This window comes from Homo sapiens, chromosome 21 (assembly GCF_000001405.40).
Source record: "Homo sapiens chromosome 21, GRCh38.p14 Primary Assembly".
NCBI classification, from domain to species: Eukaryota; Metazoa; Chordata; class Mammalia; order Primates; family Hominidae; genus Homo; species Homo sapiens.
This window is the reverse complement of record NC_000021.9, coordinates 45,617,540-46,699,983: the sequence shown is the minus strand read 5'-3', so window position 1 is coordinate 46,699,983 and position 1,082,444 is coordinate 45,617,540. Positions and strand designations below refer to the sequence as shown.

The window sequence follows — 1,082,444 nt, the reverse complement described above, 5'->3', positions numbered from 1 at the left end:
CCCTAACCCTAACCCTAACCCTAACCCAACCCTAACCCTAACCCTAACCCTAACCCTAACCCTAACCCTAACCCTAACCCTAACCCTAACCCTAACCCTAACCCTAACCCCTAACCCTCACCCTCACCCTCACCCTCACCCTCCATGAGTAATATGTCTGTTATATTTTGGGTGTCATGTGTGCATTAGGAATGCTGCATTTGAGTTGCGACGCTGCAGTTGAACCGTGCAATACAGCCCCTCGCCTTGCCTTGGGAGAATCTCGGTGCGCAGGATTCAGAGAGGCTTTTCGTTTCCCGCTTTCCACACTAAACCATTCTAACTGGTCTGTGACCTTGATTATTCAGGGCAGCAACCGGGAAAGATTTTATTCACCGTCGATGCAGCCCCGAGTTGTCCCAAAGCCATGCAGTACCCCCAACGTCTGTGCTGAGAAGAATGCTGCTCCGCCTTTACGGTACCCCCCAGGTCTGTGCTGAACAGAACACAGCTCCGCCCTCGCAGTGCCCTCAGCCCGCCCGCCCAGGTCTGACCTGAGAAGAACTCTGCTCCGCCTTCGCAATACCCCCGAAGTCTGTGCAGAGAAGAACGCAGCTCCGCCCTGGCGATGCTCTCCGGGTGTGTGCTAAAGAGAACGCAACTCCGCCCTCGCAAAGGCGGCGCGCCGGCGGAGGCGCAGAGAGGCGCGGCGCGCCGGCGGAGGCGCAGAGAGGCGCGGCGCGCCGGCGCAGGCGCAGAGAGGCGCGGCGCGCCGGCGCAGGCGCAGAGAGGCGCGGCGCGCCGGCGCAGGCGCAGAGAGGCGCGGCGCGCCGGCGCAGGCGCAGAGAGGCGCGGCGCGCCGGCGCAGGCGCAGAGAGGCGCGGCGCGCCGGCGCAGGCGCAGAGAGGCGCGGCGCGCCGGCGCAGGCGCAGAGAGGCGCGGCGCGCCGGCGCAGGCGCAGAGAGGCGCGGCGCGCCGGCGCAGGCGCAGAGAGGCGCGGCGCGCCGGCGCAGGCGCAGAGAGGCGCGGCGCGCCGCCGCAGGCGCAGAGAGGCGCGGCGCGCCGGCGCAGGCGCAGAGAGGCGCGGCGCGCCGGCGCAGGCGCAGAGAGGCGCGGCGCGCCGGCGCAGGCGCAGAGAGGCGCGGCGCGCCGGCGCAGGCGCAGAGAGGCGCGGCGCTGTTGGGGAGACGCGGCACAGGGCATAGACGCACGCCGGCGCCTCCCCGGAGGGGAGGGGTCGCTGGGCGGGCGGGAGTGAGGCGCGGCGCAGGCGCAGAGACGCACGTCGCTCGGCTGAGGGTGGCGGGGAGTGTTGCAGTCGCACAGTCGCGCGCCGCCGGGCGGGGAGCGCGGGGGTGGCGCGGTGCACGCGCAGAGACACACGTCCCCGGCGGCGCAGAGACGAGTGGAACCTGAGTAATCTGAAAAGCCCGTTTTGGGCGCCCCCTGCTTGCAGCCGGGCACTACAGGACCAGCTTGCCCACGGTGCTCTGCCATTGCGCCCCCTACTGGCGACTAGGACAACTGCAGGGCCCTCTTGTTTACAGTGGTGTCCACCGCCCCCTGCTAGCGCCGGGGCACGGCAGGGCTCTCTTGCTCGCAGTATAGTGGTGGCACGCCGCCTGCTGGCAGCTAGGGACATTGCAGAGCCCTCTTCCTCACATTGTAGTGGCAGCACACCCGCCTGCTGGCAGCTGGGCACAGTGCCGGGCCCTCTTGCTGGCATTGTCGTGGCTGCACGCCACATGCAGGCACATGGGGACTACGCAGGGCCCTCTTGCTCCCGGTGTGACGGCTGCCGTCCCCTACTGGCCACCTCCTGCACCACTTAAAGTCAGAGCGCCAGTTATTAATCCCCATCAGTTCTGTAAATTAAAACTGAAAAGGAGCTATTACTGCGGAGAGCTGATGTCCCAGTTATTAACTTGGAAGACAGCTTTTCACCAAGAGGCAGTACAAAGATGGAAGATAACTTCATTGAAAAGAAATACAGAGTAAAGAGCTTATAGTACAAAAATAGGGAGGAGTAGGCTGATAGTGCATGAAAACAGCCTAAGAGTCCTGTGCAGGGATTTTTATTTTGGACTTCTTCACATTCCTGCCTCTGTCTCAAGTCTCCGCCTGTTTTCTTTCGTTTTCCTGCTACTGCCATAGGTCCCCGACTTGCCCCACTTAGCCTTGTGGGACCTCCTCACTGTTGATTGAGGTACATGTGTGGTGATCAATCCGAATCCACTCTGGCACCAGCCTCCTTCCCGCCATACCAGGCAGGCTGACAGCAGTCACGTTTGTATCTACTGCAGCTGCCTCTTTTGAATGTCTTTCTCTGCCCTAATCTGTACTTATGGTGCCAGGTTTCTCTTAAAAATGTCCCCTTTGTCCTTCTTATCAGCATGTAGCTAGCAATATTCTGACATTTTTATTGCAGAGTGAATGATGATTGGGGCATCTTTTTTTTTTTTTTTTTTTTGAGACGGAGTCTCGCTCTGTCGCCCAGGCCGGACTGCGGACTGCAGTGGCGCAATCTCGGCTCAATGCAAGCTCCACTTCCCGGGTTCACGCCATTCTCCTGCCTCAGCCTCCCGAAGAGCTGGGACTACAGGCGCCCGCCACCGCGCCCGGCTAATTTTTTGTATTTTTAGTAGAGACGGGGTTTCACCTTGTTAGCCAGGATGGTCTCGATCTCCTGACCTCATGATCCACCCGCCTCGGCCTCCCAAAGTGCTGGGATTACAGGCGTGAGCCACCGCGCCCATCCGATTGGGGCACCTTAAGAGAAGTTCTAGGGTGTTTCTGCGTAGGTACCTCTTCTCCCTCCTAACCACAATTGACAAGTGCCCATCCACTCCAGCACTAGAGATGCTACTAATATGTGCATTTTTGGTGGTCCCTCCAGGTGAGCCTTCACAGACTTTCCCTTTTCCAGGAGCTCCCCCTCCTGTTCATGTCTAGCTAGCTATCTACTCTAACAGAGCCCACTATCCTGTGTCTTTCCCAAAAATAGTGAGGGAATGATTAATTGGAAACCATAAGAAATGATATGCATGTAGATGAAAACTTTACAACTTACACAAATAATCACTCAAAATCATCCTTACACTAAAAATGCAAAACTATACAATTTCTAGAAGAAACTATAGAGGAAAAGCTGTGTGCCTTTGCGTTTGGTAATGAATTTTAACAAATGACACAGAAGGTTGATATACACAGAAGAAATGACAATGTGGATTTCTTAATATTTACAGTTTATACTCTGGAAGAGACCTTGTCAAGAGAACAAAAAGACAAGCCACATATTGAAGAAAATATTTGCAAAATACAGATCTGAGAATTTGTATTCAAAATATATAAAAAATTGTTAAAACTAAACAATAAGTTAAACAACCCAATTAAAAATGCACACAGATCTGAACAGACACTTCACCAAAGAAGATCTACAGATGGCAAGTACACTTACAAAAAGATGCTCAACATACTAGAGAACTGAAAACCACAAAAAGATAGCACAGCTGGTCTATATCTCTTAGAACTGCTAAGCTCTTTAACAAATGACAAATTGCTGGAGGAAAAACAAGAACTCTTTTCATTGCCAGTGGAACACAGTGTATAAGACCAAACTATGCCACCCCAAAATATAATGGTAGGAAACCAGAATATGCAACCCCAAAATATGTCCCTTTGGCTTAAGAATTATTCCAAGCTAATTATTTTGAAAAAAAAAAATGCTAACAAAGGAAGTTGTGAAAATAGAGTAGAAGTTACTTGTGTAAGGAAAATTTACATCTATAAAGGAAATCACCATTTAAAAGCTACCTCTCTCGACACCAAGAAGAGAAGGATAACTAAATCACTGAAGAGTCTTATCAATGGAGAATGCATGGACTTAAGTCTGTATAACGTACCTTACTCTTGTCTAATGTGCTTTTGCTGGTTAACTCCCCACTACTGCACCTCAAATCTTCTTTCTTTAAGTTGAAGATAGTATTTATGCTTGAATTGAAAGCCACCTGTTGGAGATTTACTCATTTTTCCCTGAGTATCTCCCATGTAACCATAAGATATACATGTTTTTAAACTTTTCTCTTTTTCTCATTTTAATCTGTCAGTTTTTACAGAGCGTTCCATCTAAGAATTCCAAAAACAGAAAATTATTTTTCCTCCCCTATTACAAGTTGGGCATTTTTTTCCAAAGCTAAACAAGTCTCACCTTACAATCCAAAAATAACATTCCTAGGTATTTTGACAACTACTTTGATGTTATTTCCCATCAAAAGCTACCATGCAGTTATTTACAGAAGCCCTATTCATAATGACCAAAGGAAAAAAAAGGAATCAGAAAGTCTTACAATAGATGACTGTGTGGGAATCCACTCAGACATCAAAAGTTGTTATAAAGATTATTTAAATGAAAACATTTGAGATACTGAAGATGAAGAAATCTTACCAGAACTTACTTTATCCAATTAAAGCACAGCTCCCAGAAAAATACAGCTGCCATTAACCCCATCCAAGGAGTTTCTTGCAAATTCAGCTGCCATGAAGACAGCGTACTCTTTCCCATTAGCATTGATAAATGAAAATTAAATTCTAAGCTCCCAACTGACTGAACAGACCCACTCTTGGCTGAGGGGACCCCAGAGTAACTTTCAAAACTGAGTTCTCAGCTTTGCTAGGATGGGATGATGGGGTTAAGATACACATCGTTATACCCCCTCCTTTGCTAACCATGATGAGGCTTTCTTCCCTAAGGATTTAACAGAAACCAGCCCTTTCAAAGCCTCCACCACTGATATCAACCTCTCCTTTCTTGCCTGATAAGAGACCACCCACGATGGAGAGGTTCTGGCCAGTGTACAGAGGATGCACAGAGCAAGTTTTCATGTCCTCTGCTTCACCTTTTAATGTCAGAGGGCTGAAAACTCCACCCTGGGATCATGCTAACACTGCCATTTTTTGTACATGGGACCCATGAAGAAGCAAGAAACTCAATTGTGCGTGCATGCATTTCTCCTTCCATAAATATTCATGACTCCTCCTAGAGCTTATTAAATAAATCTAATTGGCCATTCCACTCAGCATAAGTTGCTATTTCCTTTACCTCCTCCTTGAAGCATCTGTTTCTGGCTTCTGGCTGGAGGCTATGCTTCCCAGCCTGTCAGAAGGACAACCCTGCAGGCTACAACCCTTTATAGAAAATAAATCTCTCACTGGGTGGGTGGCTCATGCCTGTAATCCCAGCACTTTGGGAGGCCGAGGTGGGTGGATCACCTGAGGTCAGGAGTTTCAGACCAGCCTGGCCAACATGATGAAACCCTGTCTCTACCAAAACTGCAAAAAATTAGCCAGGTGTGGTGGTGGGCATCTGTAATCCCAGCTAATCAGGAGGCTGAGGCAGGAGAATCGCTTGAACCCAGGAGGCGGAGGTTGCAGTGAACCAAGATCATGCCATTGCACTGCAGCCTGGGCAACAAGAGTGAAACTCTGTCTCAAAAAAAAATAAAAATAAGCATAAAAGTGAAGAAATGTCTCCTTTCCAAATTTATGAACCTCATCATTCTTCCGTTCACAGCATTAAAAGGTTCAAAAAGACCTTTCCATACTCTCCCACAGAAGCCCTAGAAATTGTCATTTTGTTAATCATTCTGGATGCCTGAGAACTTGTAATCCAATGAGTAGAAAGTTTGGTACCCCATTTATGGCTGTCAACCTGCCAGTTCTCAGGAGTTTGTATAAAAGCCTAAATCCGAAAGGATCTCATCCCATTAGGACCCTTGTCTCCTTTTCTGTTGCCTTTGCCCACTGGCTCTGGCAACAGGGGTCTTTCTTTCTCCTTGGCTATCTTTGGATATGGGGGCTCCGTCTTCTGTGCCACCTTAGGGAATGCCTTTTGCAGGCATGGCTAAGTCATTAAAAAGCCTACAGTTTCAGTAACATTTTGAGTGAGCACTCTCTGAAGCTGCGTTGGAATCTCAGGCTTCTTTGTCTGGAAGATAACTCTTGGGCTACAAGTTTCTTATCCTACCTTTGGTTTTGAGGCCTCTCTGTTCTCCTCTTGGGTTGGAAGTTATTCCTGGCTTTTTGTTTCAAGGTGTCTGTGATCTTGATCTTGCTGCTTTCATGGGAACTTCTCACTTCACTAAATTCTCCCTTCTCAAACCTCTGCTGACTATGTGTTCCACCAATATGGAACTAATTCTACTTCTTTTCCTGTTTGCATGACTTTACTAAGAATTATTTACAACTTTAATGGCTCCTTTGAGAAAATTTTTATCTTCCAAATTGCCTCCTTTTAGACCTTTCCTTTCCCAGTTGAGTCTCTCAACTCCCTATAATCACTGAAACTTCAGGCACCCCACTCCATGCCTTGGAGGCTCTCAGTGTGCTCAAGAATCTGCAAAAGCAAACACCTGGGGCTGAAGAATAAAATAGAAAAAAAATTATTTCTCAGCCTCCATAAGATTCTATGTCAAAAAAAAAGAAAATCTTTAAAATCTCCAAAAATATTGGTGAGAAAAAAGCCTTAGCCCTCATATGAAGAAGAAAAAACTTGTTCCATTTTCCAGATACATAGTTATAATACAAATATAAAATGGGGCAAAGACAAAAACCAAGTCTTCTATATAAACTAGTGAATTGTGTAGTTATTGTAATCACATTAGTCAGGGGTCTCCAGAAAGGCAGAATCAATAGGATATATGTAGACAGATGAGAGAAGATTCATTAGGGGAACTGGTTCACATAATTATGGAGGCTGAGAAGTTCCACAATAGCCTGTCTCCAAGTTGGAGAACCAGGAAAGCTGGTAGCATGGCTCACTCCAGATACAAAGGACTCAGAATCGGGGAAGCCAATGGTGTAACTCTGATTGTGAGGCCAAAGGTCTGAGACCCTGAAGTTCTGATGTCAAGGGCAGGAGAAGAAGGATGTTTCCATTTCAGAAGGAGATAATTCACCTTTCCTCTTCCTTGTTATTCTATCTGGGCTCTCAACCAATTGGATGCTGCCTGTATTCATCCATTTTTATACAGCTATGAAGAAATACCTGAGTCTGAGCAATTTATAAAGAACAAAGGGGTTTAATGGGCTGACAGTTCCACATGGCTGCAGGGGCCTCACAATCATGGCAGAAGGGGAAGCAAAGCTATCCCTCTTCACATGGCAGCAACAAGAAGTGCTGAGCCAAAGGGGAAAAGCCCCTTATAAAACCATCAGATCATGAGAACTCACTCACTGTCATGAGAACAGCATGGCAGTAACCACCACCATGATTCAGTCACCTCCCATTGGGTCCCTCCCACGACATGTAGGTATTACAGGAACTACAATTCAAGATGAGATCTGGGTGGGGACACAGCCAAACCATATCAGTGCCCATCCACATTGGGTCATGGTTATCTCAGTGTCTTCCAGAAACACCCTCATAGATATGCCCAGAAATCGTGTTTGACCAGCTGTGTGTGTCTCTCAATCCAGTCAAGTAGACGTCTACGATTAACCATCAGAATATTTATGCCTGATTCATGGCTGAAATCGTGTTTGACCAGCTATGTGTGTCTCTCAATCCAGTCAAGTAGATGTCTACAATTAACCATCAGAATATTTATGCCTGATTCATGGCTGAAATCGTGTTTGACCAGCTATGTGTGTCCCTTAATCCAGTCAAGTTGATGTCTAAAATTAACCGTCAGAATATTTATGCCTGATTCATGGCTGAAATTGTTTGACCAGCTATGTGTGTCTCTCAATCCACTCAAGTAGATGTCTAAAATTAACCATCAGAATATTTATGCCTGATTCATGGCTGAAATTGTGTTTGACCAGCTATGTGTGTCTCTCAATCCACTCAAGTAGATGTCTAAAATTAACCATCAGAATATTTATGCCTGATTCATGGCTGAAATCGTGTTTGACCAGCTATGTGTGTCTCTCAATCCGATCAAGTAGATGTCTAAAATTAACCGTCAGAATATTTATGCCTGATTCATGGCTGAAATTGTGTTTGACCAGCTATGTGTGTCTCTTAATCCACTCAAGTAGATATCTAAAATTAACCATCAGAATATTTATGCCTGATTCATGGCTGAAATCATGTTTGACCAGCTATGTGTGTCTCTTAATCCAGTCAAGTAGATGTCTAAAATTAACCATCAGAATATTTATGCCTGATTCATGGCTGAAATCGTGTTTGACCAGCTATGTGTGTCTCTCAATCCGATCAAGTAGATGTCTGAAATTAACCATCAGAATATTTATGCCTGATTCATGGCTGAAATTTCAGGATGAAAGCTATGAAATCTCTATTTGTGTTTGTGTATCTATTAATGTATGTTATGTATATGTGATATTTTCTTAACTCCAGAGAGCATTGCAAAATTCATTTATGAAATCCTCTAAAAGTGCTCTATTCTAACTTGGCTTGGAAAAAAATAAGCATTTATAAATAAATATTCACCAAACTCCTAGAAATATAGGAACTGATCAAATGTTTCTTAAGTTAACATGATTTGGATAAAACTTAGTTAAATAAGATTAATATAGGATTTTTGGTGTAATAAAACAACTATATCTTCAAAATTATCATTATTGAATATAAAACAAGCATAAATTCCTATTCTGCTTGAGTTCTAGTCAAATAAGCTAATATTATACTTACTAGAAACGTAAAATCTTAAAGCTTATAGATTTGATTCTAATTAAGTTGTCATTCTTATGAAAAACATTATTTTTTTTATGCTGAAAAGATACACATATATTTAGAGTTAGCCAGCTGGACTCAGTTTAGGTGATCCCAATTTTGTTACAACATCGAAAGCATCATAATCAGGAGCAAGTCGAACATATGCCTTCTCTTTATCAGGACAAATCAGGGTGGTGACCTTGGCCACATCACTGTCATAGAGCTTCTTCACAGCCTGTCTGATCTGGTGCTTGTTGGCTTTAACATCCACAGTGAACACAAGCGTGTTGTTTTCTTCTATCTTCTTCACGGCCGACTCAGTGGTCAGCGGAAACTTGATGATAGCATAGTGGCCAAGCTTGTTTCTCCTGGGGGTGCTCTTCCGAGGATATCTGGGCTGCCTCCGGAGTCGCAGTGTCTTGGGCCGCCTGAAGGTGAGTGACATGCGGATCTTCTTTTTTGCGTGTGGCTGCGGACACCTTTCAACACTGCCTTCTTGGCCTTTAAGGCCTTCGCTTTGGCTTCGGCTTTAGGAGGAGCAGGAGCTTCCTTCGCTTTCGGTGCCGTCTTGTGAAAAGCGAAAAACATTATTTCAAAAATAATTTGTTTACAGTAAATCTGCCTAAGAATAGTTTCCAAAGTACTTTTGGTAATTTTTAACCTTAAAGTTAAGCTAAGTAAAAGATTTGCATTAAATATCTAGACCATTTATAAATAAGATACAATACTAAAACATTAATTACTGAACATAAATAATTCAAGTTTATATACTTTTGGCTTCCTGTTTTTACAGAGAGACTAAAGATATTTTGGCCCGTTAATAAACATGTTTTTTTCTGCCACACTGAGGAATTGTATTATGAGAAAACACATCCCTCTAGATGTTGGGAGATGGTATATTCATACATTTTCTAACCTACTATAGAATGCTAATATATGACAGTTTATAACTGTCTACTTCCTAGTTTTCTCTGGAAAATAAAAGATTACTAAGTATTAAAATTATAATCAATATATGTAAATAAAACTACTAGAAATAATAGAATAACTAGAAACAACTCTATGCAAAGCATGCAAGAAAAGTAGGGCATGTTTCGCAAGTAAAGTAGGTTGCATTTTTTATAAGGAAAACCATACAGAAGATACAAATAAAAAGAGATACCTAACCTTCCCTGTGTTATATTTGTATGGGTAAAATGTTATGTTTTCAGAAATTATATAAAATTCCTGGAAGTTTGTCAATGTCCTCCTTATCCATGCTATGTGCCACTATAGAGTAATGAGTCATAATTCCAATTATTACTTTAAATGTTGTGCCAGGCACAGTGGCTCATGCCTATAATCCCAGCACTTTAGGAGGCTGAGGCGGGTGGATCACAAGGTCAGGAGATCCAGACCATCCTGGCTAACCCGGTGAATCTCCATCTCTATTAAAAATATAAAAAATTAGCCGGGCGTGATGGCAGGCACCTGTAGTCCCAGCTACTCGGGAGGCTGAGGCAGGAGAATGGCGTGAACCCAGGAGACAGAGCTTGCAGTGAGCCGAGATCGCACCGCTGCACTCCAGCCTGGGCGACAGAGCAAGACTCTGTCTCTAAATAAAGAAATAAATAAATGTTGTCTGCCACAGAAAAAATCGAATATCCTTGTCAGTTGTGGTATAATGAACTCTCATCAGATCTTTCATCACAGCCATTTCATACTTTTCGTCATTTAGATATTATTTCCCCCTGATGCTTTCCTGAAAGCTCCTGCAATCAACTACAGGTCAGAATGTTCGTCTCCAAGACAGGACTCCCTCTGAGACTCACAGAAAAGACTATGACAGGTACTCTGGTTATAGGCTTCTGATGATATTGCTTAAATAACTTTAAGACCATACACTTGACTCAGTTAAGGTCTCCAGAAGTCCAGTTGGGAAACTGATGGGTTCATGACACTGCTAACTCAAGATCCACAAGACTGGAATTGATTACATGGCACTGAATGAACTGATGAAAATTGATTATAATTGTATAGCTTTTTGGAGCATTGCTGGTTAATATTATAGTTTCTGGATTTAAGAAATCTCTTTCTCTTACTCTAACTGTAACTTACAACAATTTAGTAGATTATACTTTTGTAAACAGAAATGAAGCGTTTATCTTTTTTTCTTGCCTGATTTTTCCAGAATTTTGAAATCCTTACTGAATACTCTTATTTCCACGATGATATTGTTGTTAGCAAAAGTCCAATAAGAATCTATTCACCTTATAACAGGACATAATTGGAAATTTTGGTTATATTATCAAGGTTTTTACTGGAATATCATATTTAGGAAGTGTACCTAAGATCAGTTATGACCAGCAATTTTAAGGAAGTAAGGTTGACTTTTATGGAGACAATGCTTACAAAGCACTGTGGAAAACTTTGAGGAAAGTTCTTCCTCAAAGATTATAAAGTCACAACTACCCACTATTTTTATGTGTGTGTGTGTGTGTGTGTGTGTGTGTGTGTTCCAAATCACTTGTCCTAGCTTGCTCCAGCATGCCTGGACAGAACTAGACAAGCCCCAGCCCATAGTGCATGCCATTCCTTATTTGGAGATGCTTCCTTAACTACCCCTGGGCAACTTCCTTTTCTTTCTTTCTTCTATTCCCCTTACCTAATTAAGAAAGTTTTAAACTAACAGCCAATCGGGTAAAGTGTAAAATGGGAGGTCCTATTCCAGCCAATGGAAACTGGACACAGCAGTAGGGTAGACACGTCAGGTTATAAGTAACTCTGTCTCCTTTGTTTGGTGTGCTCTTGTAGCTGGACAGCTATTGAGTAGCACCCTTTGTGCAGAAAAATAAAGCTCGCCTTGCTAAGAGATCATTTGTTCCCATGTTAGTTCTTTTTTTTTGGGGGGGGAACATAAAAAACTTCATTCCCAACAGCACTCTGAGAAAACCCAGCCTGATACCTAGATTACAGGGTTCACAGCCTTATAGGTTAGTAAGGAAGGTCATTTCCTGGTAGGCCCAGGAATTTAGGGATATTTTGGGGCCTCAAGAAGAGAGGAATTCACAAAAAGCTATAAGGACTGCAGCTGAAATTTGATAGTATGTTCTTGGCTTGGCTTTTAGCCTGAATAAGGCCTTTAAAAGTCAAATCTGAGATTCTGTATGAAAACTTCCAGCAAAGAAACCTGAAAGCACCTACGTGGTCATCTCCTGTTCTTGCTGCACTTACGTAAATAATCAAGCAAAATCTAACAAAACTAGACTTATTTTTAAAACAAGAATAGTCTTACTTTGATTATGATCAAAAATGATGGTTACTACAGAGAGAAATTTTATCTTTCAAAGGAAAAGTATAACACAGCCGGGCATGGTGGCATATGCCTATAATTACAGCCCTTTGGAAGGCCAGGAGTTCAACATCAGCCTGGGCAACATGGTGAAACCCCGTCTCTACCAAAAATACAAAAATTAGATGGGCATGACGGCATGTGCCTGTAGTCCCAGGTAATCAGGAGGCTGAGGAGGGAGGATCGTTTGCACCCAGGAGGTAGAGGTTGCAGTGAGCTGAGATTGCACCTTTGCACTCCAGCCTGGGCGGCAGAGCCAGACCCTGTCTCAAAAAAAATTTTTTTAAAGGAAAACTATAGCCATTGTGAGTTATCAGATTCTAGTCTTGTTTCTTGTTTCTGGGCTATTTTTACCTCTTTGTAAACTGGATCCTGCCATCTGATGAATTTTGTCCCACAATGATACTTGGGGAACAAGAAGCCAAGTATTGTCTCTCCTACTAATGTATCTATTGTCAGTTAACTTGAAGGTCTCCAACCCTGGAACAAAGTTAGAAGAGGAAGGTTCTGCTCCCCAAAATGCATAACCAAATTCTGCTACATTCATGTAATGGAATACTATTTAGCCATAGAAAGGAACAAGATATCAACACACACAAAGACATGAGTGAATCTTGCATGCACATTGCTAAGTGGAAGAAGACAGTCTGAGGAGGATACACACAGTGTGACCTCATTTAATGAGACACTGGAGAAGGCAAACTACACAGATGGGAAGCCATTGGCTCCATGGGGTGGGGGTTTGAGGCATTCCATATGATACTTTAATAGCGGGATATCTGCCACAATGCATTTGTCGAAATATGCAGAATTTTACAGCCAAATGGTTAAAGCAAACTCTATTCAAATTAAATCAAATTACTCAGGATGTGGAGTATCCCATGACAGAATACATCATGTGAAAAAGAATTTATGCTACAAATTACTATGGTTTGGATGTGGTTTGTCCCCACAAAAACTCATGTTGAAATTTGACTCCCACTGTGTCAGTGTGGGGCGGTGGGGCCTAGTGGACGGTGTTTGGGTCGTGGGGACGGATCCCTCATGAATAGATTAATGTCCTCCATGGGGGTGAGTGAGTTCTGTTCTCACAGGAATAGATAATTCCTGCAGGAGCAGGTAATTAAAAAGAGCCTGGCTTCCTTGGCTTCCCTCTTGCTTTCACTTCTGCTGTGTGATCGCTGGTGCACCCCTTGCTCCCCTTCCACTTTCCACCATGAGGTGAAAAAGACTGAGGCCCCGCCAGATGCAACCGCCCAATCTGAGACATTCCAGCCACCAGTATTGTGAACCAAATGAAACTTTTTTACTTATAAATTACGCAGCCTCAGGTATTCTGTTACAGAAGCACAAAATGGACTAAGACACAAATCTAGGTAAAAACTTTGAAAATGAATAGAATCTGTAGGCTGAAGGCACATGAACTATACTTCATTATTGGATTCCATTTTATAAAGTTCTTTCCAACAGAAGCAATTGTGAACAATTGTAAAACCACAGTGTCTGTATCTGGAATAAAACAATGACTTACATAAGTCACAGATGGTGGGAACCAGGTTTCTTACTGTTGAAGTGGGAGGTTACAAATTAGCAAGGCGAGAAGGCTAGAATGATTCATGTGATAGTAGATCAGAGGTGGAGACATCAACGTAAACTTATGTTTAGTTTAATATAGACACACACAGTTCTACATAGAAAACTTTATAATTAGGTGTGTATAGGTAGGTTAGACACACACATATACTTCCTAGCATTGCCAATGAGGGAGAAGATACAATGTGCTCATTCAGCAGCCAGATGTAAGTTTTCCTACCATTCTGAAAGTAATCAGGCTCTTTGAAGAAATGTCTGATACTAGAACTGGGACAGTAAATATAGGAGCCAGGATAATCTGGAAGTATCAGAAAGTAAGTACTAAAAAAATTAAAACATATCAAAGAAAAATAAGAGCCAATAAAAACAGCTACTGATGGCCAACACAGGAATGAATTGTGCAACATAATACTGTAGTGTTGAATAATAACTAAAGCTTAAAGTAATTATCTAGGTGTCTGTATTTGTATACCTAGGTGAATAAGCAAATGGAGTTGCATAGAAATCTCCTTTGCAAAAGAATTCCAAATAATTGATGTAGACACTCAGCCGTCAAGAAGGTGGAGCCAACTCCTGACGGAGTAAGGCTCTGCATAGTGACTTGCTCCAAAAGAACACATGCAGTACGGACAAGGAGGAGAAATAACCTCACAGTGGAGAAACCTGACAAACATTAGCTCTGCCAAATGATCCAAGTGAACATCAAAGGTGACAGTTCACCTTGAGAACATGAAGTGACAATGGGGGACATTCTACAACATTCCTGACCAATCCTCCTCAGTGCTATGAAGGTCATCATGAGATGGAAAGCCTGACACACTGTCACAGCCAGGAAGAGCCCACGTGATGTCTACATGTCATGCGGGATCCTGGATGGGATCCTGGGTCAGAGTAAGATAGAACTAAGGGAATCCAAATGAAATATGAACTTCAATTAATAATAGTCTATCAGTATTGGTTCATTAACTGTGACAAATTATGTAAGATATTAATAAGCCATGTGAGACACACTGATAGAAGATGTTAATAAGAGAGGAAACTAGGTTGCGGCTACATGGGAAATCTCTGCTTTTTTTTGACAATTTCTGTGTAAGTAAAAAAGATGATGTAAAATAAAACTTTATTTAAAACACTGTTTTTTTTGAACACTTCCTTGTTTAATTATTTATACCATGAATTACTAGTAATTGACACTGTTAACTAGTCCTGTTTTTTTAAATAAGAGTATTTATGACACAAAAAATTAAACAGTGCAGACTGATACATAAATCAAATGTTCTTTACATGTTTTCTGTTGCGGTAGTAACACATATGTGTAAACTTAATTATCACGTTTTTCTTGTGCTGTGGTTGTGTCCTGAGTTCATTCTCTAAAATGCTGTTCACCTTAGACCAGGAAAAATATTAACTATACAGACTCTGTTTCAATTCATAGCTAAATATTTTCGAAAGAGTGACTTTGTAAAAATATGTTCCAATGGCAAATTGATTCATTGTGATGGGATCACTTATTCCAAAGACTTCCTGTCTTTATTTTGTTGCCATGCCTACCTTTTAGCCATGATACAACAGAATCAAATATTGGCCACTGGGAAAAAATATTCAAAGCAAGAAAGAATGTGAACAGAACTTATGACCATGATGATTCAATGTTTTACCACAATGCTTTCTAAAACAGAAGAGTGTAAAAGGATATTCAAAGTCAATTTCCTCAGCGAGGCTTTGCAGAAAATGAGGAAACTACAGAAACAAAAATGGCAGGACATTCTACGGGTGATTTTAAATGTTGCTATGTTTTATGGGAAAAAAATACTTTACCTTTTAAAGAATCACAAAGAATTATTGGAAACCCAAACTCTGGAATGTTTGCAAATTTAGTTGAGCTTCTATGTAATTATGTCTATATAGGTAGCCAGGAAGTTGATGATTTTTTAAAAATCTGTGCCTTATTTGTGTGATAAAATACACAATGAATAATTAATGCTCATAGGAAAATCTTATGAAGGGAAAATAAATCTTGGGAATCAAAATCACTAAGCTAAAGGGAAAAGTCAAGCTGGGAACTGCTTAGGGCAAACCCGCCTCCCATTGTATCCAAAGTCACCCATCTGCTCACCGAGATAAATGCATACCTGATTGCCTCATTTGGAGAGGGTAATCAGCAATGCAAAAGAATGAAACCATTTGTCTCTTACCTACCTATGACCTGGAAGCCCCCTGTCTGGCCTTCTCACCTTTCTGGACTGAACCAATGTACATCTTACACGTATTGATTGATGTCTCATGTCTCCCTAAAGTGTATAAAACCAAGTTGTGCCCCGATCACCTTGGGCCCATGTTGTCACGACCTCCTGGGGAGGCATCACGGGTGCACATCCTCAAGATTGGCAAAATAAACTTTCTTAAAAATCTGAGAGCTGTCTCAGATTTTCAGGGTTCACACATGTAATGTAGGATGTCAACATTTATAAAACAGACATTATTCTATCTACTATTAGAAATATGCTGCCAATTAACCTTACACTTTCTCAACAAAATAAAAAATGTTGATGAGGTACAAATAATATATCTAAGCTTAAATAGTGTTACAAGTTTTAATATGCCTACTTTTCAATTTTTCAATACTATTTTTACTAATTTAACACTTTAAGTGAATAACTAAAACATGAATAAGTGTTTACAAGGGGTGCACATGTTTCCTCCAGCCTCTGCCTATCCCCAGCTTTCATCCCAACTGTCTTGATGGTGGCTCTAAGCATTTCTCCTTTCTCTATGCCAAGATCTCTCCCAGAAACAAACCCAAATCTTACTATATGTTATGGCACGCTATGATGATGAGCAGCGATGAGCAGCCGAAGCCTCAAGGAAGGGATGCTTTTGTAAAACAAGACTTGTAGAATATAACGTGTGAAAGTAAAGCCCATGGCAGAGCTCCCTCCTCAGCACACGGGGAGCAGACAGGAAGCTTTTGCCTCACCTTCCTCAATGGCCTGCAGCCACGTCTCCCAGGTCAGTCTTAAGGACAATGAAACTCTGGTCTTCACTGTGGACACGCCACACTACCAGGTGCTCCAAAGCCATGGTGACCCACCCTCGGGTGGGTCCTGAGAACAAAGCTCTGGTTCTAATCCTAACCCTAACCCTGTCCCAAGACTTTGAGCCTGAACCTAAATCCTGATCCCTACCCTGGTCCTTAATTCTGACCCTTACTTTAACCCTGACTTTGATCTTGACCCTGACCATGACCCCACCTCTAACCATACTTCCGGCCCTGACTCTGACCCAGATCCTAATCCTATGCCTAACCCTATTATTATCTTTACAATCTATCTCTACTCTTACCCTCTAGTGCTAAATAGCTGTACCCAAAAGCACTTTTAAATTATTTCTTTTCTTGAATTCTCTATGGACATCCTAAAGGAGATGTCAATATGTATTGCATTCCCTCTGAGTGGTATGGCTTCAGATATGAAGTTCTAATACTTTGCAAGACATAAAAAGTTTGGAGGGTAACAGCACTGGGTTGTTAGGGATGTATGTTGGCATTCATGATAGTCATTGGTGCTGTTCTCCAAATATTTTCAGTTCATTTTTTATGAATGCATTCTGACTGTTCCATCCCACCTACTTAAATTTTCCCATGGCCACATGACTTTTTTTTTTTTTTTTTTTTTTTTTTTTTTTTTTTTTTTTTTTTTTGCCAATGGAGGTGAGAAGAAATAACGTGACTTTTTCAGGAGAAATCTCCAAGAAACAGCGTTCTATTCCGCATGCTTTTTTCTCTTTTCTATAGCAATGGGGATCTTATTGACGGTCCCTCCTTCCTTCTGGATTCCTGTGTTAGGATGACACAGCACAGAGCTACCTCTCACCTGACCAGTCATGAGATGTAAATAAATGAGGAAGAAGATTTTTGAGCCACTGAAATTTGGAGGTTGTTTGTCACCACAGTTTAAGCTAGCCCCCACTGACTGATGCACGGCTGAAGAATGAGTCCGAACTGGCTCTGGACAAGACATGTGAAGAGCGCTCCAGGCTGAGTAAAATTCAAGGGTTGCCTCAAAGATAACAATGAGCACGATATGTTATTGGGGTGGGTGTGGGATAAATAAGGTGTATCAGGTGAGAATAAGAAGAAACTCAACTTTAAAAGACGGCGCTGATTTGCACTGTGGAGAGATTCAAATGCCCTGCTTAGCATTTGAGATTGTGATGGATGAACAAACTAATTAAGAGCCCAAAATGGAAGCTTAGGATAAATATCTGAGGGTGTCTAATATCCCAATTTTTCATCCTAGAATGGGCAGAGTCCTTGACCCCATTCTAGGGAGACTTCCAAAAGAAAAAAGACCTGCATTTCTTCAACAACCCACACTGAGAGACTTTCCTGCACTTTTGACCTGTGGCTAACACTCCTCACCTTTCATTCTGTCATCAGTGTTTTGGGGAAGCACCTTCATCTCTCTGATTTAGAGGTTATTAAGTGGCCCTTACAATTCCCTCCAGAGATGGAAAGGACATGATGATGGTGTCTGAGCTCACAGCAGCAAGCAGGCGTGTGTGCTCAGCAGCCACGTGGCTCATCTGCTAGGAGCTTGCTAAACACAATGTTCTACAACATTGCCTAACACAAGGGGAGACGCTCCTGACTCAGAGGGTTTAATTGCTCACCTACTTCTTTTTCTGCCTTCTTGGGCTTCTAAAATGAAAAGAACCCTGGGGTGATAAAGTGAGTCAAAGCGGTGCCAGCCGCATCACAGCAAAATAGATTCCTAAAAAATCCCTGGCCTAAGATGACAGCCTTGGCTGGATCAGTTTGAATGTGCTGATAGCGGACGTGGTAGAATGAAGGTGGCTGAAATGTTCATATTAAAGAACTTCCACCCAGATTGCAAGAAAAGAGATAGGAATGGAGATGGCAGCACGAGTCCCTACAATAAAAGCAGATGTTTTGAGATCAGTTATATTTGTTCTGACAAAAATTAAAGACAGAAACCAAAGTTTAGCCTGAGGCTACAATTAATTGGGCAATAAGCCAGAGGCACATATGGCATAGACAGATTTAAACATTTCTCCCTGATATTAATACAAACACTAAAATTACAAATACATGGATTCCAAATAAAACAAATATTTTAAAAATTTAATGAATAAACACTGGGGTCTACAGTAGTATTTGAAGGAGATCTCACAAACAGGTTTGGTTTTTGAAGGTTAGAATTGATGGTCTAGATAATGCATTTCATTCCAGAGATAGAAAGAGAGGAATTTCTTGGGTTCCTTCAGGAATGCATCTAGTTTTGCCTCATCTTTGTTTGAACTATGGATACGGCAGAAGAAAACATGAGGATTTCACAGATTTAAGGTGTGAAAACTCACTGGGTTCTCTAAGAAGTCTGTGATTCTTCTGCTGGAAAAATAAGTTTGTTGAGAAAAAATGAGTTGGAGGAGGCTGTTACTAAGTGAAGCAGAATTGTTTTTACTAATCTGCTTATTAATCACTCTGTAGTGTGGAAACAAATTATTCATGCACAAGGTCCTCTTACTGTTCCTGGAATGCAGTGGAAAGAGAACAGATTAGTTTTTCTCCCTCAGAACACAACCCCTAGAAACATCCTACCTCAGATGAGATATTGCCTAATTATTTTCAAAAGACAGTGAAAAATGATGGATGTAAATGTTTGCTACAAAATAAATACATGCTAGAAACAGAAGCATCTGGGTCACAGCTATATTAGAGCTACCTGTGTTCCCCTGTCACTGAGATTAAAACAAAAATGTCCAATACAATCATTCACAGCATGGGAGAGGGGAAGTTGAAGGATGGAAAGGCCAGGCATAAAAAGATTTCAGAATTTCAGTCCATAAGGCACCGGCCCTGGGGTGATTAGGGAAGAGCGGTATTGTCTCCTACAGTATCAGAGCCAGATAAAGTAGGTGGTTAGGAGTATTGGTTCTGGACTGGTAGTTTAATTGGCTGGCCCTGGGAAAGGCAATCTTTTCCCAGTAAACCCCAGATGCTAGAACATCAAGAAAACAGAAAATAAGAAAATATAATTAATGCATTCCGTATGCACAGATGGAGTCTTCCTTTGCTTCCACAGAGGAAGAATCCACAGGAGCGTGGCACTCCTGGACCTGAGGAAACCCTGAAAATGTTGGTATCTGCAGATCCTCTCCAAAAAGAGGTCGCCAATCTCCTAAGACTGCAAGCCTGACCCTAGCATTCTGGGAGCCAAGAGGGAGAAAGAGTCTGAGGATCTCCCTGCTCAGTAAATTGGCTTTCACTAAATACTCTCTTTACATAAGCTGCATTATCTAGTGTCCTGGAGCTTACAAAAGTTCTGTTTCAAAGTCTGAAGAAAATAAATTGTTTCTTTTTCCGACGTCAGGGAGGAGTATTTGACTGCCAGTGTGGACTGAGGGGTCTTGGGATCACACTCTTCCCAATCAGCTTTGAACCGACCTTTCTGTGTCTGCCTCACCATCTCCTCTGCTTATCTAGACACGTGGTAACCCTAACCCAAGCCCTTGTAGGAGTCTGTGGTGTGGCTCAGCTGCCTCTGTAGGCATCTCTTGGGGTTAAACATTTTCTACTCTGCTAAGGCAGTGCCATCTCTTCTGCTTCATCTGCAGGAGACACTGAGTCCTTCCCCACCCTCCACACCAAGTCCGTAGCACCCTTGAGGCCACAGGGTTGTTGCCATAGTATTTTTGTACTGAGTGCTCTCTTTCCAAACAACTGTGAGAGATTTCTATGGAGAAGGCCTCTGGGTTCCTGTCAAATCAAATTGTAGTTGAGTGTTGGGTGCTATTCAAGAAGCATCCACCTTTCTTCTTCCTAACAGAGCCCTGAATTATTTAGTCACATGGTTTGAAACATGGGGTGGGTGCTGGTTGACTTAACCTAACCACCACTGTCTCACCCTATGTCACAGTTACTGGTTCCAAGGTGGGTGCATAACTGAGGCTCATGCCAGGTGCCACACAGCACTCCCTTGGTCCCCCTAATGGACTTGGGGATGGGCAAGGGCCTGAGTTGTTCCAATTAGAGTCAAATACAAGTTGTGCTAGGTTGTTAGGAACAAGAATGTGCTTGTTCATCTTCCCTCTTTGATGAAGAATGCAGCCTCATAAATTATTCCTAGAGATTTTGCCACACTCAGAATGATTCTGACTTCACTGAAGGCAGAGCAGAAAATTGGGAAGAGACTGAGTCCTGGGTAGCATACCTGAGCTTCTTTTTGCTCAAATTCACCCTGAAGCCTGGCCTTCTTCTGAACTACCCACCTGAGTCAATAAAGTGCCTTCTTATTAAAGTCAAATTGAGCTGGATTTTTAGTTAGTTGCATCTGCAGGTGTTCTGTGAAGCTGATCCTATTAGTTTGTATCTGAGAATATTTAGAGTGTTTCTCTCATGGTTGAGTCAATCATTTCAAGGATGCTTTGAGGGTAAAAAGAATGATCAATTGTGCTGCCAGGCACAATTCATTGGGCAATAGAAAGCTTTATTTACTGGGCAGTAGAAACTTTCATTGTACATTAATTACATATCTTGTTTCTGTCTCAACCTCCTGTTTTTTTATATGCAAAGAAGGTAAGGAAGTCTACATAAGTCCAGCAGCTAATATGCCTCTCAGGTGTGATCCAAAAAAGAATTGAATTATGCAAGCCTTGTTAAAATTCATCATCATCATTCATATTTCTGAATATTTAAATTAGAAATTCTGAAAAAGTCATTTGTTTCAGAGGTAGTTTGTATGTATGTAGGTATTTTTTCAGGATCAAAAGTTTATTTTTATAGTCTGATTGAGTTTAATTTACATATAATAAATTTACCAATTTTAAGTGTACAAATGAATGCATTTGGACAAATATATATAGTCATATACACAACACTACCATTAAAATACATTTCATTACCCCCAAAACTCCCTCGTATGCTGCTGTATTCAGTGCCCTCCCCACACCACAGCTCCTGGCAGTTGCTTTTTTTTCACTCTAGTTTTGTCTTTCTTAGAATTTGTTACAGGCCACAAGCAGCGACTCATGTCTGTAAATCCTAGCATTAGACTGAGAAGGGAGGATCACTTAAGCCCAGGAGTTTGAGACCAGCCTGGGCAACACACATATGGCAAAACCCCATCTCAAAAAACATACACACACTCACACACAAAATTAGCCAGGTGTGATGGCACACCTGTGGTCCCAGCTACTCAGGATGAAGAACCACCTGAGCCTGGGAGGTCAAGGCTGCAGTGATCTGTGATCACATCACTGCACTCCAGCCTTGGTTATAGAGTGAGATGCTGTCTCAAAAAAAAAAAAAGAATTTAATATAAATGGAATCATATAGTAAATTATCTTATACCTGGTTTCTTTCATATATTTTAATGCCTTTGAGATATGTCCATGTTGTTTCCAGTATATATGTCATTCTTCTTATGTTGGGTAGTAACCATTGTGGGAATATATTACAGCTTGTTTAACTATTCTTCAGTGATAAACTATTTTTAAAATATTTGGCTATTAAGAAGAAAGTTGTTATGAATACTTATATTCAGGCCTTTGTGTAAACAGATTTTCACTTCTCTTGGTTGAAAACATAGGAGGAATTATTATTTTTTGAGTTATGGATTTTTAAATGACTATCAGTTTCTTTAAAAAATGTAAATTCTTAAATTTAAAAGTTTAGGATGTCTGACAACCCTGACGAAAACAAGCAATGGGGGAAAGGATTCCCTATTTAATAAATGGTGTTGGGAAAACTGGCTAGCCATACACAGAAAATTGAAACTGGACCCCTTCCTTACACCTTATACAAAAATTAACTCAAGATGGATTAAAGACTTAAACGTAAGACCTAAAACCATAAAAACCCTAGAAGAAAACCTAGGCAATACCATTCAGGACATAGGCATGTGAAAAGCCTTCATGACTAAAACACCAAAAACAATGGCAACAAAAGCCAGAATTGACAAATGGAATCTAATTAAAGAGCTTCTGCATAGCAAAAGAAACTCTCATCAGAGTGAACAGGCAACCTACAGAATGGGAGAAAATTTTTGCAATCTATCCATCTGACAAAGGGCTAATATCCAGAATCTACAAGGAACTTAAACAAATTTAGAAGGAAAAACCAAACAACCTCATCAAAAAGTGGGTGAAGGATATGAACAGACACTTCTCAAAAGAAGACATTTATGCAGCCAACGAACATATGAAAAAAAGCTCTCATCATCACTGGTCATTAGAGAAATGCAAATCAAAACCACAATGACATACCACCTCACGCCAGTTAGAATGGCGATCATTAAAAAGTCAAGAAAAAACAGATGCTGGAGAGGATGTGGAGAAGCAAGAACGCTTTTACACTGTTGGTGGGAGTGTAAATTAGTTCAACCGTTGTGGAAGACAGTGTGGCGATTCCTCTAGGATCTAGAACCAGAAATACCATTTGACGCAGCAATCCCATTACTGGGTATATACCCAAAGGATTATAAATCATTCTACTACAAAGACACATGCACACGTATGTTTATTGCAGTACTGTTCACAATAGCAAAGACTTGGAACCAACACAAATGCCCATCAGTGATATACTGGATAAAGAAAATGTGGTGTATATACACAATGGAATACTATGCAGCCATAAAAAGGATGAGTTCATGTCCTTTGCAGGGACATAGGTGAAGCTGGAAACCATATTCTCAGCAACCTAACACAAGAACAGAAAACCAAACACCGCATGTTCTCTCTCATAAGTGGGAGTTGAACAGTGAGAACACATGGACACAGGGAGGGGAACATCACACACCAGGGCCTGTTGGGGGATTGGGGGCTAGGGGAGGGATAGCATTAGGAGAAATACTTAATGTAGATGATGGGTTGATGGGTGCAGCAAACCACGATGGCACATGTATACCTATGTAACAAACCTGCACGTTCTGCACATGTATCCCAGAACTTAAAGTATGATTTAAAAAAAAAAAAGAAAAAAAAAAAAACAGAAGCAGAACAGAACATTTTTTACAAATAAAAATTATGGTAAAAAAACAAAAAACCAAAAAAAAACAAAAGTTTAGGATGTCAACTAATTCTTAACAACTTTCAATTAGAAATCTAGTGCAAAAGAATACTGCTTAAAAGTAGAGTGAAATGTTAACTACATTGGAAATAAAAATAGTTACAAATTTTAGAATTTTTAACACAATTGAGAATTTTCAGCTTACAATTAGGTGGATTTAGAAATATCAGAACACATCTGCTAAGAGGATGATGTGGCATCTGTGGAAGTCTGCTTGCACACAGCTGGAAGCCTTCAGGGGTAAAAACAAACTACTTCTCTTGCTGGAATTCACACATGTCCAAATATGTCTGGGGAATAGATAGAACTTTATTGTCAAATGTATTTAAAGGGCTAGACAATGGGGTAGGGAGGAGACTCAGAAGCCCCTAGGAAGGAATCATTCTGAGTGAAAAACACAAACAAAAAAGCAAACACACATGTTAGTCCAGTAATTTCTATAGTTATTCATGTAATGCTTGATGTGCTTCCTTTCTGTATTACCAACTGCTACAGGCACAGGGACACCATGCTGAACAAATCAAGATAAAGCCCCTACAAGCACGAGGCTCACTTCCATGGAGGGAAGAAAGAAAATATACAACACTGACAGCGTAGAGTACAATGGGCAGGAATCAAGTAGAGTAAGGGACAGATAATGATGGCCTAAGCTGCTGTTTTAGGTAGAGTAGTTAGAAAAGGCCACTGAGATGAGACTCCATTTGAACAGAGACCTGCAGAAAGAGACAAGGCTGAAGCGGGCAGATCACTTGAGGTCAAGAGTTCGAGACCAGCCTGGCCAATATAGTGACACCCTGTCTCTACTTAAAAAAAAAAAAAAAACTAGCCAGGCATGGTGGTTGGGTGCCTGTAGTCCCAGCTACTCAGGAGACTGAGGCAGGAGGATCTCTTGAACCCAGGGGGTGGAGGCTGCAGTGAGCTGAGATCACACCACTGCACTACAGCCTGGCAGCCTGGGTGACAGAGCAAGACTCTGTCTCAAAAAAAAAAAAAAAAAAAAAAGAGACAAGACAAAGTTGTATGTGGTGATTTCTGGCAGAGGGAACAGAAGGTTGGAGGCTCTGAGGCAGGAGGGATGGGCAGGTCTGAAGAGTAGATGGCAGTGCTGTGAGAGGGCCATTAGCAAGGGCCTGGGTGGGAGAAGAGCCATCGGTGAGGTGGGCTGTGAGGCAGATCCCCAAGGGGCTTCTGGGTCAGGCAAGGGTTCTGGGTTTATTCTGAGTGGGAGCAGAAGGTTCTGGAAGCTTTTGAGCAATAGCAACCCCAACTCCATCCTGGTCAGAACGGAGGGTTATTGTGACGATGGCCTTCTCTTTTCTCAAGGCACAGACATGAGCCTTCAGGGACACATTTCTAATGAAAAAACTGAAACGAACGCTACACCTAGGACATTGGGGGCCACGCAATTTTCCTGTGAGATTCCATTAGGACTCTGCAACCCAGGGGAACTCTCTCCAAGAATCTCCTCACACCTTGCGCACAGGGAGGGCAGCCCAGCAGGTGGAGGCCCTGGCAGGCCCAGGGGTGCGGACACTTGGGGAGTCCCTGCGGTGTCCTCTGCATTGCTGGCTGGGGATGGAGAAGGCCAAGCCGGTCGTGCTGCTCCAGGCTCTACGGCAGCAGAGACTTTTCTCACCTTTGCTTTTCTCAGGCCCTCCCTTTCCTCCTCCTCCCTCTCACTTACCTTCTCCCTCTCACTTACCTTCTCCTCCTTTTCTTTACTTGTTCTCCACCAACCTGATTTTTCTTTTGTGCTTGGCTTGTGGAGGATTATTTCTGCATGGCATAGGAAGGAGATTGTGAAAGCCCACTGTTATAAGAAGGATTCCTGAAACTAAAGTATCCATAAGTGTCAATTTTACACAGCTAAATGAATCCAGTAAATGGAATGACAAATTGCCAAATCATGTCTTACGGCCAGCTGACAAGAAATCCCTGGAGCATATATAAACCAAGGAACAGGTGCAACTCCAAAAAAGCATTCAAGATGAGTTACAAAGATTATGACAAGATAAGATGGAGCCAGAACCACTGGTTCAAGATTAGATTAAAAAGAATTACATTGTAGGTAGATATTTATTTGTTTAAATATACCACTTTATAATACTGTTTATTTGCAGAAATAATTTTTTTAAAATTTAGTCAAATTATTTTAAGGAAGAGTACAGATTTTTTCTATTTTAATCTGGGTTCTGTAGTTTAGACTATCAGTTTCTCCCCTAAGATTCTATTTCTAACTAGTAACAGTGTTTTCTACCGTTATGCCACTTGAGTGGGAGGACATTGTTGGTCCAATACTAATTCTGCAAACTGCAACTTACAAGATTTTACAACATGGTCTTAATTCTTTCCCTAAAAAGCCACTCATGGCATGGGGTTTGGGGTTAGAATATTTCGGATGGACAGAAAGAATTAAAGGTACTCACAAACACAAAATTTACTTCTCCTTGGTCCATATACAGACGTGGAGATACAGATTAAATTGCTACTTCTTGAGTCAGGTACATTAGGCCTAAGTCCCAATTCTGCCATTTGGCATTACATTGGTCAGGCTACTACTACTTTTACATATTTAAAATATAGGGATAATAATAATACCGACCTTATAGGGTCATTGGTAGGATGAGGTGAGATTTTGCCTGACCGACCCTTAGCCAGGTTTCTGTATCATAGTAGGTGTGCTATAACTAGCTATATTAGGATTGTTCCTACTGGTCTTTTACCTAGATGATTGCTTCTAAATTAAATAAAAATAGATAACTGAACATTATTTATACAATTTTTTGCTGTTTTTTATTTCTATAAACTTATGGGGTACATAAGAAATTTTGGTACATGTATATAACGCATAGCGGTCAAGTCAACGTATTGAGGACAGCCATCACCCAAGTAAAATCGATTTTTGTTAAGTACAGTCCCCCTACTCCACCATCAAATATGGAATTAATTCCTTCTGTCTTACCATATGTTTGTACCCTTTAACCCAGTCCTCCTCTTCCTCTCTTTTCTCCCACACTCACCCTTCCCAGTCTCTGTTATTTATTTTTCCCCTCTTGACCTCCATGTGATCAAATATTTTAGTTCCCACATACAAGTGAGAACACGCAATATTTATTTCTTTGTGTTTGGATTATTTCACTTAAGATAATTCTCTCCAATTCCATCCATGTTGCCACAAATGACATGTTTTCTTTCTTTTTATGACTGAATAGAATTCCATTACATATATATATGACATTTTCTTTATTCATTCATTTGTTGATGAAAACGGGTTGATTCTATATATTTGCTATTGTGAATAGTGCTGCAATAAACATTCCAAGTTTACATATATCTTTTATATTTTGATTTCTGTTCCTTTGGATAGATAGGATGTGTACATGAAAAATCCAAAGAAATTTATAATTAACAAGCAAAGTAATTAGATACAAGATAGTATACACGAATCAGATGTATTTTGAAACAATAGCAACAATTAGAAAATTATTTTTTCAGACAGGATCTTACTCTGTCACCCAGGCTGGAGTACAGTGGCACAAACTCACCGCAGCCTTGAACTCTTGGGCTCAAGCAGAGCCCTCCCACCTCAGCCTCCTCCCACCTCAGCCTCCTCCCATCTCTGCCTCCCCAGTAATTAGGATTACAGTCAGGTACTACCACGCTTGGCTAAATTTTTTTTTTTTGAGATGGGGTCTCCCTGTGTTGCCCAGGCTGGTCTTGAACTCCTGGCCTCAAGTGATCCTCCTGCCTCAACCTCCCATAGTGCTGGGATTACAGGAGTGAGCCACTGTACCTTGCCTGAAAATTAATTTTTAAATGACATCATTTACAATTGCATTAAAAATATCAAACAGTTAGGAACTAGTGAAATGTGTGAAAGAAAACTATAAAACATTGACATAAATTAAAGAAGAGTATCTTCAAATAAATAAAGAGATATTCCATGTTCATGGGCTGAAAATCTTTATATTGTAAAATATAAATTATTCCTCCACATAATCTATAGAATCTAAGCAATCCCATTCAACATCCCAGCAGTTATTTTTATGGAAATTAGCCAGTTGATTCTAAAGTTTATATGGAAATGCAAAAGGCTAAAATAGCAAACACAATTTCAAAGAATAACGAAGTAAGAATATTTAGAATACTAGATATCAAGACAGTAATTCAAACAGTATGATATGGACATGAGAATAAATAAACAGACCAATGAAAGAGAATAGTGTTTAGTGGGCATGCCTCTTTGGAAAACCACTTAGCAGAATCAGTTAACACTGAACATGTACACACCCTGCAGCCCCACAAATCCCCTCTCTTCTAGGTACAGAATAATGCCCCCCCTCCGACACAAATATCTAGCTACAGTGTAATTAGTATGTCTCCATACTAATCCCCAGAATCTATGCATACGTTACCGTACATGGCAAAAAATAATTAAGGTTATAGGTAGAATTCAGTTGACCTGATCAGCTGACCTTAAAATAGAGAAATGATCTGGGATTATTCAAGTGGCTGCAAACCTAATGAGATGAGTCCATAAAAAGGAAGGAAGAAGAGCCTGTGAGAAGGGTCTGACCTACCCTTGCTGGTTTTGAAGATAGTCGAAGGGTCCTCAAACCAAGGCATGCAGATGGCTTCTAGAAGCTGGGAATGGCCCTCATCCAGCAGGAAAATGGCAACCTCCGTCCTACAACCACAAGGAATTGAATTCTGCCCACAGCCCAAATGTGCGGGAAGTGATTCTCCCCTAGAACCTCCAGGAACAAACACAGCACTGCTGGCACCTTGATTTTAGACCCTGCTGGACCTCTGGTCTGCAGAATTGTAAAAATATAAATTTGTGTTCTTTTAAGGCACAAAGTGTGTAGTAATTTGTTATAACAGCAATTGAAAATGAATACAGCAGCAGAATAAACAAAAATCATGACATATGTCACTGTAGGCCACCCCCTTGGTTCCTGAGCAAGTATGCATGTGTGCACATACACAAGCACATGCCTCTCCCCATACCGAGAATTCCAAAATGACTGCACCTATTATAATGCAATGGTCCTTCTTTCAACCATAAAAGCCTTCCTCCTCTTCCAATGGGAGATGGCCTAGAGTCAGATCCACACAGGTCATTCCACAAGTCGAGGATCTGAGGATGCCATCAACCCCTCTGGGAAGGTATAACTGCAGTTTCATGATCTTGCAACCTCTAGGTTCCAGACAAACGTAACTATTACCAAGGTACCTAATCTAATCAAGGAGAGAAAACAATTTGAGCCAAAAAATTAAAGAGAGTCAGGTATAGTAACCGTGGTCCAAACAACATGTTGTAGCCCCCTGGGCAGTGCGGAAGGGAGACCCTTGGTCAGATGGACACTTTGGCTGATGCAGGTTCTATCTGTGTGCAGGATGTGGTTTCTGCTCCCTTTTATTCTCTGTGGCCCTGCCAGAGAGGAGCCTGGTGAAGGGCTGTGGCCCAGGATGGAGCAGCCATGAAAGCCCACATTCTGAGGGTGGGGGTGAGGAGCCTGAGCTGGCTCAGGGGACGGAACGGTCATAGGCTCCTGCGTGCCAGGCCAGGGCACTGTGCTGCATCATTCTCCCCAACGCTGTGTGGATGCCTATCAATTGATTCTGGCTGTAAACAAACATTTTCCTCTGAATCTTGCCGTTCTTCCTGCCCTGTCTCCAGACCTTTAATCCATGACTTCTATCCCTGCCTCCTCTCCGGCTCCAAGCAGTGGGAACAGAGAGCTGAGGTAGCACAAACACCCCCAGGAACTCTGCTCAGCCCCCAAGCCATGAAGAAGTGAGAACTTGCACCAGGAGCAAACACAGCAAAAGGGGTTTGTGAGGGTGCAGGATTCTCTGCTCCCCCATCCTGATTTCCAGAATCCCAGTTTGATGGTTCCCTGCCCAACTTTGTCATGGGGAAAGGAATTCAGATTTACAGTTCAAAAAGATGATTGTGGGACTGTAAGTGGCCCTGGTCCCTGGCCTCGGGAAGGAGCACATCTTTACAATCTCAATACACCTTTCCAGCTGGTGGCTGTCTGCTGTCATATTAGTAGTACTGAAGCCACATTTGTCTGTCTTGCATTGCCTCACCGATGGCCTCAATAAACAGCCAACACTCCCTAACACAGCGATGGCTTTCTACCAAGAATGCTAGACACCAAGCCATGATACCTTTGCTAAGTAATGAACACTGCATAATTTTAGATTAATTAAAGTTTTAGATAAGTCCAAGGCTCATGGATATACCCTAATCCAATCATAAAATAAAGCTCACATCCAGATTCATTTAGTTACTTCATCATTACTAGGAATTTTCCTTGTTACAAAATCCGAAGAAAGGGGCTCAGTTTGATATTCATATTATCTTAGTTATCTATTTTCAAGATATAAGAAGAAAAACGACTCTGGATGACACAACAGAGAGGGACAACATTATGAAATGTCATTTGAAGTCAGCAGCTCTAATAATGAAGACATCACTGGAGGAAATATTGTAAAGGAGGCAGAGATCCCCGCAGAGCACTCCTCAGTTTAGAGAGACGGAAACTGAGGCCTGATCACAGTCCTCTTGCAAGGCTGTAGCAAAACGGGACCTAGAAGCAAAGTTTTCCATCCCTGGACCCAGTTACTGTCCTTGGTCAAAGCTCAGACTGTGAAATCCTTGCCTAGATTCGATTCTGAAGAAAGGGAAGAAGGAGGAGGAGCTTAAAGAGAGGAAAGCCTGGGAAGGGCCGATGGGGCCTCCTGGGATCGCTGAGGCTTGCTTGCCTCCTTTGGGAGTCTCCAGCTGTGGCGGCAGAGGGTCTGCACCCGGGGACGCTGGAGAGCGGCAGCAGGGAGCTGAGGAGAAGTCCATCCCCAAACTCCACCCACTGCAGTTAAGAGTGTAGCGACTTGGTCTTAGAAAACCTGGGTCCTCTCACTGTTGGTGGGACTGTAAACTAGTTCAACCATTGTGGAAGTCAGTGTGGCGATTCCTCAGGGATCTAGAACTAGAAATACCATTTGACCCAGCCATCCCATTACTGGGTATATACACAAAGGACTGTAAATCATGCTGCTATAAAGACACATGCACACGTATGTTTATTGCGGCACTATTCACAATAGCAAAGACTTGGAACCAACCCAAATGTCCAATAATGATAGACTGGATTAAGAAAATGTGGCACATATACACCATGGAATACTATGCAGCCATAAAAAAGGATGAGTTCATGTCCTTTGTAGGGACATGGATGAAATTGGAAATCATCATTCTCAGTAAACTATCGCAAGAACAAAAAACCAAACACCGCATATTCTCACTCATAGGTGGGAATTGAACGATGAGAACACATGGGCACAGGAAGGGGAACATCACACTCTGGGGACTGTTGTGGGGTGGGGGGAGGGGGGAGGGATAGCACTGGGAGATATACCTAATGCTAGATGACGAGTTAGTGGGTGCAGCACACCAGCATGGCACATGTATACATATGAAACTAACCTGCACATCATGCACATGTACCCTAAAACTTAAAGTATAACAATAATAAATTTAAAAAAAAAAAAAAGAAGGCAAAATCAGAAAACCTGGGTCCTCTCTATTTTGAGGTCTGCAACAGCTGGAACAGTCTGGCTGCAAGACACATGCAGGACGCAGATCTGCCCCACATCCACTTTTGTTCTCCACTACTCCAATTAACTTCATAAAACTTAAAGTAGGAATGTGTTGCTGACATGGCAATACTTGGATTTTGTGTTTGTTGTGCTTTCTGAAAAATCTAGTTCCATTAATTTATTTTATTAATGTTTTTGTATGTCCTTATTTGTTTTCCATTTTATGAACACTAGGATGAATGAAAACAAAAGCATTTCTTGCTCCACATCCCGATGCCAAGGTGAGCAGTTTCCAGTGCAAGTCAGGGGCCCTGGGAAGACTTCAACAAGCAGCTCTGGAAAACGAGGAGGCTCCACCCTGGAGAAGCCGCATCTCAGCTGTCACCCTGGGTGTGGTGAGACCAGGAGGCATTTCCATGATTTATGTAACACCTCGCTCCCAAAAGCATCTGAAGCATTTCACACACGTACAAGCATCGGGCAGAATTAAGAGTAAATAAAGGCTCCTGGACGCATGCGTTCCCATCAGGGAGGCCTTCGTTTCCGGGGTCGACGCGTGGGCGCTTCCTCCGTCCAAGCGCAGCGGGTATTTGCAAAAGAACCGCAATAAGCTCCCCCAGGCAGGGTCCTCAGAAGGGCGCAGACCTCCGGCTGGAGGCGGTCCTGAGTGTTAGGGCTGGGCCGACTCGAGGGCGGGTCCTCTCCGCCCTGCCCCCGCGGTCCCCTGTCGGCCCAGCGTCCCCGCCGCGCGCTCGGAGGAGCTCTTTGCTCACGGAGGACGTGCCTCTCCCGACGCCTCGCGGGCTTCCCCTCCCAGGAACGGCGGAGTTCTGCATGGACGCGGCGGGAGAAAGGAGCGGGTTAGGGTCTGGGCTTTTTGTGGCTCGAAGGACACACGGAGGGAAGCGTCCGCGCGTGGGAACAAGGACTTCTCCCAACTCCTTCCAAGTGGGTCGTCCACGGACGCACGGGCTTTCCGAATTCGCCCGGCGTTATGCTGACCACTTGCGAGCGCCGCGCACACCTGCGGATAAGGAAACCAGTATCTGTCTGAACACAGTCCTCCAGGAGAAAACCGTCCGGTTTGGAGCCTCCGCCCACCCCCAGAGGAAAACCTACAGATTTGTGCCACGGTTCCTAATACCTAAGTGAGAGGCAGACACCCGGCAACCCCGGCAAAGGCGCGTCTTAGGCTCACCGGACGCTCCCTGAACCCGTCCCTCTGGCTGCCGAGCCCCCAGCGCCTTCCCGTTTCGGAAAGAAGCGGGCGCAGACCCCTCGGGGTGCCCCGGGGGACGGCAGGTCCCGCTGGTTGCTATAGGAAGAGGCGGGGCGCTGGAACCCCAGCGCTGGGAGCTGCGCGCACCGGGATCCGCTGGCCGCCTTCCGCGTGAGGGTGGCCGCACCTTCCCGGGCGCACAGAGCCCAGCAGGCGCACAGAGCCCAGCAGGCAAACAGAGCCCGCCAGGCGCACAGAGCCCTCTGCATCATTGCTCACCTGCATCACGGCTTTTAGGCCCAGATGCCAACAAAGTTAGAATCCAAGTGAGCATCTGGGCCCCCAGTGATTACAAAGCTGAGCAGTTAAGTACAAAGTCATGCCTGTCTTTTGTGCTCTGTCACCCAGGCTGGAGTGCAGTGACGTGATCTCGGCTCATGGCAACCTCCGCCTCCCGGGTTCAAGTGATTCTCCTGCCTCAGCCTCCTGAGTAGCTGGGATTACAGGCATGCACCACCACACTCGGCTAATTTTTGTATTTTTAGTAGAGACGGGGTTTCATCATGTTGGCCAGGCTGGTCTCGAACTCCTGACCTCAGGCGATCTGCCCGCCTCCGCCTCCCAAGTAGCTGGGACTACAGGTGTGCACCATCATACCCAGCTAGTTTTTAAGTTTTTTGTAGAGGCAAGGTCTTGTTGTGTTGCCCAGGCTGGTCTCAAACTCTTAGGCTCAAGTAATCCTCCTCCCTTGGCCTCCTGAAGCACTGGGATTACAAGCACGAGCCACCACATTTGGATGAGATGCCTTTTCTAATAACCATGTATGAAACTGCACCCAGACCACCAGCCTCCATGTCCATGACAGAAAATCCTGACACAGGCTGGGCACTGTGGCTCACGCCTGTAATCCCAGTACTTTGGGAGGCCAAGGTGGGCAGATCACCTGAGGTCAGGAGTTTGAGACCAGCCTGGCCAACATGGTGAAACCCCGTCTCTACAAAAATACAAAAATTAGCCAGGTGTGGTGGTGCATGCCTGTAATCCCAGCTACTTGGAAGGCTGAGGTAGGAGAATCGCTTGAACCCGGGAGGCAGAGGTTGCAATGAGCTGAGATCACGCCACTGCAGTCCAGCCTGGGCAACAGAGTAAGACGCCGTCTCGAAGAAAAAAAAAAAAAAGAAAATACTGACACAGCTTCTTCACAGCTTGATGCTTGATTAAAAAAAAAAAAAAAAAAAAAAAAAAAAAAAAGCCACAGAAAGGGAAAAGATTTATTCACAAAAATATATGTGTTACAGGACTCAGCCAAATTATATCAGGAACACCTGGAATCTCAATTAGAAATAGAAAAAAAAAAACCCTAATAGTAAAATGGGCCAAAGACTTAAACAAGCACCTCAAAAACAGGATATCCAAAATGAGCGGCAAATCTACAAAACTGGATTAGTCATCAATGAAATGTATACCAAATCCACACGCCCACCAGAGCAGGTAAAATGCAAAACACAATACTGGGTGTTGACGAGGATGCCAACTCTCATGCACAGCTGGCAGGGATATTAGATTCCTTGACTTGAAAACCTGGTATACAGTGTACACCCAACAGAAATGTGTACATACATGCACCAAAACACATACACAGAAATGTCCACAGTCTCAGTAATCATCATAGCTAAACCATGGCAACAACCCAAAAGGACACCATGTGAAACAAGATCATAAACTGTGGTCTATTCATGCAGTTGAATACTATGCCACAATGAAAAAGTCAACCACAACCACACTGTCTAAAATTCATAGATGAGTCTCACAAACAATGTTTAATTAAAGAAGGCAGACACAAAAGAACACGTGTACAACTCCATTCAGGCAAGAGTAATCGACAGTTACAAGTCAGGACATCACCCTTGAGAGGGTGGGCACTGAGTGGAAGGGGAATCGGGGAATCTGTAGTGTGTCCTGGCCTGGATGCTGGTTACATGTGCGTCCACTTTATAAAATGCCATCATCTATGTACCCATGACTAGCACTGTTTTCAATATATATTTGATATTTCAGTTTTGTTTTTTGGGGTTTTTGAGACAGGGTCTTGCTCTGTCACCCACGCTGGAGTGCAGCAGTGCAATCCTAGATCACTGCAGCCTCAACCTCCTGGGCTCAAGTGATCCCCCCGCCTCAGCCTCCCGAGTAGCTGGGACTACAGGCACACGCCACCATGCCCAGCTAATTTTTCTATTTTTTTTGTAGAGATAGTATCTCGCTGTGTTGCCCAGGGTGGTCTTGAACTCCTGAGCTCAAGGAATCATCCCACCTCAGCCTCTCAAAGTGTTGGGATTACAGAGGTAAGCCACTGCACCCAGCCTATATTTCAATAAAATTTAATAAAAATCAAAACAATACAAAAAAAAATTATGGACATGTATCTACTGATGTGGAAGTTTTTTCACAATATTGAGAAAAACTTATAAAGCAATGCATATAGTATGATCCTGTAATTACAAAAAATAACATATATGCATAAAACAGGATACACAATGACATTCACTCATTTAAAAATATTTATTGAGCATGTGCGATGGACCAACACATAATTTATTTGGAAGACGTCTACACAACTGTACTATCCCATGCAGAGTCCCATCGCATACATCACCACCTTAGCTCGCACGCTGAGCCAGGGCAGTGTTCCCTACACGCCACTGGCACAGCCCTGTGCAATCCTACGTCCCACACGAGTGGATGAGCGACGGCAGTAAGGGCACCACTAACATAGGAGGTGGGGACAGTCACTGTCACAGGGTACACGGGCTGATATGCGTGCGTCCTAGGAGTGTAGACCTAGACCTAGCTTAGGAACATGGAGCTCCGACCCAGCCACGGGTCGGCACTGTGGGCACCACGGGTGAACACCTGGAAACACAGCCTACTTCTAGAGGGCAGACACTGGGCAGCGGGGGTGGCCACGGCAGCTCCTGCCGAGCCCAAGCGTGTTTGTCTGTGAAGGACCCTGACGTCACCTGCCAGGCTAGGGAGGGGTCAATGTGGAGTGAATGTTCACCGACTTTCGCAGGAGTGTGCAGAAGCCAGGTGCAACTTGGTTTGCTTGTGTTCATCACCCCTCAAGATATGCACACTGCTTTCCAAATAAAGCATCAACTGTCATCTCCAGATGGGGAAGACTTTTTCTCCAACCTGAAAAAGATAAATGACAACAGGTCAATCAGATGATAAATCATTTGATTAACATACTACATTTCCTAATGGTTTAATATTGGACAAGAGAACAGTATTCAGGTGCAGAATTTTTTTAAATGACAAACTTTTAACAAAAACTTATCACAAAGCAAAGCACAAAACAAATATAAAAAATGAAGGAAAACCATTTATTTTTATTTTCTTTGCCACATTAATCCTGAGCCCAAAGAAGAACATTCCATTTTCAGCAGCCTCTGAGACAGGAAGCCCAAGTGAGCTGGGCGAGCTACACATGAATTCACACACGGATCCGAAGGCTGCCAGTCAGAACACGCATCACAGACGACACGCCTAGACTAACTGCTGCCTGGGAAGCCACAGAGGCCTGTGTAAAGGGAGCGCCAAGGCACAGCTCAGGCTTCTGTCCATCTGGGGGACCCTCTGGACATGGCACAAGGGGCCTCAGGCTGATGTGGGTCTCTGCTCTCCCTCACTTACCGTGTCACCTGAGGGAATGACTTCCCTGACTTCCCTTCCAGAGCCCTCCACTTCCCGTGCTGTCAGATGGGAAATGAAGCCAATGACAACAGGCGCTTTCTGTGTAAGGATTAAATCACTCCTGCACAAAAGGCGTGGACCCCAGTGTGGGCCAGCATCTGCCATCACTACCACCACCCAGGCCTGTCTCCCTGAGGACCGGCACCCACAGGACAGAATCTTACAACTACGTATCTTACTTTTTGAGATGTGGGGTCTTGTCTGGAAGTGACAGCCCAGCTCAGAGCCACAGACATGTGCCTTCTCCACACTGGGTTTCTCTGCAACACAACTGAACCCGTGACCACGTCTCCTGTATGGACAGGGACTGGGTCGTCCATCATGAACAGCGTCTGCTTCCAGTGTGTGGTGCTGCAAGACAGGGGTGCGTGTGACCTGGAGGCTGAGCTAGGGCAGTCTCCACATGGCCCTCGGGGCGCTGACTCAGGCTCGCACTGGCTCTCGCCCCCAACAGCACCCACACAGCCGGCAGTCCACCCTGAGGGCCTGGGGACACAAAGCTTGGCTTTTCAGGCTAACTCAGGGAACATATACACCCCCAGCCCTGTGATCTAAAGGGACTCTATGGGATACACTGGGATCAAAGTTACGCTAGTGAGACAGATCCTGCCAATGCCAAACACAAGCTTGCTCCTGAGACCACTCAGATTCCAGGAGGTGTGGACGGCTCACCCTGGGTGGCCCAGAGGATGCGGGAGCTCAGGGGACACACAGCTGCACTAAAGGTCCCGTGTGGTGTCGACTCCCCGGCCCGCCAGGAGGACGGCTGTGCAACCCCTTCCTGCACCCTTGCCTAAGCTGCAGAGGCTGGTGATCTAGCTCCTGCTGTTAAACTGTGGTGTACACAGACAGAATCAGGTCCAAGGAGTCGCTTCTGTGAAGGTTACAAGGTGAGGACAACTGTCACATTTGGGGGGAAATAGTAAAACGCTATGATTCTGCACTGGGTTGCGTTGGAAACATCTCTAAGTTCCTCAGGCTCTGTCTTCCCTCAAACTCCCACTGTCCACGGTGGGGCCAGCAGTGAAGTGGGGGGCTCCTCAGGTCTCCAGTTTTTCCCTGACTCTGGTCACACCCCTCACCCCAGCCTGTGCCCCAGGTCACTGCCCCCTCCACGCCCCCAGACTCGGGGATGGGTATAACTGGCCTCCAAGCTGCCCACCTCCACCCGGTGATGGCACTGGAGGGGCCACCACAGGACTCTTGTGATGGGGACCACATGCCAGGCCAGGCCATCAACCCCGCACCTCTGCGACCTCCCTGGAGCCGGGGTCCCCTCGCGGGGCCACCACGCTGGGAAGTCAGCGGGGCAGGTGCCAGAGCGGGGTAGCCAACCCCACCCAAAGGGAAGGCCTGCAGGGCCCTGAAGGCAGCTCCACTGCCACACATGCCCAGGGTGCTGGCGGGGAAATGTGTCCCAAAAAACAGGCACCTCCAAAAACGTCAGGTGAACCCCGACGCCCCGTGGAGGCGCTTTGGGTCAGACCATGAAGAGCTGTGGTGCTCCTCGCGGGGTGGAAGACAGGGAGCTCCTCCCGTTGGGGCTGTTGTCGGAGGGACGCCCAGGCTGGGCCCAGAGTGGTGGCGAGACCCGGAAGGGGGCACACAGGCTGCGGTGTCTACACCACCCGTGCCCCCATGCGCGCCGCCCCCACCCCACTGCCCGCGCCCCCACGTGCCCCACCCCCCCACGACCGCCACGCCGCGTCCCACCCCCTCCTGCGCGCCCCATCCCCGCACCCCGCCTACTCCCCTGCCCCCCACCCCGCACCCCGTGCCCGCGCCCCGCACACTCACGGGTGGAAGGGCCCGGTGCTGAGCACCTGCGGCGGCTGCCCCTCCTGCAGGCTCTGGAAGTGGACGCTAAACCAGGCCGTGAAGCCGTGCAGGGTCCCCGCCTTCCTGATGTCGAAGCGCAGCTCGCCCCTCAGGGTCTGGGTCAAGCAGATGACAAGGCACGCGTGGGCACCGCGTGGCACCGCAGGGCCCGGGTTGGGGCGGCCCCCTCCACGCGCCCCGCGCAGACGCTGAATGCGTCAGGAACCGTAGAAAAGCCCCCCAGCCTGGGGAAACCACCCCCAAAACCCGCATCGTGAGTTCAGAGGCTTCAGTCAGAAACGTTTCAAGCATCTGAGCTTCTTGCGCCCAATTTTCTACCCCAGATTCTGCGGAATCTTTTCGGCGCTCAGCTCTTCCAGTTAAGGAGTTGGAGAGCTCCAGGCTGGGCCTTTCCACAGCAGAACGAACTAAAAACCAAAGCGCGCCGGCGCCACCGCGCCCGCCCCATCTCCAGACGCGGCGCCAGCTGGGGCGCCAGGCAGGGCGGGGGCGCGGGGAAACCGCCCAGAGCCCACGAGCGCCACCGCGCGGCCACAGACAGGGATTCACGGAGGGAATTCTAACGATTCTGTCATGAAGAGTGGCTTAAAATACTTGAAAAAAACTGTAATGCAAATACCATAATGAAACGAAATATAATTTATTTGATTTTGAAGATGCTGAGAATATTAAACATAAATCTAAAATGAAGACGCTGGAGACATAAAATGGTGTACAATATGAAAGAATCAAAATAGAACGTAAAAAAGAAAAAAGACTGGAAAAAATCAGTAGCAAACGTTTTATAAATTCACTTATTTGCATAATAAAATAATTAGTTATTCACTCACACCCCCAGCACTCACTGAAGGTTTTTGATAAGCCAGGCTCTGGTCTGAGTGTTTCGTGGTCACTGATTATCGAATGTAAGGAGCAATTCATCTTTTTCTCACCTCTAGATCAGAAATTTGCACGGTTCTCATGTCCAACTGCAATATAGTGCACGGTTCAGAGAGACAGTCTTCTGGTTTCAAAATGTGGTTATACTTGGGCTTTGAAAAAAACTCCTTAACTGCTAAAGATCTAGGGGAAAAGGTCAAAGCGACTGTTGAGAGTCATTGCAAACATCTTAGGCTTCAAAACACACACGTGGGACCGCGGTGAGTGCTCTCCCTTCTGTGTCACCAGGATGCTAAGCCACTATCTGGGGCCCTGGAACCCCAGAGCAGCCCTCAGGCCTCCACAGGCCCTGGGTGCCTCCCGCTCTGAGAAGACCCAGACTCTACCCAGGCATCCAGAGACTTCCTGAGCCTGACCTGGAGGCATTAAGGAGCCTGCCAGTCACTGGGCGCTTCCCTGTGAGGTCTCATTCATGGGATCTGAGCACACGGAAACCAACGCTCACCCCTCATAACCCAGAGGACAAGGGGAGTTGCAGCGTGTCTTGCCTAGTTTTAGAATGTATTTGATTTCAAAATCTTTTGTGGATCTTCTATTAACAGTAAATGAACGCGGTATTCCTGCTGTAGGTTACTCTATAATAAACGAAAGGAACTAGAAGGGCTGAGGTGGCCTGAGTGAGTCTGAGTTTCAGGAGAAATACTTGCTCTGTTGCTACACAAATTCAACACAGAAACAGACACTAGACGCCGCATGGCCCCTGCATGTCACCGTTTGCCAACCCCCATCACTGGCTGCACTAGGCTTGTAAGTCACCGATTATTTACCACAGAAATGTTGTAAAAAATAAGCAAAGCAGTAACTTCTGAAATAGCAAATAAAAGTGAATGTTTTAATAAAGATTCCACTATATTTACACATTTATTTTTCTGATAAAAAATTACAAATTTAAAAATTGGAAACTATGGACAAGTATAAAGAAAAGCTTAAATTCCCCATATGCCTGTCTTAGCATTGTGATATACTTATTTTTATCCCCCAGACATATTTATATAAATTTATTTATGCAAGCAAACATCCATTCTGTATACACGGTTTATTCTGCCAAGCTTTACTGTCTCTTAAACCCTTTCTAAATATCATTACATATCCCTAAAAACCTATGGTTTCTTTTTTAACAGACACACAGCAGTGCTCCACCAGATGGATATACAGCAATTCAATCACGTTCCTCTGGACGGCCACTGGCTTCCAGTGCCGGGAGGAACACTCAGGTGGGAGGCTCTGGCAGTGACTGGGGTGGGCAGCCTGATGCCAACCTCTAAGGCCCTGGCAGCCACACCTCCCTGCCACTGCCAGGCAAGCCTGGGCTACTATTTTAATTTACTCTTTGCTTGTCTGGTAGGGAAAACAGCATGTATTTTAATTCGCATTTTAACTACTAACAACATTATAATTTTTCATATATTTATTGGTAATTTTATTTATTTTTTGCGGTTTGCCTGTTCACATGATTGGGCTGCAATTCCATCTGGCTAGTCATCTCTTTCTAATTGATTCCAAGACCTGACAGCACGTGATTTCTCTAATTACTTGTTTGCTTTTACAATCGTGTTTTTGCTGATTTCTGCCACATAGACTGCCAGATTCTATCTAGCCCAGGGTCCATTCCATCCATTGTTGCTGCTCATTTCTCCACCTAAGATGGTGCACACAGGCCCCCATGGATGTCTGTCGCTGACGCTGATTCCATGCAGAATTAAGTTTTCACGTATGGCGTGAGAGAACAAGGGCTAATCAACTGCTCCAGAATAATTTGCTGACTTGGCCCTCACTCCCTCCTAATCGTAATGCCACCTTTTTCACATACGAAAATTTTTGTTCCTTGCATTCTACCCTGCTCTGCCCATCTGTCTTGTTATAGCACCATACTGCTTTAATTACTCCAATGCTACAACAGATTGTCCTATCTGGGTGCACAGGTACCCTCATTTATCCAACCGTCGTATGGGATCTCCCAGGGCCTTGGCCCACCTGCAGACTGTGGACCAGGAGGCCCCACAAGACGGTGCCAGTCCCAGCTGTGGACACTTACTTCAGAGCGCTGAGGTTGAACTCGTACGCGTTGTCCCAGAAGAGCACCTTGCTACGATAATCCTTATCAGCACTGCAGGGCACAAGGTGCAACGCAGCCATGGTGGGCCAAATGACCCCGTCCTCCTTCAGCCAGGCATCCCGGGCATACAGGATGGACTCGATCATGAACTCAAACTGCATAGGAGTGAAAGACACACAGGAGACACATCACAGGCCCCGCGGCTGCACAGGCCTCTCACCACCACATTCGTAACACTAGTCTGACAGTTCTACAGTTTTAGCCTCAAGAATATTCCTGCCTAGGCCAGTGTACCATGCAAGAGAACATCTCGAGGGTTTATTTTATGCCCACACGTCACTGATGCATCTCACAGCCTGGGTTTAAGTCACATAATTTCCCATTAGAACTATGAACTGGAGCAGAGCTAAAAGCAAGGACAAATCTTCACTCTTGTCCCATCTCAGTCACGGAAGAGCTCGTAGCTACCAGATTTTGAAAGAGCCCTGAAGTGTTGCCGGGTCCCAACTGTTACATAAAATATATTTGGTCCGTAGCATTCTCAGAATTTTCACACCCTTTAAGTGGACTGAAATCACTGCTTAAGAAACCGAAAGCCACGCAGGCATGCCCTGGCCATTCACGGGTCCTTTGGTCCACCTTGCATCCCTCAGAAGGTCCCAAGTCAAGGGAAGCACATCACATCTATGACTGAGGAAGTGGGGACCCAACGCCCTCAAAGGCCAGGCTTTCTGTCTGAACCAGAACTTGCTTCAAACACAGAAAGGAGTAGAGGGAGCACCAGCGAGGTGGGGCCAAGGCCTGTGGCCCCTGCAAACCACCCAGGGAGCCTGCACTTCATCCTGTAGTTGATGAGAAACAACAGAAGTGTTTTGCTTCCTTAAATAATCTCAAGCTGCTTTTATTACAGAAGTAATACATGTTTTGTACGGAAAATGTAGAAAACTTAGAAAAGCTCAAACAAACATAAAAATCACATATTAACCCAGTACCTAGAAGGAACCACTGTTATCACTCTGCAGTTTACCTTCAAGTATTTTTCTACACACGCACACAAAAAATATATACATCTTATTTTTCAATCTTATTTTTTCAGTTATGTAGTGAAACAGCTTTTCTGGCGTACAGCCTACGAACTTGAGCGCTTGTGTGGATTTTGTCCTCACAACCACAGCCAGCATACACACAGCTCTGCCACCCAAAACACTCTTCACCCTTTTCTCTGGTGGTCATGCCCTCCCCGACCCCAGCCTCTCCAGCCACCGATCTGGTCTCCATCCCCATGGTCTTGTGTCTTTTTGAGAATATCATACAAATGGAACCAAACAGTACATAACCTTTCAAGACAAGTTTCTTTCACTCACTGTACCGTTTCTGGGGTTCCTCCAAATTACCTGTTTCAATAACTGGCTCCTCTTCACTGCTCAGTGGTATTCCACTGTGTGGACGCACCAGTTTATCCTTAAGGATTATCCAGATGAAGGACACTTGGGTTGTTTCCAGGTTTTGTTTTTTTTTTTTTTGCAATTATAAAGAGAGCTAGTATAATCATTCACATACAGGTTTTTGTGTGAACACAGCTTGCATATCTCTGGGTTGAACACACAGGAGAGGGACTCCTGGGCATAAGGTGAGTGCACATACAAGTCTATAAGAAAGCACCCACCTGTTTCCACAGTGGCATGTTCCCTCCAGCAATGCATGACTTTCAGCTGTTCCTCATCCTCGATGACAGTTGGTATTACTATCAGATTTTTTTTTTATTGTAGTCATTTTTCAATGGGTGTAAGTGATATCTCACTGTGGCTTTAATGTGCATTTCCCTGATGGCTATGCTGAACATCTTTTCATGTGTGTATTTGATATCTGTATATCCACTTTGGTAAAGTGTCTGTTCAAGTATTTTGCCCATTTTCAATTGGCTTGTTTTCTTCCTGTTGAGTTTTGAGATTTCTCTGTATATTCAGAACACACACTGGATATGTTCTTTGCAATATTTTCTCCTAATCTTAGCTTGTCTTTTTTATTCTCTTAGCATCATCCTTTTGCAGAGCAGTCATTTTTAGTTTTGATGAAATTCAATTTATCAACATTTTCTGCTATGGATCACGCTTTTAGAGTAAAAAGTCTTTGCCCAAGTCCAGGTGATGAAGATTTTCTATGATTTTTTCAAGGAGGTTTATAGTTTTACATTTCACACACTTAGATCTATGATCAATTTTAAGTTCAGCTGTGTATGAGATGTGAGGTTGAGGTGTTGTTTTTTAGATATGGATGACAACTATTCCAGTAACATTTGCTGAAAAGACTGTCTTTTCTCCATTAAATTGATTTTTGTACCTTTGTTAAAAAAAACCCATTGACCATATTTGTAGAAATCTCTCGTCTCCATTCCATTGACTTACGTGTCTGTCCCTTCACCACATTGTCCTGATTACTGTAGCTTCAAAATCAAGTAGTATAGTTCCTCCAACTTTACCCTTCTTTTAAAAAATTCTATCAGCTACTCTAGTTCTCTTAGTCCATTTTTGTGTTGCCAAAAAGGAATATCTGAGGCTGGGTAATTTATAAAGAAATGAGGTTTATTTGGCTCATGGTTCTGCTGGTTGGGAAAGTTCAGGATTGGGCATCCAGTGAGGGCTTCAGGCTATTTCCCCTCACGGTGGAAAGCAAAGGGGAGCTGGCACGTGCAGAGACCACAGGGTGGGAGCAGAGGCAAGTGGGCGTGCCAGGCTCTTTTTCACAACCAGCTCTTGTTGGGACCTGAAAGAGCTAGAACTCACTTATCTACCCACGAGGAAGGGCATTCATCTATTCATGAGGGATCCACACCCATGACCCAAACACCTCCCACTAGGCCCCACCTCCCAACACCACCACACTGAGGATCAAATTTCAACATGAGATTTGGTGGGGACAAACCATAGCACTAGTTCCTTTACATTCCATATACATTTCATAATGAGCTTATCTATAAGAACAAATCCTGCTTGGATTCTAATTGGAATTTTATTAAGTCTACAGATCAATTTAAAAAGAACATACGTCTTTACTAGGTTGAGCCTTCTTATCTCTCCATTTATTTAGGTTTTCTGGGGTTTCTTTCATTATCATCTCATCATTTTCAGCATCCAGATCACATTTTGTTAGATTTCTAAGCCTTTCATATTTTTGAAGCTACTGTGATATTCTTTAATTTCTAATTGTACATTGCTAAGATATAAAAATGACTTCTGTATGATGACCTTGCACTCTGTGATCTTGTTAAACTCACTTACTAGTTTTAGGAAATTTTCTCATAGACTCCTTAGGATTTTCTGTAGGTTTTTTTGTAGATGTCCTATGTCATGTTAAATTTCCTTCCCTTTCTAGTTTGCTGAGAATTTTATCATGAACTGATGTTGAATTTTGTCAATTTTTTTCTGTATTGATATAATCATGATTTTTCTTCTTCAGACTGTTAATATGGTAGATTACACTGATTGATTTTCAAATATTGAACCAGCCTTGCATTCCAAGGATAGTTTCTTTTTTTGTTATGGTGTATTATTATTCCTTTTATATCCTGCTGGTTTAAATTTGCTAATGTTTTCTTGAGGATTTTTACATTTATGTTCATGAGGGTTATTGGTCTGTAGGTTTCATATTTTGTGTTAACATTGGTTTTGGTATTAGGGCAATGCTTACCTCATATAATGAGTGAGGAAGTGTTCCCTCTTCTTTTCTGAAAGTTGTTTAGAACTGGAGTTTTTTCTTCATTAAATGTGTTGATAGAATTCACCAGTGAAATCATTTAGGGTAGAGATTTACCTTTCAGAAGGTTTTTAAACTATTAATTCAATATCTTTACTAGTTATTGGACCATTCAGGTTATCTATTTCATGTTAGATGAACTGTGGTAATTTGCAGTTTTCAAAAGAATTGGTCCATTTCATGGACCTTCTTTGCTTCTCACTCTATGTATGTACACTCTATGTACATACATAGAGGGAGAAGAAAGAAAATGATAACTCAAGACTGTTTCAGGAATACAGTTGTTTCTTGGTGTCTATGGGGAACTTGTTCCAGGACCCCCGTGGATATTCAAATCCTTGGATGCTAAAGTCCCCCATATAAAATAACGTGGTTTTTACATACAGGCTACACACATCCTCCGACAGACTTTAAATCATCTCTAGATTACTTCTACCTAATACAATGTCAGTGTTATGTAAGTAGCTGCTATACTGTATTGGTGTGTTATTTGTATTGATGTTTATTGTTGTATTGTTATTTTTATTTTCTGATATTTTCAATACATGTAGGTTGTATCTACAGATGTGGAGCCCACAGATACTTGACCGTACTTCAAATTCTTGTCTTCTTCACCAGTCGATTGCTACTATGTCTTTGTTCCAGAGTCCTCAAATAGTTTCTCCCTGTCTACTCTCCAGGATTTATAGCTGCATTCAGTGGGAGACATGAAAGGAGTATGCCTTCTCCATCTTATCTGGAACTGAAGCTAGGTTACCACTATGTCTAATTTTTAAACACAAAATTGGAATCATACTGTACATACTCTGTACTTTTTTTAAAAACTAGCAACATGTCACCAACTTTTTCCAAAGACTGTTAAAAATCTTTCTAAAACATAATTTTTAATGATCATATGTATTGCTACAATTCTGTTGTTTCCAATTTTCTCCCCATTTTAAACGGTGCTGCCATGAACATTTTTTAACATAAATTTCTGTACAAATTTGATTATTTCCTTAGGATAATTTCATCAAAAAAATTTGGTGCCTGGTCTCTGGGTCCAGCTGCTGGGAAGGAGGACACTGCAGTCTCAGCACCCACCAGCTCCTCCTCCTTCCTCCTCCCCCGAGGTGAATGTGCCCTCAGAAGTGCAAGCTGCTGATTAACTATGCTGCATTTTTTATGACGTGAAAGTTCGGAAATGCTCCACGCCAAAAAAAAAAAAAAACAAGAAAAGAAAAAAGGCTGTCATTTTTTGTCCCAGTGCAGACAAAGTGCATTGTTGTAGAAGGAGGTGAAGAGACCTTGGTTGGAGATGTCTAAGTGTAGCCATAAGCGGTCCTTCAAGCATGTGGTGGCAATGTTTCCTGAAAAAGATGTCTCTGTACTTTGTATGAGGCAAGCTTTAAAACCAAGGAATCCAGAAGAGTTGATGGTTTTGTGTGTGTGCGTGTGGGCACCAGAACTAGCACCTCTGAAAAGTAAAATGATCTACATGAGCTCCAGGGAATGCAACCAAAAAGAAATATCAAGGCATAAAACATGAACATCAAGCAAAGGGGCCAGAAGTCCTCCCTTAGGCCTGTCCCACTGGGAAGCCAGGCGGCCTTGGTTGTGGCCTCTGCAGGGTGCCCTGTGTAGATCGTCCTTCAGTGCCACAAACTGAAAGTGCCCGTGTTTACGCTTATCCTCTTGTTGTGTAAATAAAGCAAATACATTTAGGCCAGAGTCTTGCTGAGGGGGAGCTGTCCCATCATCTACACCACACATTCTATAAATATGTGCAAACAGCCTTAAATACATCCGAAGTCTGAAGTGTTATTGGTATGAAATTAAATTCTTACTGGCCACGTGCCTGTTTTCATGAGCTGACTTATAAAGACTTTCGTTAAGCTCAGGATTTGTGATAATACAGTCAATAAAACAGTACAAGGCTGTGTGAAGAGAATTATTACATCTTTGTTAACCTCAGCAGTTACTTTGTTTCTTTTGCTTAGAAAATTCGTCATAATGTGGTTGTAATTTTGGTCCAAATTCTTTATTCTTCCTTGAGCTAAAGAGAATAACGGAATATAATATGTCCTCATCACATATTGACAGCACGAATACACTAACAACAGTAAGACTGAGTCTGGCAGTCTTTTAATTCTACCAAATGTGCAATGGAGATCCTCAGTGACCTTGCAAAGCGTCCTGAAAGGTCCAGGAGGCAGCCCCTGCACCTGCAGTGCCACTGGCTAGTGGGAGACTGCTGAGTGTGCAACCTGCTTCTCGGAAATCGTGGCGTGGCCTCAGGAGAACAAGCAAGATCCTGTAACAACTAATGATAACGCAAATTAGGGCTCAATTGTCACCTGCTTTGTTAACAAAAATGATTAAATGGTCTGTTGACAATCTAGGACACCTGTGGTATCTTTACTTGCGTCTCCTTCAGAACTTTGCTGCTTCTGGAAAAACAAAAAAATTTTAATGCTCTTTGACTTATTCTGCCCTATTTTCCTTCAAAAGGCTTTACCAATTTACACTGCCAAAAAAAGGGCATGGCGGTGCACACTTCCCCACAACCTCAGCATCGGGAGCATCAGATATTAGAGGATTGCTCAGCCAACTTCCCAGGTCAAAACTATTACAGTTACTTTCAAATTGTTGGTGGCATTGAACAACGTTCAAGCTCCTGGCCTCTGGCATTTCTCTGCCTTTCTAGTCCCTGCTCACCTTCCATGAGGTTACCTTTATCTTATGCTTTTCTTATTGCAACTCTTTACGTCACACAATTCTTTAGCTGCAATTCTTTAGTTGCATTTACCATTTAATAGTTTTTAGCTGTGCTAATGTATGAAGGGGAATTTTTTGTCAAGTATTTTATTTGACAGCTTCATTATGAACTTGGTTCTTAGAAAAACCTTTCCCATCCTAACAACAAATAAACTTGTAGCAATTTTTTTGTTTCCTCCTTTTCTTAAATATTTAACTCTTGAGCCCATCTGAGGTTTATTTTAGCAGATGGTGTGAAGAAGGGCCTCTTTTCTCCAAATCAGTCGTTCCAGCACCATCTCTGAACAACTACATGCCCTTGCTGCACTGACTGAAAGCTGCCCCTCCTATGCTAAACGCACATGCACTCTTCTCTGTCTTCAGACTTTTACTACATGTCAGCGTCAGAGTAGGAAGATGGGCCAGGAGAGATGAAGGCCTGAGGGCTGAGGGGCTCTGAGAACAGGCAGACAGCAGGCAAGGAGGACATGAAGAGGGACAGACGCACAGGTGCAGGGGAGAGGCAGACAGCAGGCCAGGAGGACGTGAAGAGGGCCAGACGCACAGGTGCAGGGGAGAATGCGGCAGCTCAGGAGAGGCGCAGCCTGGGGACGGAAAGTGAAGGTGGGTACAACCGCACCAACGACTCCCAGATTCATACCCTCCCTCCCTCAAATCCGACCAACCCTGTGCCCCAACAACTATCGCCATAGGAACTCTTGCAGCCCCGTCTGCCCTGTTCTGGGCCTCCTTGGCCTGAGTAATGATGGTGGTGGTCCCTCAGTCTCCCTGGGGGGGAGTCTGAAGTCGGAACTGCCTCAAGCCCTCACCTGCAAAGCTCCGCCTTCCCCCTCCACTGCCTGCACTGGAGAAAACCACCACATGGTCCTGTCTGACTCACCCCAGCACTCCTCCAAATGTCCTGCTCAGGGTGGCCCCTCCAGGCCATCGCCCACCGAGACCCCAGGCCATGTCCCCACTGCCCAACCAATAGCTGGCCCTGCACATCGGATGGGCATCCTATGTTCAAGACCCACACAGATGTCCACCCTCCCCAGGGCCCTCCCTACCCCGGCCCCCAGCCAGTCCTGGTGGCCCACTCCCTGCGGCTCAGGGCTGGGAGGCACCGTCCTGCTCACGCCAGGCCCCCATCAGCACATCCTGCCTGCTGGCCCTGCTCTGCATCCCCCACACCTGCCCCATGCCAAGCCCTGGCTCCTGCATCCTGACAATAAAGCCATGGTCAGTCCTGGAAGTCTGTGCACCTCCCACACAGAGGGGCCTCCCCTCACACAGAATGTCCCAGGCCTCTCTGCATGCTGGGGCTGGACCACAGCCAGTCCCTGGCCTCCAGTCCCGGCCACACATACCCAGGGGCCTCCAAAACACAGCCCACCTCTTACTCCATCACTCACACACCAGTGGCACTCCCTTCGGTGTCCAGGACGTGGCACAAAGTCCTCAGACACACAGTTCCCTACATCTGGCCTCTGCCTCCCTGATGCAACACAGTCTGGCCAATCCGGCCACTGGGCAGCCCTGGAACACGGCAACACGGTGAACACAGTGGCTACTCCTCTCCCCTCCCTCTGCCCCACGTCCCTCCTGTGTCCCTCTCACCCAATCCAGGGCACAGCCGGACACTCCAGCAGCCAGGCTTCCCCGTATCACCGCCCACACAACCTTGGCCTCACCACAGCCTCACTCCTGCTCTGTCCTCTTTTTGTCCCCGTGGCCGGGGCACCAGCTGTCAACAGATACTTATTGAATGGGCGCTGCTGTTCAGGGCAAAGGCAAATGCCCCTTCAGGGGGTAGGAGTGGAGCCCGTTTCTCCTGTGTGTCATCTTATGGCTCCACAGATGTTATTAATAAGCCAAGTCACAGCATGGACATTGAGTCTATTTACATTTATCTTCTGACAACAAAATTTCAACAGGACTAAAAGCCCAATGCCATCTGTTACCAGGGGAAACCGTTTCCTGGAAAGCAGCAGCCATACTCCACACTCCTTCACCCAGACCCCATCTTTCTGGGTCTCTACACTGAGACAAAGTTTCAGGTTGGGATGCTCCACTACAATGTCCTGTGTCCCAGGATGCTGAGCCCAGGAAGACAGCGCGGGCAGACAGCATCCAGCCACACTCCCGTCAACTTCCCTCCAAGCAGACAGCGTTTGTGCAGGGCATATTCACAGGCAACCAGAAAACAGTCCACTTCCACCCACATGTGAAACTCAGGGTGAGCAACCCTGACAGGACAGGCATATGCTGGCCCTACAGATGCCCAAGTGGCTTCACAGCATCACTGGGGCCAGTCTAAGGCGAGGAGACCCTGGCCAGGGACGAAGGCCCTACTGGCATTAAAGAAACAGCCTTACCTGTTAGGCACAGGATTTTTACAGATCCCCGAGGAGAACACAGTTCATGTAAATCACTCATGAAAATGTTACATGAACTTTGACTTAAATTTCTCATAAAGGCATTTTTTAAATCAGGTGAAAATTCAAGACACTGAGCCAATGTCCACACAAGAAATTAATTAGACCTCACATTAGGGAAAACATCAAAATGAATCACGCACGACCCTTGAGATCCTGAGGTTGGCCCAGCCGAGCCCGTGCTCAGAAGCCCCCCAGCTCCGGCCCCCAGCTGCCCGCACGCCCGCCCTCACCAGCAGGCAGGTCCCCATCCACTCAGACACCAGCACGTCCACCTTCTCGGGCAGCACCACATCCTCCACCTTCTGCTGGTACACGGTGATGATGTCAGCAAAGCCGTTCTGCAGGACCAGCTGCCCCGTGTGCTGTGCCATCTCACTGGCCTCCACCGCGTACACCTGCAGCAGCAGAGGCACCGTCAGCGTACATCCGGCCGGCACACGGCCCGTCATCTACTCTCCTGAGTCACAACCAGCATCACGAGAAATGGTCAATGACACAAGAGGGAAGCAGCATTCCAGACAGCAGAGGCAGCGAGGACTGGCCACACCTGCCCCTCCAGGGGCACCCAGAAAGGAGCCGCCTCTAACCCTCCCAACTGCCCCCACCTCCCGGACAAGACACAGACGCAGGGCTGCAAGTGGATGGAAGACTCGCATGCCCGAGCCGGCTGCCACACGCACAGCAATCTTAATCCATGACCAGCACAGCAACTTCTTAGCACCCAAGTGACAATGCTGGTCTGTGCCACATCTGAGGCCTGTCAGACAATTTCAAACCCAGGTTCTCAGGGAAGGGTCTGGTGGGAAGCACCCAAGCGCTGGGTCCTGGGTCCTGCAGAGCCTGGACTTGGGTGGACACTGTGCTGCGACCCCACCCACTGTGTAAGGAGTCTCCAAGGCTGCAGCTCGGCTCAGCTCAGCACAGTATAGACGGCCTAAGAGGGGTGGGGAGGGGGCCCAGCGTGTGCATCCCTCCCAACCCCATGAGACCAACCACACCCAAGGCCCAGCACAGACATGTGGGTGCACGTGTTTCTCTACTCAACTGAAATAAACGTCTCACAGAACATACCCCGCCCCACGCAATTCACGGGATATTGTCTATTCTGCCCTACTCCCGTCTGTGCTGTCTGCGACTCATTGTACGCGGGCGCCACGGCCTCTAGCACGCGGTCTCCACGCACTGCTATTTTACCGACCCTGAGCCCCACGTGCAGGGTGCTCAACAAGACCATGGAGTCACCGGTGAGCCCCCAACAGCTCAGGGTCACAAGTCAGCACACTCAGAGGCCACCTCGGACGTCACCAGCCTCGGCACAAACACCCGGGATGCGCTCGAGACCCCACTCACCGCTCTAGGCCGCGCATAGTGTGCACAGAAGAGACTGATGATCCCAGTCCCACAGCCCACGTCCAGGATGACTTTATCCGTCAGGGATTCTTTATTCTGCAGGATGACACTGTGGTATTTAGTTGTTCGTGGCTGGTCTGCCAACATCTCCAAGTGGAGTTTCTGGAAGAAATGCACATTCAGAATCACTGCCTGTGACCTAGAGCCATGCTGAGGTCTGGACTGAGATGGAGGGTCAGAGCCACAGCTGATGACCCCTGACCCCAACACCCCTATGGAAGACTATGGAAGGCCTGGACATCACTGTCAACCAAGTTAATCTCATTGGTATTTAGAGAACACTTCACCCACCCCCTTATAACAGTAATAATACACAAAAAATACCTAGGAACAAATTTAACAAGAAAGGTGCACAACCATGTATGACAAAGAGATATTGTCCTTATCTTAAAATACTAAGAGATATTAAACAAAGCTTAAGTAATCAGAGACTGAGAGTCAATGTTATAAAGATGTCAGCTCTCCCAAAATTAACATAAACATTCCATGCAGTACCTACTAAAGGAGAAAGCACAACAAAATGATAATAAAATTAGTTTCAAAACAGTAAGTGCCCAAGGCTAATGAGGAAAATGCTTTAAAAAAAAAAGAACTGCTGGAGACCTAGCTCTTGCAGATCCTACAAAGGTGCAGTGATGGAAATGACGAAGCACTGGGAACTGCAGTAAACAGACCAGTGAAACAACAGGAATTCTACAGCAGACCCCTGAAATCCAGAGCAGGACAAACGCACCGTTTCACATCAACGCGAAGGGAACTGTCCAGTAACTGAGGCTGGGGTCGCTGGAGATTTGTGGGCATACATTAGGGCGGAATTTTACATTATATTTTTTACAACAAATAATTTCTAGATTTTTTATTATTTAAAATCTCATTGTTTAAAATAGAATCAGAAGGCCAGGCAGGGTGCCTCACCCCTGTAATCCCAGTACTTTGGGAAGCTAAGGTGAAGGTCCCTTAAACCCAGGAGTTTGAGGATACAGTGCACTATGACTGCACCACCGCACTCCAGCCACTCATACGACAGAGTGTGACACCATCTCTAAAAAACATAAAAAACAAAAATAAAATAACACAGAATCATAACAGTTCTGAAAACAAAAGTGTGGGTATTTATAATCTTATAGTGAGGAAGGTTTTTCACAAAGAAAAGAAAAAGAAGTCACAAAGAAAAGAAAACCATATTAGGCTATACAAAGAAAAAAGTTGTACGTGGGAAAAAATTTCACAAAGTCACAAAACTTCACAAATTCAGGCTAAATTACTTAACACACGAATCAACAAAAATCAAAAGGGGCAAATAATATGAAAGTTTACAAAAAAAGAAAAAATACAAAAGGCCCATAAACACATAAAAGATAATCAATCTTACTTAAAAAATGGAAATCAAAACTAAAAGATGCCATATTTAACTTTTAAGATCAAAGTCCTTTTTCACTTTGATTTGTGGTAGGGAAATGAGCTTTCACACACCATCATGCCACGGTCTGAAATGTCTCCAAAAATCCATGTACTGAAACTTAATCGTCAGTGTGATGGCATTAAGAGGCCACCTTTGGAGGTTACTATGAAAGGGTTTGTGGTGAAAGAGGTGCTCCCAGCCCTCCCGCCTTCACCACGTGAGGACAGCCATGAGGCGCCATCTTGGACACCAATGCCAATGCCTTCCCAGCCTCCAGAACTGCGAGAAACAAAGCTTTGTTCTTCATAATTCACTCAGTCTAAGGTATTTTGTTACAGCAGCACAAACAGACCAAGTGTATAATTAGCAAATCTTTCTGGAGGGCGAACTGGCAAGATCCACTTAAGGAAACCACATGTACACACTACACACACACACCCCGTAGGAATTTACCCTATAGAAATTCTAAACAGCATTTAACAGGATTATACAGGACTCCATTACAGCATTATTTATCATGATAAAAAGCTATTAAATAACCACTGTCCAAATATCAACAGGACCCTTTTAAAGTAACACAACGCTCTGCAGCTGTTATAAAGAGTGACAGGTGCCAATATGAGAGATCTTCAAAATACTACAGCTACGTGAAAAGAGCAAGGTGAAGACCTGAGTGGTGGAACAATGCCTTTTCTATACATTAAAAACGTAAAATACATTAGGTGTCACTTGGACTTCATAAGCACAGAGGAATCTGGTGGGCAGTGGTTCTTTGAGCTGAGAGGCGGCAGAGGTGGGAGGCTGGAATTGGCTTTTCATTATGTATCTTTCCTTAACGGATAGAAATCACTAACCATGTACAGACATGAATAGTTTTTAACACTTTTAATTGTGAAATATGGCATACCTGCGAAAAAGTGCAATAAAAAGTATCTGCAGAGTTAGTCAAGTATTGTTATATAGCAAACACCTCTATACCTATATCCAACCCCAGAACACTGCCAGCATGTCAGAACTCCTGACTCAGCCACGCTGGTCCCAGAGCCTCCCCTACCAGCAGGTAACCTCCATTCAACCAACAGGGGAGCCACTCCTGCCCTCAGTCAGTCTCAGCACCCATGCACACTCACAAACAGTACCTTCCGGCCGGGCGCAATGGTTCATGCCTGTAATCCCAGCCCTTTGGGAGGCTGAGACAGGAGGATCACTTGAGGCCAGGAGTTCAAGACCAGTCTGGCCAACATGGCAAAACCCCCTCATTAAAAATACAAAAATTAGCCAGGCATGGTGGCACGCACCTGTAGTCCCAGGTACACAGGAGGCTGTGGCAGGAGAATTGCTTGAACCCGGGAGGCAGAGGCTGCAGTGAACTAGGATCCTGCCACCACACTCCAGTCTGGGTGACAGAGCAAGACTACGTCTCAAAAAAAAAAAAACAAAAACAAACAAAAAACCTTCTAATATGGCCTCTTAACTTTATATAATTGAGTCAAACGTTATAGATTCTTTGCCCTATTCCTTCTTTCAACTAACATCATTTTTATAACATTCATCCTGCAAGTAACTGTTTTCATCTAGTTTTAAAATGTAACCAGAGATTGTTGCCTGGACCATCGGGTTATAGGCATTTCTCCATGGTGGGGAAAAAATTTCGGTAAGCTATTTAGAAGCTGGGCTTTTATTATTTTTTTAGGGACAGAGTCTGGTTCAATCACCCAGGCTGGAGTGCAGTAGCGCAATCATAGCTCACCACAGACTTGAACTCCTGGCTTCAAGTGATGCTCTGACCTCAGCTTCCCAAAGTCCTGTGATTACAGGCATGAGCCACCACACCTGACCTAAGTAGTATTATTCATAGATTTATAGAATTTTTTCTATTTTTTTTTTTTTTGAGACAGGCTCTCGCTCTGTAGCCCAGGCTGAAGTGCAACAGCGCCATCATGGCTCACTGCAGCCTTGGCCTCCAAGGCTTGAGCAATCCTCCCACTTCAGCCTCTCGAGTAGCTGGGACTACAGGCGTGCACCACCATGCCCAGCTAATTATATTTTTTTTTAATTTTTTTTTTGTAGAGACGAATTATATTTTTTATTTTTTCTCACTATGTTGTCAGGCTGGTCTTGAACACTTGGTCTCAAGCCAAGTGTCCTCTTGCCTTGGCCTCCCAAAGTGTAGGGATTACAGGTGTCAGCCACCACACTCAGCCTAATTTCATTTTTAAAGTAAAATTTACTGCTTTTTTTTTAAATACTGAGGGAGCACGCACATAATCTCATTGCTCAAATCATATCTCTAAGCCAGGGGTCGGCAAACTAAGCCATGGGCCAAATCTAGCCCACCACCTGTTTTTGGATGGCCTCCAAACTAACAGTGGGTTTTACATTTTTAAATGATTTTTTTAAATCAAAAGAAAATACTTTGTGACACATGAAAACTGTACAGTATAAATTCAAATTTCAAGATCCATAAATAAAGTTTTATTGGAACACAACAGTGCACACTTTGTGTGTCATCCACAGTGGCTTCCACACAACCATGTCAGAGCTGAGTGGCTACAACAGAGGAGCTCTGGCCTGTAAGACTATGGGCCTGCTCTGAACGTTGCAGTAGAACTAAAGCTAGAGAGAACCCACCGCCTGGCCAGCTGAACAGGGAATTTAGAAAGCAATACCAGAGTTCCATAGCTGCCGAAGTACTCTTCATCCTGCCACGTGTCCTCGGGGTCGTACTCATCCACGTGCTTCCCCACATGGTTTGCCGGAATGTACCCACAGCAGCCCGCACGCTCACCCCACCACCAATCTGCAGTGGTTTGTCTCAGGATAAGAATTTTTTCTCCTCTCAAAAAACTGAGCTGGAAAAAAAAAAGTTAAAATTCAATAAGAAAACCAGTCATTGGTATTTCAAATGTGGCTCAGTGATAAATCCCATCAATGGTGACAAAATCACAGAGATTTCAAACAGGAGTCAGTGGGTAATGACAGCAACTGAGAATGTTTGCAAGTGACACCATGACTTAGCGATGCCTCTGGAACATCTACCTGAAAGGAGGGCACAGCTTAACAGATATTTTTTAAAAGAAGGAGTAAACATTTTCAAATGGCTTAGGAGAGAATTTCTCAACAGCCTCTTCATTGTAACTCAACTATGCCAACTGAGTTACTGGAGGCTGACTCTAAGAAATTCCTGTCACAAAGTAAACAAAGCTATGTCCAAGCAGATATAGCTTGATATATTTGGTAGCCTTACTTTTCATTAACTGGGTGGGTTCTACATTCCAAGTAGAAACCAGAACAGGTGCTTCTGCCCCTGGCTGAGGGTCCCCACTCCATGCCTCGTATCTTTACATCATGCTTGAGGCAGAACTGGCTGGGCTGTGAGCTTCACACACAGGTCTTGTGTGGCCCTACGCATCTGAATACCTCTTCATTTAACTTTGGTGTGACGTCTGCAAAATTTATCTCCTTTTGACACTGAACATGCTGAAAGCCATAAAGCATTAACCACCACGTGTGGCTACCTGGGTCTCATCGGTGGCAGCGTAGTCCGCGATGGCCACAAACTCCTCTGGCTGTACTCCCTCCTGCAGGAGACCGGCCTCACTGCACTCAGCAGGCTCTTCTCCCTGCTCAAAGCCAAGGAAAGCGTGAGGAGAGGACGCTGGAGCTTTTTTTTTTTTTTTTTGGCTATATTATTAGGATGGTTTCAAATTTCAAATACAGATTCATGTGTCCAAGTATTTATTATACAAACTATTTGGATCATCTTTACTACTATAATCAAAGGCTGTCACCTTCACTCTACATTTCTTTTCTAAAAAAAAAAATTATCTGGACCCTAAAAGAGAACATCAAAGCAAGAAGTCAGAAACAGGCACCACTAGTGTCTATTTGGTGAGGAGCCCTTGTCCTTCATCAGCTTTGCTTCCTGAAGGTGATCATCAACCCCATGAAGAGAAACCAGTGTGAGGACAGAGCCAGGGGCCCAGCGCCCCAGGCAGGCACAGCCAGGGGCCTGTGGAAAGAGCTGATGGCATGGCACAAACCTCCACGAGGCAGCAGAGCCCAGCTTGGACCCACACAGGTCCTTGGAGCCTCCCCCAACCCCTCCATTTTTTTTTTTTTTTTTTTTTTGAGACAGAGTCTTGCTCTGTTGCCCAGGCTGGAGGGCAATGGCATGATCTCGGCTCAGGGCAACCTCTGCCGCCTCCCAGGTTCAAGTGATTCTGATGCCTCAGCCTCCCAAGTAGCTGGGACAACAGGTGTGCACCACTACACCCAGCTAATTTTTTGTATTTTTAGTAGAGATGGGGTTTCACCATGTTGCCCAGGTTGGCCTCGAAATCCTCAGCTCAGGCAATCCACCTGCCTCATCCTCCCAAAGTGCTAGGACTACAGGCATGAGCCACCATGCCTGGCCGTTCACTTTATATAAGAATAAGCTTGCCTGGAAGACATCACTGCAGGGGGCAGAACCTCAGATCACACACTCCAGTTCAATGAATCAACCTTGTCTCAATACATACATTTTAAACACATTTTCCTAAACATAAAAGTAATTCGTGTTTACTTTAGAAAATGTGTGAAAACACCAAGTACACAGAAGAAAATTAAAACCTCCTGTAATTTTGCTCACTGATCACAGATAATAACAGACAGCACATTGGTGTTTATACTTTCAGACTTTTAAAAAAGTGGACACGTAACATAAGTACAAAGCATTCACTGGGTTCACACAATAAGCCTGTGGCCTATGGTTTTCACTTTATAAACTCTGAACATTTTTCTTATTAAATATACTTCTAACACTATTTAATATCCAGTCTATGAATTATCAGGACTTACCTATCCAGTTTCCTAGTCTTGTACATTTAGACTTTTCAGTTTTTACTATTCTAAATCATGTTAAGATGAACTTCTTTCAACATAAATCATTCTGTATGTACCTTAATCTTCTTAGGGTAAGTCTCTGAATGTGAACCTGATGGACTGAGACTATGTGGCTTTTGGTTTTACCACCCAGTGCTCTCCAGAAAGGTGTTCCCTGGACCGCTTGCTGAGAGGGAACCACCAATCTTCCCACACTCTCACTCAATAGATACCAATCACTTTAGTCTCTGTCAATTTCATGGGTAAAAATCACTGTTGTTACTTCCATTTCCCTCTCTTTGTGTGGTTAGGCGTTTTTAAAATACTTGCTGGCATCTTTTTTTACCTTACTGTCTATTTGTACCCTTCGTGCTTTTCCCTATGCCAGGAGCATGACTCACTCTAAGGCAGCACTGCCCTCTGCTTGCTCTCCACCCCATCCCCGATCCACCCAGCCCAGGCAACCCTTACTAACCCCCCGGTGTGCGGCCTTCCACACCTCCACCATGCCCATGTCACACACAAAGCCCTGTGTACACGTATACACACACACACACACACACACACACACAGGCTGTTTCTTTGTTTGGCTTTTTTTTTAGGATGGAGTCTCGCTCTGTCGCCTAGGCTGGAGTGCAGTGGCACAATCTCGGCTCACTGCAACCTCCACCTCCCCAGTTCAAGCAATTCGCATGCCTCAGCCTCCCGAGAGGCTGGGACTACAGGCGTGTGTCACTACGCCCGGCTAATTTTTGCATTTTTGGTAGAAATGGATGGGGTTTCATCATGTTGGCCAGGCTGGTCTCGAACTCCCCACTTCAAGTGATCTGCCCACCTGAGCTTCCCAAAGTGCTGGCATCACAGGCGTGGGCCACCACGCCTGACCTGCACTTTGCTTTTCTTACACAATACCTTCTGGAAAAACTCTCCAACTGTTAGAACCCTGATTTACTACCTTCAATGGCTATACGATATTCCATAGCAGGAATTCCGCTTGATTCTTCAGCCATCCCCCTTTGATAGACTTTGTCTTGGTATCCAGTTTTCTACCACCATAACCGATGCTGCAATAAAAGAAGTCTGTGCACAGACAAGCTTATGTGATGACATTTTATTTCTGCAGGATAGAATGCCAGGGTTGAAGAATACGCTTTTTTTTTTTTTTTTTGAGATGAGGTCACCCTCTGTCACCCAGGCTAGAGTGCAGTGGCATGATCCTGGCTCATGGCAACCTCCACCTCCCAAGCTAAAGCAATCCTCCTACCTCAGCCTCTCAAGTAGCTGGGACTACTCTTGGTACAATATAGATACTATTTCACATCTCAAGAAATTGTTTTACAAACATATTGTTTTCCCAGTTATCTTGTTTATGATCAGCGCCTCAAGAGTCAGGTCAACAGAAATTTTCCAAACTGAAGCACAAAATGAAAAAAAAAATAAGAATAGAGCATGAGACATGTCAAACAGCAGCAAAAATTCTAACTTATGTTTACATGGAGACCCCAAAAAAGAAGACAGAAGATGAGGCAGAAAAAAATAAATGAAGAGATAATGGTGGAGATTTTTCCAAAATTAAAAAAAAAAAACCATCAAGGCCAAGGTGGGCAGATCACCTGAGATCAGAAGTTTGAGACCAGCCTGGCCAAGATGGTGAAACCCCGTCTCTACTAAAAATACAAAAAATTAGCCGGGCGTGGTGGTGGTCACCTGTAGTCCCAGCTACTCGGGAGGCTGAGGCAGGAGAATGGTGTGAACCCAGGAGGCGGAGCTTGCAGTGAGCCGAGATCGCATCACTGCACTCCAGCCTGGGCGACAGAGCGAGACTCCGTCTCAAAAAAAAAAAAAAAAAAAAATGTAGGCAAAACACATTTCATAGTTTGACACAGCAGACTCACACTAGTAAATATAAACATAAAGTTGTCAGGTTGAAGGGAAATGATCCTACATGAAAACACAGAATGCAAGAAAAAGGGAAAGACCTCAAAAAAGGCAAATAATATGTGGGGAAACATAAAAAAGACTATTTATTTTACTTCATAAAAAAAGACTCGATAGCGTAAAGCAATAATGATAATTTATTGTGGCGTTTACAACATATGTAAAATTAAAATGTTACATCAACAGTACAAAAATATGGACGCTGGTAAATGAAACTAACTTCTAAGATCTTTACCTTATGAAGTAGTTAAAAAAAAGACTGAAATTGAATTAGGATGCATACTGCAATTTCTTGGGAAAACACTAAAACAATATAAAAAGATACAGCTAACAAGCTATTAAAGGAGGTAATATGGAATTATAGAAAATCCTTTATTTATCCACAAGAGGGCAGGAATGGAGACATGCAGGAAAAAGAAATGTGACAAACATAAAACAAACAGCAAAATGTTACACTTCATCACATTCGTCATAACATGAAGTGTTAATAGACTAAATACTCCAATTAAGAGGCAGAAATTGTGTTTAACAGAGAAACAAAAAAACAGACCTAAGAGCTAGACCCAACTAGCTCTTTACGAGAAAAACGCTTTAAATATAAGGACTTAAGTTGAGGGAAAAAAAATACACACACACACACACACAAACACACACACACACACACTTTATGTAAGCACTAATGATAAAAAAAAAAAGCTGGTACAGCTATATTAGCATTAAAAAAAAGGTACACGCAAGAAAAGAAGTATTTATTAACAGGTAAAAAGACAGATGTTTTATAAAAAATAAGGTCAATTAATCTAGAAAACAAAACCTATACTAAATATATACACCCAATAACAGGGACTCAAAATATACAAAGCAAAAAGTGATAGAACCAAAAGGAAAAATAGATATATCTACAATCATAGTGGAGAATTTTTAGTAACTGATAGAAGATGGCAAAAAAAATCAGAAAAGATATAGAGATTTCAACAATACTAATAACACATTTGATCTTCATGACATTTATAGAATGCTACACTCAACAACTGCAGAATACATAGTCTTTGCAAGTACTCATGGAACACTCACCAACATATTCCATATGATTAGAACATAAAGCAAGCCTGAATAAATTTCAAAAGACTGAAATTATAGAGGATGTTATGTTCTCTAACCAATGTAATCAAAGCAAAATTAAATAAGAAAAAGTAAAATTTCCAATATGTTTAGAAATTGGTCAACATACTTTCAAATAGCCCAGAAAACTTCTAATTTCCATTGAATATATTAGAAAATATTTTGAAGAATGAAAATGCATTTAAATATGTGAGGTACAGCTACAGCAGTGATTAGAGGAAAGTCATAGCTTTAAAGACTATTAAAGAAAGGTTTAAAATCAATTATCTAAGCTTCCCTCTCAGATGTTATAAAAATTAACCCAAATACAACAGAATGAAATAAAGACAAAAGCAGAAATCAATGAAATAGAAAAACAGAGAAATCAACACAGATAAAATTGGTTCTTTATAAAAATAAAATTGATAAAACCCTAAGAAAAGATTGATCAAGTGTGAAAAAAAGAGATAAAACACAAATTACCATTATAAGACATCTCTTCTATAATGGAGGGTGGTATTAACAGGATGAACACAAGTATTACTGAAATACTACCATGACCAGTCAGCAAAATTGAAATAACAAAATACCATTTCTAACCCATGAGACTGACCAAAACTTAAAAGTCTGATACTGTCAAGTGTTAGTAAGCACTATTGTGGGCTACTGACAGACCTGTGAACTCGTAAAGTCATTGTGGGGAACAACTGATCATTATCCAGTAAAACTGAAACTTGCAATCCCTTGCACCCTGCAATGCCATTACTGGAGCACAGAGGCATGGAGACGGATGGTCACTACAGCATTGTTTGAAATAGAAAAAACTAGAAACAATTTAAGTGTCCAACAAAAAGGGAATAAGTAAAATGGGGTATATGCCTACTGTGTAGCAGTGAGACTGCAACAGGCCCATACACATATCTACAAATAGGATACTTTACACTTTCAGAGAAGGAACACACTACAGGAGTACCCTACAGTGGCAGGATTGAACCAGCATTACACACATAACAAGGACAACTTCCCCAAAGGTAAAGTTATATGAAGAGGCAAGCTACAGGTGACACTGACAGTATGACACCACTATGGAAACTCTAAAAAGCCCACACAAACAATATCATATGTCATTCAAGTATATCTATATAAGCCATAGAGGTATAAAAATGGTGCAGTGGCACAAAACAGACTCATGATTCACAGTAGTGTTTGCCTCTAGAGAGAGAAGAGGAGGAATAGGACTGAGACTGGGGAACAAACTTTATCTAGAGTGTCGCTTTTTCTTTTTTAAGAGATGAAGTCTCAGTTTATTGGCCGTGCTGGAATGCAGTGGCTATTCACAGGCACAATCATAATACACCACATCCTCAAACTCCCGGCCCCAAGTGATTCTCCTGCTTCAGCCTCCTGAGTAGCTGAACTACAGACACACCCGACAGTATTTTTTACATATACATATATATATACACACACACACACACATATATGTATATACACACACATATATATAGCTTAATGTACACTGTTTAATGTACTTGATGTTTACAATATCATTCTGGAAATGTCCTAATATTTGTTAAATTTCTCAAAAGAAAAATAAGATGTCCACGGAATTAAAACATTTTATGAATAATTAAAGAAATTAACGAAAGATTCTGACTATAAATAAAATTCCTATATATAAAAAGCCAAATGAAAGCTCATTGGAATGAAAGAGAAAAAAAGAAAACATTAAAATTGACATAACAGATACGGAAATGCTTGATTTTTAAAAACAGTATCTATTATTCAGTTGGTGACTTTTACATAATCAACAGTCTTTACAATTTGAGGGGTATTTTTTACTGCTAACTTGAACGAAACTACATGAGTACCCCAGGCAGAAACAGTATGAATACATAAATCTTTTCTAATGTGTCCAACTTGCCTTCAATATATTGCTGGTATTATGCCTGAAATTTTATTGAACAGCTCAGAAAATATGCTTGCTTTGCCAGTTCACGTACCAAAAATGGAACCCTAAATGATGCTGATGTTTTGGGGCTAAGTATTTCCTTAGAATTGTTATGGTGCCCAATGCAGGATGTCACCTTACAGGCACTGCGTTTCCTCTGCCTCACAATCTTCACATTTAAGCATTCTACTGCCGGTGGCCACCTTCCAAGGCACAAGCCAAGCTCCATCACATCTGTGAGCTGACGCTTAGCTCTCTGTAATGCTCACATTCATTAAACACAGATTTTTAGGAAGTGGAACGGAAATTACCTGCGATTCACTTCTGGGACAGTCACCTGATGTTGCCATAGTTCTCTTAGGCTCTGCCTCATAACTGCTGATTTATTTCATTTTCTTTTCCATTTCTACTTTTAAAAAGAGAAGGAGACACAAAGTACTTGTTACATTGCTTAATAATTGAGTTCACTTAACTTCTAATGTGCATGATGTCCTCTACCAAATAGAAGTAAAATGTGTATGTGTGAAGATTAGTGTAGAAATGAAAATTTACAATACTTTACAGAGACAAAAGCATTTAAAAATCATAAACTTCAAATAGTGTGTTTTCTTCACTAGTCTGCAAGGTGTTAATCTTGTTCATTTGCTGAAGCCTGTTAGTTTCTGTTAGATCAGGTGTCGACTTAAGGCAATAAATCAGTATTCATTAATTTCTTAGAAGTGTGATAGCTTTAATTCCAATTAAAAGTCCCTACCTGGGACCTTACAGTGTTTCCACTAACAGGAACCAAGGTCTGCATCTTCCAGTCTTTTCCTTCTTCTCAATTCGTATTTTTCCAGTGATAGTGTAATCCACACACTGCTCTGGGATCAATGTGTTTTTAAAATTGCATAGCAATTCTTTGTTTAAAATGCATGCTTCACTTCTAAATCCAGACTTGAAGCTTATTTTTGTGATATTCGTAGTTACAAATGCTTACTGATTTGCATAATTATATTTTCATTGGAAGACCTGGGTCCAAACTGGGACGGGGTCGGAGTGGAGGCCGCAGTGCGCGCAGGACCCTGCCCTCCTAAGATGCCCTCGGGAGGAACAGGATCATGGAGGGTTGGAACAGGTGGCCAGTGAAGGGGGGTGAGAAGGGGGCAGGAAGCGAGAGGGCCACGCGTGGACGCAGGGGCACGAGAGGGTCAGGCTGGGACAGCGCCGCGAGCTTCGGGGCAGGGGCCGCCAGGCAGGTGGGCGTGGCCGCGAAGGGCGTGACAGAGATGGTGGTGGGGTGGGCGTGGCCGTAGAAGGCGCTGGACGGCGGGAGTGGCCGGGAAGGGGTGCGGCACGCAGGGAAGGGTGTGACGGGGACCGAGCTCCCGTTTGGACGCCAGGGAAAGTGGCTGAGATCGCGAAGGCGCTCGGAGGTCCCAAAAGGGGGCGGAGGCCTCTGTCCGCCAGCGACGCACACGCAGTGCGAGGACGCCTCACCTGGCCTGTCCTTCCTTACGTGCAGTCCAGCCATCTGAGCTGCCCATCAGGACACCTACCTCAATCGCGTTTCTCCGCTGAGTTCCGCGTCCACACCGCCAGCGCGGAGGGGTGGACGGTCCTTTCCAGGAGCCTGAGCCACCGCCCTCAACCCGCGCAAGCGCAGTGCACGCAGGCCGTCAGCCGGGAAGGCCCCGCCCAGGGCCCGGCGCCCCGCGCAGGCGCAGTCCTAAGACGTCCCCCATTCCAGGGAAGCCAAGCCACCGCCCTCGACTTGCGCCGGCGCGTCGCTCACAGATCGTCTGCAGCTGGGGCTGCGCCCCGCGCAGGCGCACTTCACATCTGCGCGTCCCGCGGTCTTGCGAGGCGAGGCCAGGTTCTCCATGTGTGGAGCTCGTCCCCAATCGCCCAGCCCAGCCGCGGGGTTGGGGGGCTCGGCTTGGGGTCCGACCCAGAGGGGCGCGGGGCAGGAGTCCGACCTGGGGCGGGGGGCGGGTTTGGGCCATTCACGGCTTGGGAAGCGACAACCCCTACGAGCCACAAAATGGCTGGGGCTTGGGGGACCCCCCACCTCCTCTGTCTTCCCGCAAATAATTCAGTTAACTTTCCCATCCGCGCTGCGCAGTGTGCGCCCTCTGCCTTTCTTCTGGATAAGTGGAAGCAGAATGATGACGTTTCTGTTGTGGGGAGAGGAAGTTTGGGGTTAAGGAGAAATGGGTGGCGCTAATGCCTGTAAAACATAAAATTCGAAGCCCCCCCTCCCCCGCAGCCGTCTGACTGGACTCCCTCCTTTACCAGGGGACCCTGAAGTTCAACCTGAGAGACTATTCTGGCCTCGAAGGGAAGTAAGAGTTGGACATGCCTTTTTACACTCCTCCAGCATTAACATCAAGGCAGACCTTAAGTCTGATTTAAAAAAAAAAATGTGGAAGGAAAATAAATTTGGGGGCCGCAAAATCATTAAGCTTAAAAGGAAAAGTCAAGTTGGGAACTGCTTAGGGCAAACCTGCCTCCCATTCTGTTCAAAGTCATCTCTCAGCTCACTGAGATAAATGCGTATCTGATTGCCACCTCTGGAGAGGCTAACCAGAAACTCAAGGGAATGCAATGATTTGTCTCATATTTACCTATGACCTGGAAGCTCCCTCCTGCCTTTGCTTTGAGTTGTCCCGCCCTTCCGGACCAAACCAATGTTCATCTTACATATATTGATTGATGTCTCATGTCTCCCTAAAACGTATAAAACCAAACTGTGCTCTGACCACCTTGGGCACATGTCATCAGGGCCTCCGACGGCCGTGTCATGGGCGTGCATCCTTAAATTCAGCAAAATAAACTTCCTAAGTTGACTGAGATCTGACTCAGATATTCAAGGTTCACATTTTGGTAACCACAAAGGGATTCTGAGTAGAGGTGCCACTGACCTTTGACAAATCTGTCAGTCCTTAGTACCAGCTTGAGCTATCTTTATGGCTCAAACCAATAGGACAATTTGCTGAGGCCTGGAAGCACCCCCTCCAGAGAATCCCTGATCTACCCAGATTTAGTCAAGATCTAGTTTATTTTGCTGTACAACTCCTTTTGTGTGTTGGGCGGGGGTTGGGGGGCGGGGTGTGCTTTACTCTCTTCCAACATAAGGAAGTAGTAGTTTTTTCCTGCTTCCATGACAATGGAAGGCAGGTAACTCGTTTATGGAGTTTGAGCTCGCTTCCCACAGGAAAGATGAGGGGTTTTCTTCCTCTGCTTCTAGGGTGGTAGAGAGCAATCTTCAGCCTCAGACCCATCCCTAGGAAGTAACTGAATTGGGGTTTGTCTTGGCTATTAAGATTAACAACCAGCTGGTCTTAATTTCTCCTTACCATTAGTGTGCTCAGTAACCTTATAAATTGCCCAATCCTTCGTTTCGCTTAACTGGTTTTTTTGTTGTTGTTTCTGTTTTTTGTTCTTTTGTCTTTTTCGCATTGAGTTTGACGAACTCTATCTGACTTGATCGAAACCAAAGGAAAGTTCCAAATTATGAGAAGTGAGGCCTCTGAAGTGGCTAAGTTTCAACCCCTCCCCACCACACACACACACACAAAAGGTGATGTGGTGGGGGGAGAAAAACAGCTAGCAAAAGGAAAAAGAAAAAAAAAATTTATTTTGACTACTTAAAGGGCTTTTCTTACATAACAAGGCCACATTTTTGCTAGCCAGACCAACCAAAAAGAGTAATGTCTGTCACCCCACACTGCAGTTCCATACCTAAGGGTTCTGCCTTCTTTTTTTCCACCACCACAGCCTGGGTTTAGTTCCTAAATTAAGCCCTTTCTGGTTTGATACTTGGTACTTCTGAAATAGCAGCAATTAGTCCTAGCTGAAATATGATAATGAGATTTATTTATTTATTTAGACAGAGTCTGGCTCTGTGTTCCAGGCTGGGGTGCAGTGGCACAATCTCAGCTCACTGCAACCTCCACCTCCCAGGTTCAAGTGATTCCCATGCCTTAGCCTCCTGAGTAGCTGGCATTATAGGCCTGCACCACCACACCCAGCTCATTTTTGTATTTTTTTGGTAGAGATGGGGTTTCACCATGTTGGCCAGGCTGGTCTCAAACTGGCCTCAAGTGATCCGCCTACCTCGGCCTCCCAAAGTGTTGGGATTACAGGCATGAGCCACCATGCCCAGCCAGTAATGAGATTGAAAAAGTTTATTTTTAAGGAGCTCAATGGTTAAAAGCTTAATTAAAAGCTAACATCCAACATATGTGTGTTGTGTGCCTGTGTGTGTGTGTTTGTATTTAAAAGGCTTCCAGTTTTGTTTTTTTTGTTTTTTTCTCTCCTAGGACCTTGTCTTTTTGAGCAAAAGTTTTTTTCTTCTTAGTTGACTGGCTTCTGTTTTCTTCATTTACTTTTGTCGTGTCTTCTTTCTCTTGCACCCTCTGCTTCATGGGAAACCTAATATAGTTTGTAATACCCAGGGTTCCTTACAGAAAACGGAGAAGGTGCCAGATTCCCCTTGGAGGAGAAACCTCTGTTTCCTTATGGAACCCCAAATGTGTAAACAGACAAGTTCATCTCAGCTTTTTTTTTTTTTCATCTCAGCTCTTAAACTGCTTGCTTTTGTATTGTGTTACCTAATTTTTTTACTAAAATAGTTACTGCAACAGAGGCTACTCTGGAGTTCTTAAGGAATAGTATAGTTTAGACATGTAGAAATGTCTTTGTTGAAAAAAGTTTTTTAAGTGCACTGTAAAAGCATGATGTAGTCTAACCTCATAATAATTTTCGCTTTTTGGAGACCCAGGATTCAGTGTAGGGTCTGCCCAGAGCTCAGAGATCCAGTTAAAATATAGGGAGTCTCTGTCTAAATAAAACTGGTCTCCTTATACAATCCTATGATAGATTTTCATAATTTTATGTTTGATTTCACATCCATTTTTAATCTCTCTTTAGCACCACCAGACTTTTTCCTCTCTGTACCTTAAAATGTAAATTTTGCTATCTAATTTTTCATCTAATAGTTTCCTTTAATATGCAGATTTAGGGCTATTTAGCCGGCAACTGCCAGGGCAATGACACAGATGATCAAGAGTTTGCAAGTCTAAGATAGAAAAAAAAAAAGAGGTCTTAGGAATCTATAAGATGTACTTCTATCGGTATACCTAATACATCTATGTATTTATGTGTTGCGTACACAATGTTTCTCTATTAAAAAATATAGAAGAGCTATAATTAATTGGCTTAAAGAAAAATAAAAGTGCTCAAATAAATTATTTATTTATTAATTAAAGAAAAATAAAAGTGCTCAAATAAAATACTTTATTAGAAAAAGGGAAAGACTAGTCAAATGTTAAGTTTACTTAAAATCTTTAATAAATAAGTTAGCTTTAAAAATAGTGGCAAAGTAATTTAGAAATGTCTTAAGAATTGCCAGCATACATTTTTGTTTGCATTTATTTATCAAGCAATTTCCTACTTATCCCTGCCAATTACTATAAGGTGTCAACATTTGGCATAGGGGTTACAAAACTATAAACCCAGCCCCAAATGGAAGAACATAAATGGCCTGATGGAGCTGAAAAACACAGCACGAGAACTTCATGAAGCATACACAAATATCAATAGCCAAATCAATCAGGTAAAAGAAAGGATATCAGAGACTGAAGATCAACTTAATGAAATAAAGTGTGAAGATAAGATTAGAGAAAAAATAATGAAGAGAAATGAACCCTTCTCAAAAGAAGACATTAATGCGGCCAATAAACGTGAAAAAAAACTCTTCATCACTGGTCATTACAGAAATGCAAATCAAAACCACAATGAGATATCATCTCACACCAGTTAGAAAGGTGATCATTAGAAAGTCAGGAAACAACAGATGCTGGAGAGGATGTGGAGAAATAGGAACGCTTTTACGCTGTTAGTGGGAGTGTAAATTAGTTCAACCATTGTGGAAGACAGTGTGGCGATTCCTCAATGATCTAGAACCAGAAATACCATTTGACCCAGCAATCCCATCACTGGGTATATGCCCAAAGGAATATAAATCATTCTACTATGAAGACACATGCACACACGTATGTTTATTGCAGCACTGTTCACAATAGCAAAGACTTGGAACCAACACAAATGCCCATCAGTGATGGACTGGATAAAGAAAATGTGGCACATATACACCATGGAATACTATGCAGCCATAAAAAGGATGAGTTCATGTCCTTTGCAGGGACATGGATGAAACTGGAAACCATCATTCTCAGCAACTAACACAAGAACAGAAAACCAAACACCACATGTTCTCACTCATAAGTGGGAGCTGAACAATTAGAACATGTGGACACAGGGAGGGGAACATCTCACACCAGGACCTGTCAGCGGGTGGGGGGCTAGGGGAGGGATAGTACTAGGAGAAATACCTAATGTAGATGATGGGTTGATGGGTGCAGCAAACCACCATGGCACGTGTATATGTAACAAACCTGCACATTCTGCACATGTATCCCAGAACTTACAGTATAATGATAAAAAAAAAAGAGAAAAATCTGCTGATGTATAATTCTAAGCCTAAGAAGAATAGCCATTACAAAGGAAGTCAAAATAAATTCATTTTCAGATAAACAGAATCTGACTGAAGCAAACATGCACTAAAATGCTAAAAGAAGAACTTCAGGCTAAAATAAGATAATCTCATAACTGCAGGAAGGACAGAAGAGTACTAGAAAGTGTAAATAAATGGATAAATGTATTTTTAACATTTGTCCTTAAATCAACAATAATTGTGACTTGTGAGGTTTATAATGTGTAGAGGTGGAATATATGCCAACAGCCGCACACAGAGCAAGGGGGATAAATAAACAATTGTAACGTGCTGGATCTTTGTTAGGACAAAGCAAAAGTATCCTAATAACTTCAGGCAGGTCAAGAGTGCATAATGAGATCTCAAAAAATACAATGATGTATGACAACAAGCAAAATAGAAGATAAAAGAAAAATAATAAATTTTAAAAATGGAAAAGAAAACAGTAAGAGAGTACTACAGAAATAAAAAACAGACAAGACAAATGAAAAATAAACAGCAGTGCAGCAAACCACCATGGCACGTGTGTACCTATGTAACAAACCTTCACGTTCTAGGCATGTATCCCAGAACTTAAAGTATAATAAAAAATAAAATAAAAATAAACAGCAAGGTGGCAGAATTAAACCCAACTATATTTGTAACAACATTAAATGTAAAGATAGAAAACATGCCTTTTTTTTTTTTTTTTGAGACAGAGTCTAGCCCTGTCACCCAGGCTAAAGTACAGTAGCACAATCTCAGATCACTGCAACCTCTGCTTCCTGGGTTTAAACGATTCTCATGCCTCAGCCTCCCGAGTAGCTGGAATTAAAGCCGTGTGCCACCCTTCCCAGCTAATTTTTTTTTCTGTATATTTAGTAGAGATGAGGTTTCACCATGTTGGTCTGCCTGATCTCGAACTCCTGACCTCAAGTGATCCACCCACCTCAGCCTCCCAAAGTGCTGGGATTACAGGTGTGAGCCACCGTGCCCGGCCAATGCCAATATTTTTAAGTATCTCTTTTAGAGATTTGACTAAATGGTAGTTATAAGAAACATACTTTACTATAAAGAAACATTTAGTTGAAAGTAAAAGAGTGAAACAATACCACACCAACACAAACCATACTGATAGTGTAAAACACAAATCATACTGATATTGTAAAAAGCAGACTTTAATGCAAATGGTATTACCAGAAATAAGAGAATTATTTCATAATGATAAAATGTCAATTCAGTAGAAAGAAATAGCAGCCCCAGATTTGTGTGTCTATAACATACCTTCAAAATATAAAATCCAGAAATTCAAAAATTAATATAACTCAAAGGAGAAACGGAACCATCCATAATTGTAGTTGGGGAATTTAACACACCTGTCACGTAACTCAGAACAAAAAGGCGGAGGACAGAGATTCAAACAGCTCATTTAACCAACATGACACACGTCATGTCGGCATATATCATGAGACTTACATATATACACAAATATATAAAATCAGTATATCCACTTCACCAACCGCTAGCAGAGTGTCTGTTATTTTCAGGTACACGTGGAACATTTACCAAGAAAGCAAAGTAGACTACGGTTTGTCATAAAGCAAAGTTTGGCCAGCTCTGAAGTGGCCCCACTTTCCCTGCCTCCTGGTATCTGTGCCTGCTGCATTGAATCTGCTGATTCAGGATTGCCCCTCCCAATCGATAGGTCGAATGTTGAGATGGATGATGTGACACACCCTAAGAGGGCATGAAAACACCTGTTAGCCATCATGAGTGCTTCTGGGTGCAGCAGCCCAGCACGCAAGCTGGTCTAGAACTGGCTTGAGTGGCTTGGGAAAGGATGGAGGTGGGTAGCCTGGGTTTTCTTGGGGTTAGGGCATAGGGAAAGAGAAGAGCTCATGTGTGCAGGTGGGACTTGCGTGGTTTGAGCTTCCCACTGGCCCCACGGGAAGCCATGTGCACACTTCCTCATCAGACCACCAAGATATGCGGTGGAAGGGCGGCAGGGCTTCAGAGCTGTCAGCAGTCAGCCCCTTATTGACGCCTGCAGTGTCCCCCTACCTTTAGCGGGCGGGACCTTTGATTTGCTTTGAACCATAGAATACCACAAGTGTAATGGGATGTAATGGGATGTCACTTCTGTGATATAAGATTTTGACCTCCATTTTGCAAGGAGACTCTCTTACTAGCTTTGATAAAACAAGTGGCTATTTTGGGGACATTCCCCATGACAAGGACTGAGGGCTGCCTCTAGGAACTCACTGAGGCTGACAGCCAACAGCCAGCAAGAACTAAGGACCTCAGTCCCACAACCTCAAAAAACAATTCTTCCAGTAACCAGGTATAGCTGCTGGTTTTCTAGCTGATGATAGCTGGTTTTCATACAATAGTCTGCTCAGGCGGCCTTAACAAAATACCACAGACTAGGAGGCTTAAACAACAGAAATTTATTTTCTCACAGTTCTGGAGGCTGGAAGTGCATGATCAAGGTGCCAGCAAATTAGATTTCTGGTGAGGGCTCTCTTTCCGGCTCGTAGACAGCCACCTTCTTGCTGTGTCCTCAAACGGCCTTTCCACTGTGTGCATGCAATGAGAGCACTCCAGTATGTGTTCCTCTTCTTATAAGGGCACCAGATTAGGTGCTATCAGATTGGCGACCCACCCTTATGATCTTGTTGAACCTTAATGACCTCCTGTGGAGCCTAAAGCAGCTCCATCTTGGATGCTGATCCTCCGTGTTGGCTTCTGATTGACCCCGGTTCCTGAAATGCCTCTAAGATTTGTATTTTAACTACTGGTCCTTGTGTAAGAGCATGCACTTACCATAAATCCTGCCCTTAGGGCAAAACAATCTTGACATTATCTTACTTACCATGCGGTTATCCTACACATCACCTCTGAAGCATGCATACTCTTCCCCTATGGTCTATAAGCCCTGGGTCTGGGAGGGTAACAATGAGGAGATCCACCCACTTCCCTCGATGCTGCCCAAGACACAGACATAGCTTCTGTTCACAAGTCACTGTTAAATGTTTCTCAGAAACTGATTTGTCAGCCTCTTTCTGAGCCTCCTTGACTTTGGGGGCAGGTTTGCATAGACCTGCTCACCTTGGAATACCTTGCTAAGGGCTCTATCTTCAAATACAGTCACATTGGGGATTGGGTTCAATATATGAATTTGGAGGTAGGGGGCACAATTCAGTCCCTGATATGGTTTGGCTGTGTCCCCACCCAAATCTCATCTTGAATTGTAGTTCCCATAATCCACATGTGTGGTGGGAGGGACCCTGTGGGAGGTCACTGAATCATGGGGGCAGCTACCCCCACACTGTTCTCATGATAGTGAGTGAGTTCTCATGAGATCTGATGGTTTTTAGAAGGGGCTTTTCCTCCTTTGCTCAGCACTTCTCCTTCCTGCCACCCTGTAAAGAAGTTGCCTTTCTTCCCCTTCATCTTTCGCCATGATTGTAAATTTCCTGAGGTCTCCCCAGCCATGAGGAACTGCGAGTCAATTAAACCTCTTTTCTTTATAAACTACCCAGCCTCAGGTGTTTCTTCATAGCAGCATGAGAATGGACTAATATGTAAATAATGTGTGACTAGAGAGTAAGCTGTGGTGTTTTTTTTTCCAATGGCTGTAAATTCTTTGACATCTTCCCATTGAGAAACAGGGTCCGTGTTTGTTCCCCTTGGTCTTGGACTTGTAATGTCTGATGTAACCCCTAGGTCGCGAGGCCTGCAGTGGCTCCCGAGGCAGCTCAGGAAAGGCCATGCAGCTCTCTCAGTCCTCTAGGAATGCAGGCTCTTGGGACACTCCTCAGAACCCAGCCTCTCAGAGACACCATGAACAGTGCTGCAAATGTCAGCTCCAGGTGAGCCCAGCCTTCATGTTCTCTCCTACCTGGTGCTACGTGACCTCGGGATGGTTCTACCGCAGCCGCAGAGCCACAGCTGTTCTGTCTCCCCAGCTGAGGTCCTAGACACTGAGCCACACCAGCACCCTGTGCCAACCGATCATGCCCTGGGAGAAAAATAAAACAGCTGATGCTTTTACGCTATTAGATGGTGGTTTCTTATGCAGCAATAGTAACCAGAACAGAATCAGGTACTTTGAAGTGGGATGCTACCATGACAAAAGCCAAAAAACATTGCGGGTTGGCTGTGGGACTCAGCCCCAGAGAGGAGGCTGGCAGGCATGAGAAGGCAGCTGGCAAGGGACTGAGGAAAAGCAAGGAAATGTTCTGGAAGTGAAGGAAAGAAGGCTCTTGTCATTGAATGACTGGCTTCTTTCACCTGCACATCATGAGAAATGATTAGGGAGAGAGGCACTGGAGAAGGAATGATGGGGTTTTCAAACAGAACTTATAAAGACATGAAGGAGCCAGGATTTGCTGGGCTCAAAAATGAAACTAATTTTCATCCCCAGTTTCTCCCAGCAGAAGATTCTCAAAGAATGAGAGGGCTCAGGGCAAAGTTGGGACCCACAGCCCTGTAGGGAATATGTGGGTTCAGAGCAGACATGAAGCCAAGAGTGGGATTATAAAACCCTCCATTAAGATGCAGAAAGAGTTCAACTGGTGTCTCACCAGCCTTTTCAGAGGCAAAGGGCCTCCCAGGGATGGTACACATGTGCCTCCCAGGCCCCTATTAAGGAGACCTTCTGGGAATCTTAACAGCATTGTTCCACAACAGCCTCACAGGGAGCCCTGAATAGAAAATGGTCTATTTAAAAGAGATCTGCGGTGCAGGTTTTGTCTAATGGAGTGAACATCAATAAAATTTATAGAAAACCCACAAAGTTATTAAAGGAATTGTACTAGAAAAATAAAAGCAGCCTGTGTTTGTGGTTAAGCAGTCTTCTTAGCCTGTAGAAATTCAGGGGCCCACTGGCCTCCTTTCATTTTGTACTATCTGGTTCTTTTAATCCAAGCTGGCTTTTATTTTCTTCTCAGGTGCCTAGAGAATCAGTCCCTGTAGCAACACTGCACCCTAATCACAGACCTGTTGACCTGGGTCAGGTTGGATTTCAGAATCTCTGCAGACTGCCTGCTTTTTGCCTCAGTTTCCCCCTTCTGAGTGGCAGGGGCCAAGGTGTCTGTCCTATCCCCATCCCCATTAGACATAGGGTGAAGAGGTTGGGCCAGGTGCTTGGCTCTTGAGGTCACAAGTCTGTGGATTGAAAAGGAAACACATCGAAGAGGCTGTGCCTGAGGAGCCGTGCCCATGGAGCCTCACCCCGCATGGAGATGGTTAAGTGGTGAGACCTGGAGCTCTGGCTGCCATAATGGCACGAGACCATGGGTGTCTGGGTGAGTCTATTTTGCATGTGTAGGGGGTGCAGCCAGAGGGCAGAATGTGTTTTCCAAAGTTGGTCATAGCAAGGTCTGCAATCCTCCCCACATGCTCTTCTCTTGCCATTTCATCAGGAAGTGGAGTCTGGCTGGGCATGGTGGCTCATGCCTGTAATCCCAACATTTTGGAAGGCTAAGGCAAGTGGATCGCTTGAGGCCAGGAGTTCGAGCAGCCTGGCCAACATGGTGAAACCCCATCTCTACTAAAATTACAAAAATTAGCCAGGCGTGGCGGTGCATGTCTGTAATCCCAGCTACTCAGGAGATGAGTTACAAGAATCACTTGAACCCTAGAGAAGGAGGCTGCAGTGAGCTGAGATTGCACCACTGCACTCCAGTCTGGACAATAGAGCAAGACTCTGTTTCAAAAACAAAAACAAGCAGAGTCCAAGCACCTCCTTGAGTCAGAGCAGGGCATTTCCTCCTGCTCCGATCCACGACAGCAGCATTTCATGTGGTTGGGACTTGGACTCTGGAGGCAGGCCCAGGTTCAAATCCTGGCTTTGACACTGAGTGATACAACCTGAGCCTCAGTTTCCCCCATCATGATGGAGAAACATGCGTTTCCTATGCAGGCTGAGGCTCCGAAGGCTGCTAAGCTCCTTTCCCTGCTAAGGGGAGGTCCTCATTTATGCCATTGCCCAGGTTTCCTTTGCATGTGACTTATCACACGGTGCTCTGGAGCCCTGTCCTTGGAGACTCACACCCCTGTGACCAGGATGGGGTCAGGGCTGTGCTTAATCAGGTGACTGTCCAAGGAGCCCCCTTCCACCTCCAGAGTTCAGAACTCAGTGTCTTACCTTCCTCCCAGGAACCAGAGCACACTGAACACGCAGGGCCTGGCAGGGCACCTGACGGCCAACATGTTGGGGGGCATTGGAGCACACAAATCAACACTCCAGGGGCAGGAGTGGTTGTCACTTGAGTTGCAAAATCTAGGGACCCTAAAAGAGTCCCTGTGAGGCCTGGCTCCTTGGTGTGCTGAGCAACTGACCCATCCCCCACACTCTCCTACCCAAAGAGGCCTCTGGAGCCTTCCTACGGCCAAGGGACCTGGCCAGCCGCACAGGCTGAGGACAGAGCGAGCTCGGCCAGGGCTCCGTGAACAGCTGTCCTTCTGTGGCCATCATCACAGCAGCAGCAAGTTCAGGGTGGGGCATCAGCACGGGGTGTGCGCTCTCTCATCCTGGGCATCTGAGTTTTTCGTTTTAAAAGTTGTGATCACCAAGACGCTGTCCTTGTCTGCCTCTGCATCTCATGGTCCCCGCTGTGGGGAGGCGCGCAGCCAAGTGGGCCTCGCCTGGGGAAGGGAGGTGCATGCATGCGACTCAGGCAAACACGGCCCCTGGGCCTCGTTCCAGGGAGCCCCAAAGGCAGAGTTCAGAAGATTGCAATTAATTTTCTAAATTAATACACAATAACAGATAATTAATTTTAAATGTTGAACTTAATGTTAGTACATATGTTACAGGAATTACATCAAATTATTTGATTTTATTATGGAGTCTGTCTTAAGTTTTAATTCCAAAAATAGTTTATTCCTCCTATGATTTAAATTTTATTTACATTAGCACTCAATAGAACTACTAGATGCTAAATATACCTGTGGATGTATTCCAGTTACACTAAAAATTGAAATATAGTGCCAGGTTATTCACAGTGTTTTTAACTTGAAGTTTGTTTTTCAAAAGCAAAAGAGGTTATTGTTCTGCAGTAGCAAAACTGCTAGGGATTGAGCTTCCAGATTTTTTAAAATTATATTTATATATTTAGACGGAGTTTCATTCTTGTTGCCCAGGCTGGAGTGCAATGGTGCAGTCTCAGCTCACTGCAACCTCTGCCTCCTGGGTTCAAGCAATTCTCCTGCCTTAGCCTCTCCAGCAGCTGGGATTACAGGCACCTGGCTAATTTTTTTTGTATTTTTAGTAGAGATGGGGTTTTACCGTGTTGGCCAGGCTGGTCTTGAACTCCTAACCTCAGGTGATCTGCCCACCTCGGCCTCCCAAAGTGCTAGGATTACAGGCGTGAGCCACTGTGCCCAACCGAGCGTCCAGATTTTAGGTTCTCAGCTTTCCTCTTCTCTCATACGTTTGGTATGTTCTTTATTTAAATCTCTAAAATAAAACAACTCATTTCCACCTCCTGGGTCGTTGCTGTCGAGGTGGTTCAATTCCACGCAGGCATTTTTACAGTCAAGGCGTGAGCATCCTCACTTGTTAAGTAGAGTTTGTTTGTTTGTTTTTCTTTGTTTTTTTGAGACAGAATCTCTGTGACCCAGGCTGGAGTGCAGTAGCAGGATCTCTGCTCACTGCAACCTCCATATCCCGAGTTCAAGGGATCCTCCTGCCTCAGCCTCCCAAGTAGCTGGGACTACAAGCATGCGCCACCACACCTGGCTAATTTTTGTATTTTTAGTAGAGACAGGGTTTCACAATGTTGCCCAGGCTGGTCTCAAACTCCTGACCTCAAGTGATCCGCCCGCCTCAGCCTTCCAAAGTGCTGGGATTACAGATGTGAGTTAAGCAGTTTGAACAATCGATTGATTAGACTTTTGTGGCTGCTCATTTGGGCATGTGGCCGAGTACTGTGCTGTCCTGGCCCACAGCGTCCTACAGGAAGGGACGGGCTGTAAGACGTGGGATCTTCTGAAGTCGTCAAATGAAAAACACTCCTGTTGAGTGAAAAAACAAATAGGCTAATCCTATGATTTTTTAAACATTTAAACCTGACATGATTTTATTGCAAATTTCCAAGAATCCTTAAAAGTTATAAAAAGCATAATCAAAATAAATATCTGTGACAGAGTTCTACAAAAGGGAAAACTCAGTTTTCCTTTTGAGATCTTGCCCCAGCATCAGTTCAAACACTTCCTCTTATATTTCACCAAGACTCAGTTCCTGAGCAAGAAACCACAGGCACAGCAAGTGCCATGAAAAGCGGCTTTGTGTGGGGTGGGCTCTTCACACTCCAATCTCCACTTCCTTCTCAAGGCCTCAAAAAAAGTTGAAAAATGAAAACAAAAGCCCTGCTGTGTTGAGCTGGGCTCTGGCGTTGCCATGGACCCAGGGCAAACAGCGGTGCTCCTGCTCTGCCCCCGGCTCAGCTCATGCTGGGCCTGCACTTCTGGAAGGGAGCATGGACTTTGGAATGACTGGTTAGAACCCAAATGAATTAATGGAATTTGACATAGTTCAAAAATAATAAAATGTGATACCCATGAAATGCTGATATTCTGCCTTAATTTGCCAGATTGGGGGCCTCCTGGATTTAGAGTATTCTAAAGTAGCCAGTAGGTTCACTCTGCCCTTTTAGACCTAATATATCTGGCTCAGAAAGAAGTCTCTGTCCCTCTGCTATTTGCTGTTCTTTGCTTTGCCCAGTCTGACTCCTGCCAGCTCCAGGTTCTGCAGACAAGAACAGTAACTTTTATAATAATAATAATGACTCCCAAGTGAGTGCATTGGGCCCTTCACGTGTGTCTGTATGTGTGCACATGTATGTGCGTGTCAATTTCCTTTACTCCTCCTACAGCCCTCTCAGGGGTGCAGCTTTTTTTCTGTCTTTTACTCAGCCTGAGAAAGGTTGTCGTTTGACAAGGTTTGTTCAGAGGTCGGATCTGAATCCAGCTCCAAGGCCCCAGCACCCAAGCCCTGACCCCATGGCTGCCTGCTGGCTGGGAGTGGCATTCTTTAGAACAGGAAAGGCAGTGAGTTCTCATTGCATCAATACTTGCATTTGCTACAACAGAAGCTTTTTGTCTCTTCCTCACATTCCTTTAGAACACAAGCCTCCTTTTCTGCCTGTGGCCATCGGTCACTGGAGTCAGCCTCGTGAGTGGCTTGGTGGCGGATGGCACCGTCCTTTGTGGGAGAAAACAATGTTGCTGCCCAGGCCTTTCTGGAATGACCCCTTCCCACCCCCTGACCAGCCCCAGCAAGGCCCGGGGCTGGCTGCCTAGTTGATTGGAGCCAAGAGTTTGCTGAATGGATGAAGGGAGAAGGGACATCCAAGTGACTGAAGAAGATCTTAACAGAAGATTGATATATTCAAATAGAGGCCCCTGTTGACCCACAAGCTCCTTCGTGCTCTGGCCTGGGCAGGCAGCACTGTTGCTTGGGAAGGAGAGCCCCTTCCTGTCATGGCAGGTTGTCGTCTGGGAACCTGGAGCTACATCATCTCATTTCCCTCCATCTGCAGAGTAGACAGAGGGTGAACCACATGGGTGCCTTTGGCATTCAAGGTGCGGTAGACTAGACACCATGGGCCTTGAGCCTCCATCACCCCCTCCCAATTACCTCCACAGTTTCACAGGCTGCAATGCCAGGCAGCTCTCCACAACGCCATGACCACGAGTCAAGTGATAGCTCTTGGCTAGTACAGTAATGTCCTGGGCATTCGCAGAGTCATGGCAGCGTTGCTCACAATGGCACCCTTCTTCCCAAGCCAAAGAGTGCATGGTCTCACTCTCCTGGGAAACACCGTGGTGATCGCCCTCCAGCAACCAGCTGCCTGTTGGCACCCTTGTTGTCTCCTCAAGCTTTTTTATTATTGGGAGGAAGAAGTAGTACACATTATTTTACAGGTGGACTAGTGACATTTGTGATGTCTTATTATATTACTCTGGGGATTTTATATCTTCAGAAAGTAACTACTCATTTTTGGTTTCCAGTTCAACATGTAAGGAGCTAAGAAATCTTTGCTCCATCCTAACAGCAAGTAAAAAGCTGAACAAACTGAAAAATTAACAGCCCCTCTTAGATCCAGTAGAGAAGTGAGGTCACAAGACAAACTATTGTTCCCAACATTGGAGAGACAGACAGGTGGGGAGAGAGAATCACAACTTATCTCCAGCAGAAACCTCCAGTGCCAGGGTAGGAAAACCCGAAAAATTGCTGGAGGCTCAGTGTGGCAAGTCTGAGGGACAAAAACCTCCAGGGGGACCCCCGTCCTGAGGGCCCCTACACTTTTGTGAATTTTACCTCCAGGAGCTCGACCAGGTCCTCACAGTGGATATTGGAGAAAGATCCCCTTGTGCTTCAGCAGGGGGAAGAAAAAAGAAAACATCTTGAGATAGGGCATTCTGTTCTTAACAATGCCTGTCCTCAGGAGCCAAACTGGCTGGGTTACATCAGAGCCTGACCTACCTACTCCAGGTGGCTCTGGACTTTCATGCAGGTGAAGGGAAATACACAATTTCAGCCCCCTACAGCCATCCTGTTCCACTCACAGGATGGGGGAGCACTTGTGAAGGTCACAATTCAAGGGGGCAGAGTCACCACAGACCTAGACCTACTCATAGGACTGTAGAATGCTTTCCCTCCCCCGCACCTACCACCGCATCACTAAAGGTCTTTTTACAGCAGTTCCTTCTAGCCAGATTTCATTTCCAGCCTTCAAAAAACATGACAAGGCACACTAAAAGACAAAAACTAGTTTGAAGAGCCTAAAAAAGCATCACAAGCAGAGTCAGATATGGCAGGAATGCTGAAATTATCAAACCAGGAATTTTGAAAAGCTATGAGTAATATGTTAAGGGATTTAACAGAAAAAGCAGATGGCATGCAAGAGTGGATGGGCAACAAAAGCAGAAAGATGGAAATTCTAAGAAATAATCAAAAATAAATGCTAGAGTTTTAAAACCATTGTAACAGAAAGGAAGAATCCCTTTGATGGAGTCATCGGTAGACTCATGGCCGAGGAAAAAATCTCTGAGAGCTGGAGAACATGACAATAAAAACTTCCAAAACTAAAAAACAAAGAGAATAAAAGCTGAGCGGGAAAAGCAGAACATAATATCCTAGAACTATGGGATAGCTGCGAAAGGTGTAACATACACATAATGAGAATAAAAGAAGAAAGAGAGAAAGGAACAGAAGCAATATGTGAAGCAATAATGACTGAGAATTTCCCCAAGATTAATGTGAGACACCAAATCACAGCTCCAGGAAGCTCAGAGAACACAAATAGGATAAATGCCCTTCCCCCAAAACTAGGCATATCACATTCAAGCTTCACAAAATCATAGTTAAAGGAAAAATCTCAAAAGAAACCAGAGAAAATAAACACGTTACCATAGAGAAGCAAGATAAAAATTACATCTAACTTCTCCTGAAAAACTATGCAAGCGAGAAGAAGATGGAATGAAATAGAGTCATATATCACTTAATGATGGGGATACATACTGAGAAATGTTTCATTAGGCAATTTTGTCCTTACGCAAACATCATACAGTGCAGTTACACAAACCTAGCTGGTACAGCCTGCTATATACCTAGGCTGTATGATACAGCCTGTTGCTTCTAGGTTACAAACTTGTCCAATATGTTACTACTGGATACCGTAGGCAATGAAACACAATAGTAAGTATTTTTATGTCTAAACATAGAAACAGTACAGTAAAAATATGATATAAAAGATTTTTAATGATATACCCATATAAGGCATTTACGATGAACAGAGTTTGCAGAACTGGAAGTTGTTCTGGGTGAGTTAGTGCTTGAGTGGTGAGTGAGTGTGAATGCCCAGGACATTACTGTACTCTACTGCAGACTTATAAGCATTTCTGTACTCTACTGTAGGCTTGCAAGCATTACTGTACTCTACTGCAGACTTATAAGCACCACTGTACTCTACTGTAGGCTTATAAGCACTGTACACTTAAGCTGTGCTAAATTTATTTATTTATTTATTTTAGAGACAAGGTCTCGCTGCATTGCCCAGGCTGTTCTTGAACTCCAGGCTGTTCTGAACTCAAGCAATCTTCCTGCCTCGGCCTCCCAAGGTGCTAGGATTAGAAGCTTAAGCCTCTGCAGCCAGTCATACATTAAATTTATTTTAAAATATTTAAAATATCCTTGCCGGGCATGGTGGTTTAAGTCTGTAATCTCAGCACTTTGGGAGGCCGAGGTGGGTGGATCACTTGAGGTCAGGAGTTCGAGACCAGACTGGCCAACATGGTCAAACCCCGTCTCTACTAAAAATACAAAAATTAGCCAGGTTTGGTTGCGCATGCTTGTAATCCCAGCTGCTTGGGAGGCTGAGGCAGGAGAATCGCTTGAATTTGGGAGGTGGAGGTTGTAGTGAGCCAAGATTGCACCACTGCACTCCAGCCTGGGCAACTGAGCAAGACTCTGTCACAAAAACAAAAACAAAACAAAATTATTCTTTCTTCAATAATAAATTAAACTTAGCTTACCATAACTTATTTACTTTATAAACTTTTTTTCTCATTGACTCATTTGTAATAACACTTAGCTTAAAATACAAACACATCGTATAGCTATACAAAAATATTTTCTTTCTTTATATCTTTAATCTATAAGCTTGTTTCCATTTTTAACAATTTTTAAATTTTTTACTTTTTAAACTCTTTTTTTAACTGAAACACAAACACATTAGCCTAAGCCTACACAGGTCAGAACCATCAATATCACTGTCTTCCACCTCTACATCACATCTTTTCCCCCTGGAAGGTCTTCAAGGACAATGAGACATATGGAGCTGTCATTCTCTATGATAACGGCACCTTGTTCTAGAATATGTCCCAAAGGACCTGCTCGAGGCTATTTTACTGGTAACTAACTGTTAACTAACTTTACATAGATAGATAGATAGATGATAGATAGATAGATAGATAGATAGATAGATAGATAGATAGATAGAAAGAGTACCATCTAAAATAATAAAATGTATTGTATAGTAAATACATAAACCAGTAAGATGGTCATTTATGATCATTGTCAAGTATTACGTATCGTACATAATTTGATGTACTATACTTTTATGTGACTGGTAGCACAGTAGGTTTGTTTATACCACTATAACCACAGACACATGAGTAATGCATTGCACTACAATGTTTTGATGGCTACAACATCACTAGGCAATAGAAATTTTTCAGTTCCATTATAATCTATGAGGCTACCATCGCATATGCAATCTGCCATTGACCAAAATGTTGTTACATGACACATGGTTATATTTAAAGTGTTGTAAAAATAAACCCTCTGATATGGTTTGGCTGTGTTCCCACCCATATCTCATCTTGTATTGTAATCCCCATGTGTCATGGGAAGGACCTGGTGGGAAGTAATTAAATCATAGGGGGCAGTTACCTCCACGCTGCTGTTCTCAAGATAGTGAGTGAGTTCTCATGAGATCTGAAGGTTTTATAAGGGGCTTTTTCCTCTTTTGTTCGGCACTTCTCCTTGCTGCCTCCATGTGAAGAAGGATGTGTTTGCTTCCCCTTCTGCCATGGTTGTAAGTTTCCTGAGGCCTCCCCAGCCATGCTAAACTGTGAGTCAATTAAACCTCTTTCCTTTATAAATTACCCAGTCTCAGGTATGTCTTTATTAGCAGTGTAAGAACAGACTAATACACCCACCAACCTAGAATTCTGCGGTCTGCAAAACTGTCCTTCAAAAGTAAAGGAGAAATAGACTTTCTAAGACAAACAAACATTGTTGCTAATAAATCTGAAGAAATGTTAAAAGAAGTTCTCCAGAGAAAGGAAAAATGATATTTTAGAAACTCAGGTCTAAGCTAACATCATGATGACAGGATCAAATCCACACATATTAATACTAACCTTGAATGTAAATGGGCTAAATCCCCACTTAAAGGACTCAGAGTGGCAAGCTCAATAAAGAACCAAGACCCAATAGTATGCTGTCATCAAGAAACCCATCTCACATGCAGTGACACCCACTGGCTCAAAATAAAGGGATGGGTAAAAATCTACCAAGCAAATGGAAAACTGAAAAAAGTAGGAGTTGCAATCCTAATTTCAGGCAAAAAAGATTTTAAACCAACAAAACTCAAAAAAGACAAAGAAGGGCATACAAAATGCTAAAGGGTTCAGTTCAACAGGAAGACCTAACTATCCTAAATATATATATATATATATATATATACACACACACACACACACATATCTATACCAAGCACAGGAGCACCCAGATTCATAAAGCAAGTTCTTAGAGCACTTCAAAGAGACTTAACACTCCCACACAATAATAGTGGGAGACTTCAACACCCTGCTGACAGTACTAGACAGATCATTGAGGCAGAAAATTACCAAAGATATTCAGGACCTAAACTCAGCACTGGAGTAAATGGACCTGATAGACATCTACAGAACTCTCCACCCTAAAGCAACAGAATAGACATTCTTGTCATCACCACATGCACATACTCTAAAATCAACCACATAATAAGACATAAAACACTCCTCAGCAAGTGCAAAAGAACTAAAATCATAACAACCACTCTCTTGGACCACAGCACAAGAAAATTGCTCAAGGCCAGGTGGGGTGGCTTACGCCTATAATCTCAACACTTTGGGAAGCTGAGGCGGATGGATCACTTTAGGTCAAAAGTTTAAGACCAGCCTGTCCAACATGGTGAAACCCTGTCTCTACTAAAAATACAAAAATGAGCCAGGTATGGTGGCACATGCCTGTAATCCCAGCTACTCAGGAGGCTGAGGTGGGAAGATTGCTTGAACCCAGGAGGTGGAGGTTGCAGTGAGCCGAGATTGCCTCTCTGCACTCCAGCCTGGGTGATGGACTAAAACTCCATCTCAAAAAAAGAAAAAGAAAGAAAGAAAATTGCTCAAAACCATGCAATTATATGAAAATTGAATAACCTGCTCCTGAATGACCTTTGGGTAAATAAAGAAATTAAGGCAGAAATCAAGAAGTTCTTTGAAACTAATAAAAACAAAGGTACAACATACTAGACTCTCTTGGACACAGCTAAGGCAGTGTTAAGAGGGAAATTTTTAGCAATAAATGTCCACATCAAAAAGTTAGAATGCTTGCAATCAAACAACCTAACACCGCAACTAAAAGAACTAGAGAACCAAGAGCAAATCAACCCCAAAACTAGCAGAAGACAAGATATAACCAAAATCAGAGCTGAACTGAAGGAGACTGAGACACAAAAAACCATCCAAAAGATCAACAAATCCAGGGGTTGGTTTTTTAAAAAAATTAATAAAATAGACCACTAGCTAGACTAATAAAGAAGAAGAGAGAGAAGATCCAAATAAACACAATCAGAAATGACAAAGGGGATATTACCACTAACCCTACAGAAGTACAAATAACCATCAGAGAATATTATGAACACCTCTATGCAAACTAGAAAATACGGAAGAAATGGATACATTCCTGGATATATACACCCTCCCAAGACTGAACCAGAAATAAATTGATTCCCTGAACAGATCAATAACAAGCTCTGAAATTGAATCAGGAATAAATAGGCTACCAACCAAAAAAAGTCCAGGACCAGATGGATTCACAGCTGTATTCTACCAGAAGTATAAAGAAGAGCTAGTACCATTCCTGCTGAACCTATTCCAAAAAATTGAGAAGGGGGGACTCCTCCCTAACTCATTCTATGAGGCCAGTATCATCATAATACCAAAATCTGGCAGAGACACAACAAGAAAAAAAAAACTTTAGGCCAAAATCCTTGATGAACATTGATGCAAAAATCCTCAACAAAATACTAGCAAACTGAATCCAGCAGCACATCAAAAAGCTTATCCACCATGATCAAGGAGGCTTTATCCCTGGGATGCAAGGTTAGATCAACACAGGCAAATCAATAAATGTGATTTATCAAACAAACAGAACTAAAGACAAAAACCACATGATCATCTCAATAGATGCTGAAATGCCTTTTGATAAAATTCAACACCATTTCATGTTAAAAACTCTCAATAAACTAGATATTGAAGGAACATACCTCAAAATAATACAAGCCATCTATGACAAACCCACAGCCAACATCATACTAAATGGGCAAAAGCTGGAAGCACTCCCCTCGAAAACTGGCACAAGACAAGGATGCCCTTTCTCACCACTCCTATTCAAAATAGTATTGGAAGTCCTGGCCACAGCAATCAGGCAAAAGAAAGAAATAAAGGGCATCTAAATAGAAAGAGAGGAAGTCAGACTAACCCTGTTTGTGAACGACAATCAACATACAGAAATATTTACATGTAAAATCCAAAACTATAAAAACCCTGGAAGACAACCTAGGTAATACCATTAAGGACATAGGAATGGGCAAATATTTCGTGATAAAGACACCAAAAGCAATTGCAACAAAAGCAAAAACTGACAAATGTGATCTATTTAATTAAACGAAAGAGCTTCTACACAGCACACACACACACACACAAAAACTATCAACAAAGTAAACAGAATGGGAGAAAATTTTCGCAAACCACGCCTCTGACAAAGATTTGATATCCAGCATCTATAAGGAACTTAAACAAATCTACACACACACACAAACCCAATCCCATTAAAAAGTGGGTAAAGGACATGAACAGACCCTTTTCAAAAGAAGACATACATGTGGCCAAAAAGCATGTGAAAAACAACTCAACATCACTGATGACTGTCAGAGAAATGCAAATCAAAACCACAGTGAGATACCACCTCCCAGCAGTCAGAATGGCTACTATTAAAAGGTCAAAAAATAGCCAGGCACGGTGGCTCACACCTGTAATCCCAGCACTTTGGGAGGCCGAGGTGGGCGGATCACCTGAGTTAGGAGATCAAGACCAGCCTGGTCAACATGGTGAAACCCCATCTCTATTAAACAAATACAAAAATTAGCCGGGCGTGGTGGCATGTGCCTGTAATCCCAGCTACTCAGGAGGCTGAGGCAGGAGAATTGCTTGAACCCAAGAGGTGGAGGTTGCAGTGAGCAAAAATTGAGTCACTGCACTCCAGCCTGGGCTGCACCAAAATTGAGTCACTGCACTCCAGCCAGAACGAGACTCCGTCTCAAAAAACAAAACAAAACAAAAGTAAAAAAATAACAGGTGCTGCCAAGGTTACGGAGAAAAAGGAATGCTTGTACACCGTTGGCGGGAATGTAAATTAGTTCAACCATTGTGGAAAACAGTGTGGTGATTCCTTAAAGACATAAAAACAGAATTACCACTCAACCCAGCAATCCTGTTACTGGGTCTATACCCAAACGAATATAAATCATTCTATCATAATGACACATGCATGTGGATGTTCATTACAGCACTATTCACGGTAGCAAAGGCATGGAGTCAACCTAAATGCCCGTCAGTGGTAGACTCGGTAAAGAAAATGTGGTACATATACACCACGAAATATTATGCAAGCATAAAAAAGAACAAGAACATGTCCTTTGCAGGAATATAGGCAAAAACTATCGTAAGCAAACTAATGCAGGAACAGAAAACCAAATACCACATATTCTCACTTATAAGTGGGAGCTAAATGATGAGAACACATGGACACATAGAGGGGAAAAACAGACACTGGGGCTTACTGGAGGGTGGAAGGTGAGAGGAGGGAGAGAATCAGGAAAATAATGAATGGGTACTAGGCTTAATACCTGGATGACAAAATAATCTGTACAACAAACCTCCATGACACAAGTTTACTTATATAATAAACCCACACATATACCCCTGAACTTAAACATTTTTAAAAAAGAAACTCAGGTCTATATGAAGAAAGGAAGAGCACCAGAGAATGAATAGTGATGGTAAATCTCATTTTTGTTATTATAAGGTTCTTGCACTATCCAAGAAGTGATAATAGTGTAATTTGAAAGTGTACTTGGATTAGCTGTAAACATACATTAAAAACTCTAAGGCAACGCTTAAAAATATTTTTTAAGAAGTATTAATTGATATGCTAAGAAAGAAGAAAAACTGAATCATATAAAATGCTCACTTAAAACCACAAAAGGCAGAAAAAGTGTGGAAGACAAAAACAAGACCAAGGGCATCAAATAGAAAACAGTGAAAAATATGGTAGATATTAATTCAACTATATCAATAATTACTTTGAACAGCAATTATCTAAATATGCCAATTAAAACATAGGGATTATCACAGTGGATCAAAAATAAGGCCAAACTATATATTGTCTACAAAAAAAACTAATTTAAATATAAAGAAACATATAATTTAATAGTAAATGGATGGAGAAAGATACACCATGCTAACATGAATCCAAAAAAGTGGCAGTTGCTATATTAACGTCAGACAAAGCAGATTTCAGAGCAAAGAAAATTATAATGGATTAAGAGGAGCATTACATAATGACAAAGGGGTCAATACTACCAGAGGACATAACAATTTTTAACTTGTATGCATTAATAAGACAGAGCTAAGATATACAAGGTAAAACTGATAGAACTGCAAGAAAAAATAGATGAATTCATTATTATAGTTAAAAATTTCAGCAACCTTCTATCAGAAATGAACAGATCCAGCAGATGTGAAATCAATAAGAATACAATTGAACTCAACAGCATCATCAATCAACTGAATATGATGGACAGCTACAGGCTACATCATCCAAGAACAGTAGAAAATACATTCTTTTCAAGCTCACATGGAACACTCACCAAGATACACATTCTGGGCCATAAAACACACCCTAACAGATTTAAAAGAATAAAAATTATAAAACATATGCTCTGAGACCACAATGGAATTAAACTAGAAATCAATAACAGAAAGATAACTGAAAATCCCAAAATCTTTGGAGATTAAGCAACACACTTCTAAATAATACATGGGTCAAAGAAGAAATCTGAAGATAAATTTTAAAATATTTTGAACTAAGTAAAAAGGAAAATACAACTTAACAAAATTTGAAGGATGCAGCAAAAGCCATGCTCAAAATGGAACTGACAGCATTGAATGCATGGGTTAGAAAATAAGAAAAATATAAAGTCAGTAATGTAAGCTTGTACTGTAGGAAACTAGAAAACAAGCAAATTAAATCCAAAATAAGCAGAAGAAACAAATAAGTATTGATTACACATCAGTGTTATTGTTTTATTTTGTCCCTTCTACCTTTACTCTTTCCAAGTATTATGGGTTTTTAAATTTTTTTTTTTTTTTTTTTTTTTTTTTGAGATGGAGTCTTGCTCTGTCGCCCAGGCTGGAGTGCAGTGGCGCGATCTCGGCTCACTGCAAGCTCTGCCTTCCTGGTTCACGCCATTCTCCTGCCTCAGCCTCCCGAGTAGCTGGGACTACGGGCGCCCACCACCACACCCGGCTAATTTTTTGTATTTTTTAGTAGAGACGGGGTTTCACCGTGTTAGCCGAGATGGTCTCAATCTCCTGACCTTGTGATCTGCCTGCCTCGGCCTCCCAAAGTGCTGGGATTACAGGCGTGAGCCACCGCGCCCGGCCAGGTTTTTTAATTTTTAAAGAATAATTTTAGACTGACAAAAGATTTCAAAATTTTACCAAACTTTTCATTTTTCTTGTTAGTTGATATATCAGTCTGGGTGCACTCAAGAGACAGAAACCACACAGTAATTTAAACAGGAAAGTTCAACATAAACAATGATAAAACTATGATAGGACAATAACTACAAAGAGAAATCTAAAGGGTACCTTGGGCTTGAGGGAGAACAACCAAGGAAGGCACACTCAGAAGAGGGACCCCCCTCCCCAAGGCCAGGGTTCATACTTTGTGTGAAAAGTTTGCTGGTTGCCCAGGCCAGGGCTGGTCCACAATTGTGAGGCAGCAGGAAAACACTGGTTGGGATAGGCAACTACCATGGCACTGAGTATCCCTGCAGGCTGTTGCTATGTAAGCCAGGAATGCAAGGCCCTGACAGCGATTTACCCAGGTCACTTCTCAGAGTTGTTTTTGCAGTGAGAAATATCCAGAAATAAGGACAAAGAGAAGTCTCATCACCACTCTCTATGAAATCCACAAGTCCCTAAGCTCAGTGTTGCCAACTGTAGCACAGTGTTGCTGACTGTAGCCGACTGTAGCACAACTCGTGGCATGTGCAGGCCTTCATCTAGGCTCATCTGCATCATAGTGGAGGGACAAAGGGACAAAATGGGGGCAACAGGAAACCAACATGAACATGAAACGCTGGCTACTAATTTTGCCATGAGTAATCTCTGACCCACAAACCTCATGTCTTCTGCCAGCATCTATAATGTTCTACATTGTTGGCTTGTGAGCAGAACAAAATCTCAAAGCATTTACAGTTCTTCAAACAATCCTGTAGAGCACAGGTGAGCCAAGGCTGGGGGTTAGGTGCACTAAAGGTGTCAGGGTCCAGTTGTGGACGTGAGCCTGGACAGTGCAGCAGGAAACAACACCCCAGGGCACAGGAAAGCTGAGGCCAGTGGGTGGACATGCAGAAGGAGCTGGGTAGCTGAAGTTCTGGAGTGTGCAGTGGTCGGCCACTGGCCCAGGCCAGGCTGCAAGGTCACCCAGGGCTGCCCTCTCTGTACATGTGGCTGGAACAGAGCACCACCAGATATACACACGCACAAGCACCACAGATGGGCTGTGAAGCAGGAGCAAGACAAAGCACACATGTCCCACTAGAAGCAGGAATATAAGCCCCTTCAGGGAGGTCCATCACATGCCTCTTTCAGAGCCTTCCTCGTCACCAATTTTCCAATCCTATTCCTTTGAAGTTGCCAACCAACCAAACCTTTAGCAACTGCTGATGAATTAATACTGATCCATACTTTCAGCCACTTCTCACTCCAAACATAGTAAGCAACTAAGTGTACTGCTCAAAGTTCTGCCCTCTGAGAAGATTTCCCTTCACCACTGTCCTTCAAGATAATCCTTGACTGTGGTTGCAGTGCCGCGACTGTCCAATCCAGGGAAGTACCAACATATCAAGCCCATCTGTAAACCAGTGGTGAACTTTTTTCTTCCATGGTCAACTAGCTATAAGGTACATCCCAGGAGCCCATAGACATGGATTGAGAGAGGGGAGGCAATGTAACAGGAGTTGGTGTCAAAGGAATCTGAGTCACTCATGCACTTTTTGCACCTTCACATTTGCCTAAGATCAGCTTCATACATCATTTCCATGTGACGGTACCCTGCTGTTACATGCACACCCAACTTTATGGCCAGGTAGACCAGATAGCACTTAGGCTGCATGGTCTCCTGATGTCCCATGGTTATGGCCCAAAAGCAAGCCAGATGCTGATTCTCAAAATGAGATCAGTTAGCTGCAGAAGAGAACGTAGACTTACTCCAAAATCCCAGAGCTCTGTGCTGTAATTCTCCTATGGGTGCTTGTCAGAGGGTCCACACTGCATTTCAATGTGCCACAGACACTTCAAATATCACTGGATCTACCGAATCCTATGAGCAAAGTGGTAAAGCAGCTTACATTACAGCCTAAACTTTCTCTGACCCCCATTTGAAACTTCCAGCCTCATAGGCTGAAAGTAGCACATGCAAATATAATAAACGTTGTATCTAAAATCCTCAAAGCCCAACTGAATATTGTGTTTCTTTTTCACAGGAGGTGGCGCAAAATACATCAACTTGTTTTTCACTTGGAGGGGATATTTCAACGTATTCCACACCTCTGAACCTGCTAGAAACTTCACTGAGGTGGAGGGCCCCTAAGTTTTGTGGAGATCATCTCCCACCTTTGCTACTTCCTCTTTTTCAGATTCAATAAGCATAATATTGTCAATATTAGTGGACCAGTGTAATGTTGCGTGAACTGACAAGATGACTAGATCTCTGCAGACAATATCATTGCTTAGAGCAGAAGAACTGGCATGTCCTTCAGGCAACACTGTGAGTGTATACTGTTCACCCTGTCAGGTAAAAGTAAACTGCTTCTGGTGGTCCTTGCAAACTGGTTTGAGAAAAAAGCATGAGTAAGATCAGTACCTGCATGCAAAGTGCCAGAGAATATGTTGATTTTCTCCAGCAGAGATTTCTCATCTGGTACAGCAGCTGTAATTGAAGTCACCAGCTGATTACATTTGCAATAGTCCACATTCTTCATAATCCATATCGTTAGGGAAGCAGGCGCCTAGGAGAGTCAGAGTAATGCCACTTTAAGTTCAGCTGCATTTTGAGATTAACAAGGCACATTTCTTGCAGTCAAAACCTATAGACCTAAGATGTTTATAGCTGAGGAAACAGCTGAACGATACTTGCAAGGACACACTGCTACAACAACAGAGAGTGCAGACATCCCAATACCCAAACACTATACGCTTTCAAGATAACAAGAGCTATGCTTTAACGTACGCACACACTAAAATCTTAAGGATAGTTTTCTTTGAATCAATAGAATAATAAATTTTGCCACGCTGTCTGCTCGCCTGCATATAGTCACAGCTTAGTTTAATCTTTACATAGACAAAACAGCTATATATGCACTTAAAGACAGTGCATTCCTCTACTTGCTTTCTGAGGATGCCCTACTCTGTAATGGAATGTAAGAGCTTTCAATAAACTATCTCTTCTCACTTCACTCTGCAACTCACCTTGAATTCCTTCCTGCGTGAGATCCAAGAATCCCCTCTTTACATCTGGATCGAGACCCCTTTTTCTGGTAACAATATGAGTTCTGCACAGGCCAAAGTGGCCAGTTAAATGGGTTTGTAAGAAGTGTCACAGTGCCTGCTTATTTCAACCCTTTAATGGTGGCATTAATCTCCAAAGCTCTTTCAGAGATTCAGTATTTCTGGATAAGAAGGGGAAGTTCTGGGACTTTCACTAAACTTCTCCTACCATCATGGTCCTCATCTCATACGTAAGAGAGCCAGTGAGGGGATTTAGCTAGTGTATGTTTGTTTCAATTATACAACCAGGAACTGAAAAACTAACTATAGGGAGAATAGTGTACCAACTGGGCCCCCTGTGAGTCGGTCTCATGTTAGAACCTCTATCAAGTGAAGAACTGACCATCACAAGTTTCTGCTTTGACTGGTGAGCCACAGTGCCATTTTTGGTTCCCAGGAATTTATGTCAATTGAGGCAATCCCTGAGACATCTAGGTTACTTCCTTTTCATTAGTTGATGGCTGCAGGACACTTCAGAAAAGGTGTGGAAGAGGGTTTATGGTATTCTTTCTCACTAGCACAGATTCTTTCTCAAGGGGCCTTGGCTTCTCCCTTCAATCAAGATGCTCTAGGTCTGACCCAACTTAGGTCTGGAAACTCGGAGAGAGCCCATGATCTCCACTGTGGTGATTCAAGTTAGGTACTTCGGTGACCAGACCTAGAGGTTTTCCTGTTGTGTGGATTAAAGACTACTCTAGCGACTGTCCATCTCTTCATTCTAAGGAACACTGTGAGCAATTCACCACTGCCAAAAATCTCTGTGGACCAAGGCATTCTGATTATCGGTGTGTTCCTTCTGCTGTTTATGGCTGACATGCCCACCTTGTCTTAGCCTGCTACTCTGAAATATTATCGTCCCGCTGAAATCAGAGGTCTAGTCTAGCAATCCACATGGTCATATGTAGGCTACAGACCATGGAACTTTTCAGGTGTTCCACTCACTCAATAATGCATTTCTCATTACTTAGCGAAGGGTCTTCCTGTGGAATGTAGCTGCAGGGGGTGGGTGAATGTGGGAGTCACACATGATTGGATCTGGTGGCTGTCCAGTCTAATGGGATAAGATTAAAACTGAGGGGTCAGGACAGGTAAGCCAGGGTGATCAGGAAGTGTGAAGGTCAGGGAAAAACACCCAGAACAACCCTGCAAAGTAGGGACTACGGTCACCCCTTTCACAGAAAGGCTTAGGAATTTATCCAAAGTCAAACCACTGTTAAATGGTGGAGCCAAGATTCAGACCCAGCAATTGTAGGAATCTGTGGGAAGCTGGTGAGGTTGTATCCACGAGCTCCTGGGGAGCCTGGGCAAAGAATACCATCCTGGGGCCCCAGAGCGCTTGAAAGCCCTTTTCCTCCCTGTGGCAGATCCTCTCTCTCAGCCTGCTTCCAAGACCTGGGAACAGGGTGGACCCACGGCCCCACACTTGCCATCCCAGGAAGCTGCAGTGTGCAGAGGGCAGGCCCGGCTGGGCCCTCCTGCTGAACGCAGTGCCCTAAGCACAGGTGTACGGTCATTGCATGAGTGGATTTCAAACTATTTTTAACCCCTGCAGGAGCAGGCTAGAGCGTTTTCTATGGACACTGAAGGGTTAATCCAGAGCTCAGGCTGCCACTCTGGGGAAGTGGTCAGCACTTACAGGAATGGTCCCTCCAACATCTGAGCGAGGAAGGGGCACAGAGCACAGTTGTGCCTTCCTTGGGCCTGGGCAAGCTCTGTGCTTCACAGAGCAAGCCTGTGTCAGATCCTTCAGCAGAGACCACAGCCAGGGGTGGTGAAGCCGATGAGGAAGTGAGGGCCAACCACACTGCTCAGGCTGTTCCTCACAGGAGGCTGGGGCAGGCTGAGCCACGCAAGACCACAGCTCTCAGCCCTGTGCTATTTCCAGGGCACACTTACAGATCCTGAATGGTAGAGAACGTCCTGGATAAAACAATGACAGCAAGACAGCCATGTACACAGATATCTTGTGGGAAACCCTTTCACGGCCACTTTGAAACTGGGTTGGGAGAAGGACGTGATGCTGGGTCAGGCATCCATTGGGGACCATGGACATTTTTGGAGAGTTTGGGCCAATGTTCTTGTGTAATTTGTCAGAAGGAACACCTACTTCTTCATTCTTGTGAAGAAGAACCCATAAACTGGCCCCCGTGTTCAGAGGCTCCAGTCGAGCGAGTTGAGGGGACAGCTGGACTTCTCCTTCCTCAGGCTGGCTGGAGGCTTCAGCAAGGGGGCACACCGTCCACACGCCTCTGTAAAACAGCGTTCGAACGGGACATCTCTAAGGCATCGTCCAACTCTGAGAGTCTGTGACCTTCCACCCTGGGGTGGAGGGAAAGGCCTTGGGATACAGTCCACACATCACGTTTTCCCCTAAAAGTACCACCCGTTTTAGTCCCTGCAGACACTGGCCTCAGCAGCTTCTCTGAGGCAGCCCCGTTGAGCCCAGGGCTGACCACAGACAAGCACTACTGTCCACAGAACTTCACGCCCAGTGGGGCCAGACTTGGAGGATGGCAGAGGAGAGAAGCTCCAGGGGCCTCTCCATTAGAAACCAACTTGCAGGCCACTTAATCTCCTATGCTCAGCCTGTACTTGGAAGCTGCTTGTTCTTGGCTGCACATTTGCTTTGTTTGAATCAATTAATCCAAGTCTCTCTCCTCTCCCCACCCCCAACCTTGCCTTTAGGGTGACATCAATATTCATGTAATAAAGAAATCGCACAAAAAGCTGACTCCCCACTTCCTGCCCTACAGGCCCTTTTTTCTTCCTCAGCCCATGTGCAATCCTGGCTCCCAGCAAGTCCCCGGGGCTGCTTGGTCAATGCAGCCCTGTGTGCAGGCCTGGCAGCCCTGCCACCCCCGCCTTCGGCTCCCATTGGCTGCCACGGCCTGCAGTGGGCTGCACCAGGGTTCATCCATCCTCCCTGGGCAGAGGGAATAAGAGGCTGCCTCTGCCCACCAGTCCTGCCGCCCAGGACCCGCAGCAGAGACGACGCCTGCAGCAAGGAGACCAGGAAGGGGTGAGACAAGGAAGAGGTGAGAAAGAGCCAGGCCAAGAGGACGCTCAGGAAGAAATGGTTCTTTTCTTTTGGGTGGAACGGAATGGAGGGGTAGAAACTAAGTGGTAGCTTAAAAAGCCCCTTTAGGACAATTGGCAGCATTTCAGAAGTGTCAATAGGATGATGTGTTTTAATCTCCACATTACTGCTGCTTTGTGGACACCTGACTGCATCAGCCCTAGACAGCTAGAGGTGTGTTTTGCCATAAATCAGAGAAACGTCAGGTTTCATGGCCCAGAAGTGATTGTTGACATTTTCCCAGCGGTACTACAAATACTGCCTCTTCTGTAACTATTTGAAGAGTAAAGATTTTGCTTCCCACTGGGGCTAAAAATGATGGAGAACCTAATGCTAGTTTAGTCCTATATCATAAATAAATGCTTCCCTTTTCTCCTTATATTTCTTCCACCGCCCTGGGTAAGTAACTCTTCAGTTTTCCAGTTTCCCTCAGTTTGAAGTGCCAGGGTCCCCACAGCCCCAGGACGCCACTCAGAAATTACGTAACAATTACAAATAAATTGGGTCAAAGAAATCGGGGTTTTGGTGGGTTTTAACTTTCCTCAGTCTCACAGTTTCTCAGGGAGGTCGAACCCCTTCTTTAGAGGGATCCTCACACGCTAGGTAACTTGTCTTTCTAAGGAGTTAAAGTTCAAAAGTTCTCTTGTTCTCAATATTAAAAGATTAATGTAGGACATTCAAAGAATGTGAGAAAGAAACGGACATTTATTTCCATTTCTCTTAAAAGATAAACTATAAACCATCAACTATTTCTTAGGTCAAAGGGAAAAATTTAACAAGAATTTAATTGATTTGTAGTGTGGTTATGAAGAAAACCATATTTTCTAGTGGTTTCTATTAGTGTTCTAATATATGGGATACATGTTTTATGCCTTTCCTTTGTAATAATCCCATTAGTCACAATTCATAGAAAAACAATTTAACCTCCTTTTCCCCAAATCATCATGGACTTTGAGGAGCATCAGAATGATGTAAAAGTGTCTTGTTTTGTTTAAAAAAATACACACACATACAAACATGCATATATCAATAATTGAAAACTTGAGTGCAAAGAATAAGAAAGCATGAAATGTTAAAGATTTTAATCCATCTTAATTGTTCTATTTGTGAATTATCAAATTTTTAGGGACTCAAGAGCAAAATAAAGTACACTGATTATTAATAGAATGACTTTAGCAAAGATCTGGCCAGTATAAAAAAATCTTCAATCCTGTTTCCTTCGGAGGATCAGAAATAAATAAAATAATTCCAAATTATTTTTAAGATGTAAGTTATATATTCAACATGGGAATGATTTTTCAACACTATTTGATTTATTAATTTGTTTTTAATTATGACAGCGCAAACGTTCTTATTTAATGATTAGAACTCAAGGCCAAAAGCTGGTAAATTTCTCTGACTGCGCATCTGTTTTGTGAAACAACTGACAAGGCAACCTTTGTAAAATGCGCCTCATTCCCAGACTGACCAGATATTTCCTTGGTTCGTAGGCTGTGGCGTAAGGTACTTGCTGTGAGGGAGGTAGGGGGGCTCTTACTTTGACAGCTGCAGAGAAACACCTATTCCTGCCCCCACCCCCTCCCGCCGTCCCAGTCACTGCAGTGAATGAGCCACCCTTTCGGTACACTGGAGGTGGAATGCAGGCTCAGCAGCTCAGCTTTCTGCTGGATTCTGTCCCTCCCTGCGACAGAACCACACCCATTTGATCAGTTAAACTTAGGATACATTTTTTTTTCCTGGTAGATCAAATAACTTTCACTGTTATTCTTCAAAAAGATTGCGGCAATTCTACCATATTTATTTTTCCTGATGAATTTTACAGCTGTTTTTGTCATGTCACCCATCCAAAAAAATTCCATTGTTTTTATTAAAAATGATTTAAATTTACATATGAATTTAAAGGAAAAACTTCCTACATTTTATGTTCCTCAGAATCTCTTGGAAGGACCTACGTTTTTCTTCCTAAACTTAGTCTTAGATCACATGTTATTGCTATATGCATAGGATATTTTGCACTGTATTTTCTACTTCTTTACTGATAGAATATAGGAATGCTATTGATTTTTTGTCTTCTTATTTTGCTCCTAGTCACTGTCTCACTTTCAGATTGATTTTAACAGCTTGCAGTTGATGGTTTGCTCACCTGCACTCTACCACCTCATCTTGGAGCCTTGCAGGAACAGAGAGGGACCCTGTGGGGATTAATTCAGGGGAAATTAATCCCTGAATTCCCTTGCTGCTCTGCCTCTGTATTTTTGCCAGTTTCCCTGTTGGCCCAACCCAGCCAGAATTCAGAGGGCATGGGAATATATCCCCGTGGCCCACACGGACAGAGAAGGCAGGCCCACAGCTGTCTAAGAGGCCGGTGGAAGGATTATGATAAAAGTGCAAATTCCCAGAATGCCCCTCCAGGCCATGCCTGCTGCTCTGAGCTTGAAAAGAGTGCCAAGGCCATTCCATCCCCCTTGTCTGGGTTGAGGTCTGTATTGATAACATATGAAATGTTTTAGGATGAGGTATAGATGAGAAGGCAACTTTCCTTTGCGAGCCCCTAGGATGTCTGAGCTGGAGAAGGCCATGGTGGCCCTCATCGACGTTTTCCACCAATATTCTGGAAGGGAGGGAGACAAGCACAAGCTGAAGAAATCCGAACTGAAGGAGCTCATCAACAATGAGCTTTCCCATTTCTTAGAGGTGAGTCTTGCTTTTTAAACTTGACACTTTCTCCATCTCCTCTTAAAATCCATCTGTACACTGGCTTTATCTTCTCAGCTGCCCTGAAGGTGATTTCATTTCCCTTCCAAGACTCCTGGGCTGCTTCTGCAAACTTGTTTGAGTAACGGAACCCTCAGTGTGGGGCTGGCTCAAATGAGCCCCTTGTTTTCATTTCCTTATCAACCATCTTGTGTACAGTAGGTGCATCAAGGTCCCAAAGGCCAAAGCGTCCCAAATAATGCTAGACTCATTACTTACCATGGACCAAAGGGAACATAAAAGGAAACTGTTAAAAATAAGCTTTGGGAATGTTTTTAGGAAAAGGATATATTTTGGCTTTAGCTAGAAGTTTAGTATTTGCTATGGAGATAAGATATGCCAGACTTTCACTCAGTAAACACTGACTGAGCACTAATTAAGAACTGTGAGATATGCAGGCACGACAGACATGGCTTCTGCTCTGGGGCACCCAGCCTGGCACATGGATGAATGACCATGACTGGCTTAACTGAGGACGTGACAGGGGTCTGTACACATCCTTTGGAAGCCCTGGGGCTTTGCAGGAGGCTCTGTGGAGTAACGGATATTGGTGAGGAACTGTCTTTAGTTGGGGCCCCTACTTTAGGAAGCTGTGTGGGGGCTCCTGGCAAGCCCTGTTCTTCAGGCAGTTCCCGCTGTGGCTTGTGGTGGAAGTATGTCCAGACCCTTGCATTAGGGCTCATTTTCCTACCCACCGTCTCCACTGTCCTTGGATCAGACCCACCTGTCTTTACTGCCCACCTCATGCCCTCATGGAAGTGAACTGTGATCCCCCTGGTACCTGATGCTCTCTTAGAACCAAGGCTGGCTTGAGGCACGCCTTGAGCCAGAGTGAAGCACCAGTGGTGTGCACATATGAAACGTAGTGAAGGGCTTCCTGGGTCACTGATATGAGCAATCACAAACGGGATAAATGACCAGACAATGAGCCAGCGCACTAGTGTCTCACCAAGCCCTATTCCAGGATAAATACCAGGGCAGGGCTCTGCTGCATGGGGACGGGGAGCTGCCCTCCTGAGCTGGCCAAGCCTCTCAGTGCAAGACGGCAAGCCCTGGCTCCAGCAGCACGGCAGTCCGTGTTTTCAGGGCAGGGGGAGGGGGCGCTGGCTGGTTCTCCTGTCCCCACTCCCACCAAACACTGCCCCACCGTGAATGGTTCAGAGTGGAGCAGACAGGCCTGAAACTTTGCAGAGGGTGTCCCCACATCTGATTCCAGGACTGGTTTTCTCAGGCATTCAAGCCGACAGAGTGACAGCAGTCCCACTCACACATGCAGTTTTCTAGTTCCACCAATCTTGCCTTCTGACTTGATCTGAGAGTCCCAGGTTCTTCTTCTGAACAAGGGCTGTTGTGAGGGTGAAGCGGGACAGTGCTTAAGTGCTTAACATATAGTGAAAGCTCAACTAATAGTAGCTACTATTATTATTTTTATACATAGAAAAAGCTTTGCACTTGGGAATTTCAATTTGTAAATGATAAATAATTCATGGTAAGCATTTCAAGGCATCACAAACATTTGCTGCCCTGTTTTATCAAGGTAATTTCAGTTCGGAAGCAGATGTATAATATAATTGAAGTTAGTGCCCTGCTCCTGCCCATCCACAGGTGCCTCCCCACCTCTACCCCCGTGGAGTTACAATCTTCTGTATGTTTTGTTTACTTTTTTAGTTTTTGAGATAAGGTCTTGCTCAGTCACCCAGGTTGGAGTGCAGTGGTGCAATCTTGGCTCATTGCAGCCTCAACCTCCCAGGCTCAAGCGATCCTCCGCCTCAGCCTCCTGAGTAGCTGGGAATACGGGCACATGGACCATGCCCAGCTAATTGTTTTATTTTTTCTTTGTAGAGATGGAGTCTCCCTATGTTGCCCAGGCTGGTCTCAAACTTCCTGTGCTCAAGTTATCCTCCTGCCTTAGCTTCCCAAAGTGCTGGGATTACAGGTGTGAGCCACCGTGCCTGACCCCTGTGTGTCTTATAGCCAAGGCAGCTGTTGTACATTACACTTGACTTCTTCAGGCCAAGCCTTCCTATCCCGGAGAATTGTTACTCTGCATTTATGCTCTTCATCAGTGTTCAATACCCAAATTTTTCCCACCACGTTTGTAGCCCTGCACTGTGGTTGTTCCTCTGAGGCTGTGCACATCACTTAACAGCCACACCATTCATTTGGCTTCAATGTCAGGCAGAACTGTCAGGAAAAAGTTTCATGACACCTAGAAAGCAATTCAAGTGGGAAAAAGAATACAGGGTTAACAAATGTAGGCCACGTTCCCAAGAGTTACTTCAGCAACAAAGAAGACTTTCAAAACATTAAATTCCACTGGAAGCCTTTGAGACAGGGACTTCCACACACAGAACACACGAAAAGTTTAGGAGGGCCAAAAGTTTATTTTTATTTCAAGACATTTGCTCAGGCTGATCTAGATGGTATTTTTTTTTTTCAGGTATTTTAAGTATGATAACAACCTTCAGTTTTTCACCTCTTGGCTGTTCCATTCAGCCTTTTCCAGTAGCTCAGGGCCAGACACTGACCCCCAGAGATTTCTGCTTGGACAACAGCCCCCTGGTCACATGAGACATCTTTTCTGATATTTTGCATTTGATGTTCTTAGGTTATTTCGGACACAAATTATCAGAGTCACTCAACTTTTAATCATGTTTTGATGGTCCAAAATTCCATTTAAAAACAAGGTCGGCAACTCCTTTTATCTCTCTTAGGAAATCAAAGAGCAGGAGGTTGTGGACAAAGTCATGGAAACACTGGACAATGATGGAGACGGCGAATGTGACTTCCAGGAATTCATGGCCTTTGTTGCCATGGTTACTACTGCCTGCCACGAGTTCTTTGAACATGAGTGAGATTAGAAAGCAGCCAAACCTTTCCTGTAACAGAGACGGTCATGCAAGAAAGCAGACAGCAAGGGCTTGCAGCCTAGTAGGAGCTGAGCTTTCCAGCCGTGTTGTAGCTAATTAGGAAGCTTGATTTGCTTTGTGATTGAAAAATTGAAAACCTCTTTCCAAAGGCTGTTTTAACGGCCTGCATCATTCTTTCTGCTATATTAGGCCTGTGTGTAAGCTGACTGGCCCCAGGGACTCTTGTTAACAGTAACTTAGGAGTCAGGTCTCAGTGATAAAGCGTGCACCGTGCAGCCCGCCATGGCCGTGTAGACCCTAACCCGGAGGGAACCCTGACTACAGAAATTACCCCGGGGCACCCTTAAAACTTCCACTACCTTTAAAAAACAAAGCCTTATCCAGCATTATTTGAAAACACTGCTGTTCTTTAAATGCGTTCCTCATCCATGCAGATAACAGCTGGTTGGCCGGTGTGGCCCTGCAAGGGCGTGGTGGCTTCGGCCTGCTTCCCGGGATGCGCCTGATCACCAGGTGAACGCTCAGCGCTGGCAGCGCTCCTGGAAAAAGCAACTCCATCAGAACTCGCAATCCGAGCCAGCTCTGGGGGCTCCAGCGTGGCCTCCGTGACCCATGCGATTCAAGTCGCGGCTGCAGGATCCTTGCCTCCAACGTGCCTCCAGCACATGCGGCTTCCGAGGGCACTACCGGGGGCTCTGAGCCACCGCGAGGGCCTGCGTTCAATAAAAAGAGCGCAGCTTGGGAGGCCGAGGCAGGTGGATCACAAGGTCAGGAGTTGGAGACCAGCCTGACCAACATGGTGAAACCCCGTCTCTACCAAAAATACAAAAAGTAGCCTGGCGTGGTGGCGCGTGCCTATATTCCCAGCTACTTGGGAGGCTGAGGCAGGAGAATCGCTTGAACCCGGGAGGTGGAGGTTGCAGTGAGCCGAAATCGCGCCACTGCACTCCAGCCTGGGCGACAGAGCAAGACTCCTTCTCAAAAAAAAAAAAAGCGCAGCAACAGCGATCCAGCGCCATCAAAAGGCAACGCAAGCAAAAAACGCGGCTTCCCTTCTGCCCCCGCTAGGGGGAGGCTTCCCCGGGGGCGTCCAGCCACTCCACAGGGGACTTCCGGCCTGTTGGGTCACATGTTCTTCCCTAAGCCAATCACCAGGAAGGGGAGCTGCCAATGGTCCCGGGCAGTCACGTGCCTTTCCACAATGCATGCTGGGCCACCAGCCCCATTCCCGGTGTTCACTGCGCTCCCCGTGGTCCTTGGCCTCCATCTCAGAAAGCTCACGTTCCTCAGGGTCCCTCTGTGCCTTCTGAACAGTAGCGGGTAAAACAGGAAGTCCTGCCTGTCCCAGGCAGTGTGGGAGGCCCGGAGGCTCGCAGGGCCCGAGGCTGGGTGGGGCAGAGGTAGGAACCACAGCTGTGATGGCCGAGAGATGGGTTGGTGAGAGGGGCCTGGGAGAGGCCGGAGGGGACCCAGCGAGGCCACTTCACATCTAGCCACCTGGGGAGTCCCCAGGGCCCTGTGCTCACTTCTCGCTCAGCTCTCGCCTTCTGGAAATTCGTGGTTACTTTTGGCCAAAGGGCGATGTTTTCATTTCGCACCGGGCCCTGCAAAGCTGGTCCTGGTGCATGCTCTGGGCTGGCGGGCAGGAGACCAAGCTTGGGAGGCCCAGGGTGCGACCTTAAGTTGGGGGGCGGGAGGGGCGCTGCTGCCGGGGGGCAGCTCTGGGCTGCCCTTGGCTCGGGTGCCCGCCTCCCACCTGCATTCCTCCCCAGAGGATGCTCTGCCGCCTCGGCCGGAAGTTGAATCGGCCCTTCCAGAGCCTCTTTTGCCCACACTGATCCAAGAATCCTAAAGTGACTAAGTCCCCAGAAGCCTACTCTGCTTCCAAACCAGATAGGGAGAACATTGGTCCTCCAAGGAGCTTGGCTCCAGCACCATCCCTCAGGGATTCCCAGGGCAGCTTCTGAGCACACGGGGGCTCCTCCACCATCCAAAGGGGGTCTGGGGGGACTTATCCAATCAACTGCCGTTAGTTCCAGGCTGTAAATGCCAACCGTCCTCTCCTGGCAATCCCTAGCTGAGTGTGGCCCGCCCTCACCCAGAGGCACCTTCCAGTTCCATGAGTGGGTGGTGGTAGTCGCCACAGCTTGGTGGCCAGCACAGGCCTGGCCTACCCCAAAGGCTGCCTCCAGCATCCCCAGGTGGACAGGGGATGGGCCCGGGCAAGGGGGTGGGGGAAACCCGCCCCCAGCTTTGACCAGGAACACATGGAGTTCGCTCAGGCCTGGAGAGCAGGACCAGGTGTGAAAAGTCTGTTTTCATGAACCTGTTGCCCAGGCTGCCATTTCCATGGCCAGTTCAGCCACAGAAATTTTCTGTGCTCCATCAATTTCTCCGTTTGATCCACAAGATTCTGGGCCACAGCCACTTCGCAAATCTGGCCCTGCCAGCAGTGTTGGTCTCTCAGGGTGGAGACCCTGGGGCCAAGCTGAGGACCCCATTTGTTGACTTGCAGTGAGAAGGTGCTGTTGAGAAGTTGGGCTGCAGGAACCCACCATCTCTGGACGCTGCGGACCATCCTCTACAGGGGCTGCTGTCCCTGCCAGAAGTACAAGCAACACAATTGCCAGACTTTCCTGCCACCAAAAGGAGGAATCATCATCTAATAATTGGATTGCGGGGGGTAAGGCCTTGGGCCCCCAGGCAGTATCTGGACATACCCCACCTGTACCCACCAGCAGGGACAGAGACAGCAGGAAGGCTATTGGGCTCTCAAGCCCTGGACTATGTGCCCTCCTGACCCCATGCCCCTGCCTGGGGAAAGGGAGCAGTGAGGACGGAAGTGGAGAGTTGGTGATCCTGGGCTCCCCTGGCCCTCTGTCAAGCTCTGGCTCTCTCTTGTCTACTGTTCCAGATCCCCACCTCTGCAGGGCCCCAGGCCTGTTCAGCCAGACCCTGCTCCTCTTGCAACCAACAAGGGAATCAAATTTCCCCCAGGCTGGCTGGGGCCCTACTTGGGTATCTCCACTATGGGCAGTTTGTCTCCACAGCATGACACCCTGTGAGCCCATGGGCCCATTACTGTTCCCTGCAGCTCTGCCCTGTGAGGCCCCATCCTGGTCTCCAAGGCAAAATGGGGGCCCTTGAACCCACATGCCCCCAGCCAAGACCCTGGAGAGAGTTTGGAAACTTCGTAGGAAGTTGTGGGAGACACCTTGGTTTGTTTGCTTTTGTTTTGGGGTTCTTAAATTTAGGGATTCCACCCTTATCTTGTGCAGACACAAATCAGATTTTTGTAATTGCAGATAGATGGAAGTGTTTGGGCATCAGAGGAAGGTTCCACTGGCCCTTCATCCAGTGGGACCTTCTACACACAGCTATTACGTTCTGCTCGCAATGGAGACACCCAAGTAGGTTCCACTAGCCCTGTCCCACAAGAGCCCAGCTATTGCCTGGCAGTATTTCTTTACCAAGAACTGGGCTGCCTTGGGGACCAGGTGGGTGAGCACAAGGGATGCCTGGCCTCTCTGTCCTGAGACCCCCCTTAATTATGACCCTTACAGCCATGTCCACCAGCAACCTGGCAGGCAAGACAATGGCACAACCTCCTTTCACTGCATTTAGGGAGAAAAGGGCTGGCCTCTCTCTGAAGGAGTGCAGAAAATACACATTATTCAAGCAAGTTAGCATGAGGCAAGCCTAGAGCTTTTACACAGGGCTGGATGTTGAGCAGAGAGCTGAGGATGAGGTTGGCATTCTTCTCAGGAAAATAGCCCAAAGCCCCCAGGATCTAAACCTTGCAGGAAGGAGGCCAGACTTGGCTGGGCTAGAAGGAGCTTTTCTTATGTCTTCTTACCCCAGCACCCCTAATTTAAAATACAGATCCCTGAGGTGCGTCTCAGGTGTTCAGGAGGCCACTCCTGAACTTTTCCTCTTCTGTGAGGGGGTGGGGGACACTGCAGAGGGCATATTGGGTCCCATGGCCCCCTACAGCTCACTGCACAAAACTCTGCTGGGATCTTGCTACATATCCCAAGTACCAGGCCCCCCAGGTCTGAAGTGGGACCATGACTCCCTGGGGTTTTTAGCTGTGAGACTGATCAAACAAGAATTCAGGTGATTTTTTTCCTCAGGGAAGTTAATAACACCAGATCAGCAAGACAGCACTGTCTGCCTAGATTATACCTCTAGAGGAATTGTGACCATCCTCTGGGTGTACCAGCCCCCTCACTCAAGAGTTGACTGTGCAAGGCAGAGAGTGGAAAAGGCCTCAGCTTCTCTAATACCCAAGGATTCCTGAGCAGGGACATCACTGCCTTTGCCCAGGCTTACAGTAGCCAGGCCCCTCTGGACTGCAGTCTCCTCATTCAAGAAAGTAGGAGTGTTGGGTGGTGTGCAGATAGTGCACTAAAGTGCACCCCACCCTTTCCTACTGGTCTTCACATCTTGTGAAATCCCCAGCCCCTGGGTGTTCCTGATCTCAGTTGTGAGGAAGGATCCATTAAGTATCCATTGAGTATGTTAACTGTGGGTTTTTGTAGTTGCCCTTTATCAGGTAAATTTCCCTTATATTCTTAGGGTTTTGGATTTTTTTCAAAAGCTTTTTCTGTGTTTACCGAGGTTGATGCAGGATTTTTGTTGTTGTTGCTGCTTTGCCAGCTGGAAGCTTCTTTAGCCAGCAGGACCTCTGTTCAGTTATTCCCATCACCCCACTCTGGCCCATGGCTCCCAGGCTGGCCTGGCCCCACCAACACTCCCATTGCATGGGCCAGCTGGCATCAGGGGAGTAAAGGAGGGCTACAGTGTTACAGCTCCTTTTTGCACCTGCTGTTCAGCGGGTCCCAGGTTCTTGTCCCGCGTCCAAGAAGAATGAGGTTATGCAGACAACCAAAGAGTGAGCAGGGCGGAGAATTTTATCGAGTGACAAAACAGCTCTCAGCAGAGAGGGGGACACGAGTTGGGTGCACTACCCTTACCCAAAATCAGGTAGTCCTCCCTGTGCCTGAAGGTGGGCAGTCCCTGCAAGTGTGGCTGAGTCCGGGGCCTTTTTTTTTTTTTGGATGGAGTCTCGCTCTGTCGCCCAGGCTGGAGTGCAGTGGTGCGATCTCAGCTCACTGCAAGCTCCGCCTCGCGGGTTCATGTTATTCTCCTGCCTCAGCCTCCCCAGCAGCTGGGACTACAGGCGCATGCTGCCACGCCTGGCTAATTTTTGTATTTTTAGTAGAGACGGGGTTTCACCGTGTTAGCCAGGATGGTCTCAATCTCCTGACCTTGTGATCTGCCCACCTCGGCCTCCCAAAGTGCTGGGATTACAGGCATGAGCCACCGCACCTGGCCAAGTCTGGGGCTTTTATGGGCTCAGAATGGGGGAGTGTGTGGTGATTGGTTTGTGAGTATGCAAAAAAGGCTAAAACAAAGGCACCACTCAAAGATGGAAACAACAATGTAAAAATGTAAAAAAAAACAATTAGGGAAGGGTAGGTATATGTAAAATAGGTGAAGGGTGGGGGTCAATCAGAGGAAAGCACATCAAATGGGAAGAGAGGTTCTCAATCCGGTCCATGGATTTATCTGAGATTTGGAGCTTGGCATTCAGGTTTTTTTTTCCTTTTCTGTAGCAATTTTTAAATTTTATTTTATTTGCATAGGTTATTGGGAAACAGGTGGTGTTTGGTTACACTAATAAGTTCTTTGGTGGTGATTTGCGAGATTTTGGTGTACCCATCACCCGAGCAATATACACTGCACCCTATTTATAGTATTTTATCCCTCACTCCCTTCCCACCCTTTCCCCAAGTCCTTGTATTAGTCCATTTTCACACTTCTGATAAAGACATACCTGAGACTGGGCAACATACAAAGGAAAGAGGTTTAATGGAGAATTCACAGTTCCACGTGGCTGGGGAAGCCTCACAATCATGGCAGAAGGCAAGAAGGAGCAAGTCACATCTTATGTGGATGGCAGCAGGCAACGACAGAGTGAGAGCTTGTGCAGGAAAACTCTCCCTTATACTAACCATCAGATTTTGTGAGACTTACTATTATGAGAACAACACAGGAAAGACCTGCCCCCATGATGCAGTTACTGCCCACCAAGTCCCTCCCACAACACATGGGAATACAAGATGAGATTTGGGTGGGGACACAGGCAGACCATATCATTCCACCCCTGGCCCCTCCCAAATCTCATGTCCTCACATTTCAAAACCAATCATGCCTTCCCAACAGTCCCCCAAAGTCTTACTTCAGCATTAACTCAAAAGCCCACAGTCCAAAGTCTCATCTGAGACAAGGCAAGTCCCTTCTGCCTATAAGCCTGCAAAATCAAAAGCAAGTTAGTTACTTCGTAGATAGAGTAGGGCTACAGGCATTGGATAAATACAGCCATTCTAAATAGGAGACATTGGCCAAAATGCTGGGGCTACAGACCCCATGCAAATCTGAAATCCAGTGGGGCAGTCAAATCTTAAAGCTCCAAAATGATCTCCTTTGACTCCATGTCTCACATCCAGATCACACTGAGGCAAGAGGTGGATTCCCATGGTCTTGGGCAGCTCAGCCCCTGTGGCTTTGCAGGGTACAGCCTCCCTCCTGGCTGCTTTCATGGGATGGCATTGAGTGTCGGCAGCTTTTCCAGGCCCACAGTGCAAGCTGTCTGTGGATCTACCATTCTGGAGTCTGGAGGATTGTGACCCTCTTCTCACTGCTCCACTAGGCAGTGCCCCAGGAGGAACTCTGTGTGGGGGCTCCAACCCCACATTTCCCTTCTGCACTGCCCCAGCAGAGATTCTCCGTGAGGGCCCCACCCCTGCAGCAGACTTTTGCTTGGGCATCCAGGCATTTCCATACATCTTCTGGAATCTAGGTGGAGGTTTCCAAACTTTAATTCTTGACTTCTGTGCACCTACAGGCTCAACACCACGTGGAAGCTGCCAAGGCTTGGGGCCGCCACCCTTGGGTAACAGCCCAAGCTGCACCTTGGCTCCTTCCAGTCACAGCTGGAGTGGCTGGGATGCAGAGAACCAAGCCCCTAGACTGCACACAACACAGGGACCCTGGGCCTGGCCCATGAAACTGTTTTCTCCCAGGCTTCCAGGACTGTGATAGGAGGGGCTGCTGTGAAGACCTCTAACATGCCCTGGAGACATTTTCCCCACTGTCTAGAGGATTAATATTCAGCTCCTTGTTATTTATGCAAATTTATGCAGCCGGCTTCAATTTCTCCTCAGAAAGTGGGTTTTTCTTTTCTACCACATTGTCAGGCTGCAAATTTTTTGAACTTTTATGCTCTGTTTCCCTTATCAAACTGAGTGCCGTTAACAGCACCCAAGTCACATCTTGAATGCTTTGCTGCTTAGAAATTTCTTCTGCAAGATACCCTGAATCATCTCTCTCAAGCTCCAAGTTCCAGATATCTCTACAACAGGGGAAAAATGCCACCAGTCTCTTTGCTAAAACGTAAGAGTCACCTTTGTTCCAGTTCCCAACAAGTTCCTCATCTCCATCTGAGACCACCTCAGCCTGGACCTTATTGTTCATATCGCTATCAGGCTTTTGGTCAAAGCCATTCAACAAATCTCCAGGAAGTTCCAAACTTTCCCACAATTTTCTGTCTCTTCTGAGCCCTCCAAACTGTTCCAACCTCAGCCTGTTACTCAGTTCCAAAGTTGCTTCCACATTTTTGGGTATCTTTTAAGTTGCACCCCACTCTACTGAATACCAATCTACTGTATTAGTCAATTTTTACATTGCTGATAAAGACATACCCAAGACTGGGCAAAGGAAAGACTGGGCAAAGGAAAGGCTTTACAAAGGGAAGAGGTTTAATGGAGAACTCAGTTTTACATGGCTGGGGAAGCTTCACAATCATGGTGGAAGGCAAGGAAGAGCAAGTCACATCTTATGTGGATGGCAGCAGGCAAACAGAGAATGAAAGCTTGTGCAGGAAAACTTCCCCCATATAATAACCATCAAATCTCATGAGATATACTATCATGAGAACAGTACAGGAAAGACCTGCCCCGTGATTCAGTTACCTCCTGCTGGGTCCTTCCCACAACATATGGGAATTCAAGATGAGATTTGGGTGGGGACACAGCCAAATTCTATCAGTCTCCAAAGTCCATTATATTATTCTTATGCCTTTGCGTCCTCATAGCTTAGCTCCCAATTATGAGTGAGAACATGCAATGTTTGGCTTTCCATACCTGGGTTACTTCACTTAGAATAATAGTCTACAATCTCATCCAGGTTGCTGCGAATGCCATTAATTCACTCCTTTTTTGTGGCTATACAGTATTCATATATATATACATCACGATTTCTTTATCCACTCGTTGTTTGATGGGCATTTGGGTTGCTTCAACATTTTTTTCAGTTGCGAATTGTGCTGCTATAAACATGCATGTGCAAGTATCTTTTTCATAAAATCACTTCTTTTCCTCTGGGTAGATATCCAGTAGTGGGATTGCTGGATCAATTGCTGGTAGTTCTACTTTTAGTTCTTTAAGGAATCTCCACATTGTTTTCCATAGTGATTGTACTAGTTGACATTCCCACCAGCAGTGTAGAAGTATTCCCTGATCACCACATCCATGTCAACATCTACTATTTTTTGATTATGGCCATTCTTGCAGGAGTAAGGTGGTATCACATTGTGGTTTTGATTTGCATTTCCCTGATCATTAGTGATGTTGAGCATTTTTTCATATATTTGTTGGCCATTTGTATGTCTTCTTTTGAGAATTGTCCTTAGTCCACTTTTTGATGGGATTTTTTTTTCTTGTTGATTTGTTTGAGTTCATTGTAGATTCTGGATATTAGTCCTTTGTCAGATGTATAGGTTGTGGAGATTTTTTTCCCACTCTGTGGGCTGTTTACGCTGCTATTCTTTTGCCATGCAAAAGCTCTTCAGTTTAATGAAGTCCCAGCAATTTATATTTGTTTTTAGTGCATTTGCTCTTGGTCATGAAGTCCTTGCCTAAGCCAGTGTCTAGAAGGGTTTTTCTAATGTTATCTTCTAGAATTTTTATAGTTTCAGGTCTTAGATTTAAGTCCTTAATCAATCTTGGGTTGATTTTTGTATAAAGTGAAAGATGAGGATCCAGTTTCATTCTCCTACATGTGGCTAGCCAATTACCCCACACCATTTGTTGAAAAGGGTGTCCTTTCTCCACTTTATGTTTTTGTTTGCTTTGTTGAAGATCAGTTGGCTGTAAGCATTTGGGTTATTTCTGGGTTCTCTGTTCTGTTCCATTGGTCTGTGTGCTTATTTTTATGCCAGTGCCATTCTGTTTTGGTGACTATGGCCTTATAGTATAGTTTGAAATCAGGTAATGTGATGCTTCCAGATTTGTTCTTTTTGCTTACTCTGGCTTTGGCTATGCGGGCTTTTTTTTTTTTTTGTTCCATGTGAATTTTAGAATTGTTTTTTCTAATTCTGTTAAGAATGATGGTGATATTTTGATGGGAATTGTGTTGAATTTGTAGATTGCTTTTAGCAGTATTGTCATTTTCACAATATGTATTCGACCCATCCATGAGCATGGGATGTGTTTCCATTTGTTTGTGTCATCTATTATTTCTTTCAGCAGTGTTTTATAGTTTTCCTTGTAGACGTCTTTCACCTCATTTAGGTATATTCCTAAATTTTTTTTTCAGCTATTGTAAAGGGGGTTGAGTTCTTGATGTGATTCTCAGCTTGGTTGCTGTTGGTGTATAGAAGAGCTGCTGATTTGTGTACATACATTTTGTATCTGGAAATATTGCCGAATTCTTTTATCAGTTCTAGGAGCCTTCTGGAGGAGTCTTTAGAGTTTTCTGGGTAAACGATCCTATCATCAACAAAAAGCAACAGTTTGACTTCCTCTTTATCGATTTGGATGACCTTTCTTTCTTTCTGTTGGCTGATTGCTCTGGCTAGGACTTCCAGTACTACGTTGAAGAGGAGTGGTGAGAGTGGGCATCCTTGTCTTGTTCCAGTTCTCAGAGGGGATGCTTTCAACTTTTCCCCATTCAGTATTATGTTGGCTGTGGGTTTTTCATAGATGTCCCTTGTATGCCAATTTTCCTGAGAGTTTTAATCATAAAGCGATGCTGGATTTTGTTGAATGCTTTTTCTGCATCTTTTGAGATGATCATGTGATTTTTGTTTTTAATTGTTTATGTGGTGTATCACATTTACTGACTTGTGTATGTTAAACTGTCTCTGCATCCCTGGCATGAAACCCATTTGATCATGGTGGATTATCTTTTTGATATGTTGTTGGATTCAGTTAGTGAGTATTTTGTTAAGGATTTTAACATCTGTGTTCATCAGGGATATTGGTCTGTAGTTTTCTTTTTTGGTTATGTCCTTTCCTGGTTTTGGTATGAGGGTGATACTGGCTTCATTGAATGATTTAGGGAGGGTTATCTCTTTATCTTGTGGAATAGTTTCAATAGGCTTGATACCAATTCTTCTTTGAATATCTGGTAGAATTCTGCTGTGAATCCATTTGGTCCTGGACTTTTTTTCTTGGTAACTTTTAAATTACCATTTCAATCTCACTGCTTGTTATTGGTCTATTCAGGATATCTAATTCTTCCTGATTAAAGCTAGGAGGGTTATATCTTTCCAGGAATTTATCCATCTCTTCTACGTTTTCTAGTTTATGCGTGTAAAGGTGTTCATAGTAGCCTTGAGTAATCTTTTGTATTCCTGTGGTGTCAGTTGTAATATCTCCCATTTTGTTTCTTATTGAGCTTATTTGGATTTTCTCTCTTCTTCTCTTGGTTAATCTTGCTAATGGTCTATCAATTTTATTTACCTTTTCAAAGAACCAGCTTTTTGTTTCATTTATCTTTTGTATTGTTTTTGTTTGTTTGTTTCAATTTCATTTAGTTCTGCTCTGATCTTAGTTATTTCCTTTCTTCTGCTGGGTTTGGGTTTGGTTTGTTCTTGTTTCTCTAGTTCCTTGAGGTGAGACCTCAGATTGTCTGTTTGTGCTCTTTCAGACTTTTTGATGTAGGTGTTCAGGGCTATGAACTTTCCTCTTAGCACCATCTTTGCTGTGTCCCAGTGGTTTTGATAGGTTGTGTCACTATCGTCGTTCAGTTGAAGAATTTTTTAAATTTCCATCTTGATTTCATTTTTGACCCAATGATCATTCAGGAGCAAATTATTTAATTCCATGTATTTGCATGGTTTTGAAGGTTCCTTTTGGAATTGATTTCCATTTTTATTCCACTGTGGTCTGAGAGAGTGCTTGATATAATTTCAATTTTCTTAAATTTATTGAGGCTCATTTTGCGACCTGTCATATGGTCTATCTTGGAGAAAGTTCCACGTGCTGAATAGAATGTATATTTTTTGGTTGCTGGATGAAATGTTCTGTATATATCTGTTAAGTCCATTTGTTCCAGGGTATAGTTTAAATCCACTGTTTCTTTGTAGACTTTCTGTCTTGATGACCTGTTCAGTGCTGTCAGTGGGGTATTAAAGTCCCCCACTATTATTATATTATTTTTTTGAGACGGAGTCTCACTCTGTCACCCAGGCTGGAGTGCAGTGGTGCAATCTTGGCTCACTGCAAGCTCTGCTTCCCGGGTTCACACCATTCTCCTGCCTCAGCCTCCCGAGTAGCTGGGACTACAGGCGCCCGCAACTGCACCTGGTTAATTTTTTTGTATTTTTAGTAGAGATGGGGTTTCACCATGGTCTCGATCTCCTGACCTCATGATCTGCCTTCCCCGGCCTCCCAAAGTGCTGGGATTACAGGCGTGAGCCACCATGCCCAGCCTGTCCCCCACTATTATTGTGTTGCTGTCTATCTCATTTCTTAGGTCTATTAGTAATTGCTTTATAAATTTGGGAGCTCCAGTGTTAGGTGCATATATGTTTAGGATTGTGATATTTTCCTGTTGGGCAAGGCCTTTTATCATTATATAATGTCCCTCTTTGTCTTTTTAAACTGCTGTTGCTTTAAAGTTTGTTTTGTCTGTTATATGAATAGCTACTCCTGCTAACTTTTGGTGTCCATTTGCATGAAATGTCTTTTCCACCTGTGTACCTTAAGTTTCTGCAAGTTCTTTTAAGTGGAGCATTTAGGCCATTTATATTCAATGTTAGTATTGAGATGTGAGGCACCATTCCATTCATTATGCTATATGTTGCTGTATACCTTGGCTTATTGTTTTTGTTTTTGTTTTTTAAATTATATTTTTGTTTTATAGGTCTTGTGAGATTTATGCTTTAAAGACGTTCCGTTTTGATGTTTTTCCAGGATTTGGTTCAAGATTTAGAGTTCCTTTTAGCAGTTCTTGTAGTGGTGGCTTGGTACAGGCAAATACTCTCAGCATTTGTCTGAAAAAGACTGTGTCTTTCCTTCATATATGAAGTTTACTTTTGCTGAATACAAAATTCTTGGCTGATAATTGTTTTGTTTGAGGAGACTGAAGATAGTGCCCCAATCCCTTCTAGCTTGTAGGGTTTCTGCTGAGAAATCTGCTATTAATATAATAGGTTTTCCTTTATAGGTTACCTGGTGCTTTTGTCTCACAGCTCTTAAGATTCTTTCCTTCGCCTTAACTTTAGATAACCTGATTACATTGTGCTTAGGCAATGATATTTTTGTGATTCATTTCCCAGGTGTTCTTTGTGCTTCTTGTATTTGGATGTCTAGGTCTTTAGCAAGGCTGGAGACATTTCCTTGATTATTCCCCCAAATATGTTTTCCAAACTTTTAGATTTCTCTTCTTCTTCGGGAACACTGATTATTCTTAGGTTTGGTCTTTTAACATAATCCCAGACTTCTTGGAGGTTTTGTTCATATTTTCTTATTCTTTTTTCTTTGTCTCTGTTGGATTGGGTTAATTCAAAGATCTTGTCTTTGAGCTCTGAATTTCTTTCTTCTACTTGTTTAATTCTACTGCTGAGACTTTCCAGAGCATTTTGCATTTCTATAAATGTGTCCATTGTTTCCTGTAGCTTTGATTGTTTTTTATTTATGCTATCTATTTCCTTGAATATTTCTCCCTTCACTTCTTATATCAGTTTTTGGATTTCCTTAGATTGGGCTTTGCCTTTCTCTGGTACCTCACTGATTAGCTTTATAACAAACCTCCTGAATTCTTTTTTGGGTAAATCAGGGATTTCTTCTTCGTTTGGGCCCATTGCTGGTGAGCTAGTGTGATTCTGGGGGGTGTTAAAGAACCTTGTTTTGTCATATTACCGGAGTTGGTTTTCTGGTTCCTTCTCACTTGGGTAGCCTCTCTCAGAGGGAAGGTCTAGAGCTGAAGGCTGTTGTTCAGATTCTTTTGTCCCATGGGATATTCCCTTGATGTAGTACTCTCCCCCTTTTCCTAATGATGTGGTTTCCTGAGAACCAAGCTATAGTGATTGTTATCTGTTTTCTGGATCTAGCCACCCAGCAAGTCAACCAGGCTCCAGGCTGATACTGGGGGTTGTCTGCACAGAGTCCTGTGATGTTAACTGTCTGTGGGTCTCTCAGCCATGTATATCAGAATCTGTTCCAGTGGAGGTGGCAGGGGGGTGAAATGGACTCTGTGAGGGCTCTTAGCTTTGGCGGTTTAATGCACTATTTTGTGCTGGTTGGCCTCCTGCCAAGAGGTGGCACTTTCCAGACAGCATCAGCTGTGGTAGTATGGGGAGGAACAGGCAGTGGGTGGGGCCCTAGAACTCCCAAGAGTATATGCCCTTTGTCTTCAGTTACCAGGGTGGGTAGGGAAGGACTATTGGGTGGGGGCAGGGCTAGGCATATCTGAGCTCAAGCTCTCCTCGGGCGGGTCTTGCTGTGGCTGAGTATTTAGGTTCTCTCCTGGGTCCTGCAGGAGCAATCGCTTCCTTCAAGGGGTCTGTGGGTCCTCTCAGGTTTCTTGATTTGTTCTTGCAGTTGTTCTGGAGGAAAAATTCATGATGCAAGTCTCCACATGCTGCTCTGAGTCAGAGCTGCAATCTAGTCCTACCTCCCATCCGCCATGATCCCTCTCAATCCAACATTCAGGCTTTAACCTGTCTTTGATTTGAAGGTCGCGTTACACCAGGGACCTGCCTCTACCTGCCTCCTGCTGCTATAAAGATAATCATGTGGGCTTTTTTATTCTATTGATATGGCATATATTAATTTTCAAATATTAAACCAATCTTGGATTCCTGGAATAAATTCCACTTGGTCTTAGTGTCCAATTCTTTTTATATGTTGCTGGATTTCATTTTAGTATTTTGTTGGATTTGTCTGTTCATATTCATAAGAGATACTGGTCTGTAGTTTTCTTGTGATGTTTGGTTTTGGTATCAGATAATACTGGCTTCATAAACTGAGTGTTCCCTCTTCAATTTTTAAGAATATTTTGTGAGGCTGGGCGCAGTGGCTCATGCCTGTAATCCCAGCACTTTGGGAGGCCGAGGCGGGTGGATCATGAGGTCAGGAGATCGAGACCATCCTGGCTAACACAGTGAAACCCCATCTCTACTAAAAATACAAAAAATTAGCTGGGCGTGGTGGTGCATGCCTGTAGTCCCTGTTAGGAGGCTGAGGCAGGAGAATGGTGTGAACCCGGGAGGTGGAGCTTGCAGTGAGCCAAGATTGTGCCACTGCACTCCATCCTGGGTGACAGAGCGAGACTCCATCTCAAGAAAAGAAAAGAAAAAAAAAAAAAAATATATATATATATATATATATATATATATATATATATATAGTGAAGATTTGATATTAATTTTTCTTCAAATATTTTTCAAATATTTAGTAAAATTTAGTGGTGAAGCCGTCTGGGTGGGTATGGTGTTTTACTGCTTATTCAGTATTTTTGCTTGTTATAAGTCTGTTCAGATTGCCTGATCTTAAGTGGGGTTTGGTAGTTTGTGTCTTTCTAGGAATGTATCCATTTCATCTAAGTTACCTAATGTATTGGCATGCGATTGTTCATACTACTTCTTTATCATCCTTTGTTATTTCTGTAAGATCTGTAGTAATGCCCTTTTTTATTTCTGATTCTAGTAATTTGAGTCTTCTCTTTTTTCTTAGCCTAGCTACAGTTTTGTTAATTTTTAAAAATCTTTTCAGTTTTTGGTTTTATTGTTTTTCTCTTGTGCTTTTCAATATCTGTTTCATTAATTTCCATTCTAATATTTATCTTTTCTTTCTTCTGCTTTCTTTAGGTTTAGTTTACTCTTCTTTTTCCAGGATAAAACTAGGTTAATGATTTGAAATTTTTCTTCTTTCTTATTATACGCATGTGCAGCTAGACATTTAACACTGCTTCAGCTTCATTCCATAAATTTTGATATGTTGTGTCTTCATTTTCATTTATGTCAGGGTATTTTTTTATTTCCCTTTTGTTTTCCTCTGATCCATTGGTTATTTAGTAGAGTGCTGCTCAATTTCCATATGCTTGGGAGTTTTCCAAATTTTTTCCTGTTGATTTCTGTCTTATTCCAATTTGTCCTGCTATAACAAAATACTTAAGACTGGGTATTTAATAATGAACAGAAATTTATTTAGCACAGCTCTGGAGGCTGGGAAATCGAAGAATGAGGGGGCAGCATCTGGCAGGACCCTTGTGCTGCATCATCCCATGGTGGGAGGTGGAAAGGCAAGAGAGAGCAAGGGGAGGCCAGACCTGCCCTTTTATAACAGTACTCCTCCTGTGATAATGAACACATTTCTGTGATAATGGCATTAACCCATTAATGAGCACATAACCCTCATGACCCAAACACCTCTTAAAGTTCCCACCTCCCGACACCTTCAAAATGGGAATTAACTTTTAGTATGAGTTTTGGAGTGAACAAAAATTCAAACTATATCAATTCCTAATTTCATTCTATTGTGTAGGAGAACATAATTTATGTATTATATCCTTTTAAATTTAGAGAGGTTTGCTTTATAGCCTAGCATATGGTGGTGTGTTCTAGAGAATGTTCTATGTGCAGTTGAGAAGAATGTATACTTTCTTGTTGTGTGGAGTGTTTTATAGATGTTTGTTAGGTCTAGTTGTTTATAATGTTATATCTTTTATTTCCTAGTTGATTTTCTGCTTGGTTATTCATTATAGAAAGTGAGACATTGAAGTCTCCAACTCTTATTTCTGTCAGTTGTGTGCTTTGTGTATTGTAGTGTTTTGTTGTTGGGTGCATACATATTTGTAATTGTTAGCTTTTCCTGATAGATTGACCCTTCTATAGTTATAAAATGTCTCTAGGAATTTTTTGTTATGTCTATTTTGTATGAGATTAGTATAGCCACTCCAGCTTTCTTGTGGCTGCTGTTTGAATGATGTACCTTTTCTCATCCTTTTACTGTCAGTCTATTTGTATCTTTGAATAAAAGGTGTATCTCCTGTGGACAGCATATAGTTGGGTCTTATTTTTTGTTTTTGTTTGTTTGCTTGTTTTTACACAGGTTTTCTGACAATCTCTGCCTTTTTAATAAACTGTTTAATTCATTCATGTTAAGGAAAAATGCATTTATAGTCTTACCATTATATAATTATCTTTACCTTTACTGGTTCTCTTTGCTTTTTCTGTGGATCCAAGTTACCATTTGGCATATTCACTTGGTTGTTAAAAAAATTACCAGCAAAGTGGAAAGATGGCCTACTAGAAGCAGCTGCCATTGGTGGCTCCCACTGAGAAGAATGAAAATGGTGAGTGAATCCTGCACCTTCAGCTGAGGTACCCAGGTTCTCTCATTGAGACTGACTAGGTGGTTGGCACAACCCATGGAGAGTCGGGAAAAGCAGGGTGGAGCGATGGACCACTCAGGAGCACCATGGGGCAAGAGGAGCTCCCATCCCCAGCCAAGGGAGGCAGTGACTGATTGTGCTACCTGCCTGGAAAACCATGTTTTTTCCACAGATCTGTGCAACTCACAGATCAGGAAATCCCCTCATGAGCCCAAACCACCAGAGCCTTGGGTCCCAAGTACAGAGCTGTCCAGATGCTCAGGTTGCAGCTAGTGGCAGCTGGCTAGAGACTGCCTAAGACAACTGAGTACCTAGGGGGAGGGGCGGCCACCATCACTGCAGCTCCAGTCTGCCGTTTTCCTCTGCTGGTGCGGGGAAGACTGGGTAGTTTGAACCAGGAGGAATTTCCCACAGCACAGCACAGTGGCTGTGGCAGATCATGGCTAGACTGCTGCTTTAGGTGGGACCCAGATCCATTCCCCGTCAATGGGCAGGGCCTCCCTGTGGGAATTTCAGCAACTCCAGCCAGAGGTTTACAAACAGAACTCTGATCTCCCTGGAATGGAGTCCTTAGGGGGATGGGCAGCTGTGATCTCCACAACTCAGTAGACATAATCTTTCCTGCCTGCTGGTTCTGAAGAGGCTGGGCAGTTTGGACAAAGAGGAGTCCCTCCAGTGCAGTGCACCCACTCCACCAAGGGGCAGCCAGACTGCTTCTTTAAGCAGGCCTCGGATCCCAAGCCTCCTGACTGGGTGAGATCCCCCAACATGGGTTGTCAGGAATCTTATACGGGAGCGTTCCCACCAGCATCAGGTTGGTGTCCCTCTGAGATTGAGCTCCCAGAGGAAGGATCAGGCAGCCATCTTTGGTGTTCTACAGCCTCCACTGGTGACACTTCCAGGTGCAGGAGGGATCCAGGTGAATAGGGTCTGGAGTAGACCCCCAGCAAACTGCAGCAACCCTACAGAAGAGGGGCCTAGCTGTTAAAAGAAAGAAAGCAACAACAACATCAACAAAAAAAGACCCCACAAAACCCCATCCAAAGGTCAGCAGCCTCAAAGATCAAAGGTAGACAAGCTCACAAAGATGAGAAAAAAATCAATGCAAAAACGCTGAAAACTCAAAAAGCCAGAGTGCCTCTTCTCCTTCGAATGACTGAAACACCTCTCCAGCAAGGGCACAGAACTGGACAGAGGCTGAGATGGATGAACTGACAGAAGTAGGCTTCAGAATGTGGGTAATAACGAACTCCATTGAGCTAAAGGAGTTATGTTCTAACCCAGTGCAAAGGAGCTAAGAACCATGATAAAACATTACAAGAGCTGTTAACCAGAATAACCAGTTTACAGAGGAACATAAATGATCTGATGGAGCTGAAAAACACAACTTGAGAACTTCACAATGCAACCACAAATATCAATAGCCAAATAGACCAAGTGGAACAAAGAATCTCAGAGCTTGAAGACTATCTTGCTTAAATAAGACAGGCAGACAAGATTAAAGAAAAAAGAATGAAAAGGAATGAACAAAACTTCTGAGATCTATGAGATTATGTAAAAAGACTGAACCTACAACTGATTGGGGTACCTGGAAGAGATGGGGAGAATGGCACCAAGTTGGAAAGCATACTTCAGGATATCATCCAGGAGAACTTACCCAAACCAGCAAGACAGGCCAACATTCAAATTCAGGAAATCCAGAGAACCCCAGTAAAATACTCCATGAGAAGATCAGCCCCAAGACACATAATCATCAGATTCCTCAAGGTCAAAATGAAGGAAAAAATGTTAAGGGCAGCCAGAGAGAAAGGCCAGGACACCTACAAAGGGAAGTCCATCAGACTAACAACAGAATTCTCAGTGGAAACCCTACAAACCAGAAGAGATTGGAGGCCATATTCAACATTCTTAAAGAAAAGAATTTCCAACCCAGAATTTTATATATGGTCAAATTAAGATTCATAAATGAAGGAGAAATAAAATCCTTTTCAGACAAGCAAATGCTGAGGAATTCATCACTACCAGGCCTGCCTTGCAGGAGCTCCTGAAGATAGCATGAAATATGGAAAGGAAAAACTATTACCAGCCTGTACAAAAAGACACTGAAGTACACAGACCAGTGACACTGTGAAGCAACTACATTAATAAGTCTGCAAAATAACCAGCTAGCATTATGATGACAGGATCAAATTCACACATAACCATACTAACTTTAAATGTAAATGAACTAAATGTCCCAATTAAAAGACACAGAATGGCAAGCTGGATAAACAGTTAAGACCCATCAGTGTGCTGTATTCAAGAAACCCCTCTCACATGCAAAGACACATGAGGCTCAAAATAAAGAAGTGGAGGAAAATTTACCAAGCAAATGGAAAACAGAAAAAAACAAGGGTTGCAATACTAGTTTCTGACAAAACAAATCTTCAACCAACAAAGATTAAAAAAAAGAAGGGCATTACACAATGGTAAAAGGTTCAATTCAACAAGAAGAGCTAACTGTCCTAAATATATACGCAGCCAATACAGGAGCACCCAGATTTATAAAACAAGTTTTTAGAGACCTACAAAGAGACTTAGACTCTCACACAATAATAGCGGGAGACTTTAACACCCCACTGTCAATATTAGTTAGATCATCAAGAGAGAAAATTAACAAAGATATTCAGAACTTGAACTCAGCTCTGGATTAAGTAGACCTGATAGATATCTACAGAACTTTCCACTCAAAAGCAACAGAATATACATTCTTCTTGGCACCACATGGCACTTACTCTAAAACTGATCACATAATTGGAAGTAAAACCCTCCTCAGCAAATTCAAAAGAACTGAAATTATAACAGTCTTTCAGACCACAGCAGAATCAAAATGGAACTCAAGATTAAGAAGCTCACTCAAAACCACACAACTACATGGAAACTGAACAACCTCCTCCTGAATGACTCCTGGGTAAACAATAAAATTAAGGCACAAATCAAGAACTTATTTGAAACTAATGAGAACAAAGAGACAATATACCAGAATCTCTGGGATGCAGCTAAAGCAGCATTAAGAGGAAAATTTATAGCACTAAATGCCCACTTCAAAAAGCTAGGAGGATCTCCAATTGACATCCTAACATCACAACTAAAAGAACTAGAGAACCAAGAGCAAACAAACCCCAAAGCTAGCAGAAGACAAGAAATAACCAAGATCAGAGCAGAACTGAAGGAAACAGAGACGTGAAAAACCCTTCAAAAAAAATCAACGAATCCAGGAGCTGGCTTTTTGAAAAAAATTAATAAAATAGATAGACTGCTAGCTAGACAAAGAAAAGTGAAAAGAATCAAATGGACACAATGAAAATGATAAAGAGAATATCACCACTGACCCTACGGAAATACAAACAACCATCAGAGAATACTATAAACATCTCTATGCACATGAACTAGAAAATGTAGAAGAAACTGATAAATTCCTGAATACAAAGACCCTCCTAAGACTGAACCACAAAGAAGTTGAATCTCTGAATAAACCAATAATAAGTCCTGAAATTGAGGCAGTAAGAAATAGCCTACCAACCAAAAAAAACCCAGGACCAGAAGGATTTACAGCTGAATTCTACCAGAGGTACAAAGAGGAGCTGGTTCCATTTCTTCTGAAACTATTCCAAACAATAGAAAAGGAGGGAATCCTCCCTAACTCATTTTATGAGACGAGCATCATCCCGATACCAAAACCTGGCAGAGATAAAACAAAAAAACAAAACTTCAGACCAATATGACTGATGAACATTCATGCAAAAATTCTCAATAAAATACTGGCAAACCAAATCCAGCAGCACATCAAAAAGCTTATCCTACCATGATCAAGGTGGCCTCATCCCTGGGATGCAAGGCTGGTTCAACATATGCAAATCAATAAACATAATTCATCACATAAATGGAACAAAAGATGAAAACCACATGATTATATCAATAGACACAGAAAAGGCCTTCAATAAAATTCAACATCCCTTCACATTAATACTTTCAATAAACTGGATATTGAAGGAATATGCCTCAAAATAATAACAGCCACTTATGACAGATCCACAGCCAATTTCATACCGAATGAGCAAAAGCTGGAAGCATTCCCCTTGAAAACTGGCACAAGACAAGGATGCCCCCTCTCACCACTCCTATTCAACATAACATTGGAAGTTCTAGCAAGGGAATCAGGCAAGAGAAAGAAATAATGGATATTCAAATAGGAAGAGAGGAAGTCAAACTGCCTCTGTTCACAGATGACATGATCCTATATCCAGAAAACCCCATTGTCTCAGCCCAAAAGGTTTTTTTTGTTGTCGTTGTTTTTGTTTGTTTGTTTTTTGAGACGGAGTCTTGCTCTGTTGCCAGGCTGGAGTGCAGTGGCACAATCTTGGCTCACTGCAACCACCGCCTCCCAGGTTCAAGCAATTCTCCTGCCTCAGCCTCCTGAGTAGCTGGGACTACAGGCACACACCACCACGCCTGGCTAATTTTTGTATTTTTACTAGAGACAGGATTTCACCATGTTGGCCAGGATGGTCTTGATCTCTTGACCTCGTGATCCACCCACCTCGGCCTCCTAAAGTGCTGGGATTACAGGTGTGAGCCACCACGCCCAGCCTCCAAAAGCTTCTTAAACTGATAAGCAACTTCAGCAAAGTCTCAGGATACAAAATCAATGTGCAAAAGTGACAAGCATTTCTATACACCAACAGACAAGGCAGAGTGCCAAATCTTAAGTGAACTTCCATTTACAATTGCTACAAAGAGAATAAAATACCTAGGAATACAGTTAACAAGGGAAGTGAAGGACCTCTTCGAGGAGAACTACAAACCACTGCTCAAGGAAATCAGAGAAGACACAAACAAATGGAAAAACATTCCATGCTCATGGATAGGAAGAATCAATATCGTGAAAATGGCCATACTCCCCAAAGTAATGTATAGATTCAATGCTATTACCATTAGACTACCATTGACATTCTTCACATAATTAGAAAAAAAGCTATTTTAAAATTGATATGATACCAAAAAAAAGCCCATATAGCCAAGACAATCCTAAGCAAAAAGAACGAAGTTGGAGGCATCATGCTATTGGACTTCAAGCTATACAGCAAGGCTACAGTAACTAAAACAGCATGGTACTGGTACAAAAACAGACACATAGACCGGTGGAACAGGATAGGGAACCCAGAAGTAAGACTGCCCATCTACAACCATCTGATCTTTGACAAACATGACAAAAACAAGCAATGGGGAAAGGATTCCCTATTTAATAAATGGTGCTGGGAGAACTGGCTATCCATATGCAGAAAATTAAAACTGGACCCCTTCCTTACACCTTATACAAAAATTAACTCAAGATGGATTAAAGACTTAAATGTAGAACCCCAAACTATAAAAACCCTAGAAGAAAATCTAGGCAATACCATTCAGGACATAGGCACGGACAGAGATTTCATGATGAAAACATCAAAAGCAATTGCAACAAAAGCAAAAGGAAATTGACAAATAGGATCTAATTAAACTGAAGAGCCTCTGCACAGCAAAAGAAACTATCATCAGAGCAAACAGACCACCTACAGAATGGGAGAAAATTTTTGCAATCTATTCATCTGACAAAGGCCCAATATCTAGAATCTACAAGGAACTTAAAACAAATATACAAGAAAAAACCAACCTCATTAAAAAGTGGGCAAAGGACATGAACAGACACCTGTCAAAAGAAGACATTCATGCGGCCAACAAATATATGAAAAAAAGCTCAATATCGCTGATCATTAGAGAAATGCAAGTCAAAACCACAAATGAGATACTACTGTCTCACACCAGTCAGAATGGCAACTATTAAAACGTCAAAAAACAACAGATGCTGGTGAGGCTGCAAAGAAATAGGAATGCATTTACAGTGTTGATGGGAATGCAAATTAGTCCAATCATTGTGGAAGACAGTGTGGCAATTTCTCAAAGACCTAGACCCAGAAATACCATTTGACCCAGCAATCCCGTTACTGGGTATATACCCAGCGGAATATAAATTATTCTATTACAAAAATATATGCACATGTATGTTCATTGCAGCACTATTCACAATAGCAAAGGCATGGAATCAACCCAAATGGCTGTCAATGGTAGGCTAGATAAAGAAAATGTGGTACATTTACACCATGGAATACTATTCAATCATAAAAAGGAATTAGATTGTGTTCTCTGCAGGGAGATGGATGGAGCTGGAAGCCATTATCCCCAGCAAACTAACGCAGGAACAGAAAACCAAACACCACATGTTCTCACTTATAAGTGGGAGCTGAACATTATGAACACATAGACACACAGAGGGGAACAACACACACTGGGGCCTGTTGGGGGGACACTGGGGGAGGGAGAGCATCAGGAAAAATAGCTAATGCATGCTGGACTTAGGTGATTGGTTGATAGGTGCAGCAAATCACCATGGCACATGTTTGCCTATGAAACAAATCTGCACATCCTGCACATGTACCCTAGAACTTAAAAATTTTTAAAAATTGCCATCGGGGGTCACTTGCTTTCAGTCTGATGGACTTTCTTTAGTATTTATGGTGATGTCAGCCAACAACAAAATTTGCTTATCTAAGAATGTCCTTATTTTGCTTTCATTTTTCAAAGGTGTATACCTTTTGTATATCTTATTTGGAGAACTGTCTTACAGCTTTTTCTTTTTCAAAATTGCTTTGTTTATTCAGAGTGTCTTTAGATTCTATATCAATTTTAGAATGAGTTAGTCTTTCTGCAAAAACCATAATTAGAATTTGGATAGGGACTGCCTTGAATCTGTAGATGGCTTTGAGTAGTACTGACATCTTAACAATATTAAGACTTCCAATCCATGAACATAAGATGTCTTTCCACTTATTTCTTTGTATTGTTCGATGTTTTCCATTCAATGTTTTGTACTTTTCATTTTATAAGTCTTTCATCTCCTTGGTTAATTCCTAAATATTTTTTGATGCTATTGTCAATGGAATTGTTTTCCTGATTTCCTTTTCGAATTGTTCATTGTGAGTGTATGAAAATGCAACTATTTTTGTGTGTTGACCTTGTATCCTGCTATGTTGCTAAATTTATTAGTGCTACTTTTTTTTGTGGAATCTTTAGGCCTTTCTACATATGAGATTATATCATTGGCAGAGATAATTTGAATTGTTTCTTTCCAATTTAGAATCCTTTTTTTCTTGCCTAATTGCTCTAAGAGCTTCCAGTTCTGTGTTGAGTGGAAGTGACAAACGCAGTCATCCTTGCTGTGTTTCTGATCTTATCAGAAAAAGCTTCTGCAGATTTTCACTACTGAGTATGATGTTTGTTGTGGATTTTCATATATGGACTTCATTATGTTGAAGTAGTTTCCTTTTATTCCTAGTTGTTTTTTTCTTTAATCATTATAGGGTACTGAATTTTGCCAAATGCCTTTGCTGCATCAATCGAGACGATCACATGTGGTTTTTCCCCTTCATTCCATTAATATGGTTTATTACATTGATTGTTTTATATATTGAATCATCCTTACATTCCAGGAGTAAACCCCACTTTGTAATGCTATATAGTGTTTTTAATATGCTGCTGAAGTCAGTTTGCTAGTATTTTATTGAGGATTTTTACATCAATGTTCAGAAGGAATCATGGTCTGTAGTTTTCTGTTTTTGTAGTGTCTGACTGGTTCCAGTATCAGGATAATGCTTGCCTCATAGAGTAAGTTTGAAAGTTTTCCCTCAACTTTCTGAAAAAGTTTAAAAAGGATTAGTGTTAGTTATTTAAATGTTTGGTAGAATTCACCAATGAAGCCATCAGGTTTTTGTCAATAGATCTTTTATTACTTAAATCAATCTCCTTACTAGTTATAAGTCTACTCAGATTTTCTATTTCTTCATGATTAGTCTTGATATGTTTTGTGTTTTTAGGAACTTGTCTATTCTAGGTTTTTCCATTTGTTGGCATACAATTGTGCATAGTATTTTTTAATGCTTTTTATTACTGTAGAATTGGTAACGTTTCCAATTTTATTTCTGATTTTAGTAATCTGTCTTCTTTTTTTCTTGGTCCATCTAGCTAAAATGTCAATTTTGTTGATCTTTTCAAAGAAACCATTTTTGGCTTTCTTGATTTTCTCTGTTTTTCTATTGTCTCTCATCTATTTCTGCACTAATCCTTACTTCTGCTAACTTTGGGTTTAGTTTGTTCTTCTTTTTTAGTTTCTTAAGTTGTAATGTTAGTTTGTTAATTTGAGGTCCTTCTTGGTTTTTAATGTAAGCATTTATAGCTATAAATTGCTTCTTTAGCACTGCTTTTGCTGGGTCCCATAAGTTTTGGTACATTGTTTTTATTTCCAAGTATTTTCTAATTTTTCTTGTTATTTCTTCTTTGATCCATTGGTTGTTTGAAAGTGTGTTAATTTTCACTAATTTCTGTATTTTCTCAGTTTTCCTTCTGCTATAGATTTTTAACTTTATCCCAGTTTGGTTTAAGGAGAGACTTTGTATATTTTTAAATCTATTGAGACTTAATTTGTGGCCTAACATGTTGTCTATCCTGGAAAATGTTCCATGTGAACTTGAGAAGAATGTGTATTCTATTTTTATTGTTGGGTAGAATGTTCTGCATATGTCTGTTAGATCTAGTTAGTTTGTTGTGCTGTTTAAAGCCTCCATTTCCTTACTTATGTCTTATTGTTCCATCCATTATTCAAAGCAGGGCACTGACATTTCCAACTATTATTATAGAACTGTCTATTTCTCCTTTCTCCCTTCTATTGTCAGTTTTCATTTCATATATTTTGATGATCTGTCATTGTATGTGTAAATGTTTACAATTGTTACATCTTGCTGAATTGAATCTTTTATTAATGTCCATCATTTCTTGTAATCATTTTTTATTTAAACTATATTATTATAGCTACCTCTGCTCCCTGTTGATTACTATTTGCATGGAATATCTTTTTTTTTTTTTTTTTTTTTTTTTTTTTTTTTTTTTTGTGAGAGAGGGTCTTACTCTGTCTCCCAGGCTGGAGTACAGTGTTGTGATCTTGGTGCACTGCAATCTCCACCCATCAGGCTCAAGGAATATTCCCACCTCAGCCTCCTGAGAAAGCCACAATGCCCAGCTAATTTTTGTATTTTTTTGGTAGAGATGTGGTCTCTTCATGTTGCCTAGGCTGGTCTCAAATTCCTGGGCTCAAGAAAACCACCTGCCTCAGCCTCCCAAAGCGCTGGGATTACAGACATGAGCCACTGTGCCCAGTGAATATATTTTTCCATCCTGTCACTCTCAATATATTAATACTGTGTCTTTGGATGTGAGTCTCTTGTAGACAGCATACAGTTAGATCCTGTTTTTTCCCCATTCTGCCAATCTCTGTCCATTTAATCTATTTACAGATAAAGTAATTATCAATAAGGAGAGACTTACTTCTGTCACTTCATATTCTATATGCCTTATATCTCTTTCATTTCTTGTATTGCGCCCTTCTGTGTTTTTTTTTAATGAAACATTTAAATCCCTTTCTCACTTCCTTTTGTGCATACAGCCATGCATTACTTAACAACAGAAATATGTTCTGAGAAATGTGTTTTTAGGTGATTTCATCATTGGGGGAACAACATACAGTGTATATGTATCTACACAAACCTAGCCTACAACACACCTAGGCTATATGATATAGCCTATTGCTCCTGGGTTACAAACCTGTCCACCATGTAACTGTACAAAATACTGTAGGCAATTGTAATGCACTGGTATTTGTATATCTAAACACATGTCCAAATTTAGAAAAGGTAGTAAAAATACAGTATAAAGGATTAAAATCAGTACACTTGTACAGGGCACTCAGTCCATTGTATGTTGCTTATAACAGAACACCTGAAATTGGCTACATTATAAGAAAAACATGAATTTATTTCTTAGAATTATAGCAGCTGAGAAGTCCAAGGTTGAGGGCCACATCAGGTCAGGGTCTTCTTGCTGGTAGGGACTCTCTGCAGACTCCCAAGGTAGTGCAGGGCATCATATGGTGGGGGCGCTGAGCATGCTAGCTCAGGTCTTCATCTTCTTACAAAGCCATCAGCCCCATTCCCATGATAATCCATTAATCTATCAATCCTTGAATAGATTAATCCAATCACCTCTTAAGGGCCCCACCTCTTAATACTGCCACATTGGGGGTCACTCAAATCATAGTAAGTACTTACCATTAATGGAGCTGGTAGAACTCAAAGTTATTTTGGGTGTAAGTGGTGAATGAATGTGAAGGCCTAGGACATTACTGTACACTACTATAGACTTTATAAACATTGTACACTTAGACTACACTAAACATAATTTTTCTTCAATAATAAATTAACCTTAGCTTACTGTAACTTTATAAACTTTCAAATGTTTTTAAGTTTTTGGCTATTTTGTAAAAACATTTAGCTTAAAACACATTGTACAACTGTGCAAAACATTTTTAGACATCTTTATAAACTTTTTTCTCTAAAAATTTTTTATTTTTTACATTATAAACTTTATTATTAAAAGCTAAAACCTGTCAATAAACTAGGTATTGGTGGACCATATCTCAAAATAATAAGAGCTATTTATGACAAACCCACAGCCAGTATCATACTGAATGGGCAAAAACTAGGAAGGATTCCCTTTGAAAACCGGCACAAGACAAGGATGCTCTTTCTCACCACTCCTACTCAACATAGTATTGGAAGTTCTGGTCAGGGCAAACAGGCAAGAGAAAGAAAGAAAGCATATTCAAATAGGAAAAGAGGAAGTCAAATTGTCTCTGTTTGCAGATGACATGATTGTATATTTAGAAAACCCCATCATCTCAGCCCAAAATCTCCTTACTCTGATAAGCAACTTCGGCAAAGTTTCAGGATACAAAATCAATGTGCAAAAATCACAAGCATTCTTATACACCAATAACAGACAAACAGAGAGCCAAATGATGAGTGAACTCCCATTCACAATTGCTACTAAGATAATGAAATACCTAGGAATACAACTTACAAGGGATGTGAAGGACCTCTTCAAGGAGAACTACAAACCACTGCACAAGGGAATAGGAGAGGATGCAAACAAATGGAAAAACATCCCATGTTCATGGATAGGAAGAACCAATATCGTGAAAATGGCCATACTGCCCAAAATAATTTATAAATTCAATGCTATCCCCATCAAGCTACCATTGACTTTCTTCACAGAATTAGAAAAAACTACTTTAAATTTCAATATATTGGCCCACTACCTTCTGGCCTCTAGTTTCTGATGAGCAATCTGCTGATAATCTTATTGAGCAGCAGTCCCCAACCTTTTTGGCACCAGCGACTGGTTTTGTGGAAGACAATTATTCCACAGACCAGGGGGCACAGGACGATGGTTTTGGAATGGAACTGTCCCACCTCAGATCATCAGGCATTAGATTCTTATAAGGAGTGTGCAACCTCGATCCCTGGCACGTGCAGTTAGTTCATAAGAAGGCTTGCATGCCTATGAAAATCTAATGTCACCACTGATCTGACAGGAGGCAGAGCTCAGGTGGTAATGCTCACTCACCCACCACTCACCTCTTGCTGTGTGGTCTGGTACCTAACAGACTGTTAACAGTCTGTGGCCCAGGGCTTGGGGACCTGTTACTGAGGATCCTTTGTATGTAGCAAGTTGCTTCTCCCTTGTTGCTTTCAAAATTCTCTGGCTTTGGCTTCTGAAATGTTGGTATCTGTGTGGTCTCTTTGAGTTCATCTTACTTGGAATTTGTTGAGCTACTTGGATGCTTATATTCAGGTCTTTCATCAAATTTAGGAAGTCTTCAGCCATTATTTCTTCAAGTATTCTCTCTCTCCCTCAACCCCACTTCTGGAACTGCCAACATGAAGGCCAGCACTGTGGCAGGAACCAGGCAAATACTGGAGGTTAGTTATTTCTCTGCCATGTACTCCCCATTGGTTTATGCTGATCATTCCAGTAGAACCACTTTGAAATAAATCAGCTATATTCATAATCTGAAATCAAACACAATAACCAGTTTGCATAAATATAACATCTAAAAAACCATCTGCACCAAAACAGATAGAACCAAAATACAAATAACCCACAAGAAAAAGTAAGAAGTATATGGAGGTTATAATTCTTAATAGAAAGAGACTCCTACATGTCAGTAAGAAAAAACTTGACCATAAGGACTGCCAAATCTGAACAAAATACATCAGATAAGAACTAAAAATGGCCATGAACACGAGGACATATTCAACATGACCAGACACAACACTTATTTGCCTATCAAATTGTTAAAGAGTTATTTTAATCTTGAGCACATGTCCATTGCCAACATTACTTGGCATCTGCAAAGAGGCCTTTTCCATGCTGTCATCCTGCCCTTCTGGAGGGCAGCAGGTACCCAAAGCTTCACACCTGGCATGAACTCTGACCCACTCACTCTACCTATAAGAACTGAGCCCAAGGCAGTAATTGTAATCATGGCAGTGTAAACGTGCATCTGGGCTCACTGCAGTCCTGTTGAAACAACGCTGATGTACGGCAATACAGCAAATACTACATTTACTCATGGCACACTTGTAAAATACAGCCACTGAAACATGTAGAAGAATATATGTAATAGATTTTAAAGTCTATAATTTATTAAGTACAAAAGCAAATTATTTAAAAAAGCACTTGATCCTAATTTTGTAAAAAATTTTTAAAAAGAAAAAATAAATCCCTGAGAGGGTTTATGTTACATACGAATGCTGCTGTTTACTCAGAGGTAGAATTATAAGAAATTTTAATTTTCTTTATACTTTAATGTGCTTTCTAGATTTTATGCTATAAGCATAACTGCTTTTATAGTCAGAAAAAAAGCAAAATAAGATACAACCTATTCGGGGTAATTTAAAGACCCTTTTCACACATTTCAAAATGCAGAATTACAAAGTCAATAACTTTTATTAACATAATGATATAAAAATTTTAGTGTGATATACAGAATTCCCAGAGTAATTCTAAAACATTTTAATGCACTTCTTAAAATCTTAATTTACAAGACACCTTGTCTTACCACCACTGACCTTTCAATACAAAAAGCTGACAATTTTTGTTTGCTATAAAACTACAACATTAAGATTGGAGTTAGGTAGTTTTTTTTTTTTTTTCTTTCCCTTCCCAGCCATTCTATTGTAAGGAATGTCCATTAGACTACTTCCCAAACCTCTGTATGTCAACAATAAGTTACATAGATTCTGTACATACTTACAACAGGATTATTAGAATTCCAGTATGTCACAACATACTTTACCACAGTCCAACACCATGGGGAAACAGGGCTACTATGCACAGTGCTATTTGTAGCCAGACAGGAGTAAAACATGAGAGCTGGCCCAGTTAGCCAGACTCATGTGTGGAGAATTAATAACAGCTTTGTTAGGCACTGATCCAGACTAATTCTGGAAAAACCTGGTTGTTTCTGTGAAGCATGCATGATTCACAAAATTTGCCACCCTCAATACCCCAAAAACCCAACAATTTCGTAACATACTCTTCATTAGCTATATAAAAATAATCTATGTCTTAGATTCGTGCTTGACTTCAAATTCTTAGAAGTAACTAAAGGACTTTACATTCTCTTCTTTGATTTAGGTTCTGTATAATTTTAGATCACTCAGCTTAGTCAAGTTTGAACAAAATAATAAAATGGTTTGGCCAAATTTTATAGGCACACAACTCAAAATGCAAAAAGCAGTGAAGAATGTAACCATCTCCACCTTCAATACGGGGCAATGCTGTTCCCTGCTCCCCTCAACTGTACTGCCGGTACTCACCAAACAGCACTATGGATATGAAAACCTTAGACTTTACCACAATGCTTCCAAATCTGCTGACTTGGAATAAAAATAATAAATCAGTACACTTCCACGAGAAGAATTAATATTGTAGTGTTAGGAAAACTAGCAATTTAACTAAACAGCATCAAGTTACAAACCAGGAAAGTGATTTAAAACTAAATGCTGGCTTATCTTTCTGAAACAAAGCATCTAAATTTGACAGTCCAAAATGGCACTTATTGAGTGTCCGTGACAATACATGCTGACAAGCAGCACACCTCTTTTTTGTTTTTTTAAGACGGCATCTCGTGCTGTCACCCAGGCTGGAGTGCAGTAGCGTGATCTCGGCTCACTGCAAGCTCCGCCTCCCTGGTTCATACCATTCTCCTGCCTCAGCCTCCCAAGTAGCTGGGACTACAGGCGCCCACCACCACACCCGGCTAATTTTTTGTATTTTTAGTAGAGACAGGGTTTCACCATGTTAGCCAGGATGGTCTCGGTCTCCTGACCTCGTGATCTGCTCGCCTCGGCCTCCCAAAGTGCTGGGATTACAGGTGTAAGCCACCGTGGCCAGCCAGCACACCTCTTTCAATAAAGGAACTGGCAGAGGAGGCACTGTGTGTGACCACAGTGCCCTCTGTGAGCAGGGAGGATGGGTCCAGCTTGCTTCCTTTTTCCATCAGCCTCCCTGTGAAACAGAAGTGAGGCAGCTGGTTTGTACTCTGCTATCTTCCCAGAATCAAGTTTCTCCCCGTAAATGGTCTCAAGTTTCTCCCGTAAATTCTATATATGAACTTGTCATTTGAAGTGGGAATAAATAACTGAATTTTAAAAATCAGGAACTATATTTTTAGCCTAAAGAAAGTGCAAACTTGCAGTACAGCAGAGAACAACCTCGGTGCCTGTGATTCCTCACAATGCCCATGCCAGGCCTTTCCTTTCCTTTCCTTGTCTCTCCATCTGTTAAAATACCAGCATCCGTGTTTTTGTAAATGTACTTGGCAGATTCAAAATATTTCTTTAAATAATTCAGGAAGTGCTTTCTAAAAGGAGATGCGGGGATTGTTGAGAGGGATCTGTAAGAGCACAGGAAGGGCGAGTCCCGGTGAGTGAGCTCTGCGGTGTCTTCCCACATCACACCTTGGACTGCTGGGGCTCATTCATCTCCGGCACCTGGGCCGGTGTGCTGCGCTCACATGTTGTAGGCGACATAGATGGGGTCCAGCTGGTCAGCCAGGAAGCCGTCCCGCAGGTGCATGCGCTGCTTCTCACCCCGAGAGTTGATAGGGATCACCCCTGGGTCCACGATGACCACCACTCCCACGACCAGGTAGTGCTCCTCCAGCACCACGTTGGTCACCAGGGCCACCAGGTCCAGGGCATCCTGCTCTAGCCCATCCAGCTCCACCACCACCACCAGCAGGTTGGTCCAGGTGAATACGGCACTGCAGAGAGAAGACAGACTGGGTCACATGGATACAGGCACAGGTCACAGGGGCCAATGAATGCTTGGGAAAGGGTGGCACAAAGAAGAGTGAAGCCCACCAATGTCACACAGCTATTTAAGGCCATTTACAATCTAAAGATCAGGCCAGATCCATTTTACAGGATGTCTATTCCAACTAAAGCTTTTACTGAGAATCAGAGCATTATCTGATGCTGAAAGCTGTACCTGTCCCAACACAAGTTCCCTACAGGTGAAGGAATCAGGAGTCACAACCATGTGAGAAACTCATATTAAAAGTAGAAACACTTCAGGATGAGACCTGTGGAAATCTACATTTTGCCTGTGCATTTGGGGACAATCTCTTAGCTTACCACTGATAAGGAAACAGATAAAAAAACAAGCCAAACCCAAACACAGGCAGTGAGGTGTGCTCTGGCACCATGTTTTGCAGAGTACATCCAGAGGGAGAACCCACAAGAAGTCCTCAGCCCTCTCTGGCAATGCCCAAGGTAGATAGGGCTCATCTACATGGCACCCAGCTCCACTGCAGACCAGGGTGACAATGCAGGAGGCCTGTGCCCAGGGCCCAGCAGTCCTTGCTCTGCTCCAACCGATGCACAGCACTCATGCCCAGAGGAAGGGCTGGAGGGACCACGTGAAGCCGCCCTCCACCTGGGCTCTTACCACTCAGCGATGCTCCTGTGTGCTCGGATGACAGAGGTCTCAATGTCGATGGGGTGGTACCGCATGCCTCTGAGCTCCAGAGTTTCATCCAGAGACCCAACCACATACAGTGCATCGTGCCGCCCTGTGAACAGTGTGTGTTTACACGTGCCCAGAAAGCCAAGGCATGCAGAGTCTGGACATTCGTATCCTCTGAGCCCAACCAGGGGCTCTCAGGCACAGGGAGGTCTCAACTGAAACATCATGAGGTCGCACACCACGTGCAGAAAGGGTGATGGAGGTCCTGGCAGAGCAGGCTGTTATCTCTGCAGCACGGAACCACCTCAGGAAAGTTACAGCAAGTGTGAGCGTATTATTAAAAATAACTTATCTCTGTGAACGGGACACCATCTATAGGAGCTACCAAAAGTTCTGCCTTATCTGGCCAGCTTGTGGTGGCTGCACAGAGTCCTCTGGACATTGACCACAACCTTAAATGGGTTGTGCATGGGGAAGCCACTGGTAAAGACACAGCGGCAGAGAGACCGGTCTGGCCTCGGGGAGAAGCCTGGTAGCCTTATCACCAACACCGTCCCCCACGCCCTCAGCAGAGGCCAAGGGCCCAAGGACAGTGAGGGGCAGTCATGGAGGGAAAACAGTATTTTCAGAGAAAACTGCTGTCAGAACATCTTCCCCCCACAAGGAGCAATACCAGACCACAGCAAGGAGTGAGGTGTGCTAGCAGGTGACTAAGCTCTTGGGGAGCCCAGGTCCTCCCCGCACAGCACTCACGCAGGGCTTCACCACAACCCCTCACCTCCACTGGCATCAGTGAGCTCTGTTCGCCGAAGGAAGCCAAGGTAGCCGGTCCTTGCCCAGATGGTCTGTGTGTCTCCAAAACTCAGCCGGGCACTGAAGTGGTCGGCATGAAGCGCCTCCTCCCCGTAAACGGTGTAGTACCCGGTGGCATTGTGGGGGCTGCTTACCCAGATCTGGTGGGCCCAGAGGACAAGAATGTGATGTGTTACCAACCACCGAGTTCAGATTCTGTCACGAGACATCCACTGGCCAAGAATAATGCTCCAGAAAACACTGAACGAAGTCGGGGCGGATAATATTCATTGTCTCTTATTTTATGAACTAAGTTAAATTACAGGCACAGAAAGCAAACAGAACTTTTCTCTCCTTAAATACTGTGTTTCTTCCTTTGACCCAAGAATGTCATCTGTAGGACTCTATCCTACGTGGGTAAGTCGAGAGGGGCAATTCCACCTTCCTCACATCCAACTATTGTTGGTAATAAGAGAGGGCCGGGAGCAACCCACATTCCACAACAGGGACAGGCTGAAGGAATGAGGGTTCTTACAGAGTGGAGAGCGTGCAGCTGCTCAGACTCACAGTAAGACAGAGGCCCTGAAAACAGACGGCACATCCCAGGGTTAACGTCAGCCCCACGCGCGTGTGTGTGCGTCCGCTATCCGTGTTCACGTGTGTGTATCCACCTGTCCACGTGTTTGTGTGCACCCTCATATCTACACACGTAAGCATTTTGTGCATCCATGCAGAGACCAAGGGACCAGAGGCCTGTGCCTGCAGGACCAAGTGTCATGGGGCCCTTCTAGAGAGAGTCCGTCCAGAACCCACGGTCAGTTCGACTGGCTCTAAGACGCCCCTGCATGGCAGCGTCTGAAAGAGGAGAACGGGGTGGCCAATAGGGGCGTTTCCCTTGAGCATCTGCCACAAGGGTGGGTCACCATGCCTGGCTCAGACTCTCCATTTCTTGGGGGTACACCCTTGACTTACAGACCTGGGTTTGGCTGTGCAGGAAGTGGGACGGTTGAGGGGAGGGTCCCTCACACCAGCCACACTCAGGGTTGGGACCCAGGACACCTTCCCATCAGGACACGGTAAGACCACCTGAGGGCCCGCACGCTCACACCCTTGTCCCAGTCAGGAGAAGCCAGCTGAGGCTGAGTGATTTCCCTCTGGGCACGGCTTGCTGGAAGCCCCCAGTCTGGCTTCACAGCAGAGCTCACAAATGATGCCTGTGCCCGCCTGGTTTGAAGACATCAATTTGACAGCACATTCCCCAAGAGGATAGGACTAGGAACGTGAGTCCTTATGCTCCCATGACAACAGATCAATCTGCACATTCGGGACTGCACGTCAAGCTGCCACCACTGCCTGTAAATAATGAGTCATGCCTGTCCCAAATTACAGCAAGATGTACGTGCAATACATGTAGACATTTCAACCCAACGGATTCCTGTATAGCCTCTGTGTTCTCAGGGAGACCCGCACCCTCCACTGTGTCCTCAGGACAAGGGCTCTGAGCTCCCCAAACCTCCCAGCTGCAGGTGGAGGCCCTGAACTCTTCTGGTGCAGAGTTCCCTATTGCCAGTTCCCCGTGTCTGTGCTCCTGCCTGGGTGCCAGGGACCACGTTTACGTAGCAGCTGCTGGGTCCTGCACAAGGTAGCTGTTTTCCACACTGCCACTGGTTCCTGTGCAGCTCCTCTCACCTGTCAGTGCCCTCAAACCTAGGGGTTCCCCTCTCTTGGTTAGGTCAACCTAGGGATGAGGCAGTTTGTCCCACAGTACCCCAAAATCCTACATAGGAACTGGGTCTGGGAGGTACACGGGGCAAGGGCCAAATGGTTTCTGGTAGATTCCCAAAGGCAAGTTTAGAATTCCAAAATCTGAAGCAAAAAGGGAAGGAAGGTGAAGCTGGTGAGGCTGGAGAGCTCAAGCCCCTCCCATGGGCCCCTGCTCACCTCTCCCAGGTGTGAGTCTCCCAAGGGTCCTTTGGTCTCGGTGTGTGCGATGATGACCTTCACGCCGGGGAGGATCTGGAAGGAGGAGAGCTATGTCCCTTGTTAAAGAAAACATGACACGAGACTCTCTTGATTCAGTGACATTAAAATAACGTCCCTCAGAAGCTGGCCTGCAGGACTGATGTGCTCATGTCAGGTCAGGAAGTTTAGAGGCCGCTCCAAATTTGACTTTGAATTTTGAAAGAAATAAGAGATGTTAATAGAAATAAGCAAAATGACTCCAGTTCCTGAGAAGGGATCCCGTCTCTGGGTGTCAGGAGGGGCAGAGGGTCACTAAGCCTACAAAGACAATCAGCCAGGTGATGCCAGCGCACCTGATGGGCATCCATCCAGGGGTGCAGTGACCCTGCTGTGCCCAGCCCTGCAGGAGGCACATGTCTGTCCTAGTTCTTGGCCAGGAACCTGACCATGAGGAAGTTCTTCCTGCCCGTGACTCCGAGTCAGTCCAACCACTGAGCACTGGCTCTGTGCCAATTCAGGACGGCAAGAGGCCACCATCTCTTACCTGGCCTCCCAGGCCCGGTCCCAGTGTTCCCTCACTGGGCTCAGGTCAGACCACCTGACTGCACAAGGCCTGGATGCTTGTTCTGTGTCCTCAGTTTCCTCACGTATGAAATGGGGGCAATGACACTGCAGGCTCAGGGCAGGCAAGAGGAGGGGACGACGGGCCACAGGGAGGTGTGAGCTACGGTTACCGCCAGACCCTCCCCGGCGGAGTGGGACTGTTCTGTTTCCCCAGATGCTGTTGGAGCCTCCATCTTCTCCCTGCATGTCCCAGCTGAGCCCCAAAACCAGAGCTCTTTCCAGGACACAAACCTATCAGGCCCAAGTGATTGTAACAGCAAAATAGGAAAGAACGTCCAATAAAAGGGGGTGAGCTAAACAATTACAGTGCGGCTGTACATGGCAGGGCAGGGAAAAGAGCGACGTGGAGGCCCCATGACCCAGGGAAACCCGCTGAGTTTACACCAAGGATGATGCAGAGCTGTGTGCGATGGCGGCTCACATGTCCCTGTGCTCAGAGAAGGGAGGACGTGCAGCAGCCCACGGCTCCCACAGATGTGCTGTCCACTAAGCTCACCCGACTCCACTCTCGGCTGGTCTACCGCCTGAAGTGACTGTAACAGGGGACACGGGAAGGGAGCTTTTCAAGCCCCTGCACCTGCATGTGAGTTCACTCACTCACGCACTCCTTCTGCTCCCCACACTCAGCCCAGTCCCACTGGCCTCCCTGTAGCTCCCACCTCGAGACCCTCACAGCAGCTGTGCCTTCTGTCCGCAGTCTCACCCCTGCTGCCCTGCAGGAGTCTGTATCCTGGACATCACATGGCTTGGCTGGGTCCCTCTCTGGACCCCTCTCTGACTCCCCACAGGTGGCTGTGGCCATGGCAGTGAACGGAGTCAGGGTGGCCAAGCTCCTTCCCTTGCCTCTGCGGTTGTGAAGGCACCAGGGTCCCCGACTCATATCAAGCCTGGCTTACTCTTCATGCTGCCTTCCTGGGCTGTGTGGCTTTTCCTCCTTCCTTTGAACCCTTCCTGGTTCAGAGGATGCTGTTCTGTGCCTATGTCTGCTGACCTCTTGCAGCATCTCAGTTTTTTCCTGGGAGTCCTCGGGCCATCTCAGGATCCCCCAGATCCCCGACAGGGTCTGGGGGCCTCTTCCCTGCTGACACCCTAAACTAGGGCATGAGATTTTGCCATCTCCAACTTAGGGCCAGGGCCACTCCATTTAACTCTAAATGTGTGGGTGGGCCGGAACCCCCCTCCATGGCCCTGGCCCCAGAGGCCTGAGGCCTGCCACCCACCCAGCGGGAGTTCTTTATTCCTGCACCTGAACTTCTCCCTTTCTTGGCTTTGAGCTCAGATGTGTGTTTAAAAACATAACTAAGTAATTCTATATACCAGCCACAAAGGAGGGAAGGAGACTTCTGCAGCAGCCGAGCCCACCCCAACCAGAAGTCGACCTGTGTTCATCAGAGCCGCAGCCCCCAGCACCCTCCACGGGGTGATGCTTCAGACAAAGGTCTCAGACGCGACTCAGAATGCACGCGTCTTGGTTTCCACTACCTTTCCAGACTCCATCAATGGCAGGCTGTGCGGAGAACCCCGTTCTACCAAACGAACCCTAAAAATTAAGGGAACAATTTCAGTACAAAATTTACTACACAGGTAGTAATGTCTGAAAGGGCAGATCATGACGTTGGAAATGATCACTCTGAGGGTCTGTTGACAACAGTCAGGATGTCAACCTTTCCACAGCACACCTGCCATGAATGGCAGGGACACCCCAACCACGCTGCGGTCCCAAGTGCCGCCACCCGCATGCACTCGCCACCCACCCCATGTGCTCACAGCAGCTCACTCTACATTTCGTTTAGGTCCTCCCTGAACCCAGCAAGCCCCTGGCACCCAGTAAGCTAAACCTAGTGTTTACATCAAGCTACAGTGTGGCCATACTTGAGAATCCAGGACTGGGATCTGAGCTTCAAAGCTGGGAGGGGCCCTGATACACATCTGACCACAGACCAGCAAGCACACACTGTATGCACCACCATCGTTCATCAAGATGAAACTAAGTCAGATCCTATGACAGCATCAGGTAAGAAACGTTCTTGCCAGTAGATGGATAACTTGTCTTCTATCTGTCCCTATCCCTCTAAAAACCAAATGTCACATGGGTCATCGGGTAAGAAACGTTCTTGCCAGTAGATGGGTTACTTGTCTTCTCTCTGTCCCTGTCCCTCTAAAGAACCAAATGTCACAGGGGCCACTCTTATTCTTCCTGGTTGTGTGACAGATAAAGGGATGTTAACTGCAGCCCTGGGGACACGGGCGCACAGAGATAGACACTGAGCTCCCCTGGGAGGCACGCCCGGAGTGGGGCACACAGCTCTCCTCTTCCTCTTGGTGCAGATGGCCCAATGTAGCCAGCTGTCCTCTCATGTGCCCATCCAGGTGTCCCGGTAGGCCTGACTTGGCCCCGCCGTCCTCTAATGCCTGGGTCCCGGGGGTGCATAGTCAGTGCAGACCTGGTTTGCATCACTTTGCCACTGGGTATCCATGGGGCCCAGGCAGGCTGGGAGCATTACCTGTCATGGCGCAGTGCCCGCATGTCCACGTAGACGGTTGTGGGGTCCGGGCCAGCTGTGCCCTGGAAGGAGAGCAGCAGAGGAACTTCTGTTCAGGGGCCTCACTTAACATCTTGTTTCTACAGGTACAGCTGCATGGCAGCTCCTCCCTGGCCCCCGGGGACACCCAAGAAGGTAGCAGCTCTGCTCCCTGCAGTGAGTCCGCCTAGGGGTTCAAGGTCCCCCAGGCAGTCTGATGCTTTCCATCCAAACATCCACAGAGCTTGATAATATTGAGCGAAACACTCAATGACTCTGAAAACACCAAATCATGCCACTTTACATTTCAGTTCTAACAACTTTCTATTCCCACTGGTCTCTTGCTGTGATGAAAACACCATTAGGATTTGAGGGGCATTTCCACCATGCTGTCAGGCAGGGCCTTGCCTCTCACCAACCAGCCTAATTCTACCGGGGACTGCTCGCAGCCGAGACTCACTCAGGTGAGATGGATGGCAGCCTTCACCTTTCTACTCTCTTCCTTTCTGAATCTTACAGTTAACATTAATCCCGACTAAAGGACATTATGTGTCATTTTATTCAATAAGGAACATCAATTAAATGAGTACTCTGATCAACATCACCCTTAAAGATCCCAGACAACATAACCTGTGTCTGCACTGGAATTAAACACCTCTGCACTGGAACTAAACACAGCCCTTCCTCCCAAGGCAATGCTATGAGCATTAACATTTTTTGAAAATAGTTTTACTTTTAAATTTGGTTACAAGGGAGCTTTTGTAATATGTCAAGTAATATCCACTGTGAACAAAGTAAGACAGCAAAAGAAACATGTTTGTCTAGAATTCACGAGAAAGTCACATGAACTCATGGGAGGGGGAAGCACAGAGGCACCAACAAGGTCAAGGTCAAGGTCATACCTGCTCAGCCAGCTTTCCCAGCCTGTTGGGCTGACAGAGGCCAAGGAGGCAGCAGAGTGAGACAGGGAGGAGACAGCCACAGGAAACACACACAGAAGCAGCAGCCACATGAGAAACACAGGGAAAGAGAGAGCAAAACCCACCTCTGTATCTTAAAGAGCAAACGTGAACATCCCATTAACATCATTTCTGCAATCATGTGTGGCATCCATACCCTTCCGACGTCTAGCAAGGAGGCCCCAGGCTTGCAGACGCAGAGCCGCTAACACAAAGGCCGGCACCCACGCTCAGCCACAGCCTACACAGGAAGCGAGCTCACAAAAGGCTCCCGCCCGATCTCCTCTGCTGCGTGACAAGGGTCTGAGGCTTGAGTGGTCAGGGGTCTTTTTGTGGTGAAGAGGGTGTGAGCAGAGCCCCCGCCCTGCCCTGCGTGCACTGCCACTGTGATGGGGAGGCACAAGGCCAAGCAAACACTTTGGAAACAGAGACAGACCTGCACTCAGCCCTGCTCTGGCACGGACAGGTGCCATTTCCTTCCAGCTATTCTTGTACTATGTGGGTGAATAAGGCGTTCAATATGTAGGGTTATCTAAAAAGCCATTTGGTTTTAAGATGTTTTTAGAAAGAAATGAAATTGAGATACTAGTACAAAATCTGGGCAACAGCTGTAGCTATCTGAGGAAGCAATAAACAGAACTGCCGTGAGCTCTTCAATCTCTGAAACTTGGTGCTACCTATGTTTTTTTTTTTTTTTTTTTTTTTTTTTTGAGACAGGGTCTCGCTCTGTCACCCAGGCTGGAGTGCAGTGGTGAGATCTTGGCTCGCTGCAACCTCCTCTTGCCAGGTTCAAGCGATTCTTGTGCCTCAACCTCCCAAGTAGCCGGGACAACAGGCGCGCACCACCAGCCAGCTAATTTTTGTATTTTTAGTAGAGACGGGGTCTCATCATATTGTCCAGGCTGGTCTCGAATTCCTGACCTCAGGTAATCCGCCTGCCTCAGCCTCCCAAAGTGCTGGGATTATAGGCATGAGCCACCACTCCTGGCCTGAAACTTGGTGCTTCCTTTTAATAAGACATTTCATGGTTTCAGAAATGAATTTGAGTCAACACAAATTACCACATTTATTAATGTTTCAATTTAATATTGCTAGATATCTTAAAACAGTAAGTTCAATCTTGCTTTAAGAACTTAGCTGTGTTTTATATCTAACTTAGAGAGTCTTACAGTTATTAGTCACTGTTCAAAAACAATGTGTTTTTTTTCCAAATAAGCCTTTCTCCAACTAGAATAGAACATCTTTAAAAATAAAACCCTTGAAGCTAAAATGTTACATGGAAATGAGATATCAAAGGCCCAGAGAAGGAGAAATAGATCAGGCGGCTACAAAACGGCACATTAACAACTGGGAAACTGGGTCTCCATGCTGCCAACAGCCAGCTTTCGAGAACCGCAGCCCCAGGCACCTCACCTGGAGGCAGATGGCCACGTTGACCCTGCACCCGAACGTGGTGCTTACGGCGCGGGCCGGCAGGCCCAGGTCCTTGAAGAGCTTGGAGAAGGACTGGGTCAGCGCAATCCTGGGCCGCTCCTCGGCGACCACCATGCACGTGCGCACACATGACAGGTTCACCCCCTTCATCTGCGGGAGGGGTGAGCGGTCAGGCCACGGCCACAGCTCAGTGAGTTGCCAGGGCCCTGGGCACTGTTTTGGGAAATCTCCGGGTGGGCACACAGAGGTGGAGCTGGACACCAACCTCCTCTCCGCAGGCTGTGTCTGTTCCACAGAATCCTACGTGTGGATGCGCTAAACGATTCCCATCTGACCTGCATCCCACACCTGCCCTCCCACGCGGCCAGACTTCCACCCCGCTATCTCGCAGGGACCCTGCCCTACCCCCCACCCTCCTCTCCTGCGGGGTGTGGAGCTGCAGAGACAGGTGGGCCGTGGGAGGACAGATGTGTACATAGGGCCCCTAGTGGGAAAGGGTTTTCTCTACTTCCTCCAACTGCAGGGAGGGGCCTTGGGAGTCTTGTTTTGTTTTGTTGTTTTTAAACTTCCCAGGGCTGTGGTCTGCAGCACACTCAGAAGCCCGGGTCTGGGCACTCACCCTGAGGACACCCGTCTGTGCGCCTAGGCCCTTGGTGCACATCTCCATCACAGAGTAGGAGCAGAAGGTGACGCGGGCCTTGTACTGGCTGACGGCCGACAGCCACAGGGACACGTTGCTCTCCAGCTCCAGCGGGGGCACCAGCACTGATTGGTGTCCCGAGTAGACACTGCGAGAGGGAAGGCTCGTGAGGCTCCGCCCGCCCACCCAGCACCCTGGGCACTCCACTCTTCCCTTCCTCAAGAACACTTCTTTTCCAGCCACAACAGGGGCATGATTTCTGTTCTGACGCCAAGTGGGGGGGTTTGGTGGAAAACATGCCACAGGGTGAAGGTTGGGGGATGGCAGGCACGGGGTTCTGAGCTCTGCTCCGAACACTTGGAGAGGATCCGGGGACACCACTCCAGAGGCATTCACTTCTAGAGACGGATCGCCACTTTCTAGTGTTTGAAGGAATCAAGCAGATTCTTCCCAAGTACTGATAACGGACAGTGTATTTAATGAAAAATGTATTTTCACTCAATTTCAGACTCAGACTCCAACCCACTTCATCCCCAAACAAACCCACTCACACACATCTCATCGGCTTCCTGAGCACCCAGAAAAGGTGCCTTAGAAGGCCAAGGTTCCTAAGAGCCACACGAGCTGCTCCCACCTGGCAGGCAGCAGGGGCCCTGCACTCACCTGCACAGACACCACAGGGCAAAACCAAGGCCACAGTAGGGGTCGAGGCAGATGGCGATCTGCCGCGAGGGGTACAGCTCACACTGCAGCTTTATGGAGCGGCATAAGGCGCTTGTGGCCGCGTGCGACATCTTAAGAGTAAAATAAAGTTCAAAAAAAAAAAGTGAAATGAAATTCAGGAGGGGAGAGGGTGGATGGCAGTGTCCGCTGTTCACATGGCTAGACCATAGCTCCGAACTACCAAACATCATATTTATTTCCTTAAAAGACGGTTGGCTCAAATCCCCATATAACCTAAATAATACCCAAGAAATGGTACACTAAAAATCTTTGAAACAAAATTTCAGGGTAATGAATTTTTAAAATTTTTTTCTTTTTTTTTTTTTTGAGGCAGAGTCTTGCTCTGTCGCCCAGGCTGGAGTGCAATGGCACAATCTCGGCTCACTGCAACCTCTGCCTCCCGGGTTCAAGCAATTCTCCTGCCTCAGCCTCCTGAGTATCTGGGATTAGAGGCACCTGCCACCATGCCCAGCTAATTTTTTGTATTTTTAGTAGAGACGGGGTTTCACCACGTTGGCCAGGATGGTCTCCATCTCTTGATCTTGTGATCCACCCGCCTCGGCCTCCCGAAGTGCTGGGATTACAGGCGTGAGCCACCACGCCCCGCCTGAAAAATTTTAATTGAGCTATTGACTCCCAGCAAGGTAAGAGATTCTTCAAAGCCACCAGTTCCTGTAAGCTAGACAGTCATAAATCAGAAAGTTTAGACATAACCATAATGCATCAGAAAACGCATTACTCTCAGGCTAATCACATCTTAGCATTTATTGGTATTTAACACAAATCTTAAGAAGCAAAATTGTTGCTTTGTGCTTTGCATAAGAAGGACCTGTCAGTTTAAATCTGCATCTGACATCCTTTCTGTCCACTCCTCCTGATTTCTAGGGGCTGAAGCAAACAAGATTTCAGAGGACCTACCTTCACTCCCGCTAATATCCCAGTGGTTGACACGCTGAAGTCCAAGTATGCGAGGACATCGGGGGAGGGGGGCCTGAAAACGCTTGCTATCTTCTTTTTTGGGATGTCATCTGTTAAACAGGAGACACCAGCAACATTAGTGTTCCCACATGTATTCTGAACGCTCTGGGCTTTCACAGGCAAGAGGCGACACATGATTTGTCCTTGGGAGTCCTGCAGAGAGTGAGCTCAGACGGGAGTGGGGCCGTGACGATGCAGGCTGTGCGTGCTCAGGAAAGCGTATTTCATTCTTCATGGAAACGCTACCCGGTCCCACCAAGACCACACTGAGCCTGTGGGGATGGGGGACGAGGCAGGGCGAAGAGGGGAGGCATCACGTCACTGACCAGTAGGAAAGATTAGAGGACTAGGGATTTGCCAAAAGTCACAGAGCCTATGGCAAAGCCCAGATGAGCCGAGTCCCGACCACAGCAAGAATAGCTGTGGACGGGCTCTGGGTTCTGCGTGCTTCATCAAGTTCTCGTGGCCCCATGAGCCAGACACCACTGCCTCCCTGGGTGCAACTGGACACAGGCTCAGCAGGGCAGGCACCGCTCCCCTTGAGGCAAGCCCGTGAGGCTTTGGGGCCCTGGCCAGCTGTTTGGCTCTGAGCCTGCCCTCCCCTACACCAGCTGCCCTGGCCCAGCCCCATCCAGCCCAGGCTGAGACAGGTCCACGGCAGAGGGGAGCCAGGGGGGTTTCTGACCCTCACCCTGTTGGCCCTCAGCATTTCATGGGGCATGACAGCATTCACCAATGATGGGGACAGGGATGCTGGAGTGGCGGCATGCGGTGGGAGCTGTGTCCTCAAAGCGTTTGCAGAAAGCCTCAGAGAGCTGCCAGCCCCCATGCCAGTAGGAGGCGGGTGAGAGGGGCAAGGCTGTGCTCCACACCACTTGGGACTGGGTGCGGCTGCTGTGGGCTGAGTGGAGCGTGGGTTTACACATGGGACAGGGACCCCTACTCCCCACCAGGGCCCGGGGCACCCCCTGCTGTCAGCCAGGCTCCTGCCAGGACTGCTCTTGCCTCACGTGTGTTTTTGGACGGCAGCCAGGCCACACCACACCTACAACAAAGAAAGGAAAAGGGACTGGTCCTGGGCAGTGCGAGGACACGCACCTGTGTCTAGGATGGTGGGCCAGGTCCTGATGTCCACGGCAGCAGCAGCCTCCTTGGACCTGAGCAGCCGTGTGACAGCCTGCGTGGTGAGGACGCATGCAGACTTGCTGACCTGCATGGCGAGGGGCCAAGGGTGGGTGGGCGGGGCCTCTCAAGCTGCCCAGAAAAGGGGGCAGCGGAGGGCAGCCTTGCAGCCTCCCACTCACAGACTCTGACCCGCGGGCCAGGTAGGCGCACCTCCACGATCATCTTGACGGTGGGCAGTGTGGTGCCGAGGTTCTGAGGGTGCGGGGGCCGCACGGTGACAGGCACGCAGCCACAGTACAAGCAGCCATAGAACGCGGCAATGAGGTCCACCCCTGTGGAGACAAGGACTGGCTGTGAGGAGGCCGGCCGCAAGAGGCTCCCACCAGCCTCTGTTCACTGTTCCTGCGAGAGAGGAGGGGAGGTGGTGCTGGGGGGGCATGGGTGACTCCTGGGTTTCCACAGGGGTAGCTGAGCTGAGGAGGCAGACACATGCAGAGAGGAGGGGCTGAGCTTAGTTTTGGAAGATGCTTCGGGGAGGGAGTGTCTAGGGGGCTGCTTAGGATAGGAGGCTGCTTACAAAGAGCTGCAGGTGGACAGCCCCACAGTGAGCCCACCTGGTGGGTAGACCAGAGCCACATGGTCCCCAACACTCAGTCTTCCCTTCTCCATCAGAGCCGCGGCCACTCTCTCAGCCCTTTTGTGCAGCTGGACACAGGTTGCAGTGCTTGTGACGGTGCCCTAGGAAAGCGATCTTTGAGCTCATCTGTATGCTGGTGCGTGCAGGTGGGCTGTTCGCAGATCTGCGTGCACACCACCTGCACGCCACTGCACACGACACCTTGTGATTAGCGTCCATGATAATGACAATGTGTCAGTCCTAGACGTACGGCTGGTGTCTTTTTTTTGGTAGAGATGGGGTTTCACCATGTTGGCCAGGCTGGTCTCGAACTCCTGACCTCAAGTGATCTGCCCGCCTCAGCCTCTCAAAGTGCTGGGATTACAGGCATAAGCCACCGCACATGGTCCACGACTGGTGTCTTTTCTCACCATCTGTACTCTCTCACTAGCAGTGAAGGGACAGGCATGCAAGTATCTCCTGTGTGGTCCCAGCTAAGAGGGAGAGATGCGGGCACTCCATTCACCCAGGGCAGAGCCAGAAACACGTGGGTAAAGAAGACCTTTCTGGCCTTTTCAATAAAATATTCCATACGACACCATTATAAATACATAATAAGCGATAAGCAAACATCCCTGAATTGTACTACTTTCCATGCCCACAGGTCACCTGCACTGAGCCTGGGCGTGTGTCATCTGCAACCGGCTTTCTCAGAGGCATCTGTGTGTCTCCTCTAGGACTGACTACACCAGCTCCTTCATTCACCCTGTCTCTCTGCTGAGGGGCACTGGGGCTATGTGACCAGTTCAAGGCAAACAGAAATACCTGGTAACCCTACCTCTCTGCTCAGGACACTCATCCTCCCTGATCCCCTGCCAGGCCTCGCAGCTTTTTTAGTCCTTCTTAAGAAGATAAAAAGTGCAATTCAGTCTAATAAATATAAAACTCCAGAGCAGACCAGTGTAACATCAAAACTCCCTGTTTCTCGATTGGTGGCTTCTACTGACAGAAGGCAGTGGAAGAGAGAGACCAGTGGACGCACTTATGTGCTGTGTCCAGGCACAAGGGCTGGGCAGATCCTGAGATTCCAAATCCCGGAAGCTTTGCCAGTCCATATGAGTCAGGGCCCCATCAGGACAGAACCTGAGATCTGGACTGGGACTCAAAGCCCGCAAGGTCTGGGATCCCACTGCATCCTTAGGGAAAACCCAGCGACCCCCAGCCTTATCTGCATCCCCTACCTGGGACCACCTGGCCCCCACCACACTGGCCTCCTTTCCTGCCTTGAGCCACTGGGCATCATTCTTCATAGCCCCTGCTACCCAGTTCCATTCAAAGCCCCCTCCCCAGCACTCCAGGTTACATCACTCCACTGTATTGATACTGAGGTTCACACCATAAGCTGATTTTACCTTGGTCAATGATAAATCACTGGCTGGTTTGTAGGCTTTAGAACTCAATCAATCATAAAATAAATGTTTACTGGGCATGGTTCTAGATGCTTCCAATACACCAGAAAAACAAAGTCTCTCTCCTACGGAACTTGTTTTCTAGCAGGAAAGACTGATTTTAAGCCTCCTGAGAGTAGGGGTCCTTTTAATCTTATTACTGTGCACTGTGCACATTGTAGGCATCATTAAGTATTTTTTTAATTCGAATGAGCAGCACCAAGAGCTAGAAGAGCATATTCTAAGCCACAGTGACCTACTCTTTACGACACCAAAGCTTAAGAGTTCTTACAGCTTGTATGGTGCGTGGGACAGGAAGCCTTGCAGGGTTTTAAGTTATTTAACTTTCTGTGTTTCCGCATTTCGCATTCCTGCCCACAACCTGAATATGAAGATTACAGCTTCTCCTTCTTGACATCCTGAATGTTCCTAGCACAGTGGAATGCACACAACAGGAACTTGAAACACATGAGAATTTCCAAATCAGCAGCAGGAGCAGGGCAGGAAGCAACATTTGTCATTTAAAAGCTGTAACCAAATGTAGAAATTCTAAATGGCTAATTTTTTACAAAATAAACATTTCCTTTTAGCTCACAAACTTAGGAATATTTACATGTATACTGTTTTTAATTTTAAAAACTTGAGCTGATAAAAATTTTCCTGCTAAACACAAAATCAATAGAAATACTATTGTGTGAAATGTGTGGAAAACAAGAAAGGAAAGGGCAGGCAGCGAGAACCGCACCAGACAAGGGGGCTGAGTCCACAGGCACCCTGCTCTCTACGCATGAGAACAACCAGGACGGGGGCTGAGTCCACAGGCACCCTGTTCTCTAAACATGAGAACAACCAGGACACTGGCACCATGAACTAGACAAGCAAAGGGCTCCACCGGCCCACAGGTGTTTCCAAGCCCCGTGGGCGTGACACTGCCTCACCTTGGCGTTCAGCAGCAAGAACAGCGGGTGGTCAGGAGTGGTGTGGGCACGCCACTGCAGCACGTCAGCCAGGAACAGGAACTGCACGAGAGGGCGACTTGCTCACTGGCGCCTCCGGGGCACAGACACCCGTCCACCCGTCCCCGGAACTGGCCTGTCACCTTCCGTGCCTGGTCGCTGTCCTCCAGGTGGGCGAGCTCTCTCCCGGAAGCCTGAGCGATTCTCTTCCCAGCAACCAGGTTCCCCACGATCATTGAGGCTGGTCCAACCTCTAGAAACGGGGGAACTCTGAATGAAAAGCTGGTGACTTCTCATATATAAACATCACGTGATTTTATTTACAATTTTTATTTTGAAAACATACTTGAATGAGGCATTTAACTCTTCTACTGAGATACAAATATTCAGAAAGCTAGCTACAAGGTTTATGCTAAGTGACAAAGAGAATTTCTCTCTTGAACATAAACTACGCCTTATTGAGAAGTTTACTACACGACGCATCTCAGAGGATACGATTTGGCCTCAGTCACAGCAAAATTCTTAACATATTTTGTTTTACTGTACTTTATGTATAAATCAGGAAATTAAATCTTCCTGATGAAATGTATTTAGTGATATGTGTTCAATAATTAATAAAAAAAAACTTTGGCATGTACTAAAAATCAACAGGACCAAAGAAATGAAAAATTGCATTAAAGTTAAACCAGTCTCTAAAATTAGCTTTTAAATGTATAAAATGAGGGAAGGCAAGTTGGCCGTTTGCTGAGAGATTTCCGAGGCCACACAGACACTGGGTGATGTGATGTGTCCAGCTCGTCCAGCTCCAGGATGATCCTGGGCAGCATTTCTAGCCCTAGGGAGCCATCTCCTAGCCATGCAAAGCTAAGATGCCATCCTTGAGTTTATCATTAAAATTGGTTCCTAACAGGCAGGTGGAAACCACCATGCAGGTGATGTGGTTAAGTTCCCCCATGCGTGGCTGGTTCCAGGAAGGCGGGAGGTGGCACCATTCTGGGGTGCACACTCGCTCTGGCTCTTGACCCCAGCCCCAAAGACGTGGGCAGTTGGCACTGGAGGTCTAGCAGGGCCGCACCCTAACCACAAGCACCGCTGTTACCACTGTTAGACTAGAGAGCATCCTGTTGTTAGGTTCAACTAACCTGGTTGTTTCTGACGAGGTTTGGGGAGGTTGGTAACACAGGTGTGAGGGCACATCAGCACATTACACGGGTGCAGCGTCCCTTCCAGAAAGCGCTGTTTGGTTTCAGAAATGTGAATCCCTCCGAGAGGAGCCTTGGGCAAGGTGTTGGCAGGAACCAGGGCCAGACAGTACACGCCCACCTGGTGGATGCTATCAATGGCCTGAAAGGGAAGGACCCTGTTTGGCACAGGCCCCCAACTTGAGGCTGGGGAGATGCTGGGTGGGGGACAGGAACATCCCCTCTGTGGACCTGTTCCCCAGGCCAGGAAATGGAATGCCCTCTGGACACTTTGTTAAATGAGGAAACAAGATGAAGAGAAGTGTGTGCAGTTTTCTACCATTTAACTCAGAAAGGGGAAACACACACACTGTATTTGTGTACACATGTCCACAAATCTGTGATCAGAGGCTGAGGGATGGGGCAATGAGGAGATGATGGTGAAAGGGCACAAAGCCTCAATTAGACAGGAGGAGGAAAGTTTTTTCTTTGAGATATATTGCACAGACTGGTGAATATAATAATGTACATTTCAAAATCACTGTGAGAGTGCATTTCAAATGTTCTCATCAGAAAAAAATAAATATTGAGGTGATGGATATATTAATTATTCTATATTGTATTCATAAATTATAACATCACTTTGTATCCCGTAAATACATACAGCTGTAATTTGTCAATTTGCAATGAAAAATACAGATAAACAAAGCTGGAGCCAGGGAGGACCGGGCGGGACAAGCCAACCACTTGGCACTTGGAGTGGAGTGGGGGTGCCAGCTTGGGAGATTCACCGAACCATAGGCCGTGCCGGGGCGCCCACCTGCAGCACACGGCTCATCCACTGGAAGCTGTCCTCCTCCGAGGCATCCGGCCGCTGCTCAGCCACCAGGACAATCCGGTCGTCGTGCAGCACGGTCACAGAGAACACAGCGATCCTGCGGGATGAGACATGGAAATGGCCACACGGCAAGAGGCCAAACAAGACACAGATGCATTCTCACCCTCACGATGGAAGAGGCAGACTGTCCTAGTATTTAAAATGCAGTCTATCAAATGGGGCTACCTGCTGCACATTCAAAAAGTAACTCATCATTCTAATCTCCTCGAGGATGGTTGAAATGTGTCTCAAGTCACAAAAAACAGAGGACTTCAGGACAAAGCAAAACAGCTCCAAAGACACACATTTTTACAAGAAAAAATTCCTTAATCTGATGTAAATTTCCTTCTGCACAAATCTTTGTCTAAAAGTTCTATTTATTATATTTTTTTAATCCAACAGATCGCATCTCTATTTTACTAGAGTTAGTCTATTGACATTTATAGTGATTAGTATATTTAGACGTGTTTTTACTATCTTAAAAATTTCAACATGTCCTCCTTTTTTCTGTGTTGCCTTTTCCTTCTTTTAGACTTTGAGTTGATATCTTTGTCTTTTCTTTCATAAAGTAAGAAGATGGTCTCCCCACCAAACCCATCATGTTAGGATGTCTACCATTCTGACTCTGGGACATTATGGATATACCGTCTCTTGTCCTTTCCTTTGACTTGACTGGTGTGTGTGTACACACACACACACACAATTTACACAACAGACCTCACCTAGTACTGAGTTCTCCTTACTCTCATACATCTTATAGCACATCTTGAATTTATTTCTCTTAGTATCTTGACCAAAACTGTTTTCAGTACGGACCTCTGTGTGTTAAAACTTCTGAAACTTACATGCTTAAAAATATTTTTTATTACAACTGCACAATAAAGTGACAATTTGGATAAATTGGGTGCACTGTTATCTTGTGCCAGTTCCACTGTGGGGAAGTCTGATGTGTTTTGCTTGGCTTTTGTGTGGTCCATGGTGAGAATACAGATAAGCTCAACATGCCATGGGGCCCTCTGTGGACCACTTCCCAGTCCAGAGAACCCCAACCACCTGCTTCCTCAGACAATCCCTAACCACCACTAAACATATCCCTTCTCCTTGAGTCTGCTATCTGGACACCAGCCCTTATTCTCTCCCATCTCTCTTAATAGTTCCTTTAAAGTTCCTATTTTACTTCCAGAGTAGTTCCCTAATCTGACTTTCCACCTTCTCTACTTGTTCTCTAGCTGTATCCATTTTATGTATTCCATCTACTGTGTTCTTTGAACAATTACTTTGTTAGCATTTCTTGATCTTAGTTCATGTTGCAAATCTTCTATTGCTCTTCTTCCAATGGCACATATACTCTCAATTGGTTGTGGTTCCACTTCCAAGCTCCTGTATTCCTCAGCTCTTCCCTAGTGGGGACAGGGAGGCTATCCTGCCTGCAGACGCAGTCACCATCAGGTACAGGTGGCCCTGCGAGGGGGTGGTCTCCCTGCTCCACCTCAAAGCAGGGTTTGGGCTACCTTGATGTTATCCCTAAGGACACCTGCCCAATGTGTCCCCCATTTCTGCTGTGAGGGGGGTCATGACCCTGGCTGTGCCACCCTCCCCCTGCACGCAGGCGCACACAAACACACACACACACACACACACACACACGCACACATGCATGAGCACAGCCTGCCCTTCCCAGCCCCCTGAGCAATCTCCCACCTTCTCTGTTGTCCATCCTCTGGGCTTTTTCCTCAAGACTAACCATGATGACACACCACTTTGCAGAATCCCCTCACGATTGCTTTAAGGGCTACTCAAAGGCAGGGTCTGACCTGGCTCCCAAGTACCTTAGTTTGAGTAACAAAAGGCACATCCTTGGCCAGGCACATTGGCTGACACCTGTAATCCCAGCAGTTTGGGAGGCCAAGGAGGGAGGATTGCTTGAGCCCAGGAGTTCGAGAGCAGCTTGAGCAACATAGTGAGACCCTATCTCTACAAAAAAATTAAAAAATTAGCCAGGCGTGGGGTGCATGTCTGTGGTCCCAGCTGCTCAGGAGGTGCGGTAAGAGGACTGCTTGAAGCCCAGGAGGTAGAGGCTCCAGTGAGTTATGGTCACACTACTGCACTCCAGCCTGGATGGGCAACAGAGTGAGACCCTATCTTTAAAAAAAAAAAAAAAAAAAAAAAAAAGGCACCCCCTTGAGAAAAATAAAATTTAAAAAGGCAGCTGGTTGAGTGGACCAGTTAGGGGAAGAGCTTCCTCCCAGACAAGGAGCTTGGGAGTAGAAGAAGCAAAATTCTCTTCCTGGCCCCTGTGCCCAGGGGCATAGGCCCAGAGGTCTATTATTTGCTCAAGAGAATCTCTAAGGTCCTTGCTTTACACATGTAGAAAAGTTGAGTTGATTTTTATTCCAGAGGCAATGGAGGGTGTCATGTGTCTCGCAGAGAAAATGGCACTTTTCTGTTTTAATTCACATTCCAAGGTTATTAGGAACTTAGACCCATTTCTCCTTTGCTTTACTCAATTCTTCCCTCCCTGATTTGTCCCCTTGAGCCTTTGCCCCAAATTTTACATCAAAACCTTATTTTCTTAAGGAATCCAAGGAACTCTTTGGACAGTAAGGATATTAACTCTGGTATCATTGCTGCAAATATTTTCCTTTTACTTTAGGAGTTTTCTGATGTACAACAATTTTTAGGCTTTGTGAATTCAAGTTTGCTGGGCTTTCCATCTACTGCACAAAGACTTCCCGAGCTGCAAATGAAGGAATCTACTCCCGGCGTGGGGGTCCGCAGCGCATCACCTGCCTCTGTAGACAAACTTCATGGGCTCCACGGCCAGTGCGGTGGCCACAACGTCATCTGCATTGTGTCTGCGAACTCCAGTGACCATCAGCCCGTCCAGTTTGCCCACGATGAAGACCAGGTTGTCCTGAGGGAAAGGGTGTGCGTCAAGACTCCACCCACACGGGCAGAAGCTGGATGCGCCAGGACCATGGTCAGGCCCCCCAAGAAGGGGCCAACAGCACAGGAGCCTCTAGCGCCTTGCAAACGGGTCAATGCCCCACAGACCCAATCTGCAACGCAGGCCCTGTGACAAGCTAGGCCTGGAACAGGGGCAGGCTGTGTGGAAGGAATGGGGGCTGGTGGGGCAGCATCAGGAAGGGAGGCAACATGGGAAAGGGGCAGGCTATGTGAAAGAAAGTGGGGCTGCTGGGGCAGCGTCAGCATGGGAAAGGCTCACAAGTGGGAAACGAGTTGTGGGTGGAGTTTGTGAAGGACTGAAAACTGCTGAGCTAAGGGCAGGGGTCCCAAACCCGGCACCAGGGACCTTCTGGGCTGACAATACCATCGCAGGTGCTGTCCTGTGCTTAGGTTGGACACTGAGCAGCATCTCTGGCCTCTAGGTACTCACTAGATGCCAGGAGCACTCCCCTCCCTTGAGTTGTGACAAGCAAAAATGTCTTCAAAAGTTGCCAGAAGTCCCCTGGGAGGGAAGGGGCAAAATTGCCCAGTTGAGAGAAACACTGGGCCAAGATGTTACAAATAGAAGCATTTATTTTTGAATAGTTTAGACATCCAAAATGGTAAAGAATGATATAATGAATACTCACAAACCTGCCACTCCATATAAAAAGCAAAACATCCTCATCCACCCCGGGGACCCCCGACTCAGGCCTGTGTGCAGGACTGTGCACCAGTCTCGGAGGTGTGGATGGCCCTGCACACAGGTAGGGTGATGGGCAGGGAGGTCAGCGCCACCGACCAAGGCCACATGGGAGGTCAGGAACGGCCAGGACAAGGGTGGGGCTGCAACGAGGTGTCCCTTAGCCACACCCCCTACCTTCTCTGACTGCCAGTGCTGGTACAGGAGGACATACTCACAGGCCCGATGAAGCCCAGCAGGCCTGTCCTGGTGAATGGCCTGTCAAAGATGGGTGCTCCTCCTGTGGTGACCGGAACTGCCTGCACAAAGTGGAGAGGGGCACGATCAGGCTGTGGACAACCAACCAACTGGCCAAAAAGACCCAGCAGGCGGCAGGAGGCTCAGCACCACGTGTGCGCCTGCTGGCCAGGGGGAAAAAGGAGGCTGGCCCTGCATAGGCCCAGTTTCTGTGGCCTGGCTGCTCAATCTCCTGGGCAGGCCTCCTGAGGCAGGAAACAAGCATCCCTTTTACCTCTGCTCTGGGTGCCTGGCCTCCCTAGACTTGTCCTGAACAACTCACATCACAACAATGCAAATATAGCAGAGGGCTGGTTTCCCTGGGGCCACGGTGAGTGCCTTCCTATTGGCCACCAGGCCGCACCCACACACCCTCCTCCCATGCAGGACTGTGGGAAGCACGCTGACTCCCAGCCCTCCACAGCATGCCTGGTCCTGGTACTGGCCTTGCCCTCACTCTGGGAGGACACACAGGGGTGTGCAGGCCATGTGCCAACAGCCCCAGCAGCGCCTGTGTGGAAGGAGACCATCCCCGCAGCCTCTGCAATCCCCCAGCACCCAGCACACCTGGGACCCCATGAGTGCTCATGCAACTTAACTTCAACATGAAAGTCAGGAAAAGGGACAAACCTCAAACACATTCTTCGTGATTCCAAGCAATCCATAGTACGCTGTGCCAGTTGCACTGGAACTGACGCATATTTCTCCCACTTCATCAGTTTTACAAAGATAAGGGGTACCTTCTAACTTCACAACACATACATTAGCTAAAATGAGAAAAAAAACTCAAAATTATCAAGAACGTGTTTAAATGGATCACTCACAAAGATCTCCTTGCTGCTGTATGTGCGGTTATGGAAACAGGATGTTATATACACAGCACCTTCTTATAAGGAGTTTTATGACACAGATGATACACATGCTACCTAGCTGTAAGTCTTTATATTTTATATGTAATATTTTTTATAATCAATGTAAGGTGACCAGAAAGTACAACACATCCTTCATGTAATAAGCCCCGGCTGACAAAATATTTCCTGTACTACGATAAATAAACCCTGTGCCTCCTCTTGTCATACTGCCCTCTCGGGTCCACATGGGGTGCTGCTGGCCCTGGCTCCTGACCATCACCACCACACACGAGCCCGGGACACCATCTCCTGCTCCAGAGCCTGACAGAACTCTGCCCATGCCTGCCCCCTTTCTAGTAACCTTATTTTAAATGCAAATCTGCCATGTGACTCCAGACTAATCTTAAGTCAAGGAGTGCCTCTAGGATATCTTCATGGAGAAATACCTGTTCATTTTAAGTTCTGCCTAACTTCCAAAACAACCTTGATGCTGCTGCACACACTACAGGCTATGAGGCCCAGGGCACTCCCTCAGCCATGTGCACATTCTTTCCAGAGCGCAGATGTTTTTCCCCAAGACAAAGGCCCTGGGTCTGGAGGGTTGCGGTGCAGAGATCTACCTGTCTTGCAGCCACTCAAGACCAGGATTCTATCTGTAAGTTCCCCAATGAACCACCCTCTACTGACAAACGACCTGTCTGCCTCGTTCTTCAATTTCTCGGCCTTTCCGCATTTGGGGGCCAATTTGTACATGTGCGCCTTTTCATGGAGCACGATGTCTCAGGCCTCAGTGTGACTCCTCCCACAGCCCCATCACCCAGTTCTGTTTTTACTTAAGTGCACCCTACCCAACTCTCGGTGACCTGCTGCCTTCGCCTCCCACAAGGGATCTCATCTGCCTAGTCCTCAGCTCTGCCACAGAAAGGCCTCCAGAAACAGCCTCACACAAAAGCATGAGATGCACAAATGAATGGGCTGTGGTCCATTAAATGAAACTTGGTTACTTAGCAATCAATTAACCCATTGGGTCAGCTAGGAACTGTCCTTCTGTGCCTCTTCTTGAGTTTTTTTCTAATATATTCTCATCTCCAAAGACAGTAAAAAGAAAGAGAGAGACAACCAGATATTTGCTTCCTTTTGCCACAAATCAGATAAAAGACTTTGCAGAGAGAATGCAGCCATGCTTGGCTGATGTGGAAGGTGGTGCTTGGCTGATGTGGAAGGTGGTGCTTGTCTGTGCTTCCAGGTGGCCATCCAGGCAGCCATCAGTGCCACACAACACTTACAAGCACATGCAGAGATGGGGCAAGGTCACGAAAAGCCACAAAGCACCACATACACACTTGATACAGTAGTGAACACAGGCCTACACAGGGCAGACTGAAAAACTGCTGCAAACAAATCACCCGTAGGATTCACCATGGGGCTCAGTCCCACAACAAGGGGTACAGCCCGGGGGCTGTGGAGGGTCATGGGAAACAGGGGTCCACCTGGGGGAGTGCCTGGGGGAGCGCTTTGCACGCGCGCCTGGCAGAGGGGGAGCGCTGCATGCACACACCTGGGGGAGGGGGGTGCGCTGCATGCACGTCTGGTGGAGCGCTGTGTGCACGCCCGGGGGAGGAGGTGTGCTGCGTGCACGCCTACGGGAGCGCTGTGCACGCATGTCCTGTCCTAATCCACATTTTACAAATAAAACGCGCACAACTACAGATGTTCCTAAGATTCATTCAGAATCATGACCTCATCATGATTTTCCAGGGAAGTTTAAACACTTACCTGTATTTTCCCCATGAGTAAATAAGTGACACCCCAATGATTGCTGTCTGTGAAAATGTTTTACGACAGGTTCAAGCACCGTGCAAGACTGACTGTTCTATTTCTCAGGAGAATTATTTTACGACAGGTTCAAGCACCGTGCAAGACTGACTGTTCTATTTCTCAGTAGAATTACAGGAAAAAAATGATGCCATTTGTATGAGTAACAAGTAGAGCTAGAAACACAGGCTGAAATACTTCAGTCTTATTCAATGAGGACCCAGCATCTGTGCACACACAGGGATCAGGCACCAGCTGGCCCCAGGCTCCAGGTTAGAGATGGCTGGGCTGCCAGCACCACCCACAGACAGGGTCTGCACCTGAGCAGCCACAGCCGGTTAGCACAGCCGCCTGCAAGAGGCAGAGTTGCAGGCACAAGGGCCAGGACGCTGAGCCTCTCGCAGTGCCTGCAACCCCTAACACAGTCAGGGCCGCATTGGAAGGGGGGAGACTGCACTGACAGATGGGGTCCTGCCTCTAGAAGTCACCAAAAGGGGCCCTGACAGCTGCCCGTGAACCCCAGAAGGGCCATCACAGGGAGGCAGGAAAGCTGAAGTAGCTGTGGGGTGGCTACAAGGAGGGCAGCCTCAGACCACGTGGCAGTGTCCCCACTCGAATGTCACCAGGGCCTCCCAGGCCAGATTCTGCCTCAGGCCAGCAAGGAAAACCTCCAACATCTAACATGACGGTCAGGCCTACAGAGCCAACTTCTGCAGAAGAGTTCACATAGGCCTTTCTGACATCGAGGAATTTCTGGGAAGCTTCCATGAGGCTTCTATCTAACACATGCTTGCTAGAACTTACTTAGATAACCTAATTATCAAGTTATTCACAAACATTACCATTTTCCTCAGAGCTGCCCACTTCACATGGTTGCCATGGGGTTAAATGCTTCAACACATATGAAGTATGAAGCCTGTGCCTGGAACACAGTGAGCTATTATCACCGTCTTCCCAAATATCAAAGAACTGTAAGTGAGTTGCATAGGCCATATACACATCTTTATATTTTAGCTCATCTTTAAACTTAGCACAAAGGGAGGGAAAAAACTGAGCAAATATTTTACAAAGTAAAATTCCAATTTACACTGAAAAACATTCTTGAGAAATCTTTTACTTGTATGCTTGCTTCTAGAGCACTACTATGAAGCCTGGAGTATTTATAAGAGGCTGAGGCAGGAGAATCGCTTGAACCTGGGAGGCGGAGGATGCAGTGAGCCAAGATCACACCACTGCACTCCAGCCTGGTGACAAAGCAAGACTCCGTCTCAAAACAAAACAAAACCCTTTTCGTTACCTCAATCAGTCATGGACAAAGACCCACTCTGGTTATGTCTCTTACCTCCAGGCATCACCTGACCAACGTCCTGAACAGTAAGGACTGACAACTTTTCTTCAGTATCCACTCTGATAACACCATAACTTAGACCGTTCATCGACAGGACTGCTTTTCTTGGAGGTGGTCCTCCCAGATCAGGTGGCCTAGAAAATAAAACCACCATGGGTTTAACTGACGAGGGGGATGAAATTCCAGGGAGGTGGGCCCACCTTGCCTGCAGCATGATTCTGCACCAAAGCCACTGCTCCATGTTACAGACTTGTGAGAAACGCATGTTCTAAAGATGCTGCAATGTCTCCAAACTACATGCCCCTCTGCAATGTGACGTCGACACTCCACTCAGTGGGAAAAGGGCCTGTGACTACAGTGGTTGTGATGCTGTGTGACTTCCAATGCAGGCCAGTAACGTCAATTCAGCTTCTACCCGATTGTCTTGGGACACTCGCCTGGAGCCCTGTGAAGCCCGGCAAACAGAAGGACGGTGTTGAGGCCACTGCACTGCAAGGAAGCCCAGAGCAGCTCACTCTGAGAGACCAGGTGGGGGCCTGAGATGTACACACACAAAGCTGTCTCAGCCCCTCACCGCTCCCTCCAAACACCATCTCCTGCAAGCCAGAACCACCTGGCAGAGGCCTTCCTAAGCTCCTGGCCCACAGAAAGCATGAGAGACAATAAAATGACTGTTGTTGTTTGTGATACAACAATAGTAACTGGAATACTGAGCAACAGGCGTTTCCTCCAATATGAAAAAAATTACACAGTTGTGCAAAACAAATCACCATAGAACAAAAGAATGAAGAATAATTTATAGTTTGTAGACGACAATAGCGTTTTTTTAATGTTAAGTGATTAAATAGGGTAACTTTTTTTTTTTTTTTTTTTTGACACAGAGTTTCACTCTTGTTGCCCAGGCTGGAGTGCAATGGCATGATCTTGGCTCATTGCAACCTCCACCTCCTGGGTTCAAGCGATTCGCCTGCCTCAGCCTCCCGAGTAGCTGGGACTATAGGCACCTGCCACCACGCCTGGCTAATTTTTTGTATTTTCAGTAGAGATGGGGTTTCACTATGTTGGCCAGGCCGGTCTCGAACTCCTAACCTAAGGTGATCCACCTGCCTCGGCCTCCCAAAGTGCTGGGATTACAGGCATGAGCCACCGTGCCCAGCCAAGTTAGGGTTACTTTTAAAAACTTAGGGTTAGTTCCATATATGGAAACACATACCATTTATGAATATATGACTATAATACAAGATTACAATTGAGGCTAAGACACCTCAGCTGTGAGCACACTGAGTTCTACCCACAGGATGGAGCTGGGAGTGGGGCAGGTGAGAAGAGGGGAAAGGAAACCTCAGGAGGGGAGTGAGGAGCACAGGAAGGACCAGCAGCCCCGCACCCACACACAAGGACACTCAGGGCAGTCTGCAGGCTCAACATGCCCTCTAGGCTGAGAAACATGACATGAGGGAAACCGCCACAGGAGCAGCACAGGCCTCCCGGGAGGTGGGTGGCCGGGCACTAAGCACCAGGCCGGGTGCTTCTCCAGGCAGGTCAGTGGTTCCCACAGACTCCACGGCTGACCGACACCTGCCTCAGAGTAAGAAAGAGTTCCTAGGTTGTAATGTTTACCACAGCTACAGACGAGATGACAAGGCCTTTCTAATTTGGGAAGCACTCAGGAAAATCGCAAGCCGGCATTCTGCAAGAATCCAGAGTATGGCCCAGGAAGTTCCTACCCAATTCTCCACACAAACCCAAGCCGGCAAAATGTGGGGGGCCAGGCACCAAGGTACTACTGCACAAATGGGCCTGGATCCTAACAGGCACAGGCACAGCTCCAGGATAACTCAGCTGTATGCAGAAGATTCAACTAAGTGCTCATGAGACATAGCAAGGAATAAGGTTACCTGCGGATGGCGACAGTCAGCGCCTCAGGAGAACTTGCACAAGGACAGATGACCTCTGGCCTCAGACCTCTGGACTGGAAGACGTTGAGGAAGGCGTCACAGGAGGAGATCGACCCTGCACAGAGCAACAAGAGTGGAACGCCAGCACTAACTGGGGGGCCAGCAGGGAAGGGGTGGCTGGACATGCTCAAGTTAGCGCAGCCTGCGGCCATCGGAACCACAGGGCTGCATCAGCAGAAGGAAGGGGCCCCTTCACAGGTACCCTCAGACTTCATGTTCTTCAAGGAAGATGGTATCTTTAAAGGAAATCAGACAGCCATGGATGGTCTGGTGCTCCAAAGGGCAGAAGGGGCATCACTAGGGACAGGAAGGTGCTGCATGTGGTGGGAGACAAGCTGCACGGCACTGCAAGGATCAGGTGCAGCAACAGGGGAGTGCCATGGGAAGAGGCACTGGAGAGGAGGTGCACACTCTGACTCCACCATGGGGACCACGGAGTGGCGGTGCGCCTGGGGTGGAGACGCAGAGACCTGAGCAGTGCTGCAGAACCCAGAAGCAGGCCCTGCCTGGCTCAGGTGTGGACCAAGAGAATGAGAGGCTCTGGGGGTGCTCAAAGGTGGGGTGACCTCCCAAGAGATGGGGTGTCGGCCACACTGGAGAGGGGATAAGATGAAACATCAGCTTCTGATGCAGGGTAGTCTCCAGTGCATAGACAATGATGCAGGTTAACAAACAAGAAAACCCCTAATACCTGGTCAACAGGTGTGTGCTGCAACAGGAGCCCCTGTGTGACCAGCATCACCTGAGGCTTCCCCAGAGGAGGTACTGAGTCAGACCCTGGACAGTCCTGGGCCCCAGAGCTCACGTGTGCAGCCTTGACAAAGCAGTTCCCATTCAGACCACCGTACGCAGGAGGCCCTACGTGGTCAGGCAGCAGCCATAGGGAGCTCCTCCTGGGAGGATGTGGGGGACACCCAGGCAAACCAGGAGGGAGAATGGTTGGGTCCTGGTGGGAGAAGTGAAGCCAGAAGCCAGAGACGTGGGGGCACCAGGACAAAGGGCAGGAGGGTGGGGATGAGGCCTAAAGAGAAACAGGAACCCCAGGCCACAGCACAATCTGGTAATTTCTTAAGAAAGATGACTCTCATTAAGGCATGTACCTTTCATCAAGCATATTAAAATTGCTTTTAAATTTAGTGGCCTAATAAACATGCATGGGATAAACCAGTGAATCACCAAGATGTTCCGTGTCATAGAAACGATGGGACATGTGTATCTATATGACAATGGCAGTGAAAATGCCTCCATTTTGCTTCTCAGTGTATTCTACTTTGGTTTGCAGGAGGGGACACTGTGTGGGGTATGCGCCGGGCACACAGGCTCACTCACACGGGTTGGCACCATCGGCCACAATCAGCATGCGCAGTGAGCTGAGGCTGACGTCCCTCTGGCCCCGCTGAGCTAGGAGAGACCAGTGCATGTCTCGCGACTTCACCAGCGCGGCCCGAGCTGCAGAGAGAGGATGGCACAGACATCCCTGCGTCACAAGGACTGGCACCCTCACACGCCTACAGACACGTGTACCTCATCCCACAGAGAGGTGTACATGCACAGACAGACACAACACTTAGCTCCCAGGTCACAAGCTCTCTGCAGCCGTCTCTCACATGCAGTCTAACAAACCCTCAAAGCTTTTTCCACAAAAATCAACTCTGAGGTACAATTTAGACATCAAAACCTCAGATCCATTTCCAACATTAATTTTTTCTTAGAAGCTCCATATTGCTCTTTTCCTATCTGCCCGCTTCATCTCATGTTGTCCTTCCCCAAACCCCTGGTGCTGGCTGAGAAGTGTGAGGACCCCAGAAGCTAAACAGATGGTCTCAGGCCTCAGTCTGGCCCCTGCACTGGCTAGCATGTGGAATCCAGCAATCCCCCCACCCCTACCCAAGCTTCAGTTTCCCTCCATAAAGTAGGACAGACAGAGAGAGCTGCCCCTCCACACTGCTCTGAGACATGTCTAGAGGGGCACAGCCCAGTAGGTAGAACAAGGCAACATGGGTGACCCAGGTGATCCAGTGCCTCAGTGGCTGGTAGAAGTGCCACTGAGCTCCACAGGGCAGAGACACAGACTGCCAACTGTGCAGGTGTGGCCATGCTGGGGCCTCCTGCTTGGTCCCAGGAGGCACCTCAACCGTTGAGAGAAGTAAGGCCCAGACCCCACCAAGTGGCCCTACTTACCACATCACCCACGAAACCCTGAGGGCCATGCCAGAGGCAGAGAAAGCCCCCATATTCCTGGGCAGGGGTGTGACCAAGAAAGACGTCCCACAGCTCTTCAGCCTACATCTGCAGTTCCACATGTCAGCTTTATTTTTTCTTAAGCACCAAAGGTCAGTTCAAAGAGATTTCCCTAAAGAAGGGTGAAGGCCCTGACCATGGTATCCGTTACCTTTATAGAAGCACACTTTCTGGATCCAGGAGAGTGGGTTCGCCTTCATCAGCGCGTAGGGGACGCTGACCACGTGCATCCTGTTCATGACGCTCTGTGGGGGAGCACACATGCTTAGGGCGAGTGGGCCCGAGCCACACCAGAAAAAGCAAAACAAAACCGATGTACTCTCCCAACAACATTTCAGGCAGAGGCTTGGGTTCATCTCAATCCCTTGTTCCAACAGTTAGTCATCAGCAAACAACACTCACTGTTAACACGCCATGCCACAGACCAGCATCCCTTTTGAAATCCAGCACGTTTGTTAATGTTTCAGCTGCAAGTGGACAAAGAAGGTGACACCACTGAGCAACCCTCTCAATAAGCCCTATGCATTTTCTAGAGAAATTCTGAGGTGAGTACGTCATCAACATGTAAGTTTCAGGAACAGATACAGCATTTCCAAATACCACATACCAATTAATAATAATCCTGGTTATCTATTCAAATTACTGGAAACACATAAAAGTAGAAGGTCATGGAACTAACACAGAGAACCACGCTGAGCACTAATCAGAAGGCACAGGAACATCACATACTGAAGAAGCTATACAAGGTGTCACCACAGCTTGTCTTTTCTTCTTTTTTTTTTTTTTTGAGACAGAGTCTTGCTCTGTTGCCCAGGCTAGAGTGCAATGGAGCAATCTCAGCTCACTGCAACCTCCGCCTCCCAGGTTCAAGCAATTCTCCTGTCTGAGCCTCCCGAGTAGCTGGGACTACAGGCATGCGCTGCCATGCCTGGCTAATTTTTGTATTTTTAGTAGAGAAGGGATTTCACCACGTTGGCCAGGCTGGTCTCAAACTCCTGACCTCAAGTGATCTGCCCGTCTCAGCCTCCCAAAGTGCTGGGATTACAGGTGTAAGTCACCGCACTCGGCCTCTCCACATCTTCTCATCAGATATTTTTGAGTGGGTATTCTTCTCAGAATCAAGAGGTGGGGATGAAAAACTGTCAGGGATATTCTTACTTCTCAACTCTACACCACATCTCCTCAATTCTCACACCCAGAGGCCGTGATCCGGCATCTCCCCTCTGTAAGAGCTGGTGGTTTGCATCACCCTTCGGAAAGTCACTCTTCCTCTGCCCGTTTTCTCACCCAGAGGTATGCAGCTAACACATCTTAGGAAGCTGGAGTGGATAGGGGTCCTGAGGGTTCCCAGCACAGCTCTCTGCTCAGAGCCCCTGGCCAAGTCTTCTCTAATATCCGGCTCCCACCTTGCACAGGCAGAAAGGACAGAGCCTGGGGCTGTGGGCAGACCTGGCTTCTCGCCAAAGGCCACAGCACTCCAAAGGCAAACAGGAGAGGTTTGATTTGTGTGCCAGGAAATGCTGTTGCACCATGAATAACAGTACTATAAACACCCTTTCTCTGTTGGTTAAGAACACAAATTATTATCATTATTATTTAGAGACGAGGTCTTATTACGTTGCCAGGCTGCAGTGCAGTGAATATTCATAGGCACAATCCCATTACTCATTGGCATGGGAGTTTTGACCTGCTCCCTTTCCTACTTGGGTCGGTTCACCCCTCCTTAGCAAGCTGGTGGTTCCCCACTCCTAGAAGGTCACCATGTTGCTGCCAAACTTCGTGCAGATACCTGGTTAGCACAGCCCACTACAGCCCAAAACTCCTGGGCTCAGGCGGTCCTCTTACCTCAGCTTCCCGAGTAGCTGGGACTATAGGCACACATCATCACGCCTGGCTAAAGAACCCAAATTGTAGGTGACATATGTAAGATCAGCTCTGAGCTGAAGACAAAGAAAGTCACGGGGCTTGATCTGAAAGATCTAACTTTTTTAATAAAGCCCTTAAAAAATACCTAAAATCACTTTCCAAATCTCAAGTAAAAGCTTTAGCTGTGCCCTCAACTTATACCCTTGCTTTTAAACACCTATATTTTTTTCTTTTTTAAAAATTCTATTTAAAATTTCTCCCTTTTTTTGTAGAGACAGGGTCTCACTATGTTGTCCAGGCTGCTCTCAAACTCTTGACCTCAAGTGTTCCTCCTGCTTTAGCCTACCAAAGTGGTGGGATTACTGGTATGAACCACTGCACCTGGCCTGAACACCTATATTTTAGATATTTAGACATACCATTCAATTTCACTCAGTAGTTTTGTTCAATTCTAGTATTACAATGTAAGAAAACTACTGAGTCCATTTTTACAGTTTTTAAAATTGTCACAGTGTACCCCATAAATATATACAATTAGTACTTATCAATTAAATAATATTAATTTAAAGATATCTCAAGTTAAGTATCTGACATTTGAAGTAAATCAGGTGCTGACTATACTTTATCAACAGATCATCTATAACCATAAAGATTCTACTTATATATTTATATCCATGACAGCTGAGGTCAAAACTACAGTCATAGATAAAGTAATAGAAAACTAAAAGTGTTTTCCTCTTTTTGAATGAAAAATGCCCTGACCCTCAGTATGTCACAGAGTAAGCCAGCCCCCCAGGGCAGGCCTGTGAACCCAGCACTGTGTATAAATCAATCAGTGGGATATAGGTTCCATGTTCCATAAAATCAACATCCATGTGCATTTACTGAAAACAACCCTGATGGGGTTGTCTGGACTCTGCTAAGAGACACCGTGTGCCCTCTTGGCCAGCACAACCACAGAGACCCTGTAAGCATGCTAAAGACAGTGCATCTCCCTACCTGGCATGACCCGGATTAATGGGCAAAGGCACTACCCAGGGGTGGTTTTGACAGGTGCAGTGACAGTCACATGATTAGGTACGTCAGGTATCTGTGTGAGGCTGGAGGGGCCACCGCCCCACCCCCGAGAGCCCTTACCTTCTGAGTACCCGCACGCCTGGGTCAGAGCCCGGCACTGTGCCAGCAGGGATGCGTGGGACACTGTGACCCCCACCGTACTGCCTTCTTTGCTGGTTTTATACTGAAAGATTTCAAGGAAAAAAACATGATGTGGTATTTCTAGAGGTGACAACAGACAGAATGGAAACTGGTAGAATCTTCAAAAGAAGAAGTGGTCAGTGTCTCTCCTCTAACCATCGGCCTCTAACCAGCAGCCCAGGTACATGGCAAAACCCTGGCCGCTGAGGGGATGCTTCAGTGGAAGTTGTGGCTCCTCTTGGGCAGGTGCCCGAGGGTAATGGTGCGCCATGGGCTCCCTCATAACTGTCTGCATCCCCAGGGAGCCAGTTAGGAGAGAATTAGATGAGAGAGAAACCTGGAAGGATCTGAGCAAGGATTTATATGACACTCTGTATTTCCAGGGCAGAGATAAAACAAGAACTCTTAGGCCGAAACTTAACAAAAAAGAATAGCAACTTACATTCTTATGAAAAGCAAGACTTAAGCCTGTGGGACATGTTTTTACATTCTCTAAGTTAGGAACAGTCATTACCTCAATGTAGGCAGTCCCAGTCCCTGTGTCCTGGGCCAGAGGGTGCCAGTCCTTTGGGGGCTTGGCTAGATGCTTCCCATCAATCACTAGCCAGGAGAGCGGGGGCCAACCTGTGACACACAGACAGGACACAGAACAGCAAGCAGTCAGAGGCATCTGCTCCCCACACTCGAAGCCTGCGCCTCCAACATGCAGCACTAGCTACTGAGCGAATAAGGAGTGCAAGTTTTAGTCTCATTTCATTTTATATAATTTAAAAAGGTACATCCGGCCAGTGGCTACCACATTAGACAGTACAGGTCGAGACATGAAGCCAGATGAAAACCGAGATTCACCAAGGACTCGAACAAGGGATCACTTTTGCTGAAGACCCAGACACCTCTGTCATGTTTAATTTCTGGAACACCATGCATTTAACACAGACCACAGTCAGAACACTGACTCCCCTTCCCTTGGGAGGCCTCACCTTTGAAAGCTGCCACCTCTCCTGTCTGTGCCTTGGGGAGGCCTTTCTGACAAGCGTCTGTGGTCAGGGCCAAGAAGACTCCACAGCTGCCCAGCAGAAACCCAACCTGCTGGCTGCCTGCATCCTGCAGAAAGCAGAGTGACCGTGTGGGGTGGGGTGCTCACAGCAGCCACAGCCCCAGACCCTTGGTGCTCCAGGCCATGCACAGAGAACAGATCTTTTTTTCATCCCTCATAAAACTTCCAGAATAATTCAGTCCCATTATTGATATATATGATCTTTTCACGGAAATAGTTCATGAAAATGTGACAACTATGTTTAAATTTAAAAGATAATTTTGGTTTGTATTTGTGTTGAAATATAAAGTTTAATGGGCTAATTTCTCAAAGTTTATTCTTACAAATGACATTTAGAAGCATTTTTAATAAACTCCAAAGTTAATGGCATTGAAATTTCTATTGAATCATGTTTGAAATTTACAAATTAATCTAGAGAGGCCTGGTCACCAACGATATTAAATTATTTCCACACAGAAACACATTTCCTTGTAGCCAAGTCTTCTGTGTCCCTCAGCAGTATTCTGTCATTTTCTTCATATAAATTTGACAAATCTCTAGTTTTACTCCTAAGAACCACTGCATTCAAATACCTGCCCATCACATATTATGCTTTGAGATACACTAGTTTGATTTGCAAATTTTACTTTTGGGATTCTTGAATATTTCTGGATAATGCTCCTGTTAACAACTGCCTGAATTCTGGGACAGGATGACAGAAAACTGATTTTCTCAAATTCATGCCTTGTCTATTTTTTTTCAGTAATCATATTATTGATAGTTATATCAAAAATGTTACAGATACCTAGATCAGCAAGACCCCACATTAATAATTTATCAGCAACAGAAACTGCCTACGGTCATATAAGTGAACAGAAATGCAAGATAATTTCCATCTCGTTTATTCAAAACTGCCACTGAGAAGTGAGCTATATCACTGTAATGATATATTTATCCCTAAGAAATAATAATTATTTTCTATAAACATATGGTTTTGAGGAAAAGTTGAACAAAATCTTATTGAATCATAATTCTATTCATTAGAGGAAAAAATGGCTATCATTTCTGTTGGGAAATTCATGTAGATGATAGAACAGCTCCACCTAATAAGAGTGTGGTGTGGGAGCATCACCAGCAAAACGGTTCTCAGTGCCCCTCTCATTAACAAGAAGAGAGGCAGGCAAAACGGCATCTGATTTCTCTTGAGTCCTGGCCAGCCTGTTGACTACTAGCTTTCTCTCCTCTGTCAAAACAGCTGCTTGCTGCCTGCCCACATGAGTGAAAAGGAAGTAAGATACTGCTGGTATCAAGTTCAGAAGCGAACCACACGGGACCTGAGCCATGGGTTTGCTACCTTTCTTGTTAATGGCACTTCTATGGGGACAGGAACCAGCTCTGCCAGGAGACACCCATAAAATGCAACCATGAACATCACAGGGTCACTATTCGGAAACACGAGCGCCACCTACAACAGGACAAAGAAATGAATATTCCAAATTTCCAATTTTTACAATATCTAGTTAAATTAAAAGCTAGTTATAAATAAAATTTTTGTAAGCCCCAAATATTGTAATAATTGTGCTTGAAACCATAAGGGACAAGTCCAAATAGTATTTAACTGAGTAGAGACAGTTGACTCAGGGCCTTTGAGAACACGCAACAATGAATAACCAATAAGTGCTGACTTTGTAAGACAAAATTTAAGCTGTATCTATATTCTGTACTTGAGGTCTGGAAATTTAGTTTCTAACAAGTTTGTTTGTTGAAAAGGGCAAGGTTCTCCTTCAAAATTTGGTTTTAACAGTGGTTGCCCAGAATGTAACCTATAACCTTCAGACTAGATGTTTGGTATGGAAAGTATATTTTTACAGAATTTGTTAGGAAGAGCTGTGCTCACTTTTATAAAGTGTAATATTATAGGAGGCAGAATTTGCCACCAATTTCTTCAACTCAATCACTGTGACCTTGTCCATTTTATTATGATTCACCTAACCAAAGAGATTCTCTTGCAAGTCAAGAATCTGAAAGTCTTTATCCTTGTAAGAATGTTTTTCAAGAAAATTAGTGATTCTTGAATTCATTCTAAAGCGTTGCATAAAATCTCATCTATGAGCACAACATATCATAAAGTATTATTCTTAAACTGTTTACATTTTTATAGCCAAGTACACATTTCCTTTCTTTTCTGATAACAGCTACCTCCATTTCTACTTGCGTTGCTTTCTGTGTATTCTCTAGCTAATTTGTTTTAAAATACTCCCTCAGCTGGGTCAAATACCCACCTACTGGTGGGTCATTTTCCAAATAACCACCCACTCAGGAGAGCCGTGAGTGTCCCCTGCTGCTGAGGACTCCACTGCTGAGGGTCTCGGTTCTCCTGATGGTGGGTGCTGAGGATTCCACCCCACCCTGGAGTCTTGGTTCTCCTGATGGTGGCTCTGCTGCCCCCCCTGGACTGCTGCCAGTGATCGTCCTGGGGCCTCCACTGTGGTCCTCCTGCTTGCACCCTACTCACTCACTCACTCATGTGGCTGAGGGACATCTTCTAAGAACTTGACAAGAAAGTGCTTGCGAGCCAAACGTTTCTGAGTCCTGCATGTCTGAAAATGGCTATACTATTCTCAAATCTGTTGAATCTCTGGGAACAGAATTTTAAGTTAAAATTATATTCCCTCTGAATGTCTGAAGCATCATTCCACTCTCTTTCAGTTTTACCAATGAGAAATCCCAAAAGCCACTGTCATTGCCAATCCTTTGTGTACATCCTACTTTTCCCCTGAAAGCTCTGGGATTCTTTTCTGTACCCCTCGTATTATGCAATATTATGGGCATGCGTTTTGGTGTGCATCCTTGAATGTTTACACTCTCCAGGTCCGGGATATTGTCCTGAATTACTATTTTCATTTAAAATGTTCTACTTTCTGTTCTCCTTTCTCTTTCTCGACTCCAGTTATCAGTCAGGTGTTGTGTCTTCTTGATCGAGTCTTTTTGTCCTATTTTACTCCGCTCTCCATCTCTTAGTCTTTCCTACCGGCATCCTTTTCTTGACTTATGAAACATCTTCATCTCTGATTTCCAAGAATATTAATACTCACTTTTTAGAAACATTGTTTTCTGTATCTAGCTTTCCTTGTTGTTTCCTCTTTCCTCCCTTCCTTACTTTTCTTGTCTCTTTCTCACTCCCTCTCTTCCCTTCCCTTTTCTTTGTCTTTTGGTATTTTCTCTCATATTGACATTTCCTTCTTAAAAGTCCTTGGCTAATAGTTCATATTAAAGACTTAGGCACTGAAAGAGCTACTTGGAACTGTCTGCCAGCTTGTTAACCTGCAGTTTCCTTGTTGGGTGATCTGACACAGGTGACCTTCTCACTAGGGGATTTCACTGGTATGTTGATTTTCACCATGTTCTCCTATTTTCCACCCTGGACTTTCTAGTATACCAGGGTCCTCCGGTCTGGTCCAGCTTGCCTACAGTAGTACTGTCCAACAGAAGTTTCTATGATGACAGAAATGTTCTACCTCTGATCTATAAATACAGTAGCTACTAGCCACACTCCTACTGAGCCCTTGAAATGTGGCTTGTGCAACCAAGAAACTAAATTTTTTATTTTATTTAATTTTGGTTAATTTAAATAGCCCCAAATGGCTACTGCCAACCATATAGGGCAGTGTAGCACAAGAGAATAAGTCTCCAGCATCCTATTTTGGCAGATAGGTACAAGGAGGTTACCTGGACACATAGAATAGGGAAGGAGATAAAAATACAGAATTTCACAGCAGGGTTTCAGACCTTCAGATTTTAATTCATAAAATCTAAGCTCTGGAATCTAACATTTTTAATATCAACATATATGAAGTCAAACAGAAAAGAAGATGAAGAAACAGTGGACAAACAATGAAACAACGAGTGCAGAAAAAGAATGCTGCTTTACTCTACATCACAAACTTTGCCATATTTAATATTTTTCACTGCTTTTTTTTTTTTTTCTCTTTGAGACGGAGTCTCACTCTGTCGCCAGGCTGGAGTGCAGTGGCGAGATCTTGGCTCACTACAACCTCCACCTCCTGGGTTCAAGAGATTCTCATGCCTCAGCCTCCCGGGTAGCTGGCATTACAGGCACGCACCACCACGCCCAGCTAATTTTTTGTATTTTTAGTAGAGACAGGGTTTTGCCATGTTGCCCAGGCTGGTCTCAAACTCCTGAGCTCAGGCAATCCGCTCACCACAGCCTCCCAAAGTGCTAGGATTACAGGCATGAGCCACCGCACCCAGTCCTCACTGCTGATTTTAAATCCCTTGTATTAATGCTGTAATTCTAACTAAATGATAGAACACTAATTTCAATGAAACAGATTATTTAAGTCCCTGCTTTTGCTCCTTCCAACAAAGTGACATTCTAGTTACTTACTCTGTCTCCAGGTTTAAGTAGAGGTTCATTCTTACTTGTCAGTTTATTAAGTAGAGTATAAGCTAGTTTTAAACTCCGACTCCAAAGTTTACCTAAAACAAAATAAAAATACTAAGCAATGTAAAATTTAAGAAACAAGTAATTAACATTTTAATGTAGAAACCAAAATACCCCGAAATATACCATTACCCCATTAGTGGAAATTTAGGTAGTTTCCAACTAATAACTATTCTGCACAATGTTGTAATGAACATCATTGTTTTCTCTTAAAAATAGCTTACAGATTTATTTTTCTTAATACAAAAATAAAATAGGATTTTATTACAGAAAATCTGGACTACAGAAGAGCCAGCAGAGGCAGGTTGCAGTGACTCACACCTGTAATCCCTGTACTTTGGAAGGACGAGGCAGGCAGATCACTTGAGGCCAGGAGTTTGAGACCAGCCTGGCCAACATGGCAAAACCCCATCTCTGCTAAAAATACAAAAAATTAGCTCAGTGTGGTGGTGTGTGCCTGTAATCCCAGCTGCTCGGGAGGCTGAAGCATGAGAATTGCTTGAACCTGGAAGGTGGAGGTTGCAGTGAGAGCCAGCCTGGGCAATAAAGACATTATCTAAAAAAAAAAAAAAAAAAAAAAAAAAAAAAAAAAAAAAAAAGCAAGCAGAAAAAGTCAGTATTTGGTATACATATGTATATGTACATATGTGTGCATATATATACAGCTATACACATATAAACACGTATACATGCCTGTAAAATTTTCAAGAAATGAGATACTTCACCCTACTTTTTAAATTAATATTGCATTGTAAATGGATTTTCATTACGTTAAATATCCCTCAATTACATCATTTGTAAGAGTAGCACATAATTTCTTTAATCTTTACAACAATTCATGAAATGGGTCATATCTTTGTTTTAACATGTTAAATTCCTAATTTAATATGTTAAATTTAAGATGTTAAAATACCAGCCATCCCCAAAGAGAAGTTCCCCTGACCAAAAATCAAGAGACAATATAAACCAAAGCAACAGATCCAAAGGTGATCCGGGTATCAATGCCATCCATTCTTTACTTGGAAAGCCATCAGGACCTCACGCCAGGCACAGGGCCCAGGAACCAGCTCTTATCCCCTGAGGTCCTTCCCACCACACACCCCTCCTGGCGCAGCTGCTATGCTCATAAGCACTCAATAGGGGAGAGCTTCACTGAGGAAGACAGGACAATAGAGAAAGGAAAAGCCTAGAGGACTGGGGGTGTCTAGAGAGGACGACAGAGGCAGGGGTGACCATGGGACAGGAAGACTGAGAAATCTGAGTCTAACCCCCCACACTTGAAGGAGCCTTAACACCCCCTCACCAAGCAGCCTATCAAAGAAGCAACACAAAGTCATCACTGAGCCCTTTAAGTCCCTGTGGCACAACGCAAGCAGGTTGAGTAGCCATGCCCTGCAAATGAGCGCTCAATTTCCCGTGTAATAATATGAAGCTCAGGTGCAACACTATGAAATAAGTGAACTGTGGGACCTGAGAAATGAATGAGAAAAAAAAAATACTAGACTGGGCACGGTGACTCATGCCTGTAATTCCAGCACTTTGGGAGGCCAAGATGGGTGGATCATCTGAGGTCAGGAGTTCGAGACCAGACTGGTCAACACGGTGAAACCCTGTCTCTACTAAAAATACAAAAAATTATCTGGGAGTGGTGGCACACACTGTAATCCCAACTACTCAGGAGGCCGAGGCAGGAGAACTGCTTGAACCCAGGAGGCAGAGGTTGCAGTGAGACGAGACTGTGCCACTGTCCTCTAGCCTGGGCGAGAGTGAGACTCCCTCTCAAAAAAAAAAAAAAAAAAAACCTCAACTCAAACCACTGTTTTAGCCTATTTTAAAAGGTCAGTTTAAGGTGTTAATAATTGTAATGCATAAAGAATTTCAAACTGAATCCAGCTACATAAAAAGAATAATGCATCATGACCAAGTCAGTTTTATCTCAGGAATGCAAAGAGGTTCAACAGAAAACCCACATAATTTGCCACATTAACAAAATAAAGGTGAAAAATAAAACAATCATATCAATAGATGGAAGAAAAGAAAAACAGTTTAAATCATTCATGATTTTAAAATGATTTTAAATGATTTTTGAAATTCTTCTTAAACTCAGAATAAAAGGAAACATACTTCCTTAATGTGATAAGGGGCATCTTTAGAAACCCAACAGGAAATATCATAATTAATGGTTGGATATTGAAAGCTTCCCCTCTGAGAGAAGTAAGTAAAGGATGTCTGTTTTCAGCATTTTACTGAAAGGCTTAGCCAGTGCAAAAAGGGAGAAAAAGCTGAACAACTGGAAATATAACTACCATTATTTGCAGATGACACGATGGTGTAGCTTATGAATCTTTTGTAACTGAATTTAGCAAGGCTGCTAAATATATCAACATACAAACACCATTTGATTTCTACATACTAGCAATACAGAGTAAACAGGCCTGGCGCAGTGGCTCACACCTGTAATCCTGGCACTTTGGGAGGCTGAGACGGGCAGATTGCCTGAGCTGAGGCGTTCAAGACCAGCCTGGGTGAGATGGTAAAACCCTGTCTCTACTAAAATACAAAAAATCAGGCGGACATGGAGGCAGGCACTTGTAATCCCAGCTACTCAGGAGGCTGAGGCATGAGAATTGCTTGAATCCAGGAGGCGGAGGTTGCAGTGAGCCAAGATCGTGCCACTGCACTCCAGCCTGGACAACAAAGCGAAACTCTGTCTCAAAAAAAAAAAAAAAGGAATGAACGTTTTTGATGAAAGTATCCACCACAAGCTTAAAACACACACACACTAAGTACTTGAGACTGTCACAAGAAATATGCAAAATCTCCCCACAGAAAACCATACATTACTGAGATAAAGTAAAAAATATTTGAATGGAGGGACAGATGTCCAAGGGCTGGAAGACTCAATAATGCAAAGGTGGCCAGGTGCGGGTGGCTCACGCTTGTAATCCTAGCACTTTGGGAGGCCAAGGCAGGTGGATCACCTGAGGTCTGGAGTTCGAGACCAGCCTGGCCAACATGGTGAAACCCCATCTCTACTAAAAATAAAAAAAATTAGCCGGGTGTGGTGGCAGGCGCCTGTAATCCCAGCTACTCAGGAGACTGAGGCAGAAGAATCACTTGAACCCGGGAGGCAGAGGTTGCAGTGAGCTGAGATTGTGCCATTGCACTCCAGCCCGGGCAACAAGAGCGAAACTCCATCTCAAAATAATAATAATAATAATAATAATAATAATAATAATAATAATAATAATAATAATAATAATGCAAAGGTGTTAATTCTCTTAAGACTCAAAGTAATGCTAATAATCTCAGTAGGTATACTGTGACACCTGATAAGCTCATTCTAAAGTGGATCCAGAAATGCACAGGGTAAGAATTGCTAAGACACTCTTTTTTTCAGTTTTTTAAATATGGAACATTTCACAAAAGTGTGTCATCCTTGCACAGGTACCATGCTCATCTTCTCTACATCATTCCAGTTTTAGTGTATGTGCTGCCAAAGTGAGCATGTAAGATACTTTTGAAGAAGAAAACAAGATGGCAGGCTTTCTCTACAGATGTCAAGACTTATTATAAAACTATGGCAATTAAGACAGTGTGGTATAGGCACAAAGATAGAAAATAAATCAGTGAAATAAAACAGAGAACAGCAAAACAGATCCACCCATGTGTGGACAACTCAACTGATGACCCACGTGCCACCACAGAAGAGTGGGGCAAGGGCTGTCTCCTCCTTAGACAAGAACGGGACAGTAGGTTATCTTTCTTTAGAAACGAACCCGGGAACCCAGTCCCACACCATTCACAAAAACACATTCCAGGTGAATGGCAGACCTAAATGTGAACAGTAAAACAACAGCATTTTCCCAAATTAATGGAATAATGTTTTGATCTCAGCCAAGGGAAACAGTACTTAAAGAGAACATAAAAGCAAAAATCGGGCCAGGCATGGTGGCTCACAACTGTAATCCCAGCACTCTGGGAGGCCAAGGCAGGTGGATCACCTGAGGTCAGGAGTTCGAGACCAGCCTGGTCAACACAGTGAAACCCTGACTCTACTAAAAATACAAAAAATTAGCCAGGCCTGGTGGTGCACACCTGTACTCCCAGCTACTTGGGAGGCTGATGCGTAATAATTGTTTGATCCGGAAGGCAGAGGCTGCAGTGAGCCAAGATCACGCCACAGCACTCCAGCCTGTGCAAAAGAGTAAGACTCTGTCTCAAAAAAAAAAAAAAAAAAAAAAAAAAAAAAAAGCAAAAAGCAAAAATCATAAAAGAAAAGAAGGTGATTGATAGAACTTCTGTTCACTAAGCTACCATTAGTGGAAAGCCAGCCACAAAGAGGGAGAGAACTCTCGCAAGGTATTACTGACACAGGGCTGGGATCCAGAATATAATATAAAAAATTCCTATAAATGATCCTGTATTAGAAAAGGTGCAGCTGCTCTGCCTAGGGAGTAGCCATTCTTTTACTCCTTTGCTTTCTTAATAAACTTGCTTTCACTTTACTACACTGACTTGCCCTGAATTCTTTCTTGCACAAGGTCCAAGGAGCCTCTCTTGGGGTCTGGAATAGGATCCCTTTCTGGGAACATCTTCCCGGTGAATTCCAAAGGGACAATACTGAGGAGACCCCCGACCCAAAGGAGATAAGACCACAGCACCAATTGGCCGACTTTGGGTAAGTGGGGTGCATTTACCAGGGTAAAGGATGGAACTGGGTTAGAGTCCCAACTTAGGGGAGTCAGAGTTTCTCCTAAGACAGAGTGGGTTAAAGGCCCCTCTTAATAAAAGGCAAGGGCACTTGAACAAACCTGGGTTCGAGGCCCAACTTGGGAAGGTTAGAGACCTTCCTAAGATATAAGGGGTTAGAGGGTCCCCCTTCAGTAAAGTCCCTCGTGGCCAAGAATGGATCTGGCACTACAGAATGTTAACCACTATTCTCTCTGGATTCATCTGCCTTGCACTCTTTGCTGACGGCTTTGGGTGACAAGGTTAGGCATGTACAGGATCATGGAACATGGGAGCATTTTTTCTCCCCAAAAGGGGAAACTCCAGAGCTGACGGGACAGCTGGAAAAGATCCCTTCATTACTGACAAGCGGCTGCCTGAACTTTTGATTCAGCGTCGCCGCAATGGCTGGGTCTTTCTCCGGCCTCCCTGAGCTCCTCACCTTCCCCATACTGCCATAGGCAATGCTTTTCTCCCTTTCTCTTTTCCATCTTTTCTGTTACTCAGGGCAACTGCTCCTTCATCTTGCCCAGAGACCACATGTTGAAAAATGTCCTTGGGAGTTGACTTGTAACCACGCGGAGGTACTTTCTCTTGGTTTCCACCGAGTGAACAGGAATTTGAGGGTTCATATCATAGTTAGCTCTAAAGGTTATCTCGAGCAGTTAAAAGCCTTTGCAAGCTCAGAATTGGATGCTCTAGACTTCTTCTGGGAATAGTCCAAGTGCCCAATACTGTAGCTTATTGGCTAAAGTTTATTGTTTTCACCTGGGAGGTTACCTTTGGCCGTAAGGCCTGGCTGAAGTTGGGTAATAAGAGATTTAAAAGGAATTTTAAAAAAAAGCACTATGGGCCAGGTGCAGTGGCTCATACCTGTAATCCCAGCACTTTGGGTGGCTGAGGCGGGTGGATCACAAGATCAGGGGTTCAAGACCAGCCTGGCCAACATGGTGAAACCCCGTCTCTACTAAAAATACAAAAAAAAAAAAAAAAAAAAAAAAATTAGCCAGGCGCACGCCTGTAATCCTAGCTACTCAGGAGGTTGAGGCAGGAGAACTGCTTGAACCTGGGAGGCGGAGGTTGCAGTGAGCCAAGATCACGCCACTGCACTCCAGCCTGGGCGACAGAGCCAGACTCCATCTCAAAAAATAAATAAATAAATAAATAAGAAGCTAGGCATTGGTGGCTCACATCTATAATCCCAGCACTTTGGAAGGCCAAGGCGGGTGGATCACCTGAGGTCAGGAGTTTGAGACCAGCCTGATCAACATGGAGAAACCCCATCTCTACTAAAAATACAAAATTAGCTGGGCATGGTGGCACATGCCTGTAATCCCAGCTACTCGGGAGGCTGAGGCAGGAGAATCGCTTGAACCTGGGAGACAGAGGTTGCGGTGACCTGAGATCGCGCCATTACACTCCAGCCTGGGCAACAAGAGCAAGACTCCATCTCAAAAAAAAAATTTTTTTAAATTAATTAAAAAAATAAAAGAGCACTATGGTTAAAAGTCACCTTAAAAGCAGATATTCAAGGTCTAACAGCCTGGGACTCTTTGGGGGAAACAGAGGAGGAGCCACAGACCCCATTTTGGGAAGAACCTCTGTTTTCCTCATGAAACCCCAGGAATTTAAAATTTAAAATCTCAAAATCTAAGGCTCTGCTCTGTTTTGCAGCACTGTGTTATCTGACGGTTTTGATTTCACATGACGAGAGAGCTCTGGTGTAATAACTAGGGAGGAAATATACTTTGGGGGTAGCTAATGGCAGTTGTAGGGGAATACACACCTCTCTGCATGTTTGGATCAGAGAAGCATGCTCTTGGCCACCTAGAAGGTATGGAAATGTCCCCCAAGCCCCACTGAGAGATAACACTCCCATGGGGGATGGGCTGATTCCCTTTTTGAGGATCCAGTATCTGGTATAGAAATGAGAACTTTGATTTTTGGAATCTGCTTTGCCTTCCAGCTGCTTATTAGGCTCCAGAAACTGCATGTTTCCCTAGCCCTGTTTAGCAAAGAGCTCCACCCTGAAGCCAGTAATCCAGTTAAGAAACTTAGAAACTGGAAAATGGAAAATCTTACGTCTCCTGGATCTTCTGTCTATTTACATGTTATGTGTGTGATGTTTATATATGAAAGAGCTTTGATTAACTGGTTTAAAAATACTAAGACCTTAAACCAAATATCTTGTCAGAAAAATTAAAACTGTAATGCCTTTTAGTTCATGTGACTTAAGTAACCTTTGGGAAATAAAGACAGTTTTAAAGACTATTGGTAAAATAAAAATATCTTCAAAAATTTAGGCATTTGGTCTAAATTAGACAGGTCAGATATTAGGTTTGCTAAATGCTTTACGGTCATAAACTGCTTCTTCGGTTAACAATGTAACATGCACTTGAGACTATGGGACTATGGGAAAAGCAGTTCTACCTGCAAGTGTGAAATGTGCACGGAAAGTGAAATGTGTTTTTGGTAAAAAGATTGTAAGAAGTCATGGGAATGTGGATTTTTTTTTGCCTAGATTAAAGGGTTAAAGGATTATTTTCAGTTGGATAGAATAATGCTGAAGGTTTGAGCAAGTTGTGGAAGGTTTGTGAAAAATTAATCTTGTAAAAGAAATTGTGTGTGAACACACTGGCCTAAAGTTAAAGGGGTATTATTCAGTTTTTCCATAAATTGAATACTGGAATAAAAGCACAACAGTTTTCTTGGAGCATGAATCTGCTCTTTAACAAAAAGTGTAAAGGGTTATAAAAGGTTTATGAGAATCTTACCTTATGGTTGAATAGATTTGTCTACAAGGTTTTATTAAGAATTGGGTTTGACATCAATAATGCGCTAATGCAATGGTGAAATTTTGCTTTCTCCCTTGAGCAGGATTTTTATATTAAAAAAATAATGAAAGATGGCTGGGTGTAATGGCTCATGCCTGTAATCCCAGCAATTTGGGAGGCCAGGGCAGGCAGATCACTTGAGGTCAGGAGTTTGAGATAAGCCTGGCCAACATGGTGAAAACCGGTCTCTACTAAAAATACAAAAATTAGCCAGGCATGGTGGTGCACACCTGTAGTCCCAGCTACTCAGGAGGCTGGGGCAGAAGAATTGCTTGAACCCAGGAGGCGGAGGTTGCAGTGAGCCGAGATCACGCCACTGCACTTCAACCTGGGTGACAGAGTGAGACTCCGTCTCAGGAAAAAAAAAGAAAAGAAAACAAAGATTTTTGTTTGCCTTTTGAATAAACTATAGGAAAAAGAAGGGAAAGAAAGGAGACAGATTATTTGGAAAGCTAAGTCTTCCTTCTATTAATGAGTAAAGGATTTTGCCTTTTAAAAATTTTTGAGTTATCATTTTGGGTAAATGAATGACTTATGGTGACCTGGGATTCTATTTTGTAATATCAAGCGTTTAAACCTTTAATATTTGACAAACTTTCCAACATCATACTCTAAATTCTGCCTTTTCCTGACCTAATTAATCTTTTAGATATTAGGTCCTCTCAAGTCCAAAAAATGACATATTCAGCTTATTTGGTATAAAAATCACACAGCAAGCACTGTCAGATATGAAATGATGCGTGGCTTTCTTTGGGCTATATTTGTATAAATATGTTATTGGTTTGTGTTCCAAAATCGTGTGAAACTTCTATAACTCTGATATGACAGTACATGTTATTAATATAATTGGTATGTTAAATTGTTCCATGTCACAGAAGTAATCAAAATTCCTAGTCAATTGTGGCTTTTGTAGAGGCTGCCCTAAGGCATTCTGTCATCCATACAAAATTGTTGTCTTGTTTGGGTCCTCTTTAGAAGGTGGTTTTATAATCAACTAGAGAACTCTAACAGGTGTTTTTGAATGCAGGTTTCTGATAACTTTGGAGGTTGCGACATTAGAATAGAGGAAAAACTTTCAGGACTCTCATGGAGAGCCAAAATGTTCATGAATATCGAACAGGAGTTAACTGCATGAGCTGAACTAATAGGACTAACAGAACTAATAGAAGACAGAAGTAACTTGTTTTGACATGAGCTGAACTAATAGGACTAATAGAACCAGTAGAAAACAGAAGTAACTTGTTTTGACTTTTTGCTTAAATTGTTGCTGATTCTTTGTTTTGTTTTTCAGAGCCAAGAAAACTTCTCTTTTGAGCTATTTACAGCTTTTAACAATTGAGTAAAGTAGAGAGAAACAAGAGAGATGGGTAATGTAAAAATCTGGATCAGGCTGGGTGCGGTGGCTCATGCCTGTAATCCCAGCACTTGAGGAGGCCGAGATGGGTGTATCACAAGGTCAGGAGATCGAGACCGTCCTGGCTAACATGGTGAAACCCCGTCTCTACTAAAAATACAAAACATTAGCCGGGCGTGGTGGCGGGTGCCTGTAGTCCCAGCTACTTGGGAGGCTGAGGCAGGAGAATGGCGTGAACCCTGGAGGCGGAGCTTGCAGTGAGCCGAGATCGCACCACTGCACTCCAGCCTGAGCAGCAGAGCAAGACTCCATCTCAAAAAAAAAAAAAAAAAAAAAAAAAAAAAAAAAAAAATCTAGATCAATATTCTAATTCTGGGCACACTGGAATCAGCTAGCAATCCCATATCATCTTAGTTCCAACAGTTACCCAGTTCATGAAAATCCCTATTTAATTTACTTGGGATAATTTTACTTATTTTGTTTTACTGTTGTGGAATATATTGCTGTTGTACTCTGTGTAGGAATGCAGGATAAGCTTACTCAATGTTTTCTTAAACTGAACACTTATTAATCTTCCAGATACCAAATTTTCTTGGCGTTATGAATGGCCCTCACCATACTGATGCTTTCTGACTTAGCTCCTTTCTTTCTCAAATATAAAAGACCCTAATAGTTAGGCAGGAATGTCATCACTCCTGTTCAGCCTGAAGAAGTTATAGAAGATGAATCTTTGTCCCTCTACAACCTTTAGAATTAAGGCTTCTCTCATAAAACAGAGAGGGGAAATATGTCAGAGGCGTTTAAACCAGAGCAACTCCATCTTGAATAGGGGCTAGGTAAAATAAGGCTGAGATCTGCTGGGCTGCACCCCCAGAAGTTAGGCATTCTAAGTCACAGGATGAGATAGGAGGTCGGCACAAGATACAGGTCATAAAGACCTTACTGATAAAACAGCATGTGTGGTGAAGAAGCTGGCCAAGTCCCCGCAAATGAAGATGGCAATGTAAGTGACCTCTGGTTGAACTCACTGCTCATTATATACTACTTACAATGATTGGCATGCTAAAAGACACTCCCACCAGTGCCATGACAGTTTACAGCAGCCATGGCAACGTCAGGAAGTTATCCTAGATGGTCTAAAATGGGAGGAACCCTCAGTTCCAGAAACTGCCCACCCCTTTCCCAGAAAATTTATGAATAATCCACCCCTTGTTTAGCATATAGTCAAGAAATAACTCTAAGTATTCTTAGTCCAGCAGCCCAAGCTGCTGGTCTGCCTATGGAGTAGCCATTCTTTTATTCCTTTGCTTTCTTAATAAACTTGTTTTCATTTTATTTACATATACTTCTTGAGACAGGGTCTCGCTCTGTCACTTAGGCTGCAGTGCAGCGGTGCAATCTTGGCTCACTGTAACCTCCACCTCCTGGGTTCAAGCAATTCTCATGCCTCAGCCTCCCGAGTAGCTGGGACTATAGGCGCATGCCACCACACCCGGCTGATTTTTGTATTTTTAGTAGAGACAGGCTTTTGCCATGTTGGCCAGGCTGGTCTCAAACTCCTAGCCTCAAGTGATTCACCCATCTCAGCCTCCCAAAGTGCTGGGAGTATAGATGTAAGCCACCGTGCCCAGCCGTTCACTACAGAAAAAATGTGTAAAAGATTCAAGGGGTACTTAACAAAAGAGCAAGTTAAAATGACAGGAAAGATCTCAATCTATTTAGTTATCAGTAAAATGCACATTAAAACCACAATGAAATACCACCATATTCTCACGAGAGTAGCTAAAATTCATAAGCCTGACAATACCAAGTGCTGATAATGATGGGGAGCAGGTAGGGCCCACCCACACTGATGGGCCAAGGGTGAACTGGAGAACGGTGATGCCATCTCAGCAATGTGAAGGTGCCCATAACCCTAGACCTAGTACTTCCACTCCTAAGTACTCAACCTTCAGAAACATATGCTTAGCTACCACGTGGCACACACCAGAATCTTCCTGGGAGCACTGTTTCTAGTAGCTAAAACTGGATACAGCCCATGTATTCCAGCAACAGCATAATGCTTAAGTAAATTCTGATATATTCATTCCTCAACAGAAATAAATGAATTACAACTACCCGCAATAACATGGATGAATTTTAAAAGCACAATGGTGGAAGACTCTGCTTCCGAGTAGGAGAGGGTACTGGTGGCAGACCAGCACTCCTGCCTAAGATGAGTTTAAAAACTGAATAAAATGCAGAAATGATCTTTTGGAGGCAGCAAGTTGCTGCTCAGCAAAGACAACTAGAGGAGTTAAGATTCCAGAGAGGGAAAACCCTCCGGAAAGTGAGCTGAGCTGCAGCTGTCTTTACGCTGTCCATGTTCAGGGATTCCAGCCCCCACGGGGGGCTGAGTATCCACCTGGAGCAGTCCCACCAGGACATGAAGAAACCTGCAGAGCTTTTGGTAGAGGCTAGGAGTCTCGAGAGCACAGCCACCTCCTGCAGGACATGTGCTGAATCCTCTGGCTGTGTGCAGCAGGAGACCAAGAGCCCATGTGGAAAACCTCTGAAAAGCAGAATGGGGTTGTTAAGAAGCCACGAGGAGACCAACGCCACGGCTGGGAAGCCATCAGAGGAAAGAGACACATGGACACACCAGGCACTGGCAGAAAGCCCAGGAGAGCCAGAGGAGAGCAAAGGCCGGCTGGGCCAGGCATGACTGGACTGCAGCGACCAGCCAGCCACTACTCTACTTGGAGGGGAAAGAGGTTTCTCTTAAGGAAGATGGCATTGTCTGGACCTGCCATAATGTTTTTATACACAACATACAATATTCAATCAAAAAGGCCAGGCATGGTGGCTCACGCCTGTAATCCAGCACTTTGGGAGGCTGAGGCAGGCAGGTCACTTGAGCCCAGGAGTTCAAGACCAGCCTGGACAACACAGTGAAACCCCATCTCTATAAAAAAAAGAAAATAAGAAAGAAAGAAAAAATTAGCTGGGCGTAGTGCTGTGCACCTGTAGTCCCAGCTACTCAGGAGGCTGTGGTGGGAGGACCTCTTGAGCCCAAGAAGTCAAGGCTGCAGTGAGTTGTGATCACCACTGCACTCCAGTGTGGGCAACAGAGCAAGACTCTGTCTCAAAAAAAAAAAAAAAAAAAAAAAAAAAGAGAGAGAAAACACAGACAAGAGCAACAGACCCAAAGGTGATACAGATATTGGTGTTAGCTAACAAAGACTTTCATTTACAATAATTAATGTGTGTATTCAAGGCAGCAGAAGCAAAGATTAGGAAAGTGTATGGAATAATGAGAAATTTTTCCAGAGTATTAGAATAGTAACTATAATAAAGAAATGAAAATTCTAAACTGAAAAGGCAATATCTAAAATAAGGAACTCATCAGGATTTCACAGCAGATTAGAAATTTCAGGGCCAAGAGCGGTGGCTCATGGCTGTAATCCCAGCACTTTGGGAGGCCGAGGCAGGTGGATCATGACGTCAGGAGATCGAGACCATCCTGGCTAACACAGTGAAACCCTGTCTCTACTAAAAACACAAAAAAATTAGCTGGGTGCGGTGGCAGGCGCCTATAGTCCCAGCTATTCAGGAGGCTGAGGCAGGAAAATGGCGTGAACCCAGGAGGCGGAGCTTGCAGTGAGCTGACATCGCACCACTTGCACTCCAGCCTGGGCGACAGAGCCAGACTCCATCTCAAAAAAAAAAAAAAAAAAAAAGAAATTTCAGAAGACAAGATTAAAGAATTTGAATAAAGGAAAATAGAAAATATACAAATTGAAGTATATATAAGAAAGAATGCAAAATATAAAAAAGAACATTAAAAATGTAGGACTCAGGGAAAAAGTATAAGTGTAACTGGAGTCCCAGAAGGAGAGAAGAAAAAAAGTGAGGAAGAAGCAATATAGTAAGAGAAGATGGCTGTAATTTTTCTCAAACAGATGAAAGACACCATTCTACAGATTCAAGAAGCCCTGTGGACATCTTGAAAATTTCAAAGAACATCACAGGAAATTTTCAAAGAACATCACCTCTAAATGTCATAGTAAGACGGCTGCAATTCAAATAAAAAGAACACTTTTTAAGCGGCCATACACATTACTGTCAATAGAGCAACAATGGTCTGGCATCTTCTCAAAAGCCTATAAACAATATCTTTGCATTGCTGAAAGAAGATAAACCACCACGAAATATAACCTTCAAAAATGAAGTTGCCAGCAAAGCTACAGTATAACGAACATACAGGAAGTTCTACAGGCCAGAAGGAAATGATTACCCAGGAAAATACAGAATCTCAGGAAGGAATGTATATAGTAAAAGAAAGAATAAAAATGTATGGTTGATTAAAACAACAAACAAACAAAAAACAATGGGCCGGGCATGGGAGCTCACGCCTGTAATCCCAGCACTTTGGGAGGGAGGCCGGCAGACTGCTTGAGCTCAGGAGTTTGAGACCAGCCCAGGCCACATGGCGAGACCTCGACTACACTAAAAATACAAAAAAGTAGCCAAGCATGATGGTGTGTGCCTGTGGTCCCAGGTAAAAGGGAGGCTGAGGTGGGAGGATCACCTGAGCCTGGGGGGTGGAGCTTGCAGTGAGCCGAGATCACGCCCTTGCACTCCAGCCTGGGTGACCGAACACAACCTTGTCTCAAAAAAATAAATAAATACACACAATGGTAGTAATATCTTACACTTTGTAAATAAATGCAGACTTAAACTGCAAGCCAAGGAGAATATATAAAAAAAAAAAAAGAGGAAGTGTGTCACAGGCTGGGTTCTTCACAAAGCAGACGCTGAGAAAGGCTCAGGCATGCAAAAGGATTACTAAAGAATAAAAATCTGTGATAGGAAAAGACAGGTAGCAAGATTGGGCAGGAGGAGCTGTCAAGCCACAATGTAGAACTGACAGTCTCCACAAGCCCAATGCTGTTTTTAAGGAAAGTCCATGCTAACAGAAAATAGGCCCTTGTCCCACTGCCTTACTTGGCCATTGGCCAGGGACTGCTCTGCCAATAGCATGACCTAGATTTGAACGCTGGTTTAACAGTTGAGGCTGTGAGCTAGGCATACTCATCAAAGGCTGGCAATGGGCTCCTTTCTTAAAGAATTACAGATCAATTTTTCTAATGAAAACAGACGTAAAAATCCTAAACAACTTATTGGCAAATTAAATCTGGGTGTATATTTAAAAGGGTAAGATATTATGGCCAAGTGGGATTTATTCTACAAATGAACGGCTGCTTTACATTAGAAAATTAATCAAAATAATTCACCAAATTAATGAAGGAGGAAAATCATATGATCTTCTTTCTAGCAGCAGAAAAAGCATTTGACAAAATTCAATCCCAACTCATGATAACAACTTTTAACAAACAAGGAGAAGGGAACGTTCTTAATCTGACAGTTTCTACCAACAAACAAGCAAACAAAACTACAGAACACATCATACTTAATTACCACAGGCTTTTCCTCAGATGGAAAAACAGGCAAGAATGCCCACTCTTCAACATTGTTCTATTTCACACTGTACTGGAGGTTCTAGCTTGTGCAAAAAAAAAAAAACCAAAAAAAAAAAAAAAAAAAAAAAGAATAAAAGTTTAAGTATTGGAAAGGACAAAATAACACTATCATTATTCACCAATAATGTGATTTTTGTAGACAGGTAATACAAAAGATATATAGACAAACTTCTAATTATGAGTAAACAAAGAACTAATAAGTTAACTTAGTGAGATAACTGGATACAAAGTCATCATTTTTTTTTTTTTTGAGATGGAGTCTTGCTCTGTCGCCCAGGCTGGAGTGCAGTGGTGCGATCTCAGCTCACTGCAAGCTCCGCCTCCTGGGTTCATGCCGTTCTCCTGCCTCAGCCTGCCAAGTAGCTGGGACTACAGGCGCCCACCACCACGCCCGGCTAATTTTTGTATTTTTTTTAGTAGAGACGGGGTTTCACCGCGTTAGCCAGGAAAGTCTTGATCTCCTGACCTCATGATCCGCCTGCCTCGGCCTCCCAAAGTGCTGGGATTACAGGTGTGAGCCACCGCGCCCAGCACAAAGTCATCATTTTAAAATAATAATAATATAGATTGCAATTCTATATATAAGCAACAAATCAGTAGAGAAAATTACAAATTACAGCACTTGTAACAGGAATAAATCTAATAAAAGGTGCTCAAGACTTCTGTATTCCAAAGTATAAAAACATTACTGACAGAAATTGAAGCAGGCCTTTAAAAAGGGGAAAATATTCCACAATCATAAACTGGAAGATTCCATAATTGTAATACAGGTTGAGTATCCCTTATCCGAAATGCTTGAGATTAGAAGTGTTTGGGATTTCAATTTTTTTTTAGATTTTGGAATATTTGCATTATATTTATTTCCCAGTTGAGCATCGCATCACAAGTCCAAAAATCAGAAATCCAAAATGCTCCAATGAGCATTTTCTTTGAGCATCATGTCAGCTTCAAGCAGTTTCAGATTTTAGAGCATTTTGGATTTTGGATTTTCATATTTGGGATGCTCTCAACCTATAAAACATTAATTCTACTCAAATTGAACTAGAGATTCAATGCAATGCCAATCAATATCCCAGTAGTAATTTTTATGGAAATTGACAAGTTAATTCTAAAGTTTACTTGGAAATACAAAGAGCCAAGAAGAGTCAAGGCAATCTTGAGGAACCATCACAGAGCAAGAGGACTCCTAATGCTACAGTGATTCAGAGCATGGAGAGACAACAGACTGACAACACCCCCCGCCAACAGGAGCCCAGAAACAGACCCGCAAGTACATTTTTCACCCACTATATAACAAAGTAACACTGCAGTACTTTGGGGAAAGGATTGCCTTTTCAATAAATGATACTGAGTCAGTTAGATACTCATAAGAAAATGACTCCAACTTTATACCAACAATATACAACTTTACTCCAACAATATACAAAATTAAATTCTAAATGGATCATCACACCTAAATGTGAAAAGTAAAACAATAAAGGTTTTAGAAGAGCATGCAGGAAAATATCTTTGTGACCTTAAGTTTGGTAAAAAATTTCTAAATTAGACAAAAACTTAGCTACAATACAGGAAAAAAAAACAACATGTAAGTTAGATTACATTAAGACTTTTCATTCATTAAAAGCCATAATTAAAAGTGTTAAAAGGCAATCCAAATAGTGAGGAGACATTTGCAAAACATGCATCTCAGGAAAGATGCCTATCTGAAACATACAAAGAAATAAGAGGCCAGGTGCAGTGGCTCACACTTGTAATCCCAGCACTTTGAGAGGCTAAGATGGGAGGACTGCCTTAGCCAGGAGTTCGATATCAGCCTGGGCAACATAGGGAGACCCCCCATTTCTACAAAAAAAAAGTTTTTTTTGTTTTGTTTGTTTTTTTTTTTAAATTAGCTGGGTGTGGTGATGTGAGCCTATGGTCCCAGCTACTCAGGAGGCTGAGGCAGGAGCATCTCGAGCCCAGGAGGTCAAGGCAGCAGTGAGCTATGATTGCACCACTGCACTCTAGCCTGAGTGACAGAGTGAAACCTTTTCTCAGAAAAAAAATAAAAAAGAAAGATGAAAGCATTAGCAAACAGAGAAATGAGCCAAATATTTGAATAGTACATAAATGTGGATATTCAAACAACCAATAAGCATATGAAAAGCATAATTTGTCACCAGGCAAATGCAAATTAGCCTGTGCTACAACACACCTACAACAAAGACTATAATGAAATAAACAATATCAAAAGCTGGTGAGAAAAGAGATAACTGGAACCCCTCACATACTCACTGCCTGTGGGAGTGAAAACTGCTGCACTGCCTTTGGAAAACTGTTTGGCAGTATGTCCTAATGCTGAACAATTCTGCTTCTGCATTTATACCTAGCACAAATGCCTACATATTCTCACCAAGAAACTCACATAAGCATGTCCCTAACAGCACTATACACAATAGCCCCAAAGTGGAAACCACCCAAATGTCCATCTACTTAAGAGTGTGTAAGTAAGTTCCAGTATATTCACACGATAAAATAATACCATCAATGAGAATAAACTAAAAGAACACTTGTTTAAAGGCAGGTAAAGCCAACAGTGTGGGCAGTCAGGACAGTAGTTACCCTTTGCGTGTGGAAGGGGTGTGAGGGGCTTTGAACCTAGCAACACTTCTGCTTGGAGTGCTGATTACAGGACCATATTCACTCTGTGAATTCATCAGGTTGTATATATGCTTACTATTTGTGTTACAAAAAAAACATAGTATGGAACCAAAAGATGTCAAACACACAGAAATACATACTGCCTGATTCCCCTTATACAAAGTTGAAAATAAGACGAAACTAAACTACACTGTTCAGAATGCATACATAGAACGCTCCAAACACTTGAACCCAGAGCAATGGCAGTCACCATGCATCAGTGAGTGGTCCCCTCCGGTGGGATGGGTACCTGGTATAGGTCAATGTTCTATTTATCTGCCAGCTGTGCTGGTTTCTCAGGAATATTTATCAAGCTGTATGTCTATGCTGTGTTATGTGTGTGACATTCTACAGCTAACCCAGAAGCACAACTGCTTTCTGTTAACACTTGCCATAGGTGAGAGTGTAGACGGCTTTCCCAGTTGTATCCAAGGCAGTCAGACAGGGGGATTTGGGCTGTGTTGTGCCCCAGCGCTGCAAGGTGGCCAACAGCGACGGCGGTCGGGGGACACCTGCAGTGAGAGGCTCCCCTCTCAGCACACTCGTCTCGCTTCCCTCAGGCTTTGGCTGATTTGGATCTGGTTGCTGAACTACAAGCAAAATCAAAACTTTAAAATCAGCAATTCAGAGCACCACGAACACATTCTGTTTTTAAGCATTCATAGTTTATAATATTGTTTTTTAATCCCAACTATAAAAAAGCTTACAATAATTTGTTTCGATTTTTGCATCACAGTCACCGACAACTAACCAAAGGATTAAAGGAGCTTTAGTCATGGATGATGACGGCTGTGAAATAAAGTTAAAAACAACCCACCATCCTGGTGACCACAACCTCACAGACAAAGGTGACCTTGGAGTGGTTCCCACTTTCCCAACTTCTGGACAGGACTGTGGCACCTCTGCTACCCCCGGCACCACAGCGGTGAACAGCCAGGTATCCACAGCCTGGAGATAGGACCTGGTGGCCCACTCACACAGGAGGAAAGCAAGCAGAACCACCACTTCAGCCTAGGGATCCAAACAACTATCACTATGTTCAAAGAAAAAGAATTAAAAGATTATTTGATTATAGGCTGGGCGTGGTGGCTCATGCCTGTAATCCCAGCACTTTGGGAGGCCGAGGCGGGTGGATCATGAGGTCAGGAGATCGAGACCATCCTGGTTAACATGGTGAAACCCTGTCTCTACTAAAAATACAAAAAAAAATTAGCCAGGTGTGGTGGTGGACGCCTGTAGTACCAGCTACTCGGGAGGCTGAGGCAGGAGAATGGCGTGAACTCAGGAGGTGGAGCTTGAAGTGATTCGAGATCGCACCACTGCACTCCAGCCTGGGCGACAGAGTGAGACTCTGCCTCAAAAAAAAAAAAAAAAAAAAAGATTATTTGATTATATAGCTCCTGGAAAAAGATTACTTTAATCTTGTTTTTTACTTTAAAAAGAATTAATCTTTTTCTAGGAGCTGTATAACCAAAATTTGCCCAAGTGGTAAGAAACACTGCTCTAAGATGCATTCATACCAATAAACTCTGAATTTGAAAGGCACTGTGTGATGGCTAATATTGATGTCAACTTGATGGGATTGAAGGATGCAAAGTATTCTTCCTGGGTGTGTCTGTGAGGGTGTTGCCAAAGGAGATTAACGTTTGAGTCAGTGGACTGGGAAAGGCAGACCCACCCTAAATCTGGGTGGGCACAGTTTAATCAGCTGCCAGCACGGCCAGAATAAAGCAGGCAGAAGAACGTGGAAAGACTAGACTGGCCTAGCCTCCCAGCCTACACCTTTCTCCTGTGCTGGATGCTTCCTGCCCTAGAACATTGGATTCCAAGTACTTCAGCACTGGGACTCAGACTGGCTTCCTTGCTCTCAGCTTGCAGATGGCTTACTGTGGGACCTCACCTTGTGATCGTGTGAGTCAATATGCCTTAATGAACTTCCCTTTATATGTATACATCTATCCTATTAGTTCCGTCCCTCTAGAGAACCCTGACTAATACACACTATCTGATTACAACGGGGAAATAATCTCCTGAAAGCTATGTCTAATCCTCGGGTGTGGAGGAGACTCTGGGCTGGTCGGCTGTCAGCAGTGTCACTGTACAAACAGCCAAGGTCTGCGAGTAGGACCAGCATGGGGCCCCTGTGGCCCTAACGACACACTCACATGTTTGTACTGGCTTCATTTCTGGTTTCTGCTTGCTAGTTTTCTCTTTTAAAAAATATGTGTGTATTCTTCCTAAATACGTATTTCATTCACATATGAGAGGCTAAAATTCTGAAAAGCAGCCAAATCTATGCTGAAAATTAAATACTTTAAAACCACAAGAAGGTAAGTATTTCAGAGTTAAAGTTTAAATTAAACATTTAAATAATGTAAGTTAAATAAAACCGTAGAAGAATTTTTATGAAATGCCAAGTCACTTGAATATGAGCAGCAAATTTTCTACCTGCTCAAATAAAGGAAGCAGTCATGTGATTCTAAATTCACCATTACACCCAGTGACCACTGAGTCTGGAAACAGAATATATATAGCAATATCCATGTATAATATACATTTGCCTGTGTTTCTCAACTTCGTGGCCACCCTTTTCATACAAACAGAAAAGCTCAAAGTTGGACAACTCTTACCTTCCAACAATTCCTCAAAATCATCCACAAAGAACTCCTTCAGTGGAGGGCGCTTTGGCCTCTTCAGGGTGTTCAGAAGCTGCTGGATTTTGGAGGACACTCTGCTGTTCACAGGGACACCTGTCACGGGAAGGACAGAGGAGCACTGAGGCCAGGACACATCTGAAGAAGTGGACACAGGTGTAAGGTCCAAGGACAAACCACACGATGCATCAGAGCTTACAAATCCATCCAAGTGTGGGCCCCACTGGACAGTCATTTTGGAATCAATTCATTTAGAAAACACTTACTGAATGCCTTCCAGGAAACAGGACTTGTTCTAAGCTAGCAGGTTTTTTTTTGTTTTTGTTTTTTTGCTTTAGACGGAGACTCACTCTGTTGCCAGGCTAGAGTGCAGTGGCATGATCTCAGCTCACTGCAATCTCCGCCTCCTGGGTTCAAGCGATTCTCTTGCCTCAGCCTCCCAAGTAGCTGAGTCTACAGGCATGCGCCACCACACCTGGCTAATTTGTATTTTTAGTAGAGATGGGGTTTCACCATGTTGGCCAGGATGGTATCGATCTCTTCACCTCGTGATCCACCTGCCTTGGCCTCCCAAACTGCTGGGATCACAGGCGTGTGCCACCGCGCCCGGCCTAAGCAGTTTTTTAAATGGTCCAGGGACCCCTGGGGCATCCAAGTCCCTTTCAGGAAGTTTATGAGGTCACGACTATTCCATGGTAATGTTAAGAAGTCATGGCCCTGTAATCCCAGCACTTTGGGAGGCTGAGGCAGGTGGATCACGAGGTCAGGAGATCGAGACCATCCTGGCTAACACAGTGAAACCCCATCTTTACTAAAAATACAAAAAATTAGCCGGGTGTGGTGGCGGGCGCCTGTAGTCCCAGCTACTCGGGAGGCTGAGGCAGGAGAATGGCATGAACCCGGGAGGCGGAGCTTGCAGTGAGCCGAGATTGCGCCACTGCACTCCAGCCTTGGTGAAAGAGGGAGACTTCTTCTCAAAAAAAAAAAAAAAAAAAAAAAGTCATTGGCCAGCCAGGAGCAGTGGCTCACAGCTGTAATCCCAGCACTTTGGTTAGCTAAGGCAGGAGAGGATCGCTTGAGGCCAGAAGTTTAAGACTAGCCTGGTCAACACAGCAAGACCCTGTCTCTACAAAAAATTTAAAAAATAAAAAATTATCTGGATGTGGTGGCTTGTGCCTGCAGTCCCTGCTCCTTGGGAGGCTGAGAAGGAAGGATTGCTTGAGTCCAGAAGTTTCAGGCTACAGTGAGCCATGATCATGTCAGTGAACTCCAGCCTGGGCAACAGAGTCACTATTTAAAAAAAAAAAAAATGGGGGGCTGGGCACAGTGGCTCACCCCTGTAATCCCAGCACATTGGGGTTCTGAGGTGGGCAGATCACTTGAGTTCTAGACTAGCCTGGCCAACAGGTCAAAATCCCATCTCTACTAAAAAATACAAAAATTAGCCAAGCTTGCTGGTATGCACCTGTAGTAAAGAAAAAAAAATTAGCCAAGTGTGGTGGCAGTTGCCTGGAGTTCCAGCTACTTGGGAGGCTAAGGCAGGAGAATCGCTTGACACCAGAAGGCAGAGGCTGCGGTGAGCCAAAATCAAGCCACTGCACTCCATCCTGGGTGACAGAGCAAGACTTTGTCTTAAAAAAAAAAAAAAAAAAAAAAAAAAGAACAGAAAATTAAAAAAAAAAAGCAGAGTTGGAGGACTCAAACTGTATAATTTCAAGAATTTTAAGAAAATCACAGTGGTCATGGCTATACGAGGTGTAAGGACAGATAAATAAGGAAACGGAACAACACACAGAGCCCAGAGCCCAGAAATAGACCCTTCCCTCTCCAACATGGTCTACCGATTTTCATTAAAGATGCCAAGGAAACTTGGTGGGAAAAGAATGGTCTTTATTATAAATGATGCTAGAACAACTGAATACCCACATACAAAAATGTAAACTTTGATTCATACCTGATACTTAGGCTAAAATTAACTCAAAATGAACTATCTACCTAAATGTAAAAACTAAAACTATAAAATTCTGGAAGAAAATATAGGAGAAAACATTTGTGACCTTGGGTTAGACAAAAATTTCTTAGATATGACACAAAAGCACAATATATAAAAAAATTTGGTAAACTGAATGTCATAAAAATGTAAACCATCTGCTCTTTGAAAGGCATTGTTAAAGCAAGCCAGACTGGGAGAAAATACAAATGATAAACCTCATATGGGATGACTTGTATCTAGAATATATAAACAGCCCTCAAAACTCAATAAGAAAACAAGCACAATTTGGCTGGCCACAGTGGCTCACACTGTAATCCCAGCACTTTGGGAAGCCAAGGCAGGCAGAGACGAGGAGTTCAAGACCAGCCTGGTCTCTACTAAAAAGACAAAAATTAGCCAGGCATCGTGGCACATGCCTGTAATCCCAGCTACTCACGAGACTGAGGCAGGAGAATTGCTTGAACCTGGGAGGTGGATGTTGCAGTGAGCCAAGATCGCACCACTGCACTCTGCCTGGGTGACAGTGAAACTCCGTCTCAAAAAAAAAAAAAAAAAGAGAAGAAAGAAAGAAAAGAAAGAAAAGAAAAGAAAGAAAGAAAGAAAGAAAGAAAGAAAGAAAGAAAGAAAGAAAGAAAAACAAGCACAATTAAAAAAAAAAATAGGCCAAAAGTATGAACAGATACTTTCCCTCAAGAGATACACAGATGGCAAATAGGTGCATAAAAAGATGTTCAACACACCATCAGCCGTTAGGGAAATGCAAATTGAAACTGTAATGAGATATCTCTACATGCCTATTGGGATGGCTGAAATTTTTTAAACATAATACCAACTGTTGGAAAGGGTGTGGAGGAACTGATACTCTCACTACTAATAATGAGAATGTAAAATGGTACAATCACTTTGGAAAACAGCGTGGCAGTTTCTTAAAAAGTTAAAATAGGCTGGGTATGGTGGCTCACACCTATAATCCCAGTACTTTAGGTGGCCAAGGCAGGTGGATCACTTGAGGCCAGGAGTTTGAGACCAGCCTGGACAACATGGTGAAATCCCATCTCTACTGAAAATGCAAAAATTAACTGGGCGTGGTGGCACATGCCTGTAATCCCAGCTACTTGGGAGGGTGAGGCAGGAGAATCGCTTGAACCCAGGATGGCGAGGTTTCAGTGAGCCAAGATCATGCCACTGCACTCTAGCCTGGGCAACAGAGTGAGACTCAGTCTCCAAAAAAAAAGGTGAAATACACCTACAATATAATTCAGCCATTCTACTTCTAGGTATTGACCCAAAAGAAATGAAAGTACCCATCTATGCAAAAACGTATACAAGATTGATTATTCATAGCAGCTTTACTTGTAACCGGCCCAAACTAGAAACAACCTAAATACACATCAACAGGTGAACAGCCAAATTGTGGTGCATCCATTTAATGAAATATTACTCAATGAGAAGGAGTAAACTATTGATACAGAACATGAATGAATCTCAAAATAATTATGGAGAGTGGTAGAAGGCAGACCATAAACGTAAACGCTGTATGATTCCTTTTATATAAAATTCTAGAAAATGCAATCTAATCTATAGTGACAGAAAGTAAATCGGTGGCTGCCTGAAGTGTATGGGGAAAGCCAGAAGGATCCGAAGAGAGGAGGACCAAGGAACACAAGGACACTTTTGGGCGTGCTGGATATGGTCACTATCTTGATTGTAGTGATGCTTTCCACAGCTGTACAAATGTCTTAAAACTTTTGAGAAAGGAGTCTCACTCTATCGCCCAGGCTGGAGTGAAGTGACACAATCTTGGCTCACTGCAACCTCCGCCTCTCGGGTTCAAGCGATTCTCCTGCCTCAGTCTCCCGAGTAGCTGGGACTATAGACGCCCGCCACCACACTCGGCTAATTTTTTTGTATTTTTAGTAGAGATGGGGTTTCACCACGTTAGCCAGGATGGTCTCGATCTCCTGACCTAGTGATCTGCCCGCCTCAGCCTCCCAAAGTGCTGGGATTACAGGTGTGAGCCACCGCGCCCAGCCGAAACTGTACACTTTAAATATGTGCAATTCATTATGTCAATTACCCTTTAATTAAGCTCTTAATTTTTTTAAATATAAAGAGTAATAAATTGAATTAAATACATGTCTAGCCAATGTACAGACTGCTTCATGTTGATTCAGTATTTTTCTTCTGCCTCTGGACAAGGAGATGAAAGCCCTCAACAAAATCTGACACTCTGTTTGGGAGTACCAACATATATGATAGGCCCTAGCTCTGAGCTCCTCTTAATTTTTATTTAAATTATTATTTTGGGAAAAAAATTGACATGATTTTGATAAAAGACATTGAAGACTGTTTCAAAAAGAAATGGTGTAAATGAGGACATTATGAAAGTTACACTGACATCTCTGAGCCTGCACATGGGAAACCATGATTGCTGTTGCACCGATTTCACAGTCTGCTGAAGATGGAGAGTGTAGGGGGCTGTTCTGTCATAGGTGGGTGTGTGCACTCGCACTGACTAAGTCATTCTGTCTGCCACATTGAATCTAAATAAAGAAACTTCCCACAGCTTCTCATTTCCCTACTATATTGCAGATCGAAACGCCCTTTGCATCCTATCTAAATTTGGAAGTCTTTTCCCTCCCCACTCTCCTCGTTTCCCCTCTGACCAATTCCATTGATATTTCCAATTATTTCTCCACATGATGCTTTCTATAACATTAACTGCACACACTGGTTTCTATTTATCTGCATGGATTAAAACTGACGTTTGGCTTGGGTTTGCTACAGTGAATACATTAAAGCTGTGTTCAATACCCAAAGACAAAACCTGTGTTCTGCTATTTCACGAGGAGAAAGAGAGGCAGGCTCACCATCTGCTGTTTCCAGCATGCTCCCGCTGCACCCCCGAGGAACACTTCTCACAGAAGCCACCTGTGGACGCTCAAAGTACGAATGCTCCACGAGGCCCGTGGTGACATCAGGAGGGGCAGAATGCAGATCTGCTTTTGAAAAACACACCCAAAATGAAAGTGGCTGTTAAGTCAAATGAGTATTAAGCTGCTCTTGAAACCCCGTTAGTCTAAAGCTCCACTAGCTGAGTTCTAAGTGGGGAGAGTGTGGTATTTTCATTAATTTGTTTTCTTGGCTGACCAAAGGCATACTGGGACCCTATGAACTCCCAGACACGTTATGCAGACATCTGCGTGCATGTGGGTGGCTCAATTCTCAAAGGGATCCAGACTCAGAACCACCATCTTCAGCACAGAGGCAGGCACAGAGTAAACCTGCCTGTCACAATGGCCTGATGAGATTTTGGTTAGAAATTCCCTCAAGGGGCTGGGCATGGTGGCTGACACCTGTAATCCCTGCACTTGGGGAGGCTGACATAGGCAGATCACCTGAGGTCAGGGGTTCGAGACCAGCCTGGCCAACATGGCGAAACCCCGTCTCTACTAAAAATACAAAAATCAGCCGGGCGTCGTGGCACATGCCTGTAATCCCAGCTACTGGGGAGGCTGAGGCAGGAGAATCACTTGAACCCAGGAGGCGGAGGTTGCAGTGAGCTGAGATTGCACCACTGCACTCTAACTTGGGCAACAGAGCGACACTCTCTCTCAAAAAGAAAAAAGAAAGAAAGAAGGAAGGAAGGAAGGAAAGAGAAAGAAGAAAGAAAGAAAAGAAAGAAAGAAAGAAAAAGAAAGAAAGAAAAAGAAAGAAAGAAAGGAAAGAAAGAAAGAAAGAAAGAAAGGAAGGAAGGAAGGAAGGAAGGAAGGAAGGAAGGAAGGAAGAAATTCCCTCAAGGAAGCAGAAACAAATTTGAAATCAATTGTCACTGGTACATTTTTTTGTTACATTATGAAAAAAACAGCCAGGATCATACAAACTACTACAACCCCCAAAAAAGTATGTTGGACACCAAACCTTTGCAGTCCTAAAAGAATAAAACTACAGAAATTAAAACTTCCCCCACTGCCAGTTAAAACAGCTGCAAAACTAAGAGACCACAATCAAGTTCCTTTTTTTTTTTTTTTTTTGAGATGGAGTCTCACTTTATCACTGCCCAGACTGGAGTGCAGTGGCACAATCTTGGCTCACTGCAACCTCTGCCTCCTGAGTTCAAGCAATTCTCCTGTCTCAGTCCCCCAAGTAGCTGGGATTACAGGCATGTGCCACCACACCCAGCCAATTTTTGTATTTTTAGTAGAGACGGGTTTTCACCATATTGGCCAAGCTGGTCTTGAACTCCTGGACTCAAGTGATCCAACCACCTCGGCCTCCTGAAGTGCTGGGATTACAGGTGTGATCCACCGCGCCTGGCCACAATCAAGTTCTTAAAGTAGAATTGGTGTAACATTTAAAAACAGACATTAGATCTGGAACATATGTAAAAGTCACTCCTTCCATTGTCTGAATGTACATTTTTGTGTTTTATTTCCATGGTACAGTCCATCTATCTGTTCAGAATGCTGGCTGACTGTAAGTTCCTATAGGAATTATGGTTATAATTGGGTCTACCACTAGGAAAGGCACTGTGTCTATATGACTATAGAAATTGTGTTCTACCACAACAATGAATACACAGATGCTCGCCCATTTATAAGAATCAACATAGGGGCCAACATGGTAGCTCACACCTGTAATCCCAGCAATTTGGAAGGTCAAGGCGGGCAGATCAGCTGAGGTCAGGAGTTCGAGAATGGCCTGGCCAACACGGTGAAACCCTGTCTCTACTAAAAATACAAAAATTATCCAGGCGTGGTGGTGCATGCCTGTAATCCCAGCTACTCGGGAGGCTGAGGCAGGAGAATCGCTTGAACCCGGGAGGTGGAGGTTGCAGTGAGCCAAGATTGCACCACTGCACTCCAGCCTGGGGGACAGAGTGAGACCCTGTCACAAAAAAAAAAAAAAAAAAAAAAAAAAAATCAACACTAGCTGTGCAGTGGCTCACACTTATAATCCCAGCACTTTGGGAGGCTGAGGCAGGAGGATCACTTGAGCCCAGGAATTTGAGATCAGCCTGGGCAACATAGTGAGCTCCCATCTCTTAAAAAAAAAAATTAGCTGGGCATGGTGGTGGACACCTGTGGTCCCAGCTACTTAGGAGGCTGAGGTGAAAGGACCACTGGAGCCCAGAAGTTCCAGGTTACAGTGAGCTAGGACCATACCGCTGCACTCTAGCCCGGGCCACAGAGTGAGATCTTATCTCCAAAAAAATAAATAAATAAACACTAGTCTATGTTAGGTAGAGACAACTGGTAATGTTTAATATTTTAATGAAGGTACCTGTTAGTATCACTGTGGTACTCCTAGGTACAATGTAAAGCAGTAACTTTTTACTAGGTTTGTAGAAAGCTGAAGTATATGAAAGCACAAACTCACTGTCTGCATAGCAGAATATACCTTTTGAAAAAATCTAAACCGTTAAGATTTTTCACAACCCTTGAAAAAGCCTGATGCTGATCAAATTAGCATTTTAAAGTATGTCTATCAGGAGGTTCTTTTAGTTTAAAAAGAAATTTCCCCACTCTTCCAAATCTAGCAAAAAGAATAAATGATTTTAAAAGTATATATGGAAAAAAAGGTATACATGGTATACATACATGTACTACAAGTAGTTTTTTAAAACAGCTATATAATGGCTGGGAGCAGTGGCTCATTCCTATAATCCTAACATTTTGAAAGGCCAAGGCATGAGGATCACTTGAGCCCAGGAGTTCAAGCCCAGTCTGGGCAACACAGTAAAAACTCCATCTTTCCAAAAAATTTTTAAAAATTAGCTAGGCATGCTGGCATTTGCCTATAGTCCCAGCTGCTCAGGAGGCTAAGGTGGGAGAATTTCTTAAGCCCAGGAGTTCAAGGCTGCAGTGACCTATGATCATGCCACTGTACTCCAGCGTGGGTGACAGAGCAAGACCCTGTCTCTAGGTGGAAAAATAAAAAAAAAAGCTGCATAAAAATAAACATAAACTACATTCAAAATAAAAATAAGCTACTATAATTAAAAGAAGCTACTATAATTAAAAGTACTGCTTTTAAAAATAGGTATTTACATTTGTATAAAAAAGGCTTAATGTATTTGATTTCCTTAATCCAAAACTGAAAGTGATATATTTTTAAAAATTATCTTTACCTGATATGTTCTACCTCGAATTTTTTACTTAATATATTCTTCCTCTTTTCATGTTTCTTTCCTTAGTTTAAATTGAAGACACATCTAGTGTTAGAAACTAAAACAAAGGATGATTTCTGTCATAAGAGGGAAGTTGAGTATTTTTGAGATTTAGAAATTCAAATTAACTATGTCCAACATTTAGGATGTGGGTAGCTACAATCTGTAGAAAATTGCAATCCTGTAAGCAAAGTATTAAATCAAGTCCAAGTTAAGAATTTTTTTTAAATGTATTAGAATTGATCACAAAATGTTGATGCTAGGACTAACAAGAAAGGAAGAGATGATTACAGCTGCATCTGCAGGAGTCAGGAGCTGTCTTCCACCAACATAGGTAATAAACCTACATTATAAATAATTGCAGCCAAGTCCTTTTCAGAGAATGAAAACATCTAATTCAAACACACATTAGAGTTCAATGCTTTGCTTAAAGACACCCCACAATCACTGGAAAGTTGAGGGCTGTACGGTTAAACATTCTGAACTGTGGCTAATTTTTCATGCTGAATAAGCTTTTATTTCTAACCCACCCGGAAACAGTGTTGAGATGACTCAGCAATGGCTAATAAACTCAAACTACAAATGTTTTGTTTGCTCTCCTGCACCATCTCACCTAGAAAGGAGCTTCTGGGAGAAGAAATGAGGTAACAGAACATTTAAAACTACTGTTTTCCTGCCCCTGCCTCAGAATTGGAGTTAACTATGTATTTCTACAAAGTTAAATCACCAACGATGAACAGAGAAGGCAAACAACAGTGCAAAAGCTGTTTTCAAGATATGGACTGTACACCACCTTGAGGAAAGGTGGGCAGCAGCCTCTGGCCATGGAACACCCAGGAAAGCTACAGAAACAATCTGAGCAGGCTGTTTTCCTAAGAGAAACTTTCTCTGTGGAAAATGCTGCCTGCTGCTACCCTTGTAGTCTTGGCAGTTCCTTTATGAGCTGGAAGCAGTGTGGAGACAGAGCAGGGCACTGTGAGCTTTCATCTGAGACGGACGCCTCAGAAGAAGGACACATGTTCAATGGAAACACAAGAGATGTGCTGACTCAAACAAACAAAAACATGAAGAGCAACAGTGATGCACACTACAGAGGATGATGAGACAGAAGCTGTGGGCCACCCAACATACCCAACTTGCCCCCAGTCCAGCCAAATGACCGAGGTCTTACAAAAAAGAGCTCGGCACCCATGGGGACCCCAGCACAAACACCAGCGTGTCACAGGTGTCACCTTTCAGTTTTGGCAGAAAAGCAACAAAAAGCAAAGAAAATGAATAGGAATCAAGAAAACTGGTATCAGCCCTGGCTTCACCACTTAAGGCTGCTGTCTGATCTCAAGCAAGTTACAATCGCTGGACTTTTTTTTCTTCCTTCCTCATCTGGGAAAAAAAGGAGGGGATTAAGATGAGTCTTCAACAATACTGATTGTATTTTAAGGTACTTGTGCAAGAGTGTATGTGGGTTTCACATGCCAGCTACATACAGCTAACTATGCTGCTGTTTTAGTTAAAAAATAGAATTTCAAAGGATGAAAGGTTTACACTTTTTTCATCTCTAAGATGAATGTAATTTAAAGGATTCCATGATTTGGGAAAGATCCATGCATCATATGATTAGCTCTGACTGACACCTTTTCAGGCCAAAGGCTGTCTAACCTGGTATCTGGAGGAGCGAAAGCCCTCTACCCCAACCTCAGAATTCCAGCCAGGTACAGAGACAACCAATGGGCCTGCAGCTGTGAACACATAGCCAAGAGGAAAGGCACAGACAACAGAGAGGCGGCCAGGTCAAGGGTGATGATCACAGCCACCAGCAGGTATGGATGTGTGCTGACCATCTACCCCTGCACCTACTGCATGCACCAGCTTCCCCTCAAGAGCAGGAAGGTGTTATGACACTGAGAAACACCACACCCTTCTGGGGGACTATGAGAAATGCCCCATGCCCCAAAGGACTAGGACTGCCAAATTAAAGAAGTATCAACAACTACTTTTGTTACCAAAAGGACATTTCCCAGATGAAAAATACGTAGGTCTTGATGGGGGAAAAAATTTGCAACTGAGCTGTATTGTTCAAAAGGTTATTAGGGATTTAATCTGAATGATGAATTAACCAAATATTAGCCCATTTCTTTCAAGTGCAATTATTAAAAGCTCAAAATCAATTTAATGTCTCAGGCAGATAAGCCAGTATGGGTTATCTGGGTTGTGTGACCTCAGTCACTTGGAGAGCACTCAGGCCTGCAGCTAAGTCTGCAGGGTGGCGCCTGGCTCAGGTGCCCTCCATCTGCTCCTCTGTCCTGGACACTCCTGACCCCGCTCTGCTGGCACAGGGGCCGCAGCAGCTTATTACTGACCTATGTGGGTGTGGGCCTCGAGGCCTGCGAGTGCAGTGGTAGCGGCGGCCCCCGGCGTGGCTGCAGCACTGGGAGCAGTGGTGGGTCTCCCTCCCGGGTGAGATGAGGTGGAGGATGCAGAGGATGAGGTGGACGAGCCCTGAATGACCCGGTCGAGCCAGGGCTCGACGCTGGAATGGCTCTGGAGCGGAGTGGAGGTGAGTCGCCCGGGTCGCCGTAAAGAGCCCTCATCTTCTGAGGCAGACGACGTGTCTGTGGTTAAAATAACGATGACAGGCATGATATCGGGATGAGTCAAGAGGAGGACGGAGTTCCCACTCACACTGGAGCCTCCCAGACCTGTGTGCAGCATGCTTCTGTACACCTGGCACAGCTCTGCCCAAAGCCACGCAGTCAGCTCAAAGGTCACCCTCAATCTAGAAGGGCATGCAAGAAGCCCTACTGTGGGGAAAATGATTCCATGAGCCCCCAGCTCCCCAGAGAGAACTCAGCCACAGGGTACCAGACACACTCAGTGAAGACAGCCTCTGATCTCCTAAACGGCTTCAGCATATACCTCAGTGGGGGTGTTCTGTGAATATTCAGTGCTGCACTGCATGTCCACAGAGTCGGACACCATATCCACACATCAGTCAGCATCACCCAGGGGAGAGCCTGTGCCCGGCCCTACATCTTGGAGGCAGTGAGAAGGCATCCTGGCCTGTGCATGGCCCCAGCAACAACATGGTGGCCATGGGAGAACCGCAGCCCTGTCTACATGCATCCTTTCAGGGGAGTCATGTGAACTAGCCCTAAAAACAATTCCTTCTCCGAGAAAATTGCTTCAGACAACAAAATTAACTGTACATTAAGGTTTCTTCAAGTCAGCATGACTGTGTGTTTCATTATGGGTTTTACAATTATTAAAACATTATTTTAAAATTGGATAGTGTCTATAGCTATATTTAGCAAAAACAATAATTTGACAGCCATTTCTAAGATTTTTTTCAACAATAAACTTCTTTTAAGCAAGAAAGTGTTACCAAAACCACTAAATCATCTTACGAATCTGGTGTGTTTGGTTTTATTGTGTAGTATCTCCAAATACCTCAAACCAAAAATGGGTGTCACTATTTTTGATACTTTAAATATATGACAACAATGCAAGTTCATGAATGTGAAGTCATTAGACACTATCGACATCTTGTACAGTTTAACAGGAAGACTAAAATACATTATTGCTAGAGAGAAACCTCATATAAAAGTTTTCATTTCTAATGGTACCAACAATAAAACAACAACAAAATCAACCGCAAAACTTTCCAAATAGTCTTATACTGTTGCATATAAGTCCTGGTTACAACCTGTTAAGTTATAGGTAATAAGATGACAATAACTGTAAAATTCCTAATTCAGGAAGCTTTAGCTTAGTGCTTATTTTAGGCTCCTCTTAGTGCTTTAGGTTCTTCTCTTTACTAAAAGACATAAATAGCATCTTAGTAAAAGAAATTAAGATCCACACAAAAAGTCTTATAGAAAGCAAGTACCCATTTGGGTAAGAATACTATGTACACCATAGATTTTCAGGTAAGGAATACGAGCATATGCAAACATTTTTAATCTCCAAATGCGTCCAATCTATACTACAGGCCAGACGGATATTCCAACTCAATGGGAAGTAAATAGGATAACATCAGGCCTGTGAAACACTCAAAAAAAAGCCACACTTGACATTGTTTATCAATACCTGGAGGGGTGTAGGTTTCCACAGACGAATGCACAAGGACAGAACGTCTCTTCGAAGGCATAGGCATCTTCCTCTCTTTGTATTTGGCCAAAGCTGCTTGCACGGCTTCAGTGTGGACATCTACACAGGAAGGACAGCAGTAAAAATACTTTTTACAAGACTGTTTATAAAGTAACAAATTAAGTTTCATGTTTTTGTTTGTTTTCAGTGGGGGTAAAAGGAATAGAAGCTCTCTCTGTCTATCCTCACATGTTGGTCCTAGATTTCTTTAAATATTTCTTTGTTTGTAGATCTAACTTTGGAATCTTGTAAATATTTCCTTAGTTATAAATCAAAACTGAATAAAAGAGAAATCCCCAAAATTGAAAATAAAGTGAAACAAATGAGCCTAAATGTGTATCTAGTTGTTGGTTTAAACCATGCTTGTTCAACCCGTGGCCCATGGGCCTCATATGGCTCAGGAGGGCTTTGAATGCAGCCTAATACAAATTCGTAAAATTTCTTAAAACATTATGAGATTTTTTTGCAATTTTTTTTAGCTTATCAGCTATCGTTAGTGTTAGTGTATTTTATGTGTGGCCCAGGATAATTATTCTTCTTCCAACGTGGCCCAAGGTAGCCAAAAGATTGGACACCCCTGGTTTAAACTATTGCAGCTGACTTTAAAACACTGAAGTTAGACTGGTCAACCTCTACTTCCAGAAATATCTAATAAGGACAAAAATAACTGAACAAAAACTTTTAAACTCTCTCATATTGTTGATAGCAGTGAAGGCATTGTCATATAGATTCTTCGTGAGTCCTGTGGGATATGGCAAATGAAAAGCACTTAATAGTCTGATTCTACCATAGCTAGAGCTTGGACACTCATGAGGGAGAGGAGATACAAATGTAGATGAAAGAGGTAGGCTGGACACAGTGGCTCATGCCTGTAATCCCAGCGCTCTAGGAGGCTGAGGCAGGAGGATCGTTTGAGGCCAGGACCAGCCTGTGCACCACAGCAAGACCACATTTCTGAAAAAAAAATTTTTTTTTTTGAGATGGAGTCTCGATCTGTCGCCAGGCTAGAATGCAATGGCGTGATCTCAGCTCACTGCAATCTCCGCCTCCCGGGTTCAGACAATTCTCCTGCCTCAGCCTCCCGAGGAGCTGGGATTACAGGCACCCCCCACCACGCCCGGCTAATTTTTATATTTTTAGTACAGATGGGGTTTCACTATGTTGGCCAAGCTGGTCTTGAACTCCTGACATGGTGATCCGCCCGCCTTGGCCTCTGTAAGTGCTGGGATTATAGGTGTAAGCCACCGCACCTGGCCCAATTTTTTTTGTTTAATTAGGCAGGTGCAGTGGCATGCGCCTGTGGTCCCAGCTACTCAGGAAGCTGAAGCTGGAGGATCACTTGAGCCCAGGAGTTCCAAGGTGCAGTAAGCTATGCCTGTACCACTGCCTCCAGCCTGGGTGACAGAGTGAGAACCCAAGAAAGAAAAAGAGAAAAAGAAGGAAAGAAAGGGAAGGAAGGAAGAAAAGAAAGAGAGAGAGAGGATGGGCACAGTGGCTCATGCCTGTAATCCCAGCACTTTGGGAGGCCGAGGTGAGCGGATCCCCTGAGGTCGGGAGTTCCAGACCAGCCTGGTCAACATGGAGAAACCCTGTCTCTACTAAAAACACAAAATTAGCCGGGCATGGTGGTGCATGCCTGTAATCCCAGCTACTTGAGAGGCTGAGGCAGGAAAATCGTTTGAACCCGGGAGGCAGAGATTGTGGTGAGCCGAGATCACGCCATTGCACTCCAGCCTGGGAAAGAAGAGTGAAACTCCATCTCAAAAACAGAGAGAGAGAGAGAGAGAGAGAGAGAGAGAGAGAAAGAAGAGAAGAGAAGAGAAGAGAAGAGAAGAGAAGAGAAGAGAAGAGAAGAGAAGAGAAGAGAAAAAGCGAAAGAGAAAGAGGGAGGGATGGAGGGAAGGGAGGGAGGGAGAGAGAGAGATGAAGTACAGACCCTGCAGTTCTGAATCTGAATAGATTATGTCACTACAAACAAATGTGGTATCCTGTCTTTTAAAAGTCTGTCTTACCTCTGTACAGTGAAAATGTCTACAAACAACAATCAGCCCAATAGCAATCAGCATCCTAGTGCCCAGACTGTGGTCTTGAAACACCATCCTCACTTAAAAAAAACCCTTAGAAATGGCAGATTCTGGAGCAGGGGAGAAATGCCCAGGATGAACCTAGAACTTCTTATCCTAACAGCCAACCAGGAAATGGTCAAACAACTCGAGCCAATTTGAAGAGATTCCCAATGGCGAAGAATGGGACAATCTGAATATCGGTAAGAATAAATACTAAAATGGACTGAAACATCAAATATGATACTGACAGAAGAAAAGAAGAAAAAGGAAAAGAGGAAACGCAATCAATTGGTTGCCATTGGAGGAGGCCAGTGACTCAACCTATTGTTCTGAAAACTAGTAAATAAATGGAAAGAATTAAATATTCATCTTGACTTTCTTTCCTGTACCAAGTTGTAAATAACAGAAGTTTCTCTTTACGGAAATATTCTGGCCTTTGAGTGAAGAAGGAATGTCAGAATCTAAATTTCACCATTTTGCAGCCCAAAGGAAATCAATCTAAGAACTGAGAAAAATCACTGGTTTTCAAGCACCACAGTGAACAGCCAAGAGTCAGGCCCAACAGGCCTCTTGGTGGAGGAACACAGGGCCACCCATGACAGTCTTGTAAACAGCTGAACGTTGTAACCTGACTTTCATCAAACCTAGTGACCTAAAAAGCATGTCAGAGACACCAAGAGGAACCATCAGACAAACACAGCTCAGCTTCTCCTACAAACTAAGGTTCATAGAGGCTGAAAACACTTACCAACCAACTGCAATGTGTAGCTCTTATTTGAATCCTGGGTCCAAATAAACTTGTTCCTTAGAAGCCATACGAGCAAAAGCCATATGAACATTGGCTGAATATTTGCTATTAAGGAAGTATTTATTGTTAATTACTTTGTGAAAATGGCATTATCTTTTAGAAATACAATCTTTTCAGATACAGAAACCAAGACTATTACGACATCAAAATGACAGAGATCGAGAATATTATGACATCTAAATGAAATAACATATCCGAGATTTGCTATGAAACCATATGGGAAGGGAGGAAGCAGGTAGAGTATAGATTAATCCAAGGCAGGGCATGGATGGCCCAGAATTTCTGGAGCTCGACTATGGGTCCAGGGGAGCTATAATACAATGATGGCCAGTTTTGTAGACGCTTCAATTTTCCCCAACAAATGTCTGAAAACATTTAAAAATCTCACATTTAAATGGCTTGTAGGGCCAGGTTAAACCTTTTCCTACTCAGGAAAGGTGAAGAATTCACACCTAGACATATGATAAAGGAAATTCATGGATATCAAAGACACAGAACAATTCTAAAAGCTTCCAGAGAAAAAGGTAAATCACCTTGAAAGATCAAGAAACAGACTGACAATACTCAGTAGTAACACCAGGCACAAAAAAGCAATAGTTTTGAAGACAAAAAGTGTTAAACCTAGAATTTTATATCCAGCCAAATTATCATTTAAATATGAATATTTAATAAAAATATTATCAGACATACAAGGTTCGAAAAGCATTTCCACACAAGGACTTAACTGAAAACACTCATGGAAAAAGGCACTCACGAAAAGAGAGCAAGAAACAAACTGAGACCCTTGTGATGGATTTGGAAGTTACTGTGATTCCCCTAAACATTATTGCTGTCTTAGAAAAAAAGGAAAATAAGTATAGATTAAAAACAACCTAGAACTAAAAATATAGATAATATCAACCTGATAGGGTATATCAACAGATCCAAAAATACTCAACAAACCCCAAGCACAAGAAACAAAACCAGCCCACGTGCATCATAATCAAATCACTCAACACCAGCATCTTAGTCTGCTCAGTTGCCATAACAAAACAGCATAAACTAAGTGGCTTAAACAACACAAATTTTTCTTACTGGAGACTGTATGTCCAAGATCAAGGTGCCTCATGGTTGGTGTCCGGTGAGGGCTCTCTTCCTGGCTTACAGACATCTGCCTTCTAACCATTGTACTCATAGGTTGATGGGGCAGGGCGGGGGCCAGCAAGCTCTAGTGCCTCTTTTTTTTTTCTTCCTTTTTTTTTTGAGACAGAGTCTCACTCAGGCTGGAGTGCAGTGGGGCAATATTGGCTCACTGCAACCTCCACCTACCGGTTCAAGCGATTCTCATGCCTCAGTCTCCAGAATACCTAGGACTATGGGCATGTGTCATCACACCTGACTAATTTTTGTATTTTTAGTAGAGATGGGGTTTTGCCATGTTGGCCAGGCTGGTCTCCGCCTGCTTCAGCCTCCCAAAGTGCTGGGATTACAGGCGTGAACAACCACGCCTGGCCAATGCCTCTTCTTATAAGGGCACCGATCCCACCGTGAGGGCCCCACCCTCATGATCTCATCTAAACCTAATTACCTCCCAAAGGACCAAACTCCAAATAGCATCCCACCGGGGTTAGGGCTTCAATATAGGAATTTCAGAGAGGATATAATCGAGCCCACAGAACAGTGATAAAGAGAAAAATCTTAAAGGTGCAAGAAGGAAAAAAGACACATTAGATACAACAGAACACAGATAAGAAACAAAGTTGAAGGACTAACACTACTGATTTTAACACTTATTATTAAGGTATGATCATCAAGAGAACACTGTTTTGCCATAAAGACAGACGAATAGATCAATAGAACAGAACAGAGAGTCCAGAAATAGATGCGCGCATTTATGTGCAACTGCTTTTAGAAAAAAGTGCAAAGGGAATTCTCTGGAGAAAGCATAGGCTTAAGGAATGGCCCAGGAACAGCTGACTACCTCCATGCAAAAAAGTAAACTTTTGATTCATACCTTGTACTTACACTAAAATTAACTAAAAAAAAAGATCACAAACTTAAGGGCACTAAAATGGCACTAAAAAACCTAAAACTACAAAACTTGTACAAGAAAACACAAGAGAGAATCTTTGTAATCTTGGGTTAGGCAAAGATATCTTAAACACAAGAACAAAAGCACTATCAATTTAAAAAAATGATAACTTAGACTTCATCAGGATTAAAAACTTCTGCTCTTCAAAAGATACTTTAAAGAAACACAAAGACAAATCACAGCCTGAGAGAAAATATTGGCAAATCATATTTATGATAAAAGACCTGTATTCAAAAGATAAAGAATACACCTAGTATAAACTTCACAAGGGCAGAAACCAGTTTATTAACATCACTTCCATGAGCAGGGAACAGGGTTGGGGAGAAGAGCTGGGACATGTAGAAAATAAGGAGCGGCAGAAAGGAGGAGACCTTTTCTAGGACCACTCTCATGGAAAGTACACATGTGTGCGTGCATCTGCATCCAGGCATGAGGACAACAGTGCTCAGTGAAATGCTGAGGGCGGCCATCTCAGGATTCAGGGGTATCAGGTGATTTTTAACTTTGTCCTTAAATTTGGTATAATATTTTTTATATATTTAACACTAAGCATATATTATTTATACAATCAGAGAAGAAGCTGTTTGCCACATGATAAAGTTTTTTATAAATGTGTATCAAATTGGTAAGACATTATCTGTTCGAATATTTCTTAGACTATTTCTTTACACTCCCTGTTGAAAAAACATTTAAAATCTTAATCTTTGTTTTCAGTATTCTTAAAACAACCATTATCCCTATTAAAATTTTTTCTGAAAAAGGCCTGTCAAAAGAGCTTAAATGTGAAGAAAATATACAACCACACAGTGGTGAAAATATTAAATAGATAACGTGCTCAAGTTATTAATATATAAACTATAATAGAAAATGTGAATTTTTTTCAATGGCCATTCTATTGATTCAAGTAAAACATCAGAGACAAATTTAAATATTCATAAAAGCACTGCCAAACAGAGTGGCAGAAATCTAATTGGAAGGAAATCTCCAAAATTAGAAAAAGAAATACTAAAACACCTGCACCTAGCAGTAAAGCTGCTCCATAAAGCACAAAAATTATTAGTATCAACTTCAAAGTAAAAAGTGTACAAAAGTTTTAAAGAAATTATTCTAGTAAGAGTGAGAAGAAGACTTCTCTAGAGAGTTTTGTAGGCATCCCCTAAGAAAGTGCCACTAAAGCTACACCATACATTAAAACAGACTGTGGTTACGTGAAGGTTAAATGTTTTTCTTGAAAAAAATATGATGATGTACATTACTGCTTATGTGAAAATAATTTCTTTGGCAGATATTGTGGCAAAGGAAAAATAACTGGAAGACTTCATGGCAAGAGTCCAAGGGCTCCAGGCCCGTCCACCTTCCCCACTGCCTAGGCTGTGACCCTACCTGACCGGAAGCGCTCATCCCTCGAGGCGGTGGGCCGAGACTTCTGCTGCTTGGGTGCAGCGGCCGTGGTTTGTGAGGGCCCAGGAATTCTATTCTCTGCTTGCAGAGATGGGTCTATTCCTGAAACACAATTTTATGGGAATACCTTATGTGAACAATTTGCTTTTCCAATTATGAAAAAGTCCATTGAAAACAGCTTACATTTCTCATCTGTTGCATACCCTCTATCAAAGAGCCTTTAATCTGGAAGTCAGTGATAGACGCATAAATGCTGTGGGTTAAGGGCAACATCCACTTCCGTGCTCTCCTCTCCCCACATCACCCAGCCCTGCCTCTCATTCACCATCCGCATGAAGGGTGATGATCAAACAGCTGGCCCTGTACCCTTGGCAGCACAGTACATGGCAGCTCACATCAGGGGTGGGAGCCGTGGTAGAAAGCCCTCCCAAAGCCCACCTCTGAATTACGTTTCCAAGTCTGAAATGGTCCGTGCTGTTCGTCCCCAGCATTGTTCTACAGTGTCGGTAAACCCTGAGTGAGAAACAGCTCACCAGACCACCACTGGGGTCCACCAGTAGCCCTCTGATACAAACAGGAAAAAAGTGAAAAGTCAGAGAAAACAAGAGCGAGAGGGGCATTAGAAAGATGGCGTCAGGGCCCAAAGTGCTGAGAGGCTGGGACCTGCTCAGGCCGGGCCAGCTGCCCTCGCCGCACCACCCACTTGCTCCGCCTCCAAATCAGGGCAGATCAAGGTCACGCTGCTGCTCTCCACACTCCCTCACCAGGACCTCCACTCTCTGGGCAGTGGTCCCCTGGTCACAGATGCCCTCAAGACACATTACGGTGAGCGAAGGAATGGGGAACAGTTGTTCAAGTCACTGAACAAAATCCCTGGTATCATTTGAAGCCAATTTGCTGACATTTGCAGACAGCACAAAGCAAAACCTGCAGCTGTGCTTCAACAAAAATATGCATTTAGCTTTAGCCTTTGTTTCAAAATGTTTCATAAAATTGGCCAGCAGGAATTGCAGTCCCGCTGGCTCCTCCAGCCCTTACCACTCCCTGAAGAGGCAGAGTCCACGCTGCCTCAAACCTGGGCAGGTCAGTGACTGCCCCAACAAGCGCAGTGTGGCAGAAGTGATGCTGTGTGACTTCCAAGGCTAGTCGTGAAAGGCGACACGGCTCTACCTGGCTCTGTGCAACACCACACACCAAGTCTAGAGTGTTAAGCCCCCCAGTGGAGGGGCCACATGAGGACAGAGGGAGACACAGGCAGGGGTGGGGAGCCAGGTGCTCGGCAGCAGGAGTCTCCCCACCCCAACAGCCACAGCTGTGACTGAGGAGCCCTCACAGGATGTTGGCCCAGGACTTGAGCACCCAGCTCTGGCTCTGTGGACAGGGACAAGGTAACATTTGAGCTGGGCCTACACTGCACATTTATGAGCAGAACAGATGCTGCTGATGTTGTTCAAGTACTGTGTACATTTTGGGGTGGTCAGTTATACAGCACTGGAGAATGGGAACACTCTCTACAGAAATCAGTATTAGCCCTTCAAAATGTGAGCATACACATGTACATATACATCCACACACACATCCACACACACACCCACACACACACGTGTGTTTGTGTGTGTCTGTGTGTGTATATATATGTACAAAATACATAATGAGCAGAATCCCTACTGGCTTTTGGCTTTTTGTGACTGGATAAAACAACTTTAAAGTTCACAACGGACAATACAGAGTCTTACACCTTATGGATGATAAACAAGCATGCTGTAAAGTGACATATACACAGACGGACTTCCTTACACTTGTATTCCAAAATATGCATCCTTTTATTCTTTGAGATAGATTCATTTATTCAACAAAGATAGATACAAAACCCAATGTGAAATTATTGGATGAAGGAGTAGATATATTTTTAACTTAACAGATATGAAGAGATAACTTTCCAAAAAGGTTACAGTAATTCACACTCCTACAAGCAATGTATGAAAAGTGCCATTTCTCCACTCTCTGTCAGCACTAGATGTTATAAAAAGTTCTAGAATTTTGCCAATGTGATAAGAGAAAAATGGTGCCCTTTAATTTGCATTTCCATATCTACCACTGAGGTTGAACATAATTTAATATTTATTGCCCATCCACATTTCCTCTCCTTTGGATTTCTGCTACTTTACCCAACTAAAGACCCTCACTAAAAGACCAGGAAGCCTCACTCCTTGTCTGCTGTGGACACCCTGAACTGTGTACACATACAGAGCTGTGGCCTGGCGAGTAGCAGCTCAGTCATTCTGAAATGTTCTCATTTCTAGGGAGCCTATCGCACCTGTCCATCTTTTCTGTTCTAGCTCCCAGGTCTCCTATCTTGCCTATGAAGACAATTCCTACTCAAAGGGGTGTTCAAATAGTCTCCTGAATTGTATGTTTTTATAATTAAAAACATATTTAGAACTTTAATTATTCTGAAGTTTATGTTCACTAATGGTGGGGAGGAGGAAGAGGGTTCTTGCCTGCAGAAGGATAGTACCAGCTATTAAATTAACCCTTCCTCCTTCATATCCTCTCAAATCACTTCTGGACTTCTTTTCTTCCACTGACTGGGTCGTGTACTCTGTACACTGGCATCCTCCTGTTGTGACTATAAAGCATATACAATCAGGTTTAGTAACTCAAATGCCAGTCCTTTATCACCAGTGTTCTTTTTCAAAAATTGATGGGCTACTCTCAGAACTTTGCCTCTTCTAATGGGTCACTTCCAATCCTAGGTTTAGGAAAACCTCAGGCCTGGTATTCAGACTGGACTACATTATGTTCACACACTAACTTGAGATCTGCCAGTTTTATAGGATGTATTAAGTTTTTCCAGTTAGGAAACTGGTATGTTTCTTCATATATTAGGGTCTTGGTTATTTCTTTCAAATAGATTTTACGATCCTAACGTAGGTTCTGTCTTTCTTACCAAATGCATTAATAAGCATTTGACAGTTTGTTTTCATTATGAATAAGATTTTTTCATATTTGAAAACAGAAATATTGCTAGAGAAAAGCCGCATATTTGCCTTCTATCTTCATATCAAACCAAAATCACTTACTAATAGTTACATGAGCAGTCACATGAGTTTTTGAGGTATAAAATAATATCACCTATATTTAAAGATGATTATCTTTTGTTCTCTAATATTTATTTATTCTGCTTTGTTTTCCATCGCACTGCATCAGCTGTGACCACCCAAATAATGTGTAATAAGAATGGGCATGGCCAGCATTTCTGTTTACCCATTTGGAATGGAAATGGCTACAGTATCTGGTTGTTTAGTTTGATGATTGCTGGTGATTTTGGACAAATGGGCTTTAGAGATATTTTAATAGTTTCCTTCAATCCCAATTTTACTCTGAGTTTGTTTTTATTTTGGGTGAATAAATATCAGCATATAAAGAGCCTCGTCAATCTTCTTGTTGTTGTTGATCTGTTATAAAATATATCATACCAATATAGGCAATACAAAGCATGTATGCAGTTTAAGAATATTATTAAGAAACAATCAATGTAACCACCACATAGGTTATGAAATAAAACACTCAGTGCCTTAGGGGTCCCTGTGGCCCTCTCCAATTTAACTTCCATGAGGAAATGGTGTGCTGGCTTCTGTGAAAACCATTTCCTTCTCTTTCTGGACTCACTACACCAGCTCTCTAAATATTAACAGATCGGTTTGGCGTCTTTTTTTAAGCTTGTATTGGCTATATGCCTTTGTAATTGCTTCCTTCATCCTCACGATGTTTACAAGATTCATTCTTGCTGATGCATGTAGGTCTTTAGCTTTCCGCTGTATGAATTCTGTTGATGGGTATTTGAGTTCTTGGCAGTTTACAGATATAATGAACATTTTTGTACAAGAGAATAAGGTGCAAACAAATAGGAGTTTCTCTAGGGCAAATATGTACCTGAAGAACTGCTGCACCTCTTCAACTTTACTATGTAATACTAGCTGCCTGCATCCTACTGATTGAATCCTCTCCAACAGGACAGATGGCTGTGGTTACAATGTGCATTGCTCTGATTACTAGTGAGGTTAAACATCTTTACATTTGCTCATTGGCTATTTGGATTTCCTCTTATGAAATAACCTATTTGAATCTTCATCCATTTCTCTACTAGACTTTTCTTATCATGTTGGGAGACTTTCTGGCTATTAAGTTTAAACTAATTAAATTAAGGGAAGGTGTGGTGGCTCACACCTGTAATCCCAGCACTTTGGAAGGCTGAGGCAGAAAACTCGCTTGAGGTCAGAAGTTCAAGACCAGTCTGGGCAACATAGCGAGACCCCATCTCAATCAGTAAGCTGGGCGTGGTGGTGCACACCTGTAATCCCATGTACTCAGGAGGCTGAAGTGAGAGGACTGCTCAAACCCAGGAGTTTGAGACTGCAGTGAGCTATGATCACACCACTGTGCACCAGCCTGAGCAACAGAGTAAGACCTTGCCTCTTATGTGCAATCATCATACATGGCTGGTGTTTCATATACTGGACAATGCAGTCAGAGAACATGTCCGTTACTGCAAGAAGTTCTACTGGACAGCACTGCTCGGTACATTCTGGATACTAGTTCTTTAGTTCTTTTTTTTTTTTTTTTTTTTTGAGATGAAGTCCCACTCTGTCGCCCAGGCTGGAGTGCAGTGGCACAATCTCGGCTCACTGCAACCTCCACCTCCCAGGTTCAAGTGATTCTCCTGTCTCAGCCTCCCGAGCAGCTGGAACTACAGGTACGCACCACCATGCCCGGCGAATTTTTATATTTTTAGTAGAGACAAGGCTTCCCTATGTTGGCCAGGCTGGTCTTGAACTCCTGACCTCATGATCCCCCCACCTCAGCCTCCCAAAGTGCTGGGATTACAGGCGTGAGCCACCGCGCCTGGCCTCTGGATACTACTTCTTATTTGTGTTACAACTATCTTCTCACACTCTGTAGTTTGTCTTTGCAATCTCTTTATGATGACGTTTGAAAAAAAGTTCTTAATTTTAATGTGGTCCAATTAATCAATCCTTTCCTTTATGGTTCCTGCTTTTTGGTACCTTTAGTGACATCAAAAAATCCTTCCTATCTTGAGATGGCAACAATCTTCCTGTAAGATTTTCTAAAGGCTTTAAAGACCTTTCACATTTAGGCCTAATACATCTGGAACCGATTTTTGTCTCCAATGTCATGTGTTTCATATATGGATAAAGAACTATGCCAGCACCATGCCTGCCACACCACCATTCCCATGTGCAAAGTCCGCACACATATGCATTTGTCTGAGCTGTCCAGTCTGTCTTAGTGACAACGGCTTTAATAATAACTCTTCATATCCTGGTTGGGCCAATCCTCTCACCTCATTCTTTTTTGAAAATATTTTGGGTCTCTTGACCTTTTATACTTGGATATACATTTTAGAACTAACTCGTTAAGTTACACACACACACACACACACAAAACCTATTGAAATGATGAATGCACTGAATCTACAAATCAATCTAATGTGGGAAGAACCGACATCTTTACAATAGATGCTCTAGCCCTAGTAAGAATTGTGCCAGGTTGTTCATAATCATAAAAATAAAATAAATCCTCTTTGGGAATGAGATCTGAGATCTGTATCAAGCCAGAGCTTTAAATTATAATCTATGCCTTTGGATTTTATTATTTAATATTAGAGGCATATTTTTCAAGACCAGCCTGGGCAACACAGCGAGACCCTGTCTCAATCAATAATCAACATATACCAGTGTTTAAAGTTGGTTTAACATTGCTAACAAATGTTAAACTCTAAAAACAATTTAAAAATCACATGTTATGAAACAATATAATTGCTATGTAACACCTGAGTGTATTGACCTTACCTTGAATAAGCGGTATATAACGTGCAAGCAGCTTTGCCCTTTTCTTTTCATATCCTTTTTGAGTGATGTCACCTAAAACAACAATGGAAAAAAGAATTGCATTTCTTCTACAATTCCAAAATTTTAAAATTAAACATCAATTTATGATTGAAAAACTGGAAACACTGATGTCCTTCCATGAAGTGTCTGGACAAATAAACTATAATGGACCCATAAAATGGAATACCACTCAGCAATAAAAAAGGAACAAACTACTGATACACACAGCAATTTGGATAGATCTCACATGCATGCTGCTGAGTGAAAGAAGCCAGACTCAAAAGGCTACTGAATACTCAACTTTTATGACATTCTGGAAAAGATACAACCATAGCGTCAGATACAGCTAGTGGTTGCCAGGGGCTGGGAGTGAGGAAAAGACAAGAGAATTTTGAGGGTGGTGAAACTGTTCTACGTTGGGAGTGTAGTGGTGGTTACATGAGCATATGCGTTTGTCAAAAATCTGTACCACTGTAGAAGAGTAAGGGTGAATTTTACTGTGTGTAAATAACACTTCAAATTTTAAAAATTGTGATCACCATCCCCTGGGAGCTTGCCAAAAATGCAAACTCTAAGGCCATATCCCAAACTGACAGAATCCAAATCCGCACTTTATCAAGATCCTCCAGTAACTCCTGTGCAGGTTCAAGTTTCACAAGTATTGCAATAAGGGACCCATGGGACACAAGCCGTCCCAGGCCAAGGGGTGTCCTTGGGAAAGGAGGAAAAAGGACGGCTGTTCCAGTAAATTATCATAAGGAAAAACAGCCTGAAAACAAATTAAACCACCTAGGAATGAGGTAGGAAATGCACCATCATGAAAACACTTCTTAATGTAAGCACACTATTTGGTTTCCTACACATACCTGGAAGTTCTAACAGGGGATGTGTGATGTGAAGACTTTATTTAGACCAGAAATACATATTACAATTCTCATGATTAGCTTGTCCTCTGGGTGAACATGGTAGAGTTTTTAGTGTTTTGTAAGATCTCCCTTCTCTCAAAACAAGCAAGCAAAGCAGTAAGGCTGCTGTGAATCAGAAGACACAGGCTGATGTCATTTATTGAGTACATAATTGAGTATTTCCTTTAGATGTATTTTTTATTGTAGGATTTGTTGTGTGAACAGACTGACACCGTTGAATATCTGACATCTAAGTTAAGCCTCAGTGGAAGCCTCTGGGTAGGCATTAATATGCCATCCTACAGAAGAAGAGCCTGAGCCACGGCCTGTGGGCCAAGCAGCTGCTCTGGTCCACACCAGCCTACCACAACCTCCCCACCTACTCCACCCTGCACTGCGCCCAAGCCCTGCCCTCTGCACAGAGCCTCTGCTTTAAGAGCTCACTTGGCTCCTCCCAAGCCTCTCATGCTTATCTGCCTGTCCTTCCATTTATTTATTCCCTGTGTCCCCACTGTGTTCCATCTCTTCAGACTTTTTTTTTTTTTGCATTTAGTGTCTTTTAGACATATTTTCTTATAGCTTCTTTCTATAGTGTCTTTTAGAAACTTTTTTATAGTGTCTTTTAGAATATATTCTGCAGAATGCATGTTGCTTTGTGTCTGTGTACTTTTAATTGACCCGAATGGCATCATATTATAAATCACTATTTTCTTCCCTAAGCCTTCCATTTTTAAAACCAACCCTTCCTCAATGCAATGAGCACACCTGATTCACTGCACTGACCCGGGTACCCCTTGGAAGTACATCATCCTTGTTCACCCCCTCACTCCATCACTGCACACTCCCAGGTCCACAGCCAGCCACCACCCACACCAACATGCTCAGTGCTGCAGTGACAATCCTCATCAGGTTCAGGATATAACTGTACAATTTCACTTATTAAATTTCAACTTGTGCACAACTTTTTAAGGTTTAGAAGGCAGTAATTTTCAAATGTGCATGTGTGTAGGAGAGGCAATTAATCTGCATCACAGAGGTACGGAATATGGCTCTGGCTGAACTCCACTGCTGCAGAAGAATCTCACTTAGGATCACAGATGCCAAATCCCTAGTAATATCACCAAGTCCTTCACTCGGCAACACAATTTCTAAAAACCCATTCTCAAAAGCACTCAACTACCCCTACAGGTCACAGGAACAAAGATGAGTAGTGCACAAGGGTAATAACATGCATGGAAGCTTGACACTTCCTATAATGACAAAGCCTTCTCAAATAGCTCACGAAGGGTCTGCCTGAGGCTGTTTGACAGTTAACATTTTTAAAATATAATAGGAATATACTCTAAAATAACAATAAATTGTACAGTAAATACATAAACCAGTAACATTCATTTATCATTACCAAGTATTATGTACAGTACCTAATTATATGGATTAGATTTTTAAGACTGGCAGCACAGCAGGTTTGTTTACACCAGCATCACCACAAACACGTGAGTAATGTGTTGTGTTACAATGGCTACAAGGTCACTAGGTGGTAAGAATTTTTAGCTTTATCATGATCTCATGGAGCCACTGTTATATATGTGGTCAATCGTTGCCCGAAACATCTACTGGGCATATGACCAGATATGGATACAGTTGTTCATAGTACTCCCTTATCATGCTTTAATGTCTGTGCAGTCTATAGAGATTGGCCTCTTTCATTCCTGACTGGTAATTTGTGTCTTTGGTATTTTCTCACTGTCGGTCTTGTTAGAGGTTTATCAAATTTATTATCTTTTCAAAGAACCAGGTATTGGTTCTACTGTTTTTTGTTTTTGTTTTTGTTTTTTTGAGACGGAGTTTTGCTCTGTCACCCAGGATGGAATGCAGTGGCACAACTGGCTCACTGCAACCTCTGCCTCCTGGGTTCAAGTGATTCTCCTGCCTCAGCCTCTGGAATAGCTGGGATTACAGGCATGCGCCACCACGCCTGGCTAATTTTTGTATTTTTAGTAGAGATGGGGTTTCACCATGTTAGCCAGGCTGGTCTAGAACTCCTGACCTCAAGTGATCCACCCGTCTCAGCCTCCCAAAGTGCTGGGATTACAGGTGTGAGCCACTGCACCTGGCCCCACTGATTTTTTCCTATTGTTTTTTCTGCTTTCAGTTTCACTGATTTCCGCTGTTATCATTTTCCTTCTGTTAGGAAACACAAAACCATAATGAGATACCACTATATGCCTATTCAAACAGCTAAAGCTTTAAAAATACTGACAATGTCAAGTGCTGACAAAGACTGTGAAGCAATAGAAACTCATATATTGCTGATGGGCATGCAAAATGGTATAGCCACTCTGGAAAACAGTGTGGAAGTTCTTTATACAGTAAAGCAAACACTCACCAGACGACCCAGCAATTCCACTTGATTATCTACCCTAGAGAAGTAAAAACTTGTGTTCACATAAAAACCTGTACACAATTGTTTATAGCCACTTTATTCTTAATCACCAAAAAACTAGAAACAACCCAGATGTCAAGTGAATGAAGAGACTGTGACGTAACCATACTATGGAAAACTACTCAGCAATAAAGAGGAACAGACTATTGATACTTGCAAAAGTGTGAATAAATTTCAAAATACATTACGCTGAAAGAAGAAAGCCATTCTCGAAAGGTTACATGCTATATGATTCCATTTATATGACATTTCGGAAAAGATAAACCCATAAGGATAGGGAATAGATCAGCTGGGGGACCGGGAGACTGCAAAGGGATAATATGAGGAGTGTTTGGGGATGATGGTGCTGTTCTTTTTCTTGTTTGGTCTTTTATTATGTTTTAGAGTCAGGGTCTCGCTCTGCCACCTAGGCTGGAGTGCAGTGGCATAGCTTACTGCAGCCTCCAACTTCTGGGCTCAAGCAAATCAGCTTTCCGGAGTCTGAAAGGAGTGTCTGACAAAGAAGTACTTCAGGCAGTTAGCAGCTGGGTGACTCCACAATGGACCAAGTGTGGCTAAGGAAGAAGCACCCCAACAGGGCATGACACAATGGCTGGGAGCCCCAAGGGCCCGGCAGGTTCCAATCCAGTACAGTACAGTCTGCCTTTGGTCAGGTCACTTTTACCGCCTCCAAGGTGGGCACCAGCCAGAAATCAGATACACACCAGAGACCTTGGACCCAAGTGAGCTGGACACAGCTGCCAGTGTTTATTCCTTTGGAAAGGTATTGGCCTTTCCCTTGCTGCCAAAGAACGGGTCCAAAGAGTCCACTAGGTCCCAACTTGGGCCACACAAGCTTACCCAGGATCCCAAGGCAAGGTCTCTGTGCCATGGCAGCTGGGAAAGCCCACAGCTGCCACGACTAGACAGGTCCTACTGGAGGTGCCGACACAGAGCAGGAGGAAACAATAAAATGAGGGATGATCCACACCTGATATGGTCTGGCTCTGTGTCCTCCCCACTCAAATCTCACTTTGAATTGTAATAATCCCCACGTGTCATGGGAGGGACCCAGTGGGAGGTAACTGAATCACGGGGGCAGGTTTTTCCCCATGCTGTTCTCCGGATAGTAAGTCTCACAAGATCTGATGGTTTTATAAAAGGACAGTTCCCCTGCACACGCCCTCTTGCCTGCCACCACGTAGGACGTCCCTTTGCTTTCTTCATCTTCTGCCATGATTGTGAGGCCTCCCCAGCCATGTGGAACTGTGTGTCCATTAAACCTCTTTCCTTTATAAATTACCAAGTCTCGGTTACGTGTTTGTTAGCAGCATGAGAACAGACTAATACAATACCTGACCATAATAAAACTTGAAAACAGATGCCACACAAAAAAAAAAAAAAATACAGGCAGTCTCCAAGCTCGTGACACAGAACAAAAGGTGAGGAAAATCTGTGAAGAGTAATATTTTGCACGGTGGCACCATTCACTGGTAACAGTCGTTCTTAATATAAGCACGTAGAGATTTCACTTTCCAAGCCTTAAAGTTTCCAAACACAGGGGTCTTAAATATACAGATCTAATACACAAAAGTAGAGCCTATCTGACTGCAATTTAAATTATTTATGCAGCCAAGCATGGTGGCTCACATCTGTAATCCCAGCACTTTGGGAGGCCAAGGTGGGAGGACTGCTTGAGCCCAAGAGTTAGAAGCCACCTTGGGCAACATAAAGAGACCCTGTCTCTACAAAAAAAGAAAAAAAACCAATTAGCTGGCTGTGGTGGCACATGCCTATAGTCCTAAGCTACTAGGGAGGCTGAGGTGAGAAGATTGCTTGAGCCCAGGAGTTCGAGGCTGCGGTGAGCTATGATCGCACCACTGCACTCCAGCTTGAATAGCAGAATGAGACCTTAAAAAAAAATAAGCAAATTATTATGCTTAACGCTGAAGAGTATAGATATGCTTCCACAGCAGTGTTTGAATGTCCACTGTCTCATTCATTTGTAATTAAAAGCGGGCTTTTTAAATGTGTAGTAAATATTTTATCTCAGTTTTTAATAAAATATGAAAAATATGTTCATTAAACTGAATACATACACACACATAGGAACTCCATTTATGGCACTGACAAAATTATAGCACTCAGACCAACTCTTCCAATGGGAACAACTAAAAAGATCACATTAAAGTTTTTCTTTAAATCTGAAGACATTACAGAAGTGAAGAACTGAGGGCCAAGTGAAGTCAAAAAGTAATCACCAAGTAGCTGAACTGAGTGGAACTTGGACAGACTCAGAGAGGCAGGAGCTCATCACGGACGAGGTGCCCTGGAAAGCATCCCAGGTTGTTTGTTGGGACTCAGAAGGACCACACCTTGGGTATGAACTAAAAATAGAGCAGCACTCATAAGGACTGGAGCCAGTTTCAAATCACTTTCTCTCTATATAGATTAAAGTGATCTTGGACTGCATCTATTCCCAACCTATCTACCTACCAGATGCAAAAGTAAGCCCTTTGTGGTCACAAATGATCACTATATAGACAATGTCTGGCATTTGATCAGAAGTAATTAGGCACATATGGCAGCAAGAAACTATGACTAAAATCCATGAGAAACAATAATAGAAAGCTATAGAAAATGGAACTTTAGAATAACCATAATCAATATGTTTAGGGAATTAAAAAGCAGGATTGTGAATTTAAAAAAAAAAACATAAATTCTAGGACTGAAAAATACTGTATCTCAAATCCAGGAATAAATTTAATGAAAGGTGTGCAAGACCACTACCCAGAAACTAACAACATTATAAAAACATTACTGAGATAAATTAAAGACCTAAAGAAATGAAAGGATATACCACATTCATGAATCTGAAGACTCAATACTGTGAAGTGTAATTTCTCTCCAAGTGGATCACAAGAGTCAGCCTGAGTAATTCTTGAAAGTTTTGCCAGGCGTGGTGGCTCACGCCTGTAATCCCAGCACTTTGGGAGGCCGAGGCAGGCAGATCACCTGAGGTCCGGAGTTCGAGACCAGCCTGACCAACATGGAGAAACCCTATCTCTACTAAAAATACAAAATTAGCCAAGCATGGTGGCACATGCCTGTAATCCCAGCTACTCGGGAGGCTGAGGCAGGAGAATGGCTTGAACCCAGGAGGCGGAGGTTGCTGTGAGCCGGGATCGCGCCATTGCACTCCAGCCTGGGCAACAAGAGCGAAACTCCCTCTCAAAAAAAAAAAAAATTCTTGAAAGTTTCTTGCATAGAAATTGACAAGCTGATTCCAAAGTATATAGGGAAATACAAAGGGCCAAGATTAGCTAAATCAAGCTTGAAAAACAAAATAAAATTAAAAGGGCAGACTTTACCAGATATGAAGACAGAATGGAGCAGGTGCTAAGATAAGCAAGTAGAACAACACAGCAGAAATCAGTCCGAAGCAGCAGGGGAAGGATAGCCTCTTCCAAATGTTCTGAGTCAACTGATTACCCAACTGCAATAGAAATGAAATCACTCTTCCCTCACACCACGCATGAAATTAAATTCCAGGTGAATTACGCATCTAAATGTGAAAGATGGCCGGGCGTGGTGGCTCACGCCTGTATCCCAACACTTTGGGAGGCCAAGGCAGGTGGATCACCTGAGGTCAGGAATTCGTGACCAGCCTGGCCAACATGGCAAAACCCTGCCTCTACCAAAAAAAAAACAAAACAAAAAAATTAGCTGGGTGTGATGGTGCGTTCCTGTAATCCCAGCTACTCAGGAGGCTGAGGCAGGAGAATCACTTGAACCAGGGAGGCGGAGGTTGCAGTGAGCCGAGATAGTGGCACTGTACTCCAGCCTGGGCGACAGGACAAGACTCTGACTCAAGAAAAAAAAAAAAAAAGAAATACACACACACACACACACACACACAAATCTTTTTTTTTATTTTAGGCGGAGTCTCACCCTGTCACCCAGGCTGGAGTGCAGTGGCGCAATCTCAGCTCACTGCAACCTGACCCTCCTGGGTTCAAGCAATTCTCCTGTCTCAGCCTCCCAAGTAGCTGGGATTACAGGCGCCTGCCACCACGCCCCGTTAATTTTTGTATTTTTAGTAGAGACAAGGTTTCACCATGTTGACCAGGCTGGTCTTGATCTGCCTGCCTCAGCCTCCCAAAGTGCTGGGATTACAGACGTGAGCCACCACGCCTGGATAAAAATATATACGTATAAATCTTTAGTTTTGATATTCTATTAGGAAAAAGGGCACGTGCTTCCTTGACTTACCATGGGAGGAGTAAGCTTAAGTCAATGTTGCTAGATTTACCCAAACAATCGGACCGGTCCTACTGGAGGTGCCCACACAGAGGAAGAGCAGGAGGAGGCAAGAAAACGAGGAGTGATCCATACCTGACCAGTGTAAAACTTGAAGACAGATGCACAGAGAAATTAAATGATCCTTTTTACATATCCACGGCCTAGCAGGGGTACGTCAACTTCCAGATTAAGAGCGATGCTACGAGCTGGCTGCAGTGGCTCACGCCTGTAATCTCAGCACTTTGGAAGGCCAAGGCAGGCAGATCATTTGAGGTCAGGAGTTTGAGACCATGGTGGCCAACATGGTGAAACCCCATCTCTAATAAAAAATACAGAAATTAACCTGGCATGGTGGCACACACCTGTAATCTCGCTACTGGGGAGGCTGAGACTGGAGAATCACTTGAACCCAGGACGTGGAGGTTGCAGTGAGCCAAGATTGTACCACTCCACCACTCCAGCCTGGGCAATAGAGTGAGACTCTGTCTCCAAAAAAAAAAAAAAAAAATAGAGTGATGCTATGACTAGAAGACGTGAGATTCATCCCAAATCTGCCTTGAACACCCTAGATCTGCTTCCTCTATATTGAGCACACATTGACTCCTACACTTACTACCCTGTCTGATGGCTCTCTCCATTTCCCTCCTTTTCCTGAGCTCTTCCCCATGCTAGTCTCTATCTGTGCTTCTGGGCTAGTGCCCTGCGCCTTCCTCGGGCACTCTTCTCCAAGAGGACTGTGGAGTCATGCTGATGCCAACTCTGTAGATTGCTCATCCTCTATTTGTTTCAAAAATACACTTGGGAGAAAAAAACTACCACAACATGGTATAACCATATAAGATAATACCACACGGCAGTTAGTCAGATTGAGCCAGAGCTACATGTATTAACATAATCATCATAATTTTTTTTTTTTTTGAGACGGAGTCTTGATCAGTCCCCTAGGCTGGAGTGCAGTGGTGTGATCTCAGCTCACTGCAAGCTCCGCCTCCCGGGTTCACACCATTCTGCCTCAGCCTCCCGAGTAGCTGGGACTACAGGTGCCCACCACCATGCCTGGCTAATTTTTTTTTTTTTTTTTGTATTTTTAGTAGAGATGGGGTTTCACCATGTTAGCCAGGATGGTCTCAATCTCCTGACCTCGTGATCCACCCGCCTTGGCCTCCCGAAGTGCTGGGATTACAGGCGTGAGCCACTGCGCCCAGCCAATCATCATAATTTTTAAAACATAATATTGAGGTAAAAAGCAAGTTTCAGAAGGATTTATAAAGATGATTTACATAGTTTTAAAATATGCAAAAACACTATCGATTGTTTCAGGATATATGGAAATGCAATTAAATGATAAAATACCAAATTCAGGAGAGAAGTTGGGAAGATGACAAATGGAATCAGAGAGTGAATGGGAGTCATCTCTCTCTATAATGGTTCAAATATGAATCTAATGTGTCCAAATCTTCATTTTTTAAAAATTGGGTGGTAGGTACGTGGGTACATATATCATGACTCACACAAGTTTTTGGTATGTTTGAAATATTTCACAATTAGAGAAAAATCAAACAAGAAGCAGTCTTCCATATTCAGAAGTTTCTAACTCTTAAAAGACTTTCAAACTGAAGCCTGTGGCTGACTATACTGCACTTTCCAAGGACCAGAGAGTACTTGCTCAATATGAATGTCTGCCATATTTTCTACAGTACTCATGAGCTTGTTTAAATTATTCCTTCTAACAGAAGTTAAGACCCTGAACATGCATTCAGGACATACAGGTAGATAACAATGTCAGTGAAAGGTAACAAGACTCTTCCATAAAAATATAGCTCTTGGCTAACAAGTTTGTGTATAAATAGGTAATAAACCTTTTAAAATAGCAGGTATTTAATGGAAGAATGTTTTTAAATATCACTTGGTGAGCTAAAGCCACATGGTGAAATAATTCTTACTAAACATTCATGATTAGAAAACTTAGACTAGCCTTGCAACTGAAAGGAGAACTTAGATATTATCCACTTCAATGTTTTTCCAACCTTTCAGCTGCACATCTTCTGTTCAACTGAACAGTTAGGAAGAGTGTTAAGTGGAGAAGAGTCTCTGGTTGAGGCAGACATAGGGCTGCTGAGTGCCCACTTCCCCAAACAACTGGTGGTACCTTCTACAGGAATACATCAGCAGACTCTGGAAAACCGATGAAAACCATATCCTTTCCTCATTACCACCTCCCATCCTCCTCCACAACTTTGTTCAGAGGATGCACTGTACATCTGCTGCAGACCTGCTCCATCCCTATCTTCCCTAATCAGATAATCCTCACTGCTCTGATCCACCGTTCCAATTTCCCAGAACCTAGACTATGAATTCCTTTTCAATTCTGAAAACCTAGCAGGATGTGGGGGTGCGCAGCTATAGTTCCAGCTACTTGGGAGGCTGAGGCTAAATGATCACTTGAGCCCAAGCCCAAGAGTTCAAGACCAGCCTAGGCAACACAGTGAGATCTCACCTCTTTAGGAAAACAAAAACCAAAAAACAAAAAAACCTCTTCAACCATTTCAATGAGATTTGAGGAAGTACAGTCATCTTTGCCTGATGATTGGTCATGAATACTGACCCAGAAAATCCTCCACACACATTTCCCTGCCTCAGCTGCACAGATGCCCACACATGTTCTGTCTCCTTCCTCAGTCTTCCCTGCAGTCTCTCCCTTCTCTGCCTTTCCCGTATGGATTTGGGTTCCTCAGAGTTTTTTCCTAGGCTCTCTTTGCATTATTCATTTCTCCTTATGGGGTAATCATATTCACTCCAATTACTATCTATGTGCTGATGACTTCCAAATTACTAGCCTAGCCCTTTCTAGAAAGTACTAGACTCATATATCCAAATGCACTCTGGGTCCCACCACTCAGATCTCCTAGAGCAGCCTCACACTCCTTTTGTGTTCCACGTCTTCGTGAGCAGCACCATCATCTCCCAGACAGGTGTTTCAGAAACTCCAGAGTCACCCTAGACCCTCCTTTACTGTGCACTTCACACAGAAGCCTGCTGGCTCTACTTCTGATTGCCCTCTCCATCCTATTGGCTCAGCTCTGTCCAGACCAGCAAAATCTCTTGCCCTGGATTACTGCAATGGGTTTTTCAAGCTAACTTTTCTGTCCCCCAATTTCAGACTCCTCCAATCTACTTTTCACATACTGCAGAACAATCTTTCTAAATCAAAGAGGGAGACAGAAAGAGACAAAAGAGATTATGCAGAAATGTTTTGTTAATACATTTTTTAAAAAGGTGGGGCTGTGTGGGGGTACTGCTGGCTCCATCATTTATTAAAGAAGACCTGTTTAAAGTAAAGCACCTGGCCAGGCGCAGTGGTTCACGCCTATAATTCCAGCACTTTGGGAGGCCGAAGTGGGTGGATCACTTGAAGTCGGGAGTTCGAGACCAGCCTGGCCAACATGGTGAAACCCCATCTTTACTAAAAATACAAAAATTAGCCGGGCGTGGTGGCACACGCCTGTAATCCCAACTATTTGGGAGGCTGAGGCAGGAGAATTTCTTGAACCCAGGAGGCGGAGGTTGCAGTGAGCTGGGATTGCGCCACTGCACTCCAGCCTGGGTAACAGAGCAAGACTCTGTCTCCAAAATAAAATAAAATAAAAAATAAATAAAGCACCCAAGAAAAACCACCGCCATGGCCCCCCCCCCTTTTTTTTTCCCTGAGACATGGTCTCACTGTGGCACCCAGGCTGGAGTGCAGTGGCATAATCACGGTTCACTGCAGCCTCAATCTCAAGCAATCCTCCCACATCGGCCTATCAAATAGTTGGGATTACAGGCATGCACCAACACACCTTGCTAATTTTTTTTTCTTTGTAGAGACAGGGTCTCCCTATGTTGCCCAGGGTAGTCTCAAACTCCTGCCCCATAGCCTTTAATTAAAAATAGGAAATTGACATCTGTTTACAAGATTCACTGAGTTCTTGAATGTGTACACATATTTTCATCTTGCTCATTTTCTCTCCTTTGTCGAGAGCAGTGGTAGGAATAAAATGTATTTTCATGGTATTTCTTGTTAATAGGAAGCCTTCATGCAGAGCATACACTTTGCTGTTGTCCAGTACAGCAGCCATTAGCCATGCATGGTTAAATTTTAATTAATTAAAAGTAAATTAAATTGAACAATCAGTTCCCTCGTCCCACTACCCACATTTCAAGTGTTCAGTAGCCACATGTGGCTGGTGGCCACCATGCTGGACACCACAGAACTTTCCCATCGTAGCAGAAAGTTCTAAACAGTGCCATTCTAGAGGCAACAGGTACCAGCACCCCTCCTGCCTTACTCTTGGTCACCTCACACATCCACAACACCCAACCAGCTACAGGGAGGAATTTGAGTTTGTTTCAACCAGCTTGTCTAGACTCCAGAGAATCAAGTCCAAATTCCTTACTAGGATGTGTGAGCCCTGCTGTAAGTTAGCCCCTGCCTTTCCTCCTCTACCTGTGGAACACTGCCTGGAATTCCTTGGCCCACTCAACTTCGGTTCACCTCCCTTTGTCTTCATGTCCATCCCCGCTCCTCCTTCTCCACCCTCTTCACACATGCTTTCAAAACAAAGCTCAAGGAAACTGTACTTCCTCTATTGGCCCAGCTTGCGCAGTGCTGATGATCCCTCCCCTTGGGCTGACTGGGTTCTGTACACATTTCATGATATTGCCACTGTTTACATGTCTTTCAGCCCCTGCTAGACTGTAAGCCTCCTGGCACTCAGTCTGTTGAATGTTGTTAAACAACAGGATGACACACTGAGTGTCCGTCTGTTCAGGCTGCCGTAACAGAATACCAGAGTGGGCGACTTAAACAACAGACATTTATTTTCTCACAGTTCTGGAGACTGAAAGCTCAAGATCAAGGTGCCAGAGGGTTCATTTCTGGTGAAGCCTCTCTCCTTGGCTTGCAGACAGCTGCCTATGTCTTCACATGGCCTTTCTATGCACAAATATCCCTGGTGTCTCCTCCTCTTCTTATAAGGACACCAGTCCTATTGGATGAGGGCCCACCCCCTTGACCTCATTTGATCTTAAATATCTCCTTAAGGTCCAGTCTTCAAATATAATCCATTGGGGTTAGGGCTTCAGCATACCAACAATTGTGTCCTTTTGTTTCAGAGACTTAATTTAAAGGTTCTTTACTAAAGATACTGCAGAAAAAGTTCTAAAATCTGAAAGAGTGTAAAAGCTCTTTGTCTGCTATTTCCAAAATGGTACTCTTAAATTATGAACAGTTCAGTGTAGAAAGAAGACACAGGATTTCTATTCTTTCCTTATAGCTGATTAATTCAAAGTCTGAAAGGAAACCCCCGCATGATCACTGTCTCCCAGCTATAATTTTAGCTGCTGCCTTCAAGAACCCAGGAAATCCTAAGAACAGAGGCCATGCATTTCCTGTGTGAAAAGGGAAGGGAGACCCTTGGGTACATTAGTCTAAGTGATAATCTATCAATACACAATAGAAGTAACAGCTATTTTTAAGTGTTGTGTCTTCACTGACAATAGTTTTCTTTGCTAAGCAGTGTATAACTTCCTAGTCTTTTTAATAGACCAGTGCAATACTGAAAATGTCAGCTAATTTAAAGGTGTAAAGATTGAGCCACAAGGATTATGTTAATTCTACCCAGAAGCAAGCTCACTGCACAGCAAAAATTAGTTTTAAAAGATTTACTGGGATGCTGATAATGCGGGAGGCTGTACACGTATAAGGGTGGGGGAATATGGGATAGTTCCGTACCTTTCTCTCAATTTTGCTGTGAACCTAAGACTGCTCTTAAAAAACAAAAACAAATAAGGCCAGGCACAGTGGCTCATGCCTGTAAACCCAGGACTTTGGGAGGCCAAGGCAGGAAGATCGCTTGAAACCAGGAGTTCAAGACTAGCCTGGGCAACGTGGTGAGACTCTGAATCTAAAAAAAAACTTTAAAAGTAGGCACGGTAGAGTGCACCTGAAATCCTAACTACTTGGGAGGCTAAAGCGGAGGATAGCTTAGCCCAGGAGTTTGAGGCTGTAATGAGCTATGATAGTGCTACTGCACTCCAGCCTGGGCAACAGAGCGAGATTAAATAAACAAAATATGTACTGGCAGAATAAAGTTTTCCCATTAACTTAACCCTAATTCATTTCCTTCCTTTCTTCAGTTATAACATAGAAGAGTGACCAAATAATATGAATTCTTTTTTTTTTTTTTTTTTCTGAAACAGAATTTCACTCGTTTCCCAGGCTGGAGTGCAGTGGTATTATCTTGGCTCACTGCAACCTCCGCCTCCTGGGTTCAAGCGATTCTCCTGCCTCAGCCTCCTGAGTAGCTGGGAATACAGGTGCCCACCACCATGCCTGGCTAATTTTTTTTTTTTTTTTGAGACAGAGTCTCACTCTGTCGTCCAGGCTGGAGTGCAATGGTGTGATCTCTGCTCACTCCATTTCCCAGGTTCAAGCAATTCTCCTGACTCAGCCTCCTGAGTAGCTGGGATTACAGGCATGCGCCACCACACCCACCTAATTTTTTTGTTTTTAGTAGAAACACGGTTTCACCATATTGGTCAGGCTGGTCTTCAACTCCTGACTTCGTGATCCGCCCACCTCGGCCTCCCAAAGTGCTGGAATTACAGGCGTGAGCTACCGTGCCTGGCCCCCCCTTTTTTTTTTTGAGACGGAGCTTCGCTCTTGTTGCCCAGACTGGAGTGCAATGGCACGATCTCGGCTCACCGCAACCTCCGCCTCCTGGGTTCAAGTGATTCTCCCGCCTCAGCGTTCCGAGTAGCTGGGATTACAGGCATGTGCCACCACGCCTGGCTAATATTGTATTTTTAGTAGAGACGGGGTTTCTCCACGTTGGTCAGGCTGGTCTCGAACTCCCAACCCCAGGTGATCCGCCCGCCTTGGCCTCCCTAAGTACTGGGGTTACAGGCATGAGCTACTGTGCCCAGCCCATTTTTTGTATTTTTAGTAGAGATGGGGGTTTCTCTCTGTTGGCCAGGCTGGTCTTGAACTCCTGACCTCAGGTGATCCGCCTGCCTTGGCCTCCCAAAGAGCTGGAATTACAGGCGTGAGCCACCGCACCTGGCCTGAATTCATTTTTATACTAAATAAATGTATATCACATCAGCCAAAATAATACATTAAAAGATTAAATATGTGATTTGAAAAACAAAACTGCAGCTCTTGAATTCTATCTTTTTTTTCAAAAGATGGAACAGGTATCCTGGCCCCTGACCTGCCCTGATGATAAGAGAAGCAGTCACACGTGGCTAATGCTCACTGAGGACACACTACGTGAAAGGGAGATTTATGTGGGAAAATGCCCTTGAGGGAAAATGGGGAGGGAACCAGTAGATGTTTGCCAGGGGAAGAGGAAAGGAAGGCAGGTGGGACAGAAAAAGTCTTAGACTAAAGGCAGCACTAAGAAAGTTCCGGCCAGGCCAATGAGGAGTCCTTGAGACAAAGTTCTCATCAGGACTCCTGGGAAAGAGCCTTGGTATTCCTGCTATAGGAAGCATAGCCTCAGCTTGAGGGTAGTGTGGACCCACAGCATGGCGATGAGGCCATCAGTGGATTATGCCCTCATGGGCCCCAAACAAACTATTAGATTAGATGTACGTCATCGAGCTCCACACCAGTGAGGCCTCTCCAGCTTAGCCTGGATCCTACAGGAGGACAGGAGCAACAGTGCACTTATCTCAGTCTCCTCTTAAGTTTTTTCTTTCTGGTCACTTAAAGCAACAAAGGCCACACTCTGATTCAACAGCTCCCTGAGGCACAGATCCATCCTGCTGATGGGTTCACTGAATTAGAAAAACTGCTGTAAAAAAGCTAAGTTTGAATCCATTTACAGAGGATTCTTTATTTGAAACTGAATAAACACCATGTGAAGTTTTCACTTTTATTAACTCAATAAGCATCCATTAAAATGCCTAAAATGTGCAAGGTGCTGGAGACAGAAAGATGAGCAGATCAAACCTTCCTCTTGAAATGCTCCCTGTAAAATGGTATAGAAAAGACAAGCAAACAAATAATCATGAAACAAATAATTATGATCCTACAAGAGTGATACAATGAGTTTTAAAAGGATACAGAGCACAGGCACTTTATTCTGTGAAGGTTGGGGAGAAGGGGGCTTTAGTAGAAGGCAGAGCCTCCAACAGAAAGTGAAGTTTAAACTTAAGCGGTGAAAGAAAGACAGGAATTAAACAAGTACAGAATAGCTGGCAATGAAGCATGTTTAAAGTTTTAGGATATTAAAATTGAAATCACTGATATTTCTTTTTTTAAATCGACATGATTAACCTATAAGAACTCGTGCATATTTAATATATAAATTTTGATGAATTTAAAGGTAAGTATATCCCTGTGAAACCATCACCATAAACATAAACATAAACATCATCTCTAAAAGTTTCTTCCTTTCCTGTTTGTGATAAGAACATTTAACATGAGCTCTACTCTCTTAACAAATTTTTAAATATACAATACAGTATTGTTAACTATATGCACTATGCTGTACAGCAGCTCTCTAGCAGTTACTCATCCTGTATAACTGAAACTATATACCCTTTGATCAACACCTTCCAGATTCTCCCACCACCCCAGTCTCTGGCAACCACCATTCTACTCTCTGCTTCTATGAGTCTGACTATTTTAAATTTCTGACACAAGTGGGCTTGTGTAGGATTTGTTCTGGCGCCGATTTTCTCTCTTTTTTTTTTTTTTTTAGACAGGGTATCATGGAGTGCAGTGGTGCAATTTCAGGTCACTGCAGCCTCCACCTCCCAGGTTCAAGCGGTTCTCCCTGCCTCAGCCATCAGAGTAGCTGGGATTATAGGCGTGCACCACCACACCCAGCTTTTTTTTTTTTTTTTTTTTGAGACAGTCTCACTGTCACCCAGGCTGGAGTGCAGTGGCACAATCTCAGCTCACTGCAGCCTCCGGCTCCTGGGTTCAAGAGATTCTCCTGCCTCAGTCTCCCGAGTAGCTGGGATTATAGGTACTTGCCCCCATGCCAGGCTAATTTTTTTTTTTATTTAGTAGAGGCGGAGTTTCACCATGTTGCCCAGGCTGGTCTCAAACTCCTGGCCTCAAGTGATCCGTCTACCTCGGCCTCCCAAACTGCTGGGATTACAGGCATGAGCCACTGCACCCAGCCCTAATTTTCATATTTTTTAGCAGAGATGGGGTTTCACCATGTCACTCAGGCTGATCCCAAACTCCTGAGTTCAAACGATCCAACCTCCTCAGCCATCCTCTTCGACCTCCCAAAGTGCTGGGATTATAGGTGTGAGCCACTGGGCCCAGCTGGCATTGATATTTTTAAAGAAACTTAGAAATCAAAATTTTGTACAAAGACACTTGTACTGGGATAATTTACTATGAAAAAAAAAACAAACAAAACCTAAAGAGGGTATTCCCGAAACATGAATAATAAATTTTGTTAGTGCAACAGACAAGCAACTAGTCAGTAAGTGTAACTTTTAAAGATTTTCAAACATGTTTTATAAATTTAAATGCCTGATTGTCCTTACATACACAAACTGAAATAATTATTAAACTAGGCAATAGCTTTAAAATGTTACAAAAAATATAAAGAAATAGATGATGACATCCATGTCTTTCAGCTACTATGTTCTAGTTATTCAAGAGACTGAGGCAAGAAGATCATTTGAACCCAGGAGTTAAAGGCAGCAGTGAGCTATCCTCACACCACTGCACTCCCAACTGGGCAACAGAGCGAGACACTATCTTAAAAAACAAACAAACAAACAAACAAACAAAACTAATACTGTGAAATTTTTTAAATATTTAACTCATTTAAATTTTTTTTTTTTTTTTTTTGAGACGGAGTCTCGCTCTGTAGCCCAGGCTGGAGTGCAGCGGTGCGATATCGGCTCACTGCAACCTCCGCCTCCCAGGTTCACGCCATTCTCCTGCCTCAGCCTCCCGAGCAGCTGGGACTACAGGCACCCACCACCACGCCCGGCTGATTTTTTGTATTTTTAGTAGAGACAGGATTTCGCTGTGTTAGCCAGGATGGTCTCGACCTCCTGACCTCGTGATCCGCCCGCCTCGACTTCCCAAAGTGCTGGGATTACAGGCGTGAGCCACCGCGCCCGGCCTAACTCATTTAAAATTTTTAATAATAAACTGACTAGATATTAAGGTAAATAATATTTTTTACTAAAAATAAAAGATTTCTGAAAACAAAAACATTTAGTAAGAAGAGGTATTCTTTTACATTTTTGCAAGTTGCTTTAACTCTGGCTTCAGAGAAGACAATATGGATTCTCATACCTGCTCCTGTATCCAATCTGTTGTACTGTGTGGTTTTTTTGGTTGAAGTCTATGAATCAAATCCTTTTTCAGAGAGACATGCAGTTGGAAAAAGGTGGGGTGTCTCAGCAGCCTTTTCAGATCACTGTGGACATTCTTCCTTGATACAACACCAAAACCAGGCAAGGGGGAGTCTCTTAAAAAAAAAAAGTTGTGGCCGGGAGTGGTGGCTCAGGCCTGTAATCCCAGCACTTTAGGAGATCAATGCGGGCGGATCACGAGGTCAGGAGTTCGAGACCAGCCTGACCAACACGTGAAACCCAATCTCTACTAAAAATACAAAAATTAGCCAGGCATGGTGGCAGGCACCTGTAATCCCAGCTACTCAGGAGGCTGAGGTAGGAGAATCACTTCAACCTGGGAGGCAGAGGTTGCAGTGAGCTGAGATCGCGCCACTGCACTCCAGCCTGGGAGACAGAGCAAGACTCCATCTCAAAAAAAAAAAAAAAAAAAAAAAAGTTATAATGTAGAATCTATAACTCTTATCAGTGAACTTTTCATATCACTACATTAAAATCCATTGGTCTATCTTTTGAATGAATCTTTTACCCATGCACTATGACTTTGTAACGTGGTGCAATGGTGAGCTGGAAAATATTAGTTCACAAAATTATGTGGATCTTCCAAATGCTGACACATTTAATTATATAATATCAAATACTCATTCATTATATTGTCACCAATCTCATCAAAGAAGTCGTTAACTATTGAGAAACTGTCAAGCTCACTGTAGCAGATAAATTTTTTCAAAATTTTGATTTTTGCTTGAAAGCACAAATATTATCATTGGTCATAAATTGTCAGTTATTTCCTCTCATTTATTTTCCAGAAAACGTCCACCAAATACCCAAGTCTCAATAACTGCAGATTGTCTGCTACCCACTTTTTCAAGCAAAAATGGCATTTCACAATAAAAGCAGCTAGTTCGCTTTGCAACTCAAACTACACAATTGCTGTTTCTCAAAACAGGCACTGTACCTCTTTGTGCAGCAAAAGCAATTCATGTACTTCCCATTTCCTCATGAAAAGACAAAAGGCCAATTTTTTTTTTTAATTTTTACTGCTTCATCAGGGTCTGTTTAAGTGAAAGCAGCCCTTTTTGTTTTTTTAAAACTGCAAGTGGAGAGGTAGCGAATAATATAATGACTATCAGTGACACTTGGAGTCCCTGCCTCAATTTACGTTAAAGTGCCCAGCAGTTTTCCCTATTACTGCTTTTGGACCATCAGTACAAGTGTCAACACAGTGAAAACAGAAATGGCATCTTAGTATCATTATAAAAATAGTCTCCCTCTGCCTCCTGGGTTTGAGCGATTCTCCTGCCTCAGCCTCCCACGTAGCTGGGATTACAGGCACGTGCCACCATGACCAGCTAATTTTTTTTTTGTTATATTTAGTAGCAACGGGGTTTTGTCATGTTGGTCAGGCTGGTCTCGAACTCCAGACCTCAGGTGATCCAACCACCTCGGCCTCCCAAAGTGTTGGGATTACAGGAGTGAGCCACCATGCCCAGCCAAAATCTGACTTTTGACAGCTGAAATATTACCTAGGATGCAGTGGACACTGAATAATTACTGAATAAGTGAAAACAAATACAAAAACAAAAAGCAGCAAGAACTCCAAAAGAGGGGACAAATGATATGGAAGTTCTGAGAAAGCAGTCACATTAGAGATGATCAAGGAAGGTTCAAAATAAGAGGGTGCTTTGAATATTCCCTCAAAGTTTCTTTTCAGCAATTTATTCTATATTATAAAGATCCTCACCATTCTTATCCATCATTCAAAGGAAATTCTGCTTTCCTGAAACAACAAATATTGGTTCAAATTCTGAATTGTGTTCAGAAGAATTATCATCATTAAGTACCATTTAACTAAAGTGCTCTAGAAAATAATCTACATGCTGTTCCAGGAGAACTTCCCTATCTCATATTCTGACATTTGTTGTGTGTTTTCTTGAAAAAAAAAAAAAAAAAAAAAAAAAAAGACATGAATATTAAGAAAAAGGAAGAAACTCAGTGCCCAATGCAGCAGTGTTGAGCGGCAGAACCTTTAAGAGATGATCAGTGGATTAATGCTGTTATCGCAGGGACAGGTTAGTTATCAGGAATGCGTTCCAGACAAAAGGATGATTTTGGCCCCCTTCCTCTCTCGTCCACACATTCTCTTGCCTTCTCACCTTCCACCATGGGATGACAGGCCAAGAAAGTCCTTGCTAGATGCTAGTACCTTAATATTGGACTTCCATCCTCTGGAACTGTGAGAAATAAATTTTTCTTTGTAAATTACCTATATGTGGTGTTCTGTTATAGAACACAAACACAACACAAAATAGACTAAGATAGAGAGCATTTGGGGTGGCCTTTGACAGATGAGTAGAATCTGAACATGAGAACGTTTTTCTTTTTTTGAGACGAAGTTTCGCTCTTGTTGCCCAGGCTGGAGTGCAATGGTGCAATCTCGGCTCACTGCAACCTCTGCCTCCCAGGTTCAAGTGGTTCTCCTGCCTCAGCCTCCCAAGTAGCTGGGATTACAGGCATACGCCACCACGCCCGGCTAATTTTTTGTATTTAGTAGAGATGGGGTTTCACCATGTTGGTCAGGCTGGTCTGGAACTCCTAACCTCAGGTGATCCACCCGCCTCAGCCTCCCAAAGTGCTGGGATTACAGGTGTGAGCCACTGCGCCTGGCTGAACATGAGAACTTTTATATACCACAAAATATTCAAGAAGCACAACAAATGTTTATTAACACAAAGGCAATGACAGGCTGTCATTTTGAAAATTAAGAATTATGGGCCAGGCGCGATGGCTCATGCCTGTAATCCCAGCACTTTGGGAGGCCGAGGCAGGTGGATCACGAGGTCAGGAGTTCAAGACCAGCCTGGCCAATATGGTGAAATCCTGTCTCTACTAAAGATACAAAAAACTAGCCAGGCGTGATGGCGTGTGCCTGTAATCCCAGCTACTCAGGAGGCTAAGACAGGACAATTGCTTGAACCCGGGAGGTGGAGGCTGCAGTGAGCCGAGATCGCGCCACTGAACTCCAGACTGGGCAACAGAGTGAGACTCCGTCTCAAAATATACACACACACACACACACACACACACACACACACACACAAATATATCCCAGATTTTAGAAATTAAAGACAGTTAAAGAGGAAAAAAGCTTTGTGAGAGAAGTCTCTTCCTGTATACCCAGAGTTTTTTCCCCCTTTTCATTTTATTCCATCTAGACTAGAAGTCCTGCATTGTTAGAATATAAGAAATCAAGAAAAAGACTAAAGTTAAAGCTATGGAATAGACCTATTAACCAGAATAAAGTAATTGGAATGGGATAAAGGTAGCCTATTGTGTAGGAATTTCCTCTCTAACCCACTGTAGTCTATTAAAACAAAGAACAAAATACCACTGTCCATGTTTTTAAAGCAGTTCAGCAGCAATAGCTCCAAGACACGTACAGCACTGGTGTGCCAAAATCAGCTGTGAGGTGTGTCCAAGGTAATTTGTTACAGCAACAGGCAAAGCACAAAGGTTTGGGAATTAATTCTTTTTTAAATATCAAGGTTATACCTCTAATGATCTCACTTCCATCAATGAACATCCTGATAGGTTTTCAGGAACCACACATATGAATTCTTCTGTATGTGTTCATGATTGGGGGGCAGGGGGTCTAAGAAGAGTGGGGTTCCATGTACTTCTACTCTTCATCTTCATCTTAATCTGAAGCAGACTCCTAAGTCAAGAGGGCAAAACAGCCAGAAAAGTTAAGGAGCAAGAACACAGCTATGCCTTATTTCCCTCTTGGGAATCTATAACAGAAATTCAGCAAACTTGCCCTATGGAAATAAATCATAGCATTCTACCAGAACCTTCCCTCAGGGCCAACGCCAATCACTATGGTTGATGATGAGAATGCAGTGAGGATGCTGGAGAATAAGGCCAGGTGTGAGGTATGAAGAAAGGCAGAGGATACTTTCAACAGGCTGAGGGGAAGGCATGCAGGATTTTCTAGATTATTCAGGTATCACTCATTACCAGTTTCTGTTGAAGACAGCATCTTTGTCACTGTTAAGCTTCTTCTTCCAACCTACCAAGCACAGTGACAACTCTTAAGTTTTAGGCAATTTCTCACTTAGATAAATGTGAATGCTATAAAAAAGTTACACTATTTTGACAATATATAAAAATTATAACAATGAAACACTAATGTTGGTTGTTTTAGGACTATAACTCATTACTAATATCTCCCTTTAATTATATAAATAAAACACCTTACCAGTTTCGAAGCATTTTCACACACACTATGTGACTGAATCTTGACAATAAACCTGGAATGTCAATAAAGCTGGTATTCACCCCCTTTTACAGCTAACTAAACCCACGTTTAGAGACATTGTAATCCACAGGAGATTCACAGACACTTTACCAGATGCCCACCACTGTGTGAAGAAGCCAAAAATCTGCCTAAAACAAAGTCCTTACCAGTAAGCATCTCCAAATCCAACAGGGAGAGCCCACGTCAACAACAACCACCACATAAACTACATAAGCCAGCATTAACCTGTGGAAGCGCCCTGGAAGCAGGTCCACGTGTGACTGTGCCTAAGTAATCACTGACCTATTTTGGCCAAAAGAAAAGTGTCAGGCCAGTCTAGGAGCAGGGAAAGAAGCCAAGAAGCCAGAGCTTCCACCTCCTTGGCTGCCACTCTACTACTCTGTTCTCTGCTGTCTTCCCTTTAACACTTTTTTTTGAGACAAGGTCCCACTCTGTCTCCCAGGCTGGAATGCAGTGACACTATAAAGGCTCACAACCTCGTCAGGTGATCCTCCCACCTCGGCCCCTCAAGTAGCTGGGACTACAGGCACACACCACCATGCCCAGCCAATTTTTTTTTTTTTTTGGAAGAGGCAGGGTCTCCCTATGTTGCCTAGGCTGGTCTCAAACTCCTGGGCTCAAGTGATCCTCCTGCCTGGGCCTCCCAAAATGCAAACATAACAGGCCTAAGCCACCATTTCTGGGCTCAATACTTTTTTTGTTTACCCCCTTTCTCAGCTTAAGCTATTTTTCGAGGTTCCTCTCCATGTTACATAATCTTATACCTTTACTTACCTATACATCCCCTACATATCTCTAAGATGACAATAGCATAAATGGATCCAACAGATAGGAAACATTTCTTTCATTTAAGTACTTGTGTTCTGTCGCACAAATTATAAAGTTCTTTGAGGAAAGGATTCAATTGTCAATGCCTAGCAAGCACTCAAACACAACTACAACACAAAAAATTGAGGGAATAATGAATACATTGGAGCAGAAATTAGGAGCAATACGCAAAAATATGTTTGAAATGCACAGAATCTAAACTGCGTATATGTGATTTTCCCTAAAGAGCCTTAACAAATGCAGTACAGTAGATCCTGTCAAACCCATTCCTAATTTAAGTTTGTCAGACTGCCTAGGAGCATCTAATCACCAAGAATTCTCAAATCCATCCATTTCTTTCCTTTTTTTTTTTTTTTTTTTTTTGGTGAGAAGAGACAGGTTCTCGCTCTGTTGCCCAGGCTGGAGTGCTCCAGTGCTCAGGTGATCCTCCTGCCTCAGCCTCCCAAGTAGCTGGGACTACAGGTGCACACCACCATGCCCAGCTAATTTTTTTTAATACTGTAGAGACAGAGTCTTGCTATGTTACCCAAGCTGTTCTGAACTCCCGTCTCCAAGCCAACGTGGCCTCCCAAAGTGTTGGGATTACAAGCATGAGCCACTGTGTACTCAGCCTGTACTTCCATTTTTAAAAATGTGCCACAAGCCAGGCACGGTGGCTCATGCCTGTAATCCCAGCACTTTGGGAGGCCGAGGCAGGCGGACCACCTGAGGTCAGGAGTTTGAGACCAGCCTGGTCAACATGGTGATACCTTGCCTCTACTAAAAATACGAAAATTAGCTGGGCGTGGTGGCAAGCCCCTGTAATCCCAGCTACTCGGGAGGCTGAGGCAGAAGAATCATTTCTACCTGGGAGGCAGAGGTTGCAGTGAGCCGAGATCACGCCATTGCACTCCAGCCTGGGCAACAGAGCAAGACTCCGTCTCAAAAAAAAAAAATGTGCCACATGTCACAACATTGTTAAAAATCTGAATGCTGAATTCAAAATAGTTGCAAGTACATGTTGTATTATATGTAAAACAAGATCACAACAGCATCTACCTCCCTAAGGTTGGCAAGGATTAAATGACTTACTGTATGCTAGTGCATATTATTTAGATGTTTTGAGAAATAACTACCCCAGACCCAGCAAAATCTTATCAATCTGAAACTTAAATTAAGGATAATAAGATTATTTAAAAAATGGATTCTAAAAGCTGAAAATGCATTTAGATCTCAAAAACAGAGTAAGAATCAATTACATGCTTTTCTTCAAGGACTGCAAGTCCTTTCTGACACTGGAGAAGAACTTAACTCTTTCCCAAAGACAGCCAAAAGGAATATCAGGACACAGGCCTTGAAAGGGATAACATCCAAATGGGAAATGCCACCCACCACCTCTGAAGCCAGATTACTCCAGTCTATTTTTATCAACCAACCATTTATACGACTTTTTTTTTTTACTTTAAAAAATTCCATGAGGGGGCTAACAACTCCTAAGTGTTATGTGCTTTGCATATATTAAGGTATTTTAGCCTCATAACAATCCAAAATGGAAAGTGCTGGTATAACCCCACTTTATAGATAATAAAATGAGGCACAGGGTGCAGCTCCTAGAGTATGAGGCGCGCGGCAAGGGCTCCCAGCTCCAAGGGAAGTAGCTGCCTGCGGACAACGGGCGCAGTCATCCTGGTGAAGCCCAGACCAAGCCCAGACCTACAGCCTTGAGAAAAGCGGGGCTCACAGCTTGGGGCAAAAGTGGTCATTCCTCTCAAGATTCTCACACCTGTCCAAACGACCTAGTCAAAGCCAGTCCTTGGGGTCGGATCCCATTGGGGGAGCAGCTGGGGATAGGGAAAGGTCTCCAGAAGTTTGGCAGGCGTCCCGGGGTGAGGAGTAAGGGTCCCAGGTGTGAAGGGCCTGGGGGGAGGAGTCCTTGTATGGGGGAGGGGTCCTTGTATGAGAGGCGGGGCAGTGGTCCCTGGTTTGAGGGGCCGCGCGGGTGTCCCGGGGCTGAGGGTCGGGAGTCCGGAGGGGCAGCGCGGGGCTCCCAGGGTGAAGGGCGGGGTCCCCGGGGTGAGGGGCCGCGCGGGGTTCCGGGGGTGAGGGGCAGGAGGTCCCGGGGGTGAGGGGCGGGAGTTCCCGGGGGTAAGGGGCCGGGGTCTCGGGGCGAGGGGTCGTGCTGGGGTCCCACATGAGGGGCGGGGTCCTAGGGTTGAGGAACGGTGTCTCCGGGGCGAGGGGCGGGTTCCAGGGTAGAGGAACCGGGGTCCCGTTGAGGGGCAGAGGTCCCAGGGGCGAGGCCGCGTGGGGGTCCCGGGGGTGAAGGGCGGGGGTCCTGGAGTGAGGGGCCGCGCGGGGGTCCCGGAGTGAGGGGCTGCGCGGGGGACCGGGCTGAGGGCGGGTCGCGGGGGTTGAGGGCGGGGTCCGGCTCACCTTCCGACAGCTCCAGCTCCAGCTCAGCCAGGCTCTCCCGCACCTCGGCAGGCAGCGGCGCCGCCTCCAGCGGGCACCCGCGGTCAGCCATGGCCAGGCCGGCTAGCGTCCGGGCAGAGGCTGGAACCGGACCGGGCCTGGCGGCGGCAGCGCAAACCTCGGCTACGTAGCTCCCCTCAGGCCAACAACCTACATCCGCCAGGCGAGGAGCGGGAGGCGGCGGGACAGGGGCGCGGCCAGGACAGCAACGCACCCGCGCGGGCACGAGCGCGGATGGCTCCGCCGCGCCGCCGCTGCCCCGCGCGCTCCTGAGCGCCCGGCCGGCCCTACACGGGAGCGCGTGCGCGGCGGGAAGGGCGGGTAGCGAGCGCGCGTGCGCAGTGGGTCTCGGGCCCGCGCAGCCCTCCCGGCCCCGCCCAGCAACACCAGAGCCTCGCTTCCATTGGCCCCGAAGACGCGTCGATGCCGCTCCGGGCTCCCATTGGGAGAGGCGGGAGAGCGCCGCTCCCGACAGGCTCTGCGCTGGGCCTGCTTGAGGGTGGCGGGCTTGAGGCGGGCAGGCTGCTTAGTTGCGGCCCGAGGCGCCTAAGTGGGGATGACCAACCCGTGGGCGTTGGCGCTGACCCCTAGGCGCCGCTGGTGGCCCCGCGCGCGGCCCTCCGGCCAGCCCCGCCCCTCTCGGGGCTCCTCCTTGGTCCCCGCGCCATGGCGCGTCCGCGTTGACCGCTGTCTTCCCTTTCGGGCTGTGCTGATCGCGAACGCTGCGCAGTCCGTGGTGGCGTCGAGGCACCTTTCTCGTGCCTTTACCTGTGTTCACTCCTTTGCTTTAAAAAACAGCCCTAGAAGTACACATCGTTGGCCCCGAAGGAGCCCCAGCAGCCATGTCGGACCGCGAGGTGACCTTGGAGGGCGGGAGGACGGACGAGGGGCCTGGCGGAGCTAGACTGAGAGGGCGCCGCCGGCGTCCTGAAGGCCCTGCTCCCCGAATGTGTGGGAGTGTGTCTGACGGTGCGAGGGTGGCTGTGGCGGGGCCTGAGCAGCGTGTCCGTGTCCCGATGCCGCCCGCCTGTTACTGAGTTAGGCAGGAGTGCCCGAGTCTGGCGAACTTCAGCAGTTCTCGTTCCAGAGCTCCACACGAGGTTGGCCAAAGCTTTGCGGGACTTACATACCCTTCTTCCTCCGCCCAGTCCTGCTTCCTTCCCCTTCCTTTCACGGGTGTTGATACCATGTCAACATCCTCGTACCCCAAACTCAGTCGCAGCGTCTGCTTCTGGAGAAACCATTCTGCAGCATTAAAGCTGGTGAGAAGATGGGATTCGAGGCTGCATCACTCACCAGTGGTGAAGTAGGAGGGTGAACTAGTGAAATGGAATCCACGAGTGGGTGAAGTATCAGACATTTCATATATGGTGAACGTAGTAGATAAAAGGAAGGAAAGGGGGATTGGATAGCTATTGCTTAGTGCCAACCGAGACTCTTAAGAATAGTGGTCAGCTGAAGGCAAGCAACAAACAGTTGTAAGCCAGTGAATCTGTCCCGTTACATATAGAGAAGCTTCATTTACTGCAGCAGGTCAAAGACAAGAACCAGGCCCAGGAATTAACATCCCTGTTTGACTGAACTCCAAAAATAGCAAAACACCCAAACAAGGCAATACTCTTCCACTAAGTTTGGATCCCTGCTAAGAAAAGATGAGGCTGGGCACAGTGGCTCACACCTGTAATCCCAGCACTTTGGGAGGCCAAGGCGGGAAGATTGCTTGAGTTCAGGAGTTCAAGACCAGCTTGGGCAACATGACAAAACCCCATCTCTACTGAAAACACAAAAAATTAGCCGGGCATGGTGGCCACGGCTGTGGTCCCAGCTGCTTGGGAGGCTAAGGTGGGTGGATCACCTGAGCCCTGGAAGTCAGGGCTGTAGTGAGCTGTGACTGCACTCCAGCCTGGGCAACAGGAGTGAGACTCTGTCTTTTAAAAAAAAAAAAGAAAGAAAAGAAAAGCCCGTCATACATGGGTTGGAGATACCTGGGTAGATGCCTTCAAAGGTTTTGACTCCCCAAACTGCCTTAAACCTTTTTTTCGTAGACAGTGTCTCACTCTGTTGCCCAGGCTGGAGTGCAGTTGCTGGATCATGGCCCACTGTAGCCTCAACTTCCTGGGCTCAAACGATCCTCCCACCTGAGCCTCCTAAGTAACTGGGACTACAGGTATGTGTCACCACACCTGGATACATTTTTTATTACTTGTAGAGGCAAGGTCTTGCTATGTTGCCCGGGCTTGTCTCAAACTTCTAGGCTCCAGTGAGCCATCACACCTGGCCTGCCTTGAACCTGAAGCCTGCCGGGGTGGCTCACCTCTCCTATTAACCTGACACTACTCCTCCTCCCTCCACTTACTGCTCAGTAGATGTATAATTATGGTTGTTTCTTTTGCATTATTCAGCTGGAAACAATGAGATAGAAAAGAGAATATAGCTCCCTCCCCCTCAGAAGAACTGCGTTATTAGTTTGCTGGGGCTTCAGTAACAAACTGGGCAGACATTTATTGTCTCCCAGTTCTGGAGGCTAGAAGTCTGAGATCAAAGTTTTCACAGGGTTGGTTCCTTCTGGGGCTGGGAGGGAGAATCTGTCTCATGCCTCTCTCCCAGCTTCTGGTGGTTTGCTGGCAGTCTTTGGTTCCTTGGCTTATAGAGGCATTGTCCCAGTCCTGCCTTTATATTCACATGGTGATCTTGTTGTGTGTGTCTCTCCAGACGAAGGCATAAGTAACATCATTGACAAAGGTCATTCGACATGGGCCTCTTTTTAGAAGGACACCAGTCATACTGATTAGGGCCCACTCTAATGAGCGCATCTTAACTTGTCTACAAAGACCCATTTCCAAATAATGTCACATTCACATTGACCAGGGGTTAGGGCTTCAGCATCTTTTGAGAGGGACACACTTCAGCCCATAACAAGCTGTACCACCCAGCCAACATGTACTGACAGGAGCTGGGAAAGTTTGGGGCTGGATTATGAGGGTGCTTGATGAAGGGAGCTGGAATGTAAACTTGCATAGATGTGTTTATTGAAATACGTGATTTAACACCTTGGCAAAGAGTGGCTGCAGACTTCCTGCAAGGATGGCTCCTAGAATGGCGGTATAGCTACTGCTGCCTAACAAATTACTCCACACTTCGTGGCTTAAAACAAGAATCATTTCTTATCTCTAGGTTACTGTGGGTCAGACATAGTGGGGATCGGTGATCTCTCTAGGTTACTGTGGGTCAGACATAGTGGGGATTGGTTATCTCTCTTCCACAGTGTCTGAGGCCTCAGCTGGAGCAGTTCAGAGGCTAGAGGTTGGAATGAGTGAAGGTTCATCTGCTCGAATGTCTGACAGCTGATACTGGAGATTGGCTGCAGCCCAGATTGGGGATGTCAGCCAGCACACCCCTACACGGCCGGTCCCTGTGGCCGAGGCTTTCTCACAATATGATGGCTGGATTCCAAGGGCAATCTAAAGACAAAGGACAAAAGAAAGCTGTATCCTTTTTGTGAACCAGCCTCAGAAGTTGCATACCATCACTTCGGCTACTTCCTATTTGGAAGAAATGAGTCACTAAATTACCCATATTCAAAAGGAGAGGAATTAGGCTTCATCTTCTAAAGGGAAGAATATCAAAAAATTTGCCAGTATATTTTTAAAACACCACACTTGGAAAAAGCCATGGGCCATGGTAAGCAAAATTGAAATGGCAAAATTGCTATGGCAGACAGTGGTGGAAGGGAGTAAAAGGTTCAGGGGTGTGGGCATGTTGAAATTTATATACTCCGTGCATCTAGAAGACATTTGAGACGATCATATTCCACATGAAGGTGTAAATAACACGTCATTTATAAAGATCATTAGACATAGGATGATGAAAGGGGCACTGATGTCACTAAAATATTCAGTGATGGCTCATCTCTGTAGGCAAGAATGACAATAGAAAGGCTGTTCCAGAACTTGGCTGGGTGATAGCACTGGGGATGATAGGATCCTAAGACAAAAGAGGCCATTCTGGGACATAGTGGGGACCAAAGAAAAAAACCCAAGAAGCCAAAGGCAACACTTAGCTGGCAGAAGTCAGAGGATTGCAATTATAGCAGCCAGCAGGGTCTGAGTGGCAGCCAAGGGGACCTCACTTGTATGGTTATAGAACTGGTCAATAAACATGGCATCCCTGGAGGCAAAACAGGTGGGCAGCTAAGAAGGGTACTACTCAGCTGGCAAAAAAAAAAAAAAAAAAAAAAATCCATCCAGGCACGGTGGCCTGTGCCTGTAATCTCAGCATTTGGGGAAGCTAAGGTGGGAGGATCACTTGAGCCCAGGAGTTCAAGATTACAGTGAGCTGTGGTTGCACCACTGCACTCCAGCCCGGGCAATGTGGCAAGACTGTCTCAATTGAAAAAAATAAATAAAGATGCTTGTCCCAGTTTTAAAAAATCAGGATTCCATGCCCAGCTTCTGGAACTGAGCCAGTTTTCAGAAATGGAAACATTACTTGAGAGGTGGCCAAACACCAGGAAGAAGGACCTATAACAGTACAAGTACAACAGAAATGAATCCCCAGGTACTTTTCCAAAGGGTCTGATAGCAATTTCTTTTGATAACTACATCCTGGAGAAAAGTGATTAGCCAAACATTTGGAAGACTTGTGGACACAGGGTCTAAATTGATGTCCAGATGCCTAGAATATCATCCCCTTCTGTTAGAGTGGCTGCATGTGGTGGCCAGGTAATTGATGGAGTTCTGCTAAAGGTCCAGCTTACAGTGGACCCGTAGACCTAGTGGACTGATCTAGTGATATTTTCTTAGCCTTCGAGTGAGTAATTGGCATTGACATACTTGGCAGTGAATGCTCATTCCAGGTCCCTGACCTATAGAGTTAGATAACAAAATGGAAAAAGCCAAACAGAAACCTGAAACTGCCCCATCCCCTACCAAGATTATAAAACAATTATCCCAGAGCGGGAATGGCAGAGATAAGTGCCACTTCTAAGGATCCAAGTGATGTAAAGTGGTGGTTACCAACATTTTTAATTTACCAGCATGACCCCTGCAGAAGTCACAAGGATCCTGGAGAATGGCAGCCTACTCTATTTGCTGTCAACCAGTAGTTGTTTTGGGTACACTGCTGCAAACTCATCTAAGAAGTATCCCTGGCCGGGCACAGTGGCTCACGCCTGTAATCCCAGCACTTTGGGAGGATAAGGTGGGCGGAACACGAGGTCAGGAGTTCAGTCTGGCCAACATAGTGAAACCCTGTCTCTACTAAAAATACAAAAAATTAGCTGGGTGTGGTGGTGTGCACCTGTAATCCCAGCTACTTGGGAGGCTGAGGCAGGAGAATCCCATGAACCTGGGAGGTGGAGGTTGCAGTGAGCCGAGATCATGCCATTGCACTCCAGCCCAGGTGACAGTGTGAGACTCTATCTCAAAAAAAAAAAAAAAAAGTATCCGTAATAGCCTCTCTGCCAGATATGGTAGGTAGTTGTTGACTAGGTGGATTTGTTCTTTTCTGTACCTATCAGGGATCAAAAACATTTTGCATTTGCATGGAATTAAAATGCAGTTTTGCCGGAAGGTTATGTTACTTCTCTTGCTCTCTGTCGTAATCCAAAGAGATCTGGACCACCTAGACATCCTGTAGAATATTACATTGTTCCTTTACATCAGTGACATGTTGATCAGCCAGATGAGAAGTGCAGAAGATCCTGGAGACAGCTGCTCCAGAGAGTGGCATATAAACCCTACAGGAATCCAGGAGCCTGCTACAATCCTAACATTTTTAGGGCTCCAGTGGTCAGGGGTGCTCTAGGGCATCCCTTCCAAAAGCGAATGAATTATTGCTGCTTGCACCTCCTGCCGTTAAGAAAGCAAGACGCTTGTTGGTTCTCGAGCTAGTTCTTGCCTCAGGTTCTGGAGGCAGCATGTCCCACACCTGGGAGTATTGCTCTGGTCCAGAGACTAGTGGAATTGGGAGATTTCCAATTTTGGAAAGAGCCCAGAACTGGAAACGTCTGTACAGTAGATCCGGGTTGTGATGAAGTAATGCTATTGCCTGGGCCATATAGTCCAACAGGTGTTTTTTTGGTGTTATTAATGGTGCAGAATGATGCAATGTAGAGATTCTGTCATGCCACCTGGAGCAGAGAATTGTATGCATTTGGGGGGCGGGCGGGTGTAGATCTGTCTTCTGGTATGCCACTTGTCTCTGACAGAGATGGAACGCCTGACCGTAAGCCACCAGGTGACCATGCAACCAGAACTGCCTGTTAATGTTAAACTAGCAAAAGTCATAACATCAGTTGGGGCCAGCAACGGTCCCTCATAATATGGAAGTAGTATATTCAAGGTTGAGCATGAGAATGTACAGAGGTTACCAAATGAGCTGCAGAGCACAGATGCACATGACTTCCAGAACTGTTGGATCAGCCACAATGTCATTTCACACCTGTGACAGTGTGAGGGGGCCCTTATAGCCAGTTGACAGGAGTAAAAATCGTGAGCATGGTGTATAAATGGGTTGGCTCAGTATGAGTTCAAAATGAAAATAGCAGCTACATTACAGCCTTCTCAGGGGTGACCTTGAAAAATGGTGATAAGGGCATATCCTCTCAATAGGCAGAATTTCAGGCAGAGCTCCTGGTCGTCCACTTTTTTGTGGAAGAAGTAGCCCAAGGTGAGAATATACATGGAGCCATGGGCAATGCTAGAGGGCCTGGGTAACTGGTTAAGGGCCTGGAAGGAAAACAATCGGAAGTTGGAGATAAGGAGGTGTGTGGTAGATTTATGTGGTCAGATAAATTGGAATAGCACGAAGTACAATGTTCTTTGTATACAATGTTAATGCCCACCAGAGAGCATCCATGAAAGAAGCATTATACAACCAAGTAGACAGTTGACTCAGCCAGTTGATATTGGACAGCATCTTTTATTGGCTACTGTACTACTGGCATGATGGGCACATGGACAAGGTAGCCAAGGTGATGGACGCTGTTCATGGGCCTGACAGCAACCCATGCTCTCTACCCAGCTTTGGTTAATATCTAGCTGCCCCTGAATATCTAACCTGCCAGCAAAAGAGATCTACCCGGCTTTGGTTAATATCTAGCTGCCCCTAAATATCTAACCTGCCAGCAAAAGAGACCAGTGCTATACTCCCATTGTGGGTCACTTCATCAAGGAGCACAAACATCCAGGTTTACAGAGGTCTTTAGACATAGTCCCCATTTTATAAGGAGAGTTTACTGTATTGGAACTCTCCCATCCTGGAAGGGCTGGTGGTTCACTTTTCACAAGAATAGTCTCATATTCCAGATACGAGGCTTGTCTTTTCCTACTCACAAGTGTCAGCCAGAAAGGCTTAAGGAGTGTTTGTTTCACTGACATAAGCACACAACATTTCAAACGAGATTCACTTTATAGCCAAGGAAGTGTAGTGTCCATGGGCCCTCCTGCCTGGCAGAGCGCTGAGACAGCATGCTAAAGGCACAGCCTCCCAAAGGCATGAGCCACTGAGCCCGGCACTGAAGACTTCCTTGAAACCGTTCTTTGCAATCTTTCTGTTATTGACCAGCTGGACAGTGCGTAACTGCATGGGAATGCTTGCAGATCAGTAAATTCAGACACCTTCCTTTCCACATAAGATGGACCACCAGCTGTACCCTCCCAAGTTTTGCCAGCTGGAAATCTTCAAAAATCCAACCCTAAACTAGGTTGTAGTGTAGCAACCATCTTTTTGTTTGTTTTTTGAGACGGAGTCTCACTCGGTCTTCCAGGCTGGAGTGCAGTGGCGCGATCTCAGCTCACTGCAACCTCTGCCTCCCGGGTTCAAGCGATTCCCCTGCCTCCGCCTCCCGAGTAGCTGGGACTACAGGCACACGCCACCATGCCCGGCTAATTTTGTGTCTTTTAGTAGAGATGGGATTTCACCACGGTGGTCAGGATAGTCTCAATCTCCTGACCTCATGATCCGCCTGCCTTAGCCTCCCAAAGTGCTGGGATTTCAGGTGTGAGTCACTAGTGTAGCAACTATTTATGGTTCATGCCACCATACCGTATGGATCCGTTGGTAGAACAAACCTGTATTTTTTCGTCTTCTGTCAACTGGTCCTAGGGAGCGTCCCGTGAAACCACAGATGTAGACTGAGGGGTGTGAAGTAGAAGAGGCGGCAGCATGTGTTTGGTCACTCACTTGGGTCACATACTTATGCCTTCTGAATCTGTTCAGGCATAGTTTTGTGTATATTATTTCCAGTTTCAGTGGAATGCTGTTTATGTCCAGTTTAATGATTTGTGTATAGGCTGTCCTCCTATGGTATGCCTCATGCTTCTGTGGGCTGTATTGGGATCAGAGTCTTGGGGGTCTGCAAGCAAGGTGGTATTGTTGGGTTTTGAGAATCAGCATCTCTCTGTGAGGCACTGTATTTGTTCTCACACTGCTATAAAGAAATGCCTGAGGCCAGGTGTGGTGGCTGAGGCCTGTAATCCCAGCACTTTGGGAGGCCAAAGCCGGTGGATCACCTGAGGTCAGGAGTTCGAGACCAGCCTGACCAATATGGTGAAACTCTGTCTCTACTAAAAGTACAAAAATTAGTCGGGCCTGGTGGCGTGCACCTGTAGTCTCAGCTACTCAGGAGGCTGAGACAGGATAATTGCTTGAACCCGGGAGGCGGAGGTTGCAGTGAGCCAAGATTGTGCCATTTAAGCCTGGGTGACAGAGCAAGTCTCCATCTAAAAAAAAAAAATGCCTGAGACTGGATAATTTATAAAGAAAAGAGGTATATTTGGCTCACGGTTCTGCAGGCTGTACAGTAAGCATAGTGGCTTTTCCTTTGGGGAGGCCTCAGGAAGCTTCCAATCATGGCAGAAGACAAAGGGGGAGCAAGGCACTTCACATGGCTGTATTAGGAGGCAGAGAGAGGATGGAGGTGCCACACACTTGAACAACCAGATCTCGTGAGAACTCATTCACTGTCTGAGGACAGCACCCAGGTGTTAAACCATTCACGAGGAACTGTCCCCATGATCCAGTAACCTCCCACCAGGTCCCACCTCCAACATTAGGGATTAGAATTCAGCATGAGATTGGGCAGACACACAGATCCAAACCATATCAGGCATCCATCCCAGGTGCAGTCATTAAAAGTTTTCTATTCAGGCTTTTGAGGTGATTGTGGTGGGGCCCCTTCAAGGTGGGGGCTGGACACCAGAGGACCCAACCACATGATTGGAGGATTAGGATTTTCAGCCCCACCCTCAAACCTCTGGAGAGGGGAGGGGGTTGGAGTTTAAGTTCAATCATGTGATCAATAATCCAATCCATCATGACTATGTAATGAGGCCTTGATAAAAACTCTTAGCCAATGAGGCTTACAGAGGTTCTGGGTTGTGCTGTGTTGCGGGAAGTCAGGGACCCCAAACCGAGGGACCGGCTGGAGCCGCGGCAGAGGGACATAAATTGTGAAGATTTCATGGACGTTTATCACTTCCTAGTAATACTCTTATAATTTCTTATGCCTGTCTAATCTCAATCCTGTTATCTTCGTAAGCTGAGGATGTATGTCACCTCAGGTCCACTGTGATGATTGCATTAACTGTACAAATCGATTGTAAAACGTGCATTTGACGAGGCCAGGAGATCAAGACCATCCTGGCTAACACAGTGAAAACCCGTCTCTACTAAAAATACAAAAAATCAGCCGGGTGTGGTGGCAGGCACCTGTAGTCCCAGCTACTCGGGAGGCTGAGGAAGGAGAATGGCATGAACCTGGGAGATGGAGCTTGCAGTGAGCTGAGATGGCGCCACTGCACTCCAGCCTGGGCGACAGAGTGAGACTCCATCTCAAAAAACAAACAAACCAAAAAAAAAAAAAAACGTGTGTTTGAACAATAATGAAATCAGTGCACCTTGAAAATGAACAGAACAGCGATTTTAGGGAACAAGGGAAGACAACCATAAGGTCTGACTGCCTGTGGGTTCGGGCAAAAAGAGCCATATTTTTCTTCTTGCAGAGAGCCTATAAACGGACGTGCAAGTAGGAGAGATATCGCTAAATTCTTTTCCTAACAAGGAATATTAAGACCCTAGGAAAATAATTGCATTCCTTGGGGGAGGTCTATAAATGCTTGCTCTGGGAGTGTCTGTCTTACGCAGTTGAGATAAAGACTGAAATACGCCCTGGTCTCCTGCAGTACCCTCAGGATTGTTAGGGTGGGGGAAAAAACCACTCCCTGGTAAATCTGAGGTCAGACTGGTTCTCTGCTCTTGAACCCTGTTTTCTGTTGTTTAAGATGTTTATCAAGACAATACATGCACAGCTGAACATAGACCCTTACCAGGAGTTTTTGATTTTGCCCTTTGCCTTGTGATCTTTATTGGCCTCAGAAGCACGTAATCTTTGTTCTCCCTTTTGCCCTTTGAAGCATGTGATCTTTGTGACCTACTCCCTGTTCGTACACCCCCTCCCCTTTTGAAGTCCTTAATAAAAACCTGCTGGTTGTGCGGCTCAGGTGGGCATCACGGTCCTACCACTATGTGATGTCACCCCTGGCAGCCCAGCTCTAAACTTCCTCTTTGTACTCTATTTCTCAGACTGGCCGACACTTAGGGAAAATAGAAAGAACCTACGTTGAAATATTGGGGATGGGTTCCCCCGATAGTGCTGGGAGGGCAGCACGCCTGCAGTGGACACAGAAGCTCTGAGCCCCATACCTGTCCTGCTCACCTCTTCCATTTGGCTGTTCCTTTGTTGTACCCTGTATAATAAACTGGTAATCCCAAGAATAGTACTTTGCATCATTCTAGTAAATTATTAAACCTACAGGGGTGGGGCTGAAAACCCCACAAACTTATAAATTGGCTGGGCAGAATTGCGGGTAGCCTGGAAACACCACTTGTGGCTGACGTCTGACGTGGAGACTGAGTCCTTAGCTTTTAGGGTCTGTGCTGACTCCAGGTAGTACCAGAATTGAAGGACTTTAGGCCAGGCACTGTGGTTCACGCCTGTAATCCCAGCACTTTGGGAGGCCAAGATAGGATCACTTGAGCCCAGGAATTCGAGACCAGCCTGGGCAACAGGGAGACCCCCCATCTCTACAAAAATAAATTAATTAAAAATGGAAGGACTTTGTCCTTAACTTGTGGGAACTGTGTCCATTCTGACTCTAGGTAGTGTCAGAATGGAACTGTAGGACAGGCAGCTCGTGTTAGAAAAGGAGACAAGCCTCCAGCAGGTCAGGGAGGCGGCAGCAGGCAGCATGAACGGTAGCCCAGGCTCCCATGCAGTTCTCCAGCTCTGCTGTCCCCCTGCATCTATCCATTCCTATTCTGCATATGAATTTGCTTTTCCCGCCCAACACTCATTTGCAGACTTCCCAAATTCCTAATTCATCATCGCTTCTAACCAGAAAACTCTTCTGAGAGCAAGTGTGGCTCTAAGCATGTGGTTGTACGATGCCCTCATCTTACCCCAAACTCCTATCAGTCAGAAGTAGCTTGCTTAGTGGATGGTGGAAAGGCCTCCCGAAGGCTCAGTTATGATGCCAGATTGGAGACAATGCCCTGTCAATATGGATGTTATAATACAGGATGTGGTATAGGCTTTAACTGAACAATACCTAGTGCTACTTCTCCCACAGCCAGCATATGCTGGCTTGGAAACCTAAGGGCTGCAGATAGGAATGGCCCCTCTTACTGTTATGCCAAGTAACCCCAGAAGGAATTTTTGCTTCTCATCTTGTAACTCTGAACTCCACTGTCCCAAGGGAGGACTGCTTCTACCAGGTACGACAATGGTGGTATTTTGAACTTTGAACTAGCAGTTGAGACTGCTGCCTGAGCCAACACCCAGGGATGGAGTTACTGCACTAACTGGTGCTATTGATCCCAATTTTTGAGGGAAACTGGGTGGCTCATACACAATGAAAACAGGAACATCCTTATCTGCAATCTAGTGTCTTCACTGGCACCTTTTGGTACCGAGGACTTTCGGCTCAGTGCAGCCTCCGCCTCCTGGGTTCAAGTGATCCTCCTGCCTCAGCCTCCCGAGTAGCTGGGATTACAGGGGCCTGCCACCACACCCGGCTAATTTTTGTATTTTTAGTAGAGACCGGGTTTTGCCATGTTGGTTAGGCTGGTCTCAAACTCCTGACCTTGTGATCTGGCCACCTCGACCTCCCAAAGTGCTGGGATTACAGGTGTGAGCCACCACACCCGGCTGACAGCTTCTTGGCTTCAAGCTAGAACAGGCTCCTCACATTCATGTCCCATTGTCTTTGATGAAACGAGGGCAGTTAACTGTAGAATAGCCCATGTTCATCTTTTTCCTCATGGTTTCATTTATTTTTCCTTCAATAAACTATAAGTTAGGGCTGGACACAGTGTCTTGAGCCTGTATTCCCAGCACTTTGGGAGGCCAAGGCAGGAGGATCACTTGAAGCTAGGGGTTCAAGACCAGTGTGGGCAACAGAGTGAAACTCCATCTCTACTTAAAAAAAAAAAAAAACAAAAAACAACTAGCTCAATGTGGCAGTGCGTGCCTGTACTCCCAGCTACTCGGGAGGCAGAGACAGTAGGATTGCTTGAGCCAGGAGCTTGAAACCAGGCCGGGAAACAAAGTGAAACCTTGTCTCTAAAAGAAATACGAAAATTAGTGCCAGGCGTGGTGGTGCGCACCTGTAGTCCCAACTACTCGGGAGGCTAAGCAGGCGGATCATTTGGGCTTGGTAGGTCAAGGCTGCAGTGAGTTGTGATTGTGCCACTGTACTCCAGCCTGGGTGACAGAGCGAGACCTTGTCTCTAAAAATAAAAAAATTATACCCATCTAGTACATTTTTGGATAAAGGGTCCTTGGCTAGGTATTACTGTCTAGTCTAAGCGAGTATGAGTGAAACATAAAAAAGCACAGCCAGCCGGGCGTGGTGGCTCACACCTGTAATCCCAACACTTTGGGAGGCCGAGGAGGATGGATCATTTGAGGTCAGGAATTCAAACCAGCCTGGCCAACATGGTGAAACTCTGTCTCTACTAAAAATACAAAAATTAGCTGGGCCTGGTGGTGGGCGCCTGTAATCCCAGCTACTCAGGAGGCTGAGGCAGGAGAGTTGCTTGAGCCCAGGAGGCGGCGGTTGCAGTGAGCCGAGATTGCACCATTGCACTCCAGCCTGGGTGACAGAGGGAGACTCCCATCTCAAAAACAAAAAGCATGGCCATGAGAGGTGGATACATAGTGGCAGCATCTTTAAAAAAATAAGAAACCAAGTAAGAGTAAACAACAGTCAAGTGGCTATTCAAGAATGCTCCGGGTTCCACTGAAAATTTTTGACTTACGAGTTTAACATAAACTCTCTGCTCAATTTTTTAGTCAGTGAGAAAGGCAAACTGATAAAATGGATAAAATGGAAAAAAAAAACAACACAAGGGCTATTCACAAACAAAACAGTGATTAAATTTTATTCCTTTTTGAGTTGTTTTGTTTTTATTTTTAAATGAAGTTTCCATCTGTACACGTTAAGAAAATAAACAAAACAACAGGAAGCCATTCTCTGTGTATCCTCCTTGGAGGCAGGAAGGATGGATCTGCCGATAGGCACACAACAGCACACAGCCAGGGCTCATGGGAGTGAGTGCCCGTCACCTCACGAAGGTCATGGGCCTAAAACATACGGAGGCTCCATAGAAAATGCTCCAGCTGGCTTTGCAGTCATGCATAAAGGTGAGGACACTTAATTCAAGGCATCTGGGGGCTGGTGTCACCGCACATGAAGAGTAGTGCCCATGCTGTCCCACGAGCTTCCTTGGGAAAAGGGAAAAACAAATCTTTTCCTCAAATAGAATTGTCGCAGGAAAGAGCCATGACATTTTATTCACTGTTTAATCATCGGGTGGCAGGATTTCTTTGAAGTAGAATCTGCATATAAATAAAAATGAGGCAGCAAATTGGTTACAAGGCTTCACAGATTTTTTGAAAAGAATTCCACAATTTTGAAACACTATCACTGAATTCATGTAAATTTTGGTAAAAATATGAATTATACAGTGGTTTAAATTATGATATTTAAGAAACACTGAACAAATTATATCCTGGTCGAAATATAATCTTTATGTTCGCTATCAATGTAAGAGAAAGGACAAAAAAGTCCAGACGGTGATTAAGTCAAACTGACCTCAGCACGTATCACTGAGTACACTGGCTTAGACTTCTGTGAGATTCTTCACTTGTAGCCTCTATTCTAATACTATTAGTGACACTGATTGTTCAGACTGAAACTTTGGTTACTAAGCTGAATACCAGCCATCTTTCAACAGACCCTACGTTTCCAGGGTACAGTGATAATCAGCTTAATAAATACTCGGCGAGGACTTGCATTACCTGGTAGTACCCCTCCCAATCTTTGCTGGATCACTTCTAAATGGTGAATATACTCTGTCAAGGAATGTTCTGGATCTTGAGAAGCAGTCAGGGATCTTTCTAATCTTGAATTTGGGGATGGAGTGGCTCTTCAAACAAATTACCACACCAAGAGAAGAAAAAAAAAAAAAAAAAGAGTTGAGTTTGACAGACGGAGCCATGGTGACTGAGTGCAGAAGAAAGGCACCAGCCCCGCCAACCAGACCCGTGGGGATGGGTGACTCTGGGGCCGTTTCCTTCAGATCCCTCATTACAAAAAGTGTCACAGAGTGCTTTAAAAGCTTCTGTGCAATGTTCCAGAGTTGAGTATATTACTTTGCTTGCTACATCTTCGACGATGTATCTATTACCCAACCTGGATTCTGCACCAGGTCTCACCTGCCTTTCCTGATCTTCCCAAACTGTTTGTCAGGGTGATACCTGCCCCACTCAGTCCTCACCTCAGCTGTCCTTCCTCCTAGCCTTCCGCCAGGCCCAGGGAGCACCAGGGGTATCCCTTTTCCCTCTCCACCCAGAGCTTCCAAGTATCTTCACGGCAGGGAACATGCCTTCTTCACCAAGGCACATCCCTCACAAAAGGAGCCCTCGGCCACCATTTACTCTTTCACTAAAGATGGCAGCACCGGGCTCTCGGGCACCAGAGACACCAGAAAAGCCAGGTCCTCCCCCAGAACAGGGCGGGACTTCTTGGCCCTCACGGACTCACGCTGGAGAGTTTCCTGCCTTGCCCTGGGCTGGGCCAAAGCCAGAACTAAAAATGCATTTCTCTGAGGCCCTATGTAGGCTGGAGGGAGAGCCCTGGCAGGAGACGGGGCCTGAAGGCATCACACTGACCTTCCCCCACTGTGTGGGGAGGCTGCTGCTGCCAGTCTGCGGCCTCTGGCAGGGTCCCTGGTGTGGCCAGAGGGTACATCCCGGGTTGGGGGGGACTCTCTGGTTCTGGGTGGAGACTGCGGCTGTCGTGCTCGGGGCCCTTCCCCAGAATTATTTAACAACCAAGGGATTAGGAAAATAAATGAATGCATTTTAGTAAAGGCCCATCTATCAACAGTTTAAACGTATAAGCTTTTAAGAGCCTGTATGGCAATTTTAAGACATTTTTAAAGTGCTCAAGGTACAATATCTTTTTAAAAGCTTTGGAAGAAACCTGAGCTTTGACTATCTGCATCTGCAGGGGTAGCCCGTCTCCGGGGGAGTGCGGGGCAGGGGGGTCTCAAGACCTGGGTGGGGGTCCTGCCTCTATCCGCTCTGAGGAGCTGGCTCAGGAGGGAGGGGCAGGAACCCTGGAGACCACCAGGTGTGACTCAGAGGGGCAAACTTTCCTGATGGCTTGAAGGCTGAATCAAAGCATTTTAATTTCAAGAAGCAACTATTAAAATGTGGAGTCAACACTGATACAGCTGCCAGGCGCAGTGCTCATGCCCACAGTCCCAGGTACTGGGGAGGCTGACACAGGAGGATGGCTTGAGCCCACGAGTTCAAGGCTGCAGTGAGCTGTGACTGTGCCATTGCACTCGAGCCTGGATGATAGAGCAAGCCCGTCTCTTAAAAAACAACAAAACAACAACAACAACTTGGTAAGGCACTTCCAGGAATGCCGAGTCATGGTGCCAGTCGGCGGTGGTTCAGGCAGCCTAAGCCCCACAGGCCCGGAGCCACACACCCACCCCGCGTTCTCTGTGCTGCGTGGGAGGGGCGTTCTCTGCACACAACGCCTGCCGCTCTGGGACAAGAGCCCCTGGAAATGCCCTGCTCTGGGGCTGGCTCCTTCAGCACTAGTGCAGCCAGCTGTGCTCTCTGCTGTAGGGGGCAATGGCTCGGCAGAGAACTCCCGAGACAAAGATGTGAGTGAGCCAGAAATAAGCATGATGCTCTACAAGGAAAGAGACGTGAAGTGAGTTTCAGTTGATTTAAGGAATAAAAAAAGACCATTTTGCTAAACACTATTAAATAATCAATATATTGAGCATCTCAGTGTTTCCCATCGCCGTACGCCCCTGTGACCTGTGTTCATAGCTAACATGAGCTCTGACCTCCCTACGCCGGGCGCGCCTTCCCTCTGGACGACTGCTCTGACGGAATTCACGGATTTTCTTACCGTGCTTTATTACGTCCCCATCAACACTGAAAAATGACCCAAAGTGAATGAAAAACAAGAGTAGAAAGAAAGGTTTGTGAGTCCAGCGGTCAACAGCAGCTGGAGTCCCACCTGGGCGAGGGGCTTTGCCTTGTGCCAGAGCTCCTTTCCGATCTACTTCTTGCCATTTCTTAACCAAAAAACGTAATCTACAAAAAAAAGAGACAAGACACACTTAAAAGTACGGCAAGACAGGAAGGGAAAGAGCAATGAAAACCCCACTGTGACCAAACAAGCAGAATGGGGGCCTCGCTGCCCATGGGGACCAGGACGCCAAGGTCGGCCAGTCTGTTGACTCGGGCCTGGCATGCCGGGTGCACACATCCAAAGTGCTCGCAGGGCTGCCGGCGGCGGCGACCTTCCCATGCCCAACCACCTGACAAAGCCTCACTGCGGCCCCACCGTGGACCATATGGTCCCCTAGACACCCACCATGGCCCAGCTCAGGACGACTCCAGTTCAAAGTCAGCCGGCCACACCAGTGACTAGGAAACACATGCCGCTCCCGCCTGGTGTGCAGGACCCTCCCATCTTCATCCTGTCACAGATGCCACTGGACAGGCTCAGAACACGGAGACCCCAGCCCTCGCAGGAGTCCGTCAGATGGTGAGCATGCAGAGTGCAGGTGACGAGGGCATGCAGGTCAGTGTGCAGGGCCCCAGACGCCCTGCTAGGATGGCCTTCGGAACAAGCATCATGCCTGTGGCTTCCCTCCTTTGAGGCATAGCAGACACTGCCGATTCCTCCATAAGACCTGTCAAGGCCCCTTGGTGGCAGCTACCCTAGGCAGTGCCCTCACAGGGACACAGAGACTGCTCCTTTCTGGGACACCACTGCCTTCAAAAGATCTCCCCTCCTCGACAGGAGGTAGGATCTGGGTCTGCTTACCTCCCCTATCTAGTGCCTAAAATGCTTCCTCCTGCAGGGTGTTCTCCCCATGAACACAGGATGGACAGATGGGTGGGTGGAAGGATGGACGGTGGAGGCCTACGGTCAGGGGAGCTCAGAGACGAGGAGACAAAGTGCCCCAGGACCAGAGAAGCTGAGAGTACAGCAACCCAGGAGGCCTCGCCTGCACCCCACTTTGGCCCAGCCTGCAGCCGCGATGACTGAACTGGCTCGGCACCTGGTCTCTGAAAGGAGCGGGATTCCTAGCTGCTCTCTGCTGCATCTGCTACTCCAGACAGGCCCGCGCGTGGCCTTGGGAAACACCTCTGTGGCATCAGGGAGCAGGCACAGCCGCACAGTGTTTAGGGGGAAAAACAGTTTTAGAAATTCAGCACGTTCTTTGTGGCACGAAACCCATTAAAAGTCAAGATGTTCCTCTGTAATACAAAGGTGCCCTTAAATCTTTAGTTTTAGAAGGTGAGAGATTCATACACATGACTTCTTGAAGACAAGTTCATCATCTGTATTTTCTCTAAGGCCTCAAATGCCATTCATCTTTAAAAAGAACATATTATGGAGTTTCAAGGAATAAAATGACCAAAAAACCATGCAGTGTGCTGCCCACTCACGGAGACAGACGCGGAACGCACTGACTGAACGTCATGGCATTTACCTTAATATTGCAATGACCACCCTGACGGCCGTGCGGAACCTGGTGAAAGGACGAGATGTGATTTTCCGTTCTGCTTTGGAAGGAAATACCCCCAAATGGGCAATCATGGAGAGTGTTTCTTGTTCAGAATCCTGGAATCCACCAATCAACAGCAAAAGATACTTCTTTTGATAAATCAGAGCTTTTCTAAAGCTCTCTGCTCTCAAGTAATGCAGGTACAATTTTTCCATCTAAAAGAAAAAAAGCAGTAAAATTTTATCATAGGAAACAAAGACTGTCTTGCTGACAAAAGCACATTAACACCATTGCTCTTTCCAAAGAGTCAGATTGTTTTTTCCCATCAAATCATCACAGAGCCATCGGCCTTCCAACAGTATCTGTGGCCAGAAACAACCTTGCTGTTGGAAGATCAATTTGTGTTTGTCAGACAAGATCTAGGACCACAAGCTCCTCTCCACAGCATCATCAAATGAGCCCCTATGAAGCTTCTTGCATTTCACCCCTTAGGTAAGGTCCAAACTGGGCATGAGATGGACGTCACGGGGTGGGGACCGTGTGCCATCAGGAGACTGCAGCAGATCTTGGGCCGAATCCCGGCAAGCCCCTGGGCCAGGCCTCCCTCAGGCTGCAGAGGCCGCCATTTGCTGACTTTGTCAAAGCCTTCCACGTTCCACGCTTAACAAGCACAGAAACTCAGTATTTGTGCACAATTAAAACAAAATTCAAGCCGAAGTTTATTCTGTGAACGTCCTTTCCTTTAGTGATGTGACTGCTACACCCGGCAGACGAGAACCTTGTGGTCACAAAAATGCTTTGCCTGCAATTTGCAAACCCAGGACTTAAAAAAGCACCAAAGTTCTATACTCGTGGCACCGTTCCTACCTTGACATTGCTGGTGTGTGCTTCCTCGCTGGCAGCTGGTGGAAGCCGGCCGGGGTCTGGGCGCCTCAGGGAACTCTGTGGAGCCGTTTCGTCTGGCTTCCAAGCAGACCTTTCCGACCTCTGTAAGGAAGCACAGCCAGCGCTGTCTACAGAGCTGCTCGTCAACAAGAGCATCTTAGAGACGCAGCCGGGGGCAGGTGAGGGAGAAGGCCATGTGCGGGGAGGCCAGGCTGACCACACCACACCTGGCCCCTCCTCAACTTCAGCACCCCCTCAGCAGGGCCTAGGTTACGCCGTGCTGTGATCAGCCAAAGAATTAACATGGAGTAATTACGACATGCCACTTGCTGAAGTATGATTGCAAAAAAGGTACATTTTAACAGAAACAGAAAACCAATTCTTTGTAAAATCACCCCAAATTCAAAGCTTTAAGCCTTAAACACTCTCATATTCTCCGGTCCTAGAAATGCCAACCACTGGTAACTACAAGCACAGTCAACTCTCGACAGCTGTGGGTTCCACATCCATGGATTCAACCAACTGTGGGTGAAAAATATTCAGAAAAAACGATGTGTCTGTACCAAACGTGTGCTTCTTTTCTTGCCCCTACACCCTAAACAATACAGGATGACAACTATTTACGTGGCATTTACACTGAATGAGGTGCTGCAAGTGATCTTAGAGATGACTTAAGAGTGTACGGGAGGACGTGCACAGGTTGCTGCTGACACCACTGCAGGTCAGGAGGCTGAGGCAGGAGGATCCCTGAACCTGGGAGGTCAAGGCTGAAGTGAGCTGTGACTGCTCCACTGCACTCCAGCCTGGGAGATGCAGCAAGGCCCTGTCTCAGAAAAAAAACCCAAAAAGTGAAAAAAGCCAGTTTAGGAGGTCCCAGACGGGCTGGTTCCACTGACACACCTTTCTGGGAGAGAGCCAGGGCCTGTGGCAGGCGGAGATGCCTGCTGCTCTTTTTGGGGGGGCCATCGCTGTGTGCTCTGTGAATGGTGGTTACTTATGAAGGTTACAGGGATGTGTGTGTGTGTGAACTTGTATGACACTACACCAGGAAAGGGCAAATTTTACTGTATGTAAATTTAAAAATAATTTTTAAAAAGTTATAAAAAATAAAGCAAATCACAAACAAAATAGCCTAAATACAAAAGAAAAAAAAATGAGACATTCCGGAAGATAACTCTATCCAACTATACCATTATGAAAATTATAAGTCACTTTAGGCCGGGCACGGTGGCTCATGTCTGTAATCCCAGCACTTTGGGAGGCTGAGGTGGGCGGAATCACGTCAGGATTTTGAGACCAGCCTGGCCAACATGGCAAAACCCCATCTCTACTAAAAATATAAAAATTAGCCATGTGTGGTGGCGGGCACTTGTAATCTCAGCTACTTGGGAGGCTGACACAGGAGAATTGCTTGAACCTGGGAGGTGGAGGTTGCAGTGAGCTGAGATCGCACCACTGCACTCTAGCCTGGGCAACAGAGCAAGACTCGGTCTCAAAAAAAAAAAAAAAAAAAAATTATAAATCACTTTAACTAAAACTCTAAATTAGATCAGATTATAATATTCTTAGTCAAAATACCCTTTTATGAACATGCACCAAACATCAAGTAGCGGTCAGGGTCAGTGAGGACGCCGTCTGTGGCGGAGCTGGAAGTCGGCTGAGATGTTCAAACATCCCACAACATTTAGCAAGGCTTCAGACAGAGGCAACAGAGCCTGGCGGTTAGGGAGAAGGTGACGCCCACATCCCCAGGTCCCTAAAGGGAGCCCGGCCTCTTGTGGGGTGGAGCTGCTCTGGACCATGGTGGGTTAGGCTGAGGCAGGTAAGAGTTAAGCACAGACACCTACGCTTGGGCTGCAGCCCTTCTGCAGATGGTGCTTCAGCAACTTCTCAAGCTTAGACACGGCTCTGCTCAGCTCCAGCTTCTCCTGGGTCACCGTGCTGAGCGCTTTTGTGAGGGAAACATTGTCTTTCAGCAGGACGTCCACAAACTGGAACTGCAGCTCTGCTGCCATTTTTTTCTTGGAGAAAAGAAAATAAATTTGTAAGAATTTGTTGTTAAAGGGCATGAACATTACTTGTGTTTTTTGTCAACAGTTATTTTTAGGGATTGTAATTAATGTGTCTGGGGTTCAATGAGAAGCTTGTGGAGCTGGCAGAAAATTGTAAAAGTCATTGAATCACAGACTTTGCACGCAACTGGCTTGTATGAACAACGCAGGCCTGTCACAAAGCATAGCCCGTTTGGTTGTTCTAACAGCACTGAAATTAACAGGTGGCTGGACCGTTGTTAGTTCATCCCAAGGGGGCGGATGTGAAGCCCCTCAAAACAGGTTTATTACTTCCACCATCAAAAGGACGTTCAGCCTGTGGAGGGTGGGCACGCTGAAAGGTCACCAGGGCCCAACACAGGGGGCAGGGTGCACCCCACCCACAACGACGTTCAGCTGGCGGGGCCAGAGGGTAAGCGGCGCAGCTCCCCTGCACCTCACATGCGTGGGCTCCACGATCAAAGTCATGATTTCATAAATGCCACAGAACACACATCAAGAATTTATACCAGCAGCCAGATTCCCACCTCCTTCAGAGGCAGCTTACAGTGAGCTCAGACTTTCCAAGGAGGACTTGGGTTTTTGTTTCTAGCAAAGGCCGTCAACGCAAACACAAAGCCAGCAGGCTGGGCCAGGTGGAGGTGAACATCGGCCGCCAGCACCAGAGCAGAACCATAGCCCCTCCTGACCAGCGACCTGCAATGTGTCCAGGTCATGCACAGCGAGCAGCATGTGAGGGGGCTCTACCAGTCACGCAGCATCCCATGGCAGCAGGGCTCAGCCCCCGAAGACCACACAGTCACACAGCATCCCATGGCAGCAGGGCTCAGCCCCCGAAGACCACACAAGTGCCCCAGGACATGGAGGACATCCGTCCCCACTCGGCCCACAGGGTCGACCCCACCCACTCACCCAGATAGCAACCATGAATTCAGAGAAGGCAGCGAGGGAGGAAGAACAATGGGGAAGCGTGAAAAAGAACCACAAAGCTGCCGAGAGGGCCCCTCTGGGGGAGGAGCCAGGCCAGGGACCTGGGGGCGCTCACCCCTTACCTGGGAGGAGGTGGGCCTGCTCAAGTCAGACTTCAGCTCCTCCAACGTGTGCAGTAAAGACATCACTGCTTTCTCATTGGATGACGTCCAATCATTAACTGTCCTGTAAAAATAAATGGGCACTCAAAGTTGCATACGCGCCCCAAGTGACCATTATGCAAAACTAAACAAGAGCTCACGGCTCAAGAGAGACAAGACAGGTTTCTGAGGAGCCTGTGTGTGAATCACTTCGTCCAGCCGTGAGGCAGAGCCAGGGGCCCACGGGGGCAACAGGCCTGTGGCTGGACGCTTCTGCAGAGCTCAGAAACCTCCAGCCGGGAGGCGCGCCACCGAGCACGGGAAGCCACCGCCTGCCAGGCCCCGTGGCTTTCCTCTGGAATGAATGATTTAAAATGCTGTCCTAAGTGAAACTTTGCTTAGAAATCATGCTGCTCTATACATTAAGTCCAAGTATAGAAAGGAGAACTGTGTTTGCCGAGTTTCTGTGTATAGGGAAAAAGACAAACATTAGCATTACCCTTTCTGCCCATATGAAATATCACGATCGTCATCCTGGGTGTGAGTGGCCTTGAGTGACACTGGGCAGTGCCAGCGGGGGGGGGGGGGGGGGGCCACAGGAGGCTCCAAACCCGACCCTGTGGGTGGTGAGCAACTACACAGAGTGTAAAGAGAACCAAGCCAACCCTCAAAGGAACATGGAAGCCCCACGTCAGGCGTATTTTGAATCACAGGATTTTTTTCTCTGACATTAGAATATGAACATGCCATCTTGCCAATCCGGAATCCCTCAGCAAAGTCTCAGAAAGAGGACTAGAGCGTTAAGTGCAAAGGAGCAGGGGCCTCACACCAGACGCGCCCCAGCCCTCGGGCCGGGTCTGGGACAGAGGGGTGGCTGCAAGGGACCAGTGAGCGCCAGGTGGCGTGGGTGCACACCTGTCCACGGCCTGGCTGGTGAAGCTGGTGAGAAGCCGGGCGGCAGAGAGCAGCCGCTGCCTCATCGCCTCCAGCTCTCGCTGCTGTTCCCGGAGGTGGTCCGCATCCGAGCCGGCAGCCCTGCGGGCAGAACCTAGGTGGAGGCGGCTGCCAGGCACCTCGTCCTTCGACTCCAGGTCTCTCACTGTCTGCTGAAGCTGCTTGATCTTATGCAAGTCACGCTGACGCTGCAGTTCTAATTCTCGCTGTTGTTAACAGAAAAAAGACAGAGAAGACGTTCACGTCAGTGTCCAAAAACAAAACTGCCGGCCGGGCGCGGTGGTTCATGCCTGTAATCCTAGCACTTTGGGAGGCCGAGGCGGGCAGATCATGAGGTCAGGAGATTGAGACCATGCTGGCCAACACAGTGAAACCCCACCTCTACTAAAAATACAAAAAATTAGCCGGGCGTGGTGGCGGGCGCCTGTAGTCCCAGCTACTCGAGAGGATGAGGCAGGAGAATGGCGTGAACCCGGGAGGCAGAGCTTGCAGTGAGCCGAGATTGCGCCACTGCACTTCAGCCTGGACAACAGAGTGAGACTCCATCTCAAACAAAACAAAACAAAACAAAACACAAAACTGCCAGCAGGGTGTGGTGGCTCACGCCTGTAATCCCAGCACTTTGGGAGACTGCAGCAAGCGGATCACCTGAGGTCAGGAGTTCGAGACCAGTCTGGCCAACATGAGGAAACCCCGTCTCTACTAAAAATATAAAAATTAGCTGGGCGTGGTGGTGCGCACCTGTAATCCCAGCTACTCGGGAGGCTGAGGCAGGAGAATCACTTGAACCTAGAAGGTAGAGGTTACAGTGAGCTGAGATTGCGCCACTGCACTCCAGCCTGGCGACAGAGTGAGACTCCATCTACCAAAAAAAACCAAACCAAAACAAAAAAAACAACAACTGCCAAGCAAAAGCCCAAAACACACAGCCGCGTTACAGGGGAGGCCCCTCACAGACCAGAAACAGGCCCTCGGGCAGGCAGCCCCTGTGGTCCTGTACTGGGACCCACAGCTGACACACTGCACACCCTCGTGCTGTGCTGCTCTGTGTCCCTCCAGCATGGAGGCAGCTGAATCACACACCCCAGAATGATTCAGTGGTAAAAGCGTTTCCATCGTAGTTTTTAAAACTATCAGGCTTTCATCAGGCCCAGGGCAAGCACGCGGGGTCCAAAGGAGAGGAGCCTGAGAAGCTGAAACAGAACAGACCGGATGACGCTTCCCTGTGCCCTGGTCCCACTCATCCACATATGTACACGCACACGCCCAGACGCTCATACCAACATAGACACAGACAGGCACATTTGTGCATGTGAACATGCACACACGTATGAGCCTGAGTGCAGCCCTGGGGCTGAGCCTGGGTGGCCACGTGGGCCTGAGCTCCTAAGCCAGACCTCAAGGAGCAGCAGCCTTTCCTTCTGCAGGACGGGGGCACAGGCCATGTCTGGTGCCCGGGAGAAGCGTGTCAGCAAGCGCCTGAGCCCCTGCCCAGGGCCCGACTCCCACCAGGCAGGGGACAGAAGGTCTACTGCACGATGGGGCAAGGAAGGACGAAGCAGCCTCTGAAGGGCCTCTGATTCCCAGCAGCGCCGCTGGGGCTTCCTTGTGACAACACAAAGACAGATCCAGCGGGAAGAGGCCCAAGATGCAGACACACAGAGGCGGCTTGCCGTGTCAGGGAGGGAACCCCAGCACTGAGCTGAGGCCTTCCCAGCCCAGAGGACCCACAGCTGAGCCTGCACTGTGTGGCACCAGCGCCCCTGCCACTGCGGTGACCAGGGTGCAGCTCAGACTCTACCCTCCTGACAGCGCCTCACTCAATGCTCGGGCCTCTTAAACAGGAATGAGTATCTTTTCTATTTTCTAGTAAGGAAAGTAAGATACAGAGGAACTAATGAGATTGTATTATTTAGAAAAGATGGAATTGTATCCAGCATGCCACTATCTTGGGAGGCTTCCATGGCTACAGCTAGAGAAGGGTTCTATAATCCAGATCAAATTCACTATCCTCAGTAAAAAACACTCTGGAGGCCGGGCACAGTGGCTCACGCCTGTAATCCAGCACTTTGGGAGGCCAAGGTGGGCGGATCAATCACAAGGTCAGGAGTTCAAGACCAGCCTGACCAATGTGGTAAAACCCCGTCTCTACTAAAAATACAAAAATTAGCTGGGCTGGGCGTGGTGACATGCACCTGTAATCCCAGCTACTCAGGAGGCTGAGGCAGGAGAATCACTTGAACCCGGGAGGTGGAGGTTGCAGTGAGCCAAGATCGTGCCATTGCACTCCAGCTTGGAAGACAGAGCGAGACTCTACCTCAAAAAAAAAATTAATAAATAAATCACTCTGGAAGGGCCACCTCACTCAAAATACAGGTCAAGATGCATCCTGAAGCAAGCAACTTAGAAAATATTTTCTAAGCACTCATGTTACTATTTTTTTTAAGAAACAATCAAAATTAAAGGTTTTGGCTGGCAACTTCAGGCGTGGTTTCAGGAAGTTCTCAAAAAGTAAAGACTCCTTTGAGCATTCCATCAAAGGATGAGCTCTTGCCCAGGAGAAAGGCAAACACACACACCACGTCTCACCCTCAGCTGGGGTCCTGTGTAGACGCCCCTGCCATGCTTGGCCACACTGTCTGTACCACCAAACCACCTCCCTACTCTCCAAGGCTTCTGGAGATAAAAAAAACTACGACTATTCCAAAGAGTGTTTTTGTTTTTTTGAGATGGAGTCTCGCTCTTGTTGCCCAGGCTGAAGTGCAGCGGTGCAATCCCGGCTCACTGCAACCTCCGCCTTGCGGGTTCAAGCAATTCTCCTGCCCCAGCCTCCCGAATAGCTGGGATTACAGGTGCACACTACCATGCCCGGCTAATTTTTTGTATTTTTAGTAGAAATGGGCTTTCGCCTTGTTGGCCAGGCTGGTCTTGAACTCCTGACCTCAAATGATCTGCCTGCCTTGGCCTCCCAAAGTGCTGGGATTACAGGCATCGGCCACCGTGCCCGGCCTGCTCTCATCCCTTCTATTCAACATTGTTGAGTTCGTGCCACTGCACTCCAGCCTGAGTGACGGAATGAGACTCCATCTCAAAAAATAAATAAGTAAATAAATTTAACAAAAGTATAAAACTTATATTTTGAAAGCAATGAAACACTACTGAAAGAAACTAAAGAAGGCCTAAGTAAACAGCCGAGTGTGGTGGCTGACGCCTGTAATCCCAGCAGTCTGAGAGGCCCAGGCGGGCGGATCACCTGAGGTCAGAAGTTTGAGACCAGCCTGGCCAACATGGAAAACCCTGTCTCTACTAATCCAAAAATTAGCCAGGCGTGGTGGCATGTGCCTGCAGTCCCAGCTACGTGGGAGGCTGAGGCAGAAGAATTGCTTGAACCCAGGAGGCGGCGACTGCAGTGAGCTGAGATCACATCACTGCACTCCAGCCTGGGTGACAGAGCCAGACCCTATCTCAAAAAAATCCTAATTAAATGAAGAGACACATTCTGTAATCGTGGATCAAAAGACCTCACACTGTCCAGATGTCAATACTACCCAGAGCAATCAGCACATTTAATGCCATCCCTAAGAAAATCCCAGTGGCAGGTTCTGCAGAAATACAAACACCAATCCTCAAATTCCTGTGGAATAGCAAGAAGCCCCACAGAGCTGAAACTATCTTGAAGAGGAAGAACGAAGTTGGAGAACTCACACTTCCTGATTTCAATACTTTCTAGAAAGCTACAGTAACAGCAGTGTGGTGCCAGCGTCAGGGCACACAGACCAGAGCAGACCAGGTCAGAGGGCCAGACATAAATCTCGCGTCCCCCACGTGAACCATCCTAACTCCAATTGCTTATCGTTTTTAGGTGTGGACGCTCCGCCGGCAGGCGGCTCTCACCAGCTTCTCCTTGTCTCTCTGCCACTTCCTCCACTGCTCCGCAGCCGCTGGGCTCTGCCTGGCCTCCGCGCTCCTCCTCGCAGCCTTGCGTCCTTCTTGCTCTTTCAACCGTGGGTGTGACTGCTCTAATTCTGCCTGCAACCACGCTGGTTTCTCCCTCTCTCTCTCCAGAGAGCATCTCAGCTCTCGTTTTTGGGTGTGCAGGGCTTCCACCGTCGACTTCAGTGTGGCACTTACCTCCTTCTCTCTCCTGAGCGCCTCACAGTGCTTCTGAGCCTCAGCCTCAAGCTGCTGCTGAGAATGCAGGGCTTGCTGCTGCACCTTTTCAAGCATCGCTTGCAAGTCCACCACCCGGGACTTCTCCTCCTTCAGCTTCTGCAGCAGAGCGTGATGGGCCTGTGTGTCCTGGTGCACGCAAGCCTCCTGTGTCCTCTGGCTCAGCTGCTCGGTCAGGAGCCGCTCGTGCCGCAAGGCCTCTGACAGCTCCAGGGTGCGGCTCTTCTCAGCCGCAAGGTCCTTCTGGAGCTCAGAGAGCTGGCTCCGCTCCTGAGCCAGCAAGGCCTCGCAGCGTGAGTGCTCGATACGCAGCTCCTTCTGCAGGTTGTCCTTGGCCGTCTGCTCGTGTTTCAGTGCCACGCAGAGTCGACTGCTCTGAGCACGCTGTGTCTCCAAAGACGCCCGCAGCTCCTAGACAGCAAACACATACGATGGGAGACACTGAATCAAGAGGAAAAGTGTCTACATGGTTTTCCTGTCCACATTTGTTTATATACTTTAGCCCAGCAATTCTACCTTTTGAAATGCACCCTATTAGCCACATGTAGGGACAACATTTTTTTGTTAGTTCATCAAGTAACAAAAAACCCAGACTGCGGAGATGACATACTTTTTTCGGAAATGGTGTTGAGTCCTGGGTTCAGAGATGTTCCCAGTCTGTCCCTCTCCAGAAAATGATTCAGAGATGTCCCCTGCCCGCCCCCTCTCCAGAAAATCACTCCACCAGAGGCTCCTGCCCCCTCTTCAGAAAATCACTCCACCAGAGGCTCCTGCCCCCTCTTCAGAAAATCACTCCACCAGAGGCTCAGAGATACACACCCAGCTTGCTAGGAACCACCACTTCCATGCTGTTGAAAGCCATAACCCATGGAACTGGCACAGACTTGCTCAGAAGCCACAGCAGGCCTGCTGGGCCTCCGCCATGCAAAGCAGAGGCCCCACCACCAGCCTGCCTTGTGCACAGACCTCTGAGGCTGTGCTCTGTCTGGATGCCAGCGAGGAGGCTGTGTCCATCTCCACAGCAAGTGCTCAGGGACGGGGGGGGGCTCCGAGCAGGGGTATCGTGCCACCACGGGTCATCGCACTCTTCGCCCTGTGGTGGCTGCCACTACACCAAGGTGCAATTTTACCTGCAAACACAGCCCTATCCTGCTACGTCACACTGCTGTCAACTGGGTGCACTGCCATGAAGAACAGGAAAAGAAGGATGAAAGAGGAGCATGGCTTCAGGCTTCCAGTGCACACAGCCCATGCCGGCTGCCTTGCCCTGACACCCTGTTACCTCCAGGGCCTTGGCACTCTGGCTCTCCCTCTGCAGGTGCCGCAGCTGCTCCTCCTCCAGCTGGCTCTGCAGGGCACGCCCCTTCCCCTGCTCACTCTCCAGCTCCTGAAGCGCGGCCTTCAGCTCGTTCTCCTTACTGCTCAGCATGGATCTGCGTGGAGACATCGCAGAACAATCTGACCACGTGGGCCAGAGTGTGTTCCCGGGGGCTGGGAGCTCCAGGAGGGGAGGCAGAGCCCTGCCAGGTCCCACACGTGTGCTTCACCCCCCACCACAGGATTATCAACCCAGGGACAGCAGGGCGCGGTGCCCCTGGGGCTGCCCAACTGCGGCCCACCAGAGGTTCTGTCTCCCTTCATCACCAAGAAAACATGGCACAACGGGGGGACTCCCGCCAGTGTCCCAGGAAGGGGGATCAGGCGCACCTCAGCTGGAGGACCTCCTGCTGCACCTCGCAGAGGGACCGGGACAGCTGTTCGCTCTTCTGCCTGCTCTCACAGAGGTCGGACTTCAAATCTCGCACTACAGTCTGCTCCGCCGCCAGGAGCTTCTGCACGCTGTTTGCCTTCTCTTGCTCTTCACTCAGCGTCTTCTGCAAGTCACCAGCAATGCACTTCTCCTGCTCTACTTTATAAGCCAGCAGTTCAACTGAGAAAGACAAAAGAACAGTAACAGGCCCCCATGAGCTCCTCGTGCTGCACAAGTGACACCAGGTTAGAGACAGACTCGTGGGGGCGTGAGGTGTATGTGCTTCGGGAAGAAAGGAGGTTCTGTGGACTAGAAGCTTTCACTGCGGGTGGAACCAGGATGCTCAATTCTGCCCTCTGGGCCCATTTCCTTCCAGGGCCCACCCACCTGGCCGGGAGACACAGAGTCCAGGAGTGATATAGCCCTGGGGCCATCCTAAAAATGCCACCTCACCCCCACTCACACCCTAAACTGCCTCCAACAGAGGGAACTCCAGGCCCAGGTGGCTTTACTGGAAAATTCTCCCAAAACTTAAGGAAGAAATAACCCCAATTCTAGACAACGGAGGGCGGAGGGGCTACTTCCCAAATACTTCCCGCACCCCGTGGGGCTGGCGCTACCCAGCACCAAGACCAAAAAGGCACAACAGAAAACAGACCAGTGCCCCTCACGAGCACTCAGACAGCACCGGCCCACCACCCCCATGCCCCTCACGAGCGATCGCACAGTGCCGGCCCCCCTGTGCCCCTCACGAGCACGTGCACAGCGCCAGCCCCCCCATGCCCCTCACGAGCGCTCGCACAGCGCCGGCACCCCCTGCCCGTGCCCCTCACGAGCACGTGCACAGCGCCAGCCCCCCCATGCCTCTCACGAGCGCTCGCACAGCGCCGGCACCCCCCGCCCATGCCCCTGACAAGCGCTTGCACAGCGCCAGCCCCACCCATGCCCCTCACGAGCATGTGCACAGCGCCGGCCCCCAGCCCCAGAGAGCACAAAGGGCATGGGCGCCGGGACAAGGGCCGTGGGCTGAACTGCAAGGCCGTTCCCCTTGACGGAATCCAAAACTAGGAACAGAGGGCACTTGCCCAAGCTGACCAAGGGCGCCTGACCCCACATGCGATGGTACGAGACCAGCTCCTGCCCCCAAAACTAAGAGCAGGGAATGGCATCTGCCCACACAGCTGACGGCACAGCACGTGAGAGAACACGGGCAAGAAACAAAAAATCGTTACTTACCCACAGATGACCTGAGCATCTACATAAAAACTCCCGAAGAAGCTAAATTAAATGTAGAAACCTACGAGACATTCCTGAACTCTAGCATGAGCTCCCAAGAATCTGCCAGCACTCAGAGCCCAACCCAGGCCCCTCTTGCCCACATCAGGCCCAAGAGTGAGGCCTCCGTGCCAGCCCCACCCAGCGCTGCCTGTCTCCAGGGTCCTTTCTGCTCAGTCCTATCAGCTGACAACCATGGCAACACTCAGGGGCTTGACTAGATGATGCCCTGTCACCACCCTCTGCTCCCAAGGCCACACAGGTGAGTGTCGGGCGGGCAGGTGCAGAGGCCGGGCCCCAGGCAGTGTAGACAGTGACACCCACCCTGCCTGCGCAGCTGGTGCTCCTGCTGGCTCCCGCGCGCCTCTGCGCTTGTCAGCGCCGTGCGCAAGTGCTGCAGCTTCTCCTGGTTCTGCAGGTGCGTCATGCGCAGCTGGGCACGCAGCGCCTGGATCTCGGACAGCAGGCTGCTCCGGTCCGGCAAGCGAAGATGCTCCAGGGACTTTTCCTGCAGGTCTCCCTGGGGGCACAATGGGACAAGCAGCCTGAGCATTGGGCAGCCACCCCATGCCCCGGCCTTCCCTGCTGCCCGCCCTCAAAACCAGCTCCGCCGGGACAAGCCTGCTGAGTCTGGGATGGGTGCACAGTATCTGCTGGGCCTCAGCTCTGGGGCCTGCAGGCGTCAGGGCTGGGCTGCACTACCCTGCGTGAGGCCTGCAAGCCAGTTACTCTCAACACTAGGTTTCCTCGTGTATGCTGGCAGGAACAGGATTTCCAGTGTCCCCACGGCACCAACGCCACCCAGCCCTGCACACAGAGCACCTCTCAACCTAGGAGGGGCTACTTGGAATGGAGAACGTTTCTTTAGCCACCTATCTCAGAAAAGAGTGAGGCCTGAGGGTGCATCTCGAGCACACCTGTCCTGTTACAGCTGCAGGTGGAAAAGTGCAGCATCCTGCATGGACTGAGCGTCAACACCTGGGTAAGTGACAGCCACATTCCAGCGGTCGAGAGAAACACACAAACCGAAATTCACACACAAAACAGTCTGTGTCACCCTCTCTGCCAGGGCTGGACCCCTGGGGCAAACTGAGGCCTGGTGGCAGAGCTGACACTCACCTGCTCACGGATGATCTTCTCCAGCCTTTCGAGCAGGGAGCTGTGACCCCCCAGATCTGAGCCACTGAGTCGGGGCTGCAGCTCAACCCCCTGCATCTCCTGCTCTTTTTCAAAGGCCTCTTGCACAACCTGCAGAAGGTCCCCTCTCCAATCGGGGCACGCGGTGGGCACTTCCTAAAGGAAGAAGGAAGAAACGTGGCGTCCTCACAAATGCACCTGCATCCTTGTGCCCTAAAGTTCGCAGTGTGACTGCGTTTGGAGATGGGGCCTGCGGGAGGTGATTCAGGGTAAATGAGGCCTCTTAAGAAGAGGAAGAGACACCAGAGCTCACTCGCTGTCTCCATCATATGAGGACACAGCACGGAGACGCTGTCCGCAAACCAGGAAGGGCGCCTACACCAGAATCCAACCCTGTGGGCACCCTGATGCCACAACAGGTGAAATCAATGTCTGCTGTTTAAGCCCCCTGGTCTGGGGTGTTCTGTTACGGCAGCTGAGCAGACTGACAGCCGTTCAAACAGAAATGACCCTGACAGAAGAGAAGACACACACTGCCCAGGGCCATTCAAGGCACGAGAAGCAAAGGCTGCCATCATGAGCACAGAAGAGACTGAAAAAGACGATAAAGTAAGGTCAGGAAAATGTCAGCAAAGCTCCTTCCCTCTTTTCCTGCTGCTGTGCCTTCAAGGCCCAGGGCCTGGAGGGGACCTAAGGCTGCAAGGGGCTACCCGCTGGTCCCCAGGGGCAGCGTGCAGCACCAATGAGCCTCCTGAATGCCAGCCAGGCTGCCGCTCGCACACAACCAGGGCCTGCTGGAGGGGCGAGCGGAGGCGGGTGGGGCTGACCCTCCCACCGGCTCTCCATGGCACCAGCACACCCTGTGCGTTCCAGGCACAGGGAGAAAGCCCTTCCCTCCCTCACAAAGCTTTGATCCCAGTCAGAGGCAGGCACAGGGGCAGGACAGGGTGGGCACGGAGATGGGAGGGAGCGTGATGGGAGTTGGCACCCACTCCACAACCTCCACAAGCCCTGGTGATGGAAGCAGACAGGCAGGGAGATGGGGAGGACTTGGGGAAAAGTGGGGTGCGGGGTCGACAGCACAGAGGTGAGGCCCTGAGGTCCAGTTGCTGGGGCTTGGGGTGTGGAGGGGGAGGTAGGAGAGACCCAAGGGGAGGAATGAGGCCGGAGGGCAAGTCACCCGAGTGGCAGGAGGAGAGGCCCTGGGGGACAAGTGCTGGAATGGGCCGAGTCCGCAGGGCCACATGGCCAGGAGGGACCACTCTCAGCCTCCCCGCAGGCTCACACAGGGCACAGGCCTGAAAGCCCTGAGCCCTTCTGCCCCCCACACACCTCCACGTCCCGCAGGGAACCTGCCCCGAGAGCCTGCGCTGGCTGTGGGAGATGGGAAGGCCTCCCCAGGGTTCTTGGACCTCAGTCTTTTTGGCCGTGCTAAAAAAAATCCTAGGCCAGGCACGGTGGCTCATGCCTGTAATCCCAGCACTTTGGGAGGCTGAGGCGGGTGGATCACAAGGTCTGGAGTTCAAGACCAGCCTAGCTAAGATGGTGAAAGCCCGTCTCTACTAAAAATACAAAAATTAGCTGGGCATGGTGGCATGCACCTGTAATCCCAGCTACTCGGGAGGCTGAGGCAGAGAACTGCTTGACCCGGGGTGGTGGAGGTTGCAGTGAGCCGAGTCTCAAAAAAAAAAAAAAAAAAAAAAAAAAAGAAAGAAATCCTAGTGTCCACGTGGCCCTAAGGACGCGGCCATTACCACAAGCTCCTTAAATCCTTTGGAAAAGAAGTGTGTGAAGGGCAAAATAAACCTGCGTCTTTCCCCCATGGAGCGAGATGTCCTGTATCTCGTCTTCCTTCCGGGGTGGGTGTGGCTCGCCGCTTGGGGGTGCAAGGCCTTCTGACAGCGCCAGGATCTGGTGGCTCTCGTCACGCACCATCTGCAGTAAAGCCTGTGGCGGGAAAGCGCGTCAGAAGGGAGTTGCCTGCCACCCCACACAGCCACGCTCTACACCACCTGCGGCCCCGAGCTGCCGCCAGGACTCTGTGAAGGGCGGGCAGCTGTGGAGAGGGAGGGCACCGCCTCGGCTTCGTACAGGCGGCACCCACTTCTCAAGCTACAAGGTTTTCAAGCCCACCTCTCCCGACCTTCAGAGAGACAACACGGAAGCCAGGCTTGGAGTGAATTTCTCTATAAGCCACTCCAAAGATGGCCCCGCCACTTCCTCCACTCCACCTGCTCCCTGAGGGGGACACCGTCCCCCGCCTAAGCCTGGACAAAGCTCAGGGCAGGGCTTTAGGCCAATGTCCACAGCGAGATCACAAACATATCACACACTCCCTGCCCACCTGGGACGCTACGAGAAGGCCACACGATGGCCACCCAGGAGGCCTCTGTGCGTGGTCCGGCTGAGGCCAGTGCCGACCACCAGCGTGGGGTGAAGCTGCCTGTGCTGGGCACGGGGAGCAGAGAAAACCATCCCCAGCAGGCCCTGCCCACAGGTCTGTGAACACGAGGCGGCTGCTTTATCCCACCGATTACGCAGCAGCTGGTGTCCGGACACACACTTGACTGTCTCGCCAGAGAGGCTGAGGGGTAAGCAGACGGCCCTATGGAGAAGCTGGTGTCACGACCAGCCTAGAGCCCAGAGCCCAGAGGCTCAGCGCGGTCACCACCACATGAGCACACACCCAAGCACAGGACACGTCTGCATAAAAACCTGAAGAGAAAAATAATCTAATAAAGTCCAAAAAGAGGGAAATGCAAAATGAGGCAATGATGAAGCCTACGACGGGTGTGACTGACTGAAAATAGGCTTTCCTGTAATTTTAACGATATGCCAAAAAAGGTCAAATATTAACACTAAAGTGTGAAACCAAATTGCACACTATGTTCATCTCTAACAACTGAAAACACTTTTACTTTAAACATAACGTATGTGGCACAGGATGGATGCAAACTGAGGTCTGCGGCAGAGCAGGGTGGGGTTGAGGGGAGCGGGGTGGTGCGGGGAGGAGCGGAGACGGGGGGAGCAAGGCCGTGGCTGGGGGAGCAGGGTTGGGGGGGGCGCAGTGGGAGCAGGGCCGGGGGAGCAGGGCGGCGGGCAGGCCCTGAAGCTGCTTGGCCCCTCTCTTCCAGCTGCAGAGGACAGGCCATTTCCTTCTTTTTAATATGCTTTTCTAGATTCTGTATAGAGGAGAAAATGCATTTTAAAAAACATCTCTTACAAAGAAGAGATGCAGAGGCCCTGGGCCACAGCTTCCCGCCAGGTGACACGGGGCCCTTGCAGGTGGGTTCCCGTGAGGCCGGGAAGTGGGGCAGAGACCAGTGGGTACCTTAGAACATGGCCTGTGAGGCAGCCTGGGGGGTCCCACAGACACAATCACTAGGGCTGAGAAGGTTCTGCCATCTCCACACTCAGGACCAGGCGGCTCTGCCTGTCAGCAGTGGTGGTGGTGGCAGCGGCGGAGGCAGGGGAGTCCTCATTTCCTGAGCTCCAGCACCTACCCTGCCCACTTATGGCTCAATTCCAGGCACGGCCAGAGGTGGCCAAGAGTGGCCGGGGCCCCACCCGTGCTCAGGACCTCTCAGCCTCCTCAGCATAGGGACCACAGGGGCTATTAGAGCGTCGACCACACTCTTGGCGTCTGTGGCTGCATCTGAGCAGTGGGTGTCCCCCACGCGCCTGGAGCCACCTCCAAGTGGGGCAAGCACCCAGCTCCACTCAGTTCCCCACTGCGGCGTCAGTGTGGGCACAACCCCAGGGCTCCACACTCTAAAACACAGGCCAGAAATTAAGACAATAAAGGAAAACCCTGAGTTTGAAACAGTCTGAGACATCCATGAAAAAAACTCCTTGTGATTTTCAACTGGACTTGGGACCTTTCAAAGCTGGAGGTGCTCCCTGGACAGCAGTTCCTCCTCTTCCTCCTCCTCCCCTCTCCCCTCCCCCTCCCCCTCCTCCCCTCCCACTCCCCCTTCTCTTCCTCCTCCCCTCCCCCTCCTCATCCCCCTCCCTTCTCTTCCTCCTCCTCCCCTCTTCCCCTCCCCCTCCCCTTCTCTTCCTCCTCCTCTCCCCCTCCTCCTCTGCTTCGCAGCTGCTGCCTCAAGGGCTACAGGAGGCCTTTCCTGCCTTTTGTGCTTTTCTTTTTAAATTATGAAACCTAAGTATGAAGAGTTAACATTAATCAAATTTATTCCTTAAAAATCAGGAATTCTAATATTAGGTTGTTTTCCATAGGAAACACTAACAGAAACATCTCCTTGACGTTTTATATTGTATAAAAATTTGAGGCCAGGCGCTGTGGCTCACACTGTAATCCCAGCACCTTGGGAGGCTGAGGTGGGCAGATTACTTGAGCTCAGGAGCTCAAGACCAGCCTGGGTAACATGGCAACACTCCATCTTTACAGAAAATACAAAAATTAGCTGGGTGTGGTGGCTCACGCCTGTAATCCAAGCTGCTTGGGAGGCTGAGGTGGGAGGATCGTTTGAGCCCAGGAGGCAGAGGTTGCAGTGAGCTGTGACTGCACTGCTGGGTGACAGAGTGAGACTCTGTCTCACCAAAAAAAAAAAAAGGAAATGCAAAGAAGATATAAAAAACTGATTAAAAAAAAAATCTCCAATTTCCATGTTTAAGAAAGTAAAATAAGTTTTTTTATTTTAATGAAAAAAAGAGGTTTAACTGACTCAGTTCTGACAGAGAGGGGTCTTACTATGTTGCCCAGGCTGGTCTTGAACTCCTGGGCTCCAACGATCCTCCTGTCTCAGCCTCCCGAAGTGCTGGGATCATAGGCATGAGCCACCGTGCCCAGCCAAATAAAGTAAAACAAGTTTTATTCTGAATGCAGTAAGTCCTCACTTAACGTCATGGATGGGTTTTGGAAACCGCGACTTTTAAACGCATGTAACAAAGGCACCCTCAGGGCCCTCTGAGACAACGGGAGCTGCGGCCAGCAGCACAGGAGTGTCCTTCCTACAAGGTCAGTTTCCAGGAACCTCGGGGCAACGCTAAGTGAGGACTTACTGCGCAGTCTCAGAAGAGGTTTCACTGATGTGAAGACTGTTTTGTTTGGGAATATGTTTACCACTTGACTAAGCTCCTGTAGTGGCATCATTCTATCACTCACTTGTTTAGCCAAGTTTTTGTCAATGGTTTTGCCATAAAATGATCTGCTAAACTGGGAGAGGAAAGAAAACCTATGAAAAGTTCCACAAAATTCTGCCTTCAAGGTTGATTCCAAGGAGGCTGAGTGGCTTCTCTCCCATCGTCTGAAGAGAACTCGGCTCAGTCCTAGAGCACTGCGGCGTCTGGTGCCTCGGCTTCTCTACAGGGCACAGGCAGGAGGGAGGCACAGGCGGGAGAGAGGCACAGGCCGGCTCTGCGACTCGGGGCAACACCACCTGCCCACGGGCTCACAGGACCCTCCCTGCCCAGATGGGAGGCGGCCACCTAAGGGGCCAGTGCAGGGCTGGGTGGGCGGCTTCCGGGGCCACCGTGGGGCTGCCTCCCGTGAGTCATTAAAATGCAGGTGCTCAGAGGCACCCAGGAAAAGCTGGCCCTCCAAGGCTCTCCCCGGCAAGGCAGGACACAGGGCTTGGGGGATGCCCCGAGGCTGCACATGTGAAGCTGTGAGGGCCGCCCCTGCCAGCCATACCTTCACGTGCTTCGGACGCACTTCCTTCTCCTTCATGGCTTCCGGCAGCGGCTGAAACCTTCCAGAGATGGAAGCAGGGGTCACAGGACCAGCAGTTTGAGCCTCAGGGCCTCCTGACCCCGGGCTCAGTCTTGCTCCAAAACCCGAGCCGTCACCTAAAAACACCACAGGGTCAGGGTCCCACCCACAGCTCTCCAGGGGGTTCCCCAGGGGACGCACTGCAGAGGCAGGACAGGGGTGATCGGCCCGCAGTCCCCAGCGACAACCACACCGTGATTCTGCTCACGGAGAAAACACTGATGGCCCCAAAAATGCTTCATAAAAACATAACCCTGGTGAGAAAGACGCACGTCAAGTAAGAAAACGCAACTTCACAGGTTGAGAACATCACCTGAGTCCCTGATTCCAGCGCCAATCTTAGGGGACCTCTGCTCACTTCTCCAGACGTGGCCCCCAAAGACTCCACAAAACCCAGATGGCCTGGGCAAGCTCAAGAGCAGCGGGACGTGCGGGGCCTGCACCCTCCACGCCAGCCACGGAGATAAGGCAGGCAGCGGACGGGCATCCAATGACTGCTCAGGAAACGCTGACCGTGCCTGCCATGGGGTCCCTGCGGTGCAGCTCCTGTGTCAGGTGGGCATGGGGTCTCAAGGAGGAAAATTCAAAACCTCCCAGGGCCCTGGTCCATCCCAGAGACCTGCAGCTGCGCCAGCCCACAGGGAGGGGGGCGCTTTGGAAACTGAGGCAGGATCGTGTAAGGGACACGAGACCCAGACGAGGAGGAGGCGCCCTGGAAAAAGGGTGTTAGACTTCAAAACAGGAGGATGAGGATGCCAGCGAGACGGGGCCCCCGTGTGGACAAAGCTCCCTGGGGAGCGGAGGCTGCAGCACTTGGGCACCTGGGGGATGATGCCCCGGCACAGCCTGCTGAGCAGAGGGCACACTGGGGAGGAGTAGAGGCCAACGATGCAGGCAGAGTACAACCTCAGAGGATGACGATGACCCCCTCAGAGAAATAACGGGCACGTCATTCACAAAATGAACCAACAAAGTGCTTTTTGTGAGTGGCGGCAAGTGCCGAGAGAGCAGCATGAAGGCCTCAGGAGCAGTGCAAGGGTGCAGGGTGCTGGGTTGCTGCCTGTACCCCTCAAAATGCCTCAGGCCACCCACCGCCTGCAAATCTTTGTGTCTAATAATGGTGCCAAGTCCTACTTCTGCCCTGTGTATCTCAGCTAAAGATGACAACGAAGAAATCTTTGGGGAAATCATCTACTTCAGGTGTTTGAGAAATCTCTGAGGGTGAAGGATGTTGCATCTGCCTGAGCTGCGGCTCCCACAGCGTGTACCAGGAACTCTGGGATGTGACTGCTGCGGACACTGTCACCCAGTGCCACCGAGACATGGGTGCCCAGCACCATGCCCCAGCCCACTCCATCCAGAGGAGATCACAGCCAGCAGGTGCCGCCAGCGGGTGGTCAGAGCTCCACAAGTCCAAGACCACATTCCCCATTGTCCCACTGGACCCTGTGCCTTCAGCACAAACCATGCTTCACCTCGGAGCCCAACACCTTCCTTCAGGTGCAGGGACCTCTCACCTGGCTGTGCCCAAAATAAACTCAAGAACGCCCTCCAAAAAAGAAAGAAACCAAGGAGCTAAAGCTAAAGGAGAGAGGAACAGTTAGGATAAGAAAGATTTCTGAGAAATTTAAAATATGAGCACAGAAACAGAACACTCAGCACAAATGTTGAAAAATAAAGTTCTAAAGAAAACCTCTTAGAAATGAGAACAAAAATAAAAGAAGTAGAAATAAGGAAAGAAAATTTGACAATCAATCTTGGAGGCCTGATATAGTTGAATAACAGGAATTACAAAAAGAAGAGAGAAAATCATAGGATACGTGAATGGAGGAAGGACGAACGAGGAGGAAATCCTCCACCCCGACCGCGCAGGCCTCCAAGGTCGCGTGTCACTGGAGGGCGCAGGCACAGAGGCGGCGGACACCCTGACCGCGCAGGCCCCTCAAAGGTTGTGCGTCACTGGAGGGCGCGGGCACAGAGGCAGTGGACAGGCACGCGATACCTTCCAACCCAAGTGTCTGCACCCAGCCAACCAACCGACAACCACCAGGGAGACGAGGAAGTTCTCAAAAACAAGCACCTACCAGACACCTTTTCTACAGAGGCTTCTGGGGACATGTTTCCTTAAAAAAGAGGGGGCTGGCCAGGCGCAGTGGCTCATGCCTGTAATCCCAGCACTTTGGGAGGCTAAGGTGGGAGGATGACTTGAGTACGGGAGGTGGAGGCTGCAGTGAGTCGAGACTACGCCACTGCACTCCAGCCTGCGTGAGAGAGCAAGACCCTGTCTCGGTAAATAAGAGACCGTTGAGGAGGGGCAAGGGGCCGCCTGGGAGCCCCTGAGAGTTGTTGGGGAAGCACCTGCTGTGCTTGGAAGGCTTGGATGACATTCACCTGGACACTGTGTGCGAGGACAGCAGTGAAGCACACAGGAGAAACTGAGCCAAGAAAAACAAAAGTGGCTCGAGGGGGACGCACGCTCCCAGCGGCTCTGCTGGAACACGGGGCGCGTCCTTTAAGGGCAAACCTTGGCTGTGACAGCACAGGGCGTGCAGACTGCACCTCGTGTAGCAAGGGGCGTGTGGCGAGGGGCTAGGAGGGCTGAAGATGCCACTTTAAACAGCAAATAGAGTTTGAAAATAAAGCAAATACGAGAAGACATTTCTGAGAGTTGAATGTGGCATCCCCAGGGAGCTGCAGTCCTGAGTGGGGAGCTGGGACACAGGCTGCTCAGGAAACGGTCCCCTCAGCACCCATAACTGTCACCCTGCGTGCTCACTATTCATCAAATAAATAAAAACAAAATTAAAAAGCTGCTGGCCCTACTCTGCAAATACTAAAATTTCTAATTAAATTGTGACCATGTTCTCAAAAAACACTAAATCGCTGAAAAATCCAACAGATTTTTTAAAAAGTTAGAGCACCTCAAAAGGTGACTGACTTGTAAAAAGACAACAATTATAGAAAAAGTTATGAAATGAAAAAAAGGACGGTGTGGCAGGTAACCGCCACAACAACTGATGCGGGCCAGGGCAACCAAGGGAGGCTGAGACCAGTGGGCGTGAGCATGAGAGGGAAGAGAATACTCAGTCTCCGCATCTCCCACAGAAGGAGGTGGAGGAAACCTGGCAGGCACCATCACAGACAAAGGCCCAAGTCAAGCCCACGCACCTCCCGCCACGAGGTCCGGGGAGACGCAGCCCCCCACGCACCATCGCGAGGACACGCCACAGTCAGCGGCCCCTCGGCTCCTCTCCAGGGCCGGTGCCCCGAAACCCACAGCAGAGAGAGGGACGTCCACCCCAAGGGGAGGGAAAGGCAGGGTGGGCAGGCAAGGCAGCAGAGCCTGGAAACATGGCGTGCACCGCCCCAGTCTCCATCCTGCCAAAGACACCTGAACACAGCCTGTGAGCTGGGGTGTCTTTTCCATAAAGGACACTACTGGGACAATGGGTGAATCTGAGCAAGGTCTGTAGCTGTAGCTGAGATGCCAGCCTTGGATCAGGGTGAACATTCCAGGGTGGAGCGTGGCCCGGGCCAGCAACCTTGGCTCTGTGAAAGGTACAGGCGTGTTTTCAGAAGTCAAGAGGCCCCAGGTGCACGCCCGACAAAGCGCAGAGCCGGGGTGGAGGTCAGCGGGGGGCAGACGCAGAACCAGGCAAAGGATGCAGGAATTCTTTTGACTATTCTGTGCTAGGAAACCACTGAAATAAAAAATTAAAAATGAAAGATAACCAACTCACTTTTCTCACTTCTATCAGCTTTTCCTTCTAATCCAGGAGGAGGTGAACTTAATGTTTCTTGAGAATCAAAGGATGTTGTGATAAAATCTTCGACATCTTTCTCCTGTTAAGAGATTTTTAAATGGTCATAAAATAATGAGTAATTACATCATAGCGCTGACTTTGCCAGGTGAAAACTTTCAAAGGCCTGAATTTATCTTCCCACATAGACCCCAGATGAAACAACTCAAAACTGGTGAACACACAGGTCGAATGCTTCCAACAATTTAATCAGATTCACCCACAGCTCTTTAGGAATATTTTAATGTAGCCAATAGTAAATATTTCAGATTTAAATTGTTTTGCATGAAATGATAGTATATGGATGTTTCAGATAATATGTATCTGCTAAATTATTATTTTTTGAGGGAGGGTCTCACTCTGTCACCCAGGCTGGAGTGCAGTGGTTCAATCTTGGCTCACTGCATCCTCAACCTCCCAAGGTCAAGTGATCCTCCTGCCTCAGCCTCCTGAAGAGCAGGGACCATGGGCGGCACCAGCACGCCCAGCTAATTTTTTGTGTTTTTTTTGTAGAGACAGGGTCTCACCGTGTTACCCAGCCTGGTCTCAAATTCCTGGGCTCAAGCAATCCTCCCGCCTCAGCCTCCCAAAGTGCTGAGACTACAAGCATGAGCCCAACCATACCTGATTTTTAATTTTATCTTACTCAAGATACACAAAATCCCAAAATGATTATGTTAGAAATAATACGATCTAACTCATAAATTAAAATTAATTAGCATATGTGAAACCTGTTAAAAATATGAAGCATTTCTGGCTGAGCATGGTGGCTCACGCCTGTAAGCCCAGCACTTTGGGAGGCTGAGGTGGGTGGATCATGAGGTCAGGAGTTCGAGACCAGCCTGACCAATAAGGTAAAACCCCGTCTCTACTAAACTACAAAAATTAGCCGGGTGTGGTGGCGTGTGCCTGTAGTCCCAGCTACTAGGGAGGCTGAGGCAGGAGATTTGCTTGAACCTGGGGAGGCGGAGGCTGCAGTGAGCCGAGATTGCGTCACTGCACTCTAGCCTGGGTGACAGAGCGAGACTCCATCTCACAAAAAAAAAAAAAAAAAAAAAAAAAGGAAGCATTCCTAAAAATAAATCTAAAAAACCATTCTGGACAAAGAACCCTATGCCCATCACACACGAAGACGTGTCTGGGCTATGCCCGTTGGAGTCAGCGTCAGTGGAGAAGCATGCCCAGGGTATGTCTGAGGCAGGCAAATGCATCTCAGGCATTTTAAAAATACCTGAACAACTGAAATAATCTAAATGCGCCCATGATGCCAGTCCTGCAGAGCTGGCCCCACACAGCACTGCGAGGTGTGTGCTGTCAGGAGGTGAACAAACAATGGCAGCTGCCGTGGCGCCGGGCAGACCACATTCCCACGGGAACAGCAGGCCTGGGAGCAGAGCAGGCACCTACCACAGCCGTCCTCTGCACATGGTGGTCGTCAGCCGGCGGAGACTCGGCCCACTGCAGTGCCAGCGCTGCTGCAGACACGCCTGGGGAACAAAGCAGCCCCGGCCCCTGGGTCTGTGGCAGCGAGGTGTCCGCCCTGTCCCCCAGGGATGTGTCGGCACTGCACAGGCTCAGGGCTCCTGAGTGGGGTGTCACGGGGAGGCTGGGCCAGGGCTCCAGGGTCCAGTCCTTCCTGAGGACCTCAGGGGAGCTCCAGGAAGACAGGTCCAGCATCCCGACCGGGCTCTTCCGGGGCCCAGCCTCTGCAGTGTGGCTCTGGTGGCGGGAGCCACCAAGTACGCTGGTCGGTGAAGAAAGAGACATGTCCTGACATTCTGATTTTTCTTGAATGGGAGAATCTGGCATTTCATCTGGTATCAAGGAATCCCAATTTTTGATAACATCAGTTACACCCCCTGGGGTTGTATTGGCATCACACGCGTCTATGGCCTGATTTTTGATAACATCAGTTACACCCCCCGTGGCTGTATTGGCATCACATGTGTCTATGTGGGGTGATATGTCAGGCTCTTCTCCGTCACAGGAATCATCACTCCAGCTGCTCTCCAACAGGTGTGCTGAGGCCATGGGCCACAGAGATTTGGTGTCGGCAGCATCCACATTCTGGAAGGTCATGGAATACAGCAAACGGTTCAGTTTTTCCTGAAGCTGTTTCACCTGAGCTACGAGATCGACCTTCGGCAGCTGACAATCTTCCAGTACTTTTTCTTTACCCTGCAGGTGAAACAGAACAGGTGCACGGTGGAATACCTGGCTCACCAGGAGTCGCACCTGTCTGGTGTTAATGAGTGGATTTCAGGGAGTTTCGGAGCACTCGGGTGATTCCACAATGAGCCCTGCACATTTCAAGTTTATTTAATTCTATGAGAAACAGAACCAAGGCTTACATCTCCTTGCTTAAAAGGCAACTGTCATAACCTATTTCTGCGGTGATTGAGGACACAAGCTTCATACAAGGGAAAAAGGATGGGAAGGTTCTATATCTGAGCACCGAAAACACAAAATTGTGGTTTATGTGATGAATTTGGAGTTTCTGTGTGTGTAACTTCTAAGAATTTGGCAGGCAGGGCTGAGCTTTCTCTTAAGAATTCAAAAAATTGGGCCGGGTGCAGTGGCTCACGCCTGTAATCCTAGCATTTTGGGAGGCTGAGACAGGTGGATCACGAGGTCAGGAGTTCGAGACCACCCTGGCCAAAATGGTGAAACCCTGTCTCTACTAAAAATACAAAAATTAGCCAGGCATGGTGGCGGGTGCCTGTAATCCTAGCTACTCGGGAGGCTGAGGCAGTGAATTGCTTGAACCCAGGAGGTGGAGGTTGCAGTGAGCCAAGATCTCAAGATCTCGCCACTGCACTCCAGCCTGGGCGACAGAGCGAGACTCTGTCTCAAAAAAAAAAAAAAAAAAAAAAAAAAAAAATTCAAAGAAACGTTCCTGTCATGAGGGCCCCAAGACTGTTTGCCGCAGGAGATGCGAAGGGCTCTCCACACAGGATGTATTTCCCGAGAGCACATGACAAGCACACGAACCAGGTTCATGGGTCTCCTCAGAACTGCGGGCCTAGGCCCATCCTTCCCTGATTTCTGTGGAATTAAGAATCTTTCAGGCTCTAAACGCCAATGAGGTGCACGCAGTGTGGACCCAGGAACAGGCGGCACCTGCACTCATGCAAGAAACGTCCCAGCGACGTGCGGGACACTCACGAGGGCTGCGAGGGGCTCGGGTGAGCCCAGGTCTCAGCAGGCTTCAGCACCAAGCATGCTTCCGTGCCACCCTAGAGACCATAAAACACCTGCCCAGCACTTCTGGTGTTAGAGCCTCTGGGTTTCAGAGCCTGGAGGAGTAGTTGGGGCACATTTAGCAAACAGCAGGGAGGAGGGGGAGGAGGAAGAGCAGGGTGGGTGGCTGTGTGTCCAGCAGGAGGAGGGTAGGTGTCTGTGTGTCCAGGAGGAGGAGGAGCAGGGTGGGCGGCTGCATGTCCAGGAGGAGGAGAGTGGGCGGCTGTGTGTCCAGGAGGAGGGTGGGCGGCTGCGTGTCCAGGAGGAGGAGGGTGGGCAGCTGTGTGTCCAGGAGGAGGAGTGTGGGCAGCTGTGTGTCCAGGAGGAGGAGGAGGAGCAGGGTGGGTGGCTGCATGTCCAGGAGGAGGAGAGTGGGCGGCTGTGTGTCCAGGAGGAGGAGGAGGAGCAGGGTGGGCGGCTGCGTGTCCAGGAGGAGGAGGGTGGGCGGCTGCATGTCCAGGAGGAGGAGGAGGAGGAGCAGGGTGGGTGGTTGTGTGTCGAGAAGGAGGAGGAAGAGGAGAGTGGGCGGCTGTGTGTCCAGGAGGAGGAGGGTGGGCGACTGTGTCCAGGAGGAGGAGGAGGAGGAGGGTGGACAGATGTGTGTCCCAGAGGAGAAGGAGGAGAAGGGTGGGTGGCTGTGTGTCCAGGGAGGCTGCGCTGGGCCTTGGACTGGAGGAGGCGAGGTGCAGACAGTGCATCAAAAGGTGCCATCTAAGGCTGGGCGTGGTGGCTCACGCCTGTAATCCCAGCACTTCGGGAGGCTGAGGAGGGTGGATCACCTAAGGTCAAGAGTTCAAGACCAGCCTGGCCAACATGGTGAAACCCCGTCTCTACTAAAAATACAAAAATCAGCTGGGTGTGGTGGCGCATGCCTGCAGTCCCAGCTACTCGGGAGGCTGAGGCTGCAGAATCACTTGAACTCGGGAGGCAGAGGTTGCAGTGAGCTGAGATCGTGCCACTGCACTCCAGCCTGGGCGACAGAGCAAGACTCTGTCTCAAAAAAAAAAAAAAAGAGAGAAAAAAAATAAAGGTGCCATCTGCACCTGATGCGGCCTGAGGAGAGGGCAGCTCCTGCGCAGGTGTTTCCTAGGGGCACTGGGGACCTGCCCCTGGTGCACTGGGTGGGAGAAGCACCAGCACCCGCTTTTCTCGCTAAATCTCCACCCTGCTACAATTTGAGATGGTCAAGGTGCAACCTCCTTCCCCGGGGAAAAGAAGTGCCAGCTTTTTTTCAAGTGACAATATGGAGTGAGGTGAACAGATTACAAGAATAAATCTGAGGCCTTTCAAAGTAAAACAGACGCTGGCCATCAAAGTCCTGAGCTGAGGTGAGGCCCACGGGGGCGATGTGGTCCTCCCATGAAAAGACAAACCAGGACTAACCCTCGAGCACAGTTAAATCCATTTGGATCAATTACAAGAAAAAAACCCAACTGATTGTTTCTACAGAGTGGCTTAAATGAAGCACGTACGAAATTTCACAACAGTTATGGACAGCTCGTTACAGAACAGAAAGGATTCAGAGAACATGTCACTGCAGGCACGGACTGTGCTCCTCACCTCAGCAGAATACCCGCCTCTGCCCAGGGCAAGACCCACATGTTCTGCACCCAGCCTCTCCCAGGGGGGCCTCACGCCTTCCCCCCTCCCCACACCTTGCTGCCGCGTGTCCAGCCTCTCCCGGGTGGGCCTCGTGCCTTCCCCGTTCCCCACACCTTGCTGCCGCGTGTCCAGCCTCTCCCAGGGGGGCCTCACGCCTTCCCCCTCCCCACACCTTGCTGCTGCGTGTCCAGCCTCTCCCGGGTGGGCCTCGTGCCTTCCCCGCTCCCCACACCTTGCTGCCGCGTGTCCAGCCTCTCCCGGGTGGGCCTCGTGCCTTCCCCGCTCCCCACACCTTGCTGCCGCGTGTCCAGCCTCTCCCGGGTGGGCCTCGTGCCTTCCCCGCTCCCCACACCTTGCTGCCGCGTGTCCAGCCTCTCCCGGGGGGACCTCGCGCCTTCCCCCCTCCCCACACCTTGCCGCCGTCCTCCAGACTCAGGCGCATTTCATTTTTCACCAAGAGCAGCTCCGACTGCAGCTGCCTCTGGCAGACGGTGAGCACTGACATCACGCCTTCTTGCTTGCAGAGAGGTGCATCCTTCAACGTCACCAGGACAGGCTGCAGATCACCCTTGACAGAGGAGACAGAGGAAAGCTGAGCATGCAGGAGGCTGTTGCTGGGGCTGCCCCTCAGGTGGCCTGGAGCTGGGAACCAGTACGGCAGCCAGCAGGGATGCCAGAGGGAGGTGGCAGTGACATCCACAGCCGAGCACCTTGGTCCACAGCAGGCCACATGGGAACGGGGCTGAGGACCCAGCAGAAAGCTGCCCCGACCCAGGACGACCCCACAGAGCAAGGTGGACTGGGGCATCTGAGAGTGGGAGCCACTCTACAAAGACCCAGCTGGTGTGGGGGTGGTAGGCACCAAGTTCCCAAGGTTCTGCTCAAATACAAGTGGAAGCCTTAAAAGACGACTCCCTACAGGGCCTCCAGCTCCAAAAGAAGAGCTCGCTCGCCACATCTCACACAGGCACTGCTCATCGACAGACAAACCATTTGGTTAGAAACCAGAGAAGCAGCTTAAGCGGACCCTCCTCACATAGTGAGCTCCGTTTCACTGGACAGTCCCTATTATGTGAAAGAAAGAATTGTTTTTAAAAGCTTAAAACGATAAGCTTAAAATGGTACAAAACAGTGAAATCCTCAGCCCAGCTTCACTGCGTACTGACACGGAACAGGCCCAGGCTGGCCCGAGCTTCAGGCCCCCTTTCTCCGCTGTGTCATGAGCCACCATGACAACTGCAGCCCCCAGTGCCCAGCGCAGAGAGAAGTCATTGACATCAAAGGAGAAAAGGAGAGTAAAAAAAAATACCCTGCCATGGCCCGCGGGGGGAGCCCACCTGTGGGTCAGGGACAACCGGCTCCAAAGCAGCATCATGGGAGGCCTCCACGTCGCCGGTGACCTGGGCCTTGGCGCCACCATCCATGCGAGGCTGTGGGTGGGCCCCGGGCACCCGTGTGTGAGCTGTGGCTCTGCGGGCCTGCCGCCTGTCCAGCTCCACCTGGCACCTCAGGAACCGCTGGTGCAGCACCTGCAGCTGGCGGCTGAGGCGGGCACACTGCGCTCGGAGCCACTGCAGCTCGGGAGGCGCCGCCCCGGCTGCCAGGGGCTGCTGCTCCAGGGCGCGGCGGATGCGGGCCAAGGCCAACAGGACGGCCTCCAGCTCGGCAGAGTGGGCCGCCTTCCGCTGGTTCAGAGCGTCGATTTCTAAATTTCTCTCGGCAATCGTCGCTTCCTTTGCTTTCAGGGCCGCTTCGAACTCCTGGATCCGGGAGGCCATGTCTTCGACCTCAGCCTCCCTGAGGGCTACATTGCGCTCCAGCTCAGCCAGCTGTAGCTCCGCAGCCTCCTCTGCGCCCTGGAGGCGCTGCTGCAGGGCCTCCAGGGCCTGGCTGTGCCTGCGCTCCTGGTCAGCCAGCAGCCGGCTCAGGGCCTCCTTGGCTTCCAGCGCAGCCTCGAGCTCGCCCTGTAGGGCCTGCCCACGAGGGCCCCCGGCCTGGGAGCAGAGCAGCTCGCTCTGCAGACTGCCAGCCTGACTGTCGCTGACTTCGTGCACCACAGGCCCCATGAGGGACAGCTCGTGCTGCAGCTTCTCAATGACTTCATGGAGTTGTTCAATTTCCTCTGCTTTCTCCTTTTGTAATCGTTTCTGATTCTCTTGCAGATTTTCAATAGTGGCTTTCAGCTCTTCAATCTCAGAACTTCTGGTATATATGACCTGAAGAGAGAGGACATTTCAGAGGCAAATTAAATGTATCCACTTCCGAATGTCCCTACTTCAGGGCACGTTACATCCTGAATGCATTCTTGGAGTGAAGACTCCATAGCGTGAAAAACAAAGCAGCCATAGAAGCAAACTGCTGGTGCCGGATGCACTCCACACCCACCTTGGCTGCCACTGGGCCCTGGTGCACACCTTGTGCTCCACGTCTGATCGTGGGACGAAGCTCTAATGCAGTCATTTTCCATGCAAGGACATCTACAGAATGATGCTTTCACCACCCTTTAAATGTTATTTTGTTAATATTTAAACAACTTTGATTTGTTTGATTTTCCTGAAGGTGCATTAGATTTTAGGTGTCATTCTGACTCCAGGAGGAAAGTAAGAAACCTAGGCAGAGAATCTGCACCAACAAAGCGGTGAGCCGGGCACGCTCCCCTTCCATCCCAACACTGCTCGTGGTGACGCTGGTGATGAGGCGTCTCTGCCACTGCCACTCGGTGACACCAGGCATCGAAGTGAGTTTACTTGTGCCATGAAACATAATCCTCAGCCATGTAAGGAAATACGATTGTTTCCACTTTAAAGACAGGAAAATTGAAACTGAGATATTAAACATCTTTCTAAACCCATAAAAACAGTAAGTGGAAAATTAGGATTGAGATGTATGTCAATATAGCTCCAAACTCTATTCTCTTAAGATAACATTCCTGGTAATGACAAAAAATAGAAAAATTCTAATCCATTTGTGCTCTAACAATTTTAAAACTATTTGTTATAGACTAATATGTTCTTCCAAAAAACTGAGGGTTTCATAACAACTCCAGGTTTCTCTGGAACTACCTCACAATTACTCTGGACTCAAATGCAAATCTGGCCTACAGAAAAAAAACAAAGGAACCGGATGAACCTGTGGCTTTGGTTTGGACGCTGTCAACAACACCTTCCTATGCATTTACCACCGATGAACAACACCATGCATTTAGCAAAAGCAGCCTCCCAGCTGCGGGCTAGGAATGCCCGCTGCACATTCTGCTCCCCGTCGCGTGCCTTACTGTGTGCGGCACCGGCCGTTGTCTCTGTACTCTACAGGCACGCGAAGGAATTTCGAGGACAATTCTGATTATACGCAGCTTCTGCTCATTCCCTAAATGCACTAAATAAACTGGAATCAAGGGGTGCGCACTGAAGACGGTCATAATCACAACGCATATATCACGTTAAAATACTGGAGCCAGCATACGAAGGTAGCTCTAAATGTAAAACACCAAAACCTGAAATCAGTGAACTGAGGCCGGGCGCGGTGGCTCACGTCTGTAACCCCAGCACTTTGGGAGGCTGAGGCAGGCAGATCACTTGAGCACAGGAGTTCAAGATCAGCCTGGCCGACACGGTGCACCCTGGTCTCTAGTAAAAATACAAAAATTAGCCGGGCGTGGGCACCTGTAGTTCCACCTACTCAGGAGGCTGAGGTGGGAGAATCACTTAAACTCTGGAGGCAGAGGTTGCGGTAAGCCGAGACTGCGCCACTGCACCGCAGCCTGGGCGACAGAGCAAGATAGTGTCAAAAAAGAAAAATAAAAAGCAAAAAGCGTATGCAAGCATATTCAAGGAGACCTGAATGCAAAGTAAAACTATGAAATTTCTCAGGAAAATTGGGCTAGGGAAAGAGCTCTCAGAACTTCAAAAGTATAATCTGGCGGGGCACAGTGGCTCACGCCTGTAATCCCAACACTTTGGGAGGCCAAGGCAGGCGGATCTTCTGAGTTAGGCGTTCGAGACCAGCCTGACCAACATGGAGAAACCCCGTCTCTACTAAAAATACAAAAATTAGCTGGGCATAGTGGCAGGTGCCTGTAATCCCAGCTACTCAGGAGGCTGAGACAGGAGGACTGCTTGAGCCTGGGAGGCGGAGGTTGCAGCAAGCCAAAAATGCGCTACTGAACTCTAGCCTGGGCAACAGAGAGAGACTCTGTCAAAAAAAAAAAAAAAAAAGTAAAAAGTTTTGCTCTGCAAAACATACTGTTAAGAGAATGAAAAGACCAGCCATACATTGGGAGAAAATACCTGCAAATCATGTATCAAAAAAAAGCGTTCAAAAGATATAAAGAATTCCCAAAACAATAAGAAACCGAACAATCCAACTTTTTAAAACTTTCTGAGGTGGGGCACGGTGGCTCATGCCTGTAATCCCAGTACTTTGGGAAGCCGAGGCAGGTGGGTCACCAGAGGTCAAGAGTTCGAGACCAGCCTGGCCAACGTGATGAAACCCCGTCTCTACTAAAAACATTAAAAAATTAGCTGGGTGTGGTGGCGGCGCCTGTAATCCCAGCTACTCAGGAGGTTGAGGCAGGAGAATTGCTTGAACCCAGGAGGTGGAGGTTGCAGTGAGCTGACACGTTCCCGCTGCACTGCAGCCTGGGCCACAGAATGAGACTCTGTCTCAAAAAAAAAAAAAAAAAAAAACTTTCTGAAAGACTTAAGCAAACATTTCCCCCACAATATGGATGGCAAATAGCATAGAAAAAGATGCTCAAGATCACTAGTCATTAAGGAAATACAAAACTCTAGGATATACCACTACATATCTACCAGAATGTCTAGAAAAAAAGACTGACCTTACCAAATGTTGATGAGAACGTGGTTACCCGGAACACTCATCTATTGCTGGTGGAATGTAAAACGGTAGTGCAACTATAGAAAACAGTTTGACAGTTTCTTTTAAGGTTAAATATATACTTACACATGAATCAGCCATGCATTCAGTTTAAGTACTGAACCGAAAGAAGTGAACATTTATTTTCTCCCAAAAAGCTATGCATGAAAGTTTATGGTGGCTCGATTCATCACTGCCAAAACCTAGAAACTATCCAAATGTCCCTCGATGGGTGAATGGATCAACAAACTGTGGTCCATCCAGACAACAGTACTCAGCAACTAAAGGAACAGACACAGGCGACAGCATGCATCAATTTCCAGTGCATTACAACACCTGACTCGAAACAGAATTCCAGACAGGAAGACAGCAGGCCTGATGGGTGGCCACAAAGAAACAGCACAAAGAAAATTTTTTGAGTGATGAGATTGTGGTGATTATTACAGGACTAAATCCTTTTTTCAAAATTTATAAAACTGTATACTAAAAAAAACTAATTTTACTATGCACGAAGTCTAAAAACAAAAAACTTAAATTGTTATACTGAAAAATAAGTATCTATAATCAATGACCTAAGGTTCTATCTGAAAAAGCTAGAAAAAGAAGAGAAAATAAACCCAAGGTAAATAGAAGGAAGCCAATAATGAAAATAAGAGGAGAAATCAAAGAAATAAAGAGAGAAAAGTATCAGAGCCAAAAGCTGATTCTTTGAAAACACTGACAACATGGATAAACTACTAGCTAGACAGACTCAAGAATAAAAGAGAAAACACGAACTCACTAATATCAGGAATAAAAGGAGGGCCATCAGCATAAAACCTGCAGATATTCAATGGCAAGTAAGGAAATGGTTAATAAGGTGAACAGTTACAAAATGAGAAAGTATAGACTGGGCGCGGTGGCTCACGCCTGTAATCCCAGCACTTTGGGAGGCCGAGTCGGGCGGATCACGAGGTCAGGAGATCGAGACCATCCTGGCTAACACGGTGAAACCCCGTCTGTGCTAAAAATACAAAAATAATTAGCCGGGCCTGGTGGCAGGCGCCTGTAGTCCCAGCTACTCGGGAGGCTGAGGCAGGAGACTCACTTGAACCCGGGAGGCGGAGGTTGCAGGGAGCCGAGATCGCGCCATTGCACTCCAGCCTGGGTGACGGAGCAAGACTCCGTCTCAAAAAAAAAAAAAAAAAAAGAGAAAGTATAAACTTCTTTATGCAAAGAAATTTGACAATTTTGATGACATGCACAAGTTCCTTGAAAAATACAACTTATCACAACATGAAACAGAAATCCAAATACCTCAGTCTGTTAAAGAAAATTAATTACCATCAATCTCTCTAGATATAAAACTCCAAATGGCTTCATTGTTGATGCTATGAAAACATTCAAAGAAGAAATCCCAGCTATGTTAAATAACCTCTTTCAGAAAAGAAAGTGAAAAAATTCCCAATCTATTTTATGAGACTAACATAACCTTCATACAAAGCCTTAGGGAACACTGCAAGAAAAGACAATTATGCACCAACATCCCTCATGAACACAGATGCAAAAACCATTAACAAAATATTAGCAAATCAAATTCAGTAATATCTGTAACATATGAAAAGGGCAGTACATCACTACCAGGTATGGTTTATCCTAGAACCGCAAGGTTAGTTTAATCTCCAAGAAATAAATCACTCAATAAAGTTAACCTTATTAGTAGAATAAAAGAGAAAAATATCATCACTATTTCAATAGATCCAGAAAAAGCAAACTAGAAATATAACAGAACTTCCTTGATCTGATAAAAAGGCACCTGTGAAAAACCTAAAGCTAATATACTTAATGGCAAAACACTGACCACTTCCCTGTAAGACAAGGAGCTGGGCAAAGATGACTGCCCTAGCCAGTTTTAACTTTGTACTGGGAGTGCTAGACATTGTAATAAAAGAAGGAAATAACAAAAATTGGAAAGAAATAAAACTGTCTTTATCTGAAGATGATGTTATCTTATACATAAAAAGCCTTCAGGAATCCACAAAACGCTACTAATATACATAAATTGTGCAAGGTAACAGCAAGGTTAACATACAAAAGGTGTATGTGTATTCACGGTAAACAACTAGATAATTATTTTAAATCTCACTTACAATAGTGCAAAAAACCTAAAATATTTAAGGATAAATTTAACAAAAGACGTGAGACCTCTTTATTAAAACCTGTAGAATAAGGGAGAAGTAAATGGTAAAATTAAAGAAACATCACTAACCCCAGAGTTAGAATAAGCCACACAGGGAGGGAGGGCCCACATTGAGGATGAGGTGTTAGGATGGCTGGAGCCCCGGAGGACGGCAGTACAGAACAAGTGACAACAACCACGACCACGCCAGGGAGACGGGAGCTCCGTTTCCCCACAAGTGTAAAAGACGCTTCTAGAAGACAAACATCTTCACTGACATAAAATAGGGTAGAATACAGCAAATGTGGTTTCCTTGAAATAACTGGAAACCTAACAAGAGTCAAACCTTTAAATGGAATTTTACTTTTCTTTATTATATAAAGCAAAATAGCATCCGCATCTTTACAAAAAATTAGGAGAATTACAGAAAATGAAGGATGTACGAATTTGCACATATCTGTAAGAAAAATCCCACAAGAAAATATTGGGGATTGTCCTTAAAAAGCTTTCAATTCTTAATGGAACAAAAATACTGTCCTTAACATGTAAACTATTTTTTATATATTTTTCATTATATAAGATTATAGTTAGAGGTCAAGTTCTAGAGCACTATAGACAAATAATACAACTTCTTCTGAAAAGTAATCAATGGTTTTTAAAGGCATTCTTTTTTTTTTGAGACGAGTCTTGCTCTGTCGCCCAGGCTGCAGTGCAGTGGCGCAATCTCGGCTCACTGCCAACCTCCACCTTCTGGGTTCAAGTGATTCTTCTGCCTCAGCCTCCCAAGTAACCATTAGAGGCACCGGCCACCAGGCCCAGCTAACTTTTGTGTTTTTAGTAGAGACGGGGTTTCACCATGTTGGCCAGGCTGGTCTCGAACTCCTGAGCTCAAGTGATCTGCCCGCCTGGGCCTCCCAAAGTGCTGGGATTACAGGCGTGAGCCACCGCTCCTGGCCATAAAAGGCATTCTTCAATGTAACCCAAAAGGCTATTTTTAAATTTTTGCCAAATATACAAGATACAATCAGATACTAAGACAGATAACATCTCAGTAGCCTCTGTCAAAGGGAAATTAAAAGTGACAAACTGGAGACAAACTTCTCCTTACTTCTATGGTCCCCTCCAAAATTATTTTTTTTTAGGCAGGGTCCTGTTCTGTCATTACAGCTGGATTACAGTGGCATGATCACAGCTCACTGTGGCCTTGGCCTCCCAGGCTCAAGTGATCTTCCTATCTCATCCTTCAGAGTAGCTGGTACTATAGGTGTATGCCTGGCTAAATTTTTTAAAAAAATTTGTAGAGATGGGTCTCATTACGTTGTCCAGGCTGATCTCGAATTCCTGGGCTCAAACGATCCTCCCACCTCAGGTTCCCAAACTCCTGGGATTACAGGTGTGAGAGCCACTGTGCCCGGCCATAAAGTTAATTTTGTTTTTGAGACAGGGTCTTGCTTTGTTGCCCAGGCTGGAGTGCAGTGGCACAATCACAGCTCACTGCATCCTCCATCTCCTGGGTTCAAGTGATTCTCCTGCCTCAGTCTCCGGAGTGGTGTGTCACCATGCCTGGCTAATTTTTGTATTTTTAGTAGAGATGGGGTTTTCCCATGTTGTTTAGGCTGGTCTCGAACTCCTGAGCTCAAGTAACCCACCCTCCTCAGTCTCCCAAAGTGCTGAGAATACAGGCGTTTGAGCCACCGTGCCCAACTGATAAAATTAATTTTGAAAAGTATTATAAATATTGTATGAGGAAACAGAAGACTGTCATCCTGGAAAGCCAAGGCCCCAGTCAATCACACCCAGAAACTATGAGGACTTCGTACAGGAGACGCAGGCGTAGCCAGAAGCGTGAGAAGAGCCCCTTCTCCCCCAGCACCAGGGAGTGGCGTACCTCGCCGAGGTAAACCTGCGGTGCCTAGAGCTGCTCGTTCACACGCACTATCTCCTCTTCTTTGTTGGGCAGAAATGCCGGTGGAAATGGTAATAACAACAACCATATCAAAACAGAGCCGACAGAACCTTAATAGGGAAATATTCCACTGACCCTACAGATATGAAATGTCCTAATTAAATAAGCCTACAGTTTTAAATTGGAAAAATGGAAAATCAATTTGAAAATTTTTTTTGTTGTTATTGTTGTTGTTTTTTGAGACTCTCCCACGCTGTGTTCACTCAGGGAGCATTCCCACGCTGTGTTCATTCACCGAGCACGCGCCACGTGGGCACCACACACACACAATTCTCCCACGCTATGTTCATTCACCGAGCACGCGCCGCGTGGGCACCACACACACAATTCTCCCACGCTGTGTTCATTCACCGAGCACGCGCCACGTGGGCACCACACACACACAATTCTCCCACGCTGTGTTCATTCACCGAGCACGCGCCGCGTGGGCACCACACACACAATTCTCCCACGCTGTGTTCATTCACCGAGCACGCGCCGCGTGGGCACCACACACACAATTCTCCCACGCTGTGTTCATTCACCGAGCACACGCCGCGTGGGCACCACACATACACGATTCTCCCACGCTGAGTTGATTCACCGAGCACGTGCCGCGTGGGCACCACACACACAATTCTCCCACGCTGTGTTCATTCACCGAGCACGCGCCGCGTGGGCACCAAACACACACTATTCTCCCACGCTGTGTTCATTCACCAAGCACGTGCCGCGTGGGCACCACACACACACGATTCTCCCACGCTGTGTTCATTCACCGAGCATGTGCCACGTGGGCACCACACACACACGATTCTCCCACGCTGTGTTCACTCACCGAGCATGTGCCACGTGGGCACCACACACACACAATTCTCCCACGCTGTGTTCATTCACCGAGCACACGCCGCGTGGGCACCACACACACAATTCTCCCACGCTGTGTTCATTCACCAAGCACGTGCCGCGTGGGCACCACACACACAATTCTCCCACGCTGTGTTCATTCACCAATCACGCGCCGCGTGGGCACCACACACACAATTCTCCCACGCTGTGTTCATTCACCGAGCACGCGCCGCGTGGGCACCACACACACACAATTCTCCCACGCTGTGTTCATTCACCGAGCACGCGCTGCGTGGGCACCACACACACAATTCTCCCACGCTGTGTTCATTCACCGAGCATGCGCCGCGTGGGCACCACACACACACGATTCTCCCACGCTGTGTTCATTCACCGAGCACGCGCCGCGTGGGCACCACACACACTAATTCTCCCACGCTGTGTTCATTCACTGAGCACGTGTTGTGTGGGCACCACACACACGATTCTACACAAGGTCTTTCAAGGGCATCTGTGAAGTTATGAATGCTCTGCAATTTTGAATATCATCTCTACTATAAACAGGTTGGTTTTGGTTTTCTTTTTTGCTTCAAAAGCACGGCTACATTAAAATAAAAGATTTAAAAATAGATTTTTTAATATACACCTACTATGTACTCACAAAAATTTAAAAAAAAATTTGTTCTTAAGATTTTTTTCCCATCATGCCAGTGGGAAGAGAAACAGTGAGTAGCCACTTACTCAAGTCACCTCCTTGAGAAGAGCAAGCCACCAACAGCCCAATAGCTTCACGCCTCTCACAGCCCTGGGGTGCTGCCCTAGGGAAGTGCCTCTCCTCAGATCCCTATCAGTGCTGCAATCAGAAAGCAGTTTGGGGCAGGGGTCGCTGGTTCCTCACTCAAGATCCCTAGAAAGCTGCTTCCATGCACATGTCCCCAGGCAGAATCGGGCGCTCTCTGCACTGTCTGCCACATGGGGGCCACGGGCGTCTGTGAAGACCAGAGACTCGCCTCCCCGATGAGGGTCTTGGTGGCCGCTCGGCACCGGCATAAGCAACATGAACTCGGGCGTCACGTGGACCTTTGGTAGCTTACCTTCAAGCTCGTGTTCTCTTCCTCAAGTTCTCTGAGGCTGACAGCAGTCTGGCTGTTCTGCATGTCCAATTTTAAGTTCAGATGTAGTATTTCTTCATTTTTACTTTCTAAGTCACCTTTCATCTTTTCTAGCTGTTCTTTTAAGTCCAAAACCTTTCATTAAAACAAAAGAAGAAAAGTATTAAAAGTCATCTAATATTCTATTAATATTAATAATTAAGACATTATTAAAATAGCTTTGAGATATTTAAATGCACATGCCTAAAGCAATTACTACCCTGTACCTGTACCCGCACACAAATGGTAAAACTGCAAAGAATACACAGTGGTCAGGCTGGGCATGGGCTCACGCCTGTAATCCCAGCACTTTGAGAGGCTCAAGCAGGCAGATCACCCGAGGTCAGGAGTTGGAAACCAGCCTGGCCAACATGGTGAAACCCTGTCTCTACTAAAAATACCAAAACTGAGCCGGGCGTGGCGGTGGGTGCACCTGTAATCCCAGCTACTCGGGAGGCCGAGGCAGGAGAATCGCTTGAACCCAGGAGGCGGAGGTTGCAGTGAGCCGAGACTGCACCATTGCACTCCAGCCTGGGCAACAAGAGCAAAACTCTGTCTCAAACAACAACAAAAAAAAGAAAAGAAAAGAATACACAGTGGTCACAAGCCCATCGCCTGTGTTATCTGGACATCGGATCTGCCACAGAGAAGCCCACTGGACACTGACCCAGGGCTGGCAGTCCCATGGCCCCACTCTGCACTCACCTCGCTCTCGCGCCGCAGGAGTGCTCTCTGTGTCACCTCTAACTGTATTTCTGGACCCTCAGGAGGGCTGCCCGAAGGAGGCTCGGGACATCTGCCTGCATCTAGTGTAGACTGCAACGTGGACGCCAGAAGCAAGCTACTCATCTGCTGTTTCTTTAACACCTCTTTATCCTATTAAAAAAAAAAGAACTCTATTTTAGGCAAATATTTGGGAATTCAGTACCTCAACTGCTGCCTGTTAAAGCACAGACCATCTTTAGCTGCACCTGAAGCAGAGCAGGTGGACCTGCACGCCCCTGCACTCAGTGACACACCAGGCAACACTGGCACCCAGGACCCAGCCACCTCCCAGCAGAGGCCTGCCTGGTGCAGGACGTGACTGAGAGCCACAGCCTGTGCCCGAGTCCACTGTGAGGAATTTATCTACAGTAATATTCACCAAACTATTACCAATATTTTCAAAACTGACAAGAACTTGCCAAAAAAAATAGGGCAATGGCTGATGGTATGCTCATATAATGAATATTACCTGCCTAGAAAAAATTTTTCAAACAATATTTAATATGACGAAAATGGTCACAATACGTTACATGCGCAAGAGCATGACATATAAAATTGCATACACAGTCCAAATTTCACGAAGGGATAAAAACACATTTTCTAACCCTGGCATCTACTAAGCTCAGTAAACGTTCGCTGAGTGAAGGCAGAAGGGGTGAAGCCGCCCTGGAGCAGCTGTCACTGAAATGTGTGCAGTGGCCGGCCAGGGGGACAACTCCGCTCCAAGTGCAGGTGATGCTCAGCGGTCCTCCCTGCGACAGCGGAACGGAAACACGTCAGGGCCTGAGGAAAGGCCCCAGTTTAATAATTCTCATCAGCACTTACGAGAATCAGACACACTTGGCCGGGCGTGGTGGTTCACGCCTGTAATACCAGCACTTTGAGAGGCCAAGGCGGGCAGATCACCTGAGGTCAGTAGTTCGAGACCAGCCTGGCCAACATGGTGAAACCCCATCTCTATTAAAAATACAAAAATTAGCCAGGCGTGGTGGCGCGTGCCTGTGCTCCCAGCTACTCAGGAAGCTGAGGTAGGAGAGATCGCTTGAACCCGGGAGGAGGAGGTTGCTGTGAGCCGAGATTGCGCCACTGCACTCCAGCCTGGGTGACAGAACAAGACTCTGTCTCAAAAAAAAAAAAAAAAAAAAAAAAGAATCAGACACACCTGAGAAAGACTCCTCCTCTCATCTGTGTCTGAGGCCAAACTACTAATTCTAAAATCAAATTTCTTACTGAGCCTCTTTTCAAGTAACCTTTTAACCTCATAGAAGTCAGCTGAATTCCTTTTAGCTAAATGCTCACAATGGAGGGCACAGCCGCTACCCAGAAATGCAGACAGGCAGCCCTGCCCCCTCCAGCCATGAGATGGCCCACCTGGCTCAGTGCTCCAGCCCCTCTTTAAACTCTCAGACACAAACGAACACACACAACACGGCAAACACCAGCAATGCAAAACCATCACTGGAGATCTCTTCACTGGGAGCTGACATGAGTTCCTGAGCTCAAAGATTGAAACAATTACAAGGGGCTCTCATCAAAGTATTTAATAAGCTAAGATTTTTTTAAACCTAAAATCTTAAATGTTTACTTTATGAAATATTAAGGATAAATTCAGAGTTCTTGAGACATAAAGAAATTGTATAAATCCTACTACAGTAAATAAAATCAACAATCTCCAGAAAGGTCAAAGTACTCTTGCTACCCGTCACCAATGACTTCTGTTTCTCCCTGACGCCAGTGTTTCTGGTGCAGACGTGGTGGCTGCCAGTGAAGAAGGACGCCCTGCCCACTCCCTGCCAGCTCAGCGATGAAGCCATGCCTGCGGGACACCTCACCACGTGCCCAACCACAACATGGAGACGCTTTACCTGTTCCAGCCCTTTCACGATGTTTTTCTGTTTTTCCACTTCTTCCTGGAGCTGGGCCACTTTTTTCCTGATGTTGATGTTCATCTCCTCCAGACGTTTAATTTCTTCTTCCTGCATTAACACTTGTCTATCTGCCGACTCTTTCTGTATAGCCAATTCATTAAATTCATCCAACTTTTCTCTCAACTTTTGTTGTAACAACTCAACCTAAAACAACAAAAAATGCTTGAGGAATACAATAGAATGTTTTATAAAAACCCATTTTCCAAACAAAAAAGTACCCAAAACAACAGAGACAAAATAGATGCCCTATGCCCTCCCCTAGACCCAAAGGGAGACCTAGACTCACAGGCTGCACAGGGAGACCCAGACGCAAAGACTGCACAGGGAGACCTAGACCCACAGGCTGCACAGAGAGACCCAGACCCACAGGCTGAACAGAGACCTAGACCCACAGGCTGCACAGGGAGACCTAGACCCACAGGCTGAAAAGAGACCCAGACTCACAGGCTGAACAGAGACCCAGACCCACAGGCTGCACAGGGAGACCTAGACCCAGAGGCTGAACAGAGATCTAAAGGAAGTATAGGGTGATGTTGTGTTAAGAAAGGCATTCTCTATAATACAGAATTTGTTAGGAAAATGAAATCTATTCTGATAGAAAAGAATGGAATACTACAGCCGGCGCGGTGGCTCACGCCTGTAATCCCAGCACTCTGGGAGGCTGAGGCAGGCAGATCACGAGGTCAGGAGATGGAGACCATCCTGGCTAACACAGTGAAACCCTGTCTCTACTAAAAATACAAAAAATTAGCGGGGTGTGGTGGCGGGCACCTGTAGTCCCAGCTACTCGGGAGGCTGAGGCAGGAGAATGGCGTGAACCCGGGAGGTGGAGCTTGCAGTGAGCTGAGATCGCGCCACTGCACTCCAGCCTGGGCAACTGCATGAGACTCCAACTCAAAAAAAAAAAAAAAAAGAAAAAGAAAAAAAAAGAATGGAATACTTCTCAGCAACATAAAGAACAAACTATGGCTACACTCAGTAACCTGGATCAATCTCCAGAGAGTCAGGCTCGGTGAATGGTGTCAATCCCCCAAGATGACAGGCACGCTTCACCCATCAGGAAGATGGTAAAGTTTTAGAAATAGACGACAGATGAGTGGTTGCCCGAGAAAGGACGGCGGCATGGCCGTGACCCAGTACACGAGGGTCCGTGGGGGGCAGAAGGCACTGCAGCGTCACCAGATCCCTGCCCATACTGGCTGTGACACTGCATTCCGGCTCTGTGGATGAGACCTCTGGGGAACCACGTGCCAGGCACGAGGGATCCGAGTCTTACCTCTTACAACTGTGTGTGAATCCACCATTAATTTTTTAAAAAAATAAACGAACCTACTACAGCTTCCTCAGACAAGAGAAAGCAGATGGCTGCAGCCCAAACAAGAGCAAGAAAAGCGAGTGGGTGGCAGGACAGTCCCAGCGAGCGCAGGGGAGCCTGGGCGCCAGCGCAGGGAGTGCCCATCTCGTTGACGCCTCCTCACCTCTCCATCCAGCGGCGCCTGCTGCCGATTTCATGTACATGGAAGGCAAAAATTTAAAGAAAGTTAAAGCTTAAAAACACAGTGAAAGACAGCAACCAGCAGCACTGCACGCTGCACTGACTCACCTGGCTGTCGCGAGGGCCCCAGGGCTGCGGCTTGGCCGCCTGGCGGAGCTGCCCCTCCAGCCTCTGAATCTCCTGCTGGAACTCCTCGCGCTCGTGCTCCCGCTCGGCTGCCTGCTCCTGGGAGGAGAGGCAGCGTGTTGGGACCACCCCAACGGGGCTGGCGTGCCCCTTGCAGCGAAGGTCCACCCAGGCTTCCACTGCACGTACAAGTGCAACTGCCCAGCAGCTCAGACTCCAAATACCCCCCTCATCACAGTCACTTTGTAAAATGGAGTTAAGTAAAGAAAAACAGCTCTCTGCATGGAACACAGAGGAACGTCTGAGACTGGTGGGTGGGAGGACAAGAACCAGTGAGAGCTGCAGCACAGGCCCAGCCCGGGCCCCAAGTGACGCCTCCGTGACTGTGAGAAGGAGCATGGCAAGACCATGGGAGGTGGCCCTCAGAGGGCTGCGCCACAACATGTGGGCAAGAAGACACCCACCAAGAGTCAGCGACCTGGGTGCACCTGTGCAGCAGGTGTGGGGCGCCCTCTTCAACATCCTACTGCAGAAGCTTACGTAACGATCTGGAAAGAAGTTCATGCTGTAACGGCAACTTTTAGTGATGCAAAAAAATGTATTATTCAGAATTCTTACATCCATGAATTGCCGCTGGTTGCGCAAATGCTTGTCCAGAGATGCCACCTGCTGTTCCAGGGCAGTGACGGCCTCCGCCTGCTTGGCACACCCGCGATGCTGAGACAGCTGTTCTTCTAACTCAGACTCCAAAATCTTCATCTGGGAGAGCAGGGCTGAGCGGTCCTTCTCAGCCTGCTTCCTGGTCTCCGACTGTTCTTTGGTCAGATCCTCCACTTCCTTCCGGAGAGCTAAGGATGCAAACAGGACAGACACGGGGACACCCCCGCACCTCAGAGGCTGGTGCATGACACGTGCATCTCCTGATGGTGATTCAGTCAAAACCCACCGAAAATGAAGTCACTTCAATTCGGGGTAAAACGCCCATCTTTTAAAACAACATTGGCTAAAGCAAATTTCTGAAGCCTGAGAAGAATACTTCTGAGTGACATGTGGGTGATTCTCTAGGAATTCTGCCTTCAGTACAGTCTCCCAGACAGAAACACACGACTAAGCCCAGTCCCAGCAGACGACGGACGGTGCTGAGAGCCTGGGGTTGTGACGTGTCTAGGGGAAAGGCAAACGCCCCATCGGTAAATCAAAAGCGAATCTAGGTCGGGTGGGGTGGTTCACACCTGTAATCCCAGCACTTTGGGAGGCCGAGGCGGGTGGATCACTCGACGTCAGGAGTTTGAGACCAGCCTGGCCATCATGGTAAAACCCTGTCTCTACTAAAAATACAAAATTAGCTGGACATGGTGGCGTGTGCCTGTAATCCCAGCTACTCGGGAGGCTGAGGCAGGAGAATCACTTGAATCCGGGAGATGGAGGTTGCAGTGAGCCCAGATTGCATTGCTGCACTCCAGCCTGGGTGACAAAGTGAGACTCCTTCAAATAAATAAATAAATAAATAAAATTAACTGGGTACCACAGTTTAAATTTCTGTCCCCTCCAAAACTCATGTTGAAATTTAACTGCCAGAGTGATGGTATTGGAAGGGCCTTGAAAAGGTGACGAGGCCGCAAGGGCTCCACCCTCACAGCAGTTTTAATGCCTCAATAAGCGGCTTTGGGAGTGGTCCTCCCACTCGGCCCTTCTGCCTCTGCCCCAGGATGATCCAGCCCTCCACTCCGGAGGATACAGTGTGCAAGGCTCTGCCTTAGAAGCAGAGATGGGTACCTCACCAGACACCAAACCTGCTGGCACCCTGACCTTAGGCTTTCTAGCCTCCAGAACTGTAAGTCACAAACGTGTGTCTGTGATAAATCGCCTAGCCTCAAAAATTCTCTTCCAGCAGCAAAACCAGCCTGAGACCTGGGGTGGCGAAGCCCCGGCCCAAGTGGAAACTGCAGATGAAAAAGCGTCTTGGAAAAAGGGGCTCTCTGCTGCTAAGTCCTGAAGCCTCCATTTTATTATTATTATTTCTGAGATGGAGTCTCTGCTGCTGAATCCTGAAGTCTCTATTTTATTACTATTATTTCCGAGATGGAGTCTCTGCTGCTGAATCCTGAAGTCTCTATTTTATTACTATTATTTCTGAGATGGAGTGCCTGCTGCTGAGTCCTGAAGTCTCTATTTTATTACTATTATTTCTGAGATGGAGTCTCTGCTGCCGAGTCCTGAAGTCTCCATTTTATTATTATTATTTCTGAGATGGAGTCTCTGCTGCCGAGTCCTGAAGTCTCCATTTTATTACTATTATTTCTGAGATGGAGTCTCTGCTGCCGAATCCTGAAGTCTCTATTTTATTACTATTATTTCTGAGATGGAGTGTCTGCTGCCGAATCCTGAAGTCTCTATTTTATTACTATTATTTCTGAGATGGAGTGTCTGCTGCTGAATCCTGAAGTCTCTATTTTATTACTATTATTTCTGAGATGGAGTCTCTGTTGCTGAGTCCTGAAGTCTCTATTTTATTATTATTTCTGAGATGGAGTCTCTGCTGCTGAGTCCTGAAGTCTCTATTTTATTACTATTATTTCTGAGATGGAGTCTCTGCTGCTGAGTCCTGAAGTCTCTATTTTATTACTATTATTTCTGAGATGGAGTCTCTGCTGCTGAGTCCTGAAGTCTCTATTTTATTACTATTATTTCTGAGATGGAGTCTCTGCTGCTGAGTCCCGAAGTCTCTATTTTATTATAATTATTTCTGAGATGGAGTCTGGTTCTGGGATTACAGCTGTGAGCTACCACTCCCGGCCTGAATCCTGAAGTCTTTAAGCCACCCAAAAACTAAAATATTAAATTCATACATGTTAACTGACATTTCACCAGCTTCCAAAAAATCATTTTGATTTGTAAAAGTGTTAAGTCTTTTATCACAAACTATCATGACCAATGCAAGTAACATTCTCAATAAATGTTGATGCCACTGTCAGCAGTTAACGGCGAGTCCGCTGTAAACATGCTGCTGCGGTAACATTCACAACCTGAGACGTGCGGCGAGGCCTGAGGGCAGCTGCTCCCCTGACTGCACTCCCTGGGCCTGGACACGACCTGGGCTGTGCTTGGCCCAGAACATCACCATCTTCAGGGCCAGGGGCACTGGGGCAGGGTGCCTGCTGACATGCACGCAGACTCAGGGAGGCACACGAGGATCGCAATCCCAGCTGGCGAAGCAGGTGACACCCACGCTGAACAGGCACAGGGGATCCAGGGGGCCCAGGCCCTCCCTGGAGACCAGAGCTGGGACCCAGCCCAAGAACAGCTGTAACTATCACAAGACATCAGTTTCTGAAAAGCAGCACAAACTGTAGCTTAGGCACTGTAGTAAAGACCGTTAGAGAAATGCTCCTGTTTTGCTGGGGCGTTAAAATGGGACAACTCCACCCATTTTTATGAATACTGAAGATTAGAGTATCGCTGTATTTATTGTTTGCCACAAAAGGTCTGAAGTACTTTTCTTTAGTAAATAATTTGCAAAATCCAGTGCAAACAAACAGCACGTCACACACAAATCAATCGTTTGTCTTTACAAACCTGAGTCCTTGTGTGCTGCAGTGACAGCTGTGCCTATGAACAAGAGTTTGCGTTTACTGAGGTGGAAACAGAAACGTGCAGCTGAGAATGTGAGAGCTAGAACCAGTGACGGCAGCGTCAGCAGCAGGGCTCTGGGCAACGCTGCTGGCCTTGAACAACCTCCAGACTCAGCGCCCACCATGCCCACAACTGCCTGTGCGGCTGCAGGCCCATCAACTTTTCAAGGAGACAAAGAGAACAAAAGGGACAGATGGCAACACCTGAAGAGAGCCACAAAACACCACACAGCGAAGGGGGCGTCACGCAACACGGCGAGGCAGGGCCGCTGCACACCAGGGCCGGGTTCACGCCACCGTCAGAGCCTAGGCCCTGCCGGGAGAGTGGTCAGGGCCGGTAGCTGGCGCAGAGTCACACAACCGCAGAGCCAGGGTGAAAGGAAAGAAAACAAACCAGAGTGAGAAACTAGGGCAGGGTTAACCATGTCGAAAGGAAAGCAAACAAAGAGGACCCCAGAGAAACAACGAGAATTTCCCAGTGACAAAGTTGGCCCGAGCCTGCGAAAGGGCTCCATGAGATCCACTCCCGGCATGCCAGGCGCCTGCCACTGCAAGGCCCATGGTAAGCCTCAGCTTCAATCCTGGGGCCTGCAGGGAGCCCAGCCAGGCTATGGACACCCAGGGCCCACATCCACCTGTCACGACACTCCCTGGTGGGCCAGGCTTTGTGGCAGGAGATGAACCAGAGGCAAGGCAGCAGACGGGCCACCACAGCCTTGGGAAGAAGCCCTGCAGTGCTCAGACCCACGTGCTCAGGCCCAGGGCACGACACAGGCACCTGACACGGGGGCGCTAGCCACAGGGCCCCGGCCTCACCGGGCCGTTCAACAGAATGCAGGCCACACACCCCTTTATCTGCCCGGAGGCCTGACAAACGAAGTGACTGGCTGAAGTCCAAGGGCTCGAGGTGATGAAACACCAGGTGGTCTCCCCCGGCGGGGTGTGGCCCAGCGCCGGCTGGCTGGGCGCGAAGACACTGGAAATGGGGCAGCAGAGTCTACAGGGAGGGGCCCGACCATGAGGCTGCCCCCGGACAGCAGAGGACAAGCAGAGAAAGCATCGGAGAAACAGCGACAACGGACGCCCAGATGCAACAGCACCGCCAGGGCAAAGATGCTGAGAGCGATGCAGGACGTCAGAGACGTTCCTGAAAACACCCTGAAAAATCCTGAGGAGATGCAGGAAAACGAGGGCGTCAAAGGAAAAGAAACAGGATCTCGAGTCATGTCTCCAGCACCACTTCACTGGTGGAGGAAGGGACCTGAAGAGACTCCAGGCCCTCCTGGCCCTGGAGGTTCCCCCGCACTCCCCCTGTGGACACACAGAGTGCGGGGGCAACAGGGCTTAGAGGCCCGTGGGGAGATGACGCCGCCCTGAGCCCGGCAGCAGGCAACACCGCAGTGAGGACTTCACAGCTGGCCAAGGAAAATCCACCCCCGAGCAAGGGCCCAACGCCAGGAGGTGCGGCAAATAAAACTTGGCTAAATGACTAAAAGAAGATACTCACAGACAGGCTTTTAAAAAACAGTCATGAATATGGTATCCATACAAGGCACAACTAAAACAGAGTATTAAAAAAGACTTAAAATAAAAGGACAAGAAAAGATACACGAGGGGAAAAACACCAGGCTAATCCTTCAGCATCAGAAATTTATATAAAAAATAGAACGGGATAAACGAGAATGACAGAAATGAACCAAGAAAAGGAGAGGACAAAGTGTGGGCACAGTCATAGGCAGAGTTTAAAACATCCCGTGGGACCAATGTCTTCCACCCTGGAAAACGCCCCCTGGGCCAAAGAATTATAAGCTTGTGGGACCCAGATGTCAACACGAGCACCACAGGTGGAAAGGCTGGGGCACCACGAGGAGGCACGACCTGAACCCCACATCCTGTGAAAGGCAGCAAACATGTCCAAAAGCGTCCAACCCAACGAAGGCAGTGAGAAACCATAGGAGCTGGCCGGGCATGGTGGCTCACGCCTGCGATCCCAGCACTATGGGAGGCCGAGGCAGGCAGATCACTTGAGGTCAGGAGTTCGAGACCAGGCTGGCTAACATGGTGAAACCCCATCTCTACCAAAAACATAAAAAATTAGCCAGGTGTGGTGGTGCTCACCTGTAATCCCAGCTACTTGGGAGGCTGAGGCAGGAGAATCACTTGAACCCAGGAGGCGGAGGTTGCAGTGAACTGAGATCACGCCACTACACTCCAGCCTGGGGACACAGCGAGACTCCATCTCAAAAAAAACAAAAACAAAAACAAAACCATAGGAACAAGGAATCACACGAACAAGGGCAAAAATCAGCAAGACAGAAGACAGCAAATGAGAATGGCCACAAAAATCAAAAGCTGGTTGTTTTCTAAAGAGAAAAATGTAAAAAAATAATAATAATAATAAATGAGACTTCTGAATTGGCTGAGGTGGTGCCTGCGATGCCCAAGCTTCTAACTCCAATCTGTGTTCTGAAGGGATGACCCCGAGGCCACGGCCATCCTGGAAGGAACTTTTAGAGAAGCGCAGGCCCCTCTGCCTCCCACGTGCCTGAGATGCACGAATGCAATGTGAAAAGCCTTTGCTCGAGCTGAACCAGCTACTGAGGACGCAGCTCCCTGCAGGCTCGACATTTTAAACTTATGTTTTGACAGTTTTCATTTTAAATACCTTTGAGACTAAAATATCTAAAAATCTGAAAAGATACAAACTAATATTGTTAACACTATGTTTTCCTAATGAGGGTTAATATCAGGCACTTGGTTATTTTAAATGAAATTTTAAAGTAGCTCTTGTTTGCCGCACTCGGCTCTGCCTCCAGCTGCTGCTGTTGGACTCAGAGCCCCTCTTATTTCCACCTCACAGAGGTGGGGACCCTCCAACCAGCAGGACCGACAGACAACCCGCCTTCTCTGAAAGGGCAGCAAAGCCAGTGGATGCCTCACCTGATCCGCACAAGCTTCCCATGCCCAGTGTTCCAGGAGAAGCTGCGTGCTGGTTTACACTTGACCCTCTAGAGACACTGAGTGTCCTTGGGAGCTGGGGAAACCGTGGCAGCTGTATCCGCGCCCCACAGCTCGCACCACCCTCCACAGCCCGCGCTCCTTACCAGCTTCTCTGGCCTCGGCGTCCGTGGCTGTGGCCTCCCCCCGACTCCACAGACGGGTGCACTCCTCCCTCAGCGCCGCCTGCTCCTGGGCCGCCTGCTGCAGCTGCCGTCTCAGGCTCTCCAGCTCCAGCACCAGACGGTGCTCGGAATCCTCCTTCCCGGCCAGCACCTCCTTCAGATCTGCTGTCTCCACCTTGAATCCCTCAAGGGTACCTTTGTGGGAGACACAGATGCTCTGACAAAGCCAGTCCTGGGTGTAACTGAGGAGAGCCTGCTTGGAGGAAGGGACGGGGCCACTGCCCCTGAGAGCAGCAGAGCTAAGAGCCAGCAGCTTCCAGGACCCAGGTGTAGGCCTCCAACAGCCCTGCTGGCCGCAGCAGCTCCCGACCACCCCATTCCTCCCAAACCATGGGTGCCTCCCATGTTGGCTTTGTTTTTACATTTCACTTTAAAAACCCTATTCTGAAGGCTTCCTTCCCTCAGTGAGGCCAGGCCTGCTCCCCGTGCCTGTGCTCCAGGTGCCCCGAGGCCTCATGCTGCTCACCCTGAGTCTTGTGCAGCTCCAGCGCCAGCTCTGCCTTTGCTGCGCTCTCCTCCTTCAAACACTCCAGCAGCTCCTGGTGCTTCCTGACAACCTGTGCTGTCTCCTCATTCTTAAAACTAAATTCTTTTTCAAAACGAGAATGAATTTGGCGTGCTTCTTCCAGCTGTTAAAACACATTTGCAAATCAAAACTCCAGATCAAAAATAACTGAAGCCTACATTAAGACCAAGAGAACGCCACTTCTACCCCCAGACCCTTCAGGCCGTCACCACCCAGGCAGGGCCAGGCCAGGGTGACGGGACCTGAGCACATCTCAGCCACCCTCCGAGACACTGTGGCCACAGTCTCCAATGAGGACCCCTCCTCAGCCTCCCAGTTCAGCCCTGGGCCCCTCTCCCTTCCTCCAGACACTCCCCTGGCAACTGTGTCCAGTCTGGGGCTCCCAGGCCATCTACAGGCTGAGACCCAGAGTTACCTCTGAACTCAAAACTTAGCAAAAAAGAATTTTTATTTTCATTTTTGAGATAGGGTCTTGCTCTGCACCCAGGCTGGAGTGCAGTGGTGCAACCACAACTCACGGCAGCCTCAGCCTCCCAGGATCAAGCAATCCTCCTGCCTCAGCCTCCTGAGGAGCTGGGACCGCAGACGCATGCCACCACGCCTGGCTAACTTAAAATGAGGTCTCGCTATGTTGCCCAGGCTGGCTGCTGGAGTCCAGGGCCATCTCCATGAGGCCGTCCACGGCCAGGCTGAGGCTCTGGAAGACCCTCCGGATGGGTTGCTCACACTCCCGTACACTTTCTGGGCTCATGAGAAAGCTTTCACACATGTGGCTGCTAATTTCAGCCACGGAAGACATCTCTGCACATTCAGACAAAGTTCTGTCCAACTCCGGGAGGGCCACATCAGACCACATCTCCTCCAGCGCCAGAGCTACAAGATGAGCTCGTGGGCTGAAGTAGGCTGAAGTGAACCTCCTACCTTAGCCTCCCAAAGTGCTGGGACTGCAGGAGTGAGCCGCTGTGCCTGGCTGAAAAAAAGATCTTTGATTGCTTTCCGTGTATTCCTACTTAATGTCTTTTTTAATTGTCTAAAATGTTCTAAAACGGTTACAAAAAATTTCCTTTCTTAGTGATAATCTCTAAATATGAAAACACTCCACATGGAATTGCAACAGTGCATGAAGTAAAGAAAATGGGCCTGTTTATTATCCAAATTAAACAAACAGATTCTCTCATTCGTAGCAAGCCCACTTCCTCAAAGATCTGGTTCAGAAAAGCCTCCTCCTTGGGGAGAAACCCGTGCGAGCGTCGTTGGCACCGGCATCCACCAGGCTCGTGTGGCATCATCAGCTACTCAGTTGTTCACATCTCCACAGGACCCCGGGAGCCTGGGCCTCACCTGCCTGCTGGAGTCCAGGGCCATCTCCATGAGGCCGTCCACGGCCAGGCTGAGGCTCTGGAAGACCCTCCGGATGGGCTGCTCACACTCCCGCACACTTTCTGGGCTCATGAGAAAGCTTTCACGCATGTGGCTGCTAATTTCAGCCACGGAAGACATCTCTGCACATTCAGACAAAGTTCTGTCCAACTCCGGGAGGGCCACATCAGACCATGTCTCCTCCAGCGCCGGAGCTACAAGATGAGCAGATGCCGGCACACGCGGCTCAGTGAGCAAGCCGGCCGCGGCCATGGCAGCCAAGACGACAAGGAAGCCACAGAACTCAGAACGTCGCCCCAGCCGAGATGAGTCAGCGCCACGTCCACGGGAGCTGACAAATTTAGCCCAAACCCCGGTCTCGGCCTTCTGTAAGTGCGGAAACTAGCAGGAAACCAGGACGGCAGTGCTCCCAAGGGCATCGCCCAATACGGAGGCTCCTCTCAGAGAGCTCCAGGACCACAGAGGGGCTGCAAGCACAGGGCTGGGCAGCTGGTCCCGGCACACTCACCTGTCGACAGGGCCAGGCCTGCGCCCGCGTCATCCAGGCAGAGCCCCACGCGCTCCCCGATCCGGCTCCTCAGGGTGACGGCTGCCCTCAGCGTCTCTCCAAACAAACCCAGCAGCCTGCGCAGGGCGTCCTGGAGGGCCCCTCTGAGACAGGAGACACCCATCATCAGGCAAGCTGGTCACGGCATAAGAACCCCCACCCTGGATGCTGCTGAGGGGCCGCCCACCAGTTTGCACACCTCGGCCCACGGCTGCCTGTCCCCACGGGGCCGGAAGACATGATCCTCATGCCCATGTGAGCACAGGAAGCTGAGGCCACAGACAAGACAACCACGTGGAGCCCACTCAGGGACACGGGCTTTCCTAGGTGAGGTCTTCCTGATGCCATTTCTGATGTGTAAAAGGCATCACATTAGGAACACGGCAAACCCGTCCCGCAGGTGTGCGATGTGGCCGCACAGCGTCAATCACCCGGGAGCAGCACACAGGCTCCGCCCCTCCCCTGGAGCACAGGGTGCACCAGCCAGCCATTTCACAAGATGTCTGTCCAACACCAAGTCACGCCTCAGCCACACATTCACAGGAGTTGTGTGGCAGGAAGAGGATGGTGTCTCCCAGCCTCTCGCTAGGCCTCGTGGACGTGCGGTCTGGGATGCTTCTGTCTTTTTTTTTTTTTGAGATGGAGTCTCGCTCTGTCGCCCAGGCTGGAGTGCAGTGGCACGATCTTGGCTCACTGCAAGCTCCACCTCCCGGGTTCACGCCTTTCTCCTGCCTCAGCCTCCCGAGTAGCTGGGACTACAGGCGTCTGTCACCACGCCCGGCTAATTTTTTGTATTTTTAGTAGAGATGGGGTTTCACCATGTTAGCCAGGATGGTCTCGATCTCCTGACCTCATGATCCACCCGCCTCAGCCTCCCAAAGTGCTGGGATTACAAGCGTGAGCCACTGCGCCCGGCTGGGATGCTTCTGTTTTTACACACAGGGGCTCCCGAGGCCACAGGCCCCTCCACATCTCGCTCCCTGCACTATGATTTAGGAGCTGTGACGCCGCTGAGGACAGGCACGTTGACCCAGTGACTACACAGCCAGCCCTCCCTCTACTCTGCTCACAGCTCTGTCCCCAGAGAGCCCAACCCTGAGGAGCAGACGATGAGGACTCATTCGTGGGGACCGTGAGGTGACAACGGGAGGCAGTGTCGTGCAGGCCCCGCGAAACCGAAGATTCTGGGCAAATAACAGGGAGGGGGAGTCCTGAGGAGGGGCTTGACGGAGAGAATGCCACCTGCTCCCCAGCACACTTCCACCCCCCAAAATGCCCAACTCCTGCAGGCATCAGGGCGTCTGCAGCCACCCCACCTCAAGACAGGCAGCCTCTCCAGTGTCCAGGGACCGTGGGCTCACCTCTGCACCCCTTGTGTTTAGAGCCTGGGACTACCCCGCCCACCACCCACCTCTGCACCCCTCGAGTTAAGAGCACAGACCGCCCCACTGGCCGCTGTGCCCCTCGGTTTAGAGCTCTCGCTCGCCCACTGACCTGGGTGACTGGAGAGAGTCAGCACCAAGCTACGAGACACCCACAGCCAAGTGCTACAGAAGGCAAGGTCCTCACAGAAAAATCACAAAACTTGATGAAAAGAACAAAGAGAGACCTGCACAGACACCCCCCACACACGGATGGACCCTCAGCATGACAGACACCAATGCTCCAGAAACAGCTGTGAGCTCAGAGGGTCCCATAAGCCCGACCTGGTCTCCGGACCCTGGGTGGTCTCCAGAGCAGAGCCAAACCAGTTCAGAGCTTCAGGACACAGCAGCACAACCCAGAGGCCTCGAGTGGGGACACAAAGACGGGAGCAGCAGCAGGACTCAGAGGCCTGGGGCGGGGACAGACAGACGGGAGCAGTGGCTGGACCCAGAAGCCTCAGCGGGGACACACAGATGGGAGCAGCAGCAGGACACAGAGGCCTCGGGCGGGGACACGCCAATGGGAGCAGCCAAAGACCCACACAAGGGGACGGGGAGGACGCGCACCAAGGGGAGGCTGCGTTTGGCAACACAGTGCCGAGTCCACTGCCCAGACAGGTGCAAGCAAGAACAACTCTGCAGGCTCACCCCAGAGTCACACAAAAGCAAAACTTAAAACCCTGTGAGGTGACCTGGGAAAAACCTCCATGGTGTCAGAGGAGCAAAAAGTTTCTCAAGACCCCACACGCGACAAAAGGGCAGACAAGCCTGCTGGACAGCATCACTGCAGGTGAGGAGGCACCAAGGCAGGATGTGGCCTGGACCCATGCGTTCAGGGAAGGCGGCCCCACGGCCCGTGGTAAGCAGACCCACACCCCGCCCTGGGAGAGCCCTCGGGGCTGGGCGCTCAGCCCAGTGCCTGCAGCTACCCAGGCACAGGCTCCCAATGGAGAAAGGAACGGACAGGGCTACGGCCCCTGCTTGGGCCGGTCTCAGAAACACACGTCACAGAGAGAGATGCATGAGGCACGACACTTGCACACAGTCCAAAGCACAGGAACCACGAGACATGTGGGCCTGCACCCCGTGCCGGGGACGAGGACACGCTGCGGGGACGCAGACACTAAAGGGGAGGGGTCGGGCTCTGTGTGGGAGATAACGGCTGGTTTTAATCTGGCCAGATGGGGAAATGAGACACAGCAGGCAGGGTGGGAGGAGGGCACGGGGGCTGGGAGATGAGACACAGCAGGCGATTTCTTCCCGGTGCTTACAATCTTTCTAACTGAGAGAAGAAGGAAGCCGGGTCCCCGTCCACCAGGAGCCAGCGTGCATGGTGGCAGCAGCCACGGGGCCAGGAGCCGTGGGGACCAATGGCATCTGCATGACCCAGCGGGTGCTGGCGGCCACAAGGCAGCCTCGGTGCCGAGGACACACTGACCTTTCGCTGTGGGACAGGTTGACGTCGGCCTTGAGCATGGAGAGGAGGTTTGCGCCTTCCCGGTTCTCCCGCTCCCGCCTCTGCTGCAGCACCTCCAACTCGGAGCGGCACTCTTCTATCTCGTGACTTAAGGATAAAACCTGGTCTTTCAGCTATCGAGAAAAATGGTTAAAGCTTTCGTTAAAACAATTTGGTTAAAAGCAAATGGCTGTAAGGGACTTTCAACACAATTTCAGTATTTGAGAGTCTCTGACTTAGGACTTTTCAGCTTGGTGATGGGGCAAAAGGAGCAGGCACTTCGGCACGTTCCTCGACTCACAACGCCTTCCACTGACAGTGGTCAAAGGCGTGACCTCAGCAAAGGCCAAGGAGCACCTGCACATTTAATAAAAATACGGCAAAGGTGAACGAGGTGCTGATTAAAGGTGAAAATTATTGATACGGTTTTTCCTCCATTATTCATCATTTACAAAAGAATACACAAACATCCCCAGGTGGAACCTGAGGCTAGGGGAGGGAAGGGGCCAGTTCATCAGAGATCCACCACTCAAACAGCAATTCGAAATAAGTCACTGTATCTGGTCATTCACAAAAGTCAGTTGCCAGGCAGGCAAAGATCTTTCTTTCTGAGACAGGGTCTCACTCTGTTGCCCAGGCTGGAGTGCAGTGGCACAATCACAGCTCACTGTAGCCTCAAACTCCAGGGCACAAACAATCCTCCCACCTCAGCTTTCTGAGAAGCTGGGACTACAGGTGCGTGCCACCACACACGGCTAATTTTTTTAATTTTTTATAGAGACAGGGTCTCCCTATGTTGCCCAGGCTGGTATCGAATTCCTGGGCTGGAGTGGTCCTCCTGCCTCAGCCTCCCGAAGTGCTGGGATTAAAGGTGTGAGCCATGGTGCCAGGGGAGGGCAAATGGGGAGTGAGAGTCTAATGGGGACAGAGTTCAGTTTTGCAAGATGAAGACTTCTGGAGATGGATGGTGGTGATGGCTGCACAATACTGTGAATGTGATTCCATCACCGAATGTACAACACCGTGAATGTGCCTGCACCACTGAACTACGCACAACACCATGAATGCACTTGCACCACTGAACTATGCACAACACTGTGAATGCACTTCTGCCACTGAACGCACAACACCGTGAATGCGCTTCCGCCGCTCAACGCACAACACCATGAATGCACTTCCGCCACTGAACTACGCACAACACCGTGAATGCGCTTCCGCCGCTCAACGCACAACACCATGAATGTGTTTCCGCCGCTCAACGCACAACACCGTGAATGCGCTTCTGCCACTGAACTATGCACAATACCGTGAATGCACTTCCGCCCCTGAATGCACACCACGAATGCACTTCTGCCACTGAATGTACAGCACTGTGAATGGGCTTCCACCACTGAATGCACAACACCGTGAATGGGCTTCCGCCACTGAACGCACAACACCGTGAATGCTCTTCCGTCACTGAATGTACAACACCGTGAATGCGCTTCTGCCACTGAATGCACAACACCGTGAATGCGCTTCCATCACTGAATATACAACATGGTGAATGCGCTTCCGCTGCTGAATGCACAACACCGTGAATGCGCTTCCGTCACTGAATATACAACACTGTGAATGCGCTTCCGCCACTGAATGCACAACACCGTGAATGGGCTTCCGCCACTGAATGCACAGCACTGTGAATGCGCTTCCGCCACTGAATATACAACACTGTGAATGCGCTTCCGCCACTGAACGCACAACACCGTGAATGCGCTTCTGCCACTGAACGCACAACACCGTGAATGCGCTTCCGCTGCTGAATGCACAGCACTGTGAATGTGCTTCCATCACTGAATATACAACACTGTGAATGCGCTTCCGCCACTGAATATACAACACTGTGAATGCGCTTCCGCTGCTGAATGCACAGCACTGTGAATGTGCTTCCATCACTGAATATACAACACTGTGAATGCGCTTCCGCCACTGAATATACAACATGGTGAATGCGCTTCCGCCACTGAATATACAACACTGTGAATGCGCTTCTGCCACTGAACGCACAACACTGTGAATGCGCTTCTGCCACTGAATGCACAACACCGTGAATGCGCTTCCGTCACTGAATATACAACATGGTGAATGCGCTTCCGCCACTGAACGCACAACACCGTGAATGCGCTTCTGCCACTGAACGCACAACACCGTGAATGCGCTTCCGCTGCTGAATGCACAGCACTGTGAATGCGCTTCCATCACTGAATATACAACACTGTGAATGCGCTTCCGCCACTGAATACACAACACTGTGAATGCGCTTCCGCCACTGAATGCACAACACCGTGAATGCGCTTCTGCCACTGAACGCACACCATGAATGCGCTTCCGCTGCTGAATGCACAGCACTGTGAATGCACTTCCATCACTGAATATACAACACTGTGAATGCGCTTCCGCCACTGAATATACAACATGGTGAATGCGCTTCCGCCACTGAATATACAACACTGTGAATGCGCTTCTGCCACTGAACGCACAACACCGTGAATGCGCTTCTGCCACTGAATGCACAACACCGTGAATGCGCTTCCGTCACTGAATATACAACATGGTGAATGCGCTTCCGCCACTGAATGCACACCGTGAATGTGCTTCTGCCACTGAACGCACAACACCGTGAATGCGCTTCCGCTGCTGAATGCACAGCACTGTGAATGCGCTTCCATCACTGAATATACAACACTGTGAATGCGCTTCCGCCACTGAATATACAACATGGTGAATGTGCTTCCGCCACTGAATATACAACACTGTGAATGCGCTTCCGCCACTGAATGCACAACACCGTGAATGGGCTTCCACCACTGAATGCACAGCACTGTGAATGCGCTTCCGCCACTGAATATACAACACTGTGAATGCGCTTCCGCTGCTGAATGCGCAGCACTGTGAATGGGCTTCCGCCACTGAATGCACAACACCGTGAATGGGCTTCCGCCACTGAATGCACAGCACTGTGAATGCGCTTCCGTCACTGAATATACAACACTGTGAATGCACTTCCGCCACTGAATGCACAACACCGTGAATGCGCTTCCGCCACTGAATGCACAACACCATGAATGGGCTTCCGCCACTGAACGCACAACACCGTGAATGCGCTTCCGCCACTGAATGCACACCGTGAATGCGCTTCTGTCACTGAATATACAACACGGTGAATGCGCTTCCGCCACTGAATGCACAGCACTGTGAATGCGCTTCCGCCACTGAATATACAACACTGTGAATGCGCTTCCGCCACTGAACGCACACCGTGAATGCGCTTCCGCCACTGAACGCACAACACCGTGAATGCGCTTCCGCCACTGAATGCACAACACCGTGAATGCGCTTCCGCCACTGAATATACAACACCGTGAATGTGCTTCCGCCACTGAACTATGCACAACACTGTGAATGAGCTTCTGCCACTGAATGCACAACACCGTGAATGCGCTTCCGTCACTGAATATACAACATGGTGAATGCGCTTCCGCCACTGAATATACAACACCGTGAATGCGCTTCTGCTGCTGAATGCACAGCACTGTGAATGCGCTTCCGTCACTGAATATACAACACTGTGATTGCGCTTCCGCCACTGAATATACAACACTGTGAATGCGCTTCCACCACTGAATGCACAACACCATGAATGCGCTTCCACCACTGAATGCACAACACCGTGAATGGGCTTCCGCCACTGAATGCAGAACACTATGAATGCGCTTCCGCCACTGAATCTACACTATGAATGCGCTTCCGCCACTGAATCTACACTATGAATGCGCTTCCGCCACTGAATGCACAACACCGTGAATGTGCTTCTGCCACTGAATGCAGAACACTATGAATGCGCTTCCGCCACTGAATATACAACATGGTGAATGCGCTTCCGCCATTGAATGCACAACACCGTGAATGCGCTTCCGCCACTGAATCTACAACACTGTGAATGCGCTTCCGCCACTGAATGTACAACACTATAAATGCACAACACCATGAGTGCACTCCTGCCACTGAACTGTGCACTGAAATAAAGTGAAAATGATTTTTATGCTATACACGTCTTATCACAAGGGAACAGCGTATTCCACACACCTGCTGGACTTGGTGATTCTTCTTTTGAAGCTGCAGAGACAAAGACTCTTTCTCCTCTTGGTGAAAAGGCTGTGCCTGTGCACTCTGAAGCCGAAGTGTCTCCTCTTTTTCATGCAAAGCAGTTTTCTTTTCACTTCCAAATTCACCCTGTACACATCAATAACAATAAAAAATACCAGTAAGCTAGAAAAATACTTTCTTTGCTGTTAGCCGGAATTCAGCACATTCAGCAGATATGCATGGAGCCCCCACTCTGCACCAAGAGCCGGGATGAGCCAGACCACAGCCCCCATCAAAGAAAACATGGGTTCAAGGACTTCACTGGGAACACAAAGTCCTGGTTTCGGGGATAAAACACTTAAGGAGACACAAGTTCGCACTGGTGACAGCTGCGTGTCATAAGCAACTGCTCACTACCATTCCCAAATGGCTCCTGTAACATCTTTAAGAGTCACACTAAGAAGTTCACCATCAAGGAATTACAGCCATGAAAACCCAAGATATTTGGAAACCTAGGTTCCTTCCCTTTTAAAAGATTAAACCTTCTTTCTAAATAACAAAACCTTTTAAATAAGGTTCAATAGATGAATTCTATACACACACACACACACACACACACACACACACACACACACACACACACAGAGATTTTTTTTTTTTTTTTTTGGAAGGACTCTTCTCTGTCACCCAGGCTGGAATGCAGTGGTGTGATCTCAGCTCACTACAACCTCTGTCTCCCAGGTTCACGGGATTCTCTTGCCTCAGTCTCCCGAGTAGCTGGGATTATAGGCGCCTGCCACCACACTCAACTAATTTTTGTAATTTTTCTTTTAGTAGAGATAGGGTTTCTACCAAAACCTGTTGGCCAGGCTAGTCTGAAACTCCTGACCTCAAGTGATCCACCCACACTGGCCTCCAAAAGTGCTGGGATTACAGGTGTGAGCCACTGCACCCGGCCAATTAAATTAATGAAATAAGCTTATTTTTTTAAACTTCCAGAGGTAGCACTTCTAGAATGGCAAAGTAAGGACCTCCAAAATCTGTTCCTCTATAAAAGAAAAAGTGGTAAAAACCATCAAAACCAGTGTTTTCAGAGCTGTGGAAATCTGGTCAGGTTTGCAATCATCCGAAGAGTGTTTATGGAAAACACAGGCTGAGTGTCCATAAGAACAAACTTCAGGTGCTTAACTTTGCCCTGACTCCATATCTCCTCTCCAATCTAACAGCCCTGAAAACCAGTAGCTGCTGGGGTGGGGTGGGGGACAGAATGGATTTGGAGCACCCCAAAATTTCCATGCACAACTGCCCGAGCCCACCTGCCGGGCACCTTGCTGCCGTGACTGGGTCAGAGCTCTCGGTGTCAAAAATTCTACCCAGGGTTGGCCGGGCGCGGTGGCTCACGCCTGTAATCCCAGCACTTTGGGAAGTCAAGGCGGGCAGATCACAAGGTCAGGAGATCGAGACCATCCTGGCTAACATGGTGAAACCCCATCTCTACTAAAAATACAAAAATTAGCTGGGTGTGGTGGTGGGCACCTGTAGTCCCACCTACTCGGGAGTCTGAGGCAGGAGAATGGTGTGAACCTGGGAGGCAGAGCTTGCAGTGAGCCTAGATTGCGCCACTGCACTCTAGCCTGGGCGACAGAGACTCTGTCTCAAAAAAAAAAAAAAAAAAAAAAAAAAAAAAAAAAAAAATCTACCCCAGGGCACCGGTTGGAAACAGTCAGTGTCAAGTGTTTAATAGCCGCACTGCCCACAGTAGAGAAACCAGTTGGGACTAATAAGGGACTGCCAGAAAAACAAAAGAAAACACTTGAGAATGCGATGTCCACAGGGGCCTCTGGAAAGCTCTGACATCTTCTGGGACTCTACAAGGTGTGAACACGTGCAGGGCTGTGCCCACGCTGGAAAGGCCCAAGAGGTCCTGGGCCGGCTGCAGTGACCATGTGGCTTGGCACAGCAGGGGTGAAGGCCAGGGCCAGGCTGTCCACCGCCCGCCAGAGCCCTGAGGGCACAATGCACGCAGGGCCCTCAGCAGAGAGAAAGACTGAAATAGAGCTCCCTTGACATCTGGAGCTGAAAAATACAATCACAGAAAAAAAAATTCACTAGAGAGGGGTTCGGCAGCAGACTCGAGCAGGCAGAAGACAGAATTCACACGCTGGAAGATAGGTCAATTAAGACGATCCAGTCAGGGAACAGAAAGAAACATGAAGAAAACTCAGCAGTCTCCAAGGCCTGTGGGGCACCCTCAAGCCAGACAGAGGGAGAGAAAAGGGCAGAGGAACCCTTGAAGACACGACGGCCAAAAACCTCCCAAATTTGATGAAAATAACAATAATAATAAAAATAATAATCCCCACATACAAGCTCAATGAACTCCAAGTAGGACAAACTGACAGAGACCCACACTTCACCCATCACAGCCAAACCTCAGCAGGGTTCAGGACAAAGCTTGAGGCCAGCCAGTGCACAGCAGGTATATGGGTGCCGCTCAAGACACGTAGCCCCAGGAAGATGGGTGCGGCTCACGACACGCGGCCCGGGAAGACGGGCGCGGCTCACGACACGCAGCCCAGGAAGACGGGCGCAGCTCACGACACGCAGCCCCGGATGACAGGGGAGGCAGCGGAGAGCCCACGCAGCACTGAAGGAAAAGCCTGGATCTTGAAGTCCACATCCAGGAAATGATCTCTCAAGGATGAAGGAGAAATTAAGACATTCCCACAAAAACAAAAGCTAAGAGGATTCATCACTAGCAGACCTGTCCTTCAAGAAATCCCAGAGGAAGTCCTTCGGGCTGAAACATAAGGCACCAGACCTGAATTTCCAGGAAGAAACGAGCAGCAGTAGTGCAGGTAACGACACAGAGAAAACAGGAGACAAAACAACATGGCTTTTGTTTACAATTCTTCTTCCTCCTGGTTTAAAAGACACGTGCATAAAGTAACGAGCACAAAAAGATAGAAAGATGTGGTTGGTACGACAATATGAGCACAAAGGGCAGACGAGGGAATGATGCTACATTAGCAAATGGTTTTGTAAACTTTTAAAATTAAGTTGGTATTAATCCAAACCAGATTGTTAGAAGGTGCTTGCTGTAACGCTCAGGGCAAGCGCTAAGAAAATAACTCAATATATATCAGTCCCCTTTGTCTGCGGTTTCAGTTACTTGTGTTCAACGTCATTTTGAAAATATCGTATGAAAAATTCCAGAAGTAAACAACTCTTATGAGTGTTAAACTGCCTGCCCCCAAGCTGAACGGTGTGAGGAAATCTCGCAGGCCAGGCCGGGGGTCATCCTTCTGTCCGGCGTTATCCACGTGGCAAGCACTACCTGCCCACACGCAGGCATCTCGGTGATCAGACCAACTGTCACAGCATCACAGTGCCTGTGTTCAAGTCACCTTTACTTCATTTAATAACGGCCCCAAAGCGCAAGAGAGGCCGTTCAATTGCAATGCTGCAATTCAGACGTGCCAGAGACACCATAGAGTGATGCCTTTCAGTTAAAAGTTGATGACGGAGCAATTCAGATATGCCAGAGACACCACAGGGTGATTCCTTTAAGGTAAAAGTTGATGACAGGTATGTATAGACAAAAACAGCATATAAGGGGTTCAGAACCATTCACGATTTCAGGCACCCACTGGGGGTCTTGGAATGCATCCCCTGTGGGTAAGGGGCGACCACCGTATGGTAAAGGAAACATCAAGGAAATTAAAGTGAAAAAAGGCAGTAATGGAGGAATACAGAACAAAAAGGGCATAAGATATGCAGAAAACACATACCAAGCAAGTATTGACACATGCTACAACGTGCGCCAACCTGGGAAACACACAAAGTGAAAGCCGCGGACACCGAGGGCACACGCTGAGTCTATGTACGTAGGACGCCCACAGGTACGGCAAGCAGACGGCACATCACCAGGCATGGGGGAGAAGGGAGAATGGGGAGTTTCTTGTTTTCTTCCTTAATTTTCATTGATTATCTTTTGAGACAACGTTTTGCTGTCATGCAGCCTGGAGTGCAGTGGTGCGATGTCAGCTTGCTACAGCTTCAACCTTCTGGGCTCCAGTGGTCCTCCCACCTCAGCCTCTGAGTAGCTGGAACTATATGGGCACGCCAACATGCCAGGCTAATTTTTTTATTTTTAGTATTTTTTTATTTTTGGTCTTGAACTCCTGGGCTCCAGCAATCCTCCTGCCTCAGCCTCCCAAGGTGCTGGGACTATAGGCACGAGCCACTGGGGGTTTCTTTTTGAGGTGATGAAATATTTTAGAATAAACTTTTCTCAGCTCTAAGATAAGTGATGACAGATTCTTGGTAGAAAAGGTGTGTTACACAGCAGATTTAAATATAAAAAGGCCTGACAAAAGTTGCCTAGAAAAAGCTCAGTTTTAAGACAATGAAATTATTTTGTGTTTTGACTTGGCATGTGAAAAGGTAACTGATAAAGTAAGTTTTTTGTATCTACTTAGCAGGCAGGAAAGGACAGCACGAAGCCCATGTCCTCAGCAGTGGGACCTGCTGCTCCGGGACCTGCTGCTCCAGAACATCTGGGGTGGATTGCCGGCTCCCGCTCCCTGCCCAGCACGGCCAGGAGGGCTGAGGGCTGGGGCTCCACCAGCTTCAGGAGGAGGAAGACGTCAACAATGAGTGAGTGCCTTTTCTGAAGTAACTGGGGCAACAGTTTCAATAAACACATGGAAGCCCTGACACCAGAAATGACCTTTATTCTCTACCTTTTTTTGTGTGATAAGCCATGGGGAGGAAAAGGATAAAGGATCGGGTGCCCCCCGCGCCGGCCTGGAACTTGCTGAGGTGCCAGGTGGGCTGTGCATCTGCATCTTAGTCACAGGGACCAGAAACGGGTTCGCACGGCACAACACTGAAGTCACTCGCAAGGTCTCAAGGCCATTTGGAATGTGAGTACAGTTCACTTTAATCAACTTTCTCTCCTGGATTTGATTTAGTTCCATCTGTTTGAAAGGAAGGACTTAAGATTAACTTCTGAGCTGTGCACACTACAAAGTTTCCAAAGAACTTTAATTACCTTGCTGATACCCCAACCATCAGCAGTGCGTCTCCTGGGGGACAGACGCATTGATCCGGACCAACAGCCAGGGAGGGGGCAGCGGGCCAGGAGTAAGAGGTCCAAACAGGGATGCTGGTTCAGTGTACACCAACCACAAAACGCTGGTGAATTCAAGAACAAAACCCCAAATGCCAATGCACCCGGCAGGACAGAGGCCAAGGGACTGGGAAAACAGGAAAATTAATCCTCAAGACCAGGCGCCACCATGGTGCCCACAACAGCTCATGCTCAGACACAGTGGACGGGCTCCTCAGGCCCAGCCAGGCACAGATCAGGCGCTTCCCTCCTGGCATCCACAGCGTCAGCCTGTGGGGCCCGAGGGCAAACCTCTGCGCTCCCGGTGCCCAGCAAAGGATGTGGCAAGAGTCCAAGGCTGAAATCAGTGGTCCTTTGAACATCTTTCTGAGCCACAGACTACTTACTCTCTTTGGACAAAAATCTCTCATAGAGGCCTACCGTGTAACAATGAGAAAATCAAACTTCTGTTTGAGGCCAACACGGGAGCCCAAGAACATTGGACACCCCCAGAGCCTGCGGAGCCTGGCCTAAGCTCCAGGCGTCCCAAACTACGCCCCACTCAGGAGCACAGCTGGTGCCACGCTCTAGCCCCGCGGCCTCCGGGATCCCAGAGTCACACACTGCAGACGGAGAGGGTAGAGGGCAGGCTCCACAGAGAACCCCAGCCAGGGAGTGCCAACACTGCACGCAGCCCACCAGGACGCCCGGGCATGGCAGACAGAGGTGGCGCTCCCTCCACCCACTGGCAGCTGGAAGCTCCATGTGTGCAGTCTTGACCTTCGCTTTGTTTCAAGGCACAGCACCACCCGCAGGTACCGCCTCGCACCCAGGGGAGCCACCCTAACTGTCCACGCTTGGCCCTGTCCTGCCTGCACACTCTCAGGCCTTCGGCAGACCTGCAGAGGACGTAGGAGGTGGTGGAGGCCAAATGAGGCGGCTCCCCGCGGGGGGACAGCCCCCAGGAGACGTCGGGCAGGGCTGGGCAGGTCACAGGCATGCAGGCCCAGCAGTGAGACGGCCAGTGCCCCACATGTGATCCCTCAGGCCCAGGGCCTCGGCTCGGCCACAATGTCGAGCAGAAGCGTGCGTCCTCAGCCACCCCCTCAATCTGACCGGGCCGGCTCAAAGGAGATTTTCTTCCTGCAACCCCCTGGCAGAGGCTCTAGCCTGGAATAAAACTCTTTAAATTGACCATGTTCTTCTAAGCTGTGAGGTCAGTATCAAAAAAGACGTTTCAAAAAAAGTTATTTTCAGGTTTTTCTAAAATCCACACAATTATAGAAAAATATCACATATGTTTTAATCATAAGTAAGTGGCATGCACAGAGAATACCAATGTCAGAAGGCAAAGACATTCAATTGAGAACGCATTTAGGACATTCAAATGCTATCTAAACCAACGTTAATATTATCTTAATATTAAAATAATTAACCTATGAATAGATTTGGGTTTTCAATCCGAGAAAAGATGACACCGCCTTGAGCATCCCACACCGGCCGCATGCGATTCACTTCTGCACTCAGCTCTGCGTCGTGTTACCAGCACAGGCGGGGCAGGGCAGGGCAGGGGAATCTTATGGGATACATACTTCTATCAAAAAGAAATCAAGCTTACGTTTTCAGAGGACTTTCCTCACAACCAAACTCTCAAGGGCGGTATCCCGGAAAGTAATCCAATCACCCCACAAGTGTAGGTCAAGTCACACTGCTGACAAGTGACTGCTGTTCCAACAGGTGCAAAGATATTTGAGGCTCAGATAAAGCATCGCCGCGGGGAAGAACAGGACATCCCAGCTATTCTGGGACAATGACCCAAAACACTCCCGTCAGGGCTTGGCAGGGCTCTGTGTAACTTTTTTTTTTTTTTTTTTTTTTGAGACGAAGTTTTGCTCTTGTTGCCCAGGCTGGAGTGCAACGGCACGATCTTGGCTCACCACAACCTCCACCTCCCAGGTTCAAGCGATTCTCTTGCCTCAGCCTCCCGAGTAGCTGGGATTACAGGTATGTGCCACCATGGCTGGCTAGTTTTGTATTTTTAGTAAAGACAGGGTTTCTCTGTGTTGGTCAGGCTGGTCTCGAACTCCCAACCTCAGGTGATGCACCCGCCTCGGCCTCCCAAAGTGCTGGGATTACAGGCGTGAGCCACTGCAGCCAGCTTGTGTTATGTCTTTTCACGGTGTAAAGCCTGAGGAAAGACCAGGAGACCAGGAGAGGAGTGGCCACCATACAAGAAGCATTCTCACCAATCACAGGCCTGTGGATCTACCAACACGCTTGCAGGAACGAGGGAACAGTGACCAGCATCACAGGAACAAATAGATCCTGATGTGAGCCAGCCAGAAGAGACTGGCACGTGGGCTGGGCTTGTGATGAAATGCAGGGATCGCTGTGGATGTTTTAGGTGAGAATGGATCATGGTTATGCTGTATTGGGGGAAAACACCTCACTCGCAGACACATGGTGTCTTGGATTTGCTTCTAAACAATCAGGAGGAGAGGGGGACTGATGTATTGAACGTGCACCCCACTAACCAGCGGGACCGGGGGCTTGCTGAGTTATTCTATTCCTGCAAATGCTGCCCTCTGCCCCAAAAAACATAATATAAAATAAAGAGTACATCCCACCTCCCCACAGCCCAATTGTTTTCTTCTGTGAAATCAGCTACACCAAAACAATCACATAAAAGAGTATCTGAGCGGCCGGGCGCAGTGGCTCACGCCTGTAATCCCAGCACTTTGGGAGGCCAAGACGGACAGATCACAAGGTCAGGAGTTCGAGACCAGCCTGGCCAACATGGTGAAACGCTGTTTCTACTGAAAATATAAAAATTAGCCAGGCGTGGTGGTATGTGCCTGTAATCCCAGCTACTCAGGAGGCTGAGGCAGGAAAATCGCTTGAACCCGGGGGGCGGAGGTTGCAGTGAGCCAAGATCATGCCACTGCACTCCAGCCTGGCGACAGAGCGAGACTCCGCCCAAAAAAAAAAAAAAAAAAAAGCTAAGGCTGGGCGCGGTGGCTCACATCTGTAATCCCAGCACTTAGGGAGGGTGAGGCGGACGGATCACGAGGTCAAGAGATCAGACCACCCTGGGCAACATGGTGAAACCCCATCTCTACTAAAAATACAAATATTAGGCATGGTGGCGCATGCCTGTAGTCCCAGCTACTTGGGAGGCTGAGGCAGGAGAATCCCTTGAACCAGGGAGGCAGAGGTTGCAGTGAGCCAAGATCACGCCACTGCACTCCAGCCTGGAGACAGAGCGAGACTCTGTCTCAAAAAAAAAAAAAAAAAAAGAGTATTGACATGCACATCCCTAGCAGCAAAGTAAAAAGCTAACTTACTCGCGCAAACCTGTACCTCAACTACAAAAATACTGCAAAGACGCTCTAGGAGTATTCCGATAATAGTCCAGGCCAGGCGCGGCTCACGCCTATGGTCCCAGCACTTTGGGAGGCTGAGACAAAAGGATTGCTTGAGGCCAGGAATTTAAGACCAGCCTGGGCAACACAGTGAGACCCCATCTCTACAAAAAATAAATTAGCCAGGCATGGTGGTGCACATCTGTAGTCCCAGCTACTCAAGAGGCTGAGGCAGGAGGACCACTTGAGGCCAGGCGTTCAAGGTCACAGTGAGCTGTGGTTGCATCACTACCTTCGGCCTGGGCGACAGAGCAAGATCCTCCCTCCAAAACAACAACAACAACAGTCACCCTAGAAGAACAAAAGTACAGGTTAAAGGACACAGGTGACACACGATTTCAGAAAACGAACACCTCCTTGTGCTATGCACAGATAAAACGGACAGAATTTCTTTAGCATGAGTCCCTGGAAAAGCGAGACAGAATCTGACTTTTCCAGAGAAGACAGACCCACACGATACCCAGCAGGGTGCAGGTCTCAGGGCTGTGCCTCAGGACTGAGGGGCCAGTGTCCACACTGGGCAGCACCCAGAGCTGTCCACGTGAAGAAACAAGTCATTTCTAACCTCAGAATCCGGCGCTGCATCACCCATTCTCAGGAGCAGTCCCTCTTCACCAAGCAAACCTTTCAGGTTCAAAACCTTACTTTATGGCTAGAAATGAGATCTTAGCATGTCCTTGTTTAAAACCCCCTTGAAACCATATGTACCATAATCACCTAAAATTTGCACATAATGCTTCAAATAAATTATCAATTATTTCTGAAGTGCTCCAGACTCTAACCCTCCCCCCACAGAAAGGCCAGAAAATCGTACAGACCCAGAACACAGAAGCAGGAGGGCCCCAGGCATTCATCCTGCAGGACAACATGCAGAATGACATGTGTGCATGTGCTGTGTATGTGTGCATGTGCTGCGTGTATGAGCATGTGCTGTATGAACATGTGCTGTGTAAGCACGTGTGCATGTGTGTGCACGTGTTGTGTGTGCGTGCTGTGTGCACATCTGCTATGTGTATGTGCTGTGTGCATGCATGTGCTACACGTGCACATGTGCTGTGTATGTGCATGTGCTGTGTGTGCACATGTGCTGTGTGCATGTGCTCTCTGTGTGTGTGCTGTGTGTGCATGTGCTGTGTGTGTGCGTGTGCCTTGTATGGGCACATGTGCTGTGAGTGTGCTGCATGTGTGCATGTGCTGTGTATGCACATGTGCTATGTGTGCGCATGTGCTGTGTGCATGTGCCTTGTATGGGCACATATGCTGTGAGTGCTGCATGTATGTGCTGTGTGTGTGCATGTGCTGTGTGTGTGTGCATGTGCTGCATGTGTGTATGTGCTATGTATGTGCTGTTTGTGCGCACATGCTGTGTGAGCATGCGCATGTGCTGTGTGCGCACATGTGCTGTGTATGTGCTGTGTGTGCATGTGCTGTGTGTGTGCACACATGCTGTGTGCACATGTGCTGTATGTGCTGTGTCTGCATGTGTGTGTGCATGTGCTGTGTGTGCACATGTGCTGTGTGTGCGTGTGCTCATCATGCAGACCAGCAGGCGGGGTGGTGGCGCCTGGATGGGGCAGGTGCACGGGTCCACAAGTGGGGAGACCTTGCTGCTTAAATGCAGTCCTGCATAGGTGCAGAGAATCAAGACCACAGCAGGTGGCAGGGGACCTCAGCCAGGCCCCTTCACGGCCACCTTGGGAATCCAAGGGGGATTCCGACTACTCAGTCTGGCTTCTTCTGACACAATTTGGTACCAGTGCTTACGCATATTCTGACACACAAGATTTTAAAAAACTGAAAAAGTAAGTAACTACACTGGCCAGGTGCAGAGGCTCACACCTGTAATCCCAGTGCTTTGGGGAGGCCAAGGCGGGAGGATCACTTGAGCCCATGAGTTCAAGACCAGCCTGGGAGACAAAACAATAAAAATTAGCGAGGCGTGGTGGCCCGTGCCTGTATCCCAGCTACTTGGGAGGCTGAGGTGGGAGGACTGCTTGAGCCTGGGAGGCAGAGGTTGCAGTGAGCCAGGATCGTGACACTGCACTCTAGACTTTTTTTGAGACTCCGTCTTTAAAAAAAAAAAAAAAAAAAGAAAGAAAGAAAATAAACCATACTGTGTGCAGATTTCTTTCTTTTTTTCCTGCAGCCTCAGATTCCCAGGTTCAAGCAATTTTCTCTCCTCAGCCTCCCAAGTAGCTGGAACTACAGGCCTGCACCACCATGCCTGGTTAATTTTTATTTATTATTTTTATTTTCATATATATATTTTTTGAGACGGAGTCTCGCTCTGTCGCCCAGGCTGGAGGGCAATGGCGCGATCTCAGCTCACCACAACCTCCGCCTCCCGGGTTCACACCACTCTCCTGCTTCAACCTCCAGAATAGCTGGGACTACAGGCGCCCACCACCATGCCTGTCTAATTTTTTGTATTTTTAGTAGAAACGGGGTTCCACCGTGTTAGCCAGGACGGTCTTGATCTCCTGACCTCATGATCTGCCCGCCTTAGCCTCCCAAAGTGCTGGGATTACAGGCGTGAGCCACCGCGCCCGGCCGATTTTTATTTTTAGAAGTGGACTCTTGCTATGTTCCCCAGGCTGGTCTCGAACTCCTGAGCTCAAGAGATCATCCCACTGTGGCCTCCCGAAGCCCTGGGATTACAGGCATGAGCCCCAAGCCCAGCCCGTGTGCAGATTTATAAGAGCAACTAAATGTGCTTCTGTGTCTACACAAGCCACATCCCCTGCACCAGTCCAACCTGGGATGACCCCTCCAGCTAAGCGTGGCTTCCCCTGTCAGCCCCCAGGCTCTCCATGCCCCTCCCTATGCCATCATCAGCTGGCAGGCACCCCTCACTATCCCCCCAGCTGCCTAGCGCGACACCCAGGATGAGCCCCAGCCTCCCCGACCCCCGCACCTCCCAGGCTCTGAATCGCCTCCACTTTGTGTTTCGTCCAGCTGCCAAGTAGCCTGTAGGACAGATCTGGTCGCGCCACAGACCACTCACTGCCTGCAGACCAGACCAGAACCCTGCCCTCCGGAGGCCCCAACAGGAGGGGAGGCCAACCAAAGACACCCCCCCCCGGATGCCCACCCCTGCAGCTGCCTCGCTGGCCAGGTGCACTGACACATCTGCCCCCACGAAGCTGCACTCTTTGAGCACAGACCCCACTGCACGCACAATCCAGCGGCTCCAAGTGTATCCGTAAGTGCCTGAACGCTCTGATGAAGACTCAGGGCAGAGAAGCCGGGGAGGCACCCCTGTGGGAACCACACACGTGGAGCTGCTCACCTGCACAGCCCCTCCCGCAGCACCTGTAGCTCCCCCAGCACCCCCAGAACCTCCGGCTCCCCCGGCTCCTCCAGCTCCGCCTGCCCTGCTTGATGCTCCTGCATCTTGGCAGCGTACATCTCTGAGTTCCTGCAGGGCCGCTTGGTGCTGATGCTCCAGGAGCAGGACCTTGGCACCCACCCTGTCCAGGGCTTTGGTCCTCTCTGCCTCCAGCAGGCGTCTCTGATTGCACAGGGCTGCGACCAGCTCCTTCCGTCCAGGAAACATCCAGATGTGCCACATCCCCACACAGGGCACAGAAGGTGCACACGCTCCACATGCTTCCTCTGACTAAATCAGGCCGTGGTTTGAAACACACACTTCATGTGTGATATGCAAGTTCCTCCTTTCTGAATATTCTTTCAGAACTTCATTTTCTTTAAACCAAACAAACCAAGAAAACCTAATTTTAAATCCACAGCTTGGGAACAAGTGCTATTCTCCAAAGCATCTGTTTGCCTATGATCAAAACTGGGAACGAAAGGAAACTGAAGCTGGCATCTGAGGACTGGCCTGGAGGGCAGCTCCCAGCAGCATCAGACCCCTGTCTAATTTTGTCCAGAAAGACAACATGGCTCCAGCTTCTCTCAAGAGGCACCTCCCAAGCTGGGAGCAGTGGCTCATGCCTGTAATTCCAACTACCTGGGAGGCCAAGGCAAGAGGATCTCTTGAGCCCAAGAGTTCGAGACTAGCCTGGGCAACACAGGGAGACCCTGTCTTTTAAAAAACAAAAAAGAAACAAACAAAACACATCCCCAGGACTCCCTGACATGTGGTGAAGACAAGGACAGGACACAGAGGCCTGAGACAGGCAACTGACTGCACCTTACTCAGGAGAGCAGAGGGAGCCTGAACATATTCTGCTTTCTAGGAATTCCCCCAAGATCACATGCTCAGACCACACAAAACAGACAGCCTGAAACATAACATGAAACCCTCACAGCGATTAAAGAAGGTTCCACTTTTCTCCTGTTCTTACACAGAGCTGAAGGAAAGCAAACAATAAGCCAACGCTTTGGAGCCTCACAACTGTTCCCCACAGTCAGGAAGGAGGAAGCCCTCCCGTGGCATGCTGGTATCAGGAAATCAACGTATCCACCTTATCCAAGCTGGCAATTCCCTCGTTTATAGTTTGGAACGTGTACTTCTTAAACGTCTGACAAGGTATTGATCTGCCAGAACAACCATTTCTAACTGCCTCATCAGCTCTAGCCCATGCCCCATCCACCGTGCAGCCAGGCCTATGCATCCCCTTCCTGCAGGGAGATAGGCCAGCCCCAGTGGCTCCACATGCTCAACAGAGCAGACTCATCTATTTCAAGGTGAGAAAACCTCAGAGACCTCACTGAGGGCAGAGAAAGCACAAGGTGTGTGTGATACGACAACACGTGTCCTTTCCTGAGTCACAGGCACTGCAGCTTCTGCAGTCAGGCGCCAGCCCAGGGCAAGAGGGACTTCGCCAGAAATTCTTCTTCATGATAAAAACTTGGAAGTGCCTGTCAAATGAACCATCACCGCTTTTTTTTTTTTGAGACAGAGTCTTGCTCTGTCTCCCAGGCTGGAGTGCACTGGTGCGATCTCGGATCACTGCAAGCTCCGCCTCCCGGGTTCACATCATTCTCCTGCCTCAGCCTCCCAAGTAGCTGGGACTACAGGCGTCCGCCACCACCCCCAGCTAATTTTTTTTTGGATTTTTAGTAGAGACGGGGTTTCACCGTGTTAGCCAGGATGGTCTCGATCACCTGACCTTGTGATCTGCCCGCCTTGGCCTCCCAAAGTGCTGGGATTACAGGTGTGAGCTATTTTTGTTTTTTTTTTGAGACAGGGTCTCACTCTGTTACAGCCCAGGCTGGAGTGCAGTGGCACAGTCTTAGCTCACCCTGCAGCCTCGACTTCCTGGGCTCAAGCAATCCTCCTGCTTCAGCCTCCAAAGTAGCTGAGACTACAGGTGCGTGCCCCCACGCCCGGTGAATTGTTTTTAATTTTCGTAGCCCACAGGCTGGTTTCAAACTCCTGGGCTCAAGTAATCCAACTGCCTCAGCCTCCTAAACTGCTGTGATTACAGACGTGAGCCATTGTGCCTGGCCCATCACTGCTCTTGAAATGTAGCAAAAGGGTTTTATTTCAGGAAACATCAATAAAAGGAGGGGACCAAGGCTCTGAATACACAACATGACCATCAGATCTTCCCACAGCAGCCTGGAAACCAAGTCTTCTGCAGAGGTGCTGGTCAGCCTTGAGGAATACTCCAAAGCCCACAAAATCCCCCACCAAGGTCTAGGCCCTCCCACATACGTACGAGAGCAAAGCCTTTAACAAGGTGCCTGCGATCAAAATAACCCTTCAACTCAGTGTTTTAAAGCCCAGCTCAGGCCGGGTGCGGTGGCTCATACCTGTAATCCCAGCACTTTGGGAGTCAAGGCGGGTGGATCGCCTGAAGTCAGGAGTTCGAGACCAGCCTGGCCAACATGGTGAAGCCCAGTCTCTACTAAAAATACAAAAATTAGCCGCGCATGGTGGCAGGCGCCTATAATCCCAGCTACTTGGGAGGCTGAGGCAGAAGAATCACTTGAACCCAGGAGGCGGAGGTTGCAGTGAGCCAAGATTGCGCCACTGCACTCCAGCCTGGCGAAAGAGTGAGACTCCGGCTCAAAAAAAAAAAAAAAAGCCCAGTTCACAAAGAGACCAGAAGTCCCCACTGATCTCGGCAGCCTGTGAGACACACAGACACCCGCACAGGCACACACAGCACGCACGCAGACATGTGACACGCGGTGGAAACACACAGGCAGCGAGGAGAGGCCTGCCCTGGGCTGGGGCAGGGCCCTGGCGCCTTACCTGGTGCACTCCCTGCAGCTCGTGAGCCACGGTTCCGGCGAGCTCTGTGCTCACTTCGGTTCGCAGGTGGTCCCGCACAGACTGTAGCTCCCCTTCGTGTTTCCGCTTCAGTTTCTCCAACTCTTGAGTCAAAATCGTTTGGTGAAGAGAGTCCTTTTTCCACAGTTGTTCCTCAAAGTCTGCTCGTAAGAGCTCTAGGGCCTGCCTGTGCTCCTCACGGATGGTCTGAAATTCAGAGAGGTAACAGGATTCCAAAGAATCAAGGCTGGACAGATGTCTGGTCTCCAGAGCGCCGAGGTCGGCAGCGTGTTTTGTCTGCAGTTCGGCCACACGTGCAGCCAGCAGAGCCCCCTGCTTGCTCTCTAAGGAGGCTGTCAGCTCGCCCAACGCGGCCTGGTGTCTGGCCTCGAGCTCCGCCGTCACTGACAGGAGCTGCTGCTGGTGTCTCTCCTGGAGGAGCTGCAGCTCACGGGCATGCTGCTCCTGGGCCTCCTGCAGGAAGGCATCTTGTTCCGCACTGAATTTCTCGGTGATCTCTTTACGTTCCTCTAAAAACCTGCGGCAACAAAGTGAACACAGGACAGTTAAACATGCATCAGGAAGCAATGACCCTTGCAAAAGCCAAGTCAGTTTCCCACAGGAAATGCCACTTCAACTGTTCAGGTCATCGTTTCGGGATTTTAACTGCTCTTACTACTTTTCCCTCGACCACCAGAAATAGTAAGTGGGAGAGTGAAGAGGCCCCATGAAGCCAGAGAAGCCCAGAGGCCAAAGGCCAAAGCCATGGGAGTCGCCAGGTCACAGACCACAGGTAGGAACCAGCGCCCTCAGCAAGAGATGGCACACACACATCCCCGCCAGAGCCACGCACGGCAGGCACAACCAACCTCCTACTCACACCACAGCGTCCGAGCCAGCATCCAACCAAGAATCCCAAGGTAATCTCTGCTCCTCAACAGGGAAGGGGCACTGCCCATGGGGGCCCATGGGGAGGGCGAGGCCTGAGAACCCCATGGCAGTGAATTGAACCCCATGGCAGTGAATGAATAGAACCTCATGGCAGTGAATAGAACCCCAAGGCAGTGAGTGAATAGAACCCCAAGGCAGTGAATGAATAGAACCCCACGGCAGTGAACAGAACCCCACGGCAGTGACTAGAACCCCATGGCAGTGAACAGAACCCCACAGCAGTGAATAGAACCCCACAGCAGTGAATGAATAGAACCCCATGGCAGTGAACAGAACCCCACGACAGTGAGTGAATAGAACCCCACGGCAGTGAACAGAACCCTGTGGCAGTGAACGGAACCCCACGGCAGTGAATAGAACCCCATGGCAGTGAATAGAACCCTATGGGAGTGAACAGAACTCCATGGGAGTGAATGAATAGAACCCCACGGCAGTGAATAGAACCCCACAGCAGTGAACAGAACCCCACAGCAGTGAGGAGAACCCCATGGCAGTGAATGAATAGAACCCCCATGGCAGTGAATAGAACCCCATGGCAGTGATCAGAACCCCACGGCAGTGAATAGAAGGCCATGGCAGTGATCAGAACCCCATGGGAGTGAACAGAACCCCACGGCAGTGATCAGAACCCCACGGCAGTGAATAGAACCCCATGGCAGTGATCAGAACCCCACGGCAGTGATCAGAACCCCACGGCAGTGAACAGAACCCCACGGCAGTGAACAGAACCCCACGGCAGTGAATAGAACCCCACGGCAGTGATCAGAACCCCACGGCAGTGAACAGAACCCCACGGCAGTGATCAGAACCCCACGGCAGTGAATAGAACCCCATGGCAGTGAATAGAACCCCATGGCAGTGAATAGAACCCCATGGCAGTGAATAGAACCCTATGGGAGTGAACAGAACTCCATGGGAGTGAATGAATAGAACCCCACGGCAGTGAACAGAACCCCACAGCAGTGAATAGAACCCCACGGCAGTGAGGAGAACCCCATGGCAGTGAATGAATAGAACCCCCATGGCAGTGAATGAATAGAACCCCATGGAAGTGAATAGAACCCCGTGGCAGTGAATTAAGGAGGTGCAGGCGGCACTCAGGGCCAAAGACAGAGGCAGGGAGAGTCCTCACAGAAGGACCTGCTCCCATCAGGAGGCCAAAGAGCCTGGAGCTGGAGGGTCCTGCAAAATGCCAAGGCCTCCAATGGGCACTGGCGACACAGGACGGATGGCAAGAGGCACAGGCACCTCTGCGCCTGGAAGCCTCTCTTGAGGGCCTCCTTGGTTCAGCTCTACCACGAACTGCATGTCGTAGCCTGGTGAGAAGAGCGTCCTGCTCGTGTTCATGCAGCCCCAGCGACCTGAACGTGAGTTTCTCCAATCCCTGAGCGGGGCCCTGTGCGGCCCTGGTTGCTGGGGAAGGGCTGGGTGGGGCAGACAGATGAGAAAGAACGGCACAGCCCTGGGACTGAGGCTCGCAAAAAGGGTCAGCACCAACAGGCAAAGAACCCAATCACTTTCTAAACCTCTTGAAAACTTCAAAGAAGAGTGTGTATGTTTCAGAAAAACATGCTTATTTTTAAAAATCACCTGTTTAAGTTAAAAAAAACACAAAAACGCTTAGTGGATAAACTCCATGTCCTTATGACACCTATAAAAGAGGTTTAGCTTCTGCTGTTCAAATCTTAAAACACACGAAGAACAACAGAGACAATGACTGATCCCCGCCCCTGACACCCACCCAGGGAGTGCAGACTTGGGGGGCTTTGGGGCGGCAGCTGCCAGCCTGCCCGTCCAAACACAAAGCTGTCCCACTGTGGCCGGGGGGCTTCGGGGTGGCGGCTGCCAGCCTGCCCATCCAAGCACAAAGCTGTCCCCATTGCAGCCTGGGGGCTTCGGGACAGCAACTGCCAGCCTGCCCGTCCGAGCACAAAGCTGTCCCACTGCGGCCAGGGGGCTCCGGGACGGCGACTGCTAGCCTGCCTGTCCGAGCACAAAGCTGTCCCACTGCGGCCAGGGGGCTTCAGGATGGCAACTGCCAGCCTGCCCGTCCGAGCACAAAGCTGTCCCACTGCAATTAGGCTGAAAACCTAGAGCGCCACACCTTGTTCCAGCTCCCTCCAGACCTTTTCGCCCAGTGGAGCCCACAGCGCCTCCTCCCAGGAGCCTGCCCACCTTCTACCCTCCAAGGTGTCTGGCCTCACAGGGACTGCAGATGGCGTCACTGCAAACCCACCTGCTCCGGGCCAGCATCAGCTGCAGGGCGCAGTCTTCCTTCACGTGGAGCGCAGCAAGCTCCCCGTCCTGGGCTGTGGGCGGCTCCCGCCCACACTGGCTGCAATGCAGGGCGTCGTCTGAAGTGAGGTCCTGTTCCAGCTGCTGCAGGCGGCCCTGCTGCTCCGTCAAGGACCTCTCCAGATCCAGGATCTGGGCTGCCTGTTGGTCCTGAAGCTGCCTCATTTCAGCTTCTCGAAGCTCAAACTTGTTTATGATGGTCTGTTTCTCGGATTCAGCCTTTTCTCTCAGTTCAAGTAGCATCAATGTTAACTTCTCCTCAGCTTCCCGCTGTAGCTCCTCCTTCATAACTTTCCAGTCCGTTTCTTTTCTTTGGAATTCCTGTTTCATCAGCTCAGTCTTTTGCTTAGCATTATTTAGTTCCTTCTGGTGGTCTTCAATTAGATTGTGTTTTACCTACAGACAACATAATTTCATTTAGGAGGAAAGACGCTAATGGAAGAGATTATTAGAAGAGACAACCCAAACCCACCTCTGAAGACAGGGAATTTTCACCACACACACACCCATTACGCTGCACACAGCAACAGGAATGATTCTCATGTTGATGACAATGGAAGAAACCTAAAGTGGACAAGTCTAAAACTAAATAAAATGCCTCCTACGTCCTGGCACCGAGAACCGACTGTTCTTTATCTCTGGAGCCCGTGGCCTTGACAGCAACCAACAACCGAAGGCAGCACACATCAGCCGAGCAAAGGCAGCAGCCGGAGGCTTCTTTGTTCAGACCAAGACCAGTGGCAGGACTCAGATCGGCCGCAGGCCTCTGTTAGGGGAACGCCAGCCCCACAGATAGCGCTGGGCCACTGCAGCAAGCATGATCGGATGCCCAGGAGGCAAGAGCAGCCAATGGTGCGATGCTCCCGATCTGTACAAGGTCAACGCCAGGACAATGAAAGACCTTGAGCAAGGGGTGGATGAACTGCAAGGCACACTGTAAAGGGATCCTGTGCAGAGGGGGATGAAGGAGAATGCAGAGGGCAAATATCCTAATCTTTTTTTTTTTTTTGAGACAGGGTCTGTCGCCCAGGCTGGAGTGCAGGGGCACAATCACAGCTCACTGCAGCCTCGAACTCCTGGGCTCAAGCAATCCTTTATAGAGACAGGGTTCTGCATGTTGCCCAGGCTGATCTTGAACTCCTGAGCTCAAGCAATCCGCCAGCCTCAGCCTCCCAAAGTGCTGGGATTGTTACAGGTGTGAGCCACCATGCCTGACTTCCTGACTTTCAAAGAGAAAAAAGTAGGTCAATAAACTACTGAACTCATCAAAAAGAAACAAACAAAAAACCCAAAAAAAGGCACGTAAGATTGACCTCAACTCCTTATTTAAAAATTAAGTTATTAAAGTTTAGGGTGCTACTTCTGGTGATGCCTGTGCACCTCGCCAGACCAGCCCTCCAGAGACAACCACTATGAACTGAACAGAACGTACAAAAAAACCTGAAGGCTGTGGAGAGATCCACAAGCAGACAGACCCTGCAGAGGGCTGGACATTCAGAAGGAAGAAACAGCACTGAGCCATTCTCTTTTTCCAGCTTTTCACTAAGAGTAGTATCTGTCCATGCCCCACACACAGAAATCCCAAATCCCTCACTGAGCCAGAGGAACTGGAGAGTGAGGGAGGAAAGAGAGCTGCAACGCCTGGGAAGGAACCCGCCCACGTCTCAGGCTGACCCCGATCTGTACATACGAGGGGCAGACTCCAAAAGCAAGCAAGCCGGCTAAAGCTACAAGAACTGAATTAACACCATGCCGCAGCCCAGCACAGACGCAGGGGAGCATGCAGTCTGAAGTCACCCGAGTGAACTGCCTGCTGCAACAGAAAACCAACACTCTCCAGAGGAGCAGGACAGAACCCAAAGTCTCCAAATCTATCACTCACAGTGTCCAGGATGCAACCTGAACCCAGCTGACCCATAAATAAGCAGGAAAACGTGACCCCTGCTGAAGAGAAAACACAATCAATGGAAACCAACACCAAGACAAAACAGATCATAAAATCTGCAGAGAAGGATTTTAAACATCTTTAAATCCTGAACAAGAAACCTGTCACCTTAGACTTTTTAATGCCACAAAAATACTCCTCAAGAATCAAGGTAAAATAAAGACTTCAAAAAACGGAGAAAATGTGTGCAGCACAGCAAGAGATGCTGAAGGAGATCCTTCACGCTGAAGGGAATGACGCCAAACACTCAGATCTTCAAGAAGAAATGAAGAGCACCAGAAATGGCAAGTATAAGGCCATTTTTCCTCTTAATTTCTTTCAAACACATGTTTTCCAAAGCAAATCTCCTGACACTGCAGGAGGCGGATGTGATGTCTAGTCTATGAAAACTGCAGCACAGAAGACGAAGGGGAGGTGACAAAAGCACCTGTGCAGTTAGAGGTCACAGTTTACACAACGCAGCATCATGGTGACTCTTAGTAGACTGTACTGATAAAAGACAAGGTTAAGAATGTGTATTCTTTTTTTTCTCTTTTCTTTGAGACGGAGTCTCGCTCTGCCGCTCAGGCTGGAATGCAGTGGCGTGATTGTGGCTCACTGCAACCTCTGCTTCCTGGTTTCAAGCGATTCTCCTGCCTCAGGCCCCCGAGTAGCTGGGATTATAGGCATGCACCACCATACTCGCCTAATTTTTTTATTTTATTTTTTAGTAAAGACAGGGTTTCCCCATGTTGGCCAGGCTGGTCTCAAACTCCTGACCTTGGGTGATCCACCCGCCTCCCAAAGTGCTGGGATTACTGGCCTGAGCCACCGTGCCGGGCCAAGAATGTGTATTTTAATCCCTGGAGCAACTATTAAAAACATAATGCAAAGAGGAATAACTTAATAGTCAACAGATACATTAAAATCAGTTCTAGAAAATATTCAAATAATCCAAAAACACAAGAAAAAAGAAAAAGCAGAACCATGACCACCAGACGCATCTCACAGAAAATGAACAGTGAAACGGAAGACCTAAATCAACCACACCAGTAATTACCTTAAACATTTATAGACTCAGCACTGCAACTGAAAGGCAGAGATTATCAGAATGGATTAAAAATTGCCAACTATGGCCAGGCGTGGTGGCTCACGCCTGTAATCCCAGCACTTTGGGAGGCCGAGGTGGGCGGATCGGGAAGTCAGGAGATTGAGACCATCCTGGCTAACATGGTGAAACCCCGTCTCTACTAAAAATATAAAAAATTAGCTGGGTGTGGTGGCGGACGCCTGTAGTCCCAGCTACTCGGGAGGCTGAGGCAGGAGAATGGCGTGAACCTGGGAGGCGGAGCTTGCAGTGGGCGGATATCGCACCACTGCACTCCAGCCTGGGCGACAGAGCAATATTCCGTCTCAGAAAAAAAAAAAAAAGCCGGCGCAGTGGCTCACACCTGTAATCCCAGCACTTTGGGAGTCCGAGGCAGGCGGATCACGAGGTCAGGAGATCGAGAACATCCTAACACGGTGAAACCTCATCTCTACTAAAAATGTAAAAAAAAAACTAGCCAGGCGTGGTGGCGGGCGCCTGTAGTCCCAGCTACTCGGAGAGGCTGAGCCAGGAGAATGGCATGAACCCGGGAGGCAGAGGTTGCAGTGAGCCGAGATCGTGCCACTGCACTCCAGCCTGGGCAACAGAGTGAGATTCCGTCTTTAAAAAAAAAAAAAAAAAAAAAAAAAATTGCCAACTATATGCTGTCCACATAAAATGCACTTTACTTTGAATAGATTAAAAGTAGGCCAGGTGCAGTGGCTCACATCTGTAATCCCAGCACTTTGGGAGGCCGAGGCGGGTGGATCACTTGAGCCCAAGAGCTTGAGACCAGCCTGGACAACATGGCGAAACCTCATCTCTACAAAAAATACAAAAATTAGCTCAGCACGGTAGTGTGCACCTGTACTCCCAGTTACTTGGGAGGCTGAGGTAGGAGGATCCCTTGAGCCTGGGAGGAAGAGGTTGCAGTGAGCCAAGACTGTGCCACTGCACTCCAGCCTGGGCAATAGCCTGTCTCAAAAAAAAAGAAAAAAAAAAAGGTAAAACGAATAAAAAAAGATACACCAGACAAAATGCACACGAAGGTTGGAATGACTGTATTGATAAAAGACGAGGCTGGGTACGGTGGCTCACGCCTGTAAACCCAAAAATTTGGGAGGCTGAGGCAGGCAGATCATGAGGTCAGGAGTTCGAGACCAGCCCGGCCAACATAATGAAACCCCGTCTCTATTAAAAATACAAAAATTAGCCGGGTGTGGTGGCACGTGCCTGTAGTCCCAGCTACTCGGGAGGCTGAGGCAGCAGAATCGCTTGAAACCAGGAGGCGGAGGGTACAGTGAGCCAAGATCACGCCTCTACACTCCACCCTGGCGATAGAGTGAGACACTGTCTCAAAAAAAAAAAAAAAACAAAAAAAAAACAGGTGTATTTTTGGACAGAATACTACAAGACAGAAAAGGGTGAATTTTTAGGAAGACATTACAATCACAAATGTGTACACGTGTAACAACAGAGCTTCCACATACTCAAAACAAGAATTAAAATTAACAAGAGAGAAATCCACAGTCCTCTCCCCATAATTGATATAAGGAGGTAAAATGGTGGCCTGTGAAAAGCATAAAGACATGAGCATCAAAAAGTCACCTGGAGCCAGGTTCGGTGGCTCACGCCTGTAGTCCCAACACTTTGGGAGGCCAAGGCGGGCAGATCACTTGAGATCAGGAGTTTGAGACCAGCCTGGCCAACATGGTGAAACCCTGTCTCTACTAAAAATACAAAAATTAGCTGGGCATGGTTGGGTGCGGTGGCTCACACCTGTAATCCCAACACTTTGGGAGGCTGAGGCGGGTGGATCACGAGGTCAGGAGATCGAGACCATCCTGGCTAACACGGTGAAACCTCGTCTCTACTAAAGATACAAAAAAAAAAAAAATTAGCCAGGCATGGTGACGGGCACCTGTCTTCCCAGCTACTCGGGAGGCTGAGGCAGGAGAATGGCATGAACCCAGGAGGCAGAGCTTGCAGTGAGCTGAGATTGCGCCACCGCGCTCCAGCCTGGGTGACAGAGCGAGACTCCATCTCAAAAAAAATAAAAAAAAATAAAAAAAATTAGCCAGGCATGGTGGTGTGCACCTGTAATTCCAGCTACTAGGGAGGCTGAGGCAAGAGAATCACTTGAAGCCAGGAGGTGAAGGTTGCAGTGAGCTGAGATCGCGCCACTACGCTCCAGCCTGGGCGACAGAGCAAGACTCAGTCTCAAAAAAAAAAAAAACAAAACAACAAAACAACAACAACAACAAAAAGTCACTTGGGAAGTCTGTCTTCAGCCAACAGTGCCAGAGAAGGCCACACACTGGTGGCTGCAGGTGCCATTGGCACATGACCATCGGCCCACCTACCGCCTGTCCGGCTCCCCACAGGGCTCCACCCTTACCTCTATTTTGCTGGAAGTCCTTACCAACACCTGCATTTAACAAACAGCATGGGATCAGACTTGCAGGTCATCATAGCTTCCTATGAAGCTGTCTCTTGATGGAGAATGAAAATCATTCTCAGGGAGACATTCACAGGGAGGAGCAAAGGGGTGGGAGAAGCAGGACACAAATAGAAATGAAAACACTGTCACAAGCATGAGGTTGAGTCAGAACACACATGACAAGACATGACAATTTCAGTCACTTTAACTCCACTGCTCTGGCACGGGATGGACCCTGAGCTGCCCCGTCGGTTCACTTGAACTCCACTGCTCCCGCATGGGACGGAGCCTGAGCTGCCCTGTTGGTTCACTTTAACTCCACTGCTCCGGCATGGGACGGACCCTGAGCTGCCCTGTCGGCTCACTTGAAATCCACTGCTCCAGCATGGGATGGACCCTGAGCTGCCCTGGCTGTAACCAAGCCCATCGGGCCATGTGGAGGCTGCTGTCGTGTTGCTTTGTCATCATTTATGACAGCATGGCAGTGTCCTCACACTCGCAAAGGGCGAGGGAGTCAGAGGGTGCCTCTTCCACAGGTGCAAAACAGCACAGGAAGAGCCTGGGGAACGCGGACGCAATTTAAGACTTGGGGTGAGCATCAGAGGCCAGCCACGTGCTTGGCACCCGGGCTTGTGCCTCCTCCCAGAGCCCTCTTAGGACACCTGGACAGTTTCCCTAAGAAATCTTGACTCAGAGGGCCGGGCGTGGTGGCTCACACCTGTAATCCCAGCACTGTAGGAGGCCAAGGCAGGCAGATCACTTGAGGTCAGGCGTTTGACACCTGCCTGGCCAACAAGGTGAAACCCTGTCTCTACAAAAAAAATACAAAAATTAGCCAGGCATGGTGGCATACGTTTGTAATCCCAGCTATCAGGGGACCACTTGAAATCAGGAAGCAGAGGTTGCAGTGAGCTGAGACCATGCCACTGCACTCCAGCCTGGGCAACAGAATGAGACTGTCTCAAAACAAAACAAAACAAAAAGAAATCTTCACTCAGAACTTCACTTTCGCCCCGGTGCTGACCCTGACAAGATTCTATCCAACCGCCACCCACTACTGGCATTGCCAGGAATAGTTTCAAGAATTTACGGGACTGTCGCCCTTACAAATGTGCCATGTACAGCACTGGGCTGTCCCCAGGATGCCCCTCCATACACAAGGACACAAGCCTTCCAGGTGGAAGAGAGCAAGGACTCGGGCGGGAGGCGCTGGGCTGTGGAGTCACGACTCACCTTCTCCAAATCGTCCTTCAGACGAGTTTCATGCTGCAACTTCCCATACAAATTTCTATTTTCTATTTTTAGGAGTTCAATTTCTTCTTTGAGCTCAGTCTGAAGAAGCGAAAGTTGCACCTTGTGCTCAGTTTCCAGACCCAAGACTCTGGCTGCCCGCTCTGTGTCGGCCTCCAAGTCCCCGTCCTGCACACCCTGGAGATGCACCCAGGGAAGCTCTGTGTGGAAAAGGAGCAGGGAAGACAGTCAGGCCGGTGCCGGCCCTCGATGGAGCCCACAGTCCGCACAGGCAGAACGGCAACCTATAAATGCTTCTGACAGCAGACACTGTGGATTTTCAAGCTCTGTGCTGACTCAGTGATGAAAGCAGGCATGGCTCTCTCAAGTCTCCCCTCCCTTTCGGGACACCTCCATGCTGCCCCAGCACAGTGCCGTCCCGAGTCACAGGGATGTCCTGGGCCCACACGACAGCCACACGACCCGCCCAGGCTACTCCTTCAGGTCAGGTGTGACATGTGACCCTCCATGAGTTCCTGAGTGAGCCTCATGCCTGTGACCAGATGTGGGCACACATGTGTCACCCAGGGTCTATGAGGCAGCCACAAGGACAGGGCCTGAGCTCAGGGGCCTGCCAGGGTTCCTGTCCCAGCACCTCCCCCTGCTGTTCTGTGCCCAGGCACGCTACCCCCACTGGCCCATCTCTTCTTCTGCAGAAGAGGAAAAAAGCAGAAGGGACTAGGTGCTGGCCAGGCACCAGTGGTGCCAACGACCATGGGCATCAAGGGGTGGCTGTGGGGACAATTGTGGTGCAGGGCAGGCAGGAGTGAGGACCAGATGCAGGCGCCGCTGCACCACCCCCAGCTTGAAGGAGGCCCAGGCAGGCCCAGGCTTCTCTCAACTTGGCCACAGCCCAGAATGGAGTCAGACCACACACCTCCCAGCAGGACCCGCGGCCTCAGCCCCTCACCCCCACCATGGACGGCAGCCCCACCATCAGCACAGTCCACGCCAGTGGCCAGGGCCGCCTGCCCCTCCTGGAACCCGTCAGTGGCCACTGTCCGGCGCCATGGGACCGCGACTCTGGGATGACTGCAGTTTCCTCTCCGTCACCTTCTGACCCCACAGCCCTGTGCCCCGTGCCCTGCCTGGACATCCCACAACCTTAGTCTGACTAGGCGAGCTGGGGTACCTGGGCCTGCTGGGAGCAGAGCAGGATCCTGGAAAAGCCTCCCCTGGGCCCAGTGGACACACATTCTCCCTCCAGAGGTGAATGGTCACCATGTCCATCCAGCAATCCCCATGACCCCCAGGGTGGCTGCCCAGGTCAGACCTGCCCTGCTGGGGCGCTGGCCCAGGACACGCACTCCTGCCCAGCCAGTGACCCCGCCTCTAACGCCAAACCCTCATCAGGACACACTCTGTTGAGGTGTCAGCCCCAGAAGAAGAGGTCGGAGCACTCAGCTGCTTCACGGAGGACTTGGATCGAACCCAGGCACCCAGGCTCCCCGAGAACGTCCCCCAGACCCGGGACCTGCCGACACCATGGCGAGGCGGGAGGGGCCCACCTTGGCTGTGCCCTTCAGAGGGTTCCAGACGCCACTCGTGTCCCAATGCTGAAGTCTCTACGCAGCATCTGTCTGAGACATGCCCCTCGTGCTGGATGCAGAGGGGAGACTCCAGCGCTTCCAGCTGGTGCCTGTGGCTTTCTTCTAACTCCGCCTGGAAGCGTGGCAGGCTCTCCTACAGAGAAACCACGTGGGACAAGCACGTTAGTGAGCCAAGCTACCTCGCTCGCAGCTATAACCCTCAAAGGTGTTTCCTGCTATGCACAAAGAAAACTCAAACCTCACTAGGTTCATGAGACCACACGCTGCGCCCTGGTGAACCCCGCCAGCCCACTGGCGTGCTCACATGCTCTCCCGCCCACACCCGTCTCTCAGTCAGGCCTCCGGAAGACATACAAGAATTGGTGGCACTGACAGGGACTGGTGCTCCTCAGGGCGGCAGGGCCCTGGACCGGGCAGACCTCTCCTCAATTCTCTCAGCAGCAAGGTCGGTAGGGCACGTGCCCCTCGCGTCTCCCCTGGTGGCCTCACATCTCAGGGCTGGGCTCTCAAGGCCAGCCTCCTGTGACCACTGCCCACTAACAGCTGGGTCCTCGTCACACCCACGCGCAGAGGCAGGGGTTGGCTCTCAGGTGATACACGAATGCCTGGTGGGGCTACCCACCCCAGCCCTTCCTGGGTTCTCTCTGGTGCAAGGCCTGCTCGTGGGAAGGTCCTGGCTGCCTGTTCCAGCCGGGCCCTTGCCCTTCTCTGGCATTTCCCCCATAGCCTCTTGTGCAGCAAATTCTGTGTTGGGGTCCGCTTTGCAGGGAACTCAAACTGGCACACAGCCCGCTGCCACCCTGCCTGGACACCCTGTGGCCTCCAGCAGGCCCAGGGACCCTGCTCCAGAGTGAGGGCTCCTGGCCGCTGAGCCCAGATGCCCCGAGTTCCCCTCCACTGGTTCCACCGTGCAACAAGCCACGCGGTGCTGCCCCTGCGTCTCCTCCCTGCCCTCCCGTGTGTCCCCCGGAGCCCGACACCGGGCTTGCTCATGCTGCACATCAAGTGCTCCACAGCCACACATACTGCTGGGCACCACACTGGCAGCACAGACCCAGAACAGTCTACATCCCAGAAGCTCCGTTTGGACAGTTTGCCCCACAGAAGTTAAAGGTGACAGAAGTCGCAGCACGGAAGCAACTCAAGGAAGAAACACAAAAGCCAGCAGACGCTCCGTGTGGACTCAAAGCAAAGACACAATTTCACACCCTTTGAACTGCCACTGTCAAGTCTGACGAATGCAGCCCACTGCAGGGTGGAGGCCTTGCCCACAGCCAGGGCATCCCAGGGCTGAGGGAGGGGCTCCGGCTCCCCCGGCCACCCCCTTTCCTGATCAAACAGTGCATGGTGAGGCCCACCGCGGAGCAGCAGTGAGGTCGGGGCAGCATCCGCAAGCAGCCTTCCTCCCCTGGACAAGGTGGGAAGGACGGAAACACAGGCTCTATAATGTGGAAGACGCAGGGCTGGAAGGTCAAGAGCACAGGACTCCCCCACTTCTCAGCGCGCGGCCAATTACCTTATGTCGCTCAGGCTCGAGTTCATCAACGTGATCTTTTCTTCCTTTCTCAGGTTTCTCTTCTAAACCCACACAGGACAACCTGAAGGGAAAACATTTTATAAAAGCTTTACACACGTACCCCTTTTCCATGTGTGCGCCATTCCCTCCCCAGGACCGACTGCTCACAGCAGAGGCGCCTCCTCGTGCTTCCAGTCAAGGACGGGCAATGTCCATGTGCGGGGAGCCGTGGCAGTCACAAAGCCAGAGACACGGCACAGGGACATGCAGGTCTGGAAGAAAGTGTGCCCGCCACTGACTCTCTCTCTGTCTCTCTCACACACACACACACACACACACACACACACACACACCTGGAGGAGAGTGCCCCTGCCACCAACACACACACATGCCTGGAGGAGAGCGCCCCTGCCACCAACACACACACACGCAGGCCTGGACAAGAGCGTGCCCACTGACTCATGCACACACACACACATGCTGGCCTACACGAGCGTGTCCACCACCAACATGTGCACGCAGGCCTGGACAGAGTGTGGCCACCAATGGCTCGCACACACACATGCAGGCCACTCTCGGGTGCCCGTGCCTGTGTCATCTTTTAAATCTGGACCATAAAATGTGTTTGTATAAAAGGCCATTGGTGCCTACTAGCATGAAATCACCAACAAAACTACCCCTGAACTCAGAGCCTGGCCCCTGTATGGCAGAAACTCACTGAGGCTGGAACTGCTTTGCTTACCCAACTTCCACAGAGTCCAGAAGAGCATCTTCCCTCGCCCCCTGCAGCCTCTGCTGTAACAGGGTTAGGTCTTCTTGGTAAGTTTTCTCAGCATCCCTTAACTTCTTTTCAAAATAAATCCTCAGTTGCTCCAGTTCGGACTCATGCTGGGTTTTTTCTCGCTGCTTCAGCTGTTCTAAATCTTCCACACGAGAGGTGCGCGCCAGGAGTTGCTCATGTAGCTCTGCAACATAACGGAGTCAGGCAATCGTCTTAAAATGGGACACCCACAACAAGCCAGGCGAGAGGCAAGAGCCTGGTTACCTGTGGTGGGGGCAGAACTCGGAAAAGGGCCCATCCCAGAACCGGAGAGGGATGAGGGACCCCTACGGCTTAGACTCTCGTACGCCCCTGAATGTGGAGAGCTCTCTCCAAGCGGTGGCAAGAGCCACAGGGCTGGGAGCAAAAGCAGCACTCGAAGTGGCAGGGATGTGGGGGGCACAGCCAGCAAGGAGACAGACGATGGTCCTGCAGCCCCAGGAAACTGGATCCAGACCAACCTCGAGCCCAGAAGCAGGCTCATCAGGTTGGCACACGACAGCTGACACCTGGATGTGGGCTATGGGGGACCCTGGACAGAAAACCCAGCTGTACCATCTTGGACTTTCTGTAAGCTGACAACTGTGTTGTTTTAGGCCACCAAGTTTGTGATAATTTGTTACACAGCAGCAGAGAAGCAACACGGACCCTAAAAGAACTTGTCTCCATGGCTACTATGGTCAGAATACAGCCCGCTGCTCTACAGCAGCTGACAGCCAGCAACGGGCACCCCAGAGAGGGCAAATCGGGGTTCTCTGCATGGGTCCCGAGAGGCAGGACAGAGACAAGCAGAGGACCAAGCCAGAGCCGGAGCCCGCGGGGAGCAGCTGTGCCTGTGGCCCCCTCAGCTTCTCTCTTCTCCAGCCTCCAGCGACAGACAGACCCCCAGAGGAAGATAAATCGACATGCTCTCAGCTGCACCTGGTCCCGGCAGGGCGCAGGGCTGGGAGGCGGAGCCAGGCCTGGTGCCCTGGTGACAGTGGCAGTGTCTCCAGTTCTTTCTCCTAAGTGCTCTTTGCTTCAAATCCCACCACCCACAAGGACAAGTTGGGCCAAAAGGCTCTGTCGGCACATGAATGCCAGGAGACACGCAGTGGCTCACCCTCCTGTCCTGTGGACCTGGGCGCCGGTGCCTGAATTGGGCTTGGCCAGCCCCTGCCCTCAGGCACCATCCAAGCCTGCTGCACAAAGACCTCTCTGACACGGAATGGGGGGCCTGGGGTCGGGGTCTCCAGAGGTGCTCAGCTATAAGGGGACACCTGGAGCAGAGCTGCCTTCAGCAAGTGGCCTGGAGAGCTGGGGCCACAGGAGCCTGGCAGCAGGATGTGGGGCACTGCCCTGTGACCCCAGACACCAGGTGAGCCCGCACTTGGACAGCACTCAACCGTCCTTCCGAGGCAAACGCTCAGCACCACTGGTAAGCTTTCCTTAGACATGAAGGCACCCCCTGCAAGTGTTGCTCTTGGCCTTGAGGGACACACAGGTGCACGTCACTGCTGCACTGACTTGCTTAGCATAAAACCAGGGCTCTCTCCCACAAAGCAAACCTCCACTTTCAAACCAGACACCTCAACCTTCAGGATGTCAAACAGGTAAATCCACTTTTTTGTGTTTGCTAGAATTGTTAAATTCTGGCTTGGTGTTACAACAATGAAAAACACACAGCTTCAGCTTTTGAGGATCTGAATTTTCCAATACAATTCCTCACCACTCAATTCCTGTCTACTGGTCCTGGCAGAATCAAGCTGGGACCACAAGCGCCTGATCTCTTCTTGTGATTGTGCCTTCAGGTCTTCATATGATGCTTGAAGATTCTCTAACTGGAAAAAGCAAAGTGTCCAGGTGAAACCCTAATGAGCTCAAGGCCCCCACCCCAGCAGTGACGTGTGCGGTTTTATCCCTGCCACTGCGATCCTAAGGGTAAAAGCTCACATCCCAAACCTGCAGCTCGGAGAAAGCCAGCCACAGCAGAGACCGAGAGAGCTCTGTCCGTGACAAGAGGGATCGGTCAGCGCTGACCCCACAAGGCCAGGCACTTTCAGAATCTCAGGAACTTCCAGGTCTGTCTCAGCTGAGGAGGTGGCACGGCCAGGTTCCATGCCGGCCGCAGCGGTGCAGTTTCATCTTGTGCACCTCCCTGCTTCGGTTTAGGGTCATACATACAGACTGCTGAATGGAATTTAGGGAGTCTTACTAGCCCACAGTACCCAAGACTCCCAAATAGGAGGTCTCTCAGTTTCAATACTTCTACATTAAGGAAGCAGGTACCTCTTACACCGTGACACTAAACTTTTCTGTACAATCAGCAAGAGCCCAGCCCAGCGCAGCATGGCGTGATTTCCTCCTGGGCAACGCTGCACCTGGGGCTGGCCTGTCCTCCTCATGGAAACGGCTCCTCCTACCTTTCCCAATCATGGGCATCAGGACCAGAAGATGCTACCAGCCCCCTCTTTCCCATCTCGGAGGGAGAGCCTGGAAGGGACCAGGGAGAGACTGGGGGTGTGGAGTGAGCCCCGGCCTGGACTCTCTGCAGGAGAGGAGGGTGTGTGGGCACCAGAGTCCCGCTGGGAGACACAAGGGGCCCAGGACAGGCCTCCCTAAGACCCTAGACCCCAACTACTTCCATATTCTCATGTTTGTAAATCTTTCACACACCACGATTAACCCTATCTCTGATTTATGCTTTAATTTCTTCAACTGATTCTTGGGATACTCAGTTTGAGTCTCAGGTTTGTCAGGCCTCCAATGAGGACCTGGCCACATCAACATTTTGATTGTAGTGCTTCATTAGAGAAGCATCTTGAATACACACAGCAGAAAGAAATGCTTGTTAACTTTTCCTAGGAATCTCGTGTGTACTGGATCACGGTTAGAGGATGTGGCCTTACACTCCTACCTAGTGTCTGCGATTTGTGTAACTGTCTCAGGGACGCCTGCAAAGAACATGCATTCCTAAGTACAAGATTGAACGTAATTATTAAATCAGTCTCAGAGACTATATCCTTACACTTTTATTCACCACTAACACTCTATTTATTTTTTTATTTCATTTTATTTTATTTATTTGCTTTTGAGACGGAGGCTCGCTGTTGCCCAGGATGGAGTGCAGTGGTGAGATCTCAGCTCACTGCAACCTCCACCTCCTAGGTTCAAGCGATTCTCGTGCCTCAGCCTCCCGAGTAGCTGGGATTACAGATGCCCACCACCATGCCTGGCTAATTTTTGTCTCAAACTCCTGAGCTCATGATCTGCCCACCTTGGCCTCCCAAAGTGATAGAGTTACAGGCGTGAACCACTGTTCCCAGCCAGTCTCTTTAAATTTAGAACTTAAGTTTTAGCAAATAACACAATACGAAATAGCCCAATTCCAAAATCTGTTAAAACTTCCCTAATATACCAAGTAATTAAATAACGAAGCTGCTGCCCACCTCCAGCTGTTTTTCTTTCTCGCTCTCTTTGAACTTGAACTCCAAGTCTTCTAAACACCGGCCGTGCTCGGACTGCAGGTCTTCACGTAACTTCTCAATGGCTGCTTGATGATGACTCTCCAGGTTCCTAAGGGCCCCTAGAAAGGTAAAGCAATGGCACTTGGTTTACAAGACATCACTCTCCTCAACAGCGACCTCAGTGACAATAATGGTGCACCCAGAGCGCTGCCACCCAGAGCCCCATCCTGGGCGCCCCCGGGCCCCTCGTTTGAGCCTCACATGCCTGATAGCACCAGGGGACATCGCCTACCCATGCCACCCACCATGAGGGTCAAGCTGGAACACACAACCCTGGAGTATGAAAAGTGAACAACCACAAAGCTGCTGCTTTGTAATAATTTAGCAACTGAACATGCCAAGAAAAATCTCTGAAACAAAGATCAGGAAGGTTTAAGGACCCTGAGAGACCTGTGACCCATGACGGCCACCAGCGTGTCACACGTGCATGGGGCCATCCAGCATTTAGAAGGTAGGAAACGTGCGCAATGACGCATGGTGACATGAACGACATTCCTTCCAGTACTACCTAGGAAAATTCAGTCCCACTCCAAACTTGCTCATTTTCATTACTTACGTTCAGCCTGGTTTTTGTCTTGAAAAATCTTCTCCAACTCAGCTCTCTGTTCTGCCAATTCTTTCTGAAACTGGTTTTGTAAATCCTCCATTTCTGATTGATGCTTTGCAGACAGTTCTTTGCGTAGATTTTCTAAACATAAATCTTTTTCAGATTCCCAATCTTCCTTCAGGGTCTAATTTAAAAGAAAAAAAAATTAAACTCAATAGTTGATTATCTGTGCTAAAGAAATTTAAATCACACAGTCAAAACCTCTGAGCAGGCCAGGCAACGTGGCTCATGCCTCTAATCCCAGCACTTTGAGAGGCTGAGGCAGGCAGATCGCCTGAGCCCAGGAGTTAGGGTTACAGACCAGCCCGGGCAACATAGTGAGACCCCATCTCTACAAAAAAAAAAATACAAAAATTAGTGGGATGTGGTGGCATGCAACTATAGTCCCAGCTACTCGGGAGGCTGAGGCAGGAGGATCAATTGAGCCCAGGAGGTCAAGACTGCAGTGAGCTGTGATTGTGCCACTGCACTCCAGCCTGGGAGGCAGAATGAGACCCTGTCTCAAAGAAAAAAAAGAATGGGCAGTCATGGCCCCCAACTAAACTGTCCTGACAGGCCTTACACCCAGTCTCTCCCCTGAATGCTGGCAGGACAGAAAAGCAGAAGCATCCAGGAGGCAAGCAGTTGAGGAAAAGTGAGCAAGGACCACCCACCACAAAACAGACTGCCATCTGCACACGAGGACCACCCACCCTGAAACAGACCAGCCTCTGCACAGGGACAACCCACCCTGAAACAGACCAGCCTCTGCACAGGGACCATCCACCCCAAAACAGACCTGCATCTGCACAAAGCGAGAGGACCACCTACCCTGAAACAGACCAGCCTCTGCACAAGGACCACCCACCCCGAAACAGACGAGCCTCTGCACGCAAGGCCTAATCCACACAGTCACCCTCAAAGCGTTAGTAATACATCTCCCTATAAGTCCCAGGGGCCAATGGCAACTTTGCCAACCTCCACCCAAGGGCTGGGCTCTGTCCCAAGTGTTCTGAGAAATGGGTCTCACTGCCTGCGTCAGAGGAGCAGGTGACCGGAACACAACCCCAAGCCTGGACTAACACCCATCGTCTGCCAAGGGCCTGAGAGCTGCCCAGATGCCTGACTCAGGAAGGGCCTCCACACTCAGCATGGCTGACAGCTCAGCCCTCTAGCGGAGGGCCTGGCAATGACGGGGCACTGCTACCTGTGGTCCCCAGTGAGGCCACCCACAGCAGGTGCAACCCACCCCACCCAAAACCTCCTCCCTGTGTGGTATTCTCCCCGGCACCCCAGCACCCACACCCCATGCACTGCAGGGAACTGCCACATCCACGAGGGCAGAGGCTGTGTCCCAGAACACAGCTCAGGGGCAGGCCATGGGGGCCACTCAGAAGACAGCATGGAGGGGCCGAGCAGTGCCTTTGTGTTATGCAAGTCAATGTGAAACAACAAAACAAGTTTTCTGACAAATACAAATGATATAAATAAACAAAGAACGCAATACACTTTCAACCAGCATATTCTAATAAAGCCTCGACTGGCTTCTGTCTGAATCAAGGTGAGGAGCGTTCTCATGGGACCTGGCGAGAAAGGAAAAACAACATACACAGAGGCGTGCATTTTAGAATCGATCCCGGGTACCTTTACTATCTGGGCGTTTTTCTCCATTTCTGATTGTAACTTCTCCTTCAGCTCAGCTGCAAGAAAAACAAAAAGCAGCTCAGGCCACTCCATCTCAACCTTTTCAGTGACCCAACTGCCCAGGAAACGACCAGGCTCTGGCACCCACTGGACACGTGCCAGCATTCACGGGCTAGCAGGATGTGTCTGTGATGATGCTTGGCTTTAATAACAAACTGAGGACACCGTGACTTCCAGACACACAGGACGATCTAAGAGAGGAGGTGAAGGTCAGCCCTGGGTCGCACCTATCACAGACCACCTGGAAACCTGCTCTAATAATCTCCTGGCCACAAAAACCCAAGGGCCCCCTTTGTTCACCCCTCTCATGGTGCCAGACACCAGGCAAGGTGCTGAGAACAGAGATGGGGAGACGGTGCTAGGGCGCCCCAGCTCCCAACCCCAAGAGGGAACAGGCACTAGAATGCCCACACCGAGCCCACACGCTGCCCGTGCCCGCCTAGCCATGCAGTACCTGCTTCCTGTCCACACCTGAGCACCACCTCCTCCTTCTCCCGTGCGTGCTGCTCCCTGAGGAGCTCCAGCTCGTGCTGCTGCCTGCTCTGTAGCAGGGCCAGCTCCTGGGCACGCCGGCTGTTGAGCATCTCCCGCAGCTCCGTCAATGCCGTCTCCTTCTCCTTCTGGAGGTTGGCCTGTGTCAGCTCCAGCTGCGCCGTGTGCATGTTGCTCAGACTCAGGCGCAGCGCCTCCAGCTCAAGGCCATGCACGGCCTGCGGCGGAGAAAAGGCCTCTGATAAGGGCCCATGGTCAGAACCAGGGCGCATCAGGGAGACACAGAAGCATGAATGAGAATGAGTAAGGAAGACACAGAAAATGAAACAGCAGACATCCCGTGGAAGCAGGGGCAGGACACAGAGGCCCGGATGCCACTGAGATGCCACCCAGCTCCTCTGCCAGTGACCCCACAGCGCATCACTGCCCTGAGCACCAGCACCCCGAATTCCCTCGCTGTATGACGGCACTGTGTGTACCTGGAGGGGGCTTCGCAGCTGACAGGGAGAGCAACCGGCCTGAGGTCAGTGTGTCATTCATGTGGCCTGCACCTGACCAAGCCCCCTGACCCCCAGCATCCACGTGTGTCTCCTCCACCGGCCCTGCTGATGGCCCCACACACAGAACGTGGAAACAGACAACTCAGAGAAAGGAGATGGCAGCGCCCACCCCACCCCCACCCGGATGCCCACTGTGCCCTGTGGGGATAACAGAGCCCATGCTGTGAGCCTGTGCAGGCCCCGCCGGGTCACCTGACTCTGATGCAGGCCAGCCTCATCTTCACGGCCGCTCTCCAGGTCAGTAATGGCAAGTTCACATTCTTGTTCACACTCCTGGGGAAAAAAGGCAAAGAATGTAGGTCCAGAATTCACATGAGAAGCCACAGTGATGTGCTCAAGAACTGACGACGCACGTCCTCACAAAACCCCGTTCGCAGCTGTTCACAGCAGCACCACTCGCAACGGCCAGAAGGTGGGAGCAACCCAAATGCCTCCTGAGGGATGAATGGTTGAACAAACGTGGGCTGCCATTCAGCCACAAGAAGGAACGAAGCCCCAACTCAGGCTGCAACACAGAGGAGCCCTGAAGACGTGAGGCTGAGTGACAGAGCAGACACAGAAGGCCACGTATGGTGAGGTTCCGTTTACATCAAGTGTTCAGGATCTGCAAATCCGTAGACATGGAGCAGCCTGGAGGCTGCGAGGAGCTGAGGGAGGAGAGCGGGGTGGCTGCCGCGAGCACCGGGCTTCCTTCTGGGGTGATGATGATGTCTGGAGCCACTGGAGATGGTGCTCACACATGCTGTGAGTGTACTAAGTGCCACTGAGGTCTGTACTTTAAAATGGTGAATCGTATGCTTGTTAATTGTATCTCATTAAAAAAAGAAGAAGGAAAAATATTAAACTCGCTTAAATCACAATGTAAAGTCAAAGTCCCAGAAACAGGCCAGGCATGGTGGCTCACGCCTATAATCCCAGAATTTGGGAGGCCGAGGCAGGCAGATTACCTGAGGTCAGGAGTTCGAGACCAGCCTGGCCAACATGGTGAAACCCCATCTCTACTAAAAATACAAAAATTAGCCAGGCGTGGTGGCGGGCACCTGTAGTCCCAGCTACTTGGGAGGCTGAGGCAGGAGGATCACTTGAACCTGGAAGGCAGAGGTTGCAGTGAGCTGAGATCACACCACTGCACTCCATCCTGGGCAACAGAGCGAGACTCCACCTCAAAAAAATAAATAAACAAAATAAAGTCCCAGAAACAGAAGCTGTGGACTCTCCCCACGCCACAGCAGTGCTGCCACGGGAGGAACAAACAACCTGCTCTCAGGAAAAAGGCGGAAATGACGCCTACAGAGAGAAAATGTGCATAAAATGCCTGGAAAAAGTGGGTACCGATGAAAGGTAAACCAATCTAGAGACACAAACTTTAAAGATCCTTGTATGGCCACTAAATCAGCAAAAGTTGGGAAGAATATTACGAATCCTCAGTGCCACCACAGTCACAAGAAACAAATGCACCCAAATGCTACCAACATCAGAATCAGTTGCTTCAACTTTTTTCTCAGCAGCCATTTTGGCAACACAGGTCGAGCCACAGAAAGCCTTTCCCTGTCTCAACATTCCCACCTCTGGAAACCTTTTCAGCAGCAATAACCCAAAGGGAAAAGAAAAGCTGCAGGGGGCCCGTCGGCACGGATCCTGAGCCCACCGTCACTGTGGCCCTCCCTGCAGGCTCCTGCCCCTCGACTGGCGCCTGGGACGTATCCCCTGCCTGTGGAAGCGACCATTCTCTGGCTTCCCCTGCATCAGCCAGGCACCTTTCTGGGCTCCAGGTGACCCACTTGCTCACAGAGTACTTCCGATTAAAAAATGACCCAAACTAAATTTTTCTGCCCCAACTGGGGAACTGGCTAGGGATGGAGAGATACAGGCTTGATACAGTTGCAAAAGCTAGAAAGGCCCCCGGAGGAACTGGACAGGGAAGGGCGGCATGGTGGGCTCCACAAGGGCTGCCTGTGCGGGGACTCGTCCCCAGGGTGGGCGGCCACATGAGTGCAGCAACATCTCCCTTCAATGTCAGGAGCTCGGGCCGGGCGCGGTGGTTCACACCTGGAATCCCAGCACTTTGGGAGGCTGAGGCAGGTGGATCATGAGGTCAGGAGATTGAGAACATCCTGGCCAACATGGTGAAACCCTCTCTCTACCAAAAATACAAAAAAATTAGCTGGGCGTGGTGGCAGGCGCCTGTAGTCCCAGCTACTCGGGAGGCTGAGGCAGGAGAATGGCATGAACCCGGGAGGCAGACCCGGCAGAGCTTGCAGTGAACAGAGATCGCGCCACTGCACTCCAGCCTGGGTGACAGAGCGATACTCCATCTCAAAAAAAAAAAAAGAAAAGAAAAGAAAAGATAAACAAAACTGATAGATCATTAGTGAGATTAACCAGGAAAGGAAGAGAGAAGATCCAAATAAGCTCAATTGGAAACTAAATGGGAGACATTACAACCAATACCACAGAAATACCAAAGATCACTCAAGGCCACTATGAACACCTTTATGTGCACAAACTAGAAAACCTGGAGGCGATGGATAAATTCCTGGAAATATACATCCCTTCGAGATTAGACCAGGAAGAAACAGAAATTCTGAACAGACCAGTAACAAGCAGCAAGACTGAAACAGTAATTTAAAAATTGCCAACAAAAATTGTCCAGGACCAGAGGGATTCACAGCTGAATTCTATCAGACATTCAAAGAAGAATTGGTACTAATCCTACTGAAACTATTCCAAAAGATAGAGAAAGAAAGAATCCTTCCTAAATCATTCTATGAAGTCAGTATCACCCTAATACCAAAACCAGGAAAGGACATAACAAAAAAAGAAAACTACAGACCAATATCCCTGATGAACATAGATGCAAAAATCTTCAACAAAATACTAGCTAACGGAATCCAACAGCACATAAAAAAGATAATACACTTGGGTTTCATACCAGGGATGAAGGTTCAACACACACAAGTTAACAAATGTGATATACCCCATAAACAGCATTAAAAAGAAAAATCATATGATCATCTCAATAGATGCAGAAGAAGCATTTGACAAAATCCAGGATCCCTTTACGATTAAAACCCTCAGCAAAATCGGCATAGAAGGGACAATAAAAGCCATTCATGACAAACCCACAGCCAACATTATACTGAAAAGGGAGAAGTTGAAGGCATTTTAGAACTGGAAAAAGACAAGGATGCTCACTTTCACCACTGCTCTGGAGTCCTAGCCAGAGCAATCAGACAAGAGAAGAAATAGAGGGCATCCAAATCAGTAAAGAGGAAAAACAGTCCCTGTCTGCTGATGACAGGATCGTTTACCTACAAAACCCTGGAGACTCATCCAGAAAGCTCCTACATCTGATCGATGAATTCAGTAAAGTTTCAGGACACGAAATCAACATACACAAATCAGTAGCACTGCTATACCCCAAAAGTGACCAAGCTGAGAACCAAATGAAGAACTCAACACCTTTTACGATGGCTGCAAAAAATAAAATAAAATACTTAGGAATATTCCTAACCAAGGAGGCGAAAAATCTCTACAAGGGAAACCACAAAACACTGCTGAAAGAAATCGCTGGCTGCGCACGGTGGCTCACACCTGCAATCCCAGCACTTTGGGAGGCCGAGGCAGGCGGATCACGAGGTCAAGAGATTGAGACCATCTGCTGAAACTCCGTCTCTACTAAAAATACAAAAATTAGCTGGGCGTGGTGGCACATGCCTGTATTCCCAACTACTCTGGAAGCTGAGGTAGAAGAATCACTTGAACCCGGGAGGCGGAGGTTGCAGTGAGCCGAGATCATGCCATTGCATTCCAGCCTGGGCAACAAGAGCAAAACTCCGTCTCAAAAAAAAAAGAAAAAAAAAAAAGAAAGAATTGATGACACAAACAGATAAAAAACACATCCAGGTTGGTATGGATGCAGTGAAAACAGAAAACCTTTGCACTGCTGGTGGGAACGTAAACTAGTACAATCACTATAAAAATACAGTATGGAGACCAGGCACAGTGGCTCACGCCTGTAATCACAGCACTTTGGGAGGGCGAGGGGGGCAGATCACCTGAGGTCAGGAGTTCAAGACCAGCCTGGGCGACATGGTGAAACCCTGTCTCTACTAAAAATACAAAAATTAGCTGGCCGCAGTTGTGCACGCCTGTAATCCCAGCTACTTAGGAGGCTGAGGCAGGAGAATCACTTAAGCCTAGGAGGCAGAGGTTGCAGTGAGCCAAGATTGCACCATTGCACTCCAGCCTGGCCAACATGGCAAAACCCCATCTCTACTAAAAATAAAAAATTAGTCAGGCATGGCGGTGCATGCCTATAATCCCAGCTCCTCAGGAGGCTGAGGCATGAGAATCACTTGAACCTGGGAGGCAGAGGTTGCAATGAGCCGAATTTGCATCACCACACTCGAGGCTGGGCAACAGAGCGGGACTCCATCTCAAAAAAAAAAAAATAAGTAAAAAGCATGTAAAGCAGGAGCATCACTTGAGGCCAGAAGTTTGAGACCAGCCTAGTGAATGTAACAAGACTCCATCTCTACAAAATATTTAAAAATTTGCCAGGCATGGTGGTGCATGCCTGTGTTCCCAGCTACTCAGGAGGCTGAGTAGAAAGACTGCTTGAGCCCAGGGGTGGAGAGTGCAGTAAGCTACGATTGTGCCACTTACTGCAGCATGGGCAACAGGGTAAGACCCCGTCTCAAAATTAAAAAACAAAACAAAACACGTCCAGGAGGCCAGGTGTGGAGGCTCATACCTATAATCCCAGCACTTTGGGAGGCCGAGGCAGGAGAATGGCTTGAGACCAGCAGTTAGAGCCTACCCTGGTCAATATAGTGAGATCCCATCTCTACAAAAAAATTTAAAAATATTCCCTGCCTTACTAGACGTGAGAAAAAATAAAATAAAAAATAAAAATTATATTAAAACGTGTCTAGGGAAAGGGATATTTTTGGAAGACTGATCAGATGAAAATGTGGCACTGAACTTGAAGGGACTCCCACGAGCCATAACACAGACTTCTCACAAAAGTAACACAAACACCTCACTAAAAAAGACCAGACAATGTGCTACTCCAAGCGGAATAACGGACATATGGAAAACAGAAAACATTCAAGGAACCAAAAAAAGATCCTGAGAAGTGGCACCCACGGCAGACCCAAAATAATAGTGATCCAAATCAACCCGAGCAACACATTCCATTCAAAGTGGATGGGCTGGCCAGGCGCGGTGACTCATGCCTGTAACCCCCTCACTTTGGGAGGCCAAGGTGGGCAGATCACTTGAGGTCAGGAGCTCAAGACCAGCCTGGCCAACATGGGGAAACCCATCTCTACTAAAAATACAAAAATCAGCCGGATATGGTGGCACACGTCTGTAATTCCAGCTACTCAGGAGGCTGAGGCATGAGAATCTCTTGAACCTGGGAGGCAGAGGTTGCAGTGAGCTGAGATGGCACCACTGCACTCCAGCCTGGGCTACAGAGTGAGACTTCGTCTCAAGAGTTCGAGACCAGCCTGGCCAACATGGCAAAACCCCGTCTCTACTAAAAAAAAATACAAAAATTAGCCCAGCATGGTGGCGGGCACCTGTAATCCCAGCTACTTGGGAGGCTGAGGTAGGAGAATCACTTGAACCTGGGAGGTGAAGGTTGCAGTGAGCCGAGATCACACCATTACACTCCAGTCTGGGCAACAGAGAAAGACTCCATCTCAATAAAAAACAAAGTGGATAGGCTCACTGCACCTCCAAATACCAGGCCAAAGTGGAGACCAATTCACTCACAAAAAAAGATGTACAGTTAAAATAAGTTTGAAAATATCTCTAGGAAACAAAAAATTATGCAGAATAACAACCAATTTTAAAGAATCCAAATAGAACTAAAAACAGCAAGAACAAAATTAACAACTCTGGACGTATTTAACAGCAGATTATATACAGATGAACAGAGGTTTAGAAAAATGGGAGATAACACAGATAAAACGATCCAGCCTACGGCCAAGAGCAAAAAGAAGGCAAGCACAAAAGTGGGCTGAGCTATACGTATGTGATATGATTGGGCTGTGTCCCCACCCAAATCTCATCTTGACTTGTAGCTCCCACAATTCCCACGTGTCATGGGAGGGGCCCAGTGGGAGGTAACTGAATCATGGGGGCGGGTCTTTCCCGTGCTTGTCTCCTGAGAGTGAATAAGTCTCACTAGATCCGATGGTTTTATAAAGAGGAGTTCCTCTGCACAAGTTCTCTCTCTTTGCCTTCCACCATCCACCTAAGATGTGACTTGGTCCTCCTTGCCTTCCACCATGACTGTGAGGCCTCCCCAGCCACGTGGAACTGTGAGTCCATTAAACCTCTCTTCCTTAATTACCCAGTCTTGGGTATGCCTTTATTAGCAGCATGAGAATGGACAAATACGGTATGCAAGAGAACTCTAAAACTTAATGGAGAGAAAGAACAGGTAGAAGGTATGATGGAGATACTGGTTAGGATTTGAGGCAACAGATGAGAAAAGCATCATCCACACATTGAAGAAAACCCTAGATCCCAAGCAGAATCAAAGACATCATAAAAAGCCATACCTGGTGTGATAGTTAACATTGTCAACTTGATTGGATTGAAGGATACAAAGTATTGTCCCTGAATGTGTCTGTGAGGGTGTTGCCAAAGGAGATTAAAATTTGAGTCAATGGACTGGGAAAGGCAGATCCACCCTCAATCTGGGTTGCCACCATCTAATCAGCTGCCAGTGTGGCCAAAATAAAACCAGGCAGAAGAGCGTGGAAGGACTAGACTAGACTGGTTAGCCCTCTGGCCTCCATCTTTCTCCCATGCTGGATGCTTCCTGCCCTCAAACATCAGACTCCAAGTTCTTCAGCTTTCGGACTCAGACTGGCTTCCTTGCTCCTCAGCCTGCAGATGGCTTACTGTGGGACCTCACCTTGTGATTATGTGACTCGATGCTCCTTAATAAACTCCCCTTTATATGTCTATCTATCCTTTTAGTTCTGTCCCTCTAAAGAACACATAAAATCAAAACTGCAGAACACCAAAGACAAAAGCCTTCAGGGTGGCCACGGCAGTGAACACAAGCTAGAGAGGGGCAGAGCGAAACCACCGGCAAGCAAGACACCAACTGCCAACTATATGTCTACGCCAGCCAGGCTTTCAAGAAGGGAAATAAAAACAGGCCAGGCACAGTTGTTCACACCAGTAATCCCAGCACTTTGGGAGGCCGAGGTGAGCAGATCACCTGAGATCATGAGTTCGAGATCAGCCTGGCCAACATGGTAAAACTATCCCTACTAAAAATACAAAAATTAGGCCGGGTGCGGTGGCTCACGCCTGTAATCCCAGCACTTTGGGAGGCCGAGGCGGGTGGATCATTTGAGGTCAGGAGTTCGAGACCAGCCTGGCCAACATGGTGAAACCCCGTCTCTACTAGAAATACAAAAATTAGCCAAGTGATAGTGGCATGCACCTGTAATCCCAGGTACTCGGGAGGCTGAGGCGGGAGAACCCCTTGAGCCTGGGAGGCAGAGGTTGCAGTGAGCTGAGAATGGGCCACTGCACTCTAGGCTGGGCGAGTGAGAGACCCTGTCTCAAAATAAATAAATAAATAAATACAAAAATTAGCCAGGCATGGTGGTGCACACCTGTAATCCCAGCTACTCGGGAGGCTGAAGCAGGAGAATCGCTTGAGCCCAGGAGGCAGAGGTTATAGTGAGCCGAGATCACCGCTCCAGCCTGGGCGACAAGAGTGCAAGAGCAAAACTCCGTCTCAAAAAAAAAAAAAAAAAGACACATTCATTATTCATATTCACAAAAAAGCTAGAAGAAAGATGTCCCTCACCAGGTGAGTGGATAAACAAACTGTGTACCATGCACACAATGAAGTACTAACCAGCATCAAAAAGGAATGAGCTACTGATCAATCTAAAGCTTGGATGAATCTTCAACTCATTTTGCTAAGTGATTTAAAAACCTGGACCCAAAAGCCTACATATTATAGAATTCCATCTGTAGAACATTCTGGAAAAGGCAAAACCATAGAACAAAAAACAGACCACTGGTTGCCAGAGGCTGGGGAAGGAGAGAGCGGCTGGTTAGAAAGAGGACACGGGCCCTCTTGGGGGCTGGGGTTGTTCTCGAGGGTAACTGGGTGGTGAATATGACTCTACACAATTGTGCATCACAAAGAATGAACTTAGAAGCATGCAAATTTTAGGGTGGGCGAGGTGGCTCACACCTGTAATCCCAGCATTTTGGAGGCCGAGGCAGGAGGATCACTTGAGCCCAAGAGTTCAAGACCAGTCCTGTCAACACAGTGAGACCCTGTCTCTACAAAAAAATAAAAACAAAACTTAGCCAGGTGTGGTGGAACGTGCCTGTAATCCCAGCTACTTGGGAGGCTGAGGTGGGAGGACTGCCTAAGCCTAGGAGTTCAAGGCTGTAGTGAGCCAAGATTGTACCGCTGCACTACAGCCTGGACAACAGAGCAAGACACTGTCTCAAAAAAAACAGTCTGCGCGGTGGCTCATGCCTGTAATCCTAGCACTTTGGGAGGCCGAGGTGGGGGCGGATCACCTGAGGTTGGGAGTTCAAGATCAGCCTGACCAACATGGTGAAACCCCATCTCTACTAAAAATACAAAACTAGCCAGGCGTGGTGGCGCATGCCTGTAATCCCAGCAACTCGGGAGGCTGAGGTAGGAGAATCGCTTGAATCCGGGAAGCGGAGATTGCGGAGAGCCGAGATCGCGCCACTGCACTCCAGCCTGGGCAACAAGAGCGAAACTCCATCTCAAAAAACAAAACAAAACAGTATGCAACTTTAAAAAATTGACCAGGATGTTGTGGGATCCCAGGATAGGAAGTAGCCAGTGACCAATGAACCTGACTACATACTCACCAGTGAAGACACAACCTTAGTGAAGGGCTGGGGAAGAGAGGAGTGACCTGAGTAACCTTGGAAAACAGTTGTGACTGGAAACTGAAAATGGAGACAAAGGAGCTGTAAACAAACACTTAAATCCACTTGGTAAATTTGTTTCTTATATGATGTGGGTTGCTAATTCTGAAACTATTATACACTTACAGGAGAGTTGAACAAATAAGTAAATAAATGGGGCCGGGCGTGGTGGCCCACACCTGTAATCCCAGCACTTTGGGGGGTTGAGGCGGGTGGATCATCTGAGGTCAGGAGTTGGAGACCAGCCTGACCAACATGGTGAAACCCCAATTAGCCAGGCATGGTGGCAGCACTTGTAATCGCAGCTACTAGAGAGGCTGAGGCAGGAGAATCACTTGAGCCCAGGAGGCAGAGGCTGCAGCAAGCCGAGATCCTGCCACTGCACTCCAGCCTGGGCAACAGAGCGAGACTGTCTCAAAAAAACAAACAAACAAACAAACAAACAAAAAAAACAACCTTCTAATTTTTTTTTTTAAAGTAAATAAATGGCAGAAGTGAGAGCCAGGCTTCTCACTATCCGAGAAGGAAACTGCAAATAAACCTGGGGGGGAGGGCAGAATGAACTCTGTGGTGCTGGATTAGGCTCTGAGGTATCAGTATGTATTCCTATTTAACATATATGTCTATAAATACAAATGAACATAAATACAGCTATGAGTGTACACACAGACTAGCTCCCAGGCACACCCTTCCTCACTCTGTCCACGGAGAGAGCCCAGAAGCAGCAGCAACATCCCAGCAGGAGTGAGCACACCTAGAGCCCAGGTCTTGGTCTCAACACCATAATCTAGTAAAAGGCACCAAGACTCCTTGGAGAAACAGCGGACTCAGAACGGAGACAGGGCCTACACGATGAGCCTGCGGCACCAACTTGCAGTGTCACAAGCCAGGATGTGCTTCAAACACATGACACAGGAGCCACCTGAAGGGGCTCCCCACGGACAGAGCTGCAACAACTTAAGAATCAAAATGTTGAGGCTACACTAAGCTGTGATGGCACCACCATACTCCAGCCCAGGGGACAGAATGAGACCCGGTCCCAAGAAGTCAATAAATAAATGAAGAGTGGGTTTTATAGAACCCACCAGAGACTGTGCTTCCAGGCCTCACCTAGGAGTTAGATCTTTCCTGCAATAATGCAGATTAAAAACTAAACTTGGCCTGCATAGTGGCTCACGCCTGTAATCCCAGCACTTGGGGAGGCCAAGGCAGGAGGATCACCTGAGGTCAGGAGTTCGAGACCAGTCTGACCAATATGATGAAACCCCTTCTCTACTAAAAATATAAAAATTAGCCAGGCGTGGTGGCATGCTCCTGTAATCCCAGCTACTTGGGAGGCTGAGGCAGAAGAACCACTTGAACCTGGGAGGCGGAGGTTGCAGTGAGCCGAGATCGCGCCACTGCACTCCAGCCTGGGCAAGAGCAAAACTCCATCTCAAAAAACAAACAATTTGCCGGCCAAGTGCAGTGGCTTACGCCTGTAATCCCAACACTTCAGGAGGCTGAGACGAGCAGATCACTTGAGGTCAGCACCAGCCTGACCAACATGAGGAAACCCTGTCTCTACTAAAAATACAATAATTAGCCAGGCATGGTGGTGGGTGCTTATAATCACAGCTACTTGGGAGGCTGAGGCAGGAGAATCGCTTGAACCCAGGAGGCGGAGGTTACAGTAAGCCAAGATCGCACCACCAGCCTGGGCAATAGAGCAAGACTCCGTCTCTATTTAAAAAAAAAAAAAAAACCCCAAAAACCAAAAAACAACCAAACTTGCCTAAAGCAGTGTGAACTGAGTCTAGCTAGAATCAAATGGCTAAAATAGAGGCTTTTTTTTTTGTGAGATGGAATCTCGGTCTGTCTCCCAGGCTGAAGTGCAGTGGCACCCAGCTAATTTTGTATTTTTAGTAGAGAGGGGTTTCACCATATTGGCCAGGCTGGTCTAAAATTCCTGACCTCGTGATCCGCCCACCTCGGCCTCCCAAAGTGCTGGGATTACAGGCGTGAGCCACCGTGCCCAGCCTAAAATATATGCTTTTAACATAACACTTCAAAAGTAGTCAATTCCAAACTTAATGTTTTCCTCCACATGCTAACAAAAAACATGTCAATAAAATAAAGGTAATCAACTCAACACGTATGGAATTCATCCCACCAGGAACGTGGCAGAAACCAGGGACATGCAGACTGACCACAGCCTCCCTGCCCTGCCAGGCTCTCAACTGGCACAGGACTTCCAGTCACAAACTGATGATGTGAGAAACGAGGTACCAGGCCTAAGAAACAGGCTGAACAGACAGGTGAGTCAATCGACAAGGGCAACTAGAATAAAGGGAATTCATGACATTCCTCAAACTTATGAAGGGTGGCTTCTCTTCAATGTCCCATGGGAAAAACAAAAAAGGAAGATCACAAGGGAGGCAGATTTGAGCTCAGGGAGAAGGGTATGAAGAGAGGCTTCCCATTCACAGGCAACACTAAGAACGTGCAGGCGGCAGCACGTGGGGCCTACAGGGTGAGCCTCTGCCTCCAGCTCTCTATGCTTCCAGTTTCCACTTCTAAAGAGAGGCCCTGCAGAGATGGAAGGTCCTCTCACTGGTTTGGATTTCTACAACATAAAGAAATCTTTTGACAAAGAATACACCTTAACAGAGAACTTAAAGAATACCTTTGTGAACATCCCACGCTGTTCTGCTGGGTGGTCACTGATTGTGAAGATCCCACGCTGTTCTGGTGTGTGGTCACTGACTGTGAACATCCCACGCTGTTCCGGTTGGTGGTCACTGATTGTGAACATCCCACGCTGTTCTGGTGGGTGGTCACTGACTGTGAACATCCCATGCTGTTCTGGTGGGTGGTCACTGACTGTGAACATCCCACGCTGTTCTGGTGGGTGGTCACCGACTGTGAACATCCCATGCTGTTCTGGTGGGTGGTCACTGACTGTGAACATCCCACACTGCTCTGGAGGATGGTCATTGACTTGCTTCTGCTGCAGCTGTTCCAAGTCCTCTCTCTTCTCTCCATCACAGTCCTCCGGCTAAGAAGGGGAGGACCAGAAAGAAGCATTTAAAGCAAGGTCTAGGGCTGCAGCCTCAGGCCCTTCCCAGCTCCTCTATCTGCAGGCCTGTGCTGACTTCATTTAACAAGTAGAGCTCACTTCCACCTGTTCAGAACGTGCACCTTCCGCATTAACAATTCCCAAGCTCTAAACATTTTTTTTTTTTTTTTTGAGACGGAGTCTTGCTCTGTCGCCCAGGCTGGAGTGCAGTGGCACAATCTCAGCTCACTGCAATCTCCGCCTCCTGGGTTCACGCCATTCCCCTGCCTCAGCCTCCCTAGTAGCTGGGACTATGGGTGCCCGCCACCACGCCCAGCTAATTTTTGTATTTTTAGTAGAGACAGGGTTTCACCATGTTAGCCAAGATGGTCTTGATCTCCTGACCTCGTGATCCGCCCGCCTTGGCCTCCCAAAGTGCTGGGATTACAGGCATGAGCCACCACACCTGGCCAGCTCTAAACATTTTTATAATGCAAGTAATTTCCCTAATGATGTTCCTGCCCCTCTTCTTAATGAATTCTACTTTTTTTTTTTTTTTTGAGACGGAGTCTTGCTCTGTTGCCAGGCTGCAATGCAGTTGCACGAACTCGGCTCACTGAAACCTCCACCTCCTGGGTTCAAGTGATTCTCCTGTCTCAACCTCCCGGGGGTTTCACCATGTTGGCCAGACTGGTCTTGAACTCCTGACCTCAGGTGATCCACCCGCCTCGGCCTCCCCAAGTGCTGGGATTACAGGTGTGAGTAACCGTGCCCAGCCTGTAATTTTTTTTTTTTTTTGAGACAAAGTTTCACTCCGTCGCCCAGGCTGGTGGCATGACCTCGGCTCACTGCAACCTCCGCCTCCGGGTTCAAACAATTCTCCTGCCTCAGCCTCCCGAGTAGCTGGGACTACAGGCGCATGCCACCACGCCCGGCTAATTTTTTTTTTCTTTTTTGTCTTTTTTGAGACGAAGTCTCACTCTGTCACCCAGGCTGGAGTGCAGTGGCACAATCTCAGCTCACTGTAAGCTCTGCCTCCCGGGTTCACGCCATTCTCCTGCCTCAGCCTCCTGAGTAGCTGGGACTACAGGCGCGTGCCACCATGCCCAGCTAATTTTTGTATTTTTAGTAGAATCGGGGTTTCACCATGTTGACCAGGATGGTCTCAATCTCTTGACCTTGTGATCTGCCCAACTCGGCCTCCCAAAGTGCTGGGATTACAGGTGTGAGTCACTGCGCCCGGCCATGAATTCTACTTTAAAAAAGAAATTTAATTAATTTTTTGAGACAAGGTCTTGCTCTGTCACCCAGGCTGGCGTGCAGTGGTGCAATCCCAGCTCACTGCAACCTTAACCTCCTGGGCTCAAGTGATCCTCCTGCCTCAGCCACCTGAGTAGCTGGAACTACTGGCATGCGCCACTGTGCCCAGCTTATTTTTTATTTTTTTGTAGAGACAGGGTCTCTGTTCATTATGTTCCAAAGCTGGCCTCAAAATCCTGGGCTCAAGCAATCCTCCCACCTCAGCATCCCAAAATGCTGGCAATACAGGCATGAGCCACAGTGCCCAGATTAGCTTGCTTTAACAAGATGATTCACTAAGAACATTTCAATTTCTTCCCAAAATAGCAAAGAAACATGACAGTGTCGACTTTTCGGGATCATTAGATGAGTCACAAGATGAATGCAGAGAGAGAGCACCCATGGCCAATGATGATGGCAAAACTGACGTGAAAATAAAATCTCAGACAAGTCTTCATTTGACAATACCCTAGATCAATCTTCTCAGAATCAAGAGGAAGTGAGGGACGAAAAGGGGACACAGTAGTCTCAATCAGCTGCCCGCTCACATGAATGATCACACTTCAAAGGAACCTGGACCATCCACTTCCTTAAGAGGACACTTCTAATGTTTGTGTGTCAAAACTTACTTGATACAAAGAGGTTGGATCAAATTTCTTATAAAGTTGTTTTAAATTATTGCTTTATTCTTACTTCTGTAAATTACGTGTAAAACAACTTAAAATGACAAAACAGTAAAACGGCCCAGAAATCTAGATGATAAATGGTGATAACTATTTTTCCTGGTATTTGATACAAATATGAGTTGGAAAAGTGCTAGAACCACACTTCTTAAGCCTTCTATAGCACTAGTTAAATCTTCTTCAGCCAAAGTTTTTGTATTTTCTTCTGAAATTCTTGACCTCTGAGCAATTTTTGGATGGTTCTCTTTTTTTTGGAGATAAAGTCTCGCTCTTGTCCTCCAGGCTGGAGTGCAATGGCGCGATCTCGGCTCAGTGCAACCTCTGCCTCCCGGGTTCAAGTGATTCTCCTGCCTCAGCCTCCCGAGTACCTGGGATTACAGGCGCCTGCCATGAGACCCGGCTAATTTTTGTATTTTTAGTAGAGATGGGGTTTCACCACGTTGGCCAGGCTGGTCTCGAACTCCTGACCTCAGGTGATCTTCCTGCCTTGGCCTCCCAAAGTGCTGGGATTACAGGCATGAGCCAATGCGTCCCGCCAGATGGTTCTTTTACCAAAAAATGGCCTCTCCTCACTTTGTTCCTCATCTGTAACTGAAAGGTCAAATTCTGCTTTCTACCATTGCTTTATTTTTATGATTTTTTTTTTTTTGAGACAAGGCCTTGCTCTGCCGCCCAGGCTGGCGTGCAGTGGTGCCACCATAGCTCACTGTAGCCTCAAACTCCTGGGCGCAGGTGATCCTCCCAACTCAGCCTCCTGAGTAACTGGGACTACACGTGTGCACTGTCATGCCCAGCTAATTTTTATATTTTTCATAGAGACAGAGTTTCAACCATCCTCCCACGTTGGCCTCCCAAAGTGCTCGGAGCCACCATGCCTGACCTTGCTTTCTGCCATTTCTGAGTTAACTTTCAGAACTGAGACAGCTGTTGCATTGTTTCAACTATTTTTCCATCATGCACTTAACAAATTGTAAGGCAACAGAGCCGAATCCTGAATATTTACCACAAAGTCTTTCTGCAATTCTACCTTCGCTTATAACCATCCTGAAAAAAAACTAAGATCTTAAAGTTGGTTAAAAATATGTCTTATATCAGCTGGGCACAGCGGCTTATGCCTGTAATCCCAGCACTTTGGGAGGCCGAGGTGGGAGGATCACCTGAGTCAGGGAGGTCAAGGCTGAAGTAAGCTGATTGGGCCACTGCACTCCAGCCTGGGCGCCAGAGGGAGGACCTGTCTCCAAAAAAAAGAAAAAAGACTTATGCTAGAAATCATCAGTATTTACCTAACAGTTAGTGATCAAAGTAAGCAATTTATTATATGTTGGAAAGCACAATAACTTCTCCCTCCCCCTCACACACACATACACACACTCTCACACACACACAAACACACACACTTATCTTCTTATGCTGTTCAATAAGCTCACTAGACTCTCCATAGCCAAACCTCTCACAATTTATAGATGGGTAAAATAAAACAAATGCACCTTTCATTATGTTTAAAGCACTGGTACAACTATAACATAAAGGTTCCTTGAGGATTCCTGATCTCCGACGCAGCATGACCAACCATCTGAGAGGGGAGTGCCCTGGCCTGGGACATTATTCGGCCACACGGCCACCAGCTGCTAGCTTTAAACAGTGGACTCTTTCCTAGAATTTCACTTTTCAGAAGATCATTATTTTGAACACAAAATTACTCCTATTTTAACATCTACAACTGGATTAAAGGCATACTAAACTCAAATATCATGAAATATTTTATAATACATATGAAAAAAACTCCTTTTTAGACTGAACTGATGATGTACAATGATATAATCAGAAAAAAGTTAATGAAATATCTGCTTCTAAAGCACCAATGGTTTTTATATACATAATTGACAAAATGGCTTAAGAAATTTGATTCCTAACTTAGTGTACAGCAGAAAGACAATGGCTCTATTCTACACATACTACTTAGTTTACCTATACATGTATAAAGAAAATAAATTTTAGCCAGGTGGGATGGCTCACACCTATAATTCCAGCACTTTGGGAGGCCGAGGTGGGAGAATTACTTGAGCACAGGAGTTTGAGACCAGCCCTGACAACACAGTGTAACACTGTCTCTACAAATTTTTTTTTAAGTTAGCCAGGTATGGTGGCACATGCCTGTAGTCCCAGGTACTAGGGAGGCTGAGGCAGGAGGGTCACTTGAGGCCAGGAGGTCAAGGCTGGAATGAGCCATGATTGCGCCACTGCACTCCAGCCTGGTCAAGAAAACAAGACCCTATCTCAAAAAAAAGGGGGAAAAAGCTGATGTCCAAGATCCAATAGGGGTTAATACCTGATGACTGCATGTTTAGCTTATTAAAATGTCAGGAATTCTGTGGAAAAAGCTGACTGGTACCTGACCTTTGCCCACCATTTTAGAGCCAATGGACAGGAAGAGGAGGTATGTCTCTGCTGATGTCAAGCTGTAACTGTGCAGAGGAGTTCAGGATGACGATGTGAGATGAAAATCAGTCAGGCCCTGCCATGCCTTCATTCCATGAAGAATCCTGGCTGCAGGAGCACATACTTTTCCTAGAGAAAGTATCCTTACATTTTACCAGCTTTTGGTTTTTAAAATACTGCTTTAAACAGTTAAGTTACTACTCACAGCAACAGTTATAAGTAACAGAATGCTTTACCTTGGCCATCTTGCCATTGTTTCACCAAGTTTTGTGAAAGCAGACCTCTCCTCACATCTGCCACACCACCCCACGCTTGAGGGTGAAGTGTCCTGTCCACTGTGGTCACGAGGAGGTGACACAAAATGCAGCAAGTGCAGTGAGTGTGCGTGTGCATCTCTAAGTCAAGGGGACCAGTAATGGGCCTGTTATTTATAGATTGCTTTAAGATGTCCAAAATACATGTTTTATTAGTGGTATAGTTAATTCTAAAATGAAAAAAAATGTTATATAAGTAACCTAATGTGTTTATTGTAGGAAATACCAAAAACCATAACAACGAAAAAACCAACAACTCTATTCCTTTCTGACCACCACTGTTAATTTTCTGGTATATGCCCTTCTGGTTTTGAAAACAAAAATCAAAATGCTTTTCATCAGATCATCTTCCTGAATGAAGGCATGCATCAAATAGCAGAGTTAGAAACTAAGAGAGTCTCTACCTGATGAAACAGCAAAGTATGAGTGTTTAATCAGGAGTCTATACCATGCCTTCTAATGTTAACGACCCATCAGTCTCCAAATACAATTTACCACAAAATGTGCTAAGTTTGGAATGGTTTTCTGATAGGATCCTGAGATTCCCACATATATTTATCAGCTTACTACTTTTAAAACGTCTATGCAGGCCAGGCACAGTGGCTCACGCCTGTAATCCCCACACTTTGGGAGGCCGAGGCAGGTGGATCACGAGGTCAGGAGTTCGAGACCAGCCTGGCCAATGTGGTGAAACCCCATCTCAACCAAACAAATACAAAAATTAGCCGGCCATGGTGGTGCCCACTTGTAATCCCAGCTACTCGGGAGGCTGATGCAGGAGAAACGCTTGAAATCGGGAGGCAGAGGTTGCAGGAAGCAGAGGGCGTGCCGCTGCACTCCAGCCTGGATGACAGAGTGAGACTTCGCCTTAAAGAAAAAAAAAAAGTATGTGCAACCAGAGGGCCGGGTGCAGTGGCTCACGCCTGTAATCCCAGCACTTTGGGAGGCCAAGGTGGGTGGATTGCTTGAGGTCAGGAGTTGAAGACCAGCCTGACCAACATGGTGAAACCCTGTCTCTACTAAAAATACAAAAATTAGCTGGGTTTGGTGGCAGGCGCCTGCAATCCCAGCTACACGGGAGGCTGACGCAGGAAAATCGCTTGAACCCAGGAGGCAGAGGTTACAGTGAGCCAGGACTGCACCACTGCACTCCAGCCTGGGCAAAAGAGTGAGACTCCATTTCAAAAAAAACCAAAAAACATATGCAACCAGAATATATCAAAAGTAACTTTCTGCCCAGCAAGGTGGCAGAAATCCTGTAATCCTGGCACTTTGGGAGCCTGAGGCAGGAAGATCGCTTCAGCCTGGGAGGCAGAGGTTGCACTGAGCAGAGTTCGCGTCACTGCGCTCCAGCCTGGGCAACAGAGAGACTGTATCTTAAAAAGAAAACGGGAAAAAAAAAAAAAACACACCAACCCAACAACCAAAAACACTCAAGAGATAAAAAGCAAAATTCAGGATTTGTAGGTAGAATAACACAAATTTTAACTGTTGCCAACAACTCAATTTTTTAAGTAAAGCAGGATACATACATTATGACCTTGAGCCAGATTCTGCCTTTGGCCACCAGTTTTCCAGCAAATCCTAGCAAACATCAAAGCCTGCACCCATTCTGCTGCAGCAGCAGGGACACTCAACACCTAAGGCCCTCGTTCATAATTCATACAAAAGGCCCAAGGACAGCCCGCCTCCAGGCAGGTTTGTAGGCCCCCAAGGAGCCCGGAAGGCCAGCCCCTTCAGGACTCAGTGTGCACTCACCTGCCACACCTGCCCATGGGGGTGCCCCTGCAGCTCACAAGGCCTCAAGCAGCAGACCCAGTCTCCTCCAGCAACACACCATGTCTGCAACACCTTCACCCCTTCCCTCTTCATCTCACGTTTAGTAAAAAGGTAAAAGACAAATGTGACAAGCAGGTGCATTTACAACTATGTGAAGGAATATTATGTTTTAAATGTCCCAAGAAACACCCATCAAAGGGGCTGACACGACCACACACGAAGAACTCCCAGTCTTCCATTACAAAGCAAACAACTGACACTTGTCTTCAAGTAGTTAATCCAAAACTTCTCAAAATTACATAATAAAGATAAAACAGGGCCAGGCGCAGTGGCTCATGCCTATAATCCCAACACTTTAAGAGGCTGAGGAGGGAGGATCACTTGAGCCCAGGGGTTTGAGGCTGCAGTGACCTGTGATCACACCACTGCACTCCAGGCTGGGCAACACAGCAAAACACTGTCTGGAACAAACAAAAGAAAAAAAAAGAAAAAGAAAACCCAAATTTATTAAGAATAAAACCATAGGCCGGGCACGGTGGCTCATGCCTATAATCCCAGCACTTTGGGAGGCCGAGGCGGGCAGATCACGAGGTCAGGAGATTGAGACCATCCTGGCTAACACAGTGAAACCCCACCTCTATTAAAAATACAAAAACTAGCCGGGCGTGGTGGCGGGCGCCTGTAGTCCCAGCTACTTGGGAGGCTGAGGCAGGAGAATGGCATGAACCCGGGAGGCGGAGCTTGCAGTGAGCCGAGATCGCGCCACTGCACTCCAGCCTGGGAGACAGAGCGAGAATCCATCTCAAAAAAATAAAAAATAAAATAAAAAGAATAAAACCATAAAAATTTACTCACTGTTTTTTTTTTTTTGAGAGAGAGTCTCGCTCTGTCACCCAGTCTGGAGTGCATTGGCGTGATCTCGGCTCAATGCAACCTCTGCCTCACAAGTTGAAGCTATTCTCCTCCCTCAACCTCCCGAGTAGCTGGGATTACAGGTGTGCGCCAGATGTCCGGCTAATTTTTGTATTTTTAGTATAGACAGGGTTTCTCCATGTTGGCCAGGCTGGTCTGGAACTCCTGACCTCAGGTGATCCGCCTGCCTCGGCCTCCCAAAGTGCGGGGATTACAGGCGTAAGCCACTGCACCCGGCCCTCACTTTTTATAAACTAAAATAACACCCTCTTTCCTCACTTTTGAAAGGCAAAAACAGACCAAAGACCATCTTTAGTAAATCACACTAGAAATCACTAGAAGATAAGCGAAATGTTCAAATACAACATTGAGCAAATCTACCTGAGCTGCAAAGGCCCCTCCTGCCCCATCAGGGGTGTCGTCACATGATGTGCTTTTGCAAATGTCCCCTCCTCCACAGAGTGCGCTGTCCTCCTTGGTTACCGGACTCTCCTCCTGGACAGACGCATCGACAGCCGAGCCCTTCCTCTTCGCCGTCTTTTTCTCCGAATGCGAACTGTCACCTTTTGTTTTTCTCTGTCGGAAGTGAGCAAGCTGCGCAAAAATGTAGATAAGTAGTAAAGGCAAAGGTAAGTGAGAAAAAAATAACAGAACCACAAAGTCAACAGACTGGTGGGGACCATGAGGCCCGAGGGCTGACCCAGTCTACTCTGCCACACCTGGCCAACAGATGGCTCTCCACAAACACTGCCTTCATCAATATCTATATCCAAGGGGTCTAACAATGAGGACTGCTAATTATGCCTGGTAAAGAAAACCATACGGCTGATTGGCAGAATAGCTTTCCTAGCCCTTGGCAGTTTACAGAAAAATAAAACTTTAAAAAAAATTTGTATAAAAGATTGATAGCTTAATCAAGGCATATTTAAGTTTTAAAATGATATAAAAGCTAAATCTCTCCCTTCTTGCCCCAATTTTCCCCCAACTGAAGAAATATATAGCCCAGCCAAAACTTCCTAGCCATAGATTCTGAGACAAGATACAGAAATAGCAAAAAATTAATTAAGCCAGGTCAATCTCACATCTTCCTTTATGGAATCAGATGTTCTATTTTTCATGACACAGCTCACCAAAGCACCAGGGACATCCACAGAGCATCGCCCATCAGAAGGCACAGCCTAGCTCTGCTCAGTCCTCAAATCCGAGAGTTTGAGACTATGTGCGAGCCTCATCTCCCGCTAACGTCTTACTCAAGAGGTATGCGATCGATCCCACATCAGCCTTTCACGGGGAGACATCTGTTCCCTCAAAAGACAACTGTGGCCACAAAAACAAACGCATGGAACACACATTTGTGTAAATGATAACACAAGTACACAAGCTCATGGACCCAGAAAAATTACACAAGGCCATTTACACAAGAAAATGGTCTCTCAAGGAAATATTTCCTTCAAAGTCAACCTCATGTCGTTTATTTTCATGTCCTCCTCCACCACACCTATCCATGTCGGGATATAGCACAGACCTGGTCTGCGGCCTGCGTCGCCCTACAGGCGGCGTCTTGTCCCTCCCTCCCCCCTCCACCCTCCTGGGAGCTCTGCTCCTGTTCGCAGCTCCCTGCAGGCTCCGGGCTCCCCTTCCCCTCCTGCCCGCCTCAGCCCTTCCCCGGCCTAGCCCCGCGTCCCCTGTCCGCCGTGCCCGGGAGCCCCGCTCTTCCCCAGCACCCCAGCCAGAACATCCTGGGGGGGAGCGGCGCGCACCTCGCAGAGGCCGGCCTGCTCCCGCGGTTCCGCCTCGCGCTTTCGGGACTCCCTTTCTCCTGCCCCCGAGTCATGGGCTCTGCGCGCTTTATTCCCACGAAACCTAGGACAGTGGCCATCAAACCGAGCGCTTTTTCACGGAGAAACCCGGGGCGGGAGAAAGACGGGAGCGCGTCCCTTGAAGGCGCCCGGCGCCAGCGCCGCGTGGGTTCCCGGCAGCGTACGCCAGGCCCGGACGGGCAGGACGCGAGCCCAAGGGCGCGGGAAGAAGACGGCGGCCGGGAGCGCCGCGGGGGCCTTTCACACAGTAAGGACTGCAACGCCGCGAGAAACGCGCGGGGAAAGCATCTCCGACGGACGAGGCGAAGGCGCACCCTGGGGAGGCGCTGCAGGCCACCCGCGCCACGCCCCCGGCCCCGGCCGCGCAGGAAACTGGCCCTAGACCAAGCAGCCACCCGAATACCGGCCGCCCGCCCCAGGCCACCCGGTCCCGGAGGACGCGGGAGCCACTGGAAGATCCAGCCTGGGGTCCAGCGCCTGCCGCGCCCCACCCCCTCCGTGCAGCCACGCCACGCCCCTGTAGCCCCGCCCTGCAGCCACACCCCGCCCCGGCGTGCACCGCGCCCAGCCCGCGCCCCACCCCCCCCGACGCAGGCGCAGCCCCGCCCCGGCCCGCCCGAGAGGCGCCGCGCGTCCCGGCCGCTGATTGGCTGTGGCCGCGGCGGGGGCGGGACCTGGCGGAGAGCGGCGGATTCAAGATGGCGGCGGCCAGGAGGCGGCTTCCAGCGGAGCCGGCGGGAAAAAGCGAGACCTCCGCGGCGGCTTCCGCCGGACCGCGTCCTCTCCTGGCAGGGGGCGGTGGCGGGCACCGGAGCCGCCCTTAGGACTTCACGCCAGAGCAGCTAGAGAAGAAGCCCCTAATGTTTACCTTCGTCCTCCCGGCCTCCACCTTTCTGCGCCGCTGCTCTTGCTCAACTTCCATCTCCCTCAGACTCCGCGCGGGCCGCCCGGCGGTGACGGGGCTGACACAGAGCAGCCTTCGCTCTATTTACACTCCCTCCCCCGCGCTTGGGCTCGCCCTCCCCCCGCGACAACTGTCACGCAGCCGCGGCCCCGCCCCCGACACGCGCCGCCAATCAGGGGGCTGCGTTTCCGGTCTCGCGCACGCGCGCTCTGGGCGGTGCAGCCTGGGCGGAGCCCCGCCCTTTACGCTCGCCGGCCACAGATTGGTGCGCTCACGTACCCGCCTCCTACGGCAGGACCAGTAAGCGGAAAGCGGAGGCCTGGCGCCCGCTGTGATTGGCCGATTTTAAAATCCCCTGCCAGGCTGGCCGAGCGGCAAAAAGTTCGCGCTGCTGGTCCCGCGCGGGCGGCCCCTGGGCTTTGTGTCCACCAGGACAGCGGGCCGGGCTCCCTGCAGGCGCGGGCGGCGCCGAACGGTGCTCAGCAACCACCCGGACAGGGCCAGGCCGTTTTCTCCCGCTCAGGCATTAGTCGTTGGCTGTGGGCCGCCGCGGGAAGTTGAGGCCTACCACGGAGGAGGCTGCTGAGGTGGATCTCAGGGGATCCGCAAGGGCTCCCTCACCCTTGCCGGGACCCTGGGAACCCGAAACAAAATCCTACGCCACCAGCCCGCCGAATGCGCCCCCTCGGCCGGGGGTCCTGGGTCTTCAGAGAAGAACTCGGCCGAATGCGGTCAGAAAGCCCGCGAACCGCCTGGACCTGCAGGCCCCGCCGCTTGGAGCTCCCGCCTTTCCCGACCGAGCCCGTGTCTGCTCGTGTGTCTCACTGATGTCTTAGGTCTCAAAAAAAAAAGAAAAGAAAAGGTTTTTAGTAGACAGAAGAGAAATGGGGCCGTGGGTTCGTGGTCCCAGGGGGAAACTGACGTCGCATGAGGTCGTCGTCCCTCAGCTTGAGCTCAGCGGAACATAAGCTTGCAGAGGTGGAAACCACGGAAGGTTTGGGTGTCTTGGAGCTCTCTGGACACCGAAGCCCGGACACAGTCCCGGGGTCCGCACCGCCTGTGACCTGTGGCGGGACCGCCGGGGTGGGCGTTTTCTCAGCTGGCGCGCGCGTAGGTGGAACTTGGGAAACTAACTGGAGCGAAGTGGCAAAAAACCAAGACAGGGCCGGTGACCTCGCGCAGGCCGTCCTTAACTGTGGAGTATTCCTTCAGCTAACCCCTTTATTTCATGTGTCCAAGTCTGGTTTCTGGGTTTCTTTGTAGTCCTCCGGGCCTGTTCGTGCGCCTTCACTTGCAAAAGGTTCGTCGTGGAGGGCCGTGTGCTTGTTTGCAGCAGTAACGATGCCCTTCCCGAGCGTGCTGGAGTGGCTCCTCGCTGACGCAAGCTCACCTTGCAGCCTCCTCAGCAACTGCAACTTAAACGCGCCCTCAGGAAGCCCTGGAATCTCGCTCAGAATTTTTTTTCTTTTTTTGAGACAGTCTCGCTGCGACGCCCAGGCTATAGCGCAATGGCGCGATCTCGGCTCCCTGCAACCTCCCTCAGGAAGCCGTGGAAGCTCGACCGCCAGAAACTTCCTTCTCCTGACTCAGGCCACAGTCTTCTGTGTGGTGAGCGGGGTGTCCAGCGGTCTCCTGGTTCCCAGACTCGGAATTGGGTGGTTTGAGCAAACTCTGGGCAGTGGGCTCATTAGAGCAGGGGCCAGGCAGGCAACACAGCCAAGCGAGCAGGGGCTGCACCCACAGGATCACACTTTCCAGGAACAGAGACCCAGACCGCGCCTGAATCTCACAACTGTTACGTGTTACAATACATTTACAACTGTGGGACTGAGGGGATGTGCCCAGGTTTGCCTAGACTGTGTTCCTCAGAACCCCAGAGTCGTTTCTGTGGACATCCTAGAGAGGTTCTGCTAATGTTGGACTTGGGTCTTATTTCAGTTCTTTTTTCTTTTCTTTTTTATAGGCAGGGTCTCAGTCTGTCACACAGGCTAGAGTGCAGTGGTGAGACCACCGCTCATTGCAGCCTCAACTTCCCCGGGCTCAGGTGATTCTCCATGTCAGCCTCCTGAGCAGCTGGAATTACAGGCACACCACCATGCCCAGCTAATTTTTGTATTTTTAGTAGACACAGGGTCTCACTGTGTTGCCCAGGCTGGTCTTGAACTCCTGGGCTCAAGTGATCCACCTGCCTTGGCCTCTCAAAGTGCTGGAGTTACAGGCATGAGCAACCTCGCCCAGCCTCAATTCATTTTAAACTATTAAAAAGCTGTCAAGGCCAGGCAACCACTGCACTCCAACCTGGGTGACAGACTGAGACCCTAACTCAAAAAAAAAAAAAAAAAAAAGCTGCCCAGATAAATTTTGTAGATACTCACCCTCAAGGAGGGAAACGTAACTCCCCTCTCCTTAAGTGTAGACCACACATAGCCACTTCCTCCCAAAGAGTGCAATAAAGAAAAGGAGGGAAAGAGCCACTTTATTGTGGAGAAAACTGGCAGACTCCACCTCAGCCAAGTGACGCAGGTCAGCCTCACAGTTATAGTCGAGGTGACAGTGTGTGTCCCTGATGTGATGGGGTGACAGTGGCACTTCACCCCTAGATGCTTCCTTTCTGTAACCTGCAGTCCCAGTCTAACCAGGAGATAATAGACACATTTTAATTGAGGGACATTCTTCAAAATATCTGCCCAGTACTCTTCGAAACTGTCAAGGTCATCAAAAACGAGGAAAGTCTGAGAAGGAGCCTAAAGACACATAACTCAATGTAATGGGGTGTTCTGATGGATACCACATTAGGGACATGAGGCAAACCTAAGGAAACTGTCAAAGTGTGGACTTCAGTTACTTGTGTCTCAATATTGGTTCATTAATCATAACAAATGGGCCAGGTGCACTGGCTTTCACTCAAAAATTAGCTGGGCATGATGGCACGTACCTGTAGTCCCAGCTACTCGAGAGGCTGAGGCAGAAGAATCGCTTGAAACTGGGAAGCAGAGGTTGCAGTGAGCCAAGATTGCACCATTGCACTCTAGCCTGGGCGTCGCAGCGAGACTCTGTCTCAAAAAAAATATATATATATATAACATATGTAGCACACTAAGGTAAGATGTTAATAAGAGGGGAAGCCACACATGTGGTATGTGGGATCTCCATGTACTATCTTCTCAATTACTCTAAATCTAAAACTGTTCTTAAAAACCCTATTTAAAAAAAAAGTCTGACAAATCCATGCCCTCTGGAGCATGTTATGTATACTACTAGAGATCCCGAGGAGGCAATTCTTAGTGCTTCCCATTCACTTGGCAGTCACAGCTGTGGGCACACAGGCTCAAGTCTCTCCTTAAGTCAGTCAGTATTACAAACCATACATAATAGTATACTTGACCACTGCATAAATGTTATAAACATTCCACATCAAGAGAAAGAGGAGAGGAAAAAAAGTTAACCAGTTCAACGAAAAGGAGAATCTGGCAAGGAAGCATCTCTGATGTGGGCAGAGCCTGCAGCAGCAGATGTGGAGGGCTTCTCACAAGTGACAGCAAGACTGTCTGTAAAACGGCCACTTTGACCTGGTGGTGTTCTGCTCTTTTCATGGCCATAGAGTACTCTGGTAAGGACTGATAGTAAGAGTGTCTTGTTTATGTCTTTATCTGGGTGGGTGCAGTATCTACTGATGAGGAAACATCTGGTCCCTGTTGGCCTGATACCCTTTTTTTTTTTTTTTTTTTTTTTTTGAGGTGGAGTTACACTCTTGTTGCCCAGGATGGAGTGCAGTAGTGGTGCCACCTTGGCTCACTGCAACTTCCGCCTGCCTGGCCCTATCTTATAATTTAAAAGGCATCAGGGGCCAGGTGCTATGGCTCACACCTCTAATCCTAGCACTTTGGGAGGCCAAGACGGCAGATCACTTGAGGTCAGGAGTTCGAGACCAGTCTGGCCAACATGGTGAAACCCCATCTCTACCAAAAATACAAAGATTAACTGGGCGTGGTGGCGTGCACCTGTACTCCCAGCTACTCGGGAGGCTGAGGCAGGAGAATCACTTGAACCCGGGAGGCGGAGGTTGCAGTGAGCTGAGATGGCTCCACCTCTGCACTCCAGCCTGGGCAACGAGCAAAACTCCATCTCAAAAAAAAATACATAAGATGGAGTCCTTTTCTCAGATGAGGTCACTTATATCAAGGGTGCTCTATACAGTTGCTTAACTAAATTAACCTGGTTTTTGTTCTGTGCACACTCAGAGCTGTTTAAATGTCTCCCAAGACTGTCACTGTTAATGACTGTGGACAAGAGCCAGGTTCTTTTATTATCTTGTTTATTTATTTTTTTATTTTTTTTATTTTTTTTCCAGACGGAGGTTTTGCTCTTGTTGCCCAGGCTGGAGTGCTGTGGCGCAATCTTGGGTCACTGCAAACTCTGCCTTCCGATTTCAAGCAATTCTCCTGCCTCAGCCTCCCGAGTAGCTGGGATTACAGGCGCCTACCACGACGCCTGGCTAATTTTTTGTATTTTTAGTAGAGACGGGGTTTCACCATGTTGGCCAGGTTGTCTCGACCTCCTGACCTCGTGATCTGCCTGCCTCAGCCTCCCTAAGTGCTGGGATTACAGGCATGAGCCACCGCACCTGGCCCTTTTTTATTATTTTTTATAGAGATGGGGTCTTGTTGTGTTGTGCCGGCTGGTCTCCAACTCGTGGACTCAAGTGATCCTTCTGCCTTGGCCTCCCAAAGCACTGAGATTACAGGCGTGAGCCAACGCCCAATGGCACTGGGATCTTAAACATGGGGCCAGAGTCTGCTCATGTCCAGCAGCACCAGCGAGGACCCCTGACTGCCATCTGGGAATGTGTGGCACCAGGCAGGTCATGTGACCCTAGCCCACACCCTCCACAGATCTGGAGGGAGGGTAAGGCCTGGTTTCATGCTGACTTCATTTCTGGTTGGATGGCCTCCAGGGTAAGGTGAGTTGAACTCTACGTCAGGAGTAATCCAGCCCCTCCAGGGCCAGCAGGAGTAAGGTGCGCCCCTCCAAGGATCTCCATGAGCTGCCTCTGTGAGCCTGACCTCCTACGGGCTAGCCAGCCTTCACCCAATCACTCACTGGTCCAGCTTCAGGGTCCCTACATGGATGTGGGTTGGAAGACAGGACAGGCACACAACCATAGATACTGATGGACATGGGCCATTTACAGAACTGAGGGCAAGAGAGCAATTTTGGCCACTGAGGCAAGTTCCTGGGTTAGCTGCACCGAGGAGGGTGCTGACCTCTGCCCCTCGGGTCCACAGGTCTGGGCCCCTGCTGCTGACATCCCCCACATGTCAGTCTGCCTGCTAGTGGGATTGACTAACTCATCAACGTGGAGTTTAATGCCCAACCAAGTGCAGACCACGCTCCTGTTTTGCGTCACCCTCTGCGAAGCTTCCTGCAAACTTGACTCCCTGCCCAGTGCCCCCAGCCCCAAGGTGGGACATATCCCCTGGGCACCCCCTCTGGTCCTGCTAAAGCCCAGCCCCTCTGCAGGTCACAACCCCTCCTCTGTCCTACCCCTTCTGCTGCCTGCAATTTCCTGAACTCCTTGGTAGGCAGTCTCCTCACCCTGTCCTCCCAGTGTCTCCCCACCCTGTCTTCCCTGCTTGCTCTGAGGGTCCCTAGGAGGGAGGTATTAACACCCTGGAGGCAGTACACAGGTGGGGCGCCCTCCCCTGACACACAGGTTCTTCTGGACTGGGTCCTGAGGCTGGTGGTGCATAGGGGGTCACGACTGCCCTTCCCCCAGGTCTGAGGGTTCTGCCCCTCTGCCTCAGCTGCTGCCCACTTTTTTGCCTTCCCATGAAGCCCAGCTGGCCACACCTGGGGATGAGTGTTTACCGGTAGCCTGAGGACGCACAGTGGAAACCTGGCAACCTGGGGCCTCCCTGTGTCTGGCAGCCTGGCAACTGTCACGCGGCGCCCAGCGCTGGCTTCTGGGGCACTGCAGTCCAGGGAGGGTGTGGCTATCTTCCCACAGGGCTCTTCTCTTCCCTCAGGCTGGTCTCCAGGAGGTAAGGCCCGCCCTGCAGGCAACACCGGTGCTTGGGCTCCTGCTGAGCAGTTCTTTCCTGCGAGTAACAGAACCAGGGAGGGAGGTGGGCTGTGGCCTCCCCTGCCCCTACAGTCGTCTCCTGCAGCTCCCACCATGCTGGACTCATCAGCAGCAGAGCAAGTGACCCGACTGACGCTGAAGCTCTTGGGACAGGTGAGGCAGAGCCCGGGATGCTCCTGTTTTTAACAACTCGCAGGCTGTGGCGTTGGAGGGACTCTTCGAGACAGCCCTGCAGGTGCAGAATGCAGGGCCCCAAGGGCTAGGCCTGGGGCTGGCAGCCCAGCGGACCCATCCTCAGACTTAGTCTTCACATTCTCTGAGGGTCTGGGTGGCCCATGACCGACCTGCCTGTCCTCGCAGGCCACTGAGCACAGGGTCTGGGGAGCCTCGGTGCCTGGGGGCACCTCTGCACCCCCTGCCTGCATTGTTCCCTCTCCTGCTGCCTGAGGGACCTGCTGCCCACCTTTCGCCAGCCCTGCATCCTGGCCCACAGGCCGCCATGAGAGGGACTCACCCCTGGACACACCCAGCAGGTAGCTGCTCAGCTCAGGGTTCAGGTGGGGGGTGATCTAGGCATGCACTGGCTGGGAAGCCTGGAGGCCTCACCAGTGAGGTGTCTCCCAGGGTTGCTCTTCAGAAATCTGCCTGAAGGGACCACTCAGAGCATCCGCCCCTAGACTTGTGGATGGAACACATGAATTTGCTAGAGGTCAGGCTTACAGAGGCAGCTCAGGGAGATCCTCGGAGGGGCTTGACTCCCGCCTGTTGGCCCTGGAGAGGCTGGGTTACTCCTGACGTACCATTCTTTTCACTCAGAAAGCCTCTTAGTCATTCCTGGAGCACACAGGGCCTTTGCGTGGAGCCACCGTCTCTGTCACGGTCTCTCTTCCTCACAGAAGCTGGAGCAAGAACGGCAGAACGTGGAAGGGGGACCTGAGGGCCTCCACCTCGAGCCAGGTGAGAGCCCCTGGGCTGCTTGGAACCAGCACAGACAGACGCAAGTGTAGCCACTCCAGGGGGAGCCACCTCCAGGGGGAGGTGGGGACAGCAACTCTGGGAATCACCCCCACTCCTGGTACCGGCGAGATTGTCCTCAACGCTTTTCCTTTACATTCAGAGTTGAAGACACCCCCATTCCTTATCACCTTTAGTCTGCAAACCCCAAAAAGGGGCACCTTCATTGTTCCCATTTTGCAGATGAGAAAATGGAGGCAGAGAGGTTGCTCACCCTGGCAGTGGTCGCACCCAGATCAGACCCAGTTGCTCTGGTTCCAGACCCTGAGCTTGTCCATTGGTTGGGGAGGAGCTGCTGTCCTCACTGTTACCCGGGGACGTCCAGGGAGAAGCTGAGGAGGCCAGAGGAGCATTTCTTGTTCTTTGGAACGTGGGGCAAGCTGTGAGCTGTGGGGGCTCAGCTGCCAAGGGCAGAGCCCAGTCTCAAATACAGAGAGAAAATCCCAAACCAGGTCCCCTGACTGCAGAGCCAGTGCGAGGGAATAGAATGGCTACCAGTGCCTGGGGCAGAGGGTTTGGGGACCCCCCCAAGGGCTGGCTAGGGTTCCCAACGGCCCCTCTCCAGTGTGATGCTGGGTGAGGGGCAGGACCCCTGTGCCTAAGGGAAAGGAGGCCAGAACCCTGCCCCCCACCTTCCGGAGCCTTCTCTTGAGTGTAGACCCTCCCCCAAGGAATGTAGACTTTTTCTTTTTTTTGAGATGGAGTCTCACTCTATTGCCCAGGCTGGAGTGCAGTGGTGCAATCTCAGATCACTGCAACCTCCGCCTCTGAGGTTCAAACAATTCTTGTGCCTCAGCCTCCCGAGTAGCTGAGATTACAGGTGCGCTCCACCATGCCTGGCCAACTTTTGTATTTTTAGTAGAGAAGGGGTTTTGCCATGTTCGCCAGGCTCGTCTCAAACTCCCGGCCTGAAGTAATCCACCCACCTCGGCCTCCTAAAGTGCTGAGATTATAGGTGTGACTCACTGCACCTGGCCAGATTTTTTTTTTTTATTCCTGAGACAGGGTTGGTCTCGCTCTGTTGCCCAGGATGGAGTGCAGTGGCCTGATCACAATTCACTGCACCCCCGACCTCCTGGGATCAAGCAATCCTCCCAGTGCAACCTCCCACTGTTGAGATGACAGGCATGAGCCACCACGCCCGGACTAGGGGGCAGACTTGAGGGATGTGCAGATACTTGGGGATCAGACCAGACTCTAGACCACTTGGGGCCAGAGGGTGGCTCCAGGTGGCCAAGGTCAGGCTGCAGCCAGCCCTGTAGAGCCCTTGACCTCCTGGAGCCCAGGGCACTCTGTATGAAATGCACTCAGGAGGAACCTGGTCGCGTCATTTCAGCCTCCCTTCCAGGAATGAGATGACCATCCTCCAGCACTGAGTTCCCTGGATTACCCCTCCCCTGATGCTGCCCCTTGCCCTCCTTACCCAACACTGGTCCCTCTTTATCTGGGATAACCTAAGACCAGGATCCTCCCAGGCCTCCCCCATCCTGGGAGTGTGGGTGAGGCAGGGCCTTCCGACATGGGTGCAGTACCATCCAGTCCGAGTGCTTGCAGCGACAGCCTCTACGCGTTCCTTGGTAAGCAAGCAGGTTCTTCCCTCCAGGAAATGAGGACCGGCCGGACGATGCCCTGCAGACTGCTCTGAAGAGAAGGAGGGACCTTCTGCAGAGACTCCGGGTAGGCCCTGCACCCTCTGAGCGAACCTGGCTGAGCTCACTGTAGCAGAGATAGCTGCTCAGCCTTAAGGCACCAGGTCGGGGAGTATTAGGGAAGACCTTTCCAGACTCTCAGGGCCAGGCCCCAGCAAGGACACTGTTAGCTTAGAGACCTGCCTGGGTGCAGGTTTCCATCAGGACTGGAAATGTTGAGTAAGGGCCCAATTCCAGGAGGACCTGAAATTCTGGGATGCCTGGAGGTTTGCTCCCACGGCACTCACCAAAGATGCATCCGAGTGGCAGAGATGCAGGGGAGGTGGGGCCGCTTTTCTAGGGGGAGACCTAGAAAAAAGTAGGCCTGGAACTGGCTTGAAAGAGAGAACAGACCCTGGGGCTGGAAAAAGAAAACAACTGGAAACTAGCTGACACGCTTGGGTCAATTTCAGGAGGCCACCCTCATGCACATAACCCTGGAAGGGTCTTCCAGTCATGGCCATCCTGCCCGGAGAGGCGCCTGTACCTGGCCCAGGCTGGCCTGAGCCTGATGCTGGGGGTGCCTCTGTGGCGTTGGGGCTCCCCGTCCCCGTGTGCAGCAGCTCTGCATCGGCCTTGCAGGAACAACACCTCCTGGACGAGCTCTCTCGGGCCCAGGCCTGGAGCGGGCCAAGCAGAGGAGCCCTCGGGTCAGCCCTGCCCCCAGAGCTGCCCCCCACGGGCATCCTACCCACTGCCTCCCCATCCCCGCTGGCCCCAGACCCGCCAAGGATCATCCTGCCTACGGTAAGAGGGCGAAGTCGAGGAGCACATCTGAGAGTGGGAGGCGGGTGCGGAATTAAGATTTTACAGAAGGCAGGAGGCGCTGTGCCTGCAGCGAGGTTGCCTCGTCACCCCCATCCTCCCAAGGCCCACCCTTGAAGGGGGCCAGCTGCCTGCCTGGGCACTGCCTGGGCCTCCCCGGACTGCTTACCCCTCATCACAGAGGAAGGCTGGGGCCCAGCTCTGTCTCCCAAACCCCAGCCCTGGCCTTAAATGTTGCATTAGGGGCAGAAGTATCAGGAGAGCTCAGCGGGCGGCCCTGAATTTGGGGAAGTGTGTCAACTCCTCAGAACTTTATCACTGGCCGGGTGCGGTGGCTCACATCTCTACTCCCAGCACTTTGGGAGGCCGAGGCGGGCGGATCACCTGAGGTCAGGAGTTTGAGACCAGCCTGGGCAACTTGGTGAAATCCTGTCTCTACTAAAAATACAAAAATTAGCTGGGCGTGGTGGTGCATGCCTGTAGTCCCAGCTACTCAGGAGGCTGAGGCAGGAGAATCGCTTGAGCCCAGAAAGAGGAGATTACAAGACTCCATCTCAAAAAAAAAACTTTATCATGCCCAGGAGATGCTTAAGGCCCCAATGTCAAGGGCAGAATGTTAAAGGTAAATAGTGCTCCACTTCTGAGAGCTTCCTACAGCTGTTCAGCCTTCTGGGTGGCAGGCAGCAGAAAACAACTCTGACTTTCTGAAGCAAAAAATGGATCAGAGGGAAACCAGGCACCCAGAGGTGGGATGGAAGCTGGGGGCCCGGAGGTCAAGGCTTTGGTGGGATTCGTGTGACTGGGGTGCAGGGAAGGTGGAAGAGAAGAGGCTGAGGTGGGAATTTCTAGACAGGGCAGCAGAGTCTATGACCTGGAAGGCTTTTGCCCTTTGGGAGGGGACCCTGGCAGCAGCACATGGTGGAGGGTACAGAGGGAAGGGGAGCCTCCGAAGGACCTGCCCCAGACCCTCCTCTGCAGATGGGTGGCCTTCACCAGGTTCTGGATATTCCCAGCCTGTGCCTTCCTGTCTTCCAGCACCAGAAACCTCCTCCCAGGACAGAAGGGAGTACGGGGGGTCATTGCTGTGGACCCCCCATCTTCCTCATCCCAAACACATCTATGCTTACTGTGTATCCATCAGGGCCAGTTATGCCTGCAGGTTTCACTCTCAGCCCCAGTGACACCAGGTGGGTGAGCAGGGGCTGTGGGTCACTAAGATGAGCTTCCTGGCAGCTGGACTCAGAGCCCCTGAGGTAGGAGGTCCCATCAGCCAGGACGGGCACGGCAGCTCTAAGAAAGCCTCATGGGTCTGTGCCAGGGGTGGGCAAACCACAGCTTCAGACCGGAGCTGGCCTGCCTCCTATTCTCACACAACCTGCAAGCCAAGAATGGTTTTACATTTTTACATGTTTGGGGAAAAGCCAATACAATAATAATATTTTGCAACATATGAAAATTATATGAAATGCTAATTTTAGTGTTCATAAATAAAGTTTTATTGGGCCAGGCCCATTTGTTTCCACATTGTCCGTAGCTGCTTTCATGCTGCAATGGCCAACTCAAGAGCTGACGGTGTGTCCTGCTTTGGAAGCTGTTTACGATGTAGCTCTTGGCAAAAGTTTGCCAACTCTTGGTCTCTGCCGTCCTTTCTGTGAACTGAGGAAGAAGGGACAAGGCCAGGCAGCCTCACACAGCTAGAAGAGGATAAAACAGAAGGCCTTTCATGCTCGAATATTTGGCTATAATTTATTTTCACTCAGAGGAGAAACCAAAGTTCATTTTCATGACGTGTTCTATATATGTACTACAGTATATGATGGAGGACAGTAATTAACCAAGTTGTTATGGGGGCTGGGATAGAGAGGTCACTGGGACAGAATTGAGAACGCCTGTTGGGATGCGGCCATCCTACCCACGGGTCTGCCCCAGATGCTCAACACCATCCGTCATTAGGGAAATGCAAATTAAAGCCACTGTGAGCCACCACTGCATCTCTATTAAAGTGGCTACAATTAAAAAGACTGACCAGGCCGGGCATGGTGGCTCATGCCTGTAATCCCAGCACTTTGGGAGGCCAAGGTGGCCAACCGCTACTGCATTTCCCCTGCCTGGACACTGTTGGTTGGTTGGATGGGTGGCTCTCCTGAGGTCAGGAGTTCGAGACCAGCCTGGCCAACGTGGTGAAACCCCGTCTATACTAAAAACACAAAAATTAGCCGGGCGTGGTGGCAGGCGCCTGTAATCCCAGCTACTCGGGAGGCTGAGGCATGAGAATCGCTAGAACCTGGGAGGCGGAGGTTGCAGTGAGCTGAGGTTGTACCATTGCACTCCAGCCTGGGCGACAAGAGCAAGACTTTGTCTCAAAAAAAAACAAAAACACCATACCAAGTGTTGGTTGCTCCTATTAAAGCAGAATTGGTGGAACCAGGCCTCAGCCCACCCCGCTAAAGACAGGAAATGTGGGAAACATTAAAAATACTACATCCTAAGTGATATCTAGACTGAAGTACCTTTCCATTCAACCATTTATTCAGTGTCTGGGGTTAATCATTTAAAGTTCTCCTTGGATGGATGAATGGATGTGTAGGTAGATGGTTGGCTGGTTGGATGGATGGGTGGGTGGATGGATGGGTGGGTGGTTGGTTGGTTGGTTGGTTGGGTAGGTGGATGGGTGGATGGGTGGATGGATGGGTGGGTGGATGGGTGGATGGGTGGATGGATGGGTGGGTGGGTGGGTGGATGGATGGGTGGGTGGATGGTTGGTTGGTTGGATGGATGGGTGGGTGGATGAATGGTTGGTTGGCTGGTTGGATGGTTGGCTGGTTGGATGGATGGGTAGGTGGATAGATGGGTGGGTGGTTGGTTGGATGGGTGGATGGGTGGGTGGATGAATGGTTGGTTGGCTGGTTGGATGGATGGGTGGGTGGATGGATGGGTGGATGGATGAGTGGGTGGATGGTTGGTTGGATGGATGGGTGGATGGTTGGTTGGTTGGTTGGTTGGTTGGATGGATGGGTGGATGGTTGGTTGGTTGGTTGGTTGGATGGGTGGGTGGATGGATGGGTGGTAGATACTGGAGACACTTTCTTCAAGGACATATGCAGATAGCTAATCACCTGGCTGTTCCTAGGTCCCCCAGCCTCCTGCCACCATCATTCAGCAGCTCCCTCAGCAGCCACTCATAGCACAGATTCCTCCTCCCCAGGCCTTCCCTACTCAACGGTCAGGAAGTATTAAGGAAGGTAAGTGTTCCATATTCATATTGTTGTGGGTTGAGGAAATTATCTACTGAAAGGGAAAATGTTCCTGGAAGCAGGACAGTCACTTAGGGCCAGCTTTTGGCTGTTCAACATGAAAATAATTTTAACTTTAAGAAATCCTTATATAAATGATATCTCACAGGGAAGGAAACAAGAGGTATAAGAAAGATAACTAGGAGGTAAAATAATTGGGCTCCAATTCCAACTCATCCAATCATCATCCATTCAAAAACCATTATTAAGATGCTTCTTTTAAAATAATTTTTAGGGCCCGGCTCGGTGGCTCACGCTTGTAATCCCAACACTGGGAGGCTGAGGCGGGTGGATTACCTGAGGTCAAGAGTTCGAGACCAGCCTGGCCCACAGGGTGAAACCCCATCTCTACTAAAAATACAAAAACCAGCTCACCATGGTGATGGATGCCTGTAATCCCAGCTACTTGGGAGGCTGAGGCAGGAGAAATTGCTTGAACCTGGGAGGCGGAGGTTGCAGTGTGAGCCAAGAATGCACAACTTTACTCCATCCTGGGCGACAGAGTGAGACTCTGTCTCAAAAATAATAATAATAATAATAGCTTTTAAATACTTGATTTTTAAAATTTATTTATTTATTTATTTAGAGAGAGAGAGAGAGAGTGTCTTACTTTGTTGCCCAGGCTGGAATACAATGGCATGATCTCAGCTCATTGCAACCTCTGCCTCCTGGGTTCAAGCGACTTCTCCTGCCTCAGCCTCCCAAGTGGCTGGAACTGTAGGCCTGCACCACCATGCTTTGCTAATTTTTGTATTTTCAGTAGAGGTGGGTTTTCGCCATTTTGGCCAGGCTGGTCTTGAACTCCCAACCTCAGGTGATCCGCCCACCTCAGCCTCTCAAAGTGCTGGGATTATAGGCGTTTGCCACTGTGCCCGGCCCAATTTGACAAGTTTTGTTTTTTTTTTTTATTTTTATTTTTTTTGTTCTGAGACAGTCTCGCTCTTGTTGCACAGATAGGAGTGCAATGGCGCCATCTTGGCTCACTGCAACCTCCACCTCCTGGGTTCAAGCAATTCTCCTGCCTCAGCCTCTCGAGTAGCTGGGATTACTGGTGCCCACCACCATGCCCAGCTATTTTGTTGTATTTTTGGTAGAGACAGGGGTTTCACTATGTTGGCCAGGCTGGTCTCGAACTCCTGACCTCAGGCAATCCACCCGCCTTGGCCTCCCAAAGTGCTGGGATTACAGGTGTGAGCCACCACACCTGGCTTGACAAGTTTTAACATATACATATAACATATACTTATATCACTACAATCAAGACTGAGCATATCCATCACCTCCAAAGTTTCCTCGTGTTTCTTTTTAATCCCTCCTCCTACACCCCCATGCAACTGCTGAGCAGCTTTCCGTCACTATGTAGTAGTTTGAATTTTCTAGATTATTTTATTTTATTTTATTTTATTTTTGAGACAGAGTCTTGCCTGTCGCCTAGGCTGGAGTGCAGTGGCGTGATCTCGGCTCACTGCAACCTCTGCCCCTCCAGGTTTAAGCAATTCTCTGCCTCAGCCTCTGGAGTAGCTGGGGATTACAGGTACCCGCCACCACGCCCTGCTAATTTTTTGTATTTTTAATAGAGACGGGGTTTCACCATCTTGGCCAGGCTGGTCTTGAACTCCTGACCTCATGATCCACCCACCTCAGCCTCCCAAAGTGCTGGGATTATAGGCGTGGGCCACCATGCCTGGCCTGCATTTTCTAGATTTTTGTAGAAATGGTCTACACAGTATGTACTCTTTTTTTGTATGGCTTCTCTCAGCATGACTGTTTTAAGATTCATCACTGTCGTTGGGTGTATCAATAAATGGTTCCTTCTAATTGCTGAGTAGTATTGCATTGTGTGAATATATCAGTTTGTTATGCATTCACCTGTTGGTGGATGTCTTAGTCCATTTTCTGTTGCTCAGAATATCTGAAACTGAGTAATTTTTTTTTTTTTTTTTGAGACGGAGTCTTGCTCTTTTGCCCAGGCTTGAGTGAAGTGGCGCAATCTCGGCTCACTTCAACCTCTGCCCACCGGGTTCAAGCGATTCTCCTGCCTCAGCCTCCCAAGTAGCTGGGATTACAGGCGCCTGCCACCATGCCTGGCTAATTTTTGTGGTTTTTAGTAGAGACGGGGTTTCACCATGTTGACCAGGCTGGTATCAAATTCCTGACCTCAGATGATCTGCCTGCCTCGGCCTCCTAAAGTATTGGGATTACAGGCGTGAGCCACCAGGCCTGGCCTTCGGTTAATTTTTGCATTTTTAGTAGAGACGGGATTTCGCCATGTTGGCCAGACTGGTCTCGAACTCCTGACCTCAGGTGATCCACCCACCTCAGCCTCCCAAAGTACTAGGATTACAGGCGTGAGCCACTGCGCCTGGCCAAATCTGGGTAATTTATAGAGAAAAGAAATTCATTTCTTACAGTTATAGAGACTGGGGAGTGCAAGGTTCGGGGGCACATCTGGTGAGAGCCTTCTTGCTGTTGGGGACTCTGCAGAGTCTGGAGGCATCACGTGGCAAGGGGGCTGAGTGTGCTGATGGCTAGCTCAGGTCACTCTTCCTCTTATTATAAAGCCACCATTTCTCCTCCCATGATAACACATTAACCCATGAAATCATTAATCCATTATCTCATGTATGCATTAATCCATTCATAAAGGCAGAGCCCTCATGATCCAAGTACCCCTTACAGGCCCCACCTCTCAATACTGCCACATTGAGGATTAAGTTCCAACCATAGCAATGAGAGGCCCCACCTCTCAATACTGCCACATTGAGGATTAAGTTCCAACCACAGTAATGAACATTTGGGTTGCTTCTTGTTTTCGCTTATGGCCAACAAAGCTGTCGTGGACATTCCTGCCTCAGTCTTTCTGTGGATGTATGCTTTCATTTCTCTTGGGTAAATACCTAGAAGTGAAATGTCTGAATCATATGAGATTTAACTCTTTTTTTTTGAGATGGAGTCTCACTCTTTTGCCCAGGCTGGAGTGCAGTGTCGTGATCCCGGCTCACCGCGGCCTCTGCCTCCCGGGTTCAAACAATTCTCCTGCCTCAGCCTCCCGAGCAGCTGGGATTACAGGCATGTGCCACCACGCCCGGCTGATTTTTGTATTTTTAGTAGAGACGGGGTTTCTCCATGTTGGCCAGGCTGGTCTCGAACTCCTGACCTCGTGATCTGCCCCCTTCGGCCTCCCAAAGTGCTGGGATTATGGGCGTGAGCCACCGCGCCTGGGCAGCAGTTTCTTAAAAGTTAAATCAGCAGGTGCGGTGGCACATGCCTGTAGTCCCAGCTGCTCGGGAGGCTGAGGTAGGAGAATCACTTGAACCCAGGAGGTGGAGGCTGCAGTGAGCAGAAATCGTGCCTTTGTACTCCAGCCTGGGTGACAGAGCGAGACTCTGTCTCAAAAAAGAAAAAAAAGAAACTGCCAAACTGTTATCTAGTGTCTGCAGCATTTAATATTCTCACTAGTAATGTTTGTGAGTTCTAGTTATTTACAACCTTGGCAACATGTGGTATGGTCAGTCTTTCTCATTTTATCCATTTTAACAGGATGCAGTGGTGGTTGATTGTGGCTTTGATTTGCATTGCCCTAATGACTAATGGAATTGGTAGTCTAGGGGCAGACGTGTGTAGAATGGCTGAATCACCTGACAGCTGTCCTCAAATCTGTCCCAGTGACCTGCCTATCCCAACCCCTGTGCTGACTTGGTTAATTACTGTAGCTCTATCATATATTGCAATCCAAGCCAGATCTGGCCCAGGACGGCCATGTAACCCACATCCAGGGGATACCTTTCCTATTGTGATCCATATGAGGAGCCCCTGGAGTGGCAGAGAGCATAGCTTGTGCCATCATAAAGAAGGGTAGTCCTGTCTTTCCTTATTACCTGTCGATTTTTCCAGATGAAGTTTAGTGATAGTCTGTCAGGTGCTAAAAAGCACACTGAGGTAGGGGTGTGTGTGTGGGTGTGTGTGTGCCTATGCTTGTATGCCATAGGTTCTAAAAAGCATACCGAGGTAGGGGTGTGTGTGAATGGGTGAGTGTGTGCCTATGCTTGTATGCCATATGAGAGAAAATGCAGCATTTAAAATCAGTGGTTAACGGCCAGCACAGTGGCTCATGCCTGTCATCCCAGCACTTTGGGAGGCTGAAGCAGGAAGATCGCTTGAGCCTAGGAGCTTGAGACCAGCCTGGGCAACATAGCAAGATGCAATCTTGGCTGGGCGCAGCGGCTCACACCTGTAATCCCAGCACTTTGGGAGGCTAAAGAGGCTGGATCACCTGAGGTCAGGAGTTCGAGACCAGCCTGGCCAACATGGTGAAATCCCGTGTCTACTAAAAATACAAAAATCAGCCAGGTGTGGTGGTGGGCGCCTGTAATCCCAGTTACTTGGGAGGTTGAGGCAGGAGAATTGCTTGAGCCTGGGAGGCGGAGGCTGCAGTGAGCTGAGATCACGCCACTGCACTCCAGCCTGGGTGACAGACCAAGACTCTGTCTTAAAAAAAATAAATAAAAATAAGGGGAGGCCGGGCACAGCGGCTCACACCTGTAATCCCAGCATTTTGGGAGGCCGAGGTGGGAGGATTGCTTGAGCTCAGGAGTTCCAGACCAGCCTGGGCAACATGGGGAAACTCCATCTCTACAAAAAAATACAAAAATTTGCCAAGTGTTAGGTGCATGCCTGTGGTCCTAGCTACTTGGGAGGCTGAGGTGGAAGGATCACTTGAACCCAGGAGGTGGAGGCTGCAGTGAGCTGTGACTGTGCCACTGTACTGCAGTCTGGGCAAGAGAGTGAAACCCTGTCTCTAAATAAATACATAAATAAATGGAAATAAAAAACATTTGCAGGAAAGTAGATACTGAGGGAGTTTGTATAACTGTTCTAAAGGAATTCATAAAAGATTTTTTTTTTCGAGATGGGAGTGTCGCTCTGTTGCCAGGCTGGAGTGCAGTGGCATGATCTCAGCTCAATGCAACCTCCGCCTCCTAGGTTGAAGCGATTCTCCTACCTCAGCCTCCCAAGTAGCTGGGACTACAGGCGTGTGCCACCATGCCCAGCTAATTTTTGTATTTTTAGTTGAGACGGGGTTTCACCATGTTGGCCAGATGGTCTTGAACCTCATGATCCACCCTCCTCAGCCTCCCAAAGTGCTGGGATTACAGGCGTGAGCCACCATGCCCGGCCCTACCTTTATTTTTAAATGCAAGTTTTGCTGCATATTCAAATCTAGATTGACAGTCATTTTATCTCACCACTTTCTAAGGACCCTGTGATTGCACTGGGCTTGCCCAGATAATCCAGGATTATATTCCCATCTCATGAGTCTTTTTTTTTTTTTTTTGAGTCACAGTGTTGCTATATCACCTAAGGCAGGTCCAAAACTCCTGGCCTCAAGCGATCCTCCCACCTCAGCCTCCCAAGTAGCTGGGATTATAGCACCCAGCACTCAAGATTCTTTTCTTTTTTTTTTTGAGACGGAGTCTCGCTGTCTGCCAGGCTGGAGTGCAGTGGCGCAATCTCAGCTCACTGCAAGCTCTGCCCCCCAGGTTCACGCCATTCTCCTGCCTCAGCCTTCCGAGTAGCTGGGTCTACATGTGCCCGCCACCAGGCCCGGCTAATTTTTTTTTGTATTTTTAGTAGAGACGGGGTTTCACCGTGTTAGCCAGGATGGTCTCGATCTTCTAACCTCATGATCCGCCCACCTCAGCCTCCCAAAGTTCTGGGATTACAGGCGTGAGCCACCGCGCCCGGCCAAGATTCTTTTTTTAAAAGTTAATTTACAGCATGGCACAGTGGCTCATATCTGTAATCCCAGCACTTTGGGAGACTGATATGGGAGGATCACTTGAGCCTAGGAGTTCAAGACCAGCCTGGGCAACATATTGAGACCTCTTCTCTACAAAACATATCAAAATTAGTTGGGTATGGTGGCATGTGCCTGTGGTCCCAGCTACTTGGGAGGATGAGATGGGGGGATCCCTTGAGCCCAGGAGGTCCATGCTGCAGTGAGCTGTGTTCACACCAAGGCGTCCCAGCTTGGGCAACAGAGTGAGACCCTGTCTCAAAAAAAAAAAAAAAAAAAAGATTAATTTGTGATTAAAAAAAAAAAAAACCATGTAACTTTACCATTGTGACCACTTAAGTGCAAAGTTCAGTAGCGTTAACTGTAGTCACTGCTGTGCCGCAGAACATTTTTATCTTGCAAATCTCAGACTCCACCCGTCGGACTACGTCACCCCCTCCCGTCAGTGCCTGGCAACCACCTTCCTCTGTTCTGTTTCTACGAGTTTGACTGTGTTCGATGTGTCAGATGAATGGAGCCGTACAGTATCTGTCTTTGTGTGACTACATCATCCCCACCTGCCAGTGCCTGGCAACCACCGTCCTGTGTTCTGTTTCTATGAGTCTGACTGTGTTCGCTGTGTCCTGTGAGTGGAGCCACACAGTATTTGTCTTTGTGTGACTGGCTTATTTCGCTTAGTGTGATGTCCTCAAGGATCACCCACATTGCAGCAGGTCACAGATGAGTAACAGTCCATTGTATGGATAGACCACATTTCTGCCTCCATTTATCTATCTACTGATGTACACTTGGGTTGCTTCCGTCCCCGCTCAAGATTCCAGGCTTACATCTGCACAGTCCTTTTTGCCCTCTAATGGAACGCATGCCTAGGACAGAAATGGCTGTGTCAGGAAATACAGCCACACAGTCTCTCAAAAGGTTTGTGCCCATTTACACTCCACATACATGAATGAGAATTTCAGTCGCCAGAGCACTTCACCAACACTTGGCATTTTCACACTTTTCATTTTTGCCAGCGTGGTGGGCATCTTATGGAAGTTCATTCTGGTTTAATTTGCATTTCACTTTTTCATATATTTATTGGCCATTTGTTTTTGTTTTTTGAGGTTTTTTTTTTTCTAAGAGACAGGGTCTCACTCCATTGCCCAGGCTGGAGTGCAGTGGTGCAATCATACCTCGCTGCAGCCTCAACTTCTGGGCTCAAGCACTCCTCCCACCTCAGCCTCCCAAGTAGCTGGGACTACAGGCACAGTCAACTAATTTGAAAAATTTTGTGTAGGGCAGGCGCAGTGGCTCACGCCTGTAATCCCATCACTTTGGGAGGCCGAGGCGGGCAGATCATGAGGTCAGGAGTTCCAGACCATCCTGGCTAACACAGTGAAACCCCATCTCTACTAAAAATACAAAAACAAAATTAGCCGGGCGTGGTGGCGGGTGCTTGTAGTCCCAGCTACTCAGGAGGCTAAGGTGGGAGAATGGCATGAACCTGGGAGGCAGAGCTTGCAGTGAGCCAAGATTGCACCACTGCACTCCAGCCTGGGTGACACAGTGAGACTCCGTCTCAAAAAAAAAAAAAAAAAAAAAAAACCAGCACTTTGGGAAGCCAAGGCAGGTGGATCATGAGGTCAGGAGATCGAGACCATCCTGGCTAACACGGTGAAACCCCATCTCTACAAAAAATACAAAAAATTAGCCGGGCGCAGTGGCGGGCACCTGTAGTCCCAGCTACTCAGGAGGCTGAGGCAGGAGAATGGCGTGAACCCAGGAGGCGGAGCTTGCAGTGAGTCGAGATCGCACCACTGCACTCCAGCCTCGGCGACAGAGCAAGACTCTGTCTCCAAAAAAAAAAAAAAAAAAAAAAATATATATATATATATATATATATATATATATATATATTTTGTGTGTGTGTGTGTGTGTGTGTGTGTGTAGAGATGAGGTCTTGCTATGACTGGTGTCAGCTCCTGGTCTCAAGGACTTCTCCTGTCTCGGTCTCCCAAAGTGCGAGCATCACAGGCATGAGCCACCGTGCCTGGCCTTATTGGCTACTTGAATATCCTTTTTTGTAAAGTGTCCATTTAAGTAATTTGCCCATTTTTCTTTCAGGTTGCCTGCCTCCCTTATTGGTTTCTAGGGATTCTTTATAATTTCTGTAATGAGCCCTTTTTTGATATGTGCATTTTGAGTGTTCCATCCTTCTTGTGGTTGCCTTTTCACTCTCTTCATGGTGTCTGTAGATGAACAGATATTTTATTATTTATTTTCTGGGGAGATAGTATCTTGCTCTGTTACCCAGGCTAGAGTGCAGGGGCATGATCATGGCTCACTACAGCCTCGAACTCCTGGGCTCAAGTGATCCTCCTGCCTCAGCCTCCTGAGTAGCTGGGACTACAGGCATGCACCACTACAACTGGCTTAGATGTTTTAATTTTTTTTTTTTCTTGAGACGGAGTTTCGCCCTGGTTGCCCAGGCTGGAGTACAGTGGCACGATCTTGGCTCACCGCAAGCTCTGCCTCTTGAGTTCAAGCGATTCTCATGCCTCAGCCTCCCAAGGAGCTGGGATTACAGGCTTGAACCACCACGCCTGGCTAATTTTTGTATTTTTAGTAGAGACTCAGGGCGCGCCCCGGGGACCCGCACCGTGTACAGACGGGCTCAGGGCGCGCCCCGGGGACCCGCACCGTGTGCAGACGGGCTCAGGGCGCGCCCCGGGGACCCGCACCGTGTGCAGACGGGCTCAGGGCGCGCCCCGGGGACCCGCACCGTGTGCAGACGGGCTCAGGGCGCGCCCCGGGGACCCGCACCGTGTGCAGACGGGCTCAGGGCGCGCCCCGGGGACCCGCACCGTGTGCAGACGGGCTCAGGGCGCGCCCCGGGGACCCGCACCGTGTGCAGACGGACTCAGAGCCTGCCCCGGGGACCTGCACAGTGTACAGACACACCTGTTCTCTGGTCCTATAATGCTCTATCACTTTAACAAATAGGAAAAACGGAAACTTTATTCAGGGTCCCCCTGCTTCTTCCCTGCAGACATGGTGGAGCTGCTGCTGCTGCAGAACGCACAGGTGCACCAGTTGGTCCTGCAGAACTGGATGCTCAAGGCCCTGCCCCCAGCCCTGCAGGTAGGCTTAGCCCCCAGCAGAACCCTAGGCCAAGGAAACAGGGCCTGGGTGGTTTTTCTTCTGGAAATTTCTGCATCTGTGTAGCTCTGAAAGGGCATTCCTGGCTCAGGTCTACAGTCTGGCTGTGAAGCCCCCATCCCCATCGAGTCCCAGCCCAGATGAGGAATGGGTTGCACAATTTGGGGCGGGGGAGGAGCCTCCTCTGGGAGGATGCTTAGACCCTGCCATCCTGCCTATCACATGGGATCCAGCCCCAGTTAGGAACAGGGCGGGAGTGGAGGTGGGGAGCAGCCTGGGCTGCGTCCTAAGCAGCAGGTGCGTCTGTGGCAGGACCCGCCACATGTGCCCCCGAGGGTCCCACGAGCTGCCAGGCCAAGGCTGCCTGCCGTGCACCACCACCACCACCACCACCATGCTGTGTGGCCACCTGGGGCTGCCACTGTCCTCCAGCCCGCCCCCAGCCTGTGGACGCCTGGCCCACCCTGAGTGTGAGTCACAGAGACCCTGGCCGGGGCACCCTCCACCCCCAGGCTTCCTCAGGGCTGTGGGCTGTGGCGGGACTATGGAAGGGAGCAGGGAGAGACCCTGCCACCACCCGGAGTGGCTACGCGAGTGTGGACTGCAGGCTCCTCCTGGGGAAGCTGGGCAGGCTCGCTTTCTGGTCACGGGGCCATTCCAGGGGGCATCCCTTGCTCCGGGTCCCCTGCAGTGAGGGGCCTGTGAACCCCACCAGGGCAACAGCCCCTCCCAGGGACCCCTCCTTTCCTGTAGGGCGGCGCCGGCCCACCTGGGAGCCTCAGATCCCCCTCTTCCATCACGGAGGTAAAGTTGAGGCCGTGGACGCCACCAGCCTGATGAAATAAAGATTTCATCCAGAAAGAGTTTAAGAAAATCTCAGCTCAGGAGCCAGAACAGAAAAGATCAATAGCTTTAGCCACATGGAAGTGTGAACATCCTGATGGGGAAAATACCACAAAGTCTAATTTAATAACTAGGGACACCTGTGTCCACAGCTGTGGCACAGACTCCCACTAAAGAAGTAGGGGTGCATGGCTCATGCCTGTAATCCCAGCACTTTAAGAGGCTGAGGCAGGAGGATCACTTGAGCTCAGGAATTCGAGACCAGCCTGGGTCACATAGCAAGACCCCGTCTCTACAAAAAATAAATTTAAAAAACTAGCCAGGTGTGGTGATATGCGCCTGTTATCTCAGCAGCTCTGGGGGCTGAGGTGGGAGGATTGCTTGAGCCCAGGAGTTAGAAGCTGCAGTGAGCTCTGATGGAACCACTGCACTATAGCCTGGACCACAGAGCAGGCCCCTGTCTCAAAAATAAAATAAAAAAGTGAAAGAAGCAAGCTGTGTATGACGTGATCCCTTTTGAGTTAATAAAAAAAAAAAAGGGAGAGTGCTAATGCTATAAATGCAGAAATCTCTACATGCTGGTTTGCACAGCTCTTGTTCCTGTAAAGCAAAGGTGAGTGCTGGGCAGTGGAAGGGCGGCTCACTCCCCTCAGTTCAGTTTCCTTCTGTGCTGTGGGGTTTCTTACCATGTGGACAGGCTACCTTGACTATTTCTTTTCTTTACTTTTTGTTACTTTTTTTTTTGGGTGCAATTATGTTTCTTTGCTCTTTTAATGTTGTTTACATATTTTTAAGTAGTATACATAAACTTTCATTCACCCCCTATTAGGACAGATTCTTTCATTCCTGAAGTTCCGCACAAGGAGGAACCCTGTCCCAGTGCTTCCATCTTTGAAAGTTTGCAGGTAGGAGACAGGATGACCAGAGAGTTGCCACTGAGCTGCAGAGCTCCCCAGGGACAGCCACCTGGTGCTGACATGGACGGGCAGGTGTGAACACCGAAGGGCCCAGCGCAGCTACTGGCAGTAACACTCACTTCTCTCAGAACCATCTTTTCGTGCCTCTTGAAGGTGATTCCAGAGACTCTGTGCTCTCGTTAAAAGCTCAAACCAAAGCTCAGACTCCATTTCCTCTTTTCAAGGTGACTTTCCAGCATGGCATTTCTTTCTTTCTATTAAAAATGTTTTTTTTTGAGACAGAGTTTTGCTCTTGTCGCCCAGGCTGGAGTGCAATGGAGCGATCTCGGCTCACTGCAAGCTCCGCCTCCCAGGTTCATGCCATTCTCCTGCCTCAGCCTCCCGTGTAGCTGGGACTACAGGTGCCCGCCACCACACCCAGCTAATTTTTTGTATTTTTAGTAGAGACGGGGTTTCACTGTGTTAGCCAGGATGGTCTTGATTTCCTGACCTCGTGATCCACCTGCCTCGGCCTCCCAAAGTGCTGGGATTACAGGCGTTGAGCCACCGCGCCCAGCCTATTAAATATTTCTCAACAGAATTTTTCATACAACAGAGGGAAGAAATGTCACAGGAAGTGGTGGTCTTTGGATGGCCTGGTCTTGCTGGGTTCACAGGGATGAAAGGCTCTGGCATCCAGAGTGTCTGGTGAGGGCACAGCTGCACTGGCTTAGCCTTGACTGGCCTGCAGGAGGGGTGGGGTCACACCTGAGGGTGGGGCAGGGGATGAGCTCACCCCCATACACAGTCCCCCTTGGTCCCCCTTGGTCCACCTGGGTAGGCTGAAGAGCTCAGAGCAGGCCCTGAAAATGGGCTTGGGCTACTTGGCAGGGGTTTTGGGGTCTGGGTGCCTGGTACCTGGTAGTTAGGAGTGGGGGCTTCTCATGGCCACACCTCCTTGCCTGTGGTGGGGGGGGCTCAGGGCACATTGTGCACACCTGTACACCTGATAAGTTGGGTGACACTCACTGAGAGAGGTTGAAGATGACCCAGGGACCAAGGCAGCACATATGCATGGGTCAGAGCCTCCACAGGGTTGGCAGATCTGCAGATTCAATGCAACTCCAGTCAAGATACCACATTCTTCCTGGCATGTGAGGAGCTGAATCTGGAACCACACAGAACGTGAAGGGCCGGGTGACTCTGGGAGCAGAAGGATGAGGACGGACCTGCTCTGACGACACTCTGGCTTGCAAGAGGGTCCAGAATCAGGGCAGTATGGCTGGGGACAGGCTGGGCAGTGGTGACCTGTGAGCCCCCACTCCTAACTACCAGGTTCCTAGAGCAGGAAACTACCCTGCAACAGGTGATGCTGCTGCTGCCTGGGCCACGGGCGGCTCTTCCTCAGATTCAGGTCAGAAGGGCATTTGCTCACATTCCCTAAAGAAACAAAGGGTTGGGGCCAGGCACAGCGGCTCACACCTATAATGTCAGCACTTTGGGAGGCCTAGGCGGATCAATCACTTGAGGTCAGGAATTTGAGACCTGCCCGGCCAACATGGTGAAACCCTGTCTCTACTAAGAAATACAAAAATTAGCCAGGTGTGGTGGCACACACATGTAGTACAAGCTACCTGGGAGGCTCAGGCAGGAGAATCACTCCAAAAAAAAAAAAAAAAAGAAAGAAAGAAATACAGGATTGGGCCGGACACGGTGTGTGGCTCACACCTGTGATCCCAGCACTTTGGGAGGCTGAGGCGGGCAGATTACTTGAGGTCAGGAGTTCAAGCCCAGCCTGGTCAACACAGCGAAACCCTGTCTCTACAGAAACAAAAATTAGCTGGGCGTAGTGGTGCGCACTTGTAGTCCCAGCTGCTCGGGAGGCTGAGGCAGGAGAATGGCTTGAGCCCAGGAGGCAGAGGTTACAGTGAGCCGAGACTGCACCACTGCACTCCAGCCTGGGCAACAGAGCCAGACCCTACCTCAAAATAACAAAACAGGCCGGGCGTGGTGGCTCACGCCTGTAATCCCAGCACTTTGGGAGGCCGAGGTGGGCGGATCACGAGGTCAGGAGATGGAGACCATCCTGGCTAACACAGTGAAACCCCGTCTCTACTAAAAATACAAAAAATTAGCCGGGCGAGGTGGCGGGCGCCTGTAGTCCCAGCTACTCGGGAGGATGAAGCAGGAGAATGGCGTGAACCCCGGCGGGCGGAGCCTGTAGTGAGCCGAGATCGCACCACTGCACTCCAGCCTGGGCGACAGAGCGAGACTCCGTCTCAAAAAAAAAAAAGCTTGGATTAAAGCTGACTCCATTTTCTGTTTTCACGAGTACTTTTTCGACATGAAGCTATGTCTCACAGTAAACAGAACGCTCTTCACCGAAGGGCGCGGTGGTGCAGCGACTTCAGGAACAGAGGGGCCTGGCCCGTGTTCCCAAGGGGACAAGTCCAGGCTAAGACAGGACGCAAGTCAGTGGGAAGGCATTTTCATGTCCCTGAATCATTTCACAGGACAAACAGATGAGCAGAATTGTAGTAGCCCCAGGCTTTAGAACTCACGCAGGTCTCTGAGGTGCTGCTCGGCGGCCTCGCCGTGGCCCTGGCTAGAGCGGTGTCCGTGGCCGGGAGGCCCCGGGGAACCAGCGCGCTCGCGACGCGCTGCCCTGATGAAGAGGCGTGCGCTGGCGCTGAAACTCCAGGGTTTACTCGAATATTCCAATACTCAGGAGGTAAAAGCAGGAAATACTGACGCAAGCCTTTTCTACGGAAGGACGCGCTGCGGCACCCAAGCCCCTCGAGCCCCTTCCTCTCCGGGGGCGCAGGCTCCGGGCAGGGACCCCCTTGAAGGGCGAGAGGCGAGCGCTGCGCGGTGCTCCCGGGCGGGGGCCACGCGTTCCCTGAACTCCAGACGCCCTCTCGATGCCACGGCTCGGAACCGTTTTATTTACAATAACGAAAAATACCCGATGCAACGTGAAGGAAATAAGAGGAGGTTCCCCTCGTACGTTCATTCGTTATTTATTCGTGTGCGACCCCGGCTCCCCGCAGCCTCCACCCCTCCCGCGTCCCGCTTTCAGAAGGAACGCGGCCCTCAGCTCCCTCCGAAGAGGCCCCGGGTCAGGGGCTGCAGCCGGGTCCCCGTGCGTCGGCCCAGCTCGTCCAGCACCGCCTTCTCCTTCTGGAACATCTGGAAGGAAGGAAGCGCGCTGGCCCTCCCCAGGGAAGGTGTCCGCGCCCCACTCTCTGGGGTCGCCTCCTCGGGATGCCCCTCCCACAGGGTTTGGGGGAAGCCGGCCGCCCGCGCGGCTCTAGCTCAGGCCGAAGGCGGGACCCGGCTCCGGGCACCTTCACCAGAACCTGAGCTCAGCGAGTGCACGAACCGCCACAGGCCGGGAGAATAAGCGGGGCCTCGGGAGGGGAGTGGGAGGAAGAAAGGGGGGCATGGGAGGTGGGAAGGGAAGGGGGAGGAGGGGAGGAGGGCTCACTGCAACCTCCACCTCCCGGGTTCAAGCGATTCTCCTGCCTCAGCCTCCCCTGTAGCTGGGATTACAGGCGCCCACCACCACGCCCGGCTAATCTTTGCGTTTTTAGTAGAGACCGGGTTTCACCATGTTGGCCAGACTGGTCTTGAACTCCTGACCTCAAGTGATCCACCCTCCTCGGCCTCCCAAAGTGCTGGGATTACAGGCGTGAGCCACTGCGCCTGGCCAACTTTTTCTTTTTCTTTTTGAGACGGACTTTCACTCTTGTTGCCCAGGCTGGAGTGCAATGACGCGATCTCTCGGCTAACCACAACCTCCGCCTCCTGGGTTCAAGCGATTCTCCTGCCTCAGCCTCCTGAGTAGCTGGGATTACAGGCATGCACCACCAGGCCCAGCTAATTTTGTATTTTTAGTAGAGACAGGGTTTCTCCATGTTGGCCAGGCTGGTCGCGAACTCCCAACCTCAGTTGATCCGCCTGCCTCGGCCTCCCAAAGTGCTGGGATTACAGGCGTGAGCCACTGCGCCCGGCCAAACTTTTTCTTTTTTTAATGAAAAAGGTTTTTCATGACTTTCAGAGAAGCAGTTTGCTCCCAACACGGGCTTGCGTGCGTGTTAACCATGTGGACCGGAGCCCACGTGGGCCTCCGTAGGCGGAGCGCATGGGTCTGGAGGAAACCAACCCGGAACTCACTCCACGCAGAGCTCCCGCCTCCGCCCTGGGTCTGGCCTAGTCTCTAGCTGATTGGACCTTTTTGACCAAGCGCCACGTGCTAGTGTCAGCTGTGGCTCTCGGCCTCTGCACTCAGACCGCTTTCCTTAGTGAACACATTCAGCTGGAAGTATTTGGGGAGCCCGGTGTTGAAAGCAAACATCTGTGTCATTTTTACAAGGGCAGGTCTGAGGTCCAGTTCCTGCGGGGGCGGTCAAGATGGAGGGTGGGGGCTGGCAGGGGCCTGGGGGAGCCTCCTTCCCCCACGCACCCCCTCGGTAGTGGGATGGATGGGCTCCTTACCTGCTGCCACTCTGCCTCCGTGCCGTGTGTGAATCCCAGCAAGTGACAGAGTCCGTGGGTGGCCGTCACCTGTCAGAATAATTTTAAACCGGCTCAGAGGATGACCCCACAGGAACCTGCCCCTTCAGGGCCACCCCAGGGCCACAGGCTGCTCTTGGTATGTGGCTGCAGGACCCCAGGGTTGCTGTGAGACCCCTGGGCAGGAATTACAGGCACTCAGCTTCAGTTCCCTTCCATCTAAAATGGAAAGCAAGCAAGCCCCTTTGAGAGTCTTTAGTCAACGTGGATTGCTGTCTGGGCCAGCACTGTGCTGGGGAGGGGCCCCCAGGATGGAACTGCCCAGCCGCAGGAGCAATGGGCAAGGGGGGATGGAATATGAAGAAGTGGGGAGGGGTGGGTGCCACGGGGTGGTGGGGCAGTGGGGCACCGGCCAGGGGTGGCCTCCCTGCCCTAAGAGGGACGAGGCAAGCGCACAGCCCACACCCCAGGTCCAACCCCCAGTCAGGATGGGGCCTCCGGTGGCCCCTGATTTTACTGAACACTCTGGGTAGAGCTTTGGGGCACAGGCAGCACAGGGAGTGCGGGAGAGGTATGAAGGCGGAGGCGGAGGGAGGTGCAGCTGCTGGTGAGTCAGGAAGACCCACAGTCGCCATGTCCCCCTGGAGAGAGGGCTGGATTAAAGCCCACAGGGGAGGGGCACCCGGATGGAGCCCAGAGCTGGGGGAAGAGGAGGAGGAGGAGGAAGAGGAGGGAGGGCCTGTGGACCCTGAGCAGGCACAGCACCAAGGGGGTTTATGGAGCCACATGGGCCATAGGGGTAGCACTCCCCTGGGGTTTGGGTGGAGGGAAGAGGGAGGTCTGGGAGGTGGGTATCCTTGGGGCTGGCGGGAGGTGCCTGGAGACATGGAGGACAAGGCAGGGTAGATGGAGAGTGCAGCTGAGAGCCAGCCCTGAGCAGAGCTGGCCTGGCCTGTGGCTATGAGGATGGGGTCCTGGGCTGGTGGGCTGGCCCTCCCCTCAGGGTAATAGGGAGCCCCAAGGAGAGGGCTCTGGGCCCGAGGAAGAAATGCCAGGGGAAGACCAGGGAACAGAATCTTAGGTTTGGGGAAAATGGAAGCAGATGTCCACATACCCCCCCGCCCACAGTTGCTGGCCACAGAGATCCCAGGGCTGAATCTCCGGCTGGGCCACTTCCTGTCACTCTCAGAAACTCCCTCTTCCCCAGCAGGGTGTGCATGGCGGGCAAGTCCCACCCAGGTCTGGAGGGAGCAGTTGGGGCCCAGGTTCCTGTGTGGCCGTCCCATCCTTTCACACTGGGTCTGGCTGGGAAGCTCTGCCTCAAGCCACACAGATGCACTTGGATCCACAAGGGCGATTCAGGGCATGGCTGTGCAGCCAAAGGAGGCCAAGTTAAGTATGATTCACTCATACATGGCTTTTCAGAATGCTTTTCCTTTTTTTTTTTTTTTTTTGGCATCAAGCTGCTGAAACCACCTGTGCAAAAATGATAACAGTGAGAGAGGTCTGGGGTGGCTGACTCCACTGAGTCCCGGGCACGGGTCAGGCTAACCGCGGGAGGAATTTAATCTAGAGTCTAACTTGCGTGGCTGTCCCCACTGAGTCCCGGGCACGGGTCAGGCTAACCGCGGGAGGAATTTAATCTAGAGTTTAACTTGTGTGGCTGACTCCACTGAGTCCCGGGCACGGGTCAGGCTAACCGCGGGAGGAATTTAATCTAGAGTCTAACTTGCGTGGCTGTCCCCACTGAGTCCCGGGCACGGGTCAGGCTAACCGCGGGAGGAATTTAATCTAGAGTTTAACTTGTGTGGCTGTCCCCACTGAGTCCCGGGCACGGGTCAGGCTAACCGCGGGAGGAATTTAATCTAGAGTTTAACTTGCGTGGCTGACTCCACTGAGTCCCGGGCACGGGTCAGGCTAACCGCGGGAGGAATTTAATCTAGAGTCTAACTTGCGTGGCTGACTCCACTGAGTCCCGGGCACGGGTCAGGCTAACCGCGGGAGGAATTTAATCTAGAGTTTAACTTGTGTGGCTGACTCCACTGAGTCCCGGGCACAGGTCAGGCTAACCGCGGGAGGAATTTAATCTAGAGTTTAACTTGTGTGGCTGACTCCACTGAGTCCCGGGCACGGGTCAGGCTAACCGCGGGAGGAATTTAATCTAGAGTCTAACTTGTGTGGCTGACTCCACTGAGTCCCGGGCACGGGTCAGGCTAACCGCGGGAGGAATTTAATCTAGAGTCTAACTTGCGTGGCTGACTCCACTGAGTCCCGGGCACGGGTCAGGCTAACCGCGGGAGGAATTTAATCTAGAGTCTAACTTGTGTGGCTGTCCCCACTGAGTCCCGGGCACGGGTCAGGCTAACCGCGGGAGGAATTTAATCTAGAGTCTAACTTGCGTGGCTGTCCCCACTGAGTCCCGGGCATGGGTCAGGCTAACCGCGGGAGGAATTTAATCTAGAGTCTAACTTGCGTGGCTGACTCCACTGAGTCCCGGGCACGGGTCAGGCTAACCGCGGGAGGAATTTAATCTAGAGTCTAACTTGCGTGGCTGTCCCCACTGAGTCCCGGGCACGGGTCAGGCTAACCGCGGGAGGAATTTAATCTAGAGTCTAACTTGCGTGGCTGACTCCACTGAGTCCCGGGCACGGGTCAGGCTAACCGCGGGAGGAATTTAATCTAGAGTCTAACTTGTGTGGCTGTCCCCACTGAGTCCCGGGCACGGGTCAGGCTAACCGCGGGAGGAATTTAATCTAGAGTCTAACTTGTGTGGCTGACTCCACTGAGTCCCGGGCACGGGTCAGGCTAACCGCGGGAGGAATTTAATCTAGAGTCTAACTTGCGTGGCTGACTCCACTGAGTCCCGGGCACGGGTCAGGCTAACCGCGGGAGGAATTTAATCTAGAGTTTAACTTGTGTGGCTGTCCCCACTGAGTCCCGGGCACGGGTCAGGCTAACCGCGGGAGGAATTTAATCTAGAGTTTAACTTGCGTGGCTGTCCCCACTGAGTCCCGGGCACGGGTCAGGCTAACCGCGGGAGGAATTTAATCTAGAGTTTAACTTGTGTGGCTGACTCCACTGAGTCCCGGGCACGGGTCAGGCTAACCGCGGGAGGAATTTAATCTAGAGTTTAACTTGCGTGGCTGTCCCCACTGAGTCCCGGGCACAGGTCAGGCTAACCGCGGGAGGAATTTAATCTAGAGTTTAACTTGTGTGGCTGTCCCCACTGAGTCCCGGGCACGGGTCAGGCTAACCGCGGGAGGAATTTAATCTAGAGTCTAACTTGTGTGGCTGTCCCCACTGAGTCCCGGGCACGGGTCAGGCTAACCGCGGGAGGAATTTAATCTAGAGTTTAACTTGCGTGGCTGACTCCACTGAGTCCCGGGCACGGGTCAGGCTAACCGCGGGAGGAATTTAATCTAGAGTTTAACTTGTGTGGCTGACTCCACTGAGTCCCGGGCACGGGTCAGGCTAACCGCGGGAGGAATTTAATCTAGAGTCTAACTTGCGTGGCTGTCCCCACTGAGTCCCGGGCACGGGTCAGGCTAACCGCGGGAGGAATTTAATCTAGAGTTTAACTTGCGTGGCTGTCCCCACTGAGTCCCGGGCACGGGTCAGGCTAACCGCGGGAGGAATTTAATCTAGAGTTTAACTTGCGTGGCTGTCCCCACTCAGTCCCGGGCACAGGCCAAGCTAACCACGGGAGGAATTTAATCTAGAGTTTAACTTTAAATCAAGAATAGTAATCATCCCTCCCTAAAACGAATCCCCTCCTTGCTCAAGACCGAAGCCACCTCTGTGAAGCTTGTGAAGGGCCACAAGATTAGGATGATGGGAGGGGCCTGAATTCTGCTCAGATGTAGGTGTCCTGAGGAGAACCAGCCCGCAGGCCTTGCTTCCCCAGCTTGCCCTGCTGTAATTCCCTACTGCTCAGGACTCACGCAGCCAGAGGTCACGAGATTTGTGACCGCCCCAATTGCTCCCCAATAAGATAACGTCAATAGTACAACCTAAGAATGGTCTTTTGGGATGTTTTTCAGACTTTTGAGTTCTGGCAACCTACAGACTCCACCTGGACCTGAGACTCATGACTCAGCTGATCCCGTGGCTCCACGCAGAGGCGGACTCAGGGGACAAAAATCGTTGACACCCCATGGTCCGTCTGCAGCCGATCAGCAGCAGGCATTCCCTAGCCCCTGCCTGCCAAATTGCCTGTAGAAACTGTAGCCTCTGAGTTCTCTGGGAGATTGAGTTGAATAATAACTCCAGCCTTTCTGCTTGGCTAGCTCTGTGTTAAACTCTTTCTCTACTGCAATACCACAATTGCAGTGAATTGGTTTTGTCTGTGCAGTGGGCAGGAAGAACCCATAGGTGGATTACACTGAGGAGAAACAGATCTGGAAGGTGGTGGAGGCTCCAACTTCTGTACTTCTGGCAGCTCAGAAAGAAGCTGATTCAGCAGGTCTGTGTTAGCTCAACATAGTCTGCTCTACTCCAGAGATAAAAGCTGAGAAGGCTTCTCTGGGAGCTTCTGTGTTTTCACAGCGTGTTCTCTCCCTCCTTCAACTGTGGCATGGGGCATGCAGTCCCTACCCAGCCTGGGTGCTCCTCACACCCTGCTTACAGGTTCTTCCCCCAGTAGCCCTTACGGTACCCACGGACACACATGGATGCAGGGTTGTGATCTTGACCCCTTTGCAAGGCCCATGTTCCATGAGCCAGGTTATATGATTTCAGCATCCCCGCTTACAGTCAGGACGTCATTGTAATCTTCATTTTCTTTACACTGATGGAAGATATACTCCACTCCTAGGAAAATGTCTCCCAAATTGTAGTCATCTGGAAAATCAGGCTGGGGAAATTCACCTGCTTTCAGATGCTAAAAAATGAGGAAATGTAGACTTAGAGAACAGGAAACGTAACCCAACCACAGGTTGACAGGTTTCATCCTGGTTAATCCCAAGGCAAATAAGCACTTATCTCTGAGCCAAATCACTTTTTTTTTTTTTTTTTTTGAGACGGAGTTTCACTCTTGTTGCCCAGGCTGCAGTGGAATGGCGCGATCTCGGCTCACTGCAACCTCTGCCTCCCGGGTTCAAGTGATTCTCCTGTCTCAGCCTCCTGAGTAGCTGGGATTACAGGTGCATGCCACCGTGCCCAGCTAATTTTTGTATTTCTTTTTTTTTTTTTTTTCCTGAGACAGAGTTTCCCTCTTGTTGCCCAGGCTGGAGTGTCCGCCTCCTGGGTTCAAGCAATTCTCCTGCCTCAGCCTCCCGAGTAGCTGGGACTACAGGCATGCGCCACCACGCCCGGCTAATTTTGTATTTTTAGTAGAGACTGGGTTTCTCCGTGTTGGTCAGGCTGGTCTCAAACTCCCAACCTCAGGTGATCCACCCGCCTTGGCCTCCGAAAGTGCTGGGATTACAGGCGTGAGCCACCGCGTCTGGCCTAATTTTTGTATTTTTTAGTAGAGATGGGGTTTCATCATATGGGTCAGGCTGGTCTCGAACTCCTGACCTCAGGTGATCTGCCTGCCTCAGCCTCCCAGAGTGCTGGGATTACAGGCGTGAGCCACTGTGCCAGCCACCCAAATCACTCTTAAGATGCATGTCTCAGGCCAGAGTGGCAGCTGGGCCTGTGGCGGGTGGGTTGCCCAGCCAACCGTACACAAGTGCCCTAAATTGTTTCCATTGTGAAAATTGTCAGAATAGCCAGGCGTGGTGGCTCACAGCTGTAATCCCAGCACTTTGGGAGGCCGAGGCGGGCAGATCAAGAGGTCAGGGGTTTGACACCAGCCTGACCAACATGGTGAAACCCCATCTCTACTAAAAATACAAAAATTAGCCAGGTGTGATGGCACATGCCTGTAACCCCAGCTACTCGGGAGGCTGAGGCAGGAGAATCGCTTGAACCTGGGAGGCGGAGGTTGCAGTGAGCCCCTAGACTGCGCCATTGCACTTCAGCCTGGCTGACAGAGCAAGACTCCGTCTCAAAAAAAAAAAGGAATTTGTCAGAATAAAAATGGAGCCATTAGGGTTATACAAACAAACCAAAAAACCTGACAAATAGAGCTGGGGAAAGCTATGAAGAGAGGATTCTCATACTTCCATGCCTGATAACAAAAACTGTCACTAAAGATGGCAAAAACTGCAACAAAGGCTATGACAACCTTACACACATACAAAACTGCAACCTTGCACAAAGGCTATGACAACCTTACACACACACACGAAACTGCAACCTTGCACAAAGGCTATGACAACCTTACACACACACAAAACTGCAACCTTGCACAAAGGCTATGACAACCTTACACGCACACAGAAACTTCTGCAAGGATAATCTGCCCAGCAACTGCCTGTCTAACCTTGGACGGACATTAATCTTGTTATTGATCTTTGCAACCAAGGATCATTATCTCAAAACAATTATGTTTTTTTCCTTTAAAAACCTTTGCCAGGCGGGGCTCAGTGGCTCACGCCTGTAATCCCAGCACTTTGGAAGGCAGAGGCGGGTAGATCACCTGAGGTCAGGAGTTCTAGACCAGCTTGGCCAACATGGTGAAACCCCAACTTTACTAAAAATACAAAAAAAAAAAAATTAGCCAGATGTGGTGGTGGGCGCCTGTAATCCCAGCTACTCGGGAGGCTGAAGCAGGAGAATCGCTTGGACCTGAGAGGTGGAGGTTGCAGTGAGCCGAGATTGTGCCATTGCACTCCAGCCTGGGTGACAGAGCAAGCCTCCGTCTCAAAAAAAAAAAAAAAAACAAAACCCTTGCCTTCCTTTACCTCCCTGAATATGCGAATATCCACACAGTCTACTATGGCATGTGGCATGTATTTTCACTGCAATGCTCTATCCCAAATAAACATCCTTTTCTTTAAAAGCCTGTTTGTTTAGGTTGCTATCACCTTGTCAAATGGCTTTTCATTTCTTTCATCCCTCCCAATGCAGAATCACGCAGATCCACAACTTCTACAGAGTTAAATCATCACATGGACACGACTGTATATTCCTGTTCTTTCCACTTGGTATTTTGTCCTAAAGAGTCTTTCACATTTTCCACATAAAGACTATAAAGACCAGTCCACTTAGTTAAGGACTGTTCACACTAAGCCAGTCACCTATGGCTGGATATTTAGGATGCTCCTCTTATTTTCCTATTACAGAAAATGGTAACTTTTTTTTTGAAAAAGGGTGTTACTCTGTGGCCCAGGGTGGAGTGCAGAGGTGCAGTCTTGGCTCACTGCAGCCTCAGTTTCTTGAGCTCAGGCGATCCTCTCACCTTAGCCTCCTGAGTAGCTGGGACGACAGCTCTGCACACCACCATGCCCGGCTAATTGTTGTTTTTATTTTTTGTAGAAACAAGGTTTGACCATGTTGCCCAGACTGGTCTTGAACTCCTGGGCTCAAGTGATCCTCCCACCTTAGCTTCCCAAAGTGCTGGGATTATAGGCCCAGCCAATAAATTAACATTTCAATACATTTTTACGTGATTCAGCATTTTCTTTTCTTCTTTTTTTTTTTTTCTTTTTGAGACGGAGTCTCGCTCTGTCGCCAGGCTGGAGTGCAGTGGTGCAATCTCAGCTCACTGCAACCTCCGACTTCCTGGTTCAAGAGATTTTCCTGCCTCAGCCTCCCGAGTAGCTGGGATTACAGGCAAATGCCACCACACCCAGCTAACTTTTTTTGTATTTTTAGTAGAGACGGGGTTTCACCATGTTGGCCAGGATGGTCTTGAATTCCTGACATCGTGATCCACCCACCTCGGCCTCCCAAAGTGCTGGGATTACAGGCGTGAGCCACTGCACCCGGCCTCTTCTGCCTTTTGGTTTATTGTCTTGGGTGTGTCACCACAGGACTAAAGGATACATGTGTTTGAAATGCCAAGTTGCTTTCCCAAAGGATTGCTCCAATTCCTGCTGCTACAATGTGGGAAGCCTTGAATGAAGTCATCTACAGAATGTAGATAATAACCTGACTGCTATTACATTGAGTTTGTTGGAAATATTTACCCCAGTCTGTTTATTTTCAGTGTTGTTTTAATTTTTCCAATGTGCACATATTCATTAACGAATCCCACTTAAAACTGCAAAAATATTGCAGAAGCAGTTTGCTTCTCTCTTCTAATTCACTGAGAGCATTAGGAGGGGAAGGGGGGTGGACGCTAGTCACCTTTTTCTTTTCTTTTTTTTTTCCTGAGACAGAGTTTCGCTCTTCTTGCCCAGGCTGGAGTGCAATGGTGTGATCTCAGCTCACTGCAACCTCCATCTCTGGGGTTCAAGCGATTCTCCTGCCTCAGCCTCCCAGGTAGCTAGGATTATAGGTGCCCCCCTCCACCTCCCGCCCGGCACAACCACACCCAGCTAATTCTTTGTGTTTTTAGTAGAGGCAGGGTTTCACCATGTTGGCCAGGCTGATCTCGAACTCCTGACCTCAGGTGAACCACCCGCCTCGGGCTCCCAAAGTGCTGGGATTATGGGTATGAGCCATCGCGCTCGGCTGTCACCTTTCTTTTTCCTGCTGGGTTACCAGTGTAATTGTAGACTCTGGGTGATGGGCCTCGATCAGTGGAGGCTGAATATACTGCTCTCTCTACTTTTGTGTATATTTGAAAATTTTCAAAATTAAAATTAAAAATCATGTCTGTAACATATATACTTATAGGCACCATGGAGCCTAGCCTATAATATAATTAATACATGAAATTTAGGCCGGGTGCTCTGGCTCACGCCTGTAATCCCAACACTCTGGGAAGCCCGAGGCAGGCAGATCACCTGAGATCAGTTCAGGAGCAGCCTGGCCAACATGGTAAAACCCCCGTCTCTACTAAAAATACTGACAAAAAAAAATTAGCCAGGCGTGGTGGCCAGCATCTGTGGTCCCACCTACTGGGGAGGCTGAGGCAAAAGAATCACTTGAACCAGGAAGGGAGGTTGCAGTGAGCCGAGATCGCACCACTGCACTCCAGCCTGGGTGACAGAGCAAGACTCCGTCTCAATTAAAAAACAAAACAAAACAAAACAAAACGACAGGAAATTTACTCTGGGAAGATGGGCTAGACAAGAAGAGGAACATTTTTTTTTTACCTCATGAAATGGAAAAGAAAGCACATCGGTTGGGACATTTCTATCTCTGTAGATTCTATTAATGTGCTGAATATTCTTGTTGTCAACACAGATGATCCCCAGGTCAAATTTCTGCACTCCTAAAATCCTCCTTACAATCTCGATCTTACTGCGAAGTGGCGCTCTCCTGATGGGGATGACTCGCTGCAGATTTCTAATCACCAAACTCATTTCAGGAAGAATAACCAGCCCTTTAAAAATGTTTGCAACGGAACCTGGGGTTAAAGTGTAAGAGAAGACCAATCAGTACAAGTGATAATACGGTCTGTAAAAATACAGATGCACGCGCAATCAGATCACTTTATTTGGTGGAACTGATTGAAAATCTTAAGGGAATTTACATTTACCACAAGGAGGAAGCAACAACGAGGGTCTATGGAAGGATGCCGCGGAATCCGGCCAGAAGGACTCCAGGCGGGCGGAGCGGAAGGAGCGGTTCCCAGAGAAAAGGGGGCGGGTTGGGGGTGCGCGCGGAGAGAGGCGCGCGGACGCGGCGGGGTGCGGGGAGGGGCAACGGCTGGGGAGAGAAGGGGCTGGAATGGGGGAGGGACAGGAGAGGGGACAGGTAAGCGTTGGGGGCCGGGTCCTCTGGGGTCTGGGGCGCCCGCAGACCCACGCGGGTGAATGCGACGCTCTCGCTTGGGAGACTAAAAACCCGCCCGGACGTACCGGTGTCTGGACCCAGCAAAGGACGCGAGAGCGGGCGGACCCTCCCGACCGGAAGCCCCGCCACAGAGCGGGTTGTGGGGAGCGGAACCGGATCGCAGCGGGCGGGGCGGAATCCGGTAGTGCTGAGCGAACCGGAAGTCGGTCCGCGGCGTTTTCTGCCCGCGGTGCGCAGCGCTGAGTGTCGCGGCAGCAGCCTGTGCTTGCGCCTCAAGTCTTTCCGAGGGGCCAGTGGGCAGCGCGGGCCTCGGGGTCCTGGGGCGAGACGGTGAGCGTGGGGGCTGGGCCGGCGCCAGGGGCGCCGTTTCCTTCCCCCACGCAGCTCCGCGCGCCCGGGCCTCCACATCGTCGCTAACGGAGCGTTGCGGCGCCGGCGACCCCTGGCGAGCCCGGGGCGGGACAGTGGCCAGGCCGGCCTGGGCCCAGCGCGTGGCCTCCGCCGTTTCGGGCTGTGCTGGGTGGAAGATTAGGCTCCCCGGGCACGCCGTCCCCGCCGAGAGGCCTCAGCTTCGTGGCAGCGCCCTCGTCCTTCCAGCCCGCTCGAGGGTGGCCGCCAGGGCGCGATGAAGGAATGTGAGAAAGTGCTTAGCGCTCCAGCCGCTCCGAGGGAAGCCAGGTGGGAGGAGATCCCGAAACGCTAAGGTTTTGACAGCGTTACAGTGAATTCTCCGGCTGTAGAGATTGGAGGAAGTCGGGAGAAATTCGTCTCTAAGTTGTAAGGTGGAACAGCATTCATTTTCTTACTGCCAATGGAGGTTTTTCATGAATTTACTAACTCAGTAAAAAGATTCGGCTTTTTTTTTTTTAATCTTAAAGGATCACGCTTTAAACCTCTGTAACAAAGTAATTATTTGTACCACTCTCTACCCCACCCTCCAACAAAATAACCTATCGGCTCTCAGAAAATAATAACCCTTTGCCTGCCTTTGAAATAGTTATCCTTTTAGTATGACAGTGTTCAAAAATTCTTTTCTTAGACTTGTAGCAGAACATAGCTATGATGATCTGAATTTTTCTCTTTCAGCTTGTTCTAAAGACGAAGGGGAACTCCCTAGTGCTACAGGCTGTTTCAGGAAGCCAATTAATTTTGTACACATAATACTTAATTACCTTCTAATAATTGGAGCAGAAGATGAACCCAACTAATCCTTTCAGTGGGCAGCAGCCTAGTGCTTTTTCGGCGTCTTCTAGTAATGTAGGAACACTTCCATCTAAGCCGCCATTTCGATTTGGTCAACCTTCTCTTTTTGGACAAAACAGTACCTTATCTGGGAAGAGCTCGGGATTTTCACAGGTATCCAGCTTTCCAGCGTCTTCTGGAGTAAGTCATTCCTCTTCAGTGCAAACATTAGGGTTCACCCAAACCTCAAGTGTTGGACCCTTTTCTGGACTTGAGCACACTTCCACCTTTGTGGCTACCTCTGGGCCTTCAAGTTCATCTGTGCTGGGAAACACAGGATTTAGTTTTAAATCACCCACCAGTGTTGGGGCTTTCCCAAGCACTTCTGCTTTTGGACAAGAAGCTGGAGAAATAGTGAACTCTGGTTTTGGGAAAACAGAATTCAGCTTTAAACCTCTGGAAAATGCAGTGTTCAAACCAATACTGGGGGCTGAATCTGAGCCAGAGAAAACCCAGAGCCAAATTGCTTCTGGGTTTTTTACATTTTCCCACCCAATTAGTAGTGCACCTGGAGGCCTGGCCCCTTTCTCTTTTCCTCAAGTAACAAGTAGTTCAGCTACCACTTCAAATTTTACCTTTTCAAAACCTGTTAGTAGTAATAATTCATTATCTGCCTTTACCCCTGCTTTGTCAAACCAAAATGTAGAGGAAGAGAAGAGAGGACCTAAGTCAATATTTGGAAGTTCTAATAATAGCTTCAGTAGCTTCCCTGTATCATCTGCGGTTTTGGGCGAACCTTTCCAGGCTAGCAAAGCAGGTGTCAGGCAGGGGTGTGAAGAAGCTGTTTCCCAGGTGGAACCACTTCCCAGCCTAATGAAAGGACTGAAAAGGAAGGAGGACCAGGATCGCTCCCCAAGGAGACATGGCCACGAGCCAGCAGAAGATTCGGATCCTCTGTCCCGGGGCGATCATCCTCCAGACAAACGACCTGTCCGCCTGAATCGACCCCGGGGAGGTACTTTATTTGGTCGGACGATACAGGATGTTTTCAAAAGCAATAAGGAAGTAGGTCGTCTGGGCAACAAGGAGGCCAAAAAGGAAACTGGCTTTGTTGAGTCTGCAGAAAGTGACCACATGGCTATCCCAGGAGGGAATCAGTCTGTCCTGGCACCTTCCCGGATTCCAGGTGTGAATAAAGAGGAAGAAACTGAAAGTAGAGAGAAGAAAGAAGGTGAGCTCTGAAAATGTAGCACATAGAGTAAATCCTGCAGGCAGGTTTTCAATACGTTTCTCTGGGTGTTAGCTTGATTTTTCAGATAAATCTCCCATAAACATTAGGGATTCTAACATGTCATCGGAGCAGGTCTTACATCTGAAAATTTCCTCTGCTTCGACACAGTTGGTGCCTCCTGTTGTTGGAAACATCTGATGGTTTAAGTGTCCATTCTCTGAACCCCTAGATTCTCTAAGAGGAACTCCGGCGCGTCAGAGTAACAGAAGCGAGAGCACAGACAGTCTTGGGGGCTTGTCTCCCTCTGAAGTCACAGCCATCCAGTGCAAGAACATCCCTGACTACCTCAACGACAGGACCATTCTGGAGAACCATTTTGGCAAAATTGCTAAAGTGCAGCGCATCTTTACCAGGCGCAGCAAAAAGCTTGCAGTGGTACATTTCTTTGATCATGTGAGTACTCCCATCTTGCCATTTGTTACCCTAGATTTGAACCTTGTCACTTTAAAACCTGTTTTTTTTTTTTGGTCCCTCAGTTGTTTGCTTACTATAATATAGAGAAAGTACTCAAATATCTTATTAGCATAGGCTGGGATAGCACTATTTATTTCATAACTTGGCATATTCTAGGTCCCTACAGAATATAGTACTCTAGAAATGCTGGGAGAGTTGTTCTCATGAAGTGAAATTCTTCTGAAAGGCTTTAGAAATTCAGAAATTCTTCTGAAAGGCTCTAACCACATAGTACTTTTGGAAGTTGAGTTTTTTGGTTTTGTTTTTGTTTTATTTGGTCATAGAAGATGATCGCTGTAAACGTTCAAACAATACAGAAAAAGTGAAATTGGCCGGGCGTGGTGGCTTACGCTTGTAGTCCCAGCACCTGGGGAGGCCAAGGTGGGCGGATCATGAGGTCAGGAGATCCAGACCATCCTGGCTAACACGGTGAAACCCCATCTCTACTAAAAATACAAAAAATTAGCTGGGTGTGGTGGCTCGCGCCTGTCATCTCAGCTACTCGGGAGGCTGAGGCAGGAGAATTGCTTGAATCCGGGAGGCGGCGGTTGCAGTGAGCCGAGTTCGTGCCACTGCACTCCAGTCTGGGAGACAGAGCCAGACTCCGTCTCAAAAAAAAGAAAAAGAAAAAAAGTGAAATTCCCCTTGTCAGTCTGTCCTCTAGAGATAACTGCTTTGAAGCACTGGGTTTGTATCCTGACTTTAAATGTATGCATAATACTTTCTTTTTATTTATTTATTTATTTTTTTGAGATGGAGTCTTGCTCTGTCACCCAGGCTGGAGTGCCGTGGCATGATCTCGGCTCACTGCAAGCTCCACTTCCCGGGTTCACGCCATTCTCCTGCCTCAGCCTCCGGAGTAGCTGGAACTACAGGCGCCCGCCACCACACCCGGCTAATTTTTTTGTATTTTTAGTAGATACGGGCTTTCACTGTGTCAGCCAGGATGGTCTCGATCTCCTGACCTCACGATCTGCCTGCCTCGGCCTCCCAAAGTGCTGGGATTACAGGCGTGAGCCACTGCGCCCAGCCTAAATGTATGCATAATACTTTCTAGGGTGCAGTGAACGTGGACTGCTTATGTTATATAGCTTTATATCGTCACTATTTTTTCTGAGTATTCTCATAGACAAAATTACGTTCTATAGGAATTTATAAAGTATAAATTTATAAAGTGAATGATACTACATTGAGTGGATGGACTACGTTTTGTTGATTCGTCTGTTGGCAGACGCGGGTTGTTTCTACTTTTTGGCTATTGTGAATAATGTTCATTGGCATATGACTTATTTGAGTCCCTGCTTTCAGTTTTTTGGGGTATATTCTTAGGATTGGAATTGCTGGGTCATATGGTAATCCTAATTTGTTTTTAGTTTTAATTTTTTTAATTAAAAAAAGTTTGTATTTTTACATTTGTATAGATGGGGTCTTACTGTGTTGCTCAGGCAGGTCTCGAACTCCGGTCCTCAAGCTGTCCTCCTGCCTTAGCCTCCCAAAATGTTGGGATTACAGACCTGAGTCATTGTACCGGCTCTCATTTTTGTTGTTGTTGTTTTTGAGACGGGGCCTTGCTCTGTCTCCCAGCCTGTATTGTAGTGGCGCAATCTTGGCTCACTTCAACCTTTACCTTTCCAGTTCAAGCGATTCTCCTCCCTCAGCCTCCCAAGTAGCTGGGATTGTGTGTGCACCACCATGCCTGGCTAATTTTTGTAGTTTTAGTGGAGAGGGGGTTTCACCACGTTGGCCAGGCTGGTCTCGAACTCCTGACCTCAGTGTTCCACGCACCTTGGCCTCCCAAAGTGCTGGGATTACAGGCGTGAGCCACCATGCCTGGCCTTGTTTTTATTATTTATTACTACTATTTATTTTATTGTTATTTTATTATTTATTTATTTTTTTGAGATGAAGTTTCACTATGTGGCCCAGGCTGGTCCTAAATTCCTGGGCACAAGTGATCCTCCCACCTCCACCTCCCAAAGTGCTAGGATAACGGGCATGAGCCACCATGCCCAACCCCCTTTTGTTTTTACAGTTATTTTTTGCCTGTTGCAATGTGCTTATTTTCCCAGCTGAACCTTAAATATTTTATGACATAACTAATATGTAAATAGACTGCCTTTATAAACAATTCATTGATACAGACAAAACTGAATATCCTCATCTCTCCTGTTACTCAGGAGCAGTCCAGTTAACTAGTGTGATGTGTATTTTTTTAGACATTTTTATGAGTGTATCTACACGGAGACTAACGTGGTTGGTTTTGTGTGTGTTTTCTGTGGTAAGTGGCATCCCATGTGTGTTATTCTGCAGCTCCCTTTTGTGCTTAATTGTGACTTCGCAAACTTTCTGTCTCTGTATGTGTGATCAGCTGGTGAGAATCATCTCACCAAATGCCAACAAGGCCAAGTTTGTGAGTTCTATGAAGCAAAGTTGTTAATTAAAAAAAAGGGGCCGGGCGCGGTGGCTCACGCCTGTAATCCCAGCACTTTGGGAGGCCAAGGTGGGCGGATCACCTGAGGTCAGGAGATCAAGACCATCCTGGCTAACACGGTGAAACCCCGTCTCTACTACAAATACAAAAAATTAGCCGGATGTGGTGGCGGGCGCCTGTAGTCCCAGCTGCTCAGGAGGCTGAGGCAGGAGAATGCATGAACCCTGAAGGTGGAGATTGCAGTAAGCTGAGATCTCACCACCGCACTCCAGCCTGGCTGACAGAGCGAGACTCTGTCTCAAAAAAAAAAAGGGGGAAAGAGCAAATACATGCTTGTGAGACAGGTAAGGGAGATGAATACTGCTGCTGCCGCAGCCAGAGACCATGCAGTTAGCAGACGTGTGGGTGGAGAAATCACTGTCGTGCAAAGGACAGGAGCTCCTGGTGCCTTTGAATGGTCTGTTGTGCTTACTGCATTTGAGTTTTCAATCCCATTTCCTTTGGTTTCCTGATATACTCACACATGGCGGTTGTGGACTGTTTTCCAGGCATCTGCAGCCCTGGCTAGAAAGAAGGGGAAAAGTTTGCATAAAGACATGGCTATCTTTTGGCACAGGAAGAAAATAAGTGAGTTTTCAATTATTCTTTTCACTTTTTAAAAAAATTATTTTTATTTATTTTATAGAGATGAGATCTCGCTATGTTGCCCAGTCTGATCTTGGGATTACAGGCATGAGCCATTGTGCATGGCCCTCTTTTCAGTTTCTCATGCTCTTGGTCCAAACCCTTTGAGCGTGAGCCCTTTCCCCAGCCAGTGGAGGAGGCTGGCTCTCAGTGGATTTGCATCTCACAGTTATTTCCTTGGGCTCTTCTCTAACCTCCTGTGACAATGAAAATAATATTACTTTCTTAGAAACAGAGTGAAAAAATCCAGTTCCAGGTGATCTGTGATTGCATAAACTCTTTTCTGCCTCCTATGTCCACAGGCCCCAATAAGAAACCCTTTTCCCTGAAGGAGAAGAAACCAGGTGACGGTGAAGTCAGCCCGAGCACAGAGGATGCACCCTTTCAGCACTCTCCTCTTGGCAAGGCCGCAGGGAGGACTGGTGCTAGCAGCCTCCTGAATAAAAGGTGGGATCGGTCCCTCCTAATGACCTTATTCCGGAAGGACCAGGAAATAGCGCCCTATAGCGACACCTGAGTCAGGGTGCAAGACTGTGGGGAGTGGTGAGGAGACAAAAGCCAGTTGCTAGGGATGGTTGGGGGTGGAGGGGCAGGGGCTCTGCCCCTCCTGCCAGCATGGGCCGTTAGGAGGTGGGTCTGTGTGGGGCTGGTGGTCCCAGCCAGAAGAGAGAATTTTCTGACACTGGTAACTGCCAGCTGCAGAGATGGTGGAGAGCAGTGATTCTGTCCTGTCTTGTTCTCATATACCCTAGGGCCAAGGTTGCTGAGAAAGCCTTCCTTTGGGGCTGGCCTTTTTTTCTTGTTTCCATCTTGGCATTTTCTATGGGAGAATCTCATCACACAGTTGTTATAGCTGGTACAGACCTTTCAGCTGCAGCTACAGGAGATCCAGGGGAGGCTGCTCACTTAGGACAGCAGAACTTCTGTCCTTGCACAGAGTGCCTGCTCTGTGGGACACACGCAGGCTGGCGCCCTGTGGCGGGTCGCTGCCTGCCTCACAGGATTGTAGTAGGAAATCTCCTTGCTCATCTAACTCGTCCTGAATCCCACTGCAGTTAAGTGCAGTTCCACTTGACATATAAATGTATAAGCAATAACTTTTTACCTCAAGACATTTAACTGGCTGTAATAAACCATGCATTCCTTTTTTTTTTGAGACACAGTCTGGCTGTTGCCCAGGTTGGAGTTCAGTGGCACGATCTTGGCTCACTGCAACCTCTGCCTCCTGGGTTCAAGAAATTCTCCTGCCTTAGCCTCCCTAGTAGCTGAGATTACAGGTGCGCTCCACCACGCCCAGCTAATATTTTTGTATTTTTAGTAGAGATGGGGTTTCACCATGTTGGCCAGGCTGGTCTCGAACTCCTGACTAGAGATGCATGCCCGGCCAAACCATGCATTTCTAATAATCACTTTCAGCAGTTTCCAGCATTACTTTTTTTTTTTTTTTTTTCCTGAAGAGCTGTCTCCTGGCCGGGCGCAGTGCTCACGCCTGTAATCCCAGCACTTTGGGAGGCCAAGGCGGGCGGATCACAAGGTCAGGAGATTGAGACCATCCTGGCTGATATGGTGAAACCCCATCTCTACTAAAAATACAAAAAATTAGCCGGGCATGGTGGCAGGTGCCTGTAGTCCCAGCTACTTGTGAGGCTGAGGCAGGAGAACTGCGTGAACCCGGGAGGCGGAGCTTGCAGTGAGCCGAGATTGCGCCACTGCACTCCAGACTGGGCAACAGAGCGAGACCCCATCTCAAAAAAAAAAAGGCTGTCTCCTAAAGGAAGGGCAGCATGACTTTTTGCAGGTGCAGCTTATCACAGTGAAGCAGACACGGTCGGCCATGTTAGTTGTGTTAACCGGCATGTGATGTGAAGTGCCCTGGCTACCTTGTCTGTCTGGGGAACTCTGTTCTCAAAGGCTTTTGCTTTTCACACCAGGCCTACTTTGACAGATCTCCGGCTGAATCCATCTTTTCATCTTTTGGCCAATGTATTTTCCTCACTTTCCGTTTTGTGACGAGCAGTTTAGTTGCTGGTTTGACATAATCTTTGACATTCAAGTTCAGAAAATGATGAAAGCTAGAAAATGGGGAAGCTGAGAGAGAATGCCTGATTCCTTTTAGTATGTCCTTCTACCAAAATAATTTCTGTTTTAAAACATGTAGGCTTAATATTTCCTTATGATATTAAAGACTTTTTTCATGCTGAGTTTATTTCTTTGAAATAGAAATCAGTAAGTGTTCATTTTAGCTGTTTAAATGAGCCTATCTTTTTTTTTTTTTCGGGGGGTGGTAAGTTAGAGTCTCACTCTGTCACCCAGGCTGGAGAGCAGCAGTGTAATAATCTCAGCTCACTGCAACCTCTGCCTGCCAGGCTCAAGCAATCCTCTCACCCCAGCCTCTCGAGTAGCTGGGACTAGAGGCACATGCCACCATGCCCGGCTAATTTTTAAATTTTTTGTAGAGATGGGGTCTCCCTATGTTGCCCAGGCTATTTTGTTTTTCAAAAGTATGAAATATTTCAAAATTATATTAAAGTCAGTGAGTAATGTGAATAACGCTTTTGTGCTCATTACCATCCTTATCAAAACTCATCTCATTTCAGTGCTTGTAGTTTCTCAGCTTTAGAGGACCAGAAAATCTTGAAAGATGAGGGGACGTGTTCAGAAATGAAAATGCTCTGAAGGCCTTCCTGGGACGAGGGCCCTCAGTGTGGTGTTTACTTTATAGCTCTCCAGTGAAGAAGCCAAGTCTTCTAAAGGCCCACCAATTCGAGGGAGACTCTTTTGACTCAGCCTCCGAGGGCTCCGAGGGCCTCGGGCCATGTGTGCTCTCCCTCAGTACCCTGATAGGCACTGTGGCTGAGACATCCAAGGAGAAGTACCGCCTGCTTGACCAGAGAGACAGGATCATGCGGCAAGGTATGGCACTTGGTGGCAGAGGTTCTAGGGGCCTGGTGAGGTCGTCATCTTGGGTGCCATCAGGGCAGGAGCAACTCCTTTCCATTGGGCTCTATTGCTGTTGAGTCTCAGAGCCTGTGATATGCTGTGTCTGATCTTCATAGTCTGCCTGTCTTCTTGGAGTGAGTGTTGCGTGTATGTGTACATAAATGTGCAAATATGTTTGCTAATGTATGTATAAAATAGTAGTGGGAGGATGCAAAAGAATGGGCTCCTGTCTGTAGAGGGAGCGGGATTCCGAGGGGCAGAGGTTATGGTGGAGTGCTCCGTCTTGGACAGGGCATTCTTACACTGTTACAATGTTGAACTGTGTGAATGTATTACCTACTAAAAAGTAAGTATTCCATTAACACTAAAAATATATGCAGGGACCAAAAATAAAAGGAAAAAACACAGGTACTTCTCTTAGCCAATTTTTTTCTCTTAAATTTCAGCCGGGCTGGGCATGGTGGCTCACACCTGTAATCCCAGCACTTTGGGAGGCTGAGGCATGAGGGACCACCTGAGGTCAGGAGTTAAAGACTAGCCTGGCCAACATGGCAAAACCCCCATCTCTACAATAAATAAATAAATAATAAATAAGCAGGCTGGGTGCGGTGGTGTGCATCTGTAGTCCCAGCTACCTGGGAGGCTGAGGCAGGAGAATCACTTGAACTGGCGAGGTGGAGGTTACAGTGAGCCGAGATTGTGCCACTGCACTCCAGCCTGGACAACAGGGTGAGATTCTGTCTCAAAAAAAAAAAAAAATGCTGGGCGTGGTGGCTCACGCCTGTAATCCCAGCACTTTAGGAGGTCGAGGCTGGTGGATCACCTGAGGTCAGGAGTTCGAGACCAGCCTGACCAACATGGAAAAACCCCATCTCTACTAAAAAGACAAAATTAGCCGGGCGTGGTGGCACATGCCTGTAATCCCAGCTACTTGGGAGGCTGAGGCAGGAGAATGGCTTGAACCCGGGAGGCTGAGGTTGCGGTGAGCCGAGATTGTGCCATTGTACTCCAGCCTGGGCAGCAAGAGCGAAACTCCATCTCAAAAAGAAAAAAAAAATCAGCTATAGGAGTTTCCTCTTTTTAAAAGCTGTGGATAATTTGAATAATCACCATGTTTCCTTAATATAATAACATATAGTAATAAAAGCTGCCATCAAACATCATATCATTGATACAGTGATTTTTATATTCTAAAAATTATTATTAGGTATTAGAATTTTTCTTTTTTTTTTTTTCCTCGAGATGGAGTCTTGCTCTGTTACCCATGGTGGAGTACCATGACAGAGTGAGCGCAACGTCAGCTCACTGCAACGTCCGCCTCCCGGGTTCAAGTGATTGTCTTGCCTCAGCCTCCTGAGTAGCTGGGACTACAGCCATGCGCCACCACGCCCGGCTAATTTTTGTATTCTTAGTAGAGATGGGGTTTCTCCATGTTGGTCAGGCTGGTCTCGAACTCCCGACCTCAGGTGATCTGCCAGTCTTGGCCTCCCAAAGTGCTGGGATTACAGGCGTGAGCCACCAGGCCGGGCCCAGGTATTAGAATTTTTCAACATGAAAACAATAAGTATATATTTTGAGTGTGAAGTTGTTGCATTTCCTTTTCCTTGCAAGCTACATTGTAACTTAAGTGTAATAGCAGTTTACTCATTCAGGTAAGAACCCAGTTAACGTCCATTATATGATTCTTATATTAAAGTCATGGTGAATACTGAGACAGTTTTAGAATAGTGATATATTTTGAATATTTGCAGTTGTTACAAGTCAATCCTTTTAGTAAACATCCTGCACCATGATTTTTTGTCATTGAGGTCATTACAGGAGTTAGAAAACTCCGGCTGAAAGTGAGGACACTCCCCTGCTTTTATCTGCAGTGAGGGTCTGTGACTGTTGGAGAGGTGACTCGGGGGTCTTTCTCTTAGTCTGCAGTGAGGGTCTGTGACTGTTAGAGAGAGGTGGACTCGGGTCTTTGGGAGCTTTGATGTCCCACTGCCTGGCATAATAGACCATAAGTCCTCTTTGTCTGAGGCTCTGAGTTTTACAAATGTTTTTCTTTTCTTTTGTAATGTGTGTGTGTGTTTTAAGTTTTAATTTCTTTTTATCATTATGAGAATACACTTCTGTAGGTTCGTGCTAACCATGTGGTACATTCTTACCTTTTACTTGACGTCATTTAGCTCGGGTGAAGAGAACCGATCTGGACAAAGCGAGGACTTTTGTTGGCACCTGCCTGGATATGTGTCCTGAGAAGGAGAGGTACATGCGGGAGACCCGTAGCCAGCTGAGCGTGTTCGAAGTGGTCCCAGGGACTGACCAGGTAGAGCCCTGCATCTCCCCGTGGAGTGTGGGCAGGGGACGGGGCTGCTTTTGTCATTTCTGTACATACTTGATTTGGGTGTTTGTTTTAGACAGTGTTGGGTATTTGTGCTATTAACAATCATATTAAGCTGTTTTGCATTGTGAGATGTTCACTCTGTAATTGGTACCTATACATGATAAGGTATAGATGCAAGTTATTTTAAATAAAGTTGTTTTTCAAATTCTTTTTTTTTTTTTTTTTTTTTGAGACAGGGTCTCACTCTGTCACCTAGGCTGAAGTGCAGTGGTCCAATCATGGCTCACTACAGCCTCAACTTCCCAGGCTCAGGTGATCCTCTCCTCTCACTCAGCTTACAGAGTAGCTGGGATTACAGGCATGCTCCACCACGCCTAGTTACTGTTTTATTTTTTGCAGCGATGGGGTCTTGCCGTGTTGCCCAGGCTGGTCCCGAACTCCTAAGCTCAAGTCATCTGCCCACCTCCGCCTCCCAAAGTGCTGGGATTACAGGCGTGAGCCACCACATCCAGCTAACTTTTTTCTTTTTACGATCTTATTCCTGTCTGTTTCTATGCTTATGTTTTACACATTCGAGATTATGCTCTAGATACAATTTTATGTGTATCTTTTCCACTTAAAATTATGTCATGAACATTTTCCTTTGTTAGGGTAAACTATGAGCATTTAAAAATGACAGCATATTATTTTATTAGTAGCTCTGTCAAAACTCTGCATTTTTACCATTAGTAGATAGGCTGCTTCTAAATTTTTAGTTCTATTAGTAATATTGTTTGGCATCTTGTATGTAATGCTTCTCTGGTATTTAGATTATTTTCTTCAGATCCTAAGAATTAAATTACTGCATCAGAGGGTATGACCTTTCCTGAACATTATCCATGTATCTTCCCAAATTGTTGCCCCAGAAAGCTGCACCAATATAGATCCTTTTGGACTTTGTGAATTTTGCTTATGGGCTTCTCCTCTTCCTGGCTGGTGGCTTTATACACCCTTCGCCTGGTGCGGGGTCCCCAGCCCAGCAACTCGTGTCACTGTAGGGCCCCTGCCCCAGGAGAGGCACATGCCCAGGGCCTTGTCCTGTGTACATCTCTGCCTCTTCCCTTGGCCACGTCTTCAGCCTCCTTTTGAGGTGGGAGATGCAATTCCAGGCCCCAGGTGGGCAGCCAGCCCCTGATGCTGTGTCCTCAGCAGTCCTCACCGCCTGTCTCTGTTTCACTTCTGCTCTGTGTAGACTTAATCTGGTGTGTGAGCGGGCCTGAGACCTTTTAAGTGCTTGAGGCCCTTCCCTGTCCCGTCTCTCTGCTTTGGAGGCTAGCAGATGTGCCTTCACTTAACATTCCTCCTGTTTGTCATGACGCACTCATATCTTAACTCCTTGTCATATTTGCCAAAATCAAATTTCTCTATTTGTCTTTGAATTTTGATTGTCACCTTTTAACAGAAATTTTATGTTGAAAAAATATATTCTCAAATACTGATCTTGTGTGGGTGTGTATGTGATTTTCCCCCTCATTTTCAGGCATAACTATGCCTGGCCCAAGGTATGCCACATGGGCATCCTGTCTCGGCTTCATGTCTCTAGGTGGACCACGCAGCAGCTGTGAAAGAGTACAGTCGGTCCTCGGCGGATCAGGAGGAGCCCCTGCCCCACGAGCTGCGGCCCTTGCCAGTGCTCAGCAGGACCATGGACTACCTGGTGACCCAGATCATGGACCAGAAGGAGGGCAGCCTGCGGGATTGGTATGACTTCGTGTGGAACCGCACGCGTGGCATACGGAAGGTATTGGCTGCCTCCAACCTGGATGCTAAAAAATCCACGCAAATTCCAAAGTCAAACTGATATTTTTATTACTCTGTTATATATTTTATCTGTAACAAAAATGTACTTTTGTGGGCCAGGTGCAGTGGCTCAGGCCTGTAATCCCAGCACTCTGGGAGGCCGAGGTGGGTGGATCACCTGAGGTCAGGAGTTTGAGACCAGCCTGGCCAACATGGTTAAACCCCATCTCTACTGAAAATACAAAAATTAGCTTGGCGTGGTGGCACACGCCTGTAGTCCCAGCTACTCGAGCGGCTGAAGCAGAATTGCTTGAACCTGGGAGGCGGAGGTTGTGGTGAGCCAAGATGACACCACTGCACTCCAGCCTGGCTTCTGTCTCAAAAAAAAAAACAAACCCCAGGACTTTTATTTAAGTCACTACAAAGTCCTATTAAAATGTGCATCATGGGCTTTGTTTCAAATTGAAAAGTGAGAAATTGAGGTCGTAGCATGATCCTTCTCACGGTTGCCTCTTTGCATGGGAATGTGTGTGTGATCCTCCCCCTCGCCTGTGGCCAGGATATCACGCAGCAGCACCTCTGTGACCCCCTGACGGTGTCCCTGATTGAGAAGTGCACCCGGTTTCACATCCACTGTGCCCACTTCATGTGTGAGGAGCCCATGTCCTCCTTTGATGCCAAGATCAATAATGAGAACATGACCAAGTGCCTGCAGAGCCTGAAGGAGATGTACCAGGACCTGAGAAACAAGGGTGTCTTCTGTGCCAGCGAAGCGGAGTTCCAGGGCTACAATGTTCTGCTCAGTCTCAACAAGGGAGACATCCTAAGGTGAATTTTCACATCCAAAAGTTGTCCTAAGGTGGCTGAAAAGGCAGGCTTTAAACAGGAGAAGAGCTTTCAGGAGTGGCAGTAGCCAATAGTGCAGCATTCTGTCTGGTAGCAGATGTTGGGATGATAGTAGAGGACCTTGGTCTGGCTTTGCAGTCGGCTGAGCTGAGCTGGGGGAAGAGCGATGGGGGTGTGCCCTGGGACCAGCACATCTGACGTAGGCCCCACATGTTCATTTCTGAAAATAGTTTCTCCTCACCAGTGAGAAAATGAGGAAGGAATCCTCCTCATGAGACAGGTGAGTGAACCAGGAGAGGGAGTTCCAGGTGCCCTGCAAGGTTGTTAGCAGTTCCCTGTTCCCAGATAGTTTTGTCAAAGATCTCAGAATAAGAGAGGAAAAAATTATGTAAAACAAAAATGCGAAGAATGGGGTAGTGAGAATGAATGAATGTAAAACCCTGGTCTGATCCATAATTAGTCACTTACATGCGAAGTCTGGCGAGCTCTCTGGCCCTCTGCTTGTGGTGGACCCTCTGCTTGTGGTTAAGCTGGACTTATGGTGGACAGTGTCCCCTTTAGTTCTAAGAATCCCCTATCAATGGTGAACCTCTTTTTTTTTTCTTTGTATTTTCCTCAAGAACTGTGTGACAGAATATCTAGATGTGTGGTTGATTTTAATTTTTTATTTCATTTTATTTTTGAGACCGAGTCCTGCTCTGTTGCCCAGGCCGGAGTACAGTAGTGCGATCTTGGCTCACTGCAACCTCCACCTCCTGGGTTCAAGCGATTCTCTTGCCTCAGTCTCCTGAGTAGCTGGGATTACAGGCACATACCACCATGCCCGCCTCATTTTTTTGTATTTTTAGTAGAGACAGGGTTTCACCATGTTGGCCAGGCTTGTCCGGAACTCCTGACCTCAGGTGATCCACCTGCCTCGGCCTCCCAAAGTGCTGGGATTACAGTTAGAGTCTCCATGCCCGGCTGATTTTAAATTTTAAAATTAAGCCTTGTATAGCCTGGGCAACATGGTGAGACCCTTCCACAAAAATGAATAAATAAATAAAATTAACCAGGTGTGGTGATGTGTGCCTGTAGTTCCAGCGACTGGGGAGGCTGAGGTGGGAGGATCCCTTGAGCCCAGGAGGTCAAGGCTGCAGTAAGCTGTGATCATGCCACTGTCCTCCAGTCTGGGTGACAAAGCAAGACCCTATCTCTTAAAAAAAAAAAAAAAAAACCCAGGTGTGGTGGCCCATGGCCTGTTATCACAGCACTTTGGGAGGCCGAGATGAGAGGGTTGCTTGAGGCCAGGAGGTTGAAGCTGCAATGAACTGTGATTGTGCCAGTGCACTCCAGCCTGGGTGATAGAGCAAGTACTCTGTCTCAAAAAAAAAAAAAATTAAACTGGTTATGAAAGATTGCTGTATTGTCTTTTTCTACGTGACAAGCATTTGTTCTCCATCACGAATAATTCAGTCAAAATCAATTCATTTCTAAACAAAAAGAGTTAAGTTTTCTGTTTTTTAGACTTTACCATCCAGCACAGCTGACAGTCCATTGGCATTACTTTAAAGTAACTTTTTGATAACTGATTCCTAAATTGCTTTTTGAATTTGTTTATTCTATTCATTATTGTTTTGAAGGAAACCTTTGTCAAACCAATCCAAGCGTGGTAGTTAGTAAACTATGAATTTAACGGCACATTTCACCAGTAAGACCCTCCTTCTCAGTATGGTTGAAATCCAGTATCATTATTACTTGAGACAGGGTCTTGCTCTGTCACCCAGGCTGGAGTACAGTGATGCGATCACAGCTCACTGCAGCCTCAACCTCCTGGGCTCAAACGATCCTCCCACCTTGGCCTCCCCACGTTTTGGGATTACAGGTGTGAGCCACTGCATCTGGCCAGTGAAATCTATTATTTATCAGATCTATCTTCATGAAAATTTTGTCTTATTTAAAATAACATTCCAACCCCTTTTCTCTCCTTTAATTAACAGAGAAGTACAACAGTTCCATCCTGCTGTTAGAAACTCATCTGAGGTGAAATTTGCTGTTCAGGCTTTTGCTGCATTGAACAGTAATAATTTTGTGAGATTTTTCAAACTGGTCCAGTCAGCTTCTTACCTGAACGCTTGTCTTTTACACTGTTACTTCAGTCAGGTGAGTAAATGAGCTGTGCTTGCAGAGTTGGAAGAAAGCAGGTGGTTCTTGTGCTGTTTGGGTGCTTTCTTATTCCAAGCTTTTCAAAGGAGGTCTCAGGCTGATGCTGTGTCACCCTTGCAGCAGCCCCACGAAGGGGTTACCGGTGTTGCCCTGTTTTATAGGGGTTATCACTGTTGGTCACCATCCGGAAAGGCTGTGCAATGGAAAATACTGTTCCATGGTTCAAATAAGAAAAATCTCTTTGGGAAAACATAGGTTGAATTCAGCACTATCATCATCCATGAAAGCTAACTAAAAAGCAAAAATCTCATATCATATGCACAAAATCTCTGACTTTGAAATGCTTCATGTTTTAAATCGAAGTTTCTGGAGTGAGGCTGATGGCGCTAAGTTCCTTTCAGTGGGTGCCTCAGTGTCTGTGCTTTGCCGTGTGCTAGGGTTGCAGAGGCAATGGGAAGGCCAGTCCCTCCCCTGGGGTTTGCGCAGAGTAAACTGTGTCTTGGGGTTTCCAGTCGGTTATTTTGTTCCACTTCCACGGAACTTGGGGATGAGGACAGAGCAGCCCCTGTAGCACCTGCTGTTCTAGGCCCTGCATGATTCCGTTCAGTGCAATGTGACCAGGACCGCGGCCCACCGCACAGAGCGCCACCTCACCTCGCACACACTCTGCTGCCCATTCTGGCAGCGGCTCCAAGGAGGCTGCCAGGATTCCTTGCCACAAGCCCGTAGTGGCCACAGCGTGGGGAGGATGCTGCCTGGGAGATCCTGGGACCTGCCTTGGTTGATCTGTGGCTCCAGGTCATTTCTTTGGTCACACATCAGGGCCTCCTGTAAACAGTGACTAAACCCACAGTCATGTCACAGTCAGAAGGTCTTTTGCAGGTTTGCTCCTTGTCAGATCTGCAGGTTGCCAAACAGAACTGATATTCTGGAGTAAATGAAAAGGTTTTCCACAACTTGCCACTTGTAGTTAATATTGGCTGGGTGCTTTGGCTCACACCTGTTATCCTGGCACCTTGGCAAACTTGGGAGGTGGGAAAATTGCTTGAGCTCAGGAGTTCAAGGCCAGCCTGGGCAACATAGGGAGGCCCTGTCTCTACTAAAAATAAAAAAAAAGCCAGGCAGGTGTGGTGGGATGCTCCTGTAGTCCCAGCTACTCAGGAGGCTGAGGTGGGAGGATCGCTTGAGCCCAGGAAGTTGAGGCTGCAGTGAGCCAAGATCTGCACTCTCCAGCCTGGGCAACAGAGGCCCTCTCAAAAAAAATAAACAAAAATAAAACATAGTTAATGTTGTATACACGATGATTGAGCGTTAGTAGAATGTTGACCATTTTTAATAACTTTATTTATTTATTTATTTAGAGATGGAGTCTCGCTCTGTTGCCCAGGCTGGAGTGCAGTGGCATGATCTCTGCTCACCGCAACTTCTGCCTCCTGGGTTCAAGTGATTCTCCTGCCTGAGCCTCCCTCCCCAGTAGCTGGGACTACAGGAGCCCGCCACCACGCCCAGCTAACTTAGTAGAGATGGGATTTCGCCATGCTGGCCAGGCTGATCTCGAACTCCTAGCCTCAGGTGATCCACCCACCTCGGCCTCCCAAAGTGCTGGGATTACAGGCATGAACCACCTTGCCTGGCCGTTTTTAATAACTTTAAACAAAAGAGATATTCGGGTATTTTTCTTTAGAAAAGCTCTTCACCGGCAGTGGCGCACAGAGGCAGCCTCCTGTCCCCGCAGCCCTGTGCACTCCTGCTCAGAGGCTTTGTGCTTGCTGTTTCCACTGCTGTTCCACACTCGCAGAGCCGCACGGCGCTGTCTCCACCTCCCTGAGGCCAGGCGAGGCTTGGCTGCCGCCCTCAGCAGGGCCCCCACCAGCGCTCCCTGCTCTCCCTGCCCATCTGCCGCACTAAATCACCATTCTGTGTGTTTGATGTGTTTGTTTTCTGTGGCATTGGTCTCTCCCCTGGCATGTCAGCTATGTGGGGACAGGGATTGTGTTTTTGTTCACTGTTGTACTCTCAGCATTAAAAACGGTGCCAGGCACAGAGCAAATGCTTGATCAGTGTTGGTTGAATTAAAGAACATCGGAAGAGGACTAACAGCTTAGGTACCAAAGTCCCAGCACTCAAGCAGAATTTTTGTTCGGATTTTCATGTTTTTCCTTTGTCTATTTTTACTTTTATTTTTATTTATTTATTTTTTTGAGATGGAGTCTCACTTTGTCACCCAGGCTGGAGTGCAGTGGCATGATCTCGGCTCACTGAAACCTCCACCTCCCGGGTTGAAGTGATTCTCCTGCCTCAGCCTCCCTAGTAGCTGGTATTACAGGTGCGTGCCACCACACCCAGCTAATTTTTGTATTTTTAGTAGAGATGGGGTTTCACCATGTTGGCCAGGCTGGTCTCAAACTCCTGGCTTCAAGTGACCCGCCTGCCTTGGCCTCCCAAAGTGCTGGGATTACAGGCGTGAGCCACCACACCCAGCCCCATTGTCTTTTTTTTAAGACACTGGTTCTCACTCTGTCACCTAGGCTGGAGTGCAGTGGTGTGATCAAGGCTTACTGCAGCCTCAACCTCTTGGGCTCAAGCAGTCCTCCCACTTTAGCCTCCCATGTTGCTGGGACCACAGGTGCATGCCACCAAGCCCCACTAATTAAAACAAATTTTTTTTTATAGAGAATAGGATGTAGCTATGTTGCCCAGGCTGGTCTTGAATTCCTGGGCTCAAGTGATCCTCCCACCTTGGCCTCCCAAAGTGCTGGGATTACAGGTATGAGCTACTGCACCTGGTCTCTGTCTTCTTTTTTTTTTTTTAAGGCTCTTGTTAGAATGCCGTGAACAGTTGTCTCCAACTATTATATGTCATTCCACGGGATTGGTTTCCTGCTGGCATTCCATGGTCTCCGGGGTCCTCTGCAGCACCTTCCTGGCCTTTTGTCATGTGGATGCTGCACAGCTGACTTCACCTGGTCTTGTTGATGGACAGTTTGTTTCATGATTTCTCTTATGAATAAAACCTTCACAAGCCATCCTTCTCTATGAGAGTGTTTGCTTGGCACGCATTCCTGAGCACTGCCCCTGAGCAGACCGCCTATGATCTCTAAGCTTGGGTTCCGTGTTGCCAAAGCGCCTTCTGGTGGACTCAGCCCAGGAGGAGCCCATGTGCCCCACGCTGGCCATGGCTGTGGTCATGGGCTGACTGCATGTGTCTGACTGGGCCTTCGTCTGAGACTGCAGTGATTTCGCTCCTCCTCTCAGATCCGCAAGGATGCTCTCCGGGCGCTCAACTTTGCGTACACGGTGAGCACACAGCGATCTACCATCTTTCCCCTGGATGGTGTGGTGCGCATGCTGCTGTTCAGAGACTGTGAAGAGGCCACCGACTTCCTCACCTGCCACGGCCTCACCGTTTCCGACGGGTAAGAGCTGAGAATGGAACTGTGGGGCCCCTGTCTCCTTTTTTCTTGTTAATTCTGATGAAGGGCTGTGAAGGGCTGGCTGCTTGCCTGACTTGAAGAAGGTGCATTCCCTCTGCCATGCAGGTGAACACACGAGACTCAGAATGGCTGGGGGTGTTCCCAAGGTCACATCCTGGCTGTCAGCACATTGAGGGCTCAGACCAAGTTCTTTGTGACTCCAAAATCAGTCCTTTTCATGACTTGCTGACAAACCTAAAGATAAAAGTTAGGGCCTTCTTTATTCTTTCCCTTGACTGCCTTTGCCAGCCAATGACGGACAACCTCTGACGGCTGGGATGGAGGCACCCGCAGGCCAGCCGGAGTCTTCTCCGGTACTTACCAGTCAGAGTGGTGAGACTCACAGACGCTCTCTCAGAAACTGGCAGCTTACACTCAACACCCGGTGCCTAGTTCCCCACCCTGTCTCCTCTAACTCCTCACCTGCCTCCTGCCTGTCTCCTCCTTCCAGTTCTGTCTCCTTCTAGTTCTGTCTCCTCCTTCCAGTTCTGTCCTCAGAAAATTAGACGGTTTTGGGTGAGCCAGCAAGGAGGCAGGAGTGAGTCAGCGTGCGTCTGTTAACACGCTGGGCTTAGTGGTTCTAGGGACCTACAGAGGCTCCAGGGTGGGCGGCAGTGGGACCTGGCGCCTGTGCTTTCTGTTATTTACACATGGCTGTGGTGACACCCAAGGGGCTTGCAGTACTCGGCAGGGCACTGAGGGCGAAGCTGTCTTCTCCCCTGGTGACACCCCTCGGGGGTCTTTTGTGGTCTGGGTAGCTGTGTGGAGCTGAACCGGTCTGCATTCCTGGAACCAGAGGGATTATCCAAGACCAGGAAGTCGGTGTTTATTACTAGGAAGCTGACGGTGTCAGTCGGGGAAATTGTGAACGGAGGGCCATTGCCCCCCGTCCCTCGTCATACCCCTGTGTGCAGCTTCAACTCCCAGAACAAGTACATCGGGGAGAGCCTGGCCGCGGAGCTGCCCGTCAGCACCCAGAGACCCGGCTCCGACACAGTGGGTGAGTGAAGCTGCAGTCGTAGTGAGGGGACTAGCTGCATTTTCCCACCAGAACGCCTCCCAGGAGCCTGGGCATCTGCATTTTCTCGCCAGGACGCCTCCCAGGAGCCTGAGCACCTGTCTTGTCTTGGGGCCCAGGGGTGTGGCTCTTCCTCATGCTCAGATGGTTCTCACTGGGAGTGGACTGAGGGCTTTGAAGCCCTCCTCCTGGCTCCCTGACATCCTGGGGCTTGTTTTTCATGCAAAGCGTATGTTGTCCCACGTAGCTGGTCTCCTGGAGGGCAGGCCAGTCCTCAGGGTCACTGTGGGTGGCCTGGGGCTGTCCCTGCACAGACCTCGGTCCCCGTGGTGCCAGGCACCCTGTGTCTGCAGCTATGTTTTGTCCTGTATGTTTCCTTCCAGGCGGAGGGAGAGGAGAGGAGTGTGGTGTAGAGCCGGATGCACCCCTGTCCAGTCTCCCACAGTCTCTACCAGCCCCTGCGCCCTCACCAGTGCCTCTGCCTCCTGTCCTGGCACTGACCCCGTCTGTGGCGCCCAGCCTCTTCCAGCTGTCTGTGCAGCCTGAACCACCGCCTCCAGAGCCCGTGCCCATGTACTCTGACGAGGTAGGGACTCTTTTTTTCTAGGTCTGGACTCTGGGAAGCCCATTGTGCGCAAACGTCCTTAGTCATCACCCCATGAGGTGGGGCTGTGGCGCCTGGTCTCTCAGGAGAGTCCAGAGAGGGGTCCTGCCTAGAGTCACTCAGCCTCAGGTAGGGCCCACCTATTCAGGCTCATTCTGGAGTCCGTCTTCATCTCAGGAGCTTCCTGTCACAGCACCGGCCTGAGCCCGTGTGTCTGAACTCAACACCCGTCTATTCCTGACGGGATCATTGGCAGCATTGTGCGCCCCCTGATGGGTGTGACCTGGGGTGGCGTGTCCGCCTGGTGGGTGTGGCCTGGGTGGGTGTGTCCCCTTGGGTGTGGCCTGGAGTGGGCATGTCCCCCTGATGGGACCCCAATATGCATGGACTGAGTGTGGGTGTGTCCCCTGAAGGGCATGTCCTGGGGTTGGGTGTCCCCACTGATGGGTGTGACCTGGGATGGGCGTGTCCCCTGGCGGGTGTGCCCCCTGATGGGCATGGCTGGGGTGGCTGTGCCCCCTGATAGGCGTGGCCTCGGGGTGGTCGTGTCCCCTCTGGTGTGTGTGGTCTCTGGCTGTGCACCCTGATGGGCATGGCCTGGGGGTGGGTGAGCCCCTTGACCAGCCTGGCCTGGGGGTGGATGTGCCCCTTGATGGTTGTGGCCTCAGGGTGGGCATGGTCCCGACAGGTGCCTTGATATTGAGTAGAGCCTGTCGACTCCATGGTTGTGAGACTGGATTGTGCCACTCTGGCTGCTTCGGGGCAGGCACTGGGCACCAGCCCATCTGGGGATCAGGGAGTGCTTAGGGGGAGCATAGAGTGGTCACAGAAACAGAGGCTGCTTGACGTAGACTGGAGATGGCTAGGCCAGGGCGCTGTGTGGCCATCCGCAGGGCGCCTTCCTCTCCAGATGGCACCTTTCCATTCGCTAGGGGACACCTTTCCTGCAACAGCCTAGCCGACCCCGTGTCAGGGGTTGTGCTTCTGTCACGAGACGCCTGCAGACTGTCCGGTGACAACATGTTACCCAGCATTTCTGCCCTGGGTGGGACGTTCCATTACACCCCATGCTGGTCTCTCCACAGGACCTGGCGCAGGTGGTGGACGAGCTCATCCAGGAGGCCCTGCAGAGGGACTGTGAGGAAGTTGGCTCTGCGGGTGCTGCCTACGCAGCTGCCGCCCTGGGGTGAGTGGCATCTCGTGCTCCCCTCCTGCTACGTGCTGCGGGGAGCTGCACCCAGTCCTCCAGAAGTTTCCTCTCATAAAGTTGCCTGCGTTTTTGGAGTCATAATCCAATAAGTTATTGCCAGATACAGTGTCAGGAAGATTTTCCCCTACATTCTTCTTTTTCAAGATGGTTTTGCTATTTGGGGTCTCCTGAGATACCATGCGAATTTTAGGATGAGTTTTTCTGTTTCTGCAGAAAGTGCTGTTGGGATTTTGATAGGGATTGCGTTGAATCTGTAGATTGTTCTGGGTGGTACTGTCATCTTTTTTTTTTTTTTTTTTTTTTTTTTTTTTTGAGATGGAGTCTTGCTCTGTTGCTCAGGCTGGAGTGCAGTGGCTCCATCTCAGCCTCACTGTAACCTCCACCTCCTGGGTTCAAGCAATTCTTCTGCCTCAGCTTCCCGAGTAGCTGAGATTACAGGTGGGCACCAGCCTGGCTAATTTTTTTATTTTTTGTGGAGATGCTTTTCGCCATGTTGTCCAGGGATGGTCTCGAACTCCTGGCCTCAAGTGATCCACCTGCCTCAGCCTCCTAAAGTACTGGGATTACAGGCATGAGCCACTGCACCTGGCCAGTATTGTCATCTTAACAATATTAAATCTTCTAATCTGAGAATGTGGGATGTCTTTCCATTTATTTAGGTCATTCTTAATTTCTTTCGACAATGCTTTGTAGTTTTCAACGTATAAAGTTTTTGCCTCCTAGGTTAAATTGTTTTTTTGTTTGTTTGTTTTGTTTTGTTTTTGAGACGGAGTCTCGCTCTGTCGCCCAGGCTGGAGTGCAGTGGCACAATCTTGGCTCACTGCAACCCCCACCTCCCGGATTCAAGCGATTCCCCTGCCTCAGCCTCCCGAGTAGCTGGGATTACAGGCACCTGTCACCAAGCCTGGCTAATTTTTTGTATTTTTAGTAGAGACAGGGTTTCACCATTATTAGCCAGGATGGTCTCGATCTCCTGACCTCGTGATCCGCCCGCCTTGGCCTCCTAAACTGCTGGGATTACAGGTGTGAGCCACCGCACCTGGCCTTGTTGAGGATTTTTATATCCATATTCATGAGGGATATTGGTCTGTAGTTTTCCATTTCTTTTTTTTTTTTTTTTTTTTTTTGAGACGGAGTCTCCCTGTCGCCCAGGCTGGAGTGCAGTGGCGTGATCTCGGCTCACTGCAGGCTCCGCCCCCCGGGGTTCACGCCATTCTCCTGCCTCAGCCTCCCGAGTAGCTGGGACTACAGGTGCCCGCTACCTCGCCCGGCTAATTTTTTGTATTTTTAGTAGAGACAGGGTTTCACTGTGTTAGCCAGGATGGTCTCAATCTCCTGACCTCCTGATCCACCCGCCTCGGCCTCCCAAAGTGCTGGGATTACAGGCGTGAGCCACCGCGCCCGGCCTCCTTTTTATTTCTTTATTCCTTTTTTTTTTCTTTTTTGAGACAGGGTCTTACTTTGTCACCTAGACCCGAGTGCAGAAGCACAATCACAGCTAACCACAGCCTTGATCTTCTAGGCTCAAGCCATCCTCTCACCTCAGCCTCCCAAGTAGCTAGGACCACAGGCGCATGCTACCATACCCGGCTAATTTTTTAATTTTTTGTAGAGATGGGGTCTCTCTATGTTGCCCAGGTTAGTCTTGAACTCCTGGGCTCAAGCAGTGCTCCCACCTCAGCCTCCTGAAATGCTGGGATGACAGGCATGAGCCACTGTGCCTGCTCAGTCTGTAGTTTTCCTATAGTGTCTTTGGTCTGTCTTTGGTATTAGAGCAATGCTAGCCTCATAAAATGAGTTAGTAAATATTCCCTCCTCTTCAGTTTTTTGAAAGGATTTGAAAAAGATTGGTGGTTAGTTTTTCGTTAGTGTTTAATAGAATTTACCAGTGAAACCTTCTGGTCTCATACCTTTCTTTGTTTGGAAGTCTCCTTACTAGTTATAGGTCTACTCACATTTTTCTGTTTCTTCATGAGTCAGTTTTGGTAGATGGTGTGTTTCTAACAGTGGGCTTAATTTTTCTGCTGGCAGCCAAACAAGTACAGGTTGCATATCCCTTCTTCAAAACGCTTGGAACCACAAGGGTTTTAGATGACAGATATTTTTGGATTTTGGAATATTTGTATTATATGTACCAGTTGAGTATCTCTTACCTAAAAATCTGAAAATCTGAATTCTAAAATGCTCCAATGAGCATTTCCTTTGAAAAGCATGACATGTTGTGCTCAAAAAGTTTGAGATTTTGGAGCATTTTGGATTTCAGATTTTTGGATTAGGGACACTCAACCTGTGTGTTTTTTTTCCCTTGTCAATGACTTGGCTTTTTTCTGATATTTTTCTTTCTTTTTTTTTTTTTTTTTGAGACAGAGTCTCGCTGTGTCGCCCAGGCTGGAGTACAGTGACGCAATCTTGGCTCACTGCAGTCTCCCGCTCCCAGGTCCGAGCAATTCTTCTGCCTCAGCCTCCTGAGTAGCTGGGGCTACAGGCGTGTGCTGCCGCGCCTGGCTAATTTTTGTATTTTTAGTAGAGATGGGGTTTCACTGTGTTGGCCAGAATGGTCTTGATCTTCTGACCTTGTGATCCGCCCACCTCAGCCTCCCAAAGTGCTGGGATTACAGGCGTGAGCCACCGCACCCGGCCTTGACTCTGATTTTGAATGCTATCCCCTTTGCTCCGTTTAGTGTTTCTAATGCTGCTATGGAGGATTTGTTAACAGCTGCAACCACGGGCATTTTGAGGCACATTGCAGCTGAAGAAGTGTCTAAGGAAAGAGAGCGAAGGGAGCAGGAGAGGCAGCGGGCTGAAGAGGAAAGGTAAGTGTGTCTTGTCCATGCAGCCGAATAAGGAGCTCAGTGTGGACACAGGCAAGAACTGACCCTAGCCACGATGCTCCTGCTATTGTCCACTGTGCTACCATTCCACCCCTGCTGACCCACTCATGCCCTCCTATGCTTCAGCCCAGGGGGTGGATGGAGCTCCTCAGGCCACACCTACCCGTGAGCAGTGGCCCTTCCCAGCCAGGAAAGGCAGGGGAAGGGAGGTGGTGTCAGGGGAGCTGGAGTAGGGGTGGCCTACCGACTCAGGCAGCACACCTCAATCCCTGTCTGCGTGGCCAGGGAGTAAAACAAACAGCACTTATTTTTATTCTTAAACATTACCCTTGTGTATTTTTTCTCTTCCCTGTAGGTTGAAACAAGAGAGAGAGCTGGTGTTAAGTGAGCTGAGCCAGGGCCTGGCCGTGGAGCTGATGGAACGCGTGATGATGGAGTTTGTGAGGGAAACCTGCTCCCAGGAGTTGAAGTAAGTGAAACGCTGGTGTCTTGCTGTGCCAGGAGAGTGAGCTTTGGCTCTGCCCTAGGCTGTGTCTTGCACCACTGAGGATGGGCTATTGGAAATGGATCTTGCCTGTCTAAGCTACTTTGATTTTGTGACCAAATGTATTTGATGCAGTCCTCTGTGCTCCCTTGGCTAATAGAATTTTATTATAAAAAATTCTCTTTTATATGAGGGCTGCCACCACATGATCATAGTCAGCCATCCTTATTAGCCACTGGCATTTATCATATATTTGAGACACTTCCAATTGATTGCACAAGTCAGATGTTGCTGATGAGAAGATTTTGTGGTTGTCTGCATGGTAATTTACAAATTCTACGCCAGGCACCTGTAGTCCCAGCAACTCAAGAGACTGAGGTGCAAAGATCACTTAAGCTCAGAAGTTCCAGGTAGTGTGCTATGACTGCACCTGTGGTGGCCACTGTACTCCAGCCTGGGCAACATAGTGAGACCCTGTCTCTAAAATAATTAAAAATTCTGACTATTTTATTAAGATAAAGGTTTATTTCTTAACTGTTACGAGGGCCCCTATGGACCTATAATTTGGCACCCTGTTCCACTTAATTCTTTTTACCCTGTCTTTCTAGGTGTCTGTAGTTTAAGTATTAAAGCTTCTTTTACAATGAAGATAGAATTACATTTTAATACTGAGGATGCAGACTCTTGCACTTTTTTTTTTTAAAGACGGAGTCTTGCTCTGTCGCCCACACTGGAGTGCAGTGGCGTGATCTGGGTTCACTGCAACCTCTGCCTCCTGGGTTCAAGCGATTCTCCTAGCTCAGCCTCCCAAGTAGCTGGAATTACAGGCATGCACCGCCATGCCCAGCTAATTTTTTTTTTTTTTTTTTTTTTGAAATGGAGTTTTACTCTGTTACCCAAGCTGGAGTGCAGTGGTGCCATCTCGGCTCACTGCAAGCTCCGCCTCCCGGGTTCACGCCATTCTCAGCCTCCTGAGTAGCTGGGACTACAGGAGCCTGCCAATATGCCTGGCTAATTTTTCATATTTTTAGTAGAGACGGGGTTTCACCGTGTTAGCCAGGATAGTCTCGATCTCCTGACCTCGTGATCCGCCTGCCCTGGCCTCCCAAAGTGCTGGGATTACAGGCATGAGCCACCGTGCCTGGCCGCCAGCTAATTTTTTGTATTTTTAGTAGAGACGGGGTTCTACCATGATGGCCAAGCTGGTTTCGAACTCCTGACCTGAAGTGATTTGCCTGCTTTGGCCTCGCAAAGAGCTAGGATTACAGGTGTAAGCCACTGTGCCTGGCCGACTCTTGCACTTTTCTTTTTTTTTTTTTTTTGAGACGGAGTCTCGCTCTGTCGTCCAGGCTGGAGTGCAGTGGCGCGATCTCTGCTCACTGCAAGCTCTGCCTCCCGGCTTCACGTCATTCTCCTGCTTCAGCCTCCCGAGTAGCTGGGACTACAGGCGCCCGCCACCACACCAGGCTAATTTTTTTGTATTTTTAGTAGAGACAGGGTTTCACCATGTTAGCCAGGATGGTCTGGATCTCTTGACCTCATGATCCACCCGCTTCGGCCTTCCAAAGTGCTGGGATTACAGGCGTGAGCCACCGCGCCTGACTGACTCTTGCACTTTTCAAGCAAGCCCTCAGTGTCTGTGGGCCCCAAGTGCAGTGTCTTCCATGCTGATTGCCCTGTTTCTAGGAATGCAGTAGAGACAGACCAGAGGGTCCGTGTGGCCCGTTGCTGTGAGGATGTCTGTGCCCACTTAGTGGACTTGTTTCTCGTGGAGGAAATCTTCCAGACTGCAAAGGAGACCCTCCAGGAGCTTCAGTGCTTCTGCAAGTATCTACAGCGGTGAGTCCTGTGTTCCTACAGGCAAAATCCACACACACGGGGAAGAGTCTTTTAACAAATTCAAAATATATGAGCTATTAGTTTCTGTATTCAGTGGTAAAAGGATGAGGGAAAATGTTATAGCAATGAATACCTAAAATAGACTAATTGGATTATACTGCATTTCAGAAATACTTGATTACACACACACACACACACACATACAATATAAGGGGAAAAGTCAGGAGTTAGATTGGGACGTGGTGGCTACTCTGTATGTCAACTGATATTTATAGGGTGCCTGCCATTTGCCCACTGCACTAGGTGCTGGGAGACAGCTATGAACAAGCCAGATTATGGCTGCATGCACCAATAAGGGTGAATTCTCAAAATATAAGTAGTGGAGAAAAAGCAATTAATAGGGAATATACAAATAGTGTATATTCAAACTAAATAGGTTGTTTCAGATTTATATATAGTGGTATAACCCTAAAGAAAAGAAGGAAAATAATGATCATAATCTCAGCATAGTGGTTACTTTTGGGAATGGGAGGTGGTGCCTCTCATGGCCACAACTTCTCAACTGGGTGTAAGTGCACAGGTGCTTGATGATTTATTAATCTTATAACTGGGCATATATGTGTTACGTATGTTGTATGATTCATTTCATAATAAAATTTAAAATCAGTAATAGTGTCCTTGGTAGTTGGAACAGTATAAAAGGGAGTATGGGGAGAAGTGAGTCTTCCTTCTACAACAGACCCCTGTCCATTGTGCGAGCAGCAGCTGCTTGCGAAACCATCCAGAGACTTTCTGTCCTTTCTTGTGGCTCTTGGCACAGATGGGCTCATGATCCCTGCTTTGCTCTGAGCCTTCCTTTGCTCCATCTGATATGAGGTGGAGGCTTGGCTGTAGCAGCATGCTGAGCTGTCCCCGTTGCCAGTGGTCTTGAGGTCAGTGCGATAATGTACCATAAATGACCTTCCTGGTCTTCTGTTGATGGACTTTCATGTGGCTCTTTTTTTTTTTTTTTTTGAGATGGAGTCTCACTCTGTCGCCCAGGCTGGAGTGCAGTGGCGCAATCACAGCTCACTGCAACCTCCACCTCCCAGGTTCAAGTGATTCTTCTGCCTCAGCCTCCTGAGTAGCTGGGACTACAGGCGTGCGCCACCATGCTCGGCTAATTTTGTTTTTTTTATTTTTAGTAGAGATGGGGTTTCACCATATTGGCCAGGCTGCTCTCGAACTCCTGACCTCGTGATCCGCCCGCCTCGGCCTCCCAAAGTGCTGGGATTACAGGCGTGAGCCACCGAGCCTGGACGTAGCTCTTTTTAGCTCTGGTAAAGACTGTTGCAGTGACTGTTGTTGTACAGACAGACATCTCACCCGTTTGCACACAGGCACGTGTGTGGAGATAAATTCCTATCAGTGGTGGCTGTGGGTCAAGGGATATATGTATCTTTTTTTTTTTTTTTTTTTTTTTTTGAGACGGAGCCTTGCTGGTACACACAGCCTGGAGTGCAGTGGTGTGATCTCGGCTCACTGCAACCTCCACCTCCTGGGTTCAAGGGATTCTCCTGCCTCAGCCTCCCAAGTAGCTGGGACCACAGTCGCCCACCACCATGCCCGGCTAATTTTTTGTATTTTAGTAGAGATTGGGTTTCACTGTGTTGCGCAGGCTGGTCTTGAACTCTTGAGCTCAGGCAGTCCGCCCGCCTTGGCCTCCCAAAGTGCTGGGATTACAGGCGTGAGCCACTGCACCCAGCTGGGTATATGTATCTTAAATCTGTATCCATATTGCCAAGTCAGCCTCCAAAGCTCATTCAGTATTAACTGTTAACGTTCGGTAGTTTCATTGCTCACCACACTCATTTGATGTCCTTCCTTCCCCATGCCTGAGTTCTGACTGCAATGTGTTTCTCAGTTTGAAGACCCTGAAAACACTCTGTGATGATACATTTTCATGTCCCCAGGTGGAGGGAAGCTGTCACAGCCCGCAAGAAACTGAGGCGCCAAATGCGGGCTTTCCCTGCTGCGCCCTGCTGCGTGGACGTGAGCGACCGGCTGAGGGCGCTGGCGCCCAGCGCAGAGTGCCCCATTGCTGAAGAGAACCTGGCCAGGGGCCTCCTGGACCTGGGCCATGCAGGGAGATTGGGCATCTCCTGCACCAGGTCAGCATCAGCTGTCGCCTGCCTCGTCAGGGCTCCCCTGCCCCCACTTGGTTTTACCAGGAGCGGAATTAATGTGTGTGTTTGGAGGGTGAAGATAGGTGAAGCCTGGAGGCGAAGATAGGTGAAGCCTGGAGGCGAGGACAGGCACAGGGTTGCATTTTGAAGGTTGTCTCCCACAGTTGTGGACATGTGACTTGTTCCACTGGCAAAGCAGAGCTCTGAGTTCACCTTGAAAGACTCAGCGTCCTGGTGCCTGAGTCTGACTCTGCATCACGTGTTCTTTTCCTGCTCGTCCCAGTTTAAGTACCTGCCACTTCCATCCTTGTTGGAGGAGCCGGAGGTCCACGCTGGCCTGTGTCTTCCGATCCCATCCCCGCCCCATCCCTCTGTTCCTCCCGCCGTCTCCTTCACACACTGCCCCCTTTCTGTGGCAGCATCTTCCAGACTCCACCTCCACCCTCCATTATTTCCCTCTTGAGGCCCCTTGGTGTGGCCCTGGTCCTCCCTGCCACTCCTCCTGGTTACCCCGAGCAGAACCGGCTCCTCAGGGCCATGCCAGGACCCCCCTCAGCCTGCATTCCTGGCCATGCTGGGCTTGGCCTTTATTTAGAACCCATGTAGGTGCCACCTCTTGCCTGGCCTCAGGGCTCCCTGGCCTCCCAGTGGGTGGGGACTGGGGAGGCAGCCTGGAGGGCCTAGCAGGCACACCGCTGGGGCCTCATGTCATGTCTTGTCCTCCTCCTGGTCATCACTGGATGTTCCCTCTGAAAACTGTCTTGTGGGTTTCATTTAGCCCCATCAGGTTCTGCGCCGGCAGTGGGGTGGCAGTCCCAGCCTGTTGGAGGCATGCTGTGAGGCCAGGGCTGGGCCTGGCTCCTCTGACCCATGGCTGCCTTCACATAGTGACCTGGCCTTCTCCTGGAGTCATGGCTTCTTGTGTCCCCCCTCCGTAGCTGCCCTTGTCAGCCTCAGTCTCCTTGTCTGAGCCCTCCACCCTGCCCCCTCAGCCCAGACCTCTGCCCTCTGCCCTTCTGCGCACCCCCTGGTGATAGCCCTGTCACCCCTGTCTGTCACTGACAGCCCCCATCATGCATCTCCAACTGAGGCCTCTTCCCTGAGTTCCAGACTTGGTTTCCAGTTGGCAGTTCAACCTCTAAACCTGATTTTTCCCCACCCTGCCCCTTCCTGCTCATAGGATGCCGTCCTGTCCTCCTGCGCTTAGGGCACAAACCTGGGCTTGCATCTCTCTCAGACCCAGCACCGAGGGCATGGCAGTTCTCTCCACCTCACTGGAATGTTGCTGCAGCACCTGTCTGCCAGCTTCCACCCTGGGCCCCAATCGTGTCCTCAGCACCACAACAGAGGGATCCTCCAACAGCTCAGCCAGGTGGCGTTGCCTCTCGGCGGCGTCCCTAGCGCTCCCCGAGTCTCTGCATTGTGGACCCAACCCCTCCCTCGCTGCCCTCACTGCTCTCCCCAAACACACCAGGTCCAGCTATGGCCTGGCATAGCCATGCCCTCTGCTGTTTCCAGAAGTTGTCACGCTGGCTCCCCCTGTTTCCTTCAGGTCTTTGCTCACATATCACCTGACCACCCTGAGTGAGACTGCAACACGCACCCTGCCTGGCTCCAGCCCCACCTGGCAGCATTTGCCCACAGTGCCGACACCTCACACATGCCAGGCCAGCCACTTAGAGATGCTGTTCTCTCCCCATTAGAGCCTATGTTCTCAAAGGGCAGGATTTTGTCTGTTTATTGCTGAATCTCCCATAGCCAGCACACAGTGGATACTTAACATGATATTTGTGGAATGAAGGAATCCTCTAACCCGTTTCATTGGCAGAAAATGTGTTTTTCAGTCTCCTGAGTATTCCCCAGGGGACACTAGCCAGTACTTCTCACTAAGCTCCTGCGGGGACACTGTCATTCTGCTTTCCTTTGCAGGTTAAGGCGGCTCAGAAACAAGACAGCTCACCAGATGAAGGTTCAGCACTTCTACCAGCAGCTGCTGAGGTCTGTCATGCTGCACCCTTCTGCGCACCCCCTGGTGATCCCCGTTCCCCAATCTGTCACACTGGCAGCCCCCTTCATGCATCTCCAACTGAGGTCTCTTCGATGAGCTCCAGACTTGGTTTCTAGTTTGCAGTTCAATCTCTGAACCTGATTTTCCTCCAACCTGCCCCTTCCTGCTCATAGGATGTGTGTGCTGCTCCTGCAAGGGTCTCACACACTGGCTAATCCACGGTGGTCTGTTCCTCCCAGTGATGTGGCATGGGCGTCTCTGGACCTGCCATCCCTCGTGGCTGAGCACCTCCCTGGGAGGCAGGAGCATGTGTTTTGGAAGCTGGTGCTGGTGTTGCCGGATGTAGAGGAGCAGTCCCCAGAGAGTTGTGGCAGGTCAGGAAGGGTTTTCCCCTGTGGGGTTTCCAAGAGGTGGAGTGGGCAGGGCAGGGTTGTGGGCCAGGGCCGGGTATTCCTCTTATGTGTGATGGGAACTCGGAAGTGTAGGTTTATGTTTTAATGCTTGGATTTACAGTCTGTTTTGCTCATGATTTTAAGTTGAAACTTTAGATTTGATTATTTCAATTTTTATTCCATAAACTTGGTGTATTAGTCCGTTCTCACACTGCTTTAAAGAAATATCTGAGACTGGGTACTTTATAAAGAGGTTTAATTGGCTCGGCTGTACAGGAAGCATGGCTGGGGAGGCCTCAGGAAACCCACAATCATGGTGGAAGGCTAAGGGGAGGGAGGCATGTCTTACATGGCCAAAGCAGGAGGAAGAGAGAGAGAAGGGGGAGATGCCACATGCTTAACCAGATCTCGTGAGAGCTCACTATCATGAGAACAGCAAAGTGGGAGGTGCCACACACTTCTAAACAACCAGATCTCGTGACAGCTCACTGTAATGAGAACAGCAAGGGGGAGGTGCTGCACACTTAACCAGGTCTCGCGAGGCTCACTTTCATGAGAACAGCAAGGGGGAGTTTCCACACACTTAACCAGATCTCCTGAGAGCTCACTATCATGAGAACAGCGAGGGTGAGTTGCCACACACTTAACCAGATCTTGTTGAGAGCTCACTATCATGAGAACAGTGAGGGGGAGTTGTCACACAACCACATCTCGTGAGAGCTCACTATCATGACAACAGCGAAGGGGAGTTGTCACACACTTAACCAGATCTCGTGAGAGCTCACTATCATGAGAACAGTGAGGGGGAGTTGTCACACACTTAACCAGATCTCGTGAGAGCTCACTATCATGAGAACAGCCAGGGGGATTCCACCCCCATGATACAATCACTTCCCACCAGGCCCCTCCTCCAACATTGGGGATTACAGTTCAACATGAGATTTGGGTAGGGACACAAATCCAAACCATATTACTTGGCAACAGTCTTAGACCAAAAGCATTTAAGAGTTGATTGTTATTTCAAGCTGTGTTAAGGTACATTGATAGACCTGCTTCATTTTAGACTCTTCAGTAAGATAGTTTATAGTCTGTTTACTATAGTTCCATTTTTTTCCCCTTAAAGAAACTTTTGGCATTTTAAAAAAGAAAAAATTGACATGATCTTATTTTCTGTAACCACATAGCATACAGAAGTCATATTTTTAAAGCAACTACAGTCTCTGTGTTTTTTTGAGACAGGGTCTTGCTTTGTTGTCACCCAGGCTAGAGGGCAGTGGTGTGATAACAGCTCACCGCAGCCTTGACCTCCTGGGCTCAACTGATCTTCTCACCTCAGCCTCCTGAGTAGCTGGAACTACAGGCGTGTGCCACCATGCCTGGTTAATGTTTTTTTTTTAAAGATGGGGTTTCACTATGTTGCCCAAGCTGGTCTTGAACTCCTGGGCTCAAGCAATCTGCATGCTTCAGTCTACCAAAGTTTTGGGATTACAGGCGTGAGCCACCACACCCGGCTTACAGTTTATTTTTAAAATAGCTTTATTGAAATGTTATTCACATACCATAAACTTCACCCATTTAAAGTGTACATTTCAGTGATTTTTAGATATATTCACAGGGTTTTGCAACCATCACTGTTAATAATTCCAGAACACCTTTTCACTTAGAAAGCCTGTATTCTTTTTTTTTTTTTTAGATGGAGTCTCACTCTGTCGCCCAGGCTGGCGTGTGGTACACTTTGTTCACTGCAACCTCCACCTCTCAGGTTCAAGCAATTTTCCTGCCTCAGCCTCCCAAGTAGCTGGGATTACAGGCGCACACCACCACGCCCAGCTTAGTTTTGTATATATTTTGTAGAGACAGGGTTTTGTGATGTTGCCCAGGCTGGTCTCAAACTGGGCTCAAGCGATCCACCTGCCTTGGCCTCCCAAGGTGCTGGGATTACAGGCGTGAGCCACTACGCCCAGCTGGTGAGTCATTTCTTAAAATAGCTGTCTTCTCATTTGCTAAGTTCGTATGTCACTTAAGAATTCTTAAGGTCTCAGGTATGAGAAATTTGATCTGTAAAAAACATGTATTTCAAACTCTAGGGATGTTTTCTATTGCTGAAAATCTTAATGCTTCAGAATTTTAAGTCACATTAGAATGAGCCAGTTCCATTCTAATGGAATGGAGTGCCCCCTCCTCCTGCCCAATTAAGAACAAGTAGAAGCCGGGAGCAGTGGCTCATGCCTGTAATCCCAGCAACTGGGGAGGCTGTGGAGGGAGGATTGCTTGAGCCCAGGAGTTTGAGGCCAGCATGAGCAACATAGTGAGACCCTTTGAGTGACACTCTACAAAAAAAATGGAAAGATTAGCTGGGCATGGTGGCCCGTGCCTGTAGTCTCAGCTACTGAGGCAGGTTTGCTTGCTGCGGTGAGCCAAGTTTGTGCCATTGCACTCTAGCTTGGGCGACAGAGCGAGACCCTGGCTCAAAAAAAAAAAAAAAAAAAAAAGAACGAGTACAGATCGTTGCTCCATTTTAAAACAACAGCCTGTTTTGTGCAGATCAGCTTCATAGTAAGATGTGGTATTTGTGGACCTAGGTCTGTGTGATATTTTTCTTTCTTCTTTTCCTGAAAGTCTTTATAATTCAAATATAGAATTAGATTCTTCAAGTGTTTTTTTTGTTTTTTGTTTTTTTTAAATCTGTAGAATTCTAGCAAATTGGTTAAAAGTCAAGTTCATGGGAGATGAAGGCTCAGTGGATGACACATCCAGCGATGCTGGTGGGATTCAGACGCTTTCGCTTTTCAACTCACTTAGCAGCAAAGGGGATCAGATGATTTCTGTTAACGTGTGTATAAAGGTGAACTATAATTACTTTGTGTTTACTTCTGTGTTTTCATTACTTTCACTTACTCCCAGATATCACTGGAACCATGCAAATACTGCTTATTCCCTAATGTGGTTTTGAAAGACTGGGAGGCTCAGAAGCAAGTATTATGTCTGTCCGTACATGTCGTTTAAAAAATTTTTTTAAGCCAGTCAAATTGAGTAGTGGGCACCAAGCCCAGCCTGCTTCTTTACTTTTTCTGTTTTAATACTATATATTGGATTTCCTAAATGTAATATGTACACAAAACTTTTAAAAAATGAGGAAATGTAAAAGAAGTATAAAGATGATGATAAGAGCCATCCATGCTCTTGCCATTCTGAGGTAACAGTAACTTCTTGGTGCAAATTCTTCCCTTTTCCTGGGATTACAAAGTCACATTTCATCTACTGGAAATTAGTTTACTGCTGCTGTTACCTTCATTTTCATTTAAGAAAGTAACACTTCCGTGTACTTAAAAAGAAGTCAAATAATGCCACCCACGTGATTTAAAATGAGACATAGTAGCTCCTCCTTCCTCTCTTAACTCCTTTCTTCAGGGCTGCATTTTTCTCCTGTTTCCAGATCACACACTTACACAGCCATTTCTCAGTTTATCCATTTAAATGTTCTCTGCTGACTTCCCATTAATATAAATGTATTAGTTACCTTATTCCTAAATAACTAATTACTCCTAACATAGCAGCTTAAAATAATGTCTGTTATCATGGTATCTGTGGGTCAGGAATCCAGGTGTAGCTTAGCTTGGGTCTTCTGGCTCAAGGTTTCTCATGGGTGGAAATGAAAATGTTGGCTAGGATTGTGGCCTCATCTGAAAGCTTGACTGAAGGGTATCTACTTCCCAGCTCACTCTAGTGAGCTTGTGTCAGGATTCACTTCCTTGCAGGCTGTGGCCAAAGACTTCCTCAGTTCCTGCCACATGGGCCTCTCCCCAGCTGACAGCATGGCAGCTGGCTTTCATCAGAGTGAGCAAGAGGTGAGCCTAGATGGAAGTCTGAGTGTGTTTATAACCTAAACTTAGAAGTGACATCCTGTTGCTTTTGTTGGCTTCTGTCTGTCAGAAGTGAGTGGCTAGGCCCAGCTCACGGGGCAGGAGATCACACGTGGGCATGAACACTAGGTGGAATCAGGGGGGTCCTCTTGGCCACTGCATACCATACTAGGTACAGCGTGGCCTCTTGTGCCATGGTCCTTGCTCGGCCTTCCACGTCTTCCCGGGATAGCTACACTAGCACTTTGTATTACTTCAGTGAGTGGGGTCATATTTTGATGGCTCTGTGACTGCTATTCACCTCAGAACCAGTAGTGTTCTATAACCACAATTATTTTTTTCCTGCAAGAAATAGAGTTGCCTTATTGTCTCACTTAATGTAGTTCTCTTTATCTCTTTAATTTTACTGGGGGGCCGTATATATCTCGGTAGAGTTTTCCAAATGTTCTGTCACTTCACTTGATCCATCCATGTTCCCTCTGTCCTGGAACTCTCATCTGTGGGCTGGTCTCCATCCAGGCAACATGTGCCTTAGTGCCATCATTGTGAGCATATGTGTCCCTGCTCCTCCACTTGGAAGCTCTGTGACCTTGGGCAAGTTCCCTAGCGTCTCTGCCACCTGTGTATGGGTACTGTTACTTATTATCCCTATTTTACTCAGAGACGGTAAAATAAACTGCCCAAGCCTCTGCAGGTGCTGTCTGGTGGAGATGCTCATCTGGCTCTTGAGGATAAAATGAGTGCAAACACAGACTGCACAGGACAGTGCCTGGCACAGGCCAGGTGCTTGCTCAGTGTTGCCATTAGCAGCAGCTGCAGTATTTTTTCTTGGTTCAGCCCCTTGTTGGATGTTATATGTCATGCGAGGGGAATTTTCTGAGTCTTTTCCATTATGAAAATGATTTTATTAACAAAATACCTTAAGCTGGGGGAAAGAAAAAGAAAATGCATTTATTTCATTCTGACATTTGCTTCATAGTTTAGCTACGTTTGTAAAATTATAGGTAGAAAATTATTTTCCTGGCCGCGCATAGTGGCTTATGCCTGTAATCCCAGCACTTTGGGAGGCCGAAGTGAGCGGATTGTTTTGAGTGCAGGAGTTCGAGACCAGCCTGGGCAACGCGGTGAAACCCTGTCTCTATAAAAAATACAAAAATTAGCTGGGCATGGTGGTGTGTGCCTGTAGTTCTAGTAGCTTGGGAAGCTGAGGTGGGAAGATTGCTTGAACCTGGGAGTTCGAGGCTGCAGTGAGCCGTGATCGCACCACTGCACTCCGGTGTTGACAGAGGAAGACCCCGTCTCAAAAGAAAGAAAATTATTTGCCTTCCAGTTTTGCTCCACTGTCACCTAGCATCCATTGTTGCTGTACCATTCCTGTTCCTTTCTGTGTGGCCTGGTTTTCTCTGTGGAAGCCTTTTCTCTCTGTTCATGGCGTCCTAAAAATTCACTTTGTTACACTGGCACTGGACTAGCTTCACTCACTGTGCAGGGCTTAGCAGGTCCTTTCAGGCTAGAGACTCCTATTTCACTTCTGGGACATTTTCATGTCTTTATGACACTCTGTCTTTTTTCTGTTCTCTCTTGAACTTCTATTAGATAGATGTTAGGCCTCATCAATTGATCCTCTGAGTTTCTTATCCTATTTTCTATCCTATTTTCAATCTCATCTCTTCCTACTGTGTTCTGAAAGAGTTCCTTGACTTTATTTTCCAATTGTCCTACTGAATTTTTTATTCCATATATATTACTTATTTCCTCTTTCTTTTTATCATGACTTTTTCATAGCATCTTATTTTTTGGATGCATCATCTTATCTTTCCAAGGAAATTAGGGTTTTTGGGGTCTAAGTTTTCTTTGGTTCACGTATTATCTGGTTCCTCTTTTTTTTTTTTTTCCTCTCTGTTACTCCAGTTTATCTCTTTTATGTTGGAGGCCCTCCTCAGATGCCTTACCCAAGGCTATCTGTCTATATCTGAGTGAGGCCCTAAAAGGCTAGCCAAGAAGTTCTGTGTTTGGGGTGGGGTGGATGGTAGCTAAATGGCAAGCCAGGCTTTTTGGAGGGACTCCCAAATGTCTGGATCTGGATGGCTGTTCCCTAGACTGTTCAGTTTTTCTGGAAAGGACTTGTGCCATCTGCTTTCTGGGGAGCTGCTGGTATTCTCAGGGTAGGGTTGGGAGTGGTTTGGCGCTGAGTCCCTTCCACTGTGCCTGACCATGGCCCTGCATCTGGATCCTCTCAGGACTCCTGTTCAGGGGCCCAGGGGGACTGGTTTTGCATAGAGGTTGCCTGCAGTGGTGGGTGCCGCCAATAGGGTCAGGCTCTGAACTTCACCTTTGGCTCCTGGTGTCTGCAGCGCCTGGGTATACAGGGCTTTTGCAGGCTCAGTCAACCTGACTCCTTACACACCCACATCTGCAGCCTTTAGGTATGGCATCCTCTGCTTCCCTAACCCAGGGATTGGTCACACCTATTTGCTGCTTTCTAGAAATGTATCAGAATCCCTCATCTGCTGCTGGCTTGCCTTCCCTCTTTCTATTATTATGGGCTTATATTTTTGTTTATTTTTGTAGAGATGGGGTCTTGCTATGTTGCCCAGGCTGGTCTTGAATTCCTGGCTCCTGGCCTCAAACAGTTCTCCTGCCTTGGCCTCCCCAAGTGCTGGGATTACAGTCATGAGCCACTGTGCCTAGCTTTAACTTTTTTATACCTGTTTAAGGTTAATTAAAGTTATAGTAATATGGTCAAACACAATTCTAGCTGGAGGCTAAATTACCTGTTGACCTGGCTGTTTCTTGCACTAATTCTGTTGCATTTATTCTCATTTTTGTTTCTATAAATTTAAAATATGAACATGGGTGGGCGCGGTGGCTCACACCTGTAATCCCAGCACTTTGGGAGGCCGAGGCAGGCTGATCACTTGAGGTCAGGAGTTCGAGACCAGCCTGGCCAACATGGTGAAACCCTGTCTCCATTAAAAATACAAAAATTAGCTGGGTGTGGTGGTGGGCACCTGTAATCCCAGCTACTATCCAGGAGGCAGAAATTGCAGGGAGCTGAGATCGTGCCACTGCAATCCAGCCTGGGCGACAGAGTGAGACTCCATCTCAAAAAATAAATAAATAAAAATAAAATAAAATATGAACATGCCTTATATCTGAAGGGCAGATATAGAAATTATTTTTCTAGGGTGATTGTCCTCTGAATATATGAAGAAACAATGTTATTTGACGTTTTCTTTAAAAAGGAAGTCTGAAGCTAGGCATGGTGGCTCCTCGAACCTGTAATCTCAGCTACTCAGGAGGCTGAACCAGGAGGACTGCTCGAGCCCAGCAATTCAAGACCAGCCTGGGCAACATAATAAGACCCCCTTCTCAAAAAAAAAAAAAGGTTGAGGGGAGTCTTTGCTAACAATTGGATTTAGGGAAAGAGGGGCCAGGAATTAAAATAACTACAGGAAGTAAGATAACTACAGGGTATGCCCAGCTGTGCCCTTGGAGGCCTGTCTGGAGTACAGTCAGTATTTAGTGCACGGAGAGCTTTGGCTGCACTTGCTCTGGGGCAGATCAGTCACTGCTGATGCGTCCCATGGTGCATCTCTCCTGATGATCTTGATGCTGTTGCAGGTGGCCCATGGCGCCCTCAGTGATGGTGCCATTGATGCTGTGGAGACACAGAAGGACCTCCTGGGAGCCAGTGGGCTCATGCTGCTGCTTCCCCCCAAAATGAAGAGTGAGGACATGGCAGAGGAGGACGTGTACTGGCTGTCGGCCTTGCTGCAGCTCAAGCAGCTCCTGCAGGCTAAGCCCTTCCAGCCTGCGCTTCCTCTGGTGGTTCTTGTGCCTAGCCCAGGAGGGGACGCCGTTGAGAAGGAAGTAGAAGATGGTTTGTGAAGGAAGTCTCGTTTATGAAGCAGCATTGTTTAATAAATGGGTGGAGGCCCTGGGTCTGAGGATGGTCCAGTAGTGTTGGGGTCAGGAATCACTGAGACAGCAACCCCTGTGGTGACTGTCCACTGCAGGACTGGGTGGGGTCAGCACAGTGAGATATGTTAGCAGGTGTGCTGACAGCAGAATGCAAGTGACCTTCATCTATGTCTGTCTTAAAGGTCTGATGCTACAGGACTTGGTTTCAGCTAAGCTGATTTCAGATTACACTGTTACCGAGATCCCTGATACCATTAATGATCTACAAGGTTCAACTAAGGTAAGGTTTCATCATTTTTAATGGTCTGTCAAGATATTTTGTTTTTTCCCCTTTTGCTGTATCTTGAATTGAGTGTATATTAGCGTTTGCATTGTCTTTTTCTTAAGAGACAGGGTTTTATTGTCACCCAGTATAGTGGCATGATGATAGCTCCCTGCAACCTCAAACTACAGGGCTCATGCAATCTTCCCACTTCAGTCTCCCAAGTATATGGGACTACTGTGGTGTGCCACTGCGCCTGGCAGCAGTTGTATGTTTTATACAGATAACTTTCTAAAAACATAAGCAGAAATCAAAATAAAAGATAAAATTTGCCCACAGTCCTGCTATCTGCAAATTAAATTGTTCATGTAAAATTTTTTAGTGTTTTTGTTTCTATGAATTTAAAATATGAACATGTCTTATATCTGAAGGTCAGATACAGAAGTTATTTTTCTAGGGTAATTGTCCTCTGAATATATGAAGAAATAATGTTATTTGATGTTTCCTTTAAAAAGGAAGTCTGAAGCTGGGCGTGGTGGCTCCTCGCACCTGTAGTCTCTGCTACTCGGAGGCTGAAGCAGGAGGACTGCTTGAGCTCAGGAGTTTGAGACCAGCCTGGCCAACATAGCAAGACCCCCTTCTCAAAAACAAAAAAAATAGGGCAGGGGGAGTCTTTGCTAACAATTTAGAGAAAGAGGTGCCAGGAATTAAAATAACTATAGGAAGTAAGATAACCATAGGGTGTGAAGGCACCTTGGCACATAGTGAAGCTGTTAGTCCTTCCAAAAAGGAGAAGACTCCATTTCTGTGCATGGTGAAGGGGATGTTCAGGGCTGGTTTCCTGAGGGCCTGGGCCTTTCCATGGGGCAACCATGCAGGTCACACTCCTCCTCAGGCCAGGTGGGATCTGGGGGCTCTCTTTAGTGCCCCTACTGGACATGTCTCCAGAGCCCTAGAAGGCTAAACTCAACTGCATAGGACACTTCTGTTCCCCTTCCTACCACAGTTGAGAGCCCAGTACTCTGGTATTACCTGCTGTGGGCAACCTTGGGGGATCAAGCCCTTTCAGAAAGCTGTTTTTGAAAAACAGTGTGAATTGTTCAACCAAGTCTCTTCTTTCTTCTCAGGTTTTGCAAGCAGTGCAGTGGCTGGTTTCCCACTGCCCCCATTCCCTTGACCTCTGCTGCCAGACTCTCATTCAGTACGTCGAAGACGGGATTGGCCATGAGTTTAGTGGCCGCTTTTTCCATGACAGAAGAGAGAGGCGTCTGGGCGGTCTTGCTTCTCAGGAGCCTGGCGCCATCATTGAGCTGTTTAACAGTGTGCTGCAGTTCCTGGCTTCTGTGGTGTCCTCTGAACAGCTGTGTGACCTGTCCTGGCCTGTCACTGAGTTTGCTGAGGCAGGGGGCAGCCGGCTGCTTCCTCACCTGCACTGGAATGCCCCAGAGCACCTGGCCTGGCTGAAGCAGGCTGTGCTCGGGTTCCAGCTTCCGCAGATGGACCTTCCACCCCTGGGGGGTACGTGCTTGACCTGGGGAGGTCTGGTGGGTGGCTGCAGCCAAGTCTCAGGCTTCCTTCTCACTGTAGTAACCGTCTGGCAGGTGTTGGGCACCAGTGTGAGGGCTGCACGTCCACCTCCGTGTGTCTCCATGCTGTGCTCGCCTGCACCTTCCTTTGGTCCTTTGGGTTCATGAGCCAGAACAAGCTGGGTTTTGTGGAGTGGGGGCTGTTAGCCTTTCCTGACCAGCAAGGCAGTCCATGGGAGTTCACTCAGCTTCAGGAGAAAAGTGACAAGTGGTACTGGGAGGAACACCAACCCTGATCCTGTCCTGCCTGCCCACAGGGTCCCTGTTTTCAGAACAGACAAGGGGCAAAGAGCATGGGGACCATGTAGCCCTGTCCCCAAGCCGCAGCCATGGCACTCAGTGCTGATTTAACATTCTTTCTTTGTCAAAGAGGCCTTCTTCTATGGCTCTGGCTGTGCCCCTGTTCCTGGCTGAGGTCTTTGGGCTGTTTTGACACAGATCCGACAGGCCATCTGGCTGGCTCAAGCCCAGTATGGCATGGGGCTGCTCCTTCCTATGCACTCAGAAGGGAATGAGCTGCTTATCTGGCAGAAGTTGTGGCATTAGCACAGACACTCCCCTTTGGGCCTCAGGCGCCCTTCTAAATTGTGGTGTGTGGTCTGTAGTAGGTCTAACTCATGCTCATTATTGAAGGAACCCAAAGGGAAGCAAACCACTCAGCACAAGCCCTCGGTGCTCTGGTTAGGTTGGGGTTCCCCAAAATAAGCTAAGACTGCTTATACCAGACTCATCTGGGTGCTTGTTAAAATACAGATTTCCTAGGCACAACCACAGGCCTGTACAGTCAGAACTTCTGGGTAGAACTTGGCTAGCAACACTGTTAAGGGGGACTGTCTGCATCCCTCACCTAGACCCTGGGAGCAAGCTGCTCTTCCCCCTCAACAACTGTGGTTCTGCTGTGTTTAGAAAGCAGACTTCTCAACTTCACAGTTGCCTTCTCCTGAGAAAATGTTTTCATGTACATTTTCACCTGTATTTTGGCCAAACCTGTAACTAATGAGGCACTTTCTCCCCAGCCCCCTGGCTCCCCGTGTGCTCCATGGTTGTCCAGTACGCCTCCCAGATCCCCAGCTCACGCCAGACACAGCCTGTCCTCCAGTCCCAGGTGGAGAACCTGCTCCACAGAACCTACTGTAGGTGGAAGAGCAAGAGTCCCTCCCCAGTCCATGGGGCAGGCCCCTCGGTCATGGAGATCCCATGGGATGATCTTATCGCCTTGTGTATCAACCACAAGCTGAGAGACTGGACGCCCCCCCGGCTTCCTGTTACATCAGGTAATTAGAGCTTGATGCAATGGGATCAGCTCCTCACGAGACTTTCCTGGTCCAGTTTCTGCAAAGGAAGATGTTTAGTTGATGTTGCTGCTTTTCTTTTGGGTCTCTATCCTTCCTTTCCTTAGGACTTCCCTCTTCAAGTGAGTGACTTAAAAACATTGAGACAGGCTAGGAAGTTTCTGGTAGAGCCTGAACTCACCTCCCTGAAACAGGCCCCCTAGGATGGCTCTTAGAGAGGATTTTGTGGCTTTTGAGTAGTCATTACTGGCCCTGCCAGTCTCGATGTAAGCTTGTCTGGACTTTGAGTGATGCATGGACCCTGGGAGCCTATTTAACCCAAGTGTGGAAGTCACATAATTGTGTGACTTTAATCAAAGGTCTTGCACTTAAATCAGTGAATTTAAGCACATGCCACCTGTCGCTGTTTAAATATTATTTGTACCTGTTTTTGTTTTTTTGTGTGTGTTTTTTTTTTTTTTGAGACAGGGTTGGCCAGGCTGGCCTCTTTATCTGTTTTTGTATTGTTTTCTCAGAGGCGCTGAGTGAAGATGGTCAGATATGTGTGTATTTTTTTAAAAACGATTTGAAAAAATATGATGTTCCTTTGTCGTGGGAACAAGCCAGGTTGCAGACGCAGAAGGAGCTACAGCTGAGAGAGGGACGGTGAGGTTCATGTTCAGTATGTTTCTGTTGCTTGCTAAACTGTATTTTTCTTGCAAAGTAAATAGAAATTAACATCCTACATGCCAAATCCAGTCCACTGTGGGCAGACTGTGACAAATCCTCAAGGAACAGATCATTCCCATGCAGTAGAAACTATTCTAGAACAAAGTTAAAGCATCTCACTTCATTTATCAGGCATACCTGACCCTGAAATCATACCTAACCAGGAGAGTACAGCTGACATTTCATCTCACTTCCAAATTTGGTTCCAAAGCACAGTACCTAAAAAAGTTCACAAGTATGCTTTCTCCCAGGATAAACAATAACAGTGAAAATCTATTAATGTAATTTGTTGCCATAATAGAAAAATAAGTGGTAATTTTAGCAGGCGTTGAAATACGTTTCTTAAAATTTATACCTGTTCCTGATAAAATTTCTTTATTTTGGGTACTTTCTTTAGCTTGGGTTAAAAAAAAAAAAAGTCCTAACTTGATAAGGCTACCTAACATAAAACTACCAAAATAGAAAAAAAACATGCTTCTTGGTAGAATGTTAGGAACAGTGGAATCAGAACCAGCCTGTTGTCCCGACTATTATTCACTATTGTCCTGGAAATCCTGACCAGTACAGGGATGTGGGATAGACAGGCACAAATACTGAAAGGAAGGAGAAACTGTCATTTCCAGACAGTACAGTTGTCAGTCCAAGAAAAGTCAAGTCCATAGAACCATTCTCAGTTCAATAAGGTGATCAGATAGATAGATCCACAACATGTTAAAAAAAAAAAAATTCTCATTCACAACAATAAACCTGAACAGAAAGGGCACAGGATGGTGGAACTTTGCTGTTCCTTCTTGTTCCCCATAGAGATCCTTGAAGTACCTTCTCCAACTCCATGATACTCTAAAAACTGTTCATCTTCATAATAGGAGTGGAGCCTAATCCTTGGTCTCCTCACCTCCTGGTTTCCCGGAATGTCTTTCTCATTAACATATGAGTTCTCAGGGCCTGTATGTGCAAAGGAAACCTGAACCATTGAGGTTCAGACTAGGTTGTTGACAGGATACAATGCTGTGAAGATGTCAGTACTGGTAAGTTCTAAAATTCATCAGGATAAACAAATATGCATCAATTGCTGAGAAAGTTTTAAATAAGACTAACATGGTTTGCTTGGCCTGATACCAAGACATACAGTAAAGCTCCAGTACTTAAAACCATGTGGGGATGCCAGAGTAGATAAATGGATCAGAATAAAGAGTCAGAATATGTGACAAAAGTGTTAGGCCAAATTATTGAAATTAGTGGGGAAAAGACAAACATTGGCATGTGTTTAGAAAAAAATGTCAGATGCCTTCTCTCTCACCATTTGTAAACATTACTTCCAAATGTATCCAAGAGCTATCTATAAAAAACCTTGCCAATACTAGGGAAGAACAGAATCTGGAACCCTAGGGTGGGAAGCAAGACATGAAGCAGAGAAGCTCCAAAAACCTAGCTGCCTCTTGAGAGCAGAAGCTTCCAAGAGGAACAGGCAGTCTCAATGCCTCTGTGCATAAGGGTCCCTACAGTGCAGGGGCTGCCTTCCCTCTTTGCTCCACTCCCTGACTTGATGGAAGCTTGGAAGCAGGCATGGGGCCAGCATGAGCTGTTCCAGGAGGGCACATGTGTCTGAGGCACATGTTCTTACATGTTAATGCACATGTGCAAATGTATCTACATGCTTTACATGATGCTGTAGAAATATTTTCTCTTGACCATAAACATTTCAAATCATGTACTTACAGTTTGGCAATAAAGCCTTTTCATCCTTCTGCAAACAATTTTCCCATACCATTGCTTCACATGCACCGTAACTGGAAGAGGAGCACAGAGTGTGCTCAAGAGGGGAGGATTCCCAGCACAGAGGATCTGATGCGAGGAGCTTCTGCTGAGGAGCTCTTGGCGCAGTGTTTGTCGAGCAGTCTGCTGCTGGAGAAAGAAGAGAACAAGAGGTGAAGCCCACTTCCTTCTAATTCATGTGTGTTTAGTCTGCTTTATGCTGTGAGGGGAGACTGGTTATTGCTTGATTAATATAAGACAGCCAGGATGGAGAAGGGCAGGTGGATTATTAGCAACAGTTTTAGTGATGTAACTATTTAAAAGCTCTTTGAAGACAGAAGCAGTGCCCTAGATAGTATGTTTCTAACTGTTTATATTGAAGTGAATTTCATTTATTATTTATTATTGAAAGTCAGTGTTAAGTTTTTCTGGGAAATTCATGTGGTTAAGTCTGCTCAGAAGATGGTGAGTGCTGAACACTATGGCTGGCCACAGGCACCCTGCCCTTGGGAGCCTGAGGCATTGGTGGATCATCCCATGCTGTGAATGGACAGGAGCTGGGGCTGCCCCTCCTCTACATTGCCCACTTCCCTCCCTCCCATGCATACCTTTCCTTTGCTTTCATTTGATGGCCATGTTTACCATTTTACTGAGTAGAATCAGGAATAAGGGACCTTCCACAGGTTGTCCTCTGCCTTCCCTGCCCTCCCAGCCACATCCAGCATCCTCCCTATATCCCCTTCCTGACGCCTCTTGTTGCTGGAAACGAACCATGCAGCTCGTAGTCAGTCAGCCCTTCCCTGGGCTGGGATCTCATCTCCCACCTACCCAAGGACATTCATTCAATGAGTATCTCTCTCGTGCTACCACCCCTCCCCATATTAGGTGGTGCCCATCAGCAGCACACAGACATGAAACATGCCTCCCTGTCTTGGTCCCACTTCCCTCTTTAGCCACCACTTCATGTTTCTGCCCTCTTAATGGTAAAACTCCTCAAAAACGCTTGTGATACTCACTTCTTCAGCCTTCTTTCCCATGGGGATGAAGGCCCAGGGTTGAACATGACCGTGAATCCCAGTCCTTGGTAGCATCCCATACTTGATCCTCCCCTCCTTGCTCCTAGGATGTCCGTGGTCCCCCTCCTGCCCTGCTGGTTCCTCCTCATCCCCCAGCTGCCCCCTGGATTCATTCTCTCAACCTCTCCTCTGCATCGTCTGTACCTACTCCTCAGAAATTTCATCCAGTTTCATGGATTTTTAAGTAACATCACTATTCTGACAGCTCCAAATTTGTATCTCAAACCTCTGAACTCCACACTTGAACATGCTACTGCTTCCTTGAAATCTTCATTAGACACCTATTGGATGTCTGGTAGCCACTGCAAAGTTAACATATCCCAAATCCAGTTCCCGGCTTTCTTCCAACCAACCCCTTCCTTTGGTGGTCATCTCTGTTGATGGCGGCTCCATCCTTCCAGCTGCCTAGATCAGGTGCCTTGGAATCATCCCCTCACATCAGCCCATTCACATATCCTATTGGCTCTATTGAAAATACATTCAGAATTGGACCACTTGTTATGACTTCCATGGCCACCACGTGGCTCAAGCCACTATCATCTTCCTTCTGGATTATTACAGTAGGCTGCAGTTTAGTCTTGGTAGACCTGGTGGGTGCCTTTCAAGTGAGTTAAGATGGAGGTCGTGTCACTTGCTTGCTTACAGCCTCTCAGTGGTTTCCCTCTTTCACCTGCAATCAAAGGCAAACTTTGCAGGGGTGGCCAGGGCCCTGAGTGATCTGCCCCCCATTTCCTCTCTGACCTCCGCTCCTTCCTTGAGCATGGTAGGCAGTTCACAGTTGGGCCTCTGAGTTTGCTGTTCCTTTTGCCTAGGACTGTCCAGCCCCTCCATTCTCCCCAGCATCCCCATGGCTGATCTTGTACTCACTTCAGATCTCTACTCAAATGTCTGCTTCTGTTAGGCCCTGCTTGCCCATCTCCGACCTTCTTGTTTCCATGGCTCTGCTTTGTCTTTCTCATCTTCAAACCATGTTTCTCTTGTTATGTGTTCCTTGTCTGTCTCTCCTCACTAAAGTATAAATTGCTTAGGGCAGGGCCTCTGTTTTGTTTCAGTGCAATATTCCTTGTACCTAGAATGATGCCTAGCATCTGGAGGAGGCTTAATGAATATGTTTTGGAAGGGTGAATGAATGTGTCCGATTACTAAAATCAGTCTCTATAATTTAAGTGGTTTGGGATGAGATTTTTTTTTCCTTTTTATTAGATAGAGTCTCGCTCTGTTGCCCAGGCTAGAGTGCAGTGGCACAATCTCGACTCACTGCAACCTCCACCTCCCAGGTTCAAGCAGTTCTCCTGCCCCAGCCTCCCAAGTAGCTGGGACTACAGGTACCCATCACCATGCCTGGCTGATTTTTGTATTTTTAGTAGAGACGCAGTTTCACCATGTTGGCCAGGCTGGTCTTGAACTCCTGACCTCAGGTGATCCACCTGCCTTGGCCTCCCAAAGTGCTGGGATTACAGGCATGAGCCACTGCACCTGGCCAAGATTGTTTTTCTTGAAAAGACCGGTATATGGAAGTAGACAGCTCTAGAGTATGTTAGGTGGCAGTGGGATATTATTTTGAGTTAATTTTAAGCTATAAGCAGCAATCCACTCATTTGGAAAATGTCAGAAGAATTAATTATAGATGCATAAAACCAAAGTAAATTAAATAAGATAAGCCAAACAAGACAATTACAAGTAATGTTAAGTAACACATCGAAGCAGTTGTTTTTGGATTAATACCACCTTTTTCATTAAATATAAATTGGAATTGGATTTATAAATTAAAGGGAAGTGGTTTCTCTAATTTTTTTTTTTTTTTTTTTGAGATGGAGTTTTGCTCTTGTTGCCCTGGCTGGAGTGCAATGGCGTGATCTGGCTCACTGCAACCTCCGCCTCCCGGGTTCAGGCAGTTCTCCTGCCTCAGCCTCCCAAGTAGCTGGGATTACAGGCACGTGTCACCATGCCTGGCTAATTTTTGTATTTTTAGTAGAGACGGGGTTTCACCATGTTGATCAGGCTGATCTTGAACTCCTGACCTCAGGTGATCTGCCCGCCTCGGCCTCCCAAAGTGTTGGGATTACAGGCATGAGCCACCGAGCCCAGCCTAGTTTTTTTTTTTAAATTAAGCTTTATCATAGGAAGTTGTTAAATTTTTAATAAGTACATTTCTGCTTCTCAGTTGATGTCATAACTTAGTTATATTCTTAGTAAAAAGCAAAGGCTTAAGGCTGGGTGTGGTGACTCATGCCTATAATCCCAGCACTTTGGGAGGCTGAGGTGTGCACATCACTTGAGTTCAGGAGTTGTAGACTAGCCTGACAATACAGCAAAATCCCGTTTCTACAAAAAAATACAAAAATTAGCTGGGTGGCATGCGCCTCTAGTCCCAGGTATTTGGGAGGCTGAGGTGAGATCATTTGAGCTTGGGAGGTCAAGGTTGCAGTGAGCCAAGATTGTAACACTGCACTCCGGCCTGGCCAACAGAGCGAGACCTTGTCAAAAAAAAATAATAATAAAATTGGCCAAGCACAGTGGCTCACTCCTGTAATCCCAGCACTTTGGGAGGCCGAGGTGGGTGGATCACCTGAGGTCAGGAGTTCAAGACCAGCTTGGGCAATATGGTGAAACCCCATCTCTACTAAAAGTACAAAAAATTAGCTGGGCACAGTGGCACTTGCCTATAATCCCAGCTACTCAGGAGGCTGACGCAGGAGAATCACTTGAACCTGGGAGGCAGAGGTTGCACTGACCCGAGATTATGCCACTGCACTCCAGCCTGGGCAACAGAGTGAGACTCTGTCTCAAAAAAAAAAAAAAAAAAATTATATAAAATTTTAAAAAAGCAAAGGCTTAAAAAGTTTTTAAGTATATATAGAAGATTAATGAACAATAGTTAACTTCCTAATGCTCAAATATTTTTGAATTTATTACATATTGTTTCAGGTTTGAAGATCAGCTTCAGCAATGGTTGTCTGAAGACTCAGGAGCATTTACGGATTTAACTTCCCTTCCCCTCTATCTTCCTCAGACTCTAGTGTCTCTTTCTCACACTATTGAACCTGTGATGAAAACATCTGTAACTACTAGCCCACAGGTGAGAAGAACGTATACATTTGGCATTTACATAAGAATTAAAGATTGAGAGAATGGCTGGGGAAAAAAGTAATATCACGATTTATCCTATGATGTTTTGATGACCGACAAATTATTAGCTCAAATTAGACCTTTTCTTAAACTTTATCCATATCATTGTTAAAGAGACCCAACTGATTTTGAGTTTCTGCCTACGAAATAAATGAAGAATAGAATTGAAATATTCTTAAGAACTGAATAAGACCTGTAACTGTGTGCTGATGTGTAATTAAGGGCATTAAGGTGATGACAGCAGCTTCTGTTGGAGCACATATTGTCTGAGCTTTGGCATTACCCAGACCTCTCTTCTGGGATTAATTTTTCCTGAGGAAAACTAATGAATGAGGAAGGTAAGCTCCCAGAAGTCAAGAGCCTCACCCAAGAGTGTTCAAGTAGTGAGTGGTCAGGTTGCTTTTCAAAGCCAGATCCAACTGGCTCCAAAGCCTAAGGTCTTTTTACCTTACCATTCTTCCTTCAGTGGTTAAAGATGCAAAAACAGAGTTTCAATCACAGATATGTGCCACTGAACAGGTAAAAACTGTGCTCCTGGACTGGCTTTAGGAAGTCCTTCAATAGAGGAGAAAAGCAAATTAAAATGATGTACTGTTTCCATTCATCAGTTTGGCAAATACTTTAAAAATATTCATACCCTTTGAATTACCAATTCTAACCTAAAGAATTCTGACCTACCAGATATTCCCCAAAAATTAATGTATAAAAATGTTTACTGTAGCATTATTGTATGAAAGTCGAAACAGAATAAATATCCGAAGATGGGAGTCTGATTAAACAATTATAACACATTCATGTGATAGAATAATTCACAGCCCTTGACGATGATATTTTCTAAAAATGACTGGCTGGGCGTGGTGGCTCATGCCTGTAATCCCAGCACTTTGGGAGGCTGATGAGGGAGGATCGCTTAAGTCCAGGAGCTTGAGTCCAGCCTGGGCAACATAAAGAGATCTCATCTCTACAGTACATAATTAGCCAGGCATGGTGCTACATGCCTGTTGTCCCAGCTACTCAGGAGGCTGAGCTGGTAGGATCACTTGAGCCCAGGAGTTTGAGGCTGCAGTAAGCTCCGATCATACCACTGCGTTCCAGCCTGGGTGAAAAATGACTGACACTGGAAATTGTTCATGATAGAATACAAAGGCAAACAGTCTATATACAGATACCAGCTGAATGTACGAGCTAAATGAGGCTGGAAGGATATACAAAGGATAATTTTTTTCCCTCTGTAAAAATAAATGACTACTCAGATGAGGTTTCTAACATGATCCAGATCTAGTACCTTCCCAGAGATAGGTCGTGGTTTATTGACATCCCAAAACTGTTCAGTTTCTTTTTTATTCAAATAGAGTGACATGATGAGGGAGCAACTGCAGCTGTCAGAGGCGACAGGAACGTGTCTAGGCGAACGACTAAAGCACCTGGAAAGGCTGATCCGGAGTTCAAGGGAAGAGGAAGTTGCCTCTGAGCTCCATCTCTCTGCGCTGCTAGACATGGTGGACATTTGAGCAGCCTGACCTGTGGGGAGGGGGTCTCTCCCGAAGAGTTTCTGTTTTTACTCAAAATAATGTTATTCTCAGATGCTTGATGCACTGTTGGAAATGTGATTAATTTAATCATGCAGATAAACCATTTAAATGTCAGTCTCCCAGTTTTTCATAATGAAAAGTTGTTTCCCCTGTGTGACCTCTTCAATATTCTCCTATATTCATGACCTCCTCAGATTGTCACCCACCAGCATATGCTCTGAGGCAGTTTAGAGCTTACATTTCCATGTATAAAAGGCGATTCATTCTCTCAGCAAACTTGCAGTCCTTGATGTGCCAGACATCAGTGATGCAGAGATAAAGTAAGACACAGGGCCTCTGCCTGCTAAGCCCACCCAGCTTACATCCAGGAGAGTCAGGTACTTATGTACATAATTCTCAGAGAATGTGCATGAGGCGTGGGCCTGAATTGGTAGCAAGGAAAAAACAGAGGATGGAACAGGGTCTGGTTGGGTAGAGGAGAAACAGAATTCCCGGAGAGGAGTGCAGGGGTGTAGCTGGAGACAGTGTACTTGAGAGGACATGATGAAAGCGTGGAGGTACCAGCTTGGTTGTGTGGCCAGGTGAGGGGAACAGGCCAGCAGGGTGAGGTCAGAGATTCTTGTCACCTTCTTCTGAGAGCTGTGAGAACCCGTTGTTGAAGATTAGGCAGAGAAGTGATCTGGTCACATTTTCTTTTAAGAATGGCATGTAGGGCAGGAATCTTGAGAGGTGGGTGCTGCAGCCATCCAGGTGAAATTCAAAGGGAATAAGCGTGAGTTTGTTAGCAATTGGTGTGAAGAGAGGGGATAAAATTTGAGCCATATACAGAAAGAGGTATTAATAGACTTGGTGATGTTGCGTATGACCACCAATCTTAAACTGGCACTCAGCATCTCCTGACTGTAATCCTACATCCCCAGACTCTATTTCATGTCTTCTCATTCTCTTCAAACCTCCAACATTCTTAGATCATGTCCTCCTTATTTCACTGAGAAAACAACAGCACTAAGAAGAGAACCTCTTCCTCCACCAAATCAATCCCTGCTTCTCCAAACACACACTACTCAACTCAGGGATCTTTAGTGATTAGCTTCATGTAAAGACTTAAATAATGCTATTTCTTAATCTTGACTTGACATTGTTGACTTCCTACAATGGAAGAGGAGTTAGCTTCTCTTACACTGTCTTTCCCACAACATATTATCACCCCCACCCTCGACACCCACATTTCCTCTCCTATTAGTCTCCCTAAGCAGTTTGATATTGGCTGAAACCTGCATTCACAGTTTAGTATAACTGTATGTTTACCATTTCCTGTTGAGCCCTTTATTGGTTTATGATTACATTTCCTTTAGGTACAACTTTTGATTTTTCCTGGAGTTAATTACATTGTTTTTCTCATTTGCTTGGTTTTCTATGCTCTTGTCACTACTTTACCCAAAAGTCGCTGCCCTAAATGTAAAGCTCTTCCCAACAAAGTCATGTGCATCAGGTAATATGCTCCACTTTCTCTTCGAGATGTTCCTGAGAACCCCCTGTCTTCTTGCCATAACTTGGACATTTCCTGGATTCTGAATCATATTTTCCTCTTGCTTGGTTTTCTCTTCTTGATGGAGCCTGTCCTTTAGTAGCCTCCTGAGCTTGAATATCTAAAATGTCTTTATTTCTACTGTAATATTATCAAATATATATCTGGTCTTTGTCTCTGCCTTCTGATATACAACTCCTAAAATCCTTGAGATCTCTAAAGTGATGTCTTTTTGTATGCTAGTAAGATGACTGATGGCGGACAGCTCCTATGTAGCTTCAGGATAGGGACTGGACATCTGAAAGACCAGGGCATGATTAGAGGGGTTGAAACTTTCAGCCCACCCCCCAAACTCCCAGAGGTTGGGGGAGAGGGACTGAAAGTGACGTTGATCGCCAGTGGCCAATGATTTAATCAATCATGCCTATGTAATGAGGGCTCCTAAAAACCCAAAAGGACAGGGTTCAGAGAGCTTGTGGATAGCCAAATGTGTGGGGGCTTCCAGGAAGGTGGACAAGAACACGTCCACATGCTGAGAGAATGGCACTTCGCAACTCCTTGCAGACAGAAGCTCCTGCTCTTGGGACTCTTCTAGGCTTCATCCTGTGTATCTTTTCATCTGGCTATTTGTAGCCTTTAAAATAGCCTTGTAATAAACATGTGTTTCCCTGAGTTCTGTGAACTGCTCTTGTAAATTAAAGCCAAGGAAGGGGTCTTGGGAACCCAGAAGGACAGGTAAAACAACCTGGGGCTTGTGATTGACACTGGACATGGGGCTCAGTCTTGCGGCACAGAGTCCTCAACTTGTGTGATCTGCTGCTATCTCCAGGTAGACGGTGCAGGATTGAAGCGGATACCCAGCTGGTGTCTGCTGTACAGCTGAATGCTTGCTTGTCGGTGGGGAGAAATTCTCTACATCTGGTGCCAAAAGGATGTTGTGAGAGTAAAGAAATGGTTTTTTTTTGTTTTTTGGACTTATCTATCCTTACGTTTGATTCATCATTTGAATGAGAATAGAATTTTAGATTGGAAATCGTTCCTTTGTGTTTTTGCTTTTTTTGTTGCTGGAAATTTTTGAGATCATCTCTATTCCTGGTGTTCTCAAATTTCTCAATGACATTACTTCATATGTTGCCTCCCCATTCCCTCCCCAACCCCTGCCCAATTTATTGTGCTGGGCACTTTGTAGTCCTTTTTTCTAGTTTTTTTGTTGCTATTGAACAAATTACCCCAAATATAGTAGCTTAAATTTGAGGAGGATTCAGCTGGGCAGCTTTCTGTTGGGATCTCTCATGCAGCTGCAGTCAGGTATTGGCTGAGGTTATAGTCATCTGAAGGCTTGACTGGGTCAGTGGTCCAAGATGGATCACTTGCATGGCTGGAGGTAATGTTGCACTGTTTTCCCCAAATGTCTGGCTCATGCTGATGATGGTGCTTGTTGGAAACTGTCAATGGGTACAGTCTGCCAGCTAATAGGTTTGTTTTTCTACTAGGTCATAGTTGCCAGTGTTTGCAGGACTCTTGTGGGCCAGCTGCTCCAGAGGGATCCTCCCACTATCTCATGCTATCTGGCTAAGTGGGAGAAGTGAGCCTGGACCCACATGTGTAGACTTTAACTCAATCTGTCTGCTTTCAGTGGTCCTCAGCTATGCCTCATGCCTGAGGTAACACCTACTCTGATTCAACTACTGGAGACTTCCTCCACCCAAGTAGGAGAGGGGATCTATGGTCATACTGTTCCTCACAAAAATTTTCCACCAGTTATTCCAATTTCTGCACCTTCCTGGTATTTGCTGGCAGGAATGGTCTCTTGTTGGCTTCACCCACAAACGTAAGTCTCAACTTTCTCTAGCTAACTCAGTTATCACTTCTCCATCCATTCCCAGTCTCTATAATTTTGTTGACTTCTCTTGCTTACTAGTGTCTCCTCTCCCATTCTTTGTGGGGTTTTTTTGGTCTTTTATTACTTTATGTGAGTAGGGTTTGGGCAGGAAATGGAGGTTAATGTTTATGCTCAGTCTGCCATGTTTAACTGAAAATTTCTTTCAAAATTCTGCCATTAGGCTTTTCCCCCCATGTCTCTTTAGATAGCTCTTGTCAGTCACCAATACATTGTTTTGTTGCATCCAATAATAAATTCTGTCTTCATTTTGCAATCCCTTCAAAGCCTCAGCAAAGATCACCATGTCTTCACTTATATTATGACTTCATATTCCTCTGGTTTTCCTCCTCTCTCTGGCCATTCCTCTATACTGGAAAAGGTCGGTGCCCCAGGGCTCATTCTAGAACTTCTCTTTTTTATGTGCATTTCCTAATTCATCTTGTCCAATCTCATGATTTCAAATACTACCTGAAAGCAAATGACTCCCAAATTCCTATCTCTAGCATTATGTTCTCTCCTGAATGCCAGCCTACTCAATATTTCACTTGAATGTCTAATAAGCATCTCTAGTATAACTTGTCCCCACTTTAATCTGAATTTTCCAATCAAACTTTCCCTATTTTAGGCCAGGTGTGGTGGCTCATGCCTATAATCCCAACACTTTGGGAGGCTGAAGTGGGAGGATTCCTTGTGGCCAGGAGTTTGAGACCATCCTGGGCAACATAGCGAGACCCCGTGTCTCTACCAAACTTTAAAAAAATCAGCCAGGTGTGGTGGCACACGCCTGTAGTCCCAGCTATTCAGGAGGCTGAGCCCGGAAGATCACTTAGCCCTGGAATTTGAGGCTGCAGTGAGCTAATGATTGTGCCACTGCATTCCCACCTGGGTGACAGACTGAGATCCTGTCACTAAATAAATAAAAGACACCTCTATTTTAGTAAATGACCACCACCATATACCCAGTTGTTGAGGCCAAAATCCTCAGAGCCTTCTGTATCTGGCTTAATGAATAAGCTGGATGCAGTAGTATGTAAGCAGATAGGAACAGTGTTTTTTCTCATGACTGCCCCTAGAAGCTTAACTGTGTCAATTCTCAGACGTAGTTTACAGCTTTTTCTTTTCTTTCAGACATTAAAAAGAGCGGATTATTTTACTCATAAAAAGTCCAGTCCATTAAGATATCAAAACTCAAACTCTTATCCAGTTGAAACCTCTTCCCTCACCTAGCTTTGCCAGGTTCAGTGTGAGATTCCATCCAGGCTGAAGCCCCTTATCCCTATTCTTCATGTTTCTACATGGAGGAACTTACCTGGAGAAAAACTTCCAGCCTCTTTCTGCTTCCAGAGAAGTAGAGTGACTCATTTGATTGAATTTCAGAGAACAGATAGGGTGGAGTGTGCTCAGGCTCCTCTGGGTACTCTTTCTGGGGTCTGTGGGTTGACTGGAGGGGTGTCTTCTGGTGGGCACTCAATTGCATAGTGCTTGGTGAGGCAGTTTCATGGCCTAGAGGCTGGGGGATATGTTTGTCTGACTTAACGGGTGATTTAGTAGCTTGCCCTCTTGCTTGCAGATTTAAGCCTTGTCCTTCAAGCTAGGTTTTTAATTTGTGGCAAAGCTGATATTTTGATACCCACCCATCTTATTGCTGTGTCTTTTTCATCCGTTTCTGAACTGGGATAGGAAGAGGTGATTATCCTTGATTGTCTAAAACCCCGCTATTCCACTGTGGGGAAGGTGCCTGTGGGTATTCTTTTGTCCACTCTCTCTTCCAACTTTCTCCTCCGGCTTGCTGTGGCTCACCGCCCCTTCGAAGTTAGGCTGGGGGTAGGAATTGAGGAGTGGGTGCCGAAATGCTCACTAGGCTGGGGCAGTTGTAACTGGATGTCAGGGCTTCTGTGGGCCAGGTGAAGACATGCTGGGGTCTTCTGTGGGTCCTTGACCTGACTTACGGACCACTGGCTGCAGCCTCCAGACGTCAGCCATGTTTCCAACAGTCAGACGCCCCCTGCCCTGTTGCGCCCGGCTGTCCCTTCCAAGTTCGGTCACTCGCTCTGCCTCCATCTTCCTCTTCCCTCTGCTGCTAAGGCTTTTCACCTTTAATTTCTCCTGGGGCCACCCCCAACTCCAGCGACCCCGTGAGCAGCTGAGGCTCTACCGCGCTCGGTCCTGGCCAGCGACGCAGCCCTTCCCTGGCGGGGCTCCAGGGCTTCTGGCCCCTGTGGTCCGCCAGGTGTGGGGGCCCACGGCCTCACCGCGCCTACCCCACTCCCCCCGGCGAAGCTACGCGGCGCTCAGCTTCCCAGGGACGCCGGCGGCGCCCTCGGCTCCTCCGCTCCGCCCCGCCCTCCCCCTGGTCTCGCACTGGAGCCGACGGCCCGCGCCCACCTCACCTCAGGGCGGCCTCCCGCCCCCACCCCCGGCCCCGGCGTCCGGGCAAATCCTGCAGCGCGAGAGCAATTCCCTGCCACCCGACCTTCGCACTCGCTGTCGCTCGCTCGAGCCTCGCTCCCCACGTCCTTCCTTCCGACCCGCGGCTGGACCCTCCTCACAAATTTCTCAGAGAGGCTCACCTCAAAGCGCGGCGCACGAGGCCGGGCTCCCGGGACGCAAGCCTCTAGAGGGCGCGCGAGAGGCCCCGCCCCCGCCCTTCGGCCCCACCCACCAGCCCCGCCCCCACCCGCACCCACCAGGCCCCGCCCCCACCTCCCCACCCACCAGCCCCGCCCCCACCTCCCCACCCACCAGCCCCGCCCCTCATGCCCCGCCAATAAGGCCCCACCCGCCTCCCCCGTCCCGTCGCCTTCACCCACCATCCCCGCTCCCTCAGGCCCCGCCCCACGCCGCATGGGGCACCAAGCGCTCCACCACTGTGGTCGCCTGGCACACCCCGGGGTCACGCTCGCGGCGCTCTGATTGGTTGCGTGGGCGTCGGCCCACCTAAGCCTGAGCGCCTGCCGAGGCCTGCGCCTGCGTAGTGCGCGCGGGAGGGGCGGGAGGGGCGGGAGGGGCGGGAGGGGCGGGGCTGGGCGGCAGGTCCCGGGTGCGGACATCTGGCAGCTGGCAGTGGGCGGCGTAGAGCACTGCAGCAGCAATGACGGAGGGCACGTGAGTCCCCTCGCCCCGGGCTCCTGACGAATGCGGGGTGGTCCTAGGTGCTGAGGAGAGCGCGACTGGGGCAGTGGGCCGGCGGCCGGCGTTGGGGCGGGGCCTGGGTCGCTGATGGCCGGTGGTCCTCAGGTGTCTGCGGCGCCGAGGGGGCCCCTACAAGACCGAGCCCGCCACCGACCTCGGCCGCTGGCGACTCAACTGCGAGAGGGGCCGGCAGACGTGGACCTACCTGCAGGACGAGCGCGCCGGCCGCGAGCAGACCGGCCTGGAAGCCTACGCCCTGGGGCTGGACACCGTAAGTTGCTTCCGCGGAGCGTCAGCGAGCTCGGGACCCTGAGGGGTGAGCCGTGAGGAGCACGTTTTCTCTCAGAAAGGCGGGTGGGAGGACCCGGCCAGCGACGCCCATCCCCAAGGCGAGCGCCCACGGGAACTGCGTTCGCGGGCCCCTCCGCTTCAGCCCCTTCATCTCTAAACCACGCATAGGAGACTCCTAATGTTTTATTTTTTAGCACCTTATTTTGAGATAATTTTTGACTTATAGGAGAGTTGCAAAGATAGTTGTAACTTTGTTTTTATTCACAAAAAGTGTTTGGATCCACTGTCTTAGTTGTGTGCATTGTAAGAGATTTTGGTCGTCAGAGTCTGCAGTGTAAACAGGGTCTCCTGCCGAGCCCCGGCCACCGAGGGAAAGGCTGTGCCGCCCCTTGGGCCCTCTTTGAGAGGCCCGAGTCCCAGGCCCAGGTCGGCACCCGTGCCCCACCCTACAGTCTGGGTGCCTGGTTTATTCCAGACATCTTGGAGAAGTTGTGAAGAATACATGACTGGCAAATAAAGCAACGAAAATGTGCAGCTGTTCTTTTACTTTGCTGAGGTGTGATGCTCTCATCAAAGAGTTTCAGACTTTTGATGGAAACAGCTGAAACTTTTAAAGTAATTTACATTCACTGTTTTGACTTGGGCTGTATGTGAAGAGGGTTCCTCTGGCCGGGCAACAGTCCCGTCAGCTATCTCTTTTTTTTTTTTTCGATCTCTTTGCAGAAGAATTACTTTAAGGACTTGCCCAAAGCCCACACCGCCTTTGAGGGGGCTCTGAACGGGATGACATTTTACGTGGGGCTGCAGGCTGAGGATGGGCACTGGACGGGTGATTATGGTGGCCCACTTTTCCTCCTGCCAGGTAGGAGTATGCTGCCCCAGCCTGATGGTATGGCCACCCTGGATCACCCTTGGGATCCTGGCCCAGCCTGGTCTAGGGTTTTGATGAAGCAGGTGAAAATCCAGGGGCTCACAAGAAAAGGGCTGGCAAACTCTGCCCTATGTCAGAGTCGTCCTGCTATTGGTCTAGGGGATCAGCTAGCCTTGCCAGTGTAGGGTGACAGGCTCTCTGATAAGAGAAGCAAGTGGTTCTCTAGGGCTCTGTGTTGCCTTGAGGGAGGAGGAAGGTGGGCTTTGAAGTCTCAGTACAGGATGGGATGGACATTCCAGGTGGAAGGCCCAGCCTATGCCAAGGGGCTGTAGGTGGGCAGAGTGGTGGGTGGGGAGCTGATATCTGCTGTGAACTTCCTCGGGGCTATTGCAGGAGAGCTTCAGGTTCAGGCTGGTGAGTAGGAGGAGCATAGCAGTTGGACTGCCTGGGTATTGAACTGATTTGGCTACACAAGACTATTTTGCATCCTGGGAGTGTTTCTCTACAGAAATCCTCAGCCTTGTAAAATGGGAAATTCCCTCCTATGAATTTATGCAATAGGACTTTTTTCCCTAGTGACTTGTAATCACATTGTTTCAATGACGTGAATTCCTACATAAATAGGTTTTGTTTCTGTGATAACTCTTACTGATACATCATTTTCTTTTACTACGCTGACTTTGTAATAGATAGAAAGTCCTTATATACCTTTGTTGCCTTTCTTTTTAAAACATCTCTTACCTGTGTCTATTCATTTACTCATCCAAATTGCCTTTATCCTGATTTTGTCCCAGACTTGAAATGAAGTTGCAATAGGCTTATATGTTAGTTTGGGAAGAGTTGGCCTTTAACGTTAAAAACAGTTCCATGGTGTTTACTGTAGGCCAAGCCCTGCTCAAGGCCTGTTCTTCTTTTAGTCCTTAGAATAAGCCTAATGAGATACATTAGAAAGCTGAGGCACATTTATTCCAGGTAACCAGACTAGCAGGAGGAGCACTGGGATCCCCATCTCTGCTTTGACTTCTAGCCCTGCTGCCACCTGGACTGTACAGCATTGAGTTTTTCTGTCCTGGGATTTGAGGGCCTGTCCTTAGGGGAAGTCAAGGTGCTCTTCTTCCCTTGGCCCCATCAGGGCCTGTTTAGACTGTTCTCAGGGCTCGTGGTAAGGCAATGACATAGAGTTGGTCAGGAGATGGGTCAGCCCCACTTTGCCTCTGTAGCCTGACCTGTGACAGGATTGGAATCAGGTTTGGTCATGTGCACAGTGTCAGGCATGCAGTGGTGCTTGGTCAGTGGGGATTACTGTGTTGTTTGTTCTTGCTGCTTTGGCTCTGGGCTTAGCTGGCTGGGACCCTTCCTGTGGGCTGGCTGTGAGTTGGAGTTTTTTTGTATTTTTTTTTTTTTTTTGAGACAGCGTTCGCTCTTGTTCCCCAGGCTGGAGTGCAATGGCACAATTTTGGCTCGTTGCAGCCTCTGCCTCCTGGGTCCAAGTGATTCTCCTGCCTCAGCCTCCTGTAGGGTCCAGCCCCACAGGGTCGGTAGGTTTTTCTCCCTGTGTGCGGAGATGAGAGATTGTAGAAATAAAGACACAAGACAGAGAGATGAAAGAAAAGACAGCTGGGCCCGGGGGACCACTACCACCAAGACGTGGAAACCGGTAGTGGCCCTGAATGCCAGGCTGCGCTGATATTTATTGGATACAAGACAAAGGGGCAGGGTAAGGAGTGTGAGCCATCTCCAATGATAGGTAAGGTCACATGGGTCACGTGTCCACTGGACAGTGGGCTCTTCCCTGCCTGGCAGCCGAGGCAGAGAGTGGGAGAGAGAGAGAGAGAGACAGCTTATGCCATTATTTCTGCATATCAGAGACTTTTAGTACTTTCACTAATTTTGCTACTGTTATCTAAAAGGCAGAGCCAGGTGTACAGGGTGGAACATGAAAGTGGACTAGGAGCGTGACCACTGAAGCACAGCATCACAGGGAGATGGTTAGGCCTCCGGATAACTGCGGGTGGGCCTGACTGATGTCAGGCCGTCCACAAGAGGTGGAGGAGTAGAGTCTTCTCTAAACTCCCCCGGGGAAAGGGAGATTCCCTTTCCCGGTATGCTAAGTAGCGGGTGTTTTTCCTTGACACTGACGCTACCGCTAGACCACGGTTGGGTCCGCTTGGCAACGGGCCTCTTCCCAGATGCTGGCGTTACCGCTAGACCAAGGAGCCCTCTAGTGGCCTTGTCCGGGCTTAACAGAAGGCTCTCACTCTTGTCTTCTGGTCACTTCTCACTATGTCTCTTCAGCTCCTATCTCTGTATGGCCTGGTTTTTCCTAGGTTATGATTGTAGAGCGAGGATTATTATAATATTGGAATAAAGAGTAATTGCTACAAACTAATGATTAATGATATTCATATATAATCATATGTATGATCTAGATCTAGTATAACTCTTGTTGTTTTATATATTTTATTATACTGGAACAGCTCGTGCCCTCGGTCTCTTGCCTTGGCACCAAGGTGGCTTGCCACCCACAGCCTCTCGAGTAGCTGGGATTACAGCCATGTGCCACCATGCCTGGCTAATTTTTGTATTTTTGGTAGAGACAGGTTTTCACCTTGTTGGTCAGGCTGGTCTCGAACTCCTGACCTCGTGATCCCCCACCCCCCACCCCCAGCCTCCCAAAGTGCTGGGATTACAGGCGTGAGCCACTGCACCTGGCTGAGTTGGAGCTTTTCTTCCCTCTTTTTGGACTTTGGAAAATGCTCTTGGTCCATGATGCTATGTAGACAGCTCCCATTGACTGTGGCCTGTGCGGCATTGGGCAGCACTCTGGTGAACACTGAATCGGGTCTGACCTCCTAGCCCCACCATTTACTGGCTGAGCCTCAGTTTCCTTGCCTGTAAAATCAGGAAGATGCTGGCTCTGCTCCTCTCTGCACATTTCCCCGTCCTAACAACATTATAACTGTTAGGAAAGAGACGGGCTTGTTTTGGGATGGCTCATTTTATGTGACCCTGTGCGCTGTCTCTGAGTTCATCTGCCCTTCTTCCAGGGTGTAGGGACCAGCCCCACAGGGTCGGTGGGTCTCTCCCTGTGTGCGGCGATGAGAGAGTGTAGAAATAAAGACGCAAGACAAAGAGATAAAAGACAGCTGGGCCCGGGGGACCACTGCCACCAATGCACGGAGACCAGTAGTGGCCCCGAATGTCTGGCTGTGCTGTTATTTATTGGATACAAAGCAAAAGGGGCAGGGTAAAGAGTGTGAGTCATCTCCAGTGATAGGTAAGGTCACGTGGGTCACGTGTCCACTGGACAGGGGGCCCTTCCCTGCCTGGCAGCCGAGGCAGAGAGAGGAGACACAGAGAAAGACAACTTATGCCATTATTTCTGCATATCAGAGACTTTTAGTACTTTCACTAATTGACTACTGCTATCTAGAAGGCAGAGCCAGGTGTACAGGATGGAACATGAAGGCGGACTAGGAGCGTGACCACTGAAGCACAGCATCACAGGGAGACAGGCCTCCGGATAACTGCGGGCAGGTCTGACTAATGTGAGGCCCTCCACAAGAGGTGGAGGAGCAGAGTCTTCTCTAAATTCCCCCGGGGAAAGGGAGCCTCCCTTTCCCGGTCTGCTAAGTAGCGGGTGTTGTTCCTTGACACTTTTCGCTACCGCTAGACCACCGTCCGCTCGGCAACGGGCGTCTTCCCAGACGCTGGCGTTACCACTAGACCAAGGAGCCCTTTTGCTGGCCCCGTCCGGGCATAACAGAAGGCTCGCACTCCTGTCTTCTGGTCACACCTCACTATGTCCCCTCAGCTCCTATCTCTGTATGGCCTGGTTTTTCCTAGGTTATGATTGTAGAGCGAGGATTATTATAATATTGGGATAAAGAGTAATTACTACAAACTAATGATTAATGATATTCATATATCTCTAAGATCTATATCTGGTATAACTATTCTTGTTTTATATTTTATTATACTGGAACAGCTCGTGTCCTCGGTCTCTTGCCTTGGCGCCTGGGTGGCTTGCCGCCCACACAGGGCATGTCTGGATGGTTTGAACACTAGGGCTTCTGATGCTCTAAGCCAGAGTCAGGTATTCATTCCATGGCACATGTGGCTGGGGTCTGCCCTGAGACCTGTCCCGTGCCAGGCTCTGGGGGCACATGGCTGATGGAACCAAGCATGGGGAGTGAAGGTGGAGGGTGGCCTGTGAGCACCATGCCTGAGAGGACCAGGCTGGGGACGGAAGGTTCTTAGTGGATAATATTTATTGTCTCTGCCTCCCCCCTGACATTTGCAAAGCGGCATATGCTTGTAAAAAAATTTTGAAACAGAAAAATATAAATAAATAAGTAGGTATTACCACATGCAAGGGTGACCAATTTTGTATTTTTCTTCCCAGCAGATGTTAAAGCAAGACCAACAGTCTCCCCTCATGGAAGGCCCACTGATCTAAAATGCTGGTTCCTTTTGGACCTTCAGGGCACTTGGGGGAGACCTTCCTGAGGTGCTGTGCAGTGTCTGGTGTTTCTCAGACCCTGGTGGTCATGGGAGCCAGGCGTGGCTGAGTGGGCTCTACAGGCCCTAGGCAGGGAGCATCGCCTGTGCTGTGGCTGACGTTCCTTCTGGCCCTGTTCCCAAAGTTCCCCATGGGGGCCTGGGAGGAATGGCCTTTCCAGGGGGTGTTTTTATGAGAAGGAGGTAGCTCCCTGTTGGAGTGAGGTGCTCAGGAGGAAAGGGGCCTGGTCTTAGCAGTCATGACCACCTGTCCCCAGTGAGGAACATCTCTCCTGCCACACAGGCCTCCTGATCACTTGCCACGTGGCACGCATCCCTCTGCCAGCCGGATACAGAGAAGAGATTGTGCGGTACCTGCGGTCAGTGCAGCTCCCTGACGGTGGCTGGGGCCTGTGAGTGTGCCTGCCCCTGTGTCACTGCACATGTGCATGTGTGTGTTCTCATGATGTAGGAGATGCTTGGGTTTCCAGGCAGCTGCCAGGGGTTAGGAGTGATTGCAGCTGTGGGTGTGGGGTGGGTGAGGGAGAGACTAGCAGGCGGGGAGTGGGCTGAAGGCCATGCAGGTGGGGCCTCGGCTTCACATCTTTTGTTAAATGGATTTTGTGGCTGTTAGGACACTCTTGAGACCCACATGTGAAAACTGTCAGTCTGTTATCACTTAAGGCAGAAGAAAATTGCCCTTGACTCTGGGCTGGCAGCAGGTGGAGACAAGGCCTGACAGCTTTCCTGCCATGTGGCACACACTTTGGGAGCAGAGCCATAGCCCAAAGTGGACCGCCCTTGAGCTAGAAGTGTTGACTCAGGCGTGGGAAGGTGTAGAGCAGGCGGGTCACGGTGAGGAAGGAGTGGGGGGCTCAGTTGTCATGGGAGGTGCATGAATTCGTACTGCAGAGTGGCTGCTCAGGGGTCTCCTGTGTTGGCATGTTATGTCAGGTTAAGGCATTTTAGCATTCTTAGTTTTCTGAGGAAACTCCACAGAAAGTTTTGCTTTATTTCTTAGAAGTAAGGACAGATACCGGTTTCTCACCTGTCCTCTGCTCCTGTAGGCACATTGAGGATAAGTCCACCGTGTTTGGGACTGCGCTCAACTATGTGTCTCTCAGAATTCTGGGTGTTGGGCCTGACGATCCTGACCTGGTACGAGCCCGGAACATTCTTCACAAGAAAGGTACGGCATGTGCAGCATGTGCTGGGCCAGGGGTTCGTGTCAACTCGATAATGAGCTCTCACAAACGCGATACAGAAAGATGCACTTGCAGCTGAAACAGTGGGCAAAAGCACATGAGCAGGGAATTTGTCAAAGCAGAAGTAGGCAGACACTGTTTAACCTAGGCATCATTTTTTAAAAAAGCAAATTAAGAGCCAGGCACAGTGAGTGGCTCACGCCTGCAATTCCAGCACTTTGGGAGACTGAGGTAGAAGGACCACTTCAACCTAAGAGTTCGAGGCCAGCCTGGGCAACATAGTGAGACCTGGTCTCTACAAAAACAATAAAATATTAGCCAGGTGTGATGATATGCACCTGTAGTCTCAGCTACTTGGAGGCTAGTAAGGCAGGAGGAACACTTGAGCCCAGGAGTTCTGGGTTGCAATGAGCTGGTTGTACTACCGCACTCTAGCCTGGGTGACAGAGTGCGACCCTGTCTCTAATAAAATAAAGCCAAGCAAACTAAGACAACCAGGTAATTCTGTTTGTTTCCTGAATTGGCAAAAACTTAAACGAACCGTGTTAATATGTCCACCTTCTGGGGGCAGCCTGGCTGCAGGCAAGAGCAGCCCTGGAGCTTGCACCTTCCAAGCTGATCGTCTACCTCTCCAAGCCCGGGGCTGTCCACCTCTCCAAGCCCGGGGCTGTCCACCTCTCCAAGCCCGGGGCTGTCCACCTCTCCAAGCCCCGGGCTGTCCACCTCTCCAAGCCCCGGGTTGTCTTACCTCTCCAAGCCCCAACTGTCTACTTCTCCAAGCCCTGGTCTGGCTACCTCTCCAAGCCCTGGCTGTCCACCTATCCAAGCCCCGGCCTGGCTACCTCTCCAAGCCCCAGGCTGTCCACCTCTCCAAGCCCCAACTGTCTACCTCTCCAAGCCCTGGCCTGGCTACCTCCCCAAGCCCTGGGCTGTCCACCTCTCCAAGCGCCAACTATCTTTCTCTCCAAGCCCTGGCCTGGCTACCTCTCCAAGCCCCAGGCTGTCCACCTCTCCAAGCCCCAACTGTCTACCTCTCCAAGCCCCGGCCTGGCTACCTCTCCAAGCCCCTGGCTACCTCTCCATGCCCGGCCTGGCTACCTCTCCTCTTGCCTATAGGCCCTGAGGGGCAATTCCAGCCCAAGGGAATCCATGGCTCCTGCTGCTCCAAGAAAACCTAGTTTATGTTGTGGCTCTGCAGAGCCTGGCCTGGTCTTGTCCTCTGTGTTTCACAGACCTTCCGTAGCCAGTCCCACCTGCCCTGCTCTCTGCTGCATGCGCAGGGGCCTCCTGTCAGCTCCTCAGAGACCCTTATTATCCCAGGGCTCGCCATGCACTGCCTCCTTCGCCTGGAGCCTCTTACCTTCCACTCCTGCCCCGCTGGCTCACACTTTACGTGTTCCTTCTTTGAGGACCTCTTCCTGACCTACCGTGCCAGGTGGAGTGTCCTGTTACGCATTCTCATGAGATCCTGCCTTCTTTCTTGGTGAGCTTGTCACTATTGTCCTCAGTTCACTGTCAGCCTTTGGTGTCGTTGATGCTGCGTCCCCAAGGCTGCTGTCCGGTTCCCACCACACTCCTGGCGCCTGCCTGGTGAAGGAACGTGTTTAGGCTGCACTTTGCCTAGTAGCTTTGTGGGTCTTTATTGACTTTTGCATACCTTTTGGGGTTTGGAGCAGGGACTCCTCAGAAGCATGTTTAGATGGTGTGGCTGTGCCAGGACTGCTGCTGCTGAAGTGGCTCTGGCATGGGGCCAGCGTGCCGGAGCTACTCTGGAGTCTAGGGTCGTCTTTGTTCCCATACAGGACCAGTCTGCCAAGTGGAGATGACACAGACTGGGGCAGCTCAGGCTTGGCTCAGAGGGCGAGGCTGAGTGTGCGCTGTCACTTCCCCACCTTGCCTTCTCCAGGCGCATGTGCACCTGGGCCCCTCGCTCACCTGAGCACTGAGGTGTCCCTGGACCTTCCCAGGTAGCTGTCTTCATGTGCTCCTTCCTGGGGCCAGGGGTTGCAAACACCTCTCCTGGGGCTGGACACACACACTCCCAGGAAAGCCACTGGTTCCACCTAGGGGGCCGTGTATCCAGGCAAGTTCTCAGCACTCTGGAACCTGCTTCGCACATGGGGGTCGCAAGATCCACATGAGGCTGCCCTTGCCTCATGGAGAGGGGCACACGTGACTCCCAGAGGGTGAAGCTTCCCAGCTAGAGGCAGTGCAGACTTTGCTGACAGGAAGCAGATGACGTGGGCCTATTCTCTCCCCGCTCAGGTGGTGCTGTGGCCATCCCCTCCTGGGGGAAGTTCTGGCTGGCTGTCCTGAATGTTTACAGCTGGGAAGGCCTCAATACCCTGTTCCCAGAGATGTGGTATGTCTGCTGTTGATTGGGTTGTTGGGTCGCTGCTGCTGTCCCGGGGAGTAGAGTGACAGGGACCGTGGGTCAGGTGCAGGCTGTGACAGCAGAGAGGGGTGGGCATTCTGTGGGTGGGTGGAGTTAGGCTCCTGGCAGAGGCCCTGATCAAGCTTGAGTCCTGTAGGGGTACAGAAAGGGGGAGGTTCCCAATTGAGCAGGAAGAAGGCTGTGCCATGGATGGAGGTACCCCGAGTCAGGCTGCAGGCAGGGCTGGGTGGCTTCCCTCTTGCTGTGGAAGACTCAGCATCTGTAGAAGTGGGGGGGTGCCCCTCCCCCAGCCTGCACAGGGGCGTCCTGTGTTGCTGCTGCTGCGTTTGTCTCCTTTGCTGGTGAATGTGAAGTGTGTCCCGACGTGACACCTCACCTGTGGACTCAGCGTGTGTGCCTTTAAAAGATCAGTGTCTGTGGCCAGGTGGGGTGGCTCATGCCTGTAATCCCAGCACTTCGGGAGGCCGAGGCGGGCAGATCACGAGGTCAAGGGATCGAGACCATCCTGGCCAACATAGTGAAATCCCGTCTCTACTAAAAATACAAAAATTAGCTGGGCGTGGCGGCGCGTGCCTCTAGTTTCCAGCTACTCGGGAGGCTGAGGCAGGAGAATCACTTGACCCTGGGAGGCAGAGGTTACCGTGAGCCGAGATCGTGCCACCATATTCCAGCCTGGCGACGGAGTGAGACTCTGTCTCAAAAAAAAAAAAAAAAAGATCAGTGTTTGTTTTTTTAAACAGAACCACATACTGTTTAAATACCCAGCAAAATCAACATTAATTTCTTATTATCTGGTGTGTGTTTTTTTTGTTTTGTTTTGAGACGGAGTCTAGCTTTGTCACTCAGGCTGGAGTGCAGTGGCGTGATTTGGGGTCACTGCAACCTCCGCCTCCTGGATTCAAGCAATTCTCCTGCCTCTGCCTCCCGAGTAGCTGGGATTACAGTCTCAGGCCATCACGCCCAGCTAATTGTTGTATTTTTAGTAGAGACAGGGTTTCACTATGTTGGCCAGGATGGTCTCAAACTCCTGACCTCAGGTGATCCGCCTGCCTTGGCCTCCCAAAGTGCTGGGAGCCATGAGCCACTGCTCCCGGCCTTATGTGGTGTCTTGTAACATTTTATGGCTATCTATTGAAAGCAGTGGACATCTCCCCAGAAAACACTCGTGCATATGAGTTTACCCCGTTATGCATTTTGGGAAGTGAGACCCTGGAACCACACAGAGCCCCTGCTGGCTTCCTTGAGTGTTGTGGGAACCCTGGTGGGGGTGTCCCCTAGAGAGCTATCAGCAGGGCTGGGGGGGTCCCTTGTGTTAGATGACTTTGGTGCGGGGGTGGGGGGTGGGGGGTCAAGTTAGGGGAGGCAGGAAGTGAAGGGGCCGCTCAAGAAAGGACAGCAGCAGTGTCCTGATGCAAAGGCCGGGGGCTTAACCCCGGAAGCCAGTTTGGGTGGTGACGGGGAGGCACAGGGATGGTGAGATCACCCCGGGAGGGTAGACAGAGATACCAGAGTAGGGGGCAGGGTTAGGGTGCCGCTACCTGAGGCGGGCCGTAGAGCACATAGGTTGGGAGGTGTCCTGGGGCCATTCAAATGCCCGCTGGACTCTGCGCCTCGCCCGTGTGTAATGAGCGGCAGAGGAAGGACTGAGACGGCAGTCAGCACAGCTGCCAGGGCAGGAGGGGTGTGGGTTCCACACGCTGGTGCTGGTGAGGGCGTCTCATCTGCCCCACTTGGGGGGGCCGTCGGTCAGTGCTGCCGCATGGGCACGCCAGGGTGCTGCTTGTCTTTGCTGGAGTTGCTTGGAGGGTGGGTTGGGAGGTGAAAGGAGGACCACAGACCTGAACCACTCCAGCTGCGAAATGCTGGAAGTGTAACCCAAAATGTGAGAAAAAAAAACACCCTTTTAAGTAAGTGGGTGTGAAAGTGGGCCAAGGCCTGATGCCACAGTCAGGGAGCAGGGAAGGCTCAGCATTGCTCACCCTCACTTAAGGATGGGGCTAGCATCACATAAGGCATCACATAAGGATGGGGGCTAGCAGGGAAAGGGAGAGAAAACACATGAGGCACACACAGACCCTGGGAAGCTGGTGGAGCTGTGCTAACGTCAGCAGACCAGTGATCAAAGACCCAGGCCTTGGGGAGATTCCACAGACCTACAGTTTCTTTTTTCTTTCTTTTTCTTTTCTTTTTTTTTTTTTTGAGACAGAGTCTCTCGCTCTGTCACCAGGCTGTGTGCAGTGGCACAATCTCGGCTCACTGCAACCTCCTCCCAGGTTCAAGCGATTCTCCTGCCTCAGCCTCCCGAGTAGCTGGGACTAGAGGCACACACCACCATGCCTGGCTTATTTTTGTATTTTTAGTAGAGATGGGGTTTCGCCATGTTGGTCAGGCTGGTCTCAAACTCCTGACCTCAAGTGATCCACCAGCCTCGGCCTCCCAAAGTGCTAGGGTTACAGGCGTGAGCCACCGTGCCCCTCCTAAAGTTTCTTAAATACACTTTTAAAAGTAAACTTTAAATTTTGGAGTAGTTTCCAATTTCTGGAAAAGTTGCAAAGATAGCCAAGAGTGTTCCCTGGGGCCCTCACACCATATCCCCATTGTTGATGTTTTATGTTACCAAGGTACGTTTGTTGTAGCTAAGAAACCCACGGACAATCCTAAGCATTTAGGAGCTCCATCACCTGGTTTTAGGATGCAAAATGCTGACCGAACTAGGAGGTGCAGCTCCTCAGAGGGTGCACCTATGGTTCAACTGTGCCCCTCAGGAGCACGGTTGGGAAATGCCCGCAGATGCACTGACGTGGTGGGGAATAGCCATCCACCAGTGTTCGTGCTTGAAAGGGCCCAAGGTATGGATGCTGGCGGAGGGGGCAGGCTTGAGTCTTGGGGTCTCCCACTGACTCCTGCTGTTGCCCCAGGCTGTTTCCTGACTGGGCACCGGCACACCCCTCCACACTCTGGTGCCACTGCCGGCAGGTGTACCTGCCCATGAGCTACTGCTACGCCGTTCGGCTGAGTGCCGCGGAAGACCCGCTGGTCCAGAGCCTCCGCCAGGTAGGACCTCATCAGGGAACAAAGTGAAGGCCTCTGGGGCTGGGACCCACAGGGCCTGGGGCTTCTGGAATCTAACCACACCTGTCCACTCACCTGGTGGCCCTGTGGAGCGGAGAGCCCTGTGGAGCAGAGCCTCCACCTTCCTCCATCCTATAATAAACAGTGAGCAAGCTCTGCCCAGAGGGGACTTGTGCTATGGGACAGTCAGTAGCTGTAGCCCAGGGTTCCTGGGGGGGACTTCCAGGACTCAAGGGATGCAGGAGGCAGATGTGCACTGTGTCCTCTGGAAGCAGGCCTGAGGCGAGGTTTGAGGTGCAGGATGTTTATCAGGCCTGCCATGGGGAAGAAGGAGGGGCAGAGGGAGGAAATGAGCTTCTGGGCAGACCTGGGACTCATGGAGCTGGGGAGCTCCTCAGAGCGGTCCTCCCATAGGGGGCCTTCATGTGGCCTCGGGGTCAGTTGCTGGAGGGACCCCCACCCAGGAAGGGACTGGCCCAGGGCCCTGAGGGCGGATGGTGGGAGGCCACCCCTCCTGGTTTGAGCCAGGCCTACCAGGTGCTCCCAGGCCCCAAGGCTCAGACACTGCCCCCACCAGGAGCTCTATGTGGAGGACTTCGCCAGCATTGACTGGCTGGCGCAGAGGAACAACGTGGCCCCCGACGAGCTGTACACGCCGCACAGCTGGCTGCTCCGCGTGGTATATGGTGAGCGCCTCCTGAGGGGCCGGCAGGGCAGCCCAGGGTCAGGGTCAGGGTGTCGCCCACTCATTCACGCACTCATCCCCTGCCAGCGGCACTGGGCCACCTCCTCTGTGCCAGGCCCCAGGGGGCGGGATCTCATCGCCCTGCCCCTCCACCCTGAGAACCAGCTGGTCTTCTACTCTCAGGAGTCCACCCTGTGCAAGGGTGTGTGGTAGGAGGTGTGGGGCAGCCCCTCCTGGGCAGGGAAGGAGGAGCTCAGAGACCAGGCCTGGGGGTGGGTGGGAGGGGGAAACCCTGGGAAGGGCAAGTCCAGGCGTTGCAGTGCATGGAGCTCCAGGCTGAGGCCAGTGTCATGGTGTCTGGCATCCACTGACCCCTGTCCCCTGTAGCGCTCCTCAACCTGTATGAGCACCACCACAGTGCCCACCTGCGGCAGCGGGCCGTGCAGAAGCTGTATGAACACATTGTGGCCGACGACCGATTCACCAAGAGCATCAGCATCGGCCCGGTCAGTGCCCCTGCCCGGCCTCTGACTGCAGCCCCTGGGGGTTGAGGTCCGAAAGTGAAGTCCTAGAGGCCGGGCTGTGAGCTGGGAGTGGGGTTTCCTGGAGCCTGGTGTACCTCCATTTGGGAGGTGGCCCTCTGATCGCACAAGTGTCTGAGGGCTTCTGTCCTGGACCCCTGCACGCCCAGCTCAGTGAAGTTGCCCCACCACACTCGACCCCCCGCTTCCGTCCCCCACCGGCTCTTGTCCTCAGTGTGCCTGGACACTCTCCTAGAGGCCCCTCCCTGAGATCTTGCTGGCTAGCTGGCTAGCTGGGAGGGGTGCTTTTTCCTCACTTGGTTCCCTCTCCCCAAACAGTTCATCATTCGCCATTCTCCCGTGGGGTTTAGACATGCCCAGGGTGGGTGGGAGTAGCAGGTGCCACTCCTGATTCCTCCTGCCTAGCTAGGGACTTGGAGCTCTCACCTCTGTGGGGCCTGCAGGGGTCCAGGTGTGGCCAGTTCAGTGACCTTAGAGGGTGCAATTCCCGGGCTGTGCTGGTGCGTGGCCGCCTCCTGACAGAGTCAGCAGGCCCTGGGCTGTGCTGCAGCTGCTGCCATAGCTGTGCGCGTAGCTGCTGCGGTGTAGTGGGTTGGCTTAGGCATTCTCTGGACATACCCAGGTGGCACTGGGCCACTGAGTCCCACCCTGACACTGCATCTCGGATTTTCTGGGCCTCATGCCACCTCAGTGGATCACAAATCCTGACTGACCCTGCAGCGGGTCCCTTGTTTTTTGCTCAGCAGTGATGTGGTTCTTTGTGGGTTTTGGTTTAATCCCATATAGAGCACATCTGTACTAAACGCATTAGAAACATGCTTGCAATTGGATCTTGACTTGTGAGATGCATAAGTAAAAAGTTGGGGGCCTCTGGAACATTCTGTTCTGAGGAAGAAGGGGGGCAAGTGGTCCCTACTGCTACAGTCCTGTCTTCGCATCTCTTCCTGGGCCCCTCAGGCCCTGTCCTCTGTCCCCTGTGTTGTCTCTAAGGCACCTGGTAGCCCATGCCCCTCTGGTTTCTCCTGGAACCCCTCGCTTCTCCCTGGTGGAGTGCTGCTCCTTCTCACAGCCTAAGGCAGGCTGTGGCCTTGGCCGACACTGCCTCTGTCTGAGTTGGGTCCTGGGGACACAGTTGTTGCCCATCCTCGCTCAGGAAATGCCTGTTAGAGCAGAAGGCCCCTGTCCTGGCCCTGAGTGATCTGCACGGCACTTTATGCCTGGGGGCTGCTGTGGATCTGGACGAGACCTTGTCCCTGGAGGCTGCTGTGGGTCTGGAGCGGAGCCTTGACAGGGCTGTCTCTCCTGCAGATCTCGAAAACCATCAACATGCTTGTGCGCTGGTATGTGGACGGGCCCGCCTCCACTGCCTTCCAGGAGCATGTCTCCAGAATCCCGGACTATCTCTGGTGAGTGTGGCTGGGATATGCTGGCGGGGCCTCTCACGAAGACTGGATCTGAGCCCCAGCTGCATCCCAGTGAGGGGGCCCCCACGGTGCCATCTGGGAATACTGCCAGGGAATACCTCCAGGAACCAGCAGTGTCAGGGCTTGTGGAAGCCACTGAGGGTTGTCTTTGAATTGGAAGATTTGCCACCCAGTGGAAGTGTGGGGTGTTCCCAGAAGGTAGAGTGAGGAAGGGGGTGGTAGGTAGCAGGGCAGGTTCAGGTTGGCATCAGGAGGCCTGTGGACAAGGGGAGCTTGTCAGCCATGGACTGTGCCCTGGAGGTGGGGCCCCTGTCATGGAGGGCAGAGAGCCGTCCCATGGTGGGAAGCTTCCGCTGTACAGGCCTCTTCCTCTGGTGCCTCAGCACTGCACGAGGGCGGCAGGGCTGGCACAGCCTGGGGTCGGGGAGCCTCCCGCTGCCCCTTGCCTTGGGTGTGGCCCTTCTGGGTGAGTGTGTCCTGTTTTCCATAGAGTGTGGCCCTCACCCCCAGGAGCCCAGCAGCCCAGCTGGGGTGGCATCCAGGCCAGTGCCAGGCCTCGGGAGGGGACAGACGGCCTCTCTGGGACCCTCCTGAGTGCAGGGTCTGGGTAGCAGCTGGGCTTCCAGCTTTCTCCTTGCACCTGACTTGGGCTTTTTTCTCCTCACAGGATGGGCCTTGACGGCATGAAAATGCAGGTAAGGGCTGCGGGACTGCGGCTGCATGCTTCCTTTGCAATCATGTCTCCCCTTTATTATTTTTCCTTTGGGGTTCAGAAATAACTCCTCCTGGACCAGGTCCCGGCAGCGTGCGACTAGAGGCTGAGTCAGTTGAGGCCTCTGGCCGTGTCCCTGTGGGTGCTGTTGGTCTCTGTGTGGGTGCCCACCGTTCTCGATGTCTGTCTGCAGCTGTCCTGTTTGCTTTTTGCCCTGATGATCTGAGTGGGCTCAGCTGTGTAACGACAGACCCAGAGCTGCAGAAGCTCTCATCTTGTTACTGTGGCAGGAGGTGGCTCTGGTTAGTGGGGGCTTCTCCTCCATGCACTCTTAATTTAAGGGGCTTCTTCTTAAAGGTCCTGGGTGGACAGGACAGGAGCCTGGAGGACCGTGGTGGCGTGTGGCCGGGCCTGGGAGCTCCCCGTGGACTTGGCCTGAGTGGGCTGGAACCCAGTCATGAGGGGCACCAAGCACAAGGAGAGGGGAGGCCGGTGGATCCTGGCTGACCCTGGTCCTGTCCTGGCTCTGGGGGCCCTGTAGACCGCAGTCCTGTCCGACTGGGCTGAGCCTGCGCCCCTCTGTGCGTGTCAGAAGCCCAGACAGTGTTGCCCTGTGTCTTGTGGTCTAAGGAGGGTTACGCCCTGCGGTGCCTGTCTTCTGTCCCCCACCTGATTCAGTGTGGAAATGTGGAGTCTCCAGAGGTGTCCTGGGTGTCACATTTGGGATGGATACACGTGGGCCCAGCACTGCCCGCCCCAGGGCTACCCTTGGTGCCAGGTGCCCCCAGCCACGAGCTTTTACCCAGCTGGCCTTGAGCTCCCCAGAGGCTCCCCGGACACTGTCCGTGTTTTGTGAAAAGGTTTTCAAAACACATGTAAAGTGGAGGTGAGTAGCAAGCCCTAGAGCAGGCCCTGGCCTCCCTGCCCCTCCCTGTCCCCTCCCTGCCCCTCCCTGCCCAGCGCTCCCTCAGCACCGACTCATCAGTGCACCTCAAGCTGATGAGGGCGTCTGTGTTTTGACAAAATTGCTCTGAGGTTGTCACACCCAACAAACTTATGACGGTTCCTGAGTGTAGTCCTCACGTTGTGGCTGGTGTTTGTGAATCAGGATTCAGGCCAGGCCTGCACAGGCCTTCAGTTGTTGGTCTTTGAGCTCCTGTTAGTCCAGCCGTCTCTCGTGGTCTCTTTTCTCCTCCTGGAAGGTTTGTTCCTGAAGGGCTTCACATTGCAGATCTGACTGGTTGCTTCTTATGTTCCCTGAGTTTTTGTAAACTGGCCAGGCCCTGAGGCTCGATCCCATTGTGTTTCTTTGGCGAGAATGCTTTTCTGGTGGTCCCTGCCTTGTCCCTCCAGTGCACGATGTCTGGATGCCTCTGCCACACACCACCCCCTGCCCAGTCCCCATGTCTGTCTGGTCAGTGCCCAGCTCTGTCTCACTAGGGTTTGGTCACCGGCCCTTTGAACTGAGACCAGGCTGTGTACCTGTGAGCCCAGCTCGGGGTGAGATTTGAGGTGGAGCCTTCCCAGCCCTGTGCAGAATTCCCATCACCTCCAGGTGTACTCAGAAATGGGGATCATTGGCCAGGTGCGGTGGCTCACGCCTGTAATCCCTACACTTTGGGAGGCCAAGGTGGGCGGATCACAAGGTCAGGAGATAGAGACCATCCTGGCTAACATGGTGAAACCCCGATGCTACTAAAAAATACAAAAAAAATTAGCTGGGTGTGCTGGCAGGAGCCTGTAATCCCAGCTACTCCGGAGGCTGAGGCAGGAGAATGGCGTGAACCCAGGAGGCGGAGCTTGCAGCGAGCTGAGATCACGCCACTGCACTCCAGCCTGGGCAACAGAGCGAGACTTCATCTCAAAAAAAAAAGAAATGGGGTCATTTCCAGGCATCACCATGACTGAGGTGCGCCACTGTCATTGGGTGAGAGCAGCTGGATGCTCTATGTGTAGGTGCTGGAGCCTCTAAGGGATCGTCCAGTCCTAGAAGTGTCCTCAGAGGGACACTGTCCTGCCTGGTGGCCCATGAAGAAAGGGAGGGCTCCCTGAGTCTCCCCGACGTGTGTCTGCCTGCAGGGCTCAGCCTTCTCTGAGGCCCTTGTCAGCCATGAGGGGTGCCCAGGGCTCAGAGCCTGAGGCTGAGCGTTGGCTGGGTGGGAGCCCCCACACCTGGCCCTCAGGCGCCCATTGGATCCTGGAGGCAGTGGCTGGGAGTGGGAGGGGCTGCATCTGCTGCTGTAACACCATCCTTTGTGTGTAGGGCACCAACGGCTCACAGATCTGGGACACCGCATTCGCCATCCAGGCTCTGCTTGAGGTTCGTGGCTCCTTCTCTTTTCTCAGCCTCAGCTGACCTTCCTGTGCACGTGAGCCCACGCATCCACCTGAGGGCAGCACTGCTGGCCACACACTTGCCACTCCTCGATACTTCCAGTGACCTGGGCTCTGGCCTCTGGCTTCAGAGGGTCGTGCTGTGGAGGGGGCGGCCTTGGCCAGCAGCCTTGGGTGTTGGGCTGGGTCGGGGGCCTTGGGAGGGCAGGGGCTGGAGGCTGTGTGAGAAGGGGAGTCTGGTGAAGGCTGTTTCTGAGAGTGCAGGCAGGAGTGGGACTCCAGGCTCTTCTTAGAACTGGAACTGCTTGGGCCAGGCACGGTGGCTCACACCTGTAATCCCAGCACTTTGGGAGGCCGAGGAGGGTGGATCACGAGGTCAGGAGTTCAAGACCAGCCTGGCCAAGATGGTGAAACCCCGTCTCTACTAAAAGTACACAAAAATTAGCCAAGCGTGGTGGCGGGCACCTGTAATCCCAGCTACTTGGGAGGCTGAGGCAGAGAATTGCTTGAACCCGGGAAGTGGAGGGTGCAGCGAGCCGAGATTGTGCCACTGCACTCCAGCCTGGGTGACAGAGAGAGGCTCCGTCTCAAAAAAAAAAAAAAAAAAAAAGAACTGGAACTGTTTGTTATGGGCATTCTCGAGCCAGTACTGGAGAAAAACGAGAGTGGATTTTTATGCCGGTGGGAATGAGGTAGGTGGGATTCTGAAGGTGTTTCTGGAGAGCCCTGAGGGCTGGGCCACGCAAAGGGCCTGCCTACACAGGGTGCTGGAGACCCTCTGGGCATGGATGCTGGCCAGGCAGGGGGGTGCTGGCATCCATAAATGGTCTCCTGCGCCCTTCCATCTTCAGTCATATCTCATGGACTTTTGCTGTTTTGTCTTTAAAGGTAAGTGCAGCAGGAGACCCTGGCACTCTCTGGAGATGTCTGCTGGTTTGATTCTGGTCCCCGGTTGGGGCAGGATGTGGCCAGGACCATCGGGAAACCAGCGCAGCCATGCTGGCCGTGCAAGGGCAGCTGAGCCTCTCTGTCCTGCTGTCTCTTCCAGGCGGGCGGGCACCACAGGCCCGAGTTTTCGTCCTGCCTGCAGAAGGCTCATGAGTTCCTGAGGCTCTCACAGGTGAGGCCGGTGCCTGGGGCTCTGAGGGGGCTGAAGAGGGGGATCAGGGCTGGGAGCTCCTGCAGGCAGAAGTGCCCACCTCACCTCCACCCTGCCCTATTTCCTGCACTGGTGTTTCAGGTCACCCCCACCCTCCCATCCCCTCCCTAGCCCCTGCTCCATCCACCGGTCCTCCTCGGGCTGGCCTCACCTGGGGCAGCTCTCTGAGGCCTGCAGGGTGCTGGGGGTGCTGGCAGTTTCTGCGTCCTGCTCATGTTGGAGCCACTGTGTGCAAGGGCCAGGCACGGGCAGGGGCTGTGTACCCTGAGCTGCACAGCCTACACGGCACCTCCATGTCTCTGAAGCACCTTCTGCCCATGGAGGTGACGCCAGCCTGTGGACTTGCCCTCCTGAGACTGTTTGCAGCAAAAGCCCCGGTCCCTCCTGCCAGATCAGCTGCCCACAGACCCTGCCCGAGCCCATAGTTTGACCTCAGTGTCTCTCACACGTGCCTGCACCCCAGTCTGCAGCCACAGTCATCCCATACATGCGCCCCAACCTCCCGTGTCTCCCACACCCTGTCCCGGCCACGGCCTCAGCCAGTGTCCCTCTGCCTGGAACCGCTGCCCCCCAGCCCCGTCTCCCTCCCTTCAGCTCTCACTAGGACATTGTTCTGCAGGGCTTCTGGGTCTTCCTGGCCTCTGTGTGGCCAAGGCTGGCACCCATCTTGGGCTCAAGCAGAGGAGGGGCATTGTCCTGCTGTGCCTGGCCCAATGGTGGCCTGCTCCTGCTCCTGCCTCCTGCCCAGGACTTGCTCTGGGTGATGGGGACTTGGGGAGGCTGACTGAACCCTACGGCACTCCAGGCCTCTTCCCTTCTCACTGAGGTGAGAGAGGCAGCCAGAAGCTGAGGTTGTTCAGGAGGCATTGGGGGCGCCTGGCACAGAGCACACCCGCAGAGACCTGGGCCCCCTCCCTGCCTTCTGGCCGGTGGGGAGATCACAGGGGAGTCAGGTGCTGACTCCCAGTCCCGTCTGGGCTGGTTTGAGCCCTCGCTGGCCAGTCACGTTTCCCAGCAGCTGTGGGTGGTGAGCTAAACAGGTGCAGGCCCTCGCGCGCCTCGCAGCACCAGTGGTGGCTGTGGCCGGCAGAGTAAGCTCCCAGGCACGTTCTGCCTCTCCAGTCCTGCCCAGTCTGTCTCAGCGATGTCCCAGATGGGGACGTCCCGTGGTGACGTGTTCTCTGCTTCCACATTTGCCCTCGATGCTGCCCAGGTCCCAGATAACCCTCCCGACTACCAGAAGTACTACCGCCAGATGCGCAAGGTATGCGGGAGCCAGCCCCATCCCTGTCCCGTCCCCCAGGGGAGGCCGCCCTCAGCAGGGTGGGTCCTTCCCTCTGAAGGGGGGGCTCCTCCCTGGGGGACTCCTCCCTTGGCGTTTTTGGGTGTCCTGCTGTGGTGGATGCCTGGCCTAGGGGCTCATGCTTCATGTTGCTGAGCTGCCTGGCACATGGAGGCACAGTTGGCTTGCACACACAGCCGTGCCTCAGAGCAGTTCCAGTGGTCACGGCACACACAGGCTTCAGAAGGACAGCCGAAGTGTAGCCAGTGTGTCCGGGGAAGGCAGAGGAAAGAAGTAGACCTCAGAGCCGGTGTGGGCTGTGACCACAGGTGCAGACTGTGAAATTAGGCATGGACCCAGCTGCTGCTGCCTGTTTACAATGGGGGTGGGGGGCACCTGGGCCCCATCCTGTCCGTCGTGAGATCTGCAGGTGTTGAGGGTGTGAGCTGCACCCCTGAGGGTCCCTGTGCTGGAAGCTGGAGGTCTGTCTGGATGTACCCAGCTTGGGGCCCTGGCTGCACCCACACCTTTGGTGGCTGGGCCCCTGCCCTGACCGGGTGCTCTGTGGTGGGGAGGGATGCGTGCGGCTGTGGGGAGGTTCTGAGAACTGGGGTGTGGACACCCCCAGCCTGGAGTCATGGCTTGTGCTCTGCAGGGTGGCTTCTCCTTCAGTACGCTGGACTGCGGCTGGATCGTTTCTGACTGCACGGCTGAGGCCTTGAAGGCTGTGCTGCTCCTGCAGGAGAAGTGTCCCCATGTCACCGAGCACATCCCCAGAGAACGGCTCTGCGATGCTGTGGCTGTGGTAAGGCTGTGGTCCCAGCAGCCCCGTCCATACCTCGTGTCCTGCAGATGAGCTGCGTGCTCACTTCCACTCCTGTGGGCTCCAGCCCAGCACACAGTCCGGCCAGGCCGTAGGAGCTTGTCCTTGGATGGTGTCTATATGTGGAGAACTGTGAGCTCTGGCTGGACCCCTAGGGGCCTTGCTGGGCTGTGTGCACAGGGCCCTGCACTGCGGAGCTGGTGTCCAGCCCAGCCACCGATACTTGGGGGAGCCGGCGTGGCCCCCAAGGTTTCTCTCTGGTGGTTTCCACTGGGTGTCTGAAGAGGGAATTTGTTGGTGTTGGTTTTGGTGCCACATCCTTTCAGCACATCTGGCTTTTGTGTGTGTTTCCCAGTGGAGACCCTGCCCTTTTCTGGCAGCACAGACTTGGTTTCTAAGTCATGGGCACGTGTGGGGGCATGTTCCCTGGTGGCTGTGCATGGAGGCCCTGACAGATGAGGTTGCAGCTGCTGCTTGGGGCACCCGAGGGCTTGGTTAACGTGGAAATCAGCTCTCCGCCCCCTGTTCCTGCCCCATCGGTTGTCAGCCCTAGTGTTGCCTCTAGAGAGTTCCGCTGTGCCCTGGGCGCCTGTGTGTGCTCAGCACATGGGCGAGTTCTAGGGTGCTCTCTGTGATTTCAGCTGCTGAACATGAGAAATCCAGATGGAGGGTTCGCCACCTATGAGACCAAGCGTGGGGGGCACTTGCTGGAGCTGCTGAACCCCTCGGAGGTCTTCGGTGAGTGGTCGGCCAGCACTGCGGCGCGCAAACCCGGGGCTGGCTAGCACTGTGGTACACAAACCTGGGGGCCAGCTTTTCCCCCTTGCCCGAGGCTGCAAGGGCCCAGGTTCACCGGCAGATCTGTCTGGAGCCCTCCCTCAGCCCAGGCTGTTCTGCGCTCCTCCATCCCCCGGGGTGGCAGGATCCTTGTGTTGTGGATAGGAGGGCATCAGGTCAGACCTAGGGGACAGTGGAGGGTTCCAGTGAGATCCACAGCCTGGGCTGGTTCCTGCTCAGTCCACAGGGCTTGTGTTCTGTGGAGGCTGCTGTGTATCCAGAGCGCCTGCAGGGAGGTGTCTTTGGGGACTGTGGGGACTGTGGGGACCCATGCCATGGGCAGTAGGCTGCTGTGTGTGCATGGTTGCCACCGTACTGGTCTTGGGGGAGGATCTCAGCCCTGGTCCACCTCTGGGCACCTCACATACCCGCCTTCCTGGTCCCCTCCACATCACACATGGCTTTTTGGGGTGGGGTCGCAGCTTTCTGCTGTGTTCCCCTCATCTTCGCTCTCAGGTAGCACAGGTGTGTGTCCTGGACCAGCCGGCGTTTGCTCTGGAGGTTGGTCAGGGAGGCAGCGTCCGGGCCCGGGCTCACTGCAACACTCTTGCTTGTTGTGGCTTTGCCTGAGCTGCAGAGCCTGGGCAGCCAGGGTGAAACCCAACACTTGGTTCTTCCCTCCCTTTCCCAGGGGACATCATGATTGACTACACCTATGTGGAGTGCACCTCAGCCGTGATGCAGGCGCTTAAGTATTTCCACAAGCGTTTCCCGGAGCACAGGGCAGCGGAGATCCGGTAAGGAGGGTCTCAGCCATTCAGTGTGGGCGCTGCCAAGTCGGGGGCCAAGACCCAGACGCATCATTCTGTGACACGGCCCTGGTGGCCCATCTCAGAAGCGAAACTCATGGAAACATGCAAGAGGCTTCGGATGTTGTGGAATCCAGTCATATGCCCTAAAGCATACAAAATATCTGTTAGGGGCTCAGAATAGCACAGTTATGATACAAAAATGGATTTTCTCTCTCTTTTAATAATGTTAAGAAGACATCACATACCTGACTCCACCGGTGTCCCAGAAACGGTTTTTAAGTAACCTTTCCTGTTGAAGGGTAGCAAGTATTCAGAAAAGTGTACAGGTTGGTCTTCTTGAAGCAAACAGGAAGCGAACAGTGCCAGCATTAGACATGGTGACACCACCAGAGCCCTCGGCCCGCCCCATGACGGGGCCGCCCACATGCCTGCCAGGTCGTGGGTGTCTGTTGCTCGCTTTGGATCTTGTCTAGGTGGACTCCTGAGGTGTGGAATTCGTGTTGCCTTCTCCTGCTCTCCTGCTCTCCTGCTCGCGGTTAGTCAGGTGGCTCGGGTAACAGCAGCGTTCTCTCCCTCGGGCCTTCGGTTGAACACAGATGCCGCGCTATCCAGCTGCCTGTTCTCAGCACCTGGGAGGATTTCAGTCTGGGTTATTATGAAGCATCTACTGTGAACACTCTTGTACTTATCTTTTGGGGGCACCTGGGTACCCATTTCTCATGGTCACGTACCTAGGAGTGGCATTGCTGTGTTAGAGGGTACGTTATAGGGTATGTGATTTTTGTAGGTTCTTCTTTATCCTATCACGATTACATTTTTTTACTTTTGTTCAACCTGGTGTAGACTCACCTTGGTCACAATGCACTGTCCTTTTTATATATTGCTAGATTCAATTTGAAGAATATTTTGTTAGGATTTTAGCAACTCTGGTTACAAGAGACGCTGGTCTATAATTTTTTTTTCTTTATAATGTTTTTGTCAGGTTTTCCTGTTAAGATGATGCTGGACTTAGAAAAGCAGTTGGAAAATGCTTTTAAAATACTCTTTGGAAGAATTTATGTAATATTCATAATATTTCTGCCTTAAATGTTTGGGAAAAATTACCGGAAATGCCAGTTGGGCCTGGAGATTTCTTTGAGGAAAGTTTTTAAATTAGAAGTTCAATTTCTTTCTTTCTTTCTTTCTTTCTTTTTTTTTTGAGATGGGTTCTAGCTCTCTCACTCAGGCTGGAGTGCGGTGTAATTTCTTTAATAGTTTATAGGACTGAGCAGATTTTCCATTTTTGTATCAGTCTGGGGAGTCTTCCCATTTCCACTCAGCTTTACACTGATTCATGCAAAGTTGTTCAGTGTCCTCTTAGATGGCTCTGAGCCCAACGCTGACATCCTCCTCTTCCTTCTGAGAATCTTATACTGATCTTTTGAAAAAAAAAAAATCTTAGTCTTTGATTCTGTTTTTAAAGAGACTTTATTTTTGGTTTCATCAATTTCTATTGTTTGTTATTTTCTTTCTTTCTTAATTTTTTTGAGATGGAGTCTTGCTCTGTTGCTGAGGTTGGGGAGCAGTGGCGTGATCTCAGTTCACTGCAACCTCCGTTTCCGGGGTTCAAGCGATTCTCCTGCCTCAGCCTCCCGAGTAGCTGGGACTACAGGTGCTGACCACCATGACTGGCCAATTTTTTGGTATTTTTATTAGAGACAGGGTTTTACCATGTTGTCCAAGCTGGTCTTGAACTCCTGACCTCAGGTGATCCACCTTCCTTGGCCTCCCAGAGTGCTGGGATTACAGGTGTGAGCCACCACACTGGCCTTTGCTATTTTCTTTCTCCTTTATTTTTCTAACTTGAATACTTAGATATTTGATTTTCAGGCTTTTATTGAAATATGAATTTGAGGCTATAAATGAGTTTTGAGATATCATTCAGTTAAATGTGTGTTCTGGTGCTTGCTGTGGTAGCACAGATACTAAAAGTGTTTTCTGTTTCTACTGTTCTTCTCTGGCCCATGAGTTATGTGGGAGTATGCTGCTTCATTTACAATCTGAGAATGTTCTGGTGTGGTTTTTTTGGAAGCCGTGGATGGAGCAGGGGTTTTCTTGTGCTTCACAGGTGCAGCTAGGAGGGCACTGTGTCCAGGGTCTTCTGTCGGCCTGGCGTGGCCCTCGGCCATGTGCTGCTCTGCGGCATGAGGTGGGCGTGAGTTGTCCTCAGCCACATTTAGAGAATTGGCCTTTTAAAAAATAGATCATCTTTTAAAAATCACTGTAATAAAAGTAAAGCAGGTTCTTTGCAAACAAGACTTGCAAAATACAGAGAAGCGCAAAGAAGAAGCTAAGTCGCCCCTCCTCGCCCCTGAAGGAGAATCTGCTGTTGCTGTTTGGTCTCCACATTTCCATGGCGGCTTGCTGCCCCTTTCACGCCTGGCCCACTTTGTGCCTGGTGAGGTTTCTAAAAGCCCCACCATTGAGCGCGCTCCTCCAGCACGAGCAGTAATGGCACAGGTGTTGTGTCATTTTACTCAGTAGCCTCTGGGTTATTTTTCAGTTTTCCTTGTTGTTTTTTAGCTTTTCCCCATTTTAACCTTAACTGGTATTTTCTTGTTAAATATTTATTCATGACCATTATTATTCCCTAGAGCCACATGGCTTGGGGTCCACCTGCCTGGGTCAGCCCCCATCCCTGCCCCTTCTGGCTGTCTGACCTGGCCTGGTGACTTCTCTTCTCTGCTCATCTCTCTCCCTGCCTGAGTGGGCAACAGTACAGCCTCACAGAGTGGTGGGATTGTGTGAGATGCCACAGGGAAGCACATGTCAGTTGTTGTCACTGTGTAGAACAATGAGTCCCGGATGTGGCCCGCAGGGGAGCAATGGTGACTTAATCGCGGGCTTCCTCTGCATTTCTTTGGTGACTTCCAAGCTAGAACATTCTTTTTTTGTTTATTTGTTTGAAGCAGGGTCTCACTCTGTTACCTAGGCTGGAGTGCAGTAGCAAAATCATGGCTCACCACAGTCTCAAACTTCCGGGCTCAAGCAATCCTCCCACCTCAGCCTCCTGAGTAGCTGGGACTACAGGTGCATACCATCACCTGTGGCTAATTTTTTAAATGTTTTGTATTTTTTAAATGTTGCTCAGGCTGGTCTTGAACTGCTGGGCTCAAGCAATCCTCCCACCTCGGCCTCCCCAAATGCTGGGATTACAGAGTGAGCCACCACACCCAGCCATTTTTAAAATTTTCACCAGGAAGTTTTTTCTTTCATTTTTAAGCACAGTAAGTATTTGTGTATTATGTTACAGATATTTTCCCCTCAATTTCTTTGTTCTTTTTATCTCTTTAGGGAGTATGAACATAAGTTTTTAACTTTTAAATGGTTAAATATATTAGTGTGATTTTTATATTAAGATTTTATTTTATTTATTTTTTTTTTTTTTGAGACGGAGTCTCGCTCTGTCGCCCAGGCTGGAGTGCAGTGGCGGGATCTCGGCTCACTGCAAGCTCCGCCTCCCGGGTTCACGCCATTCTCCTGCCTCAGCCTCCCAAGTAGCTGGGACTACAGGCGCCCGCCACTACGCCCGGCTAATTTTTTGTATTTTTAGTAGAGACGGGGTTTCACCGTTTTAGCCAGGATGGTCTCGATCTCCTGACCTCGTGATCCGCCCGCCTCGGCCTCCCAAAGTGCTGGGATTACAGGCGTGAGCCACCGCGCCCGGCCTATATTAAGATTTTAAACTTGCCGGGCGCAGTGGCTGACGCCTGTAATCCCAGCACTTTGGGAGGCCGAGGCGGGTGGATCACAAGGTCAGGAGATCGAGACCATCCTGGCTAACACGGTGAAACCTTGTCTACTAAAAATACAAAAATTAGCCGGGCGTGGTGGCGGGCGCTTGTAGTCCCAGCTACTCGGGAGGCTGAGGCAGGAGAATGGCGTGAACCCGGGAGGTGGAGCTTGCAGTGAGCCGAGATGGTGCCACTGCACTCCAGCCTAGGCGAGAGTGCAAGACACCGTCTCAAAAAAAAAAAAAAGATTTTAAACTTACCTGGAGAGTTTTTGAGATACAGTTTGGAGTTGCAAGTTACTTTAACACTATTTATATGGAATATTCTATTTTACTAGACAGACTTAAATTCTCCCTTAAATTCACAAATTTATAGAAAAGTTACAAAAATACTGAAAAGTGCTCCTGTTTACTCTGACTAGAATTCTTTAGTGGGTGGCACCCTACCCTGAGGGCTTCATGACCTGTCCTCCCACATGATCCAGGCTCTACCCTCAGGGCTTCATGACCTGTCCTCCCACATGATCCAGGCTCTACCCTCAGGGCTTCATGACCTGTCCTCCCACGTGATCCAGGCTCTACCCTCAGGGCTTCATGACCTGTCCTCCCACGTGATCCAGGCTCTACCCTCAGGGCTTCATGACCTGTCCTCCCACGTGATCCAGGCTCTACCCTCAGGGCTTCATGACCTGTCCTCCCACGTGATCCAGGCTCTACCCTCAGGGCTTCATGACCTGTCCTCCCACATGATCCAGGCTCTACCCTCAGGGCTTCATGACCTGTCCTCCCACGTGATCCAGGCTCTACCCTCAGGGCTTCATGACCTGTCCTCCCACGTGATCCAGGCTCTACCCTCAGGGCTTCATGACCTGTCCTCCCACGTGATCCAGGCTCTACCCTCAGGGCTTCATGACCCTTCCTCCCACATGATCCAGGCTCTACCCTGAGGACTTCATGACCTGTCCTCCCACGTGATCCAGGCTCTACCCTCAGGGCTTCATGACCTGTCCTCCCACATGATCCAGGCTCTACCCTCAGGGCTTCATTACCTGTCTTCCCACATGATCCAGGCCCATTCTTTCTTGAACCATTGGAAAGGAATTTGCAGATAGGATGTGTACCCCTAACTGCCTGAGTATTTCTTAGCAGGTGTATTCTTTTGTGCAAGTGTAAGTCAGAATGTTAATGTTGATGAAATACTAATCTGCAGGCCTAATTGTTCCAATAATGTCCTTTATGGCAAAATCTTCCCTCAAGCTTTAATCCAATATCATGGGTTGCATTTGTTTATTTTTAATTATTTTTCTTTTCTTTTTCTGTTTTCCTTACCCTTCTCACTGTGCACATGGGTTGCATTTAGTTATCACATTGACACCCTTTTAACCTGGAATAATTCCTTAATCTTTCCTTGTGTTTGATGACTTTGTCATTTTTGAATTGTTCCACAAGTTATTTTGTAGAATATCCTCAGTGTTTTTTTTTTTCTGGTGTCTCGTGATTAGATTCAGGTTATGAAACTACATTTTTGTCAGGAAGATTGCAGAAGAAATGGGGCCTTCTCCTGCACCTTACCAGGAAGCACACACCAACTTTGATCCCTTGATTAAGGTGATGACCGCTGTACTTAGTTTCTCCGCTATGAAGTTGCTTTTTTTTTCTTTGTGGGGAGACAGTTTTAGACTATGTAAACGTCCTATTTCTCATCATACTTATACCTGTTAGTGTTAGCATTTGATGATGATTCTTGCCTGAATCAATTATTTGCATAATGCTTACAAAATTATCATTCCTTCCATATGTATTAGTTGGTGTTCTTCCAAAAGCTTTTCCTTTGCCTCTGTTTATTTACTTATTTATCACTGTGGACGCATAGATTCTTACGCAATTGATTTTGATACTGATCTCATAGCTAGACAATTTTGCTAAACTTTTAAAAAAATTTATGTACTTTATCTTTTATAGCAGCTTTAAATTTACAGAAAATTTGAGTGGAAGATGCAGTGTTCCCATAAAGCCGCTAACTCCTCGCACCTTCCCTCAAGTTTCCCCAGTACTAACATCTTGCATTCAAGTGGTGCGTTTGCAACATTCATAAATTATTATCGTCCAGAGTCCATTGTTTACATTCAGCTTCCTCTTCATGTTGTTCATTCTGTGGTTTCACAGATGTGTGATGCACGTGCCCACCACTGCAGTGTCACACAGGATCTCACTGCCCCGGAGTCCTCTGCGCTGTCCCCGCCTCCAGAACCCCTTAGTAGCAAACACTGATATTTTTACTGTCTCCATAGTTTTGCCTTTTCAGACTGACCTATTTCACTTAGTAAGAAGCATTTAAGATTCCTGAGTCTCTTTCTATGGCTCAATAGCACATTTCTTTTTAGTGCTGAATAATATTCCATTGTCTGGATGTACCACAGTTTATTCATTCACCTACTAAGGTGAATGTCTTGCTTGCTTCCAAGTTTTGGCAACTATGAATAAAGTTGCTATCAATGTTAGCGTGCACATAAGTTTTCAGCTCATTTGGGTAAATGCCAAGAAGCATGATTGCGGGATCCTATGGTAAGAGTGTGTTTAGTTCTGTAAGAAGCTGCCAAACTGTATCTTAAGTGGCTGCACCATTTGCGTTTCCACCAGCAATGATGAGCGTTTTGTTGCTCCACATCCTCACCAGCATTTGCTGTTGTGTTTTGGGTTTTAGCCTTTCTAAGAGGTGTGTAGTGGTATCTCCTTGTTTCAATTTGCAATTCCCTAATGACATTATGTTAAAATCTTGTCATATAGTTATTTGCCATCTGTGTATCTTTTTCAGTGATGTGTCCTTTAAAGTCTTTGGCTCATTTTTAAATTAAATTTTCTTATTGTTGAGTTTTAGTTCTTCATATATTTTGGCTGCCAGTCCTTTATCAGATATGTCTTTCGCAAATATTTTCTGCCTGTGTCTTGTCTTTTCATTCTATTAACAGTATCTTTTGCAGAGCCAGTTTTCATTTCAAGGAAGTCCAGCTTATCAATGTTCTCTTTCATGTATCATGTTTTTGGTGTTGTATCTAAAAAGTTACTGCCAAGCCCAAGGGTACCTAGATTTTTTCCTGTGTTATATTCTAGGATTTTTAAAGTTTTGCATTTTACATCTAGGTCCATGATTCATTTTGAGTTAACTTTTGTGAAGGGTTTATGGTTTGTGTCTAGATTTTTTTTTTTTTTTTTTTTTTTGCATGTGGATGTCCAGTTGTTTTGGTACCATCTGTCAAGAAGACTCTTTTTGGGTCATTTTGTTGCCTTTGTTTCTTTGTAAAAAATCAGTTGACTGCATTTGCATGGGTCTATTTCTGAGCTCTCTGTTCCATTGCATTGATCTGTTTGTTCTTCTCAGCAATCCCACACTGTCTTGGTTCCTGTAGCTCTGTAGTAGGCCTTGCAGTCAGTTACCGCCCCTGTTCTCACTTCAGTGTTCTCTTCAATAGTGTTTTGACTATTCTAGGTTTTTTCCCTCTCCATATACATTTTAGAGTCAGTTTGTCAATAGTTTACAAAATAACTTGCTGAGACTTTGATTGGGATTACATTGAATCTGTAGCTCAAGTTGGAAAGATCTTTTATTTCTTTCATCAGAATTTTGTAGTTTTCATCATATATAGATCTTGTACATATTTTGTTGTTTATACCTAAGGATTTCATTTTTTTGGTGCTAATGTAAATGGCGTTGTGTTTTAAATGTCAAAATCTAATTGTTCATTGCTGGTAGGAAAACAACTGACCCTTTTTTTTTTTTTTTAAGGGACGCAGTCTTACTCTGTTGCCCAGGCAGAGTGCAGTGGTGCCATCATAGCTCACTGCAGCCTCAAACTCCTGGGCTTAAGGAATCCTCCTGTCTCAGCCTCCTGAGCAGCTAGGACCACAGGCATGTGCCACTACGTTCAGCTAATTTTTCAATTTTTTTGTAGAGATGGGATCTTGCTCTGTTGCCCAGGCTGGTCTCAAACTCCCGTCTGCTTTGAGATGATTATATATTTGTGTCCTTTGTTAATTTAGAGGATTATTATGGATTTTTCTAATGTTAAGACACCTTTGTATTTCTGAGATCGACCTTAGTATTGGTCTATATTTAAGACAGTATTCAGTTTCTCAGTTGTTTTTTGTTTTTTGTTTTTTTTTTTTGAGACAGAGTCTCTGTCTCCCAGGCTGGAGTCCAGTGGCACAATCTCAGCTCACCGCAAGCTCTGCCTCCCGGATTCACGCCATTCTCCTGCCTCAGCCTCCCGAGTAGCTGGGACTACAGGCGCCTGTCATCATGCCCAGCTAATTTTTTGTATTTTTAGTAGAGACGGGGTTTCACCATGTTAGCCAGGGTGGTCTCAATCTCCTGACCTCGTGATCTGCCCACCTCGATCTCCCAAAGTGCTGGGATTACAAGGCGTGAGCCACTGCGCCCGGCAGCAGTTTCTCAGTTTTAATTTGGAGTTTTGCATCTGTGTTCATGAGTGAGCCTGAAATTTTCACTTTTCCATATCTTATTTCTCTGGGTTCCTAGAATGAGCTAGAGAGTGTTCCTCCTTTCTGTTCTCTGGAAGAGTTTGTGTGAGATTAGAATGAGTGTGTCTGATAATTTAGTTGCATTCATTTATAAAATTCCTAGGCCTAGAGTTTTTTTTCTGGGAAAAGTTTACATTTTGACTCATTTTTTTAGTAGTTTTAGGACTGTTTAGGTTCTCTATTTCTTGATTGAGCCAGTTTTGATAAGTTAATCTTTCTAATTTGTAGATATTTTCTCTAAGTTTGCAAATGTAATACATAAAACTTTCTTGTCATTTCTCACCATATCTGTAGTTCTATCTTTTTATTGCTAATATTACTAATTTGTACTTTGACTATTTGTATTTGTTACCTGTTGCCGAGTAACAATATTAGTACAAACCTAGTGGCTTAGAACAACACACATTGATTACTTCACCGTTTCTGTGTGTCAGAAGTCCAGGCGCGGCCTCGCAGGTCGTCCTCTGCCTCAGGGTCTCTCCGGGCTTCAGTCAGGGTGTTAGCCAGGACCGGGGTCTCGCCTGAGCTTCCAGTGAGGAAGGATCTGCCTCTGAGCACACAGGGTCCTCGGCACGATCCCATTCCTCAGCTGGAAGCTGCCGACTACCGTCTGCTGCGGGGCCTCTCTAGATGGCATCTTCACAAAAGCGAGAAGGGAGAGTTGGTAGAGGGAGTCTGCTAGCACCATGGGAGTCGCGGTCACACAGACCTCGGTCCCAGGACCCGCACCCATCAACCCTGCCGTGATCTGCTGGTTAAAGACAAGTCCCACGTCCCACAGGGTGACACTGGAGTAGACACTTCGCTCTGGCCTTTTCAGAGAACTGGTTATTTTTTGGAAATATCAGTTAGATGTAGGATGGGTCTTGTCTTCTAAATCTATTGTTTTCTCTCTAATTGATTTTTTCCTGTTTTTATTTAGTTCACTTTGTTGGGTTTGCTCAAGCCTGGGTCACTGGATCTCAGGGATGCTGCTCCTGTTTGCAGCTGTGTCTGCAGGGGCTTCCCAAGGCCTTGCTTTCCCCTCACGTCCCTTTCTCAGACTCTGCCAATCCGCTTCCCGCTCTGGTGTCCTGTGGTTGCTTCTTTTTAAAACCCTCATCGGTCTGTGTAAACTGTTTATTTTTATGTGGTTTTTAAGGGAGACCATTCTCATTCTTTTGAGACCCTGGAAAGGATGGAATTGGGATAGGTAAACTGCTGTTTTACCAGAATGTTCACTGGACCAATCTCGTGTTCCAGGGAGACCCTCACGCAGGGCTTAGAGTTCTGTCGGCGGCAGCAGAGGGCCGATGGCTCCTGGGAAGGGTGAGTGAGCCTCCACTCGTGAGTGCAGAGATGCACGGGATCCACAGGTTTCTGCTCTCACACACTGCGTTCATAAATGTTGGCTTGTATGTTGTTGCTACACCAGAAGTTTCTGGAAGTGAGCTGCCAGCCCGTGACTTCTGGGGGACCTCGTTCCTTTGTGGCATGCGTGGCCTTTGCCCCGGTGGAAATTGCTCAGTACGTTGCTGGGCGCAGCCGGGCTGCTGGGAGCGCGCTGTAGCCTGAGCGTGGCTATTCCCTCCACCCTTTCTGCTTGCTCTTAGGGTCCAGCAGACAGAGCTGCTGTCTTCCACGGCCTTAATGCCTGAGGCACTGGAGTTGGTGGGCTGGCTGGGGCACGTGTGATTGTTGCAGAATGCGTGTTGTTTCACACACCGGCTGTGAACAGGGTGGAAGGGCTGAGGCTCTCCCTGTTTCCCTCCAGCTCCTGGGGAGTTTGCTTCACCTACGGCACCTGGTTTGGCCTGGAGGCCTTCGCCTGTATGGGGCAGACCTACCGAGATGGGTGAGTGAGTGCCTGTCCTCTGGTGGGTGGGGGTTCTCAACCCAATGCTCTGTCATGAGTGTTTTTTGCTTTGACATTTGGTTTTAGGGTTTGTTTGTTTGTTTGTTTGTTTTTGAGACGGAGTCTCGCTCTGTCAACCGGGCTGACATGCAGTGGCATGATCCTAGCTCACTGCAGTCTCAAACTCGTGGGCTCAAGCGATCCTCCCGAGTAGCTGGGATCACAGGTGCACGCCACCACCCCGGGCTAATCTTTTAAAACTTTTATGTAGAGATGGAGTCTTGCTGTGTTGCTCACACTGGTTTGGGCTCAAGCAGTCTTCCTACCTCGGCCTTCCAAAGTGCTGGGGTTACAGGCATGAGCCAATGTGCCTGGCCTGTTTTTAATATTTTTAAACAGTGAGATAAGATCCCCGGTTGAAATGAAGATGTTTCCCTGGTCCCACAGCTCTCTGGAGCTTCCTGACATGTATGCTGGAGGGACGCTTCTGGTCTCCGGCCCCTCCAGGCATACAGATGCCTCCCAACCCTGAGTAGGAAGATTAGGGTCCACGGCCTCGCTGGAGCGGGTTAGAAGGCAGGAGATCTCCGGTCCCAGCCGTGTCTCCAGCCGCCGGACTCTCTCCCAGCCCTGTCTCCAGCTGCCCCACTGTCTCCCAGAGTCTGCCGTGTGGATGTTTAGAGGTGGGGAGCACCGTGCTTGGCTGAGTGCAGCTTGTGAGACGCTGCTCCCAAGCACTGCAGACCTCACTCAGCCTGACGCGTCCGTGAGGCCATCCTCGGTACTCGCATGTCCCTTTGTCTTCCCAGCGACTCTGGGAGGCAGGAGTATCTGTTCCCAGTTCACATCTGCAAAAGTCAAGCTCGGGTTTCAGTAGTGGCCCATGGCCCTTAGGTAGGGTGGCCCCATCGTGCAGGCTCCTCCCCGTACCCCAAGGCAGCCTGCTGGGGTGAGAAGCCAGGGGTCTGGGACCTTCCTTGGTGTGATGGTGTCTCCTGTCTCTGGTCTTTGCAGGACTGCCTGTGCAGAGGTCTCCCGGGCCTGTGACTTCCTGCTGTCCCGGCAGATGGCAGACGGAGGCTGGGGGGAGGACTTTGAGTCCTGCGAGGAGCGGCGTTATTTGCAGAGTGCCCAGTCCCAGATCCATAACACATGCTGGGCCATGATGGGGCTGATGGCCGTTCGGTGGGGACGACGGGACCGTCCCTGAGCCTTGGGTTTGGGTAGAGGAGGGACACTCAGCTGTGAGCCGGTGGCCTGGGCTGAGTGAATGTAGAGAGGAGGGGAGGCCTGTGGGCCAGGTCAGCTGCCACTCTGGGAACAGACACCTACAAGAGCCACATGCCTGGTTCCTGGGGCAAGAACGTGGGCTGCTCTGACCAAGTGGGGCCCTGCAGAGAGGCTCGCCTCTTAGAAGTGAACCACCCACCATTAGCCATGTCAGTGGAAGAGCAAGCACATCAGGGACCCATGGAAACAGCGAGGTGGGCTGCGATGAGGATGCTGCTTCCTGGTGTGGTAGTGATGACGGTCACAGCAGCTGCTCTCTGTGGCCCTACTGTGTTCACAGCTGGTGCTGAGCCACATATGTGCCAGGTGCACACACACGCAGACGCATGCAGGCAGGCATCAGTGTACACACTGATGTGCACACACAGATGTACATGGAGACAGATGCACACACAGGCCTATGCACACACGTACGCATGCCCACACAGGCACCTGTGTCCACACACATACAGATGCACCCACAGCATCCCATCTGTGCCACACACTGACATAGGTACATGGAGACAGATGCACACACAGGTCTGTGCACACACGTATGCATGCACAGGCACCTGTGTACACACACGTACAGATGCACCCACAGGATCCCATCTGTGCCACACACAGACGTAGGTACATGGAGACAGATGCACACACAGGTCTGTGCACACACATACATACGCATGCACAGGCACCTGTGTACACACATGCAGATACACCCACAGCATCCCATCTGTGCCACACACAGACATAGGTACATGGAGACAGATGCACACACAGGTCTATGCACACACATACGCATGCACAGGCACCTGTGTACACACACGTACAGATGCACCCACAGGATCCCATCTGTGCCACACACAGACGTAGGTACATGGAGACAGATGCACACACAGGTCTGTGCACACACATACATACGCATGCACAGGCACCTGTGTACACACACGCAGATACACCCACAGCATACCATCTGTGACACACACAGACGTAGGTACATGGAGACAGATGCACACACATGTCTGTGCACACACATACATACGCATGCACAGGCACGTGTGTACACACATGCAGATACACCCACAGCATGCCATCTGTGACACACACAGACGTAGGTACATGGAGACACATGCACACACAGGTCTGTGCACACACATACGCATGCACAGGCACCTATGTACACACATGCAGATACACCCACAGCATCCCATCTGTGCCACACACAGACATAGGTACATGAAGACAGATGCACACACAGGTCTATGCACACACGTATGCATGCACAGGCACCTGTGTACACACATGCAGATGCACCCACAGTATCCCATCTGTGCCACACACAGACATACGTACATGGAGACAGATGCACATACAGGTCTATGCACACATGTACACATGCACAGGCACCTGTGTACACACATGCAGATGCACCCGCAGTATCCCATCTGTGCCATACACAGACATACGTACATGGAGACAGATGCACATACAGGTCTATGCACACATGTACACATGCACAGGCACCTGTGCACACATATGCAGATGCACCCGCAGTATCCCATCTGTGCCACACACAGACATACGTACATGGAGACAGATGTACACACAGGTCTATGCACACATGTACACATGCACAGGCACCTGTGTACACACATGCAGATGCACCCGCAGTATCCCATCTGTGCCACACACAGACATACGTACATGGAGACAGATGCACACACAGGTCTATGCACACATGTACACATGCACAGGCACCTGTGCACACATATGCAGATGCACCCGCAGTATCGCATCTGTGCCACACAGACATACGTACATGGAGACAGATGTACATACAGGTCTATGCACACATGTACACATGCACAGGCACCTGTGCACACATACATACAGATGCACCCGCAACATCCCGTCTGTGCTGCCCTATTAGGTTTGTGGCCATTTGGGGAATCTTCCTAAAACCCTAAAAGCTAGGGCAGGTCTGCTTGAGCAGGAGCAGCAGGGTCTGGGGGACCCCTGAGGGCAGGACAGTCAGGGACCCACAGTTGAGCTGGGCCCGCTGAGCCCTGGATCCTTCTTGGTGTCTTATCCTGGCCAGCAAGCAAGTGTGAGCTCCTGTGGGTCTCCAGAGGCCCATGAGGACCAGTGGGCCAGTTGGGAACAAGGCTTGGCGTCCTCTTCAGGGGGGAACACCAGGGCAGGCCTGAGGAGGCCTGTGTCCCCAGCCTGTCATTGCTGTGGCTCCGCTTCTCAGGGAGCCTAGGAAGAAGGTGTGGCAAGAGCCCGAGGCGCTGGCTGCACCTGGCGGGGCCTGTGGGCGTCAGTTTAGACCCATCCATTCTCACTGCAGCATTCCAGGGTTTGCCCTTATGCTCGGCTGTGTGAGGGTGAGGATGATGCTGTGGGGGCATGCATGCTGGGTGTGTTTCAGCCTTCTCTTCCACCAGGCATCCTGACATCGAGGCCCAGGAGAGAGGAGTCCGGTGTCTACTTGAGAAACAGCTCCCCAATGGCGACTGGCCGCAGGTATGCCGCCAGGGACCTGAGCGCACAAGGCCCAGCACTGACCTCCAGCGTGCATGGCTGTTTCCACGTCCCCCTGCTCTGTGTCCTTTTTGGGGTACTTTGGACACTTGGGAGGCGTCACCTCTGCCAGTGAATGCCACAGTTGGTGGCAGGTCTGTGGCAGGTGGTCGGGTCCTAAAGTCCAGATCTTGCTGTTGTTTCAAGTGATGCTCTGGGTGGGGGAGGAGCTGGATGGGAGAAGCCAGTGGGCGGGAAGCCTTTTTGCTGCAGGACAGACCCTCCCACTCCAGATGACCTAGTGGCCCCTCACTGAGCCAGAAGTCCCTGTGGTGTGGGTGTCATGAGGTCATGTGAGGCCAACCGCCCTCCCCTGGGATGAGGCTGAGTTGGTGGAAGCTGATGTGGTTGTGAGGGGCTGGTGACCCTGGCTTAGGGTTTGCTGCAGGGCGGGGAGTCTGAGCTGGGCTGATGGTGCCATGACTGATGCGGGATGGACTACTTGCTTTCCTATGCTCTTGCTTAATTAGCCCTTTCCAGGCTGACTCACCCACAAGCCAGCCAAGCCAACAGCCAGGGCTCCAGTTCAGGGACTAGCCCTCAGCTGACTGGTGAAGCCTTTGTGTTTATTTCTCTGTGTTCTTTTAGGAAAACATTGCTGGGGTCTTCAACAAGTCCTGTGCCATCTCCTACACGAGCTACAGGAACATCTTCCCCATCTGGGCCCTCGGCCGCTTCTCCCAGCTGTACCCTGAGAGAGCCCTTGCTGGCCACCCCTGAGAACATGCCTACCTGCTGGGTGCCGTCTGTGCGTTCCAGTGAGGCCAAGGGGTCCTGGCCGGGTTGGGGAGCCCTCCCATAACCCTGTCTTGGGCTCCAACCCCTCAACCTCTATCTCATAGATGTGAATCTGGGGGCCAGGCTGGAGGCAGGGATGGGGACAGGGTGGGTGGCTTAGACTCTTGATTTTTACTGTAGGTTCATTTCTGAAAGTAGCTTGTCGGGCTTGGGTGAGGAAGGGGGCACAGGAGCCGTGACCCCTGAGGAGGCACAGCGCCTTCTGCCACCTCTGGGCACGGCCTCAAGGTAGTGAGGCTAGGAGGTTTTTTCTGACCAATAGCTGAGTTCTTGGGAGAGGAGCAGCTGTGCCTGTGTGATTCCTTAGTGTCGAGTGGGCTCTGGGCTGGGGTCGGCCCTGGGCAGGCTTCTCCTGCACCTTTTGTCTGCTGGGCTGAGGGACACGAGGGCAACCCTGTGACAATGGCAGGTAGTGTGCATCCGTGAATAGCCCAGTGCGGGGGTTGCTCATGGAGCATCCTGAGGCCGTGCAGCAGGGAGCCCCATGCCCCTGGGTCGTGAGCTTGCCTGCGTATGGGGTGGTGTCATGGAGCCTCATGCCCCTGGGTCGTGAGCTCGCCTGAGTATGGGGTGGTGTCATGGAGCCGCATACCCCTGGGTTGTGAGCTCGCCTGCATATGCAGGGTCTGTCATGGAACATCCCAAGTCTGTGCAGCAGGGAGCCCCATGCCCCTGGGACATGAACCCACCTGCGTGGAATGCTGTTTGTGAGGTGTCTACAGGGTTTATAGTAGTCTTGTGGACACAGAAATGCACAGGGGACACTTACGGACACAGAAATGCACAGGGGAGGCCGAGCATAACCAGGGGTGAGGGGCAGGCAGCAGTTGTAGTTACTGCCGCGGGGCACTGCTATGTGCAGGGACAGCCAGCACCCAGCCCATCACCACTCCCTGGGCTGGCTGGCAGGTATGGCACCCTGGGAGCCCGGCATATACCCAGGGCACCCCTACGGCTGCCGCCAGTCTCATGCCCAGGTGGGTGCTCTGGGCTGGAGCGAGGGCCAGGTTTTGGGCCGAGGCTTCCCCAGGCAATCCTGTGAGCTCCCTTCTAGCCTCTGACCCAGTCTGGTCTGGCTTGCATGGATGTAGGGCTTGGGGTGGGAAGTTCAGGTCCTGGCTTTGCCTTTGCCTGATGTGGATGAGCAGCTCACATGCTCAGGGCCACCTGAGACTGTCACTGCTCTCCCCTGGCTACTGGGAGGAGTCACTGAGAGCTTCGTTACCCCTGCTGCCTTGCCCAGGGCACACCCTATACCTCCTTATCTGCTCTTCCCCTCCCTGCCGCCTTCTGGGCAGGTAGCAGTCCCTGGCCTCTCCCCCTGGCTGATCACTCTCCCTCAGGCAGTGGAGATCTGCGTCTGGACACCCTCAGATCCTGTCATTGCCTGCCCAGAGTCCTTCAGGGGCACCCCTCTGCCTTGGTGTGCAGTCCAGGGCTCTCACCCAGGTGCCGCACCCTCTGGGGTCTTCTGTCCAGCTCCCTTGCCCCATGTGCTGTCACTGACTCTCCTTGGGACTCGCCTGCCTGCTCAGAGCCCTGCAGGGCTTGGTCAGCTGCCTGTTCAGTGTCAACACTTCCCTGCACATCTTAAAACTGGGCTTTATTTTCGCTGAAGGAACTGTGTTGGGACCCTTGACATCTGTCAGGTTTGCACATGCTGTTTTTTTTTCTCAGCCCACGTGTTCTCCCCCACGTGGGGTAGCAGCAGGACAGACAGTGAATCACAGAGTCTGCCCTGAGCAGAGGCTGCTGTCCCTGGGACTCCTAGCCATGGTCAGACTGTACAAAACGGTTTTCCAGAAATGAAATGTAAATCCATTTTTATACTGAAAATGTTACTGAAAGTCACTTTTATGAGCATCTGCCTTAATAAACAGACATTGATTCCCTTATCAGAAGCCTGTCACACTGTGTTTCGTTTCATCCTGGGGAGAACTGCAGATTTGGGGTTTCTGGCTGTCATACGTCACCTGCCTGTGGGGCGAGTGGGAGGCCCAGCCTGGTTTAGGGAACAAGAGTGACGTGAGGAGTAGCAGGGTGCGTCTCCAGTTACCTGAGGGAAAACAGATATTTTAAGAGATAATAGCATAGCCTATTTTAATATGTTTTAAAGGCCATAAGCATATCCAGGAAGATAAATAAACGTGATACAATGTCCACATAGGAGGAACTTTCTTTCACTGCATTGTTTTCCTTCACAGTGGCCTTCAAGTCACAGGACGCAGCGATTCCCTGCCCTCTTCGGTGTTATTACACAGGCAGGACTTCAGTGTCAGTATCCCTGCCTTCAGTCTTCTTTAGAAATCACATCTGTGTTCAATCCATTGTTTAGAGGGAGTGTATTTTTCCTGTTCCACGAAGAGGACTTTTTGTTCACAATTGGATCACAATGCAGAGGAGTCTGTTCCTCCCCCGTCGGCTTCTCGGTGCTGGGAGGGTGACCTGTCCCAGATGACTCATCACCCTGACATGCTCTTGACAAAGGACACCACCAAGAGGAGATGGCAGCTGTACCGGTGCAGCCTCTGTCTGAGGGGGATATTTGCCTCAGTGTGATTAAAAATCAGTCATGAAAGATTTTTGAATTCAGATTATTTTTATCAGGAACAGATTTTGAACATCCTGAAATCTTTTCCCTGGCATCATATTAGGTTTTCTTTGTTCACTATGATGTAAAGTTTCAGACTCTTGATATTTTTAATATCAACATAGACGGTAGGACAAGGAACGGTACCAGAAATGAGTAAAGAGACAATAATGATAAGATCGATTTATCAAGACATAACAACCCCAAATGTATATGCACTAAATAACAGCTTCAAAATACATGAAGCAAAATGGCAGAATTGAAGAGAATGAGATAAAAACAGAATTTTAACGGGTGCTTTCCGTACTTTGTAACTGACAGACATGAGATCTGTAAGGACAGAGATTTGAACATCAGCCAACACAAGCGAGCGGTCTTTAGAGGATGCTTCACCTAACACTGCTGAAGCACACGGCTTTGCAAGAGCTCGTGGCCCATGTGCTAAGGTAGACCACAGCTGGCTCACCAGGTGAGTCTCAGTATGTTAGCAAGGACGGAAGTCACACACAGCATCCTCCCCCACCACAGTGGAGTTAAACTGAATTGAAAATCAGTGGCAAAGGAGCAAAGGCAGTTCAATGGAGAAAGGACAGCCTTCAACAAATGCTGAAACAAACTCCATTTGTAAAAAAAAAATGAACCTTGACATACCCTTCACATCTAGACATACTCAAGATCAATCAGAGACCTAAATGTAAAACAAAACTATAAAACCCCTAGAACATCACATAGGAGGAAATCTAGGTGACCTTGGGTTTGGCAGTAACTCTTTAGATATGACACCAAAGGCATGATCCTCGAAAGAAAACATTAATAGGTTGGGCTTCATTAAAATAATACATTTCTGGCTCATGCCTGTAGTCCCAGCACTTTGAGGGGCCAAGGTGGGAGGGTCACTTGGGCTCAGGAGTTGGAGACCAGCCTGGATAACAGTGAAACCCCATCTGTACAAAACAGTCAGAAGATTAGGCAGGTGTGGTGGTGCGTGCCCGTTGTCCCAGCTACTCGGAACACTGAGGTGGGAGGATTGCTTGAGCCTGGGAGGCCGAGGCTACAGTGAACTGTGGTTGCGCGGCTGTGCTCTTAACTTGCGTGACAAAGTGAGACCCTGTCTCAATAAAATAATTAATGAAACTGAAACTTTCTGCTCTGCAAAGAATGTCAAGAAAATGAAAAGACAAGTCAGAGACTGGGAGAATATATTTGAAAAAGACAAAGGATCAGTATCCAAAAGAGCTCTTCAAACCCAACAATAAAACAACCTGGTTAAAAAATGGGCTGAAGGGGCCGGGTGCGGTGGCTCACGCCTGTAATCCCAGCACTTTGGGAGGCCGAGGTGGGCGGATCACAAGGTCAGGAGATAAAGACCATCCTGGCTAACACGGTGAAACCCCGTCTCTACTAAAAATAAAAAAAATTAGCCGGGCACGGTGGCAGGCGCCTGTAGTCCCAGCTACTCGGGAGGCTGAGGCAGGAGAATGGCGTGAACCCGGGAGGCAGAGCTTGCAGTGAGCCGAGATTGTGCCACTGCACTCCAGCCTGGGTGACAGAGAGAGACTTCGTCTCAAAAAAGACAAAAAAGAAATCAAACAAACAAAAGTGGCTGTGCCAATTTGCATTCCCACCAACAATGAGTTCCTGTTACTCCACGTCCTCAGCAGCATTTGGTGGTGGCAGTGTTCTGGATTTTGGCCACTCTAAAAGGTATATTGGTAGTTTTAATCTGCATTCCCCTGATGACATATGATGTGGAACATCTTTTCATATGCTTATTTAACAACTGTGTATCTTCTTTGGTGCGGTGTCTGTTAAGGTCTTCAGCCTTTTCTTTTTTTTTTGATACGGAGTCTCGCTCTTTCGCCCAGGCCGGAGTGCAGTGGCGCGATCTTGGCTCACTGCAAGCTCTGCCTCCCGGGTTCACGCCATTCTCCTGCCTCAGCCTCCTGAGTAGCTGGGACTATAGGCGTAGCGAAACTGCTCTGGCCTGACACTGTGATGGTGGATACAGGTCATTATACATTTGTCCAAAGCCAGAGAATGTGCAGCATCAAGAGTGAGCCCCATTGTAAACTGTGGGCTTTGGGTGGTGACGATGTGTCCATGTAGATTCATCAGCTGTAACAAATGGACCACTCTGGGACTGAGTGTGGGTGTGCGCGCCTGTAATCCCAGCTGCTTGGGAGGCTGAGGCAGGAGGATCTCTTGAGCCCAGGCATTTGAGGCTGCAGTGAGCCGTGATCATGCCACTTGCCCTTCAGCCTGGGCAATAGAGCAAGACCTTGTCTCAAAAAAGTACCACTTTGCTGCAGGACGTTTCAAAAATATTCTCCCAGTCTCTGACTTGTCTTTTCATTTTCTTGACATTCTTTGCAGAGCAGAAAGTTTCAGTTTCATTAATTAAAGTATTTTATTGAGACAGGGTCTCACTTTGTCACGCAAGTTAGAGCACAGCCGCGCAACCACAGTTCACTGTAGCCTCGACCTCCCAGGCTCAAGCAATCCTCCCACCTCAGTGTTCCGAGTAGCTGGGACAACAGACACGCACCACCACATCTGCCTAATCTTCTGACTGTTTTCTACAGATGGGGTGTCCTTCTCTTTTGATAACTTTGGTAGGGTTTGTCCATTTCCTGTGGTTGTGGAGCACGGGCATCAAGCTTTAACTACACCCCACAAATTCTAATGTCATGTTTTTATTCTCATTCAACTTGAAATATTCTCTGGTTTCCTTCGTGCTTTTGTCTTTTTCAAGACTTTTTTAAGAGGAGTTTTAGGTTCTTAGCAAAATTGAGAGGAAGATAGAGAGATTTCCCCACTCGCTGCCCCAACAAATGCACAGCCTCCCCTATTATCAACAAACTACCTGACAGCCACAATTGTCAGCAAAACGCACATGAGGGAAAAATATAAAATATAAGTAGCGTTGTATCTATTTAAGAAATTGATTTAGAAATTTAAAACTTTTCCAGAAGAAATCTAGTTCTAGATAGCTTCACAGATGAATTCTATCCGACGTTTAAGAAGGAACACCCAGAAAATGGCGCAGAATCTCTGCGGCTCATTTTAAAAGGCCAGTGTTCCAAAGCCAGACCGAGACATCACAAGAAAAGGAGATTCAGATCGACTTCCCCTGTGAGCATAAAAATACTTAAAATATTAATAAATTGAATCCAGCGCTATATTAAAAGGATAATGTGTCAAGACCAGAAAACTGTCAGAATGTTGATAGGTCCGTGGCTGGAGAGTACCTGACGTCAAGAGAAGGTTTCCTTGGAGCGGGAGGAAGACGGCATTTAAAATATGATGGGAGGAGCCAGGGCAGGAAAAGCCATTCAGGGCCCCGTCGGGCTCAGAGCGGGGGGCGCATCCGTGACTCATCCCTCGCTTCTCTCTCTGCCCTGCATCCTGGACGCCCTGCATGCCCTCGTCAGTGGGCTGTGGCTGGGCCCCCGTTGTCTTGATCTGAGGTGTGAGCCCTGTGGTGCAACACCAGGCTGGTTGGGTTGTGTCAGGAACGCTTGGGGTGTAGAAACCTCCTTTCTCCACAAAGCCTGACTCAAGACTTTCTCTCCTAGAAGCAACCTTCCCCTAATCTGGCCGCCCGGGCTGAATGAAGGTGGTGTTCTCCCAGGGGCATCTGCACCTGAGTGCCCTTGGTGGTCCTGAGTGCCCGTCACAGGGCTGGAGGTGTGGCCGGCCCACTGGGATGGTGGTGGTGGTGGGTGCCCATCACAGGGCTGGAGGTGTGGCCGGCCCACTGGGTTGGTGGTGGTGGGTGCCCGTCACAGGGCTGGAGGTGTGGCCGGCCCACTGGGTTGGTGGTGGTGGGTGCCCGTCACAGGGCTGGAGGTGTGGCCGGCCCACTGGGTTGGTGGTGGTGGGTGCCCGTCACAGGGCTGGAGGTGTGGCCGGCCCACTGGGTTGGTGGTGGTGGGTGCCCGTCACAGGGCTGGAGGTGTGGCCGGCCCACTGGGTTGTGCTTTCTGCCGTACGTCCCTTCCCATGAGGATGAGATGACCCATCTGTTGCATCCCGGCTGCTGATAAAACAAGACCCTCGGAGCCAAGAAACAACACTGAGGTGATTTACTTTCCCAAGTAATTGAAGCAGGGAGTCAGGGTGGGTTTCAAGTCGGTCGCACTGACTGAGGACAGACGCCTGCTCTAGCAGGGCCCCATGAGCCGCAGCCCTGTGTGACGGCCCGAGGGGCCGTGGCCATGGGTTGGGGGCGTCCTCAGTTACGTGCAGGCAGGAGCAGTGCAGTCAGGAACAATTGGTGTCTTAGACACGGGCGCTCGTGGTCTGAGGGGTGGACATGCACTGCTGGACCCTTCTCATCAGGGAGTGAGGTCAGTAGGTGGCCTCCAGCCCAGCCCTCAGGGCCACCCAGTGCTCCAAAGCATGTGGGGGCCATCGTGGGGCTGCCTCAGGCTGGTCTCCCCACCCTAGGCTGGTCTCCCCCGCAAGACTGGTCTCCTCCCCCAGGCTGGTCTCCCCCACAAGGCTGGTCTCCTCCCCCAGGCTGGTCTCCTCACCAGGCTGGTCTCCTCCCCCAGGCTGATCTCCCCGCCCAGGCTGGTCTCCCCCGCAGGCTGGTCTCCCCCGCAAGCTGGTCTCCTCCCCCAGGCTGGTCTCCTCACCAGGCTGGTCTCCTCCCCCAGGCTGATCTCCCCGCCCAGGCTGGTCTCCCCCGCAGGCTGGTCTCCCCCGCAAGCTGGTCTCCTCCCCCAGGCTGGTCTCCTCACCAGGCTGGTCTCCTCCCCCAGGCTGATCTCCCCGCCCAGGCTGGTCTCCCCCGCAGGCTGGTCTCCCCCACAAGGCTGGTCTCCTCCCCCAGGCTGGTCTCCTCACCAGGCTGGTCTCCTCCCCCAGGCTGATCTCCCCGCCCAGGCTGGTCTCCCCCGCAGGCTGGTCTCCCCCGCAAGCTGGTCTCCCCTGCAGGCTGGTCTCCTCCCCAGGCTGGTCTCCCCCGCAGACTGGTCTCCCCCACAAGCTGGTCTCCCCACCAGGCTGGTCTCCCCCACATGCTGGTCTCCTCCCACTGCCCTTGCCAGTCCCTCCCTCCTCAAGTGTGGGTGCCAAGGACGGACCCTGATGAACACCTGCACATCAGTTGCTGCCCTGGGTGCCAGGGTCCACAGGAAGCTGCACTGGGAACCCTGTGTCCTGGGCAGGTCCTATGGGAAGTGCAGCCCACATGTTACTCGGGTGAAGGCAGCGTCCCCACCCAGCTTGAGGACACCACACAGGGTGGACACCCGACCCTGGCTGGGCCGCTCAATGGGGAGTGGCTTGGACGCCCCTCTTGGAGTACAGTCGCTACATCCCGTAGCTGCCTAATGTCCTTGGCATTCTCGGGCCCTGGTCATAATGTGGGAGTGGCTGCCTGTGCACGCCACGGGCCTCCAGCTTCACTGCCTCAACGGGGCCATGAGCCATCGCGGGGGCAGGCAGGGTGCTGGGCACCTCATCACTAGGGCAGTGACATCACAAGGCGTGGAAGGCGGTGGTGGCTACGGAACTCCGTGCCTGGGCTGTTTCTGTGGTGCCTGCGGGCTCTGGGCTCCCACCTCCATGGGGCTGCAGGAGCCGTGAGGGACAAGGAGGGACGCACCCGCCATGGCTGAAGGCGGCGAGCTGATGAGCCGGCTCCTGAGCGAGAACGCGGACCTGAAGAAGCAGGTGCGCCTCCTGAAGGAGAATCAGATGCTGCGGCGGCTGCTCAGCCAGAGCTGCCAGGAGGGCGGCGGCCACGACCTGCTCCCACCCAGGGCGCATGCCTACCCTGAGGCCGGCTCCCCCGGGAGCGGAGGTGAGGCGCCGCCCAGCTCAGATGGCCTGGTAGATGAGGGGGTCGCGGGACGCCTGCTCCCCGGGAGTCGAGGGTGGCGGCCAGCTCCCTGATGCGGGAGGTCACGGGCACCTTTCACACCCTCAGGTCTGAGTAAAGCAAGACCAGGTGGTGGGTTCTGCTGTTGCCCTCAGGTGAGGCCCCTCCCCTCCCCTTCGGTCGCTGGCGAAGTGGGAGTGGTCAACCGCTGGCAGGTGGACTGGTCAGCTGCAGTCATGGAAGTGTCCCCATAGGGGTAGAGCAGGTGGCGCGCAGGCTTGTGGGCCTCCAGGGCCCCAGGCAGCTCTTCCAGGCTGGTCCTGGCTGGCAGTTTGCTCTGCTGCATGTGTCTCTTCTCCTGGGTCAGGGGCGAGGGGGGTGTCAGACCAGCCACACGAGTCCCATGAGTGCTGTGTCCCATCCACTCATGTCCCCGGCCAGAGCCAGGCCAGCCCCATGGTGGGAAGGTCCCACCCTGGGGAGGCCTCAGAGCCACCGGCCAGGGGAGCAGGTAGGGACAAGTGGGCGCCTGTCCCTGCGGGGCTGGGAGTGTGGAGCCATGATCCACTCACCACATAGCATTGACTCCGACCTTCTGTGGCTTTTTACTGAAAAAAGTATATATATAGGGTTTGGTCACTTTCTGCAAAGTAGTAGGCTTTATTCTAAAAGGTTTGGGAAAAACATTACCCGTTCCTGCATGTGATTTGGGGTGGGGCTGACAGATGTACCCTTGACTTTTTGTTGGGATGGTGGGCAGAGGACAGAGTCCCTGACCCAGCACTGCCTGGGATTCCCACGGCCAACCTCAGCTTCCCACCGGGCCGGGCCCGGAAAGGACGTGGTCAGCCTGCCTGGTCCTGGACGATGGAGCAGGCAGCCTCGCCAGTGCCCGTGAACACTGCTGTCTGCGAGCACGAGCCATGCCCGGGAGGCCAGCTCTGCCACTCACCAAGGGGCCGCTCCAGCACCTGTGCTGGGGGTGGGGGAGGTTGCTTCCTGAGTCCTTCTCAAACGCTGGCCACCACCCTCAGATGTGCACTCTGAGCAGGCGCAGTGTGCAGGAGGCACTCTCCGCAGCCAGGCCCCAGGCCCTGCTCGGAGCTCCATGGACAAGCCTGAGAGCGAGCGTGTCTGGAAGCAAAGAGGGGAATCCATGGCATCGTCCCCACACCTTTGGTCTCTGGTGACAGGCAGGGGCTCCTCGCAGGGAGCTGGGAGGAGAGCACCTCGCCAGGATGTGCGGGGACAGTGTGGCTGGGGAACCTGGCGCCTGGGGGCCATGCTGTGCGAGGCCCCAGGTTCTGCGTCTCCATCAGCGGCCACTGAGCCCCACGCTCACCACAGGGCGTTTGCTGGGCAGACCTGCGCTTACGGTGCTGGGCCACGTGCAGGGTCCCGTTCACAGCACTTGTGAGGCCCGGGCACTGTGGCTGCAAAAGGGCCCTTAATCTGTTTGGCGTGTGTGGACCGCCGCAGGCTGCGTGCCCCGGGCTGCGTTGCTGTCCTCCTCCTCAAGAAGGAATCACCCTGGGCCGGACCTCAGGGCTGGACAGAGTGCTGGTGCCTCCCCTGGCAGGAGAGGGGCAGACCCTCAACCCTTGCCCAGGCTGTGCAGTCCCCAGAGGGACCCTTGTCAGGGGCTGAGTCCGGGCGGGGTCTCCATGACCACGGCTGCTGCCCCTGCCCTTGGGTCATCTTGGCAAACCCAGGTCTTGCTGGACACGGGTCTTGGGAGGAGCCTCAACCTGAGGCCAGCAGGCCTTCCACAGAGGGCCTTGGAGCCCCCGCCACAGGGTGTGGGGCAGGCTCAGTGTGGCCCGGGCTGGCAGCGGGGAGGGGCCTGGACAAGACCACCCTCTAAACTCTGCCACTTGAGTGGCAGCGTGTGGTGCACCCTTAATGCTCTGGGCCTCAGCATGTGCTTGGGAATGTACCTGGGGCTGTGGGACGCTGCATTCAGGACCAGCCCTCAGCAGAACTGGGGTTGGGAAGACCAGCACTGAGCTTCTGCAAAAAAGGAGAAGTTTATAAACAAAGGAACCACCACCAGCAATGTCTGCATGTTGCCAAGACTTCATTAGCATCTGTGTTCAAAACAGGATGAGTAAAAACCTGCTTTTCTTACGGATTCAACAACACGTGCTCATGGTAAACTTATAAACGCCATGGAGGGTGCAACGTTTAAGCCTCAGGCCACGCCTCCGGCCCCCTCCGCAAAGGCAGCCACAATCAACGTTCTCTTGGGTTTTCTCTGGAACTTTAGTGGAGATCTGTGTGTCTGTCTGTGTATCTTTTTGGTCCACCTACACGGGATTGTGCTGTTCCGCAACTTGACTTTTCCCCCTTAACGATCCATTTCGCGGCATTCCCCACCAGTCCTTATCTGCAGATCTCCCCGGCACACTTGAACACTGGGCTCCTTCTGTGGGGGCCCCAGGCAGGCAGCACTGTTCCCAGTTCTCTGCGACCGTGGACGCCGCCGCCGTGGGTGGCCTGCGCAGGCGCCCTGTGGCTTTGTGTAGGGGATCCCACACCTGGGTCCTCGGGTCAAAGGCTGTGTGCATTTGAAATGTTGAAACAGACACTGTCAAACGCTCTCTGAACGGTCCCTACACCCCACTGATGGAGGAGGAGGGCACTGCGCCGGCATCGTTCCCACGTCACAGGAGGGCTCATCTGTCCCCGTCAGCTGGGGAGCGAGGTCTCCAGGTCTTCTCACCCAGGTTTACAAGTGAGTGACGCGAAGGGCCAGTGGGAGCAGCAGTCCTCTGCCTCCCCTCCCAGCTGCCCCATCTCGTCTCCCTCGGGATTGTCCTGGTCCCTCCAGCACGGCCACGATGCCACTCGCCGTGTCTCCACTGGAGAGGTGTCCCCTGGAGGACAGCCAGGCCCCCCCAGATTGCCCACTCGCTCCCTAGTTGTTGGTGGTGGATTGTCAGATGATTTCCAACAGTGGTGAGAATTCTCTATGTGCAACTCCTGGTCACTCCTTCCGTCTGACATGACAGAAGATTGTCCCTGTGTTGTTAGGTGTACTTTAAAATGGCCCTGCAATATTGCCGATTCGGATGAACCACAATGTAATGAATTCTCCCTCAGTTTGAAATTAAAGTTTTTCTTCCCCTTGAGGTAAATAGCACCACAAAAAAGGTTTTAAGAATTTTTATATTTAAGGTTATTTCCATTGGATTTCTTTTTTTGGTGTGTGTGTGATTTTTTTTACTTTTATGGAGATGGGATCTTCTATGTTGCTGGTCTTGAACTCCTGGGCTTAAGGGATCCTTCTGTCTCGACCTCCTAAAATGCTGGGATTACAGGTGTGAGCCACCGTGCCTGGCCCATTATGTTTTTTTCTTTTTCAGACAGGGTCTATGTTCCCCAGGCTGGAGTGCAGTGGCAATGATCATGACTCACTGCAGCCTCGACCTCTGGGGCTCAAGCAATCCTCCTACCTCAGCCTCCTGAGTAGCTTGGACTACAGTGCTTGCCACCATGAGCGGCTAGTTAAAAATTTTTTTTTTTTTTTTGTAGAGACAGGGTCTCCCTATGTTGCCCAGGCCAGTCCCAAACTCCTGGGCTCAAGCAATTCTCCCACCTTGGCCTCCCAAACCATTGGGATTACAGGCTTGAGCCACTGTCCAGCTGGATTTATTTTTAAAAAATAGAATCATTGATTCAGAAGGCAGGAGTAAATGGTTTTTTGTTTGTTTGTTTTTGAGACACAGTCTGGCTCTGTTGCCCAGGCTGGAGTGCAGTGGTGTCATCTTGGTTCACTGCAACCTCTGCCTCCTGGGTTCAAGCGATTCTCCTGCCTTGCCCTCCCCAGTAGCTGGAATTAAAGGCACACACCACCATGCCTGGCTACTTTTTGTATTTTTAGTAGAGATGGGGTTTTGCCATGTTGGCTAGGCTGATCTTGGACTCCTGATCTCAGGTGATCCACCCACCTCGGCCTCCCAAAGTGCTGGGATTACAGGCATGAACCACTGCACCTGGCCATGTATTTCTTTTTTAAAAAACTTTTAAGTTCAGGGGTACAAGTGCAGGCTTATTACATAGGTGAACTTGTGTCATGGGAGTTTGTTGTACAGATTATTTTGTCACTCAAGTATTAAGCCTAGTACATTCGTTATTATTCCTGATCCTCTCCCTTCTCTCACCCTTCACCATCTGGTAGGTCTCAGTGTCTGTTGTTCCCCTCTATGTGTCCACGTGTTCTCGTTGTTTAGCTCCCACTTATAAGTAAGAGCATGTGGCATTTGGTTTTCTGTTCCTGCATTAGTTTGCTGAGGACAATAGCCTCCAGCTCCATCCATGTTCATGCAAAGGATATGATCTCATTCTGGTTTTTTTTTTTTTTTTTTTTTTTTGAGATGGAGTTTCACTCTTGTTGCCCAGGCTGGAGTGCAATGGCACGATCTCGGCTCGCTGCAACCTCCGCTTCCCGATTTCAAGCAATTCTCCTGCCTCAGCCTCCCAAGTAGCTGGGATTACAGGCATGCACCACCATGCCCAGCTAATTTTGTATTTTTAGTAGAGATGGTTTTCACCATGTTGGTCAGGCTGGTCTCGAACTCCTGACCTCAGGTAATCCACCTGCCTTGGCCTCCCAAAGTACTGGGATTACAGGCATGAGCCACTGCTCCCGGCTGATCTCTTTCTTTTTTATGGCTGCATAATATTCCATGGTGTCTATGTACAACATTTTCTTTATCCAATCTACCACTGATGGGCATTTAAGTTGATTCCGTGTCTTTGCTATTGTGAATAGTCTGCAGTGAACATATGCGTGCATGTGTCTCTATAATAAAATGATTTATATTCCTTTGGGTACCATTAATGGAACCCAACCAGTAATGGAATTGCTGGGTTGAATGGTATTTCTGTTTTTAGGTCTTCGAGGAATCGCCACACTGTCTTCCACAATGGCTGAACTAATTTATGCTCCCACTAACAGTGTATAGGCGTTCTTTTTCTCTGCAACGTTGCCAGCATCTGTTGTTTTTTGACTTGTTAATTATAGCCATTCTGACTGGTGTGAGATGGTGTCTCATTGTGGTTTTTATTTACATTTCTTTAATAAGCAGTGATGTTGAGCCTTTTTTCATATGCTCGTTGGCTGTATGTATGTCTTTAGAAAAGTGTTCATGTCCTTTGCCCACTTTTTAATGGGGTTGTTTGTTTTTTTCTTGTAGATTTCTTTAAGTTCCTTATAGATGCTGAATATTAGACCTTTGTCAGATGCATTAGTTTGTAAAAATTTTCTCCCATTCTGTAGGTTTGCTGTTTACTCTGTTGATAGTTTATTTTGCTGTGCAGAAGCTCTTTGATTAGATGCCATTAGTCAATTTTTGCTTTTGTTGCAATTGCTTTTAGCATCTTTGTTGTGAAATCTTTGCCCATCCCTATGTTCTGAATGGTATTGCCTAGGTTGTCTTCCAGGGTTTTTATAGTTTTGAGTTTTACATCTAAGTCTATAATCCATATTGAGTTGATTTTTGTATATGGTGTAAGGAAAGGGTCCAATTTCAGTCTTCTGCATATGGCTAGCCAGTTATCCCAGCACCATTTATTTAATAGGGAGTCCTTTCCTCATTGCTTGTTTTTGTCAGATTTGTTGAAGATCAGGTGGTTATAGGTGTGCAAACTTATTTCTGGGTTCTCTGTTCCGTTCTATTGATCTATGTACCGTGCTGTTTTGGTTATTGTAGCTCTGTAGTATAGTTTGAAGTTGGGTAGTGTGATGCCTCCAGCTTTGTTATTTTTGCTTAGGATTGCCTTGGCTATTCGGGCTCTTTTTTGGTTCCATATGAATTTTTAAACAGTTTTTTTCTAGTTCTGTGATTAATCTCAATGGTATTTTAATAAGAACAGCATTGACTCTATAAAATTACTTTGGTCAGTATGACCATTTTTATGATATTGATTCTTCCTATGCATGAACATGGAATGTTTTCCCATTTGTGTAATCTCTGATTTCTTTGAGCAGTGTTTTGTAGTTCTCCTTGTAGACATCCTCCACCTCCCTAGTTAGCTGTATTCCTAGGCATTTTATTCTTTTTGTGGCAGTTGTAAATGGGAGTTCATTCCATTTGATTTGGCTCTTGTCTTGATTGTTGTTGGTATATAGGAATGTTAGTGTTTTTTGCACATTCATTTTGTATCCTGAGACTTTGCTGAAGTTGTTTATCAGCTTAAGAATCTAGGTTGAGACTATGGGATTTTCTAGATATAAGATCATGTCATCTGCAAACAGGGATAGTTTGATTTCCTCTCTTTCTATTTGGATGGGCTTTATTTCTTTCTTTGGCCTGATTGCTCTGATCAAGACTTCCAATACTATGTTGAATAGGAGTGGTGAGAGAGGGCATTCTTGTCTTGTGCCAAGTTTTGAGGGGTTGAGTTTTGATGTTGGTTGTGAGTTTGTCATACATAGCTCTTACTATTTTGAGGTATGTTCCTTCAATACCTAGTTTATTGAGCGTTTTTAACATGAAGGGGTGTTGAATTTTGTTGAAAGCTTTTTTTGCATCTATTAAGATAATCATATGGTTTTTGCTTTAGTCCTGTTTATGTAATGAATCGCATTTATTGATTTATGTTGAACCTACCTTGCATCCCAGGGATAAAACCTATTTGATTGTGGTGGATAAGCTTTTTGATGTGCTGCTGGATTTGGTTTGCCAGAATTTTGTTGAGGATTTTTGCGTCAATGTTCATCAAATATATTGGCCTGAAGTTATCTTTTTTTGTTGCATCTCTGCCGGGTTTTGTTATCAGGATGATGCTGGCCTCATAGAATGAGTTAGGGAGGAGACTCTCCTCCTCAACTTTTTGGAATAGTTTCACCAGGAATGGTACCAGCTCTTCTTTGTACATCTGGTACAATTCAGCTGTGAATCCATCTGGTCCTGGCTTTTTTTGGTTGGTAGGCTATTTATTACTGACTCAATTTTAGAGCTTGTTATTGGTGTGTTCAGGGATTCCATTTATTCCTAGTTCAGTCTTGGGAGGGTGTATGTGTCCAGGAACTTATCCATTTTTTCTAGATTTTCTAGTTTATGTGTATAGAGGTTTTCATAATATTTTCTGATGGTTGGTTGTATTTTTGCGGGGTCAGTAGTAATATATCCCTTATTTCTGATTGTGTTTATTTGAATCTTTTCTCTTTTCTTCTTTATTAGTCTAGCTAGTGGTATATCTATTTTATTAATTTTTTCAAAAAACCAGCTCCTGGATTCATTGATGTTTTGAATAGTATTTTGTGTCTCAATCTCCTTCAGTTCAGCTTTGATTTTGGTTATTTCTTGTTTTCTGCTAGCTTTGGGATTTGTTTGCTCTTAATTCTCTAGTTCTTTTAGCTGTGATGTTAGGTTGTTTGACTGAGATCTTTCCAACTTTTTGATGTGAACATTTAATGCTATAAATTTCCCTCTTAACACTGCCCTAGCTGTGTCCCAGAGATTCTGGTATGTTGTATTTTTGTTCTCATCAGCTTCAAGGAATTTCTTGATTTCTGCCTTAATTTCACTGTTTACCCAAAAGTCATTCAGGGGCGGGTTATTCAATTTCCATGTAATTGTGTGGTTCTGAGTGAATTTTTTAGGCTTGATTTCTAACTGGGTCCGTTGTCGTCTGAGAGATTGTTTGTTATAATTCCAGTTGTTTTGCATTTGCTGAGGAGTATTTTACTTCCAATTATGTGATTGAATTTAGAGTGTGTGCCATGTGGCAATGAGAAGAATGTATATTCTATTGTTTTGGGGTGGAGAGTTCTGTAGATATCTGTCAGGTACATTTGATCCGGTGCTGAGTTCATGTCCTGAATATCTTTTTTAATTTTCTGTCTCAATTATCTGTAATACTGTCAGTATGGTGTTGAAGTCTCTCACTATTATTATGTGGGAGTCTAAGCCTCTTTGAAGGTCTCTGAGAACTTGCTTTATAAATCTTGGTGCTCTTGTGTTGGGTGCATATATATTTAGTGTAGTTAGGTCTGCTTGTTAAATTGAGCCCTTCACCATTGTGTAATGCTCTTCTTTGTCTTTTTTGATCTTCATTGGTTTAAAATCTGTTTTGTCAGAAACTATGATTGCAACCCTGCAATCATAGTTTTCCATTTGCTTGGTAGATTTTTCTCCATGCCTTTATTTTGAGCCTATTTGTGTTATTGCATGTGAGATGGGTCTCTTGAAGACAGCATACCAATGGGTCTTGGTTCTTTATCTAGCTTGCCATTCTGTTTTTTTTTTTTTTTTGTTTTGTTTTTTGAGACAGAGTCTTGCTCTGTCTCCCAGGCAGGCTGGAGTGCAGTAGCACAATCTCGGCTCACTGCAACCTCTGCCTCCTAGGTTCAAGTGATTCTCCTGCCTCAGCCTCCCAAGTAGCTGGAATTATAGGCACCCAACACCATGCCTGGCTAATTTTTCTATTTTTTAGTAGAGATGGGTTTTCATCATGTTGGCCAGGCTGGTCTTGAACTCCTGGCCTCAAGTGATTCACCTGCTTCAGCCTCTCAAAGTGCTGGGATTACAGACATGAGCCACCATGCCTGGTCTGTTTGATGACCTTGAGGTTTTGATTGTGGTATAAGGTGGATTCAGCCAACTGGCTTCATTTATGGAATATTTAAGGGGCCAGTGCCCAGCTGCCAACTCCTGGACTCTGCATGCTCTAGCTCTGGGGGACTTGTTTTGGGCCCTGACTTTGTTCTCTGGCTCCTTGAGGTTTGGAATCCACTGCACTGGGGGGCTGAGGTACTGCAGCTACAGCAGAGTGGCTGGCAGATGCAGAGTGCCTGCCTTCCTGTGGGGGTTCACCACAGTGGTGGAGGCAAAGCAGCTGGGGTGGGGATGGGGGGCTCCTGTTGGAGACTGTGTGCAGTTACTCTGGAGGTACTATAGGCATGGGTGGGGTGCTGGTTGGCACAGGTCTAGGTGCCTTTTCTGTGCCCTGCAAGCAGGAGTGATCGCTCAGGGTGGGGGAGGATCCACTGTTCTCTGCTCAGTGTTAGGTCAAAGGCAGGGTTCTGGCGGGTATGGGGCTTGCTGGCTCTGTGTCTGCCAAGGCTTCACCTGCAATGGAAGTCTGTAGGGAAAGGGGAGGCCCACTGGACTCCTGCATGCTGGTGGGGGAAGGAAATCAAAACCCACCTGTGCAGACATCAGCAGAGTGATGTGGGGAGTTGCCTGGGCCCAGGGGAAGCTACAATATGAGGAGGGAGCAGGCAGGCTGGTGTGTGGCCGTCGGGGCTGTCTCACTGGAGCTCTCCACTGGCCAGGCACAGTCTGCTGGCACAGAAGCTATGGTGAAGACCCCCAGGGCACCCAAGACTGCCCTGCAAGCAGGCATGGCCAGGCTGGGGCCCCAGGAGAGGCCAGCAGACGAAGGGGTGCTCAGGTTGGACTGGTCCCATCTGATGGGTAAGACCACCCTGCAGAGAACAGGTCTGACAGTTCCCCTAGGTCCAAAGTCTCCTGTGGGAGCAAATCAAGCCTGGGGGACGGCCGTCCCTGGCTGTGTTCCTGCACCAGACCCTCTGGGTTCTGCTTCAGCTGGCTGCTGCCCCCATCACTTCTCTAAGCAGCTCTCCCTGCCAACTAGAGTGTCCATGGTGGGCAAGGGGTCTCCCCCAGCTGGGGTTCCAGAGGCCCATGGCAACAGTGGGTTGCTCCTTGCCCGTTTAACTCCCCCATTTCCCCAGAGCTGTTGTGGGTCCAAAAATGAGCACCAGTGCTCAGTAGTCCCAGGCAGGTTCCCAGCTTTCTCCCCTTCAGCCCAGCTTCTGTGTGCTCCCTCCATCTGCCCTCAGCACCTTCCCTCTGAAGATGTGTTAGAAGCTCACCAGTCATCTCAGGCCCTCCGTGGGAGCTGTATCATCTGGCTGCATCTGGCCGGCCATCCCGCCCTTCCAATCCACATGAACTTCTTATTTCTGTCTTTGTCCTTATTACTCAGAACTCGGGCCTTGGCCTTGACTTTCATGGGGCCTCCTCCAGGGAAGGTGAGAGAGGGTTTTGGCCGCATCCTGGTCCTCCTGACCAGCTGTGGGAAGGACCAACGGTCCCATCTGCCCAGAGGAGGGAGGTTTGCACAGGCTGGATGCTGTGGAAGAGTCCTTCCTGTTCTTATTTTTGGAAAACAGAAAATTTGAGAAATGGCTCATCTTGTTCGGTGTTTGTGAGCCTATCTCTGTACCAGTGGAGGTATCTCAGCTTCTTGCCAGGGACCGTATCTGGTATCTTGCTACGCTGCACAGCCACTGGGTTCTGCACACCCTGCCTCTTGCTCTCCACCCCACCGCCTCGTGCTCTGCACACACCCCTGCCTCATGCTCTCCACCCCCATCTTGTGCTCTGCACACCTCCCCGCTTTGTGCTCTGCACAACCCCCGCCTCACGCTCTGTGCATCCTCCGCCTCACGCTCTGTGCATCCCCCGCCTCACGCTCTTTGCATCCCCCACCTCACACTCTGTGCATCCCCCGCCTCATGCTCTGCACTCCTGCCTCATGCTCTGTGCATCCCCCGCCTCATGCTCTGCACTCCTGCCTCATGCTCTGTGCACACTCCTGCCTCGTGCTGTGTGTTCTTGATCATGTTTGGATGAGACTTTGTGCAATTATTTTTGGCCTGGCCATGGTTTTTTTTTTTTTTTTTTTTTTTCTGGGGGTTATCTTTGTAGGAATTTGACATCAGAGTTGTGACAAATTTTGAAACCTAATTGAGCATCTTTTAACCTGTTCTACGGTTCCAGCCTCATTTGTATGATGTCGGGATTATGACTTGTTTGGGAACTTGGCACACTCACCCACAGACCATCCAGGCCTGCAGCCCTCTGGGGAATAATCATTTCATAACTTTTAGATTTTCCTTCTTTGTGTATTGGTTCATTTAGGTTTTCTACTTCTTATTGAGTCACTTGAAAGTAATTTTCCAGGCTATCTCCTTTTATTGAAATTTTAATTAATACATAATTGTACATAATATTCTTTTATAATTTGAAAAGTGTCTGGGGTGGGGGGTCTGTGAAGCCTGAGGACTCCAGGCCTCCCACGTGGCAGGAGGCCGGGCACACGCTGATGACTTTGCTTCTTTCGAACTTTTTTTCCTTGGAAAACATTTCAGAGGGAAGATTAGTTGGTTCCTTTGTAGGCACATTTTTTTTTTTTTTTTTGAGATGGATTCTTGCTCTGTCGCCCAGGCTGGATTGCAGTGGCACGATCTTGGCTCACTGCAAGCTCCAGTAGGCACATTTTAAGGTATAATTTTTTGATATGGCTCCGAACACTTTCTCTAATATGTATTTGCTTTATTGCTAGGAGAATACACATGACATGGAGGTAGAATAGAATTTCATAAGCCATAAAGGCATAGATAAGCTAAATTTGGCCAGGGATTGGGGAAATGCCACATGACCTCATCAGCCTGGTTGGGGAATATTCAGTCCTCATGAGGGTGTGGGGCCAGGAGGTGTTGGTGGGCATGGACCCTCCCCCTTGGTGTGGAAAGCAAAGAAAGTGAACACACCTGAGCCCAGCGTCAGACCACAGAGGATGTTCACAGAGCAGGAGGCTCCTCCCCATCCACAAAGGATGTTCACAGAGCAGGAGGCTCCTCCCCATCCACAGAGGATGTTTACAGAGCAGGGAAGCTCCTCCCCATCCACAGAGGATGTTCACAGAGCAGGAGGCTCCTCCCCATCCACAGAGGATGTTCACAGAGCAGGGAGGCTCCTCCCCATCCACAGAGGATGCTCACAGAGCAGGGAGGCTCCTCCCCATCCACAGAGGATGTTCAGAGAGCAGAGGGCTCCTCCCCATCCACAGAGGATGTTCACAGAGCAGGAGGCTCCTCCTGGACCACAGAGGATGCTCACAGAGCAGGAGGCTCCTCCCCATCCACAGAGGATGTTCACAGAGCAGGGAGGCTCCTCCCCATCCACAGAGGATGTTCACAGAGCAGGGAAGCTCCTCCCCATCCACAGAGGATGTTCACAGAGCAGGAGGCTCCTCCTGGACCACAGAGGATGCTCACAGAGCAGGAGGCTCCTCCACATCCACAGAGGATGTTCACAGAGCAGGAGGCTCCTCCTGGACCACAGAGGATGCTCACAGAGCAGGAGGCTCCTCCCCATCCACAGAGGATGCTCACAGAGCAGGGAGGCTCCTCCCCATCCACAGAGGATGTTCACAGAGCAGGAGGCTCCTCCTGGACCACAGAGGATGCTCACAGAGCAGGAGGCTCCTCCCCATCCACAGAGGATGCTCACAGAGCAGGGAGGCTCCTCCCCATCCACAGAGGATGCTCACAGAGCAGGAGGCTCCTCCCCATCCACAGAGGATGCTCACAGAGCAGGGGGCTCCTCCCCATCCACAGAGGATGTTCACAGAGCAGGGGGCTCCTCCCCATCCACAGAGGATGCTCACAGAGCAGGAGGCTCCTCCCCATCCACAGAGGATGCTCACAGAGCAGGGGCTCCTCCCCATCCACAGAGGATGCTCACAAAGCAGGAGGCTCCTCCCCATCCACAGAGGATGCTCACAGAGCAGAGGCTCCTCCCCATCCACAGAGGATGCTCACAGAGCAGGGGCTCCTCCCCATCCACAGAGGATGCTCACAGAGCAGGGGGCTCCTCCCCATCCACAGAGGATGTTCACAGAGCAGGGGGCTCCTCCCCATCCACAGAGGATGCTCACAGAGCAGGGGCTCCTCCCCATCCACAGAGGATGCTCACAGAGCAGGGGGCTCCTCCCCATCCACAGAGGATGCTCACAGAGCAGGGGCTCCTCCCCATCCACAGAGGATGCTCACAGAGCAGGGGGCTCCTCCCCATCCACAGAGGATGTTCACAGAGCAGGGGGCTCCTCCCCATCCACAGAGGATGCTCACAGAGCAGGGGCTCCTCCCCATCCACAGAGGATGCTCACAGAGCAGGGGGCTCCTCCCCATCCACAGAGGATGCTCACAGAGCAGGGGCTCCTCCCCATCCACAGAGGATGCTCACAGAGCAGGGGGCTCCTCCCCATCCACAGAGGATGTACACAGAGCAGGAGGCTCCTCCCCATCCACAGAGGATGCTCACAGAGCAGGGGGCTCCTCCCCATCCACAGAGGATGCTCACAGAGCAGGAGGCTCCTCCCCATCCACAGAGGATGCTCACAGAGCAGGGGCTCCTCCCCATCCACAGAGGATGCTCACAGAGCAGGGGCTCCTCCCCATCCACAGAGGATGCTCACAGAGCAGGGGGCTCCTCCCCATCCACAGAGGATGCTCACAGAGCAGGAGGCTCCTCCCCATCCACAGAGGATGTTCACAGAGCAGGGGGCTCCTCCTCATCCACAGAGGATGCTCACAGAGCAGAAGGCTCCTCCCGGGAGGCCAATTACAGCTGTGTGTTTGCACGGAAACATGGAAACAGGCCCTGTCCATCAATAGGGCAAGGGTTAAAAATTCAGTGTGTGTGTCTGTATGTGTGCTCATGTGTACAGAGTTGCCAGGAAACAGTTAAATGAACCAGGTAGCTACCAGATGGCTCAGGGTGGATAAATCTCAAAGAGATAATGCAGCAGCAAAAAGTTCAGTTGCAGAATAAAATGTGTAGGGTGCTACCATTTATGTACAACTTAAGCATATAAAAGTCATTCTCCAGTGTGTGTGGGCACACAGGCAGGCAGGAGGCACACGGAGGCCTGCCCGCTTGCTGTGCCCATAGACGCAGTGCTCCCACGGGCAGGATGGGCACCTGTGGCCACTTCACCACATCCAGCTCCTCCTTTTACACTTGAGGCCTGAGGGGAAGGAGGATGCTCTGAAGCCAGGGAAACCCCGGCAGGTGTTGAAGCTTGGGGTGGGGTGCATAGGGGTTGTTAACATGTTCTTTATACTTCCCAGGAATGTTTTAGGAGCATCAGCCTGATTTCTCATCCCTTTCCTCCCCGCCTCAGTTCCAGATTTCGGAAGGTTCACGAGTGTTGCCGACACGCCCTCCCAACTGCAGACATCCTCCCTGGAGGACCTGCTGTGCTCACATGCCCCCCTGTCCAGCGAGGACGACACCTCCCCGGGCTGTGCAGCCCCCTCCCAGGCACCCTTCAAGGCCTTCCTCAGTCCCCCAGAGCCACATAGCCACCGAGGCACCGACAGGAAGCTGTCCCCGCTCCTGAGCCCCTTGCAAGACTCACTGGTGGACAAGACCCTGCTGGAGCCCAGGGAGATGGTCCGGCCTAAGAAGGTGTGTTTCTCGGAGAGCAGCCTGCCCACCGGGGACAGGACCAGGAGGAGCTACTACCTCAATGGTATGGCCGGGTGCGGGGGCACCTGGGGGGGCCCCCAGTGCAGGCTGGCAGCTGTGGGGAGGGCATGACTGGGTGGTCAGGCAGGGCCGTTTCTCCATCCAGTCACACAGAGTGGAGGGAGGAGAGCCAGGCTGGGAGGCTGGGGTCCAAGGCTGTGTCTGTCCTAGTCTTTTGTCCATCTTTAAAGATAAAATGGGTTGCTTATCTTCTTCTTGGGAAGTTGTGAGAGTTCTTTATGTGTCTGGATATGAGTCCTTTTTTGGGTGTATGTTTTGCAGATACGGTCTCCCACTCCATGGTTTTTCATTTTCATAATAATGTTTTTTGATGAGCAAAACTGTTTAATTTGATGATGTCCAATTTATTGATTTTTCTTTTGTATTTTATGCTTTTTATGTTCAGTTTAAGAAATCTTTGCCAAGCCCAAGGTCACACAGATTCTCTCCTGTGTGTTGTTCTAGAAGTTTTATAGTTTAGGTTTTACATGTAGGTCTCTGATCAATTCCAAGTTAATTTTCATATATGGTGTGAGGTTTGCATGTAGATATCCACCTGAGGCTCAGGCCAGCCTCCCACCTCAGCCTCCCAGGTATCTGGGACTACAGGTGTATGCCACCAGGCCTGGCTAATTTTTTGGTTTTTGTGTTTTTGTTATTGTAGAGATGGGATTTTGCTACGATGCCCAGGCTGGTCTTGACCTCCCGGGCTGAAGCAATTCGCCTGCCTCGGCCTCCCAAAATGCTGGGATTACAGGCATGAGCCACCATGCCTGGCCTGTCAATTTTATTTATCTTTTCAAATAACCGATTTTTTGTTACATTGATCTGTTGTATTGTTTTCTTCATTTAAATTTCATTTATTTCTTCTCTGATCTTAATTATTTTTCTTCTAATTTTGGATTTGGTTTGCTCTTGCATTTCTAGCTCTGTAAGATGAATCATTAGCTTATTTGAAGTTTTTCTACTTTTTTGATATAGGCACTCATAACTATAAACTCTTAGCACTTACAGCTATAGCTCTTAGTATGGCTTTTGCTGAATCTAGTACATAGTAGGTTTTGGTGTGTTGTGTTTCCATTATCATTTGTTTCAAGACATTTTTAAAATTTCCTTCTTAATTTCTTCACTGATGCACTGGCCATCCAGGAGCGTATTGTTTAATTTCTATGTGTTGGTATAATTTCCAAAATTCCTTTTGTTATTGATTTCATTTTATTCCATTATGGTCGGAGAAGATACTTGATATAATTTCAATTTTTTTGATTTTTAAAGACTTGTTTTGCAGCCTAGCATATGGTCTATCCTTGAGAATGATCCATGTGCTAATGAGAAGCAGGTGTATTCTGCACCTGTTGGATGAAATGTTCTGTAAATATCTATCATGTTCATTTGGTCTATAGTATAGATTAAGTCTGATATTTCTTTGATTTTCTGTCTTAAAGATCTGTCCAAGGGTGAAAATGCGTATTGAAGTCTCCAGTTACTATTGTACTGGGGTCTGTCTCTCGATTTAGCTCTAGTAATATTTGCTTTACATATCTGGGTGCTCCAGTGTTGGGTGCATATATATTTATAACTGTTATATCCTCTTGCTGAATTGACCCCTTTATCATTATATAATGACCTTCTTTGTCTCTTGTTATAGTTTTTGTCTTGAAATCCACTTTGATATAACTATGGCTGCTACTGCTCTTTTTTGGTTCTCATTTGCATGGAATATCCTTTTCTATCCCTTTATTTTCAGTCTGTGTGAGTCTTTATAGGCGACGTGTGTTTCTTGTAGGCAGCAGATGGTTGGGTCTTGTTTTTTTTTTATCCATTCAGCCACTCCGTCTTTTGATTGGAGAGTTTAGTCTATTTACATTCAAAGTTTCTTGGTTGTTTTTGACCAAACTCACATACTATCATTCATCGATTTGACTGTGCTGTAATTTTTTTTTTTGGAGACAGGGTCTCACTTTGATGCCCAGGCTGGAGTGCAGTGGTGCAATCTTGGCTCACTGCAACCTCCGCCTCCTGGGTTCAAGTGATTCTCATGCCTCAGCCACCCGAGTAGCTGGGATTATAGGTGCGTGCCACCACGCCCAGCTAATCTTTGTATTTTTAGTAGAGATGGGGTTTTGCCACATTGACCAGGCTGGTCTCAAACTCCTGACCTCAAGTGATCCGCCCACCTCAGCCTCCCAAAGTACTGGGATTACAGGCATGAGCTACTGCACCTGCCTATTTACATTCAAAGTTATTATTGATAAAGATTTACTCCTGCCATTTTGTTATTTGTTTTCTCATTGTTTTGTGGTCTTCCCTCCTCTTTATCTAGAAGAGTTTGTGTTGAATTGGTGTTATTTATTCCTTAAGTGGTAGAATTCACCGCTGAAACTACCCGAGCCTTGAATGGTCTCTGTGGGAACATTTTCCCCCTACAAATTCCATTTTATTGATAATGTCAACTGAAATTAAGGCTGTTGAGACAAATAATTCGATAAAGGTTTATTGGAAGCCAAATGTGAGGATCAACCCAGAGGAACACACCAACAAAGTTGAGAGTGTTCTGGAATCTAAGTCAGAAGGTTTCTATAGGAGAGGCTAGGAGGAGGGAAAGGACTCCTCATACTCATGTCTAAGTCAGAAGGCTTCTATAGGAGAGGCTAGGAGGAGGGAAAGGACTCCTCATACTCATGTTGTCCTTTTCTAGTCAGAAGGTTTCTATAGGAGAGGCTAAGAGGAGGGAAAGGACTCATACTCATATCTAAGTCAGAAGGCTTCTACAGGAGAGGCTAGGAGGAGAGAAAGGACTCCTCATACTCATGTTGTCCTTTTCTTTGGAGGGTACAACACAGAGGTTACAAGCATTGGCTACAGATGACAACATACAGGTCAACACATCTCTGTGCAAGACAGTCAGTAAACCTTTATGATTCAGGAATAAATCAGCATCTTTTCAGTCCATTAATCAGCACATCAGCAATCTGAGGAAATCATGATAAGATTCTTTACTCAGGGACCATTAATCATAAGACCTTCCCAAGCAGGCCAGTTTGGAAGTCTGTTTACTTTTAAACTGTCAAATGTGACCTGTAAGGTTATCAGATATAAGGCTATTCAGAGTATCTATTTCTTCTTGAGTGAACTTTGGTAGTTTGTGTCTTTTAAGGAATTGGTCAATTTCATCTAGGTTGTCAAATTTATTGGCATAAAGTCATTCCTAATACTTCCTTATTATCCTTTTTATGTCTGTAGAATCTGTGGTAGTGGCATCTCTAATTTCTGCTAGTGGTAATTTTTGTCTTCTTTCTTTTTTCCCCTAAGTCTGGCTAGAGGTTTATCAATGTATGGCCTTTTTCCTTTGAAGAACAGGTTTTTGGCTGGATCTTACAGAGCCCAGGTTGGACTAGAAATCATTTCTAGAACCTATACTAGAATCATTTCTCTTCTATAGGATGTTTCTTCTACCTCATTTTTGCCTTGGTGGGGGGATGGGAGAAAGAGCTTGATTCTTTTTTTTTTTTTTTTTCTTGAGATGGAGTCTCGCTCTGTCGCCCAGGCTGGAGTGCAGTGGTGCGATCTCGGCTCACTGCAACATCCACCTCCCGGGTTCAAGCCATTCTCCTGCCTCAGCCTCCTCAGTAGCTGGGATTACAGGCACCCGCCACCATGCCTGGCTAATTTTTGTATTTTTAGTAGAGATGGGGTTTCACCATGTTTGCCAAGCTGGTCTCGAACTCCTGACCTTGTGATCCACCCACCTCGGCTTCCCAAAGTGCTGGGATTACAGGCATGAGCCACCGCACCTGGCCAAGAGCTTGATTCTTGATGAGAGAAATACATTGATACAGAAGGAGGAGATTACACCTGCTCTTCCACACCCCTCATTGGCCCTAACACACTTCTGTGCAGTGTGTTGACATACCTCTTCTGCAGTCTTGAAAAGTGATTGGGAAAGAAATACACTGAAAACTACAAACATCACTGAAAGGAATGAAAGAAGACATAAATGACCAGGCACAGTGGCTCACACCTGTAATCCCAACATTTTGGAAGGCTGAGATGGGCAGATCTCTTGAGCCCAGGAGTTCAAGACCAGCCTCAGCAACAGGGCGAAACCCCATCTCTACCAACCCCCCACCACCCAAGTTAGCTGGTCGTGGTGGTGCATGCCTGTAGTTCCAGCTATTCAGGAGGCTGAGGTGGGAGGATCACTCAAGCCCAGAAGGTAGAGGTTGCAGTGAGCTGAGATCGTGCCACTGCACTCCAGCTTGGGTGACAGAGCGAGACCCTTTCTTCAAAAAAACAAACAAACAAACAATAAATAAATAAACAGAAAAACACCTTGTGTTCACAGATTAGAAGACTTTATATTGTTCAAAAATCAATAATTTTGATATGGATTACATTGGATCTGCAGATTCATGCAATCCCAATCAGAATCCTAGTGGCTTCTTTACAGAAATTGACAAGCAGAAACTGAAATTCATATAGAAGTGTAAGGAACCAGAATAAGTAAAACGATCTTGAAAAAGGAGAACATTGAGGGACTCATACTTCCCAGTTTCAAAATTGACTATAAAACTTACAGTTAACAAGACTGTGGTACTGCCATAACGATGGACATACAGATCAATGCAATGGAATGGGAAGGTCAGAAATAAAACTGTACATAGATGGTTTTCAACAAGAGTGCCAAGACAATTCAGGAGGGACTGAATACTGTCTAACGCGTGGTGCTGGAACAAAGAGGTATCCACATGCCAAGGAATGAGGCTGGGCCTTACTCCACACCACATACACAAATTAACTCAAAATGGATCAAAGACCTAAGAGGTCTCAAAGAGCTGAGGCCAGAAAACTTGTAGAAAAGACATAGGGGTAAATCTTCGTGACCTTGGATTTGGCAATGGATTCTTAGAGATCACATCAAAAGCATGAGCAAAAGAGAGAAACAGACAAATTGGACTTCATCAAAAGTAAAACAAAACAAAAAAACAAACTTTTGTGCTTCAAAGGACAGTATCAAAAAAATGAAAAGCCAACCCGGAGAATGGGAGAAAACATTTGTAAATTGTGCGTTTGAAATGGGACTAGTATGCAGAATATTTAAGAACTCTGACAATTCAACAGTAAGAAGACAAACAATCCAATGAAAAATCACTACAGGACCTGAATAGATATTTCTCCAAAGAAGATACAGTATATAAATGGCCAATAAGCACGTGAAAAGATGCTCGAATCACTAGTCGTTAGTGAAATGCAAATGAGATACTGTTTCCCGTCCTCCAGGAAAAAGATGGACAAGGTCATGTGCTGTTACGGACTCGGATGCCATCAGAGGCTGTCCTGGGGAGGGGGGTTCGGAAGCAGGTTTTGTGGGAGCATTGCAGTCTCCTAAGTAATGTTGAGGAAGTAATTAAAGTAGAATGTCCTGGGCCAGGTGCGGTGGCTCACGCCTGTAATCCCAGCACTATGGGAGGCTGAGGTGGGCGGATCACCTGAGGTCAGCAGTTCGAGACCAGCCTGGCCAACAGGGTGAAACCCCAGCTCTACTAAAAATACAAAAACTTGGCTGGGTGTGGTGGCACGCGGCTGTAGTCCCACTACTCTGGAGGCTGAGGCAGGAGAATCGCTTGAGCCGGGGAGGCGGAGGTTGCGGTGAGTGGAGATGGCGCCACTGCACTCCAGCCTGGATGACAGAGTGAGACTCTGTCTAAGAAAAAAAAAAAAGTCCTGCCAACCCAGCGGTCCTTTTCTCAGAGGTAGGAAAGAATGAAGCAGTTTTATTGAATAAACATTAAAGCAGCCTTTGATGCCCAGAGGTTGCCAAGACAGAAGAACTCTCCCCCTTCCTCCCAGCCAAGCCGACCGGCCCTGTTCCACGGGCGTCCTCACTGGAGGGGACCCGTCCCAACTCAGACCTCCAGGGCCGGGTTCCTCTGTCCTCGCAGGGGCCGACGCTGGGGCAGACTCCCGCGTGACAGGGGACCAGTCCCCACCCCCGAGATTAAAAGGTTTACCTCATCGCAAAGGGACAGAAGGGAGCCGAGGACAGGGGGAAGGGAAGGCTGGCTTGCCCTTTGGCACTTTAAGAAGCTCCTTTTCTTTCAGATTCTATTTGCCAGACAGTGGGGGGTGGCGGCAGGTGGGAGGAGGGGGGTGGAGGAGCCGCCCCCCACGTGGCCGAGGGCACCCTCGAGGGCAGTGGATCCTCGCGCTCCCCTGACCTTGTCCCCGGCCTTCCCTCCCCCAGAGATCCAGAGCTTCGCGGGCGCCGAGAAGGACGCGCGCGTGGTGGGCGAGATCGCCTTCCAGCTGGACCGCCGCATCCTGGCCTACGTGTTCCCGGGCGTGACGCGGCTCTACGGCTTCACGGTGGCCAACATCCCCGAGAAGATCGAGCAGGTGCGCCCCGTGGGGAGGGCGCGGCCAGGAGGGTGCGGGGCGCTCGGTCCGTCCCTGTGCGGCCCCCAGATCTTGGCTCCTGGCCGGGCACTGTCCGCAGGAGGGGACCCCGGGGACCCAGGCGGGCGGGGCAGGGATCGGCCCTGGGCCTGGAAGTCCCCGTCCGAGGGCCCCGAGCCCCCCACCCCCATCCATGCGCTGCGCCCGCAGACCTCCACCAAGTCTCTGGACGGCTCCGTGGACGAGAGGAAGCTGCGCGAGCTGACGCAGCGCTACCTGGCCCTGAGCGCGCGCCTGGAGAAGCTGGGCTACAGCCGCGACGTGCACCCGGCGTTCAGCGAGTTCCTCATCAACACCTACGGAATCCTGAAGCAGCGGCCCGACCTGCGCGCCAACCCCCTGCACAGCAGCCCGGCCGCGCTGCGCAAGCTGGTCATCGACGTGGTGCCCCCCAAGTTCCTGGGCGACTCGCTGCTGCTGCTCAACTGCCTGTGCGAGCTCTCCAAGGAGGACGGCAAGCCCCTCTTCGCCTGGTGAGCCGCCCCGCGCCCGCCGCCTTGCCTGCAGTAAACGCGTTTGTTCCAACCCGGGGCCGCGGTGCCTCCTGCGCGTCCCCCCGGAGGGGAAAGGGCCGCGTCCCCCGCGCGCGAGGCCAGAGAAGGCCCCGCTCCCACCGGTGCTGGGCCCCGACCGCAGCCCGCCGCTGCCCGCACCTGCGGAGTGCTTCTCACCCCTCATTAAAATCATCCGTTTGCATGTCTGCCTTTACCTCTGGCTCTTTGAGGGCGTGGAGGGCGCCTCGGCCGCTGCTCCGCCTGCAGGAAGCGCCGCTCGGTGCTCAAGGAGGGAAGCCAGGAAGGAGCCGCAGCCGGCAGGGGCCCCCTCTTCCCCCTCCCCCCTTCCCCTCCCCCGGGCCTCCACGCCCACCCGCTTTCCCGCCCGGGACGGCGAGTCCTGTCCCAGTTTGGGTTTCCCCGAATGCCGAGCTGGGGCAAGGACTTGGTTCTGGCGGATGGTTGCGCACCCCTGCCGGCAAAATGGAAACGCAGCCCCTTGTTCAAAAGCGAAGAATTCGAAAGGGCAACAGCCGCGTTACAGTGAACCCGGACCTTAGGGCTGAGCAGTGGCAACGCAGGCGGGAGAGCGCCGGGGAGCCCCGAGACCGTGGGGGTGCTGGGGGTGGGCGAGCACAGGGGAGCCCCGGAGACCATGGGGGTGCCGGGGGTGGGCGAGCGCCGGGGAGCCCCAGAGACCGTGGGAGTGTTGGGGGTGGGCGAGGACAGGGGAGCCCCGAGACCGTGGGGGTGCCGGGGGTGGGCGAGCGCCGGGGAGCCCCGGAGACCATGGGGGTGCTGGGGGTGGACGAGCACAGGGGAGCCCCGGAGACCATGTCAGGTGCACCTTGCACCATCCCGGAGCGGGGAGCTGGGGAGCTGACCCATCAATTCCCCTCCCCCTGGGTCATCTCCCTGCCGGAGGCCGGAACAGCGAGAAGACGGGCCCTCAGTGAATTGGCGGGACCTTGGGGCTGAGGAGATACCCAGTTCCAAAGTGCCCTGGAACGAGGGGCATTTACCGTGTCTCAGGGGAGTCTTGGCTCATGCTGCACAAGCCAGCACGCTCAGCCTGGTCCTCACACTGTCTCAGCAATAGTGGCGAGGATGGCAGGGCTGTCACACATTAACAGTTCAGAGCTCGATGGAGACTGCTGGGGACCCCACTCTGGCTGGTAGCTACAACATTCAGCTCCCAGGTGCAGATGGGCTGGATCCTGGGGTGCGGGCCCAACCTCATGCCCGGCAGACGAGGGGCCCACTGGCCTGAGAAGCTCTGGCTGGGTGCTGATTTCTGGCCTTACCTTTGAGGGTGGCCTGTGGCCACACCGGCAGTGGGCTGGCTCTGTGGCTGGGTGCTGATTTCTGGCCTTACCTTTGAGGGTCGCCTGTGGCCACGCCGGCACTGGGCTGGCTCTGTGGCTGGGCCAGGAGCTTTGGGCCCCAGGCCTAGGGCTGCAGCCACACAGTCTCGGCCAGGTGGTCCATGCCCCCTTCCCCTCGGTGCCAGCGAGTGGATACTTTCAGCAAGCCTGGGATAGGAAGGGCTGTGATGAAACGCACCAGGATTTATTTCAGTTGGGTGTGGTGGGATACAGACACAGGACTCCTGACTTTAAAGGAGAGTGTGTCACAAAGTACTGCAGACCCAGCTACTTAAACCACAGGAGGGCACGTACCGTGCCACACAGGGCCGCCCGGGGCGGGGCGCCGTGGCAACAGGACGCAGAAGGCGAGAGGGGAGAGCATGGCCAGAGGCTCTGTGGGGGTTTCCCTGGGAAGAGAGGCCAGGGAGGGTAGGCACGAAGGAGCAAGTTTAGGATTGGACAGGTTAATTTCCCTGGGCTCCGGGCTATGGGGTGGTGTCTAGTTGACCACCGTCCTGCCCCAGGGTGATTGAGGGCAGAGGAACATGGGTTTGGTGAGTGAGTCAGATAAGGGGTGGTTGGGTTTACAGGCTCCAGGTGGGTTGGCTTGTGCCTTAAAGGGGAGCTCTGTTTGCAGGCACCTTTTGCTGTCTCTAGGAATTAGCCAGTCCTGGGAGGGCAGTCTCCACCTAGCCAGTAAGGCCCCCGAGAGGTCAAAGCATTGTAAACCAGAAAACAAAAACCATATGAGTTATACAGGAACAGTCTGGTGGGCAGGTGGCATTCAGCCCCTGTGCTCTGGGTCTCTAGAAGAATGGGGTTCTCAGCCTCTGGCCATGGGTCCCCCAAACAGCCTTAGTGTCTTCCAGGCTCTTGGGCTTGGCTTGGAGTGGCCCCTGGGGGCTTTGGCTGGGGCGGTGCCCATGGCTCACCCTCTGTCCATATAGTGGGGCCCAAGTTGTCCACTGTGCTGGGCTAGCCTGGGGGGGCCCTGTGGTCAGAAGCTAGACCCCCACCCTGGCAGTGCCACCCCCTAGGCCCCTAAGCTGCAGGTGCACGTGGAACTTTCTGGAGGGCTCCCGTGCAGAGAGGGTGAAGCCCATTCCTGCACTTTTTCTTACTGTACTATTAAAATGAGGAGAAATGGGAACAGGGTGAGGAGGGTGGCCCTGAAGTGGCTGGCGTGGCCATGTCTCCTGGGGCAGCACCCGGGCCCTGGGCACCAGCTCTTCCATCTGTAGACGGGAGGGCAGTGAGCTTCTAGGGGATGATTTCCACCTCCTGGGACGGAGGTGGGCACCGGCCCAAGTGAACTCGGATTCTCCTGCACACAGCTTCCGTATTCAGTCATTTACTTATGGGCCCACTATGTTTGTCTCATACTCTGGGTTAGAAAAGTGTATGGCCTGCCTGGCCCTGGAATCAGTAGCCCTGGGCCTGTCACTGGGGAGAGATGGTGGAAACCCTGGTGTGGGCATAGCTGAGATTCTTTCTCCTGTAAGTGGGGTCCCTTAGGGTCCCCGATTCAGGAGCTATTTACAGCACCTGCCAGCATTTCTAATGTCTCAGTGCTGCCCCTGAGAACCAGCGCCGGCGTCACAACCAGCCCCATTCCCCCTCGTGTTCTCAGCTGTAGCCAAGCCCTGGTCCAGCAGTAGCTGGGTAGGAAATGCATGCAGCTCCTGCCGGGGCCTCCCGCCCCAACCCTCTCTCCTGACAGGCGATTTGCTGGGCTGGAGGACAGGGCCAGGTCTTGGCCTTGGCACCGTCCTGGGTCACGAGTGTATGGTTCTGGTCACTCTGCTGTGGTGCGAGGATGAAGGTGCCAGCCCAGTGTGGGCAACCCTCACAGCCAGAATGTTCCAGTGCCCCGCACCTCGGGACCCTGGATGTGTGCGGCTGCCGTCACAAAGTACCGCAGACCCAGCAGCTTAAACCACAGAAATTTATTCTATCACAGTCCTGAAGGCCCAGAGTACAAGATCAAAGTGTCTGCAGATTCTGTTTGTCTGAGGTCTCTCTGCTTGGCTTGCAGGCGGCCGCCTCCCTGCTTTGTCCTCCTGGCCTTTTCTCTGAGTGCATCCCTGGTGTCTCTCCCTCTTCTCACCGCCCTGTCCATCTCCACATCCAATCCAGTCGGCGGTGCTGGGGGTAATCCAGTCTGCCATGCTGGAGGTCAGGCCTTCAGCAGATGGTTTCTCGAGGGAATGCAGTGCGGCCCTCAACAGACCCCATCCTCCCCTCCTGGCCTCCAGACATGGATCCCTGACTCCATCCTCCCCTTGAGGCTCCACAGAGCTCTGACCCCATCCTCCCCTCCTGGTCTCCCTCCAGACACAGATCCCTGACCCCATCCCCCACTCCCAGCCTCCAGACGTGGAGCCCTGGCTGGGGAACTCTGTGTGCTCCCAGCCTCTGAAGGTTTCTGGGCTTACCTGGCTCCTGTCTCATCCCAGTCCCCCTGAGTAGCCACGGAGGTGGGGTCCCTAAGGCCCACATGGTTGGGGTTCCATTAAGAACTTCAAGTGGGTGGCTCACGCCTGTAATCCCAGCACTTTGGGAGACCGAGGTGGGTGGATCATGAGGTCAAGAGATCGAGACCATCCTGGCCAACATGGTGAAACCCCATCTCTACTAAAAATACAAAAAATTAGCTGGGTGTGGTAGCGGGTGCCTGTAGTCCCAGCTACTCTGGAGGCTGAGGCAGGAGAATGGCGTGAACCCGGGAGGCAGAGCTTGCAGTGAGCCAAGATCGCACCACTGCACTCCAGCCTGGGCGACAGAGCGAGACCCTGTCTCAAAAAAAAAAAAAAAAAAAAAAAAGAACTTCAAGTGGGGCTGGGCTCAGTGGCTCACACTTGTAATTCCAGCACTTTGGGAGGCCGAGGCAGGAGGATCGCTTGAGCCCAGGAGTTTGAGACCAGCCTGGGCAACGTGGTGAGACCTCATGTGTATTTGTCTGATAAAGACATACGCAAGACTGGGTAATTTTTAAAGAAAAAGCAGTTTAATGGACTCAACAGTTCCACAATCATGGTGGAAGGTGAAAGAGGAGCAAAGTCACGTCTTACAAGAGGGTGTGTGCAGGGGAACTGCCCTTTATAAAACCATCGGATCTCGTGAGACCATTCACTATCACAAAAACAGCACCGGAAAAAGCCGCCCCCGTGATTCAGTGACCTCCCACCGGGTCCCTCCCATGACGTGGGAACTATGGGCTCTACAATTCAAGATGAGATTTAGGTGGGGACACAGCCAAACCATATCACCATGTCTACCAAAAATGGAAAAGTTAGCCAGTGTAGTGGTGTGTGCCTGTGGCCCAGATGCTCAGGAGGCTAAGGTGAAAGGACCTCTTGAGCCTGGGGACCAAGGCTGCAGGAAGCCATGATTGTGCCGCTGCACTCCAGCCTGGCTGACAGAGTGAGACTTTGTCTCAAAAAAAAAAAAAAGAGAAAATGATAAAAGCACTGCAAGTGGGCAGCGGCTGAACGTGGAGACAGGAGTTCTCCCTTCTGAGCACGGCCCTGGTGCCGCTGACTTCGTGGGGAGCCTGTAGTCAGGGGAGCAGCAGCTGGGGAGAGCTGGGGTCTCAGCTGCCTTCCCCCATATCGCACATGCCCGTCTCGTGTGTATCTGCACTCTCACACGCGTGTTCCCCTGCCCTGCGCTCACATGTATCTGCACTCACTCTCACATGCTTGCTTCCCCTGCCCCATGCTCACGTGTACCTGCACTCTCACACGTGTGCTCCCCTACCCCACACTCACATGTATCCTCGCTCACTCTCACACGTGTTCCCCTGTCCTGTGCTCACATGTATCCACGCTCTCACACATGTGCTCCCCTGCCTTGTGCTCACGTGTATCTGCACTCTCACGTGTTCCCCTGCCCTGCCCTCACGTGTATCCTCACTCACTCTCACACGCGTGCTCCCCTGCACTCTCCTGTCTGAGCTGAGCTGACCTCAGTTGGGTGCTGCGAGCCAGGGCCTCATGCTGGCCTCTCGCCCTCCACAGCCCCAGGGGTCCAGGCTCCTCCAGGAACAAACGCAGGCCCCACGGGCTGCCTGGAAGGCCTCCCAGAAGGCAGCACAGGGTCACGAGGGTCACCCGCAGTGGCACAGGGAGGCCTCGTCACGACAGGATTCCAGCCAGGCTGGCCTGATGCTCCTGGGGGTCCTCGGCACATGCCCCTTCACCCTGGCATGTGCTTCTTTTCCGGGAACCCACACTCTGGCTGAGTGGAGCCATCCCCTCTGGGTCAACAGCACCCGGGGTGGCTCTGCAGCACCCCACTCCGCGGCTGCACAGGGACCTTGGCCCCACTGCTCCTTGTGCCTTGCTGGTTAATGAGAAGCCGGTGGGGAGGTGCTGCCGGTGAGCGTATAAAGGCCCTGGCGGCGGCTGCGGAGCACTGGCCCTGTCCTTCCATCTGCCCAGAGAGGAGCATCTGGATCAAGGTGCTGGCCATGTCCCAGCTGGTGGAATGCGTCCCCAACTTTTCGGAGGGGAAGAACCAGGAGGTGAGGCCCGAGGAGCTGGTCAAGCATCTAGGGCTGATGGGGCAGCTTGAGTGGCTAAGGCCCAGGCCATGGAGGAGGTGGTGGGCTTGGTGTCCCGGGTCGTCTTCCCAGGATGGGCAGAGCCGCTGCCCGTGGGCCCCAAGGACATCCCGTGGCTCAGGGCCCTGGGGAGTGCCTGACCCAGGGGTGGGTGGAACACGACTGGTGCTTGTGGGGGCTGAGGCTTGGCTGTGGCTTCAGGGGCCTTTCGGGTGCTTTCGGTGGGGGGTTGGGCAGATCTCTGGGCCTCAAAGGGCCTTGGTGCTCCCCCCTGAAAATGGGGCTCCTGCCACTGACTGAAAGGGCTGTGTGAGGCCACACGAGGTGGCCCAGCATGGTCCCCACTGCCGCCTCTCCATCTCCACTGGAGTTAGCTTGCTGAGCCCCCACCCTGCAGCCACCATCCTCACTGGACCCAAAACGAAGTAGGCACAGAGGGGGCAGCAGGCCCCCAGGTCCGGCCTCTCGCCTTCCACAGCCCTGAGGTCCAGGCTCCTCCGGGAACAAACGCAGGCCCTAAGGGCCACCTGGAAGGCCTCCCAGAGCGCAGCACCAGGCCACAGGGGTCACCCGCAGGGGTGCAGGGAGGCCTCGTCATGCCGGGATTCCAGCCAGCACCAAGGCCCTGGGACAGGGCAAGATTTGGGGCTGAGCCCCTGCTCCCAGCAGTCCTGCCACCCGGAAGGTTCTAGGCCCTTCAGGCCCCTCCCCCATGCTGGTGATCTGTCCCTCCCCTGCTCGGGGGTGGGGGTCCCGGCCCCTCTGTGACCTGCGCCTGTGGTCACCTTCTTGGATCCCCGGCCACGTCTCTGGCATCTGTCTGTCGGAGCAGAGCCCGTGAGTCTCTCCTGGAGGCACCACCTGCAGCCCCTTGTGGGGACTGTGCTTGGGCTGGAGTGACTGTGGCTGCTGTGAGGGTTCCCGGGCGGCCGCTGTGTGCGGGCACTTTCGGTGGGAGCTCAGCTTGTCGGAGAGCCCCCAAAGGCTTGGCCCGCCTCCTCAGCCCCCATTTGTGTCTCGGGGTGCAGCCACCTCCAAGCTCCTTTTCCTTCTTTCAAACGGGGAGACTGAGGTGTGGGGGCCGGGCCTGTGTCCCAGGTGATCGACGCCATCTCTGGAGCCATCACACAGACCCCGGGCTGCGTGCTGCTGGATGTGGACGCAGGCCCTTCCACCAACCGCACCGTGTACACCTTCGTGGGGCCGCCGGAGTGCGTGGTGGAGGGGGCCCTCAACGCTGCCCGGGTAGCTTCCCGACTTATCGACATGAGCAGGCACCAAGGTGAGGTCTCTGGGCTCTCCTGTGGCTGCCGTGTCTCAGAATGTCAGGGCCGAGCCCTGTCCTGGTGTCCTGGGAGAGGGGGTAGGCCCGGGGCCCAGGCTTGGAACGTGGGGTCCAGTGGGGCTGGCTCTGGCTCTCCTAGGAGGACCCTGGAGTGTGGGGGTCATGGCCCCCATCCTGCCTGCAGGGCTGTGCTCTGGGGGACCCCCAGGTCGCCACGCTCCCACAGCACCGGGCCACCTTCACGGCTGGGTGGGGGGAGGGGGCCACGCCGGGGAAGGTTTGTGGGCCCCGTCCACCTGCCCACTCGTCAAGGGGGCTGAGAGCCAGTCTTGGAGCAGGCACTGGTGGGGGAAGGGCTGCCTGGAAGCTGACCTGTCAACAGCCCACAAGCCAAACACCTCGGTGGGCAGGCAGGGCCAAAGGTGTGTGGACACACGGGCGCTGGCCAGGGGCTGGGCTGTGGGCCGCTCATGAGAGGCCAGGGATCCACAGTGATCCTGAGGGGTGGATGGATGAGAAGCTTATCTCTAAGTGGCCAGCCCTGGGCGGTGGCGGCAAAGGCGGGGGAGGCTGGCGTCCCCTGGGGTGGGCGCCGACCCACGGCTTGGTGTAGCCACAGCGAGGGACTCAGCTAGTGAGAAGAATGCTCTGGAAACGCAGAGTGGATTCTCGGCTTCAGGGGAGGGGGTTGGGGTGGCCGGAACCCAGCCTCGAGCGCCCCCTCTTGGCCTGGCCGGGGCTGCCTGAGAGCTGAGCTTTGCACCCCTTTCAAAGTTATTTTTGTGAGTGTTAGGAGAGGGACAGGTTTATCCCAGAGATGCCAGACCACCCGCTCAGGTGCTGCTGCTCCTGGGCTGAAGGACCTCCCCCACACTGGCTGGGAGGACGGTGCGGGAACTTCCGTTGTCCCGGGAGGGCTGGTGCTGCCGCTGGGGCAGGGCTGGGAGCGCCCAGGGCCGGCCTCCTCCCTGTGGGTCAGTGTGAGCAGCTTGCTGGGTGTGTGGACTGGGGGCTGCCCAGGCCGGAGAGGACAGAGGGTCCGAGAACCCCGTGGAGCTCCCACCCGCTCCCACACCTGGCCTCCTGCCCGGCCTCGCCGTCTCTCTGCAGGAGAGCACCCCCGCATGGGGGCCCTAGACGTCTGCCCCTTCATCCCCGTGAGGGGCGTCAGCGTGGATGAGTGTGTGCTCTGCGCCCAGGCCTTTGGCCAGAGGCTGGCAGAGGAGCTGGACGTGCCAGGTGAGCGTGCCCCCCCGCCCCCCTCACTCTGCTCCCGTCTCATTGGTGTGGGTTATTGGCTCCTTCTGTATCCCCCAGTTCCCTGCCCTTGACTGCTCTTGCAAGGGCAGAGTGTTCCAAAAAGCCAACATGCAGAAGCGCAGCTCCCTCAATACCGAAATAAACGCAGCCTCGCCTGCGGCCGTGCAGGCCCGGGGCCTCCTCAGACTACACCGCAGAGCAGCTGCACAGGCAAACCAAGAGCCTTAAAGTCCACGCCTTCTAGAGCAGAATAATTTCACTTTGGGAAATTAACTAAATCAAGAAAATGATATGAAACAAACAGAGACAAACGGGACAAAGTGCATACCCACCCCTAGGCTGCACCAACCCAGCGCTCCTGGAAAGAAATCCCGAGGCAGGGACGTAGGTCACAGTCACGCCAGCGTGCAGGGCACACGTAACCCCCGTCACGGTCACGCCGGCATGCAGGGCACACGTAACCCCCGTCACGGTCATGCCAGTCCCCCCGAAGGAAATCCCGACGCAGGGCCCACGTCACAGTCACACTGGTGTGCGGGTTCACGAGTTTTTCCTCTTCTCTGCCGTTATATTTATGTGGTTGCTTGCGGTTCTGTTTATCATACAAAGAAAACAGAAGCATGAACGTCCTGCCGTTAGCATGTCCCACATGTTCCATCCTAACCCTGCAATTCGCCTTTTCAGGGCCCTCTGAGGAGGGGGTGGGCAGGGGTGCTGGCCCACACTGAGGGTCCACTGGGACCACCCGCATCCATCCAAGGCGGAGAACGGGCACTCCCCAGGAGAGGGTGCAGTAGAGGCCCATTCCTGGGTTAGGCTGGAGGGAGCCCCTCCACCTGCGTCCTCCAGGAACTGAGTCCTGGACCCCCTGCCGGTCCAGGCCTGACCGCCGGGCTCTCCTGCAGTTTACCTGTACGGCGAGGCAGCCAGGATGGACAGTCGCCGGACCCTGCCGGCCATCCGGGCCGGGGAGTACGAGGCCCTCCCTAAGAAGGTGCCCCCACCCCGGGCGGTCGGGCCTGGGAAGGAGGTGGACCTGCCCCTTTGTCCTGGCTGGGGTGGCTGGGCCGGGCCCCTCCTTCCCGGGACCCCGGGGGGCTGTTCCCTCCCGTGGGGGATGTCTCACCCCAGAGCGAACTTGCTCACAGCTCCAGCAGGCCGACTGGGCGCCCGACTTTGGTCCCAGCTCCTTTGTCCCCAGTTGGGGGGCCACGGCCACGGGGGCGAGGAAGTTCCTCATTGCTTTTAACATCAACCTGCTCGGCACAAAGGAGCAAGCCCACCGCATCGCGCTCAACCTGCGGGAGCAGGGCCGCGGGAAGGACCAGGTGACCCCGTTCACTGACCCCATGGAGCCCCACCCAGCCCCTCGGGAAAGGGTTAGAGGCTGAGAGCCTCAGGCGGGGAGGTCGGTGGGGATGGGGCACCGGCCGGACAGGGTTCGGCCTCCCACCTGCAGACCGGCCCAGCCTCCGCGTCCACACCGTGCGGGGACCGCGCAGGTCGGCAGGTCAGGGGCGGAGTGAAGCTGGGGAGCTCTGGCCTCCTGGGGATTTTCCAGGGAACGAGGCAGGACTTCCCTTTGTTAACATGTGGCAGCATTTCCATACTGCTGGGAAACAGCGACTTCCGGAGTCCCAGGTGCCCTCAGGGGCCCCCCATATCCCTCCAGATGCCTTGGGAGCCCCGACACCCCTACAAACCTTCAGGTGCCCCCAGGCCTTTCCCTCCACGTCTGCACAGCAGTGGTCACCCGGTCTGAGCGTCACTCCGGGTATAGATACCCGGAGAAAGCGGGGGGGACCACCTGCCCATCTGTTCCCCACTCAGAGACCCCGGTCCCACAAACAGCCAAGGTCCTGGGACCCGGCTTCCCGACCTGCAGACTCAGCACAAAAGCACAGGGACCTCTAAGTCCTGCTTTAGGCCCCGGCCAAGGGCAGAGGTCAGAGTCCCCCCACGTGGACTCAGTCACCCCGACAAGTGCGGGGCTGAGGGGACTTGTCGGGAGCGGAGCAGATGGGATGGGAGAACGGCATGGGGGTGCCTGGGGCCCCACCCCTCAGCATTCCCCCAACATCTAGGACACAGCGTGGCTGGAAGGCAGGGCCTAGGCTGGGCGGGGGCCTGCCGGGGTGGGCCTCCGGTGTCTGACCCTTGGGGCCTCCGTTTCCCTGTGGCAAGCGAAGTTTCTCTGGCCCTCCCCGGCCAGCTCAGTGAGGGACGGAGGAGAACCACAGCACCCACCCAGGCACAGGCTCCTCCCCGTCCAGCTGGGGAATGCAAGTGCCAGGAGAGACTGGCAGGGCCAGGCAGGATGAGCTTCCTAGTCCAGGCTGGGGAACGCTCTTCCTTTGCAGCCAGGACGTCTGAAGAAAGTTCAGGGCATTGGCTGGTACCTGGATGAGAAGAACCTGGCTCAGGTGTCCACCAATCTTCTGGACTTTGAGGTCACGGCACTGCACACGGTCTACGAGGAGACCTGCCGAGAAGCACAGGTGAGCCCGGGAGCAGCCGCTGCTGCTGTGAGGGGCGAGCCGATCTGTCCCGTGGGCAGGGCGGGGGCCCCACATCCTCCAGCCAGGGCCATTCTCCAGCCAGCCCCCAGGGGGTGACGCTGCCTGTGCCTTGGCAGGAGCTGAGCCTCCCAGTGGTGGGCTCACAGCTGGTGGGCCTGGTGCCCCTGAAGGCTCTGCTGGATGCGGCCGCCTTCTACTGCGAGAAGGAGAACCTCTTCATCCTGGAGGAGGAGCAGCGGATCAGGCTGGTGGGCCGGGCTGCCGAGGAAGGGTCGGACAGGGGCGTGCAGGGAGGGTGGGGAGGCGGTGGCGGAGCTCACAGCCCTGGGGCGCAGCTTCCCTCCCCCTCCTCCCCCTTCATTTTATTGACTTGTGTTCAGAAGATGAGATTTCACTTTTTATTTTGGACACCTTATTGAGGTTTTTTTGTGACCTATGATATGCTCAGCTGTGCAAATTCCACGGAGAGGACACCCCACCCTTTCTGCTTGGTCTTGCCTCCTGGGCCGGCCATGCTCCCGTGGAGGGGCCTGTGCCTCCTCTCACCACCTCCATCGGGGCGTCCTGCACCCCTGGAACTGGCAGCTCATGGATGTGTGTGCCTTTAGCTATGGGACTTAGATCCCCATCCACGGAGCGGCTCCTTCAGAAAGTGATTCCTTTTGTCTTGTGGACACCTGGGCCTCAAGGCTTCTGGAGTCTGGGTTCCACCGGGGCCTCAGGTCCTGCTGGGGTGTGGCAGCGTCTGCAGAGCCGCTGTCCGCCTTGGTCTGTCCTTTCACTCGAGGTCACTGCAGAGCCGCTGTCCGCCTTGGTCTGTCCTTTCACTCAAGGTCACTTTGTTTTAGGTGTGTTTTTCGCAATAAGCACAATCCACTTAACTGGATTTTTTGGGGACGTTTTGTCTGTTTGTGTTTTTACTGATTTAGCTCTCGTGACTTGTGGATTCCGTCCTTGTTTAGTCTCGGGCATATTTTCTTCTATTAGATCGCTGACCCAGTTATTTAGTTCTCTAGCTGTAGGACCCCGTGATGCTGCAGCAGCTTTGATGTCTTCTCTGCCTCCGTCTTTACTTTCTCTTCCACTCCTTTCCTCTGGATTCACAGTGGTTTTCCAAAACCCAGCCTCAATCATTGGTGCGTTTGTGGCCTTGTCTGTTGTATTCTTGGCTGTTAACAAAATTTTTTGTGACTTTACATTTTGTATAATTTCTTACAGAGAAGATACAGGTGGCCCTCCACTCCTGCCTCCCACCCATATTTTCCAAGTGCTTGCATTTTGCCCCATTTATTTGTGTATAATCATATTATATTTTTTTCCGGACTATTTAAAAGTTGGGTTGAAGACATTGTACTCTTTTACCCCTAATTTATTAAGGCTGTGTTTCTTAAGAACAGGGACATTCTCTTACATAACCACAGTGTAATTATCAAAATCAGGAAATTCAACACTGATACAATCCTAGTATCTAATAATCCTCAGGCCATAATCAAATTGCTTCAGTGTCCCAGTGATTCCCATCATAGCGATTTCTCCTCCAATCCGTGATCCAGTTCACGTAACACAGAGCACTGAGCCAACCTTTTCTCCTTTCTTCCAACTGTTCCTGTCTTCCTTGTCCTTCATTGACCTTGACATAGTTTCAAAGGACAGACTTTTAAAAGCGCCTCAGTGGGGACTAGTCTGATGTTGCTTGTGGCCAGATGTAGTTGTGCATTTTTATTTTAATTTAATTTGTTACTTCTTTTGAGACAGGGTCTTGCTCTGTCACCCAGGCTGGAGTGCAGTGGCACAATCACAGCTCACTGCAGCCCCAAACTCCAGGGCTCAGGTGATCTTCCCACCTCAGCCTCTCAAAGTGCTGGGATTACAGGCAAGGACCACTATGTAGTCCTGGCTAATTTTGTACAGATGGGGTTTTGCTCTATTGCCCAGGCTGGTCTCAAACTCCTGGACTCAAGCAATCCACTCACGTCAGCCTCCTAAAAGTGTTGGGACGACAGGTGTGCACCAACACGCCCAGCCAGTTACGCATTTTTGGCAGGAAAAGCATAGATGGTATTGTGTCCTCCTCAGAGACGCCGACTCCCCATGATGCTCATTTTCTCAGGGTGCCGACGTGGACCCGTCACTTGCCAAGGCGACCCCCTTCCTCCTGGACCCTTCACTGCAATGTTACTATTTTTCCTTTTGCAATTAATACGTTGTGGGGAGTACTTGAAGGTGTTTAAAGTATTGAGTAGGTAAATACCTGTTTATTACTGAAATTCCAGAGTTTTAGGAGCCAGTGACAGCATTCCAACGTCATCCTTTCTGTCTAAGCAGCAGCTGTCGCTTCTCCACATTTCCTTGTCTTCTTATGTGTGAGGCCCCGTCTGCTTTCCAGTGTGGCGTTTTGTCTTCTTCTTTTTTTTTTTTTTTTTTGAGATGGAGCCTCACTTTGTCACCCAGGCCGGAGTGCAGTGGTGTGATCTCGGCTCACTGCAACCTCCACCTCCCGGATTGAAGCAGTTCTCTGCCTCAGCCTCTCGAGTAGCTGGGATTACAGGCGTGTGCCACCGCACTTGGCTAATTTTTGTATTTTTTTTTTTTAGTAGAGACGGGGTTTCACCATCTTGGCCAGGCTGGTCTTGAACTCCTGACCTCGTGATCCGTCCGCCTCAGCCTCCCAAAGCACTGGGATTACAGGCGTGAGCCACCGTGACTGGCTGGGGTTTTGTCTTCTTTACCTGAAGGGCCCCATGCCTGCGGCCTGCACAGGTCTGGCTGTGCCCGTGGCTGCGTGCTGCCTCCTTGTGGTGAGGCTGCTTTGCTTTGTGTTGTGTGATTTTTGATTGCCAGTGCATGCTCTGTGGAATTTTATCTATGGTAATTCTTGGACACCTGGGTTCAAAGTTTTCTCCTCCAAGGAGGGTTTGTGCTGGCGCTTGTGGACACTGCCTCACAGGACCCCCTGAAGCTGAGTTTTTGGCTTGGAGTTCTGGAACCACACAAGAGTGAATTCGGTGTCGGGTGAGGCCTGCAGCCCTGTCAGGGTGGCTTGTGATTAGGAATTCCCAGGAGATTTTTTTTTTTTTCCTGCTTCACCCAAAGGGAAGGCAGGGACTGGGAAGTACCTCAACTGTTTCCTCTGGCGGGTGGCTGTTTCTAATTCATCCTTGGGGGTGTCACCTTCCAGGGGTCTCCAGTCGGACCCCACTCTGAAGGCCCCAGACCTCCCCCACTCATCAGGGGCTGCCAGAGAGGGGCAGTTGCCCCCAGGGCAGACCCAGCTCCAGGCTGGCAGGCCTTTCCGGACTCGTCTTTCTGGTCGTGTCTGGTTTCGAATGATGTCCTGTCTGCTAGCTTAGCCAGGCCTTTAAAATGCCCGGCATCTTCCTGGGGTTTTCTGCGGAAGGAGGCTTTGCCTTGTGGCTTGCTGGTTCTATGCCACGGGGAGGCACTCTCCACCCCGCCCGGCTGCTGTCCGTCTCTGTGGGGTGGGGTGGGGGTCGCATAGCCAACGTGTTCTGAATGGGTTTCCCAGAATGAATTCTAATCTTAAATGGGACTGTCACAACTTTATTTTGAATTTAGGTAAAACTCACTTTTGTGGCATACAAGTTTATGTGTGGGTGACTTGGGGCTGTTCCTCAGCTTTTGAGGACTTGTTAGATGTGAAGACTTGGTGAATTAAAATCTTTCCCGCCCGTCAGCGATGGGGCAGTGGTGCTGGGGGGCGGCGAAGCATGAGCAGCAGTTTGCTGAGGGGTCCCCAGGGGGCAACTCCTTTCTCTGGGCCTCAGGTTCCCCAAGGGCAACTCAGGGTGATGGCTGTTTCCAGAAGCCTGTACGGGGTGCCTGCTGGGGCGGGGCCCACAGGGCTCCTGGCGGGGCAGAGGTGGGGGGTGCCAGCCACGCCCCTGCCCTGCTCCCCGCAAAAGCACCTGTGTGCTCGGGGCAGGGGGCGGCTGCCGCAAGGGTGGGACCCGCGGGTTCCGAGGCTTTCCTGGTGGTGGAGACGCGCCGAGGCCGTTTCCACTCCAAGCCCCTTTTCCAGGTGGTGAGCCGGCTGGGCCTGGACTCCCTGTGCCCCTTCAGCCCTAAGGAGCGGATCATCGAGTGAGCCTCTGCCCTCCCGCCCTCTTCTCACCCCTCCCGGGCTCTGCCTCTCGGGCCTTGCGGGGCGCTGGGGTCCCTGCGTGGAGACCCGGCTGAGTCCTCCCAGCGCCTCCCTTTGGGCGCCTACTCGGCCTGCGCCAAGCCGGGGTCTGGGGGCTGAGGGGGGCACAGAGACCCCGGCCGGGTCCCCGCAGGTTCTCAGCCGAGTGGTCACCTCCCCGTGGGTGCAGACGGGCGTGGGGCCTGGGGCCGCCCCGGGAGGACTGCGCTCCCCCCACCAACCCCGGCCAGACCCGCTGAGCCGCGCCCACCCTGCAGGTACCTGGTCCCTGAGCGCGGGCCTGAGCGAGGCCTGGGCAGCAAGTCCCTGCGCGCCTTCGTGGGGGAGGTGGGTGCCCGCTCTGCGGCCCCCGGGGGCGGCTCGGTGGCGGCGGCCGCTGCGGCCATGGTGAGCGCGGGGGGAGGGGCAGGGGAGGCGCAGTTGTTGGGGGGAGGGCGGGGAGGGGGAAGGGCGCTGTTGGGGGGAGGGCACGGGGTGGGGAGGGCGCGGTGGGGCCGCCCTGGGTGGAGACGTGGGGGCCACACGGGTGGGACCCCCGCAGGGATCACCCGGGCCCCTGGCTCTTCCTGGGGTCGGTCCCGGGCCGTCTGGGGTCCCTGCGACCCCCACATCCACCCCTCTCGCAGGGTGCGGCGCTGGGCTCCATGGTGGGCCTCATGACCTACGGGCGGCGCCAATTCCAGTCCCTGGACACGACGATGCGGCGCCTGATCCCGCCCTTCCGCGAGGCTTCGGCCAAGCTAACCACGCTGGTGGATGCCGACGCCGAGGCCTTCACCGCCTACCTGGTGAGTGGCGGCCACAGCAGGGCTCCCCGGGCCCCACCAACAGCGAACCCCCAGCTGGGGCCCCAGTGAGAAGCGGGTCAGCCTCCGGCTGGGGAGGGGCTGGGGACCAGGAGGGGCCTGAGGGCGTCACCACTGGCCGCTGTCTGGACCTTGACCACCAGCACCGCCCTCACCCCGGCAAGTGCTTGGGCCCAGCAGGGTTTGAGGGTTCGGCCAGGGTGACCCCACATTCACAGGCCATGGCAGCCGGTACAAGGGAACAGGCCCCTCCCAGCAGGGGAGCCAGGAGCCCAGGCTTGGGGGACCCCACAGACCTGGAGCAAGGCAGGGCCCTTCTTTAGAAGCCTGCAATTCCAGGAAAGGAGGCCTGCAAGAATCTCAGGAACACAGTGATGAGTGCTCTCAGGCAGGCCAGAGACGACCCGTTTCAGCCACAGCATAAGACAGAAACACCATCTTCAGATAACACCCACTCAGGCAGGCAGTGACCCCACCTCCCTCCAAACGGGACAGGAACATGAGCATCAGCTGGCAGGATGTGCCCACAGATGGGTGCTGGGTGCTCAGAGCCTAGGGCAGGGGCCAGAGAGCCTGGGAAAGGGCAGTGACAAGGTCAGGATGCTCCCAAGCAGTTCCAGCCCAGGAGAGGACAGGAGGGAAGGGCAGAAAAGAGAGAGAGAGGGAGGGGAGAGAGAAGAGAGGGAGAGTGGGGAGAGAGGCAGATGGCGGAGAGAGAGAGGGAGGGAGGGATGGGGAGGGAGGGAGGGGGAGGAGAGGGAGAGGGGGAGAGAGGGAGGGGGAGAGACAGAGAGAGAGGGAGAGGGAGGGAGAGAGGGAGGGAGACAGAGGGAGGAGGGGGGAGAGAGGGAGGGGGAAAAGGGGAGAGAGGGAGAGGGGGAGAGAGGGAGGGAGAGGGGAGGAGGGAAAGGGGAGGGAGAGGGGGAGAGGGGGGAGAGAGGGGAGAGAGGGAGAGGGGGAAAGAGGGGAGGGAGGGAGGGGGGAGAGAGGTAGGTGGAGAGAGAGGGAGGGAGAGAGAGGGAGAGAGGGGAGAGAGGTGTAGGGGCCAGCCCTACAGGGTCTGTGGGTTTTTCTCCCCGTGTGTAGAGATGAGAGATTATAGAAATAAAGACACAAGACAAAGAGAAGAAAAGACAGCTGGGCCCGGGGGACCACTACCACTAAGACACGGAGACCGGTAGTGGCCCTGAATGCCTGGCTGCGCTGTTATTTATTGGATACAAAGCAAAAGAGGCAGGGTAAAGAGTGTGAGTCATCTTTAATGATTGATAAGGTCACGTGAGTCACATGTCCACCGCACAGGGGCCCCTTCCCTGTTAGGTAGCTGAGGCAGAGAGAGAGAGGACAGCTCACATCATTTTTTTTAATCCTCTTTTTAGAAAGATTAAAGACTAATACTTTTACTAAGTTTGCTACTGTTATCTAGAGGGCGGAGCCAGGTGTACAGAGTGGAACATAAAAGTGAAACAGGAGCATGAGCTCTAAAGCACAGCATCACAGGGAGACGATTAGGCCTCGGGATAACTGCGGGTGGGCCCTTTACAAGAGGTGGTGGACCAGAGTCTTCTTCAAACTCCCCTGGAGAAAGGGAGACTGCCTTTTCCGATCTGCTAAGTAGCGGATGCTTTTCTTTGGCACTGACACTACCATAGACCATGCTCCGCTTGGTAACGGGCGCCTTCCCAGACGCTGGCCTTACCGCTAGACCAAGGAGCCCTCTAGTGGCCCTGCCCAGGCCTGACAAAGAGCTCACACTCGTTTTTTGGTCACTTTTTAGCGTGCCCCTTCAACTCCTATCTGTGTATGGCCTGGTTTTTCCTAGGTTATGATTGCAGAGCAAAGATTATTATAATGTTAAAGAGTAATTGCTACAAACTAATGATTAATAATTATATATAATCATATCTATGATCTATATCTAGTACAACTCTTGTTATTTTATATATTTTATTGTACTAAAACAGCTCGTGCCCTCGGTCTCTTGCCTGGGCACCTGGCTGGCTTGCCGCCCACAAGAGGGAGATGGGGAGGGGGGGTAGGGAGAGAGGGAGGGGAGTGGGGAGAGAGGGAGGTGGGGAGAGAGACAGGGAGGGACAGAGTGGGAGGGAGGGAGAGAGAAACATGTGCCCCAGCCTCTGGAGCAGGGCGGTGGGGGCGCCTGTGTTTCTGGGAGGGCCACAAGACCCCCAGCCCTAAGTTGGGAAGTCTACCTTACAAGGCTGGGTGAGAAAGGCAGGCCCCAAATGCACGTGGAATCCACACACAGGCACAGAGGGAGCCAAGATGAGGGCCTCGGATAAACAGTCCCGGATTTGCAGAGGGAGTCGCCTGAGGGTCCCGTTCTGGTCCTGTGGAGAGGTGAAGCTGGCTGGGCTTCTGGGTCTGGTGGGGACTTGGAGAACTTTTCTGTCTAGCTAAAGGTTTGTAAACACACCAGTCAGCACTGTGTCTAGCTACTGGGGTGGGAACTTGGAGAACTTCTCTGTCTAGCTAAAGTATTGTAAAAACGCACCAGTCAGTGCTCTGTGTCTAGCTAAAGGTTTGTAAACGCACCAATCAGCACTCTTTAAAAACGGACCAATCAGCACTCTGTAAAATGGACCAATCAGCACTCTGTAAAGTGGACCAATCAGCAGGATGTGGGCGGGGCCAAATAAGGGCATAAAAGCTGGCCACCGAAACCAGCAAGCGCCAACCGTGGCGGGTTCTGTTCCAAGCTGTGGGGGCTTTGTTCTTTTGCTCTTCGAACTAAATCTTGCTGCTGCTTACTCTTTGGGCCTTCGCTACCTTTACGACCTGTAACACTCACTGCCAAGGTGTGTAGCTTCACTCCTCAAGTCAGCGAGACCACCAACCCACCGGGAGGAGCTAACAGCTGTGCTACGCGCCACCTGTAAGAGCTGTAACACTCGCTGCGAAGGTCGGCGGCCTCACGGGGAGGAAGAAACAGCTCCCGACGCGCCACCTGTAAGAGCTTAACGCTCACTGTGAAGGTCGGCGGCCTCACGGGGAGGAAGAAACAGCTCCCGACGCGCCACCTGTAAGAGCTTATGGCTCACTGTGAAGGTCTGCGGCCTCACCGGGAGGAAGAAACAGCTCCCGACGCGCCACCTGTAAGAGCTCACTGAGAAGGTCTCCGGCTTCACTCCTGAAGTCAGGCAAGACCACGAACCCGCCAGAAGGAAGAAACTCCGGACGTATCTGAACATCAGAAGGAACCAATTCCGGACACACTGTTTGCAGGGAGGTGTAGACGCTGATCACCGTTTCCAGTCATTTTAAAAATTCAGGTTTTATTTATTTACTTTTTACAGTAGATAGGCCCTTCGGGGGTTCACCCCGCCTTCGCCACAGCCCGCCCAGTGCTCGCCTCTCTTGCTGCCTCAGAGCTCCGCCTTTCCTTCCCCTCGCACACAGCCCCGCCCGCTCCCAGCCTGGCCCCTTGGGTTTTCCACTGGGGGAAGCACCCCCCTCCCCGGGGGGGCCCAGGGCACCCAACACCTGCTTGCAGAACCCTGCTTTCTGGGATGCGCTTCTCATTACCGGGCAGGTTAAGCATGTTCCGTACATTTAGCAGTGGTTTTTACTTCTTTTCCAGGAAGTTATCTGGTGAATATTTTTTGACTCCTTTTATCTTAGTTTCTCTTGGGGCTTTCGCTGCCTTCTAGTATTTTTTTTTTTTAATAGGGGAGGCAGGCCTTGTTCTGGGCTCAGCTTTCCCCGTTTGTTGTTCGTCTTTGGACTTTGCGTGTGGGGCTTCTGACAATGACTCTTAATCTTTATGTCGTGGAATGTGTCAATCCTGACTTTATATTTTTTGGGTCTTGTATCACAGTTCAAATGGCCTCCCCAGAACAAGATGATCTTTTCTATACTTTAATGGGTTGATGAACTTTAGACCCGGACAGGCATTTGAAGACAGTCATGAATTTAAGTATAAATATTAGAAATAGGCCAGGCATGATAGCTCACACCTGTAATCCTAGCATTTTGGAAAACCAAGGTGGGCAAATCCCTTGAGCTCAGGTGTTTGAAACCAGCCTAGACCACACACCAAGACCCTGTATTTACCCACCCAAAAAGAAAAAAAAAAAATAAAGCCAGGCGTGGTAGCAGGTACCTGTGGTCCCAGCTACTCAGGAGGCTTAAGTGGGGGTAGCTTGAGGCCAGGAGTTTGAGGCTGCAGTGAGTCGTGATTGCACCACTGCACTCTAGCCTGGGCAACAGAACGACACCCTGTCTCTAATGTAAACATATGTATATAAAACATAGGAACAATTTTATGTTTAGAAATTTAAAATAAGGTGAATAATTAAAAAACAAGTAGGAAAAGTACATAGATGAAAATGTAATCAAGGGACAGGAAGGAAACAAGACGTGTGGTTTAGAGAACCATGAGCGGGGACAGTGAGACTGTGCTAGGCATCAGTGGTCGAAATCAGTGGATTGGTTTACGCTCCCTGTGAGCCACGTGAAGGTGGACGGGGAGTGCTGGATTGGTTTACGCTCCCTGTGAGCAATGTGAAGGCAGACGGGGAGTGCTGGATTGGTTTACGCTCCCTGTGAGCAATGTGAAGGCTGACGGGGAGTGCTGGATTGGTTTACGCTCCCTGTGAGCCACGTGAAGGTGGACGGGGAGTGCTGGGTTGGTTTACGCTCCCTGTGAGCAATGTGAAGGCAGACGGGGAGTGCTGGATTGGTTTACACTCCCTGTGAGCCACGTGAAGGTGGACGGGGAGTGCTGGGTGGGTTTACACTCCCTGTGAGCCACGTGAAGGTGGACGGGGGAGTGCTGGATTGGTTTACACTCCCTGTGAGCCACGTGAAGGTGGACGGGGAGTGCTGGGTTGGTTTACACTCCCTCTGAGCAATGCGAAGGTGGACGGGGAGGGCTGGGTTGATTTACATTCCCTGCGAACAATGTGAAGGTGGACGAGGAGTGCTGGGTTGGTTTACACTCCCTGTGAGCCACGCGAAGGTGGACGGGGAGTGCTGGATTGGTTTACACTCCCTGTGAGCCACGTGAAGGTGGACGGGGGAGTGCTGGGTTGGTTTACACTCCCTCTGAGCAATGCGAAGGTGGACGGGGAGGGCTGGGTTGATTTACATTCCCTGTGAACAATGTGAAGGTGGACGGGGAGTGCTGCATTGGTTTACGCACCCTGTGAGGCACGTGAAGGTGGACGGGGAGTGCTGGGTTGGTGTACACTCCCTGTGAGCAATGTGAAGGTGGACGGGGAGTGCTGGATTGGTTTATGCTCCCTCTGAGCAATGCAAAGGTCGACTTTTGAAAAACATAAGGAGATATCTGTACCTTGCACCAAATACATAAGTAATTTCCAGATGGAATAGAAAACTGTATTTCCCCACCACCAACACAACCAAGCCTCACGATAAATCACAGAAAACAAAACGGACCGGGCGGGCAGGCCTCGGCCGGACGCAGATGAGGCCACCTAAAGCACACCCTTGGCCAAGATCTGCCCAGGGAGACCATGGACACCGCAAGGCCTGGGTGTGAGAGAGTGTTCGTAGCGCGAGTCGCAGCTTGAGGATGGCTGTCCTGCCTCCGCCTGCAACTGCTACAGACCCTTGTGCAGAGGACAGCCTGGGAGAGGGGCTGCAGCCAGGAGGCCTGGTCTGGATGATGCCCCAGCCAGTCAGGGAGACACTGGGCATTTCTGTTCCTCGATCACTGCTGTCGGAATGGTCAAAGGATCCAGATCTGGCTGGCGCCCAGGGAGCATTTGCTCTCATCCATGGTCGAGGGTAGGGGCTGTTGATGATGACTTTCTGGTGGAGAGTTGGCTGAATCTTCCAAGATGAAGTGAGCATATTCCCCACTGAGAACCCCTTGGCCAGGGCTCTGGCCACAGTCCGTGTGAGTAGGGCTCCCAGTGGGTCCTTGGAAGGTTGGTGTGTGGTCCCAGCTGTGCTCTTCCACACGGGGTGGGTCCGAGGAGCCGAGTGCCTTACGGTGACGCCGTGAGCTACACACATGAGCACCTAGGAAAGGCCAGTGCCTGTGACCGGGGCAGGGACATGAGGGGCTTTGAGGTTTGCTCTTGGTCCTTCTGCACAGTCTGAGCCTCTTATGCCCAGGCTTGGGGGCGGTGCAGCTGCTTGTGTTGGAGACACAGGCCCAGAGCCACTCCTGCCTACAGGTTCTGAGGGCTCAGGGGACCTCCTGGGCCCTCAGGCTCTTTAGCTGAGAATAAGGGCCCTGAGGGAACTACCTGCTTCTCACATCCCCGGGTCTCTGACCATCTGCTGTGTGCCCCGACCCCCCCTACCCTGCTCCTCCACCAAGCCTGATGCTAAGGGCTATAAACCACTGGCCCAACAGAAGCTTGGTTCCCAGAGAACTGGTCCCTGCCTGGGACATGCTCCTTGCTACAGCCCCTTGTGGGAGCTCAGAGGGCATGGCTGCTCCCCCTACGGTCCCTCGCCCAGTGGTTCTGTCTCTTTATGGCAGGAAGCAATGAGGCTCCCCAAGAACACACCTGAGGAAAAGGACAGGTGAGCCTGGAGGGCCGGCCGCACCGTGGGCCTCTGTGTCTGGGGAGTTGGTGGCCAGGATCCCGAGTACCTGGGTGCTGTGACGGGGCGTGGTTGGCCTGGGCGTGCTGGGTGTTTGGGAATGACTTCCCATCGCCCGCTTCTGCAGCCTGCTCAGCCCTGTTGGGGTGCAGTGTGTCCACTGCCTGCCTGTGTGTGCCGCTGTGCTCAGGCTCTCCTCTTGCTCCTTTCAGGCGCACGGCGGCCCTACAGGAGGGTCTGAGGCGGGCAGTCTCTGTGCCGCTGACGCTGGCGGAGACGGTGGCCTCGCTGTGGCCGGCCCTGCAGGAACTGGCCCGGTGTGGGAACCTGGCCTGCCGGTCAGACCTCCAGGTAGGGGGGCCCGGGGGACCCCAGGCCTCCTGCCGCAAAGCAGGAAGCAGCTGTTGGGGCTGAGTTGCTGGAGAGCACGGTGGTTGGCTGGGCTGAGCCAGGTAGGGAGACCTCACTTCACGGGCAGTTCCCGGGGCTTTGGCCTCCTCCAACAGGGCCGGGGTGTCCGCTGCCTTCTAAGATCTCGCTCACGGCGGCACCACAGACGGAGACCCAAATGTGTCTGCAGAGCCCACCCTGACCACTGTATAAGTGTATACTCCCCCAAGACCCCTTGTATCACCCCCACTGTCTTGTTCTAGAAAACACCTATGTCAGCCCAGGCACAATGGTTCTCGCCTGTGGTCCCAGCACTTTGGGAGGCTGAGGCGGGAGGATCACTTGAATAGAGGAGGTCGAGACCAGCCTGGGCAACATAGTGGGACCCTGGCTGTACAATAGATACATATGAGCCAGGCACGGTGGTGCCTGTGGTCCCAGCTACTTGGGAGGCTGAGGCAGGAGAATTGCTTGAGCACAGGAGGTCAAGGCTGCAGTGAGCCGTGATCACACCACTGCGCTCCAGCCTTGGTGACAGAGCAAGACCCTGGGTCAAAAACAACAAAACACGAGAAAGCACACAAGGCAGCTCTTGGAAGTAGATGCCTCACACTGACAGGGGCCACAGCTGGGCAGAGGGTCCCAGAGAAGGAGCGTCTCTCTCATGGGCTCAGCACTTTCTGCAGCTGCCCTAAGACCTCATGGTCTTCGGGTTCTTTATAGGAAAGACGCCTCTTTTCAGCATCTGGTCCCAGAGAAGTGTCCCCTCAGTCCCTGGGAAGTGTCCCTGGGCAGTGGGCGGGCCGTTAGCCTGAAGCTGCCTCCGGGGGCCCTCCAGGGGATGACTTTGTCTCTAGAACTGTGGTCCTGGTTCCTAGAGTGGCGGAGAGCCTCCAGTGTGACTGCTCCCAGGCCTCCTGTGGGGCTGAGCCCTGCTTGGATAAGAGAAAGTTTTGTTTTCTAAGCTCAGTGGTGGGGCTTAGCCCTCTGTGGGGCGAAAGCGGGGGCTGCGCTGGGCTCCTTGTGAGGAGGAGGACGAAGTCCGGCCTGTCCCAGAGCCCGTCAGGCAGAGACCCTCCTTCCGGCAGTTTGCTCAGCCTTGATCCATGTAGGGGCTCCCTGGGGTCCTTGCAGGTGGCGGCCAAAGCCCTGGAGATGGGCGTGTTTGGCGCATATTTCAACGTGCTCATCAACCTGAGGGACATCACAGACGAGGCATTTAAGGACCAGGTGAGCAGGAGGCAGGTGTGGTGCCCGGACCCCACGTGGGGGCCTGGATTCACAGCCTCAGGGTGATTGCCGACTGGCTGTGGGCAGTGGGGGTCGGAGGTTGCTGCCCAGCAAGCTGGGCTGAAGACTGGAACTACCAGACCCCTCTTTCCCTGTGTCCATCAGATCCACCATCGTGTTTCCAGCCTCCTGCAGGAAGCCAAGACCCAGGCTGCACTGGTGCTGGACTGCTTGGAGACCCGGCAGGAGTGACGGTGCGGGAGGCCTCTCCGGGCTCTGTGGCCCCTCCCTCGCCCATCCCCAGAGGGCAGAGCTGTGACCTCGGTGGGGACACAGCTTGTTCGTGTGGGGCCCGGAGGGTAGGTGGGCAGGCAGCGGGGCATCGCCTGGGAATGGAGGCGCTGGCAGGGACAGAAGGCCCCTAGTCCCATGTGACCTCCAGTAAAGTTTTGGCACCAAACCTGTGTTGTGTGTTGGCGGTTTTGGGGGCAGGGCTGAGAGCTGAGCTGCGGGTCTTGGGGCAGGAGCAGGACATATGGTCAGTGGCCCATGGGAGCCAGGGTTGGAGGGAATGGGGTTGCAGCGTGAGGAGACAGACCTCAGCGCCAGGGTCCCCAGACACCCAGTGCAGCCCACAGTGGGCAGGGTCACAGGTATTCAGAGGACCTGGGGTTCAGTGCAGGTCCCTGGGCTGTGAGGCCCCTTGTCTGAGGGAAAGGGGCCCTGGTTCTGTGCATGGGACAGAAACCCCAGGGACAGCAGGACCTTCGACGCTGGAAGGATAGCCTCGCTTCCCAGGTGCAGCTCCCGGCAGGTCTGGACAGTTCCACAGAGCACGGTACTGGCCCTGTCCTCAGTTCCCGTCCACCCTTCAACCAGTGGCTCCTGGGAGACTTTTCCTCCCTGCCTCAGCTCCCTGCCCAGCCAGCCTCCTGTCTCCAGAGAAGTTCTCCATTAAAAAATAATTTAGCAAATCACTATACTCTCAAATTACTTCTAGATGGACTATTACATGTGACAGATGATGTATGAATGTATTTGTTAGTCAGCACTGCAGGATATTAAAAAGAAGATTACTGTGTCCTTGAGTGAAGCAGAAAACTCAAATGCCTTATTGGAGAGATTTCCCATTCTGAAAATAGAACATACTTGTTCATGAAAAAAGATGTCATCATCCAAGACAAATGACAAGAATCCTACAGGGAGAAAAAACACCCAAGGTGTGTGTGGGTACAGGGCCATCATCACTCAGCATGAAAGGTTCCTACATATCCGGCCGGCAGGGGGTGACAGGGAGGGGGTGCCGGGGAGGGGAGACTGGGAGGGAATGCTGGGAGGGAATGCTGGGAGGGGAGGCTGGGAGGGAACGCTGGGGAGGGGAGGCTGGGGAGGGGAGGCTGGGAGGGAACGCTGGGGAGGGGAGGCTGGGAGGGGAGGCTGGGAGGGAACGCTGGGGAGGGGAGGCTGGGAGGGAATGCTGGGGAGGGGAGGCTGGGAGGGGAGTCTGGGAGGGGAGACTGGGGAGGGGACTCAGGAGGGAAGGCTGGGAGGGGACATTGGTGAGGGGACATTGGTGTTGGGGATGGTGAGGGGACATTTGTGAGGGGACATTGGTGTTGGGACGGTGAGGGGGCATTGGTGTTGGGACCATGAGGGGACATTGTGAGGGGACATTGGTGTTAGGACCGTGAGGGAACATTTGTGTGGGGACATTGGTGTTGGGACAATGAAGGGGACATTTGTGAGGGGACACTGGTGTTGGGACCATGAGGGGACATTGGTGTTAGGACCATGAGGGGACATTTGTGAGGGGACATTGATGTTAGGACCGTGAGGGAGGAGACATTTGTGAGGGGACATTGGTGTTGGGACCATGAGGGGACATTTGAGGGGACATTGGTGTTGGGACCATGAGGGGACATTTGTGAGGGATGCTGGTGAGGGGATGCTGGTGTGGTGTAATTGGTGAAGGGCCAATGGTGAGCGGCAGTTGCTGGGTGGAGCTGTGGGTAGAGCCTGTAGGTAGCTGGAAGTCCCTTCCAGTGGGACTGACGTTCCTGCCCTGCAGGGTCCGAGGCTGCACACGTGGGAGCTGGCACGAGAGAGGGGAGCGCCCTCTCCCTGCAGAGGCCCTGGGCAGCTCCTGTGTAGCTCCTGTGGGTGGAGCCTGTGCACCTGCAGGGGCCTCTGCCTCCCTCCACCTGCGGGACCCGCGGTGTTCACCTGGAGCACAGAGATCTGAGGGCTGACACTCAGGGCGCAGGGGCTTAGCAAAACAGGCGGGCCTCTTCTGCATCTCCTGCTGGCATTTGCGTAGTTTTTTTGTGGGATGGGAAAAGGAGGAAAGGAAGAGAAAATAACTGACGTACTCCCCTGGAGCTGCAGGCTGTGTGGTCAGATGACAGAGCGGTGGAGTATGAAGAAAAGAGTGAGTCTTTTCAAAGGACAACAAAGTTTCAGGGTATCCAGAGTGAACTGCATTTCCCCAGTTTCACATGTTGACTCCTGACCCTGACCCTGACCCTGACCCTGACCCTCACCCTAAACCTGACCCTCACCCTGACCCTGACCCTAAACCTGACCCTCACCCTCACCCTCACCCTCACCCTCACCCTGACCCTAAACCTGACCCTGACCCTGACCCTGACCCTAAACCTGACCCTCACCCTAAACCTGACCCTCACCCTCACCCTCACCCTCACCCTAAACCTGACCCTCACCCTCACCCTCACCCTCACCCTCACCCTGACCCTAAACCTGACCCTCACCCTCACCCTGACCCTGACCCTGACCCTAAACCTGACCCTGACCCTAAACCTGACCCTGACCCTAAACCTGACCCTAAATCTGACCCTGACTCCTGACCCCTGACCCCTGACCCCTGACCCCCAACCCCAACCCCAACCCCTAACCCTAAGCCCCAGACCTCTGGATGTGACCTTGTTTGGAAATGGGGTCCTTGCAGATGCAGTGAGCTCAGGTGAGATCATCCTGGAGCAGGGTGAGCTTGGTCCAGTGTGACTTGGGTGAGGTTATCTTGGAATAGGCTGAGTCCTGGTCCAGTGTGACTCCAGTGAGGTCATCCTAGAGCAGGCTGAGCCTTGGTCCACTGTGACTCTGGTGAGCTCATCCTAGAATAGGCTGAGCCCTGGTCCAGTGTGACTCGGGTGAGCTCATCCTGGAATAGGCTGAGCCCTGGCCCAGTGTGACTCGGATGAGCTCATCCCAGAGTAGGCTGATCTCTGGCCCAGTGTCTCGGGTGAGCTCACCTTAGAGCAGGCTGAGCCCTGGTCCAGTGTGACTTAGGTGAGGTATTCTAGAGCAGGCTGAGCCTTGGTCCAGTGTGATTTGGGTGAGCTCATCCTAGAATAGGCTGAGCCCTGGCCCAGTGTGACTCGGGTGAGCTCATCCCGGAATAGGCTGAGCCCTGGTCCAGTGTGACTCGGGTGAGCTCATCCCGGAATAGGCTGAGCCCTGGTCCAGTGTGACTCGGGTGAGCTCATCCCGGAATAGGCTGAGCCCTGGTCCAGTGTGACTCGGGTGAGCTCATCCTAGAATAGGCTGAGCCCTGGTCCAGTGTGACTCGGGTGAGCTCATCCCGGAATAGGCTGAGCCCTGGTCCAGTGTGACTCGGGTGAGCTTATCCCAGGATAGGCTGATCTCTGGTCCAGTGTCTCGGGTAAGCTCACCTTAGAGCAGGCTGAGCCTGGTCCACTGTGACTTAGGTGAGGTATTCTAGAGCAGGCTGAGCCCCAGTCCAGTGTGGTGACTTGTATCCTTATCCAGGAGATCAGGAACCCTGGGATGCTGGGGAGAGGCCGGGGCAGGCCCTTCTCTAGTCCTCCTCTAGCCCTCCAGAGGAAGCATGGCCCGGCTGATGCCTCCAGGCCTGTGGCCGATACTGGTAGTTGTTCAAGCTGTGTCTGTGGTGCCCTGTGATGGCCACCAAGCCCACTCCTGTCAGGTCAGCACCTGCCTGTGGAGCCTCTGGTTCACTGTGGGGCTCCTGAGCTGAGCCTGAAGGACCCTGGGGTCTGAACAGCAAAAACTCACTGAGATCTCCACACAGAACACAACAGGCTCAGCACCTGCTGTCTCCCCGTCTAGTGTTAATCATGCGTCCACCCACAGAAGACCCTCAGCCATGGTGACACTTCTTAGAGCACTTTGGGCCTGGCTGGGGCTGGAGGGAGAGTTTGCTGATCAAGGCTGTGGGGTCTGCACAGGCGGGGTCAGCCAGCACCTGCAGTTGATGTCCTAGGAGGTCAGGGCTGGGCCCGGGGGAGCCATTGACCCTGGTGGGCGAGCGACAGCTGCAGTGTTTCCCTCCTGGCCACAAGACACCTTTGAGGTCTCTCCTGCGCACAGAAGCTCGCAAGCAGGCACGCAATGGGTTCAAAGCCTTTATTGGGTCAGGGCTTGCTCCAGAGCTCAGGGGCCAGGTAGGTCAGGAGCCTTGGGATGGCTGCAGGGGGAGGGAGGCCGGGCAGCCTGCGGAGGGCCTGGGGAGACCTGGGGCTGGGCGGGGGCCGGGGCTACGGGGACCCCGTGGGAGGAGCTGGAGAGGTGCAGGCCCAGGGCGTCGTCCGAGTGAGCAGCGGTGCTGGCCGTGTGGGACCCGGGCCCGCTTAGCACCATGGACGGGGTGGGCTCACGACCCTCGACTGCGGGGCCCGGGCGGCGGCGCTAGCAGATCCAGCGGATGAAGCGGTCGAAGAAGCCGGGTTGCGCCAGGCTGTCATAGTCCTTCTCGTGGAACACGGCGGCGCGGTCACCCAGGCTGAGCGTGGTGAGCACGTCCATGTCCACGTCGCTGCCCAAGGCCAGCACGGTGGGTACCACGTTCTGCTTGCGCATGGAGTGCGCCGACTCGTGCAGACTGTCGTTGCCCGTGACGCCGTCCGTGAGGAACACGAAGGACAGCTCTGCGTGCCTCCGGGCCCCGCCACGCGGGCTGCGCACGATGGCATTGATGGCGTGCACCACGCCTGCGCCCACGTGCGAGAAGGAGTTCAGGTATTGTGTGGTCTCCAGCGCCTCGTGGATGGCCGTGAGGTTGTGGCTCAGCGGGAAGGCCACCTGCTGCTCGCCGGGGCCACCAAACTGCAGCAGCGCCACGCGTGCGTTGAGAGGGTCGTCGTCCCTCCGGGCCAGCGTCAGCCGCCGCGCCACCTGCTCCACGAAGCGCCGGGCCTTGTGGAAGTTCTGCTCACCCAGCCGCTCGGAGCCGTCCAGCAGGAAGACGATGTCCACGGGCCGCTGCGTGCACTGTGCCACGGACAGCTCTGTGGGGAGACGCAGGTGCGGGCTGGGCGGAGGGGAGGTGGGCAGGACCGGGCAGGTGCCAGCCCCGCACCTGTGCCCTTCCATTCGCACCCTGCCTGCAACCTCACAGACCACTGGGCTCTGCGGGGGCGTTTCTGCAGGGCAGCCCTGGGTGTGGGTCCTTAGCCCAAGACACTTTCAGGCGGCACTGCTGGGAGCCGCCATCTCCTCTGCTGGTGCTCCCAGGCCTGAGACCCTGACACAGGCCCCAGGCCCTGTCCACCTGCTGAGCACCATCCCTGCACAGGCTGCCCTCCTGGGAGGGAAGGGGCCCAAAGCATCCTTTCATGGCTCAAGAATTTGCTGCCCACAAAAGGGCCACTGTCTGTGTAGTGTGGGAGGTACTTAAGGAGGACCCTGGCTCTGACACCCCCAGCCTGACCCCTCAATCGCTGGGTCCCAGAGCTGCTCAGAACACCTAGAGCTGGCTGGGCCACGTCCCTCCCGGAAAGACCAGGAGCCCCTGACTCTTCTGATTGGCCATGGTGGGGAGCAGTGGGCACAGGGGCAGCCAGACCTTCTGTGGCAGCCCAGGTGGGTTCTGCCCTATGACTCTGTTACCAAGTGGGGCCCCCACCTGCCTGGGTGGTCACCAGCCCTGGGCATCGGGGACAGCTTGGGGGCCTGGCCATAGCCACAACCCAGGCCAGGCTGCCTACCACACGTGTGGGTGTCACGTGGGGCCAGAGACCACAGGACAGGACACGGACAGTCCTTGCGTGGACCTGGCCCTGTGGCCTCACCAAGACCTCAGCTCCTGGGATGGGGGAGGGGAGGGACAGAGCCAGTTTCCCCAAGGGTGTCTGCTTCTCAGCCCAACCCCTGGACGTCGTCACAGCTGGTACATGGACCCCCAGGAATGCACACAGAGGACCCTGACCCGAAACTCGGTTTCTGGGGGCCCTGGAGGTGCAACGGTCCAGCCCCGCAGGCAGTGAGCAAAGCTCTGAACACAGCAGGGTGACCTCACGCTGCACCGCAGCCTTCACAGAACGCTTGAGACATGGACGCCGTCTGAGCACGCACGAGCTGGCAGATGGGGTTCCCTCAGTGAGCTTATGAGTGACGCAGCTCATTCAGTGAAAGGAAGGGCAGCCTCCCTGTTAAGGCCACACCTAGGAACCGGCTTAAATGTCCAGAAACTCCTCAGGTACCGCTGGGCTTCCCAAACCCCCTCAAAACTAATAACATTTTCACTGCTGTCACCAAACATATGGAGACAGACATGCAAGGGGCAGCTGGTTTTGGGGGTCTCTGTCCATTCATCAGTGTCTGTGGGGCCTGGAGGAGACGGGGAAGCTGTGGGGGCCGGCCAGGCACAGGGAGGCTGAGGCTGTTGGGATGTCTGTGGACTCTGCTCTCCTCCTCCTGTGGAGGATCCTTCATCCCCACAGTGGGAAGACCAGCCTGGCCTGCCCTGTGCAGTGGGTGTGGGGACGAGAACCTGGCCCTGAGAAATGGTCACAGCCGTGCCCGGCAGGAGCCCAGCCTGGATGAGGGCTCCTGCAGTCAGAACGTCGGGGTCAGCTCGCCGTGGGGGCCGCTCCCTTTGGATGGTGATCCCTGCCGCTCCCCAACATTGTGGACCCTGGGATTCTCTGCTCAGTCCTCTGAGGACCGCAGAGGTTGTGCCTGGTGGATGCTCCCCCGACTGTGCTTTTGGAGACCCAGAGGTTGGGCTGGAAGGGTGCAGACACCCCGGGATCAGGGCTGCTGGCAGGCAGCTGTGGCCATTCGCCCTACTGTGCATGACACCAGCCCAGATACGTCATGGTGCCAGGACTGCCAGCTTCCCCCAGGACTATCTGCTGCCCAACCGGAAGCCTTCACCTGCCACCAGGTGGGCCGTGAGCGCCCACGAGTCACCATGCACGGGATTAGTGCCCACACCCAGCGAGGCTCACCAGCCTCTGGGGCCTGTTTCCGAGGCTCCGCTGGAACCTGGTGCTGGAACATCCTCCAGCACCTGGGCAGCACCCTCCCTCAGCCCCATCCCAGACGCACGGCAGCCCAGCTGGGCCGCTAAGTAAGGGCCTCCAAAGACTTCCACACCCAAACCCTGGAGCCTGTGAGGGTGACCTGATGCAGCAAAGAAGGACTCTGCAGACGGGAGTGAGTTAAGGGTCTTGCGAGGTCATTCTGGACTTGGGGTGGGCCTTAAATTCAATGACCAGGGTTCTTATAAAGAGAGCGGCCACAGGAAGACGGAGGAGAGACTGGAAGATGCAGCCGCAGCAAGGGACACGGTGGCCACCAGCATGGGAAGAGGCTGGGAGCTGCCCCAGAGCCCCTGGAAGGACTGTAGCCCCGCTGACCCCGATTCCAGATCTCTGGCCTCCACTGAGAGCCAGCCTGTCGGGGGCAGCCCTGGGAAGCTAGTGTGGCAGGGAGGGCCCAGCCCGGCTGGGCGGGTGCCCGGGCTTTAGCAGAGGGCCAGCGCGGTCTCGGGGTCCCCCACGATGTCCCTGTGCACCAGCTTAAAGGTGTCAATGAACAGCTCCATCCAGTCCTGCCGCTCTACCCCGGTGGCGAACTTGGCCCGCTCGGCGGTGTAGACCAGCACGGCCACCAGCTGGGAGTAGGCGGCCGGGTCCTGCGTGAGCTCCGTGGCGTTTAGCAACTGTTGGATCAGGGGAATGGTCCTGGGGAAGGTGGCGTCCGGCCCCTCTTCCGTGCGGAGGAAGGTGACCGGGGGCTCGCCGCCAGGCCACGGTGCATCTGCAAGGGAGCGTCCAGAGAAGACTGTAAGGCCTGCGGTGGGCGTCGGCCTAGAGCTCCTCCTCGGGCAGCCGCTCAGCGAGGCCAGAGTGAAGAGCGGCATTTGGGCTGGCGAGTCGGTAGAGGAAATGCAGGTGGAGCGGGTGTGTGGCTCGGCCTTGGCAGGAGGCGTGGGGGCAGTGAGCACAGGGACAGGAAGCTGGCAGGGAGCTAGGAGACCCGCACGGTGGCACCTTTGGGGGACACCACGGACCCCGAGAAAACCTTTCAGCACAAAACAGCTCCGTCCAAACCTGTGCCGGAGACAGGCCAAACTCCAGTAGGGCTTCCAGTGCCGCAGGCCCGTCGCCAGGAAGACCCCAGCCACCCCTCAAGAGCCCGCCTGAGAAAGCTTGCGGTGGTAAACCCTTCCTCAGCCTCTCTGGGATGTGAGTCCTCTACACCCAGAACTGTCTTCCCCTGAGCAGACCTGGCCTCTGCAACGTCTCTGCCTTTTCTTTCCACCGACTGGAGCTCAGGTTACGCTGTGGCCCCTATGCAGCTCTTATCGCTGATTGCGCCCTGCCCTGACTGCCTTCAGCTGCGTCTGGTTTGTTTCTCCAGCACCCTCTGGTCCCCACGCAACTGAGAACTCCACAGGCCTGCTGCAGGCCCAGGGTGGCTGGGCTTTGGGGTGGACAGGGCTGTCTGGAGAAGGCCAGGGCCAGGCCACAGCCAGTGGTGTCCACCCAGTGCCCAGGAGGGCCGAGGAGGATGCCTGGCCGTGTGGGCTGGTGAAAGCCGATTTAACACTGTCCCTGCTGCATCTCCTGGAGCCACAAGGTCGAGTTCACTTTGAAATTGGAAACAGCTGGGAAGGAGGATGAGCTCTGAGTGTCGGGGATGAGGTGTCAGGGCGGCCGAGAGGAGGGGAGGGGTTCTGCCAGGGCTGCTCCCACTCACTGTCAGGTCCTGGAGGCCTCAGAAGAGGCCAGAGCTTCAAGGGCCTCCGTGTCCTCCCTGGCTGCTTTCCCTGTGGTGCTCTGGTGGCCTGAGTGACCCACTCCCAGGAGGGAGAATGGGCTCACTCCATGTCACCGTCTGGGGAGGAGCCACCACAGGACCCTACGAGGCCCACGTCACCCTGAGGCCAGAACCAGAGAGATCACGAGAAAAGAAAAGTGCAGGCTGATGTCGCCGATAAGCGCAAACCCTCAGGCAGGCATCAGCGAATCAGGGCCCACGTGCATAAACAGGGCCACACACCACGGCCAGGTGGGTTTATCCCGGGCACGCAGGGCTGGCTCAACACTGGAAATTCAATGACGCTCAACGGGCTAACTAACTCCCAACTACAATGATAGGCTAAAGAGGAAAGGTCACGTGACATCCACAGACGCAGCACCCACCCACTCACGATAGAACCTGGAGTGGAGGGGAAGCCATAGCGGCCACTCACACTGGACCCAGAGTGGAGAGGAAGGCCCCCCACCTGATAGCAAAGCACCCACAGTGACCATCGCCATGTCGCCCATCATGGGGTCCCGAGACTTCCCTGCCCCATCAGGAACGAGGGGGTGGGTGGAGGAGCCAAGGTCTGGTTCCTGCCCTCAGGGTCCAGGTGCCCCTGCTGCTGATGTGGACCCTGGGGGAGGACGCCTGCACCTTGGCGGCAGAAGCACAGCCCACTGTTGTGGGGCCAGAGGCTGCCCGCCTGCTGAAGGGCAGCCAGACCCAGGTGCAAGCCCTAGGTTCTCTGTCGCAGCACGTATGGGGAACCTCGGCTCTGAGTCCACGGCTCCTCCCCTGGGGCAGCCTCAGGGCCTGTGAATGTGCTCAGTGGCCCAGCTCACCCACCGGGAGCTCCCCATGGAACGCCCGAACGCACACCGCGACCCGCGTGCTGAGGAAGCGCTGACTTCGTACCGCAGACCCTGAGGTTTCCTCCCTGTGGTCCTCCAGGTCGGACCCTCCCACCCTGTCTCCATGGCATCCCTACCCTCACACTCCTGGAGGGGACGGCTCACTGAGGGGGACTCAGCTCCTAACGCCCCCGGGGACCTCCTGTGGGCCCAGGTACGGTGCAGCAGTGCACCATGGGGGCAGCACCACGTCCAGCAGAGCCTGGACGGCACCCCCAGCTCCAGCTTCACACCCACGTGGGCCACATCCGGGACATGGGCTCCCCCACTCCCAGAGATGTGAGAGCCGCAGCTGCAGCTCCGAGGCAGGCCAGGGTTGGAGCAAGACCTGCTGGTGCTGGGGGGTGTCAGTGCTTCCACCCCGGGATGGTTTCACTCACTGAATCCAGGGCTTCCTCCGAGTGGCACATGCACGGCCAGCCCATGGGAGCTGGGCGGCAGCTGAGGGAGACTGCAAGGCCCATGGTGGGCCTTCAAGACCAGTGGCCACATGCCGAGCACAGCGCCAGGCTAGCAGCACCCACCTCATGGCCTCGTGATGCTGTTCCTGCGTTCCTGGGAGCCTGCCTTCCCCAAGCCCCTCCTCCCCTGTGCTGCCATCCTGGGGCCATCTCCCTAAGGAGCAGCCTCCGCAGTGGCTCCGCCGCCCCCCGGGTCCCTGCACGGCCCCTCCCCCAGCCCGGCCCTCGAGGAGGAAGGACACCAGGGCTGCTTTGCTAGTCTGGGGTGGTGGCTCAGGGTGCCCTGCATTACCTGTTTGGCAGGGAAGGTCTGGGCACACGATCTGAGGGTCTGGAAGAGAGGAGAGAGGCCGGGCCAGGCCAGGGTCAGTCCCTAGCGAACCCTCAGCGGCCGTTCACTGATCTGCCTAGACAGGCTCAGGGTGCAGCTGGCCTCTGCCCTGCAGCCCCGAGAGGGCCCGACCCCTTCCCACCCACAGCCCAAGATCCTGGGCTGCACATTCATCCCTCAGGTGAGGGGTGTCCCTGGGGCTCACGCTAGACAGCGGCTGGGGCCTGCTGCTCCTCGGCCGACTGCCCCGCGCCCACACGCTCACCCGGGCAGAGGACGTCCTCCATGTCATCGATGAACTTCTCAGCGACCAGGTCGGAGAACAGCGTCATGTTGCGCACCTGCTGTGGCTTGTCGCAGGCGATGGAGTAGAGGTTTTCACTCTCGTGCTTCTCGTGGAACATGTCCCCGATGCCGATGGCCGTCACTGTGACGTCGCGGTCGCACAGCGCCCGCAAGTTGAGGTCATCGTCCCGAGGGTCGTGGCGCCCGTCCGTGATGACCACCGCAAACACACGTGTCTTCTGGCGCCGGCTCTCCTTGATGAGGCGGTCGTAGGCAAACTTGAGGGCTGAGGGTGTCCAGGTGCCGCCCGCAATCCACTCGAGGTTCTTGACAGCCTCCTTGAAGCTCGACAGGGAGTCGATACGTTCGTCGTCCAGCTGGATGGCCTCAAAGGTGCCCTCGTGGCTGTACTGCACCACGCCCACACGCGTCCCTGCAAGCCGCACGCGTGAGGTCGTTGCCAGAGGCCTCGGGGTCTGGGGCATCCCCAGCCATGCAGAGGCCCTCGTTGGAGGGACGCGTCTGGACTTCTCCCATCTCATCGCCTCCCACGCCCCGCCCGGCCCCCCGCAATGCTGCACCCGCCCCTGCCCCGCTGACCTGTCTCGGACTTGGGGTCCTTAGCGATGGCACCCAGCCTGTTGACCACGTTGATGACGAAGTTCTTCTCCAGTGTGAAGTTGGTGTACCCAATGCTCTCGGAGCTGTCGATGACGAAGACCACGTCCAGGGCGCCACAGCGCTTCTCACAGTCTGGGGGGGTGGCAGGGTCATCGGGGGGTACCGGGGAGACCTCAGACCCTAGGGTCACGTGCACATGCAGGACCCAGCGATGACCCAGCCCTGCTGCACTCCCGCCCTCCACCCGGTGCATGGGCCCCGACCCTGCCGTGGGCAGTGCCTCACCGCAGCACCCGCAGGTCTCCCTCACGTAGGTCATGACGTCACACTCCTGCAATGCACACGGCAGGCAGGGTAGTCCCCCCGGGGCCCCAGAAGAGTTTCCACAGCAAGGTCCTGGCCTGGGGGTCCCGGGACATTCCAGCCCACGTGTGGAGGCAGCCATGCGGGGAGGCTGGCGGGTCCTGTCCCTACCAACCTCGCTGCCACCCTCCTCCCCCCACCAACCTTGCCCTGTGACCTTCCCCAACCAAGCTTGCTCTCTGACCTTGCCCTCTGACCTCCTCCACTGATCTTGCTCTCTGACCGTGCCAGCTGACCTTCCCCCACCCCTGCTGCTCTTGGTGTCTAGTTTTGGCAGGAGAAGGACACTGGTTCTGCCCCATGTGACACCTACCGTGAGACCGGGGTCTCCAGGGGGGCCGGGCTCACCCTGGGGAAGGAAGGATGAGGCTGAGACTCTGGGGCCAAGGCTGGGTGGCTGAGTCTCTCCCAGGCCACTGCCCACTGATACGTGGGTCCACCGTGGGCAGAACCACGAGGCTTGGGTGTGTGTTGGCCTGGCAGGTTGGGGGGAGGGCATGGGGACTGGCCACCAACCTACCTCGGGTCCTGGGACTCCTCTTGGCCCCCGAGGGCCTGGCTCACCAGGGGGACCAGGATCCGCCTGAGAAGGAACAAGAACAGGTGGGCTTCAGTGGCCCCAGGGACAGTCCCTGCACACAGCAGGGCCCCCTGTGCTGTCCCCAACCACGGGTCCTCCCTTGGCGGGGGGGGGGGCTAACAGGTGCAAGGAGTAAGACAAGGCTGTGCCTCCTCCTTCCCTATGCTGGCACCAGAGCTAGAAAGGCCATGAGTGGCCACCGTCAGAGCCTGGCCCACCAGAGGGGTAGGGGCCTGGCAGAGCTGGGTGTCCCAGAAATAGCAGCCAAAACAGCTCATTCCAATCCATGGGTATTCCACCCCATTATCATGTACCCACCAACTCCACGCCCACCCATCCACCCATTCGCCCATTCGCCCAATCACCCATCCATCTATCCACCCAGCCACCCACTAACCCATCCATCCATCCACCCAGTCACCCATCCATCATCCATCCACCCAGCCACCCACTAACCCATCCATTCATCCACCCATCCTCTGTCCACCCACCCATCTATCTATCCACTCACTTACCCATCTATCCATCCACCCACCCACTCACCTGTCCGTCCATCCTCTACCCACCCACCCATTCATCCATCGGTCCATCCGTTCACTCATCCATCCACCCACTGTCCGTCTGTCCATCCACTCATTCACCTAACCATCCATCCACCCACCTACCCATCCCCCCACTCACTCACATACCCATCTATCCACTCATCCACCCATCACCTACCCAACCATCCATCCTCTATCCACCCACCCATCCATCTATCCACTGACTCACCCATCCATCCATCTGCCAACCCACTAACTCATTCATCCATCCATCCTTTATGCACCCATCCATTCATCCACCCACCCACTAACCCATCCATACATACACCCACTCACCCATCCATCCCCCCACTCATCCATTCAGCCATCCATCATCTAACCACACACTCGCCCACCCACCCATCCATCTACCCACCTACCCACCTACTCACCCATACATCTACTCATTCACCCATGTATCCACTTATCCATCCACCCACCCACTCATCCAGCAATCCATCCATTCATCCATCTTCTATCCACCCACTCTTCTATTCACTCATCCATCCATCACCCATCCTCCCATCCATCCATTTGCCCACCCCCATCCACTTGCCCATCCATCCATCGTTATCCATCCCTTGTTTTGTGCTCAGTTCCAGACCAACCTGCAGCCCTGGTTAAACCCTTGGCCAGGCTAGGGATTTGGAGGCACAGAGCACCTTCTGGGGGATAACTGTGGGGAGGACATTGGGGAGGGAACCCTTGGGGAATGCTGTGTGTAGGAACTCTGAGGGGGATGCTATGTGGAGGCATCTTTTGGGGGAGGGGACTCTGGAGGGGATGCTATGTTGGGGTCGCTGGGGAGGGGACCCTGGTGGGGGATGCTGTAGTGGGGATGCTGGGAGGGGACTCTGGGGGGATGTTGTGGAGGGGTCACTAGGGAGGGGACCCTTGTGGGGGATGCTGTGGGGGGGATGTTGGGGGGTCACTGGGGAGGGGACGCTGGAAGGGAGGCTGGGTTGAGGGAGGGGGCCCCTGAGCCAGCCGTTCCCTTTAGGAAGGTGGGGGTGGTGCTCATGGCTGGGGCCAAGCTGCCTGGCGTTCTCCTGTACTCATAGATGCACACGCTCAGCCTCAGGGCCCCTCCCTGCCTCTGCCCAGCTGCTGTGGGCTTCGGGACGGTGACACTCACAGGCTCTCCTTTCTCTCCTTTCCTCCCAGGTTCTCCTTTCAAGCCAAAGTCGCCTCGGCCTCCCTGTGACAGGGAACACATGTTAGCCTGGGACAGAGGAGCTGTCTCTACCAGGGACACCAGTGAGATTTTTATGTGGAAAAATCGATCTGGCATTTTGGGGTCCTTTAAACGGGAGCATCTATGTGGTTTTTTTGCAAAGCCTGAACTTTGGTTGAAAAGGGACCAGCCAGTGGCTGACAGCTCCCCCAGAGCTCAGCATAGGTGACATGGCTGGGCCTTGGGGAGCCAGGACCATCTCAAGACAGGGGTGGTCCTGTCAGTGACGGTGGGCATTGTGTTCCCAGCAATTGGGCGTGCAGACCCCCACCCTGGGTGGGCACAGGTGGCCAGGACCCACACATACCTCGGGGCCGCGTGGGCCGGGCTCGCCTTTTTCTCCCTGTGAAGCAAACAGAAGCCAGGGTGACTCAGCCTCAGATCCCAGTGCTCCTTCCTCCCTCTGGGCAGCTTTCTGCAGCCCCGTTTCCCTCCCTCGCTCATTCACACTCTGGGTGAGGCCACTGTGCTGCGTTCTGAGCTGTGCTCTTTTCCTGATGCTGGGCTGGACCTATCCTTCACTGAGTCACCCGAAGCCTTCTCACCACTCTGTCCCGCAGGAGGGACCTCACACTTTCTTCTGCACAGAGGAGGCCTTGAGGGAACTACTAGGAATCTTCAGGGCCCTTGGGACAATGTCCACCCACTCCTGGGAGCTGCCATCCCAGGCTGTGACTCACGGGTGCTCCTCGGGGTCCTGGGTAGCTGAATCCAGGCCTGCCGGGGTCTCCCTGGAGGAGGACGTTGAGTCGGTCAGCATGGTCATAGGACGGGGTGGGGCTGGGGGGCTGTGCTCAACAGGGCGCAAGGTGCACACTGGGGTGGAAGTGGGCTAGGGGTGCCGTCGAGTTCTGGCTGTGAGCAGAGGCCTGGCAGGGCCAACCTCGCCCTGTCCACCTCCAGTGGGGGCTGGACGTGCCTAGAGACCCGAAGCCTGCCCACACGCGGGGAGGACCCTACTCAGGCCACGTAGCTGCCCTCAGGCCCTGCCTCAGGAAGGATGTGCCATGCACACCCAAGGGTCACTGCTGAAGAGGAGAGCCAGGGGGGCTTCCTGGACCCCGGAGGCATCCCCTCACTCCAGAGCTGAGAACAGGAGGCACAGGCCCGTCCTGAGGCACGTCTGCCGGCAACAGGGTCCCCCAGGCCGGCCCCCTGTCCTGCTCCTCAGGCAGCTGCCCCGAACCCCTAATACGTCCTGCTGGGGGAGGGGCACGTACCTTGGGGCCTGGCTGTCCTGAGTCTCCACGGGGTCCTGCATCACCGGGGTCTCCCCGAGATCCCTGAGGGCAGGAGAGAAATTCAGAAGTCAGCACAGGCAGGGACTGGCCATGCCCAGGGGTCACCTGACATGCCCCGTCCAGCCCTGACCACCAGGCCACATGGCCGCAGCTCCTCCTGCTGCCTGTGGGGGCCGTGGACCTCTGTCTTGAGGGTCCCAGCTCCTCCTTTCCCTGTGGCCCATCCAGGACCTCAGGCCCACTGCCTTGCCCCTGACTCCACAACCTGGGTCCTTCAGGGCAGGATGGGGGGCTGGGGCTGAGGGTGGGTATGAGGTACTCGGGGTCTAGGGGAGCAGGTCCTGGCTTCTGAGGCCAGGCTCTGCTGCCTGGGTTTGCTATGGGGACAGTGGCTAGCTCCAGGCTGTCCCCACATGGATAGGGGAGACCCACCCGTGGGGTCAGAGGGCACCGGCCTCCTGCACTGACACTGACCTGCTTTCCGGGCTCCCCAAGAGCTCCCTGGGGGCCTCTGGGTCCAGGCAAGCCTCGGTCTCCCTGGAAGAAAGGGGAGGAATTTGGGGTTCTCTTGACTGACAGCAGCACCCTGGAGTCCCCAGTATCAATCCTGTGGACACTGCAGGGCCTCGGGGGTAAGACGGGTCTGGCCCCGGCCCCTATGACCCTCCCCGGAGGCTGTGGCTCCACTTGACCTTCAGCCCTGAGCACACTGAGTGGAGTAGGCTGGGTTCTGGGTGTAGCCCCTGCCTAAGCACCCCTATCTTGGGTTGCAGCCCTCACCTGGGTCCCCTACTTTGGGGTGCAGCCCTTGCCTTGGTCCCTTACCTTGGGGTGCAGCACCCGCCTGGGTCCCCTACCTTGAGGTATAGCCCTCACCTGGGCCCCCCTTACCTTGGGGTGCAGCACCCACCCGGGTCCCCTACCTTGGGGTGCAGTCCCGGCCACCCTACCTTGGGGTGCAGCCCCCCTGCACCCCCTCAGATCCCCTACCTTGGGGTGCGGCCCACCCTGCTCCCCTACCTTGGCTCCTTTGTTGCCAACCTCTCCAGCCAGGCCGCGGGGCCCCTCAGGGCCAGGGTCCCCCTGTGGGAAGGGAAGGGAGGCCCCACGGGTCTCAGCTGAGGCCTCCGGCCTGGGTCCCATGTGAGAGGCGGGTGTGGCCGGGGGTTGGGGAAGGGGGCCTGGGAGGAAGAACCCCGTCTGTCCCGGGGGACCTGCAACAGTCGCCTGTTTCACCCATAGCTCCTTCCCGGTGCCTGTAGCTGCCGCTCTGAGCACGGTGTCTCTCGGTCCCCCTGAGGCCACCCACACGTGGGTAGGACCTCGTCCACTTCCTGGGAGGAAGCCCCTTCACCTGATGTCAAGGGGAGCTGGTGGCCGGGGTTTTACCACACAGCCCTTCAGCATCACCCCTGAGGTCACGTGGGTGAGCAATGCCTCAGTGGGCTGGGGGTAAGAGGTGCCTCAGTGGGGGCCGGGGGGTGTGAGTGGTGCCTCAGTGGGCCGGGGGTGAATGGTGCCTGCACAGCTGTGCGGGGTGTGCCTGGGTGGGTAGTGGAGCTTCCTCAGCAGAGAATGGGGTGTGGGGATCTCAGGGCTGCATTCCCAGACTCTGCAGAGAGTGAACTCTGGAGAGTGAGGCCCTGGGGTTCTGTTGTTCTCTGGGAGGAATGGGGTTGGGGCCCTCGTCAGCAGGGCCCATGGGCACCACAGTGAGACCCTGGGCTGCCTCCACACGAGGACTCACCTTCTCCCCCTTGGGGCCATCGCTGCCTGGGCTGCCCTTGGTGCCGGGGTCTCCCCTGCGCCCCTGCAGAGAACAGGCGTGTGGGTGAGGGAGGGGGCTGAGTCCAAGCCCAGAGCCTGTGGAGGGTGGGGGCTGTGCCGGGGCCGATGCTCCTTCTCTACAGGAGGGCTCTGGCTTTGGGACCTGGGACCTCGATCCCCAGGCTCCTTCCCAACAGCCTCAGCCTGCGCCAGTGGCTCTGCTGCCAGCCCTCGTCCCTCTGCTGCGTCGGTCCCGCCCATGCCGAGGATTTAGGAATGATCTGGGGAGGCTCCAGGTGGAGTTGGATGTCTGGTGAGTGGCGTTTTAGGTGATGGGCTGGGGCCTGGTGGGGACCTGGTGCTGTCCAGTCACTGCGGTCACTCCCAGGCAGGCCCCATGCTCAGACAGAGTCCCCTTGGAGTGGTCAGCACTGGGACGGGCCCTGCTCAGCCCTCACAGGATGCCCTGGGCAGCTGGTGCTGGGTTTAGGGAACACCATGGAGGACCTGCCTGGGCTTTACCTCTAAGTCCAGCTCTGGGGGGTCCCGTGGGGTGGTCCGGGTCCACTTCTTGGGAGGATGGGGGCCTGGCTGTGCCTTGCCAGCAGGGGATCCTGCCTACAGCCCAGGTGCCCTTCCCCCATGGTCCTCCTCAAGCTGCAAGGAGGATGCCCAGAGCGGGGCCCTGAGGCAGGGGCAGGAGGGACTCACCGGCTCGCCTTTGGGTCCGCGGGGCCCAGGCCCGCCCTTGGCTCCTTTCACACCAGGACTTCCTGGGGCTCCACTGTTGCCTTGATACCCCTGAAGAAGGAGAGGACAGCACAGTCACCCAGAGGCAGGGGCCCTGAGGCATGGTCACGCCTGTGCGGTGTGTGGTGTGGAGCCCCTATTATCTTCCAGCGGAATCTGCTTGCCAGGCACATGGGGGCCCTGCAGGGTCCCCTGGAACTTGTTCAGCCTCGTGAGGAGGGCACAGGTCAGAGGGGCTGGTGGCTCAGGGCACATGGCCTGTTCTTCCTGTCCCTCCCCGTGTCCCCAGAGCCCAATGCGGCACCATGGTGACAGCAGAGATGGTGGCCAGCGTGACTGTTCATCTGGGCCATGGGCGTGAGTGTGGCCAGCTCAGCTGCAGGCGAAGAGGCAGAGGGGCTCACCTTGCTTCCCTTGGCCCCGATTTCTCCCGGGGGCCCTCTGCGTCCTGGGCGGCCAGGGTCCCCCTGGAAGGGTTTGCAGAATCAGCCTCACGTCTTTTGGCAGGGGAAGGGGGGTGCAGGATGCCCGCTGCGGGGGCAGGACCCACGGTCGGGCTTGGGACTGCACCTCCCTGATGTCCACGGGGCACCTGGGATGCCAGATGCTGGCTGGGGGCTGCTGGAACCTCCGTGCCAGCTGAGGGCAGAGTGTGTGTCACGGGCAGGACGCCTGTGCATCTGCTCAGAGGACTCAGCCAGACTTGGGCTTGGGCTGAGGGAAGGTGGACAGAAAGTGGGAAGCCCTAAGTCCAAGCTCCCAGAAAAAAGCCCTTGGGGATCCTGGGGCCGCCAGGGGCGGGGCGACACTGCAGGCGGCCCAGGAGGGCAGAGCCCCTGGGGCACCAACGTTCCCATGGGGAGCTCCAGGAGGTGTGGGTGGGGCTCCCTGGGGCTCCACCTGGGAGGAGGTGGGTTTGTTGCCGAGGCCTCGGTGAGCAGCGGCGGGGCCGCCCAAGCCCTGGTTAGAAGCTGATGAAGCAACGGGCAGGGCACCCTCCACCACATCCCACGGCCATTGGCTCCTCACTGACCAGTGTTTCCAGAAAGGCCCTCTCTGCTCAGCTTCTCAGCTGGGGCTGCCTCCAGGAGGCCCCTGGAAGCTGGTGACCCCGCCTGCCCCGTACCCTGACAAGGCCACTTACCTTGCCGCCTTGGTCTCCTCGCTCCCCTGGACTCCCTGCTTCCCCCGGGTAACCGTCGGGGCCCTGAGAGAGGAGTGAGAGGTGGAGCTCGGCACACGGCGGGTGGGGTTCTCCCCATGAGCCAGGGCCCAAGTGCTCCATTGTCCCAGCCCGGGACGCACCTCCCACCCTCACTGTGAGGCCCAGGCTCAGTGACCAAGAGGCCAGGCCTGGATCTGCTGCTCAGGGAAATGGAGCTGTCCAGTGACACCGAAGTTTGGGATGCATCAGGTCTCCAGGCCACGGGGATCCGCCAGGAGCTCCCAGGGGGAGTTCCTCACATGACTCCGACCCGGCAGAATGCTGGGCTGGGGCTGCTGGGCTGGGGCTGCTGGGCTGCCGGGAGAACCCACGCTCCCACTGCAGCAGCAACTACCCTCCCACCCGGTCAGGCACCCACACCCCCTGGGCCGAGGCTGAAGGAGGGGTGCAAACGGCCCTTACCCGGTTTCCAGGGTCTCCCTTGCAGCCAGGAGGTCCGATGCGCCCCAGCTTGCCCTGAAGGAGAAGGGGGCAGGAGGAGTCTCAGGGCGGGGTTCTGGGGTCCATGTGTGCCAACGACCAAGACACAGCCCACCCGGTTCTGCCCCGCAGGGCTGCAGCGCTCTCCTCCTGGCACACGGGTGCCCACATGAGGCCACGGCTGCTGTGGAGCTGTCTCCGGGGAGGCAGAGTGGCCGTTGTGCAGGAACAGGCCATCCCTGGCTGCCTCCCAGAGGCCCTGAGGGCAGAGCTCCCTGGGCACAGAGGATGTTCCCACGGGGAGCCATGGAAGGAGTGGGTGGGGCTGTCCTGTGGTTTGACCTGGGAGTGGGTAGGCTTGTTGCTGGCCTCTGTGTGCAGCTGTGGAGCTGCCCCAAGCCGGGATGTGCAGCCATGAATTAGATGCAGGCTGGTGAAGCCCTGGGTGGGGCAGTGGGATGTGGCAGGAGCTGAAGTTCGTGTGTGTGTGTGTGTGTGTGTGTGTGTGTATGCGTGTGTACACATGTGTAAGCTGACAGATCAGGCTGGATCTGGGGGCCCTGCAGAGGCTGGGATGCCTCTGTGAGACCAGTCCAGCTGTGAGCCCGAGGCTCCCTCTACCTTCTGTCCATCGGTCCCGTTCTTGCCAGCCAGGCCAGGGGCCCCCTGAAGAGAGAAGGAAGAGGGAACTCCATTAGCCCCGGTCCTTCTGCCCTGAGCAGCAGGAAGGAGGGGCTCTGCCTACCCAGCCAGCCTACCTTGCGACCGTCGGCTCCAAATTCACCCTGTGTAGGAGGAAAGCCGGCGCAGTGAGCTCGGTGCCTCAAAGCATCATGGGCACTGCTGCCTCTGGGGGGCAAAGCCCTTGGGCCAAACTCAAGGCCACAGGACCCCCCAGGAGCCCCCAAAGCCACCACTGAGAAAAGACCAGGCCGGTGCCCCAGGAGCAGTGACAGGCTGCGGCGGACGCCAAGAGGTGGGTCTGGGCCGAGGCTGGCGCAGGTCTGAGGTCTGTCAGGGCAAGAGCCTCACCTTCTCTCCTTTGAAGCCAGGAACGCCCTGGGGGCAGGAGGAGAGAGGGGCATTAGTGAGGAGCTCTGCAGAGACACAGGCAGGGAAGGGCCAGCCCTGCAGGCTGAGGGGAGTGCTCGGTGGGCCGCTGGCATCTAGTGTTCTCGACAAACAGTCTGCGGAGGAGGCTGAGCCCTGGGTCGGGCTGGAGGCTGGGTTTTGGGACGGCCATCAAGTTATCGAGGTGCTTCTGTTCCTTGGTAACTGGGGGGAGGGTCGTAGAGGCTGAGGCCGAGGCTGGGCTGGGGGGAGCCTGCCTGGCAGTGCTGGGGCCTCAGGGTGGAGCCAAGCCCCTGGCCGAGGTCACTCACCTTGGGTCCTGGGAATCCAATGGGGCCTTCGATGCCCGGGTCTCCCTGTGAAGGACAACGCAGCAGTGTGAGCCCAGCCCTGGGGCGCTGGGCTGCAGGCGGGGCGGGCGTGGGGCAAGGACACTCACCTGTCTTCCCTTCTGGCCAGGCTCTCCCGGCTCACCCATGTTGCCCTTGGCACCCTAAAAGCAGAGAAAAGAGTACATCGAGGCAGGGTAGGGTGGGCGGTAGGCAGCTGGGGACCCTGCCACAGCTCCTCTGAGAGGTGACACAGCAGAGGTTACTGATTCCCCTGCCCAAGTGGAGAAGTCTTGGTGTCAGCTGCTCCCCAAAGGGCCAGCCTCTGTCAGACAAGGGTTTGCTTTGACCCATTTCTCCCAGCTCTGAGGGAAGCTTCCCACAAAGCCACCTGCAAAATGGAGCCAGAAGAGACCCCTGGGGTGGGGGTGCCTGGCCCGTGGGGGTCCCTTCTGCACCCAGTAGCTGTGACTGTGGCCAACACTGGGCTCTGATTCTCCAGCGATGCCTGGGTCACCGTCACTACAAAGATTAATTCCTTTATCTAAGTAACTTTAGACAGATCAGGACTTCAGAACACCACATAAAGGTTACACTCTCTTGGAATTAAAATTTTAACCTATGATACAGAACTTTATTAAATAAATTCATCTATTTATTGATATGCTCCCAATTTAAGTGCAAAGAGGAGCAGAGGAAAGGGGAAGAATTAAGAGGTCAAAAGGAAGAAAAGGGAGGAAACTCAGGGCAGGGGATGAGGTGGGCAGAGGCTTCTGGAACATCACAGCTGTGCCCTGTCCTGGGCTCCGCTTGGCACCTTGCCACCCCTCAAACTCTAACCACAGTGATCCCTGTGGCAGCTTCCAGTGGCCCCCCCAACAGAACGGGTCACTGCACTGCTGTGTGCAGCCAAGGCTGCCCCAAGTGGCAAATTCATTCCCAGCTGTAGTAGGGTCGGCATTGCCACCAGGACTGGAGAAGCCAGGGAGGGAGATGGCAGGATTTGACCTGCAGCCTCGAGATGTCTCATCCTGGAGAAAGTACATCCAGATACCTACTGGTCTAGACAGCTGTTATCCAAATTTAGAAAAACACGAAGCTACGTAGCAGTAACATCCTCTATGATGGTCAATTCCTTATTTCATCTCCTTAGAAGCTACTTTCTCCTCCTATGCTTTTCTTTATAATTTTTAACAGATGTGAATTGTTGGAGTTTCACATACTCTGTTAGTGAGTTTTGGAAGGACTTTATTTGATGCACCTCTGTTAGGAAAATGCAGGGGATGTTCAAACCAGAAAATGCAGGGGACATTCAAACCAGGCTCCCTAAAACTGCTTATTTAGTAAGCCACAAAAGAGGTTCCTTCATATTAATGAGCAATCATATTATTAAGTGTAGTGCATCTCACATTTTACTTACTTGAATATGCTTGCTTACCAAAGTATTTTAATGGCATATCTCATTTTTTACAAGCTTCTGCTTTTCTCAATATACTATTTAAAAGGAATTAGACATATAGAGTTTTAGTTTCTCCAGGGACAGAAGTGTTGAGACAATTTGAGATACAGCTGGCCTTAAATGTGGCTTTCTTTTCTTTTTTTTTTTTTTTTGAGACAGAGTCTTACTCTGTTGCCCAGGCTGGAGTGCAGTGGCGTGATCTCTGCTCACTGCAACCTCCGCTTCCCAGGTTCAAGCGATTCTCCTGCCTCAGCCTCCCGAGTAGCTGGGACTACAGGCGCATGCCACTACGCCCGGCTAATTTTTGTATTTTTAGTAGAGACAGGGTTTCACCATGTTAGCCAGGATGGTCTCGATCTCCTGACGTTGTGATCCGCCCGCCTCGGCCTCCCAAAGTGCTGGGATTACAGGTATGAGCCACCACGCCCGGCCAAGTGTGGATTTCAAAACAAATCAGGGGCTTCCTGGTAGCGCAGACCCTGCAGGTAATCTGGGCATCTTACCTTCTGTCCACGGTAGCCCTTGGGGCCAGAGGGCCCAGGGATTTCCAGGCAGCTCACCTTGTAGCACTGAAACGAGGAAGCAGAGACAGAAGGTTGCATGGGTGGGACATTCCTCAGGTGGCAGGGCAGGGTCTCAGAACGTGTAGCCCACGACTCTCAGCAGGGGCCAAGGAGATGCTGAAATGCCCTGAGAACCTGGGCGGGCGTGAGGGAGCTGTGAGACATGGGGTGCTGTGAGGCTCTGCCCCCATCAGGGACAAGCCAAAGAGTTTGGCTCTCGGTCAGGTGTTCTAGGCAAGTTTAAAAAACCAAGCCTGGCTTAAGCCATGACAGAAAATAGAAGGGAAGAAAGGCCGGGTGCAGCTCACGCCTGGAATCCCAACATTTTGGTAGGCCGAGGCAGGGAGGACTGCTTGAGGCCAGGAGTTAGAGACCAGGCTGGGCAACATAGTGAGATCCCATCTCTACAAAAAAACAATACGAAAGCGATCCTCCCACCTCAGCCTCCCAAGTAGCTGGAACTACATGCGCACACCAGGTATGGTGGCAGGTGCCTGTAGTCCCAGCTACTTGGGAGGCTGAGGTGGGAGGATGGCTTGAGCCTCAGAGTTCAAGGCTGCAGTGAGCCGTGATCGTACCACTGCACTCCAGCCTAGGTGACAGAGAAAGACCCTGTCTCTAAAAAAACAAATATAAAAGAATAAATTTTACAAAAGGATGGAAGAGCAAGGGGCACTGGTGAGGGAGGCACCATTTGTACACGGCAATGAAACCACTGTTACTGAGCAGCGATTCTGAGGCAGGGCACGTTTTTGCAGGAAGCCTCACGGGGGAGATCTCAGATGCCTGCTCCCCTTCCTGAGAGCTGGAGCTGGGACACACAGGGAGGTGGGGATGTCATGGACCCCGATGATGTCAGTTCCTTCTCCCCTGACCTGCTGGGCTGGGCTCGGGCCTCGAGTCCAGGGTGGATGGATCCCACCTGCCCGGAGGCCAGACCCTCGACCTCTCCTTGTAACACGTGCTCTGTGGGTGACCCTAACGCTGACCCTCACGGGATCTAAACAGCCTAGCTTTGGCTGGGAGCCCTTTCTCCAGACTCCAAGGCCTCAGGTCCAACATGGAGCAGGTGACTCCCTCTCCTCTCATCTGTTCCAGCCTGGAGGCGCCAGGAGTCGGCAGCCTGGCGCGGTCATCTCTGCTGGGTCAGCTGCCGGCCAGCACTGGCAGGAAGGGAAGCGCCACTCACCTCTCCGTAGGCTTCGTGTTTCTGCAGAAAAGACAGACATGCTGGTTAGCCGTGTGCCTCGAGACCTGGGGCGGCTGCACCTCGAGTCTGGGTGGGGATGGAGGGACACCTGAGTGGCCCAGGCCCTGCCCGGAGCTTCCTCCTTCGGCCTCCGCACTCACAGAGGGGTAAAGTGAGGCCCGGAGTGGGTGGACGGCCCACCGTGGCCACCCCTGGCGCGTGGACGGTGCTCCCGCCCGCGGCTCACCATGACCTTGATGATGCGGTTGATGGTGTCCTGGTCGATCTCGGTGGAGTCGGGCAGCATGGTGGCGTAGTCGTTGCGGTAGAGCTCGTGCGGCGTGCTGGCGATGTCCCGCAGGCCCTGCTCCTTCAGGTTCTGGTTGGGGGCCACGGCGAAGAGCCGGATGCCCTCCTCGCGGGCCCGCTCGGCCTGCAGCTTGATGCCCCCGCAGGGGCTGCCGGTGACGTGGCCGTCGGTGATGACCACGGCGAAGTGGACGGTGCCCTTGCTGCGGTCCTGCCGGATCTGCTCCGTCATGTTGGCCAGCGCGCAGTCGGTGAAGGTGCCGCGGCGGAAGGAGCTGATGCCCTGCAGGTTCTTGATGAAGGAGGCCCGGTCGCTGCCCGGTGGGCTGAACACCTCCACCTGGTCAGAGAAGTGCAGGCCGCCGTAGCGCCAGCTCAGCGCCACCTGGTCCAGGTAGAACTCGTTCTGCAGCTGGCTGATGAACTGCGGCACGAACTGCTTCATGTGGAAGAGCAGGATGTCCGTGGGGGACTGCATGGTGACGCTCTCCGAGGTGTCCAGCACGAAGTACACGTGGATGGGGCAGTCGGTCTTCTCTGTGGGGCACAGGACCTGTCACGAGCCAGCCTCAGGAGGGACTGCTGTTGGAGCCCCGTTTCCTGGCCCCGTGCCTGTTTGTGGGTTTGACCTCACTGCCCCCGAATGCCAGAGCCCCCGGCCCCCAACCCCTGGCACCTGGGTACTGGTCCCAACTGCCCCCCAAATGCCCAGAGCCCCCGGCCCCCGACCCCTGGCACCTGGGTACTGGTCCCAACTGCCCCCCAAATGCCCAGAGCCCCCGGCCCCCGACCCCTGGCACCTGGGTACTGGTCCCAACTGCCCCCCAAATGCCCAGAGCCCCCGGCCCCCGACCCCTGGCACCTGGGTACTGGTCCCAACTGCCCCCCAAATGCCCAGAGCCCCCGGCCCCCGACCCCTGGCACCTGGGCAGTTGTTGTTTCTCTCGGTAGTGTCCGGCGAGATGACCTCCTGCTGCTGGGCCTGGATGGCCCCCAGGATTCCCCAGAGCAGGAGCACGGAGCAGGTGCCCTGGAGCATCTTGGCAGCACCTGTGGCCCTGAAGTCCTGCAACAGGGGTGGGGGTCGCTCAGACACCCCCAGTGCCTCTCCCCTGGCACCCTCCCCCATGGCAGGCGCACGCACAGCAGGTCAGCGGGATTGGGGGCACTGCCCTCAGTCTTCAAGGAAGCGGGGTCTGCGCCCAGCACACACCGTCACCAGCATCTGGACTGGGGGGCTTGCGCCCTCTTGCCCCACCCTGGGTGGGGTCACAGATGTTTAGTGGGTGCCTCTGGGCTCAGTTTTGGGTGGGATTTGGATGGTTGAGGCCCTTCCATGTCCTCCAGGGCTGGGTGGAGTGGGTAGCTGGGCGCGTCGGCATGGAAGGGAATGGAGCACCACTGTCTGGCGCCCCCCACTGCCTGGGGCTGCCCTGGAAACAGTGCAGAGGGGAGGGCGGGAGAGAGATCCCAGCTTCCCCAGACCGGCTCCCCTGCAGAGCTAGGCACTCTCTCTCCAGCCTGGCTCCATTCCCTTTAAACAGGACTTTGATAAGGAGGGAGGGAGGACTCTGTCAAGTGTAGGGACACAGCCGTCATTAGCCTGGCTTTCCTTTCTGTTGGGTGCCAGGACCCTGGGGCAAACAGATCCAGCCCTTGAACGTCCATCCTCCCTGATGCCCTGTGGCTTGGCCTAAGCTCCAGCTCCAGGAGGCCATCAGGACGGGCCTCACTGTGCTGCTGGCTCCGCAGAGTGGGGCTGGCAGCAGCCGGGCAGCTGGGCAGAAAGGGCACCGGGCCTGGTTCAGAGCGTGCAGTTCCAGGGGTAATGCAGGGATTGGAGTGCCGCCCTCTCCTCGGTGCAGATGGGAGGAGTGTCCAAGCACCGGGACTAGGGGAGGCGCTGCCAGGAGAGGGCCCTGAAGGGTTGCTGTGATTTTGCGGCGTCTGGAGTGGATGAGGTGACCCAGGCCAGACCTGCTCAGCCTGGGGCCCAGGGAGGAATGAAGTCCGTTCCCAAAGGTGCCAGCTCAGGCAGTTTGTGGGTGAGTTTCACAGCTTCAAGGACAAGCACTTCATGCTATTTAACTTGTTTTAGAACATAAAAAGATAAACTTTTTCCCAATTCATTTTTAAATGTTGCATAACCTGTGACCAAAGCTTGATAAAAAAAAAAGTCCCTAAAAGTAACTCTACAGATAAATATCACTATAAATATTACTGATGGCAGCGGCAGCCCATCTGGTGTGGCCGCTGCCATCACACTGGCTGCTCAGGGAGGGCCCATGGAAGAGGCAGACAGGCCCCCAACCCCGCAGACTGCCTCCCTGGGGGCCGCTGCCATGGGGCCGGGCCGGGTGGTGTGCTGGGTGAAGGGGAGCTCACGGCGGTGTTGCCCCTGTCTGGGATGCTGGCCCAGGTCTGGAGACCCTGCCCCAGGCTGCGAGAGGACATGGCCAGGTACCATGCTCCACGGAGCCAGCAGGAGCCGGGGATAAGTGGGATCCCTGCCCCTTGCAGTTTGGCGAGGTGAGAGTTCCCCAGGTACAACTGCCCAAGTCGTGGCTGTGGATCTGGGCCTTCTGCTCCATGGAGGAGGCAGGAGCCAGCCCCCACTCCTGGTGCAGTTTCAGCTGCCCCAACTGGGGCTGCTGACCCAGGCATCGCTGCACTCTTGGGGAGCCAGGGAAGGCCCCTCTTTCCCTTGTAGGCCTGGAGGTGCCTGTTCCCGCTGCCCAGCTTCTTCCCGCTCCCACCACCCACTCCAATCTCAGAGCAGAGTTGGGGCTGAGCCTGGGCACTGTCACAGCCTGGCCGGGTGGGTGCATGCTTGTGGCAGTGCTGACATGCCAGCCCCCTGCTGACTTGGCCCCCTCCAAACTGTGGGCACTGAGAAGTGCAGGAGGGGAGGCTTGGGGGGGTGCTGAGGGTGGCTGGGCACCGGTGCCCCTTGGTACCAGCAGCCTGGGCACCATGGATGGCTGCAGGAGGCAGATAGGCTCCTGGGCAGAAGAGGATGGGTCCCCAGTGAAGCCCCACCTTCAGGCTGGGGCAGGCCTGAAGCCTGGGGGCCGGGTTGCCCGTCCTACGGACCAGAGGGGAACTCAAGGTGCTTTCTTCTGGGCCTGCACATGGCTGCACATGGACCAATCAGCATGCACTTCCCCTCTCTGAGGCCTTTAAAAGCCCCAGGCTCAGTCAGAGCAGGGCAGAGCATGGCACGACCAGCTGCAGAGAGGAGGTGCTCTCTCTGCTGAGAGCTTCAGGACCTGAAGGGATGTCAGGACGACCAGCTGCAGAGAGGAGCTACCCTCTCCAGGGCTTTCTCTCTGCTGAGAGCTGAACACTAGTTGAGATGCCCTGTTTGCAGAGAGGAGACACGCTCTCGAGGGCCTCCTCTCTGCTAAGAGCTGCAGAGACAATGGGATGACCTGCCTGCAGAGAGGAGCCACCCACTCCAGGGCCTTCTCTCTGCTGAGAGCTGAACATTTGACAAGACAACCCGCCGACAAGACAACCCGCCTACAGAGAGGGGCTGCCCCCTGCGGGTCTCCTGTGAGCTCCCCTAACACTCAATAAAGCTTCTCTGTCTTGCACACCCTCCACTTGTCTGTGTACCTCATTCTTCCTGGACACAGGACAAGAACTTGGGCAAAGGCGCCACTGGCCATAGAGGTTTCAGGCCAGAAAAGTGACACCCTAAAAATCCCATAACATTATCACAAAAATTCTAGCCAATATTAAAAACTAAAATCCAATAGCATATTAAGGACCACTATACCAGAACTATAATATGAAGTTAAAGTACAGTGTTGCCACAAACACTAGGGAATACATTAATGTAAGTCACATTAACATAAAATGGGAAAAAATATGCAATTGCTTCAATAGATCCCTGAAACATCAATTTCTAACTAAGAAACAACAACAGCCAGACAAGGTAAAACCTAGTAAGAAATTTAGGAGTAGAATTAACTCTATAAAGGATATACATTTCAAATCAAGAGCTCACATCATATTTTACACAAAAAGCTAAAATAGTGGTTCTTATCTTTGTGGTCATGGACCCTTTTAAGAGTCTACACAATTTCACCTTACACAAATGCATAGATGCTCATATACAGAAATCATGTCCAGGAATTCAGGGATTCCATTCGTAGATCTAACCCTGGGTTAAAAAATCCTGCATTAGAAGAATGCTTACTACAGTACAAAAAAAATGGGGTGGGGGCAAACAGTGCAGATCTTACGCTACCATTCAGTGTTGTGTTGGAAGCCAATGCAATAAGACAGTAAAAATAAAAGTATAACTGTTGGAAAAGAAGAGACAAAACTGTCCTTATTAAAGATAGGATTGTCTACCCAGAAAATCATCTGAACAAAGTTTTTTTAAAAAAGAGAAAAAAAAATATATATATATATAGACAGAGAGAAAGAGAGAAAGAAAGAGAAAGGAGGGGAGATTAGGGAGAGAAAATTTAGTGAGCCACTTAGAAAAATATATCATTGATGAAAAGAGTCAAACTCTGTAAAATATTTTAAGAGATTTATTCTGAGCCAAATATGAGTGGCCATGACCCATGACACAGCCCTTAGGAGGTCCTGAGAACATGTACCCAAGGTGGCTGGGGTGCAGCTCGGTTTTATTCATTTTAGGGAGGCATGAGACATCAATCAAATACATTTAAGAAATACATTGGTTTAATCCAGAAAGGCAGGAAAATTCAAAGCGGGGAGAGATGGCTTCCAGGCTACAGGTAAATTTAAACATTTTCTGGTTGACAATTGGTTGAGTTTGTCTAAAGACCTGGGATCATAGAAAGGAAATGCTCAGGTTAAGATAAAAGACTGTGGAGACCAAGGTTCTTCTGAAGTCTCATAGTGGCTGCCCTTAGAGACAATCAATGACAAGTGTTTCCTACTGAGACCTTTAAAAGCTGCTAGACTCTCGGTTAATCTCTTCAGAATTGGGAGGGCCTGGAAGAAAAAGAGCTAGCTATGTTAACAGAGATTCCTTACAGATGCAAATTTTCCCCAGTAAAGGACAGCTTTGCAGGGCCATTTCAAAATGTGGCAAAGAAACATGTTTTGGGGTAAAATATTTTTATTTTCTTCTTGGTCGTGTAGTGTCATGCCAGAGTCAGATGGAAAGTAAGTCACAGCATATAGGGTTAGATAAAACCATCTGATGAGAATTTATGGTTTGTAGGGCATGACTCCCCAGACCCCTTAGATAAGAATATAGGCAAGATAAAAAAATCAGAGCTTAGTCCTCAACATACAAAAAGTTATTGATTTTCTTCTATCAGTTAGAAGAAACATTTTCTAACAACCAGTTAGAAAATGTTGCAGAAAAATGCTATTTACACTAGTAAGAAAAACAACATAAACCCAAGGAATCAACTGAATAAAAATGTGCAGGACTTATGAAAAAAACTCAAAAAAATTTTTGAGAAATATATTGGAAAGACAAACCTTGTTTTTGGATAAGAAATCATCCCACTATCTTAAACTGATTTAAAAATATCAGTTATTCCTAACTGAATCTATAATAGAATGCAATTTTAATTAAAGTTTCCAAGAAAATTTTTTGCATTTTTGTAGATAGGAGTTTGCAAAATGAATCCAAGTTTTACTTGGTAGAAAAAGCAAGAAGAGTTGAGCAAAATAAAAAATAGAGTGATGAGAAAGCTTGTGCTATCAAATGAAACGATAAAATTACAGTTTTGGTTTTGGTGCTGGAACAGGCCAACACTCCACACAACCATGGGCATAACAACACACGAGAACTTAGGCTATGACATGGTGGCCTTTCAGAGTGGTGGAAGCAGGCTGGGATGAGGGCTCACCCTGTGACTAGAAATAAAGGTACTACCTCACATGGTGCTCCCAAATAAACTCCAGGAAAAGGAAGTATCTGAGTGCAAAACAGGAACCAAAAAGTCTTTGAAGAAAACAGAATGTATAAAATGTCAATGAAAAATCTATAATAATTGTGTACCAGATACTGTCCTATATCCCTTCATTCAACATTCACAATTGGACTTATGGCCTTGGACATAGGTACTATTACCATCCCCACTCCAACAGATGAGGAAACCAAGGCCCAGTGAGGTAACTTGCCCAGGGCACTCAGCTAATAGCTGAGGTCTGAAGCCTGGCAGTGTGGGCTCAAGTCTGCCCTCTTGACACTGAGCTCCCACATATGACCATCATTACAACAAAAGCAATATGAGCAGACTGGAAGCAGACTGAGAGCCAGCAACAATCTTCCCAGTGTAAGATATAAATATTTTGATGGACTGTTATTAGGTGCATAAATATTTATAATTATTATATCTTGCTGTATTGAGCCTTTTATTAATATATGATGTCCTTCTTTCCCTCTTGTAACCTTTTTTGATTTAAAGCCTATCTTGTCTGGTATTAGTATAGCCACTCTTGCTCTCTTTTGGTTACTATTTGTGTGGCATGTCATTGCCCATCCTTTCACTGTCAATCTATTTATGTTTCTGGATCTAAAGTGCATCTCTTGTAGAGAGCATATAGTTGGATTTGGCTTTCTAAATCCATTCTGCCAATCTCTGTCTTTTAACAGAGAGAGTTTGGAGAGTTTAATCCATTTACATCTAAAGTAATTACTGATAAAGAGGGACTTCTTTCATTTTGCATTTTTTTTCTGTATACCTTATGGATTTTTTTGTCCTTAATTTCCAGTATCACTGTCTTGTGTTTAATTAATTTTTTTGATGGTGAAACATTTAAATCCCTTCCTCATTCCCTTTTGTATTTATTCTTTAGTTATTTTCTTTGTTGTTACCATGGGGATTGCATTTTAACATCCTAAAATTATAACAGTCTACACTGAATTTATACCAGTTTAGCTTCAATGGCATAAACAAAACTCTGCTCCCTGAATGGCTCTGTCCCCAACCCTTTTAGTTATTGATGTCACAAAATTACACCTTTATATATTATGTGTCCAAAAGCATAATGTTATTTTTAAATCAGTCTCTTAAATTATGTAGAAAACAAAAAGCAGCATTACACACCATTGTTACAGCAATATTAGCTTTTATAATTGTCTATATATTTACCTTTACTGAGATATTTATTTATTTATTTATTTTGAGATAAGGTCTTGCTCTGTTGCCCAGGCTGGAGTGCAGTGGTGTGGTGACAGCTCACTGCAGCTTCAACCTCCCAGGCCCAAATGATTCTCCCACCTCAGCCTCCCCAGTAGTTGGGACCACAGGTGTGCACCACCATGCTTGGTCGATTTTTAAAAATATTTTTATTTTATAGAGATAGGGTCTCCCTATATTGCTCAGGCTGGTCTTGAACTCCTGGGCTCAAGTTATCCTCCTGCCTCGGCCTCCCAAAGTGATGGGGTTACAAGCATGAGCCACTATGCCTGGCTGAGATCTTTACTTCTTCACTTGAATTACTGTCTATCACCCTTTATTTCAACCCGCAGGACTCCCTTTGGCGTTTCCTATAGGGCAGGTCTAGTGGTAAGGAACATTCTCAGCTTTTGTTGATCTAAGAATGTGTTAATTTCTCCCTTACTTTTAAAGGACAGTTTTGCTGGATGTGGGCTTCTTGGTAGACAGTTTTTATTCTTTTAGCACTTTGGATATATTGGCCCACTGCCTTGTGGCCTTCAAAGTTTCTGATCAGAAATCTGCTAATAGTTTTATTGAGGATTCCTTACATGTGATGAATCATTCTTTCTTGCTGTTTTCAAAATCTTTGTCTTTGGGTTTTGACAATTTGATTAGAATGTTTCAGTGTGGGTCTCTTTGAGTTCATCCTGCTTGGAGCTTTTTGGGCTTCTTGGATGGTTATATTCATGTCATTCATCATATTTTAGAAGTTTTCAGCCATTATTTCTTCAAATAGTCTCTCTGCTCCCTTTGCTCTCTCTTCTTCTGGGGCTCCTACAATGTTTATGTTGGTTTGCTTGATGGTATCCCACAGACCCCTTAGGCTCTGATCACCTTTATTCAATCTTTTTATTTCTGCTCCTCAGACTCAATAATTTCCATTTTTGTATCTTCAAGTTCCCTGATTCTTTATTCTGCCTGCTGAAATCTGCCTTTGCATTTCTCTAGTGAATTTTAAATTTCAGTTATTGTACTTTTCAGCTCCAGAATTTCCCTTTGGTTTCTTTTTAAAATTTCTAGCTTTTTATTGATATTTTCATTTGTTCCTACATTTTCTTTCACTTTCTCCACATTTTCCCTTAGTTATTTGAGTATCTTTAAGATAGTTCTTTCAAAGCCTTTGTCTAGTAGATCTACCACCAAGTCTTTTTCAGTGACAGTTTCTGTTGTTTTTTTTTCCTTTGAAATAGGAAAGTTTCTTTGTATGCCTTGTGAAATCAAAATCTCTTTCTTCCCCAGAGTTTGCTGGTTTTTCTTGTTTTTATAATTTTGATTGTTGCTGTCTCTGTGCTAAGGATCAGCATAAAGTATAAACTTAAGGTCTTCTTAGGTCTTTTCTAAGCCCGTGACTTCCCCTGAGCATGTGCAATGACTTTTTTATTTTCTCCACATATATGGTTGCTTTTGAATGTGCTAGTCTTCAATGTCTACGTCTCAAAAGAGGAAAAAGAGAAAAATGAAGGGAGAAAAGGGTGCCAGCCCTTTAAATCTCCTGGAAGTCACTTCAACCAGACGGAGAAGGGCTTGCAATGACGGGGTTAGTTGCAACAACAAAGTCTGTGTCAATAGATTTTGAAAGATCTACATCATACAAGATATCTTTTCAGACCACAAAGGAGTAAAGTTAAAAATCAGCAACAAGGACATTTAAAAAATCACGAAATTAAACAACACCCTGTTAAATAACCAAGGATCAGAGAAGAAATCACAAGGGAAATTATAAAATACTTAGAGATGAGTGAAAATGAAAACACAAATTTAAAAACTTGTTCGACAGTGAAAGCAGTGCTAAGGGGGAAACTGATGGCTATACATGCTTATATTAAAAAAGACAGGTCTCAAATAGGAGCTTAACCTTACAATGTAAGGAACTAGAAAAAGAACAAGCTAGCAGAAAGAAGGAAAAAATAAAGATCAGAGCAAAGATAAACAAAATGGAGAACAGACAGATAATAGAGAAAATCAATGACAACAAAAGTTGGTTCTTTGAAAAGATAACAGAATTGACCAGCCTTAAGCTAGATTCTAGACTAAGAAAAAAAGAAGAAACTCAAATTACTAAAATTATAAGTGAAAGTGGCAACATTGCTACTAATTCTACAGAAATAAAAAAGATTATAAGAGTGTACTATAAGCAACTATATGTCAACAATTTGAATAACACAGATGGAATGGAAAAATTTCCAGACAGACAAAACCTATCAAGACAAAATCAAATCATGAAGAAATAGAAAATCTGAATAGACATAACTAGTAAGGAGATTGAATCAATACTCAAAAATCTCCTGACAAACAACCTCTGGACCTGATGGCTGCACTGGTGAATTCTACCAAACACATAAAGAACTAACACCAAACCCTCCCAAAATTTTCAAAAAACTTGAAGAGAAGGGAACACTATTTAACTCATTCTTATGAGGCCAGCATTACTCTGATACCAATACCAGACAAAGATATTGCAAGAAAAGAAAACTACAATCCAGTCTTCCTTATGAACATTGATGCAAAAATCCTAAACAAAATACTATTAATAGTAAACTAAATTTGGTATAATTTGATGCAATTAAATGGAATTTAATGAATTGACCAAGTAGGATTTATTTCTGGAGTGCAAGGATAGTTCAACATACAAAAAAAAAAAAATCAATCAATGTAATACACATTAACAGAATGAAGGAGGAAAAAAAACTCACACATGATCATTGCAGTTGATGCAGAGAAACCATATGACAAAATTCAATACCCTTTCATGATAAAAACACTCAACAAATTAGGAATAGAAGGAAACAACCTTAACATAATAAAAGCCATATTATACGAAAAAGCCACAGTGAACATCATACTCAGTGGTGAAAGACTGAAAGCTTTTCCTCTAAGGTCAGAAATAAAGGAAGGATGCCTGCTTTCACTACTTCTATTTAACACTGTACTGGAAGTTCTGGCCAGAGCAATTGGGCAAGAAAAAGAAATTAAAGGCATTCAAATTGGAAAGAAATAAGTAAATTATCTCTGATCACTGATGATATGATCTTGTATGTAGAAAACCCTAAAAATTCCACAAAAACTGTTACAACTAATAAACAAATTCAGCAAAATAGCAGAATACATAGTAAACACATAAAAATCACTTGTATTTCTATTCACTAACAATGAACAATCCAAAGGAAATTAAGAAAACAATTCTATTTACTATAGTATCAAAAATAATAAAATACTTAAAAATTGACTTAGGAGGTGAAAGACCTGTACAATGAGAACTACAAAACATTTCTGAAAGAAATTGAAGAGGACATTTAAAAAAAGACATTCATGTTCATAGATTGGAAGACTTACTATATTAAGATGTCAATACCACCCAAATTGATCTAGAGGTTTAATGTAATCCCTATAAAAATCCCAGTGATTGTTTTTTTTTTCAGAAATAGTGAATAAATCCTAAAATTTAGATGGAATCTCAAGGGACCTCGAATAGCCAAAAAAAAAAAAAAAAAAAAAAAAAAAATCGTGAAAGATAAGAACAAAGCTGGGGGACTCACATGTCCTAATTTCAAAACTTACTACAAAGCTGCAGTCATCAACAGTGTGGCACTGGCATAAAGACAGACATACAGACCAACAGAATAAAACAGAGAGTCCAGAAAGAAACCCTTGCATATATGACTTTCAATCAAGCCGTCAAGACCATTCGATAAAGACAGTCTTTTCAACAAACGGTGCAGAGACAACTAGATATCCACATGCAAAAGAATGAAGTTAGACCCTTACCTAATACCATATACAAAAATTAACTCAAAATGGATCTTTACGTTTTAAGACCTAAAACTTTAAAACCCTTAGAAGAAAACATAAGGTAACACCTTCGTGACATGGGACTGAGCAATGATTTCTTGGGTATGACAATAAGAAAAAATAGATAAATCAGATTACACCAAAATTTAAAAACATTTTTTGCATCTATCTAGTGAAAGGACATCATTAACAGAGTAAAAAGAACCCAGAGAATGAGAGAAAATATCTGTAAACTGTGTATCTAATAAGGGATTAATATCCAGAATATACAGAGAACTCCTAAAATTCAACAACAAAAAACAATCAACTTGATTCAAAAATAGGTCAAGGACTTAAACAGATATTTCTCCCAAGAGATATATAAATGGCCAACAAGCACATGAAAAGATGCTCAACGTCACTAATCATGAGGGAAATGCAAGTCAAAACCACAGTGAGATACCACCTCACACCCATTAGGATGGTTAACATTTAAAAAAAACCAAGCGAACCCGGAAAATGACACCTGTTGGTGCAGATGTGGAGAAACTGGACCCTTGTGCACTGTTGGCAGGAAAGCAAAATGGTGCAGCCACCGTGGGAAACAGTGAGGCAATTAATTCTCAAAAAAATGAAAAAATCAAATGATCCACATTTCCACTTCTGGGAACATACTCAAAAGAAGTGAAAGTGGGATCTCCAAGAGGTATCTGTGTGGTGTGTTCATGGCCACATCATTCACAGTAGCTCAAACGTGGAAGCAACACAAGTGTCCAGCAACAGACGAATGGGTAAACAAAATGCAGGGCATGCATGCAGTGGAATACTGCTCAGCCTTACAAAGGAAGGGAATGCTGACATACGTTACAGTGTGGATCAATCTGGAGGACATTAAGCCACGTGAAATAAGCCAGTCACAAAAGGAGACATTTCATACGATTTCACTCATATGAGTCACCTAAATGGCCAAATTCCTGGAAACATAAAGTAGGATGGTGGCTGCCAGGGGAGGGAAGGGGTGATGCGAGTTGGTGCTCCATGGGCTTCAGTTTGACAAGAGGAAAAGAGTTCCGGAGATGGACCTTGGTGATGGCTACACAACACTATGAATGTACTTACTGTCGCTGAACTAGCTGCACACTTAAAAATGGTTAAGACAGTACATTTTATATTGTATACCACAATAAAAAATTCGGGAAAATAAAGCTTTTTCAAATCAATAAAAAAAGAAAAAACCCCCCAAACACCCCAAACAAACAAACAAACAAACACATCCATGGCCTGGGCAACATAGTGAGACCCCGTCTCTTAAAAGAAAATTAGCTGGGCACAGTGGTGCATGCCTGTAGTCCCCGCTACTCGGAGGCTGAGGTGGAGGCTCGCTTGAGCCAGGGATGTGCAGATTGCAGTGAGCAGTGATAGCACCACCACACTCCAGCCTGGGTGACAGAGCAAGACCCTGTCTCAAAAAACAAACAAACAAACAAAAAACCAAAAAAACCCAAAAAGCGAACATCCATTAGGAACATGGGGACATCACAACCAGGCAATGCACATCACTACACACGGTCAGTGATCAAACAGCCCAAATAGCCTTGTACTGCACAAAAACCAAAGACATGCAGAACAAACCCCCCAACAAGGCATCATTCCTTATCTATGAAATGAGAAAAAAAAAAAAAAAAAAAAAAAGACAGTGCTGCTATCCATTGTGGAGACAGGTTCCCCGCCACTTCTGGGATGGGCATCTGACGTTTCTGACCTCTGGACCCAGATGCCGCCCTTCTAAGAGCAGGCGCCCTGTGAGCTGGGATTCCCACCACCCCTGCCCATTACAGCCTCCACTGCAGGCCAGGAAGGGCCGCTGGGCGGGGCTGGGTGTTTGGATCCTGGGCGGACCTGGGCAGCCCCGTCCCAGCCAGTGCCCCGCGGGCTGGGTAGGGCCCCTTCCATGAGCAGCACCAGGACCCCTGCTTGTGGCGGGTGAGCCCCGCATCAGGCGCCCGACTTTGCATAAACGTGAAATAGGCCACAGGAGGCAGCAACTCAACGTGCAGGGCCGTGTTTAAGAGAAAGCATCTCACCGGGCCTTTCTTTCCTTTTTTTTTTTTTTTTTTTTTTTTTTTGAGACAGTCTCGCTCCCTCACCCAGGCTGGAGTGCAGTGGCGCGATCTCAGCTCACTGCAGCCTCCGCCTCCCAGGTTCAAGTGATTTTCTCCTGCCTCAGCCTCCCGATTAGCTGGGATTACAGGTGCCTGCCACCACGCCCGGCTAATTTTTTTTTGTATTTTTAGTAGAGACGGGGTTTCACCCTGTTGGCCAGGCTGGTCTCGAACTCCTGACCTCAGGTGATCTGCCCGCCTCGGCCTCCCCAAGTGTTGGGATTACAGGCGTGAGCCACCGTGCCCGGTCTGGCCTTTCTTGAAATAATCACCAGAGTCGAAGTGCAAGGGGGCCTCCAAGCCAGAGCTGTGTTATCCCAAGAACAAGGAGCTCCGCGGATCGCAGGCCCCTCCTTTCTGGGTTCCGACCCCAAAGGGAAGGTCCCTTCTCCAGGGGCGTCCTAGGCGCGGGCACCGGGGTTCTGCTGGCACAGCCCGGATGGGCGCCGCTCGCCCGCACACCTGCGGCTCCACAGAGGGCCGATCCGTTCGGTTGCCAGCAGTGGAGACCCAGGCCCAGCGGTTCCACCAGCGCCCCGGCGGAGTCCCAGGGCGGGTGTGGGCGGCCCGGCAGGGGCTGCGGGTCGCTGTCAGCCCGGGTCCCGCCGCCCTGGGGAGCCGCCTCCGTCTGCAGCTTCTCCTGGGCCTGGCGGGGCCCTGGTGGGCTCCAGGCCGGGAGGGGCGCAGCGATGGGGCGTCGGGGCCACCCGCGTCCCCTCCCCGCCCAGTCCCGCCCTCGGGCACCGAAAGCCCCTCCTCCCCCCGCCCCGCCGCCCCTTCCGTCCGGCCCGGGGAGAGGCCCTGCGCCCCCGGAGGTCCCAGCCAGCCGGGGCGTCTTCCCCGCGGGCCGGAGCCGGACCCGAACCGCTCGCAGACGCGGGGCCTGGCGGGGCGTGCGGTGCCGGGGTCGTCTCGGGAGCGGGGGTCCCAGCACCGAGCTCGGGCGCAGACAGGGACCCCCCCACCCCGCCCAGGCCGGCTCCGCCCCAGAGGAGGCCGCGGGGAGGTGGCCCCAAGTCGCGCGCCCGAGGGTCGGACCCAGAGACGCGGAGCCACAGGGGCAGGCGCGGCCCCAGCCCCGCGAGGAGGAGCCCCGAACCCGCCGAGCCCCCCGCCGTCCCTGGGGCTGGAGTCCCCCTTCCCGGGGACCCGAGGGACGGAGCCGCCGCCGCCGCCTTCCCAGGACTCGGGGTCACCCCCCGCGGGCCGAGCGGCTTCCAGGGTGCGGGGTCCGGGAGGCGCTCACCTGGTCCCGAGGAGGCTCCGCTCCCGACGGCCCGAGGCGCGGGCGCCGAGTAAGCAGCAGGGAGGGAACCGCGGCCGGCGCCGCCCCCTTTATACCCCGCCCCGCCGGCCTGACCCGCCCCGCCGCCAGGAAGCGCTGCGGCCCCGCGGATGGGAGGAGGGGGCCGGGGGCACGGGAGGGGGATGGGAGGGAAGCGGGGACCCTCGAGGGCGGGAGGCTGGAGGAGGTGGAGAGGGTGGGGACCCCCCTGCAGCCCGGGCCGAGCTCCCCCGCCAGCCCCTGCCCGCTGCTGCTCGGACTTCGCGTCCCGGGCCCGGCCGCCCGTCGCCCCCGCCCCATTTCCCGGACGACCTGGCTGGGGCTGTGTCCGCCTCCGGGGCCCTGGGTGTTGGGGACCGCGCCCCGCACGCAGGGCCGACGGGGGCCCTGGGACTCGCCCCTTGGTAGCAGCTGCCCTGGGGGGTGCAGGGTTCCCCCCATCAGCCCCCCGACCCCTCCCCTACCCCGTGTCCTGTGTCCGGCTTGCTCAGGCCTCCCGCGAGAGGCCCCGGGTCAGGAGCTCCTGCAGAAACTGCCGCTCCTGGGGCCTGAGGGTGGGGAGCCGGGAGGGCAGGGACAGCAGAGCCTGGGCGCGGAGGTTGGGGCAGAGCCTGGGCATGCGGCGAGCCACCCCTGCCACCCCTTTCCCGCTGGAAACCACAGGTGGGCTTGGTGCTGGGCCCTGGGACCACCGTGAGGTCCCCACCTGAGCCCAGCCGGGGACAGAGTGACAGGGGTCCCTGGTAGGGCTCTGTCTGGGGTCCCCACTCCCCACCCTGGTCACAGTCCCCCAGCCAGGGCCGGGGTTCCTCCTTGAGGTGAGGCGCAGCCGGGTTGGGGAGAGGTCCCTGGGCTCCGGGACAGGGCTCCCTTCAGAGCTGTCCTGGAAGGTGGCGGAGCGGCTGGGGGCGAGGTCCCTCTTCTGATGAGCAGGTTTGCAAATGTGGTGTGTGTGTGTGTCTGAGACTGAGTGTGTGTGGTGTGTGCATCTGAGTGTGTGGTGTGTGTCTGTGTCTGAGACTGAGTTTGAGTCTGTGGTGTGTGTATCTGTGTGTGGTGTGTGTCTGTGTCTGAGACTGTGTGCATCTGTGAGTGTGTGGTGTGTGTCTGCGTCTGAGGTTGAGTGTGAATGTGTGTGTCTAAGTGTGCCTGAGTGTGAGTGTATGTGCCTAAGTGTGCCTGAGTGTGGCAGCCACATGGTAGCCATGAGTCCAGGGCTCCTGCCTGCTGCTCCTGAGCACAGCTGACGGCGGGCACCGTGTGCCACTCCCCTGGGTCCATGCCGAACTCTCACCTGGGCAATGCCTCCTGCTTCCAAGCCAGCAGCTCCCAGGGGGAAGCCAGGCCCCTCCTCACAAGACCAGAATCCTTTAGGGGTTACCTTGGCTCCAGAAGTTCTCCCTCGGCCTGGCCAGCACTGTCTAGGGGCACGTGCTGGCCAAGGCTCCCCGTATCTCCTTCACAGGGGTCTCACCTGTGGTCTGAGGCTTCCGTCCTCTTTGGCCACCCCCCCAGCATCCTTCACAGACATTGCACTGATAAATCTCCAGTCACGTCAGAGCTTCCATGGCACCTGCCTCTTGGAAGACCCCAATTAACACAAGTGGTGCAGGAGGGGCCTGAGACTCAGCTGGTGCGGTGGCCGTTTCCCGGCCAACACCGAGGACACCATTCTGGTTGATGTGGGGATATGGGTAATCTTTGGCACAAAGTTAGGGCCCCAATTGTTAAATGTTTTCACCAAGAGTGATCTGGGACGTTTTCCTGGTGGAAGGGGAGGCCTTGTGGGTGTGGCAGTTTCCCCCTTTCAGTGCATGGGGGGAGTGGGGTTGATGCTCCACAGAGGGATGAATGGAGATTGCGACGTTACCCACGGTTGCCCATCAGGCTTGGTGTGAGAACAAAGGGCCTCTCTGGTTGCTGAAAAGGAGTCCCATGTTTGGCAGAGGTAGAACCAGTATGGCTGAGGAGCCGACAGTGACTGTGGGGACCACCTAGCTCTAGGCATGTTTTGATGCCTGGCCACGGCTGGCCTATGTGAAGGTCTGGACCCCGGTTGGGAAAATCTGGGACCCTGAAACATGGGCTGAGACATCCAGGTGGAAGCCCTGAGGGCATGGCCCTGCAGACCCCTGTCCCCTCAGAGCTTGCAGAGGGGCCCCTCCTGCCCTTGGAAGCCAGCACTTCCTCTGTGCTGGAAGATGCTCCAGGGGCCTCCCCTACCAGAGCAGCAGGTGCCCTCACTGGGGGCTGCTCCACCTTGTCTCTTGGCTGCCAGCAGTGACTAGGGAGAAAGTCCAGGGTAACCTGGATGGGGACCTGCTAGGCCTGACCAGGGAGTAGAGAGGTTGCATGTCCAGGAACTGCACGAGGCAGCCAGCATGTGCCTGCAGGAGCCAGGGAACACCCCCGGTATTAGATTTCCAGGGTGCTTTATCCAGGGGGACAGAAGAACTATTGAGGCGGAGGCACTTGCTTGGCACATAGGATTAGTTACCTGGCAAGTTCTGCAGGTCGTGGGTCAAAGATGATTCTGGGATGGCTCCCAGAAGCCTGGAGAAAGCGATGGGTCATGTTGAGCCAAGCCGCCCTGGCGGACGGCAGAGGAAGGAAGAAAGAGGCCGAGGGCGGGGACTCCAGTAAAATATCGTGGTTCCCTACTCCATTCCTGGACTTGAGCTAATTTCCTGTCTGGAACCATTGATTGCAGAGGTGGCCAGGTCACCAGAAGGAAGGACCAGGCAATACCTTGACAAGGATGTTCTGTAGAATCCCGCTGTCACTCACTCAGCTGGCTGCACGCTGGGAAAATCCAGAGATTTTGAGGACAAATGGACGCGGGATGTGAGTGGACCTTGATACTGGAGGCCAAAAGTGTCGCTGTGGCCTCCCTGTTAGAGAAGGGGCTGACGGGGCCAGGTAATAAAAAGGAATCCTGGCTAAAGTGTTGGGCACAGTGAGACCCCTGGGCCAGAAGACCATCCAGTGGCCGCTTCCCTGCCCCCTGAGTATGTAATTATAATTTATGTACTTGGTGGCTGGAGTAGCCATATATTGGATCCCAGGCCTGTGTGGTGACAGACATCATAGTGGGGAAGTCCCCTTTCCATGGCCAAGAGAGTAAATCACAAACCACGTTGCATCCTGGGAGGATGGCACCACCGTTAAAGGCCTCACGGAGGCGAGGGTGGTGGACTGTCGTGTCTAATTCTCTGGCCTGGTCATTGCAAAGACTGATGGATCCTAGAAAGTGACGCCAGACCACTTAGCCTGAACCCGGTAGTAGCTCCAGTTGCATCTGCTGTGTCAGACGTATCATCGTAGCAGATTAATGAGGCCAGTGATTGGCCATTGCATTCTTTTCTATTCCAATTAGAAAAGAGGATCGGAAACAGTTTGCATTTACATGGGAGGAACAACAATACTCATTCCCAGTTTAGTGCAGGGCCACGCTAACTCTGTCCTCTGTCCTAATATTGCCTGAAAAGATCTGGGCACCTGAGCAGTGCACCGGACACCACACTGATCCATTACAGTGACGACATAATGGGCAGGAGGAGGAACAGGAGGGTCATGAGCTAGAGGCCTTATGAGACACATTTGCATCTGTGGGTGGGAGGTGAACTCCGAGGATTCAGGGACCTAACTTCATGGAAGTTTTTAGGGCACCAGTGATCAGGTTCATACCAGGACATCCTCTAAAGTAAAAGAGAAATTGCTACATCTTGCATCCCCTACTTCAAAGGAGGAAGCACAGGGCCTGACAGGCCTTTTTGGGTTCTGAAGGCAACATATTTAATTCCTGGGGGCACTGCTCTGACCCACGGCTTGGCTGACATGGAGGCTGCCAGCTTCGAGGCGGCCAGGAGCAGAAAATGACTGTCTGAGCAGCCCTGCCATCTGGGCCACGTGACCCAGCAGCCCCTGTGGTGTTGGAGGTGTCAGTGTGGGAGCAGGCAAGTGTGGGGCTGCGGCAAGCCGCAGTGGGAGAGCCAGAGCCTCTGGGTTTGGGTGGAGGCCGTGTCACCTGCAGAGGAAGCTGCTCACCTTTAGAGAAATGCTTCCTGTGGCCCAAGCAGGTGGGGCAGCCCAGCCGTGCATCTCTGTGCACACCAGGACCTGGCTTCAGGTTGGACTGATCAGGGGAGGCTGGGCACTTGCTTTGAGGCCTTGCTGGGACCTGCAATTTCCACCCTATCCCTCCCATGAAGGGGCCCCAGTGATGGCTGCCGTGTTGGGTTTCTGTTTGTCTCTGCAGATGGCAATGACAGCAGTAGTCCCCTGGCAGCCACACACCCCTCTCCAAGAACCCCAGCGTGCCACCTGCCAGAGCCTGCAGCTCCCACACCCCTCTCATGCCTCCAGCACAGCCCTGCCACCACTTGCAGAGGAAGCTGAGACCAGAGCACTGAAGTAACCTGCCCAAGACTGCACAGCTTGCTGGCAGAGGAGCAGAGCCTGCGGCACGGCCTCTGTGTTACACTGTGGGCCCTGAGGATGAGGACTGGCCTGGAGTCCCTTTGGGTCTGCAGAGCAATGCCTGGCACAGAGCAGGCCCTGACTGGGGCTGCAGAGTCACTAAGTCCCTGCATGGGGGACCAACTGATGCAGGCTCTGAGGTCCCAGGATTCTGTGGAGATTCACAGGGGACCTAGGACCCTCGGAGCTGCCCTCTGAATTCAAGCAGTGGTGCCTCCTGTGCTTGTCAGGCAGGATGATCTGTGGGGCCTGTGGGCTCTGACCTCACTCTGCAGCAGCAAAGCCCAGAGGCCTCACTTTTTCATGAACCAGCACAGGCTCTCCTGAGAGCCCTGGAGGGAAGGCTCCGGCTATACTGCCTCCTGGTGTGAGGAGGCTTCTCTCTTGTCTGTCCCACTAGGGCGGGGCTGACGTTCTACCCTTGCCGGTGGGCTCTGGTCTGCTTCCCCTCATCATGCCCTTCTCAACATTCTCATTTTCAGACTGAAGTTGGGTGATTGCTCCTTTTCTCAGAGTGCTTGGGTGCAGCAGGCTGCGGAGGGGCACTGAGGCAGCCCAGCCTCAACCAGGGTTCCCAGGACCTGAGGCCCCAGGCTGGACCCCAGCAGGCTGCAGGCTGCCCTGCGGACACCACACCTCAACACCACAAAGGGCCCTGCTGAGGTTGGCAGTCAGTGCTCAGAGCACCTCCAGGCACGGTTCCTAACGAGCAAGCTGATGCCAAGGTCACATGACCATGAGTTTTTGGCTGCGTTGGGTCCTGTTTATGGAGAGATGGTGGGAGGGGAGCAGCATGGGTGGGTGGTGGTTCACGCTTAGGGGACTAACTGGGAGCTACAGTAAGACACATGCGTACCATTAAGAAGAGACTTTCTCTGTCGGAACTGTGGGTGCTTGTAGGCCCGGCCTGGAGGAGGAGGAAGCCGTGCTGTCCTTTTCTGCCCAAGTGTTCTCAGGCTGAGGCAGGCCTTAAGTGGCTCCGTGTGGAAAAGCTCTCTGTGGCTTTCTCACACTCTGGACACCACGTGGACCACTCAGGGCAGCAGGGGCGTTACTCTCGGGCTTGCAGCCTTTCATGGACATTTGAGAAGATGCCTCTGTAGTCAGACTTTCCTCTGCTTACTCATGGAGCCGACAGACAGAACTAATGTTCTCCCCAGCCGCAGCTGATCTCGACTCAGAAAAAAACGAAAAATGGCAAGACCTGCCACTAATGGGCAATTGCACATGAGTCAGTTTGTGTCACGGGTGTGTGTTCAGAGCTGGTGGTAGATCCTCCGGCTTTTATTTTTTAAGCCAGAGCCACCGCATTATTCTCAATAATCTCACCCAGGCTCTCGGGCTGCCAAGCACGTGTATTTTTGTCTTTTACTTTCACAATAGCACAGGAGTACTGGAGAATGTGGCGTGGACCATAGTTTACATTTTCAGTGGAAACCAGGACCAGAGGCTGTGTGCTCGGGGCCCAGATGGGGTGAGGACACCAGGTGGTAGGAAGTCGGGGGACAAAGGCTGTGGGCAAGAGCCTCATCGATCCTGCACCAGGAGGAGCCAGGGGAGGCTGCCCTGTCCCACAGAGAGGAGACCGAGGCTCCCGGAGGAGGACAAGTGGCAGGAAAGAAAACCGCGGTCTTTTCTCTCCCAGTCAGGGGGGTGGTGTGTTTCCCCTCCACCATCTGGGAGGTTGTCTATACTACGTGGGATTTGATTACAAATATTTCAAAATATTTATGCCTGAATAAAACCCTCCTCTTAACCAACCGTGCGGTGCTAACTGAAGGGGCCACGTGAATGTCACACAACTCAGTTCCCTGCTGGCGCAGGACAGCCACACTGACAAATACTTCAGCAGCCGGCACGACCTGTTTGTGACATGAGAATGTCAGGTAAGCATAGCACAGGGCTTCTCACCGCAGGTCCAACCCAGAGTGTAGTGCCACAAGTCCCCAAAGTCTGAAAAAAACTCTATTTTCCTGAGAAGAGGGCCCAGAGATTTAATTGGAAATAGGTACATGTAACTCCAAAGGTAATGCATAGTTTCAAAGAACTGGAACACAACAAAACACACAAAATCCACATGAAGGAAAATTCAGTTTTTCTCTGATGACTTAGGGAGTCCAGAGTTGACACTGCCACCAGTAATCCCATGGTTATCTCCACCACCACCACCATCACCATCATTGCCATCACCACCACCACCACCATCACCGCCACCACCACCATCACCATTATCATCACCACCACCACCATCACCATTATCATCACCATTATCATCACCATCACCATCACCACCACCATTACCACCACCACCATCATTACCATCACCACCATCACCACTACTACCACCACCATCACCACCTTCACCATCATCACCACCATCATCACCATCACCACCATCACCACCGCCACCAACACCATCACCACGGCCACATCACCACCACCACCATCACCACCATCACCACCACCACTACTACCACCACGATCACCACCACCACCATCACCACCACCATCACCACCACCATCACCACCACCATCACCACCACCACCATCACCATCACCACCATCACCATCATCATCACCACCATCATCACCACCACCACCACCATCACCACCATCACCATCATCACCACCACCATCACCACCACCATCACCACCACCATCACCACCACCATCACCACCATCACCACCACCATCACCACCATCACCACCACCACCACCACCACCACAACCACCACCACCATCACCACCACCATCACCACCACCACACCATCACCCCATCACCATTATCACCATTGCCATCATCATCACCATCACCAAGACCTCCCCACTACTGTCACTACTACTACTGCTATCACCACCACCACCATCACCACCACCATCACCACCACCACACCATCACCCCATCACCATTATCACCATTGCCATCATCATCACCATCACCAAGACCTCCCCACTACTGTCACTACTACTACTGCTATCACCATTACCCTCACCCTTACTGTCACCACCATCCGTATCACAATCTGAATCAGTTATCCATTTCTCCATAGCAAACCATTCTAACACTTAATGGCTTAAAAAATCACCCATTTAATTTGCTGTTTTTTTGTGGGTTGACACTTTGGACTGGGCTCTGCTGGGCAGCTCTTCTGATGGTTGCATCTGAACTCATTATGTGGTGCCCATCAGCTGAAGGCTTGGAGGAAGCTGAATGATCTAAGATGGCATTACTTATAGGTCTTGTAGGGTTTTGGCCAGGGTGCCTTGGTTCTCCTCCATGTGTCCTCTCTAGAAGTCTAACTCAGACTTGTTTACATGGCGTCAGTATTCCAAGAGAATGAGAGCAGAAGCTGCAAAGATTCTTGATATCTGGGCCCAGAAGTCACAATACATTACTTTGCCACATTTTATTGGTCAAAGCAAGTGACAAGGCCAACCAGGATTCAGGCAATGGAGAAGTAGGCTCCAGCACCCAATGTGAAGAGCTGCAAAGATTTTGTGACTCTTTTCAGTCTACTACCACCACCACCACCACCAACAACAACAACACTATCACCTTTTCCCATTCCCATTCCCATAACCTTTGTCTATCCCCACCATCCTCTCCTAAAGGCAAGCACTGACCATTTCAGGAGATTGGATCATAGAAAGATGTAGCCTCTGATCTTAAAGGCCATGCCATGTAGCTGAAGACATACATATTCGTGATGGGTGGATAAGGGTGTTGTAAATCTCTGGATGTACTCCTCACCAACACTGACAAACTCTCTTGAGGGAGAAAGGGTGAAAGTCCCGGGTGACTGCCATCTTCTATCTTGGAGGCAGGGCCTCCGTCTGATATGGGAGAAGGATGTGCTCACCTGCAGAGTGCCCTCTTTGTTAGGTGCATGTTTACAGTTACTTTTCTTTGCCTTTTTGTTATTAATTTTTACCTTTTACTAGTGATTGGCATTAAATAGTTATGACATTATTGTTTATTTTGGGGAAGATAATGCATGGCCACTGTGCAAAAGTCAAAAGGCACAAAAGGATACAGGGTAAAAGGCCTCCTGCCAGCCCTTGCTGCAAGGCTGGAGTGGGGGAGAATAACTTCCATGCTCACTCACGCAACTGTGGCCGTCCTCAGCCCCTGCTGGCTGGAGACACCAGCTTCTCACCACAGCTCCCTATGTGCAATACAGAAACTTGATTGCCCTAGAGTGGGAGCTGTGAGAGAGAAAGCTGGCAAGAGAGGAGAATGAGACGGTGGCCCAGCAAGACAGAAGTAAACAACTTTTTGTAGGCTAGTCTTCGAATTACATCTCATCACTTTTGCCGTAATCTGTTTGTTAGCAGTCAGTCACTAGGTCCAGCCTGTGCTCAGGTGGAGGGGATTATACAAGGTCAGGAATACCAGGAGGCAGGATTGCTGCAGGCTATTTTAGAGACTGCCTAGTGTGGGTCTGTTAGCAACACATTTCCTTAGTTTTCATTTGTTTCAACAGCCTTTTATTTAACCTTCAGTTTTGAAAGATATTTCCCTAGGTAAGAATTCCAACTTAGCAGTTATTTTCTTTTGATACTCTGAAGATGACATTCCATTATCTTCTGGCTTTCAGATTTGTGGAAAAAAATCTATCTTTCTGTTGTTTCTTTAAATAAAATGTGCTTTTTTCCTCTGGATTCTTTCAAGGTTTTCTTATCGTCTTTGGTTTACAGCAGTTTTATGATGTACCTAGGAACGATGTCCTTTATGTGTAGATTTTCTTTTTTGAATCTGTGGTAAGATATTTTTTATCAGTTTTAGAAAAGTTCTTGGTTATGATCTCTTCAGATATTGCCTCTGCCCCTTTCTGTCTTTATTTTCCTCCTGGGCCTTAAATTTCACAGGTTAGAGCCTTTCATCATCTTCCATGCATCTCTTATATGCTTTTCTATATTATCTGTCTTTGTCCTTCAGTCTGCCCATTTCCTTTTGACCTATTTTCAAATTAACTTATTCTCTTTTCTGTTATGTCTAATCTGCTATTAATCCTATCCATTGAGCTTTTAACATTAATTATTGCATTTTTTACTTTTAGAATTTCTGTTTTATCTTCAGTGTCAATTACTTTTTTTAACGCAACTATCTCATCTTCTAATGTCTCATGAATCATACTTATTTTAAAGTTCATGTCTGATAACTCCCAAATCAAGGCCACCCATGGATCTGTTTCTCTTGTTTGTTTTTTCCCCCATACAGGCATACGGTCCTGTCTCTTTTCTTGCTGGGTTATTTTTGATTAAGTGCTGGACATTGTGTATGAAATATTGTAGAAGCTCTGTTTAATGTTATCTTACTTTTTATAGGATTTAGTGTTATTTTGGTGGACAGTTGGTGTAGGGACAGGTCACCTTTTTCCAATCACAGTTGGATGTAGTTCAAATCTAAGTTTATGTCTTTGTGAATACTGATATATCACCAGTTTTCCCCTAATCCTAGAGCCTAACTTTCCAAGGGACCAGCTGAGAGTCTAAGGTATTTGCTGAGGGTTCTGTTCCTTCGAGGGCCCTAAATTCTAGGTGTTTTCTCCCTAGCACTGAGAAACTGGCAAAGAGTATGCTTAGTTTGTTTTTCTTTCCAAAATAGGTTTATTCAGGTATATTTTACATAACATAAAATTCACCCTATTCAAGTATGAGTATGCAATTCAATAATTTTTGGCAAATTTACCAAATGGTATAATCATAATCATAAATCAGCTTTAGAAAGTTTTCATCACCCCAATAAGACTTCTTATGCTCATTTATCGTTAATACCCTTTCATACCCTCCACCCCAGGAAACCACTAATCTGCTTTCTCTCTATAGATTTGCCTTTTCTGGATGTTTCATGTAAATGGAATCATATGGAATCATACATTATGTGGTCTCTTGTGTCTGGCTTCTTTCATTTAGCATAATGTTTTTGAGGTTCATTTATGATAGGCTATGTGTCAGTAGTTAATTCTTACCAAGGTACAGTATTTTTTTCTGGAATAAATGCTTTTCAGGTTGTTGCAATACTTTGGTTAATCTGTAGAGCTCTGAAAAAGAATATTTTGATACTTTTTCTAGTAATTTCTTTGCTTTTAAGGAAAACTGGATTTATGGAGGTTCTCACTCCACCATTCCAGAAGTCCTGGCCTTATAATTAATTTTTGTTCATTGATCCTGTGCCTTGTCAAATTCACTTATCGGTTCTTGCAGCTTTTTAAATAAATTCTGTAGAATTTTCTAAGCACAAAATAATATCCTCTGTGAATACAGACAATATTACCTCATGATGTAGTCTGGCTCTGTGTCCCCACCCAAATTTAGTCTTGAATTGTAATCCGAATTGTAATCCCCACATGTTGGGGGAGGGATCTTGTGGGGGGGTGATTAGATCATGGGGGTGGTGCCCCCATGCTGTTCTCATGATAGTGGGTGAGTTCTCACAAGATATGATGGTTTTATAAGGGGCTTTTCCCCCTTTCACTCTGCACTTCTCTCTCCCTGCCACCATGTGAAGAAGGACATGTTGGCTTCCCTTTCTGCCATGATTGTAAGTTTCCTGAGGCCTCCCCAGCCATGTTAAACTATGAGTCAATTAAGCCTCTTTCCTTTATAAGTTACCCAGTCTTGGGCAGTTCTCTACAGCAGCATGAGAACAGACCAATACACCTCTTCTTTCCAATATGTATACCTTTATTTCTTTTTCTTGCCTTTATCCGCTAGTTAAACCTCCAGTACAATGTCAAATAGCAGTGGTGAGAATGGATGTCCTTAACATAGTCCTGAATTTAGAGAGAAAGTCCACTGTCTTTCACAGAAATATGGTATTAACTATAGGGTAGCTTTGGTGGTTGTTGGTGATGATGCTCTTTATTATGTTGAGAAAGTTAACTTCTTTTTTTTTTAGTTTTTATTTTAGAGAAAGTTAACTTCAATTTCTAGTTTTCTTAGAGTACTTTCACAAACAGGCATTGCATTTTGTCAAATATACTTTCTGCATTTATTGAGGTGATCAAATTGTTCATCACCTCTATTCTGCTATTATAGTAAATTATATTGTTTGATTTAAAAAATCTTAAGCCAAAATTGCATAAGCACAGTTAGCTATGGTATAGTATCCTTTATATAAATTGGCAGGTTCAATTTGCTAATGCTTTGTTAAGGAATTTTGTGTTTATGTTCATTTGAGATGTTGGTCTGTGTTTTTCTTTTCTGGTTTGGGTATCAGGATGATTTTGGTCTCATCAAATAAATTTTGAAATGTTACCTTCCCTTCTATATTCTGAAAGAGTTTATTCAGAATTGGTGTTACTTCTTTCTTAAATGTTTGATATAATTCTCCAGTGAAGACCTCTCACACAATTTTCTTAATAACTATAGGAATATTTTTGAGTTAATTTAGATAATTTATATATTTCAAGGAATCTGTTTATTTTATATAAGTTGTCTAAATTTATTGGCATAAAGTTGGTCATCATATTTCTTTATTGTCCTTTTAATGTCTGTCAGATCTGTAGTGATGTTTCCTATTTCATTTCTCATGTTAATAATTTGTCACTTCTCTCTTTTAAAAAATCAGTATAGGTAGAGTTGTATCAAATTTATTGATCTTTTCAGAGTCAGCTTTTTGTTGTGTTGATTGTCTCTATTGTTTGCCTGTTTTCTATTTCAGTGTTGTGTGGCTGGGCCTGTCATTTTATTTGGGATGATGACCAAGTTTGAAGGCCACCATTCAGCCCAGGCCAGCCTGTCTGAGGATAGCAGTGCCACTGACTGGTCCATGATGACAGTGGTCAGGATGGTGGGGCAAAAGCACCCAGGCGATCAGTCACAGGGGCAGGGTCCTGGAGTCACACTGTGCCCTGGCTGTGTCACTGCTCCTCCTCTGTCACAGGGGGAGGGTCCTGGAGTCCTGGAGTCACACTATGCCCTGGCTGTGTCACTGCTCCTCCTCAGTCACAGGGGCAGGGTCCGGGAGTCCTGGAGTCACACTGTGCCCTGGCTGTGTCACTGCTCCTCCTCAGTCACAGGGGCAGGGTCCTGGAGTCACACTATGCCCTGGCTGTGTCACTGCTCCTCCTCAGTCACAGGGGCAGGGTCCGGGAGTCCTGGAGTCACACTGTGCCCTGGCTGTGTCACTGCTCCTCCTCAGTCACAGGGGCAGGGTCCTGGAGTCACACTGTGCCCTGGCTGTGTCACTGCTCCTCCTCGGTCACAGGGGCAGGGTCCTGGAGTCACCCTATGCCCTGGCTGTGTCACTGCTCCTCCTCTGTCACAGGGGCAGGGTCGGGGAGTCCTGGAGTCTCACTGTGTCCTGGCTGTGTCACTGCTCCTCCTCGGTCACAGGGGCAGGGTCCGGGAGTCCTGGAGTCACACTGTGTCCTGGCTGTGTCACTGCTCCTCCTCGGTCACAGGGGCAGGGTCCTGGAGTCACACTATGCCCTGGCTGTGTCACTGCTCCTCCTCGGTCACAGGGGCAGGGTCCTGGAGTCACACCGTGTCCTGGCTGTGTCACTGCTCCTCCTCTGTCACAGGGGCAGGGTCGGGGAGTCCTGGAGTCTCACTGTGTCCTGGCTGTGTCACTGCTCCTCCTCGGTCACAGGGGTGGGGTCCGGGAGTCCTGGAATCACACTGTGCCCTGGCTGTGTCACTGCTCCTCCTCAGTCACAGGGGACTCTTCACTGCACCTGGGTCGGGCGAGCTGCCCGTGAGGAACCTCCCAGGATACCAGGGTTGGGGCGGTGGCAGCCGCAGGCAGGTTTCCCTGGCTCACTGTGGAGGTGTCAGCACCACTGGGTGCACGCGCGTGCCAGCTGGCATGATGGTGTGAAACCACACACAGCCAAACCTGGAGGCACCTAAGTGTCCTTGATGGACACAAGAGGAGAGAAGTCCTGTGATTGGTTTAAGACAGGCTGGAAATACCTTTTAACAAAACCCAATATCTACCTCTAATGAGCCTTATTCTCACATTATTAGAATTGTACATTTACCCTGATGCCAACGTCAGCTTGATGGAGAACCTGGGACGCATTCCAGTGTGTTCCTCCTTTTCCGGCTCCCGCCCCACCCAGGGACCTGTCCCTCAGGGTGGCCTGGGCTCCCCTCTGGACCTGGCCTCGGGTGCAACCTCTGGGTTTGACCATTCGCAATTCTCACCGAGACCCCTGACCCTCCCCGGCACCACTGTACTCGCCTCCCGGGTCAGCCCTCGTCTGGCTGGTAGCCCCTCCCGCAGCCCCCAGGACGGCAGGAGGGTTCAGACGGGAACACGGGAGCAGATGGGTCTGCTGCCGCTGCTCACAGGAAGCCACCACAGGGCAGGGTCAGAGGGCACTCACAGCAGCCACAGGGCCGGGTGTGGGGTGGTCACACTGCCTGGGACCAGTTGCCAGTTTCAGAGGGGAGGGGACGTCACAGAGCTCAAGACAGGGCCCTGGGTCCCCCCCAGAGCTGCACTAGGGGGTCTGGGACCACAGCTCGCCTGGGATGGGTTCGGACCCAGAGACTGGACATCCAGCCTCAAAGTCAGGCTATTGCTGCTTGCATCTCCGCTGCCCTGTATGTTGGCGGGGGTGGGGAGCAGCCCCCTGTTCCACAGGCATCGGGAGCAGCTCACAGCCCGTGCAGCCGAGCCACAGGGATGACACATGCCCAGAAATTAGGAATACCGCCTGGAAGGGACCCTAGGAGCCATCTGCGGTGGGGCGCCCATTCCACATCCTCAGGGTACAGGGCCTGCTCTCCCCAGCTTCTCCCCTACAGGCCCAGGACACAGGCCTTGTCTGCGCCTCCCTCCCACTCCTGCCTGCTCTGTTCCTTGAGGTCGGGAGGAGTGGGGCGTGGTGGGGCTGCGTGCCCTGTTGCGTTTCTTTGGGGGCACTGGTCCTCCTGGCTCCTGGGCAGCTCCCTCCCGTGGTCTGAGGCACTCACGCTGCCCTCTGGGCCCCTCCCGCTCTGTGGGCTGAGGTCTTGGAAGACTCAGCGACGTCGGCCGCAGAGAAGCCTCTCTTCCCTTTGAAGGAGCCGCTTTCCGGCAGGAAGAAAATTTTAAATTGTCGGACAAATCAAGCCCTAAACAGAACCAGCTGTCCTGAGGATTAACAGCCTTGAGACCCGGAACAAACGTGCAGCCCCGCGTGGAGGGCGCGGTGCTGTGGGCGGCAGCCGGGGGGTGGCTATGAACTTGTGAGCTGGAAGCCACTTCGAGAGGGCCTGATTCCGGGGCCCACAGTCGTCGCAGGGGTGGGATTTTCTGGGGCTGGTTTAACCGAAATGCCACAGGGGCCCCTCAATTTCTCCCGAGTCAGGACTCCCTGGAGGCTGCCGCCTGCCCTCCCCCAGGGTCTGAGGCCCAGCCTTGGAGGGCCCTGTGGAGACTCCACCGGGCAAACCTCCTCTCAGTAAGCAGATGCGGTCGAGGGTGAGACCAGCAACATGTGGCCCCCTCCCTGCTCAACGCACCCAATTACCCAACTCACTTATTAGATCCCCGCACGTGCAGATGTGGTGGCAGGCGGGGGAGGGCTGCTGGGTGCGGCCCAGGGCCTCCCAATAAGACCTGGATGGTGACGATGGCCTGCAGGCTGGGAGCACCTTGCCTGCCCGGCTGCCCCCCAGGTCACCTCTTCCAAGCTCAGGTCCCTCTGGACAAGACTCTGAGTCCCCCACCCCACCCAGCTCTCCAGGGGCCCCCTCCCACCAGCTCAGAGACCCCCTTTATCAGGCGCCCCACTCTGCCCCCACGAATGCTCAAGGCCCCGATCCCTGCCAGCATGTCTTCTGGCCTCAGCTCACGTCCCAGGGACTGGTCACCCAGCCTCCCCACCTGAGTGGAAGCCCAGTGGCCTTCCTGGAGGAGGGGGTCATTTTCTTGGCATTGCCAGGTCCTGAGTCCTCCTGAGCTTCTCTCCCCTGCAGTTGGTGTGGACAGTCCCAGGCGTGGCACCCCAGGGACACAGAGGCCCAAAGTGAGAGGACCCTCTAGCCCACCTGGCTTCTCTGTCAAGGCCCAGCCTGTGGGACAGGTCGGGACTGGGAGGGTCTCTGGGGAGCAAGGGTCAGATGGGAAGAGAGATCAAGTGGGTGGGTCCCTGCCAGGAGGGGGCACAGCACCCCCAGGCCTGCTCACTCTGGGACTGACCACAGCCTCCCGGGGTCACACCACGATGGCTGAGCAGCGAGCGTCGTCGTCCAAGCCGTGACTGAGGCGGGGTGAACGGTTGCCTGGGGAGGGTGGGCCGGGCTGTTGACCCTGAGAGCCGCCCTGACGGGAGCCCCGAGGTTGCATCTGCAGGACCCCTGCCCCCACCTGGCCTGGCCTCGGGGGGCTGCTGTCCCCCGTCCTTGTACCGCCCACAGCAGACACGCACGGCAGCCTCCAGGGACTGCAAAGCCACAGTGTGTTTGAGGGGCGGCCTCTGGACCCTGGGCTCTGGGGCCCTGCACGGTGGACGGGGTCTGTGGAGGGGTCGGGGGAGCTGACCGCTCACCCCCTCTTTGCCGTCCAGGCTCCTGTTGCCTCCCTATTCCCAGGCTGCCTCGGCCAACGGCGCTCAGCTACTCAGAGCCTGGGAGAGACAGGGCATGAAGGACCCCATTCATCCTCTGCCTGACCTGAGGCAAGTCATTTGCTCCCTGGGTGCCTCAGTTTCCCCACCCGTGAGAGGGGCATGCGTGTCTTGCGGGTTCCTCCGTGTGGTGTGAAGGTTCTCACTGTCCCGTGGTAGGGGCTGCTGAGAACAAGCAAATGGCCTGCTCCCTGGGAGCCGCCGGCACCTCCTTCTAAGCCCTGGAATCCGTAGCCCTCCAGTGGCTGCGCCTGCTCTTCCGGTCCTGGACGGCTGGGCCGAGTCCACATGGCACCTGCTGCAGGGCCCCTGGGCTGCTCCCCTCTCCTCCTCAGCTGTGAAACAGCGACTGCTGTCGGGAAGTTTCCATGGCTGTCGGGTGCGGCCGTGGGTGCCACAGCTGGTTCGGGCCTCCCTGCCATCCGGGGCTCTGAGTCAGCTGCCCTGGCCCAGGCCACCTGCCAGGGGGAGCGCTGGGAGGCCCCAGCTGCAGAGACCCTGAGGCTCCCCTGTCCCTGCTCTGGGCCCACCCCTCAGTCCCTAGGGTTGGGGACCGGGGGGTCTTCAGTGGGGCCTGGGGGAGGCTTCACAGTCTGTCCCTGCCTCACTGCTGGGGGGATGCAGGGCCGTGCCCACCCCCACGCCAGCTAAACGACCTCGGCCGTTCCTGTACATGACACACTTTCCAGAGCCCGGGCCGTGCAGTCATATTTGTCACTCGGAGAAAATGTTCCGAAGGTGGCTAGGTCCAGGTGAATGTGTCACGGCACATTTATCAGGAAGGAATTTGGGCTATTAGTGAGTGACTGGTAATGGTCAGACACCCATGTTTTCTGCAGAGCAGGCCTTCTGTGTCTGAGCTCGGGAGGAGGTCCTGGTGCACGAAGGAGACGGCCGTGTGCCGGGCGCCTTCGAGTGCCCTCCTCATCCCGTTGTCCCCGAGGCCTCTGGGGCTACGCAGTGTCTGCGTTGGCGCACTTGGCCTCAGAAGCCCCATTCAGCGTCCTCTCCTCGGTGGTGGGCAGGAGACTGGGTGGCCTGGGTCTGTACCCCGGCGTCACTCCTGCTCTGTGACATCCCGTTTTCAGAGTAGTTGGGGTGCTCATCAGTTGACCTTAGGTGGGAGGTCACTGGGTGGACCTGGCCTCATGACGGGAGGCCTATGGCACCTCGAGTGGGGCCAGAAGAGAAGTTGTAGGGTTGGAAGCACCTGGGGACTCCTGTGAGGGGCTGGGGGACTGTTGCCAAGGGTGAGGGCTGAGCCTGGCCACAGTCCCCAGAAGACACAGTCCCAAAGCTGCCGGGAACCGGGAACAGGTTGGCTGTCAGCCGAGTGAGCTTGGAGACGGCCGTCCCCCCGGGCCCGGGACCAGGCTGCAGTTGCTGCGTGAGACTGGCTGAGCCCCAGACTCCTGGCCTGCAGGCTGGGCTGCAGTGGGAGCTGGTGAGGCCACGTGTCTGCTGCTTTTATCTGCATGTACAGCCCAGGCGCTCGGGGGCCTCCTGCCAGTGCCCCTTGTCGTCTTCTGTGCCTCGGCAGCTGCACCGCCCTGGGCCCTGCAGGTTTAGCTGCTGTTTATGACCCACGGGGCTGCACCTGGGACCTCACCCAGTCTAGGCTGACATCCTCCTGACACTCACTGAATGTGCTTCTCCATCCCCGTGAGATGCTCACAGCGACTTCCTGGTCATCTGCTGGGAGGCTGGTGGCCACGAGGGCAGAACCTCACATCTGGACCTGGTTCCAGGGAGGAGGGGGGGACGCGAGGAGAATGGGCGGCAGCCACGCTGACAGGACAAGTCTGGGAGCAGCGCAACACGCCATCGGGGGCTCGCCCATGTGGCCCACCCCTTGACACCCCCAGGGAACCCCCACAGCACCCCCCGGGGCACCCACAAGGCACATCCATGCCACCCCCACAGCACCTCTGTGGCACACCTCCTCTTGAGCCCACAGAGCAGGGGCTGCACCTCCCCGGGAGTGAGGGAGTTGTGCGGCTGCCTCTGCAGACGTCTGTTCTCTGTTGCATTTTCCAAAGCAGAGTCCCCAGCAAGGGTCCCCGGAACGGGCGTTGGGAGCCCTGAGTGGTCACTGCAGCTCACTGTGATCCTGTGTCCTGGGTGGCCGCGAGGGGCTGATGGGAGCTCGATGTGCGTGTGCGTGTGTGTGCGCATGTGTGCATGTGTGTGTGTGTGTCCACGGATGTGTGCATGTGTATGTGTGTACGTGTGTGTGTCCATGTGCGTGTACGAGTGTACACGCGTGTGTGTGCACGTGTGTGGGTGTGTATGTGCATGCACGTGTGTGTGCATGTGCGTGTGGATGTGTGTGCGCACATGTGTGTGTGTGTATGTGTGTCCACACGTGTGTGTGTAGCCTGGTGCTGTTGGCTACGTGCGTGGGAACAGAACCTTCCAAGACACCCTGGCTGGATGAACTCAGCGGTGTGGCTGACATGTCAGTGGGACACAGTGGGGCTCACAGGAAGCTAGCCCCTTGTTAAAGCTCCGAGGAGGGCCTGCGTGAGCTGGGGCAGTGCTGGCTTCCTCTGAGTCACATGGGTCTGTTTCCAATTATGAGCCCAGCCGCCAGTGACAGCACGTGTGGGGGTGAGTGTCTGAGCAGCGAGCACATAGCTTCGTGGACTCCTCAGACCCCCAGTCCATGTTGGACCAGGAGGGAGCCGGGAGCAGGGAGGCCGGTGACCTGGCTGGGATCCCAAAGTCTGATAGTGGCTTTGGGGCTCGACTTCACATCTGGGACCACGTGGCCTGAATCCTTGGGTTTAATTGATAAGTTGCAGCTCAGTGGGCCTGGGGTCCCTCCTGCAAGCCCCGGGCTGCCGGTCCCCTGGGCATCCTCTGCAACCCTGCAGGACCTGGTCACGCCCACAGTCTCCCATGGGCAGTGGTGCTGGATGCTGCCTTCCTTGTTTCCACATAACTTGGCTCAGTGGCATTCAGGCCTCCATGCCCCAGGGACCACGGCTGTTTAACCTCCATCATCAGGAGTTTTCTGACCCTTTCTCAGAGGCATGAAGGCCATGGGGGCCTCTGCCCAGCCAGGTCCTCAGCCTCAGCCACAGACCCAAGTGTTTCCTCTGGTGACACCCCTTAGGGTGCCCAGCTTGGGGACTCCGGGTGACCCTGCTGTGGGACCCTTGTGCCTGCCCAGGACAGGCTGACTTGGGGCTCTGCCGGCCTCGGAGTCACCACCAAGGGTGAGGGCTGAGCCTGAACCTGGCCACAGTCCCCAGAAGACACGGTCCCAAAGCTGCCAGGAACTGGTTGGCTGCTCTGTGCTCTCCTCACTTCCCTGCTGAGGTCACCCTCTCCAGCTCAGCCTCTGCCACGTGGGATCTTTGCTGAAGGTTCCTCTCCGCCCTGGTACTTCCACTCCCCTCAGAGCCTAAGCCTGTGATGCACAAACCCCGGAATACGTCTTTCTTTCCCACGCTTTCTGCATTGGAGCTGAGAAGGCTCCGGGAGCATGGACCCTGGCGGCCCCTCTAGCCATGCAGGGCGCCTGCGGTGGCTGCTCTGGGTGGCCCCTTGAGTCCCGAGTGAGGAGAAAGTGCAAGAGAACCGCTGGTGCGGGAAGGAGGACCCTGAGGGCCTCGGTGAGTTTTTGGTGCTGCAGGTGCAGGGTGAGGACCCCTCAAGCCCGTCGTCTCTCTGGACCCCCCGTCTCACCTGGTGTGGACGCCCCTGAGGCTGCCCCACACCGGCCTCACTGCAATGCTCCAGGGACAGGAATCGTGGGCAGATGGCGTCTCCTCCATGTCATTATGTGGTCCTCCCTCTGGGAATGTCTGTGTCTCATCTCCTCTCCTTATGTGGATGCCAGTCGGATTGGATTAGGGCTACCCCGATGGCTTCCTTTTACTTCAGGGCCTCTCAAACACCCTGTCTCCAAATAAGTCACATTCCAAGGTACTGGGAGTGACCACTTCAACGAAGGAGCTTTGCAGGTTCCACCCCAGTGGGGAGCAGGAAGGCCGTGGTGCCTGCACCTCCACCATCGGCCCATGTCACCACCGAGTCCTGCGAAGCAGAGAGACCAGCCTTGCGTCGGTGCTGTGCTTTGCAGAGACTGGGGACCCCGCAAAATGAGTGAACACGTCTCGCAGAGGCAGGGGCCCGAGTGCCTGGTTTCTGGAGCCCCACGAGGAAGCCCTCTCCTCCCCGCTTTCCTTGGGTCCACCTGGGGGCCTTTACGACTTCACGGGGGCATCCAGACCGAAGCAGGAGACCACCAGGTGTCCCAGGGCCAAGTCCAGTCCTCCTGGCTGGGTGATCTTTACTGGTGCGTGGAGAAGAGTGAGCCATCCGTGTGGAAGGTCTGTGCGGGTGCCTGCTGTGTTCTGGGGACTCCCTAGAAGCAGGGACACACTTGTGCGTTTCAGACACACCCTTACCCAGTGTCTGAAACCACTGTCCTGAGAAGGACCATGAGCTCTCGGTGCTACGCTACTCATCTGCCCCACCCCAGCACGGGGGAACCAGCAGTAGGGTATTTATTAAGGATTCTTGGGGCCACTGAGACTTGGTGAAATGGTTCATTCATTCAAAGAGCCATGGACGTTCTCTTCTCCAATCCAAAATGACAAAGTAGACACATTTTATCCGTTTCTCTTTGTGAAGAGAGAATTGTATTACATAACGTCTGACTTACAGTCAATGCTCCAGGAACCAGGACGTCCTGTGTCCTGTAGCTCTATGGGATTAGGTGGCCCTAATCTAATGGCTGGTGTCCATGTAAGAAGAGGAGACGATACAGACACACAGAAACACACACAGAAGCTAAGAGTATTTTTTTTATTTTAAGTTCTGGGGTACATGTGCAGGATGTGCAGGTTTGTTACATAGGTGAACGTGTGCCATGGTGGTTTGCTGCACCTACCAACCCATCACCTAGGTATGAAGCCCAGCACACATTAGCTCTTTTCCTAATGCTCTCCCTCCCCCAACCCCACACCCTGACAGGCCCCAGTGCGTGTCGTTTCCCTCCCTGTGTCCATGTGTTCTCATTGTTCAGCTCCCACTTATAAGTGAGAACATGCGGTGTTTGGTTTTCTGTTCCTGCGTTGGTTTGCTGAGGATCACGGCTTCCAGCTCTATCCACGTCCCTGCAAAGGACATGATCTTATTCCTTTTTATGGCTGCATAGTATTCCATGGTCTATATGTACCACATTTTCTTTATCCACTCTATCATGGATGAACATTCGGGTTGATTCCATGTCTTTGCTATTGTGAATAATGCTGCAATGAACATATGCGTGCTGTATCTTTATAATAGAATGATTTATAATCCTTTGGGTATATACCCAGTAATGGGATTGCTGGGTCAAATAGCACTTCTGGTTCTAGATCTTTGAGGAATCACCACACTGTCTTCCACAATGGTTGAACTAATTTACATTCCCACCAACAGTGTAAAAGTATTCCTATTTCTCCACAGCCTCGCCAGCATCTGTTGTTTCTTGACTTATTAATAATCGCCATTCTGACTGGTGTGAGATGGTATCTCATCATAGTTTTGATTTGCATTTCTGTAATGACCAGTGATGTTGAGCTTTTTTTCATATGTTTGTTGCCTGCATGTATGTCTTCTTTTGAGAAGTGTCTGTTCATGTCCTTTGCCTGCATTTTAATGGGCTTGTTTGCTTTTTTCTTGTAATTTGTTTAAGTTCTTTGTAGATTCTGGGTATTAGGCCTTTGCCAGATGGATAGATGGCAAAAATGCTCTCCCATTCTGTAGATTGACTGTTTGCTCTGATGATAGTTTCTTTTGCTGTGCAGAAGCTCTTTAGTTAGATCCCATTTATAAATTTTTGCTTTTGTTGCAATTGCTTTTGATATTTTCATCATGAAATCTTTGTGCCTATGTCCTGAATGGCATTGCCTAGATTTTCTTCTAGGGTTTTTATAGTTTTGGGTTTTACATTTAAGTCTTTAATCTATCTTGAGTTAATTTTTGTATAAGGTGTAAGGAAGGGGCCCAGTATCAATTTTCTGCATATGGCTAGCTAGTTTTCCCAGCACCATTTATTAAATAGGAAATCCTTTCCCTATTGCTTGTTTTTGTCAGGTTTGTCAAAGATCAGATAGTTGTAGATGTGTGGTCTTATTTCTCAGTTCTCAATTCTGTTCCACTGGTCTGTGTGTCTGTTTTTTTGTTTGTTGTTTGTTTGTTTTTTTGTTGTTGTTTTTAGCAGTATCATGCTGTTTTGGTTACTATAGCCTTGTAGCATAATTTGAAGTCCAACAGTGTGATGCCTCCAGCTTTGTTCTTTTTGTTTAAGATAGTCTTGGCTATAAGAACTCTTTTTTGGTTCCATATGAATCGTAAAATAGTTTCATCTAATTAATTCTGTGAAGAATGTCAATAGTAGTTTAACGGGAATAACATTGAATCTATACATTACTTGCCATTTTCACGATATTGGTTCTTCCTATCCATGAGCATGGAATGTTTTCCCATTTGTTTGTGTCCTCTCTGATTTCCTTGAGCAGTGGTTTGTAGTTCTCCTTGAAGAAGTCCTTCGCTTCCCTTGATAGCTGTATTCCTAGGTATTTTATTCCCTTTGTAGCAATTGTGAGTGGGAGTTCACTCATGATTTGGCTCTCTGCTTGTCTGTTTTTGGTGTATAGGAATGCTTGCGATTTCTGCATATTGATTTTGTGTCCTGAGACTTTGCTAAAGTTGCTTATCAGCTTAAGAAACTTTTGGGCTGAGACGATGGGGTTTTCTAGATATAGGATCATGTCATCTGTGAACAAAGACAATTTGACTTTCTCTCTTCCTATTTGAATACCTTTATTTCTTTCTCTTGCCTGATTGCCCTGGCCAGAACTTCCAATACTATGTTGAATAGGAGTGGTGAGACAGGCTGTCCTTCCAAGTTGCCCAGGCTGCTCTTGAACTGGACTCACCTAAGCTTCCAAACGTGCTGGGATTATAGGTGTGAGGAGCCACTACACTTGGAGATCCAAATGTTAAATTTATCCCTAAGCATTTATTGTTATTTGATACTATCATAAATTGTAGTTCATAAATTATAATTTCTGACTGTTCATTGATCTTGTATTCTGTGACTTTGCTACATTCAAATGTCAGTTCTAGTAGCTTTTTGGGTTTCCTAAGTTTTCTAGATACGCAATCATGTTGTCTGTGTATAAAGACAATCAGTCTTACATCTTTCTTCCCAATTTGTATGCCTTTTATTTATTTTTCTCATAAAAAGTCTGGGCTTAGGCCAGGGCTCTGCATATGCCATTGAAGAGAAGTGGGGAGAGTATTCACCACTGCACTGCTCCTTAAGAGGAAAGATTTAACCTTTCTCATTAAATTGATATTAGCTATAAGCTTTTCATAGATATTCTTTGTCAGGTTTGAAGAGTTTCCCTATTTCTGATTTCTAATAGTTTTTATGATAAACAGCTATTGGATTTTGACAAATGCTTTTTCTATAGATGTAGAGAAATCTGAGATGATCATATGTTTTTTAAAAATCATTATAGGCCTGGCACTGTGGCCCACATCTTTAAATCCCAGCACTTTGGGAGGCTGAGGTGGGTGGATCACTTGAGGTAAGGAGTTCAAGACCAGCCTGGCCAACATGGTGAAACCCCATCTCTACTAAAAATACAAAAATTAGCCAGGGGTGGTGGCAGGCACCTGTAATCTCAGCTACTCGGGAGGCTGAGGCAGGAGAATTGCTTGAATCAGGGAAGCAGAGGTTGCAGTGAGCCGAGATCACGCCACTCTACCTCAGCCTGGGAAACAGAGTGAGACTCTGTCTTAAAAAAATTTATATTAATATGGTGAATTGTATTATTTGGTTTTTAATATTAAATGAGTCTAGCATTTCTGGGATCTATCCCATTTGATCATGATGAATTTTAAAAAATACATTGCTGAATTTGATTTTGTTAAGGACTTTTAACTGTAGGCTTGTGAGTGATATTGGCATACAGGTCTCTTTCCTTTTAAAATCTGTCTGTTTTGGCTGGGCATGCTGGCTTATGCTTGTAATCCCAGCACTTTGGGAGGCCAAGGCGGGTGGATCACTTGAGCCCAGGAGTTCAAGACCAGCCTGGAGTTTAAGACCAGCCTGATGAACATGGTGAAACCCTGTCTCTACAAACAAGTGATAACAAAAAAAAATTAGCTGGGCATGGTGGTTTCGTGCCTAGAGTCCCAGCTACTGGGGAGGCTGAGGTGGAAGGATCGTTTGCGCCTGGGAGGTTGAGGCTGCAGTGAGCTGTCATCATGCCACTGCACTCCAGCCTGAGTGACAGAGTGAGACCCTGTCTCAAAAAAAAAAAAAAAAAAAAACCCAAAAAGACAACTGTCTGTTTTGAAGACTAGTATATTGGCATCAAAAAATGAGTTGGAAATTTTTCTATTTTCTGACAGCTTTCGTGAAGATCGGCATTATTACTTCCTCAATATTTGATAGAATTCATCCAGGAGCCATCTGGGCCTGGAGTTTCCATTTTGGAAGGTTTTGGTAATAATTTTAATTTCTTTTAGTCTATAGCTATATTCAGACTTTCTATTATTTCCCTTATCCAATTTGGTAATTTGTGTCTTTTAATGAATTTTTCCATTTCTTCTAAGTTGTCAATTTTGAGGTCTTTATAATATAATATTTCCTTATGATCCTTTTAACATCTGTAAGATCTGTAGTGCTGTGCTCCAGTTTAGTCCTCATATTGGTAATTTGTGTTTTTTCTTTTTTCTTATCTTGATCAATCTATCTAGATACTTATTAATTTTATTGACATTTTCAATAAACCAGCTTTGATTTAATTGGTTTTCTCCATTTTTTTGGTCAGTTTCCTTGATATCCACTCTTTTCTTTTTTAATTTCCATCTTTCTACTTAGCTTTTGATTTACTTTTACTTTCTCTAGCTTCTTAAGTAGAAACCTATATCCTTGATTTTAGACTTTTCTCCTTTTTTAATACAAGCACATAAGGCTGTGTGTTTTTCTCCAAACACTGTTTTAGGTATACCTTTTATTTTGACATTAAAAATATTACTTTCTTTCAGTAAAAAATATTTTTAAATTTTCTTTTGATTTCTTTGACTGAAATATTATTTAGAAGTGCATTGCTTGATTTCAGAATATTTGGATGTCTTCAAAATGTTGACTTTTAGATGAATAATTATTGACTTTTTGATTAACTCTAATGCCTATGTGTTCTAACAGTTACTGAAAGGGGGTTGAAATCGCCATTATAAGTATTATAATTGTGGATTAATCCATTTCTCTTTTCAGTTCTGTCCGTTTTTAATTCATGGATGTTGAGAATTTCGCATTTGGTGAATATTCATTTCAGATGCTGTCTTCTTGACGAGTTGACTTCTTTATCTTTCTTCTTTATTCCTTATGATATTGTTTGTCCTGGGTCCACTTTGCCTGACATTAAAGTTGCACCTCCAACTTTCTTATAATTTCTATTTGCTTGGCATATCTTTTTTTTTTTTTTTTTTGAGACAGAGTCTCACTCTGTCACCCAGGCTGGAGTGCAGTGGCGCAATCTCTGCTGACTGCAACCTCTGCCTCCCTGGAACCTCCCAAGTAGCTTGGATTACAGGAATGTGCCACCATGCCTGTATGCCATGCCACCATGCTAATTTTTGTAATTTTAGTAGAGACGGGGCTTCACCATGCTGGCCAAGCTGGTCTCGAACTCCTGACCTCACCACTTCCTTCACCACCACACCCAGCATGGGCCACACACACGTAAATCCATGCCTTCCTCCTAGATGCCTGCCTTGGCCTTCCAAAGTGCTGGGATTACAGGCATGAGCCACTGTGCCCGGCCTGAACAGACAGTGGTAACTGCAATTACCTGCCTGTCTACCGTGCTATCCATTGGTTTCAAATCATCAGAAAGAAAAGTTGGAGAGATTACAGCTGCAAATCCTAAATTCAGGATACTTACAGAAGCAGAGGCTGACGCTCACCTTGTCATTCTAGCAGAAACTAAACATTGTCACTGGTTTATACATCTGTGATGCCACCAGCCTGCGTATTTGGTAACAGTGAAGCCGCATTATGATTCAAAAGAGATCCTCTCCCACTTCACCCACCACTCAAGTGGTTAGGACTGTGTATCAGTAAGAACTATGCTTTTTGGGGAAAAAAAGAAAGTTAATCTTCATTTTGGCGTATGAAGAGGTGAGGCCTTCTCCACCACCATGAGCAGGTTAGCGCCTTATAAAAGGGCGGGGGGAGCCTGCGTGTGCCTTTTGCTTTTCTGCTGCCATCTGAGGACGTGGCACTTGTCCCTTTTCCCCTTTTCATTCTTCCCACCGTGTGAGGACCCCCAGGCAGCACCTTCCATGAGAAATGGGCCTTTGCCCATTCACTGAACTTGCAGGGGCCTTGATGTTGGACTTCCCAGCCTCCAGAGCTGTGAGAAAATAAAGTTTTGTTATTGATAAATTACCCAGTCTCAGGTATTTTGTTATAGCAACACAAGCAGACTAAGAAAATTCCTCTCCTTCTATTCATGAACTTACAAAAATCATGTTCACAAGTGGGCAGAGCTGTGGCCAGAGCCCAGGACTTCTCACTCTGACTCCAGGGCTCTCTTCACGTCACTGCTTGCCTTTTGTTGGCTGGAGCGCTGTGATCTCAGCTGCTCGGGGGTCCAGGGGCTCATGGAGAGTTTGGCTCCTGCCCCTCCTCTGTGGGTTCCTCCACGCACTTGTCCTCTTGTCCTCTCTTGACTCTGCAGGGCTTCACCACCACCTAGCGTGAGCCACACCCACGGAAATCCATGCCTTCCTCCCAGGTGCCAGGTTCTCAGGGTCTCTCGTTAACGAGAGACCCTGCAGAGGCGTGCAAGCCCACCCAGGGAGCAGATGCCCATGTTATCAGTGCCTTCGGTCCCGAGAGGGGTTCACACTGAGGATGAAGGCGTTCAGGCCTGTGGCAGGGAAGGTATTTGGGGCAGTTGCTCTTTCATGGAATCGCAGAGCAGGTTCACCTGCACAGCCCTGGCACCTTCTTGCTTCCAAATCCACAGCGCCTTAGCGAAATACAAGCTCATCCAGTCCTCAAAGAGTGTTAACTTTCCACCAACAGGTGTACTTTTAAAAAAGAAGGGTGCCGCCAACCTAAAAAGACACGGCCCACAATGAGCCATCTGAAAGATGACTGGAGGCTCTGCTTTTAAAGAAGTTGTCAATCAGTCGATCAGCAAGCCAGCCTTCTGTTGCAGACGAAGAAATGCAGGAGCTTCTGGACATGCTGAGAGCGCACATGAGTGGCCAAGAGAAAGGCGGGCTTTGGAGGGGTCCTTGCTAACTCCTTCAGGCACTAATTTCTTTTTTTCTTTTTCTTTTCTTTTTTTTTTTTTGAGACTGAGTTTCACTCTGTTGCCCAGGCTGGAGTGCAGTGGCGCGATCTCGGCGCACTGCAACCTCTGCCTGCTGGGTTCAAGTGATTCTCGTGCCTCAGCCTCCCAAGAAGCTGGGATTGCAAGTGTGCATCATCACACCCGGCTAATTTTTGTATTTTTTAAGTAGTAAGTTAAACATGGGGTTTCACCATGTTGGCCAGGCTGGTCTTGAACTCCTCACCTCAAGTGATCCACCAGCCTCAGCCTCCCAAAGTGCTGGAATTATAGGCATGAACCACCGTGCCTGGCCTTTTGGGCATTAATTCTTGAAGCCACTGAATTAATCGTTGGCACATTTATTCAATTTAATCCGGCATTTCTGATGCTTGAACTTTACCATGTACCAAATGGTTACCCTTTTCCCTCCATGTAGTCGGGGAAGCAGTCTGTGAATTTTCCAATCATTCATTTGTTCCTTTATTACACACTCAGACAACAATTATTGAACACCTTTTCTGGGCCATGCCCCCTCTCGGGTCCTGCAGAGGTGCCAGTGAGAAGGACGTGCAGGGCCCTGCCCGCTGGGCTGGCCTATGACCTGTGTGACCCTCTTGCCCCTGCCACCTTTCCCAGGGTGCCGTGCTCCGCCAGCCTCCACGGCTCCCTGCAGGCCAAGCGCCTCTGGCCGCCCCCTCAGCTCGGCCCTGGGGGTAAGCGCTGCCATCTGGTCTCTATTATTTGGGGCCTCAGCGTCCCATGGATGCTAGCAAGCTTGGCTCTGCGGCCCCTACCTCTGCGGCCTACAGAAAGTGCCATCGCTGAGGGTCTGAGGGGAGCCCCCCACACCAGTGCGTCTGTGATGGCCTCGGAGAGGCTGTGTGCTCCGAGCCACCATGTGCTGCATCACCCTCTGGTTGACTTTCTGGATTCATTTGTTTCTCACGAGGTACAATTCTGAAAATGCTTCACGTGAATTCCAGGGTCGAACAGATCAGTAAGGAGACGGTGGGTGGCATGAAGCAGGTTTCTCCTGACTGGAGAGGAAGCGTTAGACACACAGGGAAGGAAGGCGAGAATGAGCCCTGTGGTACCGACTTAGAGTTGGAGTTGTCACTGCGAAGGCACGTTCAGCACTCCCCCCACCCCCACAATGCACACACACCCAGTCACACATGCATATACATGTGTGTGCATACACACACACCCAGGCACACATGCACACACACGCACATGCACACACCCAGACACACATGCACACACACGCACATGCACACACACACAGGCACACAGGCACACAAGCACACACATGGACTTGCACACACATGCACACACACCCAGGCACACATGCTCACACACGAGTGCACACACACAGGCACACATGCACACACATGCGTGTGCACACACACCCAGGCACGCACACACGCACACGCACACACGCGCACACACCCAGACACACATGCGCACACACACACGCACACACACACGGGCACACATGCACACATGCACACACATGGACTGGCACACACACGTACACACAGGCACACATGCACACAGGCACACACATGAACTTGCACACACATGCACACACATTCAGGCACACATGCTCACACAGGCGTGCACACACACCCAGGCACACATGCACACACATGCACACACGTGTGCACATGCACACATGCATGCACACACACCCAGGGACATGCACAGACACACACACCCAGGCACATGTGCATACACACACATGCACACAGACACACTCCCCCAGGCACATGCGCACACACCCACACACACCCAGGCACACATGCACACACACACAGGCACATGCACACACACGTACACACATGCACATGCACACACATGGACTTGCACACACATGCACACACACCCAGGCACACATGCTCACACAGGCGTGCACACACACACACCCAGGCACACATGCACACACCTAGGCACATGCACACATGCGTGCACACACACCCAGGCACACGTGCACACACACACCCAGGCACACGTGCATACACACACATGCACACAGACACACTCCCCCAGGCACATGCGCACACGCACACACACGCACACACACACGTGCACACACACATGCACGTGCACACACCCAGGCACACATGCACACACATGCACGTGCACACACCCAGGCACACATGCACACACATGCACACACACACACACATGCATGCATGCACACACACGCAGATGGGTCGATGGGCAGGAAGAAAATTATCCGCTGTTATTTAACTTGGTGGCTGTAGACGGAAAGGAGGAGGTTCAGACATGTGAAGACAACTGGACGCAGAGTCTGAATCTGTTACTCAGAGACTACAATGTCATTGGGGTCCCCGACTAGAGTGGGGCTTGCAGGGGGGCGGATGGCTCCTTCAGGGTGCAGTGTCTGTGCAGAATCAGGCGCTTGTATGTGCTGCATCCCATCAGGAAGAATTGATGGGTCCAGGAACCCAAGGCTGGGAGCGGAAATGCCCACTCCGGTCACTCCCAGCAGTCCTGGAAGAATGTGGTGCTTCCTGCCCTGCACCTCTGATCTCTGCGGGGTTGACGGTCTTGTCCTCCGAGTCCCCTTAGACCCGGTGTCCTTAGACCCGGTGTTCTATCTGCTGCCAGGGCACTTTGGACTCCTTATGTCCCAGGACCAGCAGGTAAGAAGGGAAGTCACCGTCTTGGCAGGAGGCATTGGCCGGGGGCACGTGTGTGAAACCCAGGCGTCTCGCCTGGTGCCCCGTGCCCCCTTGTACTGGCCACAGGGCTTGAGCCATGCCCCAGGGGAGCCATTGAGACTTGCCCGGGTGATAGCTGCTGCGGGTGGGGGGATTCGGAATGGAGGGAGGGACGTGCATCAGTTGTGGCCCCGAGACCCCTGGCAGGGAGGAGAGGCCGGTGAGAGCCTCGAAGTGGCTCTGGCCAATGCCCAGGGGAGCGAGTGAGACAGCGGGGAGTGCGGTACGCAGGGAGTGGAATGATGGGCAGCTCCCAGCTCCTCCACCTCAGTGGGCCTGGCCGCGTGCTCCCAGCTCCGTTCCTGGGACACACGGGACCCCTTGCAGTGCTGAGCTGAGCTCGAGAACACTGTTGGCCTGTCTGAGCTCCCCCACCTGAGCTGGAGTCCCAGGCCCCACTCCCACCGAACTCTCTGCTTCCCCGGCTCCCTTCCTCTTCCTCCCCAGACGCTCCGCATCCAGGCCCATCCGGCCTCTGCTTCTGGAAGGGCCTGAGCTAGCACCTCTTGTCTTTTTTCTTCTGAGGGGCAGTATTTAAAAAATGAATTCCAGTGATTTTCTTCATTCAGTGTTTTTGAGGGAGGTCTCTGTCTAAGTGCCTCATTTTTAGGGTGATGCTGGAACTGAGAGGGGCCTGTCTGGGACTGAAGGACGTTCCCAGCCGAGCTCCTTTTCAGCCAGATGAAGGGAAAGACTGACCCCGAGTTTGTGTCGGGTTACGCTCCAGCCTGCGGCGGCGAGGCCACATGGGTTACAATCCAGCATGCAGGGCGGGAGCTGAGAGCCTGCACAGGAGCGGAGACTCTGTGGCTGGACATTCTGGAGCCCCCAGCTGCGGCCGTGGCCCCAGCGACCCACCTCCACAGAGACAGGGGCGTCGGGGTCTATGGCCCAACAGTCCCCTCCCTCTGGCCCTGTGTCCTGGGCCTGGGTCTCTTGCAGGAGGGAGCCTTGCAGACAGCCCCCAGCTGCTCCTGCTGGCTTCTCACTTCCACGAAGGCAGGGCAGCTTCTGGGCGGCAGCTCAGCCTTCCCTCTGGCTCCCAGCCCGCACGCATTTTTAAAGAGGGTGGGGAATTGCTAGCCTAGATACGTTTCTAAAGGGCTCCTGGATGGGAGAGTTAGAAGTTGCTTTTCAAATGATTATTTTGCTTGAAATTCTCTCCCCTAACCTTCCTATAAGCTGTGAAGCACTGTCTATTATCTGTGTCTACACCCTCATCTAACGTATGGCTGGTGCTCCCTAAGATAAGGTTGCTTAGAGAACAACGGGATAGCTTGAGTCCGCCGTCCTTCCCTCCAGCAGAGACCCAGAGTGGCTGAACCGTGGCCAGCGTCGGTGCAGCCACGTAGCTGGGAGCAACGGCTGTGCTTGCAAAGCCTGGTGGACACCTGGAGATTTTCATAATTGTTTCATATTTTTGTTTCCTTTGGGTGTGAGAATAAGGATGTAAATACTAAATTGTGTTTGCTGAGAGGCCAAAGCAACAGATATTCTCCTGCAGAACGCCACGGAGGGTGGTGGCTTTCCATGCACACCCGTGAGCCACGCGCTGTGGCCTGCACTGTGCACCGACTTGTCTCTGCATCGCCTTGTCGGAGAGCAGGGCTCACACCAGGCCTCCTTCCCCCGGCCCCCAACACAGCGCTTTGCTCTCAGTACGTGCTGAACAACCATTTGGTGAATTAATGAAGGGCAGGGAACTTGGCTGATAACGCTGTATGTGTTAGGAAATTTGTGTTGTCACAGTATATATTTGGGATTCAAAACCGGGTAGAAACATGGAATTCTTTGTTTAGAACAAAAATAGAACAAGTCAGCAGGAAAGGAATTGGAGAAGCAGCCGCCCTGGGTCCCGGGGGCCTCCGGCCGCACAGGCGCTGCTGTTCTCAGGGGCTGCAAGGCGGGAAGGTCAGGCAGGAGGCGGTCCAGGAATGAGGGTTCCCCGTTCTGGCTCTGCCACCCATTCACTGTGCGGCCTTCTCTTTGCTCCTGGAGTCCTAATTTTGCAACGAGAAGGCTGGAATAAAGGCTCCTGCCTTTCCAGCAACACATTCTGTGACTTCTAGAGACAGGGGTCTTCAGCCTGGTGCGGAAGCAGGGCTGTTTCCTGTTTGTTTCATTTTCTGCTAGAAAGGTCTGGGGAGAAACCTCTTCTGCGGGTGGAGGCAGCAGCCCCGGTTCCTTCTCCCCGGGGCCCTGGAAGAGGCGTTTCCCACCCAGCTCTGTGGCAGGGCTGGGGTGTGGCCTGAGCGGGACAGGAGGGGTTAACAGAGAGTGAGCTTGGCGCCTGGACCTCTGGAGTCCAAGCCCTAGGTGTCTGCTGGAAAAATGTAGCAGGGAGCCAGGTGACACAGCTGTGTGTGTTTGTTTTTGAGGTTACCAGAGAAACGAGAGGGAAAGTAAAAAAAATAAAGTTTCCACAAAAATCCAAACTGACTTCCAAAGTATCTGAGAGCATGGAAGAGACACAGTCGGCCACGCCCCAGTCCCAGCGCGCTCTGTTTTGCTGGTGGCCCCTCCGGCCCCCGCCCGGTGTCCACAGGAAGGAGGAGAGGAGCTGGCTTTTCCATGGGGAAAGGGGCCAGGAGTGGTGGCTCCGCATGGAGTAACGGCCAGGGCCAGTGACACATTGTGCGGACTGTTAGCTCTGAAACACCACCAGCCGCAGGGAGACACCGGCTGCATTCTAGGTGGTTATGAGTGGGAGGGAAGGTCCCATCAGCACACTGAGCATCAGCAATCGGGCGGAAAGGTGGAGGCTGTGAACTTAAGGAAAAGGCCCACAGCCAGATGCAACCTCCAGTTCATCCCGCAGCGCCCACGTCGAGGGTGGAGGAGCTGCAGGCACTGCCAGCGCACTCCCAAGCAGTGGGGTGAGGCCGTCTCCCCTCAACCAGGCCCGGAGGAAGGGGCGCCGCACACAGGGCCAGGCAAGCATGACACAGGCGGGACTCGGCCCTGCTGCTGGCCGGTCACCTGGGCAGTCCCTGGCTCTTGCCTCCCTGTAAAGCAGCTGGGTGGCCCCTCTGGGCCTTGGCGTGTTTATTCCATCTCTCAAGCACCCCCCAGTGCCATCCTCCATGCCTCCCAGGGGAGCAGAGCACTCTCAGATGACAGGCGTCAGGTGCCCACCACGAGAGACCCGAACAGCCTCTCTCCCCCTCCCTCCCTCCCTCCATCCCTCCATCCCTTCCTTCCTTCCTTCTTCCCTCCTCCCTCCCTCCCTTCCTCTCTTCCTCCTTTCCTTCCGTCCTCCCTCCCTTCCTCACTTCCTTCCTTCCTAATTGAGATAAAATTCAGGATCCATTATTTTAACCTTTTTAAAAGTGTACAGTTCAGCCGCATTTAGTACTTTCACAGTGCTGTGCAACCCCCACCTCGGTCCAGTTCCAGAACATTTCATTTCCCCAAGAGGAAACCTCGCCCTCGTGAAGTAGATGCCCCCCTGCCCGTTCCTCAGTCCTCCAGCCCCTGGCACCTCCCAGCCTGCCTTCTGTCTCTGTGGATCTGCCTATGCTGACCAAGTCGTATAAATGAATCCTACAACAGGAGCCGTTTGTGTCTGGATTCCTTCGCTCAGCAGAACTCGTCTCGGGCTCATCCACGTTGTAGCACGCGTCAGGACTTCGTCCTTTTTCACGTCTGAATGATACTCCGTTGCATGGATAGACACGTTTTCTTTATCCATTCATCCACTGGGGACACGTGGATTGCTTCCACCTTTTAGCTATTGTGAAAACGCTGCTGTGGCCCCCCTTTCTCTCGAGTCCGATGAAATCAGCGTGAGTAGAGGCAGCGGAGATGGCAGGCGTGACTACTGCACAGGCACTGATCCTGGACGGGCTCCGGGCAGGGCTGGCAGGACCCTCAGCATCCCCTGCAGTTTCCACAACCAGCGAGTGGAACCCACACCCCAGATGCTGCTGGGCTTTACGGGGCCCCTGGTGCCAGGTCCCTGTGACTTCTGAAGGGCAGGGCTCCCTCCCGGTGGGTGCAGGTGACTTGGACAGGCACTGAACTTCTGGCCTCTCTGGGTGGGGAGGATCTGGCTTCCCCTTCAGGTGACAGGTCCAGGCTGCCTAGCCTCTTGTTGGGCATATTTGGGGTCAGAGGACCTCTGTGGGGCTGTGGGCACATGCGGGCTCCCAGGGTGGGTTATGGGTGCTGTTAAATTAAGTTTGGCCTGAAGCTGCCCCCATATGTAGTGAACTGCAACCTACCTCAGGATGTAAACAAGCTGCAACCTAACTAAGCATGTTCAAGTGATCCCTGACACTGGTTTATGATTTTTTTTTGTTTTTCAATGGGTTTATTGGGGCATTAAATGCATTTTTTGACTCATGATTTTTTCTACTTATGATGCATTTATTGGGCCATAACCTTACTGTAAGTTGAGGGGCTTCTGGTATTCTTTTAACAAGTATCCGAGTTTCAGTCAATCACAGCAGCCAAGCTTCAGCCAATCACAGGCTGCCAACAGATCAGACCACACCCATATGAGGCAGACGTCCAGCTGTAGCCAATCAGGCTGTTTCTGTGTCTCACTTCCGGGTTCTGTCTATAAGTGCTGCCTGCCCATGTTTCTGGGTGGAACTTGCTGAACCTCTGGAGGTTCTGGGTGCTGCCTGATTCGTGAATTGTTGTTTGCTCAAGTAAACTGCTAAATTTAATTTGTCTAAAGATTTTTTTAAACAGTGCTTGAGATCTGCAGTTTAGTAGGTGGGAATGGGCCAGGGTCCTTCTTTTCCTGAGTTTCAGGCCAGACCCCTGGCCACACTGCTCTGTAGACCGGTAGCTGGATGACCCATGGTGCATGGTGGAGGCAGACTTGCCTGTGTCAGGGTTTGTTGCTGGGGCTTACTATAGCCCATAACTGATGAGGAGTGAGGCAGCCATGGAAGACACAGCAAATAAGAAAACCCTGAGAAAGGCAGTGTCCACCAGGGCTAGACACCTGTGGTCATGCAGCCTGTCTGTCCAACCTGCCCTGTGCAGAATAAGCCGGTGTCCACCAGGGCTAGACACCAGTGGTCATGCAGCCTGTCTGTCCCACCTGCCCTGTGTGGAATAAGCCAGAGTCCACCAGGGCTAGACACTGGTGGTCATGCAGCCTCTCTGTCCAACCTGCCCTGTGCAGAATAAGCCAGAAAACAGCCTGAGGAAGGTTCCTAGTGAAGTCTCCAGGGTCTTAAGGGTTGAGCCTTAAAGAGTTAGATCCTTTATCCCAAGATTTAGAACAATTCCAAGTGCTTGTGTGTTCCTCTGTGTTCTTCTCACAACTTAATGAGAAACAAATATCACAAACAAACCAACGAGTGATTCATATGACCAAAATGTTGGCTCCACTTAGCTGTCTTTTCTTCAAATGTGCATTTTCTTCTTTTGTAGACAGTGCTCGAAGGGGATGGGTGAAGAGGAAACTGAGGAAGGACAACAGGGGATGGTGCTCCGCTGCCTTCAGCAGAGCTTGGCACAGCTTGACCACATAAATGTTTCTGGCCAGATGAGAGGCACTTGCACTTCTCAGCTTCCCACAGAGCTGAACATTTGATTTCACCCTTTAATGCACCTTTCTGGAAACCCAGAACTTGAGTCTGTGCTGTATACAGGGAAGCAACCACTATTGCTGGGAGTTAGAGAAATTTCTGTCTGGTTTGTAGAAAATCTAAGAATGGCTTACAACGGCCAAAATAGAGGTCACACATGGGGCCTAACATGGTATGGGAAGGGGAAAAGTGGGGTGGAGATGAGACGTCTCCACCAAGGAAGCGTCTACACTGACAGCAGTTGGACGGCTTAAGGCAGAGGGTGACCCAAACTCAGCTCTGAGATGGAGCCTGGGGCTCTGGGATTATGATGGCACCAGGACAGATCCAAGTCAGGAAGGAGGAAAGTGTTTCCTGGTGGGTTCTTCCTCCCCCTGCACAGACAAAACCAATTCACCGAGACCATGGCTTTGCAATAAAGAGCTTAATTAACATGGGGCTGGCCATGCCACATGGGAGACAGAGTCACTACTTAAATCAATCTCCCTGAAAATTTAGAGGCCAGGGATTTTCAACAATAGTTTGGTGAGCAGGGGTCTAGGGAATGGGTGCTGTTGATTGGCTGGGGAGGCAGTCTTACGGATGGAAAAGGGTCCTTGTGCACTGAGTCCACTTCTGGGTGGGGGCTGCAGTAGCAGTTGAGCCCAGAGTCACGGGTCAGAGTGGGGCAGTCATCAGAAATGCAGAAGCCTGTAAAGACTTCCCAAAAGGCCAATCTCAGGTTCTACAATAGTGATGTGATCTGTGGGAGTAAGTGGAGACGTTGCAAATCTTGTGACCTCTGGCATAATGGCTGGTCATCGTTTTTGCCTACATCTTAGCAAAATTCAGGTGCCTCTCGTCCTCCTAACCTGGTGGTCTTTCGTTAGGTTTACAAAGGTGGTTTAGTTTTGGGAAAGGGGTATTATCATTTAAACTATAAACCAAATTCCTCCCAAGTTAGCTTGCCAAGCCCAGGAATGACCAAAGGCAGTTTGGAGGTTAAAAGTAAGATGGGGCTGGTTAGATAAGATCTCTTTCACTGTATACTTTCCCCACTATTATAATTTTTGCAGAGGTGGTTTCAGAAAGGGTTGGCATAAAGGTCAGAGCATGAAGAGATGCTCTCTCCCTGGAGCACCTGAGTTCAGGAGTCGGCGACACAGCCAGTGCTGGAGTTTCCCTGTCAAAGGGACCCTTTCCATTCCCCAAGGACGGAGCATGAGGTCCCTGCCTCTCATTTCTCTTATGTTTTTCCCCATGTCTGAAATGTGCCCCAACCATCGCCATCTGTTTCCAACTCAACCATCTTTCGAGAGCTGGAAAGGACTCTTGCATGATAACTGTTTCCAATACCATCCAAATTTATGCGGCCTCTTGCCTACTTTGACATAATGAACAGGGTCTGGCAAACAGATTCAGAAAAGCTTACTAAACGTTTATTTCAAATCGATTTCCGTTGCGTTGACTTCCTTAAGTGTTCCCACTGGGATGGGCCACCTCATCCTTCTTGAGTCAGAAGTAGAGACTTTCCACTGGAAATCCCCAGAGGACCCAGGCAGCCGAGGGAGGTGGGGGCTAAGCCTCTCCAGCATGACTCACTGTGGTCACCCTGTGACCTACTTCCACTGTGAGTTTTGGCTGAATGGATTCTCATGATCCTTGTTTCACCACAGTCACCCCTCACTGGAAAAGCAAGGCTAAAGGAAGCCAGTCAGAGCTGAACGCCAAGCTGCAGAACGACGCTTCGGAGGGGGGACAAGAGGAACTGGGGGAAGGGACGGCCCCTCCATACTGTGGCATGACCGGGGCTGCATTTCTTCTCCAAACCACAATCCTTCCCTAGCTGTAGAACTGAAGGTCCCATGATGAATGGGGACTGAGAGCCAGGGTGGGGAAGGGTGGCCTGCCCAGGGCCACCAAGGCTGTGGGTTGGGAGTGGGTCCACAGCCCTCCTCCATCAGAGCCCTGTGACCGGTACATCAGGAAAAGTGAGGTGTGGGCTCTCTCAGAAGAACTTCTAAAAATGAGTTCTTCAACATGACTTACTAACTTTTTAATAAATACCTTCATCCATGCAACCCTTTAACCTTTAGAAAGTTCTGGATGTGGCTGCTTTGGCGGCCTCTGTGACTGTTTCACCCTGGTGTGTGATATCTCCTTGTGCTTGCTGAAGGCAGATGGGGCTGTGTAGATGACCTGTCCACACAGACACTGAGGGATGGACTCAGGGGAACATCCACATCCACACGACCTGTCCACAGAGAGACTGAGGGACGGGCTCAGGCAAACATCCATGACCACATGACCTGTCCACACAGACACTGAGGGACGGGCTCAGGCAAACATCCACGTCCACATGACCTGTCCACAGAGAGACTGAGGGATGGACTCAGGCAAATGTCCACGTCCACACGACCTGTCCACACAGACACTGAGGGACGGGCTCAGGCAAACATCCACGTCCACATGACCTGTCCACACAGACACTGAGGGACGGACTCAGGCAAATGTCCACGTCCACACGACCTGTCCACAGAGTGACTGAGGGACGGACTCAGGCGAACATCCATGACCACACGACCTGTCCACACAGACACTGAGGGACGGGCTCAGGGGAACATCCACGTCCAGAAGACCTGTCCACAGAGACACTGAGGGACGGGCTCAGGCAAACATCCACGTCCACATGACCTGTCCACACAGACACTGAGGGACGGGCTCAGGGGAACATCCACGTCCACACGACCTGTCCACAGAGAGACTGAGGGACGGGCTCAGGCAAACATCCACGTCCACATGACCTGTCCACACAGACACTGAGGGACGCACTCAGGCAAACATCCATGACCACACGACCTGTCCACAGAGACACTGAGGGACGGACTCAGGCAAATGTCCACATCCACATGACCTGTCCACAGAGACACTGAGGGACGGACTCAGGCAAATGTCCATGTCCACACTACCTGTCCACAGAGACACTGAGGGACGGGCTCAGGCAAACATCCATGACCACACGACCTGTCCACACAGACACTGAGGGACGCACTCAGGCAAACGTCCACGTCCACACGACCTGTCCACACACACACACTGAGGGACGGACTCAGGCGAGCTTCCATGTCCACACCACCTGTCCATACAGACACTGAGCAATGGGCTCAGGTGGGCATCCATGTCTACACAGCCTATCGACAAAGCCACTAAAGAATAGGGCTCGGGGAAGTGTTTATGTCCTGGTGTCCTTACTTGTAACCTTGGGTTATTTAAAACTTGGATATGGGCAAGTGGGAAAGAGATGGGGCCATTCAGCATCACACTGGGGTATGGTATGCCAGCTTCTTGTCGTGTTAGTGCTGTGGACCTGTGAACCTGTGGACCTGTGGACCTGTGGACTGGCAGACCTGTGAGCCTGTGAATGTGTGGTCCTATGGACCTGTGGGTGTCTGAACCTGTGGACCACTTTACCTGTGGACCTATGAACTCATGTATGTGTGAACCTGTGGACCTCTGGATCTGTGTACCTGTGAACCTTTGTACTGTAGATGTGTGAACCCATGGACCCGTGGACTGCGTGTGAACCCGTGTACTGCTGGACCTGTGGACATGTGGACCTGTGAGTGTGTGGACCTGTGGATGTGTGGACCTGTGGACCTGTGAGTGTGTGGAACTGTGGACCTGTGGACTGTGGACGTGTGGACCCGTGGACCTGTGAGTGTGTGGACATGTGGACCATGGACGTGTGGACCTGTGAGTGTGTGGACCTGTGGACGTGTGGACCTGTGAATCTGTGACTGTGTGGGCCTGTGGGGTGTTGGGCCTGTGAACCTGAGAGTTTGTGTACCTGAGAGTGTGTGGACCTGTGGATGTGTGAACCTGTGGACATGTGGACCTGTGGACTTGTGAGTGTGTGGACCTGTGGACGTGTGGACCTGTGGACCTGTGAGTGTGTGGACCTGTGAATCTGTGACCATGTGGGCCTGTGGGGTGTTGGACCTGTGGACGTGTGGACCTGTGAACCTGTGACTGTGTGGGCCTGTGGGGTGTTGGGCCTGTGAATCTGTGAGTGTGTGGACCTGTGGGTGTGTGGACGTGTGGACCTGTGAACCTGTGACTGTGTGGGCCTGTGGGGTGTTGGGCCTGTGAACCTGTGTGCTCATGTTTGGCATCATGGTTCATTCAGGGCTCCAGTTCTGTGAAGTTTCGTGTCTCTCTCTAGGAAAGGTGCACGGAAGCACCGCGCTGCTGGGCTCAGCTTCTCTGCTGTGTAGGGCGCAGGGTTTTGCCCCACAGCCTCCCCCCCCAGTGTCTCTCCTGAGGCCTCACTGTCCCTGCTCCTCCGACCCCTCCCGCACCAGCCCTGCCGTCTCCCTGCTGAAGAGAGGCTCAGCTGTGTCTTTACCCTGCATTTGGAGAGAGGCATGTTTTTAACTTTTCAGACATTTTACTTTGACACTGAGGATGCACAAGACGTGCAGCCTCTGTGGGGAGCCGATCGGGAACACGGCGAGGCCACATCACCCGCGCGGGGGACAGGAGCCGCGGGACCCACCTGCAGGGAGCTGAGCCCCAGCACCTTCGTTTGGACGTCTCCCCAGCACGGTGCTACCTGCCCAGGCTGTGAGCAGGGATCAGACCCCACTCCCTGGGTTTAACATGAAAGCCCAGCTGTACGTTGGACGGCTTGGATCTTTCTAGGCAGGAGCACCCGATCTTTCCAGTCACAGAAGTCAGTTTCTTCAAGGGAGACGTGGAATAAAGCTGGAAGCCTTACCATCGATCCCACCACCCTCCCCGACCCCGCCCACTGGGCACCTGCGTGGTGGGGACTCACAGCCCCAGCCCCCTAGAGATTGTCGTGTGGGCGACGGAACTGAGGTGAAGGCAGAGTGCTTTCCTCTTTAATGTCACGTAAAGGGAGAAACTGTTATTTTGAAAAGTGGCTGCCGTTTCACTGACAGCCTGAAGAAGGGTGGGAGGTTTCCTGCGGGGGAAAGACCCCTGTCTGTGGTTGGGAATCCCCTCCCGGAGTTGTGGGTTGTGGAAGCTGAGGGTCTGTGCCTTCAGCCAGCTGGGAGAGTGACAGGAAGCCGCGGGCGCTGCCGCCGAAGCCACAGAAGTGCTGAGCGGTCGCTGGGGGGCTGTGGTCCTGGGAGAGACGCTGGGGGAGCCAGGCAGTTTCAGCTGCTGGGTGCGTGCACCGTGGTGGGCCCGAGGGCCAGGTGTGGGTTTAGGGTGTGTTGCCTTTGCCCACCAGCTGCAGACATCTAGGGCCACTACGGCCACCCCAGCCCCGACACAAGTGCACCCCCGGGTTGGGGAAGGGGCAGCACGGGGGCTGCCTACACCCCATCTGCCACCCGTCACGGGCAGGGAGGGTCCTGTGTGGTGAGACATGCAGGCCTTCAGGCCCAGACTTTAAACAAACAGAACCAGTGGACGACCACAGTGCCCATCAGGGTGGGCACCGCCCACCCCCCCACGCCCACGTCCCACACTTGGTGGAGGTTTGTGAAGGAGCCGGGCGGGAGCGCAGCAGCACAGAGACCCCCGGGCCGGGCGGGGAGCTTCCATCCAGCCTGCAGGCCCTGACCTCTGCTGCCCTTGAGAGAAACCCTGAGGCCGCCCGAGCGCTTGAGCTTTCCCATCTGTGCCAGCAAATCTGGAAGGCCACGTTCTCTCCATAAATGGAAACATTTTGAGGGGGCCACAGACCACTGCCAAGCGGCACGGCGATGACTAAGCCCCGCACGGAGGAGAGGGCGTTGCCTGGCCCGAGTTCCGGGACCGTGTGGGGCTGTCGGGGCGGGCGCCCAAGGCCTCTCTGAAGGTGGCAGCAGCAGCGGCGATTTACTCACCCCAGTTTCTCGGAGAGGCTTCTGGTAAAAGGCTGGATTTGGAGATTCTCTGTTGGTAAAAGGAAATCTCACGTGTGCCCTCCTCAAAGTTAGGACTGAGGGGCGCTGGCGAAGAGCGAAGGGAAGCTGCCTCCCTGGGGACTCGGATGCGCGCTTGCAGTCATCACAAGCAATTGAGTATCCACAGATTTGGTCAATTTAATAAAAAATAGGCCAGGGAGATAATGAGTGTTTTCTAAAATAGTTTTAAATCTATCGCTATGTGAACTCAGGTTTTTAGTTTGAAACCATCATTTTCTTTCTTTTTTGTTTGCTTTCCATTATGTCCCACTTTGCTCAGGGTTCTGTGGCCCCAGCTCAGGGCTGACATCATGACTGATGGTTGTGCACAAAAGAAACGGCAGACCAACGCGTCCTGTGCCAAAGCTGGAGGGGAAAGGCCAAGCCTTGCGGGAGGGACGCTCCTCGCTGCTGGTGGATGCCAGAAGTCTCTGGGCATCTCCAGACCTGTCAGGCGGTGGGAGGGGAGGCAGCGCATGTGGGTGGCTCTGCCCAGGGTCACCGAGGAGTCCCGGACATGAACCTTCCAGAGAATCAGCAGGCAGGGTCAGGGCCGGGCGCGCGCTCCCCTTGCAGAGAGGAGGCCCCCGGAGGCCGCTTGCGCTGAGCTGCGCGGCGAGCGGGTGCGGGATCCAGGCCCAGTCCTGTCTCACCCGCCTGTGGGCACACAGCTGCACCTGGCTTCCCAGCCTCTTCTCTCTTGAGCGGGACCCAGTGATGGGCACCACCTCCAGGCCTGACCCTCGGCCCAGCTCCCACCACGCCCAGCTGCTAATTTTTGTACTTTTTGTAGAGACGGTCTACACGGGAGTTTCACCATGTTGCCCAGGCCAGTCTTAAACTCTTGGGCTCAGGCAATCCACCCACCTCGACCTCCCAAAGTGCTGGGATTACAGGTGTGAGCCACCACGCCTGGCCTATTTTCTTAGATTTATCCCTAAGTAATACGTATTCCTGTCCCCACCCTAGGGGGCAGGGGGTTCAAGGAACAGCCCCAAGGTGCTAGGTGGGCAGAGCCCTCAGGGCCAAGGAGCCCGAATCCCTGGAGGACCACATGGAACAGAGAGCCCCTCCGGGTCCGGCAGGAGCCTGTGTGCGCTGAGACGTCTGCTACTTGTCCCGTCCCAGGGCCTCGCCTCCCAGCTCACCAGGTGCTCCTCCAGCGTCCCCGTGCGCTGCCTCCTGGCCTTCAGTGTGGCCGGCTTAGCACTGCCTGCTGGGGCTCTGGACACCAGGGAGGCTCTGAGGAGATGTCAGCCGGAGGTCTCCATGGCAGGACCGAGGTGTGATGGCTCATAAGCCCCCAAGGGAGGGTCCAGACCACTAAGCGGTTCTCAGCCCCTTCAGAAGTCACCCAGACTCACAAGGAAAGGCTGAGGGCTTGGGCTAGGCCACTCCACCCTGAACCTGCAGGATCCCTGTGCGGGGCAGAGGGAGGCAGGCGGTCTGCGTGGGGCAGAGGGAGGGAGGGGGCCTGTGTGAGGTGGAGGGAGGGAGGGGCTGTGCAGGGCAGAGGGAGGGAGGGGGCTGTGCAGGGCAGAGGGAGGCAGGGTCTATGCGGGGCAGAGGGAGGGAGGGGGGCTGTGCGGGGCAGAGGGAGGGAGGGGGGCTGTGCGGGGCAGAGGGAGGGAGGGGGGCTGTGCGGGGCAGAGGGAGGGAGGGTCTATGCGGGGCAGAGGGAGGGAGGGTGCTGTGCGGGGCAGAGGGAGGCAGAGGCTGTGCGGGGCAAGCCAGATTCCATTCAGAGGAGAGTGGCGAAAGGAATGTGTGTTTGGGCCAGATGCGGCCATGTGGGCCAGGAGCTGGGGATCCCTCTGAAGTCCTGCCAGAGGGGGCTGCAGGGAGGGCTCCAGCACAGACTGGGCCTGGGCACAGACTGACCGCAGGGCTTGGAGGTCATGGGTCAGAGGGGTCAGAGGCCCAGTGGGCGGTGCTGATCCCTGGCCTGCTCCGTCAGGACCGTCTCTCTCTGCTCCGCTGTGTCAGGGTGGGGCTGACTGGCACACTGCATACCCGAGAGCCCATCGCATATTCTGGCAGTGAAAGTGAATAACTGGAAAATGAGAAATTTAAAAGGACTTATTGTAGCATCAAAGAAAGGCCTTACAATAGCATCAAAGAAAATGTATTACTTAGGGATAAATCTAAGAAAATAGGCCAGGCGCGGTGGCTCATGCCTATAATCTCAGCACGGTGGGAGGCTGAGGTGGGTGGATTGCTTGAGCCCAGGAGTTTAAGACCAGTCTGGATGAGGTGGAGAAACCCCAGTCTCTACAAAAAATACAAAATTAGCCGGGCGTGGTGGTGGGCGCCTGTAGTCCCAGCTACTGGGGAGGCTGAGGGGGGAGAATGGCTTGAGTCCAGGAGGTTGAGGCTGCAGTGAGTCAAGATCGCATCCCTGTACTCCAGCCTGGGCGACAGAGAGAAGCCCTGTCTCAAAAAAAGAAGAAAGAAAAAAAGAAAATACGACAAGATCAGTACATTGCGTACTAAAAATCATTGCTGAGAATTAAAGACCTAAAAAGTAGAGAAATATATTGTATTCACGAATTAGGAAACCCTACTTTTTAAGCTTAGAGTTTTTCCTCAAAACTCATTAAATCTTTGATATTTGGATTTAATGTGATGCCAATCAGTGTCTTTTTCATGGACATCAAAAAGCTGATTCTAATATGTATATGGTAATTCAAAAGGCTTTGAATAAAGTAATCTTAGAACAAAGTTGTATGTTTTAAACTACTTAATTTTAAGACTTACTATAAAGCTATAGTAAATAAGACCGTGGTATTGGTATAATACCAAATATATGCGTGCGTGTGTGTGTGTGTGTGTGTGTAGCCCAAGTAGTTAATTTAACGTGAATTAAAACCACGGTGACACACCAATACATACCCACTGGAACATCTCAAATTAAAAAGATACCAGACGTTGGGGGGTTGCAGGGCTGCCAGACGATGACACAGTGCTGGTGGGAGTTTAAGTGTCACAACCACTTGGCAGTTTCATAAAAGGCTGAGTTTGTCCTCACCTGGTGACTCAGGCATTCCACTCCCAAGGAGTTCCCTAAGACACACCAAACTCATTCCACACAACGACGTGTACAGGGATGTTCACAGCAGCTTTATTGGTGACAGCTAAAATGTGCCGACAGCCCCGTCCACCACCGAGGGAACCACCGCAGCAGGAGGGGTCTGTTGCCAGGACGGGCCCTGCCCAGCTGTGAGCGGCCAACAACTGCTCCGCAAAGCAGCAAGGAGGAATCGCGGAGGGACAGGGGCTGGGCACGGAGGCATCCAAGCACACAATTCCATTTCTGTGCAACTCCAGGAGCAGCCAGGGTGACGGCAGGGACTGAGAGGCAGGGCTGTGGGTGACGGGCAGTGACTGAGAGGCAGGGCTGTGGGTGACGGCAGGGACTGAGAGGCAGGGCTGTGGGTGACGGGCAGTGACTGAGAGGCAGGGCTGTGGGTGACGGGCAGTGACTGAGAGGCAGGGCTGTGGGTGACGGGCAGTGACTGAGAGGCAGGGCTGTGGGTGACGGCAGGGACTGAGAGGCAGGGCTGTGGGTGACGGGCAGTGACTGAGATGCAGGGCTGTGGGTGATGGGCAGTGACTGAGACGCAGGCTGTGGGTCGGGGCAGGGCTGTGGGTGACGGCAGTGACTCAGAGGCGGGCTGTGGGTGACGGGCACATTCCACAGCTCCACTGTGGCTGTGGTTCCACGGTGGGTGCACCTGCAAGAAGGCATCGAAGTCTAACCCTTACGATCTGCACTTTCTCTTATGTAAGTTACACCTTGACGCAACTGACTATGGAAATTAAAAAGCACCTGTGTTTGAACGCGAGAGGGTGGCCTTCTCCTCGTGGCTGCAGCGGCTGTGGAGAAACCAGGTGTGGCCAGTGTCTTAGTGCGGCTGCTGCAGCCACAAGGAGAACACAGACCTGGCGGCTTCAGCAGGAGACATTTATCCTCTCGCATCCGGAGGCTGGAAGGCCAAGGCCAAGGTGCTGCAGGGCTGGGCTTGGTGAGGCCTCTTCCCAGCTGGCAGGCGCCTGAGTACACCGGCGTCACTGGGGCCACAGCCGTAGCCGACCCGGGCTCCATCCTCCTGACATCATTTAACCATCATCACTTCCCAGAGGCCCAGTGTCCAGACACAGCTGCACTGGGGGCAAGGCCTTCAACCTGTGAACTGGGGAGAACACAAACGTTCAGTCCCCCGCATTGGGGTGTGAGTCTGAGGACGTCACAGGCACCACGGCCTTGCATCGTTTTCCAGGCACACAGACCATGTCTTTCCACAGGGCTGTGAGGATAAAGAGCGGGAGAAACCATAGAGACGGGAGGGAAGGGTTGGTGCCGGATGAGGGAAGGCGTGATGCCAGGCCAAGAAAACCCTAGGCGGTTCAGATCTTTGGAGAGGAAGGGCTGGCATTTTTATCTGGAAAAAGATGCTGAGAAAGCATTGGAAGCTTCTCACGCTGGGGCGCCAGGGGCTCTGTTCTCTGAGGCTCCTTCTTGTAGGACTCTGGACGCGGATGCCCCGTGCCGAGGGGCTGCCGAGCCTGGACGGTGACCGAGGGACCTGCTCCCCACACTGTGGTCTCACGATCCCACCCCACACCCACAGATCTTGGGAGACCGTGAAGAGCTTTGTTTGCACAAGTTATGTCTATCAACATTGATTATATCAGAAATTAAAACAGAAATCCAAAAATACTGATGTATCGATCCGTTTCACATTAACAAGGATAAACCCACTACATTTTCACATATTATGTTTTTAATTAAAACAATTAAATTATCGTTTCCCGAACGGAAGATCTGTGAGGAATATGCACTGTTTTTCCCTTTTCCAGTCTGTTCGGTGTCTGGCTTCACGGGAGACAGCTGGTTCTCGGAGCTGCTTCTGTGTTCAAGCCACTGCAATGGGGTTTTGGGCAAATCTGTGGAAAGTCTGGCCTCACCGCGCACTTGGAGGGAGGAGTGCCTCGGCAGTCCTCTCAGATAACTGTGGATAAGCTTCGATTCGATCCCCAAACACAACAAGTGGTCCTGTCTTAAAGGTCTGTTGGGACGTGAGATCTGAAACTGCATCGTGGGTTTTGTACTTGGAACATTCGTGAGAGCGAGAATGAGAAAGACGGATAATGTGTCAGTTTCATCATCAAAATAAGTTTGGCCTCACAGACCCCCCAGAGCATCTCAGGAACCTCTGCGGTCCCCAGACTGCATTTTGAGAACTGCCGTCCCAAGTTCTTGTGTCCCCTCCTCCCAGGCCAGCCAGCCCCGGGCGTGGGGGGTGCTCCAGGAGCCCACCGCGGTGTTTCAGTCTGGCCTGGAGTGGGGGCTACCGGTGAGGGATCTGCAGTATGGGGTCCTCCCCACGGGGTCCGCATGGCTCAGAGCAGCGCAGGGCTGGGCCAGCCTCTCGAGAACCCAGAGCCGGTCCAGGGCAGAGCCAGGAGCCGACTTGGGGCCTCGTCTGTGGGGGCCTCTCCCATCACAGCTGCCCAGGCCACCGTGCAGCCGCTGGGGACTGTCCAGCCTGGTGCTGGCAGGGTGGGGGCACAGGGCCAGACGCTTTGCTATGGGCTGACCACCAGTGACCACCGCAGCAAGTGGTCTGAAGTGGGCTGTGTGTGGAAATGGCTGTGCGCCCTGCAGAGGTCCCAGGTTCTCCACTCGCCCTCTAGTCCACACCAGACCCCTTGGGAGCTGCAGCAGCCACCCCACCTCGCAGCCTGCATGGCTCCCTGCCCAGCTCTGGATGGGGGACTGCAGGCCCTGGCCCCCTTCACTGTGCCTGGCGGCCCCTGCCCTGCTGTGCCTTGGCTGGGAAGAGCTTGTGCTTGTGGAGCAAAGTGGGGAGCGGTGTCTGCCTTCAACTGAGCATCGCCTGACCCCGGTCCATCTTATTTCCAAGCCTCAGGGGGTCTGATTCCAGAGCCGATGGGACCAGCCCAGTTCCGCACAAGCAGCTGTCGGCCTCGCCGTCCCCGTGCCACCTTGGAGGGCTGACAGTGTGTGTGACAGGGCTAGGCCCCTCTTTCCAGACCCCAGTGTCACCAGCCTGGCTCCCTGGGACAACGTGACGCCCCAATGAGAGAGGATGCCAAGGGCTGCCAGGGTGCGGCCAATGCTCCTGGCTTGTGGGTGACCTGGCCTCACTTCAGGGACCCAGCAGGGAAGCTGTCCACCAGCCGAGTTTGGAAAGCCTGCCCGGGATGGTCAGGGTGCCGTCCACTCGCCACTGTGCTCCGAGGACCCTCCCCAGAGAGCCCCGCTGTGGGCACAGTGAGTTCTGCGGTGGGCCCAGAGGATGGTTTCTCGATGGTGGGGGTCGCGGCGGCTGGAAGCCCTCCCGTACAAACACACTTCGTTCACTGGCCGCTTGGTGGAGGGTCCGCCATGAGGGCGCCGTTTCTTCACTCTCAGCCATGGGCTGTGCCTTGGAGCCCTGTCCTCCAGGTCAGACGCCCAGCGGACATTGGAGTGTTGACCTCCAGGGATGAGGGTGCCAGGTCCCAAGAGTCTGGGTCAGCTGCCGGGAGGTCTGGGGGTGCTGGGACCACAGCAGGATGGGAGCTGGCCAGGGGCCTGTCCCCCCGACCTCCTGTGTGTGGGACTTGGAAAGCTGACTGGGGCCTCCTATTCTTTAAAAAGAACCCAATCATCCATCACACCCCAGGAAGCCCTCTTCAAGCCCAGCAGGCATTTCCTGCTCAGGGCTGGGCTGTCTCCAGGTGTGCGTGCTGAGCGGAACGTTCTCCTGGCTGGAAAATGCGCGTGTTCACCTCATGCCTATGAACAACAGATCTATAGGAAGGGAAGAAGATCAATAAACAAATCCCCTCCCCCAGGAGGAAGCATTAGGCGATTACGCAAAGAACTGGTTTGATGAATTCCCTTGGAAGCAGTGGTACGCGTGTGTCATACGCTGTGGAATTGGCCTCCCCAGCCTCCTATTCAGCGTTCTCCTAACCCCCTGATAAGCAGCTGCAAAATGTGTCAGGCCAACGGGAGACAGGCCAAGTGTGGCCTCCGGCCCGTGTCTTCATCTTCTCAGGGCCTCTCCTAACTGTCCGGCGCATCTGCCTACATTTTCTCAGGAATTGGATCCGCAGATGTCTGGTTATGCAACTGCTTCCCATTTTCAGCCAGAGAAGTTACTCAAGTCGGTTTGGAGAGGAGCTTTGCACGGATTCGGCCAGCTGGGCTTAGTGAGAGGCCCTGGGGCTGTCTGGGACAGAGGAGGGAGGCAGTGCGAATGCCTCTTCCTGGCAACCGGAGCCAGGAAGCCTTTCCAGAGGCCACAGTCACCTTTTCCCAGGTGGTGCCGGAGGAGGAGGCCCTAACTGCTTTCGATGCAGGGGGCTGCCCCTTGAGCTGGGCCAACTGGGAGAAGGTGGACGGGGAGTTGGTCAGCAGGGTAGAGGGCATGGAGGGCGGTGGGTGCAGCTGTCAGGGACCACAAAGTTACAGCAAGCCCAGGAGGAGGTTAGAAAAGGAGGAGGGCTTTGAAGAATCATCTCTGGGGAGGTGCCGTTTACATACAGGAAGATGCACCCACTTAAAGTGTATAGCTTGATGAGTTCTGGCAAATTTATATAACTGTGTGACCATGAACACAATCAAGACAGAGAACATCCATCACTCCAAAAAGATCCCTCATATCATCAGTAACATCCATCACCCCAAAAAGATCCCTCATATCATCAGTAACATCCATCACCCCAAAAGACCCCTCATATCATCAGTAACATCCATCACCCCAAAAAGACCCTTCATATCATCAGTAACATCCATCACCCCAAAAAGACCCCTCATATCATCAGTAACATCCATCACCCCAAAAAGACCCCTCATATCATCAGTAACATCCACCACCCCAAAAAGACCCCTCATACCATCTGCAGCATCCATCACCCCAAAAAGACCCCTCATATCAGTAACACCCATGACCCCAAAAGTCCCCTCATATAATCAGTAACATCCATCACCCCAAAAAGATCCCTCATACCATCCGCAGCATCTGTCACCCCAAAAAGATCCCTCATATCATCAGTAACATGCATCACCCAAAAAGACCCCTCATGTCAGCAGTAACATCCATCACCCCAAAAAGATCCCTCATATCATCTGCAGCATCCATCACCCCAGAAAGATCCCTCTTATCAGTGACATCCATCACCCCAAAAAGATCCCTCATATCAGTAACATCCATCACCCCAAAAAGATCCCTCATACCATCTGCAGCATCCATCACCCCAAAAAGATCTTTCATACCATCAGTAACATCCATCACCCCAAAAAGATCCCTCATATCATCCGCAGCATCTGTCACCCCAAAAAAGATGCCTCATATCATCAGTAACATCCATCACCCCAAAAAGACCCCTCACATCAGTAACATCCATCACCCCAAAAAGACCCCTCATACCATCAGTAACATCCATCACCTCAAAAAGACCTCTCATATCATCAGTAACATCCATCACCCGAAAAAGATCCCTCATACCATCCGCAGCGTCACCCCAAAAAGATCCCTCATATCATCAGTAACATCCATCACCCCAAAAAGACCCCTCATATCATCAGTAACATCCATCACCCCAAAAAGACCCCTCATATCATCAGTAACATCCGTCACCCCAAAAAGACCCCTCATATCATCAGTAACATCCATCACCCCAAAAAGATCCCTCATACAATCTGCAGCATCCACACCCCAAAAAGATCCCTCACATCAGTAACATCCATCACCCCAAAAAGACCCCTCATATCATCAGTAACATCCATCACCCCGAAAAGACCCCTCAAATCATCAGTAACATCCGTCACCCCAAAAAGACCCCTCATATCATCAGTAACATCCATCACCCCAAAAAGATCCCTCATATCATCAGTAACATCCATCACCCCAAAAAGACCCCTCATATCATCAGTAACATCCATCACCCCAAAAAGATCCCTCATATCATCAGTAACATCCATCACCCCAAAAAGATCCCTCATATCAGTAACATCCATCACCCCAAAAAGATCCCTCATATCAGTAACATCCATCACCCCAAAAAGATCCCTCATATCATCCACAGCATCTGTCACCCCAAAAAGATCCCTCATATCATCAGTAACATCCATCACCCCAAAAAGACCCCTCATATCATCAGTAACATCCATCACCCCAAAAAGACCCCTCATATCATCCGCAACAAACCGCCCCACCTCATACAATCACTGACTGGCACTTTGTCACCATGGATGGGTTTGTGTGTGGCTTTCCTGTGGTGGAGTAAGACAATATGGACTCTTCTGGCCTCGGCATTTGTTTTTGAGGTGCATCCAAGTTCGATTGCCGGGCCGGTGGTGGCTCACGCCTATAATCCCAGCTCTTTGGGAGGCCGAGGTGGGCAGATCACCTGAAGTCAGGAGTTCAAGACCAGCTTGGCCAACATGGTGAAACCCCATCTCTACTAAAAACACAAAAATCAGCTGGGCACGGTGGCGGGCACCTGTAATCCCAGCTACTCCGGAGGCTGAGGCCGGAGAATTGCTTGAACCTGGGAGGCAGGGGATGCGGTGAGCTGAGATCACACCATAGTACTCCAGCCTGGGCGACAGAGTGAGACTCCCATCTCAAAAAAACAAAAACAAAAAAATAAAAAATAAAAAACACCTGTGATTGCCGAATGTCCCCTGGCATGGCTGTGCCACAGTTGCTCTGGTTTGGGGTCCATTGTGATGAAGCCTGCTGTGAACACTTGGGCCTGAGCCTTGGTGAGGATGTGTCCTTCTGTTTCTTGTGGGTAAACGCGTGGACTCGAGTGGCCGGGGTACGAGGCAGTTGCGTGTTTAACTTCCTGTGAAGCTGCTGGTTTCCCAGGGCGGTTGCACCATCTTACATTCTCACAAGTGGTGCCTGAGAGTTCCGATTCTTCCACATCCTCAGTAAACACTTGCCTGAAGTTTCCACTATGGTTGTGGGTGTGCCGTGGGCTCTGATCGCGGTTCTCCTCTGGGTGTCCCTGATGGTGGTTGGGTCTGAGCTCTGGTTCCTGAGCTCACTGGCCAATTGCATGTGTATCTTCTTTCAGGCAGTATCTGTTCTAATTATTTCTCCCCCCCTTTTTTTTTTTAACTTTTTGTATTTTTTTTTAGAGATGAGGTTTTGCCATGTTGCCCAGGCTCACCTTGAACTCCTGGGCTCAAGCAATCCTCCCACCTCGGCCTCCCAAAGTCCTGGGATTACAGGCAGAAGCCACCATACCCAGCCTTTTTTTTAAAAAAAGTTTGAATTTTGAAATAATTTTAGAGCTCACAGAGAAGTTGCAAAGAACGTACAGAGTTCTCATATGCTCTTCAACCAGTGCTTTCAATATTATCTACATAACTATCAAAATCAAAGCATATCAAAACCAAGAAACTGACATTGGTACCAAACTGTTCACTGAGCTACAGATCTTGTTCAGATTTTGTCAGTTTTTCACATGTATTTTTTCTGTTCGTAGTTCACAAACTTATGGATTTGTGCAGCTATGATCACAGTCGGGATATATGACTTTTTCATTCATTTTTCAGTCACATTCTGCCTCAAACCCTAACCCCTGGCAACTACTTATCTGTTCTCTAGCTCTACAACTTTGTTATTTCAAGAATATTATGTAAATGAAACTATATAGGATAAAATATATACATATAGAGAGAGAGAAAAAAAGAGAGAGAGAGATTGGCCTTTTTCATTGAGTATAATGCATTTAAGATCCATTAAATTGTTGCATGTCTCAATAGTTGTTCCTTCATGTTACCGAGTAGTATTCCCTGTGTGGATGTCCAAGTTTATTTACCCCGTCAACTGTCGAAGAGCATTTGCATTCCTGGAATAAATCCTACATGATCATGGCTTATAATTATTTTTATATATTTCTGTATTCGATTTGCTAAGTTTGTTGATGATTTTTGCATCTTTGTTCATGACAGATATTAGTGTGCCATTTTAAAATGTTGTTTTTGTCTTCTTTTGGTGTCAGGGTAATATTGGTTTCATATAATCACACAGGAAGTGCTCTTTCTTCTATTTTCTGGAAGATATTAGATGGAATTGGTACTATTTCCTCTTTAAATGTTTGGTAGAATTCACCAGATGGTGAAACCATCCGGGCCTGGATATTTCTTTTTTGGAAGGCATGTTAACTAAGGAATTTATTAAAGAAATTCCATTTATTTAAGAGTTATAGAACTATTTGGATTATCTGTTCCACTTGGAGATGTTTTGGTAGCTTGCTGTTTTTGAGTAATTGGTTAATTTCATGCAATGTGTTGAATCTGTGTGTGTAGATTTGTAGTATTCTGTTTTCCTTTTAACGTCTACAGAGTCTATAATTTTGATATCCCTTCTTTTATTCCTGATATTATTTATTCTCTCATTTTTTGTCAATTTTGCTAAAGTTTTATGATTTTATTAATTGTCTCAGAAACCAGCTCTCTTTCCACTGATTTTCTCCATCATGTTTTAAGTTTCATTGATTTCTGTTCCTTTGTTCTACTTGCTTTGGGTTTATTTTGCTGTCTCAAAATAATTTCTTGAGGTGAAAGCTTGGATTATTCTTTTGAGATCTTTCTTCTTTCGTAATATAGACATTTAGTGTTGTAACTTTTCCTCCAATCACTACTTTAGTTACATACTTCAGGTTTTTATATATTTTCATTTTTGTTCAGTTAAATATTATCTTTAAATTCCCTAGAGACTTTCTCTTTCTGGATTATTTAGTGGTACGGTGCTTAACTTTTAACCAGCTTTTAAGCAGTACAGTGCTTAACTTTTAAGCATGTATCTCTGTTATAACTAGTTTAATTTCATTATAATCAGAGAACATACTTCGTATGATTCATTTCTTTCAGATTTATTTAAGATTAAAAAAAATAGAGACAGGGTCTCACTATGTCACCCAGGCTGGCCTTGAACTCCTGGCCTCAAGCAATCCTCCCACCTTGTCCTCCCAAAGTGCCAGGATTACAGGCACCAGACACCACGCCTGGCTGGCCTAAGATTTTTTAATGACTCTGGGCATCACCCGCCTCTCTTGGTAAATGTTCCAGGTGCCCTTGAGAAGTCTTTGTTTTCTGCTCTGGTTGGGTGGAGTGTTCCATAAATTCAATTAGATCAAGTTGGTTGATGGTGATGTTCAGTTCTATGCCCTTGATGATTTTCTGTCTGTTTGCTCTGGGACAGAAGTGTTGAGGTCTCCAACTATAATTCCGGATTTATTCCATTTCTGTCTCATGGGTTTTGCTTCACATACTTGGAACCTGTGTTCTAAGTTGTACACACACTCAGGATTGTTATATCTTTTTGGTGAATTGACCCTTTTTTTTTTTTTTTCAGACAGAGTCTCGCTCTGTCGCCCAGGCTGGAGTGCAGTGGCGTGATCTCTGCTCACTGTAAGCTCCACCTCCCAGGTTCACGCCATTCTCCTGCCTCAGCCTCCCGAGTAGCTGGGACTACAGCGCCCGCCACCATGCCCGGCTTTTTTTTTTTTTTTTTGTATTTTCAGTAGAGACGAGGTTTCACCGTGTTAGCCAGGATGGTCTCGATGACCATCCTCTCCCAAAGTGCTGAGATTACAGGCTGAATTGACCCTTTTATCATCACGTAATTTACCTCTTTGCTGCCGATAATTTTCTTTTCTCTGAAGTCCACTTTATCTGATATTAATATAGGCAGTTCAGTTTATTAAAATTTGTGCCTGCATGATGATATATCTTTTTCTATCCTTTTAACACTGACCTACCAATATTATCTTTGAAGTGAGTTTCTTGAGGGTAGAAATATAGGTGGGTCATTTAAAGAAATCCATTGTGACCATCTGTCTTTTTTAATTTTTAATTTTTTTTGTAGAGATACGGTCTCACTCTGTTGCCCAGGCCGGAGTACAGTATCATGATCACATCACTGCAGCCTCGACCTCCTGGGCTCAAGCGATCCTCCCACCCTGGCCTCCTGACTAGCTGGGACCACAGGCGCACACCATATGCCTGGGTAATTAAAAAAAAAATCTGTAGAGACAGCGTCCCACTGTATTGCCCAGGCTGGTCTTGAACTCCTGGCCTCAAGTGATCCTCTTGCCTTGGCCTCCCAAAGTGCTGGGATGACAGGTACGAGCCATGGCACCAGGTCTCTGTCTTTTAATTTAGACCAGTTACATTTAATGTCATTATTGATATGTTTGGATTCAAACCTACCATTTTATTATTTGTTTTCTGCTTATTTCCTCCATTTTTTTGTTCTTTTGTCTTTTCATTCCTGTCTTTTGGTTATTTGAACATTTTTCAGTATGTTAAGCTACCTATTGTGTTGTTGATGATATAGCTCTGTAGAATATTTACTGGTTTTCTGGGGATTACCATATGCATACTTCACCTTTCACAGTCTCCTTGGAATCAGTATTTTAGCATTTCAAGTGTTTTGTGGAACTCTTGCCACCGTGTAGCTTCCTGGACCTGCATCTTTCATGCTGCAGTCCGTCTTAGTTGATACATCTGCATGTGCTGAAACTCCGCCCAACAATACTACAGTACTTGCTTTTCATCATCAAACATTATTTTAAAGAACTGAAGAACAGTCTATTACATTTCCTCAATATTTATCATTTTTGTTGCTCTTCCTTCATTCCTGATGTTTTTCTATCTGAAAAAACTCTTTTAGGCATTCTTTTAGGGTATATGTGCTGGCAGCAAATTTTCTTAGTTTTTCTTCATCTGAGAATGTCTCCATTTCACCCTCATCCCTGAAGGATATTTTTGCTGGATATAGACTCCTGAACTGATAATTATTTTCTTTCAGCAATTAAACAATGTGCCAGGTTGGGCGTAGTGGCTCATGCCTGTAATCCCAGCACTTTGGGAGGCTGAGGTAGGCGTATCACCTGAGGTCAGGAGTTTGAGACCAGCATGGCAAACATGGTGAAACTCCGTCTGTACTAAAAATATAAAAATTAGCTGGGCGTGGTTGCAGGCGCCTGTAATCCCAGCTACTCAGGAGGCTGAGGAAGGAGAATTGTTTCAACCTGGGAGGCGGAGGCTGCAGTGAGCCAAGGCTCCGTCTCAAAGTGCCACTTTTTCCTGGCTTCCATGGTTTCTTTTTTTCTTTTTTCTTTTCACTCCGTTGCGCAGGCTGGAGTGCAGTGGCGCGATCTTGGCTCACTGCAGCCTCCGCCTCTGAGGTTTAAGTGATTCTCCTGCCTCAGTCTCCTAAGTATCTGGGACTACAGGTGTGCACCACACCTGGCTAATTTTTGCATTTTTAGTAGAGATGGGCTTTTGCCATGTTGGCCAGGTTGGCCTCGAACTCCTGGCCTCAGGTGATATCCATCTGCCTCAGTCTCCCAAAGTGTTAGGATTACAGGTGTGAGCCACTGTGCGCAGCTGCTTCCATGGTTTCTAATGGGAAATTTGCAGTCATTTCAATTGTTGTTCTTTTATATTTTTGTCTTTAGTTTTCAGAAGTTAGGTTGTGATGTGTCTTGAGTGTGTGATGTGTCTGTGTTGTGATGTTTCTGAGTTGTGGTGTGTCTGAGTTGTGGTGTGTCTGAGTTGTGATGTTTCTGAGTTGTGGTGTGTCTGAGTTGTGGTGTGTCTGAGTTGTGATGTGTCTGAGTTGTGGTGTGTCTGAGTTGTGGTGTTTCTGAGTTGTGGTGTGTCTCAGTTGTGATGTTTCCGAGTTGTGGTGTGTCCGAGTTGTGGTGTGTCCGAGTTGTGGTGTGTCCGAGTTGTGGTGTGTCCGAGTTGTGGTGTGTCCGAGTTGTGGTGTGTCCGAGTTGTGGTGTGTCTGAGTTGTGGTGTGTCTGAGTTGTGGTGTGTCCGAGTTGTGATGTGTCTGAGTTGTGGTGTGTCTGAGTGTGGCTCTATTTGGGCTTTTCCTGTTTGGACTTCACTCAGCTTTGTGAACCTGAGAATGAGAGAAGGATTGGAGGGTCAGACTCTGCCTGTGATATGGGCAGAAACTCCCCAGACCAGACCTGCCTGCAGAGACACGTGTGAAGGAAGTGAGGGTTTGCAGTAAGTAGATGCCGGAACCCCGCTGGGCTAATTTTTATTTGTGGCATTCTCCAAGGTACCAAGCTTGGTCAGGTACCTCTTGGCCAAGTAGATGGCAGTGGGAGAACGTTCGGGGGCTGGATGCAGGCTCCAGCTCGGGGTCTGCCCCAGCCCCTGGTCCCACTGGCCGAGAGGCATACTGTGCTCTGGCTACTGGGCCACACACGCTGGCTCTAAGGGCCTGAGTTTGGAACGCCCCCTTTACTCACAGCTGATTTTCAAGGAGTCAGCTTTAAACAGATGATGTCGGTCGGCAGCATGTGGGCCAACCTCCCCTGTGTATTTGTCTGTTCTCACACTGCTAATAAAGACATACCTGAGACCGGGTAATTTATGAAGGAAAGAGGCTTAATGGACTCACAGTTCCACATGGCTGGGGAGGCCTCACAGTCATGGAGGAAGGTGAAGGAGAAGCAAAGGCGCCATCTTACGTGGTGTCAGACAAGAGAGCTTGTGTAGGGGAACTCCTCTTTATAAAACCATCAGATCTCACGAGACTTATTCACTACCACGAGAACAGTACGGGGGAAACCGCCCTCATGATTCAATTATCTCCACCTGGCCCCGCCCTTGACGTGTGGGGATGATTACAATTCCCGGAGAGACTGGCTGGGGACACAGCCAAGTCCCACCACATGGCACCCTCAAACACACAAGAGAGGCTCACAGTTCATGGCCCTCTGCTGAGAACAAGGGAGCTGGGCTGGGGTGGAAACAGGCGTGGGAGGAGGAAGGCTCAGAGCCCATGCTGTGGGGAATGGAAAAGAGGGATCTCGGAGGCCCTGGGACCCCAGCCGCAGCTGAACGGCCCACCTATGATGGAGAAGAAGGCCTGTGGGCTTTGACGGTGCGGCCGCAGTGCCATCGTTCCCTGCCACGATCCCCCACAGGCCCCCCTGGTCCCTGCGCCCAGCCTGTCTTCCCTGGCCTGGGGACTGACCTCGGCTGGGGAGCCCACCTGGAAGTGAGTGGCCGTGTCCCCGCTGGGTGGGGAGGGACTGAAACCAGAGGGAGCTGAACCCCCAGGAGGAGAGGTTGGTCACTCAGCGGCCCTGGTGCCAGAGGTGAAGTGAGGGTGTTCACAGAGGACACCCCAAGGAGAAGATTTCAAAGACAGAGCTGCTCTGGGGGACGCCAGATCTGGGGTGGAAGCCCTGAGTGTGCGCAGGTGCCCAAGAAAGGGCTCCAGCTGCAGCAAAGAGACGGTCAGAAGCTGAAGGCCCAGGGACAGCTGTGCAGCCCCCGGGAGACTCGCTCAGATGCAGGCCACGGGGACCAGGGACATGCAGAGGGTCCTGGGAGAGGCTGGAGGGAGGATGGAGGGGGCCTCGCTCAGATGCAGGCCGCGAGGACCAGGGACACGCAGAGGGTCCTGGGAAGGGCTGGAGGGAGGGTGGAGGGCGGGACGTGGCTGGCTCGCGGGTGGCAGCGGTGGGGTGTGGTGAGGCCTACCATGCTGGTAACTGTTTACCCACTGGCCCTGAGGAAGAGCACCTGGGATTCGTCGCGAGTGCTGATTCCAGCTGGGAACACACCACCTCAGGAAGCTCCTGAACGCTGCAGTGGTGTTTCCACCGCGCAGATGCAGAGGCAGAAGGCACCTTTGTGACCATGGTATTTAACTTAATGTATTTAATTGTAAGTTTATGTAATTTTAAAAATAACATCTGTAGCCCGGGTGCGGTGGCTCACGCCTGTAATCCCAGCACTTTGGGAGGCTGAGGCTGACAGATCACCTGAGGTCAGGAGTTTGAGACCAGCCTGGCCAACTTGGCGAAACCCCGTCTCTACTAAAAATACAAAAACTAGCTGGGCGTGGTGGCCACCTGCAATCCCAGCTACCCAGGAGGCTGAGGCAGGAGAATCGCTGGAACCCGGGAGGCCAAGGCTGCAGTGAGCTGAGATCGTGCCACTGCACTCCAGCCTGGGTGACAGAGCAAGACTCTGTCTCAAATAAATAAATAACATCTGTGTTTAGCAACTGGCTCTCAAAGTTCTTGACAAGGAGACTTCGTGAGCGCTCAGGGTCTGGCGGGGTGTGGGTGAGGCAGAAGGAGCTGTGTGGTGGGGTGTGTCGGGGGCGCCTGGGTTGCCGGGCAGAGTCCCTGGAGGTGCAGTCAGTGGACATGAGGGGCCTGCAGGAAAAGGCGGTGGTGCGGGCCCAGGCCCTGCTGTACTGTGTGTGGACTCACCGGGTCCTTGGGGGGCATCCGGGCAGCCGGCTTCCCCGTGACTCACAGGCTGGCTACGCCAACGCCAGGATGTTTCCCTGGAGCCCCTCCCCGCTCTCCTCACAGAGCCAGGTCAGTGCGGGGGTGCAGACGGCTTCTACCAGGAAGCCGTGGGTCTGCGTGGGTGAAGCCTCCAAGGACACTTCTCTGTTTCAGGGTTGCCTGGGAACAAGCTCTCCGGCTCCCAGTGAGACCCTGATGTGGTGCGGCCTGGGTTGCAGCGCAGGCTCCTCTTCTGGTTCCAGCAGCCGCCAGAGGCCCCAGTGACGCCACAGGCCACACGCTGACCAGCAGCCTCGTCACTCACTCATTTTTCCAACAAGTCTTTGCCAAGAGGCAGCCGGGTGCCCACCTGGCACAAAGGCCTTTCCTCTTGGGGCATGGACTGGGTATATTTCGGGGCAGGAGAGAAGAGCTTTTGACAGCAAAACTCAAGGTCTGACGGCTGCTCAGAACACCGCCCAAATAGCGGCCCGAACACTCCAGGTGCCGTGAGCAGCATCGGGCTCGCCCGGCAAAGCCCCGCACGTCCTCCCACGTCCTCCCACGGGCTCCGTGTTTGATCACTGTGGTCCAAAACACTTGCTCCAGGCTCTTCTCTCACTCTGCCTCCATCCAGTCCCGGGAAAGGCACTCTGTGGTCGTGAGAAGCCAGGCATGGGGCATGAATCCCGTCCTGGGTGCAGCCGTGGGGCCTGGCCGGGCTCTTGGCCATCCCGAGATGCAGCTTCTGCAGGCCTGCAGGCTGAACGAAACACGGAGCGTCACTCTGTGAATACATGAAATAACAAAGAAGGATTTGGAGACAGAATTGACGATGGCACCTTGACAATGGGAGTTAATGTCTTAACTTAGGATGCCTTTCAGTTCGGGTTTCAGGTGACCTGGTTGAGAGGTGCTGCCCCGTCCCCCACACACCTTGGGAAGCCCTGAGCCCTGCTGGTGGGGACAGGCCAGGTGCAGCCCCCAACCCCCAGGCCCTTCTGGGCTGGACTGGCTCAGCCATCTGGAAGGCACCCGTGTGTCTCTGTGTGGACTGTGACCCCTCTGGGTGCATCCTCCAGGCAGAAGCCCAGCTCCCACCACTTCCTCCAGATAGCCGTAGGGCCTCTGCCTGGATAGGGTGTCCCCTGTGCCCCACACGACCCCAGAGGTCAAAGCCAGGCCTGGACGGAGAGGGAAGGCGTGGGACTCAGCCCTGATGGGCAGGGTTTTCTGGAGAATAAAGTGGGTGAAGGGACCCTCAGCAGGGTGTGGACGGCGGCTCACCCAGGATCACAACTTAGGGTGGATCATGTCTCACCGCGTCCCTTCCAAACGGGATTCTGTTGGTGAAAGCTGCACCCCCAGCATTCAGCTTTTTTCATGACAAGCCCCGAAGCCGCGTGTGTGGAGGGCGCCTCGTGTTCTGCCCGAAGCCGCGTGTGTGGAGGGCGTGTTCTGCCCGTGTGGGCGCCACGTGCCTGGGAGACAGTCCGAGTGGCAGTGGACGCCTGGCCGGGTCAGTTCACGCCGACAGGGAGACCCGTTCCCTCGGTCGTGGCATCAGCACGGGGGCTCAGCCTGTGCCTCTCAGCAAACGCCTCCTGAGTGGAGAAAAGGAACTGGGTAAATCGTTAGGAAGCATTCAGACCGGGACCCAGCACGCGACGTCCCCGGCACAGAGAGCCACTGACAGGTCATCCTGGAGGAAACTGTCCTCTGAGCACACACTTTGGAAACCCCATGGCCAGGGGAATCGGCGCGCGCGGGTGGCTGAATCGGCGCATGCAGGTGTCTGAAGGCCCCGAGGACAGAGGAGAAGCCTGTGAGTGCTTTGGGGCCTGACGCCCTCTAGGCCTCGTTCGTGACCAGCCTGGCTCTCCGGGCGCCGGCCCTGCTCCGCTCCGCATGTGAGGTCATGGTGCCCACAGTGTGGATGTAGGGCGCTGACGTGGACACGAAGGACCACCCACGGAGGTCTGGCCTGGCCATTTCCGCACCACAGAAAACCTTGGACTACATTTTCAAAATTGCACTTTTGTTTGATATTAAGCCGGTGATGGAAACGCAGGCTTCCTTCTTTACAATGCGTCTTGGCGTTTGTTACACACCCCCGAGCACTGGCCCAAGGAAGGCGTCAGCCGGGGCAGAATGTGTGAGGCCTTTCCACCTTCAGAGCCTTGGGCCAGCCCATCATGGGTTCTGCTGAGGCAGCACGGAGCACCTCCTCGGCTGGGACCTGCCCCCGCCCCCACTCTGGCCTCGCCTCAGGGCCTGCAGTTCTTTGGGGGTTATCTGGGGTGCCGGCCTCCCCTGGCTGCAGCCCCCGAGGTCAGGCCCGGCCTCCTGACTCCCGGGGGGCACTACGTGCTCTCCATCGTGGGGCCGGCACCTCTAGGGTCGGCAGCACCATCACAAGCCCCGGGCCCCCCTCGCTCCAGCTGCTCACCCAGCTGGAGGCCCCCACTGTCCTCCCTCCCACTGCCTCTCCCCGAGGCCCCCTGTGGCCCTCACAGCCCTGTCTGCAGGACGGGTCTCTGTGCCCCCTGGCAGCCATCAGTATCTCAAAGCAGCCCCAGGCCCAGCTCTGAATTCTGTGTCCCCGACGCTCTGTCACTCCATGTCGGCCGCACGTAGGCGGAGAGGCCTGATGGGAGCCATCTGGAGCCTCTTCAGGGCCAAGACGCGTCCCCAGACCGCAGCTTTCCGAGGAAGTGGGATGCTCTGGCGATGCCTCGTTTTAGCCCAGAGTGGTTTGTGGTCTGGAATGCTGGAGGAGGGCGCAGAGCGGGGGTCATCCTGGAGCTTCCGTGAACTCGTCACAGGCCTGGGCCTGCCTGCGCCGTCCATGGAGCAGAACCGAGGGGCAGCCTCTAGGGTCGAGGCCCTGAAGCCTGCCCCTGAGGAGGTGACACAGGGCCATGTGGGTCCAGGCTGTGTGGGCCCGAGCACTGTGGCCTGTTATGGCCATGTCTGCAGGTTCCGCAGCAGAACCTGTGTCCTCTGGCAGCCGCAGGCTGGGCCGCCTCACCCCTCCGGGAGGGGTGTTCCCAAACGCCCTCAGCAGCTGCCCACAGTCCTTAGGACAAAGCCCCCGTTGGGCTGCACTGCATGGACCCTGCTCACTATGGGGGCGATGCGTCCCCACCCCGCCGCCTGAATTCTGCCTGCAGGACCCCAAACCTGGTAATCCCTCCAATGCCCGGCTCCCGTCTCTCCTCGCTCCCTCCACGCCTTCCCCTGATTGTCCGTGGCTGGGCCCTGGATTCCGTTGTCTGGCAAGGCAGTCACTTCCCGGGGGCCCTGTAGAGTGGGCAGGGCTGCGGCTCCCGGGGAAACTCCATGGCACACCCCGTGCCTTTGCCGTGCAGCCTCCTGCCCAGGCGCACCCCCAGCCTAGTGCTCTGCGGGCCTCAGGATGGAAGCCGGGACAGTCTCTGCGGGGCCTCAGGGATGGAAGCCGGGTCAGTCTTTGTGGGGCCCCTGGGCTACATGCACACACCCGGGCCGACAGTTCCTGTTTTTCCTTTTCTTTTTAACTGGGAACTAAGGAAGGTCTTTGTGTGCCCGCTGACAAGGATGAAATTTTCCAGCTGACCACAGTAGAAAGTTCATCATACTGACTTATTTGTTGCTGTGAATGCAAGATAATTGCCCCTGTACCTTGTCCCTAAGACCTCGTTGAAGGACAAGACTGTATTGGAGGCTGGCACACACTGGAGAGGCCCGTCCACACCGCAGGTGACGCGGGGGTATTGGAGGCTGGCACACACTGGAGAGGCCCGTCCACACCGCAGGTGACGCGGGGGTATTGGAGGCTGGCAGACACTGGAGAGGCCCATCCACACCGCAGGTGACACAGGGGTATTGGAGGCTGGCACACACTGGAGAGGCCCATCCATACTGCAGGTGACGCGGGGGTATTGGAGGCTGGTACACACTGGAGAGGCCCGTCCACACCGCAGGAGACATGGGGGTATTGGAGGCTGGCACACACTGGAGAGGCCCGTCCACACCGCAGGTGACGCGGGGGTATTGGAGGCTGGCACACACTGGAGAGGCCCGTCCACACCGCAGGTGACGCGGGGGTATTGGAGGCTGGTACACACTGGAGAGGCCCGTCCACACCGCAGGAGACATGGGGGTATTGGAGGCTGGCACACACTGGAGAGGCCCGTCCACACCGCAGGTGACACGGGGGTATTGGAGGCTGGAACACACTGGAGAGGCCCATCCACACCGCAGGTGACGCGGGGGTATTGGAGGCTGGTACACACTGGAGAGGCCCGTCCACACCGCAGGAGACATGGGGGTATTGGAGGCTGGTACACACTGGAGAGGCCCGTCCACACCGCAGGTGACGCGGGGGTATTGGAGGCTGGCACACACTGGAGAGGCCCGTCCACACCGCAGGTGACGCGGGGGTATTGGAGGCTGGCACACACTGGAGAGGCCCGTCCACACCGCAGGTGACGCGGGGGTATTGGAGGCTGGCAGACACTGGAGAGGCCCATCCACACCGCAGGTGACACAGGGGTATTGGAGGCTGGCACACACTGGAGAGGCCCATCCATACTGCAGGTGACGCGGGGGTATTGGAGGCTGGCACACACTGGAGAGGCCCGTCCACACCGCAGGTGACGCGGGGGTATTGGAGGCTGGCACACACTGGAGAGGCCCGTCCACACCGCAGGTGACGCGGGGGTATTGGAGGCTGGCACACACTGGAGAGGCCCGTCCACACCGCAGGTGACGCGGGGGTATTGGAGGCTGGCACACACTGGAGAGGCCCGTCCACACCGCAGGTGACGCGGGGGTATTGGAGGCTGGCACACACTGGAGAGGCCCGTCCACACCGCAGGTGACGCGGGGGTATTGGAGGCTGGCACACACTGGAGAGGCCCGTCCACACCGCAGGAGACCCGGCGGCGCGATCCTTCTGCAGCTGGGCAGGGGAGGGTTTCGCTTCCTCAGGGGCCTCTTCAGGGTCATCCCTGGCACAGAGAATCGAACCAAAGTCCCTTCTAATCTCCCGTCAGTGGGAATCCTTACAAACACCTGGTGATTACACGGCTTCCAGAGATTGAGTAAATATTTACATTCCACGCTGGCTTGTTGATAAATATCCCTAACAGGAGTTACTGGACTTCAAGGGAATGAATTCTTAGTGGATATCTGTAACTATTTTAAAACCGAGATCTCATTTCCAAAGGAAAAAGCACAGGCCCTGCGAGTCCGCTCCGCGTTGGGTCCCCCCGGCACCGCGTGCTGCCTCCATGTGGGTCCCCCCGGCACCCCGTGCTGCCTCCATGTGGGTCCCCCCGGCACCGCGTGCTGCCTCCATGTGGGTCCCCCCGGCACCGCGTGCTGCCTCCATGTGGGTCCCCCCGGCATCCCGTGCTGCCTCCATGTGGGTCCCCCCGGCACCGCGTGCTGCCTCCGCGTTGGGTCCCCCCCACACCCCGTGCTGCCTCCGCGTTGGGTCCCCCCCACACCCCGTGCTGCCTCCGCGTTGGGTCCCCCCCGGCACCCCGTGGTGCCTCCGCGTTGGGTACCCCCCACACCCCGTGCTGCCTCCTGGACCCCGTGCTGCCTCTCTGTGGGTCCCCCCCCGCACCCCGTGCTGCCTCCTGGACTAGGCCTTGCCCGTCTCAGAGCTGATGTCGACGGACGGCACCGCAGGCACTGTTTTGTGTCTGGATTCTCCATGTTCATCGACACCACGTGAGCCTCACAGTGCTTTTATTGTGGAGGAGTGGTCCGCGGCTGCAGCACCGCCGGTCGGTCCAGCTCTGGTGGCTGCTGTCAGGTTCAGGCTGCTCTGAACACTCGTGACGGGTCCTCATGTGACCCAAGCACAGGTTTCTGTTGCATAAATACCTAGACATGGGACTGCGTCATCGTCAGAGGGGTACTTAGCGTCAGTGGATACTGCGAAGCGGTTTGCCAAAGGGACTGGGGGTGTCAGCCGCCCCCTCCGAGGCCCGGGACTGGGGGTGTCAGCCGCCCCCTCCGAGGCCCGGGACTGGGGGTGTCAGCCGCCCCCTCCGAGGCCCGGGACTGGGGGTGTCAGCCGCCCCCTCCGAGGCCCGGGACTGGGGGTGTCAGCCGCCCTCTCCGAGGCCCGGGACTGGGTGTGTCAGCTGCCCCCTCCCAAGCCCGGTGTTTGGTGGTTCTGTATGCTTCCAACGCTTGTACTGATGGTTTAATTTTGAACATTTTGGTGAGTGTGTAGTGGTAACTCGTTGTAATTTTAAATGTATATTTTCCTGATAACTAATGGTTTTAAGCACTTTTCAGATGGTTATGGATCTTTTGGATAACCTCTTTGTTATCCAAAAGAAGTTAGGAAGTAAATATAAAAGCTAAGACAACACAAATCTATTAGTTTACATTGCAATGAAAGTCCACGTGGGTCTCACTGGACTAAAACCAAAGTGCCTACAGGCTCCATCCCCTCCTGGGGCTCCAGGGAGAACCCCTGTCCTCGCCTTTTCCAGCTCCAGCTCCGAGCCCAGCTTCTGCCTGTGTCCGTGGCTTGCAGCCCCTTCTCCTAAGCTATGTGGTGGATGTGTGTCTCCTCCAAATCTCATTGTGAAGTATGATCCCACTGTTGGAAATTCAAGGAACGCAGCATTGTCAAAACCATCTGGAAAAGTAAGAACCAATTTGGGTCACTCACACGTCCCAGTTTCAAAGCCACAGTAATCAGGGTGGCATGGTGCTGGCTTAAGGACGGACACACGGAAAAACGGAACAGAGTAGGGTCCAGAGACAAACCTTCACACTTGTAGTCCGTTGATTTTCAGCAAGGGTGATGCACATTCAATGGGAGAGAAAGTCTATTTGACAAACGGTGGGGGGTCAACTGCATAGTCATGTGCAAAAGCATGGATTTATGTTCCACCTCACACCAGATGCAGAAATTAACTTAGATGAATCAATGACCTAAACCTCATAGAAAACACAGAGGCAGCCATCATCAGGACCTTGGATTAGGTAATGGTTCATTAGCAATGACATCAAAAGCACAAGCTACAAAAAAAAAAAAAAAGATAAATCAGGCTTCGTAAAAATCAAACATTCTGTCCTTCTGAAGGCACTTGAGAAAATTAAAATATAACTCACAAAATAGGAAAAACATTTGCAAATCACATATGTCATAACAGTCTATAATCCAGGATATATGAAGAATTGCTACAACCCTGTAATAAGAAGACCAAGAACCCACTTTAGAAGTGAACAAAGGACTCGGCGAGACACTGCTCCAAAGAAGACTTACAAACTGCTAATCCACATGTGGAAACGTCTTCGACGTTGTTAGACGTCAGGGAAATGTCAGGAAACACCACAGTGAGGTACTGCTTCGCGTTCACCAAGACAGCTGCGCTAAAGGACACCCAGCTCTTCCTCTCCTAGGCCCAGGCCAAGAGAACTGAAAACAACCACCACACGCTCACACAAAGGCACAGCAGCATCACTCAGCTGATAGGTGCCCATCGATTGGTGAATGGACGAACGCGATGTGGTGTAGCCGCAGAGTAAACTGTTACTCACCCACAGCCGGAAGTGAGGTACTGACACGTGCCACAGCTCTGTTCTCTGAGTGCTTCTGTGACCCTCGGAGTCATCTTTTATCTTTCATAAGAAATGACCAGTGTTTGCAGCTGAGGTTTGTTGTTGTTTTATCTACTTCCTTCTTGTAGAAGTGCAGGGGCCCAAAGACTTCTTGTAAGTTGGTATCGTCTCTGTTCCTTTTAGATAAAGTTGATATGATTCCTTTAGAAATATTGTGGGTTTTAGTTTATATAAATTGCATTAGATAAAAGCCATACCTGCTGGATGTGGTGGCTCATGCCTGTAATCCCAGCACTTTGGGAGGCCGAGGTGGGCGGTTCACGAGGTCAGGAGATCGAGACCATCCTGGCCAACCTGGTGAAACCCCGTGTCTACTAAAAATACAAAAGTTAGCTGGGTGTGGTGGCGCGTGCCTGTAATCCCAGCTATGTGGGAGGCTGAGGCAGGAGAATCGCTTGAACCTGGGAGGCGGAGATTGCAGTGAGCTGAGATCGCACCACTGCACTCCAGCCCAGCCACAGAGTGAGACTCTGTCGGGGAAAAAAAAAAAAAAAAGGCCACACCTAAAAAAGATTCTTCTGTACCTTAGGTTCTCTGTGAGGCTACTGTGGGATGGTGATCTTCAGATTCTTAGAATATCTATTGGTTAACATAAAAGGCACATCTGTACGATCCTTAGAAAGTCACTTATTTGAAATGGTCTTTGAGGCATTACTTTAAATATTTCTGAGGCTGTCTTTAGTCCTTTTGTGCTGCTATAACAAATGCCACAGACTGTAATTTATAAAGATCAGAAATTTATTTCCTACAATTCTGGAGGCTGAGAAGTCCATGATCAAGGCACCAGAATCTGGTGAAGGGCTTCGTGCAGTGTCCTTACACGGTGGAGAGTGGAAGGGAAATCCACTCCCCAAAGCCCTTTTTACAACACAGATGCATTCATGAGGATAGAGCCCTCATGACCTAAACACCTCCCAACAGGCCCCACCTCCCAGCACCACCGCACTGGGGACCAATTTGCCAACACATGAATTTTGTGGAACACATTCAGACCACAGCAGAGGTCTTAACTAGGGACCTCTTAAGACCCTATTTAAAATAGTCCTATCCTTGGTTTTATATTACTCTGAGACCATGTTATCTGAACAGTGACCTGGATTTGATTTTTATCCTTAAGCTTGATTTTACTTTGAGAATCATATTCTGGCAAGACAGACTGTTCCTCTATAATTTCTCTAAATTTTACTTGAAAATTGAAAAGTTTCTCAGTTCACCTCTTTGCTCTTGAATTTTATTACAGGCAGCTGAAAGAATCCAGGAAGCATCTTCAACACCCCCTGCCCAGAAATTGCCTTAGCTAGGTCATCAGTTTATTAGGAATATTTTCTATTTTCCATGTTCCCTCAGGTGACAGTGTTGCCAAACTTCCACACCATGTAACAAGAACTCCCTTTATCTCCACTTCCAAGAACATTTTAATTACTTCTCTTTAAACTCTAACCAGTAGCCTTATCAAGGCCCATCAGATTTCTGCCCGCTGTCTACTTCCCAAATTAACAAAATTTCAGGTTTTTTTTTTTTCAGCAGAATCCAACTTCCAGCTACCAAAAATCTTAACAATAATTTTGTGTCAGATGTGTGGCTTCATCTTTACTCTGAGACTACATTTTGCTGACAATGACCTGGGTTTTATTTTTGCCCTGAGGACCTTTCTTGCTTTGAGAGCTCTCTGCTGCCTGGAGACATTGTTCTGAGCCCACTATAGTTTTTCTAAAGTCCAGTTTAAAACAACAGTTCATTCTTTTAGGACACATTCAATTATTCTTATTATACCTTCACTCTTGAGTAAAACCTTAGCTGGGTATAAAATAGGTTGTAGTTGGAGCTATTTCTTCATTGTTTTCTTGATTCTATTCATCTGGATGAGAAGTCTGCTGTTGATCTAATTGTTCCTTTGCAGGTTATTCCATCCTTATCCCTGAGGTTCTGTAGTTAAACTCTAATGTATGAGTGTGTGTGGAGGGGGGACAGGGGGTTGGGTGCTATTTTTTCTGCTTAAAACTTGGACTCTGCTTTATATCTGAGGTAAGGAAAGTGAGTGAGCTCCTTGAGATCACACTTAAGGTTGGCACAGAGCCAGAATGAGAACCGAGGCCCCTGGACGACTCACTAAGTGCTCTCCTGTGGTGCCGCCCCTCTTCCCACAACTGTGGTCTTAGATAATGTGGATGGCGAGAGCAACCAGGGGACTTCACCACATAATGATGCTCTTTCTTCCCTAATTGGCTGTACACTCATGAGGTCATGGAGTCTTTCTTTTTTAATCATTGTTGATAATGGAGTGTCAGGGAGAATGACGTGTTTGTTTGAAAGAGAACAGACTTTGGAGCTGGGCAGGCCTGGATTTGAATCCAAATCATCACTGATTTTTGTGCAGTCTTGAACAAATGACCCAATATCTCTCAGTCTTACTTTGCTCATTTGTAAAATGAAGATATCATCATCATCTTTATGGGGCATATGGAGATGTCTGTACATAGTAGATGCAGGGCAGGTGCTTTGGTGCGAGCTTGCTGATAGGGGGTTGAGGCTGGTGATGTGGACTGCAAACAACTAAACTAAAGCCACCCAGATACCAAATTGTCAGGGGCTGAGAGAGGAGATGGGGGAGAGATTAGCTTCCCCACAAGTATTTACAGCCCTGAGTGCATCACTGGTTGGGAGATGGGTCAGGTCTCTACTTTCACCACAGGTGGATTGGGTTGCAGTTTTAGCTACCTCCTTTATTTTTCTGGCAGTGAGATTTATAGAAGGAAGACAGCCAGATGCTCAGTCCCTGGCTTACTTTGTGATTTCATTCCAGAGTGTCCCAGTAATGTTCCTCAGAAATCCCTGAGAAAGTGCTGAAGAATGAGGGTGAGGTTTTACTATTTGCTGTTGTGGGGGTCAGCTGGGTTCCTCCAGCACTGGGGTGAATGGCAGTCTCCTAGTGGACTTTGGTTGCTGCTATGAATAATGCCTGTTTGCTTCATTATTGCTTAAAGGCAGGGTGTTACACAGTGGATTAAAAAAACAATTTTGAAGAAGGGCTCCAAAAAGACAATTAATTCACATAAAAAGCACTGACTTAACCCTTTTGATGTGTGGGTTTCAGCTGCCCCATTGACCTAGTTGCTTCTCTGGGTATGTAACACTGGTTCTGTGGCCCAACTGAGGTTAATGCCAACATAGCTGGAGAAAGCTCGGAGCAAAGGAAGAGACCAAATCTCTTACAAAAATCCTGGCAGGCCAAACCGTCCTCTATCCAGCAGATTCCCCTTAAATGAAAGCTGTTTATAAGAGATGTCAGATTCTGGATTATGTTTTGAAAATGTTCCCTGAGCTCTGTGATAACCTCACTGGGGTCACATCTGGCCTGGAAGCCACATGCCAAACACTACATATTTAGGGCTGAATTTGCAAGTTCAAGACAGGAGGGAAAAACTTTTTAGCTAAAAAACTTAAAAAAAAATTTTTTTAGAGATGGTGTCTTGCTATGTTGCCTAGGCTGGACTCAAATTCCTGGGCTCAAGGAAGCCTCTTGCCTCAGCCTCTCGAGTATCTGGGACTACAGGAATGCACCACTGTGCCAGCTTGAATTAATTTTTTATGTATGTTGTGAGGCAGGCATCAAGATAAATATTTGTCCCTAATAGTTAACCAGTTTTTCAAGCACAGTCTGTTGAAAAGACTTTCTTTTCCCCATTGAATTGCTTTGGTGGCTTAGTTGAAAATAAACTGGCTATGTAAGTGTTGGTCCATTTTGAACTACATTCTGTTCCACTGATCTATTTATCTGCCTTTACACCAATACTACACTCTCATAATTACCAGTGCTTTACTAAGTTCTGAATTCAGGTAGTGTAAAATCTTTGATTTTGTTATTCTTTTCCAAAAATTCTTGTCTACTAGGTCCTTTGCATTTTCATGTAAATTTTAGAATCAACTTGTGACTTTCTGTTCTTAAAAAGCTGGCTGTGATTTTGATTGAGATTGCATTGAATCTGTATATTAATTTTGGGAGGGGCCAGGTACGGTGGCTCACACCTATAATCCTAGAACTTTGGGAGGCCAAGGCGGGCAGATCACTTGAGGCAAGGAGTTCGAGACCAGCCAGGCCAACATGGCGAAACCCCATCTCTACTAAAAATACAAAAATTAGCCAGGCATGGTGGTGTGTGCCTGTAGTCCCAGCTACTCGGGAGGCTGAGGCATGAGAATCGCTTGAACCTGGGAGGCAGAAGTTGCAGTGAGCTGCACTCCAGCCTGGCTGACAGAGTAAAACTCTGTCTCAAAAAAGAAAAAAAGAAAAGGGGAGAATTGACATCTTAACAGTATGTACCCTTCCAGTCCATGAACATGAACATATCTTCATTTAAGTCTTGAATTTTTCTCAATAATGTTTTATAGTTTTCTGTGAACAGTTCTTGTGCATCTTTCATTAAAGTTAATCCTAAATATTGTAATATTATTTTATTTTGATGCTACTAATGGTGTTTTTTCCATTAAATGGTTTCAGCTTTCCAACTGTTGTTTGCTAGTGCATAAAAATTCATTTGATGATTGTATATTGACTTTGTATCCTGAGTTCTTGCTTAATTCACTTACTAGCTCTAGTAATTTGTTGTTGTTGATACTTAGGATTTTCTATGTACACAATCATGTTCTCTATGAACAAATAGGTCTACATTTTCCTTTCCTATCTTTATGAATTTTAGTTTTCTTGCCTTATTGCTCTTCGGTAGTACAAACATTGAATAGACATAATAAACGCCAACATCCTTGCCCTGTTCCCAATCTTGGGTTGAAAACATTCAGCATTTCCTTATAAAGTATGGTATTATCTGTAATTTTACAAGTTGAAGATGTCACTGTCTATTCCGTGTGTCTTGACAGTTGTTATTATGAACAGATATTAAATTTTGTCCCAAAGTTTTAAATGAATTTATTTAGATGATCTTGTGAATGTTGTCCTTTAACCTATTAATGTGGTGAAAAATTTTTATTGATTTTTGAATTACATTCCTGGAATAAACTCCACTTGGTCATGACACATTACCTCTTTTAATGTATTGTTGTTTGATTTGCTAACATTTTGTTAATTTTTAAATTTATGCTCACGAGGGATATTGGTCTGTAGGTTTTGAATCAGAAGTCTTCTTTTTTAGAAAGTTTTTAAGTATAAATTCTATTTCAGATTTTCTGTTCATTCTTGGGTTAGTTTTGATAAGGTCTGTTTTTCAAGGTTTTTATCCATTTTATCTAAACTGTTAATTCTTCAGATATTTTTGTCTTCCATTTTCTCTCTCTCATTTTTAGATCCCAAATTCTTATATTTCAGACTTCTTGTTATAATCCCGCATTTTGCAGAAGTTCTGTTCATATTTTGAAAAATCTTTTTCCTTTGTCTTGAGGAAAAAGTTTGAATACTTTCCAGTGACCTTCAAGTTCGTGATTCTTTCTTCTGCATTATACAATTGAAGCCCACCCATTGATTTTTTTCTTTCATATGGTCTATTAGTATTCACATTCATCTTTTGAAATATACCATTTGTTCACCCACATTTGAAATAATTGTTTTAGTATTTTCTCTTCCCAATTACTGGTTCATCTGATAATCATCTCCTTCTAGAGATTTTGTTTTCTTCTAAGTATAAACCATACATTTTCACTTACTTGCATGTTTTATATATTTTTGTTGTTTGGCACATTGTGTATAAATGAATAATGAAGATTGAAGCATTTTTGTTTTGGTTCCTTAGACATGCATTTCCTTTCCTCAGAATGTAGTGAGGGTGAGAAGCCAATCACTCAGCTTTCTCCTAGAATCTCCTTGAGAAAAAAAAAAATTGCAGCTTTAACCTGTGATTACTCAACTTCAAATTCCTGAGATAGAGTTTTTCAGACTTGTCAGTGTTTGGTCTTAGAGGGGGCTGGTTGCAGTTTCAACTCAGGCAGGGGTGTGGAATCCATTAATCACAGCAAGTATGAGATCTTATGGTTTATTTCTGCTTAGCCACCCTTCCTCCACTGCTATGTTTATGTCAAAACTTGGAGTGGGGAAGGTGAATTGCTCAGGTTATGTGCTCTATCCTTGCCTTTGTGGCTTTTCTAGACTCCAATTTGTCCCATCAGTTCATACTGCCACCCAAAGTTCAGCAGACAGCACTTTGTCCCCATAAAGTTTCTTATCCACAGCAGGCCGATCCTCCTCAGACCTCAGTAGGAAGCCTGGGAGCTGTCATCTCTCTTTCTTGCCTATGCTTGTTTCTTTCTGGAATTCAGTTCTCAAGGCTTTCTTCATGCTGCTGCCTGACCACGACCCCCACCCCAGTCTTTTAGAAAAGTACAATTTTAATTTTGTTTGAGTTTCTCTTGTTGTTCTCATGGGAACAAAGTCTTTCTCATGTTAATATAAAGCAGAACTCTCCTGTATCTGGCATTCTGCTACTTTCTTTTTCCAGTCAAAGTGTGTCATGGATTTTTTTCATGTGAACACAAATAGGTTTACCTTATAATTTAGAGCTTTAAACACTTATACTTTGTTTTTCAAACAGACGTAATGCCTTTTCATTATTGGTAGAGTACTAAAAGCACAATAAAAAATAAAAAAATCAAAGTTAATCATTAACTTTCCTTGTCTTCTTTTTTTAAAAAATTGAGGAATAACTTACATATGGCAAAATGCCCAAATCTCAATTGTATAGCTCAATAAATTTTAGATATATTTACACTGTGTGACCACTGCTCATATCGAGATATAGAACATTTCCATCATTATTCTTCCCAGTCAATATTGTCTCCCAGAGAAAACCATTATTTTCATTTCTAGCATCATGGTTTGGATTTTTCCGGTTCTTAAGTTTAATAATTGGAAGTGTGTAGTATGTACTCTACTGTGCCTGACTTCTTTTGCTCAAATAATGTCTGTGAGATTCATCCATACTGTCATGTGTCTCTATTGCTTATTCTTTTTATTGTTGTATACTATTCCATTGATGAATTACACTACAATTATTTCTCCATTAGCCAAGTGATAGACAATTGAGTTGCTTCAAGTTTTTGGCTTGTTATCAATGAAGTCGCTGTGAATTGTTGTTGGACATTTCACTGATTTTTCTAACTTTGCTTAGGGTGAAATGATTGTATCATGAAGAGATGTATATATAGCTTTAACAGAAATTGCCTATTTTCCCACATGATGGAATCACTTCGCATTCCAGGAGTGTATGAAAGTTCCAGTTGTTTCACGTCCTCACCACATTTGGTATTATCAGCCTTTTTAGAGTGCTGTCACTCTGTTGGGTATGTGATAGGGCCTCATAAAGTCTTAACTTGTACTTCCCTGATGCTCTCCCATTCTTTTTAGTGGCTGCATGTTATTCTCCAGTATGAATATGCTGGAATTTATTTAGCCATTCCCTGCTGATGGATATTATCTTTGTTTCTAGTTTTAATTCTTTAAAATACTGTTTCATTTCACACTTTTGACCCATACCTTTGGGTCCACATGCAGATATTTCTGGGTTCAGGTCTTAGGGTACTCAGCACTGCAGTGTAAGGCATGAGGGAGCAAGCATGTCATGTAGAGCCCCTCACAGCCTGCCCACAAGACCCCCGTCCAGTATTATGCTGGTTCTTCTCACATGACACCAACACTTTGAACCAGATGCTTCTGGAAAAGTGACGCCTTTCCCATGCTAAGTCCCGGACCACATGTTAAGCTGTGTTTCCATTATCTTGCTCCTTCAAAGGCTTTTTTTCTGGAATCGCCTCTTCTTTTGACATCAGCATGAATGGGATGCATTTCCCTGGTTTTCCTTTCTTGGCTGCCTTTTAGACAAGGCATTTTGAAGATAACAGTTTTACTGCCTGTCACTGCAGCAAAGCAGACCGGTGACGACAGAAACCGAGCGGAGGAAGTTTTATGGCTCCTAAGTCATCCTGGAGACCCCAGGCCTTGCAGTCACCCTCCGCAGCCCACACTGCCCTGGTCCTGGCCACTGAGGTGAAAATTATAAGCTTCCCCTCCTGGGGTTTCCTTTTTTCTTTGCTCACATCAGGAACATCTACATTCAGACCTGGGTGGACTCTTTCCTTTTTTAAAGTTCCTGATATTGAGAGAGCTTGAGTCCATCAAAACTCTGGACAGTTAGGAAAGACTTGCCATAACCACACATAACGGACAGGCCTGGCCTGGACACCATCCTGAAGCTCACCCTAGAGCGCGGACGCGTCCGCACAGGTGGACGGCGTGGTGCTCGGAATGCAGTCACCCTGGATTGCGGACACTGGCTCCTCAACTCTAGCCGCGTTTGTTTGGGTGGGCACCTTTGACCTCTCTGTGCCTCACTGCCTCATCTGCGACACATGGGAAGGCAGAGGATCCACTTCAGAAGGTGGCTGAACCAGGACATTGAGGCGTGTGAGGTAACAGCCTGCAACACCGTCCACACGGGTGTGGGTGATGCCATCACCCCCGATTCCCCAGAGGAGGGGGCAGACGCAGACGACTCCAAGCTGGGACCAACCACCTGCTCAGTGGAGTCATCAACACCGCCGGCTGTGGACCCGGTGCTGCGTTTGGATCCCGGCCCTGTGCCTCAGTTACCCCATGGGTCCAGTGAGAGCAGGCACAGCCTGTCTGGCCAGCCGCTGGGGACTACACAGCCCCAGCTGTGCAAACCGCCACCAGCGGGCCCAGGTGGCCCAAGCCAGGCGGTCACCAAGCAGCCCAGCAGGAGGCTCTGGACCAGAAAGAGGCTCCCACTCAGCTGGGAGGGTGAGGCAGGGGCAGCCCAAGGTGGATGAACATGGATGCCGCTGGAAGCCCCACATCACTGGAAATGCACATCCAGAGCCAAGCAGGAGCCAGGCCACCGTGCATCTAGCCTGTGATTGGTTTAGAGATGCACACGTGATGCCCCTCCAGCCAATGAGATGCAAGGACTAGGAGCCTGGGGGAATCTGGGAAGGGTTTCTCTTCGGGACCACAGCCTCAGCTCCGGGTCTGCGGCTGCTTATCGTGTGGTGTGTGCGGACTCCCCAGGCACTTGCTGTCTCGCTGCAGCCCCTGTCCCCGTGTGGTGGCACCCTCAGGACCCCAGGGGAACAAGCGTGGAAGCGGGAGCCCAGGCTCCGAGGGCGGGGTTTCTGGGGACGCCGAGGCTACTGAGTTCACCGCTGGCTGGAGCAGAACGGACGGCAGCAGCCAGAACCCCACCCTTGAGGGCCTTCGAGCTCTGGGGCCTGTTGCAGGTTTTGAAAGCTCCTCCTGCTCCAGGGTGAATGCCGAAGTGCTTTTCATTTTCCGGGAAGCTGGTTTGGGAGACATTGTTACATTGCAAGTATTGCCAATCCGAGTCCTCCAGAAAGGCCGCGAGGAAGCTCATCTCCCTCACGGAAGGAATGTTCGTGCGCAGCTGCGAGTGGCCCTCATCCTCCGCCATGTGGTGTTTGAACAAAGTGTTTTGTTTGGTTTTTGTAGCTTCCAGATCACGTAAGGAATGCTAACATCCCAGACCTGAGCCTGTGGGCTGCTTTTCCTCCAAGTCAATGGCAGCTAGCTGGGCCTGGGCTCTAGCCCAGATGGTGGGAGTGACTTGGTCTGGGTTGGGCCTGGCATCAGAATCTTTAAAGATTCTCCCACCTCCAAATTATGCATGTGAAGCCAGCAGAGGACCTCTGCTCTGAAAGCCTGCTCAGGTTGGGACTGAAGGCCACCTGGAGGAGATGGCCGACCATCGAGTCCAGGTGATGGCTCCAGGTCCCTTCCCGATTTGTGCCTGGAGTCTGCAGGGTCATTTCTGTGCCCCCAGTTAGTGGGAGGCAGCTTGACACATGGGAAGTCCATTGTGTGTCTGGGACTTCTTACCGTACTTGTCCCCTCAGTCTCCTGGAGTGGTTCAGACATCGCAAGCCTCAGCTCAGCCATCCTGTACGTGCTCTACCACAGGGAAGTCTGAACAGCACTATGGCAGCTGACCTCAGCCTTTTCCGCCACATTTGGGAACCATCTGGGAGAAGAGATCAAACGCAAGCCCTAGGGGAAACCTCAGATCCAACTGGCAAAAGATATATAAATATGCTGAACAGGAGACAGAACCCACAGAAAAGCAACATGAAGGCAAAAGTAGTGGGGATCTGACCTAGGAATGCTGTCTTAACAAAAAGCGCAGCAGTGGATGGCTGCAGCTCATATGCGTGGAGCAGCCTAGAGAGTGAGGCAGTTTTCATCCCCTCCTCACTTCATCTTTTTTTTTTTTTTTTTTTTTTTTTTTTTTTTTTTTTTGAGACAGAGTCTTGCTCTGTCGCCCAGGCTGGAGTGCAGTGGCACGATCTCAGCTCACTGCAAGCTCTGTCTCCCAGGTTCACGCCATTCTCCTGCCTCAGCCTCCTGAGTAGCTGGGACTACAGGCGCCCGCCATCACGCCCGGCTAATTTTTTGTATTTTTAGTAGAGACGGGGTTTCGCCGTGTTAGCCAGGATGGTCTTGATCTCCTGACCTCGTGATCTGCCCGCCTCGGCCTCCCAAAGTGCTGGGATTACAGGCGTGAGCCACCGCATCCAGCCTCACCTCATCTTATAGCCATGCGATAGACACTTTTATCCAGCTTTACACATTGTATTTAAATACTTCCCATCGTACTTACCACGCCCTTGGCACTGGTCTAAGTGCATTGCAAAGATCACTTGAACCCTCAGGACAGCATTCTGCCATGGGTGATGTTATTACTCCCACATCAGAGATGAGCAAATGGAGGCCCTGACGGCTGAGATCTGAGTCTATGCAGGTCAGCTCCAGAGCCTATGCTCTTAACCTCAGCACTGTGCCGCCTCTGGCACAGTAACAAGGACTAAAGCAAGGAAGCTGTCAAGTTCAAGTTCTGCTCTTCCTTCAAAGAGCCAGATACATTTGGCTTTGAGTCTAGGCATGTCAAAGTCCAGCGTTCTCCTGGGGTGGGGTGGGGGGGTCTTCTACTTCATGAAGACTCTCCTCCTGATTTCACGTCTTAGGACCAGGGTCTGTATGCTGTAGGCAGTCCTGCCCTATATTCACCTGGGTGCAGAACTCTACAATGTGGCACTCCTCAAAAGCTTTCTGCTACATGGGGTGCTGGCGGAGGGTATTCATGTTGTGAAACACTAAGATGTACCTGGACTTCTGAAGTCCACTTTGCTATCCCCCAGACTTAACCCCTCCACAGCCTCAGCATTTTCTCTTCCCTCCCACATTTCCCCTAGTGACTGTAAACTCTTCAGTTCATTGTAGGTACACCTATGCCAACTCCCTTTTCTGAAGTAGCCATAATGAGGAGAATGGGTGCCAACACTTTTGCCCTTCATCTCAGTACTTGTCGAATTTTTACAAAGAAAATGAGAGCTCTTTCCACCAAGACACCTCTGGTGAATGAAGCTCTCTTAATTTTGTGGTTAGAAAATGTTTCTGTCTCTACCCAACTGGAGAAGGAAAAGCACAGGACAAGGAGGGAGAAGGCTCCATGTTATAGCCCCACCATCCACTGCCTGAGGGCCTGGAGAAAGTCAAGTCACCTCCCCTAGTCCCAGTTTTCTCTTCAGTAATTTAGGGACCATAGCACCTACTCTGTACTTGTGAAGAATTGTCAGTGATTTCTGGTTTAGGGAGCTGGGTGAAGCCCCCTGTCTCACTACCCTCACACCCAAGGATATGAACCACAACGGTTTGAGCAAGAAAAGACAAACAGCAACAGCCTTTACTGTTGAAAGTGGAGGAAGGGAAATCAGCTCCTTGCATCAAAGCAGCACCTGCCTCCACTCTGCCTGGAAGCTGCAGTGGGAGAGGACAGAAGTCAGAGCCCAAGGGAATGCCCCCCTCTCTGCCCCCCAATGATTCCTCTAAAAGGAGAGGGCTGAAGGAGATGGGAAAGGAGGTGGGAATTTCAGAGGAATTGTGGCCTTTCTCACCTTACTTCCTCCTGCCCCCACCAGACCCATGGTGATTCCTTATGAATTAGGGCTGGGGTTGCCAGCTTGGAAAGCCAAGTCTCAACAACTTTTAGATAGTCTCGGAAGAAAATGACATAAATCCTTATGAGGTGAAGTTGACAAATCAGGAGGTTTGGGGAAAGGAGTGTAAGTGTATTAGAATACTGGTCTTTCACAGTGGGAAGGCACAGATAGTTTCTAAGTTGGAAAAACATCAAGAAGTAACAGTTCTAAAGGGAGCCATAGGAAGAACTAAAATAAAAATGAGAATGAATTGGCTGGGCACGGTGGCTTAACGCCTGTAATCCCAGCACTTTGGGAAGCTGAGGCCAGCAGATTGCCTGAGCTCAGGAGTTCAAGACCAGCCTGGGCAACATGATGAAACCCCATCTCTACTAAAATACAAAAAATTAGCCCAGAGTGGCAGCGTGCACCTGTAGTCCAAGCCACTTGGGAGGCTGGGGGAGGGGAATTGCTTAACACGGAGGCAGAGGTTGCAGTGAGCCAGGATCGTGCCACTGCACTCTAGCCTGGGCAACAGAGCAGGACTCTGTCCAAAAAAAAAAAATTATAATCAGGAAAGATCAGAAAGTAGGTAAGAGGAGGAGAGGTGAGAAAAGTAGGTAAGAGAAGGTCTGCTGCTTTTCTTATCTTTTAACGTATATGTTCAATAGACATTGTCTAAAGTGCTAAATCTACAAAAAGAGTGTTGGGGTGTTTTATGGACTGAATGCTTGTGCCTCCTCCTCTCTCAAATTTGTATGTTGAAGCCCTAACTTCCAGTGTGGCCGTATTTAAAACAGGAAGTAATTGAGGTTAAATGAGGTCATAAGGGTCAGGCACTGATCTGATAGGAGCAGTGTCCTTAGAGACACCAAATATTTTTCTATACCCTCACAATCTCCTTCCATGTGTGAACCTGGCAAGAGAGCCACTGTTTTCAAGCCAGGAAGAGATCCTCCCCTATACCAGAAATCACCTATGCTGGCACCTTGATGTACTTCCAGTCTCCGGAACTGTGAGAGAAAGTAAATTTCTGTTGTTTAAGTCACCCAGTCTGTGGTACTTTGTTATTGTAGCCCAGGGAGACTAATATAGGGTATAATATATGAAAGAAAAAAGTGGAATAATTGAACAGTGTAACCCTTTCAGATCACCATAAGGAAAACATCCCACTTCTGAAAGAAGTTCATACAGTGAGAGTTAGAAAATAAAACATTATAAATAGAAAATGTAAAATGCTGGCATTAAAACAAAATGTGTCAAATGCAAATTAAATATACTTACCTATTGAAAGATGTAGTAAAGTCCAAGTAAATAAGAAATTCATCCACAACAAAGTGATTCAGAAAGGGCACATTAAAACCTAGAGAAACAAAGGCAGATTAAATTCAAGACATAAATTATGAAGTGAGTTAAAACAGCACTGTATATTGATCATGATTTTTTTTTTTTCTGAGACAAGGTCTCACTCGCATCACCCAGGGTGGAGTGTAGTGGTGCAATCATGGCTCACTACAACCTCAACTTCCCAGGATCATGTGATTCTCCCACCTCAGCCTCCAGAGTAGCTGTTACTACAAGTGTGTACCACCACGCTCTGCTAATTTTTTGTATTTTTAATACAGACGGTTTCACCATGTTGTCCAGGCTGGTCTTGAGCTCCTGGGTTCAAGCAGCCTCCCAAAGTGTTGGGATTACAGTCCTGAACCACCTTGCTCAGCCAACCATGAAATCTTAATGCACCAAATAACATAGCAATAAAACCACATGGAACAGACTTCCTCTCTGGGACCTGGCGTAGATATGCTTTTCCCTATTCCTCCTGCCAAGTACAACAAAAAGACCCTGAAAATTATATGTGAAACAAATAGAAAAATATTCTGAAAGGTGGAGCAAAGAAGGCAGATCTGCTAGGAACACGGGAATTTGAAGAATGATATGGTGTTGAGCTCCCTGGGTTTTCCTTTTCCCTTGTATATCCCAGATATGGAGCTGAAGAAGCTGGAAACCTAGAAACACCAAAGGGCAGACAAAAATATCCCTAATAAGAGTTTACTGTTTCTAGCCAGAGGACCAGGATAGGAACAACCTAGGAAGACAGAAACTTTGTGGCCTCACCCTCACCTATGCAAGCAAAGCCCAAGTTGGGGAGCCTAAATTTTCATGCTCATGAGAATGATGTCACATGCCAAGTAGAGCATGAGAATGATGTCACATGCCAAGTAGAGAGCCAGTATTTCTATCCCCACCAGTTGATCATAAGGCATGACACCCCACACCTCACAGTTCAGTGGAAACCACAAACAACCTAAACCTCCACTCCTACTCAGCAGTAATAAAGTAAGCCTTTACCTCCCCAGTGGGGTGAGGTGGAGGAGGCTTAGTGAGGAGTTAAGACCTCCACCATGACTCAACAGTAATGAGGCTTCCCCTAGAGTGGAATCAGTGGAGACCACATGGTGAGCCAGAAATCCTGCCACCATCCAGAAGTAACAAGTTACCCCCTTCCTCTTGGGTATCAATACAGGCCTTAGTGGGAGCCTGGATTTCTGCTTCCACCTGGCAGTAACAAGGTAGTGCCTCCCTCCCTCCCTTTGCTAGACCAGTGTCAAAGAAAGCCAGCTAAAACAAGTTTTTAAATGAGATCCAGAGTCTCATAACATAGTATAAAAATGTCCAGGTTTCAATAAAAAATTACTAACCATACCAAGAACCAGGAAGATTTCAAACTGAATGAAAAAGACAGCCAAAAATGTCAGTGCTGAGATGACAGATACTAAAATTATCTAACAAAGGGTTTAAAATAGTGATGATAAGACCGCCTCAACAAACAATTACAAACATTCTTGAAACAAATGAAAAAAAAATAGCCTCAACAAAGCAATGGAATAGAAAGTCCTATCAAATAAATAGAAGATGTAAAGAAGAATCAAATGGAAATTTTATAATTGAAAACTATAGTAACCAAAATAAAAAGCTCAGTAGATGGTTCAAGAGAAGAATGAAGCAGCTACTTGAGAGGCTGAGGAAGGAGAATCACTTGAACCTGGGAGGCGGAGGTTGCAATGAGTCGAGATCGTGCCACTGCACTCCAACCTGGATGAAAGAGCGAGACTCTGTCTCGAATAAAAAAAAAAATTAAAAAAGGAGAAGAATGAAGGAAACAAAGAATAGTGAACTGGAAGATAATATAAATTATCCAATCTGAATAACAAGAGAAGAATAGAGCCTTAGGACCTGTGGGACTGACTGAAGATCTGACATGCATGCCACCAGGGTCTCACAAGGAAAGAAGCAAGAGAGGGCAGAGCTGAAAGAGTACTCAGTTTTGCACAAAGATGCAAAAACAATTCAGTGGAGGAAAACTGCTTTTCAACAGATGGTACTGGAGTAATTGGATGTCCATAAGCAAAAATACGAAACTTGACCTAAGCCACAACTTATATAAAAATTAATTCAAAATGGGTTGTGGAACCAGATGAAAAATATAAAAGTATAAAACTTTTGGAAACATAGAAAATTTTTTCAGGATCTAGTGCTAGACAAAGTATTCTTAGACTTGACACCAAAATACAATACATAAAAGGAAAAAAAATTATACATTATACTTTATTTTATCAAAATTGAAAAGTTTTGCTCAGTGAAAGAGTCTATTAGGATAAAAAGACTACAGAATTATAGAGAATATTTGCAAATCACTTATCTGACAAAGGACTAGTATTAGAATATATAAAGAACTCTCAAAACTCAACAGAAAGAATCAATTCAATTAGGAACTGGGCAAAATACATGAAGAAATATTTCACTACAGAAAATGTATCAATTGCAAATAGTCACATGAGAACGTGTCAACATTATTATCCATCAGGGAAATGCAAATCGAAACCATGAGATATCATTACTCATCTATCAGAATGGTTAAAATAAAGGCTATAATCAATGCCAAATTCTGACAAGAATGTGGAGAAATTGGATCAACATAATGCTAGAGGGAATGATACAGCCACTCTAGAAAATAATTTGGAAGTTTTAAAAAAAACTAACCATACAACTACCATATGACCCAACATTTGTACTCCTGGGATTTTATCCCAAAGAAATGAAGATTTATGTTCATACAAAAACCTGTACACAAATGCTTATAGTGGCTTTATCCATAATAGGTAAAAACTGGAAACAACCTAGATATCCTTCAGCAGATGAATGGTTAAACAAATTGTGGTACATTCATACCATGAAAGACTACTCAGCAATAAAAAGAAATGAACTATTAATACTTGAAATAGCCTGGATAAATTTTCAGAGAATTATGAACTATTGATACTTGAAATAACATGGATAAATTTTCAAAGAGTTATGCTGAGTGAAAAAATCCATCCAAAAAGATCAGATAGTATGATTCCATTCATATAACAGTTTTGAAATGATGAAATTATAGAGATGGACTATAGATTAGTGGTTGCCAGTAGTGGAGGGGATTGAGGTGGGAGAAAAGTGGGTATGGCTACAAAAGGGCCACACAGAGGATCCTCGTGGTGATGGAATTGTTCTTTATCATGGTCCTGTTGATGTCAATATCCTGTTTGTGCCATTGTACTATAGGTTTGCAAGATGCTAACGTTGGGGGAAACTGGGTAAAGGGTATACAGAATCTTTCTGTATTGTTTCTTACAACTGCATGGAAATCTACAATTATCTCAGAACAAAACATTAAAAAATTTGTAAATAAATGAACATTACAAGATGGTTTAAGTTCTGAAAATCAACTACTGTAATTCACCATATTAACAAACTAGAAAAGAGAAAAATTGTGATTATTTCAAAAGATGCAGAAAAAGCATTTGATAAAATCCAGTATCTGTTCTTTATTAAAATAAAAAAAAACCCTAACTCTGAACAAACACAAAATAGAAGGGAAGTACCTCAACTTGTTAAAGTGCATCTCTGAAAAACCTGTAGCTAACATTATGCTTAGTGGGAAACTCTAAGATCGGGACAAGGATGGCCACTTTCACTGCTTCTTTTTAATATTGGAATAGGGGTTCTAGCCAGTGCAACAAGGTGGAAAAAGAAATGAGTCATCTAAGGTGGAATAACAGAAGTAAAACTGTCTTTATTTATAGACAATATGATCATCTATATAGAAAGCCCAATGGAATCTTTTTAAAGCTGCTACAAATAATAAGTTTAGCGGTGTTGCAGGACACAAGCTCAAAATCCAAAAATCAATTGTATTTCTATCTGTTATTAACAAATACTTATAAATTGAAATTTAAAATTACCATTTACAATATTGACATAAAATATGATCTGCTTAGGGTATAAATCTATACAAATATAAGCAAAACCTATACACTGAAACTTATAAAACATTGCTGAGATAAATAAGATCCAAATAAATGGAGAATTATACTGTTGCTGTGGTCTGCATGTTTGTCTGTAAGGTGACTGGATTGGTTCTGGATGAATGCACCAGTTCCTGAGAGAGTGGGTGGCTATAAAGTCAGGATGCACATCAGGGTTGGTTCCCCTTTGCATGTGCTCGCTTCCTTTCTGACCTTCTCCACCATGTTCTAAAGCTGTACAAAAGAAGCTGAGCAGATTCCATCTCTATACTCCTTATACATCCTTCAGAACCATGACCTAAATAAACTTCTTTCTTTTATAAATTACCCAGCCTCAGATATCCCTTTATAACAACACAGAATGAACTAAGTCAACTGTGTCCATCGTTACTGTTAAGTGGTCAGTTATCCCCAAAGTGGTCTGCTGATTCAATCAAAATTCCAACAGGCTATTTTATAAAAATTGACAAGCTGATTTTAAATTCATATGGGAATTCAAGTGACCTAGAATAGCCAAAACAACTTTGAAAAAGGACAACAGCATTGGAAAATTAACACTCTGTAATTTCAAGACTTGTAAAGCCACAGTAATCAGGACAGTGTAATATTGGCATAAGATAGACAAATAGATCAATGGAGCAGCATAGAGTCCAGAAATAAATCCTAATGTATATTCACAACTAATTTTTTTAACCAGGGAGCTAATAAAAATCAGCAAAGAAATGATAGTTTTTTCAACAAACGGTGCTGGAACAATTGGACATCCACTTGAAAAAAGATGAACTTGGATCCATATCTTGTACCATATGCAATTATTAATTCAAAACAGAGCATTTAAAACCTGAAACTATGAAACTTACAGAGGAAAATATTGGGCTTGGCAAAGAGCTCTTACATATATGAAAAGCAGGATTCATTAAACAAAAAGATGAGATGGACTTCATCAAAATTAAAAACTTCTGTTCTTTGAAATACATTGTTATGAGAATGAAAACAAGGTTGGCAAAAAAACTATTGAAATCATGCATCTGACTAAAGTCACTTTTCTAGAACATAATTAAAAACTCTCAAAACCCAATAGTAAGAAAACTAACAATGTTTTTAAATGGGCAAGTGATTTAAAGAGACACTTAACAAAAAAAAATATGGATGGCAAATAAGCACATGACAAATTCTCAACAGCATTAGTAATTAGGGAGATACAAATGAAAGCACAGCGAGACACCACTACACATCTGTGAGAGTGGCTGAAATTTAAAGGACTGATCCGACCAAGCGTTGCTGAGGGTGTGAAGCAGTGCTCATACACTGCTGATGAGGAGGTTAAATGGTAGCATCACTTTGGAAACAATTTGGCTATTTCTTAAAAAGTTAATAGTAACTACCATATAACACAGCCATTCCACTGTTAGGTATTTACCCAAAGAAATGAAAGTATGTGTCCACACAAGGACTATGTACAATGTTCATAGCTATGGGAGTGTGAAGAAATAAACATGGCAGTGCACCATCAGTAAAACTCGATTTTTTCAAACTTTGTTAGGGGGGTGTCAGTAATTTAGTAACATTTATCACTTTTTTTCCCAAGAGAAACTTAGTCTGCAGCTTGTGTGAGGTCCTGTGTTTTCCTCCTACATTTTAGAACATTCTGGGTTACTCTGGATATTCAGAAAACAATAGACATGGAACTGCTGTAAAAATACACACCAAAATATGTTAGTTATGTGTTAGAATTTTTACTTTACACACCCCATTTTCTTACTTAAGTGGTATTAGCAAATTTATTCCAAATGGAACCTTTGTTAAAAACATTGTGGCCATTGCACATTTGCAAAGTTGCTTATTGAAACTACTAAACAAAAGCTAATCCCGTCGCTGAGTGGAGTCAGTATTATTTTATTCCTAAATACTTCAGTATGTGTTTCCTAAAAACAAGAACATTCTCTTACATAACCACATACAGTGCTCAAAATCAGGAATTTAACATTGATACCACTGATACAATGCCATCATCCAATTCACAGACATATTAAAATTCCGATGATTGTCAGAATGATGTTCTTGGTGGCCTAATCACCAAGTGATTTCCTATAAGAAGGGGAAAAAAATCTTAGAAGATTACTGTAACACCGGACCCAAACACTGAAAAACCTGAAAGAAAAGACAGTTTTATATGACTGACTGAAATTAACTAAGTAAATATAGAAAATCTAAGCAGACACATTCACATACAAAAATCAGAACTGCTCCCTTCGATCCCTGACCCCAAATCACCAGGCTTCCACGATTTCAAAGGTGCTAATTATATAATCATCTCCATCTATGAAAAACAAGATTTATTTCCTCATTTTTATGGACAAATAGAAACAGTGTCTTAGTGGGACACACTTTTGGCGTTTCTGCCAAAGTCAGGAACAAGAACAGGCTGCACACTATTGTTACCCCCACTTTTGGAGGCAGACATCCTCACATGCAGTCACACACGCACACACATGCACACATACGTACACATGTACACACACGCACAAACGTACACACACGCACACACATGCACACACGTGCACACGCACACACATGCACACACCCCCCCTTGGAGAGGTCACTCCCGTGAAGAGGTCACTCCCCCGGAGAGGTCACTCCCGTGAAGAGGTCACTCCCCCGGAGAGGTCACTCCCGTGAGGAGGTCACTCCCCCGGAGAGGTCACTCCCGTGAGGAGGTCACTCCCTTGGAGAGGTCACTCTGTGAAGAGGTCACTCCCTTGGAGGTGTTTGCTCCTGCCCTGTCCTCTCCAAGGAAGAGAATGAAGATCAGCAGGAGGCCCCCTAAGCCCAGGATGGACCAAACTGCCTGGGGTCCAGACCCTGCTGCTCCTGCGCGGGTCTGTGTGTGGGGCCAGTCGGTCCTGGGGCTGACAGGAGGAGGGAAGGTGTCACTTCCCCAGGAGACCTATGGGAAGGGATGGTCGACGTGCAAACCAGCCATCAAAGGAGCTGCCCCCACTCCGCGTGGAAGAAAGGAGGGGCACCCACCTTGGGTGAATGGTGGCTCCATTCCAGGAGCAAGGGGTTGGGGGAGGGAGGGAAAAGTCTACTAGAAATATGGGAAGAGCTCACAGGGTTGGGGATAAAGATGAGGCGTATTCATTCTAACACAACCGTGTATTGAAGCAGTGCCTCAGAGCTGCACCAACGTGCCATCTCGCCGGCTCTGTGGTCAGACGCCTGGTCACGGCTCAGCTGGGGCCTGTGCTGGGGTCTCAGCGGCACCAACGTGCCATCTCGCCGGCTCTGTGGTCAGACGCCTGGTCACGGCTCAGCTGGGGCCTGTGCTGGGGTCTCAGCGGCACCAACGTGCCATCTCGCCTGCTCTGTGGTCAGACGCCTGGTCACGGCTCAGCTGGGGCCTGTGCTGGGGTCTCAGCGGCACCAACGTGCCATCTCGCCGGCTCTGTGGTCAGACGCCTGGTCACGGCTCAGCTGGGGCCTGTGCTGGGGTCTCAGCGGCACCAACGTGCCATCTCGCCGGCTCTGTGGTCAGACGCCTGGTCACGGCTCAGCTGGGGCCTGTGCTGGGGTCTCAGCGGCACCAACGTGCCATCTCGCCTGCTCTGTGGTCAGATGTCTGGTCACGGCTCAGCTGGGGCCTGTGCTGGGGTCTCAGCGGCACCAACGTGCCATCTCGCCGGCTCTGTGGTCAGACGCCTGGTCGCGGCTCAGCTGGGGCCTGTGCTGGGGTCTCACAGCTGAAATCAATGCGTCGACACCTCACTGGAGGCTCAGCCTCCTGTTTCAAGCTGGCTGGGTGGGGGCGGAACTGCTCCCAGTCCACTCACCAACCGAAGCTGCTGTGAACATCCGTGCGCGTCTCTCCGGACTTGCGCATGAGTTCTGTGTTTCACCTATCTGGGCAAACGCTCAGGAGCTTGGCTGAGGTGGGCAAGTGCGTACTGGGCTTTGAGAAACGGAGGGGAGATTCTAAAGCAGCTGCACCCCACAGCCCGCAAGAGGGCTGCAGTCACCCCACATCCTTGCAGACTACCGGCGCTGGTGCTGCCAGTCCAGCTTCAGCCTTTTAGGGGTGTGAGGGGGCGTCTCTCACAGTTTAACTCATGTCCCTGAGGCGACACCGCACCCTCACTCAAGATGTGGTCCCCAGCCTGCAGGGCCTGAGGCATCACCACCTGGAGCTGCGAGAAGGAGAGGGACATGGTCTGCAACCTGTGTGGGGAGCGCTGCCATCTAGAAGCTGTCTCTGCAGAAAGTGCTGGCGGACCAGCCAGCGCGGAGGGTGGGAGGACACCTGTGCTCAGTCATTTCACCAACCCGGAGGTCTCCCTCGGGCGGGCGTCAGGGAACCGCACAGGCAAACTGACCTTGGATGGAATGGAAACAACCCCTCCACATGCTTCCATAATCGTAGCATAAAAAATGCGTTGAAAAGGCCAAATATCATTTGTCTGAAATATGAATGTGTTTAACTTTTCCATAAAGAGCAAAGATGATTGGATTGGGTTTGGAAACGTGAGTACTGCTGTCTGCAAACATGCGTGGAAGACAACACATCTCGAAAGATTAAAAGTGGAACATAACAAGGAGAAACAAAATCCAAGAAAGGAAAGTGAGGACCCCAGCACTGGTGCTGTCCAGGAAAGGGTCACAGCAAAGCCACAGCTGAGGTCGTTTGTCATCGTTGCGCGGCGTTGGGCTATCGTAGCTGCAGTGGCAGGAGGAAAAACAAAAGTGGCCTCAGGCCTCCGTCCACCCCCAACCCCCGGTGATGGATGGTGGTTAGGATGGCACTCAGCTACAGGGGTCCCGAGGTGGGCAAATAGGCCCTGTATGTCCCCAGCTCAGGCTGTTGGATCTAGGGTAGCTTTTGAGGTGGGCGGGTGGGGCTGGCCTCACAGGGGAGCTGGTGGAGGCTGGCAGCGGGCGCTGGGGAGACACCTGGGACCCCCACAGTCTGCTAGGCCCCAAAGCCCCCTCAGACCCCCTGGGTCCCTGTCCCCTTGAGGACCCTTCCTGGGAGGGAACTGCAGCCAGAGGCTCCCAAGGAGAGAGCGCAGGCCTGGCACTGCCCCCACGGTTCTGGATCAGGATTGATGGTTGCAGGGGAAGACCCTCCTGACAGGCCTGAGATCCCGGGGCTCTGTGCCTCCTGCCAACCCCCTGCCTTCTTGAGGCCAGTGGGTCCCAGCTCCTCCTGCACCAGGACAGGAGGGGCCAGGAAGAGGCAGGAGCCTGCTCTGACCTAGGAGTCAAGGAGCCATGCTGTGGATGGTCCAGGAAGGACTGGGGTCTCTGACCACTCAGAGTATCAGGGTGACAGGCTTTGCCCTCCTATCTGGAGACTTCGTGTGATGATCTGAAACACCACTCAGAGCATCAGGGTGACTGGCTTTGCCCTCCTATCTGGAGACTTGGTGTGATGATCTGAAACATCACTTTTCTAAACTGGGAACAAGTGTGGGCCTGATGGGCTAAGGTTTCTTTCCTATTTTTTCAAAGTTGAGCTGTTCTGTGTGGGGAACGTCCAGAACAAAAGGGGGTCCTAGCCTCTCCTCCTGACCTGGGAGGCCACAGGTGAGAAGCACAGTGCGGCCACCAGCTTGGAGGATGGTTCAGGGATCAAGGCACTTCCCTTCTTGAAGCAGGTGATACTGTTCGGCTCCGTGTCCCCACCCACATCTCATCTCAAATTGTAATCCCCACGTGTTGAGGGAGGGAGGTGGCTGGATCCCGGGGGTGGCCTCCCCCGTGCTGTCCTTGTGATAGTGAGTGAGTTCACATGTGATCTGATGGCTTTATAAGTGTTTGGAAGTTCCTCCTTCATGCTTCTCTCTCCTGCTGCCATGTGAAGAAGGACGTGTTTGCTTCCCCTTCTGCCGTGATTGTAAATTTCCTGAGGACTCCCCAGCCATCTGGAACTGTGAGTCAATGGAATCTCTTTTCGTTATAAATCACCCAGTCTTGGCCACGCACGGTGGCTCACGCCTGTAATTCCAGCACTTTGGGAGGCCGAGGTGGGAGGATCACGAGGTCAGGAGATCGAGACCATCCTGGCTAACACGGTGAAACCCTGTCTCTACTAAAAATAAAAAAAAAAAAATTAGCCAGGCATGGTGGCGGGCGCCTGTAATCCAGCTACTTGGGAGGCTGAGGCAGGAGAATGGCGTGAACCCGGGAGGCGGAGCTTGCAGTGAGCCTAGATCGCGCCACTGCACTCCAGCCTGGGCAACAGAGCAAGACTCTGTCTCAAAAAAAAAAAAAACAAAAAACAAAAAAAATCACCCAGTCTTGGGCAGTTCTTTAGAGCAGTGTGAGAATGGCCGAATGCACGGGGAAACTCACATTCGTGGCTTCTCACATCCCTTCAGGAAGAGGGTCTTGGGCACACACTGGACACAGCAGCCCTAAGGCCCCTTGGCTGAGGTGTTTTAGTACCAAATCCAGAGCCTTGGGCTGGTCCTCTTGGGTTGACCTAGTTGGATCTGGCCTGCGCCAGCCCATCCAGGCCTGATTTGCTCCTGACCCTGAAGCCCAGGGTGTCGGAGCCCCAGCTCCTGGGAGGAGTGGGAAGGAGAGGGAGAGATGTGGGTGGCCAGAGAGCCCCCAAGGGATTCCAGTGGGGATGCAGGGGCTCAGCCAGCATCGCCATCCCAACACACAGGGTGCTTGGGGATGAACCAAGGCTGGGACCTGATGGTGGGGTCTCCGTGCCTGGGAGGCAAGGGTGGCTGTGATAGGGCAGGGGGCTGTTGCAGGGGGTTGCCCAGAGTCCTGCCAGCCTGAAAAAAGTAGTTTTGCTGTTGAATTGTCTGATTATTTGGGGCCGAGGGGCCTCCAGGCCTGAGGCAGGACGTGCACATGGGAGCTGGGGCCTGGGGGCCACGGAGCAGGGGCCGCAGGGGCTGAGGCTGTGCCACGGGTGTCCGGAGCCTGGCCAGGTGTCAGTCCAGTGGGAGGTGTGGGGGCCACGGTGACCGGCCGTGGGAGTGTGTGTCCCTCCTGTGCCTCAGTTTCTACAAGATGAGAGGCCGGGACCTTGGAGTCTGCCCCCACAGGAAGTGTGAGGTGCAGTGTGAGACCAGGAGCTTCCCTGGGCCCCGTGGGGGTCTGCGTGGTGGCTGGGGGTTCTGCATGGCAACCCGGGCCTTGGTAACCCCCACCGCCCCTCCTGCCTGGAATCCTGGTGACCCAGGCGTTGGGGGATGGGAATGCCCGCAGGTGAGGATGGGTTGAGGTTCAGGAGAAACCCCGCCGGGACTTGGGAACAGGGGCCCCACCTCAAGGCCCCCCTGAACCCAGTGTGCAGCCCAGGGGTGACCCGGAGAGGTCCGTGAAGGACGGGCGCAGAGGAAGGGGGTCCCATAGAGAGCACTTGGGAGAGACCCTCTCACCAGGGTCCCTGGGCCTCCTCCAGGACAGGCCGCTCCCCTCTGGTCGCCCCAGCCTCCTCCCAGCCCCTGCCAGGCATGGGCCGCCGGCCGTGTGGGCACGAGGGGCCTGGGCCTCGCCACAACCCTCTCAGGTGGGTGCCATGGAGTCCTTCACCCAGCTTACAGGGGAGGAAGCCGGGACGAGGGCTCAGGGCCGGCTCGGGGTCACCTGGCCGTATACAGCGCAAAGCAACTGGGATGGGGAAGAGCGGGCCTGGGCCGGAGCTGTGTGGGGGCTGGGGCTGGAGGAAGCCTCTCCGAGGACCTTGCAGGGTAGCCTGGGCACGGGGAGGCTCCACGCAGAGTGTGGGCCTCAGCGCCGTGAGGGACCGTCCCGCTGGCCAAGTCCAGCCCTTGTCGCGCCAGGGCCGCAGCTGCAGTGCGAATCCCATGAGGCAGCTGAGAGAGGCTGGCAACTGCCTCACTGCGTCTGCCCCGGGCCCCGCCCACCGCCTCACTGCGTCTGCCCCGGGCCCCGCCCACCGCCTCACTGCGTCTGCCCCGGGCCCCTCCCACCGCCTCACTGCATCTGCCCCGGGCCCCGCCCACCGCCTCACTGCATCTGCCCCGGGCCCCGCCCACCGCCTCACTGCGTCTGCCCCGGGCCCCGCCCACCACCCGTTGCCTCTGACCCGGGCCCCGCCCACCGCCTCACTGCGTCTGCCCCGGGCCCCTCCCACCGCCTCACTGCGTCTGCCCCGGGCCCCGCCCACCACCTCACTGCGTCTGCCCCGGGCCCCGCCCACCACCTACTGCGACTACCCCGGGCCCCGCCCACCGCCTCACTGCGTCTGCCCCGGGCCCCGGCCACCACCCGCTGCCTCTGCCCCGGGCCCCGCCCACCGCCTCACTGCGTCTGCCCCGGGCCCCGCCCACCGCTCGCTGCCTCTGCCCCGGGCCCCGCCCACCGCCTCACTGCATCTGCCCCGGGCCCCGCCCACCGCCTCACTGCGTCTGCCCCGGGCCCGTCTCTACCTGCAGTTCTGTGAGGGGCGCTTGTTCGCCACCTGAAACGGAAATGCAGGGTCCCCAGCATTTTCCCGCAGCTCTGGTGGCCACATGGTGTGACGCATCGAGCGAGGCGTGTCCCTGCCTGTGGCACCTGAGGGGCTCGCCGGGGTCCCCGCAGGTGAAGGCCTTCAGGAAGCCCCACCCTCACCCTCGCCGCCCATCCCTGCTGCCCTCCTCCAGCCCAGCCCTCGGCCGATCCTCTTAGTCCCCTAGCGGCCCCCAGAACAGCCGTGCACCCCGGATTCTGGGATTCAGGGGCCACTAACTTCTTTCTTTTGAGGATGAGCCCTCGCTGCCTCTGCCCTCCGCCCTCTTCTTGCTCTGCCCCAAAGGTGGAGCCTCCCAAGACTTCTTCCTCTGCCCCAAAGGTGGAGCCTCCCAAGACTTCTTCCTATGGGCCCTGCAGTATCTCAACTCCCCTTCCGAGCTCCCAGGGGTATTTCAGTACCAAGCCTAGAACCTGTGGCCGGCCTCTGTGGTTGACCTCGGTGGATGTGGCCGGCCCCAGCCCACTGAGGCCTGATCTGCTCCCGACCCCAAAGCCCAGGGTGTTGCCTTCTCAGCTCCTCTCTGTCCACAGGTGCAGCATGGTCTCCATGTCACCGACGCAGACGCAGATAAGGGGCATGGATGGACAGCTGTAGCCAAGGGCAGCCCTGGTTCTGGCCTGGGACTGGTGGTGATGGGGGTTGGGAGTGAGCACGCACGCACACGCCCCCCAACCTCCTGTGACTGCTCCTTTGGGGCACACGGCAGGATTTTACTTTGTGGGGAAGATAACCACAGGGAGAGGAGTGAAAACCTTTATTTGGAAAAGTCAGCAACATGGATATGGTTCAGAAAAAAACACAGAAGGAGCAAAACTAACATGAACATAGAAAGGGGGCCTTTGATAAAACGTCGAACACATCACTATTCTGAGGAAGGAGAGGTTTGCGTTGTTTCTAGTAAGACACAGCCCTCTGTGGCACCAAGGGGCTCTCATGTCCAGTCCAGGCCCCAGTCTCTGCGGGAGGGAGGAGCAGACGGGGTTAGCACCGTTAATCTCGAGGGTCTTGAGTGCAGCCAGCGCCCCTGCGAGTACTCTCTGAGGTCGGGGTCAGTGCTGGTCAGCAGCGGCCTCCAGGGCTGTAGGGCCAAGGTCCAGGCCGGTCACCAGCAGGACCCTCAGGAGACGGGGCCGAGTCGCCGAGATTTATGTCTGCAACGGCCTCCTGACCTTGGTTTCCCAAAACGAGACAGAGGCCAATGGCTGCCCCAAGCTGAGGAGAAGAGCTTGCTTTGAGTTTAATTGTAAAGTAACTGTTAGGTGAGGATTGGTGGGAAAAACCAGCTATGGGGACAGAGGAGAGGGAGGCTAGTGCGGCACAGGCCCCGAGAGGGCGTCTTGCTCAGGCTGGTGGGATGCAGCACAGAGGTGCCTAGGGAAGGAGCTGCGCAGGCAGGAGGGAGGGCGGGCAGGAGGGCAGGGCAGGAGAGCCCGGGGTGGGGAACCCAGGTGAGGCCAGCTCAGGGCTGAGCCCCAGAGGGCCCTGCACAGGTGACGCCAGCTCAGGGCTGAGCCTCAGAGGGCCCTGTGCAGGTGACACTAGCTCAGGGCTGAGCCCCAGAGGGCCCTGCGCAGGTGATGCCAACTCAGGGCTGAGCCCCGGAGGACCCTGCACAAAGCAGGCAGCAGCGTTGTGTCCTGGCTTTCCAAGCTTTTCCTTAAAAAAAATCTAGCGAATCAGGTTGGTCGGGAAAATTCGCATCACATTTTACTCTGTTTAGTGATGAGTGGGGAGGGGTGGGAGGACAGGGTTTGGTGCCGGCGTGCAGGGTGGGCTAGCCCAGCGCCACCTTCCTGGAGACTGTCTGGTGGAAGACACCGCGGAGCAGGGCCTGGTAGCTGGGGACACGGAACAGGTGGCTCTCGCCGTAGGCCACGTCGTACTCGGCCGTCTTGCCGGTGACCAGGACGCGGATGTGGGGCTCATTCACCTGGCGGCCCACGACCACCACGAAGATCTCGATGCCTGCCCGCTGGGCTTCCTGCACGGCCTTCTCGATGGCAGCGGGCGTGGCGCCCTGCGAGTTGCCATCTGAGAAGAGCAGCAGCCTCTTCTTGGCAGCGCCGGACGAGGCCTCGCGGTAGAAGCGGGTCACATAGCCCAGGGCATCGTTGACGTCGGTGGCGTCGTTGATAAAGTCCATGGCATCGACGGCACTGGCCAGGGCCGTGTAGTTCTGCAGGAACTGCAGCGACGCCCGCTCTGGGCGCTGCTGGCCCGTGCCGCTGTACTGCACCACCGCCACCCGCACGTCGTGGGCGGGGTCCGTCCTGCCCGCTGTGAGGAAGCGCTCGGCCAGGCGCTTGGCGAAGCGCTTGGTGGTGTCAAAGTTGTGGCTGCCCACGCTGGCGGAGCCGTCCAGCAGGATGGTGATGTCAGCCGGGGAGGAGAACGTGACTGCGGGGCGGGGTGGGCAGCCGTTAGCATGAGGCCCTGGTGATGCAGCCGCAGTGGGCCGGCCAGAGAGCGTCTAAGCTCCCCAGAGAGGGCACGGCACGGTGGTGCTCAGCCACCGGAGTGAGCCATGCACCTACTCTCGTGACCGCCAGGCCCTCCTCCCAGAGCCCCGTCCTCTCAGAGCCCTCGCCCCAACCACGGTGCCCTCCTCCCCACGTGTCCCGGCCGCCGAGGTACTCACTGGGGCAGGTGTAATCTGGACACTTCTTGTCTGTAAAAGAGAAAAGCCGTGCAGTGTGAGCCCACTGCTCCACCTATAACCCCGCAAGGAGATGTCACAGGACCTCCCGGCCGAGCACAGGGGTGGCCGTGCCCCCGGAAGTCACAGCGAGCCGGGAGGAGGATGCCTGTGGGACAGCCCCAGGCGGCCCCGTGCGCACCTACAGGGTGGCCGTGCCCCTGGAGGTAACAGTGAGCTGGGAGGAGGCCTCTGGGACAGCCCTGGGCGCCTGCGCGCACCTACACAGATCTGGGACGGCCCTGGGCGGCCCCGCGTGCACCTACGCAGATCTGGGACTGCCCGGGCGGCCCCGCGTGCACCTACGCAGATCTGGGACTGCCCGGGCGGCCCCGCGCGCACCTACGCAGATCTGGGACTGCCCGGGTGGCCCCATGCGCACCTATGCAGATCTGGGCGGTGACATTCTTCAGGAAGGCATCCTCCAGCAGCTCTGCATAGTTCTCCTTGACCAGCGAGAGGCCGGGCCGGCCCTGGGATGGTGCCAGGCCTTGGCAAGAAATGACATTGAGCTGGTCTGAGCCTGGGATGAAGTCAAACACGTCTTTGATGCCCACGGAGACCACCTGTGGGGACAGACAGTATCGGTGTGGCGCAGCCTGCTCTGCCCTCGTCTTTCTGGGGACAAGGCCACCCTGGCTGGCGGGGCGCCCTAGGCGGGGCAGGTGCAGCCTGGGGGTGGCCACCCCACCTGGATGCCGGGGCTGCAGAGCACGTTGAGCGGTGTGGTGTCCCTCTGAGTGTCTGAGCGCCCGTCAGTGATGACCAGGGCGATGCGGTTGTTCGGGCTGGGCGGCAGCAGCTGGTCCCGCGTGTACTGCAGGGCCTCCCCCGTGAAGGTGCCGCCCGCCATCCACTGCAGGCTCTTGATGGCTCTGCATAGCAAAGGGCAGGAAGGGCCGGTTGGGGCCAGGCCTGCCGCGGGGCCGAGCCCACCTGGGATCAGGGGTCAGGGCCGACCTGCCGTGGGAACAGCGGTCGGGGCGAGGGGTGGGAGGGTCCTGGCCGCGTGGGGCACTCACTCCTTGAGCTCCTGCACGTTCCGGATGCTGGGGCTGCGCAGGCTCACGTGCTCCTGCATCTGGCTGTGGCTGTACTGCACCACACCCGCGTACGACTGCCCTGGCTCGAACTGTGGGACCGGCACCGGGGTCAGGACGCGAGTGCTGCCCCAGGTCCGCATAAGCTTCCCAAGGGTGACTCTATTGGCTGCGGGTGCCCAGAGGGTGGCATGGCCCCCAGGACCTCAGGACCTGGGTCCCCTGCGATTGGCTCTGGGTGCACAGAGGGTGGCACAGCCCCCGGGACCTGGGTACCCTGCGATTGGCTCCGGGTGCCCAGAGGGTGGCACAGCCCCCGGGACCTGGGTACCCTGCAAAGCAATCTTCCTTGGTGGATGAAGCCCTCCTGGGTTCTGTCCACGAGGGACAAGCCCACACCCAGCACTCAGGACCCCAGACTACCGCCCTTCAAGGAGAGGGGGAGACCCTCCCTCATCTGGGGCGCCTGTGTACAATGGGCCAGCCTCGCCAGGTGGAGCTGGAGGCCTGGACGGGCTGGCGCGTGCCTGGCATCCTTGTCATGAGTAGGGAAGTCACAGGGATGCAGCGGTGGCCTCGGGAGGCTGAGGTCTGGCGCGGGCAGGGGCGGCCGGCAGGGTCGGGGTGCACCTGGGCTTGAGAAAGCCGGGCGGGGCGAGGCCTCACCTTGACCAGCTCGTCCCGGCTCAGCCGGTCGATGACCTTGACGACGAAGTCCTTGGCAATCTCGAAGTTCTGCAGGCCAATGCTCTCTGAGCTGTCCAGCACGAACAGGAGGTCGATGGGGCCGCACTTGCATTCTGCAGGCGGGGGCGGTGTCAGCAGAGCACGCCCCTCCCCTCCAGTGCCCTGGCCCCTCCCCTCCACCGCCCTGGCCCCTCCTTGGCTGCCACATCCTCACCTGACACGTTGGGGTCCCCCCGTCTCAGCCCCAGAAAAGCCCACCCCCTCCCATGGCCCCGTAAAGGCTGCTCTGTCCGGCGGCTGGTCAGGGCTGGCGTTGCTCAGCCAGGCTAGGGTGGGGCCTGTGGGCCAGAATGATGGAGCAGGGACCCCCCCAAGCCTGCTCCTGGTTATTTCAGTTATGGGTGAAAGAGGGCGGGGCCCAGCCCAACACCCGGGAACCCTGCTGGCTTGGAGCAGGCCCCAGAGGGGGCGGGCAGGTGCAGGGAGCTGCGGGCGGGGACCAGAGTGCCATGTGCTGTCCTGTGACATGTGTGGGACCCAGGCCTCGCTCCCCGACCCCCGGGATCCATTCTCTCAGGAGCTAGAGCCTGGGTCTCACCACAGCAAGCTGAGGAGAAGAGAAAGAGTCAGTTAGACCAGTCAGGGCCGCGTCCTGCGCACGTCAGAAAGGCTTTTACTCTTGGGGCAGCCTCCCCGCCTCCCCGGCCGCCCTCCTTCCCCGGCCTCCCCCCTTCCCCGGCCTCCTGCCCCGCCTCCCCGCCTCCCCGGCCGCCCTCCCCACGTGGCAGCTCTGCACCGCACCGGGGACTCTCAGCCTGTGCGGGGACCCGGGGGCCTGGGAGGGCTTTGGAGGCCGGTAGGGGCTGGCTGAGGAGCCTCCTCAAGGATGTACCCAGAGACCCAGGCCCCCAACAGTGGAGACACCCTTCTAGGAGTGGAACAGGCCAGGCTGGCGGCCCTGCTCTCCCTAACGAGGACGGCTTCTCAGAGATACTCACAGCACATTTTCATGATGATGTCCAAAATCTCGCATTCCTGGGGAGGGAGAGACGAGGGTACTGGGGCCATAGACAGCCCCTCCCAGCGGGGACTGTGGGCTGCTGGATCTCCAGGTCACCCTCCCTGGGGCCCCCACAGGGCGGGGTTTGGGCAGGAGGTTCTTTGCAGGTGTGCCCGGCTCTGCCCACTACACCCCTGCTACTGGGCTGGACCCCTGACGTGGTCATAGAAACAGCGCAGTCATGGGTCTCCCCGTGGCCGTCACGGGTCCCCTCATGGTCCTCATGGGTACAGGTCCCCCCATGATCCTCACACGTCCCCCCCCATGATCCTCACACGGGTCCCCCATGATCCTCACGGGTCCCCCATGATCCTCACATGTCCCCCTCCATGATCCTCACGTCCTCCCATGATCCTCACACGTCCCCCCCATGATCCTCACATGTCCCCCATGATCCTCACATGTCCCCTCTATGGTCCTCACACATCCCCCTATGATCCTCACGGGTCCTCCCATGGCCGTCACGGGTCCCTAGGGCCTGGCACCAGCTCTTTGTCCACAACCCACCCCCCCGTGAGCAGCGTCTACAGGAGCACCCATGGACAGGACCCACACCCCAAGGGATGGAAGCTACAGTGGTCGCCCCCAGCAATGTTCACAGAGCCCCACTTACGTCCGGCCCAGGCGGTCCTTGGTGTCCTGGGGGTCCCTGTCCGAGAAACGGAGTAGAGGAGCTCTGAGGGTGAGGAGCCCACTGTGCTTCCTGAGCTGAGACAGCCCCCACCCCCAGGGCCCTGCCCCTCATCAAGCCCACCCCTGCCCGGTCCCTCCCTACCCAGCCCCTCGTCCTCCAGTGACGGTGCTGTGAGGGCAGCTGGGGCTTCGCACACTGGTGGTCCAGGCGGCCATCCCAGGTGGGCCCCACCCTGAGGACCCGCTGTGTCCCTGGGCTCGGCTCTGCTGCCCTGGCCACCACCTGGCCCTGGTGACCGGCACCTCCCACCCCCAGGGCCTCCCAGATGACGTGCTCCCCAAAATTCCCTCCCGCCGCCTCCCACTCTCCCAGCCTCTTCCAGCATTCCCCAGCCCCAGCATCCGGCGTCCCAGGCACAGCCCACCGTGGCCTCACCCAGCCACATCCACCCACCTGGGGGCCCTCGGGACCCCGGTACCCCTTTGCTCCTTTGACTCCTCGGGGTGCAATGTCGTTGTTCTAGAAGGGAACAGCGTTGTGTCAACAGACCGTGCACCACCCGGGCATCTGCGCGCTGGCCCCGTCCACAGAGCATCCAGCAGCCGGGGCCCATGAGGCCTCCCCAAGCGGGTCCTGGTCCACTGCCCTTCAAGGGCCCAGCCCTCTGGCTCAGGTGGACTTGGGGCTGGCCCTGCCTCCCATCCACACTTACATCGTCTCCGGGGTCCCCGGCTTCTCCCTCGTCCCCCTTGAGGCCGGGGTAGCCCTTCGTGCCCTGCAGTGACGGGAGAGCACTTGGTTAACAAGGGTTTTATTTTGTTTTTAGGAAGTGGAAATTTTAAAAGGAAAAAAATAAAGATAAGAGAGGCACTCTTCTCTTCCCTTCCCCCACCACACACATTTCCTGGGCTGGAGAAACTGGGTCCCGGAGTGGCCTAGAGAGCCGTGGGGCGGCCTCTGGGGCTGGGCCTGCCCTGCGCACCGAGGGGAGATCGGTCACCGGGCAGTCAGGGCCGTGAGGAGACCCACAGGCCACACCACAGTGGGAGCCTCGCAGGGCCTGCAGGAGCCGATGCCAACTGGGGCTGTGGCCACAGACAGTGGGGCAGCCGTGGGTGCCTGTGTACCCCGTGTGTTTGCTCGGGAGCCTGTGTGCACATGTGTGTTCACACGTGCGTGTCCCTGTGACTGTGAATGTTTGTGTGCCCACAGCCAGATGGAGGAGGGGGCGTACTCACGTTTATCCCGGGAGCGCCCCTGTTGCCCGGATACCCCTGTCATGGAAAAGCAGGGCAGTGATACCGGGTTCTGATTTGAGAGGGGAGGCTGTGAGGGGCGCACAGCGGAAGGGCCTGAGCTGACAGAATCCCGGCCATGGAATTCCTGGGCCAGCCGGCGGTCCTGGGGCCAGCCCGCCCACCCAAGAGTGCCCAGTCCACTAAAGAGGGCGCCGCAGGCAGCTTGGGCATGTTCCTGTGGGCTCAGCCTCCGGACACTTACGGGGAAGCCGGGGAAGCCCTCGGTGCCATTTCCAGCGGGGCCGTCTTCTCCCTGGGGGAGCAGAGTAGCCGTCACCGTGCGAATCGGCCTGGCCTGGGATACCCACTGGCTGGCACAGGCCCGGGAGCACCTCACCCGCAGGGCCCCTCCGTCAGCCCAGAAGCCGGCTCCCTCCCCTGGGGCCACCCTGCTGGTCCCCGTGGACCCTGGGACCCGGATCTCGGGGCAGGAGGGGCCCTGCCGAGGCGGCCTCTGGCTCAGGTGCCGACTGTGGCCAGGAGCCAGTGATGCTGCGGGCACTCCCGGCCCGGTCAGGGACCCCAGGCAGCTCCACAGTGCGGGGCTGGGGCTTCCCAGGGCCTCTGGCGGCCAGGCCTCCGCCCTAGGGCCCGAGCTGTTGGACACTCACCCTTTCACCCATCAGCCCCGGGTCTCCAGGGGGTCCGGCAGGTCCTGGGGCTCCTCTGGCACCCTGAGGAGGAAGAGGAGGCGTGAGGGGAGCAGGCTTAGCATGGTGACCTTGGAGGGAAGCAGGGCCCTCCTGGGGCCGGGAGAGGTCCCATCGGGAGCCAGGACACCCAGGGCCATAGAGTCCTCAGAGGGCACGGGGCCAGCACTGGGCAGACAGTGGGTTCTGGATCCTCAGGCCCCCCTGGGTGGGCGGGTGTGGGTGGGGAGTGGGACTCACCTCGGACCCTGGGGGACCCTCATCGCCTCGGTAGCCTTTAGGTCCGATAGGGCCAGCCTCGCCCTGTAGAGAGATGGATATGGCACGTTGGACCACAGGCCTCACCCAGCCTGAGCCCTCCCTGACCCTAAGCTGAGGGTCTCAGACCAAGAGGCATCAGGGCCCCCAGGCTCTGGCCCCAGTCCCATCAGTGCAGGGGGAGAGCCAGGCCCACTCTTGGGTCTGACGAAGGGCCTGCACGAAGGGCCTGGGCACAAGTGTTGAAGCCCTTCGGTGGGCGCCCAGCTGGTGCCTCAGGCCCCCACGGAGGGGTGAAGCCTCTCCCAGATGACTTTGGTGGGCGCCCGGCTGGTGCCTCAGGCCCCCACGGAAGGGTGAAGCCTGTCCCAGATGACTTCGGTGAGTGCCCGGCTGGTGCCTCAGGTCCCCACGGAGGGGTGAGGCTACAGGTCCCCAGGCCGCAGACCACCTGCCCCTTCTCCTATCAGAGTGGCCCCAGACTGCCCTCCCTCATGGTCCCCTTTGGGCCTGGCCTGGTCCCCTTAGCCCACCCCCAACCGCAGGACCCTCTGTGGGCTGAGCCTGGACACCACCCTGCCCCCACCTGCACCTGAGGCTGCCTGCTGGACTTCCTTGGGTCCCCCACATCTCATGAGGACCCTGTGGGGGTCTATTTCCAGAGCTGGCCCCAGCTCCCACCTTTGAGGGCCTGCTCCGTGGACAACTCCAGCGGCGAGTCCCTGCCCTTCGGAGTCTAGCCCAGGCACCCCAAGCACTTCCCAGCGCGCCCAGCTGAGCCAAGAAGGGAGCCGTGTACACATCGCCCGGCCCACCTGGCCCACCTGGCCCACCTGGCCCCAGCCATGAGCCTGGTCGGACGCCTGTCCCTGGCCTGTGCCTGCTCAGACGCCTGTCCCTGGCCTGTGGTTAGGCTGATGCTTCCCGATGAGGCCTGTCCGGTGGTTCAAATGTTTACAACTTCCCCACTACCAGACTTGGCCCATTCACCATCCTGACCCCGTGGCCTCCACCAGGCAGACAGGAGGCATCTAGTGTATTGCTCTCTCTACCCCGACTGTGCAAGCACCCAGGCCTGGCTGTGAAGCTCCTGCACCCTTCGTGGTCAACGCCCCAGCAGTCAGGACTGCACACTTGACTGGGGACTTTGCACACGGGCCTCAAGGAGGTCCAGAAGCTCACCAAACTTGGGGTTCAACAGGGGTTAGTCTGGTACCCTGAGATCCTGCCTTGGGAACACGAAAAGGGGGCCAGGAGGAAGGATGGAAAGGAGGTCTCTGTGCCCTGGGCCAGGTAAGTGGGAGGCAGAAGGCCTGGACCTCACCACACACAGTCAGACTGTGCCACAGACAGCAGGAGGCCAGACTGGGCAGTTTCTGCAGAGCACCTCACTGGGGGCACCTCCTGGGACCAGCCCTGAGGGCCCAACTGCTTCTGGCATCCACACAGGGAGAGCCCCATGCTGGGCAGGGTGGAGGGGAGGGGTAAGGCTGGCAAGGGCTGAGCAGGGAGGTTCTGGGAGCAGGGAAAGCCCGGAAGGCCAGCTGGGAGCCCAACGTCCCGATGGACAAATGTGGCTCCAAAGCCACCTATCCACACCCCCGGGCCCCGAAAGGCCCCAGGGAGGCTCCAGGTGAACAAGTGCCTGCCTCAGCCAGGCAACTGTGAGTCATGGGTCACATGGTGCCCTGGTCTCAGGCGTTGGGGGAAACCTCCTCCAGGACAGCAGCCTAGAGACTATTCCCAGACCCCCAGGCATGGGACCCACCAGCCCCTGTGCAGCCTGCCCCACAGCCCTGGAGGCCCTGCAGCCGGCCTGCTCACAGGACTGCCTCTTACCACAACCCTTTGAAAGTGGCTTTGTTTTTTTCTTATAGTGGCTATTGATTACTTTGAAAACTGAACATATAAAACAGGCAGGGTGTGGTTAGAATTCTCCGAGCAAGTCCTGGCCTCTGAACGCTCATTCCCACTGAGACTTTCAGCTACCAAGGTCTGGAGCAGCCTCCCAAGCCTGGAACGTGGCCCTGGGCCGTCCCCTCCCCACAATCTGCCACTGGCTGCATGGCCTCTTCCACGCACTGTGCCCTGCACCTGGCCCTGTCCTGGGTGACCACATGGGAGGTCAGATCATCCTCAGGGCTGGAGCCCCGGGAGCTCAAAGAGCAAAGAGGATCAGAGACTGAGGCCGTGCACTTCCCCAGGAAGGTGTCGGGAGCCCTTTCTGCCCCTGCCGTGAGCGGCACGCAGGACCAGGTGGACGAACGGCCCAGACCCCGCCTGCCAAGCCCTGCCCTGGTCCTCATCTATGACACAGGTATTTTTAACAGCTGTGTAACACCCGTTGGCACCACAAAAGCACGATTTCACCTCGTGCACAGAAATACAAATGTGACTTGCACTGGGACGGCCTCTCCCATCTCCCTGGGTCTGAGGCCCCATCTTGCTGGACGTCTGAGACAGCTGCCGTGCCCAGGGTCTGGCCTTGTGCTCGGTGTGTGGGCAGCTGCGCACATGGAGCCGTAAGGTCGATTTGTCCACAGAAGCAGACAAGCTCGGGAGCACAGACTTGCTGTCTCCGGGCGTGACCGTGTGGAGGCCTTCCTGTCCCCGTGGGGCAGGTGAGCTCCGGGAGGATGCAACGGCCCAGCCCAGCCTGCGGGCAACACCACACTGGAGCCACCATCATGGCAGTCATCAGAATGGGGGAAGAGACAGAAAGCCGTGCGGCGTGCACAGCGATTCCAGAGGCTCGGAGAAGGGAATTTAGAATGAGATGAAAGTGCATTTTCATCCTGACACCCTGGGATTCTGGAAACCTCCATAGCCTCACACTCCCCAGTTGACCTCCAGCCACAGTCATGCCTGGCTCCTGACCCAGAAAAACAGATGCTGACCAAGCTCCCAGTGTCTCCCAGGGGCTCCAACACCTCTTCCTCACTGTGAGGCACCCTTGCCCCGGATGGGCCCCCAGACAGCGCTTCTCCACCTGGGCTGAGCGTCTCAGCGTCAGGCCCCCGGGCGCTGGGCCTGCTCTCAACAATCCACACCAGCCCGGCCCAGGCCGCGCCTCACCCCCTGCAGCCGGCTCCCACGCAGGGACACCCCCGAGATCTACGGAAACACAGAGGCCCTCAAACGGAAATGAACAGACCCCCAGTGCGTGAGCTGCTGGAGCACTTCTACCCCCAAAACCCAAATTGGCCAACGCCCCCCAACCCCACAGCGCTTCCTACCGGGTCTCCAGGGACACCAACGGGGCCTTCTCTTCCCTGATCACCCTGCGGGCCAGCTTCACCCTGAAGAGAAACGAGCCGTGAGTGTGGAGCTGGGCCATCCTTGGGGAGGATGGCTGCCCGGGCACGCTGGGAGCCACAGCATGCTGTCCAGGTGGTCACTGGGCTGTTCCGGCCTTCCCTCCCCGCACAGCCCCTTCCTGGCCTCGCCAAGCGTTTCCTCGGCCCACGTGCGTGGCCATCGGCGTGGCTGGCTATGGCTATCTTCATTCAGGAGGCCGGCAGCTCCTCCTGGGGCCCCAGAGGCGTCCCTGCGTGCATCCCTGCTTCTCCAGCAAGCTCCGTGGACCCGGCAAGTGTTTGTAGCCATGGACTTGTGGCCCGCCGGGAAGCTGGAGCTGCGTGGCTGGCCCTTCCTCTGGGCTCTGCCTGGCTGTCAGTCTCATATCCTGATCTCAGAGGAGTGGGCCTAGAAGGCAGTCTGAGTCACTAAGTCACACGATCCCTGCTTTGACGTCCCCCCGACCCCTCCACGGGGGCTGTGCGCTTCTGGGGAGCTCCCAGGGAGGAGGTCAGAAATCCCCCACCCCCCACTGGGGAGCCAAATCCCTCGGTGGCGGCGACTCTGGCCCCGGCTCAGCTCTCTGGCCCTGCTGGAGCCCCGCCTGTCTGTCACAGCACACGACAGTCGCATGTCTTGATTCTCGGACAAGGGGGCACCCGGGGGCGCTGCCTCTGAGGCCTGGCAGCTCGGCTGGGCACACTAGGGCATTCTCTCCCCTTCACTCTGCCCGCCAGGCCCTGGCTCTCCCTGAGCCGGATGGGACTGAGACGCCCGGAGTCTGCCAGCTGCCCCGCCCCACATCCAGCACAGATTTCCCAGCAAGTCACAGGGACAGAGAAGGGCCCTGTGCTTCTGCACCCTGAGGCTGGGCTGTGGGGTGGCCTAGCGAGGCCCACGGTCCACGGAGCTGAAGGTGGGGGGTGGCCTCTGAGGCCGCCGGCATCTCGGCTCTGGGGTGAGTTTTCCATGTCAAGCCTTCCCAGGCAGGCGCCCTGCAGGCCTAGCTTCCCGTCTGGGGTACTGACCCAACTTCCTCACGCTGGGAATTTTAACTAAGGAAAATTATTCCAAAGAAGAACCCAAGCTCGGATGCAGAAACGTGGAAGCCGCCTGGTGGGAAAGTGGGCACCGGGTCCACGGGCAACGCCTTCACATGAAACAGGTCCCAGCATCAGGCACATGGCTGGGCGCCGGCTTCAGGGGCTGCCCTCCCTGACGGCGTGGGGATGGGCTGGCCACGTTGAGGGGCCACAGGGGCTTCATGATGTGTCCTGTGGCTCTGGAGGCCTGACCCAGCCCCAGCCTCCGCCTGCCCCTTCCTGGGGTGGTTCCCAGCTCCAGGAACTGTGACTCACAGGGTCTCCTCTTGGTCCCCGCGTGCCTGGGGTCCCCCGTGGTCCTCTCTCTCCAGGGCCACCCTGAGTGGAGAGACATGGAGGGGAGAAGCCTCAGCTGCTGGAACTCACACCCAGCTGGGGTGGGGCTTGAGGCCTGGCCTGGACTGACTCCCCCAGCAGGACCCCTGGGAGGGGCCACCCCTCCACCGCATGCCCCACGGTTGCAGAGGCCGGAATCTCCTGGTTCCCCAGGTCCCACCCGCTCTGAGACTGTGGGAAGAGGCATCCTGGACGTGTGGGTGAAGAAACCCATTTGTCTTGGGCAGGAGGCCATGGCTCTCAGTGCTGGGAGGGCCAGACTGGGCCGCAGAGGCCACGTCCACAGCTACATGGTGAGGCCAACAGCGCAGGCTGCCCCTGCCCCACTCACCCGCTCCCCGGGGGCACCGTCAGGTCCTGGGTTCCCCTGGGATGAAGAGAAACAGACGCCGGCGTTAGTCTGGTGGACACACTGCATTTGGTCTCAGGGACGTGGAGTAGACCCCGAGCAAAGAGGATCAGAAGCTGAGGCCATGCACTTCCCCAGGAAGGTGTCAGGAGCCCTCACTCACCTCGTCGCCCGCCTCTCCTTTCTCTCCGGGGGGCCCAGGCTCTCCCGGCTGGCCCTGTGGGGAACAAGGGTTGAATGGTCGCTCCATCTCCTTGACCCTCCCTGGGCCCATACCTGGCATGTGTGGGGGCTGTGAAGCTCCTCACCTCGTCTCCAGATGGTCCCGAGCTCCCTGGTCTCCCCGCCTCCCCGTCAGCTCCAGGCTCGCCCTGGGGAAGACCGGGGGAGTCACACACGCTGGCAGGGGTGTGCACCAGGGGTGCAGCCATCAGAGGCCACATCCAGGGCCTCTCACCCATACTTCAGGCCACTCCCTCTGACCAACACTGTCTGAGCCCAGACCCCCCAGCACCCTCAGCCATCCACAACCCTGCACAAAGACCTCCTGGAATGCTCCAACCTTGTTCCCTGTGAGGCCCAGCCAAGGGCCATCTTGTCTAAGGGGCAGGATTTGGTTCCCATTAGAGAAGGCACAGCTTTGCCAGGCTGGCAAATTGGCAAACTCAAATCTAGGGCCTGGAGGGTAATCTGGGAACTTGAAGATGAGATTTGGAAACCGTCTGCTGGGTTCTAGGAGCTCGTCTGGGAATGTTTGGGGTGGGGTCAGCATTCGCCTTTGTCTTCCCCAACACTTCAGCTTCAACAAAGAAACTCCAGAGAAAACACCAGCAACGGCAGACTCAGCTGTCAGACGAAAAAGCTCCTTCTCCCGCCTCGTGCTCCCGCCCTCCCGCTGCCCACTCGCCCTCCCACCCGCTCACCACCCTCCTCCCGCCCCCGCTCACCACCCTCCCGCCCACTCGCCACCCTCAGTGCCACCCAGCCCATTCTCAGTTCTGAGAGCCATTCTGGGCTGCGGCTCGCAGGCTAGGAGTGACGCGGTGGGGTCCCATCTGTGCCGAGCGAGCGGCAGGTGCGGGGGACAGAATGGCGGAGGCCTGAAGGCCCTCGGGCTGCAGGGAAGGCTCTGGGCGGGAGCGCCACGGCCACTGTCCCCACGGTGGGCACTGTCCCCGCTGCTCCTCTGCCTGCCTCCAGCCTCCACCAGCTCCTCCCCTCTGAGGCCGCACGGGTGGCCGACATGCTCGGACCAGGACTTGCTTCCAGGAGAGGTTTCCAATTCAGCGCTTGGCCAACCGTGAAGGCCCTGGTCCTCCAGGGGCCGCAAGTCACTCACCTTTTCTCCTTTCAGTCCAAAGGCACCGGGGTCTCCCTTGGGGCCAGGGGGTCCTTGAATGCCCTGGAGAAAAGAGGGCAGCATGACACCACCGGCAGAGGCCACCGCGGCCTCTGGCAGCAGCCCCAGACCGCCCAGACAGAAGTCAAAACGGTCCACACGAGGTGCTGCTGACAGCGCTAGTTTTAAAGTATCAGTGAGAGGAAGTGACTTACGTCAAACCCGGGCGAGCCCTTGCAGCCTGGCAGGCCTGGGTACCCCATCTCCCCCTGGAAAGAGGAAGAAAACTAGAAAATCTGACGGCCAAGTGGGTAAACTGAGGCCAATCAACTGTCAGACTTGGTGCCCTCCATGCCCTCCACACCCTCCCTGGAAAGCCCTGCCTAGCAGACACCCCCCTGGGGTCACCTTCACACCGTCCACCCCACTCCTCCCTGTCCCTCCTGCCGGGATCACCTCACCCCATCCCTCCCCGTCCCTCCCCGTCCTTCCCCTGGTCACCTTCACACTGTCCACCCCATCCCTCCCCGGGTCACCTTCACGCCGTCCACTCCGTCCCTCCCCATCTCGCCCCATTCCTCCTCGTCCCTCCCCGTCCATCCTATCTCCCCCCAGTCACCTTCACGCCGTCCACCCCGTCGATGCCACGCTTGCCCTTCTCTCCCTGTGAGGCGGGAAAACGAAGGCAGGAGTCAGATGCAGGTCAGACATGCTGCCGTGGGGGCAGAACTCCCCCCTCCCAGCAGCCCACGCTCACCTTGTAGCCCTTGGGTCCCCTGGAGCCCTGCGGAGACAGGAAGCGGGTGTGAGGGGGTATTTGGGGTGGGGAGGGCAGGGCAAGCCTGGCTTAGGCCCACGCGAGGCAGGGGCTTGGGTGCCCCCAACCCGAGGGGACAACATCACTGCTGAGAATCATGGGGACTGACAGTGATGGGGAGGGGCCGCTCTGCAGAGGGTAACCGCCCGGGGGACCCCCGGCTCCGCAGAGGGTAACCGCCCGGGGGACCCCCGGCTCCGCAGAGGGTAACCGCCCGGGGGACCCCTGCTCTGGGGTGGGGTGAAAGTGACACAGGCGCCTTTGCTGGGTGCCTGGGTGGCTGTCCTTGTCCTTCCAGATGGAGGGGACGGCGAGGGGCGGTGGAGCGGGTCTGCAGGACACGTGGTCTCCTGTCAGGGACACTGTCCTCATCCCCGGGGACACCCTCGTCCAGGATGGCACATCTGCGCCTGGAGAGACCAGCTCCGAGGTCGAGCCTCACTCACCTTCTCCCCACGGCTCCCTTTTTCTCCCTACACACCCAGCGGAAGAAGAGGAAGAGGAAGGCTTGTTAGTGCTGTGCAAGGCTGAGGGCACCACCGGGCTCGGGCCAGGAAAGGGGGGGCACGTACCTTCATTCCCTGGTACCCAACAGGTCCGAGGTCCCCGGGTCTTCCCTGGAACACAGGAGGAGATGGTGAGACACCCCCGGAGGAGCAGGGGCAGGGGCCAGTCCCACCCAGCCCCACACCCCTCCCTCCAGCCCAGGCCTGGTCAGGCCGAGAGAGGGGCCCTGCTGCACGGGGCCCATGGTGCCGAGGCCCTCCAAGGTGGAGCTGGGGGAGGGAAGTCTATGGATAGGATTTGGGCCAAGGAGCCACGGCAGGGGCCCCGGACGGTGCCGGCCTGAGCACCCTGGGCCACCTCCCCACCCAGCCCCTCCCTGGCAGGGGGGCTTACGGGCTGCCTGGGGGGCTGTGTGGAAGGATGGCTGGGCTGTGGCCCCTCCAGGTCTGCTCCCACCCACAAGGAACAGGCAGTGTGACTTTGGCACTCAGAACCCAGCCACTCTTCCGGAAGTTTCCGAGGCCTAGTCGTTCCCCGCCTCCAGCTTCTTAGGGCCCCCACCCCACAGTCAGGCACTCACAGGATCTCCGGCTTCTCCCTTCTCTCCTGGGAGCCCCGGCTTGCCTCGTTCTCCCTGGAACACAAAACAGGTCAAGGTTGGGGCAGCCCCGTTTCTTTCTAAAAAGCTGGCTCACGAAACAGGTTTTTAAAAAGACGCTTCATCCAGCCTTCAGGGATCAAGGGCTTTAAAGCACCTTCCCCATCACATCTGGTCAGCCTGGGTCTGGGAGCTCCAACCCGCACGCCAGCTCCCCCCACTCCCTGCCTTCGTTCCTGTCTGCTCGGCTTTGCTGACCCCCAGGCACAGGTGGGAGGGACGTGCAGCACAGAAGCCCCCCAGGGTCACAGCTCGACCCCCAGGAAATGGCCATGGGACTCGGGCCCACAGCTGCTGGGTTTGATGGTTTTTAGGAGAAGCCAGAAATCTGAGGTCCATGAGCAGCCTCATGGCAAGTTTTAATTATCAGCAGCTAATTCTAACGTTTAAGGTCATCCTATGTGAGCCACACAGAAGCAGGGGACCCACATTCTCACCCTCCTACCTCCAGAAAGGTCCTTCTGAACAGAGTGCGGCTGAGGGCAGGGCGGACAGAGACACCCTCAGAAGCCCCCAGCGCCCCCGGGACAGTCCACACCCTGCACGGCCGGAGCCTGCCTGCTGGACCCCGCCGTCCCTTCCATCTGGACCCCGACATCCCCTCCATCTGGACCCCGCCGTCCCCTCCATCTGGAGCCCCGACGTCCCCTCCATCTGGACCCCGCCGTCCCCTCCATCTGGACCACGCCGTCCCCTCCATCTGGACTCCCGCCGTCCCCTCCATCTGGACCCCGCCGTCCCCTCCATCTGGACCCCGCCGTCCCCTCCATCTGGACCCCGCCGTCCCCTCCATCTGGACCCCGCCGTCCCCTCCATCTGGACCCCGCCGTCCCCTCCATCTGGACCCCCGCCGTCCCCTCCATCTGGAGCCCCGACGTCCCCTCCATCTGGACCCCGCCGTCCCCTCCATCTGGACCACGCCGTCCCCTCCATCTGGACTCCCGCCGTCCCCTCCATCTGGAGCCCCGACGTCCCCTCCATCTGGACCCCGCCGTCCCCTCCATCTGGACCCCGCCGTCCCCTCCATCTGGACCCCGCCGTCCCCTCCATCTGGACTCCCGCCGTCCCCTCCATCTGGAGCCCCGACGTCCCCTCCATCTGGACCCCGCCGTCCCCTCCATCTGGACCCCGCCGTCCCCTCCATCTGGACCCCGCCATCCCCTCCATCTGGACCCCGCCGTCCCCTCCATCTGGACCCCGCCGTCCCCTCCATCTGGACCCCGCCATCCCCTCCATCTGGACTCCCGCCGTCCCCTCCATCTGGACCCCCGCCGTCCCCTCCATCTGGACCCCCGCCGTCCCCTCTGGATCCTCATGGTGGACTTGGGTGCCCAGGAGGCTTTGGTCCTGCCACCCCCACTCCCAGGCCCCACAACACATGGGAGGAGCAGGAGTCACCACTCACCTCAAAGCCGGGGTCGCCCCGGAGCCCCGGAGGTCCTCTTGCAGGCTGCAAGGCAGAGGGGACGGTCAGCCAGGACCCCAGACTCAGGTTCCCAGGGTGCAGGGCGCGGGGTCAGGGGTCGGGGGGCACACTCACCTGGCATTCGAAGGAGCAGCACTGTGGGGGGAAAGCATGGAGACGAGTCAGTGGGAAAGCCACGGACATACGGCTGGGACACAGGGTGACATGCGACCCAGGCACATGGGCAGACGGACACACGGATGGACGCACAGGCGGACACATGTCCCAGGCACATGGGCAGACACACAGGTGGACACGCAGGGGGACACACATCCCGGGCACACGGGCAGACACGCAGGGGACATGTGTCCCGGGCACATGGGCGGATATGCATAGGGACATGCGTCCTGAACACACAGGTGGACGTGTGGGTGGACGTGTGCAGACTCACGGCTGGGGGTGGTGGGGAGGGCTCTTACCACTTGCTCCACGTTATTTTTCTGGAAAGAGAAATGGAAACGCAGAATTACTTTCCACCTGCGGCCGCCGCGGGCCTCCCCGTCTCCTGGGCAGGGGCCTCACGATCATGTCCACGATGGTGTCGATGGTCTGGCTGATGGCCTCCTCTGCGTCGCGGCTCTGGCCCCAGTCAGCCGCCGTGAAGTTGCGCCGGTACGTGTGGTCCGTGGCGATGATGCTCAGACGCGGCTCCTGGGGGCAGTGTTCAGGGTGGGCTGAGCAGGGCTGGGACCCCTGACGGCCGGGGCCGCTTCCCACAGGGCCAGAGGGGAGGCTGGGCTGGGGCGCTCCAGGCTCCTCAGCAGGAGGGGCTGGCCTCTCAGGGGCAAGGGTGGCCGGCTGGAGAACCCACACCCTCCCGAGGACCAAAAGACGGTCCCAGCTGCCGGGGGCCTTGCAGCCGCCACTCCCTGTGGTTGGGGGCATCTGCCGGGGGGGGCCGGTGCCTACCAGGTGGTCGGGTGTGATGGCCACCGAGAAGACTTTGACGCCCAGGTGCTTGGCCTCGTTCACAGCATCCTCCAGCCCCCCACAGGGTTCCTTGTAGCCCTCCAGGGGGTGCCCGTCGGTCACCACAATCAGGTACTTATTCTCCTTCAGGTGGGAGCCCCTGGACAGGAGAGGGCAGCGTGAGACCTCGAGACTAGGTGGGGGAACTGGAGGGAGACCCAAGCCTGTCCGGGAGGTGCTGGTCCCTGTCTCACCGGGAGGAGCCGCCTCTCTTTGCTGATCCTGGCTATACGGTGGGGGTTACTGAAAAGAACCTCACCATGGGAAATAACGCCTGTGGGTCTCATTTCTCTAAACTGCTTTGGAAAATCCACGCCCTCCCAGGAGAGGCACCCATGACCCCAAAGGAGGCTCGGTTCCTGGGGTGCCCTGGGGCGCAAAGCCCCTGACCAGTGAGTGGAGGCTGAGGGTGGCAGGGAGCGTGCCCCTCCGAGATGCCCGCCGCGTCTACCCACAAGCTGCCTCAACTCAAGGCTGCTCGGTCACCGTGGCTCTTGCAGGAAATGGGTGTGATGAGCAAACAACAGGGCGATCCCTGAATGCCCCAAATCCAACCCCCCGAAAGGGAAAGTGGGAGCAGCAGGAAGGAGGGCAGTATCGCAGGGCAGTCGGGCAGCCTGCTGGGGACGCTGAGCATCTCGGCCAGAAGGGCGAGCTCATTTAGGGGAGTCGTGTCTGTCTGTGGCTTCCACAGGGGGCCGCACTCTGACGTGTGTGGCCACATCCCCCATGCACCCCCTGCAGACAGCGGACGACTTCCTGAGACTCCAAGTCCCCCAGGTCCCAGCTTGGCACCAACTCTGGAGGGAAGTGGGCACAACCATTGGAAAGGGAATGTCCGGCCCACACCGGCCATGTGGCCCTCTGAGACCGACCTCGGGGAGAGGCTCTCCCCAAACCCCCCGCACCGCCTGGCTGGACAGGGCAGCCTCGGGTACCCCCACTGGGATCCTGAGGCCTCGTGAAGGGCTGGGTGTGGGGAGGCCACGTTCCCCTCTGGACACTCCGGGGCTTGCGGCCCCTGCGTCCCCACAGCTGGACACTGGGATGAGAGGAAACCCCTCAGTCCAGAAAAACCCCGAGAAAGCGCATGCTTCGGGTCTGATGAGTCTGTTTCAGTGATCCTAGCCCTGCTTGGTGTTGATGCTGTGGGGAAAACCACCCCGTCTCTCTCAGTCTCTCAGTCTCTCTGCCTCTGTTTCCGGTCTCTCTGTCTCTGTCTGTCCCTGTCTCTCTGTCTGTCTCTGTCTGTGCTTCTCTCTCTGTCTCTCTGCCTCTGTCTTTGTCTCTCTCTCTCTGCTTCTATCTCTCTGTCTCCCTCTCTGTCTCTATCTCTCTGTCTCTGTCCCTCTGTCTCTATCTCTCTATTTCTGTCTCTGTCTCTGTCCCTGTCTCTGCTTCTCTCTGTCTCTCTGCCTCTGTCTGTCTCTGCTTCTCTCTGTCTCTCTGTCTCTGTATGTTTCTGTCTCTGTTTCGCTGTCTCTGTCTCTGTCTCTCTGTCTGCCTGTCTCTGCCCCTCTGTCTCTGTCTCTCTGTCTCTGTTTCTGTCTCTGTCTCTGTCTGTCTCTGACTGTCTTTGTTTCTCTGTCTCTGCTTCTCTCTGCCTCTGTCTTTTTCTATCTGTCTCTGTCTCTCTCTGTTTCCCTCTGTCTCTCTCTCTTTCTGTCTCTGTCCCTGTTTCTGTCTCTCTGTCTCTGTTTGTCTGTCTCTGTCTCTGTCTCTCTGTCTCTCTCTGCCTGTCTCTGTCCCTCTGTCTCTGTTTCTGTCTCTGTCTCTCTCTGTCTCTGTCTGCCTGTCTCTGTTCCCGTCTCTGTCTCTCTGTGTCTCTCTCTGTGTCTCTGTCTCTGTCTCTGTTTGTCTCTGTCTGCCTGTCTTGGTCCCTCTGTCACTCTTTGTCTCTGTCTCTCTCTGTCTCTGTCTCTATCTCTCTCTGTCTCTGTCTCTCTCTGTGTCTGTTTCTCCCTGTTTCTGTTTCTCTCTGTCTCTGTCTGTCTCCGTCTCTTTCCTGCCCACAAAGTGGGTCAGGGAGGCCGTGCAGCCTCCAAGAGAACAGGGAGGCTGCAGCTGAAGCCGCACAGGGACCCCAGGCCAACCCCAGCCCAGGCTGGGTACCACGCGTGAGAACTGGCGTGGGCAGGAGGCTGGGGGCCACTCACCCCACGAGGAGCTGCTCCAGCCCCTTCTTGATAGCGCAGTCGGTGTAGGTGCCCTTCCCAAAGTACTTGACCGCGTCCACGCTGCTTTTGAGTGCGTCGCGGCCGCCAGGCATGCGCGTGAGGCCTTGGATGATCTCCACCTCGTCACTGTAGTGCAGCGCGCCTGCGTTCCACACCAGGTTTCGGTCACAGCGGTAGTACCTGCCAGGAACAGGCACGGCGGGCGTGAGGCGGGCGGCCCCTGGCGCCATCGCTACCCGTCCCAGGGCGCGACGTCACCCAGATGGACAGGCTGCCCCACCCTGGCCGTGGCTGACACACAGCTGGACTTGCCCTGTGGCCCTGAGGCCGGCCCTCCTGGAAGGCTGTGCAGGCGGGTGTGGCCAGCAAGCGACCTGCGCCCCGATCCCTCAGGCCCTCAGACCAGGAGCCCTGAGTGTGTGGCCCTGCTGGGGTGGGGTCCTTGGGCCTGCAGTGGGGCAGCATGACAGTGGGGGAAGGAGGCACCCCGGGGATCTGAGCAGCCCCCTCGCTGCCCTCTGAGCACCTGAGCCTGAGGCTCTCAGGGGTCTGCTCTGCCCCAGCCTGGGGTGGGCCCACCTCTGCCCCACCCACCCTCCCATCCATTCAGCAGAGTGACCACGGCGCCTGCAGGAATCCAGTGGCAGCGACATGGGGATGACTCCGCCCCATTTCACAGGTGGGAAACTGAGTCATGGGGAGACTGAGTAAAGGCAACAAGGGCGACTCGGGGGACGCTGGGCCACGCGGCCGCCCCTCCCCGGTGCCATCCACAGCCAGACCCCCCCCCAAACACTGCCGCACGGGCCTGGCCATGTCCACTAAGCTCAGGGTTCCTGGTACCAATGGCTCCTGCTGGGCACGGTGTGGGCTGGAAGGTCCACCCTGCTGTTACCGGCAGCCTCTGACTGTGCCCCTTCTGGTGGCGGGAGGCTCCGGCCCAGCGGCCAGTCAGCAGGGTCAAGGAGGACGGGGGTTCCTACGCCGGCTAAGCTGTGTCCCCACTGCCAGGACCCGTCTCAGTGGGGGAGCCCCGTTCTACATGCCCCCCCCTCAGCGGCCCTGTGCACCCACAGGACCGACTCCCCTCTCCCCCCGGTCTGTCCTCAGCCACACGCACAGATGGAGGAACGTGGAGCAGAGGGTGCCGTGTCCCAAGCCCAGAACCAAGCCTGGGGGCCCTGGGGCTGCAGAGCGACACCCCTCCTGGCTCCCGAGTCGGGGACCTTCAGAACGTGGGATCCAGGACCCAGGTAGAGGCTCTCACTGCCCACGGAACAAACCAGGGTCCAGGTGGTTAGTGAGGGGCTCCCGCGCACCAGGCAGGACTGCGTGTCTGGGCCAGTGCGCTGAGCCCTCTCGGTCAGCCTGCGGGAGCCTCTCTTCCCTACATCTCAGCCTCACTGTCACCTCGGCCCTGCTGAACAGGTGCCACCCCCGCGAGCAGGGTCTCAAACCAGCTCACTCTGGAAGGCGCTGGGAGAGGCTCAGACCAGCTCACTCTGGAGGGCGCCGGAAAGGGCCCCGGCCTCACTCTGGAGGGCGCCGGGAGGGGCCCCGGTCAGGGCAACGCTCGCCCAACCTTAGGAGGTTGAGGCCGTCGCACCCGTGTTCCCCTGGGCCCCCACCCCTCCCTCCAAGAGGCCCAGAAGCACAGGAGGAAGGTCACGGGGCGTCCCTCCTACCTGTCCCTCAGGTTGTCGATGAAGCGCTTGGTGAAGGACTTGACTTTGTCCACGAGGGCCCCGTAGGGCTTCAGCCTCAGGGCCACGCTCTCAGAGGTGTCCAGCACAAAGAACAGGTCCACGGGGCAGTCTGGCCGAAGATGGAGGAGAGGGGCCTTCAAGCTCTCGCCCCATTCCCCGAGTCTCTGCTGGGCCTGCCCTCCCGGCCAGCCCAGCGCCTGCAGCACAGAGCCCCGGGCCCGGAGAGGCTCTCCCGGGAAAAGGCAGCAGGACGTCCCTCGGTGGGGACGGTGGGGAGGGGGTGGAGTGAGAGACCCCAAACCGCTCCTGTGCCTCGAGGGGAGTCAGAAACCTTCACAACCTCCCCCGAAGGGCAGGGCGTCCCCGGCACGGGACCGGACAAGTGAGACCTCACGGGAAGGTTTCTCGCTGGATTCAGAACCAGCAGCGCACGACTTCTTCTAGAACGGGGGTCGGGGGGGCCGTGCGTCTGGACTCACTGCCAGGTGAGGGGTCAAACGGATTCACGGGGCGCCGAGACAGCCCCGCACCAGCTCCCCCTCGCCAGGGAGCCCCTCCCGAGCTGCCTGCGGTCCGGCCCCGCTGAGAATGCTGAATGCTGAGCCTCTAGGGGCCCCGGCCAAGGCCCGGTGGGGCAGAGCTGGGCGCTGCAGCCGCCCCGAGCGGGGAGTGGGGTTCAGGGGCTCCAGGCCCCCAGTCTGCAGTTCCACGCGTGGGAGGGGACCCCGCGCATCTGGCCCTGGCCGGCAGCAAAGAGCGGGGGGTCTGGAGCCTGCACCCCAAGCCACCACTCACCCTGGAAGGCCACGGCCCTCGGGGTCTCCGGCTCATCCTGCGCGGCTGTCCAGCAGGCCTGCAGCAGCAGGGGCAGCAGAGCACGGGCCGCCCTCATGTCTGGGGCCTGCGGTCACCACACAGCGCGGCCAGGGCAGAGTGGGCCGCCGCCGCCGCCCAGAGACCGAGGCTGCCTTCTGCTCCCAGCCAGAGTGAGAGCGGAGGGCAAGGAGGGGAGGGGCGGGGCGAGAGGGGCGGGAGGGGAGGGGAGGGGCGGGAGGGGAGGGGAGGGGCGGGGCGGGAGGAGAGGGGAGGGGAGGGGAGGGGCGGGAGGAGAGGGGAGGGGCGGGAGGGGAGGGGCGGGGCGGGAGGGGAGGGGCGGGGCGGGGCGGGGAGGAGCGGCCCATGAGTCACCACCTCCTTGCTGGGGTCTCTCCCTCCAGAACCGGCAGCAGCTCCGAGCCCAGGGAGAAGGCGGTTTCCCTGGCTGGCTCGCCGCGGCCTGCAGTTCAGTTCCCGTGTCAGGGAGGAGGAAACTGCAGCAGCTGAATCAAACGTCTGAAAACCAGCGTGTCACCCAGGGAGAGTTCCTTGAAACATCTTTCGGTAGTTTCCAATCCAGACGTCTCCATGCGGGACGCACGGGCAGGCTCACTCGCCTCTTCCCACCAACCGCCTCCTGCAGAGGACCTCGCCGTGAGCTGAATTGTTGCTTTATCAGATCTCCGCGTTCTTTTTTCACGTCAATATTTCTTCACAGTATAGTCGGATACGTATTTGCCAAAGATATTTCAGTTTGTACCGTGGGAAGACAAAGTTGCTCACAATATAGTTGTTATATATGCTGTGTGTGGAGACAGAGAGACAGAGACAGAGAGACAGAGAGAGACAGTGAGAGAGAGACAGAGAGACAGAGACAGAGAGACAGACAGAGACACAGACAGAGGAGAGACAGAGACAGAGAGAGAGACAGAGACAGAGAGAGACAGAGAGACAGAAAGACAGAGAGAGACACAGAGAGACAGAGGAGAGACAGAGACAGAGAGACAGAGACAGAGAGACACAGAGAGACAGAGAGACAGAGAGACAGAGACAGAGAGAGAGACAGTGAGAGACAGAGACAGAGAGACACAGAGACAGAGAGACAGAGAGAGACAGAGACAGTGAGAGAGAGACAGAAAGACAGAGACAGAGAGACAGACACAGAGAGACAGAGGAGAGACAGAGACAGACAGAGAGAGACAGAGACAGAGAGAGACAGAGAGACAGACAGAGAGAGACAGAGAGAGAGACAGAGACAGAGACACAGAGAGAGGAGAGACAGAGAGAGACAAAGACAGAGACAGAGAGACAGAGACAGAGAGAGACAGAGAGGAGAGACAGACAGAGACGGAGAGACAGAGACAGAGAGACAGAGACAGAGAGACAGAAAGAGAGACAGAGAGAGGAGAGAGGGGCTGTCCCTGATATCACCTGGGGGTGGGCTCCAGATGTGGCCAGATGCATCCCTGGCCCACAGAAGGTCCCAGAAGAGCTTTCCCAAAGCTGGAGCTGCTGAGACTTGCCTAACACCAGCCTAAATGTCTTATAATTTTAAAACGTACACAAATTGTTCATACCAAAAACCATGTTAAAGAAACATTTGAAAAAACCTTTAAAATTGATACTTAATTCCACAACTCCACAGTGACTGTTTTTGGATTGCCTTCAATATTTTCCCCACACCTACGTTACAGAAGTTGTAAAGTACTTCTCCTTCTTTTCCTCCTCCTCCTCCTCCTCCTCCTCCTTATTATTATTATTATTATCTAAGGGGCTCACTCTGTCATCCAGGCTGGAACGTAGTGGCCTCATCACAGCTCACTGCAGCCTCAGTCTCCTGGGTTCAGGTGATCCCTCCACCTCAGCCTCCCGAGTAGCTGGGATCACAGGCATGTGCCACCATACCCAGCTAATTTTGTATGTTTTGTAGAGATGGGGGTCTCACGATGTTGCCCAGGCTGGTCTCGAACTCCTGGACTCAAGTGGTCCTCCTGCCTCGGCCTCCGAAAGTGCTGGGATTACAGGCATGAGCCACCGTGCCTGGCCTTGTACACTTACTGTACAGTCAATTTACCTGCCACTGATGTCATCCACACTGTGGCTGTGGGTGCTGAGGTTTGGTGCTGCCTGCTTGGAGCTGTGGCACCAGCCTCTGGGCTCCTGACTCAAGCACAGGGGGCTTCAGGACCTCCGTGTTCTCTTGGCCTCTCCCAGTCTGAGCTGTTTTATCTGCAAGGAGTGCTTGCAGATTTGGGAAAGGAAATAGGAACACGTTGTGTAAGCAAACACCAAGAATGCAGCATTCCCTGCAGTGAGGGTCCCACCACAGGCACACAGCAGCAGGTGGCTGACACACGGTCTGTAAGATGGAAGAGATGCGGACGCCCAGGGACAGGTTCACGGGGCCCAGTGGCCAATGGCCTGTTTTGCCTTGCAGAGGTGGTTTCATAAGTCAGTTCACAGTATACCACCGGCTCCGCCAGCAGGTCCGCGGGGTGGGTGCGGCGGGAGCTGTGGAGATGCGTGGGAATAACGCCGACACCCCAGGCTGCAGCATCCTGAGCTCCAGGGCCGCGGTCCGACTCCTCCCCCGGTCCCAGGCTTCATCCTGGCCTGGGCTTCTCCGAGGCAGGGCTGGGGCCGCACTGTGTGAGGGGCTCAGGCTCAGGGCGGTCCCAGGCCTGGGTGGGGCCCAGAGGTGCCTCTGCTTCACAGGAAATCTGCAATGATGACTCAGAGTAAACTTGACTCTTTCTCTTATGAAGAAGATACATGTTCATCATAGCGAATTTTTTAAAATCATAAAGCAACATCTAGTTTCACTACCGAGTGGGATTCAGAGCTAATACTTCAGTGTGTTTCTGCTTAAGCGTTTTTCTTTTTTTTAGATGGAGTCTTGCTCTGTCGCCCAGGCTGGAGTGCAGTGGCACAATCTCGGCTCACTGCAACCTCCGCCTCCCGGGTTCAAGTGATTCTCCTGCCTCAGCCTCCCAAGTAGCTGGAACTACAGGCACATGCCACCATGCCCAGCTAATTTTTGTATTTTTAGTAGAGGTAGGGTTTCGCCATGTTAGCCAGGCTGGTCTCAAACTCCTGACCTCAGGTGATCCGCCCTCCTCGGCCTCCCAAAGTGCTGGGATGACAGGCGTGAGCCACCGTGGCCACCGTGCTATAAGTGTGTTTATAGACGTGCTGTCGCCTGCTCTGTGCACCGTACCGTGAGCGTGTTCATAGACGTGCAGTCGCCTGCTTTGTGTTCCTTCATGCACTTTCATCAGGGATCTTTTCTGATTGTAAGTGATGCTTATGTCTCAGGGAGAACATGAAAACCACATAAAGCATGAAAATAAAACATCCTGAATCCCAGTCCTGGCTGAGCTTACTGTTGTCATGGGGCTGATTTCCACAACCTGCCCCACCCACAGCGGGTGAGCTCCCTCCGCTCCCCCCCTCCTCTCTCCTGTCCCCTTTGCTCCCTCTTTTCTCTTCTCTCCCCCTCCCTCCTCTCACGCTCAGTCCTCTCCCTCTCCCTCCTCTCATGCTCACTCCTCTCCCTCTTCCCTCCTCTCCCCCTCCTTCCTCTCACGCTCACTCCTGTCCCCCTCCCTCCTCTCTCCTGTCCCCTCCTCTCCGCCTCCCTCCTCTCATGCTCACTCCTCTCCCCCTCCCTCCTCTCACGCTCACTCCTGTCTCCCTCCCTCCTCTCTCCTGTCCCCTCTCCCCCTCCCTCCTCTCACGCTCACTTCTCTCCCCCTCCCTCCTCTCATGCTCACTCCTCTCCCCCTTCCCTCCTCTCCCCCTCCCTCCTCTCCCCCTTTTCCCCTCTCTCCCCCTCCCTCCTCTCACACTCACTCCTCTCCCCCTTCTTCCTCTCTCCTGTCCCCTCCTCTCCCCCTTCCCTCCTTTCCCCCTCCCTCCTCTCACACTTGCTCCCCTCCCCCTTTCCTCATCTCCCCCTCCCTCTTCTCCCCTGTCCTCATTCTCCTCTCCGGCTCCCTACTCTCCCCTTCACCGTCTCCCTCCTCTCTCCCATCCCCTATTCTCCTCCTCCCTCCTCTCTCCCCCCCTCTCCCCCTCCCTCCTCTCTCCCCCTCCCTCCTCTCTCCCCCTCCCTCCTCTCTCCCCCTCCCTCCTCTCTCCCCCTCCCTCCTCTCTCCTGAAGTTACCCAGGTGTCTCTGGCACATGTCCACCCCCAAGCCCCCATCCAGGCCATTCCTGCAGGAGATCCTTCTCCCATGGGGCTCCACCCCCCAACCCCAGCCCAGTCGGCTTCCAGGATCCTAGGAAGCACAGAGCCAGGAAACCACTGCCCTGGGGGGCCTCCCAGAGAGCTGCACTGCAGGGTCTGGCTGGGAAGGGCCCTGCAACCCCGCCTGTGTGTGGGGGGAGGTAAATGCACTTCCAGAGAAAGGGAAGAAGGGGGCGAGCCACATCCCCTCCCTGGCGACCTGGCTGTCCTTTCTCAGGCCTGCCGGCCCTTCTGTGGATGGGGACTCTGGGCCCAGTCTGGGATCCCAGAAGCAGCTGTGGGGAGCAGGACTTACCCCACTGTGCCAGTCGTCCACAGCCCTGGGGGGATCTGAGTCTCCAGGTGTGGGAAGGGAGAGGGTGGGAGAAGGGAGAGAGTGGGAGGAGGGAGAGAATGGGAGGAGGGGAGAGGGGGTGGGAGGAGGGAGAGGGTGGGAGGAGGGAGAGGAAGAAGGATGGAGGAGAGGGCCTTGAATGTGCAGTGTCCCTGGCAGGGCCTCTCTGACTCCTGCGGGTGGACCCGAGCCTCCTCTTCCAGCAGGACCTGGCTAAGAGGGGATGAGGATGGAGCATGAGGTGGGCTTGGTGGAGGAAGCTGTCCCGGGAGGCAGGGGAGGGCAGGGCTGTTTCTGGAACCTGCCTGCCCTCCACCCCCACCCCCACCCCCACCCCCATCAGGACCCTGCGTTCAGGGAGAGGAGCCCCCCAGTCCACCTTGAGGAGCCCTGGTGCCTCCAAACGTCAGCGCGGGGAAAAGGGGAATTATCCACCGCTGTCCTGTGTTAGTGGTTTTCTTAAACCCATAAAAGTGGTGGAACGGGAAGGAAAGACCATCCCAGGAAACTGCCTTTGTCCACAGGGAAAGTTGCAGAGGAGACTCAGTGCTGCTGGTGGCTGGTGGGAGCCCCAGGGCTGCTGGCCCAGGCCCCGCTTCTGTCCTTCCCCTTTTGGACCAACCGTACCCCCTCCCCTGTTGTGGGAAGTCAGGGACCCCAAATGGAGGGACCGGCTGAAGCCACGGCAGAAGAACGTGGATTGTGAAGATTTTATGGACACTTATTAGTTCCTCAAGTTAATACTTTTATAATTTCTTATGCCTGTCTTTACTGCAATCTCTAAACATAAATTGTAAAGATTTCATGGACACTTATCACTTCCCCAGTCAATACCCTTGTGATTTCCTATGCCTGTCTTTACTTTAATCTCTTAATCCTGTCAGCTGAGGAGGATGTATATTGCCTCAGGACCCTGTAATAATTGTGTTAACTACAAAAATTGTACAGCATGTGTGTTTGAGCAATATGAAATCTGAGCACCTTGAAAAAAGAACAGGATAACAGCAATTGTTCAGGGAATAAGAGAGATAACCTTAAACTCTAACCGCAGGTGAGTCAGGCAGAACAGAGCCATATTTCTCTTCTTTCAAAAGCAAATGGGAGAAATATCGCTGAATTCTTTTTCTCAGCATGGGATATCCCTGAGAAAGAGAATACGCACCTGGAGGTATTGGCTTATAAACAGCCCCCCCAGGTGGGCCTGTCTCTTATGGTTGAGGCTGCAGAGATGAAATAAACTCCAGTCTCCCATAGCGCTCCCAGGCTTATTAGGAAGAGGAAATTCCCACCTAATAAATTTTGGTCAGACCGGTTGATGTCAAAACCCTGTCTCCTGATAAGATGTTATCAGTGACAGTGGTGCCCAAAACTTCATTAGCAATTTTAATTTTGCTTCGGTCCTGTGGTCCTGTGATCTCGCCCTGCCTCCACTGGCCTTGTGATATTCTATTACCCTGTTAAGTACTTGCTGTCTGTCACCCACACCTATTCACACACTCCCTCCCCTTTTGAAACTCCCTAATAAAAACTTGCTGGTTTTTGCGGCTTGTGGGGCATCACAGATCCTACCAACGTGTGATGTCTCCCCCGGATGCCCAGCTTTAAAATTTCTCTCTTTTGTACTCTGTCCCTTTATTTCTCAAGCCGGCCGACGCTTAGGAAAAATAGAAAAGAACCTACGTGATTATCAGGGCAGGTCCCCCGATACTTCCCCACCCACACCCACACGGAACTCCCAACCCCAGCCCCAAGGCAGGGTCCCACTTCCCCCTTTAAAAATCTTTTTCCTCCCAGGTCTCTCAGCCACCCCCTCTCCTATCACCACGGCCGGCCAAGCTCTGCGCCACGCGTCAGTCGCCTCCCTGCCCTACCCAGGGCACCCGAGATGTGGAGGACCTGCCCTCCATGGGCTCCAAAAACCCAGGCCCCAGCTGGGGAAATTTTCTAGACAAGGAGGCCTCGAGACCCACGCAGTGAGGGTGGACGGCGGAGGGGACGGTGCTTCTAGCCCCGCAGGGCCCGGCTGCAGTGCTGAGACTGGGCCCCGCCCTCCACTCTCCAGGCGCTGGCAGGAGCTCGCTCGGGGCTGCAGGTCTGTCCTCCACCCCCAGGAAAGGCTGGGAGGAAACTCATCCAGGGATTTTCCATCCCATAAGCTCTTTTTCCACAGAAGTCCGAGTGCCTTCGGGGAGGGAGCAGGACAGCTGCGCCCACGGGCAGGGGACAGGCCCTGCGTTTGTGCCCGGAGGGCAGGTGGTGGGGGCTGTCCGTGCCCCCTCCCCAGTGACTGTGGAGTTTCCGGAACGCCGTCCGGCGACTCCCTCCCAGGGTGTGGTGTTGGAAGGCGGCACCCACTATAAACACCGAGGACCCAAGCCCTCCAAGCATCTGTGGAACAAAGACTTTTTTTATTTCTTTCTACTGCCTCCACTATCCAGTGAATTTTCCTCCCAACTTAGAACATGACTCATCAAGGAGGACCCTGTTTCCAGGGGTTACACATGCGGTTTCCGCGGTGGTGGCCCTGTACGGCCAGTGGAAGTGGCACAGGGACAGAGAGGCACATGCCGGCCCCTCCAAGGGCCCAAGGGGTGCACGCGGCCCTCGGCTCCTGTCCCGGCACCTGGGCATGGCGGCCATCCCCTCCCCTCCCTCCTTTGTGGGGGGTGAACCCATCTCCATCTCCTCCTCCCTGTGAAGGTCCAGGGGTCTGGCTGGCCCGCGTGTTTGCTGGGCACCTAGGGCAGGGCGGCGTCTGGCCCCAGCCTGTTTGCGGAGTGTGAATGAGTCCGCTGGCCGGAGGCAGCCTGCGGTTGGATCTCCCCGGGCTTCGGGTGGGGCGGGTCCCAGGGCCGCGGGTGGGGAAAGTGCAGCCCATCCTGGTCCCAAGCGGGGGTGCGACGGCTCAACACTGGTCCTTGTGAGTCAGGCTCTCCCTACAGGACGTCCCCCAGGTGATCGCTGGGGCCTCGTTGACCACGGGCCTCCCCAGTCGCCAACGGGAAGGCAGAAGGCAGAAAAGAGGCCAGCCGGGAGGCGGCCGTTGCCACAGGAGCCCGCGGCGCGGGGAGGACGCCTCGGCTGCAGGCGGGGCTCCTGGCAAGCGTCGGGGACGCGGCCTCCCACCGGTCGGGTCGGGAGGGAGCAGGCTTCTGGGGAGAGTGGGCGACCTCGGCGATCCAGGAATCGGTCTGCGACAGACTGACTCCTAGATAGGAAAACACACGTTTCCGGCAGCATCGCCTGTAACTGGAAAGACACAAGGCTCAATGCCGGGGACTGGTCCGTCAATCACGGGCCCTGGGACAGTCCTGCGGCCCCCAGACAGCGGCGAAGAAAGCTCTGCGCGCCCCGGTTTGTTCCGGGAGCGCCTCTGGGAGCCGCAGGCTCTGGATATCAGAGGGAGGGCGCGACCCCGTGGCGGGAGCCGCAGGGTGCTGGGGTTGCGTTCCCGCCCTCTCTGCGTTTCCTTTAGTGACTCCCGCTAAGAGGGGCTGAGGCGGAAACCCCCGCACTGAGTGTGAAACTCAGGAGCTCGCTGAGGCCCCCTGGTGCTTCCCGGGGCCGCGTGCATTGGCCTGATTTCATTTTGTTCCGTTGCCTGTAAGCTGAGAATTTCATTTTCTGGTGAGAATCCGCCATAGAAGCTCTGGTTCTGGGAACTGTCATTTCAAAGAGACGCAAAAAAAAAAAAAAAAAAAAAAAAAGACTGAAAGACTGTCTCGATGGCGCTGTGATCTCGCTGGGTTGAGAGGCCACTGCCCTGAAACCCAGGGCCCGTGAGGCAAAGGGTGGCGGGGGGTCCAGGGCTGCCCAGCGCTGGCAACACAGAGGCTCCCCCAAGCCATGCCGGGGGCTGGCACCGCCTCCTGAGGACCCCCGAGTGGATCCCTCTCCCAGGCTGGCATCACGCCCCATCCCGTGGCTCCCGGGCGCCCATCAGGGGCTGGTCCAACACGCCCTCCAGGGAGGGCTGGAGACTGCAGAAGAGCGCTCTGAGCCCGTCTGACCGCACGGGGTGGGCTCCCGCCGCAGGCAGGCCCGGCCCCCGGGACACGGACGCGGCAGGGACGTCCCCCACGGCACGGGGCCCGCAGCCCCTAGAGCTGGGCCCCGGAGGCGGCTGCGAGGCTGCGGGGCTGGACGGGTTAAGCCTTTCCCGTTACCTCATGCTGGCCTCCGCCTCTGAACATCTGGCAGGAATATTTCTTTACAGCCGTCTGAGCTGTGGGGGAGTCTGGCTGCGTTCCCAGAGCCTTTTCCTCAGATTTCAGCGGAATGGGGGAGCCAGCAGGAGCCGGCGTGGACCCCAGGGAGGAGGCTTCCCGGGAAGGGACGGCGCTGAGGCCGCACCTGGCCCCCAGAGCCCACCCTGAAGGCTCCCGGGCAGCCAGCGCATTCCTGCTGACGAGAATCACTTCCGGCGCCGCTGACCCGGCCCGGGAGACCCTGTTCCGGCGCCGCTGACCCGGCCCGGGAGACCCTGAGATGTCTGTGGGCAGCAGTGGGAGCCCTCGGGTGGGGTTGCCGAGGCTGCGGAGGGCCAGGGCTGCACGAGTGGCACAGCTCAGACCTGGGGTCCCTGTGTGAGACCCCGCACCCCGGGCCGGGGCCCGAAACTCCCTCCTCTGTGCCCCCATCATGGCTTCTGGGCCCAAAAGGTCGTGGGGGGAGGGGCGGGCTCCCGAGCACTGGGTTTCAAGCCCCGATGCTGTCGGTCCTGCCGGCCCCATGCTCAGACACCCGGTTCCCTTCGCAGCGCAGGGCAGGGCCCAGGGGCTTCTAGGACCTGGTCTCGGAGCTCCACACAGGCCCTCCCCCGGCAGTGGGGAGCTCAGCTGCGGGGGCTGCCCCATGTCCCGCTCACCCGCCGGCATGCAGCAGTTTTAACGAGGCTGGGGCAGTAGGGAAGAAAGGGTTAGGATCCCTTACAGACCAGCAGCCCCCACTCCGGCTGGGTCCCAGAGAGACGGGGGCGGGGGGCTCCTTGCCACTCTGCAGGGAGCTGAACATGGGTGGTCACAGTCCCACATCACCCCACTCCTCAGACACCCAGAGGGTTTCCACGCAGGACCACAGCATCTGTAGGGGGCCACTCAGACCCTCCGTCTCTCTGCCTGACCACACCGTGGCTCAGAGAAACTGCTGGCATCCTGCCTGGTATACCCCAGGCTGGATGTGCCAGGAAAGCTGGGGCAGTCAGAACTGGGTGCGGTCCCAGCTCTGTCACCCACTAGTTGCCTGAGCTCGGGTCGGGACACAGGCTCCCAGAAGCTCCGTTTTCTCAAGTTGTCAAGAGAATGTCCACTCTGTCGGTGGGAGCTGATGGAGGGAGTAACAGTGACAGAGCTGGGGCTCCCATGAGGCCGAGGTCCACAGGCCCGGGGCTCAGAGACCAGTCCAGATGGACGCAGCACACAGCTGCCAGGGGCCCGCCCACCCAGCCCAGCTTCCCAGCATCTGGTTTCCATTGTCCCCACATGGGAGTCACAGAGCCTGGGGCCGAGTGCCTGGGTAACATCTGGGCTTCTCAGGAACACTCACACTCCCTGGGCCAATCAAACCCCAAAGAGAGGGTGCGGTGGGAACGCGGCTGGTCTGTGGAAAGAGACCTCATCTCCGTTCAGGGCCTCCAGGCCTCAGGGCCATCTCAGTGCCCACCTTACGGAGCTGTGGCTGGAGGCTCTGGGATCAGGACAAACTGGGAGCGAGACGCAGCCATCCCTGCTCTGGGCTGGGTCTGGGGTCCCAGGGTGCCAGCCACAGCCAGGCCGGAGGGCCCAGAGCAAGGCCCTCCCAGGTGCCCGGCCTCTGGAGTCCCCACCCTTGGGAGGCAGAGACCCTCGCGTTCAGCAGGGTGACCTCCGTGATCTAGGGCTCCTGGGCTACTGCCAGTTCCCTCCCCAAACATGTGACCCCAAAAGCATCAGGATCTGAGGGTTGTTTCAGAGCTGGGGGAGGGGTTGGGTGCTCTTTTGCCCTCAGGAGAGCAGGCCCAGTACTCAGTGAGTGCCCAGGGGTGAGGAGGGCTCAGGAGGCCAGCGCCGGGCCATCAGCCTCTGCACCCCAGGGTCTGAACTCAGGGTCTGAGCGAGTCCAGGGCTGCCCTGCAGTGACAGGGAGGGCCGAGGGTGGCAGAACTGGTGATGGTGGCTCTGGAGATGGCGGTGGGGGAAACGGGGGCAGGCAGCCTGGCTTTGGGACCCCAGGCCCCAAGGTCACAGTGACCTGTAGCCTGCTGGGTCCAGATACACAAGCAATTGTCACAGCCTAGCAGCTGGGGGGCTCTAGGAGGGAGGCTGGGGCTGCACAGTGAGGGGCAGTGCGGGGTGTGGGACACGGTTTCTGGAGTCTCTGCTCCCCCAGCCTCGTCCCTGCACAATCGCAGGCCCCCTCCTCCCCTCCCACTGAAGCTCACTCCAGACAGCTAGGTTGACAGCTGGGTGGGTGCCCCTGGACCCTGAGGCTGGTGAGGCTCCTGCGGACGCCATGGAGGGATGGTCAGGGGCGCCCTCTGCTGCCCATGGGCACCAGTGCAGGACGGTCCCCCGAGGGGCCCAGAGCCAGCACTGTCCCCTTTCCGTGGCCTCCCCGCTGGCCCCAGATGCCTGGGTCCACCGGTGCCTGGGAGACTCTGGCGAGGCTTCCGCTGGGGTCAGTGGATTTGCCACCCCCTCTCTGTCCTGACCCTGCCGGAGGCCAGTGAGGGAGCAGCTGGAACAGGGAGCCCTCCAGGCCTGCAGGCAGCGGCTTCCCTTGGCTGCAGGGACTGGGTGGGAGCCGGAGCCTGGCCCGGAGGCTGTGGGGTGCAGGAGGTGCGAGGAGCCCTAGGCCAGGGTCACAGCCCAGGTAGGAGGCATCAGGGCCTCCGTGGTCGTTGTTTTCAGCAGAGACCTCGGGGGAGACGCAGTGCCTGCCAGAGCCCACTGCAGTGGTCGGCTCCAGTTGCCCCAGGCCAGGCTACGCCTGGGCGTTTCTCCAGGTCTCCTGAGAACCCCTTTCCCCTGATAATGGGAACAATCCCCTCACCTTCCCCTTTGCAGAGGCAGGAATGGTGCTGGCTCACTGTTACATTATTCTCTTACCTCTTTGTCTCCTTTAATTTGACCTTTCCTGACCTTGACGTTTTTGAGACGTTTAAGCCACTTATTCTGTAAAATGCATCTCAAGTTGGGCTTGTGGGGCCGTTTCTCATGACCAGGTCCAGGCTGTGTGTTCCGGCCGGAATTCCACAGTAGTGCTGGGGGCCCTCGGGCGGGAGTCAGAGGCTGCTGCTAATGGGAGCTTCGATTTAGGGCAGCTTGAACCTGTGCTCCCAGGTGGCTGTCCTTAAGCTCTGGGCTCCAGTAAACTCTATGCTTAATCATATTTTCTGAGTCTGGTAATTTAAGACGGACAATGATATCCCTGTCTATCATCCGTCTAATTTTGTTATTCATCTATTGACCTCCAGCTACCATCCCTCAGTGTACTGGGGCTGCTGTAATGAAATGCCATACCGTGGGAGGCTTCCATAACAGAAACTAATTTTTTCATAGTTCCGGAAGCTAGAAGTTCAAGGTCAAGGTGCTGTCAGGGTTGGTTTCTGGTGAGGCCTCCCTCCCTGGCTTGCGTACAGCTGCCTTCTCATTTCTTCACATGGCCTCTTCTCTGTCCACTTGCAGAGAGAGAACAATCTCTGTGTCTCCTCTGAGAAGGACACCAGTCCTGTCAAATTAGAACCCCACCCTTATGACCCCATTTAACCATAACTACCTCCTTACAGGTCCCATCTCCAAATGCACTCACATTAGGGCTTAAGGGCTTTGACATATGAACACGGGAGGGACACAGTCAGTCTGTAACACCACTGACCCATGCACACCTGTGTGTCTGCTTGGCTGCCTTCCCGCCACTGTAACACCTTTTCAGAGAGTGGAGACCAGACCCCCACCAGCCACAGTGTAATTGTCTATTTGCTGCATCCGAGAATACACAGAAAGCAGCTTCAGGGTTGCTAATCCCTACCTGTGTGAAAAGCAAACCTACTGTGTAGAGCTTATTTATAATTTTTTAATAATATAATTATATATAAATAGATAATTATACAATTATAATATTTACTTATAATTTTGAGGGATCTTTGGCCTATGAGTACATGGTCAAAATACTTTGTTCAAAAATTTCTTTTTTTTTTTTGAGACAGAGTCTCGCTCTGTCACCCAGGCTGGGGTGCAGTGGTGCTATCTCGGCTCACTGCAACCTCCACCTCCTGGGTTTGAGCGATTCTCGTGCCTCAGCCTCCCAAGTAGCTGCACCTGCACCTGCAGGTGCCTGCCACCATGTCTGGCTAATTTCTGTATTTTTACTAGAGACAGGGTTTCAGCATATTGGCCAGGCTGGTCCCGAATGCCTGACCTCGGGTGATCCGCCGACTTTGGCCTCCCAAATTACAGGCATGAGCCACCATGCCTGGCCTGTTAAAAAATGTCTTATCCTCCCCTTTCCCTTGCATCCAGTGTGCTTATATTATCCATTTGAAATGAAATGAGTGTCGATTCCATTTTGTTTCCCCACGCTTATTGGTTTCAGTTATTAGTTTCTGAGTAGGGGAGACAATAACATGTTCTGAAGTTTGGAGTTACAGAAGGGTTTGCTCACGCAGTGGTCACTCCCGTCTCCCCCTCCTTTCTGCCCTGCCCCACCCACCTCCTGGAGGCAACCAGACATTCTCAATTCTCATTTAGCCTTTCTGTGTTTCTTTTTGCAAAAGTAAAATGATGCATGTATATTATTTTCTTATTTCTCTTTTTTCTCACCCCAAATAGCCTACTATAATCTTTTGCTCTTTGCCTTTTTTCATCACTTAACAACATACATTGAAATCACTCCGTGTTGGGTCATAGAGACCATCCTCATTCTCTGTGCAGCTGCATGAAGGCACTATGTGGCAGTACCTTAGCTTAGCCAACACACGTCTACACAGGAGCATTTAATTTTTTCCGGTATTTCACAACCACCAATTATACTGCATCAAATGACCTTGTGCCTACAAGTCTTCCTATCGTTGGAGGTTTTCTTCGGTGTGAATTCGTAACGTGGAGTTGCTGGGTCACGGAGTTTTATCGGATTGAACTGCCTTCCGCACGGCTGTGCAGCTTGGAGTCGTCAGCCAGTGAGAGGCCACGGCCTCATCAATACTGTAACTGTCACAACACGAGATTGGAGAGGACCTCTCACTGTAGTTTTAATTTTTATTTCTTATTCCAAATGAAGTTGAACAACTTTTCATATAATTAAAGATCTTTTTTTTTTTTTTTTTTTGAGACGGAGTCTCGCTCTGTCGCCCAGGCTGGAGTGCAGTGGCGGGATCTCGGCTCACTGCAAGCTCCGCCTCCCGGGTTCACGCCATTCTCCTGCCTCAGCCTCCCAAGTAGCTGGGACTACAGGCGCCCGCCAACACGCCCGGCTAATTTTTTGTATTTTTAGTAGAGACGGGGTTTCACCGTTTTAGCCGGGATGGTCTCGATCTCCTGACCTCGTGATCCGCCCGCCTCGGCCTCCCAAAGTGCTGGGATTACAGGCGTGAGCCACCGCGCCCGGCCTAAAGATCATTTTTATACATTTTTGGAGAAATGATCTATTCATGTTTCATGTCTTTTGCCCATTTTTCTGTTGAGTTTTTGATGTTTTCCCCCTCAAATATTGAATTTTTTAATATATGGAATATTAGCTATGCATCTGTGATTGTGCAGCACACACCTTCTCCTCGTCTCTCAATTTTCCTTTGCCTTTGTGGTGTTTTGGGCCATGCAGAATGCTATTATTTTCATGTAGTCAAATTAATCTTTTGTTTTGATTCCTAGAAAAATCTTTCCTCATATTCAGGGTATGGAGGAATTCACCTGTATTTCCTCTAGTACTTGTTTCATTTTTTACATTCAGATCCCAAATCCACTGGGGTGTATTCTTGTGTATGGTGTGAGGTGTGTGTGCCGGGGAAACTCTAACCCTGTTTCTCCTCTGCTCTCACACCACAACAACCGTCAACATGGAAGAAGACTTCTGCAACCAAATGTGCAGAGGTTTCCCCACACATCAGGCAGCGGGCACCTCTAATTCAGTTCCAACGCTGCCTGCCCAGAGCTAGTTTCACCTCCTACAGTGTAAGGGGTCCGTCCCCAAGACCACTCCCTCTTTCCCACCAGTGGCAAGTGTGGGCCTCTGGAGCCTCTGACCAACCAGCTTCCAGCTGGAGTTTGATTAATTTGCTGGAGTGGCTCACAGAACCCAGGGAAACACTTATGTACATTACCAGCTTATTATAAAGGATGTTGCAAAGGATACGCATGAAGAGGCCGAGGGGGAGGGAAGGGGGAGGGGCTTGTTGCTTCCATGTCCTCCCCGGGCAGCACCCTCCAGGACCTTCCATGTATTCAACTCCAAAAGCTCACTGAACACTGTTCTCGTGGGCTTTTATAGAAGCTTCATGACATCAACACTCCTTTCCCCAGGGTCTAGGGTGGGACCCTCTCAGGTGAGGGTCTTAAGACCCACAGTCAGCAAGGTGGGGACGTTAGAGTGAAGGACAGGAGAAGGTGAGAGGCCTCCCCTGTGGCCCAACACACCCGACATTGTAACAAAAGACTAACGAGGGGTAGGGGAGGCATGAGCCAGGAACCATGGATGAAAACCCATTTATATATGTGATAACACCAATATATACCCATTTATATATATCATAACACCAATATATACCCATCTAATGCCACAGTATGGAACCCATTTTAACTTTTTCCAAATAGCTACTGAGTTGTCCCAGCACCATTTATTAAAAAGTCCAACTTTGCTTTAATTATTTGAGATGCCATCTATATTAGTCCATTCTCGCATTGCTGTAGAAAAAAATACCCATAACTGGCTGGGTGCAGTGGCTCATGCCTGTAATCCCAGCACTTTGGGAGGCTGAGGTGGGCTGATCACCTGAGGTCAGGAGTTCAAGATCAGCCTGGTCAACATGGTGAAACCCCATCTCTACTAAAAATACAAAAAATTAGCTGGGCATGGTGGTGGGCGCCTGTAATCCCAGCTACTGGGGAGGCTGAGGCAGGAGAGTCACTTGAACCCGGGAGGCGGAGGTCATGGTGAGCCGAGATTGCCCCACTGTACTCCAGCCTGGGCAATAAAAGCAAACCTCCATCTAAAAAAAAAATAAAAATAAAAAAAGGAAAAGAAAAAAAGAAATACCCATAACTGGGTAATTTATTTAAAAAGAAGTTAATGGGCTCACATATGCAGGCTCTACAGGAAGGATAGCAGTTTCTGCTTCTGGAAGGCCTCAGGAAACTTACAATCACAGCAGGAGGCAAAAGGAATGCAGGCACATCTTATGTTCCTGGAGCAGGAGGGAGAGAGAGATGCAAGAGGGGCCATACACTTTCAAACAACCAGATCTCATGATAACTCACTCACTCACTCTCATGAGAACAGCACCAAGGGGATGGTACTAACCCATTCATGAGAAATGCACCCCCATGATCCAATCATCTCCCACCAGGCCTCATCTCCAACACTGGGGATTACAATTCGATATGAGATTTGGTGGGGACACAGATCCAAACCTTATCATTCTGCCCCTGGCCCCTTCAAATCTCATGTCCTTCTCACATTGCAAAATACAATCATCCCTTCTCAACAGTCCCCTAAAGTCCTAACTCATTCCAGCATTGACTCAAAAGTTCAAAGTCCAAAGTCTCATCTAAGACAACCCTTCCATCTATGAGCCTGTAAAATAAAAAACAAGTTAGTTACTTCCAAGATACAATGGGGATACAAGCATTGGGCAAATACTCCTATTCCAAAGGGGGAAAAGTGGCCAAAAGAAAGGGGCTATAGGCCCCCTGCAAGTCCGAAATCCAGTAGGGCAGTTGTTAAAACTTAAAGCTCCAAAATAATCTCCTTTGACTTCATGTCTCACATCCAGGGCACACTGGTGAAACGGGTGAGCTCCCAAGGCCTTGGACAGCTTCACCCCTGTGACTTTGCAGGATTCAGCCCCCACAGCTGCTCTCAAGGGCTGGTGTTAAGTGCTTGTGGCTTTTCCAAGCATATGGTGCAAGCTGTCAGTGGATCTACCATTCTGGGGTCTGGAGAATGGTGGCCCTCTTCTTACAGCCTCACTAGGCAGTGCCCCAGTGGGGACTCTGTGTGGGGGCTCCAGCCCCACATTTCCCCTCCACACTGCCCGAATAGAGATTGTCCACAAGGCTTCACCCTTGCAGCAGGCTTCTGCCTGGAGACGCAGGCTTTTTCATACATCCTCTGAAATCTAGGCAGAGGCTCCCAAGCCTTAACTCTTGCACTGTGTGCAGCTGCAGGCTTAACACCACGTGGAAGCCACCAAGGATTATGGCTTACATTCTCTGAAGCAACAGCCTGAGCTGTAACTGGGCCCCTTTCAGCCACAGCTGGAGCTGAAATGGCAGGGATGCAGGGAGCAGTGTCCCATGGTGTTGGGGCCTTGGACTTGGCCCATGAAACCATTCTTCCCACCTAGGCCTCCAGGCCTGTGATGGGAGGGGCTGCTGCAAAGGTCTCTGAAATGCCTTGGAGACCTTCTCCCCACTGTCTTGGATATTAGTACTTGGCTTCTCTTTACTTATGCAAATTTCTGCAGCTTGCTTGCATTCCAGCCCTGAAAATAGGCTTTTCTTTCCTACCACAGGGCCAGGCTGCAAATTTTCCAAACTTTTATGTTCTGCTTCCCTTTTAAATATAAATTCAAGTTTTAGGTCATTTCTTTGCTCACACATCTGAGCATAGACAGTTAGAAGCACCCAGGCCACATCTTGAATGCTTTGCTGCTTAGAAATTTCTTCCACCAGATACCCAAAATCATCTCCCTCAAGTTCAAAATTCCACAGATCTCTAGGGCAGGGGCACAATGCTGCCAGTTTCTTTGTTAAAGCATAGCAAAAGTGGCCTTTGCTCCAGTTCCCAGCGAGTTCCTCATCTCCATCTGAGACCTTCTCAGCCTGGACTTCACTGTCTGTATCACTATCAGCATTTTGGTCACAAAAATTTAACAAATCTCTAGGAAGTTCCGAATTTTGCCACATCTTCCTATCTTCTTTTGAGCCCTTCACACTCTTCCAATTTCTGCCTGTTACCCAGTTCCAAAGCTGCTTCCGCAAAGCTGCTTCCACATTTTCATGTATCTTTATAGCAATGCCCCACTTCTTGGTACCAATTTTCGGTATTAGTCCATTCTCACACTGCTATAAAGAAATGCCCATAACTGAGTAATTTATGAAGAAAAGAGATTTAATTGGCTCATGGTTCCACAGGCTATAGAGGAAGCATGGTGGCTTCTGCTTCTGGGGAGGCCGCAGGAAATTTACAATCACAGTGGAAGGCGAAAGGGACGCAGGCACATCTTCCATGGCCGGAGCAGGAGGAAGAGAGAGATGGGGGAGAGGCCACACACTTTAAAACAACCAGATCTCATAACTCACTCACTATCACGAAAACAACGCTGAGGGGATGGCGCTAAACCATTCGTGAGAACCCCGCCCCCATTGTCCAGTCACCTCAAACACTGGGGCTTACAATTTGACATGAGATTTGGTGGGGACACAGATCCAAATCATATCACCATCTTTATTTAGAAACATAAATTTCCATAAGTGCTTGGTGCCCTGTTTTATTCTGAGCTTTCTGTTCTGCTCCACTGGCCTGTTCTCTGTGCACTGGTGTCTCACCGTTTCCGTCACAGAGCTAATGTAGGCTGCAGCTTCTCCACCAGCCCCCTTGTAGGGAGTTTTTTTCTGTTTCCTGGCTGTTCTTGCTTGTTTGTTTTTCCATATGAATTTTAGTATCTATTTGTCTACATCAATAGAAAAGTTGGTGTTTTTACTGGGATTGCACTACATTTATAAAGTGTGTGTGGAAAACGTTCAATGGTGTGGAGTCATCCTATCCAAGAGCAAGGGCATCCATCCATTTAATGACCTCATCCTCGTGTCTTCCAGAGTGTTTTAAGGTTTTCTCATATAAGATTTGCACATTTCTTGTTACACATTCCTAAGTAGTCTCCTCTGTTGTTGTTTTAAATGGAGAGCTCTGCGTTTTAGCTGTTGAAAATTATTTAAATGGAAAACAACCTTTCTTTATTAGCATTTGTAAAACTATCCTGTAGGGAGAGCCTCTGATGAAAAGTATATGAAAAGTAGGTCAGTGAAGTCAGAGGGCTGGCCTCTAGCCCTGGCTCCAGTATATACTTGTGTGTAATCCCCAGGAAAGCTGTGGTGTCTCTGGGCCACAGTTTACCCACCTGTAAAATGGGGATGCAGTGTCTATTCTGGTGGATGGTTGAGAAAATCAAGTGGAAGACACAAAGTGCCACAGGAAGTGGGTGATATGGTTGGGCTGTGTCCCCACCCAAATCTCATCTTGAATTGTTGCTCCCACAATTCTCATGTATTGTGGGAAGGACCCAGTGGGAGGTAATTGAATCATGAGGGCGGATTTTTCCTGTGCTGTTACCGTGATAGTGATAGACACAGGAGGCAGATAATGGGGAGGGTCCCCGGAGAATCTCCAATCTGCCTGTGCACTGGGAGAATGGGGTGGAGCCACAGGAAATTCACATCTTGTGCAAGAGGGAGGAGCCTGGCCTCTTCAGCTCCTGTGTGGTGGCCTGGAACTCAATCTGCAAGATGGGAGCCTCCTGGAAGGATCCCCTCCTGCTTTGCTGAGAGTTTTTTTCCTTTTTTTGTTTTTGCCCAATAAATTCCATTCCCCTCACCCTTCAATACGTCTGCATGCCTAACTTGTCCTGGTCATGACACAAGAACCCAGATTTAGCTGAACTAGGAGCAAAGTCCTGCATCAATAGTGAATAAGTCTCATGAGATCTGATGGTTTTATAAAGGGCAGTTCCTCTGCACAGGCTCTCCTACCTGCCACCATGTAAGATGTGCCTTTGCTCCTCCTTTGCCTTCTGCCATGATTGTGAGGCCTCCCCAGCCATGTGGAACAGTGAGTCCATTAAACCTCTTTTCTGTTATAAATTACCCAGTCTCGGGTATGTCTTTATTAGCAGCATAGGAATGGACTAATACAGTAAATTGGTACTGCAGAGAGGGGGGTGCTGCTGTAAGGATACCCAAAAATGTGGAAGTGACTTTGGAACTGGGTTACAGGCAGAGGTTGGAACAGTTTGGAGGGCTCAGAAGAAGACAGGAAAATGTGGGAAAGTTAGGAACTTCCTGGTGACTTGTTGAATGGCTTTGACCAAAATGCTGACACTGACATGGACAATAAGGTGGTCTCCAGGCTGTGGTGGTCTCAGATGGAGATGAGATGAGGAACTTATCGGGAACTGGAGCAAAGGCAACTCTTGCTGTGCTTTAGCAAAGAGACTGGCGGCACTTTGCTGCTGCTCTAGAGGTCTGTGGAACTTTGAACTTAAGAGAGATGATTTAGGGTATTTGGCAGAAGAATTTTCTAAGCAGCAAAGTGTTTGAGAGATGACAGAGCATTAAAGTTTGGAAAATTTACAGCCTGACTATGGTAGAAAAGAAAAACCCATTTTCTGGGGAAAAATTCAAGCCAGCTGCAGAAATTTGCATAAGTAATGAGGAGCCAAATGTTAATCGCCAAGACAATGGGGAGAATATCTCCAGGGCATGTCAGAGACCTTTGTGGTAGCCCCTCCCATCACAGGCCCAGAGGCCTAGGAGGGAAAAATGCATTCATGGACTGGGCCCAGGGCTCCCCTGCAGTGTGCAGCCTTGGGACATGTTGCCCTGGGTCCCAGCTGCTTCAACTCCAGCCATGGCTAAAAGGGGACAAGGTACAGCTCAGGCCATTGCTTCAGAGGGTGCAAGCCCCCAGCCTTGGCAGCTTCCACATGGTGTTGGGTGCACGGGAGACAAGAATTAAGGTTTGGGAACCTCTGCCTACATTTCAGAGGACGTATGGAAATGCCTAGATGTCCAGGCAGAGGAGTGCTGCAGCGGCAGAGCCCTCATGCAGAACCTCTGCTTGGGCAGTGTGGAAGGGAAATGTGGGGTCAGAGCCCCCACACAGAGTCCCCACTGGGGCACTGCCTAGTGTGAGAAGAGGGCCATCATCCTCCAGACCCCAGAATGGTAGATCCACTGACAGCTTGCACCATGAACCTGGAAAAGTCACAGACACTCAATGCCAGCCCATGAAAGCAGCCAGGAGGGAGGCTGTACCCTGCAAAGCCACAGGGTTGGAGCTGCGCAAGACCATGGAAACCCACCTCTTTCATCAGCATGACCTGGATGTGAGAAATGGAGTCAAAGGAGATTATTTTGGAATTTTAAGGTTTAATGACTGCCCTAATAGATTTTGGACTTGCTTTGTCTCAGATGAGACTTTGGACTGTGGACTTTTAAGTTAATGCTGAAATAAGTTAAGACTTTGGGAGACTGATGGGAAGGCATGATTGGCTTTGAAATGTGAGGATGTGAGCAGGGTCAGGAGTGGAATGATATAGTTTGGCTGTGTCCCCACCCAAATCTCATCTTGAATTGTATCTCCCATAATCCCCACGTTGTGGGAGTGACTCAGTGGGAGGTAATTGAATTATGGGGGGTGAGTGTTTCCAGTATGGTTCTCGTGATAGTGCATAAGTCTCATAAGATCTGATGGTTTTATAAAGGGCAGTTCCTCTGCACAGGTTCTCTTGCCTGCCACCATGTAAGATGTGCCTTTGCTCCACCTTTGCCTTCTGCCATGATTGTGAGGCCTCACAGCCATGTGGAACTGTGAGTCCATTAAACCTCTTTTCTGTTATAAATTACCCAGTCTCGGGTATGTCTTTATTAGCAGCCTGAGAACAGATGAATACAGTGGGTTATTCACGTTATCTCCTGAAATATTCACTTCCAGGCCCTTGGAAAAGCTGAGCTGCACATCATGTGATGGTTAGAGGTGTCTAATGGTCATTAGAGGACACAGAGCGGTGCCACCCTGTGTCCATTGAATGAACTGCCCACAACAGGCCCTCCCAGTGCCTCCCCTGCCAGGCTCAGACTCATCATCTTGGGAAGGACAATGTGTCCCACACGGCCCTTTCCTTGGGGCCTTCCTCACCGTCTGTCTTGGATGTAGCCTCAGCCATCAGTGCCAGTGTTCCTGGGATGCTTGGCAAGGGCAGGGTCCTGGGTTGCATCCAGAACAGGGATCAGAACTGCAGGTGACGCACCTTGGAGTCTGCAGCACTCCAAGGCCAGCTGGTTCCTGCACATTCCAGGCTCCCAGAGCCAAGGCCGCTGCCTGAGCAGTGGAGAGAGGTGTTGAGACCAGTCACGGAAGCAACGTCCAGAGTGCACCCTGGAAGGGCAGGGGCTGGCAGCAGGGACTTTCTGGGAGAGGATCCCTGACTGCAATGAGGGCCGTGGGGTGGACCAGAAAGGATGCATCTCCGCGTGCTGCTACAGCACAGGTGGCTTCCTGTGTTTCTGAGCTTGGACAGGAACAGACTCTCTCAGGATGGACTCTGTGTCTGGCATCTCCTGCTTGGCGTAAGGTCCCTGAGGCAACCCAAGTTGATGTGTGTCTGAGCAGGCTGTTCATTCCCATTGCTGTGGAGCATCCCAGTGCGCAGACACTCCACATTTTACTCTCTCACTCATTTTGGGTGGCCTGTGGAGTGGAGATGTCATGAGAAGGGTGCTATGAATGTCCCAGTGGATGTTTCTGGTGCACACACATTCACAGTTCTCTTGACCACATCTGGAAGTAGAAACTACAAGGTCACAGACACGCAGATACTCAGCTTCAGGAGACACCACTCATCTTCCAGAGGAGCTATTCACTTCCAGCAGCCATCATTGGAAGTTCTATTTGCTCCACATCCTCTGTCCACAGGCCATCTCTGCCTGTTTCATTTCAGCTGTCTGTCGGCCAGGCAGCAGTTCCACGCTGTGGTTTAAATTTGCATGTTTGTTGGTAATGAGGTCGAACACCTTTGTGTATGCTTGTTGCCCACTGATTTCTCATGTCTTCTGAAGAGTCTGAGCAAGTCTTTTTCTCATTGGTCTCTTGGGCTGTCTTCTTATTTGCACGTTCTAGAATGAGGCTCTGTGTCAGACAAGTGTACTGTGAATATTTTGTCTTTCTAGTTCTTTATTTTATAGTTGTTTATCAACTTCGTTTATGGTTAGTGGTTTTGTGACCTCGGTATCACTCTTTGCCCACTGCAAGCTCTGGAAGCTCTTCTCCAATGTTTACTTCTAGAAGATCATTGTCTTACTTTTGACATGCAGATCTAAAATCCATCTGGAATTGACTTTTTTTTGGTATAGGGTGTGAGGTAGTGTTTTGTTTTGTTTTGTCAGAATGAAACAGAACAAAAAAACAGAAAAGGACCCCCAGAAAGGAAATTTAACAAAGTATCAGCACTGGTTATCTTTGGATGGTAGAAAAATGAGTGATTCTCATTTTTCTTCCCTGGAGTTATGAATTTTTACTTTTTGGGAAAGTGTTATGATGCTCTCCTAGGGTGATGGTTTTGACAGACTTCACTCTAACATCACTTTTCTCGGCATTGTAACAAATCCATTCTGACCATTGGAAAAGAAATTGTCCACTTTTGTACGAGCCATCTGATGGGCCCACTCCCTCTGGCTGAGTCTGTTTTCCCAGTAGAGGAAGCTCTCATGGGCTTGAGTTCCAGACAGTCATTCACTAATTCTTAAGAGGAAAAAGAATACTTCTGTGGTGGACACAGAAGTAGTCCAATTTCAAATACTGGACTTTCAAATGAAGTTCAAAAGTTTCCTGTATCTGAATCTGTCCAAACGACACTTGGAAATTTTCAAAAACACATTTTTTAAGAATTAGTCCTTTCTGTTTTCTCTATTTGGTCCTGCTTCTCCCATGGGAATCTCTTGGTCAACGAAATTCTTCTCCAGCTCCTGCTGACTCTGTGCTCTCCCACTCTGTCCAGCTCTGTCTCGTTGTGATCTGTACTATGCCCCCAAACTCCCTTTTTTTTTTGCTTGTGAAAAAAGCCCTGGCTGATCTGTTATTCAATCTTGAAAACAAACAAAAATAAAAAATGAACCAGTCTCTGACTATAAGGCAAGATTGGAAGCGAGCGTGCTGAGTCCAGGAAATGCTTGCCCCATTCTGCAGTGGGCTCCGCCCTAACTCAGTGATCAAGCCAAAACCTCGAGCTGGGTTGGAAAAGTGGTGATGCAGCCAACTTAGCTTCTCAAAGATGCCTTCTGGCATAGGACTGTTTTCAGCTGGTTATTTTGAAATGCTTTGTAAGAACAATTTACATCAATAAATGAAACTTCATTTCTTTTCTTTTGTTTTTGTTTTTGGAGACAGGGTCTCACTCTGTCACCCAGGCTGGAGTGCAGTGGTGTGATTGCAGATGACTGCAGCTTGAATTCTTGGAGTCAATCAATACTCCCACCTCAGCCTCCCAAGTAGCTCGGGCTACAGGTATGCAACACCACGCCTGGCTAATGTTTGTATTTTTTGTAGAGATGGGCTCTCACTATGTTGCCCAGGCTGGTCTCCAACTCCTGAACTCAAGTGATCTGCCTGCCTCAGCCTCTCAAAGTGCTGGGATTACAGGAGTGAGCCACCGCCCAGCTGAAACCTCCATTTAAAGGGCATCTCTGTCTTTGCATTGGGAAAAGAAGGGGAACGAAGTCACTAGAAACTCTTACACTGGAGGCAGTGTTGGCTTGACTCTCCATAGCAAGCCTTACCTTTGTTTAGGTGTTTTTCTGTCCACCTTATCTTAACTGGGCCTTTTGGTTTTTCAAGGATGAAGTACTTTATTACTCACAGCAATATCAGTAGCCAGAATGTTGGCATTTTTTTCTAACAGAGTATCAGCATACTTTTCACACCAGTTTCCGAGCCCCGTTTCCCAAACAGTGACACAGAGTGGGCCCAGTGGCATCTGCACACACCGTGGACTGCACTGCAGGAGAGGAACCCTGAGCTCAGGGAACGTGAATCTTTTATAATGGACAGTAAGCATGCCTGCTCTTTGCTTTGGAGGGAGAAAACGTCTTTACCTTCAGGATTAGGGTGTAAGCAACCTGCCCTTTGATCTGGAAGGACATATTATCAAGGCTGTCACAAAACAACACCCTTGGAAAGATGGTCTAGAACAATCAGTGCCTCTGTCCATGAGATGAGCAGGAATGTCAGAGACAGAGAGTTGGGTCCCAGCCTCATCCAGTCCTCATTGCAAATCGTCTTGGCCACTGACACGTTTTCTTGTGAGTGTGCCACTTGATATGGTTTGGAGGTTTTGTCTCCTCCAAATCTCATGTGAAAATGTGTTTCACAGTGTTGCAGGTGGGCCCCGGGGGGAGGTATTGGATCACGGGGTGGATGTCTCATGAATAGCCTAGAGCCATCTTCTTGGCAATGAGCACGTTCTCACTCAGTTCCCATGAGAGCTGGTTGTTTAAAGGAGCCTGGCTCCTCTGCCCACTCTGTCCCTTGCTCCTGTTCTTGCCATGGGATGTGCCTGCTTCCATGGCCACTTTCTGCAATGACTATCACTTCCCAAGGCTTCCCCAGAAGCAGACACTGGGGCCATGCTTGTGTAGCCTACAAAACCGTGAGCCAAATAAACCTCTTTTCTTTATAAATTACCCAACCCCAGGTATTTCTTTATAGCAGTGCAAACAGCCTAACACACCTGTCCATCAGCCACTCTCATTACTCCCACTGACAGAGGCGATCTTTCCTTCATGGACCTTCTTGCTGTTTGTTTTACTGTTTTGCACCAAGCACACATGGGTGTGTTTGTGACATCATCCCTCTGCCCCTGACCTCCCCATTTAAGCGTTTGTAATTAAATTGCACCCACCTGGATAAGCCAGAGTTACCTCTTTATTTTCATGTCAACTGAGTAGAAACCTTAATTAATTGGCAACATTAATACCCCCTTGCTATGGAATATGATGTATTCATGGGTTCTGGGGTTTAGGATTTGCACATCTTTTGGGGGCCATGATTCTGCCTTCTACATAGATCACATCAGACAAAAAGCATCAAAGCTGTTCAAGACTTGACAACGCAGTCACCAGCTATTAGATCCACATAGAGCGGGTGGCAGGCAGAGAATACACTTCTACTCAAGCAGACGTGGAAGACTTACAAAAAGAGACCATTGGATTAGGTCATAAAAGATGCCTCAGTAAACCCCAAAGGATCCGTGTCATGGAGATTATGAATTCGTACCATGATGCAAAACATTTGGAAATGAATATTCAAAGGATACCTGAGAGAATCTCATGTGTTTGGATATTTAATAACATTTTACTAGTAACCTTTGGGTAAGTAGAACTCTTGAGGGAATGAAAAACCTCTTTAGAATTGAATAATAATGATAATACCGTATGTCAAAAGTCACAGGACACAGTTAAGAGTACCTAGAAATATACAGTCATAAATACATTTTCAATAGGACGGGCGTGGGGGCTCACACTTGTAATCCCAGGTGACTACAGGAGGCCGAGGTGGAGGATCGCTTGAGCCTAGGAATTGCAGACCAACCCGGGCAACAAAGCAAGACCCTGCTTCTACAATAAATGAAAAAATAAATTAGCTGGGTGTGGTGGTGCACGCTTGTAGAGAGTAAAAGTTTTCCTCTTCAAATTTCCCCTTCTTGTTAAAGAATACATCATAAGTGTTAGAAATAATAGTTTCTTTTAAAGACTTTCTTCAATTCTCCTTGCTTTGTGCTAATAACTCTTTGTTAAGCCCTATCCCATGTAATTGTTGGACATGCTCACAGACACGTTCCAGCTCACAGCCTATGCCCCTTCCTTATTTGGAAATGTTATTGCTTCCTTAGACCTTTCCTAATTACCTATTTAGGAAAGTTTCAGGTTATTAGCAAATCAGGTATCAGTTTAAGACTGTGAGGCCCAGCTCCAGCCAATGGATGCAGGACACAACAGTAAGGACGACCCAAATGCTTAAGGGTTAATTATGTCTGCCTTTCCTTTGCTTAGGTGACCTCTCGCGATCATTCCATCTGTGACTGAGCACCCTTTCTGCAGAAAGTAAAGATGGCCTTGCTGAGAGATCTTTTGTGTCTGTGCTGACTTTTCTTCGCGGCACCGATTATCTATTTCGAACAATTTTGGTATTTCTAACAGCACTTGTAGTCCCAGCTACTTAAGAGGCTGAGGTGGGAGGGTTGCTTGAGTCTAGGAGTTTGAGGCTTCAGTGAGCTATGACAGCACCACTGCACTCCAGCCTGGGGAACAGAGCAAGACCTTCTTTCAAAAAAAAAAAAAAAAGAAAAAAGAAAAGAAATAGAACTAATCATACAAATGAAATAATTGGAAAAAACAGCAATGTAACAAAATGATCCCAAAGTAATAAGAAAAAGGGAAATGACAAAGATACTGGCAGAAATCAATGAAATAGAGAAAAATAAAATAATATGAGTAGCAAAAACCAAGGATCATACTTTGAAAAGATATATTGATTTTGACAATATTGAGCAAAAAAAGAGGAAAATATAAATAAAAATAGAGACTGAAAATACAGAAATAACTGCAGACAGAGGGATCAAAGAAATCACAAGAACGTTATGAGCAGCTGCATTCAGAAAGTTTGAATTCCCAGATCGTTTCAAGAAAAAACAAAATGCCAGAGCTGACCCCGGAAGAGGCCAGCGCGCGCCTGCCCCAGGCTTCCCAGGTAGACTCTGCCAAACTCAAGGAACTGCTCAAGCTTAACTTAGACAAACTGGCTCAAGCCAGAACTTAGAGAAGGGGCAAAAGGCTGGTATAAGCCAATTCCAAAACCAGCTAAAGATAATCCGAGCTTTTGCCTGCTCAGCTGCTGGGTGCTGTTCCCAGACCAAACCGAGGGTGGGGCTGCTTGTTCTCTCGGCCCAGTAACGAGACGCAGATGAACTGGGAGAGGAGTGAGTTAACCGGTTACAGGGAGAAGGCCTGGAAATTATCGCCAGACCAACGTTTTCCAGAGCTTGTGTGCCTTCTAAGCTCTGTGTCTGCGTGTAAGTGTGCACTCATCCAAAGACATAAGTGATGAACTTCTCATCTATCACTAAGGCCTGAGTCCTGAAGACCTTCCTCTGGAGCCTCAGTGGATTTACTGAATCTAACTGGGTCCAGGTGCTGGGGTGATCACCCTTATCTTGCCCTCTGCTAAATCACGGAGGTTGAGGGAGCTCCTTTAGTTTCCAAGGAAGCTTGTTTGTGGAGGTCTGGGGAGTTTCTTCAGACCCCAGTAAAACTTGTTTAATCCTAAACAGGTCCTGTTAAGAATTCCTTCATTATCTTGTCATGCTTCAAGGCCCTGGAGAGGCCTGGGCAAAACTCTCAGGGGACGTCTTTTACAGTCCAGCCTTTGCATAAGGGCGCTGGCTCTATCAGCTTTTAATATTTATCCTCATCCCTCAGTCGGTGTGGAAACAGTTGTTCCCGGGGGCCTGCGTGAGTGAGACCTGGCCTGCCTCGGTACCATTCCCGGTGCGCTTGGCACAAAACAATGAAACAAATAGCAGGCCCGTGAAGGGAAATATCCTAAATAAAATATTAGCTTGCCAAACCCAACAGCGTATGCTTTTAAAACCACACGTGATCAAGCAACGCTTGTCTGTGAATGTGACGCACATGCATTGGGAGGTCTGTCGTGTAGCCCACCATAGTCACAGGCTAAACGGAGAAAAACATCTCGGCCAATGCAGAAAGCACATCCCACAAGGTTCAATACCCATTAGTGATACAAACTCTTAGCAAAGTAAGGACAGAGGGAAAGTTGCCTAATTTCAAGTTTTATTACTGGATGTCCTGGCTGTGGGATATGGCGAGGTTTCTCTTCAAATAGCCTGATCAATCTTTTAATTCAGAGTACCCCTCACACGGTTTTTTCCTTTTTCCTTTCTGCCTTTGTTAGATGCCCAGGCATGCCACAGTACCAGGCATTATCAGTACCAGCTCACATTCCTGTCCTTATTTGGAAAGAGGACTAACTTTCTAGCTCACTACAGACACCCCTTCCCCTTTCCTCTCTTTTACGTGCTCACCTTATCTAAAAAAATTCAAATGTTCAGCCAACCGGGATTAGATTGTACAACCCGACCCCGGCCGATGGGGAAAGGGCACGGGGGCAGGGGCAGGACTTGTGGCAGGAAGAAAGGCTCTCGTGCCCCTTTGTTCAGATGTACTCTCATGGCGACTGGCCAAGGAGGCACCCCTCTGCGCAGAAGTAAAACTGCTTTGCTAAGAATCCTTTGAGTGTTCAATTTCCTTAGGATTTTGAGCGTTATTCCTACCACGGCTAAGTGTAGAAAGAGAAAGAAAGAAATGCAAAGATTGGAAGGGAAGAGAGACGGCTGTCATCTGCAGGTGACATAATCCAGCCACAGAAACCATCAGAATCACCAGCCAAAGACAATTTAGCAAACTTGCCAGATACAAGATGAAATTAAAAATCAATAGCTTGGGATTCAGCCCGGAGATGTGTCGAGCTGGAAGGAACAGTACAGTAACAAGAGAAAACTCGAGATGGAGCAGGGCCCCAAACACAGAAGTCGAGGGAAATCTTGAGTCCCTTCGGGGGAAATTCCAGGCACGTCGCTGGCTTTAAAAAACACCATGGAATACTACGCAGCCATAAAAAATGATGAGTTCATGTCCTTTGTAGGGACATGGATGAAGCTGGAAACCATCATTCTCAGCAAACTATCGCAAGGACAAAAAACCAAACACAGCATGTTCTCACTCATAGGTGGGAATTGAACAGTGATGGACACAGGAAGGGGAACATCACACACCGGGGCCTGTTGTGGGGTGGGGGGAGGGGGGAGGGATAGCATTAGGAGATATACCTAGTGCTAAATGACGAGTTAATGGGTGCAGCGCACCAACACGGCACATGTATACATAGGTAACAAAACTGCACGTTGTGCACATGTGCCCTAGAACTTAAAGTATAATGATAATAAAATTAAAAAAAAAGTCAGTGAGCAACGTGACAAGCAAGAAGGTCAGAACAGCTTAAAGCAACAGCCAAGGAGGTGAGAGACCGAATGCTCGGCTCCCCAGAGAAACAAAAGATCCCGTCACTCACAGACATCGGGTGGGGTGGGGGTGCTGAGGACTGAACTGGGACCACCATTCTCTGTCCTCAGTTTCCTCCGGAGGGGCCTGGAGGAAGTCACGCCCATGGGCCAGAGCTAACATTCCTTTCTGATGGCCCCGGGTTTTCAGGTAAAGTTTCCTTCCCTTCCTTAACCAATGACGAATCAGAGAATATGACCTGTAGCCCCCGGCTTCGAGACGTCCCACCCTTTAGGGGAAGCCAATGGGCAGCCCCAGGTATTGATCTCTGGCTTTGCCCGTGACCTCTGCCTCCTGCTTTTAGTAACCCTGAGCCGGAAGCCGTCAGAGAGTGCCAGTCTTAAGCACGGGTTGCCCGGTTCTCCTTGCCTGGTGCCCTGCACTGAACGCCTCGCTTTCTCTCGCTGCAAATCCCCATGTCGGGGCTGGGTTTTCTGTGCTGGGCAGGCTGACCCCAGTTCCATTCAGTAACAAGCTGTGCAAACTGCAGATTAACAACTTTTCTTGAGCCCATCAGAGAACCGAGGTCACAGGACAAATCTCTAGCCCGAAATCCAGAGACAGACAGCTGCAGGGTCCTGGCATTTTCTTACCTGAAACCCAGAGACAGGCACCTGCAGGGTCCTGGCATTTTCTTACCTGAAGGCCACAACGGAGGGCAAGATGGTTGAATTGGAAATTTTATAACAAACTGCTGAAGGCTGTGAGCTTCAGGGAAGTGTGGAGTCCCTGGGAGCCGCAGACAGAGGGAAGTTCCATCTTTTTGCAGACTCCGCCTCCAGGAACCCCGCTAGGTGCCCATGGGGAAGACAGGGTGAACTCCAAGAGAGGTTTAGCCCCTGGTGCTGCCTGGGGAGGGACGCCCAGACCACCTCCCACCTCTGGAGGGAGCCTTAATCTTCAGGATGCTGTGAAGGGCGGTTAGAGGGGATGGAGAGAAAGCAGCTCTGCCCCCGGGGCAGGTGTGTTCAGGCCCAGGCTACACCTCGGGGAGGGCCCGGTTACTTCTAGAAGCTGAGTCAGGGGCTGGGTATTTTCTGTTTCTTGACGAAGAAACATAATTGTGTGTCTTACAATTATGCATTATATCAGGTATTTAGGTTCTCTGTACTTTTGTGTATCTTTGTCATCTTTTATGGTAAGAATTTAAGTGAGTTATTCAATATGGAAACAGAGTAAGAATATAATTAACAAAGATTGTGAAGGAGGGGCAGGCATGGTGGGAAGTGGAGAGCTAACTCCTCATCTGTCCTGGCAGGAAACAGCAGGAGAGGTGGGATCAGACCCAACAACAGCTGCGAGCTTTTCTGTACTGAGGCGTCTCCTCCCCCAGCCGCCCTCCCTTGAGGAGGAGCCACAGCACCCTGGAGGAGGCAGAGCCGGAGGCGGCCGCTGCGGGAGGCTGCCACGGGGCAGTGCCAACAGGGCTGGAGGGAGGGAGGCGGGCAGGAGGGGTGTGTGTACGAGGCCAGGCCTGGGGCAGTCTCCGCCCCGAGGACAGGTTTCACTCAGGAGGTAATGGTAATTGTGCTTTGTAAAAGGCCACTCTGGAGAAGGAGGGTGGCTGTGTTGTGGTGGAGAAGGTGGGTGCATGGCTGCTCTGGACACAGCATGGGACCCTCGAAAGGGCTCGAACCCTCCTGGGGGTTGGAACAGGGCCAGGGGCTTTTGGACAAGCCCTGCCTGTTGTCCTGGGCAAGGTCCCCAACCCAGTGCCCTGGTGCACCCTTCACTTGCTGGTGCCCCCAAGGCCACCCCGCCCCGGAGTCACAGGTCACAGTTTCCGCAGGACACGCAGGGGTGAGGTGGCACCTGACGGCCTCAGGGACCCACAGGAGGCATCTCATAAAGGCACGTAGTCCAGGTCTTCCTCGTAATCCTTAGACGTGAAAGCTCGGGGGGAATCCGGCACTCCGGGCACTCGCTGCCATTCCCAGGTGGGTGCGTCACCGCCGCCCACTCACAGCATGGTAGATGCTGGCGGTGGTTGCACCCCGGCCCGTCAGGCCCAGGCTGGGAGCATGGCCCTGTGCCCACCTGTGGGTCAGTGCCCGTGCAGAGGCACCTGGAAGTGTCCTTGCCAAAAAGAGAACGGAATCGACAAAGCTTCTGTGACCACCTCCCACCTGTGGGAATTCCGGGGGCCAAGGAGTGAGGTCGGCGTCATGCCAGGAGGCGCGGGGGTGGACGCCTGGGCTCCTCAACAAGCATCATGTGACGACACAGGGCACCGGGAGGGGCTGGTGCATGACGGTCGGAGGGGCAGACGGGTCTGCTCAGGGGTGGTGCTGCCTTCGGGAATCCTCACAGCCAGGCGCTGCTTTTTCTTTTTTTTTGAGACAGGGTCTCTGTCGCCCGGGCTGGAGTGCAGTGGCGCGATCTTGGCTCACTGCAGCCTCAACCTCCTGGGCTCAAGCGATCCTCCCACCTCCTCAGCCTCGAGAGCAGCTGGGACTACTGGCATGCGCCACCACGCCCAGCTAATTTTTGTATTTTTAGTAGAGACGGGGTTTTGCCACGTCGGCCAGGCTGGTCTCCAATTCCTGGGCTCAAGGGATCCGCCCACCTTGGCCTCCCAAAGTGCTGGGATGACAGGCATGAGCCACCGCGCCCGGCCCAGATGCTTCTGCTGGAACATTTGCTTTTCTCAAAATGTCCTAGAGTGTGTTTTTTATTACTGTGTAGCTCTGCACTTAATAGAGGTATATCCAACTTCTCCAAATTAGAAGACAATCCCCATGGGAGGTAAAGAGAAGTTATTCTCTGGGTGACGCTGAACGAAGCCGACAAAGCAGCCGGCACTTGGCATGAAGTGGGCGAAGTGCACACGCCCACGTGGGGTGTGTTTCAGGTCTCGCCACAGCCACACGTCCTTTCATCAACCAACAAACCTCTTCTTAATCCTTTTAGCATGACGTTTTTTACTCCTGTCAAAGTAGTTTTTATATATTTTTATAGCGTTGTGCGTTCGAGGATTGAAAGTGGAAATTGTTATTTGACGTATTTCATGGTGCAGGAAAACTCATCATGAACCTTTACCTCAGAGAAACATGAGATCATCCCAGGTAAGCCACGGAGCTTGTCCTGGGCTCCTGACAAGCATCAGCCCAACGGCCAACACCAAGTGCGGCTCCCAGCACGTCCAGGCCGTGCCTGCGGCGACCGGCTCCTCCCTCCCTGTCCTCCGGAGGCGGTGAGTCTCCACGCTGCCTCGTCTCCTCATCCTAGAGTCCAGGTGCTCTTCCAAAGCAGGATGGACGGGGGCCCGGGCAGGGCTGAGAACTGTGCTTCCCGACCTCCCGGTGGAGTCTGCCTTTCCCCAGGTCTCCCGCTGTGCTCTTCTGTGGTTCCGGGGTTGACTGAGGACATGAGATCATCAACATCCACGGGAAGCTGGTGGCGACCTCAGGGAGCTGCTCTCTGTCGAGCTGTTGACGTGCTGGGCTTTTTCCCAACTACCCTTGGTCTTATCAGTAGAAACACCTAAAAATGCAGCCCCGCCCCCGTCAACCTGAAATCCACCCATGCAACTCCGGGTAAGAGGAGCCCCTCCCCCAGGCCTCCTTCCTCCACCTTCCCCGAGTCCGTCAACACACCGCACAGCCTGCATCACTGGCCTTAGCCACGTGGAGGCAAATATTGGTCCCCGGAGAGGGCCTCCCTCCCTCCCTCAGATCCTCAGAGTTGGAGGTGAACTCCCATGGCTGAGCTGCAGGGTGCCTTGGATTTCCATGAGTCCAAACCCTGAGCAATTCTGAGGCCGGCCAGTCCCGCGACGTTATCCTCTGTTTTATAAAACTGCCGGCACTGGTGCTAAGTGATGTCCACCAGGAACAAGAGGTGACCACTGACTGGATGTCGCCACAGTTCCTGAGAACAGTTTATTCGTCTACTAAGTATTAGAATATCTATTACATTAATTTTAAAAAATGAAAGCTCCTGCCTCGTGAGATTTTTACATCAACCATGAGATTCTTTGAAAGCCTTCGAGTTCATGGGCCAGCACTTCTGTGACGGCGTTTACTTAGACAAACATTCCCACCAAGTACAATTTCAAAAGCTGAATTTTAAAAAATCTGTTGTGGTGCTTGAGGGCTTCTGCAGCAGCCTCAGGAGAGGGGCTAGGGTCCTGGAGAGAGGAGAGGCCCGTGAGGTGCGGCGGCGGACCCGGAGTACCATGTACCACTGGCTCGCTCAGCCAGGCATCTGCAGCTCGTGAACCTCATGCAACAGAAGGCTACGAAGACCAGCAGAAAACTGCTCAAAGCTGGACAGAGCTCTGGTCTAATGGTGCTGGGCAGACGACAAGTCAAGTTCAAAACCCACCCAGGAGGAAGGACCAGTGGACACCCAGAGGCAGCCCTGGGCACTGTGCCCTAAGCGGGGGTGACTTGGGAGCAGAGTAAGCCTCATGGAGTCCTACCCAACTTCAGTGAGATGAAGTTGATCCATCCCAATGCGAGCCAGCGGGTTGGACAAAGAGTCTCCGGAGGAAGATGGATCATCCAGAGCCCAACCTCTGTTCAGGAGATAGGCAAAGAGCGGCCTTGCCGGCTTTAGGATATGCGGGTCGTGGAGGAGAATGAAGTTCAAACGGTTCAGCACGAAAGCCGGTTGGTGGGAAGTTCCCTCAGTCCTCAGCCATGTGCCTCTGTCAGCAAGCAATGGAATTCCCACTGTGGCCACAGGAGAACCCTCTCCCCGGGGAATGGGCCGGTAGTGCTGAGCACACCATCACACAGGCAGTGGGTGGGGAGGGCCACACCTGCAGCTCCACGGAGCAGACACACCCTGCTGGGACCACGGGCTCAGTACAGCTCGGTACACCTGCTGCGTCTGCTGTGTCTTGTCCTCATACACAGTGGCAGTTCCGGATGAAATGGCGGCAAATCTGCACTCATGCACGGCACGCCAAATGGCATGAAGAGACAAATATCAATACTCCAGTGACAAAGCTCCCTCCCCACATCCCTACATATGTGAATACAGTGGTATGTAACTGGAGTACTATTAGGCAGTTGGAGTTTAAAACCCCATCTGAGCACAGGCATGGTGGCTCACGCCTGTAATCCCAGCACTTTGGGAAGCCGAGGCAGGTGGATCACGAGGTCAGGAGTTCAAGACCAGCCTTGCCAACGTGGTAAAACCCCGTCTCTACTAAAAATACAAAAATTAGACAGCCGTGGTGGCGGGCACCTGTAATCCCAGCTACTCAGGAGGCTGAGGCAGGAGAATTGCTTGAACCCGGGAGGCGGAGGTTGCAGCAAACTGAGGTCATGCCACTGCACTCCAGCCTGGGCAACAGGAGCAAAACTCCATCTCAAACAAACAAACAAACAAACAACAACAAAAAACCCATCTGAATTGCTCTTACATATGGATTTACACACACACACACATAATATATAGTAGCATCTATGTTTCAGAATTATTCCTCATGCCATGATTCAGACTCGATGAGCAGGAAGGAATTGACTGGAGGCTAAATGTACGAAGCAAAATCAGGGGGCGTTAAAAACGTTAAAAACAGAGCAAAACACAGCAAAACTCTGCTGCCGACACTGGACGCCGGAAGCTCCAGGGTCACGACCACAACAATACAGAGAAGAATCATTTGTGATTGGCAGTTGTTACCAAGAAAATACGGATAATTATAATGACAGCAAAGAAGGAAAAGAAAATGATGAGACGAAAGAAGACTTGGATTCTGGAAACCAAAGGACGGAAAGAAGATACAGTTAAAACAGCAAGAGAAGCTCCGCTGTGCCATCCAAGGGCCGCCTGGATGAATTCGACTTTGTAAGGACAGCGTCTTTTCCTGTGGCCCGTGACAGGGAGCTGTTGGCGAGGCAGCTTGATTTTACAAAATCATGGTCCCAGTAAGATTTTCAGAGATGTCAACAATGGACAGTGCAATGCTTCTCAAACAGAACGTTCGGAAAAACTTGCAAATGGTCAAATTTTCACAAGACCCAAACTGCCTATTCTAGGACGAATGCCGGCTCATTGTTCACTGTGAAAATGGCGTTCAACACCAGAGACTTTCTCGTGCCAAGCAGGCTCTCAGATGGACAGCCCCATGCCAGGGGGATGTGTTGATCCGAGGTCACACGGGCCAAGGAGCCTCTGGGGACAGGCCCAGCCTGCTGGGGATGCCTGCCACCCCAGGAGCACCCATTGACCTCAACCCGCCCACGAGCTTACAGAAGGCAGAAGCAGGAGGGAGTGCCAGTGACGTGTCTGGCCACTGCCTTACTTTTGCAGCCGTGTATCAAATGACCGAAGGCATAGAAGCCGAAGCGGCACCCAGGTATTAACTCACGGTTCCTGGGTCAGGAGTCGGCTCAGCTCAGCTGGCTTCTGTTCTTCAGGGTCTCCCAGGCTGCCATCGGGGAGCCGGTGGTCACATTCCCGTGCAGAGGCTGGACTGGGGCAGAACCCACTTCTGGGCCCACCCAGGTTGTTGGCAGAATTCATTTCCTTGCAGCTGCAGGAGTGAGCGCTTCAGGTGTTGGCTGGTTGTCAGCTGGGGCTCCCAAGCTCGCTCGGAGAGGTGCCTGCAGTCCACCTCCAGAGGCAGAGAGTCGCCGCGGCCATTCTAGGGCAGCCCCAAAATGGCTGCTTGCTTCACCAGTGCCAGCAGGGGAGCTGGAGCCTTACGCAGTGCCAGGGAGTGACATCCTGGCCCCTTGCCACATCCTACAGGTCAGAAGCAACTCATAGACCCCTCCCACAGCCCCAGGGAGGGGGTCTTCCAACGCTGAGGTGGGGGTCCCTGGGCCTCTGTGGGGTCTGTCCACCATGGTCACAAGCTATTGCCTGTGTAGCCTTGCATGCAGGCCACTGAAAATTCATGTTGAAACGTAATCCCCAACGCAGCAGTAGTAAGAGGTGGGCCTTCTGTGAGGTGATGAGGTGGCCAATGCTCTTCCACAGGAGGCTGAAGGGAGCCCTCCGGCCTGCTCCGCGAGGATGCAGAGGACGCAGTATTCCTCCGCTCGAGGTCACGGTAACAAGGCACCCTTGGAAGCAGAGAGCAGCCCTCACCAGACACAGAACCCAGCGCCTCCATCTCGGACATCCTTGCCTCCGGAATTGTGAGCAACCCATTTCTGTTGTCTGTTCATTTCCCAGTCTCAGCAACTGAGGGACTCAGATGTCGCCCTTCTGACAAAGCCCTGGGTACATGTGCTGCTTAATGAGAATGTCCAATTATTTTCCAATTACTGTGAGCATCTACCTTACGCCACTGGAGTCAGCCAATTCCTGCCCCTTTCCTGACAGTCACAGACACCCCACTGTCCTTGAGGAAGCAAGGGGCATAGATCCTGCTGTGTCCACGGGACACCGAGGTGCGGGGATGTCTGGCGACCTGGGGACACTCGCTGTAAGTGACAGGGTGTGACCCTGTGGCCCTGGGCCAGGTGCCAGTGCCCAGGCTAGATGGAGACTCGGCCATAGGCTTCCAGAAGCTAACAGCCACATTTCCCACGCCCATGATGCGCGCCCACCGGGGCTGGGGTGCCCCAGTGTCCCTTGTTCTAAGCTTGCACGTTTCCTCAGCCCGAGGCCTTGACCATGTGGTTGTGGGTGGAACTGGGACTCACACTGTGGGGAAGGGGCACTGGGAGCTGGGTCGCTGCAGGTGTAAGAAGGCGCAGGATGGGAACCGCTGATCTGCAGGGCTGTGAGGCTCATGCTCACTTGATTCCTTAGAACTGAGAATTGCCACTTTGCGCGCCTCCCATCACAGGAGAGTCCAGGGCCTCCTGTGAGGCCCACACAGGTGCTCAATCAATGCTCATGGCACTGCCCTGTGAGCTGCCCTGAGTCACAGGATGCCTCCAGCTCTGGTTTGGAGCCTGGTCCCTGGCTCTGAGTCCCCACTCAGGCCCCCTCACGCCCAGCTGGGGCTCTGGATTCTGCTGTGCCTCTGTCCTCCCGAGTCCTGAGGGGCTGAGAGTTCTGCACAACCCCCACCCTGCTACTCCAGCTCCCCCGTCTCCCCTCCTCACCTGCTCTGGGCTCCCTTCCACCCCAGCTCTGGCTGCCCCTGCACCTGATGTGCTCCCCACATCTAGTATGCTCCCCCCACCTGAAGTGTTCCTCACCTGGAGTGCTCCCCCCACCTGAAGTGTTCCTCACCTGGGGTGCTCCCCCCACCTGAAGTGTTCCTCATCTGGAGTGCTCCCCGCACCTGAGGTGTTCCTCACCTGGAGTGCTCCCCCCACCTGAAGTGTTCCTCACCTGGAGTGCTCCCCCCACCTGAAGTGTTCCTCACCTGGAGTGCTCCCCCCACCTGAAGTGTTCATCTGGAGTGCTCCCCCCACCTGAAGTGTTCATCTGGAGTGCTCCCCCCACCTGAAGTGTTCCGCATCTGGAGTGCTCCCCCACCTGGAGTGCTCCCCACCTCCACCTGGAGTTTTTGCCCCACCTGGAGTGCTCCCTCTACCCAGAGTGCTCCCTCTACCTGCAGTGCCCCCCACCACCAGGAGTGCTCCATTGCCTGCTGTTCTTCCTCCAGGTGAGTGAGCAACTAACCGCTTACCTTCTTAGGTCTTGCCCAGCCTGCACTTTCTAGGGATCCTTCCATGATCATCCCATTTTGATTCCTCTCTTCTCGTGGTGTCTCATTTCCACGGCGTCTGTCATTGTCAGTTGTACCCACGCTGTTGACTGACCATCTCCACTGACACGGGTGCTGAGGAAGGCCTGTGTCTTCCGCATCCTGGTGTCTGGGCCCCACCGGCGGGAACCCCAGTCCTAAGGTGCCAGCATGTGTGCCCACGTGCCACACTGGGCTCACTCCTGTGAGCCTCCTCCCAGGGGCAGAGGGTGGGCAAGGAGTGTGTCCAGGAGGCTGAGTCGGGGCCCTCCAGGCCGGCACACGGGCCAGGTGGCTGAGGCAGGCCAGGTGGAGTCTGGGAAACAGGCCGGCTTCTGCCTGATCAGGCAGGAAGGGGCTCCTGTGAGCGGGTGCCTTGTGGCTGGCTAGGAGCCTGGGGCAGGCTGTCCTGGGCCCCTGGAGGCTCCCCAGGTTCTGGCCAGACTCCCATCCTCCTGGAACTGCTGACTCTTGACAGACACCTCCAGTGAGGGGTCAGTGAGCCATGTCTGTCCACACATCCCAGGCCCACCACCTTCTAGAAGATCCCGTGAACACCAGGATCCAGGTGTGGAGGTGGTGCCCTGAGCCTGCAGAGCTGGGACAGGAGCCCCCGAGTCCTGCCCTCCCCGGTGCCTGGCTCCCCATCCATCCCGGGTCTTGTCCTTCCTGATAAATCACCTGGGGGCTCCCCCCATTCCCTGGGCCTGGGTTAGGGATTAATCACCTGAGGGGAGGGCCTGAGTCACACCCAGGGCTTCAGGATTGAGCAGGGGCAGAGCCAGGCTTCTTAAGGTGAGCACAGGCTGCCAAGTGAGCCACGTGGACTGTCCCCAAGCAGGTGTGAGGCGGATAGGCTCCACCTGTGGAAGCACTGGGGGTCACCGGGCATGGCCTCTGGTACCCATAACGGCTATAAGGGAGTAAGTCTCACAAATTAGGAACTGGCATTTTGGTGCCCGGGCAGGAATGGTGTTTCTGTGTTTGTCATTTTAAGTAGTTTTGCCAAAGTACAAATAGAAGTGCTTATGTGTGTTGTGGAAAGGGGGAATGAAATGGTATCTGTGTGTGAGAAGAAACCCAGGCTTCTCGATAAGCATTGGGCTCAGGGCAATGTCTCCCCAGGGGAAGGAAGTGCCGGGGCCTGGGTGCATTGGGGGGCGCAGAGACAAGCCAGAGCCGGTGAGGAGGGGCCACGACATTTATTGAACTCTGAGGAGCACAGAGGGGGCTCCCTGGCGCGTCTGTGCTCTCCAGCCACCCTGGAAGACGCTCAGGGGACCCCAAGAGCCTTCCCAGCACGCGGCATCTCTGTGAAGGCAGGGCCCCCAGCAGGCTCCGCCCTCCACCCCACTCCTGGGGTCAGAGCCCCAACATCCTCCATGACCCTCCTCTCCTGGCGCTCCCCATGGGTGGCAGGAGAGCCACCCCCCGATTCCAGCACACAACCTGGGGCAGAAACTCGAGCCCAGACAACAATGGCTCTGAGGGGAAACCGAGTCAGCATGGCAGGGCTGTGTGAGAGAGGAGGGGTCTCAGGCAACAGTTCTGGACGGTTCTGGATGGCAGAGGAGAAGGGCGGACAGGAAGTGCTGTCGGAACGCCGACCCAGCTCCTAAGACAGACAGCTACGCTGACACCAAGGAACAATATTTCTAAAATAATTACCACTGCATGCCGGTGCATGGGCAGACGGGAGCGTAAGTCATAAATAAAATAACACTGAGGGGGGACTCGGCGGAGCCTGCAGCCTCTGTAGAGAGCAGCTGTGTGCGCGGGTGTGTTTCTCCATGGCATACGTCCTTTTGTTAATTAAGAAAACCTCTCTATTGGTATCTGTGAGGCAGGGAAGGTGGGCTGTACAGAGTGCGAGAGCCGGGGGCCTTAGGCTCTGGCAGGTGGGTGACGCGGGGGAAGGGTGCTGGGTAGGATTACAGCGTGCCCATCCCGGTGACCTCGGACGTCAGCCTGGAACAGACAAAGGCAGGAGAGGGAGAGACGGTCACAACCAACGCCCTCATCAGTGGGCAGACGTGAGGCCGGGCTGTGTGGCCTCTGTGCTCGCTGGGACAGGCCATCCCGGTCAGCTCAGGAGGTCCTGAGCTGGAGACCACAGCAGAGCACACAGGCCTCTTCCCCGCCCTGGTCCCCGCCATGCCCATCACCACGTCAGGTGTGTGAGCCAGCCCTGCATGGGGGCTTGAGGCCTTCCCCATGTGGAGCCCCCTACACAGCCCTGGGTCGGCCCCTGGGGGTGCTCAGGGCCTTCCCAGCCTCACACCTGGCATCTGAGAAGGGGCTTTGGTTGCCACAGGAGTAAGTGTATGTGGGTAAGAGCCATCTGGCCCCAAGCACGGGTCCCAGTGGGGCTGTCAGTAATGCGGTCTGGCAGGCGGGAACCTCCCTGACAAGCCCCATCCCCAGGCTCGCCCTGGGTTTGCCAATGCTGCACTTTGCCCAGCCTCCTGCCCATGGGCCTGTGGCACAGGGATGGAAAGAGGCCCAACCTGGCTCTGGATCGAGGCAGAAGCCCAGCGGGGCATCAGTGGGTAAAGTCGGGGGGTGTCCTCGTCCTCTCCAGGCAGCCTCTCACCCACTCACTGGGCGTGCAGGTAAGAGAAGGGTCACCGGGACAGGGGTTCCAGGGCCCACGCAGGGCTGTGTCCACCTAGAGGCCCCTCCCTTCTCCTCCCCTCCAGTCCCATCCCGTCCCGTCCCATCCCACAAGCCCAGCTCAGGGCTCTTGCAGTAGGACATCCTTGGGGAGAGAGGACGGATGTTCCTTACATCAGAGGCCGGCGGGGCTGGTGGTACAGCGTGCCTGGCTGGGGGGCTGGTGGTACAGTGTGCCTGGCGGGGCTGGTGGTACGGCATGCCTGGCGGGGGGACTGGTGGTATGGTGTGCTTGGCGGGGGTGGGGCACTGGCTTGAGGCCGAGTGGGGTGCAGTCACAGGGACCCAGGTGGCTTCAGACCCTCCCATGTGCACAGGGACCCATGGAAGGAAGCGGCCTGCAGAGTCCTGTCCTGCCCGTCCCTACACGTTTCCATGAGAATGAAAAAGGAGGCAAAACAGCAAAGTCCCCAAACATTGGTCTTTCTGGAGACCTCTGAGCGGACAAGAGTCAGGCCTTCCAGGATAGTTCTGGCCACCTGTCTGAGGCCACAGGAGCACCTGCCTTCCTCTCTAGCCTCCGGGATTGTCCCTGGAGACGCTTCGGGTGGGAGGTCGGGAGAGTGAGGTGGCCCCGTGTCTACATGGAGGCTGTCACCATCCCATCCTGTCCCCACCATCCAGCCTGGAGCAGAGGGGACAGAAGGGGAGGCAGAGTGTGGCCCAGACTGTGCCTCCTCCCACCCCCCGACCGTCCAGGTGATGTAACGCCGGCTGGCGCGTCCCTTTCCGGGCGTCTCTCAGAGACCCTTGGGAGATGCTCACCTGGCGTTGATGAGATACTGGGCAAGGCTGATGTTGGCCGGGGTCCCCGTGATGGTGATCTGACGCTCTGAGGACCCTTCCGTGGCGTTGGCGATTTTGATCTGAGCTCCAGACATCTGTCGAATTTCATTGATTTTGGTCCCTTGGCGTCCAATTATGCAGCCTATTAGCTAGAAACAAGGACGGGGGGATTTCTTAGAGAACAGCCCAAGCCAGCCCCTGAAGACTGTGGGCAGTGCGCCCGAGGGGGCCGGTGGGACGGGCCGCCAGCCTTGGACTCTGCCCCAAGACCTGAGCTCAACACCCCGGAGAGGCCCCGCCCACACCTGCCTGCAGGTGGTGCCTGATCCAGGCCACCTGCCCGAGGTCAGGCTGAGAGCACCTGTGCCTCTGCTGGCCCCTCTCAGACCCGCCCTGCTACCCACTCCTGTAGGAGGCCCACCCAGCCAAGAGGCACAGTCACTCGGCCTGGGTGCTCCACACTGGTCACCCCGGGGTCCAGGAGCGACCCACAGGTGGCAGCCAGCAGCTGAGCAGGGAGGCTCCACCATGGCCCAGCGGTGTCTGCACCTTCTTGGCCACATCCCAGGGAGACCCCTTCTGCCCAGACAGGCAGCATCACAAATGCTCAAGAAGAAACGTGTGCTTGAAGCCACAGCAAAGCTCACTGCTGCCTAAAACTTAGCTTTTGCTGAACTTAGATTAAACTCTGAGGCCATTCGGGTGCCTCCTTTCATTCCCCTGTTGGGACCCCTGTTTAAAGATGGAACACAGTGGCCTCTGGCCAAGGCAGTCATCAAGAATGAGGGTGCTCCTTGAAGCAGCTGAGGGAGGAGGGCGGGGCCTATGGGGCAGCCATGAGGGGCGTCGGGGACAACTCGGGCCCCCAGAGAAGACTGCACAGGAGCCAATGGCATCTCTCAATGCCCACCATTGGATGGAACGGAGTCCCTTCATGCACGCATAGGCCACGGATGAGAGCTCTGGAGCTTGGACAGGAAAGAGACGTGGCCAGACCTGTGGCAGAGAAAGCCCCAGACTGGAGGGTGCCCGGCACAGGGCACCAGGAGGGCAGCTGGGCACATGGGTCCCCGAGGGCCCTGAGGCAGAGTCCACTCCCACCTCCCGTGAGGCTGCTGGGGTGTCAGAACGGTGGTGAAATTGAGTGACAGGAGCAGGTTTCTGTCCTTACACCAGTAAGACGCTGGATGGAAGGGCTGGGCTGGGCCATGTGGCGGCATGCAGGAGGGACGTCCACTTGCAAGCGTGAAGGGGCTCAGTCTGTGGGGTGAGCAGCAGCTCCATGGTGGGACACAGGTGCCCTGCCAGCCAGCCCTTGTCCCTGAGGAGACCTATGGTGTCTCAACTCTGCTCACCTTAGAGGCCATCTCTGCTGGTTACAAGGAAATGACAGCTGTCTCACTGGACTACAGAACCCTCAGTCTTTGTAGATATCCACAGAGACCCCCACTCTGGAGAATCCAGGGCTGCTGGGAGTCTTCTATCTCCTGCTGCATCTCTGGGCTCCCCCACACCTCTCAGACCCCACCCACATCTCCCAGACCCCACCCACATCTCCCAAGGCCCCACCCGCAGTCCAGCCCTCTCCCTGCTCACACCTGTGTGTGGTGTTGAGTGTGCCACTGGGGTTAGGAGGGTGGTTTCCTAATTGGCACATGGCCACATTCACCTGCCTGGCTGCATCTTCCTCCCTGGTGGCAGAGAGATCTGAAGGGCTCATCTCTGATGGGGGCCAGGGACAGCAGCACGGCCCGCATGGGGAGGGGGAACATAGCTGACTCGGCAGCATGACCACAGGTCCCTGTAAGATGCCAACATCCAGGAGGGAGAGCAGCTCCTGGGCTTTCGCACTGCCCCACTTCCTATACCCCTCCTTGGCCAGCACGCAGCCGCTTTCCTCCCTAACACTTTCTGCGCTGGAGCGCGTGGTGTCTGCTGAAGCGCACAGCACGGAAAGCCTTGTGCACATGTGCTGTTGGATCTCTCCTCGGAGCCTGCTGGAGGAAGTATCTCCCTGCCCCTCCTGCAAACAGGGCCTACCCTCTTCTCTTAACCATCTGCCCCTGTCTTCTAACTGCCTCGCTCCAGCTGTGCTCTGGCACGCATCCCCCTCCTGCTCTCACCCCGCCCTCTCCCTCTGCTCCCTGCAATGTGCTGCTCAGGGTGCCCATCTCCCCAGGCTCTGGAGGGTGCTGCCTTTGCCACAGGCCTTTCCCCTCCTCTGCACACAGCTGTGGGGTCTGAATGCTGATGGGACATCATTGAGCAGCCAGGGCATGCCCGCCTAACCACAAATGCCAAGGTGAACAGCACTGTGACTTCTATACTGGCACTCTCTGCCATGAGAAGGGAATGTGGGGAGGTCGGACCTCCTTCACCTGCCCTGCCCTAGGCCAGCTGGCTCAGTGCAGGGGAGGATGCCTTCTAGGCTGAGCCCTGCAGCCCAAGGGCACCTCCCACCTGGCCCCACCTGCACCTGCAAACCCTGCCAGCAGTTAGCAGACTCCTCTCCTCCTCTCTCCTCACCCTTGTGTGCCTCCATTGCAAATTCAAAGAAGAACGATAGAAATATTCTGAAATAATGTGGCCCCTCCTAATCAGATGTCAATGCCAAATTCCACGGGAACTGCAGTAACAACTCCCATTGCAGCCTCTCCTCCTAGAGACCACTGTCGGACACCTTAGATTCCTTTCCCCAGCAGAAGGCCTGGCTGATTCTGCAGCTAAGAACCAAGGAAAGGGGCATGAGCCTTGGTGGGTGGGTGACTGTTGCTTAGGGCAGAGTAGGGGTGACCACAGGCACCAGTGCCTGCATGACCAAGAGCAAGGACTGAAATAGGTGGTGAGGGAGGCCCACAGTGATCGTCAGAAAGGGAACCAAAGGGCTGGGGCCCCTGGACTGGCCTGTGTCCCCAGTGGCCGTGCTGGGGAGCCTGTGAGTCTCAGGAGTCCCTGCCTCCAAGCAGTGTCTTTCTGCAGGAACGCTGAGGCAGCATGATCCAACTGTGACCAAGAGACGGACGTGGACGAGATGACAGGCAAGTTCAGAACAAGCACGCCCATTTTATTTTTTCCTTTTCTCCAAGAAGGTAGCAGGCAGCCACCATGTGAGGAACATCAGCTTTGGTGCAGCCCAGATACATCCCCCACAAAATCTGGGGGTGCTGGTGAAAGCCCCCTGACAGTGTCGTCAATAGCCTTTTCCATGAAGAAGCATGGAAGGCTGTACCCAAAGGCACTGGGATAAGAGGAAGCTGCCTTCCTTCTGAGAAGTGGGTCTCTTCCCTAGGAAGATCCCCAGGAGGAGGATGGGAAGTGAGTGATGAAGAGCTGGGAAAACCAGCATCCATCTGTACAAAGGAGACCCCAGGAAACAGGTTGACCAACTCTCCAAAGATGTCTCATTCTCTTAAAGCTCATTTCCATTTTAAATGAGTGTTTGGATAAGAGCACCAAACCTGGTGTTAGTGAGCACTGACTCACCAAAGAAGGAAAACCCCACAGGAAAAGCCTGGTGGCTTTACTACCTGGAGGAAAAGACTCAGGAGGATGCCAGAAGCCAAATGCTGAAGGAACCACTGCAGTGAGGGAAAGGGTTGGGGAAAAATCCCCTCCCTCCAAGAATGCAGGGACCAGTTGGCTGTGCCACCCCACACCTGGGGAGATGGCTCTGTGCTGCTGCCTTTCAAGTTGGGCCAACCTCAGAAATCCTTGGGGATGCCAGAAGGCTGGACCACAATGCTGCCTGGAGTGTGAGTGTCCTGAGCTTCTTTTAGCAGACATGGGGACTCTGTGCCTGACCAGCAACCGGGATAGAAGAAGGCCTAGAGTGCACATTGCCATGAGGGGCTCAAATGAAGATGGCTCTTCAGGCGGGTCAGTGGCACCAGCCAGACAGCCTCATGGTCCATTCCTCTGGCGACCCTGCTCTCTTCTGCCTCTTTTTCTCCTGCTCCACTGTCCATCTTCCACACACAGGACTGGTGATCTCCCTGAACTGCCAAATCTGTGCTTCCTATGGTCAACTTGTATGAAAGGAAGGAACAGGGCTTAGATTTCCTGCCCAGCAGGTGTAAAGGGGCAGAACAGTGAAGATTCCCAAAGTCCACAGCTCTAGGGCAGAAAAGCCTCCTGGACACTTGAGCTGTAAGTGGGGCAGCCACCTCCACAGCCCACACAGGGACTCTGCTTGCTGCTCTGGCAGCTATCCCTTAAGGACATGTGGCCCATGCCCTCCCTGGTCTCTCAGTTTCTGGATAAGTCAAGCATTCAGAGAATAGTCCTCTCTATCCTCAAGACCCGTGCTTACTCTGGGGAGGACTGTGTGTGTTGAGGGGAGCTCGTAAGGCCACACCCTCAGGTATGCTGAAGGCATGAATAGACTGACGAGTGCTAGAAGGAATCTAGACAAGTCTGTGACATCCAACCAGCTTCAAGTCTGTTGGAGCCAACTCATGGAGAATCCCAAACCTCCTGAGGGGCCAGGGCCCATGGAGATAATACTGCAGGTGGGTCCACTCTAGAGCATTCCTGGGCCACCTTGTTCTTCAAGGTTTGGCCCGCACCAGGGCAGTGCCTCCACAGCAACATAGGTTCTCAGCCCAACTCTCATCTGACTACTGATTAATATCTGAAGTCCCCTTTAGCCTGTTGCTTGTTCAACATCTTAGGGATGTAAAAACACATAACTTTTTATGGGCATTAAACCCACTTTAAAAAGGAAAGGAGGGAGGACACAGATCAAACAGTGGGGTTGGGGTGGTGAAGGCATTACCAAGCAGTGGGTCCCTCTGCCCAAAGGACAGCAGAGCTGACAGCCACTTGTGCCTGGTGTTTCTACCCAGGGACAGGCAGGTACAGCGGGCATACTCACATCATTGGGAATGGTGAGCTCATGAGTGCTGGCCGGTGGGCTGGCGTCCAGACCTGGGTATACCAAGGGGACATGGTTAGGCTGGTGGAAGGCTGCTAACAGTCACACTCCAGTGCCTGTCCCTCACTCTCCTGGGTCAAGTGAGACAGGGCTGTAGAGCTGGCCCAAGTGTGAGGGTCAGCACAGCCCAGAGGGCCAGGACCCTGTGAGCTTCAGTCCCAAACTGCCACCCAATTTCCTTAGTCCCAACCTCTCTCAAAAGAAGGAAAGAGAAACCCAAGCAGGACATTTTGTTTTTTTCATTTTGTGCACAGCGTGACTTCACTCCCCTGTTATGTTTGTATACTCTCTTGTGACACCTTGGAAAGCCACCCTGGTGGGCCCCTGGCTGAAGGGCAGGGCCATCCAGCATGTCTCAGGGTCTCTGTGCAGCACCCAGGGCACAGGCCATGCTGGTCACACTGATGCTGAGTGCCCATTTTCCCTTAGTTCTCAGGAGACACCACTGGTTCTGAGGCCCACACGGCTCTACCCGACAGTGCCCCACCTCCCTGTGACACCCCCCGGCCTCCTGCAGGGGACAGCAGATGGCAGAGCATGCAAAGTTGCCTCTCATTCTGATTCTGATGTAACTGTCCAGAGGCCCCTGCACATAGCCTGGCTCAGACAGCTCAGGCCCACCAGGCAGTTCTTCCAATTTGGAGCAAGGAGACCTAATGGCATCACTGAGCCAAAAATGAAGTGCTAGGGCCAATGAAAAGCTGCACATTTCTATATAGATACCTTTCTTTGTTGAAGAGTGACAATATGGGTCTAATTGATCATCAAGCCTAAGCTTTTATATTTACAAATCTCCACTTAGTACCATCAGATAAAAGACAACCTCTCAGAGTTCAAGTCCATGATTTGCTCTTGCTTGGAAGCTGCAAGCCCCATGAGTACTGGCACAGGAGGGGCCAGAGGCTGCTCTGCTCTTCGTGCTCAGCATTTCCATTTCCTGGACAAGTGGCGGCTCCAACCTGCAAGTCTAACGCTGACACTCTGCTCTTCCCCTTGCAGGCCCCACGTGGTTCTTGTAACTCGGATTCTGCAGCTCAGCCTGGGCCCTGGAGACCCCAGGATCCACCCCTCCTAACCATCGCAGGCCCAGCTGATGTACCTTCAGAATACCCCAGACTGGGGAGCCCTCCTCCCACCCCCATGCTTCCCTCTTGCTGGTTCCTGCCTCTGCTGTGCCCCTCAGCCTAGGTTCCAGACAGACCAGAGGGGTCCCCAAAATGCACCTCCAATGGTTGGAGACTCCCAATGAGCTCCTACTTCCTCACGGCGCCTCCTGTGCCCCCCAACTCCATGTTAAAGCCACACAGCTCCTGTTCCTCCCCACCACCTCTGCCCTGCCCCCCGTCCCTGCCAGCCACACCCTCCCTGGGCCCTGGGTGGGGCAGTTTGTCCACAATGCCACCTCTCATCTTGTCTTATGGTACTGGCACCACCTCTCACTGTGGCCAGCCAGTCTCCCTGGCAGGGAGTGACCCCACAGGGCAGACGTGGTCCTGTGGGACCGTCCAGCACAGGAGGGGATCAGCTGGTGCTGAATGAACCAATTCATCTCTAATTCTCCATTATTTTTCCTTTGCATATATAAGCCTAGAGTTTCTGTTCTTTATATTCTTTTAATAAAGATACTTTCAAAACAACACTTATTTGGTTATTCAGTTATCTATACACATTCCATAAACAGTGATATTTAAAATGTCACTGAAAAGATTTCCTTGGTCCTGCCTGAGTCCTAGACAGAAATTCCTGAACAAAGTAGACCTTAGATGAATAGAGAGGAGTGAGCCAGACCTGTTGAACTTGGGATATTTTGATTGAAGGGAGGAAAGTATGGGAAATCTTCCTAGGAGGGCATTAAAGTTAAGCAAATAATATAAAGAAATGTCTGCATAACCAGGACAATCATCTCAGGACAGCATGGTCAATGTGTTCATTCATCTCAGGACGGCAAGGCCCAGGTGTTCATCCCTCTCAGGAGAGCATGGCTGATGTGTTCATTCATCTCAAGACAGCATGGCCCAGGTGTTCATTCGTCTCAGGACAGCATGGCCCAGGTGTTCATTCATCTCAAGACAGCATGGCCCAGGTGTTCATTCATCTCAAGACAGCATGGCCAATGTGTTCATTCATCTCAGGATGGCATGGCCGATGTGTTCATTCATCTCAAGACGGCGTGGCCGATGTGTTCATTCATCTCAGAACGGCATGGCTGATGTGTTCATTCATCTCAAGACAGCATGGCCGATGTGTTCATTCATCTCAGAACGGCATGGCCCAGGTGTTCACTCATCTCAGGACAGCATGGCTGATGTGTTCATTCATCTCAGGATAGCTTGGCTGATGTGTTTATTCATCTCATGACGGCATGGACCAGGTGTCCATCCATCTCAGGACGGCAAGGCCCAGGTGTTCGTTCATCTCAGGACAGCATGGCCGATGTGTTCATTCATCTCGGGACGGCATGGCTGATGTGTTCATTCATCTCAGGATGGCATGGACCAGGTGTTCATCCACCTCAGGACAGCATGGCCAATGTGTTCATTCATTTCAGGATGGCATGGCCCAGGTGTTCATTCATCTCAGGACAGCATGACTGTTGTGTTCATTCATCTCAGGACGGCACGGCCGACGTGTTCATTCATCTCGGGACAGCATGGCCCAGGTGTTCGTTCATCTCAGGACAGCATGGCCCGGGTGTTCGTTCATCTCAGGACGGCATGGCCGACGTGTTCGTTCATCTCAGGACGGCATGGCCCAGGTGTTCGTTCATCTCAGGACAGCATGGCCCAGGTGTTTGTTCATCTCAGGACAGCATGGCCGATGTGTTCATTCATCTCAGGACGGCATGGCCGATGTGTTCATTCATCTCAGGATGGCATGGACCAGGTGTTCACTCATCTCAGGACAGCATGGCTGATGTGTTCATTCATCTCAGGATAGCTTGGCTGATGTGTTTATTCATCTCATGACGGCATGGACCAGGTGTCCATCCATCTCAGGACGGCAAGGCCCAGGTGTTCGTTCATCTCAGGACAGCATGGCCGATGTGTTCATTCATCTCGGGACGGCATGGCTGATGTGTTCATTCATCTCAGGATGGCATGGACTAGGTGTTCATCCACCTCAGGACAGCATGGCCAATGTGTTCATTCATTTCAGGATGGCATGGCCCAGGTGTTCATTCATCTCAGGACAGCATGACCGTTGTGTTCATTCATCTCAGGACGGCACGGCCGACATGTTCATTCATCTCGGGACAGCATGGCCCAGGTGTTCGTTCATCTCAGGACAGCATGGCCCGGGTGTTCGTTCATCTCAGGACAGCATGGCCCGGGTGTTTGTTCATCTCAGGACAGCATGGCCGATGTGTTCATTCATCTCAGGACGGCATGGCCGACGTGTTCATTCATTTCAGGACGGCATGGCCCAGGTGTTCATTCATCTCAGGACAGCATGGCCGATGTGTTCATTCATTTCAGGACAGCATGGCTGATGTGTTCATTCATTTCAGGACGGCACGGCCGACGTGTTTGTTCATCTCAGGACAGCATGGCCGACGTGTTTGTTCATCTCAGGACGGCATGGCCGACGTGTTCACTCATCTCAGGACAGCACGGCCCAGGTGAGTCTGTTTCTTATGAAGATGACGACATTCCAGGTACCAGGGGTAAAGGAGGCTGCCCCAACCTGCAGTCCAAGCCCACGCTGGAAGTCTCCTGGCCGCAGCATTCAAAGAGGCCACAAACACCTCCCATCGCTGCCCACCCAATTTAACCCTGCTGTGGCTGGCATGTGTGTGCACTGCAGTCCTCAGGGCCTTGGTGAGGGGAGGGTCATTACAGGACACCTGCCTGGCCACCAGGAAGCCACTGTGGCACCGGCCATGTGCACATGGAGCCACAAGGTGTGGTGCGTGTGTGGCATCTTCTTCACGGGCACCTAGGAACCTGCTAAGCCCCAGGCAAACAACTGTGTCTGTTTCATGGCCTTGGTCACTGAATCTACAAATCTATGTGCTACCCCACAGTATCTGAGGAATGAACATTTTAATGCAAGTCGGGAGGGGTGCAGGCAAATCCAGCACAGACTGATCTTCCTCCTTAAGGGTTTGCTTGTAGTCCTACAAAACCCATTTCCAAAGCACACCATGGTGAGACCTCTATTTCCTGCTCCCACGGCCGCCTCCCATGGCCGGGGTGCCCTGCTCTGAGCACCTCAGGCCCCACCATCCAGCCACAGTGGCAGCATGGCACCACCCACGCCCTTGGCAGCACCTGAGGCTGGCCCACAGCCTCCCATGGAAGCTGGAAACTGCTGCAGCGGCAGGGCCCCCACACCTCCTCCCACTGGGGCTCTGCTCTGCTGCCCTGGCCTGTTCTCCTGTCAGTGTGGCTTTGTGTTACCTGATGACTGGCCCATCAGATTTTGAGCTTCTTCGGAGGAGTGTAAAGGCAGCTTTTCTCCTGGAGAGCAAAGAAGAGACAGGTTTAATGTTTTGCCCTCAAGGAGATAAGCAGGGTCCCTTCAACTAGGGAAGCTCAAAATATGACTGGCGCACGCACCGGCGCTCTCTCTGGCCACAGCCACAGGCATGGCACTGCCTCTGTGGGGAGGGACACCTAGCTGCCAGGCACGCCAGGGGGAGAGGGGGGTTGTCCACAGGCATGGCGCTGCCTCTGCAGGGAGGGACACCCAACTGCCAGGCATGCCAGGGGCAGGGTGGGCTTGCCACGGATGGCCACCCTTGATGGCCTCATGACAGCGACTGGGCTAGGGCTGACTCGGGTCACTGCTCTCCTGGGGCAGGGCTGGGTGCCACCTTGGGATACGCAGTGGCTTCCTGCAGAAGAGCATCCACGTCAGCTGTGCTCTTGCTCCTGGAGAGAAAAGCCTCCAGGGCGGCCCAGTGGGTACGCTCAGCAGGAAGGGCCACCCAGGACAGACTGCGGGCAGCACAGGGCACTGCCCAGCAAGTGCAGACCCTCGGTGGGCAGACGTCTCTTCACAAGCAAGGCTATGGCAAGGCCAGCTGTAAGGTGAACCAGCCCCCAACAGTGGGAGCGAGACCCACCTCCCGCCCCCACCCTGTCCCCGGCCCCAGCCCCAGCAAGCCTGCTGCATGTGAACGCCGCAGCACCGGCACTCACAAATCCAACTGCACCTGTTCTATGCACTGCACCGAATAACACAGCTCAGAAAGAGAAAGTCCCCAGGTGAGAAGAGAAGGAGGTGAGAAAAGGGCTGGGTACGTACCGGGGAAAGCGGGGTTGGTCTGTCCGAGGGGAGGAAAGGGGGTTTGCTGCATGGCCAACTGGTGGAGCTTGGTCAACTGCTGGGGTAGGAGGGACACGAGAGCTAAGAAGGTTATTGTCATCGAGTACAAGTCACACCAAATTAAAACGGCAGTAACAGAACTTTGCACAGATAGATAGAAAGAGGGCCATGCGGACACATGGCAGATGCAAGAGAACGCAAGGACTTGGCCTGGGGGAAGCCAATGGAGTCCAGGCTGTGAGCAGGCCAATGCCCGGCGTGCAGAAGGCAGCTCCGGAAGCCGCTGTCTTCTCTCCCTGGCTCCCCGGCAGCTCCAGCCTAGACCGGCCCAGCCTCCCTCTCACCAGCTGGTGTGGACAGGAGGCTGGGGCCAGTGGGCCATGGAGAGTCTGGGGGAGTCCAGGAGCCACAGATGAAGACCAGCTGCACTTCTAGGAGATTCAAGGCCGAGTCACTAGTCACTAAAATCAGCCTAGCCCCTGTGGGATCCACAGAGGCATGAGTTTGCAAACCTCGCCCTGGTCTCACCCTGTGCTAGGCCTGGCCCACTCCCCTCCCCTGCAGGGCCTTGCTTTACCCATGAGGTGACCTGGGGTGGGGGGAACACCTGAGGGGCCACACATCTGCCTTTTAGTCACCTCCAGAAGCGTCTTGCCTTTCCTGGGATTACAGAACACTAGTGCTAGAAGGTTCTGTGGAAGGCATGAGGGAGGGACGCCTCGGGCCCTCAGCTGGGAGCCGCCTGTGTCCCCGGTCCCTGCAGGCTGCCCCCAGCCCTTCTCCTCCCATCCTCGGGCCACAAGACTTTTCAAGGGGGCTTTGATGCCATTTTTAAAGTTATTTTACCTGAGCCTCATTTCTTAAATAAAAACTAAAAATAGCAGAAGATAATGGTAAACGTGGCAAGGTGAGGCTCATAATTCTTCCACCCTTTGGAGAGCCCAGGGCTGCTCAGCAGAGGGCATGGTGCTCCTCAGGCCTGGCTTTCCCAGGAGCCACAGGCCTCCAGTGGGGCTGTCAAGGCTGGGTGCTGCAGAGGGTGTCCTGGGGCTCAGGAGGACCCTGGGCAAAGCTCCTCTGTGGTGCTGCCCAGCAGGCAGGGGAGGTGGCACATTTGGGGAGGGCACCACCTCCCCAGCATTTTCCCTTCAGAACATTCAACCCAAATAAATCCCAGCGTGGCTGTGTGTGGACTCCTGCGACCCACAGCCAGGCAGGCACCTCAGCTTCCTCACTGCACAGGGTATGGGTGGCAGAAGCTGCCACAGAGGCCACCAATGCTGGGGGGTGTGGGCGCTCGGAGCAGAGCTGCCATCTGCACGTGAGAAGGCCGGCTGCTGAGCACCTGACCAGACCCCCATGCTTGCCCTGGCCACCCCTGGCACCTGGGTTCCCTGACACCAGGGAGCACAGTCAGGAATGCGGCGACTGTGGTCCCAGCGCCTTCCCAGCTGTGTGCTCCTGGGTGGGTTTGAACTTGGCCTCTCAGGAGCTGGGAGCCCTCCCCTAAGAGTTCACCCAGAGTCAAGATAAAGGCCCTTCCTTCCTCAGTACCTAGTACCCTGGGAGGATCGGGGGGCCTGCTCCCCAGCCCTGCCCCTCCCCAACCCCTGGCCTTGCAGCCAGGTCTGGGCTGGGGGGCAGGGCATTGTGGCATCTGCGCTGCCCCATGATGTAACGTGAACGGGTGTGCCGGGTTATCTGAGGGGATGTGTGTGGAAGCCCCTGACGAGGGTGCCAGGAGAGCTTGTGGGGGACATCCTGTCCCAAGGACACCAGCTGAAGTCACCGGGACAGTCTACCTCCCGGAGATACACGAGGCCCTGCGGGGGCAGGAGGAGGAAGCAGGCGCATCTGGGGTCCTAGTGAAGGCGCCCCACCTGGACGGGGCACGTCAGGAAAGACCGCAAGTGTCCCAGGCCGGGTAGGAGAGCTGCAGGCAAGATCGCCCACGGCGGGGTGAGACACTCCTGGCAAATTCATCCACAGCCACAGGACGCTGAATGGCACAGATGGGATCCGCAAACCCCCGACTCCTAGTGGGGCTCAGGAGCTGCCCCATGGCCAGGGAATGGGGCACGGGGAGGGGCGCTCCCTGGGCTCTACAGGGGTTGGAGTCGGCTCCAAGATGGCTCAGCTTGTGGCCGTGGCGACAGGAAGGCCTGGTGTCTCCAGGCCTCAGTTCCTTGACTATAAAGTGGGGGAATGGATGTGAGTGAGCAGCAGCTGTGGCTGCGGATGACAAAAATGTCTCCTGATACGTTTTGGGCTTTTTATGATGAAATGACCACACTAGCAAACAAATCTCTCTTCTCCCCACCTACAAATGTAGGGGACGTCCTAGGGAGGCCTGGACTAGCACTGGGCGGTGCTGGGGGAGCATCTGTGGAGAGGATGGGCGGGTGCTCACCCTAGCTCTGCCCGGGATCAGTCAGGCCACTGCACCTCGTTTGGACTCAATTTCCACATTTTTTAAAGGAGAGAACAGGACTAAGTGCCAAGGGGCCTTCCACTTTTTGGGAAAATTCTGCCCTGTTGAAAAAATGAGGCTTTTGGTTCTCACCAGTACCTCCAAACCACTGAGAGGAAAGAGGAAGAAAGTCAGGTAGGCAGGCGAGAGGGAGGGAGGGAGAGGAGGGGAGGATGTAGGGGGAGAGGGAGGAAGGGGAGGGGAGGGAGGAGGGGGAGAGGGAGGGAGAGGAGGGTAGGAGGATGGGCAGGGGATGTATCCCATTACTGATGTTTCTCTGTAAACTGTCTTTTCTATTTCACATTGTTTCAGAATGTAACACATAGACAACTACTAAAATTACAAGCATTTAAGATGCAACTCAATGAATGATCACAAAATGAATGCACCCATACAACTATCACTCAGGCCAAGAAACAGGCCCCCAGCACAGTGGTTCTAACCTGCATTCTATTTCATCTCCAGCAAAATGTCTGTTTCTGTCATTCGCCCATGTTTCTTATTGCTTGATTTTTGCTGACTTCTCAAGAGCACCCCAGCATTTCAGATGCCATCCTGTCTGTCACTCCTGCTGCACAGATCTTCTCCCCGCTCTCCCATGGTGTCTTATGAGAAACAGTATTCCAACATTTCACAAAGTTGAACTCACCAGTATTTTCCTTTACAGTCTGTGCTTACGTTTTAAGAAATCGTCCCCTGATCTCAGAATAGGACATTCTTCTATATTTTCTCCTAAAACTGCTAAATTCTTCTGTCTTGTGTTGGAGTTCTTGACACATGGGAAATGATTTTTGTTTATGGCAGGAAGTAAAGATCAATTTCCCCACGTGGTTGACCCACCGTCCTGGCACTGTGTGGAGCATCTGCCCTCTCCCAGGCTCTCGTGGGCAGCTCTGTCCTGTCCAAGTCTCATAGACGGCTTCCTTCCTGTGTGAGGGATCCTGGGCTCTCATGTCTGATCCAGTCTACTTGTCTCCCACTGCACCAAAACCACACCGTTTGACATAGTCATCTCCGATGATCACAGTGCCTCCTTCTGGACACCTCCTGCGGGACCTGCCTGAGGCTGTTTTACAGCTAACATTTTTTAGATAATTAGAAGGAATACACTAAAATAATGATAAAAAGCATAGTAATACACAAACCAGTAACACAGTTGTTTATCAGCGTCATTTAGAATGACGAGCTGTGCTTAACGGCAGGTGCTAGATGGCTAGACGGCTGGCAGTGCAGTGGGTTTGCACCAGCAGCACACGTGGGGGTAACGTGCTGCACTGCAACCTCAGGTCAGCTGCAAGGTCACCAGGCAACAGGAATTTCTCAGCTCCACTATACTCTCATGGCATCACCATCGTCTGTGTGGTCTGATGTTGGCTGAACCGTCATGTGGTGCATGACTGCAATTGCTTTGTGCTAAGAGAGTGTGGTCGATACGATTCCAATTTTTGAAAGATGATGAGATGTGCTTTATGGGCTGGTATGTGATGAGGTTTTGTAAATGTCTCCATGAATTCTACAGCTGTGGCAGGTGTAACGTTCGAGGTACGGCAATCACGTCAGGATCACGGGTGGTTCTGTTGATGCCTTCTTCACACTTGTCTACTTGGCCTATCACTCATGGAAAGAGAGGTGTGCCAAGTTTTTGCTATAATGTCTGTCAAATTATCTATGTTTTGTCAATTTTTAAAATATATTTTAAAGCTATGTTTTAGGCACGTATAAATTTTGAATTATATCTTCTTGTGAGCTGAATTTTCTATCAACATGTAATGAGTAAAGTTTTTCTCTTAAAGTCTTGTTTTTTTCCCCCTACTGATGTTAATATTGGTACACCAGCTGATTTTGTTGCATATTCCTTAGCCTTTTCCCATTCTTTCATTTTTTCTGGGTTCTTATGCTTTAGGTGTGTCTCTTGAAAGAAAAAAAAACAAAAAAATTATTTTTTGCTTGTTTGCTTGCCTATTTGTTCAGCTTAAAAATATAGTCTGGCAGCCTTTGCTTCTTAACTGGAATTTCATAATTTTACTTTGATCACAATCATCCACATATTTAGACTAATTTTTGACACTTGTTTTCTAATTGTCCTGCTTTTCCAGAGTTTCTTTTTTATTTCACTCCTTTTCTTCTGTTGGATTAATAATTTTTCCCCTCACTTGTTTCCTGTCACAGAGGTTACATATCGGACTTCTTTGTTGTTAGTGGTCATTGAAACTTTAACATGTGCGTTGAGAGTCTACACTCAGTGTCTTCTCCCTCTAGTGGAATGAGACAGAGACCTGCGGGTGTTCGCATCTCCTCACGCACACCCGACCTTACGTGTGCTGTTTCTACCCACTCGACTGTTCCTGGTGTTCGCATCTCCTCACGCACACCCGATCTTACGTGTGCTGTTTCTACCCACGCGACTGTTCCCGGTGTTCGCATCTCCTCACGCACACCCGATCTTACGTGTGCTGTTTCTACCCACTCGACTGTTCCCGGTGTTCGCATCTCCTCGTGCACACCCGATCTTACGTGTGCTGTTTCTACCCACACGACTGTTCCCGGTGTTCGCATCTCCTCACGCACACCCGACCTTACGTGTGCTGTTTCTACCCACTCGACTGTTCCCGGTGTTCACATCTCCTCGTGCACACCCGATCTTACGTGTGCTGTTTCTACCCACACGACTGTTCCCGGTGTTCGCATCTCCTCACGCACACCCGATCTTACGTGTGCTGTTTCTACCCACTCGACCGTTCCCGGTGTTCACATCTCCTCGTGCACACCCGATCTTACGTGTGCTGTTTCTATCCACTCGACTGTTCCCGGTGTTCGCATCTCCTCACGCACACCCGATCTTACGTGTGCTGTTTCTACCCACTCGACTGTTCCCGGTGTTCGCATCTCCTCACGCACACCCGATCTTACGTGTGCTGTTTCTATCCACTCGACTGTTCCCGGTGTTCGCATCTCCTCACGCACACCCGATCTTACGTGTGCTGTTTCTATCCACTCGACTGTTCCCGGTGTTCGCATCTCCTCACGCACACCCGATCTTACGTGTGCTGTTTCTACCCACGCGACTGTTCCCGGTGTTCGCATCTCCTCGTGCACACCCGATCTTACGTGTGCTGTTTCTATCCACTCGACTGTTCCCGGTGTTCGCATCTCCTCACGCACACCCGATCTTACGTGTGCTGTTTCTACCCACGCGACTGTTCCCGGTGTTCGCATCTCCTCACGCACACCCGATCTTACGTGTGCTGTTTCTATCCACGCGACTGTTCCCAGTGTTCACATCTCCTCGTGCACACCCGACCTTACGTGTGCTGTTTCTACCCACGCGACTGTTCCCAGTGTTCACATCTCCTCGTGCACACCCGACCTTACGTGTGCTGTTTCTACCCACTCGACTGTTCCCGGTGTTCACATCTCCTCGTGCACACCCGATCTTACGTGTGCTGTTTCTACCCACTCGACTGTTCCCGGTGTTCGCATCTCCTCGTGCACACCCGATCTTACGTGTGCTGTTTCTATCCACTCGACTGTTCCCGGTGTTCGCATCTCCTCGTGCACACCTGATCTTACGTGTGCTGTTTCTACCCACTCGACTGTTCCCGGTGTTCGCATCTCCTCGTGCACACCCGATCTTACGTGTGCTGTTTCTACCCACTCGACTGTTCCCGGTGTTCGCATCTCCTCGTGCACACCCGATCTTACGTGTGCTGTTTCTATCCACTCAACTGTTCCAGGTCGAGTTTATTTGTATTATTTGTTTATCCTGTTTGGGAATTGTTGATGGTTTCTCTAATTTTGGAAGGTTCTCTGTGTGTCTCTTGGAATTTTCTCTCTCCATTCCATGTCTCCCCTGGGCTTCCAACTGGATGCATGTTCTTCCTTCTCAGGCCTCCTGACTAGTGTTTCTCAGACCTCCACGGGCCAGTGAGTCGCCCGAGGGTCCTGTAAAGATGCAAAGTCTCGTTCTGAGAAGGGCAAGCTGGGAGGAACAGCATGTGAGAGCCGTGCCACTGGGGCCCTGCAGAGGGTGCGGTGTTCCAAGCAAGGAAAGATGGAACTCCAGCCAGCAGTGAGGGTTGCCTGGGCCTCTTGTTTCATGAAAGGAGTGGCTGCAGTAGCACAGCTCTGACAGCAGGTGGGGCCATGGGCAAGCCGCTGCACCACTTGCAGCTGCAAGGTCTTGGAAGGTGCCAGGCTTCAGAGTGAGAGAGGCTGGGCCCCTCGGCATGTGCCCAGAGCATGCGGCATTGACTACTCTCTCACTACAGTGAGGGGACCCCTCACCCACCTCCCCACAGGGTTCCAGAGGGAGACACAGAACAAGTGGGAGGAGAAAGCACTCTGCAACAATCTGCCCAAATCTCTGCAAGTGCATGAGATTGTCACAAGAGCCCACGCGTGCCCTTCATGTGTCCAGGGGAAATGCGTGGCACCGACAGAGTCCCGGGGATTGCACAGCTGGGATGAAGGGCCGCATCCAGCACAGGATCTGGTCGTGCCTCCCATCCCTGGCTCCCACTTACAACGACACATTTCTACAATTTCCCCACGACTCTTTCACTGAAGAACCAGCTTCTTAGTAGACACTGGTGTCCGCTTGATTCCCAGCGTTGCTGCACATCTGCCACTCACGTCCAGCTGCCTGGGCGGCTGTGCCAAGCCCTCCCATTCCCTGGCTCATTAGCTCTGGCCAAGGCACCTCTCAGAGCTTCCACTTCCTCGTGTGTGGAACTGGCCCCACGGTCCTGAGATCTGCCTCACAGGGTTGGTGCAAAGGCTCATCTAAAATCGCCTACATGGCAAACTCTTCGTCAACTCTAACATGTTTTTATTTTTGCTTGCTTTCAACATCCCCTTTAAATGATGGGGACGTTAAGTAAGGGAGTGATTAGGAGAGCTGGAAGACTAGAAATAAAGATTTGTATATATGAGGGTATTTTTTCTTTTTTTGAGACAGGGTCTTGCTCTGTCGCCCAGGCTGGAGTGCAGTGGTGCAATCTCTGCTCACTACAGTCTCGACTGCCGGAGCTCAGGTAACTGCCCCACCTTAGCCTCCTGAGTAGCTGGGACTCCAGGTGTGTGCCACCACACCCAGTTAATTTCTGTATTTTTTTGTAGAAATGGGGTCTTGCTCTTTTGTCCAACCTGGTCTCCAACTCCTGGGCTCAAGCAATCCTCCCATCTTGGCCTCTCAAAGTGCTGGGATCGCAGGAGAGAGCCACTGTACCTGGCCTATGAGGGTATTTTTGAAGTTCACTCATTTCTTCCAGAAAAAACAATTCCTTCCTGGTGTAACTTCCCCGCTGTAATTAAAGGTGCAGACGTGCTGGGTGAGAGTCAAGCAGTCTGTCCAGGTGTGGGCGCTCTCGGCTCTGCTCTCAGGTCCCAGGTCTCAGGTGCTGTTTCTCTTTCTCATTTCTGAAACTGCACTTGGTCTGACCCAGGCAGGACACACAGAGGCACATGGATAGTCTCCAGGGCTGCCGAGTGGCCATACTGGAGAGCCTGACTTCAGTCCTCCTAAGTCCTTCACCCTGTCGAGCAGCTCTGTGCCTCTTCAAAACACCTGCACATCCAGAGCACAGTAAGCCTCGAGGAGGACGTGGGTAAAATGATGCATGTGGCGTGTGAGGAGCTGGAGAAAAGCAGGCGAAGGCAGATCAGTGCCGATGACTCCTTTTTTTTTTGAAACGGGTCTCGTTCTGTCGCCCAGGCTGGAGTGCAGAGGGATGATCTTGGCTCACTGCAACCTCCACCTCCCGGGCTCAGGCAATCCTCTCGCCTCAGCCTCCCGGGTAGCTGGGACTACAGGCGTGTGCCACCACGTCTGGCTAAATTTTTTTGTATTTTTGGTAGAGACGGGGTCTCGCCATGTTGGCCAGGCTTGTCTCAAACTCCTGAGCTCAAGCGATCCACCTGCCTCAGCCTCCCAAAGGGCTGGGATTACAGGCTTGAGCTACCACACCCAGCCTGAGCCACCATGCCCAGCCCAGATGATTCTTAAATAAGAACAAGCTAAAAACACTTTTTAAAACTGGGCACAGAAAACACATGCATATTTTAGTTTTACATAAAGAAATACTCAAACCTAAGGAATGTATTTTCTTATGCTTGATGTTTCTTATTCATGGGCCCACACATCCAGGTCAAATATCACGTTCCTAAAAAATGACTCTAGTATCTGTATATAAGCCGGCACTGTGGTATAAATAAACTTTGTATTCAATTACATTATAAATTAAAACAACATATTCTATAATTATATTGATATAGTAAGAAATTGAAGCTTTAAAAATTTCTACTAAATACCGATGCTTTAAAAATTTCTACTAAATACCAAGCTCAGATACAAATTGCTTCCTGACTATTGTTACCTATGTCACTAAACAATCATTTTATTTTTGTGTTTAATGATTAAGTGATTGTCCAAGTCTTCAATTTTACACGCCTGCAAGAAAAGCACCATGGAAGCTTCCAGTCTTCTATTAATAACAGCTGCTCTGCAAATCTCATGACACCGATGTAGAAACAGAATGTCTTCCACAGAGAGATACTTCACAGTAAAGAACCAAGCGCCTTAGTCCACTCCTGCTGCTATGACAAAATGCCTTAGACCGGGCAATTCAGAAACAGCATAAATGTGTGGCTCACAGTTATGGGGGCTGGAAACTGGAGATCAAAGTGCTGGCTGGTTTGGTGTATGGGAAGGGCCAAGTCTCTGCTTTCAATATGGTGCCTGAACGCTCTTGTCCTCACATGACAGGAGGGATGGAGGGGAGGCCACTCTCTGAAGCTTCTGTTATCTGAAGCCTCTGTTATCTGAGGCCTCTGTTATAGGGGCACCAATGCTGTTCACGAGGGTGGAGCGCTCATGACCCAATCACTCCCCAGCCCTGGGACCCCCCACCCTCTAATACTGTCACCTTGGTGATTAGGTTCCAACAGAGAAATTGTGGAGGAATAGACATATTTAAACCATAGCACCAGGTATCTCAAATCATTACCACATGCACTGAGGCAGTTCTCTTAACAGTTAGTTATACATTAAACTAATTTGAAACAATCTGCACAACTACCCATTTCTAAGAGATACTGAGAAAGTCACATGAGAAAGAGCAAAGCCACCAATCGAAGTAAAAGCCAATCACCAAACATCAGGGTCCTGCAGTCCCACCGTGGCACACAGCCACGGCCTCTGGAAATTTCAGACCACAAGCATTCTGGCTCAGACGGGTGCTCAGCCAAAGGCCACAGTGAGAACGTTAGGCTCTGTGGCCACAGGAAATCCGTAAGGTGTCACCAGAGGGTCCCTGCAGGTCTGAGCATCCAACTTCAGGGCGACTGTCTGGGGTAAACACAAACCCTGACCCCATCGACTAACCTTCCCTTTACCAAGGGCACCGCACACTGCCTTTCCTTTGGGTTCCAGAGCTTTGCAAAGTCAAGTGACCCCCCCTTTGGAACCTGCCTCTGCACACGTGCATCTCTAGATGTGCGTGACCACCTGTCCTGAGTCCTTAATGGAACTGGGCCACCCCAGAAAGTCGCCTCTGACTCCCCTGGCTTCCATCTTCATCTTCCTTCACACAGGCTTTCTGTTAGGACACATCACACCTGCCCCCCACACCCCTGCCACACACATGCACGGGGACGCGCACGCGCGCGCGCACACACACACACACACACACACCTCTGCTTCTGCCCAACGCTGCTGCTGGGCGCAGGCTGGGGCAGCCCCAACAGTGCCTTCCGGTGTGTGGTGGCCACAGCCCGGCTTCCTAGTGGGGTCAGGCACTGGTGTCTACAGCTGACCCCAGGATGAGATGTCCTTGATGTAGCTACAGCAGCATCACCAAAGGTCTGACGCCAGGAACCACTAAAAACGGCCTCTGGGGCAGGTGGGGAAAGGCTTTTCTTGATCAGCGTTTCTCTACCATTTGATTCATGTGTTGCCTTTAATGGAATAACTATTGTTATCTATTCTCCATTCAATATAAATTTTCCTGCAATGATAGTAAATTGCATCTCTATATCAAAGATTTATTTAATGTTCATTAACTCTTAAAAACACTCCTGACCTGCCTTCTCATCTCACTCAGATGGACGTCCTTGCCCCCAACTCAAAAGCATCAGGGTTTGCAGAAGGCTCTGGAGCAGCCCGCTCACCTGGCGGCCACCTCCCAACCAGCTCAGAGGCGCCTCTCGCAGTTCAGAGGGAGCAGCACACAGACTGGAACTGCGTTACGAGGAGCAGCTACTGAGCTGGGCAAACGTTCAAAATGGTTTAGAGAAGAGAAACCTCCTCAGAACCAACTCCAGGTTTGCCCCATCTGCTGACAGCACGAAGCACTTCCGGTGGGGCCGTCTGTCTCTCGTTCTCTGTTGCTCTCCCCTCTCCTCTCCCCAGTGCCTGCCAGTGCGGCCGTCACTCCCTGGGGGCCCTAAAGCCGCCTCCAGAGAGGCCCTTTGCTCACAGTTTGCACCTTTTATCTCTTGGCCCCTAAGGGGTCTGAGCCGCACAGCCCAGAGCCGCCCAGGGTTCCCCTCCGATGGATGATCTGAGAGTATCTTCTTCCTCCAGCACTGGAATTACACCGACGGTTTATCTGAGAGTAACTTCTTCCTCCAGCACTGGAATTACACCAGTGGTTTATCTGAGGGTAACTTCTTCCCTCAGCACTGGAATTACACCAATGGTTTATCTGAGGGTAACTTCTTCCCCCAGCACTGGAATTACACCGACCGTTTATCTGAGAGTAACTTCTTCCTCCAGCACTGGAATTACACCGACGGTTTATCTGAGAGTAACTTCTTCCCCCAGCACTGGAATTACACCGACGGTTTATCTGAGGGTAACTTCTTCCCCCAGCACTGGAATTACACCGACGGTTTATCTGAGGGTAACTTCTTCCCCCAGCACTGGAATTACACCGACCGTTTATCTGAGGGTAACTTCTTCCCCCAGCACTGGAATTACACCGACCGTTTATCTGAGAGTAACTTCTTCCCCCAGCACTGGAATTACACCGACCGTTTATCTGAGAGTAACTTCTTCCTCCAGCACTGGAATTACACCGACGGTTTATCTGAGAGTAACTTCTTCCCCCAGCACTGGAATTACACCGACCGTTTATCTGAGGGTAACTTCTTCCCCCAGCACTGGAATTACACCGACCGTTTATCTGAGGGTAACTTCTTCCTCCAGCACTGGAATTACACCTAGACCCAGCAGGAGCAGAAAAGAGGTGTCGGAGCCCCCGGTCATGGAGCTGCATGGGACCCAGCTCCGCATGGCCCGGGCGGAGCCAAGGACGCTATGCCCGCCTGGCATCCCACTGATTCTGGAATGAAGACAAAGGCCTATTCCACTGGCTTTCCACAGCCTGGATCTGTGTGTGTAGATGGACCCTATGTTTTCATGTGGACTCTGAAAGGGGGAGTTAATTTCACCAGGCCCTCAAATGTGCTTGCCAAGGTATCTTTGTGGCCTGTTTGATAATGTCACCCAACTTCTTAGGCGCAGAGAAAGTATCACTGACGCCTGCCTGTGGCGGGTGAGCACATCCTCACTGCCCTGCACGGGGACAGAGCCCGTCTCAGTTCCCTCCCAGGCCCCGTGGGAGGGAGGAAAACCCAGGACTGCGGCAGAATTGAGACAATTTGACATCAGGCCAAGTCCTCAACACAAGCAGAATTAGTGCTAAGAGGTTAAAAGGTTATTCGAGGTCATATGGATACGACACAGGTCAGGAACGCTGAGAAGTTGATTAATATTATTGTGTAATATTAATGTTAGTAGCAATTAACAGCAGCATGCAGGTAGGTAAACAACCATGAGAAGAGAAAGGTGAGAGGAAGACAAAGTGAAGACTCACATCCGGGTGAGGGATGGCATACTGTCCCTGGATTGTGTAGGCCTAGAGAGAGAGAGAGACCCCGTCAGACTGCAACCTGGCTGCACCACGGCTCAGCACCCGCCGCCACCCTCCAGCATGACAAGGACCCTCCGGTAGAAGCTTCCCCCTCGTGTGCCTCTCCACCTGTCCCCATCCTAGGACAAAGGGCCAACCCTCCCAGGGCACCAGGAGCCCCAGGGGAGCCGCACCCACTTCCTCTGGGCGGGCAGAGCTGAGCTGGCCAGTTCAGCGGGTGGGAGGGAAACAGTTCAGCCTTGATGCTTCCGACTCCAAGTTTCTTAAAGCAAAAGAATCGAAGAGTGATCTGCCCAGTAAGAGGTCTCCACTAATTATTACGGTTTTGAAAATTTAATCAGTCATCTGAGTAAATACTTTTGGGAAATAATTTACCCCAAGAAGTCCAAACAACAAAAGAAAGCTCTAAAAGGTGACCAAAACCAATTCACCAAAAGCCAGTCTACGTAGGAAGTGGGTCTACGTCAGTCACAGCTTGCTGCCTCTCATGACCGCCCTGAAGACAGGGAGGGGGTGGCCCTCCTGACGTGGGGGCAGCAATACACCCCTCCCAAGCCATCGTGTGGGGCTCCTGAGGCCTCATTTTGGCTTCAGTATTTCCCTCGCCTTCAAAACAGTGACTCCGACCTGCAGCCTCTTCCCACCCACCCTGACTCTGAAATCCGGGCAGGTGAGAGAGGCCCCACCTGCCCCACAGGTCCCGTCAGTGGAGACGCTTTCAGGTGATTCAGAAACTCATGGCCAGACAACAAATGGACCACACAGAGTCAAGGGAGAGTGAAGACCACGAACAGCTGTCAGGACTCGGGACATGGACAGGGCTGCACCAGGCCTGGTGGCAGCCTGGGGGTGGAGGGAGCGGCTACCAGCCCCTGGCTGTGCGGGCCCCACGCCACTTCCCATGAGGACCCGTGGTATCGGTGTTCGCGGTGACCACACGTGGGGGTGGGGGGACCCTGTGCACCAGAGAGGGACACTTCAGGGAAGGATGTGTGTCACCTCTGTGCAGCCCAAACCCTCCCATGGGTTTTGAATCTGCCAAGAGTTTTCATCATAAACAACCCAATCCTCGGAGTTAAAGGCCAGTCAACCTCCAGACAGGGACCCGGCTGCAGCCCAGCTTTGAAACAAGCCCCAGGGCTGTGAGGCCACAGTGCTGCGTCAGCTGAGGAAGTAAAAGAATCTTATCAGATAGAGCAGGAACCAAGGACCTCACTGTCCTGTACAAAGTGTCTTGAGGGCCACCTGCAAGTGTTTTGTAAAGGTGCTGCCAGAGGCACGTTCCCATGTGTCACCGAAGGTGAGGGGCCCTGGAACTCATGCTGGGAGCCGCCCCCTCAGCGCACGGGGTCCCAGGTCAGCCCCAACTGTCTGAGCTGAACCACAAGAGCTCAAGCATCCTGCATCCTGGGCCACGCGAGTTTTCTGACTGATCTTCTTACTGTTATGTTTTCTATCTGCTCGTCCCTTAGCAGGCTCTGCTGATTTAACTCACGACCATGTCGTGCTAGAAACGCGGTGGTGGCTGACAGGAGCTGCTGCTGGGTGCCCCCAGAGCACTCACAGTGGTGGGGCATCTTCCAGGTCCCTGATTTCTCCAACTGGACAGAAATAAAGTGGATGGGCCCTCCAGGTTAGCTCTCTAGGGTCTGTATTGGGTTGTGTGTCCTAATCTAGGCACTGTGGGTCTGAGTCGTCAAGGAGACGCCAGTGGCCTTGCAGGTATCCGGCCCACACTTCTGGGTTTGCATTTCGGCAGCTCCCCTGGGTTACTTCAGGGTGGGTAACTCCCTGCGACTCTGTCCTCCACCACCAAGGCTGACCACTGGCCAGACCAGACTGTCCCCAGGGCCCCAGGGCCCAGCTCTCAAAGGGCTGACATTCTAGCATCAACCTTCGGACAGCACCCACTGCACAGGGCCCTTCACCTGCTGCAGTAGGGAGGGCGTGCTACTGCCTTCTTTACAGGAGTGAGAGGTGTGTGGCCGGTGGCTGAGCAGGGCTCAGCTGCACCCCCTCTTCCCTGGAGCTGTGACTCCTCCCCCAGTGGCTTTAAGACCCCACATGTGTTTGTATAAACACACCTTCCTTTTGAAAAAAATCCTACCTTTTACCACATGATATCATCATGGATTTGTTTAAACATAAAGGTGGAGTCCACAGAGGTTACTAAACCGGTTACCTAACCATGAATTTGGGGAAAGCAGCGAAATGGAGTTTTGCACAGGGACTTCTCCCGCCGTGTGACTCCGTGTGACCCTGTGACCTGAGCCCCCTAGGTCGGCGAGGTAAGGACATGTCCTGCTGCCCACAGGGCTGTGACACCAGGCAAATCCCTGGCTAGCCAGGCCCAGTTTCCTGGCTATAAAATGGGGGTGTGCCATGCCCTGGGGCTGCTGTAAGGATGGCATGTGCATGTGGGGGCTCCCTGACCACAGCAAGACAGGAAGGGGTGTGTGCCAGGCTGTGGAGACGAGGCCAGTGTGGGGAAAAGGCATACCCTGCCCTGAGCACACGGGACCCTGGGAGGGAAGGGATGGACACACACTCCCTGTCTCTCCCTCAAACACGGGCCACAACTGGGAGATCTGATAAGATTCCTTTACACCGTAAGGAAAAGCACCAGGAAAAGTGCTAACATTTGCCCCTTCTCTCCTTTTTGATGGTAAAGTCAAACCTCAGGCCTGTTCTGCCTTGCCAGGGTCACCTGTGGGAACGTCTGTCTCAACTCTCCCTTGAACAAAGACACACATCACGGCCGACTGGACACAGAGCTCTTCCAGGCCAACCCCCGCCGGACACCTTCAAAGTCTGTTGGCCACAGACTGGCCCTGAGTGGGTGGGTGTTCCCTGTGCCCTGGCCAGGGTTTGGGCTCAGGTGAGGGGCTGGGGCAGGGCTCCCCTCCTCCACTCTCCTGCAGAGGTGCTGCCATCCCTGGCGGGAGAACACAGAGCTCAAGGGCTGAAACCAAAAGAGCCAGATCTGCAGACTGGGTATGGGGTATGGGGCGCCTGTGAGGCCCCTGCTCACAGCAGACGGAGGTCCGGACACAGCGGCACAGACGCCCGGTCGTCGGGCCATGCATCCTTCCTCAGTGCAGAGCTCCCTCCTCTCGCACGTCCCTGCTACAAGCACATCCTGGGAGTTTGGGAACACGGATGTCAGTGGAAACAAGACCCTGGTTCTCACCATGCTGTTTCCAACGTGAGACGTAAAATCACCTAGAAAGCGCCTGCGCGCCGGCTATCTAAGCTTCCTAAAAACACCCAGTTCTGGGAACTGGATTTAGGCAGAGCCAGATCTTCCTGCCCGGGTCAGGGAGGGAGAACATGATTCCGTGGGGCCGTCTCTGTGGGGGAATGCCGCTCTGAAGGCCCCCTGCGTCCGCCTGGTGCTGGGTGTAGGTGGAAGAGCTCTGCCTCCAGCACGGGTGGGAGACGTGCACGTGAGAAGGCGAGAAAACCTGAGTGCACTAACGGGCAGCGGCGGGTGCTGCAGTAAAAGGCTGAGGTTGGCAGTGGAGGCCGCGAGCGGATCGGCTCTTACCTGACCACCTGCAAAAATGACAGGGGTGGAGGCGGGCTTTGGGCGGTAGGGAATGGTGGCACCTTTCGGTGGGGACTAGGAAAAGGGACAGGAGAGGGAGAGAGAGCGTTAGAGCAGCTTCGCAGCCTGGCAATGGGGAGGCGTGCCCCGGCCCACCCCACTCAGCCCCCTGCACCAGCTCCACGCTCCCCACACCTCCCCGAGTTTCGCAGCAGTGCTGGGGGAGGGGAGTGAAGACCTCCAGCCCCCACACCCTCTGTGTGGCTGTCTTATGGCCTGTCCCTCCAGAGGGCTCCTTTTTGCTGAGCCCTGGGCTGCAGTTTGCCACACACCGGCCTCCTGAGAGTACCGCCTGCCCCGAACATCCCTGGGAGGCTCTGTGGCAGTGCGGAGAGTCAGTCCCATTGTGGGAGGCCAGCTGGGGTGGGTCCCTTGCCCACAAGACCCTGCTGGACAAGGGCTGGCCGCCAACCCAGACGGCCCCCTGCGGTGCTGGCCCCTCCACCGGGGCCCCTCCTGGGATGCGCAGGGCCCTGCAGGCCTGGCTGCACGGCTTCACAGGGAGCTGCCCCTTGGAGCAATTCTCTTGAATGTTCTGGAGAAAGTTGAGCCCTGTAGGACTCCACCGGGACCTATATCCAAAGCGCTTGGCTTGGCCCGTGGTGACAGTCAGCAGAGATCTCCACAGGAGACTTGGAAACATCTCACTTCACTATGTGAAAAAGCATGTTTAAAGTGCTTATAGACTCCAGAGGAAAAAATCCCATAGTTACGATGAGGTTTGCCTTAATTTCCCTTGGGTATTCTGTCGGAAACACAGGATTAACATTCTCCAGCGCCAGCATTTTTAGCCTGCCCTCCTTCTCCTGGGTGAGTCCCCTGTCTAACTGTCCCCAGGGCCCAGGTCAAGGAGGCAGAAGTCCTGGGCCTGGGGGGCACCACAGCTGGGGTTGGTCCAGCAGGAAGAGGTGGGGGCTGGAGCCCATGAGCCGTTCCTGGCAGGGGGCAGCCTGTCCTGCTGGGAGTTCTGGGGCCTTGGCTGACTCAGGGCCAGCCCAGCACTCAGGGAGCGCCACTCACACTCAAAGCCCCAAGATGGGGAGTGGGTGGCTGGATCCGCAGCGCCAGGGCCCTGGGGTGTGACCTCAAGTACTGTGGGGAAGGGGATGTGGGGCGGGTCTGGGCTGACTTGAGCTGGGCCTGGGGTGGGAGGAACTGACTGAGGTAGACGGGAGCCGCTGCTGCCCTCCCCGGCTCCTGGAGATGCCCAGCCTCGGGCCAGTGCCCCTGTGCTATGGGCCCTCGACCCCCACCCAGGCACAGGAGCTCCCAGCTGACCCTGACCTGTGATTCCCACTTCTTCTCTGGGCACAGGGCCTGCTGGCCTCCCCTGGGACTGCATGAGCCTCCCTGCACTGGGTACAGGGTGCTGGGCCCTGGGTGGGCAGGGCACCATCTGTGGCGATGTCTGTATTCTCAGCAGGCCCCACCCAGACTCATGGCACCCTGGGCAGCCCTTTCCTCCGTCATCTCCTGGGTGTGAGGTGAGGCATGCCCACTACCAAGCCCAGAAGTCCTCCAATCAACCAGGAGGGTCTTTAAGGCATCCTTGGCTTTATTTTTCCAGTCACTCTTCATCTGAGGGCGGACCCAGCTGTTTCCAGGTGTGATGAATCTTCCTCCCTGGGATGATGGCCCCTGGGACTTGGGATGCAGCACAGCCAGCGGGAGTGAGAGCAGCTGCCTGGCCATCTTCACTGGCCATGTCTGCTACGAGCTCCCTGTCTTGCTCAAACCTCCCTGCCCAGGAAGGAGATAGGGTGGTTCGGATGATGGCTCTGGGGGCATGGGCAGCCTTGGGGCAGCGGGTGCACCTGCATCTGTGGAGCTGCACCTGGCACTGCACCGGGACGCAGGCAGCAGAGGCACTGGGTGACGCTGACGAGACCCACGTGTTGTTGAGGAGCTGGACCTCGGCCCTCCATTAGGGATGTCCCTCCTAGAACTGTTCGTGTCACTGGCTGCTCCTGAGCCTCGGCCCGCAGGGCCTCCAGGGCCTGAGACTGGAGAGTTGAACAGATAGCTCAGACCAGCATGGCACTTTCGCCCTAACCAGGGAGTGGGGAAGATTTCAGAACAAGAATATTTTGAAAAATATTTTTCACTTCACAAAGTATCAAACTTCAGGGAAACAACAACTACGCAAACATTTTTTAAAGAGTCAAACATGGGGTTTGAACCCCAAGCCAAGTACGAGAGAGGAGTGAGCCTGGGCTGCAGGAGGGGCTGGAGGCTGACCCTGCAGAGCTGCTAGAACTTTCCATCTGGGGCGAGGCTTCTTCATTTTTGCTTCAGGAAAGACTGGCAACTGTTGATAGCTTCATGAATTTTGAGTATACTTCTGAGTTTTTTCCTCCCCCCGAAACTTCAAGAGAGGCGTCTGCTCTGAGCGGGTTCTTCTCTGCTTTTCCGTTTTAATGCTTTTGTTCACCCATCTCTACTTCTGCATGAGTTTTGTATGTTTTCCCGAGTTTTGACCTCTGTTCCTCCACGGTGGTTTGACGCCTCCTTCTGCAGAACTGCATGCGCAGAGGAGCCTCCTGCCTTTGCCTCCCTCCCACCCCCAGCTGCCCCCCAAGGCCTGACTCCAACGTAAAGAGCACTGTTTCTGCAGCTCCAACTCAGTGCAGAAGACCCCTCAGTGGGATGACAACTTCTTACCCAAATCCGAAGATGAGAGGAGAGGCTCCCTCCTCTCCACATGCTCTCCCCTAGACGCCCCCACGAAGACACTGGACCCTGAGCTGGCAGCCCCAGCACCCCTGTGGCGCCCATACCGGCACCGCTCTCGCTCAGGCTGACTTGGGGTCAGGAGCCCCCCACAGCCCCAACTGTGTGAGTCCTTGGGGCGACCGGGGCTTCCAAGCCTTTGCCTGCAGTGCTGGGAGGCCAAATCCAGCACTGACGTGGGCTGGCCCTGGCGCGCAGACGGTACCTCCAGCATGACCACACAGATCTGCTTGACGCACTGGATGATGGCATCTGGGGTCCCCGAGATGGTCACCGCTCGCTCCGTGGAGTTGGGCAGCATGTCCCCAGCCACCTGCACCTGGGCACCTGTGGACTGGAGAGAGGGGACATTGGAAGGGAGCACCAGGGTAGCAGCGCATGGGGCAGCAGTACCTCCCGAGTCTCGGCACCCAAGGCAGCTCGGGGGACACTTCCTTGGAAACCTGCATACAGCCCACGCGCCCCCTCCCCCACCGCCATCCCAGCACTGCCCCCATGCTGCCCCTGCTACCACGGCCTGGCACCCGGCCCTGTGCCTTCCCTCGGGCGCACTTGGCACCTGGCCAAGGCTAGACAAGGAGGCATCTAATCAGAGGCATTTTCAGGGAGACAAACGACTCTTTTCAAATACACGGAATCCTCTCTCCTCTGTGGAGTTTTAGGTCACAGAGAAAGGTGGACTCTGGTCATGGGAAAGGAAATGAAGATTGGGGCAGCTGCCCTGCTGCATAGGGCAAGGATTCAGGCTTTCCTTGAAATGGGACAAACGTGTGGATGTGAAGTTCACATCTGCAAACTCTGCCCACTGGGACAGGCCGATGGCTCAGGGCTGTCTCCAGGTGCCCTGGAGGCCCCTCACAGGGAGTAGATACAGCACCCAGTGCCCAGGGCCTCCCTTGCCCAGAACCATGTGACCAGCTAGTTCCTCCCTGTCCCCAGCACGGCCCATAGGAGTGTAGTGGGTGGGCAGGATCCATAGGTGAGCAGTGGGTGGAAAGGGCCCATATTTGGGCAGTGGGTGGGGGGTCCGTATCTGGGCAGTGGGTGGGGGGGGTCCGTATCTGGGCAGTGGGTGGGCCAGGTCCATATCTGGGCAGTGGTGGGGGGGGTCCGTATCTGGGCAGTGGGTGGGGGGGGGTCCGTATCTGGGCAGTGGTGGGGGGGGTCCGTATCTGGGCAGTGGTGGGGGGGGTCCATATCTGGGCAGTGGGTGGGCCAGGTCCATATTTGGGAAGCAGGTGAGGGGGGTCCGTATCTGGGAAGTGTGTGTGGGGGGGTCCGTATCTGGGAAGTGGGTTGGGGGGGTCCATATCTGGGCAGTGGGTGGGCCGGGTCTGTATCTGGGCAGTGGGTGGCCGGGTCCGTATCTGGGCAGTGGGTGGCCAGGTCCGTATCTGGGCAGTGGGTGGGCCGGGTCCGTATCTGGGCAGTGGGTGGGGGGGGGGTCCGTATCTGGGCAGTGGGTGGGGGGGGTCCGTATCTGGGCAGTGGGTGGGCCAGGTCTGTATCTGGGCAGTGGGTGGCCGGGTCCGTATCTGGGCAGTGGGTGGGCTGGGTCCCTGCAGTGCAGTTGTGCTTGCTCATGGGTCCTGTGTTCCTGTCTCGCACTTTGAGCTGTGGGGTCTGCGTGGCCAGCATTGGGCTTGCAGACAGCAGGGACAAGGCTCAGGAAGGCTGCCTGGCCTGTGGCCACCACCCGCAGCCCGCCTAGAGGCTCCGCAGCGGCCCAGGCTGGGAAGGTCCTGTTACCTCCCTGATCTCCTTGATCTTGGAGCCTCCTTTGCCGATCAGGGACCCACACTGGCTGGCAGGCACCACCAGCCTCAGCGTCACTGGGGGCTTGCTGGTGGCAGGGCTGTTGCTCATGGAGTTGATGATATCCTAGGGGAGAGACACGTGTGTTGGCAGCACTTCAGGCGTCGTGCAGTGAGAAAGCAGGAGGGCAGGGGGTGTGTCCTGACTTCCCACACTCAGAAGCCCACAGAGCCCCTGTCATGCACAGCCGAGGACAAAGTGGCCAGGCCAGGCCAGGGAGGACCAGGAGACGTCGCTGAAATGGATGGGCAGGCTGGCAGGGCACACAGACGGCAAGGCAGGATGGTCACCGTGCCGCAGTGGGGTTGGGGCGGGTCTGGCCTTGGTCGTGGAGACCTGGTGGGAAGGGGGTGTGGACAGACAGGCTGATACAGGAAGTGTGGGTGCTGGCCTAAGGGGAGGGGAGAATGGAGGCTGGAGACTAGCTGGGGGCTGGGTCTGATGCCCAGAGCCAGGTAAGGCAGGGATGTCGGGGACAGGCCACGACTGGGTGTGGAGGGCACGGGGGCAGAGAATGGCTCCTGGTGTCTGGCCTAGGGAAGGAGATGTGTGGTTAATGTAGAAGCGGGAGAAGGCTGAGGTGGGGGGCGGCCTGTGCCCACCCTCCTGGGCAGCCTGGTTTGGCTCATGGTCCTGACACCCAGGAGACAGAGCTGGGCTTTGGGTTCAGGCTGGCAACCCGTGGGGGACAGGGCTTCTGTCAGCCGCATGGGGCGTGTCCAGGCTGTGGCCCGGAGCTCGCTGCAGAGCGTGGCAGACAGCGCGGCAGAGGCAGTGACAGGGCAGCTCCGGAGCTCGCTGCAGAGCGTGGCGGACAGCGCGGCAGAGGCAGTGACAGGGCAGCACCCCCAGGACACCCCCAGCTCTGGATCCATTATGCCTGAGTTACGATTCAGGGCAACAGGATTTGCTCTCCACGAAAAGTGCCCTCTTCTTAGAAACAAGGCTTGGCCAGTGTGTGCCTGGACAAACTGCTATAGACTAGCAAGGAAATAGGATGGTGTCCCCTTTGTCTATTTTTTGTGCTGAGAGCTTGACTTTGACCCACACAGAGCGTTCTTTCTGGTGAGGCTGGGGAGAGGCTCTGTGTGTCAAGGTGTCGGGTTAGGGACCTGAGGCACAGGCACGGACACTAAATTCCCACTTCCTGCCACCCGCTCTCATGGGGCCATGTCTCAATCCCCTCCTCTCCCAGGAAAACTCCTTGAATGGAGTCACTGCAACTGGAATTCTGGTGCCTGTCTCTCCAAGTGGCCTCAATTCCCCAAGGATGATTGGGCCTCACTGGCTGCCCTGGGGGAACATTTGACTTTAACGAAATTGTTCATTAAGAGGCACCTTAAAAAAGAAAGATAATAAGATTTTTTCAGGCCCAATGGGCAGCATTTTTTGATTGGTATGAAGAGGCCTTCAAATGAACTTCTCATTTAAAAATAGTTTCACTAAAACATTCTTTGGCTACAGCTAGTCAGCAACCTGGCAGACGTCGGCAACAAACCAGACCCCCAGGCTCGTAAGCTCTCCCTCCTTTTCCTCCCACTGCCCCTGCCCAGCACTCCCCCCGCCCCGTCCTTCCCTTCCAGCTCCTCCATCGACTCTACCTCTATCTTTTCCAGCCCTCCTAAAACCCCCAAATGCCAGCTGCCTGTAAAAACCCATCCCCCGAGAGCCAGGCGAATAGGCAACTCCAGAAGCTAAACCTTGGATTGGAGCTGAATTCAGAGCCACACTTACAGATTCCCTACACCCAGACAAGACCTGCAATGACCAACAGAAGAATTTAGAATTCTTTTGGTTGCACATGACCCAGAGTTACCTGAACTCTGTCAACAAATGAACCCGAGGGTCAAAAAAGGTCCCATAGCAAAGTCCTAAATGCCACCCCTAAAACATCTCCAGTAGGAACTGATTAGAACAAGCACAAAGACAGACGTAAGATGAAACAACTGGAGATCTGGGGACAGACTAGAAAGTCCCTTCCGACAACCTCGACTGTCTCTACCCTTCGAGGTAAGGGAGGCGCTGGCGTGAGGGCAGCCCTTTCGTCCCATGAGGTCAGTGGAGTGAAACCCCACTCGAACGCAGAAGTAGGGATGGGAATAGCCCTTCTGCTGAATGACAGCCACTGGCAGAACACACTGAAAAAGCTCTGGAACAAAAATGAGCCAGGACTCCTGCAGACCAGAGAGCTAGGCGCCCCTCACCAGCCCCAGCACCCAACAAGCACACTCATGTAATAGCTGCTGCATTCAGAAAGGACACCAGAGAAAAGATGATCCCATCCCCAGAAAGAACAACTGAGACATAGAAAGATCCTGGGTCCAGGCAGTGAGGGAGCCCGAGGAAGGAACGGGCGGCCGGCCTCCGCCTGGCCTTCAGCTCTCAGGGTGACTAACACTGGACGCAGGTGGTCTTCCTCATCCTCCTGGTGGCCACTGCGGCTCTTCCTGCATCCGACCTGCAGAAAGGTCTCACGTCATCCTCCTCCTCAGTTTAGGTACACCACACCCTGGGAGGCGTTTCAAATCACCCGCCGTGTTTTCTCTCCCTATTTTCCAGCCCTGAACTGTAACCCTTGGGCCCTTGATTGGAAAACATTCATTCTTGCTCTGGGACTCCACCCCTGAAAATTTAGTAGGCAGAGACTTTGCCTGAAAACGGGATGGCACCTTAAATGTACATCAGAGACACTGTTTCCTGAGCTCCCGGAGAACTCCTCGGCCCACCGGCAAGTGTGTGGGCTCTGGGCAGACCCCTGCCTCATGAGGTGGGTGTAGACTCCGGGTAAGGGTCTTGACGCTGCACCTGACACAATCCCACTAACACAGGCAAAATGACCGGGGCAGAGCCTCTAAAGGCTCCGAGAGGTTCCACCAAAACATGACCCGAAATTCTCCACAATCCTGTGACCCCAAATCCAAAAGAAGGGCTCAAACTACAGACAAACGGCCCCTGTCCAAGGCCTTCCCGACCCGACCCTAGCCCCTATCCAAAGGCCTCCCCGGCCCGACCCCACCCCTACGGCTCCTACCCAAAGGCCTTCCTGACCTGACCCCAGCCCCTGTGACACGCCTGTCCTGCCAGTACAGATACCAAGATACTGATCTGCCGAAGACCTCAGGGCCACCAACAAAATTATTCTCCCTTACTTCCTAGGGGTACTGAACCGAAACACAACTTTGCTGTCCATTCTTCCCAAAGCCACGTGCTTCATGGTGGTGGGTGTTCACGCTGCCCCTCCAGGGCTGCCGCTAGACCAGGAGAGTGAGCATGTTTTGCCCTCAATGGGGAGGACAATGATGAACTTGGACAGTCACGCCCTGGGGGTCACTGAAGTCTCCTCCTGCTTTTTCCAGGTCCTCATTAAGACTTAGAAGACCTAAATCTCCCTAGCGATTCAGTTCTGACACATCGTGGTGACGCCCTCTTTGTTCAGAGACGAGGAAGTCTGTGGAGGACCCCACCTACCTGCAGCCTTAGTGGACTCTGTCGAGAATCCCGGCCTAACATCCCACTTCACAACTGAAGCTGGAGGTGATCAGGCAGGGCCTGTGCTGCAGAACCGGACCAAGTTCATCCACTGAAACCCTGACCCTCCGTGTGATTGTGTTTAGAGATGGGGCTTTACAGAGGTAACTAAGGTAAAATGGGGTCCCTACAGTAGACCCTAATGTAATCTGACTGGTGTCCTTGTAAGAGGAGACAAGGAACTGACACACACAGAGGGGTGACTCTGTGAGGACCCAGGAAGAAGACGGCATCTGCAAGCCAAAGAGAGAGGCCTCAGAGGAACCGGCCCTGATGGCACCTCCATCTGAGACTTCCAGCCTCCTGGACTGTGAGAGAACCAGCGTCTGCCGTGTAAGCCACGCAGTCATGGCATTTTGCAATGGCAGCCCAAGCAGGCTGGGACAGTGTGCTGCCGCTGACCTGGCTCTCTCCTTCGGCACAGTCCTCTGTGGTGCAGAAAGTCTGCCAGATGCAGAACTCATCACACTTGCCAGCACTTGTCAACTAACCAAGGGCCCATGGCGGTGGATGCTCTGGAAACAGAGGGGCTTTTAGCTCTGCTGGAAGCCCACCCTACGTGGGCCGGGTGCTGAGTTCTTGGGCACACTTCTTCCTAGAGAGGTGGTGACTGCAGATGCGAGGCCAGTGCAGACGGAGATGCGGTCGTTGGAGGAGGTGCTCTGGGGGGTCATTCTGCCCAACTAGTGCTTTAGCCACAGCTTGACTCCAGCTAAGCCTCGAAGTTTGGATCTCTGGAGGCAAGCCAAGAGGCCATTGTAAGATTTCAACACTTCGCCCCTGATTTTGAAAAGGAAGAATGGACAAATTCTGAAAATTCTGGTTGTATCCTTTACTCAATCTCTGGTGCTCTCAGCTGGCTGTGGTACCAGATGATTTCAAACAGATATTCGCTAAGTCAATCCATGAAACTACTCATCATGCTGTAGACAAATTGATGAATATCTCCAGTCAACACTGGTGGGAAAGCTTTACAAAGACTGGATGAATATCTCCAGTCAACACTGGTGGGAAGCTTTACAAAGACTGCTGAGGTTCTTTTAAGGCCAGGTATCCGTCACCAGCACAATCGTGACATGGTGTGAGGGTGAGACACGGCCCCAGAGCGACGACTCAAGGGCCCTCTGAGCACCTTCAGGTAGATTTTAACCAGTGTTCACTTGGGACTGGAAATACTTTCGCTGTTATGTGTGTGTTTTCAGGATGGGCTGAAGCACTTCCTTGTTTAAAAGCTACGGTCCTTAAAGTTGCCAAAAAATTCCTTGATTTTGCATTTCCAACCTGAAGCATACCAACTTTTACATGAAGTGATTGAGAAATACATTTTACACAAACCATTATAACAGAACTCTCTGAGTAGTTACCCCTTACTCAAGAACAACACTGTCCTGACCATCCACAGTCTTCTGGAAAAACCGAAGGACCAAAAGATGAAAACTCCAAATCCCTCGAGCTTCCTGAGCATCCACAGTCTTCTGGAAAAACCAAAGGACCAAAAGATGAAAACTCCAAATCCCTCGAGCTTCCTGAGCATCCACAGTCTTCTGGAAAAACCGAAGGACCAAAAGATGAAAACTGTCCGAATCCCTCGAGCTTCCTTGGCCATACAGTCTGCGCGCTTGGAGACATCTCAGCTCTTCCTCCATGGACTGATGACTGGAAGGCTTGTACCTTTAGGAATTCCTGATACTCGACTCTGCCCTGCTGCGGCAGAGATGACAAATGACTGTAGAGGACTCAGCACAGCCCTACATAACCTACGTAATAGCGTAGGTTACGGCTGCTTCCCATGACATCTTCCCAAACATCCTCCTTAGGACCTTCAACCAGGAGATTTTGTCTACTGGAAGGGACGTCAGAGAAAATCTGTTTCTCTAAACTCATTGCAAGGGGTCTTACAAGTATTGCTAACAAATCCAGCAGTGAAACTCCAAGGAATCAGTCCTTGGTTTCACATTTCACAGCCAAAGCAGCGATTCAGAATTCCACACAACTAGAAAAAGACTCCCACACAGGACCTCAAACTGAGGTTCTCTGAGATCCTCTAGAGGCAGCCATTCTTCAGAAACAGACGGCTGATCTCAGACCTTCCTGCAAGATGAAGACCTTGGACAAGGGACAATGTCTGCTCAGATGTCCTGACAAGACCTCTGTCTGATTTGTTTCATTTTTCATCTGCTTATATATAATCATTCTCCCTCTTATTCTCCATGGACCCCTGGTTGTCATCCACCTCTGTTGATGGTCCCTTTTCTATTTTCTTTTCACTTTATGATAATTGTTATGTTAGCACATATTCGTTCTAGTGCCATTCTTGATTATCCCAAACAGTAACCACTGCCCTCACTCTCACTGACCACTGGACACACCGCCCACCACCAGGCCCCAGGGATGCACATCTCTAGACATGCCAGTCTCATCAAATGGGACCCTGGGGAATGACAGCTGATGGTCTTTCTGCTTGCATCTACGTGGACAACTGACTCTAAACAAATTGCCTGTGACTTTGCTAGCGTCCCTTTCTCCTAGAAAAGCAACCAATTATTAAAGTTTACTGATCGGTCCCTAGGTCATTCAAAACTTAAATTCAGCAACCTGCATGGGGCAACTGGCCACGAAACCCTGGCCACGAGGGAGAAACTAAAACAGGTCCCAACTGAAGCTGGAGGACACAGGCCTTGGTTCCAACCTCTTGTCCTGAGCAACAGCCCTTCCCCAGTCTCCATATGCCTCCACCAGACACTGCTTCCTTGGGACCAGTCACCAGGCCCTGCTGGCCTCAGATGAATACCTCAGACATCTTAGGAATGGTATCCTGAGACTTCTCTGTGTACAAAGACCCTAATTCTATAATCTCCACAGCTGGAAATTCTGACTCAAACTCGAGTTCCAAAACGAGGCCACCTGTGATTATTTGTGTACTCGTGGAAGGGATGACTGAGTGTCCCCCACAGTGGGAATCACACAGGCAGAAAGTGCGGTCAGAAACCCATCGCCAACTCCAGCAGAAGTTATTCGGGACACCGCCTGCCCTGGGTGGAAGACGTGTTGGCACAAGCAGCGGTGGGTGATTGCTTTTCTCCAGTTTCTTGCTGGCCAGCCATGCTGGCGTCTGTGCCACTGCACATGTTACCTGCAGAGCGAAGGTCCCAGGAGCGGGCTGCCCAGCACCCTAAGGAGCGGCTATGAGACTCTCCAAGGCTGGTCCTCATGGCTATGGGATGTGTCCTCTTGCCTTGGGTTGGGTAACGGCGCTCTTGGTCTCACCACCATCCGGGGACTGGGTTGTTCTTGTTTCTGTTTTGGTGTCATGATGCTGGTCTGCTGTATTCCATCAGTCTCCCATCAGACAACGGCCAGGATGACTCAGCAACAGAAAGATCCAGAGGACCCTGCAGCACAGCTGACCAAAAAGGCAACTAAACCATCCCCAAGCGGCGTGACCTGGCTCTCTAGCCTTTCCTGAACTGTCTATCCTCTTGCAAATGAGAGAGTGGCTTAAAGGGGAAACTAAGAGACAACCTACAGACAGTGGCCAGGCCACCTACGATAGGGGAACACTGGCCCCAGTGTCTGCAGCGTCCAGCCTTGGAGGCCAGGCCACCTACGATAGGGGAACACTGGCCCCAGTGTCTGCAGTGTCCAGCCTTGGAGGCCAGGCCACAGGCTCTGCTGCAGTCGGCTCTGGGCAGTCAGCTTCCCTCATGTGCATCCCCAGTTCCAACTCAGGACCCACTGGAAAAGGCCTCGCACACTCCTCCAACCAGTCACATGGGATGCCCCACTTCTAGCCCTACTGCTGGCCCCAGGGCACATCTCTCCTCTTCTCTCCCACTCCCAAGCTCCCCCTCCTGCCTGCCTTTGAGTCTCTGCCAAGCACAGAAGATGGCGCCGACCCCCACCATGGCCAGCTTTGGATAATAAAGAGCCTCTGCCCATTCTCCCTTGGAGGGGTCTTTGTTTATTCCCACAAAGTGCACCTCATTACTTAATGGTCACTCCTCAAAGACACTAAATGCATCTCTAACTTCCAGCAATTTCAAGAAAATTAGAAACACATAAAGACATTAAAATTTCATTCAATGACAGAATACACAGAAGTGCTGCTCTCTCCCCCTCGCTCTCTCTCTGTCTCTGTCTCTCTCTCTTTCTGTCTCTCTCTCTCTCATCTCTCTCTCTCTGTCTTCCTCTCTCTCTCTCATCTCTCTGTCTCTCTCTGTCTTCCTCTCTCTCTCTGTCTCTCTCTCTGTCTCTGTCTCATATCCACTATCACGGATGGCCTCTACCTTTACCGTCCGTATCTCAGCAAGGCTACATCAGCTGTCACGGGGGCCCCAGAGGCATGGTGCTGTGTGGCTGAGGACCAGGGCTGTGCCAGCCAGGGCTTCATCGAGAGCCATGTGGCAGAGCTGGCTGGAGGCTGGAGGTGCTGGTGTGGCCCAAGGGTCAGCCAGGCTGCACGCCCCAGGGGAAGGGTGGGGTGTTCTGAGGCCGTGCTCGGTGCCCCAGGGCAGGGTCTGGGGAAGCTGAGGGAGGTGGACCTAAGGCATACAGCCGGGAGTAGCTGGCTTCAGAAGGATGGAGAGACACTGGCCCCTGACTGGGTGAACCAGAGCTGCGGAGAGGCCCTGGGAGGCAAAGGAGGTGAGCGTAGTTATGGGGTTGCCTGGGCGGGCTGGGGCATCCCCTAGTCCAGGTGTAGGGGAGAGGACCCAGGGAGCCAGCTGGGACCAGGCCTGCCCCCGCCAGGCTGGCAGAGGTGCCTGGGGTGCAGGTTACCTCCTCAAACTTGTATGCGATCATGGCAAAGGCCTTGAAGATGGCGTCTGTGGGGCCTGTGATGGTCACAATCCTCTCTGGGCAGTTTCCCTCTGAGATGTTGATCCTTGCACCACTCTAAGGTGAGAGCAGAGAAACCCCAGCGACCTGATTAAAACCCTTGGGCCAGTGGGTCGGGGGCCGCAAGTCCGTTGACAATTGACACAAACACATGCCTCTGTCCGCTGACGGAAACCATGAATGAACAGTAAAATGCTTCTCAACAATCTCCTTTACAATGAAATTTTAACTAGCAAAAGGAATCCAACAGATTCCTTCCCCACAGGGGAGCACAGGAGGCCTGAGTAGGGGAAAAGAGGCCCCGCACTGCACTCCCCACACACCCCGGCTGGCCAAGAGCACAGGCAGGACGTCGGCAGGGGCAGAGCCTGGGGACCCACCCCGCCCACCCGGGAATGGCTGCGGACAGGTGGGGACCCACCACACTCACCTCCTCACGCATCTTCTTCACAGTTTCTCCTTTCTGGAATAAAGATTTAGACAATAAGGAAAAGGTATCCCTCTGGCTCTGAGGACGGCGCGGCCCATGGTGGGTGGGGAGCAGCCTGGCCCATACGCCCACACAGCAGAGCCTCCTGCCTGTGCTGGAGGAGCAAACCAGCCTCTCCACTAAGAAGGCCAGGCTCCATGCCCACCACACCCTGGCAGACATTTCAGATGGGAAACTGAGGCCCAGGAATGCAAGTGCACCCACCTACAGGCACACAGCTGGCAAGGGTGGCGCAGGTCTGACCTGACTCCCCATGGCAGCTCACTCATGGCACATGGCAGTGTGCGTGCCCTCAGGCGCCCCGCATTGCCGGCTACACTCTGGCTCAGCCTCCCGGAGGTGGTGACTCTCAGAGACGCGCCCTCTCAAGCGTTTGGGAGGAAGCCGGGACAATGAGCTACTAGAGGCGCCCCCATGGTGGGACTGAGGGGAAGGACCCCCGGAAGCGGTGAAAATGTGATGAAGACAGGGAGGTGGCCCTCACTGCTCGGCCTCCCGGGGCAGCAGGCTTCCAAACTGGGCCTTACTTCCCCCGGGCCAGCCCTGATTTGGAAAGGAATTGTCTGGGGGCTGCTGCCTCCACTGGCACTCCTGGAGACCACCCAGACTACACAGCCGGCTGAAGAAGGCGTGAGAAATCATTCTTCGTGGGGTCTTCAACCGGGAAAGAAGGACTGGCCACCAAGGCCACGGGCAGGGGGCAGCGAGGTGACCAGCTGGAGTGAACCCCTTCCCCTCAGGCCACGCAGAGCCAGGGACCAGCTTCAATGTCATACAGCATAAAGGCGACACCTCTGGGGTCCTGTCTTCATGGAACACAGACCACCCACCAACTGGGAAAGGCGCACCTACTGGGTGCCACCTAGTACCCAGGGAGGCTGCCATCCTCACCATCCCCTTACAGAGACCCCAGGAGAGGCAGAGATTCAATCAATAATTACCTTCCCGATGATGCTTCCAACTTCCTGCAAGAAAAAAAAAATCACAGAAAGATGATGTCATAGAGCAGGAGGAGGAAAACACTGGAGGCAGACACTACCGAAACCTGCCTACCTTCCCGGTATGAGTGCAGAAGGGACCTTCCCGGTGTGCATGAAGAAGGGAGAATTCAGAATCTGCTGGTGGGGAGGGGTGTGTGTACAAGCCAGGCTGCCCATACAGAGGCCCTGAGCCGGGTCTTCCTTGGCGCCCACCTGACCAGGACAGAGATGGGCTGACTGTAAGTGCCCCGGGGGAGGGCAGCTGGCTGCCCCTGATAAATAACTCAGGGGGCATCACCCATGCACTCAGGCTACCAGGAAACTCTGGAAGAAATGTGTGAAAAATAAAGCCTCCTTCAATTGTGTGACTTAAAGAAAACTTAGCACTGCAATTGCTCCGTGACTCCTATTCCAACGGCAGCCTGTTAAAAGGAACGCTGGAAGATGCTGCCACAGTTCTGATGGCGAGCCCAAGGCAGTTTCGGGACACACGTTCCCCGCTGGGCTGAGTGGCCCAGTATCTCCCTGTCCAGCAGCGGGACAGAGCTGACAGGTGCTACTGTGGCCTGTCACCTGAAGCGGGGCCAGCAATGGTGACGTCGGTGAGGCTGTGAGGACGGCATGCAGAGGGGCCCGTGGAGGGAGAGGGAGGCCGTGAGGACGGCGTGCAGAGGGGTCTGTGGAAAAAGAGGAAGGCTGTGAGGACGGCGTGCAGAGGGGCCCGTGGAGAGAGAGGGAGGCCGTGAGGACGGCGTGCAGAGGGGCCCGTGGAGAGAGAGGGAGGCCGTGAGGACGGCATGCAGAGGGGCCCGTGGAGGCAGAGGGAGGCCGTGAGGACGGCGTGCAGAGGGGCCCGTGGAGGCAGAGGGAGGCCGTGAGGACGGCGTGCAGAGGGGCCCGTGGAGGGAGAGGGAGGCTGTGAGGACGGTGTGCAGAGGGGCCCGTGGAGGGAGAGGGAGGCCGTGAGGACGGTGTGTAGAGGGGCCCGTGGAGGGAGAGGGAGGCTGTGAGGATGGCGTGTAGAGGGAGGCTGGGAGGACAGTGTGTAGAGGGGTCCGTGGAGGGAGAGGGAGGCCGTCAGGATGGCGAGCAGAGGGGTCTGTGGAAGGAGAGGGAGACCATGAGGATGGTGTGCAGAGGGAGGCTGTGAGGACGGTGTGCAGAGGGAGGCTGTGAGGACGGTGTGCAGAGGGAGGCTGTGAGGACGGTGTGCAGAGGGAGACCATGAGGATGGTGTGCAGAGGGAGGCTGTGAGGACGGTGTGCAGAGGGAGACTGTGAGGACGGTGTGCAGAGGGGCCCGTGGAGGGAGGAGGACACTGGACACAGGGAGGGGCCCCCGTCAATCATGGCACCTCCCCCACAGAGTGCAGCTGGGTGGCATGGCCGCTGCTGCTGGAGATGGGGCCGTGCACCTGGCCTCACAGAGAGCCCCATTTACCATGCGCCTTGGCTCCTGACACCCACAGTTGGAGAGGCAGGTCCCTCTGTCTCCACTGCAGGAATGAATGCTCTGGGTGTGGGCACCACCACCTTCCCCTGGGGAGGAGGCCGTGTCTTCCCGGAAATCTAGGATGTGCCAGTGCTGTGGGGCTAGAGCTCAGAGCCTCCGGCAGCCTCCTCCCGGCGGGAGGCCACGCACAGATACTGGCAGTTGGATTCCTCGTGGTGCACACCTGAGGCAGGAAGAACTGGGGGACCCTGTGCTGTGGGGCTGGAACTGGGGTTCCATATAGGGAGCTGAACATGGAAGGAAGTGTTCTGCAGGGGTGCAGCCCAGGACCCACAGCAGCTCGGGACCCACAGCAGCCCAGGACCCACAGCAGCCCAGGAGCACCATGCATCCTGGCTTCCAGAACATGCCACCACACACAGGAGCTGCTGGGGCAGTGGCTGGTTCCAGGACTGGGACAAGGAAGACAAGATGAGCAAAGAGCAGGATGGGGCTATAGGAACAGGGACTCGTCGGGCCTTGGGGTTCTGGCCAAAGCAGGGGCAGCGAGGGCATCGGAGCAAATCACGTGGTCATGGAAGGAAAAGCCGGGGAACAACATAGCAACCTGACTCCCAGAGGATAGAAACACATGCTCTGAAAGTCTGAGGACAGGTTCCTGGGAGCGGCTGACAGGCACACCCCGGGACAGAGCTGCTGCCACGTTCCTGCCAACGGCCAGGAGACCTAGACCAAGGCATGGGTGCTCCACACACGCTGTGCAGAAAGTGCCGACTGCACAGTCAAAGCCGACGACCTACTCCAGGTGGAAGGGACTTGAGACAGGGGACCAGGGGATGCTTTGCGGCCGCTGTGAAGGGAGGCCAGTGGTGGGAACGCATCCGTGTGGGTGCCCTGACACTGATGGCTGTGTGTGGTTGTGCTGGAGAAGGTCCCTGTTTGTAGGAAACACGCAGAAGATATCAGGTTGGCACTGTCTCAAAGGGGCTGTACCTATAACTGCCTTGTAAGTTTGAGATTGCTTAAAATAAGATTAAAAAATGATCCAATGACCCAGGCAGTGTCAGGTTCTGCGTGCCATGTCCGCCTTTCCTACAGAGACAATGGCCCGGGCAGTGCATCTCCGGTTCTATGTGCCATGTCCGCCTTTCCTACAGAGACAATGGCCCGGGCAGTGCATCTCCGGTTCTATGTGCCATGTCCGCCTTTCCTACAGAGACAATGGCCCAGGCAGTGCATCTCCGGTTCTATGTGCCGCGGCCGCCTTTCCTACAGAGACAATGGCCCGGGCAGTGCATCTCTGGTTCTATGTGCCATGTCTGCCTTTCCTACAGAGACAATGGCCCAGGCAGTGCGTCTCCGGTTCTATGTGCCATGTCTGCCTTTCCTACAGAGACAATGGCCCGGGCAGTGCATCTCTGGTTCTATGTGCCGCGGCCGCCTTTCCTACAGTGCCAATGGCCCGGGCAGTGCATCTCCGGTTCTATGTGCCATGTCTGCCTTTCCTACAGAGACAATGGCCCGGGCAGTGCGTCTCCAGTTCTATGTGCCGCGGCCGCCTTTCCTACAGAGACAATGGCCCGGGCAGTGCATCTCCGGTTCTATGTGCCATGTCTGCCTTTCCTACAGAGACAATGGCCCGGGCAGTGCATCTCCGGTTCTATGTGCCATGTCTGCCTTTCCTACAGTGCCAATGGCCCGGGCAGTGCATCTCTGGTTCTGTCTGCCGCGGCCGCCTTTCCTACAGAGACAATGGCGGCTCCTCTTACCTTTCCATGCATCAGCAGGCGGATGGTGAGGGTCACATTCAGGCCACCTTCTGAGACCTTGGACTCCATCCTTCTGCCAAATTGTGGCTGAGGGTGGTGGCTTAAGGTGCTGAGGGTGCTGTGAGGAAGGACAGATGGGGCCCAGAAGGCGTCACCTGGAGAGAGAAGGCACAGCTGCTGCTAGAGAAGAGTCTCACGGACCACGCACATCCAGGGGTGTCCTGGGCCGCTCCCACTCCGGCCTCCCGGGTGGCAGGAGAATGGGGTTGCCCACCCACCATGTGCTGACCAGGCCTCGCCTGCTGGGCACAGGGTGCACGGGAGTTCAGGGGAGGGCCTTGGGAGAGGTCTCCAGGGAGGCCCCACGGCTGCCTCCCTCCTGACGCTGGGCAGGCCACCGCAGCCCCTGGCCGAGGTCTGCATCTGCCCAGGGTCACGGAAGCACCTCTCTCAGCAGCCGGAGACTGGCAGGAGCTACCCCTGTGAGGCCCAGGGGACTTGCAGCTCACAGGCCCAGCGCCCTGGGGCTTTGCCCCCTGCTTCTGCTGTGGCCTCAACACACAGTCACGGGGTGCCAGAGTCCCCTGACCAGGGTGTGGGAGCCGGCCCTTCACGTCCCAAGCCTGCCATCCTCATCCCCTCATGCTCTCATATGACTTAGTCTCCATCAACCAAGCTGCCAAACGGCTGGTGTCCTTGGCAGTTCTCGGCAAGTGCCTTCCAAGCACACAGTGCTGTCTGCAGTCATCGTGTCACTACTGTGTGCCATCATTCAGTGAGTTGACGGAGCCCACTGGGCAAAATTAAGGCCTCATTTTATGACTGACCAGCAAAGAATGATGGTAGTGGAAGTGAGGGACTCGTGCAACAGTCAGGGTGACTTTGTGTGGCACGGTGGGGACCCTGCTCCGAGGTACTGGGCTCTGCAGAGTCAGCCTCATCCCGAGTCCTTCCCTGAAGGGCAACACCTCACCGAGGGGGCTGGCTCGTAAAACCCACCAGGAACAGAAACCTGTGAAGCTGCACCCCCCACCATAATCGAGCTGCCTGGACACTGCCCTTTGATTCAACCGGTTCACACAGAAGAGGCGGCTATGGGTTAAAAGTCAGGGCAGAGGGCTTTTTTCTCAATAAAATAGTTCTGTTAAAAGAATATGCTAAAAGAAAAACACAAAGATAACACAGACGTAAAGCCCGTTCCAACTGCCTTTGTGGTGTGTAAGGAGGATCTACAAAGAGCAGCCACAGGTGTCAGGGGGTGGACGGGAGCCACAGCCAGGGATGCACCTCTGCACTGACAAAGTGACACGCTGTCTACACCCGCGCTTACGCTGTCTACACCTGTGCTTAAAAACACATGTATAGGTCACTTCATCAACACACTCAGACTATCACAAAATTATTGTAATTTTATTACAAATTGTTATCTGTAATAGTATTTGTATTAATTTGTAATTTTATTACATTATTATTTGTAATAAAATGACACTTTGAAGGACAAGGATTTTCACGTTGCATTTAAGGAGGACTTCACGTAGCACAAAGGGCTCCGAAGATCACCCTTGCATAAGAATGCTCTCGCTGCACTGTGCAGCAGGACAGCCACATGTGCCTTTTTCAGTTTAAAACTAAACATCCACAAGCACATTTAAAGTGCCAAACAGCCTCGTGTGGGCGGCGGCAGCTACTGGGGGAAAAGCACAGAGAGAGGCCATTTCTGGCAGCGCGGACAGCTCTGCTGGACAGCACAGCTCACACCATTGCTTCAGTGACTCATTCTAAGTAGTGCATTCGTGTAGACAGATCTCAGAAAGGAGAGCAGAGTATCAGTTCAAATGCATGGCGTGGCCCCTGAGAAGCACCTCTGTGTGCACATGGGCACCCTGAGATAAGCCTGGCTGTACCCTTTCACCTGTGGGTGCCGACGGACCCGCACACATGGACTGCATCTCGGTGTGGCTGGTCTGGAGCTCTGTGCCTCCCTTTTAATTAAAAACTCTCCTCCCCATCAGAGGGACAGCAGGGCCCTGCAGCCATCTGTTATGTCAAGGTTTCCAGCCCAGGGAAGGGAAAGTGGGTCAGCTCCTGCCAGGGGTGCTTGGGGCTCCAGGCTGTCAGCCTCTATCAGTCACACAGGCCAGCGAGCTGCAGCCTGTGCCTCTCTTCATTGCAAGGGCAGCATGAGTGAGAGGCCATCCTGTGCCGTGCGGGTCACCTGGGACTCAGTGCCCAGAGCCCCAGAGGACCTACCCTGCTCCAGTCAGCAGCTCCCAGAGCTGCAGACCACTCGGAAGGCCAGGGTGGACGAGGCATCAACCACTCTCTGGCTCTCCCTAGGCACCTACCCGTCCATGCCGTCTGCAAAGTGCCCTGGCCTTGCTGCCACCTCTGCGGCTGCTGCTGTCCTTCCCAGCTAACACTGGCCATCTGCCCAGTGTCCATGGGGCAGCTCAGTGGCTACCAGGAAATGAAGGGCTGAAGTAGAGCCTGCAGCAGCCCATGCTCGGACCACTGGCATCCAAGGCCCCATGGGACTGGCCGTTTCTCAGAATGGAGCCCGTTCTGAGGCTTGCCCGCCCCTCCCCACACTGTGTTCCAGAAACAGGCAGAGCTCTGGTCCATCCAGGTCCCTCCCTCTGTCCCGTCCAGTGCTGGAGATTTAGCACATTTTAGCCCATGCAATGGGACAGGGAGAAGGGACAGGCACAGTCATCCGTGAGGGCCTGGGTCCCCACCCACCTCATCCCCACCCCCCGTCTGCACCCGGGGCCCTCACCTGCCTCCCCACTGTCTGCACTTGCCCAGGGGGTCTGTGGACCACCATCTGCAGATGTGCCTCAGGCCAGAACACACTCTGCACCCCAGCTCCCAGGGGATGCAGCCTACAGCTGTGGCCACGGGGATTTCAGACACCCACATCTGACATATGTGACCAGCACGACTCCTGACCCACCCCATCCCATGCATTAACAAGCCCAGCAGCCCCACCCACCATGTGAGGCACAATCTGAGCTTTTCTGCATCCTCTTCCACCCCCACTGCCCCCAGCTCCTGCCCCACCCTCCAGCCCCTGCTGTGACAGGTGCCAGGGATGCCTCCAACCAGCAACACAGAGCCCCCTCCCTCCTCCCCACTCCCTCCCTGCTCAAGACAACTCTCCACATCCCATTCTCTCAGAGTTTAGTCTAAGGCCTCATCCATCACCCCACAACTGCCATAGGCCCTGAGGGTAAAAGCCCCCGGCACTTCTCCTCCCTAGAGACTCCCCTCTCTGCCCGGGCCTAGAACACCCTCCTTCCTGCACTCAGTCCTCGCTCCATCATGGTCCCTCCTCATGGGGCTTCCCTGTTATTATCGGCTCCCCTCTCCAGGACTCCCTCCCCTCTCCAGCACTCCCTCCCCTCCCCAGGACTCCCTCCCCTCTCCAGAGTTCCCTGCGCTGATTTCCAGCTCACACAGTGGCCCTGACGCACAGCCATGGAAGTAGAGAGGGTCCTGGCACCCACAGTGGAGACGGTCACTAAGATGGGGAGACCCAGGTGGATGGAGTGAAGGTGCCCTGAGGACACACAGGTTGAAGGGAGCTGAGCTTGGGGCCTGGGGGTGGGGACAGTCCATGCATAGACCTGGGGTGCAGATCTCCTCACGGAGGACACAGGGCCAGTGCTGGGAGCCCAATTTAGCCACAGCCTTGGGGTCAGCCCTGGCAGTGCCAGCCTCAGCTGCAGAGACTCATCCAAGGCCCTGTGGGTTGGCTGGACCTGCCGCACAGACCATGCCTGCTTCCCCTCCTCCCAGGTGTGAACATGAACACGGTCTGGTACATGAAGCCCCGCGAGAGACGGGACTGCGCCCTCCACGCCCCGTGAGAGACGGGACCGCCCCCCCCCCCACGCCCCGTCAGAGACGGGACTGCGCCCCTCACGTGCACTTGCAGCTCCCCTTTCTCAGGCCAGGGACTAATGCACTCTGTTTCCTTGTTCTGCACGATGACTGGAGGGAATTAACCAATGCCAGGGGCAGAAACCTCCTGCCTTCTTAGTTCATGACCCTTGTAGAGGAACTTCCCCTTTGTCCTGATAAGCAAGGACCAGAAGACAGGAAACGGTGACTGCCGCACCCTCTGACAGGTTAAATGCACCCTTCCCTGAAGCAGGCACTGCCCGTCGTCCATCAAACGCTGTGACAGCGCCCACCTCGTAGGAAGGACGCCGCGGTCCTGCTAAAAGCCTCCGCCTCTGCCTGCCCGAGGGCACCCTTCCCCTCCCTACTCCCGAGGGTGGACTCCATTTCTCTGGAGCTGGTGTTTCTGGGTGGGCCAGCCTCCAGCTGCCTTTGAATAAACCCCCCTTACATTAGATTCTGACCCTGTGGTGATTTTAGGCCGGTGGTGCTCTGTGGAAGGCAGGCTGTGTGGACGTCCTGACTCAGGGGCTGCTCCCACTGGGTGACAGGCACAGGGCAATTGAGACAGCCCAGGAGGCTGAGGTCAAAGGGGCGCAGAGGCCCCGGGGCTGTGCAGGAGAAGGGGCCGGGCCAGGGGAGGAGGCGCTCAGAGAGAGCTCTGATGGCCCCGTGCAGTGGCACAGACCGACTCACCGTTTAACCTTGCGTGTGTAATGTGGTGTCATGGCCTTTTAAAGGTATCATTGATGGTTAATAGGCTGCACATACTTCAAGTCTACAGTGTGACAATCTTGCCCGTGTATACCCCTGGGGTGTCCCACAGTGGCTCACAGGAACCTGCAGTCCTTGGTCCCCTGTGGTCCGTGCTCCCACTCCACCCGCCACTGCCCGCCGACAGGTGCCCACTTGCGGTCACTATAGACTCCTGGACTTTCAGAAGTCGACACAAAGGGAATCATGTCGTAAGTATTCTTTTGTGTCTGGCTTCTCTTAGTATTTATAGAAGATGTATCCACGCTGCTGAGCATATAAACAGTTCTTTTCTGTTTAGAATTCCACCGTGGGAAAAAACCACCACTGGCTCTTCCACTCAACCAGTGAAGAACATTCGAGCTGTATGCAAGGCGGGATACACGAGTAAAGCTGCTTTAGACATTTGTGCACAGTTCTTCTCATGGAAGCACTTCCATTTCCTGCAGGTACCACCTAGGAGCACAACGGTTGGATCCTGCGGAAGCAGCACGTGGAACTTCCTAAGAAACTGTTCAAGACTGCGGCACGGCGGTTCCACTATCTACATTCCCCTCAGCAGTGCACAGAGTTCCAGGTTCTATTATCTACATTCCCTTCAGCAGTAAACAAAGTTCCAGGTTCTATTATCTACATTCCCCTCAGCAATGCAGAGTTCCTGGTTCTATTATCTACATTCCCCTCAGCAATGCACAGAGTTCCAGGTTCTATTATCTCCATTCCCCTCAGCAGTGCAGAGTTCCAGGTTCTATTATCTACATTCCCCTCAGGAGTGCACAGAGTTCCAGGTTCTATTATCTACATTCCCCTCAGCAGTGCACAGAGTTCCAAGTTCTATTATCTACATTCCCCGCAGCAGTGCAGAGTTCCAGGTTCTATTATCTACATTCCTCTCAGCAGCACACAGAGTTCCAGGTTCTATTATCTACATTCCCATCAGTAATGCACAGAGTTCCAGGTTCTATTATCTACCTTCCCCTCAGCAGTGCACAGAGTTCCAGGTTCTATTATCTATATTCCCCTCAGCAATGCAGAGTTCTAGGTTCTATTATCTACATTCCCCTCAGCAGTGCACAGAGTTCCAGGTTCTATTATCTATATTCCCCTCAGCAGTGCACAGAGTTCCAGGTTCTATTATCTACATTCCCCTCAGCAATGCGGAGTTCCAGGTTCTGTTATCTACATTCCCCTCAGCAGTGCAGAGTTCCAGGTTCTATTATCTACATTCCCCTCAGCTGTGCAGAGTTCCAGGTTCTATTATCCACATTCCCCTGAGCAGTGCACAGAGTTCCAGGTTCTATTATCTACATTCCCCTCAGCAGCGCAGGGTTTCAGGTTGTATTATCCACATCCCCCTAAGTGCACCGAGTTCCAGGTTCTGTTATCCACATTTCCCTCAGCTGCGCACAGAGCTGCAGCTCCTCCACGGCCCCGCCAACAGCTGGTCTGTTCAGCCTTTTCTGTGCTGCCCAGCGGGCGTGCAGTGTTGTCTAGTTGCAGGGTGTGGCCAGGCAGAACCCCTCCCCATGCTCTCATGCTGGCCTCATGACCTGTCTGCTCCATTCTCTCCCGCAGCAGAGTAGCTGCTGGAAACTGCCCCTTAGACAGCTGCGAGGCCACGTCTCCCACCCTGGCAGTGACAGACGCAGTCCCAGCCCCTGGCATGGGCCAAGTACTGAGGTCAGGGACACAGCACTCCTTACTGAGGGCTACTGGAGGAATGGGGTCATTGGCTGGAGCCACTGTCAGCTCCAAGACAGAGCAGAAACAGGCCTCCGTCTCGGAGCTACGCTGACTTCTAAAAGCTCCCTTTGGTTTTCATAAGTATCTTTTCCTTAAAGTCACACTGGAGAGAATCTGGGGGGATCAGAAGCTGCAGGTGAAATCTCCATGTACTTGAAAGCTGTTCCCTGGATGCCAGTGCCACAGGCAGATGGACAAGCACGTGAGGGCTGAGCAGCACTCACGGCAACAAACATCTGTAGCCACCGCAATGTACTGCCACAAGAGCCATGGCAGGGAGACTCAGGAATTGTTCAAAGGTCCCCAAGCTAGGGAAAGACGCAGCCAGGCCTGAAGCTCCCCGCCTCTAACTCCACAGCATCCTTTCCCAAGGGCGGGCTGCAGAAGAAGGGAGGAGGAGGCTGGCCGTGGCCCTGGCCATGAGGAGGGGAGGAAGGGGTGCCAGGCAACCACACTGCCTGCACCGTTGCTGTCTGCCCAAGGTGGAGACCAGGTTTCCTGCTCTGAGCTGCATCTGCCAGGAAGCACAGGTGCTGTCCCTGCATTCAGAGCTGGGCTGGGTCTTCACAATGGAGGCATCAGGGGAACAGTAGAGAAGACGGTCCTGACAGCTTCTAAGCAGGCCCCAGGCTTGATGTGATTTAACGACTTTTGCAGTCGGAGGAAGGCAAATCAGAGGCTGCTGGCCCGCATGCAGCTGCTGACGGCAGCTCGGGGCACTTACATTTAACAGCTCCTCTCTCCACTCCACCGTCTCTGAAGCCCCTGTGAGCGCTCCTGCCTGAACCCCCACTCCCACACACATCGCTCTTTGTCTCCACAGACGAAACAGACCCAGGATGAGGGCATCAACACAGCTCCAGTCATGCAACAGTGCACGGGCCAGAACGAAAGATTCCTTTCTTTACTTACTTGCTTATGGCAAAGTGGTATTGAGCCCATAAAGGTGTATTTAGGAAGCTAACATACAAGGGCTATTTAATGTGCAAACTTTCTAATAATTCCATGTATAGATACTGTCCACGTGTGTTTAATGTGCAAACCTTACAATCATTCCATGTAGATACTGTCCATGTGTGATTTAATGTGCAAACTTTATAATCGTTCCATGTATAGATACTGTCCACGTGTGTTTAAGGTGGAAACCTTACAATCATTCCATGTAGATACTGTCCACGTGTGATTTGATGTGCAAACTTTATAATCATTCCATGTATAGATACTGTCCACGTGTGGAACATGTTTATTCATTTCAGCTTCACTCAAAACCCACCAGGGATTTAAGAATTCAGCTCCAATTGCGGGTCTAAAAGCACTGAAGCTGCACACAGGAGGCTGGCGGGAGGAAAGCTGCCTGTGGTATCACGTGCTGTGTCGCTGTGGAGCAGGGCCCTGCCCCGGAGCAGGCATCTGCCGTGGGGAAGGTGCTGTGTGCGGTGGCGTGTGGGTGGCCCCGGCTGGGAGACCCAGGTGAGTGAGGGGCCAGTTCACCCTGCTGTGGCGTGGGAGGTGGGACTACAGGAGCAGGGTGAGCTGCTCTAGCCCCGGTTCCCACCCGCGGGCACCCATAAATGCAAGGAGCAGACTGAAATCCACTCTGGAGGTAACGCCAGTTATTAATTAATAACTTGATTATTTTAACAAATATTTCCTAGGCAGTCACTAAGCTTTAGGCTCTGTGCTATCCTTGAAGAAAAACAGGTAAGCAAGGTGCCTTCCCAAGAAAGGAGATGTCATTATTACAGTAACAGAAACAGGTGACACTCAAGAGCTGCAGGAGCAGGAGGAGGGCCCGGCTCAGAGCAGGGCTCAGCTAGGGCAGACCCCCCTGCCCTGTGCGGCCTCCCTGGGATTCGTACACGGCCAGGACAGGTACCCAGCAGAGTGTGAGGACCCCAGTGCTCCTGAGGAGAGACCCTGAGAACCGTTAGCCCCCTCCGGAAATGCCCATGGGTCAGCAGCGATGCAGGGCCATCCCCGGAGGACAGAGCTGCAAGCACAGCTGCAAGGGCAGGTCAGGGAAAGGCGGCCCAACCTTCCAGAGTCTGGCTCGTCTCTCTTCGCCGTGGGCTGGTACTAGACATCTATTGATAAGAGCAGCTGTGACAACAGTGAGGTCGTCACGAAGCCAGGGCTCTCCGGGAAGCTTAGGGAGTGCGTAGTAGTTGCAGCCTCTATAAAGGGCGACCTGGCAGGATGCACCAATAGCCTAAAATGCTTGCCAACTTTAAACTAGAAATTACGTTTGCAGAAATCTCTTCTCCCACAAAAGGCACAGACATTCAAAAAGTAGGTGCCCGGAATGGCGACGCTGTTTGCCTGGGTGCCCAGTGGAAACCAACACCAACGTGTGCACAGCTGGGGAACGAGGCCACTGGTGACAGTGTCCCCCATGCCACAGAGCTCCTGTCTGCTTCTGGCTGGGCCTGTCCTCAGCAGCTGGTGTCTGCTGATGCCTTTACTTGTCCCTCCAACTGAATGAGGTGTGGAGCCACCATCACCCTGTCTTACAGATGGAAGGACTGATGCTGGAGAGGCTGGAGGGCCTGCTCTGGTGACGCAGCTGAGCAGGGCAAAGCTGGCGCAGCCCCAGCAGCTCCGGCATCTGTGCTCTCAGATGCCACATGCACAAAAGGAGTGGCAAGGCTGCTGCTTCTGGGAAATGGAGCACACAGTGCTTCCCAATCCTTCCTGCTAAAAACAACAAAACAGCCTGGATATTGTATCCACAACAAACACAAGAAGACTGAAATGCGTAGGAAAGGCAGACTAGCCAGGGACCAGGGCACACAGGGAACAGCGTGGTGGTGAACCCCTGGGCTTTCTCTATGTCTCTCAGACTTGGAAGTGGAAAAGCTGGCAAGCCGGAAATGCCAACAGGCACAGACAAGAAAAGGGCCTCAACAAAAGTCTGCTTTCTGCAGCCGAAGGGTCAGTGAAGGGACAGCACAGTGAGGCTGGAAATGTTGAGCAGCAGCTCCTTTATTCCACCAGGCACCACGGAGGACACGGTGCCCCTCCCCACCCACGCAGCAAAGGCCGCGTACAGAGCCTAGACCTCCGCCCTCACCAGGCTGTCAAGAGGCTCCCGAACCCCATGCGGGGGTGGCTTCAGAGCAGGCTGAGCAGGGACAGAGGCTCTCATCTCCACAGGTGGTGAGTCCTTGCCCCCTGGTGTCAGTGGAGGCAATGCGGGGTCAGTAATGAGGGAGCCCCCTCCTCTGAGCAGGGAGGTTTCTGCACAGGCCTCCAGGGCCCCAGAGCTCCCACCCTTGCCCAGCGGCAATGAGGCCTCCTCCACACCTCACCACATCCTCTGCCCTTGGTACCCGGGGCAATGAGGCCTCCTCCACACCTCACCACGTCCTCTGCCCTTGGTACCAGCGGCAATGAGGCCTCCTCCACACCTCACCACATCCTCTGCCCTTGGTACCAGAGGCAATGAGGCCTCCTCCACACCTTACCACGTCCTCTGCCCTTGGCACCCGCGGCAATGAGGCCTCCTCCACACCTCACCACATCCTCTGCCCTTGGCACCCGCAGCAATGAGGCCTCCACACCTCACCACATCCTCTGCCCTTGGCACCCGCGGCAATGAGGCCTCCACACCTCACCACGTCCTCTGTCCTTGGCACCAGCGGCAATGAGGCCTCCTCCACACCTCACCACATCCTCTGCCCTTGGCACCCGCGGCAATGAGGCCTCCTCCACACCTCACCACATCCTCTGCCCTTGGCACCCGCAGCAATGAGGCCTCCACACCTCACCACGTCCTCTGCCCTTGGCACCCGCGGCAACGAGGCCTCCTCCACACCTCACCATGTCCTCTGTCCTTGGTACCAGCGGCAATGAGGCCTCCTCCACACCTCACCACGTCCTCTGCCCTTGGTACCAGCAGAGGCCGAGTGGAAAGCCTGGACTTTCACTTCTTGTTTCCCCTGCTGGAGAAGTATCAGAGGCAGCCAGCTAAACAGAAGGTTTATATAACCAGAGTCTCATAACGTAATATCCAGAAGGTCCAGATTTCAAAAAGAAAATCACCTGTTATACAAAGAACCCAAAAGATCTCAAACTGAATGAAAGACAGTGTCAGCCCCAGGATGACAGAGCTGTCGGAATCCTCTGACAAAGAAGTGAAAGCAGCCTTCATAAAAATGCTTCAGCAAACAAGCAGGAACACTCTTTAAACAAATGAGAAAACAGAATAGAATACCTCCACAGAGAAGCCAGTTCCCACCAAGCTAATGGGAGATGCAGGCAACTGAAAGGGAACGACAGAACTAGAAAGAACCATAACAGAGTGAAAGAGTCAGGGGAGAGAAGCAGGGAGCTGTGAGAAAAAACAACAGAAAGTACCCCGTCCCAACAAGAGGGAGAACACAGACCGAAGACACACAGATGGGGCCCCTGAGACCTGTGGGACATGGGGAGGACCTAACATTCATGTCCTTAGGGTACCAGAAAAAGAGAACAAAGGGGATGGGGATAAAGGCTCTTGAAAAAATAATGGCTAAAACTTCCCAAATTTGGCAAAAAGTAAAAACCTACATATTTGAGAAGCTGAGTAAACCCCAAACAGGATAAATCCAAGGAAATCCACACAAACACACATTGTAGTCAAGAGTCTAAAAACCAAAGGCAAAGAATAATTCTTGCAAGCAGCAAGAGGGACATGACCCCATGCTACAGGAGGGAGACAATGGATGGCGTGGATTTCAGGCGAGAAGCACGGAGGCCAGGAGGACGTGGCCCCGAACTGCTCAGTGCTGAAAAGGACAGAAGTGCCAACTGGAATGATATATCCAGTGAAAATAATCAGGAATAAAGACATTATGGGATGAAGGAAAATGAAGAGAAGTTGCTGCCAGCGTGCCTACGCTGGGAGAAGGCCTAAGTCCTCTAAACAGAAATGAAATAATGATGAAATCTTGGAATATCAGGAAGGAAGAAAGAACATAGTAGGCAAACATGTGAGTGCATAGAAAGGCTTCACTCTCGAGTCCTCTAAACTATGATTGATGACTGATGCAAAAATTACAGCATTGTCTGATATGTACAGAATGCTTAGGAAATATTTAAAGCAACTACATCATAAATGAGGGACAGTAAAAAAATTATAAAGGAAGTTACAGTTTCTTCCCTCCAACTGGTGAAATGTTGACAGCAGTAGAATTGGTAACACATATATGCCTGGGCAACATGGCAAAACCCTGTCTCTACAAAAAAATTTAAAAAATTAGCTGGGTGTGGTGGTGCCTGTCTGTGGTCCCAGCTACTGGGGAGGCTGAGGTGGGAGGACGGCTGGAGCCTGGTTAGTCGAGGCTGCAGTGAGCCATGATCGTGTCACTGCACTCCAGCCTGGGCAACAGAGCAAGATCCTGTCTCAAACATTATACATGCACACACACGTGACATATATGTATATTTAGATGTGCATGCATGTTGCATATGTGTATGTTATATATGTGTATGTATACATGTGTATATACATGTGCTACATATATATATTTGTGTGTGTATATATATGCTATATACTTAGTATTCAGTATGTGTGTATATATATGATATACTACCTACAGCAAGCACTAAAAAAGAAAGCCATACAGATATATACTCTAAAATGCTACTGATAAAATAAAATTCCAAAAAAATGTACACTGACTCACAGGAAGAAAGAAAAAACTAAAACCAGAGAAACAAAAAACAAAGCCAACAAAATTAAAAATGAGGCTGGGTGCGATGGCTCACGCCTGTAATCCCAGCACTTTGGGCGGTCAAGGTGGGAGGATCACTTGAGCCCAGGAGTTCAAGGCCAGCCTGGGCAACACAGGAATACCTAGTCTCTACAAAATATAAAAATAAATTGGCTGGGCATGGTGGTGCATGCCTGTGGTCCCAGCTGCTTGAGAGGCTGGGGTGGGGGGATCACTTCAGCCCAGAAGAGGCTGCAGTGAGCCATGATCACACTACTGCACTCCAGCCTGGATGACAGAGTAGGGCCCTATCTCAAAATAAATAAATACAAAAGATAAATAAAAGGTGAAATGGCAGATTTAAGCCCTAACATCTCAATACCGTAATAACTTTAAGTATAAATGGTCCAAATACACCAATTGAAGCACAGATGGGCAGAGTGGATTTAAAAATATGACCCCATCATATGCTGTCTACAGAAAACTCACTTCAAATAGAACAATATAAGCAAACTGAAGATAAACTAATGGGAAAAGGCGTATCGTGCAACCATTAATCAAAAGAAAGCAGGAATGGCTATATTAATATCGGAAAAAATAGACGTCAGAGCAATGAAAATGATCAGAGACAGAGAAGGACATTACATAATGATAAAAGAGTCTAAATAAGCAATAGCAATCCTAAATGTGTATGAATCAAATAACAGAGCTGTAAAATATGTGAAGCAGAAACTAATAGTAGTGAAAAGAAAAATATAAAAATCCACAACGACAGCTGAAGACTTTATTACTGTCAACAACTGAAAGAACCACTGGGCAGAGAATTAGCAAAGGATTTGGAAGGACTCAACACCATCAACCAACGGGGCCTAACGAACACTTCCGGAACACTCTGTCCAGCATCAGCAGAATCCACACTCTCTTCCTGCATGTACAGAATCTATACCAGGATAGACCATACCCTTGGCCATAAAAGAAACCTCAGCAAATTTAACAGAATTGAAACCGTAGTGTATGTTCTCTGACCACAGCTGACTCAAACCAGAATCAATCATGGAAAGATAACAAGAAAAGTTCCAAGCACTTGGAAATGAAACACATATATGAACAATCCAAGGGTCAAAGAGGGAATCTCAAGGAACATCAAAAAACACATTGACCTGAATGAAAATAAAAACACAGCATATCAAAAATCGCAGGACACAACTACAGCAGTGCTGAGAGGGAAACCTGTGGCACGAAACACACACATTTGAAGAGAGAAAAGCTTCCAATCAATAATCTAAGCACTCATTTTAAGAATCTAATAAAAGAAGAACAAAATAAATCCAAGTAAGCAGAGGAATGAAATACTAAAGACCAGAACTTGGCGCTGGTGTAAGAACGACATGCAGGCCGGTGGAGGAGAGCGGAGAGCCTGGCAGGAAACCCCGCAGCTGCAGCCAATCCATCTACAATAAAGACACCAGGAACACACACGGGGAAGGACAGTTTCTTCAATAAACGGTGTTGGGGAAACTGGATGTCCCTGTGCAGAAGAATGAAATTAGACCCTCATCTCACACCATCTATAAAAATCAACTCAAAATGGGTTAAAGACTTAAATGTAAGATCTGCAACTGCAAAACCACTAAGAAAAAACACAGGGAAAAATTCCACGACACTGGTTTAGTTAATGATTTTTTTTTAAATATGGCCCTCAAAGTACAGGCAACAAAAGCAGAAAGTAGAGAAATGGGATTATATCAAACTGAAAAGCTTCTGCACAGCAAACAACAGAGTGAAGAGACAACCTAGGGAACTGGAAAAAAAACTGCAAACCATACAACATCTGATAAGGAGTTAATACTCAAAATGTGTAAGGAACTCAAACAACTCAATAGCAAGAAAACAAATACCAGATTTTAAAAAAATGGCAAAGAAACGGAATGGAAGCTTCTCAGAAGGAGACATACAAATGGCTAACAGGTATATGAAAAAGTGCACAACATCACTAATCACCAGAAAAATGCAAATTCAAACCACAATGGGATATCGGCTCATACCTGTTAGAATGGCTATTATCAAAAAGACAAAAGCTAAGTGTTGGTGAGGAGGTGGACAAAAGGGAACCCTTGTACAGTGCTGATGGGAAACTTAGTACAGTCATTATGGAGAACGGTACGGAAGTTCCTCAAAAAACTAGAAATAGAACCACCACAGGATCCAGCAGTCTCACTTCAGGGCATATACCCAAAGTCACTATAGTGAGGAGACACATGCAGGCCCGTGTTGATTGTGGCACAACTCACAACAGCCTAGATATGGTGGAATCAGCCTAAGTGTTCATAGAGAGACGAACGGATAAAGAAAATGTCACACACAGACATACACACAGAAAGAAGCCATGTCATCTGTGTCACTGCGGATGAACCTGGAGGACATTATAACAAGTAAAATGAACTGGGCACAGAAAGACAAATACTGCATGATCTCACATGTGGAATCTAAAAAAGTGCATCTCACAGAAGCAGAGGGTGGGAGGTGGCTGTCGGGGACTGCGGGGGGTTGGGGGAAATGGGAGCTGTTGGTCACTGGCACAAGTTCAGTTAGACGGGAGTCAAACAGGCTGGGGAGCTGCTGTGTGGCACAGTGACTATGGGTAAGAACAATGTATACTTGAAAATTGCTGAGAGTGATTTTAAATTCTTTATAGAGATGGGGTCTCTCTATGTTGCCTAGGCTGTTGCCTGAGGTAGGCAGGTCACTGGAGTCTAGGAGTTCAAGACCAGCCTGGGCAAAATAGACCCCATCTCTACAAAATGTTGAAAAAATTAGTTGGGTGTGGTGGAGTGCACCTGTGGTCTCAACTCCTGGGAGACAGGTGGGAGGATCACTCGAACCTCACCACAAACAAAGGTATGTGAGGTGATGGATATGTTAATTAGCTTGATTTAATAATTTCACACACAAAAAACATGAACACATAGAATTCAGCAATATACCACAAGAATTACATGCTATAACCATTCTTCCTGTGATGCAAGGCTGGCTCAGAGTTGGAAAATCTGTCTGTGTAATCTACCTTATTAACAGACTAAAGAAAGCACACAATCATATCAATGCATGCAGAAAAGCCTGTCACAAAACTCCATACCAACTCACGATAAAAATTAAAATGCTCAGAAAAAAACAGGAATAGAGGGGAACTCGCTCAGCTTGATGAAGGCCAGCCAGGAAAGCAGCCACAGCTGTGGCCCGCAGCTGGCCCAGGCATGTCCACTCAGGAGCACTTGGCTGGGCATGAGCTGCCTGACGCTGCCAGTGAGCTTCTAAGCTTGGACTCACCCCGTGCTGAAGCCCCTGGGTACCTTCCCACTGCTGTGCTGTTTAACCCCGGCCCTGAGCCTCCCGTCCAGAGCCCAGCACCTACCCCCTTGGTCTTGTTTGTCACTGCTCCCTGCCCTCCCGCTGGCTCCCTGGCTTCCGTGGCAGGGACAGGGTGAGTTCTCCCACCCACTTATCAGGACCTTCTTCTGGAGGGTATTGCCTACCAGGCTGTACCTACAACCCCGTCTCTCCTGGCCCTGCTGCAGTCACCTGGGGCCACCCTGGCACCGAGAGGGCAGAGGGCACACGTGTCTCCTCCGTTCACCACTGAATCCCCAGTTCCCAGCACCACTCTTGGCCCACAAGGGGGCGCAGTATGTATTTAAGGATTAGACAGATTCACACCATGAGCACTGAGCCCAGCTCAATTTCCACGGCCTCGTGGAACGTTCTGAAATTCAGCGATTTCTAAACTCAATACTCAGAAGCACCGTAATCCTATTTTCTCCCACACCACCCACTCCTGCGTTTTTCATTCAGACAGTCACTGAGGGTTTGCTGGGGGTCTGCTGTGGGGGTCCCTGTGGCCCACAGAGGCGGCACAGGGCTGGGTTTGGGCCATGGCAGAAGAAGTTGTGTGGGGTCAGGACCGCGGCGCCCCAGGCGCTCCCCTCCCCTCCGAGGCCCAGGGCCAGCAGGGTAGAGCTTTCCAGGAGGGCAACTGGGGAACCAGGCAACAGTCCTGCTTTCGAAGGCTGGCCGTGACTTGCAAATCCACCAGCTCCCAGAAGAGGCCAGAGGAAAACCACTCACGACAGGAACGTCTTGTCAATAAAAAGGATGCAGAGAAAAATGCCACGAAACCAGGATGGACTCTCACGCCACACAACAAACGCAGACAGCAGAGAACTGCCACCGTTTTGCAAGCTCTTGAAACCCATGATTGTTTCTGTCCTTCCTTTATTTGAACTACTCCAATGTGAAGAGGCTTAGTTCTGTTTTTAATTTCATTGGGTTTGGGTCTTGATTATTTACTCCCTTCTGCTTGTTTTGTTTTCTTTTTTTAAAGTTTCTTCAAGTGGAAGCTTACATTATTGTTTGAAGACCTTTCTTCTTTTCTAATGGATGCTGTCATGCTATAAATTTCTCTAGAGGCACTGATTTACTAGTATCCTATAGGTTTTTTTTCATTTTCTCTTACTTCAAAGTATTTTCTAATTTTTTTATACTTCCTCTTTGACTAGGGCATTATTTAGAGGTGTGTGTTTTGATTTTCAAGTATTTGGAAAATTTCCAGTTATCTCTGGTTATTGATTTATAGTTTAATTCTACTGTGGCCAGAAAATACATTTTATATGATTTAAATTATTTTAAATTTGTTAGGCTTTAGTTTTTTACATGGAATATGACCTGCCTTGGGGAACATCCCATGTGCACATAAAAACCACGTGTACTGTGGTGTCTGCATTGTCTGCAGGTCTCGGAAGCTCCATTCATTTCTCCCAGTCCTTTTTCTATCACTCGGCATGGATCATTTGTACTGAGCTGTCCTCGTGTTTGCTGACGCTGTGCCCTGTCACTTCCATTGTTATTGAGTCTACATCATGAATTTTTCATTCTGGTTATTAGATTTTTTAGTTCTAAAATTTCCATTTTATTCTTTAAATCTATTTCCTTGGCCAGGCGCAGTGGCTAACGCTTGTAAACCCGGTACTTTGGGAGGCTGAGGTAGGCAGATCGCTTGAGTGTAGGAGTTTAGGACCAGCCCGGGCAACACAGAGAGACCTCATCTCTACGAAAAATTTTAAAAATTAGCCAGGTGTGGTGGCTGCACCTGTGGTTGCAGCTGCTGGGAGGCTGAGATGGGAGGATCGCTTGAGCCTGGGAGATGGAGGCTGCAGTGAGCTGAGATTGCACCACTGCACTCCAGCCTGGGTGACAGAGTGAGACCCTGTCTCACTCAAACAAACAAACAAACAAAACCTTCGCTTTCCCTGCGTAGAGTTCCTATTTTTCCATTCATTTTGAGAGGGCTCACCCTTCCTCCTGGAGCACGGTGGCGCAGCTGCTCTGAAGATCTTGTGGATCCTCCACCAGGAAGGATCCCAGGTTGGTGTGTGTTGCTCATTTCCCAGCTGGAGAGGCTGAGGGTTCCTATTTCTTCCTATGCTGAGTACGGACGTCGAGTTGTCCTCTGGTCTGTTTGAATATTGTCGTAACACTCCAGTTATCACTTAAATCTTATGCAGAACCACGACATTTTTATTTTATCGGGCAGTGGTTCTAGTTAGTTCCAAAGCCTCTGTGGGCTGTGGCTCCAATGTCTGTTCTGTTCTGAGAGCTTCTGCACCGCTGTTTAGCTCTGTGCCACGTGTGTGCCACCCAGTGCCCGGCTGGGACCTGGGGGCCATCAACCCTGCAGTCCCCTTGTCAAAGCCTTTGCTGTACTGTCTGTGGTCAGACCCAGACGTAGAGAGGGCAGGCAGTGCCCAGGAATGCACACACAACTTCATGAAATCCCCTTTTCAAACTCGCCCCTCTCTGTGATCTCCAGGGCTTTCTGACCAGGGCCTGGCTTTTGCCACAGTGCCAGAAACTTACTGCACTTGCATCCTGTCTAAGGCCAAGAGGCAGAAGGGCAGAGACACGAAACAGCCCCGGGAGGACCCCCCCACCCCGGAGGGCAGGGATGGGAAATGGCCCTGGGAGGGCCCCTTCATTCTCTGAGACCACAGGTCCTCTGGTGGGAGAGAAAAGTTCTGCCCCTGTGCGTTGCCAGCCTGTCAGGCTGCTGTGCCCTCAAAGCCACTGCTGCCACAGGATCGCCTGGGGGTGAGGATGGGAGAGACTGGAAGGTGGAGCAAATGCCAACCAGCAGGAGCTCCCTCTCCATCCTCAGACAGAAATGCGGAGCTTCTCTGTGGCTGCACTTCTGGGTATGTGGCTGCCTGGAGTCCAGGCCATGTGGCAAGGGCAGTGAGGACACAGGAAGCTCCCTGCTGGGCTGGACTCCTTTCCAGCCTGCTCCCACTGCCGCCTCCCGGTCCCAAGGGAGCTGCTCCAGCACTCTGTGCAGAAGTCCCAGCTGTGCTCAGTGGGAGGGGCAGGGGGGTGTACCCCCACTCCATTTGACCAGAATCAAAGCCTCATTTAATTTTTTTTTTTTAAGACGGAGTTTCACTCCTGTTGCCCAGGTTGGAGTACAGCAGCTCACTGCAACCTCCACCTCCCAGGTTCAAGCAATTCCTCCGCCTCAGCCTCCTGAGTGGCTGGGACTACAGGCGTGCCACCATCACACCCGGCTAATTTTTTGTATTTTTAGTAGAGATGGGGTTTCATCACGTTGGCCAGGCGGGTCTCAAACTCCTGACCTCAGGTGATTTGGCTGCTTCGGCCTCCCAAAGTGTTGGGATTACAGGCGTGAGCCATTGCACCTGGCCATTTCATCTTTATATTGATTAAATTGGCAAAATCTGTTTAAAACTGGTACCACTATAAATTCTGATAAATTTGCCAGTTACTCTTTTTTTAAAAAAATATTCAAATCAACAGAATGCTAGTAAAATGAATACTGCCCTAGTAAGAAGTGATGTGTAATGAAACAGCGGCCACACAGGGCCACAGCCCCATGTTTTTCCATATATAAATCCAGGCTGTCCTAACACAGTAGGGCGAGCTCTTCCTCCGTTTTACACGAGGTGACACAGTGCGATGACCCTGAACTGTGACCAGCTGGCTCCAGGCCTAGGTTCCCGACCACCAGAGAGGTAATCCATCATCTATTTTCATGCCAAAAATAACAGTGAATGACATCCCGTCAGACCCGAAAGGAAGAGACCCACGTTTGAAAGTGTCATGTGAGGCCCAAGTTGTAAGGCTTGTTTGCTGGGGGATGGATGAATAGGTTTGGATATTAACATAGAGATGCCTTGGAGTGTAGAAGGGCGGTCACACAGCTGTGAGTGCGGCTGGCAGCAGGCGCCTTGAGCTCTCTCCTGTGTGCCACTGCTTGCCCCGAGAAGGCGGGAGAAGCCTTGCCAGCAAAGCGCCATCTGGGGTCCTCGCAGCCGCAGCGAGCGCTGTCGCAGCCAGCGGCTCTGGCCATACCCCCGTTAGCTGTGCTCTGTCCAGGGCTGCACTCACGGCCTCAGCTGTCTGGGGGATGTGACTGTGGGAGGGAACACAGTGCGGGGTGGGTGGCAGCAGCCCCTACTTGATTTATCCTGTTTAACAGCTCAGTGCCTGCATCAGGCTGCACGAGGCCAGGACGGCGGAAATGACAGGGCAGATTAGCTGCCACATTCTCCTTGAGAGCCTCACATGCACTTCATGTCCCTGAGGCTACCCAGGGCAGGGGAGGCTTCTGGAATTTCATGCTCCTGCCTGTCACAGGCGGCATTCGGAGGCCATCCAGGGCTTACACAGCCTGGCCTCGGCGAGCATTCTGAACAGCCTGCTCCCCTGCTACTCAGCGTCAAGGCAGACAAAGGTGCCAGTGGGGAACAGTGACCGCTCACCTTCCCCTGCTCCAGCGGCCCAGCCACACTGGTCTCATGTCTGGAAGATGCTGAATTTTCCTGACCATAGCCAGGCTCCCTCATGGTGCCAGTGTTCCTTAGTCCCACCTTTGGGAACCACGTAAGAGTGTGCCTCCTACAAATGTTCCAATTCTTTCAAATGCTCATTTCGGGATTCGTAATATCTCTGATGAGAGACAGGGTAGGCCACCCTGAGAGCTGAGTCAAGTCTGGGCTCTGACACTGTCCTGGCTGTGATGGATGCACGTGGACTCGCCTGCCTAAGGGCAGGTTCTGGCCCCTGACCGCTCCATCGGTGCCCTGGTGCTGCACACAACATCTCAGGCTCCACGGGCCCTCTAGTCTTAGTGGGAAGCTGAACGCAGCAGGGACATCCTACTGGCCCATGAAAAAGGGTCCAGCGGGAACATTCCTCACCCCACACCTTTCCTCAGTTCCCACACGGCACCGGGGATGCGGGGCCATGGGCACAGCCATTGTCTGCAAGTGGCTCACAGTCTGGTGGAGAAATTGGCTGTGGGCTGGAGCAGTGGGGGATCCAGACAGCCGAAAATCAACATCGGATCCCACCTCGCCCTCAAATGTGTGTCCTATATAGGTGAAAGATCCAGAAGTGAACAGTAGAAGTTTAACCCTCTTGGAAGGAAGCAAAGGTCAACCTCCCTGTAGCCTCAGGGTCAGTGGGCATGAGGAGGAGAGGCTGCGAATGAGCGGTACTTCCCAGCTCACTGGGAGGGCATCAGAGACAGTATCTGTCCTGCTCTCGCCCTGGACAGGGAGGGACGTCACCCTGGCCATTGCTGGTAGATGTCCCAAGACCCCTGGGGGAAGCTGGTGTGGGCAGGCTGAGCCAGGGGGAAGCAGAGGCACTGCAGCCTGCCAGAGTGGCCCCAACTGACTCTGCACTTTCCCAGGAGCCCAGTAGCAGACCTGAGTTTTTAATCGAATTTGAGTTTTCTGACGTTGTGTGACTTGACCCAATGCATCCCCATGGTGCAGGGGGTGAAAAGCAGCAGCAAGGCGAGTACTGGGCCTGCTGACCCCACAGTTTACTGGAAAAGATAATCCCAGGATGTGGCAACCTGGAACAGCTGCCAGCACATGTGCAGCAGAGAGTCAGCCGCAGCACGCAGCACGGAGGGGCCCCCAGCCCCAGTGAGTCAGCCGGAGCGCGCAGCACGGAGGGGCCCCCAGGCCCGGTGAGTCAGCTGGAGCGCGCCGCGTGGAAGGGCCCCCAGCCCCGGTGAGTCAGCCGGAGCGCGCAACATGGAGGGGCCCCCAGCCTGTCTGGCTGCCGCTGGACGCCCTGAGCCAGGTAGGAGCCTGGAAGGAAGGTGCCGCGTCAGGGGCGACCGCGCTGCTCGGGCTCAGTGACTGGCTTTGTGAGGAGGCTCTTTTGGGAGCTGGGCAGAGCTCCCTACTTGGACAGGGGGCTGGCCCAGGCACTCCTGCAGCACTCCTGCCTCCAGCCACTCTCGGTTTGGGACCTGCATGCTCTCTCGTGAGTCTAGGGCCACTCCAGAGCTGGTGACACAGCCAGAGGCCAGCAGCAAGGAGCAGCAGCACAGGGGACACGGGCAGCGAAAACCACAGGGACCGACACAGTGACGGGAAGGGATGCCTTCACAGGGTGAGGGCGCTCCACATCCCCACACCAGCCAGCAACGGAAAATCAAATCTTAAAAGAAGACAGCATTGGAGACCAGCCTGGCCAACATGGCAAAACCCTCTCTACTAAAAATACAAAAAAGTAGCCGGGCGTGGTGGCAAGTGCCTGTAATCCCAGCTACTCCGGGAGGCTGAAGCAGGAGAATCGTTTGAACCTGGGAGCCCGAGGTTGCAGTAAGCCGAGATCGCGCCACTGCACTCCAGCCCGGGACGACAGAGCAAGACTCTGTCTCAAAAAAAAAAAAAAAAAGAAAAGAAGAAGAAGATACCATGTATAAGGCCATCAGAAAGAAGGCAAAGAGTTGGGATAGACCCAACAAAAGATGTGTGAAACCTCTATGTAGAAATTATAAAGCATCATAAAGAGCAATTAAAGAAGATCCGAGAATTAGAAAACATATTTTTCATTGACTCGAACTCTCCATAATTTAAAATGTTAATTCTCCCAATTTTGATCTACAGATTAATTCCATAGACAAGCTGATTTTAAAATGTACAGGAAAAATTAATCAGTTCAAGAATATCCTGAGGAAAAAGGTCAAAGTGAGCCGATTTATTTTACTAGAGATCTAGACATGAAGCTGCAGCAATGTAGCTCATTTGACAGTGGCATAAGAATAGACAAGCGGGCCGGGCGCGGTGGCTCACGCCTGTGATCCCAGCACTTAGGGAGGCTGAGGCGGGTGGATCACTTGAGCCCAGCCTGGGCCGGGCGTGGTGGCTCACGCCTGTGATCCCAGCACTTAGGCAGGCTGAGGCGGGTGGATCACTTGAGCCCAGGCTGGGCAATATCGGGAGACCTTGTTTCTACAAAATATTTGAAGATTAGCCAGGCACGATGGCGCACGCTTGTAGTCCCAGCTGCCTGGGAGGTGGAGGGTATAGTGAGCTGAGGTTGCACCACTGCTTTGCAGCCTAGGTGACAGAGCGAGACCCTGTCTCAAAAAACAAACAAACAAGAAAACCCAACGACAACAACAACAAAAACCAGACATGTAGACCATGGAATAATTCAACAGAAGGTCATGAAAAACAGGTGCGCACAGACATGGGCAGAGCGGAAGGCCTTTCAGTACCCAGCGCGTGGTCCCCTGCACGGGCAGGTGAATAAAATGAAACCTGAACCCCCTCATCAATCCACCCTCACGGGGACTTGGGTGCTGTGCGTCTCAAGGGGAAGCATAAACGACACAGCGTCTGAAAGACAGCACAGGACACCATTTACACAGAGCTGGGAGGCAGGGGAGATTTACACAGAGCTGGGAGGCGGGGGAGAAGGGCAGAGTTTTCAGACACCAGAAAGCTCTGACTGTTAAGAAAAAGGCTGAAATGATAAACCACGTTAGAATTAAGATTTTGTTTGGGTCAACTGACACTGTGAGGGGACAGAAATACAGGCCACAAGTGAGACAAGGTACATGCAGTTGTTTAATGACAAGGGGTTCCTATGCAGAGAATATTTCTGGGTTGCTCACAGAGGAGTGGGCAGAGGTCTTGAAAAGGCACATCCCAGAGGGACACCCTCATGGCCAATCCGTGATCCAAAGGGCAGTGGAGTGAGCGCATCAGCCAGGAGGTAGAGGCAGGAGAAAGTCGCAGCACACACCCCACAGCCCCCAGAGGTAAAGACACAGCCCAACAAAAATTGCTCCAGGAAGCGTGGGAGAGCACATGACACCAGATGACCCGCCCCGCTCGCCCGTATCACCGAGGAAAGCCACTCGGTGCCACCCAGGAAGGTTGATGGTGGGCGCATGCTGTGACCCAGCAATTCCAGCTTCTACCTAGACAGAAATTCCAACTCATGTTCCAAATCAAATATGAACAAATGCAATCAGCAGTATATATGAAGACTAATCAGACAATATCTTAATGGGATTCATTTTAGGAATGGATGGGCATCGTTATATCACAAATTCTGTCAACATAATTGATAAATTAAAGGAGAACCCCAATAACCATACAAATAATAATAAACAACACACTGATAGAATGTTTACCACGCGCCAGGCACAGACAGCCCTTGCCACAGCCCTCCAAGCACCGAAGCCACAGGCCAGCTGGACCATGCCGACAGCCACACAGTGGCAGGGGCACTGGGACCGCAGCCCCAACGCGGGCTCCGGGGCCTGGACACTGAGCAGGCTGCTCCACTGTAGAAGCTCGGAGGGCACTTAGTACTGTCCACAGCCATCACCATCAAATAGAATTGAATCCAATCCCGCAGGAATGGAAGAAAACAGCTCAGGGAAGGTAAAGACAATTTACCAAAACACAAAAGCACAGCACTGGTTCCAAATCTGTGTTCTTGTTCCCACTTTTCACAGAAGTGGGTGGGTACAGCACGGAGCTCTCCTTCCAGCTTTCATTACAGCAAATGGTCACAGGAGGTAACTGAGGAAACTAGGAAAAATGCGGGACCAGGGACGCCTTTTAGACACACGATAAAATGGGGCATTGCACCGCTAGCATGAAAAGCAGACGAGCCTCCGATTACTTGAGAACCACCTAAGATGTTTAAGGAAAAATAAAGCCCACCTGGCTATGGAGAAAAAGCCTGGGTCTACACGGGTCTGCATGGATGTGGCACTGAAGAGGGACCCTCACCCCAGGAGAGCCCTCATCCTCGTCCACACCCCTCTCCAGCTCACTTAAGGCGTGCTGGATGCCCAGGCGGAGCATGTTGGAGCATCAGCACACAGCTGCCGCCAGCACGAACGGACGCTCTCCCAACCCTCTGGGGTGTTTGCTCACTCATGCATGTGGGCCCCCAAATCGGAGCCCAGCCCGTCCCCTGGGGGGACGGAGGCCTCTGCTCCGGGAGAGTTCTCCAAAGCCTGGGACCTTCCACATCCCAGGGGAACTGTCACCGCAGCAGGAGACGCCACTGCACCCTTCCAGGAGCTGCTTAAGGAAAACTCCCAGAGACAGGCATGGAAGCCACCTTCCCTCCATGGAACTGGGGCTCTGAGGAGAGAGGCAAGTCCGGGGATGCTTCTTCCCACAGAGTCAGAGACCGCGGCACCAGAAAGATCGTGGCCGCCATGCTGGCGCCAAGGGCGGGGAGAGGGCAGTGGCCCTGGCCTCTTTTCAGCTGGTTCTGCATTCTTGTGGCCCGGTTAGGCTCAGGGACTGCAGCTTCCAGCAAGGATTGAAGATAAGGGGCCACTCGCTTCTCCTTCCACACCCCACGCCCCTGCCCAGGCTGCAAGAGTGAAGCAGAACCTGGCAGGGGAGGGGGAGGAAGCCCAGAGCCACCTCTGCAGTATCACCCCTGCCCCTGGGGTCCTGGAGAGGAGGTGTCTCCCATGAAGGTCTCTGGGTGCGGGTGGAGGGAGGAGGACTCAGGCAAGCCCCGCGTAGCCCCTTCCCCACCCCAGTCACAGGGCACCAGCTCTCCAGGGCACTGGGCTGCATGGCCTTCCTGGGGGTTACTGGGCTGCACGGCCTTCCCAAGGGGGTGCCCGTCTCTCCCGGGCACTGGACTGCACGGCCTTCCCTGGGGGGTGCCTGTCTCTCCCGGGCACTGGACTGCACGGCCTTCCCTGGGGGGTGCCTGTCTCTCCCAGGCACTGGGCTGCACGGCCTTCCCTGGGGGGTTCCCATCTCTCCTGGGCACTGGGCTGCACGGCCTTCCCTGGGGGGTTCCCATCTCTCCTGGGCACTGGGCTGCACTGCCTTCCTGTAGGGGGTTCCTGTCTCTCCCGGGCACTGGGCTGCATGGCCTTCCCCAGCGGGTGCTGGGCTCTCCCTGGCACTGGGCTATACAGCCTCCCCTGGGGGCCCCCATTTCCTGGCTGGTCTCATGAGGGGTGTGAAGACCTGGTGTGAAGGCCGGCCAGGTGCCACAGGGGTTCTGCGCATGAGAGGGCTGACTTCCCTGTCCTAAGAAGACTCACCATCCCCTCTGCCTTCAGAACAGGATGAGTGTGGTGGGAACAGAAACAGGGTAACACTACTCACAAACTTGCTAGCTGGACACACGCAGCTGGGGAAAGAGGCCAGAGGCCAGAGGCACTGAGTGGCTTGGCCCACGGTCGCGTGGCAGGCGGTGGGCAGTGGCAGTAGGGTTTGGACCCTCTGGTCCTCCCAGTCAACCCTGCTGTGCACAGGAAGAGCCCGGGGTGCAGGGCCAGGCCTCATCACTTCAGACCCCAGGAGCTTCCAGCCAACCAGAGCTGCTCCCAACCGGGTCTGGCCGCACAAGGCTGCAGGCGGTGGTCATGAGTGTCTCCATGGAGGGCTGGGGAGGAGGGAAGCAGGAGACGCAGCTCCCGGCCTCCCTGCTGCCCTAGGAAGGGTGTGCATGGGGCTGGCAGGTCCCGTGGATGCATGAATTAATGTTTTTAGGAGACTCATTCGTCATCACAGGTAAGATGATAGACCACTCTATTATGACAGGAAAATAAGCTAAAATTAGATTAGCAAATCATTTCTTTCAGCGTCTTAATATTTTAAGAATATGACAAATGGTATCTGCTAAAAATATCTCCTTAAAAAAGATATAAGCTAAAGCAACTAAAACCATTAAGAATCTTCCCAAAAGAAAAAAAATCACTAAGAAAAACCCAGAAGATAATAAATGTTGAGTAAAACTTTAAAGGGAATAAAATGAGTGATACAAGATAAATAAATGATAAAAGTAGTTAAAATAGATTTATGAAGATTAAGATAAAGCGATAACATTACAACTAAAAAATAAATGAACAAAAATAAATTCAATAAAAATAAAGATAACTTAGATAAGAAACATACACAAAAAATTAAAGTCTGAAGTGTGACTAACAGCTAAAAAAATCCGACTAAAAAGCTAAGCACAGTGTGAGTCAGTGGTTGGGCCAGGCACCACTGGTTTGAAGGCACTGGTGCTAAACCCCAGTGCGGCCACAGCACCTTGGTGGGCCCTGCCTGCGAGGGAATGCATACGCAGCTCTGTGATCAGGGCTGCAGGGATCCAAAGAGGTGCCAGGTGTGGTGGCATGCAACGTTGGTGGCGAGGGGACAGGCCCTGGGGCCCTGGGGTCACACTCCCCAGGCCCCACTGCCCTTCTGTCCACCGAGGTCTCCACACCCATCTCCTCCCAGTGGTGGAGCTGCCCTGGCCACTGAGGAGCTGCACTGACAGCGTCCTGCAGGCTGAGGGCTGCAGCCCACATGCATGTTGACAGCATGATGGAGGAGGGTGGGGACGGCGAGAGGAGCAGGAGCAGGAGCAGCGGTCACCCCAAGCCTCACCTGCACAGTCGAGTCCCAGGGAGCAGCCACCTGCCAGGGTCCTCTGCTGACCTCGGGTCACAGTAGGGGCCCAGGCGGAAGAGAAGGAAGGAAGAGAAGGGGGAGCTGAAGATGACCCCAGGGTGCCCGAGGGGTCTGGGTGGGGTCCAGGGTGGGGCAGCCTGATGGGGGGAAGCAAAGGCCACAACCTTCATACCTTCAAGCAGCCACGACTGCAGACGCTGCCCACTGCCCAGCCAGATGCTCCCGGATTAGACCGAATCCTCCCGCAGCAGCATCCCAGCGATGTGCGCAGCTTCAATCCGCTGACGGCCTGTTAATCCCACAACCTCCCATCAGCCTGCCTCATCTAATTCATGTTTAATGGGTTTGGTTTGTTTTTATTGCATTTTAGTGTCTGCATTGGAGAAAGTTACAGATACTTGGGTGAAAGACAAGCTCTGTATTTCTACTTGCCAGAACGCACACCTTTATTCATAAACACAACCCTAAATACCGCACAGGTAAAATCCATAAAATAAACCTCCAGCTGGGGCGTCTGAATTGTTGAATTTGTTCTTAGTGAATTCCAATGGGAAGAAGTGAGTCTCGTGAGCTTTGCTGTGGCAGGATCTGAAAGAGAAGTGTCCACCGAGCTGCCCAAAGCCAACCCCACGTCCTGCGGGGCTCCTGTCAGTACCACAGGGGCAGGAAGCCCTGGCTTGGGTGAGGACGTCCGCCATGGCTCCCTTCCCTGTCTCGGCCACCCCGTCCTAACGCCTGCCTCCCGGGTTCTTCCCAGTGCTGTGGGCTGCAGTTTCCGGTGACGGGGGGACGTGCAACGGGGATGTGGACAATGTTTCTGGAAGTCTGGCCAGGAGGCGGGCCCAGGGACAGGCTCGCAGAAATGCCCGCCAGACCCGCCCAGGCTGAAGCAGGGAGCTGGGCAGGCATGGGGACCCCGAGACCCACGTGGATTCCTCAATGCGCGGGCCAGACGCCTTAAGGCTCAGTGGCGATTTAAACTGCAGAAAGTCAGACACACACATTTGTAGGTCACCCAGACCTGTGGCTTTTATTGACTGTAACAGCATCGGAATCCTTTATTTAAAAAAAAAAAAAAAAAAAAAGAACAAATAAGTCAACACAAACACCAGCGAAGCTGTTCAGGCTGAGATTCGGCGGCGCAGAGCAGGATGTGGGCCGCCTCCAGGCAGCCGGGCAGGCAGGACCCTGGGGCTCTGAAAACCGCGCAGACAGAGGAAGCCACCCTGCAACCCTGGGCACCCACACCGGGAGGTGCCCCTGTCCCTAGGCTCTCTCCTCCGAGGCACCCGCTTTGTTCTGCGTAAACACCACATTCCAGGTGTTCTGTGACTTGATTTCAAAACCCAGGCATAACCGACAGGCAGTGAAGCGCAGGAGTCTGAAGTGACGGTTTGATGTCCACTCGGCACTTGCCGTATGGCCACTAATTCCGGACGGGCCCACTGCGCCTCCGAGTGAGGTGCCAGACCCCCTGGCTGCCAGCCTCCTGTGGCCTCTTCAGCACCATCTGGCTTGCGCCTTTTTTTGTCCAGCTTTTTGACTCAAAGTAACATTTCTGAGACTCTTCCCCGCTGTGTGTGCGACGGCGCTGGGTTCCAGCTATCGCTCTTCCTCTTACCACAGAGCAGAATTCCACGGCGTGAGCCTGGTCCCGGCTGGCCCCTTCTGCTGTGGATGGCACTGGCCACCTCCAGTGTGGGGCTGAGGAAGGAAGACGCTGCGTCCAGGAGGGCGAGTCTTCTGTGGCCGCAGCCGGACTTGCTGTCCTGTGTTCATGAGAGACAGCTATCCGTCTCCACGATGGGCGCAGCCCCCAGAGCTCCTGCAGCTACAGCGAGCCTGGAGATTTCCCTTCTCTCTCTCTGATAAACAATCACGTCGCAAACACCTGGACCATGTCTGTGCACAACACAAGGGTCGGGTGGCAGATTCCTGGAAGGAGAACTGGCTGGTGGAAGGATATTTGCATGTATAACCTTCACGGCCCGCACCCTCCGCGTGCGGTGAATGCGGGTAGCAGGGGTAGCAGGTGCGCCAGGGACCCCGTAGCGGCACACCCTGCCCGCACGCCCGTGTCAGGTCCTGTATGCTGGTGACTACCATCGGGAAGTCTTTCGGGTCATCCGTATTCTGTTTCTAAGCAGCTGTACGTTCATTTCTAGGTGGTTGCTGCTTTCACGCGGATTCGTGGGGGCTCCATCGCTGTCCTGCGAGCGATGTTGCTGCTCCCACAGGCTGGCCCTGCCTCAGATCCGGCGCAGCAGCCGTTGCGTGCCCGCGTTTTGTTCCGTCCGCCGCCTTCCCTTCCACGCCTGCTCTGCCTAGGATGCCCTCCCCAAAAAGACCACGTTAAACAGCCACACACGCTTCTATGGCTGCTGTGGCGTTGCGTTCGGTGTGTGGCAGAGTACTAAACCGTGTTTTTGAATAGATACCTCAATGACCGATGTCTTTCACTGAATAGTCTTCCCATGCCCATTAATTTAAATACCACTGTTTTTTAAGCAAAACAAAACAAAGCCTCCAGTCCTGCCTGTGTTAATTACTCCTGCCGGATAATGTTCTGTTATGGGATTCCTGTTCCCTTCTTTCCTGTGTCCTTCTGACGACTGTCCCCGACCTCCGCCCTAGTACACGCATCTCCGTGACGGTGCACATGCAGACGGGGGTGGGGTGGGCAGGAGGACCACAGGGAAGGGAGGGGAGAGGAGAGGGGAGGGGGTGCTGGAGCCTCTGGCAGGGGAGAGGGTGTGAGGAGCTGGCTTCTGAACAGGCTTCACGCTCGTGTGCATCTGGGGCCAGCCTGAACACCTCAGCCTCTCTGGGATTGCTCCAGCCACCCCCGCCTCCCACCAGACCCCTCCCCAGGTCCTCTCCTCCCCTAAGGCCATCTGTGGCTGGTTCCTGCCCCAGAGACACAGACCCTTCATTTCTCCTGAGCCCCTGGAGGCCTCACAGCCTCTGCCACAACGTCCCTCCCACCCAGCCTCTGTCTTGGGTTCCTGTTAACCTTAACCATGAGCGAGCAGGACCACATTTTCTCCACAGCCCCTTCTCCTCTCACGTTCCATGAGCCTCTCTTTTGCTCGGCATCAGGGCAGATGGGGCAGGCCCTGTGTCATTTCCTTGCGATAAGAACCCTGGCCTGTGCACCTGGAATTCCTGTCACTGGGCCACAGGTCTGTCTGGTTCATATCTGACCTGATGGCTCACTGAACAGCACAGGCTGTGCCCCTGGCCCTGGGTGCAAGGTGTGGACACTCAGCTGGGCCCTACCTCAGTGCTTCTGACATAGTCTGGTGGGGAGGAAAGCTGAGAATTTACAGATCCAGAAGGTCCAGAAGGTTCTCAGGTGATGGCAAGGGGGGTCCAGGGGTCACACGTGGAGAGCCACTGACTTGTCCTATTTCATTGAAACACCGCAGCCCATGCTTGGAGAAGGAAGCCCACTGCTATTCTGCTGGCTGGAGTGCGGCAGGACAGGCCAAGCCTGCTGGCTCTGCCCACAGATGGTCCAGTCCATGCGGGGGTCCTGGAGACCCTGTCATAGCATCCGGCCTGTGGCCCTGAGTCCCTTCAGTCACCTCAGCTGGGGTGAAAATGTTTCTTTGGGAGGCTCCGGCTGTGGGGGGTGCACACCCTGAGCCCGCCTGAGGCCTCTGCAGGACAGCCGCCTGCCCTGCCGAGGTCCTGGCCGTGCAGAAGCAGCACCAGTCCCCGCTTTCCGAGCAGAGCCCACAGCTCCGGGTGATAACACACACCCCACACATGGAGAAGGCTGTGTGGCGTCTGCAGGGCCTTGTGGAAGACCATCCTCAAACCCAGCTCCACCGAGCAGCCCTTTCAGTTCCCAAATGAGTCAGGACCCAGAGGAATGAGGCCAATGTGAGGGAGAACATCAGTCCCTGCCTGGTGCCAGAGGACACGCCGCTGCATGAGATACTCAGTGGCGGATGGGGCGGGAGGCACGGAGGTTCTTCTGAGAAGTACAAAGGGGACATCACCTTGTTGCTTCTGCATTGTTCCATTTCGTTATTTCTGCAGGAACAGCGATATCTTCCACTGATAGAAGCGAAGGAATATCCATCCAGTAGCACCGGCCGCGCAGGGCATGCTTTGTTCCTGGAGATAGCGGTACGCATTCTCCCCTAAAGGCGACTGGGGGTGGGCTACGATTTTGTAATTTTTTAAACATGAGCAGGCATGCTCATTACAGCGGCATCTCCCTGTCTTCTGACCACATACGATGACTAATTGCTCCCATTAAGCCAAGTTCTGGGATACACGTCAGGTGGAGCAGAAGAATGGAGATAATGTTAAAAACTGCATCAAAATAAGTGGGACTTTCCCCAAGCGTAAAAGAAGCATTTATAATCATAAATATGAAAAACATTAAATTCTTCTACCCCATCTTAATGAAATGAGAGAAAAATTCCCTTTCCTCAAGATTGGCAGTGGGTAAGAAACAGTCCTTTAGAAATATTACATGAAATTCATTTGAAGGCTGTAGTTGGTGGGAACTGGGTATTAGCCTAAATGCAGAATGTTTTCAAAAGGCATTACTTTCACGCAGAGAAAAGCTTCTTTTTGTTATCAAGGGTACAACTGCTATTCGATACAACTAAAATGTAGAAGAATTTAAAAATCTAAAGTGTTCATATTTATTTCTATGAACTTGGTCACAGACCCACTTGCCTGGAAAGCGAGTTAAAACACAAATTTAAAATATTTATCTCTGAAAGGAAAAACTGATAGGACACATTCAAATCAAACTCCGTTATGACTTTGGCTCTGGCAAGCTATTTCTGGGAACATTTTTCCCAGCAAATGCAAGCAGGAGCAGGAAATGTGACTAAACATGGCAGCGATGGTCGACACACCACACAGACACTGCAAACCCTCTCTATTGTACTCACAACTGCCAAAATACGTTCACCAGAAGGATCCTGAGCTAAGGGAACACTTTAGTTCATTTACAATAGGTGAAAATATAAAATTTTGTTGTAACTTATGAACTGAAAAACTCAGCATCATTTTCTCAACATTTTGAAGTATTATGCATTCCCTGATGGCTTCATCACACAGAAATCCTGCTCACTGGCCTTCCTGAGGTTAAGAGAATCATGTTCTTCCCCATTTTAAGCACCAAGCTGCAAAAGTGCATGCTCTCCATCCATCGGCAGCACCCATGACCCCGCCTCACTCGGATGTTGGACTTCAGTACCCCACGCTAGTGGCGGGGATGTAATCACCTGTTCAGTTCAGAGGCCAGCGTTCACCCACAGAAGCAGTGATGGAAGGCACTCATCAGACAGAAAAGTCTGGCCCCACAAGGGTGACCAGTGTTTGCACAGGTGAGAGTCACACTCCCATACCACATCCAGTATCTCTGATTGATAAACATCCGTAAAGCCACGTTTATGTTTCCATAAATAATAACACTCGACTAGTAAAGAAGATTATTGACACTTGCTATGGGTCCTCAGAAGGAACCCTGTTAGTGGAACAGCCGGCCTGACGGGAGCCTCATCATCTGAGCGGGCTTAAACCTAACACAATTTCCGCTTTTTCATCGTAACGCATCGTGCACGGCTATGCGGTTCCTCTAGGCATTTCCCCGACAGTCAACCAAGCACAAACTCTGCCTGCCACATTGCCTGGGACTCCCGTCGAAGCCAATCTCAGCCAACCGTCCTGCCCGCGGACCGCTCACCCAGGGCCCTCAATCCCTTACCTTGGAACAAAGCAGCTCTGTGAGGCTGGGAACGATCAGGTTTGATGTGGGTATCGGACAGATGGCCACTCTCCCCGTTTAGACAAGATGAGATGCTACCGGAGAAAAAGGAGAGTGGTGCTTCGCTCTCCACCGAGGGAGGCTGCCCACCCCATTGGCCTCGGGCGGGAGCCGCGTGACATGGGCCAGGCACATGTGACCCACTTTTTGCCCAGCTCCCCTCATGCCCTTGGAGGGTGGACCCAGCACTCATGCGCTGTCATTTCAATACCCCCTTCCCCCAACAGGGGCGACTCAACAGCCCGGCGAGCCTGTAGGACACACGGCCGCAGCAGCTAAGCCCCTGGAATAGGAAGGGGTGGGTGGGGGCAGAAACCCCAGGACCCAGCATTAATCCCAACACAGCTCCTAAGACACGAGCTTTTGCTGCTGCTGCCGCCAGTCTGCCATGGGTGGCGTAGGCATAAAGCAGGTCCCTACCCGGACAGCGGGGCTGACCTGGGCTTGGCTGGTGACGCTCTTGCAGGTCCTCATGGACTGCAGGATGAGGCTATTCCTCACCAGGAGGAGGTACCTGAAACAGCATGAACTGGAAATTCCCTCCTTTCCCTGTTTTCTTCTTTGTTGTGACTGAGATGTTCCAGGTCTGCCCCACAAGAAAGACCCATGCAAAGCTGAGTGGACGAGCTGCAGCCTCAAATGTGGTCCTGATGCCAGCTGTGCCCCAGGTAGGTGGGGTGGAAAGGCCTAGCCCAGGACCCCACAGCCCAGACACTCGGGGCCAAGAGAGGAGGTACAGGATGCACACTGCTCCACCCATCAAACTAGGCACTTCTGCCACAGAGTAGGAGAAAGTCACCCTCTGTTCTGTTACAGGCTTCTTACCTTGATCCCACCATGTTACACAAGACTCAGGGGCGGTAATGGGAAAAGCACACACAACAGGCAGAAGTGAAATGTGAATGCAAAGAGAAGCCACTGGGCTGTGAAGAGGGCCCGGTTTCGTCGGGGACAGGCTGAGCTGGCTCCTGCTGGGGCCCACACAATGTGCTTGCAGCTTTCTGATGCCAGACAAGGCACAGAGACAGTGTGTGGTGTCCTGCATGTCTTACTGACCAAGCAAAGTCAGTCGATTGCTTATTAAAGAAAGAAGCTAAAATAACGAGTATCGGAGGTTCATACAGAAAAAAATAGAATATGTGTACATGCAAAAGAAAAACCTGTCACTGATCATTACCCAGAAGGACCACGGTTGATATGTGTTATCTTGAGATCTGCCTATTCAGACTTTGGTCTAGTAGGCCTGTGTTTTTATATCTTTTTAGCAAAAATAGTAACCAACCATGTTTGTTTTTCTTGCTATTATACATGAAATATTTTTCTATGTTACTATATTGAAGTCTGCATAAAAGGGAGCAGATTCCCCACGGTATTGCATTTTGTGCATTTTTATGCATTTATTCTGATGCATAAAAATCTGCAGTGACTGACAATTCCAGGTATTTTGAATTGTTACAGTAACTAATAATGTAATGTTTGTTGCTATGATTTAAATGTACGTGTCCCCCCACCCGCCCCAATTCCTATGTTGAAACTTAAGACCCAGTGTGATGGTATCAGGAGGTGATTAGGCCATGAGACTCCGCTCTCAGAAATGGACCAGTGCCTCATAAAAAGGCTCAAGAAAACTAGCAGGGTCCTTTTTACCCTTACATCCCATCCACCATGGGGACACAGCGTTCGTGGCCTCCAGGGGAAGCAGCGTTCAAGGTGCTGTCTCAGACAGGCCGACCCTTCCCAGGCGCAAAACCTGCTAGAGTCTTGATCCTGGATTGCCAGCCTCCGTAATGGTGAGTGATACATTGATTCTGTTTATAAATTGCCCAGTGTTGGGTATCTTGTTCTAGCAGCAGAAACGGACTAAAACCATGACCTTTGAGTGGATCCCGTTCTGTCTCTCTCTTATTTCCTTGTAGTCTGTACCTATAATTTTGGGGCCAAAGGAGGCACAAGCTGAAGTGCAGGGCGAGAAGCAGGCCCAGCTGGCGCCATCCAGTCCATTCCTCTCCACTGGGCAGGCTCTGCCCTCGGTGCGGTCTGCAAGCACTGAGCTTATGAACACGGAGGGGTCAGGGAAGAAGAGGAGGAGGATACGGTGGCCACATTAAGACAACTCTCGCTCTGCATCTGGCACTGCTGACTAATTTAATCTTGAGCAGCTCTCGGTGTGGGGTTCCTGTTACGGATGGGGAGAACAATGGCAGAATCACTCAAGGCGTGCTCTGGCCCTAAAGCTTGGGTGGTGGGGCTGGCACCCAGGCTGGCAAGGGCCCAGGCTGTTGCCCCAGCTGGCTGGGGCAGGACTGGACACTGAGCGTTGAGGCTGGTGTGGGTGGGCCTGTGGTGTTCACAAACAGCCTGCTGGAAGGCAAAGCAGAACAGGCAGGCAGGGCCTGGTTGCCAGTGGGGTGGAAGGTGGGTGGCTACCAGCAGATGTGAGGCCCAGGTGGGTGCTGTGGGTAAGTGGCCTTCTCACCTGCTGTGTGCGGTGGGGAGAAGGAAGCTGACCAGGCAGCAGCTGAGAGGGGGTGCTGGCAGAGGTGAGAAGGCATGGAGGCGGCTGCACACCAAGCCACAGCGCTTGTGAAGGGAGGAGCTGAGGGTGTGACTGGGAAGGAGCAGCCCAGAGGCAGGAGGGGAACTGGGGCAGGGGCCTCCACAGGGCCCAGGATGGGCAGGAGGAGCCGCTGGCTCAGTGCCGCCAAGAGCCCAGTGAGGGCGAGGGGAGGTACAGAGCGGCCCTGCTCGGAGGGGTCACTGCCAGCAGCCTCGGAGTGGAGGCCGAACACAGTCATTTGCACCCAAGGCGAGCACTGCACCTCCACGGGGGTCGCTGCCAAGGGCTGCTCCTCGCCACACTGTTTCCTCTACCAATCCTGCTCCCAGGGCCACGCTCAGGGGAGGGGTCGCTGCCGGCCGGAGGGGCACAGCTGCATCACGTGTGTGTAACTGCCTGTGTAAGGAAGGGCTGTCCATCTCCCCCGCAGTCTGCATTGTGCCTGTTTTACTCTGCGCTGTCACGCAGCCTCGCACGATCTTTGCTGTTGGCCATGAGAGGCTCTTTCAGGTGGGCTTCGGTGTCCCTCCAGGGCGATGGGTTTTCTACCTTGGGGCTGTCATGTGCTCAGGCTCATTTGTGCTTCCCCACCCAGAATCTGCCATTTCTCCATGGAACCCTTCTGTTTTCCAACCATTTCGGTAGAAAGAGGATAAAAGGCCATGTAAGTTGCAGCCCCAACTGCGTGTTCAACACAGACAGCAACATGGTGTAAAATGTCAACCAAGTCAGCTGCACAGTCCTAACTGCTGTTAGCCATATCACTCCTGCCAACATGCAACTTTCGACGTAATAAAATTAGAGACCTAATGGTGCTGCTGTGAAAATTTCACATTTACTACATGTATGTGAATACAGCTGCTTCATTCCTTTTCTCTAAAACTGCCAGGACACAGAAGGGCACCGATGTACCCTGGGACTTGGAAGCCACAGGAAGGAGAAGCAGCCCAGAGGCCACAGCCCGGATGTCGGCTGGAGAGGGCACCTGGGCCTGGCTCTGGTCTTTCTGAAGCTGCGTGCTGGAGCCTTCGGTTACCCACTGAAGTCCAGGAGGTTAGACCCCATCCACAATGGCAAGAACCTTCCAATCCAGGTGCCGAGGACACCCCCATGCTTGACTCCTGGGTGCATTTGTCAGAGGGTGGGGGCACCGGCCATCCCTGGGCTGGCTGGTCCCTGAGGCCCATCCTGGTGCACAGCTGCTGTGGTTTTACAGTGGAGCGGCCCTCTGTGTTCCCCAGGAGCAGCCTCCCTTCTCCATTTAAAGGAAGTTAAAGGTGTTGAAGGAAGAGGCCGCCTGCCCTGCTTCCTCAGCTGACATGTCTCTCTGTGACCCGGGTGTGGAGACCAGGCCTGGGAGGTGAAGTGCCCTCACCTGGGGTCCAGCTGTGCTGCTCACGGTGCACGATCCCCAAAGGCGCACTCAGTGCTGGAACAGGCCCTGGAGAGGGAGGTGCCCAGCCGAGTGTGGAGCCCGCTCTGGGGCCAGGCGCCCACCCATCACACTGACGGCTGCCCCTAGTGGTTTCTCCAAGAGGGGAGATGTCGCGTGTTAGGACTGGCCTTCCCTGAGCAGAGGCAGGGAGCCAGGGTGAGGCTGGCAGCCAGTGGAAGGCCAGCTGTCCAGGGTCCCAAGGGCCACCTTGGAGTTTCCTGGGCAACCTGGGAGTTTTCCTCCCCAGGGGCTCTGAAGCAGTAAATGGGGAGAGTGTGAAATGGATTCATCCCTGCTTCTGATGCATAGCCATGCAGGGGAACCCCCATATGATGCAATTCTCTCTCAGAGAACCCTCTCTGGCCTTGTACCCTGACTCGCTGGCCACCTCTGCTGCACAGCGCCTCCCGGCCCGGCTGACCCGCTGGCCACCTCTGCAGCACGGCCCCTCCTGGCTCAGCTGTTCCTGGTCGGGGACCTGCTGATACCACAGCACAGTGCCGGGCATTCACAGAGCTCACATCCCAAGGACGGTGACACCAGCAAAGGAGTGGACAAGCAGCAGGAGTTGGTGGCAGCAGACAAGGCTGGAAAGGCTGGATTGGGGTTTTATATGGCGTCTGTATTCATCTGTTCTCACGCTGGTAATACAGACATACCCGAGACTGTGTAATTTATAAAGGAAAGAGGTTTCATGGACTCACAGTTCCACATGGCTGGGGAGGCCTCACAATCATGGTGGAAGATGCAGGAAGAGCAAAGGGACGTCTTACATGGTGGCCGGCAAGAGAGGGCACGTGCAGAGGAACTATGCTTTAGAAAACCATCAGATCTCATGAGACTTACTCACTATCACGAGAACAGCACGGGAAAGACCCGCCCCCATGATTCACTTACCTCCCACTGAGTCCCTCCCATGACCTGTAGGAATTGTGGGAGCTACAATTCAAGATGAGATTTGGGTGGGGACACAGCCAGACCATATCAGCATCCATCAGGAAGACCTCACTGAAGGGGGACCTGGGAACTGTGGAAGGAAAATAAAATCTCAGGACCCCAAACCCACTATGACGAGGAGTTCAGTTTGGGAACAGAGTCATGCAAAGGTGGCCTTCCTTTTGGTCCTAAGCAGACAGCTGCAGATAGAAGGCTGCGAGGCTCCCCAGGGGCCTCCCTCACCAGCTGCCCACACGGAAATGCCCTCTGGGCCCCAGTCTGTACCCTAAGGCAGTGTCCTGCTGACTCTCACCCTGACAGTGTCAATAAACAGCTTATCTTCACAGGTACAGGACTAAGACAAGACGAGAAGCCGTTCCTCCTCCGCCCAGCCCGAGACACATGCATGTCTTCCTCTGCTCCAGGTTTACTTCACCTTATGGGAAATGCAGATTCTTGGAGAGACCGTGCGTAGATGACAGGTCCTCTACCGCCTCCCGCCAGCTCTTTCCCCTTCAAATACGAAAGTCCTAAAAGTCTCTTCGGAAAAATCCCAGGCAACAGGTCCTACAGTAACTTCTGTCTCTCTCCCTGGCGAGTCCTCAACCTTGGCAAAATAAACCTCTGAGCGGATTAAGATCTGCCACAATCCCATTTTGGTTGACAGGTCAGAGACTGGAGGGAGGTAAGGGAGGTCCATGAGGCTCCCTGGGGCATGGCCCGCAAGGCAGGAGTGCAGGGTGGGTCTGAGGAGCACGGTCAGTGGGAAGGGTGTGGGAATGGGGGAGGCCTGGCTTGGCTGTGGGGGGAGGCAACACCCCTGCCCTCTGCGAGCCTCTCCCACGACACCTCCGTCAACACTGGAGAGCAAGGCCCTGGGGGGCAGCCCTGTTTCCCCATCCCATCCAGGGCTCATGGGTCCAAGAGTGGCAGAGAAGCCAGCACCAGGGCTTGAGGCTTTCTGGTCACTGGTACATGCTGGCTCCTGTCAACAAGAAGAGCTAAACTCTACAAAATAATATTTGAAGAGATTTACTCTGAGCCAAATGTGAGTGACCATGGCTGAGGCACAGCCTCAGGAGAACCTAAGAACTTGTGCCCAGGGTGGCTGGGGTGCAGCCTGGTTTTATATGGTTTAGGGAGATATAGTGAGGTGTGCTCTGCTTTGAGGTCCAGAAAGGCAGGACAGCTCAAAGGTGGGGGGTTATAGGTGGTGTATTAGGCTGTTCTTGCATTGTCATAAAGGAATGCCTGAGGCTGGGTAATTTATAAAGAAAGGATTTCAGCTGGCTCAGGGTTCTGCAGGCCATACAGGAGGCTCAGCATTGGCATCTGTTTGGCTTCTGGAGAGGGGCCTCCGTGAGGACTCAATTCTGATTTTTTTTCTTGCCTATATTCCTATCTAAGGGTTCTGGGGAGTCATGCTCTACAAACCATAAATTCTCATCAGATGGGTTTTATTTAACCCTATATTGTGACTTACTTTCCAACCTGGCATAACATTATGAGACAAAGAATACAAAATAATTTACCCCAAAACATGTTTCTTTGCCATATCTTGAGATGGTCCTACAAAGCCGTCCTTTGTGGGGGAACATTTGCATCTGTAAAGAATCTCTATTAACATAGCTTGATCTTTTTCTCCCAGGCCCTCCCAATCCTGAAGAGATTAACTGAGAGTCCAGCAGCTTTTAAAGGTCTGAACAGGAAGCATTTGTCATCGACTGTCTCTAAGGACAGCCACTATGAGACTTCAGAAGAACCTTGGTCTCCACAATGCTTTATCTTAACCTGAGCATTTCCTTTCTATGATCCCAGGTCTTTAGACAAACTCAACCGTCAGCAAGAAAATGTTTAAATTTACTGATAGCCTGGAAGCCCTCACTTTGAGTTGTCCCACCTTTCTGGACCAAACCAATGTATTTGTTAAATGTATTTGATTGATGTCTCATGCCTCCCTAAAGTGAATAAAACCAGGCTGTACCCGACCGCCTTGGGTACATGTTCTCAGGACCTCCTGAGGGCTGCGTCACAGGCCATGGTCATGCAGATTTGGCTCAGAATAAATCTCTTCAAATATTTTACAGAGTTGGACTTTTTTCTTTGACATCAGGAAACTTGCGATCATGGCGGGAGGCAGAGGAGCAGGCACGTCACCGGGGCAGAGCGGGGGTGGGGGGGGCGTGCCACACACTTTTACACAACTAGGTCTCCTGTGAACTCAAGGACAAGAGCTCGGTCATCACCAGGGGATGGCCCAGGCCGTTCATGGGGAAGCCGCACCCATGACCCAAACACCTCCCACCAGACCCACCTCCAACACTCGGGATCACATTTCCATGTGAGATGTGGGTAGGGCAAATATCCAAGCTCTATCAGATGAATTAAAAGATGTTCTGATGGGTACTTGGTTGAATGAGTTAAGTTACTATCTGAAGGCCTGGAATCAATAGAAAGGAGTGTCTGGGTTAAGAGAAGGGGCTGTGGAGACCAAGGTCCTTATTATGTGGATGAAATCTCATAGGTGTCCACCCTTAGAGGCAATACATGGCAAATGTTTCCTATTCAGACCTTCACAAGGCACTAGACTCTCAGCCAGGCTCCTCAGGATTGGGAGGGTCTGGAAGGGGAAAGATCCAGTTATGTTAATACAGGTTCTTTACAGATGCAAACTTTCCCCCATAAAAGATGGCTTTGGAGGCCCATTTCAAAATATGGCAAATAAACATATTTTGGGGTAAAATATTTCTGTTTCCTACTTTATCTGTCATGTGATGTGAAGCCACAGTCAGATTGAAAAGCCACGTTATATTGGGTTAAATAAAACCTGTCTCATGAGATGTTACGGTTTGTACGGTGTGACTCCCCAGGCTCCTTAGATAGGAATTTGGGCAAGAGAGGAAAAAGGTCAGAGTTTAGTCCTCTCTCCAAGCCGAGCAACTTCCCTGGCAGGAGGTTTTCTGTCTCCCTGGGTTCCACCCGCCTGTCACCTCTGCAGCGCGTTCTGTGCCTGTGTGGGGTCCGGCCCTCAGGCCATCGGGCACTTGGATCCCGGGCAGAAGGCAGACAGACACGTGGGCCTGACCCCACACACTGCATGGCCTGCAGCACAGACCTAGGGTGGCGGGGTACGGAGGCAGCCTTGGGTCTCATTTAAATCCCAGAGAGAGCATTTATATCTCAGATGTAGGAGGCAACCGGCCTGGTTGGGTTCAGGCTTCAACTCTAAGGGGCTCTGTATGTGGTTCCCACGTTGGTTGTTTCGGTCTTTGCAGGGCTCTCCAGGCCTTCCCACGCATGCCCCCCTCTGTGCTGGTGGGGTGTGGGGTCTGGGAACTGGGCAGCAGTCCACCCCATGGTGCGGTTCTCAAGGTCTGTGATGGGCTGTTTGAGGGCGGATGTGTGTATGTGAAGCTGGGGATGAGTGTGGGAGAATGCCCAGCCCTCTCCGTGGGCTTCCGGAGCCTGCGTCTGTGCTGGCCTCCCTGTGCCTCCCAGATCCCAGGATTCCTCTTTTCCCTCCTGCAGTCGGGAAGCTCCAGCTCTGTGCACTGGCTTCCCAGGTGCACTCCTCCAGGATCAGCTGTGGGAAAGCGCAGAGAGAGAGAAGGCACTTGGGCATCGCTGCCAGACTTGGAGAGGAAGGCTCCCTCCCTCCGTGGTGGAGCCTGGGGGCCCCTGCGGACCCCCTTGGCCATTCCTGGCACCACTATTGTCGCCATAAGGCTGCCTAGGGTCCCCTTTCCTGCTCTTCGAGCTGTTCCGAGAGGCTCCTCCTGGAGCTCTCTGTCAGCTTTCTGCCATCTTCTGGGTTTCAGCCTGCTGTGAACTCAGGCAGGAGAGATCGTAAGTTTCCATTTCCTCCAGCACTCCTGCTACTTACTTCTCAGACCACTGCATTCCGCGGGGCAGAGGCTCGGAGTGCTTGCTCCACCCACCCAGAGCCCACACCCAGCTTCATTTCAGTCTCATCAAAGAGCATCTTCTCCTCACAGTGAACAATCCAAGAGGGAAATTAAGAAAACACTTCTATTTACAATAGCATCACAAAGAATAAAACACTTGAGATAGGCACACACAAGGGCACCGCTCCTAACAGCCAAACGGGTGAAGCCTTCCTGTCCACTGATGGCTGCAGTCTTTACATACAACAGGATATCGGTCAGCTTTCAAAAGGAAGGACATTCTCACACATGCCACAGTGTAGATGAACCCTGAAGACAGCAGACTAAAAGAAAGAAGCCAGATACAAACAGACAAATGCCATATAATTCCACGTGTAGCGGTCCCTAGAGCAGTCAGATTCCTAGAGACAGAGAGTAGGATCCTGGGTGCCAGAGGCTGGGGGAGGGAGGGTTTAATGGGGACAGAGATTCAGTTCAAAAAGTTGAGAAAGTTCTGGAGATAATGGTGGTGATGGCTGCCCAGCATATCCCTGAACTGTATGCTAAAAAATAGTTAAGATGGAAAATTCTATGTTATGTACATTTTACAACAACTAAAAATAAAAACAAAAATAAATTTTAAAAAAGCATGTGTGGTAGCTGACACACATGCAGGGCAGGAGGAGTCGTATTTGAGCCTGCAAGTCCAGGCTGGCCCTTGCATGGAACAAACCGCACAGCCTCTCAGGGCCCAGGTTACTGAGCTGTGAAACGTAGAGGCCTCATCCCACCCCTTCCATCTCTCTCCCAGGCCCAACTTCACACGGATGCTGCTCTTTGTGTTTCTTTGCGTTTTTGTCCCCCCCGCCCCACTCTTACCTTTTTGGAAATCTCTTCTCTTCCTAGCCTCGTGCACAGAGGCTGAGATGCGGATATCAGTTTATGACACGTCGGCACCACCGCTTCCTGGGAGCGGCTCCTGCCCCGTACCATCGGCTCCTTTTTATTCTCACCGGCCCTTATCACCACCACCTGCCACTGCCACCACGCAGGAGCCCATTCTAAAACACCGAGTGCCTGACTCTTACTCACATATGCTCTTGCAAAGTATGTGTGTATTTAATTTCCTATGCACGCGTCTGTACTCACACAGGCAGAATGGTTTAACACCACTCATGTTTCTTAGCTTTTTAACCCAGTGAGGCAGGAGAAGAGGGCCTGCAGGGAAGAAACCTAAGGTCTTCCTAGAACTAAATCAAATGCAAACACTTCAGCCATGACAGGAACACCCTCTCCATTCACAGGGGTGTACACCAAGTAACCAATGGAAACCTGCAGAGGGTATTGAAACCCCAGAAAATTCTGTCGCTGGGGCCCGTGAGCTGCTTGCTCGGGCTGCTCCCACCCTGTGGACTGTGCTCTCATTTTCAGTAAATCTCTGCTCTCACTGCTTCATTCTTTCCTTGCTTTGTTTGTGTGTTTTGTCCAATTATTTTTTCAAAACGCCAAGAACCTGGACACCCTCCACCAGTAACGCCAGCCCTGCCTTTAAGGGCCATTGGCACACCCAACCCACGGCATCTGGCTTCTGCCACAGTTAGGTTTTCACTCTTCTAGGCAGGGGCACTGAGGTCACCTTCCACCCCGACATCCACGGAGCACAACAAGGAGATGCTGTGTGCATCTGTCTCCATGAACCCGTGGAGATTTTGTCACCACAGAGATGCAGGACAGCATGCCAGGTCACAGCAGGCTCCAGAGAAGACATGCCAGCCCACCCCCTCTGGCCAGCGGCATGTGCACTTTCCGCATCTGCTCCCAATGCCTGGTGCGAGTCCACTGCCCGCTCCTGCTGGTCTCAGCTGTGGGAAGTGTACACGCCATGTCACTCTGCATCTCTCAGACAAGAAGTGAGTTTGCACATCTCTTCACCAGCCTTTTGTACTTCTTCTTCTGTAAACTGTCTTTCCGATCCTTCACCCATTTTTCTATAAAAGTTACTGTATTAGTTTACTATTGCTGATGTTACAAATTACATCACAAATTTATTATCTTCTATTTCCAGAAGTCAGAGGTCTGAATCAGATCTCACTAGACAAGTCACGGTGTTTACAGGGCTGTGTTCCTTCTGAACAAAAGTCACGGTGGCTGCAGGGCTGTGTTCCTTCTGAACAAAAATCAGTGTGGCTGCAGGGCTGTGTTCCTTCTGAACAAAAATCAGCATGGCTGCAGGGCTGTGTTCCTTCCGAACAGAAGTCAGGGTGGCCGCAGGGCTGTGTTCCTTCTGAACAAAAATCAGCATGGCTGCAGGGCTGTGTTCCTTCTGAACAAAAGTCAGGGTGGCTGCAGGGCTGTGTTCCTTCTGAACAAAAGTCAGGGTGGCTACAGGGCTGTGTTCCTTCTGAACAAAAGTCAGGGTGGCTACAGGGCTGTGTTCCTTCCGAACAGAAGTCAGGGTGGCTGCAGGGCTGTGTTCCTTCTGAACAAAAGTCAGGGTGGCTACAGGGCTGTGTTCCTTCTGAACAAAAGTCAGGGTGGCTGCAGGGCTGTGTTCCTTCTGAAGGCTTTGGGGAAATTTTCCCTTGTCTTTTCCAGGCCACGTTCCTTGCCTCGACCTTCGAAGCCGTCAGCTTTTTTTAAGCTTTATTTATAATTGACGCATAATAGTTGTACATATTTACAGGATACAGTATGATGTTGCAATACACGTATACATTATTTAATGATCAAACCAGGGAAATTAGCATATCCATCACTGTAAACATTTATGATTTTGTGATAACATTCAAAATCCTGTCTTCCAGCTATCTGGACAGACATATTATTATTAGCTATAGTCACCCTATTGTTAACAGAACACCAGAATTTACTCCTCCTGTCTAACTTTAACTTTGTACCTGTGGACCAGCCTCTCTTCTTCCTAGCCTCAGGGCTGGGGAGCTTTATTATCTATTTTCTGAAACAATCTGTGTAAGTTAGAAATCAAGTGTTCCTTAAAGTTAGGTATAATTCACCCATAAAAATGTGTCTGAGAACTTTTTTTGAATGGAAGTCTTTGATTGTCACTTAAATTTCTTTAGTATTATTGGCTTATCCAAGTTCTCTATTTCTTCTCAAGTCTATTTTGGCACTTCCTATTTTCCCAGGAAGTTATCAATTTCACCTATGTTTTCAAATGTGTTAGCATATGGTTTCCCACAGTACTCAACTTTTCTTCTTGGCTGTATCTATGGTTATTTCTTTACCTATCTATCTATCTATCTATCTATCCATCCATCTATATTTATTTTTATTTATTTATTCACTCATTCACTCCTTTCTATATTCTGTTCCATCGACTGTCACCAGTATCATCCCTTCACTTTCTTTCTTTTTTTTAAGACAATCTCACTCCATGGCCCAGGCTGGAGTGCAAGGGCACAATCTTGGCTCACTACAACCTTCTCCTCCCGGGTTCAAGCAATTCTCCTGCCTCAGCCTCCCGAGTAGCTGGGATTAAAGGCACACACCACCACACCTGGCTAATTTTTGTATTTTAGTAGAGACAGGGTTTCACCATGTTGGCCAGGCTGGTCTCAAACTCCTGACCTCTTGATCTACCCACCTCGGCCTCCCAAAGTGCTGGGATTACAGGCGTGAGCCACCACGCCCGGCCCTTCCACTTTCTTTAACCAAAGATCTAACTATTGACTCTAAAACACAAAACAGCTTTCAGGGCTGTGAATTTTCTGTTTTTCTGTGCTCTCTATTTCACTGATTTCTGCCTTATGGATCCTTGGGCTTTCTCTCTTGCTCTTTTTTCAGCCTCTTGAGTTAATTTTTCATGTTTCTTAACACGTGTTTATAGCTACAAATGTCCTTCTAAGCACTGCTTTAGCTGTGTCATGCTAATTTGGACATATACTGCCTCATAATCACTCAGCCCTAAAGTTCTTTTATTTCTTTTATGATTTTATTTCTAACAAGAGTTTTTTATAGCATATTATTTATGTAAGCTATTCCTTTACTATTAATTTCCAGTATAATTGCCTTATGCTCTCCACATGCTGTGTTATAGACAGATTTCACCTGTACACATACATCCCTATGTTACAGACAGACTTCACCTGTACACATCCTAGTACTGTACATGCTCTCTGTATGCTTAGAAAGTAACATGTAGAGTTCAAAATATACCTAACAGCTCAAACTTATTTATTATATTGCTTAAGATATTAATACTCCCGTTTATTTTTTGGTGACCTACTTCTTGAAGGGATATGTTAAAAGCTCCAAACACAACTGCTCATTCATCCAACGTTCCTTGCAATTGTATCAACAGAAGTTCATGGTAGCAGCTCAAGCCACGGCACTAATGTCTGCAGGGTATCACCAGACCACCAAAACAGCACCCCCACTCCTGATGCTCTCATTACCTACTCTTTCCAAACACCTCAGGACGATCTTCAGCCCCCAGCACAGCCTTCTTGTCCTTCATTCCTGAAACCTGTGCCTCCTTGGCTTCTCGGGGCTGGCTCCAGGGGAGAGCTGGAAGGCTGTGCGAGAACCACCTGGCCTGGCACTGGACCCAAAGGTGTTCAACCACAACCAGCTCACTGCTATCAAAAGCAGGGATCCCCAATTTCCCAAAGTCATATACAGAATAGTCTTCAGGGCACATTGTGGACTGAAGCAGGGTGAAATACAGCACTGTGTCACTTCAAACAGATTTCATTTGTCAAGGGTAAGTCTGACTTTGTTATATACACTCTTGGTAAACAAACAAACATGGAAACAAAAGACAGTAACTCACCTTCCCCCATAAGCAGGCTATAAGGTTTAGAGCAGATCCATAGACAGCAAAGGTTCAGACGTATTGAACTCAGAGCATCATAACCACAGCAGGTGATTTACAGAAGGGTTGACTTTTGTCGTGGAGCCTACCGACCTAAAACACAAAAACACAGGGCTGTGTGAGCGCACCAGTGCAGGGCCTCTCCGCCAGCACTGGGCTTCAACGGAACTGCCTCTTGCCTTCAACACAGCAGTCAACACCTCTTCAGCATTCGAGTACAAGGCACAGTGTGAGTGTGGAGACAGAGTGCCAGCAAGCGCTCCCCCCTGGGGCTCTTCCCCCCAACACCCCAAATGAGGTGACTCAACCCAAAGGCAGGCTTCCACTTCACAAGTGAGACGTCTACATGAAATGTTTTGATAAAATTGCACTTACTTACGTATTTCCTTATATCTACACTGATTTTAAAACAATATTTATTAAATTATATATTAATTTAAATACATTGCTGGTTTTCTAATTTCACTGATAGTGAACAAATTTCATCTAATTTCTTCAATTTCAGCATGGTCTTAGAGGAGAGACTTGGAAAAAAAAGGCACATTTGAGGTTGGATGTGGTGGCTCATGCCTGTAATCCCAGCACTTTGGGAGGCCAAGACGGGAGGATCACTTAAGGTCAGGAGTTTGAGGCCAGCCTGGGCAACATGGTGAAACCCCCATCTCTACCAAAATACAAAAAATTAGCCAGGGTGGTGGCGGGCACCTGTAATCCCAGCTACTCCGGAGGCTGAGGCAGGAGAATTGCTTGAACCCAGGAGGCGGGGGTTGCAGTGAGCTGAGATTGCGCCACTGCACTGCAGCCTGAGTGTGACAGAGTGAGTGAGACTCCGTCTCAAAAAAGAAAAAAAAAAAAAGGCATATTTGGAACCTTGGGAGAAAAAGGGAAGGAAGGATGGAAAGAGTAGAAATTCAGTTTCCTACAGAAATAAAAGCATAGCAAGGCATAAGAAGACACAGATTTAATCCATCTCCAAATGCACCATTCAGTTTTTTTCTAAAAAGAACCTACATTTTTGCTGACCAACAAAAAAGGATGCTATTGGACAAAGAAACCTGGTAAACCACCTGTGTCCCTTGGCATGTCCATTCCCAGCTAGAAACACCTGTTACTGCTAGTGCAGGAAAATCCAAGTGCTTTTAAAATAAATAGAAAAAAGGCATGCAAAATCCCTTTGGGTAAATGATGTTCTCCAAGTCGCAGACACTCCTGAAGTCCTTCATGGCTCTGAGAGAGGAAAACGGGGTGTGGGCACTAAAACTTCTTCAGCTAATGGAACTGAGAACTCCCACCCAGCGCTGCAGTCCAAAGCAAAATGAGTAAAAGCTGAGAAACAGAAATGAAACACTAAAAACACCAGGAACACAAATGTACAGTTAAAACAAAAAACTGTGAAATGAGAATTAATTTAACCCAGGACAGAAATGAAAGAGAATGACACAATTAGCCTAGAAATGAGACTAAGTTACAAGGTACCAAAAGAGAGAGATTCAGCTGAGTGTGAGGCAGGACAACAGAAGGAGGCAGGGAACAGAAGGCTGATCCATCCAGGCTGACTCCCTAGAACTAAATCAAATGAAAGCTCCTCAGCAATGACAGGGATGTGAACAGCTTTGCAACTGCACTTCACCCTCTCCGTTCACGGCATTTACCCTTTGTAACTTCATATGCATCCTCTCCATTTATACAGACCACACACTCCAAGTAGCATCCTCTCCATTTACAGTAGGGTGCATTCTGAGTAAATGACTCTGACTTCACTTCATTCTCTTCATTTTCATAGAATATTCGCCAAGTAACCAGGGGAAACCTCTAGAGTATCGAAACCCCAGAAAATTCTGTAAGCTCCTGAGTCCCGATGGTCAGGCTGCTCCCACACCATGGCGTGTACTTTCGTTCTCAATAAATCCCTGCTTTTGCTTTCCTTGCTTTGTTTGTGCGTTTTGTCCAATCCTTTGTTCGAGATGCCACCTGGACACCCTCTACTGGTAATGACTGCATAAGGAACACTGCAGGAGGACTGAGAACATCAAAGAGAACATGAGGCTGACCAAGAGGTGAGAGACGCGCAGAGAAGCTGCCAGATACAGAGCCCAGGCCAACAAAGACCCAAGAAACAAAGACTGGAGTTCCCAAAACAGAAAAGCAAAACTACGAAACAGACCTAATACTTAAAATCCTAGAAATGTTCTTAGGAAAAAAATAATCGACAAGTTGAAAGGCTCATCATGTACTTGAACAAACTGACCCAGAACGGTGGCCCTGAAGGCACTCCCCAGTAATGATTACAACTGAGAGAAAATTCTTTGGGACTCCAGGCAAAAAGACCAGCTTATTCACAAAGGGAAGAAAATCAGATGGGGATCGGACTTCCTGACTGCAATGTACAAGGTAAGTGAACAGTGGAGCAATTATTTTCATAAACTCAAGTAAAAATAAAGTGTGACCAAAGGATTTTATGTCAGCCAAACTGTCCTTCAAAATTAAAGCTCTAGAGAAATAGTTTTAAATAGCTAAGAACTCAATGAACACTGTGTTTCCAGGCCCAAACCCACTACAAAAGAATCTTCCTCAAGCCAAGAGACCACTGGGAAATTTGACATAAACAAAAATAACAAATCTGTTGAGCACAGACTAAAAGAGAAAGTGAGGGTAAGGATGGAGGTGGGCTGTGAAACAGCTTCTTATCGGGAAGCATGCTGTTCTGCAAAAGTAAAAATACAGCAAATAAATCAGAGGTAGATGAATCAGAAAAAAAGGAATGTAGAATAAGCTCATAGACTGAAGCATGAAAAATAGGTGGGAGAAAAGAATCCCACCAGACAAGCCAAAATAAAGAGGTCAGAGGAAGAAACAAGGGACTAAGGGTGCAATGAGAGGTGTTATTTATAACAGTAGCCAGCAGAACAAAACACAGACCTTCCTAAATGCCAAAAACAACAGAAAAAAAAAGCAAAGACACAAACCACATGTAAAAAATAAAAAGATGCACAATAAATAAAACACAACACACACATTAAATACAGGAGCAAGTTATGTGGCAGTTGGGACTGGACATACTGGTCCTAGCAACACATGAGTAAATGTAAATGGTTTTGGCCCTGTGAAAAATTTCCACTTGGCTCACAAAGCCAGCTCTGCTTTACACAAGAGACATGACAATTGCCAAGTGATTTGAAAAGGCTCAGTGTCAAGGAATGAGCAGAAGCACGTGAGGCCAGCGCACCAGGCTGAAGAGCAGGGATTGCAATCTCCCTGTGGGACAAGGTCCAGCCTCACCTCAAAGCAGGAAGCAAGACCAAGAAGGGCACTTCTTGATGCCGGAGGACCCAGTGCGCGGCGAAGCCATATGAGTTAAGAATCTGCTAGAACCCCAAACACGGAAGCTGGCTTTATAATGCAGAAACTATAGATGTTGGGGAAAGAAACAGAAACCTAAGAACAGCAATCATTAACACATGACTGTCAGCCATGGCAAGGTAAGGGGTCAAAAATAACTCAGCATGACAGAGAGCTAGTAACAGGAGGTAGGTCTTAGGGACATTACATCAAACTTTGTACTCCAATAATAGAGATTATACTTTCTTCTTAAACATACTTGAAACATTCGTTAAAAAAAAAAAACAAACAAAAAACTAGCTTGTATTAGGGCACAAAGAAAACCTCAGTAAGTTACATGAAATAGAAATGGCACAGACAGCAGACAGCAGTCTATGCTAACAATGCAAGACCAGAAAATAATGAACTTTAACCAAAGGCTATTTCCTTGGTAATTTATATCATTTTAGAAACACCTAAGGGGAACTGGTTCATGATGTATATCTATCAATATAGTTCTAGATATCTCCCTAACAAGTCCCTAAATTGGTAAGGAACCCCATGAGACCAGACATCGAGAGAGTGACATGACAGAACGACACATTCCTGCAGTGACCCGCCTCTTCCAACCTCACGCACACGCCCAGGGGAGCCTGAGAGCAGGCCCCTGATGGAGCTGGATACAAACGAGATGGAATCTCCACGTGGAAATGCTCTGCAGCTCCCTTTTCAGTGGGAAACACAGCTGTTTAGGAAGGCAAGGAGACAGAGGAGATGAAGGAGGCATGGGATCCCCTTCCTCACCTCTGGCCTGCTCTGGCTGTGAGACCCCGGGAGTAACAGCAGAGCAATGGCTTTAACATCTTGCTGAACATGCTGAACTGGCTGCCACAACAGATCAGCTTCAAAGGCAAGGACCCCAAGGGTGTCACATTCCCTCCTGGGCACAGTCCAGACAAAAGCAGTGCACTCAGCTGCAAACTACACACATGCATACACATGGCAAAGGCACACACTCACATACATGTGCAAACGGGTGCTTAAGCAGCTCACACACATGCATGCACATGGCAAAGGCACACACTCACACATGTGCACACGGGTGCTTAAGCAGTTCACACACATGCATACACACGGCAAAGGCACACACTCACACGTGTGCACACGGGTGCTTAAGCAGCTCACACACATGCATACACACAGCAAAGGCACACACTCACAAACGTGTACACGCGGGTGCTTAAGCAGCTCACACACACACATACACAGGTGAAGGCACACACTCACACGTGTGGACACAGGTGCTTAAGCAGCTCACATGCATACACATGGCAAAGGCACACACTTACACACATGTGCACACGGGTGCTTAAGCAGCTCACAGCATTAGCCAGGCTCTTAAGAAATGGTTTCAGCTTCACCAGAAGGTTTCAAACCTCAGACAATCACAAGGCAGCATGCTGTCTCTCTGTAACATTCTCCTCATGCCTCTCAGCATCAGGGAAACCGCTTCAGACAGGAAACCATGACTTGGTAAGAGATCATCTGGTGGCAGGTGCCCCTTGCTAACCAAGGCTGGTTAAGATGAACAAAAGGCATAAGAGAGCAGAACTGTCAGTGACCCCTCCGGAGGTGGACTCCTTGAGAATCCAGGTATGGTCCTTTTAGGGAGAACAGTTTAGAAGATATTCAAGCTGATACCTTAAATCTCTGGGGTACCCAGTAAAAAAGTCTAAGAATTCATAAAAGGAAGCTTCTGATGAATGCAAAATTTTGTTCAACCTTAAATAAAGCATATATATATGTAAACTATATATATAAATAAAGCATATATATAAACTTTATATACGTATATAAACTTCATATACGTATATAAAGTTATAACTTTATATACGTATATGAAGTTTATATATAACTTTATATATATGTATATAAACTCAGACCCAGTCTTCTTCTTATGAATCTGCCTGGAGAGGAAGAAAGAAGAACCATGGTTTCATATGTACCAGAGTTTGGACCCTAACGTTGCCACTTTTGTGGGCTAACACCCAGAACTATCTCCATTCTGTCACATCTAAGATGAGGAAGCCACGCTGCCCTTGTGGTGCGCGTGGAACCATGCCGCGGGGAGCACCATTGGCAGGGAGCACCAACACACAGTGCTCACAGAGGAGCGGGGAGACCAGCCTGCCTACCATCTCCATTACTTCTGCCACACAAAATCCTCCAGCCACGCTGAATTCTACCCTGGCAGGTGTCCTGCGGCTGCAACAATGCTGGAGGGAGGGTGGAGAATGTGACCCCAGGGCTCCCTCACCTTGCGCTGGGTGACATCTGGACCATGTGAAGGGCTCTGGAGGGCAGGGCAGCACCACCCACCCCTGCCACCCAATCATAAGAGTCCTTAGGTGCTGGGGCACCTCCCACCCAACGTGTCTATGCTCCATGCAGCAGTGTGCAAGACCTCCCTAAAGTGGGGCTCTCACCAAGACGGCAAAGCATTTCCTAATGCAGTGGGTCAATCGTCCGGCTCAAAGGGCAGCCTTGGAGCTGGACAGACCAGCCCAATGAAAAACAAGCACGGCCTTGTCCGCAACCAGACTGCTGGAGCTGGGGCCTGCAATTTTGGGTAGAAACACTGAGAAGAAAGACTGAAAGAAGGTCAAGGAGAGAGACGAGCATTAATGGAGGAAGAATGCTACAAGAAGGAGCAGTGAGGTCAGAGGTCACAGGCCCCAAATCGCCCAACTGGTGGGAGATGCCAACATACCTCTCTCCTTTACAGTTCACACAAGTATACCCCACAAAAGTAATAAAGATGCAGAATATATTAACAGCACAAACAACATGATAGTGCGTATGTGTGTCTGTGTGTATATAAAACCCTGTACCTGACAAGCAGAGGTAACACATTCTCCTAAGGCTCTCAGAGAACAAAACAAAAATTGATAACGTTTTAGTTCATATTGCAGGTTTCAACAAATGTTGAAAACATGGAGTCCACAGAACATATCTCCTACTCAGTAGGCAATTAAATATCATTAGCAAAAGATAACTTTACAATTCCCTTGGACAAAACACTTTTTAAATGTTTCCAGATAAGAAATAGATGAGATCAGAAAACAGACCTCAACAATAATAAAATTATTGCATGCCAAAATTTGTAGCAAACAGCTGCAACAGAACTCACAGTAAAGTTTATAGCTTTTAAAAGGAGTAAAGAAACACAAAATTAGTGAGTCACGAATCCCATTTAAAAAGTTAGAAAAAGAACAGAAAGTATCCACAGAAAGTGGAAAGGTAATAATAAAGAAAAGTTCAGAAGTTAAGCAAAGAAACAAAGGCAACTGAGAAGATCAGTAAATATAAAATTTGGTTCTTAAAGTCTAAATAATATACAACCCTCTGATGAGATTAATCAAGAAAAACAACTGCGAAGGCACAGGGGATAGTAGTCACGTAAAGGAAGCCATGCCTTCTGGTTCTGGACAGGATGGAATAGACACCTCTCTCCCTATTCTTCCTGCTGAGCACAGCCAACAACTCTGGACATTACATGTGGAACAAACAGAAGAGAACCCTGAAAGCTGGAGGGAAGAAGGGGGACTGGCTGGGCCCTTGGGATTTGGAGAATGACACAGCGGTGAGTTCGCTATTCTTTGGGTTTCTTATTTGTTTGTTCGTTTTGTTTGTGCTTCCTCCTCTATATTTCAGACAGGGCACTGGAAAAGCAACTGAAAAATGCCAAAGGATACACACTGGAAAAAAACAGTCTCAAGAAAATTCTCTCTAGGGAAAGGGATGGGAAAGGAGGAACCTATTAGGTCAGAAAGCATCTGAGAATACCTGCCCTGCTCCATGCACAGGACAGGACGCACACAGCACCCTGCCCGGTCAGAGGGGCTGAGCTGAGAGCCTCGGCTTCCACTCCCACCCAGCAGTACCAAGCACCCTTCTCCCCACCGGTGGTGTCCCCAGGATCCAGGGAGGAGCCTGGATCTCCACCCTAGCTTGCTGGTAACAAGACATCCCTTCCCCATGGTGTCAACAGAGGCCGAAACAGAAGATTGATGTAAGATTCAGACTATCATAACATAATAACCTATACTTCCAGGACACAAACAAAAATTATGTGTCGTGCCAAACATTAGGCATACCTCAACATGAAAGAGAAAAGAAAATCAACAGAGGCCAACACTGAGATAACAGAGATGCTAGAATTCCCTTACCAGGATTTTAAAGCAGCTTCACTGAGCTTTCTATAGACAGGCTCAAACCAAGTTTCCAAAAAAGCCTGAACAAATAAGTAGGCGATATGGAGAACGAACAAACAAACAAACAAACAAAATAAAAAATGAAACAGACAATCTCAATATCCCTACAACAATTAAAGCAATTGAATTTATGATTTCTCACACCAAGTGGGAATCTAGGTGAATATCCTGAGAGCAAATGGAGAAACTCCAAATCGTACTTGTAGTCTCCAAGTTCCAGGAAAGCAACAAGAAAACACAACACAACACAACAAAAAAGAACTATTAAGGAGTTCACTGGAAATTTAAGCCATACTGAAGGGCCTAAGTCCTCAAGTATCTCAGAAATACACAATGAAGATTCACTTCTGCACAGAGAATCGCCTGGAAGAAAACTGCCCAAAGCAAAACACAAATTCAGCTAGCCTGGAACACGAGGTATTTTTGTATTGAAAGTGCTAGAGAAAGAGAGATCCAGAGGAGGTGAGCCCCAGCACATACTGGTGACAAAGGGCAGTGATTGAAGGCAACAAACAGCTCAGCGTGGAGAGTGAGAGGCTGTGCGTCTCTAGACAACAGAGTCAGGGAAGGGAGCCCTCCTGAGTTGGAAGTGATTTCTAGAGACAGAAGTGTCCACACACACAGGCCTCAAACATATTTCACCGTAATAACAGAGAGACCTCTTGGTTGCTGAGGCTAGGAATGCTACTTTGGCTCATTCCCAATTCCTCTACAGAAAACTTTCTCCTAATAGTCCAGGAAGACTCTTATTTAAAAATGGGACACAAAGAATTATGATCAAATCCCGTATGAGAACACTACCAAAAAGAAGTAAAAGTATGATAAATAACACACTAGCAGATAATGAAAATATACCAAAAAACTATGGACACAAAGAAAACGAAACTCATAGCGTAATATGTGAAACTGAACTAAAAATTGAGAAAATAACCATCATTTTAGAAGAACATAATTTAAAATAGTATTAGAACATCTCAGAAGTGGAATGGCAAGAAAACAGGAAGACATTTTACTATTGACAGAACTCACGAACCAACTAGATTTTTTTTTTCAGAAATGAAAAGTAGAAGAAATGTAAGAGTAAGGAGACATCACAGAAGGCACAGGAATAAAACAGAAAGAAGAGAATGAAAATAATTAAACAGAAAGAGAGGTAAAAAAGGTTCAGGAGAACATGACAGACAAAAAGACAGGCAAAAGAGATCCAACATACATACAACCGCGATTCCTGCTGCATCTTCCAAGAGCGTGGGGAGACACACAGTCCTGCGTTAATGACGAGAATACGTTCTGAGAAATGCACTTTTAGGTGATTTCATCACTGTGCAAATATCGTAGAATATACTTACCCAAACCTAGGTGAGAGAGCTGACACACCCAGGCTAGATGGTATAGCCTATTGCTCCTAGGCTACAAAGCGGTACACAACACATGACTGTACTGAATACTGTAGGCAACTGTGACACAGTTCTATGTATTTGTGTATCTAAACATACCTAAACAACATAGAAAAGGTACAGTGAAATATGGTATAAGAGATTTTAAAAGGCCGGGTGCAGTGGCTCACATCTGTAATCCCAGCACTTTGGAAAGCTGAGGCAGGAGGATCAGCTGAGCCTAGGAGTTTGAGACCAGCCTAGGGAATGTAGGGAGACCTCAGCGCTACAAAAAAATTTAAAATTAGCCAGGCATGGTGGCACATGCCAGCTATTCAGGAAGCTAAGGTGGGAAGACCACTTGAGCTCAGGAGGTCAAGGCTGCAGTGAGCCGATAATAAAATGGCACACCTGTCTAGGGCACTTATTATGAATGGAGCTCACAGGACTGGAAGTTGCTCTGGTGAGTCCATGAGTGAGTGGTGAGTAAATATGAAGGCTTGGGACAGGATGACTACTGTAGACTTTAGAGATACTGTACACTTAAGTTATCCTAATTTTATGAAAATATTTTTCTTTCTTCAATAAATTAAATTAGTTTACTGTAACTTTTTTTTTTTTTTTTTTTTGAGACAGGGTCCCGCTCTGTCACCCAGGCTGGAGTGCAGTGGCGCAATCTCAGCTCACTGCGAGCTCCGCCTCCCGGGTTCACACCATTCTCCTGCCTCAGCCTCCTGAGTAGCTGGGACTACAGGCGCCCGCCACCATGCCTGGCTAATTTTTTAAAATTTTTTTTTAGTAGAGACAGGGTTTCACCATGTTAGCCACGATGGTCTTGATCTCCTGACCTTGTGATCTGCCCACCTCGGCCTCCCAAAGTGCTGGGATTACAGGAGTGAGCCACCGTGCCCAGCCTACTGTAACATTTTTACTCTATAAACTTTTAAATTTTTTTATAGTACTTAGCTTAAAACACACACACACAAATTGTACAGCACCACAAAATATTTTCTTTATATCTTTATTTTATAAGCTTCTTTCTATTCTTAAAATTGTTATACTTTTATTTTTAAACTTTTGGTTGAAAACTAAGACACAGGGGTAGGCGTGGTGGCTCATGTCTGTAATCCCAGCACTTTGGGAGGCCGAGGCAGGTGGATCACTTGAGGTCAGGAGTTTGAGACCAGGCTGACCAACATGGTGAAACCCCGTCTCTACTGAAAGTACAAAAATTAGCCAGGTGTGGTGGCGGGCGCCTGCAATCCCAGCTACTCGGGAGGCTGAGGCAGGAGAACTGCTTGAACCTGGGAAGCGGAGGCTGCAGTGAGCCGAGTTCGTACCACTGCCCTCCAGCCTGGGCAACAAAGTGAGAGAGACTCCATCTCAAAAACAACAACAACAACACTAAGACATAAACACACACATTAGCGTAGGCCTATACACAGTCAGAATCACCATGGCGTAAAGCAACATATTTAAGATACTAAAGAGAAAAATGTGAACCAAGGATTTTATGAAGCCAAATTACCTTTCTCCTGTGAAGGCTACAGATAAAAAGATATGACTCCACAAGAACACAGGAAATATTTTTCTGATGAGCCCATCCTGAAGAACATAATATAAAATGGGGTTGGGCCAACCACGAAATAATTGGAGAAGCTTTGTCATAAGGTATGGTGGTAAGTGTCAAACACATTTAACTACTGAACTAGGACTAAATGATGGAGTTAAGGGTGACAGGATAATATGTAACCATTAAATGTGCTTAAAATAAAGTTAATACACTAATGAAATGGGAGGAAGAGGTGGGAGAACAAACAAAAATTAGGAGTGGGAGAGGAGGAAGAAGAGACTTCTGGCTAATTTTAATACTGCTTATAACAGTAAGTCAATAGAAATTATGTAAAAAGAGGGGTTTATGTGAATTATATAGAGAGTGATAATATAAAGCCAAGAAAAAAAATACAAACCTTCCTAAAAGTGAAAAGAAATATGAACATGGAGGAAAAGTTTACTAAGTTGAAGAATTCATGTATGCACACATTTGTTCATGTTTTCGAAAAGAAAAAATGGAAAGATTAAAAAACTTAAAAGCTACTTACAGGAGAAGGAAGGGAACTGAATGGAGAGAAAGGGAGGAAAGTGAGACTTTTGTGAATAGCCCTTGCAATAATTTTGACTTTAGAATCATGTAAATGTTTGTATTTTACATAATCAAATGCAGGAATTTCAGTTGAAGCTATAACCACAGAGAGAAGGACTGTAGGCACTGACCTTAAAACACAGGAATCTGACTGCATATCCTCAAGGGAATATATTATACAGACAGAAAAAAGTGCAAAGAAATATATTGCTCTAAATTTAGTCATTAATCATAATATTGGTATTATTCTCCAAACCTGTTATATATTTACTTAGGCTAAAACAAATAAGTAATCATGGTAATGATGAGAGAAAAGAAAAACTAGTATAAGTTTTAAATTTTTAAGTTAAAATAATGTAATCTTAAATATGATTTAAAAATATTTATCTTAATTTTCTCTTCTTTTAAAATTACAAACATTTCTTATTTCTGTTCACTAAATTATAAAAAATCAATGACAACCCAATTGCAATAAGCACTCCTAATACTCACGCTGTGGTCTCTAAATACTACTTCCCAAATAGTATTATTATTATTATTATTAGAACAAAAACAGGTCTCCCAAAAGAGTTTGATTCCAGGTGGTCTGTGGAAGAAAATATAAAAGGTAAGGTGGGAACACATACGACAGAAGGCAATAAAGCCATCCAAGACTGATGTGGTTACATCAGAAAGCGAGGGGAGCCCAAAAACTACAGAACAGTTTGAGTAAAGAAATGGCAGCTGCACTGGCCAAACTCCACTGTGTGTATAACATCCACCAGTTAACAATGATGCTTCACAGGGAGAGAAAAGCAGGGAAAGACACAAATTCACAGGACAACACTGGGGCTTCCAGAAACCAACTCATCGCAGTGAGAACAACTGAGTGCAAAGAATGAAGCATCTATCCTGCCTTTCTGGCATGAACCATAGTTTAGGTAACCAAACAGCCCTAGTGGATGAGGCAAACGTTATTCCACATAGATGAATCCCAACTAATAAGTACAGAAAGAACAACACAATTAGAAAATCACCGTTCTGCAGCCCCTAATGTGTACTGCATCCAGGCAATGACCATCAATGAATATTGACAGCAAGCTGCAAGGCTGGTGGGGAACCCAGCAGTGGCGGATCAGGCTGACCCCCTAAGCTCAATCCTCAGTCTCAGCACCAGTGAAGGAGCGGCCAGACCACACGCCTCATCATGCCATGCGGTGCAACGTGCAGTGCCACCTAGGAAGCTCGCTCGCCTCACAGGAAAAATAAATCTGAGTGGAATCGCACCTCAGACCTACCAGGGCAAATATGGGGTTGCAGGTGGGCTCTGCACCATGCCAGAGGAGGCAGCCAGCCAAATCCAGAACGCAGGCATTCCACACAGCCGCTACCCCCAAGAGGCAGACAACCCAGGGCTACAGGTAGGCCTTCGACATGAAACCGCCCGCAGGAGAATTTCCACAGGCACGTAGCCATGCCCTATAACCTGAAGCTAGGGCGCCGTGGCCTGTTCTCACAGCGCCATCCCTAGGCTCCAAGAGCCAGCATCCTGGGAGCTCTGCAGCGCTGTGCTGCTGCCTGTGGCTTGCACACAGATGTCACATAACATCATTTCCGCTGGAGGCACATGCCTGCCCAGATTAAAGGGAGGGTCACGATCCCCTCCCTGGCGGGAGGTGCATCAAAGTCACAGCACAAGAGCATGTGGAACGGGAGATACAGACCACAGTGAAACGTTATTTACATTCACTGCATTGGCAAACATTCAGAATGTTGGTGGACTGTAGATCATCCGTGGCGCTAACACGCTGCTGGGGGATGGGAATTGGTACCCGCGCTTTGAAACAAAAACTGACATGGTCCTGAAAGTTCCTGAAAGTTCACCTTTCACAGACTTTATGATGCAGCAATTCCACTTCCTTAAACCAAAAACACCTCATGTGTGCACCAAAAGAAACACACAGGAATGTCCACGGAAGCATCACTCACAATGGCAAGCGAGCCGCATGACCCTGCTGGAAAAACAAATAAATGATGCCTATTCACACACTGGAACACTATGCAGCCAGGCACACAAACTGCAGCTCTGCCCAGAAACACATACCAACCTAAGACACCTTGTGTGTGACTAAACAGAACAGGTTTGGGAAGTCTATGTAGGGACTGATGTCACTTTCTAAGAGTTCAGAAACAAGCAATCATGTGTAATAAAATAAAATTATTTTAAAGAGAAGAGATGAGAAAACAAAATGCAGGATCACGGTAAAGAAGAGGAAGCACCCACGGCAGCATGGGTCATCTCGCTTAGCCTGGTCCTGGGGTCACGGCTGTTCATGAGAAAGCTATGCTCCGCAGCTCACGTTACGTACGTGTCATATGCTAATTCTCATGTCACAACATTTTAACGAATATACTGGGAAGTGCAGCCAAGTACTGCAAGCAGAGGAGCCGGCACACGTGATCCCAGACCAGGCAGCACTTACAAAGGATGGCAGGAAGGCCAAGACGTTGTCACGGAGATGAGGCCCAGCAGGGCAGGAAGGCATGACCAGCAGGCCTGGCTACAGGCAGCAAGCACCAAACCCCATTCCAGATGCCAGGAAAGGCACACACAGGCCTGGCGCAGGTGGGCTGTCTTCTGGCCGCTCCCTGGGTGGACTGGTCTTGGAGACTGGACGGTAAGGACTGGGGAGAGTCAGGGTCCACTTTGGAGGCAGAATTGGGAGGGTTTGAATCAGATGAGTAAGGAGGTACCAGGAAGGGGTCCAAGGTTCCTTCTGTTTGTATCCCCCACAGGTCTGCTGACATCGGCCCCCAGAGAGGGGCAACCCACGGCCAGGAAAGCAGACCAGGCAGCCCCTCTGTAAGGCTGAAGGAGGAGCTACTGTGGGTGGCCTGGACTCCTTGTCATCTCGGGCCCCACGTTGCCCCTCTGGTGATCAAGGACTCACAAACTTCTTGCTCATATTCTGAAAGATGGGCAGCTTTTTGTTTGGTGAGGTTACCATGCCTGCGGCCACAGCTTCCCCTGTGGAACTGAGATCCAGACCCCGCCAGGCCTGGGGCCTGTTCCCCTGGGGCTGCCGTGACACTGGCTTTCTGCGCTCTCCTCTCCCCAGGGCATAAGGCCCAGACCTCCTGCGGGTCAAGCTCAAGACCCTGGGCCCAGGGTCTGCCTGTCCCTGGCCCAAGCTGGCAGGTGTGGCCTGGATGAAAATGGCTCAGGAGAAGCTGATCTGCTATGCAGCCTAGTCTGCCAGAGCCAGGGTCCAGGCCCATGGGCAGCTCACAGGGATGTGGGGCCACGCCCAGGCTCTGTCTTCCTCACGCAGGGGCCATGTGGCAGGACAGGCCCAGCACACCATGTGAGTGCCCAGAATGCTGAGGCATATTAGGTTTGAACCCTGGAACTGTGTTTCTGCCTCTCTGACCTCTCAGATGCACAGGGACTTGCAGAGGGGCTCCTTAAGGTGCTCCAGGTCAGTGCCGGCTGCGGCCAGGAGCTGACGGCCGGCAGGGAGGTGTAGAGACCCGGGGCCAGTGTTAAAGGTGCTACGGCCACTTGGCTTTGCTGTGACCCCCGTGCACAGGAGCACCAGACTCCTCTCTGCCAACAGGCCACAGAGCAGCTCCGGTGCTGCTAAGCCTCCGGAGTGGGGCGAGTCTTGTGCAGGAGGCTCCCAGGCAGGTCCCGGGGCATGAAGTTTAAACAGGCCCCACCCACACTCCTGGGAGCCTGTGTAGGCCCCGCCCCCGGGGCCCAGGGCAGACGTGGGCTATTCTCTGTCTTGGCTCCCCTCATCTGGCTCTCACCTCAGGAAAAGATGTACCTAACTCCTATGATTCCTACATCCTCATAAATGAACCCACAGGAACCTGTGGCTCTGTGAGTGGGGAGCAGCCCCCGTGTCAGCAGAGGCTGCTGCGGCGTTCGCGAACCGGCCTCCCAAGCTGCCCGCGTCATTCAGTGGCGCTGCCCACCCCGAGCACGGGTGGACACCGCGCAGAGTGACATTTCCAGCAGCGCTTTGAGGGACTCACGGTGCCTCCCCATTCCTGCTGCCGCAGGCCTCCCGAGCTGGGTTGTGCACTCAGCGCTCAGAAGTGGGCATTCCTGGGCTCTGCCGAAAAGCGTGCCAGGTGAACTCGGAACTCACCTGCTGCTCTCCTCTAGAGGCAGCTCCGAAGTCTGCTTTGTCCTTTTAAAAACCTTTCATACCACCTCCCTCGTGGGCCCCCTCTGAGAGACGCCTCTGATTTTTCAGTGGTGCTTCCTTTGGAGTCTATTGGCCTACTTCCATCTGCACGCCATCTCACAGGTGCTGCTGCCTCTGAGGCGCTGGGCTGCACCCTCACAGTGCAGCACTCGTGGACGTGGTGGCCTGGGGAGAGCAGGGCTGTGGCCGTCTTCTGTTGTGAGGCCAGCACGAGGACCTCTTTGGCGGGCACGGGGACAAGCTATGCTGGGCAGTGGCGAGGAGGCAGCTGGCCCCTCCCAAAGCACAAGCTGCATGGGGACGCCACCCCTAGACAGTCACAGCACATGCTGTGCCTTGGAAATGGACATCCTAGCTAATCACAAATTTCGGTCAGCCTCTAGGAAAGCATTTAGTCATTCATTCACAACTTCCAGTCCCTGCTCTAACACGCGCCCTGGTCGGAGGGCGCTCTGACGGCTGGTGACAGGACACGACACTGCCAGGAAAAGAAGCTGCCAGCCGGGCTCCAGGCACTGTGCGGCATCTTCCTGAGAGGCCTGCTTGGCCTGGCCTTGCTTGGAGTCTGGGCCCTTGACAACTTCCACGTAGACCCAGACTCCTGGGCCCCGTGGACTCGTGAATCGGTGGCAGTCTCAGCCTGTGGGGGTGCTGGCCAGCCCAGCTCCTCCCTTCCCTACCCAGGACATGTCCTGGCTCAGCCCCCAGCCTTCCCTGTGCTTGGCTTTCCTTCTGGTGACCAGATAACATCCACGCCATCCTCAGAGGTGGTGACAAGCACAGGTGAGTCAATCGCCAACATGGTCCAAATTTGTTTCCAACATTTAAAAAAACAGAAGATTTCATATTCAAATATGATTTTATGACTTTAAAAGGGAGTCAGGTGTTCCCTGAGCTCCTGCCCAGGCAGGCAGGACTGCAAGCTCCTCCCAGCAAGGTGGTCCCTCCGTGACCCTGCCCTGCATGGGGCCACAGCAGCCACCTGTGGTCTGCCCAGAAACAGACAATCCTTCCAGAGCTCTTAGCCCCTTAGGCCTGGCCTCTGCCACTGGCACTGGCCACTCACATTCATGGGCGCATACACTAGGCCTGGGCACCATCCAGTCGTGCTCAGGGGGGTGGCCCGTGTCTGGAATCCTGGTGAAGCAGAAACACCCTCTGTCCTGAGAAGCCCTTCTCCCCTCCTCCACCCACTCTCCTGACATGGGCAGCACCTCGGCAGTTGGCTGGAACCAGACAGTCTTTGTGAATAAGCTGCCAGGGGCCAACGTGGGAAAGTTCTGAGCCTGGCATGCACAAGTAGCATGCTGGATTTTTTAGGTTCTAAGGTTGTGCTGTTGTGAGGCCTGGGAAGCAACCCTCAGCTTGGCATTGCCTTCTTTACAGAGATGCCTGGGGGGCCACAGGCTTTCTCTCAGCTTTCCATCTGATGGCATTAAGTAACCCGCAAGCAAAGTCCAAAACTGTGAACATAAAAATGCTACATATTGATGAATGAAAGCCCTACTGCCCCACAGTTACTATGTAACATAGTTATTTAATAACCGCGAGGTGGGGGTATCTCCTGCCTGCCCATGGCCTGAGGCCGTGTCTCCGTCTGCTGGATGGGGGTGCCCACTCCTTCCCTTGGGTGTGCCCACAGCTGCCCACAGAGAGCCTCGCTGGCTGCTGATATGGTTTGGCTGTGTCTCCACCCAAATCTCATCTTGAATTGTAATTCCCACAATCCCCACGTGTTGAGGGACCTGGCGGGAGGTGATTGGATCATGGGGGCAGTTTCCACCATACCGTTCTCATGATAGCGAGTTCTCACGAGATCTGATGGTTTTGTCTGGCAAGTTCCTCCTTCGCCCACACTTCTCTCTCCTGCCGCCTTGTGAAGAAGGTGCTTGCTTCCCCTTTGGCTTCTGTCATGATTCTAAGTTTCCTGAGGCCTCCCCAGCCATGTGGAACTATGAGTCAATTAAACCTCTTTCCTTTATAAATTACCCAATCTTGGGTATGTCTTTATAGCAGTGTGAAAACGAACTAATACAGCTGCATTTGTTAAGCTCCATCTGCCAAATTTGTTTCTTCTCTTGCTCCCAGGAGTGCTCAATGTCAGGAGGAAGCCACGACTCACTCACTGGAGAACACGAGGTCAGCACGGGGCCACGGGGGTGGGACTTATTGTCAACATGATGTAGGTGTGGGGTCCCGGGGTGGCTGCACAGCTGAGAATGGTCAATTTCCCAAAGCTGAAGTTCTGACACTCAGAGGCGTTTGGCAGAGTGACTACATCTTGAGTAAGGGCTGGGTAAAATAAGGCTGAGACCTGTTGGGCTGCATTCCCAGATGGTTAAGCATTCTAAGTCTTGGGATGAGATAGGAGGTCAGCACAAGATACAGGGTCATAAAGACCCTGCTGATAAAACAGGTTGCAGTAAAAAAGTTGGCCAAACCCCACCAAAACTAAGATGGAGATGAGCGTGACCTCTGGTCGTCCTCACTGCTACACTCTCACCAGCACCATAACAGTTTACAAATGCCATGGCAACATCAGGAAGTTACCGTATGGTGTAAAATCCCCTCAGCTCCAGGAATTGCGCATGCCTTTCCCAGAACACTCATGAATAATCCCCCCTTTGTTTAGTATACAATCAAGAACCATAAAAATGGGCACCAGCAGCCCTCGGGGCTGCTCTGCGTATGAAGTAGCCATTCTTTATCCCTTTACCTTCTTAATCTACTTGCTTTGGCTGGCTGCGGTGGCTCACACCTGTAATTCCAGCACTTTGGGAGGCCGAGGTGGTAGGATCACATGAGGTCAGGAATTCGAGACCATCCTGGCCAACATTATGAAATCCTGTCTCTACTAAAAATACAAAAATTAGCCAGGCATCCTGGCACATGCCTGTAATCCCAGCTACTCAGGAGGCTGAGGCAGGAGAATCACTTGAACCCGGGAGGTGGAAGTTGCAGTGAGCCACATTTGCGCCACTGCACTCCAGCCTGGGCGACAGAGCGAAACTCTGTCTAAAATAAACAAACTAACTAACTAACTTGCTTTCACTTTATGGACTTGCCCTGAATTCTTTCTTGTGTGAGATTCAAGACCCCTCTCTCGGAGTCTGGATCGGGACCCCCTTCCAGTAACATGACCAGTGCAGTGCTTTCCAGTGTATGGAATACAGCACAATTCAGGTTGAAAAGCTATGAAATTCTTTAGAAAATCCTGCTGAGAACCAAACTTTCAACAACAGACCTCACCATCTATATGCACATCAAATTTTCATGTTTTCTTCCATTAATTCCCTAAGTTGTTTATCAGTTTTGATTTTTTTTTTTTTTTTTTTTTTGAGACAGCATCTAACTCTGTTGCCCTGGCTGGACAGCAGTGGCGTGATCTTGGCTCACTCCAACCTGCACCTCCTGGGCTCAAGCGATCCTCCCACCTCAGCCTGCTAGGTAGTCTGGATTACAGGCGCATGCCACACACCCAGCTAATTTTTATATTTTTTTGTAGAGACAGCCGGCGCCGCCCCGAGGAGTGAGCGGAGGATCTGCCTGGAGCTAGCCAGCCTCATGGCCTGGACAGACACCTCAGTGAGCCTGTGATCAGGGCCCTCGGAGCAGAGCCAGCTGCAGGGAGGCAAGTCAGGAGGCCTTTCCTTGAGGCCAGGAGAGAAGAACAAGCCAGCAGGAGGGCAGGACAGACTCCAGAGACACTCGTTGAGAAAACTGGCTTCAGCTCCAGAGTGGGGGGCAGAGGGGCTGCTCCGCCTGGGCAGCGTGGGGACTGCTGCCGGCCGGGAAGCTGCCAAGAGCCCGGGAGAGGAGGGCAGAGGGCACAGCACTCCTTCTTCATAGACAGCAGGGACAAAGGTGGAGGGTGACTACGTCACTCTCGATTCCCCGCCTTTCTGGGAAGGCCTCATCATGAAACATTTTCGGCATCATAATACTGGCTTATAAATGTTCGTATACCCAATTCCCAAACCATTGATTAATTTATTAAAGCTATGATTTACGTAAGGATGAGCATTTAATTAGAGAAGAGCTTCTACCATTTCACCAACCCAGGCAGTGGGGAAGGGGTGGAAAGGGGCGGCTGCTGTCCCAGGGGCAGTCCTTGGTGTCCTCCTGGTCCAGGCTTTCTTCCCTCCCTTCACTGGCCTCCAGAGCCAGGTGCTGCGCTGCCTGCACTAGAAGCCCTGCCCTAGGCTGTGCTGAGCATGCGCACACACCCCCCACAGCAGGGCTCCCGCGTCAGTGGCCTCACTCCACCCTGCTCTCCCAGCGAGCCTGCTGTCCATAGTCTGGCAGGTCTCCTCTTCACGTTCAGTGACACAACTGCTCGGCGCATTATAGAGGCCTCTGAAAGGCTATGTGTTCACGATCCTCCCATGGAGGGGCTCAGAGGAGCGGCCTAAGAGGAGATGCCTGCACTGTGCAGGAAAGAGGGGCTCCCTGCAGAGCCAGTGCCGTTGGTGGGGCTCAGGCTCCCAGGGTAGGGGCAGGAGTGGTCTCCACAGTGCACATTTGCACGTATGTTAGGACGAGGCTATGGGGCACAGAGGGGCCATTTGCCCTGCCTGGAGACTGGTCTAGGGTTGCAGGGCCCACATGTACTGCATGCCCCCAAAAGGGTCAGGGGAAGGCTTCCTCCATCCCCTTGGGGCCACAGCCTCCTACTTGCCTAGGGAAACATGGCTCTTGGAGGCCCAGGGAGGCCACTACCCTGCTGAGCAGGCAGGCCCCAAACTAAGGTGGAGACCACAGCGATCGCAGCAGGGCAGCAGAAGCTGGTCTCAGGCTGGTGGGTGAAAGCTGAGGTTACTGGCAGTTGCCATGGCATGGTGAGATTGCCAGGATGAGGGCCCACTTGAAGAACATGCCTGCACTGCCCTAGAGCTGCATCTTCCTGGCAGCAGAATGTCAGGGGAACCAGGCCTCCCCGCTTCAAGTGGGACAAATGTATGAGCCTGGGGGGCAGGTGGGGAGGGCCCTGCAGGGTGCCTGGGCAGCCTGTGGAGGAACAGCGGGGATTCCCTTCGCACCGGGTGTAGCCAGCTGCACGGCATTAACAGCCACTTGTCCTTCAGAACTTTGCTCTTCAGGTGGGGTCTGGGGTGAGGAAACCCAGTAACCCAGGATTTGCACAAGGAAAGTAGCTTCCTGTGGCTTGGCTTCTTACGAGTGTCTAAAAGAACCGTCCTGGTACCGCTAGGCCACAAAATGTTCAGAAAACACTGCAAGAGACACTGGGACACTCTAAAGCCAGGCCCAGAGAAGGAATGCCGAGGAGAGAGAGGAGGAATGCCAAAGAGAGGCCCAGCGGGAAGGGGTTCTGCCCAGCACCCTCTGCCTGGTCCCGGGCTCCCTGTGCAGGGAGCTATGCCAGTGTGCTGAGGGTGTTCGATGAGGACAGCAGCTCACAATTGCAGAAGCCACGGACTCCTGGAGAAATGGACCACGCACCTTCTCCCCAGCAAAGTGTCCTCTCTCCAAAGAGCTTTGAATCTCAGAGAATCTGAAGGCCCCCACCACGTGGGGCCCATCCAGAGCCCTGGCCCAGAGCAGCAGAGGACAGGCTTATACCCCTGCTCTGGAGTTGTGAAACCGTGGCACCCTGGAGTTGTGAAATGCCATCTCAAACTCGGCCAATGGCCCTTCCATCCCTGTCCCAGCTCCTACACTAGCTCTTTCCATTATAAGGAGGCCGGGAAGTAATCCAGCTTCACCTGGTAAGTTCGACCTGTGAAATGTGGGAAGACACAAGTCAGACACAACACCTTCTGTCCACACCGCTGGCACAAGGCTTCCAGTTGGGCAGAGCTGCTAGGGGGCACGGGGACAGAGGTGGAGCTCCTCCATCCAGCCCCCAAAGGAGCCTGGGCATGACCGTGGGTACTCAGAGCAGGCTGCCTCCTGAGGGACCAGAAGTCAAGCGTGCGACGGGCTGCGGGGCGGAGAGGCCACTCTGCCTCCAGGGACACACACTCTCCCAGGCCCACTTCCCTGTGGCCAAGGAGGAAAGCCGAGCAGGCACCTTTGAGTTGCACACAACGGACACACAGCACAGAGCCCACCCAGCCTGAGTATTTACCATCCGCCTTTCATGGAAATGCCGGCACCTGCTCCAGAGGATACAGGAATGACAGGGATGGAGGACGGGAGGGACTCCCAGCCTGCGGGGAGGCTCCTGCATGTGCCCAGCAGACTTTCAGCAGGGCTGGGCTGCAGGAGTGCCCAGCATTTCCCATTTCAGCTCCACTGGAAAGTGCGGCTGGTTCAAGTTGTTGCGAACTGATCCCACCCATGTATACTGGGGTGGGAGGGCAGTGGGCAGCTTCTCGGCTCAGGTTTCCAGAGCACGAGGGGGCAGATCCAGAGCGAGAGTAACTCACCGTATTAAGAGTCTGGGCATTAAGCCTGGTGCCATGAAGGGACCAGACTTTGGGGCCATCTTCCTTGGGTAGGGTTTATTTTGCATGGGGAAAGCTGGGAAGCAAATATTTGTGACCAGAAGGGCAAATGATGGTGACTGAATTACTGCTCATGCATATTCACTGCCTGTCCCTGGGAGAGGCCTACACTTCCCACCCCCTGAAGTCTTGGCCAGTTGGCGTCTCTTGTGGGAAGAATAACTCCCGTCCTGCGGGTGGTTGTCTGTGCTCTCACTGCTCTGCTCCAACACCAACGACACTCCAGATGGGGACTGCACTAGTTGCTTGGGAAGGGGTTGAAGACAAGAGCCACAGCTGACACAGGTGAACAGGAAATAAACTTGTCTATGTATCAGCCACTGGCATCTGAGGACCTTTCATTACTACAGCCTCCCCAAGCCCCTCAGAGCTGCTCTGCCTCCTTCCCAGACAGCAGCACCAGCAGCACAAAGTCTCAGCCCACTTTCCTGGCCAGGTTAGTTCCAAATTTTCTTTCTCCTGTTGGTATGAATCTGGCAACTCCTCCATCTCTTTCATTTTAAACTTTCTGGGTCTTTTAATTGAGGTCTCATGAAGAGTGAGTCCTTGGACTTCCCTGGGACCCTGAGTTCTGCTTATTAACAGCTTGGCTGAGATGTAACTGATGTACATAAAACTGCATACATCACAGTGTACAATGTGAATTTCTAAATTCTGGTGGCTGTACTTTCAGTTCTGAAACCTCGACTTGGTTGGCCCTCCGTCTTCGCTTGGCTGAGACTTTCCACTTCCTCACTGTGTAGAGCTGGTGACGGCTCACTGAAGCATCTTTATGATGTCTTTTTTAAAAGCCCTGTTGGGTAACTTCGGTGCCCATGTCATCTGGGTGTTGGTGTTGGTGTCTGTCGATTGCCTTTTGTCAGCTGAACTGGAGTCTTCCTGGTTCTTGGCGTGTGTGAGGACCTGCAGTTGAAACCTGGCCATGTGATGTGACGTGATGATCATGTCCAGATCTTCTTTTATCTCATTTTCACCGGCCTCCTCCGACACCATCGCAGCGGGGGCAGAGGTGTGCTGCCTCATTGCCGCCAGGTTAGAAGAGGCATCTAGGTTCCGCCCCTGGCCTCAGCTGATGCCCAGATGGGAAGGGCTCCTTGTCCCTCAGCTGATGCCCAAATGGGAAGGAGATCCTGAGCAGGTAGGGAGCTCCAGTCCCCGTGTGGTCCCCAGGGACGCGGGAGTGGGGAGCGCTCTTGAGAGCCTGGCTCAGCTGGGAGTACATGTCCCCATCAGCCTCCCTGATGCTCCCTGGCTCAGCTGGGAGTACGTGTCCCTGTCAGCCTCCTTGATGCCCCCATGGTGTGGACTGGAGCACCTTGACACGGGTGGGTACAAGCAGAAGCCTCAACTCTCCACTTGGCCTTTCCTGACTCGGGGGAGGCTGTGGCCACAGTTTTGGGGAGGTCTGGCCAAGGCAGAGCACGTTTTGTTCTGTCCGGCTAGGCTGCCCCTTTCCTCCTCCTCTGGTTAGAGAGAACAGAGTTTGTTAGAATTTTATTTTCTTGTTTGCTTTTTGCCTGTACCCACTGGCGTTTCCAGTTTTCTGACTTGTCCAGTGCCCCATCTGGAACAAATGACCCAGGGAACTCACCACCATGTCGTCCCATGGGTCCTGAGGTATGTGGCTGGCTGGCCTTCTTCTTCCCACCTTTCAGAATCTTTTATGCATGTTTTATATAAAATACCCAGCACCTTTGTCATGCCTGGTGGGGAGGACAGGGAAGGCACCCTGACTCCATCCTCCTAAAAGCTGAAGGCCACGCATCTGCTTCACGTCACCACAGAGTACTTCACACACCTAGAATTTTGCATGCGTGAAATCAGAGTTTAGACTCATTCATGTCAAGCTTCTTTCACTGAGTGTAGTTATCCTCACATTCACCTGCGTTATGTGGATCAGAGCAGCTCTTGTGCCTGTCTTTTAACAGGAAAGTTGAACCGTTCAAATGCATTGAGGTAACATGACACCTGGACTTGTCTCATTCTCACTGCTTTATTTAATTTAATTTTTTTTTTTTTTTGAGACAGAGTTTCACTCTTGTTGCCCAGGCTGGAGTGCAATGCCGCAATCTCGGCTCACCACAACCTCCACCTCCCGGGTTCCAGCAGTTCTCCTGCCTCAGCCTCCCGAGTAGCTGGGATTACAGGCATGTGCCACCACGCCTGGCTAATTTTGTATTTTTAGTAGAGACAGGGTTTCTCCATGTTGGCCATGCTGGTCTCAAACTCCCAACCTTGCCTTGGCCTCCCAAAATGCTGGGATTACAGGCGTGAGCCACTGCACCCCGCCCTCACTGCTTTTTTCTTTCCTCTTTAGTTATATATTTTTTTCTTTCATAGGTAGTAACTTGGAAGTAAATGTATTTTAATACTAATAGTTAAAATAAGGAAAAAGTCATTTGGATTTATTTCCATGTCACTGTATGCACTGAATCCCTCCCTGTGAAAGATTCCACATGCGCCCCCACGTCCCACCACCAACCCCACCTCTGCTGGGGCAACCTCGATGCCCTGCCTGAGAGAACTTCCCCTCCCCAGACAAAGTGAGGAGTCTTCCCTCCTCCCAGTTTCCAGCATTTCCCTACTGAATTGCAGAATTCCTACTGAGATGCAAAAAGAAATAATGATCTATATGAGCCCTGAAAAATAAGAAAGGGTTTCCTCCGTCTAATACAGAAAAACAATCTGAAGGAAACTCATCCACGGTGACACTGATCTGCCAACTGGGAGGGAGGAGCCTGTTGAGCCGCCAGGAGTGGCAGACCCCTCCCAAAATCACCAGCCATGGGTTGAGGGACAAGACAGAAGGGTGCTGGGCGGCAGGCAGGACACGGGTCACACAGGAGGGCCAGCTGAGCGCTCAGGTCCTGGGCTCTCCACGGCGGCGGGGACACTCTCCCTTGCCTCATTTCCTAAGAGATGACGATCAGGGAGGAGGGCCAGGCTCCACAGAGCAGCCATGCAGACAGGCAGCAGTGGCCGAGGCAGCCACTTACTCCCAGGAAGGCGCTGAGAATGTCATCTAGATTCTGTGGTGACCTAGCCTTGCTTTTACTTCGGAGTCACTCAGGAGCTCGCAAACATCCCTGAACCACCAAGACCACAGCAATTAGAACCTCAGAGCAAGGGCTTGGCATCACAGCTACCTCCTGTGTGGCACAAGCTCAGAGCCAATGCAGGGACACCTGCTGTATGCAGGCCAGGGCTGAGGCCCCCTGCCAGGTACCAGGGTGCCCCTTCTCTGCAGCTGCCCACCTGCAGGGTGCAGGGCTTGCAGGCTTGTCAATGTTTTCTCAGGAGGAAGGCATTTCTTTCAAACGAAGTTGTACTTGGACTTTAAGCCATAAACTCACAAGAGGGCTCCCTGGGCTGTTCCACTTTTTACTGCTGATGACAGTCTCACACCTCTTCTAATGGCCCCATGTCCTGCCAGCTTTCCTGCAGCCCCCGCCAGATGCAGGCCATCTATGTCCTTGTAGACATCAGCCAGCAAAGCAGCGGGTGAATCCGGGTGGATGCACAGTGGGGAGCAGCCATCTGGGTTTCATCATGTGGAACCGTTACTGCTACCAACACCCTCAGAAACCCATCCACACCATGAGTCCATGCAGACCCTCAGAAACCCACCCACACCATCAGTCCACAAAGACCCACAGGCCCTAGAGACAAGACCAGGGCAGGGAGGGCTGAGAGCTCACCGCTGTTGCGGAAGCAGAGATTTACTGTGAACACAGGCTGGTTCTACAGCACACCTCTGGGGATAAAGCAATCCCAACGGGAGAAATCTCTTTAGAGGACATAGGGAATGCGTTGTCAGTCTGCCCCCTCCTTCCATGATTAAGTTTAGGAATTCTGGGATGTGGCTTCTAAAGCCAACCTTTCTGACATGACTTGCCTGATGCCCTGAGTCTCTTAGTTAGACAATGGAACAAATGTAGAAAAAGAAGGGAATGAGATCTAAAACACAGCAAAACTCGGAGTGTTCTAAAAGCACATGTGCTCTGGAAAGGGACTTGCACCTGAGGGCAGTGATGTGATCCTTAGACTTGTCCTGAGTGTCCGAGAGAAATGATGCAGGAGGCAGGACTCCCAGGAGGCAGAGTGAGGGGCTCAGCACATCCCCTGCCCAAGACAATGACAAATGGGATGAAACCATCAAAAATAGCCACTTTAGGATGCTGGAAATCAACTAAAGACACATTATAAATTGAGAAGCATTTATTTAAAAGAAACAAACAGGCCGAGCCTAGTGGCTCATGCCTGTAATCCCAGCACTTTGGGAGGCCAAGGCGGGTGAATTACGTGAGGTCAGGAGTTTGAGACCAGCCTGGACAACATGGTGAAACCCCATCTCTACTAAAAATAAAAAAATTAGCTGGGCGTGGTGGTGGGTGCCTGTAATCCCAGCTACTCAGGAGGCTGAGGCAGGAGAATTGCTGGAACCCGGGAGATGGAGGTTGCAGTGAGTCGAGATCATGCTATTGCACTCCAAACTGGGCGACAGAAAGGGACTCCATCTCAAAATAAATAAATAAAAATTAAAAAATAAAAAAAAAACACCTACTTTGCCTGGGGTCCTTTGCCACACTCTTTGAGGAGCATCCCTGAACCCAGGCCCATGGGCCCTGAATTGCCACAGCTGCCCTGCAGGAACCCGTCGGCCACCCCTTTGGGTGAGTCAGTGAATCACAGAGCCAAAGATCGCAGCCCATGCCAAGCCCACACACTGTGTGAGGACCAGGAAAAAACTCTCAGAAGAACGGACACGCGTGGTTCTGCGGGACATGAAAGGGAATCTGCACAGCGGAAAGTCCACGCCTGGGGTGGGAGGTCAAGGGGGTTAAATGGCTGCACTTTCCACTCATGAAGAGACCAGACACCACCTCAACCGAATCCCCAGCAGGACTTCTCCTGGAGCTGCACAGTGTGGAAGGTCCCCTGAAGGAATTAAGGCCGACGTTTTCTGAAACTCTGAAACCCTGTGTTCCTGGCACAGCAGAGCAGCCATGCCAGCGGGCGCTGGGGAGGACGACATGCAGGGAACAGAGGTGACTGACCTGAGGGGTCATGGGGACTGCAGAGGTCATTTCACAAAAGGTGCCAGTACAATCAGTTTTAGGCCAGAAAGTTAAAAAGTCTAATTCTAATCTCACCCACTACGTCAATGTGAGTCCTTGTAAAATTTTAAAAGTAAGAGTTGAATAAAACTACAATCTTATCTCACCCTTAGGTTGCACAGACCGATGTCCTATAAGAGGACAGCATGGAGGGGGAAGACCTTACCCCCCGCTAGGGCCCAGGTCAGCCTCACATGTGAGTCACAGTGACAGGGTGTGCCCGATACCATGGGGTGACAGTGGTACTTCACCTCTGGGGGCTTCCTCCTCAAACTCATAGCCCCTTCCTGTACCCATGAGAAAAGCATCAGACAGATCCCAGCAGAGGGATAGCCTGAAAAATGCCTGATTAGTCCTGCTCAGGACAGTCAAGGTCACCAAAACCAAGAAGAGTCAGAAACTCACAACCAAGATGGGTGTGTCCTGTGCCAGGTCTGCCCCTCGTGCACCTAACCCTGTCCCTCACTCTCCTAACCCTGTCCCCTGCTGGGTCCGCCCCTCACTCTCCTAACCCTGTCCCATGCCGGGTCCGCCCCTTGCTCTCCTGGCCCTATCCTGTGCTGGGTCCGCCCCTTGCTCTCCTAATCCTGTCCCATGCCAGGTCCACCCCTTGCTCTCCTAACCCTGTCCCATGCCATATCCGCCCCTCACTCTCCTGGCCCTGTCTTGGGTCTGTTATCTGCTTAACTGACAATTTTTAAAGAACCATTTTTAAAAAATCATTTTTATAGTCACCTGGAAAGAGATCAGTTCTTGCTATGGTTGATTTATAGCTTCTTGGGGGATGTGTCCAGTTTTAACCATGAAACATTTAAAAGAACGCAGAACACCGGAGAAGGCCCCAGAAAAGGCAAAAGAGGAGCTAAAGAAATGGACAGTGCGGCCAGAGGAAAGGCTCAGGCTGCAGTGGGGGCTGAGGACCCCGATGGCTCCCAGGATGACGGTGCCGGTGCCTGTGCCTGCAGGAGTCCTGCCAGCTTCTCCTGACCTTCAAAAGGGTCAAACGAGCAAATGGCCTCACACTGAACACAGAGAGATACCGGAGGCTATGGGTGATAGTCACACGTTGAGGGACATTGTGAAACCACTTCCCAGGGTGAGCAGGGAAGCAAGCTCAGTTCCAGGTGTCCTCCAGAGGATGAGCATGTGGAATATCATTTCTCAAGGCTCATGATTTTGGGGTCTGATAAATAGCTAAGTTGTCAGGAAAGAGAAGGTAGGAAAATGATGAGAGCAGGTGTCGGAAACGCCGAGTGACAATGCACCCTAAGGAGGAGCCTCCCCTGGGCGGTGCCTCCCTGACACTGCCGGTGCTTGCAGGACGGAAGCTCGAAGGGCCAGGGCTGGGCTCTGCTGCCTCCCATGACCTGGAGCTCCAGTACAGTAGAGGGAACAGAACCCCAACCCCAGTCTGCATGACAGCCACAGAGCACCAGCAAGAAGTGACAAGAGCAGGGAAGGGAGCAGAGACAGGCTGCAACATGTCACGAGCAGTCAGCATCACACGGGAGGACAGGAGGGTCCCGTGGAGAAGCCAGAACAAGAACCAGGGAGACAGGTGAGGAAGAGAGTTCTAGAAATGAGTTAGGGGAGGGGGCGGGGCCCACAGCAGGGTGCAGGCAGGGAAGAGTATTCTAGAAATGAGTTAGGGGAAGGCACAGGGCCCACAGCGTGGTGCAGGGGGAAGAGTGTTCTAGAAAAGAGTTGGGGGAAGGTGCGGGGCCCACAGCACGGTGCAGGGGGAAGAGTGTTGTAGAAAAGAGTTGGGGGAGGGTGCGGGGCCCACAGCGTGGTGCAGGGGGGTACTGGACCTCAGTTGAGGACCTCCTGGGCTGGACATCAGGCTGGAGCTCAGTGTGTGCTGGGCCAGTGTGACCCAGGAGTCACTGGCGACCCTGAGGGTCTTGGAGCCCCTGCGGAATCCAGGATTAGGGAGAGGCTGCACAGGAGAGGGGGTCCCTCCCAGCCTGCCAGGCAAAAAGTGGGAACCGGGAAGGGGGAGCAGGTCAAGAGTTGAAAGATGCTGTTCTCAAGAAAGGATTCTGCCTCTAAAAAGAGAAAAGGTACCAAGTTAGCCCAGGTCACAACGCCAGGCTCGCTGGCTCTGCAAGACAAGGGTGCTTTGCAGAAGCCACATGGATGGACAAGGACGAGGGGCCGGGTCTCCTCTCAGAACGCACTCCTCAGACACAGGTGTGCTATCACTGCTGTGGCCTTCAGAGTCTGAGGCTCTGTCCTCTCGAGGCTGTATCCCGCAGGGTCCTGAGGGCCTCTGCTGAAGGCGGGGCACACAGCCCAGATCGTGTGGCCAACAGAGCTGCCTGTCTGCTGCAAGGATGAAAAAGCGCCTCCCACCAGGATATTTCTAAACCGGGAGAAAAGGACGTGGCTCAGATACGTCAGCCCTGCCACGAGGTGGCAGCAGAGGTCCATGGTCATCCCCCAGGTCCCAGGAACTCCCTCCTCTGGCTTCTCAGAAACCAAGGTGCCTCTGGGGCTTGGCTCTAACCCAGGGGTCTGCAGGCCCCGCTGGCTGCCCATATCCACAATCCACGTTTCCCCGGAGCACAGTCTCACCCCCTCCTTGACTCGTGGTCTGCAGCTGCCTTCCAGCACCAGGTCAAGGCCACGCACACTGCAGACCGTGTGGCCCGCAGAACCCAAGCCACCTGTCCTATCCTGACCTGGGTCATCACAGGCCCTCACAAGGATTGTGGGAGAACAGCAGCCAAGCTGAAGTGCCAACACTGCGTGACATCCTCCTGGGCCTGGCACTCCTATCCGTGGGTGACAAAGTTCCCAGACAGCAAAGCGACGAGATAAAATGGGGCCCATGGGGCCAGGTAGGCGCAACGACCTCACAGGCAGCAAAGGTGTGCTGGCCCGTGGTGCCCACTGCCATGGCAGCCGGACTGGGTGTTCCCAGGACGGATACACTTGACATGGACACACCAAAAACACCTGACAGCCGGGAGAAGGCCAGCATCATCCCACACATAGCCGAGAGCCAGGAAAAGGCCAGCGCCACTCCCTTCAGAGGAGATGAGGTCTGAGCTGGTCCATGGGTCAGAGCCAGTGGCTGAAACGGAGACCCAGTCTCCAGGGAAGACCCGCAACAGTCCTGCGGTGTAGAGCAAACATTCACCCCACCTTCCCCAGCGGGCCTGAGTAACTGCCTGGAGTGACAGCATGATGGGCAGAGTGAGTGGCCAGGCCCTGGACCTTCAGACAATGGCTGGGTCTGGGGCCTGAGCTCCTGCCCACTCCAGGGGACTCAGACACCATCATGGACCCACAATTAACATGACAGACGGAGCTTGGCCCGAGTCCATCTGGCAGAGGCCCTGTGCCCGCACACCCATCTGCTAGACGTTCTGGTACAGCACTGGACAGAGGCGCCCAGCAGCTGCCAGACAAGCCCTCTGGCCCCGGCCTTGAGCAGGATATTAAGGCAGAAAAGGCCAAGTACAGTCCCCAGGAGCCTTCCCCACCTCAGCCAAGATAGCACCTGGGGAAGACTGTAGAATCTACACTACCATCAAGGACTTCAGGGCTGCGTGGGCGGTTTGACCCCTTTCCATTTTCCACTCTAGAAACCAGATGGACTCTGGGGACAACAGTGGCTGCCGGCCTCGGCCTTGGGGTGCCCAACGGCAGTGTCGTGCCAGGTGTGGTCTCTGCACCTGCATCCGCTTACTTGATGAACATGCCCTTCATCCCGTCTGTAAAGAGGATCAAAATTAGACTGTGTGTTCTTGGGAGAAGAGCAAATACATAACCAGCGCTTTCCCTCAGAGCTAAGGGAGCCCTTCCTGCTCTGTCACAGGACAGTCTTCAGGGACTCCGACTGCTTTGTTTAGGTTTTATTTTTTAGAGCAGCAAACTGAGCACAAAACACAGAGATTTCCTATATACCCCCATCCCCCACGGCCCATCCCCCACAGCCCGCCACCAGAGCAGTACATGAGTCACAACCAAACCCATGTGGGCACATCACCACCCCCCAGGTCCAGAGTTCACAGCAGGGCTCACGCTCGGTGCTGTACTCTGTGGTTTGGGCAAATGTGTAATGACACGCATCCACCATTACAGCATCACCCGGAGTATTTTCCCTGTAGTAAAAGTACTCTGTGATCCACCTACACATCCATCTCTCCGCCCAACTCTTGGCAACCACTGATCTTTATACTATTTTTATAGTTTTGTCTTTTCCAGAATGTCATATAGTTGGAATCGTATAGCATGCAGCCTTTTCAGGCTGGCCTCTTTCACTAAGTAACACGCATTCAAGGTTCCTCCGCATCACTTCATGGTTTGACAGCTCATTTCTTTGTAGTGCTGAATCATATTCCACTGTCTGGATGCACCACTGGTGTATTCATTTGCCTACTAAAGGATGTCTTGGTTGCTTCCAAGTGTTGGCAATGATAAACAAAGCTGCTATAAACATCTGTGTGCAGGTTGTTGTGTAGGCTGAAGTTTTCAAATCCTTTGAGTAAATACCAAGGAGCATGACTAATAGATCTCACGGTTAGAGAGATTTTAGTTTGCAAAGTGATGCAACCACTTGGGAAGGTAGTTTGGCAGTTTCTTACAAAACTGTGGCAGTTTCTTACAAAACATTCTGCAAATGGCAAAACTATAGTGACAATAAAAACATGAGTGGTTGCCAGGGGCTTCAGGGACGGGAGGAGTGAGTACGTGAAGCGCATGGGGGCAGTGGAGCTCTTCTGTATGACACAGTAATGACAGGGACACGTGTCACTGGACACTTGTCAAAACCTGTGTTCAACACAGTGAGCCCCAATGCAAACTATGACCATCCGTGAATAACAATGAACCAGGCCGGCGCGGTGGCTCACACCTGTTATCCCAGCACTTTAGGAGGCCGAGGCGGGCAGATCATGAGGTCAGGAGATCGAGACCATCCTGGCTAACAAGGTGAAACCCCGTCTCTATTAAAATACAAAAAATCAGCCAGGCTTGGTGGCACGCACCTGTAGTCCCAGCTACTCGGGAGGCTGAGGCAGGAGAATGGTGTGAACCCGGGAGGTGGAGGTTGCAGTGAGCCAAGATCGCACCACTGCACTCCAGCCTGGGCGACAGTGCGAGACTCTGTCTCAAAAAATAATAATAATAATGTACCAATATTGGTTCATTGACTGTACCACACTTGAGGCAAGATGTACGTAACAGGAGAAGCTCTGTATGAGGGGAGGAGGTGGCACGCTCTATACTTTCCAATAATTTTTCTGTATTGTAGAATACAATTGCCCTAAAACATAAAGACTATTAACTTTTCAAAAGTGAAATAAATCCTGAGTTCATAAGGATATCATCAACTGAAAATGGAAACCACAAGGTTTTGGATTTTGATTCCAACCATGAAGGAGTAAGGACTTATGATCCCACAGTAAAAACCTTAAGAATTGGACAGAAATAAGAAGCAAGTGTGTTCGAGCATTGCACAGCAGGGTGCAGGACTGTGATCTTTCACCCGGCGGAGACACACGCTGAGCTCCTCGCCGGCTGCTTTCTAGCTGCGTCCACTGTCAAGTTGCTGCTCACGGCAGTGCAGCACACACACAAGCTGCTGCCTCGCTGGGGGGCTGAGGACAAAAGGCAAGCATGGGGGCTGCGGCAGCAGCTGGAATATGGGAGATGGGGACAGCAGAGGCAAGAGCTAAGAGGAGACGGGGCCCCCAAACTGCAGGAAGATGTTGGCCAAATACTATGCTGTGCACGCAAGGACTCCATGAGGAATGGCAGAGAGAGACAGAACTACTGGGGAGTATGAGGTGAACAGACACGCTAAATGTCATGTGGTACCACGAGGCGGGGACTGCTCACAGCCACAGTGGAGGCCCCTCACTCAGCATCCAGGGTGTTCACTTGAGACCCATGAAAGGCTACACCTTAGGAGGAGGACAACGTTAAGTTCTAGAGGAAGGGATAGTGAAGACTTTCCTTGACAAAGTTCGACCGAGCCATGACATGAAGTTTCGGTAAATTAGATGCCTGCAGAAATAAAAACCAAAAACAACAAACACAACACCCCAAATTCTTAACAGCGTAGCATATATAGTCACGTGCCACACAACGGCATTTCAGGCAACAACAGACGTGCCATATACCACAGCCGTCCCTTAAAATTAGAATGGAGCTGAAAAGTCCCATCACCCTGCAACGCTGTGGCCTCCTTAGGAAGGAGTGCAGCTGGCTCCCCCCACGCCTGTGGTGATACTGGTGTAAACTCACCTGCTGCCCTGCCAGTCACATCAGAGCGTAACTCGTACAATTACTTACAATAGTAATACCTGACGATGATAATAAACGATGGTGTTACTGGTTTGTGTATTTACTATACTATATTTTTACCATTATTCTAGTGTACTCCTTCTATTTATTAAAAAAAAAAAAGTTAACATAGAACAGCCTCAGTCAGGTCTCTCAGGAGGTGTCAAGAAGCAGGCACTGTGATCACAGCAGAGGACAGCTCCACGCCTGTTACTGCCCCTGAGGACCTTCCAGCGGGACAAGGCGTGGAGGTGGAAGACAGTGGCATGCACGATTCTGACCCTGTGCAGGCCTAGGCTAAAGTGTGTGTGTGTGTCTCAGTTTTTAACAAAAGGGGAGGGGAGGGGAGGGGAGGGGAGGGGAGGGGGAAGGGGAGGAGGAGGGGGAGGAGGGAGAGGGAGGGGAGGGGCAGGGGACGGGGAGGGGGAAGGGGAAGGGGATCTTAAACATGAAAAATTCTTATAAAAACAAAGAAAATATTTTGGCGTAGCTGCATACAATGTGTTTGTGTTTTAAGCTAAGCGTTATTACAAAAGAGTCAAAAGTTAAAAAATAAATCTAAAGGTTTATAAAGCAAAAAAGTTAGAGTAAGCTAAGGTTAATTTATTATTGAAGAAATAAATTTTGTTATATCATAAATTTAGCATATCCCAAGTGTACAGTACTTATGAAGTCTACAGCAGTGCACAGTAATGTCCTGGCCTTCAGATTCACTCATCACTCACTCACCCACCACTCACCACTCACTCACCACTCACCACTCACTCACCACTCACCACTCATCACTCACCACTCACTCATCACTCACTCACCACTCACCACTCACTCACCACTCACCACTCACTACTCACCACTCACTCACCACTCACCACTCACTCACCACTCACCACTCATCACTCACTACTCACCACTCACTCATCACTCACCACTCACTCACCACTCACTCATCACTCACCACTCACCCATCACTCATCACTCACTCACCACTCACCACTGACTCACCACTCACCACTCACTCATCACTCACCACTCACTCACCACTCACCACTCACTCACCACTCACTCATCACTCACCACTCACCACTCATCACTCACCACTCACTCATCACTCACTCACCACTCACCACTCACTCACCACTCACCACTCATCACTCACTACTCACCACTCACTCACCACTCACTCACCACTCACTCATCACTCACCACTCACCACTCACCACTCACTCACCACTCACCACTCATCACTCACTACTCACCACTCACTCATCACTCACCACTCACTCACCACTCACCACTCACTCACCACTCACCACTCATCACTCACTACTCACCACTCACTCATCACTCACCACTCACTCACCACTCACTCATCACTCACCACTCACCCATCACTCATCACTCACTCACCACTCACCACTCACCACTGACTCACCACTCACCACTCACTCATCACTCACCACTCACTCACCACTCACCACTCACTCACCACTCACTCATCACTCACCACTCACCACTCATCACTCACCACTCACTCATCACTCACTCACCACTCACCACTCACTCACCACTCACCACTCATCACTCACTACTCACCACTCACTCACCACTCACTCACCACTCACTCATCACTCACCACTCATCACTCACCACTCACTCATCACTCACTCACCACTCACCACTCACTCACCACTCACCACTCACTACTCACCACTCACTCACCACTCACCACTCACTCACCACTCACCACTCACTCACCACTCACCACTCACTCATCACTCACCACTCACCCATCACTCATCACTCACTCAACACTCACCACTCACCACTCATCACTCACTCACCACTCACTCATCACTCACCACTCACTCACCACTCACTCACCACTCACTCATCACTCACCACTCACCACTCACTCACCACTCATCACTCACTACTCACCACTCACTCATCACTCACCACTCACTCACCACTCATCACTCACCACTCACTCACCAGTCACCACTCATCACTCACCACTCACTCATCATTCACCACTCACTCACCACTCACCACTCACTCACCACTCACCACTCACTCACCACTCATCACTCACCACTCACCACTCACCACTCACTCATCACTCACCACTCACTCACCACTCACCACTCACTCATCACTCACCACTCATCACTCACCACTCACTCACCACTCACCACTCATCACTCACCACTCACTCACCACTCACTCACCACTCACCACTCATCACTCACCACTCACCACTCATCACTCACTCACCACTCATCACTCACCACTCACCACTCATCACTCATCACTCACCACTCACTCACCACTCATCACTCACTCACCACTCATCACTCACCACTCACCACTCACTCACCACTCATCACTCACTCACCACTCATCACTCACCACTCACCACTCACCACTCATCACTCAGTCACCACTCACCACTCACTCACCACTTACCACTCATCACTCACCACTCACCCACCACTCACTACTCACTATTCACCACTCACTCACCACTCACTAGCTCACCACTCACCAGCTCACTCACCACTCACCACTCACTAGCTCACTCACCACTCACCCACCACTCACTCACCCAGAGCAACCTCCAGTCCTGCCAGCTCCATTCATAAATGCCCTACCCAGGTGTGCCATTCTTTATGTTTTATACTGTATTTTTACTTCACCTTTTCTATGTTTCGAAGTGTTTAAACACACAATTGCCACTGTGTCACAACTGCGTACAGTATTCAGCACAGTCATGCACTACACAGCTTTGTAGCCTAAGACCAATAGGCTGTACCATACAGCCTAGGTGTGTAGTGGGCTGCACCAGCTAGGTTTGTGTAAGTCCACACCATGATGTTCACACAGGGAGGAAATTGCCTAACAACACATTTCTCAGCATGTGTCCCTGTCATTAAGCGATGCACGACTATCCAATGAACATCATACAAACAAAAAATACTGCACATATGTAGATGCAGAAAAACATGGTCCAATATCAGAAAACAAATTTAGTCCATAAAAATAAAGAGATGGCAGACACATTGGGGTTATTGGGCAGGTACTTTTAAAGGAGCTATTATAAATTTGTTAGAAAATTAAAGGAAGGCTGGGTGTGGTGGCTCACGCTTGCAATACCAGCACTTTGGGAGGCCAAGGCAGGTGGATCACTTGAGGCCAGGAGTTTGAGACCAGCCTGGCCAACATGGTGAAACCCCATCTCTATTTAAAAAATACAAAAAATAGCCGGGCGTTGTGGCGCATGCCTGTAATCCCAGCTCCTCAGGAGGCTGAGGCAGGAGAATCGCTTGAACCTGGGAGGCAGAGGTTGCAGTGAGCTGAGATCGTGCCACTGCACTCCAGCCTGGGCAACAGAGGGAGACTCCATTTCCAAAAAAGAAAATGAAAGGCAGACTGAACAAACTGAACATAATGAGTGAACTCATCAGAAGATCTAAGGAAGAAAAGGGAAACTATAAAAATGAGCCAACTAGAAATCAAGAAATGAAAAATAAAAATTTCGGAGAAGACAATTCACTGGATGGACTTAGCAGCAGAACACATACTGCATACAAAGCAACCAGGGAACTACAGATCAACAGACGCTATTCAAACTACGCACAGATAGATAAAAAAAAGCTTAAAAATAAAACAACAGAACCTGAGAGACCTGCGTGACAATAGTGAGTGGTCTAAAATATGTTTAACTGGAGTCCCAGAAGAGAAGAAAGACTGAAATGGGAAAAAGTTAAATATGATGGCTAACCATTTTCTAAATTTGATGGCTAGTGTCAATCACACATATAAAGATGCTCAACAAACTCCCATAAAAAAACAGAAGAGAAGAAAACCATATACACACACATTCTAGTCAAACTGCTGAAAATCAGAGACAGAGAAAATTTTCAAAGCAATAGGAAAAAAATACATTGCACAAAGAGAATGAACAGGGTAAGGAATGACCTCTCATCAAAAACAGTGGAAGCCAGAGGCAAAGGAATGACATATTACATATGGGCAAAAAATCCCAAAACCTCTAACCTAAAATTTTAGAGAGAATTTCAAAATGAAGGCAAAATAAAGACATCATCAAAATTATCAATCAATAAAAATGGAGAGAATTCATACCTAGCAGAACTGCACTACAAAAAATGTTCACAGCCGGGCATGGTGGCTCACGCCTGTAATCCCAGCACTTTGGGAGGCCGAAGCGGGCGGATCACCTGAGGCCAGCAGTTCTGGCCAACACGGTGAAACCCGGTTTGTACTAAAAATACAAAAATTAGCCGGGTGTGTTGGTGGGCGTCATCCCAGCTACTCGGGAGGCTGAGGCAGGAGAATCGCTTGAACTCGGGAGGCAGAGATTACAGTGAGCCGAGATGGCACCACTGCACTCCAGCCTGCACAACAGAGCAAGACTCCATCTCAAAAACGACAACAACACAATGTTAAGGGAAAATTTTCAGACTGAAGAAAATGATGCCAGATGGAAACTCAGATCCGTGAGAAAGAGTACAGAGTGTCAAAAACAGAAAACAGTATAAAACCCACACTTTGGGCACATGTTCTCAGGACCTCTCGAGGCTGTGTCATAGCCCATGGTCTTTAACCTTAGCAAAATAAACCTCTAAATTGACTGAGACCTGTACCAGATACCTTCTGGCTTATGATAGCATGTGCAGAAGTTAATTATATGGCAACACGACCTCCCCAAAAAGGAGCAGTTAAATGGAAGTATATTGTTGTAAGGTCCTCATAGTAAATGTGAAAAGGTGTAATATAAGTTTGAGTGAACAATGATAAAATTGTATATTAAAATTTTTAAAACAACAAAAATACAAAGCAGAGCTAAAAGATAAAGAGGAAATAAAATGAAATTCTAAGGAATAACTGATAAATATTAAGGCAGGAAAAGGAAAAGCTATAAAAGAAGAGAGGGACAATTAAAAAACATATAAGAAGAAGGAAGAATAAACTCAACCAAATCAGTTATTACAATAGGTGTAAACAGATTTAACACTCCAGTTAAAAATGTACTGCCAGACAAGATAACAAAAGCACGACTCAAAGCACGTGCTACTTTTAGAGAAACACTTTAAATACAAAGGCACAGACAGTTAAAAGTAAAACAATGAGAAAAAATATGGCATGCAAATACTGATCCTAGCAAGCCAACATGTCTCAATACCAGACAAAGCTGGTGTAAGGACAATGAATATTAGCAGGTAGAAAGGGAAATGTTTCACAATAAAAAAGGGTCAGTTTATCAAGAAGATGTAACAGTCCTAAATGTGTTTGCTGTTTCTGTGGCAAAGGGACTGTGCAGATGTGATGAAGGTCACAGGCCTTGCAATGGCGAGATTATCCTGGATTATCCAGGTGGGGCCACTCTAATCACTTGAGTTCTTAAAAGTGGAGAATCTTTCCAAACTGGGTCCTGTGGCTGACACAGCAGGTGGAGGAGGACTCAGGAGCAGATGAACGGGAGCACTTCTAGAATCTGGAAGAGGCAAGGAGGTGAGTCCTCCCCGTGAGCCTCCAGAAGGGATGCAGCACTGCTGCGGAGAGCCCAGTGGGGCCTCCTGCTGTCGGGGCTCTCATCAGCAGAACTGAAAGGTGATGAGCTTGTGCTGTAAGCCATGGAGTCTGTGGTGATGTTGGAAGGTGGCCACATGTAGCAAATGCAGCAGGAAATAACAAATAGGAATGGAGACTGATGAAAGCACAGCGAACAAACAGTAAACAAAATAAAGAAAAGAAGGTTAATATAAAAATACAAAAAAATGGAAAAACACCTAGACCAAGAGAAAAAGAAAACAAAAATCACAAAAGATATGAAAGACAAGTTGTCAGTACTGATCCGGTAGATATTAAAATGATAATGTGAGATTATTATGATGACCAACTTCACACCAACATATGTATCAGTTTAGATGAAGTGGGGCCATTTTAAAACTACAGCTTCCAAAATTGATACAAACTGTAAAAGGAAATTTGAATATCTCTATAGAAACTAAAAAATGAAAGTTGTTGTCAAATACCTTCCCGACAAGAAGACTCAAGGCACCGGCAAATTCTGTCAAACACATAGAGACATAACAACACCAATCTTACACAAACCCTTTCAGAAAACAGGGAAGAGGGAATAATTCCAAAGTCATTGCGTAAACCAAGCATAACTCTGGTTTTAAAATCTGACACAGAGATGAGAAAAATGAAAGTGTCTCTCATGACCATAGCTATAAAAAATCATTACCAAAATATTAGTGAAAAAAGTCCAAAAATTGGCCGGGCACAGATGGCTCACGCCTATAATCCCAGCACTTTGGGAGACCGAGGTGGGAAGATCGCTTGAGCCCAGGAGTTTGAGACCAGCCTGAGAAATGTGGCAAAACCTCATCTCTATTAAAAAAAAAAAAAATTAGCCAGGCATGATGGTGTACTGTACTCCCTGTACTCCCTGTACACCTGTACTCCCAGCTACTCGGGAGGCTGGGGTGTGAAGACTGCTTGAGCACAGGAGACTGAGACTGCCGTGAGCTGAGATCGTGCCACTGCACTCCAGCCTGGGCCACAGAGCGAGACTCTGTCACACACACTCTCTCACACACACACACACACACACACACACAGAATCGAATCACGACCAAGTAGGGTTTACACCAGGAATGCAAAATTGGTTATATATTGCAAAATCTGGCAATATGTAATTTACCATATTAACATGATAAGGCAGTAAATTATTATTTCAATAGATGCAGAAAAATGCATTTGACAAAATTCAATACTGTGCATAAAACTTCACAATAAATCTTTTTTCTATTAGGCTAAAATTTGCTTTCCAGTGACATCACCCTGATTATTGATGTGCTTGATCCTTCAGAGTCAACTAGTTAGAAACCCTGATACCATCTGCAAAACCCCTTGGCCAAGTAACATGGCATAATCACAGGGGTGATGTCCCACCTTACCAGCAGGTCCCACTCACTCTCAAGAGGATGTGTGTATGCAAGGCTTGTACACCAGAGAGCAGAAGCCTTAGGACCCCCTAGAATTCTGCCCCCCAAACCTCATCAGTTGGCTTCCTGTGAGGGTCTCTGATGGGAGATGATGCAGGGAAGAGGCAGCAGGACAGAGGGCCTTGCCCCGACCCGGATCGCAGCATAGCAGCTGCTGGCATCTGCCGCACTTAGCAGCTGCTGTAGTGGCAGCGGCAGGGGGGAAGCGGGGCAGCTCCTTTTAGGAGAGTCAAGCCCTGCTCAGATCAGCTCCTCCACGTGGATCCAGAGCCGAGCACGATTGTGCTCCCCACGCAGCAGCCGGCCCAGGCTGACAGGCCCCAGCCCAGAACCACCAGCAACTCCAGCCCCAGTGAGCCCCTTCCTCCTCTTGCTCGCACACCCCCTCTTTATCTCCCGTACTCCTCAGCCCTACATCACCTTTCTAATCAACTCTCTGTACTCAACATGCTCTCTTTAAATGCGTGGAGTGGAAATGGTTTTCCTAACTGAACCCTGATGTATAGAGTCATCGAAATAAATTCTAGATAGAGATGGAAATGCAGAAAGATAATTACTACAATAAGTCGTCCAATATTTATATAATTGTGAAATGATACAGGCAGAAAGTCACAAATGAAAAGCGCTCTTAGAAATCACTTTTTTTATACTTTAAGTTCTGGGACACAAGTGCAGAACATGCAGGTTTGTTACACAGGTATACACATGCCATGGTGGTTTGCTGCACCCATCAACCCATTATCTACATTAGGTAGTTCTCCTAATGCTATCCCTTGCCTAGCCCCCCACCCCCCAACAGGCCCTGGTGTGTGATGTTCTTCTCCCTGTGTCCATGTGTTCTCATTGTTCAACTCCCACTTATGAGTGAGAACATGTGGTGTTTGGTTTTCTGTTCTTGCGTTAGTTTGCTGAGAATGATGATTTCCAGCTTCACCCATGTCCCTGCAAAGGACATGAACTCATCCTTTTTTATGGCTGCATAGTATTCCGTGGTATATATGTGCCACGTTTTCTTTATCCAGCCTATCATTGGTGGAAATTTGGGTTGGTTCCAAGTCTTTGCTATTGTGAACAGTGCTGTAATAAATATACACATGCATGTGTCTTTATAGTAGAATGACTTATAATCCTTTGGGTATATACTCAGTAATGGGATTGCTGGGTCAAATGGTATTTCTGGTTCTAGATCCTTGAGGAATCGCCATACTGTCTTCCACAATGGTTGAACTAATTTACACTCCCACCAACAGTGTAAAAGCATTCCTATTTCTCCACATCCCCTCTAGCATCTGCTGTTTCCTGACTTTTTAATGATCGCCATTCTAACTGATGTGAGATGGTATCTCACTGTGGTTTTGATATGCATTTCTCTAATGACCAGTGATGATTAGCTTTTTTTCACGTTTTTTGGCCGCATAAATGTCTTCTTTTGAGAAGTGACTGTTCATATCCTTTGCCCACTTTTTGATGGGGTTGTTTTTTTCTTGTAAACTTGTTTAAGTTCCTTGTAGATTCTGGATATTAACCCTTTGTCAGATGGATAGATTGCAAAAATTTTCTCCCATTATGTAGGCTGCCTGATCACTCTGATGATAGTTTCTTTTGCTGTGCAGAAGCTCTTTAGTTTAATTAGATCCCATTTGTCAATTTTGGCTTTTGTTGCCATTGCTTTTGGTTTTAGTCATAAGTCTTTGCCCATGCCTATGTCCTGAATGGTATTGCCTAGGTTTTCTTCTAGGGTTTTTATGGTTTTAGGTCTTATATGTAAGTCTTTAATCCATCTTGAGTTAATTTTTGTATAAGGTGTAAGGAAGGGGTCCAGTTTCAGTTTTCTGCATATGGCTAGCCAGTTTTCCCAACACCATTTATTAAATAGGGAATCCTTTCCCCACTGCTTGTTTTTGTCAGGTGTATCAAAGATCAGATGGTTGTGGATGTCTGGCATTATATCGGAGGCCTCTGTTCTGTTCCTTTGGTCTATCTATCTGTTTTGGTACCATGCTGTTTTGGTTACTGTAGCCTTGTAGTATAGTTTGAAGTCAGGTAGCATGATGCCTCCAGGTTTTTTTTTTGTTTTGTTTTTGTTTTTTTTGCTTAGAATTGTCTTAGCTATACAGGCTCTTTTTTGGTTCCATATGAAATTTAGAGTAGTTTTTTCTAATTCTGTGAAGTAAGTCAATGGTAGCTTCATGGAGCTAACACTGAATCTATAAATTACTTTGGGCAGTATGGCCACTTTCATGATATTGATTCTTCCTATCCATGAGCATGGAATGTTTTTTCATTTATTTGTGTCCTCTCTTATTTCCTTGAGCAGTGGTTTGTAGTTCTCCTTGAAGAGGTCCTTCACTTCCCCTGTAAGTTGTATTCCTAGGTATTTTATTCTCTTTGTAGCAATTGTGAATGGGAGTTCACTCATGATTTGGCTGTTTGTCTATTATTAGTGTAGAGGAATGCTTGTGATTTTTGCACTTTGATTTTGTATCCTGAGACTTTGCTGAAGTTGCTTATCAGCTTAAGGAGATTTTGGGCTGAGATAATGGGGTTTTCTAAATATACAATCATGTCATCTGCAAACAGAGACAATTTGACTTCCTTTCTTCCTATTTGAATATCCTTTATTTCCTTCTCTTGCCTGATTGCCCTGGCTAGAACTTCCAATACTATGTTGAATAGGAGTGGTGAGAGAGGGCATCCTTGTCTTGTGCCAGTTTTCAAAGGGAATGCTTCCAGCTTTTGCCCATTCGTGTGATATTGGCTGTGGGTTTGTCATAAATAGCAGAAATCAGTTTTGTTTTAAAGCTGACTTTCTTGAAAGGAAAATGGGCAATGCAACACAAATATAAAATTAATGAAAAGCCACAAGGGTTTTTCTAAATCCTGGAGTGTGCAGTGTCCACAGAGAGTGAGTGCTGCATACAGGAGCCAATGACAAGGAGCTCGGAGCATCTGATGAGAAAGAACAAGAGCAAGGCAGGGAGGCCGGCATCTGGAGAGGGCAGAGCCCAGTGCCTCAGTGCTCTGGGTGAGGGGACCAGAAGTGGAATTCTGAATGCAGGCTGCTCCTTGGCCCCAAAGAGATGTTCCGTGGGGTGTGGGGACTCTGCGGCCTGGGTCCCTGGCCCTTTGGGGTCTGCTTTGTGGAGGACTCTTCACTAGAGAGGCCCTGGCTGGTCCCCATGACTCAGCTCCTCATTCTAAAAAAGAACGATGAAATACCCACCTTTCAAGGTTGTGAAAAGTACTCTGTAATTTGCAAAGTGCTACACAAATGAGAGAACTTCAAGCCTTATTTTCCCAGCATAATTCTAGAGTAAAAATACGAGATAAGAAAAGGGGACAGAGAAAAGTAGGAGGACTGCATTGGCCATATTGTTCTGAAGGCATCCAGGGCCACATTGAGCCAGGGTGCGGTTATGTGCCAGTGGATCTGAGAAGAAAGGAGGACTTGGCCCTGTACTCCAGGAAGAACACGTCTCCTGGCCTCACCTCCACTTCCCTTTCTGTGCAGTGAGGGGTAGCTGGCAGCAGCCCTCAGCTCCCACCCTGCTCGAGTCTCTGCATGCACTTGGCCAAAGGGCGGAAAGGCCGCCGTTCCATCCAGCACGGGAGTACAGCCACTTGTCCGCACCAAGCCTGCCACGAGGGTGATTCTGCGATTCTGCAGCCGGGTGGCTTTGCTGGGGTCTTCCACACTCTGTGCAGAGCTGCTGGTCCTCAGACACATCACACCTGCTCTCTGCCCAGTGATAACCCTGGAGGCAGCAATGACTCAGAAGCTGAAGAAAAAACATCCCAACATGACATTCGTGTGGACCGCCCTCTCTAATGCTGAGACACAGCAGCACAAGGAGGCTCCTCCATCTTCTCATGCAATGGGAACCTCACAGACTCCTGGGTGGAGAGGCCTGGACTTCCCCTCATGGCCCGCCCCCCCAGCTCTGCTCTCGCCCTCCTTTCCTCAGGACCATCCGAGTGTGCAGGTGCTAGGAGGGAATGCCACCTTCGCTGCCACAGAAAGACAGGAGCGCGCTTTCCTCAGGACCACTCCAGTGTGCAGCTGCTAGGAGGGGATGTCACCTTTACCACCACAGAAAGACAGGAGCATGCCTGCAAGCTCAGGTGCAGGGATGAGCTGCCAGCAGCAACGGCTGGTCCTTCCAGTCACACTCTCCCTGTGAAAATGTGCTTGCCCCAACTGTTGACACAAAAGCAGACAGGAAGCATTATCTTCAAGGTCCCCTAGCTCGATTTTAGGCACCTGTATGTGCCGTTCTGCCACACTGCCCACAAGGCCTCTGAGCACCTCGTTGGCACCAACCCAGGTGGCCCCACTCTGCTGGTGGGAACCTTGAGGCAGTGGATAAGGGAAGACAGGGGGCTCCAGAAGGAAGGGCTGCCCATGGCCACCTCCGCACGGCCCAGCACACAGGGCAGGTGGGCAAGGGGGGTGCCAAACCCCTGCTTGTTACCAGTCACACCCACCCATAATCTTCCAATTACTTTCCCCCCCAGACACCACCTGGGGGGTTTTCAGCTCCCCCAAGCAAATGACCAGAGAGTCACACAAGAATGCCTCTTCCTATAGAAGGTAGGCTTCCGGGGAACAGCCTTAGACCCTGCCATGGGGGCCAGGCCACAGGGGTGTGGCTGTGGCATAGTGCCCGGCTAGGAAGCGCCATATGTGGTAGCCATGGCCCAAGATGACGATGCCCAGAGTGGCACAGGCCTTCCCACACACGGCCTGGGGCTGCACGGCTCTCCCCACAGCAGGGCTGTGCCATCACCACGGGATCAGGCGGTCACAGCATCCAGGCAGTGGGAAGCCTTTATCTACGTCACTGACACCCTCCCGTGAGGCCCATTTCACAAAAGCACAGGGCCTGCCACGGCAGGGTTAGAATTTCAACCATGCCCAGCTCTGAGCTGGTAAGCCTGACTCCCAGGAACACGGCCTGGCCTTCCTGTGCTGCCTCTCTCGGGGGCAATCCTTCCTTCCCACCCCTCCTGCTTGTGGTGGCAGCAGAAGGACAGGCCCAAGGTGAAAACCGTCATTCACACACAGGAGGTTTCAGAAACTATCTTCATGTGGCTAAAACTGGCCAACACTACAACCCAAGTGACTCCTGAAAGTCACTGTGATTTCAGGAGCCGAATGCCTGGTGCGTGGACACATCAGCAGGACAGCAGGGACTGGGGAAGCAGCAGTCCTGGTAAGGACAACAGAGCCCAGGCAATGGACCAAGGGACACTCAGGGTCAGGGGGGTGCAGAATAAATACAAGTCTTTCATAAGCAAATGCACACATTTTCACCAAACATCTCCCCCAAGACTAGGATCTTCAGTAAGCTCCCCGGCTCATTTCCATGGCTTTTGGTTTTGCCAGTTAATCGTGCTGTTTCACATGGTTTGATATTGTACACCACCTCAAAGCCTTTCAAATAGCTGGAGTAAATCAATATAATCTACATGGATGGTGTGGGCACTAGGAGGCAAAACATTTTATACCATTTTTATTAATAATAAGTTACCAAGATGACAAGATATTGTACCACTAATTCTAAAAACAGAATCCCTCCAAAGGAGTACTGTGAACACGCCAGAGCCTGCAGCACAAAGCCCGGTGCACAGGAGGGAACCAACGTGTAGGTGCCAAGCGAAACAGCAATGGGGTAAAAAACACTACAGCCACGCGGGCAGCAGAGAGGGAGGCGCGGCAGCAGGCAGTGGGCACCTGTGGGCTGGGCCTCCTGTTCCAGGCAGACAGCCACCTCCCCTGGAGGCCCACAACACCACAGATGAGGAAGAGAAGCACCACAGATGTCTCAAGGATGTTCAGTGCCAGGACGCCCCCAAGGCACCTGCACTAAGGTCTAGGCGTCCTTCATCTCAGCGAGGGCACAAGTGAGATACAGCACAGTAACAACATTCATGGGAAGGGACTCAGCAGCCCACCCCAGCAGGACCTGGGCCATCCGGTGCCCTGGCACAGGGTCACCTCCCGAGGCCTGACTATGGCAGCGAGGCCACGGGGAAGCCATGTTCCAGGCTGTCACCATCTGGGTCCTGGAGAAGCTCAGGGGCCTCTTGGAGCCCATACTGCTCCAGGTTCCTCTGGGTTACCCCAGGTTCATGCCCAGCTTGGCAGTGCCCAGGGACCCTGGGGTGGGCATCAGAGCCAAGCACTGTGCAGGGCAGCTCAGCACACCTTCCTGCCCTCAGTGTCCTGTTTGCATTTAAACTTCATGGGAAAGCTCCCGGCACTGGCAGTATAAAACCACCACGGCTTTTTCCCGACCTAACAACAGACTGCAGGATTCTTGGAGAAAGGGTCATCCTTGGGTGGAGAGGCCTGGACTTCCCCTCATGGCCCGCCCCCAAGCTCTGCTCTCGCCCTCCTTTCCTCAGGACCACCCCAGTGTGCAGCTGCTAGGAGGGGATGCCACCTTCACCACCACAGAAAAGAAACAATAAAAACAATAAAAATGGCTGCTGTCATTGACCAAACCATTCTGGGGGTGAAAGGTAAACAAAGGTCAATCTGCTTATTTTAAAGCATGGCCAGCTGCATGTGCAAAAAACACACCAATACCCTTGCATGGCCACTACCCCCAGCAGAAAGGTGGGCTCTGCCACTCAGACTGTAGCCTCTGCCTCTGCTGAGAAAGTGAGGAGGGGACGCACCCACACAGCTGCAGGCACACCAGGCTGGAGGCAGAGACAGGCTGTTTTCTCAAGTTGCTTTGTGACTGACTTCCAACGAATAGATAAAGAATCAGAACAAGTGTTTGCACAACAAAACAATTTTTGTTTTCAAATTATGACTGTACAATGCAGACGGGAAATGTTATTTTTTATTGAAAACAAGAAAAATCATTAAAAAGAACTCAAAGAGATTCAACAGTAAATATATGAGTATCAATGAAAAATGCACCAAGACCTAGTGAGTCGTTTATACACGACAAGGGTTAAAAGCTTTTCCCTCCGTGGCCTGTGTGTGGTTTCCCTAGGGTTAGCCCTGCTCAGGGCCCTCGGGGACCCTTCCCATCCCTGCCTCCTCCCAGCACCAGCCCTGGAGGCCCTGCCTGGGGTCCTTGGGGACACGATGCCCCTCCTGCTCCTGCCTCCCTCAGGGCCTCTCCTCCCCATGAAGGAGAGGAACATCCCAAACACACAATCTGACCTCCTGCCCTGCTTAGAGCCCCACCATCCTCCCCCAGCCCGGTCCTCCTCCTCCGTCAGCCTGTCCCCATCTCTTACGTCTCCCAGGGGCTCCTGTCCCTTCTCCAGCATGGCTCACTTTTGCTCTCAGAGCCGTCTCTGCAGAGCCCTCTGGGCCACGTGCCCTGACACTCACACCACCTTGGGCAGCCCGGGCACAGGACAACGTAGGCACTCAGTAAGTACAATTGTTTTTAATGAACAAGCTAAGAAGAGGCGAGTGAAGGGAGGTGATGCCATCAGGGCTGTCTTGAAAGAGCATCCTGACCATGGAAGACAGGACGCTTCAGGAACACAGCAAGGGGTGGTGCTGACGCAGGGGCCGGACAGCTAGCTCACCCCCAGCCCCAGCACCCAGCTGTGAGCCTCTGCACCCAGCCCACTTGCATGACAGGGCAGAAACAGCGCCCAGCTGCAGAGCCGCTACCAGGAGAATGTGGGCAGAAAGAGCTTGCACTGGGCCAAGGCCTCTGCCCAGGATGGCATCCAAGGGGTCTGAGGGTAAAGGAGGGAGCCCCGCTAACCACCCAGCCCAGAAGTCACTGCTGAATCATGACGATGCCCTCAAGGAAGAGGAGGGGAGACCCCGAGAGCCACAGAGGGACAGTCAGTGTCACAGGACAACCGAGCGGCTCCACTGATGACGCTGAGATGTTCGGGAGGGATGTGCACCATGAGATCACAAACATGATTAACCTGCAGAATCTGATTAAACTGAGTAGATCATGGGGAGTAATTATATGGGTTTGGATCTCCACATACTGTTTTTCTATTTCCACACTGGATTATTTAACCTTGTCTTGCATGCACAAGCCAAATACTTGCTAATGCAACAAATTAGCAAATGCAGTGACAGGATCTGAACAGCACATACTGCCCAGAATTCCTTCCAAAGAATACTGCAGCTAAAGGCAGAAAATGAGCAAAAGGCATATAAGCAGAGTGCATCCAGGAGGATCTACTGAATCAAGTATGTCACAACAAGTGCGGCTGTGAAGGCGGGTCAGTGACCAGCACCTGGCCAGATGCTGTGAAGATGGGTCAGTGACCAGCACCTGGCCAGACGCTGTGGGCATGGCATGGTGGCCCCTCTCTGAAACCCATGTCAAGAAGAGCAAATGTACCAAGGCCATGGAACCTGAGTGTGTCTGTGGCCCTGTCCCTGTGGCTGCCTCAGCTGCCGCCATCTGCTCCTCTGCAGCTCCTTGTGCACCCAGGGGCCCTGCAGCCAGCAGGGAGGGGCCAGCCCAGACACTGGCTGTCTTGTAGGAGGTGGGTAGACAAGGGCAGGACTCAGACAGACTGGCCACCGGGGCTGTGAGTGGGGACAGAGGAGCAGCTAAGGCAAGGCTAGCAGCCAGGGTCCCCACAAGGCTGGCCATCAGAACACTCCAGGGTCCTCATGACACCCCCATCCACACAGGGAAGTGGATGTGACCTTCTCCCACAGGACGCAGTGGCAGTGAGAGCCAGGCTGTGGGTGCTGCAGGTGGCACGACAGGACGGGTGAGTGGGGAAGTCACAGGTGATAGAATGATGGCTGGTGCCATTGCCAGAGTTGGAGAGTGGCCATAGCAGAGCACGTTCCAAGGTCAGAGCGAGTGGGCATGCTGGCAAGAACGGGTGGCCACGCAGAACGGGCAACAAGTCCTGGAGGAGGCGGGAACCCCATGCTCAGGCACCCCATCTCCTGGGAGGATGCAGGGCTGGGAGCAGAAGGAAAGTCACTTGGAGGAGGAGGCGGGAACCCCATGCTCAAACACCCCATCTCCCAGGAGGATGCAGGGCTGGGAGCAGAAGGAAAGTCAGTCATTGGGCACCAGGGCCACACAAACGAGGTCAGGGAAAGACATCCTCCCTCCCGGGCTGTGGCCTAGGCATAGTGAGGCACATGGCCCAGGTGGGAGGGCCACCTCACCCAGGCTCAGGAGGGCACAGGTGTGCACCAGGCTGCATGCGGTGCTTGGCCCAAGGGCCCAGCACGAAGGGGTGGCAGGTGACCAGGGCAGGCAGCTGAGAGCAGAGGGCAGGGCAGGAGGCACCAGCAAGGCTGGTGGTGTTGGGTGGGTTAGAGGCATGGCAGGGAGGGGGCCTCAGGGTCAGGTCAGGCACACACCTCAGGACACGCCCACAACACGCCTGTTTGGAGCCAGTTGGGCTCAGAGTTCAGTGCTGGTAAAGAGCCTCTCCATTTACCCTCAGGTTCCAAGGTCTCTTCCTTTGTCTACAAAGGCGACATCATCTGCACTTCACAGAAGGCCTGGCTCAGGGCGCACAGGCTTGCTCCCACATCCTGCTGGGCTGTGCGAGGGGTAGCCCTGACCTGGACCTGCTGTCTCTGTGGGTGGATCTGCCAGGAGCCTCTGGCTTGGCCCGGTGCTCCCAAGAAAAAGCTGCAAGAGAGGAACTGCTGCCTGGCCCCTCAGCCTGTGCCTCTGGAAGGCCCCACCTGCAGCCATTACTCTGTGCTCCTGCAGCCTCCTCCAAAAAGGCAGCTGCACGGAAGCCAGGCCATGATTCATGAAGAGAGAACAGCACAAGAACCATCACTGGGTGGTTCTCACAGTGAGAGAACAAGCTGTGGGCAGAGGGCGCGGGAGCTGAGAGGACCCTCCCCGACAGCTGTCCAAGCCACCAGCAACCAGGCATTGGAGAGCCCGGTGCCAACCTGGTGAAGCTAGCACAGCCTCTGCCCGCATCAAGGCCTCCTGGGCTCAGCCACAGGGACATCACCTCAAGAGGCTGCTTGTTCTCAGCTCATTATTTTTTAATCATATTCTGCGGCATTAATTTTGTTGTAATTAAAATTCCAGTTTGAGAAAAGCATTTGAGAAACTAAAACAAAGCCCAGTTCCCAGCACCCCAGGCTCTGGGTGGCCCTGCCGTGGACGCGTGCCTGGCCCCTCAGGACCAGGCACGGATACCTTGGCCTGGCCGTCCACCTGGCCTGTGACACCGGGGTCACAGCATCATCTGCCAAAGTCTTGCAGAAGATCTGTTCTGAGGAGAAGGCTGAAGAATTCATTCTGCAGCCCTCCCCCCTTATCCAAGAGGGGTACGTTCCAAGACTCTCAGTGGCTACCTGGAACCATGGACTATACCAAACCCTGTTATAAACTGTCCTATGATAAATTTTAATGTATAAATTAGGTACAGAGGAAGATTAACAATAATAAAACAGAACAATTTTATCAATATGCCATAATAAAAGTTATGTAAATATGGTCTCTCTCTCTCAAGATATCTCACTATACTGTACCATGGGTGACTGAAATCACAGAAAGTGAAACTGTGGACAAAGGGGGACTACTGTACTCATCGGACAACTTGTTATTGTGATATAATTTCAAACCTTGAAAAAAGTGTACAAGCATTAAAAAGAACATCTACATATCCTTTACCTCATTTATCCAATTACTTATATTCCGGCCCATCTGTGTGTCATGAATTCGTCCATGCACACTTTCACTCTCTCTACAGATCCACGCATTCAACCATGTACACATCCATTCACTCTCTCTATGGATCCATGCATTCATCCATGTACGCATTCACCCTCTCTACAGATCCATGCATTCATCCATGTACACATCCATTCACTCTCTCTATGGATCCATGCATTCATCCATGTACGCATTCACTCTCTCTACAGATCCATGCATTCATCCATGTACACATCCATTCACTCTCTCTATGGATCCATGCATTCATCCATGTACGCATTCACTCTCTCTACAGATCCATGCATTCATCCATGTACACATCCATTCACTCTCTCTACGGATCCATGTATTCATCCATGTACGCATTCACTCTCTCTACAGATCCATGCATTCATCCATGTACACATCCATTCACTCTCTCTATGGATCCATGCATTCATCCATGTACACATCCATTCACTCTCTCTACAGATCCATGCATTCATCCATGTACACATCCATTCACTCTCTCTATGGATCCATGCATTCATCCATGTACACATCCATTCGCTCTCTCTATGGATCCATGCATTCATCCATGTACACATCCATTCACTCTCTCTATGGATCCATGCATTCATCCATGTACGCATCCATTCACTCTCTCTATGGATCCATGCATTCATCCATCCATGCATTCACTCTCTCTACAGATCCATGCATTCATCCATGTATGCATCCATTCACTCTCTCTATGGATCCATGCATTCATCCATGTACCCATCCATTCACTCTCTCTACGGATCCATGCATTCATCCATGTACACATCCATTCACTCTCTCTATGGATCCATGCATTCATCCATGTACGCATACATTCACTCTATGGATCCATGCATTCATCCATGTACGCATCCATTCACTCTCTCTATGGATCCATGCATTCATCCATGTACACATCCATTCACTCTCTCTATGGATCCATGCATTCATCCATCCATGCATTCACTCTCTCTATGGATCCATGCATTCGTCCATCCATGCATTCACTCTCTATGGATACATGCATCTGTCCATCCACGTATTCACTCTCTCTAAGGATCCATGCATTCATCCACATGCACATCCATTCACTCTCTCTACGGATCCATGCATTCATCCATGTACGCATCCATTCACTCTCTCTACAGATCCATGCGTTCATCCATGTACACATCCATTCACTCTCTCTATGGATCCATGCATTCATCCATGTAGGCATCCATTCACTCTCTCTATGGATCCATGCACTCATCCATCCATGCATTCACTCTCTCTATGGATCCATGCATTCGTCCATCCATGCATTCACTCTCTATGGATACATGCATCTGTCCATCCACGTATTCACTCTCTCTAAGGATCCATGCATTCATCCACATGCACATCCATTCACTCTCTCTATGGATCCACGCACTCGTCCATCCATGCATTCACTCTCTGTGGATCCATGCACTCGTCCATCTATGCATTCACTCTCCCTATGGATCCATGCACTTATCCATCCATGCATTCACTCTCTGTGGATTCATGCATTCATCCATCCATGCATTCATCCATCCATGCACACAATCACTCTCTCTATGGATCCATGCATCTGTCCATCCATGCATTCAGTCTCTACGGATCCATGTACTCATCTATCCATGCATTACACTCTCTCTATGGATCCATGCACTCGTCTATCCATGCATTCACTCTCTGTGGATCCATGCACTCGTCCATCCACGCATTCACTCTCTCTACAGATCCACGCACTCAACTATCCATGCATTCACTCTCTGTGGATCCATGCACTTGTCCATCCATGCATTCACTCTCTCTATGGACCTATGCACTCGTCCATCCACGCATTCACTCTCTGTGGATCCATGCATTCGTCCATCCATGCATTCATCCATCCATGCACACATTCACTTTCTTTATGGATTCATGCATCCATCCATCTAGCATTCACATTCACTTTCTCTACGGATCCATACATCTGTCCATCCACATATTTACTATCTCTGTAGGCCCATACACCACGCTCTTTCACCCCAAATACTGTACCATGTGTTTCCCCAAAACAACATCCAGATAACCACAGTGCAATGATCAAAATCAGAACATGAGCACTGAGCCAGTATTACCACCTAATTCTCGGCTGATTCTCCATGGCCTGTCCCCAGACACATTACAAATTCATTGATTAAGCCCTCGTATTTAAACTTTATATAAAAATAACACAAGAGGGCCTTCAAGAGCTATGTAATTAGAAATGCTATTATAAATCATGCTTCCATTCTAAGAGGTTTGGGAAACAAATTTCACACAATTCAAACCCCATACAAAGTTTTTTAAAAGACAAAAGAAAATAAGAAACTAAATAACATCTTTACTGACAATAAACACACCATAAAAACATGCTAACAAAAAAGACAAAAACCATAATCAAGTATTTGTTAATTGCCTAAAAGGCATTAATGGTGCAAAAGGTGAAAAAATACAAATCAGAATTAGAAAAACTAAACAACTGAGGTCACAGAACTAGAAAATATGTGGGAATAGAAAGAAAAATATTTCAAAAATAAAGATGAAATTAGAAGACACAAAAAGACCAAATAAACACAACAGACAAAAAATGGAAACTTTAAAAAATTTTTAAAAAAGCAATGAAAAGAATTCAAGAGAAGTGATACATACAGAAGACAGACAAGGAAGTGCAAACACATGTGAACAGCATCCCAAAGAGGAAACTGAGGCAGGAGACACAGCAAAACCTCCAAACCAAATTGTAAAAAGCTCTTCCTAAATGAAAATAAAAACAGTTAAAACTAAGTGCAGGTTGGATTTAATTTTCTAACACTTTACTTATGATTGCACATCTGTTTTCTGAGGGTACAGTTACCTATAGATTTTTTTTTAACAATTCTTGCACAATTTCTACATGACAATATTGCTGAGCTCATCAGATGACTTGGAGAAGTTTTGTTGTTTCTGTACACCAGCATGGTTTATAGACCTCACACATGACCCTCCCTTTGGGACATGCTGAAACCCACCTGCAGAGGGGATCGTCAGGTGGTGTGAGAGTGCAGCCCTCTGACTGGCGTTTTCAATCACTCTCACAATTACGGGTCTTTTCAGACTCATTACATACATTGAGGCAGTTTCGTTGATTTACATCTTTGTAGAAAACTGTTCACTTAGATTTCCAAATTTCTTTGCACAGAGGCTGTAAACAGCAGTCTCTTAGAGTGTTAACAGCTTCCTACCTGCAGTGGTATCTATTTTCCTGTTTCCCAAGTTTTAAGGTTTCACACCTTCTCTTTCTTGATCGAAGTGGCTAACAGTTTAAGTATTTTATTGATTCTTTTTCAGAATTTATTGCACCAAGCAATAAGTTTCCATGCTCTACTGTATTAACCTCTATTTTATCTTCATTCATTTTTCCTACTTTATCTTGAATTGGTTTTAAGTCTTTCTCTAACCTTTAGAGTCATATGGCCAGTTCATTCATTGTAAATGTTTCTGGTTTTCTGACATTTTCTTCTGAGAATTGCTTTTGTGGCATCCCTCATGTTTGACGTGCAACATTCTCTCACTTTCATTACTTTTTAATCAGTATGCTTTATTTAAAGGCATTCCAAAATTCCCAAGTATATAATGACGCCTGGGTTACTTTTGGCTATCATTTTGTGTTTTTTTCCACTTTTACTGCACTTTATGATTTCTGCTTTTGAAAATTAAGATTTTCTATAAAATCAAATACATGGCAGAGATATTTGTGAATGGTCCTGGAGAGAGAGAGAGAAGGTAAAGAAAAGAAAGGAAAGGGGAAAAAAAAAAAAAGAAAAAGAAGAAGACAAGTGTCCTCTGTGTCCCCTTCCAAAAAGAGAGTGGGTTATGAATGCTATTCAAATTCCTCGTAAACATACGGACATTCTGGTCCCTTTGATTTGTCAATTGAAATTTCCCATTATGGTACTGAATTAATCCATCTCTTATTCTTAGAATTTCTTTCTACATAAATTTCACAGCTATGTAATTATGTACATAAAAGTTCACAATGATCGTATCTTCTTAGAGGATTATAAACGTGAAGTATCTTTGTCCCATTTAATGCCTTTCATCTTTTTCACGAAAATGTCGTTGCTGGTCTGCTTTCTAGTGGCTGGCATTGCTCAGTGCCCTTCCCATTAACAAATTCTCTGTTTCTAGGTCCTTTTTTTTTTTTTTGAGACAGAGTCTGGCTCTGTCGCCCGGGCTGGAGTGCAGTGGCGCAATCTCGGCTCACTGCAAGCTCCGCCTCCCGGGTTCACGCCATTCTCCTGCCTCAGCCTCCCAAGTAGCTGGGACTACAGGCACCTGCCACCACGCCCGGCTCATTCTGTGTATTTTTAGTAGAGATGGGGTTTCACTGTGTTAGCCAGGCTGGTCTCGAACTCCTAACCTTGTGATCCGCCCACCTCGGCCTCCCAAAGTGCTGGGATTACAGGCGTGAGCCATTGCACCCGGCCTCTGGGTCATTTTTAAGACAATCTGAGGTCTGCCTTTTAATAGAGAAATCTAACCTCATATTTGAATTAATGTCTTGCCTTATATATTTTCTATGATTTCAAATGTTTTCCATTCTACTCCACCTTTTGGTGAATTGATGAGGTTTTCTTCGTTCTGAAAATTTTCCTGTTCAAGATGTGAAGTCATGCATCTGTCCCTATTCCTCAGGGAGCTCCTATTTACTTAATTTTAGAGGTGGGGTCTCATTCTGTCACCTGGGCTGGAGTGCAGAGGCACGGTCTTGGCTTGCTATAGCCCCAAACTCCTCGGCTCAAGCGATAATCCCACCTCAGCCTCTGGAGTAGCTGGGACTACATGCACGCACCACTACATCCAGCTAATTTGTAAATTTTCTGTAGAGCCAGGGTTCCTTGTAAATCATTTACAATGGTTCCTTGTAAATCATTAATCCATTTAAGCCTTCATTTCTATACTACGGGCGTGAGTAGCATCTATAAATTTCCCCTGAAAAAAACCCTGAAGTTTAGTAAGCTTTCATTTTTCTCCTTCTCATCATTATACAGATACATATGCTTGAGATTTTTATTTCAAATAGTATTTTAATTTGCATACCAATATACACCAACAGTGATTTAGACTAGTACATGTTACACTGGATGCTTTCCTCTCCATTATTTGTGGAATCAAAACTTGTTTTCTTTCATAGATAGTTGTCTTTTTTTTAGTTTTGTCAGGGTATTAGGGATGAGGCTGGTAACCTCTGAGTCCTTCACTATCTGAAGACACTTTTCCTTTGCCCTTCAATTTGAATTCTAGTCTGTCTGTGTCTACAATTCCAGGTTTGAAATCATTTTTCCCGAGTATTTTGAAGATACTGTTCTAATTAAATCTAGAGTACAGTTTCTCATTGAGAAGTCTGATGCCAATCACCAGCCAGAGCTTTGCAGGGGCTATCGCCTCCCGTCTCCTCCTGCAGAGCCCCTGTGGAGTCTCCGCTGTCCACAGTATCTGAAACTCGGTCCTCACAGGTCCTGGCAGCCATGTTTTCCCCGCGCCCACTCAATACTGGTCAGTCCTGTGATGCGCTCTGTGCTCGGGGAGACGATCTTCTAGGATGTCTCCATTATCTTCCCCTCAATATTCTCTCTTTCCTGGTCCTCAGACTCCTGTTAAACAGAATATGGAGCTTCTCAGCATCGCGCTTGGCCTCAGCTTTTCCTCTCGCTCTCCCCGCCTGTCAGTCCTGGAGCTCTGCATCAGCGAGTCCTGGACTCGCTGGTCCTCGGTCTGTGCTCGGGAATAGCTCTCGGTTTTTGACGTCTGAGTGCGGTAACAGTTCTGGGTCTGCGTTCTCAATAGTCCGTGGCTATGCAACTCTTCATGCTGCCCATTCTGTGAGTCCTGCTTTCCTGGCTGTGCCACTTTGACCGTCTACTCTTCAAGGCCTTTGGCACTCCCTTTGAAGGAGCCGTGTGTCTGACCGAGTCTCCGTCCGGAAGGCGGCCCCACGTCTTCTTTCTGCTGTGCTTGCTGCTGCTTTCTCCTGCTGCTGGTTTCCCTCCAGCGTGCTGTGGTTCCCAGCTTGTTGGCAGTTTTGCTTTAGAGAGGCTTGGTTTGCTCATCCTGGATACTGTTCCTGTCTACTTTGGTCAGCCTCGGGTGTTGCAGCAGGGAGAAGGAGGGGTGTCTTTGGACTGCATGTGACAATGTTTCATCTCCTGGAAGTGGCTCCCTGTCCCTCACTGGAGTTGGTGGCTGGCCCCGACACAACTTCTGACTGCCTGGGCCCAAAGCCGGGGGGTTTGAGGGGGATACCTGGCTCTGCTCCTCTGAGTAAGTGCTGCCAGCCAGCCCTCTCCAACTCCCTGAGTCCATTAATCTGCGCTGAGCGTCCTAACTTCCACTCTTCTCTGCATTAGGCCTGTCTGCATGTCTTCTGTGGTGATGTGATTCCACAAACATCGCCTGTTTCTCTCTCTTAATAATCAATCAAGACATCTGGTCCTCTGACTGCAGTCATCCCTGTCTCCTAGCACATCATGAATTTCTGTTGTTGCTGCTGTTTCAAAATTTCTGTCTTTTCTGGAGATTCTGGTTCAGGGTGTCAGTAGATGACTGTTCTCAGGTGACCATCCTGTTACAATCACCAGAAGACTGACTTGTGCTGTCTTTTTTAAAAAAGAAAACTCTATTTAAGTTTTCTTTCCACAGACAATAGATAAGCTAACCTCTTATCCCAGAGGGGCTTCCTGGGAGGGCCCCCACCTTCTCTGCACCTTCATCACTGCCAGACGCTGGCCTCGGTGGGCCAGCCAGACCCTCCACTGAGCCCGCCCCTCCTGGCATCCCAAGGCTGCCCCAGCGGTTCTCTTGCCCTTGCCGCAGCTCTGCGGGTTGCTGCCACCTGCACAGAGACAAGCTACTGTTTCTCCCACTTTCAAATAAAGGCTGGAAACACAATTTTTAAAGTTCTAGTTGGTAAGATTAATCTCAACACAGTAGCCTGGAGCCCCGGGCCTCGCCTCCAACTGCTTCACAGCCTGGCCCTGCGAAGGGTGGCCCTGCAGTGGCCTGGGCCAGGTGGGCTTGCAGTCGGCTTGCCTTGAGGTCCCAGCACAGAGAAAATGGGAGAAGCAGGACTCACACCCAAGCGACTGGAGCAAGGAAAGGAAAGGCTGTCAGCCTGAGGGCGGGCACTGCCCTAAGGATGGGGACTGGGCATGAGGCCCAGCTCCTGAGTGCAGCTCAGGGCTGGAAATGAACTGCATCCTTGCTTTCAGGAGCAGGACCTAACTACATAGTTGCTTTAGGATTATTTAAGCCTTACCCTGCAATTTCTCTGTTGTCTGTAATTACCCTGTGCCACGACCTAACACTTGCTGTGCAGTCAGTCAAGCGGTTGGCAGTTACCAGGGAAACCAAGTAGTACTATTCTCTAAGCTGAAGAGGTAGTTGTATTTTAAAATTTTTTCTTAGTTGTATTCTACTTCGACAGAAATTAACTTATGACTGCCACCAACTGGAAAAAGAAAGTTGTTGGCGGCCACCTGCCTTCCGGCTGTTGCACACCTCCCTCGCGAGCTTCTCTCCTTCCCTAGCCCAGATCACGCCGCGAGACCATCGTCTCCTCTCTGCCTTTGTGTCTGGCTACCCGCTTGGTTCCTTGTCCTTGCTTGACAAAAGCCACACCCTATTAAAGTCTCACTCTCTGTCAATTCCGTGCCTAGACTCTGGAGCTGCACACAACTGGAGAACACAAACGACTCAGTGTACACCAGACCAGACCACAGGCAGGCCACACACACCAGTGACCACACTCACTCCCTGGGCTGGCCATGCTCCCAGCCTTCCAAATTCTACCGCACAAACCTTACACTGACCCATATGAAACTGCCTTTTATCGTACATCAAAAACATATAAATATGCATATCTCATACCGATTCCTGTCTTCAAAACTCCCCCTTCCCACGCTGGGCTGACGACCAACACAGCCTTGTTGTGAGGGGCTTCCTGGGATGGACCCCACCATCTCTGCACCTTCGCCACTGCAAGATGCTGGCCTCGGTGGGCCAGCCAGCCCCTCTACTGAGCCCACCCCCATCCTGGGCATCCCAAGGCTGCCCCAGTGGTTCTCCTGCCCTTGTGAGAGCTCTGCTGGTTGCTGTGACCTACACAGAAACAACCTACTGTTTCTTCCACTCTCAAAACTGGCTTCCTTCCCCCTACTACTCTCTTTTCCTTTGTAGTAAAACTCTTCAAAACTCCACCTTGCTGCCCCAGCCCCTCTGCTGTCCTTCTCCCTCTCCAGAGCACCCCACTTTTGCTTTTGTTGCCCGCCAAGTCTAAAACTGCTCAAGACCCCCAAGGACCTGTGTGAGCTCTGGTGGCTCATTCCTGGCTCTCCCCTTACCCCACCTGTCCACAGGATTGAGACTATCTCTCCTCTCCTGATGAGGCACTGCCCTCAGCTTTTGCGTCTCCTGGGTCCCTCGCTGGCCACTTAGGCTCAGACTCTGCTTGTTCCTCCACTGCATCCCAGCCTGCCAAGGCAGGGGCGCCCCAGGCCTGGGTCCTTGCTCCTCTTCTCTCCACAGACGCCCCCGGATGACCCATGCCATTTCCGGCATAAAACATCATGGAGGGACCAATCAGGCACAAGTCCACAGGCACAAGTCCACCTCTCCTGGGTCTCTCTATCCAACTGTGTGCTCACTGCTCTGCCTGAATGGCACGGCGTCCCACCTTGGCTGCCCTCGATGCAAGTGCTGGACACAACTTCGTCCTTCCTGCTAATCGGGCCTAGAGCCCCGCAGTCACCTCACCTCCCCTGTCCCACAAGTACTTCCTCCACTCTGTTTGAAGGTCCTACCTTCAAAACGGATCCTGAATCTGACCCTCTCATGACGTCCTCGGGACCACCTCTCACCTGGGTCCAGGTGAAGCCTCCTCACCAGTCTCTGCTTCCCCACTGGATCCCCTGAGAGACTATTCTTTTTCTTTTTTTTTGAGACGGAGTCTCACTCAGTCGCCCAAGCTGGAGTGCAGTGGCGAGATCTCGGCTCACTGCAAGCTCCGCCTCCCGGGTTCACGCCATTCTCCTGCCTCAGCCTCCCGCGTAGCTGGGATTACAGGCGCACGCCACCACACCTGGCTATTTTTTTTGTATTTTTAGTAGAGACGGGGTTTCACCGTGTCAGCCAGGATGGTCTCCATCTCCTGACCTCGTGATCCGCCCGTCTCGGCCTCCCAAAGTGGTGGGATTACAGGCGTGAGCCACTGCGCCCGGCCGAGAGACTATTCTCTACCCAGACACCAGAGCGATTTGGCGAGAACCTAACTCGGCCCAGGTCCCTCCCCTGCTTAAGACAAGAAGCACTGGCATGTCCCACCTCTGCTTAAGACAAGAAGCACTGGCTCCCACTCACAGCAAAAGCTCTTAGGACGCCACAGGACCACAAATGACCTGCTCCTCACCTCCTGGAACTCAGCCCCTGATGCTCTCCCTTGCTCGCTCTGCTCCGGCCACACTGGCCCCGGGTTGTCCTCCACCTTAAAGCCTTCGTGCTGGGGACTCCTCTGCCCGGATTGCTCCTCATCCATGGCTCACACCCTCATCTTTCCTTTAACATCACCTTCTTAATAAGGCCAACCTTGACGGCCCTATTGAACACTGGCAACCCCCAACTGCATGTATGTATGCACACATGTGTACACATACACACATGAAAAGACACGATCACAAACACATGCACACACTCGTGCACTCATAGGCACACAAGCACATGTACACATGCACCCACTCATGCACACATGAACTCACATGCACACACTCACCCTCGCACACATGCGGGTACACTACGTGCACAATCACACACATACATGCAATCACACACACACGTGCACACACTATGTATGCACAAACATGCATGCACATTTGCATGTGCAGACACACACATGCACACGCACGTGTGCACACACATTCACTCCTGACCTCTGCTTCATGCCCCCTTCCTTGATCTGCTGAGCATGCCATCTCATTTTCTCAGGTATGAAGTACACACAGGACGGCCAGCTCTGGGGACACAGCCATTGATGTGCACTCACTGTGTTCTAAGCCCAGGACAGAGCAGGGCACAGAGCATGTATTTGGTTACTGTTGGCTGAATAAGTCTGTTGGATCTGGACAGCAATTCAATTCTTCCAGCCTCATTTAGAATTATTGCTAAAACCATTTCTAATTCTGAAATGTGTCATTAGCTCCACTGTGTTTCTAACCTGAGGAGAACTGCCCTGTGACTGGTGAGTCATTAACATTCTGCATAGATGAAAAGTTGACAGTCACCACATACTCCAGATCATGTTGTTTAAGAAATACAACTTTTTTTTCTCATTCCACTACAAATTACCCTGTAAAAGGAAATAGACATGAAGCAGGTCAGCATCTGAGAGGCCGTTAGCATCGTCTCTGAGGGGCCCTCGTGGCGGCCCACAGTGAGTGAGGTCAATGGGAGTCGGGTGCAGTTCAGGGTTAAGAACCTCAAGAGAACGGTCAAGCAAAGGGAGCAACCAGAAGTCAGGATCGGCCCCGTGGGGTGGGAAAAAAGAGGGCAGGGCGTGGGCTGAGGTAGGTCAGCCGACAGCACTGAGGTTGGGGACAGGCAGACATGGGGGCGAAGCTGGGCAGGGCAGGCAGGGTCACAGGTGAGCCATCATCTGGAACAGAACGGGGCCGGGCAGGCAGGTCACCAGCAGGGGTAGACGAGAGTACCTGGGAGTGTCTCCTTCTCCCGGCCTGGGGCCGCCTGTCCTGCCAGCCCACCTGCTCCCCGAGGGTGACACACTGTCCATCTACCAAAAAGCAAGGGAGAAGTATCACGTTACCTGACGAACTTGGCAGGACCCATGCCAGGCACGCCGCCCACACCCTGCGTGACCCTCCCCATCCCTCACCCATCTGACTGTGGGGGGTTCACAGGACACCTTGTTACTTGAATTCAGTACTGCATCCTCCAGAAATGGTCAGACACGATTCTACAGGTCACAGCATGTCCCAGTAAGGAGACACCAGCTGTTCCTGGCTATGCCCTCCTGTCAACTCCTGACAACTGGTGCCCACCTTGCAACTGTAGGTGCCCCCATCTTCCCCCGTAGGTCTCCCCAGTCTCTCCCCGCCTTTGCTATAGTCTGCTAAAAAGTTACCCTTTACTTGCAGGTAGCATTACCTGAGCTATACCTCAAAGCCTGATCTCTTTAGTAAGGCTTTCAACTTTTCCTGTTGCAACAGTCCACATCCTCAGTTATAGCAGAAATACCTTTTTAAAAATCTGGTAACACATTTGTGAAGCGTCAAAGGTGCCTGGCATGCTACAGACCCCAACCAAACTCTACTGTCTAGTGGAGCAAAGTGACGGAGAAGCAAGGCCCTACCCTGTGGACAGCCATTAGCCCTAGCCTGGGATGTCCCCCACTGCTGTGTGGGCAGGAATGCCAGTGACCACCAGGGCCCAAGCAGGGGGACTCGCTTTGTTCCCTGGAGGCCCCACCATATAATTTAGGCAGCAAGGAAACACTTCCAAAAAACTCGGATGAGGCCAGGCACAGCGGCTTACACCTGTAATCCCAGCACTGTGGGGGGCCAGGGCGGAAGGATCACTTGAGCTACGGCTGGTCTGGAGTTTGAGACCAGCATGGGCAACACAGGGAGACCTAGTCTCTATTTAAAAAAAAAAAAAAATTAGCCAGGTGTGGTGACACGCGCCTGTAGTCCCAGCTACTCAGGAGGCTGGGGTGGAAGGATCACTTGGGCCCAGGAAGTTGAGGATGCAGTGAGCTATGATCACGCCATTGCACTCCAGCCTGGGCAACAGAGCAAGACCCTGTCTCAAACAAAACGAAACTCAGATGAAACGTCAAGATCCAGCTGTTATCCTAATGAATTACGTTCCAGAAACAGGCACTGATTATGAACACATGCAAAATCTTAAAAAGGAGGCGAAACTATTTTCAAGCATTTTATGATTTCCAAGAACGTTCAGGCTTATTACAATATACCTAGTATTTACCAGATTAAAAAGCAGGCACTATTATGATTTTTATAGATGAGGATCAGGCTCAGAGAGGGAAGCAGTTGGGAAGGGTCAACAGCTGGAAATTCTTTATGCAGAGTTGCAGCACGGGCCCTTTCCATCCCAGCAGGCTGCACGCCGCTAGGGGACCCACGGACTCTCATGGAAGGAGGCAGGAGACAGGTTCTAATAATTTCTTCAGAGGGTGTGGGTGAATTCAGGACACACTGCTATTTACAGCATTTTAATGACTATTATTCTGTGTTCCTAGGAGCAGTCATGGTGCCAGAACATTCCTGCTGTGCAGGCACCCCCAAATTGCAGGTGAATTACTTCACATCATGTCTCAGGTTTCCCAATTACTAAACAACAGGAACATACCATGAGTTGGAACGAACGTAGCAATATATGTAATTCTCTTACTAACAATAATGACTTAAAATTATTTGTGGCTTAGGTGGTTTTCATAACTCTTCAAAATGATACTTAAGACCAGGCGCGGTGCCTCACACCTATAATCCCAGCACTTTGGGAGGCCAAAGCAGGCAGATTACCCGAGATCAGGAGTTCGAGACCAGCCTGGGAAACGTGGTGAAACCCCATCTCTACTAAAAATACAAAAATTAGCCAGGCACATTGGTGGGCGCCTATAATCCCAGCTACTCGGGAGGCTGAGGGAGGAGAATCGCTTGAACCCAGGAGGTAGAGGCTGCAATGAGCTGAGATTGTGCCATTGCACTCCAGCCTGGGCAACAAGAGCAAAACTCCATCTCAAAAAGAAAAAAAAAAAAGATACTTAAATATAAAGAGTAAAAATGTCAACAATGGAAAACAAGACTCTCTCCTGTTATGCAGAGCTCACTGGCACTATTTTTTTTTTTTGAAACTTTTTATTTTTTTTGGAAACTTTTTACTTTGATATGATTTATTTATTTATTTATTTATTTTTTTATTGATCATTCTTGGGTGTTTCTCGCAGAGGGGGATTTGGCAGGGTCACAGGACAATAGTGGAGGGAAGGTCAGCAGATAAACAAGTGAACAAAGGTCTCTGGTTTTCCTAGGCAGAGGACCCTGCGGCCTTCCGCAGTGTTTGTGTCCCTGGGTACTTGAGATTAGGGAGTGGTGATGACTCTTAACGAGCATGCTGCCTTCAAGCGTCTGTTTAACAAAGCACATCTTGCACCGCCCTTAATCCATTTAACCCTGAGTGGACACAGCACATGTTTCAGAGAGCACAGGGTTGGGGGTAAGGTCACAGATCAACAGGATCCCAAGGCAGAAGAATTTTTCTAGTACAGAACAAAATGAAAAGTCTCCCATGTCTACCTCTTTCTACACAGACACGGCAACCATCCGATTTCTCAATCTTTTCCCCACCTTTCCCCCTTTTCTATTCCACAAAACCACCACTGTCATCATGGCCCATTCTCAATGAGCTGTTGGGTACACCTCCCAGACGGGGTGGTGGCCGGGCAGAGGGGCTCCTCACTTCCCAGTAGGGGCGGCCGGGCAGAGGCGCCCCTCACCTCCCGGATGGGGCGGCTGGCCGGGCGGGGGGCTGACCCCCCCCCCTCCCGGACGGGGCGGCTGGCCAGGCGGGGGGCTGACCCCCCCACCTCCTCCCAGACGGGGCGGCTGGCCAGGCAGAGGGGCTCCTCACTTCCCAGTAGGGGTGGCCGGGCAGAGGCGCCCCTCACCTCCCGGATGGGGCGGCTGGCCGGGCGGGGGGCTGACCCCCCCACCTCCCTCCCGGACGGGGCGGCTGGCCGGGCGGGGGGCTGACCCCCACATCTCCCTCCTGGACGGGGTGGCTGCCGGGCGGAGATGCTCCTCACTTCCCAGACGGGGTGGCTGCCGGGCGGAGGGGCTCCTCACTTCTCAGACGGGGCGGCTGCTGGGCGGAGGGGATCCTCACTTCTCAGACAGGGCGGTTGCCAGGCAGAGGGTCTCCTCACTTTTCAGACGGGGCGGCCGGGCAGAGATGCTCCTCACATCCCGGACGGGGCGACAGGGCAGAGGCGCTCCCCACATCTCAGATGATGGGCGGCCGGGCAGAGACGCTCCTCACTTCCTAGATGGGATGGCGGCCGGGCAGAGACGCTCCTCACTTTCCAGACTGGGCAGCCAGGCAGAGGGGCTCCTCACATCCCAGACGATGGGCGGCCAGGCAGAGACACTCATCACTTCCCAGACGGGGTGGCGGCCGGGCAGAGGCTGCAATCTCGGCACTTTGGGAGGCCAAGGCAGGCTGCTGGGAGGTGGATGTTGTAGCGAGCCGAGATCACGCCACTGCACTCCAGCCCGGGCACCATTGAGCACTGAGTGAAGGAGACTCCGTCTGCAATCCCGGCACCTCGGGAGGCCGAGGCTGGCGGATCACTCGCGGTCAGGAGCTGGAGACCAGCCTGGCCAACACAGCGAAACCCCGTCTCCACCCAAAAAATACGAAAACCAGTCAGGCGTGGCGGCGCGCGCCTGCAATTGCAGGCACTCGGCAGGCTGAGGCAGGAGAATCAGGCAGGGAGGTTGCAGTGAGCCGAGATGGCAGCAGTACAGTCCAGCTTCGGCTCGGCATCAGAGGGAGACAGTGGAAAGAGGGTAGAGGTAGGAGGTAGGAGGTAGGAGGTAGGAGGTAGGAGGTAGGAGGTAGGAGGTAGGGGTAGCGGTAGCGGTAGAGGTAGCGGTAGAGGTAGAGGTAGAGGTAGAGGTAGAGGTAGAGGTAGAGGTAGAGGTAGAGGTAGAGCTGTCACTATTAACATTCCCTGGTGGTCCATCCAGGAATTTTCTACACAGGTAGGAGTGAAATGTTCATGCCTTTTCTATACCTGCCATGTTATTCTTTACAATCAAAACACCTTAAATTTTTTTTGAATCAGCACATTCAGAGCTACCTTGGCACAAAAAGTGAAATATTGTACATTTTTTATTTCAGAGGTGTTAGCCAGAATCTTCTCCACACTGGACTCTGCAAATTACATCCCTGTCAAGGTAGACAAGGGGCTCTTTCACACCACTGCTTACACTATTCACTCTCCAATGTTTTAACCTTTGACAAACTGAAAAGCACAAAAATGTTACCTCATCATTTTACTGTTTTAAAACTATAAAACTGCAACCATTTTCAGTGAGTCTGAGTTCTTTTCTATGCTCACTGAATTCCGTGCTTTGTGTGTGTGAAAGTCCTGCTCACGGCCTGGTCCAGGAAGGAGAATAACTGATGGCTCCCCAAGGGTGAGGAGGAAACTGCCATCTTCACACCCTCACCACTGCTGGCGTGAGTAGGTTATCCAGCTGGTTTTGGTTCTTTTACTGGTAATCACTGAACTATGTTCTTAAATCCCTACTAGCTCATCAGTTGGCCCCAAGAGCACAGGGCCATCTTTCCAGCCCTGGCCTCTGCAGCTCAGGCCGTGCACTGACCTCCTCCATCACCATGGCTACCTTGTGAAGCTTGCAACGTTAAAATCCCGTCCTCACCCTAACTTCTCACTCCGCTGTGCGCTGTGCCTCTGGGAGGCCACCGCCACTCTCTGTGACCTTCCCCCCTTCTCCATTCCTCTTTTGGCCTCTGGTTCTATCTCCAGGAGCTCTTTCAACAATGCTTGTGAGAATCACTTTTCCCAAGTTCTTACAGGTTGCAAATGTACTGTTGAGAATATCATTTCTTTCTCTAAAGATTTTTGTATACTTTGCTACACTTTTTTCTACCATGAAAATTGTGGTGAAAACAACTCGGACCAGCCTGATCATCCCTGATACATAACACAGACATCAATAGAAAAATGGCTGAAAACCAAGAAAAGCACTTCATGAAAGAGGAGCTCCAAATGGCCAATCGCACATGGAAAGATGCTCAGCCTCATTAGTGACGGATTGTAAATTAAGATTTACAAATTAAAACCAAAACCATATTTCTGCAATATTACTCCATATAGTTTATTTAGCATATTTTTGGGCAAAAATGTCATTATCTGGGCGAGAAAGGGGGAAGATGTTGCTTTCCAAAACTTGGTATAGCTTTTGAAGAGCAATTATGGAGGAAAGTGGTTGCCTGAATGGTCATTATATGAGATCAGTCTGTATTCTGCTAGTGGGAGTACAAACTACATGAGAAAGCCAGAATGGCATCAGTCAGCAAAGCTGAAGCTCCGTGTAACCTGCGACACAGCAGTTCCACTCAGCGACATGCCTCACAGAGAAGTGTATGCTGTGCCCACCACGAGATTGTGCCGTATGCCGGCTGGGCTCCTTGGAGAGCAATGGACCATTTTAAAATCTGGTTGCTTTTAAGATTTTTTTTGTCTTTGGTTTGCAACAAATAATGATATGCCCAGATGTGAAAAGTTTGCTTGCTTGTTTGCTTGCTTTTTTAATTTGTTCATTTCAGGGTAGGCTGTTTCATGAATTTGAATATAAATGTCTTTTGATGCTTTAGAAAAATCTCTGATCTTTATGTCTTCAAATATTTTTCTGATCCCCTACTTCCTGGGATGCTCATTACATGACATTTGACCATTGACTCCATCCTGCAGGCCTCTTGCATTCTACCTTGAATGACTCCATCCTTTTTTCTGTTGTGCTTCAACACAGACTGACTGCACTGAACTGCCTCCCAATGCACTGTGCCTGTTTTCTACTGTGTTCAGTCTTCTGTTAGGCATGTCTAGTAAATTATTAATTTCAGATCCTATATGTTTCAATTCTAAAATGTCCATTTGATTCTTATTATAGATGATTCCACTTGAAATTCTCCATCTTTTCATATATTTTTCTGTCTGTTTCTCTTTTTTAAAAAACATACTAATCTTAGATATTTCAAAGTTCTTATCTGGTAATGCAATTATACAAATCATCTCTGGGTCTATTTCTCACGTTTTTATCTCGTCTTTCACTTACTGTTCTTGTTTTAGCATGCTTTAAAATTTTTTACTGAGTACTGAACATCATGGTTAAAAAATAATTGAGACTATGGACAATGTTATCTTGCTCCAAAAAGGAATGCTGCTTTCTTTGGGGGAAAAAAAAAATCAGCTTTGAGATATATAATGGAATACTGAATGAACTACTGATACACATAACGGCACTGACGAATCTTGAGAGTTATGATGAGTAAGAATAGCCAGACCAAAAATCGTAAGTATATATATTGTGCATTTCCATTTATATAAACTTTCAGTGAAAGTAAATTCTGTAGCGTCAGAAGGCAAGTGAGTGGTTGCCAGGTAACTGACATATAATAAAATGTACATATTGTAAATATGCAAATTGAAATGTTTTAACATATGTACACACCTATATGGATACACTTCACTCAGTATTCCATTATATAGATGTACAACAATTTGTATAGCCATTCAAGTATGGATAGACATTTGCAATATGAACAAATTGCTACAGATGTTCCTGTTCAAAGGTGTATGGAAATATGCTTTCACTACTCTTGGGGAAATACCTTCTAGTGGGATGTTGGTAGGTACGTATTTAATAAGCTCTTGGTTTGATTGCCAAAATGTTTCCAAAGTAACTGTACCATTTCCCATTCCCACCAACAGTATATGAAAGATGCTTCCCATCCTTGCCCATACTTAGTATGGTCAGTTACACCGAGTGGTTTCTCATCGTGGTTCTCATTCACATTTCCTTGATGACAATGACGCTGAGCATCTATTTATGTACTTATATGCCAGTCACATGTCTTCGTTTGTGAAATGGATGTTCAAATCTTGCAGCCATTTTTGTTTGTTCTTTATTTCCTTAGTACTGCATTTTAAGAGTTCTTTACACATGTTAGATACATTAGATATGTGATTTGCAAATGTTTTTCCCAGTCTGTGGCTTGTTTTTCCATTCTCTTACCCATGTAAGAGAATGTAGTGAATTTTTATAATATTATGTTGCCTCAGAATCCATTCTGAATATAGGTTGGACTTTCTTATACCAGGAGCAGGGCTTGGTCATCCTTGACAAACTTTCCAGTTCTCTACCTCCTCCCGGGTCCTCAAGGTGGTTGATCAGATATCTGCCTTACACCACAGCCTCCTGGTGATCACCTTCCTGTGGGACAGCTAGACACAACCTACTTGATTCCCCCACTTACCCCCACAGCCCAAATGACTGCCCAGATGTACCCCACTGACACCTTCTCAGTCAGTGTGATCCCACGGAGCTTGTGGCTGCTTGATCTAAACCCACAAACTAAAATTCCCTGCAGGAAACCAGCTTGAGTAATGCCCTAGACTCCAATAAAAGTGTTGGCGCATCGGTCCCTGGCTCTCTCTCTCTCTTGCTCCCCACCTGCTGGTTGAGTGCACATGTCCCACATGGCTTTCCACTGCCTACTGGCCCTGCATGGCTGTCCTCTTCTCTCTGAGATCATATTACTTAATACAAATGCTTCCATTGCTTCATGCTCTGCTGTGCTGTCTCCTGTGTGTTTCACCCGAGCCACACACCCAGACCCAACTCTCCTGTCCTGATCAGGCCTCTCTTAGAGAGTGGCCACCCTGGCAAGAATAAACTAGACACAGTCAGACAAGGGCCACAAGGACATCAGCCAGCATAAACAAGTTTCACGTGAAAGGGACACCTCGTCACAGGTTGGACCAGGTGCCTAAGTAGGCATTAGACTGCCTGTCAGGATAAAGAAGAATCCCATTAAAGTATACTGTAAACATCTATGACCTTGGAGCCCCATCAGATCATAACTAGAATTTATAACCTCTTTCCAGAGAGAGACTTCAATATCAAATCAGAGGAAAAAATCACAACAGTGTATCTTGAAGAGCAGAAATTTTTTAATTTTATGAAGCCCAGTGTATAAATGTGTGTATTTTGAGACGAATGCTTTGAAAGTCATAACTAGGAAAACATTGCCTCACGCAAGATCACACGGTCACAAAGAACGCCTCACGTTTTCTCCAAGAAATTATATATTTTTGAGTTTTAGAGATTGAAATTCCTGATCTACTGTAATTTTTATAAATGACAAAAAGTATAGGATTTTTTTTTCACATGGATATACAATTATTCCAGGACCATTTGTTTAAAAAGCTATGCCTTTTCCCACTAATTTGCCTGGGCGCTGTTGTTGAAAATTAATTGGCCACGTTTGTGCAGGCCTATTTCCAGACTTTCTATTCTGATCCACTGATCTACTTGTCTATCTTAACAGCAATACCACACTGCATTGACTATTGCAGCCTATAATAAGTCATAAAACCAAGTACTGTTATAGTCAAATGTCTATGAAAAGCCTTCTGGGACTTTGATTGGGAGTTCATTGATTCTATAGATCAACATGGGGAGAATTAACATCTTAACAATATTGAGTCATCTTAACAACGAACATGGTATATCTCTCAATGTATTTATCTTCAACAATTTCTGTTGGCAATATTTTGTAGTTTTACGTGTTCAAGTGTTGAACATCTCTTGTCCAATTTAGATTTCTAATGTTATTAAAAATAATATTTTTTTCATGGAGAGGAGCTTCAAGATGGATGACGAGATGCAATTTATGCCCACCTCCTCCACTTTGAAGAACCAAAAGAATGTACGGTCACTTTCTGAATACATTACCCAAGAGAGAATGTGAATTCAACAGAGAAGTAACAGGAAATACCAAAAGCGAGTTAAGGAAAAGGAAGAGGGGGAGCCTGCCTGGCTGGGATTGGTCAGGAGCCAAGAGTGACTTCCCAACACAAGGAAAGGCTGAGTGAGAAACTTCCAGTGGCCCACATCCCCACCAAGAAATCATGCAATTCTGGCCATGGGAGACTCCCTCAACCCTCACCAGCCCTGAAAATAACATCAGGAGATGCCAGGAGACTGTGGGACAGAGCTGCTTCAGGGAGGGAGCTCATGCTGGGTCCTACAACTCCCTGAGACCTCAGTGGCTACAGCAAGGCACCATTTTCAAACCTAGCCTTTGGCAGACTGCGTGATGTCCTAGGGCCCAACAGCTACTGAGGCATTATGGAAACTCAGGCTGTCGCTGCTGGGACTGGGGAACAAGCTGGGAGTGCTCCCACAGCTGAGGATAAGAACCAAGTGAGGCACAGCCTACTGCCACCAGGGCTGGGGGGCAAGCCCTGTGGGGACTGGGAGCTGAGAGGGGTGTGCATTCCCTATCCATCAACCCAGGCTTTGGCCACCAAGGATGGACCCACCTGCTCCAGTGGCAGGGATCAGTGCAGCTGCTCCCACTCTTCACCCAGCACTCCACCTGGGGCCTGAGGATCGACCCACCCCTGCCAACCAAAGCTGGTACCTGCCCTCACTACTGGGGGGTCTTGCTTGAACACAAGCCCACCCAGCCCAATTTCACCCTCTTACCCTATTCCAAGACAGAGCATGTAGCCCAGGGTCCCAGGCATTGCCCAACCCAATCCACCATTGTGGGTGCCTTAGCACTCCTTCCAGGGGCTTGAGTTTGGGTCTCATCTCCCAGCTGCTATCACCTCAGCTGGCACCTACCTGCAAGTACCACCTGTGGATCTGACGACTGGCCCTCCCTGCTCATCACAGCCACCACCAACATAAATGTACATTGCCTAGGACCCAGAGTATCATCCCACCACTGCTATTGTCATCGCCCATGCCAGTTTCCCAGGGGCGCAAGAACCCACCCACCAGCTTGGTCCACTGCTGCTATTACCAGTATCCAAGCAAGACACATGGAGGCCCAATAATCGGCCTACTGGTAACCACCAGCATAGGTGCCAGGATATGCCACCCTGGGACATAAAGATGGGCACGCTCAATCCAATGCTGCCTCTAGTGGGGCCTTAAGTCTGGCTCACCTGGCATCCCAGTCCCCAGCACAACTTCAGCACAGCTCCACTACTAACTGCACCCTAACCTACTGAAGAAATCACAGACACCACCAATGCTGTTTACAGACAAAGATATCATACAGAGACTTCACTACTGCATGCACCCAGAATCAAACCCAGAATATCCCAACCAACATGACAGATTCATCTTCAGGAAAAAGTCCTCCCTATGAAGTGAATTCAAAAATAGGAAGAAGCAACTATTATACTAGAAGTGCAGAACAGACATCAAAGTATGAACACAAGAAACATGAGAAACCAAAAAAAAAAAAAAGGCCCTCCCCAAAGGAACACAATAATTCTCCATCAATAATAGATCTTAATCAAAAAGAAATTTTTGAAATCCCAAATAAAGAATTCAAAATATTGATTTTAAGGAAGCTCAGTGAGATACAAGAGAATTCTGAAAAATAATACAAAGAAATCAGAAAAAGAATTCATTATATAAATGGGAAATTTATGAAAGGGACAAATACTTAAAAAAAAAACAAATTCTAGAACTGAAGATTCATTGAAGGAGATACAAAATACATTTGAAAGCTTCAACAATAGGCTAAATCAGGCAGAAGAAAGAATCTCTGTACTTGAAGACAAGTCCTTGGAAATAATCCAGTCAGATAAAAATAAAGATAAAAAAGAATATGGAAATCCTTTATGACATTTGGAACAACATAAAGTGATAGAATATTCTAAATATCAGTATCCCCAAGGGTGAAGAGATAAAGGCAGAACTAGAAAACCTATTTAATGAAATAATAGATGAAAACTTTTCAAGTCTAGCAGAAGATTTAGACATTTAGATAAAGAATGTTCAGTGATTCCCAGGCAGACGCAATGCAAAAAGGTCTTCTCTGTAGCATATTATGTCAAAATCTCTAAAGCCAAAGATAAAGAGCAAATCCTAAAAACATCAAGAGAAAAGCATCTAGTCATCTATAAAGGAAATCCCTTCAGACTGACAGCAAATTTCTGGGCAGAAACCTTACAGGCCAGAAGAGAATGGGATGATATATTCAAAGTAATGGGGGAAAAAAACAAAAAACAAAAAAACCTGCCATCCAAGAAGACTATATCCAGCAAAATTATGCTTTGTAAATAAAGTCCTTTCAAGACAAGCAAATGCTGAGGGAATTTGTTACCACTACATCATCCCTACACGAAATGCTCAAGGGAGTCCTAAACCTGGAAGTACAAAGATGACATTTACCAACATGAAAATACATGAAAACATAACTCAGTGGTAAAGCATCACACAAAGAAGGAACAGAAATGGCTTAAATGGTACCACTAGAAAAATCCACCCAAATTAATAAGAGAAAAAGAAACAAAGAATACATAAAGCAAGAAAACAACCATACGACAGAAACAAACCTGTCATATAATCGCCTCAAATGCAAACAGGTTAAATGCTCCAGAAACAGAACGGCTGAATATATTTTAAAAACATGATCCAACTAAATGCTGCTTACGAGAAACTAGCCTTGTCAGTAAAGACACATATGAACCGAAATTAAAGGGATGGAAAAAAATATTTTGTACAAATTGGAAACCAAAAGTGACCAGAAGCTACAGTTATATCAGATAAAATAGACTTTAAGTCAAGAAAGGTAAAAGACAAAGTCATTAAATAATGATAAATGGATCAATCCAGGAAGAGGATATAACAATTCTAAATATATATATATATACCCAACACCAGAGCATCAAGATTCATAAAGCAAACATTACTAGATCTAAAGAGGGAGACAGACAGAGAGAGAGAGAGAGAGAGAGAAAGAGAGACTCAAGTACAAAAACAGTGGGAGAGAGAGAGACTCAAGTACAAAAACAGTGGGGGACTTCAACACCCCACTCTCAGAGACTGATTTTCACTCTAGAGAGAAAATCAACAAAGAAACATTAGATTTAAATTGGACTTCAGACCAAATAGACCTAACAGACATTTACAGAACACTCTACCCAACAACTTCAGAATATTCATTTTCATCAGCACATGAAAGGAACATTCTCCAGGACAGACTACAAAACAAGTCTCAAAAAATTTTTAAAAATCATATATCAACTATCTTCTTAGACCACAACAGAATAAAACCAGAAATCAATACCAACAGGAACTTTGGAAACTACACAAATAGATGGAAATTCAGTATGTTCCTGGGTCAATAAAGAAAAAATGAAAATAAAAAAAATCCTTGAAACAAATGAAAATAACACAACATACGAAAACCTGTGTGATACAGCAAAAGCAGAGCTAAGAGGGAATTTTATAGCAATAAATGCCTACCTGAAAAAAGCAGACAGCTTACAAATTAACAGTCTAATAATGCATCTCAAGGAACTGGAAGTGCAAAAACAAACTGAACCCCAAATTAGCAGAAGAGAAGAAATAATAAAAATCAGAGGAGAACTAAATGGCATACAGACCAGAAAAATAATACAAAGGATGAATGAAACAAAAACTTGGCTTTTCAAAAAGATAAACAAAATTGATAAACCACTAGCTAGACTAACCAAGAAAAGAAGAAGGCTGGGCACAGTGGTTCATGCCTATAATCCCAGCACTTTGAGAGCTGCAGTGTGGGAAGACTGCTTAAGGCCAGGAGTTCAAGACCAGTCTGGGCAACATAGCAAGACCTTATCTCTAAAGAAAAATTTAAAAAGTTAGCCAGGAGTGGTGGTACCCATCTGTAGTCCTAGCTACTTGGGAAGCTGAGGCTGGTGGACTGCTTGACCCAGGGGTTTGAGGCTGCAGTGAGCTGTGATCATGCCACTGCACTCCAGCCTGGGTAACAGAGTGAGACCCTGTTTCTAAAAATTTTTTTAAATAAAAAAGAAGAGAGAAGAACCAAAGAAAACAAAATCAGAAATGAATAAGGAGGCATTTAAATTAAACTGATACCACAGAAATACAAAAGATCATCAGAGACTATTATAAAAAAAAAAGCTATATACTCACAAACTAGAAAACCTGGAAGAAATGGATAAACTCCTGGAAGTATACAACCTGCCAAGACTGAGTCAGGAGGAAATAAAAATCCTGAACAGACTAATAAGGAATAGTGAGACTGAATCAGTAGTAAAAGCCTCCCAATACAGAAAAGTCCAGGTCCAGGTGAATTCACAGCAGAATTCTACCAAAAGTACAAAGAAAAACTAATACTAATCCTCCAGAAACTACTCCAAAATATCAAAGAGAAGGGAAATCTTCCTAATTCATTCTACAAGGGCAGCATTACCCTGACACCAAAACCAGACAAGAATACAACAAAATAAAACTACAGGCCAATATCCCTGATGAACACAGACACAATAATGCTCAACAAAATGTTAGCAAACCAAATCCAACAGCACATCAGAAAAATAATACACCATAATCAAGTGAGATTTATACCAGGAATACAAGTATGGTTTAACATACAGAAATCAATAAACATGATATATCACATAACAGAGTGAGTGATAAAAACCATATGGCCATCTCAATAAATGCAAAAATGCATTTGATAAAATTCAACATCTCCTCATGATAAAAACTCTCAACAAACTAAGCATAGTGGTAACATACCTCAAAATAATGAAGCCATATATGACAAAGCCACAACCAACATAATACTAGAGAAAAGCTAAGAGTGTTCTCTCTAAGAATTAGAAGAAGATAAAGATACGTACTTTCACCACTCCTATTCAACATAATACTGGAAGTCCTAGCCAGAGCAGCCAGGAAAGAGAAATAAATAAAAGGAAACCAAGTTGAAAAAGAGGAAGTCAAATTGTCCTTCTTTGCTGATGATATAATTTTATCCAGAAAAAACTAAAGTCTCCACCAAAAAGACTTTTTTTTCTTTTTTTTTTTTTTGAGATGGAGTCTTGCTCTGTCGCCAGGCTGGAGTGCAGTGGCGCAATCTCGGTTCACAGGTTCAAGGGACTCTCCTGCCTCAGCCTCCCGAGTAGCTGGGATTACAGGCACGCACCACCACGCCCAGCTAATTTTTGCATTTTTTTTTAGTAGATATGGAGTTTCACCATGTTGGCCAGGATGATCTCAATCTCTTGACCTTGTGATCTGCCCACTTCAGCTTCCCAAAGTGCTAGGATTACAGGTGTGAGCCACCACGCCCGGCCCCATAAAACTTTTAGATGCGATAAATGAATTCAGTAAGTTGCAGGATACAAAATCAACATACAAAATCAGCAGCATTTCCACACACCAATAGTGATCTAGTCAAGAAAGAAATCAAGAAGACAATCACATTTACAACAGCTACACAAAATACCTAGGAATAAATTTAACCAAGGAAAGGAAAGATTTCTATAAGGAAAACTACAAAGTGCTGATGAAAGAAATTGAAGATGACACAAATGGAAAAGCATCCCATGTTCGTGGATACGAAGAATTAATATCATTAAAATGACCATATTGCCCAAAGCAATCTACAGATTCAATGCAAGCCCTATCAAAATACCAACCTCATTCACAGAATTAGAAAAAAAAATTCTAAAATCCATATGGAACCAAAAAAGGGCACAAATAGCTAAAGCAATCCTGAGCAAAAAGAACAAAGCTGGAGGCATTACATTATCTGACTTCAAAATATATAACAAGGGTACAGTAACCAGAACAGTATGGCACTTATATAAAAATAGACACAGAGGTCACTGGAGCAGAATAGAGAACCCAGAAATAAAACCACAAAGCTTCTGGTTTAATAGTCCCATTAAAAAGTGAACAAAGGACATGAATAGACATTTCTTAAAAGAAGACACACAAACAGCCAAGAAGTATGTGAAAAAATGTTCAACATAATCTTCAACAAAGCTGACAAGAACTTACACTGGGGGAAAAGGACACCCTCTTCAATAAACGGTGGTGGAAAAAATTGGATAGCCACATGCAGAAGAATAAAATTCGACCTTATCTCTCACCATACACAAAAATCAATTCAAAATGGATTAAATACTTAAAATGTAAGACCTGAAACTATAAAAATACTTAACTGTAAGACCTGAAACTATAAAAATACTTAAATGTAAGACATGGAACTATAAAAATACTAGAAGAAAACCTAGGGAAAACTCTCCCGGACATTGGTCTAGGCAAAGAATTTATGACTAAGACCGCAAAAGCATAGGCAACAAAAACAAAAATAGACAAATGGAACTATATTAAATTAAAAAGCTTCTGCACAGCAAAGAAAACAATCAGCAGAGTGAAAAGACAACCTGTTGAATAGGGAGAAAATATTTGCAAATTATTCTTCTGACAGAGGACTAACATCCAGAATATAAAGGGAACTCAATCAAAAGGGAAAAAAACAAATAGTCCCACTAAAAAGTGAACAAAGGACCTTAATAGACATTTCTTAAAAGAAGACACACAAACAGCCAAGAAGTATGTGAAAAAAATGTTCAACATAATTAATCACCAGAGAAACGCAAATCAAAACCACAATGAGATGTCATCTTGAACCATTCAGAATGGCTGTTATTAAAAATAGAATGGCCATAATAAAAAAATAACAGGTGTTGGTGAGGATGCAGGAAAAAGAAAATACTTATATATCATTGGTGGGAATGTAAACGAGTACAGCCACTATGGAAAACAGTACAGAGATTTTTCAAAAAAACTAAAAATAAAATTACCATTAAATCAAGCAATCCCACTACTGGGTATCTACCCAAAGGAAATAAAATCAGTATATCAAAGTAGTACCTGCACTCCTATGTTTATTGCAGTACTATTCACAATAATAAGATATGGAATCAACCTAAGTATTGATCAAAGGGTGAATGGATAGAGAAGATGTAGTATATATACACAAAGGAATACTATGCAGCCTTAAAAAAGAATAAAACCATGTCAGTTGCAGCAACAAGGATGGAACTCAAAGTCATTACCTTAAGTGAAATAAGCCAGGCACAAAAAGACAAATATCTTATGTTCTCACCTATATGTAGAAGCTAAAAAATTTGATCACATGGAGGTACACAATGGAAAGATAAATACTAGAGACTAGGAAGGGTGAATGGGGGTTAGGGGAGAGGATGAAGAGGAAAGGAAGTGGATTACAAACCTTCAGTAAGATAGATGGAATAAACCCAATAATATCAGAGTAGGGTGAATGTATTTAACAAAACTATATTGTATTCAGGTGATGGACACCTTAAATATCCTGACTTGATCACTACACATTATACACATGTAACAAAATTTCACGTGTCCCATAAATTTGTATAATTAAATAAATAGGTTAACAAAAAACTAATAATTTACTTTAATATTTAATTATTTGTTGCTGGTATACAGATATACAATTGATTTTTGTATGCTGATCTTACATCCTGCAGCCTTGATAAACTTACTCATTAGTTCAGGAGCTTTGTTTTGATTCTGCAGTAGGTACTATAGGGTCAAACATGCTGACTGAGAGGAAAGACAGTTTTACTTCTTCTTTTTCAATTCCAATGCCTCTTTCTTGACTATTGAACTTGCTAGAACCTCCAGTAAAATACTGAATAGAAGAGATGAGAGCAGGTTTCCTTGCCTTACTCCTCATCTTAGGGGAAAGTATTCAGTCTTGCGCCATCAAATACGAGGTTAGCTCTAGATTTTTCATAAATACCATGCATCTGAGGAAGATTCCTTCTATTGTCAGTTTCTTGAACGTTTGTATCTGAAAGGAGTGTTGCATTTTGTCAAATGATCTCACTGCATATTCTAAAATGATACTGTTTTTCGTTTTTAGTTTGTTAAGACGGTGAAATATACTGATTAATTTTAGACAAAATGATGCTCTGAAAATGCTCAAAGCTTACATTTACTTTTCAGTCACCCACCACACTAAACTGCTAATTAATGCTAAATGTCTGGTCAACCGAAATCTCTAAGTCTTTACTGAACGCCCACCATGTGCTTGAGACAGAACTTTAGTGACCTCATCATGAACATGCGTCCCATGGGACCCCGTGTGGAATATTAATTAGCCCACTGTCTAGTCTCAAAATACATAATCTACTGGACATAAACATGCAAAAAACTTAATGTTACAATATTCAAATCCTGGTTCAAGGCAACAAGAGCAGCTGGATCATAAAGCACCAACAATTCTATCAATGGACAGCAATGCAGACCCCTGGCTGAGCCAGGGGGAAGGAAGAGCAGGCCTTCCGGCCAGGACATGAGGACTGGCTAAGGGAGACAGGTGATTCAGGCACACATGTTTACACTCCATCTTTCCCAAATTTCCACTGAATTGATTGAAGAAATCAGGAAAACAAACCACTGGAAAGCACAGATGCAGGGCCCTCCGCAAGCTCCCATGTGACGGCATGGGCAGCGGGTTCTAGAGGCCCCTCTCCTGCCCTTCCTGAAAAGCAGTGTGCCATGGAGGCAGTGGGTGAGGGAGATGCTGGGGATACATGGCTGCAGAGGCTGGCCCCAGCCACACAGGGTGCCACATGGGACCAGAGGCCACCAAGCCCCCTTTCAGCACCCCACAAGGCTGGGGGGGACCCAGAACTGGTGTGCACACATTGCATGAAGCTGATGGCTCTGCCTCCTGCTACTTTCACATCCAGCTCAGGGTCCGAATAACCTTAAAGGAGATCCCGGTGAAAAATGAGGGCTCACAGCAGAAAATGTCCATACATGCACGCTGGGAAGAAGGCAAGACCAGCACTGACTTCTCCTTCAGGGAGCAGCAAACAGAAAGAAAGAAACACAGAAGCCATAAAAAAATCTCTGCCACATGAAGAAAAACACAACAACACAGCAGAAGGTAGAAGAATGCATGTTCAGAAATATGCACAAAAAGAAACAGGTTATTTTAGTCAATGGCCTGCTATGTGCTTTCAGAGACAAGAAGGAAAAGAAAAACTCAATGAAACAAGAGATTAAAAATTGTAAAACGATAGTCTAAAAAGAAAAGGAAATATGAATAAAAAATTATATTTGGCTTCAAAATAGCTTTAGATAAAGTCTAGAGGAACTGTAATCATGAGAAGAAATGATCAAAATTTCATTTACTTTCCATATTCTTAATCTTCTGTTCGCTAATTTGACTTCAGGGGAGAGGAGGCGCCCCTTCGGCGGAGTTCAGGGGCGCCGTTCAGACGGACACAAGGAGGGAGGCCGGGTCGCCGTCGATTATGCACCATGTCCAACACGAGGCCGCCACCTGCCAACCCCCCGGCGTTCACCATGTCCTGTGGTGGTGAGCACTACCATCTCCACGGCCCACTGTGTGCCTCAGGGCTAAACAAAACCTCCTGCAGGCTAAACAATGTCCAGAAAAGTTCTTCTTCCATTTTGTCTTCCCACAGACTCAATAATAAAGTGTATTTTTCCTAACAAGAGATGCAGTTTCTGCTGGGCTGAGTCACAGAGCTGCCGTACTGTTAAGCTTTCTCTGAAATATGTCACGTCACATTTCTATCACTTGTGAAACGAGCGGCCCATTTTCCCTCCCTGAATATCACACACTAGTTACACTCCAGAGGCCTGCCTACGAGAGACGGCCAGCCAGAGTGAAGACCTGGCAAGGCAGAAATGCAGGACTTTAGGACCCCAGAGAGAACCTGCAACCATGGGTGGGGCAGAGGCAGGCTGGCCTGCACGCCAACCCAGAGTTTCAGAGAAGGCACCTAAAAGGTCCAGACACCAGTTCTCTCCTCTGTAGGGGGAACACAAGACCGGCCTGGATAGGCGGTTCTAAGAATTAAACTGAACAAAGCACAGTAGGGGCCGCCCATTTGAAGATCCCTTTCATTTCAGAGACGCAGGTGCTCCAGCTGCACGCACAGGCGATGCGCCCACAGTCCCAGCACAGGCAGCAGACAGCCCTGCGTGAGCACCCGCGTCTTCTAATGGTGAGCACGCACTGTCACCTGCACTCAGGGACAGGTTTGGGAGGGCGAGTTTTACCCTGAGGAATGGGTCGTCCAACACTCCCTCAACTGTAGAAACCTGTGTACACTCAATTCAAATAACAGAATAACCATGGGAGAGCACTGTGGGAAAACCCACCCATCTCATGCCACCCACAGTGTCTTGTGGGGCCCTGGAACTGAGCTGGGCCTTAGCCAATGCCCAGTGAATGCAAGAAGACAAGGATTCAGTGGAGAAACAAATGAAAGAGGGGCTGAGGCTGAGCTAAGTCAGCACAGGCAATGCAGTCTGTAGCCAGTGCCACACAAAGCCTGAACCTTACTTCTGGTAACAATCCCCAAACAGCCCTGAACAGAGAAGCAGAGACACCGTCCTCCTGGAAGTCCTGACACGTGCTCACCTCCTGCCATCGGTCATCATGCCCTGATTGCGCCTTGGAGCTCTGGCATCCCCGAGTCAGACGGAACAGGCAGAGGTGCCTGTCGTGGAGACGAGGGGACGATAGCACTGCAGGCCAGGGGTGCCTGGCTCCCTGCTCACAGGGCAGGCACAGCACGTCCTCAGCCAGGCCTCCAACTGCAGATGGCGCCCTGGGAAAGCCTGCTGCCACCATGGGGAGGGCAAAGCACACCAGTGCAATGGGGTAAAAGTAGCAGGAGGCAGAGCCATCAGCTTCATGCAGTGTGTGCACTCAACTGGAGTGTTCTGAGTCCTCTTCAGTGTTTCCTTTGCTCAACAAATTTAAATCTCCACAACTCAGAAAGGAAAAGTTGTGCTGCTGTACTACACTAAATCAAGTTGAATTACCAGGAAGCTATCACACAAGAATGTGGTAATGATATACTGGAAAATGTGAATACATCTCCCCTCAAATGCATCTGCTTTGACACCCCTAAGACACCATGACGGTGCCCCACAGTCTGATGCTCAGTAACAAGAATTCTGCCAGTGATTTCCACTGAGCAACAGAAACGCCTTCAGGAATTTACTGTAAGCAAAACCACAGCCAAGTATAACACAATATAACAGACGTGAGAGTCTCGCAGTGCTGGAAACCTTCATCTTGTCCAAGTGCTTTCGCTGAGAAACGTGAGGGTGGCTCACTGCCACCCACGCAGGGAGCATCAGCAAAGGCCCACGCAGGGCTAGGCCTCAGCAGGCACCACACGGCCACACACAGAGGCACCCCACAGCCCAGGCTCTCCCCACCAAAGGGTGAGAAGGCAACTGCCCCACAGTGTGTGCCCCAGTGCAGCTGGGAGGGAAGCAGCCAGCCACCTGCAAGACAGAAGCTGGTGCATCGTGGCAGCAAGGACACTGGCACCATGGCCTGTGGCCAACGTGGGTAGTGACACTGGTCCTAAAACTACAGGCATCCTTCTCAAACAATCAAGCAAAAACAAACCTGCTAGAGTTCACTAAACAACAGCAGGATCTGTGCCCTTGCTCACACTGCCTGCCCCTCTAACAGCCCTCCCTCTGCCTGCTCAGGACCAGCACAGGCCCCCTCCTCTCTGAGAGCCTGTCAGTGCCCTCTAGGGCACCACCTGCAGGGGCCTGGGGCCTGACATGAGCACCGGAGCAGGAGCAGAGACCCTGCCATGGCCTCCCGACTGGCCAGCACAGAGCTGCCTCACCACGAAGGTCTGTCCTATCCTGAGCAAGTCCTTTTACCTCCCCATGCCCCATTTCTTAAAATGGGGATAAAAAAGTGCCACCTCAAGAAGGCAAAACAGTGCAGTGCGGCTGCTGTGGAAAACGGTCTGGTGGTTCCTCAGTCAGTTAACACAGAGTCTCTACGTGTCCCCCAGGTCCACTCCTAAGGAACTGAAAAGAGGTGTCAAACAAAAACTTGTAAAAGAATGTTCATGGTGGTACTATTCACAATAGCCGAAGAGCAGGAAAAAAACCAATGTCACTAATCAATAAGTGGATGTGGTATATTCATACAACAGAACATGATTCAGCCATAAAAAGGAATGAAATTCTGACACATGCTACGATGATGCAGATAAACCTCAAAAACAGGATGCAAGTGAAAGAAGCCAGACGCTGTGTGGTTCCATTTATATTAAATACCCAGCATGGGCAAATCTGTAGACAGAAATTAGACTAGTGGCTGCCAGGGGCTGGGGAAAGGGGGGATTGGGAGGGACTGCTTAACGGGCACAGGGCTTTACTTTGGGGGGGTGAGAATGTTCTGGAAGTAGGCAGACGTGGTGGCTGCGTAGCATGAAGACTGTGCTCAATGCCACTGACTTATACACTTGAAAACGGCACAGTTTATGTTATGTGAATTATGCCTCAATTAAAAGGGGGGAGGGGAGTGACCCCTCACAGAGCTGCTGTCAGGGTCAAAACTGAGTACTGTGTTAGTGAGTGAGTGTGTGTGTGAAAGTGAACATGTTTCTAGTCAGTGTCTGACAGACTGTAATGATACCACTCTTGTTGTTGTTGTTGATTGTGTTGGCTTTCTCATTTGGTTTTTTCTTTTTTTAAAGAAAGAAAGAAAAAGCTCTAAATAATGCACAAGTTAACTGGCTATGAAGCCCTAAGGGAGAAAGGAGACTCTCAGGATAGGCAGAGTCCTGGCAGCTACACACCTTTCCTGTTGAGAGGAAATCGGCCTCTTCCCTCCAGTCTTTTCAATGACCAATGAGTGACGGGGACATCTGTGGGCATCTGCTGGGGCCTGTGCTCACACAGGCCAACTGCAGGCTGCTTTCCCAAAAGTGTAACCGTGAGGTAAAAAGTGCTTTCATCTGCTCAGCTGCCATAACAGAACACCACAGACTGGGGGCTTCCACGGAAGCTGGAAATGGAGATCAGGGTGCTGGCTGGGTTGGAATCTGGTGCCGGTGTTCTTCCTCGGTTTTGCAGATGGCTGCCTCCCTGCTGTGTCCTCACATGGGTGCAGAGAGAGAGACAGCTCTCGCATCCCTTCCTCCTCTTACAAGGCCATAGTCCTCTCAAATTCGGGCCCACCCTTATGACCTCAGTAACCTTAATCACCTCCCAAGGGCCCCGACTCCAAAAGCAGTCATACTAGGGGTTTGGGCTTCAACACGTGAACTTGGGGGCACAATCCGGTCCATCGCTGGTGGTATCTGAGGAGGAGAAAGTCATGTGAGGCACAGCAACACATCAAAGCGTGGCCAGCCACTCCAGCGGCCAGTCTGCAGGGCAGGCGCCTCACTAAGGATGGCTGGTCAATGCCGCTGCTCCCTACATCCTCAGCCTGGGACTGTGAAGCCGTGGATGACGATGTTGTACGGACCCACGTCAGTCCCACAGGAGACAAGACCATGGGAGAAAATGCTGCTTTAACTGTGCCAACATTTCCACATTTAAAAGGCACAGTAGCCCACATCCAACATCACTGACCATTAACGTTACTGCACTCATCCTTCCAGGCTCCAGGAGACTTCTGAAGGCGTCCACTTGAATACATTATTTTTCAGCACAATTATGAGACTGAACAAAATTTGAGCCTTCCCCGTTCTCAGGAACATGAAGGAAGCACATCGCCAGTGCTTATTCAGGAGGAATGACTTGTTTCTGTATTTTCTTATCAACATCATCCACAGTTACTCCAGAGAACAGTCGTCCCTGTGGAAGTCCCCATAGCCCTAAACTGAAGCCGATGTCTGGACATGAGGGGCCTCCTAGGGACCATCCAGGAGGCAGGAGCCAGGAGACAAGCCCCCGACCCCTCAGGAAGGCAGACAATGGAAGAGCCGCGCTGGCAAACCCTCCCAGGACCAGCATGGCACTGTCCTCGGTGCCCTCACCAGTCCCAGGAGCCCCACGGGGAGGGGCAGCGCGCACCCTGGGGTCTGGCAGGCCCAGCCCGCCGGGAGAGCACATTCGCAGCTCCTCACTGTAGCTGCTGACTTGGTGTGACTGAGGGGTTTTCTCTATTTGAGCTGTCCTCCTATTTAACTTGTTGTTTCTACCAACTTCACTTCAGGACCATAATTTTTATGAAACAAAAAATCTGATTACCTCACCTGTTTTCATCTGGCCAATGCCCGCCCCAACCTGATGATGCAGATGGTGCTGTGGGAAGGGTTTCCCAGGCCCCAGCCTGGCCACCCTCTCCTCTCAGCACAGATATCCTGGCACCCCTGGAGGGTCACCCTGGTGCCCAGTCACCCAAGTCCACAGGGATATCTGCTCATGCCTCTCTGTCTATCCCCACCTTCCCCTAAAGGGCACCATCCCCAACTCAGCAGCTGCCCACTGACCCTGCACCATGCTGTTTCAGGCACACCCATGCCCTCTGCACACACACCAGCAGGTGTCCATTCTATGGGCTGTACTCACACATGGACAGCAGCAAGTCCACGTCTCGCCACAGGCTGGCCCAGGCCCCATGGCCCACCCGGGGCCTCGACCACTGATCCTTCCTGTCCAGCTCCAAGGCTCTGCAGCCAAACTCCCAGACCTCCCCCCTTCCAAGAGCAAAGCTTCTCCGGCATAGCCCCAGCCCGTTCCCAGGAAGCGCACATCTGTCTCCACGCTTATAATTATCACTTAGCAAGCACACAGACGATGGCACCACTCTTTCCCTTGCTAGAATGTGGTAAATGGAAAACTAACATTATAAAGCTATTTTTTACATTCTGTGATTTGTTTTAAATTAAAAGCTTGAAAACACTCTTGAGCTGGCTGACTCCATGTACCCCAGGTGTACTCCTAAGCACAGCTGCCTGCCCACCGTCCAGAAAACTGCAGCAAAAGCTTCTCTGCAAGCCCCCTGCCTTCAGCCTGCAGCTGAAGTTTCTGAGAGAGGCTCCATGGTGGGCAGCAGGGTTAACGGAAGTGGTCAGAAATAGGGTCAGAACATGCAGCACCCCTCACTTGGCGGGTTAACTAATACACAGCCAGCTTGTTTTGCTATAGCACAATTGTTGAATTCAAGAAACTTTGTATTACTGGCCGACCACGGTGGCTCACGCCTGTAATCCCAGCACTTTGGGAGGCGGAGGCGGGTAGACTGCCTGAGGTCGGGAGTTCGAGACCAGCCTGGCCAACATGGAGAAACCCCATTTCTACTAAAAATACATAATTAGCCGGGCGTGGTGGCGCATGCCTGTAATCCCAGCTACTCGGAAGGCTGAGGCAGGAGAATCGCTTGAACCCGGGAGGCGGAGGTTGCGGTGAGCCAAGATTGCGCCATTGCACTCCAGCCCAGGCAACAAGAGCAAAACTTCATCTCAAAAACAAAAAAAAAAAAAAGAAAAAAAAAAGAATGAGAAACTTTGTATTACAAAAGCAATTATCTCACTAAGAACAAAAGGGAGGAGCTAGACAGCTTCACTCACAAATAATAAAGCTATTTTTTTTCTGCAGATGTTTCAACAGGAAAAGCCATGTATGACATTCAAAACACCGTATTATTAGAAGCTCATTTAATTGTTTAATGCAGACAAAAATCAAGGCTAACTAAAAGCAGATCCAATGACCCAGTGATCAACCTAGAGGTTCCCACGGCCAAGGGCAAAGGGAGGGAGTGCCATGAAGCAGCTTCCGGGGAGAGAGAGGAAGGGGGCCTGCCTGAGAATTCGCTCTGTGTGGGCAGTGCCCACGTGCAACCAGCGACACTCGCCAGGGCACTGATGAAACCAACCGCCAGCGAGCAGCACGGGAGACCCGCGGGGAGGGCGCGGCCCTGGCTCTGCCACCTCCCTGCTCCCGGACCACACTGGTGGGCGCAGGCAGACGATCCTGATGCTCGACCACGGCCGCATCTCATCTGGGGGTGCCCTCTGCTATTCTTATCCTACAGGCGTTCAACCCAAAAAAAACTTTGCAGTGAACTTTGCCTCTTCCTGTTTCTCCTGAGGATGCTCCTCTACGCCGAGTTTAGGAGAAGAGAGTGAGAGGAGCAACAGTGAAAGGCCAAGGGAACAAATCCATCCGCGGGCAGCCCCTTCGCGCCTTCTCCACTGCACCCTGAGCCCTACAGCTGAGAAGCGGAGTCCTGAGACTGTGCCAGCACCGCACGCAGAGCCTGGTGTGTGGTCGGAGCACAGCGTGAGCGGAATGAATGCTGAATAAATAATTATCATCCTACACACATTCTAAGCCAGAAATAGAGAAATGTTACAGCCCTCAATGGTGGGAACTGCAAAACCTCAGCCCTGCAAAGCATGCCCCATGTAGGGGCAGCGCCACTGCTGCTTGTGCGGCTCAGCTGACCGAGCGGAAAGCCAGAGGGGGCACCTCCGGAGAGTCGCCGAGCACTGCTGCTCCAGTGACCAAACGTCCGGCCTTCTAAGAGGTATGTGTCAACCTCAATCCTAAACAAGCAGCAAGGAAGATGTGGATACTTACTGTCCCTTTAAGTTAAATTACCTAGAGAAAACCTATCCTAAAAGAAAAGGCAATGAAAGTAACCACAAAAGTGATGAGACAGAAAAGCCATGGCTCACATGACCCCCTGGAAGGGTTGCTGCTGGCCTTACCTACAAGGCGAACGTGGAAAATCCAAGAAGTCCTCAATGAGAGTGAGGTGGTTTGAGAAAATGCCCACAGATTGTTGGATACATCTCTCTTAAAAAGGCAGAGCACAGGCCGGGCGTGGTGGCTCACGCCTGTAATCCCGGCAGTTTGGGAGGCTGGGGCAGGTAGATCACTTGAGGTCAGGAGACCAGCCGGGCCAACACTGAGAAACCCTGCCTCTACTAAAAATAATAAAATACAAAAAAGTTAGCCGGGTGTGCTGGTGGGCGCCTGTAATCCCAGCTACTCAGGAGAATCGCCCAAACCCAGGAGGCAGAAGTTGCAAGGTTGAGCCAAGATCATGCCACTGCACTCCAGCCTGGGTGACAGAGTGAGACTCTGTCTCAAAAAAAAAAAAAAAAGAGAAGAAAAGAAAAGAAAAAGGTGAAGCACAATTACCCTCCCTTAAGACAGGACTGACTTGGTAACGCACATGGAAAGAACATAGTGTGGCAGAAGGGACAGGGTGTAACACCCGAGACTGGGACATGCAGGCCCCGTGACCCCTCCTTGCTCTCTCTCTCTCTCTCTCCAATCGCCTGCTCAGGAAAAGTGAATGGCAATCCCACAGACACGCACGCAGCCCTGTGGGGAGGCCGCAAGGTGCTGGGCTGAGGCCTCCTGCCCTTGCCCTGTGAGAGCACCCTGGAAGTGGGCTGTCCAGCTGATGTGCAGCCTCAAAAGAGACCCCAAGCCAGACCCACCCACGAAAGGTACCCCTGAATTCTGGACTCATAAAATCTCTTAGATAATACATATTTGTTGTTTTAACCCACTCAGTTTTGCATTGGTTACACAGCAATAGAAAATAAAGGAGGCAGATGAAATTGATGGAGAAACAATTGCAACGAAAACAGAATACACAATGCACGAGCCTGTGTCAGGAATGACAGTGCATTCCACGGAAGAGTTGCACAGAGAGAGACCAGTTACAAGATGCCATCAGGATAACGGGAGCTGCGCTGGGCAGCTGGGCCTTCCGACATCCTCCCTGGTTGCGGTGGCAGTGGTGGTGTCTGCTCCAGGTCAAGGCTGGCAGAGAGGGGAAGGGAGGGCCAGCGCCTCAGGCAGTCACTGCACCCTCAAGGCCCAGGACACTCACGTCCACAGGACAAGCATCCCGCGGCTCACCTACTGTCCTCACCAGAGACCAACCACACCCACAGAAAGGCCAAGAGGCATTCTGGAAACACAAACCTCACTGAGTAACAAAGAAACAGTATTTGAGGAAAGCCAATGTGATGAAAGAGAGACGCCAGACTGGAAGGAGGGACGGTCATCTGAGAACATACAAAGCAAGTGGCAAGCGCTAGTTTACACGTCCAAGGTGACCGTCACATGCTCTGTCCAGGCAAGAGAGGCAAGTGGACACCCTGAGAAGGAAAAATGTTGTCAAAATAAAAACCTAATATGTGAACCTAGGAGTAAAATGGACACAGCTTGCGAGCAAAGAGACAGTGAGAAGATGAAGCCAAGGCACTCTCCAGAATGCAGGTGACGGGAAAAAGAGACAGTAACAGATCCAAAGAGGTCCAGAAGGAATGACCATGGAGCGGAAAGAAAGAAAACAGCATTCAAAAAGGCGACAGAATAGAATTCCCCGGGCTGAAGAAATAAGTCTTCAGAGTGAAAGGACCCAAGGAACAATGTCCTGCTTAAGTTCAGAAAATCCAAGGCTGAGGAGAGAGCCCTGAAAGGCTCCACGTGGCAACACTGTGCTAAAAGACAGTGGAGTTCTGAGGAGCAGCTCTTCCCACGGAACTTTTTTTTTTTTTTTGAGATGGAGTCTCGCTCTCTGGAGTGCAATGGCGCAATCTTGGCTCACAGAAACCTCCGCCTCCCAGGTTCAAGCGATTCTCCTGCCTCAGCGTCCCGAGTAACTGGGATTACAGGCACCCGCCACCATGCCAGGCTAATTTTTATGTTTTTAGTAGAGACGGGGTTTCACCATGTTGGCTAGGCTGGTCTCGAACTCCTGACTGCAAGTGATCCGCCCCACCTCAGCCTCCCAAAGTGCTGGGATTACAGGCATGAGCCACCGCGCCCGGCCTCAATGGAACTTTTAAATCATCTAGCCCATCAATATTTTAGACATTTCCAATATGTCTGGATTTATTTACTATTTTATGTTGTGTTTTCTACTTTTCTCATCTTTCTGTGTTCAACTATCCTCTTTTGCCTTCTTTTGGATTTTTCTCCCCATTATACATTTTTTTCTTTTTACTCTAAACTTAATTACATAACTTATCAAAGCCTAATGTCCCCACACTCTACCCACGCAATCCCAGGACCTTAAAACTCTTTAATTCCATTCCCTTCCTGCTGACATGACCTTGGAGTCAATTATTTTAGTTCTACCATTTGTGGTTTAGCCCAGGAGACATCTGCCTCAAGCCTGTTCAATTTACTCACATGCATACAACTTTGTTTATAATGCCTTCTTAGAGCTCGGACTTTCCATAGAAGACAACCTTCTCTCCTCCTGAAATAGGTCCTTTAGAAATGCTTTTAGTAGCCAGGCATAGTGGTGCATGCCTGTATTCCAGGTGCTCAGGAGGCTGAGGCAGGAGAGTGGACTGAGCCCAGGAGTTCGAGGCTGTGGTGCACTGTGATCATGCCTATGAGTAGCCACTGCACTCCAGCCTGGGCAACGTGGTGAGACCCTGTCTCTAGAAAAACAGAAATACTTTTAATAAAGTCCTATAGGTATCAAATTATCTCCACTTGTGTTTGTATAAAATGTATTTATTTTTCTATAATTCCTGAAAGATATATTAAGTATATCAGTTAGTGCAAAAGTAATTGCAGGTTAATGGCAAAAACTGCAATTACTTTTGCACCAACCTAATAGAATGTCAGTTCTTTTCTCTCAGCACGTTAGATATTATCCAGCTATCTTCTCCTTTCCACTGGTGCCAGTAAGAAGCCATGTCAGCCTTAATGTTGCTTCTTTGAAGGCAATGTCTTTTCTCTCTGTTAAGATCTTGTACTTGTCTTTGGTGTTCCAGAGTTTCACCATGATATGTCTAAATATAGACTTCATTTCACCAGGCTGGTATTTGTTAGAGTTTTTGAAACTGTAGATTGGTGGCTTTCACACACCCTAGAAAACTGTTAACCATTATTCCAAATGTTACTTTTACTCCATTGTCCCCCCTTCTCTTTCTGGAAAACCAATGAATTATATGTTATAACTTGTCCATGTCTCTCCATGTCTGAAATCTTCTCTTGAATAGTTTATATCTCTTTGTCCCTCTGGGCTGTGTTCTGTCTGTCTACTGTGGATTACAGTAAAAACCAGAGAAGGAAGGTGAATATGAAAAGAAATGATGAGAAGTACAGAGTAAGAACGTCTGACATAATGTAACTGAGGTTTCCAAAGAAGAGAAAAATAATGCGGCAGAGGTGATATTTGACAAGATAAAAAACATGGAATGTTAGCGGAAGCTGTTCCGGATGATATCAAACAAAAACTCAGATCCACACAGAAAAAAATCTTATAACAATTAAAGAAACTGAATTCACAGTTTAAAAACTCTCCAACAACAACAACAAGAAACTCCAGGCCCAAATTGCTTTAATGGCAAATTCTAATAAACAATTTAAGAAAGATAAAACATGACTTCACACAAACTCCTGAAAACAGAAAAGGAGGAAATCCTTCCCAAATCATTTTATGAGGTCAAATTTATCTTAACAGCAAACCTATACAAAGCCACTTCAAGGAAAGAACACTACAAACCCAAATCCCCCATGAATATAGATGCACAAATTCTTAACAAAATCCCTTTACTGTAACACATCATAACTTAGTAGGATTTAACTTGGAAACCTTCGCTCAACAATCAAAAATCAAAGTAATTTGCCATTATATAGATTAAAAATGAAAAACCATACATTATTTTAATTGATGTAGATAAAATATGTGACAAAATTCAACTAGCATTCATGATAAAAATTTTCAGCAAATTCCTTAACCTGATAAAAAGCTATCATCATACTTAAGGTGAGAAACCAGATGCTTCCCCCAAGAGCAGAAACAAGACAAAGATGTCCCTTCTCACCATCTCTAATCAACATCCCACTGGGGATCCCAGTAAGTACCCTAAGAGAAGTAAAAGAAATAAAGAGCCTGTGGGTTAGAAACTGTAAAAAAATAATTAGAGCTACAAAACAAGTTTAGTAAGATTGCAAGATACGAGATCAATATATAAAAATGAGTTATATTTATTATATACACTAGCCAAGAAAAACCCAAAATAAAATTAAGAAAACAATTACATTTATAATAGCATGGAAAAGCAAAAAATACTTAGAATAAGTTTAACAAAAATGCAAGACTTGCACTGTGAAAACTATCAAACATGTTGAAAGAAATCACAGAGGGGCTAAATAAACACAAAGCCATCTCATGTTCCTGACTGAAAGACTTCATATTGTTGTCATGGCAATACTCCCCAAATGTATCTACAGATTCAAGGCAATCACTGTCAGATCTGCCATTATTTATTGAAATGGCAAGCTGATCCTAAAATTCACATGGAATGCAACAATGACAAAAAAAAATAGTCAAAATTTCGGAAAAGAAGAACTAAGAAGACTCACCCTTGTCAATTTCAAAACCTATAAATCTCCAGGATCCAAAACATAGTACTGACTTAAGAATATACATAGACTGGCCAGGCACGGTGGCTCACGCCACTTTGGGAGGCCAAGGCGGGCAGATTGCCTGAGCTCACGAGTTCGAGACCACCCTGGGCAACATGGTGAAACCCCGTCTCTACTAAAATACAAAAAATTAGCTGGGCATGGTGGTGCACGCCTGTAATCCCAGCTACTCGGGAGGCTGAGAGGCACAAGAATCAGCTGAGCCCTGGAGGTGGAGGTTGCAGTGAGCCGAGATCGCACCACTGTACCTCAGCTTGGGCTACAGAGTGAGACTCTGTCTCAAAAAAAAAAAAAAGAATATATATAGACCAATGGGTTAGAATTGAGAATCCAGAAATAAACCCTCCCATCTATGGTGAAATGATTTCTGACTAGAATACTAAGACCATTCCATAGGAAAATAATCATCTTTTTAAATATGGAGTGCTGTGACAACTGAATATCCCCATGCAAAAGAATGACTCTGGACCCCTACTTCACACCACAGACAAAAATTAATTGAAAATGGGCCAAAGACCTAAATGTAAGAGCTAAGACTACAAACTTCTTAGAGGAAAACACCAGTGTACATCTCCATAACCTCGGATTAGCCAGTAGTTTCTTAGCTATGACTTAACTGCACACAACCAAAGAAAAAACAGGTAAAGTGAACTTCACTGAAATTAAAAACTTTTGTTTGTCAAAAGGTACTACCAAGAAAATGAAAAGACAACCTACTAAATGAAAGAAAACTGATAGCAATCTTATCTCTGAAAGTGTCTAGTATCCAGAATATATATATTTAAAAAACCTACAACTCAACAATAAAGAACAAACAATTTAAAAGTAGGCAAAAAACTTGAATAGACATTTTTCCAAAGAAGATATACAAATGGCCAATAAGCACAAGAAAAGATGTTCCACATCACTAGTGACTTGGGAAATGCTAATCAATACCACAGCACGATACTACTTCAGGCCTACTTGGATAGCTGTACCATAAAGAAATAGAAGATGGGTGTTGACAAGGATGTGTGGAAACCGGAACGCTCACACATGTGGGTGGGAATGTCGAATGGTACAGCATCTGTGAAAAACCACTTGGCATCTTCTCAAAAAGGTAAACACAGAGTTAAGATATGACACTACACTTCTACTTCTACATATAAACTCAAGCTAAGTTAAAATATATGTCCATATAAAAAACTTGTACAGGAATGTTTGTAGAAGCATTATTCATAATAGCCAAAAAGTGTAAACAAACTAAATACCCAAAAAGTGTAAACGAACTAAATACCCGTCAACTATAATGGATAAACAAAATGTGGTCCATCCATACAATGGAATATTATTCAGCCATAAAAAGGAATAAAGTACTAATACATACCATAACATGCATAAACTTTGAAAATATGCTGAGTGAAAGAAATCAGACACCAAAAGCCACATGTTGTATGATTCCATTAATACAAAACTTCAGAGTAGGCAAATCCATAGGAACAGAAAGGAGGAAGAAGGAGTGGGGAGTGACTGCTCCTGGGGTTGTTTTACGGGTGGTGATAGTGATAATGGCTGTACACGCTAGCGAATATACTAAAAACCACTGAAGTCTATGGTGTGTGAATTATATCTTAATACAAACAAGATAAAATGGAAATAAAAGTTTTAAAAACATGCATATTCTCCCCAAATTGTTCTGCAGATCCAACACTATCTCAATCAAAATCTCAGTGGTCTTTTTTTGTAGAAATTGACAGCTGATTCTAAAATTTGTATTTTAGAATCAAAGCAAAGGACTTCATAGGAAAAACAATTTTGAAAAAGACCTACATTAGAGGACTCATTGTACCTGATTTCAAGACTTATTATAAAGCTACAGTAAACAGAACACTTTGGTGCCAGTGAGAAGACAGGAATGGAGTGCAGTGGACTGGAATACAGAGTCCAGACAGATGCCAGCACAGATCGCTGTCTGGTGAAAGAGCAAAGATGACCAGTGAAGAAGATAACAGATCTCTGAACAAACAATGCTCAAAGAAATGTACATCCCTGGGGGAAAGTGAACCTCAACTCTAATCTTGCACTATATATTCTTAAAGTGGCTCAAAATGGATGGGGGATGGGGAATAGATCAGAGACCTAATTTAAAGACCTAAAACTATATAATTTCTAGGAGAAAACAGGAGATAATCTTTGTGACCTTGGGAATGTGCAGAATTCTTAGGACACAGGAAATACAACCATAAAAGACAAAAAATGACAAATTTTACTTTACCGAGATTAAACAATTCCGTTTCTTTAAAGACATTAAGAAAATAAAAATTCAAGGCATACTTTAGGAGAAAACATTTGAAAAATACATATCTGATAAATGACTGGTATTCATAGCATATAACAAACCCTCACAAATCAACAATAAGAAAACAAACAATATAAAATGTTTTAATTTTAATGGGCAAAATGTATGAACAGACACTTTGCCAAAGAAGACATACAGATGGGAAACAAGCATGGGAGGAAGGTTCCGTATCACATGTCACCAGGAAAATGCAAATTAAAACTATAATGTGACACCATTACATGCCCACTAGAAAGGAGAAAATTTTAAAAGCTGACAACACTGAATGCTGACCATTTATTTCACAAGCAACAGGAACTCTCATGCACTGTTTGTGGGAATGTACACTGACTGGTGCAGCAACTTGGGACAATGCGTTCCTTGGGAGTTTCTTACAAAATTAAACACACACTTACCATGTGATCTAGAAAAGCCCACTCCTAGGTATTTACCTATGAAAAATGAAAACATACATCCACATAAAGACCGGTACAAGAAAGTTTATAGCAGATTTATTCATAATCTCTAAAACTGTAAATCTCCAAATTTCTATCAATAGGTGAATGGATGTACAAATTGTGGCATATTTATCAAAAATTATTCAGCAACAATATGAATGCATCTCAGAAGTATCATGGGCAAGGGATAAAGCAGAGTCAAAATGTCACATGCTGCATGATTCCACATTCTGAGAAAGGCAGAGCTGCAGTTAAACAGATCAGCGATTGTCAGGGGCTTCAGAAGGGTCATGAGGGAACTTTGAGCTGGTGAAAATATTCTATTTATAATATGATTGTGTTGATAGCTAATATCTGCATAAATTTGTTGAAACTCATAAAACTGTATCCTTAAAAGGGTGAATTTTATACTATATAAATTATATCTCAATATACTTGATGTTAAAAAAGATACCAAGAACAATCCCAAGCAAGATAAATACAAGAAATCTACACCTAAATACATCATAGTAAAATTGTAAAACACCAAAGACATAGGGAAAATCTTAAAAGTAACCAAAATTTTAATAGAAATTCCTTGAACTGAGTATTATTTAAATTGAAAGATGGCTTCTCAATAGCAATGGAAGCCAAAGACAGTAGAATAAAATCTCTTCCATGCTCTAAGAAAATAATCTTCTACCCAGAATTTCAACCCAGAGGAGCAGGAGCTAGTATTAGCTTCTCTGTTACTAGATTTTCAACCTCTCTACTAAACTCTAATGTGGGATACACAGGCAATTAGCATTTAAGTCTTTATGTGGCTGTGAGAAGATACAAGGTGTCATGCTAAATTTAAAACTCACGAATATTTTCTAGCTGTTTTCTAGCTATATCAACAGGGAATATTTTTTAAATGCTGCTGAAAACCTGAGATAATTTCTGGTAGTCACAAATAGACACACCAGCAGATTTGGGTAGGTTAGCAGGCCTAATTTAAACAACCGAAGCAAAAGAAACGAGACGCTGAGATTAATCACCAAAATCAAAAAAACTGTACTGGCAAAGATACAACAAATACGTCAATACCTTAGATTTCCAGGACATAATTTAAAAGTTTTCTTGTTTTTTCAGCATTAATTTTTTTACTGGGTACTTGAACTATTCTTATCATAACTATTTTCATTATAATATTATATACAGGTTGAACAAAGACTCATCACTACTCCTAAACTTGTAGTCCGAGCTTTTTCTATGCCACATGCCAATATTTTTCCATTAAAATTTAATTTTGGAAAGCAGTCTTGGGTAAAACAATTTCAGAATGACCTAATAAGTAAAATACATTTTACCTATTAAAAATTAAAAATAAAATACAGGTTTTGAAAAAAAGAAGGTAGAAAGTTTCAGTTAAAAATAGTTTTTTACCCACATTCTCACCACGATGCATTTTAGAAGAGGCATTATCTGTGGTAAAAGTGGAAACAAATAGTAATGAATGTGGTGAGATATGAGTAAATCTAAACAGGCACCAGTGTATAAAATGATGGAGAAAGCTGCACAATATTAAAAATACAACAGTTGAGAATGAAAATGCCATTCAAGTCAGGAGAGAATAATCAGAGGTGAGCACTGTGAGACTCCTTCATTCTCTGGAATGTGGACAGAGTACTAATTAATTCTGGACCTTGATAAATTAAGCATACATATAAGACAAACACAAAAATAAGAGAAACCGAAATTACATAGTGAAGGAGAAAACTAATGAGTAAAACAGTCATCTGTCAATCAAAAGAAGGGAAGGAAGAAAAAATAAGAAAGTTGAGCTAAATAGAAAGTCCAAAATAAGATGGTAGAATGGAGTCCAAATTATAAGTAATTAAAATAAATGAAAGTAAAGTAAATGTTCTAGTCTTTAAAAGGCAAAGATTGTCAGGGAGGATAAAACAAAAATCCATTACATCCCATTTTAAAAGATTCACTAAAACACTCGGATACAGAGATACTGAAAAAGGGGAAAGAAAAATATATACTAGATAAATACATCAGACAAAATTTGCTTTAAAGCAAAAAGCATTATCAGGATAGACTACATTACATAAAGATTAAAAGGTTCAATTTATTAGCAAGATACCATAATAATTCTAAACTTACGTAGACCTAAGAGCAGAAATGAACAGAAATATAAGAAAATAGGCAAATCTATTAATCCAATCATACCAGCATATTTGAACACAACTGTCATAGTGACTGATGTATCAGTTGGAGAAACATCTTTTTTTTTTTTTTTTTTTTTTTTTTTTTGGAGACGGGGTCTTGCTCTGTCACCCAGGCTGTCATGCAGTGGTACAATCATAATTCACTACAGCCTCAACCTCCTGGGCTCAAGGATCCTCTTGAGTAGCTAGGACTACAGGTGCACACCACCATGCTCAGCTAATTTTTTTTTTTTTTTTTTTTTTTGGAGAGACAGGGTTGCTATGTTGCCTAGGTTTGTCTTGAACTCCTGGCCTCAAGCAACCCTCTCATCTTCAGCCTCCCAAAATGCTGAGACTACAGGAGGATGCCACAGATAAAAATATCTATGAGGACAGAAAAGACAAGATTATTAAGCTTCACTTAATGGCCATATACAGAAAGCGTATACTCAAAATTGTAGAATAGATTCCATTGTCAGATACACAGGACATTTATAATACTTGACCATGTGTGAGCCGCCCTTTGACTGCAAACACAGAGATCACCTGGTCCACAATGCAGTGAACTTAGAAACTAAAATACTTAAAATTATGTATATATAAATATAAATGTATATTTTTACATGATTTTTAAAGCTCTGTGTATTTGGAATTGAGAAATACTTCTAAATAACTCATAAGCCAAAAAAGGAGTCACAGTAGAAACAAGACAACATTTATAAGTTAAGGATAATAAAAGTACTATATATCTAAATCTATGCACTGCAACAAGCTGTACTTTGAGGGAAATGTACAACTTTAAACGCTGATCTATATTTTTAAAAAGCTGAATATCAATGAGCAAACATCCAATATAAATTTGAAAAAGAACAGAAACATAAACTGGAAAAAAAAGGAAGAAATAAAAACTTAGATTAATGAAATAGAAAAATAAACATCCCATAGAAAAAAATCAACAATTGAAAAATTCATTAAAATAAACTAATAAAAAATTAAACTACACAAGTACTAGAATAAAACATGAGTAATTTCCTCTTTAATCTGGGTGTAGAAAAAGGCTTTCTAATTGTGAATTAAAAATCTAGATAAAAGATAAATTTGACTATAAAAATAAAAAATCTTTGGCATAGCAAAATGACATGAGAAAATATGACAGAAATACTAAATGGAAGAAAATATTTGCAGCATATTCCACAGGAAAAGAAATAATATCTCTAAGATACCAATAAATAAATAAATGTTTAAATTGAGGGGACAAAAAAGACCAAAAACCCTATAGAAAAATGTACAAAATACATGAAAAGAGACATAAAAAATGTCCTTAAACATATGAAAAGGTGCTCTACTTCACTCACAAGAAGAGAAATGCAAATTAAAACCACGCTGAGCTACGCTGTTCAGGCATCACTTTAGCAAAAAGTCATGAGCTGAAGAACAGACCCCATGGTGTGGCTGTGGTGGTCATGGAGGGCGGTGGCCACCCCTTGAAGGTGATTTGCAACTGTCTAACTGAAGGAGGAGCACTGAGCACTGCCACTGAACCCAGCAATCACCCCGCTAAGGCCTTTCCGGGAGATACAGTCACACACAAACACAAGTGCACAAGGCTATTCACCACTGCACTGGGTGTAACTGCAAAATATCGTAAACTACGTCATCATCCCACCATCATGAAACCCAGACGAGGACGCAGCACTGGGCAGCAGAGGAAGCAAAAGGAAGAATGAGGACGATCACTCCACCCTGGTACAGAGCGACTCCAGGGATGCTGTTTAATAGAAAACACAAAGTACAAAAAGGGAGATGTAGATGGTGGCACGGCACTGTGAATGTAATAAATGCCACTGAATTATACGCTTAAAAACAGCTTAAATAGCAAATGTAATGTTATATATGTTTACAATAAAAATAGTAAAAAGAGAACATATGTAGCAAGATACATTAGTATATTTTAGGTGAGAAAGAAAAAAGAAGAGAAACAGAAAACATACATATGGAAGGCTAATTGTAAAAATGTGTTTGCCTAGAGGTATGCCAGCAAACGTTTAACAAACAGCTCCTGAGGTGGGAGGGAGGACCCGGCCTGTAGTGTTTGCCAGTTTCCTTCCATGTGCAAACCCTCCCACCGTGGGCGACTTCCAACCTACCGCATGATGTCACTAAACACAGAGCTGGGAAGAGATGTGCAGAAGTGGCTCCAGGAGCTGGTGAGAGACCACCTTAGAACATCACTGTCATGTACAAGGGGTGGGGATAACAGGAAGAGAAAGGACATTGTGGGACTTGTCTGTTTTATACACGCACATATATGCATGTATATGTGCATATATATATATACACACACACACACACACACACTTACATGTATGTATGCTTACACAGAGGTGTGTATGTGTACATGCACGTATTTCCCAGCTCTGACCCCTAACAGGGTTAGAAGCAAAGACACTCGACAGCAATAAGCCTACCTTGTACCCAGATATTGTTCCTTGGTAACATTTTCACACTACAAAAACTAGAGCCCTTCAAACATCTGGTGGACTCCAGGGCTGGGTAGGTTAGGTACAAGATGGGTGTGAAACATTATATGGAAAAGTTAGGAAACTGTTTCTTTAAATGAGGCAGAGGGTAGCAGGAAGAGAAAGGAAGGTGGGGAACGAAAGAGGGAAGGAGGTGGGAACGAAAGAGGGAAGGAGCTGGGAATTGGCCTGGTGGGCTCCCACTGATCAAATCTAGGAGAATTTGAGCACAAAATCCTCGAGGACAGTGATGAATTAGACACTAGGACAGCGGTGAATGAAGACACAGGAGTCCAGGAAGAAGGGGGGGGGGGGGGGGTCTGCTCCCAGCAGGTGGCCAAGTCTGCATGGGAGCTGCACAAGCACCACTTACAGCCATCACAGTAAAGACGGGTCAAGGCAGAAACCAACCACGGCTAAGTCCTGGGGAAACGTCACAAGATGCAGGATTTCCGCATGGTCTTCCAGGGGCTTCTTGCAGATGGTTTATTAGTCGTGAGTGGTAACCAAAGTCGGGAGAAGCCAAACAGCTCTGCACTGAGTCGGCAACCTCACATCCCAACGTGGGGGCAGAGCGTTGCTCCGCACCTGGCGAGGTGAGGCCCTGAGGAAGCACAATCCCACGCAGGCAGGCGCCAGCCAAGAGTGCCCGAGTGAATCCTATCACAGGAGTCCCTGGACACGCCCCAAAGGGGGAAACATCTACTTATTAAAAGAGACTGTTCTTCAAAACATCAATGTCATGAAAGTGACAGAAAGGCTGTGGAAAATGTTCCTGATTGACAGAGATGACAGACACACAACAAGCAGATGCAACACCTGATCCCAGACCACATCCTGTGCTGGAGGGAAAATAATATAAAAGACATTACTGGGGGGACTGGAAATACTGGGGTGCAGCATCTAGACGGGTTTTGTAAGCTGACAATGGTGCTGTGGTGATGAGAGGACACCCCCATTCCCAGGAAACAGCACCTCTCCATCCTCTGAATCACCCTCTTGACTCCTCAGGGACCAATGTCTAGCAGCATCCACGTGCTCTCTGTCTCTTAATTTTCAAAGTTTCTCTACTAACTCATTTTCAGGCTTTAAATATAACCAAGTAGCTCATACTAAAGATGCAACCCAAACACCTCCCTTCTAGACCCCAAGTTTTCAGAGTCAAACATTTTCCACAGCCATCTCCACCCCTCCCTCTCCCTGACTCTTCAAGCTGGCTCAATCTGGCTTCCTTTGTACCTTCTCAAAGTGACTCAGGACCTCCTGACCATCCCTGTGCCAAGTCCAATGCCATCTTTCAGCCCTCGTCTTCTGTGTTTTCCTCCCTTCTGAAGCTGGAACAAAGAAAAGACGCAGTGTGACTGAAGGGCGCTCACACAGACACTCTCATGAAATGCTGGTGAACGTGTAAAACATCCGTGACTCTGGATGGTAATTTGACCATGAGTACTTGAGATCTGAACTTCTTACAATCTAATAGCAATAAAGTGAAGGAGAGAAGGTTCTGAAAACGGGCAACTATGGGCTGGATTCTGCTCCAATGCTGGCTCATCTTTAGTCTCTGTTTCTTTACTGATAAAAAGGGTTAATCAAAGACCTTGGAGAATTACAGGAATTAAGTGAGGAACTTTTGCAGGGAACATAATAATGATTATGGAAACCATCTTCTCATAGGTCATATGTTTGTTCCTAGAAAGACACTGGTGGTTCTTGCCCTCTTTGTAAAAGCTGAAGCAACCTTCCCCCAAGGGTCAGGGCAGGAACAGGTCAGGAGACCCAGTCTCACAGATGGAAAAGCAGCACAGAGAGGGAAGGAACCTAGCCGAGGTCACGTGGTGATCTGGGAGAGAAGCAGGAAGCAGAACACAGTCTCTGGATTCTCAGCTAGTCCTGCTCCACCAGCCCAGCTGGGTTCCTACCGGACACTTCTCTTCCCGTGACTTGTGCTCAGACTCTGCCAGCTTAACACAAGGGAACGATGACAACAGCTCACCGCTGTGCTCCTAACACCTGCCCCCAACTGCAACCAGCCCTGCTGGATGTGGCCAGAGGCACAAGCTCAGCAAAGAAGGTACATGTGGATGCAGCCGTGTTCAGAGGAGTCCTATCTTGGGTTTGCTGCAAGGGCAGAGGCTGGGAAACAGGTGGGTAAAGTCAAACCCATTTACTCACTACCAGGGTGAACAAAGCTGCAGGGCTGTCAGCCTGTACCTCAGAAGAGCAAAATGGCCAGAGCACTTGGAGCAAAGCTCACACCCACACCAAAAGCCTCAGCCTAGCTCAGTGCTCCCGGAGTCTATCACTGACTGCCCTTCATCGCCAAAGACAGGGTGGCCTCTGTGACACCATTCACACAGGGCCTATGGCGCAAAGGCATGAACCCTACACAGAATGAAGTAAGCTGTCAAGTGTCCCTGCAGATCCAGAGGAAGACGACAGAGGCCTGGGTGGAGCAGGAGACTGGGATGGACGCAGCTCACCATGCACGCTGACGAGCAAGAGTAGATAGACTGCATCTCCAATGAATGGATGGTGCATTTGTAAAATAAAAGCACACAGAAATGCTGACTCCCACCTGTCTAAATGCGCACACAGAGGAAATTCTTCTCCACCTGACATGCCATCCCCAGTCACCACGGACCAGCAGCAACAGCTCTCCAGATCTATCACTGTCTCTGCACGCAGGGCCGCCAGACAGCCTGGCAGCACGGCACGGAGGAGGGATGAGTCATCACGAAAAATGATCATCCCTCCGTGCCAGGCTGCAATCTGATCTCAACCTCCGGGAGGGCAGCACTCTCCAAATCCCGGTGAGAGGGAAAAAAGCAAAGCAGAGAAGGTCCAGAAGGAACGCTACCTAGCCAAGGAGAAAACTCAGAGGAGGGAGGAAAGAAGGACACCAGTGCCATGAGACCTCCGCTGGGCCCATGGCAGTCTGTCCTCCCTCGAGAGGTGTGCTGCACCATTTCCAAATAAAGAACCTGAGATTCGATGAGGCTGCAGAGCTTCTGCTGGCTGGCGAGGAGCGGGGTAAGGGCAAGACCGCAGCCTCTGTGACTGAGAGCATGTGAAAACGCCCTGCCCCAGCCGGCCAAGACCTCCAGGTCTTCCCTGGCCCTCCTGGTTCTGGGGCCCGCATTTCCACAGTGAAATAGTGCTGCCCATCCCCGCAGGCCCTGGGTCTTGGCTGGGAGGGGCTGGAACCGCCCCACTGTCACTGCAGCAGCACCTATGGATGTTAGGGCTTGTGCTGGCCAGAGTCCAGGAGGCTCAGCAGGCCCAGAGCTCACCCCGCGGCCTGGTGCTCCTCTCAGAACAAGGATGCCCGGTGGGCTTTGCAATTGATATGGCTTGCCTGTGTCTGCACCCAAATCTCATTTTGAATTGTAGCTCCCATAATCCCCACGTGTCGTGGGAGGTACCCAGTGGGAGGTAATTGAATCATGGGGGTGGGTTTTTCTCATGTTCTCATGGTAGTGAATAAATCTCACCAGACTGATGGTTTTATAAAAAGGCAGTTCCCTCGCACATGCTCTCTTGCCTGCCACCATGTAAGATGCACCTTTGATCCTCCTTTGTCTTTGGCCATGATTGTGAGGCCTCCCCAGCCATGTGGAACTGAGTCCCCTAAACCTCTTTTTCTTTATAAATTACCCAGTCTCGGGTATCTCTTCATAACAGTATGAAAATGGACTGACACAGCGATGCTGACAACACCGTGTGCGCTACGTCAATGGACTGACACAGCGATGCTGACAACACCGTGTGCGCTACGTCAATGGACTGACACGGCGATGCTGACACAACACCGTGTGCGCTACGTCAGTGGACTGACACGGCGATGCTGACACAACACCGTGTGCGCTACGTCAGTGGACTGACACGGCGATGCTGACACAACACCGTGTGCGCTACGTCAGTGGACTGACACGGCGATGCTGACACAACACCGTGTGCGCTACGTCAGTGGACTGACACGGCGATGCTGACACAACACCGTGTGCGCTACGTCAGTGGACTGACACGGCGATGCTGACACCACCATGTGGCGCTACGTCAGTGGACTGACACGGCGATGCTGACACCACCGTGTGCGCTACGTCAATGGACTGACACGGCGATGCTGACACCACCGTGTGCGCTACGTCAATGGACTGACACGGCGATGCTGACACCACCGTGTGCGCTACGTCAATGGACTGACACGGCGATGCTGACACCACCGTGTGCGCTACGTCAATGGACTGACACGGCGATGCTGACACCACCGTGTGCGCTACGTCAATGGACTGACACGGCGATGCTGACACCACCGTGTGCGCTACGTCAATGGACTGACACGGCGATGCTGACAACACCGTGTGCGCTACGTCAATGGACTGACACGGCGATGCTGACAACACCGTGTGCGCTACGTCAATGGACTGACACGGCGATGCTGACAACACCGTGTGCGCTACGTCAATGGACTGACACGGCGATGCTGACAACACCGTGTGCGCTACGTCAATGGACTGACACGGTGATGCTGACAACACCGTGTGGCGCTACGTCAATGGACTGACAGCGATGCTGACACAACACCGTGTGCGCTACGTCAGTGGACTGACACAGCGATGCTGACAACACCGTGTGCGCTACGTCAGTGGACTGACACGGCGATGCTGACACAACACCGTGTGTGCTACGTCAATGGACTGACAGCGATGCTGACACAACACCGTGTGCGCTACGTCAATGGACTGACACAGCGATGCTGACACAACACCGTGTGGCGCTACGTCAATGGACTGACACAGCGATGCTGACACAACACCGTGTGGCGCTGTCTGCCTTCACACGATGCCAACACTCTTGCAAGTGCGCCTCACTCTGAAGTGTGGGTGACCCCCAGGTCCTCACTCACTCCTCTCCTGGCCACTATTCAGTGCCTCCTATGTCCTCATCCTCGCCTATGGAGGCAGAAGCTCTTCCCCTGTCCCTTCCTCCCTTTCTCCGTGAAGACAGAGCTTTGGCTGAGCCCAAGGCTGCCCAGCGGGAGAATGCATTGCCCAGCTCCTCTGCAGAGAGGGTCACCTGGCACATGTTAGACACACCTGGTCTCAGATACCATGATACACGTCAGCATAACTTGGGCCTCCAGTTCTTAAAATGAAGTTGTCCCCTGTTGCATCCACAGGCTAGAACACACGAGGTGCATCTGGGTTCCTTCCAACTCTGCAGTCATGACAACATAGCAAGAGACAGAAACCACACATCGAGAATGGCAGGCCACCCAGAGTCCAGGCCGGGGAGGGCCTCACAGAGCCCAGCCCTCCCATCCAGGAACGCTGATGTCAACGAGAGCATCTGACCTTATTAAATAAAGCTGGTGGGTCTGGGAAGCTCTGTATTTCCACAGCTTACCCTTTCCCCTGGGTTCAACTCTTCCTCTTGGCACGTGGCTCTCTGTATGCCCCACACCGTCCCCTCAGCTGTGAGCCAGGATTCCAAAAGCCTCCATGGCATGTCTCCTATGGGTCTCACACAGAAGTCTGTCTGCTCCCCACAAACTCCAGAATGTTTTTCTTCCAGAGCGATCACTCCATCTCCCAGGACCACAGGCAGCATACAACCCCATGGGGTCCCTCTGGGCACCTTCTCCACTGCTCACACTGTACCCTGCTGCTCCGTGACAGCCTGTGACATGCCTACAGTGGGTGCCACTCTTCCATCCCCAAGCCCCACAGCCATCTCCTACAAAACACCCACAGTCACAAAGGGCCCAGTCCCTCTCTGACCCACACAGGGCAAACATGATACTTAAAAAGTAGAAACTTAACAACAAAAGAATAGTCCTCCTAGACAGGACTACCAAGAAATTAATCTTTTAAATTAAATAATAAAAACATGAGGGACAACAGGTCAGTACATATAAAGCCAGTAGAACAGAGTTAAAAGTGTCTTAGAAGACTGAGAGTCAAATGCATTAGTCAGAAAATAAATGAAAATGTTCAAAGAAGCACTCAGGAAACTATTAAAATAATAGCATTAACTTGAAGAAAAAGAGAATTATAATTATAATGTATGCTAAAATGAGAAATTAATAGTAAAATTATAAATGATCAATATAAATGAAAGCTATTTTGGAGAAAAAATTAGACAAATGTGACTAAAATGCTGAAGTAAGTACTAGAAATAAAGGGAACACAGTAACAGATAAAATGACTGAAAAACTAGGCCCGGCATGGTGGCCTACACCTGTAATCCTAGCACTTTGAGAGGACGTGGCAGGAAGATCACTTGAGGCCAAGGAGTTTGAGACTAGCCTGAGCATCTAAGCAAGACCCCAGTGCCTAAAAAAATTTTAAAAATTAGCTGGATGCGTTGGCACATGCCTGTAGTCCCAGCTACGTGGGAGACTGAGGTGGAAGGATCGCTTGAGCCCAGGAGTTCAAGGCTGCGGTGAGCTGGGATCAACATCCAACAGAGTGTGGCTCTGTCTCTAAAAAAATAATAAAAAGAAAAATTAAATTAAGTTAAAAATTTTTAAAGACTGAAAAATGACGAGCACAACATATATATGTTATATACATACATATGTATATATATATATAAAACATATACACATTTTTACCTATATACCTAAAAACTTGCTTAAAACTGACTGTTTCCTAAGCAAAAAACCATTGGTGTATAAGAAAATGTGTATAAAATCAATAACCATGGTAGAAATTATATAGACACTAAAAAATCAGTCTCCAAAATAGGCTCCAGGCTTAGCAGCTTTGATAGACGAATTCTATTAAAGGTAGAATTCTATCGAAGGCTGATAACATTTGCATTTCTAAACAGAAGACAGAAAAATTTGTTATTTAAAGGATAGAAAAACATGGGACAATTCTCAAATCATGTTATGAAAGCAAGCTATCATTTATTGCCAAAATCATATAAAAATTAGAAAAAAAAGAACCTTATAGAGCACTATCACCCTAGCCATAACCCTCACGATAACCCTAACAGTAACCCTAATCCTAACCTTTACAATAACTCGAACACTAACGGTAACTCCAACCCTTATGCTAGCCTTAACTCTAGCCCTAACCCTATTATTAACCCTTATTCTAGTCCCAATAAGATACTGGGAGCATATTATAATTGGAAGAGCTATGGCCTAACGGGGTTTATTCCAAGAATCAACACTTGGAATGTCAGGAACAGAATTCACTCCATTGAGAGACAAAAGCAGGAATCATACAACCACCTAAATAGTAGCAATGAACACATTTAGTGAAATGCAACTTTTTTGATTTTAAAAAACACGTAACTTAATAAATAGCAATAAAAGAAAACTTCTGTAGCTTAATGAAGAATATATACCAGAGAGCTACAGGGAGCATACTTCATGGTGAATGTTGGGTCAAGGTAAAAATAAGTCAAATTTCACCTGAAAACCCTTTTGCAAATAAAACCATTTTAACATGTGACCACATTCAAATATATAAAAACTGATAGTTTTCCTATATAATGTTAAATATTTGATAAATGCAATGGGAAAAATCCCAATTACAATAACCAAATAACACAAATTAGTTGGAAAAAAATTTGAAAGATAAAACCTACAGCAAGAAAGCTATGAAATGTAACTGAAGGCTAATAACAGAATAAATGGAAAGACAGATTCCCTTTCTATATAGGAAACTATTTAAATATTGTTAAAATGTCAGCTGTTTATAATTTAAATTATAGATCTGATCCATTTGAAAAGAAACCTCAATATGATTAACTTTTTAAACTTGAAAATCATTCTAAAGTTCATTTAGAAAGTAGGTAGCCAAGAATAACCAAAATATTTTTTGAAATATTGGTTACCTTTATCAGATATGGAAATATATCGTGAAACTAAAATAATTAAAACAGTGTACCAGCACTAGAACAAAGAGGTCAATTAGAGAATTCAGAAACAGACACTAAAATACACAATATTTTCATATGTGGTACACATACATAAAAAGTTGCAGCATGAATCATTAGAAAAATGAAGTATTTTGAATAAATGGTGTTTCTAATATAAGAAAAAATAACTTAGATCTTCACCTAAGAACATACACCTAATTAAATCCCAAGAAAAGGATTTTCTAAATGTAAACACAATAAGAGACGACATCACAACGGAAAATACTGAGCGAGCTACCCAAAATGCTACAGATCAGATGAAAAAGTGCACGACTCAACTGGGGAAAATTCCTCCCACAGACATAAAAGCAGAGTATCTTCAATAATGCAAGAATGCTTATGAGCATGGGGGAAAACGACATTATTGTTAAAGAGCTAAGCCATGTGTGTTCAGTGTGCTTCTGCATTTCGAGATGGAGACGTATGCAGTACCTGGTGTGTCAGGATACAACAGCACAGGCACTCTGGTACAGCCTTGTTCAAGTACAAACTTGCACTTTTGAGATCAACCTGGCAATTACACATTATGCCTCTTTTAAATGTCCATGTCCTCTGACCCAGGAATTCTGTAGGTGTGAACACTGCCTACAAAAGAGAGGAAGCTGCTGTGGATTTATGCACAAGGGTGTTTACCTCGTATTATGGATATTAGTGGAAAATCAGAAAAAATAAACAAAAAGGGAATAATCCAATAAATGATACCTAGATCCACAACATGGGAAACCATGCAACCTTCTAAAAATAATGTTCTCAAACTAGGTAAGGTCGAACACTTTGCAGAATACTATTCAGTTAAAAAGCAGGGCACGAAAGTGTGTACTGAATGCCTGAGGCAGACAGTCTGGACTGGAATTTCCCCACCGCCCCCAGGGCACTGGGCAAGAGGCGCTCACCAGGCCTAACGCTGCAGAGCTCAAGCAACCTGAGGAGAAAGATCTGCCTCAGATTCACCAAGCCAGAGGCCGGGCCTCTGAAGTGGAGAGGACCAGAGGGCAAGGGCAGTGGAAGTCTGCCCTGGCAGGAGCAGGGCAAGCAAGGGAGCTCAGGGCCTGAGGTTCATCAATTTTTTATAAAATAATATTTGCCATATAACCTTTAAAATTTTTTATTTTTAATAAAACTATAAATATACACAGTTTTTAAAAGCAAATAATTCGATAAAGCTTATGAAAAGCAGTGGCCCTACCCCTCCCTTGCCCCCTACATCACAATCCTTCCCTGAGCTCTTAGCCTCTTTTGGCATTTCTTTATCTCCATATTTCTAATTACTGAGTTTGTATTGCTATTCTTGATCTTACAACTTTATGTATCAGCTGTTAGCTTCCTGCTATAAAAGATGAGCACTGACTCTCCTGAGCCCCTACCTCGCCCTCCTCCCCACTTTCCAGGACTCCCCTCGCTGGCTGTGCACCTGGTACCCACACCTGATGCTGCAGCTCCCTTCTTGCACAATGTTTCTGCTTCTCACAGTGAATAAGGGCCTCCCCACTGCTTTCTTTGGTGTTCTATGAACTTAGGTTGATTTCTTTCCAAACTCCTAGCCATGGGGCCGACCACTGCAGACCCACTCATCCCGACATCACCCTCCAGCCCTTCTTGGAGCCACGCCCCAGGGCCCCAGCGTCCAGCTTCCTCACCCACCAAGTGGCTCCTTTCCCTCCCTCCTGTGTCTGTTCCTAGGTTCCCAGTGCTCTGGGGCCAAATAAGGAGGAGCTGGAGTGAAGCCATCCCGTGCCCTGCTTTCCGTTTAGGACAGTCCCCCACCGCAGGGCAGGCTCCCAAGTCACCTTCCAGGGAGGAACCAGACTGGGTAGGAGAGGGCTGAGAGGCTGACTCCTTCTCAGACAAGCTTTCCACAGCTTTCCTATGTCAACCGTATCTCTACTGCCTCCCCATGTTCAGCTGCACAGTAACGCCATTCCCAAGACGTGGGGGCACTGTCTGCAACACAAGAAACTCACTTCTCAGTCCCCTCAACACACACACATATAACAGATGCACACATACCACACACACATGCACACACCTTCCACACACACACGCATGCGTGCACACCTATATACACACTCACCTGCACACACATACACACACGCATGTGTACACACAGACCTGTGTGGGTAAATACACATGCACACACACTTCACACACACACACACACTACACACACCACACACACACTCACATGCACACACACACGCACCTCTCAGCTTTCTAGGTTCAGATCTGCTCTGACCATTTGCCTTCCAACTTTCAAAGTTCTGTCATCTTCTTTCTCAATTTCTTGGTGACTTTTGCCCTTTAAAAACATCTTGCCTGTCATTTTAGTGGGCTTTTAAGAGGAAGCAGAGGTCACTGTGAAATCAATTTGCCAATCTGGCTGAAAATCAAGGATCAAGGGAATAATTTTTTTTAATTTTAACATGGGAGCTACTAAGTCATCCCGGATGCTAACAGAAGTGACCTGCCAGTGAGGCGGGCACGCAGAGAGATGGCACCACAGACCACACAGCGGGGCAAGTCCCTGAGGAAACAAGAGGGTGGGCTTGTCCTGAGCTAACAGCGAGGGCTCCTTGCACTTGAGGGGCAGGAAAGGCCAAGGGAGGAAACGCGACTTAGCCCCTTGGGTCGGAGGATGGGGCAGAGAAGCAACTCTCTTCTCCTTAACTCTGAGGCATAGACGCCAGCTGAGACTCACATCTGATTAGATCAGAGATCTGAGGAAGGGGAAGCAGACAGAACAGAATGGACTCAGGCAAAAGCAATTCTTCAAGGGGGTGCTGCTGGGACTAGGCAAGTGAGGGTGGATCCAAGCCCTTGGCTGTGAAATTAGACGAGACTAGTCTGCACAGCTATGTGGTCTCCATCAATGCTGTGATCTTGTTCTACCACATGGACACTGGGAGGACACAGAGGCAAAGCGAAGAGAGTGTGTGTGACAGTGACTACAATGCAGCACCAGGTGCTGTGGGCTGATGAAGATGGGGAGGCCACCCAGAGGGCCATGGGCAGGAAGGGGTGGGCTGATGAAGATGGGGGGTCCACCCAGAGCACAATGGACAGGAAGGGTGGGCTGATGAAGATGGGGGGGCCACCCAGAGGACAATGGATAGGAAGGGGTGGGCTGATGAAGATGGGAGGGGCCACCCAGAGGACAATGGACAGGAAGGGGTGGGCTGATGAAGATGGGGGGGGGCACCCAGAGGACAATGGACAGGAAGGATGGGCTGATGAAGAAGGGAGGGGCCACCCAGAAGACCATGGACGGGAAGGGGTGGGCTGAAGATCGGGGGGCCACCCAGGAGGCCATGGACAAACAGGAAGTGGTGGGCTGATGAAGATGGGGGGGCCATCCAGGGGGCCATGGACAAACAGGAAGTGGTGGGCTGATGAAGATGGGGGGGCTACCCAGAGGACCGTGGACAGGAAGGGGTGGGCTGTTGAAGATGGGAGGGGCCACCCAGAGGACAATGCACAGGAAGGGGTGGGCTGATGAAGATGGGGGGGCCATCCAGGGGGCCATGGACAGGAAGGGGTGGGCTGATGAAGATGGGGGGTGCCACCCAGAGGACAATGGGCAGGAAGGGGTGGGCTGATGAAGATGGGGGAGGGCCACCCAGAGGACAATGGACAGGAAGGGGTGGGCTGATGAAGATGGGGGGGCCACCCAGAGGACCGCGGACAGGAAGGGGTGGGCTGATGAAGATGGGGGGCTACCCAGAGGACCGTGGACAGGAAGGGGTGGGCTGATGAAGATGGTGGGGCCACCCAGAGGACCGTGGACAGGAAGGGGTGGGCTGAAGATGGGGGGGCTACCCAGAGGACCGTGGACAGGAAGGGGTGGGCTGATGAAGATGGGGGGGCCACCCAGAGGATCGTGGACAGGAAGGGGTGGGCTGATGAAGATAGGGGGGCTACCCAGAGGACCGTGGACAGGAAGGGGTGGGCTGATGAAGATGGGGGAGCCACCCAGAGGACCATGGACAAGAAGGGGTGGGCTGATGAAGATGGGAGGGGCCACGCAGAAGACAATGGACAGGAAGGGGTGGGCTGATGAAGATGGGGGGGCTACCCAGGGGGCCATGGACAGGAAGGGGTGAGGACAATCCCCTGATACCCTTCAGCTGCTCTCTGCACTAAGGCTAAGCATAGGTGAATTTTTAAATTGTTTTTCATATTTTTCAGTTCTATAAGGAAAATTGTTATCTTACGGAAAGCAAAAAACTCTAGGCCAGGCGCAGTGGCTCACGACTGGAATCCCAGCACTTTGGGAGGCCGAGGCGTGTGGATCACGAGGTCAGGAGATCGAGACCATCCTGGCGAACACGGTGAAACCCCGTCTCTACTAAGAATACAAAAAATTAGCTGGGCGTGGTGGCGGGCGTCTGTAGTCCCAGCTACTCAGGAGGCTGAGGTAGGAGAATGGCGTGAACCCGGGAGGCGGAGCTTGAAGTGAGCCAAGATGGCACCACTGCACTCCAGCCTGGGCGACAGAGCTAGACTGTCTCAAAAAAAAAAAAAAAAACTCTAAGAAGCAAATAACCAATTCAGTATTACAAGAAATAAAAGACCTCAAAGTAAATAAAAATCTTCAATGAAGTATTCATTACTACTTCTTATTTCCTGATCTTGCTGTAGCTGAAAAACAGCCCCTACATGGGGCTAGGAGTGGGCTCTGGCACTAACCAGCTATGGGAGATGGGTCCTTACCTGCAAAATGAAGTGGACCTGAGAGGTCTGCACGGACCACACACAGCCCAGGGAAGGCACCTGTGCTTCTCCATGGAGGCCTACATTCATCGCTCTCTCTCAGGAAGGGGGAAGAGTCCTCCAAGACATGGGAATGGAAAAACCAAGTGCTTCCAAAACTACTGGCTCCCCTGGGAAACATCCACTCAGATGAGCTCCGCTCTGCTTCATCATGGCACCCCAGAATCTCACAGCGAGAAGCTGCAGGACTCACTCGACACAGCCCACGAGAGGAGAGCCCTTCTGTTCCAACCAGCTCAGTGCTCATGGCACCTCCATTCCCACCAGCAGAAGAGGCCACAGGTACCTATAAAAGTTCCCTGTCTGTACTGAACGAAGGCCTCAGGGAATTTCCAGAATCTGCCTGCTGCAGCCTCCAGAACCCACATGCTGGCAGGCGATGGGTCCACCTGCACTGCTTGCTCTGCCTCTCAGCCTGGCTGCCGGGGCATGGCTTGCATGGTCGGGCTCGCCCCACCCCAGCACGCTGGTTTATTTCCAGAACTGTAGGCTGGGTCTGAAGAGCCTACAGTTAGGCTCAGAAGAATTTGGACAACACCAAAGTCGAAGAGAAAATGGGAACAGCACATAACAGGTGTTGTTTATCTGTCTGAGTCCCAGAGGCTCTTCCCTTGAGAGTTTGGTGAAAATTAGATCCAGATTTGTAAGATTACAAAGTTGGCCCCAAGGCAACAGGGATTTGGATTCCTCTAAGAAACAGGTATTACAGCAGCTTTAGCTAAAGCCACAACAATAACCTAGCACAGAGAAGAGACTGGCTGGCTCCCTGCTCCCACACCCACCCTGCTGTGGGCTCCTCTCAGCCCCGACGCCACGTGGACTGAGAGCAGCCTCGGGATGACCTGTGAGACCCCTGATGTGCCCCAGCTGCACCCTCACCTCCTAACCCGCGGCACTCTCACCTCCTGCCCCGCAGCCTCCTCACTGCCCCATGGATGCACCAGGCATGTCAGACCCGAGCTTCTGCTCCAAACCCCCTTGGCCCTGCAGCTCCTCACCTCCTGCACCAAGGGGCTCACACGTGCACCTCCAGCAAGACTCGCGCAGATGCCCCGTGTCTCAGGGCTGACCTGACGGCCTATTCACACAGCACCAGGACTCCCACACCCTGCCCTTCCCTGTTTCCTCCACAGCCACTGTCACCCCCTGACATGCCACAGGATGAACTCACTGACTAGATTTATGTTTTCGATCCCCCCACAAGGATGTCAGGATTCTGGCAGTGCGCCTGGGACATCACAGGCACACTGTAAACATGTGCTGAACGAATGAAGGAACAAACAAAGTCTTTGTTCAAGTAATTTGTTAGTAAGAACTCTCCTCTTATGATATTAGTCAGGATTCCAGTCACCTGCAAGCCTAAGCACCTAGGAGCACAGGCCCCAACCCCTCCATGCCATCTCTCCGAGAGCCTCCCCCTGCCAACTCCCCATGCCATCTCTCCGAGGGCCTCCCCCTGCCAACTCCCCATGCCGTCTCTCTAACCAGGGCGCTGCCCTGCTGCAGCTGACATCTCTGGAAGTTAGTAGGCGGGGCCCGCAGCACTGTCTCCTCAGGATGCACTGTGCTCAGGACCTCACAGCAGCCCAGGGCTGCCATCAAGCACACCAGGAAGGCAAGACACACTGGGAGCTCCGACCCACGTCCCATCAACAAGGCAGCTCTTCTTACTCTGCTATTGTGAAGTTGGAAGACTTGGCTCAAATCCCAGCCCCACCACTGGCACCAAGATAACCTGAGTGAGTTACTTCACCTCGCCAAGCCTCAGGGAATAACAATCCCTATCTCAAAGGGGCACTGGGAGGAAGAAGGGAGTGATTCTATGGAAGTTATGAAATCAGGCTGGCTGGTACTACTTCATCAGCATCAGCAGCCATCATGACTCCATTAGTTTTCCATGCAGAACTGCAAATATACACCAAGTTCCTGCTGAAAACGTTTTGAAAATGACCTTTAATAAGCTTTAGAAAAAGAAAGACATCTTAAGGATAATTTTAAAAGGAGTCATCTCAAGGTAGTTTTACAAAACTAGAATTGGGACCACAGTGCATTGTGTGAGACAGGTGAGTGCCTCTGTGTGCTGGCCGGTGCCAGGTCCTTTCCACAGATGTCACCCATGCACTGTGTGGCTTCAGACATTGTGGTGCCATCATGGCCACCGCACACACAGGCACTACCGGGCAGTGGGCACTGTTGGCACAAGAACAAAGGCGTGCGGTAGGCTTGTGCGGTAGGCTCGTGCAGTAGGCTCCAAGTGCACTAACAACTGGCCCTCCAGCTCCTGCTGGTCTACATGGTCAGGTTAACTGTGGAGAAAGGTTACCAGAGAGGGAGGAAACTGCCTCTTTTAAAATTTTGGTTCCACAGAAGCAAGAAGGGAAAACGCGTGTCACTCACACTACATGCTCTTGGCAGTAGTGTGACCTGAGGCAGGTTCCCCATGAGACATAAAACCAGGATCCAGAGGGTCAGCAGAGACACACAGCTTCCCTTGAGAGCAAGACTTTCAACTCTGCTGACACCGAAAGAGTCGTTTAGTCTAAAAATATCGCCTGTGACAGCATCATAAGAAGCACTACTTACACGGAACCACGTGGGGAGCTTCTCTCTTGTAGACAGTCCTGTAAACAGTTGAAGGAAAAAACAATTAAAATTGGAAATCATAGGCTTTCCAAAGAGAGACAGAAATCACAATCTATCACCTTAGATACCAAATTTTATCAAACCAAAGTCATCTATTAAAAAGACATGTTTATAAATCAGTTATTGGGAAGGTCAAAGACAGTTTCCCAGAGAAAGAATTCCATAAAAAGTGATTCAATTCTAAACTGAGTCTGGAACATACACGACACTGATAAAGACTCAGAACCCCAGGGTCCCTGAACCTTGACCCACAGTCCTCGGCCTGACTGACGTCTGGGGCACAGCTGATTCTCAAATCCCTCTGAATCTATAGGGGAAGGTAAGAACACAGGGAGAGTATACGGGACGGGACAGCCCAGAACACCCACAGTCTCGGCTCCACCCTGAAGGGCCTTCACCTGGACCACAGGCCAAGGGTTCTCCCTGTGCAGACTGAATTAGCAGGTGAACACCGCGCAGAGACTCCTACAGACAGACAGCCGGCCTCTGTCCAGTGATGTCCAAAGACTACAGAAACATAAGAAAGCCTGGACCATGGTCAGCTGTGACAGAGAAAGAGTGAGACTGGGATGACTCTCCCACCTCACTTAAAAGTCAGACAAAAGATATGAGACGAGGGTGTTCAGACATGGAGCAGCAGGCAGCACAGGACAACGATCCCCAGAGAAGGGAAGCAAATGGGTTGCATCCTACAATTGCTGCAGCCTACAGCCTGGGGAGAGTGCCTGGGCCACAGCACAGGAAGGGGGAACCCAGGCAAGGCCAGGGGAGTTGGAAACGGAGTTGAGAATTCAGGGAGGCAAAGGCAGAGAGGAAAGGGGAGAGATGCAACTGACATCTCTGGAAGTCGGTGGGCTGGGCCTGCAGCACCGTCTCATCAGGATGCACTGCACTCAGGACCCCACAGCACAGGAGGCAAAAGCTAGAATTAGAGGGCAGAGTACCAGAAAGGAATGCCCTGCACAGAGAAACATCCCAGAGGTCTGTGGTGGATTCTCTAGTCTCTGCCTGGACATGGATGGGCACATGTGAGTGAGTGGACTACAGGAGGTCGGGGGAAGAACCAATGAAAAGAAAAAGTACAGACAATAGCTATGGCTCACACAGATCTGGGAAGAGTTCCTACTCCCAACAACTAGGCTGCAGGAGCCTTGCAGTACAGGGGACACCACACTGAGCACTCAAATGACTGCACTGGCAGCAGACTAAGCTGGGGTACTACACTAGGCAATGCTTAACAAAGTCAGCAACAAGCTGCCAAAAAATCTGAACTTTCCAAGTAACTTAAATGCATTCCAAAACATAGTTCAAAATATTTTAAAAGAATGCAGAGTCCAACAATACAAAGTTTACGATGTCTTTCATCCGTCCAAAACTGACGAGGCATGCAAAGAAGCACAAAAATATATCTCATAATGAGATTGGTTGATCAGTAAGATACAAACTCAGAAATTATACACACAGAGATCATTAGTACACAAAGACATTAAAACAGCTATTATACACTTTAGGAGGCAGAGGCAGGCAGATCACTCGAGGTCAGGAGTTCAAGACCAGCCTGAGCAACATGATGAAATCCCATCTCTATTAAAAATACAAAAATTAACCAGGCGTGGTGGTGGGCACCTGTAATCCCAACTACTTGGGAGGCTGAAGCAGGAGAATTGCTTAAACCCAGGAAGTAGAGGCTTCAGTGAGCCAAGATCGCACCACTGCACTGCAGCCTGGGTGACAGAGCTAGACTCCATTTGAATAAATAAATACATAAATAAATAAATAGGCCAGGCACGGTGGCTCATGCCTGTAATCCCAGCACTTTGGGAGGCCGAGGCGGGCAGATCATGAGGTCAGGAGATCGAGACCATCCTGGCTAACACAGTGAAACCCCGTCTGTACCAAAAATACACACAAAAAAATTAGCCAGGCATGATGGCGGGCGCCTGTAGTCCCAGCTACTTGGGAGGCTGAGGCAGGAGAATGGCGTGAACCCAGGAGGTGGAGCTTGCAGTGAGCCGAGATGGCACCACTGCACTCCAGCCTGGGCGACAGAGCGAATCCATCTCAAAAAATAAATACATAAATAAATAAAACATCTATCATAAATACATTGTATATGTAGAAGATGATACAGGAAAGCATAAAATGCTAAGGAGAGACAAGAAAAGTATTTTTAAAACACACAAATCAAGCATGCAGAGATGAAAAATACATCTGAGATTTAAAAAAATATACTGACTGGGATTAACACCATATTAGACCACAAAAGAAAAGATCAGTCAATGTACAGACAGAATAATCTGTGCAGACAGAAACTACCTAAAATAAAACACAGATAAAGATTCTCTACTCCCAAAAGACAAAAATATATGTGTAATTGGAGACCCAGAAGCAGGGGATGGGACAAGCCAAAAACATATTTTAAAAAATAATGACAAAAGGCAGGGCAGAGTGGCTCAAGCCTGTAATCCCAGCACTCTGAGAGCCCAGGAGTTTGAGACCAGCCTGGACAACACAGTGAGACTCCATCTATACAAAAACATTTTTAAAATCAGCCAGGCATGGTGGCACACACCTGTAGTCCAGCTACTCAGGAGGCTGAGGTTGGAGGATTACCTGAGCCCAGGAATTCAAGTCTACTCTGAACTGTGATTGCATCACTGCACTCCAGCCTGGGTGACAGAACGAGGCCTTGTCTCTAAAACAGACAAAAAAAATTACAAAAAGTTTTCAAAAATGGATGAAAATTTAAGCCCATACATAGATTCAGAAAGGTCAACAATCCCCAACCACAAATAAATAAATAAATAAATAACATTAAACTAAACCAAGGCACGTCATAATCAAATTATGTAAAAAAAAAAAAAATCGTAAAGGCAGCCAGTAAAAAAGAAACATTATGGCAAGAGCAGCTAAAATCTACTCATTTGCTGCTCTTGCCACAGAAAAACAAAACAAATCAAAACTGGGTACCTATGTGAGATGATGGGTATGTTAATTTGCTTCACTACAGGAACCTTTTTATTATCTGTATTTTATAACATTATATTGTGTACCTTAGATATACACAATATAATTAATTTTTTAAAATAGGAAACTATGTACAAAGAGACAAGCACAGACAGGGTGAACAGAGAACTTTTCAGAAACAGTGCAAGTCAGGAGCCAATTGAATTCTATCTCTAAAGTAATGAAAGAAAAGGCTACCAACCTGGAATACTATACATAGTAAAAATAACTTTCAAATATAAAAGTAAAAAGAAGATTTTTTCTAACAAACAAAAGCTAAAATAATTCATTATCCAACATACCTGAACTGCAAATAATATTAAAAGAAGTACAAAACACAAAAGGAAAATAATACCAGAAGGAAATCTGGATCTACAAAAAGAAGTGAAAACCATTGAAACAGAAAATATGTAAAATATAAAAGCCTTTTGTTCTTAATTTTTTAAGATTGCTTTCAAAGATAATAGACTATGTAAAGCAAAAGAAAAAAAAAAGGCAATGCATTGTGGGGCTTATGACAATATCGAAGTGAGGAGATAAGGGCATAATGTAATAGCCAGAAGTGAGAGGGTATACTTTGGTAATGTTCTTACATTATATGTGAACTGGTATGATATTACTTGCAGATGACTATGGTAGCTTAAGGAAATATACAACAAATCCTAAAGCAACCTCTGAAAACACAGAGATAAAGCTAATAAGCTGCAACCCAATGTCCTCAGGTTTTCAGGCATATACTGTAAAAAGTATCCACTTTAACTGTTGCATCTTGAGTTGTTGTTTAAGAAAAGTTCCAGGAAGAAGCCCAGTGCTGGTGAAACAAAAGCCAGTTAGATCCAGAGAGGCCTCAGTTGGAGATGAACTTTGGCAAACTCTCCTCATTACCACACTAAAAACTCCGCCCAGAGAAGAGCTTATTTGCCATCTTGTATACCTGTGATGTATGTAGAAGCATGACTGACAACTGTGCCTGTGCTGCCTTGACTGTACCTTCTACACACAATGATTCAGCTAACGAGCCTAAAAACGGTGTTTTCAGCGTTGTTCAGGGAGGCGTTGCTTTGGAGATTTATCCCTGGTGTCCTCCTTACTTGCTGCAATTTTAGATTCCCTTGTTAAATCCTCCTTGGTTGAGCTCATTGTACTATTGGTGGCCAAGCAATTGAACCCACCCATTGTGTGGGCAACAAAGCTAGTAAAGGTAATAAAACTGATCATAGAAAGTACTCAATCCAAAATAAAGGAGAATGAGAGAAAAAAGGGGACTCTAATAACAAGTGGGAAAAATAGAAATCCAACAGCAAAATGACAGATTTATACCCAACCATATCAATAATCACATTAAATATGAATGGTCTCAACATCCCAATTAAAATGTACCTTTTAAGACTTGATAAAAAAACAAGACCACGCTATAAGCTATTTGTAAGAAACCCACTTTAAATATAAACATACACAGAGGTTAAAAGAAAAAGGATGGGAAAAAATGTGACATGTTAACTCTAATAAAAAAAAGGTGGAGTGACTATCTTAATATCAGAAAAAGTAGATTTCAGGGTACATAATATTACCACAAGTAAATAAGGACATTATATAATAATTAAGGGGTCAGTTTATCAAGAGAAAATAATAACCCTAAACGTTCACACACCTAATAAAGAGCTTAAAAATATATAAAGCAACCCCCCACCAAATAGATAAATCCACAATTATAATGGAAGCTTTCTACACTTCTCTTTCAATAACTGATTTTGTAAAAACCTACACAGAAGATCAGTACGGGATATAGGAGACTCAAATAACATTATCATCCAACATTATTTAACTGACATTTATAGAACACTCCACACAATTATAACAGAATATGCCTTCTTTTCAAGTGGTCATGAGATATTTTCAAAGGTAATATTCTGAAAATTTTTTTTAAATTTCAATAAAACTGTAAAGGAATAAAAAAAATGTTTCCTGACCACAATGGAATTAAATTAGAAATCAATTAAATTAGAAAACAGGAACAAAAAAGTATTTGGGAAGTTTTCCAAATACTTGGAAAATAAACAGCACATGTCTAAATAACATATGGGTCAAAGAAAAAACACAATGGAAATAAGAAAGCATTTTGACCTGAATAAAAATGAAAACACTACATATCAAAATATGTGGGAGGCAGTAAAAGCAGTACCAAGAGGGAAATCAACAGCACTAAATGATTATATTAGGGAAATAAAAGGTCTCAAATCCATTACCTAAGCTTACTAAAACAGAGCAAAACAAGCAGAAGAAAGGAAATAAAGAATAAAAATCTATAAGCTGAAAAGCCATTTTAAAAATACTTGCTTCAGGAGACTAAAGTGGGAAGATCACTTGAAGCCAGGAGTTTGAGACCAGCCTGGGCAACATAGCAAGACCTACTCTCTACAAAAAAATTTTTTTACATTAACCAGGCATGGTAGATGGTGGAACATCCCTGTAATCCTAGCTACTTGAGAGGCAGAGGCAGGAAGATCACGTGAGCCAAGAAGTTCAAGGTTACAGAGCAAGCCTCTGTCTCTAAAAATATATAAATAGAAGTAAAAAATACAGAAAATTAATAAAACCGAAAGTTGGTTCTTTAATAAGGCACATAATATTGATAAATATCTAGTTGCACTGACCAAGAAAAAAGGTAGAAGGCCCAAATTACCAATATCAAGAATGAGAAATAGAACATTATACAGACACAAAAGATATTATGAAGACAATTAGGTCAAACCACAATGTGATACCACTTCACACCAGAATGGCTATAATCAAAAAAGTCTAACAGAAGTGTTGGTGAGGACCTGGAGAAACAGGCAACCTCATACATCGCTGGTGGAAATGAAAAATGGTGCTGCTAGGGTGGAAAACAGTCTGGCAGTTCCTCAAAAAGTTAAACATAGAATCACCATAGGACAGCAACTCCCCTCCTAGGTACAGACCCAAAAGAATTAAAAATACACATGTAAGCAGATACTTGTTCATAACAGTGCTATTCATAATAGCCAACACGGGGAAACAACCCAAATGTCCATCAGCAAATGAATGGATAAACACATCTGGTACAGGCATCAGTGGAGTATTCTGCAGACATCAAAAGGAATGAAGTACAGCACGTGTTACAGATGAACCTCCAAGCGGGGCTAAGTGAAAGAACCCAGACGTAAAAGGTTATATATTGCATTATTTCTTCAGATGAAATATCTAGAACAGGCAAGTCCATAGAGACAAAAAGCAGGTTAGTGGTTTCCAGGGCATAAGGACAGGGGGAGACCAGGAGTGATTACTTAATGGGTGGGAGGTATTCCTTCGTGGTAACAAAAAAGTTTTGAAAAAGTCTTGAAACTGGGTACTGGTTGTACAACATTCTGAATGCACCAAATTGTACACTTTAATTTGGTGTACTTTAATTGCATTTTAAGTGCACTTTAATTGCATTTTAAGTGAATTTCACCTCAATAAATAAATAAATACAATAAGCGGATGCTATGAACTACTGCATGTCAGTAAATCTGCTAACTTAGATGGAGCAAGTTCTTACAAGAATCAAATAATCAAAACTCACTTAAGGAGAATTAAATAATCCTATATACATACCAAAGAAACTGCATTCAAGATAAAACCTTCCCACAAAGAAAAGTGCTGACCGAGATGACTTTGCAGGTGAATTCTATAAAATAAAATATACAAGGAAGAAATAATATCAATTTCTTACTAACTCATCTAGAAAACTGAAGATGAGAGAATACTTCCCAATTCATTCTATAAGGCAAGCATTAACATGATAAAAAATCAGAAAAATACACATAAGAAAAGACATCAATATTCCTCAGAAATATAGATGCCAAAATTCTTAAATTTTAGCATATAAAAATCCAACAATATAAAATAAATACATGCAGATAAAGTGGGTTTTAACCCAGAAATGCAACTGGCTTACTATTGTTTTTTAAAGCTATCAATGTAATTCACCATATAAACAAAAAAGAAACACCATATGATCATCTCAATAGATACAGAGAAAACATTTGACAAAATTCAGTATTAACTCATGATAAAAATCCTCAGCAACCTGGGAATTTAAGGACTCTTTCTGAACCTGATAAAGGACCTCCAGTTGAAACATACAGCTAGCAGTATACACAAGGGTGAAAACTGAATGTTTACCCCTAAATTCAGGAACAAAGTTAGACCGTACCCTCCAAGCACTTCCTTTAACAAGATACCAACCTCCACAAGTGATCTATCAATTCAGTGCAACCCCAACCAAAAGCTGAACTAATCTAATTCTAGAATTTGTATGAAGATACCGAGGAAATAAACCAGCCAAAGAACTTTGAAAAAGAGAACAAAATGGGAGGGCTTATACTGCCCGATTTCAAGATTTATTATAAAGCTAGTTATAAAGATAAATAAATTGACCCATGGAATAGAATACAGTCCAGAAATAGTCTGCACACAGTATTAACCATGTTTTTCCTTTTCTGTGTCTGATGCTTTGACATCCAGGGCTTGCTGACCTGGAGGGACTGCCCTCCCAGCGTTAGCCAATTCCTAGAAATAGCAAACAACCCATCCTGGAGTGTACCTTTCAAATACAAACCCACCAATCCAGAGCCCACACCCCAACCACCTCCTCTCACATGGGGCCACTCCCCACCTGCCCCAATCACCCAAGGCCAGGCACCAGACAACTAGGGACAGACCCTACACCCAAGGGCCTGCTGAAATGATTCAAAGTGCCACTCCTAAGCCTGCTCCCCCTGCCTCACCCATTCCTCCTGTGGAGACCACAGTGAGGCTTTCCCTGCCCACATTGTCCCCTTGCTCTCTCTGCCTCTTGACCTACCCGGTGCTTCCCATGTGGCCCTGCCTGGCAGCCGTGCTCCTGCTTCCAGGGAGCTGTGGGTACAAACACTTTCTTCCTTCATGACAGTCATTTCTATGTCTCATGTCTTAGCACACTGTATTAAAACAAATCCCAGATATCCTGAAAACACACACATATGAACAAGTGATTTTGACAAAGCTTCCCAGGCAACTTAATGAGGAACAGATAATCTTTTCAAGAAATGGTGCTGGAACAACTGGACATTGTATTTTTAAAAACAAGAAAAATAAGAACCTTGACATTTTCTTTGCATCCAATATAGAGTTAATTCAAAATGGATCATAGACTTAAATGTAATAGTCAAAACTATAAAGCTTATAGAAGAATGAATAAGATAAAATCTTAAAGACCTTCAATTTAACAAAGAATTCTTAAGCATGATACAAAAGGCATGAACTACAAAAGAAAAAACTGATGTTGGAGGTTACCAAATTTTAAAACTTTTCATCTTCAAGTCACTGTTATAAAAATGAAAAGTCAGGCTACAGACTGAGAGAAAATATTTGCAAAACACATACCCCATAAAAGACTGTATCCAGAATATATACAGAAAAAATTCTCAAAGCTCAATAAGAAAATAAACAACCCAGTTTTTAAAATGAGCAAAATATTTGATCAGGTACTTCAAAGAAAATATACAGATGGCAAATAAGCACATGAAAAGACGATCTGGCCAGGAAAGCAGAACGCATGCTTTCCAGACCAGCCAGGCCAGCCATGGGAGCCACACGCGGGTCACTGTCCTCCACATCCTGAATGCCGTGGTGGAAGACACTGGAAACACAGGCAGGCCTCAGGCGGGAGACACAAACATCAGGGAAGGTTGGCACTGTCTGCGACACAGGGACAGATGGACAGGCCTGGCGGGATCATGGGCCTGCAACCCACTGACAGGGGAAAGCAGGGATGGGGCATGTGAGCAGGGCGGGTCAGGATGCTGCCAACGCTCCTTGAGCACACAGAGATCTGGGGCATGAGCACCCAGGATAGAGTGGAGCAAGCCCCACCTGGAGTTCCAACCACACCAGTCTCTTCTGGGCTCCAGCCACAGGCCCCTGGGTGTTGGGCCTGGACCTCTGCTCCTCTCCCCTAGATGAGCCCACCCAGTCCATAGCCATGCTCTCTTTCTCTGCTGATAATTTCCTAAATTAATCTCCTTGCCCCTGCTCTCCCCCATGAACTCCCATATCCACTGCCTACCTGGCCAAGCCACTTGGACATCTGTTACCTGAAGTCCAAGACCAAATCCTTAACCCCTCCTACCTTGGACCTGACCCTCCCCACGTCATCCTGCCTGAGTTGCTCAGGCCCCTCGGAGTCAGGTCTGAGTCCTCCTTCCAGTCCCATTGGCAGCCTCGGCACGCACCACATCTCAGCAGGCCTAACCACACTGCCTGGGCACCTGCAGCCTCCGTACCAAACCTGCACCCCAGTGCCTTCCCGACAGCCAGGGCGAGCCTCTGCAGTGGGGCCTGGGGCCATGCTGTCCACTGCCCTGAGGGTGACACCTGACCTCCTAGAGGGGGCCTGCTCTCCTGACCTCATCTCCTGCACTGGCTTCCTCACCCCAGCTGCCCCCCACCCCTTCCTTTCCTCCATCAGGTCTTTGCTCCATGCACGCCTCCTGCCTAGACACATGCCTGGCTCCCCCCTGCCACCCAGTTCCAACACCTCCTCCTCCGAAAGTCCTCCCTTGCCCACCCTCCAGGCAGCCCCTCAGCCACTCCTGCTCAGCCTCCCTGCTCTCCATGTAGCATGTGCCTGCTGTGTTTGTAAGTCACTTTCTTTGGTTGTGGGCCCTCCCTCCACCCACCAGAAATAAGCTCCATGGTGGTAAGAACCCTGCCTGTGTGTCCCCTGCCACTCTGAGACCGGGAAGAGCACTGTGGAGGCAGGCCCCCAGCAGAGGCTTAATGGAGAGAGGACAGGCAGGCACTGCCCCCACAGTCTTCTCCCTAAGTGGCAGGGCCTGAAGGAGAATGGGTTGTTAAGGATAAGCTTGCTGCGAGGCCCAGGGCATCTGTGCCTCCACATCTGTGGGCATTCTTCCTTTTCTAAAAATCACAGAATGAAGTTAAGATTTATTGGACAAGGGAAAGGGAAAACCCTGTACCTACCACAGGATACTTGTAATTCAATTAATCAGAAAAAAAACCACCATCAGAAACCATCTGCTCAGAGGTCATCTGCTCAGAGGTCATCTGCTCAGAGGTCAGGGCACTTCCCAAGCGCAGGCAGCAGGTGGAAGCTACCACAGACCACACCCAGCCAACGCACCGCAGCCCAGGGCCCAGGCTCTGGCATTGCCACTGGTTTGCAAACACATCCTAGCATCGCAGGGGAAATCACACAGCCACGACAGAATTTCTTCATAAGAAAGATATTTTTAAAACACGGCCAGTAATAAGGCAAAAAAAAACCCAAGCAAAATGTTACACCTTCTGCAGATTTAACCATGATACAAACTGCCATACTTAACGGCTCACAACAGTTTATTTGAGCTATTATCTGTAACTTTCATCATTTAAGTTATAGAGGAAGTTCATGGAATACTGTAGTATCCCAATGACAGCATCTCCTGAGAGTCAGTGCCTCCCTCACAGAGAGGCCGTCCTGTCCTCCTGCCACCCACTTTCTCAGACCAGAGCAGCCTCACGGCCCAACAGCCTGAAAACAACAGCCAACAGAGTGCCACTCCAGCTGAGGGGGGGCGGGTTACAGAGTGCCACTCCAGCTGAGGGGGGCGGGTTCTCTTTCAGATCCCACCGAGGCACCCCACCCTTGCTGTTCCCCATCACTGCCCACAAATCTACACGTCTCACACCGCTTCTCATTCTCACACTTACAGTGACACCGCTAACACCTCAAATCAGTTTTAATGTTCGTGTTACAGAGCAGCCTGGCCCGCCACCATGAAGGCAGCGAGATTCCCAGCTGTCCCCACCTCGCTTGGCAGGGGCAGGGCTGGGACTCCTTCCAACATGCAGTGTTGGCTTCTGGGGCTGCCCCGTTGGGAGAGGATGAACAAGCAGAGAGCAGAAAGCAGCAGGGAGTGTGGGCAGCCCCCATGCACCACCCTGTGGAGTGTTTTAGCCCACCACTTCCAAAGACTGCATTCTCATAACTCAGGGTAACACCGGGAGGGGGCGGGGTGGGTCACAGCTGGACACCCCTGGAAATGCAGCTCCTAGGAATTTGCTCATAGGTTCCATTTTCGATAAATGTGTTAATAGGAGCTCAGACTTCAACAGATCTCAATAAAGGAAAATGAGCAAATGCTATGTTTTTACCTAAAACCTAAATAGGCCACAGGAAGGATCTGACTTCAGGAGGGGGACAGCCTTGACTCTGAATTTCTCCAGATCTGGGGGAGAGAGTGTCTCATTAACTTACCCCCTCCAGGTGAGTGAATTGAGAGTTTTACAGTGCCAACAAGAAGCAGGATGTGGGGGAGCTAGAATTTAAAACAGCTTATGCTGGAGGAGGACGGGCAAGGAAGATTCAACTTAATTCCTATCACAGAATCCACCAGTAATCACCATTTCTATTATAAATAATTACCACTCTCGGTGATGGTCTCAGCGGAAAAAGAAGGAAGCAGTCAGCAGGTGAACTTCTTTACTCCTCCACCTCAAAAGTGGCATGGCCATGACATGACTGACAAGGCCAGGGAATGCAGATCCCACAGACCCTGAGCTCGACCCCGGGCCTGGCATCCAACCTGCGTGTTGTGCGGGCTGTGCTCCCTTGCTGGGACAGCAGCCCCTTCCCTCCTTCCAGACACTCAGTATCTGCCCACAATGTGTACTTTTCATTTCACTTTCATATCTAAGATAGATCATACTTCAGGTATGTGTCAATATAGATACATATACCCATGTTTCAATCTTACAAAATTACACTGATGGGCTTTACTCACTATCAACTTGTAATGATTTACGAAATGATTTTTGTTTCAATGTCAGTTAGTACATGAACTTATTAAAATTTTAAAATTCACTATTTTTACTTAACCCTTTTCTGAATGGGTCACTCTCATTATCAGAACTAGACATAGGAAGTCTGTCTGGCCTCTCACCAGGGTAGTGAAGTTGCCTAAAATATATCTGCTAGACTCTCTAGACAACTGCCCATATGATCACCAATCCCTGATGGAGAATTAGTTCTTCAGAGGCCTGCCCCAGAGCCTCCCTCGAGAGCAGGCCACTAGGCCGCAGACGGCAGGCCATGTGCTCAGAGCCACTCTCTAGGATGCCTATGTGTCCCCTGGTTGCCAAACACATGCCAGCTCTCTGTGCAGAAAGCTGGAAAGAACAGAAAAGTGCAAAAAACATCTGTAAAAGCACCTGCACTTCCCAGATAGAAACAATGATAGCAGTAGAGTGTATTTTCTTCTAGTACTTTCTCATTATTACATTTACCTATATACATTTTTTTTTTTTGAGACGGGTCTTGCTGGGTCATCCAGGCTGGAGTGCAGTGGTGCGCTATCAGCTCACTGCAACCTCCACCTCCCGGGTTCAAGTGATTCTCCTGCCTCAGCCTCCCAAGCAGCTTGGGACTACAGGTGAACGCCACCACGCCCAGCTAATTTTTGTTTTTTTTTAATATTTTCAGTAGAGACGATGTTTCACCGTTGTTAGCCAGGATGGTCTCAATCTCCTGACCTCATGATCCACCCCCACTTGGCCTCCCAAAGTGCTGGGATTACAGACGTGAGCCACTGTGCCCGGCTACATTTACCTATATACATTTTTAAAACAAAAATGAGATCACATTTTTGCTAAGAAAGTGTAGTAAATCTGTATCTGTAGTATTTGTAGAAAATATTTATAACAGCTTGTTTTTAGCCTTTTAACAATATTTGTTAATAGTCAAAGAAATTTGTCTATGAAAATCTCTATTATTTAAGATTGTATGGATTGCTTTTATGCTTAAAAAAAAACTTCTGCATTTCAAAGATCAGGTTAATATTCACATAATTCTTCTCCAACAATAAAAATAGATATTATTTATCCTATGAGCATAAAAGTGATATACATTCATTTAGGAAAACTTAGAAAATTCAGAAATGTGTGAAAACAAATAGCAGAGTGACCTCAGCTCTCAGAGACAGGTGCTGTAAGCCTTTGGTTGTACTTCTACACACACATACACATGCAAACATATATCCACTTACATTTTATGTCACATAGGCCATTTTTACATACATTACTGACTTAGGTGCCAGTATACTGGGTACATTTTTTTCATGTCATGGATCATTCCTATAAACGCTAATTGCTTTCTAATATCTCATTGTGTTGTGAAGTACAATAACTGATTTACTAAATCCTTTATTACTGGGTATTTGGGTTGCTTCCAATTGTTAATTATTTAAATTACTGCTGTAGTGAACATACTCTGTACATAAATTTAGTGCTTATCCGATTATCTCCTGAAGATAAAGCCGTAAGAACAGAATTTTCAGCCAAAGTGCATAAATATTTTTAGAGCTTCTCATATACTTGAACAAAGAGCCCCCAGAAGCTTGCTTCCCTACAGTAGTCCTCTGAGACACGCAAAGTGACTCCAGTTTCTGTGATTTCTTGCCAAAATTCTATCTTATCAGCCTTCTCAAAATACATGCAGATGAGATCGTCAAAGAACAATGCACATACATTTGCTTCATCAACAGTAAGACTCAGTCCCCTCCCTGTCTATGGACCTCTGTGAAATTCGACAGGAAAGTGACAAAGTGGACCAAATGGAGCACACGGAGAATGAAAATAAAGTGGTACCAGTAGCTTCTGGCCAAAGCTCAACAAATTTAAGCAAATACATTTAGATAAGAAATTCTGGTGTCTTTAATATTAGAATAACTTTAAAATGAACCTAATAATAAGTCATTTAATAATAATTAAATTGGGGTCAGGAGCTGTGGAAATCATTGTGAACTCGAGGCCACAAAAGGTTTATTTCCAATTCTCTCACCAAAAGTGGTCTCCTCAAATACTCACGGTCAGCCCTGCAGCCAAGAGTTGTTTTTTTTTTTTTTTTTTTGAGATGGAGTCTTACTCCGTCGCCTAGGCTGGAGTGCAGTGGCGCGATCTTGGCTCACTGTAACCTCCACCTCCTGGGTTCAAGCGATTCTTATGCCTCAGCCTCCCGAGTAGCTGGGACTACAGGCACCCGCCACCATGCCTGGCTAATTTTTGTATTTTTAGTAGAGATGGGGTTTCGCCACATTGGCCAGGCTGGTCTCAAACTCCTGGCCTCAAGTGATCCTACTGCCTTGGCCTCCCAAAGTGCTGGGATTACAGGCATGAGCCACTGCACCTGGCCTCAAATACAACTTTCTAAACATGCAAAAATTTTTGGCCAAGTAGCTGCTTCCGCAACTTGAGGCAAGAAAAAATCAGAGGGCCTGACACACAGAATGTTCTGACCAGAAAGCAAGGTACCTTCAAACATCTGGGGCAGCACAGGGCAGCACAAAGTGGCAGCTGAAAGGGCCCCCACACCCAGCCAAGCTATGGCCATCCTGGCATTGGAGAGAATAAGTAATATTCTTGTTTAAGTTTGAAGCAGGAGCTCACGTTGAAGTCAAGGTCCAAATCATCTTAGAACATGCAACCAAGTCACCTGTCCCAGACTAACTGGTCTAAAACATGAAGCCTGCACCCTCCTGGTCAGTGTGCAAGTGCTGAGCTGCTGGACGTTATCTGCACCAGAGAGGTAAGAGAAGCATCTGTCAAAACCATTGCAACCCTACAAGAGTAAAGGTACAGAGGTGATGGAGAATTAAACTACAGTGAAGGTGTTTTCAAAACTCCAAATGTAGTAATAAATTTTACAATTATTGTATTTGTGAATACTTTTACTGCTAAGGCATTTAAAAGAATAATTTACTCACACTGCTTAAATTGTTTTTAAAAATTGATTCTTTTTTTATTACTTTTTTATTATACTCAAGTTCTGAGATATATGTGCAGAACATGCAGGTTTGATAGACTGGATAAAGAAAATGTGGCACATATATACCATGGAATACTATGCAGCCATAAAAAAGAATGAGTTCATGTCCTTTGCAGGGACATGGATGAAGCTGGAAACCATCATTCTCAGCAAACTAACACAGGAACAGAAAACCAAACACTGCATGTTCTCACTCATAAGTGGGAGTTGAACAATGAGAACATATAGGCACAGGGAGGGGAACATCACACACTGGGGCCTGTCAGGGGGTCGGGGGTAAGGGGAGGGATAGCATTAGGAGAAATACCTGATGTAGATGACAGGTTGATGGGTGCAGCAAACCACCATGGCAGACGTATACCTATGTAACAAACCTGCATGTTCTGCACATGTATCCCAGAACTCGAGTATAATATTTTTAACATATTGAGCCCTAAATAAAGTACAAGCAGCACTGAGTATTCCTCTTTAGGCATAAAGGACTGGTGGATGTTAAAGACCTTTGCAATTGTCCTGCTGGCTTATCTCTGGCAAGTCATCTGGAGGTGCCTTCTCTACTTGTCCCTCAGGCCAGAACAGGTTTCCACTTCCTCTTACTGACCCTGGAATTTGGTGGGTAATGATTTTGCCTATAGAGGTTCAAAAATCTGGCAATCTTTTAGTTTCCAGATTTGGTGTTCATGACTTAGTATGTGTATTAGTCCATTCTCACACTGCTATGAAGAAATACCTGAGACTGGGTAATTTATAAAGAAAAGAAGTTTAATTGACTCACAGTTCCACAATGCTGGGGAGGCCTCAGGAAACTTACAATCACGGCAGAAGGCAAAGGAGAAGCAGGCACCTTCTTAACAGAGTGGCAGGATGGAGAAGTGCCAGATGCTTATAAAACCATCAGATCTCGTGAGACTCACTCACTATCACGAGAACAGCATGGGGAAAATCACCCCCATGATCCAGTTACCTCCACCTGGTCCTGCCCTTGACATGTGTGGATTTTGGGTAATGGAGATTACAATTCAAGATGAGATCTGAGTGAGGACACAAAGCCTAACCATATCAGTATGTCTTGGAGAAGACACACTAAAAACCCTCTGCACACATTTCCTGCCACCGGGTATGGCTTGTTCTCACTTCTCAGTTCCTCAGTTGTCTTCTTTTAACTCTCTCAGTGATGGCCCCTCTAGCCTCCCTGAGAACACTTGCTGTTCTGTCCTTCATCCCCAAGAGCGGCCCCAAGTCACTCGCATCCACTGAGAAGCCCCTTCCCAAACTGCCTCAGCTCTAATTCTGAGGTAAAGCCAACCTTATTGCAGGGTGAGGATTACGAACGGTCAGCCAGATACAGCTGAGCTAATCACACAACATGGCTTGTTCCCCGAATTCAGCCAGGCCAGGGTTAACCCAAGACGGAAATTTCTCACACACTGACCTCCCGTCCCATTAGCTGGGCTCTAGATTTGCTGCTTGGCCCTGCTTAGCACAAGTCCCACACTGTTTCCACTCCTTTATTTTACAGAGCATCTTGATATCAGATGAATAGGCAGCTCTCCACTGCTGTTCTTTTCCAAACTGTTGGCCAGTCTTATGCTTTTATCCCCTTGTGACATTTAGAAGCCATTCATCAATTTTCATAAAATATCCTGTGGCAATCACATTCATTTTTTGAAAAGTGTTCATTATAAAACATAGGACGCAGATGGCATCTGTGAGAATGGCAGAGTAATAACCACTAACAGCTTACCTCTCCATAAAAGCAATGAGAACCCTGGCAAAATTGTCACAATTAACTTTTTAAGAGCTCTGGAAATTCATCAAAGGCTTGCAGCAATCCAAGGATCACTGATTCAAGAAAAACAACTGGACCTTGGTAAGAACAGTGAGCATTGTGGCATTTTAACTTACCCTACTTCCATCCCCTTCCCCCGAGCTGCATCCAAGCCTTGAAAACCAAGAGCCCAGCAATCAATGAGAACCAGCAGCCTGGCTGGCATGGAAGCGGCAGAACAGGACAGGAGTCTTTCGAAGCTGTAAACACCTACCTTTAAAAAAGAGGCAAGATCTCAATTCGATAACCTAAACTTCCATCTTAAGAAATTAGTAAAACAAGAGAAAACTAAACCCAAAGCAAGCAGAAGGAAGGAAACAACAAATACTATGGCAACAAGAAACTAAATAGAAATAGAAATTAAATAGAAATTAAACAGAATAGAAAACAAAACCAAAAGTTAGTTTCTTGAAAAGATCAAAAAATTGACAAATCTTCACCTAGACTAGCAAAAAAAAAAAAGGAGAGAAGACTCAAATTATTAAAATTAGGAATGAAAGAGGAGACATCACAACCAACCTTGCAGAAATAAAAAGGATTATAAGAAAATACTATAAACAATTTTATATCAACAAAAAGCCTAGATGAACAAATTCCTAGAAACACACAGAAACTACAGAAACTGACTCTAGATAAAAGAGAAATCTGAACAAACCTAAAACAAGTGAAGAGGTTTAGTAACCAAAAAACTTTCCACAAGGAAAAGTCCAGGATCAGATGGCATTACTACCGTATTCTGCCAAACATTTAAGTAAGAATTAACAACAACCCCTCACAAACTCTTTCAAAATTACAGACAAGAAAAGGATACTTCCCAACTCATTTTATGAGGCCAGTATTAGCCCAATACCAAACCCAAACAAAGACATCAAGAGAAAACCAAAGACCAATGTCTCTTATGAATACACATGTAAAACATCACAACAAAAATATTAGCAAACCAAATCTAACAATATATAAAAAAGATTACACACTATAATCAAGTGGGGTTTATCCCCAAAATGCAAAGTTGGCTTAATATCCAAAAATCGATCAATGCAATACATCATATTAATGGAATAAAGGACAAAAACCACATGATCATCTCAGTAGACACAGAAAAAGCATTTGACAAATTTCAATATATCTAATGATAAAAACACTCAAAAAAACTAGGAATAAAAGGAAGCTTTATTAACTTAATAATGGATATCTATGAAAAACTCGCAGCTAACATCATGAACAATAGTAAAAGATTGAAAGCTTTTCCCCTAAGATGAGAAACAGGACAAGGATGCCTGCCCTTGCCAGTACAATCAACGCTGTATTGGAGGTTTTAGCCAGGACAATTAGGCAAGAAAAAGAAATACAGGGCATCCAGACTGAAAAGGAAAAATACAAATATCTCTATTTGGAGATGACATGATATTGTATATAGAAAATACTAAGAAATCCACTAAAAAACTAGTATAATAAAGTTCAACAAGGTGGCAGGGATCAATATACAAAAAGTAATTGTATTTCTGTACACTAGCAATGAACAATCCAAAAATAAAATTTTAAAAAATCCATTCGTAATAGCAGCAAAAATAATAAAAAACTTAGGAATAGATTTAATTTTTTAAAAATGCAAGACTTATACACCAAAAACTACAAGAAAGGGAAAGGAATTAAACAAAACCTAAATAAATAGAAAAACATCCTATGTTCAATGTAATATTATTAAGATGGCAATATGTCCTAAACTAATCTACAAATTCAATGCAATCTCTATAAAAATCCCAGCCAACTTTCTGACAGAAATTGACAAGCTGATTCTAAAATTCATATGAAAACTCAAGGGACTCAGAATAGCCAAAACAATCTTAAAAAAGAAAAACAAAGTCAGAAGACTCACATTTCCCAATTTGAAAACTTACTACAAAGCTACAGCACTCAATACATTGTCATATGGGCATGTTCTGGACTGAACTGTATCCCCACAAAACCCATGTGTTGAAGACCTAATCCCCCAAATCACTATATTTAAACACAGGGATTTTAAAGAGGTATTAATAATTAGGATTAAATGAGATCATAAGGGTGGGGCCCTAATCCAAAAGAACTAGTGTCCTTACAAGAAGAGGACTGGTATCCTTACAGCAAAAGAACAGTGAAGACACAGCAAGAAGATGTCATCTCCAAACCAAGGAGAGAGTCCCCAGAAGAAACCAAAGCTGCCAACACTTTGATTTTAGACCTCTGGCTTCTAAAACTATGAGAAAATACATTTCTGCTGTTTAAACCATTCAGTGTAGTATGTTGTTATGGCAGCCCTAGCAGACTAATTCAGGGTATAATGATGTAGATATATTCTCTCTCCCTCCCCATATATAGATATGGAAATCAACAAATTAACCCTTACATTTATAGTCAACTGGTTTTGACTAAGACTGCCAAGACAATTCAATGGAGAAACACTATTCATTTTAATAATTGTCCCAGTGTGCTGGGACAATTGAATATCCACATGCTAAAGAATGAATCTGGAACCCTATTTCATACTATATACGAAAATTAATTCAAAATGAATCAAAGACCTAAGGACTAAACCTATTGAAGCTCTTAGAATAAAACGTGAAAAATATGAAAATGTGACCTTGGATTAGGCAGTGGTTTCCTAGATATGATACCAAAAGTATAAGCAATGAAAGAAAAAATAAATAAATTGGGCTTAAAATTAAAAACTTTTATGCTTGCAAGGACATGATCAAAAAAGTAAAAAGTCAACCCACAGAACAAGGGGAAAATTTGGCAAATCTAATAAGGAACTAGTATCCAGAATATAAAAAAGAATTCCTAGAACAATAAAAACATGACTCACTTAAAAAATGGGAAAATGATTTGAATACACATTTCCCCAGAAAATATATGCAAATGGCCAGTAAGCACATGAAAAGCTTTCCAACATCATCAGTCATCAGGGAAATAAATGCCAATCAAAATAACACTGATATACTACTTCACATTCACTAGAACGGTAATAATCAAAAAGACAGACAATAACAAGTGCTGGTGAAGACATGCAAAATTGTTAACACTCATAAATTGCTGGCAGGAATGCAAAATGATGCAGCCAATTTGGAAAACACTCTGGCATTTTCATTCCCATTTCTCAGGGAAGGAAAGAATGGAGAGTGACTGATAATGTACATGGGATTATTTTCAGGGTATAAAGAATGTTCTGAAATTAGTGATAATACTTACACAACTCTGTAAATATATTAATACCAAAAACTACTCACTTGTACGCTTTAATGGGTAGATTTTATGGTATGCAAATTATACCTCAATTCAAAAAATAAACATAATAGACATCGATATACTTACCAGGAAGATTAAAAAGTTGTCAACATTTTGATTTGCTTTGGATCTCTTTTAAAAATGCTTGCAGATACCACCGAAGCCCTATACTCCACTGATACCCCTCTGTATAGGAAGGAAACCATATAATCTAGAGATGGCAAATCAGTACTCACATTCACGTGTACATATCTTCACCAGCCACGTGCATATCCAAAAACAATACCAAACTGCACTTATCCTTTTGCAACCTGCTTTGTTAACACTGTTACTGAGATTTATCCATTTTGATACCCATAGATTTAATTCATTCATTTTAATGTTGAATAGTTTTTGACTATGTGAATAAAACAAATGTCCAGTTCCCCTTCCTGAGAACAGTTAAACCGTGTTTTGCTCTTACAAACACCATAGGCCCATATCCATGGGCATCCACTAGTTCTTCTAGAGCAAATGCCTGAAAATGGCATCGGTGGGTCATATTATGTGCACATTTTCAACTTTACCTGAAAACGTGCCTCCAAAATAGTCTCCAAAGTGGTTATAAAAATGTGCACTCCCAAGAGCAAGGTCCCCACATCTCACCAGTACATATTAACTGACTTCATGCCTGCCAAGCTGATGAATGTGAAATGGTATCTCACTGTTTTAATTCACATTTCATGGATTCGTCTCAAAAATGAAGTTTTCATATACTTATATCCTTTCTGGCTTCTTCAATTTGACTTGTCATTTTACAGCCTTTTATCTATTATATGCTTATTCTTTCTAGATCTTTGATATTAATCCCTTTCAAGTTATATGATTTTCAAATGTATAATCTTATCTGTAGTTTTTCCTTTAAGTCTATGAATACCTTGTAATGTGAGCTTCATCATTGTGACTCTGCATATGCATGTGTGTGTGTGTGTGTTCCCTGAAACAGGTTTCCTAGAGGATGGGACTAAGGGTTAAGAGACGTAGAACCCAGTGTGGCACCAAGGCTTTTGGCCTAAGCAACCAGAAAAAGGAGCTGTCCTGGAATGGTCAAGAGTTCAGTTTTGGACATATTCAGTCTCAAATGCTTATTAGACTTGCAAATGGAAATGTCAAATAAGCACTGAGACAAATTAGTCTGGAGTTGATGGGAGAGTCCCAGAGCAAGAGTCATCAGAGCACAGCCAGTATTTAAAGTCGAGAGAAGAGATGAGACCCCAAAGGAGTGAGGGAAATGGAGGCGCAACCAACCACGCTGAAGAGAACGAAAACACAGAGCATAGGCAGTACATTCAGAAGAGTGTGTGGGAACTACTAGCCCTTAGAGGAAAGACAAAACAAGAGGACAGAAGTGTACAACGTTTATATTCTCCCATCCCCAAAACTGAAATAAAGGAAGAACACAACTGGAGTGTGACCAAGTGGCTCTGCACATACCCCACCCCTAGCTGTCCTGGCAACAGGCCCCTTTCATAAGACAACAATAAAATATTGCATGCAAATGAAGAAAACAGAAATCAGAAGCAGGGCCAAGACAACAGCACTGGCTCCTCCTTTGGGAAAGTTCTGGGAGGAGACAATGAAGCAGACTCACATGGCTGCACATCTGCAGCGTCATTCTCATCAGCACCAGCACCATCGAGAGGCTGCTGGAATGGCAGGTGCTCTAAGGAGTGCGTGCAGCCTGTCCTGTGCTCCCTCGTGCACCATGCAAGTAGCGGAGCATGGCGTCAGCAGGTGCAGGCACATCTTCAGGGAGCCCACACTGTCTCAAGAAGAGGGTCAGGTACATGCATAACCATGTGCAAAGTAAGGAAGAAATCTCACTCTGCCTTCATGAGGTGGTCGTTAGTGAGGGACAACATTCAAAAGCAGGCCCTGGGTAGGTAAGAACTCCGCATGGACAGACGAGGTGTGTCTGTATGGGGCTGTGTGGGCAGGACTGCTTATGCAGTCTGCAGAAGGGCAGTCCTAGCAGGTGGAAAGCAAGAGCAAGGCCAGCGGCTCATCCCGGTTTGTCTGGAGCATAAACCAACTAAAAGGGAGAAATGGTAGGTCAAGCTAGAGAGAGAGCCTACAAGCCAATGCGAGAAGATCTGGAATGCGAGGCCAAGGAAGGGGCTTGCTGGCGGTGCTTTATCTGGAAGATAAACGGACACCAAGCACAACTTTTTAGCAGTAGTGGCATGTTGAAATCTGGAATTCATTACTACTGGAAGTAATTTCCTAAAGTCTAGATAATACATTTTATCCCAAAATTCCCACGTGGTCCTAGAAGCTGGCCTCTGTAGCTTCCTGCAAAGGCATTAATAGTTCAGTGTAAATGACTCATGGAAAGAGCAACCCTCGGCCAGGTAAGGTGGCTCACACCTGTAATCCCAACACTTTGGGAGGCCAAAGCAGGAGGATCACTTGAGCCCAGAAGTTTGAGACCACAACACCACAGTGGCAAATGTGTGGGCAACACAGTGAGACCACACCTCTACAAATAATTTTCTTTAATTAGCTGGGCATGGTGGTGTGTACAGGTGGTCCCAACTACTCAGGAGGCTGTGGCAGGGGGATCACTTCAGTCCAGGAAGTCAAAGGCTGCAGTGAGCCATGATTGCACCACTGCACTCCAGCCTGGGTGACAGAGTGAGGCCCTGTCTCAATAGGAAAAAAAAAAAAATGAAAGAAAGAGCAACCCTCACAAGAAATGTATAATAATCATCATCATAATTAGTATATAATAGCTCAGGCTAATAAGATGCTGACCACAAACCAACGTGTACAGTGTCAGTAAAGATTCGGAGACAAGTCATTTGGAAAAGTAAAAATTTACTTGAAAGAGGTACAGAAGAGTCAGTTTTCAAAACTGGCTCACCACATTAAACACATCAAAATTAGGAAACTGCATATTAAAACAAGATACTACCTCACACCTGTTAGAATTATTAATATCAAAAAATCTGAAAATACTAAATGTTTGCAAGGATGTAGAACAGCAAGAAATCTCATTCACGGCTGGTGGAAATGCAAAATAGTACAGCCACTTTGGAAAAGAGTTTGCTAGTTTCTTATAAATTACACATACTTTTACAATATGATCCAGCAATTGTGCTCCCTGGTATTTGCCCAAATGAATTGAAAACTTATATCCACACAAAAACCTGCACACAAATGTTTATAGCAGCTTTATTCATAACCGCCAAAAACTGGAAGCAACCAAGACATCTTTCAATAAGTGAATGGATAAACAAATCAAGGTATATTTATACAACAGAATATTATTCAGTGATAAAAAGAAATGAACTATCAAGATATGAAGACAGACTAACTTTAAATGCATACCACTAAAGCTACATACTGTATCACTCCAACTATATGACATTCTGGAAAAGGCAAAATTATAGAGATGGTTGACAGATCAGTGATTATCAGGGATTCAGGGGCAGAGATAAAGAGATGAAGCACAGGGGATTTTTAGGTCAGTGAAACTACCCTGTATGATACTCTAATGATAACTACAAGACATTAAGCAGTTCTCAAAAACCATAGAACTTTACAACACAAAAATTAAACCTTAATGTATGTACTTTATTTTAAAACGTCATTTAGGATGTCCAATCTCAAGACAGGATGCGGAAAGTGACAAAACAATCTAACTGTATTAAAAATATATTAAACAACCTTAACAAAGGGGTTGGAGAATAAGGTGCTGACCTAAGTCATTTTAGAAATGAGTAGAATCTCTAAGGTTGAAGGAAAAAGGAACTGTAAGCACTGAAGTACATAAGCACTGTACTCTAATTGATAAAGTTGTTTACCAAGGAGTACAAGATAACAATCCTCATACTGCTATACATGTATACTAAAGGTGAACAATTAAGTAAATCAATAGTGGATGGTGCAAACCAGTTTCTCACTGTTGGAGTGAGAAGCCAGCAAGGGGAGAAGGCTAGAATAATCCGTGTGGCAATGGATTCAAGTTACAAATGTCAGTATGAACTAATGCTCAAGAAATGTACAGATGATTACATATAGAAATATCTATAGATGTATATACACACAGGTTAGCTCAAGAAAGATACAGATGGTTACATATAGAAATATCTATAGACATGTGCATATATACAGGTTAGTTAGTATACAAACATATATCTCCTTTGCTCTGTCAGCTAAAATGGCCTAAAAGCAACAAAACTCCCAGAGCAACAAATACATTCAGCACCTAGATATTGGTTTCTTATATTATTCTCCAATAAAAGGAACCAGGACTCCTTGGATAAATGGCTGATCCTAGCACAAGGGCAGGAAATACTATACACAAAATGAGCCTGGAGCATCATCACTTTCAGTAGTACCAGAAAGGAAAGAGGTGCTTAAAAACAAAACACACACACACAATGATGTGGGTATGTCAAAGGGACACAGGAACCAACTGAAAGTGCCCCCAATGGGCAAAGCTGGAGCAATTTGAGAGAAAAAAAATGCAACATGGAACTATAAACCCAAGAATTGTTTTTAAATCCATGCGTTCATGCTTAAATAAATAAATGATTGGAAAAATAAATAAGTGTGAGAGCAGATAAATCTCCCAAGATAATACTAGTCTAAATAATTTATACAGACACTCCATCCTCAGTGAGGCAGAGCACAACTCTCCACCCTTTAAGTGTGCACTACACAAGATGACTTCCTTCCAAACAGTACAGTATGGAAAGACAGAGAAAAAAAGAAGAGTTATTTGGGTTGGTTCCAAGTCTTTGCTATTGTGAATAGTGCCGCAATAAACATACGTGTGCATGTGTCGTTATAGCAGCATGTGTCCAACAATGATAGACTGGATTAAGAAAATGTGGCACATATACACCATGGAATACTATGCAGCCATAAAAAATGATGAGTTCATGTCCTTTCTAGGGACATGGATGAAGCTGGAAACCATCATTCTCAGCAAACTATCGCAAGGACAAAAAACCAAACACCGCATGTTCTCACTCATAGGTGGGAATTGAACAATGAGAACACATGGACACAGGAAGGGGAACATCACACACCAGGGACTGTTGTGGGGTTGGGGGAGGCAGGAGGGATAGCATTAGGAGATATATACCTAATGGTAAATGACGAGTTAATGGGTGCAGCACACCAACATGGCACATGTATACATATGTAACAAACCTGCACGTTGTGCACAGGTACCCTAAAACTTAAAGTATAACACTAATAATAATAATAAAAAAGAAGAGTCACTTTACAGTGAAGAAATCTGACAAACACACCTCAGCCAGGTGATCAAGGTCACCATGAACAGTGATGAGTCATGCTGACAGTGAGCTTCCTTGACATAAACTGACAGTGATAGAACTGGCAGTTTATCTCAGTGTCTTCATCCCCAAAACCCATAACTAATCACCAGAAAACACCAGATCCCAGCAGATCCCAAATGAGGCACATTCTACAAAGTACCTGCCCAGTCCTCCTCAAAATTGTCAAAGTCATCAAAAACAAGGAAAGTCTGAGAAGCTGTCACAGCCAAGAGGAGCCTGAGGAACCACAATGATTAAATATAATGTGGGATCTTGGCTAGGATCCTGGAACAGAAAAGGACATTACGGGAAAACTGAAGAAATCTGAAGTATGGACTTTAGTTAATAATAATGGCTGATATTGGTCCATTAACTATGACAAATGTCCCTTACTGATGTAAGATGTTAAACTGGATGTGGGGTTTACAAAGATTCTCTGTACCATCCTCATCATAATTCTGTAAATCTAACACCATTCTAAAATCAGAAAAAATATTAAGAAATAGCAATTAAAGAAAAAAAAAAGGTCCCCGTCTTAGTCTGAACATGTTGGGAAAACAGCAGCTCTCACGGCAGTGCCAAATTCTGAAAAGTCGTCGCCTATCTTCAGACACTGACATTGCAGAGGTCACGGTGATGGTGTCTTTAGAAGAGGAACCTAGAAAGTCCAAGTTTACAGGAAGTACTCAATATTTCATCATTTGAGGCACCCAGTTAGATGCCATGTATCTAAGATATAGAGTGTTTCTCCTCTGACTAAGGTATGTGATGTACTTAGTCACAACTGAAGCAGAAAATGTCAGCCTTGCCCCAAAATATTTCTTAATTCTTACAGTGAATACTCAGCTTAAGAGGCCGAATGTTCCGAAGACAGGCTAGCAATTTTGGACCCTGCCATAACAGCAGCCCCTTCTGCTGAGAACTTACAGCATGCCAGGCACTTCCTCTGCATGGCTGCTCTCCTCATGCCAGCTCAGCAAGACATGGACTGTTGTTTCTGTTTTACAAATGGGGAAACGGAGGCCCAGAAAGGCTAAGCATTTGTCCAAAAGTTCTGCCGCTAGCAAGCAAGGAAACCAGTCTTTGAAATCACATCTACCAGGCACTGAAGCTCAGGCCAGCTTCTTCATCCATGCTGGGTCCCTTGGCCTCTGCACACACATGGGCCTGCCAGTGGGGGCCTCGCCCAGCCATATGCAGAGCTTTCTGGACAACTGGACATGTGTGTGAACAGTGCAAATGCTCCTACGGGGAACAAAGGATTCTTCCGCCCTTGAAACAGAGCCAGGGTCTAAAAGCCTCTACGGAACCCACATGAATCACAGTCACCAATATGCCATTAGATCTTGGACATTAATTCCCTAAAAGTATTTCTGAATCTTTGAAGGGATTAACCCCTCATTGTATTAACTCCCACCCCTGCTGCAAGCTACGGTTGCTAGCTTTTCTTTTTCTATTTAAATGAGACATTGATTTTTATTTCTTTATCTCATGAAGTTTGCTTATATGAAGCTATGTTTTACAAGTGATCCCTTTCACTTTGTTTCCTGAATTTTAGGAGAATCCTTTGTCAGCTTCCAAGATTTCTATGGTTTCCAAACTTAAGCAGCAAAACAGTGGTGTTGCCCTCCTTGGCTTCTTGATCAACAGTGTTCCTCAAGGGTTCAGGGGGTCAGAAACCATGGGGATTCACAGGATCCCTGAACTCTCACAGCAGCAATTTGACCTTGGAATTGGGCAGAAATGCAGATTCTGACCCTCCTGCCACACCTCCTCCCATAAAGTGGCCCACCCTCTGCAGGAATACCTTCAGGAGACCAGAGCACCACTCTAGCCCTTGAGAAGAAAAGCTGCAACCTATCCCTCCCCCATAGTACCCACATGGTGATCCCAAACATCCTCCTTTCACATAGAACCAGTCTAAAGCTTTTTCCCAATTTCGGCATGTGGAACCCCTAGGAAGGAGGGAAGTAGGGTATGCTGAGTCAGGCTATCTCAGTAGAATTAAACTTCCTCAGTCCCATAGTTTTATTCAGTGATGAAGCAGAACGTCGGCTTTGCCACTGAAGATACCTGGGCTAAATCCTGACACCAGTGGAGTGACCTTGAGCAAGCTTCTCAGGTCATCCTCCTCACCTGGGAAGACCAGCTTCCTGGGGCTACATGTGCAGTCAAGATGACACCTGGGGTGCTCAGCTCTGCAGTTCAGAAGATGCTTCAGCGTGGGGTCTTGACACTTCCATTGTCTGCACGTGCCAGTGATGGCCCCACTCTCTCCCTGCCTCTCCCAGGAGTCCAAGTTCAGGCAGGCAGCACACAGAGAAGCAGGACTATCACCTCCACTATTTGGATATTATGCTCCTAATAATACCTCTGTATTTGGCAAATGTCCTCTGGAATCATTCTGATTATGCCTCAGTCAAGGATCACATGCAATGATGGCCCAAAGCCTCACCAAGTGTGGACAGAGGTGCTCACTGGAAATGCAGATCCCCACGCCTCACATCCACTGGGTCAGAAACTACATTTTATTTATTTTATTATTTATTATTTATTTATTTTTGAGACGGAGTCTCACTTTGTCTCCCAGGCTGGAGTGCAATGGCATGATCTCAGCTCACTGCAACCTCTGCTTCCCAGGTTCAAGCGATTCTCCTGCCTCAGCCTTCCGAGTAGCTGGGATTACAGGCTCCCACCATCACGCCCAGACAATTTTTGTATTTTTAATAGAGACGGGGTTTCACCATGTTAACCAGGCTGGTCTTGAACTCCTGACCTCAGGTGATCCACCCGCCTCAGCCTCCCAAAGTGCCGGGATTACAGGCATAAGCTACTGCACCCAGCCAGAATCTGCATTTTAAAAACCCAGGTGACTCGTGCACGCTAAAGTTTCAGAAGCACTGACCTAGATCCCCAGAGACAAAAAAGTATTCCAATTTCAAGGCTTCTATCAGGGAATATTTCCAAGTAGAAAGCATTACTCCTTTCCCGCTCCTGCTATCAATAATGTACGTGCACACTCAGTCAGCATGAAGAGCAAGCAGAAGCTGACCTTAGGGGCCTAGAAATAAAAGTTACAGAAAAGGACAAAATAAACTTGCTGACAAGCCTCATAACCAAGAGATTTTCTGTCATCTTTTTACCAACCTCTTTCTAAGCAGTTTCTTGAACTTTGTTTGATCCAAGTTGCAGAGAGAAATATTTTTTAAAGTAAATACCTAATTCCTAGATGTCAGTCCCACTGGGAACTGAAACAGTATCAACTGAAGCAGAGAGAGAACAGGGGCTTACTGGTGTCCCTGACATCTGAAAGGCAGCGTGCTCACCCTAAGTGCACATGGTGGATGCTCCACATCAGCCTGCCTCCCTCTGCCTGGCTAGGGCTTCTCAACCTAAATGCTGAAAGACCTCCTCATGTCATTTGGGATTTGTGCTAATTGAACCAGCACTTGCTGATTAAGCCAAAAATCTTTCCTAAATTCTAGAGCATTTACAGTACATGGGCAGCAGTGGGGACTGGGGAGGGAGCTATACAGAGGGAGAGAGAGAAATAGAGATAGGTAGGGAAAGGGGGGCAGTAGAGAGAGATGGCAGAGGGAGAGGGGAGGGAGAGAAAGGAGGGAGAGAGCAGAGGGAGGGAAAGGAGAAGCCTGCACTAGCAGCAATAGTGAGCTCCTGTCACACCCCAATGTGTAAGAGACTCTGCATACTGTAACGTCAGCCAGACTGGGCATCCAGGCAGCACACTCAGAATCAATGAACCTGCTGCTAGATGCTGTGAGCCTGGGCAGAGGGCTCTTCCTCCGGCTACACAGTGATGTCAGGGCCCCCAAGAGATTCGACTTTCCTGGTTAGGGGACCTGGACACTGCTGTTTTGCAAAAGCCCCCCAGATGACTAATGTGTAGTCAGAGTAGAGAAGACTGCTCCAGGAGGAGAAAGTTTGTTCAAATTCATTACCTTTGATGTACTGCAGCAATGAGGAGGATTTTCTAAAACACAACATTGCTAATGTAAAGGTGGAAAAGACTCTTTGACAACTGAGTGTCTTGAATGGTGAAAGGCTGTAAGAAAGATGGAGGGTCCTCTTCAAAACTGACTTTCACACTGACATAAACACACATGTGCAAAAGAATGATCTGTCCCAACAAGGGACGTGCTCTGTGCCTCCTTCACCTCTATGGAGACTGAATTAGTGAGCACCATGGCCAAGTCAGTATTTTATTCCTGCCTCCTGGGCTCACAGCAGGGGTCAGTAAGCCATGGCCCACAGACCATTTCTGTACAACCTATGAACCAAAAATGATTTTTATTATTTTAAAAGGCTGAGAGGGGGAAAAAAAAAGACTATAAGAGACCATATGTGACCCTCATGCCTGAAATATTTACTATCCAGGACTTGACAGAAAACATCCACGGATCCCTGATTTGTGGCAACCACAGGTGCCCAGAGGTTCCCTGTTTGGGTCCACACTGACAGGCACTTTCCCTGCCAATTCACAGACAGGAGCACCCTGACATGCCTTAAGCAGGTCAAGCCAGGTAGAAGTGCACGCCCAGTAAAGAATCCCCAGAGAAAACACAGCCACCAATTGCTAGACTCCCCAGGGAGCTGCAGGAGCCCTTGTCTCTATGTGCACAGGGGACATCTTCAGCCGAGGAGGGGCTCTGCTTGTCCCAGCCCTGGTGTCACTTACCCACTGTGCCCACATCTCCAGTCTGGGTCCTACTGTGACCTCACACAGAGACCCTAAGATGCTCACTGAGGCCCCTGCTCACAAGGGTGGGGCCTCAAGCTGAAGGTGTCCCTGGATAAGTACAAACAGCAACAGCCCTCACTTGGCCTCAGTGGCTGACACAGCCAGTCTCCACAGATTCCCTGGGAACCTGGCTGATCAAGGGAACTCACATAAGCAAATGAGCCTCACTCAGAGGATGCATCCACACGATGCTGCACAGAAAGCAACAGCCCAGTGCTCCTGAAAAGAGGCTGCAAGGGCCTTCCGGCTGGGCCCAGAGAGAGAGCTCCTCACAGCCAGCAAGGTGACCCTCACAACAGACTCTGGAATCAGCACACCGAAGCCAGAAAAAAGAGGCACACCTCCCCAAGATGGGCTCTGTGGAGGCTAATGGTAGAAACCAGGCTCCAGAGACCAAAGGGAAGCTGGTATTTGGTTATCTCCAGAATCAACTGCCATCATGTATTCAGCAGACAGCAGCGCCCTGTGTCGTCTACCTGCACTGTATCACATCACTCTCTAGGTCATTTGGCTCACAAAATTGATTTAGGAGAGATTATTCAATTCCATTTTACATTTTCATGTTTTGGAACTCTGCCAGCAGCAACTTCTGTTCTTCCAGAGGTCAGGAAGCTATGGACAAGGCATCTCTTGCTGTTGTAAACGGAACTCCATATTCCCTTTATGAATTTCCTGTCAATCTTCAAATTACTTCAAATACGATTGCCCTTCACTTAGACAATGTTTTATGTCTCCATGTCTCCCTCCTTCCCATATCCGATCACCGCCCCCCACCGCCAGCAGCAGACAGCACTCCCCTGGAGCCCCCTGGGGCGCCTCTGCCAGGGGAGAGCAGGAAAATGGGGGCAGACGCTGCGGCCTCCCAGTCTGCAGCTGGCCCGCAGACCACAGCAACAGAGGATAGCATGTCCTGCATTTTAAAACTTCCTGCTCTTGTTCCCAGTTCCCCCACCAACCACCATGTTTCCTTACTCCTTTCTGCAGACAAACTATGTCAACTCCCCTCATTCCTGAGGGCTCTGCTCCACCCCAGCAGTGATGGCCCTTCTCCCAGCCACCACTGACTCCACACTGCTCAGGGTTGCCACCAGAGTCTCCTTGGAGCCATCCCCAGCATCTGATATGACCTTCACCACCACCCACTCAGCGGCTGGGCAGTGCCCCTTGGCTTTCCTCCAGCTGACCAGTTTGTTCTTCCCAACTCAAGATAAACGTGTCTTCCCTTCTGACCTCTTGACATCAGCCAGAGGGCCAGCCTCCATCCTGGATCCTCGTCTCTCCTTGTACTCCCTACTTGGTAATTTCATCCATCAACCACTCGCAACCTCCATCTCCATGTCCTGGTCCTCTCTCCCAAACCCCTGCTAACATGTAACATTCCATTGCTATCCACCACAGGACATGTCCAAACTGCAACCTCATGTGACAACTGCAAAGCCACCTTGCTAGGCTATCAAGCCAAGAGCCACTCTTGATGCCTCTCCTTTTCATGTCACATGCATGTTCATGAGCAAGCCCCAGGAGATGTATCACCAAACTACACCCAGAACCCAGCCACCATGCATATCCACTGCTGCCACCCTGGTCACAGCCACCACCATCCTACCTGATGAATGTGCTCCTTCTTCTGTTCATGCCCCCCGAAACAGCAGGCACAATCCTCCTTTTACAGGCTAAGTCTATTCATGTCATTGCTCTGCTCTAAACCCTGCAATGGCTCCCTATTTCCCACGGAGTAAAAGTCTAATTCTCCTATCGGCCTCCAAGGCCCTTCAAGACCAACTCACCCTCTCCCAGCCACTGTACCCCAGAAAAAGGTTCCTCTCAAAATATTACTGCTCATGAACAATGCACCCAAGAGCTCTGATGGAGATGTGCAAGGAGATGAATGTTGTTTTCATGCCCGTTAACACCGCATCCATTCTGCAAGACACGGGTCAAGGAGTAATTTTGACTTTCAAGTGTTACTACTTAAGAAATACATTTTGTAAGGCTATAGCTGCCACAGATGGTGATTCCTCTGATGGATCTGGGCAAAGTAAATTGAAAACCTTCTGAGAGGCATTCACCGTTCTCGATGTCATTAAGAACATTTGTGACTCATGGGAGGAGGTCACAACATCAACAGAGTTTGGAAGAAGTTGATTCCAACCCTCACGGATGCCTTTAAGGGGTTCCATCCTTTATTGAAGGAAGTCACTGCAGATGTGGTGAAAACAGCAAGAGAACTAGAATTAGAAGTGGAGCCTGAAGATGTGACTGAATTGCTGCAATCTCATGATCAAACTTGAATGGATAAGGAGTTGCTTCTTATGGATGAGAAGCAGAAAAGTGGTTACTTGAGATGCAGTCTACTAGTAGTGAAGATGCTGTGAACATTGTTGAGATGACAACAAAGGGTTTAGAATATTAATATTACATAAGCTTAGTTGCTAAAGCAGCAGCAGGGTTTGAGAGGACTGACTCCAATTTTGAAAGAAGTTATACCGTGGTGAAAGGCTATCAAACAGCATCACATGCTACAGAGAAAACTTTCGTGAAAGGAAGAGTCCATTGATGTGGCAAACTTTAGTGTTGTCTTATTTTCAGAAATTGCCATAGCCACCCCAGCCTTCAGCAACTATCATCACCCTGATCAGTCAGCGGCCATTAACATCCAGGTAAGACTCTCCACCAGTGAGAAGATGATGACTCACTGAAGGCTCAGATGATTATTAGCATTTTTTAGCAATAAAGTATTTTTAAAATTAAGGCACATACATTGTTTTTAGACATAATGCTATTGCACACAATAGACTAGAGTGTAAACATAACTTTTGTTTGCCTTGAGAAACCAAAAAATTCATGTGACTTGCTTTGATATTTGCTTTATTGTGGTGGTCTGGAACATAACCTGCAATAGCTCCGAGATTTGCCTATACCTGATGTTTCTGATGAGCTTAGTGGTGAAATTATCAAGTGATTTTTTTTGACACTGTATACAGAAATGTGTTAACGTTAGGAAAATCTTCATAACTCAGTGAATAATATTTCCAAATGACTAATGCATGTTATGAAAATCATGCATAGTAAAATATTTGTTTGCAGGGCAAGACTGACAGACAATGGGCTGTAATAAAATACTACAAGTTTACTGATAGTGTTTCAGACTCCATGTTGCAACTAACCTTTAAGAAACTACCACCTGTCAAGTTTTGACGCCCTATCTAACAAGAACATCTACAATAATCTGATAAAGCTATGAAAATACTCCTCTTGTTTCTAGCCACCTATTCATGTGAGGCTGGGTTTTCTTCACATAATTCAATCAGAACAATGTATCGCAACAGATTAATGCAGAAGGACATAGGAGAATCAAGCTGTCATAGTAATTCTGACATTAAAGAGTTCTAGAAATTCTCCTCACTAATTTATTTTTGTTTTATAAAATATAGTTCTTTTTATTAAAATGTTATTTTGGGGCTGGGTGAGGTGGCTCATGCCTGTAATCCCAGAACTTTGGGAGGCCAAATTGGGCAGATCATTTGAGGTCAGGAGTTCAAGGCCAGCCTGGCCAACATGGCAAAACCTCGTCTCTACTAAAAATAAAAAATTAGGCTGGTGTGGTGGCGCACACCCGTAATCCCAGCTAATTAGGAGGCTGAGGCAGGAGAATTGCTTGAGATTGTGAGGCAGAGGTTGCAGTGAGCCGAGATTGTGCCACTGCACTCCAGCCTGGCAACAGAGCAAGAGTCTGTCTCAAAAAGAGAAAATGAAACTGTCTCAATAAATAAATAATAAAATGTTTTTATTATATAATGGGTTCATTATTATTGTAAATGAATTTCTGAATAATTTTAAAATATCTGTGTTAATTTCAAGTAATGTAACTATCAATAGATAGAACCCAACTTAAGAAGTTGAGAGGAAAGGAGTCCTGAATTCCAAAAGTTTGAGAGCCCACTGGCCTAGTGTCATAGGATACTGTGGTGCTTGAAGAGGAAACACAAGTGGTTTTGGTGAAGAACCATGGAGACCCACTGAAGTAAGCTGTCACCAGATGCTGCCTGTCCCTTTCCTCACACTGAGTCAGAGGGAAGACTGAGTTACCTGTTTGTTTGCTTATTTGTTTTTAGGTGACTGCTAATAGGAAAGTAGGTTCACTTGAAAGACTAACATTGGAAGGAAACTGTGTGATGGATTCATTTCAACTTTAATATTGTAAATAATTTTAGAAATTGATATCAGAATTTAATTTTCAAGGCAAAATCCCTCCAGGCGATTCTGCTCTGTGAGAGGAGATTTAAACCAAATTGTTCTGTTATCCAACAACATTTATTAGCACTTGGTGGGGACACTGTGCTGTTCTGAGAAGGGGATCAGGGATACTGCAGATGATTTTTCGCTCCTAAGGGTTTTTTTCAGTACTTTAGGAGGGAGAAAATGTTGGTAGGACAAGCTCTCCACTGAAAGGCTGCCTAAGAAGATGTAAAATGGTGGAGGAGATGGGAAAGCTGGAGCCACAGCAGCTCTCTACAGAAGGCTCTGGGCTGAGGGACGCAGTGCCTGAGAAGGAGGGAGTGACCAGCCTTCATGTAGGCTGGAAGCAGTCTGGCAGGTTACAGCCCTAGACAGGAATTCACATCTCACTGCCTGGTATCGGGACATGGAGCTCTCTGGCTGGCTCACTCACATGCACGGGATACCTATGGCACACTGCGCAGTGGAGAAAAAAAAGGTCTGTTAGCACCGGAGAGGTGGTTGTTGCTGGGCGGGCACCTTGCAGAAGGAACTGTCCCTGTGGAGGGTGTGGGACACAGGCCCAAGATCACAGTACAGGGGGTGCTGTGTACTCATCCTCACTTGGCCTCAGTCCTCTCCATCTGTGGGCTGCTTCCAGGGCTCCTTGTGGAAATACAGGAACATCTCTTCTATTGGGAATCCAGGGAACAGAGAATTCTGATTAATGCGTTCCCTTTCAGTTTCCAGATCATTATTAGAAAATTCCTTAAACCGTAAGACTAAGTTTCTGATTTATTCCCTAGAACACATTAAATATGATTGTCTTTCTAAAAAGACAGGATTTTTCAGGGCCTAAGGGCATCATTGACCACAGAATATTAGTAATCCAAGTGTCCTGAGAAATCATCTGGTTTAGATCTCCTGTCTCAGAGCAGAAGCACCCAGGGAGCTTTTCCTGCTATTGCAGAGCCTCCCACCAGACTCATCAAACATTGTCACTGGCATGCATGGGTCCTGTCCCTCAGCTTCTTGACTACAGAAATGAAATCAGAAAACCTGACAGATGAGACTTTTGACTGTGGACATTTGAGCTAATGGTGAAATGAGTTAAGACTTTGGGGAACTGTTGGGAAGGCATGATTGGTTTTGAAATGTGAAGACATGAGATTTGAGAGGGGCTGGGGCGGAATGATATGGTTTGGCTGTGTCCCCACCCAAATCTCATCTTGAATTGTAGGTCCCGAAACTCCCACATGTTGTGGGAGGGACCTGGTGGGAGATAATTGAATCACGCGGGTGGGTCTTTCCCATGCTATTCTTGTGACAGTGAATAAGTCTCTTAAGATCTGATGGTTTTATACAGGGAGTTTCCCTGCACAAGCTCTCTTCTCTTGTCTGTTGCCATGTGAGACATGCCTTTCACCTTCTGCCATGATTGTGAGGGCCTCCCCAGCCATGTGGAACTGTGAGTCCTTCAATTAAACCTCTTCCTTTTGTAAATTGTCCATTCTCAGGCATGTTTTTATTAGCAGTGTGAGAACAGACTAATACACTGGGTAAGGGCTAGAGTTCCAGATATGACAAGCTATATGTGACTCTGGACTCTCTTACTGCCTCTTTCTCTAAATTGGATGGCACTGAGGTTTGCTGTTAGTAACAAACAGGAAGCGGGTGTTGGTTGAAAGCTCTACTGGAGTGCAGTGGAGGGAGGGCAGATTGAACTCTGGCTTATCTTCTAATCTCCATCGTCTCCTGCTATTCAAGAATCAATCGCAGGAGTCAGTGCCCTCCACAAAAGGTCTCCAGGATGAAGGAATAATGAAAATGCAGAAAGTGATGTGGAATTGTTAGCTTCTAGGTCACTTGGGAGAGCCCTAGGCCATGCCTCGCTGGGGACTTAGAGGTGTGGATTAGGTTGTCTATGCCCATTTTATTTCTTTTATTACCCTCTAACATCTTTCATTACCTTGGGGTATGAAGACTTTCCTCCATTTGTGAGCCATGTTTGAGTTGCTACATAAAGCTCAGGGATGTGGCAGGTGACGTTAATGAGCAAGCTGGTCTTTAAATAGCACAGCTCCAATAAACAGAATCACCTGTTTTATAGCTTGCTATTGGAGAAAAGTGTTCACAGAGGATTCTGAATAGCTGGGAGAACATTAGAAAGGCAGTAAAATGTTCCCTGCCCCTGCCGTGAAGCAAGACTGGCTAAGAACACACCCCACAGCAAAGACACTTCCTTTGGTGTGGACCAGAATCATTCATCATGATGCATTAAACTCAGGTTGCATCAAAATGAAGAAGGGCCAAGCCAAAATCTCCTTGATTATGGGAAACTTAGTCATTTGTTCTCTGAGTCAGCTTAATGGTGCATAATGTTCACATCATATTCTTTTGGGGCTGGGCCAAGAGGCCAGCATGTTTGCCAGCAGTGCAGCAATGAGCTAATCAGCCTTTTGGCTCCCACATTCCTGGCCAAGAGCTCTTCTGGAATGAGTGCTGTCACTGCACCAGACCAGAGACCTCACGTAGACTGCTCTTTCTTTTCCTCTATGTCACATGCTGGTCCTTGCTTTCATCAGATGATCCCCAGATCCCTTCTCCCCAAGAGAGCCCTGCTAGGCTGAGGCTCTGAGACGTGATGCTAGAAATTCAGCCCAACAAATTATTTATTGAAAAGCCCTGTCCTGGTAGCTGCTTGGTGGGCGACAGCCCCCATCCTCAAGAAGCATGTGTCCCCCATAATGGGAGGCTAATGCATGAACACAAATGTCTTCAATGCCATACAGTGTCAGGTATGCATAATCAGAGAAGAGCACACACTCCACAAACAATGTGGAGTGTCAGAGAGGTGGGCACTTTGGAGAAGGGGAAGGAGCCCCAAGAGGATGGTACCTCAGCCTAATCTTGGAGAGTCTGTGGAACAGGCCTGGCACATAGGGATGTTGCAGTAAGGGAGAGTTATTATTATTTTATTCCCTAGACTCCTGTTTTCTAACTTGTAAAATAGAAAAAAGTTGTTTTTCACATCTCCCAGGGACTAAATTGTGAAGCCCAGGTGAGACAACAGGATAAGGTGCATGGGAAGTAGTGTGTAGGGAAGGTGGATGGGCCAGATGGGGACTCAGCATCTGGTGTCTGATGACTGAGATGTTTCAGCCTGTGTGATATCTACCCCTGGCCACTTATGAGGCTCACACAACAGAGGAGAAGTCTTCTGGACTTTCTGGAAACTAGTAGGACACAGCTGATTCAAAAATGAGCCATGGCTACATGTTCTGTCTCTGTCTTATTAATAAGATAAGTAGGAGAATAATTCCTTTGTAATTTTTTTTTTTTTTTTTGAGACAGGGTCTCCCTCTGTTGCCCAGGCTGGAGTGCAGTGGAGTGCAGTGTCATGATCATGGCTCACTGCAGCCTTCACCGGCCAGGCTCGAGCAATCCTCCCATCTCAGCCTTCCGAGTAGCTTGGACCACAGGTGTGCACACCTACACCCGGCTAATTCTTAAATTTTTTGTAGAGGTGATATCTCACTATGTTGTCTAGGCTGGTCTCAAACTCCCAGACTCAAGCAATCCTCCTGCCTCAGCCTCCCAAAGTGCTGGAACTGCAGGTATGAGCCATAGCATCTGGCAACTTTGTGATATTTTTTAAGTGGTTTGTATGATTAAGATGGAAAAGTTTTTAAAAATTAAATTATTAGTGAGTGTATTCTCCACAAGTTTGTGCTGGAGCATAAATTTAGAAAGATATTTAGAGTATTTAGAGTAATTTTTTATGCCATGTGGTATTCCAATGTACATATGTTCCATAATTTGCTTGTTTGTTTAACTAAAACAGTTGAACTGCTGACAGGCATTCGGGATGTTTCCAGTGTTTCACTATTAGGCATAAAGCTTCTAGGAAATTTCTTATAGATATCATTTGGCCAACATATGTGCATATTTCTCTTGCACATATATCCAGAAGGAAGACTAGTGTGTCATATGGTTGGTGTAGGTTTATTTTAAGTAGATACTTGCCAGACATATTTTCAAAGTGGTCAAAGCAGGTCACAATCAACCAGCAGCATATAAGAATTCAGTTGTTCCACATCCTCACCAGCACTTGCCATTTTCTGTCTTTTTCACACCTGCCTTTCTAAAGGCTATTGTGGTACCTCACTGTGGTTTTAATCTGTACTTTCTGGATCACTGACAGCACTGAGTACTTCTTTATAAGTTACTGGACATTTCAATGTCCCCTTTTGTGAAGTGTCTGCTCAAGGCTCTTGCCCATTTTTTGTTGGTTGCCTTTTTTTTTTTTCTTGAGACAGAGTCTTGCTCTGTGGCCAGGCTGGAATGCAATGGCGCAATCTCGGCTCACTGCAACCTCTGCCTCCCGGGTTCAAGCAATTCTCCTGCCTCAGCCTCCCAAGCAGCTGGGACTACAGGCGTGCGCCACCATGCCCAGCTAATTTTTGTATTTTCAGTAGAGATGGGGTTCCACGATGTTGGCCAGGATGGTCTCGATCTCTTGACCTCATGATCCACCCACCTCTGCCTCCCAAAGTGCTGGGATTACAGGCATGAACCACCGCACCCAGCCTGTTGATTGCCTTTTTTAAAAAATTAACTTGCAGTCGTTTTCATACATTCTGGAGACAAATCTTTTGGTTAATATATGTATTGCAAACATCTTTTCTTGGTGCATGCCGTTTTTCACATTTCTCTCACTTAATGGTCTTCTGATAAACAAAAGTTCTTATTTTTAATAAAGTCCAACTTCTCAACTGTTTCTTTTATAGGTAGGGCTTATTGAGTCTGGTTTAAGAAAAATTTGTTTACCCTGAAGCCATGAAGAAAATATTCTTCCATATTTTCCTCTAGCAGCGTTACTATATTCCTTTAACACTTAGGTCCAATCCAAGTGTGGCTGGTGTGAGACGGAGTCCAAGTTCATGTTTTCCGTATGTATGTCCAGTTACTCTACTTCCATTTATTGAAAAGACCTTTTTTTTTTTTTTTTTTTTTTTTTTTGAGACAGAGTCTTGCTCTAGTTACCCAGGCTGGAGTGCAGTGGCGCGATCTCGGCTCACTGCAACCTCCGCCTCCTGGGTTCAAGTGATTCTCCTGCCTCAGCCTCCTGAGTGGCTGGAATTACAGGTGTGTGCCACCACGTCAGGCTAATTTTTGTATTTTTAGTAGAGACGGGATTTCACCATGTTGGCCAGGCTGGTCTCGAACTCCTGACCTCGTGACCCACCTGCCTCGGCCTCCCAAAGTGCTGGGATTACACACGTGAGCCAACGCACCTGGCTGGAAAAGACCATTCTTTTCGTGCTTAATTGTAGGTGGTGCCTTTGCTAAAAATCAAGTGGCCTTATGTACCAGGTTCTAGTCAGGAGACAATAATTACAGAAGTAATTTGAGTAGGGAAAATTTAATAAAAAGAATAACTAGTAAAAGGGATTAACTATCAAGATGGGTAAAGGGTAAAGGCCACTGTAAAGAATATAGGAATAACAAATGTAAAAGCCAGTAAAGGAAAGTCCTAAGAAATGGAAGAAACTCAGAAGAGGGTCTCTCTAACAAGTCTGAGATTCAGGCATTGTTACAGAGGGCATGGCTGTGACCCACTGGAGAAACTCACTGAGGTACTTGAGGCTGGAGCCAGTGCTGAGGTGCCTGTGAGACTCTCTGGGCAGTCATCTATTGGGGTGCTGGCTACTCTTGATAAGAAACTGCCCACTGGCTGCCATGCCATCAAACAAGAACAAAAGCCCTGAAACCTGGAAGAGAAGCCCCTTCCTCTACCCGTGTCCCTCCAGCACCCTCTGCTGACAAGCCCACCACTATGCCAACTGGTCAAGGAGGAATTTTCTTAGGGTCCAGCACCAATTTCAACAAACGGGGCCAAGACAGGTGGGATCAGGAGTTAAGAGGTAATAACAGATAACTGGCACAGCACACCATTTGGGTGGGTCTGTTTCTTGACTCTTCTATTTCAATTTCTCCATCTTATGTCAAGGCTCTGTACTGATTACTATAGCTTGATAGTATATCCTCATAATGGCTGGTGGAGATCCTCCACTGGCATTCTGCATTACAACTGCCTGTGCTATTCGAAGTCTTTTGCACATCTTTATATGTTTTAGAATAAACATGCTGATTTACACCTAAAAAAAACAAATTGCTGAAATTTCGATCGTGGTGTTTTAGTTTCAAAGAGCAGTTTGGGAAAGAACTGATATTTTTATAATATTGAGTTTTTCAATTCAAATAATATGATTTATTCCTCCACTTAAGCATTCTTTAATTTTTCTCAATGATATTCTGTTGTCTTTACTATAGAGGCACTGGTTTTATTTCTAGAAGTTCTTTTGATTTTACTGCTGCTGCTACATAGAAATATAATTGAGTGGTCTTTATTCACCTTCTATCCAGCAACCTTGCTAAATTTATTTACAAATTTCAGTGTAATGCCATGTAAAGTTTTCAACTATGATTGTGTATTTATTTATTCCTCTTTTCAGTTCTGTTTTTGCTTTTTGTATTTTAAGGAGACAATATTAGATGCATGCCTATTCAGGGTGTTACATCTTCCCACTAAACTAGCCCTTTTATAATTATGCAATGACCTTCTTTTTCTCTGGTAATATATTTTGCCTTAATGTCAATTTTGACTACAGTAATAAAGTTATTCCAGTTTGTTTTGGTTAATGTTCAAGTGGTATAGATTTTTCTCGTCTACTTTCAACCTAACTACATCCTTGCTTTTAAAATATGCTTCTTTTAGACAAAACATAGTTTTTATTCTATAGACAACCTTTAGAATTTTAATTGGAGTGTTTAATCTATTTGCATTCAATTTGTATTTCTAAAATGTTCATTTTAATTCTACCATCTTGCTATTTGGTTGGTTGTTGTTTTTGTTGTTTTTTGGGTCCTGTGGTTCTTTGGTTACTTTATTTCCCCTTTCCCATCTTCGTTTGGAATAATGAGGTATTTTTTATTCCGTTGTTTTAATCTCAGCTTCTTTATTTATTCTAGTGTTATCATTTTCGTAGTTATCTAAGAGATTTCAATTACACTATAATTTATTACAGACTGCTTTAAAAATCTCAGAAGAGTTTAACTCCCTTTATCCCCTCCTGCACTGACAGAGTCATATATTTTTACATGTTATAGATTCAATATGACATTATTTCTGTTTTAAGCAGTAAGTATCTTAAAATATTTGTTCATATATTTACCCTTTCTTGTGTTCTTCATTTCTTCTATGCTTCCATTTGGGAATATTTCCTTTCAACCTAAAGAACTTGCTAAAAGTATTCTTATAGTGCAGGTCTGTCTATGACAGACTGTCTCAATCTTTGTCTGAGAACATATTTATGTTGCCCTTCATTTTTGAAAAATATTTTCACTGAGTATAGAATTCTAGATTGACAGTTTTCTGTCAGCATTGAAATTCTTCATCTTTTTATCCATTTGTTCCTCTTTTCCTGTTTTTAAACATATTAATCATATTTGTTCTCATCAAATTTATTGGGGAATGATTTACCTTAAAAATTATATTCTATTAAAGTGTACAATTTGATGAGTTTTAACAGTTGTGTATGATCCTAAGACAGGGCATTTCCATCACCCCCAAAAGATTACTTGTGTTCCTTTATGGGCTATTCCCTCCACTGCCTCTGGGTCCAAGAAAAACAAAAACATGCTTTTTGTCATTTTAGATTAGTCTGTATTTTGTATTAATGGAATCATATACTATAAACTCTTTTTATGTCTGTCTTCTTTCAGTTAACATAATAATTTTGAGATTCACCCACGTTATTGTGGGTATCAGAACAATGTTGAAGAGAAGTGGCAAGAGTAGACATCCTTGCCTTGTTGGTAGTCTTAGGAGGTAAGTGTTCACTATTTCACCTTTGAGTATGAAGTTAGCTGTAGGTTTTTTATAGATGCCCTTTATCAGGTTGACGAAATTATTGTATGTTCCTAATTTACTGAGAATTTTTATTATTAGTGGGTGTTGAATTTTGTCAAATGTTTTTCTGCAACTATTGAAATAATTGTCTGGTTTTTCTCCTTTATTGTTAATATGGTGAATTACATTGAATGATGATGATTACATTGAATAATGAGTAAACCAACCTCGCGTTCTTGCTATAAACCTCATTTGGTTGTGATGTTTTATCCATTTAAAATATTTCTGGATTTGATTTGATAATGTTTTAAGGATTTTAGTACCTAGTTACATGAGGAATATTAGTCAGTAGGTTTTTCTTGTAATATCTTCATCTGGTTTTGGTATCCGGATATTCTTGGCCTCATAAGATGAGTTCAGAGGTGTTTTCCTCTCTTCTGTTTTCTGGAAGAGTCTGGGTAGAATCAGTATTAATTCTTTTAAAAACATCTGGTAGAATGAACCAGTGTAGCCTTCTGAGCTTAGAGTTTTTAACTAGAAATTGAATTTATATAGTAGATATGGGCCTATTCAGGTTATTTATTTCTTTTTGAATGAGCTTTAATTGCTTCGTTGTTTTGAATGAGCTTTAGTCTTTCAAGGAATTCGACCAATTATTCCCAGTTGTTTAATACGCTGGCTAAAGTTGTTTAGGATATTCTCTTATTATCCTTTTATTATCTGTAGGATCTGTGGAGATAATTCCTCTTTCATTCTTGATATTCATGTTTTGTGCCTTCTTTTTTTTTTTATCTTGATCATTCTAGCTATGAGCTCATAGATTCTGTTGATCTTTTCAAAGAACCAGCTTTTGGCTCAATTTTTTGTCTGTTTTAAATTTTGTTGATTTCTACATTCTTATTTTTTTCCTTCAACTTACTTTAGATTATTTTGCTGTTCTTCTTCTAGTTTTTTGAGTTACAACCTAAGGTCTCTGTTTAGAAACCTCTAGTTTGTCCCTGAACTTGAGAGTGGCCTTCCTGGATTCTTTATTGAGACCCTTCCAGGTCCTTATCTCCTCAGTCCTGAAAGTTCAGCCAGTTAAAGCTTCTGAGCTGATCTTTTCAGCTTCCTGCCACATACTATGGATTCAAAATCTGGAAAAATGACTTGAGGGGAAGACGGACTGTGTACTTGTTGCAGGCCTGTTTCCTTCAGGGTGACTCTATCCCCTAGACACCTGGAGAACGTGGGAGAGTTGCCATTCTATCTCACTGGTCCATCTCCTGGCTTCTTGCACAGTTCCAGAACTTGCCAGATAATCTGGTGGACAGAACAAGCCTTGTGCTGGGGACTCCTTTAGTTTCCAGTCAATTATAGTAGTACCTTGAGACTGCAGAAACACTCTGCTGGTTTTTCTTTTCTCCCATAGAATCCCTCAGCTTCAACCACATGTGATTCTTAGGCAATGTTTGGAATTACTGGCTTATTTTTAGCTTATCTAGAAGGGTTGTTATAGCTCATATACTCTTCATTGCTTTGATCATTTTAGAAATACAGTTTTTGCAATTTACCATTTTTTATAAATCCACTTGTTCCATTGGTAATGTTGGCCTGCTCTGACTCACTGTATTCTAATTGAGGGCAGAATTCTCCCTCTCTCTGTTTAATTTATGTACAATCAAATTCATCTATTTGAGGTGTACAGATTAGTGAATTGTGATGTATATACACACACACACACACACACATACATACATACATATATATGATATATATATTTTATATATATATAATATATATATGAGATATATATATATATAACTACCCCCACAAACAAGATATAGAACATCACCCCAAAAGGCTCTGGTACCCCTTTTCATTCAATATTCCCCACTCTCACCTTCCAGTCTGGGCAATTATTGATATTCTTATGTAAATAGAATCATATGATATGTACTGACTTCTTTTGTTATGTCTGGCTTACTTCTTTCATCATTTTTAAGATGAATCCATACTGTATGAATGTATTTTGTTCCTGTTTATTAGTTAGTATTGTACTCTTTGTTTACTTGCCTGTTGATAGATTTTTTAATTGTTCCTAGCTTTTAACTATTATAAATAAAGCTACTGTGAACACTTTTGTACATGTCTTTGCATAAGAATATACTTTCATTTTTTTGTGGGTAATTATCTGGGAGCGGAATGGTTAGGTGGTATACGGTAAGTGCTACGGTATTTAGCTTTATAAGGATCTGTCAAACTGTTTTCCAAAGTGGTTGAGTGGTTTACTCTCCCCCTTGCCCTGTGTGATGGATCCAGTTTACCACTATTTGTATCACTACTTATTTTCATTACATTTTAGCCATTCTATTAGATGTATACCGGTATCTCTTTACAACTTTAGTTTTTATTTTCCTAAAGACTAATGATAGATATTAATATCTCCTTGTGCTTTTAGCTTTCATTTTCCTGAAGACTAATGATGATGAGCATCTTTTTCATATGCTTATTAGCCATTTGTATGTCTTCTGTGATGTATCTGTAGAAATATTTTGGTATTTTTTATTGAGTTGTTGTTTCCTTATTATTGAGCTGCAAAAGTTCTTTGTATATTCTGAAATAGTCCTTTTTTCAGATATATGTAGGAAAAAAATTTCCATTCTATTTGCCTTTTCATTTTGTAAATGGTGTCTTGCAAAGAACAGAATTTTAAAACTTTGATGAGATGTAAATTAGTTTTTCTTTTGTTGATGTATTGCTTTATTTTTATTTTTATCTATTTGTTGATGTATCTAAGAATCTAGCAAGCCCCAAGGTCAGAAAGATTTTCTCCTTTGTTTTCTTCTAAAAGTTTCATGGACTTAGCTTTTATATTCAGGTTAATTTTGAATACAGTGTTAGGCAAGAATCAAGGTTCTTTTTTTTATATATGGATATTCAGTTCTTCTGACAGTTTGTTGGAAATATTTCCCTTTCTCCACTGAAATGCCTTGACACTTGTCAAAAATCAATTGATCATACAAGCTTGGGTCTATTTTTAGACTCTGTGTTCTGTTCCATCTACATGCCTATCCCTATGCTATCATATGCTATTACTGGATATTTGAAACCAGATAAATCAAGTCCTCCAACTTTGTTCTTTTCCAAATAGTTGTGGCTGTTTTAGGTCTTTTGCATTTAAAAACAAAAATTTAGACTCAGCTTCTCAACTTCCTCCAAAAAAGCCTGCTAGAGTTTGATTGAGATAGCTTTCAATCTGTAGATCAATTCAAATTGACATTTTACCAACATTGAGTCTTCCAGTCAGTGCACATCATAATCTCTTCATGTATTAAGTCTTTCATTTCTCCTAGCACTGTTTTGAAATTTCCAGTATACAAGTCTTACACATATTTTATTAACTTTATCCTGTTTCATATTCTGGGGTACTATTATAAATGGCAGTTTATAATTTTTTTCATTTCCAATGTTAGCTAGTATACAAAAATAGTTTGCTTTATATATTGAACTTGTATCCTCAATTTAGCTAAAGTTATTAGTTTTAATAACCTTTTCTCTATGATCTGATCATCTGTGAATTCCTATCCAATATGTATGCCTTTTATTTATTTTTCCCACTTTATTGTCTAGGACTTCCAGTATAATATTGAATAGAAGTAGTGAGAATGGATCTTCTTGCCTTGTTCTTTATCTTAGGGGGAAACGTTCAGTCATTCGCCATGAAGTATAATGTTAATTGTCGGATTTTCATAAATCCACCTGTTAGCTTGAAGAAGTTCCCTTTTTTTGTTTCCTAAAATTTTTTTTATCATCAATGTGTGTTGAATTTTGTCAAGTGTTTTACCTGCATGTATTGAGGTGATCATAGGAGAGTATTTTTTTATTGTTAATATTTTGAGTTTACTAAATGTTAAACCAACCTTGCATTCCTAGGTTGAACCCCATTTGGTCCTGATGGCTTATCTACCTACCTACCTATCTTCCTGAGTTTGATTTGCTGATACTTGTCATCTTTTATATCAGTGATTAAGGACTTTTATATCTATGATCCTGAGTTAAATTTTCTGGTGTTTTTTATCTTGGAATATTTTTGCCAGGTTTCATGACAGGATAAAGCTGGCCTAATTAAATAAATTCGGCAGTATTCCCTCATCCATTTTCTGAAAAAAAAATTGTGTAGGAATATTATTTTTTTCTCAAACTTTTGATAGAATTCGTCTGGGCCTCAAGTTTTCTTAGTGGTAAAATTTTAAATTAAGGACTTGGATTTTTAAAGCTTTTCAGATTTTTGTGTCATGAGTCAATTTTAGTAATTTGTTTTTGTTGTTGTTTTTTTTTTAAGGTACTGAATTTTTCTAAGTTATCAAGTTCAGTGATATAAAATATTGCATCATTAGCCTTTTCAGTGTTGTAAGATCTGTAATGATGTCTTCTTTTTCACTACTGATATTTTTAACCTGTATTTCTTCTCTTCTCCTGATCAGTTGAGCCAAAGGTTTATTAATTTTATTGCCTTTTTCAAGTACAATGATTATGCCTTCATATTCTTTTTACTGTTTTTCATTTTATTGATCTTTATTCTTAACTTTATTATTTTCTTCCTATTTATTTTGGATATACTTTACTGTTATTTTATTAGCTTCTTAAGGTAAAGGTTAAAGTAATTGATTTGGGATCTTTTTCCTCTTCTGATGTCAGCACTGACATCTGTACACTTCTACGTAACCACTGCCTTAGCTGTATCTCACATATTTTTGAACTTTTTATATTTGGAAATAATTGTAGACTTACCAGAAGTTGCAAAAATCATAAGAAGAATCTCATGTTCTTATCAATAACCTTATTATTGATTTCTAATTTAATTTTGTGGTAGTCAGAAAACATTTTATTATTTAACACTTTTTCATGTTTTCTTGAAATTAGTTTGTATTCTTCAGTTGTTGGCTGGCATATTCTATAAGTTTCAGTAGAACAAATTGGTTGCTGGTGTTGTTCAACTCTTCTATTCTCTTATTGATTTCATGTCTACTTGCTTTAGTACAGGAAAAAGAGTGCTGTCTTATTTCTACTTTTAATTCTGTTTCATGTATTTTAAAACTTGTTTTTGGGTACATACACAGTAGGATTGTTATATTTTTTGATAAACTGATATTTTATCACTATGAAATGTCTTTGACCAGGCACGGTGGCTCATGCCTGTAATCCCAGAACTTTGGGAGGCCAAGGCAGGCAGATCATGAGGTCAGCAGATGAAGACCATCCTGGCTAACACTGTGAAACCCCGTCTCTACTAAAAATACAAAAAAATTAGCCAGGTGTGGTGGTGGCTGCCTGTAGTCCCAGCTACTCGGGAGGCTGAGGCAGGAGAATGGCATGAACCTGGCGGGTGGAGCTTGCAGTGAGTGGAGATCATGCCACTGCAACTCCAGCCTGGGCAACATAGCGAGACTCCATCTCAAAAAAAAAAACAAAAAAGAAATGTCTTTATCTCCGATTAGTCTTTGCATGGTATATCTTTTTCATCCTTTTTCTTCTAACCTAGTTGTATCTTTATATTTAATGTGAGTTTTATTCATATTGTTGGGTCTTGTTTTTTATCCTGTCTTTGCCTTATAATTGGAATGTTTTGACCATTTACTTTTACTATAATTTTGATACTGTTGGGTTTAAATTTACTAACTTACTACTTGTTTGTTGTTTATTTCATCTGTTCTTTGTTCCTCTTGTTTATTAGTTCTTTCTCTTTTGGCATTCCATTTCTCCAGCCCTGACAACATCACTGTATTATCCATATCTATCATAGTGGATTTTTCTTTTTCTTGATGGATAGATGCTCACCTATATCATTTTAATTCCTCCTTAAGAACTTTCTCTAACTTCTCTTATTACCTAAATTTGCTGGTGACAAATTCAGCTTTTGTTTTTCTGGAAAGTCTTTATTTCTCCTTAATTTTAAATAATATTTACTCTGGAAATAGAATTATAGGTTGACAGTCTTTCTTTTAGCACTTTAAAGTTGTGGGTCCACTGTTTTTTTCTTTTTTGGCTAATTGCTGATGAGAAATCCATGCCTATTCATTCTTATATTTCTGCCTCTGTGCTTAAGGTTCTCCTCCTACACTTTGGGGCCTCAATATGGTTTTCTTTATCTTTCTTGAGTTTTATTAAGCATCTTCAAATTGTGGGTTTATTGCTCTTACCACATTTGAAGTATTTTCTGGCATTGCCTGCCATTGTTTCTTCAAATATTTTTTTTCTTCACACCTTCTTCTCCTCCTCTTCTGGGACTTCTAGGTTATGTCACACTGCCTGATACTGTTCCACAGGTCACTGAAGCTCTTTTTTCCTCCTTGTGTTTTAGTTTGGGTCTTTTCTATTTCTATGTTATACAGCTGTTTTTCTTCTACACATCTAATCAGCTGTTAATTTCATTTATTAAAGTTTTCATTTCTGATATTTATTTCACTGTCAAAGTTCCATCTGACTCTTTTTTATATATCTTCTATTTATCTTATACTATGTTCATGTTGCCCTTTAAGTACTTCTACATATTTATAATACTTGTTTTAAGATCCTTGTTTGGACAGTTCATCATCTCTACCTTTCAGGGTCTGTTCCTATTGACTGCTTTTCCTCTTGTTTTTGGCCATATTTTCTTGCTTCTTTGTAGGTCCAATAGCTTTAGATGACTGTAGACACTGTGAAAATTACATTAAGTGTCTGGATTTTGTCGTTATTTTTTAAAAGAATAGTAGACTGTCTTCTTTCATGCAGATAATTTACTTGTGGATCAGCTTTTTTAAGCTTTGTTAGGTTGGATGTACAGTATCTTTTACTCTACAGCTAATTTAGACCTACTCTTGAGGTATACCTTTCCGTTACCTCTACTGATTGCCTTGGTGGTTCAGGAGGGATGCTCCATTCTGGATGGCCAAAACTCTAATTGTCTCCCGAACCTCTGTTGAGCAATGTGAATTGTTCATCTTAGGCCAGGCACGGTGGTTCACACCTGTAATCCCAGCACTTTGGGAGGCCAAGGCAGGCGAATCACTTGAGGTCTGGAGTTTGAGACCAGCCTGGCCAATATGGTGAAACCCTGTCTCTACTAAAAACACAAAAATTAGCCAAGGTGGTAGCAGATGCCTGTAATCCCAGCTACTCAGGAGGCTGAGGCAGGAGAATCACTTGAACCCAGGAGGCAGAGGTTGTGGTGAGCCAAGATTGTGCCACTGCACTACAGCCTGAGCGACAGAGTAAGACTCCATCTCAAAAAAAAAAAAAAAAAAAAAGTTCATCTTACAGGCTTTTTGTTTTGTTTTGTTTTGTTTTTGTTTCTTGTCTTGCCTCATGGAGTCTCATGTGTTGGTTATTGGTTAGTGTTTGGCAACAGACTGAAGGAATCCCCAGTGCAGATTTTTGGGGCTGATTTTACTTCTCTTCAGAGTCTTTCCATGTATCTCCTCTTCACAATCTCCAACTAACTAAGCCTGCCTGAGCTTTTATGTTTCACCAACTCAGTTATGCTGTAAGGCTCTGCTTATATTCCCCCTCATTGCCATGCAGTTTGAAAAGTACTTTTACTAAGAAAGTTGGGAATTACAGGGTTTATCTTTATCAGTCTTGTGCAGCCTGTTGTCCAGTGTCTGAAGTAAGTTGTTTTATATATTTTTCCAGTTTTCTGGTTGTTCACAACAGAAGGATAAGTCCTATCCTGGTTACTCCACCATGGGCAGAGGCAAAGGTCTCCTTCCTTTTTGTATTTCTTATTTTTATTTTTTTTAGTGGTGGTAAAATACACATAAAATTCACCATCTTAACCATTTTCAAGTGTACAGTTAAGTGGCATTAAATACATTCACACTTTTGTGCAACTATCACCACCATCTATCTCCACAACTGTTTTCATCTTGCAAAACTGAAACTCTGTATCCATTAAACAATAATTCCCCATTTTTCCCTTCCCCACAACCTTTAAAACCCATTCCCCATGTTATTTTCTGTCTCTGAATTTGACTACTCTTGGTATCTCACTTAAGTGGAATCATATATTATTTGTCCTTTTATGACTGGCTTATTTCACCTCTCTTTGTTTTTAAAGGAAGTGTAACATTTGGTCTTTGCATCTAATGTTAGGATGATGGTTTGTAATACTCAAAATGTTCAAGCCAACAAGCTGATATGGTAGACAGTCACAGGGATATACATTGATGGTTTTCTGTAGCAGAGTGGCAGGGGGCAGGGTGTGGGGAAGATAGACTTCTGTGTGTTTTATTCCATAGCTTAACATTTATCAAACCTCATGTAAATCACTATAAACACTAAGAATGGAAAATTAAACTGTAGCATTGCCCATTCATATTTCTCTGGTTTAACAGACATTTTATGAGCACTGTGTTAGTCTGTTTTGCGTTGCTATAAAGGAATATCTGAGACTGGGCAATTTATGAAGATTATGAAGAAAAGAGGTGTTTTGGCTCATGGCTCTGCGGGCTGTACAATCATGGCACCAGCATCTGCTTGGCCTCTGCTGAGGCCTCAGGAAGCTTTTACTCATGGTGGAAGGTGAAAGAGGAACAGGCATGTCACATAAACAGAAAGAAAGCAAGGAGCAGGGAAGTTCCATGCTCTTCTTTAAACAGTTATCATGTGAATTAACAGAGTAAGAACTCTCTCATTACTGCAGGGAGGACACCAAGCCATTGATGAGGGATCTTCCCCCATGATCCAAACACCTCCCACTAGGCCCCACCTCCAACACTGGGGATCACATTTCAATATGAGATTTGGAAAGGACAAATATCCACACTATATCAAGCAGTAAAATCAGTAATTCTCTATCTCTCTTATGAGTTAATCTCAGGTCCTTCCTTACCAATGGCACCATCAGAACCGCATAAATTTCATACTTAATACCCTCTTGATTTAACATATACTTCCACAGGACCTTATTACTTTTTTGTTTGTTTGCTTTTGTTTTTAGAGACAGGGTCTCACTGTCACCCAGGCTAGAGTGAAGTGGTGTGATCATAGCTCATGGCTGCCTTGAACTTCTGAGCTTAAGTGATCCTTCTGCCTCAACCTCCAGAGAAGCTGGGACTACAGGCATGTGCCACCACACCCGGCAATTTTTTTTTTTTTTTTTTTTTTTTGTAGAGATGGGTTCTATGTTGACCAGGCTGGTCTCAAGCAATCCTCCTGTCATGGCCTCCCAAAGCACTGAGATTACAGGTATGAGCCACCATGCCCAGCAACACCTTATTTTTTATTTTTATTTTTTTTTTGAGATGGAGTCTCGCTGTCGCCCAGGCTGGAGTGCAGTGGCACGATCTCGGCTCACTGCAAGCTCTGCCTCCCGGGTTCATGCCATTCTCCTGCCTCAGCCTCCCGAGTAGCTGGAACTACAGGCGCCTGCTACCACGCCGGGATCATTTTTTGTATTTTTAGTAGAGACCGGGTTTCATCGTGTTAGCCAGGATGGTCTCGATCTCCTGACCTCGTGATCTGCCCGCCTTAGTCTCCCAAAGTGCTGGGATTACAGGCGCAGCAACACCTTATTTTTAAAACACTCACGTGTATTGATTCCTGTGATAAACTTCTTCAAGGTATAGTGTCACATCCCTGGAAAACTCTATCCTGACTTTGTAGAGAATCTGCCATTCCATTGCAGTATTATACATATTTGTCTATGATCTCCTGTTACAATCCAATGTACTTGTTATTTTTATATCTCTTCCTATAACCCTAAAAGTCTCTTTCACCTTAGATCTCCTTACTTTGCTGTGTCTAACCCAAAGTAAGTCCTCCGTAAAGATTAATTTAAGGAAGGAAAGGCATCACCATTATCCTCAATTATAGGTGAACTTAGTGACTCACCTAAATCTACATTTATTATCTGCAATTCCTTCCTATTCTTTCTTTAACCTACTGCAATGTGGATTTTGCCCTATTACTCCACCAAAAACAGCTTTGTGGGGATCACCAAAGGCCTCTTTGACTTTGCTAAATCCAGTGATCAAGTCTCAATCCTATCTTATTTGACCTATCAGCAGGATCTGAATCCAGGTCATTGTTCCCTCCTTCTTGAAATACTTTTTTTACTTGGCTTCTAGGATATACCTCTATCCTCTTTTCTCCTAGCTCTCTGATTGATGACACGCAGTATTTTTGTTTTGTTTTGTTTTGTTTCGGATTCCTTCCCCTATCCCAGGCCTCACTGGAAAACCCAGGGTTAGGTTCTTGGTACTCTTCTCTAGCTTACTTCCTTAGTGATTTCACCTGGTTTCATGACTCTAAATAGCTCCTATGGGCTGATGAATCTCCAGTTTATCTTTTCAGCCTGGACTCCATCCTCTAAACTTCAGGCTGCTATCCATATGCCTACCTAACACCTTGATTTGGCTGTATAATTGGCATGTTTCACTTCCCATTTGAAAAACATAATACAATCATCCTTCTGTTCCCCCTAGCCTGCTCCTCCTCATCTTTCTCTATATCAACTGATGGCACGCCATTCTCCTGCTTGTCAGTCTAAAACCCTGGGACTCTTTTCTTCCTCTCATACTACATACCTCATATATCAGCAAATTCTACCTGTACTTTCTTCACATTATGTTCAGGGTCCAGCTACTTCTTACCACCTCCACTGCTATCACTCTATGGCCATATGCCACCATTATTCTTCACGTGGATAAGTGCACTCAGTTTTTAATAGGTCTTCTTGCTTCAGTTTTTGCCTGGTTACAGGCAGTCAGTCCCATACTAGTCAGAATGATCTTTCTGTAGGTTAACTTCCACTTCTGGGAAGATGGAGTAGATGTGCTTTCTGTATTCCTCCCACTAAGCATAATTGAAAACACTGGACATTATATATAAAACAATCATAGACTCTGAAAGATGACTAGAGGAAGGCAGACCAGCTAGAGACCGTGCGACCCAAGGAATGACATGATAGTGAATTCCCTGGGTGTTCATAGTACCATAAATATGAATGGATGTTGGGTGGGAGGGGGAAGAAGCCCCAACAAAAGCATGTTTTACCTAGTTTTGACCAGAAAAGGGACAGCCTAGCAAGACAGAAAACTTTAACAAAATAACTGCTCACTCCAGACAAACCCACAGAAATTTTTAGCTATTGTTTCTTCAAGTACTTTTTTCAGCTTTGCTCTTCTTCTCCTCTTCTTCTTGAAATGTGATGACATGATTCTTAGCAATTTTTTTCATAGCCCCCCAGATTTCTGAGCCTTTGTTCTTTTTTGGTCTATATTATATCTGTTATTATAGATATAATAATTGGATATAAAAATTGGATAATTTCTAATGTTCTATCTTTCATTTCACTGATTCCTTCCTCTGATCTCTCCATCCATCCATTGAGTTTTTTATTTTGGTTATCATATTTTCCAGAAGACAAAAGAAGAGGAAAAATTTCTGAATTCATCTTACAAAGTTAGTATTACCCTGACACCAAAACCAAAAAAGACATTACCAAAAGAAATAAAAATACAGACCTACATCCCTCATGAATATAGATGCAAAATATCCTTAGCAAAGTATTAAAAAATGGAATTCAGCAATTCCCTGACTTACAATGGTTCAGCTTATGACTTTTTTATTTTATGATGGTGAAAAAGTCATATGAAACCATGAGGTTTCAGACTTTTAGCAAGAGTGATTCCTTGACCAAAGACCAGGTTGCATTTTTCACTTACGACACTTTCAATATACAATGGGTTTATCAGGATGTAACCCCATCCTAAGTCAGGGAGCCTCTGTACAAAGAATTGTGCAGCATGACCAAATGGGGTTTACTCCAGGAATGGAAAACTGCTCCAGTATTTGAAAATCAATTAATGTAGTACTTCATATTTACAGGCTAAAGAAGAAAAATCAAGTAATCCTATTGCTCAATGTAGTGAAGCATTTGACAAAATCCAACATCTATTTGTGATAAAACCTCTCAGAAAACTAGAAATAGAGGCTGCTATGGTCTGAATGTCCCCTAAAATTAATGTGCTGAAACTAAATCCCCATTGTAGTGGTGTTAAGAGTGGCACCTTCTGGGAAGTGATTAACTCATCAGGGCTCTGCCCTAATAAATAACGTCTTATAAAAGGGGTGGCGGGGACTAGCTTAGGCCCTTTTTTGCCCTCTGCCTTCCGCCATGTAAGGACGCAGCATTTGCCCCTTCTGCCATGTGAGAATGCAGCAAGAAGGCTCTCACCAAATACCAAATGCTGGGACCTTGATCTTGAGCTTCCCAGATTCCCAAACCATGGGAAGTAAATGTCTATTGTTTATAAATTACTAAGTCCAGGTATTTTGTTATAGCAGTACAAATAGACTAGGACAGAGAAAAAGGTATTTAACTTGATAAATATCATCTACACAAATCTACAGCTAGCATCATACTTCACAGCAAAATAGTGAATGATTTTCCCCTAACATCGGGAACAGGACAAGGTTGCTCACTTATATTCCACGTAGTGCTGGAAATTCTAACCTGTGTAATAAGGAAATAAATAAAAGACCTAGAGATCAGAAAAGATAAACTAAATTGTCCAAATCTGCAGGTGACTTGATTATCTAAAAAAATCCCAAGGAACCTACCAAAAGCTTCTAGAATCAATGAGTTCAGCAATGTCATAAAACTAAAGATAAACACACAAAAATTCATTTTATTTTTGTATATTATCAATGAACACATGGATACTCAAATTAAAAATATAATAAAATCCCTGAAAATAAACACACACTTAGGTGTAAATCCACCAAAACGTGTAGAAATTTTATGCTGACAACTACAAAACACTGAAGAATTAAAACAAATATATCTAAATAAATGGAGACATACTAAGTTCATGGATAAGAACATTCAGCATAGTAGAGATATCAATTTTCCCTAAATTATTATACAAATTTAATGCAACTTTCATTAAAATTTCATCAAAAATGTGTGTATATATAGAGAAGTTGGTTCTAAAATAAATATGGAAAAGCAAAGAAACTAGAATAACTGAAACATTTTTTACAAGAGCAAATGAGAGAAATCTCTACCCAATTTCAAGACTTACAGCCACAGTAGCCAAGATTATGTGACATTGTCAGAAGGATGGACATGGCAATCAATGGAACGATATAAGAAATCCAGTATGGAAAATACTATAGAGAACCACAGAAAGGTGCCCAAATGATTTTGGAGAAATGAGTTTCTCAAATGATTTGGAGAATTGCAAAGGCAACTGGTGAGAGGATAGACTTTCCAAAAAATGATGTAAGAGCAATCAAATATCCATAGGCAAAAGCATGAACTTCAATCTAAGTCTCACACCTTACAGAAAAATTAACTGAAAATAAATTGCACACTCAAATATAAAATGTAAAACTATAAAACTTAGACAGAATAGAAGGAATCTTTGTGATCTACGGCTAAACTTAACACCAAACATGATTCGTAAGAACTGATAATATGCACTTCATCAAAATTAAAAATATTTTATCTGCAAAAGCCCTGATTAAGAGGATTAAGAGCAGATACAGGATGGGAGACATATTTGCAAATGTGATAAAAGACACATATTAGAATATAGGTATATCTCAGAAATACTGTGGGTTCATTTTTCAGGTACCATAATAAAGCAAATATTAAATTAAAGCAAGTCACATGAATTTTTTCATTTCCCAAGGCATATAAAATTTATGTTTACACCCTACTGTAGTCTATTGTGTGCAATAGCATTATGTCTAAAAACAATGTACATACCTTAATTTTAAAAATACTTTATTGCGGCCAGGCGTGGTGGCTCACACCTGTAATCCCAGCACTTTGGGAAGCTGAGGTGAGTGGACCACTTGAGGTCAGAAGTTCGAGACCAGCCTGGCCAACATGGCGAAACCTCGTCTCTACTAAAAATATAAAAATTAGCTGGGCGTGGTGGTGCACACCTATAATCCCAGCTACTCAGGAGGCTGAGGCAGGACAATCGCTTGAACCCAGGAGGCAGAGGTTGCAGTGAGCCGAGATTGCACCACTGCACACTCCAGCCTGGGCAACAGAGACTCCATCTCAAAAAAACAACAAAGAAAAAAGTAAAAATAGTTTATTGCTAAAAAAAAAAAAAAAAAAAAAATGCTAACAATCATCTGAGCCTTCAGTGAGTCATCATCTTTTTAGTGGTGGGGTCTTGCCTGGATGTTGGTGGCTGCTGATCAATCAGGCTGATAGTTGCTAAAGGCTGGGGTGGCTGTGGCAATTTCTGAAAATAAGACAACACTAAAGTTTGCCACATCAATGGACTCTTCCTTTCACGAAAGTTTTCTCTGTAGCATGTGATGCTGTTTGATAGCCTTTCACCATGGTATAACTTCTTTCAAAATTGGAGTCAGTCCTCTCAAACCCTGCTGCTGCTTTAGCAACTAAGCTTATGTAATATTAATATTCTAAACCCTTTGTTGTCATCTCAACAATGTTCACAGCATCTTCACTACTAGTAGACTGCATCTCAAGTAACCACTTTTCTGCTTCTCATCCATAAGAAGCAACTCCTTATCCATTCAAGTTTGATCATGAGATTGCAGCAATTCAGTCACATCTTCAGGCTCCACTTCTAATTCTAGTTCTCTTGCTGTTTTCACCACATCTGCAGTGACTTCCTTCAATAAAGGATGGAACCCCTTAAAGGCATCCATGAGGGTTGGAATCAACTTCTTCCAAACTTTGTTGATGTTGTGACCTCCTCCCATGAGTCACAAATGTTCTTAATGACATCGAGAACGGTGAATGCCTCTCAGAAGGTTTTCAATTTACTTTGCCCAGATCCATCAGAGGAATCACCATCTGTGGCAGCTATAGCCTTACAAAATGTATTTATTTATTTTATTATTATTATTTTTTTTTTTTTTTGAGATGGAGTCTCGCTCTGTCGCCCAGGCTAGAGTGCAGTGGCACTATCTCGGCTCACTGCAAGCTCCGCCTCCCAGGTTCATGCCATTCTCCTGCCTCAGCCTCCCGAGTAATTTTTTTGTATTTTTAGTAGAGACGGGGTTTCACCGTGTTAGCCAGGCTGGTCTCGATCTCCTGACCTTGTGATCCTCCCACCTCTGCCTCCCAAAGTGCTGGGATTACAGGCGTGAGCCACCATGCTCAGCCACAAAATGTGTTTCTTAAGTAGTAACACTTGAAAGTCAAAATTACTCCTTGACCCATGGCTTGCAGAATGGATGCGGTGTTAATGGGCATGAAAACAGCATTCATCTCCTTGCACATCTCTATCAGAGCTCTTGGGTGACCGGGTGCATTGTTCATAAGCAGTAATATTTTGAGAGGAACCTTTTTCTGGGCAGCAGGTCTCAAGAGAAGGCTTAAAAGATTCAGTAAACCATGCTATAAAGATGTGCTGTTATCTAGGCTTTGTTGTTCCCGTATAGAGCACAGGCCGAGTAGATTTAGCATCATTCTTAAGGATCCTAGAGTTTTGGAATGGTAAATGAGCACTGGCTTCAACTTACAGTCATCAGCTGCATTAGGCCCTAACAAAAGAGTCGGCCTGTCCTTTAAAGCTTTGAAGCCAGGCATTGACTTCTTTTCTCTAGCTATGGGTGTCCTAGATGGCATGGTCTTTCAATAGAAGGCTATTTTGTCTACATTGAAAATCTGTTCCTTAGTGTAGCTACCTTCATCTATTCTCTTACATATTCTGGAGAACAAGGTACAGCATCTACATCAGCACTTGCTGTTTTACCTTGCACTTTTATGTTACGGAGACTTCTTTACTTAAATCCCATGAACCAACCTCTACTAGCTTCAAATTCTCCTATATCTTCCTCATCTATTTCAGCCTCATAGAAGTGAAGCACATTAGGGCCTTACTCTGGAGTGGACTTTGGCTTAAAGCAATGTTGTGGTTAGTTGCACCTTCTATCCAGACCACTCAAACTTTCTCCATATCAGCAACAAGGCTGTTTCGCTTTCTTATCCTTTGTGTGTTCACTGGAGTAACATTTTTCATTTACTTCAAGAACTTCCTTTCCATTCATAACCTGGTTGTTTGGCATAAGAGGCCCAGCTTTCGGCCTGTCTGGGATTTCAACATGCCTTCCTCACTAAGCTTAATCATTTCTAGTTTTTCATTTAAAGTGGGAGACGTGGCCAGGCGCAGTGGCTAACGCAGCACTTTGGGAGGCTGAGGCAGGTGGATCACTTGAAGCCAAGAGTTGGAGACCAGCTTGGCCAACATAGCGAAACCCCGCCTCTACTAAAAATACAAAAAATTAGCTAGGCATGGTGGCATGCATCTGTAATCCCAGCTACTCGGGAGGCTGAGGCACAAGAATAGCTTGAACCCAGGAGGCAGATGTTGCAGTGAACTGAGATCACACCACTGCACTCCAGCCTGGGGAACAGAGTGAGACTCTGTCTCAAAAATAAAAATAAAAAATAAATAAAATGAGAGATGTGCAACCCTTCCTTTCACCTGAACATGTAGAGGCCACTGAAGGGTTATTAATTGGCCCAATTTCAATATTGTTGTGTCTCAGGGCATACGGAGGCCCCAAGAGAAGCAGACAGATGGAATGGTCGGCTGTGGAGCAGTCAGAACACATAGAACATCTTATATGGGCAAAGTTCATGGCACCACAAAATAATTACAATAGTAACAAAGATCGCTGACCACAGATAACCATAACAGATATAATAATAATGAAAATGTTTGAAATATCATGAGAAGTACTAAAATGTGACACAGAGACATGAAGTAAGCAATGCTATTGGAAAAATGGCACTGAAAGACTTTCTTGATGCAGGGTTGCCACAAACCTTAAATTTGTTTAAAAAAAAAAATTCTGTAAAGTGCAATAAAATGAGTGATGCCTATATTGGAAGGCTGTCAAGCTCACCATGACAGATACAAGTTTTCCACAATTCTAACTTTTGCCTGAAAATTCAATTTTATCATTTGCAACAAACACAGGCAGTTAATTCCTTTGAAGTAACAGGCTCAGTTAGTTCAATTTTCAGACATTTTATGCCAAAAATACAAGTCTGAATAACCATGGTTTGTCTGTCAGTTGTTCTTTAAAGTAAAAACAGTGTTCCATTAAAAGAGGAGCTAGTTTAACTCCTAACCCAAAAAAAGCACAAGTGCTTTTCCTCAAACAATCATTGTAGTTCCATCTGCCAAAGTACATTATGCAAACTTTCAATTCCATCTCACAGAATATTAAAAACACATGTACTCACAGGTCAAAATTTAATAAAATTAATCATTCCTACGACTTCATCAAGAACATTCTTAAATGTTGTTGGCTTTTTGTATGCGAGTGGGTGACAGTGAAGAGTATGATGACTGTCAGTAGAGTTTGGTGCCATGGTCTTGATTTGTGTCAAAGCACCTGCCATTGCTTTTACACCATCAGTGCAAATGTCCACACAGTGAAAAAGGAAAGAATGGCTCCATATCATTATGAAAACAGTTTTGACCTTATGAGCCCCCTGAAAGGTTTCCAGGGAGCCCGAGACTCCACAAATCACAGGAGATTTTACAGGCTTACTGTGGTTGCTATGGCATAAAAAAAGAGGTGAAAAAAGAGGGTTTGAGGCCCCGCTCTGCTTTCACTGGCACTGCAATACGCCTAGTGCTCCCAGCCCTGAGCCAACCAGGAGTAAGAACCACCATGATTGCTCATCAGCTATTACTGCCCTCAGTGGGTCACATTTTTATCCTCTGTTCAGCAGGAAGTTATAAGCTCCCTTCCGGCTTCATAGTCCAATCTGGTTCTTTGCCTAATGTAGACCACAAATAAGAGCATTTGGGCCTTGCCTGTGGGTTCCCTAGGTGGTACCTGCCTGTCTGTAGGGACATGTTCACTTAAATAAGATCTATCCCTGCATCAAGGACACTAAGCAGACAGGCCCAGCCCAGGACCTCAGCCTCAGCTGCCCAAGAGGTAGAGGGCTCTGCCTCCCCATCATGTGTGCTCACTGAACTGACCTCCACCCCACTGCCCCCACATACTCACTTTTGGAAATGACAGAAGGAAGACCAGGGTCAAAGTCTCCTCAGTAAGTCCTGCAAAGCACAGGACCTCGCCTCAACTATGCTCTGTTCTTCAGGTGGGAAAGTTTCTTGGGATCTTACCACAGAACTCTGGACAACAGAGGCACTCCACAGGCTCCAGGGCATCCCTATCAGCTCAGGAGAAGCTGTGTCCTGAAGATGCGGTGGCATCCAGAGCAAGAGAAATAGAAATGGTGGGTGCTAGGTGGGGGCATGTCCAAGAGAAAGAGGCCCCTGTGGATATCCAACTGAGCCAGGGAAGGGGGAAGTCATGTGGGGCTGGATCCCTGTTCCAGGAGCCGAGGAGAAGAGCCAGTCCCAGCATGGGTCACAGACCACTATGGGAATCTACGGATCACATCTCATTCCAGTGCCCTCATATAAAAGCAAGCTACTACACCTTCTCTCAATATCAGCCTCCACACTAATCATATGAATAATACATGGCTTATCTTTGAAAAAGACTATTAAACCAAAACTTTCAGTTTCCTAAGTGGACCTAGAGAAGTATGGCTACCTCAAGTTTATCAATTTTTTAGTAAGCAACATAACCTACTTCATTATTATTTGTTTAATTAATTAGATAATTAATGAAGTATCCTGTGAAAGGGCCATATATGCAAAGCAATCCTCAAATACCAAAGGAGCCAAGAAACCAAAGAAGGAGACAGAGAAATCCAGTTTGTTGGTATTGGGTGATTTACTGGAGAATGTACAGACAGAATCATGGTCTTGGGCAGGTGCAAACAGGTAGATCTCTGCACAAACCCCCAGACATAGAGTTTATATCTCGGAACGAAAGTATAGTGCTCTGGAAGATATGTGTAGGATGCTACAGTCATCACAGCCTATGATCTCTGCAACAACAAGGGTTGTTTTGAAGAAAACTTACAATGAATTGGTCTTCCTACATAAAGAATAACAACATCAACTAAACATTGTGGAGGTATTATCGGCTCAGGGTTAGTCAGAAGTTACATGGTGGATTTACATTTAAAATAAAGTCACTCTTGAGTCTTGTCTTGACTCAAGTCAAGATAATTCAGTGAAAGACATTACTGAGAAACATGGTTCCATTACAAAATCTCATTATCTTCAAAATTCCATAAAAACTCAAACCAGCAGTCTAGCACCCTAAGTATTATGGTGATTATTAACTGGGTTATACCACAGATAACTGTAAATTGGACTCTCTGTGTCACCATTTTGGATTGTTTCTTTTTTGCTTAAGGATAATTATAAATAGAGCTCAGAACTCTATAGAAGAGCACCCAACTAAGTAAAACTCATAGAGAGACATGCTCACTGGACCTCTCCTCTCTCAATGCTGTAAGTTTCCAAGGCTGGTTTGGGTACCTTATAGTAGAAACACATGGCCTCGGAGGATGAACTTAGTGTGCTAAATAAATCATTTACCTTCCGAAAGTACTTCAGGATGAAATAATAATGTCTTCTCTACCCAGAGAGCTTCACTCTTGAATGTGTTTGCACATCAGTCATCTCATGTTGCTTCCACAAGGGCCCCAGGAGAAGCTCAGGCCAGGTATTCACTTCTGCCTGTCTTCAAAGCAGAAAAAGATTCAAAGCAAGAAGGCCCAGGCACTTCTTGTAGGATACTACAGAGAGAGAGGGATGAGTCTGGGAGTTATCCACATCACTGCAACTTAAATACAAAACTCTTCTCTTCATCAAAAATGTTTATCTTTATATCTCATTTTATTTAAAAAAAACTGAAGTGTCTTATTTTTTCTTCTTGTAAGAAATCAGAAAAGGTTTGATTTTCCAGTGTTAATACAGTTAAAAACAAAAAAGATGAACTGCCATACCACACCTTTGTGACGTCTGCTTAGAAAACTGCCACAAATGTACAGCTTCATTTCCAAACAGTGGAGAGGCGGAGGGAAGTAGAAAATGGGTCAAATAATTAATTCCCAAAGAAAGAGTCTAATCAGAAATTTTCTTCTTTCAAATTATCTATTATTAAATACATATTTCAACAGAAATAAATTAACACAGAATTGGGCTCCTTGAAGAGGGTGACACCATAATAAAAACTGCTGTCAGACAGCTGGTAATGAGAAGACCTATTTTATACAGTGCATGTCATTTGGTGAAACCGTTTACCCTTGATCACCTGAAGGCAGATAATGCACACACCCAGCCTCCAGCTCAGGGGGAAGAGAAAAAGGAATGCCAACTGTCTAGGTCACTGTTACCCATTTTGCTCAGTTGAGCATCACAGAAAGACACGGGCTTAGGCAAAAACTAGCTGGCTTCAGAGAGACAGGAAAGCGTCTAGAGACAGTCCAGAAATATGGGCCTCACAATCCGGGAAAAGCTATCCCTCTGCTCCCCAAGAGTAAGATATGCGACTGAACATGTTCTGAGCAGCAAAGACCCATTAAGACTCCACAATGAAGAGAGGGCTAAACTGTACACACAGGTGAGATTACAGGTGTGTCTCCACCCACACCCATGACTATTGTATTATGTTAAGCCTCAAGATACCCTGGGTAGGGAGAGACACATGCATAAGAAAGCAAAAATATGAAGTAGCTGGAAGACTAGAAAAGAACTTTGGCTATAGTTACTGGCATATGAAACTACCAGACGCAAATAGATCAGAAGCTACTAGAATTGGGGAGAAACTGCATTGCCAAAGAAACATGAGCCTAAAACAGTCAGTGACTGTCAAAACAACCCCAGGCCTCCAAACTTCCACAAGCAGAAAGCAGGCTGTGGGATCTTGCAGCCCCTAACCCCTAAGAAAGATGTACTCCCTATTTTAGTCCATTTTCTGTTGCTTATAACAGAATACCAAAAACTCAGTAATTTATAAGGAAAAGGAATTTACTTCTTACAGTTATAGAAGCTGAGAAGTCTAAGGTCAAGGAGGAGAATCTAGTGAGGATCTTCTTGCTGGTGGGGACTCTGCAGAGTCCTGAGGTGGTGCAGGGCATCACACAATAAGGGGCTGAGTGTGCTAGCTCAGGTCTCTCTTCCTCTTTTTATAAAGTCACCAATTCCACTCCCCTGATAACACATTAATCCATTAATCCATTAACCCATGAATAGATTAATCCACTCATAAGGGAACAGCCCTCAAGATCCAATCACATCTTAAGATTAAACTTCAACATGAGTTTTGGAGGGGACAAATATTCAAACCATAGCACTCCCAAGGCCTAGCCAGATGGAGGGACAGAGAAAGGAGGCCTGGAGGACAACAGACCAGTTTCTCCTGCCCCCACTCCCAGAATAGAAGGTGAAAGAATCAGACACGCCACACTGACCATGATGAATGAAGACAAAAACAAGATTGTGTCAAAATCCCTCTCCCCACTGACATAAGTGATGACTGTTTCTTTACCAATCACAGCTTTAACCTCACTCCAGTCTAACCTCCTTGTAGATAAGATTTACAGACACTCATCAAAAAATTGTCCCCACTTACTGATACCATCCCACTTTCTTGAACCCTCCCCCAAATCACCTAACCAAAGCCCAAATCCTGTAACAGGTTCTTTCTAACGCCCTCTTACCACAACACCCCATGGTTCCCAGGTGAGTGTCTAGTGGCCTTTGCTTAGAAAACATTGATAGATGCCTTCATAATACTTGCCCATGGGATGTTGCTCTAACTGTGGACCAAGAACTGATGTTTATCTTCCATTCTCCCCTTCCAAAATGGAAGTTTTAAAAATTGCAATTGGCTTGGTTTGGCTCCACTATTGTACAGTGTGAACAGCAGACAACCTGTGTGTCAGTTCAGTCATCAAACGACAAGAGCGACAACTGGATTTGATAAAGACCACACAATGCTAGAAATCCATCCTTTGTGCAAGACACAGTAACTGGGGCAACTCTGGATTGTGTCCCTGGAGAGATGAGTGCATGACAGTCGTGAAAGAAGGGTGTGCCAAGGCGAAGGACTGAGGCAGATAACTAACTGTTCATAAAGAACTGTGCTCCCCTTTCCCAGGACAGCATTGAAACTGGGAAGCAACTGTCAACCACAAACAACACACTGCAGATTTCATGCCTGCATCTAGATAGAACCCCATCACTGGATCTTGCCAGTGGAAAGTATGAAGAGATACAGATCATGGTCCTCGTCACTTTTGGGCCAACATGGCTGAGAAGCATGTGTGCCTTCTCCATGTGTGCTCTCTCATCTGCCAGCTGGACTGACAGGAAGCTGGGCCTAGAGGATAAGGATGCCACCTCCGTAGCAGATGGCATGACCACCCACTGTGAGGAGCTGGGCCGAATCACCACACAGAGGAAACCTGATCACTGATGAGGTACATCCACAGTGAACTGTTACATGAGCAAGAAGTAAATTTTACCATGTAAGGCCCTGAAATTTGTGGGATTGAAAGTTAACCAAAATATCCAAAAATTGGGGGGAAGAGATACAGAGTAAAAGCATGAATCAGATACTGAGAAACCACCCCTCAATTTGCACTGGAACCACAAAGGGCTAACCCCTCAAGGTAAAGAATAAGTCCTCAGAAGCAAGTCAGCCCTCCCAAGCACTGAGCCTTTGTTCTACTCATCCGGTTGTCCTTAAGACTACACTGGATTAAGCTTGCTCCTTTAAGAACCTTAGCAGTACCTGATGAAAACCTCTCTAAAAACAATAATCATCCCAAATTATTTCAAATTATTCCTCAAAATATTCTGCAAATACAAATGTCTAGTAGCCTAAAAGAAATTAGTGACCCATTGAGGAAGAAAGAGTAGAAATCACAGAAAACAAAAACATATCTACAAAGACAAGAAGTTGGAATTACCCAACATAGTCTATTTTAACAACTACACTTGTATAATAACAAAAACCCAAACAACCCAATTAAAAATCTGGCAAATGACCTGAATAGACATTTCTCTCAATAACACATACTACTGGGCAATAAGCACAAGAAAAAATGGTCAACATTACTAATCATTAGAGAAAAGCAAATCAAAACTACAAAGAGATGTCACCTCATACCCATTAGAATAGCTATTATCAAAATAATAATAAGTGTTGGTTAGGATGTGGAGAAGCTGGAACCCTTGTGCATTGCTGGTAGAAATGTAAAATGCGGAGCTGCTATGAAAACAATACAGTCATTCCTCAAAAAGTTAAGAAAAGTATTAGCATATGATCTAGTAATTCCATTTCTAGGTATAGGCACAAATTAAGTAAAAGCAAGGGACTCAAATATTTGTATACCCAAGTTCATGGCAGCATTATTCACTATAGCCAAAAGGTAGATGCAACCCAAGTGTCCATCAAAGAATGAATAAACAAAATGTGATATATATATATATATATATATATATATATATATATATATACACACACACACACACACAATGGAATATTATTCAGTCTTAAAAAGGGAAGAAATTCCAACACATGCTACAACATGGATGAACCCTGAAGACAGTACGCTACATTAAATAAGCCAGTCACAAAAGGAAAAATATTTATGACTTCACTTATATGAAGTATCTATAGTAGTCAAATTCATAGAAACAGAAAGTAGAATGGTAGTTGCCAGGGGTTTGGGAGAGGGAGTTATTGTTTAATGTGTAAAGAGTTTCAGTTTTGCAAGATGAAAAGAGTATTGGAGATGGATGGTTGCACAACAACATGAATGTACTTAATGTCACAGAATTGTACACATAAAATGTACTCTTTAAAATGGCAAATTTTATGTTATATATGTTTAACTAAAATTTTAAAACTATAGTTGCTATAGTTAAAAACAGAAACAATAAATTAGAAGCTACAAAAAGTAACAGTTTCAATTTTTTTTAATCTAAAACTGAAAAGTTATAAAGTCATGAATGGGTTTTAAAGCAGATTGAGTGCTGCTGAAGAAAGAATTGGTGAACTGGAAACTAGGTCAAAATAAAATAAAATATTCAAAGTAAAGTGGAGTGGCCAAAATCCAGAAATATAAGAGAGAGCATGAGAATATATGGTGAGAAATCTAACACAAATTTAATCAGAGTCCCAGAAAGAAAGAAAAGAGATGATGCAGAAGCAATAGCTGAAGAAAATGGCAGTGAATTTTCCAGACTTATGAAAGACATCATGTCATAGATACAAGAAGCCAACATACCTCAGGCAGGGATGCATGGAACTTAGTGAAACCACAGAAACCTAAGGATAATTGGAAAATCCTTTATGGCAATAGATTACCTCCAGAGGATAGCAGTTACATTTACTTCAGAACAGGAACAAGAAAAGCCAGATGCTGTGGAAATATATCTCCAATGTGCTGAAAAAAAATAATGCCAACATTAAATTCAATATACGGAAACAAAATCTTTTAAGAATAACATGAGAGTGTGATATCAGTGAAAATAGTAAAGTAAGAACTTCCAAAAATCCCTTCTTTCCCAAAAGCAATTTTTAAATGCCAAAAATTGGCCAAATCAACTTTTTTTTTAGAAATCTAGAAATTTAACCAAAGGCTTGCCACAATCTGGAGAACATTTCTTAAAGAAAAATGGTTAAATATCCTAAGAACATAAATTTTGTAATATTTTAACCTGCCCTATTCCCATCCCCCCACCCCCAACCCTACCCCAGCTCTATAGTAGTCTTGAAAACCAACCACCTACAATCAGAGTGAAAACCAACAGCCTGGCAGCAACAGAAGAGGACAAAACAGAGTTAGAGCTCCTTCAAAGTCTTATTATTTGTTATGGCTAACAGGTTCCACTTGCCAGGTTACATTTATTTGACCTGACACGGAGCTCACTGAAAAGTATTTTCCTTAGAGGTATCTTTCAAAACAAAGACAATTGTTTAATTTTGTGACTACCTGAGACAGTGGACAACAGTTGGAACAAATAATATATTAACTCAAAAGCTTAAAAGGAAAATCTGGGGAATGAGATGCCCACAGGGTATTAAAAACTGTATATTTCTGGAAATCTAGAAGGCCATGGTGCATACATAGAGCTATGCACCTACTCAAGGTTGTGCGAATGCCCAGAAAAGAAACTGGAGTGCCCTGAGATAGCCCTAAGCTCTCACACTGAGCTGACATTGAGACTCTGCACAATCAGAAAATGAAGGCTAAGGCACTTATAAACTGGTAGGTTACACACATGGGGTCTCTTGGGAAAGTCTATGAGACTCACTGATTCCAGGCATTTAAGGAAACGTCTGTCCAATTATTAGCTGACCACTAAACTATTCAAGTACAGAGTCAGTGAAGATACATGACAAAGAATACAGACTTTACAGAGTTAGTTCAGGAAAGTCACTACATAAACAAATGAACAGAAACTACTATAACAAGCAGCAGCAACAACAACAACAAAAAAAATGGAAGAAAGGAGAATCAGATTTCCAGAGTTGCCACATTATATTATTTAAAACATAAAGTTTTCAAAAAAGTACTATGACACATACAAAGAAACAGGAAAATATGGCCCATACACAGGGAAAGAAAAAGCAATCAATAGAAACTGTTCCCAAGGAAGCCCCAGTGTTGGACTTTACATAACCTATTTTAAACATATTTGAATAACTAAAGGAAGCCATGTCTAAAGGATTAAAGAATGGCAGTGTTGTTTCACCAAGCAGATATCAATAAAGAAACAAATTATAAAAATAAACCAAATAAAAATTCTGGAGTTAAAAAATATGATAATTGAAATAGCACATTCATTAGAGTGGTTCAACATCATATTTGAACAGGCAGGAGAATCAGTAAGCTTGATGATAGATCAACTGAGATTAACCAATCTAAGGAACAGAAAGTAAAGAAGTTAAAAAAAAAATGAGCTGAAACTCAGAGCCCTGTGGGAAACCACCAAGAATACCAACAGATGGCCAACCATGGTGGCTCACACCTGTAATCCCAACATTTTGGGAGGCTGAGGTGGAAGGATGGCTTAAGGTTGGGAGTTCAAGACCAGCCTGGGCAACATAGTGAGAACTCATCTCTACAAAAATGGAATGAATGAATAAATGAATGAATGAGAGAAAGAAAGAAAAAGGGAAGGGAAGGGAAGGGGGAAAGAAAGAAAAAGAAAGAAAGAAAGAAAGAAAGAAAGAAAGAACAAACAGATGCATAATGAAACTCTCAGAAGGAGAGAAAATAAAGGGGTACAAAGAATATATGAAAGGATTATAATTGAAAACCTCCCAGATCTGATGGAAAAAATTATACATTCAATAACCTCAATAAGCTTCAAGGATAAACTCAAAGACATCCACACCTAAATATATTATAATCAAACTATCAAAAGACAAAGAGTTGTGAAAGCAGCAAGAGAGTAACTCATTAAAAAGGGATTCTCAAATCACTTGAACCCGGAAGGCATAGGTTGCAGTGAGCTGAGATCGCGCTATTACACACCAGTCTGGAGACAGAGCAAGACCCCATCTAAAAAAAAAAAAAAAATTCTCAATAAGAACAATAGCGGATTTCTCACCAGAAACCACAGAAACTAGAAGGCTGTAGGATAACATATGCAAAATCATGAAAGAAAAAGACTGTCAAACAAGAATTCTATATCCAGAAAAATTATTCTGCAAAAACAAAGGAGAAATTAAGACACTCTCAAATAAAAGCTGAGAGAATATGTCACTAGAAAACCTACCTAACAAGAAACAGTAAAAGGAGTCCTTCAGGCTTAAATTAAAGGACACTAGATAGTACAGAAAATCCAGGTGAATGAATAAACAGCACCAGTAAAGATATAACTATAATGGTAAATATAAAAGACAGTATAAATGTAACTTGTTTGTAACCCTTTCCTCCTACTTGATTTAAAAGATAACTACATACCATCGATGAACAGAAATAGTATTATTTCCTCTTTTCCAAAATGGATGCCTTTTATTTCTTTCTCTTACCTGACTGCTCTGGCTAGGACTTCCAGTATTATGATGAATAAGGGTGGTGAAAATGGACATCCTTGTTTTGTTCCAATTCTTAGAGGGAATGCTTTAGGCGTTTCCTCATTCAGAATGATGTTGGCTGTGGGTCTTTCATAAATGGTTTGAATTATTTTGAGGTATGTTCCTTCTATGCCTAGTTTATTGAGGATTTTTTCATGAAAAGATGAATTTTATTAAATGCTTTTTCTGCATCTATTGAGATAATCATATGGCTTTTGTTTTTAATTCTGTTTATGTGGTAAATCACATTTAATGATTTACATATGTTGAACCATCCTTGCATCCCTGGAACAAAACCCACTTAATTGTGGTGTATTATCTTTTTGATACGTTGTTGGATTTCGATTGCTAGTATTTTGTTGGGGATTTCTGCATGTATTTTCATCAATGATATTGGTCTCTAGAGTTTTCTTTTTCATTGTATCCTTGCCTGGCTTTGGTTTTGGGGTAATACTAGCTTCACAGAATGAGTTAGGGAGAAGGCCCTCCTCCTCAATTTTTTGGAATAGTTTCAGTAGGATTAGTACCGGTTCTTCTTTACACATCTGGTAGAATTCAGCTGTGATTCCATTTGGTCCTGGGCTTTGTTTTATTGGGAGAATTTTTGTTACTGATTCAATCTCGCTACTTGTTATTGGTCTGTTCAGGATTTCTACTAATTTCTTCCTGGTTCAACCTTGGAAGGTCGTATGTTTGGATATGATCTTGTACCTAGAAAGCCCTAAAGACTCTTATAAATGATTCCTGGATTTGATAAATGAATTCAGTAGAGTTTCGGGATACAAAATTAACTAACAAAAATCAGTAGCACTTCTTTTTTTTTAAAGGTGGGATCTCACTCTGTGACATAGGCCGGGGTGCAATGGTGTGATCAAGGCTCACTGTAGCCTCAAACTCCTGAGCTCAAGTGATTCTCCCACCTCAGCCCCCCAAGGAGCTAGGACTACAGGCATGTACCACCATGCCTGTCTAATTTTTTATTTTTATTTTTTTGTAGATATGGGGTCTCATCATGTTACCCAGGGCAGTCTTGAACTCCTGGCCTCAAGTGATCCTCCTGCCTTGGCCTCCCAAAATGCTGGAATTATAGGCATGAACCACTGTACCCCAGCAGTAGTATTTCTAAACACCAATAACAATCAAGCTGAAAACCAAATAAAGAACTCAATTTCATTTGTGATAGCTACAAAAAAATAATAAAATACCTAGGAATACATTTAACCATGAAGGTGAAAGATTTCTACAAGGACAACTGCAAAATGCTGATGAAAGAAACTGTAGATGACACAACCATATGAAAAACATCACGGATGAAATTGGAAATCATCATTCTCAGTAAACTATCGCAAGAACAAAAAACCAAACACCGCATATTCTCACTCATAGGTGGGAATTGAACAATGAGATCACATGGACACAGGAAAGGGAATATCACACTCTGGGGACTGTGGTGGGGTGGGGGGGAGGGGGGAGGGATAGCATTGGGAGATATACCTAATGCTAGATGACGAGTTAGTGGGTGCAGCGCACCAGCATGGCACATGTATACATATGTAACTAACCTGCACAATGTGCACATGTACCCTAAAACTTAAAGTATAATAAAAAAAGAAAAGAAAAAAAAAATTAAAAAAAATAAAAGCTCTTTGTCTCTGAAAGAAATTAAGAAAATATATTTAGCTAATGTTATTATAATTTTAGTCCCCTTGAAATATTCTATCCTGTATATTTGAATTTCTGTATGGTATTATTTTACTTTGTCTTGGATAACTTTTTTTTTCACTTCTCATAGTGCACATTTGCTGGCAATTAATTCTCTTTGCTTTCAATTGAACTGAAAATGCCTTTATTTCACCTTCAGTTTTGAAGGATATTTTTGTTAAATATGGAGTTCTAGGTTGATAGTTTATTTTCTTTCATCACATTAAAAATATTGTACAATTGCCTTCTAGCTTCTATTATTTTTGGTGAGAAGTTGTTTGTGATTTATATTATTATTATTCTTATATTATTATTATTCTGTATATATGTGATTTCTTTCTGACTTCTTTTAGGATTTTATCTTTATTTTTAGTTCAAACAGTTTCACTATGCTATTTCTAGGTGTGATTTATGCGTGTGTGTATTTACTCTCCTTGGGTTTTACTGAGTTTATTATACATGTGAGTTTGTATTTTTAATAAAAGTTGGAAACAGTTAAAAAAAAAAAAAGAAAAAAAAAGAAAAACATCCTATGCTCATGAATTGGAAAAATCAGTATAATAAAATGAACATACTGCCCAAAGCAATCCACAGATTCAATGCAATTCCTATCAGAACACTAATGTCATTTTTCATAGAGTTAGGGAAAACAATCATACAATTCATATGGAACCAAAAAGAGCCCAAATAACCAAATCAAAAAGAACAAGGCTAGAGGCATCACATTACCTGACTTCAAATTATACTACAAGGCTACAGTAACCAAAACAGAATGGTACTGGTATTAAAAGAGACACATAGATCAATGGGGACAGAATAGAAAATCAGAAATAAAGCCACACACCAACAGAAAACTGATCTTTGAAAAGTTAACAAAACACTGGGGAAAAACACTCTATTCAATAAATGATGCTAGGAAAACTGGATAGCCATACGCAGAAGAAAACTAGACCCTTATCTCTCACCATATACAAAAATTAACTCAAGATGGATTAAAAACTTAAATGTAAGACCTAAAACTATAAAAATTCCAGAAAACCTAGGAAAGATGTAGGGACCAGCCCCACAGGGTCGGTGGGTTTTCCTCCCTATGCACAGAGATGAGAGATGGCAGAAATAAAGACACAAGACAAAGAGATAAAAGAAAAAACAGCTGGGCCCGGGCGACCACTACCACCAAGACGCGGACACCAGTAGTGGCCCCGAATGCCAGGCTGCGCTGTTATTTATTGGATACAAGACAAGGGGGCAGGGTAAGGAGTGTGAGCCATCTGCAATGATAGGTAAGGTCACGTGGGTCACGTGTTCACTGGACAGGGGGCCCTTCCCTGTTTGGCAGCCAAGGTGGAGAGAGAGAGAGAGAGAGAGGAGACAGCTTACGCCATTATTTCTGCATATCAGAGACTTTTAGTACTTTCACTAATTTTGCTACTGTTGTCAGAAGGCAGAGCCAGGTGTACAGGATGGAACATGAAAGCGGACCAGGAGTGTGACAGCTGAAGCACAGTATCACAGGGAGACGGTTAAGCCTCCAGATAACTGTGGGCAGGCCTGACTGATGTCAGGCCCTCCACAAGAGGTGGTGTAGTAGAGTCTTTTCTAAACTCCCCCAGGGAAAGGGAGACTCCCTTTCCCAGTCTGCTAAGTAGCGGGTGCTTTTCCTTGGCACTGACGCTACCACTAAACCACAGTCCACTTGGCAACAGACACTGGCATTACCGCTAGACCAAGGAGCCCTCTAATGGCCCTGTCCAGGTGTGACAGAGGGCTCACACTCTTGTCTTCTGGTCACTTCTCATCATGTCCCTTCAGCTCCTATTTCTGTATGGCCCGGTTTTTTCTAGGTTATGATTGTAGAGCGGGGATTATTATATTATTTGAATAAAGAGTAATTACTACAAACTAATGATTAGTGATACTTACATATAATCATATCTATGATCTATATCTAGTATAACTCTTGTTATTTTATATATTTTATTATACTGGAACAGCTCGTGCCCTCAGTCTCTTGCCTCAGCACCTGGGTGGCTTGCCGCCCACAGAAAAACTCTTCTGGACATTGGCCTAGGCAAATAATTCATGACTAAGACCTCAAAAGCAAATGCAGGCCAGGCACAGTGGCTCACACCTGTAATCCCAACACTCTGGAAGGCTGAAGGCAGGCAGATTGCTTGAGCCCAGGAGCTCAGGACCAGCCTAAGCAATATGGTGAAACCCCATCTCTACAAAAAAAAAAAAAAAAAAAAAAAAAAAAAACTTAGGTATATTGGCACATACCTGTAGTCCCAACTACTTGAGAGGCTGAGACAGGAGGATCACTTGAGCCTGGGAGGCAGAGGCTGCAGTGAACCGAGATCAACAATAACAAAAATAGACAAATGGGACTTAATAATAACTTAAAAGTGTCTACACAGCAAAAATAATCATCAACAGAGTGAAGAGACAACCTGCAGAATGGGAGAAATATCTGCAAACTATACATCCAACAAAAGACTAATATCCAGGATCTACAAGAAACTCAAACAACTCGACAAGAAAAAAAAATAACCCCATTAAAAGTAAGCAAACATGAACAGGCATTTTTCAAAAGATATACAAATGGCCAAAAAACATTTGAAAAAGTGCTCAACATCACTAATCACCAGAGAAATGCAAATTAAAACAACAATGAGATATCATCTTACAACACTCAGAATGGCTATTATTAAAAAGTCAAAAAATGACAGATGTTGGCAAGTATGCAGAGAAAAGGAACACAAATGTAAATTAGTACAATCTCTATGGAAAACAGTGTGGAGATTTCTCAAAGAACTAAAAATAGAAATAGAACTACCATTTGATCTGGCAATCCCACTACTGGCTATCTACCCAAAGGAAAAGAAATCACTGTATCAAAAAGATGCTTGTACTCGTATGTTATTACAGCACTATTCATGATAGAAAGATATGGAACCAACCTAAGTATCCATCAACAGCTGACTGGATAAAGAAAATGTAGTATACATATACCAAAAAATACTACTAAGCCACATAAAAAAATGAAATCATGTCCTTTGCAGCAACATGGATAGAAATGGAGGCCATTATCTTAAGTGAAATAATTCAGAAAGTCAAATACCATATATTCTCACTTACGAGAGAATATGGGAGCTAAGTAATATATACACATGGACACACAGAATGTAATAATAGACACCAGATATTTGGAAAGGTGGGAGGGTGAGAGGGGGTGGGGAATGAGAAATTACCTAATGGTTAAAATGTACACTATTCAGGTGATGCTTATACTAAAAGCCTAGACTTCACCAGCATGCAATATATGCATGTAATAAAACTGTACTTGTTCCCTCTAAATCTATTTTTAAATTGAAAAATAAAAATTATTAAAAACAAAACTGTAACAAGTACAGATAACTGTAAAAGCCAGTAATTACAAATCTGTGTTGAAGTGAACAGAATGTACAAGATATATATATATATTTTTTTTGAGATGGAGTTTTCCTTTGTCTCCTAGGCTGTAGTGCAATGGTGCAATCTCAGCTCACTGCAACCTCTGCCTCCTGGGTTCAAGCAATTCTCCTGTCTCAGCCTCCCTAGTAGCTGCAATTACAGGCATGCACCACCACTCCCGGCTAATTTTTGTTATTTTTTAGTAAAGACGGGGTTTCACCATGTTGGCCAGGCTGGTCTCGAACTCCTGACCTCAAGTGATCTGTCCGCGTCGGCCTCCCAAAGTGTTGGGCTTACAGGTGTGAGCCACCATGCCCAGCAAGATGTACTTTGTATGACAATAACAGCACAAAGGAAGAAGGAGGGAATGGAGATATACAGAAGCAAAGTTTCTGTATACTAGTGAAATTAGACTGGTACTAATCCAAACTAAACTGTTACAAATTGCCAGTAGTAAGACCCCAAGTAACCCCTAAGAAAATAAAAAATAGTAAAATAAATGAAAATATCTATTTAACACAAAGTCAGTAATGGAGTAATAGAAAATTCAAAAAGACATTGCATAGAGAAAACAAGAAGCAAAATGGCTGGCATAAATTTCACCTTGTCAAAATTGCATTAAATGTAAATGGATTAAACATTCCAATATAAGCACAGAAATTGTCTAAATGGATTTTTTAATGATTCAGTTATATGTAGTATACAAGAAAGACACTTAAATACAACGAACAAATAAGTTAAAAGCATGGAAAAATATATACAATGCAAACAGTAACCAAAGGAGAGCTTGAATGGCTATATTAACATCAGAAAAAAACGGTCTTTAATACAAAAATTGTTATTACAGACAAAGAATATTTTATAACTATAAAAAGGTCAATTCATCAAGAAGCTCTAACAATTATATACATATATATACATATATATATGTGTGTGTGTATACATATAAAATAAAGCCCCAGAATGCATGAAACAAAAAATTAAGAGAAAAAAGGGAGAATCAGACAGTTCAACAGTAACAGTTGGAAACTTCAAAAGTCCGTTTTCAATACAGGATGGAATGCAAGACAGAAAATCAGAAAGAAAACAAAAGATTTAAACAATACTAATAAACTAATTAGACCTAGCAGACATTTATAGAATTCTCCATTCAAAAAGCAGAAAACACATTATTCTCAAATACACATGGAACATTCTCTAGAACAGACCAGGTGTTAGCCAAGAAAATAAGTCCCAAAATTTTAAAGGATTGAAGTAATATAAAATATGTTCCCCAACCACAAGGGAAAAAAATAGAAATCAGTAACAGATAAAAATTTAAGAAATTCAAAAGTTTGTGGAAATTTAACAATACACTGCTAAATAACCAGAGTCAAGGGAGAAACCACAAGGGAAATTAGAAAATACTTTGAGATCATTAAAAATGAGGCCAGGCACAGTGGCTAACGCCTGTAATCCCAGCACTTTGGGAGGCCATAGCGGGAGGACTGCTTGAGCCCAGGAGTTCGAGACCAGTCTGAGCAACATGACAAGACACTGTGTCTCACAAAAAATTAAAAAATTAGCCAGGTGTAGGGGAATGCACCTATAGTCCCACCTACTCAGGAGGATGAGGTGGGAAGATCGTTTGAGCTCAGGAGACTCAAAGTTGAGGCTGCAGTGAGTTGTGATGGCACCAATGCACTTTAGCCTGGGTGTCAGACCAAGGCCCTGTCTCAAAAAAAAAAAAAAAAAAAAAAAGGAAAGTAAAAGAAAGCACAACATATCAAAACTTATGAAAGGCAGTAAAAGCAGTTCTTACAAAATTATAGCTGTAAACACCTATGTTAAAAGAGAAATATCTCAAATCAATAACCTAACGTTCTACCTTAAGAAATCAGAAAAAGAGCCAACTAAACCTTTGCAAGTGGAAGAAAGAAAAAAACAAATATTCGAGCAAAAATGAAACAGAAAATAGAAAAACAACAATGAAACCAAAGTTTTTTTTTTAAAAAAAGACCAATGAAACTGACAAACTTTTATCTAGAATGACCAAGAAAAAAAGAGGGAAGACTCAATTTACTAAAATCAGAAAGAAAACTACCAACCTTACAGAAATAAAAGGACTATAAAGAAATATTATGAACAACTGATGGCCAATAAATTAGATAACCTAGGTGAAATTCACAAATTCCTAGAAAGACAGAAACTATCAAAACTTAAAAAACAGTACATCTGAAAAAAACCTAAAACAAGTAAAGATATTCAGTATTTTAAAAATTTCCCACAAGGAAAAATTAGAAACAGATGGCTTCACTATTAAATTCTATCAAACATTTAAAGAATGAACACCAATCCTTCACAAGGAGAAACGGACACTTGCCAACTCATTCTATAAGGCCAGTATTACCCTAATACCAAAACCAGACAAAGAGATCACAAGAAAACTATAGATTAACATGTCTTAAGAATACAAACTTAAAAATCCTTAACAAGGCTGGGTGTGGCGGCTCATGTCTGTAATCCCAGCATTTTGGGATGCCAGGGCAGGCAGAGCACTTGAGGTCAGGAGTTCAAGACCAGCCTGGCCAACATGGTAAGACCCTGTCTCAACTAAAAATTCAAAAATTAGCCATGCATGGTGGCACGCACCTGTCATCCCAGCTACTCAGGAGGCTGAGGCAGGAGAGTCGCTTGACTCCAGGAGGCAGAGGCTGCAGTGAGCTGAGATCGCACCTCTGCACTCCAGCCTGGGTGACAAAGTGAGACTCCATCTCAAAAAATCCTCAACAAAACACTTGCAAAACCGAATCCACCAATATATAAAAAGGATTATATGCCATGACAAGTGGGATTTATCTAGGGAATTCAAAGTTGGCTCAACATACAAAACTGAATCAATGTAATACATGACATTAATATAATAAAGGACAAAAATAACAGTATAGATGCAGGAAAAGCATCTGACAACATTCAACACGCTTTCATGATAATAACACTCAACAAAATAGGGATAGAAGGGAAATTCCTCAACCTAATTAAGGGCATCTATAAAAATTCACAGCTACCTATACTTACTGGTGAGAGGCTAAAAGCTTTCCCCCTAAGATAAGGAACAAACAATGATGTCCACCCTTGCCACAACAATTAAACATTGTGTTAAAGCTTATAACCAGGGCAATTACATGAGAAAAATTTTAAAAAGGCATGCAGATTAGAAGCAAAGAATTAAAAGTATCTATATCTGCAGATAATATAATCTTGCATATAAAAAATCCTCAGGAATCCACTAAAAAACTATTATAGCTACTAAATCCTATGCTCATGGATTGGAAAACTTAATATTGTTAACCTGACAATACTCCCCGAATTATCTACAGATTCAATTAATCCCCATCAAAATTCTACCTGCCTTTTTTTTTTTCCAGAAAGTGACAAACCAAACCTAAAAATCATATGAAAATGCAAGGGACCAGGAATAACCAAAATAAATAAAAAGACCAAAGTTGAAGGACTCACACTTTCCAATCTTAAAACTTACTACAAAGCTACAATAATCAAGACTGTGTGCTGCTGGCATAGAGAGAGACATATAGGTCCATGGAATAGAGTTGAGAGTTCAGAAATAAACCCATATTTTATGGTCAACTGAGTTTTGACAGAAGTGCTAAGGCCATTCAATAGGTAGTCTTTTGAACAAATGGTACTAGGACTAGACAGCCACAGGCAGAAGAATGAAGTTAAACTCCTCCTTCATACCATAGACAAAAATTAACTCAAAACGCACCAAAGACCTAAATTTCAGAGCTAAAACTATAAAACCCTTAGAATAAAACGGAGGTGTAAATCTTTGTGACCTAGGATTAAGCAATGTCTTAAATATGACAAAGCACAAGCAACAAAAGAAAAAAATAGATAAATGCAGTATTACCAAAATAAAAATCATTTGTGCATCAAAGGATACTATCAAGAAAATGAGGCTGGGCACGGTAGTTCACACCTGTAATCCCAGCACTTTGGGAGGCCGAGGCAGGTGGATCACGAGGTCAGGAGAGCGAGACCATCCTGGCTAACACGGTGAAACCCTGTCTCTACTAAAAATACAAAAAATTAGCCAGGCGCAGTGGCGGGCACCTGTAGTCCCAGCTACTCGGGAGGCTGAGGCAGGAGAATGGCATGAACCTGGGAGGCAGAGCTTGCAGTGAGCCGAGGTTGCGCCACTGCACTCTAGCCTAGGCGACAGAGCAAAACTCTGTCTCAAGAAAGAAAGAAAAGAAAATGAAAAGACTACTCACAGTTGGAGGGAAAATATTTGCAAATCATATACCTGATAAGGGACTAACATACAGAATACATAAAGAACACTTACAACTCAGCGATAAAAAGACAATCCAGTTTTTAAATGGGCAAAGGATTTATTTATTTTTGTTTTTGTTTTCAGCTATTTTTTTTAATTTATTATACTTTAAGTTCTGGAATACATGTGCAGAACGTGCAGGTTTGTTACACAGGTATACACATGCCACGGTGGTTTGCTGCACCCATCAACCCGTCATCTACATTAGGTAGTTCTCCTAATGCTATCCCTCCCCTAGGCCCCCACCACCGACAGGCCCTGGTGTATGATGTTCCCCTCCCTGTGTCCATGTGTTCTCATTGTTCAACTCCCACTTATGAGTGAGAACATGCGGTGTTTGGTTTTCTGTTCTTGTGTTAGTTTGCTGAGAATGATGGTTTCCAGCTTCATCCATGTCCCTGCAAAGGATATGAACTCATCCTTTTTTATGGCTGCATAGTATTCCATGGTGTATATGTGCCACATTTTCTTTATCCAGTCTATCACTGATGGGCATTTGGGTGGGTTCCAAGTCTTTGCTATCGTGAACAATGCTGCAATAAACATATGCATGCATGTGTATTTACAGTAGAATGATTTATAATCCTTTGGGTATATACCCAGTAATGGGATTGCTGGGTCAAATGGTATTTCTGGTTCTAGATCCTTGAGAAATCGCCACACTGTCTTCCACAATGGTTGAACTAATTTATACTCCCACCAAAAGTGTAAAAGCTTTCCTATTTCTCCACATCCTCTCCAGCATCTGTTGTTTCCTGACTTTTTAAGGATTGCCATTCAAACTGGTGTGAGACGGTATCTCATTGTGGTTTTCATTTGCATTTCTCTAATGACCAGTTATGATGAGCATTTTTTCATGTGTCTGTTGGCTGCATAAATGTCTTCTTCTGTTCATATGCCTTGCCCACTTTTTGATGGGTTTTTTTTTCTTGAAAATTTGTTTAAGTACTTTGTAGGCTCTGGATATTAGACCGTTGTCAGATGGATAGATTGTAAAGACGTTCTCCCATTCTGTAGGTTGCCTGTTCACTCTGATGATAGTTTCTTTTGCTGTGCAGAAGCTCTTTAGTTTAATTAGATCCCATTTGTTAATTTTGGCTTCTGTTGCCATTGCTTTTGGTGTTTTAGTCATGAAGTCTTGGGCAAAGGATTTAAATAGCCATTTCTCCAAAGAAAAAACAAAAAGGGCCAATAAGCAGTACATAAAAAGGGCTGAATACCATCAGTCACTACAGAAATGCTAATTTATACCACAATATCTACTACTTCCCACCCACTACATGGCTATAATCAAAAAACTGGAAAATAACAAGTGTTTGAGAGAATAGAATGTGCAGAAATTGGAACCCTCATAAATTACTGATGGGAATATAAAATGGTGCAGCATTTTACATTCCAAATTGTTTGGAATTTTACATTGCCAAATTGTTTCCCGAAGATGTTGCAGCATCTTCGGGAAACAATTTGGCAGTTATTCAAAAAGTTAAACAGAGTTACTGTATGACTCAGCAATTCTACTTCTAGTGTAAACCAAGACAAGTGAAAACATATATTCATATGAAAACTCGTACTACTGTTCATAGCATGTTGTTCATAACAGCCAAAAAACAACCGAAATGTCTATCTACTGATGAATGGATAAACAAAATGCCATATATCGATACAACTGAATATTAGCCACAAAAAGGAATGAAATACTGATACATACTACAACATGGATAAAGCTTGAAAATGTTATGCAAAGTGAAAGAAGCCAGACACAAAAGGCCACATACTATATAATTCCACTCATATGAAATTTCCATAATGGGCAAATTCTTAGAGATGAAAACTAAATTCACAGTTGCCAGGGCCTTTGGGGAGGAAGAAACAGGTAGTTACTGTGTATGAGGTTTCTTTTTAAAGTGAAGAAAATGTTCTGGAATTATGTAGTAATGACAGTTGCATGACCTTGAAAATACACCAAAAAACACTCAATTGTAAACTTTAAAAGGGTGAATTTTATAGTGTGTGAATTATATCCCACAAAACGTTTAAGTAAATTGAAAGAATTTGTTAAAAGATGAAATAAAAATATTTTTAGATTAAAAAATATGTAATGTTGGCCAGGCGCGGTGGCTCACGCCTATAATCCCAGCACTTTGGGAGGCCAAGGTGGGCAGATCACGAGGTCAAGAGATTGAGACCATCCTAGCCAACATCGTGAAATCCTGTCTCTACTAAAAATACAAAAATTAGCTGGGCGTGGTGGCGTGCACCTGTAGTCCCAGCTACTGGGAAGGCTGAGGCAGGAGAATCACTTGAACCTGGGAGGTGGAGGCTGCAGTGAGCTGAGATCACGTCACTGCACTCCAGCCTGGCAACAGAGCAAGACTCCATCTCAAAAAAAAAAAAAAAAAAAAATGCAATGTCTACATCAGCTGACCTGCAATAAAGGAATTTCTAAAGAGGGCCCTTTGGGCAGAAATGAAATCATCCCAGAATAAGTTAGAAATGCCAGGGAGCAATGAAGAGCAAAGAAAAGACAAGTATCTGAATAAATCTAAATGAACACTAACTGTTAATATTACTGTTAATACAATACTGTTAATGTTACCAGTAATAATACTATTAATACCAATATTGTTAATATAATACCGTTAATATTAATTTATTTCACTGAATTTAAAAAGAATATATAGAATTAAAGTGCATAATAATAAGCACATATGAATCTGGAGGGGGGTCATAGAGTTCAAGTCTTCTAAGAAACTATGATCTGTCTAGGAGAAAGATAAAGGTATAACTACATTATCTGGATAAGTTAGTAACAATTTACACAATAACCACTAAAAGAACAAAAAATAGGACAATCTCCAAACTACTGGAGAAGGTGGAAAAATGGAATGATTTTTTCAAAAAATCACATTATCAGATTAAAATAATGCAAGAAAAGAGAGAAAAATAAACACAGAAAATGTAGGACAAGACAAATACATAATAGAATCGTAAATTTAAACCCAAATAGATCAGTAATTACATTTAATGTAAATGAACTGTTCCAATTAAAAGACAAAGACTGTCAGATTGAATGAAAAAAATATCTAACTATACTCTTTGCAAGAGACATACCTAAAGCATAAAACTATAGTAAGGTTGAGAATAAGATAAAAAACAAAGATAGTATGTAAATATGAGCCTAAAACATCTAGCATGGCTATGTTAATATTAACATCAGACATACCATATCATAAAGTCAAATATTAATTACTAGATATAAAGAGAACCAGTCATAATAATTAAAGTCTCCATTCATCAGGAAGACCTAATAGTTTTAAATCTGTGTGGCCCTGACAACACAGTCTCAAAAATTTATACATAAAAACTGGCAGAACTGCTAGAAAAAATAAGACAAATCCATAATCATCATGAAATTGTGTAATTATCTCAGTAATGAATATAACAACCAAAAAAAACTAGTAAGAAAGCAGATGTAACATGCTTACCAACTCAGCTAAACAGAATATTTAGTATAGTACATTGAACCCAATTATTTCCAGGCACATAGGAATATCTGAGAAAACTTACATACCATATTCTGGGCTACAAGGCAAATCAGCATATTTCAAAGGATTAAAATCATAGAAAGCAGGATCTTTGGGCAATATAATTTTGCTGAAGAATAATAAAACAAGAAAATATGCATATGTTTAGAAATGTTTAAACGTTCTTCTAAATTACCTAGGAATCCAAGAAAAAACCATAATGGAAATTAGAAAGCATAACAAACAATAATGAAAATGCCTTAGATCAAACTTTGTATGATGTAGTTGAGGCATTGTTTACAAGAAAATATATCACTTTAAACACACATATTAGAAAAAAAGGAAAAGCTGCAAATTAATAAATTAAGCATTCATCTCAGATTAGAAAAGAGAACAGCTATAAGAAAGGAAAATTACAAGCCAATTTCACTCACAGGCACAAATGCAAAAACTCCAAACAAAATATTAGTCATCAGGGCGGGCGTGGTGGCTCACACCTATAATCCCAGCACTGTGGGAGGCCGAGGCGGGCAGATCACCTGAGGTCAGGAGTTTGAGACCAGCCTGGCCAACATGGTGAAACCCCGTCTCTACTAAAAAATACAAAAATTAGCCAGGCGTGGTGGAACGTGCCTGTAATCCCAGCTACTCTGGAGCCTGAGGCATGAAGAACTGCTTGAACCCGGAAAGAGGAGGTTGCAGTGAGCCAAGATCATGCCACTGCACTCCAACCTGGGCAACAGAGCAAGACTCCGTCTCAAAAAAAAAAAAAAAAGCCATCAGAATCCAGTCACATATTTTAAGAATAAGCTGGCATGATCAAGTTATGTTTAAATAGTAGTCATCTGTGGGTAGTAGAATTATCAAGATTTTATTCTGCTTTTTATGCTAATCTTTCCTTTAGAAATTTTCTACACAAACATCCATTACTTTAGGGACCAGGAAAAATATTTTTGAATTAATCATTAATATTCTGATCTCTCATCTTTTTGAGATCAACTAATTAATAAATGGCAAGAAGAAAAGAACAAGGGCTGGCTCAGAACAGCCATTCTGTCTGAATAATATAAGGATACAAGGCTTTATTTGTCTCAGTGTCTCTACTGGGTTGACTGAGAACAAAGAAAGGGTGAATAGGAGTAGAAAAGGATTTACAAAGATAGGAATGTGATAATAGCAATTTGTAGGCTTTTCCCCAAACATTAAAGGAGCGATCTCATACACAAATGCGTCTATAAATAGAATCCATATTGCACTTTAATGAATAATTTAAAACCACTCTGCAAACAGGGTTAAGAAAACAGGAACCTAGATGCTCAAAAATCAATAGTTCTGTCCTATCCCAACCTGGTGAGTTACAGAAACAGATGTCTAAGTCTTACATTATTTTTTAGAAATGTTGGAAAATAGATGGTTAGGTAGAAAAGGACTTAAAAACATTTACAACCTTTGAGCTAATAGTTCTACCTTTAGAAATTTAGAAGCAATCAGTGATACGCACAATGATTTTTGTATAGGATATTTTTCAAAGCATTATTTATCATGATGAGTATTTTAAAGCAACATAAATGTCTAGCTATAGGGAAATGGTTCAATAAACTGGGACACTCTTTGGAATAGTATGCAGCCATTTGAAATCATATTTTAGAAGAACACATTATGAGACAAGGAAATGCTCATGATCTAGTAAAAGGAAAAATATTGGTTCAAAAAACATACTTTGGAATGAATCCCAACTTTAGGATATGCATATCATACATAAATACAAGTAGGAAAAAACACTGAATATCCTTTTGTGCTAAGATTAAGGATAATGTTGATCTTCTACTTTATAATTTTCTGTTTCTTCCAATTTTTCTACACAAAACATTTGTATTACTTTTATAAATAGAAAAAACGTTGTATAAAAGAAAATAAATAATAAGCTGGTTACCTTAAATAGAGTCGAACACCCTTCATCAACCCAAATCCACTTCTAAGGGGAGGTCAGTAGAGATCAGTACATCAGTTTTCTATTGCCACATAACAAGCTATCACAAATTTAACACCTTAAACCAATATGTATTTAATATCTCACAGTTTCTGTGAGTCACGAATTTAAGCAGGCTTAACTGGGTCCTCTGCTTAGGGTCTCACAAAGCTGCATTCAAAGTGTTTGCCAGGCTGTGTTCTCACCTGAAGCCTTGACGGGAAGAATCTGTTCCCACGCTCACTCAAGATTATTGACAAAATTTGTTTCCTTGTGCTATTGGACTGAGTGCCCCCTGCTTCCAGGATGAGGAAGATTCTACCACCCCGCCCCATCTGAAATTAGGTATGGCCAGAATGACTCCTTCTGGCCAATGAAATGTGAGCAGAATGGACTAGCGACCCTTCCAAAGTGATTAATTGCTACTGCAAGTGTCTCCATATTTAAAAAGGTCCAGATCCAGACCATTTAAGAATCGATTTTGCCAAATTTCCAGGAAATAAAAATTCCTCCCTTTCCAAAACTATGACATTTGGGAGGCCAAGATGGGAGAATTTCTTGAGCCCAGGAGTTGAAGACCAGCCTGGGCAACATAGCAAGACCCTTATTCTACAAAAAGAAAATTTAAAAATTATCTGAGCATGGTGGTTTGCGCCTATAATCCCAGCTAATCAAGAAGTTAAGGCAAGAAGATCACTCGAGTCCAGGACTTCAAGGCTGCAGTAGGATATGATAGCACCACTACACTCTAGCCTGGGTGACAGAGAGAGTCCCTGTCTCTAAAAAAAAGAAAGAAATTATTACAAAGATGATGAAGTATCATGTTGATACCAAATCTGAATAAGGGTGATACAAGAAAAGATTATCACTGGTCAACACCTCTTATGAATATATATGCCAAAATCCCAAATATTTGCATATTGGGTCCAATAATTTAGGCTGGAGTGCAGAGGCATGATCACAGTTCATTGCAGCTTCAACCTCCCAGCCTTAAGTGATCCTTCAACCTCAGTCCCCCAAGTAGCTAGGACTACAGATGCATGCCACCATGCCCGGCTAATTTTTTTTCTTTGGTTTTTTTTTTTGTAAAAATGGGGTCTCACTATATTTCCCAGTCTGGTTTTGAACTCCTGCGCTCAAATGATCCTCCAGCCTCAGCCTCTCAGTGTTGGGATTACAAGTGTGAGCCACCACACCTGGCCTGGTAATATTTTTTAATGTAGTACATCACAGTTTCTCCCAGGAAATCAATGATGGCTTAAATTAAAAGAATAAAATATCTCATCTCAATCACGATTTTTAAAAAAAGCTTAAAATTATCTAAATAAGTACACTGTATAGAAAACCATTTGAGAAAATTCAAAATCTATTCATGATTTTTTTAAAAAGCTTTTATTAAACTACTAGTAAAGTGATCATCCTTAACCTAATAAAGGAATCTACCAAAAAAAAAATAACAAAGTTCATAATTCAGTCTTTCACAGCATTTCTTTTAAATGAAAAACAATATAAGGATAATCTTACCACAATCTCCATACAACTTTCTCTAGTGGTCCAAGCAAAGGAAAAAAGACAAAAAAAGATCAATAAAAGATTTAAGAACTAGGGAGAAAGAAATTAAATTATCATTAGGTACATGAAGCAACCAGAAACTGATCCATGCATTTGTGAAATCTGATGTGTTTCAGAGGTACCACTGCAGATCACTGGGGAAAGGACTGTATTCAATAAACAATACTGGTACAATTGGTTATGAATTTGGAAAAAATTTAAAATTGGATCTCTATCTCATACCCCACACAAAAATAAGTTCTAAGTAGACTATAAAAAGCAAATATTTAAATATTTTTTAAAGAGGAGGATATATTATGACTGATATGGTTTGGCTGTGTCCCCAACCAAATCTCATCTTGAATTCCCATGTGTTATGGGAGGGACCCAGTAAGCAGGTAATTGAATCATGGGGGCAGGTCTTTCCCATGCTGTTCTTGTGACAGTGAGTAAGTCTCAAGAGATCAGATAGTTTTAAAAGGGGAGTTTCCCTGCACAAGCTCTCTCTCTTCTCTTGTCTGCTGCCATGTGAGATGTACCTTTCAACTTCCGCCATCATTGTGAGGCCTCCCCAGCCACGTGGAACTGTAAGTCCATTAAACCTCTTTCTTTTGTAAATTGCCCAGTCTCGGGTATGTCTTTATCAGCAGCATGAAAATGGACTAAAACAATTACCTTGTAGTAACACAAGATTTCTTAAATCAGACTCAATCACCATAAACTGTAAGGAAAATATTGATAAATCTGACTACATTAAAACTGAACATCTGTTCATCAAAACAGCACATTTAAAAGGATAAAGAACAGGATACAAATAGAATCCAGAATATGTAAAGAACTTCTAAAAAGCTATAAAAAGGATAATCCAGACAATAAGTGGACAAACAATATAAGAATACAATTTTTAGAAGAAGCTCAAGTGGCCAAAGTATGGGTAGAAAATCCTCAAACTCACTAGCCAAGGAAATGCTAATTAAAACAGTAAGATATTTAATATCTACTCAATTGGCAATAATTAAAACATCTGAAGCTACGAAGGATTAGTGAGGATGTAAAGAAACAAACCTCTGGAAAGTAATCTGACAACAGCTATGAGGTTGGAATTGGGCCTAGCCTGTGACACCACAATCTCAGTGGTAAGTGCATACCTGGTCTACTCTTTCTCAAGTGTCCAACACAGAGGAAAGATGACCCAGTGGGACACGGCAATTGGGAGTGGTATAGGCTGTGGAAGCTGCTGAGAGAGACTGGAAGTGGGATTTGGGCCAAATAAGACAATATCAGATGCCAGTCTTACCTAGGAGGTGAAATAGAGAATAGAACTATGCTTATCTGGGCTGAATTATACCCAAGTGGCAGCTCCATCATTTTATCTTCTAAAACCAATCTAATCATGTTATTCCCTCCTTAATTTTGTCAGCTAAGACTGCCAAATGAAGAGACCCAGTTTTTATCGGTTTCTTACTGCTGTTGGAACAAACTTCCAGACACTTAGTGTTTTAATACAACAAACATTTATCTTACAGTTTTGGAGGTCACAAGTCAGACAAGGGTCTCACTGGGCTAGAAACCAAGGACTGCATTCCTTTCCCAAGTCTCTAGGGGACAGAATCCCTTTTCTTGCCTTTTCCAAAGGCTTCCCACATTCCTTGACTAGTGCACCCTTCCATCTTCAAAGCCAGCAATGGCAGCTAGAGTCTTTCTCACCTCACATCACTCTGACACTGACTATTCTGCCTCTCTCTTCTACTTTTAAGAACCCTTGTGATTACTCAGAGCCCACCCAGATAATCCAGGATAATCTCCCTATTTTAAAATCAGCTGATTAGCAACCTCATTCCATCTGCTGCCTTAACTCCCCTGCCATGTAACATAACATAGTCCTGAGATTAGGATGTGGACAGCTTTATGAGCCATTATTCTACCTACCATGCAACTCCTCCTCCACTTTCACCCCCCTCCATCTCCAACAAAGTTCCAACCATTTCACAATGCCCCTAACACTTCCAGCAGGGTCCCAACTCCTTCACTATGCTTCCATACCTCCAGCCTCCACACCACTACACACTCTGTACTCCGGTTATTCCAACCTTCCAGTCTTTTTCTAATAAATGTATACCCAATCCATGCCCAATTATAACTCATGCCCTAGGGTCCAGCCCAAAGGCCACCTCCTCTCTAAAGCTTTCCCTGATTCTCGGCCCAAATGAATTGCCCCTCAACACGTTTGCCTGGTTTTCTATGTATCCCAACTGCAGCACTGAGTATGGCCCCCTGTAATTATCTGTTTACATGTTCCTTCCTCAATCCGAACAGGTGAGCCCTTCAATAAGAACTCTGTCTCATTCCCTCATGGGTTCCCAGATCATAGCATAGGAAATGGCAAACAGTAGGGAATCAGGGAGTATTTCTGAAGCTTGGATGAGGCAGAAGGAAGTTTTCCTGAGTTTCTGTCAACAAAAGAGATGTCAAAGAGTAACCTGGGTTAAGTGTACAACAAATGGGGCCACAGAATCAGTTCAGATGATCATAACAAAAAGCACCTCAACAATCCACTGCTTAGCTTGATATACAACTTACTACCATGTGACATCTCTGTACCACAAGTGACATCTATCTTTTTTGTTTTTTTTTTACTGCTAACCTGTGGGGCAATTCTAAAGTAACTGACAACATTAACCTCAAGAGAAAGAAAAGATTCATGTAAAATGATTTACAAAGATGTCCTCAATATTAGAGAAAAGAGAGTAGATATAGCTCTAACACAACAGGAATGCCTGGCAACCACTCAGTAGCCCAACACATAAACAGATCCCATCGCCAGGAAAGGCTGAGAACCAACATGCTGGAGAATGCAAAACATGCTAGAGTCAACCCTTTTGGGAACAAGTTGCCCCTACATAGATATATGCCTACAGATGTATGTCTATATTGTAATAAAGGTGCTATGATTAGAATATCCCCTCCAAAACTCATGCTGAAATGTAATCCTCAATGCAGAAGCAGTATTGAGAGGTGGGACCTTTAAGAGGTGATTGGATCAAGAGGGCTCTGCCCTCATAAAATGGATTAATCCATTCATGGGTTAATGGATTAGTGGGTTGTCATGGGAGTGGAGCTGGTGGCTTTGGCCCCCGGACCTTAGACTTCTCAGCCTCCATGACTATAAGAAATAAATTCCTTTGCTTTGTAAATTACCTAGTTTCAGGTATTCTGTTATAAGCAAAAGAAAACAAACTAAAACAAACTGGTACTTTCTTAAAGGAATGGTTGTTAAGAAAACAGGGTTTCATTTAATGTCAGTGATTTGTTACTTGATGCCCATACTCAAGCAACAAAACTCCCACCTAGAGAGACAGTGAAGACTAAGCAAAGGAAATTGAATGTTGTAGCATAATTATCCTCCTTAAAAAGAAGAATAAAATGGCGTGTTTTCAAGACACGCTCCCATTCAACATAATTTCCCTGATCAAATTTTATTTAATAATATGAATTCTGAAATTAATTTTAAAGTACACTGGAAAGGAAGTTTGAGCTCCCCCTGCCCCAAAACACACACACACACACACACACACACACACACACACACAGAGAGAGAGAGAGAGAGAGAGAGAAAGAGAGAGAGAGAGAGAGAGAGAGAGAGAAACAGGTGACACGGATTCAGCACCATGGACAGCGGGCCCATGACGCCTTGCCTCTGAGTCACTGCCACCAGGGATGAGAGCTGAGACATCAGAGCTGCCCCAAAATCTACAGCATTTATTCTAATGTTTAAGTTGGGGCAATTCCAATACATGAGCAAGTATTTTCCTTGGTTATGGCCCAAAGCACTGCCTTCTTCACTGAGAGGATACACAACTTACATCTACTAAAATCTGTTTCAGTGTTCACCTTTACAATAAAGCCATGAGACTTTTGTAAAAATAGAAATGATTCTGCCATTGACACAGGAACTGAAATAATCAAAACTGATACACAGAATCCAAATCTGAATAGCTAGATTGGTTCAAGAAGCTCGTGAGGCTTTTTCAAATTTATAAATGCAGCATGCTGTCAGCCTCCTCAGAACAATAGGGTAAAGAATAGCTTCTTCAAAACAGCTAGCAAAATACAACTATATGTTGAACTTTTTCGCATAAATAGCTAAAAACGTAACCACAAAGCTGTGTGGGTTTTCCCCCACCATGAGCATTATAAAGATATCTGGGAAAGTGATGTTTTGAGGTCCAAAAGCACCACTAATCAGCAGCACCTGGGGCAACGCCAGCCAAAAAGCCCTGAATTCTAGACAGAGTCCATTTTTTTCAGTTATAAAGACCCCATTTATCATCAAAACTTTTTCAAAACCTTATAATATTATCAACTAAGAAAATACGTGAAGCTACGTAAGTTCTAAACCATTCGTAATGAACTTGCACTGTATAAACAACAGCATCTACATACAAGCAAAAAAAAAAAATACTGCTCGAAAGTGAGACATCAGTTAGTCGGTCACTGCACTTGTTAGTTTTAAGGCCCCATGTTTTCTGACAGATCTCCAAGCCTGAAAACACCAGAACTATTTCTGCTTCTGTCGTGTGATGATCAATTAGGTCCTTTCAGATCTTGCAAATGATCCCTTTAGAGTGCCACTGTTCTACAAACACTCCTTTTGGGGCCAAAATAGGTATCTCTGACACGCTTTAAGATGATGAATTATTCTTGAATATGAGGAGGACTGGGAGTTAGTTCTCTTAAATAGGGAAGCACCCTTGCACACTCCTTTGGGATCCACATCTGAGAAAGTCCAAAGAAAAGAAAAAGGGCAACAGTTTGCCCCTGAAAGTGAGTTCAATTTCAGAGGGATATGTGAGGGCCTGTGCCAGAGGAATATTTTTGAAATGGGGGGAGTCTATAAGTTGCCCAGTCTAATCTCTAAAGGCCTCTCCGCAAGGCCCTGCTGCTCAAGATTCCTTCTGGCGAATCCCACTCTACAAACACTCAACAACTAAGAGTGCTACTGGCTCACATGGAGGGCTAACAAGACCTGCAAATCCAGGCTGCTCTGAAGGACGGTGGAAGATAACCAACCCCGAGCCACGAGATTTAGGACCCGACTTTTGGTTAACTTTCAAATTTCTTATGCCAGTAATATACTTCAGAGTGGCGCGGAGGGAATTGGAAAACATCACCAGGCAAAAAAAAGAAAAAAACTCTTTCACGAAACAAGACTTCCAATTAGAACACGTGTGGGGACAATAAGAAACACGTTCTAACCACCCCCAAAATTAAAATAAAACACAGCGAGCAACAAGAGAGACCTGCGCGCGCCCCACCGCCCGCGCGCGGCTCTCCGCAGGGTCACCGAGGGGTGAGGCCGCGCTCTCCCGGCGGCCGTCCAGGGGGAGGAGGCCCCGCGCCCCGCCCCGCCGCCCTCCAGCCGCCGCGGCCGCTCCGGGGTGTTCCCCAGATCTCTTCTCAATCAAGAGATGAAATTTGTGCCGTTTTGAAACTGAAGCCTCAAGTAGTCCAGACGTTTTCTGACCCACATCCGAGACGTTCTCGGCTTCCCGCCGCAACTTCCGAATTTGGGGAGGGGGCGGAGGCGGGCGGGCCAGGCCTGGCGACCGCACCTTGAGGGAGCGCGAGTCCCCTCGCTGCCCCGGGCCGCCGCAGGCGCCGGCGGCGGTCGGGGACGGCGCGACCCAGCCCGGGACCCCCGCCCGCCCCGGCTCGGGCGAAGTTTGCCGCGGCCCGGGGTCGCCCCGTCACTCGGCCTCCGTCGGGGACTGGGTCCCCGTAACCCGCAAGGGCGCCCGACCCCGACCCCGCCCGCCACCGCTCACTCACCTGCCCTGCGCCGGACGGCGAGCCCGCGGGCCGGCGGGGAGAGGCCGGGAGGCCCGGGCGGGGTCGGGGCGAGGCGGGTGAGGAGGCGGCGGCGGAGCCTAAGTCAGCCGAAGCGGCGGCGACCGCGGCTGAGGCGGCTGAGGCGGCGGTCGCGGCTTCAGGCGCTCCAGCCCGAGCGCTGCGCGCGGCGCGGGCCCGCCCCTCTGCGCCGCTAACCAATCTAGCGCCGCGCGCCGCCGCCGGCCCCGCCCCCGCCCAAGGGCAGGCTCGCGAAAGCGGGCGCCGCGGGCCAATGAAAGGGCGGAACATCAACCGGCGCGGCCAATCCGAGCCCGGAAAGTTCTCTGGAAAAAGCCAACTCCAGTCAAAGGGGCGGGGGTGGGGCTGGGGGCGGGGCGGGGACCTGGCCCAATGACGCGCGGGGCGGGGCCGAGCATTGGGCGGGGAGGAGGCGGGGCCTCGAACGGGCGGGCCGGTCACTAGTAGTGGGCGGGGTCGTAGGCGGGACATTGAGCGGGCGGGGCAAGAATCGGGGCGGGGGCCTAATGAAGTGAAGCGGGGAGGGGACGGGCAGTGGGAGGGGCAGGTCACATTTGGGGTGGGGTGGGGGCGGGGCAGGGGCGGGGCTGAGTACGGGAGGCCAGGCCGGGGAGAGGCCTAAGTCGGGGCGGGCGGGAGAAGGGCAAGAGCAGTGGGCGGGGCTCGGGGGTTAGGGGATTAGTGCCCTTGCTGGGGCGGGGCCCAGGCTTGGGGCGGGCCTGTGGTGGGCAGGGCCGTGGATGGGCGGGGCGAGCCTTCGTGGGCGGGCCAGGCCTGTGGTGGGCGGGGCGGGCCGTTGGTGAGCGAGACCTTGGTGGACGGGGCGGATCCGCGGTGGGCGGGGATTTGGCGGGCGGGCGGGTGGGCCCGACGGGACGGGAATGGCCGTTGAATTCCCAGCCGTGCCGCAACCCCGAAGGTCCCCCTGCAGCGCCCGCTTCCCGTTCTCTGTGGGCCTGGCCCCGGCCCGGAGGCTGGGGCCGCAGCGCCCGGCGGGCAGGGGCCCCGAGCGGCTCGTGAGCCTGTGCCCAGACGCTGCCCGCCCCGCGCTGGTCCCGCCGCCCTGTCCCCTCCGCCCGCCCGGCGTTCGCGTGCCGTGGCCTGGGGCGGGGCGTTGCTGGGCCCCGGGGGCTGCAGGGGGAGGCCGCCCTTTCTCTGGGCTGGCTCCGGGCTGTTCCGCTCCGCGCCGTTTTCCCGGTACTTCCCGCGGAGCCCGCCTCGCTGTGCGTCCCCGCCCGGGCGTTTCTTCCGCGGCGCTGAGCGCCCGCCCCGGCCTCGGGCAAGGGCAGCCGGACGCCCCGAGGACCAGGGCGCTGGGGCCGAGGCGCGTCCTCCGCAGTCGCCGCGCCTGGGCCCCGTTTCCCCGCGGGTCCTCGCCGGGGTGGGAGGCGCCTCTTGGCGTCCGTGGGGAGCTGGGTGTGGGGGGCGGCAGGGCAGGAGGTGGGGGGGCTGAGCCGGAGAAACGTCCTCGCCCCGCCCGAGACCTCAGACACCCCAGAACCTCGGGCCGGCAGCCAGCTGCAGGAATCGCGCCCTAAAGCCTGGGGTCCGCGCCCGCCCGCCTCCCGCGAGCGCCAGGGGCTGCCGGGTCACCGGGATGCAGCCTCGAGGCGACGTCACAGACCCCACGCGGCCCCCCGAGCACCCCCGGAGCCGGCGCGGGGACAGGGGTTCGGGATGGACGGAACCCACGCAGGGAACGTTCCGGGCCGTCTACGCCAGGCTCAGGGCGGCCGTCAGCTGGGGTTGGAGGTGGGTCAGGAAGAGATGTGTCCTTTTGTCTCCAAATGTCGCTTGTGTCATTAAAAGACAACCTTAAAATAGAAGAAAAAAAAAAAAAAAAAGCCTGGGCTGGCGTGAGGAGGGGCCGTCCGCGAGCTACGGAGGCTGAGTCGGCGGGGAAGGGAATGTGGAGTGGGGCGGGGGGGGCGCTTGGCGAACCCGTGCTTTGGACGCGCTTGGCGGTTTCGGGGAGAATGAGAATGGAGGGGAGGGAGGCCAAGGCCTGCAGCCTGGTGGGAATGCTGGGAAGGACGCTGTGGACAGGACCTTACTGGAAATGAACCAGAAGGGAAGGTGGGCCGGGCGCGGTGGCTCGCCCCTTAATCCCAACGCTTTGGGAGGCCGAGGCAGAAGGATCGCTTGAGCCCAGGCGTTGGAGACCCGCATGGGAAACATCGTGAGACTCTGTTTTTAGAAAAGGAGGAGGAGAAGGGATACTGGGCGGCCTCTGCCACACCTGGACTCTGCGGGCAGGGGGCCAGAGGGACCCAGGGCTGCTGTGCTGGAGCTGGAGCTGGCGCGAGGGTCTGGGCAGAGCACTGTCAGCGCCCCCAGATTACAGGCTGCCAGCCTCCCCCGGTCCTCTGCGGGAGCCTGCGGCCTCAGCTGCCTGCCCCGCCGGCTGAAAGACACAGTTAGTCATTAGGAAAGTAATGATAGTGTTTTCAGGGCAGCGTGTTAGACCCTAAAGACTTTCTATTATTTGCAGTTCCTGCCAACCCTGTGAAGAAAAAAAGCAGCTCATCTCTCACGCCCCGCCTCTTGACACACGCTGATCCGGCCTGGTTCTGGGTTTTCCCGGAGCCTGCAGGGCAGCCCCGCCCCAGGCGGCAGCAGCTGGGCCTGCAGCGTGTCCCTCATGGTGCCCGGCCTCCAGGTCCAGAGTTTCCTGCCTCCCTGAGCTCGGGGTGCGCTGTCTCCACCCTCTCATGGCCGTCAGGGTGCTGGTCCCGTCAGAAGTGCACCCAGGGGCTCGCATTTATAAATAACTCCAGGGTGTCTTGCTGTGGGTTTGGAAATCGGGAAGGCAGGTTATCATCTGCTTGGAATGATGTCAGATCCAGCCCCAGGAAGTCTCCCAGCACCCGGCCTTCCTGCTTGTCATGGGCTGGGACATCTGGAGGGGTAGGGGCGAGGGCCTTCTGTAGCTCCACATTAGCTGGCTAAAGTGTGGGGAAAACAGTAACACACAGAAAGCAATCATAATAGTAATTAACGTCAAAACCTTGCAAGATGTTTAGGCCTCCCAGGAGCCCTGGAGAAGCCCAGCCCTTCCACATAACACCAGCACTCCCAGCGGCAGGGCCTCCATCCCCCTGCTGGGGAGGGAGATCCGGAGTCTGGGTGGAGTGTGTGGTCTCTGGCCTTCAGCAGGACTACACTCCAGGCTGAGCCTTTCCTCAGGCAGAATTCATACCCTTACCTCAGCCTACAACCCCAGCACACATGTTACCTAGGGGCAAATTAGTACTTTGCCCTCATGTCCTCTTCACAAAGCACTGGGGTAGAAGTCCTTCTTCCAGGGACCAGCAGCACCCAGCCCCTGCTTCCCCAGGCTCCTGCCCTGCACAGGGACCGCTGCCACTGCCCACCAAAAGCTGCTGGGGGGTGTTGGGGCTGGCTCAGCTGAGCTCACACAGGATCCTCTGATGGCCAAAGTGCTGGAGTGGAAATCAGAGACCAAGAAGCCAATCCCTGTGCCAGCTGCCCTGGTTAGGGAAATACAGAAACTAAAAATAGTTCCCACTTCCGCTTCCTCCTTTTTATATCAGCCTCATCATAAGTGCACCTGACCTAACTTACCTGGTGCTGTGGTGTTTGTACTTGGATTAGGTGAAGCAGCTCAGGGGTCCCCTCATGCCCTCTCCCCTGTCCCCCTGCTGAAGAGGCAGCTCCCACATGCGGCACTGCCTGACTGGCCCCTGGCCTGGGCCTGGGACCCTGCAGAGAGACAGCAAGCCATGGCCAGAAGGCTTGCAAGGTGCCCCCAGCTTGGGTGATGGTGACACCCAGAACAGGGCACTTCCTGGAAATGTGATCTGGAAGGGCAGTGGGCATGAGTGGAGCATGGAAAGAGACACCCAGGACGGACGGAGAGAGGCATCTGGTGTAGGTGGGGCTGCAGCCACCTCTCCTCTTCGGGGCTGGCAAGGTAACCCTTGCCCTGTGCCCCACAGCTGCCCTGATTTCCGGGTGTCTCCCAGAAGCACACTCTGCACTGCTTCTGCATCCCGGCCACTCCTTCAGTGTCCAGCCCCCTTCCCCAGCATAGAATGAACACAGAGAGGATGGGGAGTGCCTGCTCTGCCGACATGAGGGGCTGGCAGTGACATCTGTCCCTGTCATAGGCACAAAAAGTTATCAATGTTGGTAAGCTGGATTCAAGCCATGCACGGAAGCAGATGGCTCTGCCCCAAAGGGTAAAACATCCTGGAAGTGAATTGGATGGAGTCTCACATAGAGCAGCCCATCGGCTTCTCTGGCAGTGTGCCCTGGTTTTAGCAGAAAATAATCACAGGGTCTCTAATATCTGGCTGTGGAGAAGCACCCAGAACTCCCCCAGTTGCCCTCATGATCCCTAATGGACGAGGGATGGGTCCTGTGTCCTCTCAGCTCTTCACGCTAAGAAGCAAATGAATCCTTGGCCTGCCCCTCAGACTGGCATCTCCACAACTGGGATAGACATCTCAGGCCCTGGGGTCCATGAGTCACTGCTGACAGAGAGAGAGAGAAAGAGAGAGACAGAGACAGAGAGGGAGGAAAGAGCTCCTGCTGCCACCCTGGCGCCCTCAGGTGCCTCTCAGCCCTGGGGAGCAGTCCTCCTCTGCTCTGGGCCCCTCCCCCACTGCACACAGAGCACTCCCCCCTTGTCTTTTTTATATGTAAGTTTTCTTATATTTTGCATAAAGAAGAAATGCACACACCTCACACATGCACCAGAAACGTCACGGGTCATCCAGACCTTCCTTTTATTTTGGGAAGACTTTCAGCTCAGAGGTAGCCAGAATTCCGCCCCTTCTCTGTGTGCCTCAACGGGCACCATTAAGACTCTAAAATTAGAACAACTCTTTGTTTTGGTGCCGAGCCACCACGTCACTCCCACCCTCCCTCCAACCTCTGCTGGGTTCTCAGGAAGAGACTGGAGGGGGAAATGCAAAGCTTCCAAATCCCACAAAGAAAGCCCACCAGCTGCTGGGCAGACCAGCACAGGTGGGGCGTGCTGCAGATGCCCTTGCTTTGCCTACCGACAAGTAACACCTTAAGACTGACTTTATATCCATTTGCTGCTTTTTTATTAGGGCCACCTGAAACCTCTCTGTTGACATGAGTAATCCTCTGTAATATCTGTAGAGTGTAGAGATGGATTTAAACATGTGGAGCTGTTCAGCAGAGTATTCCCGTAAGAGAAAGAGAGTGGTGGGACAGGCTTGGCCCAGCCCACCAAGCCTTTATTTACTTAGGACCCCAAATTTCTTGGTGTCCCACCTCTGCCACAGTTTAGCAAGCACCTGCCTTCCTACTTTACTGGACTGGAAAATAAATACACATGCATTTAGTCTCCCTGCAACCAACGACCTCTGATAAGTGTTTTATGTTGAAAATTCAAGAACATAAATCATGAGAAATACACCATTAAAATGTAAATTAAGGGGGCAAAACCGTCCACTGTAGCTGCAGTCACAAATGGGGAGCGTAGGAACTGAGTCTGGCTCACAGAGGCTTCTTTTTAGCCCCCTCTCTCCCAATTGCCACCCCCCGGACCACCTAGGACTAGGCCAGTCTCTGCGTTTATGGTACCTGGGGAGCCTAGGAGTTTGCAAACCTATGATCAAAGGCTGGGAACAAAGCCAAGGTCAGGAGGGCTTGTGTGTACTGCCCTCTGGCCTCCCAGGTGAACGAGTCAGAAGTCCCACACCCAGAGAACAGGATGCACCCAGCAGGTGGGTTGCCACGGCAGGTTCCCTTCCTCCCTGCCTGACATCCAGATGATGGGGCCTCCTGGAAATGCACAGACGTGGCTCTCACATCTGTTGGCGTCCCTAGCTCCGTCAGCACTGGTCTCTCCTTTCCCGCCCGTTGCGGGTCCCCACTTAAATACTGAAAGGACAGGTGGAGGTGGAGGAGTCTGCTTGTCCACTCCCGAGTCCCGGGGCCGGCCATCGTGGAGAGCCAGGGGCGCTCCAGCTTGTCCACTCCCGAGTCCCGGGGCCGGCCATCGTGGAGAGCCAGGGGCGCTCCAGCTTGTCCACTCCCGAGTCCCGGGGCCGGCCATCGTGGAGAGCCAGGGGCGCTCCAGCTTGTCCACTCCCGAGTCCCGGGGCCGGCCATCGTGGAGAGCCAGGGGCGCTCCAGCTTGTCCACTCCCGAGTCCCGGGGCCGGCCATCGTGGAGAGCCAGGGGCGCTCCAGCTTGTCCACTCCCGAGTCCCGGGGCCGGCCATCGTGGAGAGCCAGGGGCGCTCCAGCTTGTCCACTCCCGAGTCCCGGGGCCGGCCATCGTGGAGAGCCAGGGGTGCTCCAGGCCGCTCCAGCTAGGGAGGCTCTGTGGGGTCGGCCCCACCGCATGCCACAGCTGCCCCACTAACCGCCAGCTCTGTGGCTGCCGTGTCAGCAGCCCTGGCCCACACAGGCTCTCTCCTGGAGCTCAGCAGGTCTACCCTTGCACACCTCTGGCCTAAAGGCCCCCAAAGGAGCTGGTGGCACTCACTCTGCTGGTATGGACACTACACGGAGGGTGCTTGTCAGCTGCTCAAAGAGGGCCTGCCAGAGAGCAGCTTCAACTCCACCCCAGCAGGCTCCACTGCTGCACCCACGCACGATGCTACTGCTGTTCCTTCTCTCTCGGGTCGCTATCCCTCTGCGGCAGGCAGAGCATGCTGTGCTGATCCTGTGAGCAGTCCTGTCCAAACCACAACCACGGTGGAGCAGCAGCATGCCAGCACCGCGGTCCGGGGGCTACTGGACACACGGAGTGGCAGGGCGCTGAGCTCCCCGGCACAGACTGCGGGTGCAGGACGGCACCAAGGACGGGAAGGCTCCAGGCTGGAGAAGCTGTGCCCGGTCACCAGCATGCCCATGGCCCTGTGCCTGGCGGCCCTTTGGGAGGGCTGCGAGGGGGCAGCGTGAATGCAGGAAAGAGGTGTGGAGCTGGGGCGCCACTGCGTGTGTGTGGGGGCCCAGAGGAGAGCAGTCCCTGCTGGCTGCTGGGGGCCAAGCTGAGAGCAGAAATGCACAGCCCTCCCCCAAACAAATGCACACCACACGCACATCGCACACACACATCACACACACACCACACACACACCACATACATACACATATCACACACCACACCACACACACATCATGCCACACACACAACCACACACATCACACACATACACATATCACACACCACACCACCACCACACACATCACACACACATATCACACACCACACCACACCACTACACACATCACACACATACACATATCACACACACATCACACCACGCACACCACCACACACACATCAACACACACCACCACACACACATCACACCACACACACACCACACACATCACACACACCACCACACACACATCACACACACATCACATACACACCACACACATCACACACACATCACACAGACCACACACATCACACACACACCACACACACATCACACACACACCACACACAACACACACATACACATATCACATGCACCACACCACACACACACCACCACACACATCACACACACACCACACACATACACATATCACATGCACCACACCACACACACATCACACACACCACACACGCCACCACACACATCACACACACACCACACACATGCCACCACACACACATCACACACCACACACATCACACACATACACATATCACACACACACACACCACACATCACACACACACCACACACATCACATACACATATCACATGCACCACACCACACACACGTCACACATATACACATATCACACACACCACACCACACACATACACATATCACACACACCACACACACACCACCACACACATCACACACACACCACACAGACGTCACACACACATCACACACACCACACACACATCACACACACACCACCCCACACATACACATATCACACACACCACATACACATCGCACACATTCACACACCACACCACGCATCACACACATTCACACACCACATGCACACACCAAATACACATCACACATTTACACATATCACACATATGCACACCACACACATCACACATATACACATATCACATGCACACGCACCACACATATACACATACACATCACACACATATCACACACATTCACACACACCACACACATCATATGAATACACATACACACATACACATATCATGTGTACATACATCACACACATACACCTGTTTACCACACACATACACGCCACACACATTCACATACACACACACCACACACTGCACACATGCACAAGCACATATCACACATGCCACACACATACATGTATATCACATACCCCACACATTACATGCAAACACATCACACACATATCACACACACCACACACACATACACATACTATGAATTAGACACACCACACATACACATAGCACACACATACGCACATAGTACACACACCACACACATATCACACACATACACACCACACATCACACACATACATCACATACCACACATACATCACACATATACACACCATACATACATCACACACAAACACATCACAGACATACATATCACATACATATCACACACATCATACACAAACATCACACAAATACATATCACAAACACACATATACTACACACACACGTACACCATACACACATACACATCACACACACATACACACACCACACATGCATACACACCACACACATACATCACATACAAACATACATCACACATATACATATCACACGCAACACACATACCTCACACATACATACACACACACCACACACACATACATCACACAGAAGCACATCACACACATACACACTCCACACAGATTCCACAGCACATACACATGCACACACACCGTCTGAGAACTCCAGCCTCGGAGACCCACATGCCCCAGAGGAGACTCGGCTGCATTCCCAGCCCACGGCTCCCACAGCAGCAGCCGGTTATGGAAAAACGTCTCCGTCTTCTGCTGGTCCCCGCCAACAAGAGTGCGATTCTTTGAAAAAAGAAAAGAAGTGAAACCTTGCAAGAAGTTCCCCAGGGATAGCACACATTTTAATGTGATAACTAATTGGCTCCAGCCCTCAAACCAGCCTCTGTTTTCAAACTAGATGGAGCTGATGTCACTGCTTTGGTGGGAAGGGGACGTAGTGGGAAGGAGGGGACAGGAAACCAGCCTCAAGGAGCCGGACTGCAGCCGCCGCAGCAGATGTGGGGTCTTCCCTGGGGCAGATCCGCCCAGCCTCTGGCCCGGGAAAGGTAGCTGTGGAGCTGTACCCGTGTTCTCCTCAATCCCCACCAGCACGGGGACCAGAAGCACTTCTCTGGTGTGGCCGGAACGGCAGCACGGCGTTCTCCTCAGTCCCACCAGCAGGGAGACCGGAAGCGCTTCACCGGCGTGGCCGGAACGGCAGCACGGCGTTCTTCTCAGTCCCACCAGCACGGGGACCGGAAGCGCTTCACGGCGTGGCCGGAACGGCAGCACGGCGCTCTCCTCAGTCCCACCAGCAGGGAGACCGGAAGCGCTTCACCGGCGTGGCCGGAACGGCAGCACGGCGTTCTTCTCAGTCCCACCAGCACGGAGACCGGAAGCGCTTCACGGCGTGGCCGGAACGGCAGCACGGCGTTCTCCTCAGTCCCACCAGCACGGAGACCGGAAGCACTTCTCTGGTGTGGCCGGAACGGCAGCACGGCGTTCTTCTCAGTCCCACCAGCACGGAGACCGGAAGCGCTTCACGGCGTGGCCAGAACGGCAGCACGGCGTTCTTCTCAGTCCCACCAGCACGGGGACCGGAAGCACTTCACCGGCGTGGCCGGAACGGCAGCACGGCGTTCTTCTCAGTCCCACCAGCACGGAGACCGGAAGCGCTTCACGGCGTGGCCGGAACGGCAGCACGGCGCTCTCCTCAGTCCCACCAGCAGGGAGACCGGAAGCGCTTCACCGGCGTGGCCGGAACGGCAGCACGGCGTTCTTCTCAGTCCCACCAGCACGGAGACCGGAAGCGCTTCACGGCGTGGCCGGAACGGCAGCACGGCGTTCTCCTCAGTCCCACCAGCACGGAGACCGGAAGCACTTCTCTGGTGTGGCCGGAACGGCAGCACGGCGTTCTTCTCAGTCCCACCAGCACGGAGACCGGAAGCGCTTCACGGCGTGGCCAGAACGGCAGCACGGCGTTCTCCTCAGTCCCACCAGCACGGGGACCGGAAGCACTTCACCGGCGTGGCCGGAACGGCAGCACGGCGTTCTTCTCAGTCCCACCAGCACGGGGACCGGAAGCGCTTCACGGCGTGGCCGGAACGGCAGCACGGCGTTCTCCTCAGTCCCACCAGCACGGAGACCGGAAGCACTTCTCTGGTGTGGCCGGAACGGCAGCACGGCGTTCTTCTCAGTCCCACCAGCACGGAGACCGGAAGCGCTTCACGGCGTGGCCAGAACGGCAGCACGGCGTTCTTCTCAGTCCCACCAGCACGGGGACCGGAAGCACTTCACCGGCGTGGCCGGAACGGCAGCACGGCGTTCTTCTCAGTCCCACCAGCACGGAGACCGGAAGCGCTTCACGGCGTGGCCGGAACGGCAGCACGGCGCTCTCCTCAGTCCCACCAGCACGGGGACCGGAAGCGCTTCACCGGCGTGGCCGGAACGGCAGCACAGGCTCCCAGCCCCGCGCTGCTCTCGGACTACCGAGGGTGTAGTCCACAGGGCCTTGAAGGCTGGGGGCTGCTGCATTGCTGCATCCTAACTGGGCCTGGTGAGCAGAACACGGGGGTGTCCTATCTGCCCTAGGAAATACCTGTGCACGGGACACTGGGAGCCAACCCCCAGGAAGACTCAGGGACCTACCCAGGAGTGAAGACCTGGGGGATCTAGTGACTCAGGGCATGCCAGGACATGTCTTCTATGTAAATGGCAAGTTGTTGCACCTTGAATCTTCTTCCTTTAAGAAGGAGGCACCGGCTTTGGTGGGCCTCTAGATTTCAGAGATAGCGTATGCCACAACTGGAACGAGTTCCAACCCACCTAGTATCAGAGCCAGAAAGTACCTGTTTCCAGTGGGACGCAGAGCAAGGGAAGGCTCCGCATCAGGTCCAGGCCACAGTGCAAGCTGTTGAGCCACTTGTTCTGTGGGATCAGCAGAGTCAATGGTTCTGGAAGTTCCTGTGGAGAGAACAGCATGGCAGTGCTTCTGGTGAATACTGATATGACAGTCACAGAACATCCCTTGGAGTTATCAAGCAAGGCCGTGCCTTCAGTGCCAAAGAACCACCCTCCATTTCAAAAGCAACTGTGGGCATGCTTGGCGTTAGCAGAGACTGACTACGCAACTCAACGGTCAAGTGACTGTGTGAGCAGAGCTGCCATGTGAGCTGGCTATCATCAGTGCACCGAGCCACAGGTGGGTGACTGCAGGGACAGCCCAGCGCACAAGGGAAACAGCCTGAGCAGGTTCAGAGGACACAGGTGCATTCCGGGTGCTGCGGAGTCTGTGCTGTCTGCCCCCATGCACCGTTACTCTTTGTCTGATTATAGCCACACTCTCGCGGGGGTTCCCTGTGGTAACTGATAGAGGAAGACGGAAACACTGCCACGTTTCTAGCCAGAAACACAGATGCAGCAGCACAATATGTTGGTTCCAGCTGGGCATGGATGCTGCCACCCTACGACCCCTCTGGGTGCAGGAAGTCCTCCTGGTCAGAGCTGTGCACACAGCACTCAAGGCCACAGTTCTGTGGAACAAATGCTAAACACCGCATGGTAAGTATCTTCACAGGCTCCTAGGCAAGCAACCCAAAAGGAGCAAGATCAGAACATTGGAAATAATAAATGTGAGGGAAGAGGCAGGCAGGTGGTCCTACAAAAGAGGGCCCCACACATGGAGGCATTTGTGTCTTACGTTAACACACGCCAGGAAGCATCTCCTGCAGAGGACGCAATAGGCCACCAGGCTGACTGGATGGCCGGACAGTGGCCACGAGCCAGCCTGTGCCATCAGCCAACTGAGCCAGGAACAGAGCACACCAGAGAGAAAGGCTGAAAGCTTGGCCTGGGCCCAGCAGCATGGGTCTCCTCATCAAGGCTGGCTTGCTAGAGCACGGACCAGCACCGTTTCTGACCTGGCCCTGCTCTTGGGGGAGACCAGCCTGCCTCGTGGAGGCAAACCAATGACCTCAAACTCCTCTCGCCTTGGAGGAGAGGGCAACTCATCCTTACAGAACTTGACCCGCACTCGGGGTGTGGGGCTGTCTTCCCACCCTCCCTGTGTCTTCCAGCTCCCCTGGCAGTGGCTTTCAGAATTTGAACCTCACTGACTTGCTGACATAGAAGATTAAAGACGCTCACAAATTCTTTGACAGCCCTCCCATCAAAAGGTGAAACCTGTGTTCCTTGTCTTTGAAACTGGGCGGGTTCTTTGGCCAATACAGTATAGTAGAAGCAATGCTGTGCCATTTCTGGGGTCGACCTTCAAATTCTTCCCTCTGGGATTGCTCACTCTGGGAAAAGCCAGCCAGCACATAAGATCCAACTGTGCTGGCCTTACCATGCCGTGAGGAAACCCCAGCTGGACAAAGGGAGGGGCTTCATAGAAGGAGAGATCCCTGCAGCAGATACAGCGTCCCAGTGAAGAAGCTTTCAGACGATTCCAGCCTCGGCCACCATCTGACCGCGTCCCAGTGAAGAAGCTTTCGGACGATTCCAGCCTCGGCCGCCATCTGACCGCATCCCAGTGAAGAAGCTTTCGGACGATTCCAGCCTCGGCCGCCATCTGACCGCGTCCCAGTGAAGAAGCTTTCGGATGATTCCAGCCTCGGCCGCCATCTGACTGCACCCATGTGAAGGACCAACATGAGAACAGAACACCGGGCTGATCCTGCCGGCCCCCAGCACAGTGAGAGATAACACATTGGGGTTTCAGGCCACTAAGTTCGTAGGTGGCTCCTTATGCTGCATTAAACATTTATGACAGTATTTCACAAAGCACCTGCCTTGCACCCAGAGACCTCTTCAAGGTAAAGAAGGTCTGATGACGGGCACTTGACCATGGAATTCACTGGCGTTACCACAGACCCATCACCCAGAAGCAGTCAGCCTACCAGTGAAGGGAGACTTGCGAATGGCCCGGCATGGGCGGCAGCTCTAAGAAAGCCTGGGCCCGTCTGGCCCAGGAACTGCACTCCAGGACGTAGGATCCGTGCTGAGCCCATGGTCAGGAAATGATCCCGTGTCCCTGGGACCTTGCATACAAAGCTCTGAGGACCCCAGGGACAGAAGCCAGTTTGGCCCCTCCCCAGCACACACGGTGAACGGCTTGCATGGCTGTGCTTCCTGGGGCTGAAGTCTGAGGCTCTCTTGGACTGGAACCCTTGACCCCCTGGTTGAGGGGAGGCTCCTGCCAGCGTACACAGGTTGCTGCAAGACTAGAAGCCATGACCACCATTTGGCCACTTTGGCCTCCTCGTGCCAGTGGGCAAGCCACACATGCACTTACCGTACCTGTGAAAGGGCCAGGCTCTGAACACCATGGAGATCTCTGGGGTTGGGGGGGTGCCAGGCTCAGAACACTGTGGAGATCAGGATGAGGGGGCCAGGCTTCGAACATCATGGAGATGGTGGGGGCCAGGCTCCGAAAACGGTGGAGATAGGGGTGGGGGGGCCAGACTCTGAACAACATGGAGATGGGGAGTGGGCAGGCTCTGAACACCGTGGAGATCGAGGCTTGCTTCTGTACCACGGGGCCAACGAGGGGAATGCCTGCAGCTGACAGCTTGCTGGGGCACTTCGGGATCTGCACTGAGTGGCAGCTGTAATCACAGCAACCATGGCCCATCCAATGCAGGATGACCGAGGCCTGGGTGCCATGGGGCGAACAGTTCAGACCAAGGCTCAGCTGAGGGAGGCCAGTCTAGGATGTGGGGAGGGCAAGGAGAGGATAGTATGGGGTTTGGCCCCAGGATTAGCGGTGTCAGCAGGGACCATAGCCTGATGCGGCAGCCCTTTTAATGGCTTTTCAGTAGATTACAACCAGAGAACCCCTGGAGAAATTGCACTTGCACCACCCCTCAGGAACCAGGGCTGTCCATTCCCGGGTGAGACACGTGGGGTGGGCTGTCATCGGTTCCAGGGCCATCCATTCCCAGGTGAGACACGCAGGGTAGGCTGTCATCAGTTCCAGGGCCATCTGTTCCTGGGTGAGACTTGCGGGGTGGACTGTCTCGGGTTCCGTTCAGGTCACTGAGGCTGGCATGGTCGTCTTGCTGTCGGGCTTGAGCAGCGATTGCGAACGTCCCTCCCGGCTCCTGCATGCACGTCTCGGGTTCCGTTCAGGTCACTGAGGCTGGCATGGTCGCCTTGCTGTCCGGCTTGAGCAGCCATTGCGAACATCCCTCCCGGCTCCTGTGTGCACAGCTAGGTGGCTGCTGTTGCTCCTGCAGCCATGGCCAGTTCCTGGGTCCCTGGAGAGCTGTTTCTGGGCCCACCCATCAGGTATCAACAAACCCAACAACACCCAGCTCCGATAGCGCTGGAGGCCTCTTGCTTAGTTTCTCAGGGCTCTCTTATTGCCTGTGATGGGGGAGATGCATCGGAAGCTGTCTGCCACCTGCACGCAGAGTCTGAGGTGAAATGAGGCCAGCAACAGGAACTGGCATGTCCGCCCTGTCCCACTCCTCTCCCTGCTCCACTGATCAGAGATGCAGGAGCTTCACGCAGTCCCTGAGGAGAAGCATGGAGCCAGACGTCAGCCGGCAGTGGACAGTGACCTCCCTGAGAGTCACCTTCCTCCCTTTCTTGCCTCAGTCCCCTCTTCCCACTCCTGTTTCCTGGGATTGCACTCCCCAGAAAAATACAGGCACAAGACTTTTGCCTCAGGTTCTGTTTGCTCAGGGAGCTAGGCTAACAATATACAAACACCATAATAAAGTGTTGGCTATCCAGCCTTGTTCAAAAGAAAGAAAGATACAGAATCATGGTGTCGGAAAACAGAGACAATTTGACTTCCTCTCTTCCTATTTGAATATGCTTTATGTCTTTCTCTTGCCAATTGCCCTGGCCAGAACTTCCAATACTATGTTGAATAGGAGTGGTGAGAGAGGGCATCCTTGTCTTGTGCCAGTTTTCAAAGGGAATGCTTCCAGCTTTTGCCCGTTCACTATGATATTGGCTGTGGCTCTGTCATAAATAGCTCTTATTATTTTGAGATATGTTCTGTCGATACCTAGTTTATTGAGAGTTTTTAACATGAAGGATGTTGAATTTTATCAAAGGCCTTTTCTGCATCTTTTGAGATAATCATGTGGTTTTGTCTTTGGTTATATTTATGTGATGGATTATGTTTATTGATTTGCATATGTTGAACCAGCCTTGCATCCCAGGGATGAAGCCGACTTGATCATGGTGGATAAGCTTTTTGATGTGCTGCTGGATTTGGTTTGCCAGTATTTTATTGAAGATTTTCACATCGATGTTCATCAGGGATATTGCCCTGAAGCTTCCTTTTTTTGTTGTGTCTCTGCCAGGTTTTGGTATCAGGATGATACCAAAAGAGTTAGGGAGGATTCCCTCCTTAAATTTCGAAAACCCCATCGTCTCAGCCCAAAATCTCCTTAAGCTAATAAGCAACTTCAGCAAAGTCTCAGGATACAAAATCAAAGTGCAAAAAACACAAGCATTCCTATACACCAATAATAGACAAACAGAGAGCCAAATCATGAATGAACTCCCACTCACAATTGCTACAAAGAAAATAAAATACCAAGGAATACAGCTAATAAGGGAAGTGAAGGACCTCTTCAAGGAGAACTACAACCCACTGCTCAAGGAAATAAGAGAGAACACAAACAAATGGAAAAACATTCCATGCTCATGGATAGGAAGAATCAATATCATGAAAATGGCCATACTGCCCAAAGTAATTTATAGATTCAATGCTATTCCCATTAAACTACCATTGATATTCTTCACAGAATTAGAAAAAAAAACTTTAAATTTATTTTTTCTTTCTTTCTTTTTTTTTTTTTTGAGACGAGTCTTGCTCTGTCACTTAGACTGGAGTGCAGTGGCGTGATCTCGGCTCGCCACAACCTCTGCCTCCCAGGCTTAAGTGATTCTCCTGCCTCAGCCTCCCAAGTAGCTGGGACTACAGGTGCCTGCCACCACACCCGGCTAATTTTTGTATTTTTAGTAGAGATGGGCTTTCACCATGTTGGCCAGGCTGGTCTTGAACTCCTGACCTCAAATGATCCGATCACCTTGGCCTCCCAAATTGTTGGGATTACATGCATGAGCCACCATGCCCGGCCTAAATTTCTTATGGAACCAAAGAAGAGCCCATATAGCCAAAACAATCCTAAGCAAAAAGAACAAAGCTGGAGGCATCCCACTACCTGATTTCAAACTATACTATAAGGCTACAGTAACCAAAACAGCATAGTACTTATACCAAAACAGACAAATAGACAAATGTAACAGAACAGAGACCTCAGAAATAACACCACACATCTACAACCATCTGATCTTCGACAAACCTGACAAAAACAAGCAATGGGGAAAGTATTTCCTATTCAATAAATGGTGCAGGAAGAACTAGCTAGCCATATGCAGAAAACTGAAACTGGATCCCTTCCTTACATCTTATACAAAAATTAATTCAAGATGTATTAAAGAGTTAAATGTAAAACCCCAAACCATAAAAACCCTAGAAGAAAACCTAGGCAATACCATTCAGAACATAGGAATGGGCAAAGACTTCATGAGAAAAATGCCAAAAGCAATTGCAACAAAAGCCACAGTTGACAAATGGGATGGAATTAAACTAAAGAGCTTCTGCAAAGCAAACGAAACTATCATCAGAGTGAACAGGCAACCTACAGAATGGGAGAAAATTTTTGCAATCTACCCATCTAACAAAGGTCTAATATCCAGACTCTACAAGGAACCTAAACAAATTTACAAGAAAAAAAACCTCCCATCAAAAAGTGGGTAAAGGATATGAACAGACACTTCTCAAAAGAAGACATTTATGCAGCCAACAAACATATTTAAAAAAAGGCTCTACATCACTGATCATTAGAGAAATGAAAATCAAAACCACAATGAGATACCATCTCACACCAGTCAGAACAGGGATTATTAAAAAGCCAAGAAACAATAGATGCTGGAGAGACTGTGGAAAAATAGGAAACTTTTACACTGTTGGTGGGAATGTAAATTAGTTCAACCATTGTGGAAGACAGTGTGGCGATTCCTCAAGGATCTAGAGCCAGAAATACCATTTGATCCAGCAATCCCATTACTGGATATATACCCAAAGGATTGCAAATCATTCTACTATAAAGACACCTGCACATATATGCTTATTGCAGCACTATTTACAATAGCGAAGACATGGAACCAACCCAAATGCCTATCAATGATAGACTGGATGAAGAAAATGTGGCACATATACACCATGGAATACTATGCAGCCACAAAAAGGAATGAGATCATGTCCTTTGCAGGGACATGGATGAAGCTGGAAGCCATCATTCTCAGCAAACTAACACAGTACCAGAAAACCAAACACTGCATGTTCTCACTCATAAGTGGGAGCTGAACAATGAGAACACATGGACACAGGGAGGGAAACAACACATACTGGAGCCTGTTGGGGGGTGGGGGGCGAGGGGAGGGAAGCTAGAGGATGGGTCAGTAGGTGCAGCAAACCACCATGGCACATGTATACCTATGTAACAAACCTGCATGTTCTGCACATGTATCCCAGAACTTAAAGTAAAATAAAAAAGATTTAAAAAGAAAGAGAACTTCATTAGTGCCCAAACTAAGCAAGATGTCACAGCCCCAGTTGTCATGGGAGCTGATGCTGGAAGCAGCCCTCAGGGAAGAGGGATCAGAAACAGGCCCTGGAGGGGTGAGGGTTGGGTTTTATTTCAGATGGGGTAAAAGAGATGGCCCTGGCTGCCACAGCAGGGACAGCAGCCTCCTATATGGTCATTAGGCCACGAGGGCTCTGCCCTCATCCATGACATTTCTTTTCTTTCTTTATTTTTTTGAGACAGGGTCTTGCTCTGCTGCCCGGGCTGGAGTGCAGTGGCACAATCATGGCTCACTGCAGCCTTGACCTCCTGGGCACAAGCGATCCTCCCACCTCAGCCTCCTGAGTAGCTGGGACCACAGGTGTGCACCACCGCACCCAGCTAAGGATACTGGCAAGGTCAAGACCCTGAAGGGCCATCTCATCCATGAAAAAAAGACTAGGTAAGTTTCACCCTCTGCTCTAAAATATCAGCAAAGACATTTTCCCTCTGCCTAGAGATATTAATGAAAAAAAAAAAGCTCCCCAAAGAGATAAATGAATATGTGACATGTGACAATGTGAAATCTGAATTTCCACTCACCCTTGTGTGACATGTGACAATATGAAATCTGAATTTCCACTCACCCTTGTGTGACACGGGACAATATGAAATCTGAATTTCCACTCACCCTTGTGTGACACGGGACAATATGAAATCTGAATTTCCACTCACCCTTGTGTGACATGGGACAATATGAAATCTGAATTTCTACTCACCCTTGTGTGACATGGGACAACATGAAATCTGAATTTCCACTCACCCTTGTGTGACATGGGACAATATGAAATCTGAATTTCCACTCACTCTTGGTGTGTGGAAATCTCAGCGAAGAAAGTAAAATGAAAACTTGTTTAATGTGATTGAAGTCTCTGGTGCCTGGAAGGAAGCAAATACATGTCTCCCTGGAAGGAAACTCCTGCAACCTGAAAGACGGGCTTGTTCTAACGATGTCCAAGCTCCGCGAGGGAGAGAAACACGTGAGAAAGCATCACAGGTTGAGGAATGTAAGTTTTGTGTCCTCCAGAGCTAAAGATGCACTAAAGAATCAAAACAATAATAAAATCAAGGGCAACACGAATAAACAAATGGTTTAGAAATGAACAACATAATCACAGAACTTAAAGGAAAGGCGACAACCAGATGAGACACCGTAGAAATGAGAACAAACAAGCTAGAATGCAGAGATGAGAAAATTATCCAGAAAACAGCAGAGAAAAGCCTTAAAATATTCAGGATCTGGGTCAGGACGAGATGTGAAAAGCAGAATGAGCCATGTAGCAGAGGCAGCATCTGTCAGTTCCCGCTGCTGTAACAAAACACCTGAGGCTGGGCGAGCTGTAAACAGCATGAGTTTATGGCTCACAGTTTGGAGGTGGGAAGTCCAAGATCAAGGTGCCGGCAAGTTTGGTGTCTGGTGAGGACTGTCTCTGCTTCCAAGACGGTGCCCTGTGGCTGCGTCCTCATGTGGTGGATGATGCAAGGGCAAAAAGGGCCCAGCCAGTTCTTTTCAGCCTTTTTATAAGGCACTCACCTCATCTGTCAGCCTGGGCAACATAGTAAGACCCTGTCTCTACAGAAAATTTTAAAATTAGGCTGGGCACAGTGGCTCACACCTGTAATCTCGGCACTTTGGGAGGCTGAGGCGGGTAGATCACCTGAGGTCAGGAGTTCAAGACCAGCCTGACCAACATGGAGAAACCCCGTCTCTACTAAAAAAATACAAAATTAGCAGGGTGTGGTGGTGCATGCCTGTAATCCCAGCTACTCGGGAGGCTGAGGCAGAAGAATCACTTGAACCCAGGAGGCGGAGGTTGCAGTGAGCTGAGATCTTGCCATTGCACACCAGCCTGGGCAACAAGAATGAAACTCCATCTCTCAAAAAAAAAAAAAAAAAAAGATTTTTAAATTAGCCAGGTATGGTGGTGCGTGCTGTAGTCCTATCTATTCAGGAGGCTGAGGTCGGAGGATCACTTGAACCCAGGAGGTCAAGGCTGCAGTGAGCCAGGATTGCACCAATGCACTCCAGCCTGGGCAACAGAATGAGACTCTGTCTCCAAAAAGGAAAAGGAAAGAAATGTCACTCCTGAGGGCAGAGTCCTCGTGGCCTAATGACCTCCAAAAGCCCCATTTCTTAACGCTAGCTCGGGTTCCCACACATGAATCTGGGGGACACGTATATGAACCACAGCAGGCAGTGATGAGAGAGGGAAGAAGGTGAGGTTCAAGGAGATGGTGACTCAAAATTCTCCAGAATGTGAAATGCTTTTGTCTACTTGGGCTGCCATGAGAAGTGCCACAGACGGGGCGGCTTAAACGAGGCACATTGTCCCGGAGGCTGGAAGTCCAAGGTCAGGGTGCCATGGGGCCAGTTCCTCTGGGACCTCTCCCCTGGGCTTGCAGATGGCATCTTCTCCCTGTGTCCTCACAGGGCCATCCCTCTTGCGTGTCTGTGTCCTCATCCCTTCTTCCTCTAAGGGCATCAGTCACACTGGGTTAGGCTCACCCTAACATCCCCATTTTAAATCAATGACCCATCTCCTGATACAGTCCCATTCTGAGGTCTGGGGATTAGGACTTCAACACAGGAATTTGGGGAGGGGGAGGACACCGTTCAGCCTGTAACAGAAAATGACTAAAGACAGAAAAAGAGGAAAGCAGCACCCTGAGGCTTTGGCAAGATTAAAACACAGAATCTCAAAAGTGGAGAGGAGCTTGAAGGTAACTGGAGAGAAAAGGTAAATGCCGTCAAGGAGGAAGGACCAGAGCGACAGGAGGGGCCAGCAGTGCCTCAGATGCCAGAGAAAGAGCGACATCTTCCCCGCCAGGAGGGGAGCCGGCCCCTGAGCACGGGCCCAGGAGGGGAGCGGGCCCCTGAGAACGGGCCCAGCTGAACTGTCATCCAGCCGGGAGCTGGGGTCAGTGTCGGTTCAGAGTGACCACTGAACGTTATGGCCCAGCAAGAAGGAAACTGAACCCAGAAGGAAGCCGTGGGATGCAGGGCCTGGAGCGCGAAGCCTGAATAAGCCTGGGGCATGAGATGAGCCATGCAGTGAGGGGTGTGGGGACTGCGGGGAAGACGGGGCTGAGACAGCAGAGCCTCATCTGCAGGAGGACACTGGGGATTCTTGCCGTCACTCCTCGACCTGACCCTAGGGCCGTGAAGCATCATTGCGGTGGCCTGTCTGCCACGTTTTGGAAACAGCCACCCTTTGGCCACAGGCTGGCAGCTAGATCTGCCTTGGGGGCCCACACGGGCTTGAAAGCTCTCCTAGATTGTTTGTCAGGAAGTTCCAGGCTTCGGGGACCCAGGATGTGGTTCCCCAGGGCAGGAGTGTGGGATCCAGGTGGAGACACCCCGTTGGCCCCACAGATTTCCTGTCCTTCTGTGGGAGAGGCAGGTCAGACCAGACAGGCTCTGGGCGGAATCCCTCAGATCCAGGTTACATGAGCCTGATGGCATGGGTGCACACACGTCTCACTCTGCTTTCAGTAACTATCCCCCTCCAGGTGGATAAGTGGCTTTTTTTTTTAAGTTAAGTTCCGGAGTACATGTGCACAATGTGCAGGTTTGTTACATATGTATATGTGTGCCATGTTGGTGTGCTGCACCCATTAACTTGTCATTTACGTTAGGTATATCTCCTAATGCTATCCCTCCCCCCTCCCCCAACCCCACAACAGGCCCTGGTGTGTAATGTTCCCCACCCTGTGTCCAAGTGATCTCATTGTTCAATTCCCACCTATGAGTGAGAACATGCAGTGTTTGATTTTCTGTCCTTGTGATAGTTTGTTCAGAATGATGGTTTCCAGCTTCATCCATGTCCCTACAAAGGACATGAACTCATCCTTTTTTATGGCTGCATAGTATTCCATGGTGTATATGTGCCACATTTGCTTAATCCAGTCTATCATTGATGAACATTTGGGTTGGTTCCAAGTCTTTGCTATTGTGAATAATGCTGCAATAAACATACGTGTGCATGTGTCTTTATAGCAGCATGATTTATAATCCTTTGGGTAGGATAAGTGGCTTTAAGAGACACACACACACAGCCCCACAGCCTGGAGACAAGCAGCTCACGCCACACGTGGAAGAGAAGGCATTGACCCTGCTGGCTCTCCAGCCTGTGGATGCCCGCACAGGCACTGTCCTCACACTCCAGGCAGGCCTGAGATCGGGGCGCTGCTGGCAGTCTTAACAAAAAGCAAAAGAGCTGACATAATCTCTCTCCCTTCCAGGTAAAAACGAAGTTTTTAGCAATCACTGAAAAAGTAGCTGCCCTTAGAGGCAGGTGCTGGGAGAGGCTGCTGGGGAAGCAGACATTTGGAACGGTTTCCGAATGTCATGTGACCTTCTTGCCAAAACCTGTTAAACTTGTCACCTGTAACAACTCTCATATTTGCTCATCCTTAAAATATAGAAATGTTTTCTCTAACCTGTTAAAAAAAAGTATTCTAAATCAAAGGTTTCAGTGAGGCTTGAAGCCATTTGTTAAAAATATATGAATGCAACTCTTTCCAATTAGTTTGCAAGAACGGGGATTGGTATCAGGGAAGACGGAAATTTACCAGCTGAATTTCACCAAAAGCTGGTGCATAATTGATAGATGGGGTGAAACCAAGAATATTATGATTCTGTACATGCAGCCAACAATCCACTTTTTAATTTGAATTTGCAAATTTTTGAGGTGTTCTTTTTAGCTATAATAGCCAACTATTCAAACAAGCTAGTGTTAGACCAGACTCTTGAAATCGCAGTTTCACAGCGTGCTAAATCAAGGCATTTAAGGAAGCCGACATTAATTCACTAAATAGAATTATGATTATTAATTTTACATTAGTAAAATGTTAAATTGAGTACACAATGTTTTTAATAATAAGTGAAACATTTGGAAATATTGTTTATTTCATTTTATCTCATCCTTTCTCATGTTTGTGCATGTTTTTAGTGTATTTTTAATTGGATTACATATATTTGGGGAAATTTGCTCAGATGCTTTTTACTGATGAGCTGGATGACCAAAAAAAGTTTAAAGACCACTCATCAAGCTGAAGAATTAGGAAAAAAAAAATTTAAAGAGCTAAAAAATACATAAAATGCCGAGGAGAAATCGGAAGCAGCAGAGAAGAAGGTGCAGTCGGCCAGGAGTTTCATCCAGAAGCTGTTTTTGTTCATTCATTCCCACAATGAACGTACAAAGTAAAGCCCTGCCCGGGCCCCCAACTGGAAAACACGGATAATAACAGTCCCTCTCTGGGGCTGGTCAGAGGATGAGCAAACAGACATAAATCATTAGTGCCCAGCACATGGCAATTGCTATATAAAGGCTGCAATTCTGATGAGGTTGAACTGTATGAACTTGCCACTGTTCAACTGTCTGACCTACAAATCAGTATTCATCATTCTCCCAATGGCAGAGATGAGGAAAATGAGGCATGGAGGCATTAGAGGAACGTGGCAGCTCGTATTTTCCAAAAATGCAGTGTTTCCTGGCATAGATGTCCTGCCCATACATCCTTCCAGAACTTGCTACTGGCCCACGAAGAGGCAAGGCCTGTGTCCGCTCCCCTTGACCCTGACTGGACTTGTGGGCCGTTTCAATTCAGAAGATGGAGTGGGTGATGCCCTGTGACTTCTGAGGTCAGGCTAGAAAACACAATTCAGCTTTTTCCTGGCTCTGTCTCTCAGGGGCTAATCCCTCTGGAGCCCCGAGCTGCCATGTAAAACATCCACTAGCCTGAAGTGAGCCAGGCTGGAGACCTAGTGGAGGTAGATGGGGCTCCACAGGACCTGGTTGTTCTAAAACCGCCTTTGCAAAAATTATAACTGAGGAAATGATGACAGTGAAAGAGGTCAGACCCCACCAACTGCATCTTGCTTCTAGTCCTTAAGCTGCTCTTGTTCATTCCTGGGTGTAGGCTGAGCTAACCTAGGGAAGGAATTTAGTTTATGGTTTGACTCTGAAACAAAATTGATAATAGCCCTTTCCTGAGAGGACCCCCTTCTTGCCTTGGGACCAGTCTGCCTTTGCAGGACTAACAAATTAGCTACAAGATTAGAAATTATGGTTTAGGGGGACATGCAGCCTCTGGCTGCAAGAGTCTGAACCTCCCCACATTGATCCTGGGGATAACATCACTATCGTAAAACCTAAGATCAGTGCATGAGGTATTCTGCAGACCCTGCACTTGATGGATCAGCTGACACTACCCGACCGGTCATCTGGATCAGCCAGTTCTGCCATCACACCCAGAAACAGAAGACAGCAAGAAAAACTCACTTTGACCCCCTATGATTCCATCTCCAGCCTGACCAATCAGCACTTTTCTCTTCATAAGCCCCTACTTGCCAAATTATCTTTAAAAACTCCGATCCCTGAATGCTCGGGGAGACAGATTTGAGCAATAATGAATCTCGGGTCTCCTGCACAGTCAGCTCTGTGTGTTACTCTTTCTCCATTGGAATTCCCCTGTCTTGATAAATCAGCTCTGTCTAGGCAGTGGGCAAGGTGAACCCACTGGGCAGTTAGAGTTCCAGTCCCAGGCACAGGTGAACAAGCCTCCGAGGTTCCCCAGCACCATTCAGTGCACACAAGAGCCGGCCAGCTGAGCCCTGCCAACACAGAACCAACACAGACAAGAATACACACCATTGCCATTGCTCTAAGCCACTAGGTGTTGGGCTGCTGGTTACCCAATCCTGGTAACTGAAACAAGTAGCTTTGCTGAGTCACTACAATGCTGGTCAATGCTGCAGCCTCTGCTGCCAGCCCAGGGGCAGCTTTTGTGCCTGGGGCCCTGCCTGGGAAGAGAAACACCAAAACTACATGGGTACCCTGCTTCCCAGTTCACAAGCCCTTGGTCCACGGAGAGCCTGTGAGGGGGCTTGAGGGAATGAGAAGGGATGTTACCTCTCACTGACTCAGCAAAGACCCTGAAGCACCTCCCAGGCACCGAGCCCTGGGAAGACAAGGATGTGTAATGCGGGGTCCCGTCCACACGGCTTACAGTCCCCAAGAACTGAAGGGAAATTGGATAGTGGCATCTGTGAGGCTGGTGACCTTGGTTTCCAAGGAGAGGAGGCTACCCAGCTCCCATCCCCGGACCCCTGCCCACTCCCAGCCATCTGGTCACCTTGGTCACCTGATCACCTTGCTGAGAGCACTGTTCCAGGAACATTACCACATTTTACTTACAAGCAAAAGAAACAGCAAAATAAGCCACACACCCCCAGATGCCCCTGCTCCTTTAAAGCACTTTAAAAGCAGAATTTTAATCAGTCCAAAGCTAGGACAGGTCCCCATAAGCCCTTGGATTATCAGCTCAGTGTTACAGCTGCACCCTGTAATGTCCTGTGACGCCCTTCCCAGGATGTGAGGCCCCCAGGACTCCTCGCAGAGCCAGTAACCCCCGGCGCCCTGGCACCCTGCCACGTTGCATCACTTTCCGTGACAAACGACACTCATCTTGGACAAAGCTGGGCATTAAAATGTTCAAGGGAGAAAAATCTGGGGAAGATTCTGACGAGGATGAAGTGACTGATCCTTCCTGAGAGTTTTTATCTCCGTGCGGGGAGGCTTCGGATTAAAGCCTTGGTCCTCGAGACGCAGGGCATTGTACTTCCTGCTGCCTGTCACTGGAAACCAAAGTATTTGGCTTAAGCTTATTTTTTCTCTTTAAGCTCCCAGCACATACTTTGCTTGAGAGTGATTTTACAAAGCAAAGACATTTATTTCCTGAGTGATGGGAAATCTGTCCCCCTCCGAGTGACCTGCTTCTGGGAGAAGTTACAGAAGGAAGGCCAGGCTGTTCAGATGAGGCTGCTGAGCCCTCAGGATGGCCCGGACACCACCTCGGGGTTGAAACTTGAGTCTGCTCGGTGGCCTACATAAGATAATTCTTACCTTGTGGGTATAATTGCACTGTTTTTGTTAAGAGTTATAGACATCCCTGGGTCAGTGATATCCCAAGTCCAGGAGTGGGACCTCAAAACTCCTTGTCCTTCTCCTCCCAGGCACGCACACTCTCCCAAGTCAGGGTTCAGGTTTGCCTGGGTGGACACTCCCCTACATGAGCACCTCCAGCTGCCTCGCTCAGCACCCACTGTCTCTGGGCCTCCGTTTCTCTCTCTACATGCAAGACAAGGACATCCACGTCCTGCCTTGGTCTCAAGGTGACTGTGAGAACCAAATGGCATTGCAGGCTGTGGAAGGTGCTTTAAGCAGACCTGAGCGCTGGCTGCTGGCTGTCCAGCGAGCAGCCGGGCTGAGCAGCAGAGGGAGCTGGCCCGGGGCAACCTTCCTGTCCAAAAGCTTCCTCCTCCACTTTCCCATCTCCAGCACACACCTCTGTGGCTCTGGTTAAACCACAGCGCCAGGTGTCCAGCAGGCTCTTGAAAAAACCTTGTGGAGAAGAGTGAAGAAAAGCGGGGAAGCAG

At 49.1% G+C, this 1,082,444-nt stretch overlaps 14 protein-coding genes, 13 long non-coding RNA genes, 1 other non-coding gene and 5 pseudogenes across 155 annotated transcripts, besides 125 other annotated features; 14 read left to right on the top strand and 19 right to left on the bottom strand.

Annotated features, from left to right (window-relative positions):
• Nucleotides 8,709–9,234, bottom strand: RPL23AP4 (ribosomal protein L23a pseudogene 4; annotated as a pseudogene).
• Nucleotides 23,800–24,000: a silencer, noted in NCBI's record as "peak4433 fragment used in MPRA reporter construct". NCBI's record gives its function as "represses an SCP1 promoter by STARR-seq MPRAs in K562 erythroleukemia cells {active_cell/tissue: K562}" and the evidence as "EXISTENCE:reporter gene assay evidence [ECO:0000049][PMID:32103011]".
• LOC124905058 (uncharacterized) lies at nt 26,435–32,595 on the bottom strand. The gene is made up of 2 exons (XR_007067938.1): nt 32,423–32,595; nt 26,435–32,302 (listed from the first exon to the last, which is right to left on the bottom strand). It is a non-coding gene; the product is annotated as an uncharacterized LOC124905058 (long non-coding RNA).
• Nucleotides 31,612–32,349: an enhancer, noted in NCBI's record as "H3K27ac-H3K4me1 hESC enhancer chr21:48087547-48088284 (GRCh37/hg19 assembly coordinates)". NCBI's record gives its function as "activates a minimal SCP1, AML or CMV promoter by ChIP-STARR-seq in primed H9 embryonic stem cells {active_cell/tissue: H9 hESC(primed)}" and the evidence as "EXISTENCE:reporter gene assay evidence [ECO:0000049][PMID:30033119]".
• Nucleotides 31,779–31,898: an enhancer, noted in NCBI's record as "active region_18608". NCBI's record gives its function as "activates an Ori minimal core promoter by ATAC-STARR-seq in GM12878 lymphoblastoid cells {active_cell/tissue: GM12878}" and the evidence as "EXISTENCE:reporter gene assay evidence [ECO:0000049][PMID:35858748]".
• Nucleotides 32,596–34,859: 2,264 nt separating the features above from the next.
• On the bottom strand, nt 34,860–64,310 carry PRMT2 (protein arginine methyltransferase 2). Of its 15 annotated transcripts, none has more exons than NM_206962.4 (12): nt 64,221–64,310; nt 63,437–63,545; nt 62,994–63,088; nt 56,345–56,449; nt 55,496–55,678; nt 51,365–51,526; nt 50,245–50,409; nt 41,064–41,239; nt 39,022–39,151; nt 38,048–38,184; nt 36,430–36,601; nt 34,860–35,689 (listed from the first exon to the last, which is right to left on the bottom strand). In NM_206962.4, exons 3-12 carry the CDS (start codon nt 63,030–63,032, stop codon nt 35,657–35,659), a joined length of 1,302 nt encoding a protein of 433 aa, NP_996845.1. In that variant the 5' UTR covers nt 63,033–63,088; nt 63,437–63,545; nt 64,221–64,310; the 3' UTR covers nt 34,860–35,656. The 15 variants fall into 15 exon arrangements, with proteins under 15 accessions (NP_996845.1, XP_005261168.1, NP_001526.2 ...); XM_005261111.5 differs by having other exon boundaries at nt 63,437–63,540; NM_001535.5 differs by lacking the exon at nt 63,437–63,545.
• Nucleotides 38,429–38,478: an enhancer, noted in NCBI's record as "active region_18607". NCBI's record gives its function as "activates an Ori minimal core promoter by ATAC-STARR-seq in GM12878 lymphoblastoid cells {active_cell/tissue: GM12878}" and the evidence as "EXISTENCE:reporter gene assay evidence [ECO:0000049][PMID:35858748]".
• Nucleotides 38,579–38,688: a silencer, noted in NCBI's record as "silent region_13425". NCBI's record gives its function as "represses an Ori minimal core promoter by ATAC-STARR-seq in GM12878 lymphoblastoid cells {active_cell/tissue: GM12878}" and the evidence as "EXISTENCE:reporter gene assay evidence [ECO:0000049][PMID:35858748]".
• Nucleotides 45,869–46,854, top strand: DSTNP1 (DSTN pseudogene 1; annotated as a pseudogene).
• Nucleotides 58,282–58,782: an enhancer, noted in NCBI's record as "H3K4me1 hESC enhancer chr21:48061114-48061614 (GRCh37/hg19 assembly coordinates)". NCBI's record gives its function as "activates a minimal SCP1, AML or CMV promoter by ChIP-STARR-seq in naive H9 embryonic stem cells {active_cell/tissue: H9 hESC(naive)}" and the evidence as "EXISTENCE:reporter gene assay evidence [ECO:0000049][PMID:30033119]".
• Nucleotides 63,892–64,441: a silencer, noted in NCBI's record as "silent region_13424". NCBI's record gives its function as "represses an Ori minimal core promoter by ATAC-STARR-seq in GM12878 lymphoblastoid cells {active_cell/tissue: GM12878}" and the evidence as "EXISTENCE:reporter gene assay evidence [ECO:0000049][PMID:35858748]".
• Nucleotides 64,542–65,212: an enhancer, noted in NCBI's record as "H3K27ac hESC enhancer chr21:48054684-48055354 (GRCh37/hg19 assembly coordinates)". NCBI's record gives its function as "activates a minimal SCP1, AML or CMV promoter by ChIP-STARR-seq in naive H9 embryonic stem cells {active_cell/tissue: H9 hESC(naive)}" and the evidence as "EXISTENCE:reporter gene assay evidence [ECO:0000049][PMID:30033119]".
• Nucleotides 64,552–64,771: a silencer, noted in NCBI's record as "silent region_13423". NCBI's record gives its function as "represses an Ori minimal core promoter by ATAC-STARR-seq in GM12878 lymphoblastoid cells {active_cell/tissue: GM12878}" and the evidence as "EXISTENCE:reporter gene assay evidence [ECO:0000049][PMID:35858748]".
• Nucleotides 75,097–75,597: an enhancer, noted in NCBI's record as "H3K4me1 hESC enhancer chr21:48044299-48044799 (GRCh37/hg19 assembly coordinates)". NCBI's record gives its function as "activates a minimal SCP1, AML or CMV promoter by ChIP-STARR-seq in naive H9 embryonic stem cells {active_cell/tissue: H9 hESC(naive)}" and the evidence as "EXISTENCE:reporter gene assay evidence [ECO:0000049][PMID:30033119]".
• Nucleotides 93,363–93,864: an enhancer, noted in NCBI's record as "H3K4me1 hESC enhancer chr21:48026033-48026534 (GRCh37/hg19 assembly coordinates)". NCBI's record gives its function as "activates a minimal SCP1, AML or CMV promoter by ChIP-STARR-seq in naive H9 embryonic stem cells {active_cell/tissue: H9 hESC(naive)}" and the evidence as "EXISTENCE:reporter gene assay evidence [ECO:0000049][PMID:30033119]".
• On the top strand, nt 94,902–101,380 carry S100B (S100 calcium binding protein B). 2 transcript variants are annotated; one of them, NM_006272.3, is made up of 3 exons: nt 94,902–94,971; nt 97,568–97,706; nt 100,481–101,380. In NM_006272.3, the coding sequence occupies exons 2-3, from the start codon at nt 97,569–97,571 to the stop codon at nt 100,619–100,621; spliced, it is 279 nt and encodes a 92-aa protein (NP_006263.1). In that variant the 5' UTR covers nt 94,902–94,971; nt 97,568; the 3' UTR covers nt 100,622–101,380. The 2 variants fall into 2 exon arrangements, with proteins under 2 accessions (NP_006263.1, XP_016883913.1); XM_017028424.3 differs by having other exon boundaries at nt 97,561–97,706.
• On the bottom strand, nt 116,113–241,093 carry DIP2A (disco interacting protein 2 homolog A). Of its 30 annotated transcripts, none has more exons than XR_007067785.1 (40): nt 240,762–241,093; nt 215,156–215,227; nt 209,265–209,384; nt 205,751–205,855; nt 202,877–202,996; nt 201,151–201,402; nt 195,495–195,626; nt 190,608–190,727; nt 188,370–188,567; nt 170,801–170,892; nt 167,747–167,857; nt 166,337–166,460; nt 165,871–165,980; nt 165,297–165,399; nt 162,696–162,760; nt 162,445–162,538; nt 161,382–161,501; nt 159,993–160,107; nt 158,089–158,228; nt 154,711–154,847; nt 154,023–154,103; nt 152,942–153,069; nt 150,099–150,213; nt 149,240–149,441; nt 148,241–148,350; nt 148,080–148,160; nt 145,692–145,815; nt 145,288–145,409; nt 145,051–145,162; nt 143,893–144,002; nt 142,915–143,045; nt 142,231–142,399; nt 141,591–141,761; nt 139,201–139,262; nt 138,179–138,236; nt 136,052–136,126; nt 134,097–134,271; nt 133,301–133,424; nt 131,647–132,614; nt 127,234–129,354 (listed from the first exon to the last, which is right to left on the bottom strand). XR_007067785.1 is itself a non-coding variant. In XM_047440707.1 (40 exons), exons 1-40 carry the CDS (start codon nt 240,850–240,852, stop codon nt 132,362–132,364), a joined length of 4,851 nt encoding a protein of 1,616 aa, XP_047296663.1. In that variant the 5' UTR covers nt 240,853–241,093; the 3' UTR covers nt 131,647–132,361. The 30 variants fall into 30 exon arrangements, 27 of the variants coding, with proteins under 27 accessions (NP_001340872.1, NP_001397680.1, NP_001340871.1 ...); XR_007067784.1 differs by having other exon boundaries at nt 131,679–132,614; XM_047440707.1 differs by lacking the exon at nt 127,234–129,354 and adding an exon at nt 140,121–140,150 and having other exon boundaries at nt 195,495–195,623.
• Nucleotides 174,262–174,366, bottom strand: RNU6-396P (RNA, U6 small nuclear 396, pseudogene; annotated as a pseudogene).
• Nucleotides 199,413–199,552: an enhancer, noted in NCBI's record as "active region_18606". NCBI's record gives its function as "activates an Ori minimal core promoter by ATAC-STARR-seq in GM12878 lymphoblastoid cells {active_cell/tissue: GM12878}" and the evidence as "EXISTENCE:reporter gene assay evidence [ECO:0000049][PMID:35858748]".
• DIP2A-IT1 (DIP2A intronic transcript 1) lies at nt 230,678–237,513 on the bottom strand. The gene is made up of 4 exons (NR_046400.1): nt 237,462–237,513; nt 237,221–237,272; nt 236,756–236,918; nt 230,678–230,838 (listed from the first exon to the last, which is right to left on the bottom strand). It is a non-coding gene; the product is annotated as a DIP2A intronic transcript 1 (long non-coding RNA).
• Nucleotides 239,900–239,969: an enhancer, noted in NCBI's record as "active region_18605". NCBI's record gives its function as "activates an Ori minimal core promoter by ATAC-STARR-seq in GM12878 lymphoblastoid cells {active_cell/tissue: GM12878}" and the evidence as "EXISTENCE:reporter gene assay evidence [ECO:0000049][PMID:35858748]".
• Nucleotides 240,690–240,759: a silencer, noted in NCBI's record as "silent region_13422". NCBI's record gives its function as "represses an Ori minimal core promoter by ATAC-STARR-seq in GM12878 lymphoblastoid cells {active_cell/tissue: GM12878}" and the evidence as "EXISTENCE:reporter gene assay evidence [ECO:0000049][PMID:35858748]".
• Nucleotides 240,950–241,499: a silencer, noted in NCBI's record as "silent region_13421". NCBI's record gives its function as "represses an Ori minimal core promoter by ATAC-STARR-seq in GM12878 lymphoblastoid cells {active_cell/tissue: GM12878}" and the evidence as "EXISTENCE:reporter gene assay evidence [ECO:0000049][PMID:35858748]".
• Nucleotides 241,271–251,573, top strand: LOC124905046 (uncharacterized). The gene is made up of 2 exons (XR_007067915.1): nt 241,271–241,657; nt 244,066–251,573. It is a non-coding gene; the product is annotated as an uncharacterized LOC124905046 (long non-coding RNA).
• Nucleotides 241,740–241,879: an enhancer, noted in NCBI's record as "active region_18604". NCBI's record gives its function as "activates an Ori minimal core promoter by ATAC-STARR-seq in GM12878 lymphoblastoid cells {active_cell/tissue: GM12878}" and the evidence as "EXISTENCE:reporter gene assay evidence [ECO:0000049][PMID:35858748]".
• Nucleotides 250,821–251,021: a silencer, noted in NCBI's record as "peak4431 fragment used in MPRA reporter construct". NCBI's record gives its function as "represses an SCP1 promoter by STARR-seq MPRAs in K562 erythroleukemia cells {active_cell/tissue: K562}" and the evidence as "EXISTENCE:reporter gene assay evidence [ECO:0000049][PMID:32103011]".
• Nucleotides 254,215–375,828, bottom strand: PCNT (pericentrin). 2 transcript variants are annotated; one of them, NM_006031.6, is made up of 47 exons: nt 375,702–375,828; nt 373,395–373,607; nt 365,216–365,587; nt 353,776–353,856; nt 352,986–353,241; nt 352,472–352,527; nt 350,798–350,972; nt 350,164–350,300; nt 348,444–348,555; nt 346,658–346,880; nt 345,916–345,997; nt 344,358–344,532; nt 342,793–343,010; nt 336,050–336,504; nt 332,845–333,400; nt 318,144–318,290; nt 314,001–314,152; nt 311,100–311,242; nt 310,553–310,785; nt 309,152–309,314; nt 308,608–308,820; nt 302,490–302,719; nt 301,854–301,970; nt 301,729–301,749; nt 300,188–300,394; nt 298,263–298,433; nt 297,501–297,653; nt 287,917–288,795; nt 286,992–287,147; nt 283,145–283,915; nt 281,678–281,780; nt 277,860–278,014; nt 274,013–274,153; nt 272,189–272,362; nt 271,394–271,589; nt 269,752–269,974; nt 269,327–269,477; nt 267,769–268,455; nt 263,836–264,080; nt 262,903–263,005; nt 261,647–261,820; nt 259,782–259,901; nt 258,900–259,129; nt 257,411–257,487; nt 256,036–256,174; nt 255,163–255,290; nt 254,215–254,700 (listed from the first exon to the last, which is right to left on the bottom strand). In NM_006031.6, the coding sequence occupies exons 1-47, from the start codon at nt 375,753–375,755 to the stop codon at nt 254,657–254,659; spliced, it is 10,011 nt and encodes a 3,336-aa protein (NP_006022.3). In that variant the 5' UTR covers nt 375,756–375,828; the 3' UTR covers nt 254,215–254,656. The 2 variants fall into 2 exon arrangements, with proteins under 2 accessions (NP_006022.3, NP_001302458.1); NM_001315529.2 differs by lacking the exon at nt 375,702–375,828 and adding an exon at nt 374,774–375,317 and having other exon boundaries at nt 268,006–268,455.
• Nucleotides 255,532–256,451: an enhancer, noted in NCBI's record as "H3K27ac-H3K4me1 hESC enhancer chr21:47863446-47864365 (GRCh37/hg19 assembly coordinates)". NCBI's record gives its function as "activates a minimal SCP1, AML or CMV promoter by ChIP-STARR-seq in naive and primed H9 embryonic stem cells {active_cell/tissue: H9 hESC(naive and primed)}" and the evidence as "EXISTENCE:reporter gene assay evidence [ECO:0000049][PMID:30033119]".
• Nucleotides 272,518–273,017: an enhancer, noted in NCBI's record as "H3K27ac hESC enhancer chr21:47846881-47847380 (GRCh37/hg19 assembly coordinates)". NCBI's record gives its function as "activates a minimal SCP1, AML or CMV promoter by ChIP-STARR-seq in primed H9 embryonic stem cells {active_cell/tissue: H9 hESC(primed)}" and the evidence as "EXISTENCE:reporter gene assay evidence [ECO:0000049][PMID:30033119]".
• Nucleotides 273,018–273,519: an enhancer, noted in NCBI's record as "H3K27ac hESC enhancer chr21:47846379-47846880 (GRCh37/hg19 assembly coordinates)". NCBI's record gives its function as "activates a minimal SCP1, AML or CMV promoter by ChIP-STARR-seq in naive and primed H9 embryonic stem cells {active_cell/tissue: H9 hESC(naive and primed)}" and the evidence as "EXISTENCE:reporter gene assay evidence [ECO:0000049][PMID:30033119]".
• Nucleotides 277,133–277,638: an enhancer, noted in NCBI's record as "H3K27ac-H3K4me1 hESC enhancer chr21:47842260-47842765 (GRCh37/hg19 assembly coordinates)". NCBI's record gives its function as "activates a minimal SCP1, AML or CMV promoter by ChIP-STARR-seq in primed H9 embryonic stem cells {active_cell/tissue: H9 hESC(primed)}" and the evidence as "EXISTENCE:reporter gene assay evidence [ECO:0000049][PMID:30033119]".
• Nucleotides 277,639–278,145: an enhancer, noted in NCBI's record as "H3K27ac-H3K4me1 hESC enhancer chr21:47841753-47842259 (GRCh37/hg19 assembly coordinates)". NCBI's record gives its function as "activates a minimal SCP1, AML or CMV promoter by ChIP-STARR-seq in primed H9 embryonic stem cells {active_cell/tissue: H9 hESC(primed)}" and the evidence as "EXISTENCE:reporter gene assay evidence [ECO:0000049][PMID:30033119]".
• Nucleotides 278,146–278,652: an enhancer, noted in NCBI's record as "H3K27ac-H3K4me1 hESC enhancer chr21:47841246-47841752 (GRCh37/hg19 assembly coordinates)". NCBI's record gives its function as "activates a minimal SCP1, AML or CMV promoter by ChIP-STARR-seq in primed H9 embryonic stem cells {active_cell/tissue: H9 hESC(primed)}" and the evidence as "EXISTENCE:reporter gene assay evidence [ECO:0000049][PMID:30033119]".
• On the top strand, nt 278,941–279,487 carry RPL18AP2 (ribosomal protein L18a pseudogene 2; annotated as a pseudogene).
• Nucleotides 287,802–288,377: an enhancer, noted in NCBI's record as "H3K27ac-H3K4me1 hESC enhancer chr21:47831521-47832096 (GRCh37/hg19 assembly coordinates)". NCBI's record gives its function as "activates a minimal SCP1, AML or CMV promoter by ChIP-STARR-seq in naive H9 embryonic stem cells {active_cell/tissue: H9 hESC(naive)}" and the evidence as "EXISTENCE:reporter gene assay evidence [ECO:0000049][PMID:30033119]".
• Nucleotides 295,518–296,027: an enhancer, noted in NCBI's record as "H3K27ac-H3K4me1 hESC enhancer chr21:47823871-47824380 (GRCh37/hg19 assembly coordinates)". NCBI's record gives its function as "activates a minimal SCP1, AML or CMV promoter by ChIP-STARR-seq in primed H9 embryonic stem cells {active_cell/tissue: H9 hESC(primed)}" and the evidence as "EXISTENCE:reporter gene assay evidence [ECO:0000049][PMID:30033119]".
• Nucleotides 296,028–296,538: an enhancer, noted in NCBI's record as "H3K27ac-H3K4me1 hESC enhancer chr21:47823360-47823870 (GRCh37/hg19 assembly coordinates)". NCBI's record gives its function as "activates a minimal SCP1, AML or CMV promoter by ChIP-STARR-seq in naive H9 embryonic stem cells {active_cell/tissue: H9 hESC(naive)}" and the evidence as "EXISTENCE:reporter gene assay evidence [ECO:0000049][PMID:30033119]".
• Nucleotides 313,490–313,990: an enhancer, noted in NCBI's record as "H3K4me1 hESC enhancer chr21:47805909-47806409 (GRCh37/hg19 assembly coordinates)". NCBI's record gives its function as "activates a minimal SCP1, AML or CMV promoter by ChIP-STARR-seq in naive H9 embryonic stem cells {active_cell/tissue: H9 hESC(naive)}" and the evidence as "EXISTENCE:reporter gene assay evidence [ECO:0000049][PMID:30033119]".
• Nucleotides 320,426–321,206: an enhancer, noted in NCBI's record as "H3K27ac-H3K4me1 hESC enhancer chr21:47798693-47799473 (GRCh37/hg19 assembly coordinates)". NCBI's record gives its function as "activates a minimal SCP1, AML or CMV promoter by ChIP-STARR-seq in naive H9 embryonic stem cells {active_cell/tissue: H9 hESC(naive)}" and the evidence as "EXISTENCE:reporter gene assay evidence [ECO:0000049][PMID:30033119]".
• Nucleotides 330,928–331,007: an enhancer, noted in NCBI's record as "active region_18603". NCBI's record gives its function as "activates an Ori minimal core promoter by ATAC-STARR-seq in GM12878 lymphoblastoid cells {active_cell/tissue: GM12878}" and the evidence as "EXISTENCE:reporter gene assay evidence [ECO:0000049][PMID:35858748]".
• Nucleotides 331,468–331,597: an enhancer, noted in NCBI's record as "active region_18602". NCBI's record gives its function as "activates an Ori minimal core promoter by ATAC-STARR-seq in GM12878 lymphoblastoid cells {active_cell/tissue: GM12878}" and the evidence as "EXISTENCE:reporter gene assay evidence [ECO:0000049][PMID:35858748]".
• Nucleotides 336,089–336,589: an enhancer, noted in NCBI's record as "H3K27ac-H3K4me1 hESC enhancer chr21:47783310-47783810 (GRCh37/hg19 assembly coordinates)". NCBI's record gives its function as "activates a minimal SCP1, AML or CMV promoter by ChIP-STARR-seq in primed H9 embryonic stem cells {active_cell/tissue: H9 hESC(primed)}" and the evidence as "EXISTENCE:reporter gene assay evidence [ECO:0000049][PMID:30033119]".
• Nucleotides 343,082–343,161: an enhancer, noted in NCBI's record as "active region_18601". NCBI's record gives its function as "activates an Ori minimal core promoter by ATAC-STARR-seq in GM12878 lymphoblastoid cells {active_cell/tissue: GM12878}" and the evidence as "EXISTENCE:reporter gene assay evidence [ECO:0000049][PMID:35858748]".
• Nucleotides 372,788–372,960: a silencer, noted in NCBI's record as "fragment chr21:47746938-47747110 (GRCh37/hg19 assembly coordinates)". NCBI's record gives its function as "represses an EF-1alpha promoter that drives an FKBP-Casp9 reporter gene in an ReSE screen in K562 erythroleukemia cells {active_cell/tissue: K562}" and the evidence as "EXISTENCE:reporter gene assay evidence [ECO:0000049][PMID:32094911]".
• LOC128092249 (uncharacterized) lies at nt 373,493–373,696 on the bottom strand. Its single transcript, NM_001414902.1, has one exon. The coding sequence runs from the start codon at nt 373,694–373,696 to the stop codon at nt 373,493–373,495; it is 204 nt and encodes a 67-aa protein (NP_001401831.1).
• Nucleotides 375,036–375,495: a silencer, noted in NCBI's record as "silent region_13420". NCBI's record gives its function as "represses an Ori minimal core promoter by ATAC-STARR-seq in GM12878 lymphoblastoid cells {active_cell/tissue: GM12878}" and the evidence as "EXISTENCE:reporter gene assay evidence [ECO:0000049][PMID:35858748]".
• Nucleotides 375,766–376,095: a silencer, noted in NCBI's record as "silent region_13419". NCBI's record gives its function as "represses an Ori minimal core promoter by ATAC-STARR-seq in GM12878 lymphoblastoid cells {active_cell/tissue: GM12878}" and the evidence as "EXISTENCE:reporter gene assay evidence [ECO:0000049][PMID:35858748]".
• Nucleotides 376,114–399,554, top strand: C21orf58 (chromosome 21 open reading frame 58). 19 transcript variants are annotated; one of them, XM_011529619.4, is made up of 9 exons: nt 376,114–377,345; nt 381,764–381,972; nt 382,716–382,776; nt 384,437–384,510; nt 385,104–385,268; nt 388,417–388,528; nt 397,408–397,499; nt 397,830–397,987; nt 399,190–399,554. In XM_011529619.4, the coding sequence occupies exons 1-8, from the start codon at nt 377,246–377,248 to the stop codon at nt 397,983–397,985; spliced, it is 969 nt and encodes a 322-aa protein (XP_011527921.1). In that variant the 5' UTR covers nt 376,114–377,245; the 3' UTR covers nt 397,986–397,987; nt 399,190–399,554.
• Nucleotides 376,446–376,585: an enhancer, noted in NCBI's record as "active region_18600". NCBI's record gives its function as "activates an Ori minimal core promoter by ATAC-STARR-seq in GM12878 lymphoblastoid cells {active_cell/tissue: GM12878}" and the evidence as "EXISTENCE:reporter gene assay evidence [ECO:0000049][PMID:35858748]".
• Nucleotides 378,577–378,839: a silencer, noted in NCBI's record as "fragment chr21:47741059-47741321 (GRCh37/hg19 assembly coordinates)". NCBI's record gives its function as "represses an EF-1alpha promoter that drives an FKBP-Casp9 reporter gene in an ReSE screen in K562 erythroleukemia cells {active_cell/tissue: K562}" and the evidence as "EXISTENCE:reporter gene assay evidence [ECO:0000049][PMID:32094911]".
• Nucleotides 380,445–381,279: an enhancer, noted in NCBI's record as "H3K4me1 hESC enhancer chr21:47738619-47739453 (GRCh37/hg19 assembly coordinates)". NCBI's record gives its function as "activates a minimal SCP1, AML or CMV promoter by ChIP-STARR-seq in primed H9 embryonic stem cells {active_cell/tissue: H9 hESC(primed)}" and the evidence as "EXISTENCE:reporter gene assay evidence [ECO:0000049][PMID:30033119]".
• Nucleotides 381,280–382,114: an enhancer, noted in NCBI's record as "H3K27ac-H3K4me1 hESC enhancer chr21:47737784-47738618 (GRCh37/hg19 assembly coordinates)". NCBI's record gives its function as "activates a minimal SCP1, AML or CMV promoter by ChIP-STARR-seq in primed H9 embryonic stem cells {active_cell/tissue: H9 hESC(primed)}" and the evidence as "EXISTENCE:reporter gene assay evidence [ECO:0000049][PMID:30033119]".
• Nucleotides 382,950–383,785: an enhancer, noted in NCBI's record as "H3K4me1 hESC enhancer chr21:47736113-47736948 (GRCh37/hg19 assembly coordinates)". NCBI's record gives its function as "activates a minimal SCP1, AML or CMV promoter by ChIP-STARR-seq in primed H9 embryonic stem cells {active_cell/tissue: H9 hESC(primed)}" and the evidence as "EXISTENCE:reporter gene assay evidence [ECO:0000049][PMID:30033119]".
• On the bottom strand, nt 386,759–413,642 carry YBEY (ybeY metalloendoribonuclease). Of its 22 annotated transcripts, none has more exons than XM_047440898.1 (6): nt 413,247–413,642; nt 412,861–413,114; nt 408,522–408,650; nt 403,754–403,822; nt 400,286–400,424; nt 386,759–386,980 (listed from the first exon to the last, which is right to left on the bottom strand). In XM_047440898.1, exons 2-6 carry the CDS (start codon nt 413,068–413,070, stop codon nt 386,973–386,975), a joined length of 555 nt encoding a protein of 184 aa, XP_047296854.1. In that variant the 5' UTR covers nt 413,071–413,114; nt 413,247–413,642; the 3' UTR covers nt 386,759–386,972. The 22 variants fall into 22 exon arrangements, with proteins under 22 accessions (XP_047296854.1, XP_011527935.1, XP_047296857.1 ...); XM_011529633.3 differs by having other exon boundaries at nt 413,569–413,642; XM_011529631.3 differs by lacking the exon at nt 386,759–386,980 and adding an exon at nt 399,913–400,001 and having other exon boundaries at nt 413,569–413,642.
• Nucleotides 403,315–403,609: an enhancer, noted in NCBI's record as "tiled region #1466; HepG2 Activating DNase unmatched - State 1:Tss, and K562 Activating DNase unmatched - State 5:Enh". NCBI's record gives its function as "activates a minimal TATA promoter and a strong SV40 promoter by Sharpr-MPRA in HepG2 and K562 cells {active_cell/tissue: HepG2 | K562}" and the evidence as "EXISTENCE:reporter gene assay evidence [ECO:0000049][PMID:27701403]".
• Nucleotides 404,036–404,609: an enhancer, noted in NCBI's record as "H3K4me1 hESC enhancer chr21:47715289-47715862 (GRCh37/hg19 assembly coordinates)". NCBI's record gives its function as "activates a minimal SCP1, AML or CMV promoter by ChIP-STARR-seq in naive H9 embryonic stem cells {active_cell/tissue: H9 hESC(naive)}" and the evidence as "EXISTENCE:reporter gene assay evidence [ECO:0000049][PMID:30033119]".
• Nucleotides 404,855–405,149: a silencer, noted in NCBI's record as "tiled region #4411; K562 Repressive DNase matched - State 5:Enh". NCBI's record gives its function as "represses a minimal TATA promoter and a strong SV40 promoter by Sharpr-MPRA in K562 cells {active_cell/tissue: K562}" and the evidence as "EXISTENCE:reporter gene assay evidence [ECO:0000049][PMID:27701403]".
• Nucleotides 404,855–405,149: an enhancer, noted in NCBI's record as "tiled region #4411; HepG2 Activating non-DNase unmatched - State 4:PromP". NCBI's record gives its function as "activates a minimal TATA promoter and a strong SV40 promoter by Sharpr-MPRA in HepG2 cells {active_cell/tissue: HepG2}" and the evidence as "EXISTENCE:reporter gene assay evidence [ECO:0000049][PMID:27701403]".
• Nucleotides 409,591–410,172: an enhancer, noted in NCBI's record as "H3K27ac hESC enhancer chr21:47709726-47710307 (GRCh37/hg19 assembly coordinates)". NCBI's record gives its function as "activates a minimal SCP1, AML or CMV promoter by ChIP-STARR-seq in primed H9 embryonic stem cells {active_cell/tissue: H9 hESC(primed)}" and the evidence as "EXISTENCE:reporter gene assay evidence [ECO:0000049][PMID:30033119]".
• Nucleotides 410,173–410,755: an enhancer, noted in NCBI's record as "H3K27ac hESC enhancer chr21:47709143-47709725 (GRCh37/hg19 assembly coordinates)". NCBI's record gives its function as "activates a minimal SCP1, AML or CMV promoter by ChIP-STARR-seq in primed H9 embryonic stem cells {active_cell/tissue: H9 hESC(primed)}" and the evidence as "EXISTENCE:reporter gene assay evidence [ECO:0000049][PMID:30033119]".
• Nucleotides 413,319–413,428: a silencer, noted in NCBI's record as "silent region_13418". NCBI's record gives its function as "represses an Ori minimal core promoter by ATAC-STARR-seq in GM12878 lymphoblastoid cells {active_cell/tissue: GM12878}" and the evidence as "EXISTENCE:reporter gene assay evidence [ECO:0000049][PMID:35858748]".
• On the top strand, nt 413,719–464,851 carry MCM3AP (minichromosome maintenance complex component 3 associated protein). 4 transcript variants are annotated; one of them, XM_005261205.5, is made up of 29 exons: nt 413,719–413,833; nt 414,590–415,916; nt 416,146–416,369; nt 419,409–419,487; nt 419,847–419,991; nt 422,267–422,457; nt 424,659–424,798; nt 426,399–426,596; nt 427,155–427,423; nt 429,421–429,583; nt 432,842–433,002; nt 433,818–434,059; nt 434,461–434,663; nt 435,767–435,867; nt 438,573–438,704; nt 439,078–439,191; nt 440,893–441,045; nt 442,998–443,195; nt 445,140–445,208; nt 445,458–445,592; nt 448,302–448,455; nt 453,098–453,356; nt 453,580–453,677; nt 454,787–455,177; nt 456,262–456,519; nt 457,053–457,182; nt 458,967–459,173; nt 463,005–463,155; nt 464,558–464,851. In XM_005261205.5, the coding sequence occupies exons 2-29, from the start codon at nt 414,698–414,700 to the stop codon at nt 464,714–464,716; spliced, it is 5,943 nt and encodes a 1,980-aa protein (XP_005261262.1). In that variant the 5' UTR covers nt 413,719–413,833; nt 414,590–414,697; the 3' UTR covers nt 464,717–464,851. The 4 variants fall into 4 exon arrangements, with proteins under 4 accessions (XP_005261262.1, XP_005261261.1, XP_005261260.1 ...); XM_005261204.6 differs by having other exon boundaries at nt 413,719–414,181; XM_005261203.5 differs by having other exon boundaries at nt 413,719–414,285.
• Nucleotides 413,779–414,008: a silencer, noted in NCBI's record as "silent region_13417". NCBI's record gives its function as "represses an Ori minimal core promoter by ATAC-STARR-seq in GM12878 lymphoblastoid cells {active_cell/tissue: GM12878}" and the evidence as "EXISTENCE:reporter gene assay evidence [ECO:0000049][PMID:35858748]".
• Nucleotides 445,558–445,667: an enhancer, noted in NCBI's record as "active region_18599". NCBI's record gives its function as "activates an Ori minimal core promoter by ATAC-STARR-seq in GM12878 lymphoblastoid cells {active_cell/tissue: GM12878}" and the evidence as "EXISTENCE:reporter gene assay evidence [ECO:0000049][PMID:35858748]".
• MCM3AP-AS1 (MCM3AP antisense RNA 1) lies at nt 448,283–470,753 on the bottom strand. Of its 4 annotated transcripts, NR_110565.1 has the most exons (4): nt 470,718–470,753; nt 469,457–469,657; nt 458,965–459,150; nt 448,283–450,398 (listed from the first exon to the last, which is right to left on the bottom strand). It is a non-coding gene; the product is annotated as an MCM3AP antisense RNA 1 (long non-coding RNA). The 4 variants fall into 4 exon arrangements; NR_002776.4 differs by lacking the exon at nt 469,457–469,657; NR_110566.1 differs by lacking the exons at nt 448,283–450,398; nt 469,457–469,657 and adding an exon at nt 463,658–463,760 and having other exon boundaries at nt 456,985–459,150.
• Nucleotides 470,406–470,845: a silencer, noted in NCBI's record as "silent region_13416". NCBI's record gives its function as "represses an Ori minimal core promoter by ATAC-STARR-seq in GM12878 lymphoblastoid cells {active_cell/tissue: GM12878}" and the evidence as "EXISTENCE:reporter gene assay evidence [ECO:0000049][PMID:35858748]".
• Nucleotides 470,875–471,169: an enhancer, noted in NCBI's record as "tiled region #3947; HepG2 Activating DNase unmatched - State 1:Tss". NCBI's record gives its function as "activates a minimal TATA promoter and a strong SV40 promoter by Sharpr-MPRA in HepG2 cells {active_cell/tissue: HepG2}" and the evidence as "EXISTENCE:reporter gene assay evidence [ECO:0000049][PMID:27701403]".
• Nucleotides 470,906–471,165: a silencer, noted in NCBI's record as "silent region_13415". NCBI's record gives its function as "represses an Ori minimal core promoter by ATAC-STARR-seq in GM12878 lymphoblastoid cells {active_cell/tissue: GM12878}" and the evidence as "EXISTENCE:reporter gene assay evidence [ECO:0000049][PMID:35858748]".
• Nucleotides 471,176–471,345: a silencer, noted in NCBI's record as "silent region_13414". NCBI's record gives its function as "represses an Ori minimal core promoter by ATAC-STARR-seq in GM12878 lymphoblastoid cells {active_cell/tissue: GM12878}" and the evidence as "EXISTENCE:reporter gene assay evidence [ECO:0000049][PMID:35858748]".
• On the top strand, nt 471,210–511,538 carry LSS (lanosterol synthase). Of its 4 annotated transcripts, NM_001001438.3 has the most exons (23): nt 471,210–471,252; nt 471,385–471,550; nt 472,294–472,432; nt 477,246–477,354; nt 478,009–478,130; nt 480,412–480,508; nt 483,460–483,595; nt 484,191–484,299; nt 484,686–484,804; nt 486,149–486,246; nt 486,932–486,959; nt 489,240–489,296; nt 490,359–490,430; nt 491,683–491,733; nt 492,407–492,556; nt 493,216–493,312; nt 494,043–494,148; nt 503,717–503,782; nt 504,228–504,308; nt 505,323–505,493; nt 508,025–508,103; nt 508,749–508,918; nt 511,163–511,538. In NM_001001438.3, the coding sequence occupies exons 1-22, from the start codon at nt 471,239–471,241 to the stop codon at nt 508,878–508,880; spliced, it is 2,199 nt and encodes a 732-aa protein (NP_001001438.1). In that variant the 5' UTR covers nt 471,210–471,238; the 3' UTR covers nt 508,881–508,918; nt 511,163–511,538. The 4 variants fall into 4 exon arrangements, with proteins under 4 accessions (NP_001001438.1, NP_001138908.1, NP_002331.3 ...); NM_001145436.2 differs by having other exon boundaries at nt 477,246–477,321; nt 508,749–511,538; NM_002340.6 differs by having other exon boundaries at nt 508,749–511,538.
• Nucleotides 471,406–471,455: a silencer, noted in NCBI's record as "silent region_13413". NCBI's record gives its function as "represses an Ori minimal core promoter by ATAC-STARR-seq in GM12878 lymphoblastoid cells {active_cell/tissue: GM12878}" and the evidence as "EXISTENCE:reporter gene assay evidence [ECO:0000049][PMID:35858748]".
• Nucleotides 471,886–471,955: an enhancer, noted in NCBI's record as "active region_18598". NCBI's record gives its function as "activates an Ori minimal core promoter by ATAC-STARR-seq in GM12878 lymphoblastoid cells {active_cell/tissue: GM12878}" and the evidence as "EXISTENCE:reporter gene assay evidence [ECO:0000049][PMID:35858748]".
• Nucleotides 478,978–479,479: an enhancer, noted in NCBI's record as "H3K4me1 hESC enhancer chr21:47640419-47640920 (GRCh37/hg19 assembly coordinates)". NCBI's record gives its function as "activates a minimal SCP1, AML or CMV promoter by ChIP-STARR-seq in primed H9 embryonic stem cells {active_cell/tissue: H9 hESC(primed)}" and the evidence as "EXISTENCE:reporter gene assay evidence [ECO:0000049][PMID:30033119]".
• Nucleotides 480,446–481,346: an enhancer, noted in NCBI's record as "H3K4me1 hESC enhancer chr21:47638552-47639452 (GRCh37/hg19 assembly coordinates)". NCBI's record gives its function as "activates a minimal SCP1, AML or CMV promoter by ChIP-STARR-seq in primed H9 embryonic stem cells {active_cell/tissue: H9 hESC(primed)}" and the evidence as "EXISTENCE:reporter gene assay evidence [ECO:0000049][PMID:30033119]".
• Nucleotides 498,131–498,657: an enhancer, noted in NCBI's record as "H3K27ac-H3K4me1 hESC enhancer chr21:47621241-47621767 (GRCh37/hg19 assembly coordinates)". NCBI's record gives its function as "activates a minimal SCP1, AML or CMV promoter by ChIP-STARR-seq in naive H9 embryonic stem cells {active_cell/tissue: H9 hESC(naive)}" and the evidence as "EXISTENCE:reporter gene assay evidence [ECO:0000049][PMID:30033119]".
• Nucleotides 504,732–505,231: an enhancer, noted in NCBI's record as "H3K4me1 hESC enhancer chr21:47614667-47615166 (GRCh37/hg19 assembly coordinates)". NCBI's record gives its function as "activates a minimal SCP1, AML or CMV promoter by ChIP-STARR-seq in naive H9 embryonic stem cells {active_cell/tissue: H9 hESC(naive)}" and the evidence as "EXISTENCE:reporter gene assay evidence [ECO:0000049][PMID:30033119]".
• Nucleotides 505,232–505,733: an enhancer, noted in NCBI's record as "H3K4me1 hESC enhancer chr21:47614165-47614666 (GRCh37/hg19 assembly coordinates)". NCBI's record gives its function as "activates a minimal SCP1, AML or CMV promoter by ChIP-STARR-seq in naive H9 embryonic stem cells {active_cell/tissue: H9 hESC(naive)}" and the evidence as "EXISTENCE:reporter gene assay evidence [ECO:0000049][PMID:30033119]".
• On the top strand, nt 505,825–505,894 carry SNORD159 (small nucleolar RNA, C/D box 159). The gene has a single exon (NR_145780.1). It is a non-coding gene; the product is annotated as a small nucleolar RNA, C/D box 159 (small nucleolar RNA).
• Nucleotides 507,207–507,819: an enhancer, noted in NCBI's record as "H3K4me1 hESC enhancer chr21:47612079-47612691 (GRCh37/hg19 assembly coordinates)". NCBI's record gives its function as "activates a minimal SCP1, AML or CMV promoter by ChIP-STARR-seq in primed H9 embryonic stem cells {active_cell/tissue: H9 hESC(primed)}" and the evidence as "EXISTENCE:reporter gene assay evidence [ECO:0000049][PMID:30033119]".
• Nucleotides 507,820–508,434: an enhancer, noted in NCBI's record as "H3K4me1 hESC enhancer chr21:47611464-47612078 (GRCh37/hg19 assembly coordinates)". NCBI's record gives its function as "activates a minimal SCP1, AML or CMV promoter by ChIP-STARR-seq in primed H9 embryonic stem cells {active_cell/tissue: H9 hESC(primed)}" and the evidence as "EXISTENCE:reporter gene assay evidence [ECO:0000049][PMID:30033119]".
• On the bottom strand, nt 510,811–515,437 carry LOC124905045 (uncharacterized). The gene is made up of 2 exons (XR_007067914.1): nt 514,797–515,437; nt 510,811–511,648 (listed from the first exon to the last, which is right to left on the bottom strand). It is a non-coding gene; the product is annotated as an uncharacterized LOC124905045 (long non-coding RNA).
• Nucleotides 515,438–515,524: 87 nt separating this feature from the next.
• SPATC1L (spermatogenesis and centriole associated 1 like) lies at nt 515,525–538,824 on the top strand. 4 transcript variants are annotated; one of them, XM_005261188.6, is made up of 5 exons: nt 515,525–515,628; nt 517,135–517,360; nt 531,326–531,676; nt 537,917–538,068; nt 538,279–538,824. In XM_005261188.6, the coding sequence occupies exons 2-5, from the start codon at nt 517,168–517,170 to the stop codon at nt 538,603–538,605; spliced, it is 1,023 nt and encodes a 340-aa protein (XP_005261245.1). In that variant the 5' UTR covers nt 515,525–515,628; nt 517,135–517,167; the 3' UTR covers nt 538,606–538,824. The 4 variants fall into 4 exon arrangements, with proteins under 4 accessions (XP_005261245.1, NP_001136326.1, NP_115637.3 ...); NM_001142854.2 differs by having other exon boundaries at nt 516,210–517,360; NM_032261.5 differs by lacking the exon at nt 517,135–517,360.
• Nucleotides 516,256–516,859: an enhancer, noted in NCBI's record as "H3K27ac-H3K4me1 hESC enhancer chr21:47603039-47603642 (GRCh37/hg19 assembly coordinates)". NCBI's record gives its function as "activates a minimal SCP1, AML or CMV promoter by ChIP-STARR-seq in naive H9 embryonic stem cells {active_cell/tissue: H9 hESC(naive)}" and the evidence as "EXISTENCE:reporter gene assay evidence [ECO:0000049][PMID:30033119]".
• Nucleotides 516,860–517,463: an enhancer, noted in NCBI's record as "H3K27ac-H3K4me1 hESC enhancer chr21:47602435-47603038 (GRCh37/hg19 assembly coordinates)". NCBI's record gives its function as "activates a minimal SCP1, AML or CMV promoter by ChIP-STARR-seq in naive H9 embryonic stem cells {active_cell/tissue: H9 hESC(naive)}" and the evidence as "EXISTENCE:reporter gene assay evidence [ECO:0000049][PMID:30033119]".
• Nucleotides 519,280–519,883: an enhancer, noted in NCBI's record as "H3K27ac-H3K4me1 hESC enhancer chr21:47600015-47600618 (GRCh37/hg19 assembly coordinates)". NCBI's record gives its function as "activates a minimal SCP1, AML or CMV promoter by ChIP-STARR-seq in primed H9 embryonic stem cells {active_cell/tissue: H9 hESC(primed)}" and the evidence as "EXISTENCE:reporter gene assay evidence [ECO:0000049][PMID:30033119]".
• Nucleotides 528,793–529,293: an enhancer, noted in NCBI's record as "H3K27ac hESC enhancer chr21:47590605-47591105 (GRCh37/hg19 assembly coordinates)". NCBI's record gives its function as "activates a minimal SCP1, AML or CMV promoter by ChIP-STARR-seq in primed H9 embryonic stem cells {active_cell/tissue: H9 hESC(primed)}" and the evidence as "EXISTENCE:reporter gene assay evidence [ECO:0000049][PMID:30033119]".
• Nucleotides 529,294–529,794: an enhancer, noted in NCBI's record as "H3K27ac hESC enhancer chr21:47590104-47590604 (GRCh37/hg19 assembly coordinates)". NCBI's record gives its function as "activates a minimal SCP1, AML or CMV promoter by ChIP-STARR-seq in primed H9 embryonic stem cells {active_cell/tissue: H9 hESC(primed)}" and the evidence as "EXISTENCE:reporter gene assay evidence [ECO:0000049][PMID:30033119]".
• FTCD (formimidoyltransferase cyclodeaminase) lies at nt 544,405–563,722 on the top strand. 3 transcript variants are annotated; one of them, NM_001320412.2, is made up of 15 exons: nt 544,405–544,514; nt 545,652–545,835; nt 546,949–547,077; nt 548,004–548,092; nt 548,247–548,426; nt 549,459–549,596; nt 549,734–549,865; nt 553,657–553,718; nt 554,037–554,166; nt 554,406–554,567; nt 561,061–561,104; nt 561,338–561,476; nt 562,650–562,745; nt 562,931–563,069; nt 563,490–563,722. In NM_001320412.2, exons 1-15 carry the CDS (start codon nt 544,461–544,463, stop codon nt 563,528–563,530), a joined length of 1,719 nt encoding a protein of 572 aa, NP_001307341.1. In that variant the 5' UTR covers nt 544,405–544,460; the 3' UTR covers nt 563,531–563,722. The 3 variants fall into 3 exon arrangements, with proteins under 3 accessions (NP_001307341.1, NP_006648.1, NP_996848.1); NM_006657.3 differs by having other exon boundaries at nt 562,911–562,999; NM_206965.2 differs by lacking the exon at nt 563,490–563,722 and having other exon boundaries at nt 562,911–563,205.
• Nucleotides 544,632–545,335: an enhancer, noted in NCBI's record as "H3K4me1 hESC enhancer chr21:47574563-47575266 (GRCh37/hg19 assembly coordinates)". NCBI's record gives its function as "activates a minimal SCP1, AML or CMV promoter by ChIP-STARR-seq in primed H9 embryonic stem cells {active_cell/tissue: H9 hESC(primed)}" and the evidence as "EXISTENCE:reporter gene assay evidence [ECO:0000049][PMID:30033119]".
• Nucleotides 545,336–546,039: an enhancer, noted in NCBI's record as "H3K27ac-H3K4me1 hESC enhancer chr21:47573859-47574562 (GRCh37/hg19 assembly coordinates)". NCBI's record gives its function as "activates a minimal SCP1, AML or CMV promoter by ChIP-STARR-seq in primed H9 embryonic stem cells {active_cell/tissue: H9 hESC(primed)}" and the evidence as "EXISTENCE:reporter gene assay evidence [ECO:0000049][PMID:30033119]".
• Nucleotides 546,040–546,743: an enhancer, noted in NCBI's record as "H3K27ac-H3K4me1 hESC enhancer chr21:47573155-47573858 (GRCh37/hg19 assembly coordinates)". NCBI's record gives its function as "activates a minimal SCP1, AML or CMV promoter by ChIP-STARR-seq in primed H9 embryonic stem cells {active_cell/tissue: H9 hESC(primed)}" and the evidence as "EXISTENCE:reporter gene assay evidence [ECO:0000049][PMID:30033119]".
• Nucleotides 546,744–547,449: an enhancer, noted in NCBI's record as "H3K27ac-H3K4me1 hESC enhancer chr21:47572449-47573154 (GRCh37/hg19 assembly coordinates)". NCBI's record gives its function as "activates a minimal SCP1, AML or CMV promoter by ChIP-STARR-seq in primed H9 embryonic stem cells {active_cell/tissue: H9 hESC(primed)}" and the evidence as "EXISTENCE:reporter gene assay evidence [ECO:0000049][PMID:30033119]".
• Nucleotides 547,337–548,370, bottom strand: FTCD-AS1 (FTCD antisense RNA 1). The gene is made up of 2 exons (NR_170989.1): nt 548,225–548,370; nt 547,337–547,690 (listed from the first exon to the last, which is right to left on the bottom strand). It is a non-coding gene; the product is annotated as an FTCD antisense RNA 1 (long non-coding RNA).
• Nucleotides 547,450–548,153: an enhancer, noted in NCBI's record as "H3K27ac-H3K4me1 hESC enhancer chr21:47571745-47572448 (GRCh37/hg19 assembly coordinates)". NCBI's record gives its function as "activates a minimal SCP1, AML or CMV promoter by ChIP-STARR-seq in primed H9 embryonic stem cells {active_cell/tissue: H9 hESC(primed)}" and the evidence as "EXISTENCE:reporter gene assay evidence [ECO:0000049][PMID:30033119]".
• Nucleotides 557,475–557,769: a silencer, noted in NCBI's record as "tiled region #3768; HepG2 Repressive DNase matched - State 17:Gen3', and K562 Repressive non-DNase unmatched - State 7:EnhWF". NCBI's record gives its function as "represses a minimal TATA promoter and a strong SV40 promoter by Sharpr-MPRA in HepG2 and K562 cells {active_cell/tissue: HepG2 | K562}" and the evidence as "EXISTENCE:reporter gene assay evidence [ECO:0000049][PMID:27701403]".
• Nucleotides 557,475–558,042: a biological region, named in NCBI's record as "Sharpr-MPRA regulatory region 3768".
• Nucleotides 557,522–558,042: an enhancer, noted in NCBI's record as "H3K4me1 hESC enhancer chr21:47561856-47562376 (GRCh37/hg19 assembly coordinates)". NCBI's record gives its function as "activates a minimal SCP1, AML or CMV promoter by ChIP-STARR-seq in naive H9 embryonic stem cells {active_cell/tissue: H9 hESC(naive)}" and the evidence as "EXISTENCE:reporter gene assay evidence [ECO:0000049][PMID:30033119]".
• Nucleotides 559,600–559,789: a silencer, noted in NCBI's record as "fragment chr21:47560109-47560298 (GRCh37/hg19 assembly coordinates)". NCBI's record gives its function as "represses an EF-1alpha promoter that drives an FKBP-Casp9 reporter gene in an ReSE screen in HepG2 liver carcinoma cells {active_cell/tissue: HepG2}" and the evidence as "EXISTENCE:reporter gene assay evidence [ECO:0000049][PMID:32094911]".
• Nucleotides 562,878–563,651: an enhancer, noted in NCBI's record as "H3K27ac-H3K4me1 hESC enhancer chr21:47556247-47557020 (GRCh37/hg19 assembly coordinates)". NCBI's record gives its function as "activates a minimal SCP1, AML or CMV promoter by ChIP-STARR-seq in naive H9 embryonic stem cells {active_cell/tissue: H9 hESC(naive)}" and the evidence as "EXISTENCE:reporter gene assay evidence [ECO:0000049][PMID:30033119]".
• Nucleotides 567,136–601,872, bottom strand: COL6A2 (collagen type VI alpha 2 chain). 3 transcript variants are annotated; one of them, NM_001849.4, is made up of 28 exons: nt 601,811–601,872; nt 588,393–588,534; nt 587,407–588,005; nt 587,160–587,180; nt 585,911–585,976; nt 584,059–584,112; nt 583,931–583,975; nt 583,581–583,607; nt 583,307–583,333; nt 583,170–583,214; nt 582,531–582,584; nt 582,048–582,110; nt 581,308–581,370; nt 580,865–580,954; nt 580,134–580,196; nt 579,407–579,469; nt 578,861–578,923; nt 578,366–578,428; nt 577,826–577,876; nt 577,453–577,488; nt 577,047–577,109; nt 575,271–575,333; nt 575,064–575,099; nt 574,673–574,718; nt 574,367–574,519; nt 573,747–574,199; nt 573,443–573,481; nt 567,136–568,030 (listed from the first exon to the last, which is right to left on the bottom strand). In NM_001849.4, exons 2-28 carry the CDS (start codon nt 588,505–588,507, stop codon nt 567,432–567,434), a joined length of 3,060 nt encoding a protein of 1,019 aa, NP_001840.3. In that variant the 5' UTR covers nt 588,508–588,534; nt 601,811–601,872; the 3' UTR covers nt 567,136–567,431. The 3 variants fall into 3 exon arrangements, with proteins under 3 accessions (NP_001840.3, NP_478055.2, NP_478054.2); NM_058175.3 differs by lacking the exon at nt 567,136–568,030 and adding an exon at nt 570,183–571,081; NM_058174.3 differs by lacking the exon at nt 567,136–568,030 and adding an exon at nt 570,183–570,788.
• Nucleotides 567,423–567,927: an enhancer, noted in NCBI's record as "H3K27ac-H3K4me1 hESC enhancer chr21:47551971-47552475 (GRCh37/hg19 assembly coordinates)". NCBI's record gives its function as "activates a minimal SCP1, AML or CMV promoter by ChIP-STARR-seq in naive H9 embryonic stem cells {active_cell/tissue: H9 hESC(naive)}" and the evidence as "EXISTENCE:reporter gene assay evidence [ECO:0000049][PMID:30033119]".
• On the top strand, nt 587,953–591,069 carry LOC124905043 (uncharacterized). Its single transcript, XR_007067910.1, has 2 exons — nt 587,953–589,513; nt 589,888–591,069. It is a non-coding gene; the product is annotated as an uncharacterized LOC124905043 (long non-coding RNA).
• Nucleotides 592,014–592,773: an enhancer, noted in NCBI's record as "OCT4-NANOG hESC enhancer chr21:47527125-47527884 (GRCh37/hg19 assembly coordinates)". NCBI's record gives its function as "activates a minimal SCP1, AML or CMV promoter by ChIP-STARR-seq in naive H9 embryonic stem cells {active_cell/tissue: H9 hESC(naive)}" and the evidence as "EXISTENCE:reporter gene assay evidence [ECO:0000049][PMID:30033119]".
• Nucleotides 601,755–602,049: an enhancer, noted in NCBI's record as "tiled region #12001; K562 Activating DNase matched - State 4:PromP". NCBI's record gives its function as "activates a minimal TATA promoter and a strong SV40 promoter by Sharpr-MPRA in K562 cells {active_cell/tissue: K562}" and the evidence as "EXISTENCE:reporter gene assay evidence [ECO:0000049][PMID:27701403]".
• On the top strand, nt 602,339–608,088 carry COL6A2-DT (COL6A2 divergent transcript). The gene is made up of 2 exons (NR_186433.1): nt 602,339–602,512; nt 606,108–608,088. It is a non-coding gene; the product is annotated as a COL6A2 divergent transcript (long non-coding RNA).
• Nucleotides 614,055–614,555: an enhancer, noted in NCBI's record as "H3K4me1 hESC enhancer chr21:47505343-47505843 (GRCh37/hg19 assembly coordinates)". NCBI's record gives its function as "activates a minimal SCP1, AML or CMV promoter by ChIP-STARR-seq in primed H9 embryonic stem cells {active_cell/tissue: H9 hESC(primed)}" and the evidence as "EXISTENCE:reporter gene assay evidence [ECO:0000049][PMID:30033119]".
• Nucleotides 614,556–615,056: an enhancer, noted in NCBI's record as "H3K4me1 hESC enhancer chr21:47504842-47505342 (GRCh37/hg19 assembly coordinates)". NCBI's record gives its function as "activates a minimal SCP1, AML or CMV promoter by ChIP-STARR-seq in naive and primed H9 embryonic stem cells {active_cell/tissue: H9 hESC(naive and primed)}" and the evidence as "EXISTENCE:reporter gene assay evidence [ECO:0000049][PMID:30033119]".
• Nucleotides 619,368–619,877: an enhancer, noted in NCBI's record as "H3K4me1 hESC enhancer chr21:47500021-47500530 (GRCh37/hg19 assembly coordinates)". NCBI's record gives its function as "activates a minimal SCP1, AML or CMV promoter by ChIP-STARR-seq in naive H9 embryonic stem cells {active_cell/tissue: H9 hESC(naive)}" and the evidence as "EXISTENCE:reporter gene assay evidence [ECO:0000049][PMID:30033119]".
• On the top strand, nt 627,736–627,899 carry PSMA6P3 (proteasome subunit alpha 6 pseudogene 3; annotated as a pseudogene).
• Nucleotides 632,938–633,551: an enhancer, noted in NCBI's record as "H3K4me1 hESC enhancer chr21:47486347-47486960 (GRCh37/hg19 assembly coordinates)". NCBI's record gives its function as "activates a minimal SCP1, AML or CMV promoter by ChIP-STARR-seq in primed H9 embryonic stem cells {active_cell/tissue: H9 hESC(primed)}" and the evidence as "EXISTENCE:reporter gene assay evidence [ECO:0000049][PMID:30033119]".
• Nucleotides 633,552–634,167: an enhancer, noted in NCBI's record as "H3K4me1 hESC enhancer chr21:47485731-47486346 (GRCh37/hg19 assembly coordinates)". NCBI's record gives its function as "activates a minimal SCP1, AML or CMV promoter by ChIP-STARR-seq in primed H9 embryonic stem cells {active_cell/tissue: H9 hESC(primed)}" and the evidence as "EXISTENCE:reporter gene assay evidence [ECO:0000049][PMID:30033119]".
• Nucleotides 642,616–642,675: an enhancer, noted in NCBI's record as "active region_18597". NCBI's record gives its function as "activates an Ori minimal core promoter by ATAC-STARR-seq in GM12878 lymphoblastoid cells {active_cell/tissue: GM12878}" and the evidence as "EXISTENCE:reporter gene assay evidence [ECO:0000049][PMID:35858748]".
• Nucleotides 643,718–644,447: an enhancer, noted in NCBI's record as "H3K4me1 hESC enhancer chr21:47475451-47476180 (GRCh37/hg19 assembly coordinates)". NCBI's record gives its function as "activates a minimal SCP1, AML or CMV promoter by ChIP-STARR-seq in primed H9 embryonic stem cells {active_cell/tissue: H9 hESC(primed)}" and the evidence as "EXISTENCE:reporter gene assay evidence [ECO:0000049][PMID:30033119]".
• Nucleotides 649,250–649,960: an enhancer, noted in NCBI's record as "OCT4-NANOG-H3K27ac-H3K4me1 hESC enhancer chr21:47469938-47470648 (GRCh37/hg19 assembly coordinates)". NCBI's record gives its function as "activates a minimal SCP1, AML or CMV promoter by ChIP-STARR-seq in naive H9 embryonic stem cells {active_cell/tissue: H9 hESC(naive)}" and the evidence as "EXISTENCE:reporter gene assay evidence [ECO:0000049][PMID:30033119]".
• Nucleotides 649,961–650,671: an enhancer, noted in NCBI's record as "OCT4-NANOG-H3K27ac-H3K4me1 hESC enhancer chr21:47469227-47469937 (GRCh37/hg19 assembly coordinates)". NCBI's record gives its function as "activates a minimal SCP1, AML or CMV promoter by ChIP-STARR-seq in primed H9 embryonic stem cells {active_cell/tissue: H9 hESC(primed)}" and the evidence as "EXISTENCE:reporter gene assay evidence [ECO:0000049][PMID:30033119]".
• Nucleotides 660,451–666,044, bottom strand: LOC105372842 (proline-rich protein 36-like). Of its 2 annotated transcripts, none has more exons than XR_001755088.2 (3): nt 663,948–666,044; nt 662,086–662,368; nt 660,451–661,551 (listed from the first exon to the last, which is right to left on the bottom strand). It is a non-coding gene; the product is annotated as a proline-rich protein 36-like (long non-coding RNA). The 2 variants fall into 2 exon arrangements; XR_937804.2 differs by lacking the exon at nt 663,948–666,044 and adding an exon at nt 662,459–663,163.
• Nucleotides 660,457–661,099: an enhancer, noted in NCBI's record as "H3K27ac-H3K4me1 hESC enhancer chr21:47458799-47459441 (GRCh37/hg19 assembly coordinates)". NCBI's record gives its function as "activates a minimal SCP1, AML or CMV promoter by ChIP-STARR-seq in naive H9 embryonic stem cells {active_cell/tissue: H9 hESC(naive)}" and the evidence as "EXISTENCE:reporter gene assay evidence [ECO:0000049][PMID:30033119]".
• Nucleotides 676,558–677,057: an enhancer, noted in NCBI's record as "H3K4me1 hESC enhancer chr21:47442841-47443340 (GRCh37/hg19 assembly coordinates)". NCBI's record gives its function as "activates a minimal SCP1, AML or CMV promoter by ChIP-STARR-seq in primed H9 embryonic stem cells {active_cell/tissue: H9 hESC(primed)}" and the evidence as "EXISTENCE:reporter gene assay evidence [ECO:0000049][PMID:30033119]".
• Nucleotides 694,936–718,214, bottom strand: COL6A1 (collagen type VI alpha 1 chain). Its single transcript, NM_001848.3, has 35 exons — nt 718,037–718,214; nt 717,221–717,350; nt 715,515–715,715; nt 713,299–713,458; nt 712,912–713,040; nt 712,809–712,829; nt 712,465–712,485; nt 712,330–712,374; nt 710,847–710,900; nt 710,332–710,376; nt 710,206–710,232; nt 709,700–709,726; nt 709,562–709,606; nt 709,158–709,211; nt 708,943–709,005; nt 707,912–707,974; nt 707,767–707,820; nt 707,586–707,621; nt 707,174–707,236; nt 705,755–705,817; nt 702,501–702,563; nt 702,222–702,284; nt 701,813–701,863; nt 701,551–701,586; nt 701,025–701,087; nt 700,766–700,831; nt 700,292–700,327; nt 699,617–699,653; nt 699,217–699,225; nt 698,598–698,731; nt 697,914–698,023; nt 697,583–697,766; nt 697,274–697,457; nt 696,835–696,864; nt 694,936–696,593 (listed from the first exon to the last, which is right to left on the bottom strand). The coding sequence occupies exons 1-35, from the start codon at nt 718,131–718,133 to the stop codon at nt 695,971–695,973; spliced, it is 3,087 nt and encodes a 1,028-aa protein (NP_001839.2). The 5' UTR covers nt 718,134–718,214; the 3' UTR covers nt 694,936–695,970.
• Nucleotides 703,562–704,377: an enhancer, noted in NCBI's record as "H3K4me1 hESC enhancer chr21:47415521-47416336 (GRCh37/hg19 assembly coordinates)". NCBI's record gives its function as "activates a minimal SCP1, AML or CMV promoter by ChIP-STARR-seq in naive H9 embryonic stem cells {active_cell/tissue: H9 hESC(naive)}" and the evidence as "EXISTENCE:reporter gene assay evidence [ECO:0000049][PMID:30033119]".
• Nucleotides 704,378–705,193: an enhancer, noted in NCBI's record as "H3K4me1 hESC enhancer chr21:47414705-47415520 (GRCh37/hg19 assembly coordinates)". NCBI's record gives its function as "activates a minimal SCP1, AML or CMV promoter by ChIP-STARR-seq in primed H9 embryonic stem cells {active_cell/tissue: H9 hESC(primed)}" and the evidence as "EXISTENCE:reporter gene assay evidence [ECO:0000049][PMID:30033119]".
• Nucleotides 716,733–717,593: an enhancer, noted in NCBI's record as "H3K27ac-H3K4me1 hESC enhancer chr21:47402305-47403165 (GRCh37/hg19 assembly coordinates)". NCBI's record gives its function as "activates a minimal SCP1, AML or CMV promoter by ChIP-STARR-seq in naive H9 embryonic stem cells {active_cell/tissue: H9 hESC(naive)}" and the evidence as "EXISTENCE:reporter gene assay evidence [ECO:0000049][PMID:30033119]".
• Nucleotides 717,594–718,456: an enhancer, noted in NCBI's record as "H3K27ac hESC enhancer chr21:47401442-47402304 (GRCh37/hg19 assembly coordinates)". NCBI's record gives its function as "activates a minimal SCP1, AML or CMV promoter by ChIP-STARR-seq in naive H9 embryonic stem cells {active_cell/tissue: H9 hESC(naive)}" and the evidence as "EXISTENCE:reporter gene assay evidence [ECO:0000049][PMID:30033119]".
• On the bottom strand, nt 718,418–722,639 carry LOC105372841 (uncharacterized). Of its 2 annotated transcripts, none has more exons than XR_937803.3 (3): nt 721,275–721,479; nt 720,132–720,777; nt 718,418–718,694 (listed from the first exon to the last, which is right to left on the bottom strand). It is a non-coding gene; the product is annotated as an uncharacterized LOC105372841 (long non-coding RNA). The 2 variants fall into 2 exon arrangements; XR_001755091.2 differs by lacking the exon at nt 718,418–718,694 and adding an exon at nt 722,603–722,639 and having other exon boundaries at nt 720,038–720,777; nt 721,275–721,367.
• LOC101928796 (uncharacterized) lies at nt 725,031–727,014 on the bottom strand. Its single transcript, NR_109931.1, has 2 exons — nt 726,808–727,014; nt 725,031–725,890 (listed from the first exon to the last, which is right to left on the bottom strand). It is a non-coding gene; the product is annotated as an uncharacterized LOC101928796 (long non-coding RNA).
• Nucleotides 725,147–725,947: an enhancer, noted in NCBI's record as "H3K27ac-H3K4me1 hESC enhancer chr21:47393951-47394751 (GRCh37/hg19 assembly coordinates)". NCBI's record gives its function as "activates a minimal SCP1, AML or CMV promoter by ChIP-STARR-seq in primed H9 embryonic stem cells {active_cell/tissue: H9 hESC(primed)}" and the evidence as "EXISTENCE:reporter gene assay evidence [ECO:0000049][PMID:30033119]".
• Nucleotides 726,257–726,306: an enhancer, noted in NCBI's record as "active region_18596". NCBI's record gives its function as "activates an Ori minimal core promoter by ATAC-STARR-seq in GM12878 lymphoblastoid cells {active_cell/tissue: GM12878}" and the evidence as "EXISTENCE:reporter gene assay evidence [ECO:0000049][PMID:35858748]".
• Nucleotides 726,567–726,636: a silencer, noted in NCBI's record as "silent region_13412". NCBI's record gives its function as "represses an Ori minimal core promoter by ATAC-STARR-seq in GM12878 lymphoblastoid cells {active_cell/tissue: GM12878}" and the evidence as "EXISTENCE:reporter gene assay evidence [ECO:0000049][PMID:35858748]".
• Nucleotides 729,275–729,569: a silencer, noted in NCBI's record as "tiled region #9072; HepG2 Repressive non-DNase unmatched - State 4:PromP, and K562 Repressive non-DNase unmatched - State 12:CtcfO". NCBI's record gives its function as "represses a minimal TATA promoter and a strong SV40 promoter by Sharpr-MPRA in HepG2 and K562 cells {active_cell/tissue: HepG2 | K562}" and the evidence as "EXISTENCE:reporter gene assay evidence [ECO:0000049][PMID:27701403]".
• Nucleotides 747,571–748,256: an enhancer, noted in NCBI's record as "H3K4me1 hESC enhancer chr21:47371642-47372327 (GRCh37/hg19 assembly coordinates)". NCBI's record gives its function as "activates a minimal SCP1, AML or CMV promoter by ChIP-STARR-seq in primed H9 embryonic stem cells {active_cell/tissue: H9 hESC(primed)}" and the evidence as "EXISTENCE:reporter gene assay evidence [ECO:0000049][PMID:30033119]".
• Nucleotides 757,534–1,056,259, bottom strand: PCBP3 (poly(rC) binding protein 3). 26 transcript variants are annotated; one of them, NM_001348242.2, is made up of 19 exons: nt 1,056,116–1,056,259; nt 1,031,032–1,031,110; nt 964,555–964,592; nt 944,532–944,567; nt 849,889–850,023; nt 836,225–836,319; nt 803,622–803,776; nt 800,362–800,385; nt 799,361–799,393; nt 798,871–798,987; nt 790,498–790,629; nt 788,954–789,082; nt 785,959–786,033; nt 782,355–782,396; nt 769,989–770,067; nt 769,139–769,198; nt 764,679–764,731; nt 759,785–759,954; nt 757,534–758,314 (listed from the first exon to the last, which is right to left on the bottom strand). In NM_001348242.2, exons 7-19 carry the CDS (start codon nt 803,688–803,690, stop codon nt 758,278–758,280), a joined length of 1,020 nt encoding a protein of 339 aa, NP_001335171.1. In that variant the 5' UTR covers nt 803,691–803,776; nt 836,225–836,319; nt 849,889–850,023; nt 944,532–944,567; nt 964,555–964,592; nt 1,031,032–1,031,110; nt 1,056,116–1,056,259; the 3' UTR covers nt 757,534–758,277.
• Nucleotides 780,310–780,809: an enhancer, noted in NCBI's record as "H3K4me1 hESC enhancer chr21:47339089-47339588 (GRCh37/hg19 assembly coordinates)". NCBI's record gives its function as "activates a minimal SCP1, AML or CMV promoter by ChIP-STARR-seq in naive H9 embryonic stem cells {active_cell/tissue: H9 hESC(naive)}" and the evidence as "EXISTENCE:reporter gene assay evidence [ECO:0000049][PMID:30033119]".
• Nucleotides 783,282–783,508: a silencer, noted in NCBI's record as "fragment chr21:47336390-47336616 (GRCh37/hg19 assembly coordinates)". NCBI's record gives its function as "represses an EF-1alpha promoter that drives an FKBP-Casp9 reporter gene in an ReSE screen in phorbol 12-myristate 13-acetate-treated (for megakaryocytic differentiation) K562 erythroleukemia cells {active_cell/tissue: K562(+PMA)}" and the evidence as "EXISTENCE:reporter gene assay evidence [ECO:0000049][PMID:32094911]".
• Nucleotides 801,149–801,649: an enhancer, noted in NCBI's record as "H3K4me1 hESC enhancer chr21:47318249-47318749 (GRCh37/hg19 assembly coordinates)". NCBI's record gives its function as "activates a minimal SCP1, AML or CMV promoter by ChIP-STARR-seq in primed H9 embryonic stem cells {active_cell/tissue: H9 hESC(primed)}" and the evidence as "EXISTENCE:reporter gene assay evidence [ECO:0000049][PMID:30033119]".
• Nucleotides 801,650–802,150: an enhancer, noted in NCBI's record as "H3K4me1 hESC enhancer chr21:47317748-47318248 (GRCh37/hg19 assembly coordinates)". NCBI's record gives its function as "activates a minimal SCP1, AML or CMV promoter by ChIP-STARR-seq in primed H9 embryonic stem cells {active_cell/tissue: H9 hESC(primed)}" and the evidence as "EXISTENCE:reporter gene assay evidence [ECO:0000049][PMID:30033119]".
• Nucleotides 807,116–807,837: an enhancer, noted in NCBI's record as "H3K4me1 hESC enhancer chr21:47312061-47312782 (GRCh37/hg19 assembly coordinates)". NCBI's record gives its function as "activates a minimal SCP1, AML or CMV promoter by ChIP-STARR-seq in naive H9 embryonic stem cells {active_cell/tissue: H9 hESC(naive)}" and the evidence as "EXISTENCE:reporter gene assay evidence [ECO:0000049][PMID:30033119]".
• Nucleotides 809,315–810,187: an enhancer, noted in NCBI's record as "H3K4me1 hESC enhancer chr21:47309711-47310583 (GRCh37/hg19 assembly coordinates)". NCBI's record gives its function as "activates a minimal SCP1, AML or CMV promoter by ChIP-STARR-seq in primed H9 embryonic stem cells {active_cell/tissue: H9 hESC(primed)}" and the evidence as "EXISTENCE:reporter gene assay evidence [ECO:0000049][PMID:30033119]".
• Nucleotides 810,188–811,061: an enhancer, noted in NCBI's record as "H3K4me1 hESC enhancer chr21:47308837-47309710 (GRCh37/hg19 assembly coordinates)". NCBI's record gives its function as "activates a minimal SCP1, AML or CMV promoter by ChIP-STARR-seq in naive H9 embryonic stem cells {active_cell/tissue: H9 hESC(naive)}" and the evidence as "EXISTENCE:reporter gene assay evidence [ECO:0000049][PMID:30033119]".
• Nucleotides 818,605–819,409: an enhancer, noted in NCBI's record as "H3K4me1 hESC enhancer chr21:47300489-47301293 (GRCh37/hg19 assembly coordinates)". NCBI's record gives its function as "activates a minimal SCP1, AML or CMV promoter by ChIP-STARR-seq in primed H9 embryonic stem cells {active_cell/tissue: H9 hESC(primed)}" and the evidence as "EXISTENCE:reporter gene assay evidence [ECO:0000049][PMID:30033119]".
• Nucleotides 839,658–841,068, bottom strand: LOC124905044 (uncharacterized). The gene is made up of 2 exons (XR_007067913.1): nt 840,981–841,068; nt 839,658–840,282 (listed from the first exon to the last, which is right to left on the bottom strand). It is a non-coding gene; the product is annotated as an uncharacterized LOC124905044 (long non-coding RNA).
• Nucleotides 840,364–841,563: an enhancer, noted in NCBI's record as "BRD4-independent group 4 enhancer chr21:47278335-47279534 (GRCh37/hg19 assembly coordinates)". NCBI's record gives its function as "activates an origin of replication core promoter dependent on BRD2, P300/CBP, MED14 and CDK7 cofactors, and independent of BRD4, by STARR-seq in HCT116 cells {active_cell/tissue: HCT116}" and the evidence as "EXISTENCE:reporter gene assay evidence [ECO:0000049][PMID:35650434]".
• Nucleotides 844,002–844,677: an enhancer, noted in NCBI's record as "H3K27ac-H3K4me1 hESC enhancer chr21:47275221-47275896 (GRCh37/hg19 assembly coordinates)". NCBI's record gives its function as "activates a minimal SCP1, AML or CMV promoter by ChIP-STARR-seq in naive and primed H9 embryonic stem cells {active_cell/tissue: H9 hESC(naive and primed)}" and the evidence as "EXISTENCE:reporter gene assay evidence [ECO:0000049][PMID:30033119]".
• Nucleotides 844,678–845,354: an enhancer, noted in NCBI's record as "H3K27ac-H3K4me1 hESC enhancer chr21:47274544-47275220 (GRCh37/hg19 assembly coordinates)". NCBI's record gives its function as "activates a minimal SCP1, AML or CMV promoter by ChIP-STARR-seq in primed H9 embryonic stem cells {active_cell/tissue: H9 hESC(primed)}" and the evidence as "EXISTENCE:reporter gene assay evidence [ECO:0000049][PMID:30033119]".
• Nucleotides 862,338–862,881: an enhancer, noted in NCBI's record as "H3K27ac-H3K4me1 hESC enhancer chr21:47257017-47257560 (GRCh37/hg19 assembly coordinates)". NCBI's record gives its function as "activates a minimal SCP1, AML or CMV promoter by ChIP-STARR-seq in primed H9 embryonic stem cells {active_cell/tissue: H9 hESC(primed)}" and the evidence as "EXISTENCE:reporter gene assay evidence [ECO:0000049][PMID:30033119]".
• PCBP3-AS1 (PCBP3 antisense RNA 1) lies at nt 863,565–872,143 on the top strand. Its single transcript, NR_038876.1, has 3 exons — nt 863,565–863,698; nt 867,326–867,376; nt 868,743–872,143. It is a non-coding gene; the product is annotated as a PCBP3 antisense RNA 1 (long non-coding RNA).
• Nucleotides 863,952–864,459: an enhancer, noted in NCBI's record as "H3K27ac-H3K4me1 hESC enhancer chr21:47255439-47255946 (GRCh37/hg19 assembly coordinates)". NCBI's record gives its function as "activates a minimal SCP1, AML or CMV promoter by ChIP-STARR-seq in naive H9 embryonic stem cells {active_cell/tissue: H9 hESC(naive)}" and the evidence as "EXISTENCE:reporter gene assay evidence [ECO:0000049][PMID:30033119]".
• Nucleotides 866,982–867,182: a silencer, noted in NCBI's record as "peak4427 fragment used in MPRA reporter construct". NCBI's record gives its function as "represses an SCP1 promoter by STARR-seq MPRAs in K562 erythroleukemia cells {active_cell/tissue: K562}" and the evidence as "EXISTENCE:reporter gene assay evidence [ECO:0000049][PMID:32103011]".
• Nucleotides 874,766–875,358: an enhancer, noted in NCBI's record as "H3K27ac-H3K4me1 hESC enhancer chr21:47244540-47245132 (GRCh37/hg19 assembly coordinates)". NCBI's record gives its function as "activates a minimal SCP1, AML or CMV promoter by ChIP-STARR-seq in primed H9 embryonic stem cells {active_cell/tissue: H9 hESC(primed)}" and the evidence as "EXISTENCE:reporter gene assay evidence [ECO:0000049][PMID:30033119]".
• Nucleotides 877,544–878,229: an enhancer, noted in NCBI's record as "H3K4me1 hESC enhancer chr21:47241669-47242354 (GRCh37/hg19 assembly coordinates)". NCBI's record gives its function as "activates a minimal SCP1, AML or CMV promoter by ChIP-STARR-seq in naive H9 embryonic stem cells {active_cell/tissue: H9 hESC(naive)}" and the evidence as "EXISTENCE:reporter gene assay evidence [ECO:0000049][PMID:30033119]".
• Nucleotides 881,976–882,475: an enhancer, noted in NCBI's record as "H3K4me1 hESC enhancer chr21:47237423-47237922 (GRCh37/hg19 assembly coordinates)". NCBI's record gives its function as "activates a minimal SCP1, AML or CMV promoter by ChIP-STARR-seq in naive H9 embryonic stem cells {active_cell/tissue: H9 hESC(naive)}" and the evidence as "EXISTENCE:reporter gene assay evidence [ECO:0000049][PMID:30033119]".
• Nucleotides 882,476–882,977: an enhancer, noted in NCBI's record as "H3K4me1 hESC enhancer chr21:47236921-47237422 (GRCh37/hg19 assembly coordinates)". NCBI's record gives its function as "activates a minimal SCP1, AML or CMV promoter by ChIP-STARR-seq in naive H9 embryonic stem cells {active_cell/tissue: H9 hESC(naive)}" and the evidence as "EXISTENCE:reporter gene assay evidence [ECO:0000049][PMID:30033119]".
• Nucleotides 914,634–915,505: an enhancer, noted in NCBI's record as "H3K27ac hESC enhancer chr21:47204393-47205264 (GRCh37/hg19 assembly coordinates)". NCBI's record gives its function as "activates a minimal SCP1, AML or CMV promoter by ChIP-STARR-seq in naive H9 embryonic stem cells {active_cell/tissue: H9 hESC(naive)}" and the evidence as "EXISTENCE:reporter gene assay evidence [ECO:0000049][PMID:30033119]".
• Nucleotides 1,055,605–1,055,744: a silencer, noted in NCBI's record as "silent region_13411". NCBI's record gives its function as "represses an Ori minimal core promoter by ATAC-STARR-seq in GM12878 lymphoblastoid cells {active_cell/tissue: GM12878}" and the evidence as "EXISTENCE:reporter gene assay evidence [ECO:0000049][PMID:35858748]".
• Nucleotides 1,056,065–1,057,054: a silencer, noted in NCBI's record as "silent region_13410". NCBI's record gives its function as "represses an Ori minimal core promoter by ATAC-STARR-seq in GM12878 lymphoblastoid cells {active_cell/tissue: GM12878}" and the evidence as "EXISTENCE:reporter gene assay evidence [ECO:0000049][PMID:35858748]".
• Nucleotides 1,062,286–1,062,803: an enhancer, noted in NCBI's record as "H3K4me1 hESC enhancer chr21:47057095-47057612 (GRCh37/hg19 assembly coordinates)". NCBI's record gives its function as "activates a minimal SCP1, AML or CMV promoter by ChIP-STARR-seq in primed H9 embryonic stem cells {active_cell/tissue: H9 hESC(primed)}" and the evidence as "EXISTENCE:reporter gene assay evidence [ECO:0000049][PMID:30033119]".
• Nucleotides 1,062,824–1,062,923: an enhancer, noted in NCBI's record as "active region_18595". NCBI's record gives its function as "activates an Ori minimal core promoter by ATAC-STARR-seq in GM12878 lymphoblastoid cells {active_cell/tissue: GM12878}" and the evidence as "EXISTENCE:reporter gene assay evidence [ECO:0000049][PMID:35858748]".
• Nucleotides 1,062,934–1,063,063: an enhancer, noted in NCBI's record as "active region_18594". NCBI's record gives its function as "activates an Ori minimal core promoter by ATAC-STARR-seq in GM12878 lymphoblastoid cells {active_cell/tissue: GM12878}" and the evidence as "EXISTENCE:reporter gene assay evidence [ECO:0000049][PMID:35858748]".
• Nucleotides 1,065,578–1,066,777: an enhancer, noted in NCBI's record as "MED14-independent group 3 enhancer chr21:47053121-47054320 (GRCh37/hg19 assembly coordinates)". NCBI's record gives its function as "activates an origin of replication core promoter dependent on BRD2, BRD4, P300/CBP and CDK7 cofactors, and independent of MED14, by STARR-seq in HCT116 cells {active_cell/tissue: HCT116}" and the evidence as "EXISTENCE:reporter gene assay evidence [ECO:0000049][PMID:35650434]".

Excerpts from the sequence above, each read along its gene's own strand:
- PRMT2 (NM_206962.4), bottom strand. The coding sequence starts at position 63,032 with ATGGCAACATCAGGTGACTGTCCCAGAAGTGAATCGCAG. Across the intron at positions 51,527-55,495 it reads TCGGCAGCTATGGAACTCTG|AAACTCCACTTGGAGATGTT; the intron begins GTATTGCTTTCT and ends CATTTCTTCCAG. Across the intron at positions 39,152-41,063 it reads TTCAACCTCAGCGCTCTGAA|ATCTTTAGCAGTTAAGGAGT; the intron begins GTAAGTGTCCAC and ends CTTTTCCCCTAG.
- S100B (NM_006272.3), top strand. The coding sequence starts at position 97,569 with ATGTCTGAGCTGGAGAAGGCCATGGTGGCCCTCATCGACGTTTTCCAC. Across the intron at positions 97,707-100,480 it reads AGCTTTCCCATTTCTTAGAG|GAAATCAAAGAGCAGGAGGT; the intron begins GTGAGTCTTGCT and ends TATCTCTCTTAG.
- C21orf58 (XM_011529619.4), top strand. The coding sequence starts at position 377,246 with ATGGCGCGATCTCGGCTCCCTGCAACCTCCCTCAGGAAGCCGTGGAAG. Across the intron at positions 382,777-384,436 it reads GGGCCTCCACCTCGAGCCAG|GAAATGAGGACCGGCCGGAC; the intron begins GTGAGAGCCCCT and ends TCTTCCCTCCAG. Across the intron at positions 397,500-397,829 it reads CCCTGCCCCCAGCCCTGCAG|GACCCGCCACATGTGCCCCC; the intron begins GTAGGCTTAGCC and ends CGTCTGTGGCAG.
- FTCD (NM_001320412.2), top strand. The coding sequence starts at position 544,461 with ATGTCCCAGCTGGTGGAATGCGTCCCCAACTTTTCGGAGGGGAAGAAC. Across the intron at positions 549,597-549,733 it reads AGACCTGCCGAGAAGCACAG|GAGCTGAGCCTCCCAGTGGT; the intron begins GTGAGCCCGGGA and ends GTGCCTTGGCAG. Across the intron at positions 561,477-562,649 it reads CCTGCCGGTCAGACCTCCAG|GTGGCGGCCAAAGCCCTGGA; the intron begins GTAGGGGGGCCC and ends GGGTCCTTGCAG.
- PCBP3 (NM_001348240.2), bottom strand. Across the intron at positions 800,386-803,621 it reads GCCTGCTGATGCATGGAAAG|GAAGTTGGAAGCATCATCGG; the intron begins GTAAGAGGAGCC and ends TTTTTCTTGCAG. Across the intron at positions 770,068-782,354 it reads ATGCCATCCCTCACCCGGAT|CAGTTGACCAAGCTCCACCA; the intron begins GTGAGTCTTCAC and ends CTCCTACCCCAG.
- LOC128092249 (NM_001414902.1), bottom strand. The coding sequence starts at position 373,696 with ATGGTCCCCACCAGTCTGTTGACTTTGTGGTTCTGTTATTTTTTTCTC.
- PCNT (NM_006031.6), bottom strand. The coding sequence starts at position 375,755 with ATGGAAGTTGAGCAAGAGCAGCGGCGCAGAAAGGTGGAGGCCGGGAGG. Across the intron at positions 318,291-332,844 it reads AGCTGCAGGGAGTGCACCAG|GGTGAATTTGGAAGTGAAAA; the intron begins GTAAGGCGCCAG and ends TGATGTGTACAG. Across the intron at positions 264,081-267,768 it reads AGAGAGACAAGGAGAAGCTG|CGAGAATTAGAACTGCAGCG; the intron begins GTGAGAGCCGCC and ends TGTTAACAACAG.
- COL6A1 (NM_001848.3), bottom strand. The coding sequence starts at position 718,133 with ATGAGGGCGGCCCGTGCTCTGCTGCCCCTGCTGCTGCAGGCCTGCTGG. Across the intron at positions 709,212-709,561 it reads ACGGGGTGGACGGCGTGAAG|GGGGAGATGGGGTACCCAGG; the intron begins GTGACTGGGGGG and ends TCCTCTTTCCAG. Across the intron at positions 705,818-707,173 it reads GGGGACCAAGAGGAGACCCT|GGTGAAGCTGGCCCGCAGGG; the intron begins GTGAGTCACAGT and ends GTTTCTCTTCAG.
- YBEY (XM_011529635.3), bottom strand. The coding sequence starts at position 413,070 with ATGAGTTTGGTGATTAGAAATCTGCAGCGAGTCATCCCCATCAGGAGA. Across the intron at positions 408,651-412,860 it reads TTTCTTTTCCATTTCATGAG|CATCTGAAAGCAGGTGAATT; the intron begins GTAAAAAAAAAA and ends CTCATTTTTTAG. Across the intron at positions 400,425-403,753 it reads CGGAGGCAGAGTGGCAGCAG|ATTCAGCTCCTCACATGCCA; the intron begins GTAAGGAGCCCA and ends GTGTGGTTCCAG.
- DIP2A (XM_047440707.1), bottom strand. The coding sequence starts at position 240,852 with ATGGCTGACCGCGGGTGCCCGCTGGAGGCGGCGCCGCTGCCTGCCGAG. Across the intron at positions 195,624-201,150 it reads CGAGGCCCACACCCACATAG|ATCTGCATTCTGCCCCTCCT; the intron begins GTCAGTAATAAG and ends TTTCAAAAGCAG. Across the intron at positions 188,568-190,607 it reads TTTTGAGGAATTGTTGGAAG|TTCAGCAACCAGATCCAAAT; the intron begins GTAAGAGTTGTC and ends TTTTGCTTGTAG.
- LSS (NM_001001438.3), top strand. Across the intron at positions 486,247-486,931 it reads AGAATCCCGGACTATCTCTG|GATGGGCCTTGACGGCATGA; the intron begins GTGAGTGTGGCT and ends TTCTCCTCACAG. Across the intron at positions 490,431-491,682 it reads AGTTCCTGAGGCTCTCACAG|GTCCCAGATAACCCTCCCGA; the intron begins GTGAGGCCGGTG and ends GATGCTGCCCAG.
- MCM3AP (XM_005261205.5), top strand. The coding sequence starts at position 414,698 with ATGAACCCAACTAATCCTTTCAGTGGGCAGCAGCCTAGTGCTTTTTCG. Across the intron at positions 424,799-426,398 it reads TGGTCCCAGGGACTGACCAG|GTGGACCACGCAGCAGCTGT; the intron begins GTAGAGCCCTGC and ends TCATGTCTCTAG. Across the intron at positions 434,664-435,766 it reads TGCCCATGTACTCTGACGAG|GACCTGGCGCAGGTGGTGGA; the intron begins GTAGGGACTCTT and ends GTCTCTCCACAG.
- COL6A2 (NM_001849.4), bottom strand. The coding sequence starts at position 588,507 with ATGCTCCAGGGCACCTGCTCCGTGCTCCTGCTCTGGGGAATCCTGGGG. Across the intron at positions 579,470-580,133 it reads ATGGCCCCAAGGGGGAGAAG|GGGGACCCTGGCCCTGAGGG; the intron begins GTGAGTCCTCGT and ends CCCTTCCCACAG. Across the intron at positions 574,520-574,672 it reads GGAGACCTGCGGGTGCTGCG|ACTGTGAGAAGCGCTGTGGC; the intron begins GTGAGGCACTGC and ends CCACCCCCCCAG.
- SPATC1L (XM_005261188.6), top strand. The coding sequence starts at position 517,168 with ATGGCTGAAGGCGGCGAGCTGATGAGCCGGCTCCTGAGCGAGAACGCG. Across the intron at positions 517,361-531,325 it reads CGGCTCCCCCGGGAGCGGAG|TTCCAGATTTCGGAAGGTTC; the intron begins GTGAGGCGCCGC and ends TCCCCGCCTCAG. Across the intron at positions 538,069-538,278 it reads TCCCCGAGAAGATCGAGCAG|ACCTCCACCAAGTCTCTGGA; the intron begins GTGCGCCCCGTG and ends CTGCGCCCGCAG.